General features: G+C 42.0%; 41 protein-coding genes and 9 long non-coding RNA genes across 97 annotated transcripts; 25 read left to right on the forward strand and 25 right to left on the reverse strand.

Annotated features, from left to right (window-relative positions):
* Nucleotides 1-23,618: 23,618 nt before the first annotated feature.
* LOC127611825 (uncharacterized) lies at nucleotides 23,619-32,056 on the reverse strand. The gene is made up of 2 exons (XR_007965468.1): nucleotides 31,920-32,056; nucleotides 23,619-24,181 (listed from the first exon to the last, which is right to left on the reverse strand). It is a non-coding gene; the product is annotated as an uncharacterized LOC127611825 (long non-coding RNA).
* Nucleotides 29,732-48,168, forward strand: LOC127611783 (protocadherin-17-like). Its single transcript, XM_052082537.1, has 4 exons — nucleotides 29,732-33,373; nucleotides 36,230-36,288; nucleotides 36,461-36,630; nucleotides 47,096-48,168. The coding sequence occupies exons 1-4, from the start codon at nucleotides 30,902-30,904 to the stop codon at nucleotides 47,665-47,667; spliced, it is 3,273 nt and encodes a 1,090-aa protein (XP_051938497.1). The 5' UTR covers nucleotides 29,732-30,901; the 3' UTR covers nucleotides 47,668-48,168.
* Nucleotides 36,804-87,419, reverse strand: LOC127611826 (uncharacterized). The gene is made up of 3 exons (XR_007965469.1): nucleotides 85,546-87,419; nucleotides 85,368-85,454; nucleotides 36,804-39,972 (listed from the first exon to the last, which is right to left on the reverse strand). It is a non-coding gene; the product is annotated as an uncharacterized LOC127611826 (long non-coding RNA).
* LOC127611829 (uncharacterized) lies at nucleotides 63,069-65,286 on the reverse strand. Its single transcript, XR_007965474.1, has 3 exons — nucleotides 64,339-65,286; nucleotides 63,722-64,010; nucleotides 63,069-63,670 (listed from the first exon to the last, which is right to left on the reverse strand). It is a non-coding gene; the product is annotated as an uncharacterized LOC127611829 (long non-coding RNA).
* A 6,090-nt stretch (nucleotides 87,420-93,509) lies between the features above and the next one.
* On the forward strand, nucleotides 93,510-111,642 carry slitrk5b (SLIT and NTRK-like family, member 5b). Of its 4 annotated transcripts, none has more exons than XM_052082553.1 (3): nucleotides 93,510-93,659; nucleotides 93,764-93,834; nucleotides 104,614-111,642. In XM_052082553.1, exon 3 carries the CDS (start codon nucleotides 104,669-104,671, stop codon nucleotides 107,264-107,266), a length of 2,598 nt encoding a protein of 865 aa, XP_051938513.1. In that variant the 5' UTR covers nucleotides 93,510-93,659; nucleotides 93,764-93,834; nucleotides 104,614-104,668; the 3' UTR covers nucleotides 107,267-111,642. The 4 variants fall into 4 exon arrangements, 3 of the variants coding, with proteins under 3 accessions (XP_051938513.1, XP_051938512.1, XP_051938511.1); XR_007965457.1 differs by lacking the exons at nucleotides 93,510-93,659; nucleotides 93,764-93,834 and adding an exon at nucleotides 103,590-104,203 and having other exon boundaries at nucleotides 104,614-110,716; nucleotides 110,750-111,642; XM_052082552.1 differs by having other exon boundaries at nucleotides 93,516-93,834.
* A 22,963-nt stretch (nucleotides 111,643-134,605) lies between these two features.
* Nucleotides 134,606-140,657, reverse strand: LOC127611794 (FAST kinase domain-containing protein 5, mitochondrial). Its single transcript, XM_052082556.1, has 3 exons — nucleotides 140,537-140,657; nucleotides 137,779-137,868; nucleotides 134,606-137,303 (listed from the first exon to the last, which is right to left on the reverse strand). Exon 3 carries the CDS (start codon nucleotides 137,297-137,299, stop codon nucleotides 134,882-134,884), a length of 2,418 nt encoding a protein of 805 aa, XP_051938516.1. The 5' UTR covers nucleotides 137,300-137,303; nucleotides 137,779-137,868; nucleotides 140,537-140,657; the 3' UTR covers nucleotides 134,606-134,881.
* A 29,154-nt stretch (nucleotides 140,658-169,811) lies between these two features.
* Nucleotides 169,812-253,789, forward strand: LOC127611798 (glypican-6-like). 3 transcript variants are annotated; one of them, XM_052082565.1, is made up of 11 exons: nucleotides 169,812-169,990; nucleotides 170,165-170,363; nucleotides 197,685-197,843; nucleotides 202,908-203,299; nucleotides 206,991-207,156; nucleotides 224,901-225,031; nucleotides 228,599-228,742; nucleotides 229,565-229,594; nucleotides 250,962-251,098; nucleotides 251,889-252,064; nucleotides 252,684-253,789. In XM_052082565.1, the coding sequence occupies exons 2-11, from the start codon at nucleotides 170,192-170,194 to the stop codon at nucleotides 252,887-252,889; spliced, it is 1,713 nt and encodes a 570-aa protein (XP_051938525.1). In that variant the 5' UTR covers nucleotides 169,812-169,990; nucleotides 170,165-170,191; the 3' UTR covers nucleotides 252,890-253,789. The 3 variants fall into 3 exon arrangements, with proteins under 3 accessions (XP_051938525.1, XP_051938524.1, XP_051938526.1); XM_052082564.1 differs by having other exon boundaries at nucleotides 170,168-170,363; XM_052082566.1 differs by lacking the exon at nucleotides 229,565-229,594 and having other exon boundaries at nucleotides 169,814-169,990; nucleotides 170,168-170,363.
* Nucleotides 253,790-255,415: 1,626 nt separating this feature from the next.
* Nucleotides 255,416-261,764, reverse strand: dct (dopachrome tautomerase). Its single transcript, XM_052082571.1, has 8 exons — nucleotides 261,263-261,764; nucleotides 260,889-261,188; nucleotides 260,404-260,504; nucleotides 259,982-260,148; nucleotides 259,716-259,895; nucleotides 259,504-259,639; nucleotides 259,228-259,429; nucleotides 255,416-256,551 (listed from the first exon to the last, which is right to left on the reverse strand). Exons 1-8 carry the CDS (start codon nucleotides 261,543-261,545, stop codon nucleotides 256,379-256,381), a joined length of 1,542 nt encoding a protein of 513 aa, XP_051938531.1. The 5' UTR covers nucleotides 261,546-261,764; the 3' UTR covers nucleotides 255,416-256,378.
* Nucleotides 261,765-282,994: 21,230 nt separating this feature from the next.
* On the reverse strand, nucleotides 282,995-285,240 carry sox21b (SRY-box transcription factor 21b). The gene is made up of 2 exons (XM_052082591.1): nucleotides 285,005-285,240; nucleotides 282,995-284,920 (listed from the first exon to the last, which is right to left on the reverse strand). The coding sequence occupies exon 2, from the start codon at nucleotides 284,902-284,904 to the stop codon at nucleotides 284,158-284,160; it is 747 nt and encodes a 248-aa protein (XP_051938551.1). The 5' UTR covers nucleotides 284,905-284,920; nucleotides 285,005-285,240; the 3' UTR covers nucleotides 282,995-284,157.
* Nucleotides 285,241-311,000: 25,760 nt separating this feature from the next.
* Nucleotides 311,001-316,235, reverse strand: LOC127611824 (uncharacterized). Its single transcript, XR_007965467.1, has 8 exons — nucleotides 315,957-316,235; nucleotides 315,699-315,788; nucleotides 314,338-314,430; nucleotides 314,138-314,239; nucleotides 313,958-314,032; nucleotides 312,976-313,089; nucleotides 312,829-312,906; nucleotides 311,001-311,088 (listed from the first exon to the last, which is right to left on the reverse strand). It is a non-coding gene; the product is annotated as an uncharacterized LOC127611824 (long non-coding RNA).
* A 1,598-nt stretch (nucleotides 316,236-317,833) lies between these two features.
* On the reverse strand, nucleotides 317,834-320,959 carry LOC127611809 (uncharacterized). Its single transcript, XM_052082583.1, has 2 exons — nucleotides 318,172-320,959; nucleotides 317,834-317,864 (listed from the first exon to the last, which is right to left on the reverse strand). The coding sequence occupies exon 1, from the start codon at nucleotides 320,641-320,643 to the stop codon at nucleotides 319,540-319,542; it is 1,104 nt and encodes a 367-aa protein (XP_051938543.1). The 5' UTR covers nucleotides 320,644-320,959; the 3' UTR covers nucleotides 317,834-317,864; nucleotides 318,172-319,539.
* A 9,044-nt stretch (nucleotides 320,960-330,003) lies between these two features.
* Nucleotides 330,004-373,149, reverse strand: LOC127611781 (ATP-binding cassette sub-family C member 4-like). Of its 8 annotated transcripts, none has more exons than XM_052082532.1 (32): nucleotides 372,342-373,149; nucleotides 371,599-371,688; nucleotides 369,898-370,018; nucleotides 369,597-369,821; nucleotides 369,436-369,525; nucleotides 369,168-369,331; nucleotides 368,960-369,085; nucleotides 368,617-368,866; nucleotides 368,420-368,527; nucleotides 367,471-367,560; nucleotides 367,206-367,397; nucleotides 367,016-367,110; nucleotides 366,864-366,950; nucleotides 366,687-366,783; nucleotides 365,835-366,017; nucleotides 364,593-364,724; nucleotides 364,468-364,505; nucleotides 364,119-364,213; nucleotides 363,559-363,705; nucleotides 355,070-355,149; nucleotides 345,906-346,056; nucleotides 345,204-345,323; nucleotides 343,590-343,700; nucleotides 343,422-343,522; nucleotides 343,048-343,239; nucleotides 341,662-341,817; nucleotides 338,332-338,421; nucleotides 337,687-337,859; nucleotides 337,220-337,325; nucleotides 335,771-335,905; nucleotides 335,414-335,470; nucleotides 332,412-335,356 (listed from the first exon to the last, which is right to left on the reverse strand). In XM_052082532.1, the coding sequence occupies exons 1-32, from the start codon at nucleotides 372,413-372,415 to the stop codon at nucleotides 335,279-335,281; spliced, it is 3,954 nt and encodes a 1,317-aa protein (XP_051938492.1). In that variant the 5' UTR covers nucleotides 372,416-373,149; the 3' UTR covers nucleotides 332,412-335,278. The 8 variants fall into 8 exon arrangements, 6 of the variants coding, with proteins under 6 accessions (XP_051938493.1, XP_051938492.1, XP_051938491.1 ...); XM_052082531.1 differs by having other exon boundaries at nucleotides 343,596-343,700; nucleotides 371,599-371,709; XM_052082533.1 differs by lacking the exons at nucleotides 332,412-335,356; nucleotides 335,414-335,470 and adding an exon at nucleotides 330,004-332,323 and having other exon boundaries at nucleotides 371,599-371,709.
* A 255-nt stretch (nucleotides 373,150-373,404) lies between these two features.
* On the forward strand, nucleotides 373,405-377,946 carry LOC127611816 (claudin-10-like). 2 transcript variants are annotated; one of them, XM_052082592.1, is made up of 5 exons: nucleotides 373,405-373,618; nucleotides 376,272-376,433; nucleotides 377,254-377,335; nucleotides 377,421-377,522; nucleotides 377,716-377,946. In XM_052082592.1, exons 1-5 carry the CDS (start codon nucleotides 373,405-373,407, stop codon nucleotides 377,864-377,866), a joined length of 711 nt encoding a protein of 236 aa, XP_051938552.1. In that variant the 3' UTR covers nucleotides 377,867-377,946. The 2 variants fall into 2 exon arrangements, with proteins under 2 accessions (XP_051938552.1, XP_051938553.1); XM_052082593.1 differs by lacking the exon at nucleotides 373,405-373,618 and adding an exon at nucleotides 375,405-375,942.
* A 1,632-nt stretch (nucleotides 377,947-379,578) lies between these two features.
* On the forward strand, nucleotides 379,579-382,716 carry LOC127611814 (claudin-10). Its single transcript, XM_052082590.1, has 5 exons — nucleotides 379,579-379,923; nucleotides 380,475-380,636; nucleotides 380,709-380,796; nucleotides 381,764-381,871; nucleotides 381,966-382,716. Exons 1-5 carry the CDS (start codon nucleotides 379,692-379,694, stop codon nucleotides 382,162-382,164), a joined length of 789 nt encoding a protein of 262 aa, XP_051938550.1. The 5' UTR covers nucleotides 379,579-379,691; the 3' UTR covers nucleotides 382,165-382,716.
* Nucleotides 382,717-383,620: 904 nt separating this feature from the next.
* LOC127611812 (claudin-10-like) lies at nucleotides 383,621-386,827 on the forward strand. Its single transcript, XM_052082585.1, has 5 exons — nucleotides 383,621-383,950; nucleotides 385,113-385,274; nucleotides 385,774-385,855; nucleotides 386,265-386,372; nucleotides 386,440-386,827. Exons 1-5 carry the CDS (start codon nucleotides 383,719-383,721, stop codon nucleotides 386,690-386,692), a joined length of 837 nt encoding a protein of 278 aa, XP_051938545.1. The 5' UTR covers nucleotides 383,621-383,718; the 3' UTR covers nucleotides 386,693-386,827.
* Nucleotides 386,828-387,776: 949 nt separating this feature from the next.
* On the forward strand, nucleotides 387,777-395,557 carry dnajc3a (DnaJ (Hsp40) homolog, subfamily C, member 3a). The gene is made up of 12 exons (XM_052082572.1): nucleotides 387,777-388,056; nucleotides 389,528-389,638; nucleotides 389,707-389,831; nucleotides 390,079-390,153; nucleotides 390,439-390,591; nucleotides 390,666-390,847; nucleotides 391,445-391,564; nucleotides 392,034-392,139; nucleotides 392,215-392,338; nucleotides 394,584-394,716; nucleotides 394,804-394,952; nucleotides 395,128-395,557. Exons 1-12 carry the CDS (start codon nucleotides 387,975-387,977, stop codon nucleotides 395,277-395,279), a joined length of 1,512 nt encoding a protein of 503 aa, XP_051938532.1. The 5' UTR covers nucleotides 387,777-387,974; the 3' UTR covers nucleotides 395,280-395,557.
* Nucleotides 395,558-399,054: 3,497 nt separating this feature from the next.
* uggt2 (UDP-glucose glycoprotein glucosyltransferase 2) lies at nucleotides 399,055-451,434 on the reverse strand. 2 transcript variants are annotated; one of them, XM_052082529.1, is made up of 40 exons: nucleotides 450,797-451,434; nucleotides 449,840-449,922; nucleotides 449,633-449,763; nucleotides 448,835-448,947; nucleotides 448,479-448,656; nucleotides 446,058-446,154; nucleotides 445,906-445,978; nucleotides 445,227-445,327; nucleotides 444,999-445,098; nucleotides 443,920-443,980; nucleotides 443,570-443,661; nucleotides 443,266-443,416; nucleotides 442,394-442,513; nucleotides 442,018-442,103; nucleotides 441,768-441,903; nucleotides 441,388-441,519; nucleotides 441,148-441,312; nucleotides 440,469-440,592; nucleotides 440,299-440,397; nucleotides 439,954-440,048; nucleotides 428,168-428,374; nucleotides 423,588-423,719; nucleotides 421,879-422,009; nucleotides 421,635-421,730; nucleotides 421,395-421,497; nucleotides 415,328-415,407; nucleotides 414,622-414,811; nucleotides 414,379-414,537; nucleotides 413,004-413,089; nucleotides 411,064-411,148; nucleotides 409,586-409,668; nucleotides 409,387-409,467; nucleotides 404,803-404,904; nucleotides 404,602-404,686; nucleotides 402,537-402,719; nucleotides 402,293-402,453; nucleotides 401,481-401,595; nucleotides 401,219-401,335; nucleotides 400,668-400,827; nucleotides 399,055-400,241 (listed from the first exon to the last, which is right to left on the reverse strand). In XM_052082529.1, exons 1-40 carry the CDS (start codon nucleotides 450,928-450,930, stop codon nucleotides 400,219-400,221), a joined length of 4,650 nt encoding a protein of 1,549 aa, XP_051938489.1. In that variant the 5' UTR covers nucleotides 450,931-451,434; the 3' UTR covers nucleotides 399,055-400,218. The 2 variants fall into 2 exon arrangements, with proteins under 2 accessions (XP_051938489.1, XP_051938490.1); XM_052082530.1 differs by lacking the exon at nucleotides 409,387-409,467 and having other exon boundaries at nucleotides 450,797-451,433.
* Nucleotides 430,349-434,543, reverse strand: LOC127611831 (uncharacterized). 3 transcript variants are annotated; one of them, XR_007965478.1, is made up of 5 exons: nucleotides 434,120-434,543; nucleotides 433,226-433,297; nucleotides 432,769-432,846; nucleotides 431,400-431,499; nucleotides 430,349-430,490 (listed from the first exon to the last, which is right to left on the reverse strand). It is a non-coding gene; the product is annotated as an uncharacterized LOC127611831 (long non-coding RNA). The 3 variants fall into 3 exon arrangements; XR_007965476.1 differs by lacking the exon at nucleotides 431,400-431,499 and adding an exon at nucleotides 432,294-432,393; XR_007965477.1 differs by lacking the exons at nucleotides 431,400-431,499; nucleotides 434,120-434,543 and adding exons at nucleotides 432,294-432,393; nucleotides 433,673-434,104.
* Nucleotides 451,435-453,137: 1,703 nt separating the features above from the next.
* hs6st3b (heparan sulfate 6-O-sulfotransferase 3b) lies at nucleotides 453,138-512,895 on the forward strand. The gene is made up of 2 exons (XM_052081486.1): nucleotides 453,138-454,256; nucleotides 511,640-512,895. Exons 1-2 carry the CDS (start codon nucleotides 453,697-453,699, stop codon nucleotides 512,382-512,384), a joined length of 1,305 nt encoding a protein of 434 aa, XP_051937446.1. The 5' UTR covers nucleotides 453,138-453,696; the 3' UTR covers nucleotides 512,385-512,895.
* Nucleotides 456,702-729,992, reverse strand: LOC127611119 (neuroligin-4, X-linked-like). Of its 3 annotated transcripts, XR_007965239.1 has the most exons (12): nucleotides 715,056-715,187; nucleotides 714,764-714,940; nucleotides 710,550-710,695; nucleotides 708,325-709,182; nucleotides 707,179-707,331; nucleotides 702,621-702,806; nucleotides 701,884-702,334; nucleotides 700,620-700,833; nucleotides 694,154-694,278; nucleotides 687,659-688,268; nucleotides 683,744-685,428; nucleotides 456,702-456,717 (listed from the first exon to the last, which is right to left on the reverse strand). XR_007965239.1 is itself a non-coding variant. In XM_052081453.1 (11 exons), the coding sequence occupies exons 4-11, from the start codon at nucleotides 708,794-708,796 to the stop codon at nucleotides 685,021-685,023; spliced, it is 2,619 nt and encodes an 872-aa protein (XP_051937413.1). In that variant the 5' UTR covers nucleotides 708,797-709,182; nucleotides 710,550-710,695; nucleotides 714,764-714,940; nucleotides 715,056-715,187; the 3' UTR covers nucleotides 682,359-685,020. The 3 variants fall into 3 exon arrangements, 2 of the variants coding, with proteins under 2 accessions (XP_051937413.1, XP_051937414.1); XM_052081453.1 differs by lacking the exon at nucleotides 456,702-456,717 and having other exon boundaries at nucleotides 682,359-685,428; XM_052081454.1 differs by lacking the exons at nucleotides 456,702-456,717; nucleotides 714,764-714,940; nucleotides 715,056-715,187 and adding an exon at nucleotides 729,852-729,992 and having other exon boundaries at nucleotides 682,359-685,428.
* On the forward strand, nucleotides 522,645-540,174 carry LOC127611141 (muscleblind-like protein 2a). 8 transcript variants are annotated; one of them, XM_052081491.1, is made up of 11 exons: nucleotides 522,646-522,928; nucleotides 528,871-529,349; nucleotides 530,041-530,205; nucleotides 530,295-530,492; nucleotides 531,472-531,717; nucleotides 533,110-533,163; nucleotides 533,439-533,595; nucleotides 533,835-533,975; nucleotides 534,565-534,600; nucleotides 535,504-535,598; nucleotides 536,918-540,174. In XM_052081491.1, exons 2-11 carry the CDS (start codon nucleotides 529,188-529,190, stop codon nucleotides 536,930-536,932), a joined length of 1,269 nt encoding a protein of 422 aa, XP_051937451.1. In that variant the 5' UTR covers nucleotides 522,646-522,928; nucleotides 528,871-529,187; the 3' UTR covers nucleotides 536,933-540,174. The 8 variants fall into 8 exon arrangements, with proteins under 8 accessions (XP_051937449.1, XP_051937451.1, XP_051937452.1 ...); XM_052081489.1 differs by lacking the exon at nucleotides 535,504-535,598 and having other exon boundaries at nucleotides 522,645-522,928; XM_052081494.1 differs by lacking the exon at nucleotides 533,835-533,975 and having other exon boundaries at nucleotides 522,648-522,928.
* On the forward strand, nucleotides 541,310-551,059 carry LOC127611173 (ras-related protein Rap-2a). Its single transcript, XM_052081541.1, has 2 exons — nucleotides 541,310-542,213; nucleotides 548,917-551,059. Exons 1-2 carry the CDS (start codon nucleotides 541,900-541,902, stop codon nucleotides 549,152-549,154), a joined length of 552 nt encoding a protein of 183 aa, XP_051937501.1. The 5' UTR covers nucleotides 541,310-541,899; the 3' UTR covers nucleotides 549,155-551,059.
* snx4 (sorting nexin 4) lies at nucleotides 554,690-561,581 on the forward strand. The gene is made up of 14 exons (XM_052081484.1): nucleotides 554,690-554,863; nucleotides 555,612-555,736; nucleotides 556,262-556,403; nucleotides 556,575-556,724; nucleotides 557,503-557,550; nucleotides 557,803-557,858; nucleotides 557,977-558,049; nucleotides 558,177-558,238; nucleotides 558,444-558,509; nucleotides 558,724-558,813; nucleotides 559,252-559,351; nucleotides 559,454-559,599; nucleotides 559,743-559,857; nucleotides 560,585-561,581. Exons 1-14 carry the CDS (start codon nucleotides 554,768-554,770, stop codon nucleotides 560,630-560,632), a joined length of 1,317 nt encoding a protein of 438 aa, XP_051937444.1. The 5' UTR covers nucleotides 554,690-554,767; the 3' UTR covers nucleotides 560,633-561,581.
* si:ch211-39i22.1 (germ cell nuclear acidic protein) lies at nucleotides 562,064-583,434 on the forward strand. Of its 6 annotated transcripts, none has more exons than XM_052081502.1 (12): nucleotides 562,064-562,299; nucleotides 568,596-568,690; nucleotides 568,906-569,160; nucleotides 569,299-569,431; nucleotides 569,761-569,864; nucleotides 570,834-570,951; nucleotides 574,426-574,518; nucleotides 575,303-575,329; nucleotides 576,216-576,230; nucleotides 578,819-578,935; nucleotides 579,421-579,480; nucleotides 579,571-583,434. In XM_052081502.1, the coding sequence occupies exons 1-12, from the start codon at nucleotides 562,233-562,235 to the stop codon at nucleotides 579,597-579,599; spliced, it is 1,113 nt and encodes a 370-aa protein (XP_051937462.1). In that variant the 5' UTR covers nucleotides 562,064-562,232; the 3' UTR covers nucleotides 579,600-583,434. The 6 variants fall into 6 exon arrangements, with proteins under 6 accessions (XP_051937462.1, XP_051937459.1, XP_051937458.1 ...); XM_052081499.1 differs by having other exon boundaries at nucleotides 568,906-569,148; nucleotides 569,185-569,431; XM_052081498.1 differs by having other exon boundaries at nucleotides 568,906-569,134; nucleotides 569,171-569,431.
* Nucleotides 584,041-593,705, forward strand: arsh (arylsulfatase H). The gene is made up of 11 exons (XM_052081479.1): nucleotides 584,041-584,277; nucleotides 585,413-585,562; nucleotides 585,657-585,778; nucleotides 585,845-585,967; nucleotides 586,443-586,645; nucleotides 588,091-588,311; nucleotides 588,619-588,755; nucleotides 588,969-589,106; nucleotides 589,708-589,867; nucleotides 589,962-590,083; nucleotides 591,262-593,705. Exons 1-11 carry the CDS (start codon nucleotides 584,273-584,275, stop codon nucleotides 591,618-591,620), a joined length of 1,740 nt encoding a protein of 579 aa, XP_051937439.1. The 5' UTR covers nucleotides 584,041-584,272; the 3' UTR covers nucleotides 591,621-593,705.
* LOC127611107 (matrix-remodeling-associated protein 5-like) lies at nucleotides 617,327-633,487 on the reverse strand. Its single transcript, XM_052081421.1, has 12 exons — nucleotides 633,031-633,487; nucleotides 631,902-632,106; nucleotides 630,628-630,757; nucleotides 629,046-629,287; nucleotides 628,624-628,775; nucleotides 624,712-627,965; nucleotides 623,813-623,954; nucleotides 622,751-622,886; nucleotides 621,555-622,649; nucleotides 621,245-621,452; nucleotides 620,291-620,512; nucleotides 617,327-620,179 (listed from the first exon to the last, which is right to left on the reverse strand). Exons 2-12 carry the CDS (start codon nucleotides 632,072-632,074, stop codon nucleotides 618,380-618,382), a joined length of 7,554 nt encoding a protein of 2,517 aa, XP_051937381.1. The 5' UTR covers nucleotides 632,075-632,106; nucleotides 633,031-633,487; the 3' UTR covers nucleotides 617,327-618,379.
* Nucleotides 729,993-738,124: 8,132 nt separating the features above from the next.
* On the reverse strand, nucleotides 738,125-750,032 carry sona (SON DNA and RNA binding protein a). 3 transcript variants are annotated; one of them, XM_052081439.1, is made up of 11 exons: nucleotides 749,866-750,032; nucleotides 748,493-748,573; nucleotides 748,171-748,375; nucleotides 747,343-747,401; nucleotides 743,805-745,920; nucleotides 743,338-743,444; nucleotides 742,107-742,491; nucleotides 740,670-741,202; nucleotides 740,112-740,590; nucleotides 739,956-740,040; nucleotides 738,125-739,343 (listed from the first exon to the last, which is right to left on the reverse strand). In XM_052081439.1, exons 2-10 carry the CDS (start codon nucleotides 748,518-748,520, stop codon nucleotides 739,966-739,968), a joined length of 3,987 nt encoding a protein of 1,328 aa, XP_051937399.1. In that variant the 5' UTR covers nucleotides 748,521-748,573; nucleotides 749,866-750,032; the 3' UTR covers nucleotides 738,125-739,343; nucleotides 739,956-739,965. The 3 variants fall into 3 exon arrangements, with proteins under 3 accessions (XP_051937399.1, XP_051937398.1, XP_051937397.1); XM_052081438.1 differs by having other exon boundaries at nucleotides 743,769-745,920; XM_052081437.1 differs by having other exon boundaries at nucleotides 743,715-745,920.
* Nucleotides 750,033-750,652: 620 nt separating this feature from the next.
* On the forward strand, nucleotides 750,653-753,927 carry ercc1 (excision repair cross-complementation group 1). The gene is made up of 9 exons (XM_052081523.1): nucleotides 750,653-751,072; nucleotides 751,150-751,527; nucleotides 752,258-752,361; nucleotides 752,467-752,566; nucleotides 752,841-752,917; nucleotides 753,187-753,286; nucleotides 753,432-753,503; nucleotides 753,584-753,652; nucleotides 753,746-753,927. The coding sequence occupies exons 1-9, from the start codon at nucleotides 751,013-751,015 to the stop codon at nucleotides 753,800-753,802; spliced, it is 1,017 nt and encodes a 338-aa protein (XP_051937483.1). The 5' UTR covers nucleotides 750,653-751,012; the 3' UTR covers nucleotides 753,803-753,927.
* A 146-nt stretch (nucleotides 753,928-754,073) lies between these two features.
* On the forward strand, nucleotides 754,074-760,766 carry prmt2 (protein arginine methyltransferase 2). Of its 2 annotated transcripts, none has more exons than XM_052081504.1 (9): nucleotides 754,074-755,012; nucleotides 755,883-756,065; nucleotides 756,162-756,323; nucleotides 756,508-756,672; nucleotides 757,654-757,829; nucleotides 758,169-758,298; nucleotides 758,392-758,528; nucleotides 759,571-759,745; nucleotides 759,829-760,766. In XM_052081504.1, exons 1-9 carry the CDS (start codon nucleotides 754,932-754,934, stop codon nucleotides 759,859-759,861), a joined length of 1,242 nt encoding a protein of 413 aa, XP_051937464.1. In that variant the 5' UTR covers nucleotides 754,074-754,931; the 3' UTR covers nucleotides 759,862-760,766. The 2 variants fall into 2 exon arrangements, with proteins under 2 accessions (XP_051937464.1, XP_051937465.1); XM_052081505.1 differs by having other exon boundaries at nucleotides 754,078-755,012; nucleotides 755,886-756,065.
* LOC127611182 (uncharacterized) lies at nucleotides 758,906-759,530 on the reverse strand. Its single transcript, XR_007965262.1, has 2 exons — nucleotides 759,387-759,530; nucleotides 758,906-759,347 (listed from the first exon to the last, which is right to left on the reverse strand). It is a non-coding gene; the product is annotated as an uncharacterized LOC127611182 (long non-coding RNA).
* LOC127611158 (oocyte zinc finger protein XlCOF26-like) lies at nucleotides 760,625-763,424 on the reverse strand. The gene is made up of 2 exons (XM_052081526.1): nucleotides 763,313-763,424; nucleotides 760,625-762,457 (listed from the first exon to the last, which is right to left on the reverse strand). Exon 2 carries the CDS (start codon nucleotides 762,447-762,449, stop codon nucleotides 761,505-761,507), a length of 945 nt encoding a protein of 314 aa, XP_051937486.1. The 5' UTR covers nucleotides 762,450-762,457; nucleotides 763,313-763,424; the 3' UTR covers nucleotides 760,625-761,504.
* Nucleotides 763,425-766,500: 3,076 nt separating this feature from the next.
* On the forward strand, nucleotides 766,501-783,416 carry si:dkeyp-118h9.7 (sacsin). Its single transcript, XM_052081420.1, has 9 exons — nucleotides 766,501-766,519; nucleotides 767,278-767,350; nucleotides 767,520-767,559; nucleotides 768,059-768,146; nucleotides 768,852-768,963; nucleotides 769,516-769,662; nucleotides 769,755-771,192; nucleotides 771,803-771,891; nucleotides 771,966-783,416. The coding sequence occupies exons 3-9, from the start codon at nucleotides 767,537-767,539 to the stop codon at nucleotides 782,771-782,773; spliced, it is 12,705 nt and encodes a 4,234-aa protein (XP_051937380.1). The 5' UTR covers nucleotides 766,501-766,519; nucleotides 767,278-767,350; nucleotides 767,520-767,536; the 3' UTR covers nucleotides 782,774-783,416.
* Nucleotides 783,417-784,613: 1,197 nt separating this feature from the next.
* Nucleotides 784,614-860,301, reverse strand: dip2a (disco-interacting protein 2 homolog A). Of its 5 annotated transcripts, none has more exons than XM_052081432.1 (40): nucleotides 860,152-860,301; nucleotides 819,539-819,610; nucleotides 816,989-817,108; nucleotides 816,774-816,893; nucleotides 813,559-813,828; nucleotides 812,067-812,204; nucleotides 811,034-811,048; nucleotides 808,266-808,385; nucleotides 805,611-805,808; nucleotides 805,264-805,355; nucleotides 804,428-804,538; nucleotides 803,472-803,595; nucleotides 803,277-803,386; nucleotides 803,006-803,108; nucleotides 802,732-802,796; nucleotides 802,325-802,418; nucleotides 801,900-802,019; nucleotides 801,633-801,747; nucleotides 800,715-800,854; nucleotides 800,502-800,638; nucleotides 799,787-799,867; nucleotides 797,993-798,120; nucleotides 797,381-797,495; nucleotides 796,948-797,149; nucleotides 796,743-796,843; nucleotides 796,413-796,493; nucleotides 795,563-795,680; nucleotides 795,347-795,468; nucleotides 794,640-794,751; nucleotides 794,455-794,564; nucleotides 794,233-794,363; nucleotides 793,438-793,606; nucleotides 792,562-792,732; nucleotides 791,051-791,080; nucleotides 789,323-789,384; nucleotides 789,048-789,105; nucleotides 788,889-788,963; nucleotides 788,221-788,395; nucleotides 787,471-787,594; nucleotides 784,614-787,199 (listed from the first exon to the last, which is right to left on the reverse strand). In XM_052081432.1, exons 1-40 carry the CDS (start codon nucleotides 860,273-860,275, stop codon nucleotides 786,947-786,949), a joined length of 4,806 nt encoding a protein of 1,601 aa, XP_051937392.1. In that variant the 5' UTR covers nucleotides 860,276-860,301; the 3' UTR covers nucleotides 784,614-786,946. The 5 variants fall into 5 exon arrangements, with proteins under 5 accessions (XP_051937392.1, XP_051937391.1, XP_051937394.1 ...); XM_052081431.1 differs by having other exon boundaries at nucleotides 811,007-811,048; XM_052081434.1 differs by lacking the exon at nucleotides 811,034-811,048.
* Nucleotides 860,302-860,515: 214 nt separating this feature from the next.
* On the forward strand, nucleotides 860,516-862,055 carry LOC127611177 (uncharacterized). Its single transcript, XR_007965256.1, has 5 exons — nucleotides 860,516-860,656; nucleotides 861,231-861,375; nucleotides 861,456-861,499; nucleotides 861,561-861,921; nucleotides 861,993-862,055. It is a non-coding gene; the product is annotated as an uncharacterized LOC127611177 (long non-coding RNA).
* A 3,326-nt stretch (nucleotides 862,056-865,381) lies between these two features.
* On the reverse strand, nucleotides 865,382-867,770 carry LOC127611156 (gastrula zinc finger protein XlCGF7.1-like). The gene is made up of 2 exons (XM_052081524.1): nucleotides 867,512-867,770; nucleotides 865,382-866,581 (listed from the first exon to the last, which is right to left on the reverse strand). Exons 1-2 carry the CDS (start codon nucleotides 867,606-867,608, stop codon nucleotides 865,677-865,679), a joined length of 1,002 nt encoding a protein of 333 aa, XP_051937484.1. The 5' UTR covers nucleotides 867,609-867,770; the 3' UTR covers nucleotides 865,382-865,676.
* A 602-nt stretch (nucleotides 867,771-868,372) lies between these two features.
* LOC127611124 (oocyte zinc finger protein XlCOF22-like) lies at nucleotides 868,373-871,888 on the reverse strand. Its single transcript, XM_052081463.1, has 2 exons — nucleotides 871,520-871,888; nucleotides 868,373-870,809 (listed from the first exon to the last, which is right to left on the reverse strand). The coding sequence occupies exons 1-2, from the start codon at nucleotides 871,647-871,649 to the stop codon at nucleotides 868,651-868,653; spliced, it is 2,289 nt and encodes a 762-aa protein (XP_051937423.1). The 5' UTR covers nucleotides 871,650-871,888; the 3' UTR covers nucleotides 868,373-868,650.
* Nucleotides 871,889-873,776: 1,888 nt separating this feature from the next.
* Nucleotides 873,777-880,946, reverse strand: LOC127611137 (CASP8 and FADD-like apoptosis regulator). The gene is made up of 9 exons (XM_052081483.1): nucleotides 880,736-880,946; nucleotides 879,159-879,221; nucleotides 878,714-879,069; nucleotides 877,762-877,867; nucleotides 877,514-877,649; nucleotides 877,121-877,164; nucleotides 876,686-876,764; nucleotides 875,761-876,265; nucleotides 873,777-874,831 (listed from the first exon to the last, which is right to left on the reverse strand). Exons 1-9 carry the CDS (start codon nucleotides 880,760-880,762, stop codon nucleotides 874,705-874,707), a joined length of 1,443 nt encoding a protein of 480 aa, XP_051937443.1. The 5' UTR covers nucleotides 880,763-880,946; the 3' UTR covers nucleotides 873,777-874,704.
* On the forward strand, nucleotides 880,005-911,639 carry LOC127611131 (protein FAM126B-like). 4 transcript variants are annotated; one of them, XM_052081476.1, is made up of 13 exons: nucleotides 880,005-880,164; nucleotides 895,117-895,193; nucleotides 896,527-896,603; nucleotides 897,488-897,589; nucleotides 898,717-898,896; nucleotides 901,034-901,114; nucleotides 902,361-902,476; nucleotides 902,888-902,983; nucleotides 904,176-904,292; nucleotides 905,873-905,960; nucleotides 906,065-906,221; nucleotides 906,722-906,874; nucleotides 910,798-911,639. In XM_052081476.1, the coding sequence occupies exons 3-13, from the start codon at nucleotides 896,553-896,555 to the stop codon at nucleotides 911,415-911,417; spliced, it is 1,761 nt and encodes a 586-aa protein (XP_051937436.1). In that variant the 5' UTR covers nucleotides 880,005-880,164; nucleotides 895,117-895,193; nucleotides 896,527-896,552; the 3' UTR covers nucleotides 911,418-911,639. The 4 variants fall into 4 exon arrangements, with proteins under 4 accessions (XP_051937436.1, XP_051937437.1, XP_051937435.1 ...); XM_052081477.1 differs by lacking the exons at nucleotides 880,005-880,164; nucleotides 906,722-906,874 and adding exons at nucleotides 881,104-881,271; nucleotides 906,345-906,365; XM_052081475.1 differs by lacking the exon at nucleotides 880,005-880,164 and adding an exon at nucleotides 881,104-881,271.
* Nucleotides 911,640-918,742: 7,103 nt separating this feature from the next.
* trpm2 (transient receptor potential cation channel, subfamily M, member 2) lies at nucleotides 918,743-935,064 on the forward strand. Its single transcript, XM_052081436.1, has 32 exons — nucleotides 918,743-919,079; nucleotides 919,570-919,738; nucleotides 920,718-920,898; nucleotides 921,163-921,326; nucleotides 921,398-921,572; nucleotides 921,908-921,969; nucleotides 922,043-922,243; nucleotides 922,387-922,489; nucleotides 923,203-923,324; nucleotides 924,080-924,445; nucleotides 924,841-924,978; nucleotides 926,001-926,130; nucleotides 926,209-926,354; nucleotides 927,379-927,491; nucleotides 928,116-928,214; nucleotides 928,292-928,508; nucleotides 928,742-928,860; nucleotides 928,943-929,075; nucleotides 929,153-929,324; nucleotides 930,401-930,581; nucleotides 930,661-930,842; nucleotides 931,586-931,718; nucleotides 932,016-932,103; nucleotides 932,187-932,271; nucleotides 932,352-932,497; nucleotides 932,584-932,639; nucleotides 932,817-932,846; nucleotides 932,932-933,018; nucleotides 933,109-933,184; nucleotides 933,266-933,367; nucleotides 934,087-934,200; nucleotides 934,284-935,064. The coding sequence occupies exons 1-32, from the start codon at nucleotides 918,922-918,924 to the stop codon at nucleotides 934,398-934,400; spliced, it is 4,365 nt and encodes a 1,454-aa protein (XP_051937396.1). The 5' UTR covers nucleotides 918,743-918,921; the 3' UTR covers nucleotides 934,401-935,064.
* LOC127611187 (uncharacterized) lies at nucleotides 931,735-932,563 on the reverse strand. The gene is made up of 3 exons (XR_007965266.1): nucleotides 932,475-932,563; nucleotides 932,329-932,393; nucleotides 931,735-932,248 (listed from the first exon to the last, which is right to left on the reverse strand). It is a non-coding gene; the product is annotated as an uncharacterized LOC127611187 (long non-coding RNA).
* A 1,990-nt stretch (nucleotides 935,065-937,054) lies between the features above and the next one.
* Nucleotides 937,055-966,261, forward strand: si:ch211-45c16.2 (mitogen-activated protein kinase kinase kinase 13). Of its 3 annotated transcripts, XM_052081446.1 has the most exons (15): nucleotides 945,266-945,434; nucleotides 945,535-945,603; nucleotides 953,111-953,814; nucleotides 954,782-954,965; nucleotides 955,044-955,235; nucleotides 956,904-957,062; nucleotides 957,145-957,303; nucleotides 957,405-957,513; nucleotides 957,599-957,708; nucleotides 957,972-958,088; nucleotides 958,267-958,410; nucleotides 959,310-960,057; nucleotides 960,146-960,216; nucleotides 961,030-961,321; nucleotides 961,880-966,261. In XM_052081446.1, the coding sequence occupies exons 3-15, from the start codon at nucleotides 953,178-953,180 to the stop codon at nucleotides 961,976-961,978; spliced, it is 3,021 nt and encodes a 1,006-aa protein (XP_051937406.1). In that variant the 5' UTR covers nucleotides 945,266-945,434; nucleotides 945,535-945,603; nucleotides 953,111-953,177; the 3' UTR covers nucleotides 961,979-966,261. The 3 variants fall into 3 exon arrangements, with proteins under 3 accessions (XP_051937410.1, XP_051937406.1, XP_051937407.1); XM_052081450.1 differs by lacking the exons at nucleotides 945,266-945,434; nucleotides 945,535-945,603 and adding an exon at nucleotides 937,055-937,154; XM_052081447.1 differs by lacking the exons at nucleotides 945,266-945,434; nucleotides 945,535-945,603 and adding an exon at nucleotides 946,221-946,726.
* A 711-nt stretch (nucleotides 966,262-966,972) lies between these two features.
* pfkla (phosphofructokinase, liver a) lies at nucleotides 966,973-981,493 on the forward strand. Of its 2 annotated transcripts, none has more exons than XM_052081461.1 (22): nucleotides 966,973-967,484; nucleotides 968,349-968,422; nucleotides 968,548-968,625; nucleotides 970,356-970,545; nucleotides 970,630-970,795; nucleotides 971,438-971,482; nucleotides 971,573-971,681; nucleotides 972,618-972,713; nucleotides 972,787-972,879; nucleotides 973,825-973,950; nucleotides 974,035-974,099; nucleotides 974,260-974,323; nucleotides 975,014-975,160; nucleotides 975,244-975,314; nucleotides 975,395-975,482; nucleotides 976,023-976,175; nucleotides 976,776-976,940; nucleotides 977,011-977,072; nucleotides 977,440-977,551; nucleotides 977,626-977,725; nucleotides 978,803-978,884; nucleotides 979,833-981,493. In XM_052081461.1, the coding sequence occupies exons 1-22, from the start codon at nucleotides 967,409-967,411 to the stop codon at nucleotides 979,978-979,980; spliced, it is 2,310 nt and encodes a 769-aa protein (XP_051937421.1). In that variant the 5' UTR covers nucleotides 966,973-967,408; the 3' UTR covers nucleotides 979,981-981,493. The 2 variants fall into 2 exon arrangements, with proteins under 2 accessions (XP_051937421.1, XP_051937420.1); XM_052081460.1 differs by having other exon boundaries at nucleotides 966,974-967,484; nucleotides 978,779-978,884.
* Nucleotides 981,494-982,500: 1,007 nt separating this feature from the next.
* LOC127611381 (uncharacterized) lies at nucleotides 982,501-986,583 on the reverse strand. The gene is made up of 13 exons (XM_052081889.1): nucleotides 986,439-986,583; nucleotides 986,161-986,217; nucleotides 985,924-986,050; nucleotides 985,454-985,543; nucleotides 985,192-985,361; nucleotides 985,072-985,114; nucleotides 984,314-984,413; nucleotides 984,105-984,237; nucleotides 983,967-984,034; nucleotides 982,983-983,161; nucleotides 982,773-982,908; nucleotides 982,661-982,702; nucleotides 982,501-982,572 (listed from the first exon to the last, which is right to left on the reverse strand). The coding sequence occupies exons 1-13, from the start codon at nucleotides 986,488-986,490 to the stop codon at nucleotides 982,501-982,503; spliced, it is 1,269 nt and encodes a 422-aa protein (XP_051937849.1). The 5' UTR covers nucleotides 986,491-986,583.
* Nucleotides 986,584-986,880: 297 nt separating this feature from the next.
* On the forward strand, nucleotides 986,881-991,497 carry tmem169b (transmembrane protein 169b). Its single transcript, XM_052081533.1, has 3 exons — nucleotides 986,881-987,029; nucleotides 987,508-987,864; nucleotides 988,289-991,497. Exons 2-3 carry the CDS (start codon nucleotides 987,588-987,590, stop codon nucleotides 988,921-988,923), a joined length of 912 nt encoding a protein of 303 aa, XP_051937493.1. The 5' UTR covers nucleotides 986,881-987,029; nucleotides 987,508-987,587; the 3' UTR covers nucleotides 988,924-991,497.
* Nucleotides 991,498-991,856: 359 nt separating this feature from the next.
* On the forward strand, nucleotides 991,857-1,002,210 carry xrcc5 (X-ray repair complementing defective repair in Chinese hamster cells 5). The gene is made up of 21 exons (XM_052081464.1): nucleotides 991,857-992,024; nucleotides 992,287-992,400; nucleotides 993,389-993,572; nucleotides 993,655-993,703; nucleotides 993,809-993,931; nucleotides 994,429-994,611; nucleotides 995,156-995,270; nucleotides 995,597-995,735; nucleotides 996,465-996,577; nucleotides 996,673-996,735; nucleotides 996,811-996,948; nucleotides 997,309-997,396; nucleotides 997,581-997,711; nucleotides 998,246-998,442; nucleotides 999,048-999,150; nucleotides 999,237-999,306; nucleotides 1,000,940-1,001,049; nucleotides 1,001,191-1,001,287; nucleotides 1,001,437-1,001,504; nucleotides 1,001,577-1,001,651; nucleotides 1,001,841-1,002,210. Exons 1-21 carry the CDS (start codon nucleotides 992,010-992,012, stop codon nucleotides 1,001,853-1,001,855), a joined length of 2,190 nt encoding a protein of 729 aa, XP_051937424.1. The 5' UTR covers nucleotides 991,857-992,009; the 3' UTR covers nucleotides 1,001,856-1,002,210.
* On the reverse strand, nucleotides 1,002,066-1,013,449 carry LOC127611114 (collagen alpha-2(VI) chain-like). Of its 3 annotated transcripts, none has more exons than XM_052081444.1 (28): nucleotides 1,012,703-1,013,449; nucleotides 1,010,878-1,011,038; nucleotides 1,010,167-1,010,777; nucleotides 1,010,066-1,010,086; nucleotides 1,009,867-1,009,932; nucleotides 1,009,337-1,009,390; nucleotides 1,009,203-1,009,247; nucleotides 1,009,085-1,009,111; nucleotides 1,008,975-1,009,001; nucleotides 1,008,846-1,008,890; nucleotides 1,008,721-1,008,774; nucleotides 1,008,570-1,008,632; nucleotides 1,008,024-1,008,086; nucleotides 1,007,895-1,007,948; nucleotides 1,007,788-1,007,823; nucleotides 1,007,646-1,007,708; nucleotides 1,007,134-1,007,196; nucleotides 1,006,273-1,006,335; nucleotides 1,006,134-1,006,196; nucleotides 1,005,935-1,005,985; nucleotides 1,005,221-1,005,319; nucleotides 1,004,304-1,004,366; nucleotides 1,004,194-1,004,229; nucleotides 1,004,079-1,004,124; nucleotides 1,003,829-1,003,981; nucleotides 1,003,211-1,003,666; nucleotides 1,003,090-1,003,128; nucleotides 1,002,066-1,002,836 (listed from the first exon to the last, which is right to left on the reverse strand). In XM_052081444.1, the coding sequence occupies exons 2-28, from the start codon at nucleotides 1,011,011-1,011,013 to the stop codon at nucleotides 1,002,238-1,002,240; spliced, it is 3,096 nt and encodes a 1,031-aa protein (XP_051937404.1). In that variant the 5' UTR covers nucleotides 1,011,014-1,011,038; nucleotides 1,012,703-1,013,449; the 3' UTR covers nucleotides 1,002,066-1,002,237. The 3 variants fall into 3 exon arrangements, with proteins under 3 accessions (XP_051937404.1, XP_051937403.1, XP_051937402.1); XM_052081443.1 differs by having other exon boundaries at nucleotides 1,010,869-1,011,064; nucleotides 1,012,703-1,013,447; XM_052081442.1 differs by having other exon boundaries at nucleotides 1,010,869-1,011,038; nucleotides 1,012,703-1,013,439.
* On the forward strand, nucleotides 1,011,806-1,016,126 carry LOC127611178 (uncharacterized). The gene is made up of 2 exons (XR_007965257.1): nucleotides 1,011,806-1,012,140; nucleotides 1,012,465-1,016,126. It is a non-coding gene; the product is annotated as an uncharacterized LOC127611178 (long non-coding RNA).
* Nucleotides 1,016,127-1,018,486: 2,360 nt separating this feature from the next.
* marchf4b (membrane associated ring-CH-type finger 4b) lies at nucleotides 1,018,487-1,034,444 on the reverse strand. Of its 2 annotated transcripts, XM_052081510.1 has the most exons (5): nucleotides 1,034,159-1,034,444; nucleotides 1,033,322-1,033,950; nucleotides 1,022,725-1,022,880; nucleotides 1,021,089-1,021,281; nucleotides 1,018,487-1,019,056 (listed from the first exon to the last, which is right to left on the reverse strand). In XM_052081510.1, exons 2-5 carry the CDS (start codon nucleotides 1,033,706-1,033,708, stop codon nucleotides 1,018,632-1,018,634), a joined length of 1,161 nt encoding a protein of 386 aa, XP_051937470.1. In that variant the 5' UTR covers nucleotides 1,033,709-1,033,950; nucleotides 1,034,159-1,034,444; the 3' UTR covers nucleotides 1,018,487-1,018,631. The 2 variants fall into 2 exon arrangements, with proteins under 2 accessions (XP_051937470.1, XP_051937469.1); XM_052081509.1 differs by lacking the exon at nucleotides 1,034,159-1,034,444 and having other exon boundaries at nucleotides 1,033,322-1,034,152.
* Nucleotides 1,034,445-1,035,627: 1,183 nt separating this feature from the next.
* smarcal1 (SWI/SNF related, matrix associated, actin dependent regulator of chromatin, subfamily a-like 1) lies at nucleotides 1,035,628-1,051,245 on the forward strand. Of its 2 annotated transcripts, XR_007965240.1 has the most exons (18): nucleotides 1,035,628-1,036,152; nucleotides 1,036,754-1,037,090; nucleotides 1,040,394-1,040,444; nucleotides 1,040,518-1,040,778; nucleotides 1,041,632-1,041,682; nucleotides 1,041,758-1,041,941; nucleotides 1,042,788-1,042,938; nucleotides 1,044,652-1,044,813; nucleotides 1,044,905-1,044,970; nucleotides 1,046,135-1,046,275; nucleotides 1,046,696-1,046,914; nucleotides 1,047,027-1,047,097; nucleotides 1,047,965-1,048,067; nucleotides 1,048,930-1,049,112; nucleotides 1,050,066-1,050,166; nucleotides 1,050,240-1,050,336; nucleotides 1,050,735-1,050,918; nucleotides 1,050,968-1,051,245. XR_007965240.1 is itself a non-coding variant. In XM_052081455.1 (17 exons), exons 1-17 carry the CDS (start codon nucleotides 1,035,922-1,035,924, stop codon nucleotides 1,050,813-1,050,815), a joined length of 2,490 nt encoding a protein of 829 aa, XP_051937415.1. In that variant the 5' UTR covers nucleotides 1,035,628-1,035,921; the 3' UTR covers nucleotides 1,050,816-1,051,245. The 2 variants fall into 2 exon arrangements, 1 of the variants encoding a protein (XP_051937415.1); XM_052081455.1 differs by having other exon boundaries at nucleotides 1,050,735-1,051,245.
* On the reverse strand, nucleotides 1,050,977-1,059,186 carry nme9 (NME/NM23 family member 9). The gene is made up of 17 exons (XM_052081468.1): nucleotides 1,059,085-1,059,186; nucleotides 1,058,915-1,058,972; nucleotides 1,058,645-1,058,748; nucleotides 1,058,193-1,058,264; nucleotides 1,057,349-1,057,465; nucleotides 1,057,010-1,057,094; nucleotides 1,056,793-1,056,875; nucleotides 1,056,611-1,056,703; nucleotides 1,055,285-1,055,439; nucleotides 1,054,486-1,054,682; nucleotides 1,053,660-1,053,804; nucleotides 1,053,489-1,053,596; nucleotides 1,053,015-1,053,166; nucleotides 1,052,787-1,052,931; nucleotides 1,051,779-1,052,011; nucleotides 1,051,632-1,051,682; nucleotides 1,050,977-1,051,123 (listed from the first exon to the last, which is right to left on the reverse strand). The coding sequence occupies exons 1-17, from the start codon at nucleotides 1,059,115-1,059,117 to the stop codon at nucleotides 1,051,062-1,051,064; spliced, it is 1,893 nt and encodes a 630-aa protein (XP_051937428.1). The 5' UTR covers nucleotides 1,059,118-1,059,186; the 3' UTR covers nucleotides 1,050,977-1,051,061.
* Between the last annotated feature and the right edge of the window lie 48,531 nt (nucleotides 1,059,187-1,107,717).

The raw sequence follows: 1,107,717 nt of genomic DNA on the forward strand, positions 1-1,107,717 counted from the left end.
AAGACTGCAATGGAAAAAGTCATTAAAAAAAAAGTTCTGACTTTCCCACAGTACTGTATGCACGCTTAGTAGGAGTTAAAGAGTGTGCACACAATCACCGCAGTGCTCAAATGCGCACGCTCTCGATCACCTGACCTGAGGCAATCATCCTTCCAAGGCAAAGCAAACGTCCTAAATGAAACAGCAAGACATTATTTAGTGGTGTGTGTGTGTGTGGCTCAGCAGCTTTGCTCAGCCTCGAACGCAGACTGCCAAGTGAGAGGGGAAACAGGTATCTCGGCTCTTGTGGAGCTCCACGGTGGCGTTGCCGGGCAACCGGCACACAGATACCACTGGTCAAGAGACACTCATGTGGCATCACCTCTCTTAATGGCACACAGTGGCATTTGTGCACCTCAGTTCTAATAACAAATTTGCCAAGTAGTGACTTGTGTCACGCTGTCTTTATGCTTGTATTACGTAAATCATTTTCACAGAGAAAATGAGAGTGAACTAAAGTCCCAGTGACAGAGCAAATATTTGCATTTCCCAAATGTCACACTGGAAAACAATCGTTTTTTTGACAAGCTTCTTTACCATATCGTGCTGTCTATGTAACTAGCATTTTTAAGCTCGTTAACTGTGTTTTGTGTTACAATACATCAATACATGCAGTTGTCACACTGAAATATTTTGAGGTTCATCGATCTAGTGATTGATGTACCTAGCTTAGCTAACATTTTCAAACCCATCAGCTGATTTGAAGAACTTGAGATCGCTCTTATTATTTTATTTGCATTTGCATATCATAACTTCAACATCTCCTCGCTTGGTGCCTGACACTTTTTAGTTTATATATTTATCTTTACAAACAATGCACTAAGAAACAATTCCAGCATGATATCCAAGCTGGCTCTATCAAATATCATGCCTTTACGAAGTTAATTCTGTAATGCTAATTAAGAGATTAGAGAGACATTAATTATAGCAATGTGGTATTTTGGCACTTTATAATATAATAATAGTTTAAAACAGCACAGCTTCATACTGTGAGCTATTTTGAATATTCTGTCCGCTTTTCATATGGATACATACACAATTACATGCCGTAGTTGCACACGCCTAAGTACAAAGTATGATGCTGTCTCAGGATAATAGAAATGACATTATGTATGGGATACTGTGTTGTCTGCCTTGTCCTTGCAGTCACATAATGACCAAGAGAATAAAGAAACTAGCAAGCAGAGAGAATAATAAAAAAAAGACATTACATTTGACTACTGTCTATAATTAAAGCTTATACAACGCAAGGTTGCAGCCATCAGTCATAGCTATTTTTAAATAATTACTAGGAGCATTAGTGGATTTTATAAATGACTCAAACTGGGCCACAGAAGTGAAAATGTCAGCATTCATTAATTATGAATTCTCCAGGTGATTTAAAGGGAAGCTGCTCACAAAATAAATAAATAAATTCCAAATTGTGCAAATATGCCCTTTTGAAAAATCAATATTCATTCTTGAACTGTTTAGACTTGGCTGCAGGATATCGAGGCGATATACTAAAATGGAACAAAATACTTTTTCACAGGTGAGAAAAGTTCAGGCCCTTCACCGCTAGGGGGCAACGTTATGCTGTGAGCCCCCTCACCTACTCATACACACCCACACGACCCCTCAGCCCCACACACACACGCACGCGCGCAGCAGAAAGAAATCACCCCAAGTCACACCGCCGAAATGCAATCTGAAGAATGTGATCAAAGAAACTAAATAGCAATTTATAGAGCATTTCATTATAGTTCATTAGAAGGAGAACATTTCACTCTCCTGCAGAGAAGAGTCGTTTCATGAGCTCTGTGCCGTCACACAGGGTCACTCTCTTTTTTTTTTTTAATGGAGTTCTGTTAAACGTCCCCCCGCGTTGCCAATGCTACGTGCTCGCCGTTTCAAACTGAGCTTGCTATTGTGCTGCAAGTTCTCAGCGCGAAAAGCGGCTGGATGGTGGAAACTAGGTTTCGATTTCGGTTAGCTTTTGGGATGTGTCGCACTCCTTACGTGGCTTGCATCCATCGGCCCATCCACATTCCTACAAAGCTTGTCCTCATCTGCGGATGAGCTGTAGCTTCTCCCAGCCGATTTTGGGTGAGAGCTTCGGCACAACACGGCCTGCCTTTAGGGTACATTGCTGTGCTGTGAGTAATCACTAGTCCAATCCAATTTTGCTTAATTGGTTGAAAAATAATTTGATTATTAAGAATACGTATCCTTATTCAATTATCCGGCGACCCGCAATGACGGGCAAAATAATCGAAGGTATACAATTAAAATCCGTTTATCCACATTTTGCCTGTTGGTACGCTGGGAGATTTATTTTGGGGAAACGTGGCTTCGTGGCCACCGTAGGTCATGTTAGGAGTTCACCGAAAACCCTGTGGAAGATGGAACACACGCACTGTGTGGTTTGATGAGCTAGACTCCAGATTTGCTTGTGGTACGGCCATTGACATTTTTTCTCCAACACTACCGGCAAAATGTGAGGAAAATGGAGCTTTCCGGAGAAATTTCAGGATGAACTTAAAATGCACTACCTGTATAAATGTTTCAGTACGTTAAGCACAACTTGCTCTTCTCTCACAAGAGTTGGGCAATAATAATGGCGTATGGCACATAAAACTTGGGCAAACCTCGTGCATGGGTCAGGGTGGCTCGGCTTTGGTACATATGTACACAAGTGATTGTCAAACTCGGGGGTGCACACCCTCGTCTGATTTCTTGGTGGGAATTTAGTGTACACAACAGATGGTTTGCCGGTGTTGTGTCACTATTATTTATCTTTTTTGCCCGTGTCCGATGTAACCGAGATAACTAATGCTTGACATTCCTTTATGAAATCGTGCGTCCCTGCTCGTCTACAGTGACTCTTAAATTGCGGGGCGCAATCATTGGTTGCCGAGATCCTGTTTTTGGTTATTTAATCAATTGTAAATGTAGCCCACAGAATGAATGTTTGATGTCAGATGACGCATTGTTCGGTCCATTGTACGTGCTATACTCAAGGGGTCGTGAAACTCCTGTGGTGTCAACCCTGGTTGAGCGTAGTGGCAGGAAAGGTGGAGGTGCATGACTGTTATTTTTTTTTTATATTTTGCACGAAGCGTAGCACAGAGAAATAATGTTTGAATGTTAGAAAACATTCACACTCTTCCATTTGCTGTCCACTACATGACCTTTCCCGTAATGTGGTGTTTGACAACAGATGGCTCCTTTTTGAGGGGACACGTCAACAAATTTCGCAGACTTCTGCAGCTGATTTTTTTTGAGGGGGGGGGGGTGAAAAAAATGTCTGTGAGGGAAGAAATATTACCCAAGTCCAAATTGCAAAGCCCTCGTAGCTGGCCATGACCAAAAGAGAGTCCATGAAGGGGAGGGGCAAGCAGAAGAGAGGTGAATGGAGAAGCTCCCAAACTAAAATGTGAAATGAAGGCTACTTTGCCATGCGTGTAATGTTCCGAAACATTTCTTTGCATTCAACCCATTGTTGAGGAGCGGCAGTGCTATAGCACGCTGAGGGAGAAATCCAGAAGACATTGAGGGCCGAATTCACTCAAGGACTCATCCCACAGAGTGGCAAACAATTGCGAGTGTATTCGAAGGTAGCGAAGGTTGCATTCGCACATTTTTCTACCCTTGCCAACCAATCGCGTTTCTTCGCCCCGCACTGGGAGAGGGTGTTGAATGATTGCGTGACCTTATGTGTGGCGCTAACCGGTAAAAATGTAGCAAACAGAATTCACAAAGCACGCGTAGATGGTGAAATGCGTCACAAACTACGATGCGAAGCAGAATGCATCACAATGCGCCAGTGGTATTTGAATGTCTTTAAATATGAGCAAATATGGATATATTTGGCGGAGAGATTTTCCACCTCGATGCCTCTTTGATAAATGGCTAATTCAGTAACACCAGCGCTAATCGCCATACGCAGTTTGAGTGACGCGAATAACGCAGAGAAATGGCTGGTGGAAAATTAGCACTACTCAGTGGAAGCCTCTTTTGAGCGACGGAACACATTGGCACAGCAATGTGACGCAACACTATAATAATAATAATAATATCAATATGAATAATAATAATTGGCAACTGCATTTTATTGAAAGATTTTTGGGGGGCATTGAAGGACACCATGCAATATGTTACATTATGTTACATAAAATAATACAAGAGAAATTGGAATGAGATAAATATAATTATAAAAAACAACAACAACAGAAAGGGGCACATCAAAATGTGTTCATAAATATATATATATATGTGTGTGTGTGTGTGTGTGTGTGTGTGTGTGTGGTTCGATGCTGATTTGTCTCTGTACTTGCAAAAACAATGAAAGTGAATCTCATCTAATCTAATGTGGATTAATATCTACAGACATTCCAGGAGAAAAATAAACCCCCCAAAATAAATGGAACCATCATAAAGGGCAGAGTTCCTGATTAATGCGGACGGATCACTTCAAACGCGTTACGCTCATCGAACTTGGCTTGGCTTTGTGACCTGTCAAACAGAGCACAGAAAAATGCTGATCTCATCGACCGCAACACTGCTGATGTCGGGAGGACGAATTTGTAACCTGGATGGTGGAATAAACTCATCCACTGCCAATTTAAGTTAGATCGGCCAGCATGAGAGATTCTGAAGGCTGTGTGCACATGAGATTGACGTGGCTGCACATAAAGACTGAACTCTAGCTGGAAAAAAAAAAAAACATCCACATTGAGTTCTGGATCTATTGAAACCAAGGGAGGTGCTACAAAACAAAGATAACAGTGGGGAATAAATGAATACAATTTTGAGAAAAAACATATTCAAGGTTATTTTGGAAATGTGGGTCAAATTAGATCTTCTCTCTGTCTGCCACTACCAAATTAACCCTTTCATACACCCTGATAGCATGATAAACTGTCCACCGTCGTCACCGCTGTCCCTTAAAACAAAACTGCATTGTAATCGTGTTGTTTTTTTTAATTCAAAGATATTTTAGTCAACAGAATATCCCCGATGGGAAATCAAACAATGGTCTTAGCTGTTCAACTTAAGTCCCGCAAGTGTCTGTGGGTGCTTTGAAACTGTTGCTGGCGTTCAAAACAAATCATGAAGACGATGGGCTATTCCAAACAAGAATCAAGAATGCTAATTCCAAAAGTAAGGCTCGCAAGTCTTCGACGCGCAACCTTTCCAACATGATGAGTAACTCCGCTTCAACTGTTGAACCGTTGACACTCAAGTTGGCGCTTGTGTCCACGCTTGTTTAGCCTGAAGGTGATCGCGTAGGCTTGAAGTGCTTGGGAGATAAGCAAAAGGCTTTTGCCAGGAATGACGGCATTGACAGAGGTTCTTTGTCGCTCGGAGCGCAGAAATAGAAAAGTGAGATTAAATGTGTTATTTCTTTCAACCTTTTTTTTTTGGAACATGATTAATTAATCGACATTAACGCATGATAATTGGCAGCGTGTACCCTTGCATTCCTTCCTTATCACCAACAAGCTAACCCAAGCTCACGGCTGAAGCAAATTAATATTCTCTCTTTCTATTTTTTTTTCTTCGTTATGTTGCAATTAATCACATTCATGAGGTGTGCGACACCGGCGCCGCCTAATTCACATTCCCGATTGAGCGTATTTACAGTGGTGGCCTACAAATAAAAATAAAAATGGAAAAAAAAAAAAGAAAAGCAAGGGTATAATTCAGGATGATCTGTTATTACGACATCAACAACAACAAAACGGGACGTTTGCACGGGTGAGCGGGCGTGCCGTTTTTGAGCATTACATCAGCGGCGGCGAGGGAGACATGAAATAAAAAGAAAACATAATAAATATAAATGACCCCGGCCCGTCCCCTGCTTTAGGACCTCTTTGTTATTTGCGGGCTGCGTGACGGCTGAATTTAGTTCATTAGGGAAGTCCGCAGCATTTGACCCCTGCCTCGTCAGTGACTTCGCACGGGAGCGGTTGGCTACTGATGATGATCAATCGGGGTGGAGGAAAGAGGCCCGTTGTCTGCCGGTCTCCTTGGCGAAGGCGCCTGCCAAATGAAGCCGCGTCCTTATTCTATATATGGAAGAGCAAATTAGAAAAGGGGAGGAGGAGACGGCGAGGCCAGCGAGAAGGCGAACGCGGGATAATAAGTTGCATCAATCAGTCTAAATGGCTTGCTTATGTAATTAGCTAACAATGTTTTGTTTCTCCGGTTCCCCAAAGTTATTAACGGATCACAGTTAACCTTGAAGTAATTGGCGAGGCCTGCGCCGATGCGGGCCCGCGCCGATCGCTTTGCCACTGACACGACATTCCTCTTCTGTGGGTGGCTTCCCTTCCTCTTTCATGTCACTACAGTATTTAGGAATTAGTTCCTGTCACTGTACTCGACAGCCCAATGCTAATTGCCGCTGAGATATGTGGGTTAGTCTCATCCCTCTAGGTGGCATCCCGTCTTTCTTGCTCCCTTGCTCCATGGCATTAACATGACTGAGGATTGTCAAAGCTAATAACACGCTGTTGCCGTGGTAACGGAGGGCCGCCGCGCAAATCGCGAGCATCGCGCCGGCGACTGGCGTTTTGGAGTTCATGAATCACGTGCAATTACACATGCGGCGTATTCGCATCCGCTCGGTTTTATTGAGTCCTGCCTTCACTCTGACTCGCTGCTATTCGGCAATGCACGTGAGAGTCTCAAACCTTTCGATGTCTTAAATTTGAGATGATTAAACCACAATTTAAATTCTGTCTGGTACTTACCAGGAAATGAAATGTTGTTTATTTTTATTTATTTTTTTATTATCAGTCAGCCCATCCATCCGTAGGACAGTGACAAAACGTTATCTAGATTAATTCTGCAATTGTATCACGTCGCTCGACAGCACAACCGCTTTGGTGAAATGCATATCCATTTTGTTGAAATGAGAAAAACATGCGATGCGAGTATGTGACTAACCTTTTTTTTTTTACATTAATTTTTAATCATAATTAAAATAGAACTAATCTGATAAAGCAATGTGACTCGATACATGACGGGTGGTCCCAACACGACTCTCGAGGTGCATTTTACCTCAAGTTAAGGTTTTAGCTCATGGCAGTGCAGACAGGATTGAAAAGAGTTTCAGTGACAGATTTCTCTGTTGAAAGAAGGCTGTCTCTTCACAGAATTAATCAGCAGAAAAGCTAAATAGAGAGAAAAAAAAAGAAAGAATGAATTAAAAATAAAAGCCCAATCTGTTCGGGAACATCTTGGAGTGTTTGCCTATCGCGACGCCTCTCTCCGTTTTGTCTCATTTTAATTTCACACGCCTCCCTAAAAAGTGTTACGTCCGCTTTAATTTTCTGATAGTCTGTCGTCTGTTTGCCACTTTGCTGGATAAATATCTCCCAAAGAAGTTCATTTAAATGAAATTTCAGACGGCTGACTGGACCGTTGCCTGCTGAATCCCGTTTTCGGGCAGAGATAAGAGAGGATAAGGGAAGAAGTCAAGAATGTTTTGAGCTTTGTCGTCGCGATTGCCAATCTCAATATCTCACCTTCGAGAGATTCAACACGCATGTATGGACAATATAGGTGTGTCAGGGCATGCTGATAAGCTTTCATGAAGACCTCACAACCCAGTCAGAAATACTGGGGTTAGTCAAATTGCCCCGCTGAAAATTCTTTACATTTTCATATTTTAATTTTTTAAGACACCCACCGGTTAGCGCGTCGACCTCACAGTGCAGAGTTACCGGGTTCAATTCCAGCTCTGTCCTCCCTGTGTGGTGTTTGGATGTTCTCCCCGGCCTGCGTGGGTTTTCTCCGGGTACTCCGGTTTCCTCCCACATTCCAAAAACATGCGTGGCAGGCTGATTGAACACTCGGAATTGTCCTGAGGTGTGAGTGTGGGCGTGCATGGTTGTTTGTCTCTGTGCGCCCTGCGATTGGCTGGCAACCGATTCAGGGTGTCCCCCGCCTACTGCCCGAAGACAGCTGGGATAAGCTCCAGCACCTCCCGCGACGCTAGTGACGATAAGCGGATCGGAAAATGAATGAATGAATTTGGAACACGGTGTCCATATTATGATTAACTGTTAACGAGTGTATACTTTTTTAATGGAAAGTCTTGCTTCAGGTCCCTGAGATGAATGTGCAAAAACTGCTCCGCAAAGGAAGTGACTGATGAGCAAAACTGCTCCGCACAAAAATTCATTCATTCATTTATTTTCCGAACTGCTTTATCCTCACGAGGGTCGCTGGAGCCTATCCCAGCTGTCTTCGGGCAGTAGGCGGGGGACACCCTGAATCGGTTGCCAGCCAATCGCAGGGCACACAGAGACGAACAACCATTCGCACTCACACTCACACCTCGGGACAATTTGGAGTTTTCAATCAGCCTGCCAAGCACGTTTTTGGAATGTGGGAGGAAACTGGAGTACCCAGAGAAAACCCATGCAATCACGGGGAGAACATTCAAACTCCACACAGGAAGGACGGATCTGCAATTGAACCCGGTATCTCTGCACTGTGAAGTCAACGTGCTAACCACTCGACTGCCGGGCCGCCTGCTCCGCACAAAAATGATTTTGATAATTGTTGATACCCCTCCACATTCCCAAAGTGCTTTGTTTGTTTTATTCTTGGGGTGGTCAGGGGCCACGCAAGTGTTGTCGACTCACAGAATATCACAGGCTGGGGGCCACGTTAGACATGTTGACTGCTTCTTTCTGAGGATGAAGTTGTAAATTTGAGCTTGCAGGAAATGAAAGGTGTGGCGGCGTGCTGAGAGCAGACGGCGGAGTGATGTCACCTTGAGTGAGCGCTTCTCTCGTCTAGACTGGCAGCTGATATCGGAGGATAAACTCCATGTTGACCTTGCGTCACAACAAAAACACGGAGGGAGGGGGTGAGGGGAAGAGAGAGGGAGAAAAAATGCATTTCAAATATTATTGCTCCAGTCAACTGATAACACCTCACCGATAACTGCACTGCACTTCATTGCGTCTGGGGAATAATGGATGGCCCCTATCGTGATATGAGCGCTGTTATTAAAAAGGTGGCCTTAAACGTGTCGTCATTAACATTCAGAAAGTAACATGGGCAAATGTGATTGATTCCCAGTTGTTTTGGTGGCCACTACAGGAGCATTGGACAACATGACCTCCATTATTTCTACCTTTCCATTTACGTTGCTCTCCCCTGTCTACATTCATTTCTCTTGGGAGCGAGCTTTTATATTACTATTTTTTTTCCTCCCCTTTCCATATCTTTTCATTCAGTCGTGTGACTCTCCAACTCAATGTGGAACAAGAAACCCCACCCCCACGAAAGAAAGTGTCACACATGATATGCTGTATTTGTCTTAATTCAATATGGGTCCTTGGCGCCGCAAATCAAGTCGGATCCTCAATAAACAGTTCATATGAAAGCCTTTTAACGTTTATATAGCCGAGTGAAGCTTTACACTGAACTTGTGAACTCACTATTGTTCCTCCGAATGCATGTGTTTATTTAAGAAATGAGGGAATTCCCTCTTTAGTGTGGATGTGAGGAAGCGCACGAGTCGCCCACAACGCTCGGCGCACATACGCGCTCCAATGAGATCCGATTCAAAAGCTTTATCAACATATGTTGCTCTTAGCGGCCCGGTAGTCCAGTGGTTAGCGCGTCGGCTTCGCAGTGCAGAGGTACCGGGTTCGATTCCAGCTCCGGCCTCCCTGTGTGGAGTTTACATGTTCTCCCCGGGCCTGCGTGGGTTTTCTCCGGGTGCTCCGGTTTCCTCCCACATTGCAAAAACATGCGTGGCAGGCTGATTGAACACTCTAAATTGTCCCTACGTGTGAGTGCGAATAGTTGTTCGTTTCTGTGTTCAGGGTGTCCCCCGCCTACTGCCCGAAGACGGCTGGGATAGGCTCCAGCACCCCCCCGCGACCCTAGTGAGCATCAAGCGGCTTGGAAGATGAATGAATGAATGAATAAATGTTGCTTTTACCAAGATCATAAGAACTCCTTTCATTGACCCTAGGACAGGTTTATGATTGCTATCCCTTCTAATGTTTGAGTTATTGAGCAGAAGCGAGGTAACATATCGCTTTCAATGTGATGCAGGGTCAGAATGCAGTTAACGATTTCATACTGTGGCCGGTCGTCGCGTCAACAATTGCGTGTTTCATGAAGAAAATTAGAAATTGAATTGTGATGTTACATCCCGTGAATGTCATTCGTACGCATGAATTACTTTTTTTCCCCCTTAACAACAATTTTTTTTTTGTAAAACTCAGAACGGAATAAGAATTATTTAGGGGTTCATTCACATATCAAAAGCCATCCATCCATTTTCCCTTGTGCTTGTCCTCATTAGCCTTGCGCGTGAGCTGGAGCTTATCTTAGCTGTCTTTGAGCAAGAGGCTGAATACACTCTGGACCGGTTGCCTGCCACTTGCAGGGCACAACCAATCACACTCACAATCACGCCTATTTACAGTCTTCAATGAACCTGACATGCGGGCTTTTAAAATGTGGTAGGATCCAAAGAACCCGGACGGGGGGAAAAAAAAACCCAGATAAGCACGGCGTGAACATGCAACCCAGGAGAGTGAGCCAGAGATACTGACTGACCGCTACTTTACTGTGCTGCTCCCGTATGCAAGCCATTAAAAAAAATGGTCAGAACAATTTTAGATTTGTGAACTAATTACACGGCTCCTTTTGTATCAAATGCTAACTCCTCAAGAGAGTAGGCATAAGGCTGTCAAGATGTATTAAACGCCCACACGGGCACTAAAGCCCTTTTTTTCCATATAGCTGGGAGAAGTCGTCGCTGTAAAACAATCTTGCTCTCATGGTAGAAGAATAAGTTCTCCGAGAGGATCGTCCTTATGAGACAGACAATCGCTGTGTTGTCAGTGTGAGGCAAAAGAATGCAACTTGGAGTGCAGCTTGACTTTGTCCAAGGGAGTTGCTCACTAAATTGCATCCTTCATTTTTTTCCTTTTCTCCTCCAGCCGTCCACTGACTTCGGGTCAATGACTTTGACAACTTTCAAGTCGATGCCGTGATTGCTTTTGTCTCCTGTTTTGTGTCCCTGCCATCTCATCAATGCACACACTACCTCCACCACCCACCCTTGCACGCACACACACACACATACATACACATACACACAGCAGTGCAGCTCCTCACACACAGCTGATGCACATGCCCTCCTCTGCGAGTGACAAGCCTCAGTGGGAAGCATGAATCAAAATCTCATCCGGATGAGATTGTAATGTGCTTGTATATGAACATGTGTTGTAAAAAGTGGCTGGGAAATGTTAGCGGCACGGTGTTGGTGGAGCTAGGTGACAGGCTGATGAGCACTCGAGTCTAACAGGCTGGGACACGAGGTCATTACCGAGATGAATAATCAATGAAATTCTCGGAGGGTGAGTCTTCCTTACGGCTGCAGAAACGGCGTGTTTCCAGCTCAGGCCATTTACAATTATATGACTAATTTGCAATGGAGGCGCCAGCTTCTTTAATAAAACCCACTCTGTTGGTAAATAGTATGGATCTGTCGCTGTGTGGGCCTGGTTCCTCCCTCAGCAGCTCTCATTTGCAACTTCTGGTACAGAAAACACTGACAGCAGACTTTGCTTGATTGTAAGGTAGCGCGGTGTCAGTCGATCTAGTTTCTGTGAATAAACCAACGGGCAGGCATGTGCTGAGTTCAATGTAAAGATTGCCTATTTCATTTCATTCAACCAATCAGGCACAAACAGGAATGGTTTTGTCTTTTAGAGTGTACTGTCTCTATGACTGTATACGCAATTAGACAACCTTGATGGTATTTTGTTCAATGGTGTCTGAAAAGGGTTGGCGGGGGAGTTAGTGGGATAGAGCATGTGTTTGCAATCTGGCTACGATGCTCAAGTGCCAGGTTCTTTGATGGCGTGGTCAAACTATGCAGTTTTCAAGCCAACAAACGCTGGCTCAAATACAGATTGTGGCCTGTCCTTCTCAGAGGTCTGTGATAAATTAGCATCACAAGTGGGATGGCTTCGATCTGATGCTATCTGTGGTGTGGTAGGACGTCGAGACTGGTGAACTCTGTTTGATAGAACCCAGAAACAGATTATGCACTACGATGACTGGAATGGGGTACATTTGAGGGCAGTTGACACCATCACTTGGGTTGTGTGTAAAATCTGGTTACCATGGTTAAGAGATATCTGGTTTGTCCAGTGGAAAACATTTCTTCGACCCAAAAGACCCCAGAAGAAATTGAAATTCAGGGTACATCTCCAAATTATCATCAAAAAATGAATGGTTATCTACGATGCCATGGATGGTGTGGAAGAACCCTTGGGAGTAACTACTGGTTGATGGAGTTGGATGATGCGCTCCGATATTTGGAATGGGGTCAACGTGACTATGTGTCACTTCCCATGGTAATGACTGAAGCTCAATGATGTTGTGGCCAAAGGATTTTTTTTTTCCCACAACCCAACTGACCCCATGAAAATGAGATTGAGGATACTTTTTCCATTGAGTTCTGTGAGAAATTGTCATAAAAAGTGGGATGAATAGCTGTTATGGCATCTGTGGTGTGGAAAAACCCTGACTTCAGGTGACCCCGTCTGTGCGCGATAAATTTCCAACAAGGGACTAATACTGACCAGATTCAAACCTTCAAACATACATTCACATCTGGGTTGCTGGAGTTAATTTTCAAGAATTTGCCACACATTGGGCGTATAACTTTGCGAACAGAGGCAGTGAAAATGGACCTCAGGCAGCTGAAATGATTCATAATGATGCAAAATTAGCTACATTTTTGCTCAAATGGTAAGTTTGGCACCTCTTTTAATTTTTAATTACGGTATTTTCCGCACTATAAGGCGCTTTGGCGTATAATTCAATGAATGGCCTATATTTAAACAGTTTTCATTTGTATGGTGAATTATAAGGTGCATGGAATAAAGCTGCAAGAGTGGCTGCAGTTGCATTATGCATCCACTAGATGGAGTTATGCTAAAGGGAATACAATACAACCCAGCTTTATTTATGTAGCACTTTCACAACCACTGTAGTTTAAACAACGCGCTTTAGAGAACATTTAAAATATGACGTCCAAGATTATAAGGCGCACTGTCGGCTTTTGAGAAAATTGAATGCTTTTAGGTGCACTTTTGCGTGCGGAAAATACGCTAATCGCAGTACTTATATATTGTTTGTTTGTTTGTTTGTTTGGTTTGTTTATTGAACATAAAACATATACAGTAATAATTTGACAGAAAATAAGGTAGATAAAAAAGTAAAAGAAAGAAATCAGTCTTCATTCAACACAGTTATTATGTTCAAGGGAGTAGGATGAAGTAAAAAAACTTATCTAGTCCTACCCCGTTATGTGTTTATATCTACTAAATCATTTTTATATCAATCAGAAAAGAAAAAGTAATAAGAAGTCTCCATTAAGGCTCATACTTTACCCTTAACCGTGATATTTTCACAACTTTTGGTTTGTATCGGGATTATATACATCCTCACCCTGGCACTCTTGTGTCAATTTTCTCTTGTATTCATAATGGATATTGCAATACCTTTCTCTATTTATCAACTTAGTTCTGATTTATCATTATATTTAATGTTTAGAATTTATCATTTTAACTGATTGGTGTAGGTTGTTTGTACTATTTTTTTGAATTTGTTTTTGAACTCAGCAAGCGATTTACTCATTTTTAGGTCCGTTTCGAAATTATTCCACAGATTAACACCTTTGCTAGATACACTTCTTTGCTTGATGTTTGTTCTTGTTTTGAGTTTTTTGAATAAGTTGGTACCTCTTAATTCATAGTTGCTTTCTCGAATTTCAAAAACTAGATATGCATTCTCTGTAAGTATTCATAACGACTTTACACTTTCATAATTGTAAGACATTGTGAAAGGCCATTTTTGCTCATAAGACTCGTGCAAATTGGTGTGTAACTTTGGTCACAGAGTCCAAGGACGAGTGATTAGTGAAGTGAGGCTACGTTCAAATCTTGCTAGGTGTTGAAACACTGCAATCTACCCCTTTGATGTTCGATAGCCCTTCAAAATTCTGATGGTTGGGTACCAAAGGTGTTCCTTTTCAAAGAAAATGCCTTTTGACTTTGATTGGTATCAGACACAAGATGTCTGAGGTAGATGAGGTAGAAGGCCAAGATGGATCTGGTGTTGGGATTATTTGTTCAGATTTTCCTCACAAACTCATGGCTTAGTGCACTGTGTGAACCCGATTGGTTTTAAATGTCATCTGACCACCCGTGTTTTCTTCAGCGCTCAACCACCCGCCACAATTTTCAACCAATTTCCAAAAACATCGTGCTATTATCATTTGATGGCAGGCCAAGAATCACATTGCCTTTTTCTCTGTTTTCAAGTACACGGCTGCTGCAATTTTCAGCGTATTTTCCTCAGCGCCGTTGACGGCTTTGCCTTTGATGACGCGATACTTTTGTTTCATTCTCGACTTACGGTTAGCAAATGCAGAAATGTCTTTTGCTAACCTTGAGCATCAGATTGCACGGGTCGCTCCTTGCAACATCCCCCAAGATTGTCTCTCACCGCCAGTGTCTGATGTGATGTGAATAGTATGGGAACAGTTGAGAAGACGCAAGCAGACTGTTGAGCATGTACCTTGGTGTGAATTTGCATAACTCATTTGTTGGGCGCCTCTTTAACAGCGAGTGACACTAGTTATGTGCTCAAAAATGCAAATTAGCCTGCGCATTGTTGAATTCTACCAACCCCTCAAAAAAAAAAAAAAAACATCAACTCTGAGATTCCTCTTAAAACAATCACACACAGACACATCAAAACACATCCACATGTAGTCTGGCGAGTGTGACTTGGAATTGAAACGTTTGAGAAATGGCGTTTTGACCCCTGAGGATTGGAATTTGCATGCAAATCCACAGCTGGTCGCTAACAAAAATAATTTATTCTACACGTCTCCTGATAACAAGGCTTATGAGATGCATGAGGCCTCTTTTGTTAGATGCACCGTCGGGCCCGCAGCACTGCCGGCGGATGTGCTCGAGCGACATGACAAGTGTTCACCTCTGAGAATGCGCCGAGCAACGGCTGCTGGTGGAACGCCAAGGTCTGGTCCTGCCGTGTCAAGAGAAATGTCAAGAGAAAATACACCTTCGTTCAATGTGCAATATCCTTCTTCAAACAGGCGGCCAAATCTGACATTTAAATGAACGAAACAAATAAGATAAATCGGCTCATTAGTCCTGAAATAAATGTCTGGAAATAGAACACTCATCATACCCATTTGGAAGCTCGCAGATGATTTCAAGGTTCTTCAAGGTTGCAGAATTATAATTTGCTCAACTCAACAAACCCCCGAAAAGTGGGCTCCCTCTGCAATTGCAAACACAAAGTGAAATGCTATTTATTCCCATTGCATTGGGAGCGCAGATAACCTGACACACCAGATGGTTTGTTCCGCAAAAGACTTTCGCACATTCACCAGGGAAAGTACTGATAGAAACTGTTGGGAAAAGGGGCGCGTGCTTTGAGGAAAAACAAAACAAAAAAAACAAATACAGAGAAAGCAGTTGGGTGAAAATTTTGTCCATTACATCCATTATGGGCCAATCCGATCAACTCATAAAAGTCGGAACTGCACAGTGCCATCTAAACAAGCAGTTAGAGAAACAACATTTTCAACCAAATATGAGGTGGGCCATGCGTTCTTTTGAAAGGGGAAACTCAAATTGTGTACCAAAGTTGAAGTTTTAAAAACATCTAAAAATGCTCAGCGCTATCTATCCCTACATCCATCAAGTAGTTTCCAAATGGGAAGTAAATAATCTGGATAAATAAATAACTGCGGGCGACTGGTTAGCACGTCTGCCTGCAGAGGTGCAAAACTCGATTCCGGCTCCGGCCTTCCTGTGTGGACTTGGCATGTTCTCCCCATGCCTGTGTGGCTTTTCTTCGGGTACTGCAGTTTCCTCCCACATTCCCAAAAAACATGCATGGCAGGTTAATGGAATACTCTTGATCGTCCCTGAGTTGAGCGCGAATGGTTGTTTTTTCTATGTGTGCCCTGTGATTGGCTGGCAACCAGTTCATTGGGTACCCTGTACGCCGTGAGGATAAGCGGATTTGAAAACGAATGGATGGATAAATAACTGCTATGATGCGGTTGCAGAAATGTGCACACCCCTTTTATAAGTTGTGTTCAGTTAGGAATGAAGCGATCCCATTAAATGGGAGTCAGCACACACCTGCCACCTTTAAAGTGCCTCTGATTCACCCCAAATTAATTTGAGATGTTCTGGAAAGCTTTTCCTGACATTTGTTTTGTTTCTAGGCAGAAACCCAGAGGTGTCGTGCTAACACTGCATGCGATTTGGAACTGTTCATAAGCCCCTCCACCTTGACTAATGTTCCAGTTCCAGTTGAAGGAAAACAGCCCCCACGCATGATGCTGCCAGCACCACGTTATACCGTCGGAAAGGTGTTCTTTTGGTGATGATCAGTGTGTTCTGTAAGCGTCAACCAGATTTTTGGAATTCAGGTTGAAAAGTTCAACCTTAGTTTCTTCAGACCATTGCACGTTTTCCGAAATGTGAAATGTTCGTAACAACTGCGCTTTTGGAGACCGTGAGACATATTCCCACCCCCACCCCGACCCCCAAACCCCCAAAATGTTAAAATTCGGACCTGTATGTTGTCATCTTTTAAAGGTTCTTTTATTTGCTAAAGAACATCCATTCCCCCCAAAAAAGAATTGAGACACACATTCACACCTTTACAAATTGGAATCTTCAATAAACTTTATGTGCATGTTTTCCAAATGTGGGAGGAAGCCAGATTACTTGCAGGAAACCCACGCAAGAACGTCTTGGCTTGGGGTAATCACGACACACCGTGCTAACCTAAATATACACTGGGTAAAGTGTCATGCTTTCGGATGAATTAGCTAACAAGGAGTAACTGTATGGTGTATATGGTTACGGGTCATGTAAATGTAGTGTTCTGTGTAGTGGACCATTCACATGCTCATGTACATGTATATGTACTCGAAAAGCACCCTTTCCATGTCTCAAAAGAAGTTAAATTACGACCGCAATGGGCTGATGGCCAGTTCAGAATAGACCCCGCCTCTTGCCCACCTGAATGAGGACAAGCGCTCTTGAATACGGATGGGTAAAATTCCAACAAAACTGCTGTGGTGGCAACATCGGCGAGCAACTCTCTTTCGGGGGCTTCCCGTTGTTTGCAAGCAATCAATTCTGCTTTTTGGGCCCATTTCAAGAAAGCCTTCTATCACTTTAATCTCTTTAAAGAACTCTTGACTGGTTGTGTACAGTTTGAAGTTGGCCAAGATGGATTTTCAAGATTACATAGCCTCTTTCTGCTTGACCCATCTGACCTCTAGGATAGATAGCTGCAACTGGCTGGAGAGGGAAAGGCAGTACAAATGCTCACTTTCTCCTTTTGCCAGTCAAATTTGAACATCGAAACTCCTGTACAGAATCTCAATGCATGCAATTCCCTCAGAAAGAGCGATGCTGTCACCAAGATGAAAGGGAGAAATGATTCGGGGACAATCTCATATATCACACCCTGCATATCATAAGTCTGGAAACATGAATTCAGCGTGGGGCTGGCTTGGTATCTACTGCAGTGTGTGGACAAGACATGGAAATAGTGCGATGTTACGGCGGCACCACGGCGCATAAATCGCCAATGACTCAAACAGATAAGATAAATGCGACAGAGTACAGTGATGTGTGCCGACATTATCCATAAACAAAAACCGCAGACAGATCCGCGCTATGTTCGGCTGTTCTGGTGGTAAATGCTTTTCAGGCGTTGTGCTTGTTGGTTTTGTGAAGTCCATTGCGATGCCTTGTGGATGAAATGTGCCATATAGATGAATTTGCCAAATTACTTTATTTTATAACATGATTTGTCTTTGTTTGCAGTCCAACCTTAGGTTTACATTTGCGAGAGTTGAAAAAAAAAATTCAAACCTGCTCAAAATACAGATGCTGCCAGAAGCGCAGTTGAAACTAATTGTGTTTGATATTATATATATATATATATATATATATATATATATATATATATATACAGTATATATATATATATAATATATCTTTGCCCAATGAACATTTTACGCTCAACAATCGCACTCAAATGTATTGTTCGGTAGGAAAATATTTGCTCTCCTCATAACCTACAAAATCATAAAAGGTGAGCAAAGAACACAGCTGTACCGAATGTTCTCTCCTTCTCGAGACTTTTATTCCTCTATTTTGAGGATGTCTAAACGTCTCCCCGGCCCCCACCTCCGAAATTACATTGTCAGCACAGCAGTGACAATTCTCTGTTGACCACTCAACAGGCATCAGCCTGTCTCGAGCCAGTTTACTTAAGTCTGATCTCCATTTTTCAATTGTTTTCATTGTAAAATAGACAACCGCTTTTCAGCACCCTTTCATCATCCGCAACAACGGAGAGAAAAGCAAATTTTAAAAAAAGACCACCGGCGCATCACTTGACGGAAATCGTCTCGACACCATGTAAAAATGCCCACAAGAGGCTGTGGTAGAGCATCAGAGCAGTTCAATTCAACGCTTGCTTTATGCTTTGAGGCAATGACATGGCATCATCGCTCCAGCAGAAAAAAAATAAAATAAAATCCACTGTTTTGAAAGTGTTTGATTCATAAAGAGGTGGTGCTTTCGAACCTCAGGTCAAGCCTTCCTGTGGGACAAGCACTTGTTCTTCCCGTGCTTGGATGCTTTTCTCAGTTTCCTCTCGTATTCCAAAAGCGTGTGTGTTAGGTTCATCAAAATTGTCCGTGAGAAGTGAATGTGACTGAATGCGTGTTTGTCTATAGGTGCCTTGCAAATGGCCGGCAAAGTCGCCAAAGTCAGCGACCACAATGACAAAAAACGTGACAGAAAATGAAGATAAAGTCCTCAAATTACATTTTGCCACATCTGATCTCATCTCACCAATTCGCAAATGTTCTTGTCAATCATTCAAGTTCAACTCAACTCCGACAACTGTCGGACCTCATATTGTGGTATTTGTCTACTTTCCAGTGTGGCCCTAATATTGTAATCTGGAGTTAATCCTGGCTGCTCATTCTAGCAGTTGATTTCAACGTAACGTGGAAAATCCCATTTGACGTGATCAAAAGCTTTATTGTATACGTCTGAAGGTTTTAATCCTGTTGGTAAAATATTGATGGTCTTTGGTTGAAGTCATATCTGTGGTTAAAGGTTTGAAAAGTATCGCTACACAACACTTTTTTGTGTAGTTTTCATGACACTGGTCGTCCTTTCATCTGTTTGGATGCCAAACTAAATTTCCTATATGTAAATATAGGAAATACCATATATGAATAAAAATATGAGTCAAAATTTAAAAACATATGACCCTCGTGAGGATAAAACAGGGGTCCCCAACCTTTTTTGCCCCACGGACCGGTTTATTTCAGACAATATTTTCAGGGACCGGCATTTAAAATATGGCGGATTAATACAACAAAATAATATGGTATGAGCTGCATGAAAACGGTGGTGTTTTCGAAATATAATAATAAACACAAGGAGCGTCTAATCTGGCCGCAACACTGATCGCTATGGTCATGTTTAATGCCTTCAAAATACAATACAACGCAAATTCAAAGTGCATGAAAATGACGACTCACACGAGCCCCGATCTTGATTTTCTGCAACCAGACGGTCCCATCTCGGGGTAATAGGAGACAATGACACCTCAAGTGTGTGGTTTATGTCCAGTCTACTTCGTAATTTTGTTTTAGTCGCCGTTGCTGCACAAACCCCCCACCTCACACAGGTAGGATGACGGAAATAGCAACAGTGCTATTGTGGATCTCAGAGTATTCAGCCATAACTTTAATCCAGTTGTCTCGAACGTACTTTTAAGGTCGCCGTCATTTGCGATCTCAAGCAGTTTTGTACTCTTTGCGAGCTCCGGCGTTTTGTTTTCAGCGTAACCGGTCACGTGACGGAGAAGCGTGGCTTGACGTGTGTCACGCGTGACACAGACGGATGTAACGGAGAATCCGGTAATTTTTCAAAATAAAACATCTTTCGTATTCCGAAATAAAACGGAATTAAGGCAAGTTCTTTCTGTGCGACCCGGTACCAAATGCCCAGCGACCGGTTAAGATAATGGATGGAGGGATGGATCTGTTCCAGTGTCATGCAAATGCAGAATATGGCTTTGGTTACCAAGACGACCTGGGCATGGCGAGGGCACGCAACGATGTGAGCGTCTACTCGGCCTTCCCAACTTGGTGGCTTGAACCACATTTATTTGAAGTGATTAGCGACAAATCGAGCAACAGATAACTGGTGTTATCTGAGACTTCTGGAGCCTTCCATGTCCTGACTGCAAATTAACGGCCTGTGTGTAAAGCCACCACTGACTAATTTAAACATCTCCCCTGATAAAGAATGTACGAGATTCAATGCATTTTCATTGGGCATTTTTTTCCACCCAGCTGCTAAATTACATGTTGTTGTATCTTCAAACTTAAAAACCACCACGGCTAGCTGAACATTTAAGGATGCGCCGGTCAAGAGAAGCTATCACAACAATGTTAGCAAACGCTTATCTGTGCAAACACTCGCAATTCTGCTTATCTTTTGTTTTACACATGAAAGGTGCTTCTGTTACCTCACGTCGGTGTTCTCAGGACACATTTTTTTGAAAAAAATAAACAGACAGACAAAAAATGTCCATGAGAATATGAGACTTGGTAAAGCACTAACACACACACACACACATTTAAACGCACACACGTATTTTGAGTTGCCTTGACGCATTATAGCCCGTGTAGCGTGACGTACTCTACGATTGGTCGATGGAAAGATATTTCTCTGCTCGACTGACAATGCAACCGTTGTGAAGGACAAAAAAAAATGTGTAGTTTGACAAGGCCATGACTGACAGCAGCTATTCACGTTACTCATTAGGCCACGCCCATTAAAGGCACACACCCTACACACGGTAACTACCGTACTACAGCACTTAACAAAAACCAGTTTACATCTTCAACATCTACAACTTTCTGTGTTTATCTTATTTCATCATGTTTTTAGACAATACAGTGCTCCTCCTATTTTTTCCAAATGCATAAAAAAACATGTTGGTTTTATTTTGGAGGGGCGGCAGGAGGCTGGCACTGGGAAAATTTATGTGATATACTGTCGAAGTAAATTGAGTTGGAGCTTGATCATGGTATGAATTAAAGGAATAAGAACCTACCACGGTTCCATTTCATTCTCATTCTCAATTCTATGACTTGAATGAGGTAGCAACCTGACTTGCGAACTGATGCATTGGTTTGCCGGACTGCATCGCTCCTCTTTGCGGTCGACAACCATCAGTATTCCACTGTTGACCGTGCTACCGGTGGTGGGAGCAAAACCCCAATGACAAACAACTTAATCTCACCTGCAATCAGGCCTTGGCCGAGCGCAAAGTGAATCAAGGGAAAGACGAGCCGAGATGATAGTCAACTCCACGACGATGGAGTCCATTACAACAAGTATGACGTTACACACCAGCGGGAAATAATGTGCTTTCCGGTGAAATTCAATTTGTCGTGAAACAAGCCGAGCGTCCCAATGTTTTACCAGCAACAACCCCGCTATTCATTTCAGGGCAGCGGCCTCATTAGAGTGTTAGCTTTTCGACGAGCACAACAGTCAAAGCTTTGCGTTAAGACGCGGTCTATTTATTATTATGAAGTAGAGTTTGGAGTTCAGATCCTATTAAATAGTTGGCCGGTGTCAGCGCAGACACCGTTGTTGATAGCCGCCCTTTCCTGAGGTTTTAACATACACCGAATGATAATTAGCTTCTCTTTCCATCCTTATCACTTACCTGCAGAAATTGACATTTTATGCAGTCCGCAACCTCAGCCAGGCAAAGTTGATGCTCCCAAGAGGAGCGCAGTAGCCATGTTGCAGACAATGGAAATGAACTCGGAGACAAGGCAGTGGGGGGGTTGATATAGATGGCGGCCAACACAGAATTAAACGAAGATCCGGGGCAGACAGGGCTCGCTCTTTGGCCTCGCAGATGGCGGACGCGGCCTCCGTTCGTGATGATACTCTCGAGGAATGCCCAGCGCCGCCGCATACGCTGGAGTGGTGGAAAGGGGGAGGAAAAAAAAATGCAAATGTCATATTGTTGAAATGCTGAGAGCTAAATGTCAGTCTCATCTTTTCAGTGTCGGATATGAGCTTGAAATGCGTGTGTGAGGAGGCGGGGATATTGATGTTTGATAGCGGCAAAAAGCAGGTTATGCTAACATGTATGATATTTGAGCAGACAATGAAGCATTTGGAATGTCCTCCAGCTGAGAGCATCCTGCCTCGCAAACCTTTTATTGTAGCGTCTAAAAGGACACGCGCGGAATGAATCAACTCAATAATCAAATCACATCCAATCCACGAGAAACTTCTGCCTTTACAAAGATAATGCCACTCCGTATTTCTTGCGCAAATACGGAGAGGCAAGCATCTCATTCGTTATTCTGCCACACTTTTCGTGTGGCAGAACAGCACCATCACTCAAAGGTTGGAACAAAATTTGCGCAGCTCAGATGAGCTATTGCGCTTTTCACTGCAAACACTTAACGCTCCCAAAATATTGCTAAAATATAGAGGTGACATCATGGGTGGAAAAGCAGTCATGTCATCAGATTTACTAAAAGCAAAGGTCCTGTCAGACTGCTCTGATATCATCCAGTTCACATTTTGGGCAGTATTTCTAGTTGACATGCCTTAGTTTTGTTGCTTTTGTGCAAGTCTCCGCATAGCGTTCTTGAAAAAAAAATCAGACGCCGCTTCCCCCCCCCCGATTGTGTTGCTGTACACAGACAGCCCGTGTGATTGCCTTTATTATTATTTTTTTTGTACTTTCTTTTGCTGTCCGGTCACATTCTGTGCTGTCCCTGCACAGAAAATGTTGATAAATCAGCAACATGGTTACGTGTGCAATTCCAAAGATTCTCCCTGTGTGTTCATAGTCAAAATATTTGATTTGACGTTACCGCACAACTACGGTTATGTACTGTATCAAGTACGATTGCCACACTGTAAAGGAAAAAGTACATATAATGAGAAGAAAAAAAGACGAGAAAAATGTAATGCTGGATTAAAGTTGTAAAATTACAAGAATTAACGTAAATCATATTACAGGAAAAAATAATTATAACGCGACAAGACAAAAAAGGCATTGTATTTTGTGAGAAAATCTGATGTGAAAAGAGCATGTTCCAAAAATAGAAATAATAATACAAGAAAAAAAGTGCAATATAGAATGATTTCTCCTGGTTAAAACAAAGAACGTCATCAAAATGACATTCAACAGCATTTTCATTTTACAACTTTTTCCTGGATATGCTGAATTTATTCTGGTAAAATTCTTCCCTTTTCTGTGGTAATATTTTTACTCCCAATCACAAAAATATTTTTTTTTTGTTATTGTGTCCAGAACATGTTTTATTTTATTATTTTTGCATAACTTGATTGACCTGACTCTCATTAAAAAATCGTATAATTCTCTGGCATTATACTAAATTGTTTGTCTCTTTTTTTTTTTGATGGTCCTATAACATCCTAGTAACTACGCCTATGTGGAAGGTCAACCAAGAGTCATCTGGCAGCAATCCAGGTTGCACATCCTGGCAGCGATTTCAATGCAATGCAGAAAATCCAATTTGACATGATCACAAGCTTTATATGTATAGGTCTGAATATTTTAAGCCCTGGTGGAGGACTTTGAGTGCCGTTTATCTTTGATGCAGCTCTTGTATTAGATCACATTGCGCAAAAGAAAGTGCGCACACACACACACACACAGACAAATGTAGATTACATCGGTAGTTGTGTCTTAAGCGATGTAAACACATAACAATGTTTAGCATTTTATCTGATATTTCAAAAGTGAGAGACACTACATGTCTAGGATTTTTTTTTGTTAAAAAGGCAAGTGTGTGGTTACTACTGTTGTGGTGTACTCAGGGTGATCTCCACAGCTTACCGCACACAATGATCCTGTCGGCCAATTGTGAGTTTCTTCACCAAAACCAGTCGCAGTACCAACACAATCCTGTGTGAAGCAGCGTAGGACATCCAGACTGCTGGAACATACAAAGAAGAACAAAGGGTAGTTGTAGATAGAAAAAAGAAATAAATAATGGCACAAGATGGTATGCTTACTGCATTTCAGGCGCAACCTCTTTTCAATTTTTAGGAGAATTATTACAAACGACACACCGTTGACAGTTTGCCCTCTATTTGCGTCCTGCAACAGTGCTAATTTATGGTTGCTTCTGAATAGGCTATTCCATTTGAAGTCACCACGCTGACCACTTAAACACACATTAATTTACCATCAGAAACAGTGAACGCGTTTAACAGTTCTGATTGTCCTCCCGAACCGTTTCCTGAGCAGATCAGAGTGGAAAACATTGCTGATCACTCTCCGCACCACATGATAATCACTTGGTTTATCACGCTGGTGATTCCCAACCGATGTGCCTTGGCATATCAGTTCGATTGATTTACACCAAGTCATTCTTTGTTCATCTACAGTAGCAATACCAGCATACAGCAGCATACAGTGACAGGCAGAACAATTGTTGCTCTTCCATTCGATGGCAAGATTTACAACGGGCCGCGTTGACATTCATACAAAACAATAATAGCTTTGTGTTCAATTAAAGATTTCACACCCGGGAGGGAAATTGAGATGAAGTCATCATTATCGGCCTCTACACTCCTTGCACATTAAGGGACATTTTTATTTGTTTGTGTGCCTTGAGATTGTGATGGAAAATCTGTTCTTGGCTCAATCAAGGTTGGGAAACACTTTTTTTTTTTTGACACCTGAGAAACGAGCCTTTGCTGAGTTTGATCGCAAGGGAGGGAATATATTCTAATTTGGCCCAGTTGTAATTAGGTGTGTGCCCTGCTTTGACAAAGCGAGTATCAGCAGTGTGAAGTCACGACTCGCAAATCTTCGCTGTCAAGGAGATTTTCATGTATCTATTCTTTAACTTGACTATCGATCTGACTTTTACTCTCTGTACTTTCTACGCCGTACTCTGTCCAAATAGACTTGTTTCTTTTTCGGTCTGTACGGATGATGACAAATTGTGAAAAAGAGGTAAACAGAGAGAATCGGGGTAAGAACGTGAGGCAGGTCCGCCCTGTTGGCCGTTCTCTTCATTTGACGAGTAAAAAAAATAATGACAATCATAATAAAAACATTGAAATATCTTCCATGTTAGTTCCATGGTCCATGCTTTCCTTGATCATTCATTTTCTTTCCAATCCGATAATTCTCAATGAATTTAGCCTTAATATAGCTGAATTCTTATTTCTTTTCAAATGAGTGAGCGAGAAGTGAAGCGAAGCCTTGAACGTAATGTCTCCATTGACACTGCACGCAAAAAGGTCGACTCACACAAAATATGTTGCTGTTTGTCGTTCTTCCACTCAGTTGTGTTAGAGTAACTGCGTTTGGCTCCCATAAATTCATCAGAATGTGATAGATTTGGACTCAGATTTGTTTGTTAAAAACATCAGTCATGCGGCTAGGATAACAAACACCCGAGGTCAGGGGTCCCCAACCGCCGGTCTGCGGACCGGTACTGGTCCGCAGGGCGTTTGGTACCGGGCCGCACAGAAAGAACTTCCCTTAATTCCGTTTTATTTATTTCGGAATACGAAATTTATTTTATTTCGAAAAATTACCGGATTCTCCGTTACATTCGTCTGTGTCACGCTTGACACACGTCAAACCACGCTTCTGCGTCACGTGACCGATTACGCTAAAAAACCAATGAGTAAAAAACTGCTGGAGATCGCAAATGACGGCGACCTTAAAAGTACGTTCGAGCCAACTGGATTAAAGTTATGGCTTAATATTCTGAGATCACCACAATAGCACTGTTGCAATTTCAGACATTGCTACCTGTGTGAGGCGGGGTTTTCTACAGCAATGGCGACTAAAACAAAATTACGAAGCGGACTGGACATAAACCACACACTTGAGGTGTCATTGTCTCCTATTACCACGAGATGGGACTGTCTGGTTGCAGAAAATCAAGATCGGGGCTCGTGTGAGTCGTCATTTTCCTGCACTTTGAATTTGCATTGTATTGTATTTTGAAGGCATTAAACATGACCATCGCGATCAGAGTGTTGCGGCCAGATTAGACGCTCCTTGTGTTTATTATTATATTTCGAAAACACCACCGTTTTCATGCAGCTGATACCATATTATTTTGTCGTATTATTTCCGCCACACCTTAAATGCCGGTCCCTGAAAATATTGTCTGACATAAACCGTTCTGTGGGGCAAAAAAGGTTGGGGACCTTTGCCCAAGGTGACTTTACAATGGAGGCCTTCATAACATTTTTGCTTTTTTCTTTTAAAAAAGAGAGGCAGGGGGGGGGGGGGGGGGGACAGCCCAACAATAGTGAATTTGATCTCATGTTTAATGTTTTGTTTTTCTTACTATCACATTGTTGAACAACACGGAATTGATTACTGTGATTGGCTGGCAACCAATTCAGGGTGTCCCCCGCCTACTGCCCGAAGACAGCTGGGATAGGCTCCAGCACCCCCAGTGACCCGAGAGAGGATCAAGCGGTTCGGAAGATGAATGAATGAACGGAATTGATTAAAACGTAATTGAAAGCTTTGAAAATAAATATTCACAAATTCATTTGTGACCTCCTTTGAGGCATGTTTCATCGATCCATTTTCCAATACGGCTTATCCTCACAAGGGTCACGGGGCGTACTGAAGCCTATCCCAGCCCAGCTTTGGGCATTATGTGGGGGACACCCTGAACCTGTTGTCCGCCAATCGCAGGGCACACATAGACAAACAGTCATTCGTGCTCACAACCTCACCTTAGGGACAATCTAGAGTGTTCCATTAACCTGCTATGCATGTTTTTGGAATGTGGGAGGAAACCGGAATACCCAGAGAAAACCTACGCAGACACAGGGAGAACATGCAAACGCCACACAGGAATGCCGGAGCCGGAATCAAACCCCGCACCTCTGCCCTGTGAGACGGATGTGCTAACCAGTTGGCGGACATGTTTTATTCATTCATTCATTCATTCATTCATCTTCCGTACCGCTTGATCCTCACTAGGGTCGCGGGGGGTGCTGGAGCCCATCCCAGCCGTCTCCGGGCAGTAGGCGGGGGACACCCTGAATCGGTTGCCAGCCAATCGCAGGGCACACATAGACGAACAACCATCCACGCTCACACTCACACCTAGGGACAATTTAGAGTGTTCAATCAGCCTGCCACTCGTCCTCTATTATTTTACTGAAAAAAAAGAAAAAAGAAAGAAAACTCATGGGATATGTTCTCTGGTAAGATGACTATTACAGCTCATGTAATGTACAGCACACCTGCAATCCTCGTGGGGATAAGGAGGTTCAGATAAGGCATGGATGGACTGGTCATCAGCAAATTTTAAATGTATTTTTGACACAGGTTTAATGATTTTTTTTTCCCAAACATGTCGGGTTGGGGAGATATTTTCTTTTTAATTTTATTGCGCAATGCAAATTTTACCATGCATAATACTTTATACCTGTGATGTTTCATAATAATTCATCCATCCATCCATCTTCCGAACCGCTTGATCCTCACTAGGGTCGCGGGGGGTGCTGGAGCCGATCCCAGCTGTCTCCGGGCAGTAGGCGGGGGACACCCTGAATCGGTTGCCAGCCAATCGCAGGGCACACAGAGACGAACAACCATTCACGCTCACACTCACACCTAGGGACAATTTAGAGTGTTCAATCAGCCTGCCACGCATGTTTTTGGAATGTGGGAGGAAACCGGAGCACCCGGAGAAAACCCACGCAGGCCCGGGGAGAACATGCAAACTCCACACAGGGAGGCCGGAGCTGGAATCGAACCCGGTACCTCTGCACTGTGAAGCCGACGTGCCAACCACTGGGCTACTGGGCCGCCCGGACATGTTTTAATGAAGGTCAAATTTTAAATGCAGGCTAATATTCTATTTTGAGTTGCTATTTTTACATCTGACTCCAGAGAAGTCAGTGCCTCACCAGTCATGAGCCATTTCGCATGCCACCACTTATAAGAATGAAAAAAAAAGGGACAGCAGCGACATGGAGGAGCATTAATGACCATGATGCAATGCCTTACTGAAGAGAAGTTTGATCCATGATTGTGCACCACTTGAGCTGGCATGGTAAGGAAGATAACTTTCTCAAGGGCACCTCCATCCATCCGCCCATCCATCTTCTACCGCTTATCCGGGGCAACAGCTTTAGCAGGAAAGCCCAGACGTCCCTCTCCCCTGCCACTTGTTCCGGCTCATACCGGTGAATCTCAAGGCGTTCCCATGCCAGCTGGGAGACATAGTCTCTCCAGTGTGTCCTGGGTCATCCCCGGGGCCTCCTGCCGGTGAGACGTGCCCGGAACACCTCACCAGAGAGGCGTTCAAGGGGCATCCTAATCCGATGCCCGAGCCACCTCATCTGGCTCCTCTTGACGTGAAGGAGAAGTGGCTCGACTTTGAGCCCCTCCCAGATGACCGAGCTTCTCACCTTATCTCTAAGGGAGAGCCCAGACACCGTGCGGAGAAAACCCATTTCGGTTGCTTGTATCCAGGATCTCGTTCTTTCGGTCATGACCCATAGCTTGTGACCATATAGGTGAATCGTCGGGACGTAGAATGACCGGTCAATTGAGAGCGTAGCCTTTCGGCTCAGCTCATTCTTTATCACGACAGATCGATACAACGTCCGCATCACAGCAGACGTTGTGCCGATCCACCTGTCCATCTCCCGCTCCCTGCTACCCTCACTCGTGAATAAGACGCTAAGATACTTGAACTCCTCCACTTGGGGTAAGATCTCATTTCCGACCTGGAGAGGGCGCTCGGCCCTTTTCCGACCGAGGACCATTGTTTCAGATCAGAGGCGGCGATTTTCATCCCAACCGCTTCACGCTCGGCTGCGATATGCTCCAGTGAGAGTCGGAGAGCCCTGCTTGAAGAAGCCAACAGTACCACATCATCTGCAAAAAGCAGAGATGCAACACTGAGGCCACCAAACCGGACCGCCTCAACGCCTCGGTGAAATTCTGTCCATAAAGGTTATGAACAGAATCGGTGACAAAGGGCACCTCGCCTTTTAAAAATGTCTTTTGGTCAAAACCTACTTTGACAGTGTTTTTTTTATTTTTTTAATTTCTACATGTTTGGATCAAGTGTGAGTGCTTTTACCACCTCTGGTCTATCAAAAAAATAACAGGTGAAAGATAATCTCCATGCCCAGAATATTAGGTACACCCACACAATCAGATGTGATCCATCGGAAACGTTTTATTCCCTAAATCAGTCTGTTAGTTAACTGAACTGCACACTGTCATACAGAGAGGTGCTTTGAGAAGGGTGGGGGCGGGAGGGGGGATGATTTAACGAGATCCTTTTTAATTTCACATCTTATCCTGACTCTTCACTGGAGTGACCGCATGTAGCGTTCATTGATCCACTCTTAATCCCTCCACCAGTTCACATCAGTGTGTGTTTGGAGCAACATCCACCACGGGCATTTCCCCCTCCCTTTTTTTTGGAGGGGGGGGGGGGGGGTATTCCATCCCTACCGATACTGCGCGCAAATCAGTAAATGAATCACGTAGCACTAGTACAGCCTTTCTTCGAGCCATCCATGTGCTCCACCTTAGACGGCGAGATCTGTCACCGCTCACTCACCGGAGCTGCGAAGGGGAGCACTAAAGTGCGCGCACGTTAAGGCGCGGGGAGTGTGCGGCAAAGAGGAGGGAGGGGAGCAGAACGCAGGAAGAAGAGGAGGGGAGCAGCTTTCAACAGTTGAGGAGGAGACGCGACTCATTCTGATTATCTTCAATCATCTCGCACCTTATTTCCCTCTCGCTCGCTCTCTCCGGCTCGCTCTCGTCTTCCTCCGCCGTGCAACAGATAAGCGTGGCGGTTTGATGGATGCAAACAGGAGCGCCTTGGAATCGGACTGGATTACGGGATTAGCGAACTGATTAGTGGACCACGAAAAAAAAGGGAAAGGGGGTAAGAAAAAGTGGCCTTTGTGAGTGTGTTCCTCTGCGAAAGGAGCACACAAAAGGTTGCGCCGGAGGAAGGGGAGGGCGAAGCGAGCGGCTGCAGCCCCGCTCCTTTGCTCCGTGCACTTTACTGGAGGAGACACACACACACACACACAGGCAGGCAGGCAGCCCCCCTATGCAACAGTGTGCCGCACCGGAGACTCAAGTCACAATGCGCCGGCGGTGGTAACGTGGAGCGATGGTGCCTTTTGGAGCTTTGCAGCGTGCAGATGTCGCATGAGGGCAATGCGCCTTTTTTTGGTCTTTGTTTTTTTTTCCTTCTCCTCCTCCTTTTTCTTCTTCCGATTGAAAGGCAAGCGCTAACCTTCACCATGCTTTAACCTTGGACGCAGAGGGGAATATTAATACTTTATTCTCATCGATTATTCATTGCGAGAGCCCCGCTGAGAGGGGAAACAAAGCGTTCCAATGTTGAATTTGATCTTTAATTCATGCACGGGGTGTCGTTGGGCGGTCATCTTTGTTTACAGAAAGAGTTCATCATCGTAGAGCGGCATGTGAGAGAGCTAATACCCATTAAAGGGGGTTCACAAATCGATTTGATATCCAATTAGCTGGGCAGCAGTATGTCATCTTTGGATTTAGTCCTCTAAAGGTTTTGCGGAATAATCAACAGGTTGAAAGTCAAGGGTCTTTTTTTCCCCTTCTCCTCTTTCTCCCGTGTGCCAGTAACACATATCCAACTGAAGGGATGCGTCTCTCTGTTCCCATCTTCCTTCTGCTGTGGGTTAAAGCCCTGACATTGAAAAACCTCAGTTATTCCGTCCCGGAGGAGCAAGGACCCGGCACCGTCATCGGTAATATCGCAAAAGACGGCGGTTATGGGACCCTGGAGAGAGGGAAAAAATCCAACTTCAGAGTGTTGGAGAATTCCGCGCCACACCTGGTGGACGTCGACCCGGAGAGTGGACTTATTTTCACCAAACAAAGGATTGACAGGGAGACGTTATGCAGGCGGAACCCAAAGTGCCAGCTATCCATGGAAGTGTTTGCCAATGACAAGGAAATATGCATGATCAAGATCGACATTCAGGACATCAACGACAACTCGCCCGGTTTCCCCTCCGATCACGTTAACATCGACATCTCTGAGAACGCGGCAGCGGGCACGCGCTTCCCTCTGACTATTGCACATGACTCGGATACCGGGGAGAACGGGATCAAGACTTACCAGGTCACCAGAGATGATTACAATACATTCTCGCTGGATTTAAAAGTAAGAGGCGACGGGACTATTTATCCGGAGCTGGTGGTTCAGAGACCTTTGGACAGGGAAGACCAGAACCATCACACCCTCCTCCTCACCGCCATAGATGGGGGGGAGTATCCCAGATCAGGCTCCATGCAAATCAATGTCAGGGTGACTGATTCGAATGACAATAGCCCCATTTTCGAGAAATCATCCTATGTGCTGGAACTCCTCGAGAATTCCCCGCCTGGAAAAATACTCATAGATTTGAACGCCACCGACCATGACGAGGGGAGCAACGGACAGGTGGTTTACTCCTTCACAGGATACGCATCTGAGCGAATACAAGATTTGTTCTCCATCGATCCCAATACCGGAGTCATCAAGGTTCAGGGGGAAATTGACTATGAGGAGAATCCCATCATAGAATTCGATGTGCAGGCCAAGGATCTTGGGCCCAATCCCATACCAGGCCATGCGAAAATTACTGTCAAAGTGCAGGACAAAAATGACAACTCACCAATAATCAGTTTTGTTTCTGTGCGCCAGGGTGCCATCAGCGAGGCGGCACCCTCCGAATCTGTCATCGCGCTTGTCAGAGTGACGGACAAAGATTCCGGCCGAAATGGTCAGCTCCAGTGCCGGGTGCTGGGAAACGTTCCTTTCCGTCTGCAAGAGAACAATGACAATTTTTACACGCTGCTGACCGACAGACCTTTGGATCGGGAGACCAAAGACGAATACAACGTCACGATCGTGGCCCGAGACAATGGCATCCCCTCGTTGAACTACACCAAGTCGTTCACTGTGAAAATCTTGGACGAGAACGACAATGCGCCCCGCTTTACTAAAGTCGTGTACGTGCTGCAGGTGCCCGAGAACAACATCCCGGGCGAGTATCTGGGCTCCGTCCTGGCCCACGACCCGGACGTAGGCCGCAACGGCACAGTGACCTACTCCATTTTGCCGTCACATATCGGCGAAGTGTCTGTTTATACGTACGTTTCTGTGAACCCCACCAATGGAGCCATATATGCGTCGCGCTCTTTTAACTATGAGCAAACAAAATCCTTTGAATTCAAAGTTCAGGCAAAAGATGGAGGCACACCTCACATGGAGAGCTCTTCCACCGTCAGGGTCAACATCCTTGACGTCAACGACAATCTCCCAGTCATCATTTTACCACTCCTTCAAAACGACACGGCGGAAATCCCGGTGCCTCGAAACGTGGGCATCGGCTACATCGTGGCTACGGTGAAAGCGGTGGACCACGATCACGGAGAGAGCGGCCACTTGACGTACGAGATCACCGAAGGGAACGACGACCACCTGTTCGACATGGATCCTATAGGCGGCGAAGTCCGGACCACCCACGCCCTGTGGGAAGAGGTCTCGCCCGTGGTTGAGCTGGTGGTAAAGGTAACCGACCATGGCAAGCCGCCCTTGTCCGCTGTAGCCAAGCTGGTCATCAAGGCCAACGCGGAAGCAGCAGCAGGTGGCGGGGGCTCCGGCGTGAGCGGCGAGCAGCAGCACTGGGATGTATCCCTGCCCCTCATCGTTACCCTCTGCATTATCTCCGTCATGCTCTTAGCCGTCATGACGGCCATCGCTGTCAAGTCCAAGCATCAAGATAAAGAGAGCGGGAATTATAACTGCCGAATGCCTGAGTACTCCAATCCTCCGGTGGGGAAGGGCAAGAAGAAGCGGATCAACAAGAGTGACATCATGCTGGTGCAGAGTGAGATGGAGGAGAGAGATTCGGCCAGCCGCATGAATGTGGTGAGCAGCCCCTCGCTCATTACTTCGCCCATTTGCTTCGACTACCAGAGCCCCCTGCCGCTCACGCTGCCCAGATCCGAGGTCATGTACCTGAAGACGACCCCCAACAGCCTGACGGTACCCAGGGCGGGTTGCCACTCCAGCTTTGCCGGGCTGAACGCAGACACCGCAGCAAACAGGATGTCCGTGATACAGGTGAGACACCGTATGCTTCTCTGCTTTGCTGTGCAACTTTGGGAAAATATCTGACATCATTCTCGCTTCAGCTTGCTCGCTGAAGGCAAACACTTTGCAAATGAAGCATGATATGACAGCTTGGCTTTAGTTGGCATTCTACTAATAAGGTTAATGTTTTAGCCACATTTGTTCAATCGCAAAGTGCCTGCAGGACACATAATGAGGAAATGCTCTCTCTCTCTCTCTCTCTCTCTCTCTCTCTCTCTCTCTCTCTCTCTCTCTCTCTCTCTCTCTTTCTTTCTCTCTCTCTCTCTCCCTCTCTCTCTCTCTCGCTCTCTGTGTGTGTGGGAAAGGCAAACACTGTGAGTCTTGAACAAGGCCACTGTGACCCCCAGCAGATCCTGGGCTGTGGAGAGAAAACAAAACCCAGCCTGAGATGTTGAAGCGGACAGGTGTTTGAGCAGCTTGTCAGATCGCATTACCCAACCGGTGTGCGCCAGACAGAGAGATGCACACGGCGTAACCTCGACAATCGCATTTTTTCATCCCAAATATGGGTCAGATCTGCCGGGCCTCATCCAAAGTTGGCACGAGGCGGCCCTATATGGCAGGCTCGTCGAAGCCTCGCCAGCTAACATGCTAATTGGCCAGCGCTTGCTTGTTGCGCTGCCTGGAATTGTGTGTCCGTACACGATGTACATATCTGGGTCACTCTCACATTTGAAGATGGTAGCGCAGATGACAAGGCCTGGCGCTGTCACCAGTCGCTGTGCTACGTGGGTGTGATCAACACAAACACATTATTCTCAAGATGAAGGGAAAAGGGCACTAATGAAAGCGCTAATGCTTTCCTTTCTAATCCTTGCCAAAGAGGCACATATGGTCACAATGGAGCCCTGTTCTAATCATGTCTTCATCTCTGCCAGGTGATGGGGGAAAAAAGAACAAAAACAAACCTATTCTATAATAAGATCACGCAAAAAAACAGCAGCTTCCTAGGACCTTGCGCCTGATTCATAAAGGAGGCAGTACCAAAGGCAGGACAAGGGTTGTAAATTTTGACAGCTGAACCTCACTTTTCTTGTCCTGTTGCATTGAAAACAATGTGTACATCCAACAAGTGTTCTCACATCAAATTCTGGGGATGACTTCAGTCACTGAAGCATTTGATGGCTGGATGCCGTATTGGCGTGTGAAAGCGCACGCAGTTGCTGTAATATCCCGCTTCACTGGGTTCTGTGTAAAAAGCAAAAGCAGCTTAATGTCAAATTTTCTGTTATGGCTCTGGTTGCGGGCTTTCTTATAACTGGCTTATAACTGATAACACCATGTGACACCGTAGATGTCTTCACCACAACGTAGTACTTGCAGAGTGGAAATGGCATCAGGAAAGCCGAAGGTTACGGAGGTTCTTAAAGTGATAGCGCTGCTGCACCAAAACATTCCAGCATTGAAAAGAAAGCGTTCTTACCTTCAGTGACTGACGGAGGCATCAAACTAACAATGAGTAAATGAATGATGTAACATTCTATTTCTCTGAAGAAAAAACCCATCCGGTGCATTCTGATTTCTTAGGAATTGACGAAGGCAAAACTTACAGAAAAGGAATGAAAGGAACGACCTGAGTTGCTCAGAACTTTACCCTATAAATGTCAGGTGTACTTGGCGGGGTCAAAACGCCAAGAAATGAATGACAGAAATGAATGACTTGAGTCGTTCATATAGATGGCAGGTGAAATGCTGTTATTGGGGCGGGGGTTTATGACTGTTCCGAAATACAAGGTTTCAAAGTTACAAACGGTGCATATTTTTTTATTGCTTTCAAAGCCTAAGAGTGTCAAATCTGACAGAAATTATATGAGTACTGCCGTGTCATAGATTAGTGACAGACGTACCCTATGTTACAATTTACGTGCAGATTCGTTATTGCTGCAACGCAGACGTGACTCAAAAAACCCGCCCTCCCTTCGCCCATAAGTAACATGACAAAGTACATGTAGGAATTCAGAGCTCTTCCACATAAAGTAATAAGATTAATATTTGAATATGTCGCACTGATAATTTACAATGTCCGGATTTTGTCCCTATCCCTAAAAGCATTATAGAATCAAAAATGTCACAAATTAGCACCAGAGTCTGGACGGGAACCATACATTGTGTGCCCCTGAGGTTTGTCAAAGAATTTTTGAAAACAATCCCCAAACGGTGCTCTTGCCTCCCTCATTTAAGTTCAAATTCAAGTTCAAGTCAACTTTATTGTCAAATATTTAAACGTCAAAGTGTACTTTAACCATTTCATGCACCCTGCAACATGATAAACCGTCCACTGAAGTAACCGCTGACCCTGGAAGGGTTAAATATGCTGCCACGTGTATATTAGGATTGATAATTCAAGTTATGGGAGTAAAATTTAAATGTAGACTTTGTTATTGTGAACGACATCAGAAATAGCAGTCGTGCGTCCCGACACATGCGCTTGTCCTCTATTGAATAAAATTGATTTTATATCATAACATAAACGTTTATTCATAAAGAGAAGGAAAAAGAAAGTTATCAGAAGATGGCACTCTCTGTCCGTTGTTGTGTAACAGAGTGGCCAACGCAATTGGGCAGGGGAGGCCGAAGTGAGTCTCGGGACTGAAACTTCACTGACACTACCTCGAAAGCCATTTAGTGTCGTTTCCATAAAACAACGACCCGGAAAAAAATAAACCAAGCAGGCAAATCCCAGCTTGAACAGGCTGTGTCAAAGAGGCTTCACAGATCATTTCAATCCACGCCTGTGTCTAATGTCATCAATGAACAGTGTGAAGCACTTGTGTTTTGTTTTTTTTTCCCCCTGAATAATAACACAATTTTCATTGTCATTTTCAGACAGAAAACTTCCCCTCCGAGCCCAATTACGCTGGCAGCAGGCAGCCGTTTGTTCAAAGGTAAGAGCTCACACGCGCACACGTCCTGACCGCGTCTTTAGAGCTCCTTCATCCCAGTATCAAGCCCGCCTGGCTATCAAACAGCTGCGCTCACACGGTGAGAATGGCAAGTTAGATGTGTCCTCACCCCAACTACACCCCCCCGCCCCCCATCTGTCCCTTCCTGCCGCAGCTCTACATTTAAGGATGCAGAACGAGCGAGCCTCCGAGACAGTGGCCATGGTGATAGTGACCAGGCTGATAGTGACCAGGATACTAATCGAGGCTCCCAGTGTGACACGTCTGCCAGGGAGGCCCTCAAGATGAAAGCCACATCAGTTAATGGGCAGCCTTTCGAGCAGGGTGAGTGGACTCTTCCCGACGTTGTCAAGATGCCTCGGCGCTCTCTCGAGGCGCGACATTGTTTATAGTTTATGCGCAGAGACTCGGCCCGGCGTTGAGGTGCGGCTCCACCTGATGTCGGGCGCCGCCGAGGTAGACAAACAGTTAACATGCAGGTGCTAAAGCGCCACAGCTTCTTTTTTTTTTTTTTTTTCCATTTTGATTGAGATTGCGGCTGCCGCTGGCTTTACATGGCAGGTGCCTTGAGCCGGTGTCGCAGAGTGCCAGGTAAAAGCGAGCTTTAAAGGATAAAAGGGTCCGATGTGTGAAGGGGGAATGTTCAAAAATGCCGCATCTGATTTAGGCATCAAACAAACTCATACGCATGGCAAAGTGTTTGTCTGCCTGCGTCTCTTTTGATCAGGCCTCCATTTGAACGCGCTTTCACGCATGCCTTGACTTAACATGACAGCGTGACAGATGCTCACAGGTATTTGTGGCGGGTGTGCTTCCACCTCTCGCCCCTCAAAGTGCTTCTAAGTTATTATTGGTCGGTTTTACAACTAAAAATAGGTATATTAAAGTTTAATTACGACTGAAACGACTGCCAAGAGTGCAATCGCAGATGATTGCCAGGCTGCCGCGACCCACCCGACCTGCTCGGGATTGATATATTTAGCGGGAGTGGAGACAAACAGCAAATATGAGAGCCAAGCCTCGCAGGTGAGATAAAGGCTAACGGCGGGCTCGAGCGAGGAGGCGATGGCTTTCATTTGCTCGTACGAGCCTTAGAGGAGAACGGCTCTGGTCATCAGCTCCCTACGCGCAACTTTCCACACCATTTACATTGCTATGAAGTGCTTGGACGTTGTCGGCTCGGGGAGGGCAGGGACAGCAGCAACACTCTGTTGGCTGCCAGAGGAAGAGAAAGAAAGAGCGAGATTGTGAATCCCTCCGCCCCCCTCCTCCCTTGTGTGTGTGCACCGTGGGGAATTATGGAAGACCACACTTGTCTCCGTAGGGGGTGTAAATTCAATCACAATTTTTGCAGTACATTTCTTAAATGTGATTCAGTGCAGAGTTCTAAGGCCAATCATACAGAGAGATATTGAAAGAGATGTCTTGCACATTGGCGCCCACTGTATATTTACATGCGCTACGGCGCCGTGCGAGGAATTTCGTGGATCCCGCTGTATAAGTGAGATAAGGTGGCGCATTGCGTTTATTAAAAGAGAGCCGCGATTCTGTGTTTCCTTTTCGCAGGTTGAAAAGGTAAACCTCGATTAGATAAACGATGCCTAAAGCGTAAGAATTTACTGCGGTTGCCCGCCCAAACTTCAGTCGGTAAACACGATCCGATTTGTTCGAGGTTTGAATCAATTATTCCGGTCGAATGTCATATAAATGGAATTTATTCATCCTTAGGTCAAACAGCAGCCCTCCTTCTATTCATTTTATTTTATCAATCGCAGGTATGAGGCAAAATCCTTCCACCGCAAAAAAACAACAACAAAAAAATCATCACTTTTCAGGAGACCAAACAAAAAGGCATTACTAATGTGTCATTAAAGAGCACAAGACCTTTTTTAAACAGTTTAAAGCACATACACTGACCAATAGTTTAAATTTGTGAAAAATTAAAAAAAGAACATTTTTGACATGACATGTTTCAGTCCGACACCGATAAAATAATTTACAGCAGTAAAAGACGATGATATTAGACGAGCACACTGGTGTCAAAGTCAAGGCCCGTGGGCCAGATCTGGCCTGCCACATCATTTTATGTGGCCCGCGAAAGCAAATCAGATGCGTCAATCTCCATGATCCTTGCTAAAATTGCACCAAAATGTCAAATGGTCATGTATAATAAATAATGTTGAGATTTTTGTAATAATTTAGGTTCCCTGTTAACACCCACTCAAACAATAATTGAACAAATTACTAAAATGTGACTGTTTTCAAAAATTGGTAATACATCAATTAGTTGTGTACAAGTAATAATATAATATAATATAAACATTTATTCTGTTTCACCGTTGTATCGTCGTTTCGGCCCACCGAAGGAAGATGCACAGCCCGTGACAAGAATGAGTTTGACACCCCTGGACTAGCATGTCGGGGTGGGAATAGAAAAACATTCCTTTTTGAGAACCCCTTCCCAGTTAACAAGTGCGTGTTTGCTTGCTTCACGATTTTGCTTTTGATTCTTCTCACGTCACAAATGAGTCACGATCACACGCAAGAAGTGTTATTTTGGTTCTGATCTATTCCAACTTTTCATCAAGAGAGAAATACTCGAAACCATTTCATGTGAAAAGATGAAACTGGGGGCTACGATTGGCATTCACATTGTAATTTCTTAAACGCTGACACTTGATATCCCATTCACTGCCATTGACGGCATTATATGTCAAAAATACGTTAGGTTCAGTGATTTGTGTCGTGTCATTTGTGTGTGTATGTGTGTGTATGAACGAAATTACAAAATGTCAATGTTGTTGATTTAATAAGCATGTCAATTTGATTGTTGATTTAGTTATTTTTTACTTGAGGACAAAAAGCTTGCGGGTTAAGAAGCGTTGCTTTTCTATCTTTACCTTTACCATTCCTCCAGTCTCCTGGCTGCTTTGATACAGGTAATATATGCACCTGTGAAGCTCCTACTATCATGCACCCTGAATATTTATTCCTTCTCGCAGACGGCAGATGCAGTGCGGGTATGTTGCTAGGCGTTTTCTCATTCTCTTGATCACAGACGGCCACATTCTTTGTTTTCCGCCGCTCTGTCCACATTACCCAATCAAATGTAAAAGATGTCCATGCTTGGTTTATTTACGTGAATATTAAAGTCATGGCACACTTTTGTCACTTCATGTTCACTTTTGTTCTTATTTTATTCAGAGATGAACTAAGAATGAACAAAAACAACCAAAAAAAAAACCAAGCCAATGGCAGGAATGAAGGATGAAAGCATCCTGGCTTCATCCTGACCTTCCTCCTCTACTTGTAATCAAAGACGTGATAAATCTGAGCTATGATTTATGTCGCCAAACACAGTTGATTATTTATTAAAGTACGACGTGTTCATCACAAAAAAATAACAATTAATTTATACGGGATAAATATAAACATGTCCCCTCCTATTGTTGGCCCAAAAAAAAAAAGGACTTTATGTGGCACGATGACTTCAACAGGGCGAAGCAGAAGAGAACAATGGCAATACCTCTGTGTGATGTCCTGGAGATTCCAAGCACGCACATCTCTTCATCAGTATCATTGGCGAGCTTCTCTTCAGTGCTGATGGCTGCCATGGAAATAAGCACAGCATCTTCCTGTCTCGCTGATTGTTCAGCTCTCACGTATCTAAAAAAAAAAAAAAAAGTACGAATCATCCGATCTCTGTGAAAGAGAAATGGAGAAAGAAATGGCACAGAGGCATAATCAGGTGGTGTGGATGCATCAAAGCCAAGCACTCAAATATCTACAAGGACGGGTTTGCCAAATCAAAGCTATGTTTTAGTCCGTCCTTTTGATGTAAAATGCATTTTGAACTCACATATGTATGTTCTCTTGATCTCAGTCACATTATATGTAATATGGCAGGCGGTGGGGTGGAGGGGGGGGGATCAAACACTGGTCATTTTGGTTTCGCTGGAGTTAGTTTTGTAACAGAACAGAAAAAAAACACAGCTCAGGGTGTCTTTTAAAATTTGGAGGAATGACTCGAAACTGACATTCGTAAGAGTTCACGTTACAGTGGAATCGCCGTTGAACATAATCTGTCCTGTGAAGTGAAGTGAACCAAAAAAAAAAAAAAGAAGTACTCAGGTTTTTGCAGTAGCACAGTATAATAGCGGTTAATATGTCTACGGCTACCGGTTCAAATCTCTGCTAAAGCCTTCCGATGTGGATTTTTCATGTTCTCTCTGCATGTATGTTTGGTTAATAGAACAACGTGTGCAATGAATGTGAGTATCAATTATTTTTCTTTTGTCTGTATGGGCCCTTTAACCCTTTTTAGGGACATCGGTGACTACAGTGGACATTTTATCATGTTATCAGGTTACTGGTTATCATTATTGGTGCATGAAACTGGTTAATTGTCTGGTGACCACCAAGAGACAAAAGTCAGCTCGGAGAGGCTTTAGCTCACCTGTACCTTAAATTAGGTGCTCTAGAAAATGAATGGATGGAGTGATAAACAGGAACAATTGAGAGCTATGATTTTTGAGTGATACCACGATGCAAGTGGTCCAGCGTTTGTTGTCTGTTTGTGGTGCAGAAAAAGTTCAAAATGAACACCAATAAGTGTTCAGACCGGAAAAAAAAGAGAAAATAAATCTTTTCAGGAGAGACAAACATTTGGCTTATAGATAATTCTTTTTGAATTCATGTCAGCCTTTCAGGGTGCAGGCTGGGAGCAACAACTTTGTTGTGCAGGGTAATAATTAACTTGCTGACACGTGTTTTGGATGTGAATTGGGTTGGAAGAAGCAAGAAAACAAAAGCACCTTGTGGCTCAAAATTCCAAAAGAAGACCAAAACAACAGAGGTGATAAAGCAATTGTTCAGGCGATCTGTTGGTGGTGGTGGTGGTGGTGAGCTCGCGGGGGGTGTCTGCACGATTTCTCTATAGTCAAAGTAATGCCACAAGCAAACGTGATGTGACCTTTTGACACGTGCATCGACTCAGACAGTTTGGCTCATTTTCACAAAAACTGCAGTTGACTAGAAAGGTCATAAATGCTTAATACTCTGAGAGTGCGTCAAGCTTTTATGTCCTCACGCAAAAATACATTGGAAACATACACAAAAATACAGAATAAATACACATTTATTTTAGGTTTTTTTTTTCAACACCGCTTATTCCATACAGGGTTGCAACATGAGGCAGAGGGGTGAATGCCAGACACTATCCCAGTTGACTTTGTGCGAAAGGCAAAGTACACCTTGAACTGGTCGCCAGGGCACATGTAAAAGCGCACAAGCATTCACAACCACATTCACAGCGTCACTGAGTGGGAACTGCCCGCACACAATATAGGCGAGTGTACCACGCGACAGTGTTGACATAAGTTCATATGGTTCAGTGTGTTAATGGCTCATCTTCCTATCGTCTACTGTCTGCAGATGAGCGAGCGAAGAGGTAGAAATGTTTTGGGGAAACGAGGTGAGGCTTTTTAATCCCGTTTCAGGGAGACGTCTACTAAAGAGGATGCCATGTCAATGCCGTGCGGACTTAACCATCTGCTGTTTTCAATAGCCAGGTCAAGTGGATATTTTACACGTGGCACTTGAATCTATGCTTTGATATCACTTGTCCTGCCTCAAACCCATAGTTTGGTGAAACGTTTTGTACTTTATAAATAATGCACATAAATCGTATTATTTATGTATTTGTGGCTTTATGTATTAAATAAATATGCCCGAGAGGAGCATACTGACGTTGATTAATTTATAACCACGTTTCACAGTGTTTCGGTTACATTTAAACTAAAATTGTTTTTCCTTTTTGAAAAAAAAAACGACAGTTATCATTGGGAGAATTGTTGAAAATCATTTAAATTATTCTCGAACAGCCGATGACATATAAATTATGCTGAGTGCCGTTTACATATACTTTTATAAAGATCAGGGGAAACAAAACATGATTTGCATCATAATTTGTAACACGGCGGCCCGGTGCTCCAGTGGTTAGCGCATCGACCTCACAGTGCAGAGGTACCGGGTTCGATTCCGGCTCCGGCCTCCCTGTGTGGGGTTTGCATGTTCTCCCCGGGCCTGCGTGGGTTTTCTCCGGGTGCTCCGGTTTCCTCCCACATTCCAAAAACATGCGTTGCAGGCTGATTGAACACTCAAAAATTGTCCCTAGGTGTGAGTGTGAGCGTGGATGGTTGTTCGTCTGTGTGTGTCCTGCGATTCACTGGCAACCGGTTCAGGGTGTCCCGCGCCTACTGCCCAAAAACGGCTGGGATAGAGGGCTCCAGCACCCCCCGCGACCCTTGTGAGGATAAAGCGGTATGGAAAATGAATGAATGAATTTGGAACACAGTGTCCATATGATGATTTCAACTGTTTACGAGTGTCAAAACCAATGAGGAAGAAGAAGGTATTTCCACTGCCATGCCCCCCGCCCCCACAAAGAAAAAAATCAACAAAGCTGGGCTGAAAACACATAGAAAAGCTGCCATGTGGCCGTGTGATCCTTGTTCACCCACTTCATTCTGCCGCATCGAGGAACACAGTCATAACTCTTGAGCCACAAGATCACTGTCGAGACCATGCCACAAATTCATAGGATGGTTGCACTACCGGGTTCGGAGCTGCCAATAAATCACCGTATCAGTCCGTAAACCGCATGTCCAATCACAATTGAAATCAGCCCTCGATTCAAAAAAGGAGTACCGACCGGTAAGGCTTAAAATAGTCTCAACTCAGAAAGACAAAAAGGAAAAAAGAGAGCATTGTCGTTTTCAAAGACTAGCACTTAGAGACCTCTTCTCAAAGGTTCGCAACACCGTTTGACATACAAACCGATGTCCAAAAGCGCCGTTTTTAGTGAAAACGCTGTCTTGTAGGCAGCCCCTGAGGCTCGAGAATTCTGCGTGTTTCCCCGTCCCCGGACCCACAACTGCTTGTACTCTCCTGAAAGTGAGCTCGGCACTTGAAGCTGCTTTCTTCCCACATCTCCTGTCATGCACGTGGTTTCTTTTTGTTTGCGGGAGCTTCCCTGGCCAGCATACTGAGGGTAGGAAGTTTCCTTTTTGAACAAAAAGAGGCTTCCACATCAAGGTCTCTGTTTCATTCATTATCCTTCGAGTGTCTCATTCATATTTGGAGGAGAGCCTTTGTGAGTAAATGGCATAATTTCCAGCAATTAATTAATCATTATTGCCATATTAAAGCAGGCAGGCGAGCAGCAAGAAGAATAACTTTTGTGCTTTCCAGTTGGAATGGGCCGCTTCACTTTTACGTTATGGACCAAAAAAGGAAAAAAAAAAACCCCGTCAACAACAACTGTTATGGAATGCTTGTTTTGGCAAGACATTTGCACAGACATTTATAACACGTTGCCTCAAACCACTAATACTTATTGCGGCGGCGTCACATAAATGTTGATTGCGGTGTAATTGCTGCAATAACAAGTGGCTCATTCCCGCGTACTTATTTGGTTTGCGCTCACGCACAAGCCGAGTCACGTGTGAAGAATGCGCGCAGAGAACGACATTAGATCAGTGTGCTCTTTTGCACCGAGATGCATATTCTTATTCAGTCATCATCCATAGCTTGGTCCTTGTACTTTTCAACTGGAGTCTTTGCGGACATGTTGTCAGTCAATGGCGGGGGGCCGACACATCGGGACGGAAGACAAGTCACATACAAGCCTACAAGCCTGCAATCACCAATTAGCCTGATACGTTTTTGGCCATGGAGAGGAGTCACATGCAAACACTCAAAAGGCTGTTAGGTAGCATCACTTGGGGTGGGGGGGGGGGGGGGGGGGCAATACCCACCATTAAATTTGAAATTCACGTCGCCAGTTGATGTGTTTTTGAAGGTAATTGTTTTCCACTTATTGCTAATTTGCACCCGTAGCTATTCAGCTACTGAATTAAATAATTGTTTTGTCCCCCCCTTGCATTTCATGTTTCCACACATGCAAATGAGGTCATTTAGTGGCAAGGACGGGTCATTATATACGACACGTCGAATATGAGGTGAAATGAAAAATGGCCAGAAAATGCAAATAAGGAGCTGATTATGATGCAACAAACTCTTAAAGGGGAGTGGAGAGGAGGGTGTGTGTGTGTGTGGGGGGGGGGGGGGTATGCTAATGACTGTGCCACAAATGGTAATGCCAAACTCCAATTTGTCCTTGACTCTCATTTTGAGCGAATTTCAATTGACATAAATGTCTTAAACGCTCTTTTCGAAAATAGCACAACGAGGTAACTGTCATTTTGAAGTACCACTCGACATTGGAAACTCAGAAACACTGAGTGAAAATTTCAGGATGGTCGCCAAAAACCTGAACTTTCAAACCACCTCTGGAAAAGATGTAACACGAAATGGCTGCATGATGTATTTCTGTTCTTGATGAACGAGGATGATATATATGTAAACTAGATAATAAACCCTTTGGTTCATGATTGTACCACAAATATTTCATTTCAAAATGTCCTTGAGTCAATTCTATAGATACTCTTGACCTAAGCTGCATCTTCCACTACATTTAATTTTGACATTACCGGTAACTGTGGTGCAAGTGTAAAATGATAACCGTGATTGTAATTTTGAGGTCATCCTGTACAGTGTACAATATTTCTTTGTATATATAAACATTTAACGTTTTATGGGTATCACAGTGGTCTAGTGGCTTGAACGTTTGACTCACAGTTCGATTCTCACTTAAAGCCATTCTGTGTCAAGTCTTCTTGAGTGTCCCCCCCCCCCCACCCCCCCCCCATGTACTCCAGCTTCCTTGAAAATTCTAAAAAAATGCATCTTGGGTTCATTGAAAACGACGTGTGAATGGGAATAACCTTTGATCTATTGGCAAGTGACAGTACCTCGCCTCCTGCACAAAGTCAGCAGGGAGAAACTCAGGCTCATCTGACGTATCTTATACATCTGATGATGTATAAGATATGAATTCGACGGATGGAATATGTTTTTGCACGTGTGACGGTTGCGACGCTCAAATGCGACACGTCGGCCGCATCTTCAATTTGACTTGCATTTTCCCCTCGTCTCACTATTTTACATGTATTCCATCCACATTTTAACAGTGATGAAATCATTATGCACACTATTAATTCTCTGCTTGATTAAAAATGTTCCGACACTCTCTGAGGTTAGGCTAACGATTGTGCCGCAAATGCTAAGTCCAAGCCGTCCTTGAATCTGTTTTAATGAATGAATTGAAATTGACGTCGCCACAATATTGAGAGCAAGTCATGCGTGCCAGTCTTTGCTGATGCAACTCACACAGTTTACCGTACTTGTTTTTCTGCTTCTGCATCAGAAAAAAAGCTTCCCCTGCACCACAAGCACATTTTCCAGGAAACACCTACACAGGTTGTGATGGGGAGTGGTGGGGAGTGGGGGTAAAGACCTTCATGAATATTATGAATCACTCTCAACTGTTGCATTGACCTGAAGTGGGGGGAAAATAATAATAAATAATAAATATGATGCTCATGATGCTTTGTTTTGTTGCATATCATCGTTTTGAGGTGGCACCATGAGGGAGATTGTGGAATGCAAAGTTTCCAAGCTCCAATATTGTACTACTATCCTAAAAAGCAGCAGATTTAATTTGGTAGTTTTCCAGTCGTGTAATATGTATTTTATGCACACTGTTTTAGGAGACAGTCAAACTCCCCAAATATCAATGGCAAAAATGACATTCTGCCAACTATCATTGTTTAAAAATTCATGAGGTGGTGGTGTATTTTCGACAATGTTCCGAATGTTTGCGGCGTCTTTGTTAGAAAATCTGCATGTTTTCTTGAAGGAATTTCAAGTCGAGTGTGGCAGTTTGGGCATCTTTAACGTGGCAAAATTCCCCTGACATTCACAATGGTCACTCTATCTCTCTCTCTACACACACACACACACACACACACACACACACACACACACACACACACACACACACACACGCACACACATATTTGTATATATATATATATATACACAGGGGCGGCCCGGTAGCCCAGTGGTTAGCACGTCGGCTTCACAGTGCAGAGGTCCCGGGTTCGGTTCCAGCTCCGGCCTCCCTGTGTGGAGTTTGCATGTTCTCCCCGGGCCTGCGTGGGTTTTCTCCGGGTGCTCCGGTTTCCTCCCACATTCCAAAAACATGTGTGGCAGGCTGATTGAACACTCTAAATTGTCCCTAGGTGTGAGTGTGAGTGCAAATGGTTGTTCGTCTCTGTGTGCCCTGCGATTGGCTGGCAACCGATTCAGGGTGTCCCCCGACTACTGCCTGGAGACAGCTGGGATAGGCTCCAGCACCCCACGACCCGAGTGAGTATCAAGCGGGTTGGAAGATGAATGAATGAATGAATGAATGAATGGCCTTGTGGAAGGCAACATTTCCGGTAAAATTCTGCGTTTTGCACTGTTTTTGGAAATTCTGTTCATGTCACGGAATTTCAAGTCATGCATGGTACGTCGATATGTCACTTACTTATTCACTCATCGGATTGACCTGCAATGAGATACATGTCAATGTTTTGTCACATCGTATAATTTCAGGTGGCATAATGAGACAAGAACTTTCCGAGGATTCTGAACTTAGTATCATTTAGACTACTAATGTATACCGGTAATACATATTTGACTCTATATTTTGAGTCTTGATTCTTTTCTTTTTCAAAAACTCTTTTATTATTGATAGTCATCCCTCAACATGTGCCGGTAGTTTTTTTTTCCCTTTGGAGCCCGGCGGGACCGAGTAACAAATGTTAAACTGTTTTTGCAGAACAAGACAAATCAGTCCACTGCACCGATGAGTGTCGTGCACTGGGACACTCTGACAGATGCTGGATGCCAAAGTTACGGATCGGAAGCCAAGCGGACAGCGCAGATAATCGCACCAACCTTTTCATCCCCGTGGGAATGGATGCCATGGTAGAGACAGAGATTTATGGCACCATCAGCCGCGGCAGTCGGAAAACCCTCAGCACCTTCGGGAAGGAGCAGCGGGACAGCACCGTCCTGGTGGCCAACGTCAAACCCTACTTGAAGTCGCAGCGTGCGCCGTGCCCGCCCCTGCAGGAGAGTCCGCCGGCCCCCGCGAGCCCCGGCAAGAGCGGACCGGCCCTGGACTCGGCCGAGCAAGATGTGAAGGAGGAGCGGGAGGGGGGCTCAGACAGCAGTGCCTACGGCCCTCCGGACGGCCAGTGCTCCCCGCTGCACACCGCGGTGGAGGAGCCCTCCTACATGACCCGCGAGCTCCGCCCCAAGGCGCTGTCCAGCAGCCTCATTCGCAGTGCCGTCATCAGCCAGGAGTGCGGCGTGTCGGAGTACGAGCAGCAGGACTCGGGGAACTGACGCAGCGGAACCCTCGCACATGCTCCTAAGTTTGTGATTGGGGCCGATTTGGGGTTGGGCGGGGGGGTTGTTTTTTGTTTCTTTGGGGTCCAAACATTGTATAACCAAAAATCATCTGCTTTGTGTCTTTCTTTGTTTTTTACTCAGTGATTTGTAGGGATGGGCAATTGAATAATTTCCTTGATCGACAGTGGAAAAAAAACAAAAAAAAAACAATGATCAATCAATCGATTAATTGTTTTTATTTTTTTTTTGGTTTAGTTTTTTTTCTTCTTTTTTTGTAAGAATCTCTTTCTGAATGTCCGGAACGCCTGTTGCCATGCTTGTGGTGTATTGAACAGAGAATCTGGGCCGTTGGCATTGAAAAAAAAACTGACGTCACGGTGTGCTTCTTTAGACAGCAAACGGGCGCATCTCAGTGAATCCGAATATTGTCCGAGATGTTCATTAGTTTGTCATCACAGGAGAAAAGTTGATGAAATCCCAGCTCACCCGTGACCCTCATTGGGATAAACAGTACAGATGGATGATTCGAGCTGACGGCTTTCGAAAATCCTCAAATTCAACATCTGAAGAAATGAGACTAGAGGATTCCATAAGAAACCGTTTGTTTTGGCTGGAACGGCCCTCATTGTGAATCCTTGAAATTACTGTCAAAGTCCGATACCGAAAGTCATATTTTACACCTTCATATTCATTAAAAACTCTGGAAATTCAAATGCCTTTTTGGGGCGGGTCTTTACATGTCCCAAAAGTCAAATGTGCCGGATTGTGTGGTTTCTGGTGAAAATGTATCAATTTTATGGGTTCTAAACGCACCCAAACGTCACTCAGTAGCATATCCCCAGAGCGTGAGAAAAAAAAATCGCCCCCGAAGGCAGTTTCAGCGTTTCACCACAAAATTAGGCGTCTACGTCTGTCACAGCGGAGCGGTCTCAAGAAGTCATGCACAAAATTGAAGAGGGAGTGATTAATTTTGGTTCAAAGGAGACATTTTGGTCAAATTCAAGGACAAACTCCTGCTACGGGGGATTCGCCCCAAATGAGCTCACTTTTTTTCCCCCGGTGCCAACCAATGCGGTTGTAGCGTGCTGTCAAACTTTTAACGATCATTTTCGAGGATTCACTACAAAAACGGTGACGTAAGTGCCTGTTCACTGCTGATTTTTCCTTCCGTAAATTTGGCGAAATGCGGAATTTATCGTTTTCATGAGCTCTAAGCTATACATTTTAATTTAAAAAAAAATCAACAAATGCAGTGTTTCGCCGTGTGTTGTGACTCTGCGTTATCTGTCTCGCACTTTTTCCACAAGATTCCACTTCATTGAGATGCGCCTGCAATTCCGTCGGAGTCAACATCCGCCCGCGGCCAAGCCATTTTGCCGCTTCAAACAATCGATTCCCACTCGATACGACCTTAACGATCAGTTAATCGATGAATTGATCGCCAGCCAGCCCATCCCCAGTGACTCGTTGTGTTTCGGTGAAAATTGTGTCCTTGACTCTTTGCTGTGAAGGTTTGCGGGCCAATCAGTGCTTACCTGACTTCAAGTGTTTCCATGGTGTACTGTACCTGTCAATTTAGATGTCCGTATTTTACACATTTCAAGCGCCAATTTTGTGTGGCTGTTGGAACAAAATTGCTACTGTTAAGCTATAGAGTCCTGTCTGCTTTTGTAACGGTGAAGCTATCTGTCTCCATTTAGTGTTTGAAAGAGCGTCACTTTGAAAAGTCAAAGGCCCGACCGCATACATATCAGTGGCGTGAACATACAAAAAGTGAAGTGTCTTATGAACTGTAACGGTGGTGCAACAGGGGACATCCCTTTTCACGAAACCATGCGAGGTTCCGCTGAAACCATTTTTTTAAGAATGTATTTGTAATTTGATCGTCGTCCTCTCTGCTGTTTGTGTGAAAATAAGCTGGGCTTACACGTGAATGTGGGCTACTGTACTGTACTTGTGTATTTTATTAAATTTGTATTACACTGTGTGCATGGAAGGACGTTGTTTTTCAACCAATGATGACTTCCGAAGCTGTCGTGTTCATTTGTGAGAGACATGTTAAAGCAACAGTATGTGACTTTTTTGTTTACTGTATTTGTTTTGTTTTGGTTCGGTAAATCATTTGCTCTTGGGCTCCCCCTTCAGGTGCAAAATTTCATCTTGCTTTGACTGTTACTAATTACAAAGCAACAGCAAAATATATTGATTTTATGATTAAAAAAAAGACGTAATCAGTAAAAAGAATCAAAAAAATAAAAACCATAAGCACATACAAAAAAATCAGCATTGGTGTAAGAGTTTGAAAAATAATTCGTTAAAATTCATAGTCTAATCATTTGAGCGGAACCTTTTAGCTTTTCACCCAACCTTTTAACTTAAGTCCGCCGCACACTGAGCGATGTCACCGAAAGCCACTGAACAGTAGCGGAATGTGCGGGATTTGACGACGTGTTTTTGTGAGTGATCTACGCTCGTCAACCGCTTTTAATGTGAATCTCACAGAAATGTCACAGATGTAACATGCAATTAGAAATGCGCAAGGGTTCACGAAAAGATCGATCTGTGCCAACAGCCTGTCTCCCTTGTGACCATCTGCTTCTTCCTTGACAATCGCACCATGTTTTTGTGATTTAATTCAAAATGACACACCACAGTAAATTGCATGTGTAGCCTCAATACCCGATACAGGGTTGCAGTTATTCATCGTGCCCTATGGCTTCGTGGGGCGAAGAGTCGATGACTAACTTTATGTGCTTGGTGTGCGGCAGGCCTCACGAACAATAGGATAGCCAATCCTCAGCTCACAATCAATTGTTGTCGTTTGTGTCCAACTACTAGCACCAAAAGAGGAAATCCACCAGGGACATGCTAACTCACATTTAATAGAACATCATTTTCAAACTGCTATTTTAAAGTTGAAATACTGCATAGTGTTGCTTTAACAACACCAAAAAAAAAAAGATCCTGCAAATGTTCCAATAATAGCAATGCACTATGAAAGCAGGTATGTTTTAGAGGGATTGAACATAGATCCTTGTTGGAGGAGCTCAGCGTGTTTTTTTTCCCCCTCTCCCTTATTTCTTGTCACTGCTCTCTATATTTTTAACTACAAATAAAGAAACATTGCACTGTACATTGGTGCACCCCATCACAAGACGAGTTGACTCACTCTCTTGATGTGCCGCGTATATAGCGTCACAAAGCGTTGGCGATGCTAATTCAAAGCCGCCAGAGCTTCAGGCGTCAGGTAGTTTTTTTTTTCCTTTTGCATTATTTATTTTAAACATCTCAAACAGACAAGTGACAGGACAGGAGTGTGATAAATAGATAGACAGATAGATAACACTCAAGTCTGATGAGACACCCCCCTTTCTCCTACAGAAGAACTCTGAGAGGAGTGAGAATCAAATTAAATTTTAATAATCCCTGTGGGGCGTAAAATGGGTTATTTCATCAGCAAACAACCAAACTCATAATGCTATAAGTGTTAACACTTGTAAATACAAAATGGAGATAATTTCATGATGATTTATTCTTTGTACATGTTTAACCATAATTGACCTCCAAAGAGCAATATATATATTTCTAAAAGAAAATGTAAAAGTTATTATTTGAATGTAATTATTGGTCAGTGTGGTTATATGCTCAATGCAAGCCTCACGTTGCTAATCGATGCTGTATACCCCCCCCCACACACAAAGCAAAAAATTGGGAAAAAACAACCAAATTTGGTGTGAATCAAAACTACAGTGAAAACATGAAATGTTTGACTATGCTCTGAACGTGATGTTTATAGGTACGAAAACACGGAAAACCATTGAAGATGATTACCAGTGCAGTAGTTTCAGATGTACAAGAAAAGTCAGAAAAGGCCCGAAAAGGTGTTTACCCTATATTTACTATTTGTATTCAAACCAGGTTTGCGTAAAGGGCCCTCAACATTAAAATGGGTGCATTGTCATTTTTGTGCCGGGGCAATGGTCTAGTTCAGCGCGTTGGTAAATTTGGTAGACGTGCTCCGCCATACTACCGGCGCATCTAAACATTTGGTTACAAATTAGATGAAACTTTAGACTTGCAAAAAGCAGGTCTAATACGTGGCGACGGTGGTCAAACGCAATTTTGATGTGTTTGATTGAGGCGCGGGCAGACATATTGGTGGAAGTCGTTCATAAATATGACATCAACTTGGGACAATGCCACTGAATCATTGTAGAAATTGATTCATTGAAAGCATCATCATTTAAAATGTTTTAATCACATCCCTGTAACATTCTTGTCATACCGATGGTGAGGAGATATGTTTTCCTATATGGTCCCACCTATAGCACTGATGAAATTGTGTGTGCCCCACCCTGCCTCCAGCATTTAAATTGCCCATCCCAGCTCTATAAAGTGAATTTTGAGATTTGTTTCTCAATACATTATATACGTTTGGAGATATTTGCTGAAAATGATGGAGAACAACGAAACTGGTTTTCTGCATTTAGTTTTCCAGATGTTATTTATTTATGTTTTGCTTAAGTGGTGGGGGTTTTGTTGGTTTGTTTTTGTTTTTTATGTGTCTATGTGTGGGATATAGTCCAGCCATGGAGGCGATATTTACCTGGAACAAGGCATAAGTAGCTACATGAAGTAGCATTCGTTCTCCAGGTTGTAGTAGTGACATGTTGATTGATAACTGATCGCTAGTTGGGGCACCATTCTAAAATATTCAGGTGACACGGCCGCAGCATTTGAGAGTGGACACCGATTTTTCATGATCTTGACGCCTCCTCTTATACATTTACTGATCTTTTTATTCATTCAAATTGTTCTTCTCTGCGGTGTGTCAAAATTCAGAAAACATTTAGTTTCACATTCCAGGGACTTAAATGATTAAGTGTTTTGATTTACTTTGTGTTGCCTGTGCCCAACGACACTTGTTCAGTGAGACTACTTGCACTTTGAGACGCGTGTTTGTGTGTGTCGTTTCAAGTATTCAGTAAATAAACCAAGAGTTATTGGTTAGAGAAACGTTGAAAATAGATGTAAATGGAATTTAACATTTAGCCACTTTAGACACACGGTGTAAATCCAGCCTCAAATGCAACCTTCAGCAAAATGGAGAATGAAAGAGTGGGCGCATGTGACAAAAGGCCTTGGTCCGCATACATAAAACATTCGGCGCATCCATCCGTTGGTTGATTCCCTTTCTGGAGCTAACCTGCTTTGCAAACGAGGCTGCAAGATTATTCACTCGGAGGACGACGGGGACATAAACATCAGCAGGACTGGAAGAATCCTGCTAGAAAATTCTGGACCACAACCAATTCATTTGCTCTACAGAGCCCATGAAGAGCGACTGAGTATAACCGCGGCCGCATGTTTACCCAGATGGATTCGGCAAATATAGCAGTGATTTTGACTTTTTAATCTCTAAAAGAACAACAGAGAAAACTCTTGTTTCTCGGCGTAGATTCTGGAGATTTTTATACCTCCCTTTCAACGGTGAGCACTTTGAGAATGCCTCGTGTGTGTTGTGTGCGTGCGTGCGCGTTTGCGCACAGGCTGGCGGAAAACAGAATCCTGTCATCTACAGAGCGCCGACTCCTAAGTGCGACTCTCGGCTTCCTCCTCGGGTAAAACACATTAATTTGGATTTTGATTTGCATTTGTTTTGCCGTCTTTATTGACACCGTTCCAGACCTAGATGTCTCATCTCAGCAGGCAAGCTCTGATGAGCTCATCTGCATAAGTTGAAATAGTCTCCGAGAGGGAGATTGCGTGGGTCACAGCAACTCATCCCATTGAAATACAGACAGAGAACACGGCATCATTTCATGTGGATCAGTCCCGAGGTTTGAGATCACGGGGGAATGTCGGCAGACAGGTGAGAGGAATGTCAAGTAGATGAGGGCTCAACAATTTTCCTTTTTTCGCGCGCGCACACACACACACACACACACACTACACTTAGCTCTCCCGTTGTCTTTAATGCCATCTCACTAAAGCAGTTTGAACCTCCACTTCTGCCATAATTAAGAAGAATTGGCTTTGGAATAAACCTTTTTCCCTTGATTACACAGAGCCCCGGTACAGAAAAGTGCTATGCTGTGGAGCTGAATGCCGATTAGAGACTAGCGTGTTGCGTTGGATGAATGCGACTTGTCTCCCCAGATTGATGACAGTCGCGGTGAAAAGGAATTACAGACAATGAAAGTGATCGGCGTAATACTCCCATTCTTCCACATTTTACATACACAAGCCATCTTTTCAGATGGAAATGGGACAAGGAGAGCGCCATTTTCACTTGTGCAAAATTGACACGCTCGCCCCGCTCACTTAAGCTTTTAATTCAATTTTTCATTCAACAACACAGCCGATTAAGAGCTCGTCTTCCACCTCCGCGTGGCAAGATGGTTTCGCTCGGTTCGGGAACCGCACGCGAGAGCGCGACACATCAACGTAAGGGTGGGGAGAGGGTCATTTTCATTTGGACTGACGGATGTCATTGACGGCAGCGTGCGTGCCCTCGGGGGTGGGGTGGGGGATATTAAAATATGACAGAGAATTTTCATGCTTTGGATCTAAACCCAAACAAAGAGCTCGTTTAAACCTGCAGGGGTTCGCCAGCCCTGATCTCTTTGTTGAATATGCGATATAAGATGTGATATGCTCGCACATTGCCTGTAAAAAGCTGGAGTTGCCGCCTTTTATTTTTCCCGTTCCTGTTTGGAATAAACCGCAAGAAACGGGATCATGAAGTGGGACCGGCACGCTTCTAGCATAGGAAGTAACATCAGCGACGTAACAGTCGTAATTGTTTATCGTTGTTTTGAAAGCGATTGTCGCCATTTGACGAATCGTTTATACGTCACACCAGATGTCGGTGATCCGATAAGAGAGTACAGTGTCAGTTTGTAAAAGCCGCAACAATATCCTATTTTTGCTGAGTTCTCCATAAAAGGCACGAACGAATAAAGATGAAACCATGAACATACCAAACATATTTTTCATTGAACAACGACCAAAATTTGGATTTACCCCAACAACTAAAAGTAAGAACTTCAACGAGGTCTCATCCAGGATTTTATGAGCTCGGCCAGCATAGTTTTCATTGAAAATTAGGCTCGCCGAAAAAGAAGTCAAAGTAGCCTGTAAGTAACTATGGACAATTTCAAGTATGCGGTGAAATCAACATGCGTGTTTTTAGAATATGTTTGCTACTTCAAGCATTTTCTGGTAGTTTTTTTAAAGTCAGTATTATGTTGTGATAGTAGCTTGTTTTGTATCTAAAACACAATCGCTTTTTTCATGCTTTAGGAAAAAAAAGATCAACCAAACATTTAAATGTACAGTGCATGCTTTTCGTGGGCAAATTATGGCAAGAAGTGCTTCTTTTTTATAAAAAAAAAAATAGGAAAAAGACTTGAGTGTCCTTACTCCAATTTTGTATTTTGAAATAATTTGAGAAATAACTTTCTGGTATTTAGTGGCGTAAATCAAGGTTTACTTTCAATTTTGAAATAAAGGGGGCAGTCCTTTATTACATTCTGCACTTTTCCTATTTCAGTTTCCAAGATGGCAACGCCCATAAAATTAAGCTTTACCTCCTGCAAAAACATCCCAGAAAGTGAGGTTAGAAGATTGATAGAATTCTCACAAGGTTAAGTCGTGCTTGAGATTGGGTGTGTTCATGTTAGCATAAATCAATGTTATCTATCATCTTTCGTGAAATAATGATAGATTACGGCATTTGCAATTAGACCACTACTGCGCAAATCTTCTTTTTTTTTTAATCCCAGTCTGTCTTTTTTTTTGTTAGGTTGCCTGTTTTTGTCAGGCAACCTATGAAAATAAAGACGATAGTTCCACAGTTGTGGATACAAGTGCAAGTAATATGATCCAATTAGAATATCCAATATGATCCTAGTTCAAAATCAATGCATTTGGCAAAATGCCTAAATCTGAGGGAAACCACCATTGCTGTAAAACCAAGTATCTAGAAGAAGTAATCATTGCCACATAAATCAGCAAGATATAAATCCCCTGGATTTTAGAGCAGCCATAAAACCTTAAATCACGCTCCGGTAAAATGACGAAAACTAAGTGGGGACGCTAGACCTCAGCGGCTTAATTTTGAGGTTACTTTAGCTTTTGCAGGTTCCAGGTCATATTCACATCTTAACGTGTACTTAGCAACATTGAGAATTTGTCAGAATAAAAAAAGACGATAGATTCTGCATAATTTTGTAACGTTTATGATTTTTTTTTATATACATACATTCCATGGATATCTTTCCCAGGAGGAAAATTACTTTCATTCTGAAGTGAAATAACCAACCACTCTACTGTCATGTCATGCATATTGCAGTGTTTTTAGTCCCTTTTCAAATAAATGAGGATTGGAAACCCTTCTTATAATGAGCTCTAGATGAGTCCGATGTGTACCCCGCCTGTGGCCGAAAGTCATTCGGGATAGACCGCAGATCACCCGTGACCCTAATGAGCCCTGCAGACAATGTTATGTATGGCTCAAAACCAATCTCAAATCACAGTCAATGAAATAAATTGATTTTGGCGTTTCGCTTACATATATCTCGAGAACTTATGCACGAAAAAAAAACCTAAAACTAAAACAAAAAAAATGCCTGAGAAAAAAACTGTCAAGGCATTTGACACTTTAACCGACAAACCACCTTTGAACGACAAAGGTGTCTGAATCACAACATGATGCTAATGAGTATTTTATGAAACGAATTAGCTGTCATTTAATTACTTTGGCCCAAGGGAGTGTTGAGTTTGACATTCAGGGAAAATACACAAGGAAGAAATTGATAGTATTGTGTTGTCTGTGTGATATGAAACGACAGCCAGAGGGCGGTTAGTACATATTTGATCAACAAAGGAGAGGGGAGGCGGGTGAGGTGGTGGGGTTGGGCGGCATATGAATACGTGACATCAGCTGTCAAGCCGCTACTACAAGTGCACTCAAGAGCCAAGCCGAGGCCAGTGGCTTGAATAAACTCTCCTCAAAATCCGTCACGTTAATAGATATTAGCCCAAATATACCCGATCTTCTGTCTCTTAAAGGTCAACTTCATCTTTCATTAGAAATAAATCTGCCCGGGATCTGCTCCGTGCTTTGGATCTCTTCCACAAAGTGATGGCTTCTTGCTTGCTCTGATAAATGTAAGTAAAAGGGGGCCGCGGGGAGGTCTAATGTGATTCTGTTGACAGACAGCGATGATACCGCCACCGACATAAGGCCTATAATCACTTGTTTTATGTTTCATGCAAATAGGCGGCTAGATTTAACATATATGAGCACCAGTGGTGATCCGGTTAAGCCTCAGGCACCGATGCAACAAACATTAGCCAGTGAGCTATCATGAGGCAGTGTGAAAACTCAGAGTCAGTTCTCGAGCCACAATATATTTTTCACATCGAGTCGAATACCAACAACCTTGTCAAAACCGAAAGCTACCTCGTGGGTAGCGGCACAACACATTTGTTCAAATTACATTTCAGTATACGTTATTATTAATAAGCAATCATTTTCATCGATGTGAAGCAAGGCTGGAAATAAATGGATTTGTATCGCAAGCTGCGAGTCAAAATTTGCATTTGCATCGTGTCATGTGGAATAAACTCAGACCTTGCTCTGCAGCGAAGATGCCCACTAGCGTTCATTTTACCTTGCCTTAGGTCTAAGGCGGCTTTTTTTTACGGTGGTGTTAATACGAATTTACCTTACTAACATGACGTTCTACCTGCGGAGGGATTTGTCTATGTTAATTATGGCGACCGTCAAATTTGTGACGTGTTTATTACCATGGTGACAAAATACAGTGGATGCTAATTTGTTCCAATTTGTCTTATTTTCTCCTTTGTATTCAGAATAGCTCTTTAACCAAGCAAAAATACACGTAATCAAAAATGATTATTCAATAGAATTTCCAGTTGGACACTAAAATATTTCTTCCCTCAGCAGTTATATTGTGGTATTTTTTGGGGGGCAGGGGGGTTGAATAAAAGTCTTGCTTCAGGTCCCTGGGACTTTAAAAAATGCTCTTCAAAAAGGTACTCAAATGAATTCATTGATTGGCAAAACTGCCCCTCAAAGGGGAAAAAAATTTACTTACAGCCTTGGTGAAGACACTGACCATGTTAACCCTTTCAGGGGCAGCGGTTACTACAGTTACTTATCATGTCAACAGGTTACAGGGTGCATGAAATGATTCATGATATCTCACATGTTATCAACAATGATTGAACAAGGTAGGAAATGGATACATATCAATATGCTACGCTTTATTTCTGTTACTCTCAGCAAGCGTTTACACTTTCCTGGATAATCACAATGTCCCATCACCGGCGGGCGATTTTTAGAACAAGCCCTAGCGCTACTGATGACCCCCGAGTATATGAGTACTGAATGTGAAGGTGTATTTGAAGAAACCTTCAGCAACATTTCTCCATCTTTTGTAAAATCAGTCTTTCAGTGGATGATCCCATTTGCTAAATTAGCATTGCCCATCTGTGCAACACACTTACACACAACTGGACTAATTTGGACCGATCCTCTGTAGAAGTTTGGCAAAATACGAGCCATTAAATGTGTTCCCAAATGGTTTCTTCAAACCAAAAAAGCCAGTTTCTTGTTCATTTTGAACACTGGGCCACGGATTTTTTCGTGACACAATCACTCAATTTCATATGGATCAGGAAAACTGTTGAACGGGGCTTTTTTTTCTCCTGGTGGTGTTACTTAGGGGAGATTGGGACCCGTAACATTCAGATATTTTCACCGGGCTCACAAAATTGGTGAGTATTCCAGCACATTGAGCACCCCACTTCCTAGAAATTAAAGTTATTAGCGGGAGGAAGAATATTTCGAAGAGGGCCTTCATGCTCAAACCCTAATTATGAAGTATTTCTCCAAATAATTGTTATATTGTATTTCCACAAGGATTAGTAGATCGAGTGAAAAGTCCATTAAAAATAAATTTAGCATCAAATGATGAAGCCGCTACTCTCAATTTTAATGAAAACTCCTGCTGGCAATTTTTGGCATAGTCCTTTGACAAACATGCAAAAATCATTGACAGAGGTGGTAAGAATGCTTATTAGAATTCAGGAGGACACCCTTCGATTGTGAACAGCTGGTGTTCTTTGCCCGTGATTTATACACACCTCACTCACTCACACAGACACACACGCGTTGAACTTGCAGTCACAGGGCAAAATGGTTCTGATGGTAATTTTTTTTCTTCTTCTTCCAACAGTGCACCTCGAAAGCAAATCACAAAGAAAAACAAGCTGCTCTTTTGGAGAAAAATCAGCAGCGCAATTGACCCTTTCGGACTTGATGGGGAAAGTCATTTCGATAATGAGACAGGTTTCGAGTGCAAAGTCAAACTAACATCAGTGTGGGCACGTGCAATTTCCCTCAAATGATCTCATCATGGACGTCTTCTTGATGGTGTTATTACTGGCTACGGGATATGGACATTTTCACCCCATCACCGATTACCTTGATACATAGCAAACTAATCACCCACTGGAAATGCACGCAGATGTAACGCGTGACCTGATTTGGTTTAATTGCTTGTATTGGTGTCACTTTGCAAAAAGGCAAATAAGACCTGTGATTTGTGTCGTAGGAGGTGTTGCGTATAGTGTTCATCAGAGGTGAGAGGACGGCATCATCCATATTGCTGAGTGGTTCCACATTTGCATTACAATATCTACTTTACTGATGGGTGTTCCTTCAGCGCTGAACTATTTCAATGACGAAAAAAATGGGACAGGGTTCTATTTTACATTGCCCTTAAAAGTCGAGATAATAGCGGCTTGCTATTTTCATCTAGTTGGGCCCGTATTGCCATATAGAATTGAGAGCACATTCCGGAATGTCTAAAAGGTCACAAACACATCCGGAAACAAGGATTTGTTCTCGACTTCACCTTTAATCCTCTCTACTTGAGGGTGTTTACATCGAAAATGCGGTCCATCAAGAGAGGGGGGCTGCGAAGTTGAAGATCGAATGTCAGGGAAATTGAACAATTTGGATGGTGACCAAAATCCACCCATCCATGCAAAACCAACACAACCACAGGGGAGAACGCTAACAACACACAGGAAAGGTCCGGAGTTGAGATTCCACTCCAAACTTTTGATCTGTGAGGCAGACATGATAACTACTCATCCACTGTGCAACATATTTGGACCAGAATTTTTGTGGAAAAATGTGACAGCGTTGAAACATCGTTCGGAGCGTGGGCAGTCATACAGTACATGAAAAGACCTTATTTCATTTCAAATGATCAGTTGCAGATGTCGACAATGATGTGTCAGTCAGCCGAGCAAAGGTGATGCCTATTTTTGTAGGTTTCGACTGCCTGCTTTTGTTCCATTGCTGTTCGCCTTTTTTTTTTTGTTTCCTTTTGGGAGTGACCACAATTGAATGAGCAAATGGCTTCTGTTTGGATCATGTAACTGGTGTCCTGAATTTAAATCCATCTTTTTGTCAAGGAGAAATGAGTTAAGATTGTAGAATGAAGCTGTTTGTTTCTATGTTAGCTTTTTGCATTAGGCACCAACAGGTTAGCTGCCTTATGCTAATCCCTGGTGATCAAAATGTAGTCATGTGCTTCATTACATTAGGTGATGATTTAATGTCTGCTTAACCTTGTTGGACAATAAATTACGTCAAAATGTTACTTTAACCCTTTCATGCACCCTGTAACCTGATAACATGATAAACGGTCCACTGTAGTCGCAGCTGAAAAAATGCCTTATATATATATATATATTTGGGTTACAAATCCCTTTTTAAAAATACATATGATCATCACTGAATGTACTTTCATTCATTTTTTTACTGAATGATCTCTGATTTCTAAAGTAATTAATCATCAATTTGTTGTGACAGTATTCCTTTAATCATCGGGTAAAGCGCATTCATTGTCGGCTAGGTTGCAGAAGAGACCAAGCCGACTCAGCTTACAAGCATTAGCACTCAAGGCTATACAAACAGAGGCCACAAAGACCACTTTAAAGTCCAAGGTCAAATGACTTGGCTGACTGTGTAAACCGCCGATGTTTGACCACGTGGGTGATTGTTCATGGCTAGCTTTTGTTGATACATCTGCCACAAAAAAAGCCAAATAAAAAGAGCTTGTCCTTTGTATTCTAACTTGGCTTCAGATGTATTCTTGCTCATTTTGCTGACGTCTCACATGGCCCAAAATGGTACCTTTCTTCAATTTGTTTCTCGCCTCAATTCAACGTCACTCAAAAGCGAGTGAACACCTTCATTCGGGATGAGGTCATTCGTGATTTTTTTTGTTGAATAAAGTAGGTCGTTGGTTTATGGCTGAGTTCCAATCCTACATCAGCATTTTAAACCAAATTTGTCTGCTATCGCCCACTTCTCGCCCTCAGGTACATTATAAAACACACTCACGGTCTCCTGAGTTCATACTCACAAAATGGTTTTATTCTCACATTTTTGGAATCAACCCCGCTGATTTCTCAAAAGTCCGATTTTTTCTCTCCATTTTCCTTGAATCCATTTACATGCACCACACAAAATGTGACCCCTGCCTTTAATCCATCACAGTGGTGATCACAGCAAGCAAACACCATTAGTGGCACGGTAGAACGGTGGGCAGCTTTCCAGCGCCCAGCCAACATTCTCACTCGCTTCTATCTCTCGATTACATTCATTTGTCAGCAGAGCTTTACAAAGCTAATTGTAAGAGATGCGGAATTGAGATCGCGGTTGAATTGAATTAACAAACCCAGTGACATGGAGACAATGAATTTGTATTTAATTTTGTGCCGTTTGGATTCAAAGCTGTTGTGGAGTATTGAGCTGGCTTACTGAACTTGTCACTTCATTAGGTACACCTGTCTCAGTGAACACAATGTAATAGTTGGAAAATAAACTCAAAGGACCTACGTGTTAGTCGCCGACAAAAGTGGCAACGAAAACAAAGTGTACAGTGACTGTGAATTTTAATTTGTTTGGTGATCGGTCTTCGAAAACACACGGCACATTTTTAAAATGTGTTTCTAGGAAAGACAAATGGCACTGTACCGCTGAGTAAAACCCTAAGAACACCCAAATGTAAACAAACAAACTAACTATATGAAATCAAATTGCTATATGTTGGGAAAAGCAGGAAATGATAAAAACAACAACGTGCATGATCAGTGTGCTTTTTTGGGGGTGTGGCCTAGTGAATGACATCAGTAACATGGCCTGTGTTGGCATATGGAAGTGAGTTGGATTCTACTCTAGCTGCTTGCAAGCGTTCTGATTTTGTGTTTTTATGTTTGACTGTTAGTACCCACGAGTGGACTGGCTCTCAGGCGTAGCGAGTAGATGGCCGCTGGGCCGGCGTCTGTATGTGGTTCTGCAAAGGCGGCAATTTGTCTGGTCATTGGGAGCAGAACGAGATGTGTGCAGGGAAGGCAGAAGACATTAACGCTGCACTGAAAGCCTGCCGCGCAGGGCGCACGTAATTTTCAGCGAGCTTTCTGTCTCACAACACCTTGAGGCGAGTATGTAACATGTTCTTTTTCGTCTCACTCAGTTCACTTCGTTTACCTTTACCTTTGCGTACGTTTACGATCAAGTGGATAATTGTGTCTATTGTGATAGCGACTCTAAAATTGAAGTATGTTTTTGCAATGAGGTTGGCAGCCAGTGTATGTATGGAAAAAAAGGTGAAAAAGTGGAGCAAGATACTTTTGCTTGACTATTTCTTAGCTATCAGGCAACTTGTTTGTGGAAAATGACATAAGTTGTAGAAGCAGTGGCCTCTACCATTTGTCTTGAGGGAAAGGAAGCAGTTCCATCGTGACAAACGGTGAAGAGTCAATATATTCTTGCTACAAAAGCAATGTTGTGGCAAAACTCTTCATGAAGTGTGCAAGGTCTTTTGACTAAGACGGCGGCTCTTCACTCAAAATGGTGACTTTGCAAAAGAGCTTTGGACAGTGAGCCACATGCTGCGTCACCAAGTCCGAAGACAGATTATTATATGATCATATGTCGCTGACTTTTCTTATACATTTACATTGGAAGGTCTTTTCATTTGTTATTTGAGCAGTCTCTCCAAGTCTCGTGATGTAATTGTGCAATCCTACTAATTTACGAGCAGCATTGAAACCCTGAGCTCATGTACTTTGGTTTTTAACCCTCACTCGTCATCGACTTTGTCAAAGAGGTATTATTTTATGTTCATTGAATGGCTCGACTCAAGAGCGTCAATCAAAAAGTGAGAGTGATCGTCTCAGTAAAAGCAACACTTTTTTGACGCCTCTCGAGGTGGCTGCTGTGTGGGTTTCCACTTTGAATACATTGACAGGCCAGGCAGTTTTATTTCTTTCTTTCTTTCTTTCTTTTTTTTTCCAGACTATCATCGTCCTGCACCTATTCTTGGTGGAGTCTGACACGTCGTTGTCACTCTAACCCGCAGCAGTTAACAATCCCTTTATTGACCCCCGTCTGACAAAAAGCTCCCAAACTACACACACATTTTATTTAGAGTTCTTGTTCAAAAGTGGCTCTCCTCTGGGAGGGGTTCAGATGCATGCCAATCTGTCAATCATGAATAATGTTGACAGCATTGAGGGGGCCGAGGCGGCAGGACTTCACACAGGTTTCATCCGTTTTTTTATCGTGTGCTACTGGGTCATGACACACTTTCTTTCCCTTTGAATTGGGCAAAAATAGTCCACTGCATGCCTATTTCCTTCAGACAAAGTGGGCCATTAGATGCATAAAGCCGAGACGCTAACGCATTCTGTCATGTTTAAATATCCCGGGTCTCCAAAGTGTCACCTTTTAAGTGCTTTGTCTCCCCATCACAAACAAACTGGCAAACCTCAAGAAAAGCTAGAGCAAAGTTTGCTACTCAAGGTGAAAATGCCCAAAAAAAACAGTGCATTTTTGCATTATTGAAATTGTTAACGTATAAAAGTGTCAAGTTTAAATATGCTTGCACACTAGTCGACTAGTTTACTTTTCACTAGTTTAATTTCGCTCGACTTAGTTCCACCTTTTGGTTCAATTGGACAACAGATTTCTTGCAGTCAACTACAATGTGATAAAAGTCCAGTCGAAGTTGAGTAATCGATTAGATCACTGATAGTACTTCAGCACAGTACAATGGTCCTCGACCTTTTTTATGCGACGAACATATTTCATGTCAAGACATACTGTATTTCCCGCACTATAAGGCGTTTCGGAGTATAAGGCACCTATTTTAGAACTGTTTTCATATATTGGGCGCAATGCATTATAAGGTGCATAGAATAGAAGCCGCAATAGTGGTGCGCTTGCGTTATGAATCCACTAGATGGAGGTGTGCTAAAAGAATACAATACAATAAAATACAATACAATACAATACAGTTGTATTTATAGAGAGCCTTCACAACCGCATCAACTGTAACAAAGTACTTTACACAACATTTAAAATACTATGTACAAGAAATCAGAATATTGAACCCATATATAAAGCGCATCGGATTATAAACCGCACTGTCGGCTTCTGAGAAAATCAAATGCTTTTAGGTGTGCCTTATAGTGCGGAAAATGCAGTAATTTGTAGGACAGGCAAAAAGAAAAATATATACCTGTATATAAAATACAACTCACCATTACGGTGAATGTAGCTAATGTAATTTGTCTCCAAGAAATTGTCCGGTCTCGTCATGTGTTCCATAGTAGACATGTTGTATGTAGAACATTGTAGCTAGGTTCCAAAAAATGAAGCCTTTCTATGTCACCTGCGCTTTTCCATCCAAGGCAACCTCAATTTTAGACTTCATATCAAGTATTGTAGTTGTAATCAGGGAGAGCCCTGGAATTATTTCGATTCAATGTGACAATGTTGGCTAATGAATTACCGGTAATCTTTTTTTTCTTTAAAAAAAATCCTTTACTGCCAGCGAGTTCTTGGGCTCAAATTACTGAAGTAATTTTAATTCATTTACTCATTTGTGAGCCTGATGTGACATATTCTGCAGATAAGGTTAAAGGTGGAGGCTAAGAGTCAAATATCAAATGAACAATAAACTTAAGCCGACCTGCTGATATTACAAAGTAAATGCAGCCAGCTTTTTCTTGGAATGTGCTTCTTGAGTTTCGTTATTTGCCCTGCTCCTCTTTTGGAAGAATACTTTTTTTTGGAGGGGGGGGGGGGGGCATTTTTGCCAGCTTTTGGGTTTACTCTTTTTCTGAGACCAAAATGAGCATTTGGACAGAGGCACAGATGGATGCACGTGATTTTCAAAATGAAACTTATTTCAAACTATTACGAACAATAAAATATTTTTTGTTCAGTATGGCATTGAAGCCAATGTTTGTTTTCAGTGTCTGCAGATTAGCACAAGAACATTAGCAATAGCATTGGCACAACTGTGATAATAATACGCTCCCACTTCGCTCAAAAATCATCATGATAACCGATGTCCAGGTGGCTTGTGAGCTAAATAAACCGGTGACTTAACATCCATGCCTTTTGTTGACATTTTTGCAGTTAGTATGTAATTTCTGCCTTGTTGTATTTGATTTAGCGGAAACATGCATACAGATGTGCCACGGGTTAGAATATTGTGGAAAACAGTCAGTCAATTTAAACGGTAAAATATATAAGACAGATTCACTACACACAGAGCTAAATATACATTATTTTGATGGCTGCGGTTTACTCATGAAAATTGAAATTTCAAGAATTGCCAATATTGCATCAGAGACAATCCCAATGTAGTAATAAGGTAGCAATTGGCATTCTGTAAGATCAATGCAAATAATTACCGCAATCTATTTGCATGTGTGTCAAATGGCTACAGTATTCCAGTTCATTAAGGATGCAAGTGTTTGCTGTTGTTTTGTAGCACGCTTGATTGTCAAGATAAATATGAAAGTTATCAACAAACTTTGTTCCATTTGCCATTAATTATAATAAAATGTTCGGCAAACCTTATTATTATTTACACACTTAAGAGAAGAGACCCACATCGGTTTGTGCTTACACATTTTTGTATGGGTGTAAATTTTACCCTGTGCACACAAACATTGCTTACAAACCCATTCAACTGATGGAACAAACTATTTGTATGAAAGCGCTTTAACTTTGTGAATCGCCTTTTCAATGTCAGACAAGCATTCACCAAAAATGGAAGAATGCCCTCAAAGCTGATGGGGTGTTTTCATTCCTTCTCCCAATAGGAGCCGTGTGTCCATTTCAATTCATTGCTCACATCAACATTTTTGAGAACAAATGGTGCAGCACTGCAGTCATGAAAAAAAAACACACAAAAAAAACAAAACAAAAAAAAACCAAAAACAACAACTCTTGGCTGGTCAATTATTAAAGAGCATTGTTTCTCTGAGCGATGTTGTCAGAGCCTGAAGCCCAAAAGAAAACACCATGCTATTTATTTTTTCAGTTAAGTTCTGCGGCGCACTTCCCCGGCAGTAAAGCGAGCATAAATGATGCATGCATGCATTGCTGCTCTCGTGTCTTTCAGCTGATTAAAACATCTCCTTAATGATTTCTTGCGTGGGAGATGTCAGAGCAGCCCACTGCATGAGGAGTAATAATAAAAACGACAAGTGTTGACATTTGTGATATCATTTCGACTGTTTATGATGATTTTAAGTGGGCACCAAACAATTCAACTGCTCTCTCTTTATCCAAAGACTTTTCCTAATGATCATTTATTGAATTTATCTTTTTAAAAGGTTTCGGATTGGATGTGGTGTTTTTTGTGCAGCACTTTATTGGCAGTAAGAAGAGAGTAGAGATAGACGCCAACATCGGCTCAGTCCATTAATTAATTACTATTTAGGAGCGGATGCATTTTTAACGAAGTTTGACTGAGAAATGTGTCCCTGATATCGAGTTACTGGACCCTTCTTTAGGTACGCGCACTGCATCGCACTGGCATTCGGTACAAAAGTTGTATACTTTGGCGTCAGCTTTTACAATTACATTTAATATTTATAATAAAGCTCATAGAAAATATATATTAAGATCATTTAGATTGTAACTAGAAGGCGGCTTATGATGAAAAAAATCTTCCAAAGTAAAAAAAAAGTAAACTACATTTATGATGATATTTTCATATATATATATTTTTTTTACTGAATTAATGTTAGTGAATTACTTCACTTACATTTTTTTGGAGGATGATTCTCTCATAAAGCATCACAAAATATTCGAAGCAGCACGCACGCTGATGCAGTGCAGTTCTACACCACTGCACATGAATAACACATTCATCCATCCATTTTCTAATCCCCTTATCCTCACAAGGGTCGTGGGCATGCTGGAGCCTATTCCAGCTGTCTTCGGGCAGTAGGCGGGATACACCCAGAACTAGTTGCCCACCAATCACAGGGCAAGACCAACAACCATCTGCACTCACACTCACACCTAGGGACAATTTTGAGTCGTTCATTAACCTGCCACGCATGTTTTTGAAAAGTGGGAGGAAACCGGAGTACCCGGAGAAAACCCACGTAGGCCATGACAAGCAAATGTTAAAAAGTCATCTGGGGAATACAAAGAGAAGTCAGCTGATATGATGACTTGCTCTTTAGCCGTGTTAGCGCATGCGCTAAGCGTCCGCATCCTGCCCTCAGTGTGTCATATAATCACATGAGCATGCTTCTTTCTTTGCCTTTGTTGTCATTTGACAACCAGCCATGCTTCAAATCAGATGCTATTACTCGATATATGCAGATATGCATGTGTACCTAATACCGTGACCGTTGAGAACACGTTCAGGAGTGTAATAGTCGCAGGTTAGCATGATTTTATGGGACTTTGATGAAGCTCAGGAATAAAGCATGAGAGAATCTCCGTATCCACCTATGATGTTTGTGCCATGTTCACAAGAACAGTCAGTTGGCATTCAAGTATGAGGAGCAGCTGCCAGCTTCTGGCTCTCCCTCTTTTGAATGAGAGAAAGTAGGTTAACCATAACGTGACGCACGTCGGGTAAATATCCCAGCGCGCCGAGCCTCTTCACCTCGCCACGAGCGGGCGTCTATACGTTTGATTATAGAGTAGCTCGAAATGACACGCGCAAACGCACACGCTGGCAAAAAGAGCCAATTTGCTGGGTCGTCGATGGGGGTAAACACGTGCCAATTGCTTTTGATCTAAGGATTCGCAGCCTGTTCTAATGAGAATTCAGCTGGGGGTTCTGAGCAATAAACCGAAACAGGCTTTTTTTCTCATTTTTGTGGGGTGTTACTTGGAGAGTTACAGGTATGATATTGTAGAAATTGTTTTTGAGCAGGATGGCACGTGGTGGACGAGTTAGCACGCTGGCCTCACAGTGCAGATGTGCAGGATTCGATTCTTGCTACGGCCTTCCTGTGTGCATGTTCTCCCCGTGCCTGTGTGGATTTTCTCTGGGTACTCCGCTTTCCTTCCACATTCCCAAAACATGCATGGTAGGTTAAGGGAACACTCTAAATTATCCCGAGGGGTGATTATGAGCATGAATGGTTATTCATCTCTGTGTGCCCTGCGATTGGCTGGCAAGCGGTTCAGGGTGTGCCCCGCCTACTACCCGAAGACAGCAGATTCGACAATGGATGGATGGTTCTGAGTAAGGGGCATCGCAGTTCTGAGGTTATAGGACCGTGAATTGACAATAAATGAGAATGAATTATTGACAACAGACAAGTTGACTTCATTCAGGAAAATTGAAAAGATGACTCAAATTCTTCCAAATCTGACCCAAAAAAATCCCAGGTTGAATCGGAGAGGCAACCGTGCCAAGGTGGTTTCTAAAGCCGCTATGTCACAGCTTCGCCTCTTACAGGTAAGCATGGCCGCGTGCATTAGCTGTCATGGCGTCTCGGCAAATAGGTCTGGCAAGCTGTTAAAAGCTTGCTTTATAACATCCAGTGAAACCAAAAACGGGTTCGGATGCAGTTTTTCTTGATGAACCATGTTATATTTTTCCTTCGGACCACCACTGCTACAATGAAGGCAAAAGGGAGAAGTTTTGTCGCTTGGCACTTGACACTGTATATATTATTGCTGTTCACCACAGCTATCCATTGCCTTCACTGTATGTGTAATGTCATGTTGGGTCAGCTTAGCACACACACACACATCACAAAATCAGGTTATCAATGTGTCCTTTTCCGCTTGTTGTAAAAATTCCTGTTAAATTTGGGCGAAGAACACGATGAGACATGAATAAATGCGTGTTGACGTTGCTTGGTTGCAAATGAAGGGCAGGCAAAGAGCTGCTCTCTGTATCACAAATACACGCACACACACACACACGCGCGCGCGCATGCACAATCACACGCAGACAGAAAGAAGAACCTGACTCATTCTGAAGACCTAGTTAAGGTGTAAATTGGGATCCAGAACACTGCGTAATGTTTGAAGAAGGACTTGTCACCTTTAATAGTCTTGGGAGCTGCAGAATTGCATGTAAATAGCGTGACCGTACAGCGGGATAAAAATATCATTTGTTTAAAGAAGTGCATGACAAGGTGCCACGGTACTTGAATGGATTAGCACCCCCCCCCCCCCCCCCCCCCGGGAAATCACCCCATTTCTGCTCATGCATAGTTTGGAATATAATTGCGTGCCATGCGATAATATCTCTCTTCTCAATCTGTCTTTGTCTGAAATGAGAAATATACAGTTGCGTCTATTTTCTGATAAACACGTGCATGCACTCCAAAGCATTTAGATGTTTTTTTGTTTTAATACATCCACGCTCTTTACGTTTACTCTCATATGCTCATTCATGGCTCCGCCATTTCGATCTTTATGCTCTTCTTTTATAGGCATAGAAAAATGTTTTATTTAAACCAGGCAGGCAAAAGAAAAAAAACACTCGCAGGGTCAATTTAGAAAAGAATTATCGACCTCTGTGGTCATTGTGCAATGATAATAAGAGCCCATAATTAAAGTCAGAATCCTCAGTGCTCGCGGGCTGCTACGGCGGTGTTGATGAGAGGTTCTGCAAAGGTCTCAAGGTGGAGATGAATATTAATTCAATGTCAGCGGGGGCGCTGTAGCAAGGTGACAAAACACGTTGAAATAAGGTGATGGACAAGGATCGGCACTGGGATCTAAAGTCAACATTAATGATCTCCCGTGAACAGTGGAGTGTCTGCGTGAAGGGCCAGTGGGAATTTGACAGCATCTTCTTTCACCCTTTCAGCGACAGCGGTTACTACAGTGGGCAGCTAATCATGTTATCAGGTTACGGGGTGTAAGAAAGGGTTAAAAGGCAATTTATATCTAACACAGAGCAGTAAAGGCTTCTTTGCACAAAACGTTATGACATCACATCTGTTGCAGATTAATGGCTTCCCCATTTTTTATGTTGTGCAGGATGACATTTGTGTATTCATAGTCTTGAGTAAGCACTTTTAAAGAAAGTGATCTCATTTTCTTTTCTAAAAGCAACACAATCAATACCATGAGCGTTGTTGTGTTCCACTGTGGACATTGTTGTCCAAAATCCTATTTGTTTAATTTCCCCGCAGTGTTTAACCTCGCTCCTGAGTACATACGTGTGCTCTATCCCAGAACCTTGTATTCCTTCCTGGACACCGCATTGCATGAAAATATTCAATGACAAGGAGAAATAGACTCTTTTTAAAGAGTTCAACAGATGAAAAATGAACGCTACGTTCTGATTATAAAAGATGAGCCAGATTTGATGAGTAATTTTGACACCATGCAGCAATGTAAGACAGGGGAATGGGTAGGAGCTACTCTTAAAATCAAGCAGTCCGACATTTACACTGCGAGATTCTATATGGAGCCAAGGCAGAAGGCCGAGCCACTTCCCCTGTCTGTCTTTATTTGACACTAATTATGTGAATAGTAGATTTGTAAAACTCATCCGGCGCTCGCCATTTTCAGTCTCTTTTACCCTACCATAAGATTTTCAAAATAAACACATTTAAATACATACCGAAGACTGAATGTCTGGATTCCGAAAATACATACAGCATATGTCCCTGTGATCGAATGAAAAGAAAAAAAACCTCAATGCAAAAACACCAAGTTCGTTATTTTCTACTCCGAGGAAGAATATTGACTTTACTTCCTATTTGTGAGGAAAGAATAGACATAAATCGAAAAGCGCTTCCCCAATTTGCTGCTCGGAGCCTTGAAGGGGACTTACAAATACAATGAGCATTTGTTCAGGTTAGTGTGACAGTCGTCGAAACATCACATGCAGAATAAAGCCGTTTTCAAACCAGGAAAGATCGAGCTGTATTTCGGCATATTACGTGCAAAAGGCTCGTTAAATTGAGGATTACATGAGTGAATAAATTCTGCGGCGATCAAGACAGCTTGGAAATACGTAGTGCGGTTAGCACTTCTGCCTCACTGTTCTACGGTTCAGGGTTTGAATCCCAGGTTTGCTTGTTCTCTCCCGTGTGATGTTAAGAGTAAATATTTTAACTGCCAGCTTCCAAAAATGTGTCTGTGAGCGAGACATTCAGACTTTTGTTGTACTGTGGTGTCACAATCTGGCAATTTATGTCAAGGTAAGGCTCGTGGGCAGGGGCTCGCACATGACATTTATTTCGCCGGTTTTCCATTTCACATTTCAGTATGTTCCTGTTTCAACCTTGCATTTGCCAATTTTTCATCAGTCTATGTGGCACAAAACAATTGTACGAGCAAATTCTGCCTAGCAACAAGTGGCCCTTGTATGGCATCCCTCCCCTTTCTATAGTACTTGTCCTTGCAAAGAAACTTGAGTTTCTCGAAAACAATTCTGCATTGCTACACCATCTGGACAATTTGTTTATTGGGATTATAAAAGGGAAATCATTGCTATTATTATGTTTTCATGAATAAAGGTCCTTGCTGGTGGATGAGGCGCAATGTCCCCTCAGGCAATAATGGGAAATACATTTGGGTGGGTAAACAGTAGGCTCAACTGGGGATCAAAACTGTTTGACTTCGAGTTGAGACACTATTTGCAATATTGACCCGCAGGCCACACGTGCAGCTTACTTCTCGCCACCCCCCGTCCACCCCTCCGAACAAACACAGAAAGATTATGAACAAAAGCCAAACACATGCTGATAATCTTGGAGAATATTCACGCCTGCTACATGGGCCTCCATTCTGGAGTCGCTGTGAATGTCCCAACCGATTCCATTCACTGCAGATGGAAATGAGGTTGTGCTTCAATAAGCGCTGGAAGAAAAAAAACAAAAAGTCTTCTCGAGTATTAAGTGATGCAATCCTTCCTGTCATTTCACTTCTCAAAGGACGTAACATGTACCCCCCCCTCCCGACTCCCCTTATAAAAAAATAAAATACGTAATAAGTGGAATCAGTCAGGATATTATCTGCTTGCAAATTAGATGAGATTAGTACTTCCCCAGGGTCAATTATTCTACATTTGATTGAAAAAATAGTTTGAATGGAATCTTCTGAAACGAGCAAAATGTGTGTGTGCGTGCGCGTGTGTGCGCGTGTGTGTGTGTGTGTGTGTGTGTGTCGTATGTATGTTATTTTCCCATTCTTGCTGTGATCTGTGACGTAACGACTGCTGATGATTCCTTCCATAATGCAACAGCCGAATGATCCTTCCGGCTGATCCAAACAAACAAATCAAGGTGTTGATTATGCCCAAATCAAGCCAAATGAATATCCAATTTTCGTTATCGTCTCATTTAACGCGATTCAACCATGACGACTCTCAAGATGGAGGCAAACGATGACAGACGTGGCGGGAAAAGCTGCAAATCGGGAGTTCCTTTTGATCGGTCGGAAGCCCGGATGTGCACCAAAGGGTAGGACAAACGAGAAGGCAGACGCGCCGCTGAGAGATGCTCGTGAACAAATCGAATGTTTGCGGCGAGTTTCCTTTGGGGATTTCGTTCTTGCACCAGAGGATGGGCTGATTGCCCTGGCTCTCGTCATCTTTCCTCGCCAATCCGTTATAATGACTCCTCTGTCATGTCTGATACTTCCCTGGCGCCTCTCAAGCAAAGCTGATTATATACGCATTTGAATAGTTCAAAATCGTTTTTTTTCTTTGTCACCACTTCCTTCCTGCAAAAATATATTAAATCTTGTGGTCGAGAAAACACACAGCAGAAAAATGGTGACCATGGGAGAAGGGACATGAACTACTGCACTTTCATTGGCCTTACTTATATACACGGATATACGAATATATGGAATACATGGATCCTTTGCCATCCCCACAAAAAGAATGCTAATAATTTTATATACATTAATTAATATATATATATATTAATAATTTTAAAAAGCTTATTCTGGTAACATCATAGATTGTTGTTTTCCTTCTAAAATGAAAACACAATAATGCATGGAAATTTGTTATGTTTCATTTGTTTGGGGTTTTTTTTTTTCCGGCCCAGCCATCCTTCTAAATAAAGCCAATTTGTGAAATGAAAATGTTACTGTTCACATTATATGAAGAAAAAACAAACAAAAAAGAACATCAAATGCATTTTTAGCTTAGCTTCTTAGTAAGCAGCAAGCGACATTTTGTTTCTCACAATTTATGATTGAGCTCTGTTAAAGCAGTTTTAAAATGTTTTTTTTTTTTTTTTTTTTTTTTACTGTTACTGGCTTTTCATATTCTTTTAGTGATTTTAGTACGCTGACAATGATTTTTGTACATTGTATTTAAATGTTTTAAGTTCTTGGTATTTTAATGTTTTTAACATGTTTAATCATGCAACTGAGTTACGTTGCATATATGTGCTCTATCCAAAAAATTGCCTGGCCTGCTTTTTACTGGTTGACCTATGACGTTGCATTAAAAAAAAAAATAAAATAATCTAGCAAGTGTGAAACTTCAAGCACAGCAAAAAGATAGTTGGACAGTTTTATTTTTAGCTACGGTGACGTTTGATTCCAATTATTAATGAGATGCTTACAATCCATTGCATATGACTCATTTTGTGTGCCATATTACAGTGGTGCGGCATAAGCGATATTCTTTTTGGTCTACCAGAGGGAAGAAAAGTAGCGCTTTGACCACACACCACAAAAAAAAAAAGAGATTTTTGGGGGATTGTTGTAATTTTCAAAGCTGTGGTGAGGCCAATTACGGGAACTTTATAGAGTGTTGTGCACAATGTTACATCCTCTGTCCATAACTGTTATTTACTTACTTTAGTTAGCGACCACCATGGATACGTAAAAGGGAAGAAAAACACCGAAATGACATTTACACGACGCGATACCTGAATGGAGTATGATCATTTTGAATAAAAGTCTGTTGGGGATTCATGTGGGGACAGCAATATATGCTTCCACCCAGGCTGAGGGGAAATAAAATGCAACGCTGAAGGACATTATATATGATTATTGTACTATTGGGTTGTGTGCAGTACCGCCCGCACACAATCACAGCCGCGCGCGCGCTCACACACACGCACAGTCACACACCGACACACACACACGCAATCTAAGACCATTATCTCAAGGCACTTTTGCATAAAATGCACGTGTTAGCACTTGTGCAAACACGTCCTCCTCTGCCGGCCAGAGCTTCCACAGCGCATTGATACCTGCGGGGTGTCTTTTACGACCTTTGTGGAAAGCAGTTACACGATAAGAGTTTCTCTTTCCTGTATTCTCCATCAAATTTACAGCCTCGCTTCTCGCCGCCTCTCCATCGCATGATCCCTTTTAACAAGAGGAAAAGACGGCTGCCTTTGTCGGCCGAAAACAACCGCCGCGGCTTTGATAAGTACACCTAAAAACTGAGCTGACCACCCCGTGACCTGTGATTACCTCTCACTCTCGACCTGTCACTCTTCTTCAGCTGGGAATAATGTGGGCCCATGCTGCCTGATCGGGACCAATTTTAGTCGTTTTTGTACAAAAAGCACACCATAGCAGACTGGTCCCAAGTCGATCGCGAATGTAGGGAGAAATGGAGAAAAAAAAGAACAAAAAAAGATTTGTGTGTCTGTGCATGTTATTATTATTATTATTATTATTATTATATAGTTTAGTGTTCATGCACACTGTACCTTAAGCATCCTATAATTTTCACAAAAATATATATATTTATAAAATAAAACCAAATAAAAAAGCAAGTGACCTTTTACCTATGGTGGCGCATGATCTGCCTCACCGAACGTTGTTAGCTGTCAGCAGTCTGCAATTGCAGCTGGCGATCAGAGCTGTTATGAAAAACTATTGTTTCTTTTTTCATTATTGTTATTATCATTCATGTCAGCTCTCTACTAAGGTAGGCAGTGATTTCTTTTTCACAAACTCACAAATTCTGCTATCTAATTTTATTTTTCTGTTTCGTTCATGCCAGGGGCTGTTGCGGCTGTTGCTCATCACGGCATGCATGTATGTGTGCAAATAATTTTTGTCCGTCTGTCTATGCTAGCGACATATAGTGACAGGCAGAACAATGAAGAATCATCTTCCTGTAACAACAAACATCATTATGGGTGGGGGGGGGGGATCTTTGAAGTTTACTTCATTTTCTGAAATTTCACAACAGCACATTTCACGATACTACTGTGTAAAAGTTTTAAATCCACATATTAGATGTGTAGTGTTATTTCCGTCTGTTCTCACTACACTATAGAAACAGAAGAAAAAATTTATAGCATCAACAGCACCCCCCCCCCCCCCAAAAAAATGTACACACTGTGGGTGGCCCGGTAATCCAGTGGTTAGCACGTCGGCTTCACAGTGCAGAAGTACCGGGTTCGATTCTGGCTACGGCCTCCCTGTGTGGAGTTTGCATGTTCTCCCCGGGCCTGCGTGGGTTTTCTCCGGGTGCTCCGGTTTCCTCCCACATTCCAAAAACATGCATAGCAGGCTGATTGAACAATCAAAATTGTCCGTAGGTGCGAGTGTGGGTGCGAATGGTTGTTCGTTTCTGTGTGCCCTGCGATTGGCTGGCAACCGATTCAGGGTGTCCCCCGCCTACTGCCCGAAGACAGCTGGGAGGGGCTCCAGCACCCCCCGCGACCCTAGTGAGGATTAAGCGGCTCGGAAGATGAATGAATGAATGAATGAATGAATGTACACATGGTACCAGTGTATGATTGGTAACTGTCTGCAAAAAAAGGGTCACTGGGTTGTGACACAGTAATCCAAACTCATCATTCTCAATGAACAAACAAAATCCAGAGATAAGATTACCTTGTAAACAAAACTCAAAGTAACGGCTGCAATGGCCAGCAACTTGGTGGGTGGAAGCATCAAACAATGTCATCTGTTTTTAAGGGTAGCAAATCGATCCATCACTCTGTCGGTAGTCCGTGCATAGCGGCTCATGACATGACATGGCTCACAACACACTGATTGCGCTGAAATCAGTGAAGTCGCACAGATTACATTTTGCCCCTGTTTGTGTGAAGAAAAATACTTTTTGGCTGCCGCTGCTCAACCCGTATTGTTTTGTGTTTTTTGTTATTGTAAAGTGTCCTTGGGTGTCTTGAAAGGCGCTTATAAATAAAATTTATTATTATTATTAGTATTACTCAATGACGGTTGAAGTTAAATAATAAAAAATCAAAAAATTACACTAAAGTCGTAGTCTTGAATATATTTGTAAAAAACTAAAATAAATTAAAACACATTCAAAATGCTACCAAATCATTTACACGTATACACAACGGTTAACTGTCTATATATTTCTGTATTCATTTGAGAAAATTGGGATGCACACTCTTATTTTGTTAATAAATTGCCGAGGTGTTGCATCGGGACTCTATCGCCAAACACTGCGACTCGGCATCGGGAACCAAAAAAGTGTGATCGGGACATGCCTCGTTATTTCAGTACTTTTTATTTTGTGGTGTGAACTGAGATTATCATAAAAAATTATGATCTTTGTCTCAATCAATACAGGGAAACTGTTAAAACTTACAAGCGCTAACAAGCGACAGTCACATTGTCTTCAGGCAAGGTTTAACCTGTTAAATCAATGAGTTATTTGAAGACAGTTTTTAGGGTATAAAACGGTGGGCAGCACAGTGGGTTCGGTGCTTTGCCCGTCAGCCTCACTGTCAGGAGATTCAGGTTTGTATCTCGACTCGGGTACTCCTGTTTGGAGTTTGCATGACCTCCCTGTGCTTGCGTAAGGTTTTCTCGATGCACGGGAGAGTCATTGCCCATTAAAAGGTCCATGGGTAGCAACAGTATGTGCTCTGGAATTGATTGCCGAGGATTGCAGCGTGTACAGGTTCATTGAAGACACTACATTGTCTTTTATTGTCTGTTGCACGCCGTGTGAGTGTAATTGTTTGTTCGTTTAGGTCTGCTGCGATTGGCTCCAACTCGCCTGCAATCCTAATGAGGACAATTGCGACAGAAAATATGCCAGCGATAGAGAAAAAATTCCAAAATGCGTGTTTGTGTTTTTTTTTTTAAATATGTCAAAAGATACAACTTTGCCACAAAAAAAATTACCCGAATTGGTACCATTTGAGATACACGGGTGTTGTACAAAAGTATATTACTCTGACATCTCTCCTTGAAGCCTGCATTTGTGTCTGTTGTTGTTGTGAAGTCTGCTTCTCTCTGTTGTGTGTCACAAAACTAACAGCCGACTGTAAATTAAAATTTTCACTTCAGGAACTACAATTAGTGTGTTTGACAATGCCCAAGATTTTGATACTTGTCCTTGTGAAGTGGAAGTTTGCACTGAAAAGAAAAAACATTCATATAATGTATGTTAAAACTATCTGTACAATAGTAGAATATTATTAAAATGATCTTTTGAACAATCAACCCTCTTCGGTGTCATGCTATGTCATTTATTTTATTTTAGTGTTTTAAAACACCCCGCGACTTGACAAGAATAGCCTATCAGAGACTGCAGAGACAGAAGGTGTGACGGGGGTGCGTAGTCAATCACGCAGGCACATGCGGCAGCTGTGCGGGGACACCCAACTGCCTGTATCCATTGCATATTCCAAAAAATACATCAAACAGGTAATATTTAGGGCAATGTTTTTGCGACTGGCATCATTTCAACACAGTGCGTGACGTTATCTCTGTGCAGATGCGGCGTTCGCCCAATGTGGGTAATTTGGCAGATGAGTGCAGACCGGCAGATTTGCGAGAGTGAGTGCCGGGCTGCTGTGGGAGTAGAACCAACCTCAATTATGTCCAGTCAAAGCAGTTCTTTTCATTCCCTTTAAATGTGGCGCACCAGTATCTCGACATGGCGAAAGCAAAGCTATGCCTTGAGGTGGGCACTTGGACAATGCCTCATGTGCGTAATGATCAAGCAAGTGAAGAATATGTTGTCACTCGGGACGACCAGCATGAGTCATATTTATGAATGAAATACAATGACATCCATCATACACGCAAGCTCAAAATCTGTCTGCCTGATCAAATCCACCAAAACCGAATGACACCACCTGCACCACGAATTAGACCTGCTTTTAGCGGGCCTAAAGACTTTCTGCCATGAAATAATCAGGTACCCGTTTTTACGGCCGAGCGCACGTATGCTGTCTCTGAAATAGAGCCCTAGGTATTTCCGCTGTACAGTACTTAATGTTGTTCATTTGATTGTTATTTGTATTTAAGTCCCAGATGTGTTTTTCCTGCTAATACTTAAAAGATTATGACCGCGGCTGCATTTGTGCAGGTTAAAGATTATTAAAGACAATGTTAAAGACTACAGCACGTTCAGACGAGCACACAAATTTGTGTTGAGTTGCCACCATGGGTCATAAACCGACTTGTTTGTATGAGGGGCTGTTTGATGAAAACAAAATAAATGTCAATTTAAAAAAGATCAGTCAGCCATAGCGATGAATTAGTCCAACGTATTTAATTAATTAGATTGAATTAACCGAGTGCAAAGTATTATCTTTTGTTGAACAAATGAATTCATTTAAAAGGACGGGTTGTCTCTAAAACGTGCATGCCCGTGTCAACTATAAAAATGGATTGAGTGTGATCTTTGTCAACTCAACATATTTGTAGATTTTTTTTATCTATCCTCTGCAATTCACTGGAAATTTTTTCTTTTTTGTTGTTTTTATGTCTTGATTTCAAAATACTGTGAAATTTACAAAACCCAAAGCCACAAAAGTGTGGATTCAAATGTCAACTGGCATTCAAACCATCATCACCATGTGAGACATCACACATCTTCAGCTCATGCGCATCGAAAGGATTAACTCCACAAGTGTGTTTAGATGTTTTCTCTTGTTCTGCTTTCAATGTCATGATAATTCCAACTCGATTCCATTCACTTACATTGTAAGTAGATTGTTGTTTTATTATTTAAAACATGGCAACCCCAACTACTAGCCTGGCATGCAAATTACACCAGCCTCGCTCATTTTTACAAGAGCATGTCAACAGAGATTGTTTTGACAATCGTGAAGCAAAGAAAAACGATTCCATTTTTGACTAGATTGTTGTCCTGTAAACTCACGGAGCCAGCCAGTCTCTGGCATGTCCGCCATGTTTGTACTGTAGAGAGCAAGATGTTCATGTCACATTATGAAAGGAGCGCAGCCCTGCAATGTTTCATCTCATTTCGTCTTTTTTTTTTTCCCTGTGAGAAGGATGATGTGTGCTGTGGAGCAACGCCAGCCAAAAAAGACCATCCAGACTGTCAGAGGCAAGCAAGAAAAAAGAAAACAATGCCAGAGGCCACGGTGACTGACATAGCATGAGGCTGTGCCAATGCCCTTGAGCAAAGGTCACCCTGCAAAAAAATGTGTGAAAGAACACAAAGATTTTAGAGCAACTAATGCTCGATTCAGTAAATATAAAAAATGGTTTGAGTTTTACTGCCATCATGAATGTTGCATTTGTTTTGCAGTTTCATAGTTTGAATATTACTGAGCATCCAACACTTAGAGGAAAACCCATTAAAACCCCTGTAAAGTGAGAAGAAATATGTCTTGTAAATTTTGCACACCACAGTGTTGTTGCGAATCTGGCCAAATTGGAATGATTAAAAAAAATCCCCAAAAAAGCAAGTACATAGAACTGTGAAGAATCAAGCCATTTTTTCGACTCAAATGCTGTGGGCGTATCTGCTGAATCCACTGCAACCACGTCCAGATCAGCTCTCAACCGTCAATCAAGTATCACGACATCTCGTGCGGGATCATTGAGCTTTCTGAAGCTGAGAGCTATTACTGGCCGATTAGAGCAAAGGGATACCACTTTGATGCACTCTTCTGAAAATAAAAAAAACTCAACTTACATGTAATCGTTTGTTAGGGTTCAGGGAAAAAATGATTTAACTTGGGTAAATACACCACAAAAAGCAGTCCACACTGCATTGAAACGGGGGTGCATGAGTAATTGATGTAATAATCGAAAAGATAATCAATTCAAAAAAAGATTTGCTCTTGAAAACCCTATTTACTCTTCAATCAGAGATTAAAGTGGACTTTCCTGAAAATACAAATGTGAGCACATATATTTGATTTTGACTGACTTACCAGGTTTGTCAACCTTTCTAATGTCGTCGGACAAAAAATCTCAGTTCAAGTTCTTTTCATACATATTTGCATTTGATGAAAATGTATCGGTTTAACATCGCCAGGGACTGGAATATATCTCACCAGGTCGTCACGAGCCTTTTCATTTGGGAGCGGTGCGAGCCATTAGCCAGCTTGCGCTTCTCTCGACTAACGGACGGACAGCGGGCTTGTCCGCGGTGTCATCGTTTGTCCCCCTAGCTTGGTGTTCTGTCAGTTTGTGGATCCGCATGTCACCAGCACTTAAAGGAAAGTTAAGCTTTTATTAAACACGACATCACATGTTATTCAGCCTGTGGCTCACATTACATGACAGGCTTTTAAGCACATACTTCCAGATAGTTATATACCCACATAGGGATAGCCAGCTAGCTAACAGCTAGCTTCGTAAAAATAGACAAAGTAATTTTAGCTACCGATAAGCAAGTAAGCAGTCGCAATTGTGCCAGATAATCACTGATGCGAATGAACGTCCTCAAATTCTTTTACGGATGGGGAGGGGTGACGTCAGGTCTCAAGTGTGCCACTCGGCACCATTTTAAACACGGCCAAAAATGAAGGGAAGCTTTCTTATCTTTAAAACAAATCTCAGAGTTCATGTGACATGGTCTTAAAATACTAGTTGATTACAGAGTTAATTGGGTCGAATTTGAGCCATTTTCCTGATCTTCTCATTGCATAATGCAAGGCGCTGCATGGGGCAGCAAGGCGGAGTAGTAATTAGCCCGTCTGTTTGACAGTCAAGAGGTTCTGTGTTCGATTCTCAACGCAGGCGCTCCTGTTCTTGTGTGTTATCCCCTGCTTGCACAGTGTCTTTTCCCCACATTCCCAAAACATGCGTGCTTGGTTTGTTGAAAATGGTAAATTGTCAATGGGTGTGAATGCCTGTTTGTTTGTACAGTTTGTGCCTTGTGATGGACTGGCAAACTTTCAGCGAGGACGGATGACTTAAGAAAGATTCTTTATGACAAAATCCTTCGATATGCTGGAGGTGGACATGGATGTCAGTGTTTGGCATTGATACAAATATTCAGTCTCGTAAATGTCTCTTTTTTTTTTAAATCTTCTGCTAATTGTATCTTTCACATTCAGCACACTGTTGGCCATTTTTCAGATGCAACAATTTGCAACAATGTAAAAAAAAAAAGTAAGTAAAAATGGCTTGAATTTCTTTGTGTGATTTTTGCCTCTGTGCGCACCCAGAGCGGATTGAAAATGAACCAATCAAGATGTGAATTGTGTCCATTTTCCGCTTCAGCGTCGGAGCTTTCACAAAAAGTATGCCATTCACACAGTAGCCATTCAATATGTACATCTTCTTCCGCAAAACAAATGAGCGCCCACGGGAAGTCCACACTCTTTTATCGTAGACATGGGCTGCATTTCCTCAAAAGAATCACTATATGGGGTTGTGGTTATACGCTGCCATGGAAATCAGGGGACATTTTTCTTTTTCCGATATTTTTATTTAACACAGTATGTCACATTTTGTCACATTTGATCTTTTTCAGATTTTTATTTCATATTTCTAAATGCACTCATAATTGTTCTTTTTTATTCATTTTTGGCAAACTTAATTTAAGTACATTGAGCATATGCATGTGTTTACACAAAATGCAGTGCAGCGGTATCTTGACTGATGAGTGAAAGTGTGGGTTATAGAAGCGATCGCTCGGCGGAGTTTGTGCCCGTGAAGTTACCCCGTTTAAAACTGTCAAATGGAAACCGCAAAGTACAGCGGGAAATGAGGTTGTCTGGTGTCACAAGGCCACATATTTTGACGCACTTCAAACCAATCGCATTTGGGAACCGTCTTGAAATGTCTTTCGTTTATGCCTGACTGAAAGTCAGCGTGGCATATGCATAATTTACACCGACTTGACTTATGAGCAGGTTATGTTGGAGCAATACGAACCGTCACGCAACAAGTGGCCACGCAAACATAACTGGGCTGGAGTATCCGAGCAATTAAGTTGATGGACATTGCTACAGCTCCAGGATAGTTAAAATGTTATTGCAGTAGTTAAGTTTTACAGAGAATCACAAATAATTTTTGTTGTCCGTATGATTCATTACGCCACCATCAGAGGAGAAAATACACTGAAAGAAATAGCGCATCAGACAGTAAGAGAGTACCCGTGTCCTGTTTTTAATGTATAAAAATGCCAGAGTACGGGCCATCCCTCATGCAAAGATTTCCGCGATGCCAGCCCCTTTGTCAGAGTAAAAGCCTTCCGCATGGCTTCGACTGCAGCAGGGAGGCCGAGGGGTGGAAACTTATCAGGAGATGCACGTGGCCGTGAAAATGATGACATCAAATTCTTCACCGAAATATATTGTTTGTTGCGCGAGCGACGCCGGCCGAGCTTTATCATGCTTGAATTGAGTGTTTTATATATTTGCTTTGACAGAGACTAATGAACGCGTGTAACATAATGTATCCGTCAGCTGTTGTTTTCTGGACAATTTCATGCGCTTGGGGAAATGATCATGTTCACCCCTCCCACCCTCCACCCCCTCAAGAAAAAAACAAAAACAAAAAAATACATGATTCAGGGGCCCTCTTAAAGAGCAGAGTCGCTGTCCGTCACAGGATACCTTTTTATTTGATTTATTGATGTATTTATTTTTTGCACAAGCAGTGGCTACGAAGGCTCAAGATCACGTGACCTTCCGAATAATCTTGCCTGACAAATGTGATATGACATTTTGATCGTGGTGGGGTGATTGTGCAAACCAGGGGTTCAATCACGGCATCTTTAATGGCTTTGGAGGGAGGCCAGCCATTCATGACATTGCACTTTAAGGCTTTGCCAAGAAATCTAGCAGCCGAAATGAGAAGGTTGTAGATATTTTCCATGAGGCTTTTTTTTTTCCTGACCAGAGGGTGCCTTTGATTAATGGCTTTCTCCCCCGTGTGTCGCCTTCCAGAAAATCCCCAAGAAAAAGTCTTCTCTTGTCTTTGAAAGTGAGCAGGTTGACCATGACTAAAGTGTCAGCAGCGAGAACTATTTCAATTTAGGCTCCCTGTTTGCTCATTTACGAAACACTGTGAGTCTAAGTGTTATAAAAACGAATAGATCCAGCGAGGGTATTTTGCATGATTGTATTTATCGAGTTATATCCACGACTCCTCCAGAAGAAAAAGCGCTTCATAGGAATATTGATCGCCGTGAGACACTGTGTTATGAGTCCATTTTTTTATTTTTTTATTTTTTTGCCGGTAAAGTATTGCATTTTCCCCGGTTAACCTATGGGGTTGCCGGATCTCGTTTGTGTAATCTTGGGCTGCTTGTTCTCAAAGGAATTTAGTCGCTCTTTCCCCGAGTGGATCAGCAAAAGCCAACTCTTTTAGATTCAACTTTAAAAAACAAAACAAAACAAAATAACACCATCTGGTGTGTCAGTTTACTTATTGTCTGGTGTTTCTCTTCAAATCCATCTCAAGGCTGCTGTCAGGTTTTCTGTAGTCTCCTGCATATAAAGGGGCCTAATTCAAGTCAGGAACTTTGTCCCCAACACAATAAACATTCATGGTATCAGTGTATTGATCATAAAGTTACACTTTGATTTCATTATTTTAACTCTTTCATGCACCCTGTTACCTGACATCAAGGTAGATGTCCACTGTAGTAACCACTGCCAGCTGAAAGGGTTAGTTTGGCGCCACTTTCCGAAACAAGTGACCTTATAAAGTCGAACTGATTTGTAAATGTTAGAACTCATCTGTTATGAAGAGCGCACCGCACAAGTGGTACGCGCATCTGGCTCAAATTCTGATGTTTGGGTTCGACTCTCAGCTCTGCCATCCTGTGTGGATTTGAGATCATTTCCCCACATGCTCGCATGGATTTTCTGCATGGACCCCGGCTGTCGCTGAAAATCCGAAAACATGCGCAATAAATTCATTGAAGACTCAAAATTATCCAAAGGTGTGACTATAAGCGTGAATGTTTGATTAAATGTGCCCTTTATGTGCTGGCAACCCATCCTGGGTGAACCCTACCTCTTAGTCCTCTGGGAAAAAGGTTCAAGCTCACCTCGGACTTAAATGAGGACAAACGCCTTCAAAAATGTACGGTATTTTGTTTTTCTTGTTGTTGTTGTTGTTTTGTTTTTAAAATGAAGCACTAACACATGCAAGTGATTTGTATCTTAAGAGTTCACATCTTTAACAGAAATGAATTTTTCCAAGCTAAATGGTTTTCACAGACCCATGAACGAACTATTATTCAACTCCCGAAATAAAATGAAAAATAATCACATGACTGATGTTAGAAGTATAATCAGTAACTGACTATAAAACAGGTAGAAACGGCAGCAGGTTTTAGCAATTAAGTCGAGTTGGCTACTTGGTAAATCCAAACGACTGCCATGCTTCGAGACTTTGATGTACTTATAGATATACCATCATTTCATAAGATATTAAGGATCATTAAAAAATCTCTAAGTAAACAGAATTAACTTCAGTGTGCTTTTGCTTTTTCTTTGAGTTTCTTTGTGATTTTTTTTTTTTGGTGACTCATAGATTAGTAAAATTACCGCAACATCAGAAAGGGTATGGCGGCGCACTACAATATTGAGCAACAATGAATCAATCATACACACGATTGTGTATTTATACCAATAATACCGAGCAGTTTTTCAAGAACACAAAGCCGTTTTAAAACTGCGCAATACCCCCTTCTTTGAAGTGAGCTGACTGTTATTCAAATTAATATTTGGCACCGATACGGCAACTTGCGAGAAAATCCTTCACCGCTGTGAGAAACGTGTTTGGAGAAAACAACCACACATTGTTCCATAAAATAAAAGAGCAAGTTGGTTCAGCTCGTCTTTGAGCGACGTACGGTAACCTGAAAATGCAAAAAAAAAAAAAAAGAGTGGAAGGACAATGTCGCATAAGGAAAAACGCCCACCTCAACTTTTCTAAAGCTATCAAATGAGTACTTTTACTTTTTTGTTGTTTCATTATCCAGTGGGAAACGTCTCTTTACGACGGTAAGGACGGTTAAAATATGACATAAAAAATAGCCCACATTTAGAAAATTAGCCAGAAATGCAAGTTCATTCACACATTTTGAAATTAATGATTCACCTTTGGTGGATTTACCGCATTTCACCTTTCATGAGGTAGGCCGGTAGAAACCATCAAGATGAACGTCGTTAAATTTGCCTTCACTTACCAAAAATACGGTTCCGTGCCCTATAGAGGTCTTCAATCCTCTTGACTCTCATCGACTGGTCACGGCCGAGGAGTCGGCACCTGCAAACTGTGCGCCACAAGTGTTAACACCAATTAAACAGCCAGAAGCCTCCTGTCATTCTTCACACTGTGTGATGCAGACACACACACACCCTCACCTTCAACTTTCCACAGATGCACATCGAATGGTAGCAGATCCTTGAATTTCCTGACATTTTGCTGCAATCGATTGCAATTTAATCAGCGTGGGCGTGCTGTTATCAACCCTGCTCGCAACAGCTGTTGAGAGGGGATGGGGAAAAAAAAAACTGATTTACAGCGGGCCTGAACTGTAAAATACAAGACTGCAACATTAAGGTTAATGATGGCAATGGCAGATTTTAGAGCGCATTATTTAATGTCATGAACAGTCATTACTGCCTATCTCCTTCTATCACTCACAAAATATTAGTAAATTTCTTCTTTTTTTTTCTTTCCATCTGATGGTCACAAGTCCATCATTCTTTCAAACCTTCATTGCCTTGGATACACTCAGCTTTTAAGCTTCCCCACTGCCGAATAGCCTCAAATAACTGAACGGTTTTATGAATCCGCAAGAACAACGAAGTTTCTTTTGCAGTGGCAAATCGCACATGTGCATTGACACTAAGCAGGGGTGCATCAAAGAAGGTCCAAAGATGATCTGAAAACAAGGCGCGTCTAAATTTCATGTCACAAGCTGTGAACTTTTTGTTACGGATTTTAAGAGACCCCACAAGCTCAGAATCGCCCTGAAGTAACCGTAAATAAAGTCTGTGCCTTGCTACCAATTTCCCAAAGATTTAATGGGGGCGATAATGTGTTCAGATGAAAATTTGTCTCAGTGGGGAGACCTTGATGTGTATTGCACAATGCAGATTTTCACCCATTTGTATGTGTACTTGAAAAAGGTAGGGAAAAAAACCCTCATTGTTTTATAAATTTGCATTACGGATGTACAGTTACAAAAGAAAATCAGTGCATATAAGGCCAACGGTTATTTTATTTTTTTTATGTATTTTTCTTACTTTTTTCATGTTCTGAGCAGTTAGTGAGCCGGCATGAGGCTGGGGGTCTCTGTATTCAAGTAAATATGTTTTTGTTTGTTTGTTTGTTTTGGTTGTTTTCTTTTAAGGACTTGTAATTATTTCTCACATTTTTCAGGTGCATTGCACATCTTAAAAAATAATAGTGTGCACATCTCACGGCTCGGTGATGTTGTCTAAAGTAAGAAATTCTGGTCAACAACAAGTGAATATTAATGTATATGTTCCTTGGTTGGTCTTTTTTAATCACCTATGTTAGGTGTTGCTTGTTGAGAATGTTCAGCCCGTCTGGTGTGAAGTTGTGGCCGCAGCTCGCGTTCCATTACGCAAATGTACATGTTCACTAATGCTACAGTGGAACATCTCAAGTGAAATACCCCCAAACATGATTGGTGAGATGTCAAGCCAATCTCATGAGACCTATAAAGAGCATCTGAAGCAGAGGTCCCCCAACCATCGGTCCGCAGCCTCCTCTATCTTTCAAGATAAATCGTTGGGTTTCCGCACCAAACCTCAGCCTAGAGATCTCCCAACTAGTCTATGTGAATAAAAGCTTGTTCGGATCAGAGGTGGAGGATCTTTTAACATGAGCAGAATCGTTCAGCTACGATCGATTCAATGCCCTGTGGATGAAATTACCTGGATGGGGGAATATTTACAGACACATCTAAGTTGTGATTTAGTTATTTCGTGCAGGTAACTCAGATTTAGAGATTACAAGAATGGATTTAGTTAGACTTGGATGGTCCCACTGTATCCTAAACGGTGATGCCATTGTAATCGATTCGATAATTAATTGGTCATTAACAATTCCGTTGATTGCGTACAATTGATTAGGTGATTAAAAGTGTCTGGAAAGGACCTGGCTGCAATCAGCGGATGCGCTGTCGATTCAGTGTCAGCTTGTTTGCTGTTGAAAGAAGAGCAGCCTCATGCTGAAGAGGAATTTGAGCAAATTGACGTCCAAGTTATGTCGCTCATACTCTGAGCCACAACGTTTTGCTTAATAAAACACTGGCACACCACAGATTGTCCCATATGAAAACAATGTGTGTGTGTGTGTATCCCTCTCTCTCTCTCTCTCTCTCTCTCTCTCTCTCTCTCTCTCTCTCTCTCTCTCTCTCTCTCTCTCTCTCTCTCTATATATATATATATATATATATATAATTTTTGAAATGTAATTATGTCTCCCAGTATTTCAATATTGCGAGTTGTAATACACTCACTGAATGAAATTACCAATATGCAGCCCAGAGATTCACGTAGCACTCATCTCTAAAATAGCATATGTTCCTACATTCCCTGTGCATATTGAGATGAAATATTGATTAGGTGTCCCTGGAAAAAAGTCAGAGCTGGAGCTGTTAACTTGATGATATTTGGCCAATATGCACCTTCGGCTTAATTGAGTGGAGACATTAATATGTTGACGATGTATACACCTAATACCTGAGCCCTACTTGCCAGCCACTGGGCGTTAGTCTGCCTCGGGCTGTACAACAAGACAGAGCTGGAAAATGAAGGCATCCCAAAAGGTGCTCGACTGGTGGAAGGTCTGATAAACACGTGAGAACCGCCCTGTGTTTATTTGAGTCATGTTGGAAGCGGGTAGCGTGGTAAAAGGATCACCACCGGTGTGGAATGAGGACATGTGAGAGTTCTGTTGAGACATGCGTGCAAACGCGCGAGCCGTCATCCATCACAGCGCCAGTTAATTATCACGCCAAAAAACAAAATGAGTTTAACATGCTAAATGTTTGCCCAATGGCAAAAAAGTGTAAAGCTTTTTGAGGGAGATGCAGAGAAGAGCTGCAAATGATCACCTCTAATTATGAGAGCACACACAGGCTGTCATTAAAGCCATCACATGTGTTACCGTGGCAACTTCTGCTTTTTTTTTTTTTACGCTTGTGAACAATCAAAAGTTGCCCCCGATCCCCTGGTGGATTAAAGTCACGTTGCTAAATAAAGCTCAAGTATTCTGCCAACACACTTTGACAGTTCATGTTTGTCTGCTCTCTGCGGGGAATCGCGCGGAACAGCCCCTTTCTGCCGCAACACTCCACAATCAAAGCGCCAATGTGAATCTTAATTGCAGAACAATTAGTAAGACACGTAACGTCGCCAGTGTCACATTTTGACAGGTCACCATAATTGGGCGACGCAGAGTTGCGGCCTGAAGCTCTCACGTGACATCACATTGTTCTCGTTGTGGTTTTACACTTCTGAGCTGGAGTGACGCTGCATTAAAAAGCCGGGAAAAGGGCAATTATCCATCGGATGGAGTTTTTTTTTTCCCTCAAATATATGTGATATGGCTAGACAGTGGCCTAGTGGTTAGAATATCTGCATCACAGTTCGAACGTTCAAAGTTCAAATCTCAGCTATGGCTTTCCTATGTGGAGTTTGTATGTTATTGTCTGACTTTTTTTTTCTCCGGCGTAGGTTCATTGTCCATTGTTGTCCATATGTGTGAATGTGTGTGAGAGCATGTTTATCTCTATGTGCCTTTCAGTTGAATGGCAATCATTTTGCTGATTTATAAAAAGTGGATGTAAAAATTAAAAAAAAAAAATCGACACATTTCTGTTCAAATGCCAGGCTTTTGCGATACACACAAATGAGAAGGAGTTAAATTATTTCAATGCTTTTTCCACCATTAATGTCACATATAACCTATTCAACAGTTAAAAAAAGAAAGAAAACAATGAGAACTGACAACGTGTTGGCACATTATGGTAACTTTTGTTTTCATAGAACAATGACGAGGTGACGCTTTGCTTCAACGCGGAATGTTTAGTGTGCAGCTTGTATGTCCACATAATTTCACTTAACTTTTGTTTGTGCACACCAGTGGCGGATGCTGGTCTGTCAAGGAAGGGAAGCTCAATTTCGGCCGACATCATAAAATGTGTCCGTTTATTTATACGTGAATTCTCCTCTCCGTTCCTTTTGAAAAAAATGAAAAGGATGTCTTCACCATAAGATCAGTGAGTGGCTCATTTTGCTGTCAATCAAATAGAGATTCAGCCTCAGACAGATCATCCAATCATCATGCAGAAAAGCTGAGCAGTTTGTTCAGAATGAACCAATGTTATTTCGACTGTTAAACCTGCACCATTCAAGTGCCTCTGATTAACGACAAAGCTCTGAAGCTCTGGTATGCTTTTCCTGACATTTTTTACTTTCTATCAGAAGCCCGAAGCCACAAAATGTTTTCCAACAATTTTGAGACAGGCCTCAACTTTGACAATATTCAAATCCATACTGAAAACAGTTGTAGTGAATTTTAGGGTGGGTTTATTTGCCTTCGGGTAATTTCATCGAGCTGTAAAGCGCATGGAAATACCTGGTGCACGAATTGTGCTCTACAAAAGAAACTTTTCCTTGCATGCTATATGGAACTCTTCATAATTTCTTCCATCGAGCAGCAGCTGAAGAAAAACAGTCCCCGAGGCATCGTGGCACGATGCTGCCACCGCCGTGCCTCATGCTATGTGTTCTTTCACTGATGAGGAGTTTTGTTTTTGCCAAACGGAATTATGGCCAAAAAGTTCAACCCCGGTTTCATCTTACTAACAACACATTTTCCACATATGAATTCAAGTGTACTGTATTTATGCAAAATGTAGCCAGGCATGGATATATTCTTTGGAAGAAAAGGCTCCTCCCATCTTGCCGCTATACCCATTCACCCAAAAATAGGAAGAAAACAGGAGATTTATACTAAACAGCTAGTATTTGCCAGAAATGATTGCTTAAGCATCCTTCCTAACCAGTTTTCATTTTGGAAGGACATGCGTCAATATCAATATTGTGTCGGGACTTTTTTTTTCTCCACTTGACAGTGACTCACTGCACTCTGTTCCGTAGTATATTTAATGCCTTTGCAATACTTTCTTCTGAATGATATATTTGAACAATGAGAATCATATGATGCTGTGGAAACTGAAGCTCACGCATTGCGCTGTAAGATATGAAAATATCACGAAAAAGGATATCAGAACAGTTGCAGTTAAATTGGGGTTAATCAGAGGTATTTCAAATGATGGCAGATTTCAGATGAGCTTGAATGCGATTGGTTGATTCTGAACACAGCCACATCGCTAATGATAACAGGGTGTGCATACTATTCAGCTCTTCAAAATACGGCAAGGAGAAGAACTGCTGGACCAATGGCAAAGATGAATTTCATTACCATGAGCTCAGGTGTTGTGACTAGGTGAGCAACACGTTAAATGGATTTTCTCGTGTGGAGGCAGCACTTCATACATCAATTTTTCCGATCCGCTTATTCTCACAAGGGTCGCGGTCGGTGTTGGAGCCTATCCCAGCTGTCTTCGGGCAGTAGGCGGGGGGCACCCTGAACCGGTTGCCAGCCAATCGCAGGGTACATATAAACAAACAACCATTGATGCTCACCCTCATACTTAGGGACAATTTTCAGTGTTTACTCAGCCAGCCATGCATGTTTTTGGAATGTGGGAGGAAACCCAAATACCCGTAGAAAACCCACGCAGGCCTGGGGAGAACATGCAAACTCCACACAGGGAGGCCGGAGCTGGAATTGAACCCGGTATCTCTGCAAAGTGAGGTCAACGCGCTAACCACTGGATCACCTGGCCGCCCGCACTTCATACAATTCAATTTGTGTGGTGCTCCGCGTATATGCAGCATTCAGCGGACACATTGCCGTACGCAAATATGCTCATGACTACCGCATCCATCACTTTACGGCACTCATGTACTGTGTATATATGCTGCTTATCAAAATTAATGACATGAGTTGACGCTAATTTGTACATCCAACAAAACTCAATGCAGCTCTGCTTAACTTTTGGCTTGGATGACATCTCTCCCTTCGAAGATTGCCTCGTTACAAGGAAACAGTGTCCTAAGCAAGTTGTTTTGCCGACTGGTCGGTGAAAAACAAGTTGGTATGCTGGAGAGTCATTCTCCGGCCACCCTTTTGGATGAAAGGTGAAACGATTTCCACAAACAAGAAAAGTTCAGTTCCCTCAACTCAACTTTTACGGATTTTAGCTTTGATACAGTGCTTCAGACAATGTTTTTGGATCTTCACCTAGCCAAGCGACCAAGTCGTAGGTGGGGAAACAGTATGGGAGCGGTTATTATGTAAATTAGCATCACTTACATAACAACGGGCAGCGGTGCCGAGCGGCTCAGTGACAGGCACATTTTGAGAATTTGGCATGTAACAACATATTTACTCGGCTGTTTCATTTCACACTTGTTGGGGTGGGTAGGCACACCCAAGATCTAACAATTAAAAAGTTAACTTTTGCTAATACGTCGCCAAAATTATTTCCACTGAACGTTACTGGAATTGGTATTTTAGAGAAGGGAAGTGTTGTAGCTATCCCGATATGGAGCCTACTAAGTAATTGGCACCCAGCCACGTATTTCCAGAGAAAAGACAGCACTCTATGTGACCACTACTCTGATTAAACGGGACCAACTTCAACTCCCAACGCACTTGCTCATTATGACCTCTCTGACCATGGTAATTACCTGAGCTCTTGAGTCATCTGAGTCAAAAGATAAAACCCGCAGAGATCTCCCAGCATCAGATTAGCACACTACGTTGTTTTGTTTCTTTTGTTTGTTTTTGTTTTGTTTTTGGGGGGTTTTTGTCGTTTTTTTGCAGTTGTCTCAAGCGACTCCCCGTCCATTCGGGACCTGGGCGATCATTCGCTGTGTTTATTCAAGAGCAGCCGCAAATAAAGTGTTGTCTTTAGTTTGCTTGTCAGCATGAGAAGGACAGATAAGCCCAATGTTGTGTTAATTAAGGGGGTAGGATCTGGCTTCACACAAACACAGGCAGATAGCACACAGCAATTGACCTTAGTGAACATGTCTGCTTGTTATCTTGCTCCCATCATCGAGCTGTGAGACAGTCAACACCTCTCACACATTCGATCCGCCCCAATTTTGACAAGTGACAGCAGAAATGTGATTTTTTTCCCTACTTTTTTTTTTTCTTCATTGAGGCAAATTCGTGGACATCTTTTGCCTCTTGCTACGTGTAATCACGTTGCGAACACATAAATAATGAATTCACATCAGGACCCACTTTGGCACCGGCAAATTGCTTCTCAGCAAGCTGCTGTGACAACTTGTCAAAGTTGTTGTGACACAACTAAAGGCTATGTTTACTACTTATAAGAATACAAATAATAATAATACTAAAAATAAGTACCGGGCTACTATGCAAACCAAATTTACATTCAAACCGAATTATGTTGATCAGATTGAGGCACTAAAATGCGTGCCATCCATCCGGCAATCGTCCAAGTTAGATTTACATCCAATTTGGACGCGCATCTTTGTGGGTGCCGGTTAAATGGTGACAGGAAGGAGAATGCTGCCAATAGTAATCAGGTTTCTTACTTCTGTTTTTATAGGTCAACAGCGACACCTTCAGGTAGAATGCATAACTGTGTATCTCAGGTGATTCATAGTTTTAAATCATGAGTCACGGAGAGAGATGGGAGCAATAGGTAATGGCTACAGTGCATTTAAAATTTAACACGGGTCATTGGGGGTCTTCTTGTGTTAGTTGTGGTTCAAGTTTCTGTGTGATTTGTCCGAAATGACTCGTTTCTGGCTTCGACATCACATTTAGATGACTGTTGATACCTATAATGGCCTTTTTATGACTTGAGACACATTATGGTTATGAAAAAGGTTAGGTTTCTTTGACATGACCCGCATAAATGACCTTGGAAGGGTAGTGTTTTTTTTGTCTGGCCGATGACTTGTTATTGTACACTAATTTATATCTGTATTGCTACAAATAAGTTTAATTACCTGAACTGAAGCAACAAAGTAATTGTATTTTGTTCTTCTGCTGAGGTACATTCTCCAGGTACAGTAATTTACTCCCTACATATATGAACAAGTACCTCGTCTCGTCAAAATAGACTCATATGACGAAAAAAATATTTAGACAAGCGGCATTGAGGAACGTGAACCAGGAAGCATGAACAACAATGACAAAGAACCGGTCTGGAGAAACAAGATATTCCCCATATATGGCCTTATTTACTGAAAGAGAAGTGTTTGATGTTCTCCTCTTACTAGAATTATTTGTGGCACTTCTGGCAGACGGAAATACAACTAAAGTGTATTTTTCACTACAAGACTGAAGGCCGAGAGACATAATTTCTTCACAGTGCGATCACTATGTAAGTTAAAAGGGAAACATTTTTTTACAGATAACTTTTATTCCATTGTGTCAATTTATCAAAATGGGTACAGGATATAATTGACAGTACTTCTGTACTTACAGCACGGACATTTTCAGACTACTTCGGATCAGTCCGATTTTTTTTTTCACTTCTCCGACTTCGAGCATGCAGTGTTAGTACTTTTGCAAGATCTCTATATGGTTTTTCTTCAAATCATACAGTATGTGAATTGCAATTTTTTAAAAAAGACATGGGCAGCAGAGGGCGTCATAGCAGCTATAACCGTTTGTCTTTCTATCTGTCAAGCAGTCAAGCTGGACCTGAAAGAGAATTAAAAAAAAACACACACTCAATAAATCCCAGTATGTTTTAGCAATTGCACAAACAATAAAAATATTGTATGTCTCCTAATGGCTGTGAAGAAAGAATGTAAATTCTCTAATATTAACATATACACATTTACCCCACCAGGCAATGAAACGGCGCAGAAGAATTGGATGTGGCAAGTGTACAAGAATAATAAATACTATATATGCAGATGTGAATGGCAAACTGCACATGAATAAATAGATAATATAACATCGCTTCACTCGTTAAGTAGGCCACCTCTGAGACATTTATTCAACACACTACAACAACGTGATGTACTTTAATTTTGTCTTTTTCCATTTCAGGAAGCTTTTGACATTCAACCCTTTTGAACAGGAATGGGTTAAAAAAAAGAAAACACTTATTTTCCTTCTAGATTCTTAGAACCTTTTGATGATATTATGGACCATAGATGATATATATATATATATATACACACACACACACACACACACACACACAAACGCTATTAAACCTTAAATTTCTGATCAACTGTTGAGGAAAAAGCAGAGCAAGTCTGAACCCTACCCCTTGAAACCTCTAGGCAACTGTCAACTTCCACTATGTCACAAACATTCCGTGCAAATGAGCAACAGGAAAATATAATAATAATAAATAACATAGCTCAATGTGGTGCTTTCTACATCTGGTTTTGATTGCAGGAATAAGAAAAAAAAGGCTTAGGGCTTGATTCTTAACTCATTCACTCCCCATGACGTTTTTAAACGTCTTTTTAAACTTCCAAAATTGGCTGGTACTGAATGAGTTAATGGTTTATTAGAGCCGATGAATATTTTTAAGTGTTACGCTTTGGTCTGCAGTGGATGGCATAAAAGCCACCACTGACTTCTATTCCTGCATCTGCCCGATATGGAGGCGACTAAGTCGGGAGCATATGGATCCATACGCAGGGTCAAAGATGAAGTCCCTTCTGCATGGAAACGAGTAATAATTCAGCAGGCATGTTCAAGGAGCTGCCTGCTGTTAGTTTACTTGTAGATGCTTTTCATGCTTGGATAAACTTTATCCTCCTCCTCCTTTTCTCCCACCTCCCCACTGCTATCTTCACAGACTCTATCTTTAAACTACTTTTTTTTAATGAGCGGCTTTAACTTTAGCAGCCACACTTTTTGATAGGGAAGAAAATGGAGCCGAACAAGGAACATGGGGTACTTCTCACTTTGACCTCAGCAACCTATGCAGCTGCTTTAAATTCAATATGGTTCTTCTTACAGGTACCCTAGGAATTATCCTTTGGTCAGGGAACGTGTTCGGTTCATCAAGCTCAATATCTACGTCAGATAGGTGAAATATACTTTAAAGTCAAGAGGAAGAGAAGACTGGATGGGATTGTTGGATTGATGGAATATTTTAGAATGAAGAGGATTCTTTCTCTCACAAAGTCTTTGTTTTTGTTCATCCTGTGACTTGAGGAAGGAACAAGTGATGTTTGACCTCAATTACCAAGCCATGCTGTGTCAGACCCTTGAAAATGAATGGGCTTTGAGAATTGAGATATATTCAAAAATGCTATTTGTTTATATTGTTATGCCTCTGAGAGAGACTGGATGAACACTTTAGATTTTTAGTTGCAGACAAAGAATACAATTTTCCTTTTTTTTTTCTTTCTTTTTACCATGTCATTTGACCTTAGTCACAAATCCTTGATGGTGAGAAATTGGTTCTGGGCTGAGCAATGACAAGGAACATAAAAATTTGACCTCATCTACCGCAACAGTGCAGACCAGATTTGTCACAAATCTTGCTCTGTCAAGGCCTTGGGGTTTGTTTGGGGTTTTTTTTTTTGTTTGTTTGTTTGGATTGATTTTTTTCCCCTGCCACTGTCCCAAACAAATTAAAGACCACATGAAATGGTTAGCTGAACCCAGACCATTAACATTTAACTTCAACTACCTGTGTTCACATTCCTTTCAATTTTTCTCACGTTAGAAATCTATGTAATCAAGACTATTCTTGCTGTGCCTCTAGTTTTTGGTAGCATGTTTTTTATCTAGAATATGAAACATTGATAAAAACATTGAAAAATAAATTAACAATTTAAAAAATAGCAACTATAAACAAAGAAATATGAAGCTTCAAAATCAAGCTTTTCTCTCCACTCTCAAAGACTATAGGGGTGTTCACACAGCACACATTTGCTCCGGCGCTGCACCGATGTATTTTGTTGCGATATATTTTGCACCGCAGCAAATTGTGTGCAGCGTTCACACGTACAAAGCCGCTGAGCGTGTCTGCACCGGCACAGCGTCGGTGCAGCCCCATTTGCGTTCACACGGCAGTTTCTGCAGCGAAGCAAAACGACAGAAAACAAATGAGCTGTCGTGTTGGTTCTTTTTAAAATGCACACACAACTCAAGCGACTACTGGACAGGCACGTCCTTCTCCTTCTCGGTCTCCGTGCCTTCTGCTCGAGAGTGACCGCCCCGAAAATGTAAATCAACGATGACTTCAATGACACTCAGAAAAGCAAACACTAATGCGCCAAACAGAAAATCAAGAGAGGAAATCACAAAATAAATTATATGGGGGGCGGGGGGTTGTGAACAAACAACAAAGGAACAAACAACTCTGAGACAGTCCAGTCTCCTACAAAAGGAAAGATGTTACCAGCCGAGTCTTGTGTCGTTATTAAACAAACACATGACGGAAGTCCGACAGAGATCGAAAGCAACGCATTTTCGCCGTGCGTACGCTTCACAAGCATTTGCTCTGGAGCAAATTTAACCCAGTTGCGTTCACACGTGCAAATTTACATCGGTGCTGCTTCGCAAACGAGCATTTGCTCCGGAGCAAATTTTTAAACCACCTCTCTGAGGTGGATCAAATTTAGTCCGGTGTAAGCCTTTTTCCGGGGCTGTGCCGGAGCTAATTGGTTTCACAGTACTGCTCCACAACCAAGTACTAGAATCAGTCTTTGCACATTTTGGCAATTATCTTCAAACAAGCATACTATTTAAAAACTAATCCTTGAATTTATTGAACAATAGGTGTATTATTTACTTCTGTATCAATACTGGCATTGATGCACACAGAATTATTTACATGCAACTTCTCGTGCATGGTGTTTGATGCGTTTCATCGGCTAAAATAATGCAATAGTGGATTTGTGTCACTTGAAATGCAAAAATGCATTAAATTGGAATTAGACACTTGAACATAACAGTGTAAATCCAACCGTAGAATTACACTCCTAAAGGCATGCAGAACAAAAGGGAAACATTCAACCACCTTTGATCAAATACAATTGGAAATCAATAGTGTTGTTTAAATATGGAGCCATACTCGTGGGGAAAAAAACATTGCGGACAAAGTACACTGAATTCAATGTAGTCCCATTACTTATTGAAAAAAAAGAGACCACCCCCCCCCAAAAAAAGAGCAACATCAGCATTTTTCAGTTCGGATAATGCTGAAGTCAAAGCCCCGGTCGAGCACATATTGTTGGGATATGGGGACGGCTCGTTAGAGCAGGCCACTAAAGATGTTGCCAGACAGCAGCAGAGCAAATTTATCGTGCCAAACACTCTTATTTGTTCCAGCTGGACGCAAATGACAAAGTGTGCCGCGCGCCATCTGTAAGGAGCGTCTATCAGAATGGAGGGCCATGATGCGCGGCGGCGCGATTCCAACTCGCCGTACATGTATTTCTAACCTCCCAGCATCAGTTAGTCACCAGATTGTCTTCCGCGCATTTGTTATGCTTTCGCTTTACATATGTTGAATGTGTGTGTGTGCGCATAGAGAGCTTCTACACTAAATTGAGGATAATGCTCAATGGCAAGGAAGCCCCTGAGAGACAGTAAACAAGGGTGTCGTCATGTCTTTCCTGTCTATCTAGTGAGCGAACAGGAACTATGGACTAAAGGCCAAGGGGGAAGTGCTGGGGGAGTGTAGGACCCAAACCAGATGGCACTGTTTTTCTTCTTTCATTTTTAAGCGTCAATGCAGAGCAAGGACTCATTTGACGATTATGCTGTCTGTGAATCTTTGTATAGTGCTTCTGCTCTGAGATGTTGGATTGAGAATCAGCTTCTGCCACAGGAAAACATACTAACCATTACACACAATTTTAAGGATTAATTTCTTAAAGGGGAAATCAACCCCAAAATGTTGTTGACAGTAATGTGTGCTATGCGCCTCCACTAGTGTAAACAAGGTATTCTGATTCATATTGGGTGTGTGGAATATAATTTAAGTAGTAAAATCCACTCATCTTTAGCCATCTCAGGGAGCATCCATCTTGCCCTTTTCTGTCGACTGAAAATGACATCGCAGTTGCTCAGGTAATGACCAATCACGGTTCACCTGTTTTCTGAAACTGACCTGTGGCGGGTCATTTTTAGTTGACAGCAACTGGCAAAATGACATCCGCTGAGTTGGACACAAAGGAGTGGAGTTTCCTGCTTAACTCATATTACAAACACAATATTCATTAGAATGCTGTATTTAGAATAGTGGGGCTGTATAGAACATATTGAAATTATTTTTTCTTCCCATGGGCTCACCACCCATGAGAGGGGCCAAAGGGGTCGGGTGCAATGTGAGCTGGGCGGCAGCCAAAGGCGGGGACCCTGGCGGTCCGATCCTCGGCTACAGAAGCTAGCTCTTGGGACATGGAATGTCACCTCTCTGGCAGGGAAGGAGCCCGAGCTGGTGTGTGAGGCAGAGAATTTCCGACTGGATATAGTCGGACTTGCCTCCACACACAGCCTGGGTTCTGGTACCAGTTCTCTCGAGAGGGGTTGGACTCTCTTCCACTCTGGAGTTGCTCACGGTGAGAGGCGCAGAGCAGGTGTGGGCATACTCATTGCCCCCCGGCTCAGTGCCTGTACATTGGGGTTCACACCGGTAGACGAGCGGGTTGCCTCCCTCCGCCTTCGGGTGGGTGGATGGGTCCTGACTGTTGTTTGTGCATATGCACCAAACAGCAGCTCAGCACACCCACCCTTTTTGGAGTCCTTGGAGGGTGTGCTGGAGAGTACTCCTGCTGGGGACTCCCTTGTTCTGCTGGGGGACTTCAATGCTCACGTGGGCAATGACAGTGATACCTGGAGGGGCGTGATTGGGAGGAACGGCCCCCCCGATCAGAACCCGAGTGGTGTTTTGTTATTGGACTTCTGTGCTCGTCACGGATTGTCCATAACGAACACCTTGTTCAAGCATAAGGGTGTCCATATGTGCACTTGGCACCAGGACACCCTAGGCCGCAGTTCGATAATCGACTTTGTATTTGGATCATCGGATTTGCGGCCGCATGTTCTGGACACTCGGGTGAAGAGAGGGGCGGAGCTGTCAACTGATCACCACCTGGTGGTGAGTAGGCTCCGATGGTGGGGGAAGATGCCGGTCCGTCCTGGCAGACCCAAACGTATACTGACGGTTTGTTGGGAGCGTCTGGCGGAATCCCCTGTCAGAAGGAGTTTCAACTCCCACCTCTGACAGAGCTTTTCCCATGTTCCGGGGGAGGCGGGGGACATTGAGCCCGAGTGGACCATGTTCCGTGCCTCTATTGTTGAGGCGGCCCATCTGAGTTGTGGCCGTAAGGTGGTTGGTGCCTGTCGTGGCGGCAATCCCCGTACTCGCTGGTGGACACCAGCAGTAAGGGATGCCGTCAAGCTGAAGAAGGAGTCCTATCGAGCCTTTATGGCCTGTGGGAGCCCAGAGGCAGCTGACAGGTATCGACTGGCCAAGCGGACCGCGGCTTCGGTGGTCGCCGAGGCAAAAACCCGAGCGTGGGAAGAGTTCGGTGAGGCCATGGAAGCCGACTTCCGGACAGCTTCGAGGAAATTCTGGTCCACCATCCGACGTCTCAGGAGGGGGAAGCAGTGCACCACTAACACTGTGTACAGTGGGGATGGGGCGCTGCTGACTTCGACTCGGGACGTTGTGAACCGGTGGGCAGAGTACTTCGAGGACCTCCTCAACTCCACCAACACGCCTTCCTTGGAGGAAGCAGAGCCTGGGGACTCTGAGGTGGGCTCTCCTATCTCTGTGGTTGAAGTCACCGATGTGGTTAAAAAGCTCCTCGGTGGCAAGGTCCCAGGGGTGGATGAGATCCGCCCGGAGTTCCTCAAGGCTCTGGATGTTGTGGGGCTGTCCTGGTTGACACGCCTCTGCAACATTGCGTGGTCAACAAGGAGAGTGCCTCTGGATTGGCAGACCGGGGTGGTAGTCCCTGTTTTTAAAAAGGGGGACCGGAGGGTGTGTTCCAACTCCAGAGGGATCACACTCCTCAGCCTCCCTGGTAAGGTCTATTCAGGGGTGCTGGAGAGGAGGGTCCGTCAGGAAGTCGAGCCTCAGATTGAGGAGGAGCAGTGTGGTTTTCGTCCCGGCCGTGGAACAGTGGACCAGCTCTACACCCTTAGCAGGGTCCTTGAGGGTATGTGGGAATTCGCCCAACCAGTCTACATGTGTTTTGTGGACTTGGAGAAGGCGTTTGACCGTGTCCCTCGGGGAGTTCTGTGGGGGGTGCTTCGTGGGTATAGGCTACCAAACCCCCTGATACGGGCTGTTCGGTCACTATACCACCGATGTCAGAGTTTGGTTCGCATTGCCGGCAGTAAGTCGGAATCGTTTCCAGTGGAGGTAGGACTCCGCCAAGGCTGCCCTTTGTCGCCGATTCTGTTCATAACCTTTATGGACAGAATTTCTAGGCGCAGCCGAAGCGTTTAGGGGGTCCGTTTTGGGGGCCTCAGTATTACATCCCTGCTTTTTGCAGATGATGTGGTGCTGTTGGCTCCTTCAAACGGGGCTCTCCAACTCTCACTGGAGCGTTTCGCAGCCGAGTGTGAAGCGGTTGGGATGAAAATCAGCACCTCCAAATCTGAAACCATGGTCCTCAGTCGGAAAAAGGCGGAGTGCCCCTTCCGGGTCGGGGGGGAGATCTTGGCCCAAGTGGAGGAGTTTAAGTATCTTGGGGTCTTGTTCACGAGTGAGGGCAGGAGGGAGCGAGAGATCGACAGGCGGATCGGTGCAGCGTCTGCTGTGATGCGGACGTTGTATCGGTCTGTCGTGGTGAAGAAGGAGCTGAGCCAAAGAGCGAAGCTCTCAATTTACCGGTCGATCTACGTCCCAACCCTCACCTATGGTCACGAGCTATGGGTCGTGACCGAAAGAACGAGATCCCGGATACAGGCGGCTGAAATGAGTTTTCTCCGCAGGGTGTCCGGGCTCTCCCTTAGAGATAAGGTGAGAAGCTCAGTCATCCGGGAGGGGCTCAGAGTCGAGCCGCTTCTCCTCCACATCGAGAGGAGCCAGATGAGGTGGCTTGGGCATCTGATTCGGATGCCTCCTGAGCGCCTCCCCGGTGAGGTGTTCCGGTCATGTCCCACCGGGAGGAGACCCCGAGGAAGACCCAGGACACGCTGGAGAGACTATGTCACCCAGCTTGCCTGGGAACGACTCGGGATCCCCCGGGGAGAGCTGGACGAAGTAGCTAGGGAGAGGGAAGTCTGGGCTTCCCTGCTAAAGCTGTTGCCCCCGCGGCCCGGCCCTGGATAAGCGGTAGATAATGGATGGATGGGATGGATGGAAATTATTTTTCGGGGGTTGACTTCCCATTTAAACAGGGTGGTTGCCAAAAAACAAAACAAAACAAAACAAAACAACAACAAAAAACTGTGAGAACTACCTGAAAAGCCTCTAATTTTATTTGCAAGAAACCACTACGCCTTCGGAAAAGAAAAAAAAAAACACTCGGAGGCAGAAGGTTTGGCACACACATAGTGAGAACACTCCTGCAGCCTGGCAATGACATGTTACGACATGTTAATAACAACAACAACAATAATAATAATAATAATAATAATAATAATAATAATAATAATAATAATTAAAAATAGGACAACTTCAACCTCCAAGTGTTTCGTAACATTGGGGTTAAAGTGCAGAAAGGCTGACTCACAGACCAAGATCAAAGATTTACCTGGTTGTTAATTTTCACACTTGACATGTGAGCAGGCACTCCAGAGATGCAACTATTTATATACAAGCAATCAAAACGTTCAATTTCCTTAATAGGTCCCCTTTAACCTATTTCTTCATATAACAACACCACGGAGCGTAGGCCAGAAACACACCAACATGAAATGGAAATGGAACCCAAGATTCATTTTTTTTTTTACATCCCAGCAAAATTATAGCGTTTGGGTCCGGCCCGTTAGGCCGGATGATGTGCTGGAGGCAAAGTAAACAGACCAATGGCATGCATGCTGAATGTTGTATGGGGGCTGCATCCCTCCATCCTCCTCTCCGTGGGAAAGATGGAGGGATGCAGAGGATGATGGTTTCCAGCGATGTATAACACTTGACAGGCTTTCACATGAGCGGCACGGCCTCAGCTTGACAAGGGCATGACAGGTGTCTCTCTTTAACTTCCCCAAGCTAAGGCAACTTGGCACCAATGACTCCTCTACGTGTAGCCAGGTATTTTTAAACGTGTTTTACTATGTTCAGCGCAAGGACGTCTCTGTCACTGTCCGCATCGACACATTTTGCAGCACTCCCTGTTTTGTGGCAAACACAGCGGGGAGTGATGTAAAACTCAGAGATCGGCAATCTGTGGTGAGTGAGAAGTATCAGATGTATAATACATTTACATTGGCCACGCATCCCCCCATTCTCCAAGTGCATAAATCAAAACAAAATGTAATGAGGGCAAAGCCAACTTTTAAATTCAATACAAGTACATTTAAACTTTTAGAAGTGTTTCTTTGCTTTTAAAAATGTATGTGGCTAAACCTGATTTAACTTTTACATGCAAAACATTTTAATCTAATCGTGAACTTTTGTTCCAAGTTTCGCATATTTAAGCGCTCAATGTTCACAAGGTTTATGATATTATTCAAGATACTTTTTAAGAATAAAGCCTGTTTTTTTTTCTTCTACTGATGAACACTTACACCTAGTGTGCCACTGTATTTTAATATCATTCATGATGGTGGTATTTAAAGGTATTTCTAGGTGGTACATGGTGTGAAGTTTAAAAAAAGTATATAGTACGAGTGTTCTTGTGGACATTTATTCCATTTGACAAACAAAAATGGGACAAATGAATAATTCATACAAATTACAACACTCGTGCCAGAACTGTAGGACCAGGTGAAACACTCAGGGCAATGAGTCATTCTCTGCGTGGCTCATTTAAGAGTGTTTCAAAGCAACTAGACACACATTTAATAAATAAATACATAGATAAATAAATAAATAAAATGCTCCGCCACTGTGAGCCATGAGTTCTAATTTCTGAAATTGATGCTCGGGCAACTGATCAATCGACCCACTGGTGAGTCCGAGTGTGCTCATACATTATGCAGGGGGTGACATGATCATTAAGGCTTTTCTTGAACACTCCCTGAGCAGTTTAGCGTTGCTTTTAGATGGCAGTGACAGTTTTTTTTCTCCTTGAAAGTGATGCAAATGCTACATGAAAACCCCATGAACTTCAACCCGGGACCGACCCAAGTGATGAGATGGTGTCAGATATGCTTTTTTGTCTTTTCACCCGCACAGAAGCTGAGCAGTCCAATCAGCTGTGTTCGTCAATTGGAGCTGCCGTGAATGTTTTCAACCTAAGCTACAAAAAAAAAGGGATTGACAGATTATACGATACAATGATGTAACGTGACTATCCTTGCGGAGGTTTTGCTTTCAGGATGAATAACGCCATAAGCGGGTTTAAAACACACCGTTTGAGTGTGTCTGAAGCTCTCCGCTTGGCTGAATTATTGATATTTTGAGGGATCTTTCAGAAGGTAGGTCAGCATCTATCTTTTTTTTTCCTTGCACATCTCGGCACGATGCTCAAGTGAGCTGATTCTTTCTGCGTGAAATGAAATGACTTGACATCTTCCCGACCACCGGGTAAGGGAGAGAGGGGGAGATGGAGAGAGGGGGAGAGAGACAGAGAGAGAGAGAGAGATGGAGAGGGAATAAGGAACTTAGTTATCAGGCGCAGCAGCATCTCCGCCTGCACTGCGAGGCAGAGGAGACGCATTTATGGTCGATCAGTGGTTTTCCTTTTTCCTTCAATTCTCTTCGGGACATTGGGGGAGTGAGTTGAAAAGATCCCTGACGGGTTTTCCTGACGGATGAAACATAAAAGGCACGCTGACATTACCCGGTGAGCCTGCGTTTCAACCCATGGGTGTGAGGTAGGTTATTTCTGCTTTGGAGTTTGGAGTTAAAGATGCACTAAATCGGGCTTTAAGTCGACCAGGTTTACAACTTTCAAGTGGCAACATGGTCCAAATATAATTTGATGCGATTGTGTTGTTTTGGGCTCAAGTGTGGCTTTGACCTTGATTTTTGTTATTTACATTGCTTGAGGGAGTCCTCTCTCTCTGTCTTTTGCTCTCACGCTTTCTTTCTCTCTCACTCGCTTGCTGCTGCTGCTGCTTTGTTTGAGCCATTTTAAATCAGCAGTCACACCGCCAGAAGTTACCTCTGGGTAGCGACAAATGAGGCTTTGACTCGTGCCGGCTACAGCTGGTTGTGTGGAAGTTGCCCGCCTGTCTCGCCTCATCATGCTCCATTATCGTTTGTGTTTCTCTTTTCCCTCCAGATGACATTGAGGATACTTTAGTGGGAGTCTGAGCTTGGACGTCGTGCGCAGGAAAATGCATCTTTGGATCGCTTGTGTTTTGCTGAGCGCCGCCGCTGTATCTCCAGCAGGGATGTCTGATGAAGGCATATGTGAACGACTGTGTGCCTGCGAGGAGAGAGAGGGGACACTCACTGTGAGCTGTGAGAACAGGGGCATCGGGAGCATCTCCGAAATAAACCAGCTCAACTTCCCCCAGTATCATCTGCTGCTCACTGGGAATGTTTTAAGAAAGCTTGCCGCCGACGACTTTCTTGAATATCGAGGACTCACCATATTGCACCTGGGAAATAATGAGATAGCCGAGGTGGAAGCTGGAGCTTTTAATGGACTTCAAGGATTGAAGCGATTACATCTCAACAATAACAAAATTGATGCCTTGAAGGAGGAGCTGTTCTGGGGCCTTGAAAGTCTGGAGTATCTGCAGCTTGATTATAATTACATCACTCAAGTGGCCCCCAATGCTCTGGGCGGACTTCGACACCTGGAGGTGTTGATTCTGAATGACAACTTGATATCGACTCTGCCTGTGAACATCTTCCAGCATGTCCCACTGACTCATCTTGACTTGAGGGGGAATCAGCTGAAAGTCCTCCCCTACTCGGGTCTGCTGGAGCACATGAACAGCGTGGTGGAGCTGCAGCTGGAGGAAAACCCGTGGAACTGCTCCTGTGACCTGATCGCCCTCAAAACGTGGCTGGAGAGCATTTCGTACACGGCGTTGGTGGGCGACGTCGTTTGCGAGTTCCCCTTTCGTCTTCATGGGAGGGATCTCGATGAGGTCTCAAAGCAAGAGTTGTGTCCCAGAAGAGCCATCGCTGAATACGAGATGCCACCGCAGCCGCATTTCAGCACGGACGGCAACTACAGGAGTACGCCGGCCCTCGCGACGGCTCCCTTAACCTCGTCTGGCATTGCAAGATCTTCGTCAAGGCCCACCAAGGGACCTCGGCAGTCAGGTAAATTAAAATCAAAACCGACGACTCGACTGGCGGCAAACAAACCCCAGAATTATGGCCAAATTATTTCCTATCAAACAAAATCTCCTGTGCCTTTGGACTGCCCGTCGGCCTGCACCTGCAACCTTCAGATTTCAGACCTCGGCCTCAACGTCAACTGCCAGGAGCGAAAGATCGAGCAGATTTCCGATTTAGAGCCCAAACCTTACAACCCCAAAAAGATGTATCTCACCGGGAATTATATCCCTGTGGTGAGAAGATCAGATTTCATTGAGGCAACTGGATTGGATTTGCTTCATCTGGGCAACAATCGCATCGCTCAAATCCATGACAGAGCTTTTGGTGATTTGACTCATCTCAGGAGACTCTACCTTAATGGGAATTTGATAGACCATCTTACGGCCGATATCTTCTTTGGACTAGAGAGCCTGCAGTTCCTATATTTAGAATACAATGTCATTAAGGAAGTCACTGCAGACACATTCCAGCACGTCCCTAAACTCCAGCTCCTGTTTCTCAACAACAACCTCTTGAAAACATTACCAGCGGGAGCATTTCACGGTCTCACGTTGGCCCGCCTCAATCTTCGCAGCAACCACCTGCGATACCTGCCGGTCAGCGGTGTGCTCGATCAGCTCACGGCACTGGTGCAGGTGGATTTGTACGAAAACCCCTGGGATTGCTCGTGTAGCATTCTCGACCTGAAGATGTGGCTCGAGCAGCTCAGCACGGGCACCGTTGTCAACAATGTCATCTGTGGCTCGCCCAAGAGGCTCGCTGGGGAAGACATGCGATACATCAAGACAGCTAATTTTTGCCCTAATAACTCGGCCGTACTGGCGTCAATGATTCCCCCCTCAGAGGAATCCTTCCCGGGCAGCACCATCACTATCGAAACGTCACTCGACTCCGACACACAGTACAGTGCCATCCCTTTATCCGTGATGATTCTTGCCCTCCTGCTCATGTTTATTTTGTCCGTGTTTGTGGCTGCAGGGCTGTTTGTAACAATGAGAAAGAGACACCTGAAGAGTCAGAACGAGCAGAATAACTCCATGAACGCGTGTATTAGCTCTCTTAACATGGAGTATGGACTGTATAAAAAGGGATCTGTCCCAAAGGTCAGAACGTCGGCTGGCCACGTGTATGAGTACATTCCACCCGCCTCGGAGCAAACAAGCAGAACCACAGGCCACGCTTCTGCCAATAGCAAATCCGCCGAGGGGTTTCGGGACTTTGACGAGCTAAGCGGCCCCTTTCTGGGGAACTCGGACGAAGAAGCAGCGAGTAATGTAATAGGCTCGGAATACAGCACCAGCGCTTCGGAGCCTCTCAATAAGCCTTCCGGCATGAAACAAGATGATCCATCGCACTACAGAGAAGTCCTCGATCCTGAGCAGAAGCCGCACTACAGCCATACGCTACCTTGCAGGCACGCAGCACGTCCGGCCAGTCAGTACGCATCAGACCTTGATGCAAGGCCTCGGTATGTGCATCCTGACAGGGTACAACAGACAATCCTGTACTGCACAACGCCAAGTACTGTTTATGTGGAGCCAAACAGAAGTGAGTATTGGGAACTGAAGGCAAAGCTTCACATTGATCCGGATTATCTTGAGGTTCTTGAAAAAAGAACAACATTTACACAGTTTTAAGCGACTCGGCTGCCAAACACAGCGAAACGGGACTTTATACTTCAACGCAGAGAGGTAAAGCACGAAGGCATCGTCTTTGGTACAAAGGATTGTGAGCTGCAGCATGGATTTTTGTGTACTACTCAAGCTTTGCAGCATTGAGTGATGACATGTACTACATGTTCAGCTGATCCAATCACAGGTACATCTACCACGTGATTCATGACTGTGCATCGTGAATAATGTTTTTGTTACAATCACAACATGGGTTGGGATGGCAGTCCTTCGAATAGCGCTTACCTTAACAAACTGATTTTTCAGAGCTTATTATGTGTGAGTTTTGTGCTTACTACGAACTATTAAATTAATCTATCCATTCTTAACTTTGCTGGTTTGGTGTGAAATACCATCTTTATATTTCTCAGGCTGCGGCAGCTTCTCCCATTGGCCAGTCACATTGGCACCCACCAGATGAGGCAAACTTCAAACTGTAAACATATCCAAGTATACTCACGGTGATTTCTGAAGGGGGGGGGGGGGGTAAAAGACAGAAAACCTCGACGAAACGTATGCGAAATAAAAAGTAAAATGGTCCAAGTGTTGCTACATCTTGCCAAATATTTTCACTGCACCATGTTGATGGAGTATTTTGCAGCAGGACTGACCATTGTTTTATTCAAGTAAAATTGTCTTCAATGCACGGTCAAAATGATAGTTTGAAATATGAATATAGTAGTGACTATATATCGTAGGCAAAAAAAAAAAATTAACAGGCTTCACGTTGACAAATAAAAGATTTCTCGAAATTCAAAGTTTGATGCATTTGTGATATTTGACACATCTTTTTTTTTTTGTAACACCGTATGAAAGGGGGAATTTGCAATGGTAAAACTGCTAGCAAAAATGTCTAATGTCCCTATGCTCTTCTTTTAGCCAGGTTTGCGGAAACAAGGGATGGGTATTTTTATTTATAGGTCAGCATGTGTGTTTGCAGTGCATGGTAAATCGTGCCTTCGGTCTTTAATTGGTTGTTTTTCATTGGGTGCGGTGGTTTCACAAGTCAAATTGCAGGAACGGGATGGAGCTAGACAAGGCGGATTATTTTTAACGGATCATTTTGCAGACAAATGTCCCAAAATGTTGTGAAAGTTGTTTTGAAAACTGCAAACTCCTCCTTTGGCAAGCTTATATTTTCACATAGGTTCTGTCAACATGTTTTCCCTGAACAACAATTCTTACAAAACTTTTCTTTGTTTTGTTCCTTGGACGTAGTCAAAAACTGCAGACACTGACCTGATGTGGAAAACGAACGTGTAACCATTTTTATTCAAATTTCTATTGTATTTCACTTTTTTTCTGACTCCTTCTCGAATCAATCTATTTTTTTTTTGCAAACACAAAACGTACTCATTTGCATATCAAGTGGGAAAGCGAGATCACTTGAGGGCGAACTAAGACTCAATTTTTGACAGGATGACCAGAGACGCATGTTAATGCTGCCCGAGCCGCGCGTTGAGTCAGTGCAAGTACTGCCGTATGTACATAATGCTTAACAGTTCAAATTAAATGTGTAAATATGAACAATCGGGCATGAAAGCCCGGCCCCCTAATGACTCATCTTATCATAACAGACGCCCTGGAGCTATTTCCTTTGCAATAATGTGTGGTTTTTACTCTCCAATCGGCTGCATTTCATTAGCGCTAATCAGTGATGAAGATTATATGGTCTCATCCCAAAATAAACCGGGTTGTTGCCAAGGATATTTACCACCAATTCTTTCTGATGAAACCGAAATTAATTTGCAAAAGTGCCCATCCATTATGATGTGTGTAGGCGTAAAGTCAAGTGCAGAAAATGAATCATTTTGCTGAAATCGGACACACTTGACAAGGTGAGGAACATGCTGTGGATGAGCAGGAGCTCAGAATATCATCTCATGAGCTCTCTGCTTTGCAGATTGAGACCAAAGACAGAATCTCAAAATTTCAAGGGAGCCCACCACTTGTTTTTTTTTTTTTTTTGGATAATCTCTCCGAATCTGTGGTGTTCCCTCAAAGCTTCCCGCAGGGGATTATGGACAACTGGTGCACTTGTTTGGAAATGATTCAGGCTGTAACTGTTGCGTGAAATGTTGTAAAGGATGATGATCACAACTGTATTCACATGTATAAAAAAACAACACTCTTTGCCATCAATACACATGATTTACGTGTGCCAACAGTCACGTACTGTAGAATGAATTTACCGGCATATCACAAGGGCATCGCATTTATGTGTTGTTGTTGTTTTTTTTTTGAAGAAGAAGAAGAGGAATCCTATACTGTATGTGTATTTTACCCTCTTACCTACTCTATCTCCAGATTAAACAAAAAATATATATGTAATAATAATAATAATAATAATAATTACAATGATGCAATCAATGCAAGAACCAATTTCTCAACTTGTACTCAAATACAAGAGTCGGGGCCTCAGTTGTGTAAAAGATGTATTTTTATAACAAAGAAATGTAGATATTCGTATATACTATTTGCTTCCTCTTTCGAAAATTCACTATTGACTTGTAAGAGTCAACAATGATGTCACTCCCTGAATTGTGCAGTATATTTGTTTGTGTCCATGCAGTCCAGCCATACAGTCTAAAGAGTAACCTTGGACATCCTGTACAACGTGCCGTTCGTGACATGAACTGCTACGAGACGGTTATGAGGGCCATGCTGATAATGAAGTAGTCATCGAAAATCATGGAAATGAGTGATCATTTTAGTGCAAACAAGTCAAGGTTCTGTTTGATTTTCCACCACAAAAACATTTCCAGAAATCCAACACCTTTACTGTAAGAGCATTTCATCATGCTATTTTATCATATTAACTTTTCTCACAATATTACGACTTTAATCTTGTGACCTAAGCTTTTTCCTCTTCTGTATGAATACTCATACTCGCCATCTTCATTCTAATGTGTGTAGTTATTCTGCAGGACCTTTGTGCAACAATTTGGATATCTTTTTCAAACCCGCATAGATTTTGAAGAGGTCCGGGTAACATATGAATTTGGCACTTGACAACGCTTCCTCTCTACGGAATTAAAATTAAAAAGCACAACAAATACAAATGAAGTTTCTGGATAGAAACATGTCTTATTATGCACACAGTGAACCATGAGCGCAAATTATGCAGTCTAAATTATGTCTGGGTCAATACTGTGTAACTGAGGAAAGTCCCTCTCCATGAGACAGTAGATGCACATGATTTGCAATAATATGCAATGAACCTGTCACCTTAACTCAGCTCTCATGGTTGGAATTTATGCATATTAGTCACGCTGTTGAATGTGTCATCGGTTTCTGAACTCAGCACGTCCATAGAACCATGTGGTGCATTTTACAACTATTGGACTGGATAAGGGGAATATTCTTGAAAAGTAGTTTTGAAAATCACAGAATGATTTGGCATCTCATGTTTACCATGTTGGGATTATCACTCAAAAGTAACACTCTGAGCAGACTAGGTACCTGTTTTTTTTATATACATGTGTGTCTAGATAGATAGATAGATAGATAGATAGATAGATAGATAGATAGATAGATAGATAGATAGATAGATAGATAGATAGATAGATAGATAGATAGATAGATAGATAGATAGATAGATAGATAGATAGATAGATAGATAGATAGATAGATAGATAGATAGATAGATAGATAGATAGATAGATAGATAGATAGATAGATAGATAGATAGATAGATAGATAGATAGATAGATAGATATGTGTGTTTTTCAATTTTGGGGGAGGCTGCCTGTGAAGCCCCCTGCCGTCTGACATGTTCTTAATTTTTTGGGAGAATGTGTGTATTTGGGGGCGGCCCGGTGGCCCAGTGGTTAGCACTTCCATCTCACAGTGCAGAGGTTGTGAGTTCAATCCCGGCTACCTGGGCTTTCGTGGGTTTTCTCCAGGTACTCCAGTTTCGTCCCATATTCCAATTCCATGACTGGCTGATTGAACGCTCCAAATTGTCCCGAGGTGTTAGTGTGAGCGCGGATGGTTGTTCGTCTCTGTGCGCCCTGCGATTGGCTGGCAACTGGTTCAGGGTGTCCCCTGCCTACTGCCAAAGGACTGCTGGGATAGGCTCTAGGACCCCTTGCGACCCCTGTGAGGATAATGCGGGTCGGAAAATGGATGGATGGATGGTGTGTCATTGGGAACACATCAATCGCGGGGGGCCATTCATGATTTGTTCTCTGGTTCTGGTGGGGACGCCCATGGGTGTGAAAACTCTAAATGTATAAAAATAAAATATTAGAAACTAGTGTTAGGGTCACTGTGAATAGTGAAAAATCAAAACTAACATAATAACAATAATAATAATTCCTCTCGTGACAGACAAAAAACAATCTAAAAGTATAAAATGTGTTTATTTTTCTCCCCCTCATATTATTACTTAATATACATCTCACTCCAGTAACAATGTTATGTGTCTGTGTGTGTGAGAGAGGGAAAGAGAGAGAGAGAGAGAGAGAGAGAGAGAGAGAGAGAGAGAGAGAGAGAGAGAGAGAGAGAGAGAGAGAGAGAGAGAGAGAGAGATTTTATTATGGAATTGTGGCTGTTGTCTTGCAAAAAAAAAAAATCGAAACTTTATTCACGTTTGTATTCTTCCGGAATGTTTTTTTTTTCCCATTCAGCCTGGCCCTCATGCGCCTTCATAATATGCAAATGTCTGCTTCCAGAAAAAAATGCACTCTGTGTCTTATTAATTGAGTTTGTTTTGTTGAGTTGACAAAAGAAATTCTTTGTCTGAACTTTATCTGTGCAGACGTGCGAGACGTGCGGGAACTGAAATATAATCGCAAGCACATGGTAAAACTTGGCAAAGGAGGTTTCTCTTCAGTGTCTGTGCTGCTGCTTTAGTTGCTAGCTAATGAATAAAAACATACGCATTCATTTCAAATATGCCTCTGTCTTCCTTTTCACCCTGGAGCTGTGTGTGATAGAATCGAATGCATGACGTCGCCTCCAATGCCCATTGGTGTTTTGCAGGACAGTACTAAAATTAAAATGGCTATTCGAGAATTTCAAATCAGGTTTCATGGTTTCAATCAAGTAAATGGGCTGTAACGATGTGTGGATGTGTTACATAAGGAATGCGGCGATTCCGACTTTGGTCCGCCTTCCCATTTACTCACTCGGATCACCCAGAGACTTTAATGACCAACGCTGCCATGTAAACGAAATGACATCTGATGCTCCGAGGGTGCTCGCAGACAACACGAGCAGAACATGCTTGCGGCTGTCATACCAAATATGCTTGATTTTAAATTCTGGCTTTTTTGGGGAGCGGCAAAATTGTTGGAGCTGACATAAGACCACATCCTCCAAGTCTGAAGCGTATATTTGCATGCCGAGATTTGCTAAACAATCGTATGTACGCACAGCTTTAAATCAAGGCCTGGTATCCAGGGAAACATCCACTTGGCGGACACAGAAAGGAATAAGAGGCCCTTATGTACTCAATGCGCAATTGGGCTTTTTGACATACATGCTGACCCTTTTTAAAACAAGAGACTGTTACGTGTTTTCAGACAAACGGGCAAAGTTTACCTTTCGCCTCGTCCACTCGTCAGATCGGCGGTGTTATGTCGTTTAACAGTTTCGCCGGGTAGAGGGGAAATTAGGGCAGATCTGCATTATGTAAGCTCCAAGAGACGCGTCAAGCGCTGCAAAGACAGCGTATGACTGCGAGCCTTTGCTGAGGGAAGAACCTTTACTATCGACTCACATCAGGCGAGCGGACGCAGCAGAAACGCCGCTGACTCAAAGCGTCTTGATACTTGCATCTTGCCTTTCACCGCGGAGAACGCAACCGCACATCTGGTGCGGGACCGGGATGCCTCGCAGTTGTTATAGTCTTAGACATATGTCTCCGGCCCCCCCATGCCTCAAGCCTTCTCAGTCATTACGCTTACATGACATGAGTTAGAAAATGGACTTATTGTGTTAGTCTGACTGAAACAAGACATTTAAAATATGTGTAAACACCTTGATCGGACTATCATGGCAGTATATATGCCACGTAATTGCCAAGGAAATCTATTCTATGGGGAGACTTTATTTACGGTTTACGCCAAGGGAGAGTCAAGTTCAAAGGGGACAAAACCGCCTTTGAAAAACAGTCCACGGCTGTCGCAGGCCTACCGAGCACGACCATGCTGGCCGTCCGGGTGGCGAGGGACAAATGTCTGCCCAGAGAGCGGTTACCTGCTAGCCGTTGGACGCTAACACCGGCAACTGGCACAGTGTTGTACAAAATTAATCTTTTTGCATATTAAATGAGTGATTGACCATGATTTCAAGATTGATGTTGGTGGCAACAGTACATGAGAAGATGATGTCAATATAAGGTAGGATACCAAGTAAATTATTCCCAAAAATGAAAGCAGCCATCGCAAGTTGGCCCGAGTCGGCCGTATGCCATTGGCTGGCTCCATAAATGGATCGGAGGATTTATTATTATTTTTTGTTTCCTTTATGTTTACGAAAACTTTCACGTACAATTGACAACGCTGTCAAAAGAATCCCCGCTCACACTAAGCTGTAAAAATGATTGAAAGCCCCAACTGCATATCCTGTCTTAGAATTTGAGTGATGATAGTAATAAGTCATTGTTGGTCACAGTAAATCTTCGCTGGAGAAGCACTATCAAACAAGCCCTGCTTTTGAAAATATGCATTTTTTTTCAGTGTTTCGATCCAGAACAATAACGTGATCGTTTTTACAAACATCCACTCTCAGATCTGAGATCAAAAGTTTGTCTTTTCCTTCCTTCATACAAACAGGTGGCCTAAAACATCTGGGGGTTTATTTTTTGCTCGTTTTTTTAATCAGTTTTCTGTTTCAAAATTCTGCCGTGTTCTGCTTTCGACATGCGGCGACCTTGTTATAATGAAACGCAATGAAGGAACAACTTGACAACAAGCACCGAGCGAGTAAATTGGAGAGGGGTGGGAGGTGGGGGGGGGGGGGGTTAAAAAAATTAATTTAATCACATCACCGCGTGTAAAGTGGGAAAAGGAGATTTATGACTATTGTATCTTGACTAGTTGAAATATGGCGTATGTGTGTATTTGGTTCCTGGCAGCATTCCATTTCAGCCCCTTGTTGTATTGTATATTGTGTTTACGTGCGTGTTTACGTGGGTGAATAAATTATTGACTCAGAGTGAATTCACGCTTGCCTCCAGGATTGCAGCCAAGCACAGTGGCTGCATCCTCTCTTCTTTTAACATCTCTGTTGGCAAAACAAGGAGAAGGGGCAGTATTTCCGTTTTGTTAGTTGTTTTTTTCTTACTCCACGATATATTGAACACAAACAGCAATTTGTCTGTGTCCGTCACAGTTGTTTATGTCAGTGTGATGTCTCCCTGCTGATTTGAGGGGAAATGACATGCTGCAAGGGGCTGGGCAATAAATGCAAACGCACAAGGGTTGGGCGATAGCGGGGGAGGGGGTGATTGGCTTTGGCGAGAGCGACATACTGCCAGTATATTTGCAACAACACAGAGCTGTGTTTGTTGAAAAGACACTAATATTCATGAGGGCTTATCCGAGCTTATGACTGCCAAACCTGAGAAAAGTGACACAATCCCTCCTCATCCTTCCATTTTACAGAACACATACTTACACAGGAGACTGTTCCACATAAAGGAAAAGGGGATTTGGCAACATTGCGAACGGATGTTTTCGAGAAGGCTTTCCAAAGTGTCTGGCTACATCACATAATTCTCTGCGCGCGCACACAAATTAATAACATGACTCCCGTGTCAACATGACTCATTGTTTGTCCCCCGTCATTCACTCGGATTCACCCTGCCCCGCAGAGCATTAACCTCTGCCCACGCCCCCCTTTATATTGGCCCCGCCCCAGCCCAGCACTGGAGCACATCAAGGGCAAATTGCGGTGCTACGCATGGCTAATGTCGGCCTGGAATTTATAGGGACAACAAACAGATGTACGTGAACGACACACTAAGTATCAAGGAATCTCGGCAAACCACTACAGGAGGCTGACCTTCCATTTCTGAATGAATCTGTCATGTCATGCACAATCGAATCAATCCATCCATTCATTTTTCTTGCACACGTGTCGGCATTTGGGTCGTACATAACCGGAGCCTATACCGGCTGACTGAGCGAAAGGCAAGTTACAGCCTGAATTGGTGGTTTGGAACCAATTTGGGTTTGCGGCGACACATGTGCAACAAAGTGACTGTGGTCCGCACAGTTTGTCTAAAGACTATCGTCAGAGGCTGACATTTCATCAGTTCTGGAAAAAAAAAAATCGTAATCGTAAATCTTTTTCTTTCTCTTCTTCAGAGAATTTACTTTCAGGCCATACTGCCCAGCCCTAACGCTAGTTACAGAAATGGCATTACTTACTCAAGTCGTCATACACATATTCATGAGTTCGTATTAGAGTATAAGCAGTGGAGTATTAGTGCTTCTTTCCAAAAGGACATGGCTAACTACTGGCCGTGCATTTATATTATAGCGTCTCTGGTTAGTTCTTGAAATTCTGTAAGTACTGTGATCATTCATTGGCGTTTAAGCTAACCCTCGAACATCTTAAATGTCAACATGAGAAGTAAAACCCTGAAAAACGAATAACGTTTAACATGCTCAATGATAACAAAGAAAAAAACAACAATAATGTTTACTCTGGTCGTCGGCCAGGGTTCATTAAAAATGTAAGGCACATTGTAATCTGTTTATGGTGGGGGGGTGGGGGGAGTTGCCGGAATACATGTTAGTTTTTGGCTGTTGAGCTCGAGATAAATGGGAGTCTGTGTTTGTTTTGAGCAAATTTTGCAGGAAAGGAAAAATAACGCTGAGAACAAAACTGACAGTTCTATTAAATCCAAACTGAAGCAGATTACAACCTCACAAAGACACGCTAACTGAGATAATTCATCATTCTGTGTTTATTCCCCATATTCGTTTACAGATAAGTCATCGCGCTTCACCCACCCAAAAACGAATGTGATCCAGCAGCACAATTCAACGCTGTGACATGTATGACTGCAGTTTGTGGCAGAAAGAATTAAATTCCCCAGCATCTCTGGAACAACCGGCGTTCCACGGGTAGGAGCTGACCACTCAGCTGCAAATGAAGTTGGCCCTGAAGAGCAGCAATTTATCACTCTTGTCTATAGTGGATGAGACGTATATTTATTATAACGACCATGCCATTTTCAATATTTGTCCGGGTGTGTATGACTTCAGCTTTGCATTTGCTGTAATGAGGCAATACGTTATCCCTTATTAAATGACGACTTGATCTTAAAATGCTTGACTCAATACTAATAGTCAGCGAAATGATTAGTCAAAGAATAATGATGCCACAGGTTGCAAGACACATTTCATTTCATTTTACATCCTGGATATGAAGCTTGTAAGTCACCTCCAGTGGAAAGTCTGAACAGAGCGCTCTTTAAAACGGAATAGTCTAGCAAATAAATTCACAATGACAATCGCAAAATGTGCTTTCATGAAAATAGGAAGGATCCAGATTTACAGTATACCTTACACCCCGTTATTTAAGCTTCCTGGAATTGTGCCTGTTTGAATCGAGGTGGCGGTCCTCTCGCATGAAAATTTGAGACTGGTCAGCCCATAGTGCAATGAAGTCAATGAGGCAAGTGGATGCAGAAGCAAGGGCTGCAAAGACGTTCATGGAATTTTCACTCACACTCGAGGCGGCATGTCACACAATTTTGAATTAGTGAGTGGTGCATTTTTCCACGTGCATGGGAAAATACGGTTACCGCACCTACACCGTGTCGGTAACTTCACCCAGCCATGCATTTTTCCTATTATTAGTATCAAGTAATGTATACGTCTGCTGTCATAAGCTAACGCGGTTGGATAACAAAACACAGTGCAACACTGCTTAGCTGTTTGCTCTGAGATGGTGTTTCAGACTGGGAAATCAAATTAATATATCTGTTATACGTTAGCAAATAAAATGTTTTTTTTTGTAGGACTGTATGTCTATAATGTTTATTGTCTATACACAATGCTCGCCAGCACATAAACTTCCTATCAATACCTTTGGACAATTTAACACTGCATAAAAATAACCATATCAATATCAATGCTTGAACATACTGTACCTCACTGGCCACAATAACCAGAAAGAGATGAATAAAATGCCTTGCAACTTGATTTCTTGCTTAAAAAAAAGAAAAAGTAATGCCGTATGTTCCACACTAAAAGGTGCACTGGATTATGAGGCGCTCCTTCAATGAATGGCCTATTTTGTAATTTGTTTCATATATTGGACACACCGCATTATAAGACGCAATCTATAATGCATCCACTAGGTGGAGCTACGCTCAAGGAAATGCCAGCAGAATGCTCAAATGTCAGTAAAACAGCGACACAGTTCACTTAACCAACGGCAAGTTATATAACATTGACTGACATTGATTAACGTTGAACTCTCTTGCTGCTGCTCTATTTCCGTGTTCAACTGCGAAACCGATCGCCTTAAGTTTGAACTCTGCATTGTACGCACGTCCTTTTACTTTATTTATTTCTTATATTGCACTTAATTGAACGGTGTTTGTTTGTTTTTCTTCTTTCTACCCACATTCTTGCTGCTGTTGGCTGTAAATTTCCCCAGTGTGGCACAAATAAAGGATATCTTAATGTCTCTAGCAAGGAGCCATTTGGGGGTCGACATATTACCATAATAACCATACACAAGGCACATCAGATTTTAAGGCACGCTGTGAGCTTTTAAGAAAATGGAAGGCTTTTAGGTGCGCCTTTTAGTGCGGAAAATACGGTATTGATGAAAACGGCTGTTTTTCTATTGTTTTCATTTGAAAAGAAACACAATGTCCAGGCAATACAGTACAATATGTTTTGCCTCAGTGCAATGTCACATAAATGAGTCTGAGCCAATAAGGACTTGGGCAGAGTCTTGCTCTGGGAGTGGGGGGGGGCTTGACCCGCATAGCCACACAGACCCAAACATGCTTTTGGCATCTGGTGCACGAAGATCGCAGCAAAGTACATGCCACACAGGGCATTGTCTCTTTAAATTATGGCTCTTCCTCATGCTGTTTCACAAAATCACTCCAGTAATCCAACTAAACATTCATGCTTTTCATTCCGTTGCATTTCAGGATCATTATAATGACCAAATTAGTATGATCCTGACAAATGATTCAATCCACCCACTAACAGTAGACTTATTTTCCGGCAATGAGAACCCATGTGGGGAAGTGATCTGTGCACAATACAGCAAACACTTCTGCAGACACATAGCAGAAATGTTGTGCTGAATAAGTTTTACGTTGCCATATTTTAAAGCAGCAAGAAGCTTATGCTTGGATTCATACGTATCAGGCGTGTGACCTTTTTTGTAGAATTATTTTGGATACTGTTCAACAATGAATCCTGTGTCGTGCAATCATCGCAATCAAGGGAAAGAGCAGTTGTCTCCTCTAATGCCAAGTCATCAGACACCACACACACACACAAATGCGGTTTAGTTTTGCTGTTTTGGCCAGCAACGGAGTTGAACAGGGCTATGCAGTTAACTGTTGCCCCCCACCCCCACCTTCCCCCACTTTCCACAGTAACGTGCCTATTCAAATTGTCACAGTTATGCTTGGCCCGTCTCATTAAATATGCATTAAATGCATTAATCGACAGACAGGCATGCTTAAAAGCAACAACAAAAGGAAGGAAATGAGAACACTTTCATATTTGATCTCAACTGCATGGTTCAAATGTAGACTGGCAATTTAAAAGTTGAAGACACACTTCTGCAATTGGGCCGTGATGAATGAAGAGCAATCTTGCTTGAGTTCATGTCACTCACTGAATCAGACACGAGACAGCACACTGCACAGGACCATCAACTATTGCTTTACCATTAAAAAGTAGTCTAACTCACCTCAAAGGATGAATAAAATATCAGTCTATAAATCAATCTATTTATCTATCTGTCGGTCACCAGTTTTTTTTGCCAATGTTGAAGCATCAATAGCACATAGCACCCACAAAAGGCAAAAGACAGTTATTTCGTGTACGTGTATGAATTGGGGTGATGACAAATGTGAGATTTCTGAAATCGAGAAATAATTTCCTGAGCTCAGTTTGTTTTTCATTGTCTTTGTTAAAGGAGAAAACCAAAATGACGGTTAAAACCCGGAGACACACAGTAGCCCCTTGCTATTTTGAGCACCCATATCCAGTCCCAAGGACTCAGTTTACAGTCGCCATTACAAACACACTTCCTTTTTCTGACGTGAAACAGGAAGCATCGATTTGAGAGCGTTTCATCTGAGGTAGTTTACACACCCGGTGACTAACTCGGAAAACAGCATCTATTGGAAGGGCAGTCACTATTCGAGTAAATACAGTAACGAGACAATCCATCCATTGACAAATTAAAAGGCTATTTTTTTGAAAAGCCACCTGTGTCAGAATTTTCAGAGAAACGCTAATGTTGTTATTTTCCAAAACATTCACTTTTGAGAGCTGATTTCAGCCTTCAGAAAATCATGGGCAAAAATGTGTCAACATACAAAGAAGTCAGATTTCTTTGAAAGTCATGGGGATACTTTGGGAAGGCCAAAAGTCACTGTTTTATTCTATTTGTTTTTTTAAGGTGTTTTGAGATCCTACGCAGGACCATGGAAGAGAATGATTTTCTTAGTATTCCCAATTAAATGCAACAAATTGCAATGAATTGCTTCCACACAAAATGCTACAATATTTCGTGACGACACAAACTAACGCAGAAAGAAGATGATTCTAATGCAAGAGACCAGTGACAGGAAGAGGCTGCGCGGCAATTCCTAAAAGCATGTTTCTGTGTTTCTGTCCTCGCTTGCTGTGCACATCCTTGTGGGCTTTTGCAGCCAGCTACAATGGAGCTGGACAGATGGCGAGGTGGGTGTGTGTTGGGTAACCATCTTCCGAACCCCTGGGAGCACGACCATACTCAAGCTGTCAAGCAAATGCCTTCACCCACCGTTAGATGTGTCATAATATCTTGCGATGCTTTGACAGCCGCGGTTACAGTTGTTCAGACACCCAAAAGTGGAGAATCGAGGCGTTGACGCTGATGCAAAAACTTGCTTGAAATGCACATTAAGAGGTTACTTTCTCTCGAAACATTTACCACCTTTTCATCAGAAGGACACCTGTCATCTGGATCAAATAGATTTGCCTGTCCGTTTGGGACACAACTCATCGAAGTGAGCGCATGTTCATGTAGCCTTTTCGTCTTTGCGTATTGAGATGATTAGATGTGTGACGATGTCAGCGATAGCATCTGGGACAATGGCTTTGAACGCTCAAGAGCTCCTTTTTTGTAGACAGCACATGTGGAAATGCTGGCTTATCCTGATTTTTGTGCTGGTGCAAGCCTCACTGCTGTTTGGGAATTTGCCTAACTGTCCTGCTCCATTGAGACAAACAGAGGAAATTACTTTTGCGCCCGGTGCAGGTGACAATGTCGTGTCTAAAATTCGCTCTAAACTTACACCTCCTCAGACCGCGTCTAGCCCCTGTAAACTGTTGGACTTGAGGGGAATCAAAGATCCAATGAATTAGCCGAGGGAAAAAAAAAGATGCCTGAGGTCGAAAGGCAAATCAGTGCTTGTTCTTTTTAAGCGGTCCTAAGCAGTTCTTTGAGGGATAGTTTCTCAATGTCACAGCGAAGACCTTATTGATTTCGAACGCAAAATGGCCAATGGAGTGAAGGTTTAAGGTCAGCGCATGCAAATTACCTCTTTGGCTGGGCGCAGTTTTCAATCAGTCCTCTTCAACTTTCAGGGATTATTTCTCTTTGTTGAAGCAGCAGTCCTACTTAATTTGATTAATGTCGCAAGCAAGATGCTCGCAAGAGCTGGTGTCAAGGATATATCATTGCATAAAACTTTCATTGTCTCTATTTCAAAGCCTCGTGGAGGACACTCTTTTCAAATGTTGCCGCATAATCCCGTTTGAATGAAACAGTTGTTGTTCACCAGGGCAACACGGCCATCAAGAATTTCCATAAAGTAAAGTAGCAAATAGGTCACGAATGTCATTAATATTCAAAAGGCTCCACTTCAAAGAGCGGTGCGGCAACAGCGGCACACCACGTTTGACCATTCATATCGTTGCTCATTAACCGCACAAGGAAGCATTATGTGCTATGGGCTATGTACCGGCGGCTGGTGGCGAGGGCATCAAAACACTTTTACTTTCAAGTTGCCTCCTCCTTTCAGTTAGGAATCAAGCACGGCGGCTCCTAACGAGCTGGCGGACTGAGACGACCCCTCCTCCACAACACGTGTCGCATAATGCTCGGTTAATCATGATCCAGCAAAGATACACTGCCGCTACTCCCTCCATAACACGATAGATTGCCGTCACTATGCTCGCTCTGTTGGCAAGATTTCATTACAGCTAATTTGTCTCGTCAAATAACTCATTTGCATAGGCGACGCGGGTCAAAGTCATCCCTTTTGACAAAACTCATGGCATAAAATTTCATATTAATCTCTAGATCATAGTTTAGATCAGGGGTGTCAAACTCATTTTTGTCATGGGACACATTTTAGTTACCATTGGAGGGCCGTTATAACTGAAACCAAATAAAAAAGTAAATAATAACGGTTTATTCAGCTAATGTTTAAGTTTCTGTAATGAGGGGTTTGGTTCCAAGAAAATGCTGACAATATATCTTTCATTTATTACATATGAGAATTTTAAATTTTGGTAGAGATTTTAGCAGGCATCATGGAAGTCGACATGTTTGATTTGCTTTTGCGGGCCACATAAAATGATGTGGCAGGACAGATCTGGGCCCCGGGCCTTGAGTTTGCCAATTCTGGTTTAGATAGTTATCCACTGGCGACTACCAATTAGGGGCAGGTGAGAACTGTACCACTCGCTCTTACCCGTTCTTTCCCATGTAAATACAGGGGTCATTTACCACACTTTCGACATACAACATTTTAAGGTTGTGATAGTAACGCGGCAGAAGAATACGTCATATAATAGTTATAACAGTTCACAAACCACTTACAGTTTATGTTCTATTCATAACATTGTAAAAGACATAAGTAAGCAAGAGAGTACAGTATTGTTTCCCCGCATGTAGTCTACATAAGTAGGAGGTGCCCCACAGTTTTTTTTTTAATATCAGAATGCCACTTAAGTTATTTATAGCATACATTAGCCTGCTCTGAACAAAAAAAGGATGTGCACCACGCAAAGAGTCCATTTGTGAGGTATCACGATCCATTATGCGGTTATTTCATGTCAGTGAAGCACTGAGTACGAGCTCATTTAAAGCTGAGCCCAAAATAGCCACATAAAGTATAACCGTACGTACTATATTTATTTGAGAGAGAGCAGATGTGGCTTATCAATACATTTGAAACATGGGTCGCATTGCTGCTGTTTATTTTTGGGGTTTTTTTCTCTTCCAAGCACAGGAGGAAAAAAAGACTTTCACTAATGGCTACACAGACACACGATGCCAAAACTGAACTTTACTTCAGGTGAGCGATTTCCCCCACATTCTTACATTCTTTTATATGTGAATATTAGAGAGAGAGAGAGAGAGAGAGAGAGAGAGAGAGAGATTGCAAGCGCAGCATACTTCACCAAAAGCAGATTTTAGTCACAAAACTGAAAGGTCAGCTTGCTGAAATTAGCAGGCAAATTGTTCATCAGTCATCCATCCCTGATGGAGTGTTGAACACAGCTGCATTTGTTGCTCCGACAGCATCAGCATCAGCAACAGCGATGACCGCACATGACTGCCAGCCTGACACACTCGCTACAGATCACTTGGCAAAGCGGTCATCCGTGACATAGTTCGCCCCCCCACCAAAAAATAAAATAGTTAAATAAATACTTCACAACTGTTGTAATTGAGCAGAAGTAGAGTGCATCTCTGTCCATGGATGGCAAGGTAATTATCAAAAAAAAGACTAAAAAAAGCTGGTACACAAGAATGCAATAGTCCCACGGCGGGAAACTCGGTTATGCAGTGAGGGATCACGCTAATAATGTCAGGCACGCAAAGAAAAATGACATTTGCATCTATTTAATACCAGCCCAGCCACCGACTACAGCTGAGCTTATCTTCACTTTTTTTTTTGTGTGTGTGCGTCTTGATGTAGCAAATGAAGCTCTATGTGTGGCAGATGCATGAAAATGGAGATTAGATCAGATCATTACAATCAATTCTTTGAACGCTATTTTCACTGGTGGATTTACAGAGTGAAACTCAGAAGACTGTGAGATGAATTATTCAAATAGGTCATTTTGCAATATCTGCTCTTATATATATATATATATATATATATACAAACACACATATACATACATACATTGGCCAACATGGGATCTATTATCCTAACTATGTGAAATATTGGGCTGCCTGGTGTTCACAAACTTACAATTGTGTACATCGTTAAAATAACAAATGATTTCCCCCAGATTTAAAAAAAAGAAAAGAAATTGGAATTAAAAACAAACTACAGATTGTCACAACATTGTGACTTCAGTGTCATACTACTTTTTTTTTTAACACGATCTAAATCGTCCTTTGTGCAGATCAATGCTTAAAATATTGAGGACAAATAATTCAGACTTCTCAAAGACTGCAGTCCACGGTGATGATATTTTATTTCCTCTTGTAAAACATATCGACTGCATGGCTGCGTCTCTCCACAGAGAAGAGTCTCCCAATAGTTATGGCACAATTAAATGGCTCACCTAGCTGCTGGCTACCCGATCAAAGCAACATCCACTCACAGGAATACAATTGAGTGGGGAGAGGGTAGGAGGGGGGGGGGGGGTGCCTGTTGCTATAGCAACTTATGCCACTTTGGTAGTACACGCAGTATGTATGACACAGGAACAAATTAAGAACATCACACAAATCTAAGGCTCAGCTTGTACAGCATCAGACTAGCTGCAGGGTTTGTCAGTTGAATTGTATTTAATTGGAGATGTCTCCGAGATAGTCCGTCGCAACTAACTTGGGTTTATTTTGCAAGATGGTGATAAAAGATTCACGACAAAGGTATTGGGACACCTTCGAGTGTTTCTCGGACAATTTTTGTCCTTTCATCTGACATTTCAGTTCATCCAAAATGTGTTTGATGGGGTGAGAAGCTCGGCCATCCGGGAGGGGCTCAGAGTAGAGCCGCTTTCCCTCCACATCGAGAGGAGCCAGATGAGGTGGCTCGGGCATCTGATTAGAATGCCTCCTGGACGCCTCCCTGGTGAGGTGTTCCAGGCATGTGCCACTGGCGGGAGACCCCGGGGATGACCCAGGACACGATGGAGAGACTATGTCACCCAGCTGGCCTGGGAACGCCTCGGGATTTGCCGGGAAGAGCTCGAACAAGCGGCTGGGGAGAGGGAAGTCTGGGCTTCCCTACTAAAGCTGCTGCCCCCGCGACCCGACCCCAGATAAGCGGTGGAAAATGGATGGATGGATGAATGGATGGCTGGATGGGGTTCTTCCACACCAAACTCATTTAAGTGTGCCTTGATGGAATGTGCTCGATGCACTGGGAACAAACATTGAAGGGCCTTCCTCAACCTGTTCCCACAATGATGGAAGTGTTAATTGTCTAAAATGCCTTCAGAAGAAGAATTAATATTCAGGTCAAATAAAATCAAGGTGGCCACACACCGATTTTAACCGTCTTTTAAAATGTGAGCTATTCCACATATGATATAAATCTGCATGTGTTTACTGCACAGATAGTGTGTGGTGTCGTAGAGATGACCAAAACAATGCATAGATAGAAATATCTGCAGTGACAATCGCTAATCTGCGGTGCCACGGGGCTTCAAGAAAGAAAGACAAACAAGGAGAAAGTAGTACTGTATAGTGATATAGATAGTAGTATGGTGGCAGCAGGGGAAGAATCATACGAAACACTCAGCTGGTATCTTATCATGTAAACTAAAATGTCGTTTCAAACAGTTCCCCTATTGTATTGTGGAGACGTTCCCCTTGAGCTGTCATGCTACCGTGGTAGATGGGTTTGCGTGTCGCATTGATCCTAGAAACTATGTTGTCGGGGGATTTATACCCCTGGTAAGGTCACTCCGATGAAATAAGTCCTCGTGCCGGGAATGGCTGGATGGATGAATGAACTTTGAAAAAAATCGGAGCAGTGGGGCTCCAGCAAGGAGGCCGACAGTCTGGCCGAGTGTTGCCGTTTAAGGGTGCGTGTCATTTTCGCATGCACGGTGGCGGGTCTGGAGGTGGACTTGGGGAAAAAAAAGCAAGTCGAGCGAACCCTTATAGATTGATCTTAAAATATACAATTACCTATGAACAGTTTACAAATAGCCCTTCGGAATGCATTTTGTTCATATCTTGGGGATTTATCAACGAAAGCAAATCTGGCATGAAAGAAACTGCATGAAGATGCAGATTCTCCTCGTTCTCTTATAAGTGAGTCATGAAGAGGCTAATCCTTGTGATATTTTCAGAGATTTGTTATTTTATTAGATTATTATATTAGATCTGAAAATTTGATATTTTATTTATTATTTTATTTGATGTACATCCAATAATTTTGAATAAACAAATTATGTTCGGTTCCTCAGCCGACTCCCACCAGGTCATGGGAAGAGGGGCAGGGGGTGTGGCTTCATTGCTGACTCGAAAGGGGAATTTTGTGAGTAGTAAGTTATTTATGTATTTCTCCAAAATTGATAACATTGAAAATGCAAGCTAATATTATTTTCTTGATTAAAAAAAATGCATAGGGAGAATTTGTGAGTGAAAAATGGGCCATCCTGGCAGGCCCACTTTAAGGTTTTGCTACCGCGACCCGAGATGAAAAGAAATTGGAAGCACGAGTGAGACACGGGATATACAACAGTCAAAAATTCCTCTCTTTGTGTCTGGTAAGTTCAAATAATTTTACTTTCAGCAAGATTTTGAATCTCAAGGGGCCCTACATAATTCTCTGGGGCAACAGATAGTGTCCAAAAATGTTGGCCCATATCTTCAAAATTTTACAAGATTAGGGATGAGATTTTTGGATTTCACTCTATTTATGGTTGTTCGCCCTTCAGAGTTGTCAGTGTAAATAGCAGGTCAACGTAAAGGGGCATATACAGTATGTCCTTTCCCCCTCCTACGAATTCTAAAATATACAGTTTATTCTTAAAGCATTTTCTGCATTTTTACATCTGTCAAAAATATGCTACATCAAGTACCAGTATTCACACTTGAATTCAGTGCTTATGGTCTAAGAGCGTCCTTGGGAGACCCGCAACAACCGTTTAATTAAGTTGTGCAGATTAAAAGGAGAAACTGGTTCTAATCAGAGGCAGAATAGGTTGATGAGCGTAAAGTTGCAGTTTTTGATCAGGTCTCAGAATGCATTCGTTTCTCCGGAATGAGGTCAACTGCTGTGGGTTTGCAGTCAAGTCCATTAAATCAGAGAAGATGACAGCCGCGCTGCAGCATCTAAATTGGTGGGCAAAACAAAACAAAAACGTCCTTCATTCTCGCAATGTTGCTGGTTTTAGGGTTTCTCAAAATTGCAGGAGAACATGCTTGCGCGAGACAAAATATAGCTTTGAAGTGTTTTTTTTTAAAGTAACAATCCTGGGCTCCTTAAAATAGGCCTAGTGTTTCTCTGCTGAATGAAAAGCTTCCTCGCGGGGTTTTGATGAGCTGCGCCAAGCATCTCAGCATGATTACGCAAAAATTACACCACTGATTTCAGTGAGTATGTGGATAGGTGTCACGTGGACAACAATCAATTTGGTGCACGTTGCACTGAAAATTTGGCCATCAATCGAGTATCAATCTTGACTTGATGCAACTTTGTATATGGATATTTCCATGGTCCATTTGTTAGCGCATCGACTTCACAGTGCAGAGGTCGTGGGTTCGATCGCGGCTTCGGCCTTCCTGTGTGGAGTTTGCATGTTCTCCTCGGGCCTGTATGGGCTTTCTGCGGGTATTCCGGTTTCCTCCCACATTCCAAAAACATGCATAGCAGGCTGACTCTAAATTGTCCCTAGGAGTGAGTGTGAGCACGGAAATAAATTGCATGTATTTTATTGCACTCTATGTGTCTCTATGTGTCCTGCGATTGGCTGGCAATCAGTTCAGGGTGTCCCCCACCTACTGCCCGAAGACAGCTGGGATAGGCTCCAGCACCCCCCCAAGACCCTTGTGGGGATAAAGCAGATCGGAAAAGGGATGGATGGATATATTGTCATGTATAGTAACAAACGCTGATCGTATAGTGACACTCCCGCCCAAAGTGTGCGGGCAGCGTGGGATCTGTATACATTCGGTGTGGATGTGGGTGTAAAAAAAAATTTCATCTCTGTATGTGCCCTGTGACTGACGGGCGACCAGTTCATGGTGTAGTCCGCCTTTCGCTCAGAGTCAGCTGGGATAGGTTCCAGCAACTTCCCCCGACCCTGTTCAGGATAAGCGATGTTGTAAACGGATGGACGCTGGGAAGCCATGTTTTTGTACCATTCATTTATATTTTACAGTTCACCGTATTCAGTTCAAGGTCTAGTTGGAGCCTATCCCGATTTATTTTTAATCGCAATAATATTCACTTAAGCTTACATGCGGAATGCGGAAGTAAGACGAAGTGCCTGGAGAGAACACATGCAACCACGGGGATAAAGTACAAATTCAACATAAAACCTTTTGACGAGGAGGCAGAAGCTCAAACCACATGCTCACCAATAACGTGAATGAGTCTTCAAAACCTTTCTTTGCCAGGCATCGCAGGCCACAATCTTTCCACCTGAGCGGAAGTGTGCGCTTGTTTTAATCTACTGCTTTGTGTTATGTCCTATCGTTTATCTTTCACTTTTTGTAAAATATATTTTTCCCAAGACCGACTCCTGTTAGTTACGGTTGTCAAGTCTGTCAAGCTTTCAGAGATAAAAAACTGACTTTCACACAGAAGCAGGCAGAAAGCTGTGAAGATTTATATTTCAAAATGATACCAAACAAATGCCCATGCATTCACCTTTGAGATTAAAAATAAATCTCATGACTGTGCTGCACTTTGAATGGTCAATCTGTGTTCGAGTGGGGGCGGGGGGTGGTAAGCGAAAGGTGATTACTGATTTGCATTATTTATGATCCCGTCAGAATCTAATCATCTAATAAAAATGACTACTGCTATTATTATTATTATTATTATTATTGTTATTATCATTATTATTATAACAATGAATGAATTATAACAATAATAATAATAATAATATGAGATGTGGTCAACCTTTGGGTTGGTATGACTCAGAGCGCCGATCATGATTTTAATTTTACTTGGGCTGCTCTTGCAAATGGAAGGCACAGATGTTGCAGTGCTTTTCATGAGACAGGAATATTCTCAAACAATGCGCAGCCGTGCACAATGTTTTGCAATGTCAAGTCAATGTGAATGTACTGTAAAAAGCATCAATTATTTACAAACACAACTTGGAACACCGGAAAGATTTTAAATTCCTGCAGCTCCTGCTCTCATCAGACGTCTTCCTCAGCACACCTTCCGACAACACAACACCGCACGGACACAATTCCCGAACAAACACACTGACCGCAATACTTCACAATGTTTGCCAGTGTGGCGTTTGTGTGTCCGTGGTAACTTCACGCTGAACAGTTCTACACCGACTTTTCACGAGTCTTTGGGATAATGTCATGAATAATTACACAGCACATCACTTTACATTTGTCGACAGGGTTACCAGGGCCTTCTTACAGACTAAAATATGAATTTGCATTAAAGAGACGAGGGGTTAATAGCAAAGGATGTGGGCAGCTTGAATGTATGCTCAGGGGTTAGCAGTGCATGACTCTTTTGAATTGATGACACCAAATCTGAGCCAATTTTGTTTTCTCTTAATTGCTACAGATAGACACTCACAGGTCACAGCATCTCATTCCGGCGCAATCTCATGAGATCCAACACAAGAGCTGAACATGAAATTCCACCTTCACACAGTCAAGTGTGAATTTAAATAAAAGGTGTTGAGTCTAGACAAGAGAAAATCACTTTTTTAATTGTTTGATAAAATTGTTGCCTAAGGTCCCTGGAAAACTAAACATTAACAAGTCGGTCCTCAAATTAAGTCACTGAGTAGCAAAACAGTGCCGGCAAAAAAGAAAAAAAGTGATTTTGAACCTTGCAGTAAATTAAGGTTTCAAAATGGGTCCTTTTGCATGCTAACATCCCTATTCATTAACACTTGCATTGTGTCAAGGTAACTGAATAAACATTTTAAAATTTGAAACCTGGAATCATTCCCGTGCTCTTGATTGTGTTTTTTAAGGGTACTCTGGCCTAACCCCACACGTTTGGTTCAAGTGAAGCCTCTAAAATTGTCCATAGGTATGAATGTGAATGGCTGTTTGTCAATATGTACCCTTCTGTGATGGCCAAAAGTCAGCTGGGATAAATTCCAGCTCACCCTGAACTACATCACGCCAAAAAGAAACAAAAACAAAAAAAAAACCCAACATGAACGATTTGAACTATGAGAAAAATTAATTATATAAAATAAATAATTAATTTGGAAGTATTTTAATAAGACAAACCGTACCCTCTCAATTTTTGAAAATACCTAAAGGGACAAACCCAATGCAAACTACTTCAACTACTATAATACAAATGTACAACATTGTTACAAGACAAAATCTGAACCGCTCTTTTTTGGGATATAAAACATGATTTCATCTAATCAATAAAACATGAGTGCTGGTGTAGAAATTGACATGCGAATTTCACTTCGCAACAACAGTGTCGCTCAGCGGAGCGCATACCTGCTGCAAAGACAGTTGAAAACTTGGGGTGAAGCTCGTCACCCTGCCTGAGGCTCTGAGAGTTCAGCATGGCACCTCAAAGATCCACGGAAAGATGGCTGGCACAAATGTTGAAAGGAATCTCCCTGATGGATGAAATAACACACAGTATCAGGATGTGAATCACGATCAGCCAACGTCCAATTTAAGTGTGTTTTACATTAAAGGTACGAATGATTATCCAATTGCATAATTGTACCTAATATAGTGGCAGGCGTGAAAAAGTCATGACAGAGGAGTGAAGCGACGAGTGACTAATGAGCCCAACTTGCGCTCATAATTAAGTTCATACTGTACGTGACTTCAGCAGGAGAAAACATTTACAGAGAAATGTTGGCTTTTTTTTAAATCCTGCGATAATTACAAAGCCCTCGGAGCATATTGTCGGCGGGCATATTTATAGCATGCGTGTAAAAGATGGAGGACAAAAAAAAAGGTAGTGTGTTTTTTCGACTAATTAGCACTGCGTCGCTCTCCCGGTGCGAGTTAAGTTCAAGATGACACTTGTGCAAGCGGCAGTGTGTTGTGTAATCCCATTTCTGTCCCCTCTTGCTCACACAGAGCATCAATGCTTTGAGCACAATTGATATGCGATCTCTAAACATTGTGAAAGTGTTCGTTAGTGGTGTGTTATCCGAATAAATAGTTTTACAGCATTTAAATTGTGAACTAAACTGCATGTATTTTATTGCACTTTAAGTGTTCACTCAGATCTGTGTCAGTAGTGTTTTTCACAGTGCTGCAGACTTTCCCTGAACATTTCCAAAACATACAGAAACAAATTTGCTATTTTTAGGTTGTTGCAGCAACGTTAACATAAGGCGATATATTTTAGAAGATGGAATTTTTAATTGGCACCACGTTTCCTAGCAGCTAGCACGTCCGTCTCATAGGTTTGGGGCTTGGGAAAATAGAACAAAATATCTTTAAAATGCACCAATATTGTGATATAAATACAGAGCGCTGTGTACTTGTGCTTACCATGTTGACCTCAAATTCAGCAGCTAAATTCAAATCTAACCCTCAGGCACTACCAAGTGGATTATATTGACTGATTAAACTACCTAAATTTATTTAGGTACAGGAGGGGAAACCACTTAAAACTACAACCACAATGATGAGAATATGTCTAATTTAGAAAACATGTCTACCCTTGTAGAAATAGGAATAATTGCACTGCACAACAAGAGTGTCCAGTCGTAAAAATGTTGATTTAACAATGGTTTATTGCTTGTATAAATACTGTTGACTTGACTTGAATAAACTCAAAATTGGGTCGATGGAATGCAAGTTTAGCTCACCCATCATTTGTGAAATTACACTACCAGGTATTTTTTTTGTGAGTTTCCTATGTCAGAAAATGTGTCTTTGAATTAACCATTTAGATTTTTACCCGTGATGCCCCAAAGTTGCTGATGTTGTTGTGGTACACCTGCCAGGCAGCACCGAATGGGTTCCCACACGGGATATGGCGACTGACTGGCGACCAGTTCAGGGTGAAGTCTTTGTAATCGGATGGGATAGGCTCCAGCAACACCCCGCGATTCGATTCAGGATAAGCGGTGTTGAAAATGGATGGATGCTATGTTCGAATGAGACTAATGATACCGCCGCTATATTGGGTTTTTCACCCATGACTTAACAGCTAGCTAGGCAAAGACCTGTCTTTTTAAAACGGTGGCTGGACAACGCTGAACCACTGTCATGTTAAAAATACAAAAAGTTAAACAATGCTGTTGATGTACAGATTATCATAAACGTTTGTCAACTGGTACATCAACACACAATACTGTTTAACGCGCATGCTAGCAACCATTAGCCTCGGCACCACAGCCAGAAAAACCGAGATGACCATTTCCATGTGGGTGAAAAAAACAAAATCCTCAATCAAGCAGAATCTCAAAGCAGATTGTGTTCAACTGCTTCGGTTCGACTATATTGCTTTTCAGAAGACAATTAAGTGTTTCTTGAGTAGGTCACACAAGAGCTGAATGCCAACACATCCCATCAATTCAAGTTGATGGCAACAGTTTAACCCTGGAATTTACTCATTCAATTTCTATTATTTTCTATGGGAAACAGTGATCCTAAATGAAGCAGTATCTCAAACCAGACTGTGCTCAACCTCTTGGTTCCAGCGTACTGCCATTCCGAACTCTATTAAGTGTATTTGGAGCTGAATGCAAACACTTCCCATCAATTTAAGTAGACCGCAGCTGGTTAACAATGTGTGTGTGAGGAATGTTAAACGCTTCAGAGCAAGACACAATTCTGAATGGCACCCGAGAGGTCAGACGAGCCAAGACTATGTGCACACAAATGCCATCTCGAGAGAGGCACAGACGACACACAACCATTCACACATGTTCGCTCCTTCGCTTGCATTCGAACTGTTGCATCAGCATTTTACGAGACATTAGGAATTGTCCCGTTTCCTACAATAAAGTAAATGAAAGAATTAGAGCAAGACACAATGTAGTATCTCTCCCTTGGGATGAGTGAGCCAAGAGATGCCGATGCTTGCTGTAGCCACATATTCAGCTGCCGCTGGATTAGCCTCCAGCCGCAGAAAAAGCAGAATTGAAATGCAAATAAGACGAGGATTACTGAGACAGCATTCACAGCTCCTCGACTAACTGCCTGCGATGTATTGTCTGAGCCTGATGATTATCCTCTATTTACCTACTCGTATTGATAGCTGCTTAATTAAGCATGTCATGAGAAAGGAGAGTGATCAAGGAAATAGGAGCAAAAGAGTGTTTACAAACCGAGGTCAGCTACTCCACTGAGCCAAGTAAGGGGAGACCGCTATGGTTATATAAAAATATATATTTAATAAAAGGTGCTAAATGAGAAAGGCAGTCGTGTGAACTTCAAAGGGGTGCTTCTTGCTCACCTCGAGGTGTGAAATTTGCTGCCAGAGCACATGAAAGGTCTAAATGTGAATTCTCGCTTACAGAAGTGTCCCCAAGGCCATTGACTCTGCTTTTGACTCGTTGAAATGCACTTACTATCTTTTGGGGCTTTTTAACTGTAAAGTGACGAAACGAGAGGTTTCAGTCAAACATCATCAACAGCATTGGGTACATCAGCATGATCCAGTCCTATAGTAATTGTTTTATGGGACGGTGGGGGTGGGGTGTTGAATCTGCTGGCTATTCAAATAGACAGAAGAATACATACAGTAAGTAAATAAATAATAATATAGAAAGTTGTGTTATGGTAGAACCGATGCTCACACCGGTGGTTAGCTCCCCTGTCACCCTAATGACAAGCGAAATGGAAAATGGATGGCTGGCTCGAGGTTCTGTGAAGATGTTCAGAAATTATTTTTGCCATTTTCCTTTTTTTTTTTTATTGTTTTGTCTTCCATATCTGATTTGATCTGACACTTGTGACGATCAGAGATTGAAGTGATGAGCTCTGGGGCCAATACAGAATAATTTCAGTTTTGCACATTTAACAACTTAATTCCCGCATTGATGAAAGAGAAGCCGAACACTTTTTGGGAAAGTCTATGACAAATCCCTCAAATTTGATAAATGTTGTCATACATCAAAAGAGGCCTGGTTTTTATTTATAAAATAAACATTTGGCAACCTTACTATTTATACAGCAGCACCTCTACATATTAATATATAATTTGGGGTGATGGAACAGAATTACAAAATGTAAATAATAAACTAGCAATTTCTTTAATTAATGTATTTTATCTACCGTCTTCTACCTCTTCCTTGTGTCGTTTACAGCTAGAACATAGCAATAAGCCACCCCCCAAAAAAAATCACTGACTGGCAAACAGAAAAGGGAATGAATCCTTTTGGTTTGGACCTAACTGTAGAGGTATTAATGTGTGTCACATTTATTGTGGTTGCAGTTAGCAGCGTAGAAAATCACATCTAAAGACATCAAAATCAATACACTGAAATGCAAAAAAAAAAAAAAAAATTAGTTATGGTGGATCTCTTGTACTCCAACATATTGGGTTTCGCACGTGTACTATTTTGTCATATAGCGCCCTCTAGTGGCAGACATCCTCAAAGCAGCAAATATTTCAAGGACAAAATATATACATTTTTTTCAGCTGTTTTTCTGGCATTTGTTCTGCAAATAATTTAATAGTGTAAAACTAATCTTGCTTATCAAATACATGTAAGTGCAATAACTACTTCCTTATCACATACCTAAAAGGTATTCAACTCCTTACCTTTTTTCAAAACTACTTTATTACATTAAATGTTCACATTTACAATATTTTATTTTTATTTAATGTGTGCCGTACTGACCAAAAACACCGTTAATCCTTAAATTCCCCCAAGAGGTGGCTCCACAAAGTACTGTACTGATTATCAATTTTCTAAACCTGTCTTTTAAATGCATGCAATTTTGTGTTGATCCATCCATTAAAGTTCAAATTAAGAAATTGTTTAAATTCAAGGTTGTAATATAACAAAAATGGTAAAGAGACAAGGGGGTGAATACTGTTGCACGGCACTCTACACGTAAGAAATACATTTGACTCATGACAGTGTGTGGGCAAAGACAATGACAAGATAGATTTTTTTTGTTTAACAAACTTTGGGACATGTCACATTTTATTTTGACATACGACGTACACAAAAATCACATCGCTTTTTGCTGTGCTCAGCACATACTCGTTAATCAACACGCTTGACAAATCTGTAAATCTCTGTAAAGCATCCTATTCTTTTCAACTCCAGCAGCTGTGTGAGGTCAAGCTTCCAGGCTGTTGTACAGCTTGCAATGAAGGTAGGCCATCTTTTCGGTCCTGCTTTTCCTCAACATGGAAATCCACTCATGATAGCATAGCTCTACAACCTTGTAACCCGCCAACCTCAGTTGCCTCCTCTTCATGGCGTGAAGGCCCAGTAGATGCTGTGACTGGTGGCAGTAGTGGTTCCTGCTGGAGACCTGGATGGCAAGTTTAATGATGGTGTCCGAGGCTGCAGATGATCTGTGGCTGCTAGGAGTGGTAATCATTTCAGCGATGGTACTTGTCAGCTTTAGCCCAGTCTTAAACAATGTTTCTCCTTCATCTGGATTCACAAAAGAAAGCGTTTGAACTTCAGGAGGTGCGATTGTTGGACCTGGGAGGTTTTTGGCATTTGTAAGCTTTGCTATGAGATCATCAGTCACACTCACTCCTATGTTTATTCCCCTCAAATCCTGCTTTAAAGCAAATCCGGGAGTACTGTCCTGAACTGCTGTTGGAGATTCTGGGATGACGGGAACTGGCTGACCAGTAGCGTCTAGGTGCACTTCAAGGTCGATTGTTCGCATGTGGGGCAGGATCATTCTTTTACAGACAAATTTCTCTCCTCCCAGCAATTCTTGAAGTGCAGCCTCTGCTTCTTTGACCTCGAGCTTCTGGCAGATGTCCGATTGGGCATACTTCCACAACATTTGTTTCACCTCTTCTCTCAGTTCACAGCTCAGCCGAGGACCGGTCCACTGAGGCAACTCCAAAGCCACGGCTCCATCCAAGGTGAACAAGTCTTTTTTCAGCTCTAATTGCGTTGACTTAAGCGCTAAGCTGACAAAGTCCGGGCTCAAGGCTAACTCGATCAGGTCCTCTGGAAACTGCGAGACAAAGGCCAGGCCGAGAAGACCAGTGAGCAGATGTTCTGGGTAGCGGAGGAATTCGGCCTTCCTCTGTCGAAGAGCCTCGGTGAGACTCTGGTAAAAGCTCGGGCTCCGAGCAGGGAGGAACCCTAAGGTGCCGAAGGCCCACAAGAGCTTACATGAGTCTTTACTCCGGCAGTGTGGCACCAGCGATGGAATTCTCTCAGTGATTGCGACGAGGATGCGGTCACTCCGGTAATGCAATGCCGAGCAAGCCAGCGCCACATGCATCAGCCCCTTGACGCCCATCCCTTGAGCTCGCCGTGGTACCTCATGCGTCATAGCCTCCATCCACGCCCTGTGAGACAAGTAGCTAAAACGCAGGTATTTCAGCACATTGACCATCGCAAAGTCACTCATATCCCCAACAAGAGAGTGTGCCTTATCGACAAGGCGATTCACTGCTGCCTCAGAAAGGGACGTTTGGGATTTGAAGAGGCCCAAGCAGACAGCGCCAACCTCCTCCGGCTGTAGTTGTTGTAAGTGTCGCATGAGTAGCTGCTCCATAGGCTGAATGAGGACTTTGGGGCACTGTCTCCCTTCTCCCATGATGTAAAACAGTTGAACCAGTTCCGGAAGCCCTATTTGTCCCATATACAAATAGATCGAGTCATAAAGTTGTTTTAGGAATTGAGGCACCTTCCTGCCAATTAAGCGCCACAAATCGGCTGCCAACAGCAACTGGTCTAAAGTCATCTTGCCAGCGCGGCGACTCAGCTCCACCTCGTACATCTCAAGGACTGTGTGGCTATGTGGCAATTCCAGCCACACCAATGACCTCAGCACGTGCAGGAGCTCAGGTAGAGAAAAGAGGCGAAGGTTCTCCACGGAATACCGAAGCAGCATGACGAAGCATTGGTCGGTCTTCACTAATGGTATCTTGTCAGAGTTAGCGTGGCTGAGCTCCACAAACAAATGACAAACATCAGATGGTTTCATGCTGCCTTTAAGGACAGCCGCTTTCTGGAGTAATCGCACTACCTGTTCCCATTCGATGGGGGCAGGTCGTTGGGAAATATCAAGTGTTACCGATGAATAATCAGGCCGGCATTTAAGAAAGGCACGAGTATCAACTTTAACATCAGGTGACACGTGTATTTGTTGGTGCAGCGGCACCCCTGTGTTGCGTTCGGAGTCCCTGTTGAAGGCCAAGTCGAGCAAAGTGTTTTTGGAACTGGAAAGATGCCGTGAGGAGCTGACGCTGTAGCGATTGCTCCGTTGCCAGAACAAAGGAGCATGGATGGGGAGACACTGCCCTTCGTCATCGATATCGCTTGGGCTTTGGGAGAGGGCAGATTTTCCCACGGGGTGATGATATGAGGATGGGCTGTAATGGACCCTGTAGACTTCAAGGTGAGGGGCATCCAGATGTTGCAATTCGGCCGTTCTATTGTCCTGCTCATCCGGCTCAATGTCAAGTTTGCTAATAACACGGTGAGAAAAACCCTTTCTCAAACCTGACAGGTAGCGTAGCCTCGGCCTCAAACGACACAGCACACAGGCAGCCATGAATCTGTTGAATGAAAAAGACAAATGTAACGATTTAAAGGGAAGTGTTCTTTTTTTGTTTATGTGTTTGTCAGTTTGTTAAAAGGTTTTATCACAATGCAATGTATTTGTATAGACTATAAGAGTCTTTCGAGCTACACTGACAAGACGCAATTAGTGAAACAAATGGTAATAATAACGCATGAATACATTTGTAATCATTCTATCATTATAACATGACAAAAATAAAAAAAAACTTTGTCGTTTCTGCTACGAATAGCCGAGCATAAACCATTCAACACACCTGCTACCTGCTACGACACCACCATACCTCACAGACAGTGGCAAACGGTATATATTTCGGTTTTCCATCCATTATTGAGGATGACAGTGACTGAGTATCTAACGTGTACTCTTTGTAATGCTGCAATTACCCACCACCTTTTCTTCAAGTGTGTCTTCGAACAAATAACAATCACATAAGAGCACGCTAAACTCACCTTTACCTCCCCGACACAAAAACGTAAACGTGATATTGACGTGAAGCCATGAAGTTGAGTTTGGGGAAGGTGAGCGTTCCATGCAGTCTCCTGCGACCAAAGGAAAAGGAAATCGTGAAATATTGTTACATTCAAAATAAAACTCATCAACCTGTTCAAGGAACATCGTGAGCTGAGATGCAAAATCACGAAGAATATAGTTCACCTTTCTACAAATCTGTACAATGCTTAATTATAACACAACGTTTTCCTTCGTCGCTAATGATGTTTAAGTGGAAACATATTCACCGATATGTTCTTCTTTTGAAATATTTCACAAGTTGTGAATACTTCCGGTAAAGGTGGCCATAACGGAATAGTGTGACCTATGGCAACTGGGCAGTGCCAAACATAATAAAACGCAACACGGATAATAATATTAAAGAAGTACAACACATGGGAATAATGTATGCCATTTTTTTCGTTACAGTTCATTTACATTCATGGTCAGTCAACCTTCAATCATAAATAAAATACTTTTTTTTGCATATGAGGGTTCATGTTGGAATTTTTTTTAATAACTTGACGTTTTGAAATGATTGTAACATTCATAGTAACCTTATCAAGTCCGTTTTTATCAATTATATTTAGTATTTTGCATATACCGAAACATACTATTTCTGAAATTGAACGAATAACATGTAACTGTTCTGAGGAATCAGTGATACGACACAAACACATCATTCATCAAACCTTACAAACTGAGGAAATCATGAGCAATAGTTTAATGAACTTTGGTTGTTGTTTTTTTCCTAATCATTTTGTCATTATTTCGGAAATCGTGCTTAGCAGACAGTGAACTAAAACGAATTTCATTTTATATTTGTAGTGTGCAATTATCTTATTGATATGGTGTTATGACACATCACTCTTTTTTTCATTCATGAATAGACAAAGACACCAAATGAGCCGGAATAACTATTATTTGTTGATGTTTTTTACGTTTACGTTCTTGAAGGTTGAATTTATTTAACATTAATAGATTGACGTATGACATTAAATTTGCTGTTCAGAATTTAACAACAAATAGTGTAAAAGATATTTGCAATCATGATCGGGACTTCCTTGAAACTTTACTAGTCTCATTGAAGGAACAGCCAGAAAAATAGTTTTCTTTATGAATACTCTCTAATCAGGCAATTTTCACCTATATTTATTCAGCACGCCCAATATGGTTTGAAAAAATGTATCCTTAGGATGAATAATTCACAGTTTTCTTACGTTTACCAGTTTCGTGTGAAAAACAATATGAAACTAACATCAAAATTGCAACAATAAACAAAAGAATAATAATGGTAGTTTATTTTAACTCGGAAAAAACAAACTCTTTTTGACGGAAGCTTGTTGTACTGAAAAACAACTATTTTGGCTTCTAACTCGCTTTTGTTGCTGAACAAGTGAACCGATGTTTGAGGGGACATTTCACAAAGTAACCAATCAAGAGAAATACTTCTCTTCCTAAAATGAAGATAATATTTAGCAGCATAGTACCTGTGTATAATTAAAAAAAAACATTTCCCTATGTTCTTTGGAAGAAGTTATTTGTACGGAAGAGTTTTAATTAAATCATGATATCTATTTTTTCCCCCAATGTGGAAGCAATAATTTCAATTCAACTCTTCTTTTATTATTTATAGTTTTATTCTGTGGTTTTATTGTTTTGTTCTTGATTGTATCCCGAATTGAAGATGATATTTAGCAGGATAGTAACTATGTATCATTTTAAAAGACATTTCCCTACTTTATTTCTAAGAAGTTATTTGTATGGAAGATTTTTAATTAAACTATGATATCTAACATTGTTTTTCCGATGTGGAAGCAATCATTTAAATTCAACTCTTCAACTTCTTCTTATTTATAGTTTTATTCTGTGGTTTTATTTTGTTCTTGATTGTAAAGCGTCATTGAGTGTTTTGAAAGGCGCTTATAAATAGAATTTATAATAATAATTAATTTATTATTATTATTATTATTATTATTATTATTATTATAAGTGTTTTTACTTTCAATAAATCTTTCAAGAACTGTTTAACTGGTCATTTGAGTTGAGTTTGGAAAATCGGCATAGCTGTTGTATAAACTTTCAACACTTGCATTTTACACGCGAAGATGGAACCTTCAACTTTTGAACTGCAGAGCCCTTGCTATGTCGCACATCAATGCATTTCTCTGGAGTGGAGTGTTCGTGGAAAGCGGCACTGAGAGGAAGTGGTTGATTTATGCTAATGAGGGAGTTGGGCTCCAGTGGCCTCCAGTGGGTGCCGCCCTTCATTGAGCACATGCTCAAACCTGGAGCCGTTCAACTCGCGCCACTTTCGCAATCTTACTACCATTCACAAACACACGGCCAAGCGTCATTGTGGGAGCACATGGTCGTGCTTGGCTCCTTTGACACCTCTCTCTATGTAGCGTTTCAGACTTTTTTTTCTTCGTCACTTTTTCGTTTCTTTCTTTTTGATTACAAGAGAGTGAGTAAACGGTAAGTGTTCAAGGGATGTTTGTTCCCCCCTCCCCTCCCCAAAGTAAGCTAGTAGTGTGCGTACACCACGCGTGTTATTACGTGAAGAAACCTGTTGTTAGCCTTGTTCTCGTGCAAACAAAGTGAACTGTTTGATGTCTCAACGACAAGTTATTTTTGCTCAAACGGACCGAAATTTGCTTTATCGGCCACTTTCCACGTTTGGGCAAGGAGCGTAGTGTGTGCGCAGCGCGTGGTTACCTCTCCTCCATGGGTGAGGGAGATTTGAAAAGCATGTGTTGCTTTTTTGCTTTCGTTTCTCTGCTCGCTAGCGACGTCCTCGCCTGTTTCATGCGTCTTTCTCCGGGGAGGGGGGGGGGGCCTTCCCGTAGCCTACCGAATCTCGCGGCTCGCTTAAAGCCGTAGTAAGCAACGTGTTGGGCGAGTAACGCTTAAAATTGAAGCGAGTTTATCTGCCTGATACATAAAAAGTGGCTCCGGAACAAAGCGGCAGCACATGGGGGGGTTGAAGCAGGCCGCGCGCGAGCTACGTTGTTAGCCAGCTAGCGGCTAATGCTAATCGACAAACGCGAAAACAGCGTTGAATGACTTCACCGTTTGAGTAAACACCTGTTTAAACAACGCTTGGGTACACCCTTTACGCCACTCATCGCAACACTGACATACACTCTTGACTGTAATTGTTGCGTGTTTCCCATCAAGTTAGCTGCTGTAATTCGAACTATATGGGGGGTTGGGGGGTCTAGCTAGCAAACTAGCTAATTTTGCACATCTTTTGAACCATCGCTTTTCTTGTAAAACCTCACCTCCCCACATAATGGCCCATGTAAGCACCAAAAACTGGCATATTTGTGTTTCAAATAACGACGTTTTTGTCTTAACACATGCCTGCGCGTCTGTGTTTTGGTGAGCTTGTAAGTGCGGAGTGGAGGGAGCCGCAACGTGTGTGTACGCGGGGGGTCGATTACAATTTTCCATGCAAACACAACGTAGTGGTTGGAGGCGCGCCGGGTTTTAGTGAAGTGCAGTCTTCCATTTGTTCTTGTTGACTGCACCCAGTTGGTGGATGCATGTTGCTCCCAATGCGTACTCGTGTGGGCGCCATGTTAGTGCGTGGGGGGAAGGGTGCAAAGTGTTGTTCTCCCACCCGCTTGTGTTCTCATTCATCTTATTTCTTGGATTCGATTGAGTTTCCAAATGGTCGAAAATCCGTCTGACTAACCCGGACGCAATTTTCCGTAAGCCACTCGACATGGTTCAAATTCTGAGCATTGTATTAAAACACTCAAATACTGCCTTCGTTTAAATTAAATGGAAGGGCCACTGCTATGCTTTCGTCCCTTTATGATTTGAAATGAAATAACCATGTAACAGGTACCAGGAACGACAAATAATGTATCAAGAAAAACAATGTCGAGATTATCATAAACGAAGTAACTAAAACTGAAATAAAAACATTTTTTGTTTAAATAAAAACGATTCTGCTTAAGATAACTTATTGTGAAAATGTCCTTTGTTTTCATCGTTGTCAATTTTGATACATGTGCTCAATATATTTCGTTATTCCTGTAAGGTCGTACAAAAGAAAGAAGGTAATATTTCCATATGTGTGTGTATGTATGTATGCATGTGTATATGATGTATGTGTAAAACGAATAATAAAACAAATATAAACTATACTAAAAGGAAGCAGTTGTAAAATAAAAACGAATTAAATCTCCCCTCTCCAAAAACCGTTGACAAAAATTAAGATTCAAAAGATAGTCACATCAAAATGAAAAATCACAAACAATTATAACCCTGACAAATATTAAGGGAGTTTTAAGAAACTGAAGGTGAGATGCAAAAAAAAATGAGTACGAAGTGGGTTAGCAAGGCAAAGGAGGGAAAAAAAGTCTGGCAGAAGGAAGGTGGAAAAGCAAGTTTCTGTGACGAGGGTGTAATTTAAAGAAAACGGGTATGGGGGAATGTAGGCAGAAAAGTAGGTTTTAAATATCCATTTCTCATGCTTGAATTACATTTAAATTGTGTACAATTCCCGCTCAACATCGCATTTCTTTTGTTTTTAATTTCTTGGTTGTTTCTACATTAATACAAATTTGTAACTATTACTGCTGTGGTGGTTTCCCCGTACATGATTAGCAAAGTATATTTTCTGAAGTAAAGCAACGAACGATGTAAGAGTAAAATTGGTCTGAGGGAAGGAGCGCTGGGGATCGTGAGGGAAAAGATGTTAAAAAAAAACAGGTCTGAGGAGGAAGGAAAGAAGACCAAAGTATGTTTCGACAAAGGAAGCATAGAAATAAGCTTGCAAGACTCAAAAGTGACTTGGGAAAGGAAGGAACGAAGGATGTCACATGCTCTACTCTTGCGTGATGTTATTTTCCAAGCTGGTTATTCAAAACTAGTTTCCAAGTACACGATGTGCTTCAAAGTATACACTTGGGTTAGTTTGGAATCGCTCAAATTTTGCACAAGTTTGCTGTCTTTGTGGTCATGGAAAATATATTTTAGTTTTATGTGTGCAATTAAATTGCCCCGCTTAAACCGCAGCAGCACACTTCTTGTAGTTAGCACAATTTATTAATCAAATGATTGCTTATAAATTTGTTGATTTTGTGGCATTGATTGTAAACTAATCTGTCTTAAAGCAAAATGAAAGTGTGCATCTTCGCTCCGACTAGCAGAGGTACTGTTGAGCTACTGTTCAGCTGCTATCGAAAGAAACCGCTACAGTACATCCATCCAAACAATGGCACAGCATTAGTTAGTGCAAGACCACACTGACGGTGAAATGGGGGTTAAGAACTTTCAGAGGTTATGTAATCAAGGGAAGTGACATGCCCCATTCCATACTTTCCACACAACCTATTTTATCAACATAAAAAACATTGCCGAGCTGCCCGGAATGGCATGTTAAGTGAGGCTTTTATTTGTTGCAATATTTTGTCCATACCACAAAATGTAATCATATAAAGCGCCAAGCAGCAGAAAAGTAAATCGGTTCCATGACATTGTGTAATTTTTAAACATGCGCATGTATTGCCTCTGGGGTGATGTAACATTTGTGTGGAACCGATTGGCCTAAAATATCGGCCAGTTATATTCAAACATGAAATTCAGCATGCTCCTTTTAATCTCTCGGTGAAATTGGCGAGTATTTTTAGCGAAGTAATGGTGTGCAATCAGTTGACAAATTTCTATCTGAAAATAAATGAATGTGCTTTCCCTTTTTTTTCATTTTTTTTGGGGGGGGCTGTATTTAAATGTTCGGTTTATGTTAAGTAATGCATTTAAATATTGAAATAGCCAACAGTGACACCGTTTTCAATCTTATTGGCACATAAGGTTGTGGTAAACTTAAGTTTGTACTTTCTTTAGAATGTGTCGGCTTTCTCAAAGTCGTACAGCTTTTAGAGAGGCTTTTTTTCTCAGAAGTGCTTTATTTTAGTTTTTATTACTTTCAGTATTTATAGGTTTGTATACTCTCTCACATGGAGTATTTGTTGAGTTCAAAATCATTAAGTATTAGGTAATGGAATAAACTACAATTCTCAAAGGACTGTTCAACCCTGAATCTTCCTTGCAGACTTATCATAATGATATTAAGTACAATAAAAATTAACTCCAAAAGCGCACGGATGATATTCATCGACAAACACGAAAACAAAGGACATTTTCACAAAAAATCTACTTTTATTTTTACAAACGTAAGATGTAGATGTATTTTCATGTTATTGTTTTTCATTCGAGAATTTTACTTTTTAGTTTGATGTTTTGTTAGTTTTCGTTAGCTGTCACAATTTCGGGTTCGTAGATCAAATCTTGAGTTGACCGGAAACAAACGAAATGGTGACGTGCTGTTGATTTCTGCTTTCAGGTGGCGGAATGCACCTGGACCATAAACCAGAATCTTTTCAGGCCACTTTAGTGTCAAAGTGCTTACAGTGCAGGTAGTCTTATAAGATCTACTGCAGTGGAGGCACTTTCTGCACTACTGTGGCATGTAGAAAGAAAGCTTCCCCCCCCCCCCCAAGACTGATGTTTTTCTACAGAGGGAATCCCCTTCGATCAAAGATGGCCTTTGCGGGCAGCGTGATGTCACTCCATGTGGCGTTGACCTGCGTATTTTGCCTCAGAATGTCAAACCATTGGGTGAGGTGACTTCCAAAGCGACACACCCTCCGGTGCGTGTGCTAAGGTGCATCTAGTGCAGATAGTTAAGTCAACGTGCACCTACTGCCCTAAGTGCCCCTTCTGGCATAAGCAGCCTGCACTGCTCCGTGTTGCCCTCCCATATTTGTGCAAACACACCAGCGGCGGTGCTCTGTTAGCTTTGCGTGGTTGCGCTGCAAGAAGAACAGAGTTGTGCAAATCTATGCAAAGCTGACGGCGTCCTGTGTTTTTACAACCAACATGTACTTTTTCTTTAAAAAAAAAAAGTATTTTGTTTTGCACCCGCCAATCGAGGAGCTGCCAGTCTCAGCGGTATTAAAGTGCTTATAGTGCAGGTAGTGTCATGACAATCTACTGCAGTGTCAGCACTTAAAGTACTTCTCGGTGATATTCCAACAAGAAAGAAAAGTGAGGGGATGCCTCTGCGTGGACGTGACTTTCTGGTTAGTTTTGCTGGATTGCTTTCAGCTATTCTATGCGGTGCTGTGCAAATCCATGCAAAACTGACCATGGAGCCAACACCAATCACGGCAGATTTGATCCTGGTCTGAACAGGTTGGGAGAGGTGGCAATGCTCTGGATGTGCACGGTATTGCACTTGTCCCGGCCTGTTGACGACACTGGGGGTGTATCTACGAAGGAACAGTCCACGGTGTGTCGTCTGTCTGATTTGTGTGACCGTCTGGAACCGCAAGCGCCTTATGTACTTCTTTGTTATATAATCAGAATCATCTTTATTGGCCAAGTATGTAGAACACACAAGGAATTTGTCTCCGGTATAACACGCTGCACTAGTATCATCGTAAACAACAAAATCATTGAACCATTTTAGAGTATACCAGTAGTTTTGTAATACCATTTTGTGGTGCAAGAAGAGTGACTACGTCAGTGACTGTTTAAGGAGTTAATGGCTAGAGGGAAGAAGCTGTTTAAGTGTCTACTGGATTTGGTACGCATAGATCTGTAGCGTCTGCCTGAGGGGAGTGGCTGAAAAAGGTGGTGGGCAGGGTGCGGGGGATCCAGGAGGATTTTCCGTGCCCTTGTCTTGATTCTTGCAGTGTGCAAGTCCTCAAGTGTGGGTAGGGCGATGCCAACGATTTTTTCTGCCGTCCTAACTGTCCGTTGAAGTCGGATTTTGTCCTTTTTTGTGGCGTACTCGTGTGTACAAATACAATTGATAGGTTTCCATCGAAGTGCAATATTCATTTCCGCTGCCCGTTATTCATGTTTTTTCCCCCTAGCATTTAATGTTATGTGCTTGTATTTTTATCTCATCTCTCCAACACGTACTGGTAAGTGAAGACTACACGAGTAATGGCCATTAAGAGAATACATATTGTGGTGCCCCCTGTGCATGTCTGTTAATGTTTGAAAATGTGACAATAAAAAAGATTTAAGACTTCATTGAGATGTCTGCGTCTAAAACAGGTGTCACCAACATTTTTGAGGGTGAGAGCAACTTCATGTGTACCGATTGTGTGAAGGGCTACCAAATTGATACACGTCTGAAATAACATATTTGTCCAAAATACCTTCAATAATATGAGGATGTGTTATTTTTAATACTTGATGATTTAAATTGTCAGACTTTGATCGTGTTTCGAAATGTCTCACAGTACTGCCAATGTTTGCATTTTTGAATCATAATTTCTACTAGCAAATCACAATGTCCAGGCACTGGCGGGCTACTCAAGTGGTCTTCACGGGCTACCTGGTGCCCGCGGGCACCATGTTGGTGACCACTGGTCTAAAACAACATGCATGGGTTCATAGTGTAAAAATGGTGAGCATCACTCCTCTTAGAATTCATGTCAAGTGAAGAGAATGTTCAACCAACCTATTTCTGTAGGGGTTGTCCCTATTTTGCAAGATATTGGAGAGGAAGACTTATACCAAAAATGTGTATTTGTATATGTATAGGTATTACCTGGCATAAAATCGAGGTTCTGTTTGCAAGTCTACCTTACAATTCTGGGTGTGTGGGTTAAAATCTCAGCTCAGGCCTTTTTGTGTGGAGTTGGCATGTTCTCACTGGGTTTTCACCCAGATGAAAACATGTTAACGTTAGAGAAGATAAAGACTAAATTGTCTGAAACAGCAGAAAATTGATTTGAAACAATATACTGCCGTACGTATAATACAAAAATAATGATTATTTTGTAGTTGAGTTTTGCATTTCTATATGATCACTGAGGAAGAAAATTCACTGGGGATTTCCTTGGTCACTCCCAAATCCAGTACAAACTCCTTGTAGGCAGAACTACCACTATACATAAAATACTTCTGTAACTATAATAGATTTACGATATAAATACAGGGCCGTGAAATTAGGTTTGCAGCTCTGAAGTAAAAAGGAAAATCAATTTCACAAAGTAGAAGAATATAATCCACTTATGGCTATAATGGGTATATTCAATGCTAATTGTATGCAGTTGAAGCGAATTACAACATTAAGGCACGAAAGTAGTACCATAGAATTGTTATGATAAGAAGTATCGGCGTCAGGCCACTTTTCAAATGACGGCGAATGCAGTTTGACTGATTTTGCAGTTGCAGTTACGTGGTTGTCCAGCAGAGGGAAGCCCCTGTCCACAATACTGCTGCACGTCAATCTAGCTTGTTGGTCAATAAAATCATTGGATGTCATCACGATCACTGAGCCATCATGAAAATGTAGCACAGTCATGAAACGCTGAGGTATTATTTTAAGTGATCAACCATTTGCACGTGCAACAGTTTACTAATAAGTCTCAACATGTTTTGCCTTGTATGACCCCCCCCCCTCCCCACTGGATGTGCAACGTACATGATTTTGTCATGAACCATACACCGTTCTGCCAACTATGATGTGTGATAAGTTGTTAGTGACACGAAATACAAATAAAATAGATGATTGTATACCCCACAAGCTATTTAGCAAGTCAGTTTAATCATGCATATTGTATTTTCATAATCATAATGAACTTTCATCGAAAGTCTTCCCATTCCCTTTTCCAGATCGACACCCATGGTTGCGAAATATCAATTAAGATAAAAACATTTTGGAAATTTGATTTTTACTCAACTCAGCCATATTGCAAACCGCATAATGTCAAGGTAGATGCGCATTAATCACTAATTTTAATCAATAATGCCCAGGCAACCAGCTCGCTTGGCATGCAATTAATTGATCAACTTGCGTTTCTAACAGCATAACATCTACGATTTTATGCAAAATCTCATTTTGGGGGGCCGGTGTGTGTGTGAATATTAGTGATATTGGATCATTTCTTGAGCTTGAACACAAAAGTTCCACTGAAGTATCCATTGTGCTCTTTTATATCACTCAGTTTAATGAGGCCAACAAACCTCCTTAATTACGTTACCAAATATATAGGTTTCTCTCCATTTTTACACAGCGCTGTACAATATACAGCAGAAATTGTTTAATATTTACTCCGACTGGCATTTACCCAAAACTCAGGCACCATAAATAAAAAAAAAAATATATATATATATACATATATATATCTGACATGCCCTTCCAAGCAGCCCCCCTGTGGCCAGCGAGCGCCTGTTATTGTGGTGCTCGAGTGAGACATGCTCACTGGGGTGTACACCTTTCATTATCACGTCCTCTTTGCTTTGACAGTCAAGATAAATGGTACGCGTCCGGGAAGGACACCGACTCAAAGGATGCATTTCCGCTTGTCACCTCGAGCTGATTGCCGAAGCCTCCATTTATCCTGCGGTCTGCGTTGACGTTTTCCCTTTATTAGATGTTAAGAATGCATCTTGGGCGTGCGGATGGCAGCCGTGTCACTTGTGGCTTTCAAGCGCTCTTCGTGTGGCCGCTGTGACTTTTTCACCTCTGTGAGAAGCAGAGGGTCTAAACGAGTTGGAACAAATTTGAAGATGTGCTTCCCCCCTCCCCCACATCTTAAAGTGGTTCCCGCGAGTACTATTCACATGTTTGTCTCATGCTTTTGTCAACATGCCCTTATGAGCTCTAAGACGAACTAGTTAATGTGGCGGAGGACTAAAATGGAGGGAAGCAAGCAAGGCAGGAGTATACATAGTATTTATCCCCCCCCCCCCACCCCCCAATAAAATAAAATAAAAAAACAAGGGTCGAAATACCAAAGAAAACACGAGAACTCAATTCACATCGACAGGAGACGTAAGGATTACGTGACAAAATACATCACCAATAATACGCTCAGCAAATTGACGAGACAACCAGCCGCACCTGGACAAGACGTGTGGCTGGAGGTAGCTGATTGGTCGACCCAAGGGGACATTAAACAAAATGAAATATCAACAAAACAAAAAGAGATCATGACCGGATCAAGAATTATGTCATGCTCGTTTCTGCTGGGCCAATGGTGAGTCCTCATTTTGTTACAGCGATGAGCTCGGGTGGATGTATTCAAGTGGATTGAACAGACAAGCCAGTTTCTTTTTTTTGCAGGAGCCAGAACCCCAATGTTTTGGTGGGGGAGTAGATTACTCGCATCAAAACGGTTTCAGCTTTTAAAAAGTGTCCGATATGTGACAACAATCTGCTGTATGCTTAAGTCTGAGCACGGATGAAAAGCCCAACATACAATCTTGCACAACACATTCATAATACAAGCAGGGAAATAAAAAGTAAAAATCGAAGTTAAAACGCAACGTTTAGCACAATGACACTGCTTTTCACTTGGTTTGATCCCGCCTGCACCGTAATTGTGTTGAGCAAGATTCACGACTTGTATGCATTCCATTCATGAAACATTGACTCTCTCAGGCATGTTGCTTACTTGCTTGCTTGCTTGTGATGGCATGAAGTCGATGCATATCGTGAGCATTGATTGTTAGAATCACATTTTATTTCTCAAAAGACATTTTCTAGATTTGGCATTGAGATTTGCCTTCTGGCCAGCGCTGCTCATTCCTCCTGGCAATGGGATTGGTTCAATTTACTTTTATTATTATTATTTTTTTAACTCATTCACTCCCAAAGACGTGTTTAAATGTCTTTTCAGACTTGGTCCAGAATTGGCTGGAACCGAATGAGTTAATGGGCTGCATTTAGGGAGAAATAGAGGAAACTAAGACATTTTAAAAAAATAATTGAGAACAAAAAACTAAAATTCATAAAATAATTACACTGCAATGTTCCCAGAAGATGGCGGCCGGGCATCTGACCGCTATGACCGACAGCAAGTCTCGCCGTGTCATGGAGGATGTCACGATCTCTAAATGATGACGTTACAGGCACGCGAGTACACATGTGCGTACTTGCCAACCAACTGAAAATGTTTTGGCTCCGCCCCTCGATGTTGCCATCACAACACCCACACTTTTTGCACTATCCCCCTTTAAATTCCTGCCCTGTGATAATAATCATCACACATGACCAATTCCTGCATGGTGGCTTCACAACAAAATCCATAGAAGCAAAACACCCTTTTGGACTTTCAGTCACTTTATATCCGGAATTTTCTATAAGAGCTTCATGTGAGCGTTGCTTGTATAAAATATGCATACCTTTACGACAGTAAATTTATTGTTTAGTGAAAGCTGTCAGCCCCACGATTTATTGAGCGAATTGCACTTTTAGAGAGGACCTTGCACATGTGTCGATGTTGTGACGGCTTTCCAGGCTGATCTAAATGTGGCAACAAAAAATAAAATAAAACTAACAAAATAAGGGAGTCCGGTCAGCCGTCCTGCTGCGGTGGCAATTCCACCACCGGCCTTCTCTGTGACAGAGGTCCCGGTCCATCAGCTGACCCCTGCCAGGCATCCGGCTCGATTCCCAGAGCTGGCTTTAAGTATGCCGCGGTGCATCACGACCGTCAATTTAAAGTATGTTAATGCAACTCTGAATTGGCTGTGGAAAACAATATATTTTCCCGGCGCAGATCAATGATGGGTTTTCACGAGAAGCGTCTTCATACTTTGCTGACTGTGTGGCTTGTCAGGCGAGATGTGAACAGAGGTACATTTGTGTACATGCTTTGTATGCTTTGCACAGAGCAATTAAAACGTCAGTTTTTTAAAAAAAATTGTGGCTTATTTATGATATTAATTAGCTTTGATTCCCCATTCAAACTGCTCACGATGCAACACCCACTGCATGTAATGGAAACTCACACTTTGGGGAATTCAACATCATCCATCTGTCTAATAAACAGTGCTCTATATATACTGTAGTAAAAATGGGATTGGTTTTGATCGACATACACGGATGGCATATTTTTCCACAGTAAACGAACGGTCATGATTCACTCGGAGCACCACCAGATTTCGGAGAGCTTTAAAAGTGGCTGAGAATCTTCAGCCAGCTGAGCTGATCAGGTGGAGAAAGTGGGCCGTACAGAACCATTTGCTCAAATACACTTTTTCATAAATGAACGGATAAAAGGTTTACTTGGTTGTGTCATTTTGTATACAAGCCTTTAAAAGAGCAAATTATCCATCATTTATTTGATTTATTTTTTAATGCCGTTCTAATGAGTCGATTTTTGTCTGAAGAATGAAGCTCGAATTTAGGCGAGGGACTAAAATATTTCTCACAGTATGCCATTGTCACATACTGAAACTGCCACTCGCACACTTTTGTCCCTGGACATTCAAACGATTTTAAGCAATCAATGGAAATATCATCTCGGGTAATGCAATGTTTTTCAAATATGGCTCCCCGCTACTCGTAATAACTGAAATGATTAGGTAGCCGCCATCGGTAATGGGAATTTACCAGAACAGGCTGCAACATATGATCAAATCATCATGCCTTTGGCTTCTTCTTTGAGTCATTATCCAACGGTTAGTTTTGTATGTGTGCTTTGTTCTGAATATTGTAACTGCAAAAAGGTGAACATTTATGATCACAAGGCAGCTCTTTTTTTTTTTTTAAGCGTGATAGCTTTAGCTTTTTGGGATAGCTTTTTTTTAATATTCAGAACCCAAACCATTCAGGGATTTTATAGAGCAGTAGGAGAATTTTAAAATCAATTCTACAGTGGGGGCGGCCCAGTAGCCCAGTGGTTAGCACGTCGGCTTCACAGTGCAGAGGTACCGGGTTCGATTCCAGCTCCGGCCTCCCTGTGTGGAGTTTGCATGTTCTCCCCGGGCCTGCGTGGGTTTTCTCCGGGTGCTCCGGTTTCCTCCCACATTTCAAAAATATGCATGGCAGGCTGATTGAACACTCTAAATTGTCCCTAGGTGTGACTGTGAGTGCGAATGGTTGTTCGTCTCTGTGTGCCCTGCGATTGGCTGGCAACCGATTCAGGGTGTCCCCCGCCTACTGCCCGGAGACAGCTGGGATAGGCTCCAGCAACCCCCGCGACCCTAGTGAGGATCAAGCGGTTAGGAAGATGAATGAATGAATGAATTCTACAGTGGATGGGGAGCTAGTGTAAAGCCTTGAGGACTGGAGCTACAGCATACTGAATCGGCTGCAGCTGTTTAGAGGAAGTCCATTCATTGAAATATGGATTGATTTGACAGACTGTACTTATTTTTTTGAGCCACTATTGCACAACTTTTATTTCACTCGCCTAGAAAAAGGATAATATGGAGTTAGCCCAGTCTAGTACTCAGTCGCGCAACTGGGACACAGCATTCGTTCGAGCGTTAGACATTAGCAGCTTGTGTATTGTATCTCCTCGCTTAATGGATTTGGGGCAGATGAATGGGGATTAAAACGCTTACAATCTCGTGTGTTTGGATCGGCAAAAGCCACACAAGGCAAAACCACAGAGGGAAATGTGTGTTCCAACAGCGTTATATAGTGTAAAGAGTCTACACCGTACCATCTGCGATGTTGGTCCCGCGTATGCATTACGTGTGGATTACTCTACGGAGAGGGGAACGGGGGATGTGGTGGAGGCGGGCAAAACCGGAAGTCGCTTGCATAGGGAAAAAAAAAAAGGCAAATATTTTGTGACCGACAGATGGAGGATTGAGCCAAAGCCAACACACAGCAATCCCTTCAAAGTGTTCGTCCCCAAGCCCAAAAGTAAATTTATGTGGTCTTACATTTGATGGAGTATTTCTATAATCGCAAGGCGGGTGGCCACTTTTTCATATTTATTTACAGAACAGACATTTTTTTTTTCGGATTTTAGCTTTCTGAACTACATGAGATCATTTGCAAGAGAGCGGTAGGTTCATATCGAAAAGAAAAACAATGGTCAAGGTACAAGAGCAAAGTCATGTATTTCTTTTTAAGGTGGGAAAAACAAAGCAGGAAAAAAAATGCAGGATCTATTCAGAATGATTTTTTTTTCAAGGTATAAAATAGCATTAGAAAATCTTGTGACAATGTTTTCTTTTGTGGCTTTAAAAGGATCTGTTTGTAAAATGGGAATACCGGTAGCCTTTTATTTCTTTCCACAGAGAAAAAAAAATACAATGCGCGAACAAAATTTAAGCAGAAATTATGACCAAGAATAATTATTGAGAAATTTAAAAGAACAAATTTATTTTTAACACCGTTTGTGAAATCTTACACTAAACAAAAACTGCAAAAGACTTGTATCTATTTTATTAAAATGTGCCTTATTTGTCTCAGATCTCAGAACTTTATTCTAATAAGAGACCATTTACCAAATCACAATTTTTTAAGAAATTCTGAATTATTTTCTCTTGTTTGGGTTTAACTCTGGTGGCTATAAAATGTCTTTTTTTTCACGCTGGAAGTTTGACCTTTCCTAAAGTGACCCAAAACGCACAAAAAAATCTAAATATATATATATTTTTTCCTGAAATATCAATTATGGATTTATCCTCCATATACTCATGTCAGACAAGATATTCACACATCGTCAATATCTGTAGTTCATGATTTGATAGACAATTGCTATGAATATATTCTTGGCCCGGGACAAAAATTCATATACATTATATGCATGGAAAATGAACAATGCTCGAGGCTTTTTTCTTTTTTCTTTTTTGCTGTCATTGTGACCATTTTCCTCATAGAAAATTAACTTTGAAAACAGTTCACAATAGAAATTATTGCATCGAATTATTTTGAGCCCATTATCATCTTTCACAACAGCACAAATAAACATGGGTACAAAGCATTTCAGTTCAAAAGTGCGTGCTTCCTCCAAACATCTTCCCTACGCCAATCAAATGCTGCTTGATGTTTGCGCAACTAAAATATGAAGTCACGGATGATCCTCTTTGCAAGAGCGACGTGGTGATAGTAGCCGATTCATGTTAAAGATGCAGACTCACTTGATGAACCTGATCAAATGGGACACAGGTTTGAACTGCGCTACTCAAAACCGTAGCCGTGCGCACCCGAAGGAAACTCTCGCTTTGCCGGTTCCGTATGGCGTAACACGCTTTCCTTTTGTGCAATAGGACATGTTTGCTTTGGAGCTATGTGGCGTTATAAAACCTCTTTCAGAGGTGAAATGACACATCTGAGGAAGCCATCGGGAAAAGAGAGAATTGGTGCATTCCCAACCGATTTCTGGACTCTAATTAAGACACTTTACTATCAGAGACCAACTTGATGGTTTCATGCTTAGCCGTATATCACAACTCATTATCGAGCATTAAAAATTTGATTCATCTTGACGCGTCAGCGGTGATGTATACATGCCCGCTGTGGCAAATAAATCTTATTTGTCACCACTGAATTATTGAAATACACCCCAGTGTGCAGTCTGCAAACCTAAGCGTAGACCTTCTTGCATTACCATCTCTATGAAGTATTCGAAGAAATGTAACGGGTACCTCACAAACAAGTCATTAGAATGTATCCTCCTTGACGGAGGTAATTACTCATACTGTTGCGCTAAGTGGTGCTTGCGTCGAGAACATTGATAGATGCTTGGAAGCATTCTCGGTCATTCATCCCCGGTTCTCGTATTGTCAAGGCATCAAGTCGATCGCTGGACTGCTCGGGTTGTCTTAGGGGACGTTTCGCCTCCCATCTGGCCAGGCTTTATCAGGTCATGATGGAAGACGAGCGTTGAGCACGGTAGTCTGAGGGAAGGTGACGGATTCGAGTATTTATTCTCTAAAGCACGGGTCACCGACCTACGTAGTGCCTGCGGGCAGCAGGTAGTCCTCAAGGAACACGTGAGTAGCCTGCCGGGCTGTTCTAAAAATAGCTCACCAGTGATGGGACATGGTGATCATTTGGAAATATCAACAGAGATATTTACCTACGTTGTTAAATCATTGTCGTGAATTATTGTGATAAATCATTAATATGATCAATACCTTTACATTGCTGAATATTCCATCTTTTTTTAATTGCTTGTCTTCACTTGGGTCACAGCATTAACACTTGTCGACGTGTTCGTTTGTTGTTTTTATTTTTTTAGATGCAATTTTTTTTTTCAAATAAGTCACAAATAAACGTGTTAGAATTTTTTGTACGGATTCTGAATCTTCCCCCATTTCTTATTTTCTCTCTAGCACATCAGGTTTTCATAACAATAATATCCATCTGTTTTCTGATCCGCTTATCTTCACAAGGGTCGCGGATGTGCCGGAGCCTATCCCAGTCGTCTTCAGGCAGTAGGCGGGGGACACCCTGAACCGGTTGCCAGCCAATCGCAGGGCACACACTAACAACCATCCGCGCTCACACTCATACCTAGGGACAATTTTGAGTGTTCAAATCAACCTGTAATGCATGTTTTTTGGAATGTGGGAAGAAACCGGAGTACCCGGAGAAAACCCACGCAGGCACGGAGAGAACATGCAAACTCCACGCAGGAAGGCCAGAGACGGGAATCAACCTCTGCTCTGTGAGGCCGACGTGCTAACCAGTCATCCACCGTGCCACCGATAACAATAATATGTTTTATATAAATAAGGATTAGGTTTAGCAACAGGGTTTTTTTTCCCCCCAGAAACATCTTTGCTATGAATTACAATGCATCGTAAAATCCGTATTGGGCAAGCTTTGATAGATAAAACTTATGTATATTAAAAAAAAAAAAAAAGCAAATCAATGAATAAAAATGGAACCACGTTGCCTTTTCTTCTCCAGCGGAAGTTAATCTCACCGTGTTGACTTTTAGAATTTTACATTTTACTTGAGAGGAGACGCGGGGCTGAAAGAAAGCCAATCATAGCGGCCAAGTGGTGACTGGTGACAGGTGAGCATAAGATGGCAGCTCGATTTTTCAGTTCATTGTAGGTGTCTGTGGCTTCAAGCAGTCATCTGACAATGTTTGATGCTTTGACCCCACTTGTGTCAACGGGGCATCTGACACCTCTACAGGCAATGTCAAATGAGAGAGCGTAGGCGAATGCTTTACACATCACGAATACACGTGTACTCTCACACACACACACACTCACACACACACACAGTTGCCGCTAAAGATATACCATTTGTCAGAAACAAACTAAGATTTCCTCCCAGCGACAAGTCTCTGTTGCACTGGATCTGGAAAATGCTGCGAGGCACTTGTGTGCTCAGTGGTGAAGCGTCTCAGCGCTGTGTACACGGCAACATGAGCTTTCCATGCCCTCTTTGTCCAACAAGCACCATTTCTTGTACAGAACAGAAATATTTCACGCAATGCTTTTCTTTTTGCTTCCATTTTGCCTGAGTTGAACTCCAACTCTTTTTGAACGACTTTTTGAACCGATGTGGGCTAGCGAGTCCTTTTCCGCTTGTATTTTGTGCGATCTGTTGAGGTCAGAAAACCAGTGGCCACCGTGTTTTGTGTTGGTTCTGGATAATATAAACATATACAGTATATAATTTATTATTATTATTATTTTTTTAGAAAATCAAGGCTGTGCACGCCGTGGGGAACAATCGTGTCTCAGTTACGGCGAGAGTAGCGAGCAAAGATGTGCATGTGTTGAAACAGCGGTTCAACCCGCAAGTTCCCCCGCACATGTGTGACATTATCACGTGATTGCACATGCGCTCATGCCTCCGTCCATCAGCACTTTGCACTTGTGCGGGCAGGTAAAAATGCCAAGGCCGGTTTCTAAGCCCCCGGTTACATGAAAAATGACGGTTCACCCGAAGCACCGAGCGACCTACTCACATCGTCGTTCAAATAGATGTCGGCATCACGTGTCGGCGGAGGCATTTGGTGCAATGGCGATGTTTCTATGCTCAGAAAAGGACCCATTCCTGGATGTTGGGGGGAGGGCGGTATTGTCTACCTTGCAAAAATAACTTGAAGTAATGTATATTTTTTTTATTGACACCGTGTCAAGCAACACACAGAAAAAAAAATCTACAGTATAACTCATGGCCCCTTATTACGATAACTGTATGTGACCGGTGTTAGGCCGTCATTGTAATGTACACACATACCGGCATTGGCCAGTCGGTGAGCTGGTGTGATCGAACCCGTTGATGATCTAAATCTGGACTCCAAATGGTCTTTCTATTTCAAGTTGCTCTTTAACCGAGGAAAACTAGATTTTATCTGACTGCTTGATGCTCCAATAGAATTTTCAGGAGAATACTCGAATACTAAAATATTCAATAGCTGCAGCCCAAATTATACAGTTTACTATCCCTTGAACACACAAGAGACGACTACTGTGCACATTAGCCAAGACATATTTGTAGTTCTGACTCATTTTAACCTCTCACAGTGATGCCATAATAACCAGTCATCTATTTTCTACTGCACTTTCATTCCCATTCACACCCAAGGACAGCTTCCTCTGTGTTCACACTGCATTCAAATCAGATTCCTCTTCAAATCAGATTTTTAGGGATGACCGTCCACACACTTTATCAAATCGAATTTGACCCTTTTCAGACTGAACCACATTATTGACCCCTCTGACAGGTTGCTGCAGCAACAACATAGGAACGGAGGTGGCGTCCCGCACGTGGATTGTTTGGAATCGCGTAATTGTGACCCCTGCAATTCACATTGAACCCCCGGTGTGTGGAGGACTGCAATAATGAACACATTTGTTTTGAAACGTGGCCTCGTTATACGACATCTGCATCAAGACCTTGATGCAACAATGTTGGTCAAAGGCGCATTTAATATTCTGCGCAGTCCCTCTGAGCTTTGGCCTCCCTCTCCTCGCAGGGGCGTCCAATGCAACATAATGAGTGGCTGGCACATATTCTTGAGTGCATCAAAGTCCTCACTGCGGCTCTATCAAGCCATCACGAATGAATGGACGCAAGCATTTACACCCCCCCTCTTCCACCCCCCTCTACGAAATGTCAGGCGACTTTTCAAAAGATGTTTTCCAACTAATTACAGAAGGTCAATTTCCAGCAGCTTTAGGCGAAGCAAAAAACAAACGCACAAATAAATAAATAAATGCCACATGTATAACAATAACAAGGCTAAAATGGGAGTTGTGTAATTGTGCAGTCAAATGTCAGGAAATTAACAAATGTTCAATTGTCTGCATGGCTGCATCGTTTGCTTGTCTTCATCACACACTTGTTTGGCTTCACTCTGTTGAAGGTAACAGCTGGACTTGAGTCATGTTTTTATTGATGGGAATCTATTAGTACTTAATCAGGCATGTTCTGCCTTTTTTTTTCCTGATGGATCGATCTTGATGGAGTTTGCACTCCGTCTTCCTTGCACATTTCAAATATATGCATGCTCGCTTCATTGAAATGTTTAAATCGAAGGTTTTCAGTCTTTTAGGTCAATGGACCTCTTCCATGATCCTAATGGCAATTAACCCTTTCATGCACCCTGTAACCTGATAACATAATAAGCTGTCCACTGTAGTAACCGCTGTACCTAAAGGGGCTAAATATGATAACTATCACGTGAACCCCAAAATGGGGATTATGTTTCCAATATTTGACCCCAAATATGAATGAAATGTTGAATAGAAAGGACCCCGACTAAATATCTATCCGATACTTGTCATACATTGCTTCTCGAACATGGCTGCGAACGGGGTAATTTACTGTCTATAAGCACAACCTAATGACTTTTCTCAGCGCTTTAGCCACTGTTTTTCAACAATTCGACGAACGACAACACGAGCAAAATCATTTTACACTCGCGTTTCTGTACGACATTGCGCCGGTGGAAGGCAAGCACGGATTCATTTGTGCTCAACATAGCTAAAGGCACGGTCCCCATTTACAGGATCATTTGCAAGAGTAATGATAAACGACATGATTGAAAATTTTGACCTGAGGTTTGTGCTTCCAAGCTGCATATGTTTTTCATCGGTCGCTTCGCCTTGCCTGCGCAACTCTACCTGTATGCAAGAAAACATCAAAGAGTGAGTTAGAAATGCTGGTTACATGCAGCAGTGTCAGATATGTAATACTTCACAATCATATCATAGTTGATTAATCTCTACAAATGATCTGTATTGAGACCCTCTACGCCAGGAATCTACTGAAATGTAAAACTGGTTATTAACTAATTGGCATACAATGTTGGGTTATCAAGTTATCAATTTAACAGTGCTAAATAACCGGAGATGGGAAGGCTATTTGCACAGGTGGCAGTAAGTCGCAAAGTGTGAGTTGCAAGTAGGGCTCTATATTCCTGCCCAGCGTAGGTCTAGCTTTAAGCGCGGTCGAAATGCGCACGAGTGGAGATTTCTTTCATTTGCAGACACCTACGATTAGAAACGAGCGTTTGCGCCGTTGTGAGTGTGAACATAGCCGGTTCGCCTCCCGCCTAATGGAAGCGTAAAAAGACACGCAGTCTTTGACATTGCAGAAATAAACCTACGACTTAAATGTTGAATTTACATGCAATCATTTTAGGATCTTGAATGAGAGGTTCACAGTGCAGAGTTCGCTCGTTCGATCCCGGCTCCGGCCTTCCTGTGTGGAGTTTGCATGTTCTCCCCGTATTGCATGTTCTCCAGGTACCCTGGTTTCCTTCCACATTCCAAAATCATGCATGGCAGGTGTGAGTGTGAGCGCGGATGGTTGTTCGTCTCAATGTGCCCTACGATTGGCTGGTAAACCGGTTCAGGATGTCCCCCACCTACTGCCCGAAGACGGTTGGGATAGGCTCCAGCACCCCCTTGTGAGGATAAATCGGATCGAAAAATTGATGGATGGATAAATGATATGCGCACTGCATCATAGTGGTAGGTCGCAAGGCTAGGAAGGTGCGTAACTCAGACTGTTAAATTCATCTTTAACATGCTCACCAAGCTGAAGTCTTCTGTATGGTGAAGTCCGACTTTTGAGTGATCAATTTTCAACGTTCCATATGTACAAGCTGGTATACCATAAAGGAATGTCTGTGAACTGTAAAACTTTCTGAACTGTCAGTGAGATTTTTTCTTCTTTTTTTTCTCCCCTGCTTAAAGTGACTTTCTGTCAAAATAGCGACGCACCCAAGATTCACTCTGTACCATCATACGGGTCCAGGGGACCTCTGAGACTAATTTGCCTTGAACTGAAAAGGCTTCAGAAGAGGCAGCACAATCCCCCCCCTTTCCCTCATACGGAATATATTCCATTTTCAATATCAAACTGCAGGCGCCAAATATAAAAAGAGCCTTTGAATGAATCAAAATTGGATATAAAAGGAACCCTCAATCACTTGATAAGTCTGTACAGTCTTTCTTCGTCCATTTTTCGCCTGGGAAATTGTATTTCTTTGTCTTGTAATGTGTTCATTAGAGTGGTGTTTTATGTCAAAGACAGTTTTCCATATATAAGAATTATCTTGGGTGTGGGAACGCTATAGGAGTATAACAATGTTTTGCAATATGTTAAAAGTCAGCTCTTTATTTCAAGGGAATCCATGAATATTGCCTTTTTCATTGTTTGTATACAAAGAGTTGAAACGTGCATACGGTATATATCTTTTTTCGTTCGCTAGCTCATGATGAAAATATGAAAGGGCATCTACTTCATGCGCCGATCTGCATAGCAACCAACAAGTGTAATTCTTGATCATGAAGTGCTGCCTTCATGAATGAAAATACGTGTCTTTCTCCTCTTTCTTTGGGACCCTTGTGAACATAAGCAGATCAGAAAATGGATGGAAGGATGCATGGATAGAAAGATCAGCATTTAACTTGGGGGTGGGCAATTATTTTTTGCATAGGGTCACATGAGAACCAGAAAATATTATGGAGGGCCAGATCAAAAGGGTGAACTAAATTCAACATAATATTAATTGGATTTCTTTATTTAAAAAATAGTATTTTGCATTTTGGGCACGTTTTTAAGACATTAAGAGTACATTATTCCGTCGTATCGAACGGGATTTGCTTGATTTGGCGCTACTGTGAGCTTCCGTATCATCTCACCCTTCCTCCCAATGCTCGGAAACTTCAAGTAACTGTGCCACCTAGCGTTGAAATGCCTGTCATTACAAGTCTAAACGAAACGAATGCCGTCATTGACATCGAACCTTCATTGTGTACCAACCTTCAGCGGGCCGGATTAAAAAGACCAACGGGCCGGATTTGGCCCGCGGGCCGTAGTTTGCCCACCCCCGATTAACTGCTCTGCCTGACTTATCATATACATTGCTGGTCTTTGGTGACGTAATTGCATCTGCAATTGACAGATAACTTGTAATTAAACAAAGAAGGTAGCCAGTGAAATCAGTTTATTGAAGGAGCAAATCAATAATGAAATAAATCACGCTTGGATATTTGATGAAAGTAGGTAAAGAAAGCATATGGTGCAGCCCCCAAGGGTGTTTTTTTTTCCATTTCACGAGGCGGATAATAATTACAGTTCATCTCATCAGCCCGTGTGAATTTTCACAGCTATTGAGATAAAATACAGAAAAGGTATATGTGTCATTGAACTCATTAAAGGCATCTCCAGTGCGGGATTACGCAAGACAAGAAGCGGCATAAAGCGTCTCTCAAACAGCTCATTCTCATTGAATTCACATTCCTTTTACTGCAGTCTGCCAACACTCATTCAAATGTCCTTATAGTGCTCGAGCACTTGCGGCATTTTTCCATAAAGGCGATGTATGAATGGCTGAATTAATGACTCCGTCTTTAAAGATGTAATTTGTGTTAGCGTAGTAGTAAAGGTCACTGAGAGCGGACGCAGGGGCTCCTAAACATATTTCCAATATTAAATGTGATGTACTTGTTGCACAGCTTATGTAGAGCAGTGTGAGGTATTAGACACTGACATGAAAAACGAAACTGTGAGTCTCAAGCAATCATCAGAATCACAATCATCTTTACTGAGCAAGTATATGTTTAAGAATACACAAGAAATTCAAGTAGTGCAAAAAACGAGCCACAATAACAAACAAAAAAAGACATTTAGGATACAAACACACACTAGGTGTAGAACAATGTAAGGATACAAATACTGTCGATGCTGACACGATAACAATTGTGCAGAGAATCATCAATCATGAGAGGAAAATGCCACAGTGCAATTGCAAGACAAAATATTGAACGCCGAAATATGATTAGAACACATTTTGGAGACGAGTCAGAATATGAAGATGAATGTCAGAACAAAGCCCCAAAGACGTCAAAACAAACAAAAACAAAGTTGGATTTCATGCGGGGATCAGAAAGTTGGAATATTACAAGGCAAAAGTCAATTTTATGAGAGAATTCTAATTTGGGGTGAATAAGAAATATGAGTTAGCCATGTTCCACCACTACTCTTAGAATTGTGCACCTTTGAGCTCAATCGCATTTCCATTCTCTAAGTCGCCACTCCATTAAGGAAATGCTTCTATATGGAAGCGATGCCTCATTAACTAGGCCACCTTCATTACACTTAATAACATTCTGCTCTATTGACAGAACACTTTACCTGCTAGTCTCATGTGCTTTATTGCTTTGTCCTTACTGCACGCATGCATTTTGCAACTTTTTTTTCACCACTCTTTGTGGTGCCCATGCAGACATTGGACTTCAATCCAGTGTTGGGAGCGTGCTAATTACAGGCCCCCGGGGGATGAAAATGGAGCTTGTTTTCTAAAACCAGAAAGAACAACATTTGGAGAGCTTTGCACAAACATTATTTTGAACTGCCCAACCTCTTACGATTTATGAAGGGGAAACTTAGTTTTCTTGTTTTCCGTATTTGCATAGCATAAGCGTTGATTGCTACTCGACGCCATAATGGTTTCATTTCTCACTGTCAGCCCGACGGACATGTTTGTTTGCAACGCAATCAACGGGGGAGGTGATGAAGCATGAGTGATGACATTATGTTCAAGCATTGCCTCGCTGCAGATTGTGCGACACCTCGTTTCTCCCTTCAAGCTTCTGATTACGCATCTTGGTGCCTGGGAGGTCAAAATGTCGCGAGTCCAACAATATATAGCTTGTACAATACGTTCTGTAAGCATAACCTTGTCCCGGTTTGAAGAGAATGGAATGTGCATTTTAGTGTATGCCATGGGGCGCTAAAAAGAGGACGACGGGCCTTTGCGTATTGGAAGACATGAGGCATTTCGGATTTTGGCCATTTATACTTTTAACGGCGTTGAGTGAGAAGTGATGATGTGACATTATAAACATCGGGCCTTCTTGCCCACTCCCACTGGCTGTCGGGAATTTCATTGGTTTTCAAAGGCAATTTGAAACCCTGATGGATACATTTCATCCTTGAGCTGGCTAACGTTATTAAGGAGACAGACATCTTCATTATGCTTTCATTTCCCTCCAGAGTATAATGAAGTTCTATTAAAAAAAAAATGGAAACAAACTTTCAGTGTTAATTCCTTTGTGCTAAAGTGACCCTTTCAGCGTCTCCTATAGAAGCAAATGAGCCTGTAAACAAATCCAATTTAATCTGCTTTAATTAAACCTACCTTTAAGCATTAAGCACTTTCATTAAAAACAGTCAACAGCCGTGCAATGAGCTTCGTATGAATAGAATGTAATCGTAAAAAGAAATTTAGGGCTTAAATATGATAATAATTAAATTTTTAAAAAGTATTTATAGTCAGTGATGATCGTAAGTGTGCCATGACAGCCCTCGTGCGCTGCGGGAAATGATCCAATTGCATCACTGAATGGGACCTCAAATTATTATTCACGTACTAAAAATATATATATAATGTATATTTTGACTTTAATGCTAGCTCTTTTAGATGGCATAAGGTACACTCAACCTGTGGCTTCACCTCAAAATTACCAAAGGTTACAACCTTTTTCAAAGTGACGACAAATGTGCGTTCTTGCTAGGAGCAGTAGCGTGGAAAGTGATAAAAATGATACTTTTCGTGGGTAATACATGAGTATCGATACGGTCGAACTAGTAAACAATATTAAATGTTCATAAATGCTCTTCTCAATAGCAATAAAAGCACTTCAGTTATTCACTTAGTTGATAATAATCCTAAAAAAATGATTTGAACAACTTTAGCTTTCAATACATTGTGTCAAGATGAAAATATGAAAACTTGGGTCAGTGATGTGGAGACCCTCCAAAAGATTAAACACGCCCCTACGTATGGGCAGAATACAAAGTCATTCATATCTCATTTAGTGAGAGCAGACTGCATGACATACAGCTGGGAGCAAAGTGGGCTCAGGTGGAGATCCAGGCAAGAGCAATATAAGAAAAACCGCATGCAGGTGCTTTCATAAGAACCTTCGTGATCCTCCCTCTGGAAAAAAAAGTATATATATATATATATATATATATATATATATATATATATATATATATATTGTGCATGGGTCCAGCTCTACGCTCAGGAACGCACTGTTTTTTTTTTTTGCACTGGGCTGTCAATATGTAGCTTTGATTTACTCATTTCGTACTGTTGGAGCCAGTATTGCTTTTTTTATTTCTGTTGCTGTGGGTCGAGCCTCCGTGCTATGACTGCGGCGCACAGGCGGCTTCCATTGAGAAGGGAATAAGACTTCACCTCAGTGTATTCCCAGATATTCCATTTCGGCGCACACACACACACACACACACACACACATGCAAACACACCCATACATGAATGTACATTTTGCAAGCAGTCAAATTTGGGACATGCTTGGCCGAGAAAGAGACACAGCACACACTCTATCGCAGGAAACATTTTCAATGCCAGAGAACGCTGGTCAAAAAGTAACTGCCAGGAGTAATGGCAACATGAGTTTCACATTTTCGAATTTGTCAACACCCCACAGAGAAGAATGGAGTTATTCAGCAACCGTGGGATTATTAATAATCATGATTACACTTATTGCCACTTGAGACGTTTTGCCTACATTGAACATTTAGAATCATTAACTGAAGGGAGCCGTCCTCCATATACGCCATTGTTTCTGTGGCTATAAAGCCCCGCTTGTTTGACAAATAAATATGCAAATTACAGCCCCCCCCCCCCTCACACACACACACACCACCACCCTCAGGCGGCTTGCTTTTTATCTTGAGAATAATGACTTGCAAAAATGAACTTGTACCGTAATTGTTTTTGGGTTGCACCAACTGCCAAGTCTCATTGTCAGGCCAAAAAGATTTCTGGAACAATACCTGTGCGCTGGCAGCCCACACGGTTCCTGTTGACTGATGCAAATTACAGAGCAGAAAGCGCAAAAGCTCTTTTTTTTCTCCCCCCTTCTCTTTTAAATGTATTTATTTTTGATACCTTTTGTGCATAACACAAGGTGGAGGAATAACAAGATAAAACGAAGATCCCAGAGCGAATAATTATAGCTAGAGTAAGGATCTGCAGTTTCCTGCTTCCGGACGCCAGCTCTGAAATGAAATTCATGTTTAGATACTGTTGTGAATATAGTCAACAGCGGTAAACCGGTAATTTGGATTTAAACCAGCTGGAGAAGTTGTACCAATGAATACTCAAGGCAAACAAAGGCCGTTTGGATATTAACATCATGTATTTTCAATGTGCAGCAGTTTTCTGTCTTTCTTCCGGCTTTCATGCAATTACACCACATTTTCATGAGTAAGAATGCTTTCCCCCCAAGCTTTTGTGAGAATTTTGCAACATTCTATTTGTACTAAGAACACCCCTCAGTCTATATTCTCACAGCGACAACATTTTGCAAAACAAATGATGGAGTTAAACTGTGGAGCAGACAGTGTGGAAATGAAACAACAATACAAATATGATCCCGTGTAAAAATATATATACTGTATATATATATATATCAGCTAGTTCCTGCGGAAGGCTGGTAAGGTGGGCCTTCGGCCCACAAAAGTGTTGTTGCTTGGTTCAACTTTTTGTTCATCTTCATTGCTTATCGCGAAAATAAAGAGATGTTTAGCTCTACTAAATAACTCACAATTTCATTGCAATGCTTGTGGGTAGACAACATTTTTTCGCTAAGATGCCCGGTCGATCGTAGTGAGCCACTGCCTGAGCGGCGCAGTGGCGGCGTGCAGCGGCGCGGTGAAGTAGGTACGTTTTGAAAAGGGACAGAGGGAAGGACAGACCGCGTGCGGGACGACGCGGAATGTATATATAGATATCACATAAGAATGAATTTAGTCATTCATTGATATGTTATTTGTCCTCAAAACTCACTTTTATTCTTTGGCGTTCGACTCAGCATGACTTAGATTTGTTCTTGATTTTACTGCTTGGTGCTTTCTACCGCCTTTATTACCATTTCGTCTTACTGTTTATTGTGTATGTTAAATCGCTCCATGTATAGCACTTTGTATGCAGCGATGGCTGTTTGAAAGTGCTCTATAAATACTGTTGACTTGACTTGACTTGACTACGCGTAGAGCGACTACTATTAGTATTGATGAACTGAAGAGGTAAGACTTCTCAATGAATAGTCTTGCTATCCGTCTGTTTTATATTGCCCCTTGGTGGAAAAGGCGGGCACACCACAAGGAGCGGCACAACAGCCATTCGATTGTATAGTGTGACAAAAATGATGTCAATCTTTTTAATTGTATCAAATTCTGTATAATATTCTGGAGGGTTATTTTATTCCTTGCTAAAATATACAGGTATACGAAAGCAGCTTTTTGTGTGTGTGGGTGTTGGGGGCGGGGGGTGAGGCTGTGTGTGCTGGAACGGTTTAATGACAGGTCCATTCATTTCAATGGGGAAAGATGATTTGAGGTACAAGTGTTTTGAGTTATGAGTGTGGTCATGGAACAAATTCAACTCTTATCACCACTGTATTTCATTAAGAATGTTTGTATTTCAGTATTCATACAACTTTTTGTGCCTTATTTTCTGAATAAGAATGCTTGTCTCAAAGCATACGTACCTGTTTTGTCACGTTTTATTCGTAAGAATGCGGGTAATGTGTCCAATTTTGAGGCACGATTTTACCATTAAGAAAGCCTGCCTCTTCGCCTACATTTTTTTTATTCATCCCAAAGTAATTACCAATGTTTTTGAACATTTTTTTTTAAGTCACAACAAGCAAAGAAGGCCAGCCGATGAATGCTAAATGCTAATAAAAGCCATTTGTGTTCTCGTCTTTTCGTACGCAGCAATGTTGGGCGGCCACAATTTTGAAAACGGCAACATTCTCGTGGTGAAACAACATCCCAGGTGTTCTGGCTGGTCCATCAGTATTGCACACCACATTAAAAGGTGATTTGGACTCAGCATTTATTTTTATTTTTATTACATAAGGAAGCAGTTATGTTGATTTTGAACAGCTATTTTTAGCATAAAATAAATTGGTTTGGTTTTTTTTTTTATTTTTTCTGGTACCCTTCCACTGCTGCTCAACAAGGGGATACGAAGTGGGATAAAAAAAATACTTGCAACTTTGGGAACTTTTGATCTCTTTAATTTGGACTTCCAAGTGCCAAATCAAGTTAAAATGTTATTATTTGATTTCCATAATATATGAGCATGTGGATGGACGTGTTTGAGAATTTTTTGGGGGTATGTCTGCAACGTGATGCCTGATGCATACGATGCATGATCATTGAAAATGCTTTAGGTTTCCTTTTTTGCATTGCTTTCATACTCTCTCCGCAATGTTGATCATAATCTCGGACGAATGCTAAAATCACATTGTGAATATTGAATGAGCATGTAACGCATGATGTAGATATGGAGTTTAGGACTACAAGTTACCAGTACACCAGCCATCTATTTCGCATGAAACAAAACATCTGTTATCATAGAGGTAAAACGGTGGTGGTTTCTCATTCCCTTCGGAATCATCTCCGCTGTCGTGGCAGCCATGCTAATCCACTGTTGATCTACCCCTTCGGATCAAGATGCAATCAATACTGTCATGAAGGCTTTGCCTTCTGCTCTTCATTGCAGCCTTTTTATCCATCACTGACTTCATGCACTTTGATCCCGCATTAATGTGATTTCCAGTTTGGTGAAGCATAGAAAGACAATGGAATGGAAAATGTTTACAAACAATAATCCCTCACTGTGCAGCACAAACGGAGAAAATTCACTGGTTCCTTCCAATTGGATTTCCATGGTACAGTAATTGCATGTACTTTAAATGCATGCATTTATGCCCCCTAGTGGCAATGATTACCATTGGGATTACGTCAGAATCATCCAATCAGCAGAGTAGTAAATGCTTTGAAGAGATGGAATGGTTGTTTCTCAACATTGATTCATTATACTTTGATTCATAAAAGAGTGACACTCTTGATTTTTATTTTATTTAGTTTTTTTTTGGCCTGGGGATAAAATTGGCTAACTCACTAAAGTCGACCACAAAAATTGTTTGACACAAAATTTCTGCCTCGAAGTTAAAACAAATAATTTCAAAACTAATTAGCACCATTTGCGTCGCCCGGAAACATGTTTGGCTGTGCCCGTGTTTACCGCATGTTATGTTGCAGACGGACGCATTTAGTCAATGGTATTATTGTTGCTATGGAGGAATACGCACAAAAAAGATGCCCGTGGTTTGGTTAAAGTTTCATGTGATATGTACAATATATCCTATCATTGCTAGTTAGAATGGTGTTCTATGGTGTTTGTTGACTACGTACTGTAGGTGGTTTGGTTCTATCCAAGTAATCTAGCACTCAACAAGCTAAAGCCTCGTCACAGTTCTTCCCATCTCTATTTTACGGCGGCAAAGCATCTTCCGCTAAATCGTCATCGGTTAAACTTGTCTCATGCATGTTGAGGCTTCTCTGTCTAAGTTAGCTTAGCTTTGCTTCCTTCCTGTAACTCATCTCAACACATTGCTAAGCAGTGATTTAGTGTGAGTGTCAAGTTATCCGATTGTTTTGGGAAATGTGCACTAAAAATAAATACATAGCAGGCGAGCGTGACAGTTGTGGCCGGATCTTTCTTTTTTTTGTTTGTTTGTTTTGTTTTTTTTTGTTTTTAATAAGTCTCCTTATGTCTACTGCCAGCGGGCCATTGGAGTAGATATTAATGGTTGCGCTTGAACCGGGAAGAAAGAATGAGACCAGATGCTGGCTTATATGAAAGTCAATATGAAAACATTGTTTACTTTGAAGTAAGTCTCATGTCAATATATAGGACATCAACTAGGCAAACTTACGCGCAGCATGGCGACTGACTAGGTAGCGTATAGGTGGCAAACTACGGTCCTCGATGCCTGCTTTTCTGCATGTTTTCCATCTCTCCGTGCTGTAATACAGTCATCCCTCGCTACCTACTTATCACGGTTTCAATGCATCGCGGATTTTTCAAAAGTATTCATCCAAAAAAATGCTGCAAAAGGTCCGCGAAAGTCAGCAAAACAACAGCAAGTCACATAGAGCAACATATACAGTACTAAATGTATATTTCATGTTTATGTTTACTGTATTTTGTTATTCATACTCTAACCTAATCTTAAAAGTGTATCGATATATTTGTATATGTAGTATTAAGTAATGTTAATTAATACAAACATTTACTTCTACACGCATGTATACCGTTAAATTTGGCCGTATAAATATTAAATACGGTCAAATTTTCGTGGATTTTCCACTTTCGCGCGGGATCTCAATCCCCATTAATCGCGACAAGTGAGGGATTCACTTGTTCACCTTTTTCAAATGATCAGCTCATCAGCAAGCTCTGTAGGAGGCGAATAACGATTCATATCTATTGTATCTGGTGTGTTGGAAAACAGGCTGCATTCGTTTTTGGCTCAATTATTGGTTTGCCTTTCAGCTTTACTGTTTATTCGAGGAATTTTTGTTTTTAATCGTTAATCATTTTTAATCTCACAAAATGTAATGACTAAGAATATAATCTCGCGCCATTCATTCAATAGTTACAGTTAGGCTACAGCCCATTTTCATGAGTAGGACTACTTATTCATTTTTAAAAAAATAAGAATAATATTGAGAGAACATTGAGAGATTTTAGGAATACAGAGAAACAATCACAGTGACACAGTTGTGCATCAGAAAATAGATAAATACGGACAGCCAAGCATTCACGTGAATCTCAATTGTCCCTTGCAGTGCTTTTAAACTGGTCACTACAGTTCGACTCCAGTCCACATTTTGTGAGCTGCTTCGCACCGCCTGAGCATCCGATGCGAGGCGCACAGAGGAGGCTCTCCTCTGCACCCACTCGCACAGCAGTTGCACTTGAACGCAGCGCGCCTCTGCTCTCAGTCCGGACCGCACGTCTGCTGCAGGGCTAAAACAAGTTGAGCGCCTGCGGCGAGAAGAGCACTTCTCTTCTCCGGATCCATGTGGCACTTTCATGCGCGCCATCTCTCAAGCGGTGCATGGTGGGGGCTCTTAATTAAGCACCCCTTGCTGCATTTCAAACACATTTTCTCCTTAGGGACATGTGCTTCTACTTGGCTGTGCAGACACTAACTGAGTAAAAGATCCAAGTACCAGTGGATCCTCCTGTTGTTTATTTCTTTTTTTTTTTGTTTTTGTCATTTTTTTAAATTCAGTAGAGGATACAGCAGGGAAGCTCCTGGATGTTTTTACCCAAGTCCACAATGCTCAGACTGGAGATGCTCGTTTACACTTTTTCTGCGCTGTGCATCGCAGCCAAAGCAGAATTGAAAGCACGGAATTGCAGCGAGACGAGGGAGGCTTGTGTAGCCAGGGGCTTCAGCTTCACGCATGTTCCACTCCAGGAGATTCCAGGTAAGACTACAATGCAACTTGAACACCAAGATGTTTATGTATGTGTGTGTGTGTGGTGGTGGGTGGGGGGGGGGGGGGCAACTCAGTCGTGCTCATTTTGGGTTTGCTGCTGAGTTTGAGGGTGGCGCAAAACCTTAACCACTTGTTCAATTTCCATGTGCTAAAAGAACGTTTTCAACCTCCACTGCCAAAAGTAAGCCCTACTACACAGGCTACACTGTACACAATAGAATAAAGTTGAACTTTTAACGAAAACCAAATGTAGTATAACCACAAAAGAAAAAAAAAAGAGAGGACATATGGTGTGGGGGGGGGGGTAGGCATCATATCATGAGAAGGATCAACAGAGTCATGTAACAATAATGTAGTTTTACAAGAAGTAGGTTTTAATATGTGAAGTGAGACTATTTTGAGAAAAAAACACAGGTAAAAAAGTGGAACCTTGTTTCATGAAAGTTGGTTTATTTACATAATTTCAGATAAATTGATTCAGTTTTATTTTCTTCTTCTTTCCAATAATAGCACTAGTTTTATGTCCCAAAAAGGTGAAAAGGCAGGTGATGATGCTATTAGGAAGAACGGGGGAAGGTGCTGCTGTTTGGGCGGGTTATCCGCAGGCCCCGCCCTCCACTCGCTTGCTGGATCCCGACACACAAAGGTGACTTAGTTTAGGGGGCGGGAATGGATTCAATGTACTTCCATTCATCTTAATGGGAAGAATAGAATTGGTTTGCGAATATTTCAGATTGTGAACAGGTCACAAAATGAATTAAGTTCTTAAACCGAGGGTACACTGTAGTACCGGTAATTCTGCAAGAAAAAAGTTACAAGAAGGGCCAAAGGACCTTCAACTAAAATGAAGCAGTAGTCAAAAAAAAAAAAGAAAAAGTAGAGATTTTGAGAGAAAAAGAAATAACAATCAGAGGTAGTCACATCTGCAAATTTTGCCACTCTGTTATTCACTAGTGGCCGGGCCATCCGTCCATCAAATCTGTCATCATCAGTACCCGCAATCATTTTCTTGCTCGTCCGCTATAGAACACTGTGAAAACAAAATCAAATATTTTACAATGAATATTTACAATCATCTCATTTCACTCAAACATTCACTGAATAAACCAAATATGACATACATTGGTTTACTCGTTTTGCAAACCAGTGTAAACCAATGACGGACTAAAATCCACTTCTTGTATGTGCTTAATCTGTCAGGTTTTTTTGTTTTGTTATTCACCCGAAAAACTGGCACCTTTCAGTGCATGGTTGATGGACGTTACGTCAGTACTCGCGGCATGGCTACCTCTGGTAATAAATCTAAAAAAGTCATGTCAATTAAATACTTTGAAATATCTTGAAGATAAGAAAAAAAGTTCTAATACAGTAGTGCATTTTTTTTCATTTTACAATCATTAAGTCAGAACTTAGAAATAAAATTGTCAAATTCCAAGAAAAAGTATGTATTGTTATTATTATTATTATTATTATTATTATTAGGAAGAAAAGTTGCCATGTTATAAGAATAAATTCATATTAAAAAAAATAAAGTTGTAATATGAGAAAAGAAAAACCTTTGTGAACCAGTGGGAATTTTGACACTCATTCAGTTTGAATTCCAACTTTCTTCTGTTCAAGTGAGACTTCTTTTCTGGGATGAGGACACATTTCCACCTCTTCTTTCCTTGTCATTTTCATTAAATTTTCATTTCATTCATCACTTTGTTTTCATTGAATCGTGACCCTAATACTCCGTCGCAGAGGTCGGCGGTCAGCCTGGGTATCTTTACTTCCTAGAAGCACGCGAGTTAATTATATGCGAGCTGCTCTACATGACGATAACGATATTTAATCCTAACGTGAAGAGTCCCTCCAGGCGGCTGCGGTGAGATTGCCTGCCTGCTCCGTGCTGGAGCCAACCCTGCGTGCATAGATAATGGATAATGAATGGTCAGCCATAAGCAGATTAACTAACCCGTCCGAGCGTACATTTTAGCACCAACGCCAGGCGGACTTGCGGCTTCCTCTTGCTTAAGTGTCTCCAAACACAAGGGACTCTTTTTCCACATGATTAAAAATGCTATAAAAGACAATTAAAGCGCATCTCACTTGCAATTATATTGTATAGCTGCCTGAGAGACTGACTGTGAGGCTTACCAACTGGAGATGTGAGACTTTTCCCACACTTGCAAGTCATCACAATCCAGTTAATATAGCTTAGCATTCTGTCAATGAATGAGCACAAATCTCCTGTTCATCGGTGGGAGCCAACATCACAAAAAGGGATCATCCATATCTATATTCATAATGATACAAATATCATTACAGATACTGATATCACTGAAACAGTGGCAGCAGTAGACTCGCCTGTCAGAAATTGGTCTGATGATCGTGAAGGCCAGGGACTGTTTGAATCCCGCGATGGAGCGATATAGAAAAAAAAACGTTAATCTGCTTCCCGGCGACTGCCGAAGTGTCCTTGAGCAAAATGCCATCCCCACCTCCCACCTAAAGTGTGCACAGCAGCACAATTGGCGCTTCGCCATTTCTGTTAATTTCTCCTTGTGTGCCTACATGTGTGATGAGTGCATTTTAAAAAAAAGGGATGCAAATGCGATGCGTCAAAGTCCACGCCGCGGAAAGGAAGACTAACTACAGCCTTTGTATTTTCAAATTGTAATCTTCCTCATTATCACTTGCACAGTTTAGAAAAAAACCTTCTTTATTAACTATTTTAAAAATAAAAACACTTGAAATGCAAAATGTTGCTTTGTAACTGATATTTCAGTGTCAGAATCAGATGTGTGCGATATATCATGTTTCACATTAAGGTGCAAATCAAGTGGTGAAATCGGTCATTAGGCTAAAAATGAAACACACTTCTATCGAGAACAGCACTACGATATATTGCTCGGTTGATACCGCTTGACAGTATTATTAAAATTGTAAATTAGTATACTTACAAAACAGTTAGAAGGGATCAAATATCAATAGTTTGTTTTTTGTTTCAATTCTGGGCTGGTATTGAATTACCAGAATGACACTATTGATCCCCCAAACGAACTTTTTACATTCCTCTCAGCTGGTAACAATGTGTAATTAGTCACAACATTCGGAATAATCAATTGACATACGTGAATGGACAGAGTTACTCCCACATTTAAGTACCCCGATTTAAACGACAAACAGGGACAACGTCATGATGCAAATAGACGTCATTTTCAGATATTACTTTCTACAGTACTTCCTGTACAACAAAGACCAAGATTGATTGCGAAACAGCATGCGCAGAACACAAAAACAATGCCCCGTTCAATAGTTTATGCAACCCAATATTCACATTAGAAAAGGGGGTACCGCAGGGGACTTGTTTGGGTTTTTAAAAGTGGAAGTCAAATTGAAATTCAAAATAATGGACTTATTTTGTTATCATTAGATAGCCGCGGTCCACTGAATTTATGTTCAACTGCAATGCTAGATCCCGGTACATTGAAGATGCTTTCAGAGAGCCTATTCACCAAGTACCGTTCGCTAAGCTCTCCACGGGGCACTACGCCCTTTTGGGCTGCAGTTTTTCAATTTTGTGGTTTACTTTGTACTGATGCCAGCAAAAGCAAATATTTCACATTTCAAAAGGGGAAATGAACGTGTGAAGTGGATCTGGAAGTCGTTTGTCACCAGTCATCAAACAGTCTAATTTGTAGGAGCGTATATTTGCATTCTCTATTTAATAAGTGAAAAGTAATTTAATCAGAGGACTGTGCTCATGACTGAATGCAGGTTTGGAGATTTTTAATGAGGATAAAGGTGAGTGAGCTGGCTGTTGTTTAAGCGTTGCCTAGCAAAGCATCTTGCAGCACACGCGGGCACGTCGTCACTTTCTATAGCTTTGATGGCCAGCCGACACTGTTTCAAATGAAATCAAATGATTCAAAGCCTAACCTTTGTCACCATCACAATGACGGGGAGAACGTGCAATTTGACAGCGAACACCCTCATTTCAGGGTCACCCCACCCAGTATGTGTAAATTTCACAAAGCTATGGCCCAAAAAGAAAGGAGGTACAGACAGTAAAAAAGGGAAAAAAATGCTGAAGTTGTGGTGCAAAGACAGAAACATTCTAATCAAGAATTTATTCACACCAAGTGGTCCCTTAGCCCTCTACGTTCACCAGATGGCGCTGCGTTAAAAAAAAGAAGTTGTTAATTGTAGTTGGAATCTACATTGTCATGATACCATGATAATTCATTGAAGTCAGACAGACATATTTAGGATTATTTTCCCTTAGGGAGGTCTTATTGCGTGCCATTGTACTTTGTAATTCATGAAGCATCCCCCGTCACCTAAGGCAATATATAACATTTTTTATGGCTTCTCATGATTTAGTATTTTCACCATTTTGCTTCATGTTGGGGCAGCACCAGAGACTGGTGATGACGTAGTACGTCTGCCCCACAGTTATGAGGTTCTCCGGGTAGCCAAAACTTTTCACACATTCCCCAAAACTTGCATGTTAGATTCATTGAAGACTCGAAATTGCGTGAATGATTTGTCTCTATGTGTTCTGCGATTGGCCGGCGACCGGGGCATTGTGAGCTTGACTCCGGTTTCTCTGTAGCTCTGCAAGTATGAAAGCGGCTGGATTTTTCCCTCATGTTAGTTGAAAATAGTCCAATTCAAAAGCAATACAAAGCTTTTGTTTTTCTCAGATTTCTCGCTGAATTCCTGAGAGAACACTTTGCATTGTGTGAACGTGGGAAATGTAATAATTCACATTTCCGAGCATGACGGTCCAATTTCCAATTTTTTTGCGTTCATTGGCACGACGAAACTTGAGAAGAAACAGCTGCTAAAAGCACGACAATGGTTTTAGCGGCGTCGTTCAGTCATGTGTTCCAAACAGAAACAGCTGTGGTTGGGGGGGAATTAAAGTCGGCAGTTAAGCACAAAGGTGAGATTGCAGAAGTGATGGTTTTATCTCAAAAAAACTTGGCACGCAGCGAGCATAGCATAGGTGTTTTTCATCCTGCATCAGCAGAAGTGTCTCACTGGGAGGAATTTTGTAGAACCCAAGCTGAATAGGATGAGGAGTCAAGATATAGTGCTTGTTTCAGATGATCTCTGACATGGGATGTGTTTGGACCTCCTAAATGTATTTAAAAGCACCACTTCACTAGAAGGGACACAATCTCCTGTACAAGCTCGAGCTGGTCATTTTTTACTGGCACTGCCAGAGATGTCAATTTATTTTTCGATATTATTGTGGTTGCAGCTTGAAATACATTGCACAGTGATTTGGTCACTTCCATTCAGCCATTTTTTTTTAAATCACTTATCGTCATTTAGAGTCCCAGATGGCCTGGACACTAGCTGACTTTGGGTGAATCACAGAGCGCATTGACAAACCACCATTCACAAAGCCCATCCTAAAATTTCACCTGAGAGCCAAATATCCCTATTTTTGTTTTTGTAACATAATAGCACATCATGCCAGGCTTTTGTTTTAGTTCTGATTATTTATAAGTAGAGTAATAAACAAAAACTAATGGTGTCAACATTTCTGACAGGCCTTTTACTTTTCACACAGCTAATTAAACAAAAAAAAAAAGTATAAATAATCCCATCTGGTGAGTCTATCAGGTTTGTGTCTATGAAGCCAGGCTACATTGTTTGATAAAAGGCCCACCTGTTCACTCGTGCCTGGAATAACTAACCCACTCGCACCTTTGCATCTGTGTCGCTGACATCACAAGCGGTCTCGGAAAAGTGAGTGAACAATTTCATCTCTCATCTCCAGATGATGTCACCCCTAGAATAGACACCCTTTGATCAGCTCCTTTGAATGAGTCATATTGAGGCGAGGTGTTATAAGTACCTCAGCAAATTTGCGCCGGGGATGGCCGTGTCCTTGAGGCGTGCATCCTGCCGACTTCTCACTGACGCTTGACGTTAAAAATTTAAGACATCTATCAATAGGGGGGAAAAAAATTAAAAAGATGACAGCACATTGTTGGTTTTTGAGACGTGTCGCAAAGGTAAATACTGCAGCATCTGTTGACCGAGCAATTAGCGCTGTTGGAGTCTGGCTCAGAGCTGCTGTCACACTCGATTAAGTCATGCGGACGAAAGAGCAGCCTTCATATGGCTGCCGCAATCTCAACTGTACAGGTTTCTATTTCATGAAACAGCAGTGCCGGTTCCATTTATGCGCCTTTGCTTGCCTTCGCAGACATATGAGGATTTTTCTGATGTATCGCACAGGTGACACAACACAGAGTGAGCAGTGATCTGTAAAAAAAAAAGTCTCAATTAGGATTTTCCAGAATAAAGGCATTATTCATACTTCAATATCATCTTGGAGGTCTTCCAGTCAGGTTTCAAGATGATAGCACGGAGTCAGCCCTGTTACGCGTTTCTAATGACATCCTCCTGGCAAATTTTATTGGACTTAACTGCAGCATTTGATACAGTGGATCACAGTATTCTGCTGACTCGTTTGCAGCACTTGGTGGGCATTGGTGGCAGTGCTCTTGAGTGGTTTAGGTCCTATCTAGCTGAGAGAACCTTTTATGTCAGCCTTGGCTGCTCTGAGTCACGCACTGCTCCCCTGTCATGTGGTGTTCCACAGGGCTCAATTCTGGGGCCTCTGATGTTCTCGCTGTATCTGCTCCCATTGGGTTCCATCTTAAGGAAACATGGTATTCCCTTCCACTGCTATGCAGATGACTGCCAGATCTATGTCGCACTGAGCAAGAAAGACGCCTTCTCATTAAGGCCACTCCTATCCTGTCTGGAAGAAATCAAAACCTGGATGGCACAAAATTTCTTGAAATTCAACGAAAAGAAGACACAGGTGATATTGTTTGGTCCCAGTGGCCCTTGTACATTCCATCCTGTAGACTTGCCCCCTGTCTCCTTATCTTAAGTCAACAGTCTCAAACTTGGGTCTTAAACTGGACAGTGATTTCAAACTTGATCGGCAAATTGGGGCCGTTGTTAACTCCAGCTTCTTTCACCTTAGACAGCTGTCCAAAATAAAACCTCTCCTCTCACATGAACACTTTGAGACAGTAATTCATGCCTTTGTCACATACCGGCTCGATTACTGCAATGCTCTTTACTTTGGAGTCAGCCAGTGCTCCATTAAGCGCCTTCAGCTGGTCCAGAATGCCGCTGCTCGCCTCTTGACTGGTACTCGTAAGAGGGAGCACATAACTCCTACTCTGGCATCCCTTCACTGGCTCCCCATTCATTTTAGAGTTGTTTTCAAGATCCTCCTCTTTGTTTTCAAATCTCTGAATAATCTCGCGCCACCTTACCTCTCTGAGCTCATCCGCCCCTACACACCTGCCCGGCGCCTCCGGTCTGTGGACCAGACATTATTAGAAGTACCAAGAACTAAACTGAGGCTCAGAGGGGATCGAGCCTTTTCTGTTGCTGGTCCCTCTCTCTGGAATGACCTCCCACTGAACATTCGGCAAGCCTCCTCGCTGCCCATCTTCAAAGCCCTCCTCAAAACTCACTTGGCATTCGACTCGGCATGACTTAGATTTGTTCTTGGTTTTACTGTTTGGTGCTTTCTAACGCCTTTATTACCGATTTGTCTTACTGTTTATTGTGCATGTTAAATGGCTCCATGTACAGCACTTTGCATGCAGCGATGGCTGTTTGAAAGTGCTCTATAAATACTGTTGACTTGACTTGACTTCAATTAATACACTTGATCCTTAAATTCCACATTTTTGTCCAGTTAGGGCAGGAAATATTTATCTAAGGCAACAGCTAGTAGACAGTTTGACTGACCTCCCACTGAACATTCGGCAAGCCTCCTCGCTGCCCATCTTTAAAGCCCTCCTCAAAATCCACTTGTATTCTTTGGCGTTCGACTCAGCATGACTTAGATTTGCTCTTGATTTTACTGCTTGGTGCTTTCTACCGCCTTTATTACCATTTCGTCTTACTGTTTATTGTGTATGTTAAATCGCTCCATGTACAGCACTTTCTATGCAGCGATGGCTGTTTGAAAGTGCTCTATAAATACTGTTGACTTGACTTGTTGACTTGATTGCTAGAGCAGGTGAGCTGGATTCTATCTCAGGTGAATTTTAGCGAGAGGTGGTGCACTGTACACTCTGGACTGATTGACAATGTTGTTGCATAATTGCATTACCATACATTGACACGTTTGACTGAGAGTGATGGACTCAGTTATTTACTGAACCCGCCATTTCTTTGTTTTTAACAATAGGCGCGCCTTTTAGCTTCTCTGGAAGGTTCCTCCTATTTTTCTGGGAATAGCGTGATAGTCACTCTCCCAGGAGGAGCAACGAACAACGTTTGGTAAACATGTTTGTGCAGATACACATCAGAGGTCAACATGAGTTTTGGGTTCACATTTTGTCATTCTACAATAGCCAAGTTTATTTGTAGAACCCTGAATAACATAAAAGTGCCTAATGGCTTCGCAGACTTACAAAGATTGACGACATCCCCTTGTCTGAACTCTTCAACCAAACGAGACAAAACTAAAATACGACCCATTAGGGAGGAAGAAAGGATGAACTGTTGAGAAGGGACCTCAGATGCAGTAATTCCCTTTCGAGATGGCCAAGCTGCAGTGGATGCTGAGTGGGCAACTTCTATCGCACAGTATGGTGCTGTACAACGTGAGTTACAACAGCATGAGAGTCCATTTCATAAAATGAAGAGCCACAGGTAGACACCTTTTAGGGAGGTGGTTCTTTCTTTGGATCTGTCCCTTGTCGGTGCATACAGAATCTTTGCAGCAACATCTTCACTTCAATATAAATGAGTCGATGACATCCACTTTTTACAATAATGACTAATCTAACACGTTGCTCTCCTGACTACAATTAGGAAGATCAGAAAACATTATTCACACCACCCACCATGCGACACCTTTCAAACTCTCAAACGACGACATTTGCCGAATGCGGATACATTGGGTATGAATAAGCACAGCGTCCGTCTCACTTCACTTTGTGGTCCAAGTCTCGCGAGATTTCCCACAACATTGGCCAACGCTCTTTTTAAACTGACAATGCTCCATTTTCTAAACAAGGCAGCATTCAATACAACAGTCATAGTATTGCTCACCTGGTTACACATGCCTAAAGAAAACCTCCCGTAAGACATTGTCGTGAAAGTTGACACGAAAGTGTAGATGGTAGAAAGCCGAATGATGGAATGGTAGACCGAGTGTTACGGCAAGTGAGGATTATGTCATTTTAACAAGGCATTAATCGACAGAAAACTGTAATTTTTTGTTTTTGTTTTTGTTTATAAAGCGGCTGTGTGAGTACTGTTGTGCTGCCGTCCTGCTGCCACATCATTTGGAAAGAAAAGTTAAGGTTAAGTTCTTAAATGTTGAAACCTCTTTCTGTGTACCGTCTTTCTTTGCAAATATCTCATGTTACAGTATGTGCACCTGCAGCTTATAGACAGGTGCGGCTTATGTGTGTACAAAATGTTTTTTCCTTTAAAAATGTAGTGGATGCGTTTTATTATCCGGGGCGCTCTTTTGTCCGTAAATTATGTTAGCTTGTTTATTTAAAAAGCAAACTTTATTCTTAAAAATCAATGTTAAAAAAACCCCAAAACATACACTTCAAATTAATGATTTGCAAGTGTTTTATGTTAAGTGGGGTTGTCAACACCTGATGTGTGCAACTCATAAACTAACTTAGTTCTTTTAAAATCAAGTCATTAGCCTAGTAACAAAGTTACTTTAAAGTCAAGTAAAGAGTATTTTACAAAGTTACTTTTTCGAGGTAAATGTGGCCACACTGTCAGGAAACTTGTTGAGTTGAATCAACAGCGCCAACGAGTGGTCTCAAATGTACCTCACTTGCTTCAAGACACGACAAATCAACGGTAAAATTGACAGATTTAGTTTGGATTAGTTAAGTGTTGAAGTGTCTTGGAAATTGCTGCCCTGAACCATTTGATCCAATTCTGGGCCGTGTGCGGTTTCCCAGTTTTATGTATTCCAAACTCAACAAATTTTTGACATAGTATCATGCTCAGCCTCAGCATGATTCACGAGTGCACTTCATGCTCGCAGCCGCCCAGTTTTATTCTGGTCAAAGCGATGCCGCAGGATTCAGTGGAGCCAGGGTGAGAAGGCAAACTCTTAACAGCTCCGCAAGTATAAACTTTTTGTCAGCGCAAGGCCATGATTCAACCTGCAGACGAGCTAGCTCGAGGCTGTTTGCCGATGCATGCTGAAGAGAAATTTCAAGATATTCTTTTGTCAAATCTTTTTGTCCATTGGGACCTTGAATGTTCTTTCAGAATTGAACCAAACCTTCTGAAAATGCTCAAAGCAACCATCGTGGTTGAAATCACAGTATATGATCTGACCTCTGTGAAACTTTATCCCATTGTACATCTGAGGAAAAATTGGGTGAGGAGCAGAGAACAGGAAATCTGCCACATGCACTGCAACACATACGTTTTTTTGATTGGAGCCTCAGGCTGTTTGAGTTCAGCTCATAAAAAAGGGAAGCCAATACAACAGTGATTGTTGCTTTTATAATTTAGAATCAACAAACTTTGTCCACACGTACGATAATATATAATGTTAAAATGACACTAAAAACCTTGCCTGTACTGTTTAAAAACAAACAAAAAAACAAAAGCTTTATTGTGGTGACAGTTTGACATCAGGAATTAATTCATTCTCGTTCCATATTTCCTTCCAAAGGAGGAGAACACACGTGGCGAGTAGAATAGCTTACAGTTTAGAAACGGCGACTCCAAGTCCGGGCTGCAGTGTGTGCTGAAGTGCACTATTCCTCGTTGATATAGAAGCATATTGCACCATTTTTTGATTTCTCCAATAGCGCTGTGTCACGCTCCGCTCATTGGAGACGGAATCCGGGTAGAGGGAAGCGTGCTGTCCGGGTAGCGGTCACTGAGTCGGGTTTCGGTGACGCAGAGTGCGGCAAAACGTGCAAAGGACTCGTTGGTCCTTGTGAGAAGTTCATCCATCTTGTATGGTCGAGAACTTAGATGAGCAAGAAGGGTCAATGGGATCGGGGTTCGAAATGACTTGCGCGGCGGCTCACTTCCCCCTCTTCCGGCGTTGTTTCCATCCTCGGTACAGAGCAGCTGCCCCGCCGGCTATTAACTCCGAAAAATCTTGTGGGTTTGTGTGTGTTGGCGAAAAAAAGCGCGTCTTCTCTCGAGTAAATAAGTGACATAGGATCGCCAAAATATGAATGAAAATGACGACAATACTAAAGAGCGCGTAATCGAGGCAGCCAGTCGTGTCGGCGCCATCTCGGAACAGATTGTAATCGACTCTAGCTTCAGCGTAGTAAGCAAACGCTCAGCGTCACTGTCACAGGCATGCCTGTAGGTTACAAGGTCTCTTTTTGTCCTACACACAAAGAACGGTATTTGTTATCAGTTTTCATTTAAAAACATTTCACATCGCTGCCCCCCCCCCCCCCCCGCACCCCCCTAACTGTTGTCTGGATTGAGGTAGCGAGAGAGATAAGATGTTACGATACGGTTGAGGCCACATCACAATAGAAGTCGCATCCGATGCCATCGTTTGTTTATTCTCAGTCATGAGCTGGACTGAAATATGAGTGCTGATATTATTTGATCCTTGGCCGCTTGCGTAAGGGCACAAATGAGCTTCGCTGGAGTGTGTAATGTGCACAGGTTTTCCCGCATCGTGTAATGGAATGGGGAGGATTAGAAAGGGTAAATGGGAGCACCTGCATGGTAGGGATGGGGTGATTAGGAGTGGCCGATGATGTATTACGAGACCCAAATGACCTTTCTGCCCATCACACATGCCGCGTGCCCACCTGTCAAGTGGGAAATAACAACACAAAATATTTTTCGCAACACGCCGATGCCAGTAATGTTTCCAAAAGCAAGCCGTTCACAGTTTGTATAACGTTACACTGCAGCAGTCACGACTCATGAGCGTTACCACACCACAGGAACGTTGCCTGTGAGCTACCACACAAGAAGTGCAAAGCGACACGAAGTAACCATTCCGAAAAGTAAAGAAAACGTTTTTTATAAAGCTCCAGGGAGCCACTAGATGTCGCTAAAGAGCCGCATGCGGCTCTGGAGCCGCATGTTGCCGACCCCCGGGCCAGGTGTTTCCTTATTAGACTATGCTGTCAGGGTTTTGGGGGTCCTTCAACAATCAGGTTTGAAAAAACAAACAAACAAAAAAAAAAAAAACGTTATATAAATAAATGGCGATATAAGAAACAAACACACTGTTTATTTATAATTTGTTTACTGTATACAGAATGTTTACACAATGTGTGCTGTATTTTTATCCATTGCTCTTCTTGTTCTTTCTCAATATATTTAATGTTTTGTGTAATTTGTTACATGTATGGCAAGGTCTGTTCAAAGACATTAGGTCTGTTCAAAGACCTTGCCATCCATGCTATAAAAACATGTCTCGGATTATTTAGGGTGTTTCTATACTTGGGTTATGGGGAATGGAATGCAACCCCCGTGAAGGAGCGGGTTACTGTATATGCTAAGTTTCAGAATTGGTGTTTCGTCTGTGAAAACATGTACCCATTATAGGTTCAGGCAAAGCTGTCTACGGTTCAGGAAAAACAAGCCATTATGAAGCTGAGAAAAGATGGACAATCATTCCAAAACATTGCGCAAACACTGGCCAAAGCCGAATGTCCTGAAGAACAAAGAAACTACTAAGAGTTACCAAGTAACAGGCCTCCGACGGGTAGATCAAGGAAAACTATAAGCCGTTGATGACAAAAACATTGTACGAAACCCCAAAGCAGCTTTGTGCCATTAGTAAAACATCCAGAGGCTCGGAGCCAAGGTACCACAAAGAACCGTTTGCAGAACGAACAAAACTATAGAGCTGCGCCAGTATCTTTTGGCGTCTAACCCGAATCCTTTCAGTCCACAGCAAAAATAATAGGAATAGTGTAATATTTCGTCTTTAAAGGCTATTCTCGCACCTCTCAATGTAATCTGATGATGCCACACTCATCCAGGAGGAGGAAATCAAACAAATGATGGCGTTTGCTGCTGCAGAGGGGAGTTTTGTTTAAGCGCCGACACCAAACTCGCATTTCATCTGTCATGCTCGTGACGACCAAAATGGCCCCCTGATGCTCGCTCTCCGCAGAACCAATGCAAGGCGTCATTTGCCTTGCTTTGCGCCACCGCGACCGCGAATGACGCCGTCCGCATAAAGAGCAGAAGCAGGGGAATAATTGAATTTTATAACCTCCGCCGAAGCATGGGCCAAAGGAAGGATGGATGAATGAGCAGAGCTGGGAATTGTCTTCACTTTGTTTAACATTGTATTAGTAGTTAATGTCCCAGGTAGTGATGCATGCGCCATTATAGAAACAATCAGTCGCGTTCCCATGCACCTGATGATATATTTTAACAGGGGCATGATAAAACACTGCGACCCAAAGCAAATATTGCATGCAAGTCATTTGACAGGGTTTTGGAGAGAGCGATTCTCACATATCATTATTTCAGCTGTCAGTTGGCACTTACCAGCAGTAGCTGCCTCGAGGTTCCCTTCCAATTCCATTTAATGCGCTTTTATATAACATAAAATAGCACGTTAGCATGTCTGACTCACCGCACTGACGTTTCCCCCCCCCGTGGCCTTCCTACGTGGACTTTGCATGTTCTCTTTGCGTAAGTCTCATTTCCCGCTCAGTGATGCTGTAAACGTGGGTACCGTCGGAATGGTTGTCTGGCTCTCCACGTGCCCTGTAATTGACCGGTGACCAGTCCAGGGTGTAATCTGCCTTTCGCCCCATGTCAGATGGTGCCAGCTCACAACGACTCTGAACAGGATACGCAGGAAGAGCACATGGTTTTGCAGATGCAAGGGATTCCAAAAGGCTAAGAAAAAAGACGGGGGGCGAAAAAAAACCCCATATGCCACATATACTTTAGTTTCTGTGGGTCCAAAATTATGCCTACTCAGCATAAATGCAGTTCTAATTCAAACAGAAGACGTCGTAAAATGTTTGCCTTTGTGATTTGCAACGTCTGCAGGGCGGAGTTTGTTTTTTTTCCCCCTACATCCGAAAAACATAAATTAGATTAATTGAAGATTCTAAATTGTCCACGAGCTCCAGCTCACTAACGAAGACAAACGCGATAGACAAAGGATGGATAGACGTGATCCGTTAGTAAATTTCTTCAGATTTAGTGAAGCAGTGTGTAGTATGCTGCCCATGGTAAGTCTCGTGCGCAGCTATCGGGAAAACAATAGCATGTCTGAGATCACAAGGTGGCTCCTGTTGTGACAGCCGCTGCCATGTTACTCGGAAAAGCTAGCACGGCGCATCTGCTCCATATAACCTGGAACACAGGCGGTGCTGTTAATTGTTTTTCTATTTGGTCGCCAGCTGCCCAAAGAAAGTTACGGTCACAAATGGATTTCAAATTCATTATTTCAGGTTCAAAGTTTTTAAACGGCAAATGTACCTCTTTGAGAATGCATCTCCACAACCAATCTGCAACGGAAGATTTCAGTTGATTCTTTGTGTGGGTTTTGGTGTTCATCCAGTGTTCCTTAGCTCCAGACCCCAAGGCAGTGAAAGAGGCTTGTTTTTTTTCTACCTGTGTCAGCTAGAATTACATTTTAGGTTTTGAAAGCATTGATTTCTTCAGCTAAAATTTGCTCTTTTACGCAACATAAGATTTGGGTTAGCCCTTCGGTAGCCTATGCTGTATTTGTGAACCAATCTCTGAATTCACTTGACAGAGTATCTCAATTGCGATGCTTTAAAGTAATAAATGACCTGCGTTTATAAAAAAATAGAGTGGATAAACGAGCAAATACCCTTTAGCATTACACATTGTTGTTTGACGCTTCCCCATTGGGGAAGCCACTAGAAGGTACGATTTCTACTTCCTGGATAACGTATACAATTCCCACAGCTTGAAATGACAAATATACCTGTAAACACATTGCCTATCCCTCCTCTTTGCAGTACTGTACTGCACAGTCTCCATTTTGCAGCCGTGGCCCCTAGTCTCCTCCTGGATAACAGCCCCCAACAGCATGTGTTATTTGTTGCCATTAGTCTCATGTTTCCAACAATGGGACATTGCTTCATTGCAGCTTGTTTATTTGTAGGTTCACGCTGTACTATTTTTGAAGTGATAAAACCGAAACTGAGGTGAGGAGAGCCACCTGACAGCGGATGGAGTGATTTCACCAGACATTAGAACGTTCCTGTGTCAATATGTTTGCACCCTCACAGTGTTGGTGAAAGTAATTTTTAGCATGAACCAGGAGGTTTGAGCTTATTTTGTTGCTGTTACTTTATGCATTTCAATTGCGTTTTGATTGTCACAACCTTGATTAAATTAATGGAAGTGTATATATATATATATAGTCGGCTTCACAGTGCAGAGGTACCGGGTTCGATTCCAGCTCTGGTCTCCCTGTGTGGAGTTTGCATGTTCTCCCCGGGCCTGCGTGGGTTTTCTCCGGATGCTCCGGTTTCCTCCCACATTCCAAAAACATGCATGGCAGGCTGATTGGACGCTCTAAATTGTCCCTAGGTGTGAGTGTGGGCGTGGATGGTTGTTCGTCTCTGTGTGCCCTGCGATTGGCTGGCAACCGATTCAGGGTGTCCCCCGCCTACTGCCCGAAGACGGCTGGGATAGGCTCCAGCACCCCCCGCGACCCTAGTGAGGCTCAAGCGGTTCGGAAAATGGATGGAATGGATGGATGGATATATATATATAAGGTGAAGACACAGATTATTGTTTTTCTTTCTTTTTTTTTCATTTCATTAATTTAAAACTCAAGCTGCCTGCACTGCATGAATCATTCAGAATATCACGGTTGGACTACTTTGATCATAAAAATCAATTTCAATAAAAAGTAATCTCTTTAGCCTAAATGCTTTTGATACAGGAGGGAATCATCATAATCAAAGCAGGGTTTTCATTTGAAAATTACAAATTTGGTTCCTTGCCGGGACCCAAACTGACTCAAATACATCGACATCAAAGATACAGCAGCTCGGTTGTGTTCTGTAATTGTTTTGCTGCACCGCGCACCGGGTGCCTTGAATCTGTGCAGCGAACAATGAAATCTCATGAAGATCAAGGCATTGTGGAGGGAAATGTGCGACTCTGTGTCAGAAAGTTTGATCTGAGCCACGTGTCCCAAAACGCCTTCAATTGTGTGTATAACGTACATTAACTGATTCGTGCACAAGTGCATTGAAATGTTGATAGAAGGTCAAAATGAACTTCACCTGTATTTTTGGCTCGTGGTGAAATTTCAGCCTGTATGGTGCGTATCCCAAACGTTTCTTGAAGTGTGTTTGTTAGATATGTCTGCTTTCTTCAAGGCCTCACCTACATGTCAAATCCATCTAAGCGCCTCGTTGCGCCCATCTATCTTTAGCCGGCGTCCTGTTAATAGCGACACTTGGCCCTTGCACTCGCTCGGTTTGTTTTGAGGCGAGGGGAAAGCGGCTTTTGAGCGTAGTGCTGATGAGAGGTTAGTCCCGGCACTGCGGCGAGGTTTCACCGCTAATGAGGAAGCCGTTAAATTCAGAGTGAAAGGTAATAATCGGTAAAGTGCCACCGGCTGCTGCCCCGCGGTGCCGTCGCCGCTGCTAAGTGGATGCAGAGCATGTTGGCATGCATGTCTAAGCAGCATTTGGACTGAAAATCCATAGCAACCTCCTCCTCTTTGAGTACGTACTTTGTAATAATCAACATTAAAAAAAAAAAGTAGACACCATGTTAGAAATGCTAATCATCGTTCCCAAATCTGTTGAACATGCACACACACCCACATTAATCTTAACTGCGCTGATATTGGTCATCCTTGCAGCACTATATTGTGCATGAATATTCCATGGCCATTAACCTCCAGGTTGTACATTTTATTTGTTGATTTTTCATCTTGACTTGTATTTATTCAACCACCTCTGCTTAGCGTGTTGTTTTTTTTTACCCATATTTTGGACTCATAAGAGTTTTATGATTTAAGATTTATTTTCCTTCATACTGGTAACTCCAGTGTCAGGGAATACTGTGACAATATTAGCGCCACAATAATATTTCATGAAAAAGCAAAAAGGACTTTTTGTTTGCCTCGGATGACCTCCTGACTGCTCATCATAAAATATGGATGCGCTCTGTTCAATGGGGAAAAAGTAGTGAAGCTTGAAGCAAACTGCTTAAATTGAACAACTTGGTGGTGATCATTTTTATTATATATAAATATTGATCAGTTTTCCTGAAATGAGTGATATATAGGCAGAGTGTATTCTGCTTATTTGAACAAAACTTGGTCACATTTGGAAACCAGTTTCTAGCACAAAAAGTCATTGACATCTATTGAATGCTGGAGTGTTATGGCTTTGAATGGGGGATCCACTTTCTTCACATAACTTCTGATCCGATGGATATTTTTCTTCTATTAAGACTGCTTGTTGAGGCTGCTCCTCGTTTGGAATCAGTCGTTAAAAAATAATAAAAAACGAACAAGAAAAAAGAAAAGAGTGCAAAATAAGTCAATAACTGTCTTAACGCTGGTTGAGTTTAGGTATCATGCAGACATTTTGTGTGATGAAATTTTTTGGCTGAATTGCAAAATGGTGAAAGTGAGTGGAAGAGTGGGATGCAATCTATCAGACACAGTTATTAGCCAAAGCCAATAACTTGACTCAATGCATTTATTTTGATTTTAAAATAATTATTCCGCACACACAGCATTTATCTCTACTGTTTTATCCCGAGGTTATGCAAGATAAATCACATCAGTAAAAAAATGTCAATATTGTCTTTTTATTAACAGCTCAATTCCCAAAAATATGTTTCACTGTCAAAAATGATGAACAACCCTCCCCTTCAAAAAAAAAAAAAACTAACCTAACACCAAATAACTAAATCGTCCAAGTTAAACTTATTACTGCCTAACCAACCAAAAAGTCTTGTACAGAACTAGCTATTCAAATATAAATATAAAGTTAGTTAGTCAGAAAATTCAACTAACTAATTTAGCTAGCGAATTAACAAATGAACCAACTGATGCCGGAGCAGCCAACAGAATTGAAGAAAAAAACACATGACTAACTAGTGAAAAGAAATACCCATTGTCCAAATCCTAAATATTACGCAGGGTCTCGCAATGTAACTAGTCAACTACAGAACCAGCCCATGAGCAAATGAATGAAGGAACTAACCAGCCAACCGAAACTAACAAAACAAAGGTGGTGAAATGTTCCTCTCTTTGCAGTACTTTTTTTTCAGAAGGAAAGCACCCAATCGTTGATTCCGTACATTTTTTTAACACCTCCATAGTGCATGTTGCTGTGAGATAGGTTGACATAGAAAAAAAAATGTCACACCTGCTTCGTGGATGAAGCCCTTTTTCTCTATATTGCTTTCCCCATCATGTCGTCTCTCCCGAGGATAAAAAAGATTCGCGTCCTACACTCGTATCGTATTGCTTTCATTGTCAAATGTTTTATGTTGTCGGGAATTCATTTCTGTCTTGGATCTGTCCTTTTTTTTCCGCCCAAGGACAATCGGATGCCCGCTCTGTCTCTACCTGCAGAAGCCGCCAGTTATTTAAAGCGCACCCTGTCTTTCATTATGACTTGTGACATGACCCAAAATGTGATATGGTGTCACTGGAATTGATTGGATGAGAGGTTCAACTTGAGGAGAGAATTTGGCTATTCTGTACACAACGCCTCTGGAGACATTATTAAAAATGGAACGGGAAGAGTGTGTGAGGATGCATTGGCTTATGCATGCATACTGATGTTCATGAACATTATAATTCACACTCATATCATTTATTTCACAATGTTAGGATATCTATTGTAAAAATTGCATTTCCGTGGAAATGAGAGGAGGCACGTCAGAGTGTAGAAACTTAACGCAGAAAATGACAGTAAACATTAGTGATTCACCCAACATAATGGCTCAGTTATAAAAATGACATGATTAAATGCCAAACTGACAGTCGATTTGGTTTGTACCATATGCAATTTGATAATGCTGAATGACGTCGGTGATAATGATGATATGGTGTGTTGTAAGAGCTATTACACATGCAATTTAGAGAGTGAATTATTTATATCTGTTTCAGTGGGGCGGTAGTAGCTCAAAGACGGGAGGATCACAGATCAGAGTCACGCTGCACACCAAAATGTCAATTTATCAACTATTTGACAGAGAGATGTCAGTTTGCTTCCTGCCCATTATCGAGGTGCCTTTGAGCCATGTAGAGTTGCCACCTCCCAGGTCAGGTGGTGTGGCACTTCATGTCTCTTTTACCCTGCGTGCTGTATTTTTGTGACGAGCGCAAGTCGGATGTGAGGTGCTCTCTAAATCTGCGCAGGGACGGGCTGGAATTTGTTTTTATGTTTTCGCAAATAGATGCAGCTGGACGCAGTTTGAAATGTCTGTCTTGCGCCGTTGTGGGCGTGAACACAGCAGTTTTGATTGCCGTGCCACTACTGAACGAACCAGTGGGAGAAACAATCCTATATACAACACCTCATCAGTTTTAAGTTGGTTCTTCCGAATTTACATTCTAAGCTGCAAAAAAAAAAAAAAAAAAACAACCAGCCAGCCAGCCAGCTAACAAGAGGATGAATGAACATTTGAAACTACAGTATCCACCCATCCATTTTCTGAACTGTTTAATCCTCAGTAGGGTGCATGCTGGAACTGCTTGCCTGTGAACTCAACTCAACTGTATTTATGAAGCACTTTAAAACAGCTATCGCTGTATACAAAGTGCTGTACATGGAGCAGATATCATACATACAACAATAAAACGGGTGAAGATTCGGAGCAAGTAGGCTGAGGGGGATTGAGTACAGAATTGATAGTTTTAAATAGTACACATGGGTTGTGGCGGTTAGCCTGAATTAGATTTGATAAATATTTTCTTTTGGCCTCTTTAACTGTGATCTGGAAGTTACGCCAGCAGTCCAGATTTGATAAGAGGCCTGCACCTTGTGTTTTTTCCCACTTAAATTTGGCTTTACGACACATCTACCAAGCTGTGCAAGTTCTGTCATTAAACCAAGGCTCGGGTTTAGGTTTTGAGAGCAGTTTTTAAAGGAGCTACCGATTCCAGGATGGTGCTGTTTATAGATAGATAGATAGAATTGCTTGCCCTCCCCCCTAAAAAATAAAACTCGGCACTCACCCTTGAGGACAATTTTAGTGTGATAAATTCACCCACCATCCGTGTTTTTGGAATGTGGGAGGAAACCATAGTACTCAGAGAAAACACGCAGGCACAAAAAGAACCTGCAAACTCAACACAGGAAACGGCGGGGCTCGAAATTGAACCCATGACCTTCGCGCTTTGAGTTAGACATCTTAACCAGTCGACCACCGAATATATAAGCATAGCGAAACTAGCAAAGGCAAGTAAAATAACAACACGAAGACCTGTGACGATCACAGGGAATGGATAAAATGGTGTTTGGTGGCAGCAGATGGCAGAGCACACATGCTGCACATCTCTCTGGCCAGGTACACCGCTGATTATTTTTTAAAGATTGCCACTTTATTTGCCACGCAGAAAAAAAGGATAGAGCATAATGGTGCTATACGCAATTACAGCTAAGTGGATATAAGAACACGCGCGCCGTGTCTTAATTTAGACTGCCTGTAAAAAGCAGTTACTGTTTGCCAGAGCGACAACTACAAATGGATTAGAGTGCAATATGAGTGTTGCCTGTCAAATTGACAGATAATATGACACCTTTTTTTAAATACTAATACATTTTGGATTTTTAGGATGATGCACACCCTTTGGCTTGATTTACTAAAGGTTTGCATGTGCATGTGACGCCTCATGCAAACAGATGCGAAAGCTGATGCACGGACTGGCAATTTGGATGGCTGATTTTGCGTCTTTAAATACCGCATCTGAAATGCTGGCACAAACAACCGCGCTGTGCTAATCATGACCAGGAGGCGCAGGCGAAATGAGAGACATTGGAGAGAATGGATGTTTTCACTTTGTGTTAATATGTTTGAAATATGCTTGTTGCTGTTATGTTCACACTTCCAATTCTCTCATTTTAAATTGAATTTTGCTTTTGGAGTGCATTAGAAAAATTTGTATGGTGCAAACCATCTTTTGTCCAATATGCGTTATCTGTTAGAATGAGTGCAAATATAATTGTGGCCTGTTATTTGGGATTTTAGGAAACTATCGCAATCTCAGTTAATCATGCACACAAACAGCACGTGTAGTCTGTTACAATGAATTTATTTAAGATAAGATATCCTTTATTCGTCCCACACTAGGGAAATTTACAGCCTCCAGCAGCAAGAATGTATGTAGAAAGAAGAAAGGAGATAGAGAAAAAAAAAAATTTAGGATCTTAGTAAGACCCCAATGTTTATGCTCACATTTGATTGACACTGTCAGAGTTTGCTGTATGAATCACACAGAGTCGTTTCTAATATTTAGACGAATGAATTGAATAGAGCACTGCATCAGATCGCTGACATGCAAGTGATGCAGAGTAATTGCAACTAGTGATGGCAGTTTGCAAACACACTAATAATAGTGCCTCTCATTTCATGCTTAAACTGTTTTGCTGTAATTAAAATGAGTCAAAGCTCATTAGAAAGCTGCACATGCTCTTGTTAGGCAGACGCACGACGATTGGCTCAATACAGGAAGGTTAAGTAGGGATACATCTCTATGCTTCAAGCCTCTTTTTTTCTGTCTGACAATAAATACGGCTTCTGGTGTGAAATAATTCCCTTTGAGTGCCTTGCTCAGGGTCGTCGACAGCTTCCGATGGGAATCAAACTTTCCATAAGACTGGCCAAAACAGCCATTAGCACGGAAACAAATGATGGCTTTGCTGTCAAAGAAATGAATTACAATGAGCAACCTTAAAGAGCTCTCAATGGGTTGAGAAAGTATGCATTAGAAACTGTACTAATGAAGTAAAGAAAGCTAAATAGCTACAAAAAAATTTAAATAACTAGCAAATTAACAAAATAAAACAAAATCGTGAACAAATAAAAAAAACTACAGAGAAAGAAATACAGAGAAGAAATACAATAATACAGTGATAAACATGGCTAACTGGCTCACAAAGCAAACATGGAACTAGCAAGACTACTGAACTAATTAAACCAATGAGCAGTACTAATGCAAGCAAACTTAAAAAAATGAAATTGTTTAGGAATATTAAAAACCAGAGCCATTAATGCTAATAAAACAAACATTAATCCAACAGGCAAAACTAATAAATTAACAAGACAAACTAGCCAAAAATAATAAACTGGAAGAAAAAACAAAACAAACAAAAATAAACAAATGGAATGTCAATCATGAAACGCACGAACAAGTGAATTTAAGTAGCAAAGTTAGCAAATGGGTGGAACAAATAAAACTAACAAATGAACTGAATTTACCATTATTTTCAAAATGAACAAACAAAACTAACAAACCTATAAATTGACAATGAACATTATTATTTTTTAAATAAAAGACAACCGAAAATTCGCATTACATAGACAAACTATTCAGCAAAAGTAAAAAATTAACCAAACATCACCACGTTTATTGAACAAAATTAACAGAATGACTGACCACAACCTATTGCTATCATGCGTTACACTTAGCACTGGTGATACGGGAAAACGGAGTGTCATCATAGTCACGCATCGTCAGTTATATAATTCTGTCACTTATTATCCATTATTTTGTAATACATAATATAGGTGATTTCATGGATGCGGGATTCTCCAGGATAATCTGGAATAATGGTGCGATCGGAAAAAAACATACTTTTTTTTTCTTTTGTAAAAAGCCATTTACTTTGGCTTTTGAAAGCACATATGTTCCAGTTGCTAAGAACGAAATAACTCCTGAGATGCTCAGCTAACCCATTAGAGTCCAACGTTAAATTCAATGTTTGTTGATGCTTGCCATTTTTACACCACAAAGCACCCAGAGGTTTTCGTTTTTTGGTTACTTAGTTGCTTGGTAACATCACGTATTAACCCATAGAAGAATGGGATAAAGGCCTGAATTAAGAAAATGATAGTTGTTAACGTCCTCTCTTATTGTTCAAGGTGCGGGAGCGAACAACCGCTCTCAGTGGATTGAGCTGTGATGGGGGAAAAAAAAGTGATTGTGTGTAATAGATGTGATCATTCTGCTGTTTTCTATTTCACTGATTTCCAATATATTTTTCTCTATTGCAAAAGTTTTTTTTTTTTGGGAGGGGGTGGTTAGGTGGTGGGGGCATTGGAAAATAAGGTCTTCACTCCTCCATCTTGGCTGTGTGATACGTTGTTGGGCAGACAGACGATCCAGTGAGGCCACAGTGGTGTTTTAACCTTGAATGGGAAGGGCAGAGTACTCTGAGTGTCGGTGTCCCTTGAAAGCCCCTTCCCCATATGCAGTGCGTTGATATATGACGGCCTTAGTGATGATGGAGACTGCCAGACCACAATGAAGTGATGTTATGTCACGAGGCTGCTTTGCTTTTTTTCACTCTCTACTTGACATAACCGATGAAAAGGTTGCAGTCGGTATTTGCTTCACAGGGTCAGGGTGCACCACTAAGACATCACGCATCCGACATACACTTGTATGAAATGTATAAAACCTGGAACAGCAAATTAAAATCGACAATGCATCCATAGTTCCAAGACTGCTTAGGATTTGTCTTGAGATACTTTGATCCCAGACCAAATACTTGCTGTGTGTCTCAAGTCCAACCCTAAAGTGTAATTTTCTGTACTGGAAAGGCTGAGGACATTGTGTGTGATGCAGCAGTATGGATTGATAAGGTCACCCAAGTGAGTCGGGAGCTCAGTTTAGGATATGCAGTGTAAATTGCATCCAAAAAAAAAAATTAAAAGACAGAAAATCTCTTGATGCTGAGAAAATTGGCCTTTCGAAATCTCTGCTGTGAGAGCACTTGGAAAGTAAGTGCTGCTTTGTGCACTCGTCCTTTTGACAGTCATTAGTCACATTTAGCGCAGGGACTGGCGCTTACGTCACCACATATCAGCGGCAGGTACTAACTTTTGAGGAAATTGTACTTGTCTCACTAGTTTTAATACAACAGACTATTTACGTTAACTTCAGTATGGGTGTTGAGATGAAATGCTACTTTGACTGCCTTACACTGAGCTACTTTCCATTGGCTAGTTTACCTCTGCCGTAGTGTTGCACTTAGTAGTGGTGCCAGTCTCGTACCAGGAGTTTTAACCCAGGACAAATGATCCCATTATTGCCAAAAAACCGTACTTCGGGTCAAGACATAAATAAAAAATGCACTCCAACTCTGTGTCAGACGAGGCGCCCCGCAGCGCATCCCCCATGGCACAGAAGGTGAAGCCCGTCTGTGACATGCGTCGGCTGGTTAAATCCTTCCCATGTAAATAAATAAATCTCAGAATCTGGATATTTATACTTTACAGTGTTATACATTTGATGTGGCTTCGTCCAGTGGCCTCCATTCATTGACGCGTGCTATATGTACCCGCTCGGCGACGGCATCCGTGCTTATCAAATCATAAATACTGTCTATTACTGTTGTAAAATACAATACATGCGGCCGGTTGGTCCGCCAACTATCAAGCAATCAGAAGCTTAAAGGACACAGACATATTTTTTTAATTTAAAATTTATTTATGATGTTTTAACAGACGTTTTTATCGTGTTCTCATTTCAGCACCGGTATCGAAGCATTTTATGCAGGTGTCAAAGTCAACATTTTGGTATCGTGACAACTGCTACATAACAAATTAGGTGAATGCACAAAGCCACAATGGCTGCGTGAACACACAATTTCAACATGGCAATGTCCTACTTCAGTGGATTGTATCTGAAAAGGACAGGCGAGTAAATGCAGGCGCAATGTTGGACCTCTGAAGTGCCGATTTGGCTACAAAAGGCATTTGATCCTGGCTTTCCACAATTCCCTTTTTCAAAGGCAGCCAGTCTGCCTGTGAAGGAGGAAATTCTTCTTCCCACCCATTCAGTGTTGGGTCCAGTTCACACAGACCAACTGGATTTGGAAAAAGCTGAATAATATTAGTTATTACAAACATATAACATCGCTACGAAACATAATTTGAGCAAATTAGTTTTTCAGTATGTATCAAACTGTTACCTCTGAATTAATCCATAAAAAAGTACCGGTAGCTCTCGGTTTCAAAATGTTTAGTGACCCCCCCTCGATGAAGACAAATAACCATTTTCACAATTTAGTTCTCCGTGAACCCAATATGCATGTTTTCGGAATGTGTAAGGAATGCCCTCCGCACTGTGAGGGCAACGTGCTCATGATTAATTCTCTGCGTGGGTTCTGTGAGCACAGATGTTGAGAACATTGTTGTGGACAAAATAATACTTGGAGTATGTTTGGAGGTCGACCAAATATGTCAATGAAACTTACTTATTGACATGACATTTTTCCTGGTGAATTTCTTTCTAATTTCTTCATTGCTAGTGTGGCGGTTCAAATGGTTCCTCGTTTGCCGCCCTAGGGGGTCGGCGCAAAGGATGACAGGACCTGGAATCGCTGTTTAGAAAATGGATGGATGCCTGACAATATTCACTGACTGGTGGAGGAGCTAAAAACACCACGTAGCCATAAACGTGTTAAAATGGCATTCTAATGTGTGTGAAAGAGAGACTGGTCAATGAAGACTATCGAGTATGGAAATAAGATTATGTAAGCAGTGAATGTATTCGTCAAGTTTAAAGATAGACTGAAGTTCCCAAGATTTCTGGAGCTCTTTCTGAATCAGTGCTAGGGGGAAGAGAATGATGGTGCATCATTAACTTCTCCCCAATGTCATTAATTATGTAATGTGCAGCCGAATCTTCTGAAGGGGTGTAGCGCCTTCTCTCCCACTGATTTATCTTTAACTTAACTTTAACTGGTGCTGTCAACAATGCAATTTGTTCTCAGCCCTATCATGATGGTAAAGTGCAAGATGTACAGTCACACTAAATGCAAAGTGCCAGTTAGGGAACTTGTGTCTTCTTTGGAAATTATTTTGATGCATGCCTCCATACTTTGGAGTGGAGGCATGCATTTCACTTGAATACATTTTAGAGTTGGTTATGTGCCATCATGCTGCATCGTTGATTATTCCTGAAAAGAATGTGCAAGAGAGAGAGAAAAGGTTTTCCAGGTTTCTTTGTGCCACGTGCCAAGAATGTCACTGAAAATCTTTGTAGTCATTTAGCTAAAGAACATTCAGCAAAGATGACAGCCATGGGAAAACTTCCGATGTTTTTGTCGTGGTGGGACTTGATATAAACAAGTATGTAATTAATTATAGGCTTCACATTTCACCATTTAAAAAAAAATGGTCGTCCCATTAAACATTTCATGCATTCATTATCCGAGCCGCTTGTCCTCACAAGCACACAGCCGGCTTTGGGCAGAAGGCGTACATCCTAAACTGGCTGTCAGCCAATCGCAGTCCCATTAAACGGTGTTTGCCAATTCGATCCATTTTTTTGGTTGGCAAATAGGCATAAAGTATTAGTGAACTTCATCTGTAAATCCATCAATCCATTTCTTTCGCGTTGTCCTCATGAGATGACCTGGAGCCGATGCCAGCTGACTGTTGGCATGAGGTTGCGTACACCCTGGAATGCTCATTAGCCAATCACAAGGTTGCGGTTCAGCAAATCCAATCAATTGCCTTCCCAAACATCTTATTAAAACTGATTCATGGAATTTGCCGATAACATAATAAAACAAGGAATAAAAGGAAAAAAAGGTGCATTAAAGCTGTTTGGTTTTATTTTAATATTTATGCTAATGGCGGGCGGCCCGGTAGTCCAGTGGTTAGCACGTCGGCTTCACAGTGCAGAGGTACCGGGTTCGATTCCAGCTCCGGCCTCCCTGTGTGGAGTTTGCATGTTCTCCCCGGGCCTGCGTGGGTTTTCTCCGGGTGCTCCGGTTTCCTCCCACATTCCAAAAACATGCGTGGCAAGCTGATTGAACACTCTAAATTCTCCCTAGGTGTGAGTGTGAGTGCGAATGGTTGTTCGTTTCTGTGTGCCCTGCGATTGGCTGGCAACCGATTCAGGGTGTCCCCCGCCTACTGCCTGAAGACAGCTGGGATGGGCTCCAGCACCCCCCGCGACCCTAGTGAGGATCAAGCGGCTCGGAAGATGAATGAATGAATGAATGCTAATGGCCTAACCTTGATCATGTAGGCTCCAAATGCCCATTCAAAGATTTTTGATGGTGTCTGGTGGCTAATATATTTGCCTAACTTGTTTGGCGTTTCTTTTCACAGGCGAACATCTGCGAGTGTGTCCAAAAGGCAACACATGCTGTAGCCAAGAAATGGAGGATGCCTTCGGCCAGCGGAGCAAACAGGAGTTTGGTGATCTAGTGGATGAGATGAGTCATACTTTGAGGAGCATGTTAGTATCCAGACATCAGAAGTTTGATGGTAAGTCACCTGTGAATGTTCGTAAGGTTTATCTTGGTAGCCAGCATTTTGGACCTGGTGATTTGGTAGATTCTATACGTGCTGCCGTAATTCCCGTGTCTATATTCACAATATATTTTGCTCAAAAGATTGGTTTCTCTTTGAGGTTACTCCGTTTTTTTAAAAAACAATTTTAAATAATTAAAAAGGTACCAAATCTAAGTGCTAGAAGTGCTACGCTGGTGCAATGAGATAAAACTGTGCATGAACAATACGTCTGTATGGGCTACAACATTTTGGTTCATTTTAATAAAATGTATTGTGCATGAAAATTTGCTGCAAAAATGAGGGGTGTTTTGGCCAACTTGGTTCTAAGGCTGAGTTCGATTCATTCTATTTCCATTAACTGTAATAGGAAAAACGGCTTTGGTTCACAAACATTTTGGTTTGTAAATAGAACCATATATTGCTTTTTTTAATCGATCACTGCACGTGAGATCAGAAACTAACTGTTAACTGGTGATAATCTGTATCCAACAAAAGTACCGGTAAGCTTTTGGCTTTGACATGATAGCAATGGGGTTGCGGGGGTGTTGGTGATTCTGCATTATCGTGTTTCTGACAGTGCTGACTCCACTGCCATCGTCAAAGCAGAGTTTCTGGTACCACCATCCATTTTGCAAATCACTGAATGCGTACTTGTTACACCCGTATGATTTGCTGACGGTCTTGTGTCAACACAGCGTGACTCGCATATCGTGGCTTCCATGACGGCGCATATGCTACACTTCTGTCAGTGTACTCATCTCAAAGGCGTCATCCCTTGATGAATTCGTAACCGGCGTGAAGACGGAGAAGCCATGCTACATGCTCAGCTATCAACATGTCGTTTCAAAACACTAAAATAAATAATTGGGTGATGCGGTACACCTGTCACAAAGGTCTCGCTAGATCCACCTTGTAAGATAAGATAAGATAAGATAAGATATCCTTTATTTGTCCCACACTGGGGAAATTTACAGCCTCCAGCAGCAAGAATGTAGGCAGAAAGAAGAAAGAAGAAAAAACAAACAAACACCGTTCAATTAAGTGCATTATAAATACAAAATGGATAAATCGCAGTGCTATTTACAGTTGTTTTCACATCAATTAATTATTATTAATATTACTGTTGCTATTTTTATTCAGCAGCCTGACGGTCGGTAGGAACGAGCGTGGGTATCTCTCCTTCTTGCAGCGCGGGTGTAGCAGAGAGTTACCACCTTTGAACACAAAATAGGGACCAATTATTCTGTTCAGTACCACAGATATTCACCTCATGTGGAGGTGACTCGCAATCCAGTCCACTGACATGTTTCTCGCTCTGTCGGTGTTAATTTGATAAAAGGTTAACCGTTTGTAGCTCTTCACTCTGTGCCGCCTCAACCCCTCCTATGGAGATGAGGAGCCCTTGTTAGTATGCAAGATGGCAGAGTAACCTTCCTCTGGTTGGATTAAACAAAACACAGCTTCTTGCTCAGCAGATCGACAAGAGCAGCCTACAGCCAAACTTTGCATTATTAAGCTTTGTTTCATGGTCTTGTGGGCCGAGCTGTGGGACGAAGCCGCCACAGCGACTGCCTTGACCACAGGGCTGATGTTACAGGAGGCAGAGGGGGTGGGAGGAGGCGAGGGGGGGCTTCATTACTCAACACGGACACACTCTTACCTCTTTACCTCCTCAATGGAGTTATCTCCTCTTAATAAAATATAATAATCCCTTCGGCCCACCGACATGAGACTGCGCGGGGAGGGATGTCTTATTACCTCACATGGCAAGGTGAAAAGTCTAGGAGAAAAAATGGCCACCTGTCTTTTTGATGTTTAAGGTGATTTCAATGGCCCGCCCGGTGGATTGCAGCATATAAAACTTTCATTTCTTATTAAAGTTGTGTCCATTAAGTTTTAATTCCTCGTTGACTTTGGAGCTCTTGACGTTTCCTTGGTAACAGGAAGTATGGCTTTAAAAGAATACCTCACACTCCAGCTGAGAATTTGTCTGACGAGACGTCCTAAAAAAATGTTGTTTTTGTGTTTATAGCAGCCGTTAGAGTAATCCATATCATTTTTTTGTTTTTTAAACAGAACTATGCTTTCATTTTATCCCTGTAAGGTGTCCACGCAGTCATTATAAGTCCTATAAAATATAAATGAACACAAATTTTAAAAATAAGCAACAAACTTGCGGCCTCGTCACACTTGTTGGACAGATGGTGCCTGGAAAAAAAATTAAGGAGGCTTGTTATAGAGCTTAACTTTTTAATTACAATTTCCTATGGTATTAATTTCAAATTGGAACATGCTAAGCTGATAATGCTTCACAGAAAGAACCAAACACTTGTCCAAACTGCATGGATGCACTCGAATCACGGTCAACTTTAAGTACCATGTCATCAAATAAGTCTGTGCTTCCCCAGTATTTATTGAGCCAAAGCACCAATTTTACATCAGACAAGATTCAGATAAAACTGTCACAAAAAGTATGAATGCTGAAACAATCATCTTGTCTCAACTTACTCACAAAGTCACTAAGAGTGAAATCCATGCCCGTTCGGTTGCAGCAAGTCACGACTTACTCCACTGAAGATATATTTGTCATTCACGAGTAATGATCTCTGGTAAATGACTGTGGCTGATTTTACGCAGCCCCCACAATCGTTTCTCACAGCACACTGGATGGGAATCGCTTCACCAAGTAATATCATCGACGACAAATGCAACTTAATACACCGCTGTCAATATTGTTATTTTCAAATGAATATTAAAACAACCACAACAACAAAATTAAATAGTAGAACACGACGGCATTTTGGTAAAGTCGGAGCTGGGGTGAGGTGTGCATCCTTCTTCCAGGAATGTATACTCTCACTTTCCAATGGACATCATTCCTGGAAGCACATGAATAAATAAGCATTTTTATATATTGTGATGTACTGCTGTTGATGGATTATGAATTTCACAAGCAGGGAAGGAAGACTTCGGCTACGTCCATCGGGATTGTTCCCTCTTGGGGTTTACTGCCATTCTTCATTATTTCATCAGTAGCAGAGCAGATTCTGGTTTGAAGTTTCACCTTTGTTCTCCCACCCAGTATTGATTGCTATATTAAGTGCCATTCATCAAATGAAAGTTTTTGAAATGGAGCGTGTTTTTGTCAGGATAGAACAAAAGCAACGTAAATGGACGTGGGTGATTCACTGGGAGGAGATTGGAGAGGAAAGCGTAAATCTAGATGCTGCATTATTTATTAAGCTTGTGCATTTGTGAGTTCAGGCATTTCTCTGCTAAGCAGCAAAGGCGCGAACGAGATGACTGTTCGTGTTGGTGTTGAGCCGAAACATGCCCAACCGGCCATCCCATAGTTCATGTCGGTGCTTTTTAGCATTGATTTAACACCTGCCATTGGAGGCCAACCTACTCAGTGATGTTTTCCACTTGAAGGAGACTTTATGAAGAGCATGCCTGTCATTGCGTGGGGAGATAGCGGATAAATTGCAATCAGAAAACCTTTCGGCAACCTCTAAGTTTTAAAACAATTGTTGCGAAGAAAACCCCAAAACGATTTCCACGCTTTTCAGCAAACTGACATGGCTGTCAGAAGTGCGTTATTAATAACAGCGCAAACTGCAGTTGATGTGTTGTTGTTTTGACTCTGTACAATAAACCTGGAATGAGTTTTGACAGATGTGATCTGCACTACACAGACTGTAAACATGAAACTTATTGCTTCCCAGAAACACGCTTTGTGTGGAGCTCTTGTTCGTACATCTTCAAAGATAGTTATAAACAATGCTGAGGTTCAAACTGAAAAAAAATCTTCCATCTCAATAGGATAGTGGGTGGGCTGGAGCCCATCCCAGCTGACTTGAGGAATGAGGCAGGGGGACGCCATCAGTTCTCCAATCTCATTTGGAGATTTGGCCCATACACTTGAACATACAAACGAACTGTTTCACATGTAGCCGTGATAAGTTTACCGTCATCCACGTCAATACTTTTGAAATGTTAAAATCGAACCGGATTCCTCTCACTGAACTAGACAATCAGTCCTTAGCTGCTCTTCATATTTGTGCTCTGACTGATAATATTTTCCAGACTGTCATTGTGAGCTGAGTGTGGACTGTCACTTATCCACAGTAATGTTGGCAGGCAGCTAACGCAACATGACTTTCAGTAAACTTGCTAACAAATAAACACATTGTGCTTGGGCTGCCTGCCAATATGCTTCATGGGCTATTTTTTAGATTTGGGTTTCAACAAGTAGCTACCGCCTAGCTCTGCGCATAGTCGCAATGGTAACAAAATATTTTTTTTCTGCTGGCGCACACTCAAAACATGCTGATTTGTGTTCCTAACCCACTCACGGGATAACTGCAGCTTTTGAGCGGATTGGGTTGTTTTCACTCAAGTTAGGTTAAATATTTTGACTCATCACATTGGGTTGAAGATGAAGGTGGTTGCCAATTTTGACGGCTTTGGTTTGAAGTCAATTTAATGTCACATTCTTAAGAAATTGTGGTGGCAGCTGGATGGCTCAGTGGGTAACACCCAGGCAGGGTGAATTGCCCACCAATGGAAAATGGGTGGGTTGGGTCAAGGGTATCTGTGATTAAAAAATGTGCCAAACATTTTAAGTCAGTGATTTGACAAAGGAAAGTCACTTCTACTTCTGAGAAAATTGTTGTAATAACTTGTTTAATATTTCTGACCACATTTATGCAAATTACCTGGTAACCCATTTGTTCGGTACATGTTTTTTTTTCACCTTATGTTGGATTAAATCCTCAACCCAGTAGCTCTTTCGGAGCGATTTCACCCAATTAGGGTTGCTTTTGACCCAGCAGTTTTAAGAATGCACACCCTGCGGTGAGGGGATGTGGGCGGAGTGAACACTGGCTCATTTGCATGAGAAAGGACTGCACCCTCAATTATGGTATTGAGCCCCCCCCCCCTCAAAAAAAGGGGGTGAAAAGTGGGCAGGAATTGCCGAGTAAGTGTCCAGTGGGCGAAATTTACACCAACAAATTTACTCAATTTTCTTTGCAGAATTCTTCTTGGAGCTTCTGGAGAACACCGAGAGGTCCTTGAACGAGATGTTCAAGCGGACATACGGCAAGCCTTATATGCAGAACGCCGAGGTTTTCGAGAATCTCTTCGCCGAGCTCAAGCGCTACTACACGGGGGGCAACGTCAACCTGGAGGAAATGCTCAACGACTTTTGGTCGCGGCTGCTGGAGCGCATGTTCACGCTGCTCAACTCCCAGTACGTCATCACTGAAGACTACCTGGAGTGCGTCAGCAAGTACACGGATCAGCTCAAGCCCTTCGGAGACGTGCCCAGAAAGCTGAAAGCTCAGGTCACCCGTGCGTTCATCGCTGCTCGCACTTTCGTCCAAGGACTCTCCGTCGGCCGCGAGGTGGCTCAGAGAGTCTCTAAGGTAAACAACTTTTTTTTTTTTTTTGGGTGCTTCATGTGCAGATTTGAGCACGCCCGAGGTCTTGTTTGCTGTTTGTGTTACGAGCTGGCTTTCCTCTGCTGTTTCACTCCAAACAACTTCTTCACTCTGAATACTTTTTGTGGAGGTCTTCAAACAAAAATTGTGCAGATGTTGTTTTCCAGAGGTGACATGCAAAAGAAAAGACAAACCAAGAAGTGGTCAGTGTTTTTGCAAAGCTTTCCCACAGCATCTACCAACCATAATTAAGACGTCTATCCTTAATATTCTGTTTGATGTAACGTACTGATTTAATGCCTCTCTTGCTTCTATACCGTACTGCCCAAGGAGTGTTTGCACTTTTGATCATATACAGGGTGAGATTAAAGGAAGAGGCACCCGGCTAAATCCTGGATTAATTTACAGCAAGTGTCACCATCCAAACGCACGAACGTAACTCCTCTGTGTTAATTTCCCTCTGCCATTACTTGTGGTGATGTTACCTCTCAAGCAATCTCAAAGGACCTATTATACATGTTGAGAAAAAGTGTGAGCAGACACCTTCCAGCCGAACTAAAATTCACTACAGTTCACTCCAGACTCGAATCACATGCAATCACCTTCATCGTGTCAATGATTTGGAATATAACCCGATTAAGCAAACTATGACACTATCATTAAACAGTTGATTGATTCTAAGGGTTGAAAGCCAAAAACGTATTTGTTAGCGACAACTGAATGAAAACATCCAAAAAGCTTTTCAAAAAGGAATGACGTTTGTTGTGAAAAAAAAAAAAACACAAAGGAAAATCTAAGATAAGCAGGCAAACTGTTCTATAATTTATAACTGACTGTCCTTTCAGTGGACTTTCTCAAAGCACATAGAAGATTCCCCCTTAGGCAACAGACGTGATCATGGAAGTAAAACATGCAGTACTGAGGACTCGGAGCAGGTAATGCTTTGTAAACTCAAAGGGGGACTTTGACAATGAGCCAGGTATGATTTCAGGCTCTTACGGTCTTTCTGGTTAAAATTCCAATGATTTATGATCAATCATCATTGGCATCTTTAGAACGATATGTAAACTGAGATCTGTCTTAACCCCCTTTGAGGAAAAAAAAAAATACAAATTTTCAAAATAATCAGTTGATTGGACTGACTTCCATATTTACTCTTGACACTTTTATTAACACGGTTTAAGATCCATAAACAAAATATTTGTTTTCAGATAAATACATTTAAAAATAAAAATATCCAAAACTGATGAGGACCAAGGATGAAGCCCTGAGGAACCACATACTCTGCTTTGTATACAATGGATTGCAAAATTTTAGCGCTACACCTGCTGCATGTCACAAAACATGTTTAAACAATACAGGGGCTACTCACTTAACGACTGAGTTCCACTACTACAGTGGCGACATCACATTGTTGCAATGTAATGTAGTTGATGAAGTGTCCATTTTACGATTATTATCCAGCCATAAAAAAAAAAGACCTTGCCTGAGTGATTTTGTCTCATCGGTGCTGTAGTTGAATAAGGTATACTATACAGATTGGGCATGAAATCCTCCCTCCATTGTCCCAACGGGTATGCCATTAATCACTTCTCACAGATTGTCCTTGTTTTTTCTTGTCAAAAATTCCACAAAAGTCAACCAAAAAACAAAATGTCCCTATGGTGCTCAATGAACTGTGTGCCATTTTACTGAAGGAGTTCTACAGTGCTTCAGTGATGTCTACTGTTCACTCTCCCCTTCTTACATTCTCCCTGTCAGTTGCTTGACCTGTGTGACCTAACGGAGCACTAATGTACCAAGTGGGCCGAGGTGCAACACGCGCGTCGCTCAATAGCAATCACTAACAGTGAGTGAGTCACAGGATGAAGGAGCATGGAGAAGAGCGAGAGGCCACCTTCTCATATGTTTGCCACCGTCCCTTCCTCTTTATGAGCAGCCTGGTCATTTTCTCGCTGCTGCTGCCGCTGCTGCTGTTTCCCAGCATGTTGATGCCCTAAGAGATGAATGTATGTGTGCGGCAAACAGCTGTAGGTGAGTGCATGCCGGCTGTGTCCAATTCATCCCTGAGATATATGACAAGCTGGAAGGAGAGTAGAGAGAGCTCATCTTCTTGTTTATTGTGAAGAAGTGGGCCCATGGGTGTCACACATTTAACTCCGAGGCGGAGAGGCGTTCTTATATCTGGCACCTTAAAGCTACTATCGCCACTCGGCTGGAAAGGGGTAGCAAAGGGAGGGGGAAGATGGGAATACGCATGCGGGTGTTTGTATTGATGCGGCACAGCCTGGATGCAATGATAGAATGCACACTGCTTCTGTCAAGTCTTGGGCACATCCCATCATTCTGCTGTGACGGTTAACATGTGCACAAACACGGATCTGTGATAGATTTATTGAACAAAGCCACAGCTCTAACAAAGCCTTCAATGGAATATTTCCAAGACTGCATATCAAGGCTTTATCGGGCCAGTATTGTGTAGGAGGAGTCCCCGTTCAGCTTTGTCCTTTTAAAGCGCTTCCGTCCCAGCCCACCCCCCACCCCCAAAAAGAAAAAAAAATACGCCCACGCATGACATCAAGGGACAAAGGCATGGGGGTGACGGGGGGGGGGGGGGGTAATTAATACCCTACAGACGAGACAGCACTTGCTTTGCTCCATACATTCACGTAGCACTGCTGATCCCTATCTTGAATGGCGCCTTTTGCAACAACCACACGCAAGTATTATCATAGAAAATATTTACATTCCATATACAAAGACGCCTTCTTGAGTACGTGGACGCCGCAGCCGTATTGGATGTGACAAAATGAAGCAAATTGTGAATATGCTTCCTACTTGGAGATGTATCATCAAGCAAAATACTAATATACTGTATTGATTTTGATTGTATAATGATACCCTAGCTGCGGTCGATGGTCACCAAAATTTGTGTTGACATTTTAATGCTCACATCAACGTCTGAAAATATTCGAACGATCGCCCAAGTATTACGCATTTTAGGGTGTCTTCCACTTCATAGACCCCCTCACGACAAAGCTTATGTCACTTCACGAGAGAATCGCGTCACCCATAAAATACAAAACGCATGACATGTCTTGCAAGATTACACAATGCCAAACTTTGAAAAATGTGCAGGACTCTCGGATGCAAACATTAATGTTTTCATCGCGTAGACGCCTGCCTACTGAACCTTATTTTCAGTAACGCAGTGATAGGCTGTTGCAGATGAGACTGACCATCAATCAAACAAAAATGACATCACTGTTTCTTCCTATTTTTTATTGTCATAGTGACAAGCAACTCAACAATATTTCATAACATAAAAATAATACCACGGGCCCAGACCTACAACAGAGCAAGCTTTCTTAAAAGGCTGAATTGATCATAAGTGAAATGGGTGTCAGTAGGCACTTTGTTATGCTACCTGGGTGTACACTAGGCGGCAGTGTTGCTATAAAGAAAATACAACAACATTTACAGTTCAACAACACACATTGAAGGTATGGTGAAGAATCTGAAGTGTGTTTGGAAAGGGTGAAAAACACATATTACACTCAACTATCTATTTTGCGGAATGAATAACACTTATACCATTCCATTCCTGCAGCAATTGTCAAATATGATTATGTGTTTTACAAAGCGCTGACAGCTCCACTCTTGTGTGCTCTTACAGGTAAGCAGCACTCCGGCATGCATGCGAGCGCTGACCAAGATGTCGTACTGCCCCTTTTGTCAAGGCATGCCGGCCGTTAAGCCCTGCAAGAACTACTGCCTCAATGTCATTAAAGGCTGTCTGGCCAATCAAGCCGACCTGGACCCCGAGTGGAACCATTACATCGGTCAGTGTGCTTCATTTCTCACTGCTCTATTCGAGTTGATTCTCCTCATGTGCTGCTGAGCGCATGTGACTAATAACGTGATGGAATTGGATATGGAGGCCAAAATAGAAACCTTTGCAGGCGACATTATTGTAGTGTGAATGAACCGATATGATCTTTGATACTGACAACAGAGGAGGATAGAATAGTGTACATCGTCATTTGTCTCACAATTGGGCAGTTCTAGTTTAGCAGAGGCAAAGTTTATTCAAATTTTATTCATTATTCTTGAGGATGGAAATTCTGCTAATTTCACATGAAAATTGACCCAAAAAACCATACATTGCGGGATAAACATTCAAACAAATGAAGTTTGGGGCAGAATTCATTTTATTTTGACATATGTATTTTTGTTTTACATTTTGACAAGAATTCATGTACGTCTTACGCAGGTGCATACATTTTAGAACATTATTTATGAATCATTTTGAACAACCTTTTATTGTTAGCACAACAAGTCATTACAGTGCTTTGCCACGCCTATCTAACAAATGAAATACTACATATAAAAATTCAGTACCAAAAAATGTGGCCTTTCTAACCTTTTTAATGAAATAATAAACAGAAGATGTTAACTCGTTCAGTACCAGCCAATTCTAGACCAAGTCTGAAAAGACGTTTAAAAACATCTTGGGAGTGAATGAGTTAATGATTTGGCCACATTTAGATTTTAAACAAATCTGTAAAGTAACTCACATGTACAGTAAATAATGGTCCATCTTGAGGTTGCATAGGCCCATGTAGGCTAAAATAATTTCAATCAACATTGTTGTTCTCACTGGTGAAGCTTATAAGAGTAACTTCATATGGATGAGAACAGATGGTCGATACTGCAATGCTTGTCTTGTCAATTTGACAGTTTGTGTAGAGTGAACTTGACTTGGAGGAGAGCTTTGCTTTATGTTTTGACAACACCGGCTTCTCCTCGAATGAGAAGTTATCTTCCCCCCCCTTACGTTCCCTCATTGCACACGATTTTCCTCACCGGATTCTTCTCTCCCGTCAAACCTAATGGGGATTTGTAACCGGGCGGGGGAGCAGCCCGTCAACTTGAGCGCTGGGAACATGTTCCGCTGCTGAGACAAAGAGCACAAACATCAATGTAACATTTATATATTAATTTCATATTCCATGAAAGGCCTTTGCTGGCGCCAATGACTCCAGTCGGTAGCACGTCGTGTCAAGGTGCGACACTAAAAAGGATGACTGTGCTGACAGCCTGTGGCAAAGAAAACACTGAAATCCCATCCTGGAGTTGAAGCTCTTTCCTTGAAGTCATACATTGCCTGCTTGCTCTCTGGGGTTACTTTGGGTCGTTTTGGAGGACAAAACATCAAAGTGTGCATGTTTTATCTGACTATCATTCACCAGTGTGTGCTTCCACAGCGAGATGACTTTTTACTCCTTATTTTGTTTTTACCTTTAAATCCTGTGTATGCAAGTGTTACATCCTGGCTCTGCACTGGACTGGAAATACATATTTTTAGCGATTCACGACTGAGTGAGAAGTGGGGAGGAAAGCAACAGAACGGTAACGGTTCAACTGCCATTGTTTGTGGGTCTGGTCAACCTTCTCACACTGGATCACATCTATCTTCTTTAAATGGTAAATGTTAAAAGTTTTTCGATAAGCTTTGCATAAAACAGGCTTGATGCATCAGAACGGAGAGATTATCAATAAAAGTAAATGCAGCCTTGGCTTGGTAATCACCTTTCCAAAAGTTCTAATAGCCTGAAACAACCCCAAATACACAAAGACACCCGGTCTGTTCTAATAGTGCCTTGTTAGCGATCCTCCTCCACCCTCCAACACATAACAAAAGAAATGCTATTTGACTTATATACAGTATTAGCCTATCATAGTCATTTAGTAGGATATTGCACAAAAATGTTTATAACACGTGACCAAACTCGAAAAACAATGCTGCAAGTACGTACTATTATAATTAACTGGTTTAAGTGAAACTAAAGCTAAAAGTTTTTTTCTTTATGGTTGATGTCTCGGGACAAACGTTAAACACGTGTCGTTTATTTTTACAAATTTTATGAAATATGTGTTAAGGGATAAAGCAGATCAGAAAACGGATGGATGGACGGATGTGTAAAGCATAGCAAAGGTAAAGGCGGCAGTGGGTCAAGTGGTCCTTGGAGGAAAACGCGGAGCCAGACTGGGCAGCGAGGCACTGGAAGAAGACAAACAAGAACAATTGATTATGCACATCACAATATGATCATTTATGTGAACACAAAGGAAGCCTAAAAATGAGATCTTGTCATTGGCAGTACTCCTTGATGACATATTGTGTAAAACAAAAGTCATTATTTTCATTTAAAGGGACCTACAGATCCTTTGGCTTAGTCCCCAATGATGGGGTGCCGCCATTTATCATTTCACATGTTTTGCCGACCGCCGAAGTTTGTTGCACATTTTCTGGATTAGTATCATAGAAACTTCCACAAAAGTGAATTTGACAGAAGCGAAATGCCCAAATGCACATTGCTTGGAATGATTATTTTCCTCGAGTTCTTCAAATAGAGACCGTCCCAATTAGTTGCCAACTGCACCATCCACTCCAGACAAGTAAACATCTCTTTCAAACATTACATCTTCTCCTCAGTTAAAAATAAAGACTGGGAATCTAACGTTCACACATGAGCGTTACAGTCTTAACTGATCACCATGAGTTCATTTTTAGTCCAATGATAAGCAGATTAATTCAACTTTGTCACCTCAACAAAACACAAGTACAAAAGGCAACGTGGTGTGTTGGTGACTTGGGTGGCCAGACAAGGCAAAGAGTCAGGCAGTCAGTTTGTCGGATGCTTGGTTAGCTAGTCTGTGGGTTGGTCAGACAGTCAGTTTGTAAGTTAGTTATTTAGCTGGTTGGACAGCCAGTCTGTCAGTCGGAAAGTTCCATTTTCGGTTAGTCATTGGGTTAGCAAGCAGGACAGTCAGTCAAGTAATGGATTGGTCAGTTACTTTGTCTGTTTGTTTTGTCAGTAAATTGGTTATTTAGCCAGCTTGTCCATTTGTTGGTCAGCAGCTGGTCAGTTTAGGTGGATGGTCAGTTAATTAGTCAGTGAATCAATCAGTCAGTCAGTCAGTTGGTTGTTTAGCTAGGTGGTTGGAGAGGCAGTCGGTTGTTTTGTTGGTCAGATGGACAGTTCTTAAGCGAGTCGATTGGAAAATGAGATGGTCCGTCAATCGATCATTTGGTTCTCTAGTTGGTCAGTCAGTTAGTCAGTTGTTAGATCAGTCATCACTTAGCTGCTTAGTTAGTTAATCTGACAGTCAGACTCATGATTAACTCACAGAAACACACAAACGAATGTCCATGTTATTCATTTGTTCATTTGATACAAGTTCCGCCTTGGCAACAGGCAAGATCTGTGCTTCACTGGCTGATATCCACTTTTGCATTGTGCCTCATTAATGCAGGAGCAGCTTTCAGGCTGTCTTCATCAGGCCTTCTTGTGGTCAATGACGCAGCGCTTTTATGAGTTTTGCCTGTGACATTTCAAGCTAATTTTCATGGGAATGATCTTTCGATTAGCTTAAGGTCTCGCCATAAAAGTTCTTCTGAACATGGACAGACAGAAATATGTGTCGAATTTGTATAAACGAAGCAATAATATTCAAAAATGACTTTGTATGTCCGGTTTCTGAGGCTTTGGGCTATGGGGTGGTGCACAGCGTCAGCTAAGAAATCCATCTCGATGGTGCGCCGTTCACACCAACATCATATGTCTGCTCCACTGAGCACAGACGACAAGCTTTTGGAGGTGAAAAATAATCCAGGCAAAAAATGTGAAAGGCTTTATACTCAGACTCTGCACCCAATGATAGCTGCATTTTTTTCCAAGCAGACAACAATCTCTCGCTTCAAATAAAATACAGCACTTGACATTAACGAGACCTCTCCTCTTATTCGTTCGTGTGTGTGTGCGGAATTGACAGTTGCACCATCTGTAAGTTTGAACAGATGCACTGCTTCCGTCTGTACTAGTTATACATTCAGTATATTCTGCAAAGATTTGACATCATTGAAAGAAAAAAAATCCATCTTTTCAAATATGCAAATGTATCCATTATACTAATGACACTGGGGTGTCTTAATCACGTCCTCCCACGGTCTGACCAGTCCTGCAATTATTCATGAAGAGATCTTCTTTTTCATAACACTATGAAATCCAAGCACTCATGCACCCATTTTATTTATTTATTTTATATTATATTTTTTTATTGCATCAAAGCAAGAGAGTAATTAGATGATCCAATCAAATATTTCATTCACTCTGACTGGACATTCCAAGGTGCCATCACATGTAAATACATATTTATTGGGATTTATTAAGCGTTCAGGCAATGTTTCAATAACCATTCATCCTTCCATCCATTTTCTGAACCTGGATCCCATCCCAGTCGGTAGGCGGGTTGCCAGCCAATCACAGGTCACACATTGACGAACAACCATCCAAACTCACAATCACACCTCGGGACAATGTAAGGTGTTCCATTAACCTGCTACACGTGTTTTTGGAATGTGGGAGGAAACCGGAATAGCCGGAAAAAACCCACACAGGCATGGGAAGACCATGCAAACTCCACACAACACGAAGGCCAGAACTACAATTGAACCCTGCACCTTCGCACTGTGACCCCGACGTGCTTACCAGTTGACCACCTGGCCGCCCTCAATAACAATATTCTACATTTTTAACTAGAACACTGGAGAGTAAAGAAATACTGTACACGCACACGCACACACACACAAAGACACGCACACACACACACACACACACACACACACACACATTAAAAAAAACAAAAGGGGAAATATTGGAACATATACACGTGCTACAACTCATGCTCACTGCAAATCTAGTAGCTAATTAGCAATTAGTCTCATTAAACAAATACCGATCTGTGCTGAGGTCTGGTGATGTTTTTGAACTATCTTACTTCTGGGACAATGGAATTTCAAGGTGCATTCATGTGCATGTTCAGTGTGATCGCACCAGAGAGCATGATGCATACTTAACATTTTCTTTTTTGTTTATATTTTTGCACATTTGTCTCGAAACTCATTTAATCTGTTTGTTTCTTCCTCGTTACAATGAATAAATCACAGTCCAGTGAATCACACAACAGATTAAACGGATTCTGCTGAGTCCGCCCCTCGTTAATCCATTTTTTCCCCCCGGACGGCAAAGCATCCGAGGCAAACTTGTCTGTTCCTCCAAGACGACGATTGCTTTGTGTGTTAATTATGATAACAGATGCGTATTAAACAACGTGATGAATTTCTTGTACAACCCCCCCCTCCCGCTGCCAATAACTGTAATATCATATTTATGCTACCATTGGATGTGTGCTTTGCAAAAGCCGAACATTTATGTTTTAATGAGAGCGGAATTCCAATTTAATTATGTTAATTAGACCAGTCTGGAGCCGCAGCTGTCTGTCTTTAATCTGTACCTGGGAGAAGTGGAATATTTGAAATTGCTATGGAGTAATTCAGTTGCAGTTCATGTGTTATTGGGCACAAGTACCGGTACTGGTTTAAAACACACAACAGTGATTCGAATTCCATAATGAATGTGTGGGAATAAAACTTTCTTGTGATCCTTATCGGGCATTTTTTTTAGGGGTGGAGTACATTTGGACTATGTTTAACCTGGTAGCGTAGTCGTGCATGCTGACTGACTTTTGTGTAGCCTTCATGGGCTTCATTGCCCACTCAGTGGTAGATGTGATCTATTTTCTGCGATAGTGCGTCTTTCATTACTTAAGTGATACAAATGAGTTTGGCTCAGCTCCGTCTAATGTTATACCGCACATCATCAAAGTACAGTACAGTAGTGCCTTGAGATACCAGCGACCATAGAAGTTCTAGATGCGGGCGATTTCTTATTTTTTCTTGTGAGCAAAAATTGTAGATAATTAAAAAGAAAAAGTATTCCAGCTGTTTCCCACCACTCAAAGTTAAAGTTTACGGCCAAACTAAATACAAAACAACTGGAATTACTGTACTTATTGTGTACTTTAAAAAACAACATGTCGTTGTCTCAATGGTCCATTTAGCATAATGTGAATGAAACAAGGCAAAACACTATAGATGGGATAACGGACATCATCTGTGTTACCGTAAAATCACTCTTGAAGCAACAGATACTTGAACACAAAATGTGGAGCAAAACAAGTTGACAGACAATATGACAATACTCAAAGATATTCTATACACGTTGCAAAAACAAGACCACTATTACTGCAGCTTACTGAGTTGTGAAATGACTCATCATGTGTGTCTCAATGTCAGTACTGGCCCCAAATGGCCTAGGCGCGCATCACAGAAGTTGCAGCACCGTGTCCAATGAGTTAAAGAAAACAAAGTGGCATAAACTGTTTAATTCTTGGACATTCTATTTAATGATGTTCTCGGTCAATGCTTTTATAAAGAAAAATATTATACAATACTGTTTTTCATATTGATAAACACATTATACTTGCTTTGGGGGTGTTGGCTGGAACCAATTGGCATTTCTTTTTTTTTCCAATGGGCAAAGATAATTAGTGTTGATGATGGTGACTTCTTTTTTACATTTTCATACTTGTTTACAAGGGCATAAGTGTTACTTAGAAACACGCCCGTACATCTGACAAAGGTTTTATCACAGTGACTGTCTGTGGGATGCATTATTTTTGAATCCTTTATTTCTTCTGAAAAGCCTCGAACTTCCCTCAATGAGACAAAAGGTTTTTTTTTTCTGTCTTTGTACATGCCAATGCTTTTTGAACTTTCCACAGCCTAGTTGTGGTGAAACACATTGTGGGACCAGTTATTTTGTCGGAAGTGCAGACGTAGTTTCATAAATGGCTAGCTTACGAACCATTTAATTGGTTGTTTATTTCTCACTTGATGGGTGGGCAGACACTTCAGAGACGCATCTATTTGTACACTACAAGCCATTAAAAAGTCATTTTCCCCTCCCAAATTGCCTCTTTTAAGCCAGAGTTTTTGTTAACAGTGTTCCATGGCATTTTACCAGCAATACCTCAGCCTTTGGTATATTTCCACTCTTCCTGTTCAATTTTACTGAGGCTTGCGCCTAGGGCTCTTACGTTTAAGAGTATGCTCTGAGGCAAGGGTTAAACGTTGCTACTGTCGTAGACCTGTAAAATCCAGCCTGGCTCAGTGACCCTCCTTCCCAATAGGTTTGAAATGGATCCAATTATCAGCTTTTGTGAAAGAGCTGAGGTGGAAATGTAATTGTGAGTTATTAATATTTCAAATAAATTAAGCCCACTCCCACTTTCTGCTGATAACAAAAGAAAAGGTCGGGGGCACATGAGTGGGCAACTGAAGCGTGAATAAAGCTAAATCAGGGCCGTTGTGTCTGATATTATATGTTTGCAACAGCATTATGCCGGCCTTAGGTTCCAGCTTAACATTGTGCGTGAACCTGTGTTGGCAAGAAAGAATGGATTTGATACATGTACATGATGTCATTCATTGAAAAGTTTGTTTTTGAAGATTTTTATTTCTACATAAGGACTGGGAATCGGCAGTATGTTTTGAATTTCATGATTCTGGGAGGGGAAAAAATGTCCTGCGATCTCAAATAAACAAAGACAGACTACACAGCAGGCATGCAAACAATATAAGCAAAATGTTATTTTGTCAAAATGGGAGAAAAAAAAACTAATGCACAATGTTGTGACTTGGTTCGATGGTGTGGGTCATTGTCCAGTAAGTCAATGTAATTCACATGCAGGCAAACACATTGCTTGGATTAGCCTTCATCATTGCTTTGTGTGACGGTCTTTATTGTGCATGTTGCCAAATGTCAGTCCGCTCAGTGGTGCGCCGAAAGTTGTGCAAATTGGCTTCAAATAAGAATGCAAACGGGAAGTACCGTCCGTGTTAGCTGCTTGAATGTTGTTGGCTTAACAGCGTTTAATAAAACCGCCTGCATAAGTGTCAAGTGTCACATCCCATGTTAGGTGCGCCTCGCTATTGGTCTCTTTTTGTCCGTTTTACAATTTATGTTTGCATACTTCAAATTCAACTCATACTTCAAAGAAACAGTGATTCTGATATCGTAAGATCATTTGTTTGTAATTTAGATTTTTAACCCAATACAATGAAAATAAAATTGATGTTGGAGGTAATGGTCAGCTATATGAAATTGATAAGTAATAAGTGTAAAATGATACAACTTCATGGAAACATTGTGAATTAAAATAGGCTGGTCTGAGATATGAATCCAGTAATCCAGTCATGTTCTTGATGGAATTTAAAAAATATGGACATTCAGACAGATTGTTCTGGAAGTGGATTTCTTTTGATGGCTCTGCTATGCCCCCCCCCCATCCTTTTCACCTTTTTTACCTTGTTTGTTTGTACTTGTGAACCTCCGTGTTTGTTTTACTGTCTAAAAATGTGCATGGATGTACAATTTCTTTGTGCTTTAGAATCCCAGGACTCAACATTGTCCTGTGACATAAGGATAAGATGGACATTTCATGTTTTGAGGAAACAGTGGTCAAACTGTCTTTGTGTCGCTGAACATAGAGGTACCTTATCAAAGCTATAAACCAAATAATATGTATTTTTTTCAAATGTACAAAAATTGTGTAATTAAAAATATATAGTGTCCCTGCTATCATTACTGGCACCCCAAAACTGTTTTTTTAGCTTGAAGCATAGAATAAGTATTGTAGAATCAAAATAAAAAAAAATAGAAAGGAAAATCCAACCTTTATAATTCATTTCACCTTTAATTAGTTAAACAATAGGCTGACATCAAATAGAATTTATTTGAAGATTTCTTAGAATAACGGCACCCTCCTACTAATGCCAAATAATGTATGTGACGGTGCACTGAAGTCGTAGAGTTAGAGCACAAGAGGTACAAAAAGAAACTAACCTAACTGTACTTAAAGCCAGTTATGAGAAACATCATGTCTCTTAATGTCACCATCCGTAGGTGAATTTAAGAAGCTTGAAAAAGGTCATATGGCAGAGTGAAAGACAAGTACTTAGCAGGCGACACTCTTCTTTTCCAAGCGCAACGTGTCCTTTGTTCCTAAAGCCTTAGCGGACGCTCTGGGGTTTTCAACAATGGCACTAAAAACCATTTTCACTTAGCCCTCTTGAGTGAAATGTGTCTTCGGAATGGCCATTAGTGTTGCTTAAAACTCCTAAATGCTTTGTAAAACCACAGGGCGCAGGTAAAAACAATATGTTCACGTTATGTAGTTTGGTAGTCTAGTACTTTACATAAGTAATACGCAACAGGAGCTCCTTCATTGATGTGTGATCTTTCAGGATGAGTTCCAACTGACTTCTGGCAAACTTCCCCCTTGGACTGGTCGTCAGTTAATCATGTTGCACATATACAGACGGAAAAACATTCACACTTACATTCGAAACATCCATGAGTGGGAAAAGGAACTGCACCATCACTGTCTGTAGGAATTCAAGCAGGGGGCGGTGGGAGAAAAAAAAAAGCACAACACCATCAGTGACAAATATGTGCATTCAAAAAAACTGCGATTCTGCTTAACTTTTTGGCTTTGATGTAGTGTTTCAGCACACCGTGACAAATCCGCAAATGAATGACATTTGCGCTTAGCCACCACTGGCTAATTAAATCAAAACCAAAACCCACACTCAGAACAAATACATAAATCAGGCCAAAACTGAAATGGCCCTCCAGCTGTATAGTATGGAATTTAACGGTAATTTCCCGCAAAATTGCGGCTGTGGAATCAGCTAAAAGGGTCCGAACCATTCAACATTAGTGACTCATCAATTTCTTAAGGGCTCGTCTCAGTTCAGGAGTGTAAAATGATGATCTCGGGGGGTGTTTTGCTTTGTCTTTGGGTTTTTGTTGTTGTTGTTTTGTGGCTTTTTGGTAAGGCGAAGAACAGAGGAACGCAGAGACAGGGGAACCTGAAGAGAGCAATAATTAGAAGACTGAAGAGCGGGTGGCGGAGGTGTTGACTGCTAACGTTAGCTGCTAGCCCAGCCAATAGCCGCACGTTTATTGGCTAGCTGCTTTATGGGTCATTGATGTTACTTTACTGCATGTTTTACAGTGGTTGCGAGACAAAAGTTAACTTCTGACACTCGTAGATGCTGCTGTATGAATCAAAGATTGTTCTTATAAAATCTTGTCTGTTTTATGATGGTGATGCTGGAACCAATTATTTCTATTTCCTCTATATCCTCTACGAATTATTTGTATTTGCAAGTGCTTGACCATATGTTGTATAATGGATAACTTCTTACATGTATATTACTTTTACATTTATTTTTATCAGGCATGTTGTGAACCAAACCTACACTGCTTGAGAGTAAAGTGCTTCATCAGTTCCACAATTTGCATTTCATTTGCTGCAGAGCGGGTGACCTGCGTTGCTGCTGTGCTGGCCATAAGTGTAATTCAAAGTAGATGAAGGCAATTTGCCAACAGCTTCCTCCTTGCTTGCAAGTTTGTTTCAACTCCATTTAATACTAAAGTGGAGCGCAATTGCATTCATGGACGTACTCTCATGTTTCTTAAGGTTCCAGCAAAATTCTTAGTGGTGGTGGGAGGTGCAGTGCTAAACATGGTTTATGTGATGTATCGAATTAATGATAATTAATATAGCATAGTTATTATGTCAACCGTTTGGCTGCACTAACGGTTTGTCTGAATGTATCCATCTTTAATACTTACGCCAAACGCTGGAACCTTAAATGCTCTTGTAGGTTGTAAAATGTAGAATTCAACCAACATTTTAGATGAGTTGAGTCAGGCTTGAATGTTCCCATGGTGACATGTGGCAATTGTATGTTATTTTATTTTATTTTTAACCAATCTTTTTCAGCTGCCTGTTTATGTAGAATGTTGAATCAAAATGCTTTTTTTTAATGCTGGGACAGTTTTGCTGTGCAATGGGGGAGTTTCTTCCTCTTTTCCATTCGGGGTCATCACTGCGCGTCATCCGTTTCCATCTTAGTCTTACTTCTGCATCCTCCTTCATGTCTTCATACGGTCTATCGGTCTTCCCTTAAGTCTTCCTCTCTTGCCTGGAAGCTCCATCGTCATCATTCTCCCAACAATACACTAACCATCTCTACTCTAGAAGATATGGTTAACCATCGAATTATGCTCTCTCCAAGTTTGTCCCCGAAACTTCGGCTGTGCCTCTAATGAGCTCATTTCTGATCCAATCCAACCTGGTCACTCCGAAAGAAAACCTCAAGATCTTCATTTCCGCCACCTCCACCTCTGCTTCTTGTGGTATCTTGGGTGCCATTGTCTCCAATCTGTTCATCATGTTGAAATACTCCCTCTGCTCAACGCAAGAAAGTAATTATTTGCTCTAGCAAAACAGGATGGAGTTAGAGCATATAGGTCTTTTAAAATACATAATAAACAAGCGGAACTCAATAAATTGGGGTATCATAAAAATAAATAAATAAAATATGTTTCTTTCAACTCCACAATTCATTCAGTGAAACTCATAATACACGCTCATGAAACACATCGGGAATTTTCAGAAGGAAGTCTGACCAGATGTGTGTTGTAAATTAAACCCTAACCACCTCTTAACCAGTGGAAATGAGTTATTTTTGTTTTCCTCCCATTCTTTTTTTTTTAAGTACCATTAGTTGGTTGGCTGCGCCACAGATGAGGTGCACAAACCGAAATGATGCCACAACTATTTTTCATTCCACTGAAAAAACTCTCTCGAAAAATAGACTCATTCACTTTCCTGACTTCTGCTCTGCAATTTCATCGCACCTATTTAAGCGCACATCAATATTGTTAAAGTGCACGGACTAAAAGTGTCTGCTGTGATGTTCAAATAGGTAGGTTTTAAACCAAAGTGATGTGCATATTGGTAAAACTGGCGTCTATTGTGTTGCTTCAGCATGGTGCCTGTGCTCTACATGAGGTACGGCTTATGATGTTGTCTTTAAAAGCTCAGGGCTCAGAATAGGACCTGTCTATCTCCAAGGCTGTGTCTGCATGATAAAAAGATTTCTCACAGCTGGATGCTCGCCTATCTCTTGCATTGATGCTCGGAACATTTGGCTGAGAGTACTAACTATGCCATTGTGGTCCAAATGCAGACAGGCCAATCACAGCGCTCCACAGAATGCAGGTCTGACACTTTGTTGAATTCAATAATACATTTTCGAACTTTATCTATTTTGGGAACCCTTTTGCCCTTTTAAAATGTTCTGGGTGTCTGCATAAGTGACACATGTTATGGAAATAAGTGGGAGGAAACCTCAAATTAGCCTAGATAAGGGCAGGCTTTGGTTAAATCTATGCAGTCAGAAGAAGCCCTCAAAAGGAACAACTTTGTCTGCTCCAAGATAAGATTAAGATTAAGAAAACCTTTATTAGTCTCGCAATGGAGAAATTCCAGATTCACAGCAGCAAAGTTATGAAAGGAAGAAGTAGAACAACAAAAAAATAGGAGCTGCTGGAAAGGCAGCCACTCTCGCGGCGCCATTTTGAAGTCAAAAATAACAAAAATAACACAAGACAACACATAGGACAGAGACAGTCGTGCAATCTTCACCACTTTTCTGCATACACTTTGTTGTCTGAAGCAGTTATAGTAAGAATTTAATTTAAATTCAATTTAAAGTGGTAGCTCTACTTCCAAATGCATTTTGCGGGGCCTTGGAACGGATTAGGGCATTTACATGGAAAACGTGTCTCTCCTTACAAAATTTTCTATTGATGAAATTTCTACGAGAACCAATTAATTTTGTAAGTAGCGGTACCACTGTACTGCATTAACTGTACAATAATGGTGTGCTTGTTAGCTGCTGATTTCATATGAAATAATTATCAGCATGCCAGCTCCAAACTTACTTTTAGGATGAGCACAATGTTTATGCTCGTTAACCAAAATGCTAATGTTATTCTATTTTTTCATTCTGAAGTTAGCTAAATGCTCCTCATTGCAGCATTTGCACCAGGCTGTTGCTTTTTGCTTTGAACGATTGGACTAGAACAAGCCAGCTTTACAGGAACAATGTTAATTCTCAGCCATCTTGATTGTCAGGCGATACCTTGGATGACTTCTGCATTAAAGGTTTTTTTTTATGTGCCCGATTTCCTTGTGTGACTTTAACACAGTGGCTGTAACCTCCAAAGACGCATCACACACCCTTCGGTTTAAAATGTCCTTTCTCCATAAAAGGAAATGCATGCAGTGGAAACCCATGTTGCAAGCTTGTCAGACTTAGTAACTCAGGGTATTCCCCACATGCCACAACTTGTGGAGTGGTAGGCTTGTCTGTGGGCACTTTTCTGTTACTTTGAGGAGCCAGTCTGATAAGTGTAAGGAAAAACATCAGGCATCATTGGAAATGGCTGCCGTCATCGCCGTTGCTAGAGGCAACTCAACTTTCTTATTAAAAACTATGACGAAATTGACTTTTTTCACCCAGTCAGCTACTTTGACCTAAATTGTCGCTACATCCACTCGACAGCTTTGAAAGTCATGCTAGATGCTTCAAATTTTTTTGTGCTGCAAGCGAGCGAGCAGAACAACCCAAGCATATTTACATGGTAAGCAGATTAAACTGGCAGCTGAATGAGAGTGTCAACTACCGTCTGAAACAAAACCGTACGGCGCATTCAATGTCGGGAAACGCTCCGAGTCGACTGATCATCATCACCGCTCGAAAGCGAGTTCAGATTTTTGCTTTCCAGATGAAAGTGTCATTTACTCTTAAAGCCTCAGTGAAACCACCCACTGAAGTGCTACTTCACAAGGCCGTTTGGCACTGATGCGGTCTGCATATTAACAACTCACAGGTGCATCATGGGATATTACCCGTCCTCAGTGTCAACACACATTTTTTTTTAAGAGGCATAAACATAATCGACGAGGAAATGAGTAAATGGAGCCCAAGCTGCGCTAATGTGTTTCAGCCATTAGTGACCTCAAGCCCCCTAAAAAAATGACAGATGGGACAGAATCTCTCTTCAATCAGTGATGAATGTACAGTCTCAAGTTTTGCTTGAAAGGCAACATCCATACATCATTTTTCCATAGCACCTATCTCGACTGGCTTTGGGCAAGAGGTAGGCTACATTCACCCTGGACTGGTCGCTGAGTTCATTGCAGAGAACTTTTAGACAGACAGCCACACTCATAGCCACACCTCCAGACAACGTAGAGTCCTCAAATAACCTAACATGGACATTTTTACAATGTGGGAAGAGAAAACCTAGGCAAGCAAGAGATGAACATGCAAACTGCACACAGGAAGGCCGGAGTCAAGATACAAGCCCCAAACCTTACAAGTGCTAACCATCAAGCCAGCTGTTTGTTTCTAATTATGGAAGCCGAGCCCAATGTGTGGGAAAAGACCTTTAACGCAGACAGCAGTTTGTACGCGTTACTGCATGCATGTGGTGCATCGCCCCATTGTAAAACACAAATGTCCCAAGTTTTTGCAACCTCACTGAGGAATCAAGTGAATCCTACTTCTTAAAGCAGCACAAATCCACGCCTGGTGCATTTAACACTTAATGGTGTGGACAGGCGCTGCAGAAACCCAAACTACCTGTATATTCACTTAAAAAGTCCATTTTCAATGTCACCTTTAATTATTCATTCATTCATCCTCCGAACCGCTTCATCCTCACTAGGGTCGCGGGGGGTGCTGGAGCCTATCCCAGCTGTCTTCGGGCAGTAGGCGGGGGACACCCTGAATTGGTTGCCAACCAATCGCAGGGAACACAGAGACAAACAACAATGCACGCCCACACTCACACCTAGGGACAATTTAGAGTGTTAAATCAGCCTGCCATGCATGTTTTTGGAATGTGGGAGGAAACCAGAGCACCCGGAGAAAACCCACGCAGGCCAGGGGAGTACATGCAAACTCCACACAGGGAGACCGGAGCTTGAATTGTACCTCTGCCCTGTGAAGTGGAACTGCTAACCACTGTACTACCGAGCCGCACCTTTAATTATTCTACCATTTACCTGTATATTGGAGAAGCGTTGAACTACTTAAGATCGGACTTTTGGTCTTGGGGCAACTGTTCGAGAGGGTCTCATCTCTGAACCAATGAGATTTCAACTCAATGCTGTCACCGATATATTTTTTCTTAAGGCAAGAACTGCAGTCCAACCACTGACATGTATTGAGTCATATACTTTTCGCTAAGCCAAAACCATCACGGATTCCACATTTCCGCAATTTGGCACTGAAGGTAAACATTTAGGTCACAGATTCTGTCATATTTCTCAAAAGCAACCAAACTGCTGCTTTGCTACTTTAAGATATTTTCCGAGTGACAGCAAAATGTTTGTTGTTTGCCAACTATAAATTCCTTGTTTTTTTTTTTAACCATGTGGTGGATTTATGGGTAGACTTTGCTCTCTAATTTACCTTATGTCATCATCACCTATCAGACAAATTCCTGTATTATTTTTACCATTTTCCTCGCATTTCGTCGATTTCTAGGAATGTAATTTTTCAAGCCCGAACCAGGTCTTGACCTCAAAGCAGGGGTGAGCAGTTCCAAGGGGGGCGCTATCCTGCCATCTATCCCTGTTGCAACACACCTGATTCAAATGAACATCTTCAATGTCAGGCTTCCACAGCTCTTGCTGATGATCGTTAAAATCATGGCCCTCACTTTGTCTCTTTTCAAAATCTTTGTCTTGGTCTCACATTGCATCACCATTGGACAAAAATGTGTCTCATCCCATCAAAATGTTGCGCTTAGCTTGGAAAGATCTCCTCAAAGTCTTGGTCTTTGCTTGGTGACATTTTCTTAAAGTCTTGGTTCTTGCTTGGTCTTATTTCTTCCAATGGTTTGGAGCTTGGTCTCGGATTGCCTCAGTCTTGGCCTCATGCCCCAAATGTCTTGACTTGGTAAGGTTGTCTTATAATCTTATACTTGACTCGGTCTGCCTTAGTTTCATATTGCATTGGTTTTAAATTGATTTCTTCCCCTCAAAGACTCGATCTTGACTTTGTCTCAATGCACACTTCCTTTTTTTAGATTTCACGCAACTACATTGACGCTCAAAATGTTCTCCTCTAACTCTTGCATGTAATTCACTTTCAGTGGCCGAAGACAAGTGTGTTTTGTTCTTAAATTCTGTATCCTTCAGCAAGGAATCAAACACTCAACTGCGACAGCGGCGAATAAACTGCCACAAGTACTCATGCCAAATGGGGTTAGGAAAGCAGAAAAACGTTATTCTTCCCAAAGAGAAGACAACTCATGGGAAAAGTCGTGATCGTGCGCTACATTGCCATTTGAAGTGGGTGATATTTGGGAATTGTTCCATTTTGATTCAGTTGTTTAACTCAGAACTGCCATTTAAGAGTGGGTGTTGCATTAGCAGACATACCGTATGGGGGCTATCACACATTCAAAGGACTCTATTATACCCATTTTTAGCTTTTCTTTATCGTGCAACCGCGCAGGGGACAGCGGTGCTCTGATTGTGGATGTGCTTATTACTTTACATAATTTCAATGTGCTGGTTTCAAAGGGGTTAAATGGGTGCAATTAATGGAAAAGAAAACAAAAGTTATTCATGCAGACAATGCCGCAAGTGTCTTGACTTCAATGAGGCTCTGGCTCTCGTCCACACAGTCACATTAATGAAAAGTTGACCTTCCCGTAGCGCCCGCAGCCAGTAAGCATAGGTGCTTGGCTTTTTCATTAGATCAATGATTCATCAGCTGGTTTTTGGTCGCATGGCGGCAAATGAAATCTGCTTGACGTGACAGGGTCAATCAACATCAAAATTACATTTACCCTGAAAGGCATTGATGCCTTCTAATTTGGTGACGGTGTGGTGAGACGGCAAGAAATTATGAGACAATGCGTGATAATAAAAGAGACGGAAACACATGCTGCATGTGGCGATCAGCCTTAATGATTTCGAAAATCGGCTGAATTGTTTATACATATATATATATAATATGATTGCTGACATTACTGTGTGGCGCTATGCTATGAGATAATACTTGTAAAATAAATACTCGGCCTATATATTATTTCTTCTTTCGTGTTGTGTTAATTAATCTGTTCAATAAGTCCAAGAAAGCTTCAGAAAGCCAAAGAAGCAAAAAAAAAAAAAAAATCATAATTTTCTGCTCACTTAACTGTCATCTAGAGATACTGTGGTGTGTTGCGCGATAGGCTGATGTATTGTGTGATGTCATCCATGGAAGCAATCCATCTGCCCCGCCCCCCCACCCCTCCCCGCCAGAAAAAAGAATCTCCCAAGTGTGAAAGAAAAAGCAAAATATGCACACAATTAACTATTTTTTTATGTGATCAACCGAGTTAATCGAGGCTTCGCTTCCTTTTTTGGAGACATGCAGACAGCGAATGTGGCACATTAGCTCAAGTATAAATTGAGTAATTAGTGTAACAAGAATGTCAGTGCTAAATGGAAATGACTCTCGGCAAAATTCTGTTTCATTTTCTGCGATTCATGCACATCTCGTCGATCTTGGCCCTCTAATCAATATTTACTGTAACGGCGTTTTGCGCAAAAGTTTATGGACAAGACGTGAGGCTCTTCTCAGCGCATAAATATTTCATTATTTAATGTGGTTCATATCATTCTACATTCGTAGCTTTAGATTATTTCAGTGTCTGCATTAACTGTGTCCCCCCCGCTCCCCGTCTCGTGCCAGACGCCATGCTGCTCGTGGCTCTGCGACTGGAGGGACCTTTCAACATCGAATCCGTCATGGACCCCATTGACGTCAAGATCTCGGATGCCATCATGAATATGCAAGACAACAGCGCCCAGGTCTCCTATAAGGTATTCTACGTCTTGTCGCCTACACTGTGGCAGTACACCAGCCTTGGGTGTATAATTCGACACAATCTCAGTTTAGGTGTCGTGTGGTGTCTGAGCTGTCTGAGTCTGGCTAGCGTTCACGTAAACGAGATTTTGAAAAATTAAATATAAAATTGACTCATTTAGACCTTTTGCAGAATTGTATTCCAACAGATATGGAAATCACAAAGTGTTTGTCTACAGCATGACATTAAAATCACGTAACACCCCCACATCCTACCCCCCCCCCCCCCCACACACACATTGAAGTGAGAGATATGTCAAGGAGAGGAGCATTAATGTCTACTGACAAAATAATTTTGTTCACATTTGCGTTTTTTTATCCTACACACACACACACACACACACACACACACACACACACACACACACACACACAGAACAAAAACAAAACAGATGGATCTATACAAAATGTTTGAGCTTTTGAGAAGTCTCATGCACAGACGACAAAGCTGTCAAAATGATGCGCAGTGACAGAACTGCAGAAATTTGAGGAACCATTGAACGACGGCAGAAAGGTGGTTGCCTTGCACGTACGCCGAAGCTCATTATCTTGTGGCGCGCGCTCATCGACAGCCCCGTGCTTCATCATTTGCGAAGTCGTGCGTGTCCTTCAATCTTCACAAGAGAACGATAACAATGAATGTTTCAGAATGGTGATGTTTTCACTTCCAAAAAAATGCAGATGAGGGGCCAAAGTGACACCATTTTAGTCAACATGCTTCGTCTTTGTGTATATTAACACCAGAATGATCGAAGTTTCATTTTGCTTTTTTGGCTGAGGAAAAAATACAAAAGAATTGAAAACAACAACAAAAAATGCAACATTTTTCAAAGTAAAAAAGAAGCATGACTCTTGGTCACGATCAATGCACTGTTTACGAAGGAAGCATGACAGAGTTCATTATTTTGAAGGGCACGCATTCAACGACTGGATTCCACATCCACACGGATGCCGCCTCCTGTGTGGTGTGTCTTTCGGTGTTGACAAACGAACGATGAAGTAGACAATTTTCAAACTTCCCAAAAGTTTGCTGTATCCGCATCGGGTCTCCATCACTGATAAATCCGTTGAAAAGTTCTTATTTCTGTCACAAGTCATATATGCAAAATCAGAGTTAAATTCACGACGCATGCCTACCAGCCAATTTTTCAGTGTTGTTCGTTTGTGAATTACAATTCCTTCAAAATGACAGCGCATGGCCGCGACGTTCCAAACTGCACAAGACAGATATTTTGGGAGTGGGGGGGGGGGGGGGGGGCACTTCCTACGATATGGAGCACAACCGAACATCATCGTCGCGTTGAAGAGAAACTTGCACAATGATCCCATTAATCACAACAACTACTTTTCGTGGAGTGCTGACATGAATTTTTTATATTATTTGCAGTTGTTTGTTTCTATGTCCGTTTATCAAAAAAAGGATGGTGACCACCAAACATAAAAGTCGACCACAATGAATCTTCAGTTGTCAAACCCTTAGTTTGAAGGATTTTCTTGGAATTTTGCAGTCAGAGAATATAAAACAGACACAAAATGTTTTTGTTTTTGAAAAGGTTCGCAAGCAGTTTCCAGTTGTGCGAAAGAAAAATTCCGCTGACGTGAAAACACCACAATTTGTAATTTGTTTTTATGTCAACTTGTCTCATGAAATCTATTTACAAAAGCTTGGGGTGTGTTGACGCGAGAACATTCAAGAGTAATTGAGTCAAATCAGGGGGTTTTTGTTTCTCCCCTTTGTTTTTCAGTTCCAGATGACAGCGTTGTTCACAGAGAGCTGCATCAGCATCCAGTTATTTTTCTTATTCACAGTAAATGCACACCTATCACCGTCATTGTGAACACGCGCAACAAAAACCAAATCAACAAAGAAAACAACTTGTGCTCTTCCATTCTTGAATGATTGTGATGCACTTGCACATGAGGACATCCTGCATTATGGAAACGATCATTCTTTCAGTGTGCGGTAGTGTCCCTGTGTAATCAATGAGCCCTTATTATCTTGCCAAAATGCCTTCTAGCCCAAGAACACACCCACAGTGGACGTGAACATGAAACATGGTGTGAATAGGAATTGTAAGATGTTCTGAGGCATTCATTCTGAAGAGAAAACAGAAATTTGTTTTGTGTTCAGGTAAAACAAATTATTTTATTAAGAATTGGATTCAAATTAATGTAGAAGGGATTTCATAAGAGCTCAATTATTCAACAAAACATGGCAATAAATAATATCATGAGATCCCTATTCAGTTATCATCATTACCAAAAAATTTCACAAATTCTGCCACTTGTATGGAAACCTATGAGCCCAACTGTGTCAAGTATTGCCTTTTGGCTGTGCTGTTTCGACCTATACTGATGTCCGCCAAGCTTCATTTAAGGCTGGGGTGTCAAACTCATTTTTGTCGTGGGCCACATTGTAGTTAGCGTTTCCCATGGAGGACCGTTATGAATATTAATTTTTTTTAAACCATTCAAATGTTTGACCACCTCCACAAAGGACATACACAGTGAACAAAAAATAGATGGATAATTAGTTTTGACTTTAGAAGTCAAGAATAATGCACATTACATTTGAGAATTTGAGATTTGGGTCGAGATTTTAGCCAGCATCATGGACGTTGACATATTTGATTCACTTTCGCGGGCCATGTAAAATGATGTGGCGAGCCAGATCTGGCCTTGACTTTGACACCAGTGATTTAAGGGATGCTACACAGGATCTCAGTTGGGTTGAGATCAGAAGATGGGGGGCAACCACACCGAAAACTGTCCGACCTTTGTCCTTTAAATTAGGAAAATTATGTAATACAGAAGTGTCCTGCATTGAAAGCAGTTTGGAGGAGAGTCAGTGGAGGCCAGTGATTACCAGCCCCATCAGCAAGATCTGTGACGCGTGACAATGATGCTAATCATTTGAATCAGGTCTATTGGAGGAGGGAGACATCTAAAACATGCAGGATCGGGGCCCTCGACGACCGGAGTTGGTGACCCCTAAACAGCCTGTAATGTTTCATATTTGCATCATTGGTAACATTCCTATAGTTCTTTGGCCTCTTGACATGTATTTGATATTGAACTTGGAAAATACCTGGAAAGTCAGATTTAGGCATTACATTACATCCGTAGTTGATGTGATTTATTGCATTTTTTGACCACACGCGAAAAAAAAAAGTTTGAAAAATGTCGAATGCTGGAAAGAGATTTAGATTCCCTCATGTTGTTGATGTCAGTTGGAATTTGAGTCCCGTGCAGGGTTTCCCCATATGAGACATCCAATGGTGCTACTGTACATGTGGCGTTTTTCCAAAAGCTGTAAAACTTATATCGTCAGTAGCAGCCCAGCTGAATTACCGTCAGCGTCGGCGTGGTTACCTCAGCATGCGGCCCATTATATACCAGAAGCGTGTGGTGTTCAACCAATGGCAAAGTCTCCGAGCAAACATCATGTTTTCCCTCATTCTCTCCTTCCCAAAAAGTCATTTCGGATCCTGACCGTCGGGTGCCCGTGTTTTTTGTAATTGCAGGCTTTTCAAGGTTGCGGTCAGCCAAAACCCGCAGGAATGACTAGGTCTGCCCGTGGCGTTTCGGATGTGTTCAACGCCCGCTTCAGGCCATACAACCCAGACGAGCGTCCCACCACGGCAGCTGGCACCAGCCTAGACAGACTGGTAAGGGCATCAAGCAACACTTGCTTTCCGCGACAAACACCATTTGTCTTTCTTGCAAGCTGACGCCGTTGATTAAAGCCAGTGATTTGCCGAGCTCCCCCGCCGACGGCAATTCATTCTGCGGACTCTTCCCGCATCTATTGATCGCCGTTTGTTAACGAATCAACCACACCTCCCTCCCACCCCCCGGAGAGTGAGGTGTGCCGTGACATGCCCTTCTCCTGCCTCTGTGTGCTTGGCAAACAGAACAGACAAGGCTGAAGGCTGTTTTCCGAGGGCTGACCACAGCCATTGTTTGCTGCGAAGCCAGCCCTTTATTTCATATCGGATGGGCTGCGCGTTTGCGGGACTGGACGTTGATACGTGCATTTACCGTCTCCCAACAACCTTGAGGCCTAAAATGCTGCGACCGCGGAAAAAGGTTAGCGTTGACAGCCAAATGAAGCTCAGGAGCAGTTTTCATCATAGCGTGCATACTTGTGCAGCCGCAAAGCCTTCCTTGCCGCTCCTCACAAACCTGTGGCAAATTGTTGACATTGTTCAGAAATAAAAGTAAAGTGGTTTAGACCGACCGCTTTAGTCACGAGCCAATTTACCCACGCCATGAAAAATCCAGTCTCTTTATCCTTTGCCTTTTTCTTCCTCAATGTTTCCTCGTCTGATTCAATAACAAGTTTTTCGGCTGTCCATTTGCCAACTTTTGATGGGTTTTTTTTCCATGCATCGTATTCATTTTGTCCTCCAATCAGCTCATTTATCCACCTCCACAATTAATTAAGACTTTCTTTTTCTCCCCTCTTGTTTCTCTCTTCTGCAAACCAGAGGATTATTTGGAAAACCATGCAACACAGCGTAAGCCTCAACATGTTTCTTCTTTTCTGCTTGGGGGTGGGCATTTGAAAGACGACGGGCGTAAATGAAAGCTCAATTCATTGTTATATATCCTGTATATTTTTTTTTTATTTAGACTATATTGGGCTGACTGGTCATAACCTCTGTTTCGACGTAAGCACCTTCTATCCATCTATTTACCGGTATATGCTTATAGCACTTGTCCTAATTAGAGTTATGGGTGAACTTAATCCATCCGAGTTTATTTTGGGAGAAAGCCCTGGACTGAAAAAAAAGAACAGTTTACACTCACATTAACTCGTATGAATAATTTAGAGACTTCAACAGGGATCAGGGTAGGCAAGCGAGGCAGTGCTGCCCCATGCTGTCCGTTCCGCTGCATATGAAGAGTTAAAAATAAAAGAAAATCGGGCTTTCATAACATTAAATATCAAGGGAAGACCAAATGTTCTTGTTTTATTTTAAAGATGAGAGATCTGGGGGGGAAAAAATGACAAAAACAACCCACAGGCGTAGTGCCTTGCCAGTCATTAACCTCAACACACATCACTAGTCTTCAATTAAACTAACATGCATGTTGTTGAAATGTGGAGAACATGCAAACTTCACATGGAGAACCGAGCCATGATTGCTGCCTGCTAGTCACTTATTGAGCAGAATAATGGTCCAGGGTTGCGTTGCAGTTAACGCTACATCATATATAACTACGGTGGCTGAGTATGAACATAATGATAAAAAGGAAAGCACATTTCCTATAGTGAAACAGTGTACATAGTCCTATAGTGTACATTTGATGAAAAAGGGTGGTAGGAAGTGAACAAATGAATGAGAATGGTTTAAAATGACAAGATTATAAAGAGCATTTCTACTGGTCAAAAGGCTGAAATTTATCTTCCCCCTGTCATTTCAGGAATTTTAAATTCTTGGAACTGATAGTTCTTGGAACTGAAAGGTTCCAATCAGTCAATCAATTACGTTTGACGCTCCAAACGCCGATCTCAAAGTTTCCTGGACAAGTCACACTCGAAGGGTCGATAAATTATCCGGAACTAAATTTAGCCAGGTGCAACCACTTTCCCAACACACAATGGTCCTCCAAAAATTCCTTGGTCTGAACTAAACAGCCTGCTGATGTTATTTGAAGAAATGTGTGATAGTTTGTACATTTTCTTGCGTTTGTGTGCTTTTGCTATACCACTCGATCATTTTGGTTTTCTTTAGACAGAAAACAAATGTAATTTTTGCCTCATTGACATTATCCCCAAAAAATGTTATCACCGACCTACATAGCAATGAATTGATCAGTTGTTATGACCGTCAAGGCTACTTCTCCTTGTTTTACCGCCTCTAAACAGCAATTACTACATACGTAAATGTGTCAATATCCTTACTAATCTGTGTGATTAGCAGCATCTGTTGAGCACATAACATCAACGGCTTTGATGCAGTAGTTCATGCCACCGCGCCGCACAGCATCTGCCTTTAAACTTTGTTTTATTACAACAAAGTCATTAAGTCATCACAGATAGCTCGACCATATGCCAGCGTGTTCTCATGGTGGTGAGGGTCTCTCAACACACCTTCCTCAATTAACCTCTCTATTCTGGAAATATCCCCTGTCCGATGTTAGTTAATAGCATGGGCAACAAATCAGGAGGTGACCTGGTCTGACAGAGCGCTGCGGCCAGCATCTGCTCTAATGGTGCAGCGACACAGGCCCGCAGCCAAGCGGGCATGCGGGGGCTGCTTTATGAATAATCAGCCGGGTATTCAGACAAGAAATTGCAGGAACAGACAGGGAATGTGTCATATACGTGAACTACGCCTTGGAAAATGCGGAAAATAGCACAGGCCAGGCTGCCGAGCTATAGGTGACACATCAGCCCATTGTGATTAAATCGGCCTTATAATTCAGAGTATTATTGTATTATCATATCATGGGCAACAGTTATGCTCACGCCATCAAACATGACCTTCATCTTCGTAGTGAGTCATATTGTGAAAAATATTGAAGTTCGTTAATGATGCTGGAATTGTTTTGAATGTTGGCGAAGGTGTTTGAGGTCATATTTGAAATACCATGCACATCTGCTGTGAACTCACTCCGGTGGCTTACCTCCAGCTGCTCAATATTAAACAGTGAGGCGTTACTGACACGAACAGCAAGGACGTTTATGCGAAGCGGGGATATACTTGAAACTCTCGCCAAAGTCAGAGAGTGGACAACTTTACGTAAATTTCTATTGTATTTTTACAAATCTGAACAGCCGACCACCTTACCCCACTTATTCCCATACAGGACCGGTGCTCGTGGCACTCACTTTTAGTGGCAAGTGACTCAACTTACTTCGCCAGATGCAGCAGTTTGACAGATATAATTATTAAGTATTCTTAAAAAAAAGCCTTCGAGTTTATTGCCACTCTCAGCTGCAGGTCACTGTCAAAAAACAAACAAACCTTGTGTATGTAAAGCCACCACAGAGCTGCTCACTATGAGAAACTCTACAGGCTCACAGACTTACATTAGCATCCATGTGGTTTTGTCATTACTCTGTAAGAAATGGATATTTGAACACAAAAAGTGTAACAACACACATAGACCACATAAAAATACTAATGGGAATATATTCTTTATCTGCTGTGAAGAACAACTGATATTACTGCCTGACTGAGAAGCAATCCTACTTCAGCAGTTACCTCACCCATGAACCAATTTGAAATCCTACCTACCAGTTACTCCCAATGTACCTTATTCTACCAATCTACGAGACTACCCATCTCCAATCTAAGAAGTTACCCACCAGTTATTACAAAAGTAACCTTTCACCCAACTTTATGCTACCTATATTATCCTACACGAGTACTACCATATTTACTTACCCAAACCAACAGCTATCACACACAAACAGATGAACCCTTACTTCCCTAAGAACTGATCTACAAACTGATGATTTTGACTAAGTTTAAATTAAGGTGAAATCAGTCCATGTCTTGCAAGTAAACTTATCCGTGTGCTGGCCCCTAAAGCAGAATAATGTAATTTTTTTTAAAAAGGTGGTCTGCACCTTTTTTTTCCCCCCTCTGTTTCCCTTTTCTATTAAAATACACCATATTTTATTCAGCGTGCGACTGCTCTGGTTGAAAGGTTTTCCCGGGACATTCTCTTTTTCATGCGGAACATAAAAGGAAAGGAAAAGTTGAATCGCAGTGCCAGTTGTGACTCTTTGAAGAGAATCTGACATCCTGTTATTGTTTTTGTGTGGCTTTGTCTCTGTTACAAATAGAATTACGTGTCACACAGTCCAGCAGCTGCTTTGTGCAATCATTAGTGGAGCCGATTTTTTACGTCTTCTGTTGCATCGGCGGTATAAATGGATTTCATGCATAGAGCGCATTTTTGTTTTCTCTCACGTCGTCCTCCTTTACGTATCGATGCATCAAAATTACTCAAGGCAAGTTTTACTTGCCCTTTGATAAGAATGTGTTATGTAAGAATGTTTTATGTGGATGTACAGCCTTATTTGTTTGTTAGCGAAGGCATACAAGAATGGATGGCAGGCAGGGGGTGGGAAGTTTGAGCAACGGTGTCCACCTCCAGTTCAATGAGCCATGATGCTTTAATTGCCTGACATTCTGTCAGAGCAACACCCCCACCTCCACACCTCCACACATCACCCCCGAAGCCCAGCCAGAAATGGAGATGAAACTCCAAAGTTATGATAAAGGCACCGCAGACCGCTAAGTTCAGAGCCACATTATAGATAAGGAGAGAAGCATTTAATTTCGCAATGGTTATGAGTTTTAAAGGTCTTTTGTATTGTTTTGTACAATACATCTGTCATTGTCTAAGAATATATGGCGGTGATACAAAAAGTCAATAGACGTCCGATTATTTTTCCTAAATGAAAGAAATGATTTTATCATTTAAATAGTATGCCCTCAATCAATTCGGACAACTTTCACAAAGGAGGTGTCACGAATTTGAAAAGCCGTTACAATGACGCCGGGGGAGGGGGGGGGGGACATGTGCCTATACAAAAGATAAAACCTTTTTCATTTGTGGAGGCAGCGCTTCTATGTGTACTTGGTACAAAAACACAAACATACCCCCCCCCCCCCACCCGCTCTACAGATCTCTTAAACAACTTACAACTTACTAATATGAGCGCCACTTAAGCCTGCTCGCTGCCCATCTTCAAAACCCTCCTCAAAACTCACTTGCATTCTTTGGCATTCGACTCAACATGATGTCTTTATTACCGATTTGTCTTACTGTTTATTGTGCATGTTAAATTGCTCCATGTACAGCACTTTGTATGCAGCGATGGCTGTTTGAAAGTGCTCTTTAAATACAGTTGACTTGACTCGACTTGACTTATCAGAAGCCGGCGCCATTAGCTAACATTAACGCATTCATGCACCCTGTAACATGATAACAGGATAATCTGTCCACTGTAGTAACAGCTGTCCCTGCAAGGGGCAATCTGTGCATCCTACAAAACCTACTGCAGCTCTGCTGAATTTTTTTTGACAAGTTTGCTGGGGTGCCGCACCTGTGGATGATATGGTTTTTGATATATGATATGATATAATGGTATTTTAGACCGTGTAGTCTGATCTCTAATCTGTCAGATCATGTAATGGGGGTAAAAACTCTGGGGGCAGTTATGATGTAAATTAGCCCTCATCAGTGCAGCCAACATAAAAAAAAAGATTTGGCTGTTTTTTTCTCACACTTGAGAGAACAATTAGTTTACCAGCATATCATATCCTAAGTAAGATTAACAGTGGAAATGAGTAAAACAAACTAAAATAAAGGAAAACAGGAAGAGGAAACCAACATTTTATACAGTAAATCACTGGTGTCAAACTCAAGGCCCGCGGACCAGATCTGGCCCGTCGCATCATTTTATGTGGTCAACTTCCACAGCGCTTGCTAAAATGTGTACCAAATTTTGAAGTTATCACATGTAATAAATAGGCATGTTGAGCTATTGAAAGCATATTCTTCATTTACATTATTACAGAAACTAGAACGACAGGGGAACAAACTACTCTCCTTGACTTTTGATTTCAAAAATCTATTAATTGTGTAATTTATATGTAGTAATACGAGAAGGTGATTAAAAGTTTATACAGTTTCACAGTCATAATGGCCCTCCGAGGGAAACTGTGACTACAATGTGGCCCTCAACAAAAATGAGTTTGACACCCCTGTAGTAGATATTCTTGTTACTTTTATGCGGCATGCATAACAAAACACATTGCCCTTATGATAATTTTGTCAGTACAGTTCCGGTTAAGTACTAATATAGTAACAAGGCAACCATAAAACTGTCTACATTTCCAGCTCTGTTCATCAGCACTCATTTTTTTCATTTAGGCTTGACTAGTAACCTTCTGTTATGGCATCCCAATTTACACAAAACCAAAGAAGAAATACTCAATCATTTAGCTGTTCACAAAGATGAAGTCTCACACTGGCTTCTTGTGTGACATCTCCCATGATCATTTTTGGGTTATTCGACTTTGGAGCTCTCAGTGTATTTGCCATGATTTCTATTGTAAGTTTTTTTTCCTCCTTTGGAATCCTTGTTTTGCCTATGAGAATGCTCAAAGCTTGATTATTGTGAATTCACCCCCATGGCAAAAGCTATCATTGCTGACAAATTATAGCTCCTTTTTCTTTGTAGAGATATAATTTACTGCCGTCTCTCTGCGCTCGCCTCCTTGCCATCCTTTGCCATGTTAAACATTTCTTTGTACCACTGTATGAGGCTTACATTGTCAGTAGACAATCAACAGCGGGTATTCACCGTGTATTTAGGCGCACACACCACAAGGTTTGTCCAAGATCGCCACCGCAATTCCAAACAAAAAAACAGACAAACAATTCAAAAGAGGCATACGCTGCCGGACATTTCTGGAAAAAATAAGAATAAAATAAAACATGTGGGTTCACTCGATAGAGGTGAGCATGTAGGATGACAGACAAGACAAACACAGTGGGTCTCTTCACTGAAATAGTTTGTCACTGTTTCCTTGTTGCTTCTCAATTCCCCTAAGGTTTTGTTTAAGGAGACAGAATTTGCTTAAACTTTCCTGTCACTGCATTTTTCTGCATGGTGTATTAAAACAAAGCTACTAATTCCTGTTGTCATAATCACCAACCCTCACCCAGATGCGTTGTGCTGAAAAATAGAAAACGTGTTACTTACAGCAATATCCAAACACACACATGGACCCCTGAGACTACACTCTTACCAGGCCTCAAGTCAAAATAAATATTCACGATATACTTTGCCGCGGGGCATCCGTCACACAAATACTGTAGCTTTGTACAAAATAAGGAAATTTGAGATAAAGGGTTTAGAACTGCAGAAAGTGGAGGTTTAAAAAAACTACTAAGAGTTGGGTTGAGCATGTCCAAATAAGACTTGCAAGTCTATATTCACACGGACCTGTGTAACACACTTAGCAGTTAAATTAAAACTGTCAATTGGAACTTGGGCAATTTGGACTCACATCAGAAGAACCCACCCATACGTTTGAGCAACAATAATGACATAATACAGATCAACAGTTGTGGAGTGAGTGGAAGTTAGCACGCCTTTGTAGTGTGAATGTCGAAATGGTGCGTGCCTCTAGTCCATCGATTCATGGTATACGAGAGTTTCACCTGTCCCAAATGTCCTTTCAATGAGACACACCACAGATGGCCTTTGGGTCAAGGTACCCACATCTGACACTATTTGTCTCAGAACTCTGGGGAGTAGTACCATTAATTTAGGTTTGAACAAGGGTCTATTAGGCTCGGAAAAACTGTACAGTGGTACCTCTACTTACGAAATTAATTGGTTCTGTAAGAAATTTCTGAACTAGAAAAGTTTGTAAGTAGAGATGTGTTTTCCATGTAAATGCCCTAATTCGATGCGAGCCCCCCCCCAAATTCAGACAAAAATGTTTCCTAAAGCATAGAAATGCATCAAAATATGTAACAAATGCATGTTACAATTACACCTTTGCCCAATAAATGAGAGTTGTGCATAATGTAAAAAACAAAGAATAGAGAAAAGAATAAAAATGATCGTCATTTAACTTTTAACTGCGTCCTCGTCGGTTTCTTTGCCCTCTTTAGTCCATCTTCTCTCTCAGAAGTGGTTTATGCCTGGCATTTGGTAAAGAAGTGATCCAAGGATGTTTGCTTTGTCGGCTTTTAACAATCATTCGAAAATGTTCGAAGCAAACTTCAGCATGTGAGCGATTGCCCGACTGGTAAACACCTTTTCTGGGTGCTTCACATTTACGTAAAACCATCAGAACACCTCTTGGGCGAATGACAATGACACTGCATCGACACCGAACTATCTAGCTACACACACAGACACATACGGTAGAAGTCCCTCTTAACCAATGGGATGCCAGGATGATGCTCGGTAATAGCCAATGGCAGAGCAGCAATGAGTTTGTTGTGTTCAGGAAACTCGGAGCTGCGAGCAGTGGACCTGACTATTTTTACCTTTCGTATCTCAAAAATGTCTTTCGAAACAATAGACAATATTTTCCTGTTGAAACGTTTCGTAATTTGAAAATTTCGTCTGAAGAGAAGTTCGTAAGTAGAGGTGCCACCTCCCTCTTCCACACAAGTACCCCATTTCAGTGATACTCTTGCTTAACCCATCTGCACGTTTCGCACCGGGATTCCCTTTCTCAAGATTCCTTCACCTACACATGCCCTCCGAGCAAATCGCCCCACGTCTGACACCATGAATGCAGAACTCTGATGAGCAGTACCTCCGCACCAAATTTGAACCAAGGGCTGTTCAGTTTAAAGAAAATGTACACTCACCAAACATTTTTGGCATTCTAGCCAGAAAGTTAAAACCACCGCTAAACGTCACACTTCTACCACCATTAGTCACAATACTCCTGGGACTGGGGCATATGGGTTTGGAAAAACCTTTTTCAGTCGCCACAACACAAAAAAAGGCCTCTGGGCATGGCAGCCACATCCTGTACATAACCATGGTCACAGAATGCATCCCTACAGAACCGCAAAAATAAAAATAAAAGTCAGCCACCTTTAATTTCCCCCAGGGATTAATAAAGTCTGCTTTAAATTTGAGCCCGAAGGCGGAAGTCCTGTTGTTTAGGTCGCTGTGGTGCAATAAGGTGGTGGTGCATTGAATTACATATTATATTTCACTCTGCAAGACTTGGTCTTTCGTCCCAGTTTTCTGCATGCTTGCCTTTATTTTGTAGTCCTATGGCCTGCCCAGCTAATAAATTGCTATTGTTGAACGTGTGATTTATGATGTGCGCTTGATTGAGCTCAATTTTTTGTTCTTATTGTATATATTTATGATTTGATCTGCTGAGCTTTCTGAGCTGCATGCCAACTATCCTGTTCACAGCTCAAGTACAGCATGTGTTGATTTAGCTAGCTTAACGTTGCGTTACATTTATGTCTCTCGCTTTTCTCTTTCTTTCTCCCTTAAGTGCTCAGCAGGACACACAGAATCAAACATCAGAATGTGATTTGCGAAGTGAGGGAAAAAGAAACCAAAAAAAAAAACAGCCACTCCTTTCCCAAACATCTTAAACCTGACATTATAAGCAGCCCAGAAATATAATGCTGCGTCAAGCCACTGGGAAATTCTTGTACTGGATCCAGTTTAATGGAAGTGAAGTGAGCCTGTCACTGTCCACAGCTTAGCTCTTGCCAATTTGTTGTACCTAGCAGGCCATGTAATTATGTAGATTCCAAAGATTCTGACATTTTTCTTCATAGACCGCGAGAAATAACTCGTCTATGAGCGCACATGCGGCAAGTGCGGTATTTGATTTAACCTTCGCAGCATTCTCGGTGAGGAAGTTTTATTTCGAGGCATTACCTCTACTTCCCTGGAAATGAGTAGGACTTTCTAAATGGGGAAAGTGATCACTTCCTATTGCAGGCCAACCACCTGTGAGTTTGCATTTTATTTACCACAAGAAGCCTGAGAAAAAGGCCAGTGCTATAGTAGGACACTTTGAGCATTCTTGCCGCTGTGGGCTGAAAGTTGGAGACATTTTAGCTTGGACGCTGTAATATGCTTTGGAGGCCTGTTTTTTTTATGCAACATGGTGGGTTTGCATGAATTACACAAATGCCTTATGATAAAGTGTTGCACACGTGAAAATAAAAGTAGTAAGTAGTAGTAAGATTTCAAAATTGTCCATCTATTTTATGTGTGTGGTTAAGATGTATCAGTTTGAATATTTTCCTCAGCCTTTGCCTTAACTGGGTAAATAATAGTAAACGGAGATTGTGAGTTTGATTGATGGTTGTCAGGTTTAAAAGCTTTTCAGAAAAATATTGTCATTCATCCAGGAAACTAAATTAGATCATCATATTGAGCGCTGATGCACTCATGCATTCATACCAAAGTATGGCTGAAGCACACGTCAACCTAAAAATCTGCTAATTTGGCAAGTCAAAATGTTGAGAGCTTTGGCTAACTACAACTAGTTAGCATGAGCACGTTATGTTAACATGCAACTAACCTCTTGAAAACATAACATGATACAGCTTAGCATACTAGCATTAGAATGTACACAAGTTACAGTTTGTATTTAGCAGCATTTTTTTTCCATAAACCAAAAACTCCCATCTGTCATGTTCACCACTTTGACCTCCTAGGTGATGCACATTCCGTGAGTTTAAAATAAGAGCATTAGTTCCTGTTGCACGGGTCACTAATACAAAAGACCGGACAGCACAGGGGATTGATAAAAATGACATTGATTTTGAATGCTAGCCAACAAAACAGTCAAGATAGCAGAAGGCAAGATGGAATTGGTCTTTTCACCTCTCTTTCTCTCACTGACAATGTTCTCTCAATGAAGTCCGGGAGTATTTGAGATTAGGGTCTCGGACTCTTGTGGCAGTCAAATGCATTTTTCTTTCTCAAGGTCTGAATTCATTACTTGACCATTTCTTTCACAGCCAAAGTGTACTTCTTTCTTTTGTGTGAAATTTTCCAGTGAACAGAGGGGGAAAAAATTGATTCAGTTCAACACAACGTATTACGGCTGTTGCTATGGCAGCCAACACCATTGGATGATAACCTGGAAGCAAGAAAGTTCATCAAGTTAGCGCACACCTTTCACCACATTGACAAACTTAAACTGTAGTTAATTCTTACTTGTTCAGCCAAGGAGGGGCCTACCAAGAAGTCCAATGTGGGCTACACCCACGCCGACAGCAATTTGCAAGGCGGGGATAAAAAAGTGGGAAACAGTAAGGACGAGGTGCGCTCAACCGCCGCAATTAGCATGCTGCTCTTGATCATTACACCCAGGAGTGGAGGAGTTTGCAGCTTGGGTAAATAATATCAGAAATGGCCTCACAGTCATCCATTTTCCGATCCGCTCACAATGGTCACAGGGGGTTCTGGAGCCTATCCCAGCCGTCTTCGGGCAGTAGGCGGGGGACACCCTGAATCATTTGCCAGCCAATCGCAGGGCACACATAGACGAACAACCATCCGCTCTCACACGCACACCTAGGGACAGTGTTCAAATCAACCTGTCATGCGTGTTTTTTGAAACGTGGGAGGAAACTAGAGTACCCGGAGAAAACCCACACCGCCTTTCACTCTAACTCTCCTCTTGCATGTGTGCTAGGAGAGTGAAAGTTTCATTTCCCCTTCAGGGAATATATTGAGTACAACAAATTAAAATTACATTTAGAAAGTAATTTTCCAGAATAAAAGGTGTAATATTCTGAGAATAATATGACTTTCTGTCCTTGTTACAGTTTCACTAAAATATCATTTAAACTACTATCCCTGGACACCCAAAATGTTCAGAACGCCTAAACAAAAAAAAACGCTGATGACAGCAGCGCTATTCCCAAACGTATGACTTCCTGTCTATCAAAATAACAAATACTTCTTAAGATAGAATTGCTACGCCAAAAAAAAAAAGAAAAAAAGCTTATTGCTTCACAGCATTTTCCCCCAAGGAATTTCATCATGTATCCTAATTTTTAGGATGAAACACCTTCCAGCAAAAAGCTGTCACACACCTTTGTTCTTCCTATTCCAGAAAAAAATGATGGTGCTAAGGTACCAAGTGCATCAATTTGACACAATGAAGTTAGACCATTCAACAGTCTCTTGCAAAGGAAAGGGTGAATGAACTATCTTTATTTATTCAGAGCACACTGCAGAGAGGTTTGATTAAAAGCATTATGAAGCAGTAAATAAAGGCCAGTTTTTGGTGTATTTTTTGCCTCTCATGTCACACTCCTGCTGGACCAGACTTTCTGAGAACCACCCACCAGGAGCTCCATGGTTAGCACGGTTGCCTCACAGTTCTGCATCTGAATCTCAACTCGGAACACGTTGTCTGTGCTTGCATTACACACGCTAATTTTGCCATTCAAACTGACATGATCAAAAGATATCTGATCATGCAGGAAGGTGGGATTTAAAACAGAAATTCACCGCAGTGTAAGCTGGATGAATGGAATCAGAAAAAACCAGCGTAACTGTTCAAAAAAAAGTTGAGAATTTCAGCAATTCTTTGCTATCAGGTAGTCATGAGCATTATTTGGAAAACTATGACAAATGTTCAGGGGAGTCACAACACAGGCCACAGTGAGGTAGAACAGTGGACAGACTGAAAGGTCAGTGATGTAATTGTGTCCAAATTCAGCCCCGCTATTGCCCTGCATGTAGATCATTCATACTCGTCATCGTGCTAATGAGGCGCATTGGCCCTCTAACATTCCAGGCTAGATACTTCTCAGGGGAGCTCTTTCCACGTGGCCCATTGATGACGGCTCCATTCCCCGCCGAGCATCGCTTCCCTTTAATCATCCCCTCTTGTTCAAACTTCCACTGTTGTCGCCGCGGGCGAGTCACACGTGCGAACTCCCCACTGTTTCATCAATATTCTGACGTTTCTATTTCCTTGCCGCAGGATTGTCGTGTGATACATTTTCCTCACAGTGATGGACTGTACCGGCCATACGGGGTTGCTGTCACGGGACTTAAATAGTTTGAGGCGATACTATGCAAAACACGATACTGAATTTGACCTACACTGACAACATAAAGAGGGGAAAAAAATGCATCATGCACCCTGACAGTTTTCTAAACAGGGCCTTTGTTGACTCTGGCATAATTATTGGTACGCATGTATCCTGCTTTAGCTTTTGGCTTTGACATAAGAGTGGTTCTGTGTTGTGGCTGCCAAGTGTGCAGAAATTCCAGTGAGGTTTTAGCCCAACTGTGGTAACACTAAGGCTAAAATCTGAACAGCTTCCCGTCGGACACATTGTCGGACGTCGGGCAGTTGAATAAAAATTGATTTGGTTATGTAATTTTCACACTTGAAAGCTGGACATGCACTCCAGTGACCCCAAATGTGCATGTACTGTACATTCTAAACCAAAGGTGTCAAACTCATTTTTGTCGTGGGCCACATTTTAGTTACCGTTTCCCTTGGAGGGCCACTGTGACTGAAGCCAAATAAAAAAAGTAAATAACGATTTATTCAACTGTTGTTTAAGTTACTGTAACGAGGGTTTTGGTTACAAGAAAATGCCTACACTATGTCTTATTTATTACTTATGCTAATTTTAAATTTCGGTAGAGATTTTAGCAAGCATCCTGGAAGTTAGCATGTTTGATTTGCTTTTGCGGGCCACATAAAATGATATGGCGGGCCATTTCTGGCCCCCAGGCCTTGAGTTTGACACCTGTGTTCTAAGCAAATAAAACATAACTTTTCCATACGACTGTGTGCCCCCTTTAAAGCGAGCTACCATGAAAATGCTCTCTCTAAATCCAGCGCGCAGTGTGATAATCCCAATCAAATTCCAGACAGAGCAAAGATGTGTTAGTCGTGTTCTATTTTTGGAATCAACTTTTTTTTCTCCTTTTTTTCCCCCTTGTGTGTATTTCAAAACAGAGATTTGCCGTCACGTTAAATTAAGGGCACAGTGACTCATTTTCTGCAACACACGTTCGAGTTGAAAATACTGTTATGTCTCAAGGGTGTGATAAGATTTGCCGTTAAAATTTATTAATGGATGGAGAGCAAGTTTGACAGCGAAATCGGTGACTACGCGGCAGCCAATCCAATCTGTACTCGCTTCCTTTGAGGCAGCGTTTTTTTAATCACATTGTGTGTCAAGTGATAAATATGCATTAGTTAAAAGGCATCAATTGGGTCTGCATCATACAGTTTTAGATGCTGTGCTGAGATGCAGACATTGTTATGTTAGTTAAAAAAAAATGGACCAGCCTCCGATATAAAAATGCAAAATAACAGAAGAAAGCAACCTCAGTTTGTCAAGTGTCCATTCCCGGTAAGCAGCGTGATAACGATCAGACGGGACTGTCACTGTCACCACTCTCAGCGGGAGCTATTAGAAAGATGGACATCCGGCACAAGCGGGAGCTTTGTTGAGTTCTCCGCTTTAAATGGTGTTTGCAGTCTGTCAGCATGGCAGATTAACACTGGCTTGCCATCATGGGAAGTCGTGGCGGGAGGGCTGAGAGTGGGGGGTTATGGTATATAGACCGGAAGCCTTCGCATCAAGGAGGCACATATAAAACTGTTTTTTTTTTAGTGGTAGTTCTCATGGTGTTGGAGCTGGAAAAGTCACACTGGGGAATTGGTGTTGATTGATATTGATTGGCCTGCATCAACATGCGATCGGTCGGCTTACCTGCTGAAGTCTCCTTAGAGAGGAGGACAATGAGGGCAAGGAGCCAAAAGCAAACAGAACATCATGACAGGGATCTTTCAGTCCATTCACTTTCTACTCATGTCGTGATTGCTTGAAAAACATTTAATCCAGTACAAGATGAGATTTCTTCTTCGTGGAACCCCGAAGCCCAAAACAATCCGTTCCGTGACAGTGGTCGCCATCAATCCATCCATTTGCTATGAGGTGGAGTTTATCCCAGCTGACTTTTGGCGCGCCTTGATCGGTCGCCAGCCAATTGCACATATAGACAAACAACCATTCACACCAACATTTGCATCATTGGACAATCATACAAGTAGAAATCAGTTACGCTGGTAAAACTTACAGAGCATCAACCCATTCTTTAAAATTTTATTACAATATTGCTGTCAAAAGACAAGTCGACCTGACGATAATTGGGCACAATTTGAGTATTTTTCCCCACTTCCAACTAATTGTCATATGTCTCTGAAAGATAATGCTGAGCAATTTTCCTTTGGTGTAAGAGTGATTGAATTTTTTCCCCCCTCCCCGATCTGCTCTGACAATCGCAAATGTCAACCCTATTCATTATTTATGACGGCAAATCCTTGTGTGTGTGTGTGGTTGAGCGTGATTGTGATGTCAAAAGGAATGCTAGCCAATTAAGAAGTGGCCTGAAGCGAGAGTTAGCTTCTTTAATGTACTTTCCAGATAGGTTTGCAGATTATTTTCTTCTTCTTCTACTAGTACGTTTTCTTCTTCTTTGTACTATTTTGGACAGTCTAGATGCCCTGCAGCACCATGCTACCCCCGACAGGTCAGTTTTTGTACCACAATTGACATCTGTGTTAGAAGAGAATTTGTAATGCTTGTCATGGTCATCTCGAGTAGACCACACAGTCTGTTTGAGATGCTAGAGGGAAAAAAAAATCTGTGTGGGTCAGCTTTAGTTCAAGATGTTTTGGGTATTAGATGACACAGTCTCCACTGGAGTGTGATCTCGCTGCAAATTAAACTAGTCACCTTAACAGCCTCCTGCTAAGAATTCAACGTTGAATCTCTACTGGTATTGTTAGTTATGGTGTCTCATTTTGACTGTTGAATTCGATGCAGGTTTTGGTTTTAAACCGGGGCTGGATTCGAAACTGTGGAAAAGTAGGACAAAATAACCAAAGAGCAAAAGAATATTTCTAATTGCTTTATTTGCATATTGTTGCTGTCCTGTGAAGAACACGTATGTCAAGTTTTGTCATCTAAAACATGTTTTTCATCAATGGAGTGTTCGCAGTTTGGAATTTTTTTGTTTGTTTGTTTGTTTGAGAATGACAAAAACTAACAAATATGTTTTTCGATCGGACAGCAGCAATATCAGCATAGATACAAAATAGCTGCTCCGGCTTGGAACAACAAAGGAAAACTGGATGATACAAAACTGTACATCTGAAACTCTGAAGGTTTCTTGTCTGGGCCATAATTTATCAAGAATCTGTTGAGAAAGCAGGGCTATTCTGACCATGGCCTGTGAGAAACTATTGCATCTCTCCTCAGAGCGGTCGCTGGTCAGCTCGAGGCCTGGCGGGGGTCTGGTATGAGCTCCGCCTTCCTCCCTGACCTCTGTAATTGAGACGCAGGAAGAACACTGCAAACGTGTATCAAATGGAAAACTATTTTAACGCAGACTGCTGTAGTGGTTGCCAGGGAAAACAAATCCATTGAGGAGTCGTCTGCCCCTCGCGGTCTTGGTGGCCAGGCCTGCTGCGGACTCTGTGATTAAAAGGAGCACGCGCCAATTTAGCTCCAACCGGCAGCCAAACTCGAAAGTCAGTGTCAGGCGGGCAGGACATCCCGAGATAAATGGCTATTTAAATAGATACTGAAAGAGGCAGAATGCCAAATGGAGTTGCTCTGTGAAAGAGAAACTCCAAGGGTCATGCGTCAGGTTGTCGTCAGATACGCTAAAGCCGTATTTCCACCAAGCAGTGCAGTTCATTTGGGTTCACCACAGTGCGGTTCAGATCCATAAATCCCAATCAGGCTTCCACCGCGGGTTGCGCAGGTCGGATGCACACAGCTGGATCAACTACGTCAATAGTGTGACATCATAGCGGCGAGACAAGATGTAATTCGCCAATGAATTGTGGCAAAAAGATAAACACGGCCCAGTCCACAAGCTAACAGCATGCCTTGCTCAACGCAAGATGACCATAGTGTACGACTGTGACGGGTACCCCAGACAAACCTCCTCCTCTTTCATGCCAGCTTCCCTCATGTCTTCCCTCACAACATCTGTCAACCTTCTCTTTGATTCTCGTGTTGTGGCGTTAATCACCGATTTTTAAAAAGTGCCTTGACACCGACTCTGACTTCAGCATTGCCAAAAACATCAAGTAAGGGGGCTTGACTCACTTCAGGTGCTAGAAACCCATTATACCCCACTGTGCTGGAATTCTTTGCTTTCAAATTCTTCCACACCAAACTCATCCAAGCATGTCTTGATGGACTTGGCTTTGTGCACATACTCCATCAAGAAAACGTCTTACCCCCAAATTGTTCCTACAAAACTGGACGCATCTGTGATCATGATCGATTGGCTACAAGGTGTTTCTTAGTGCTTTACTACACGTCGTGTACTCTGTCTATACTTTAATTTGAAAGTCAGATACCTGAAAAGGTCACAGGGAAGCTGCCCGGCACGAGTGCTGAGCTGAAAGACAGCCGCCAGTTCGCATGCAGAGATCCACGTTGAGTGATGTCTGTGTGTGCGTGTGTGTGTTTGTGTATCTATGTGTGTGTGCATAGCAAATATTGGAAGAAAGGCTGTGGAGCATCTGCACATAACACGCCCACTCTAAGATTGCAAACACAATTATCTCATCGGCTCATGCTGTTTTTCCCCCCATAATTAATTATTTTCTGCAAACACATCCCCACATCTCATACAGTTTGTAAATAAGTAGTCTTCTATTTCATCCAATACAAGTTGAATAGAGGAGGAAGACGGTTTTATGCTTTACTCAGTTCAAATGCTTTCCTAGCAACTTTTAAGTTATTTTTAATGCTGAACTAATCTTCTGAATGTGGCTGTGTAAAGATCTCGACTCCTATAGTTTGAAGCAAAAAGTCACATGGCAGATCGGGGCAGCTCCATGAGTGATGTATCACCCATGCCCCACTTTTTCTAAGATTTAAGAGAAGCAGAGAGATACCGTACTTCTTAGAATAAGAGGATTTTTGGTAGAAGATCACTGGCCGTGAAGCTGCGGAACCTTTGCCTTCATTTAGGACAAAAGGATCTGAAGAGCAAAAGAGAGAGGCGATCACAAAACACAATGGAGTCGGAGATGCGTCATGCTGCATTTTTTTCTTACCTCAAAGCCAGAGTTGGATCTTGAATTGGTTGATAAACACATTGGATTAGCAGAATCATAATCGCTCCCTTTGAACAAGGCTCACAGAAACAATTATGATTTGACCCTTTGTTTCTGGGATGGAAACCTGTTACCTTTTCTGTGTTTGAGGCTGAGAACTGCCAAACCTCCAATTTATGTCAGCTGGAGTCTATTCCAGTTGACGTTGTACAAACGGCTGGGAACACCTTGGACTTGTTGCTATCCAGTCGCAGGGCACGTTTCGACAAACCATTCACATTTACATTGTAAGACTATTTTTAAAGTATTCAGTGAAACTACCATACGTGTTTATGGGTAGGAAGAAAATGGAGAAAACCCAAAGATGGGAAGACTCCACACAGAAGATTTCAACCCAAAACCTAGACTCGGAAGCAGATGTGCGTACCACGAGTTGATCACCCCTCTGTTTTAGAAAGTCAGTTAAAATACTGACTTGAATACCAAGGAAATGAAAACAAAAATGTGTTTAGAGCTAAACAAGGCCACCAAAATATTATAAGCACCTGACAGTGCGCTGCACAATGCCCCTAATACAGTATACCGGCAATTTGTTGACTTTGCTTTACTGTATTTTAAGGAGGGGCAAGAGAAAGGCTATGTCGGTTCCTCCCTCACTCTGCCTTCCGCGATGATACACTGCCATCTAGCGGAATGTGTTGGTAACTGCATGCATTGGGGCACGTTGCACGGAGTTATTTATGGGCCATGTGAAGTAAAGAGGGAAGGAGGCTGACCTTTCCCAGAAGCATCTTTATTGTTCTGTGAAAATGTTTTCCCTCTCGCATAAATGACCTCCATCAATCATCAAATGCATAAGCGGTTTCCCTAAGCACTTGATTTATTTGCCACTTAATCCCACTCAGAATATGTCAAGAAAAGTAAGCCATTTGTCGTCATATCAGAGTGCAGGAAGCAGTGAGCTGGTGAAAGACAATAGAAACAAAAATATAAATCAGTAATCATCATTATTAGCCTTTTTTTATTATTTGTATTCATCCAACTATCCATTATCTAATCCTTTTAATCTCACAAGTGCCGTGGGCAAGCTGGAGCCTATCCCAGCTGTTTGAGGGCAGTAGGCCCGCCTTACTGTACACCCTGAACTGGTTGCCAGCCAATAGCAGGACACACATGATCAAACAACCATTCATGCTCACCCTCATACTTAGGGACAATTTAGAGTGTCTCATTGAGATAAGATAAGATATCCTTTATTTGTCCCAGATTGGGGAAATGTACAGTCTCCAGCAACAAATTTGTTGGGTAGCCTCCCTTTGTACCCATGCAATCGTGGGGAGAACATGCAGACCCCATACAGGGAGGCTGGAGCCGGAATCGAACCCTGCACCTCCGCACTGTGCGGCGGATGTGTGAACCACTCAAACACCTGTTATTATTATTCATTCATTCATTCATTCATCTTCCGTACCGCTTGATCCTCACTAGGGTCGCGGGGGGTGCTGGAGCCCATCCCAGCCGTCTCCGGGCAGTAGGCGGGGGACACCCTGAATCGGTTGCCAGCCAATCGCAGGGCACACAGAAACAAACAACCATTCGCACTCACACTCACACCTAGGGACAATTTAGAGTGTTCAATCAGCCTGCCACGCATGTTTTTGGAATGTGGGAGGAAACCGGAGCACCCGGAGAAAACCCACGCAGGCCCGGGGAGAACATGCAAACTCCACACAGGGAGGCCGGAGCTGGAATCGAACCCGGTACCTCTGCACTGTGAAGCCGACGTGCTAACCACTTGGCTACCGGGCCGCCCGTTATTATTATTAGTTATCGTATTTTTATTATTATTATTATTATTTCACTGTTACAATTTATTGATTAGTCAGATAATAAACATTTCATACATTCATAGTAGTAGTAGTAGCAGTATATGGCAATAATAATCATTATAGATGGTTCAAATTTAGTCTCACTTATTTTAGGACAGGTTTGTTTTTTGGAGCCGCCTTTAGAAATGGCCAAAATGACCCAGTATCAATGGCCACTTTCAACCAAAATAGGACACTCCTCTCCTTTTTGGGGCATTGGTCCCTAACACCTTTATGAGAATCTCCTCATGGTTGACCTGTCTATCAAATTTCACGTTTCCTAGTGCAACTGGCTTGGGAAAGTTTTCAAGAATGTCATGGTATTGAGTCATCAAATGTTGTCGCTGTGCTCCGCCCACCCACGCAAATAGGAATGATTCATACTTCATCACAATTGGGCAAAATCTCTACACAATGTTAGTTCTTTGACATAGATCAGTCAATACCGTACATGCATCAAGCCAAAATGGAGGGCTTCCTGTGTGTTTTCCTTCATGGTTCAGGGAGCCTTTCTTTATGGTTTACTCATGTTGAACACATGCACACCTGTGACCTTGAGGATTGGCGGTAAAGAAAATGGATGGATGGATGAGAACAATCAAGAATCAAAACAATTTTAAGAGGTTCTTTGCACTGCATGCTTGCGACCTGAGTAAAAGCAGTCAGCATACCTACTTTTATCAAAAGATAAAACAAAATACATCAATGCATTCCCATTAAGTGTTTAGAGCATCTATGTTTTTGCACAATCGTCCAAATGAAGCAACAATGAGCCAAGACATCCCAAGTCGAGGTGTAGTTTACCTATTTCTGCATATTTGCATCAGTAAAATGTAACTTTTCACTCTGGTTTCAATCCACATCTTTTCACGGACCCTGCAGATGTCGAGTGACATTAAGCTAATCTTGAACGCGCAGTTTTTTTTTAGTTCGACATCGCCCAATCGTCAATCTGTGGCTGCAGAATGCGTCTGTGGTGACCCTCTGGGCAGCATCAGAGCCGCTGAGGTGCCTTGGCATCAGTGTGACAGGATTAACACATCAAAAGCGCCATGAAGGCCCACAAGCGGCGTGGCAGGCTCGGCACCCCACCTTTCATGTTCTGCTCAGGTTCGCCGCAATTTCACGAGCCAACTTGCAACCTGGGCACCCCCCGCCCCCAAAAAAAGATAATATGGCCAGACCGTCTTTATCAGGAGCTCTCCTCAACTCTCGCGAACTATGTCACATTTTTTGTGCTTGATGAAAGTTTGGAGTTGAATACGCTCAAGTCAGAAAGCGCACAGTAAAGTAAGATCTGTAAGAATGTTTGTCATTGCTGCTGCCGTCCTGCCTGATCTAATATAGGGACATAAGTTGTGCACTATTTGACCTCGCCCAGCCCACTTGCTGACCTGATTCTTGAAATGGTTTTACACAAATGCACAAACTCTGTCTTAACCCGCATGACTACAAAAGCCAATCAAGCATATCTACTGTACCTTAATGTTTCTTGACAAATGGATTTGTTCATTTTAGCAACAAAAAAAAAGACTGTGACAAAATGTTCATTTTTTTCTTTTTTTTTTTAAATACAAAAAGCTAACCCCAGTATGTTTGATCTTTTTGTTGTGATCCTATCCGCATGTGTTCAATGAAAACTCAACTATTTGCTTTTATTGTTGTTTTTGTATTCAAGTTAAAACAATAGATTGAGGTTATGCCACCATCTTTGGGATCTTGGTGCTGAGGAACTTTCATTAAATAAGTTGAGGAGCTTCATTTAGTATATAATAGGGCCAGCAACACTTCCTATTGATAGACTGATTTATTGATTCATTTGAGTGCTTTTATTTTATTTTTTGTAGACACAGGTACACACACACTGGCCAAAACGTTATTTAATGGACCATGACTTTCTCGATTTAACAAACCAGCCCAAATTTTGTGGGTCAGCTGTACTGTATAGTGGTTGAATAGTAATCAAGCCTATTTTGGAGGTTTAGGTGGTCTGTGGGGGTGATTTTTTTAATAAGTTGCTTGGTCCTTTATCTGAAAAAGTTGACACAGTGGTGGGGGGTGGGGGGGGGGTGAAACCATTATAATAATAATAATAATGCATTTTATTTAAAAGCGCCTTTCATGCCACCCAAGGACATTCTATGATAAGAGGTTTTAAAGGTTAACGATGAACAAAATTGCAACCCAAATTTTTATTTAATAATTAATTAATTATTGTACAAGCTCATTGAAGGTCCCAGAGGGGTACATTAGTAGACGTGGTGGTGAACAATGAGCCCTCAACAGTCAGTGGCCACACTAAATGTTTTATTTGATGACCTTTATTCTCTCTCTTTCGCTCTCTCTCTCTCTCTCTCTCTCTCTCGTTCTCTCTCTCTGTCTCTGCCTTTCTCTCTCCTTAGGTTGTTGACATAAAAGAGAAACTCAAGCAGTCAAAGAGATTTTGGTCCAATCTGCCTGAGGAGATGTGTGTGGATACCAGACTGGCTGCTGGGAATGCAACTGATGACCAGTGCTGGAATGGATACACCAAGGGGAGGTAATAGGCACCCCCGGCGGTTAAGGAGGCTATAGTCTCCCCATTTGTGTTGCATTCACACTGCTGAGAAGTAGGACAGTTTGTAGTTTTGCGCTCAAAACATTTAGATCGAAATTCCACCATTTTTTTTCTGTTTCAGATGTCTGAATAATTATTTTTAAAATGTAAAGGGGACATATTATATCACATTTACTTTTAAAAGTAACTATCTCAAATCATGTTAAACTGTAATATATTCTTTCTTCTGTAGTTACACTGCATACTGGGATGTGTTGACTTACATTATTGTCCTCGGTCCATTATATATCTTCGACAAGTTTAGTCATTTCGCAGTACTCACACACAATTTTTGAGCGAATTACCGCTGCTTTCAAACCTGTCGTATGTGTTTATTACCAAGATTGACATGAGTGTTTTTTTATGAGGGGAACAAATGGTGTACTGGCAAGCAATAGGAATGGAATCGCACAACAATCCTCTGCTGCTTCATCAAAAAGGCCGCTGTAGCATGTCAACTGTTCGAAGTGTTATTGTTGTTGTTGTTTTTTTAATGGCCAAATGGAATGTTATATCATGTTGTAGTGCTTTGTCTTTGCGCTCAAAGGCATCTCGTGAGTATGTGTCTCATCAAAAGATAATGGTCTCTTCTTTCTTTGTAGGTCAAGTTTCACAAGATGTCTTTGTGTGTTAGTGACACACAAGACATGAACACTTAAAATGATGACAAACAAAATAATGGAGCTTGCTTCTATCCAAATAAATCTTCATTTGTTCTTATTTTCTCACAAAGTTATTTCCCAGAAGTGGTATTGGATGGACTGACTAATCAGTTGAACAACCCTGAGGTCAATGTGGACATCACCCGTCCAGACACTTTGATTCGTCAGCAGATCATGGCTCTCCGGGTGATGACCAACAAGCTGAAAAATGCCTATAATGGCAACGATATCTACTTTCAGGACTCAAGTGAGTTATGTGCTGGGCTTTTTCCTCTTCTTCGGTTATCAAACCTGAAGCTACATGGAAGCATTGGGGGAACATGCAAACTGCACAAAAGATTGCGGAGATTCGAAACCAGACTTGTGGGTCATACAACCAGAACACATATAGGCAACCCTTCATTTTTGTATTCACACCTAGGTGCAATTTAGCAACCGACTTCAATGTAAAAAGCAAGAAAAATAAATAGAAAACAAGGAGGAAAGGAAAGAGGACAAAAGAATAGAAGAAAAGATTCATCTTCAATTTGTTCTGTCACACTCGGAATCAGCTAGCAAGCTAGTGGATAGCACAAGATGCTACTGTAGCAGTCTGTAGCTTAACTTAGTGTACTTTCTTGTCATATGAACCCGATGAAGTTCTTTGTTTATTAGAAAGGTATTCATATGCTGCACAAGTCCTGTCAATCCAAAGCAACGGAACAAAGATCACAAATAATGTAAAGAAACCATCAACCAAGCACCTGCTGTACACACGATTGTCACCATTTTTAATGCATATAAATACATTTCTTATTCATTAAAAATTGTCGTGTGTTGTTCTATAAATCCCCAGTATTAATTTGTGTTTGCTTTCAACACTGTAGGTGATGAGGCCAGCGGCTCAGGCAGTGGAAGTGGCTGCACAGAGGCCTGCTCCACAGAGGCGGATGTGGCGCCTCCCGAGGCCCCGGGCGTGGAAGCCGACCGGAGAGGTCCAGTGGAAAGCTCTTCTTCATCCCGTCTGCCCCCCATGGGCCTCTTAACCACACTGGCCCTCTCGGCTTTGGTACTCCAAATACATTGGAGATAATGCAGGAGAAAACAGGCGGGGATCATCTTTGCCAGACAGTATTCAGGCTGAAGAAATCAAGTCAGTCATGCATCGATATTGCCACTTTGCCAAAGAATGCACATCCGTTGACTTGATAGGTCACTACATCGTTCCTCTCTCCAGTGCTGAAGCCGACCCCCACAAACTCTGCTTGAGAGATTAAAACTATTTTTATTAAAGGAAAAGAAAAAAAACACTATTTGCACACAATACCTGTAAAACAGGCAGTAATGTCTGCCCTCATGTGGATGAATTTAGCACGCACTTTGATTGTTTGGACTTTTTGTGTTAAGGAAAAAAATATGTATGTGTGTGTGTGTGTGTAAGATTGTTTAAAAATGTGCTTATTGATGACTTAAAGTGGTACAGTTATGTTCAATGTCACATTTCAATCAGATTCAAATGATTTAATGGCAGGAGTGACAGAGGTAAACAGTATAACTTGCTACTTCAAAATCAACAGTACTAATCATGGATTGTCCTTCATTTTAAATCATTATATATTTTTTCATTCATCTATTATATTCTTACAATGATTTCAGCTATGTCTGAAGAGTCTGTCTTCATGCCATGTAGTCATAAAAAAAGGAAAAAGGCAAATATTGTATACTTTAATTTGCCTTGCAACAGATTAATTAACTTTCTGCGTTTTTTTAGGTGGGGGGTCTGAGAGTAGTTAGTCTGTGCTGATGTGCCTCCATTGCCATTCTGTATTATTTCACAAGGATGATTATGTTATGATGATTATGTTGTTGGTGTCTATCCATTGAAAGTACAGCCATTCTGTTCAAAAGGTCTGAATGCTAAAAAATATTTGATCACTGTTAGTGAATCTGTACTCTTTAAAATGCATTTATCCCTTTCAAAAAAAAAAAGAAACATAAAGGTCGGCAAACTGTTGTGTAATTTAATTGGATACGGCTAATCAGGAATTGTGTGTTAGAAATTTCCTGTGATAATGAAAGTGAGTTGAAGGCTAGTTCGATTATGACTAAAGAAATCCAGCATTTGAATGAAGAGACACTGAATGAAGAAAGGACATAACGCATCTTGAATTATAGTCACATTATTATCACACATTCTCACAAGCCGTCAACAGGGTATTGGACTACAGTAAGAGTTCAGCATTTAATCTATTTTGATATATTATCATTACTGTTTCATTGGCCAGTGAAGTGCCGTATTTTCCACACTCTAAGGCGCTTTGGAGTATAAGGCGTACTTTCAATGAATTTTAAAATGGTTTTCACATGTAGGGTGCCCCACATTATAAGGAGCATAGAATAGAAGTTACATTAGTGGCTACGGTTGCATTATGTATCCACTAGATGGAGCTATGCAAAATACTGTACAATACAGCTTTATATAGAGCTTTCACAATCGCCGCAGCTGTAACAAAGCGTTTCACAGAACATTTAAAATACTACGTCCAAAGAAATCAGAATGTTGATCCTTATAAAAGGCGCATTCGATTATATGCTTTTAGGTGCGCCTAATAACGTGGAAAATACGGTAAATGTTCTGAATCCGAATCTCAGCTCTGGCATTCTGAGTGAAGTTTTTATGATGTTATTGTGCATCTATACATTTTCTCTGGGTATTCTGGATTGCTCAGATTGAAAAAACAAACAAGTATATTGAAGCCTGCAAATTTTCAATAGGTCTGAAATGCTTGTTTGCTCATTTATACGCTAAACTGGCGATCAGTCCAGGGTGTAGCCTACCTTCTCCAAAAGGGGCAGCTGTGTTTGGCGACAGCTATGGAATTCAGAACATTCAGAGACCTTGCCCCATCCCATTCCAATTCACATATGCAGGAAGCTGGAGTACCCTGAGAAAACACTGGAAAACATGAGCCCGGATTCAAACCCACAACCTCTGAACTGTGAGACAGAATTGCTAACCAATCCACCGAAATAAATAGTATATAAATCACAAAATTACAAAATACATTATCACAGAAATTTAATCGAAGGCCGATGTCAAGCTTCTACGTCCTCACACACCTTTTCAAATGTTGCCCCTGTCTATTTTGCCAAAACTTCTGCAATAGCCACAGTTCTAGAAATACAAGTCACAAAAATGCCCCGGGAAAAGGACAAAAAAATACTTAGTACGTCTCAAAGTGTGCCATTTCTACAGCTGCACTAGCACAATAATGAAGAATATCAGGGGGATTATTAAGGCGAGTGTGCGTCAAAATCCACAGAAAATGGTCCCCGAATGTGTTTTGTGAAGCCTGAACGTCGGTGTGTTTGTGCAGTGCAGGCGGGCTGGAAGGCGACCACAGTCACCTGTGAAATGAGAATCCGTGGAGAGTGGAGAAACGGACAGGGCTGAATGCGTCTCGTCAGTAGAGCGTATTGTTGAGGTGGCCGGGGGCCTGGCCACCCAAAAGCAGCTTCTGCGTCCTCTGAAAGCTTGTGTCATTCATTTCATAACATATCAGCAAGGATTTATACGAGTGTACAGCGTGTCATTCAAAAAGTATTCTTCATAGTGCTCTTATGTTTTGTATCATCAAACCTTTAATGGGAATATTTTTTGAATACAAATTTGGGGAAAAATGTATCCACAAGTGGAAATGCTTCAAGTCAATATTTGTATTTCTCATCAGTGCATTGTTGTTGTTACATTCAAATGAACTCCATGCAGATAAGCAAATATGCCTTACAATGCAATGAAAGGGGATTGCATTCAGTGTTTTTGTACTGTTCTTAAGAATAAATATTTCTTAAAAAAACATTCCAATAGGTTCTCATTTGTGATGATTACGGAATACTAAAAGACAGAGTTTCAATCTAAACATGACATTTATTGTGATTTATTTATTCTTTTTTACTACACGCATGTTCAAGGACTCAATTAGCCTATGATATGATTTTCATTGTTTCCATATGTCATTCATCTCCAACAGTGATTCCCAACCACCGTGCAGCTGTATATTAGTGAGGTCAGAAAAATAATGTGTTTACAACAATTAAATGTATCATTGTTCATCAATCGATACCAGTGATAAACAGTGACGGACAGACAATTAATTGTTTCTCCTCTAGATGGCAGACGGGACAATTAAGCTTGTGTTTGACTAAACAGGACCAAATTTTACACTGAGTAAATACATTTGTGAGGATATTAATGGAATTAATTTTAGTATACATTATATACTTTATGTGACATTTTTGTTTGGTTATGCACTTTGTCCTCTTATAAAATATGTTTCTTGGATCAATAAAGGTTAGGAAACACTGATATATATACATTATAACAGGGTTTGAGAACCTTGTCCCGATGAGGGACCATTTCACTTTGTATGTGTTGGCCAAGATTTATGTTATTTAGTCTGGATCAAGTGCTTTAGTTGTCTGTGTACATGACCCACCCGGTGTAGGTTCCCCGCCCCTGATCTAGACGATTAATAATTTCCTCTTGTATCACGCAGGCCAGTGTAGGTTTCATTTCTTTGCATTAAGCTTCCTCCGTGTACTTCCTATGTGTGAAGTCGGCTTTTATCAGGGGTTCAAAGCCTGTGTTTCTGCGCTGACGAAGGTAGAGCACGAAGATAAGGAGAAGCGCCAGGAGCCCGATGAAGACTCCCCCGAGTGTGGATCCAACCACAAACACGGCAGATCCTCCTGCATCTGGAAGAAAGGAAAGAAGCGGACAAGACATTAATCACTTACAATCTAATGCAGAAATTACATTTAATTGTCTTTCCATCCATCAATTTTCAAAACTGCTCACACCCGTATTGTTTTGTGTTTTTTGTTATTGTAAAGTGTCCTTGGGTGTCTTGAAAGGCGCTTATAAATAAAATTATTATTATTATTGTTATTATTATTATGGCGGTGGATGAGCTGGAGCCTATCCCACCTGATTTGGATGAAAAAGGGAGTATACCGTATACAATGGACTAATTGCCAGCCAATTGTAGTAGTTAATGGCTAGTATGTTTGCCTCACAGTTCTGAATTTGCGGGTACAAATCTGTGACCTCTGCCCTGCGAATAACTGGTGACCATTCCAGGATGTGCTCTGCCACCAGACTCCAGCTCATCAGCTATGCTAATAACGAAAAGCACTATACAAAATGGATGGACATTTAAAAAAAAAAAAACTAGCTTTTCACAGCATATCATTGTGGGTGGAGAACTACAATGCAATGCAAAATTGTAAATAACCAAATGTTTATATTGTATATTATTATTTATTATATACACTATTGAATAGTTGCAATTATTGTATATATCTATACATCTATCTATATGTTTGTATGTGTGTAGATATATTGATATTTTTTATAACAGCTTTTCTATTGCAATACTGAAAGTGTACCTAATAAAGTGTCACAAAAATTCCGTCGGTCATGCAGCAGTTTAAAACAGTGGACAGCTTAAGTAACTACCCAACCCGGCGATTAAATTTTATTGAGGAAATAAATGCCCGTTCAATACATATGCCCTTGAGTGTCAAGACGCGTAAAAAAAAACTCGGAAGAATTTATTTCCGGTTGACGTAGTGAAGCGTGAATACACAAAATAGAAACGATATAGTAATAGAAAAACTTCACCCCGACCAGGTACACAAACATTCTACTTGTTCTTTCCGTCCTAATTTTTCGTCCCAGATATTCGCCCCTTTAGTTTTTTATTTTTTGTGTGTGAACACTTTCGTAATTGTGCGATTTCTATACGATTTATTGTCCACGGGGGACCTTCAATTGGCTGTAGTGTGACAAGCAATGTTAACCTTAGCCACGTAGCCGCTAACGTCAAAAGGATTTCGGAGGAGATTCTACAACGCGACGGATTTTTTTTCTCCTCTTTCACCCGACTAGTGGATACAGCTGTCCGCTTGGATGATCCTTGGAAAGATGTCAAACCTTTTTACACGGTAGGAAGTGTTTATTGTTCCCAAAAAGGAGTCGTTGCGGGGATTTAAACTCTCAGATTCAAAATTACATGATTTTTGATTTTGAATGTAGGTTGCCTACAAGTGGGATTAATATGCGTAAGGAACGACTCTTGACCGTGTGAAAGTTTTAAAATGTTGGCGATGTTTGTTTTGATGAAAGAATGACTTGGGCTGGTCACAACCAAACTGAAAGAATTGCATCCAAATCAGTTCTCAAAAAGCTCAATGTGTTCCACGAATCTAATATTACATAATTGTCCTATGCATTTGCTTATCATTTTTATGGTTAGTTTTGAGCAGAACTCCAAATGTGTGGCTAAATATTGTAGGGTCAGTACTGCGGACCTTGAGTTTAACACCTGTTGACTAGGGCATACCATACACTCATTTATTTGACGCATTTTCAAACATTCTGTTTTTCTCTCTTTTTAATCAATGCAAAATGACCTCTACCTTGACCTTTTATTACACTTAAAAATCTTTAACAATTTAATTAATCTAAAAGGGCTGTCAGTATATTCAATGCGTTGATCAAGTACCCTTCGAAAGCGTTTCATATCTGGCTAACCATTGCAAAGCTTGCATCATGTTTCATTTTCTTGTTTTTGCAAGGCATACTTCAGATGTCCACCTAGTCTTTTGTGTATGCAATATGGAAATGACATGTCAATCTTCAATATACTGAAATCCTCAGATAGAGAAACGACCAATAATTATTTGTGAAAAATTCACCCAAAAGTTTTTAAGGGATCATATGCTTCACGTTTTCATATATTTAAGCTATAACAGTATTTATTTTTTAATGTGTAATATTTCAATATTATTCACATCTTTGTTATAGTCCTTTGGCATGCATGCTTTGCTTGGATGTTGTGTTGTTTTAACTGTGGAAACTACTTAAATGGGTAATTCATTGTGCTAAATATCGTGTCTACCCATCACATGTTTTCATGTGTACATAATTTATCGTTTAACTTTGTTCTCCTCTTTTTGTAATTATGTCATGTATGTTAAAATGGGTGATGCATGACATCTCGTCTCAAGCTAGCAGCGCTGTCCAATCTTTTCCATGTTGGAAGGGGTTTTTTTTCCCCCCACAAAATTTAATATTGTTTAATAGATATCTTTTTACACTTGTGTGGAAATATTAGTGAAAGCATTGCTTGTCCAGTTAGTAAAAGTTATATCATGGTAAAGTTTGAGGAAGTTTGAGATTGTTTTTTTTTCTTATGGCAAAAATTGTTTCGGGAATACAATCTTTAAATTCAAACCCGCAAATCACAGCTCCTCAGACTGTATTAATATGTGATTTTGCTCCAATTTAGCAAAAATACTCACTATTTCGCCTCATAGCTAAGATTAAAACAAAAAAAAAATTACTTATGACATTGACCACTTGCTTACCTTCAAAGGCAACAGCGTAGGAATACCCCAGCTGCTCTGATGGTATGTAGATGTCTTCATTTGTAATTGGAGGGAAGAACGGAACCATGTTGTAGTCCCGGTTATGACCGATGGGTGCCATTTCATCTGGAAAACTGGCATTGGAAGGGAGAAACCTCCTCATCCACTCATCAAAAATGGCATCAGTGAAAGCGTGAAGGACCTGAAAGGCAACCATTCGTAATTGAGGACTCCTCGCGTTTGACTTGTGAGCAACCTGTGCAATCGGAGTCTGACCAGAAAGATGGGGTCATTGGCTGCAGAGTGAGGCAAAGAGCTGGTTCCGTTCAGTAAAGCGTGGACCAGGTTGTGAAGATTGTTCACGGTGTCATCCAATTCGCCGTCTGGTTTGTCATACCCTTCCAGGGCGTTTCTGTGTTAAAACACGGGTGTTAACAGAGTGCAGTGTTGTCATGGATGGCTGAACGTGATCAATTCTAAACGTCTACCTAAAACTGAAGGAAGAGTTGGTGAAATATGGAGGGCTGTCAAAGTCGCGGATGCCGAGGCAACTGCGAACATCACTCATGGTGGGCAGAGACATGTTTGTGCCTCTCATTACGCCTCTCTGAATAAGACCCTCATTGGTGCCATTGCAAAGAGTCACCAGGCGATTGTAGTCATCCAAACTGGAACACGAAGCGCAATACTTTGTGATTAGTGGCAGTCATGTCACATTCACTAACCACCGTTGTCTTAGTGCTGTAATGCAGACCTGTTACACACCACCCCCCAGTTGGAGAATCTTGACTGGTTACTGATGAGGGAGGGGTTGTCTGGGTTTCGGCCTCCAAGCAAAGCGTCCGTGCACACATCACAATCATTCTGCCCCGTCGCAAAGTTCCAGTATGGTACCGCAAAGTTTTCATTGCCAGTCAGCCTCTGCGGGGGAAAAGCAGGGTGAAATTGTTTTATGGGAGGCTTTTAGAAGAAATCTATCCTCCAGTTCTGTGTGATTTGTGATGTAAATTCGGCAGATTGATAAAAATGTATTTTGAAATAGTTACTTTTTGTTTACTCGTTTCCCTCTCTCAATAAACTGTTCTCTTGTAGTTCATGTGTTGACGGAATCATCCGATTCAGAACTTTTAGTTAACTTTCAAGTCATGCTTTTCTAGGAAATGTACATTTTTGTACCTGTAGGTCTCTCTCCAAGCTGAGGAGGTGATACCTGTGCCAGGTGATGAATGCAGGTCCTTTGTGAGAGAAATCAATGGCTTTGAATGGGCGGCCAGGACCTGTTGTGGAAATAGTTTTTGAAATCTCATGTTTGGAATTGAGGGGGGAAAAATGGTTTGCTGTGACAATGACTATCCATAAAATTCATTTCAGGCTTTTAAAACGGACTGTAGCTCCGAAAGCCATGCGCCAAGAACAGGCTGATGGCAACAGAGGATCATGCACAATTTTTTTTGATGTAATTTATGCATAATGAATTGCCTTATATAGTATAAATGCGATTGTAGTCTCACACATCAAGAAAAGCAGTTCTTCAACTCAACTTTTGTGTATTCTCTTGACCTGGATAATTTAGAATCTAATAATCATTGCGTGGCTCTATTTTTAATCAGTCGGTGTTCTTGAATTTGAGTGTTATGATAAGAATAACTACAAATACTTACCAAGCAGAGTATCTCGGACAGAGTAGTAATGTTGCCACACGAAAAAATCATAGATGGAGATGTTGGCAAACTGGGGCTCAGTTCCGTTTGGCCCCAGGATGCCCAGCCAGTGCTGGGTGGCGATCATATAATCTGGGTGGATAGTGGTTTTAGCCAGTTGCAGAGCATCCAGGAACTCCTGGAGCTCTGCAGAGGTCAGCGTGTGGATGTCCTTTCGGATGACGGGAGCTTTTCTTTGGTCGCAGTTTGGTCCGGTCCAGCCAAATTTGCACTGCCCACAGTCAAAACCTGCAAAGTTGCCTGAAACACAGATAAAATTACTCTACACAATTATTGGTAAATTGCTTCATGTAATAATTATGTACATTACTCACCACTACACCTGCATGTCTGGTTGAAAAATTTGGTGGGCCATCTCTCCCGATCATCAACGTTCCTGAGTCTGTACGGCCCGCCCCAGGGTTTGGTGTCGACCCGGACGGCGGTGCAGTTTCCTCTCCCCGTCAGGGTGCCACATACGTTTGCAGGATCGGAGCCCAAGGCAGGGCAGCACTGCTTGGACAGAATCCCCTCAACGGTGCAACACGCTCGGGGGAACTGAGCTTCACCACGTTGCAAAAATAAGTAAAAAAGGCTGAAAAGTAGTGCGGCCGTCATTTTCCGCTGGTTTGTGTACTCCGGTCAGTGGCGAAGAATCAGTTTTTTGATCAATTACTATGTTGCACAAGTGTGTAATATCCCTCCCTGTTGTGGTCCTCCCGCTTGTGTATCTTCAAATTAGATGCAAATAAATTTTGTGGAAATGCCACTTTAAAGTCGAATCATCTTGTGTTCCAGTTGGTTTCATGCACATTATGGACGGTGGTATTTTGTGACGGGGCTTTAGTAGAGCTGGGTGGGATTAGACTCGTTGGTCTTGTGACGATCATCTGACGGGCAAGCTGAGAAGCTAGACTGAGTTGTGCACTGAGAAACATGTTTGCCTGAAGGGGCCATTAGGCATAAGACTTTAATGCACTTTATCAAGACTGTATTCAGTAGGTTCTCTGAAAAGATGAATCAGATTAAGGTTTTAGGCAACAAAATGTAACAATAAGTGGGTTAACCTAAGTGCACAAAATAACTGGATAATTATCTTAGCAAGTGTTGTGATTTCTTTGAAAATCAGCACCATAACCTCAGGGCATAAGAGATTCGGGTGAATCTTTCACTTTGTTTTCCAAAAGCATGAGGTTTGGGGGTGATGCAGGGAAGCAAATGGTGCAATTAATGTGATCCTAAATCTCACTGGAACACTGACATTTGGCTTCCTATTGTGCTTGCAGCTAGGGCTGAGAATCACAGTCACTTGTAATACATTATTAATGTCATATTTTGCCAACAATAATGTTTATACATCAATGGGATAAGCAATATGATTAATGAAAATGCGCTTTGATGTGTCATGCGAGCGAGGCAATTTCCGGAGGATAAACTTGTGCAAACAAATTCCGCTTACAAATATCAAAGAAATTATTGTACATATCTAAAAGCATCTCACATTTTCATTTTTGTGCAGGGGCAAGTTAATGTTTTTGTGAATTTGGTAGAGCGCGCTACGCCCTTGGCGCATCTGGCAATTTGGTGAACCAATGTCGACTTGATTTTAGACTTGATAAAAGCAGGTCTAAGTAGTGGTGCAGTTGGTGTAACACATTGGTGGATTTGATCGAGGCGCAAGCAGACATATTCTGAACTCCATGTACGTGTGTGGTGGATATCAGTATGGGACAAATCCTCTGAATCATTGTAACAATCAAAGTATCATCATTGTCATCGTAAAAAATATTTTTAATGTCACCCAATTGGGGGTGGAAGACAGCCTCCAAGGTTTCATCTCCAAAGACCAACTTTACTTTCTATATATAAACTCGAGTTAATCAGTTAAACATTAGAAAGTTAAGTCTTTTATGCCCTGCTGTGTCCAACAGGGCATAAAACTAGCTCTTTGTTTTTTTCTTTGAATTTTTGAACAGTAAAACTTTTACTTCGCAACTTTTTGTCTCCCGTCTGCTTCTGTGTCCAAATTCCGCTCCTCACGTGACGGTGACACTTTGTCTCAAACTCATAAGGATTTTCTCCCAACAAAACATACCAATGCATTACAAACCCGCTAACACCCTCAGAAAAAAGCTGGCCCGCCCCAAGGACAAACTCCCAAGGAGAAAGGGTAGTAATGTTGTTGTATAGCAAGGAGTGCAATGACCTCTACATTGGAGAAACCATGTAGCCGTGACAGAAGTGCATAGCACAACATCGACGAGCAGATTATTCGAGTCCAGAGTCAGCAGTTCATTTCCATTGCAGAAAGAAGTGACATTCTTTAAAGACATTGATGACCATTTTTGGATCGAGAGGACCAATGCTTTGCAAGAGCTGTGAAAGAAGCTATCTCCAAACCGAGGAGTTTTGCGGCATCACCTCTCATCCAATTCAAGCAATGTCCTGACATCCCTGCTGCCCAAGATTGGCTCATTCCACTGGAAGAGTGGACGTAACAAGGTGCGGGCGAATGATTGACCACTTGCCTCGTCAAAAACAACAATGGCCTATTGTGCTGTGACCACCCACAATAGGCACAAAAAGGGACGATTCACACCTAAAAACAAGTACCCTTGTGGAATAAAGGTGAAACGTCTTCAACAAACTAGAAAAGTCCAGTTGCGTCAAATCAACATTTGCAGATTGCAGTGACGTGATGACTGAGAGTCTAATAATAAAACATTAAGAAATTGTTGAAACCGATTACTGATTTGTTTTTGTAAATAATGAGAAATTAAAAAACAATTTATCTTACTTGCATGCATATCGGACACCAATTGTACCAATGTACTTATTTTCGAGTGTAACGTGTCTATGCTTTATTTGCATCCTTGCTTTTGAACGTCAGCCAGTCATCTGTGGTAGTCGTACAATAAATTTCCGTACATTACAAAGCATCATTCAGTCCTAAATGTCTTCCCGCAGTCTGCGTATGTTCATGTGGATCACAAGACTCTCTTGAGTATCCCTTATGTTGCACTTGTGACTGTGTTTCGGTTGACGCAAGCATCAAAGTTTGGTTGTGACTCAGACGCATGACTCGCGGGGTTGTCTCTTTCAGACGGCAATCCCATTTTGTGCATTCCAGCCGCATGCCTTGTGACTGCTGACGCTTTAAGTCGGCGTATGGAATTCGGTGTCAAAACGACAACGAGACCCAATCGCACCACAAACGAGGAAAGAATTATTTGGACGTTTGCGCTTATTGCTTTTATGTGAAGGCAAAGACGCATCCACCCACGTTTCATTGCAACTGATGTCGTCATTTGTTTTTGTGTGCATTTGTTTTACCATTCTGCAATAATTATCAAGCCAATGGGTTATGGTCACATTTTGTTTTAAATGTCCTTTTCACTCTTGATTGTGGTTCCTATTATTTTTTATTTGTTTTACCATATACTGTACATGAACAGGAAATAGTTCATCATCTCAGGACCTATAATACTAAAACATGATGGTGCCCTGGGAAAAGTGCTTTGTCTTTTCCACAAGAGTCCTCGTGAGCTTCACTGAACTGACGAGGATTAGAAGAATTCCCTGCCCGGAGTCAAATGGAATGTCAGAATGGTTGTGCTTTTATCAAGTGCCTTGAAGAGCAAAGGCACAGTAAAGGTGTTAAAATGAACCGTGATTATGGTATGATTTGGATTGGTCCCAGTTTTGCGGTTCACCATACGTGTGTGTGTGTGTATAAACTGTGATTCCTAAACCAATTATTCATCCATCCATTTTCTAAACCGCTTATCCTCACAAGGGTCACGGGCCTGCTGGATCCTATCCCAACTGTCTTAGGGCAGTAGGCAGGGAGCACCCTGAACTGGTTGCCAGCCAATCGCAGGGTACATACAAACAAACAACCATTGATGCTCACCCTCATACTTGGGGACAATTTACAGTTTTCCATTAACCTGCCGTGCATGTTTTTGGAATGTTGTAATGCGGGAGGAAACCGGGGTACCCGGTGAAAACCCACGCAGGCACGGGGAGAGCATGCAAACCCCACACAGGAAGGCCGCAGCCGGAATCGAACCCTGCACCTCTGCACCGTGAGGCTCGCGTGCTAACCAGACGACTGCCGTGCCGCTCATGATTCCGAAACACAGAGTTCTATTGAAAAATTAACTCCAGTCATTTATAAATTTGAGTTGCCAGCCAATGTTTTCATTAAAAATCATTGTGTTTGCTGTATTTTATTAATTAATTTATTTTTTTTTACTAGTGTGCAACCGTACATGCTTTTCAAAACAGACTTGGTTTTTCCTGCCTAAACACAGGATGGTGCCAAAGAGCTGTAGAGAAACAAGGACTGAGGTTTTTGGGATTTGAGACATAAATATGAAGGTTGAAAAATAATTACCGGTGGTCTTTAAAAGATAGGCCGTATACTCAACTCAACTCAAATGTATTTATAGCGCACTTTCAAACAGCCATCGCTGCACACAAACAGTGAAGCGAAGCAACAAATCAGTAACAAAGACGGTAGAGAGCACGAAACGGTATAACTAAGATCATAATTTGGGTCGTGCTGAGTCAAATGCCAAAGAATACAAGTGAGTTTTGAGGTGGGTTTTAAAGATGGGCAAGCTTAAATAAGTTGAATTAAAAACAAATAAAGCTGAAACAATATAGGACTCCTAAAGTTCTTAACAATAAAAATCGGACAAAATTATCGCAGAAATATAATATAATATAAGGCTGATGAATAAAAAATAACAATCATAATAATAATAATAATTACATGATGTGAAGGAAAATTGTAAATAGTACTGCGATTTATCCATTTTGTGTTCATATTGCATTTAATTGAAAGATGTTTGTTGTTTTTTTCTCTTTCTTCTTTCTACATACATTCTTGCTGCTGGAGGCTGTAAATTTCCCCAGTGTGGGACGAATAAAGGATATCTTATCTTATCTTATAATAAACAATAAGCATAATAATTTCCATAAATTTGGAGTCAGCGGAGTTTGACTGTTTTACGTACTAGAGACAAATTTAAAAAATGCTTTTACAAAGTTCATACTCATTTTTGCTTTAGAGATGTATTCATTTAACACTACGTTTAATATTGTAGTTGTTCACACTGCATGGGAACAGGGAAATATCAGATGCAACTCTCAGTGACACCACTGCAGACCGCAACCTCAGCAATACACATTTACATATTTATTCACATCAAATACTGTAGTCCAAATTCTCGTAAAGTTTCTGGTTTGTCAGGCTGTCCCCGTGAGAAGAGAAATACTGTAGTTGTTGACCGGGGAATCGGAGGGATCCTTGTGCACTACCACTAGCCAACAGGAGGAGGGCAGTGTTGCAGTGTGTGGTTGCCACTCGTTGGCAGGTGCAGGGACAAGCGGTTTGTATTTCCTTCAGGATGCTCGGGCCAAATATGCCATGAAATAGTCTGGGATTGGACATCTTTGTACTTTAACTGTCACCATTTAAAATGTCCACCGTGCCGAGCGGCGTCTGGGAGCGCAACACAGTCGCCTGGGTGGTAGGCAGCCATGTGAAATGAGTAGCCTGTATAGAGTTTTAATCCTCTTTAAGACTCCTATCCATCTCCAAATTAATATCTAGGGGCCACACATCCCTCTGCGAGCAATGTGGGTGTGTGTGAGTGAGTGTGTACGTGTACGAGGGAGCCCCTTCTCACATTATTCACTGGAAAATAAGATTAATAGTTATGCTGGGAAACACGCTTGAGGTCAATTAGTTCAGAGATCCTTCGATAATCATTACGCTATGAAGCAATTCAAGGACATGAAGAACAAGTCGTTAGAGGTCAATATGCATTAAAATCCAATGTGAAGATGCTATCCCGGCTCACCAGTCGAACAGAAACCTATAATACTCATTACATGCATTTAAATGAGGCTGTCCTAATTACTAATCAGTCCCTTGTACCATTAGAGATGGAAATTACAAGTACAAAACAGAGCCTTGGGCCTCATTCACTCAGAATATATTAAAGTTTTGGCGTCAGTGTCATTTTAATTGTGACTACCCAATAGAACTCAATAGAACAATAGAACAGACACAAGTAAGGCTGGGCATTTGACGGACTAAATTGTTAAACTAGTGGTTGCTGTTGGGGGTGAGTTTTGTATTTGCACTTAGATAAATTGTCATTTTTAATGCCAACATCAAAACTTTATCAACACATATGCATTTGAAATTCAATCATTCAACACATTTTGTGTTTTAAATAAATAAAAGTTCATCTTAGTTCATACAAATGAAAAGAGTGCATTCATTCACTTTAATATCTAATTTCAAAGTTTTGAGAGCAACCTTCAAAACTTTGTCATGAGTAAGAACGGGCATGAAACTAAATTTGGCGGATCCACGTTGAAGGAAATAAGCAGTTGACATTTTCAGAATATTTGTGTTATCATTTTTTATGGCTAAAAGTACTAGTGTGTATTCATCCACGTGTTTTATTTCAAGAGTCATAACAATTATATAGTGCAGTCTGTGTCATCTTTAGTTGAGGATGCAAGAGCAGACATAGTGACGAAATATTCTTGTTTCCGTACCAGTGTGTCAAAATAATTTTCTTCTTCAGGTCAAAAACTAGGTGACAGTGAACCAACTCCACCTTGTTGGCTGGTTACAACCAAGTAGTGCACTCAATTTTGCCTCATTGTCTTTGAGACAATCAATAAAAACATCAATTCCACACGTCAATGGTCGATTAATTGAGTGACTGTGCTCATCTGCAGTTATACCCCATCTTATTTCAATATAAAATCTAAAATGGTGCATCACAAAAGAACAATAGAGATTATAGCAGAGCAACGCTGTGTGTTGTATTAAAAAAAATACAATCATATTTCCAGTTTATTTTTCTGTACCCCCAATCAGAATATTGGCTAGACCCCTTAAGTGAGTCTTTCGTTTTTAGTGATTCCCGCCCACCACTCTGGCAGCTTTATCCATTTACATTTGAGCATAATGCCGGCATTAGAGGAAGCACAAGGAGGCCCCGATAAGTTACAAAGTGCTGCAGGGGTAAACCTCGTAAGAGAGGGCTTGGGAGTTATTTACAGCGTTCAAATCCTTAAAAAAAAAAAAAAAAGGCCATGTCTGCGGGATGAGATTGGTTTTGCAGTCGATGCCGTGCACACAAAGCAAACACAATGCAATGCGGAGGGTGTTTAGCTGTAAATGACCAGATGACATTAATTCTAATTGACTGATCTCATCCCATGCTTGGGACCTCTGTGCGTGTGATGTCCCTGTCTGAGGACAATGTTGCACATAAAACCCTTGAACCGAAACACTAAGATTGCATTTTCTTTTAAAGAAGAGAATTCTAAAACCAATTTAATTTTCATTGAAGCAATGCTTTTAGCTGTGTGGCATTTTCTATTCAAATTCTCTGTTTTGATTGCCTCCTTTTCACAATAAGAGCACTCCAAATTTGCAAAGGCATTACAAACGAGGTTAAGGGCAATGGAATTCAACCCCGCTTCCTCCCCACTCCCCTTATCTGCAACGTGCTTCGTACAGTTGTTCCATGTGAAATGCATTTAATTGCAAATAGAAAAGAGAGAGAGAGAGAGGCAACAATGCGGCGGACTGAAGCGCTTCTCTCATCGGCTTTTCAGCGAGCGCACATTCAAATCGAAGCGGCCAGACAATGAGGGGAAGGAATCGTGCCTTGAATAGTTTCTCTTTCTGTCCTTTTTCCACTCTCCTGCCGGCCAATCCTCATCCTTGAAAGGGGCGGGGTTTGAAAGTCTTTGCCGCCGTAGCACCACCTGATAGCACAGCGGTAGGATACTTGCTAACGCAATTCATCACAAGACTCTGTAGGTCTATCTTCATGACACGTCCATGCTACAGGGCTACACACACACACACACACACACGATAAGGCTGTTTCTCTAGGGCAGTGGTGGGCAACCGCAGTGCCCTTTGGGCCACGTGGGGAAACATTTGCTACATCCAATTCCAAAAGTATTTTGAACCTCAGCATAACCCCAAAACATTTCATCCATAAATGCTAAGAATTAATAATAAACATTTGTTCAGTCGAAGCATCATTTTTTTTCCATAGTACAACAGCCGCATCCAAAGGTGAAACGGTGCCCGATAGGAAAAAGGTTCAGCCCCCAGACCCTCCTTGGAGGGTTTGTGGCAGGGGGCGGGTGTCAGGGGGCTCATGGTGCACAAAGTGCTTGAAGCCTCATGGGTCTTTGTTGGGGCAGAACACTCCCAGCGGGTCTGCTGACAGTGTCACGGCACCAAGTGGAAGAAGTTGAGGCAAGAAAGTGCACCCTTGAAACTTTCTATTTTCCCCCTGCTTAACAAAGATTTATACATATTTATACATGCCCAACTAGACTGATAGCAAAGTGGCGCGACGTGTGTTTGGAGGGGGAAAAAATCTTGGAATTGCAGAGGTAAACTATATGTAAATGCCATAAAGTAATAGACTTGTAGTGCAAATCACACCATTTTATCTTTAATTTTGCTTTCGTATCCTCCCTGCCACCGCCACTGCCGCCACCCCCCACACCGCCCCATCCTCTTTCCTCTGGCTTAAAGGTGCATCAGAGATATGCATTTAAGCATATTCAGAACACGGGGCGTGAAATTAAATGTGTGGCAGAGTGAGAAAAATATACAGACGCCCGAGATGCCTTAAAAATAGTCATTTATGCAGATGGAGAGGAATGGGATGACCCTCTCTCCAAGCATTTCTCCCCTCACTGTTCTTCCCCAATCTTGCTCTGTATCTTCATTTTTCATTGAACTCGCCAGTTTGCTGCTAAGCAGCCTTGTAGATAAGGCAAAGTGCTAAAAGGAGACGACAGAAGGAGCTCAGTGGGCCCGTTTCTATTGCACTTTCACCCAAGGCAATGGGCAGAATTTAACGGATTCCTTCCAACATATGTTTTTGCCAGATAAGTAAACAGTGTGTGTCGGAAATGAAAAAAAAGCATTTGCAATTTAATGACATTACAGCTCCCAGCTTAGCCCGCCGTGCTGCGAGGCGAAGAGCAGAGAAAGGGGAGACTGGAAGAATGGAACTGGGTGTCATCAATGTTTTTTTTTTCTTTTCCCCCCTTGCAAGAAGCAGCACTGAATTCTTCTTATTCTTTTCACACCAAAAAATCTTCCTTTCTCCATCCCTCCTGCTATTTTGTTCTCCGTCTCTGCCCATAGTTTGAAATGAAATTATCTAATATTTTATTCAAGAAAAACTTGCCTGTCCTCCATCGCCTGCTCTTCTCAGCTAAAACACACTGACAGAGCGGCTGTGAGTGCCACCCACCCCATTTCACTAAAACCTCTTTTGTAAGGCTTTCTCAATGCAGAGCAAGAGTCCAATGTGAAGACTCACTAGGTGAGGGGCAAAGGGAATAACCGCGGACTGTTACATTGGACTGGCTGTAAATAATCCGTCCATTTTATGTGAAACCCGGTGATTCACCCCCCACATATCCCCCCCAAACCCCGCCGGCTGTCGGTCTGCAGCCTTCTTCAAGAAGACTAATTGTGCAGGAAAGCAGATTAGTGCTCGGATGTACTCCTTGACCATGTGCTAATGTGATGACAAATTTGGGGACCCTGGAAGGGAAAGTCGTCGCACGCCAGGGCACTTTTGGCAAGGGCTGTAATCTGCCTTTGGTATTAGCTCAGCAAACCGGCTTGTTTGAGTATGGATCAATCGCTCGCTCATTATTTTTACAAGAAAGCTTTATATTCAAGGCGCTTTGCTGCTGTTGATCTCTCATTAAGCATGCTTGCATGTAAATGCACTGGCAAACCTTGTGTAAGGGATCTGTCACCCCAGGGCCTGGGCTTGCACAAGCACGTAAAGGAGAAGAAGGGGCCAGGAAATTTGGGTCAGCCGCCATCGCCAGGAACTTGAATTTCAGGTTTCGCTCTGAGCCACCTGCTTGGCTTTTCTGCATTTAACGTGTTTTTTGTTTGGTGGTGTTGTGTTTTGAATGTCAGCCCTGGAGCCGTTCAGCAATTTAGGAAGCACAATCAGCTTTGTCTCAGTATCCCTTCCAAGTATTCATGTTACCTCGCTAAAGTGCCGCCGGCTCTTGCTTTACACGCTCCACATTTACACATGGTCGTTCTTCACCGCTTGGCATCCTGGCTGTACACCTAAAAGGTCAGATCGGGTCAGACCCGTCCGATAATGTTACGTTGCGGTGAGAGGCGACAGAGACTTATGAGCGCCTTGCTAGTGAACTAACTTCGCCTGTTTGCCCTGAAAAGGAACTGACATGTGACACACGGGATCTTAACGCCACCTGAATGGAATTAACTGTCAGGATGCATTGAGCGTCAAATTAAGCGGGGGGGAATATTTTCAACTTGTTTACAAACATCCAACAATTCCGACATCTGTTTGCATGACGAGATCACGGCGCGGGAGCTGCGCAAAATCGAGCGCTCTGCCATATTTGGCCTCACTGTACACTGCCATGGTGAATGACGCAACACGGAAACGAGCCTGACAGCACCAGGCGTCGGCTGTGTCTCTTTTTTAGCGCCCTACATACATAAATCTCTTACTGCTGCGTGTTAGCTATGTATATTTTTACGCATTCCTGCCTTGTTATTGATATTTGTTTGCTTTTTGACATTCAAGTCCATTTGTGTCACTTGTGAGTGCTTGTGTGGCTTCCATCTCTTTGGAAGGGGGGGGAAAATATGGTGCTGTCATATTTTTAGTTTGTTCAGTTCCAATTGCCCCACTTAACCTGCTAAAAATGCCTGAGCTGTCAACACGCCATGTGATAGCAACCTAAAGTTGTCCTTTAGTTTGTGACACCCTAGTATTTAATAGCGTGGACAAAGCTGAAGCTAAATAAATATTGTCTCTCGTGTACAATACTGTAGTAGTTTAGCAATGATCTGAAAATCTGTAAAACACAAGCGAGCTAACAAGAAATAGCCACCTGTGCAACCTTTGACCCCAGTTACCTCAAACTCCCGATGCTGATGAGGCTGGACCGAGCACATTGCTCGCAAGAAACAAGTATCTCGCAGTCCTTTGACCTTAAGAATATCAGACATCTTGGCCGAAAGGTGTAACACAACCCCTCTGACGAATGGCAAGCTGTGGTTTTCGTGTGACTTTTGTCACCTGTTTCTTTCCATTTCTGAACTGTATAACCTTCGTTGAAGGTTTCAGATTATGAGATTTTGAGATACTATTGTCGGTCCATTAAATGCTTCTCTGTGGTACGATAAGCAATAACATTCAGACATTTGAATGGTTTTGTGTAGGAGAGGAAAAATTTGAAGGAATGCTTCATTAATTGTTCATGTGGGGCTTTGATTGGTAGGAATTCAGTAGTTTGGCTTGGAATAAAAAGCATAAGAGCTGTACAATACACCTCTATACATAATTTTAGAATCCCCTTAAGAAATGTACCTTTGACCCAAGATGCTTGTGCATGCAGATTTTGTATATCCTTTTAAGATCTCTTATATAAAGAAATGTTGATTTAGAATTTGAATTGAATGGTTCTTAAAAGTTTGGTCATAGACTCTATTGGTAGAGTGCTCAAAACGAATATCCGCATATTTGACCCTCAACCGCTTTTTTTCTTCTTTTTTTTTACATCGACATTATACCACGATTTTTTAGTAAATAGAAACAGACATTGTCATATTATAACACGTTTTCATACGCACACAAGTCATGCAAATTTGACCATTGGGGCACATAACACGCCATTGTAAGTCCACTTTGTCTGACCAATAACTGTAAACACAACATGGACAAGGCACAGTGTGATAAATTGGCTGAATATGAATATATAAACTGTCGAGGTACCCTGCTTGTGATGTCTTCTCTGACCATTCATAATAGATTGGTTCTGAGGACACTTTGCATTAGCTCCCAATCAAGGTATAAAGTCATGCTGCTTCATCAGTAGAACTAATGGACTATTGCTTGCGGCATGTTCCGATGTGCATGTTCTGGATTTTCTTTCAAATTCAATTAGGTGTCACCCTGAATCCTTGTTTTTGTTTGTTTTTTAACAATAGGACACCTTATCAGGTAATGACGCTCAGTTCTATGACATGGCATTTATTCAACAAACCTACAAAGTCCATAACACATAATCTAGTCTGTGATGCAAGTAGTTGGTCTTTTTGATTTCATTCATTCATTCATTCATCTTCTGTACCGCTTGATCCTCACTAGGGTCGCGGGGGGTGCTGGAGCCCATTCCAGCCGTCTCCGGGCAGTAGGCGGGGGACACCCTGAATCGGTTGCCAGCCAATCGCAGGGCACACATAGACGAACAACCATCCACGCTCACACTCACACCTAGGGACAATTTAGAGCAGGGGTGTCCAAACTTTTTGCCAAGGGGGCCAGATTTTATGTGGTAAAATGTCGGGGGGCCGACCTTGGCTGACATTCTTTACATTGAACAACAATATTGTTCAACAAATTTTAGTAAGCCAGTCTGTTTCACATTTCCATTTTTATTTTAATTTCAACAATCTTAAGAATTTCTTTTGGTTCATTTGAAACAGGTATATCACATGCAACTGCTTATTCACTTGACTTTTTCTTAAACAGAAGTCTCCTGAGTGCAAATTGATTGATTTGAAACATAAAATGTATCACCATGACTTTTCAATAGTCACAAAACCTTTGACTCGAACAACAGGGAAATGAACAAGCAATACACATATCCACAACTGCAAGGATCATTTGAAATATGACATATCAGTCAATATAAACACGGAGTGATGTCTAGTGAGGATCAAGCGGTTAGGAAGATGAATGAATGAATGAATGAATGAATGAATGTCTTGTTAACTCGTGAGTGATGCCCTCTAGTGTCTAAATGCTATTACTCATTTAGTGAATGCTATTACTCATTTAGCCACTAGAGGGTAGCAGTACTCTATGAAACATCACTCACCAGTCTACGAGACCTCAGTCAATGCAACACGTGTTCCATTGCGCCCAACCTGCGGGCCAGACGGCACTGATTTTATGACAGGGGCCAAGGGCCGGATGAAATTCGACCGCGGGCCGGATTTGGCCCGCGGGCCGGACTTTGGACATGCCTGATTTAGAGTGTTCAATCAGCCTGCCATGCATATTTTTGGAATGTGGGAGGAAACCGGAGCACGCGGAGAAAACCCACGCAGGCCCGGGGAGAACATGCAAACTCCACACAGGGAGGCCGGAGCTGGAATCGAACCCGGTACCTCTGCACTGTGAAGCCGACGTGCTAACCACTGGACTACCGGGCCGTCCGTCTTTTTGATTTGAAATGTCAAAAAAAGAGATTAATAATACTGTATGTGGAATAATTTGTTACAAAGTAAAAAGTGTGTCACCATAATGAAAACAAGTTAATAGTATAACAATAATTCGTAATGTCTCATTTTAATAGGTATGACAATTAAGAGCCAGTAAGAAGAGGTTGGCCAGTCCAATATTAATCCAATAAAAATCTCACTTATCTTACATTGAAGTGTAAAATCAAAACGACTAATTTAATGTGAAACATTAAGAGACACAACTTTCGGAGGCGTCCGACAGTTCCAGGACTGGTATCGCGAAACATGATTTGAATCCAAACTACAACATTTCTCCCTCAAAGTAGCTGACCCTGGAGTCTAAAACGTTTTCCCAGCTAGCTCTGCCACGTCTCGATGCACTCCCAGAAGATTCTTCCAAGTCCAACGCAACTCGTCATCACCGCCATCCTCACGTCGTCAAGGTCTTCAAATTGTGTCTCCTTGATGATCTTGAGCTTTTCAAAGAAGGGAAAAAAAGTCACACCGAGCAAGGCTGTGTATGTATCGACATTGCTCCATCAGGAAAAAGTTCTTGTCGCCCAGGATCCTCAGGGCATTTTCAGCAGGCGTGTCGTCACGGTGAAGTGGGCGTGAGTTGTATGGATACTTTTATTACTGATCACACAGCGATTGAAGCCAATTGCCACAGGATCTTATTATAAATGTCCTGCTTGAGCTAGTGTCCTGCAATAAAGAAGAAAAGTTTGGGTTTGAAGTTTCCATCTCAAGAAAATTCGACAATACTGACCACGCCCTGTGTGGCTTTCATTACCATGACAACCGGGGAGGTGATCGGGTGTTGCAACTAGGAGAGCAGCTATTTGTTCACAAAGTAAAAGTATCATACCGTTTATTTCCACTTTTGGAGCACGCGTCTCATCACCCAAGCCAAAAATGTATACTTGTCAGTTAGTAAGGAGTAGTTGAAATATGTCGTTGTGTGTGTGTGTGTGTGTGTCTGTGATTTCAGTTGTTTCAGCGCATTAAAAAAGTGCTTAATAGGAACTAAAACCAGTATGACATGAAGTTTAGTACTGTCTCCCATAAAGAGACTTAACAGTAAGAGCAGCCCCTGCAAAAGATTACTGGTGCGCAACCATATCATTTGGCACCCATCTATTCTGTTAATTACAACAAGTCTGCAAGCATTTGACTGCTAAAGTGCGATATTACAATGCGCGCGCTGCACTCCTGTAATCCTGTTAAAAAAGCAAATAAATAATCTCTGTGAATGAATGTTGGCAATAGTTCTTCTTTGAGGAGGGAGCCTACACACCACCGGCATGAAGGGCTCACTCACTCGCTCACTCAGTGATGTGTTGTCATTAAAGGTGCAGTCTTGGAGCCCCCCAGATCTTTTTGCTGTAATGGGCAAAATAATCTCCCGCTTTGATAGGCACACGTCGCAGAGAAGTGCGCCAAGTGACAGGTACTTATCTTTTTGCCTGTGTCCTGTGTTTAAGAAAGATATAATTCTTTGCGATTGCTCCTCGGGGCATCGGCTCTTCAACTTCATTATTTCTTCTCATGATAAATATATATTTATATACTCCCTCGTCCTCCTCCTTGAAAACCTGAGAATTAATACTAAAGCTGGCAATCTCTGCCAGCGGTCATTTGGAAATGGAACAAAAAATGTCACATCTGTTTAAAGAACATTTTTTTTAGGTTTTCTCACATGACATTTTTCTAATTTATTGATGGATTCCTGGAATAATTTTATACCTCCCCCCCTTTTTTTTTTTTTGCTTATTAACTTCATGATTTGAGTGGCTATCAAGAGGCTCGACAGTCTTTTCATCAACTTTTGTCACCATATTCCATTGAACCTCTTCATGGTGGACTTTTTTTCCCTTCAATTGTTTGCATTCAAATCTATGTAGTCCTATGCCATGCTGTATATTAAAAGGGCCTGGTGTCTTAATCCTTGAGACATTGGCTGAATAGAAATATGAAGTTGTGACTGTAGTGAGCTGTATTTGACAGCAGTGGGAGCTAGAGAGTCTGCAGAGACTGGGAAGACCCTCATTAATGTATTAGTATTTAATTGTGCTTAATTTCCTAGTGCCGGCGAACAATAATAATAAATAAAATGCATATCATCACTGACTTGTGAAAAACACGTCTGTTTTTATTATATATTTATTTAAATTTGTACATGTTTTTTTATGTATTACTTCAGATCTAAAAATCTTTTTTTTTTCCGGACTAACAGCTTTCGTCCTTGTGATTTATTAGGCTGCATTTTGCATGAGGACATTTGATCCCACTTTCACAATTCAACGATTTTTAAGAAATGCACATTGACAGTTGAGACAAAACAAAATGCAAGCTAAATATAAGCATATTTTATGTTGGATTTGGGACTCCAAATCCAACATAAAATAGGATCTAATGATTCTATTGTCTTTTATGAAGATCGTAATGTCACTGACAGCATCAGAATATTTCTTGAAGGGGCAGTTAGCCCAGGGTGGACAGCAATGTCTGGGATAATTGTATATAATCTAAAATTAATTTTCAATTAACATTTAACCCCTTTTTATGCACACTGCTAAATAGAAGACCGGTGTGTTGGATATGCCAAAATCATGCCCAATCCTGTCCAAAAATGCTGAAGGAAAATTAAGGAAACACATTTCTAGAGACTTATTATTTCACCGGTGCGAATGTTTGCCCTCTTATAATAAGACCTCAAAGTTTTATTATTATTTATATTTTTTGTTGAAGATTTTTGGCCTAGGTAGTGTTTTATATACAAATATTGACTATAATTGTAAGTTAAGGAATTGGAAGATGAGCCACAGAGGTCTGCCCTGCAGCCTCGTCAGGGAAAAATATAGACAGTGAAATTCCTTATCCCTGGTTCTTGCAGTGTTTGTTGGTGATGTTGTGTCCAATGACACTCCAATACTTGCCTTTGAGTCTTTAATGCAATAAGTCTGAAGTACAACACTCATGGGTGAGTTTAAACAGCAGCGCAGGGTCGTGGTCATCCGTCTTACACGAGAGCAAGAAGTCAAAATCAGTGCCAGTCCCTCCTTTTCAGGAAGACCTGCCTATCCTCAAGTGGGCATGGCCTAATAGGAGTGTGTGGATATTTAGTGTCATCATTGTTATAAAAGCATGAGCTAATGTGTGTAGTGAAAGCTGCTGCACAAGAATATAATGATCGACGACAGCACTTTCCTTCCAACTTGGGTACAAATTCGGTTATCATGCCCGCCTTCAGAACGGACTCTCAGAAGACCGCCTGTACCTGCCCATATGCCTTTTATAGCCAAATTCAAGAATAGGCCCTCTGATCTCTGTCCGCTTATTGTACGAGATACTTTCAACAAACTTCTTGGAGGCATAGTCAGACTTCAGAGACTGTCTGCCATGTTTCTAGTGGGAGAGGGTACTGTTAAGTACACAGACATTCCTCATTTCTGCCTGTGACCTTGGGCACAGCGACATGTACCGTTGGCATGCTTCCATTTGCCACGTTGGGCTGTCATGGAAAAGGTGCAACGCAAGATAATTTAGACTTTTTTTTACTCCCTTCCCTCTTGGGAGCGCGGAAAAGTCAGAAATACAGCAGTTCACAGCGTGGAGATTACAGGTAATATGACACACAGCCTTCATAAACATTTTTGGCCCGAGCCGATGATGGAGATACTGCTGCAGGAGAGACTTTTCACACTTTGATTTGCCTAAAATGAGGTGGAAGAAGTCAGTGATCACACTCTTTGAGCTTCCTCACAGTCTGTCTGTGCACCCGCGTGCGCACACAGACATACACACATGCGTACCGACAACCAGGTAAGCGTGCACAAACAAATAGAAGAAATATCCTCAAAGAGACCATGTTGATGTTTTATTCATGTATGTGGAGGGGGGAAAAAATCCTAAAACGATCCATCTGAAGCCATTGAAGTCAGGTGATAATCCACATGCTAGTGGGGCGGCCCTAGGGCGAATTAGGGGACGGGAAGCCATTGTGCCTCCATCTGAGGTCAACACGCTTGAACTGCTGATACATATGGATGTTAATTTGCCTAATCTCACTCATACAAATGTCTTACAGGCAAACGTATAAGGCTTTGACATCAAATCATATCAGGGCATCGGAATGGGAGCTTTTTTTCCCCCTTTTTAATGTTTTTTTTTATTCATACAGAGCGAGCCTTTTGTATGATAGTGAAATGCATGTTTACGTTTTGCAAAATACATTTTAAAGTACTGTTTTGTTTGAGATCACATCATTGCACCAAGTATACTTGTACTAAATCAGAGATGATTTGAATTTTCTAATGTCCTCTGGAATCAATACTCAAATGATTCAGAATAAACAATACGTCGTTCAAACAGATGATGATATATCATGAGCAATTTTTTTGTTCTTCTTCCAAGGTGGTTCTTTTTGGTTTTTGCTTATTTTTTATTTATTTATTTATTTATTTTTAGAATTGCATAATGAGCCAGCCCAAAGAACTGTCCTGCATCATGCTGAGCGCTGTTCCTCATGTCTCGCCTGTCTCATCTCGCTGAATAAGATAACTACCGGTATAATTCAAAACATCTGACATTATCGAGTTAGTTCAAATTGGGCAGTATTAGCTCAGAAGCAGCTCTTTAAAGACAGCTCTTCTTTCTATTGGATTTCATTTGGTGTACAAAATGTTGTGGCCAGTGGAAGGGGTGACACATTGCTTTTAAGACCCATTTTCCCATTTAAATGAGGGCAAATTCCGAAGCGGTTTCTTTCAGCTCTTTAACTGTACTGTTGTGAATGAAATGAAAACATTCAGCATTAAAAAAAATAAAAAGAATGAACACTCCTCCTCTGGTGACTTGACTAAATGTGTTTCCTCCCCCTCTCTCCATGCAACCTTGATGCTCTCCCCGATGCAAGAAAATCAAATGCACTCATTGCTGTAAGGTCAGGCATAAAAATGTACTTTCAATAGTAAAACTGAATCATTTCCTCCAGTATAGAGCAACCACTTGAGTTCCTCCAATGTTCAGCATCTTCACATCAGGGCCAGTCGCCCATTCACAAACATAGTTACACACACATATTTAGTGATTAAATGTGCAAAAGAAATCAATTCCTATTCAATCATTTGTTGCCCTTTGCAAAAAAATAAAATCCAAATAAAAATAAAAAAGAAGAAAAAGAAAACAAGATCCAAAATGATTTTGATGGGGCTCGAGGTGAGTGAATAGTGATGTCAAAATCATTTTAGCTGTGCCTTTTTCTCCGGTGCCACAGCGGTATCGAGGTCACGGTGACAGGATAAAATACTGAAGGAAAGTAGCATTGAGAAGAAATTCTCATAGGTGTAAAAAAAATAAAACGGGTGCCATGAAGATTCCGGAGAATGTTATCAAATTGTTCTTGAAAAAATGAATTATTCCTGTAATCCATCTTGATTTTTGTAACCTAACGCCTTTTTTGTCGTAACCTTACGACTTTTCTGAACAAGAATCAAACTTTTTTTTTTAACTTGTAAAATGTTGCAGGTAACATTAAGCTTTTTGAACGGTTTACTCACAGAAGATTGCAACTTCAATTTTTCTTTTTTTTAACATGGTTTGTTTCTCTGATTACTACATCTTTATTTTGGGAAGCACCAAATTATTATGAATTTTTAAAAAGTACAAATCTGATCCTGTTCTAGTGTAGTAGCATATTTGTTCACCCCCCACCCCCCTCCCGCCCAAAGTAGCCTTGCCTTTTTCTGAAAAGACTGATTTCACATTTTAATATGAGGTGGGTTTTTTAGTTTTTTTGCCTGATTTCTTGTAATATTTTTTTGTGGGGGCAGTGAATATTAGTTTCTCCCTTCCAAATTTTTTCCATTACATTGTCTCTCAATTCCTTCGCTAAGATGCTTAATTCCCATAACTGGAGGTTTTGTTTTATTTCTGACTTTTTTGTCATGCCCAGATAATTTTTTTTCAATAAACGTTACAGATTAGCTCTCATACCATGGCTTTATTCTCCTAACCTAACTACTGACTTTTCTCGCCTATTTTATTTCTTGCATCCACATTTTTAGAGTTGTCACCCCCCGCCCAACCCCAAACAAATACCACTTTATTCCCCTAAAATTTAAATTGTGACATTATTCTCATATCATCACACTTCTTGTTACCTAACACCTTTTTCTTCATACCATCAAAGTTGTTCTCCACCTTGTGGGTTTTTTTTAAATACTGTGGTTCTTCTCTGGTAGTGTTGCAGCTTTTTTCTCATAAAATTGCATGTCTTTCCTAAAAAAACACTTTGTGCATTTGTCCAACTTTATTGTCACAACATTACAATTACTCTTGTCACCAAACAACTTATTCACATCATTGCAACTTTTTTCTAAATAACACCATGCACTTTAATAAGTAATCTTTCTTGTCATAACAACAAAACTCTCATAACATTGTGATGGAATGCTCATAACATTGAAATATTACTCTCAAAAAATGCTACTTTATCCCTGTAATAGAACTTTTCACACATGAAGTGTGTTAGAAAAGTTCCCAGACTGGTGTCACAAAAAAGCTAGACAGTATTTGACAACCAACTTAGGCTGCTTCCTCTCATGTGTGGGCTCTTGTGTCTATAAAGAGATCATGCGACGCTTGCTTCATTCAATGTGCGAGAAGGGGCGCGAATTGTGGCAGGACAACTTGGGGCTGCTTCTCTATGGCAGTGTGTTTGCTCGGAATGCTGTGAGCATCGGACAGTTCCTAGCCGGGAAGAACATCACATCCAAGAGCAAACCTCCCTACTCAGGCGACCTGGCTTTGTCTGATTTGTCCATTTTTTTTACTCTCTCTTCACCGGATCCGTTTTGAAGACATGGTCAAGATGGCTGCACCAATAGAACTGTGGGTGATCTTGGAAGAATTTGTCTAGAATTGCTTGCAGGTTTGGCAGAGAAGTTTAGGAAAAGTGTGATGAACTTTAGAGAGAAGAGTTGGAGTTTGGATTTGAGATCTTCTGTGACAGCATTGCTGGAACTTTAAGGCTTTTTTGGGTGGGTGGGGGTAATGTTTTGACTCTATTATCGTAGCATTGCAACTTTTCTTGTTGTAGTGTTGCAATCTTTTTCTCACAAAACTGTATTCCTGTAATATAAATGCTTTATTCTCATAAGCTTCCGATTTTTCCCCCCTTCACTTATTACTCTATGATTGTTGCGTTGTTTCCCCCTCAATGTTCATTTTTGTTCAGGTAACTTAATTCTTGGAACCTATAAAAAAATCTTGTAGCATTACATGTTTGAGTTGCTTTTTTATGCCCCGAAAAGGCCACTTAGTCCTGTTATTTATTTTCATGAATGATAATTTTCCTAAATGCATAATCCTCCTTCTCTCTTATTCACTTGAAGACCTTGGAACCAAGGCTGGAAAACGTTTCAATAGGAAGGCCTTTTCTTCCGCTTCTTTCCATAGTTGCATCTCCACCTTTCCTCTTTCAGGGCCCGTCTTAGACAGAGAAAACATAGGCCGTCGATTCAAAAGGCATTTAGTCCATTTCTTTTCTTGGCCGGTAAACCCATTCATCAATTGTACTGGTTTGTAGATTGCATTGTGATGCTAATCTGACGTGTTAAATATCTTTTTTTTTTTTTTTTTGTTAACCCCGCCATCTTCTTTCACCGTTTTGTCATTCCGTTTATCCAGTTTTGGCCACCCATTTTATTTATTTATGCGCCTGCTCCTATTCACGCGCTCATGTATTTTTTATTATGTTGTTTCACTGTCATGCAGTGTCAACTCACTCCATTCAGTGTGGGCTACTTGAAGGGCTTGCCGGGACAAAGCGTGTACACATTGCACCGCTATTCACTCCGTCCAGCTGGATCGCTTGAGAGAGAGAGAGAGAGAGAGAGATGGTGGGAAGGAGGAGGAGGGGTTGGGGGACCTTGTGAAAAGAAATCCTGCACAATGGACACAGAAGAAGTGCACAATGCTAACAGTTTTCCAAATACCACTGATTGCTTTCATCACAATGAGCGAGAGCGGCCGCTTTTCTTCGAGCTCCACTTCAACAAACAACGCTCGCACAAAACCTTCCAACCCGCGTTTTGTGCTCAAACAAAACCCCCTCCACCGTCTAAACGCTCCCAGAGAAGAGAGAAGGAATGAACAAAACAAAAAAAAGAAGGGGGGTGAACATTTCCTCGGCTTGAAAGATAAAACATCATAAAAAAGGATGAATGCAATTGATTTCTAGGGAAACCATTTAACAATTACATTCAACAGCAGCGCAGTTAAATGAAATTACTATTCCACGTGTTCTTAAATTACGATGAGTCATTTTATAATAATAATAATACATTTTATTTATAAGCGCCTTTCAAGACACTCAAGGACACTTTACAACAACAAAAAACACAAAACAATCCGGGTTGAATACATTTTGTGTTTTTTTTCCCCATTGTACCACGAGGTCACGTTCTTTTTAAGTGGGTGGTGGGATGGGTGGGCTGCGCCCCCCCCCCCTCTCCCCCAAGGAGGAAGTTCCACGGGTGTTGCAAACGCGGAGCTCCGCTCAAAGGGTTTAATTAACCGCGACGGAGATAATTATCCCTGGACTGTCCAAATTAGTTTTGCATAATCGCCCCGATCCTTATGAATCAATCTCCCAGTGTAATCGAGTAAAGGGGGCCCGGATTGAAATTCATCACACACAAACATAGTTGGAGAACACACGGTGATCAGCAGGTTGTTCATGTCCCTTTTAATTCAGATGATATAAATGCACTTTCAGGAGGTGCACCCACTTTAAATACACTCTCAGTGACACCGGACAAAAGCGGCCGTTTTGGAGAAGGGCGTATTTTACATTTCACCTGGACTCCACAGAGTGGGGGAAAAATGATGATCGTCACATCAAAAAGTGTAGTCCGATTAGTTTTGAATCCTATTCGGTTTTATTGTTATGATTATTATTGTTCCCGTGATCGTTTCTCAACAGGTGACACGTAAAAGAAAACACAAACATACAAATTCCATGAGAGTTAGTTGTTTTTTTAAAAATGGGTTTCTTGAAATCCCTGCACGACACAAGAGGGAGGGTTTATTTATTTTATTTTATTTTTTCCTTTGGGGGAAGTTAACTTTATGTCTGAATTGGGTCAAATTAATTACCGTTACGTCCTCTTGAAACGTCTCATGTGCAAATTCACTCTTGTCCTTTTTATTTGCTCACCATAGATTCCACTAAAACAATAAATATTACAGACATCTAGAAAATGGTTTTTAAAAACTCTAAATCAGGGGTGGGGAATTCAAGGCCCGTGGGCTATGAAAGGGCCATGCATGGGTGCAAATTGAATCATGTTGGCCATGCAATTCCAAAACAAATAGAGGAACTGTTACTTAAAAAAGTCCCAATACGTCTAAATGCGCATAATATAGTATAATAAATATTTGCACCATTGTATTTTATTATAAATTTAGTAGGACTTTATAAAAACTGCAGAGATTCCCCACCCCTGCTCTAAATGTACACATAATGCCAATGAAATGTCCCTGCGCGGGTCCCTCAGAACACTAGATAAACTGCCTTTTTTTTGTACATGTTTTTGTTTGTTTGTTTTGCAGGTGTGTCACAATGCTTCCACGGTGGACCCACGTACCGTCGGGCAGTCCCAAATCCAACAGGTGCAATTAGCAGCCCCCCTCCCCACACACACACACCCCACCCTCCTTTCGTTGGTAATTGGCAGAAGTTTGGCGAGTTCTCACGGAGACCTTAAATAAAGGTAATTATCCATATACATGTCACATATGCACGCGTCACCCCATGTTCGAGTTTGTGCATGCATGAATCAAACTAATGCATCAATAGTTTGTTTGTTTTTAATTCTCGCGTGGGATCGATCATAACGCCGCCGCGTAAGCGGGATATGGTTCGAGCTGAGGCTTCCCCATTCCGGGGAGCAGGATATATGCGAGGGGCGGCTGGAGTCCGGTGGAGGGCCACGCCGTGCAGTTGCATGGGATCATGTAGCCAGGGTTCCCCGGGGACGGGTGCGAGTGGGTATGCGTCCCGGCGCCCACGCCGGCACCGCCGCTCCCCGCGAAAGCACTGGCGGCGCTCGGCGGGTAGCCCAGCGGGGACGCGTAGGGGAACGAGTGCGGCGAGAGCTCGCTCATCTTGGAGCCCAGGTCGAAAAAGGAGTAAGGGTTCGTGGACATGGACGGGTTGAAGAAGACCCGGGCCGCCGCGGCCGCCGCTGCCGCCGCCGCTTTGTCCGGGTTGCCGATGATACTCTCGGGCAGCCCTCCCGCGGAGAGGCCGCTGACTTTAAGCGCGTCGTGCTCCCCGAGGTTGTAGGGCACCGGGAAGGAAAACTTGTCCTTTTTCATCAGGGTTTTGGGCTTCCGCCGGGGTCGGTACTTGTAGTCGGGGTGTTCCTTCATGTGCATGGCCCGCAGACGCTTGGCTTCGTCGATGAAGGGCCTCTTTTCGGACTCGGTCAGAAGTTTCCACTCCGCGCCGAGCCGCTTGCTGATCTCCGAGTTGTGCATTTTGGGGTTCTCCTGGGCCATTTTCCTCCGCTGGGCTCTGGACCACACCATGAAGGCGTTCATCGGGCGTTTGACGTGATCCATCGGTTTGGACATACTTCACAATAACTCTCTGAAGAGGAATGGACACATGCGCGTACGTAAATAAAAGCTCGCACTTAGTTGAGAAATTAAACGTCACGCGTCGTTTACTTACTTCTGACTTTAATTCTTCATCCCACCCGCGATTATCTTCTGTAAAAAGAAAGAGAATTCCTTAAAAGTGTCTCCTCTTCATCCTCTTGTCCACGCTCGAGCAAAACGACAGTGGGAAGAAAAAACGCGTAGTCTTGTCTCGTTGTCCTCCGGGTGTCATCCAGCATCAGCGGCAGCGCGCACGCAAGTGGATGACAAGTCTCTGTGGCCGCGTGTGAAATACTGCGTGTGTGGCAGGTAGTGAAAGTGCTCCGCCGCGCATGCGCACTCCAACTCCCATCAACTCGGATCGATTTTTTTTTTTGCGCCCCCTTCCTCTTTTCCTCCCTCTAACTTTACTTCCTCTTTTTTTAAAAGAGATGCTCAATGGGCGCAGTGTTAGCCAGATCGCCGTATGCCTTAATAAAAGCGTCCGTTTTTATTTCTATTAATGCCCGCGTAATCGTCCATTATACGCACGAACGCGCGGAACTCTTGGTGCGCTTGTTCACCTCGCTTGGCCTCACCTGCGCTTCACCCCTCCTCACCCACCACCAATGCCTTTTTATACTAACCCGGTCTTTCATATTGTCCTATTTGGCGGCTGTATTGAGCCACTGAGGAGGTCTGAAGTGTTTCTAATCGCGCTCGGTGAAATTAATTACTTTCCTCAAACCACCATCAATCCCACATCCCCTTCCCCATTTTCCCCTCTTTTTACTTCAAAAGACCCTCCCAAGGGCAGACAGCCGATTCACAACTTTGCAATTATTATACTTATTTGCTCGGACTTGTGCGGTAAATTGTTGGTTTGCGGTTTATTTTCCACTTCTTGCTCCTTCTTTGCTCTTAATTATTATATATGTCCAACAAAAAAAACTGGGAATAGAGGGCTTGGAAAAATACAAATGAGGAATTATGTCTGCAGGTGAAACATTTTAATGAATGACAAATTCAATTCACAGTTTAATTCCCTTTTAAAATATTGACATTTATAGCACATTAAAAGTACATAACAATTCTGCACAATTAAAGGCATTTTTTTTCCAAAATGAGTCATATGCCCGAATTTAATCCTCCAGTTTGCCAGAAATTATTTAAGACACTGCTCTCAAAATATAATTTTCATTATTTTGTCTCAGCGGCTTGGTGCAGAGGCTGATTACAGTCTTGAGCAGTGCATGTGAAACACACACACACACACACACACACACACACACACACACACACAAACACACATTAAAGCCGAGAATTCCTCCAAAGAGTGACTTATTTAAGTTAATGACACAGGAAAATATATAATTAATTGTTTTCAATTTTTAGATGATAGAAAATAATCACCATTATTCAGAAGATAATGTTTGTTTTATATGTACTGTATATATTTTTATTATTCTTAATTTGCCATATAAAGATATAATATTCAATTTCTTCATTTTACAGAATCAATCAATTTCACTCTTAATTGTTATTTGACTCTTTTGTTCCAGTACTTTTCACAAAGTGATTTTCTTCCATTTTTGGTCAGTATTTTTGTTTAGCATGCACAAGCATATGGACACACACACACACACACACACACACACACACACACACACACACACACACACACACACACACACACACATCTACATTTGTAGGTGTTTAATCAGAATCGGCCTTCAAAAATTTAAGGGGGAACACCATAATAATAACACGAACCCTCATCTCACCTGCGTTCTTTCTGTTCTTCCAAGCCGTTGTTTTCAGGCCATAAACAACTCTTCAATAATTCAAAATGAGTTAGTTGGCGTGGGGAGAATTATACCTGCATGGCTCCAGCCTCTGAGACGGAGCAACCTCAGAGCACACAGAGCAGGATAAGGCTTGAATGGGGGTGGGGGGGAAGAAATCACAAAAATAAATAGAGGGAGACAGCAGCAACACAACAAGCCCTTGGGGACTTTCTCCTCTATTAAGAGAGAAGATCACACACATTTTATTCCCTTGTCACTCCCTCAAAATGGAACTCAAAATTGTTGCGGCAACGATCACTCTGAAATGTAGCAGCCCCGAAGAGGTGCGAGGATCTTCATGATCGCACTTTATTCCGCTAACACTGCACAGAGGGCAGGTGGCCTGAAGAGCATGCATCTCGACAGAATAATTCCTTAAATTGTTCTGCATTTTTTACTATGTTCATATATTTAATCTTGTACTTGTTTAATGCAAAACATTGACTTCCTAAAATGATAAAATCTTTTTAAAAAGCTCATTTTATCTGATCTCATTTAAAAGGTTGTCATTGTTTTTTGTTTGTTTGTTTTCTCTTCCTCTTCCTTGAGTCTGCAACTTACTCTATTTGTGCCTTCTCTCTAGATGAAGAACGCAGTTAAATGAGATAAAGGAGGTTAAAGGAGGAAGATCCGGCAAGCTAAAAAGGAAGCTGCAAGAAGGTGAAGGAGAACTGATCAGCATGGATGAATAAGGTAGGGGGTTTAAGGAGAATGAATGAAAAAGTTCAAAGAGGAAGATCTAGGTGAACGAAGGTTGATGCAGGAAGTCTAGAAGAAAGATGCAGGAAGTTGGAGGAAAAGGAAGTAAAAAATGCGAGGAGGCAAATGAAGTCTGGTGAAGAATCAGTACACTGCTCGGCGGGTCCTTCAACTGCCTGCCGGCTTCCTCCTTCAACTTTGCCCACAGTTGGCAGTCGAAGGTGAAAGCGGAAGAAGTTGAAGGGCCTTCCCTTCAACTGTGTGCTTCCTTCACCTTCAATTGCCTTCAACATTGTCATTTAATTGCACGTATCATCCTCTTTCTCTTTCAGCGTCCCGCATCTTCTGACTTTAAATTCCCACAGCTTCTCCTTTAACTGCATGCATCTTCCTCATTCAACTTGCCTTTTTTCTCCAACAGTTTTTCCTCCCTTCAACCCCCCCAATACCCTGATCAAAAAATGTTTTTCTCTTTTAGTTCATGCCAACGTCTCTCCTTGCTTGCGTCTTCCTCCTCCTGCTGTTCCCACGCAGAGCGAGCAGTAAATAGCAGGTATGCAACGTTTCTCCCTCAGCCACCTTTAAAATTGATGTCCCACTTTTACAGCCGATTTTCAGATTAAGACCGATTTTCTGTTGAAAGCGTGGCTAATATTCTAATGAGACGAAAGCCATGAGATATTATAATAAATATACTGCACATTGTTCCAAACATTTAGGCCAGTTGATGGAATAAATTGTATCACGAAGATAAGAGCACCATAAATAAAGAACCGCGTTTAATAAAAAAGCAAATAAAATGGGAAGATTAGACATATTTCAATTCCAGCCCAAAATGGCATACACGTTGGACAAAGGTGCTCTCTGCATGATGTGATCGGTATTGACAGTCAATTAGTCACCAACACATCTTATTAGCACCAGAATCTTATCTTAAGTGAGCCTTTGATAAAGTGCTAATGACAAACAACAGTTTAAATGTGTAAGCGAGCCAATGGATTGCTATTTAAAGATGACTGTGTTTAGATTAGAGGCCGTTTTGTCTCCGTTTTTTTTTTAAGCTTTGCACAATACACAGAAAGCGTGCTAAAGAACAGGCTAACATAATGATCGGATTTCCAATGAGACAATGTCGACTTCGGCATCACCTCAAATGAGTCACACATCTATAATTCATGTGAATAAAGTTAGAATTTTCCCGTGGTTTAAAAAATATGACCTATTTTGAATAGTTGTGTTCTCCAAACACATTCAACGGGTGCCAAATTAGTTGTGCAGCTCTTTAATCATTCTAATTATACAGTCTTTATTGCTCCTCGGGGCAGACTTTCGTGTCTTTGTCTATATGGGAATTATTTTGGTGAAGAACCAAAATATTTACTCAACCACAGCCTAAATATTACGCATATCAGGAGGAATTGAGAAAATAATCCTCTCATAGACCGCAGTATTAACTTAATCACATTAGTGTAAATACTATTGATGGTGGTCATGATCCTGAGTGAATATGTGCGTGTGTGTGTGTGTGTGTGTGCGTACGTGTGTGTTTACATGACAATGTAGCAATGGCGCGGGATGGTGCTGAAAAAGGCCCCGAGGACTGAGTGGTGTCAGTGCTTGTGATGTGTCGCTAAAGAGGATTGATAGTCATTTCCTTCATGAAGGAGCTGAGCTGCCGCGTACAACAAACTTTGAAAGCACATTATCAAAGGAGAATGGCTCCACAGAAGGATGCGCCGCTCGGGAGCTTGATAAGACCTTCTTCTTTAAACCAGCGCTTGTCATCGTATTAAATGTAATCTCACCTTGCTGGAATATCTCCACACTCCCGAGGGGGCCGAAGGAAATAGTAGCAAACGTCCCGGATCAGTTAAAAATAAAGAGATAAATAAATAAACTGCCTGATATTGATGAAAAGTCAGATTTTCGATGTGAGATTATAGCGCTGGGTCTTGCGGGCTGAATGTTGAGCCGGTGCATATCCTTGGTTGAGATCCACCTCCCTGCAGGCTGTGACTTTTCCCATGATAGACTGTTTGGAACCATTTAGCAGATACATTATCACCGGCCTTTTCTTCCTCATTATATTCGCCCTCTTATCGCCACGGCATCACTGCAAAGCCCCAAATAGAGAGTTGTAATTACCACCACTGCCACCTGATAGCGACCCCTCCTATCAGCTTTTATCACTGCCGGTCTTGCTAACTCATCACAGGGACCTGGGGAAGAAAAGACCCGCTTGTGGGATACATCTCTCAGATACACGTATACTTGCATTTGGGGGATCAGAGAAAAGTGATGCACTAAGGCCTTTTCTTCACCCCCACCTCCCCACTTCTTCCACTTCGTTTTCTGCAACCCCACAAAGACTCTCCTCTCCCTTTATGTGGAGGCTGAATCGAGGCTGTGGCGCAAACAAAACGTGATCCAGTCTCCTTGAACCCGTGGCAGCGTCGCGTAACGCCACCGCGTTGGCTTTTACATTGCCCGTCGTCCTTCGGCGGCAACGCTCGATTTGTTGACACGGCACAGCAAAGGCGCCGGTGCAAAAGTTCTCGGGGATAGCGCTCCCAGCTTATTAGCCACCTATGACCTCCAGATTTCCCTCGTGCCAGTGAATAGGCGATGGAGCACAGTCTGTGTGGGTTTTTGGGTTGAAACAGTGCATCTCTTTTAATAGCTCCGATTAGGGGTCAAGCATGCTTATGTCCCTCAGAAGAAAAGAGTGAAAAGACCAAATCAGACGGCATAATCAAAAGGCTCTGTGTAGTGAAAAAATAAGGACATCCTTTAATTTAAGTTTAGAGCAAAATTCTATCCTTGACTCGGGGTGACATTCATATAAATAAGCGATACCAAGCAGAATTATGTTAACTTGCTTTAGTGCGATCTTTGTCTTGTTTATACAATTGTGCTCATAATTATATGCCAACAGGTTACTTTGGATTCATCGGCTGCAGTTATTTCTTTGTGCACAGCACGGCTCGCAATTTAAAGTGTAAAATTTGGTGTTGTAATAATACAGTGTACATCCAAACACGAGTGACCTAAAAAGTGGTGCAATTTCAGCTTTTTCATAAAAAACGTCTTAAGTTGCACAACACTATGGGAGGCCTCCACAAAAGTGTTGAGTCATCAGCATGGCATATATTTTTACACTTGTTTGGCAGTTAAGAATGTTAAAAGTTACTAAACTCATTATTTAGTTCCCAACACTAATCCGTCGCTAGACGGATTTTTTTTATGTCCAGACAATTTGAAATTTGCGGAGCGCCCTAGAAAAATTTCCCACTGGACTTCAAATACGGTACATTGTGGTTGCACAACGACTGCCGCATAGCAATCGACATGACTGACTGCATAGTGCAAAGTTCGGCAACTATTTTTTATGAGAGTCCCACTAGTTAAGCTGCATTTTGAAATTTGATTTGCAGACATGTACATACAGAGTGTGTGTGTGTGTGTGTGTTTATATATATATTGTATATATATATATATATTTTTCTGATTAACCTCACAAAAATATTTGACTGTATGTATGAAATGTACAGCACTTTGTATTTATTGATTTTGAGTGCCTTTTAAATTGAAAAAAACACCCCTCCCCCCAAAAAAGAGAAAACCCTCAATCTTCTCCCCGCTGGAAGTTGCAAAAAAACAGAAGATGCTGCAGATGGTTCATTGTTGCTGCTGAATGCCGCAACAGTTTGAGGAAAAATATGCAAAGGCTGAAACATGGCCTCGCCACAAGCATCACAACGTGTGAAAATATTATGCTGCTTTTAATGTTGATGCTCACGGGAGTGCATGTGTGTTTCTGAATGACTTGTGTGATCGATGAAAGGGCAAGTGTGCTGTCAGCAGAAACCTGCATGGGCTAAGAGAGAGGAGGTGGCTGGGTGATGGCTGGCTGTGATTATTTCATTATTTTGATGAACGCAGCATCAGCATGGCGAGTGTCATGCTAACTTCTCCAGTGTCGCTCGCCCCAACCGGTCCATTCGTCATTCGAGTGAGTGAAGGCGACGGAAGGTGGAGTGCTGGCAGGGTGTATTGATCAAATGTTGACATAGTTATTCCCACCTCGCTGTCATCAGCAACATCGCAGATCCCGTGCCCATACGACAGCCCTGATGCTCCCGCCGACGACTTCCACTTATCTGCAAAGCAGGCGCTCTGTGCGTTAAGATGTTTGTCTAATGATTTGAAGTAATCTGTTTATTCCCTCACTTCTCCTCCTCCCCCTCGTTTATCTAAGGAGAGCAAAGCGGGGAACATGCCCGCTCAAAATCACACTTCAAAGCACTAATCAGTGGCGTGAAGATGAATAAATTTGCTCATGTGAAAATGCTCCTCCAGTTTGCACTTTTCGTTGTTCTTTAGTGAAAGTCAATATCCAAGCAAAGGTATACACTCGAAACAGACCCTGGAGGTGTCACATCAGGCTCTCAGGGGACGCAGGTTAAAGACGCTGCCTAAACAGCCCCTCCCATGCCCGATGCCCAGCCAGCCTTGAGGGGGCTGAATGCATCCCATTGGAAGGTATCTTCTCTGCTCAAATTAAGTCCTGCCAAGTGGCAAGTGAAATCAATACGCTTCATCCATAAATTGTCCTGAGTGATAATTACTAAGAGGAACTGTAATTACAAAAGACATTAATTCACATCCTTAGATTTTGTGCCAGCGGAGTCCAGACCCAGGCTTACAATTTACAAAAGCGTCTGGTGGGTTGTTTTGTTTTTTTGCGTTCCCCCCCGCAGCAGTTGATTCTTTAAAAAGGATGTCAACTCAAAAAAATATTTTTCAATATGGTCTAGGGCGTGCAGAGGTCCAGGTTTCGATTCCAGGCTCTGGACTTCCTATGTCGAGTTTGATCCTTCTCTGAGGTTTTCTCCGCGTACTCCGGTTTCATCTCACATTCTAACAGCGTCGACTCTTGGGCCGTCATGCAAATGACAGCATTCTCCTTCATTTTTGCGTGTTTGAAATAAGTTCTGATGTAAAAGGAGAAACTTTCCTGTATTTTTTTCAAACTCTGTCATCATGTAAGCGTTCTCTCGGGAAACGATGGATGCCCTCAAGTTCTCTTTCGAAGCACTTTTGGCTCTGCTTCGGGCATTGTGTGAAGCTTTTTGAACCCCTGCGTGCTACACTCCATGGGCTCTTACACTGACCAGTCATCGATGACAAAGGTTTCACAAAGTATACACCTTTGTTCCCGCCGACAATGTGGTCAAGGCATTAGCATGATAAAAACAAGAAAAATCTACACGGCTCAAACCTTTGTGCGGCTGACTAAAGACACTCGGAGCGCCGCACAAACGCAGGGCGACGACCCAGGTACATTTTAGTCTTTTTTTTAACTCACAAACATTGTACAGGCATTCTTGTGTGCAGCCCCAGGTTGCAGCTGGCCTGTCTCTCACTGTGCACTGCCAAGTGCAAGAAAAGGGGGCTCTCTTTTATCAGAACACAGCGAATCTGGGCTAATGTGTCTGCTAGAGAGTGTCCCAGGGAGCCCCGCTCTCCCACTCTTTGGCCATTCTTTCCACTTTTCTCCTCTCTTGCACTCGGGATAATTGCAGTTTAATTGGGTGACAAGAAATGAAAACTGTGTCCACATTATCTGGGATGATCTCTTTTTCCTCCAGCTTGCCATCAATTCAAAAGGCCCATTTATCAGCACGGGGGAAGCTGATGCTTGGTCAGCTTCGAGCACCAGTTAGCAAAATGAAGCGGGAGGGAGGGATTGCTGCAATGGGAGGGGGGCCCGCCAGCTCGTAAAAATGCTCTTTACATCTTATCGTAAGTGTGCATTCATCTTCAAGATGCATATCTTTAAGCCTCTGTAAATCTAAAAAAAAATACTACAATCCTATTCTTCCATTAAAAGTGTTTCTTTTTGAAACACAAAACAGCCGCTCAAGTACTCCAGCACATTCTCCCCAACAATATGGATGCTTGAGTGGAGATTATTCAGAAGCATCTCACAAAAGCAATCGCGCATCACTTTAGCATCACGAACAAAACAAAAAATAATGAATGCAAATAAGTTTCAGGGTGTGCTTTAAAGCCTGCAACATTCATTTACTCGACATTCTTAAATTGTCTATGGCAAGGTTATAAACATTGAGTCAGCGCAGCCTAAGCTCTCCTCCCTTTTTGTTTGAGCTACATTCCAAATTAAAAGCCTCTTTCAGGATGCATGGGTGCATTTAATGACGATCCGCTCTGATGGCACAGAGGGGAAGGTTGTTTGGTGAAAGGAAGCTCTCCTCGAGAAAGCATCACCAGTATAGGCATTGCTTTTTTATTCTTACTGTACGTTTTCTCTTACAATAAATTCTCCTTTCATATATTTGCCAAACACTCAAACCATTGGAAAAGGGCCTTGCATCAGGGTTATGACATTGTAATTGTGAGCTTTATAATGGTGAGCTGATCGGAGAAAGCAGATCAGTAAAGCAGTTTAATTGATAGACTCTGCATACAAATGATTGAGATCAGCGGCGTAGCCAGAGATTTTTCAGTGGGGTGCCCAATGTGACAAACATTACGGTTGGGCTTTGATAATGGGGAATCAAGTGGAGCCGGGATGATCATTCATTTCTCTGATATCGTTCAGACTTTAAAATGTCGGTGTTAAATTTCAATCCTGAATTTCAAACAAAAAAGAACGAACAAGGACTTATAGATCAATTGTACGTACGGAGCGCAACGCCTCCCGTTGCCGAAATTGAGGCAACTCATCCCCACTAGCCAGTACTCTTGGTCAGCCTCACTACGCGTTTCCAACTGGCCACCTACACCGGGCATACGCGGTCCCTGGCGATGACCCTGGATGTGCGCCGGATCCTTTCAGCTGCAGCGGAGGTCGGCCTTCATGCGGTCTGAGATCACTAGCCTTGCCATACAACTGTGGATCCAAAGTCAGAATTGGCTAATTACCTCTAAGGCCAGCTTTGAGCCAGCAGGTTACATTGGTAACAAAACAGTGAGTCAACACACAAATGCATATACCCAGCTCACATTTAGCATATAGGACAGGTGTCAAAGTCAAGGCCCGGGGGCCAGATCTGGCCCGCCACATCACTTTATGTGGCCCACGAAAGCAAATCTGTGTATGTAATATGTGGAGGGGATTAAACATTGATATGGTTTCCCATAATTCATCATGGCCCTCCAAGGCAAACCGTAGCTACAATGTGGCCCCCAACAAAAATTAGTTTGACACCCCTGGCATATAGTATACACAGCTGCAGCATATACATACATACATACATACACACATACATATAATGTATTTTCACAACCATAAGGCCCACTCAAAAGTTTTTTTTCCAAAATGGACAGGGTGCCTAACAATGCAGGGCACCTTATCTATGTACAGAGTTCCGAAATCTGTGAATGTTGCTGTATGACTTTGATGAGCGCTCTGCTTTACTGACTGATGTGCCTACACGCTGGTTGTATAGAGGAAAGGCGGATGTGACTAAGGGCCGCATGCAGACATTGAAGTGGGAAGGATGCCTGTGAAAGAGGACGCTAAAGGCACACAGGTTGGTTTAAACAAAATCAGTTTGAAGGAACCCTGAAAACAGTACCTATGAAGAGAATGCAAAGCACATTTTAAACCGCAAGCTATCCATTACGTCGCAGTGCCGGGCGAGTTCCGTCACAATTTGTGAATGTATTGCAGATTCTTGTGCCAACGTGTCTGCTTGCACTGTTGTTTGAGGTTTCCCAAAAGTCGGCATCATTTCTGGGGAGCCGCACTGCAACCAGACTGACTCTGACAATGATGCGAGGGAACTTGTTTTTTGGAGAACTTGCCCAGCTGTTCATTTCGGATACAGAAGATGAAAACTTTGCTAGCTACCATATTTTTTAAGCTATCTTAGCTGGGTTTGACCATACCCGCATCCAATAGTATAGTGCACCTTGTGTATTGATACAGAAATAGCATTCGTAACTGAGACTGCACCTTTTAATACGGTGTGCCGTATGGTTGCGAAAATACGGTACACAAACGGTATTAGGTTACATAGTCTGCTTTATTTATATACAGTTTCCTTGCTTGCCCTTCCAATGCACTGTTAGCCCATCAATCAGTGTTCAGTAGAATGCTTTAAGTAACTGCTGCAGTGTTATATTTTCTTGAGGTCTCAAAATAAAACTTCTTGTGAAAAATGAATATACTGGTTAAAAATAACATTTGGCGGAACTCATACAGAAGTTCACAAACAGTTCAAAGTTCATGAAATTGAAGAATAGAGAGGTCCAGACAATTGTTGCTTCCTTGGCCATCACTGTGATCATACAAAAAAAAAAAAGAAAAAACCAATTATGATTTTCGTCTTTCACATCCTCACTGTGATTAGATTACGTCTTCTAAGTTTTGCTGATGTTGTAAGACTAGTAAGGTATATAAACATTGTAGTCTCTTCCACAGGAATGCAGGTGTTATTATGATAGCAAGGTAAGTTGATTGATGTCATCTATTTCATACAGTCATTCATTCAAGAAGCAACAAATGGATTCCTAAGTCAGGATGAGAGCAAAGCAGGGATTTGGATGTCACGTTTACGCCGACATCATTTTAACACTACAGGAGGATTGCTTCAGACCGGTCAGTGCATGATGGGGTTTGCAGTTTGTCTCATCAGAGTGCAAATAAGTTCTCATCAGTGTCCAGTGTAACCTGGTGCATGGGCTTCATGCGCTGCATTAAATCTAAGTGTCAGGGAAGCTGCAGGTGCTACCTCACAGACAGGCAACCCCCTGGGGGGCCGTGAGCGCAAGGATAAATGGCGAATAAACGGCAGTGCTGGCAGAGCAATGAGCTGATTAACTCACTGCGGGGGCAGTTTCTCATCACCAACCCCCCCACCTGTGTGATGGCCGGGCGTGGTGTCACTTTTACTAGCGTGTACGCGTATATGCAGGCCGAGCCCACGTTGTCTGGGTTACACTTGTAGCTAGATAGAGTTGGTATGTTTAAAGAGTGTGTGTGTTTGTGTGTGTGTGCATGTGTGTGTGTGCGCGCGGGGGGCTTCATCTCTTGGGACCATGCTAATGTGTCAGCTCCATGGCTCATTTCTTTCAATTACAGCAGCTGGACCAGGCTAGAGTGCGAAAGAGCCCACCAGCAGTCTGCTGACAGCCCCATATGGGTCCCATCGCTGCTTATCAGCCACCCACTCGCGAGTAAAGAAAAAAAAAAACTGAATGTGACACATTGCCATCAACAAAAGCGGCTACACAGAGCGCAATTTGCTTTGTCGTTTAATGAGTAGGTGACTGAGAGTCTTTAGATGTTAAATTAATTTTTATTCATTTTTGTCCCCCTTCGTTTTCGAAGTTACCCTCAAGTCATTTTAGAAATGACAAAAAAATTGTCTAAATGAAATCCAACTGCGAAGCTAACTGCCAAAATATTTAAATAATAAATGAGAGTCACCCTTCATCATCTCCGACTCTCCAGTGGAATTGTTCAATTGTAAAATGTTGATTTAGCACGCCACATGAATACAGAGCGTCATTTTCAAACGAGCTGTGCTGTTTTCTATTGTGCTCACTCCCCCCCGCTCACTCACTCCTCTTGTGGTTCCAACCCCAAATTAATTAACATGATACAGAAATAGGTAGAATGCAGATATTGGAGCCTTCACTTTGTGCCTGTGTACTCCTTTGTTCGCCTTTATTGTACCAAATTATTTAATTGGGTCTCTCCGATTGTGCGCAGACACAGGAAGGAACATGGGCCATTGTGGGCCTCCATACAAGTCACAATACGCTATCAAATTCAATTCCCATCAAAACGTCAGGCTGCCGCAGAGCCTGCAGCGGCCCCCGAGATTAATGAAGATCTGCATCAAGGCAAAGCGTGAGTCTGAGATTGGAGATTTTTTTCTCTCCCCCCTCACCCCCCCCCCCCCCCTTTTCCCCACCCCAAATAAAAGACCCCTTCACCAAGAACAAAGGAGGCCCTGAAAAGTGCTGGGATGTTCTGAGAGGGTAAAATGGAACAAAACAGAGTTTGGCGTGGGGATGGAGGTGGGGGGGGGGGGGGGGTGGCGAGCTAAACACTCGAAACACATTTTTTTCCCTTCTTTCCATTCACTTGATTTGCCTAATTCAGTCAACAATTTCAGATTGGCAAAACAATGCATCAAGGGAAAAAAATATTGTAACATTTTAATAAAAAGCCATCAATAAAACTGTTGTCATATTTAGCTCAATATTAAAAAAAAGATGACACATGAATCCTGCAGTAATAAGTCTGTTCACATAGCGCCGAAGTCCTCAATAAGTGCACTTGCTCAGCATCTTTCTAAATGAAAGTAGCGGAGCGTTTTGGGAATTTACTGTTGTCTTTATTTAATTCATATTTAGTCATGTGGTTTATATTTTTTAAATAATAATTCCAACTGTGTTTCACTAAGAAAAATTAAGCTACATTGAGTATCATGGATATTTGATGGTATTTAATTTTGTAGGCACTGAAAGAAAAGCATTTGATGGGAAAATGCAATCAAATCTGTGTTGCGTCCTGCATTCACTCCTCAAACAGCAGCAATGAATACATGTGGCCTGCATTTTAATTGGAGGTGAGAGGGTAAAACGACAGAACGTCAGGGTTTACCTTGATTGCAGAATCTGATGAGTGAAAAGTGTCACATTGAAACTCTTGTCGTCTTCTTTCAAGTCTTCTGTCATACAGAAAGAGAAAATGTGAGATGCACTTTGGCTGTATTCAGCGTTTGTGAATGGATTTTTCTCTTCAGTCTCTTTGTCTGACTGCAACAACTGCGTGACTTTGTTCCGTGAAGGCGGCAAGTCGACAGGTGGCCTCTTTCAACTCAATTTAGCGCAGCAGTCCTTATTTTTTGCTTTTGTTCTTTTGTTTTTTTGTGCGGCAGAGATTAAAAGACTTGCATGTATGAGGTGTTTGTGAGCTATCGCAACTGTTTGCACCATAGTGAGGAAAACAAATTGAAAAGTCACGTCGTTCACGTACACTCACGAGACACAATATTGGGTAACCGTGTAAATTCTCAGGTTTGATTCATGCTATCATGAATATACTGTCATTTAACAAACAAAATAGACAAATGTTAATTGACAAAGCCTTTGTGTGCCTTCTTAATGATCAATAAAATAGTTTCCAGCGTTTTACGCTACCAATTGACCAGCCAATATGAATAGCAAAGAGCAAAATTGCATTTAGGCTCCATTCTGTTACCGGGAAGCTATTTGAAACATAATGAGGGAGAAATCTTCCACTTAAAAAAAAAAAAAAAAGATTACCCAAATCCCCTACTTATCCACAAGCACTAGAACGCAGCAGCACTTGCTTGTGTATTGATTTGAATTGTTTGTGAGCACATTCCTGCATTTTCAGTAAGAATGAATATTACAAATGATGAATAGATTGTTTGGCTTTTGAGAGAATGCAATACATAGACATCAGTTTTCATGCAAACACCCCCCTGAAAAAAAATCTATTTTTTCAGCAGTTTGGTAATGATTTTTCCCCTTATAGATGTGTACCCTTGTTGAAAAATACCGTCGATCCATTTCCTTCCAACAAACGTGAAGTATTTTAGCATTTTAATGTCATGCATTAAAGCATTTTTGATTTGAGATGCGATGCCGCTATCCGCGCAACAAAAGGAGACCCATGAAAAAGAAATGATTCCATCCGGTGCCACCAAAGCATTTGGCTCGTTCACATTCTGCCTGTGTTGTGTCCCAGCCCGCCATATTTACTTCATTTCTAGCCATTCATAGATGCTGCTCGTCGGACCGGAACATTCCAGCTGCCACCTCAACATCTCATTATTATGGGGAAATATCAAGCTTGTATCGTCTTGCTAAATAATTCGCGCGAGTATAATGTATCAGACTAAAACATATTTTCAGGAGGGCGGTAGGGTTAAAGTGCCAATCTCACCTCTTTTTATTTATTTAATTTTGTTTTATTTCGCCCCGAAGACAGAGATTTCCATATATAGAGTGACCACGGCTCGTGTTGAGACGCGAGCAATCGGGATGGGAGCGTGCGTCCCCCCATATTGCTGTCACAGATTGGAAATGAGGCCTGCTAACCTGTAGGCAGCCTCCCCAATCAGCTTTACGCATTGGCAATGCATTTGTGGCTGCCGCTGCCTCTGAGGGGAGAAGAAGAAGAAGAAAAAAAAAAGTATTGTGAAGTTTTTATCTGAGCCGCTGACAAACATTACTCTTTAATGCAGTTTTGTCGAAATGCTTTCTTATCCCTCTTGGAAGGAATTTATCTACTTGAAAGCGGCAAAACGGTTGCCACAGGCAAGGATTTCTTTTAATGGACTACAATAGGCTCAGTATGGGACCCGTGCCGATTTTAGTGATGGCTTGATAGAGGAGGCCATCCATATATTCATGGGAAATTGTTTATCTTCAAGCGAGCTGAAGCCAAAGGCCGTGTGACAATACATTTCAACTTTCATCCGAAATGATTCTTTTTCACTCGTTGAGATTGTTCTGTGCAGTTTCAGACAGATGCTTCTGGAATATCAATCTGCAAAAGGAGCTGTCACAAAATATGAATACAAACTACGCTCGTGTGTGTGTGTGTGTGGGTGTGTATGTGTACACACCCACACACACACACACACAAACATATATATATATATATATATATATAATATATATATAATGTGCATGCACACACACATATGTGTGTGTGTGTTTTGAAAACACACCTCAACGTCCCACGGAATTTACTCTTCACACTCGGCTCCATTGTCGCTGTGTCTCAGGCCTCCGCGTAGCCCGACGTGTTTGCCTTGTGAGGTCCTTGCGACGCTTCAGCCCTCCCTCACTTCTCCCCATCTTGTAGCAGGGGCCGGCATCTAGGGACACATTGTCGGAGCCCGAATATGAGGTCGGGGGTCTGTGCGCTCTTAACGCCACTCTCAGGAAGCGGGGACAATAAATCAATAGACTGTGCTCTCTGGTCGGGGCCAAATGTAAACAAATTGAAAAGGCCTGAGAACAAAACAGATTGGCCACAGAAACAGACAAACTCAATGGGGGACTGCAGCAAGAAGGAACACCCCCCCCCCCCCTCCGCCGCCGCCACTCTCACTGCCCTCTTTTGGGTTACTTCCCTCGCAGACGTGCCCATGATGCTTGTCACTCGCACCATCCGTTCTTAGCTTTTTTATTTGATACAGAGCTTTGTATAGTATCTGACATTTCATGCAGAGCAGTGATTATTCTTGATACTACATCTTCCTATTTTTACTTCCTATTACTTATTACTGAAAGAGGGCTCTCCATGTCTTTTATAGTTAATCCAGAGCCGTGATCCTACTCTGTACTTCTCTTTCTTTCGAGTTCTACTTCCTGGGTGTGTAAGTCATTCTGCTTTCTACCTTCTGTTCCTGTTGCTCCACACTGCCCGGGGGTCGATTGCCAATAAGCTTCTATTTAATACAGGGCAAGGATTCCGTTCCTGTCTGCTCTCTGTTCTAACTCTTTACCATTCAATTGGTGCTTTCTACTCGATATCAATGAGTGGTATACATGTTTTTCTTTTATTTCAGAGCCGTTAGTCCTCTTGCTATATCTATCTCTTGCTCCTACTCTTTTTTTTTAAATTGTCTACTATGAATCATACGGAATAGTAGTACGCTGTCCTCCTTCCATCGTCTGTCAAAGCTTACTGTAACTTCACAGCCATCAGATGTTTTTTTTTCCCCCACTCCAATATAAATATTGTATAGAAGACAGAAAGCAGTCATTCTACTTTTGACTTTGACTTTTCTAATCCTACCCCCATTTCCTTTTTCTTCGGTCTACCGTCAGCTTTAATTTTGTCACTTAAGCGGACTAGTGGGCGTGGCTGGCAGCTGCATGTTCTCTTTTTGAATTGGCCTATGGGGGCACAAATGATTGAGCCCTACGTGCCCACACAAACGTGTGATGTGAGCAGGGAAAAAAGAATTGAGGAATTGGAATGAAGATATCAGATCGTACTGTAATTTTCCCGATATGCAGCATGCGCACATGGGTAAAAACACACTCCCGCATTTGTAAGCATACTGTTGAAGATTTTGACAAGCTTTTTTTGACCTCCATAAACGCCTTTAAAAGTGAACGTCTGCAGGTGTCGTCTAATTCACCGGCACACTTGTTCTCTCCGCGTCCTACATTGCGGATATTGAGCCGTCTCGCAGCGTGCAGCATCGGGCGCTTGAGGCCAATGAACTTGCCGCATGCCACAAGTTGAATTAATGAACCTCTTAAAAGGTTTTGCATTTTTTTGCCTCTCAAATGAGGAAATCTGTTGTCGCCTTTTTATCAAACCTCTTCATATTTTACTGAGGTGAAATGGCGCGCGGCACATTTGCGAGGCAGAACTAATGCTATATAAATCTCAAGTAATGAGCGGGCCCCGGGGATGTCATCTAAATGAAGATTTTACACCAATTTCAACATGGCTGCGATTTGACTCCTGCCTTAAGTGCATTTGTTTAACAGGTGCTTGGAGACGCCAGGCTGCAAAGTGTCGCTATGTCTGCTTTATTAATTTCTGGCGCGCAAGTGGGTGGGGGCGTGCGACGGGAGAAAAGGGGAGTTGACAAACACTAATCAAAAGGTTGAGAGTGGGATGATTCCGCCATTGAACCAATGTACTCGCGCTTCATTTGCAAACTAATGATTGTGAACCCCCGCAATCTGTTTGAGGTCAGCTCCTGTGTATTTTGGATACGCTTTGCTATTAGCATCAGTGAAAGCCTCAGATGTGTCAAACCTGCCCCCCCTCCAGTGATAGTCACCTACTTTAATTTCCCTGCAGGCCTCCGAGGGGGACGAATTCAACTAAAATCACAAGCTGTTTTGTTGGCAATCCTTTGTGGCCAATAATGAATCTAATGAATATAAAGAGGAGGCGAGTGGAGGGGGAGATTAGGTGGGATGCTGGGGGTCAACGGGATAGAGGCGAATACATTTCAACCACCGCTGTGTTGCTTTTACTTGATGATTTGTGACCCTCAACAATGGGACAATGCCGAGTGTTTTTGTACCCTTAATTTGCCTTTGTGTTTCGGCCTCATCTCTTTCATCGCCGGCCACTGAAAGTCATCAGTCCGGAGGGGGGCAAAAAAGAAAAAAAAATTTTTTAAGCTTACAATGTTACCCTGAAAATACAGTGAGGGGTTAAAAAAAAATAATAAAAAAACCTCACCCTCCAAAAAAGCGACACTTCTGAACTGAAATATAGATTCAATTTCAACATTTTGTACGTAGAGTAGAGAAAATGTAGAGAATTCTTAATATAAAATTGTTTTGCCTTCACGAAAACAACACAACACATTTAAAAATGTCGCAAGTAAAATGCACAAAATACTAAAAGTAAACTAAAGTACATCCCTACATCCCTACAACTCCCTACAACTAAAGTACTTGGTATCCTGCTAGATTCTCGCAACAAGTTTCATGTTCAATTGGTTTTTAGTTTTGTTTGATGTCACAGAATCATGTTTTGGGGGAATTATCCCCCCCGCATGTGAAATGCAGGAGTCCAGTCACTGCCACCCCCCGCGCCCATTTAATTTTCACTCTAAATACAGTATATATTTTACAATAATTTCAAAGTGGTTCGAGGTTTGCATACAAAAGCTAATCTGAAGTAACCCCAATATTTGAGGTTAAATATATGAACCTTACTGCCATCTTTTATTGTGCCGTTTTCTTTCCATCATCGGGAGCGATAGCAAGCTGCCACTGATTCCTTAAAAGCCCCAAAGACTAGCTTGAAAAAGCCAATTCAATTTGTCCAAGAGTAATTCTCACCCTAGCTAACATTACACTTGGCCTTCATAATTGTATCTTTTAAAATCATAACTATTCAATCCGGATAGTTTCTGTGAATTTGTATTCACTGCGACACGACATCTCCAGAGGAGAGGCGCTTGATATGCGACTGGCTTGCGTCAGGCATGTGTGTTCCGCCTGTTAGCTTAGTAGACAGTTAATTGCCATGGTGGGTGGTTGGAGCGCTAGGAGCCTGATCTTAGGAATATGTCATATTTGTTAATCGGACATGCAGATGCAAATAAAGTGTGACAGACTGTGACCAACACCGCGGGAGCATAAATACCGTTAACTTCAGAAATGTTCTTGGCGCGGGAGTAACACAGCATAAAGGCTGCAGCGACAGCCCATCTGTGTATTTATTTTGTTGAGCTATTTCCGTTCATAGGCCGATGTGACAAAAGAGCTGTGATAAAATGTTTTTTTTTTTTTAAATGGAATACTAGGGTGCCAGAGTGCGTCTTTTTCTGTGCATCACAGCCCCATGCTAGATTGAGAATTGTCGGGCAGATTGCATTTGCCGCAAAGAATTCCTCTTAAGTTAAATGTTCCCCGCCAATGAATGGAAGCGACATTCGGGCCTGCGCGACTTAATTCATATTCCTGGAAGGCTTTTTAATTTGCAAAACATGCCAGCTATCTGACAGGAGGGCGCAGCCTGTTCAAAGAAAAAAAAAAGAAAACGGCGGCATTCAAAAGTTTGTAAAGCTTATCCGCAGAGATTGATTAGAGTTGTAAAGATTTTGTCTCCAAAGCGGCGCTGATTAGAGCTTGCTGTTCATTTGCATCTCGCGTGCAATCTCTCACCCTCGTCCTGGTAGCGTTGTTAATGCAGAAATAATATCAATGCAAACTATATTAATAACCGCGCGGTGAGGTGTCACTTAATCAATGAAAACAAATCATACACCTTGCCGTGATTATCTGCAGCAGGGCGAATATTAATGTGTGAGTGGGAATCAATGTTGGGGGGGGATTGAATATGTTGCCTCCTGTTTACTCGAGCTAAAACGATTCTTTCTTTTATACTTCCTCGTCATCCCAGAGATCGATGAGAATGTGACAAACAAGAATAAGCAACGAGAGCAATTCAACAACAAAAACACGGCCGAATGTATTTTTCTAAAGTCAAGCTCATATTTCAATTAACTTTAGTTTGCCTGTGTCATTAATTAGGGGGTGGGGGGCACAGAAGGCTTATTGTGTGCCGTTATTTTCTTGCAAGTGGCATTAGGATGTAGCACGAGGTGAGCAAATTAACAGGCACGAGAGGCAAGACACGAGGCAGGAAGCCCTTTCTTGATTCGCCAGGTAATAGCGGCGGGCCGTGAACACAGATTCTTTATTTCATTATTTGATAAAGGAGTCTCTCATGAAAATATCAGCTAGCAGCAACACAAGTCAGCGGTGGGCGTGAAAAGAAAAGTGGCTCGGAGGAGGATGGTGGCGGACCGCCAATTACCTCACGACTGCGCTCTATTAAATCAAATGTGAAACACACCTGGTGGGCTAATGGAGGTCAAATGGAGAAGCAAGTCCATATGAGCAATGAAAGACAACCAAATGGTCACCACTTTTAACTAAAAAAAACAACACTGTAATTTATTTGACAATGTTGTTCCTGAGCCTGAAAATCCAAATACCTTACAACATAGTCTTTCTAAACTACAGGAATTAAAATTGCCTATTTGAGAGTCGTATTTTTTTTCATCTATAGATCTATAGACCAAAAATGCCGATGCGGAATGGGAGGTACAAAGTTGTCGCACAAATTTGCTGCATGAGGATGTAGTGTAAGAGCCATAACCCCCCTCCAGGGCGGGACGACCTGTGCTATGGAATTCCACAGTGGCACTCATGTCTCTCACTTTGTTATGTGTTGAAATTCATCACAGCAGACAATGGCACTGTTTTCATCACACATTTAATTACACTGACGTGTGGTGATGTCCATAAATGGTGAGGCACGATTGCTCTGGAGTCAGATATAAAAGTAAATCTCCAAAATAAAACACTTCACTGAAATATATTTTTCAATGTTTGTTTTCAAAGCTTTTCATTCTGTTTCGATCAATTCCCTACCGTTCAACAATATGATAGCAAGAAAATCCAAAGATTTTTTTTTTTAAATCATTGTCGTTGGGTTGTTGTTTGCAAATCTCTCTTTTTGAATATATAGAAAGCATTTGGCTTTGTCATAAAACATAGATTGACCTCGGTGTCTAGTGTCATAACTGCATGTCTGACATTTCTAACAAACCAGTCCATGTCAAAATGAATGAATTTGATGAGCCATGATGAATTCATTGACGCGAAATACAGTAACCTCAGTACAGGTGAATGGAAGAGCTTGCTGGTTCTCTACGTCTGTACCACAGACTTAGATATGATTAGAAGCCTCGATTGTTTGTGGACGTGCAGACCACAGATTTATATAAGAATATAAGTCAGTCATCTGCATGTCCACAACCAGCCGAGGCTTCATCAGAATCAGAATCAGAAATCTTTATTGGCCAAGTATGTAGAACACACAAGGATTTTTTCTCCGGTATAACATGCTGCATTAGTGTAATCATAAACAAGGAAATGACAAATAGGTATGCACGGACATTTCGTAATGTAAGCGAACCGTAGTGCGGTGGTACCACCAAGTGACAACTGTGAGACAATGTGCAAAGTAATAAGCAAAGCTAAAGTGATCAGTGGTAGAATACTATACTATGACAGTTTGTACAGTTGGTGCAGAAAATCATTGAACCATTTTAGAGTGACCAGTAGTAGTAGTTGTTGTACAAGAAAAGTGACTACATCAGTGACTGTTTAGGGAGTTCATGGCTAGAGGAAAGAAGCTGTTTAAGTGTCTGCTGGATTTGGTGCGCATGGATCTGTAGCGCCTGCCTGAGGGGAGTAGCTGGAAAAGGTGGTGGCAGGCTGCGGGGGATCCAGGAGGATTTTCCGTGCCCTTGTCTTGATTCTTGCAGTGTGCAAGTCCTCATCCAGCAGTCCGGGATGTCACTGGGCTTCTTCTACGCATTGCGGCCAAGGAGCGCGACATTGCTGCTGGTGGCACAACACTGTGCACTATGAGTCATTTTGCAGGACGATTTAAAAAAAAAAAAAAAAAAGATTAAATATCACATCAACTATATTAGATCGACTATTGAATGTCAGCATATGCATCCAATCTTTATTGACGATTAAATGAGGAAACACCAAAACCCGAGAAATCTTGGGGGGTTTTAACCTAGCGCGAATGGTCCTTCGGTCTCCGATGCCCTGCGATTGGGTGGCAGTTCAGGGTATCCGCCCGCCTACTGCCCGAAGACAACTGGGATATGCTCCAGCACGCCCGCAACCCTCGTAAGGCTAAGTGGATTACAAAATGGATGGAAGGATCGTAACCAGATCAGGTCATAGACATTTTATGACACATTTTCAATAAGTACAAAGAAAATGACATACGGCTCTATGAAGATCTATAAACAATTGTTCCATCTGATCCAGAAGCATTTTTGATGACATGAAACTTCAAAAAAACCTAATTCTGTCTTTCCTAAATTGTTGTATAAATGCACCCCGAGGCTCCACGAGCCTCATGGATCACTATGTCCCGACATTCTCTCTTCTTGGCCCGCCACTCATTTTGTCTTCTTTCAGCAGCAGGATGCTGGAGGCCATCACGCACGCCAAATCTCAGAACAATAACAAGCCAACTATCGGTTACCTCTCACCTGTAATCACCCGCCATGCATTAAGAGCATCATTTTCCCCCTTCCCACCTCCTTGTGCATTCTTGACTGCTTTTTGACACAAGCGTCACGTCATGTGTGCCGCCTTTAGCTTCTACTTTGTGTGCATGCATCGCAGTAGGGAATGGTGTGACCTATCAGTTACTCTCTGGAGGTGATATTTTGTATGGTGTCTAGAACAATGCTGCAAAGCCATGATGGCTATAACATGTTACCCTTATGTTTGTGTGTATTACCTCATTCTATTTAGCTATACCTGTAGTTGTACCATGATAGATATTGTAGGTGTAGCAAATATGACAATATATTCTTCAAATCTTGCCAATCAATGACAGAAATTAAACAAAAAACAAAACTAATATGCATGCCGGGTAAGTAGCTGGCGATGTTGTTTAGTAAAGCATCTGGTACGCGAAAGTAAAGCAAAAATATTTGAGAATTGAACCTTAAACCATCCTTTTTAAAAATCATGTTTATTTTACACTGTCTTGGAAAACAAAATCACTCCTTTACTTTAATGGCCAGGAAACCTCCTGTGAAGTCTAGTATTACCGTAGTTTAAGTTAAATGCGTGCTGCGTATTTAAATTGATAGAGACAAAAGTAGATGATGTGTAGACTGTAGGAGCCTCACTGAGCCACATCCAATATGGTCGCAATGACAATGTGCCACCTGTCAAGTAGACATGACCGCTATATTGGATGTGGCAAATTCCTATTGAATGCAAGAGCCAGTCGAGGGCTGGACAGGAAATGGAATTGTCTTTAACGGTAACTCTGTTTAAACGTTATCGGTTGTGGCGGATGGATTTCAGCACCCTACAGTGCACAACATGCGGGCATACTGGGCATGTCACATTTTAAATGAGAGTCTATCAGCAATGTTGTGTTCGCCCAAAGCGGAAATACATCATCGTTTGTGACTCCGCAGAATTTACTTATAAGTAACTGTATAGTATTCATCCTGCTTATCGAAAAACAGACGTACATATATTCTGAATTATTTGGATTGTAATGTATCAAGCTTGTCCCTCTCAGTCTGACCCAGTTGAGTGGCTTCTATTGATTGAGAAGCCGCCTCGGCTTGCAACAGCAATATGAGTCCGTAAAGATAACGTTCTGATCTCCCTTACTGTTGCTTTGGCATGCGCCAACCAAAAGGAAAATAACATTAAATGAATACCTGGTAATTAAAATCTGCCTTACAAATCCACAAAACAGAAAAATAAATGATGGGACTCCTGAGACGTAAACTTTCCATCGGATCTTATTTGACATTATCGTCCAGATTTACACGTTTTTATTCTTTGATCGTGATGTGTGTCAGATTAGCGAAGCCAGCTGCTGAGCCGCGTTTCCATTTTCACACCGATGGTTTAGAGAATAAAGACACAGCATATAAATAAATCGGCCCACAGAGGAGACATTACGCATCAGATGTGAGGCCGATAGCACCAGGCTAATCCTGCAGCAGCCGCATCAACTTAACTGTGGAGCTACTGTAAGGCACACAACGGCAGCTATGGATTTAATTGGAATTTCCATGAGTATCATGTCGAACAATTACAATTTCCATTTTAAGAGATTCTCCATGGTCTCTTACATGTTCCTTTGGAAGGGTGTAGCTAAACAACCATCGGCCACTCAGAACTGTCCTTTTAACACAAACTCATTTTTCCCGCTGGCCACATCTTAGTTACGCTTTCCTTTGGAGGGCTGTTATGACTGTGAATTACAGATGAAACAAACTTTGAATGAAAATAATCATAACATTTAAAAAAAGGATATATCGCAGAAGCTCTGATCTCAAGCTGCAGTGTACACTAACACAAAAACACATGATATTAACAACACCACACAGACACACAAATCGTTTTTTTTTTTTGTTTGTTTGTGTGTCTCTACCGTCTTTGACACTGACTTGTTGTTTTGCTTTACAGTTGTATATGTTAGTTGCTCCATGTACAGCATGTTGTGTGCAGTGATGGCTGTTTCAAAGTGCTCTATAAATACATTTGAGTTGAGTTTGTTTGTTTTTTTCCATTTCCCCTATAGCGATCGACTGGTTGGTGTGTAGATTTTCAGAAAGACATGTCAAGTCACCCACAACAACACTTGTTCATATCACACAGTGCCAACATGCTGTAAATGCCAACTGCAGATTAAAACCTACCAAGTAATACATGGATGTCAATGTATATAGCCATGGGAGACTTTTATTTTTAAATTGGCCTGTGGAGCTTTCGGCGGCTGGCTTGACTTGTCTTTGCGACTTTTCGACTCGCCTTGCTCATTTTTTATTAAACTCCAATCCCATATTTTTGCCACCAAGATCAACACAATGATGCACAAATGTAATAAAATTCAAAGGCCAAGAAGCGACTTTTTAAATTCCTCTCCACCCGAGTCACAGTTGTCCAATTTGTAAAGGAACGCAAAAGCTGATTGTTGTTGTTGCGTGTCCCACTTTATCTGGCATACAGCAGCATTGTCCGTTGGGAGTTAACTTTTAGTCTGTTTACTAGCATGCATCTGAAGCCACATGGGCTAGATCATGTCTCCGGGGGCCACAAAAGCAGGCAAATCACTGTGCATTAAGACCAGACACACAATGGACAACAATGGCTTGCATAAACACTATTTAGAACTATTCACGTGGCATTGAAGAGATGGGCGTCGACTGGCCATTGCCGCAAAGCCGGCGCATTGTGGCGAGGTGAAAAGAAGTCTAATGAACAGGAAGCCTTATTTGAGAGGGCTGACAGTAACCGTACAACAGGCGCATTGTGCGCTTGCCACCAAGCCTGTGGCTCTCTACATTAGGAGAAATGATGAGAACGTAACCTGAAAAGACACACTGGCCCCTTGGACCTGCGTAAATGCGAGTGCACAAGAATGGAGGCTATGGATGGAGGGAGACACACACACACACGCACACGCACACACAGAAACACATGCGCGCACACACACACGCTGCCGCCACCTTTCCCCAAAGCTGCATGTTTACATGCACACATCATCAGCCGCTCTCATGGTTCTTCTGGGTAAAAGCCAATCATATACACACACACACACACACACACATTCCTGCACTTGCTGCACAGTGAGGACCGAGTAAAAAGGCCTACAAAGCGAGGACCACCCTTTCTGCTTGAAAAAGAAATGAAAAAGACACATTTCTAGACACAGGAGGGCGCCCTTAGGCAATACATTCCTTTAGATTAAATAAAACACCAAAGGTTAAGAAAAAGTTTTTAACTAGATAAGTGAGGACCGGGCACTGGCCATGCGTTCTTAATGATTTTGAAGTAGATTAGGTGCCGTTCACCTTACTAAACATTTAATGATGTAAATTTATAATCAGATATATTATTTTTAAACAGTTTATCACCATTAATTTATGGGTACTGTCATTTATTTAGTTTTATTTAGTTCTGATATTTGTGTGTTCAATACGCCACATGTTTGCACTGTGGCTGAGAGAGGAAAGTATTTTAATCTGTGCTGTACATTACACAGAGAGCATATTTGACAATAAAAGCTGACTTGACTTTATGATTTATTTTTGACAAACAAAAGTACTCTTATTCAAAACTTACAAGAACACCTGAAAAACTTCAACCTTCAAAACGCACACTAAAAAAACTTGCTGCGCCACAACCTGACACATGAACCCACATATACCCTACCAAATAACTGTGCTTTCAAACTCTATTCCTTTTCTCCCCTCTCTCTCATCCCATTCCCTCTCTCCCTTCATCTATCTCCCCCCTATGTCTCTCCCTCTCTCTATCTTTCATCTTCAAGCTTTTTTCCCAATTACATATCTTTTAATAATTTCATTGTGGAATATCTCTCCATGTGCGGTCTTCAAGGTCTGGCGATGCTTGATTACGACACTTAACGCAGTCATCTTTCCTTGGAACTTTCTTTAATGCTACAAATTTTGAAAGGTGTCGATCAATTGCTGCTCTTTCCTTTGGAGTCCGAGTCTCTTCCTTTTTTTAGTTTCCAATTCTGGAGGGGAAAAAAAGAGGGTTATTAGTGGTTTAGTTGAATATAAACAGATCTGAACACTGCCTTGACTGATAACAGGACCAGAATAAAAACTATCAAAAATGCATTGATTCAAAACATGTTTTAGGCATCTAGTTTAAAGCAACTTTGTTGACTTAAAAACACCTCAGCAGCAATTTCCCTCAAGGCATGATTCATGAGTGTTATGCTATTTACATTATTTAATATTTTTCAATATCCTTAAAATTAATGTGGGGTTTTTTGCCTAGTCTCCGCCTTTAATGTCTTGTTTATCTATGTGGGCCCCCCAATTGGGTGGCAACCACAAAAGGGTGTACTCTGACTACAGCCCAATGACGGCTAGGATAGGCTCCAGCATGCCCCAAACTTTTGTTTTCTATTTCTGAAGCCTTCTATTGTGAAGAACATACAGAAAAAACAGTCTTTGCAAGTACAGTGATCCCTCGTTTATCGGGGTTAATGGGGACCGAAACCACCCGCGATAAACGAAAATCCGCTAAGTAGCAAAACCCTCCCACCCTCCATATAGGTATATGAACATGTGTATGAGTATAAATATTTATAAGGCCAAATGTACTGGTATACATGCATGTTTGTAGTAATTAACAGTACTTAATGCTATATACTAAAATATTTAAACATGTATAAGTTAGGTTAGGTTAGTGTATAAATAACGAAATACAGTAAACACAGTCCTGTATATGTTGCTCTATGTGACTCGCTGTTGTTTTGATTATTTTCACTGCCTCTTGAGGACCTTTTGCAGCATTTTCACTTTTTTTTAATGAATATGTTTGAAAAAATCCATGACACACAGAGGCCGCGATAAATGGTAATCCAGCGGCACTGTTGACATTCATGTTTCGAAGCTACAATCAAAGCCTGAACCACTGTGCCGATTTCAGAGCAACATATGTGGTGAATATTATCTAATACGGTATGCATTACCAGTTTTCCTTGTTTGCAGTGAAATGCATTATTTTACAATCCATTCAAATGTCAGATACCAAATATGTAACTTCTGGTTGCTGATGGTGTATTGCAGGAGTGACCAACTCATTTTTGGCACAGGCCACATTGTAGTCATGGTTTCCCTTGGAGGGCCATAATGAATTTTGGGAGACCATATACATATTTAATCACCTCCACATTACATACACCACTCATAACATATTGATGGATAACTACTTTTAAAATCAGAAGTAAAACATAATGATTGTTCTTGTGGACTTCATATGACATTTTGAGATTTTGGTTCAGACTTTAGCAAGCCTCATGGAATTCGACATGCTTTATTTGCTTTTGCAGGCCACATAAAATGATGTGGCAGGCCAAATCCGGCCCCTGGGCCTTGACTTTGACACCTGTGGTGTAGTGGTATACTCGCATGACTTGTGTGGGATCAGTTCCTGCTCAGTGATGGTGTGAATGTGAATATTTCTGGCTGCAAACATGATTTCGTTGTCGAGAGGTTCGACTGTATCTCTCTTTGGTCAGATTTTTTTTTTAATTGGATTCAATTACAATCAGTGTGTTACTGTAACCAAATTATATCATAACCCTGTAAGAGAAATTGCTATACAATAGAAATTGAAGACAATTTTACAACTGAGTAGACCACTTCAACGACTCGTCTTTCCATCTGCAAGTCACAGTGACTTGTGCTGTTTGAGTTTCTTAAATTGTTATACGGATCTATCCAACAGAAATTCATCTTACCAACTTCACTATGTTCTTTTCGAACTGCTGTCTTCTTCTTCCCAAGAGATCTGTGTCCAGTCTTTTTGTCCTCTTCATCTAAGAAAGTTGGCATGTTAGTATAATGGTAATGAAACTTTGAGTTGTGTTGACGATGCACTGACTCACCGCTGTCTTCAACATCATCGTCGTCATGTGTAAGTGTTGCAATCCTCTTTCGTTTGGTGGCGCTCCCTGATGTTGATGGTTGTTCTTGGCCATGTGTGAAAGATGCGTCATAGACTGTAAATAATAATAATAATATACTTTGGGTGAATATGCTTTGATGATACACATTTGTAATTCCTGATATATTGGAATGTACAAAAAAACAATCAGGACTTGGAGCGGGGGTGTCAAACATACGGCCGGCGGGCCGTTACCGTCCGACAAGCAGGTTTGATCAGGACCGCAGGATCATTTAAAAGTGAAAAAAATGCAGAAAAGACATGGAACGAAAATTTTGAATAACATGCAATTCATGGAGTATCCGCTAGGGGACACACCGTTTTGATCAGAGTAGAAAGACACATTGTTTTGAGAAGAAGACAACAGCAGTCTAAGTCTGTCACTGAGACGGACGGACCCAAAACAGCAGATGCTATCAAGGACATTTGAATTCATTGTTCTTTACACATTTAATGGCACTCTCTTTAGTTTGTATGGTATAGGCAGGGATTAAATTTATAATTTATATGCACAAGGCTTAAAAATTCCTTTCTTCACAAATCTCCTTTAATCTAAAAGTGCATCACTGTATTTTTCAACACCAATTACTTGTTTAGTGCTAGTGTACAATCAGTTGCGATGCATATATGTGAATGATAAAAGTCAATCGCACATTTGTCTAAGGAAATCTAAGGTGCTTCATGAAATGTTTTGTAAAAAGATATGTTCATTAAATTTCTACATTTCCGAATGTTCTTGTGCTTCTTTATAGCAGAGTACGGTATAATTTTAATGGCTCGGCCCACTTAACATCTACCGAGGCCAATGTGGCCTGAGTTTGACAGAGTGAAATGAGTTTGACACCCCTGACTTAGAGTAAGAAAAAAAATCTTATTAATGCCAGGTCTGTAACATGTCACTTGTGCTAATGTTAGAGACTCACCCAATCCATGTCTTCCAAACATTGTCTTTTTTTTCTTGACAGTCTTCTTAACTGTCTTATGGCACACCCCTCCATCTATAAAATAATGTTTTGATAGAATCAAAGTTCTTTCCACATGCATCTCAGAAATATGCCAATAATACAGCAAAAGAGGATTCAAGTCGGACAAAAAAACATTACCGCCATATTCACTGCCAGAAACATCACTCATGTCGTCATCAGCGTCATCAGCATAATTTCTTTCTTTAATTGACTGCATCTTCGGTGGCCTTTTGTAGGTGCCTTGTAGCAAGATGATGTACTCAAATGAAATTCCTTACATCTCAGAAACATAGCAATGGTGCAGTGACAGATGGTCCAAGTCAAACTGAAAGCATTACCTGTGTTTTCAGTGTCCAAGTTGGTACTGTTACCGCCTCCATCATCTTCATCATCAGATCTCGTTGCTACAGCTGAATGTGGCACTTCTCATTCTGTGAAAGATGACATTTACACCATGTAAATATGGATGGAAGACATTCACTCTTGCTCCGAGAATGAAAGGGGTTTCTCATTTATGCAAATGGTCTGGACACAGAGAAAATGAGAGCTGTCAAGGTAAAGGAATTACTAAACATCCATCCATTTTCCAATCCGCTTTATCTTCACAAGAGTCGCAGGGCATGCTGGAGCCTATCCCAGCTGTCTTTGGGAGGTCAGCGGGGGACACCCTGAACAAGTTGCCAGCCAATTGCAGGGCACACAGAGACAACCATCTCAAACTCACACCTGGGGACAATTTAGAGTGTTCAATCGGCCATGCATGTTATGGGAATGTGGGAGGAAACCGAAGTACTTGGAGTAAGCCCACGCAGGTATGTGGTGGGAAAAATAAGCAAACGCCACATAGGAAGACTGGGACCGGAATTGAACCCTGCACCTTTGCACTGTGAGGTCGACATGCTAACCAGCTTTAATCAGTTGTAGTTTAACGGTATTAGAACGGTATCGATCGCATGTTATCACTAACTCCCTGTTTGATTAAAAGTTCTGTCTTTGATCATTGTTCGTTACTTTTAATCCACAGGACAGATGTGTGAGGATAGTGAGAGGCAGCTGCCTGTCAAGTTGCTGCAACATCCCCCCAAATAACTCGACATACATATGTGCGTGCTTTTGTTTGCTTATTGTTATCATTGAAAAAAAGGTTCTGGTTAAAGGTGCCAGAGGCAGAGGCAACTGGGATCAATTGGTGTCTAACTAAAAATTGTTGTAACTTAGAAGTAGGTCATTTGGTCAACATTAGGTCTAACGTTTGAATGTGATTAATTTGAAATGATTCAAGGTTTCTATATTAATTCCAAGCATGAACTCTAGAGCAGGGGTCACCAACGTGGTGCCCGCGAGCACCAGGTAGCCCGTGAGGACCACACCAGTAGCCCGCCAGTGCTAGGATTGTGATTTGCTCGTAGAAATTATGATTTAAAATTGCAAACATGGGCAGTATTATAGATTCTATAGCTACCTATTTAGCTATCTAACTAGCTAGCTACAGTATACGTCTAGCTAGCTAATGTTCTAATATTATTAAATTTAATTTGTACAAATGTTATTTCAGACGCGTATCAATTTGGTAGCCCTTCACACAATCAGGACACATGAAGTAGCTCTCACTCTCAAAAAGTTTGGTGACCCCTGCTCTAGAGCATATATTGGCATCCCTCTTCCTGCTATGACTACTAATGTTATTTTTATTACATACCATCTTGAGCTTCCTGTCGTCTCCCTGGATCGTGTCTTCTCTTTTTGCCACTTTTCAGACCTTTGGTTGAGGTGGCTGCATGTGCTCTTCCTTTTGAAATATTCACAGTCAGAAATCAGAAAACATAATTTTACACTAAAATATGAAGGTAAAAGAAAATATGCCGATAAAGACATGCACACTGTCGTGGAAACAAAGACAGAGGGAGAAAAGAATAAATGGAAGGGGATGACTTTAAAAATATATTAATTTACATACCAGTGATAACAGAGTCCAGGGTTTGCAGACTCTTTCCCTTCAGCGACTCTGTCCCACGTTCCATCGCAAACAGTAGTTTGGCAATCTTGGCCACTTGGAAAGTTTTATCGGTCTGCCGATAAAACTCACAATGGACTCTAATGTCGTGTCCCATAAAACGAGCAACTTGCTCGAGTTCCTGATTGTTCAGGTCGAGAAGCTGACATAAGGTAGCAACATGCTTCCTTAATTTTGTTGACCTCAACAGTTCTGGGTTTTTGGCCTTGCTCTCTTGTGCGTATTTTCCGAGGCACGTGTCACATCCACGAAGATTGGTGGTAGTTCCTTTTTTGGCCATCATTTAACTTCTCTGTTCCTTTCGATTTCATACCTTTTTGTTTTGATTTACATTTTGCCTTGAGGGCCTTAGCTTCATGCAAATCAATGTGGTCCTTTTCTGATCCACTGCTGTTGGACGACCGGGACCCCCTCCCTTCACTGAATGCTGGTTTGTGGTCATCTCCACTTTGGGCGGATGACACAGACTCCTCTGATGATGATGATGGTGTTGACCTTGTGGAGAAGGCTCCGGAATGAGTCTCAGCACCAGGCCTCTCTTTGAGAAGAGGTGTATGTTGCCCTGATGGTTGGGCTTTACGCATTTGAGCCTACACATCAGGGCAGAAGAGGGAAAAACAGGGAAAATTGTTAATTTTGTAGACAACTGAGATGGTGAAAAAGAGTTTTATGCTAGATCTCGGCAATTCTGTACAAAGTTTATCTGTCTTTGCCAATGTTTTCAACACTTGTCTTCCAACTTGCATTCATGAAAATACGACAATGTTTTGTCGTCACATATTTTCACAGGATGGAAAGTAGACCAGATGGAACTAAAACCGCCATTAATAAAACAAAGTATGAGTTAATCAGCATGCATTTTCTAGTCTCATGGAAAAGAGACAAATAATATAATTTATTAAATTAAAAACTAGGCAAAAATCTATGGACATTTTAGTTGACAGGCAGAAAAAAAGAGTAAAATGAATATGATTATGTAAATTAACTCAAAATATGATAGTAATAAATAAAATGGTACAGAGTAGTATTTGAACCTGTGATGATAAAACTCATGTTGGATACACGCTTCGGATGCTCTGTGAAATTAAGCAACTGGCATTTAAAAACACAGTAAAGCAGCTCGCGTTGGCCTGCAATCCGCCTCATTCATTCGGTATTTAATTTAAAAAATAACATTTTCTCGAGAAAAAATGGTTTCTGGCTAGACTAAACATGTCTAGTTTAATATAATACAGCGAGCCAGAGCACTGGTTCATTTGTCTACTTATTTCAATTCGGTATGAGTACAGAAACTAACAATTTCTGTCTCATTTTTGCCGAAATATAAACCACATAAATTCAACGCGACGCGGCCTTGCCGTAACCGCCTGAGCGCAAGCCATGTGCGTTGTTCCTAAATTGCTGTGTTCGTAGTTTGCCATTGTTTCTTCGTGTAGAAAAAAAAACTACATAAAGCAGCTTTAAATTAAAACCAATTGACGGCCTAGAGTTTACAGTACGCCGCGAGTAACAAGTCCTTCGGTGCTCAGTATGCAGATTGTTACGACGACACTCGTATTCGCGGGTACCCGTCTCTCGACAAAGAAAGGATGATTACTTACCTGAGCATTCTCATTCTGACGGTGGTGCTCCCGGTTAGGGGCGAGTCTTCTCCGTGTTTTCTCCATGTCGTTAAAAAGCCAAATGGTGTTGGTTGTCCCGGTATAGAAATATAAATGGCTGGATTGCGCCGAAAAGTATCGCGCGAAGACAACGCTCCTCCAGCCTTTGAAGCCAACCGCTTCTTAATTGATGCGAGTGGGGGGTGGGCAGAGTGGGGGGATGGGCAGAGCAGCAACTTCGGAGCGAAAACTCTACTTAAACATGATTAACCCTTTCATGGTCTTCTCACTTTAACGTTTCATATAACATAATCAGAAATTCACACAAATTCTTAAACTACATAAAGTATTGTAACAACAGTCTTCTCCGTGTTTTCTCCATGTTGTCAAAAAGCCAAATGGTGTTGGTTGTCCCGGTATAGAAATATAAATGGCTTGAGTGCGCCGAAAAGTATCGTGTGAAGACAACGCTCCTCCAGCCTTTGAAGCCAACCGCTCTTAATTGATGCGAGGGGGAAGGCGGGGGGATGGGCAGAGCAGCAACTTCGGAGCGAAACCTCTACTTAAACATGATTAACCCTTTCATGGTCTTCTCACTTTAACGTTTCATATAACATAATCAGAAATTCACACAAATTCCTAAACTACATAAAGTATTGTAACAACATTTCAAAACACTTTAGTTATTAATTTATCAATCAAAGAAATTAAAACAAATAAAACACCTACACTGTGTATGCAATGCTCTGCTTCGGTTATTACAGTTTGGGATATTGTCAAAGGTGTTCCATATTTATGTTTGTCCATTTTTCCTACTTCCAAGACTACAACTTCACTTCAACAAGGTGACCGGCTCCCTTCCGCATCCAGCATTTAACAGTGCTGCCATTGAAACCAATATACCACGAAACTGTCAGAAGGGCTCAAGTTGTAGTTTATCAATGTAGTCATCCAATAATACTGAAATAACAACCTATATTTCCAACCTGCCTTTCCAAAAAGATGTGAAATGTTTCTTAATTTAATACAGGGGTCTCACACTCACGGGCTACAAGACGCTAATTTCAGGCCCCTCACCTTGATGTGAAACTTTGCGTCAACGAAGCGAGTCTCCACTTTGTCCCCCCCCCGCCCCCCCAGAAACCAAATATGTGTCACACCCTAATTACTGTCCATTGCATTCTTAAGTACTCATCAACGAGTGGGTACTTAGCCACTGACAAAGACGCAGTTGTCCTGCACAATCTCTAATGTAGACATCTTTTTTTTTTCAAACCAAAAGTTCATTTTTACAGTGTAGCCATGTGAAAAGCTGTTCTAAAAGGACATGCATGGATGAACAACCATCCATACTGACACTCACATCTAGGGACAATTTAGAGTGTTCTATTATTCTTTCATGCATGTTTTTGGAATGTGGGAGGAAACCAGAGTACCTGGAGAAAACCCACACAGGCCCGGGGAGAACATGCAAACTCCATACAGGGAGGCTGGCGCCAAGATTGAAGGTTATCAGAACCTAGCAAGGGGCCGGTTGCGATTTGCTGTTGTAGGAACTGATTGACTAAAGGGCCGTTCACACGGCACACATTTGCTCCGGCGCTGCAACGATATATTTTGTTGCGATATATTTTGCACCGCAGCAAATTGTGTGGAGCGTTCACACGTACAAAGCCGCTTCACACGGCAGTTTCTGCAGCGGAGCAAAACGACAGAAAACAAACGAGCTGTCGTGTTGGTTCTTTTTAAAACGTACTGTATATACACAACTCAAGCGACTACTAGACCGGCACGTCCTTCTCCTTCCCGGTTTCCATGCCTTCTGCTCGAGAGTGACCACCCAAGAAAACGTAAATGAACGATGACTTCAATGACACTCAGAAAAGCAAACACTAATGCACCAAACTGAAAATCAAGAGAGGAAATCACAAAATAAATTCTATGGGGGTGGGGGGTTGTGAACAAACAACAAAGGAACAAACAACTCCGAGACAGGGGGTTCGGTACTCCATACCCACGAAGCACACTCCACAGAACTCCCCGGTCTGCCAATCCAGAGGCACTCTCCCTGTTGACCACGCGATGTTGCAGAGGCGTGTCAACCAGGACAGCCCCACAACATCCAGAGCCTTGAGGAACTCCGGGCGGATCTCATCCACCCCTGGGGCCTTGCTACCGAGGAGCTTTTTAACCACATCGGTGACTTCAACCACAGAGATAGGAGAGCCCACCTCAGAGTCCCCAGGCTCTGCTTCCTCCAAGGAAGGCGTGTTGGTGGAGTTGAGGAGGTCTTCGAAGTATTCTGCCCACTGGTTCACAACGTCCCGAGTTGAAGTCAGCAGCGCCCCATCCCCACTGTACACAGTGTTAGTGGTGCACTGCTTCCCCCTCCTGAGACGTCGGATGGTGGACCAGAATTTCCTCAAAGCCGTTCGGAAGTCGGCTTCCATGGCCTCACCGAACTCTTCCCATGCTCTGGTTTTTGCCTCGGCGACCACCAAAGCTGCGTTCCGCTTGGCCAGTTGATACCCGTCAGCTGCCTCTGGGGTCCCACAGGCCATAAAGGCTCGATAGGACTCCTTCTTCAGCTTGACGGCATCCCTTACTGCTGGTGTCCACAAGCGAGTACGGGGGTTGCCGCCACGACAGGCACCAACCACCTTACGGCCACAACTCAGATTGGCCGCCTCAACAATAGAGGCACGGAACATGGTCCACTCGGGCTCAATGTCCCCCGCCTCCCCCGGAACATGGGAAAAGCTCTGTCGGAGGTGGGAGTTGAAACTCCTTCTGACAGGAGATTCCGCCAGACGCTCCCAACAAACCCTCACTATACGTTTGGGTCTGCCAGGACGGACCGGCATCTTCCCCCACCATCGGAGCCTACTCACCACCAGGTGGTGATCAGTTGACAGCTCCGCCCCTCTCTTCACCCGAGTGTCCAGAACATGCGGCCGCAAATCCGATGACACGACCACAAGGTCGATCATGGAACTACGGCCTAGGGTGTCCTGGTGCCAAGTGCACATGTGGACACCCTTATGTTTGAACAAGGTGTTCGTTATGGACAGTCCGTGACGAGCACAGAAGTCCAATAACAAAACACCACTCGAGTTCTGATCGGGGGGGCCGTTCCTCCCAATCACGCCCCTCCAGGTCTCACTGTCATTGACCACGTGAGCATTGAAGTCCCCCAGTAGAACAAGGGAGTCCCCAGCAGGAGTACTCTCCAGCACACCCTCCAAGGACTCCAAAAAGGGTGGGTATGCTGAGCTGCTGTTTGGTGCATATGCACAAACAACAGTCAGGACCCGTCCCCCCACCCGCAGGCGAAGGGATGCAACCCTCTCGTCCACCGGTGTGAATCCCAATTTACAGGCACTGAGCCGGGGGGCAACGAGCATGCCCACACCTGCTCTGCGCCTCTCACCGTGAGCAACTCCAGAGTGAAAGAGAGTCCAACCCCTCTCGAGAGAACTGGTATCAGAACCCAAGCTGTGTGTGGAGGCAAGTCCGACTATATCCAGTCGGAAATTCTCTGCCTCACACACCAGCTCGGGCTCCTTCCCTGCCAGAGAGGTGACATTCCATGTCCCAAGAGCTAGCTTCTGCAGCCGAGGATCGGACCGCCAGGGTCCCCGCCTTTGGCTGCTGCCCAGCTCACATTGCACCCGACCCATTTGGCCCCTCTCATGGGTGGTGAGCCCATGGGAAGGGGGACCCACGTTGCCTCTTCGGGCTGTGCCCGGCCGGGCCCCATGGGTGTAGGCCCGGCCACCAGGCGCCTGCCAACGAGCCCCACCTCCAGGCTTGGCTCCAGAGGGGGGCCCCGGTGACCCGCATCCGGGCAAGGGAAACCTAGATCCATTTATTGTATTCATCATTGGGGTCTTTGAGCCGTGCTTTGTCTGGCCCCTCACCTAGAACCTGTTTGCCATGGGTGACCCTGCCAGGGGTATAAAGCCCCAGACAACTTAGCTTCTAGGATCATTGGGACACACAAACCCCTCCACCACGGTAAGGTGACGACTCACGGAGGGCCCCAGAAAATCCAATTCATTTTATTCTGCTTTGGACATTGAAACTGGAAAATATGACTTGCATTCAATAAGTAAAGAATTCCAATTCCAAGAAACCAAGAAACGATTAAATTCCATATTAGAGTTTGGAATTATGTTGCTTTAAAAACAATTGTAAATTTTTAAGTCAGTTTAAATATACTGTGTGTGCGGTTGTGTTTGTGAACATATATATAATTTTATTTGCTGTAATTATTTTAGGAGTATGTGACATTGGTGATCCTCGTTACTCAAATACTGTATGTAGATGTTGCTCAAAATTTATCATGCTCGCCTTCACAGCAGACCTCAAAGTTAAAAAAGGCTGTGGCAATTTTGATAATTGACTTAGTCATTGGCCATGAAGAGGAGCGGCTGTTACCTGCTCCAAAACGAAGTTTTTGCAGCGCCCCTCCCCCCAGACATGAGTTTGTTTACATTTCAATTAGCAGAGCTGCGCAGAAGCCAGCCACAACGCTTTGCAAGAAAAAAATGAGTTAGGTACTGTATTGCAGAAGTGTCCCCAGCATATCCAATTTATTTCATTCAGCTTTGGACATTGAAACTGGAAAATATGACTTGCATTCAATAAGTAAATAATTGTTTCATCTAAATTCCATATTAGAGTTTGGAATTATGTTGCTTTAAAAACAATTGTAAAATTGTAAGTCAGTTTAAATATACTGTGTGTGCGCGGAGTATGTGACATTGGTGAGCCTAGTTACTCAAATACTGTATGTAGATGTTGCTCAAAATTTATCATGCTCGCCTTCACAGCAGACCTCAAAGTTCAAAAAGGCTGTGGCAATTTTGATAATTGACTTAGTCATTGGCCATGAAGAGCAGCGGCTGTTACCTGCTCTAAAACGAAGTTTTTGCAGCACCCCTCCCCCCAGACATGAGTTTGTTTACATTTCAATTAGCAGAGCTGCAGAAGCCAGCCACAACGCTTTGCAAGAAAAAATGAGTTAGGTACTGTATTGCAGAAGTGTTCCCAGCATATCCAATTTGTTTCATTCTGATTTGGACATTTCAACTGGATCATTATGATTTGCATCCAGTAAGTAACAACAGTAAGTATTCTTTAGTAGAAATCATGGTTGCGTTGCTCAATCAGTCTTGATAACAGAATTTCCTTATGTGGGACATGACTATGGTACACGTCCTTTATGAACATGCAAGTATGTTAACAAAATACATGTGTAAGAACACATGCAGTCAAATGCAAAAATATATGCCCCAACAACACAAATAACACAAAAACGGCAGTATACAGTACAGGTATATGAACAAAATACATTATAACAAGAGTAGTCACAAAATGAGGGCTCTTTGCGACCTTTGAGACCTATAACAGCTGGTGGCTTTTCTTTCCAATCACTCACTATCTCAAACTTGACCTCCCCTCGATCACCACCCAAGACAGCGTTGCTCAGCTGTCCAGAACCTAGGCTGTGTGTGGAGGCAAGTCCGACTATATCCAGTCGGAACTTCTCTGCCTCACACACCAGTTCGGGCTCCTTCCCTGCCAGAGAGGTGACATTCCATGTCCCAAGAGCTAGCTTCTGCAGCCGAGGATCGGACCGCCAGGGTCCCCGCCTTTGGCTGCCGCCCAGCTCGCATTGCACCCGACCCCTTTGACCCCTCCCACGGGTGGTGAGACCATGAGAAGAGCTTTAAGCTAGCATTTTCAAATTCTGATTAGAGTCGGCATACTTGAAACATGCAATATTCCACAGTATTTAAGTTTGAGTCATTCGTGTGGACATGCAGCAAGGTCATGAGCAATATTTCTTCTAATTTTCCATTTGTAATAGCATTCACACAAACTGCCTGAGTATTACTTGGACCACGGTGAGCAAAATCAAACAAGCGTTACACCTGTCTAAAACCTGAGATCACAAGTTACATGAAGCAGATATGTTACAAAACAAGCAAAAATCAAACCACTGAATAGAGAGTTGTAACATATATACCAGCCCTCATTCGTTACTTTTATTTTAGCATGGGTCTTTTCAAGAATAATCAAGTCTCAATACAACCTGTAGCAATATGGTCCCACAATGCCTACTCATTAATCATGGAAAGCATGACGTTTAGTTAAACACAAACATTTCTAGTCTCCTGTCCACCGAAAAGTGTGAAAGAGGTTTAAACAAACGAAGAGGCTCATTTAAGGGGCTCGTAAACTATGTCTACATATGGTTTTCGTGAATTAAGCGGTCTCAAGGGGTGTTCACACGGCAAAATTTGGTCCGGTGCTACACCGGGGCTGCCACAGTAGAGCGTTCACACGTGCAAATTAGCTCCGGCGTAGCCCCGGAAAACAGCTTACACCGGACCAAATTTGATCCACCACAGGGAGGTGGTTTAAAAATTTGCTCCGGAGCAAAAGCTCGTTTGCGCAGCAGCACCGATGTAAATTTGCACGTGTGAACGCAACTGGGTTAAATTTGCTCCAGAGCAAATGCTTGTGAAGAGTTTACGTGCGGCGAGAATGCGTTGCTTTCACGCTCTGTCGGACTGCATGTGTTTGTTTAATAACGACACAAGACTTAGCTGGTAACATCTTTCCTTTTGTAGGAGACTGGACTGTCTCTGAGTTGTTTGTGTAGTTTGTTCCTTTGTTGTGTGCTCACAACCCCCCACCCCCATATAATTTATTTTGTGATTTCCTCTCTTATTTTCTGTTTGGCGCATTACGTGTTTGCTTTTCTGAGTGTCATTGAAGTCATCGTTGATTTGCGTTTTTCGGGGGCGGTCACTCTCGAGCAGAAGGCACGGAGACCGAGAAGGAGAAGGACGTGCCTGTCCAGTAGTCCTTGAGTTGTGTATACGTTTAAAAAAAACAACAACACGACAGCTCATTTGTTTTCTGTCGTTTTGCTCCGCTGCAGAAACTGCCGTGTGAACGCAAGTGGGGCTGCACGACGCTGTGCCGGTGCTGACATGCTCTGCGGCTTTGTTCGTGTGAACGCTCCACACATTTTGCTGCGGTGCACAATATATCGCAACAAAATACATCGGTGCAGGCCCTTAGCAAATGTGTGCCGTGTGAACACCCCTTCAATGTTGCCTGCAGCTGCGCGTTGTGCGCGCCAGCATCACCGTGTGCGGCTGGGAGCACGAGAGCTACGCAAAATTGCTCACGAGCACAATTTAGAGGGAACATTGGTCATGCGGACATTTGGCGACTGATTCACAGCCTCTTCTAAGGAAAACCATGCCTGCAAGCTGAATTCTCGCAGTATTTGTGAATTCACACCAACTCCAGAATCCATCCAATAAAATAAAAATATGTGCCATCCTATTGTCAATCCCCATGATAAGTTATTTTATGATAAGATATTTGATTAATTCGGCTTGATGCACTCAGCAGGAGTTGGCCACCATGTGCAAACACGATGCCGTCTCTCAACGGCTTTCAATTCTCGCACACATTTTATTCATAAACTCCTGTATGTAAGTGTTCTGCCCACAGTAAAAGTTTCGGGCCATTTCATTAATAGAAATCATGTTTAGAATATTCATTTAGTTATCGCGGTGCATTGTGGGTAGCAGACGCCGTGTTGGTAGCAGACTAATCGTTCCAGAAAGCCCGATTGTGGTCGTTGCAACTGGTCCTCCTGAGTTATATTCCTTTCGTTTCACCTTCGAAAGCAATGGCTGTAAGTCTGCTTGTGCTTAGAATTATTTAGAAATGTGTTTCGGAGATCGTTTTTCTTCAATTGTTGTCATTGAAACTCGCTAGCTCAGAGTACTGCTAACGACATAGCGATGATGCTAAATGAATGCTAACAACATAGCGACGATGCTAGGTCGGTGCTAGCGAGCTAATTAGCATGCGAAAGAATCGCGAAAACGCCTTGTTTATCGTTGTTTGTCACACTTCGAGCTGCATTTATGTCTTTGTTTAGTACCAGATGATTTGTGTTGTATTTATGTACACGAGGTTAGTGTTTAAATCTGTTCATTTCAGTTTCACTCTACATTTCATTGAGCTGATGTCACAGTTGTTCACTGTATGTGTACACATTGAAGAGATACAAATGTCAGATCGTTTTAAAGTGCTATTTTCTTTGTCCAATTGTAATGGTCAGACAGTTTAAAATTATGCTAAATGCAACGTTTATTTGTGCCTCAACAAAAACAACTGATGAAAAGTGGCTTTAACGAGCCTCGAACCTCTCTTTTGTAATGTAATACATTTTTCTACTTGTTTAAGTACAGTACTTTTGGATCTAGACAATGTAAAATGTAATGTAGACAAGAAAAAAATGCTATGTCCCTTCATTGCGCTCTATTGAATACAATTAAAGTTTTGCAAAAATGATGGTGGATTTTGGGTAGGACTGAGGCTTTACTTAATTTGGGTACTGTTATTATTAATTGCATTTCCAATTTTAATCGGATACATTTAACCAAATCACATGGAAATAATAGGAGTCCAACACAAACTCAGAACAAACACATTCAATAAAATACATTCCTCACAAAAAAATTGAATTCACATAACTTGTAAAGGTCTTTGAAAAACAAACAAAAAAAGCTATGATGGCCAGTCCTCCCACCCCCTCCAGCCCGCCCTGACAGCACTTGGTAGCTCCTTCAGCCAGAGACTGTTACACCCGCGCTGCAAGAAGGAGAGATACCGACGCTCGTTCCTACCGACTGCTGTCAGGCTGATGAATAAAAAATAACAATCATAATAATAATAATAATAATAATAATAATTAAATGATGTGAAGGAAAATTGTAAGTAGTACTGCGATTTATCCATTTTGTATTCATATTGCATTTAATTGAAAGATGTTTGTTGTTTTTTTCTCTTTCTTCTTTCTACATACATTCTTGCTGCTGGAGGCTGTAAATTTCCCCAGTGTGGGACGAATAAAGGATATCTTATCTTATCTTAAATAACTATTTCTCAAGGTGGCTCTTCAAAGAGCAGCAAGGGGATTTGTCATTTATAATTTTGGTCCAGTACCAAATTTCGACACTAGTTGAAGTAGAGAGCAAAAAGTGTGAAATTGTTGCAGTACCAAATTTTGACACGAGCTGCAGTAGAGAGCAAAAAGTGTGAAGTTTGTGCAGTACTGAATTTCGACAGAAGCTGCAGTAGAGAGCAAAAAGGGTGTGAATTCCCGGCGAAAAATTCTCAACATGGACCCATTCTGGGGACCTTTGGGGAAAAGCACAGGGTACCCGTTTTGGACACTTTGGAGTTGATTTAGAGGGTGTCAAAGTGAGGACCGGCCAAAATGTCCTCACTTCGTCAAAATGTCCTCACTCCGTTGGTTAAAAACTCACACCGGTCCTCACAATGTAGTGAGTACAAGAACACACACACACACACACACACACACACACACAGTTGCCACCGTAACCCAAAGTTAAAAGTTTACTTGCACACATCACCCGCTCACACGGCCACCCTCAGATAAAAACTCAGCACACACACACACTCACGATCTTTACCCAAAGACATGCACACATCTACAGCTCTCATCAACTCCCTCTGATAAATCCCCCCCCCCCAACACACACACACAAACAACATGCACACACATATGCCACCATTTTACCTTAAGCCAGACATTTACCCACAACATCAACTGCACTTATGGCCTCCCTTGGTTAAAAGCCCATGGCACACACACACAGACACGCATAAGCACATCAAACCCCCTCCGAGTCTGATGGAACTTTGAAGTGCATTTCGGTTAGGTTGCCACCAAGGAGTCTCAATTTAAAATGTCGCAGTTAAAATGTCATACATTTGAAATGATATCAAAGTCTGCAGGGGGAGTTAACAACTTTGGACCTAATGCGCACACACGCGCGCGCGAGCACACGCACACACACACACACACATGCACACGCACTCATGCATACATGGTGTTGTATGCCCCCCGCCCCCCACCCCCATGCTTCATCAATCTTGAACAAAGGGATGACATCAGCAATAAGCACAGGGCCTTTAAGCAATAAGCCTTATTTACTGATTAGCTGAGACCCCCTCTGGCCATTGTCTCCACACTTTCCCTCTCAGGCGGGAGAATCAAACGGCACTTTTGGAAGGTGGCGAAGCATGGCTTGGGATTTAAGGCTCCTATAAAAGTATGCAAAAAGTATGTTTGGAGGGGTTGGGAAAGCTTCTGAAAAGGCAATACATGAATTGTGCGGTTCAGTCTAAGGACCACTCACCTAGGTTCTGGCAAAACTGAAAGTATTCGATGACATGATAAAATCCAAGAGTGATAATGTTCACAATAATCAGCATATGATGCATATTTTTTTTCAGCCCGTCTCACGAGACTTCAGATCAGTGAGTTTAAAGCGGTGGGGGGGCAAATTATATCCTGGGGCAGGCTGCATACTATATGACCGGCTCTGTTCTGCTCCGGCTCACCAAGCAAAAACATTATCAAGAGTTTATTTGTTTGTTTGTTTTTAATGGTGATAGTCAGTTCTATTTCCATTATTTCTTGTGGCAAAATCGGAAAAAAATTGAGGTTTCCCAGCATTTGGATGAGCATTTGTAATTGTATTTATAGGTAAACTGAGTTGATGTAGCCTACATTTGTGTTGGGAGTAGGTTTACTACAGAGGCGATGTGAATCTTTGTGGCTGATGCATGCTGGGTAAAAATGTGGCTTTTATTGCAAATAGTGCATTTGTGATCAAGAAGTTGAAATTGACAAACTACCATCACCACCGACCTATTTTTAACCTAGACATTTTCTAACATCATCACGTGGCGCTTTAGAGAGGTGCCATTTGTTGTTTGTTTGGCATTGCCACATGCACAAACACCCAGACGCACACGCAAGCACACAGAGTCACATCAGGCCTTGGGAACTTGTCACACATCCACTTTGTAGTCACTTTTGGAAAGACACAGCACGACAAAGTCTCTAGGGGGTGCGACGCTTCCCCGTCTAACAGCCCCTGTGTCACCAGCCAGGAACAAAGCCGCCATAGTCGATTATCCTAATTTCAGCGCAGCCTGTCCAAATCCCGCTCACTCACACTCCCTTCACTTGCACTCACTCGACGCATTGCCGCCGACAGGGTCGGACGCTTCCTAAAACTCGTGCAATTTGTTTCCATTTGTAGATCACAAAAGAAAATGCTGGCAAAGCGGAAAGTTAGCACTCGGGACAAAACCTTAAACAATCTGCGACCGTGTTTGTGTTATCACCCATTTATCGACTGTATATCAGTGAATAGAGTTTCCCTTTAAGTGACACTATTTGTCATTTTTATTCAGGCATTGTACTGACTGTACCCATTAAAAGCACATGTATTTGCACACCTATTCAGCCTTTTAAATGTCACCATTATTCCGAGGTATCCTTCCGCCTCATAATACTTATTGTGCAAACTTGTTCGCGGCAGCTATCAGGCGGAGAGCAGGAGCAATAATATGCTGACTGTGATGTAGATACTGCCATTAGACCCCCCCCCCACCCCACCCCATTGTGGAGACCTCCACCCCCTTGTCAATGCTGCGTCAGGTGCTCCAGCTGCCACGAGGTCCCCCTGGCCGCCAACCTGACACGGCAACACAAAGTAATCACCGATCACGCTATTTAATCACTGAAACAAGCGCACCAGGGCACCCCCTCGTCCCCCCTCACCATCCCCCTTCTGTCAATAACCCACTGTCTCATTATCTGTTTGGATTGCACATCCTCACTGTCAGATAAACAGAGTGGAAAATTAAGATTAAAAATATGGTAATTTCATTTGAGGCAGCAGGCAGCCCCTTCTCACTGGCCCATTATGCTATTGATTAACACCCTCCCCGAACCCTCCACCCCAATTCCATTTCTCTTTTTCAATGTAAACTTTAATCTATTTGCAAGGCAACAATTCAACTCCCGGGAGGCTCTTTGAGAGTAAGTAACCATTTAATATGACACTGGCTCAACACTCACTGGCTTTAATGAATTGTCCAAATCTCCCTTTCTCCGCGTGTGTGCGTGTGTGTGTGTGTGTGTGTGTGTGTGTGCGTGTGTGTGTGTGTGTGTGCGCATGTGTGTGTGCGTGTGCGTGCGTGTGTGTGTCTAGCGCATTACAAGCCAAATGTGTGGCTTTTTCTAAGCGCGGCTCATCCGTTCTCAGCTCTTCCTGCCATTCCACAGTTATGTGCATCTTGCTTACTAATTGCGCCGGTGCCGCTATTGACAAAATCACATTGTATTTCGACCGTTGTGATGATTGTACCACTGACATGTCAAATTAACCAAAGATGCCACACAGTGCTCGCAAACACACCGTTGGAGTGACGCCAACAAATGTGAGACAGGAAAGACAAAAAGTCAGTCAAGGAAGGACATTTTTATTGCATGTTCATTATATTTCATCTAAAGACATGTCACACAGTGCTAATAATCTTTCATAAATGAATAATACATAAAATATTTCAGCTATCTATCTCTCTCTGTACACACACACACACACTAAGGGTGCAGCATATTCGACACTTTGGTGTTACAGCTCTTTTTTTTTTATTTAATTAGAACATTCATGGATTTTTATTTTTGTTCCTATATTCAGTTGATACTTCTATTTTTCTCATCATAAAAGATGATGATGATATCAGGTTTTCAGTCTAAAAGAGTAACAACGTCATTCCTTAAGCTTTTTGGGACTCCAGAGAACCATGTTGAGACCCATCAACCATAGAGAAAACATGGAACAGTTCTGGACAGCCGGCCTAGAAAAATAAGTTTAGGGGCCGGTCACACTTCATCCAGGAGGTCACAAAGGAACCGAGGACAACATCTGAGGAACCGCAGGCCTCCCTCACCTCCATAAAGAAAAACATAGTAATAATAACAAATAGCATGAATGATTCCAAATACTTTGGGGAGTATACTGCCAAAATGAAAGTTAAAATGTTTATAATGTGCGTGTTTCATTACAAGCTGGTGTAAATTTAATAGCATTTCAGAAAAAGAACTGTCAAACTTGGTGGTGGTAGTGTGATAATATGGGGCTGCTTGCTCAATCAAGACCTGGACAACTTGTTGAATTCTCCTCTACAACAGAATATCCTGAGGGAAAATGTTCAGCCATCAGTTTGTAACCTCAGCTTGAAGCGCACTTCTGCAGCATGATAATGATTCAATATACGCCAGCAAGTCAACTTTTGAATGGATGGAAAACAAAATGGAGGTTTTGGAGTGGCCTTAGTCAAAGGCCCGGCTTGAATCCAATTGAAATGCTGCGGCATGACCATTCATGCTCGAAAACCCTCCGGTGTTGCTTAATAAAAAGCAATTCCACAAGGACGGGTTGGGCCAATAGCTCTACAGAGTCGTGAAAGACTCAATGCCGTTTGTAGAAAATGCTTGATTTCAGTGGCTGCTGCTGAGGTGGACCAACCGGTTATTAGACTCAGGGGGCAAGTACAGAATTTGAGAAGCGGGCACATTTTTCCAACCCTGTCTAGTCAAGTTGAAAAATCAAACAAGGCTTTTAGGTACAGTGGTACCTCTACTTACGAACGTCTCTTCATATGAAATTTTCAAGTTACGAAACACCTTACCAAGAAAATATTGCCTCTTGTTACGAAATAAATTTCAAGATATGAAAGGTAAAAATACAGTATGGGCTGCTACTCGCAGCTCTGAGTTTCCTGAACGCAACAAACTTAGAGCTGCTCTGCCATTGGCGATTACCGAGCATCTTCCTGGCATCTCATTGGCTCAGCGAGACCTTTACCGTATGTGTCTACGTGTGTAGACAGATAAATAGATAGATACGTGTTTATGCAGCATCCTTGTCATTCATCCCTCGGGTCATAAGGCGTTCCGATAGTTTTACATAAATGTGAATCACCCAGAAAAAGTGTTCACTAGTCGGACCATCGCTCCCTATGCTGATGTTTGCCTTGGACATTTTCGAAGGATTGTTAAAAGCTGACAAAAGCAAACGTCCTTGGATCAACTCTTTACAAAATGCCAGGCAAACACCTCTTCTGAGACACAACATTAGCTACAGAGGACATTTACATGGAAAACGCAACTCTATATACAAAAAAATTCTAGTTCTAGCACCAATTAATTTTGTAAGCAGAGGTACCACTGTATTATATTTTCAGGGCAGATGACACGCGACGTTTCAAGCAATCCGTTGTTTCCGGAGCTGAGGCTGACAAACGTTGGTCTGCGTTGGTCATGTTGCTCAAAGTGCGAAAAGACTCATAATTTGAAAGAAAGTGCAAACACAAGAAGTGGAAGGCAAACTCATTAGCTAGCTCTCCTTTCCTAAATAATACCAAGCTCACCTGTGTGTAGTTCAAACAGGGAGAATTAAAGCTGTCACTTGTTTAGTGCAATGGAATAAACATTCAATATGTGCACTCTTTCAATCTCCGGTACAGGATTGAATTCCCACTGAGAAGCCCACAGTGCAATACAGTAACATAGCACGGTGTTATCAGTAAACAGTCACGCTATCAATAAAGGCACAGACACACACTAAAGTGGACGATTTCAATGCACAGCCAAATAAATAAATACTTCCGGTAGGGCTCGGTCGCAGGCGGCGGTCAGAGACGCTCTCCAGAGTGTCAGAGAGACGTCTCAAAGACGACGTCCTGGAGGTGGCGGGCCTTGCGTTTTTTGTTCTCATGCACCTGCAAGCATACCGGGGAAAACGGTGTCACGGAATATGAGCACACAATCGCGGCGGCAATCTGTTGGCGACCGCGTTTATGACAGCTGCAGTCAGCGCTGACTTGAAGGGATATGTCAGCCGCTCAAGCATGCCAGAGTGGCTTATTTAACTGGGAAAACGTTCAGTCCTGCTGATAGTATGGAACTGTTTATCTAGCAAGCCTTGAATTCTTGGTACAAATAGTCAGGAACTGAACGACTGCAAGGAAGATGACATTACCTTTCCTTCAATATGACTTTATATTTACCGACTGGTTTCACCTCCGTTTGTGTGTGTGTCAATCAAACATATCATAAGGAAACAATGTATTGTTTTTAAACGTGCTAACATTATGCCCCTATGATGGTGCTAATATATATATTTTTAAATGTAACAAGCATCTTCCTTCACTCAAAGGGTAAATCACTTCATTTTGGGGGCAGTATGATGGTCTAGTACAGTGGTTCTAAACTCGTTACCCCGGGACCCGCATTTTCCTACTGTTCCAAAGTTGCGACACATTTTTGTAGACATGAAGTTATTAGGTTAAGTTTTGTTTAAAAACCAGTCTGTGAAAACACATCTATACAACTATATAAACACAGTTTCATGTGCGTCTGATGTACTGCTGAAACCTGATTTCTCGCTACGACATCCTCCAGCCACAGGCTGAGCTGCACTGTATTTGTTTACGAAGTTAACTCGTGGCGAAAGCATGAGGCAGCTGCACTACAACAGTTTTGAAATTAGAACACATTGCATGTCCACAAGTGTTGGATTTTACTTGACTTTGGCTGTTTGTCTTACCCACGATAGCAAACGCGTTGAAGGCCAGAATAAAGCCTGATGGTTTAGAGGTTGGTCAAATATAGCATTGAATGTCATATTTGTGGAGTCAGTTGCGTCCTTGGAACCACGAGAAAAAGGGTCCAGCTATGAACGTAATCCAACGCTGACATTTTTGTGTGCTTTTCTATTAAATTCTTGTAAGAACACAATGCCATTCACCAGCGGTGGAAAGTTTGGAAAGAAAAAAAAAAAACAGGAAGTCGGCAAGGCACAATATCCAGAGAGGGGGTGGGAGAGCCTCTTCACGTGCACAAAGCAGAAAGAGGTTGATATCAGATTATTGAATGTGTATAAACTTGAGTGACAACCATAGAAACTTGTCACACAACATTTCAGTATTTAATGTAAAAGTGGTGCTAGACAGTAATCTGATGAAAGGGGAAGCGGCGTACAATGCGGGAAAGGAAAAGGGAAAGGCTTGGACAATACGTCGCTGCCAGTGGAGCAGTGTGCAGACTAACAGCACAGCAAATAATAGCGCAGTGTGCTGACTCTTTCAAATCACTATTTTACTCATTTCACTCCTCTGGCTGACGAGATGTACTGGAACTGATAAAGTTGTGAGAAAATGAAATGATGCCCACTTTTTCTCATTGCACAAAGGCCCGTTTGAAGTCGCAATGCAATGCTATCTGTGGCCCCAGACAGATGCGCAGAGAATGGCGCTGAACAATGACGAGCCCGCCGCTCTTATCGCCCGTCAGTGTCCGAGGGGGAAATACATCACAAATGAATTTCACAGGGAAAAATATGGACATTCTCTATTACAGTAATCCCCATAGAAAGTTTATCCCCAATCACCATGAAGTTAAACAAAATTTTTCTTCAGGAATCATCTTTAAAATGATCTCAAAATTACGTGGAGCGGGTGGAAGATTACATGGACACTTTTTGTGATCATATCCGAGGATGACAAATCTACAAAGGGACCAGTTCTGTTAAAATTAATGTTCTGGTGGCGGCAGTACTTTCACAGAAAATGATAGTCAAGTGTCCTTACATTGCCGCCTCATTCTTGGATTGACTGTATTATTGCGACAGTGGAGTGCCGGGTTAGCTGTTTGGTAGGGTTTAATAATCCTATCACTTCGAATGCAATACCAATGCACTGGTGTCAAATATTCACATTTTTGTGATTTATGCAGCCGCTCAAATGTTGAAAATCCTGCACTGGTAGCGTCACATAATACTATGTTTTTCGTATAGAAACAATTGTGTTGATACCGTAAATTGTAATGTGGTTATTGTGTAGAAATTGTTACATGACCGTATTTTTATGCGTATACGGCGCACCGTATTAATAGGCACAGTGTCAGTTTTGGGTGCTATTTCTGTATTTAATACATACACAAGATGCACCACATTATTGGACGCATGCATGATAAAATGTATGCTAGCTTTAAAAAATATTGTAGCTTGCATGCACGCTAGCAACTGGAGCAAAACTGAGTTCGGTGGTACTTTATTTAAGGATTTAAGAATGTATTCACATTATTTTTTTTCGATTAATCCTCATCCTCAAACCCTACGGGAGCAGAATATTCAATCCTACGGGTTTGAGGATGAGGAGGGTGGCCAGTTTTTCCTTGTTGCCCGTCGTAAATTGCTGCGCCACGGAAGTCTTTGCCCGGATGGCTAGTCGGCGCCGTTTGATGAAACGAAAGCACCAAGATGGACCTCCTTCAAAATGTTCGATTTTCATTTCATCTGCAAGCGTTTTTGCAGTTCGATGGTGACTGTAGAGATGCTTCTCCCGACTGTTCTTTGACCGTGAATCCGTTGCTTGATTCGGTCCTCTGAAACTCAGCTTTGTCTTCTTGAAACTCATTCTCCTGCTTCCTCCACGTGCAAAACATGGATTCATTTATCGTAAATTCTCTCACTCACGGCTGTTCGATTGCCATGGTCCTCCGCGTAACTGATATATATTGAAGTTTGAACTGTGCTTCATAGGCGTGCCTCTTCATAGGTGCCATTTTCCGGGGTCTGAAGTTGTTTTGCCCAATGCATGTACCAAGGCATGTTAAGGCAACATTGCTGTGAAATGAGGCCTTCAAAATCAAAGCATTCCAGTACAATAGCAGCATCACCATACTTTCTTTCGCCCAATGGTGGCTCTTTTAGCAGTCACACTCAGCATTTTGTGCTTGTTTATTGAATGTGGCTGCTAAACAAGCCAACATGTGGCCGAAGGAAGTGTGGGGAAACTGTACTCCCGCACTGCTTGTTTTTGTTTTGAAGGTCCAACTTTTGATCGGATGTGTTTCGTCGATGCTGCCTGAACAGAACGGGAGGGTTATTGCCTTGAGTTGGCAATTAAAGATTACATTGTAGGAACACCCCTTTGGAACCTGTTTTTTTTCTCCACTGACAGAATGCTTTGGATGAATTATATTTTGGATGTACAAAAGCTGGTACTATTAAAAAATCAAATCATATGAACATCAAGTCTTGCAAAACCCGAGGTTCAAATGTACTACATTTTTGCTGATGTCGGGAAAATATTGTGCCAATACCATATTGTAATACAATCACTTTTGCTGGGAAAATATTTAGTTGGTATTTTTTCCTGAATTACCTGTTTTGCCGCGTGCAGCAGTGAGGCAGCCTCGGCTCGGCCTGTCTGTTGGACCATTTGGTAGAAGAGCCCATCCTGATTCTGGAGCAGCACGTAAGGCTCATCATATTCATGGATCTTACCGGCATCTAGGACCTGCAATCCCACAGGCAACTTTAGTGGTATTTTGCAAGTGCCAGCACGTGTGTTTTACTCGGAAGGTGTCATTTTAGGTGGCTCATGTTGGCTTATCTTGTGCGTGTTCCTGCAAGACCAATAGCATCTATACTGTTAGCCATGTGACAGTCGACTGCTGAGTTCCTGAGACTGATGATTATATTACCAGCCATGGATTGATTTTGTCAAATCCAACAATCACATCCGTAAGAAGGCTGCTGAAAATAACTGTCATTTCTATGTGGTCACCTGAGAACCACACAATGAAGGAACTGCAATTTTCACATGATCAAGTCTCTTTCTCTTATAAACGTATAAGTGGTGTAGCAGATGGGTGAACCAGTGGTTTTTGGAACTGCATGCGAGACAGGGCCCAACAAAAGACGGATTCATATACAGACCGCAGGTTCTAGCATTCCCAGACCTGATTTTGACTCAGGATACACAAGGAGTTTGCATATTTGGCAACCTCTCAACATTAGTACTGGAACCAGGCTCTTCCCTTTATGTAGTTTGCCCAGAGCTTAATGTCAATCCTGGGGCATTTAATACTAGCGTGTGACTCAGCTGCCCAAGTGCTTGATATTTGGCTATTTTATGGTGACCACACAAGTGCCTGGTCCCGCAGAGCCCTCCATAGCCTCTTGACAACCACTGCCACAAATGGCACTAATTGGCACCTCTGCAGGCAGTTGTAGGAAAAGGACCAAAGATAAAGTGGCACGAAAGCATGCTCAATGAGAGGAAACACCATGCGGGAGAAACACAGTGGAGCTGTTACAAAATGGGATGATTGAATTCAGTCTCTGCGGAGGTTTGTTGCAGAGCCTCCAAATATAAAAGGTGGCTTATAGCCGCAATGAGTTGTCTTCACAGACTGAGTACTTAATTTTAGTTGTATGTTTCCAGTGAATGTTAAAATGTTATTCGGTGTCTGTAGAACTTACAAAAGTTTTATAACAGCCACAGTTTGACTTTGCAACAAAGTTGTTTTGGAATTGGAACATCTTAGATTGTGTTTTGCTCAATCGGTTCCACTAATAGGTTCCACTATAGGATGTGGGGAAATGAACCCTTTCAGGGACAGCGGTTACTACAGTGGACAACTTATCATGTTATCAGGTTACAGGGTACATGAAAGGGTTAAATCAACTTTGTTCACGTCACAGTGCAGTGAAGTTTGCGTTCAAAACACAAGCAGAGGCAAATCTGAATCCATCATGAAAACATCATCCGTATGAGTTCGAACCTTGAAGATGCCAGACGATGGAAATTTACCGGCTGGTAACCTACCAGTATTCTGTCACAGTTGATGATGGTGTTGAGCCTGTGAGCGATGGTGAGGACAGTACACTCTTGAAACTTGCCCTGGATGGTCTGCTGGATCAGGCTGTCAGTTCTAAAGTAGCGCAGAACACAACACCTGAGAACAAAACACTCTTCCAAAAGCGCCCCGGGCAGGGATTTTACGTGGCACACTACAATGCGGCAAGGTATGTGTGGCAGCAGATGTGACAAAACAAAAAGAACTCCTTTGCAAAGTGTCATCAGGATGTTTAGTGCGGGAAAGAAAATGTAAACACTAAATAACAAAGATTTTCTGACTTTCTGACATGAGTGTTGATGTGTCTGCTTGGAATTGCTTCGATTATTGTTTATCATTGGAGGATACAGGTTGGAGTTTTGATCGCCTTAAAACCTTCATAATTGTAGTTGATAACACAGAAAGAGGCAAAAATTGTCCAAAAATCTCCCGTGACCTTGGGTCCACATTGGCTGTCGCCTCGTCCATGACAAGGATGCGGTTTTTGCTCAGGATGGCTCTGGCCAAACACAGCAGCTGCCTCTGGCCCATGCTGAAGTTGGAGCCCGACTCGGTCAGCAGCGTCTCCAGCTTATGAGGCAGTTCCTCCACCACTGCCTTCATCTGCATCTGCGGAGAGGCAGAGCATGGCCCCCGGCCCTTCACAACTGCCGTATAAAGGCTTCCTGCGGAGATGCCTTTAAAGAGCCATCCAAACACACCCATTAACCGCCTGGCACAATGAAAGGCCAGGTCCACAGATGACCTTGGCCAGTGCTCTCTTGTGGCCAGCCTCTAGGTTTAATCCAGGCCACCAAACCCATTCAGAGGCCGGACCAGGAGCTGAAGCCCTTCACTGTGGGGCGGGGGCGTGGGGGAGGCTTCCTCCTGATTGGCCTGACTGCCCAAATACATCTCCCCCAGCACTTTCAATGCTTCCCAGTTACAAGCTGCACATTGAGCAGGGCCCCATGGCCCTAATGGGATTTCCCCCCATGACTTGTGGCGAGCAGGGAGGCTGAATGGCGGCATTGTACAAGGGGACAGAGGGATCCCCCCCTGCGCCGGCAAGGGGGAATCATTCAGAGACGGGCTGGAGTACCTCTTGGAGTGCATTCCACAGGTCCTCATCTGTGTGCTCGCTCAAAGGGTCCAGATTCTTCCTCATGGTGCCCGTGAAGAGAACTGGGTCCTGTGGATAGATGGATATAGAAAGAGAAGGCCGTGGCTGGGAAAGATAATGACAAGGGCTAGGATGCATGAAAGGGTTAAGACGGCCTTTATGGAGCGCATCTAGGAAATGTGGGGGGGAAAGATGATCACAAAAGCCTCGATACACTCAGGAGTCCCATTCAATGCTTTGGCAAACTTTGCTTCACTATGATGATCTTTTACTCGAAGAAAAATAGGGCGGCAAAGTGAAGACAATAGATTTTGTACAGTAGCCAAATTGCTAAAGATTAGTGATTGTCGTCTTAAAATAACAGTCATGTACGTGTGTGAAACGGCTGTCGCGTAAAGTGGGACTCTATCCGAGACACACACACCTGGAGCAAGGATGTGTCATGTACAGCCTTCTTAGGAGTTGAAAATATGACCATGTGAAGGAGCAGCCCCAAATGTACGTGAGAGGAAGCCACAGTTCACAGTGCAACACAAGCAAGCATGGGAAGGAGATTCTAACCCAACACAGGAAGGCCACAGTCGAGGTTCAAACAGCACCTCAAACATGCTGAACACTAGGTCACTGTGTGTGGTGGCAAATATGATTACTAAGACAAAATGCAAAGGTAGAATTGCAACTTGACTACTAACATTTGTACTCGGAGCACAAGTATGAAATAAGGCGAACCAGTTAAACGCATGCTAGATTTGGTAACTTGACACTGAGTTGTACTACTTTCACGGAGGGTCTGCTTTACTTCATTTAAATTATGAACACGATATCCTCGAAACAATTATTTTTGAAATACATGACATGCAGTTTTAGGCAGTGATATGGAATCGGGTATCCTTGGCATTTTTTGATGCGTTTTATTTTATTTTCACCCATGTCTCAACATTTTCATAGGTAAAGAGACAAGACAGCGCATCTTCCTCCCATTCCTACAAAAATAGCACTTTTAGAACTTTACCTGTGCCTTAGATGTTCCACCGCTTTATTTCCAGCAAGTTTTTTTTTTTTATTCCTACCCCTGACAGCAAAAATAGCAGTGTGCCATTAAGCCAGTTGAAGTCCCAATTCAAACTAGTTTTGTGACATCCTCTAATTGAGGATTTGCCGTTCTGTCGGATGAAAAAGCGCTTTCAAGCACAACTTTCCATTCAGCGATTACGTGCTTCACCAATTCTAAGCCCTCTGTATAATGCACGCATATATATATAAACTTACATATATGCGTATAACTTATATATATATGTATATATATATATATATATATATATATATATATATATAAAATCCTCGTCTCACCCCCCTCGGGTGGTGTCCGTCCCTCATTCAGCTCGGGTCCTCTACCAGAGGCCAGGAAGCTTGAGGGTTCTGCGCAGTATCCTTGCTGTTCCCAGCACTGCACATTTCTGGACTGAGATGTCCGATGTTGTTCCCGGGATCTGTTGCAACCACTCATCTAGTTTGGGGGTCACTGCCCCGAGTGCTCCGACCACCACAGGCACGACTGTCACCCTTACCTTCCAGGCTCTCTCCAGCTCCTCTCTGAGCCCTTGGTATTTCTCGAATTTCTCGTGTTCCTTCTTTCTGATGTTTCCATCACTTGGGACCGCTACATCCACTACAACGGCTTTCCTCTGCCCTTTATCTATGATCATGATATCTGGTTGGTTCGCCATTACCATCTTGTCAGTCTGGATCTGGAAGTCCCACAGGATCTTCGCTCTGTCATTCTCAACCACCTTCGGAGGTGTTTCCCATTTTGACCTTGGGGTTTCCAGTCCATACTCCGCACATATGTTTCGGTAGAATAGAATATATATATTCGAAATGTCTCTTTTTAAAGCCATATGCTAATACAAGAGTATTCTACTCAAATCTGTGTCTACCAAATAATAAAACTCTTCACTGCAGGGTGAATCGCAAGCATATCTCATTCTGTAAGTTCTACAAGGGAAAAGTGGGAAACCTAAAATTACATCCCACTCTTTTCCATATGACAGGTTGACTGGATATTGTGACATCTTTGACATACAGAGAGCAAAAGGGTTTTCAAATGAATGTGGGTGCATCCAAGCGGTTTGTAAAACTTGATGCTATGCAGAGAAACATCTCATAAAAGCATGTAGTTACACTTGGGATTTTCCTTGCAGGAGCGAGTCAACACAGTCACATCACATCTATCTCAAATTAGTTGGGACCAGTAGGAAAAAGTTTCTCCGAAGCGGCGGCAATGCCAGAAAACTATCAAATCCGCTCCGATTCATTAATGAAAGTGTTTTGGGCATTTTGGCTGCGATGGGGGGTGGGGGGGCGCTAAGTGACGGCGTACAAGGGGGCTCTGACTGTGAGGATGGGGAGACTTCGTCTAAGCAGCTTTCGCATGTTTTGGGGGTAGAGGGCTAATCCCCTGTCAGGGATGGGGAGCTGCTCTCTTCGCAGTGCGGGCCGTGGGAGTCTCCTCCCCTGCCTCCGCTCAGCTGACACTCACCCGCGGGCTGGCATTTTCCTAATGCCATATCACTTTCAACAAGCGGAAATAAAGTTCAACTGACTCAAGGCGTCCGTTTGTCTCACTTTGAGAAATCCTCTGAGTGAAAACTCTTTCTTGTTTAAGATTTTAGGCAAGGTGCATCAAGCGGCCAAAAGCATGAGGGTTGATGTCAACAATGACTGTTTCAAAATGAACAGCCTCATAGTACAAGAGAGATCATTAAAACACCTGGGGGGGGCCAGATGACACTTGTACCAGCACACACTGAAAAGTTGGCCGCACTTGCGATCATAGTGGGAGCGATGCCGAGCCCTGTACTGGCTAATCCTGCTTGCGTCTGCTCTCTCATGAACGTTTTCATCCTGTAACCTCCCGATCCCGTCGTTTGAGGTAAAATGGAGTGCCATCCCATAGGAATAAGGCAGCAGAAATATTTTTAAGTGAAACGATTCCATTCAGTTGAATTTGATGCAGTCACATCTTATAAATCAAAACCGATTTTTGCGATCCAAGTTGGTTTATGTTGCATAGTTGTTGATAATTATTTTTGAGCTCCAGATACATTGGATTGGTTGTTCATTCACCATTTCTGCAAAGATTTTTGTGGTTGTTGGTAGAGTAACTACACTCTAATTCTGCTTCCGTATCCTGAATGCATGAGAAAATCCTACAGTTGGACGACGGGATACGTCGGCCATCTATACGCAGTTCGTATGTCGACTTATCTGCTAGTTTATGTTCATAATGAAAAGTGGCGATAAGCCCACCTGTGGAATGATGGACATTTTCTGGCGGAGGGTGTGCAGACCAATGTCAGATGTGCGGAAGCCATCAATCGTGATCCTACCCTCGGGTTCTGCCAGGCGGAACAAGGCTGAGATCAGAGAGCTTTTACCAGCACCGGTGCGTCCCACAATGCCCACCTACAGGGGACAGATAGAAAACTTAACTCACATAAACAGAGAAATCCGCAAAAAGGACCACCTGTTCTCTTGCTATGATTTAGTGTGTGTGTGTGTATGTGTGTGTGTGTCATTGGACATCTTGTGTGACTGCAGAACAAAAAAGAAGACTGATTGAAAACACTTAACCTCCAGTAGGGATGACGTATACTGTAGTTTCTCTTTGTTTCGTAAACTGAAATGTGTGGTCCAGTCCATGAAAAGTTATCTTCTGTGAAACCTTTCTGTGATACAAAGAACTTGCAGACCGCTGTATTGTGGGACACACAGGGCGGGGTTTGCTTCAGTGTTGCTCTACTTGGAAATCCCCACGTGTTTTTGTTGTGGTGGAGCTGCGTGTTTTCACCCAATTCTCCAGAGGATGCGGGATAGCGATGACGGATGTTGCTTTTTTTTACCCCCGCTCTCGTCTTTTTCACTCTGGTTGTTTGTCACCATCCTTAGGCACCATCGTAGCCACCGACCAAGTCATCCAATTTGGTATGAAAATTTGTCATTGGTTCTAGGGTTGAAATGCAGCAGAGAGCACCCCCCCCCCCGACCCACACCGCACAACAATCCTGCACCCTCCCCATGTTAGCGCCAGAACCTCCACACTTATCAAACTATTCATTGTGAAATCAGCCTCCCTGCCCAAGCATAGCCATGCAAAACCACACCCCCTTGCATTAAACACAATCCCAATCATCCTCAACCATCTCCATCTCCTTTTCCTTCTCTCTCCATATGCCTTCCCTCTCTCTCATAGTGAATAAACACTTGTCACCGGCAGGTAGCTCAAAATGCAAATGTGAACCGAATGGATCCACTCGAACAGTCTTAATTACAAGATATATATTCCATGAATCACAAATGGTATAGTCCTGGAGAATCAGCCACACAATATGCTGTCCTTTAATAATTGATTGGGAAAGAATGCCAGGTAACAATGAAGCACGGCCCACCTTCAACACGAGCCGCATATCACCCTGCGTCATGGACTGTGCACACCAATGAGGAAGATCTTGCTTTTTTTAAACAAGCACTATGATTATTTATAAGGAGCCGAGCATTATGTGGACCTCCTTCCTTTGTACAGTGAAACATGATCCATTCTGCAATGCTGCTTCACTTCCAAGTTGCTTTCTGCCTGAAATAAAATTTCCCCAAAACAAATAATGTAGTGTGAAGTAATTTAGTCCAACCATATACCTTTTCTCTGGATGGGAAGACCACATTCAAGTTCTTGAGGACCAAAGGCTCACTGGCATTGTAGGAAAAGTTGACTGAGTCAAACGTGATGGAGCCTCTCTTGGGCCAATCATTCGGCGGCATTGTGTCTGTCTCCCAGGCTGCTTCGCTTTTCAACTCTGCGTATTCTACCACCCTCTCCACGGATGTCATCTACAAAGAAAAAAAAATTCAATATGGTGTTGAATTTTTCATTTTGCCAAGACATTTTGGACAATGATGTGAGATTGAGTCCAAAAATGAGACTGAACCACAATTCCGATGTGCCCGTGGACTTTTTTTTTTGCTTGTGTACACTGTGTTTTTGAAAGTTGTGCTTCAAAGTGATCTCGTACCATATTCTCGATTTCCGCACTTTGTCTGACACCCCACTGGAACATGCCAGTCAATGTCACCGCATATGACAGAGCCAGACCAACTGTGCCAGGGTCCATATCTGCAATGAAGAAACACAATCGGATGTCGGGAGTGCGTCACATGACTACAGGAAATCTCTTCAGTACCATCACCGAAGTGAAGGCAGCCAAAGGTAGTAAAGATGATGAAAATGGAGCAAATCCCATCGAGACGTACGGCTAACCAGCGAGAGGTCGTCAGGAACAAGAACCAGGCCTCTGTTTGCAAACATGGATATTTAATACCAGAACGCAGTCACATGATTGAGAATGAAATGATTTGGCATTCGTCATCAGCATGCTGCGGGGTACACACATCCGGATAACCGAGATGAATTTGAGATATACCGCCCCCCCCCCCCCCCACCCGCCGCCTTCCTCATGTTTAGCAAATCCAATGCTGTGGTGTGTGTTGAATGTTTGTAAATGTTAAACCTGTTAAATATTTCAGGCGGCCCGGTAGTCCAGTGGTTAGCACGTCGGCTTCACAGTGCAGAGGTGCCGGGTTCGATTCCAGCTCCGGCCTCCCAGTGTGGAGTTTGCATGTTCTCCCCGGGCCTGCGTGGGTTTTCTCCGGGTGCTCCGGTTTCCTCCCACATTCCAAAAACATGCGTGGCAGGCTGATTGAACACTCTAAATTGTCCCTAGGTGTGAGTGTGAGCGTTGATGGTTGTTCGTCTCTGTGTGCCCTGCGATTGGCTGGCAACCAATTCAGGGTGTCCCCCGCCTACTGCCCGAAGACAGCTGGGATAGGCACCAGCACCCCCCGCGACCCTAGTGAGGATCAAGTGGTCCGGAAGATGAATGAATGAATGTTAAATATTTCTTTGTGTGGTGTCAACTCTTGGCGTGTTTGTCCAAGCAGCAGACTCCGTGATTGTGACTTTAAATGGAACGTTAGCCAATTAAGAAGCAACCTGAAGCTTGCACTGTTCCCCGAACACAAATAGAGGAGCAATTGGGAGTTTTGAAAACGGGTCTCCCAAGTCATTGAGAGAAAGAGTTTGAAATCACAACGAAGTTACCCTATAAGCTAGCAGTTAGCCTCGGTTCTTCTTTTTCTCCTCCTACTCCAGAGAAACCTCGGTTAATCTCAATTCGAGACTGGTAGCAAACTGTAAACTTGGAGCATTGTGTCTGATTTCAAATAATCAGTTCTAGCCTTCGGGCATAATTAGACGGACCTTTTTTTTAAATATAGTACACTGTAGCAATGAGTCAAAATGTGGTGTGTTGCTAGCAAGTTCAATAACTTAGTGTTAGCCCTTTTGAATAAAATATGTATTGCTAACATTACTGGCGAGCTCTTGCTCGTTTATCCAAACCAAGAATAAATTTCCTTCCTCTGGGTCTTTGGCCACGTTGGGTACCTTTCTTGCCTTTTTGTTCTGAACGATACAATTGTACAGAACAGATTTTTCGAAACCAATGTCTCACAATGGATAAATTCCCAATTTACAGTTGAAGTTGAAGAACAAAAAGTATAGGAATAATATTTAGTAAAAAAAATCATATTTGTGAACCACGGTTCTGCTGCACTACTCTTTATTCTTAGTATTTTCCTGCAGTCTGTTTTGTGTTGGCTTATATTAAGTACACTCCAACAGTAGCAAGAACATGCGTGCCAATTTATTTTTATTTTTTTGGTCTTGTGTGGGTTTTCCATTTTAAAAGTCGTATGCGTGTACCCCGCTTAGCTGAGCGACTAAAAAGTCTTATGACCTGTGTGAAGATCTTGATAGCTGTCAAACATCTCCTGAAACCTCTCCTGAACCTTAAATGCTCGGATGGTGCTGAGACCTTGGAGGGAGGATGAGAGGTGGGAGAAGACGGGACTTCTTGCTGCAGGAAATCAACAAAGATGCACATTTAGCATTTGAACATCCACATTAAAGAAAAAGCTCGGTCTGCACTCGCATGCTCCTACAATTTCATTTAAATAATGGACAGTGTTTCAATAGAGCGCAGCCTAGCAAAGATTTGAAATGTTAGGTTGTGATATTCACAGCTTCAATATTAAAGCGTTTTATGGAAATGTTGCAATTCAGCTGTCTTTTGTTTGCATTTGTCAGCTTCACAAAGCCGAAATGTTTCCGCTTAAAAGCTTTATTCTTGAAGATGACACAAGCTATTGGACCGTTGTGCATTTAGGCCTTTGCACGGCAGCCTGTAAATAGGAACTCAAGCCCAGTCATGGCCACTTGGCATTTTCCCCATTGTACCTGATGTCATGAACTCCCATCTCTTGAGGAAATTGCGTGTGGCCGAGTCATAGGCCAGCGCCACCTTTAGCCTTTATGCTAATGACCGTGGAGCACCTCAATGGTCTATTAGCATTCCTGTGGTCCGCCTTTGTCTCCCACTACCAATAGACATGCCTACCCCTGAAACCCCCCCCGCCCCCCGCCCCATACAAAAAATTACTGGTCGCCTCCAAGCGCTTGATGTCCCTGGAAGTCTGAAGGTAGTAACGTCGCAACCACAGGAAGGCGGCGAAGAGAGGAACAAACGGGATGAGGATCCAGGGCATGATGATGGCGGACACTATGACCACACCTAGGACTTGCAGGAACACCTGAAGAGAAGAGAAACAACAGCAACTTTTAAGGTCTGTCTGCACGTCACCGTTTTCTAATAAGGTAGCAGCAGGCCAGGTGACTCGCTGCCTGCGTGGAAGGAAAACCACAGCAGCGCTAATTTTCACTTAGGAGCAGGTGAGAATTTAGCACTTAACCACAGCTCATTTCCCAGCAACCCCCGCGGCGGAGCCTTCAACACCTCGGTCCCCTTAAGCAGAGGTGGCAGGCATGAGGCCAGGCGACAGTGACTGGCCACTGGCCACCAGGAACCACACTCTGTCTTCCACAATAGCACAATGACTCCACAGCTTGGTTAGGATCTGACACACTCACACCAACATTGTCATTAAGACTTCATAGGAATTCAATGAAGGGTCAAAAATAAGATTTTAAGCTTTTAGGATCATGTCTTCATTTTGGTAGGTGACAATAATTTCATTTACGTGTCACTTTTTATTGAGATTATTACATGATTAAAAAAAAGAAGAAATGGGTGGCATGGTGACTCGTGCTTAGCAGAGCAACCTCGCAGTTTTGAGGTTCTCGGTTGGAATATGTGTTGGGAGTTTGCATGTTCTCCCTGTGCTAGTGTGAGTTTTTTCTGCACATTTATCCGCATTCTAAAACCATGCAGGTTAATTGTCGAGTCTACGTTGTCAGTAGGTCTGAATGTAAATATTGTATGAATGGTTATTGAATGGTCTGTTGCTAATGAGATTTGCAACTGGCTGGCACTGTGCCTCCTGCCCAAAGTCAGCTAGGATAGGCTGGGAATATTGGGGGTTGAATAAACAAATTGATTGGTTCGATTTGTTCATCTTCTGATCAGATAGGTGACTGAAAAAAAAATATTAAAATATATATATATATATATATATATACACTGTATATGTTTTTGTTTTTTTCATCGGTGATGGGCTCCAAATCGGGAGTTTCCTGATCATGTACTTTATAGGCACTTTTTAAAAAAATAATTGAATAATCTTTGCCGCCAGTAAAATGTAAACACGTGCATTTACTGACCACAACATCACAACACTTACCAAAAGAAATACTTTTACCTTTCATTCTCACTGTGCGATAAGTATTTCTACAACTGCCGGTGAAATGTCTGCAGTTTTTAACAACAGATGCCTTCTCCTTGACGAATCAAAGTTGACACCTTAACACTCTTAAATTAAAGAGACAGTCAGTCGAAAGGCATTGAACTTAGCATTACGCTGCTGCCTTTCACCCATTCCCTCAACCTTAATTACAGGAGCCTATTTGTATTTAGGCACACATTTTAAGCGCAATGACTTTTCGGGGTTCATTTTTGGGGTTTTTTTGTGATGAAAAGGCCTCCATTCCATTTGTGGGTCAGATAAGAGGATATTACCAGTGGAACCACTGGCGTGGTGGAGCCCACACAATCAAGCGGGGAGTGGAAACTACGGAGCACATCCGATCCCGAGAATTTCACACTACATAAGTTTCAATCTGAGCCTGGATGGAAGGCTAGCAGACTGCGGAGAGAGATGGCATATGGGCCATTACTGCGCGCTATCTGGCCTCCTTCCTTGAGGGTAACACACATGAAGTGAACATATATCTCCCCGCGCTCCTCTTTACATCATGCTAACTGGTCATTTCAATTCTAATTGCGCTTATTTCACTCAGGATCGGCAGAGTCCGAGCCTAATCTGACAACTGGGGTCATCAAAGGGGACGCATGAGGAAAAGGAAGCGTTAGATAGCAGCCCTCGCTCCTCCTGCTCCCCCTGGGCCTTTCTGTCGCCATGTCCACCCGATTGATGTCATCCATTTTGCCCGGTCTGCCGCTTATCGTGTCAGTATCGGGAACACGGCGGCTCCCGCCCACCACTACACAAAGATGACTCCGATAAGTCATCCTCACCCTCTCAGGCCACAACCTTATCTCTGCGGCGAAGCCACACAGGAACAGAAAACTCCCAAAGCCACATCCCCTCGCACATAAAAGTGGATAGACGGAAGAAAGGTTTTGTGTACAAATAAAGAATTAGCGCTAATTGCTCTATAGCAAGGAAAAGAAAGCCACCGCACGCATGTGATTGACTCATTCAAGCACAACTAGCTGTGCGCAAAGTCCATTGCGATCCCCGCGGACCCTAATTGCTTTATTTGCTTTGGCGATACCATCACCTCTTTGATGTCGCAATAAACGGAGAAAATTGAAGTTAATCGTCATATTTGTCTGGGCCAGCGATAGCGCGGCGCAAAGTAAACACTTGGCTTGTAATAAAACATCCCCGAAGACACAAGGAGTCAACCGGCTCACTGCGGCCTCCTTTCGGCTCCCTTTTATTTACTGGCAGCGCTCCGTGCTTGCCACTGGGAAAAAAGTGCAAACAAAACAGGAAATGAGGGGAAAGCACGGCAAAGAAAACTCCTTAAAAGAAGTCCTCTGTCATTGCCGGATTTTTTTTTTCCTCCACACTTTCCGTGACAGGGTGGCACAATAAGCTGCAAGGGTCAGTGGTACTGAAACAAAACGGGGCTGTTCTACTCGGGCTCCGGAACAATGGAGGTGACCCAATCCATTCTGCTCTGTCTTTGGGCTTTATTTCAGCATTAAATGCCCAGATGCGACCGTCTTTCTTTGGGAGAAATGACTGTGGACACCTCCTTCACATTTTGTCCTTCTGGGCCATATTCACTTCATAAAGCTGCAGTCAATGTGTTTTGTTGCGTGATGAGTAGAGGCTGACACATACTGTGGTGGCCTCGGTCGCTGTCTACATTGGTGGCTCAAGTAGTCCTTGGATTAGGGCCTTTGTGTGCTGTGAAAAGGTAAAAAAAAAGTCACTTATTTGGGCTCAGTCAAGCTGCTGATTTCCAACCCCATCGTGGAAATAAGAGAAAGGCTTTGAAATGTGCTCTCTCCAATGCTCCAACGATAAATCATTTGTGCCCACCATTCAGTCATCCTGCCTTTCTCCTCCTCCGCGACACAAAACACATTTTTAACGACACAGGAGAGCAGGGATTGCTGAATCGCTCACCAATGCAAACGATGCGGACAGAAAGCCCGGGATTCATCATTCTGACACATGGGGAGGTTTTTGGGCGAGGCTGGGCTGGTGGAAAAGGAAGTTCCCAGGCTTGAAGGACCCCCTCAGTGCCTCGCGGCCCGGCTGGGTGTGAGTCACAGCAGTTGAGGTGCTGGACCGAAGCATCATCGGACCACACGTTCACACTGGGAGCATCTCTAGACGATGCGCTCCATCAAATGACCAAGTGTGCCACTGACTATCTAGCGCCTTCTTTCTTTTCCAGGTTACACGGATTTATTGTATGTCTAACATTATTTGGCACATGTCGTGTTTGGGCTTTCAGTATGTGCAATTTATGTGTGTGTGTGTGGGTGTGTGTGCGTATACTCATATATATATATATATATATATATATATATATATACACACACACATATATCCATCCGTCCATCCATCCATTTTCTGATCCGCTTTATATCCTCCCAAGAGTCTCAGGGGTGCTGGAGCCTATCCCAGCTGTCTTTGGGCAGTGGGCGGGGTCACCCTGAACCGGTTGCCAGCTAATCGCAGGGCACACATAGACAAGCAAGTATCCGCGCTCGCACTCACAATCCTGCCCCTTTGCACTGTGAGGCCGATATATTTTAAAACCTATGGACAATTTAGAGCCTCCCATTCACCTAATGTGCCCTCGTACCCAGCCAAAGCGCATGAAAGCATGAAGAGAACATACACACTCCTCACAGTAAGACCCAAGCCCGAATCCAAACCTCCAACATCAGAACTACTGTATAAGGCAGATGTGCAAACCACTCAACCACAGTGCCGGCTTTGGAGAAAATATTCATAGAATATTCTGTATGATTGCCTAGACAGATTCAAGTGAGCCCCATCCCTGGAAAGGTTAAGCAGGGCAGAAAATGAATGACTCGATCGTAAAATATTACTTTAAATGAGATGTAAGAATCGACTGTTGCATAACTTAAGATCCATTCCTCACAATCGTTTCCAAGTCTACATCAAACATTCCTGACATCCCGGGTTACTACCATTTCCATTTGTAGTTCTTTTTTGGTCATTAAGATAATGCTCAATTACGTATGATGCCAAATGTCGCATACATTTTTACACAGGAGCATCTCGTTGACTTTTCCAAAAATTACTTTAGCGGCGCCTGAAGCTGCGTGGTGCATTCTTGACTTGTTCCGTCACCGGGGCGGTGAAGAACCAGAGAAGAGCCGGTGAAATCCCATACCGCAGCACTGGCGGTTACGTCAGCACTTCTCATATCCCACAAAGCCGCTGAAGAAGCCTGACACACAATACGGCGCAATGCACAGACACGCACACACATATCATCAACAATAATGGAGGGGGGTGGGGAGGGGGGGGGAAATATCCACCCGCTAGTGTTTTTAAACAATAGCCATTTTCGCTCTGTGTTTGCGAGTGTCCTGTGTACTCAGTTGGTGTCTAGAGCACGATGAACAAACACACCAGCTATTTTCTCTCTAATGATTACCGCGGGCGTTCCTGTTGTAATGTATGAATTACGAGGCAATTTGTCTGCTTTTATTTGCCTCCGGCGAAAACTTCCAACTCTAGTCGTGACAGAACTTGCTTTCTTCAGACGTGTTGTAGCAAAAACGATTGGTATACCTGACTCTTGTGCAAGAAATAAAAATGGAAGGTCGTGACTGTGTCCCAATTCAGGGGAGCCTTAACATCTGATGTTTGCGTTTTAAGCCCAATTACATAACAGCGCGCAAAGGCTCATTCAAATGCAGCCTAGCATTGTATTGCTACCGTTCTTTGCTGCCTCCTACATTCCAAAATATGCTCACTTTAAAATGAAAGTGGAAACCTCCATCATGAAACCCTAACAAAAAGTCTTTCATATTCCATTTGTAAAAATATGCCCCAAAATTCCAAACCATCCTTATGGTAACGTCACATGAGACTCTGGCAAATCTAAAAGATGTGTTTTGCTATTTCTTTGGCTTTTATGTGTTTCTGTGTTATCAGTTGTGGCAAAAGAAGGAAAATGAGGTGATTATCGTAGAACACGGAATTGAACTTTGGGAAGCAGTACACAAGTGTGTGTGTGTGTGTGTGTGTGTGTGTGCGTGCGTGTGTGTGTTTTGACTGTTCAGCACCTCATAATCAATAGAATCAATTAAATATCACTTGTTCAGATGGTTGTGTATGTGTATATATGTCAGTTTCATTTGACAACTGAGACACGACGTTGAAGGACCGAAACGTGCCGCTATGAATGCTTGGCTGCCATAAAACAGCGAGACAGAGCGTATTCCCAATCAGAGCAAAGCCGTTTTCCATATTCAATTTAAGGAGACCAGTGATCCAATCAGAGTGAAGCTTATTTACACACTGAATATTCAAGAGAAAAGCAGCCGTCCTATCTGCCAGGCATTTTTGACCAACACGAATAGCTGTTAAAACAACTCAAATTAACTTGAGAACACAAAAGGAGGACACCAAGGGTTATTTAAAATCAACAATAAGTGTGGCGTGGGACCTTTAATGAACCACAAAAAAAAACATCGGGGTTCACGCAGATTGAAGCCCAATCCCTGATTGATTAACGAACCGGTCTGTATATCCCTATACTTCTAGACATAGCAAGTTTGATTTGATCAAGAGCTCTCATAACAAGTCCTGCCCTGAAAGACTCCCCATCTCCACAGCCCCCCCCTCCTTTATTGTCCTGCCTCCCCCCTGCTCTGCCCCCTCTGTGAAAACAGAGGCAACCGGGGATTTAAAGGTCAAGTCCGCACAAAAGCTAACAGCCCACAAAGCCTGAGGTGTTCTTAATTGACATTTCTGTCTTTGTCGCCTGGCTGTAAAAGAAAGGAGAGAGGACTCTCCTTTTCAAGTATACTAAATTACTGCAAAATAAGACCTGTTTAAAAAAAATAGGGCCGGTAGGGTGTAACCAGGTTGAGGGAATCCCCTTGTTAGGTGGGCATGAGGGTGGTGCTGCTAAAGTGCTTACTTCACCCTTAAAGGGGAGGCTCTGGTGCAAATCCCCTCACAGGAAAACGGGCTCTCCCTATAGAGCGAGATAAACCAGTTAGGGCTTTGTTTATGAAGTTTCACTTTATTCCTGCCTGACAACCATTTAGACAAAGACTATGGGGGGGAAATGTTCTCCCAGGAATGAGCAACAATAGTCAGGAATAGCAGCTTTTCTTTGCAGCTAATGCTTTGATTTGAAGAAAGGTAGGGAGCGGGGGGCTTCCTTCCTAAAAGCATTAATGGTCTGTGGAAACACCTGCAAATAAGAACAGAAAGTAGCCCAAATTATAGTGCTTTGTCCAAAACAGGGAATCCAAACTCAAAAGTCACTGAAAATGACAAAATTATCCTGATTCATAGAAAGGAAAAGATCAAGAACATCACGGACATGAAGTCGGTACAAAAACACAAAGGCACATTTTGTCCCAGGACAACAATAAAAATGTACAGGAAGTTATACTTGATAATTGGTGACCCAATAAAAACTGACTTGTAATTATTTTTATTTATTTTTGCAGCCCTTTGTCTCAAATATGCCGGTAACTTCAATCTGTTTTTCCTGTAAATCAACGAGTACACTTGTCGACCACACGAATGACAATCACCACTGTACTTGTCATTGTCCAGTAGGTCAGGTGTGAGGCGTACATGCGTTTCCACTTGCGGCACTTGTAGACTTTCACTGCTTTCAGCGCCACCGGCGAGCCCTTCTTCTCGACTTATTATTTTACTTTCGCCTTTATTCACCTTATCAAAATGAAGCGGACAAAAAGCTTTTGTGCGTGCGACCTTTTGTGCTTTCAGCATTTTTAAGATGGCTTTTGTCTAGCGGGAGATGGGTATCTGCCACAAACATCACTCAGGCATTGTGGAGGGTGGGGATTCGTTTTCAGTGCGCCTTTGTTCCATTCTTTGGCCCTAACCAAGGAGCCGCGCCTGCTCCTCTACCTCCAATTGTGCTGCGAACATTCCCTTCTTTGTGGAGCGAGGCGCATGAGCTGGCGCATCTCCGCGGGCTTTCGTGGGAGATGTTGGCGGTAACTTAACCTGGTTCTGCATCGGGGTGGCCCTGGGCTAAGGCGAGCAGCGCCAATTGTGTCAAGAGTGCCACTCTGAATGTGGTCCAACTAGCACTAAAGGTATGCGAGGCTTGAAATACAAGGTAAAGTTAGCATCAAAATACATTGAATAGCGAAACTGAGAATCAACCGCTGAGACAGTTCCGAGGTCTGACACCCGAGTTGAAGGTGGAGGCTCGAGCTGCTCACTGCTACGTACGCCGCAGCAGTTAGCAATGAGCTACAGCTAGCCACTGCTGCGGCGAAGTGTGAAAGAATGTCCTCAATTTGCTCATTTGTCTGGCTCCGCGCCAAAATTCAAATGGGTTCTTCCTTGATCCACGCACCACTACCTCTCGTTCTTTTTCGTAAGACACTTTGTACAGCAGCACCACTCTGGAACAGATCATAACATATCTACGACTTCTTATGGGCAGCACGGTAGCATGGTGGATTTCCCCGTTCTTGCGTGGGTTTCATTTCTTATTTCTAACAAAAATTTGTAAATGTCCATATATGGCAATGTGAGTGTGACTGGTTGCTTGTCTATTTGTATTTGTCTTGTGATTGGCTAGGGACCAGTCAAGGGACCTTGCCACTCCCCCCCCCCCCCCCCCCCCCCCCCCGGGCTCCCCAAAAGAAAGGTAGGACAGACTCCATTTTACCCCTGACCCAAATATGCACAATCGTAAGAGAGAATGGACAAAGCAATTCACGGGTCAACCAGCGGCTTCAACCTTCAAGGTTCCCCTTTTTGTTTTGAATGATCTAAATAACACTTACCGTATTGGCCCGAATATAAGACGGTGTTTTTTGCATTGAAATAAGACTGAAAAAGTGGGGGTCGTCTTATATTCGGGATCTAGACATTATATCCATTCACAACGCTAGATGGCGCCAGATATCATTGAAGCGAATGCTGAACTTGGCTCCCCAGGCCAAAGTGTACCCCTGTCGCAAAGAATAAAAATAAAAATAGCGGTAGCACGAAGAAGAAAAATATCGGTAAGAAAGAAAAGAGAAGAAAATAATAGAAGAGATAACAGAAAATGGAGAAACGTAGCGACAATCTGGAGAAAAGTGGATCGAAGATCGGCCCGGTTAACCGGCAGCTGAAGAGAAGTTATGATGTAATTTACTTTCAAAAAAAAAACAGAAGCCATTCATTTATGAATGTGATTGCACTTTAGTTTCCATATTTAAATGTCCAGATATTAAGATTTGAATGAGGCAAAATAACATGCTTTTTCTCTCAAATATATTGTCATAATCATTAGTTTCAGATGTACTGTAATTGTTTTCTATATAAAAATTTATTTGGTGTTCAAAAAGTCTTTTTTCAAACTTGAATCTTGAAAAAGAGTGGGGCGTCTTATAATCGGGGCGGTCTTATATTCGGGCCAATACGTTATATACAGTATGTTCTTCAAAACAGAACTGCGTTTGTGCCAGCGCAGCATCAACCATCTCCTTCCCCTGTGGCCACGTGTGCAGCTCCACTCCTCAAAGAACCAACACCACCTCACTTCCTCTCAAACACCTCGTCCTTGTCATCCCCTCCCCGCTGTTTTCCTCCATATCAGAGCCATCATCCTTTGTCCATTATTTCCTCTGTGCCAGTTTTTTTTCTCCTCTCCCAATCACTTTCTTAGGCTGCGTACACATTCTGTGAAGAGGCCGCCCGTGTTGTGTTGCACTATGGGAGCCACGCCTCCACACCCTCAGCCTATGGGGGACTTTTATTAAATCTGCAAAGGCGCTGGGCCGCGCTGGCAGGTAATCCCACAGTAATTGTTTCCAGATTAGGGGACGCGCACCACAAAGCAGGTTTAGCCAGGCATGAAATGGCCTCCCCGCGCTGCAGCGCCAGCAAGCAAACCTGGCGAGGTGAGACTCACCTGGGTGAAGTCCACAAACGTCCATGGCAGCAGAGAGTCCAGGTGGCCGATGTCTTTGGAAAACCTGTTGAGGATTCTTCCTGTGGAACCCCGCCACACAAAAGAACACATCGAAACACACGTTGAACGTAATTCAAGGCATTTGTACAACCTACATAATATATTCATAATCATTAGATACACTACAAATATTTTGTTTGCCGACAAAGACAGTAATGCTATGATGATTCTGATTCTGATGAAGACTTCTTCCGTCGTTCTATACTGGTTGTCCTCATTTGGATTGCTGGTGAACTGGAGCCTGGCCTGGTTCTTAATCACTGGGCACATACTGTCAAGCAGCCATGGCTGCATTTTAGAATGTTCATTGAACCTAACAAGGATGCTTTTGGAATGTACAAGGAAGCAGGGGTACCCATAGAAAGCACATTCAAATCCCCCCTGCCCGAAAATGAGATTTGAATTATCAGCTATGAGACGAATGTGCTACCCGCTACTTCACAATGCTGCCAGTAGACTTCCATTTGGAGACACAAGTTCAAAAACCTTCTGAACCAAACTAAATAACTTGCCAATCAAACTATATATACTGTATACCGGCTGCAGCCATTATAACAACTACTGTACAGTGTTTTGTCTGTATTGAGCCAGCAGAGACAAGTGGATCACAATTCAACATAAATATTGCTAGATCGAGGAAGGGGGGTGGGGGGGGGGGGGCACGTATCTCATTAAAACAATGACTCATTATTTGTTTTCCATTTCATGAAGAATCTCTCAGCAGAATACACGCAGGAGGCTTTTGTCAGGGAACAAAAGGTGGTGGTGGAGGGGACAACGCAAACCGCTTTTCCTTGTGACTGGCATGGCAACCTCGTCGACGTTAATTGAGCTGCCTCCAATCCGCTCAGGTATTCGTTTTTTCAAATCACACTTTTGCATTCTTTTTCTTTCCTTGTTGTTGGCACAGCGCACGTGATGATATCCTCCACTGGCTCTCGCACACTGTTTGCCGCAGGGTCACTGAAACTGACAATCCGCACGCCACTCTGCCTTAAGGCTTTCTTTATCTCACCATGATGGAGTTTCTCTGCCAGAAAAAGAAAGAAAAAAAAAAGCGGTGCTACCTATACCACCGTTGCCTTCACTCATCACTGAACAATAGTAGTGGAACAAAATATTGATATCGCCGTATCTGAAATGTTTGCTCATGGTTTAGGATCAATGCACTAAGTCAGGGATCAACTTTGGGTTGGGACAAAATATCAATATGACCACATATCGCCTCAGAGTGTGCGGGACAAAAATATTCATATGTCATGATATGAAAGGCTTTCATTATTTAAATGGGAACATTTGGGAGAGTTACTTAGTATATCAGCTGTCATTGTACAGTATTGATAATAACAAACTAATACTAATACTGGAGGGACAGATATCACAACGCTCAAAAAATATATATATATATATATATATATATTTATTACAATTTTGCAATTCAATTTCATTTGGGGAGCCACTTTCTAACTTTGGGCGGGATTTTTACCCCGTAGGAACTGAAGCACGGGTTTGATTAAACAATACAAATGTGGCAATTTAATGAATGAACAATTGGTTTCCTTTTTTTTTTTTTAAATGGAATCAACAGTTTAATTTCATGAAGTCACATTGCGCATAGACGTAAACTTTATTTTCTTGTCTAGAAGCAAAGCTCAAATTATTTGTTAAACAAAGCTCTGCTGTAAATGTAATTGTCAGGCCTCAAAAGTAAAAGCTCAAGACTCTATTGTGAAAACAAACAAATAGCATTATTGACAAATGATGAACATTCAATGCTAGATGAATATACTTTTAACATTAGGCCTTTCGTCTTTGCTGCTTGGAAGTATACAGTATATTGTTGCTTTGAGAGTTCCTTACTACTGCAGGCAGGGAACCAGCGGTGTTTATGAAATAGATAATACACCATTTAATAACATGGGCACCTGTGGCTATCAAGTTCACAGTGGCTAATGTTTGTACAAATTAGCTTTTGTGGTTAAATTTCGCTTTGGCGGGTTTTAAACTGGTGTGTTTTGTCATCTAAAAATGACACTTGCGTTAAGAGTAATTGTTCAACTTAAAATCGTCCAAAGTCTCTGAAATCAGACTCTGGACAATTCTCCTCAGATTTCTGTCGTCTTTTGTGAAAGCAGGATGATCATTCGTTTCATTTAATCAAAATGAAACATTTGCAAACATCTTTTACTTTGGAAAACAATGGTCAAACCAGTAACTGAACCAGTTTCAAAATTGTCATTGTTCTTCTGTTATTTATTTATTTATTTATTTATTTGTTTGTTTGTTTGTTTGTATGTATATTTATTTATTTATTTATTTATTTATTTATTTATTTATTTATTTTTGAATCACAAAATGAGACCACGTTACCAAACGATACTGTTGGGTTTGCCACACCAACTTTGGCAGGTGTAGTGCTAAGCAAGCCTTGTTGCATGAACTGATAAAAAATAAATCATATCAGGAGTTATTCTGCAAATCCCACCCCTACTAAGCAAGCAAATTATGTTTTGAGGTGACTCTACTGTATGTATGCATGATTTAAAAAGGTGGGGAGAGGGAGGAGAATGTGGCCCGCCGGTGGAGCCATGGCCCCACTGACCTAAAAGTTGCCTCCCAGTCACTGCTATGGAGGTGGGCCCTGTAATCACCTCTCTCCACGGCTGTAAGCGGCTTACAGCTTTATCCAAAATACCGCTCCCGCCTAAAAACATGCATGAGGACGAGGCCGGGGCTGCCGCATAACAACCATTGCATAAAAGCCGCCGAAGCATTCTTCCCCGCAACGAGCCGGCAATGCTCCAAATCAGCGATGATTCAAAGTCAAGTGGCGTAAGCATGTTGTACACTTGGAGGCAGACTAATCGTATTCACAGTGTGAGTGCCCCTTTAGCATACAGACATCCCGAGGGGAAGGTTCAAATAAGCGAGTAGAGATGCCGCCGCTGCTACTCCGACTGCCGCTGCCATGCTAGCAACCAATCTCCTTGCTTCAGCCTGGGAAAAAACGGCTTGTCAAAGCGTGTTTGTGAGGGATCCAATAATAATTTTATGTAATGTTACTGTCTAAGCCACAGATGACCCAAATTCTTGCAAGCCTTCAACAAACAATGCCGGTGAGAAAGGAATATGTTTCTGCCGGTTACATCATGCGACGCTCCGATGCCCCTCGAGCAGCAGACATCAGTCAGCTATCAGCTGTTTGACATGACAAGCGGCTCGGTTAACAGAGAAGGGATGAGGTATGGATCCTCCACTATGGAGCGGTTGCATTACGGTGCCGCGTTACGTGAATGGAAATGTGAGGTGAGCGCGGGACAATGGCTTCAATCGCCGGCTGCTTGTCAACAATATCAGCGATTGTGCCAAAACGGTGATCTCCAGAAGTATCAAATCATTTCTCATGCCTTTAAGACACCAGGGGTGATTTGCACCAGTTTTCAAGGCTCGGGAAATATCAAACCCTCCCGGCTCAGGTAGAGATAAAGGGTGAGCGCCCCCCCACCGACCCCCACCCCCACTCTCTCACCTCCCATCACTTTTAAAGAAGTGGAACAGTGGGGTCCGGCTCGAGCCAGGTGTGTGGCAAATCGCTGTTCCCTGTAAACATCACGATAAGGGAGCAACTCCGCGTGTGGGCACGGCACACTTAGAGCGGCCTTTTCAGACAGCAAAGTGCAATAATGTCGGAATACTGAGGAGTGTGTGTGTGTGTGTGTGTGGTCGGGGGAAGGGGCTGTCTGCCAAGGCTGGAGGTGGCACAGCTCACCTGCACTTTCCATGAAGGGCCCAGGGGGCCCGGGGCAGCCTCCCACCGCCGGCACCTTGCTGCCAATACTAATACATTCTAAATCCATTCTCTTCGCTCTCACCGCCAGGCTTGTGCAATCTCCCTGCCTTCCCTTTCATGCAATTAAATAGTGCAAGTGCCGAGCGAGGGGGAGCTCTATCAGCCACGTTGCACACACACGCACGCGCCACTCCATCTCCACATTCAATTTACACACTTCGATATCATCATCCTGCTGTCTGCAATACTTCCCCCAGTTTGCCTCTTGCAACCTGGTCCTGAAATACAGACATTTTGAGAAGAAGGAGAAGAAAAAAAAACATTTGCTCTGTAGACACAATTAGAATCTCACACTGGGGGAATTACTGAAGATCTAATGTTCGGCACTGAAAAATGGACCACTGTTGCTGACGTGAAAGGTAGACACTGAGAATGGTCGTATGTGTGTTGACTGAAACTGTGCTGATGAGCCAAGGCTCTGGCCTGAAGTCTCTGAGGGGATTAACCCACTCAATGACACTAAATTACGGGGATCAACATCAGCTCAGCACATCCACCACTGTCTGTGCCGCTCCAGTTGGATCACATTTGGATGAATGGCTGTATGTCAAGTTTACTTGATGCCAAACTCAGTGTTTTGAGTTTGAGTATATGAATACAAAAGAGGAGCGTTGTTCTTACCAGCCTTTTGTACAAATTGGCTATGGTAATTAGTCGAGGCTGCACTCTCTTTAACCATTTCATGCACCGATAATGATAACCTGTAACCTGATAACATGATAGGCCGTCCACTGTAGTAACCGCTGTCCCTGAAAGGGTTAAAGTCATTTGAAAAATATTTTCCAAGTCACGTTAATAATGAGAAACATAGTTAATCACAACCTATGCCAGTTTAAATCATCAGGATTTTGTTCATGCATTCAAGTACACCAACGGATAAGAGCCCAAATACGTTTGTAGTTGCTCCAGCAAGTGAGGAAATGGATACATTACATCAATTTTCAACAATATTTGTTCTGAACTGGGTGGGGTTAGGGGGCTGAGGTGGGCCGCCGGAGCCTATCCCAGCTGACTTCGGGTGAAAGGTGGACCACCCTCTAAACTGGTCACCAGTCAGTCGGAGGGCACATGTAGGGACGAACAACCATTCACACCCACACGCACACCATCACCGAGTGGGAACCGAGTGTACCACTACGCCGTCAGGGACACCTGGTACATTACAATTAGACACAAAAAAATAGAACTGTGTCATAATCTGTTCTGAGACGCAAGTCAAAATATGATTTATTTGGATTTCGAAACCTATTTTTCCATGCAAAGATTTTATGAATATCATAAGGCCAGCCAGGCACAGATTGAACTGTCGTTTGGTGTTCTACATCTAATTGGCAAGCAGTTTTGCTGTGATTTGAAATTTGACTTTTAGGTGAATGGCATTTTCAGGTTGTAGATGTTACAACGATAAGCTTTCACCACAAAAATTTGGTCAAAGATAAATGAAACCAGCTGCCACTGATTCAACAAGTGTGTGTTTTATTTTACACAATGATTTAACCATATTTATGATTTCATATGACCCTGTGGATAAAAAGCGAAGCGTGGAGAGCCTTGAAAATGCACCTGTGCAATGAATGGAGCGATCATTGCCAACAGACTGGTAAATATGAACTCTACAGATTACACATTAGCACCTTCAAGGCTTCATAAAAAATATAACTTCATGAAAAAAAAAATCATCAAAGGTTAAGAAGCAAATTTTTGAGTCATTTTACTGTTAAAAATGCACCGCTGTGTTTTCTACCGCAATAAGGATGTGGTTGCATAGCATGTCTGCCATGTTTGTGAAGAATTTAACAGAAATTATTCTGCAATGTTGACAGACAAAACTTAGTCCTTAGCGCTTCCTCTCATTCTAACTAATATCATACCGAATGCTTATCTTGCGACATAAAGTTATTGTAAAATATAAAGGTCGTAATCATCAATTTGGAAGTCGGCGATATCTGTACGGCAACAAAGATAACACTGACACAAATTGGTCCCGAATGGCTCAAAAGCGTTGAATTGCTGATACGGAAGACATACAATGCGTTAGCATCAGTTTGAAGCCGGCGCTGCTGTACTGCATTGTTGCAAGTGAGACCTTTGTGCAGTGATGCCTGAAAGCGTAACCTTTACCTTTGGGGCCGACTCCCCAATGCTCAGCCCATGCACAGTGGCAGTATCATGTAAACCGCTGTCAAATCCCGGTCAGGTTAGGTCAGAAAAAAAACTCTGTCACATGTTGTACCATCACTAAGGCTGAACTGCTAACTAAAGCGAATTGGATTCATTTGCATCTACCAAGATTACTTTAGTGAGCAAAAATGTAAAAATAACGATAACAATAATGAACTGAAGCCACGCTATGCTCACAAAAGTAGCTGCCTCACAGTGCAGAGGTGCAGGGTTCAATTCCGGCTCAGGCCTTCCTAGATTTTGCATGTTCTCCGTGTACCTGCGTGGGTTTCCAGCCAAGACTCAAACCCAGAACCTCCGAAATTGCGAATGTGTTTGTCTGTCCGTTTGTCTTTCGAGAGCTGAAAATTATCTCACCCTGCTCACCGCTAGTCCACTGTGCTGCAATCACCAATCACAAAAGTGAACAAAAGCGAGTTTCCTTCTGCTACATGTGTGACATAAGATGAGAAAACATTTGTAACGGATGAACAGGATTGCACCATTTTCATTCTGGAGTGGGGGAATGCTTCCATTATGTCTTAAATTGTAAGAAGTGAATCACTCTGATTCAAGTGAAAAAAAAACCTTTCCGTTTGTTAGTGTATAGGCTTGTTTTTCTAAAAATGTACCATTTGTTGTCATGCCACTTCCATCATGACTCAAAAATGAATTCCTCTTGATGTATTTTCTTGTTTTTTATATTCGCTAAAATGGAATGGGTTGTTACTCCACTAAGTGTCACTGAAAATTACTCGTTTTGCTTTTGTGTCATCTTACTCACGGAAAGACCAACAACAGACATCAAAACAGTACCGCTCACATTCGAGTTTGAAGTCTGATTCAGGAACCACCTAAAATTATAAACTATACACCAACGTCGCTCTAAACTGAGGATTATTTTCGTATCGCTGTCATTTTACCAGTTCTATACTTGCAGGAGAATTGCGCAAGTATTCCTAATATGTCGTGGCTGGCGTGTAAGCCGGTGACACCACGGCGGCAAAGCATCGAGGGTGAAAAAGCATCAACCAGGATTTATCAAGGTTTTATATTCCATTGTGCCCAAGTGTAAATACGACAAATCAATTAATAATGACTCTCTTTATCTCTGAAGCATAAGTCTGAAAATCCACTGTCGACATTACAGCTTTGTTTGCCCTCCTGCAGGCCAAGCTGTAACAATAAACGGTCCGGTCACATAATAGTCTCCGATAGCGCCAATCAGATAACCGTGTGTGCTAAGCTTCTCCCGTGCGGCGATATCAAGCAGATTATTACATTATTTCCAAGTGTTTGTGAATAGATTAAGTCACACCCAGATCGCCCCAACACGTCGCACGGAAGCAACGGCAAACACATCAGTGACGATGAGAAGGCCAGCCGGTGTTTGCTATAAGAACACACACGTCTTTTGTAAAAGGCGTGCTTTGCCGCTACGCCCGCCTCAAACACCCTTAAATCATATTTAAGCAGTTCATGGTGACTCATTACATTGATACAAGTTTGTCTCCTGTTGCACATTCCCACCCGGGCCGATTTGTGTTGTATATGCGTTGTCGCATTGAGGAGATTAGACTGAGTAATTGTCTGCTGACAGGCGAACAATGGCCAGGAAAAATTAAAGCCATCACTTAGCCAGCTGACTTCAGCTATTAAATGACAGGTTGTTATAGGTCGATAATGAATAATGATTGGCACAGTGATTACCGCCCCCCCCCCTCAAAAAGTACTTTTGCAAATTAATGTATTTTTTACAGTTGACTTGCGTTTCAAAATGTTGCATGATCCCCAAGAAGCACAGCCAGATTTTTTTTAAAGCACATATCATTTTCTAATTCCTACCTTTGAAATGGAAAATCATTTGCAAGTTTTTTTTTTTAAATACATATATTGTGTATAAATGTATATTGTCTAATTCAACAGAAGCCTTAAATATTTTTGATATATTTGCAAAAATCTACTTCAACCAAATGTATTCAAGCTCTGAACGGCTTGGCATCTTGGTCGCATCGCATCCAATCCAAACCTAAAATTGTACATGAAAAAAAAATCTTGGGAAATACGGATGTTTATATATAATATTATATACAATATTTATAATAAAAATAGTTATTGCGGTTCAACTAGTTATATTTGTGGGTGGATACGTATTGCTTAAAATAATCAGTTAGTTTTAAGAGCAAGAATGCAATGCAGATAAATAGTTTCATCTAATGTAAAAAGTTAAATTGTATATTAAGGTTAAAGATACAGTCAAAGCATTGTAAAAGGAAGCAGGGCGTAGTCTGCTCTCTAGTGTTGACATGTTAGAATCACCCCCTCCAGTGGCTCCCCAGATGCCTCATCCCGTACGTACATCAACCATTTCTACAGTTTCATTACCAAGTGTACAGAGACAAACGAAGGAGCCCCTTACCAATTGGATTAATTTGGAAAAAATGCACCGGGGTCCTCAGGATGCTGTCAAACATGCAGTTGTGAAGGGTCTGCGCCGAGCTCACCAGGACGTTGAAAAAGACCAAGCTGCGAACGAAGCCAAACACCACGGCTGCACCTGTTAAACCTTCGGCACCAGAGAAGGAAAACATACAAATGTATCAGAACAATCGGATGCCATCCTCGTGCTTCCTTCAAGGACAGCAGTGTTTTAAAGGTCAATCAGTAGAAAAGAAATGCTGTCCACTCAAGTGGGTTTTTTTTGTTTTTCTTTTTGTTCCCAGTTTCATTCTGTGAGTTTAAGTGCAATAGCGAAGCCGTTCAGAGTCACAGGGAGACAGTCGGAGTGATTCGAGCGCAGACAACACGAAAGGCGCCGCTATCTCTCGATACAGCTGAGGCCCCGTGTACCCACACTTGGCCTTGAAGGCCTTGGGTTACTGCCAACCCTTTTCTGAATGGATGACATAATTATAGAATACAAAAACATACAGTAGTTTTTTTTTCTTTTTTTTAAGGAATACAATTAGCAAGGTTCACCTGCGTAAACACTTAGGTACAGGTCAAGGTCCAGCTGTGTGGGGAGACTGCCATCGAGGGACTGCTTTACTTTAACATGCTGCTGCTGTTCGGCCCTGCCGAAAAAGAGAGGGAAAACCCCCCCACAAGGATACTTAAACGTGAAGAAAAAAAGCAACACAAACACAACATTTTCCACAATTGAAAAGCAAAAGGTCGCCTTCAACAAGTGACACTGAAAGTCATAGAAAACATTTCATGTCATAGAAAACATTTCATGCCAAGACACGTTCTGTTTACACCTCACTGGGGGCCCTTTGTGTCCTTTCTGTTTTCTTTTCTACCACCAATTGAGAGGGAAGAATCTTACCAATGAGCAAGCCACCAGTCCTGCAGCACAAACGCCACCTTTTAAAACAAAAATCAAATCTTCAGTCTTATTTCAACGATCAAGAAGCCGACCCCACTGTGTTGTGCAAATAAGCACGGACTCACGTGTGCAAGAGCGTTGAGGAGAATAAGGAGGAAGAGAACCAGGAAGTTAGCGCCCGCTCGGAAATATCTCACATATATTTGCAGGCTGACGTCTCCCTGCCTGCGCTTTTCCTCCTCCGTGGGTTGCGCTGCCTGGATGATACACACCAAGCAGCAGTCATTCGAACCATCAGCGAACGGCAGCTGAAAGGGAAAGCTAAGCCTGTGCTGCCCTCTAGAGGCTAAATGGAAACAGCCCATTATAAAAAAATGTAATTGCTGTTTGTTTAGTTGCAGCACGCAAGGACCGCAAGAAAACTGTCCAAAATATCACTTGCGAATCCTGAAAGTTGGAACAGTTAAGACATATAAGGCAGGATTCTTAGTAACCCCAATTCAGGCACGTGAATGAAGATAAAGTTGTGATATTACGCTGAAGATTAAAAAAAAATTGCATAATTAGACCATTTTGATTTTGTCAGAGGAAACTTCGAATATCCTGAGAAAAATAGTATAATTTAACAGTAGTGGGGCAGGAATGAGCTTTGTGTTATGCAGAAAATTAGGTTGTAGTTTCGAGCATGAATAAAGTTGTAATAATGGAAGAGAATTGTTGGAATTTCATGAGGGTCGAGTATTAGTATGAGGGAGAACAAAGTTGTCAAATCAGGAGAAAAATAATTTCACAAGAATGAGGTTGTCGTACTATTAGGGGGGGGGAAAATCATAAAGTTGCAAAGGGGAAGTCAAGTCCAGGCCTTGTGCCTCTGTCTACAGCCAAGTGGCAAAATGGCCACCCTCTGAGATGGACAAAAATAGTTGAATTTTGCTGCTTAATGCATATTCCACCAACACAATATTTATCAGAATGCCCCGTTAGACTATTGTAAAGAATCTTTAAATGGCAACTTTAAAAGAATGGTGCCATAATTTTACAAGATCAAAGTTGTAACGGTCCAAGAAAATGTTTTATTTTGAGCATCTTATGAGTGTTTGTAACAAATATTGTTCCCTAATTACCGTAATACAATATATAGCAGGTCTCGATAAGAAATGTTGACATTCACTCATGAAAAATTCGTATTTTTTATTTCCATTTATTTCCTATTTTTGTTATAATTCTAGTAGTAGGTTCTGTAAGTCTTTCTCTATACGCTATCCTTAGCATCGGTTAGCATTCGAGCAAAATATTACGAAAAATATATTTCTATCACTGAATGAAAATCCATGACATTGGCAACCTGATGCTCCAGTCGCACCTACCAGTGTGAGCGTCTCTTCCATCAGCGAGTAGCAGGAGGCGGACAAGGATGACATGGATGACATGGACTTGATGGAGGTCGTGCTTGGTCTTTCCTCCTGACTGTCCTCCTCCTTGAAGAGTGAGGAGAAATCAAGTCCAGAGCTCTGCAACTCTCTGTAGCTCCCCTTGGCCACCATTTGACCCTGCCAACATAGAAAAAAAACCTACATTATGTTTCTGTTGGCCCATTTTAGTTTTCAAATTAGAACTGGAAAGTCCGTAAGTATTATGAAACTGGAGTTGAAGGTCACAAATCTTTTTCTTGTAAAACTTCTCAATATGGGCAGTGAAATTGAATTTCCTCGCTGTTTTGTGAGAATTTATGTGCATTTTTGTCTTTTTAAAAAAATATATTTTTACGTGAATGAGGACGGACGGCATGGTGACCAACTGGTTAGCACATACTCCTCACAGTACAGAGTTCCAGGGTTCGAATCTGAGTTCTGGCATTCCTGTGTGGAGTTTGCATGTTTCTCCCCGTGCCTGCGTTGGTTTTCTGCGTTGGTTGGGTACTCCGGTTTCCTCCCACATTCCCCCCAAAACATTCATAACGGGTTAATTTTACACTCTATTGTTCTTGGGTGTGATTGTGAATGTGCCCTGTGATTGGCGAACAACCAGTTCAGGGTGTACCCCGCCTATATTACCCGAATATGGCTGGGATAGGTTGCAGCACGCTCCGGTATCGGCTTTTCAGACATGCCATTAACGTAAAATATAACACAAAAAACAAAAACGGACATACAGTACATTATGTGTTTTTCATAGGACAGCAACAATATGACATGTTAAATGTGAGAAATCTCACACACCTCCTTTAAGACGACAATTTTATGCGCAGCCTTCAGATATTGCAGCTGGTGAGTGACGAGAACACGTGGCTTGTTCCTCAGAAGTCCACAAATACACCTGTAGGCAAGCGTATCTGAGTTTCAAAATATTTCAGCAGAGAACAGCTCTTGAGTATGAAACAGCGCGGTTCTTTTTACTCTTCAAAGATGTGCTTTCCAACTTCAGCATCCACAGCGCTGAGTGGGTCATCCAGTAGGTAGATGTCTGCATCCTGGTACACTGCTCTGAAAAGAACACTCAGTCAGAGGATAAATTTAAAAAAGTGTGTGTTTTTTTCTTCCGTGCACACCTGGCCAAACTGATTCTCGACTTCTGTCCTCCACTTAAATTGGCCCCTCTGTCCCCGACGGATGCCAAGTCACCACCTGGTACTAGCTCCATGTCCTGGACAAATGCAGGTGTTACATAGTCATTCCAAACTGGACTTACTAGAAAATGCAGATCCACAAACCCTCACAGGACTTTGGACTAATTCTCACTCTCTTGAGGGCGCAGGCTCTCAACACTCGGTCATACTTGATGCGGTCGAGCTCACGGCCGAAAAGGATGTTGCTTCGGATAGTGCCGGGTAAAATCCAGGGCTGCTGGGAAGTGTAGGTCAGATCCCCTCGGACCTTGATCACGCCACTTTCCTGGCTCAGCTCTCCCAAGATGGCGCTGAGGAGCGAAGACTGAAACAAAACATCAAATGACCATTCAAAGGATGATACTCACTTTCCAAGTTACTCACAAGGGCGGCCATACCTTCCCTGAGCCGACAGGACCGATTACAGCGAGCAGCTGATCGGGTCCAACTGTGAAGGAAACATTCTCTAAAGTTGGAGCCTCTTGGGTCTAAAATGAAAACATACAGTGCCTTGAACAAACATTTAAAACATTTGAGGTTTACCTACCATAATACCTCATAGTGGGCATTTATTTCCTTAACTGCAATCCTGTGCTCATATTTTCTAAAGTATATTACTGTGACTGGGAAACACCAAGAATTGCCTTTGTAGTTAGTGTTATTTAGCAGCTGCCGACTCGTCTCGTGTGTACTTTGAATTTCTCTCATGCATGCTTTTGGAATGTGGGAGGTAAACCGGAGTACCCGGAGAAAACCCACCCAGGCACGGACGGGGAGAGCATGTACGGGGAGCCGGAATCGAACCCTGCACCTCTGCACTGTGAGGCTGACGTGGTAACCAGTCGACCACCGGGCCGCCCCATTGGTAACTATGGTAATCTGTTTCAGGATGCTGGGTGATCCTTCCGGCAATTAATGGGAACGCCTCGTCTCAACTAACTATTTGAGCAACTATAAACAATTGAAGGGCGGCCCGGTAGTCCAGTGGTTAGCACGTCGGCTTCACAGTGCAGAGGTACCGGGTTCGATTCCAGCTCCGGCCTCCCTGTGTGGAGTTTGCATGTTCTCCCCGGGCCTGCGTGGGTTCTCTCCGGGTCCTCCGGTTTCCTCCCACATTCCAAAAATATGAATGGCAGGCTGATTGAACACTCTAAATTGTCCCTAGGTGTGAGTGTGAGCGTGAATGGTTGTTTGTCTATGTGTGCACTGCGATTGGCTGGCAACCGATTCAGGGTGTCCCCCGCCTACTGCCCGGAGACGGCTGGGATGGGCTCCAGCACCCCCCGCGACCCTAGTGAGGATCAAGCGGTACGGAAGATGAATGAATGAATAAACAATTGACCTCACCTTGTCCCAAGAGCACACCAATTCCTGAATCTTCAGCATACAGTCTTTTTTCTCTTCCACCGGGAGTCCCAGATGATGCGGAGCAACTTCATCCAGAAGGAGAAAATTCTAAGAAAATCCCCATTGGTATGTTCCTTTTCCATTAAATATATTTGACACAGCTCAACATTTATTTCACTAGAAATCTGCATTCTTACTTGGATTCTTTGAATGCTGATGAGGGAGTCTGAGACCTTCTCGATGGCGAAGGGAAAGAAGAGCGTGATCGTGAGTTTGACGGCGCTATAGAGGGAAATTGCCATGAAGATGGTGCTGGAAGACAACTGCTTGCCCGTCAGCACGTAGACGCAAACAGTGAGGAAGATGATGAGCTTGTTGGCCACAAAGAATGATGCCATGTTCAAGCCGCGCAAGTAGGAGCTTTTCATTACTTTGGAGATTTCCATTCTGTGCCATCACAAAACACATTCAGGAAAAAAAAAAACGTTCTCACTAGATGCATGGGGATCTTATTCGTTGAAGAGAATCAAGACAGGCTACCTTCGGATTTCATCCACAAGCGCAGCAAAGGGTTTCTCCCACCCGCACATCTTTATCACACGAATTCCAGAGAGGACCTCATTCATCGTTCGTATTCTGTCATCGGTCAGGACTGCAGTGTCAGCCCTAGAATGACAGACACTCGCAGCAGCAACGATACCGATACAACAGTCGACACCACTATGTGGTCCAAATGATGACTGCTAACCTCAGTTTGGAAAACAGTCTTCCAAACATTGTCTGCGCTGGTATCAGGATCAAGAAGACGGACATTCCGGCAAGGCATGATGGACCGATCCAATACATCAACAATATTATCACCATTACGGCTTGCAGGGGGGTGAGCCACAGAAAGTGCAGATACAAGGTTACCTGGGAGAAAATGACAAAGATGGAGTGTAGAGTGTGTCGTCATCAGCGACTGTACGTTTGTACTCTAGGTCCATCAAAATCCTTGCTTATTTTCAGACATTTACCTCATCAAATGTGTTGACGTCATTGGACAACAGATTGACAATTTGTCCCGTCGTCGTTTTAGTCAGCGCCGTGTTGTTAAGACTGAGAGCCTTTGCGGAAGAAAAAAAATTATGTTAAATGGAGTAGCCAAGAATAATTCAGTGTGTTCGTCCATTCGTACCTTCCGGTAGATCATGTGACACATGGCCACACGGATTTTCATGCCTGCTCTTTGGACATGGTAGAAATAGAGATGGTGGAGGACGGCCATCCAGACGGTGCACAGGCAGATACCCGCCGCGTAGCTGTAGGCCTTGTAGACTGCCGTTGGGCCTGTGGCATCAGCACTCTCAAAGTACTCAATGAGCGTACCGAGTAACACTGACTGAATGACTTTAACGACTTCCTGATGGAGTAAACCAGACCCGTTAAACAACCTGAAATCCATTATTGCCTTCTAAGATGGCTTACTTTGACCGCACCTGTATGAAGACGTATGCTCCAGCGATAGCGTAGGATCTCCAGTAACACTTTATGAGGACTCTCGTGAGTTGAGGCTGGCGTCGATCTTTCGCCGCATGCTTAACTTCTTGCTTCCAGTACCTTGGAAAAAATTGACATGTGTGATTGTTGGCAGTGGCAAGCATAAGCAGTGTTTGACATTTAAAATATTACGTCCACGAAATCAGAATATTAAGCCATATATACGGTGCATCAGATTATAAAGCGCACTTTTGAGAAAATGGAATGCTTTTTGGTGCGCCTTATAGTGCAGAAAATACATTACCGTATTTTTCTGATTATACGTTGCTCCGGATTATAAATCGCACCAGCCATAAAATGCATAATTAAGAAGGAAAAAAACATGTAAGTCACAATTTTGGGGGAATTTATTTGATAAAATCCAGCACCAAAAACATACAGTACATGTCATCTTGAAAGGCAATTTAAAATAAAAATAAAACTAGAGAAAACGGGCTGAATAAGTGTACGCTATGCTAGCGTTACATGATGCTTAAACAACGAACTGTGAATGTGCCTGAGATGTTCACGTAACATTAACGCATTCAGTACCAGCCAATTCTAGACCATGTCTGAAAAGACGTTTAAAAATGTCTTTGGGAGTGAATAAGTTATTTAGACAACTATAGCACAAAGAACATGCTAACAATTTTACCAAACCATCAGCGTCACTCCAAATCACAAAATCCAATGAAATCTTGATGCTCTGTGTCACTTTTAAACAACTCCGCCAACTCCGGAGGTAGAAAATGCAGCGCTTCCTCTTCTACGTCGCTTGCGTCAGAGTCATCATGAGTTGTTTTTCTCAGTTAGCACCAACGTGGAAAGTATCAACACAGGCCGAGAGCACCCTCTTGCGGTTTAATGCGAAAATAACATGTGATGTGTACAATGTGTTAACCATTTCACACATAAGTCGCTCTAGAGTATAAGTCGCACCCATGGCCAAACTATGAAAAAAATTGCGATTTATACTCCGGAAAATACGGTAATTATTTTTCCCATGCTATAAGTGCACCGGTTACACACAGGTACACTGGTGAGGGTCCTCAGCTCATAGAGCTGCTGACAGCACCATGCTGTTCCTTCATTGGAAAACCCCTGACAGCCAAGCCTGTTGAGCAGACAGCACGACACTAAATGTCATATGCGACCGCATGGGCAAGGCAAGACTTGGTCCAACGATCTTCATTTTGGGGCATTTCCTTCTCCTTCATTGCGGACTTAAAGAAAATCATTCAAAACCATTCAATCTCTGCCAAATAGTGAGTCCAAGAGAACAGACTGTTTTGTGTCACAGCGCCAGTGATACTTTCTATATATAGGTGGGCCGAATGTCAAGCGCACAAGCACATTCTCAAACACAATATCCCCTTTCCTTAATGCGTGCGAGTAGCGTTGTGACTATTAATATATGTATTACTGCTATACACAGTTTTGAGTGACCCATTGAGGCGTTTTAATAACTTGCTTATTATTATGGCTTTAGTTTTCTGGATGGTCTCATATTGACAGGCTGCCATTCTACTGCTCTCTCTCACACAGTATACACACACACACACTCATGCACAAATTTTAAGACACTGATATTAAAAAATACATTGCAAGACAAATGATGAATATAAGCATGTTATGAGTATATTACAGTTATCTATTCTTACCACTCTAACTCCTCCCCAAGTCTGTCAGAAGCATCCTCAGGAAGAATCCCGTATATGTCATTTTCTTCCAGCCTCCTCTTGTAGCCAGTCCTGAACAAGGGATTCAACCAACTACACAGTACAAATATAGTCAATGCGATACTAATAAAAACAGTGCATACTTCCTAAGCAGATACATGTGATTCATTCATTCATTTTCGCGGGAGAGATATATTAGAGATATATATTATTAAAGATTAAAAAGCCATTTTAAGTTTGGACAAAATAAGTGCAAAATATCACATCTATTCATTAATTCAAGCAATGTACATCACAAAATCATTTCTTGTCATGCTCACATCGGAGTTTTTTTTTTTAAATCCTGGATTTAAATTATCCTCAGAAGAGGATGGTTTTTTTCCCTCTCCCTACCCAGCGTTTTCCTTTCTGAATTCAGATTGTAATTTCCCCATTGCGGGACAAATAAAGGATATCTTAATCTTAAAGTATAAAAGGTCCACTCTTCGACAACAAATGGCTTGAATCAGACGATAACCACACGCAGTGAGCTGCGCGTTCGTCCTATCGGAAGTTTTGCGGACATTTGCGTTCTGTTATTTCACATTTCCCTTTTCAAACCTCAAATTGATGATCATTGTCATGAGCGCTTGCGGTCAATATCGGATGCACTCAATAACCCCGAGTGCAGCAACCTGTCAACACAAGTCAGTGTGTGTCAATAACTGCTGTCGCTGTTTTCTTACCAGAAGAAAAGCTTGGAGAAAAGATTAGCCTTTGAAGACGGATTATCCTTCACGTCTTGACGCAAAGCTTCCATGTCACTGGGGTAAGTAACACGGGAAGGTTTTTTTTTTCTGCCGCCAGGCTAGTTACAGAAACAACAGGCTGAGTTTATGTGAACATTACGTCTGTCAGCATTGAGGAAGGCCACTTGGATTCTAGTAGAAACCGGCCGGCTTGGAAGGCGAGCGCCAGCAAGGGGCGTGTGTATGTGACGTCATCAAGACCACTGCTGTGGTTCGGATGCGTCCATCAATCACTTGCGACCAAATCTGATAAAACATACACACACACACACACACACACACAATCTTCGAAAGCAAACAATGGGGTTAGCGTCAGGTCTGTTTAATGAGGACTTGATTACGCGTCAAGCAGCACGACACAAGTGAAAGGCGAGGTGCAGTTTTACGCCACCTGGTGGTACATTTCGATAATTTCCATCATCCATCCTTTCTCACCGCTTATCCTCACCTGGGTGGCGGACGATGCGTTGCTTTGACGTCACTAGTAAAAACGGACACAAACATTATTAGAACCCATACTGTCAAACTGCGTGTGGATCTCTCTCTGTCTCTCTTTCTCTATATTTATCTTACTATCTCGCTCTCTCTGGCACACACACACACACTCACAAAATTGTATTGTAGTCCCCTAAACTGGAAGTCATGAGTCATCCTCTTGCCCCGAAATGAATGACGAACTTGAAAGTGGACTTTGCTTCCATCGAAACGCGATTGATCATTCTTTGTGTTAATATGAAGCACGGTAATTACTTTTAGACCAAACCGCGGGCACACAGAAGAGGTTGCTTGGGCATTGGCCAAAAAAATAACTAACTCCCAGCTCACACTTTGATTACTGTTTGACTTTGAGGCGCTTGTGTCCATCTTTGACCATGAGAGATGCTCTGTCTGTAAATCATCTCAGTGAAAACACATGTCCAAAGTGTAATTTACCTGTCTGGGGCGATCGCGTGCATTTCGTCCGCTAAAAAAGATCATATTCAATTTTGAAAGCCAGCAAATGTCCGGCTTGCAGATCCTGGCTTTCCTCAGCGGCCTTGGGGGGCTGGGGGCCACCATCGGTGCCACGGTGTCCAATGAATGGAAGGCCACGAGCCGGGCGTCCTCGGTCATCACGGCCACATGGGTGCTGCAGGGCCTGTGGAACAACTGCGCCGGGAACGCCATCGGAGCTCTCCACTGTAGGCCGCATCATACTATCTTGAACCTGGACGGTGAGTGACTCACCGTGTCCTGCTTTCAAACTATTTAGACAAGAATAGATGTTCTCACTGCGCTACCATCCCAAAGGACATGGCACATTTGTCTCATTTCATGGTGAAACATCAGTTTTCCAGTGCACGTGACGCAACTTTAGGAAATATCCCTGCGGTGTGACTGCTAAGGAATAGAAAAATATTCATCACTGCCGTGCACTAAGCGGTCACCAATTTTGCTGTATAATATGAGCCTTTATTTAGCGACGTGAGAGAAATACATCTCGGTATGATGGAGCGCTGCACTATTGCAAAGTGTGGGCACAATAATAAATATTGTTCATTGAATACCTCTGGCGGCATCGATCAAAAGTGAACATCATTCTCGATGAAAAGGCAGAATAGATTGTATCTCATCATATTATGATGAGGCACATCAGGTGGAGTATGTCATTCTGAATATGAAACCAATTTTTAAATATACTCATCTGTCATTTTGCTCTGCCTTTGCCTGCCTGTTATCTTTCTTTTACTTAGAATGTATTTCCCACATTTTGCAACTTAGCTACATTCAATATTCCTTTCATCAATCCCACCGCTTGCAGATAATGATTTTTCTCTGTAAAAGCCACACAAGGCATGTTCACTTTCGAGTTATTTATTTATTTGTTTCAGTTTGAAGGTATTTTATTTTATTTCATCTGGATTTATTTCTGTCAGTTTGTGTTTATTTTATATTATTACAGCTACTCTTTATTGTTGAAAAAAGGCTGTCAAATGGCATGCTGTGTTATGGTTATTTCGTACCTATGAGTCATTTTGGATCAGGAGAGTTGAGGTGGGGTAGGGCCTTCAAACAAATTTGCCAACTGCAATTTAGTCAGGGGCGACCCTAGCTAAGACCCATCCGAGTCTGAATGTTCTCCTTGTGCTTGCGTGGCTTTTCTTTGGCTGTGAATTGATGCTTATCGTTTTGTACCGTATTTTCTCGCACTATAAGGCGCACCTAAAAACATTCAATTTTCTCAAAAGCCGACGGCGTGCCTTTTATATGGATCAATATTCTGATTTATTAGGCGTAGGATTTTAAATGTCCTGTAAAGCGCTTTCTTACTGCTGCAACAGTTACCGATTATATATATATATATATATATATATATATATATATATATATATATATATAAGGCTAGGGCGGCCCGGTAGTCCAGTGGTTAGCACGTCGGCTTCACAGTGCAGAGGTACCGGGTTCGATTCCAGCTCCGGCCTCCCTGTGTGGAGTTTGCATGTTCTCCCCGGGCTTGCGTGGGTTTTCTCCGGGTGCTCCGGTTTCCTCCCACATTCCAAAAACATGTGTGGCAGGCTGATTGAACACTCTAAATTGTCCCTAGGTGTGAGTGTGAGTGCGAATGGTTGTTCGTTTCTGTGTGCCCTGCGATTGGCTGGCAACCGATTCAGGGTGTCCCCCGCCTACTGCCCGAAGACAGTTGGGATAGGCTCCAGCACCCCCCGCGACCCTAGTGAGGATCAAGCGGCTCGGAAGATGAATGAATGAATGAATATATAAGGCTGTAGTGCATCGGATTGTATTGTATTCCCTCTAGGTTAGCTCCATCTACTGGATGCATAACACAACCGCAGCCACTACTATAGCTTCTCTTCTATGCACCTTAACATGTGATGCATACAACATAGGAAACCAATTTTAAAGCCCATTTATTGAAAGAGTGGCATATACTCCAAAGCGCCTTATAGTGCGGAAAATACGGTACATCGTCCAAGGCTTACCCTGTCTCGTTCTCAGTAACTGTGAAAAGAAATGCTGCAGTCGGTCCTGATCACAGGTTCCCTATAAGTGACACCTTTGTTTAAATGACAGGTATTTGTGATGTGAAAAAAATTAACGCATAAAAATAAAACTGCGATCAATTATTTTTGTGTGAGGCGTTGGCAACCACATAACAAGCCGTCAGCGCTCATATTCAGGTCGAAACTCCTCATAGCAGAATACAACGGTCGATAACATATTAACCAACTTGGCGTTGTGCATCCTGGCTACTTTTTCAACCGCTTGGGAACCATTAATCAATCTTGGTGCCACCGACGTGGTCGGCGCAGAGTCATTCGGAGCAGCATGTATCAGGAGATCCTGGCCTTTGTGCTCGCCACTTCGGGATGGGTTCTCGTCTCGTCCACCCTGCCGACAGACTACTGGAAGGTGTCCTCGCTGGACGGGACGGTCATTACCACGGCGACCTACTGGTCCAACCTTTGGAAGACATGCGTTACCGATTCCACCGGGGTGTCCAACTGCAAAGACTTTCCCTCCATGCTGGCGTTGGATGGTTTGAAGCGCTTCTCTGAGTTTTGCGTCGTGTTATTTCACATTTTCTCCCTTTTCAAACTTGAAATTCAAGATCATTTCCATGAGCGTTGCGATCAACCCATTTACCGTGAATAGTGTCAATGTTTAGCCCCAGTTGACTGATTCTTAAAGCCTATCAAAGAGATTGACTGTGAGCCTTAGGCTGTTTTGACCACGCTTCACGAGTTCTGAGCTAATATTTGCCTCTAAATCTCATCTCGTGACTAATTCTACTGCATGCTTTATGTGCACGTGCATCAAAAGGTCAATAGGTTGTTGATGTCCGGCTGATTGTTTGTGCTCGCACAGGTTACATCCAGGCCTGCAGGGGCCTGATGATCGCAGCCGTGTGTCTGGGCTTTTTTGGTACCGTCTTTGCCCTGGTGGGAATGAAGTGCACCAAAATTGGAGGAAGTGACAAGAGCAAAGCAAGGATCGCCTGCGTCGCCGGTGTCAATTTTATCCTCAGCGGTAAGAGAGTTTGCCATTATCCCCCCCCCCCCCCCCCCCACCCCCTTAATCTTAGTAACAGCAAGACACTTTTTTATTTGGAACTATGAATTTTCATAAATCATGCATGTCCAAATGTTTGACTTTTTTATAACTCCGAAATCAAACAACGAAGACAGTTTTGGAACCGTACTGTGTCACAAAATTAACTCATGCATTTTTTTTTCTTTTTTGTTGTTTGAAAAAAACTTTGGGGCAGGGGTGTTTCTAGATGGTTTGACTGTGATTACCAAAGAAAAGCTTGTACTGCATCTCTGAGTGTTTTATCCACTGCCCCATCCCCACCAAAAATGCGGTGATTAAAGCACGCACAATAGCTCAAGATTTTTACACTTATCCTGTTTTTCATGTCCCTCCAAATTTCAGATTTTTTTTCAATGATTATTTTGGGCAATACTAGCTCGTATGCCGACATGTAATCATTGTGTAGATACAGTGATTCTCAAAGTGTGCTAAGCAGCCTCTCTCAAGTGGTGCACGAGATAATCACTAACTTAACTGTGCAAAGTCTGCATAATGTTACAGTAGTCCAAACTTTTTTTTTTTTAATACAGCTTAGTAGATTTGTTAAATATAGTCCAGTGGTATTTATCTTGTGACTACAATATAATTTAATCTTCATGAACTGTTTGATTGTTACTCTCTTTTCAATGTACAGTATACATCAAAATTTTATGGACAATATGGTTAATTGAAAATTCAAAATGTGCAAGTGTCACGTGTCACTCACCACCAACAACCGGTCTTAAGACTTGATCCAGTATGTGTTGTTTTTCCTCAGGTCTGTGCTCACTTTCAGCATGTTCCCTCTATGCACATCGCATAACGTCGGACTTTTTCAACCCAATGTTTGTGGCACAGAAGTAAGCAATATTTTTCAGGTATTCAAACGATTTCCCGTGAGTCACGTTTTCATGGTTTACAAATCGGCCCTTTCTTCCATTTTAGGTATGAGCTGGGGGCGGCGCTCTTCATTGGCTGGTCAGGTTCTGTCCTTTGTATCCTTGGCGGGGGGGTGTTCTGCTTCTCTGTGGCGGACTGTAAGAAAAGGTCAGTCGTCCATGCACACGTTTACATGAGGACATTTCATTAGGTACACATGCACAATTTCAATGGCATCCGAGACAAAAAAATGTATTATTTCCAGTACCGGATCTTATTAGGGGGGTACTGTTGGTGGCTTCTGGATGGTTAATCAGCATCGTGTTTGTGCGTGTGTGTGTGTGTGTTTTTCCACACACAGTCAAACAAATTATGTCTACAAAGGCGCTGCCTCACATTCGCATGTCCCCTCCTACCAAAGAGGACGAGGGCAGTCTGTGAGCCAGAGGCCTCCACCTGAATACAGCAGCTCCTCCAGGGCTCCCAATTTTGATAAGAACGTATACGTTTAAATGATGTGAATATTAAGAGCCACGGCGTGGTGAGTCGTGTAAGATAATGTGGAGGGAAAGATAATGGCTCACTGGAGGAACCACTTCTGTTGAACACCAAGTGAAGTTGTCATTCCTGGGCATAATGAAAATGGCGTTGAGGTCCACTGAAAATTTTATTGTTTTCTTTCTTCTTCAAACACAGTAAATTACTTTTCTTTTAAAAAATCCTCAAAATTGATTCACCTTGAAAATAATGAAATCTAATAGTATTGTATATACGGTAGGTTTTTTTGTACAAATAGAAACCGTTCTTGTTTTTCTAATTATATTACACTTCTCCAATTTTTTTTTTTTTTTACCCATAACACAAAATAATATTTTTATTTTTTAAATAAATCCTGTATTGCTATTTACAATCTGACTAGACTATTAATTTGAATTTCTCTTCTATTTAAAGTGCTTTTTTTTCATTTATTAAAAAGTTTTAGTTCAAACCAAACAAAAATGACTTCTTGGTTGGTCTGTTAAAAAAAAACATATATATACTGTCAGCCAAATTTTGTAATTTTTTTACACTGAAACAAAAATGTCATTTTTTGTATTTAAAGAGAATTTTTTTTCACTCAACAAACATTTTTGCAGGTTGTTTTTTTTTACTTAAACTCTAAAAAAATGATGTTGTTTGTTTTGCTTTGAATGTATTTAGAAAAGTGTGCATGTTCTTTGTCTTGCTAGCCTAAAATATACTTCCTGAATGAAAAGTACTTATTTTTTTCTGTTTTTGTCTGGAAAAAAAAAACTTAATTTTGTCTTTCAGAGCTTTGATACCTTGGGTTTTCAATTAAAAATTACAAGTCATTTAATTTTTTTTCTTTTACCTCAAAACAAACTGTTTTTCCTGATAAAAACACATACCCCCACATCGTGCAATTTTTTTTCTCTTTTCATTTGAGTAAAAAAAAGGTAGGCGGGGGGATCCTCTGCTTTCAATGGAGGTAAAAAAACCTTTGGAAATACATTTGGACAGCTATTATAACGATATAAATTTTGAATGAGTGAAGCAATCACAATAATGCGACATCACTCAACTCAACCCAACTTCATTTATAGGACACTTTAAAGACAACCATAGATGCATACAAATTGGTGTACATGGAAGTAATACAATAAATTAATAACATAAACACAGTCAACACCATAAAACATGAATTAATGCTGTCTCACGCTGAGTTCTACCACTAATAGCCACTAGAGGGCACAAAACTGATATTTGCTATTTTGTGACGCATGAAGGTAACTAATGTTTTTAATGTACCGGTAGTTTTTTTCACACATCAATTCTGATCTTGAGGGAATTGCAATTGCTATTTATTTTCGACTTTACATTTTGCTTTAAACGGGCTGTAATGTATGTGACCGTTATTGTTTTGTACGGTGGAATTTTGGTATTAAAAAGAAAAGAAAAAAAAGAAAACGTATTGTATTGTGCTTTTTTCCTCTGTGTCATTGTGTCATTCTGTCTATACACAGTGTATATATAAACAGAATACACACACGCACGCACACACGCGCGCGCGCACGCACACGCACACGCACACACACACATTTTATACCTGTCATTCCAAAGATGACAAACACTAAACAAAATGGATTCATTTAGAAGTGTGATGGCACACTCCTGCATGTTTACAGTAAACACTCAGCTAAGATGCCCTCATCAACACTGATGACACACCGAACAAACACGCAGTATGCTCCGCCGACTGACACAATACACTTCACTAATCCCGCCATCCAAAGAAAGATCTTCAATTGAACTGTGTGGACTTTTTCCCCTTTGGAGATGCATAAACGTTTGATCCAAGTGAGCGGCTTCCTGATTTCCACACTGGGCTGGCTCTTTGTGCTGTGCACCATGGCCATGGACTTCTGGAGGATCACCCAAATCGGAGGCCAGGGCGGCTCGTTCATCATCAAGGTGGCCTGGTACTGGTCCAATCTGTGGAAAGACTGCTTCACCGACTCCACGGCCGTCACCAACTGCAGAGATTTCCCTGTTCTCTGGAGTGTCACGCGTAAGACTGTGGTCATTGTTACTATTATGCTAATGAGCTGGATGGATGATAGCTACAATGTAAACAAAATTTTGGGTAAACTCAAAATTTCAAGGCAACACATTTTGATAAAATTTTAAGCTAGGCACATCAACTCAGTGTTTTAAATGTTGCTGTTGTGAAAATTGGCTTGCCTGCATTTCACAACAAATAAGAGTTTACACAACAGTTGTCCCTTTGATTGAACCCCAATGCGAAAATATACAGAAAATAACAAAAAACGTGCTTGTTTTGTAGCACTCGCTAACATTGTTGCGATAAATGTTAGTCATTTATATTTAGTTTTTCCAACTGAAATACTGTAAATATATGAATGTACAAAAACAATACGTTAAAAATGAAAACTGAAGTCACTGCTCTGTATTTTATTGAAAGGAAAAACAGGAAAAAACAGCAGTAATCGCTTTAAAATTATCTCACATTGCTCTGATGTCTGCCTTTTTTTGTTCTTTGTGAAGGATTTAATTTATAAGTTTTTTTGTTGAACCTTTTTTGCCAACTGTACCTTAAAGCATTTGTCCAGGGGGTGCGAGGCTTGCTGATGTGCGGGCTGACTCTGGGCTTCTTCGCCGCCATCTTGTGCTTCCTGGGCATGGAGTGCACCTACCTCGGCGGAGACGAGCAGAATAAAGACAAGATGCTTTTCGCTGGCGCAGTCTTTCACTTTGTGGGTGGTGAGTAAAACAAGCGCACCTCACTCGGTGTTCCTAGCACTGTTTTGCCCACACGTGCTGCTCTGCACGCAGGAGTGTCTGATATTGCGGCCTACTGCTTATACATCAACCGGGTTGCCAGGAACACCTTTGCTGTCAACTTAGCACCTGGACTCTTACGGTACACGATTATATGACCTTTTTAATCTTATCTGTTATAAATGTCCAATGAAAAACGTGTAACTGCAAATTTGGAACGGGAAAGGAAATTTACTGGCTTCTGCGTGTGATCAGTGAAGAAACATGCAGTTAATTACGCAAGGTTTTTCTTGAATGCCTTTTACAGCTGTAAACAATTGTATGCTTGTAGTCCTGAGGCGTCTCACTTTTGAGTATCAGTGTGACAGCAGCTACAAGGTTAGTCAAGAGATCTTGTGCTTTGCACTCTGTAATTGCTCTATCCCAGGGGTCTGCAACCTGCGGCTCCAGAGCTGCAAGCCATGGATGTTCTGACAGACTTTACTTGCTCATAAATCAGTTTCACGTCAACTTATAAACTTGGGAGAGGGACGTTTGCCAGGGTGGCATGGCGGTCGACTGATTACCATGTCCACCTCACAGTGCAGAAGTGCAGGGTTCGATTCCGACTCCGGCCTTCCTGTGTGAAGTTTTCATGTTCATGTGCCTGTGTGGGATTTCTCTGGATACTCCGCTTTCCTCCCACATGCCAAAAAAATGCATGGCTGGTTATTGGAACACTCTGAATTGCCCATAGGTGTGATTGTGAGTATGAATGGTTGTTTGTCTATGTGTGCTCAGCGATTGGCTGGCAACCGGTTTAGGGTGTCCCCCACCAACTGCCCTGCGACCCTTGAGAGCATAAGCGGATCCGAAAATAGATGAATGGATGCTTTTCACTACACATGCAAAGATAGTAATGCCTTTTTTTTTACATTCTTAGTGTAACTAATAAATATTGTTGTTGCTCAATGAAAAACAACTTTGTGAGTCCCCCCCCCGCATCCGACCTCCTTTGTATTAGAAAACCCAAAGATAATTTTTGAGGTACTGCCGACAAAAACCAAAATATCTCATCACAACGGGGTACTTGCCTTTCATTGTTTGTTGAATTTCTTATGTAACTCTAGGTACGACTTAGGCCCTCCCATATTTCTCGGATTGGTCGGAAGTTTTTTCATCATTTTAGGAGCTCTCTTTTATGCAGCCACAGTGTTCAGAGTACTCATACCCAAAAGGTATTCCAAAATTATATATATATATATTTTTTTTTTTTTTAAATCAGTAATTAAGAAAGTAATATCTTTGGATGGATGTTTGTTCCCTGCGCAGTCAAGTGATCTATGCCTACGGAGGAGGCACATACATGGATCCTCGCTTGCGAGGAAGAAGCATGTACACCGGAGGCTACTACAGACCCAACAGACTGTACGGAACTTACTACGGCTCAGGAAGATCCGGCAGCTCCAAAATATCCAAACTCTCTCCGACAACACCAGAGAGGTTTTCTGAAAGGGACGCATTTGTCTAATGTCTTTAAATGGTTTCCTCGCGAATGCTTTGCGTATGAAGGAGTGAACGGGCCAAGGTGAAAGACGAGTTGTATGTTGTGGGGGCGAAGTTGTCATGTCGGGACAAAAAAAAATATCTACAAAGAAACAAAATATTCTATTGAATGAAACAGAAATTCCCATCCAAACATGAATGCATATTGTAAATTTAATCAAGGAAATAATTTTAAACAACTATTGCAATTTTTTTACAAGAACAACACTAACAACACTTTTGGTTGACTGATCTAAGTCCACAAATTGCATAAACTGTAAGATCAGAAATATATTTTTCCCCAAAATGAGTTAAAGTACGTGTACATATTTTTATGTTTTCCCCTCAAACTGTTTTTAACCCTTTTCAGGGACAACGGTTACTACAGTGGACAGCTTATCATGTTATCAGGTTACAGGGTGCACGAAAGGGTTCATGTGAATTCCACCTTTTATTCTTATGATTTTGACTTTATTATTGGAACTGGTGTAACACTTTTGTTGAGCCAAACATATAATTCAATACATTATCAACACAATTTGTTTCATCTCTTCATTACAGCCTTGTGAACTTCAATCAAGACATGTTTTATTTTCCTCTTAAAATCGAGAGCTAAGTCTTATCTATGTTCAGATTTTCCCCTCAGCTCAGAGATGTACAATTTCTATTTATTTAATTTTTTTTTCATCACGAAGTTATAACTTTATCACAATTTGACATCATTGTAAAAACCCAAATAACAATGCAATGTTTTTTGTGATATTTTTTTTCCTTTACTTTAGATGTAGTTTGCATGCGTGTGTGTGTGTGTGTGTGTGTGTGTGTGCTCTTTTTTTCAATGCAAACCATGCGGAATTTTTTTTTTTTAAATGTCATAAGGGGAAAAAAAGAGAGAGAATTATTGAACTAATTTAGTTACCGGTATGTTTTTTTCCTTGTAATTAAGTTAATGCACTGACTAAGTATTCAAATATTTTCTGTTTCATGAAAATACTGTGTACACTTTTTGGTGGCACTATACATTTACAATGTAATGATCAAATTGTACCTTCTAACAGACATATCGTGAAGTCTGCAGTAACAGATGAATAGACTCTCACAATACGATTTGAATGTACCTTTCATTTTCATTTTAGCAGTAGGCCTGCTCAAGTAAAAAATAAATAAATAAAACAACGATAAGTTTGATTGTTTCATAATTATGAATTTATTTATGAATTTCGCAAAAAGGGGTTTTTCCTACAATTCCCAAGCCATTGCATGGCAACAATAAGTCTCTCATTGGATTGTGTCAGAAATAGTTTTCTTCTTCATGACAAGACCAACAAAAAGTCAATGCGCCAAACCGGAGCCATGCTGGCAAGCGTTTTGATTTCCTACTAACAACAAACACATCACTGTGACCCTCACTAAACACGAGTGGCGTACACAAACAGCCTTCACATCATCATCATTATGAGGGCGTACACCAACACCCGTGCTACCTTGGAAAGCTCAAACACCGGAAAGTCTTCCTGTTATTGTTCATTTCAAACCAAAGATGGGTTACAGGACGGTGGTGATGTACATGGAGATCGGCTGCTTCGTGGTTTGCGTGTCTGGATGGATCTTGGTGTGCTCCACCATGCCCACGGAGATCTGGACCTGGTCTGAGGTGGGCAGCATTGTCCTGACCACTTCTAACTACTTCTCCAACTTGTGGAAGGACTGTGTGTCCGATTCCACTGGCGTGTCCGACTGCAAGGGCATCCCGTCCTTGCTCGCACTCAACTGTAAGTCGTGTAACCGTGTCAATCTACTGTGTGACGACGACGCTGGTGTTTTTGGCCAGAAATGTGAAAGTCCTACATTGACCCTTTCGTGCACCCTGTAACCTGATAACATGATAAGCTGTCCACTGTAGTAACCGCTGTCCCCAAAAAGGTTAATATTAAAATCATTAAAAATGTAAACAATTATACTGCATATAGACAGTGTTCATTTGCGACTACATGGGCAGCTTCAGTCTTCGTGAGTATTCATTTGTGACTTCTCAGATTTCGTTGCTATATTTCTTTTGAGTAAGCGCACTCCAAAAAAAAATTGGGGGGTGGGGGGGAGAGTATATATATGGGCGGCCCGGTACTCCAGTGGTTAGCACGTTGGCTTCACAGTGCAGAGGTACCGGGTTCGATTCCAGCTCCGGCCTCCCTGTGTGGAGTTTGCATGTTCTCCCCGGGCCTGCGTGGGTTTTCTCCGGGTGCTCCGGTTTCCTCCCACATTCCAAAAAAAAAACCATGCGTGGCAGGCTGGTGAACACTCTAAATTGTCCCTAGGTGTGAGTGTGAGTGCAAATGGTTGTTCGTTTCTGTGTGCCCTGCGATTGGCTGGCAACCGATTCAGGGTGTCCCCTGCCTACTGCCCGGAGACAGCTGGGATAGGCTCCAGCACCCCTCGCGACCCTGGTGAGGATCAAGTGGCTCGGAAGATGAATGAATGAATGAATATTTACTTTTTGTTCTTCTACTTCTCCATTTCATAATTTTGCTGTTGTAAATTGGGAATTTCTTCATTGTGAGACAAAAAAGGTTTTCTTATCTCATATATATGTGTGTGTGTGTGTGTGTGTACAAAGTATATGTGTGTGTGTCTGTGTATATTTATATTTGTGTATGTGTGTGTGTCTGTGTATATTTATATTTGTGTATGTGTGTGTGTGTGTGTGTGGTCTTAAATTTGATCTGAGTCTAATTTTTCATATTTTCATACAGGTCGTAGAATATTTGGGGCCTACTCACAAGTTTGACAGCACACACCTACGTTTCAAAAGTTATTTTTCATTTTTTGCAGTTGATCCATCTGCTGTTTGTGGTAGGGTACTGCACCACTTTGCCCTTTTTTGTGAACTCACCACTGCGTTCCATTTGTTTTGTGTGCGGAAATTCTTCTTTGCAGGGGACATTCACATGTGCCGCGCTCTCATCATCACCGCCATCATCCTGGCGTTCTTCGGCTCGGTCCTGGTCATGGTGGGAATGAAGTGCACCAAGGTCGGTGGCTCGGAGTTGGCCAAGGCCAGAGTGACTTTTGCTGGGGGGATGAATTACCTTTTTGCTGGTAAGACCTACCTTGCTGCAGGCAGTTCATTCGGGAGGCTGCGCAATCTAATGACATGTATGCATGGCTTCATGTGTCTGGGTTTTTACATGCTGTACTTTATATTACCTCAGCTGCAGGGAGTACGTGTACTCGGACACACGGTTGTGTTTGTCATCGTTTAAGTAAATGAAGTCATCTTTTTTTCTGGAGGGTAAAAATATTATTCATTTGAGGTGTGGCGTTTCTTTTTCAAAGTGCTCAAATAACCTGGCGCGAAACTACGCCCACAACAATAAATTTTTAAGTGCCTGAAATTCTTTTGCTTGTAAATGCTTTTAAATGTGTTTTATTTAATTTTGTGAAGCGCATCGAGATACAGTGTGTCCTATATAAATAAAACTGCCTTGTCTAACATCGATATCTGTCCGATACATCTCTTGTATTGGATATGATTAGAATTTAGCAGACGTGCCTAATATTGTGGATGTATATTTTACTCTGTGTCTTCTTGTTTCAGGGTTGTGTTCTATGACTGCTTTCTCCTATTACGGCAACAAAATAAGAGCAGAATTCCAGGATCCTAATTACAAAGAACAAAAGTAAGGACATTTATCAGGATAATTAAAGGAGATGTGCAATTTTTTTCTCCACAATTTAAAGCAGTTCATCTGTGTTTTAAAAAGGCCTCTGACATTCTACCATCAAAATTCACTCAGGATAAAGACCTACACGTTTAATATTCACTTGTCACACTCGGGTTGATATCACACCATTTTGTCTTATGCAAATAAGGACTGCTTTCATTACCAAGACGACCACAGGTAGACCTGGAGCATGTGACAAAGCGAGCGATAAATCAATGTTGCCAACTTTACTACTTTTGTGGCTCTAATTAGTTACTTTTCCGACCCCTCGAGCGACCAACATTTAGGTGCTTATCAGATGATAATCGACACTAACACTGCAGCTTTGCTTACCTTGTGGTTTTAACATGACTTGATTATTTAGGTTTGAAATCGGCGTTGGCGTGTTTATCGGCTGGGGAGGCTCAACTTTACTGGTGGTTGGAGGTCTTCTTTACAGTATCTTTGCGGGGAGGGAAGGCTGCCAATCAAGGTACAAACATTGAACTTCCCTGTGCTAAAAGCAACATAAATAAATAAATCCGTGAATTTCATTTCAGTTACGAAGCAGACCCCGCCTACATGTTTCCTGATCCCTACATGTCCGCGCCCACAAAGAAGAAGGTGGCTCTCTCAGATGTGAGTGAGAGCAAGAAAACGGCAAGTAGCCGTACGACGAGCAGTATCGGCGGGAGTGGTAGTCGCCATAGTAGTAGTAGTCGAAGTACAGGTAGTAGTAGTCGAGCCAGCGGCAGCAACGCGTCTGCAGTGACCAGCAGCACCAGAACATCTGCAACAAATGCATACGTCTGAGTTCATATTAAATGAGGACGCCAGTTATTTTTACATTCCCCAAATTGAATTTTTGGGCTTTTTATATGAAGTACAATGCACAACATGTAAAACCTATGAACATAAATTGACTTTGGTGATTACTTTGATTACTAACACTGTCTATAAAATCCAAACTTTGCTCCTCGTTCTCTCTGTGTCATAACAGGAATTGTAATTTTAATAGCAATCCAATTAGTTAGATTGTCAGTTGCAGCTTTGCTTGAATATGAACACATCCACATGACAAAACACCATGCTTCTCTCATTCCAGCTCATACTGGGTTACAGTTGATAGCTGAAACATTTCATAGCCAGAAAAAAAGAACAACATTTATAGAAACTCAACGGCATTTTGTTTTAGTGGCAATGAGATGTCACCAAAATCAACAACTTCACCTTAAAACAATGCAATTGTGCTTTCTCGCCCATATAAGTAGCAATGCAAGTCCATTTGAAAAGAAAGAAAACCTACTGATTTTAATATTCTTCCATTCCCACAAAATTCAAATGTCTTTGACTTTCTCACCTGTTTCACATTTTCCACTTCTCCGTCTTTTAAATGAGACCCATCATGAAAAATCGGAATGGCAGAAATTGGAAAAAATTTGTTTTGAAATGTCCTACATAGCCATTTTGACTGAACAAGCACACCTCCTCCACATTGAAAATGCAAACGTTGCACATGTTGAACGTAATTTATTCCAGTTTTTGCCAATCGAAGTTTTAAAAATGAGTCTCACTTGAAAGCTATCAGTGAAACACCATTTTAATTTTTTTGCGTTATGGGAGGCCACCAAATTCATCAATTTGACCCCAAGTGAGGAAGTTTACCCTCTGAATTAAAAATGGGTCGATATGTTAAAACTACATTTATTTCATTTTTTAAAAACGGGAATATAAAAAAATATATATGAATGGGCAAATGAACAAACAGAAAGTCAATTTGAAGGGTGTATCCACGCACCTACGCCGAATGCTTTCGTGGCTCCACCGAGTTGAACCTCTAGGAATGGGCGTGGTCTCACTCAAGCGGGCAGCCAATCATCGTGACCCACGACCGGTCCGCTGAGTTGTGTGTGGCTGCCAGTGAAGGAGACGAGGAAGGAGAAGGAGAGCTTCCTTACAGCTCATCGCTTCAAAGCTGTCAACAACACATGGGACTGGTTTGGACATTACTCCCAAACACATCACTAATAACGCCGCTTTTGGACACTTGTCATCTTGCCACTGTCACCGAGAGAAACTCGAGTGTCGTTTAACCATGGTTTCCATGGAGCACGTGGCTCACAAGATCCTAACTTTCTTGCCATATGTTCTCGTTTTGATTGACATGCGATACGAAGGTAAGTCATACAGTCGTAACGTGGAAATAGTTCTTCATGTGTTTTACGACACTATATGTCTGCTTTTTGGGCATTCCCTTTCACTACGAATGAGCGTTAGCTAAATCGATAACTGCTAAAGTCAGCTTTGCCTTTCAACGTAAATACATTAGCAGGCTAGCCAGCAGTTTCCCACTTTCTCCCTCATACATTAGTGGCCCTGTCTACACTATTAAACCGACTTTATTGTGTCCTTTGTTGCGTTTATAGACCTAAACCACCTATTTGTGTTATGTTTGAAGTGACTCGCGACAAAAAGCGATAGACGTAAAATAAAAAAATTAAAATTAACTTTTTTTTTTTTTTTTTTTTTTTTTTTACAATTTTGTCGATTTAAATCAGGGGTGACGGCACCTTTTCGACTGGTGAGCTACTCACATTAGTAAGTCAAACCTAGCAACTACGCTCAAAAATGCAAGTATAGAAACATCCTAATGTGCACAGTCGAAGTTGGTGAACTTCGCATGACCGCTTGACCTCACGATGCTTAATCTAACTGCATATTTTTTGTCATTCCATTACTGATGACTAGCGCGGAATGAATTAAACTAGTGATGTATTGTCCACACAGCAGCTGCTGATCGCCAATCTCAAAATGATCATCAGTCAATTTGGAACGATATCTAGGTTTAACTCATTTACTGCTTTTGGCAACTACATACTGTATGTCAAAGATATATGGTAACTGGCTCATTACGGTAATCTTCATGTGGGACACGGCAGACAATAAGCGGTCTGGAGCCTGATAAAGTAGCAGCCCAAGAGGTGGCACAGTTTCTTTTCCTCTGTAACTGCCCATGAGCCCTGGATTTGAGCTCAATGACATTGGCACTGTCAACCCCTCATCCTCCACTCTCGATGAGTCCAGTACAAGTAGGCTTGTAGTTTATTAATTTGTCTGTTTGTACATCAGTGTCCTCCTGAAAATGGTAGCACAAGTTTGACTGGTTTTTATAAGACAGTGGGGATATTAGTCATCGCATCTTTCTCTTTCCCAGCTCGCTTCTTGGTCGAGAAGTCGGTGTCGTAGCTTTTATGAGCGCTCAGAAAATTCCACTCCACTCCACATATTCCTTCTTTGGAATAACAGTGCAAGACTTGATGAAGCAAACACACTCTGGCTTTCACTTGGTCATGCTCCCCCACTAATTTTCATAACGAAGCCCAATGCAAGTTTAGTAGCAATAAATAGACTAACTGACAGGAAAACTCCGTACCTTCCTTGAATTTTGAACCCATGTGTCATAAACAATGTTAAATTGGTTGGTTTACTGCCATGTCATTCTTTTTTTTCTTTTTTCTTTCTATTTTTTTTCTATTCACTCTACCTACACGATTGAGCAGCACAGTACACTGCAATCAACGTAATGGACACCTCTGATTTAATCTGTGTGCCTAGTTTGAGCATCCTAATTTGTGTATGTTTTGGCAGGAGTAAAGTGTGGCAGGGAAGGGAGCGTGGACCATCACATGGAGATGGGCAAGAAGCTGCTCGCAGCAGGACAGCTAGCCGACGCTCTGTCTCACTTCCATGCCGCCGTGGGTAAGTGGCCTAAAAGTGCCGCCTCGTTCCCTATGCATTGCCATGTAAATAAACCTTCTTCTCGTCAGATGGAGATCCCAAGAACTACTTGGCCTATTACAGGAGAGCCACGGTGTATCTGGCCATGGGCAAGTCCAAGTCGGCGCTGCCGGATTTGAGCAGAGTCATCGAACTCAAACCGGATTTCACATCTGTGAGTGTCACATTTTCAAATAGGAAATGATAGAGATAGTCAGTCCAACTGTTGCCTCCATAACAACTTTATTAACCCTCCTTATAAATCGTGACTCAAAATGACCTGTAAAACTGTTGGAGTTTGAAATTGGAAAAAGCCAAAGAAACACAAAACACATTTTTGGTTTTAATCCTTTACGTGGCTACTATGTACATCTTCATACAATTTATGGGATGCATCAAATTTGTTTTCTAACCCTAATCAGGCACGTCTCCAGAGGGGAAACCTCCTTTTGAAGCAAGGCAAGCTGGACGAAGCAGAGGGTGACTTCCGGAAAGTGGTGAGCGGACCATGTGGCAACATTGACCAAAATTTCGTTTGACCTGAAGGTGTCAGTGTTGCACTGCAGTTGGATTGCCAGTTGTGTTACTCAACTGAAGCGTAATGCAGAGCCTTCCAACTATTTCAATTTTATGTAAAAACATTTCCTGGCATCTGCATTATATGCGGCCGCACAGGGTGGTATTCAAGCGAGCACCTTGACCAAGCAAGAAATCTGATTTGTGTCACTTGAACAACGCCTGGTAAATCCAGTCGAATTAATTACAAGTATGTGATGTTTCAGCTGAAGGTCCACCCCAGTGAGAAGGAGGTAACCGAGGCCCAGAATCAGCTGTCGAAATCTGACGAGATCCAACGTCTGGTGGCTGAAGCGAAACGCAGCTACGACATTCAAGATTATGTGACGGCTACCGCCCTGCTGGACACCATCATTGAGGTAGGACACTTCAACTCGACTGCTCGGTCACTTGAGTCCTCAGCTTGAGTCACGCGCGTCTTATGTTGTTACAGACTTGCGTTTGGGACGTGAGCTCCCGCGAGATGCGCGCCGAGTGCTTCATTCAGATGGGCGAGATGGGAAAGGCCATCAGTGACCTGAAGGTCTTGTCCAAGTTGAGAAACGACAACACGCATGCCTTCTACCAGCTCAGCACCATCTACTACAACCTGGGAGACCACGAGATGTCGCTCAAGTAAGAAGAAAATGACGCCGTCTCAATATATGATCTGTAAGGAAGCACTTTACAGTCCAGTCTTCCGTAGAAATTGATTCTGCTTCTGAAATGTGAACCTTTTCCATTGCTACAATGAAGTTGTAATGAGGTGGTGCTTTGAGGTACAAGTGTAATTTGTTCCGTTACCATGCTTATAACTTCAACCTTCTGTTTTTTTTGTTTTGTTATTTTTCCTAAGAAAAATAGCACTCTATAATATTGTGGCCAAGCTGTTCAAGTAAAAAAACAGATGCATTCAGTGCAGTTTGGTTTTCGCAATTTCATGTGGTATGACCTTGAAACCTTTTTTTTTTTAAATATAACTGTACACATTGAAGTTTCTCATTCAAATACCCGACTCAGAATTTTGAATTTGTTGCTCTGTTTGACATTTCTGCAAGTGTGTTATGATGATTGCGGTGATCATTTTGAACTACCATAAAAGGAAAATCGGTGACTATGGAACACTGTATAGTATACCTGCTTTTTTTTTTCCAAAAGCGGTTTCTTTCATGCATTCATAGCTGACATTTTCTGCACCTTTTTACTTCCTTTCTCCTCTGGTGGGATGTACAGTGAGGTGCGCGAGTGCCTAAAACTGGACCCCGATCACAAGCAGTGCTTCAGTCACTACAAGCAGGTCAAAAAGCTCAACAAACAGATCCAGTCTGCTGAGGAACTCATCCAAGAGCAGAGGTGTGTGCGTGCGTGTGTGGCTGATAAAACATGATGCATTACATCAGTAGTTCTCTTACTGTTAACATCGAGTAGCACCAGGATGACCAGCATTAAAATGCAGAAGTGCCCCGAGTAGTCCCAAATGGTCTTCAAAAACAAGAGGTTTTTATTGTATGCCAATATAACATGTGAAGTTTGAGCATGAGCTGAAATATCAAGGGGTGGGGGGGGGGGCTGTCTACTGTCCCGCCCCCCAAAAAACAAATTAAACCAAAGATTGTGACTGTATTGTAAGTTAAATACAACTGAACTGTAATTCACAAATTTACTGTTCTTGATTGAAAAACAAAAGACAAAAACAAAGTTCCTGTAACATGATTGTGTGCTGACCACGAGTGGGAGCCCACGTACCACGAGTGGTTTGAGAATTGGTGCATTACATCACCCTTGAATAAGTTGATCTCATCCTTTGGCAATGAACTTTCAGGTACGAGGACGCCGTGAGTAAATTTGAGGCAGTGATGAAGACGGAGCCCAACGTGGCTCATTTCACAATCATGGCGAAAGAGCGCATCTGTCATGCGTTGACACATGTAAGACCATCACGCCCTGCCGCCATTTGACGCTTATTTGAATGCGTATTAAAGGTGGCTGGTTGGCTCTCACAGGGCCAGCAGCAGCCCGCCAGAGCCATCAAAGTGTGCGGTGAAGTTCTCCAGTTGGACCCGCACAACGTCAACGTGTTGAAGGACAGAGCCGAGGCCTACATTCAAAATGAACAGTACGAGGAAGGTAAGCACTGTCACATGATATCCTGTCATGATATCCTTTTACCATCACTACTTTTTCACACTTTGCGAAATGGCAAGTTTTGATTTGGCTTTCTATGAATCATTAATATAGAAAGAAGAGCAATAATGGATGCAATCGTCTCACGTTCAGTATCACTGTGATTTTTATTTTGTTGCTTGTCAGTTAAAAAACAAAAAATCAGGGATTTACATTTGGCTAACATGGGCAAATGTTCTTCTGACCACCAAACACGCTCTGCAAAAAGAGAGAGAGACAGTCTCATGACAGGGGTGTACCACAAGGGGCCCTACGAGCTCCACCATCAATTAAAAACAGCAAACTCAAGGGTATGTAGATTATTATTATTATTTATTGTAGTCGTATTCCACTGTCATTTTTAGTTGCTTATAAATAAAAGCAAGTGGCCGCACAGGATTTATAGTCCTGTGAAAAAAGTACTACTTTATAAGAATGAAGATGAAATATTGTGGAAGTGAGTTGATACAAATTAAGCCACAATGTTATGAAAAAATACTTTTGAGAGTAGAGCATAGTATTGCCAGTATGATGTGCAAACAATTTTCTTACTCTCGCTTTTACAACTTCTGACTTTTTCGACAAACTCGTGCTACCTGTTATCCTTGAACAATCAAACTAATTGTTTTTTGTCTTTTCAAACCATTTTGGGCAAGCATAACGTTTTCTTGTTAAGTTCCTTTCAAAAAAATTGAAACAATAAGACCTCATTCTTTGAACAATGCATTTTTCATTATGCCCCCCCCCCCCACCCTCATAACGTTACTTACATTTTGTTGCTGTGCTAAAGAGGCTCACTTTCACATAACTAGCTAAAACTTAAAACATTCAAACACGATGAACGGCTAGTGTACTTGTTTCAATGCTAGCCCACAATATGCAGGACACTTTTGTTTATCTAGCCAGTGAATCTGATGGGCACCAAGTGTCCCATAAGCATCCCAACATCCAATGAGGGTAGATGGTGAATAATCCCACGTCCCACCTGACACCTTGCGTTCTCTTTGCCAGACAACGCATCCTCCTCAGCTGCTGTTTGTCTAAAAATGTCACTTGAATGCACCACTCAAACTTTATGGACAACTGCGTATTGCGAAACCCCGGCCGGCCGTGTGCGCTAAACAGGTTTAATCGCTGCATCCCTGCAGGCAGACCCAACAACCTCTTCGACCGTCTCTTCCAACTCTTACTGAGCTAAAATGCACAATGAACACAGTGGGGAGCGCTCAGATGCGGTCATGGTGGCTTTTAAAGTGTCAAAGCCCAAGGCCGCTAAATTCACCTTTTAGTGCACCTTACTGGATAAACGGACTCAAACCGCCTGGAGCAGCTGCAACATGAGCTTGAGGTGATGGCTAATGTTGTTATCAAGAAAATGTTCACAGATCATTAATTGGAAATATTTTTTTTTGCAGTGTAGCTGTAGTGTCACAAAGGCATAGACTTGCACTTGCATAACCTCTCACTTGATTTCCAAGATTGGAGCCAGACCACTGGAAATTTTTCAGGCACGCATAGCAAAACACACAGGCATCATCTTGGTCATCATTTGAAACATTGTAGTCAGTGGTACTGTCAAACTAGACAACATCGTGATACACTGTCATCTTTTGATTGCTACAGAAGCAATGCTAACATAGTTCTGAGTAGCAACAAGAGATGAACCATCTCATCGCTCTCCATAACAGAGAGTAAGAGAAATAGCAGACAAAAAAAAGTGTTTTCTGGTTGTACCAAGACAATTAATTAAAAAATATATACTTTTTTTCCCCCTCACCACATTCAAATCACTTAGCAATGTGACTGTCGAGCGACATCTGAAAAAGACGAGCTTCATTTACCCGCGACCTGTAGGATGAGCGCTGCTTTCAAAAGCCACATAGAACTGAAGGGAGGGACTGGTTGAGCGTGCCGGGGAACGCTCTGCTTGTTTGCTTTGTGCTTTCACATGACCACTTCTGTATCAGTTGCGTCAATTACATTTTACTTGGGATTAATTCTTCCTGAATGTCATCCACGTTTTTCCATGCCTTTTCTAGAACTTGCTAGAAAATATGTTTTCTTTGCCCTGAAATGAGCGCTGAATATATATTCTTTGGTCCAGGTAACTAACTCATTAAAAAAAAAAACTGCATGTTATTAGGATTTAATCACCCCCCCGCCCCCCCAAAAAAAACAAACAAACATTTTTTTCTCTTGTGCCTTGCAGCCATTAGGGACTACGAAAGTGCATCCGAACACAGCGAGAATGACCGTCAGATCAAAGAAGGTCTGGAGAAAGCACAGCGCCTCCTCAAGCAGTCTCAGAAGCGAGACTACTACAAGATCTTGGGCATCAAGAGGTACAAATGTGCAAATATTTTTCACCAAATCAACATGTTACAACTACAGTGTGACATCATCAAGGTTGTTCTGATGTTACGCAACAGGACGGCCCAGAAGAAGGAGATCATCAAAGCATACAGAAAACTGGCCCAACAGTGGCACCCGGACAACTTCCAGGACCCAGAAGAAAAGAAGGCGGCTGAGAAGAAGTTCATCGACATTGCTCAGGCCAAGGAGGTCCTAACTGACCCAGGTAAGAATGGCATAGTATCGGGCGAGTACCTGGTATCGGTACTCGCCCTTCCCTAATCAATACTCTTGACAGTTTCGAGCTGATGATGTGAAAGACATTGCAAAATGTAGTTTTTATTTTGCATTTAGATGTAGCGAGAATAATAAAATGGTGTGTTTCTGTCCATGTCTCCCAGAAATGAGAACTAAGTTCGACCACGGCGAAGACCCCATGGATCCCGAGAGTCAACAGGGTCAGCACAGGGGGGGCGGGCATAAATTCCACACCTTTCAGGGCTTCAACCCGTTTGGATCAGGACCCTTCCACTTCAAATTCAACTTCAACTGAGGATACCGGAGCGCAGACTGAAGTTAGTTTCTTCATTTAAAAAGGGACTGTAAGCTCAATTAAAACGGTTTGTCAAAATGCGGGCTCCTCCATTTTGAATATGACGCGTTGCTATGCAAACAAAGAGGAGCTTTTTAACTACCAGGAGCAAAGGGTTTTATCTTCGATTTGCATCCATTCAGGAAAATCATTTTGTACATGCCAACAAACTGCTATTTTTACGACTGGACTGTGTTTTGACCTGTAAATAAAGAGCTTATTTATGTATGTTAAATGCACTTCAAAATTTGAACTTGTGGTTGATCACACAATGAAACGAGGACTTATAATTTTTACAACACTTACGTAGCATGTTTTGCAAGGCGTTTTTGGCCGAAAAAAACAACCATGTTTAGAAAGGCGTTTTTAGCCGAAAATAACAACCATGTATCAGAAGGCGTTTTTGGCGGGAAAAAAAACGAATGTAAGGTGTAGTAAGCAAGTAACATGTAGGAAGGTGTTTTGGGCCGAAAAAAACCCGACCATGTATAGCAAGGCGTTTTGGGCCGAAAAATAGCGACCATGTATAGTAGGGCGTTTTTTGCCGGAAAAAAAATGACCATGTATAGTAAGGCATTTTTTGCCCCCCCCAAAAGACCATGTATATATAGTAAGGCATTTTTGGCCGAAAAAAAACATGTATAGTAAGGCATTTTTTGCAGAAAAAAACAACCATGTATAGTAAGGCGTTATTTGCCGAAAAAACTATCATGTATATGTATGGCGTTTTTGGCCCAAAAAAACGACCATGTATAGTACGGCATTTTTTGCCGAAAAACCCGACCATGTATAGTAAGACATTTTTGGCCGAAAAAAATACTATAGTCAGGCGTTTTTTGACGAAAAAAACGACCATATATAGTAAGGCGTTTTTGGCCGAAAATAACGAGCATGTATTGTAAGGCATTTTTTGCAGAAAAAAAGACCATGTATCGCCAGGCGTTTTTTTTTAACGAAAAAAACGACCATGTATAGTAAGGCGTTTTTTGGCAGAAAAAAAACGACCATGTATAGTAGGGGCGGCCCGGTAGTCCAGTGGTTAGTACGTCGGCTTCACAGTGCAGAGGTACCGGGTTCGATTCCATGTTCCGGCTTCCCTGTGTGGAGTTTGCATGTTCTCCCCGGGCCCGCATGGGTTTTCTCCGGGTGCTCCGGTTTCCTCCCACATTCCAAAAACATGCATGGCAGGCTGATTGAACACTCTAAATTGTCCCTAGGTGTGAGTGTGGGCGTGGATGGTTGTTCGTCTCTGTGTGCCCTGCGATTGGCTGGCAACCGATTCAGGGTGTCCCCCACCTACTGCCCGAAGACAGCTGGGATAGGCTCCAGCACCCCCCGCGACCCTAGTGAGGATTAAGCGGTTCGGAAAATGGATGCATGTATAGTAGGGCAATTTCTGCAGAAAAAAAAGACCATGTATATAGAGTAAGGCATTTTTGGCCGAAAAAAAAGACCATGTATAGGAAGGCATTTTTGGACGAAAACAAAAGACCATGTAGAGTAAGGGGTTTTTTGCAGACAAAACCGACCATGCATTGTAAGGCGTTTTTGGCCCAAAAAAACGACCATGTATAGGAAGGCATTTTTGGACGAAAACAAAAGACCATGTAGAGTAAGGGTTTTTTTTGCAGAAAAAAACGACCATGTATAGTAAGGCATTTTTGGCCCCCAAAAAACGACCATGTATAGTAAGGCGTTTTTGAACCAAAAAAAACGACCACGTATAATAAGGTATTTTGGGGCGAAAAAAAACGACCATGCATTGTAAGGCGTTTTTGGCCCAAAAAAAACTACCATGTATAGGAAGGCGTTTTTTTTTTTTTAAGAAAAAAAAACGACCATGTATCATAAGGCGTTTTTGGCTCAAAAAAACGACCATGTATAGGAAGGCATTTTTGCACGAAAACAAAAGACCATGTAGAGTAAGGGTTTTTTTGGCCGAAAACATCGACCATGCATTGTAAGGCGTTTTTGGCCAAAAAAAACGACCATGTATAGGAAGGCGTTTTTGGCCGAAAAAAAAACGACCATGCATTGTAAGGCGTTTTTGGCCGAAAAAACGACCATGTATAGGAAGGCATTTTTTGCCGAAAAAAACGACCATGTATAGGAAGGCATTTTTGGCCGAAAAAAAACATGTATAGTAAGGCATTTTTTGCAAAAAAAAAACAACCATGTATAAACGACCATGCATTGTAAGGCGTTTTTGGCCGAAAAAACGACCATGTATAGTAAGGCATTTTTTGCCGAAAAAAAACGACCATGTATAGGAAGGCATTTTTGGCCGAAAAAAAACATGTATAGTAAGGCATTTTTTGCAGAAAAAAACAACCATGTATAGTAAGGCGTTTTTTTTTTTTAAGAAAAAAAAACGACCATGTATCGTAAGGCGTTTTTGGCTCAAAAAAACGACCATGTATAGGAAGGCATTTTTGCACGAAAACAAAAGACCATGTAGAGTAAGGGTTTTTTTGCAGAAAAAAACGACCATGTATAGTAAGGCATTTTTGGCCCCCAAAAAACGACCATGTATAGTAAGGCGTTTTTGGCCGAAAAAAACGACCATGCATTGTAAGGCGTTTTTGGCCCCAAAAAAACGACCATGTATAGTAAGGCATTTTTTGCCGAAAAAAAACGACCATGTATAGGAAGGCGTTTTTGGCCGAAAAAAAACGACCATGCATTGTAAGGCGTTTTTGGCCGAAAAAACGACCATGTATTGTAAGGCATTTTTAGCCCGAAAAAAACCCAAAACCCCCGACCAATTTTAGCCGAAAATAACGACCATGTAGAGTCAGACGTTTTTATCCCCCCCAAAAAATGCAGTCAGCATTCGACTCCCAGTTAGGTAATGAACAAACACTCTACATTGTCCGTAGATGTGAGTGTGAGCACGAATAGTTGTGTGGAGAAGAGGATCAAAAAATGCACACCCAAGCACATTTTTGAGAACGCACAGGAAGGCCATTGCCGGATTCAAACGCTGCACGTCTGGAGCACAACGCCGACACACTCACCATTCGGCTACCAGGCAGGGCATGAACACAGGGTTCCCATGAGTCCTTAAAGTTCATAAAAAGCCATAAAAAGTAGTAAAATTATTTGTATTGTCCTTAATTTTCAGGGAAAGCTTCTAAAATCAATAAAAATTCTTAAAAATTAATCGGTGTTGTTCATTTCATTTGTTTATGTTACTTTCCCTACCCTTCCAATTCATAGTTGGAAAATGTGCCTGGCGCCCTTCCCCTCAAACGCCGCTGTCGGGCTACAGGCCTTCCTGGTTCCCGCTCTGCTTTTCCCGCCATCTCCGATCAGTTCTGATGATGATGATCGCGTGATCAGTTCAGGTCATTTCGGGCCAATTTGACATACAGTATTTCAAATAAAGGGTTTGCTGATTGCCCCTAAAAATAAAGATGTGCCCTTCCTTTGGCAGCAATGATTTGAACACCAGCTCAGTGATATGTGGCTTTCTGTTCATTAAATCCACCGTGAATCCCCTGCTGAATAGAGAAAAAGTCCTTAAACAATGGCTAAATTAGCCCTCAAAAGTCCTTTAAAGATCCATAAATAAAAAGCAAATGGGGAACTCCAATTGGTCATAATAACCCTGGAATGAAATGATAAATACAATATTTGGCTATTTTGTTTTCTGAAGAAATGACTGAAGCCATTATTTAAGAAAGGTGATATTTAACAAAGATGCAATAACTCAAAAATGAAGAGGCAACATAAATTTTCCAAGATTAAACATGTATATTTCCAATTTTTTAATTTACATAATATGAAAAAGTACTTTGAAAGTATTTCACAAATTCACCAAAAATCAACTACAAAGTTCAGTAAAAAGTCCAAACATTATACGATACTTTTTTTAAAGTACATTGCTAAATCGCAGAAGTGAACTCAATTCACTTCAGAACAAGCAGAATTTTGTCAGACCGTAAACAATTCTTAAAAAAAAAGGCTTTAAGCATCTCATTGTCACTCCCAGTTGAAGTTTACTGTCAAACTAAACATAAAACAAAGAGATGTACATGTATTTAAAACAACCGCATTACTTTGGATGTCAGCTAGCTTAATGCTAACACACAATAGAAAATGCCATAGACTGCTAGTGAATGGCAACTATGTGGTGGTGTTCCAACTCTTTCAGCAACGGATATTTGAACATAAACAGTGCAGCAACGTGTGTATAGATGAAATACTTCCAGTCATGTATTATTTATCCTCTGTAAAGAGTCACTAATACTGTGGCTTACTGATTAGCTATGACCATTTCCATGTACTGTATATCTGTAGAGTGTTCCCCCATGACGCAGACACCAGAAGGAACAGCACAATGTCAGTTGAATTGAAGCAAAATTTGTTGGTTACAAGCGTGGAACATGGAACAAAGTCAACTCAAGGCACCACTGGACCTCACAACTCTCTTGAAAGAGTCAGTCTTTCTGGACTGCTGCGTTGTGTGAAAATCTTTACATGTTCATGCCAAAAAAAAGACATTTTAAAACATGACTCATAACTTTCCTATTTTTCCGCGTCTTCATAGTGAAGCTACAATGGTCAATTGAATGGACGGCTTAACTGATGATGAACAGATGGACCTTGTGCTACCGTGAGCATTTTCTAACACTGTAAAAAACACTTTTTAAATATAATATGAAATAATAAGACACGATTTCACTCCAATGTATGTCAACACAAACCTGACCTCCTTCGTTTTACTCTCCTTCATTTTTCCGAGTGTGCCAGGAGAGATGTCCCTCTTGGTTATTTGAACACGTCAGGCGTGGATGGTGCAAAGTGACTGCCGGAGCACACGTGGCAAATATCCCACATAACATTCCGTGTGTGCATGCAATCGTCTGACTTCAGGTGTCCTCATTTGAACCGTTTGCTAAAGTTCATCACGCTTTTGGCCTGTGAAGGAAAATAAAATGTGGAAATAATCGTAAAGAAAAAGCTGACTTTTTCATGTAAAATTGTTGTGGTTGAAGTGTCATCATTGAACTCTTTTATTTCCTAAGACGTATGAATACATCTTGAGAAACCATTGGGCCCGCCTACCCATGACTTATTTATACGTCTTTTATGGGGTTTTTTTGTGTAATAGAATGCAGAAGGGTCTGGTGCAGCCTCTGACTGACTTGTCTGCATTGTAATTCATTTAAAATCTGTCCAGCAGGTGGCAGCATGCATAATGGATCAGCCAGGATCATGCCGCAGAAGAAGTAAAAAATCTGAATCTCACCCGAATTAAAGCATTTTTTTCTCGCTAAGAGATGGGAAAGATGTCTCAATTTAGGTTGAATAAGAACATCTTTAAAGTATTAATCCTCTGCGTACCTCCATTTTGTTGCAACAGCGTCCCTTTAGAAGTCGAGGCATCGTCCCGCCGACTAACTCCCTTGAGCAGCTGCTTGATTTCGTTGTCGTAGTCGACCCACTCGGGCACAATCCTTGCCGCCGCCGTCAATTTGGGCTCTTTGGTTTTGGGATTATTGCACTGCGCCACACACACGATACAACACAACACAACACAACACAACACAACCACTTCTAAGTCTACATGGTTCTTCCTGATGGATTCCGACGTATTGACTGTAAACTGCCCTCAAGCCCGTCAAGAAATCAGCATCACACAGAATCCCCACTGTAATATGAGCCATTGACAAGTAGAGTTGCCTAACTCCATTTTGGTGATTTTGCATACTTTTAAAGCTTAATTTAGAGCAGCAGTCATCAAATATTACACCCAAATTAAATATGACGAAAATGGAGTTAGCCCACTGTAGTCCTCAGGGGCTCATATTCCTCCCAATGGCAAGAAAATATGGTCACATTAACCGCCGTGCGTCATTCTAGTTTGTCTCGACTGTCTCGGATACGTCTCTCACCAGGTCGATGGTCTTGGCTGCCACTTTGGAGGCGTCGTTACACCAGGTCTCGCACCACAGCCACTCCTGTGGGAGAGACTTGATGGCCACCTGGTGGATCATGTTGTTGGGAAGGTCCTACAAGCAGCAGGACAAGTTAAGCTACATGAGGTATAGACACAGTCAGTGGAACGAGTGCCAATACAAGAGTCGCTTTTCAAATTCTAACATGACAAAGACAATAATGTGTCCACCAGGTGGACTGTACACAAATGATCTTTACCTGGTCAAGGTTTGACAAACTATTTGGGTCCTGGCTCAGTGCTTGGTACTGTCCTCGCAGTCTGTCGCCAGCCGCAATCTTTCGGAACTTCTTCAAATCAACCACGTAGAGCGCGCTGCAGAAGTGACACAGTGAGAGAGAGGAGACGAGGCAGGTGTGAGAAATGTCCTGCTCCAAGACCCATAAACAGCACTTCATAAAAGACAGAAAATGACTCTGGAATTGATTGTTGTTTTTTTTTTTAACACACAAAAAATAAAAACACACGGTCACATTTGAGAAGTGGCAAGCACATTCGTAAAAGCAACGCTACAGTATAGCCGATATAAAAGTTAGTAGGGCCGCAACTGACAATTATTTCAATAATCTGTTGATCATTTTCTCAATGAATCAAGTAAAAATATGTTTTTAATTTCCATCCCTTTAGTCAAAAACAGGACAGATTTATAGTGTATGAATTGCACAACATAAATTAATTGTGATTTGGTCATTGAAATGTCATACAAGTATATACATATATCATCGATGCTTTTTAAAAAAAAGATTTTTAGCAATCCTACAAGAATTTATTTGCTCAGGAAAAAATATTACAAGATTTTACAGCATTATTTAAATTTTTTTAATTATTTGTAAGGCAAGAGAGCTTTATTTTTGGAGGGATTTGTATTTAATGTGGATTCAGTATTAGGTTTCAAAAGTGCATGAAAATGGATCTGTTCAGATCAGAATCAGGCCTTCCAAATGTGGATAGAAATCAGCTTCGTAGCGAATATGTGCAAGTGCTGTAGCGTAATTCACTGGATCAAGTGTACCTGATGTGGTATTTCCTATGGCCCAGATGTGACGCCCAGTAGCCGCTTTTCCAAAAGCGATAGCCGTCCATTTCTTTCCGGCTGTCACAAAAAGGTGTGTAGCCATAGGGAGCTCCCTCCAGGTCTAGATCTCGCAACTCCTTCAGATCTGCCCGAACTATCTGCGAAAAAGAAGTAGCAGAAACGCCAGATATTCTTAACTCACCACTGTAACCATCTTCACAGGGTCGGTTTTCATACTGACTTGGTCGGCATCCACAAAGATGATCTTGTCCACAGCCAGGGGGAAGAGGACGTCCAGGAAGAGGATCTTGTAGCCCCAGATGATTCGCTGCTTCTCAGTCTGCTGGTGGAGCCAACGTGGCCACTTGTATTGCACGAGTTCGTACTGGAAGCCGTAGGACTCCGCCATGTGGGAGATGGTCTCCTAAAGAGTCATTTGGAAGTAAAAGAAGGGATCCAGGCTGCTTTGTATCAATAGTTCACAGTGCTGGTAGTGGTATACTATTGGTACATATTACACAGAGTATGCTTGCGGACTATGTTTACAGACAACGGTGACTTTTATGTGAATTATTATTTTTTTCCCCTTTTGTGATGTCTGAAACATCTGAGTGGTCCTTTTCTTCTAGAAAATACCAACGACAATGAAAATGTGCTTCTGATGGCGAAATAATGTATTTACAAACAATCACCAATGTAACAATTCACATTTGACAAGCTTTTCAAACTATTTGCTGCTCTTTTGTAGTCTGAATAGGCGTATTTAGTATTTACTGCCTTTTGTGACAGTGGTTGTTGGTCGATTTACTGTAACAAAAAACTTTGAACAATCACAAGCTGCTTGCAATGGTTGCATTTCAAAAGATCAGCCATGTTCATGAGTATCCGCATTGTTTTGACCCAATGCTGTCATTTTCTGGTTATAGTTGATTAAAAAAAATGTTTTTAACTTTACCAGCTTAATGATAAAAATACAGGTGACAATTACTTTTTTCTACCGATTCCCATAAAATAAATAAATAAATAAATAAATAAATTATTACAATTAAATACAATTTAAAAAACATATTGGACGACAATATCCGGCGCTGGTGTTTCTCCCTAAGATTCTTGTTGACGTCACGTCACATCAACGGCGCTCAAAAATGTGACTGCCAGTCACAGATACAACAGTTGAACGTGTGGGATAGTGACCCCAAGTGGACAAAAATAACAGAAACATCACATGCACATTTATTATTGAATTATGCGCTTGTATTATTGATTTAAAAGTGCAGCCCTAATTGTATTCTCAATTAGAAAAAAAAGTCAGTGAGACTTTGAAAAATGTCACAAAGAACAACTAGCTCATGCAGCTGACAAAATGGTAAATGCGCATCGTTTTGAAATCACTGCTTTGAGTTTTGTTGGTGTGCAATAAAGACCTGTAGACTGAAGTAAGTGACGTGAAGCGATTTGAGAACACATGTTTGTTTACAGATGATGAAATAAAAGTGCTGCCGTGTTGCTTTCCAAGGTAGGAGACATCAAAGGAATGATGATATCAAAAGGAATCTTAGAGAGGAACGTGTTATTCAAAGTGAGGCTGAGGCAAAGAAATAAGCAGTAAACTAGCTCTGTGCCTCGATCCAAACGTAATGCCAAAGTCATACACACCCAAGAAATTTGGAAACCTTGTTCAGAGGTTTGTTTCTAAATACGTTGTCACTTTTGAAGATAATCTGTATCACTAAAACTGAACCCAGTGACGCACATTGGAATTGACATGAATTGCCCCTCCTAAAGATGTCAGAACTTGATTGCTTTCATTCACATCAGTAGTTAACTGGTGCAATTGCGATGTGCAGTCAGATAGCTCATTTTGGCTCCACACCGAAAATGCATTTTAATTTTGGATCGTCCGCTGGTGTGACTGCTTTAGAGTGCCTCGTTGTTGACCACGAGTGCATGCATATCACGGTGTGGAAGGCGGAAGCGTGAGGGAGGGAAAGAAAGAGGGGGAAAAAAAGCCAGACACAACAGCCAGAACGTGGATTGGGATGTGGATGCATAAAAAAGATGCGAGACAAAGTAACATCCATTTTTTCCACGTCGGGGTCGAGTTATTTAATTGACAGTTGACAGGTGGGCAGGGCGTGGTTTCAGCACAGACAACTGCTTGAACTTTTGAAATCCTCACTTTCTCAACTTGTCGATTTTTTTTAAAAAAATCTCCAAGTACATTAAAGTTTTGTTCTTAAATTTTGTAGCATCTGTACCTCCCTATTTAAATAAAGATGAAATGAAATGAAAGGCCCAAGTGTTACCTTGAACGCAGGGGAGAGGTAATTTTTGAGAAACCAGAACTTGACAGGCGTTTTGGTGTGGCGAAGAAGGGAGAGCATCATGATCCTGAAATAGAGGTGGAAGGAGAGGGAGAACTCAACAGGATCAAGGCTGAAAATAAGATGACTTTTAAGGCCTGAAGCGTAACCGATGAGAGGCTCTGAAAAATGAGAAATTCATACCGCAGAAAGCGCTCATACAGATGACCGGAGGCGACTGAAAATATGTTTAGAACGTCTTCCTTCTTTTCGCCTTCATCCTTCTTGGGGCCACGTCCTGCGATGCTGTAGATGAGACAACAATTTGTCTTATTTACCTCTTGATGGATGTCTTTCATTCAGTGAATCAAAAGTATGCCTGGAAAATGCCAGGTTTTCATGAAGCCAGCGACAACGAAAGAAAAACACTTTGTATCACGGTGTGCGACTGTTTTGAGGTTTGCCATTCAATATTATGATTTTATTATACTGTACTGCCGTTCTATTAGGTTCTGCCAGAAGGCTATCATTCCAATGCCTGATAGGAGATAGCGCCCATCGCAATGGATCTTGAGTGACAAATTGGATTAATAATGCTAACGCATAATAAATAAATAATTGCCAAACATGGAGAATCATTGAAGTGCAATTGCCAATATTTGTGGGTGCACAGCATCTTTAGGCTAAACGTGTCACTAGAGATGTGCCAAAATACTTGGGGTGGATTGAAAAAAATTAATGAAAAGGCTAAGAAATGACGGTGTTACGTACTGTTTGCATTAAGATTAAAGCGGACACCAGGACCGACAGTACATAACCCAGACGGCCACAATGGCAAACTGATATTCGGCTAAAAATGATTTTGAAATATGGTCATGGAACGTTACTATGGCTGGAAATCACACCCACCTGTGAAAGATTTTCCAGCGAATATGTTTAACATCACATCAGGAACTGTTATCTGTCGCCACGAGAAAGGTCAGGCTGAGGGCAGGAAGAACTAGTTGTCTGTCTCCCCACACATACCAACTTTTATGACTACACAAAAACACTCTGGATATTGTCTCCTTTGTAACTGTTTGATGCGTGACTGTAAGCCTCTCATTTCCATACTGCCTCAATATATTCTTGTGTCTGTAAGGGTCTGTAAGAGCGCTCTGATGACGTCTCAAAGACAGAGGCCTGAATCAATTTGTACCGAGTTGTGATGGTGGAATGAAAAGGAAAAAGAAAAAAGATGATGGAATACCGTGTGTGCATAGGATCGACAAACTGCCGAAATCCCTTTGCACTCTCTCTCTATCTATATCTATATCCATACATACTGTATATGCGCATGTCAATAAACAGATTTAAGCAAGCACACTGACTGTTTTAGAAGAACTATTCGCTAGCCGCCAAACTATATGTGGCAGGCTGGTAAAGGGTATCGTGTTGTAGTATCACAGCATTTTTATCAGTATGAATAGAGAGATACTGTATCTGCACGGACACGCCAAAGGAGAATTGGCTCTTAACTCTTTAGTAATGACCCACCTGTATTCGCAAATTGCTTGGTGTATTGGACTTAGCCTGACTTGGTGGGCATGTACATGTACATGAAGCTGTCTTATGAGTGGAGAGTAGACATAGTGAATGTTCTCAAAGCAGCTGCAAGGAGTAATTCAGACATTGGAATCTCTCCGCCCATTCCAAACCAAGACTCCCTTATTTGTAATATTTGTCCTCCAACCTGAAAACCTTCCATTCCACTTAACGCTCTGCCTCCAATAATCTCAGCTATGCTTAAACCTGAATAACTGGTGAAGACTAACAGGCTAAAAGTCCTTGGGAGCATAAATTCCCCAAACGTTTTCCCCACAATAGGGATGTGAATGTTTTGTAAATAATGCAAACCGCGTGCTGCTCCATTAGACTAAATGCATGGATATTTCAAGTAATCAGGGAATCACTTGCACAACATTTCCCTTTACAGTCTGCACCATAAATGCAATTGAGTTGGTCCACTGAGACAAATGGTCACATTTACTCAATTGCACCACAGTGATTTGTACCAATATCTCAGATAGTGAGCATGTCGTGGCACCACAAACACATTATGAACTCTCAGAAGGCAAAAGTGAAAAAAAATAAAAAGATACGGTATTTTCCTTGCCATAAGGTGCGCCCAAAAACATTCAATTTTGTCAAAAGCCGACAATCTGATTTCTTGGACATAGTACTAAAAATGTTCTGAAAAGTGTTTTGTTACAGCTGCAGCAGTTGTGAAAGCACTATATGAATAAAGCTGTATTGTATTTTATTCTATTGTATTTTTATTTTATTGCGTAGCTCCATTTAGGGGATACGTAACGCAAGCGCAGCCACTATTGGAGCTTCTATTCCTATGCACCTTATAATGTGGTGCACACGATATATGAAAACAGTTTTAAAATAGGCCATTGATGAGGGTGCGCCTTATACTACGAAGCGCCTTATAGTGCGGAAAATACGGTCTTTGCATCCAGACAAGAGATCAAGCTCGCCATTTGTAAGCACATCACCAAGACAAGGTTGATGCACAGACTTTCCTCACCAACACCAGTGAGGGTTTCAATCAAAAAATGACCGTCCCTATATCTTCGAGAACAAATCCCTCAAAGTAGTCCCAAGATTACAAATGAATGATGTAGGCAAGTGTAGAATCAAGTATCTATGATGTCTTAGTTACATTCAACTTGTTTCTCCATCTGATGGGTGACAAACAGCTTTCATTTGACCGGAATAAGTTGAATCAAGAGGTGAGTGAATTCTCTCTCCGAAGGTAAATGAAAGTGATTTCACGCCTATTACGACGGAATGTTAAAATGTCAATGTTCAAACCGCATTATGTTACAGTGGATTACAATAATATTAAATAAACTTTAGGAATAAAGGCTCTTTTTCATTTTTGTTGAATACTTAAGATTGGTTGTACTGGAGAGTGAAGAAGAATTTGGGGGTGATATTTGGGGTGAAAAATTTGAGAAACCCTGCAAAGTTGTACTTAGGTGTAAATGTGTGACTTGTTTGTCCATACAGAATTTTGTCCGGGGTACACCCCCTCACAACATCCTCCATGCGCTTTGACAATGTCTTGCTAGACCTCAACACTAACAAGGACAAGCGGAATAGAAAGTTGATGGATTGATTAATAATATAGTGGTGGGCCATACATTTCCATACAGAGGAAAATGCATTATGTATATTGTTTTTTTTTCCAGATACCCAGGATATCATGGACCACCCTGTACAAATGTGTACTTATTTTTACACTTGTATGACTATGAAGTACTGTATGTTGAAATGTGACCAAAAATATTGTACAGTTTTTGATTTTACGACGTCCCTATGCCTCCTTCCATCGAATAATGAGGTGACCAGCTACATGTTTTAAAAATGCAGTGCACAACAATATAAACTGTATGCAGCTGTATCAAAGAGGCACACATAGCCTTGAGCTCCAAAACCAACGGCACGACAGATTGAAACTGTGTTCCCCAGCCAGCTGTCAATTTGCTATGCCATCCACGCGGGTAAGGTCCACGCCAAGGCCACAGTACCTCAATAACCTGTTCTGCTGAATGTACCCAGCTGGCATCTTAATGAGACAAGCCACCCACCTGGATTAACCTCCTTCTGCCCCTCTACTCCGAGCCACAAGAACGTTTAAACTATATTTTTTAAAACAGAAAGCTTTCTCAAACAAATGTCAACTTGTGTGTGTTGTTCTGTTCCAATTTGTCCATCCTTGTGTTGTGTGGCTTGACGTATTACATGGTGTAGCACTGCACAACACTTCTGAATGCGAGATGTACTGAAAAAGACAACAGCTGGACACTTAGTTCCACACCTTGGGCAATGTAATAAGTGGATTCCCAACCATGTAAACTGTGCCATCCTGGATCTCGTTTTGAGGCTCACCATACAATATGTTACATTGTATCACTATTTCAATCCATAGAAACAGTGTGGCAGTCAAGGAAGTTGTTACAGAAATAGCATGTGAATGATATTCAAGAGGAAACGTGGCTACTTTTAAAGGCGGGACTCAAACCTATTCAATCAACTGGGTTGGCGAGGCGCGGACTGCTCGTAAATTTCCTCCACAAGTTTCAGTACTTTATCCAATGGTAATATAAAAGTTTCAATATGATCACATATTGTTGTAAAACAGACTATATATGTCCTGTGTATATTTTAATTTCTATTCTATGACTTGACTGCACATGGCTGTGCCTTGCAACTACCTCTGACTTGGAAGCGGGCTTCTAGCGTGTGTGCGCTGATGCTGCTACCTCCCTCCCCAAGATGATTACAATTGACTGGCTTTAGCTGTCGATCAACGTCAAAATGGAAAGGATGTACAGCATGTGGTTGGCTGACCTGAGCTTTACATGCAACTCAAGCGTGGCAAGTTCATGAGATCCTATCCTAATTTCATTATTAATAGCTTGAATTTTACACACACACACACAGTGGTGTTGATGGCAATACAAACAACACCTTTGACAAAGCCTCACGCTTCGGTGGTGCACATAAGTTAGAACTGCAGCTTCAAGTGACAAATAAATGCAGCACAAAACTATCAAGAAGAGGAACACAATGACTGAAGGCGTTAAATGGGTTGCAGCCACATTGCCTACCTTTTCTCTAAAGTGCTCCAAACACTTCACACAGCAAGCGTTAGGGTGAGCAGACAGGATCAAACAGTGAGGGAGGGGTTGGGGAAAAACACACACACACACACAAAGGCTGGCATACACATACCTACAGAAGCACATATTTTTTGCAAGACTAGCTCTTACAGTATAATAATGTAGTCTGGAGCCTGGTGACGAATAGGATCTCCTGAAACCATAACGTATCACTGATAAAGGAAGGACTCCCAGTCAGCTGACAAAAGGGGTGGGGGGCTGTCATCCTGTGTCAAACTAACACCTCACACATGACCGAAAAGCATACACACCTTGTAATGGAGTCCCACAGGCCTTTGCTTTCACTTGTTTCACTTAAAAGATCTTCATTCATCTTCTCTGCCTTTTTCTGCACCTATAAAAACAAACAAAACCGAAATAGAGATTCAACCTGCACTCATTTCTCCACACTCGTTCACATTCTCAAATGCTGTTCTCTTGTGGAACTTCCAAACTTGAACAATTCTTAAAAAAATATGTAACACACTTTTGGAGTTTCACCAGCATTCTCTGGATGAATTATGAAGTCAAACAACAGAGTTCAAACCGTCTGTGAGACTTCTGGAGGAATGAACAAATGTGGCGACAAACAATTCATTGGTAGGCGCATTAGTATTATCATCTTTAAATCAATATCGGTCAATATGTAACAAATGTATTGAATTATTTTTCTGTGCGGGGATACTGTCGCACTCTTCGAGTACACCACTCCCCTACTCACACTCACTCAGCCATGAGAAACTGATTTGTGTGTGTGTGTGTTTACTCCGTGGTAAGCTTTGACTTTTTAAAACAATATAACCCTACATTTTAGTGTCCCATGAAAATAATCTCCTTGCACTAACTCGCTGATAGGACACGTCAAGGAGAGCATTCTCGGTTCTTTCTCCAGAGTGCATTAGAGTCCTTGAAAAATATATTGCATCTTTATGAGATAAACAAACACTTATGCAACTGTTAATTCCCTTGTGTACCATTTTCTTATATAACACTATTATATAGTGTTTTGAAATTGTGTAAATTATCCTTGCGAGATAGACATTTATGCAACTGTTAATTCCCGTGTCCGCCATTATCTAATATAAGGCTACTTTACAGCTTACCGTTTACAGTCCTAGGGTTGCTAATTAAAGTTTAAAATTCAAGAGTACTCTGCTTCTGTGTTTTGGATCATATTTTCTGTATTGTAAAAATGTGTCTTCTATTCTCATTTAATACACTGGTTGGTACCTGTCAACAGTCAATATATGGGGATTTTTTTAAGTACCCAATATTGATATTGGTCTACAAAAAGTGATCAGGTTTTACTCATTACAATACGGGAAATACAACAAATTAATAAATATGTTTAAAAAATGTATTCTGAGCCAGGAGATGTTCCTATCATACGTCTATCAATTGTCTTCAAAGGGTATGTAGTTTTACTTTATTTGAGTTCTATTTAGTTGAGTTACAGACTTGCTACTTTGTGTTTTTAACATTGAAAAATGTTTCAAACATTGTCAGTCAAGACAGGATCAAAGCTGTTTATAATGGCTACAGCTATGTCCCTGGAATGGATTAATTCATTTTACATGATCCCTCCATGGGAGAGCGGTTTTGGAATGAGAACTTGGAAGCCATACAGCGTCACAGAATGTATTGTGTTCAAAGTTGGAGGTTCCACTGTATTCTGTTAGCTATTACTAATAATACCAAAAAATAATTAAAATAAAAAATAAAACCCCAACAACAACAACAACAGACTCACCCGGACTTTAATGATCTTGCTATGGAAGCTGTTCAGCAACACAACAGCGTCACCGTTATCTGCTGGGGAATCGGTTCCATCGTGCCTATCAGATAAAAAAAAAATTACTAGTGTTGTTACTTGCACAAAAAACTGAACATGACAATATCAGCTTCGGAAGAAATGTCATGAAATAGGTAGGCTTGATTGGGTACATTGGTACAAACAAATTCCTTTTCCACAAAACTCAACTCAATATTCTGAATAATTATCAAAACTAGTAATTACAGTATGCTATACAATATCAGTACAGCCCATAAAAGAGTCGTTCAAGAGAACTAATTTGATTACAATCTGCAATTAGTACTCGGCTCCAAGTCCATGGATTATCATGATGCGATCAAATGTGTACTGACTGTAAATACAAGTAGACTTAATAGTAATTAGACTGCGCATTGACTGTTTTTTTTCCTCATTTATTATACAGCAGTTAACTTATGTTGGTACTGGTATGACAGTTAATGTTACGTAAAATAGTAAGGTTTCATTCAATTTCCATTGATTCCTCATTGAAATTTCTTCTCTTTATTATTTTATTCAGTTGGATGGCAGTCGGCAGCAGGGGTGACACTAGGACCAACTTCATTACCCTGCATCAGTATTAAGAAACACATAACCTGTATTCTATCCATTACAACTTCCCATCTGCACTGTACAACACGGCTGATTTAATGAAAATGTCTGTGCAGTATTGATCGTGTCACACTGGCCTTTCAACAGCTATTGAGTTGAAGCGCGGCCACTAGTGTGTTCTTGGCAGGTGCGATCTACTGAGCCTAATGGTGACTTATCAGCTATGATGCCGAGTAAGACATTGAGAACCCTAATAGGTTACAAAATACAAACAAATTAAAGTAATCCTTTTGAGAACTGGCTTCGTTTTGGGGTGAACAAATTGTATAGTCTAGTGCTAAGTTGTTGGGCAACAGAACCCTTGGCTTTAGGGGTTGTGTAAAAAGGCAGTGGAAATCAATCTGTATGGTTTTGGTGAGGAGTGGAGAGGAGCCCATCTCAATCACTGATGTCAGGGGGAGGAGGTGCACCAGCAAATGGTGCACGGACACTCAGCTATGATCAGCCACCAAAGCGGAGCAGAGTGCCCGCTAACCACAAGAATAATGACGCTGCCAAGGTGAAAAATGACATCACCTTTTTGCTTCACCTGGAGGATTGGGGAATAAATCTTGACTTGTCCTATATGATTTTCCACAGGAATAGAGGCTCCTGCGTGTCCTAAATCTTCCATGCCAAAGAGGACAGTACCTGTGATCCAATGGGGTCGTGCCGAATGGAGGACCTTGTCGACTGCGCACGACCCGTGAAGACACACAGCCACCGATGAGTACGATTTGGGCCATTATCACCTTAATAGAAACGGTGAGAACTTTCTTTGGGAAAGTCTCGGTTTTCAGAGCGACCGCAGCCTCTCTTTGATCACAGAAATTCGACAAACGCCAGCTCGCTTTGGTCTCGCGCGCGCATCCTCTGACGCCTACGCTTCACCACCTGAAACGCATTCTGCTGCCTCCGACGCACACCGAAGGGTGGATGGCATGACTGCCGACCAGCTGAATCACGACACCCCCCACGCCCATGTTTTCTCTTTAAGAGCATCCCACTCCTCTTACATGCCTCGTCTGGCCCGCTTCTGTGTAGCACACACAACTCCCTGCACTCATCAAAACCTGGAGTCCGGAAAGTGTCAGCAGCTCCCCACGTTACCATAGCGATGGGCTTTGACAGCTACTGGTATCTGGCAGCTAAAAACAACCCTTAATGCTGACGGGGATCCGGTGAAGACACCCAATTACTCATTACCTGACCTTCTGAAAACAAGTACATGGGTAGGAAAGACTAGAATAATAAAGGATGAGATACTGTATATGATCGTGAAAACTCACGACAGAATCTGGTAGATGTCCTCCGATCGTCCGTTCCGCAGCTTGAGCAGCCAGGCACCAGGATTGGCTTTTAGTTGGAAATACCCCTGTTGGCAAAACGACACAAAAGTGAAGAGCACATCGTGGCCAGGGGCTGTAATTCATATTGCACCGCATCATTCACTGCATTGGCTCACTGTGTGTGTTTCCTGATCGATTTTAAGAATTTTTTTTTTTTACAATTTTTTAAAAATGTCTCATACTTGGGCCTTCACGTCTATCCAATCTGTTTTTATCATATCACCTGATGTCAATGTTCCCTCTAAGCTACGTGCGTGAGCAATTGCGTACTTCTCTCACCGTCTCAGCGCACACGTTTCGACACTCATTCCTTCATTTCCACCCCACTTTAATCTACAAACAGGACACCAGACTATTTCCACTTACATGACAGTTTCAGTTGTGCGACCGAGGGTGCCCACTCAAGTGAAGGATGGTTTGAGGCATACACTTCCACACATTCACTCGCACTCACCACAGACAAGAGGCTGCAGGCGGTGCGCAGACAGCTCCATTCAGGAAGTCCAAACATGGGCATAGTTTACGAGCCCCTTGAATGAGGTTTTTTTCGTGCGTGTCAAAGGTCAGGTGACTAGGATTTATTTATTTATTTATTTTAATTAAATGACATGTTTTCCATTATAGATGAGTGGAGTGTGTGTCACCATAGTTATAGAGACTGGATTTTTTAATTACACTTAAAATAGCCTGAGTGCTACAATAAAGTAGCGAACTTGAGCCAATTTTATTTGCGTCATAAATCTCCATTCGGTCTTATGTTCGATTTGGATATGAAGGTAATTCTATTCTTTTTTTTCATAACATACTCTACGTACATAACGTACCTTGTTATGATCGCAGGTTTTGGACAGGTGTCATACTGGTTTGGGCGCCGTGTGCATGTTTGATGTTTCTCACCACGGTCCAAGGAATGCTCAGTGAGTTTGTGTGAATGCTCAGACGGATGGAAAATTAGAGGGAACATTGCCTGAATTCCTCTGGTACAGATGTTTTAATGGCTCCCAGAGCCAGAACAAAAACCTATGGAGTGGTTGCATGCAGCCATTATGGCCCGCACCTCTGGAAGTCTTTTTTTTAGTTTATCCTTTAACAGATTTTTTGGGACAAGCATAGTTTGTCTGTTCACTTATCTATTGTTTTATCTGCTCATCTATTTATTGATTTATCAGCTTAATACATTTATATCTTCTTTTATTCAAACTTGGCCAGACTTACAGAAACCAAAGGCGCCCTGTACCAGGTTGAATACATATAACATGGTGATCGTAATAGGTTTGCAGCCTTGGTAAATCCTGGAATGGAGTAAGTCACTAACCAGGTTAGCCATGACGATGGTATCATACATGATAGGGTCTCGACTCATGCCCAGGGTAAACTGCAGTCCACGAGGAGGCTGGCCGGTCGACAGGTCGAAACAGTGGCCCTCGAGCAGGAGATGCTCAAGTTCATACTCTGCCGTCACCGTCCCACTCACCTGTCACGGTTTTGAAGAGCACACAAACAAAAATGATCCATTTAAGGTTGGCCAAATTAAGGTCAAACGGGGGAAGCGGTATACCTCCTGAAGGTGGATGTTATCCAAGTCATGGGGGCTGCGGAGGGCTTGCACCATCCAGCCTTCTGGTGTTATCATATTAAGGGTGAGAAGTGGAGTTTCGGCGAGCTCCGTAAAGCGGGCCATCGGACCGGGAGACACCGTGTCATTGGCCAAGAAGGTGACATCAGACTCCAAAACATAAGAGTAAAAGCTGCGGACAGAGAAAAACTGTCAAAACCTCCACATACACATAGGTGCCTTGTTTGTCTTTTTGTGAACTTCATTTTTAGTTTTAAAGTGAAGTCAAATATGACAAAGTGCAGACATGCATATTTAAATGAACACTTAAAAGCCATACTGAAAATTGTGGTCGTGTTCACTACCTGGAAATTGTGGGTATCGGGCAACCTACATCATGAGTGTCACCAAATTTCTACTCAATACAGTATTTTGAAAATCACCGGGACTCACATTCACGGTGTTGTAAAAGTTACAAGACACAGTCTTTGTTGTTGATTTGTTGGGCTGTTTTGTTGCCCCACGGCAGTGCAATTTGCTCAGAGATACAAGAGCGGGCCCAGAGCAATAAGGCGGCGATATTAAGCAGATTGCATCAGTTTAATCTTGTGGAGTGGAGGAGTGAGGCAGAGATGCTCAGTGAATTGTCCGAAGACACTCAAACAAGCCTAACGGGAGCACCTAAGTACAGCTGGAGTGCCGAGCCTACCTCTTGAGGGGCATCTCGGACAACTTGGCCCTGCAATTCATGAACAACCGCAGCCTTAAGTTGACCACTTGACTGAGCACCTGCGGGAGGCCACAGAGGAAGAGAGACTGTTAAAATTAAGAAGCAAAGGCAGAACCAAACAGGCTTCTATGTGATAAACAGCACAGGGTGAAATAAAAACAACCTATATTATGTTCCCGAAAGGATTATTCAATTTACATCACACTTCCTTTGTGAGATAAAATTGTTAGTTCCTGACGTTGCTATCTAGAAGCCATCGCCATTGTCACTGCGGCTCGAATCAGAGATGCATTTTATCTCAGAGGACACAGCCAAAAGTGACGGCGCGCCCGCTACAGCTCTCTGTCATTCAACAGAGAGAGGGAGAAAAACCTGACACTCGATCACAGCGCGAGAGCAACACTGTTGAATTGAAAGTCGCCAGTTTTGCCACTTTGGAGAAAATATGGTTAATATATATATATATATATATATATATATATAAGCGGCTGGATAGCTCAGTTGGTAAGGCATCGGTTTGGCATACGGGAGACGGTGGTTCGAATCCCGCTTGGGGCAAAGATGAGCACATAACACCATCCAGTGTGGGTCCTTGGGCAAGATCCTTCACGCTAATGCCTACCTCATACAATGATGAGAGACAATAAAACGAATGACATGCCGGCTCAGACGTCGCCCGGCCAAACAAGGTCTGCGTCAGGTGCTGGGGAACCAGAGCACCTTGATGAAAAATGGGCTACTGGAACAAAGCGGAGATGGGCGAGAGGCGATAACATGGCTCTGTTGGAATGCTACTACTCAAGCAACCCTAGTCAGAGGGGTTACATGCAGAGAATGTGGGCTGAATGGTTACTTCGAAACCCACAGTCACGGTTGACCACGAAACAACTAGTAGCTCAGTGTTCCAACATCCACAAACGGCAACTGCTGTCACAACTTGAGATTGATGAGGTACAACGCAGGTTCCATGGCGAAGGGCCCCAGGCTTCCAGATCAGAGGAGGAGGTCATACAAGAGATTGGGAGGCAAGCCCCAATGAATGCAGATGATGAGATTGGGTGGCCAGCCCCAATGAATGAAATGCTGAGCGAGGCAGCAACTGACCTGAAAGCTAAGATCATGGCGAGAATAAAAGCTGGGCAACCTAGAAACCGATTACAACGGCTATGTGAAGTACCATCTGAAAGTCTCATAGAAAGTCTGAATGCAGCACTGAGGGCGATCCCTACCGTAACGATCACAGAAACCAATGAGCTGATATACGCTTCAGCATCAGTGATCCTGGAGACTCTGGGCTATAAGAGCAACCATGGAAGCCATGAGATACGTTACCCACCATGGAAAAGACGGTTGGAGGCTAAGATCAAGGCGGCCCGGAAAGATGTGAGTCAATTGACAGAGGCCCAGAGAGGTGTGATGAAAAGGCCGATACCCGAGAGGTACATCCAGATGACCATACCTGAAGCACTCGAAACTGCCAAACAAAGGCTGCAAGCCTTGTCCAGTCGCCTAAAGCGGTACACGAAAGAGAATGAGGCCAGACGAATAAACAGGCTGTTCGCAACACAACCTGCGAAAGTGTACGCTCAGTGGCAGGGTCCTAACAACAGAGCCGACCCACCAAGACTGGAAACTGAAAGGTACTGGAAAGGCATATGGGAGAAGGAGGTTGCACATAACAGCAGTGCACAATGGCTGGTGACCCTGAGAGAGGAGCACAGCAACCTCCCTGAACAGAACCCAGTTACCATAACAGTGGCAGACATACAGGAAAGAGTCTCAGATATGAAGAACTGGACAGCACCAGGCCCGGACATGGTCCACACCTACTGGCTAAAGAAACTCACAGCACTCCATGAGCGCCTAGCAGTACAAATGAACCAGCTGCTGAGGGATGGGACTCACCCAGAATGGCTAACCGAAGGGCGTACGATCCTGATAATGAAGGATCCCTCAAAGGGTGCAGTTCCATCCAACTATCGGCCAATAACCTGTCTCTCCACAACATGGAAGCTCATGTCAGGCATCATTGCGGCTAAGATAAGTGGACACATGGATCAATACATGAGCGAAGCACAGAAGGGCATTGGTAGAGATACTAGAGGAGCCAAACATCAACTCCTGGTTGACAGAACAGTCGCACACGACTGCAGGTCCCGACGTACCAACCTGTGCACAGCTTGGATTGATTACAAGAAAGCCTATGACTCGATGCCACATACATGGATCACTGAATGCTTGGAGTTGTATAAGGTGAACAGGACCCTAAGAGCCTTCGTTGCGAACTCGATGAGGATGTGGAAAACCACACTTGAAGCCAATGGCAAGCCACTTACCCAAGTGTCCATCAAATGTGGCATATACCAAGGTGATGCACTCTCCCCGCTGCTGTTCTGCATAGGACTGAACCCCCTAAGCCAAGTAATCACCAAGACAGGCTATGGATACCGCCTCAGAAATGGAGCTACAATCAGTCACCTCCTCTACATGGATGACATAAAGCTGTATGCTAAGAGCAAAAGGGACATAGATTCCCTGATCCACACAACCAGGATCTACAGCAGCGACATCGGGATGTCATTCGGGCTTGAGAAATGTAGTCGGATGGTGACTCAGAGAGGAAAGGTAGTCCGCACTGAAGGGGTCTCACTCCCAGAAGGAACAATAGCAGACATTGAGGACAGCTACAAGTACCTTGGTATACCACAAGCCAATGGCAACCTCGAACTGGCAACAAGGAAAGCGGCTACGGCCAAATACCTCCAGCGAGTGAGGCAAGTCCTAAGAAGCCAGCTCAATGGCAAGAATAAGACCCGGGCAATAAACAGCTATGCCCTGCCAGTGATCAGATACCCTGCAGGAATAATAAGGTGGCCAAAGGAAGAGATTCAGACCACGGACGTTAAGACCCGAAAGCTCTTAACCATGCATGGAGGGTTCCATCCCAAATCCAGCACCCTGAGACTGTATGCAAGCCGAAAGGAAGGAGGCCGGGGACTAGTGAGTGTGAGAGCCACTGTCCAGAATGAAACATCCAAGCTCCATGAATACATCAAGGAGAAGGCTCCAACGGATGACGTACTCAGAGAATGTCTCAGACAATGGGGAACAGAAGATGAGGCGCTGGAAGAGGGACCATCATGGGAGGACAAGCCCCTACACGGGATGTACCACCGGACCATAACTGAAGTGGCTGATCTCAAGAAGTCCTATCAGTGGCTAGAGAGGGCTGGCCTGAAGGACAGCACAGAGGCACTCATCCTGGCTGCTCAGGAACAGGCATTGAGCACCAGAGCCATTGAGGCCCAGATATACCACACCAGACAAGACCCAAGGTGTAGGTTGTGCAAAGAGGCACCTGAGACGATCCAACACATAACTGCAGGGTGTAAGATGCTGGCAGGGAAAGCCTACATGGAACGCCATAACCAGGTTGCTGGCATAGTCTACCGAAACATCTGTGCGGAGTATGGACTGGAAACCCCAAGGTCAAAATGGGAAACACCTCCGAAGGTGGTGGAGAATGACAGAGCGAAGATCCTGTGGGACTTCCAGATCCAGACTGACAAGATGGTAATGGCGAACCAACCAGATATCGTGATCATAGATAAAGGGCAGAGGAAAGCCGTTGTAGTGGATGTAGCGGTCCCAAGTGATGGAAACATCAGGAAGAAGGAACATGAGAAACTCGAGAAATACCAAGGGCTCAGAGAGGAGCTGGAGAGAGCCTGGAAGGTAAAGGTGACAGTCGTGCCTGTGGTGGTCGGAGCACTCGGGGCAGTGACCCCCAAACTAGATGAGTGGTTGCAACAGATCCCTGGAACAACATCGGACATCTCAGTCCAGAAATGTGCAGTGCTGGGAACAGCAAGGATACTGCGCAGAACCCTCAAGCTTCCTGGCCTCTGGTAGAGGACCCGAGCTGAATGAGGGACGGACACCACCCAAGGGGTGAGATGAGGATTTTATTTTATATATATATATATAAAATAATATGGTTTTGAAAAGTCGCTAAATCTAGCAACAAAGTCATATGGGAAGAAGAACTGTTCTAAGGGAATAAGCTATTTTATTGGTAGCATCAGGTTGGATGCTAGAAGCATTTGAGGCAGCTGAAAACGGGATAGAAATGTCTGTTCAACCCAGTTGTGCTCACTCACAAGGCAGAAAGAAAGCGATGGAGAAAAATACAATTTAAAAAAAGCAATTCCTGGGCAATTTAAGCTTTTCTAGGACATTTAACTTTTTCCCCCCTCCTTTTTCAGAAGTGCAAAATTGGTCAATCATATTCCAGGTTTCCAGGATACATCGGAACCATGGAAATGCATGTTTTATTTCACCTTAGCGTCACTTCTAGTAGCAACTAGCAGAAGCCAGCCACTCAGACGTTGCGAATTTCTAGTCCATGGTGTATATTGGGATTTTTTGGTCAGTGGATAAAGATCGAAACAACCTTCCAGCCCCCAAGCCAAACACTTCCAATCAAGCCCTTACAGATTGAGCTACTGCTGTTCACAATATATACGCAATATAAGAAAGTGAAACAAAACAACAAAGGGTCAGTGGCTTTGTGCAGGGGGCTGCCTCAATCACAACCACAAATCAATACAATATGCCACCATCATGATTTCTCCTGCACACCGCAGTGCTAGACTGAGAGCACACAGCTAACAATGTCTGGTGACGGTAGGTTATTCACTCACTGCCTGAACAGAGTGAGTCATATTTTCATATTAAGCCAGGCCATCTGTGGTGGATTTCCACAAAATAAGCCCACTGGTCTCCGACAAAGCCTAATAAACACATGCAAGCTCTATTTGACTTCATATCCTGTAAGGTGAAGTTTAGAATGGACTGACTTATGATGCATCCACTGGAAGTTGTGCAGGCAGTATAGTTATGTCCATAAATAGTGTCGGATCAAACCCGGTCAACGCTGTTCGACCTCACTAAAGAATTCGACAGAGGTGGATGCGGCAGAGTAAATGAAAATTGAAAGACTCCATGTCATCTCCCTTCTACTCAGTCAGTGGTTCTCAAATGTTTTACACCAAGTACCACCTCCCACCCAAAAAAAAAAAATCCAAAACACTCTCTACAGGTATGACCATAATGGTTCAACATTAAAATAAAGCAACATATAACACTCACATGTGCATAAAAAATGAGGCACGCATTTTAGTCCTAAAAATAATACCCACGGATCCAGACTGCCCTCAATTCTGCCCCTAAAATTCCAGACAGTGAAAGTAAAATTTTCTTGCGCCAATTTCAAATTTTCAAGAAAAATCTATTTTTTTGTTGCCGTCAAACTTTGTCTCCACACTTAGCCCATTTATCAGAAAAATAGTGAAAACGAGTGGCTGTGAATATTTACTTGGCAAGGCACACCTCAATTTTCTACTTGCGCCCCTAAAATTTCAGGTGGGGGGCCCACTGTGGTTCTTGGGGAAAAAAAAGTTAGTCTGGATTCTGGAGTCCTGTGACATCATGTCTAAAAAACCAAAACAGTACCAAAATTGTATTTTGGTACTCTTTTCAACTTCAAACAATGGACATTTCAAATTTTCACACTGCTCCAAAGCAGCCACCATAAATTTGTCCAAGCCATTCGGCAAAGGAAAATAATGCTGACCATTAAAAATGATACAACCTCTGCATGTTTAAAAGCACTTCTTCCTCTTTTAAGGTTGCATGTGATTTTGGCTGAGACCTGAGAAGGGCCTGCACTGGTCACCAGCGAACCGAAGAATAGACAAGCTTTCACAGTCTCTCATTTTCAATTTTCATATATTTCAATCAGAATATCATCATCACCCAATGTTACATCACTTTCTCAACAACAAGCTCTTTCGTTTTTTGTGCTGCAGCTCAATATACAGGATAGTATGATGGCTGTGAAAAGGTCTACGCTTTGGGTGCTAAATCTGACTGTCAGCGTTTGCAGTGTATTTTTATGAAATCACAGTAAAGCTGATGTTTATCGCTCCTAGGGAAGAAAAAAAGTGTTAAACATGGTTTTCATTGGACAGCGACGATAACTTACAATCAGCAAGGGGGACATCTTCTGCGCTGCCCTGGTTAGTGGGTCAACAATGGCTACCACATCAAAGTACACCTCGTTTTCACGGGGTGAGAGCTGCAGCACACTGAGGAGGGAAATGGAACAAGGCTTGCTAATACAACCAAAATCAACGGAAAGTGACATTCAATTTGGAAATACCAAATTGTCGCATGTTTTATTTTTCAAACACAGCTTGGCCAACTCCCCAGCACAATTGCTAACCTGTGGCTCTCTTTGAGAAATTTCACATCCCTTCGGATCTCTGCCTTGGGCGCTGCAGCCAACAGGGCGTCGACTTTCATGACCAGGTTGCTGCCACTGAGACAAAAAAAATGAAAAAAAAGGAGTTGTATTCTTTCAAATCATACTATGACAGCGAAGAGGGCATACGGTTTATGGGATTCTCAAGCATCCATCATGAACGGTCAGAGGGAACATAAAATGGGGAGGAAAAAAAAGCCTTTACTGCTTTGGCTTCATCCCCATCAGTTTAACTTGGGCTTTGACTTTCTCAGCAGAGCTGCTCCGAGTAATCTTGTCCAGCAATTGGAAATCCTCTGCAGTGAATTCCTCTTGCTCATCGAGTGGCCCGAGGATCTGACACACACACACGCACACACACACACACACCAGACTAGAATCATGTTGCAACACTGCAGCGACAAAAATATTGTTTTCACCCCTATTAGTTGGTTAGTTATTCGGATGAAGCAAAATGCACACCACTAGTTTTTTTTCACACAATGACAACTATGGGTGGAACCCACAGAAAATAAACGATTTAATATATAATTGTGATATTTTGCAAGTGACAGACATATCAAGAGACAATGATGATGTCAATTACCAGTGCCACCAACAAATTAAGACAATGACCCATAACATACTGGTGGGGCAATTAAGGAGTAACTCAAGAGGAAGTGCGTTAAGGTCAGGCAGTGGTCAAGTCCAGATTTAGCCACAGGGCACATATTCATTCGAAAAATCTCACAGGACACCACCAACTATAACATCACAAAAGGTACAGTATACAAAAACAATGAAGATCTCTCTCGATGTACCCACAATTCAAGCTAATTATGCGGCTTCTGCCATCTGGTGGAAGAGCATTTAATTGTTCTGCCTGTCACGACATGTTGCCGTCATGGACATGAACTAAAATACAAATGTTGTGAATAAAGAATTTTCAGACCCAATAAGACCCATTAGTTCTTCTAGTTGATCATCTTTCACAACAAACGAAAATGAAGCGGAACAGAATCACTGTAGTCATTCTCCAGATATCAAGCCAACAGAAAACCTGTGGAGGGAGAGTTGAAGCTTCAAGTTTTCAAGCCGCAGCCAAGAAACTTGAAGGATTTAGAGAGTTACACAAGAGACGTGGGCCAAGATCCCGCATGAGCTCTGTAAACCTAGCAACCGACGACAAGAAATGTCGCATCGCTGTGCTTGCCAGCAAGGATTTCTCCGCCAAGTACTCTGTCATGTTTTGAATCAAGTAAGAAAATACACAACATTTTGATTCTATCTATACATACACAATTCATGTTTGTGATTCGTTGCTGAGCACTTCGTGGTACCTTAACGTTTAGCACGAATAGCGTTTGCCTAACCCACTTAAGAATCGGCAGAGCGTGTCTAATCAATGCTCTTAAATAAATGAATGCATTTTCACTTTTACGCATAACATAAAATAATGCAAAGAATCTAAAGAGGTGCTCCAAACAGCCGCTTTTTGTGTTTATATGCAGAGCACAATCTCGTTTTCATCTATCCGTGCCTCGGAAGGTAGAGTCGAGGACATCTGGAGTTGAAATGTCTTATTTACAACTTGCCTTGGGTGTGTTGAATGTAATGTGATTGTGACACAATGTTTTACCCACTTAAGTCCGTGGTGTTCCGTGTGTTTCCTTCCTGTTGATTTTAAGATAAGAGCCTCGCTGTCTCTCAAGGCAGGGAAATGTATGATCATTTGAATTGGGCCTACCATCTATTGCCATGGAAACTCCTCACAAGTGAAAACATGCAAATAGTTAGTTTCTTTGAGGTTACCCTTTAACTCATTCAGTACCAGCCACTTCTGGACCAAGTCTGAAAAGACGTTTAAAAGCGTCTTTGGGAGTGAATGAGAATCAGCGCATTCTCACAGAGCGGACATTCAATGAATGCACTCACCCTGCCATTGCTGATGACTGCTCTCTGTCCAGGACTCAGTTTCAGGACATCGCGGCAGAAGAGCTGTTGACTGCGGATGAAATCTACTTCTAGCGTGTTGAACTTCTTCTCAAAGGCATCTGTGTTCATCCCCTAAGAGCAGGGAGGGAAAAAAAAAGGTTTGCTTGTATTGAGGTTGCGCTGTACAATCCAATAGAGTAGCTCAAGGACTTTTTCCCTATTACAGTATGTCCAAAACAATATCGGAGCAATTTGCAGGGCTGGGAAATGATAAATGAATGACAAGTAGGCAAACATTACATGTTTTTTTTCTTTTATTATTCACAATAGCCTGGATGCCTTGCGTCAATGCAGTTGTCAGATATTTCAACCCCACCGACTGAGCTGTCAGCCCTCGCATGCGTGAAAGTGAGATTAATCAATTTCTAATTAATAAAAACCAACTTTTAATTAAATCGCTGCCATTTTTTGTGTGTAACAAATTAGGCGTGGGAGTGAAAGGGGTGTGTGGAGTCAGGTTATTAGTTTCTGCAACGTTCCTCTTCTCGGGAGAACAGGTAAACACCAATAATGTCAGCACAATCCAGTCAGCAAGACTGTCTCGCAGCCAATAATAAACTCATATCCCCTGACTCCGGGTCTCAACAAAATACATCCTTCTATTCCTTACATTGCTATTTCCAGCCCACTCACCTGCCCGCCATTGCTCAAAATTGCTCTAATTGAAGTGATGTTTGTTATAGTCTCTGTTGAATGTAAACTGCGCTAGAAGACATTCTCCAGATGGGAGTTTCAAACCTCACTGTCACAGCCGGAGCCCGCACCCAATGGTGGCGAAAACGCTACGACCAGGCGGCTCGTGCCACCGCAGTGACTGACTGCCCCCGTTTGACTGAAAAGATCAGTAAAAGCCAACTGAAATCATGCATTCTGCTGCTCATCCATTCCTGGATACAAGGATATCCGACACCGTGCGTCCCCCGCCCCCGTGACGGATCAAGTGAAACTGACAGCGAGTGGACTGCCCACCTCGATATCCACAAGCTGTGAAGCATCGCACGCACTTCTAAACGTATTCTGAGAGTGGTTGTTCAGAAGGGGAATGAGAAGATGGGCTCATCAATCACCATTTAGCCAGACAGGGCACTTAAATCAAGAAAGTGGTGTTGGACAAATCTTTGTGAGTGGCCACATCGGGCCTTTATTATCCCCCCTTTTGCTGTTATGCTTTCCAGTTATGTCTAAAATGCTGTCATTTATTTCACTGATGCAATGGCCCCATGCTCAATTCAGAAATTCGGTGACGCTGATTGATTACGTGTTTCACCTGTGAAAAAAAAAAATCTATTTCCTGAGGTGCTTCCCATTGCACCAGGGAATTACATCTTTGACGAGGAAATTGGTTGAGCTTCAGGAACATCTTCAATTTACTTCCTATTATCATGCAGCAGAAAGCCAAAAAAAACAAAAAACAAACAAAACAAAAAAACAAGAACATATGACATCAAAAATGAAAAAAAATGTTTTCATAACAGCTTTCAAAAACCTTCTGGGCTCAAGATTTGATTTCACGGAAATTGGAATCGAAATCTAATACAATGATATGACCAATGAAATCACAATAACGACAGCGTGTGTCAACAACTCTTGTTTCAACAAGAGCCCGGAAGAACTTTGTTGAAAATTAGACAAAATGTTCAGACGGTTTTGGCTTCGTTGTTGTGATAATTACAATGATGACCACACAGGTGAGATTTAAATGATTACAGCTAGTTCTTTCTGAATTTATTTTTACTAATTAGCCGACTGTATATTGCTTATTATGCGTTTTTCCCAATATTGATACCAAAAGTCAGTTACATCAAGGCCACATTTTCTACTATAGATACTATCAGGACAGTGCAGTGGGCTGTGTCATTTTTATTTTGTTTAAGATTAAGATTAAGATTAAGAAAACCTTTATTAGTCTCGCAATGGAGAAATTCCAGATTCACAGCAGCAAAGTTATGAAAGGAAGAAGCAGAACAACAAAAAAATAGGAGCTGCTGGAAAGGCAGCCACTCTCGCGGCGCCATTTTGAAGTAAAAAATGGTGAATAACCACACTGTCCGGCTGTAATCGTAGATTAATGCCTGATTGATGATATGATTCATGCAACTAGTGGCCGGGGAAGATCTTTGTATGAATTTGTATGAAAGCTTTTTTTTTTAATCCACAGTTTCACCAACATGCAGTAGGCTGTATTCTATATATATATAGCTGTACATAACAATTTATGCCAAGTGAATCTGTAGTTCAAAATCAATTATCACACACAAATCATCTTTATGAATCTCAACTGTACTGTGGTGAAGTGAGTCAAACCATAGCGCTTTGAGGAAACGAGGCGTGTTTCATTCTATAGAAACGTGCAGTGAGTGCTGTAATTCAGAGCAGCGACCGCCTGCGCTGAAAGAAATGGCACTGCAGTGTGTGCTTTATAAAAGCAGGGGAAGTGCAGAGGACAGTGGTGCAGTCTGCCACAGTCAAGTGGGAATGTGGGAGGAAAAAGTCAGCGGCAGAGAAGCTGCCAGCCAAATTCCCGCTTGCATCGGAGTTGGGGGTTGAAGTTGTTGGAAAGTTTGTTGGTACATCAGGTCCATCATTGAGTCTGAACCATGACTTATCTGTCATAAAGTGAGAGGCAGCTCCTTTGAAGACCGGGATGACACCTCACTGCTAAAATAAGTCCATGTTCTCAAATAGACGTCATTCCTGTGTGAGTCCCTCAGCCTCTGTAAATGCTGGGCAAAAGCATGGCAAGCTGTTCTACTACCTTAGCTCAAGCTGTTTGGTGTTTAACTGAGGATAATGCTTTTGAATTTACTAATCAGGCCCAAAGTGGCAAAACCTAAAAATATCACATTGGAGAAAACATCAGTAACTTTGCTGAAAACAAATACGGTGATCCTATTTGTGGTTTGCGACTGAATGAATCTGTATTTGCATTTTTTTTCTGCGGAGCCTACACTCAGCTGTTTGCTGACAAACGTATCTGCGTAATCTCGTGAAGATGCCAGAAGACGCCTCGGCGACTGAGAAAGTGGTAATTGGTGTCAAGGAAGATTACTAAAGTGCTTCATCTCGACTTCTCTAACAGTCCAATGACCATGTAAATAAATATCGGGTGCGATTCAGGCATTTTGTGTTCCAACTGTATCCACATTCTTGCTGCATTTGCATCTTTGCTGACACGCACAGCTGAAGAAAGGAAGCTGCTTTAGTCCTTTTTATCATATGTTCATTTAACTTTGCTTTTGATATTCTATTTATATTTGGGATGTAATGGGCTAATTTCTAAATCTAGTATCAAATGTGGGAAGGGGGCCAATTACTATTTTTTTTTCTATTTGCGGCATGGTCTGGTGCCAATTGTTAGCAAATAGCACGGGTGTTGTACTGTGATTGTACAGTGATTAAAAAAACTAAACAAATAAGATGTCATGAAACCTCTGAGCGCCATCTACACAGTAATGACATGAGGAGAGAGGAGCGTTGGCGAAGAGCGCCGATGCGTATTTGGAACCGTGAGTCGCCGCTTGGAATTGAAATGGATTTCCATGGGACAGGAGTAGTGAACCAATCTCTTTTTTCGTCAATGGATGCTACAGCTTCTTGTTGACTTTGAAACTTAGCTTGTAGCCGACGTGTGCACATTTTGAGCATGATGTCTCTGATCCACTGGTTAAAGGACACTTTGATTCTCTCCTCTTTCCTCTCAAACTGCTTCAAACAACAAAGCGTGTGATGGAAAAGTGGTTAGAACTGCATGACTGTCCGTGTTTTATGTTATGTGTTGTGTTTATTATTTTACTTTATGTTAACTGTTTTGTAAAGCGCTTTGTTACAGCTGCCGCTGTTGTGAAAGTGCTATATAAATCAGAATGTATTGTATTGTATTGTATTGTAATAACTATGTACGTTTTTGCTTTTGCGTTTTTCTTCTGTGTGCAGTTTGTGATGCCGCCACAAAATGGTACCAAGTTAGCTGAAAGATTAATACAATTTGAGCCGACAGGACAATTTCCTCTCCAATATGTGTCCGTCAGGGTCTTGAAAACATGAGTAGTTTTACTTTATTGAGTATTATTATATGGTGGTTAGCTACTATGATATCTAATTACTGATATTTGTATATCGCTGATGTCGAACTGAAACCTTCTCCGTCACAATTTGGTAAATTTCATATTTTGCACAAATCTATGCTATTAGTCCATCCACGCGTGTGAGCGTTATTTTTACAACTTATTGATCAATCTAAAGTGTTTAAAATGGCTGCCTCTCTTTGAGGATGCAATGTTAAGCAAACATTCCTTTTTGGGGTCTGCTGAGAAGTGCTGATTTTGGAAGTACAAGGATACCAGCAGATGATGCAAATACATGTTTGATAAAGATGGTTTGACTCTGCAATGAATTCATGAAAGAATATGCTGAAGTATTGTGCTTGACTTTGAATGTTTCACTGTAGGGCCGAGTGATTCACCAGAAATATGAAATAAACACACATTCCCGCTAACTGCATACTCGAAAGCGTCCTTTACCTGCAGCAGCAAGTCCTTCATCTTGGTCCCCTGCAGGAGGACCTGGTAACTTTCTTCCTTTGCAAGTTTTTGCACAAACTCAACTGCGGATTTATTCTTTTGGGTGAGGATCGAAGCCCAGATAGCCCGGTACACGGCCGTGTTATCTTCGCTGGGCCTTCCGCTGGGATTATCCATCACACCCACACGCACTCCAGGGCTGGTACTCTGCTTGTGCATGCGTGCACACATGCACACGCGCACACGCGCACACACACACACACACACACACATACGTGTTTTGGTGCATTTTCAGGACGTCCGTTTGTTCACCCGACATATGGGTACATGCCTTTCCCGTGGTCCTACAGGCTCCAAAAAAATATGGTAACCATGAAAAAAAATCAGGAAGACAGCCATCTACTCAGATTTTGGCTAGGACGTAATTTTTTTTTGATTTATGACAAAACTACTACATATGAGGACATTGACAGGTTTTTGTGTATTATGGAGACAGTCACCTCAAACACACTACCATTTCATGTTTTTGTGAATTTTGAGCCCCCTGGATACACATCATTTTCAAGTATATATTACTTATGAAGACCAGCTAAGAGTAAAGTGTGTATTTTTAAATTGACTCATGTTACATACCAACAGTATATGTTAGGCACATGTGTCCAATTGTCATGCTCAGGCATGGGGAGAACTCTACAAAGGAAGGATGCCCAGATTCAAACATTCAAATATCAATTGCTGAACTGTGAGGCGAATGTGCCAAACAGTCGTTATACCCGTCATCCCTCAAATATTCACATTAATAATACAAGATAGTAAAATAAGCTGTGAAGAAGAAGAGACGGTTAAATATGTGGTCAGTCCACTTTCTTATTTTTTAATTGCTGACAATATGAAATTATGAACACAGAAAACATGCCACCTCCTCTCCATGACACAAAGCACTGCAATAGATGAGGGTTGTTTGAACTGAAGAAGATTATGTCAAAATGTGAATACTGCGATGAAGAATTTTTAATGAATCTGGCCATATATTGTGCCATGTGTGTAGCAACTTCTTTAGCTACCGTTAGACAAAAGCAACTTTTCAAAAAGTATTGAAATTCTTGAAATAGGATGAATTCAAATGTTTTAGGGTTTTTCCAAAATATCACCTCAAACCTAATAAGCCTATCTTTTGTGAGAAGTTTGTATATCGTACGTACGTTTATATACAGCAGGAGTGTCCAAGGTCGGTCCTCAAGGGCCGCTGTCTTTTTGTTTTCCAGCTCTCCCAGGATGTTCTAATGCTGCATCAGAGCTGACTGATGAACTGATCGTCTGAAACAGGTGTGATGCAGCCGGGAGAGCTGGAAAACAGGCACGACAGTGGCTCTCCAGGCCCAGATCGGAACATGCCTGATATACAGTATAATTTACATGTTCATACATCTTCAAGGATTTTCCAAATTGCTCTTGAAGATCATGAAACAACAAACGTGAAACACAGTATCCAACAACAAATATGAAATCCATAATTGACCATCCCACCCTAAATGCACCATTGCTATTGCTTTAGTTAACTTGAACTGAAATGTACTCAGGCGTGCTCGCATTTCAATGGACTAGCCATTCATTTCCCTTTTTAATGCAGTTATATCCTGTTGTGGATGTAGTTTTTGATGGACACCCAGCCTCTGTCGTTCAGAGCTGCTGGCTCTGCGTGGAGACAGGACTCACAGCTCGTTTTACCTGAAACTTTATGGCTTGTTATGAAATCAAACATATGTCGCTCAACAGCCTTCACTTCATAATCTGTCCACGTGCGTCTCTTATTCCCACCTGTAAAAGAAGGCATTATTTATTAAAAATGGAAAAATAAAATAATCAAAATAAGATATTCCAGGAAATAATGAGATTTTTGAAAATTTGAGAATTTTGAGAATTTATCTCTCATTCCATTCATGGTCTCCAGAGGGTTCAGTCAGGTCACTTGGTGTCTGGAACATAACATTACGGTGTCAAAATATTCAGCATTCTTCATTCTGACCAGTTAAGAAATGAATAAACATTAATTATCATTGAACATTGCTCACGGGAGAGTTTGGGATGAATATACCACACTATAGAAAGTTAACACTGTTCAGTTCTGTGGAACAGCAATATGGGGACATTCGAACACAGGCTCTCCAGAGTTAGGTTAAGACAAAAGTCATGTCACCTGAAACACACTCAGGTTTTTCAGGTCTGAAGAAATATGAGGACATGACGACTGAAATCATGGAGAGTCCATGTTTCTGATTTATAACTTCTCCTGTGTTTGTCAAAGAAAGCTGAAAACTCAAACCTAGTATATAATGATAAGACGTAGTAACCTGTTGTAAGGAAGAAGTGGATCTTCCACTCCTTTCTTGATCTTCAAAAGGTTTCATCAGGATCGGAACACTTGGTGTCTGCAACATAGCAACAGTGCAGTGTCAGAAATATTCAAATTTATTCATCCTGATTAGTTAATAAATGAATAAACATTGTTATTCATTGAACATCGCTCACAGGAGGGTTTGGGATTAATATAAGACACTATAGAAAGTTAACACTGTTCAGCTCTGTGTAACAGCAATATGGGGACATTCGAACACAGGCTCTCCAGAGTTAAGTCCAGACAAAAATCATATCACCTGAAACACACTCCGGTTTTTCAGGTCTAAAGAAATATGAGGACATGACGACTGAAATCATGGGGAGTCCATGTTTCTGATTTATAACTTCTTCTGTGTTTGTCAAAGAAAGCTGAAAACTCAAACCTAGTATATCATGACAAGAAGTAGTAACCTGTTGTAAGGATGAAGTGTATCTATCATTCCATTCATGGTCTCCAGAGGGCTCAGTCAGGTCACTTGGTGTCTGCAACATAACATTACGGTGTCAAAATATTCAGCATTCTTCATTTTGACCAGTTAAGAAATGAATAAATATTAATTATCATTGAACATTGCTCACGGGAGAGTTTGGGATGAATATACCACACTATAGAAAGTTAACACTGTTCAGTTCTGTGGAACAGCAATATGGGGACATTCGAACACAGGCTCTCCAGAGTTAGGTTAAGACAAAAGTCATGTCACCTGAAACACACTCAGGTTTTTCAGGTCTGAAGAAATATGAGGACATGACGACTGAAATTATGGATAGTCTATGTTTCTGACTTATACTGTAACTTCTCCTGTGTTTGTCAAAGAAAGCTGAAAACTCAAACCTAGTATATCATGATAAGAAGTAGTAACCTGTTGTAAGAATGAAGTGGATCTCTCATTCCATTCATGGTCTCCAGAGGGTTCAGTCAGGTCACTTGGTGTCTGGAACATAACATTACGGTGTCAAAATATTCAGCATTCTTCATTCTGACCAGTAAAGAAATGAATAAACATTAATTATCATTGAACATTGCTCACGGGAGAGTTTGGGATGAATATACCACACTATAGAAAGTTAACACTGTTCAGTTCTGTGGAACAGCAATATGGGGACATTCGAACACAGGCTCTCCAGAGTTAAGTCCAGACAAAAATCATATCACCTGAAACACACTCCGGTTTTTCAGGTCTAAAGAAATATGAGGACATGACGACTGAAATCATGGAGAGTCCATGTTTCTGATTTATAACTTCTTCTGTGTTTGTCAAAGAAAGCTGAAAACTCAAACCTAGTATATCATGACAAGAAGTAGTAACCTGTTGTAAGGATGAAGTGTATCTATCATTCCATTCATGGTCTCCAGAGGGTTCAGTCAGGTCACTTGGTGTCTGCAACATAACATTCCGGTGTCAAAATATTCAGCATTCTTCATTTTGACCAGTTAAGAAATGAATAGATATTAATTATCATTGAACATTGCTCACGGGAGAGTTCGGGATGAATATACCACACTATAGAAAGTTAACACTGTTCAGTTCTGTGGAACAGCAATATGGGGACATTCGAACACAGGCTCTCCAGAGTTAGGTTAAGACAAAAGTCATGTCACCTGAAACACACTCAGGTTTTTCAGGTCTGAAGAAATATGAGGACATGACGACTGAAATTATGGAGAGTCTATGTTTCTGACTTATAACTTCTCCTGTGTTTGTCAAAGAAAGCTGAAAACTCAAACCTAGTATATCATGATAAGAAGTAGTAACCTGTTGTAAGAATGAAGTGGATCTCTCATTCCATTCATGGTCTCCAGAGGGTTCAGTCAGGTCACTTGGTGTCTGGAACATAACATTACGGTGTCAAAATATTCAGCATTCTTCATTCTGACCAGTTAAGAAATGAATAAACATTAATTATCATTGAACATTGCTCACGGGAGAGTTTGGGATGAATATACCACACTATAGAAAGTTAACACTGTTCAGTTCTGTGGAACAGCAATATGGGGACATTCGAACACAGGCTCTCCAGAGTTAGGTTAAGACAAAAGTCATGTCACCTGAAACACACTCAGGTTTTTCAGGTCTGAAGAAATATGAGGACATGACGACTGAAATCATGGAGAGTCCATGTTTCTGATTTATAACTTCTCCTGTGTTTGTCAAAGAAAGCTCAAAACTCAAACCTAGTATATAATGATAAGACGTAGTAACCTGTTGTAAGGAAGAAGTGGATCTTCATCTCCTTTCTTGATCTTCAAAAGGTTTCATCAGGATCGGAACACTTGGTGTCTGCAACATAGCAACAGTGCAGTGTCAGAAATATTCAAATTTATTCATCCTGATTAGTTAATAAATGAATAAACATTGTTATTCATTGAACATCGCTCACAGGAGGGTTTGGGATTAATATAAGACACTATAGAAAGTTAACACTGTTCAGCTCTGTGTAACAGCAATATGGGGACATTCGAACACAGGCTCTCCAGAGTGAAGTCCAGACAAAAATCATATCACCTGAAACACACTCCGGTTTTTCAGGTCTAAAGAAATATGAGGACATGACGACTGAAATCATGGAGAGTCCATGTTTCTGATTTATAACTTCTTCTGTGTTTGTCAAAGAAAGCTGAAAACTCAAACCTAGTATATCATGACAAGAAGTAGTAACCTGTTGTAAGGATGAAGTGTATCTATCATTCCATTCATGGTCTCCAGAGGGTTCAGTCAGGTCACTTGGTGTCTGCAACATAACATTACGGTGTCAAAATATTCAGCATTCTTCATTTTGACCAGTTAAGAAATGAATAAATATTAATTATCATTGAACATTGCTCACGGGAGAGTTTGGGATGAATATACCACACTATAGAAAGTTAACACTGTTCAGTTCTGTGGAACAGCAATATGGGGACATTCGAACACAGGCTCTCCAGAGTTAGGTTAAGACAAAAGTCATGTCACCTGAAACACACTCAGGTTTTTCAGGTCTGAAGAAATATGAGGACATGACGACTGAAATCATGGAGAACCTATGTTTCTGACTTATAACTTCTCCTGTGTTTGTCAAAGAAAGCTGAAAACTCAAACCTAGTATATCATGATAAGAAGTAGTAACCTGTTGTAAGAATGAAGTGGATCTCTCACTCCATTCATGGTCTCCAGAGGGTTCAGTCAGGTCACTTGGTGTCTGCAACATAACATTACGGTGTCAAAATATTCAGCATTCTTCATTCTGACCAGTTAAGAAATGAATAAATATTAATTATCATTGAACATTGCTCACGGGAGAGTTTGGGATGAATATACCACACTATAGAAAGTTAACACTGTTCAGTTCTGTGGAACAGCAATATGGGGACATTCGAACACAGGCTCTCCAGAGTTAGGTTAAGACAAAAGTCATGTCACCTGAAACACACTCAGGTTTTTCAGGTCTGAAGAAATATGAGGACATGACGACTGAAATCATGGAGAGTCTATGTTTCTGACTTATAACTTCTCCTGTGTTTGTCAAAGAAAGCTGAAAACTCAAACCTAGTATATCATGATAAGAAGTAGTAACCTGTTGTAAGAATGAAGTGGATCTCTCACTCCATTCATGGTCTCCAGAGGGTTCAGTCAGGTCACTTGGTGTCTGCAACATAACATCACGGTGTCAAAATATTCAGCATTCTTCATTCTGACCAGTTAAGAAATGAATAAATATTAATTATCATTGAACATTGCTCACGGGAGAGTTTGGGATGAATATACCACACTATAGAAAGTTAACACTGTTCAGTTCTGTGGAACAGCAATATGGGGACATTCGAACACAGGCTCTCCAGAGTAAGGTTAAGACAAAAGTCATGTCACCTGAAACACACTCAGGTTTTTCAGGTCTCAAGAAATATGAGGACATGACGACTGAAATCATGGAGAGTCCATGTTTCTGATTTATAACTTCTCCTGTGTTTGTCAAAGAAAGCTGAAAACTCAAACCTAGTATATCATGATAAGAAGTAGTAACCTGTTGTAAGGATGAAGTGGATCTCTCACTCCATTCTTGTTCTCCAGAGGGTTCAGTCAGGTCACTTGGTGTCTGCAACATAACATTACGGTGTCAAAATACTCAGCATTTTTCATTTTGACCAGTTAAGAAATGAATAAATATTAATTATCATTGAACATTGCTCACGGGAGAGTTTGGGATGAATATACCACACTATAGAAAGTTAACACTGTTCAGTTCTGTGGTACAGCAATATGGGGACATTCGAACACAGGCTCTCCAGATGTTAGGTTAAGGCAAAAGTCTTGTCACCTGAAACACACTCGGGTTTTTCAGGTCTAAAGAAATATGAGGACATGACGACTGAAATCATGGAGAGTCCATGTTTCTGATTTATAACTTCTCCTGTGTTTGTCAAAGAACATTGAAAATTCAAACCTAGTATATCATGATAGGAAGTAGTAACCTGTTGTAAGGATGAAGTGGATCTCTCACTCCATTCTTGGTTTCCAGAGGGTTCAGTCAGGTACCTGTCACTTGATGTCTGCAACATAACAACATTACGGTGTCAAAAGTTTCAGCATTCTTCATTCTGACCAGTTAAGAAATGAATACATATTAATTATCATTGAACATTGCTCACGGGAGAGTTTGGGATGAATATACCACACTATAGAAAGTTAACACTGTTCAGTTCTGTGGAACAGCAATATGGGGACATTCGAACACAGGCTCTCCAGAGTTAGGTTAAGACAAAAGTCATGTCACCTGAAACACACTCAGGTTTTTCAGGTCTGAAGAAATATGAGGACATGACGACTGAAATCATGGAGAGTCTATGTTTCTGATTTAGAACTTCTCCTGTGTTTGTCAAAGAAAGCTGAAAACTCAAACCTAGTATATCATGATAAGAAGTAGTAACCTGTTGAAAGGATGAAGTGGATCTCTCACTCCATTCATGGTCTCCAGAGGGTTCAGTCAGGTCACTTGGTGTCTGCAACATAACATTACGGTGTCAAAATATTCAGCATTCTTCATTCTGACCAGTTAAGAAATGAATAAATATTAATTATCATTGAACATTGCTCACAGGAGAGTTTGGGAATAATGTACCACACTATAGAAAGTTAACACTGTTCTTCTCTGTGGAACAGCAATATGGGGACATTTAGACACAGCCTCTCCAGAGTTAGGTTAAGACAAAAGTCATGACACCTGAAACACACTCAGGTTTTTCAGGTCTAAAGAAATATGAGGACATGACGACTGAAATCATGGAGAGTCCATGTTTCTGATTTATAACTTCTCCTGTGTTTGTCAAAGAAAGCTGAAAACTCAAACCTAGTATATCATGACAAGAAGTAGTAACCTGTTGTAAGGATGAAGTGTATCTATCATTCCATTCATGGTCTCCAGAGGGTTCAGTCAGGTCACTCGGTGTCTGCAACATAACATTACGGTGTCAAAATATTCAGCATTCTTCATTTTGACCAGTTAAGAAATGAATAAATATTAATTATCATTGAACATTGCTCACGGGAGAGTTCGGGATGAATATACCACACTATAGAAAGTTAACACTGTTCAGTTCTGTGGAACAGCAATATGGGGACATTCGAACACAGGCTCTCCAGAGTTAGGTTAAGACAAAAGTCATGTCACCTGAAACACACTCAGGTTTTTCAGGTCTGAAGAAATATGAGGACATGACGACTGAAATTATGGAGAGTCTATGTTTCTGACTTATAACTTCTCCTGTGTTTGTCAAAGAAAGCTGAAAACTCAAACCTAGTATATCATGATAAGAAGTAGTAACCTGTTGTAAGAATGAAGTGGATCTCTCATTCCATTCATGGTCTCCAGAGGGTTCAGTCAGGTCACTTGGTGTCTGCAACATAACATTACGGTGTCAAAATATTCAGCATTCTTCATTCTGACCAGTTAAGAAATGAATAAACATTAATTATCATTGAACATTGCTCACGGGAGAGTTTGGGATGAATATACCACACTATAGAAAGTTAACACTGTTCAGTTCTGTGGAACAGCAATATGGGGACATTCGAACACAGGCTCTCCAGAGTTAGGTTAAGACAAAAGTCATGTCACCTGAAACACACTCAGGTTTTTCAGGTCTCAAGAAATATGAGGACATGACGACTGAAATCATGGAGAGTCTATGTTTCTGACTTATAACTTCTCCTGTGTTTGTCAAAGAAAGCTGAAAACTCAAACCTAGTATATCATGATAAGAAGTAGTAACCTGTTGTAAGAATGAAGTGGATCTCTCATTCCATTCATGGTCTCCTGAGGGTTCAGTCAGGTCACTTGGTGTCTGCAACATAACATTGCGGTGTCAAAATATTCAGCATTCTTCATTCTGACCATTTAAGAAATGAATAAACATTAATTATCATTGAACATTGCTCACGGGAGAGTTTGGGATGAATATACCACACTATAGAAAGTTAACACTGTTCAGTTCTGTGGTACAGCAATATGGGGACATTCGAACGCAGGCTCACCAGATGTTACGTTAAGGCAAAAGTCATGTCACCTGAAACACACTCGGGTTTTTCAGGTCTAAAGAAATATGAGGAAATGACGACTGAAATCATGGAGAGTCCATGTTTCTGATTTATAACTTCTCCTGTGTTTGTCAAAGAAAGCTGAAAACTCAAACATAGTATATCATGATAAGAAGTAGTAACCTGTTGTAAGGATGAAGTGGATCTCTCACTCCCTTCTTGGTCTCAAGAAGGTTCAGTCAAGATCCCGTCACTTGGTGTCTGCAACATAACACCATTACGGTGCCATTACGGGACATTCGAACACAGGCTCTCCAGTGTTAGGTCCAGACAAAAGTCATTTCACCTGATCACACTCAGGTTTTTCAGCAACATTACAGTATCAGAAATATTCTAAAAAGTATTCTACAGTAACTGGGAAGTATGAGGGCATGACTGAAATCATGAAAATCAACATTATAGCAACCATAGAGTGTCAGAAATATGTCGTAGTTACATGACTTTTGAATAAATTAAACTTCATACACAGCACAAGCCGGCTCTTTATGGTAGTTACCACTGTACAGCTCTTATAGCTAACAATTTCAGGACAACAGACATGACTGAGTTCAAATAATAAAGACAACACCCGAAACATACTCTTTCAGACTAAAACAATGTAATGACTGAAAAATAATTCCGGTGACCATTCGTTGTTTTCAACTAAGAGACTTTTGATGGGCAGTACAAATTGCTGATAAAAATGTGGATTTGTCAAACAGCTACCACAGCCTTCTTCAATCAGGTGAAATAAGCATTATGAAGGAAGTTTAAAGGCATCTAATTTTCCTCGACTATTACGGATGTATGCGTTTTTATGAATTGTGATATTTGGTGAAGCACAATATTTTAACAGAAGCCGAATAATTTCTATTTCTATTTTTTCATTCCAAGATATTCCTAGTTCTACATGGCAATACAATATTCTCAATAATTGAATGATAATGGCTGCTAAACATTTTCTTCAAAAGTACTTCAATTATTTTTGCTCCAATATGATCAATGGCATAAAAAATATGCTGTTTATTGTGACAGTTTTGGGGTAAATACAATGTACGAATAAAATCTGTCACTGTGACAGGCTTTGGTTGCAGCTCTTGTCATATGCTTGCGGTAGCCATAAGAATTAGATAGCAGGTAGATTAATAGCATACCTTTATAATCATTGATCCACTGGGCTTTCAAACAAGGCTTGTTGACTCCAGATAAAAGGAGCAGCCTCAGATTCAGGGCTCAGTCTGGTTCTTCTTTGTGACATTATCACCACCAGTAAACATCTACAATGGAAAGTGAGAAGAAGTCAGCCAGACAAGCAAGCACAATATTATGGCAGCACTTATTTTGGCTCAAAAAGTACTGAGCCAAAGGAATATTATTTTCTTCCTCAAAAATACAAAAATTCATTTCATCAAACATTTGCTGGTCAGACTAATAGATTCGGGCAAACCATTTGTCAGGCAGATAACAATGTAAAATTAAAATAGAGTAACACAATATTGTCTTGACCAAATGTACCAACAAAGCTGAATTCTGCTATAATTTCATTGCAAACGTTTGTTTGTTTTTTTCATTGAAACGGTGTACAATTGAATCAGCACAAGAATAAACAGTGTAAATACACCGGGCTTAGCGTAAATGCTAGAAGTGCCTGGCCCACTTTCATTAGGCTACCTGTACTAACTAATTTAAATTAACTGCAATCGAATAAAACAAATACTGCACTGAAATAAACATATGGTACCAAAACCAAGTTCCACAGACTGTGTTGTTAAAGATTTAGAAAAGTTTTCCAGAACCTTGCCTGCAGGACATGTCCACATTACTTTTACTGGAAGCTTATTAGCATGCTAACGATCGAGCTAGCTAGCTAGCTAGCTGTCTTATTGAATGATATTACCTTTGGTGGGCACTGTTAAACACAGTTATATTGAACAACTTCTATGTTACGGTAAGATAAATGAAAAGGAATTGCTTACCCGATGGTCATCCACGCGTGGTCGTGTTTGAGAGTAGGATTGTCTGGCTGCTTCACATGTTGGATTTTGTGTGACTGCTAATTGATGTGACTTATCAGGACGAGGGCGGGGAAAATGTGTGAGTCAGTCCGAAAAAGATGACATTTGAGGTCCTGCGCAATGACGTCACTGAAAGTGTGTTAAAAGTGTGTTAAGTACCGAAGTTGGCCACTAGTTTTCCAAATGAAAAGTGAGTCGAAAGTTAAACACACTTAAACACACAATTTCTGAAAATTGTGCTCTTTCAGGACATCACTTATTTTTGGTGTGGGAGTATCCTCGTGAGCTCTAGAGTAGTGTAGACTGCGTGGAAATATGAGGACGCGAAAAATGTCCTCATTTTTCCACAGGTCCTCATTGTGAAGGTGTGTTATCATAAAATTGTCCTGAGATGTCATGAATACAAACGCACACACACACACACGCACACACACACATACACACACACACACTAGTGATGTAAGGCACGCATCTATCACACTGTTTATTTCGAGCACGGGTGGTGTCATTGTGGCAGCACACAGAAAAAAAAAGTTGATTGTTTTAATTGAATGCTCAGTTCCTGACTAATGGGAAATGCCTGGTACCCGATATATACATATAAGTGAACTATAATTCAGTTATGAAAATATGACAATTTTGGGGGTGTTTTTTTACCCCACTCAAGTCTGCAGCAGAGTCAACTGCTCAAGTAAACATCAAAATGCATCTCCTTCCATATAACTTCAGTAAATGTGTCATTTAGAAAGATACCATTTTTTTTCTATCAAGGTGCGGCTTAAAACCGTGAGTGTGTATTACAGAACTGATATTACGTACGTACCAAATGTTGAACCGCAGCAAGCAACAATTTTCTTCCCGAGGCTTTCTGAAAATCTCCGACAATCCACATGGTCACAGCGCTCATCCCGTCCTCATCTGATGGAAAAGACAAATATTTCAACAATAATATTTAAACTAAAGAAATAATGAAGATAACACCTACAGATTATTTTGATTTCAATTGTAGACTCGTTACATTTGTGTTTACTCTTTGAGGTGACCTAATAATTTGAATATTCCTATGGTTGCCTTAGCAATATGTAATAACTAACAAAAGGATATACAAATGTTTAAATTATAGAAGATACTGTATGCTGGTCAAACCGTGGATAAAAAGCCTCCTCACCATTGTTAGTCAGGTATTTCATTCTATTAGCAATCACAGCAGTCTTGTCTCTGGAGTCCAGAAATGAAAACATAGTTGCATCCTCCCAGTCGCTGACAACTGTGTAATAAAATAAAAATGTTTTTTTTTTTAATGTAATAATTGTACGCTTTTTGAGCAGGTGAGGTCACCTGGAGAAGAAGTGAAGTCCAGGTACTTCCGATCTGTACTTAGAATAAATGGATTCATTCTAGGTACCACATTGGCTTGCTCCATTAGGTAATCCATCATATTTGTTCCCTCAGTCAAGTGACCCTGCAAACAAGAGTTGACTTATTGCACCATACTATTTAACCATACATATTTAACCACAACACTGTGATAAATTTCAGGCAATAACTTTCTTGATTTTTGCGGGACACATGCCTGGAGTTAAATTGATTCCTTTTATTTAATTTATTTTGTCATTATAATCTGCGTGAAGGCAACTCACTAAGAGTCCCATTACTGCTACTTTTCTACAGTGGCCATGAAAATACAGTGAGCCTCTGTTCCTAATGGTCCGGCACCATGAGAAGAGTATGTTGTCACACGGCACAATAGAGCAATGTTATCACCGACCTATAAAACATTTTTTTGACTTGATTGTTGATTTTATATTAATGGCCTAGAAGTACCAATACTGCCTGCACATCGGCTAGTGACACAAATTCAATTTACATCTGATCATCGTTGTAGGGAACAGACCTCGTAAACCAAAGACCTCCATATGCATTAACTGCCCTTAGAACAATGCATCAGTGTTCTGATTGATTTTTGTAAATTTATACAGACCTCCGCTGGGAGGCTGACCGTACAGTGGAGTCATACCATGAAAACAGCTTTCTGGAAGGCAGTAGTGGAGTCCATTATGTGCTGCAGGATGACGCTCTCCAGCTCAGCCGGCTCCATCTCATCTGGGCTCAGGGGGACGCCGTTAAATAATGCCAGTGGAAGGGCACCCAGGCCACTCTTTTTGTAAAAAAAGGTGCCATCCTGGGGCACATGAAAAACTGATTGCAATACTTTTCACGACTAATTTGTGATGTGAAGGGACCATTATGTACTTACCATTCTTCTGCCATCATACTCTGATTTGGCACCAAGGATCCTTTCAGTGTTGGCTTTCGGGAATTTGCTTTTCAGGAAAGCAATGATTGTGTCAGCCGTCAACGTTTCCCCTTCATTGACTCTGTTGTACAACTGCATTGACGTGACAGGTGAGATGAGATTGAACTGTGTACTCACATCGTCGCCCCAGTCAACAATTTCCTACAACTATTTGAAGGAGCTACTATCACAGGAAGGACCACCAACTCCCACAACACAACGGACACTATCACCAGGGATGCAAGGAAACAACTGAGTATGATGAGTACTGGAAAGTACTTAGGTTATTCATTAAGAACTGCAAAGTCAAAAACAGAGATGTATATTTGCAACACACTTACTGAGGCCATGGATATCAGGGCCTGGGATAAATCATACTCGTCTGCGATGTAATTCAGGAGTCGGTAAAAGCCAACCCCCGCATTCGAGAAGCCATCAATCTCATCTTCGGTGTTGACAACAAACACATATCCAATTCTGGCCAAAATGAGCAAAACAAGTATTCAATTTGCAGATGAAATGAGAAACAGCGCCATGGTGAGGATTATAAATGCCCAAAGTGGAGCATAAAACATGAGCAGATGCTCTCACCTCAAGGGGATCTTGTGTTTGTAGAAGAGCCCGACAAGTTTTACGAGCTCAACACTTTTCTCCTCTTCCGGATCGAGGAACAGAACCTAAAAAAAGTCCCGAAAAGGTTGGGAAATGGTGTGTGTGTGTGTATGTGTGTGTGTGTGTGTGAAATTACATAGAAAGCTACACGTTTTTCACACTATAATTACACTAAGTAGTATACATACATCCATCAATTTTCCTATTCACTTATATTTACAAAGGACTTAAGAAGACCTTCTCTAAGACACGTACATGGTTGATAGTCAATCAAATTTACTCTTGACAATTAAGAAGTTCCAATACGGTTTATGTAACACAAGTCAGTATAATGTGATCAACTTTGCTACCTTACCAGGTTGAAGAAATTCCGTCTGATCTGTCGGATGACTCCTGGGAAGGTGGTTCTCAGCAACTCCTCGACACCTGCTGGCCAGCTGCTGTACATTGGGTCATTCTCAATATCATTCATCCACTGAGAATACAAAACAAAACAAAAAAAAACATTAAATAAAGTCATTACTCTACTCTGTCTTGCTTGTTAACTAAGAAGTGCAGCCGAAGCAAAACGGAGCAGAAGTGCTTGGGGTCTGCATCTGAGACTTGTGAAATCTAGCCAATATCACAGCCTCCATCTTGTAGTCTCTGTGCACACTTAACACAGCATTAGGTGAAACCTCAAACACTGTACGGGTATGCCACCTAGGTCCAAAGTTTGCAAACAGAATTTCGGGAAAAATACACCTTTAAATAACAACTTGGGTCCGACTAATGTCAGGCATGGCAACCCATAAGACATCAGCATATCACACAAGAAGACACCCTTTTTTTCTGATGTTAACCACCACAGGATTCCAGTAATGTCAAACAGGGAATTGGTCAACATGACCATAGCACAGGAAACTACAACACTGCACAGTACAAAATATTTTACCCCACAGTAACTGACTTCTTTTTACACTTGTAAAGTTGATTAGAAAGCAGGATGCATGACGTTGACTTTCCCTGAGCAAACTGCCCTTGCCACTCTTAAACCTAGCGCCTCCATCAAACGCCATCAGAAGGATGAAGAATTTTTTTATGCAGTTGGTTAAATTTGGACATGCTATGCGCATCCCGAAATGAAAGGCTTCCAAGATTCTAATTTAAAACGATTTCTTGGCAGATGATTGATTCCCTATTGTTACCCGCGGTGTAGTCCAGGACTGGTGAGTCACCACAACGCACCATTATAGCTGGATGTCTGATATCTAAGGCATAGCTGTCAGCCACATGGTTCACAGGCAATCGAAGCAGCGTGTACTGATGCTCTCCTTTTACACCCAGGTTGTGAAGACCTTCCAAGACCTTGGCCTCGCCTCTAAGGATCTCCAAAAGGCTATCAAAGAAAGATGACAAGGAAAGAGTTTTAAATGACAACAAAGTTGGGATCATTTGGCATCAGGAGCACAGAGGTAAGGGATTGAGGCTCACAGTGAGAAGGCGGGGGGAATGAGGATAGAACAATGGTGATCTCTGGTTGGAATCCTACCTGAAAGGGTCGTGAACATCCAGATCAATATGAAGACCATTTATGAAGAGCTCCCCGTCTCCTGGGTGAACACCAATGGTCTCACTCAGATGCTTAAAGGAACAAGCACAAAGAGTAGGTTGATATCCAGAATGCTTTTTTCCCATCTTTTTTTTCTCAGAAAGACAAGCTACATTAAAGTCTGCACATAAAAGGACAAGAGTCTGAAAGAAATGGTGATGAGGTCTCAGCAGTTATTTCAGATACAGATCAGAGACTCATCATCTAACCTGTGAAGCGCTATCAAACCAAAGAGTTTTTAATTTTATTTTTTGCAATGTCATGTTTGGACACCGCTTACGATAACGTACCTTTTGGTTCTCTTCAATTTCTTTTCTCATCTCAGTCTTTACAGCCACTCTTGTCAGTGATCTGCGGGAATTGTAAAGGGGTACAGTAAAACATACGCTCCCCATCAGCCTTTATCATACCTAGTAAAGTGACAGTTTTAATCACTGAAAACCCCGCGCGCCCTCCATAAGATAAATCTGTACGTAAATACCCTGGAAACAAACAACTATTACAGATCACTTTTGCTGTTATTTCTTCTTTTCTTTCTTTTTTCAAAAGAAACGTAAGAATAAATACAAGCAGCCATTTGATTTTGCAGATTGTAGGGGTTAGCAATATGTTGACCGAATTATCATGAGACATCCAAAATTGAAAACAATCTTGTCAATAACGTTGATTCTATGTTGTTTCAATTTCAGTTTTTACCCCCAAAACATACTGTATACAGTAATGTCATTAACATGAAAACATTCATCTACTCTCCGGCTCATTTTTTGTCATAAGGCTGAACTGTCCATATCAGAAGAAAGATATATTAACCAATGTGTTCAAAACTACTCATCATTTGAGGATGCCTGACTGAGATGTAAATAATATGAATGAATTAAAATTTGGTAAAATTTCAACATTATTGACGGATACAGTGAGAATGCACTGTTCGCTAGCTACATGCTACTGTTAGCATTTGCTTAGTAGGCAGATCCTCTCCCATGTTGAAATAAGTTTAAATTTAAGGTTTAGATCCCGTTGTTATCACAATTTTCCTCTTCACCATCATTATTAGACTTTTGTGGCGGCATCATTTTTTATTGTAAAAAGACAGCAAAACCAGTTCAAGGTTTTAGGCATGTTTTTTCCCCCACAAACTATTGGTTGAATTTCAAAATGTTCCACTTTTGGGGCATTGCACTGCATTTAAACATATTACAATGCTGGCAATTTTTTCTTCAATAAATAATACTTTTTAAAATACTTAAAGGTTCTGCAAATAAAAAAGTATGTGTTGTAAATGAAGCGAGAACAACCTCACTTGGGCACAAGAAACATGAAGTTGGATCAAATATGTTATCACTCCTCACCCAGTGATGTATTTTCTAACCTTGCCTTGTTTGGAAAATTTTGACTGAGTTCTCGCATGAGCTTCAAGGCGCCAAACTTCGGCACGGACAAAACTCTGGCAGCCGCTTGAAAGCTGAGGTCTACAGGGATCAAATAATTAAATCAGAGAGAGAGAGAGATTTTTTTAAAGGAGATATTGGTTGAAACCTGCAAAAATGAAGAACATATTAATATAGCAGTTAATGAATGGCCAAGACTATGTTGCTACCTTGCAGCTCCCAAACTTTGAGAGGGGCCAGTTCATTGGTACTGTCGAGTAGATGCTTGCGAAGCTCACCAAGTTGCTCTTGGAGTTCAGGATGAGATTTCCTTGACGGATAGAAAAGAAACCTCACGATATTGCGACGTTGACATCAACATTACAATCAGCACAGTCTTAATGAGATCCCATCGAAGAGTTTCACGAAAATTTCAGAAGGTTTTAAGTGGCACAGCGAGCAATAATTCAAACTATTGCATGATTTTTTTTTATAAACCTAGGCACATTCAATGTTGTAATTCTCAATGTTTAGTTGATCAAATTCTTTCTCTTCTTCTCTTGTCTTATGTTGAGAGGGAAGAAATTTAATCTGTGCTGTATGTTACACATACAGTACATACAGCACATTTGACAATAAAGTTGTATTCAATTCAATTCAAATGTGACTATAAACAGCGCCAAGAGAAGACGTCGCTGTAAACCCGCAGTTCATGGTGGAGTTTGAGAAAATGTTGCCGTCTGAGCGCAATAAGAAATATTTGTCGAATGACAACAAAATGACAATTATGAAGACATAATTTTTCAAATGGTTCTTGAGGATAGTGGTTGATTGAATTGGCTTCATCTAGTGTCTGGGTACCAAATGAAGTAGGTGGTTTGTTTTACATAAACAAAAGATGCTCCTTACTTTAATGTTCCAAAATAGAATCCTTGGACTTCATCATTATCATCTTCCTCTGCCTTTACAGTTGTCTTTGAGTCTACAAAGAAAGACAAGGTCTCATATTGTTAAAGACACAAAAGGTTCAACAAAAAGGACTTGATCAACTGCAGACCAACCATTGACTTGGGTGTCGTCCACTGCCTTATACTCCGTGCTTTTGATTGCTAACTCCACGCCGTACCCTGATAAAAGCATCTTCTGTTGCTTTGGAGCCTGTTTCAATGATTACAGGTGATAATGATGGAAGCAGATCCATTACTACTTATCTGCCGGCCATACAAATGAAGGACTTCTCTATTCACGGTGCCACAGTGGTCGTGTGGTATATAAAGTAGAAAGCACTATCCCAAGTAACATACAAATTAATGGACAAATCGTGGAATTATCTGAGTTTTACAAAGACAACTGTATACTATAAACTTTGATCATGTAAGGTGAGCATAGACCACATGTGTCAAACTTTGGTCCTGGAGAACCACTATCATGCATGTTTTTGAAGTTTCCCTACTCCAACACTCCTTGTTCAAATAATCAGCTCATCAGCAAGCTCTACATGAGCCTGATAACGATCTTGGTCATTTGAGTTTGACACTCATGGCAGAGACAATAAGGTCTAGTTTTGCTGAAAAGAATGAAAAGTGGCCATGTGAACTACTTGCCATGTGAACTACTTGTATCTGAATTATGCTGATATAAATACAGACCAATCCACTCATTAAATGATGAGCTTTGTAGAAATGACACCAAGACATTTCAAAAAAATGAAGTATACCTGACATTCTTTAAAGCGTGACAGAGAAAAATCTAACGTGTATTTGGTGGATCCCAGGAGATGGCAGATATTCTAAGTGTGCCGAGCCAAAGTGCAAATTCTGCACTTTGGTGCAGGTGAATGATGCTCCAGTCCAATCAAGCAACTCATAACGCTCGACCGATCAGCCTTTCTGAATAAGTCAAGCCAACCCTTAATAAACGGTTGACCACATCTGAATGGGTGTGACCTCTTGGGTGCATCTAAAGTATTAGTTTGCTGTAATCTAGAAAGCAATTTCAAACCCCTTCAGTCAGGTAGTGCTCAAAAACGATTTCTCCACTGGGAACATGAAATATACTTTATATCCATACAGTACACAGCTACCTTGACACTGGTGTCAGATACACAGCCTTGCACCATTAACAGACCCACTGTACACCTCGACCCTTGGCATTTTCTGAGCGAGACTGAAAGAAATGTTCCTTTTTGTTGTTATTTTCTTTTTCGATGGGACCGACACGAGGCCAATACGGGTCCGAACAAATGGCTAAACCAATGTAAACAGCTGAGAAGAAGCGGTTCAACAGTTCACAGTCACATTATTAACCTTACTCGTTTAACAGAAAAATATTTTTTTTCTTTTCCTTAACACTTTCCGTCACAGCTTGGTATGGATGCGCTGGTCGGAACTATGAGAAACAAGAAGTGAGAAAAGGACAATGTATTGGTCTCCTCCATAATAGACGCCATACGTCAATTATTGTCAAGTGTGTCGGCCACTCAAAAAATAATATAAAAACACCACACCCCAAATAAACAACCACCTATTAGAAAATGAATATGTGGCATTACGTAATTACCTACATGACTGATACATCAATGTATCTTATTGCCATCTTTAGTATAACACATGGCAACAGTCAAGCAGACTTGGTATCTGTGAAGCGGAAATCCTGCTTATTACCGGCATCGTCAACCACATGAAAAAAAATTAATCGGTGGTGCCACGAGTGAATTAACTTTATGACCGATATCAACATGTGTCACATCAACATCTTAACCATCAGAGGTGGACATTCCCTTCGTACTAACGAAAGGTCCGTCAGCCCATTTTGTTGACCGATGAATGAATGAATGAATGAATGACGAAAAGCTTTTTAAAAAATGACTCAACAATGACAGAAGAGGTTTTTCGTCCGTCAATGTAATCATCACTAACTGGGTGAAGTACCAACAGACATCTTGGTCCGTCACTGACTGCATTTTGTGTGAGTGAGTGAGAGAGAGAGAGAGAGGGGGAGGGGGGAGAGAGACAGAGAGACAGAGAGAGAAAGTGCTCCTGTTTTCAATTGGATCTCTGCAGAGACTGGTGGACTGCAGTGACTGGCTAAGGAGGCGGAACCAGTTGATTTTCATACAGATGATGTCACTTTACCATGACAACACAAATCTACAATCTTTGAATCTAATATTTGATGTACGTGTATGTATTTGCATGATAAACCTTTATGGCTGTGGTTTTCTGTTAAATCTTTATGAAATACAGGAATTTATTTCAAGAATATTTAGCAAACAATTTCTTCCTGTTGTGGTCACACGAATACGTCCTACTTTGAGATGTATGCTGGCGTACGCACAGCGTAATAACACAATTCAAGCTTTGGGGGCGTGGGGCGGTGGGGGCCCACTGAATCATCATTTGAGTTTTGATACAAAGATCACAAGCAGCAAATAACATAAATAAGTGAAGAGCTCTCATGTACTCCATGTCCGGGCTACTTACCGCCACAAAATGACGCAGTATATATGTGAGAGCCCCCGCTTCGGCTTTCTCTGACAGCACGGTATGAAAGGAGGTGAACTTCTTGGTTCCGATCTCAGCATACAGGATCACGACTGGGACGTCTGTTTTATTAGCCCCAGGATATATGTGATCGTTCTTGTACAAATACGGATGGGGCCTGCAAGTGTTTGAAAAAAAAGCACCACAGAAAATTACATTTCATTCTTCCAAGGGCAAATGTGAACTCTGAGGGAGTGTCAAAGATTTCCAATATCAAATTAACTTGGGTAACTTTTCTGCCCCGTTCTGCTATGTAGGGAGAGCCATATGGGGTTGACGGTGTCACTTGGATTTACCTGCCTGCGGCCGCTTTAAGAAGCTTCTTGATGTTCTTTGTACTGCAGCTGTGTTGGCCGTGAATGGAGACAAAAGCTGGACAAGTTTCAGGCGGCGGCTCATCGCTGGCTATCTGTGGAGTAACGGCTACATTTTGACATGAGACATGAACAACGCTGTCTCTTGTGTCTTTTTGGATTACGTTAATGTATTGTAGTCATTTATATTTATTTTATCCTGTTTTCTGCATGTTGAACAACAGCATGCAAACTGCACACACAAAAAGGACAATTCTAAACAATTCATCGACTATTTGGCTATTAAACCCTTGCCTGTGTGTATAGGTATGAAATAATTTTATGCTATGGCAATACATAATAAATTTTTACATCAGGCATATCTATGTATGAAACGTTATTATGAACCAGGGATGGTTTATCTAACATTTTACATGATGTGTGGGGCACCGAAAAGCCTGCAAGCACTGGAAGTAATACTGAAGCATCATTCAAGATCATCGCTGAACAATTCAATTTCAAGTCGAATACTTCATCCAGTGTTTTTGAAAATAATGACCTTGCAATACCAAAGCAATTGTAAGTAAAGAAGGCAGTGGGCTCTTGTAATGAATTTAGGGCTGCATGCAAAAAAAAATTGCTCAGAAAGTATGTAGTTCACAATACTTGTCATCCAAATGGTGTGGGTATATTTATTTCTGGCATGAATAATTCTGCAATACTTTATGTGGCTCCCAAAGACATCATCATCATCAAAATGTTTTAGATTTCACACGTTTATAATTTGTGATCACACCGTACCTGCTGGAAGGCGTGAACAGCTGGCGAGTAGAAGCGCAGCGCAAGAGCGAATTTCAGCAAGTTCACTTGTAGCTCCGTGAGGAACTGGTTGGCTTTTTTAATGATAAGGCTGTAGTATGAGCGGACAGACTCTATGATGGATCAGAATGTGATCAATTAGAAGTGAAATATGATGTAAAGGGAGGTAAAAGATTCAAACTCATATACCTCCTTGCTTGTAGACGGTGAGCTCTTTCACAGTGTCAACAAATTGCCAGAATTTCTCATTTCCATCCTCTGCAATAAATTCACTGAAAGGGAGGATAAAAGATTGAATACATGCAATATAGCTTTGTTTTCGAGCAACCGTAGAACCAAACTGCAACGTTTCATCTGTAAACTACAGTGGAACCTTGGAAGTCAAACGCCTATGGAGAAATTGGAATTTGACCATCATTTACTGGAAAAATAGCCTCCGGTTCACTAAGTTTGTCTCCTTCAGATATCCGTAGCAGTAAGATGGTAGCAAAACATGGCAGCCGTGTGTAGGGACCCTACGTAATTGATTAATTCAATTACAATTACATAAAAAATATGTTGATGTTGTAGAATATATTTTGAGCACATTATTGAAATAATCAGTGGGTTTTGAAAAAATTGAACATTTAAAAAAAATCTATTTTTTTTATAAACAACAAACGTCCTCTAGCTGTGCTAAATCATACAGTAAAAGGCAGATATGCTTAACAAAATTAGCAACAATGTTAAGGTAAATTAGAAACCCTCAAACAACAAGCAGGGAGCAGTTCGGGGTGTTGAATATTTATCTTATTAGATAACTGCGTGTATGTGCTTGAGTGTATGTGTGTGAATGTGTGTGAGTGTGTATGTGTGTGTGTTTTTGGGGGGTTTAAGGGTCATGGGTCTGGGGCGCTCAAGGAATGGTTCGCATGGCGTATTTCTAGCCAGGACCGCCTCTGACATAGTCATGTCGACCTTGAAGTTTCCAGTGTTTCACAAATGACAGATATGATTGCATGCTGCTACTTAGGCTTCCCTGCAACCATAGCCATTGTTAAGGTAACGTGTGCCTCTTCTTCCATTCAGTTCTATAAACGACTATTTCCTTAATCTCTCATTTGCATTTGGTCGATAACTACAGCGGATGACTCTGGATAACCTTACCTTGTCTCCAAAAGGAAAGGAGTGGCGTGCCATTTGGCTTTAAGACTTGCAATGACACCTTTGGATGCAGATGCCGTGTGTTGCATGATCACGAGCAGCAGCGGGGAAAGCAGGATAATATTCCTCATCTTCATTGTACTGTATTAACATGAAGTTGTATGAACCTGCACAGAGAGCAAGTGGCGCGGTCCAGCACGCCTTTCACGAGTCGCTCGGTCTGTCGGTCAGTCAGTCTTGTGCCACGTAGTTATTGAAGTTCAGCCTCAACTCGGTTGTATGTCAAACACATGTAGTCATTTTAGCAAAAGAGCCGAAAGAAATCGCAACTGCTCACCGAGAGAACCAGCCTAAATGGAGTCATAGCACCTAACCAGACAACTTTATATGACGTCCAAATTCACAAACTTTAATCTTTGAACAATTGGAATTACGACAATAAGATGTCTGGAGTGGTTGGACTTGCTATCTACAAACTTGTTGCGGTAAAGTTGGACGTTCGAACCATTATCTTACTCGTAGCTGTAATCTGTCCCTCACCATGTTATTGATCATGACCGCTACGTTAGGAATACAATCACAACGACTTCCGCGGTCTATTTTTGGACATCTATTAGTAACCGTGAACGTATGCTTACAACCGACACAACTGGCGAGAAGGAGTTTGCCGGTTTGGGTCTGTTTAATTATTTTTAATAAAACTTAATGATACATGATATGGAGTAATTTGTGTTCTTCTTTCGTTGTACTATGCTGCATTCAGTGCACTAATGGCAATAAAGAATAAAATATGTGTCGTTTCAACCCGTTGGTAGACGAATTGACACAGGCACAGCGAAGGACAACTAAGGGGCCTTGGAGTGCGACTCAAACATTTTCCCACCAAAAGCCTGCATCGGCCATTGGTAGATTGTTGTTCATTCATCCGTGTGAGGCTTGTTAAATGTGTGTGTTTTTACGATAGTAGATAAAATTGCGGTGAGCTCATTTGTCCTTTGGCAACAAACAAAATTAAATACAAATGAACAAATCAACCCCATGTCATACACAAAAAGACCGACACTTGATAAACACCCAGCCAACAACTTAATTTAGCAATTAAGCAACTGTCGTTTATCTAAATGGCATTTAGTAAATGCCATTGGTCTTTATATCCCCGAAAAAATAAGCACACTTTTAAAGCGAGCTTCTTTCATTTAAAAAAACGAAAGTAAAATTATGCGCATGTGAATTGGTCCTATCAGAACGAACTAGAGACATACATTTTCATGAATTTTATAAAAACTCAACTGGACGCCCGGACAGGGTTTAAAAAAGTGCAAAAGAGGACATTTGGTCACTCTAACGCCAACAATGCAAAATTGACACCATATACTACTTTCCTCTTAGCTATTTAATATAGGTTTAATTACCAAAAAAAAGTAAACTTTCTGATTAAATGTAAGACTCGTACTTTATTGCATTCATGTCTTCCAAATTAAAATGGACATATTTATTGATGTATTCATTGATCTATTTATTTAATTAATAAAAGCTGCATAAACAGAATACTCAGATTTAATTGGAACGGTGGGGAACTTTATCTGGCACTGTGCGGAACTAACAAGTTGTTAATTTATGTAGTTTTCATTGTCGGGGAATCGCACTGCACCATAATGAGTGGTGTTTCTGAACAAGTTGCTCCGCTCATGTATATAAACCAGCCAAAACAGACCACAATCCATGTCAGTGAAAAACAACCATTTGTTAAGGCTGAATGAATTTGCGCAGCTCTTGTACCGGACCTCATTTGATGGTGCAGATGTACAAATGACTGCAAGTAATGACGCTTCACATTTCCATCTGAATGATAGTTAAAGTCTTTGCCCAGCAAGTCATTTTGAAATCTCACAAGTGCCATGTGGCCTGTAGCCTGACTCATGAAAATGTCCGACTCCAACCATTTTGAAAATGTAAAGATACAGGGATGCAACGCTCACCTTTTCTAGTTTCAGCAATCCCCTTGGGTGGATGGATGGATGGATGAATGGATGGATGGAGTAATAAGATGCCTGTGCATCATGACACATTAGATACGATGGAGTCGATATAAGATAATCGATATATGATACTTTATGTACAATACATTAGATAGATAGATAGATAGATAGATAGATAGATAGATAGATAGATAGATAGATAGATAGATAGATAGATAGATAGATAGATAGATAGATAGATAGATAGATAGATAGATAGATAGATAGATAGATAGATAGATAGATAGATAGATAGATAGATAGATAGATAGATAGATAGATAGATAGATAGATAGATAGATAGATAGATTTGGTCACTTTTTATATTGAGACTATTTTAGAATCACTGTGCCTGATTGTGCATGATGTCTCCACGCACCCTGCAAACGCAACGTAGGGACGGTTAAAATGTTAAAAACGAGATAATGGGACGTTGGGAATGGGACTTGCAGCGCTTACGTGTACGCGCGTGTACACACGCGCGCGCGCACACAATAGGGCGATTAGTGGCTCCCGGTGCAGCCAGTCAGAGAGCCTCAGCAGCCGGGGGAAGCTGAGGGGATGCTGCCGGTGGTGGGTGGCGGTATCGGTGGCGAGGGTGGGGGGGCTACGCAACAATCCCAGTCTTGCGACATCCTCTCTCTCTCTCGAGAGAGAGAGAGAACACACGCGTGTTGCGGGCCGGAATCCGCGGGACAAACCATGCGAAGCATTTCTTTTTAGAACTTTGCACCTGACATGCAGCTTAACTTTGAAGCTGAAGCACGGCGCGCTGTTTTCGAGCGGTAATCGACGTCTGATTGGCAACATGTGGCACCAGAATAATTAGGCACCTCTCACGGAGAGCCGAGTCCCCAATTTTTATTCCACGACCCCAGTGATGGAATGAAGGCGAAGCCAATCATGGATGATAAGTCCGGCAAGCTCATCCTGGTTCCTATCCTGGCTGTGCTTTTTGTCACGATAGGCTACCAGTACATCTGTCCCGCCGGCAGCCATTCGTGTCCGCTGCAAAACGGAGAGGCACCGCGGGGAGTGAGCTTGCTCTCCGTTGGGTTCCAGGACGGGGATGATTTTGTGGACCAGGACCTGGAGGACGACAACCCCGCCAAGCTGCCGTCCCAGTTCAACTTCACGCAGCGAGACCTGGACCGACGCGTGGAGTTCAACATGAAAGGGGACGACGTCATCGTGTTCCTGCATATCCAGAAGACCGGCGGCACCACGTTCGGCCGGCACCTGGTGAGGAATATCCGCCTGGAGCAGCCGTGTGACTGCAAAGCCGGCCAGAAGAAGTGCACCTGCCACCGGCCGGGCAAGGACGAGTCGTGGCTCTTCTCCCGCTTCTCGACGGGATGGAGCTGCGGGCTGCACGCCGACTGGACCGAGTTGACCAACTGCGTGCCTGTCATCATGGATAAAAAGGAGGTCCAGAGGAATAAAAGGTAAACACAAACTACACACCCACACGGGCGACTGCACGTAACTCCGAAAATGTCTTTTAAAGAGCAGCGCAACATAACCACCCCCCACCAACTTTTCCACATTGTTTACAAAATTACTTTATCTATTTCTTTATGTCTACTTTAATTCAATTTATTGTCATGTTTATTATCTATCACAGTGGTAAGCAATGTATGGCCCGCGAATCAGGTCCTGCCATTCTTTAATCCGGCCGGCCCATGCACCAAGCATTCACATGATCAAGAGTCCTGTAATAATTTTTGTGTTAATTTACCACCGTTTTCCCCATACACAAAAAAAAGTTTCGTAAAAAGCACTTTTTCATTGTAAAATACAAAAGTACGTGTAAATATACGTTGTTCATCTTGTTGCATAATTGATTCAAGCAAATTCAATTTATTGGCAAAAAACATGTCATGTTAGGTTCACTGATGACTAAACTAAGTGTGAATGTGCATGAATAGTCGCTTGCGATTGCCTGCTGATCATGCAGATAAGCGGTAAAGAAAATGCTTGGATAAATGATAACATTTTAAACACATGCACATTTTAATTTGGTTTTTATGATTGATTCAGCCCGTGCACCCACTATATCAATCAAATGTATACCTCAAGCACAAAAACCACAGGTGGACAACCCCAGATACAGTATAAAATTTTCCTTTATGGAAAACTTTCACGCAAGGCGCTGATTGTCCAATAACAACAAATCACCCTGCAATCAGGGATTTTTTGAGAGTATGAATACCTCCAACTTGAGAGAAAAACCAGCTTCTCACACTCAGCATGCAAACTATAAATAGACAAAAGGTTCTGGTCCTTGTGTGCTCATCAGTCCCACACAATGAGGCTCTGTCTATTGCTGTGCTGCTAATGTTATTCCATTGCTGCTGCAGTCAGGCCCATTAACCAAATGTATACAGAATCCCTTCTCAGCGATGTTATTTGCTAAGATGTGTTTAAGCACCCCCTGTATTTACTTTAATGGCCAATAGATCACCACTCTCGACTTGCACAATTGTTTTGAGAGACTCTACATCCCAAACACACACAGACTCACTGAATTGTGAGGTCAAAAGAAAAAGTGTCCCTATAATACAGACGTCACTCCTAGCCTGGTATGAGGTGAAATGTGTCATAGTTTCTTTTTTATTTTTATTTTTTAATGTACTTCCTCTATTTTCTTTCATAAATGGCCTTTGGAGTTACTTTACTCATTAAAGGAAATATGTTTATTTATTTCCATATACTGATGCATTTTAAAAGAACATTTAAAAAAAAATTATGAAAAAGAACATACTGGATGTTTATTCTATGACACAATATCAAAGCGCCAAACAGGAGTGACTTGGCCCTAGTGGCTGATTCAAAACCATCCATGAGCCACTTCCGGTTTCTGATAGGGATCCTTGACACTTTTTTGAGGTGAGGTGTTTGAATGTTGATGAAACATAGCTTTTAGTAGAGACGAGGTCATTGTATTCTATGTCTTGATCAGGAATAACCTAATGGACACATTTGATTTGCGAATTAGCATACTTTATCGTCGTTAGAACGTTTGCCTCACGGGTCATTGTCCTTCCTCTGTCGAGTTTGCATGCTCTCCCTATGCTTCCTCAAACATTACAAAAACATACATGTTGGGGCCATTGACGACTCAGAGCAAGTGGTTCTCAAGTTTTTTTCACCAAGTACCACTTGGCTCCCCAAGTATCACCATGATGGCCAACAATGCTCATAGCAGGCCTGAGTGTTCAGCAAAAAGAAGGAAGAGGTTTTATTTATTGAATATTTTTGTTATCCACTGCAACATGGCACAATTTTATTATTGTACCTGAATATATGTTAAAAAAAAGTTAAATGACGATTTAATTAAACTGATGTTAATGAAAAATAAAATAAACAACTCGAAAAGCAAATGTTTTGTCGGTAAAAGGTCAATTAATCCGAACCATAATGCAAATGCACATGGCTGGATTTTTTAAAAAAGTTAAGCCACTGCCAGAGTCTGCACGGTTTGAACATTTAAGTTAGAGATTTTCTTTTGTTGTTGTTGTTGCGATCCACGAGAGAGAGCCCTCGAACTGCTATTGGTATTCGCACCATAGTTGGCAAATCACGGCTCTAAATTGTTCCTTAAAGTGTGAATAGGCGTAAGTACGATGAGACCATGCAAAAGCCACGCAAGGACGCCCAACCCGAGATTCAAACCCAGAACCTCAGAACTCTGAGGCAGACATGCTATAACACCACTAGCACAACGAGCTTCTCCGTATTTTTACCTGATGATTCCATCATCCAAAATTAATAGCCTATGCCTTTAATTGTATTAACCATGAAGGATGGTTGCAAAAAGAGAGGTTTTTACTCTGTGGTCGTGTATACGACACATGTACTGCTTCTATAAAGATTCATGAGATTCAAAAGTTTTTTTTTTCTTCTCTCAACAGAACTGCCGTATGCTTTATTCAGTGGATCTGCAAGTCTTTAAAAAGCACTGCACATTAGGCTAGTCATAAAACGACGCATTAAAGCTGCATCAGTCAGAGTTATCTCCTCAAAACGTAGCTACATGAGCACATATCAGATTAGAAAAGGGGCGGGGTGGGGTGGGGGTGGGGTGGTTGAAGAAAGCACTGCCGGAAATCTTTGAAAGGCAGCAAGAACTTCCCATCTCTTGTTTTGAAAGCTACAATCGCACGCTGATGTATTTTTTTAAAAAAAGAAAAGAAAACAGGCGCGCATGATTTATTTCTGCTGCGCCAAGTGTGTTTCCTCCACTCAGAGAAGTGCTCAGTGGATGCGACAGCCCTTCATTTCACAGCTGCAGCATCCACTCTGAGCTCACAGTCCTCTCGGAACCGTGTACTTAAATCCCGCGGCGTCCATTCTGAGGCCATTCTGCCTCCTCCTCCTCATCTGGGACACATTTTGAGATGAGTAATAGCCTTATGCACACATTACCTTGGTACATCAGCATATTCCGCTGTAATGCCTTAATTAAAGATTCGTCAATGACAGCACGTCTTCATTTAGTTGTGAGTTTTTATTTACTTAACTGCAGAAAGTGCAAGGTCGCTATTTGAGGGTCAAGTGTTTGTGTAAGCTTTACAGATGCTATCGGCGCGTGGTACGAGTATGTGGTGACACACAGGGTGGTATCAGGCATAGTTAAGGTCATAACAGACCAACTCAGCTTATTTTTTTCCAGTCGGGAAAAAAGGTTTGTTTTTCTATTGTTTATGAAAGCCGACGCATAGAGTAAATCGAGTCAAGGGTCAGGCTAAATATTTCAGACCTTTTGTTTCAACTCGTACTCCCGTCTACAACCATTACATTCAGATTGTACGCCATACTTTGCCTCTCATATTGACTGAGGGTATCAGTGTAGGTGCTCACCTCAAAGCCTGATGGAAGATGGAGATGGAAGTGAGTTGGAGGTTGAGGTTGGGTGCAAAAGGTGGCCTCACCTTCACCATACCGTATTGGCCTTTACAGCCCGTGCACGGCCGAGCTGGCCGCCCTGCCCAGGAAAGGTCGGGCGTGTCACAAATGATCAGTGTGTATGTCCTGCGGTGTGGCTCCTCTGGAGTATGCGGTTTGTCAGCGGGGAATTTGAGCAGTGAGGGGGCTTGGGGGCTTGGGGGCTTGTAGTGGATACTGTAAAAAATATATAAATATACAGGTATATATATATACCGCCATTATCTATGTGAATCTGTGTTGATCTATTTGATCTATTATAACCTATGTTGTGTGCCTGATGTAAATCTCCGGTGCCCTCCAGAGATGATGTGTATGAGCGAAAAATAAATAAATTGTATTAAAAATCAATCAAAAACAATCCCACCTGAATAAAAAAAGAGCATTCGGAATTTTAAGTATAATATTTCGTCCATAATTCAATCGATCAATAACTTGTGTCGATGTGCGGCCGACATTGATGTCCAGTGCCTGGCGATGTCACAAGATCATGGGACAGACAGTGAAGTAGATGTTTCATAGCACCCCGAATATATATATATATATATATATATATATATATATATATATATATATATATATATATATATATATATATATGTGCTTTTCATTTCAACACCATTGTCACTTCAGTTTATGCAGATGACTCAAGTCTTTAAAAATCAGATACAAAATGGTCATTAGACACTTTCTTGCCGCTGATGCATAATGAATGCTTACAAGAACAAAGCCACAGCCTGAATACAACACATTACAACAGTGCAAGATTAATAGTAATTACTGTATGCCTTCCACAGTGTCTGTAATTCCCCATTATATTTAAGTTCCTCCTTTCTGCAATCCTTTGTTGAAAAGATCCATCACTTTAATGTCTTACAAGGTTGCTACTGAAGTAAAGGACTGTTGTTACTTACATGCCTCTGCAGTGATGTGCCCTAATACATTGCTAAATAACATCTACCCTAATATTTTATTCATAATAATTGATGCGGAGAGGAGCTCCATTTACTTGATAGTAGTTTCAATTTACAACTCAGATTGTTAAATCATGCATGTCTGTTCGCCAGACCTAACCCGTGTCGTTCATCACTGTTGGCCTCTTTCCTCCCCTCACAGTGTTGAATGGAGCTAAGCATTATTATTAAATCAGTTTTAGTGCGCTTAGCACAGTTAAATGGAAATCCTGAGGTTGAACACCTTCTGTCCTATTATGCTGGACAACCCACTGTACGATTTATTACAAAAAAAAAAGCAAGATTTTGTGACTAGAAGGCCTGAAAATGTGAATAGATTAATAGTCTTTTTATGTATTGAAAACAATTCTTTAAAATCTGAATGGCTAAACAGAAATTGATAAATATACAGTAGTCTCTACACACAAGAGGCTGAAAGAAGGAAGTGGAAAATGTTGAAAATTCATTTAATACTTTTGTATTGATGATGCACTCATTACAATGATGGGATTTTGGGTTTATTACGTGTGAATGCGCCTTCACAGGGCTTGTTGTTCAGGGGACCGGAGATTGCTTTTGTGTGTATCTGTGTCATTAATTCAAGTCCTCATTGCTGGCAGATCTGAGCAGTAAGCCAGTCCTGTTGTTAATTAAGTGTTACCTTAATTAAGAAGGCAGCATCAGAACTGTGTGTCAACTACTTTTCCATTGTCATGACACACAAGTGGCTTCCAGGGAAAGCGTTTACCGTTAGATAAGAAAAAAATTCATTGAGTAATCAGAATCAGAATCATCTTTATGTAGAACACACAAGGAATTTTTCTCCAGGAGAACACGCTGCACTAGTGTCATCATAAACAAGGACATGACAAATAAGTATGGAAGGACATTCCGTAATGTAAGTGAACCGTTGTGCGGTGGTACCACCCAGTGACAACAGTGAGACAATGTGAAAAGTATCAAGCAGAGCTAAAGTGATCTGTGTTTGAATAAAATGCAATAACAGTTGTGCAGTTGGTGCAGAAAATCATTGAACTATTTTAAAGTGACCAGTAGCAGTATTTGTAGTACAACAAGTGTTCAATTATGCAGATGTCCTTGAACGCTTTAAAGTGCCTGGTGCTGTGGAATATAGATCAGCGACAGTGGTTCAAGTGAGTACAGAGCTGGAGCTACAATAACTACAACGGGATGCTGTTCCACAGGGTTGTGCAAAATTGCAAATAGCCACTTTACAGGTAGATTTGAGTTACTGTTTAGGGAGTTAATGGCTAGAGGGAAGAAGCTGTTTAAGTGTCTGCTGGATTTGGTGCGCATGGATCTGTAGCGACTGCCTGAGGGGAGTAGCTGGAAAAGGTGGTGGGCAGGGTGCGGGTGGTCAAGTATGATTTTCTGTGCCCTTGACTTGGTTGTTGCAGTGTGCAAGTCCTCAAGAATGGATAGGACGGTGCCAATAATTTTTTCCGCCGTCCTAACTGTCCGTTGAAGTTGGATTTTGTCCTTTTTTGTGGCAGCCCCAAATCAAACCGTGATGGAAGAGCACAGGATTGATTCGATGACTGCCGCGTAGAACTGTACATCCTCTGCTGGGCCCTTTTCAGGATGGAGTTGGTGTTGACTTCCCACTTCATGTCCTGGGAGGTTCTGATTCTGATAAGAAAAAAAAAATTGTGAGTAATGAATAACTTTCCCACAATGTGAAAAAAAAAACCTATTTGACTTTATTTTTATGATTAAAAAAACTCTCAGTGCAGTGGCAACATTTTGCCTTTAAAGGATAACTATTATGCATGTTTTTGGCTCGGCTTCAGAAAACAGGCAAGCTGTGATTGGTCATTACCTGAGCCCTGAGCAACTGTGATGTCATTTTCAGTTGACAGAAAGTGACAAAATGGCCACCCCCGAGTTGGCTAAAAACGGGTGGCTTTTGCATCTTAACTCATCTTTCACATACAAAAAATTAATCACAATGCGGTTTAAGGTTTCATTTTTTGCAAACGATAGTCTTTGTTTTGGTGAAGACAAAACCTAGCAGACAGTTTTGGCTGTCGCTTCAGCCTTCATGGGAGCTGTCACGACTTCCCGGTGAACCTAATTTACCATAAGTAGACAAGATGAACGTCATAGCAATAATCAGAATGCCGTGTTTAGCTGAGTGGAGGTGCATAGAACATATTACTGTCAAGAAAACTTTTGTGTTGACCTCCCCTTGTAGCCGATTAAGTAATAATAATGGCATACATACGCTTCCATATTGAACATTTTTCAACAGTTGACATAATCCCTGCCACGTTTTAAGTGCTGTATAACTGTTACAGTAACACTGTTAATTTTGGATTGGTGTGTTGTGCTTTCAAAAACGTATGACGTTGTCAGGTATTCCCATGATTTTAACTGTCAGGTTTCATGTTGTTTTAGGAAACGCAGACAAAAAAATATGTGCACATGTATATTTGTGGTCAAGTAATATCCTGGATATATTAAAACAAAAGTTGCAATATGTAGGATTTTATTCACGTGGTACAGTTGCCTCTCCGGGTTGTCTCATGTTAACGCCTACGATGCTAATATAATCCAAAATCTCATGATTTTCGTAAGAATTTTCACACACGGATTATGATATTTATATCCAATTGCACATGTCCACATATCACGATTTTCATACATTATGTCACCGTAATGGACCGGTTGCACACTGTTGTACTATGTGCCTCAGCCAGTCACTCTCGCAATAAATGGCTTTTTTTTTCCTTCGAAGGAAGAATATGAATCTTGAGACTGTTAGGAGTGCCATCAATATCATGGCAGTTCTTGATAATCCCATCTGGCATTTTTGTAGCCCAATCGAGCAGGAAACAAGTCCAAAATGAGCAGTAGTGTGTTGCAGTATGCTAAATGACAGAGTGATTACGTAAACTCGTCCAAAATGTTCAATGCAGCAGCGTACAAGGTATGTGAGTATTTTGATAATCGACTTAAACCGTTTTATTCTGAGACTCAGATGCCATTGATATCTACACTTTTAATGTTCAGACACACTCTGCTTTTTAGAATGAAGGAAAATGAATTTTGAGTCACGTGTCAATTTAATATCCACTTGTCACACCCTGTTTCAAATCCCGCCATTTAGGGGGCTGGTTCTTTCTCATGCAAATGCCTGTTATTGCTTTTGTTACCCTGACAACCAGTGGTAAAACTCAGGCATGCGATGAAGTGAGCCTACTTAGTGATGGTAACTTAGTGACATTATGGGTATATTTAGAGAATCGTCTGACCCATGGAGTTACCTTTTTATAGCCATAAGAAAAAAAAAATCTCATAACTTTTTGTGGCGTTATTGAAGACTCTGAGACATGCTCCACCGCCGGAGATGTTCAGCCTTTTGCATTCTGAATGCGCCTGAAAAGCGCATGCGCAAAGCCAACACTGGCTAATTGAACCTGTTCTATAACATTGGGGCAGGAAGTGGAAGTTCAATGGAATTGCACTTTATGTAAGAAATTCCCAGTAAGTCATTTTTGGTTCACAAGCAAGAAAACCATGGAAACTGGCTAGATAACACACTTAAACTCTGATGAGTTATATTGTCCAAGCAATTCAACATTTAGTTTTCTAAAAACAGTTGGGTCAAAAATAACGTACTTGAACGACATGTTACAGCTTCACACCTCCTTAATGAAATTGCTCCTTCACTCTTCCCATAAGAGGAGCGACCGATAAATTGAAAAGAATAGTGATTAGAAACAGCCAAATTGTACTTTCTTACCATTTGAAGATGTTATTAATCTGCCTTTCGAAGGTTAGGGGGTTGATTAGCATGATTGTTCCATCGCGGCTTGGGGAATTATCTACGACCAGGTTCTTGTTTTCTCAGTGACGTCTGACTGAAGAAATTGAATCCAGAGGTAATAATAATCGGAGCCTGCAGTGACTCTCACATTTAAAGAGCTCCATAGTGCATTTCCATTCACTGTTCCGTTTACTGAGCTGCAACTTCATTGGTGTGATTAACTCCTGTGGGGTTTCTTCTTTGAAAAAGCTCAGCCACGTGGATCAAAAAGTTGGTGACCAGTTTACTGAGAACCTCCAGTGCTGTTCGAGCTACTTCATTGCATGTTACTTTGAAATGTCAAATGTCGGCACCATTGTAAACCGAGGACAAAAAGGGCAAAACTGTGCAGTGAGTTAATATTATCTATTGATGTAAAGCCAAAATCAGCTTTTGAATGAAAACGCCAAATACAGGATTTTCAATGGAGAGCAATAACTGTTATGTTGGGTAGGCACTATTTTCCTACAACATTACCTAATACATTTTCCAATATACTTGGAAAAAAATTAAAAGTTAAAGCTTCCTGCTGCAACACAAAAATTGGCGTCATGCTTTAGAAATGACACGAACGATGTGGATTGAAAATGCTCTATATTTCAAGAGAATCAGAATCATCTTTATTGGCCAAGTATGTAGACCACACAAGGAATTTGTCTCCGGTATAACAGGCTGCACTAGTATCATCGTAAACAACAAAATCATTGAACCATTTTAGAGTAACCAGTAGTTTTGTAGTACCATTTTGTAGTACAAGAAGAGTGACTATGTCAGTGACTGTTTAAGGAGTTAATGGCTAGAGGGAAGAAGCCGTTTAAGTGTCTACTGGATTTGGTGCGCATGGATCTGTAGCGTCTGCCTGAGGGGAGTGGCTGGAAAAGGTGGTGGGCAAAGTGCGGGGGATCCAGGAGGATTTTCCGTGCCTTTTTTTGCCATTTTTCCGTGCCATTTTTCATTTGTTTTAAATTTGATGTACTCCGGTCTCATGAGACATGCTGAGCTATCACAAAATATGCTTAAGTCTCATTTTTGGTCAAAATATTGGACTGTAGACAGTACTTGACACAGTACCGTGAACACTGTACAGTATAATAACAGTCAGTTTGCTGCCTACATTAAAGTAGTTTGTGCGGAAGCATATATTTTGGTTCCTTTCATTCCATTTGTATTGAAAATGGGAATTAGCGTCCTAGTTCTTCTGTTTGATAGCAGAAGCATAAGGGAGCACCCTGAGTCATCTTCACACATTATTGTTGAGTCCGATTTTGTTGAATAGCTTTGATGGTCTGTGTCACTGCAATATTAGCAACACAGGTGTATATAAGTTGTTATGCTTGTGTCCATTTGTCTTGGGATGTAGTGCGGCTGAAGCTTAGAGTCTTTCTTTAAAAGCCACTTTACGTAATGAAAGCCGAGCAGCTTGCCAGATCAAGCTTGTAGGTTCTGTGAGGCTGCTGTCAAAAATATTTGCTGGTCAGGCAAATATGAATCTCCAGATGTCTGAATCAGCTCTTACACTGTGATTAAAGGATGGCATTTGGTCGAGTGGCTGACTCCAGTCACAATTTTGAGTTTCAGTCCAGGTTTGCAGTTCCATGTACCGTAAATGACATTTTTTTTTCGTTCAGCAGAAAATAATCAAGGCCTTTTTTTTGCTCACATTCAGTATAATGAGGAGGCTTGAGACCTTCATTTCCGTGTCGTATTTGAACTCATTCTCGACATTTTTCTGGAGTCCACTGTGGTATGATACAAAAATGCATCTCTGGGAGCTACCCCAAGTGAATTAGTACAGGCAGCCCTTTATGGAGGCCACATACAGCATTCAGAGGCACCTGCAAAAAACCTTGTCAGCCCATGTTAAACGGGGATGGTCGGGAGATTTCTTGTTTCAGTCACATGCTTTATCACATTCCTTTATCCTTTACATCATGATGCAAGGTGGCTCAATGTAGGTATGGTTCGGATTCTGTCAGTATGAGCAACAATAGATTCAAGGTTTCACACTGCTGCAATTACAGTTCTAAATTGTATTATATTGAAGCGTTTGGGTAATCACACAATTTCTATTGAATTTAATACATTATTTTCAATTATCTTAGTTTCAAACGATGTTTACTGATTAATATTTGGTTCATTGGTAAATATACACTTTTGTAAAAAGCCTTAATGTAGAACAGTAGAAGAAAATGAGTAGCCACTTTGCCTTCCTCGGCTTTGTGAAGTAACGTCAGAACGGAAACGAGCTGATGTTATCTGTGCTTTACTACACCATTCGTAAGCATGCTAACTGTTGTAGTTGGTTGGAACTTGCAGTCATTATAGTCATTTCAAGACTGCGTTATTAATATAATTCTTGCCTTGAACTTGGTGATTCTGCATTCAAAAGCTGGTCCAGCGAGGGGCCTGCCCTCTTTTGGTAAAGACCTGTGAGCCCTACTTCCGGGTGAGGCCCTGGTTTGGTCAAGTAACTTTGGGATATAGAAGGCCAAAAAACAGAACCAATGCATCTAGCAGAAAAAAAAAACTGGAATAGAGCGCCACAACTGTGCTCTGCACTTGAAAGAGCCTTCAAATTGGAACAACCTTCAGTCTGTGATGTGACGTCATTGGCCTTCAAGTGCATTATCTGGAGGATGCAGCCCCTGAACTGGGACGGTAACAGCTTCAAATAACAAGGCCTCTGACAAGGATCCATCAAAAATTGAAGTAAACAAATTACCGGTACAATTAGCTTATTCATGTAGACTGGTGGCAGCTGGTCCACGCCAAGGACAGGCAAGGAGATAATTGGCTGACACAGAAAGGGAAGGGCAAGCTCACAACACCTGCTAAGTCTAATGACACAGACAGAGTGACAGATGCAGAGGAGAACAACCCAAAGAGGCGAGCGGCTGACAGAATGCGATTGGCTGGCCACAAGAGGGCATGGCTCTAATGACCCAATACAAACACTACTCAGACAAGGACCACATTGCAGTCGGTGAGGCCATACGCGTGTGAAATCACACTTCACAGCTTTGCTGTAACTTTATTTTACTTCACTGTTTGACTTACCGGTACTTTTATGACTGTTTCATCCAGCGTGAACTGCAAGCTCCCACAAATAGCGTCTTTTGATCAGACATCACCCAGAACCGGCGCTAAAGCAGCAGATGCTATGGAGCGCACTGGTCTAGTTAAATATAGTCATCTTCAGTAGAAGGGAATGAGTCAGCTAGCGCAGTGATTCAAGGATTCAATGGTTAATGTCCCTAAGAGTCCCGTTTGGAATCCGAGCGGCTTAAATGTTCTTATTAACAGGGGGGCAATTAACTTTGGCTCTGTTTTGCCTCTAATTGGCCAAAGAACGTTCTTGCTTGAAAGAGTCCATAAAACGCTATCACGCAAATTTAGATTCCTACAGTAAATTCTCCAATATTGCTGAGCTGTACTGGCTTCATCAGCAAGTTCATTATTGCTACCTCGCTGCCCTGCCCAGATATGTGCTCTCCTGTGATTGCCATCTTTTTAATCACAAGAATCTAATAGTGTAGTCAACCTCTTTTCTTGACATATTCAACAGAGGCGGGGGAAAATGGCAGCAGAGCTTGGATGTAATAGTTCAGAAGCGATACCTGCGAGGCTTGAAAAAGCTAAGAATAAGTGAGTCTGGATTTGATTTATTGTAACAACCCGGAGAAAGGTCATCTGTCCTTATCTGGGGCGGGCTAGTGACAGAAAGTGCGGAGAGGCGAGCTGGGGCTCACGCCATCCCGGCATTTGGATTCAGTGGTCGACTGAGCAGCGAGCTCACTTTAAAGCCCAGGTGGAGTCACCTTCATGCAGAGTCTAATCTTCCGCATGGGGTGTGCCACTACAGTATCTTTTGACAGGATAAAGTCTCTTCATGTTGTCGTCTGTGCCGGCCAGCAATCCGTCACCCAAACGCCTTATGATTGGATGAAGATGAGTTTAAGTATGCCTTCGCCACATTGTGCAGTAGACATTCTAAGAATCTATCAGAGTTGCTTTACCTTTGAATTTCATTCCAATTTATGGATGTTTCATGTCATCCGATTGGGCATCGCTGGCCTTATGCATCCATCCAGTCATTCTTTTAGGGTCACACGTGAGTCGCGGAGGATAGCGATGATAAATGATTACCGTATTTTCACGACTATAAGGCGCCATTAAAAGTAATCCATTCGTTGATCAGCAAGTATTGAGTCAGTTGTGTTGAACGAAATTCAATAAAGGTGTCTTTCAGCAATTGAGGCAGACTGGTGTACACTACAACCTATTCAGGCTAAAGAAAAAGGATGAAAAGTTGAGGTACGCCCATGTAGACCTTCAATATGGCAATGCCTCCAGGCAGCGTTATTCTACCCCGTATGAAACTGGCATTAACATTCACAGTGCTTCCATCATCCTGTGGGGGGAAAAATAGCATTTTTCTTTTTTTTTAAAAATGATTATATGAATCATAAATAAACTACTTTGCCTTTTCACCGATTGGTGACTATTTTCTTTCTTTCTGTTAGTACGCATATCATTCATGAGTCTTATGTTAGATTCGCCGATGGAAACATTTGCCATTTCCCACTGGAGAACGAGCCTCTCTGTGGATGCATTTCATTGCATTCCCACCTCGAGTGACTGGTGTAAATTGGCTCCCAAGTCACAGTGTGGTTTTTTTAAAGTAAGGAACGAAAATAAGAGCGTGTTTCAACAAGAGGTGTCGTCGCAGAGTGCTAGCGTGGAACACAGAGTGCTTAAGCGGGTGCCTTCGTAATCGGTACGATATTGGGCTACATTTGAGCATTTTGTCATCAGCAAAGCCTCAATTCTCGGATGTCTCAAAGAGCGATAGTGTGGGATGGGTGGAGTGATTCATCAAGACTTGCTCAGAAAATGGTTGGGGGCTTGCTGTCATAAATCTTAAATTTATGTGCGGTGAACGCCGAATTGGGCTAAGCCACACTCTGCCATAGGGATGTAAATACGGAATAGGCAGTTAGGAAATTGACTGAAAATCGCATTGTTTCCAGACAACTGGAGAAACAACTGGTGGTTTTTTGTCTCACAAGTCATTCACCACAAAATGAAACATCAAAGACAAGCGAGAGTGGTCCAGTTTCCCTCCAAGCTATCTAGACCTTCCCCCCCCCCCCCAACTCCCACTATTTCTTCTTTGTATTTCCAAAAAATCTGTATGCCTTTGGGCACTATGCTTCTTCTCACAAGTCAGTCTTGGTACAATGACAGACTTCTGGTTTGGGGGGGGGGGGGGGGGGGGAAGAAATTCGCAGTTGTCTGTGTCGACATTAGTTTGTGGTGTGCCGTGCTGGTCATCTCGAGTACAGCACACGTTATAATCTAAGATCCATAAGAGTACACGTGGCAACTTTTTTCAACATCATGTGTGGAGCCTCACATATATTGAGAATCGTTTAGGATAGGGGTGGGCAATTATTTAGTTTGCGGAAAGTTTTTAACATGATAACAATCAAACCATTCTAGGAAATGCTCATTTACTCGAGCCACAAGCAATTCACTCTGAGCATGGAAATTGCCAGAATCGGACTGAGTAAGAATCGCTTCCTTGTTTTTCAAAGTCTCGTAGATTTGAGTCTTTCCGACTCCAGGTGTCTCCTGAAGGTTTCGTACTTTGTTACCCGCTTCGTTTAATCAGATACATATCACTTTCCCTTCCATGGTCATTACTCTCTCCCTCTTTCTTTGTCTTCCCCTCCCTCCCTGTGCTTTGCAACTTGAATTAACTGCGCCACCTGGTGTTGAAATACATGTCATTACAAGTCCAAACGAAATGAATGCAATCAAACCTTAATTGTGCACCAATCTTTGGCGGGCCGGATTAAAAAGACCAATGGGTCAGATCTGGCCCACGGGCCGTAGTTTGCACACCCCTGGTTTAAGATGTTAACAATCCGTATGTGTGTCCCTCACTTTAGTTTGCCCAGAATATTACAATCGGATGCTTTCAACATTAAGGAATGGTCCTTTCTTGTTTCCAGTGCGCAAAGCAAGGTCCATAAAGGCATGCTTGGATAAGTGTAGTGTGGATGAACCCTGTCAACCAGTCTTGGTGATGAACTAGAACCAAGATTGAGAGACCTGAGTCACCCCGGATGTCACAAATGGTGGATGACTACCGTATATTTCCTCGTCATGTGTGGGGTCTGCCGCATGTTAAAATCAGTATGCATGTACCCCCACTTTATACAATTTCAGTCAGAAAAGCTCCTGGACTGGTGTCACACGATATATTTCAAAACCAATGCACGAGAAGATGTGTGACAGGACAATTCCATAGCTCACAACACTCTGAGCATCCGACAGTTCCCGGCTAAGTTAGAACACAGTCTAGCCTCCCTTCCCACCTGTCCTGACTGCGTTTGATTCTTTTTTTTTTCCACCGTCCCCAACTCAAGGATGTCACCTTGGGGGTCTGTTTTGAACATGTGGAGCACATCAAAATGGCTGTGAGTATACAAAGCCCAGGAGGATCACCGAAGAATCCTTCCAGGACGTGGCAGAGAAGGCTGGCAAAGTACGTTAGACTCCAGGTGGATTACTTCCGAGAGGAAAACTTTTACTTTTCAGTTCAACTTTTGGAATATATCTTTCATGACATGAGTCTTGGAGATTTTCTGACACGCTTCATGCGTGTTGCCGTTCAAGTACAACATAAGAATGCCGCCGTGTGTGACGAGGCACTCCTCAGGTGCCACATTACTGCCTGCAAGGTAGATCTTTAAATCCCACTCACAAATCCAGGGATCAGTTGGGCTCTCATCATGCTTAAATGGATAGTCGCCTTCGATTCATTCATCACGCCTTCTCTGGCGTTTTCGAGCCTCCACTACCAGCCTGTTTACTCTCTTTCTGGGTGGGTAGGAGGAAATTGTCCTCACATTGGAAGAATTCACCTCCCTTGTAATGCCGGGCATGTCTATGAATCCTAATAGGTTACATGGAGAGGAAGGATGCCGAGTTCTTGCTGTGGGATGCCACCAGCAAGTGGGCCTTTCCTTCCTTGTCGGTGTCATCAAGAAGCAGATGATGCCTTTGTTAAATGTTTCAAAATGGAGAATGTAACCATACACATTAACAGCAAGTGACATGAATAAGAATTGATTCCCGTTTTGACGTGGCTATAAAGGGCAGCATATAGCAAAAGGTAGTTTCAGTGCTTGGAGAAGGCAATGTGGGGTGCCAGCATGACTAATGGGCCTAACCTGGATCTATCGACTCGCACACAAAAATACTGGAGGATTGATTGGACTGTTTATGCCGCTGCCGCAATCTCACCATCAATGTGGTTTCGCTTATGTTTGTCAAGTCATCGCTGCCTTTTAGAAATAAGTAAATAAATTATATGACTCTTATTATCAAGTGTGATCATATCTGATGCTCACTTTTAAATTCTACTTGCTTCATCCCCTCTGCATTGCGATAACATGTGGTTGTTTTTCTTTCTTGTTATTGAGCGTGCGTGTTCATATTTGAAACTCTGATGGTTGTAGAGACAATGACTATCTTGGCTCCATGCAGGTTGACCTGTAAAATACAGGTGGACATATCATCTAGGATGCCCCAAAATTAGGATTTAAAACAAAATGTTCTTGACATTTTTGGAGGGGGAGATTTTCAGCTTTGGTAGCATCTAGCTAAAAGCAAATGAAAAGCGTCCGAATAGCTATGGCGTGTACCTTTATATTCATTTTGTATTCCACAACAAACAATGTGTTAAGTATCAGTGAGTTAAACGGCAAATATTCCCAAAGCAACAAAAAAAAAAACAAAAGCATTAGATGTTAATTCCAGCAAACACTATAAAATGCCATAAACTGCTGCCCTATAAACACCCGCCTGAGCTCAAGCTCACATGCGACCCCAATGAGTACAAGCGCTTAATAAAATGAATCAAAAGATGGATGAACTGAGCAGAAATTTTCTCCATAATCGACTAAGGAAATCTAATGTCCATCCTTATTTAAAGGCAGTCTTGCGGTCGTTTCTGCTTCTCTCCAGCACTAACGGAGAGCACTGAACATTGAACATCTGTGCTCACTCAAGACCCCGGGTCCATGCAGATGATTGATTCAGGTGCGGTAAGGAGACGAAAAGAGGGAGGCCTGGGGGGCGATGGTGTTGGTGAGGGGGGTAGGGGGGGAGAGATCGCGCTATGGGCTGTGTCCGTTAATCATACCGTATTACTGCACAGTAGGCATTTCTCACCAAACACCAAAGGCTGCGGTCCACGAGGAACACTGGAACCAATCTCGTCGCTTACATACAATCCATCTCCGGCCCAAAGAAAAAGTAGCATCGTTGGGAACTACCGCATCCATTCATTCGATGACAAGGGGAAGTTCCCAAAAATTAAAAGTCAGACTCAAAGAGCAGAGTAGAGAAAGTGGGGTTCAAAGTCCTATTTTTACTTCATCCACCAAAAGAGCCTTGAGGGGGCATGTCAGTCAACAGCAGGGAGTGCAAATATTCGGAATTAACCTGGTGGAGTCAGAGCTGAAGGAGTCCCCTTGGTCAAACAACGTAAAACTCTACATGCTTGTTTGAAGGTGCCATTGAGACGATTGAAAGGAGTGCCGACCATTGAAACAGAGTTTTAGGGACCATCAGGAACTGTTGGATTTTTTTCACAAGGCCCCGGCCCCTCCCTACCTGACAGTGGTGCCTCAGTCTGAATGCAAGGAAAAACACTTGGAAAAGGGGTCTGCTGGACCATATTGTTTTTATATATTCCATGGTGGCCGGGCATTGGGGGGGAAACTGCCTTGACGTAAACATGTCGTTGCCTTAAGTAGCCCTGCTACCTCCAAGCATGCTTTGCGGTGGTCTTGTTAAATTGTTGTCGTAAATCAAGCTAAACATTTATTTGAATTTGTCCCTGCCTGTATTGCAATGAGTGTGTCCCTTATTTATTTTATTTTATTTCAGGATGAGTTGGTATGTGTGGATTTTATTTCCTGACACCCTGACTGTGGTTTGTGTGATAAACAGCAGACTTACGGACATATTTGCTGTGGTTTCTGACTGGTACCTGGCTACTAATCAACTGTGTAAATTGTGGTTGTTGATTAAAAGGCTTTCAGCAAGCCGAAGGAGCCTCCACCACAATATTTTGTTTTCTTTCTCAGGACATTGACTCTATCGGATCTGGACCGTTCTGGTTGCCTTGGAAGATGTTTCACCTCTTATCCAAACAGGCTTGATTAGTTCATGCAACAAAGCTTGGTTACGACCGCACCAGCCTGAGCTAGTCAATTACAAAAATGTAATTTAATAGAGAAAAAGAAACTATGGGAATACTGGACTAGTGGTGAGGAAAATTGAAAATAAGGAAATTAGGAGCAATAAATACTGAGGATTTTATCATACAATAGATGTTTTACATCGCACTATGAGATACTGTGTGTGTTTGTATGTGTATATATATATACATGACTTAGACGTCATAAGAAAAATACAAGGCTGCTATCAGGCTAGGCTTCGTCAAATTTCTTGAGAGCTTGGCAGCGGCAGCTTTCATGTTTTCATTCTGTTGCATGATTTGAAATTTTCTGAGCTTTTTGTAGCTTTTTTTGCTGTATAAGAAGTGCCAACCTTTCTCAGGGATGTCAAAATCAATTTATTGCACCATAGCATTTACAGTACAGTATAATATTCATCCTTAACCTATTGATATCTGATGCATAAAAAGAAACACTTTTGCTTTGTGCTGCTTATGTTCCACATGGCAGCAGTTAAAGTAACAGCAGGTATTCCTTTTTTTTTTTTAATTCAGTTTTGGCTGACCGAGCACCAGCATGCCCAGCCCTGCAGGTGGGCGAATGCTGCTTGCATGCTTGAAACATGTTGTTAGCGTTCACAAGGACCTGAAAAGTGTTCTGCCTTGTGATTTTTGCATCAATGGACCAGATGGCTTGTCTCCAAGGTTTGCCTTTGGGACAGATGGATCCAAAACAGTTCAATATGACTACAATTGAACCTCACAAATCGTACACAATCTGTTCTATGACTCTGGTCGACCTTCACTTTTTTTCAATTGACACATTTTCCCATTAGAATGAATTTGATTTTGAATTGTTCCTTGGCATAGGCAAGATGGACGCCATCATAACACATCTATAATCATTTGTAAAATGATAACATTATCAACAGTCATTAGAAAAATAGTATTTCTCAAATTAATTAATCAGACCCAATATGGCACGAAAAACACGACCTTTGTTTAAAGCTGCAGTGCTTAGCTTTGTCAGCTCCTCAAGTGAAATTCATTAAAGCCATCAAGGATTGAGATATGAGTCAAGGACGGTTCATTTCAAAGTAGAACTGTTCGGTTCGATTCAGCGGTATTCACATTTGATATAGTACAGCTTAGTATTCAGTACCCTGTAAGGACTAGCGTGATTTGGATTGGCCTCAATCGTCATTACTGTTCGGCTAACATCTGCCTCATCTGATAGCTTACGCTGCGCATATGTGAGCATAACTTTACTGTGGACTGGACTGGCACTACTACGCTGTCTTCGCAATTCCTAAGTATTTTTGCCCATTTTAGCTAGTTTGAACAACGTGACTCATGATTTTTTTTTATTTTGCATATTCAGAATAAGCAGTGTAAAAAGCTACAATTCATTGAAAAATATGGGCAATATGTAACAGTGACAGCTTGATGTTATTCAGTTTTACAGAGGATAAACAACATATATGCGGGAGTACTAAATTGTCTGTCTACATGTGTTGCTGCACTGTTCGTGTGGAAATATCCATTGCTTGAAGCATTATTTCTCCACCAAAGAGATGCTATTCACTTGCCCATCTATGGTGCTTTCCATGATGTGTTAGCATCAAGCCAGCAAACTTTAGGGCAGAGTTATGTGATTGTTTAAATACACCATGTGCATAATTATATTTGGATACTTCACGTGGCCGTGGCATTCAATAATTGAAGCCTGTTTTCTTTTGCTTGCCTTTCAGCATCCATTTTTGCTGTTTGTCAGTGAGTTCTTCGCCATGTTATTTTGCGTCTGATATGAATGGATACAGCCCAATTTGTCGCCATGTGAGCACCTCCAAAGAAGCACACAACTTTCATCCTGATTAGTAGCTCCGAGATTGCACCATACAGGCTTCCACACACAGCATCTCGGTTGTACCGTGAGCCTTGATAATGGCTTCCACAGCGCGATGGAGGATTTTAAAAGCCAGTGAAATAATGTTCCTCCCGTACATTTGCAGAGAAAATGCCATGCTCTCCTTTGTTAGGTTGAAGTACTCGGATCGTTTTTGTCACCCTCATAATCCATCGTTGCTCAGATGTTTGTGTTAGTTGTTCATTTAGGCTCCGTTCTTTATTGCTGCCATATATTTGCTTAATTGCCATTTGTTATTTATCTCGCGCGAGGAGCAAACTGGCTTTATTACGACTCGTGTTTTATTATGGTTCCCCTGTAGTTTATTAATTAAACTCACCGCATGACTTTTATTCTCCTAATATTTGGCTGCCGCTCGCTCATTTGATATGATTGTGCATGAATAGCGCAAGGGACAACAAGTTCGGCCCGCGGAGAGTCTGTGTCGACCAAACCTTTACACTGGGATAGGTGAATGGGGGAAGGAATGGCCTATTCGACTGCTGGCGTTGATTGTTTAAATGCACCGGCACTCCCGCGGGACCCTTGCACAAAAGCAAACAGAGGCCTGTTTATCAACAGCTTTGATGAGTGTTTTGTCACATTACAAAGACAAATAATGCCCAGGCAAGGGTAACAACTGTTGATTTTTAATTTATGCATGCAATCACAGCGATTAACACAAGCTCAAAGTCAAAGCTGTCTAACCAAGATCAAAGCTAAATCCATTCGGTAACACTGGTCAGCCAATCAGCATATATGACAGGAAATAATCGAAAATAGAAATAATCCACTTCAAGGTGAAAGTGTCACCAACATAATCCGTACATGTATTTATTGAACAGGCAATATTTGAAAAACGTGTCTCTAAGCCCAATCACCCCACCCCGAGCTTCTCGGCAATGACAGCTAGGCTGGCTGAAGTTCCAGAACACAAGAGCCATTTTGTTGCAACGGCAAAAGTATTGTCATGTCAAAGCCCAAAAAGGGTAGCAAAGCTGCAGGGTTACACTGCTACACGAATTAATTTATGTTGACGCTTGCTTTAGGTTTGTAGGGTGGTGCGGATGTATGGTAAAATTTGCCACTGTTGGCTTTGAAAAGGAAAGCAGAGCTGTATTTAATTTTACGGGATACATAGATTTGCATGAGCGAACAGTGTTAACCTCTGATAAGCAGCACTCACTCGATTGTTCGGTGAAGTTGACGAAATGATTTCGTTGTGGTGGCTCCCGGTCGTTTTTGTTTTTGTTGATGCCTCCACGTTCCACATACACACAGTATAGTTTATGAACTGCTGCTTCCATGAGTTAAAACGCTTCAATTAATTTTTTTCCAACTGTTTTGTATGTGAATCTGCTTACCTTCACATGTTAATTTGTACTTTACTTCTCCCCTACTTATTCCAGCAACAAGCCAAAGCGTGCCCAGATTTAATCAAGCGAGGTGGCGTGTCACGACGTCATGCTTCACGATTTTTCGAGGCACATTGTTCTGACCTTAGCCGTGTTCAATTATTCCGATTTCGCACACTGAAAGCGAGCGCCAAGAGCTTGGGATTCTTAATGGCATGATAGGCTTCAGTTATTTGCAGGCATAATGAATCGCCCCTCATCTTGACATGTCAGACAGGCATTCCAGTAATATATATTCATGTCGGCTGTTGGACAAGGAGCCACCAGGAGGGTGGTCCTGCGCTGTCAGCACCAGCTGTTGATGTGCGCTGGATTGAAGAGAGTGGCATTTAATCGTGTGAGAAGGGGCGCTCCCAGAAACCTCCACTGTCGAAATACGTGTGACTATGTCCTGTGAACGCATTCTTCACAACATTAGGTACACAAAAGTCAACATTATCTTTGCAAAAGCAGATTTTTTTTTTAATCCAGCTCTTTAGTTGAATCGGCCCGTGAGCGTACACTGTGGGTATGCTTGATGTGAGCCGAGCAAAGGGTTAAAGACATCAATGAGTACTTCTTACCCCCCTCCCCCACAACAAAATCAATACTCCCACTCCAGACAATTCAAAATGAGGGTCTCAGTCTGTCACAGTCACTCCCTCAAGTGGGAAGTGCTGACAAGGTGGGTGTTGGAGAGCGACGGGTGTCTTGTTCAGCACCACAGACAGCTCCACGCAATCTCTTCGGGCCGGGTTTTACGTTGCAGATTTCATGTAGAGAATTTTTGATTTGAACTGACACAGTTTGGATATGCATCATGGCAGCCAAAGAGGAAAAAAATAACATGGAAATTGTCCCTAGGTGTGAATGTGAGCGTGGATGGTTGTTCGTCTCTGTGTGCCCTGCGATTGGCTGGCAACTGATCCAGGGTGTCCCCCGCCTACTGCCCAAAGACGGCTGGGATAGGCTCCAGCACCCCCCGCAACCCTTGTGAGGATTAAGCGGTTCAGAAAATGGATGGATGGATGGATGTCTTCAGATCAGAATTCCACCTCTTACAAATTGTATATACAGCCGGGTCTGTTGAAAAAAAAAACACACACACACAATTAATAGAAAAAAAACCCATCCTATTTAAATATGAGTTGCGGGTGAAGCATAGACAATCAAATATGGTTGAGATGTGCTACATGTGTCTGTTATTAAATAAGCAAATAATTCCTAGCAGCGGCCAGCATAGTAATGTAAGGTTACCCCCATTTAAATGTCAAGTCAAACAAATTCTTGACAATATATGTTATTTGTGCCCCCACTAGGCTAAACACGGCATTCTGATTAATATTGTGTATGTGGAACATGAATTAAACAGCAAAATCCACTTGCTAAATCAGATCCCTGCCGTAAATTCAAGGAATGAGATTTGGTACGGGCAATTGTGTGTGAATGATCCATTTGTGTTTTGAAGCAGTTTTTGAAAAGTGGCTTTCTCCAGGGTTGTGAATATCGCAATAGAGCTATTATGTCGTAATAAATTCAGCCATTTTCTATACTGCTTGTGCTTATTGAGGCACAGTGTCGATTATAGGGAAGGCCGCTATGTGAGGACTTGAGGTGCATTTCTCAAGAGATGACTGAGTTTCAGCAAGACACATCCACAGGTAATTGTTTGCTCGGAGTGAAAGAAATGCCGTTGCAGTTGGAGCCATCCCATTCCGTGTGTCCAAATTCTAAAACCGTCCTTAAATCCAATCTGTTTCACTGCACTTTCCGGACCGAAGAGTCACAAAGGCCATATTGTGGAGCCGGCGATTAAAAAAAGCAGCAATCCTCAAACTCGGCAGCGTTTTCGGCGCATTTCAACAATGAAAGCCACAATGAAGCAAGAATGCTTTGCCACCTACAAAAGCAACATCAAGCAGCACATGTGGCCAAGGTGTGAAATTCACATTTGGGTCATGACGTAAGGTCACGGCAACTGTGGCCACAGTTGAATTGTTCGGGTCAGAATCTGACATAACGCTGATGTGTGTCAAGCAGAACAAATTATAGCCTATATATACGTATATTCAGTATACGTATATTCAGTATTAAGGCGTCTTAAATGGGGTGATATAAGTCAGTCTGCGAACACAAGCAACTACAATAAAACACACCAGAAATAAAAGATTAAACTGTCACTAGTTGTTTTCAACAAAGAGAGTGTCGCTAAGATAATTAGAAGACGTCTCCAGTTCAACTCTGAAAAAAATGAGAATTGAAAAATGCTCCCACGGACGCCTACACCAAAAGATCGGTGATTGGCTCATTTTGCTGTCAATCACAAAGAGATTCAGCCTCAGGCAGATCATCCAATCATCATGCAGAAAAGCTGAGCATCCGAGCCAGCCCATAAACGCCCACTGTGCATAGACTCCCAGAGACGCTGAGCGTCCAATGGGCGGCACAAAAGCAGCATTTCTCCAATGACTCGTCTCGTTTCAATGCATTGAGACGGTTACAGTGAACTCTCGTGACGCCCAGCGTCCACGTAGTAGTTTAAAGCACAATGAAGCTGCGGGAATGAATGAGAAGAGACTCGCGTCGTAACCAGTAGTAAGAAACTGTGATTCGGAACAGAAGTTGAGCGCCTTGTAGCGCATATTTAATCAATGACATGTACACACATATATTTGATCACTTATTTCTTGACATTTTAGGGGAAGCTGAGCTTCCTTTGCAGGCTCAGAGCAATCGCCTCTGATATATATGTATACACACACACACGCACACACCTCTCTCCTTCTGGCTCTCTCTCTTTTACTTTGCATTTCCTTTTTTGCGGATTTGTCCAACAGTAAACTCAGGATTTTGTGATGACCCTGCATCACACACTCCCAAAATGTACTGAATGTCTAATATTTGGTCAAAAAGGCCAAAAATCTGAAGTCCTTAAACCTCGCTAGTTAATATTGACGATGACCATGACTTATATTTGTTCATTTGTGCTCTGCTCTGTCGTTTTCCCACGTGCATTAAAGAAGCTTTGTAGAAGTGTCCCTTTAGCTGTGAATTGTTGGTCATCACCGAGCCTTCTCTGTGATCGCCCCCACCATCTGGAACGCTCTACCACAATACATACGCAACTGTACTGACCGCCAATCCTTCAAATCATCTCTTAAAACTCATCTGTTCGGCAATGCTTTTAACACCTTTCAATCTCTTTTACCCATTTTTGCTTTTTTGTTCATCTAAATGTGCTTTTGTAAATTATGTATGCTTGTTTTAAGTGTGCATTTTTATCTTGTGTTTTTTAAGCTCTTGAAAAGTGTCTTTGAGTATGATAAAAAGCGCTTTCAAATAAATGTATTCTTATTCTTATTATTATTATCATAGAGAAGAACATTATGGAATGCACCGGACCACTCGGTGCAAACACCTCTTTGTTGACTCCATTCGTTGCAATAATAGCACAGTCGGCCGAGGCATCGCTTGGCGGGAACACGTCAACAGTTACGTGAATCCATTTGCGCACTCCGACTGGCAGGGTCATCGCTGTGCACTGCCAGTGGTAATGAAGCCACAAACTAGAAATGGTCTAGTCATTCATGATTAAATGGCGTGCCATGCCTGAAGTAATTGCCTTAATTAGCTATTGAACAGCTTTCAGGGTTAATGGGACAACAGGTTGGCACTCAACTTGATTTACAGTTGCAAGTTAATGATTTTACTCTCATCCTCCCCTCATTCTCTGAGATGATTTGATTAACCGTTGGGGAGAAACGGATCCCCTTGTTTGTTAGTACAAAATCAATTTCACGCTTGGCTGAGCTATCTCTGACTGTGTTTTTGTTGAGCAAGCTGGCTCCTCAGTCAACCAGCGCACACGGGATGAAGGCAGAAACTGCGCGAGAGCTGAAGCCGACGCTCCGACCGGTGGCTCTCGAGTGGTGCCGCCTCAGTTAAGCTTTTCCGTCATGACGGAGCAACCGATCCCATGTGTTTGGCGGAATAAGCTCGTGTGAGTAATCGGGAAGCAGCTGCCGTCCAGGTTCCCTATGAGGTGACATCAGTCTGTTTGGAAACGGCTTTGATATGAAATTTCAAATAGGTGGTTTTTAATAACAATCCAAAAAAATCCACCGATGCATTGACTATTGTTTTTGATCAAAGATCAAACTAACACCAAAACCATTTTCTCGAAACTTCCATTTCTTTGAAAACAGTTTCGACTGGCCTTTTTTTTTGTAGTGTACTGCACCTGCAGCTTGGTGGTTGTATTTTGCCACTAGTCGAAGAACTACAGTTGAAATATTGCACTCGTCTGTTTTGATTTTTGTGTTTGACCCAGGCAAGTTTCGCTGGTACTTTTTTTGACGAATATGTTGCTTCATCTCCTTCTCCAACTTTTACATTGCAGTTATTTTTTAAAAACTGATTTTCTTTTTGTATGGAAATGGTCGTGTTTCTATGTCGTCTGAAATAGCCTTTCACCAAGCTAGCTGCCAAGTCATGGGGGGAGAAAACCAGCGTATTATTCCAATGATCTCAATTATGACATTGCTGGCAGTAAAGTTCAGTTGTGTTTTACTTCAACACATTCACATTTAATCATGAATAATTATTTGCTATTAAACATTTATTGAAGTATAGTTCCTATTTAATTTTTATGTCAAATACATTTTGAATGAATTACATGCTTAGTTTTAAATGTTCCTATACACAAATGATACATATTGTTAAACAATGTTAACCACTTTGGACAGCCACGCTTTGACGTGACTGTGTTTTAATATTGTCATTTATGATGGTACTGGGAGAGCCAAATATTTTTTGAGGTGGTACCTGGTGTAAAAAGTTAGACAATCACTGCAGAGGAGTGGCAATCTCGTAGGTTCGGTATCTTGCTCTACAGTTGCATGTTCCTCCAAACTACAGCCATAATAATACATCTATTGTTAAATTAAATAATAAAAGTGGATTTAAAAAAAATCTATCCAGTGTCTTGTATTGACTCTCATTAGATTGTACTTGAAGTGTTCAGGAGCGTAGTCATTGTCGGAAAGAGTGTCTCTTAAAATGAATCAGGAAATACGCTGCCCAGGCTGGAAATGATCTGCCGGGCTGCTTGATCGTGAATGCCGATTAGACGATTTGCCATTTGTGTGTCTGGCTTCCTGCCCTGCTCCATCTGCTCAGTGCAGATTGTTTGGACCATATCAGGGTCGATGACCAAACAACCATATTTGACAAGTGGACACGTGAGAGCTCTTGTTATGGTTATAATCACGGTCGTTCCTATAAATATGGAAAAAATCAAAACCCTTCAACACTGTTGATTTGAATTCATGTTTTATAGAAGCACAACAACCCACGATTGTTCTTATGATCAGTCAATATTGTGTTCATAGAAGAAGCCAATCCCAATCGTAGACGGACTACTTTTTTTAGTTCAGTATATTATTTGTTAATATACTGTACTGCCATCCATTTTCAATCGCGCTTGTCATCATTTATGTTGTTAGGGAGCTGCAGTCCATCCGGTTGACTTTGTACAAGAGACAGGGCACACTCTAGCTTGGTCGCCAGCCAATCGCATGACACATACAGTATACTGTATAGATAAGCAACCATTTCCACGTATACAACGATAGACAGTTTCCATACTTCAGTGAACCGAACGTGTATGCTTCTGACATGTGGTCAATCATTTCCATTTTGTACTTGGTGGTACCACCAAGTACGATGGGGAAACGACGGAACTCTTGTTTCAGTCAAATGCGGCATCGCATTGATGGTTACTCTATCAATAAACAACATAGGCGTGAGAAAACCCCCCAACATCAATCCATAGAATTTGAGTCGTGAAATGCAGGAAAGATTCTGCCAGGCTGCAAATAACATTGCTAAATCCCATTGTGTGTGTATGTGTGGTGGGGAGGGGGGGTGTCATAAAAGTGCAGAGTCGCGTACGGTGAGTGTGTAGCTTTACTTTCGCTGAAAGCTGAGTAAATCAAACTTCGACAGGAGGAAACGTAAACAACGGAGAAGGGGGGGAGGAAGCTCGTCTCGATGGATTTCCGAGTCTGTCATTGTCCTGTGTTTGGAGTCACAATAATGACTGCCGTGGATACTGTGGCCGTGTTTTCTATATGACTGTAATAAACACGGGTTGAGAACAGTCGTTGCAGTTCTCACGCTGACGGAGTTCAACACATTGTTTTGTTTCCAGTACTTTGTGTGAATAGAATGTCCTCTAAGTGTCGACTTCTAACTCTCGTTCCTTCCTTTCGTCCATCAATCTCTTTCCCACTTGCCCTCATTAGAGTTGCATGTCAAATGGAGCTTATTCTAGCTGATATTGGTCAAGAGGTGGCGTACCCTCTGGAATGATTACCACTAAATCACAGTTCACCTTCATGGGACCGTAGCAGACCATCCAGTTCTTACTGGGTGAGTTCGGTATGGTCTGAAGGAACCAAAGCTGGACTTTCTTGCCCTCATTTTAAAATGTATCTTTGGGTGAAACACAACATTGCTCATCACCACAAGAACAGCACACCTACTGTATAGTGACGCATGGTGACAGCATCCTGTGTTGGGGCTGTCGTTCTTCAGCTGGAACTGAGGCATTGCAGAAGGTGGCTGGATTTTTAAATGGTTCACATTAGCAACCGGTCTTCGCACAAAACCTTCAGGCTTCTGCTAGAAAGCACAACGAAGGTCAGGAAAAGCCTAGCAGAAGATCTGTACTTTAGTTGGTGTTAATCGGAGGCACTTTGAATGTAGCTGGTTAATTCTTAACAGAAATACCTCAAAGTTAAAAATGGGTATGCACACCTGTGTGTCATGATTCTGTTTGTGACCAACAGGTGGCACTGTAGGGCCCCCTCTGCAGCTGCACACCTGTTGGTCGTTAAGTAATTAGTAGTATAAAAGGACTCCCGCCCGACCACTCATTGTCGGATCATTGTTTGCTTCGTTGCTGCTGCAAAGTTTGTTTCAGTCATGTTTCGGTCACCGTTAAGCTTCAGTCAAGAATTTTGTTTGATACTTTGGATTTAGTTTTGGATTTAGTTTTCTCTAAGTTTTAATACAATTGTCATGTACACAATACTCCTCCCTCTTGCCTGCTTGTTGGGGTCCACCACCACCGCGTAACGTGACACTGTGCAACAAAATAATTTCAGTTGGCTATTTCGACTTCCCTTCTCAAAGAGATTATACATTTTCAGTTGGATTGCACAGGTTGTAGCTGACCTACAACCTGTGCAATCCAAAATTGTTGGGTGAAGATATGAAGTGATTCCTTTTTGCTCTCATTTTTCACCTCACAATAACTTGGCATTTGAACAGGCCTGTGCAGACTTTTTGATATCCACGGTGAGGTTCACCGATAACTTCAAATCATACTTACTGTAGATGTGAGCGTAAATTGTTGTTTTTGTCGCTATCTACAATGCAGTTTACTGGCAACCACCCAGGGACATACGGCACCTTTTGCCAAAAGTCCGCCGAGACAAAATCCAAATCTATGACTCTAAAATAGATGGGTGGAAAATTCACAAAGCTAAAATATATACATATAAATAGACTCTATGAGGTACATTTCTTATTATACTGTACATTCCCTCAACACTTGTTTATCAATCTGACTGTTTACTCAGTGCTCTGGAACCTTGGTGCCCCATATGAAAGGACTATAAAGTTGAATGTCGTTCGATGCCCGACAAGGTTTTTCATCTCGATTGTATAGACTGCTAGTGTTCCCCTGTGATGGCAGCAAGTTCTGCATTAATTATGCCAGGGATGCTGAGACTTCATCATGAGATGGCAATACGTAACAAAGATATTATCCCGGGAAGTCAGTCTCCTTCGGCAGGCTGGCTTCCTTATTGTCTGTTCCCATTTACCGCTGCCTTTCTCTTCTCAATGCGAGTCGCCGCTTTCTGAGGCGATCTCACTGCTTAGCTTGTCAATGAAACTTTGCGTCGGCTGGAGGGCTAATGCAGCCGGAGTCCCGCTTGTGTGTGTCAGATGCAGGGGTGTTGAGGGGGTGTTTGGGACTTCTCTGACGTTGTGATGATAGCGAGGCTGTGCGTGGGGGAAGCCTTGGAGCAATTGAGGTCGAAGGTTGTGTATTGTGCAGGTAGAGCGCGGTACAGGCATCCGAGCTGAGCTTAAATCAAACCAACCTTGTTGATTTTATGTTCCTGACATTAGGCCTGCGTTTGTTTCCTCCCCGAGCGCAAAATACAATCACCTGTCACAGCATTAAGCGCACCCGCAGAGTATAATTGGATCCAGTACAAGAAATCAAATGTTACCCTTTTTGATGTTGAACTTTATGTCACTACGTCAGTATGAAGCTCTCTGGTGTAGCTCTGAAATGTACTCTATGTTGGATTAATCTTTTTTGGGGGGGGTTGGGGGGGCTTAAGTATTGTGGCTGGTATCGGCAGCCTCCAAGGTTACCCGATACCTTAAAAAATTGGTCCAATACCAATACCTGGTATTGGTCCTCTCCTCTTCCCTTGAACATAATGTTAGAGGCCAGGGGACTTGGCCCTCCGCTAAGCAAATACATTGTGTAACTTAAATTGTTTTGAGTTTTTTTCGGCTAGTTAGTTCGCCTCACAATTCAGGGAATCTGATTTCAAATCTTTGCTCCAACCTTCCTGTGTGAAGATGTTCTGCTTGGCGTACTCCAGCTTCCTCCCACATTCCCAAAACGTTCTCATTGAAAACTCATGACAAACAGGATCATTGACAAAACTAATTTTTTCGTCAAGTGATTGTTTGTTTACACGAGCTCTACAGTTGGCCGGCAACCAGAGACGGTTGTGCCTCTCCTCGTGCCCAAATGCAGCTCGGATTGGATCCACCTCTCTCACGACTGTAATGAGGCGAAGAACTGTAGAAAATAGATTCATGGCAGATTAAGAATTATTTCAATTAGCTATCGACCAATACATTATTTCAGGGGGCCTTCCACTTACTGACCTTTCACTTAATTGTCGGAAAACTTTGGGCAAACCTGCAGAACAACCTTTTGAGGCTGATTCATGCAGCGATGGCCCAGATGCCAAAATTCATCCATCCGTTTTCTATAATCATTATTGCCACAGGAAACAGGAGCCTGTCACAGCTGACTTCAGGTCAGAAGATGCCCCCCTGGATTGGTTCCCAATTGCCGGACACCAAAATTCTTTTCTTAAAAAAAAAAAACCAAAATATAGTTTGAAACGCCATCCAGCACATACACATCATTAGCTTGCAATCTGACCCTGAAATCAATCACAATGTGGTCAAGCGTTTGACCAAAAAGCCGTGGTGAACATTCTGTGACCCATAGCTTGGGGTTTCCAAAATTATTTGCAATAAAGACAGCTGGGATAGGCTCCAGCATGCCCACGACCGTTGTGAGGATAAGCCGATTAGAAAATGGATGAATGGATGAATGGTCACAATTTGACTTTGGGAAGAATAATTCCAATTGATCTCAATGGGAATTTTTATCCCCTGGTTGACACGTATGCCGGATGTTGAAAGTATTCGATAAACGATTCACAATCTCTAATGTCATCCGCACTTCTCCCAACTGCGTCTCAGTGGATAATGTGTCCATATTGATCGAACATTAGAATTCAAGTCTCATTTATTTATTTATTTATTTACCGAGTATTTGTTTTTTTTTTAAAGAGCTGTATGACCCTGTGTAATCTCAGTGTTGCTTGACGATATCGATTTACAGCACCACGGGTTATGTTCATGCGGGTTATTCTGCATTATTGATTGTTCTCGCAACACAACAGTGAAATAAACCAATGAGGATTGGTATATGAGACATCATAGACCAAAATCAATAAAAGAACACCATAGGTCTGTTGCACAAATCATTTCCATTTCCGAGTTGTGATGTTGTGTTAAATGTACTGTAATTTGCAAATCATGTTTAACTTTTAGTTAATTGAATACACTAAAAAAACAACATATTTCATGTTCAAACTGAAAAACTTTATTAGCAAAAGAGACTGGCGTTTTGGAATGCTCATCAAACACCTGTTTGGAACTTTCCAACAAGCTAACTGGAAGTAGGTGGGTGCTGCGATTGTGTATAAACGGTGCTTCCCTCAGGTGTTCATTTATCCACAAGCAAAGACGGCGTGAGATTCAGAAAATACTCTGAACGGTTTTGTGTTCCCCAACGTAAAATTGCAAGGAATTCAAGGATTTCTTCATCTGCGGTCCACAATATCATCAAAAAGTTAAGAGAATCTGGAGAAATCACTCCTCGTAAGCAGCAAGACCGAAAACCAACATTGAATGCAAATCCTAGTAAACAGTTTTTTTTTAATATGTTTTTACAATATATGTTTAATGCAATGTCCCAATTGCATTGGACTTCGTCTTTTTGTAATGGTTCACCTTAAACAGATTCCTCAGAAACAGAAACAGATTGTGTTTTATTAGTTTTTTTAGTAAACGTGTCACGCTACATTACACAAGAGAAGGTTTTTGCCCTGATAACAATAAAACTTGCCAATTAGAGTGGTCCCTCAGAGTTCTTGTGAAAGGTCATCTTGTTGTGCTCATATTTCCACCCAGTACCCCTCCTGCAATGCGGCAGACAACGGCCTGGGTAAAGTATAATGACATTTTTTGGCTCATGAACTGATGCCATCATGTCAGTGTAATGCCAAACCTGCCTTTTTTTCCCTACTGTCTTTCTTTTAGTGTTATGCACAGAACTGGATCAGCAGGTTCATTTCTTTCTGCTTTATGAATAATGTATGAAAATTGCAGAGCCTGGAAGATGGATTGCCCTTGTATGCCTGTGACATTAGCTAATATTAACACATTGTAGATATCGTATTTAAGTATATACACTGTATCTTCCTGTTACATTCAACTTTGTAAAAGTAGCATAATACAACTGGGGTTTTAAGGTGTTTTTTTATCATCTTTAAAAGTGGTGGACGCCAGTTGAATCAACCCGCCTGGTGGGATTAAAACGGTGCTTGAGGATTGATGACATCCACAGCACGTATGGATATGGTGTAAATCCAGTTTCTGAAGTTATCCTGGAGACTGGTCTGCTCTATCCACACACAGCCTTTGGTGAACCTTTCGTGAACTTTTTCAACACTTGGTGAAATGGCAAATGGAATGTCAGATGTGAACCTAATGAGGTGATTAGAGCGTATAATTGCCAATACGAGATAGCTTTGACCTCTTTGTGCAATTTGAGAGGGTTTGTTTAATATGGGATTTGGAGTGGCAGTACTCAGTGTAGCTCTCGATCCAACGTTAGTGTCGTTTTAAGAAAGTTTTACATTTGAGCTGTTTTTACATGTTTGGTTTGGTTCTGTGAAAACTAAGTCAGGTGTTGTGTTACGGTTTGTTTGGTAAAATCACAAAGGTTTGGTTCGAACAACATCAGTCAAATGAAACAAAAAAATAACACAAGGAAATCACATGTACAATTTTTTTTAAAAGAAAGTCAGTCAAGTTGGAAATCCATATGATGCCAAATTCACCTCCAAAACATGCAGGAGTTTTGGTCACTTTTCAAAATGTGAAGAATAAGAAATATTTGGCTCTTCAAAACAGTGGCAGCGTCTGCATTTTTTTTCGTTCCAAACTCGGACGTTGCCCTTGAACAAAGGTAACTTTCATTTCATGTGAATCACTGAACTCATATTTATTCGGTAAAACAATGTTAACTGGAAAGCGCTTCAGTTCCGTGTTGCATGGAGTCGATCAACTTCTGGTGTCTGTGAACTACTATTCCAGGTCGGGATCATTGGACTGCGTTCCACAATTCCTCAGCACACACGGAATGTTTGATGTCCCATTTGTACAACTTTATTGTGACATTTGAGTGAGAGTGTGCGTGTGTGTGCGTGTGCGTGAGTGTGTGTGCATGTGTATTAGTGCAGGCACGTATTCAAACTAAAGTTTAGATGTTTTTCGGGACAATGCAGCTGGTTGACATAAATGAGAGCCAAGTGGATGGAATTTTGGTTTGGACCATTTGATTTTTGTCAGACAATATGTCACATATGTTGTCCAGTTTGTATAATATCAAATATATACTTTGTCCATATGAGTCGCATGTAACCTGGAGTCTATCCAAGCTAACTTTGGACGAGAGGCAGTGGACTGATTAGCAATCATTCACAGGGCACATAAAGTCAACAGTGAAAACTGACACAAGCACAATGGAGAGCATGCAAACTCTGCTGTACTCAGAGGGCCCTGAGCCGGTATTCAAACTCAAAACCTGTCACCTGTCAGGCAGAAAATAAATGTAAAACCTTTAACATGGGAATTCACAATGATCATTCGAGAACAAAAATGTCCATTTCTTTTTCTGTTAGACTTATTCAGATAGTATCGCTTTAACGAAAACAGGGCAGTAAAATCATTAGCCCGTTGGCAGGAGAATAATTATCTTTGACTATTATTTTTCATTTCACTTATCCTAATATATTAATTTTGCTGGTGGTTCATATGGTCCATTATCCTTTAAACTCAATGTAAAAAAAGAGTAATTAATTTGAAAAGATAGCAGAGATAGAAAGACCCGAAGCCACTTTTAAATAGGATGTCATCCTCATTTAAAAAGGAGACTTATAAATGTTCCAGCTCTGCTTCTGTGCTCAATACCGTATTCTCTTTCTCATCCAGAGAAATGCAAAATAAAATCTGCGGCATATTCCTATGCCATGAGCGATCATGACGAGTACTCAATTCTTATGAACATTATGATTTATTTATGAGAAATAATAATAATCAACATGTAGTGGCCAATTACTTACCGTATTTGATGCACTATAAGGTGCTTCAGTGTATCAGACACACCTTCCATGAATGGCCTACTTTAGCTGATGAGCCGCCCGGAGGGCGGCGAACCAGCTAGTTGAATATAAGTCACAACGAACAGAACATACTTTATTTATTAGAGAACCACAATTCAGAAAACCTCCTTAATGGACCTTGCAAGTAAATTGACATATTGTACGGAGTCATGACCATCGATCAATAAATCAATAGACTAGGTGGTATCTCCTTATCTGAACCCCATTTAAAGGAGCTGGTGCTTGGTGTCGCGGTTTTCTATTCAACATCTGCCGATTGAACTATTAGTATAGTCGTTGTTGACGCTGGCATCAGACGACACCTTTACTGTGCCTCGAGAAACCTGCCAGTCGCTTGGCAACATGAAGCAAGGACATTACCGCAGCTTTGTTGACAGAAAATCTCCACGTAATTGAATGGCAATAACGGCTTCACAGGACCTAGACGCTTGCACTTGATTTGTTTTCTTGTAACATGCTCTTCCTCGCAGACTTCTTTTCTATTTTAAAACTTTATATTAACATTGTTTGGCAGGCACATTGAGGAAACACGTAAAAGGCGATGTCACTTGTGACTTTTCGAAGTTGAGCTGCAATAAAAGAACCTTGCTACGATATTTGAATTTATTGAGAGGCACTTGGACTTGATGGGAATCTGCGACAAAGATTCCAGTCCAGGTAGAAATAGTTCCATCCATCAATCCATCCATCCATTTTCCGATCCGCTTATCCTCACAAGGGTCGCGGGGGGTGCTGCAGCCTGTCCCAGCTGTCTCAGGGCAGTAGGCGGGGGACACCCTGAACCGGTTGCCAGCCAATCGCAGGTCATAGAAATAGTTGCATCTGAAAATACCAACTCAAATCGGGGGATAAATCTCTGTTTTGCAATTTTCCAGGCCATTAATCTGCCTTTTGTTCCATTGTACTTCTGTGTTGTGTTCTCTGAGCTCTGCAGTCAGACTCTAACCTTGTATCCAGTCCTCAGTTAGGGTTCTGTTCCCTCATAGCAAGCTGTGATAAGAGACCACTTTTACAAGCGGGGTGCCAAAACTCTACCAGAGCCTTTTGGGTCAGTCAATGTTGGACAAAGAGCAGAATTGCAGAATCGGTGATCCCTTTTTACTCCGTTCATGTCCCAAAGTCCAAGGCCTAGTTCTGTACTGCATGCAAGCCGGTGAAATCCTCTGCACAGAGATGTTCAAAACAGACCCTATCAGCGCTGGTCCCTATTTGCAGTGGAGGGGTTTCATGGCAGAAACTAATCAGCGATGGCCGTTTGATATCGTCTCTGCAGAGCAAAGTCACATAATCCAATCTGTGGCCAAAAAAAAAAAAAAAGAAAAGAATAAAAATATTAATTCAACCGCAGCCAAATAATCCCCTGAAATAACAGGCTTAACCACTAAAACCCATCTCTAATTTTATCTGGAATCTTCCAAACACTGACACCACAATGACATCAAAGCAGGACAGGAAATGGATGGCAAACAAATAAATAGATGGCCGAGCGGCATTAGAGCTTAATACGTGGCAGAGTGGAGCTTTAGGAAAGCGGCGTTAGGTTTTGGCTTGGCGGGAGTGCGATGCAGCGACACGGAGAAACGCTCAATCAGGCGCATCCAGCCCGCTGTGTCACTTATCCTATTGCGGTCGCCAGCTTGAAGCGCTGCAAAGCACTTTTGTTCAGGCTTCCACCGGATGAAGCCATTGTTCAGAGTTGAATGTGGACCAGACGCTTCCTACCTTGTCAAATCCAAAAGCTTGCAAAAGTCACATTTTCTAAGAAAAATGTGTGCAGTATTCTCGAGTGCATTTTGTCAGCAGGATTTCACTCTGACACAACAAGTTTTGGATGTTGTCACAGGTCTCCTCTATTTCTAGAAAAGCCTCATGTGATTAGATTTATTTTGTTTTCGTACAAAAACTAATGATGAACAGTGACCTCCCAAAAGTGACACCAAGTGCTGAAATGTTAAGGTCAATCAAAACTTTCCAGGTCTTAAAAATATTATCCCAAAATTATGTGTATGTATATATAAAGTATAGACACTCACTGTAATTAATAACTCAATCCAAATCTGGCAAAAATTTGTGTTATGTTGTCACCACACGAATGTAAAGCGATGATAGTGTGTGTGCGTGTGTTTGTTTTCTTGTCTGAGTTGCATTGTCTGGTAAGGTAATACATCTGACATTTTGTTCGTTTTTGCTCGGAAAAATGACGGGTTTTTTTCTTTCCTTCCCCTGCCTGGGAGTTTCTTTGTGAGTTTCACTCATTGATCACTGCAGGGAAGTTCCAAATCAAAGAGACATTCCACCATGACTTTTTTGACTTCTTTCACCAGTGTGTTTGGTAATAAGATAAGTGTACTAATTGACAATGTTTCCTAATTATATTGACTGTTGGAATGACGACTTAACGAGCACTACGACACCATTCTCGTGCTGTCATCGTTTCAAAGTACACCGTTGAAGTATTTTTACCACGGAGTGTGTTGAAAACCTGGGCTGATGTCTCGACGTGGTAATTAGCGGCAGGCGGAAAGTGCGCGAAACTCAAGGACACAGCACGTACACCTACTAGCTCCCTTCTCCACTTTCAACCAATGCCTCCATTGCTTCTGAATGTTGCCTGGGGGTCATTCTCCGTGGGTTTTTTTTTTTTTTTGTTTAATCTTGTTGCTTCATCACTTCATATTCAGCCCCGCGGCCTTTGCAGCACAGAGGAAATGAATGACACAAACCAGGCGGCGGTTTCATCTTCTACTTCATATTTGCCTCCATATGCTCATTCAAAGATGACTTTTGAGGACGAAACCCAAAAAGGAAATGTGTTGTGTCTCTCTGGGAAAGGATGCGGTGAGAAGGTATGCAAAACATCCATCACTTTTGAGGACCCATCCGAGTTTGGTCTCATCCTCATCTCCAATACAGCGTTTGCCCATGTGAGGATATGGACTGGGGTGATGTACGAGCTTCTTGTTCCTCTGTGTCACTGTAGCGATGAGCCGCGGCTTTGTGAGGACCTCTTTCCCACCGTCCCTCGTGGGAGTGCCACTCGTCGTAATTGGCTAAGGAGCATAGATTCTAAATGGCAAAGTGAAAAGTGAGATTAATGTGGTATTAGGTCAAAATCTATTATGTAGTTTTCATTTATCACCTTGGCTGCAGCCCCGAGGAGTCACTTTAAACACACTCCATTGTTTGCTGTGTAGAAGTGACCCTGAATGGAGACAATTAAAACCAAAGTCACTTAAGTGCAGATGGTGGGAGATATCTATCCCCGGCAACAGTTGTGTCTCAATCAATAAGAATAACTTATAAGAAATAAGAAAACTTCATTTATTTCAGTACATTGGTACCTTGATGTACAAATGACCCAAATAGTTTATTTTTTTGTCTTAAATAGCATGCAGAAATTGGCAGATAGTCAACAGTTCTTCTTCTTCAAAAAAAAAGAGGCCGATCCCAGTTGAAGTTTACTTTCGAGCTCAACATAAAACTAATTGAATTACGATTTAGATATTTTACCAGACAGCATAACCTTTCCTTCCCAAAGTTTCCCAGCTCAATGCTTACACATGAACCAAAATGCCAAACTGGTCTTGTTGTCACAGTGGCTGTAAACCTTTACCCTTAATATTTGAACTCAAATGGTTCAGCAACACATGTAGACAGACAATCGGGCCGGTAGGCCATTCAATACCAATATGTAATTGCGATAGACAGGTGATCAGTGAAAATAGAAAAAAAGATTTGATAGACTGCCTGATTAAATAAAATAAATAAATAAATACATAAATTGGGAAGAATGCCCCAATCTCAAACTGAAAGGCTTTCTGCGGGGTGCATGCAGAGACTGCAGTATGGCATTAGATTTGTGCCACAATTACAAGCACATAAGTGGACATTTTTAGCGCAAAAGCGTGTTTTGAGTGCACAACAACAGTTTTTGTGAGATTTGTCCGCCCATAGTTAACATTTTAATGTGCAAACAATGAACTCTGTGAACTGAAATAATAACATTTGTGAGTCTATTCAAGGGAGGAGTTTATTTGTCATAGCTCAGGCACCCAGCAACTAATTGGGGTGCGGTGTCAGTTAAAATGAGGGCCACTTTTTGAGGAAATGCGGGAAATGAATTTTGACAAACAGGCATGGCAGTCTTTTTCTAACCATTCCTGCAGAAGTGGAATTGATTGCACATAACAACAGAAAATGAATGTTTACTCAAAAGGTCGGAAGAGTTCCAGAAAATTGCACATTGGCGCTTGGAAAGTAAAAGTTGTCATTGTCAACAAGAAGTGCATTAAATTGGCGGGTGATTGAGGTTTAATAAGAATGATGTGCTGTGTGTCTCCACTTGATGACACATGCTAGAACTTGAGTTATTTGTGATTTTTTGGGGGGGGAGGATGAAGACAGTGTGGAGATTGATGTTGTGCTTGTTTGTAAATATCCAGAAAACCATGTAAATTCTAAATTCAGGGGTATACAATTAATTTGATTGTTTGGAAACCTGTCAATGTGGGATTCAAATGTGACTAAAACTAATCAGCATTTTTGCTCAAAAGATTAAGACTAAATCTAAAAAGGCTACCAAAAACAACACTGGTCACTTGAAGATCATTGCATAAATAATGTTACAGTGAACCCATTACTGTGATACATTTAGGGGATACCAAGTCTTTTCACCTAACAGTTAAAATCTATCTATATCTATCTGCGCGTCGTCCCGCACGCGGTCTGTCCTTCCGTCTGTCCCTTTTCAAAATGTATCTACTTCACCGCGCCGCTGCGCGCCGCCACTGCGCGCCGCCACTGCGCCGCTCAGGCAGTGGCTCACTACGATCGCGCGGGCATCTTAGCGAAAAAAATTTGTCTACCCACAAGCATTGCAATAAAATTGTTAGTTATTTAGTAGAGCTTAACATCTCTTTATTTTCGCGATAAGCAATGAAGATGAACAAAAAGTTGAACCAAGCAACAACACTTTTGTGGGCCGAAGGCCCACCTTACCAGCCTTCCGCAGAAACTAGCTGATGAGCCGCCCGGAGGGCGGCGAACCACCACCTTACCAGCCTTCCGCAGGAACTAGCTGATGAGCCAGCTAGTCATACTATAACGAACGAGGAAAAGAAAACTATCAAAAGGAAATGCATTGGCCCGGGAATTAAGACTACTGCCAAAAATAATCTCTCTGTGCTGCTTGAAGCCATCCTGACTGAAGAATCCTTTTCTTGATCCATTACACGGAATAAAAGACTTTGTGCTCAAAAACAAGACGGAACAGACTGTATTTTACCTTTTTCCTCAAAGACAGACACGCACTGATCCACTGCCAACCCTCTTCAGGAAATCTGCCACCGTTGTAAATAATTGATCCTCCAATATCCAGAATCCCGACGAGGTGATTAAGCTGCCCCTCTGATGGACACTTGAAATGTGCTCCTATGTCTTGCGGCCTCGGGTCATTCCAATCACCTCTGTCTCACACTTTTTCAGAGCCTATCTTTTTTGCAACTTTTATTTCCCTAATTACCTCACAGCAATACGGTCAAACATATTAATTCACGTCTGACATCAACAAACCTGCATACAATGATTCAAGATGTTAAAAAGGCTTCTTCAATTGCAGTGCTGACTATTAAAAAAAGCAATGCCATGGGCAGCTGCTTTCCAACAATGGGTCATTAGAAAAGGCATTTATGCTTAATTAATTGCTTAATTTACCATCATGTTTTGCATAAGGCATTCAATCAATGCTGCTGGAGATCTAGATCTTGTTTGTTGATATTATCTTTAGCATGGTATAGCTTTCGCTGTGAAGCAATTTGGTGGAATTTATTCTCTTTTGTGAGTATTAGTATAATTTCGTCAGAGCATTTAAGGACATTTTTCTAGTGTGAGTAAGGTTCAGGCTAAAGAGATGTGCTTTCTGTGTCCCCGAATGACTTAACAGTCTGTTATGGGTAGGCGGTTGGATCCGGGGAAGTTGGTAAGGCAGACGGTTGGTTATGGAGCTCGACGGCAGGTAGAGCGCGTGAAGGCAGACAGGTTGATGTTGCGTAGGCAGGCTGCTGAAGGTGCTGGGAGTTCTGACAGCTACTTCCATCATTAACTTTCTGGCTGTACCTTTACATAAGTATAAAAGGTGAGAAAGAGAGAGAGAGAGAGAATTGCTTTTTCGTGATTTCTTATAGGTCTGAATATCATCAAATTCTAATCAAGGTAGTAGAGTGCAATTTTCAAATCACAAAGGCTGCATTTTGGAAGGGGAAAAAAACTGTCACATGTTTCTAAGTCAATATTTAGGAGTGCCTTGAGAAATGAGTGCCTCGATTTAGTACTTAAAACAACACATACTGTAGACTTTCAGTCCCACATTGGTTCTGAGTCTTGAACTGCTTAAGCAATGGACTGAGCACAAACGGTGCAGCAATGCATGTAGACAATACAACTGTACTCACAGTCATATTCTTTATCCTCTGTGTAGAAGGACCAAGAATACTGTAGTGCCATTATGATTAAGACAACTAACAGTTTGCTGTTGCCATTCAATTGATGTGATTTGACAAAAACTGTTTATTTCTCAATTTTGCTATTTTTCCTCATTAAAATACACATTGCCTTTTAGTTGTTTTTGGGGGGGTAATGCTGTACCATTTTAATGGCATTATCATTCTTTTCATTGAGAAAAGATGATTTGAGATACAAACATTTTAAATTGTGTGTGTGGTCATGAATCAAATTAAACTAATATCTCAGGGCACCGCTGTTTTTCTTAGATGAAACTGGGGCATGTCCAAAAAAAAACATCCACCCACCATCCAATCAGCTATCGTTATGCATCCTTTTATTATCCATACCTTTTCCTCACGTGAGATCGCAGAGACCACCATCACACTGGCACTCTGACATTTAAGAACACGTCGAGACAGGATATATGTAAATAATGTATGTACTGTACATATGTGGAGTCACCCTTTCACACCCAGCGTAGATAATTTATACTGTACTCTTCAATTACCTCAGAAATGCAAACTCCTAATAGCAGACCATAGTCCAATGGTCTCACTTAATATGGGCGACAGTTTTATTTTCTTCAGCTCACAGAATAAACAGTACAGCAGATTCAACCTTTTCCTTGACAGTAATTATACAGGCTTCAGTGAAAAAGTAAAGAGTGACCGTCCAGCATATACCAAAGCTGTTAATGTTGTGGGGAGCACACAAATTTACGTACTGCTGCTTCTTCAGTCAGTCCAGTGGAGTGTGTCTCCATCGCTCGCATCCTTTGTGGACACACCGATAGAGTTCATTTCTGCAAAGCTGCTTTTGTACTGTCGAAATTGCAGTCTGGAGCCTCGGGAGTCTTGCGGCAGGTATTATTTGCGACGATTGCTTTGGATTTCCTGTTCCTGCTGAGGCGTGAAGAGTGCTTGTTCTCCAGCCATGGAGCTGGTGTGCACCCTAATTCACACAACATATTACAACCCACTATTGTACGTCTGCGGAAGCATCGCTGTAATTGGAATAAAGGCCTGACTTACAGTTTGAATGCAGTCTGTTCTCCCCGTGAGACGTTCCGATGATTGATGACAGGCGCAATGCCTATGTTCGGCTACATCCGAAAATCCACCTCTGGCTTTGAGAGCGTGGTTGATGACGTGTCATTGTCATCCTCTTGGGCTCATACGTTAGAGTGGCTGTGGGCCTCTTGTAATTGGAAGGTTACCACTTTTGGCCCACAGCTTCGCTAGAGAACGAGACAAAGTGCCCTTGAGTCTAAATGCCGGTTGGGCCGTTTGGGGGCAAGCCTACGCTCGCCATTCATCATTGCACTGCATCATACTGTTGTGATTCTGATGTACAGTTAACCTCCTAGCTGCAGTACAGAAAATGATAGCGTTTTAGAAATACCTCTAAATTTGTTGTAATGCAGTTCCGGATTAGCACTTGGGAGCATGGCGTACTAGTGGTTAGCATGTTGAGTTCCAGGTTCATATCTCAGCTCTCCCAATGGTTTCCTGCGGTTCAACACATGATCTCTCATGGCGCACAGATTGGGAATCAGTGGTCTGCAGTACGTGTGCCCAGCGTCTGGTTTACGAACAGTCCAGGATGTACCCTGCCACTCATCCAAAGTGGCAGGGTACATCTGGATCGACTCCAGCCTAGTCGTGCCCCTCAAAAGGAAAAGCGCCATAGAAAAAAGATGGAATACTGCTCTAAGTGCATTCTTTCACAAGGCCAAACTATTCTCCACCGGCCGAAATGTGTTTTTAAAATTCATACATTATTCACTGAGAAATAAAGGAACATTTTCCCAAAAACTGTTAATGCAATGTTTAAAAAAAAAGCAATTTAAAACCTATAAAAGTTGTTGCTTTAGCATTCTAGAATTCCAGTACCAGTAGAGTTCGAGCGTGTTTTTTTTTCCCTCTCCCTACCCAGCGTTTTTCCTTTCTGAATTCTGATTGTAATTTCCCCATTGCGGGACAAATAAAGGATATCTTAATCTTACCGTTTGAAACAAACTCGAGTCATTTGTTGTATGTGTACTCCAGTATGGACTAAATTGACCAGTCCGAGACCAACCACAACTTGTTATGGCTCCGCAAGAAATTTCTGCAAATCTGTTCTGATCCGATTGGCAAATTAACCAAACAAATTTGGCTCTTCTACCCAGCGACAACCCAGTCCAATAGAAATGTGCCTTTAAGGAAATGTGGCTCGTCAGTAAAATGGGATTAATTGCACTCTCCCACTCACTGGGGTAATAAACATTGCATCGGGTGCAGTCGAAATGACTCCATTCTTTGAGGATAAGATAGTTTAGTTATAAAATCAATAACAGCTCCATTGTTCTTGATTAAACGTATTTGTTATGTTGTGGTCTGGCAGGAAGTAAAAGCACTTAAGATATTTGGGGGTTATCCGGACATGGTTCATCTAAAAACCATCAAGGAGCTTGTAATGATTACTGCTGCGGTTTTGTAAGGTTGGACGCATAATTTTATTTAATGTATCTATTTAACAGTCTCGAAACATAGTGTAAGCAATAAAAGTGATTGATGGGGTAAGGTCACAGAGGATGAGAGGCCACTGCGTTAGCCAATGTTTTTTTTTTTTTGCTGATATCATGGTGTACTGTGCATGGAATAATTCGACAATAGTTGTTGTTGTGGATCAAGATTAAAGTTCCAGGCTCCCAGCAGCCTGTGCATGTTTAGTGTAACTTCAAAATCGGATTTTTCATGATTTTAAAGAGTTTTTGGAAATTTAGGTATGATAGTTAAGAAATTGTTTGTTTTTTTTATGAATCATTTATGGCTGCCGCTGCTCAACCCGTATTGTTTTGTGTTTTTTGTTATTGTAAAGTGTCCTTGGGTGTCTTGAAAGGCGCTTATAAATAGAATGTATTATTATTATTAATAATAATAATATTATCATTATTATGGCAGTGATTATTGCATCAAATACTCGGGTATTGACAGATGTTTTTTTTTGGGTGCGGGGTGGTTTCCGGAAGTCTGCAAATAACATTGAAGTTTGCAAAAGTTAACATACTGTATATTAACACTATCCTCACTTCAAATTCAACATGCATACAAATGCTACTGTCTACACCAGTGATGGGTAACATTATAAAAAAAGCACACCTACCATTTGCACCTCCATTTGAGAAGAAAATCAAGCTAATCACGACCTTGCGACCATACCCAAGGTCTAACATATGTGTACCAAGATGTGTTCAGTCACACAGGACAGTTTTCTTTTGTTTTTTTCCTTCACACTAACTGTTGTCAGTTGGTTTTGAATTTCAATGTCAATCACTGTGGAAAATGGATGGATGGACATTTTGTTTGAGAAAAAAAAACATATATACTGTGTTCTAAATGTGAACAATTTGAAGGTTGAGCAGCATCCTGAACCAGATAGGCTTTCACTGTATATAATTTGTAATCAGTTGTTAGATGTGCTGTGTTCCAAGACTGTCTATATTATTAAAGAAATGCATTTCAGACACTGGGTGGCTATTATGGACTTTTTGCCAACTCGCTCATTTGACCCAGCATGGCCCAAAACACTTTTGAAAGCAAGAGGCAGGCATCATGTCGTGCCATCGTTTCTATTATAATTCCCCATTACAGTTTTTCTGGACACGGACCACTTTTACTGTATTTCCCGTTTGAATGATGATGATGACCAGAGAGCTGGGAGAAAAGCTGTCTGTGCCCTCTGTGAACTGGGATGGTGTTTCTGGAAAAGGCTGAAAATTGGAAAGGTTGTGTGTGTGCAGGAGAGTGATGGGATGTTAGGGTCCCATGGCAGCATGCGATGCTCTCAGTGTCTTCAGCCTTGGCATTATGTGATGCGATTGTGATGTTGATGCTGTGTGATTTCCACTGCCAGCTTGTGTACTCGCGTGGCTTCTCTCGCCATATTATTAATTCAGAGATACGCGTTCCCTTCTCCGCTGTCTCTCAGACAGAAAGCGTGCAGTGGGGGTTGAGGGGGTTAAAAAGGAGAATGTAATTAGGAAGGAGGATTTCCACCATGGTGGTAAATGGAGTTGTGCTGTCATATTACAATGTCTAATTGGTCTCAAATGACAAGAAGAGCAGTTAAAGAAAGCGCAGAGTCACTCGCCAACATAGCGACTCATTCAAAATTCCCGTCCGACCTATTCTCCTCATCCCACCCCACTTGTCCAATTATTGTGCCAGTTTCTGATGCATGAACCATCACTTGATTTGAATTTTTGCCTCGTCGAGCCACTCGTGTCCTGATACGTTGCTTCAAAAGGACCGCAATTAAATAACAGTCAGTCCCCTTTCGTTACATCTGTCAATTAGCAATTAGCACCGGAAGCTATTGTGATTCAAATGATTACAGATGTCGAGCAATGAAAAACACCAAATCGAAACATAATTTGGAGATGAACAATCTTGAAATGTGATTGGCATGCAGATTTGAATCGATTGTAGTTATAAAAAGTCTACACCCCCCTGTTCAAATGTCAGGTTTTTGTGAAAAATAAGACAAAAATGAATCTGTTCAAAACTGTTCCCATTAATTTGACATATAACCTATACAATTTAAGGAATGTAAATTATTTTGAGGGATCGGTAAAAATAAACCTCATGTAATGTGGGGGCACAAGTGTGCACACCCTCCTATGACTTGGATAGTGGCTGTGCTTAGAATTAACCAATCATATCAAAACATAATCTTAAAACTTAAATGGGGCACACACCCGCCACTGTTGTAAATGCCTCTGGTTAACCCCAAAGAAAGTTCAGATGTTCTAATACGCTTTTTCTGACATTTTGTTTTTGCTTTTTAGGTGAAGCCTCAGGGATTTGTGCTGAGACTGACTGATAGTTCTATCAATCATAACTAAGTTAGATGATTTGTTATTAAGGTCCGGCTTTGCACTTATTAAATCGAAAATTAGCCAGTTTGCCAAAAGATTTTCTACTCTAAGGTTAAATGGCTACAAAATGATCTTTTTGAATGAATCGGCCAATTAATTGCTAAATTTACTATAATTCTTTATCATTTCCTTGATTTGTTCCTGTGAACCTTTTTAAATTGTGTAAGAAATGCAATATGTCTCCTTTAAAGTCTTATTTGTAGAAATGAGCACAAAGATTTTTTTTTTCTCCAGCTTCACAAATTGTCATTTTTCGGATTATTGGCGTCAACAGATTTGTTTGATGTACCAGCCCGTGCAATATTTCTTGAGCTGTGTGACATTGTTCGTCTTTCCTTTGTTTCCCACAATGAAGGATGAGATGTTTCTCCTTTGAAGGACAATTTCCCCTCCTGTTGTTATCTGCTCTCTGTACAAGCCTTCTCTGTTTGCCCGTCATGTGAAGTGCTAGCGACGGCGGCGTCCTGACAACTAAATGAAAGGTCCCATCGTTCTTCAAGTTTGCTCCCGGGTGACACTCCTCGTCCCCATTCCGTCACCATCAAAACGCCCCAACACGAAGCATAGAATCTCAAAAACGGTCCATTACTGACTGCCACGGGGATCGCAGACACCATTAAGGGATGGTATCGGTTACAAATAATGCATGTCTGCAGTCTTATTCTTATCTATGTGGGAGGAGCGGCACAGAGAAGGGATGTGTGTGAATGTGGAGATGCGTCGAAGAGACTGCACATACACAATAACGCCAGCCAAGGACATCTCCTCGCTGAAGAGATGCTGAAGTGAGGATTGGAGCGAGATAACCCTGACGTAAAGCATTTGAACACTTGCGCGAACAACCCACACAAGCCTACAGAGCAGAGCAAAGCTCACCATAGTCTGTGGTTGCTTATGGTGCACCATTATTTTTCGCATTCTTTATCGGTCACCAATTTAAAAAAAAAAGGTTGTATTTATTTTGTGCCCATGCCTCTAATTCAACACAATCATATCTCAAATTATGTTTCAGCATCCCCCTCACCCCCAAAACAAACATTTGGAGTGTGTTTTTCTTAACAGGAGAAACAGCACTATAGAATATCATACCATATTAAAACATCCAGTAATGAGATAATTAAATAGAATCAAGATGAATTAAAAAAAAAATTGTCACACTTTTCCATTTACTTCAATGCGCATTGAACCACTCATTCTATTGTGTGCTCTTTGGCCACTTAATTCATACATATTTCAGCCAATCATAATGCAGCGGGGGGTGTCCTGGCTACAACTCAATTGTGATTTGTGGTCGTTCTGCACAGAGGACAAATAATACAGTATATGACTACTGTCATATTGTCTGTCTACAGGTGTTGCTCTACCAGGTATGCTCAAATATCAATTGCTTAATGAAATAGCATTAACTAATGTCTAAGCATTGTGGTTGTTTTAAATACAGAGAGTAGCAATGAATAACTTTTCCACATCTTTTGAAGTATTCTTACGAATTTTATCAGACATTGCCACTATTCTTCACTCTATCTCAAGTTAGCACACACAAGTCAAAGCCAAAAAAAAAATCATCCAAATGATAGCTGACATCCCGAAAATCTTGGAAGTTTACTTACGTTTATTTTGAGGCATCACTGTACTTCCAAGAGAAATGCGACCACGAAACATCACTCAGCCAATTGAACCAGACCACATACTTACATAGACAACGCATACAATACTCACAGGGATATATTCTTTATCCTCTGTCAAAAAAATAATAATAATTTAAAAAAAAAGACTGTCATTATCGACTTCTTCGTGTTCCCTTCTAATTTAAATGTATTGAATTTTACAATCTGTTTTATAAAGCCTATAATTTGTCAGTCAAGGCACCATTGCATGATCCTTTTTTTATAATGACAGTATATTCATGATGAGTCGTCGACAGTTTTATAGTTTGACTAATTGGATGGCATACAGAGCTTGTAACTGGTCACACCCAAGGCCAGCAAGCCATTTACCCCTTTGATTACTTTAATTTGGGAGGACACAAAATATATGAATTGTTGCCAAATATGACATCCATCTGAAAGCATGTAACACCTCTCTTTTGCTGTTGGCGATCAGACAAGCCAGATGCAAACGTTCCCGCTTTTTCAAGCGCGCCACAATTCCTAAGATGCAATTTTAACAATCAAAAGGCTCTATCTTTCACTTGGAAAAGTCATTACGTTCACAGGCAGTTACGTCTTTTTAATAAGAGCGCTAAATTGCCGTCATATGCAGCAATTTTTGTGCAAAATGAAAATGGCGCACACCATGAATGTCAAGCAGCAGAGCGAATGTTCCTGGACTAGGGCTTGTCAGCAGGGGAGGTACGATTCACGCTCACGGCCGCGTGATGTGATGGAGCGGCGGTTGCGCTCTCTTGTCTCAAGTGGAAAATAGTTAAAATGTAATGAAGCCAATTTGCCTGGCGCTTTCTGCGCTTTGACAGTTACATCAGTGCTAGTGCAAGTATAATGTGATGACAGCCAAACATGTCTGTGATGACTGATTGAACTCTTAGATGTGGCTGTGGAGAATATTGGGTTGCTCTGCTTATTTTTTTTCCCCAAAATCGAAAGGAATATTGACATGGTGTGAAATTTGTTGTTCTCAAATATTAATAAGAACATTTAAAAGAAACGTTTTCGGACCCTGCCAAGGGTGGAGAGCTGTTCCAATGTTCAAAGGTTAGGACAAAAAAACACACTGCTCCTCCTGAATCTGAGACTTGGACTGAAACTGCCTGAATGTAACTTTTTTAAGGAAAAACAAAATGCCCGATTTGTGAAACTTATCCAACTTTTTTTTTCCTTTTGCTTGAATGGTCTTTAATTAAAAAATAAAAAGGAGACAAGTTTGACATCTTTTGTCCTTGGCACTGCTGTGGACAAGAAGTAACTAATATGCATTAAAGGATTTCATCCGCTGGCGGAACAAAGCAAAAAAGGTTATTTCTTTCTTTCACAGGGAGCTGTAAATTGAAACTTCCTCTGACTTTGAGAGTAGAGGAAGAAAGCTGTGAGCTGGTTATTTCCTGTGGTCTCTCTGGCCTTGCTTCTTTGTATGGAATAAATGGGACAAATCCCCTGAAATTATTATACCACCCGAAGAGCAGTCCGAAGAATGGCTTTACCTGATTGGGCCATTGAAATAAAATTGACTGTTATTAGTCTAATGCACAAAGTTGGAAGTTGGTGTCTCTATTGTATATAGCAGAGGCCACTTCCATGCTAGTTAAAATGTGATCGACAACTAGCACTCAGCTGCATTTACTTTCCACGTCCTCCAGTTTGTCAGGGTTTTTAAAAAATATTTTCCTCGTGGGAGTAATGCAAACAGATTACAGTGAATCCTCATTATTCGTTTCAGTTAGGGATCAAGACCCGACAGAAAAATATGTGAAGAGTGGATGCTACCCCTAATTTATTGATTGCTTCTTGGGAAAAAAAAACTCTGAAGCATTGCCCACAATCCAATTTTTGGAGCCCCTGGCATATACTTAAATTAACAGCATTGTAATACTTACTTTCAAACTGGGCAGCAAGGTCGCAGTACAGAAAAAGAAAAGTACATGCAAACCATGAATAGTCAGTGATTGTGCCACTTGCTGCTCCATATAGAGGTCATTTTATTGTTGTTTTTCTAGTTGGGGTTTGAGTATATGTCTGCTCAGGACAAAAGAGGATCTTCTGTATTCTAATGGGATACCGGGCCGCTGGCCACCTTCAAATCCAAAATGATCCTTGACTTTTTGCTTCATGACCGAGCTGTGGGTTTGTATATTTATGTGTGATTTATTGTCTATGCAATTGGTCAGTCCACACATAGCGGTGTTATTCATAAAAAAATGATTGACCACTCTTAAGTGTTTAAAATGGCGTGCTATCTTTAACGATAGCAACGGAACTGGTTGAACAAAAGTGATCATTTGGGGGGTTTTCTGATCAATGATGAATTTCGAGCTATGAGGATTCCACATGACAACAGCAATATGCACACACACACACACAAACACATAAACACATAGACACATATATATATATATATATATATATATATATATATATATATATATATATATATATATATATATATATTAGCGGCTGGATAGCTCAGTTGGTAAGGCATCGGTTTGGCATACGGGAGACGGTGGTTCGAATCCCGCTTGGGGCAAAAATGAGCACATAACACCATCCAGTGTGGGTCCTTGGGCAAGATCCTTCACGCTAATGCCTACCTCATACAATGATGAGAGACAATAAAACGAATGACATGCCGGCTCAGACGTCGCCCGGCCAAACAAGGTCTGCGTCAGGTGCTGGGGAACCAGAGCACTTTGATGAAAAATGGGCTACTGGAACAAAGCGGAGATGGGCGAGAGGCGATAACATGGCTCTGATGGAATGCTACTACTCAAGCAACCCTAGTCAGAGGGGTTACATGCAGAGAATGTGGGCTAAATGGTTACTTCGAAACCCACAGTCACGGTTGACCACGAAACAACTAGTAGCTCAGTGTTCCAACATCCACAAACGGCAACTGCTGTCACAACTTGAGATTGATGAGGTACAACGCAGGTTCCATGGCGAAGGGCTCCAGGCTGCCAGATCAGAGGAAGAGGCCATACAAGAGATTGGGAGGCAAGCCCCAATGAATGCAGATGATGAGATTGGGAGGCCAGCCCCAATGAATGAAATGCTGAGCGAGGCAGCAACTGACCTGAAAGCTAAGATCATGGCGAGAATGAAAGCTGGGCAACCTAGAAACCGATTACAACGGCTATGTGAAGTACCATCTGAAAGTCTCATAGAAAGTGTGAATGCAGCACTGAGGGCGATCCCTACCGTAACGATCACAGAAACCAATGAGCTGATATACGCTTCAGCATCAGTGATCCTGGAGACTCTGGGCTATAAGAGCAACCATGGAAGCCATGAGATACGTTACCCACCATGGAAAAGACGGTTGGAGGCTAAGATCAAGGTGGTCCGGAAAGATGTGAGTCAATTGACGGAGGCCCAGAGAGGTGTGATGAAAAGGCCGATACCCGAGAGGTACATCCAGATGACCATACCTGAAGCACTCGAAACTGCCAAACAAAGGCTCCAAGCCTTGTCCAGTCGCCTAAAGCGGTACACGAAAGAGAATGAGGGCAGACGAATAAACAGGCTGTTCGCAACACAACCTGCGAAAGTGTACGCTCAGTGGCAGGGTCCTAACAACAGAGCTGACCCACCAAGACTGGAAACTGAAAGGTACTGGAAAGGCATATGGGAGAAGGAGGTTGCACATAACAGCAGTGCACAATGGCTGGTGACCCTGAGAGAGGAGCACAGCAACCTCCCTGAACAGAACCCAGTTACCATAACAGTGGCAGACATACAGGAAAAAGTCTCAGATATGAAGAACTGGACAGCACCAGGCCCGGACATGGTCCACACCTACTGGCTAAAGAAACTCACAGCACTCCATGAGCGCCTAGCAGTACAAATGAACCAGCTGCTGAGGGTTGGGACTCACCCAGAATGGCTAACCGAAGGGCGAACAATCCTGATCATGAAGGATCCCTCGAAGGGTGCAGTTCCATCCAACTATCGGCCAATAACCTGTCTCTCCACAACATGGAAGCTCATGTCAGGCATCATTGCGGCTAAGATAAGTGGGCACATGGATCAATACATGAGCGAAGCACAGAAGGGCATTGGTAGAGATACCAGAGGAGCTCCTGGTTGACAGAACAGTCGCACAAGACTGCAGGTCCCGACGTACCAACCTGTGCACAGCTTGGATTGATTACAAGAAAGCCTATGACTCGATGCCACATACATGGATCACTGAATGCTTGGAGTTGTATAAGGTAAACAGGACCCTAAGAGCCTTCGTTGCGAACTCGATGAGGATGTGGAAAACCACACTTGAAGCCAAGGGCAAGCCACTTACCCAAGTGTCCATCAAATGTGGCATATACCAAGGTGATGCACTCTCCCCACTGCTGTTCTGCATAGGACTGAACCCCCTAAGCCAAGTAATCACCAAGACAGCCTATGGATACCGCCTCAGAAATGGAGCTACGATCAGTCACCTCCTCTACATGGATGACATAAAGCTGTATGCTAAGAGCGAAAGGGACATAGATTCCCTGATCCACACAACCAGGATCTACAGCAGCGACATCGGGATGTCATTCGGGCTTGAGAAATGTAGTCGGATGGTGACTCAGAGAGGAAAGGTAGTCCGCACTGAAGGGGTCTCGCTCCCAGAAGGAACAATAGCAGACATTGAGGACAGCTACAAGTACCTTGGTATACCACAAGCCAATGGCAACCTCGAACTGGCAACAAGGAAAGCGGCTACGGCCAAATACCTCCAGCGAGTGAGGCAAGTCCTAAGAAGCCAGCTCAATGGCAAGAATAAGACCCGGGCAATAAACAGCTATGCCCTGCCAGTGATCAGATACCCTGCAGGAATAATAAGGTGGCCAAAGGAAGAGATTCAGACCACGGATGTTAAGACCCGAAAGCTCCTAACCATGCATGGAGGGTTCCATCCCAAATCCAGCACCCTGAGACTGTACGCAAGCCGAAAGGATGGAGGCCGGGGACTAGTGAGTGTGAGAGTCACTGTCCAGGATGAAACATCCAAGCTCCATGAATACATCAAGGAGAAGGCTCCAACGGATGACGTACTCAGAGAATGTCTCAGACAATGGGGAGCAGAAGATGAGGCGCTGGAAGAGGGACCATCATGGGAGGACAAGCCCCTACACGGGATGTACCACCGGACCATAACTGAAGTGGCTGATCTCAAGAAGTCCTATCAGTGGCTAGAGAGGGCTGGCCTGAAGGACAGCACAGAGGCACTCATCCTGGCTGCTCAGGAGCAGGCCTTGAGCACCAGAGCCATCGAGGCCCAGATATACCACACCAGACAAGACCCAAGGTGTAGGTTGTGCAAAGAGGCACCTGAGACGATCCAACACATAACTGCAGGGTGTAAGATGCTGGCAGGGAAAGCCTACATGGAACGCCATAACCAGGTGGCTGGCATAGTCTACCGAAACATCTGTGCGGAGTATGGACTGGAAACCCCAAGGTCAAAATGGGAAACACCTCCGAAGGTGGTGGAAAATGACAGAGCGAAGATCCTGTGGGACTTCCAGATCCAGACTGACAAGATGCTAATGGCGAACCAACCAGATATCGTGATCATAGATAAAGGGCAGAGGAAAGCCGTTGTAGTGGATGTAGCGGTCCCAAGTGATGGAAACATCAGGAAGAAGGAACATGAGAAACTCGAGAAATACCAAGGGCTCAGAGAGGAGCTGGAGAGAGCCTGGAAGGTAAAGGTGACAGTCGTGCCTGTGGTGGTCGGAGCACTCGGGGCAGTGACCCCCAAATTAGATGAGTGGTTGCAACAGATCCCGGGAACAACATCGGACATCTCAGTCCAGAAATGTGCAGTGCTGGGAACAGCAAGGATACTGCGCAGAACCCTCAAGCTTCCTGGCCTCTGGTAGAGGACCCGAGCTGAATGAGGGACGGACACCACCCGAGGGGTGAGATGAGGATTTTTTTTTTTTTTTTTTTTTATATATACACCAGTATATATATTGTTGGAGGCGATCAAGCAGGGGGAAGCGTGTTGTTGTGGACACAGTGGGATCCCTTCACCGTTCTCCACTTCCCCAGGTCCTCCGCCTGTTCGTTTGATTCGGGCTGAGTTGATGTGCGAAAATCAGAGGCTGGAAATGGAGACGTTCTTGCAAGGTGTTTTACTGAACGTTCAGGGCACCAGTGTGAAACAACACGAATCGATTCGGGCTCCTGTGAGTCTCAGATTTCATCAGGAAGCCCCGAGCAACTACAGTCACACGTATACATAGGCATAGTACGTTAATTATATTAATTAGCGGCGGGCAGTCCTTCCCCTTATGTAAAAATCAGAAACAAAGAAAGTCAAGCAAAGTTCGATCTTGGCATTTTGACAAAGTACAGACCATATCTGCTGTGCACAAATCTCGAGATAAGAGTTCCTCCTCAAGGGAACTTGACAGCCTTCAGGAACTTTACTGAGGTGGGAGACGCAAAAGAAGATACTTGGGGGCTGTTAATCACTCAAGGGGAAGTAGGACCCCAACTTCACACTACATTCTTTGTTTTAAGTAGCGGATGTTCAGGACAGAGACCTAATAGTCAAAGTCGACCTGTCTATGATACAAAGTTTTAAGCTAAACATCTCACATATATAAGTGATACCTTCAATATTTTGAGAGAGACCGAGAGAGAGCCTTGGATTTGAGAGGAAAACACACTCGGATTACTTTCCCAAATTGTTATTGGGTCATAATCACTAGACTAGCCTTCTTATGCCGACTCTGAGCTGACATGATCTTGTATCAGATGTTGCACTCAGATCTTGTCTCAGGGCATTGGGTGCGCACCACCGTAACGACCCAGTGGCCATGTAGCTGACAAGTACATGTCTTCATGACATTCACGCTCACTAGCTCTGTGTTTCCATCGACTCATGACCACCAGGGTTTTCTTCTTCAACTGTCCTTGGGGGAGGGCCTTGTGGTAGCGCCACGCTCTTAAAAATAGAACACTATCTTAACCTGAAATTGTCCGCCACGATAAAATCATCCCGACCGCCGCGTCTCCTCCGGCTCTCATCAAGTACCTAAAAGAACAAGCGAGTCTTTGCGGCAAAGAAGAGAGTCTTGGCGGTTACTACGGGCCTCAGGTGGAGGGCCACCCGCAGAGAGAGAGAGAGAGAGGGAGAGAGAGACACGAAGACTAGAGACAACGGCGAAAGAGCAGATTGACAAGCAAATTCAGCGGCGTGATTAATGTGACAACCTTTGAGAAAAGGTTATGGATCCATAGGGAACACTAATGTGTGCCGGACATGGAAGAGGAAGAGAAGAAGGGCAGGAGTCAAGTGAGGCTGGAGAAAGTCATCTCACTTGTCAGCTCTGTTTGGGTCTCCAGTGCCGATCCTCAACATTAAAATGGAATCGTTTTCACATGCAGTTAACACATTGTTACTGGGTGTCTCCTTCCTTGCATACATACGAACTGAATTTTAGCAGGCAATTAGGAACCATTTCTTTTTTGCTCGAGGGCTCCCTCTACAGTTCTAACATGTCTTTTATCCTTACAAGGTACGAGCCCTCCCAGGAATACTGCAAAGGTTTACAATTGCCTATCATGAGGCATGGTGAGATTTCCCATCTGACTATGGGTAAGAGGGCAGGTAAACCTTGTCGCCAACCCATGGATGGAGAAATTAGCCAAGGGTGGAACCTCGGAAAAACATCTTCAGACGCAGGCGGAAAGATTTACTTGGTTATTTAATTTCTCATTTGACTTGCATGCAGTCCAGAGACAAACATTTTTTAAAAAGTTAGTTAAATAGAATATATGGCCATACTTTCCTGGTAAATCACTCAGAAAGAAGCACAATGACTATATATTCCATCATATTCATTCCTCTGTTTACTAATTTACGGTAGACATGCTTCTATTATCGTTCTGTTGCTGCAGTTGCTTGATGAGTGAACTCCCGCTTCTTTGCTTCCCCGAGTCCGAATTCACACGGCGACAGTCTGCCCGATCTGTTCTCTTCGGTTGCCTGCAATCATGCAACGGCAGGGCGCACCGCCATTATGGGCTAATTATGGGCAAGTAATAAACAGTTGTCTGTTGCCCCGATGAAGACTGGGAATGAAACATTCTCTTCTGGATCGGGCATTTACGGTCGTTGCACTTTTCTGTAATAAATATTTTTAGCGCATTTCATCTGCCTTTCTGGAATCCAAAACGTTATTCGGTTCGGTTCCGAACCTGACAACATTACCCACATATTTGTAGAGTCCCACTCTGAAGTCTCTTTGGAATTCTTTGAGTGACGTAACAACGGGTGAAGTATAATCATGAATTGCAAAATCAAATTATTGCGCGGAGTTAGTTTTTGATCAATTGTGTCTTGAAGTCATTGAACCAATATGCAAAGGGGATCCTCCGGTGTCTGTTAACTACTACCATTTGGCAAAGCAAGAACATCCACATGCAGCCATGACACGCAGTCACTTTCTCGCAACAATGGGCAATCCGTAGCTCCTCCCCCAAATACAGAGATCTTTGAACAGCAAAGATCGATCATCTTACACAAACATTTATTAGCTCAGTCCTTGAACAGCCCATAGAAACGGCAATGATTGACATGCCATGTTGTTAATAGAAAATTATTTCCCTGAAATGCTGCCCAGTGCCACCGTACGTATTAGAAATACTAGAAACTGCCCTGCCCATCGAAAATTCAGCCAGCAGTTTACTGTTTGAAGAAGGACGTGACATTAGCTAAGACACAGGTGTCAAATTTCGGTCCTCGAGGGCATTCAGATGATGAGGATCATTACCAGGCTCCTGCAGAGCTTGCTGATGTGCTTAATACTTGAATCAAGTGTGTTGGAGGAGGGAGACATTATTGGCGATGTTTTACGTTATGTGTTGTATTATTTTCCGTTAAATGTTCTTTAAAGCGCTTTGGAGCAGCTGCGGCTGTTGTGAATGCATTCTATGAATGCAAATGTGTTGTATAAAACAGGCATGTTCATCTGTGGCCTTTGAGGACCAGGTTTGGTCATCCCTGCTCTAAAACAGTTCGTGGATGGGAATATGATACCTGTGAGATAAGCACTACATCCACGCACACCTGTGTACTCATTTTAGTTGATCTCCCATCCTGTTTTTAAAGTTCAACTCCTCCTCAGCAACGCTGCTGGGAAATCGCGACTGTGACAATGTGACTTGCTTTCACAGAAACATTGATGTAAAGTCATAGTCATAGTCATAGTCTTTCCAGAACATGCTAGAGTGGCTCTGAAAAAAAAGAAAAAAGGGACGAAGAAAGTTTACATTGGCATCACTCAAGGCAGAGAGATGCCTGAGCTTGATGCATGCTGACGCTGATGGTGCACACTGGTGACCTTTGGGCCGCCGAGTGCACTCAGACAACACCCTCTGCATGCCTTTCAAGTCCCCAAGCACACGAGCCAACCGTGGCTGTGTCTGTGAAACTTTAGGAGGAGCCCCACAGGCATCTGCCAACAAGCACTCACTCACTCACTTCTTCATCAAATATGAAAATGAAAAAAAATAAAATAAACATATTGTCCACAATAGTGATGTTCAACTTTGGAACAACCAAACAGGTCAATTAAGTATTTTGGATACCTTATGAGTGATGTGAACCTTTACTGTTTGTTCATTGGTCAGGCAGATTTGTCATGCACACGTCATTGTAAAATTTGAGGATAGGAAGCAGGAAATGACAAAAATAAACACATGCATATTTGGGTGGCCTTAGCGCTCCAGTTTTATACTGTACTCCACTTTCTCCAATTTGCTGCAGCAGTACATTTTTTTGCCACCCTTGGTCTCCTTTAGAATTTGTGGTTATTTTTCCTTATTTTTGCAATTGCAATTTAATATGCGCATTTTTTTTTTACCAATGTACTTTTCGCATGGATTTTTTTCATTTGTTTTCTCTGAACCCTTAGTCTCCTCTTGGAAACTTAAAATGACAATAAAAATTTGATACACACAGAATAAAAGCATCTTTTATGGCTAACGTACCCTGTTGTGACGCTTTAGCTCTGGACACTGCAGTGTTATATTACACAATTTCCACTTAGCTACAACGCCCCGTTTCTTGGAATACCCCAAATAAATACACTTGCTAAAGTTAGCTAAACTTGCAACTGTGTCTTTACTCTAGACACTGCACTGCATAGTCGATACTTTCTTGCTGGTTGAATTAATCACATCAATCCACAGTCTCCAGTTTGCTGCAGTGGCCCTTAGTCTCTTGAAAGTGTATCTCCTTCTGTCACCAACACGCATGTGTTGTCAACAAATATGGGAGAATCATTTTGTCCTGTCAGGGATGTCTCATTTCGACTGATGCGCTCAAGTTGGCGTGCATTCCTCATTGTATGATTTTGAAACGGTAATCCAATTGACATGTTGTTTGTTACCGCGTCTGTTTGTTTTTGCATACATCCTTGTTACTCCAATAATCCCGAGCAAAGTTTTACACGGCAGGAACAAGCAGTAAGAACTATTTCATCCTATCTAGACGCACAGTCAGGACACGCGTCACCATCTCCGGGACCCAGCCTGCTCCTCTGACACTCGCTCACAGCACGGTTTGTTTTTGTCTTGCCCTCAGAAATTTCTACTACATCACCATGCTGCGCGACCCGGTCTCCCGCTACCTGAGTGAGTGGAAGCACGTCCAGCGCGGCGCCACCTGGAAGACGGCCCTGCACACGTGCGACGGACGTTCGCCCACCCAGGACGAGCTGCCCACCTGCTACAATGGCGAGGACTGGTCGGGCGTCTCCCTGGTAGACTTCATGCGCTGCCCCTCTAACCTCGCCAACAACCGGCAAGTGCGCATGCTGTCCGACCTGAGCCTGGTGGGCTGCTACAACCTGTCCTCCATGAACGAGACCCAGCGCGACCATATCCTCCTGAGCAGCGCCATGAGCAACCTAAAGAACATGGCCTTCTACGGCTTGACCGAATTCCAGCGCAAAACTCAGTACCTGTTCGAGCGGACGTTCAGCCTGCGCTTCATCTCCCCCTTCACGCAGATCAACAGTACACGCGCCGCCAACGTGGACCTGAGCGAGCCCGTGCGACGGCGCATCGAGGAACTCAACTTCCTGGACGTGCAGCTGTACGACTACGCCAAGGACCTGTTCCTGCAGCGTTTCCAGTTCAGTCGGCAGAGGGAGCGCCGGGAGGTGCGCTTGAAGAGGCGCGAGGAACGCCGTTGGATACACGAGCGGCAGCAAGCTAGGCCTTGGCTGCCCAGACGTAGGATGGAAGCTTCGAAAAGCCAGGAGAAAGAGGACAATGACTTTGCCGGCACAACTGAGGACTACACGAGCCAAGTGTCTCGCTGGTGATGTCATAAACTGAAAACAGTGTCACGCTACGCTACTCGTGATAACTTTTGAATTGGCTTGTAGGTGAAATTTCACAATGAACCAAAAATGCACTATAACCTCTACAGTTGACCCTCATAGTAAGTCTTGGCCTTAATTGACATTTATATTTCTTAAATCAACCCTTCAAGAGTCTTCAAAAAAATTTTAGCACTTGACAAGTAGGATTCGATGAGTGTAAATAGTCTCGAATTTCTTTATCCTCACTTCACAAAAAAAAAGAAAAATTTGCCAAATGACGTGTGGTACAATCAAGCAACGTTCACCTCTAAAGAATATATAGTGCATTTTAAGGTTCATCCTGAAGTTTGACCTCATATCCCAAACTACCTTATTTGTGAATAGAGTATATTGCCATCATTTCATCATTGATATGTTCTTCAGCTTTTTGGTGTGCACTCGTTTTTTTTTTCTTTCTTTTTAACAAGTGTTCTCAACCTGGGGCCCGGTGCGAGGGCATCCGCAAAATAATTGCCCATAAATTAATACATAATATCAGTTTCAAAAAGTACATATCGACTGTAAATATGGAAAACGGCGTGATAGTAAAAAAAAGTAACATACTAAACAAATTGCCCATCCCAACCTTTGCTGAAGGCCAGGTAAACGACCATGTTTGGTTGTGACATACCATCACAACTAATTCTAAGGGATTAAAGTCATGGGTTTTTTTTAATGAAGTTTTTTTTTTCTTAGAACAATATTATCTATTTATTTATTTATTTATTTTGGGGGGAATACAGTCCCATTTTAAGAACAGTGTTTCCCAAACTTTATTGAGCCAAGGCAAACAAAACAAATATCCCTAAAAGTACATTTGTGTACGGTATATCCTTAAGCAATGATAATCTTGTTGGTGCAATTATTTTTTGTATGAAAAGCAACAAATGGACCAACAGGTCCATTGTACCGTCTACCATCGAGTGAAAGAACTTTAACTGTTCTGCATGTCTGCGATTGGCTGGCAACCAATTCAGGGTGTCCCCCGCCTACTGCCCGAAGACAGCTGGGATGGGCTCCAGCACCCCCGCGACCCTAGTGAGGATAAAGCGGATTGGAAGATGAATGAATGAATGTTCTGCATGTCACTATATGTCGCCTGCGTGAATGGACGAACAAAGATACAGTCCATTATTTGCAGTAAATTAATAGAAATATTTCTACAGCATACTTTATAATCTCACAGGATACTATGATGCTGCAGTGGTTTGGAATCACTGTTTCAAAGAATAAAGGAAGCAAGCTGATAAAATATGAGGGGGGATTTGAACGCTTTTATAGCGGTATCTAGATTGATATTGTATTTAAAGAGTGCAACTTTTTTTTCTTTTTTAACCCTCATATTATGTTGAAAAAAAATCACATTGATTATGTTGTGGGTCATTTTGACCCGCACTGTAAAAATCCACACAAAATAGTCAAAAAACAGGTTACACTAGTAACAACTTTGTTTAAATGGGACATTGTCCTTGTAACATTACAACTTCTTGTTACCGTGACATTATGAGATTTTTAAAAAAATCAAATATAGAAAACTTTCTATGGCACACTATTGTCTTGTTTAATTGGTATTAAGGATCATGAGGGTATCCTTAGATACATTTCCCATATGTAAGCCCCTGCTTTCCAAGTGCGGACACTGCCTCCAGGTGCCCCTTTTGGTGTCTTAAAACTCTTCAAATGCTGTGTTTTTAATCATTTCATCGCTGCCTTGATTCTTTTCCAAATGCAGCTCTTGCCAGAAAAAAACAAACAAACTCAGAAGCTGCTTTATTTAAAAAATGTTTAAAAAAAGGAAAAAAACATGAATGTCATCAAAATCAAAGAAACATTTTTAAAAAGTAGATGTAGACGGTTGCATGCCACATTCACACTTACAGTCTTTAAAGAATTCGCTTTTTTTTTTTTGTACTGGTAATTGTTATTGTTTGACGTCAATGGAAAGCTTTTCCTTGAGGGCCACTTTTGGTGCATGAGGACTGATTATGTTTGAGTTGTGATGTTGTCTTTTGCTTTCACAAGTGCAATACCTTGCTCAAGATAACCCTCAATGACGTGGGTATACAGTGGAACCTTTCAAGTCGAAAGCATTCCATTCTGCTAGTTGCAAATTGTTCTAATTTCAAAACTAATTTTCTAAGTTTTCAGTGTTAAAACTGCTTGCAAGATTCATATATACAAATAACTGACACCTTTTCAGCCATGTCTTTTGTCTTTTGCAGAGATGGCAAGTCCAGATCCAGAAAATGTAAAAAAAAAACTATATATCTTTTTAACCTTCCGGTTGAATCGAAGCACCTGTTACTGAAGGCGAACTGTGGCACGATTTTTTATTTATCAACAAAGTATTTACCATTGCCATCTCCTTTAACTATTGGCCATTACAGTATAAAATTCTAAAAAACATTTAGGTTAATAAAGAAAACTATCCATCCTGAACTGGTTGAAAAAGTAACTCCTCATTTGCAGAAGATAATGAATACATACCTTTAAGTACCAATATTATCTGTCTCCGTGTGTTGCTCCATCGTTTGTGTTCAAGTTTCTTTTGCTTGAAGACATAGATGCTATTCATTGGCCGGTAGATGACATTTTGCATTGTTTGCGAGCATTAAGATAAAATCATGTGACTAATGCCAAATACACAATGTGCAATTCTGTGAGTTTAATATTTAGTTTGATAGTAAACGTCAACCGCGAGTGGCAATAAACAGTTTGAAGGCTCTTTTTTGAAGAGCTGTTCTCTAGTTGCCAAATTGCTGCTTGTTGTGAAGGAAGTTTGGCCATATTGTACTGCGCAGCCAGGATGGACAAGTCGCAATAAGCTCCACATCCTGCCGAATTGTCATGCCATCACTCCTTCATCTTTGCCAACAGTGGTAATCTTCCGTATATAAACAAACAAAATAAAATCCAAAGATTAACCAACCACACTTATGGAGACTCTTGAGCAAAGCCGATTTTTCCAGAGTCAAATTCCAACACGTTTCACTTTGGAGGTTCCACTGTATTTAAGATGAGACATGGATTAAAAATACAATACATGATGAATGGATTGTGGCTAAAGAAATGTATGCTTAATGATCTTGCACCACAGGGAAAGTATACAAATGTGTAGGCAAGTATATGTTATGCCGTTACTGTTTTCTGAAGCGACATCAACACACATGAAGATGAAAGGGCAGTTTTTGTTTCATCTTTTTGTCTGTGTTGATGCTTCTTATCTTGTACCCCCTAAAAGGCCCTGGCAACACACACACAGACACACACACACACTCACACACACACTCTCACATTTCTTAATTATCAGCATAACAGCATTGTATCTCTTTTGATTTCAGTTCTAAAAAAAAATACCTCAATGTCTTGTTTTCCCCATCCTTAAGATGATTTCCATTCATCTATTTGCAACAGTGGATGTTTGAAGCGCATCGATGATTTGAGTTTGTCGGCTTTCATGTTTGTTCACGTTTTCAGATTCAGTGTTGGTGACGTCAGTCCGGTTCAGAACAGTCTCCTTCTGACAGCAACCTTCCACATTTCAGTTGAAAATGTCATCTTTACAAATCACATTCATGAATATTTCCTTTCCTAGGTGATGGTGTTGGTTTTGCGGTTGAGAATAAAGCTTTCGCTGCTGTGTGACAAGCAGCGGGAGTGAGAGGACGACAGATGGGAGCGCAGAATGTGCTGCAGTCAGTTTACTGGACCACTTACCGTACACTACATGGACTGCTTATGTAAGGAAACTCTAATGAGATTCGAAGACTGATGTTATTATTTTGGATGGGGTTGGAGTGTGGCAATGATGTTTTGATGGTTGGTTATTAGATTATGTCAAAGCCAATAAGTGTGTGTGAGACACATGTCAGTTACATGAACAAAGTCTGCACACCCCCGTTCAAATGCCGTGTGTGTGTGTGTGTGTGTGTGTGTGTGTGTGTGTGTGTGTGTGTGTGTGTGTGCGTGTGTGTGTGTGTGTGTGAGAGAGAGAGAAATACACATTAATAATAACAATCGAAAAACTTTTGCACCATTAATTTGATCTCTAACATGTACAAGTCAATTAAAAAAAAAGATATTTTGAGAAAGAAAACTAAAGTGAGAAAAGTGGTTGCACAAGTGTGTACATCATCTTATAAACAGGAATGTTGCCTTCTTCAGAATCAATTAAATTCAATTATGCCCAATTTAAAGTGAAATAAATTTGAACATTTTCTCGTAGGCTTTTCCTGGCAATGTTTTGCTTTCTTGCAGCAGCCGAAAGCTTTTGTCCCTTCACCTTGTCTAAGGCTTCCAGGTGGAAGACAAACAGCCCCAATGCATTATGTCACACCCACCATGCTACATTGAAGGCATGGTGCATATGTCAAACATAATTTTGGAATTACGGTCAAAACGTTGCAGCATCACACAAGGGGGACCATCTTTTTTGTTAACTTCTGGTTTCATTTTTTTTTCCAATTTTGTTGTACAGGTTTTAGATCACATTAATGGAGGCGTATGTATGTATGAATGTATGTATGTACACAATGTGTCTTTGAAATTTATATTATTTGAAAAGTGGCGAAGGAACGGCTCGGTTGCCTGATGGGAAATGTTTCACCAACAAGTCGTCGGGTTGGGAGGCATAAAAAGTGAGCGTGTTCTCTGGTGTAACAAGTTCTGTACATGTTGAAATGTCTCGTGATCAAATGAATTGCCTTTTTTGGGCGTGTAACATTTAATCTGCCATTTTTCTTGTCAGAGCTGGAAAATTTTAAAACTACAAATAAATGCATTGAATGACCATGATACTGCACTGTTTGTTTCAGATCTACTTGAGTTTGCCTTTGTACATCACAACATTTTTGTCACATGCAAGTAAAGTGCCTCCATTCTTGGGGCCTTAAAGTAATATTTTCACTAAAACATAATCCCCAAAATGCAGACTGCCCAATCACAGCACTGAAGAGGGGCTTGACGTTTTCATGTGACATTTTACCTGTTATCCAGAAAAATGTACGTTTTTTTTCACACCTCCATAACTGATCCAGACACATGGAAAAAAAACATATGCAGTTGTTCTAAAGAAAACAGACACAACTTGGTCTGTACTACTGTAAACAAATGTACTTAAAAAAAAATCAATGAAAGAAGGCAATGTCCCTGTTAGCTCATTAGCCAAAATGAAATGCTAATATTATGCTCCGAACTAGTAATAATTCTTAGCATTGGCTATGTTAACACGGTTAGCTTTAGGGCAGACATGTCCAGCTCCGGGACTGGAGGGCCACTGTCCTGCCTGTTTACCAGCTCTCAGATGATCATCAGCCAGCTCTGAAGCAGCGTTAGAACGACCTTGATTATTTAAATCAGGTGTGTTGCTCCTGGGAAAGCTGGAAAACAGGCAGGACAGCGGCTCTTGAGAAACAACTTTGGACACCCCTGCTTTAGGGAATCTCCTTACTTTAAATTCATTCATAAAGTGACAGTTTACATGCCTCAGTGGGTGTGACTGATTTGGTCGGTAAGTGAGTTCAAATGGCCTCAGCAGCTTGACCAAAGTTATGTTCATTTAACAAGTTGGGTCAAACCCGATTAAACCAATGTGTTTTATTCATTAAACTCTAAAAGTTGGTTCAAAACTCAATAACCCATTTTTTGGGGGCTCAAATTGCCCTAGTATGGGTCAATCCTTTTTTAACACAGTAATTGGGTCAAATTTAACCCCAAATTACTTATTTTTGACCCAACTGTGTTTAGTGTAGCAGCCATTGTTAGCCACTATCATGTGATACATGATGTGGAATGCTTTAGATTATGAGCTTTTTTTTCATGCCTTCCTATCAAGAAATCACTGAGGTGGAGCATTCTATGTGGGCTTTATTTGAACATATTTTTCATGCCGTTACCAGTGAAAGCCTTGTGCCTCCCCTCAGGTTGCGTCGCACGGATGGATAGCATTTCTTTCAGCCGGCTGTGTCACAGATGGTATGATTGTATTCTCTCCAATGCTTTGACTGTAGGAAGCGTTTAATGACTTGGAGAAAAAGTAAAAAATAATAACACATGGACGTTTTTTTCCCCCCCCAAGACTTTTTTTTTTTTACTGTGAGCTTTTATAGTCAGCAGAAAAAGCCCGTGCCTGGTTCCATATGGTGCTCATTCTGCAAGGAACATTGATTTGTTCATCTTACAACAAAGGAGAAAAATGATTTATGAAATAAACATGAGAGTGAATGAATCAGCAGCCTCTTTCACAAAATCAAATGGACTATGCCCACTTTTGTTGGCACTTGGATAAGAAGAAATATTATTGCTTAGTATTTTTCATACAAAATAGAAGTACTGGTAATTAAATAACAAATTGTTAAAAAAGAAAATAATAGTGTTGTGGTTAAAAACAGCTCAAGAATGTGCCGAGGAATGGATCAAATTTTGTTATTTATGTGTTGTTAAATATTTTTAAAAATCAATAAAGCAAAATATTCATTATTAGTATTTGCAACCTTCGTAATTACATTGCAGGTCAAAATGGCATGCTTTCTACGTCTTTTTGTTTTTATTACAAAATGTTTTGATTTAAAAGTAATGGGCAAAAACTCCTGTTGGCATTTTGTTCTTTTGTTCTTGTCATTGTACAGTATATTTTGGGGAAATTCTCATTGGTGAAGAATCTTTTTTTAATAGGTAAACATATCAAATTTTGGAAGCAAAGATAACGGAAGGATTACAATGACATTCTTCTTCTACAATAATGTATAAATTCAAACTGACGATCTTGCATCAGTAATTTCTCTGAAATAAGTGCCCAGGCAGGCAAAACACAAAATTAACACTATACTGACATTTAGTGGTCATTCCTGAGACCTGCAGCCTATCTCCCCCATGACAACATTATTTTAGTTCTCCATTAAATGCTAGTAAAAGACAAACAATTCAAGCAAGACCAGTGAAGCTTAAAAAAATAAAATAAATAAGATATGACAATGAGGAGTATTTTATTAACCCCTGACTATGGCGGCCTTCCTGTGTGACATTTTCATGTTTTCCCCATGCTTGCATAAGTTACTCAGCCTTCTCCCACATTCCAAAAACATGCATTTAAAGTTCAGTGAAGATTCTAAATTGTCCATAGATGTGATGAATGTGAGTTTGAAGGCTTCTGTGCCTGTATGTTCCCTCAAAGTGATTGGTGACCAGTCCCGGGTGTAACTCTAATCTACTGTAGGCATCAGCCCACTCATTAGTTTAATGAGGACAAGCGTTACAGAACATGGATTTGAATTACATTTTGCTAAATAACCCTGCCTTACAGTGGAGCATGTGGTGTGAATGTAGAGTCCACACCGGACGCGGTGTCGCAGGAGGGTTATCCTTGTCATAGCTGTCAGAAAGTGTCTTTTCAGGAAAATGGATGGCCGTGACACGCGTCAAGTTAGGTCAGCGTTTCAAGTAAAGCAAGTCAGCATGATTCATGAATCTTGATGGAGAAAGCTATTTGATGACTTGTACACAAATAGTTGTGTCTCTGGAGTGCCTGCCCTCTGATTAAGTGTGAAATTAAAACAACCACACAAATGTTTTGTTTATGGCTGTCACTGTTGAATATTTTTAGAATGGATTATTCCATCAATTGTCTCAATGATTAATTGAATAATCGGACAAAATGTTATTTTGCATTAAATGTGTATTTTTTAAAAATATTTTCCCAATTAATGTTTATTTAGTATTGTTCAGTGATTAAAAATAACCAGTAAAAGCAGTATCACACAAAGGGGAACCAATCTTATACTCACCAACAATTTTGAAACGAATCTAGTTACTGGCTTTCCTGTGTGGAGTTTGCATGTTCTCCCCGGGCCTGTGTGGGTTTTCTTCGGGTACTCTGGTTTCCTCCCACATTCCAAAAACATGCATGTCAGGTTCATTGGACACTCTAAAGTCTCCTGGGATGTGATTGTGGGTGTAAACAACTGGTGAGTGTGCCGGTGTACGAATATATAGTAAGCAGCAATACCAAGAATAAAGGTCACAAGTTAGAACAATATGAGTATAGGTCACGTTCCCTTATCTAATTATCTGGGCCAAAGAGGCCTCAGTCTAACAGCGCCATGACCGGAATGTAGGGCAAATGACTGACAGCTTGTCAGTCATGCCTTCTATCTCTGAATGGATTTTTCAAGTTGTCACAGCAGGACAGCATCCCATCACCGAGAGCCCTGAGTTGGAAGACGTCTGACAGCCCGAATCAATGACTAAACAAGCACTGCTGGATTGCCCCGCGTGGTACCTTTACTGTGCATTTTACTACCTGCTGCTGTCTGGTGCCAAGTAGGGGGCTCTGATCAACATCAATGGCACAACTAGAATACCTTCGCCCTAATTACCCTAGCCACCTCAAGGACACAAGGCTTAGGAAATTGAATGGGGCCCTTTAATAGCAGGCTTGTTTTTTGTTGTTTTTGTTTTGAGGGTAGTCTCCATGGTCCATCTTGCCTGGGTCTCCGAGGGAGCCCAGATTTGCCCCTGCATTGGGGATGTATTTGTGTTTGGAGATGTGTCGATAAACACGGCCCATCCCTGGCCCCCCACCCCACAAACACACACACATTTTCTGGGCCCACTGAGATGAAGCCTGTCTTACAAAGCTTAAGCTCCATACACGGTCATCATGTTAACGATAGCCAGACCAGCCATTGATTGGCCCAGCACAATATGGGGCAGGATGAGGGCTGGCTGATTTGCATGACCGCGAAAACTGAGCTGCTTTTCATAGGACCAGAAATACAGGGTATGTGAAGTTTTATGTAATTCTTGAACTTTGGGGTATTTTAACGAAGGTATGCGATAGATGTTATTCAGACACCTGGCACTGTTTTAAATTGTGTGAAAAATTGTGCACTATATACTTTAATTCCTCATGTAACTGTCATATTGCAACAGTCAATCACATAAAACGTTTACAAATAATTTAACTGTGGGTAATAAAACAACATAAGGAAAAACACCATGTATGGTTTTGGTTTCTCTTTTGGTCATATGACTCGTTCACTCTGGGACTTTTTCCTCACAGAGAGCAATGTGCTGACCTAGGCATGTGACACTGAATGCATGCTGCATTTCCTGTTTGCTGACAGATCACATATGTATAAAAAGTACACATAGAAGAGGAGGTAATATTATAGATTATTATTATTTACACATTGTTTATTCATTCATGCATTTTAATTACCGTAATAAATATTTAATATATTTATTTGACAGAAAAAAAATCAAGAAACTAGAATTAAAAGAGGAAAGTATGTAATGTTGTTACTGATAGTACAGTACTAGTTTGTTATTAGTTGTACTAAGGTGGTATAATGTTGATTTGAGTTGCAGTAATCTATTGTTATTCTTAGTTATTTCAATGTTTTTTGAATAATACTTACTCAAGTGTAATGATTATTTGGTTAGTTTTTATGACATTTACTATTATTTTCTTTACCTTTCCTTAAAAACAAATTTGAGACTGCAGACAGGCCATCAACAAAACCCACAAAATTATAAAGCAACACACTGGATGATAATGGCACATATTCTACTCCACCTAGTCTTGCAATTTTATTTAAACTCCTTAACGTAACATTTGAATTTGTACTCATACAGCGCACACTGTTGTTAAACATTTCATCAAACTCTTTCCTCCCTGTAGTGTGAGCATCTGTCTCGTTTGACCTTGACTCGTTAAACTGAAACACTGTGAACACTGTCCTCGCACATTGCGCGCTCATCATATCTGCAATTCATAAATCTATTGACGAAGTGCAAGTTTAAGTGCGTAAAATAAAACTTTTAATGTTAACTGCATAATGACGCATTCTGTTAGTACGTGTGCACTCGAGCAAGATTCTGAAATGTAAACTATGAAAATAAAAGAGATTATTTAAATGCTAATAATAATACAAAATAAAACAAACCTCACATGGATTTAGTGCTGTTCCCTTGGTAACAAGGAAACCCTTTGCCCTTCTAGCCTCCTGGCTTTTGTGTGGACCGAACCACTCTGTATTTCTAGAGGGGTGGCACAATTAAACATTTTAGAATGAGTACATCTTTTTCATTGAAATTGCTTAATATAGTAGACAGTTAAATTAAACTTGTAATTAATCTCATATGGTTGATAGGACAACATCGAAAGTGAATTATTAACGTTTTTTAAGTTTCACGGCTCGTTAACAGACCCCTCCATGACATCAAATCGACGACTGTACAGTAAGCTGTCAAGAGCTTGTTGCTCAAAGCTGTGTCATGTCACAAAGTAATGGCCGTTGGAAAATGACGTCCCCTTAGTTGTACGAGACACTTTAGCTCCCGTTTCGCTCAACATCAACTGGTTGTCGAGCGTTAGTTTCGGCCTCACGGTTGGGTTTTATGTGCGGTGTCCGAGTTGTGGCGCGGTGTAATCGGCGCCGTATGTCCCCCCTCCCTTGCTCCTGCTCCACCAACACCGCGGGCAGCGGTTCTTCCGCGGCGATGAGGTAAGCAACTTCTCGCCCCTGGCTAACCGGAGTTAGCATCAAGCTAAATGCTAATATGTCGTCATTAAGAACGTGGGGGCCCAGTCCCTACCGTGCTAATGCTAAATGCTACGTCAGAATCAGAATGTTTATCGTGACTTGGAAAAAAATACGCCCAATGTTATAGTGAGGAAGTTAAAAAAAAATAAGCCAATGACGCTGTTCAAGTTCACATTTGACGTCGCAACAGTGACGTTGCGTCGTCTTGAGTGGCATGTCGTCGTGTCTAAAATGGAAATTATTATATTGATGCACCCTGAACGTGTGTTTGGAACGCAATGTTATCTGGTCTAAAGCATGGAGTTGTTTTCACAGAGGTTAAATTGTGTCCAGGTTGAGTGCTGCACATTAACCGCATATGCAAAGCAAATATGTACGGTTATCCATCAAAGGACACATCACATGTTTTCATATTAAGTGGAAACAAATTCTTGATGTGTCTCGTGAGGACGCAAACTCTTGTGTTGTGCCAATAATTACGTTTATCACAAATGCTCTTTACTAAAATATTTACCATGGTTTTCTCCTTAAATGTAATAAAGTTTACATTATTTTCAGTGGTATGACATTCCATCATCGGTGGTAAAGGAACGTTTTTATTCCAAGAGGCAGCAGTGTTTTGCAGGCAGCTTTCACCCTCTGTATGTATCCCTTTCTTGTTTCCAATTGGTCCATTCCAGACTGGGAGGGTCTTCCCGGCAGGAAAGGGGGAGGCTGGGAATGTTGGACTCAGTCGCTTAAGTTTCCCAGTTGTCGAAAAGGAAATGATTTGCTCACTGAGTTTTTTTCTTTCGTGCGTGTTGATTATCTTTTTAAATCTGTGCCCCTGAAGTTGTGTATGACCGCGCTGCATACAAGCAAGGACAGTTGGGTAGGTAAAGTCACTCGTTCTGACTCATTTCCTGACTTGTTCTTCAAAGGAATGCCGTTGTGTGCACCGGGATTTCACGATGGCATGCGACAGTAAGCTCTGGGTCAACCATTACGAACGAAAACCTGCGTGTTTGTCAAGCCAACTTCTCAACATGCACTATATGTGCTAGCTGATTCATTTTTCTCCCCTAGCCTTAACTTCCTGTGTGTCACATGGCTAATGTACAAAACAGGATTGTGTATCCTGTTTTGTGTTTGATTAACACTGCGTGTGTGTTTAAACATCGTATTACCATGTCTGTGTTCTTTAGAAATGAAAGTCAACCTTAACTAAGCAATGCAAAAACGGTGAAAGATGTTCAGTGTTACAATGAACATGGCACATTTGCACATAACTTCACGGCAAACTTGTTCTCTGAAAGCTAGTGCTGAATTCTGATGGACAGCCCAGATTAAAAAAAAAAAACTTCCTGTTACCAAGAACATTTTTAGTGACACACATCTGAAAACATGAAACGGTCACAACATGGAACAAAACAGTAATCCATAACACAAACTTTATTTTGACGTAAAGTTTGTCCATTGTGTGAATGTGACATTTTTATACAATACAATACAATACAATACATGCTGATTTATATAGCGCTTTCACAACAGCGGCAGCTGTAACAAAGCGCTTTACAAAACAGTTAACATAAAGTAAAATAATAAACACAACACATAACATAAAACACGGACAGTCGTGCAGTCCTAACCACTTTTCCGTCACACGCTTTGTTGTTTGAAGCGGTTTGAGATGAAAGAGGAGAGAATCAAAGTGTCCTTTAACCAGTGGATCAGAGACGTCATGCTCAAAATGTGCATCCTTGGCAATTAGTGTGGGTTCTCACCCAAGTAGCCGTAAAGGTCCCATAAACCTGACGTAAATAAGCTTGGATGGTCTTCAATTTCAGGGTCATTTGTAGTGGAGCCAGTTTTCTTTCAGTTTCTCGCCTCGACTCCACTGTGTGTAGTTGAACAGAATAAGCATTAGTGATGCTAGTTTTTCTTACTCATTTGCCCGTCACCAGAAAAATAGTCATATAATACGCAGTTCTACCTAGGCACAAACTTTGGTGGCCCTATTTTCGTGCCGAGCGCCAACCTAGTGGAAAGCATGGTCTGACTGTGTGCATGATGCAGTTATTTTTCTTGTGGTGTTTTCGTCGACACTTGGAGACAGATGTTTGCGCCGTCGTGGTTAGTTCCTTACACTCCCTTTAAATTCAGCGCAGGAGAGGTCCGCGGATTTCATAGCGGAAGCATAAACAGACTCGTTAGAGTCCATAAAGGATTGTGACACACACAACATCAATTTATAAGCAACTGTAAAAAGATCTCCATTATGTTAAATTGGACCTTGAAGACTGCCTTCAACCCCAATCATTCGTGTGTGATACCCCATTTCATCTTTGGTAGCTATGCGCCGGCCAGGGGTGTAATTATAATAAACATGATAATAATAATGCGATCAATGACTTGTTTTATTCACGTTGTTGTCATATTTATGAATGAAATGTGATGACATCCACCACATACTTTCTTCGAGTGCAGAATTTGCCTCCTATCAAATTCACAAAAATCTCCTTACACTACCTGCGCCACAACTTAAACCTGCTTCCAGTAAACGTAATATTTAGTCTACTTTCAGCCATCAACTTAGAAACTTAGCTTGTAGCAGGCGTGTGCACATTTTCAGCATGACGTCTCTGATCCACTGGTGAAAGGACACGTTGATCCTCTCCTCTTTCATCTATAACTGCTTCAAACAACAAAGTATGCAGGAAAAGTGATTAAGATTGCATGACTGTGTGTATTATGTGTTGTGTTGTTCTTTTGACTTCAAGAGGCGCTGCGAGAGTCGCTACTTTTCCAGCAGCTCCTATATTTTGTTCCTCTACTTCTTCCTTTCATAACTTTGCTGCTCTGAATTGGGAATTTCTCCATTGCAAGACTAATAAAATGATTTCTTATCTTATCAAATTGTCAGGTGCACTTGGGGTGAGGGGGTGGGGGGTACAATGCCCTTGATCCACCGGACCGCCCAATATGGTGCAAGCGTGGTCTACCAAATTCACTGTCCATGCTCAAGATGACTTGCACCTCCATGAACATCAAGATGCAACAGTTCTAATGCCTGAGCTCACATGCTCTGCTGATGAAAATAGCCCATGGAGTTAGATGGGGCGTGTTGCGGTTGTGCCGTTTAAAAGGCGACATGGGCTTATGTCTTAAAGGATTGCAGATTTTGCCTTCCATAATATATTGTTGCACGCTTAATACGGTCTCTTTGTTCTATTGTTACACTGACATGACTCTGTTGGCCAACTCGAAAGTGAACAATCGGAACTGTGTCACTTAAACCATGTAGTGTACATCCAGACTAAGACTGTTATTAGGACGTTATCGCCTGTGTGCAGACATGGGCAAAATGTCAAATGGAGTTATTTGAAGTTGGTCTATTTAAGGAAATATGGTCTGTATTTAGATGTGTTGTTCAATAATTTTGATGAAAATTAATGCCTGTCTTTGATAAGACACCAAGAGGAATTGATTACTCCTTGATTATCATCTGGAGGTGAAACGGGATATATTTTTTGTGGGAAAAAAAGTTGTGAAGTGACTGATTAAATTTTGTGTGCGTCTTTGGTAACAAATTGAGTAACGTTTGATCATGAATCATGATCCCGTTCTTTATCTGGGTCATGCTCTGTCCATGGCCATGTCTCAAAAAGTGTGTCCCTTGACGACAGCTGCTGCAACAACCCAGAAATCATATTCATGACAGCATTACAAAGAAACTTGACTTATTACACAATACTTGAATAGTCCTCCACTATTTTATAATCTGTCATGTTAAAGGTGCATGTACAGTATAATATACAGTGCCCTCCATAAGTATTGGCACCCCTGGTTGAGATGTGTTTTTTAGCTTCCAATTATTTTATTTTTTTTCTAAATAATATGGGACCTTAATGGAAAAAAAGAGAAAAATCCAACCTTCAATACAAGTGCATTTATTCAGTGGGGAAAAAATCCCACATAAAGAAATAATTATTTGACATCAAATAATGTGTGTCACAATTATTAGCACCCCTGGTGTTAATATTTTGTACAACCCCCTTTTGCCAACAAAACAGCACCTAATCTTCTCCTATAATGTTTCACAAGATGGGAAAAGACAGAAAGAGGGATCTTCAGCCATTCCTCTTTGCAGAATCTCTCTAAATCATCCAGAGACCTGGGTCCTCTCCTCTGTACTCTCCTCTTCAGCTCACCCCACAGGTTCTCAATGGGGTTGAGGTCAGGGGACTGAGATGGCCATGGGAGGAGCTTGATTTTGTGTCTGGTGAACCATTTCTGTGTAGATTTGGCCATATGTTTAGGGTCATTGTCTTGCTGAAAGACCCAGTGACGACCCAGCTTCAGCTTTCGGGCAGAGGGCAACAGATTTTGATTTAAAATGTCCTGGTATTTCAAAGCATTCATGATGCCATGCACCCTAACAAGGTTCCCAGGGCCTTTGGAAGCGAAACAGCCCCACAGCATCACTGACCCACCCCCATACTTCACAGTGGGTATGAGGTGCTTTTCAGCATGCGCATCTTTCGTGGTACGCCAGACCCACTTAGAGTGTTTGTTGCCAAAAAGCTCAATCTTGGTCTCATCTGACCAAAGCACACGGTCCCAGTTGAAGCCCCAATACCGCTTGGCGAACTCCAGACGCTTGCGTTTATGATTGTGAGTGAGGAAAGGTTTTCTCCGTGCATGCCTCCCAAACAGCTTGTTGGCGTGTAGACAGCGCCTGATGGTTGATTTGGAGACTTTGTGACCCCAGGATGCTACCATTTGTTGTAATTCTGTAACAGTGAGCTTTGGAGATCTTTTGATTTCTCTTACCATCCTCCTCACTGTGCGTGGTGGCAAAATAAACTTGGCTCCTCGTCCAGGCTTGTTTACCACTGTTCCAGTTGTTTTGAACTTCTTAATTATTCCTCTCACAGTGGATATGGGCAGCTGCAGTTGAGTGGCAATCTTCTTGTAGCCTCTGCCTGACCTGTGAAGGTCGACGCACATCTGCCTCACTTGTATGCTGTGTTCCTTTGTCTTTCCCATGTTTAAGAGTGGATAAGAGAAATGGCCTCGGTGTCACGTCATATTTATACCCCAGGGAGACAGGAAGTGATGAATTACTAATTAAATGTTCCTACATACTCTGGTAAACTTTGTAAACTACTGTAGAAATGACAGAAATGCTTCAATTATATTTATTTCCTGGGAATTGTTAAGGGTGCCAATAATTGTGGAACAGGTGATTTGATGTCAAATAATTATTTCTTTATGTGGGATTTTTTCCCCACTGAATAAATGCACTTGTATTGAAGGTTGGATTTTTCTCTTTTTTTCCATTAAGGTCCCATATTATTTAGAAAAAAAATAAAATAATTGGAAGCTAAAAAACACATCTCAACCAGGGGTGCCAATACTTATGGAGGGCACTGTATGATGCACAGATGACCCACAAGTTTTTTTGGGCTGTGACGATTACCATTTTGTAATCTCTAACAGTAAGCTACACATGTGTGTACAGTATGTATCAATAGAGATGGCTGAGAAGCAACAGTAGAACAGAGAGTTGTAGTTGAGCCAAAGGGCGTGATTGTAGTGTGAAATAAAGTTGTTCTGTACAGCCGTATGATTTATTAAAGAACTGTGGTTTCAGTGATGTGTGTTAAGGACTTGTCATTTGTTACTACAAGACGAATGAAGAACTCGCATCTGAATTTTAAAATTTCACTCAAATACAATTTGGGAATCGCAGCCATTTTATCCATCTCACCTCAACATTACAGCGGTTCAAAAGCATTTGTACAATGCACTTTAAGGTCCATTGCCTTATTACTTCTAAAGTAAATTTCTCAGTGGGCATGTGTGATTTTGACAAAGTTAGACCAATAAGCAAGTAATATTTCTGTTTTTATGTCTTCCAGCTCGCCAGTATAAGTGCCTCGAAGAATTCCTCATCTTGAACTTTGAGGAAAGCTTGTTTTTCCTTTGACTCCAGAAACAGCATCTGAGGGCTCCTACTTTGCACATCATCAAAATAGGATCATGGTCTAAAGAAGGAACTGGTCTTGCATAGTTTCCAAAGAAAAGCCAATGAGTGGTGGTGTTCAACGGACGTGTGATCTCCGAGCTCATGGAGGACTTATCCTCTTGTTTTAGGAAACGACTGTGATCGGCCTTCTGCTTTCAGCACCGTGATTGTCTTATAATAAGAACTGTTTATGATCAAAAACCTTTGGACATGGCGTCGGGGAGAGACACAAAATGGCTGACCCTGGAAGTGTGTCGGCAGTTTCAGCGAGGAAACTGTTCACGCAGTGACGAGGAATGCAAATTTGCTCATCCGCCAAAGAGCTGCCAAGTGGAAAATGGGAGGGTCATCGCCTGCTTTGACTCGCTAAAAGTAAGAAAGATCACATTGTTCCATTTTCAGTGCTGTTGCTGCTATAAAGTAGAGGTTTTGGTGGCTATTAACTATCAGCTGTTTTGTCCGCTAATGGCTTCTGCCTTGCCATGTGATCTCAAAACAAGGGTCCCATGACTTTCATTTGAAGCAAACATCCTGAACTGATCTCTTTATAGATGTTAGCCAGCAGCACTACACCCCAGGTTAAGAGTGTCAAGACACTTGAAGCGTCATCATGTATTCGTCTCATGTGGCTAATACAGATGCCCATGCAAAGCATTGAAGGTGACTTTTATGTAGACATTTGGCATTGAAGTCAAAGATAACCACACAATTCAACAATTGCGGTATGTACTGAAATGCTCATTTTTGAACAAAAATACCAGATTCTCTCATGTACTGTCCATAGGGAAACGACCAGGCACCAATGAGGGGTATGACTAGGCTAAAAATAAGCGGTTTTCCATCGCATTTTGCAGGTCAAAATTCACATATTACACGCGGTACCTAGCTTCCACGTCATCGCAACAAATACACTAATGACACCACTGCGGCTGTGTAGGAGTGTGTTGACAATCACTGATGGCCGATTCCGAGAGTGGAATCTTGCTGAGAAACCTGCGTTCAGAGGGGAAAACTAAAATTAAAACCAGCTTATTGTACATCCTTTGCCGTTCTCCAAATGCAGGGCAGATGCTCGAGAGAGAACTGCAAGTACCTCCATCCACCCTCACACTTAAAAACTCAGCTGGAAATAAACGGCCGCAACAATCTCATCCAGCAGAAGACAGCAGCTGCAGTGCTCGCACAGCAGATGCAGATCATGATCCCTACAGCCAGTCTGCAGTCTGTGGTGAGTCCCCCACACTGAACAAGAGCAATGCCACGTTTCAACCGAATCTTGGTCCTATTACCTCACAGCCTTCATTTCCTGCGACACAGGGTCTTGGCACTAACTCTGGTCTCGGCTACGGTTCCTACTTGACGCCCCTAAGCCACGGGATCGGCCTTCTTCCCACAGACATCCTCCCCAGCAGCCAGGTTCTTGTTTCAGGGAGCCCGCCTGTCACGGTCCAGAGCTCGCCTTCTTCCTCCTCTTCTTCACCCTCCCAAAAGCTCCAGCGCACTGACAAACTGGAGGTACAGTCGAGCCAGCACAATCTAACACGCTGCTTGATTGGTTGTTCGTTTTATGCCTATGTTGGGTCTAAATGAGTATGTGTCAGTGGGACCTTATTTACCGTAAGTTTGTCATATATGCGGTCTGTCGTTTGCTATGCAATAGCTGATCGAAATACAGAAGGTGTCAAAATGACCCAATCAGATTGAGGTGGCATTGCGACATAGATATTTCTACACATCCAAGCAACTCAGAAAAAATGGCTAACCAACAATGCGGCTGTATCGTGAGATAAAGGGAAACCTTTTCATCACCTGCCAACCCCAGAGGAATTGAGGAATACATTTCAATGTAATTTTAGATAAATTCCTAGGCATTTGAGAACCAGAATACAGTTGACCACAACATACATAAATAAATAAATATTTTTTTAAAATAGATACATATATAAATTCATTCATTCAGAATGAATGACATATATAAATATTATACTTTTTTCATATTCCTCATTTGACCTGTTTTTCTTAGAAAACACGGATTGAATGTTCATGAGTTTTTGCTATTTTTTCCCACATTTTTTTTTTGGCTGAAGCCCGCCCCCATCCCCCGCTCAATATTCAAAAGGTTCCTATACCCACCGAGTCGTACTCTTTATTCACTTTACTCTTACTCTTGATGAAATTCACTGCGGTGAGTGCTGGGTGTCTGTTGTTGCTTAAGCTGTCAGTTAAAGGGATTGTACTGTGTGTCTATGTATAAAGGGACATTTGTAAGAGGGGAGGCGTTAATTTGGTCAACTGCAAAGGGTACTAAGCATCAATAAGGGTCAATCCTTGATTTAATTAACTGTAGAGGTGTGACATGTGTCCCTTACTTGAGCCGAACTTGTCGTTGACCACACACATTTCAGATAATAATATTGAACAACTTGTCCGCATTTCCCAAAGAAAAGAGACATTCCAATTCTGATCGAGTGTCGCTACGTGACTCTGATTGCAGGTATGTCGTGAGTTCCAGCGAGGCACATGTGCTCGAGGAGAGACCGATTGCCGGTTCGCCCACCCTAGCGACAGCCCGATGATTGACACCGTTGACAACACTGTCACCGTTTGCATGGACTACATCAAGAGCCGCTGCAGCCGCGACAAGTGCAAGTATTTTCACCCACCTGCGCACTTGCAGGCCAAAATTAAATCCGGTCAACATCAGACAGCCATGGCGGCCCAGGCCACAGCTGCAGCAGTGGTAAGACACCCATGTCCGTCCCTCACCAACAATGAGCTCATTTGAATTCATGTTTATGTCTATATACTGTACTTTAAACTCTATAACATGTTAAGTATCAGTTGTATTTCGCTATAAAATGAATTCAGAATGTAAATCATAGAGTTTAACCAAAATGTGGTATTTATGTGGGCTCTACATTTTCTCCATAGACCATCTGTGTTGTTTAAAATGTAAACCATCATATTTGTTTCTCCTTTTCACTTTTGTTCGACTTTACTGCATGGCTCTCAATATTTACAGCCGGTGTAATTTTAGCTTCCTATCATACTGTGTACCAAACAAATATGAGATAGCTGCTGTTGCACTAAAACTCCTAACGTGCCTCTCATTTTGGTCATCTGATAACTCTGCTAAATAGAGTCTTTTATGTCATGATGTTTTCATACAGTGTTTTTGTGTGAAACTTGGCTTTTATTTTCAATGACATGGAGTATTATGTATTGTAAGGAGAGGCATGTAACTAAATTTGGCCACAGGGGAAAGTAACAATTGAATGGAATCTATTTATTTATAATTGTTTCAAGAATATATGAGGCCTGACTTGAAACGGAATCCTATCAATAGGTATCGACCGATTACTGGTTCTCATTCAGAAATAGAAACACATCAACATGAGTTTAGTCCAGAGATCAAGATGACATGCTAATGACACTAGCCAGCACGCTAACTTCACTCGCTGGGTATAGTAGCTATTCCTTTTTTCCCCCCATTCATTGTGATGGATTGCAATCGAGGGAAGGGAACATTTTATCTCCTCGTTCACTGAATGTTTGGAACTTCTGTTTCTATGCGAGTGTCAGTTGTCCCTGTTATTTTTCAGGCCACAGACTAGTTAAGATTGAATCAACAGTGCCCTGCTAGTTTCAGCCAGTCATGCACTCCATTTTGCCTCAGTTGCTTTTAGACAAAATGAATAGACACTTGATTTTGCACAATTACCAATCAATTAATCGACTAATCGGTTATTATGCCCATCCCTAATGCATTGCTCCCATAAACACATGCTGGTTTACTCCATGCCGCCATATTTTTAACAGCTCCCGTTATTAGTGTTTAACAAAGACTGCAACAGTATCTATTCTGAAATGATGGATCTTGTAGAATTGTAAATCCGCTGAATACTCAACGGCACACGCCGACCGTCAGGTGTTTATCTTTAGACACTGAGTGGTTACTGTGCATGCAAACTGTGTTTTATGTGGTATACTACATTCAGCTTATTTTTGTTTTCCCCCTTCTCATCTATGCACAACGCTGTCCCCCATGATGCACCTCTGCTTGCTGTATGTTAATACGCTTGACCCCCCATTGGCCCACTGCCATCATGTGCTCGCTGTCCGCTCTTAAAAGACTCAGTCGACTGCCAAAGCAATGAAGCGACCCCTCGAGGCAACTGTAGACCTGGTATTTTCACCTTTTGCTTTGCATGTAGCCAGTAAATGATACTGTGATAACATGTCGTTTCGTCACTGTGAGCTTTCTGTAATCTCATTTGTGTCAATCTCAATAGATTTAATGTGATACATTATTACCATTTGTATTTGTATCCTGAAACCATCAGTGCATGCTGTGTAATTAACAGTTACATTTCTTGTTATGTTGTAGTTTTACTGATTTATTTTTGAGTACCAAATCATAAAGGATATGTGCTTAAATGAATGGTTGTGTGTGCTTTTCAGGGCTTCCCGCACAGCATCCTGCAACCGCTACCAAAGAGGGCAGCCCTGGAGAAGAGCAACTGGGCCAGCTCGCTGCTCAGCCCCAGTTTGTTGCACTACCAGCAGGCTCTGGCCAGCACACAGCTGCAGCAGCCCACGGCCGCCTTCTACCCTGCAGGTACGCATCAAGTCACTCACCAGGGTTTTCCCTCAAGAAATGTGCAAGCAGGCCATTACTTAGCTTTGGAAATTTACTATACCTTAGTACAGTACGTTAAAGTTCATAGTTATTGGGCACACTAAGGAGCTCCAATTAAACAGTTGATGAGGAGGACCCACGTTCAGGTATGAGAGATCAACAGTAGGTTATGATGTAGAGATATTTATTGTCACATGTGAATATTGTTGTGGCTGGAGGGAAAGGCTCCTGTTCAGAGAGGGTCGGAGGAATCCAGGTGCTGGGTCCAGGCAGGCAGGAAACAGGATCTGAAGCAGGAGAGCCAGGGAAGAGCACAAGTCAGGCAGGCAGGATGGGAACAGAGTGCAGAACAGGGCACTGTAAGTATGGCAGAAAGTAGATGTGAATTTTCTAAATGGCCAGATGCAACAAACTTCAGGAAGAGTGTCACAACAGCAGTGACATTCTGCTGTTGTGGTGGAGTCCAAGACGAGCTTAAGAATGGGCCGCGATTAATTGGTGGATGAAATGCATTGGGGTGGGCTCCAATATTTCTGGGTCCAAACCTGCGTTAAAAAACAAACAAAAAAACCTCAAAGAGCTGATTTCTACACGCTGAGAGGCCTTTCACTTACGCAACCTCACTTAAAGCTGGACGCTAAATTTCACAGATGTGAAAAGAAATTACTTTGTTCCTCGCTAATGAACACAATCAGCCAAGACTGTTTTTCAACCATTGTGACAGGGCAGTCATCTAACACACACACTGCCATTCAGCAAGCAGGAGCAACCTAGATAAAGGCTGCTACCTAGCAACATTGCAGTTGACATGACAACCGGTGACTTGACCACCCTACTGTAATTTCTTATGTTTTCTTTTCATAAGAAACTCGCAGCTCGTAACAGTTGACAAAAGAAACAAGCGGATAGTTTATTAAAATTCCATCTCTTTCCATTGTATGTACACAGGGTCTGTTTTGTGCATGACTCCTGCGAACAGCACAGGTAAGTACCTCAGGCAAAGCTCACTCAAATGCTAAAACAAAATCACATTGACGATACCCAATTTTATTTCAATGCTGTCGTTGCACTCTTGTCTACATGTTATATGGCATTAATTTTCTAAGGTATTACCTCAGCTTTTAGAAGTACAATTTATGAATAAGCAATAACATTTGTGGAAAGACAAAAAAGGACAAATTTGCCAAATTTTGAAATGTGTGCTTTTCATATACACTCGTCAGCCACTAAACACACACATCACAGTAAAAATGTATTTCAGTACTTGAATTCAAAAAGTGATACTCACAGATAGTGATGCACAGACTATTTTAGGATTTTTAGAGAGCTAGCTTAAAGCTCATGCAAACACCATATTCATCAAATATCAAAATTAACAAGGAAAAAGTGTTTCATGAATCAAATGAGTTACATTTGTTTAAATTGAACTACTAGAATGGATGACTTTTTCCATGACAATCGAATTCATTGTAATGCATACAAGTTGACATATTTGAATGGATTCATTTTGCTCGTGTGCACAGCATGGCTGATGAGTGTACGTTCAACATTTTACAAGAGTGTTATTAGTTAATGTATTTATTACTTTTTATAATAGTAAAAAAAAGCTTTGGTAATATTTAGTGGTGCTGCTGTACTTGTTGCTCCTCGGGTGTCAAATAAAAGTGCTAATTGTCCCTACATCAGCCCTTTCTTTATATTCTCCCCGCTGCCTCGCTCTGCCGTGTAATCTCATGCCAGCTGCAGCTCTAACCCAGTGACGCCTTGCTGCTAACGTCATTTTATATTTGCCTGGCAAAAAATAAGAGACAGACACATGTCGCTATGGTTACCATAATGCTCCACCTGCCTTTTCATTGCTTCCATGGTTCCCCCTTCCTGAGCCAGTCCCCATGATGTACAGTGCTACGCCTGCTAGTGTCTCTGCAGCAACTTCTCCCGCCACAAGTGTCCCCTACGCAGCAACAGCAACAGCCAATCAGGTTTGCTCCTTTTTTGGGGGGGGGGGGGGGGGTTCCTTTCAAAGCTTTTAGTCAAGACAAGCTTGGGCTCTTTCACATTGAAGGAGTTGCTTCGTGTCCCTGCTTGCATCGGCTGTCATTGAGCTTCATGTTGCCCGTCGATCAGCTACTTCTTCGAGGACAGGCAATGCTTGTAGACATCTGCAAACACGTGTGTGTCAATTTTCACACTCCTATTTGCTTTTCTCACCGTCTTTTCACATTACTGTACCACGATTGCAGGATTTACCAAATGTTCTCCTGGGTTGTGAAGATACCCTCTTAATTTGAACCCGTAAAAATCAGTCCGTTTTTTATTTATTTATTTTTTGCAAGTAGCGTTAGTGGTTCAAAGTTGGAGTTTTATACTTTTATACTAAACAATGTAAAGTGTTGGGTTTTTTAGCAACAGTTTTTTGATGGTGACAGTAACAGTAACAGTGGTCGAGCTGGCTTTAGGGAACAGTCTATCTGCAGCTATGCACAGTGCTCTCTGTTGTGGTCGGTGCCTCCCAGAAAGTGTCGCTCCCTAGAGTGTGTGTGTTGGCCTGAGGGAGAAATAAATTGCCACAACTTTTGTGCTCATCTGCAGCTTGTTAAGAAAAAAAAATGGACGTAGTAATCTGTCGAGACATTTTGCTTACACAAACTATAGTTGGGGCAAGCCCAAAAAATAATACAAACTTAGTGTGCCATGCCTTATAAATTTTATATACTGTATAGTGATGTTAAATAGCTCGCTCTACAGCATTGACAAGAGTACAAAGAGCGACTGGTGAGAAAATGTGACACATTTTCACACACACAGCATACCTTCAAACAATAGAACAAAAGTTAAAAGTTATTCACAACTTTTAACCATTAAACTGGTTCCCCACTGGTTGGAGTTTAGCGCTCTCCTTCCAACTATGCAGCTGCTTTGACACACACATTTTTCCACCCACATGACGTACAGTAAATATATTAATGATTGGGGAAAAAAATCAAATCCTCTCAAATATAAGAATTACGCATACGATGTTACAGCTGACATCAGCCAGTTCATTTTAATACGTTGCTAAGATCTAATTGGAATCTCTATCGGCAGATACTCAATACCAAGTGGCTCGATTTGGACTTTGTTGCAGAAAAATGGGACTCAAAGTATCTCTCATTGCTTACCCATTGGCTTTCACATGGTTTAGCAAAATGGGAAAAAAAAATGACACGTTTGACCCCAATCTCTTCTATCTCCGCAACATTTGACGGATATTTAACAGCACTTGGACATCGTTTTCATGTTTCTACCCTTTCTGAAATAGATCATTCTCAAGTAACCACCAGAACCAGGACTCGGTGCCACAAAGATCCAGAGCAGCCCATCTGTACATACACTGTTGATTGCATACGTCACCTGCAGCAAGCCGCATGCTGATCAAGCACCACAAGTGGAGTACATGACCACGTAGAGGTCGGTATTGCATCAAGGTCACACTACGAGACCCTACGCACGGACATACTCTAAATGCGTTTGCCAGTGTAAATCATGTGCGTTGCATTTTCTTCATCGAAACAACTGGGGAAAAGGTAACATAACGGTAGTTAGAACCATATGAACAGCAATGTACTAGATGATACTAACAGGAAATGTTAGCTGAAATTTAAATGATGTAAATAGTCACGTCCGAAGTGTGTTTATCATGGTAGTCCCCGTCGTAAAGGGGTAACAACCATATTAGAGATTGTTCACTTTCTTGTGTGCGTCGTTTCTTTGTCATGATTATTTGACCTTGTGCCAGATTCAATTGCTTTATTAGCAGCTATTAAAAAGCACTTATTTTTAATTATATCAATATAAATATGGCCCTCAGTGTACAGGCTTTTATCTCCAGTGAGCAGTGCTCCTCCACCTGGTGTGCCTTTGCATTGCATTGAAAGTCTGTTTGCCACTGTCGACCTACTCGAATGTGCTCTCTTAAGGGCACGGATGAATTTTCCCCCCAAAAGCTAATATTTAAATGATGGGTCCATTTTACATAACCGTAAAGAGTTTATTCAGTGTATAGTCAAACAGAAGTGTAATCCTGCAAGGACTGAAATATTATTGTAACTGTTAAGTCTTGAAAGTTACAAGTGCCTAAAGAGTTGTCATATTTAAGGGGCTTCGAATGTCATTGTCCTGTATTAAAAAAAAAAAATCTGATCTAGAAAGTTGTGAACATGTCTTAAATGCTTTGTGAAGACTTTTATGAATATTTATGTACCTTCATTATCATTAAGAATTATTCTCTACTCTATATTTTATTTCATATTTAAGATGACTTTGTAGTTCCCATTTGCCCACACGACAAAGTTTATTAAGTAGTTGAATGTGCAGATTATTAGAAAAATTTAACGAAGGATGTTCAGTTTCGTTTCTGAAGACAAAATGGAGGACATTGTGTTAAATATGTCGATTGTTACTTTTATTCCTCAATTTTATAAACTTTTAAAATGTTCACTTGGGATGGGCATTTGATTGTATTACGTGGATCGACCATTGGGATGAATTACCATTGTTTACCGTTCTCCATGTCTCTTTCCATGCCAGTTTCAAATTGGGCATAATAATGCACCTAGCAGGAACAACTTCTCAATATTTCTAATCACAAAGCTTTTTGTGTGCGGTCAACACTGACACGTGGTTTTCAATGGTGTGATGTGAGCAATTGGCCATCTTGTGTACACCTCACAAGATAAGAGCAGTCAGCACACACCAACAGATTTTGTTCTCGTCAATTGTTGAGGCTTGCCACATTTTGAAAATTGATTAAGATTTGGAAACATAGATTTTTGTTTTATTGATAAATGTTCCTCCTCCCTGATCTGTTCAGAAAATGGTCAGGACTGACTGTCGTAAATGTTAAACAACCAGTCCACTGTTCAGGAGCGCAAAGCCTTATGTGTTGGGGTCAACGCCGACAGCTGGTTTGGTACAGGTGACTCACGACGGACTAAGAGCAGGAAGCAAAGGGGGATGTTTTTCCTCACATTTTGAGAACACTGGTCATTGGAAAATTTCAATCAGAGATGACTTGACTTGACTTCATGTCTCCCCAAATATATTTTTGACACTGATTTCAAAATTGGCTTTGCTTTTTTTTCCCCCCTAGTACATTAGGTTTTTGAGATTTTCATTTTGTGTTTTTAATTGTGACCTGTGAAAGCTTGCGCAGTCTGGATTTTACTATGCCTTGTGCTTTTTAGCTTGGATAGTTCACAAAATAAAAAAAAAACACACACACACACACCTGAAAACACCTGTTGCTGAACCAAACCCTTAAATTCATAATAATTAAAAATATTTTACAAAATTACATATTATTATTTTGTAAACCTGATATACTCAAAAAATAAAATATGATTTGCCTCACAGAGTAAAAGATTAGGGAAAAAAATTGTTGACCAGTCTATTATGCTGACAGATTAAAAATCAGTATATGTGTGCCCAGCCCGAGACGGCCCTTCATTCGGTCTCAATTGCTTAAAGACACGATTAATTCATCCGTCAATTTCATGCAATTCTTGATAATGAGTTACTCAATCAATATGCCCCTCCTAAGTTTTTTTTGCTTTGTTTTTTTTTTTTTTTTTTTTTTTTTTGCTTAGCATGACTATGTTTGATTAATTCAGACAATCTATTAAGTTGTTCTGTTATTTCCTCTCCATGATGTAATTTCTATTTAAAATGTTTTGACTTATAAGCTCTTATATGTAACGTTAACCGAGAACATGCCAGAACTTAGTCCGGGGTTGTCCGTGAATGTAACTTCTTATAAGTTGACTTTCATTGAGATTCTTCAAATAATAAGAGAGAAAAAAGTAGGAAGGTATTTCATTTGCTTTTGACGAGTTGTCATTTGATGTTCAGGGTGGAGTTTCGGGAGAAAAAGACCATAGAATTGTTGACGTAACAAAGTGCATTGTGTGTGGTAGAGTAATAAGCGTTCACCTTTGAACTCATCACAAACTACGGATGTCTGTCGTCGCTGTGATTGTATACATTTTATGACGGTGAAACTATCCAGTGCATAATAACATTTTTTTTTTTGGTATGGTGGTGTGCATTTTAAACATACTGCAGTAAATAATCCACTTGTTAGTGTTTTGATTGAGAATTTCTGATGTGAAGTTTCTTTCAAGCAGTCAAGATAAGAGAAAATATGCTTTTTAAAAAAAATTGTGATTATTGCCTTATTCATCAACGGATACTTTTTTTTGCATTTAATTTCACTTTGCTTGTCGAAATAAAAGAAGACACAACTCTGGGAAATGATGTCTGATCGAGACTGAAAATGTCACTCAGTCTTCAGAAATGCTTTATGATGATGATGATGATGTCGTACTGCTATAAATGGTTACATTAATGATTTGTTCCATCAGCGGATTTAACTTTAAACTTGTCCTCATTTTCTCATATAATAGTGGCGCTTATTTTACTGTATGATTATCCATTTCATGTGAATAGTGATTTCTAAAGTATATAAAATTATAATATTGTCAATAAACACTGTCCACGTAAAGGCAATGTTGCCCTGTACTGCTTTTCTTGTGTTTGTTTTTACAATATGTATGCATTATTGTTATGCCTTATAAACATTTGGACACTTTTTGAACTCTATACGGAATGGGCTAAAAGTTGGCATCCTTTTTAAATGTACCTTTTTAAGAAAGCTGGTGAAAGGAATATTCTCTCATTCACACACACACACGCATGCACACACAGACTTGGAACTGTAACACTGTCCTTGCAACTTTAATTTGAAACCTTAACCCTGCCTATAAACTCTACTTTGAAGGCGTAAAGCTGGCTTGAAACCATATTCCAGAAACCCCAATACAGGTCTTGAAGACCTACTTTTCCTTGTCCTACTTCTAGCTCTGTGTGGAAACCCCATTATGGATCCCTGAGCAATGCTACCCTTGCTTGAAACTGATAACTTCAAAAATGAATCCCGAAAGCTTTTATTGCAATTGATGCAGATGAGAATTTGTGTGGGAGTGTGTCTGAGGAAGGGCTTTTACGAGATTAAACTATTTAATAAATGTAGCTGACATAATGAAGTATAAATGTAATTAAAATGTTTATAAATATATTCTCTACCTTCTGTGTATTAGAATTAACTTTACAACCAGTGGGCATATTCGGCCTGTGCATATGATTCATTTCAAAATTGCACATATTTATATCTGTATGTGTGTGTATGTACCTCTATATGTGTTTTATATATATATATATATATATATATATATACATACATACATATGAATGTGTATATAAGTGTATGTGTGCGTGTGTGTGTCTGTCTCTCTTATTTATATATATATACAGTATATACACAATGAATGTTTCAGCACAATGTCAACACATCCAGAAATGTTGAATATTAATAAAGACCATTCTCAAATTTGAACAGACCCACGACGATGCAGTGTTACCATGGTAACAACATCCGGCTCATTCTTCACGTGCTCCAACCCCCGAGCCGCTCGTGATTGGTCAGTCACTGCTCGTATGTCACCACGGCAACCGAATGATTGGATTTATTTATTTATTTTAATCATGAGCGGACTCGAGAGTTTTGCAATCTGATTGGCGGTCAGATTTCCGCTCCCATTCAAGGTCCGCAGGCAGCATTATGTGCCATTGGTCGGCTTCGCATGCCAATCAAATGGCGGAACAAGAGGTTGACGGGCTTTTTGTTACGGAAGCCGGGAGGAGACGAGAAGGTCGGGGGTGTTTTTGGCAGCGGTCGTGTTTCTTCGGCCAACGCTATGGCGGCTGGCATCACACTGGAGACCAACCTGGAGACCAAAGCACAACTGAGGTGTTGGGGAAGACATTAAAGAAACCGGATATACTCGTTGATTTTTCGAAATAGTGTTTGTGTAGAATTTCCGGGTTCGCTTGTAAACGCGCGCGTGCGCTCATTAGTTCTTTTTTTTACGGGCGGGGGGCAGGTCCAGGCATATTTACCCCCCTCAGCGTTCTCAATGGAGCAAGTTTGTTTTTTGTGTCAAACGCTCGTGAAAAGCAAGACCGTTTTTCTCCTGTCACCCTCCACGTTACGGCTGGTGGTGTAGCTGTCGGCGCGTGGCCCTGCGTTGTTTGGAGGTGGGAGGGAGGAATTTCCACAATGAAGCCCGTGCCGGAGTACCGGGTCTTTGTGCTTTGAGTCGGACAGACCGTGTTATTATTGTCAACAACCGACCCCAAAATGGTGAATGTTGAGATGTTGAGCTCCTTTTCGACTTGAGTTAAACGATGCGCGAATACAAAGTGGTGGTCTTGGGCAGCGGCGGGGTCGGAAAGTCCGCCCTCACGGTCCAATTCGTCACCGGGACGTTCATTGAGAAGTACGACCCCACCATAGAGGACTTCTACCGCAAGGAGATCGAGGTGGACTCCTCGCCATCGGTCCTAGAGATCCTGGACACCGCCGGTACCGAACAGTTCGCCTCCATGCGAGACCTGTACATCAAGAACGGACAGGGCTTCATCCTGGTTTATAGCCTGGTCAACCAGCAGAGCTTCCAGGACATCAAGCCCATGAGAGACCAAATCATAAGAGTCAAAAGGTGGGTGAAATGTTGTCAAAGTGGAAAATGCACAATGCATGTAGTTGACATATTCGGCTATCACGGTGCAGGAGTGGGACACATGGCTCCTCAATTTTGGTGTACACCAGACACTAGCAGAAATTGGAAATCTTGAATACTGCACCCTAAAACCGTTGATAATTGACTATTGTAGTTTAAACCACAATTATACTATGTTCGCAAAACATGCTAGCATTTCAAACTCGTCTTTCCACATTAAATTGCCTACGTGCCTTTTGATTCAAGTTGAATTTGTGCAAAGAAGCTGGTGTGTTTGTCACCACTTTACATTACTGATTTTGTAGTAGCTGTTTTGTAATATTTCTGAGTTGGTGATTTAGAAATGCTACCATTTTTAAATACCATTAAAAGTTTAATTCATAGCCCCGCGACCCTAGTGAGGATAGAGCGGTTTGGAAAAATGTATGTATGTATGTATGTTTTATTCACAGCTCAACTAGTCATAACGTCAACCTTGGCATATTCTTTCTAGATTTGAACACATTTGTGCTGAAACCTATTCTTTTAGTCGCTTAAAAACTCAGACTTGCTGCTTTTGGGCGCATTTTGTCATCATCTTGTGGAATCCTCGTGCCAATTAACTTTGTTGAAGTGAGTCGGGAGCATCACTCAGACAAAAGTCATGCTTTGCCATCATCTTGTGGCATTCTAGCGCCAAGAAACTATCTTGGAAGTGAGGTGAGGATCTTCACTTTGACAAAAGTAGTGCTTTGCTATTTATCCTGACGAGGGTCACGGGAATTGCTGGAGCCTATCCCAGCTGACTTCAGGTGAAAGGTGGAATACCCCCTGAACTGGTTGTCAGTCAACCACAGGGCACACATACAGACAAACAACCATACGCACCCACATTCACACCATCACTGAGTGGGAACCTATCCCATGCTGCCCACACACAAGTCAGGCAAGTGTTCCACAACACCATCCATCAGCAACTCTGTCAGAAATGTGATTTTTTTCAAGAGGGGTAAATTACAATTATATTATAATTTCTCTGCTGCACTCAATGGCCAACACTAATCGTAGAAGTATGAATCATTTGCACCAAATTGAGCGAGGCATTTCCCACTTGTGACCGACTCTTTGCGACAGATTACAATTCATTATTTTTTTGCCTTACAGCTACAGGTGTTTTTTGTTGATGTATTTATTTATTTATGTATTTATTACAACTACATTCATTGTTTTCGACAACTGCAGGGTTGACCAAAGGTTTCCATACAAAGGAACATGATAATGATTGTAATGTCGTAGGTCGTGTGTGTGTGTGTGTATAATTGTATTGTATAACTTCAAGTGACACATGAAATGTGAACACATTGAAGCAACCTGCATACGCATAGCTAAATAATATAAATAACTCCAAGTGCCATTGCTGAAATATACAATAATATCATGAAATTAATTATGTAGCATTTAGTTGGCCTTTGATGAAACGGGCACAAGATGGGTGTTTGTTTTTGTTTTTTGCATTGATCACATTTTTTAAGGTGCAACTCAAGCAACCAATTGAAACTGTAACATTTATTTTGTGAATGCAAAGACTTTGTTTATCTACCCACAATCTTGCTGCTGTAGACTGTAAATTTCCCCAGTGTGGGACAAATAAAGGATATCTTAATCTTAATCTTAAAGAAATTCCGGCGGCCGAGTGGCCGACTAGTTAGTGTGTCGGCATCACAGTGCAGAAATGGAGGGTTACTGGTCTTACTGGCCTTACTGTGTGTAGTTTGCATGTTCTGCCCGTGCCTGCGTGGCTTTTCTACAGATACTCCGGTTTCCTTCCACACTCCAAAAACATGCGTAGCAGGTTGATTGTGCACTCCAAATTGTCCCTAGGTGTGATTGCGAACACAAATGGTTAGTCGTCTATGTGTGTGCCCTGTGATTTGGCTGGCGACTCGTTCAGGGTGTCCCCGGCCTACTGCCCGAAGACGGCTAGGATAGGCTGCAGCACCCCCCGCGACCCTTGTGAGGATAAGCGGATCCGAAAATGGATTAATGGATTGATAAAGACATAGTGGTACAGCTTGTTTCTAAAATCTGGACTAAGTTTTCTTCTTTTTTAAAGCCTAGACCCAAATAAGAAATGCTGCCCTACCCTGGAGCCACATTTACTAAAGTCTATCATGTGTTGCCCTAATGTTGATTTTTACGGTCCATAATTTAATGATACACAACACAAGAGACGTGGATTTACGACAAGAAGTTGTTTGAGTGCTTGATGACTAATAAAGTCGCTTCCAGTGCAGTATTTTACTCTTGACAGTCAGCAACCATATAAAAATTGATTGATACACATTAATGTATCCCATAGGGCTAATTATAGTGGGGCCTTGGTTTACGACGCTACTGACACGTGTTTTTCCATCCACGGTATATATTTACTGCCATTGTGACTTTACGACACTGTTAGCGTAGGTTAGTAATAGAAGGAACACCAAGACATCCCGGTTGTGTTTTTTTTTTTTTTACTTTGACAATCGTCAACACTACAAAATAGATTGATCTACGTTAATGTACCCTGGGGGGGCTTATTATAATCCTCCAAATTACTGTACCTTTTCCGATTTTCATTTTCCTCGTGATCAATCTAGAACATTTAGTCAAATAGCCATCCCTAATTTGTAGTTTACTGCTTCACATAACTGACTTTTTCTCATTTCTTATCTCGTCTCCCACACCACTTTCAACTTCTCGATAGTAAGTATCCGATTTCTGCAGTCCTCCGGCACTGATTCTTTGTGTTGAATCATAATAAAATGTTTGCTTCTACCGGTACTTTGGAAAACAATGATCAACATTTTTGCCTCAATTTATGTTTTTGCAATTTCTCCAGTCGTTGCGGTTTGAAAATTTCCTTCTTCTACATTGCGATGCTGATTTGAATATAATTAATTGTTCAGACCTATTCTGGGTTAATCTATAGACATTACAATTCCCGTGCGTTTGAAATATATAAACATATTTAAACCAGAGCAAATACCACTCACTCCGTACTTTCATGGTTCAATTGGAACTTCTACTTTTTATGCATCTTCTAATCACTCGCACAACTGTGAATGAAGTACTGTAATGAGGTCATCGCGTTTCCCACCGCTTGTGTTGATTCCTATTTCCTGCATGTTTATATGCTAATGTATACATGCACACTCGCGCTCCAGCTGCAGCCCGGCTGTCGCGCGATTTCACCCCACGCGCCAGTGTCTGGTGTTGTTGTCTGAAGTCACAACATCAATTTATTTTCGCATTTCACACGCAGCTCCTACACACGCATCACTCTGATATTTGATGTGCATTTAAGAAGCCTAAAGATGGCGGACAAAGGTCAGTTTAAATGGAACCTATCATGGGAAAATGTACTTTGTTGCTGGGTGCACAGTGGCCGGGGTTTGGGATTCGAATCGTGACTCCGGCATTCATGTGTGGCGTTTGCATTTCCTGTTTTTGTGGATTTTCTCCGGCTGCTCTTTCCAAAACATTTGTACTTCATTGAAGATTCGAAATTGTCAAGTTGTGTGTGTGTAGGTAAATGGTTGTTTCTCTATATGTGCCCTGTGATTGGCTGGCAACCATTCAAAGTTCTCCCTGCCTCTTGCCCAAAGTCAGATTGAGAGGCCTGTTTGAAATTTTGCTGAATTTTGACAGTGCAGCTAATTTACACCCTGCATCAATTGATCCACCCGTAATTTAGAAGCTCCATCATTTTCAAATGACTACATGAAGGCACAACTGAGTGTCGTCAGTTTACAACAGATTTATGTAATGTCGTTTTTGACTAACCTTAGATAAAATAATAGTAAAATTACGACGGCAGTAAATATTTATATGAAAACCCTTTTTCTACCATGTTGACATAACGACTTGTCTGCTGACAAAGTCACGGCTACATTAGCTCAGGTCAGGGGCGTCGATCTGTCAACGTCCGTCAGCGGCAGGCGTCTCGGAAGGCTACGGGCGCACATGATTACACCGTGGGCCGGTGCGAGCACGCCACGGATCCAATCGCTCCTCATGGCTGGGACAAGCGGTGACTGGTGGCTTTGCCGGCCGGGCCTGTAAATAAAAGCGTCATGGTCAGAGTGTGACGAGGAACAGCGTGACACAAAGTGATAAACCTTGATGTTTGCACAGCAAGTGAACTGTTGGGTGTATTAAAATAGGATCGAAACCCTTCATACCCTCCACTTATCGACCCATTGATTATCGAAGGGAAAGAAGATTTGGGTCGAGACACACAATCGCTCTTATCACCTGCGCCCCCTCCTCAAATTGAGCTCGACTCGCAAACGCCACACAGGAAAGCCGGGGCGTTTATTTGAACCTCCGGCCTCAGAAATGTTAGACAGAATTGCTAACCACTAGGTCACCAAGCTGCTGTGCTGGCTAAAATATGAGAGTTGCCAGTTTCTTTCCAATAGCATCTACTGTATATGTGGTTTATTGAAAAATGTGAAAGCTTATCCAACCTGTGGTTGCGCTGAACTGTGTGGTCATGGTTCCGTAGGTCCCGGTGACATTAAGATCTAGCACATCATTCTTTGGATCATGCAAAGATGACTTTTGCCGTTTCAGCGTCAGGGAAAATTCTCATTGGTTCACCCGAATGTCTTTGTTGGGCCAAATCCCCGTCATCTGTTTCTAGCATCAGACATGGAAGGAAGTGGGAAGGGCCATTTTTAAAAAAGCCATGGGAGAATCCCACTCTTCAAATACCACCCTTGATCCTGCCTTGGGTTGTTTACAAAAGACAGAGCTCTGATCTGCACTGGATTATATCTTGGATATGCCAAAAGAGAGGCACTTGTAAATCTCTGACTCAGAACCTCCTTCAAGTAGCTATTGTCAAGAAGAAGAAACCCAGAACTCCGCCTGGTCCTGTAGGTCCAAGCCCCCCACTCCCCTCAAAAAATCCCATCCTGTCGGCGGCTTGCAGTATCTGTCAGCAAGAATGACGCGATTGGATGCATCATGCATTATGGATGAAATGCGTCTGGGAATGGGGCAGTCACATTAAACCCTTGTGGCCGCCCGGAAGCTCGCTACCCCAAGGCTAGAGCGTGACTTGCCATCTGTATGGACACAAACCAATGTTTGGCATTTCATATTTGATATTTTCACGCCGTATCTCTATTTCATTTGCCATATTAAAGATGTCTAAACAACTACATGTAGTATCCGGTATCAGTGCCTGCCTAGTCCAGACACATGATGGTTGAGCCCTTCCCACAAACCCCCCCCCCCACCCCCAACCCCTCCAACCCAACGCCCTTGTAAGCTTTGGTATCTTTGGCAGCCACAGTCTCACACCTCCCGGGAGCACAAGTTTCCTCCTCTGTTATTATGACTATATATAGCCCCCCAACTCTGTACGCCACGTGTCTTTGTGCAACAAGGAGGCCCCAGTGAGCCAACCACACAAGTTGAAGAAGCGCCTCGATTAAATAGAACAGAGAAGTAAGCGGTTTGAAATCAGGTGATGGATATTCATTTTGCCTGATGTGACTTAGCTGGCACTTTTAACAGCTTTTGAAGGATTTTAAGAGTTGAACCAAAAGCACAACAGGATGTACCTTTATGGCACTCAAACCTTGATTGAAGGAGAAGCTCTTGCAACTTCTTAGATTTTAAGGAAAGTTTCTGGTGAGGGAAAACAAGTTCCAGGTAAACAGGTGATAAACTGACCGATGTTTTCAAGAGATATGTCTAGAAAGTTGAAGAGGGAGGTGTTCCAACCAGAAAGGACTCGGGCAGTGTCTTAAGGCCTGCTGCAACACCGCACAACAGCGTTGGACCTGAGCGGAATTGACCATCGCGAAAGAATGACAGTTAGCGATTCACACCCACTGATTGAACAACTGAACCCTACACGTCAACCGACATGCTGAAACGGAAATCTGCGACCCTGCATCGGATATTTTGAGGTGCCACGTACAATCTCTTGTACTGTTATATAGTTATTAAACCTCAAAAACATGATTTGATTGCCAAGGAAGAGGAAAGTAGCCTCCAAGAGAATAATAAATGAAATTGTCGCTCAGAAGTAGTTACGGTTCATGTATTTGTCCAGTGTGAGTGTGTGCTTCAGTGTCACAGACAATGTTCTGTCTAAGCTGCGTGCGTGAGCAATTGCGAATTGCTCGCACACACATTTTTAAACTCATTCTTTTATTTCGGCCCCGGTTTTATATACAAAGAAGACACCACACCATTCCCATCTGCTTCACAGTTTCAGTAGTGCTACCGAGAGTAATTCAGCAGTGAATCGAAATCTCTTTCACTTAATTGACAGAATTCTTAATGCTCATTTAATCATGTGATAGGCTCATCCTCAGTGTATTAAGTTTAGTGAAACCATTAGGAATGATGAGCTGCCGGAAAAACTCGTGATTAACATCCATCCTGTAAAATTTTCTTACCCTCACAAGGAGTGATCAGGATAGTTCCGATTAAAGTCCACTTGGGATAATGTATTCATGAGGAGATGAAAATGAAATGGACTCTCTCCTCCGAGCAAGCTCATTCTCATTACAACCTGCAGCCTGTCGCAAATATGCAGTGAATACGACATGGAAACCGGTACCCGCTTCTGCCAGCGCACAAGAACAGCGCCGAAAATGATCATTTTTAGAGGCAGTATGGTTTGTGTGCCTCCCCTCAGGTATGAAAAGGTCCCCGTGATCCTGGTGGGCAACAAGGTGGACCTGGAGAGCGAGCGGGAGGTGTCGTCCAGCGAAGGCCAGGCGCTAGCTGAGGAGTGGGGCTGCCCCTTCATGGAGACGTCGGCCAAAAGCAAAACCATGGTGGACGAACTGTTCGCCGAGATAGTGCGGCAGATGGACTACGCCGCCCAGCCCGACAAGGACGACCCCTGCTGCTCGTCCTGCAATATACAATAGCCATCCAGGGTTGGGTTGGGGGGTAGGGCTGGGGGGGGGGGGGGGGGCAGCAGGATTGGAGTTTAGGGTGGCCCCACACAGACACACACTTGGCACGCTCACACACACACATAAGTGCACACGGCAGTTAAAAGATTGATCACGATGGATCTTTAATATCAGCGGTTACATTATTCATGACGTGGCAGGATCTTGGGTATTTAAAAAAAACAGGAAAAAAAACATACCCTCGCCTTATGTTGCCCTCCACCTTTTTAGTCTTCATCAGCAAAGAATTACACCGCGGGACCTTCTTTTTTTGGGAAAAGATAACGTTCCTAGCATTAACTTTCGTGATGCATTTACTGTGACAGCAAAACGACACTAACTGATTTCTAGGATCGCTTTGCTTCAAATTGGAACAAAGGTTTGGATTTGTGTACATTTTGTGCAGTGCTTTCTGGGAGGGGTTTTTTTGTACTCATTGCTGGGCTGAACCAAAGAGGTGACCTGAAAGCATTTTATCAAATTTTTTCCCTAAAATTGTAAATGGAGGGAAAAATTGGTACAGACATCTTTTTTTTTAATTGTTGCTGTTGTTTTTAGTTTTAACAGTAAAGATAAAGAGCATCATCTTCTACTTTTTTTTAATAGTAAGTAAGTAGTAGTCTAAAAATTAAGTTCGAATGAACATTGGATTGTCAGTATTTGAGTTTCCTAACTCGGGATAATTGATTAGTTGATCATTCAGAATTATTTGTCTGTAAAGCAGTCAAGGCAAAATAGAGTGCACTAGTTTGCTGCCATGAAAGGAGCAAGATGGCCTACCATGCAGATCTCTTTTGGCTAGGTTCTGAACATCCATCATCCATCGCTGTATTTATTTTTTACTTGGTTGTGGATAGAAACGGAGGTTCGCAAGGTTTATTGGTGTTAGTTTTCATTAAGTCATTGCAAAAGCAGGAGTTTAGAACATTCTGCGCCAGTTTCAGGTTATTGGCCATGGGAAACAAAGGTTCGGAACAATCGATGCTTCTTTTTTTCCATTTATTGGTTGTGAAAACAGGAGTTCAGAACATCCAGTGATTATTTCTGTCAATTTATGGATGTTAGCTTTGAACATTCAGTGTTATTTTTCCTCATCAAATGAGTGATGGAAATGGGAGTTCAGAACATTCCGTGCTGTTTTTTTTTAATCATTTAGCTGTGATAACAACAGTTAAGAACAGTCAGGTATATAAAGATGAATTAAACGTGGAAGAAAAAGCTTGTGTCATTTTGTCTCACTGAATTGGGGTCCAGAACCTTCTGGGCTATTTTTTTAATTAGTTGATCTCGGAAAAACAGAAGTCCAGAACAGTCAGTACCATTTTTTTCTGATTAATTGGAAATGTGGAAATTAGTTCATAACTTTATGTGATTTTATTTTTTTTTTCACCAATGAATCGCTCATAGAAACGGGAGTTTAGGACATTTGACCCAACTTTTTGAGGGGACAACTTCAACACAGCAAAGTCAACACTTGCAATCATGCCTTACTTTTCTTCCTCGTCCACTGGTGACGTGCTCAGAGTATCCATCGTAAAGCGGATGATGCTCATACTAATTTAAATGGTGATGTACATATTTTGTATGGGAAGTGCCAGCAGAACACGTGTCATTATAAAGCGGAAACATGGAAAAACTACCGTTGTTTTTGAGAAGAATATAAGGACAAACAAATGCAGGTGTGAAACGTGGACGCTGTCACAGCTGTGCATTTTTTTTCCAATTTTAATCTAAACCAGGAAGCTTTTTTTTGTTGGATTCCCTCCTTGTGTAACCATGTTGATTTTACAATTTAGGTTTTTTTTTAATGTGATTCTTGAACCCTCCTGATTATGTTGACATTTGTCACCTGCGTAATAAAAGTGTTCAACAATTGGATTGACAGCTTTTTGTGCAAGAGTGTGTGTGTGCGCGCGCGCATGTTTCAGGATGTTTGAATTCTCATTTAAAAATTCAGCTTATTCTAAAGCATTGCTCTTTATCGAGTTCCAGCAGCTTGTTATGAAGACTAAAAGTGTATTTTAGTTACTTTGTTTTATTTATGGTCAAGCAGAGTCGGAGGCTCATTTAGGCGGGAGCAGGAAGGAAGTGATTTGTTGTTTTTTGGAAGATGACACAATGAGAGCAACACACATTCCCAGTGGACGTTTCAGCTGATTCTCAATGAGTTTTAGTCATTCCGCTAAAAAGAGAGCACATCGGGGCTTAAAAGGAACACAAACAATCCGAGCGTAGCAAGAATGGATGCTTTTCTTTCCATTTTCCGGTGCACTTTGTTGATTTGAACTGCAGCCGGTTTAAGGAGACGCGCTCGGTTGCTTTTTATAGCTGCCGTCTTTACGTGCGGCTGTGAAAGCACAGAATAATAACTACTTTGCTGCATTCCAACTTTCACAATTATATCCCAGACGTAGCGTGGCCGGCCATGATGACTTTTAAACTACCACTTGTCTTTCCTTCAAGATTGGAGAGTAAAAGGAGGGCACGTCCATCATGGCCGATTCGTCTTCTGTGTTTGGAATGGGCTTTGTTCTTCATGATTATTGAATTTGTCTATAAATTTTCATACTGTATTATACATTGTGGTTGCCGATCTATTTTATTGAAAATGGTTACAATGAACTACCCTTATAACTTACAGATTCATTATGTGCCTAGCGGTACGTTGTAACGAGGTTCAACTACTAAAACATTTTGACAGATTTTTGATGGCTGTGTAGCACATAAAATCACTATTAATACGTAAGATGCAATGTTTATATGTATATACTGTATATATTTTTAAGTCTAGGTTGGAAAATAAGCTACTTTCCGATTTAGATAGGGCTATAGCATTTTCTATAGGGTCGATTCGGATTCTCTTTCAGGTCTGTACTGGTGAATTAGAACCTATCTGGTTGACTTCTGTCAGAAGCGGGGTGAAACCAGGACTGGCCACCAGGCAATTGACAGGTTTTGAATGGGCACCCAACAGTGAAACAAATGAGCTCATCCACCTTATTTCATCTCATGGTGCTGTTCTTGAACGTGAGTCTGTAAACAAGGAATCTGCATTGCGTTCAGGTGCTTCATTTCGTCGAATGAGACCAGCCAGAGGGCTAACAGGCTTAGTTTGAAGGTCTCGGTGGGCATCATTACGGTAAAGGACCAGTCTGTTGGATCATTTGCGCTGATGTATACTGCTATAAGTGCGTAGTTGCAGGGTGCTAATGAGAAAATAAATCACGCCGCAGTCGCTGTTTTCTTCAAAATATCCTTGTCGTGGAGGCAGAAGTGACTTTCAAGGCAAGGAGACACTGAATGGGGGAAAAGCAAATCTCGTTTGCGCATGTCCCACTGGACCTTCACAGCGCAGGTGTGTAAATTGAAAAGCCGTTGATTCCTTGTTTCTTTCTCTGAGCTCCCCTGGCGTTCCATCTCTGAATATGACACACTGCGCTTCCTCCAGATGGGATCCTGCACATCAATTCTTATCAAAATGACAAGGGAAGTGCTCGTGCGGCCTTAGTCACGACTGCACTGTGTGCCATTCTGCGGAGAGATAAGAGAAGATAAGAAACCTTTATTTGTCTCAAAATGGAGAAATTCCCAATTGAATGAGCATAATCTCTCAACTTTACACGCTGCTGCACCGATATAGTTTTTAATGTCACAATTGTCTTTTTTATTTAATTTTTTTTTACATGCCTAATTTGTTGTTCTGTTTTTTCTTTTTTTTACCATGTAAAGTGCCTTTGTGTGCTACACAAATAAACTATCATTATTATTATTATTATTATTATTATTATTATTATTATCATTTGTACTTCTTGGTTGCCGATTAATGCAAAGATCTACCAGTTTGATACACAATAACAAATTAGCACAAAATACCTATGACGACACGGAACATGTACGTGGCGACAAGCCAAGGGATATCTTTGTGTTTCAGATATGTCTCTGATCAATGTCGGCACCTTAACATCACATCAGTCCAGTATTAAATTTCGTTTGCGTTCTGTTATCATTGCATTGCTTTGTGTTGTGAATGATCAGTTGTGACATTACAAAGGCACACACCCCTCCACACACACACACACAGAGACACACATACACATTCAAAATCCAAATGTGTCCAATATTAACAACAAACAAATAAACAAAAAGACAGCACCGATGAACCTGCATGCAGTTTTGTTCATAAGTTTACATGGCACTTTTATGGAAAATATGAATGTTGACTGAATTCAGACCTCTTCTTCTCGTTATATTAGTTTTTGCTGAATGAATGTGCTCTTCTGAAATGCTTTATTGTCTGTTGAATTTATGTGTTTTGCTTGCTCACTCACGTTTTCTTTGAAGAATGATACACGTTACATTTTATTAGGGATATGACGATATCGGCTATATTGCGATATCAAGATATTAGAATTTCCACGATATCGTCGAAACACAGCTGTTATATTGACCTGATTTTTCCCCCCTTTGTGCAGTTCCATCCCCCTCTGGTGGTTAGTTTATTAGTGCAGTTTAACTGGAATTCTGCATGTTTTGGCCACCGACTTTAAGACTCATGCTGGAACGGAACACGTTTGAGTTCATCCACAAATGGACTCGTTTCACATGAGTGTTATCAGTCGAACTCCGCATTGTGAACCACATAGACCATGATACTTTGCGCTTTTGAGCCAATAAGATTAGATGACTGGCCAATCCTCTTTCTTTGTCACTCCCGTTATGTACAAAAACACAATACTGTATTGTGCCTTTTCTCAAAATACTTTTTCTTTTTTATTCATTTTAAAATACCGTGAGTTTTTTTTAATACAGTTATATTGGCCATTTTAATATTGCCTACTTCCCCAAAACATCGTAATATGTATCATACGGTGGGGTTCATGTCGTGACGTTCGGATATCATTACAAACCCTACAAATCATGCCAAGGTATGCAAACATTTGAGCACAATGCGTGTTTGTTTATTGACAAATATATATAATGTCACTTAGAATGTCAGCCTTAATTGTGTTTTCATTGAGTCTCAATATATTGAGAGGGAGATTCCAAACAAATGTTAATTAATATACAATAAAATAATGATACTAGTATCTGATGTTATGAAATGTTAGTTTTGTACATAAATTATAGACACACTACATATCGTTTGACATCGGCCCATCCGACAACCACATTGATCATCACTTCAGAATAGGCTACCCCGGCGTCTTTTGTTTACATTTTGACGTACAAACGATAATACGTCGTCTCTTTGTTTGTCATTTGAATATGGTGAAAATTTATAAATGATCGTCAACAAGTGTTTTCCATCCAAATATTTACTATAAGTGTGGCTTTACAACTGCGTTTGCCTATCTTAGCGAATCGCTAATATCGCTAATACCGATAGAGTGCGATGCATGATGGTAAATACGTTGTACAGTATATACGTACAGGTTCGCATTACGTCGTGGCAACATTGACGATGCTGCGTCGGAAAGCGAGGATGGGCTGTGTAGCGTACTCTCTGCGCATGCGCAAAGGAGCCAACTTCTTGCCTGCTGACCCAGCTCAGCTGACGCCAGCATCTGCAACTCTTGTCGGCGGAAGATGATGGCAGACTCTGGAAGTCCCGAAGAACAAGTGGCAGTGATCGGCAACACCGACATCACGCCAACGGAGTCAGAGAACAACATAATCAACACGGTAGTACATTCATATGCTTCAACGTGATGTTGAATTCTATGTAGTCGTTAGCCTATTTAGCTAACGGGGGTGTGGAGTTCATTCGAACGCCGTTCCCGACATTTTTGAGTAGCGGTAACGCTTATAGAGTTTTGCCAGACTTTTAAAACTATGACACATCTGTGCAATGTTAAAACTATCACGAATGCGTTACTTTCGACTAGTTGCTTTACAACAAACTTCACTCGTGTTGCTAGGTTGCTAACTAGCTTCTGCATTCGCAGTTGGTGTTCAATGGAGTTCGTCCTCCTGGATTCAGTGTTCTTTAGTCTTGGCCCACATGTATTTATTTTCACAGTTTTGAATGGCGTAGATAAAGGACTAACAGAGGAATCTTGCTCAACACCCACGATTTGCATTTTAGGAAGCAGGTTGTCGAGTGGTTAGCACATCTGCCTCACCGTCAGAGGTACTGTGGTCGAATATTTATGATGTGGAGTTTGTGAAGTTTTTCCAAGTACCCCAACTTCCTCCCTCATTCAAAAAAAACATGAACGTTAGGTTGACTAAAGACTGCATTGTCCTTAGATGTGAATATCAATAGCAATGCTTGTAGTCCCACCCAGTTCAAGGGTGACTGTATGAGGATAAGGGTGGATGATGGACTCCTCATGAATGTGTGTGTATTGTGTGTCCATGTTTACTGTCACACTTTATCTTATTGTGTTATGGTTCAGTATTAACACTTAATGGATCCTATGTTATGCAGATGGTGGAAAAGGGGGCTTCGATGTTGAAGAAACTGGAGATCAACGTGGCAGAGGCTGAGAAAAGAACGGGCAAGAACACAGTCAACATGCAAGAAACCTACACTGTCTACCTTGTTGAAACACGGTGGGGTCTGCTGAAGGCTGGTACATGTGTAGGAATTTTTAACATACAGGCTGTGTTTTTGTTGTTGTTCTTGTTTTTTTAATGTGGGAGACCCTATGCACAACGAAGAGAAAAATAAGTGATGTGTCTTCTGATTGGGCTGACTTAAGATACCACACCATACACATCGACATCCATGACAGTTGCGTCTCCTCCCCCAAACCACATATATGTTGACCGTTTTCTTTTTGTATCTTCCACCCAACAACCGTGCCACATGTTTCAAAACAAACCAAACCTAAAACTGTTTAAAAAGTAAATTAAAAGCATTTGAAAAAATAAAAACTAATAAAAACTATCAAACCTCCTCTAAAAACTAACCGACTTAAAAAAAAGTTAGCGTGAAATAAAAAATATGGAAAAATCCCAAACTTTGTTAAGCCTGCTCTAAATACACTCCACAACACAGCATAATTGCTGTACGTAGAATGCCCTTTTTCACGAATTCAAGAAAATCATCACAACATATCCCTGTTATGTGTGCAGACCATCTGAGACCGTCCCCAGCGTTTCTCCACCCCCCACACCTGACACGCTGTGGAGACGCTACAGTGAGTTTGAACTGCTCCGAACGTACTTGTTGGTCACCTACCCGTACATCATCATCCCTCCACTACCAGAGAAAAGGGTGAGTAGAATCCGAAATGCGCCCTCCGCTTACAGTATGTGTTGTATTTATTATTTTACTTTATGTTAACTGTTTTGTGAAGCGATTTGTTACAGCTGCAGCTGTTGTGAAAGCACAAATTAAATCAGGATGTATTGTATTGTATTGATATGTGGCTTGTTTTAACTTAAGGCGGAGTTTGTGTGGCACAAGCTGTCAGCTGACAACCTCGACCCTGACTTTGTCGAGCGTAGGAGAGTTGGTCTGGAAAACTTCCTGCTGCGCGTGATGTCACATCCTGTCCTCTGCAAAGACAAGATAGTTTTCCTTTTCCTTACAGAGGTTTGTCTAAGTTTTAATACACGCACACAACCTGATTTATATGTTCATGCGCAATGCAACCTTGCTGGTCACCCTCCAATTTGTTCACATTTTGAAAAAGTTTCAGGTCAGGCTGGTTCTCATTATGGCAACTGTATTTTGGGGAAGTTTGTAAGCAACACTAACTTTTTTAACTGTGACACTAGTGTAAAAATCTATTTCATAAAAGACAAAAATGAAAATAAAACACACACTCTTACACCTGTGCAAAAGAAATTGTGTCAAGAGTCCCAGAATTAAGTTAAATATGTTGGACACCAAAAATAAAACTATGCCCAATTTTCATTGGTTAATTTTCCACAACTTGTTTCAGTGATCACTGCGGATTTGTCTCGTACAAACAAATGGGTACCAACGAATTGACAGTCTGTAAATGCAAATTTTTTTTTATAAGACAATAATGCACTACTGATAAGACTCGTTTATGAATCTCTGTAGTCTTTCGTAACAAACACTTGTTGATTTCCTCTAGTGTTTGCTGGATTGTATTGTGCAGCAGAGATGGGTGTACCATGTTCCACTCTTTTGTGGTGGCATAAAAACACAAAAAGCCAAAGAAAAAGAAGTTCATCATCGATATGCTCACTGAACTTGTGACGTCACACAAATAGATGGTTTCTGAAGCAAATTGCTTTAAAACGCTTGAGTTTTGTTCATTTTGGGCAACCCCCTGGTTCTTTGTTATACTGCAAATGTCAACTGAAAACCTTTTATTCACCTGTCAATCATTTTTATTCAGGAGAAAAGATGGAGGGATGCAGTTTTGGAGACAGGATTCCAAGACAAGGTATTGTATTTCTATTCAGTAGGGCTGGTGCCCGCGCACAACTGCATCTTTATAAATTAGAGGATCTATCAAAATTATTTCAGGAGTTCAATACAAATGTATTAACCACGTAGGTAAGTGTTTTTTAGAAGACCAATCCTTCAGGTGGTGAATTTGAGGCTTTCATTTGTTGTTAGCTATGATATTTTAAAAAAAAGTTTGAAGTTGGAAACATGGTATCCAAAAGCAGATTGAAATTTTTTTTCTTGTTAGGCGGACTCTCGACTGAAGTCCCTCAGTGCTATGTTCAGAGTCAAAAGCCCTGACAAGTAGGTGTCATTTTCATCACCTTTTTTTTTTTGTCTACCTCACTGAGCGAGTTCAGTTCATATTGCCGTATAAACACAAGAGATGCTGAGCTGGATGTTCTGCTGCTGTATTTCCCAGGCGCTTTACGGCACTGAAACAGTATAGCGATGAACTGAATACCGCAATCTCTCAACTTCTCAGGGTGAGAGCGGTGAGTATCCGCACAACACGGTATGTTTGCGCAGTTTGAAATTGTTCGGCGTTGAGGTGAGGGATTGGTTAGAAGTTGAAAGATATTTTACAGTTGTGCTCTTCATGGATAATTTCATATGTTGCAGAGAGTGGCAGACAGACTGTATGGCGTCTACAAAGTCCATGGAAACTATGGACGAGTCTTCAGGTGAGTGCTTTGTGTTTCTCCGCATTACTTGTTAATGCCACCAGAGGGTGCTGCATCGACATGTTTCAAATATCCTGGTTGACGGCCGCAAGATGTTTAAGATATCCTTTATTTGTCCCACACTGGGGAAATTTACAGCCTCCAGCAACATTTGTTAGGTTGCCCACATTTGCCTTGTGTACTCTTATCATTGTCGTCTCTCCAGTGAATGGAGTGCTATAGAGAAAGAGATGGGAGATGGTCTACAGAGTGCCGGTCACCACATGGACACGTAAGTATAAATTGACATCCGGCTATCCATTTTCGAAAGCAATGAGCCTATCCCAGTTAACAGTGAGCAAGATGCTGCGGTGGTATCTTCGGAAAGAACAAATTGACATTAAAGTAGAATTATCCATTTAAATATTGGTTCTATCTTCGTTATGAGGTACAAAACTTTTTAAATGTCATTTTGTTTGATACCTTTTTGATGTGTGTGTTGCCAGGTACGCTGCATCGATAGATGACATTTTAGAAGAAGAAGAGCACTATGCTGACCAACTGAAGGAATATCTCTTCTACACCGAGGCTGTGCGGTAAGTTTTATTTTTTAAATTTTGTTGAAAATTAAACTCATTCATTCTCTTCTGCTTATCCGAAAGTCAGGTCGAGGGGACATCAGCTTAATGAACAAAGCAAATGAAGCGTAAATTAGTTTGAGACCGTTTATCTTCTTCAATTAGTTGTTAACTTCGACTTGTTGTCTTTTAAGCATTCGTTATGACAACTTCACAAAATTGTACAAAACAAGTGTGGCATAGTCATAAATCAGATTGCAACAATGTGAACGAATCGGTGGCTTTGTCACTTTCATTTGTTATAGTTTCATGAAACATGAAGTCTAACCATGTGGACTACACTTCTTGATCACTGAACTTACGTAGACACGTAAAAAAAGAAATCTTACTGACCGATTCTCATGAAGCAGACTATCGTGTATATGGATTGTTGTAGTATTTTGTCTGTGGGCTCAGGTCAGTGTGTCGGAAACATGAGCTGATCCAGTATGAATTGGAAGTGGCAGCTCAGGATCTGGCCTCCAAGAAGCAGCAGAGAGAAGAACTTGCCACTGGGGTAACACATTGATTTATAAGCGAATGAAACAGTTGTAGCACTGCAAAACAAACCTTTCTCCATGCTTCACGACATACTGTGTGTGTGTGTTTATATGCGTAGATGGTGCGTGTCTTCTCCCTGAAGGGGATGACCAGTAAACTGTTTGGCCAGGAGAGCCAGGAACAGAGGGAGAGCAGGTTGGCGGCTTTGGAGCAGAGCATCCAAGAGGCAGAGCAGGCGCTCAAGGAAAAAAACGCAGAGTGCCAGTGAGCTCATATCCTCAACCTTGTTTGCTCGTTCTGAACCGTTGTTTTTTCTTCTTCTTTTGGGGGGGGGGGGTCGTCAGCGGTTAAGGGCAAGCGATCCAAGGGCTGCTTCTCTTGAGAGCTGTCATTTTTTTTCTTTGTAGAGAGTTTGTGCAAACAGCCTGGGAAGACATCGAGCGGTTTAAGGAACAGAAGGACAGAGATCTGCGTGAGGCACTCATCAGCTATGCCATTATGCAAATTAGCATGTGTAAGAAGGTAGGTTTAGTGGTGCACAATATTGGGTATTCTGGCACCCTCTATTGAGCCGATACAAGAGCTTCTCAGTAGGTTTGCTCTTTGCATTGGCATATCATTTTGTACCTCACATCCACTGGTGCATTTTATTAAATGTGTATATTCAGGGGAAAAACGAAAATTTATTTTAGCAGTTCACTTCAAAAAGTGAAACTTGTACATAGTATATACATTCATTGTAAACAAAGTCAAATGCGATTTTTCTATCTTAATGTATGTGTAATTTCAAGCATCACAGCTTTTAGCTAACAAAAATACAAATTGAGGAACAATGAAAATGATTTGAGACAGAAATTACACAGGCATTGGCTTTGTGAAAAGTATTTTCCTATGTTTGATCAAACTACAGTAATATTTGAGTTCAGTTTTGGTCTTGATTTAGGGAAATAAACAGCATCTATAGAACATCACTCCAACTGTTTTTTTTCCCCTTTACCTACTGAGATTAATTGAGACAGAGCGCCAATTCAAGTTCAGGCCACTATTTGAGAAAATGTGATTTATTAAAAATTCTGCCTTTATGAAAAGGTTATCAAAGAGAGAATGAATGATCTTAGCTAACTATGAACTGAGGTGCAGTAGTTGGTTACTGGCCTTTTTTTTTGCCTGAGAAAAAGGAAGCATATATTTGGAGTATGTATTTATTTGCCTTCAATTATCGTAATTTTGTATTCTGTCGCTGTCTTAGGGAATCCAAGTGTGGTCGAATGCCAAGGAGTGTTTCAACAAAATGTGAGCCACTTTCCAGGCAATCAACCACCCCAGCCGAAAACAATGTTCCAACTAAAAATATTCAGGCCGGTACGACACTGGTCAGTTTTATGTCTGACTAGTCTGTTGGAGATGAACTCTCATTGTGAACCAGTTGGGCCAATCCTTCACCTTCCAATTCCAGATTTGTCCACAGCTTCTCTCAGCATGATGCGGAAACATTTCATCCTGGGAGCGGATACTAATAACGTGATGTTAAATACTGAAGAACAAGATATGTTCATTGTGGATAAATAAATGTGGCGATGAGTGATGCCTCAAACATTTCCTTTGGGGTTTTTCCAGTTTAAATCAGAAGTAAGGAAACAACGTCTCGTGGTCCATTGATGACCTGCGTGAGAGCATTTGCTGACCCACTATAAGCTTTGAAATAAAACCTCAAAGTAACTGAGGCGGGAGTCGGGTGTCAGAATAAGTTTTCCCACCGCAGATCTAAATAAACTGCAAGTCATTATGTCAAATACATAAGGTTGATAAGAAATGCGTCATTCCTCAGCCAAAGCCTTTAACATTTTGACATGTGTTCTGATAAGAAGGGTGGACCTTAATAATTTATTATATGTTCTATGGTGCAAATGAAACGCAGTGAGTGCAAGCCACTCAAGGTCACTTTTTTTCCCTTTTTTTTTAAATGACTGAAACTGCCACTCTCCAAAAAACTGTTCCATTAAACTGACTACCAAAGAATGCATGTACTGTATATATTGGCCCTTAATAATCACTTTAAGACATGTTCATCACAAAAATGTTAACAGCCAAATAAAATCTGACCAAATTATGAATCAGTAACATAATGTTCAAGACTTTTGTTTTTTTTTCCTCCCCAAATTGATTTGTTTCATCGCGAATTTTTTTTGAATGGTATTGTAATCAAGATTGTCAAACACTAATAAACCTTTCTGCAAGAAAAAAAAGTGTGGTTTTCTTGTTCAGAATAATGCATTCAAGTAAAATGGTGTTTTGCAGCTTTAAGAATTACACTGGTTAACAGCAAATTGTTTTATCAGAGATGGTTGTATTTGTCCCTTAATGTATTTTTGACACTGATTCAAAATGTTTTCTCACGCATATATTTTTGTCGATAGTTGTTTTTATTTTCAAGTTTGACCCATTAAAGCTTGCGCAACCATGGACTGTCAATTATTTAAATAAGATGAATGGCGTTTCAGGAAATGGTGCTTCCATTTAGTTTCTTCAAAGGTATGTGACATTTTTCTCACGCTAGATCCTCGATTCAATGTGTACTTCGGAGGAGGCAACGCGTGTTTTTGAAATACAAAAAGATAATAAACCGAGTGGAGGGAAAAAAGAAAAGCCGGCTCGTGCCTTGTCCGCTTCCCGGTGTCTGGTTTTGGGAAGAAAAAAAATAGCCCCGCCCACCCCAATAAAGCCCGGAACCTTCTCTCCTCCAATCCAGACAAAAGAAGGAGAAAGGCGAGGAAGAACCATATCGCAGCACCTTGGACACGGCTTCCAGCACATACACATACACACACTTCCGAACCTTCGCACCTTTATTGTCCAACATAACCCGGTGAATTCGAACCGCTGAAAGCCGTGTTCCAATGATGTCATACCTGTGGATCCTGCTGTTCTCTGGAGCCTTGTTGTCTGGACGTGCGAACACACAAGGTATTTATGATTTTATTCTATCTATCCATCTATCTATCTATCCGTCCATCCATCCATCAATCCATATCATTTTTCACAGACATCCACCTCATTGGGCATTGCACTGTGTATGAGTGCATGAACAGCCTGTTAACAAGATTGATGAATAGTAATTGATAGTGAACAAATGGGGAAGCCTCAAGGGACTGTGGTGGCCCTACTGTCATTGACTTAATTGCAGTCCTGTGCAGAAGTATTCGGACAAACAAAAATACTTGTTTCATTATAAACGGTGGTTTTGCCACCCAAATTGAGTTGATCTCAAAGCATGTGATTTAATTTTAGACTTTCAGAGGGTTTATGCAAAAATTGTATTGAAGGGATTTCATCTACTTGATATGCATTTCCAGAGGGTCAAGTCAAGTCACATTTATTTATATAATCCTTCATCACAGTCTCGAAGAGCTTCACATGCCCACAGTTGACAAATATTAATGACCTCCCCTGACCTTAACCCCCAGGAGGGCAAGGAAAAACTCCCAAAACCCAGTCTGAGGAAAATGAGAATCTTTTAACATTGGACATAGGAAGACCAGAGAGCAAAAGGTTGCAATAATTGAGGCGAGACGTAACAAATGCATGAATTATGTCTTGCGCCCTTTAACATGAGCTCCTATGAATAAATTATTTTTCTGCCTGGAAAAAATGAATACTTCCTTTCAAGGAGACATGCAATTTTTTCCACATTTTTAAAACCGTTCTTATGTGTTTATTGTATATCTCTGATAAAAGTGCATTGTTCAAATTTCATACTGTCACTTGAAAATGGCTCTGGATCTGCGCCTTACGTAGCCTCTAAGTCATCGACGGAAAATCTTTGTGTGGTTGCGGTGTTCTATAAATGTACTGAATTGCAATGTCACAATTTGTCACGTAACAAGGGGTGGTGGACCCCAAAAAGCAGGCAGGAGAGAGGATCAGGGTGTATTTGAAGAATTGTATTTAAAACAAAGAAAACAATCCAAAACACACAAAGTCCAAAGTATCAAACAAAAACCACGACTAACTCTAAAACATAACAATGAACTAAACATGACCGAAAACAAGCGCAAACAGCAACACGCATGACAGTAGCGAGAAGCAACAATGACCCGACACAGAGTGTTCGGGCAGGAGTCCTTTTATACAACTAATTACCAAATGAGCAACAGGTGTGCAGCTGCCCTACAGTGCCACCTGTTGGTCCCTTAACCGAATCATGACACAATTGGGCAAAATACAGAACTCCTCGCTCACAGACACCTTTTTCATAAGTAAACAGATAAAAGATTTACTTAATTTAATATCACACGTGATTGGTGGCACACACCCAGGAGACACAACTTTTTGTTCACAAAACATTAATAAATACATTTTCCATCAAGTGAGCTTAGCACAATAATAAAAAAAATAGTTCTCTCAGTTTTCTAAAGCTTTTTCATCTCCCCTCAAGTTCCTCTGACACCCTCTAGTGGATAGATTATGCATGTGTAACTCAAGAAGTGTCCAATGAAAGCGATCACACACCTAATGTGGGTGGGCTTGGAATTGGATAGATGGATGAGATGTTGGGCACTGTGGCTTTGCTGATTCCCTTTGGCTTTAACTGACAAACAACCAGACGCCCGCGCGCACACATACACACACACACACACACACACACACACACACACACACACACACACACACACACAACATCACTCATCTGTGTCCCATCACACCATTTTCTTAACCGTTATACACAACATCACTCATCTGTGTCCCATCACACCATTTTCTTAACCGTTGACGTGTGTTGACACTGAAACAAGAGACATGCTTGCTCGCCTGTTGGTGTGAATTAGTCAGCCTTTATGCCTTATATAAAGATACAAAAGTGACATATACAAAATACAAAATATACTGATTTATATACGCATAGGGAGTGTCTGTGTAATCAGAGCTGACCTCCAGCTGGAGAAAACGCCCTACAACTTCACTTCCTCTCCCCTCAGGGCCCTCAACATATGTGTGAGTGTTAATGCATGCACGAGTGTGGACGCTGTACAGACCATAGAGACATAAGTGTTTAAAAAGGTGAAATGGAAGGTTCCCTACCCCGAGATGAAGGTTTGTATGATGTGTGCCAGGTGTGTGTTTACGCATTCAACTGCCCTCTGGTGATCGTGTGCTTGATAGGGGAAAACGGCACTTTGTGTCCTACAGACGCACAATGGAGAGATATACTTGACACAACAACGTGCGCAGTCCTATTGACCGATTTACATGGAAAAGGCATCTCTCCTTACAAAATTTTCTAGTTACGAAATTTCTTCCCGAACCAATTAATTTTGTAAGCAGACTGTAAAATACTGCAGAGGGGCTCCTCCAAAATCGTCATTAAAAGTTGCCTCCAAAATTTTAGATTTTACATTGACGTTGTGAGGTGCAAGTTATCGTCACGTCATCAAAATGTAGTGATGCATTCTCATATTTTTGCCTGGTTTAATCAGGAATGTCGTTCACGTACTTTAAGCCAACACCTCAAGTTACGTTGCAACTCACTGTTGCGAGTCGAGGGTTAACGTCTGGGGTTTGTTTGCTTTCGTTTGACACTACCATGTGGTTTGGACTCGGAGGATAGCGTGCGACCACGCAGAGTCGCAGATGAGTCAGAAGCCTCCAGGAAACAACGAGAGTGCGACAGACAAAAGGAAAGAAAAGGAGGCAGCAAGAACCCTTCAGATCCAAAACGGAATCACATTTTAAAGGGAAGGAGAAAATCTTACACATACTTAGTAAAAGAACTTCCTTTTAAGGCTAGGCCTGTACTTGCATGTTATTCTGTTTGTTGGCAGTATCAAGTGAGAGTGGGAGGGGCTTTAATGCCCCCCACCGCACACACACACACACACGCCATTATTTTTTTTGAGTGACTGAAGGTAATTAGCAAAGGAAGTGAAAAATGAGAACACAAAGTCCTGCAACAAGCAAATGACTTTTTTGTTTTTTTTTTTTTTACAAGGGTTTACGTAGTTACATAAACTCATCATTCTCTTAATTAGATCTCATTATGTGTCATTGTCTGCATGTTTACCGTAAAACATCGACGTTCTTTCGGGTTCATTTGGATTTCAAAACAATTTTCCCGTAGGTCATAATGGAAAGTGAACTAGACCGTTCAGCGGGCAAACCCTTTAAGAATTGCACAGGCACTCTTTTAAGTTACATTTTACCACTCTGAAATTTCGCACAAGCGTAGGAAGACATGACCCATTGTGGTTGCAAAAAAAAGGCCCCTAAAAAGATTTCATTATTTAATGTTTAAGGTCATACAAATGGATTTTTTTTTTAAAGCTCAGTACCAATGTAATGTAAAACATTGAAACTGTAGAACACTTGCTTCTGTAACAGGTGACGACACGTTCTCTTAACATCAAGGTTGAGGCAGCTCCTTTTTTGGGAATGCGTGTCCTATTAAGCCAAAGAAAAAGCAAATCAGCTAAGCCATATGGAAAATGCACAACCTGTTTTTTTTTAGGGATACAGCATGACATGAGACACTACTTGCGTCATTCGCTACGGACCCAGAAGTCCGTCACTCCTATAAGAAGTCCTCTCATGTTGTCCATGACAGGCCAGTATTTTGTCTTCCAGTGGTAGCAAAAACAGCACAGAGTCAATGTCGTTTGCCCAATAAGCATTTGGAACAGCCGAATATCTACGACCATGAATTTGAAGTTGAATGGAAAATCTCCCAAAGGCAACTTATGGGTGCGATTGACTCAGTTCGCTTTGAAGTTCATGACGGCTGTTGTTAGTAAATAAAAGCAGCCTTGTGATCAAAAACATACAACTGTTTACAGTTAGTCTGAACACAGAGCCCGGGGATAACCTTGGGCGTGAGCCGCATGCTGCTTCACCAAGTCGAAAGACAGAGAGTACGTCTGCAGCCTTTTCTGGTAAAGTTCCGTTACAAGCGCGTACACATCTGCCGCTTCATGTCCCTTCAAATAAATGATTGGGCGCTTATGTTTATATTAAACGCGACACTGTGCCGCAAGGTACGGGAAAAAGAAAAAACTAAAACTCGTCATCGCTCTTATCACATTTACTCAGCATGCATGCCGGTTGCTTTTCTTCTGTGTGTGTGTTTGAATTCATGAATGCACAGCAGAAATGTGTTTGTGCACGTTAAGTAGGTTTGTTTAAGCCTAACTATTATTTTTAGTGGGGTCGAGGGTGAAGGGAGGGGAGTGTTTGATCCTTGAAGGTGTGTTTGTGCTGAGAGCGTGCCAGCGCCGTCTCATTCGGAGGTTTTACAACACGACGCTCTACCCTTCGAGCTTCAACTGCTACACTTGGCAAGCAGAGATGATCCGTTACAAAGCTTGCATATATAATGAGTCCAAACTGAAGAGTCAGTTTCCTCGTCAAACAAAACAGTAATGGCACTTAAGTCATCATATTCAGTACATTTCATCTATTTTACCGATCTCCAATGACTTTGGGAGAGAAGTGAGCTACACCCTGGACTGGTCGCCAGTCAATCACAGGTTATATGGACACAAACAACCGCACTCAAATTGATGCCATTGAAAAGTCTTTTAATCAAGCAAACATTCATGTTGTTTATTTATTTATTTATTTATTTGTAATATTGTGGTAAGTCGCTGGAGAAAATGCACGCGAGCGCTGCAAAAATCATCAGTCAACTCAACATCCAAGATTTGACCGCTGATCCGCAGAAATGTGAGGCAGACTTGGGTCATCGTTTCTGCCATATTCAACAATATTCAAATGCAATTTTCAAGTCCACTTTTCCTTCAGCGTTGTCACCTCTTGGCTAATGTTGCCTTCTTGGTTTACACAAAAAAAAAAACATTTTGGCTCACACAACACTCCCGCCCATCAGGCTGCTCGCTTTGCTGTCTCAGCTCCTCACACGCATCGGGGAAATGTCACAGCGCCATCTCAAAGATGCACAGGCGCGCGCCAAACAAAGACGGGCTCATCTTATTTTCTCATTAGTGCTCACTCGCAATGCCAGTAAGGATGCAGGCTTTTTTTTTTTTTGGAGGCAGGTTGGATATGATTGATGTCATCCCATTGTGGTTGCAGCAGGAAAACATTAGTACAGGGTGGGGCTGTGTGCGTGCGTGTGTGTGTGTGTGTGTGTGTGAGAGAGAGAGAGAGTGAGGTTATGCATGTTGGAATATGTAGTGAAACCGTTTCGACCTTTCAGGCAAAAGTTTGAAGTAACAGATGGACAACAAATGCAACGGTTATACAAATCCAAAGCGGTCTTGTTTTGTTTCTTCGTAGCTTTTTCAACAACACGCAGTGGAACCGCTAATGTTGAACACAATTACGTAGTTTTTCCTTTGTGCAGTCATCTCTTCCAGGATCAAATGGCCACCATCGTTAAGACCTCGTAATAAATATACAATTTTAATTTCAAACAGCCGTATCAAATGGCCACCATCATTTGACCTCGTGATAAATAGCAATTTAATTTCAAACAGCCATATGATTGTCTAACCAAATTAGCTGCTGTTAAGAGTACAATGTAAAAAAAATGTTGGAAACAGAGGTGACGGTGTTAGAGGGTGAAGCCAGTAAAGACAATAAAAGTATTTTCACTTGTTGACAAAGCGCTTCATATGCAACACTGTGTGTGTATGTGGCGCATTGGACATAACTCCAAGAAGGAACGACACTAAGTTGACAACTTCACTGAGCAGTCAAGATGATAGTGAGCCTGAATCTTGAACATTTCATTGGGAGGGGGGTGGGGGGGGGGCAGTGTTGCGCATTATTAAGTAAATTCACTACATTGTTGCCATGCAGCAAAATTCAAAATGGTTTAATTTCACACTTGATGGATGGGTAACGATATACTGTACATAGGCCCTCCTGAGAACCGTCTATTTTCTTACACATGCTATTTCACATAATATTTATTTAGTTGCCTCGCATAACTCTATCCATTTGCTTTTCTCTCAACACTTTGATTGTAAAAAAAGACCAGGAAAAGGTCTCACCTATATCACCCACGACAGCTGTTTGTAGTGCATTCTTCGGGCTATTTTTCACCGACATTGTCCAATTTGAAATTGTCCGACTGTGTCTTACGTTTTGAAAATGCCTGACTCAAGGTTTTAGGGCAGTAGGAAGTGTTGGTCATTCTTCTGTTTATGGTTTGATGTTTGCCAGGCTGTATTTTTTTTTATTCTTTTTTTTTGGTAGTTTGCCCTTCACTAAATGCTCACACTTTATATTTCTCTGCTATTTATTAGATGACGTGGCCCCAACGGAGGATGCTCCCGTCCATTCAACCTTGCTGCCTGAAATTGTCGAGAATTTAGACTTGCATGCTGAAGCTGGAATAGAGGTGAGGACATGTTGGTTCATTGCAAGGTCACGCGTGTGTTTGGTAAACTGACATCCACTAAATTTGATCTCCATTATTCCTAGTGATAGCACATTATGGTACGATGTAGTTGTTTAGGGCTCGCACTTTCGGATTTTTATAGAATCTTATCCTATTAATTAATGTATTGATTACAGTACTCAAATAATGAAACTTTGGTTCACCATTAAATACAGAAAATAGTGCCAGTAAGTGAACCTGAGCCAACTGATGCTGGAGCCCATGAACACGTGACTCCACCTGAAGGAAAAGTACAACCAGACGCGCCGTCAGAGACAGAACCAGAACCTGATCAATCACAACCAGAGGCTACTGCAGACAAAGAACCAGAGGCTACTATCGAAGGAGAAGCAGAAACAGCTCCAAAAGGAGAAGAAGAGTCTATAGCCGAACCAGAACCAGAGGCTGAAGCAGAACCGGAACCAGAGGATGCAGCAGAACCAGAAGCTGCACCAGAACCAGAGGCTGCAGCAGGACCAGCAGCAGAACCAGAGGCTGCAGCAGAACCAGAACCAGATGCTGCAGCAGGACCAGCACCAGAACCAACAGCTGCAGCAGAGCCAGCAGCAGCAGCAGAACCAGAAGCAGAGGATGCAGCAGACCCAGAACCAGAGGCTCCAGCAGAACCAGAACCAGATGCTACTGCAGAACGCGAAGCAGAATCAGAGGTTGCTGAGTCGGAAGCAGCGTCATCAACGCAAGGTGATTCGGAACGTTTACACACAACATGACTTCCCACTCAGTGATGGTGCGAACGGTCGTCTGTCTCTTCATTTGCCGCTGTAATTCCCCAAGACCCTTAACAGGTTAACCGGTATGGAAAATGGACGGGTGAATTTCAGATTTAATCTACTCAAGTACATGCTTAAATGAGGCCTCCATCGGAGATCTTCCACATCAAGTTTATTGAGTTTCTCTCCTCTTGGTTGTCGAACCGGATAACACGATAAGTAACACTTATCGTGTTATCCAGTTACAAGGTGCACGAAAGGGTTAAAAAATTACTCCTTGCCTGCCCTCCACTTTTCAAGGTCCCGCGGCCGGTCCTGAACATCCAGAATCTGCGCAAGACATTCCCGATGTGGATGAAGAACCGAGCACCAGCACTGCTGATGTATCGCATGCCCACGAAGAGGTCAGTCGTTGGCAGTCTTGGGAAGTTTATCGGAAACGACATCTGACATATTTTATTATATTTTTTAATATTTATATAACTTGCTTTTGCTCTCGTCATTGAATACAAATTACAAACTGCATTTAAAGGGGAAGACGAAGCCAAGAATGTGCATATATTGTGTATCGCATGCTGTTTACTTAAAAGCTAAGAAGTATGTTTTCCAAAAATATGTCTAAAACATTGCGTCTCCATACGGGGGTCGCCATTTGTAAATCTTTTCACGAGAATGTGACATATGTTCCCCAGTTCCCGCCCGCTTTATTTACAAAGAAAACCGGGCCGTTTGTAGATCTTCAGAACGACGGGCTACGTATTTATTTTTCTTTCCACGTACAAAAGCTACATCATAAACCATGATAACATCGCCATCGAAATGCAGCCAGCTGAATGTGCCCGACGTGGATTTCTTTCTCTTTTTTTGTTTCACATCAAGACGTTGATGTATGAGAATTCTATTTTTCTTTACACTCCCTCTAACGGCCGCCACACGATATCCATCTGAGGCACGATGGACACAGTATCCAATGATTAAATCCATCGCTCTTAACCCTGAGACCCCAAAAACCCTTTTCTTCTTTGGAATATGATGAATTATATATTAAATGACTGCTATATGTTCACTGAACACCGAAATGTGTGTATTTTCAAATATTTAATGCTTTAATCCTATTTTAGGATTAGGGACAAATTTGACCCTTTAGCATTTGAGTAGCAGAATTTATATTGGGCCAAATTAGACCCCGTGGGTTCTCCAGGGTTAAAAACTGTTAGTGAACGCACGAAGCGCTACTCGCGCTATGATGGCCACCCCTTACGTTAATTAATTATTCAGTTTTTTTTCATTTTTAGTCCACGAATGCAAAAAGAGATTGGGAGGGTAGTTCCCCTTTAACATCCCTCCCTACGTTCAATAAAATATTTTCACAGCACGGCTCTGAAGATGAAGGCACAGCAGGAGCAGATGCAGCTGTGCCACATGACCAGTCGGCTCATGAAGGCGTGGAGGTGGACGTCGGCACAGAAATAAAAGCCCAGGTCCCTTCAGGTGAGGATGGCTTGTTTTGTTTCAGACTAATACAATTCCAGATGTGTTATTTGTCATCGGGTTTTGTACTGAGTCGGATTTTCTACAAAAGGTATCAGAAAGTGGAATTCTTGAAGATACCAACCGTCTCTTCTGTCTCTGTGAAGACGGATGGTTTGTTAGCGGTGCGAGGAAGGCTTCCCAAGTCAGGGTTGAGAAACCCCTGAACAGGGGACATGTGTGATGTCGAACCTATCTAATGCTTTCATCACTTTTTGAGAGATTCGAAAAGGTAGCCGCTAACCAAAAAAACCCACAAACGTGACACAGACAGTTTTGGCTTCCAGATGTCGCCATGAAAATTCTTATGACTGAAGGGAATTCTAAACAAACGACTTTGGTTGGCAGAGACTTCTCCGCAAGGCATCTTAACAACTGGCAATTTCCATCCCAGACGAGTGGAATCTAATTTAATAGACACTGTACCTCAATTTATTTTCCTCTCGGAATAAATACCTCAAATAGACATGTCCTTTGTTATTATCTTCACTCTGTCTTTAGACGACACGCGCCACCTGTACAGCAGATGTGGCCTCCGTTAAGATGATATTTGCAGAGGAGTTTCAGGCAAAAGTGCTGCTGTCTGTACAAAAAAAAAATACAAATTGAAGCTGAAATTGAAAACTTCACACAGGGAGGCTGGAGCCGGAATCGAACCCACGACCTCCACACTTGGAAATAGAGTACACCATTTTAAAATGTTTCCTATGTAGTCATAGAAAACACACTCAGACAAAATATATGTACTGCACACACATTAGTAAAAAGAAAACATGCATAAATATTTTGATGCCAAATTCATCCGGAACCTTACGAGATTAATTCAAGTTACCTTTTGCTTGCTCAATGTGGTGACTGTTAGCTTAGAGACATTTGGGTGTACAGTAAATTACAGCTTGGTCAATGTTAATGTTGGCCAAAGAGTCCAATGGGATTGCTGCACATGCTGTGTCCAATTCCCCGTAGGTACCCTGAAGGATGCTGTGTTTCACAGGAAACAGATGACATTGGCCCTTAGATCAGAAAAAAAAAATTAGGCTGTAGCATGTCCGAACATTGTGAAGGTGAATCCTCATATTGTTTGATTCAGTTAACTGCACGGCTACCACACACTCACCTTCGCATCTGTGGACGACTTTGAGTCTTCAATGAATCTAACGTACACGTTGTTTGGAATGTGGGAGGAAGCCCAAGTACTCAGAGAAAGCCCACGCAGAGAACACGGAAACGGCATACAGAAAGGCCGTAGCCCAGACTTGAAACGAAACGTCAGAACTGTGAGGCAGACGCGCTAACCACTATATAACACTCTGACCGCAAACTATGAAATCATAGCTTCAAATGAATGAAAAATCACGTTTGTTTATTGCCTGCGAGCTCTTGTTTCTGAATAAGTACTGCATTTTCGCCAGTACGTCATATTGAAACCCGACTCCATGGCTATGCATGAAAGAAGTCAAAAATGTTGGCGAATCATTCATTTTGACACGTGCAGTTCTCATGCGATCTCCTTTTTCATATTGGACGGCAACTCCCTGTTTTGTCAGCACATTAATACGAAACTTAATTTTGGGAGGTTCTCTTTATAACACAAATCACCTTGACAGGTTATGAGATGGGTGCGTTTTGGTTAATTTACCTTGTATTGAGAGTGGTTATGTTGAAAGCAAAAATCTTCTGAATCATCTCAGCGTGACTTAATTACTGTGGCGGTATCGCCCTTCATTTGTCTGTACAAGTCTGTTCTTTTCAGGCCCATTTTTGATTGCTTTTCTTTTCTTTTTTTATCCCACGCCTTGTTTTCTCTTCAGCCATTATTCATCTGTTAAATATTAGAACTGTGCTTTGTCAAAATCTCCCTGGCTGGATGTCCTCTTTTTTTTGTCAGTTGTGAATAACAATTTTATGGAACATGAAAGGTCCATCGCAGTCCTGAGGCTGCTTGACCTTCTGTTTGTACTTAAATTCACAATTATTATTTTTCTCCCATCGGAAATAGTGGAGAGTCGTACTCTTTGCCAAGGTCAAAACGTTTTGCCATTTAAATTTTTTTTTTTTTTTAAAAGACTCTCGACTGTCCCGGCAATGCTTCTTGTTATTTTGTTAAATGATTTTCATTTCATGTTGACTGGCTTTCTATGAGAAGTCCTGCATGGTTTTATGAGGCTATATTTTTTTATCCCCAACATTTCTGAGTCGCCAAGCGATGCCCCTGACTAAAATGTACAAGCGTGATTATGAAATCTACATATCACAAATCCACCTTCAACAAAATAACAATGTTAGCGATACTAAGCTAGCATTAGCACTGTGTCCAAGTCAGAGTGAGTCACAGCCGCAATGTTGGTTGAATGACTTTTTTGTTATTTGTTATATTACTATATGTTATTATAACATTGGTATCGGTTTGAAGTTATATTTTATTGGAATGTACAATAATAAATGAAAGAAAAAAGTGATGAGCCTACCCATCGAGCATAAATGTTAATTCTGCGTCCCTTTGGAATCATCTCAGCAGCTGCCTGAGGCCCCCCTTTTTATTTGTATTTGTTTTGACTAATGTACTACTGATACAGCCCACAGACAGTTTTAACAAATACCACAGTTTGTATTTTTAACCACAAACTACCTGTTTAAAGGCGTATTTGTACCGGAATTATTTGGCTACATTGGTTCATTCACTTCAGTGACCCTAAATGTGACTGATGCCATTGTGTGTCGTGGGAGACAGCGTCACGACTCTCACCGTCTGCAGTGCCGACAAGGTATCCTTAAAGCTACAAAATGTTCTCGCCAGTTTTTGTCCGACAGGAGATATAGTTTACGATGTGTGACTCGATGGACATGACATAACTCATGGGACTGACAGTATCTGTCTTAACACTTGTCCCAAATAAGTTATCTTTCATCCAAGCCCCCCCCCCCCCCCGCCGCCCCCCCAAAAAAAAAGGATTCAATGCTTGAAACCGAAACTGAAAAACCATGAATCATAAATGATATATTGATGCGACCTTGACCTGCTTTACCTTACACTGAACATGCTGTGTAAATCTTCTAGGGTGTTCCCCAAAAAGCACAGAACGAATCTGTAATGTGTCTTTGCTGTATATATCAAATATCCTCAAATCCATGGTCAACCCCAGTTCATACAATCATGGTCAACGCCCTTCGCTGCTATTGTTACAGGCGTTTTATTGAGCACAGCCCTGCGAGGCTTTTACTTACAACTGTTGGGGGGGGGGGGGGGGGAATCACATGATGATGGACGGGTAAGCTTGCTATGGCGATGATGGGAAAAGACGCCATTGTGTTGTTTGGGTCGGGCGAGGGAGTTTTGGGGAACATCTGGACAATATCCCACTTGGGTGGAGATGGATGAAAAGTGACCTGCGGGGATTAATTTTGCCTTTCGCTCACCCGTATGTGTTTGGTCAGATGGAGGCTTTAACTTGGAAGATGCTCTGTCACGAGGCAACGCGCAGGACACGCCAGCCCATTCCGGGAGGAGCAAGAATGCGGGATCAGTGGGTGAGTATCTTATTAATCTTGAGAGGGGAACACTATAAGAATGTGTGAAGAGAAAGGTACATTTTCTCAGAAATAAGACTATGTTGTTTTTTATCAGCAGTTCTCTCTTGACCCGTTTTCCTTTAGCGGTAAATGATGGTTGAATTCTTACACCACACCGTATAGGGAAGTGACTTAGGGATATTTGTCTCTGTTTCTAAGCTGCATGGCTTTTAACAGTTGAATACTTTTGAAAAATGTTCTCTCTGCTGTGTAATATTAAACACGATGGATTAGAGGTGCAAAGGTTTGTTGGCGAATGTACACCTAATTGATTTGTTAAATTACTCAATAATTATTTTGGATTAATCTAAATATTCTGAGATGGAATACTGGTCCACTTCAAGTCAGTTCATCTTTGCAGTAGGAGCACAAAATGAATCAGAAGGTTTTTGTTCATAAAGCAAGCTTAAACATGAAAGTGAGATACAAAAGCTCATAGGGGCATCACACTGATTTAATATATCTTCCCACGCAGTTCTTTCACTTAACATTTTGACAATGATGTGGGAACAAGCGTTTTATTTATTTATTAATTGAAATCTCAAAGCCCTTTTATTCTAAACCTGAAATCGGAGTCATTCAGGTCAGTTTAATCATTATACTCGAGTGAAAGGCACTCCTTCTGTCTGCTCTGTCATTAGTGGCATTGTGGGACAAGTTGACGCAGGTACTAAGGCAGTCGTGACGACACATGTGTAAACAAGGCTCTTGAACATTGACATCTTTTTTTCCTCCTACTTAGCGCATGCTGCTGAAGCCACGGGAGGAGGTAAGCAGTCCCCCATCATTGGTCGTTCAAAAGTATTGGGACATTCCCCTGAATTACCGGACTTGATAGAGTGGTACCTTGACTGAGGAGTGACCCGACTTATGAGTTTTTGGAGCTACAAATCTTTACTTATCTTTTTTTCTTTTTTTTTTACCTTGAGTTACAAGTAAAATTGCAAATGTGATCGATAGCTATGGTGGCAGCGAAATTTGCAACGAACAGCAGTTTCGCCAATTATATCAACTTCATCTTACAAAAGTCAGCTTGTGTAATGCTAAAGCAGGATACAAAATGCTATTGATGGGCTAATGAAACTAGCATAAATGATGCGGTAGTAGGTAGGTTGTATTTGAACACGGTGTAGAAATACACGTAGAGAGAGCACGTAACAATACTCGTTTCATCGTTAGTTGTACATGTATTTTATCAGTGTATTATAATGCCTCCTGGTGGTGAAGGCACACACACCAAAAGGTGTGTGTAGCACAATGCCCATATCCTAAGGTACAAACAGTTTAATTTCTTATATTTTATTCCATGATGTAATGAGCATATGGTTTCATAATGTATTCATAGAATACTGTAGAATGCTATTTTTCTAACTAAAAACCACATTACACAAAAGTGGTGGTATTCTTTGCAGCACTGGAGCGAATGAATGGCATTTCCATTCGTTTCAATGGGGAAAGATGATTTTAGATGTTTTGAGCAAGGATTTAAAATTATATGTCCTGGCTCCACTGTATAGACAACATTTTTCATTCATTTTTCACATCATAAAATATTTTTAACCACAAGCAGTGTTTTAAGCAGAATTTAAAACAACACTGTCACACTAGTTTACTCAGAATTTGATGTCTTCTTTCTTTTCATTTTTTTCCATCAGAAATCGACACTGAAGGTGAGTTCCCTCCGTTTGTGTGTGCGTGTTTATGTGTGTAACCAACTACTTGTGTACTTCCTGTTCGACTTGCAACACCAACATTTACTTATTCTTTATTGCATTACATCAGCGTTAGGCAACAAGCTTCTCACAATAAGAGTCCAACAAAAACACCATTCAGCTCACTGATTTTCATCAAGAATTCCAATGATAAATCGACAAGCCGTTTTTCTCAGATACATCAAATGTCTGCGTGCAAATTGTGCAACCCCGAGTTTCGCTCATCACTGAAGCGTTTCAAGCCTACGCTTTCCCTTCAGCATGTTGGAGCAAGCGTGGACACCACAGCTATAGTTTGTCTCTGTAACTGGCTGAAAGACGAGAAGAAATTCAGTCATTTGTGACTGTGATACGTGATATTTTGAGATACAGCATGCGCCTTTGTCTCTGCGTGTTTAATACAGATGAATGCATTCATACAGTAAAGCCCTCTGTGAAAACATGAGTAATTGACATCCCCTTATTTAAAAAAAAAAAATCCAATAGCAATAGATTACAAAGTAAATATTCTACAAACTAAGAGACCATAGCAGTTTAATATCATGCCAATTTCATTTGACAACATAACCCTAAAAAATAAATGGCTTACAGATGTTTTGATTAATCACCTCAACATACAGTACTTTCTTGGCAGCGATTTTCTGTTAGCTAGTGCTTTGTCGCCATCATGTGACATCGTAGTTGCCCTTTACAGAATTAGCACAAAATGTCGGAACAGGTTCCACACAGAATTTCTGATTAGCCGCAAGTTGACTGTACTCTTGCTTGTATTGGTTTTAGCGTTAGCATTCGTACTCCACAGGGAAGCGGAAATGATTTGTTTTGACAACAGGCAACAATTTGAAAGTGTGACTTACAGTATGTTAAACAACTGTCGTTGATGTTCATGGTCAGCAACTCCTCTCTCTATATGACATTTTCAAGGTTACAAATGTCACAAAATGAGCTAGTTTGCGCAGCGGCCTAATGATATGTGGCACAAAGGGGGATGCTAAGTCACCGCTGTACTGAATGTTTTTTCTTTTTTATCATGGTCTTGAAGTGTTTGTCCAAGCAAATATTTAGAGTAATTACGGTTTTAGCACTGCGCTAGCATTGGTAAGCGACACTACTCTGCGTTCCAACAAATTTGGTTTGCACCACCGCCATAGAAACCGAATGAAATAATATACCAAGGACTCCTGTATATTTCTATTTGGCCACCAAAATGTATTTGAATGGAAAAACCAAGTTTATTGTGTCAAATATTTGTATTTTATTCAAATGTGATTATTTACAAAGCCTCCAACTCAAGTCTCCCTCCTAATACAAACAGTTCTTCCCTTGCATTTTTTTAACCCCAAATTTTGCAAAACTGCAGGAGTCTCTTTCCTGTGTTTGTAATTTTTTTTTTTTGATAGACCACAACACGAAGTATGCCAACATCTTCCAAATCACAGCCATCTCTCTCTATCATAGATGTGTCATCCATGTGTGCCATTCACGACTCATTACTCCTCCACATGCGTATTCAACTTCATCTTTTCTGACTCATCATGTCAAACTGTTGCGAATGGCTGTCTTTGAATCCCTTTTTTCATTCCCTCACTCACCGTTCCTCCAGCCCCCCGGTTCCACCCCGACATCCTTCCTCGCCGTCATTGTGCTGGTGTGGCGGCGCAACATCCTGCCATTATCTCGGCGTGGCAACCAAAATCACTTTTTTTTCTCCCAACAAGCCAAATTATGCAGATTTGATATTGAGTCAGATGGCACATGCATGCTTTTTAGATGATGTGTGTGACTCAGCATGGAAATGATTCCCATTGCTGTTGCCATGGTAACTAGGTCTCAGCGGGAGACATGTCGCCACAATTACGTTTTTTTTTTTTAATGTGTGATAATTACAATGCGAGAGGGAACTGGCATACAACACTGTGATAAGTACAGGACATGCATTGTTCTCATTCATACCCTGACAAATAACACGGCAGACATTTTCATTGAGATTTTACTCACGGTGATTCATAGAATTACACCGCTTTCACTTAACCTGTGTTGAAAGTGTTGTAATCTGTGCGGAATGCGCTCATGCAAAACAGCCAATGTTTGTTATGAGGCACTTTACACAATTACCTGCAAACATTGTGCACTATACATGTGTTCTCACACGTATTTAATTTCATATATTTATTTCATATATTTGACACATTAATATGCATGCTTTATACTGGCCGGCCTGCTTTAATTTCATTCATTGAGCACAAGTCTTCAAAAAATTGAAAATACATTTAAACATTAAGTTTATACATAATACAGGTACCTTTAATTTAATAAAATTAACAAAATAAAACACAAAGACACAATGGCTTCTGCATTTACTCTGAGCTCATAAATCCTGTTTTTAAAATTGCCAACTTCCTTTTGACTGTCTTTAGCGTTTTAAATATCACCAAAATATTTGTTTCCGTTTGTTATAACATTCTGTTGTCTTTTGTATGAGTGACCACACAGACGCACCGGACGCTGCAATGATTGATTTGAATATATTTGTTTTTGGCTTTTAGAATCCGGCTCGGGCTCCTTGGCAGCAATTTTGTGTGCAGTGGGTGTGGCCTTTGTGGGTGCAGGCACCGCATATTATACCTACCAGAAGAAGAAACTCTGCTTCAAGAATTTACACGGTACGGACAATCGAGTCTCTTTACCGAGACTGTTTTTCCGCAAAGTCAGGTGGGAAAATTGTGTTATCACCATCAACAGACACACAAACATTGTGTGTCAATATTGTCAATTCAGCACCCTTTTTGTTGACAGTCAACTTGAACAATTCATCCGGTACAGACGCAAAAGGGATACCAGCATACACACAGCAAGTCAACAAACAGATGACTGACCGAAACTGCTTGTTCAAGAGAGTGAATAGATTTGTTATCAAGATTTGTTCATGTGTAAAAATAACCAGAAGACCAACTGTATGCAAATACAAATATGACCTTATTTGGACATCCGGGTTATCTTCCTGACATGCATGTTCACGTGACTGAAATGAAGTCAGACGATTGCAAGTACTGTAAAGATATTATTTCCGAGATCAAAGGTTCATGGGGATGGATGTGTCCCGATGAGAAGGCATTTGATTGGCTTACACCTTGCCTTACCCTTTCAGAAGAAGACCCTGAGGCTGCTCGCAAAGCCGACGCAGGCGAGGCCCAGTCGGACCCTCAAGGTACGACAAGCGCCCACGTTTACACATACACACATGCCCACACAACCAAGATTTGCTGTACATCATTTTTTTCCTGGGGTCTTTTTGCAGTCCTTAGCAACTTGCTGAACTCCTCGTAGAGCAGAGTTGATCATGTGACTCGACCTGGACCAACCACAGTCACGCAAAGTGGCAAGCTCACTGTTGGGCTTTATCCACTGTGGAGCTGCATTTCTGTGAGGCCTCCTGTTGGTGGCTATGTGTGTGTGCGTGTGTGTGTGTGTGTTTCAAAAAGATGAACTAAAAGTGTGTACGTGTGTGTGTATTCATTAGGACATGATGTGGGTAAAAGCAACAAAGCAACTTCATTTGCATCGACAATTGGCCAGACATTTTGTTTGTCCAAGTTTTTCCAAATACTTTTGATCATTTTAATGAGGCACGTCCATCCATTTATAGGAATTGGAAAAAAAACAGAGTGATGTGCTTTTATTGTCAGTTCCATTATTGTATGTTGACAGGGTTTAAATATTTCAAACCAGCCACAATCTTGACGACGTAATAATTGATAATGACCTAATAATGCTGTTAGCTACCTTTGAAAAACGATGTCAACAAAAAAAAATACATGTTAAGCAGTGGACACACATCTTCACCGATTTTTATTATGACACACATGATAAGTTAAAAAAATAAAAATAAAATCGGCGCGTGTGAAATTCCTGCCCCACACAAAGATTTACAGACGGAGTGGAAAAAAAATAACTTGTGACAACACGCCGCAGGGTGTACACTCAATTTTTCACAGACATCCCACAATCAGTCCTTTTGCTCACATTGTTCAAAAGGGAAGAAAAATGCTCAGATTCGACCCGATTATCGATACATGTGTGTGCAGAGCGATTCAAGTAGTCAGTGCATGGAAAACAGGAAGTTCTGATGCAATCGTTGCTCTATTGTGGCAAAAGTAGTTGAGAGTTGATCCATTAAATCAGGAAATATGTCATGTATTGCCTAAACATTGAGATATACTGTACATAAACTAATGATAATGAACAAAAAAAAAAGATTCATTGATTTAACAGCAGACAGTCCCGTACGTGATTCCCTTAGCTTTAAAACACAGCATCTCTATCAAAATTTGATTTTTATCGGGGGAACTTGGTGAAACTGACTTGCAACTCTTTTTAGCTAAGTTTGGGAACCCTGCTGCGATGAGCAAAAAGTATAAGCACTGCTGTGGGTTCCAAACAAGACATTTTGAACTTGGAAGACTTTGGCAAAGGCCCCTTTTCTGTTCCAGGAGGCATGATTGGTTGATGTTTTTGGACTGATAGACAATAGCACCACCCTATAGAGAAGACACTGTTATAACTGCAACATTTCCAGTTTGTAGTTTGGTGTCTCGATACTTTTGCTCATTTTGGTGTATTTTAAGACGTAACAAAAAAAAAACTCCTGATAGCGTTTTAGTGGCTTAGGTCATGTGTCACTGTGAGTTTTGTACTTTGATGTTGTCAGTCTGGTTTCTCTAGAGTGCCTTTCACCGTCCCAATCTGGCTTGCCCCGTGTACAGACGCACTGAATGTCCACTCTTGAACAAGACGTTCACTTTAAAAGCCCGAAGAACACTCAGACGCACTCTAAAGCGACAACTGAAGCGATTCACCTGCACGGTTGAATTCCGGTACAGTCAGTCTTTCCAGTCGAACCGGGAAACTCCTCAGCGGAGAAGGCCCGGCAGCTTGAGAAACATCATTTGCTTTAATGCGGACTCTTTCGATTTCACTGAGCTGACTACTTTTTGTCTGCTCAGAATGGAGCACATCGCATTTCGCCTTTATTTATCGTCAAATTTGAGTCTGAGCATAACATTCAATGACTAAAACCCATTTTTCTTCAGCTATGGGAGTGAAAAATGTGATATCTTCATTAAGTAATAATTACATGCTGTATTCAACCCCCCCCCCCCATTTTGTTTGTAAAACCAGTACATTTGAAAGTTGCCTGAAAACAATAATTAGCATATTGATTTAGCGTAACTGTTGCATGAACCTAACTGTACATTGTGGGGTGGTATTGTTTGATCAAGCAATGTGTGTAATGTGTGACAATGATTAGTTAGAATGTAAAGTCTGATTGTTTTTTATTTATTTTTTTAAGTCCCCTGGCCACCTGGAGATAACCTTAACTCCAACATAATGTTTGGGAAAAGGGTGGGCAGATTTTCCCACCGCTAAAAAATTGGTTCATTGAAAAATGAGCTGAAAGGCAATCATTTATTTCATTAAATAATTGGTTGACTGAAATGACATTTGGCATAGTTCCTATTTTATTTTAAATTCAAAATTATTTAATTGGAATGAAACTCAGAAAAAATCAGAATTGCAAACCCAATTCCGCTGGACGTCGGCGCATTGCGTTCAACATAAATAAAAACAGAATGCAATGATGTGCAAATCACGTGCAGCCTATATTTAATTGAATACGCTGCAAAGGCGAGACACTAAACCACAGGGTAATTCAGGAAACAAAAAAATCTAATCGATACAAATCCAATTCGTTTATCAGCTTGATCATTAACTACGATGTGGGTTAGTGTCTCTCCTGCAAATGTTATAAAATCTCTGCCTAAGCTCATGCAAGTGCACCCCATGTTGTGGACTGTGAGCGCATTGTAGTGTCTACTCCCGATGACCCATCAATGTGTGCCTCTTTATTCCGTTCAAGCCAGCTGTCTTTTTCTGCCATTATCACCATTTTTTTCATATTCAAATCCTATCCATTGTCTATTGTGAGGTGCCTCAAGACTGATTGTTTTTGACTAGCGTGTGGTATCTTTAGTGCTTGTTGTTGTGGCAAATTGCTTAAATATGAGGGGCTGCGTGGATAACGATCGAGTTATTACTGTAGCACAAACAGCTAACATCTGAATGTCTTTTTTTCTGTTGCCTTATGGTTGCTGTGTTCCCTTTAAACCTTGCTTGCTGCTCAAACGGTCAAATAGGGTGTTGTGGGGAAAAGTGCCACACGGCTGCAATACTGTACACGACAGAGGCTGTTACAAACAGTCTGGCCGACATTACTTGTGACATCGAATGTTAATTATTTACAGTGAATGAGCTTGACTTTGCAAAATGCCCGGTCAAAGATCCTTTTTTAAAAAAATGCCTTGATTAAAATTGCAATAAAAAGGGATGGGCTAATTTGAGCATTTTTCCGTAATATGCCATCAGGAATATTTAAATGATCAATTAATCATCCGCTTATTTTATTGAGATCCTATTCAAAATGACTAGGCGCAAGGACAATTAACCAATGGGAGTCTCTAAGACAGAAGGTGTGACTGAGGGGTCATTTTGCTGTGCAAAGAGCAAATTTCGGAGAAAGAGAAAGTGACCTTCGTTTTTATTTGATTGGACATTCTAAAACAAATACGGCATCAAACCGGTATTTCGTGTTTTGCAACCAAATGCACATGTATAGCAGCCGCGCCGAAGAGCCACTTTCTTACATTGCACGTTACATACAGGGTATGAGGACATGGGATCAGAGAACCCAGAGGTGGAGGGAAGAGTAACTTTAGTTAAGGCTATGTTCAGATGCTACGTCACGATTAATTGGCAATTCCTAATGATGCACAAATCGATTATCATGCCCATCCCTAATTGCCACTGTATCTTAAAACAAAAGTATGCCCAAAAAGTCCTACTTTCAAGCTGTCACCCTAGAATGTAAGCACATCGGCTTGACTTTGTTACGTCATCAGTGGACCGGCCCTGCCTTATCAGCACATCTGAGAAACAACAAGGTTCTGAACATAAATCTCCGATTTGCTTTAAAAATATTGAGACATATCATTTTTTTCTATGATTAGTCAGTTTTTTAAATGTAGCAACTGTATACATGTTTGTCATCAAGCACTTGTGGTGTAAATAATGTTGGAGGTGAATAAAACAAGCAGTTTCGGTGGGAGTCAGTCTGTCTATCTTATGTTTGTGTGGTTCATACAGTGCATTGTGGTCAAATTTCAGCACTTCTGTGATGTTTGTCAAAAAAATCTAGGACGAAGGGGGCAAACGAGGACAAAATGGCCTTCAAAATAAAATACTCTTTACCTTCCAATGACCCTAATGTAAAATAAGTCCTGCATATTTATTACATGACTTTTTACACACTACAAAAAGTATTATGAGTTTGTAACTGCCGATGTCAAACGCAGTCGACAATGTTCCACGTGTAGGAAATAATTAAAAGTACAGTAGTGTTGTAAACTGAAAACGGCATTATAATTGTGTACATTTATTGTGCAATCTACGGAGCCCCGAAGGCTAAGGTGACATGGAAGGGAAAAAACCCTTTCCGAGATCTCGCAATTTGTAAACCTAACCTCTGGTCAGTCACAATTCAAATTTACGATACTGAGACAATATACCGTGAATGGGCGATACTAAGAGTGAAGTCCGTTTCTAAGACGTTCTTATAACTCCATAAAGGGATCGTGCTTCAATGACAACAGTGTTTTGAGCGAAAGAAAGAAACAAGTACAGTACCCAGTGATTATGGCAACGTAAGATGGCTGCCCTCTGCGCACGTACGCTTTCTTCCTGTAAAGTTGTTTTCCGCCTTGTTTGACCAACCCAGTTGAACCGTGCAGCATCGACTGCGGTCCAAATTTTGCAATATCTACTGCCACCGAACCTTTGCAGAATCTACTGCTGCCGAACTTTTTCAGCATCTACTGCAGCTGAACCTTTGCAGAATCTACTGCTGCCGAACTTTTGTAGCATCTACTCCAGCCGAACTTGCAGCAATGTGGTAAGTTCATAGTTAAATAAATAAAAGTAAAAGGGGGGGGGGGGGGTGCATTGACTCTGTCGGCAGCACCAACATTTATAGGCACTCATATTCGTCATGATTCCATCTATGGTAAGAAGAAAAATGGAACGTATTTGAACAAATGTCAGTAGGAAAAGGTCTTACGTCCAGCTTCAGTGTACTTCGTGTTAAACGTCGCTTGGCTTGTCACCTCAACAAACTTTAGCTTTTTATGGCTTATGTGACACACCTGTATTCATCATAAACTGTTGCATTCATAGCTGATTTCGAAACTACGGTTTCCTCCCACATTGCAAAAACATGCATGGCAGGCAATGGAACACTCTAAATCATAAGTGTCAAACTCAAGGACCACATCATTTTATGTGGCCCGCGAAAACAAATAAAAAATGTCAACTTCCATGATGTTTGATAAAATCTCTACCAAAATTTAAAATTCTCACGTGTAATAAGAGACTCATTGTAAGCATTTTCTTGTTAGCAAACCCTTCATGACAGTAACTTAAATAATAGTGGAATATACTGTAATGATTGACTTTTTATACGGTTTCAGTCATAACGGCCCTCCAACGGAAACGGTAACTAAAATGTGGCCCATGCCAATAATGAGTTTGACACCACACATGGGGATAATTTAGACACTAAATTGGGGACAAAAATGTCCCCATGTGTGAATGTGAGCGTGGATGATTAGTCTGGTAAGGGCTGGCAACGTACGGCATGAAAACTACTGGGACAGGCTCCAGGACTCCCGTGACCCTTGTGAGGATAAGTGGTTTAGAAAATGAATGGATGGTCATTTAGTTCTCTGGATCTGTTATTCCACATGCCTAGGAAATCACACTGTCCCATTGCTAGTGGGGTATTGACACAACAGTCAGCTTTTTTTTAAGAGGTTAACCTCTAACAAAGCGCCATCACGCTACTCAAAATCGCCCATTTATACGGTACAATGTAATGTTTCATCAACAAGTTGTAAACCTTTGATCCGGGGTATATGATTCCAAGCTGCAAATATTTTACTGAGGTCGGCAAGCTCTACATAAGAAAAGCGTGCGAGTCGGTGTATTGCTTGCTGACCCTAAAACATTTCTCCCTCTACAATTTCTTTAAGGCCCTCCAAGATGGCACCTCTCGTCCTGTTCCTGGTGCTAGGGAGCAATGTCATCGGGGAGGAGAGCGTCAGGAAGCCCAACATTGTACTGATTATGGCAGACGACTTGGGAATTGGTGACTTGGGTTGCTATGGTAACTACACCATCAGGTCAGTCCAAATTGACCTTATAGTCCCGCGCCTATGGACAAATACTGTACATGGTACTAGCTTCCTGTTGTCGTCCCATATGTTCCACTTACAGGACCCCCAACATAGACAGGCTGGCCTCAGAGGGAGTGAAGCTGACACAGCACATCGCAGCCGCTCCACTGTGCACCCCGAGCCGGGCAGCTTTCATGACGGGACGCTACGCTGTCCGCTCAGGTCTCCTAATGAAGACTTTTCAAATTTACTTGCCCTCTTTGTTTGTTTACATTTAGCTCGTTTCAGGGATGGCAGGGGAAGGTCGAGCACGGGTTAACTTATTCCTGGCGGGTTCAGGCGGGCTGCTACCCGAGGAGACTACTTTTGCCAAGAGGCTCCAACAACAAGGATATCGCACTGGCCTAGTTGGTAAGAGCTTGGTTATTTGTGGTGCACACTTCATTTTCCCCCAAACTGTGGTCCATGAGCACGCCCTAGTGGTCCAGTAGTGTATTGATTCAAATGGCAGTTTTTATTGTAACCTGTGTATCCTCAACTAAGCATTCCTTGGCTTAGTTGAACAAAAGCACTTATTTTATATTTTTTAAAAACTCACAGGACACCAACCAGACAAAAATGATACATCGTACACTTAAACGAGTCTCAATTTGCTCACAAGTGCATTTAATTGGTGTGAAATGTGGGACTCCTTAGTTGAACACAAAGCTATTATTCTATTGTATGAATGGCAACAGGTGAATACACAGGTGAATTATGTACTTTCAGCCATCCTGTCACGAGATGTCGCGGGAATAGATAGATGAACAAAGTATGCCCCCACCCACCACCAAAAAATATATATGTACTAGACTAGTCATGTAAACATGCTCTGTATTTGATGCAGGCAAATGGCACCTCGGTGTGAACTGCGAGCAAAGGGGGGATCACTGTCACCACCCCAATCAGCACGGCTTCAGCTTCTTCTATGGCTTGCCTTTCACCCTCGTCAATGACTGCAAAGCGAACATGGGGTCAGCCATTTTGGCTAACTTGCAATACGCTCCCCGAAATATGGCTGTGTTGCTTGTGGTTGGTCTTTTCACACTGGTGAGTCTGATTCAGAACTAAGTAAACCCCACCGCATTGAATGTTGCTGTTTTGGTTAGCAATGGAGCTCAGGGCTCAGCAGTTTACTATTCTGTCTGTGTGTGAATTATAGTTTATGAACGTGTGTATTTAAAGTTGTGATCTGTTATGTTTCCTGTGTGTGGGGGGGGGGGCTAAAGGTAACATGCATGTATAAATAGAACATTTACATAATCCTAATAGCAAAATATATACAGTAGTTGGACTGTCTGCCCACCCATCAAAGGTAAAATGGATGGCTCCTGATATATTGATGTCTACTGTAAGCCTAAAGGTCAACAAACCTGCATTGGCTTTTATTGGTGTAAGATGGTTAAATGCTCGCTTCTGCTGGTCTGATACTGGTGTTATTGGTGCATCAGAACGGCAGTGATGCTCAACCACCATGGGAGGTTGGTGGACCACCATTGAAGACCTCATTTATGTTTATTTAGATGACCTTCAGCATTCGCTTTAATCTGGAAACTAGAAATTAAACAACACTCATTTACCAATTCACGAAAAATGAGATATTTGCGTTTGTGTTTGAACTCTTCAAGTAAGAGAACTGAAAGAGTTGTCCAAATCAAGGTTTGGTTCCAGTTTAGACATATTGGGTACTATTGCACTCATTACTTTTCCTAATTCACCAGTACTGGGCCAACTCCTGGTTTCAAAATGGCTGCGCCCATGAAGTTAGGCTTTGTTTCCCACAAAAAATAGGTTCAGTGATTGATGGAGGACTCGAGATAGAGGTACCAAGAACTCGGCTGAGGCTCAGAAGGGATCGAGCCTTTTCTGTTGCCGGTCAATCTCTCTGGAATGACCATCGCAGCCCATCTTTAAAATCCGCCTCAAAACTCACTTGTATTCTTTGGCATTTGACTCAGATTTGTTCTTAGTTTTGCTTTTCGGTGCTTTCTACCGTCTTTGTTTCCGATTTGTTGCTTTACTGTTGTATATGTTAGTTTTGCAGCGATGGTTGTTTGAAAGTGCTCGATAAATACAGTTGAGTTGAGGACTCTGTGCCAGTGAAGCTGCAAAAAACAACAATTTCTGCAAAAACACCTATCGAGATGAAGTAATTCTAGCCATATGAATCACAGAGATATATCAATCCCTCATATTTTATTGCAGCCACAAAACTGCAAATCACTCACCTGCAAAATGACAAAAATGGAGTCCTCCCACTCCACTTCTCTTTAGATCCCTTGATTGCCCCGTCAAGTTGACACATTGGGAGGTGGGGGGTATTGGTGTTTGATCAGTTATGGGTCATATATTGTACTGTAGACACAGTGCAGTGGAGTGAATGAACTACATTCTGGGCTCTACTAAGCCAAGTAATCGTCATGGTAACATACTGTACCGTAGGTAGATATAATATGTCCCCTCCGAATGAATGAAACACTTGTGTCTGTCCACAGGTGTGCGTTTCCGCTTGCGGTCTTGTGGACATCAAACCGTGGATCTTGGTGGTGCTCATCTTGTTGACCTTCCTGGTTCTTGCCGTGTGGTACGTCCCATTTGGACTACTAGCCAGGTGGAACTGCATCATCATGAGGGACCAGGAGGTGGTGGAGCAGCCAATGACACTGGAGACGCTGCCCCACAGGATGCTGACTGAAGCGCAGCGTTTCATCGAGAGGTTAGAATGCTGGGGAGCACTTTTTCATACGTTATTTTTTGGGGGGTGGGGGGACTTTCACATTTTAGGTACATAAGAGAGGATCAACAAGATAAGAGAGTAGAGATGTCCCAATCACATTTTTTTTGTCCGAGTCTGATTTTTTGATTTGAAGTACCTGCCAAGACAGAAGGCGAGAATTTCAATGTACTGCATGTGCTGTTTTCCCCTTGCTAAACGTTCTTTTAACAAAGGGGGTCAATGACAAACATTTTTTTTTTTGCTGTAGTATGTCCAATGACATTTTATCTGCTTTTCTTCCCTTCAGGAATGCTCATCATCCGTTCCTTCTGGTTTTCTCCTTTGCTCACGTCCACATGCCACACTTTGACACGCCGGCTTTTGTGGGCAAAAGCCGCCACGGTTGCTACGGCGACAATGTGGAAGAGATGGATTGGATTGTCGGTAAGCACCGAATTAGAATGCTTACAAGGTTGCAAAATTTGAGTAAAACTTAAATATGCATAACGATATGTTTTAAAAATGTATTAAATTTCCCTCATTTCCTATTGGGGAAAACCGTTGTGAAATCAAATTGGAGAATCCCAGAACACACATAGAGGTTGGCCTGTACATCATGAGTCATGATAAATGGTGGCTAATGTTGTGCTTTTGCAGGCGAGCTAACAAACACTGTGGATTCGTTGGGCCTGGCCAACAACACGCTGATATATTTCACGTCAGACCACGGAGGACATATTGAGGTTTCTCATCCTTTGATTGGCCAGGGAGGAGGATGGAATGGCATTTATCGAGGTATTAAGCAACTCACCCTCCTACATCTACTGTAAACGAAAGACGTCACTTTGTGTTTTTTAATCTAACAAGCTCTGTGCTCATATTAAGGCAATGTTTGAAGTAACATTGTCACATTTTTATGGTCTTACAATTGCTTAAACAATCCTGCTTACCTATAGGACAAACGGGAAAGTCTTGGCTGGCTTTTATTTGTTTAGATTTTTTTTACAGATTTTTCATTTGGGTTGAGGTCTGGAGACTGGCGAGGCCACTCCAGAACCTTGATATTCTCTTTACGGAGCCACTCTTTGGTTTTCCTGGCTGTGTGCTTTGGATCATTATCATGCTGGAAGACCCAGCCACATTTCATCTTCAATTCTCTCACCGAGGGAGGGAGATTTTTGCCCAAAATGTCACAATACATGGCCCCATTCATTTTGCCCTTGATACGGACCGGTCTTCCTGTCTCTTTTGCAGAACACCATCCCCAAAGGAGGCGCAAGGTGAACCAGCGAAATAGACCAAAACAAATAATTTTAAAGTTACCCATCCATCCTGCACAAATCAAGCAAATGATTTCAAAATCAACTGAAGTTCTTTGAATTTTTGTCCCATTCAGGTGGTAAAGCCATGGGGGGCTGGGAAGGCGGCATCAGGGTCCCTGGTGTCTTCCGCTGGGTGGGCAAACTGGCTGCTGGCAGAGTGGTGGATGAGCCCACCAGCCTCATGGATCTCTACCCCACAGTGAAATATTTGGCCCGAGACACACAACCAGACAGGTCTTGATTAGCTTTTTACCCCCAATTTTATGTGGTGCACTTAAAAAAAAATATATATATATATATATATAAATAATGTGACTTTCAATTAAAGACACTTAGATGGTCACAACCTCATGCCGCTGTTGGAGGGGAAGAGGGATCGATCAGAGCACGAGTTTCTATTCCATTACTGTGGCACCCACCTCCATGCAGCGCGCTGGCACCCACACGACAGTAAGTTAACGCACCGAGCAACAGCATCCATATCTAATGGTGGTGTACCAATGTCATGAGATGAAACAATGGAATACAGTGAATCCCTGAATTTGCAAATTAGCAAATTTTATTTTTTGGGGGGGGGAGTTGGGACAGCGGGGGCTCGATATTTACTACACGTCTCAAAGCAGTTTTTTCTTCCAGTCAAAATAAACAGAGTATTATTTCAGTGCCAGTTGGGGGAAATCACGGTGGTGTTTTTTCATTAGCGGATGAGATGTCCTGATTTGTTGGGGGTCCCTGAATAAACCATGTGCACAGTCAAAAAAGTAAAAGCATGTTTCCGTTTCTCTCCCGATGCAGCTATGACTAGCTCGACCGCTAATGTAATCCACATTGCTTTTACAATATGCCTTTATAGCCTAACTTTTATTGTTGTGTCTAAATGCGAAAGGTGATTTTTAACTACATATTACTGTTTGTGCAAAGTGCAAACGGGCATATTTGTTTTCCCGTCTGTGACATCACGTCAGTTTGTGCGAGTGTGTTATTTAGGCCAGTATGCTGGCTCATACAGTTCCATAAATGTACCTGGTGTGAACGTGAACGAGTTTTCATATTCTCCCCGGGCCTGCGTGCGTTTTCTCCGGGTACTGCGGTTTCCTCCCACATTCCAAAAACATGCATGACAGGCTGAGTGAACACTCAAAATTGTCCCCAGGCGTGAGTGTGAGGGTGAGTGTGAGTGTGAGCGTGGATGGTTGTTCGTCTCTGTGTGCTCCGCGATTGGCTGGCAACCGGTTCAGGGTGTCCCCCGCCTACTGCCCGAAGATGGCTGAGATAGGCTCCAACACCATGTGGACTTGTGAGGATAAGCGGATCGGAAAATGAATGAATGAATGAAGATGGCTCTATTGATATTTTTGGTCCAACTCTAGACTACATTGATATCGAATGTGATTTGAGATATCATGGGGGATAATAATGCTTTATGTGGTGATACTGATCTTATGTCCCATCCCAAGTAGCGTCTGTTGTTGTCTGTGTCTCCGTGTCAGTCGCACTGGATTGTTTCACGTTACACTGCTTAACTATACGGCTTTATCAATATTTTGCACCAGTTGACAGTATTGACATATAATGATGGTGGGTTACAAAATCAAAATGCAATAACACTTCTTTGTCGTTTTACCCAGGTGACTCCATCTTCAAGGTGCACTTCGTTACCCCAAACTTTTCCCCACCGGGAGCTGTGGGATGTTATGAAACGCGTATCTGCTTCTGTCATGGAGAACACGTGACGCGGCACGACCCGCCGCTGCTCTATGACCTTCTCCGAGACCCCTCAGAGTCACACCCACTGGGCCCCGACACGGAGCCGCGTTACGCGGAAATCCTCAGTCAGACAGCCGAAGCGGTGCAGAGGCATCTGCTCTCCTTGGCTGACAAACAACCAAACCAGCTTACCTGGGAGAAGATTCTGTGGAGACCCTGGCTTCAGCCATGTTGTGGAACATTCCCCTTTTGTGGCTGCAAAGAAGACATAAGGTCGTAGAAAAAAAAAACTAAACAGTTTGACTTTTCAATTCGAACAGGGAGACGGTTGTAATTTACACTGTATGCCTTTAGAGGGCAGAGTGAGACTATATTTGACCAGCTTTGCAGGCAACCAGGGAGGGGGTCTCGGCTTCAGTGCATGCCATCATTGGGATAGTTGCGATAATTTTATTCATATATATTTCTGTGTGTGTGTGCGCGTGCGCACTTGGTGAGGTGAGACTTGGTCGGTCACTGTGCTACAAAACCGAAGTGGAGAAGATATAAGATAAGATAAGATATCCTTTATTTGTCCCACACTGGGGAAATTTACAAACAATGATATGATAACAAAATAAGATAACAAAATATGATAACAGATTTAGACTAGCGCAAAACAATTTTAAGAGGAATGACTGCATGTTGTGTTTTTGAGGAGAATGTAAATCGACACACCTTTCAATCCCTTTCACAGACATTTTCTTTCATTCTCTAATGAAGATAAATGATTATGGAACTGAATTACAGGGGATATCCTCTTGCGATGAGACCGGCCTGATACAAAATGTTCCCTAAGCATACAAAGGAAGCATCTTAGGAATTATTGCATCTCTCAATTAAGGTTTTTTGTTAGACCAAAATTGAAAAACTCATTCACTCCCAAAGACTTTTTAAAACGTCTTTTCAGACTTGGTCCAGAATTGGCTGATACTGAATGAGTTAAAGACTGTTTAGAAATGTTGGTGTTCTGGAAAGTCGTGGGGGAAGTAATGATTTTGTTGCATTCAGTGCTGATACTAATGTATCTCGGTAACCTTTGAGACAATATTGTCCTGAAACAGGATGAATAGCTGGCTAAGATGCTGGTAGCTGCAAAAAGGAAGGAATTGGAAAAGGTCAAGTGGATATGTACAATTGAGGAAATCTTCAGAATGGAAAGACTAACGCACAGACACTTACTTGCCTGACTTGTGTGCGGGCAGCGTGGGATCGGCTCCCGCTCAGTTACAGTGGTGATTGGGGGTTTGGATGGTCGTTTGTCTCTGTGTGTACCATGCCACTGACTGGCAACCAGTTTAGGGGGCAGTCTGCGTTCCGCCCAAAGTCAACCGGGATAGGCTCCAGCAACTAACTCCCTGCGACCCTGTTGAGGATAACTGGTGTTGAAAATGGATGGATGAATGTTTTCCTCGTCAGGGCTCTCCCGGGCGACAATTTGCAACATTTATTACGGGGATTATTATCTACAAGGCAAGAACGCCTATTATGATTCAAGGATGTTCAGCACAAGGTTTCCTTAGTAACCGAAATACATGTTTATCGTCATGTTCATCCACCAGTTGCCCTTTTTAACCAACACATCACGTTCTACTTGTGTGCTTCATGTGAAACAACTCTAAATTTTACGTAGCATTAACGCAGGGCAGTGACAACACAGAAATAAGTAAGCAAAAGAAATACAAAACGTTGTATGTAATTGGCCCGGGCAGACTCTTCTCACTATTTATTTAAATGAACATAACCTCCACTCTGTGTCTGACAGTCTCTCGTTTGTCATTCAAGCACCTTAATGGATGTGTCCAACAATATAGCGCCCTGAATTCTGCCTAGCAACAAGCGGATGAGAATGAAAATATCTAATGGGCTTGGCGGGTGTGTGCACTTTTTGAAATTCTGCCCAGCAACAAGTGATCTGTCCAACAAATAAGAGCCATATTTTTAGGACTGTCACTATAAATATTTTTAGAATCAATTATTCTATCGATTATTCCATCGATTAATTGAATAATCAGCGACAAAATTATTTTAGCAGTTGAGTTTATGGCAAAATATGTATGTATTTGTATCAAGTGAAACTTGACCAGGAAAGGAATCTCAGAGATGTACTCTATATTTACGATTGATATTGTGATTTCTGTTTTGTTGTTCCATAATGAATTGATTTGTGACTTGTTAGTATTTCTCGTGTGTGAGAGAGATTTCAGACTCTTTCAGGAAGTCAAAAGCTAGGATGTATAGAGTCCCAGTGGACCTGTAAGGATACCCTGTGGCTCTCCATACTGTATCTTCACCAATAAAAGACTGTAAAGACTGTGTGAACCTCTCCAGCCTCAGTGTCATCATTCATCATCATCAGCACTTGGCCCGTCTCCCTGCAGCAGTGGCTGACTGTCAAAACATCAGAGTTGGCTCCAGCAGAAGCCAATAATTGCTCTCCTTCCCATCCCCTATCTCCTCTTCTCTTTCTCCTAGGTCTCCTCAAACTGCTCTCTTCATCTTCTCCTCTTCCTCCTCCTCCGTCGTGCCTGCGGATATTCAGCTTGCATCTGCAAGTGAGTCGGGAAACGTCACGTACATCATTACAGTAATCGTTGCAGTTCCTAGCGGAGTATTCACTCCTCGGCCCCCCACAGCAGAGAAACGTGCCTCCAATCCACTTGAAGTTCATTACAGTCGCTCCTCTGTTCCGCTGTATCTGCGATAAGTAAATCAAGCGGCCGAGCGTCCCTAATGACGTTGGCCTGTACATCAAAGTTAATGATGGCTGGTGGGGTACAATGTTGCTGTCCGTTCATCATGTCATATGTAAGCGAAACATGACCGGCATGGACGCTCACGTGTCGCTTTGCACACGCCGTATATCATGTTAGGGGCGGGTGAGGCCGGTTTCTGCAAAGGTCAATGTTGCGGGGGAAGCCATAAAGCATTTCTGCAACACCCGCTTTGACACACACAAACACAGATCTGGAGAGAAAAGCGGAATATCAAAGGGCGGCTTGAAATAGCTGCTCTGCATCAGGGATGTGGCCTGAGGGAAACAGCCCACATCACCCACACTTATTGTGCACCTATCGAGTATGACCGTGTGTGCTTATTTGAAATGCAGTACAATTAAAAAAAAAGTGACATGAATACTTAATCGGCCATATCTGGTTTACTGTATGATTAATGAGGAGCTTACCAGAATGAGAAAGTATTGTATTCAGTTGAGTTATACTTATGAAGATTTAAATAATGTTTTTTTTTTTTTTTTTAGTTTTTAATCTTAAGGCTCCTTTGGATATGCAGTGGTTATAAAAATAAATAGATAAATAAAGAAGTCTACGTACTCTATTCAAATGGCAGATTTTTGTCATAACAAAAAAAAAAAAGAAAAGATAAATCTTTTGAAAAATATGTCCACCATAAATGTGACCTAGACCGACAACCTGTACCACTCAACAGAATTACGGTCAAGACAAGTCTTCTGGAGCGGGGAAATAATTCTAAACTCGGATAAAGTGGTTGCACAAGTATGCACACCATCCCATAGCTGCGGATGCGTCTGTGCCCAGAACGAAATTACAATTCAAACTGATGCTAAACGGCAGTGAGCACACACTTGCCACCATCTAAAGTGCCTTTGATTCATTCCAAATAAATGTTGACTGCACTGTAAGAAAAATAAAAATAAAAAAAGAATTGGGTAAACTGAAAATTTCAAGGCTAATAGACTTGGATGAAAATTCAAATTGGGCAATGAAAACATATACTTGAAGTTTTACCGATTTAACTGTCCCTTGTATTGCCCCCGAATTTAAAGATATCTTACAGCACAAGTCCACAGTGAGCTTCCATATGATCAGATGGATCCTATTATTCAATGCTATCAGTCAAACGAATTAACTGTACCATGGATCAAAGTGAAGACAAGGTTGAGAAAACATTGAACTGTAGTAACAGTAGCCAGAAATGGACGTCCCTCCAAAATTGATGAAAAATGAGACGACAAGTGGTCAGGGAGGCTGCCAAGAGACCGGCAGCAACAGAAATTTCTGGCAAATAACGGCTGTTTAGTGCATGTGACAACAACCACTCATCTTCATATCATCATCGTCTCGGCTATGGGGTAGAGTAGCAAGCCTTAACCTACAAAGAAATAAAAACACAGTTGACATTTTCCAAATGCATGTGGGTGGAAAAAAAACATGTTCCAATGAAACCAAGGTCAAACTTTTTGGCCGCCATTCCAAAAAGATATGATTGGTACAAACGACACTGTTCATGATCAAACAAACAATATTTACAGTGGAACATGGCAGCATCGTGCTTTTGGGCTGTTTTGCTGGAGAAACTGGAGTCTTAGTTAAGGTGGAGACCTTTCAGAAGCGTCTCATTGAACACCTGTGAGCTGATCTGAAGACTGCTGCACAGAGGAGACACCTTTGCAATCTGACATGTCGGTGCTGCAGCCAATATTTAGTTTGAGGTTGTGCATATTTATGCAACTAATAAATTATTTTTTGTACCAAACCCGACCAAATGAATTGTAAAAAAAAATGGCATCACTGATGTGCAGACTATTGGATTTTATGTAATAGTATTTCTTTAACTGTTTACCTTATTCGTATTTTATTTCATTATTATTTTCCCTTCATTTTAATTTTGTTTCTGCGACACCGTCTGCACTCTGCAGAGTATTAACTTGAATTCACCTGCAGTTTCTCCGAACTTTTTCCGGTTTGGAGGAAACACGTTCAGAAGGCAAATGTCAATCTGCAGGGTGCCACTCACACGTTTAAAAGACACGACACGATACGGTATGTAATTATCGTCTGAGTTTTATATTAAAAATTCTTAGCGCGCCCAGACGAAGTAGCTACAGTTTACGAGCTCATGGTGGCGTTGTAAGCATTACAACCGAGCAGGGCTTGCAAAAGAAACTTAGAGACGTCATAGTTTGTTATATTTGAGACTTTGCCTCAGTTGTCTTGAACTAACTACTCTAAAAGGTGCCCCTAGGAAATATTTTGTGGCTTTAAAAGTTGCTACATGTATTCTTTTATTATTTTTGGATGTTTTTTTTTTAAGACAGTCAATGCAAATCTCCAAAATGTACCTTTGGCCAGTCATTTGCTTGATGTTGCATTATTTGTGTTTGACTTCACGTGTAAAATGTCCACAGAAATGTCTTTCAGTATCGCATTGTTAGGCTTGACTTTATTTACAAAAATAAAATAAATCGTGAACCACATACTGTAATAGCTTTTATAACATGAAACGAACTCCTCACATTTAATGGCAACTGCATTAATAATCGAAAACAAGTATTTAAATAATAAAATATCAACTATAAAATAGTCATATGGCTTTGCATCAGCCTTGGCCATTTGTGTTTGCTTAGTCAGCGTGTGTGCTTGAAGGGCTAACCTACGACTTGTGGACATGGACTGGTCTTCTTATATGGATGTAATTAAGAACATTTTGGATGGATTGACACGGTTGGACCATATGCCGAGTTTGGATTTAACGCCGGTATCTAATTTTAATTTTGTGATGTCTGTCTATTTCCATGTAGATTTCAACTGACAAAAAACTGTTAGGGCTGTATTCATTGTGGCAAAACATATGAAACCACTCCCATGAACCTAAATTACTTGTAAGTAACTCCGCAAGCAGTGACACGGAAGTAAACATAAGCACGTAAATAATACAAATATTATGTTGCATAACGTTTAGTTGGCCTGGCCTTCTCTCCTCCTCCCATTGACCTCCAGATTACTCCTTTGGCTGCCATCTGCAATTATTTTCATTTTTTTGAAATGTTGCATTGTCCGTGATTTCAAAGCAGTTTAGCTTTATCGCATGTGTTTGTCAATGTGTTTTGTATTGTCTGGGCCGACAGACACGCCAACAATTGATGTATTTCCATGATGTCAAGCTTGGTGTTACGGGGCATATCTGATCCATATTTACGCTGCAGTGGCAGTATCCATATCTATCTGATTTTTATCTCCGTTTGAAATAGGCCCAATTTCTCATCCAAACATTTCCATTTACATGCAATCTCTTTACGCTACCGTACCACGTTGTTCCACTTGAGAGCTAACCCAATCCAGAATGTGCCATTTGAACAATACAGCCATAATGTGAAACAACACATACGATGTATCATTTATTGTTGCACAATCTTTCAGCTTGCATGTACTGTGCAGTATTTCCTACAACCACAGATTCACATTTGCATCACACCAAAGCACACACGCTTATCAATGTTGCTATAAACATGTTTCTTTTGTCGGATACAGGAAATGTTTAGAGAGGTGGGGTTTGATGAGAAATGGATAGCTTAATAAGCAAGCTAATGGGACAAGTACTTCTCAACTCTGTCTCTCTCTCGCTCTCACACACACACACACGCACACACACACAGGCTTAGCTTATCTCCTGGACCTTTTTATCTGACAGAATTTGGCTGGGAGCGTGAGCTCATAAACCTCTTCTGGGTGTACTTCTTTTCCAAGTTAGCAAAAAGAGTCCACTGCTGCAGGAATGATGAATGACTCTCGCTTATTGAGAAGGGGTCAGAGCAGCCATTTTAATTTGGTCAAATTGCAATTTTTATCAAGCAAACCGCCTCCTATATTGGACACCTGATCCGAGACACAAACATAACAAGCTGCCTCAGTCTGTATTACATCTCATGCCGCAGATGTTCAGGTCACTGTTCTTTTTTTAAATTAAATATAGGCTGTTTAATGCGTGATGTACGGCCTGCATCTGTTCCCTGCTAGTGATGGGAAATGATTTAGACAGCTCGTATTTTATTGTCCCGGACTTTTGTTCGGGCAAAACACTCCTTTTTGTCCTAAATAAAGTAGGTCAGATTGTACTGTAGAGCTTGGTTGGTGGGACACTACGGAACTGAAGTCTCATATTTACAACACTTTAAACTCAACTGTCGTAGCTTTTTTACCAATGATGGATGTTTGAATACAATTCCTTGATCAAAAATACAGTCAGGACGGTTATTCTTATTTTTTTTTTTTAACCACTATCTTAACTCCTGTTTCTATGTCAGAGTCATACAGACTGATTTAAGAATGAAGCTAACCCCCTTCTAACATTCCATACATTATCCAAGGTTTACTGCTGTTGGTGTTTTAATATCAACTCACTGTAATTTTAATGACAGATGCAGAATGGATGGTGACGTAGCGCACATGATGCAATGTTTTCTTCATTCATTCATTCATCTTCCTAACCGCTTGGTCCTCACTAGGGTCGCGGGGGGTGCTGGAGCCTATCCCAGCTGTCTCCGGGCAGTAGGCGGGGGACACCCTGAATCGGTTGCCAGCCAATCGCAGGGCACACAGAGACGAACAACCATTCGCACTCACACTCACACCTAGGGACAATTTAGAGTGTTCAATCAGCCTGCCATGCATATTTTTGGAATGTGGGAGGAAACCGGAGCACCCGGAGAAAACCCACGCAGGCCCGGGGAGAACATGCAAACTTCACACAGGGAGGCCGGAGCTGGAATCGAACCCGGTACCTCTGCACTGTGAAGCCGACGTGCTAACCACTGGACTACCGGGCCGCCCGCAATGTTTTCTCTGCGGGTTAAATGTACAAAAAAAAAGAGTTGAAAAATGACAGCAGTCAATCTAATTGATACGAGACGTTGAACCAGTAAGCCGCGGAGATCAAGTGGGTAAAGGAATCATCAGAGAGTCAACAGGCGGTTGCAATAATTGCACGACTAATCGAAAATTGAGAGTAGCGCTCTCGGAACGAGAATGGCGCGCAAAGCCTCATGAGAAGTAGAGGGAGGCCACACATCGGGGGAAAAAAAGTCCTCGACAAGGAGTCATTGAAGTGGTCCTGCATCACTAAACAAGGATGAAGCGCGTGAGGAGGCATAGAAAAGGTCTCACTCCTTTTAATTAAAGCAAACACGATGAAGCACTTGAAGATTTGGAATGTTATTCATACAGGCACTTTAATTTTGCATTATGAAAACTGTAAAACGAAGCAAACCTGTTTATCACTGTTGTTTTTGTTCCAGTTGGGGGTTGAATCATCGTTGTGTGTCTGTCTTAATTTGACGTAATGCGCTTTCCCAGAAAAATGATAGCTCAGCTACGACTATACTGAAAACCTTATCACACTTGTACGTGTATAAATCCTACGCCACTCTCTTCTTTTGGATTATTATCATATTATTTGACAGATTTCCCATGAAACATTCCTTGATAAAGAATTGGTGAAGTTATGGTTATCATCCCGATTAAGATTCCAGAATGCAAAAATACAATTAATATCCACTTTTTACTGTAATACAGCCGCTTGTCAACAACACCCAAAGTGCAGATCATCATAATTTAACATGAATGCATGATCCAAGGAAATGTTAACTACACACCCACCCAAAAAAAGGGGGAAAAAAACACAGGTTGATATCACTTTGGTGTCAACAGAAAGTAATCACATTCAAGATAGGGTGATGGACAAAAGCCTACTATTAAATTTGGGGTTGCTGTATCTGTATTTTTATTAGGTAGCCCAGAATGATGACTTAATTTATTTGACCGATTTGGTTCCAAAACCGAGAATCGATACGGTACCAATCTTTGTGACTTTTTTAAAATTTTTGTGGCAATAATTGATCTTTTATTTTTTAAAAGCAATCCCCCTAAAAAGTATATTTCAATTGTTAACATTTGATTAATAAAGAAAAAGCCATTTAAAACAAAGAAGCCAATGGAGTAAAAATAAATGGTATCCCACTTTACAATGAATAAACTGTATGTATAATAAAAACAATACATTCAATTCAGTGGGGACTAGCAGATGGACCTCACTGTATAGGTGCCGGAAAGATACGGATTCCCTTTTACTCTTTTATTCCAAATTAGTTTGTGTTGTTGAATGGATTGCCTGAAAGGTCAAAATGAGCTCCACATTTCGAGTCGCCATTATTGAAATGTGCTATGACAGTGAACCGAGTGGCCACCGGCCAGTGTCCTGGTTGATGTAATTGCAGACCAAAGCAGTCGCGCCAACATAACGCATAATAATGGCTCATTACAGAGTTCGTCTCCCACATCATTACTGGTGATGTCCATTCCAAGCCAAAGACCAAATATAATATCAGCCCAGAGTGTCTGCGTGCATGAGAATGCAATTTGAAGGCTGATTTGCTGAATGTCAACCGAAATATTTATGCCTCGCGATTGCAGGATGCGGTCTTAAGTGAAATGATAGATGTTTTGGGGCGGACATCTTATCTTGAGGGAGAAAGACGGATGGCATAAAACACTGAACGGGCAGGAAGGAGGCAGCGTAGTCTGGACCACTGATGGAAGTGTTTGTCATCGCAGGAGACGAGATGGGATAGTGCCACGGAGGAGAGTTCGGGGAGGGCATAATAATGACAAAAAGCCAAGAGGGTAATCGAAGCGTGGGTCATGTTTACCCACAGGTGTGGGAGTGAGTCGGGGAGCGATGGCGAAGAGGCTGAAGGTGGAGCGGTGACAGAGGACTGAAGGGTCACTCTGTTTGCTTGAGGAAGGAACCAAGATTGAGAGCTATTGAGGTGTAGACACAGGAGAAATGATGAAGGGAGACAGCCCGAGATGGAGAGAAGGCCCCTGGCTTTGAAAAGACAGAAGGGTGATGAGGCAAAGGGGGAGCAGAAATAATCAGAGCCCAAGAGCAGGAAAGTCTCAGGAGGAAGGCGCACACGTGAGACGTAATCTAAAGAGAATACCGCAGATGCAGAATACATAAGAAAGTCATTCAGTAGCCTTATTGAGAAGAGTTATTCTTCGGGGACAAGTGCCAGTAGACACTGAATGATTTATCTGTCCTCTGAGTGAGAAAGAAAGAAAGAAATATCTGCAAAACTTCTGTCAAACCGGACCTGTCTATTGCTGATGTCTGGACTTCAGCCACCGTGACTCATGTCGCCCTGACTCATGTCCCTCTTCTAATGATCTACAACTTCAGCTGCGCATCCAAAATTTACTCTCTTGATACTCAAGTTCATACTCAAGATACTTGGAAGTTCAGTTGTGGAAACATGAATTGTTTTGTTGGCACATTTCGGGAAAAAAAAAACACAAAACTGTTAGCATGTTGTGCGCGTCGCCGTTTGTGCGATGAGGGTTCAGCCTGTCTCGAGCCTAATTCCGACTCACGCGACTCGTCTCTCGAGCATTGATGGCGGTGTAAAGGCGGAGCAAGATGCGATTGCAGTCTTTTTGTTCGACTGCGTTCAAGCGAGCTCCGAAATGTCAGAGCATTCACACCTGTTGACAAGCGTGTATTTCCTGCACTTATAGCGTGTAACACTACCAAGACAACACACACACACACAGTATTTCCACCAGGAATTGTGAGTCTCCTTCCCCAAACCAGATGTCTGCCTTCGTACCAGGACAGACTTGTCAGAGGGGGCAGAGGGCCATCCAGACAGCCGGGAAGTACAAAACAGGAGATGTATGCTAACTGCTAGCTTATCTAATGAGCTACACTGCCGTTCTAAACTGTTCAAGTCATTTTTAATGTGATACGTGACCTGGGAGTCACGTTATACAAACACTAATCCTTGATTCTTTTGTGAGTGGTAGCCACATGAATAACAGAACCATTAAAAGTGTGCGTTTAAATGTTGAAAGATTGTATCAATGTTTGGCCCAGGTGCTCACTGAGTGAGCTCAGTCAGTGTATCATTATTGATGAGTTGCTTGCTTCATTCTGAGGTTCTTGCTGATGGCCGTGTCAGAGGTGACGTCTTCCTCCGGCGTGAGAACATGATGACCTGACCGAGAAACGGATGAGCGGGAAATGGTGGAGAAGAACTCGCTGAGTCACTGAAGTTGAAAGGAACACGGAAAGTGAGAGGTGGGTGAATGCAACCATCAAAGGGTGCCGTGGCAGTTGGAGGTGAGTGAAAGAATAAGAGAGGAAGGGAGATCAAGCGTGGAGAGATGGGTAAGGAAGGGGTAGTTTTATGTAAAATGAACTCTTGTGTCACAGTGAGGCTTGTTAACGGCATCCCGTTTCAAAAGATTCTGGACAACAAGATAAAGAAAGTGCCTGGCTTTTGCAAGGCTGGCGATAATTGCGAGCAGTTTGCATTCATTGTTGGTGTTCTCCTTTTCAAGATTTGTTGACAATAGTCAAGGTCCAAATCCAGAAGCACAATAAACATGAACAAAAGACCTGAACCTAATGGAAGAGAAATGACGAAAACATCAACAAGCTTCGCAAGGCAACTGTTCTCCCTTTCAATTGCAAAAGTTGAGCTTTTTGTAGCGAAGGTTCGACAACATTCACTGACCGAGGCTAACACAATTCATTTTCATAATTCAGTCAGCCACTCACGCCCACGCACCAGGCGGTTGACCCTCGCGCACCTACCAATTCGCCGCAGTGAAAAAACTGCAACACCTTGTGTTTTTTTTTTTTAATCTGGAAGTGATGCTATGAGGTGCCACCTACTGTATAATGTGCTATATTGTTTTTTTTATTGAACTACAAAGACCTTGGTCCGATTGTCAACGATGATACCAATTGCAGCTATGGTATAAGAGTCATATTTTATAATAAAAATATAGCATATAGTATAAAAATATAAATAAATATTAAATTCATCTTCCGAGCCGCTTGATCCTCACCAGGGTCGCGGGGGGTGCTGGAGCCTATCCCAGCTGTCTTCGGGCAGGAGGCGGGGGACACCCTTAATCGGTTGCCAGCCAATCGCAGGGCACACAGAAACGAACAACCACTCGCACTCACGCTCACACCTAGGGACAATTTAGAGCATCCAATCAGCCTGCCACGCATGTTTTTGGAATGTGGGAGGAAACCGGAGCACCCGGAGAAAACCCACGCAGGGAGGCCGGAGCTGGAATTGAACCCGGTACCTCTGCACTGTGAAGTCGATGTGCTAACCACTGGACTACCGGGCCGCCCCTAAATAAATATTAAAAAATATAAAAATTATATAGTAAGAGTCATATTTTATCATCAAAATGACACTGGAAGTATTCTGATAAAGCAAAACACGTGTGTCTATAAACTGCTCCAAAAATAAAAGGAAGACTTGGAGTTACGTTGAGCTGTTTAAGTGTTAACTTTTTTTAAAAAAAAGATATATACACACACACACACAGACGAAAATGTAATTTTGTTGCGATAGTACCGGTAATTTTTTTTTTCTTGCTTATCTGTTACATCTGCAACGGCGTGCAAATCACATTTCAAATCGTGGCAAGACTCACGAAAACTCGTTGCAAAGCAGTGAGTGACATTTCACTTGCCTTGTGCAAGCGAAGTGGTCCCACGGGCAGCAACCACACCCCACCGATGGATTTGTTTTTCTTCATTTTGTCCGGTTTGCTTGATTTGACTCGTCGCTGTCTGTCTTGGCCTTCCACTTTGTACAACTTGCCACCACAATTATAAACATACAGGGCGTTGAAATACAGAGTCATGGTAAGAACTGAGCAGCATTATCTTTGTCAAGACAAACTATTGGATGAAGTTCTTGTGTTGGAAAAAAAATCTGTATTATCAATGACTGGAAATTGCGCACCCGTCCACAGTTAAGAAGTGGACATTCATTCTCTCAGGCTTGCCACTGTACCAATCACGTTGGGTTTCATAAAGACCAACAACAGATGATGGAGAACACCTGCTGCCTGACCTCCCCAGCGTGTCTTCAATTTGTTGGATAGCATAGGAAAAACAAATGGGTGGTGATTCATCAAAAAAACCTTTGCAGCTTGAATACAGCATTGAAACTATTTAGCACATGCAAACACTCATTGCTCGACAAAGGCTAAATCATAACTGCACTCAAGGACAATAGGGCATATTCCAGCCAGACCTTTGAAATGAATGAAGTCTTATTGACTTGAATAGAAATCTGTAACTTTTTGCACATACTTATTTTGAATATGCCTTTTAGGGTGTTCCGTTTTAGGACCGAAAGTTGCAAAAACTAAAAAAAAGGAAAATGTTGGGCTTATTTGAGCCCTTGTGAAGCACTAAGGTCTCGTGAGAACTGCTCGCTCCCGTGGCCTTGTTGTGTGACTTTGCGGCATATTGCAATTCTGGAAAAGTTTGCTCACTTTCCAAATCGTACGACTGTAAATTACACAGGTACAAGGCAGTTGTCATGTACAACGTAGTTTGGAACACCTGCGTGTGACGTTGTACCGGTAAGTCAATCATTCTCAATACCGTTTGGCTGTCGCCGATGACTCAGATGGACCGGGGTCGGTCTGAAATACTGACGGCAACTCACTGATGGACATTCCGGACCGACATTGCCCACTTGTGGTTATTTCGCCTTTTGGTACTGCATTGTGTCCTTTTTCTGGATGCACCCCGCCTGCTGGCCAAAGAAAGCTGGGGTAGGCTCTAGCACGCCCGCGACCCTTGTGAGGATAAGCGGGTTAGATAATGGATGGATATTGTGCATGCAAAGCAATTGCCGCTCTAGAATGTAGAATTTTGTGGGAAAATAACTGCTTCCTTCCATTAAACCCATTTAAAAAAAAGCTTATCATACCGCTTAGAGAAAACTCTAGAGGTTTTAAAAGCTACTTACCGGTACTTTTAAACCACTGTCTACCTTGAAACCATTATCTGGCTAATGCCCACTAAGTAACCCCTTCAAAGGCCTGATGTAATCTATGAATCCAATATTTCTGACCAAAAACAAAATCTATCGTATCTCATCATGCTGCATGTCCTAACACAAACGATCTTGACAAAATAAGACCATTCTCATTGTGATGGCTCGCACTGGAAAACCCATCAATCCGTCATGTTTTGCAGGGCCATGTGTCACATTCTAGCTGAGTTAGAGTGAGAGGTGGCGTACATCATGGAAAGTGACCTGTCAATCGCAATACCGATTCACAAAAACAGATTTGCATCGTGGACAATGTGGAGTTTTAAATAAACCTACATTTTGAAGGAGTATGTGTGTGTGAGGAATCTGGAATATGAAAAGGTGAAAGGTCTTGATGAGAAGGCTTAATTTAGTTATTTTGTTATCAAAATGCCAACAACAATGAATAATGTGGGCAATTTAGGTGTATGAGTCAGCCGTTGGAAGCAGTCCTTTTTTTAATCACTGCTCACAGCATAAATGGCACTTTCAGATTTTAAAAACCTTTCATTTTCAGCCAAGATAGAGCAGTGATGAAGCAAGTTCTTTTCTACTGCTGCCAACAAATATTTTGCTCTTCACCTCTCCCAAAACCAAAAAGGCACTTAACAAAGTTAACAGCGCATTTATTCTCGTCATTTTAACTTGGAATCCTACATTCTTATTAACGCTAATTAGCAGTTGTCACTTGCCAGACAGCGTGGATTTGGATGATCATTTTTGTCCACAGTTTCAGAAAACAACCACTGCTGAGTTTTCCTACATAAAAGATACATTTGAGTGTTGTTCTCAAAGGTATTGGATGTTGCATCACTCAGCCCATAAGATGGTGTGGTTGAAAAAGCCTTAAGACAAAGCCAAGTTGTGTTTTTAAAGACTAACGGCTCTAGTTTTTCGTGAGTGGTGTAAATCTTGTGCGGAGCATGGCATAGGTATGCGCAGAGGCGGATTAGACCCAATGTCGGAAATTTTGTCAAAGAGCGCAGGCTGGCGGATCTGCGAGAGAGGTGATGCGCCGCTGTGGGTGTGGTCACAGATGATTTCAAGCATGACGAAACAGATCCTTGTAATCAGTTTAAGCGCGGTAGCCGCTTCAGTAGCCGCGCACTAGACTCTCAAGATTGTGGCAGGACATCCGCGCCCTGATTTGGGGACCCCCCCCACACCCCCCCTGAACATTTACGTGCCCCACACCCACCCAGTGGAAGTAGAGAATGTTTCGAATATTTGATGCCTGCTGTTCACATATTTATGATTGAAATATGTCAGAGCTGTTGCACCTGGTTTGAGCAGGCGTAAGAGACGGTGACATGTTTAAGGCCTTGTGCGTACTGCGCGTAGCATATTGTAATAGGCGGCATCCACTCAAGGTTGACTGAGTTTTGCTTCATAGAGTTGGCGAGCAGATTCCTCTATTTGTCTGTCCAAATATGTACCAAGGCCTTAAGGGCATATTTTCCCCCCTTGCTCTTCTGACTCTGTTTGAATTAGAGGGTCATGTTCCTTTCAACACCTCACTCTTAAACCAGCTAATCCACGGAGCCACAGAGAACACGATGGCAAGATGACATCATCTTTTCTTCGTTTTCTTTCATCTGTCATGATTGCTAAACTTCCTCTCACAAGTATCGAGTGGTAATGTCTGTCGTTAATACTTTTTAATGGGCAACAACTATATTTGGTAACAAAAGTGGATGCTTAAATTGAGCCCTGACTTCCCTCCCTGTGAGGCAGTAGAATGAAGAATAGGTAATTATTTAGAGAAAAAAAATCCGTAGTCAATTCTCACTCAAACTATCTCAAATTTTAATGAGATGGGTTTAATGTTCAACAGTCTTTTTTCTTGTGCGTGTTAGTTTGCTGTTTTACTTTTGATTCAGGGTGAAGAATAACATTCACTGGCAATGAAAAAGCTTGTTACATGATGTTCCATCACAATCAAACTAAAGTGTGCAGTGTGCCTTTTCCAGGAAATTCCGCAAAATAAAAATATTTTTTATAAACTGGAGAGCAGGTCTAGTTATGGGGGTGCACATGTTGAACATTTGTAAAGCGCAGTTATAAAATCCTTTTTTATTATTGTTATTATTTTTTTTGCATTGTTTCGTGACCCTTATTAAGCCAAGGCACCCACCACCCCGCCAGCCTTTGTGGTGGGTCCTCATTCTGACACAAAATAAACTCTGGTGGTCATTTAACACATCCGCTTGCACATCATCTTCATCCTCACAGTCACCCTTTGCCATTTCACATCTCCACATGTCCGACGCGGACATGTGGCCCCTCTCACACACACACGCCACCATTTGGCTGGTACACACGCACGCATCGACAAACACACAAGGGACACCAAGCACCAGTTGTGAGTTGACTCAGATCCCCTCCGGTTTGCTGACTCAGAACGCCATCCTGTTAAATTTCTGATGGTGTTGCCTGCGCTCCCGGCAACCTGTCATCCACGTACAAAGACACACACTAGCGTTGATTTGCCCAGATTAATCTCCTTGTGCACTGCATCACGCTGACATGCACACAGATCATTAAGGACGCTTGAATACGTCCACGCCAGTGTCTGTTTAGCGCTCGTAAATTCACGCAAGAGCAGAGGCAGAGATGAAATGTATGCAGATCCGACTTTTCCATCACAGTTGATTTCTCAGCAACCTCGTTGGACAAAAGAGGCATGCAATGGTTTGGACTCATTGCTGGGTTGCCATGGATACAACACTGAAATTGAACATCCTTAAAAAAAAGCCATTTAATTTATTAAAATGCTACAGGCATAAGATTACACATGCAATATTTCTCAACAGTGTCCAAACTAAGCATTATCTTTGCCAAGACAGAATTTGTTGATACAACTCGTATATTAAATCTCACTAGGTTGTGCAGGTGTACCTAATATTGTGACGAGTACGAGAAGTTCCTGTATATGCAACCAGCTACATATTTAATGAAGTGCGGGAAGTGGTTTCACTCTCGAGACCACTTTCAATAGTTGTTTAATTTAACAGCTCCCCACATAGTAAAGTTCAAACTAAACAGAAAATGGTAATCCAACTTGTACATAATCTTGCTCAGCAAATTAGAGCTCAGGACTAAGCATATAAATAGGATGCACTAAAAAGTATCCACAGGCCGGGGAAGGGAAACACTGCAGAATGAAGCAATTCATCGTGTTTTTAAAAATTATTATTATTTCTTTTTAGAATGAGACAGACGAGCTAAAATCAATATTGTAAAACGGTACTGATGAGTAAACCACTAGCTGTAATGTAATTAATCAATGTATTCTGTATAGACACATTGTTAGGAAATATTTTCATTCAAGGAAAACAAACAGAACTGTATTGATGTATTTTTTCAGGCAATAAATAATACAAATGGGTTTCTTTCACCTAATGGCTGACCACCATTCTCTGCCTAAAAATAGCAACAAAGGATTCAGGATTTGGAGGAAAGTCTTACGGTTTGGGGCCAGGGTTTTGCCGTTAGAATTTAGTATTGAGACTGGTGTTTCAGGTTATCATTAGGGGTTAGGAATGAGATTTTTGGGTTTAGAGTTTGCTCAAAACTGGAAAATGATTCAGTTATTTCTCTACAGGACACTTGTTCTAAGTAGCCTCTTTAACTTCCATAAAAACACAGGCTTGAGTGTCAAGACCTATCACTGGGGAGTCTAAAAATGTGTCTCTTTGTCGTTCTCTCAGATGCATCTCTTCTTTTTATTCCCGCCCTCTGTAGCTTTTATGCTGTCTCAAACCTTTTAGCACTTGCATGAGACCTAATTTTCCCTGTGATAAAGAATTAAGACGGCACAGCTGTGCTGTCACAGAGTCCTACAAATTTAATCTCCTAGAGAAATCGGGGGGGGGAAACAAGCGTTGGACTTTCGTTTAATCAGGAAGGGGATTCAATGTTATTTGGCTAGCATCAGTGAAGCTTCTCACGAACGCAGCTCATATTTTATGTGTTAAACTCTAGGCCCGTGGGCCATGTATGTGAAAACTTTGTATATACATTTTTGACAGACTGTAGTTTTTGAGGAAACTTGTCACATTGCTCCAAGAAGGGTGTGAGGTTTGATATCCAGTAGACTAATGACACTAGGTGCTAGTGTTAGCCGCTAGCTACTTATTGGCCGATAGCCCAGCTGCTCTTTGCTTGACATTTGTCTTTAAAAGCTAGTGTATTGTTTTGCGTTACAATACTCTTGTTCATGCCATATTGGTTTCACGTTTCCTCTTTTGTTTGCCAAAAGCCAGAGGAGAAATAGTAAAAGGACTTTTGTTTGGCAATTTAGGGAATTACAAAATATTTTCTTCATCAACTATGGGTCCTTTTTTTTTTTTTTTTACTTTTTTAAAAAATTATTTTTTAACATTATTGTTAGTCTGTCTTATTCTCCTGTGTTTTGTATTCATCGTCATCCCAAAGGTTAACTAAATTGGCTCGAGAGCCATGACAATTTTTAATATTATACTCCCCTTCTGCTCTGAGCTCATCGCACTATTCAGTTGTCCACATTCATCATCCTTCCATTCACATTGCCCAAACAAGATTTTTTTTTCATCCAACTCTCGAGAGGGCTCCCATGAATCCACTGCCATTGTTTCACATATAGCACTCGTACATCTGCCGATTTATTGCTTTTTCCTCCTGTCCTCCCTCATACTTGTCTATCTGGTCATGCATTCCTTTATGTAGTCCTCAAATCCTGTTATCCACTGCTAATCTTTCCAATCCTGATTCACTTGGCAAGCTCACCTGCTGCAAGATTGTTGTCATGAGTCATTATCTCCGCCACCTGTAGCGTGTGCATCTGTGTCAATACATTCGCATGGGCTTTCGATGCATTTCAGGAGCAGCAAATGTGTTAGGCATATGTGTTTTCTGTTTTTCATCATGTTGAGACTTGATATTACAAGCCACATGGTTTCCTACGCGTCGTACATCCCATACATTTCACTAGACTGTAGTTACAGGAAGCAAATCAGTGTAGAAATAAGAAATTCTTCCAGTCACATGGATTGATAAATCCACCACAGCATGACCAGATGGACCTTAGATGATATAAACAGCACAACTTTCTCATGACAACATCTGTCCATACAGTCAGTCCAAGTTGCTTACCACATATTCACTGTGCTTCATAGTTGGCAAAATGTTAGTCATGGTAGTGGGTGCGTCGTTACCGCATGTGTAGTTTACAAGGAATGCAAAGCCTGGCCTTGCATGTGGTCACCATCGTCAAAATGACCTTCAGTCCTTTGCCTGCTGGCACTTCTTGATGGTTCTCGTTGAATCCGGTGTGGTAATTATGTATGATTAATTATTGCTAGACCCAAAGGTTGGGGCTGTCATTTTTTCCGCTATACTTACTGTATATCTTGAGTTACTCCACAATTGCCATCCCCAGGAAACAGCCAGCTACAAATTAGAAGGTTGCAGATTGGATTTCCCCAAGCCCCAGAGGCAGATGGTGAAAAGACATGCGACTTTTTCATAAAAATAAGTCGTGCTTTAACCAAACTGTGAATCAAAGTTGTCTCGTGAATACATTTAGTCCCCTAGTCACTGTGTTGCATGCACACTTCATCGAGACATCCATTTACCGTAGCTCCTGTCCTCATGAGGGTTATGTGAGCTAGTGCCTATCAGAGTGGACTCTGCGCTAAAGACGCCCAGTACTGGTTGCTAAACAATTGTAGTTCCAACTCTGGTGTCACAAAATATATATTTCACTACAATCTATGAGTTTTCCCTTCAAAGAAGGCCAAGTGATCAACCAGCATGTTTACAAAGGAAGTTGTAGTTTGGATTTGAAATGTATAGTATCTTCTAGCTTTTCACACCTATGGGCGATGAAGCAACTTCAAGGAGCCTGGAATGCATGTTTTGGGGATTTGCGAGGAAGTGAAGAAATAAAAAACCCCATTGAGATTCAAACCCCAATCCTCAAAATTGTGGCATGGGTGCATGAACCATGATGCTGCCCTCCTGCTAACACTTCATGTCAACTCAAAGTCAACAACATGCAGTCAACAGTCTTCCATGGAGCCTATCCCAGCCAACTTTGGGTGAGAGGTATGACAGACTCGTCATTCCTCATCAGCATCATGTGAACCAGGCAATAATGTGAGTGATTTTTTTCATACTTTCTTTTAAAAGAGAGATGCTGCTGTATAAATACAGACCGTTTTGCATCAGCTGTTGCGGCCTGACCTCTCATGGTACATATCACATGGTGGTGAACTTTGACGTAAAAGTCTCTAGTCGCACAAATCGCATTATTGTGAGAGGTCCCTCGTTTTGTCATTGTCGGGTTCATGCCTGGTGCTATCTTTGCACCAGCTCTGCTCTTAGGGAAATCTTTGGGCCGCGTGAGCGCGACTTGAATGGTTAATCCGCCAAGCATTGTGTTCCAAAAGGCTCTTTTGTTGCTTCCTATCTCAGCAAAGTCATGGCATATTTCAAAATTTAAAAAGGATGGAAATTCACACAGCTCAAGCCGGCTATCTAACATTTCCTCTCCATTTTTTATCTCTCCATGGAATGGTGTAATTTATTTTTTATTTTTAAATGATTGCACGTCTTTGATTGCTTGCCTGTGTGTTGTCTTCCGGCATAGTGGTCCTGGTTCCAGTTAATGTAGGCCATCCACTAATGTAGCCCATGAGTCATTTTTTCCCCCCCTCCCGAGAACGGAGACTGCCCTGACATCCGAGCATCACTCACCATCTGTCCGACACACCCTGCACAGGCGCTCAATAAATCTTGGGAATACCTAAATACAGCAACAAATTAAAGTGACATCTTCCGTGTAAAATATTCAACACTTCAAACTGAGGCAAACCAAAAGTAAGTCAAGTCCAGTAGAAATACATTATGTGTATATATGAAAGGGTAGACACGTTTACTAACCCATATGGACGTTCTGTGCTTGAATCGTTTATGAAGAGATATTTACAGTGTATACATAAACGGACCGACTGGTTAGTATTTCCACCTCACAGTGCAAAGGTGCAGGGTTCGATTCCGGCTCCGGTGTTCCTGTGTGAAGTTTGCATGTTCTCCCCGTGCTCCAGGTACTCCGGTTTCCTCTAACGTTCCAAAAACATGCATGGCAGGGAAATGGAACATTGCCCCCAGGTGTGAGTTTGAGCCCCAATGGTTGTTTGTCTATGTGTGCCCTGCTATTGGCTGGCAACCAGTTCAGGGTATACTTATAGTCTCATTAAAGAGGAGTGTTAATTCTGAACAAAAACGTTGTTATTCGCATTTTGGCTCAGTCAGACACGCAATGGTCATTCATTATATGCATTGTCTTCTGTAACGTGTTGAGTTTAAGTTTAGCTATGCCTACGGCTTTGTTTCTGTCTACTGTCTTTTCTTTTTAACTTGAGTTCATATTGTTTCATCATCATCTTTATAAGCACCTGTCATGTTGAGATGTAAGCTTTTTGCATAGCTATTTTTAGAACTGGGGGTGGGGGGGAGGTAGAGGCTGCGTGTGCTAAGTAGTTAAAAGGCAGCAGGGGAAGAGTAGATGTACTGACACGCCGCCGTCTATGCGAAAAGCAAAGAAAACTTTCAGATTTGTTGCTTTAAGGCTCTTTATCAAGTTAATTCAAGGGTCAGATGTCACCAAATGTTGTCTACGAGTTGGCTTGACAGCGGAGAATGAGTTGTGCCTGCGGTTTGTTCATCAGACTGAGACTCTTTAATGTGACTGTTGCCACTTTAAACATCGTCTCGGGGTGATCATTTTTGCAGGAATACCAGGGACAATGGCATCCATGATGAGCTTTTATTTGCTCTCTGGATTGCCGGAGATTACACTTTGTCGGTGCCGGGTCAAATTTATAATTTTCTTTTTGTTGAATGTTTCATTTTAATGACACGATTTAGCAGTGCATCATTGGAGGAGAGTCATGATCTTAGAACGGACTGAAAACTTCAGAACTTAACTGGTCTCTGCCTGAAAAACTCTCACAGGCAGGTACTTCTACGTGTCCATGACAACATGGTAACACACACACAGCTGACGCTCTGCATGCGCCATAACACACCCATCTGAGTGTGCTCTCAACAGTGACCAGTTGTCTCCCCTGGTGTAAAATCTGATGCCTGGTGGTGAGGTCACCGACTCTCAGCTGAATTCCCTTTCAGGCTGACGTGAACCGCATTGCACTCCCGCCATCTTTTTTTTTCTCTCTACTATTATTGGTCGGGGGCGGCCCGGTAGTGCAGTGGTTCGCACGTCAGCTTCACAGTGCAGAGGTACCGGGTTTGATCCCAGCTCCGGCCTCCCTGTGTGGAGTTTGCATGTTCTCCCCGGGCCTGCGTGGGTTTTTTCTGGGTGCTCCGGTTTCCTCCCACATTCCAAAAACATGCGTGGCAGGCTGATTGAACACTCTAAATTGTCCCGAGGTGTGAGTGTGAGTGCGAATGGTTGTTCGTTTCTGTGTGCCCCGCGATTGGCTGGCAACCGATTCAGGGTGTCACCCGCCTACTGCCCGAAGACAGCTGGGATAGGCTCCAGCACCCCCCGCGACCCTAGTGAGGATCAAGCGGCTCGGAAGATGAATGAATGAATATTATTGGTCGATCAGAAACAATTTAAGCTTTAAAATAAAAAGTGATAATGGGTCATAATGGGTGTCTCAAATGTAAACAATACCGAACTGTCACTCCTGGACAAATATCACATTTATGTGTTGTTGTTTTTTTTATCACTATCAAGTCTTTCTGAAAACTTGTGTTGTGGTGAGTCACCACCAGTCTTCTTGCACGGGGTGTGTTTCTTTAGTATTTTACATGCATTACACCTCGCTCTTGCATGAATTCAAAATGGACTGGGAGGTGGTTTGGGTTATATTACGGGCTGCCTGATGAAATCATCTGTTGAGAGAAAATAGATTCATCAGATGTTGAATTTTTACTGGCGGTCCAGTGGTTAGCGCGCCAACCTCACAGTGCAGAGGTTCCGGATTCAATTCCAGCTCTGGCCTCCCTGTGTGGAGTTTTCATGTTGTCCCCGTGCTTCTCCGGGTACTCCGGTTTCTCCCACATTCCGAAAATAATGCATTGCAAGCTGACTGAACACTCTACATTGTCCCGAAGTGTGAGTGTGAGCGCGGGTGATTGTTTGTCTGTATGTGCCCTGCGATTGGCTGGCAACCGGTTCAGGGTGTCCCCCACCTAGACAGCTGGGATAGCCTCCAGCACCCCCCTGCAACCCCTGTGAGGATCAAGCGGATCGGAAAATGGATGGATGAATTTTTACTTTTTGGGAGGTAGTATTATTGAATGGTGCCGTGTCATGTTCAACCATACCAAGAAGATAACAGTTATTCAGGCATAACTGGTTGAAATGTAAATCAATTCAGTGCTGAAAAACTTAAGTTCCTCTGTGAAACTGGGTCAAATAACTAAATGGGGCCGGAACTGTCTTTTTTTTCCTTCTTCCTGTAGTCTACGGTCCTCTTTATTTTTTTAGTTTGATGTAGCGAGACTGTGGACTGATGCATATCACACTAACAGGCAATGATGATGGGTTTAAGCATGAGTGTAAACACAGCCGGTTTGAGAGGGGTGATATCAGTGTGTGAAGTATGTGCGACGAGGGTGCGTTGAAAGGGCGAGCCACTGACAGGGCAGCCTTGAATCGAGGCTTTCTTCTTTTGCACAGATGGGGAAACCATATCACTTGGATCTGAACAAAACAAAACAAAACCAAGAAAATGATGATGAATGGCAGAAATAATGTCTTCATTCAGATGTGGCACATGTGTTACTTCAGTGCGTTGAGTGTTTGTGGAGTAATAAAGTAGTCATTTAATATATAACTGGAGTTAACAGCTGTAATAAAATACTGTGAACCACAAGTTATTTGGGGATGCCGATAGCTTTATTTCATGCAATATCAATAATTGAAATGCAATTCAGTTCCAGAAGAATTTTTGTTAAGACTTTTACTTAGTTACGGTACTTTAAGACAATGCACTGCACATTACGCTTGCTACGTTTACATATATATTGTTTATATCTTGGATTCATTAATTTTTTTTTTTACTTTGTGGACTACATTTATCAATATTAAAAGATGTGAAGAGATGCTTGCAACAGATTTAGGAGGAAGATAATTTTAAACTTTAGTTGATTATTTGCGCTTGGCTGAATTCCTTGAACAAACCTTGCAAACCTGAACAAAATTTGGTCTTGTGAGACAAGGCACTTGTCGGACATCTGCTTCTCTGAAAATTCTATCATGCTCTTTTTTTCCCATTAGAAGATAACCCTTTTTATTATGGTCAATTTCTTGGAGACACATGAGAAAATGAAGTGAAAAACCCTGGCGAGTGTTCATTTCTGCTTTTGTGAGTTAATAAGGCATTAAGGAAAACATTTCCAAATGAACATTAAAATAATCTGAGACATCTCAATGGGAAATACACTCATTATGATCACTGATTGCAATTATAGCAGGTAATCAGTAGCAAAATGTATTGGGAAACAATTTATCCACTATTATGACCTTGTTTCAATGCAATGGGAAATCACATTGCTTCCCGGAGCAGAAAAGCTCAGCTAAACTCTAATTAAAAAAAAAATAGCCTGGTTCCCATTTAAATACACAAATGCTAGTTGCCCAAGAAACACATGGGATGACTGGTAACTAATTAACCAAGAACCTACAGTATGCATGTCATATCTATTTTGGTTGATGCGGTTGATCCGGCTTCCTTACACATTCTAAAGACATGCATGGTAAGGATAGTTGAAGACGCTAAAATTGTGCATAGGCATATGTGATTGTGAATGCTTGTTTGTTGAATTTGCCCAAGTCGCTGGGTGGTGGTTGTTTGTAGCCGTACTACGTTTTTTTGTTTTAATAAGGTGTGGCACGAGACCCAAAGAAGGAGATCCCCGATACAAGCGACCGAAATGAGTTTTCTCTGCAGGGTGTCTGGGCTCTACCTTAGAGATAGATATGATGAGAAGCTCGGCCATCCTGGAAGGGCTCAGAGTCGAGTCGCTTCGCCTCCATGTCGAGAGGAGCCAGATGAGGTGGCTCGGCATCTGATTAGGATGCCTCCTGGACGCTTCCCTGGTGAGGTGTTACGGGCATGTCCCACCGGCCTCAGGGACAACCCAGGACATGCTGGAGGGACTATGTCTCCCAGTTGGCCTGGGAGTGCCTCGGGATCCCCCGGGAAGAGTTGGAACAAGTGGCTGGGGAAAGGGAAGTCTGGGCTTGCCTGCTAAAGCTGTTGCCCCCGTGACCCAACCCCTGATAAGCAGTAGAAAATGGATGGATAGATGGATAAGGTGTTACGTTCAACCTAACATTATACTATATTTACTTTTAAATATGTAATGCAAAAGCCATTGTAAGTTCAAGGGTGAAATTTCAAGTCTGAGAATTTTTTAACACAAAAATAAGAATCAGTACGCGACGTGCGTCACATTGCTTCTTCTATCACCATCTCAATATACACTATGACTGCAATTGAAACTAAACATGACTTTACGTTGCCTTTCATGTAGACCTGAGTAAAGCACAGTTAAAAAATAAAAATCTTTAGTTTTAGCCTCCGCTAAAACTCACACAGTGAAACCCATTGTTTTGTTTAGTTTTTTTCTTGTCTTACTCTCTTGCCATGACTGTCTAGATACAGTTTTTACCATCCGTCATCACAATGTGCCGCTCTACAGCCAATGATTTGTTTGCTGAAATTGAGCATAGACGGGAGTAATGACACTTGGTGGGCTACGGAGAAAGGAATTACGAAACCATGAGGAGTTAATTCAAAACAGGTTAGGTCCCTTTACACAATGGCCCCATCAAACGTGTGCCACAAAAAAAAATTGAAATATGCTTACTGCTGGGTGGTACATGCTAATGCTTTCAATTTGTACGGTTGCGGTGGTGCCAACATGACTCATCTCAGTAACATGGACGAATACGATCAGTGTTTACGTATATTTAGCAACCCTATTAAAGTCAGTTGGTCATGATATAATCTATCATTTGAAGTCGAGATATTTGGTGGGGGTGTGAGAACAGACAAGAAAGCGTTTGGAGTGTTTCCATTAGCACAGCAGGCTCATGAGGATTTTATTGCAGTTTCCAGTGCAAAGAATATGATGTCATCATCATGTGTTGCGCCTCCAATACAAAACCCCAGTCCTGGTTTGACAGCTGAATTTGAAATTAACAAGCTGTGTTCCTAAGATAAACTCAATGGAATAAAATAAGACATCTGTATTCTTTTTCATTTTATTAATACATGGATGCTGTTAAAAACAGACTTGCTTTTTGCTCGACAGATTAAACGTGTAATTTCCCTTTTCTCATAAGGCACGGGTGGGAATCATTTTACCCATCACGTTTATTTTTTATTTCTTTGAAGTCATATGGGGGCCGTACAAAATGTATGACAATACACGATGCGAGAATGGTTATGATTAGAAATGTATTCTTGTTTCTTTTTCAAATTGCATGGCAGGTCAGATCAAATGCCCCAGTCGGCCATCTCTGGCTCTGAGTCCGTAGATTCCCCGCCACTGTCATAATAATAAAAGAAACTCTCAAAATCTCTATACAAGATAAATAACTTAAAATGAAAATCCATGAAAAGAAGATTGCTATGAGCTATTCTTTTGTGGAATAGCACAATTTTTTATCATCACAATAATGACAAAGATGCACTTTGCCTGTCAAATATATATTTTAAATGCCGTAAATGCTGCATTCATTCTGAGAAGATGCTGGCAAGCATTATCTCTCCAAATCAAACTGAGATGAGCGATCCCCGAGAAAAACAGTTTTCGATTATAAATGTGTCTCGCAATTGGAGCACACATTCATATTTGTTTAGAGCATTTAGAACTTTGGACAAGTCGAGCATCATGTTTGAGCATTAGCATTGTTAAATTTGTCAGTTACCGAGTTAGAAACTGTGCTAAATGTCGTTAATCCTGCAAGAGGCAAGATTCCAAATAGAAGCAGATTGATTCGTATGCGAATCACAGAGAAAAAACCACCGTGTTGCACATCATAAAATCAGAAATATTGTAACTTGAGCACCATTTTGAAACAAGTTTTAGTCATATCATTAAGACAAGGCACATATAGTAAATGGCTGGGTGTGTATTAACAAAAATCTTGAACAGACTAATACAAAAGACTGAAAGTGATTGTATAGAAATCTTCAAATTCAACAGTATCTCAACAAAGCTTTGCAGTTCCTTTGGGCATGAGGGACACATCGAATTAAGTCAGTAACAGAGGTGCCGTGTGCATGTTCTTTACCTCATTATATAACATGCAGGTATGTCGTCTTGGTGTCCACCCCTACAACATTTTTGGCTGTGCACCTGTAAAATCCTGTATCCCGACTCGACGGTTTCTGTATCACCAGAGAACCTCGAGGACTGAGATAATGGTTACCATAGATACGAGCCTGGCCCAGCACCCTCAGCTGTGTCATGTCTGGTGTTTCCCAGGTAACCATCGCCCGGGGAGTTGCTATGGTGAGGCAGGGTAGCTCCACTGCGACACCGGGACGTGTGTAGGTCACAGGTGAGGGTCCTGTCGTGATGCGAGGGGGGTAGGCTATGATGATGACGGGAATTGTGACAACTGAAACCGAAGAAGTATCGGGACTGGTAGACCTGCAGGTATAAGTGCCCCGGTCGAACACAGATGTCTGATGGATCACCAGGGTACCATCCTCTTGGACTAAGTACCGGCCAGACTCCCCACTGTCACCCCTGGACACGACCTTTCCGCTGGGAAAAGTCCAGGAAAGGGAGCCTAGGGTGTCTTTGGGTGCTTGAGAAGAAGAGCAGGGTAGGCGAAGCGTCTCTCCGTTTGTAATGCTCATCAGAGAAGCAGTTTGAGGTCTCAAAACTGGTGCAGAGATGGGAGAGGGTGAAGGAGGACCTACTGGATCAGCGGATTCAATCAAGGATGGCCCGAGTTGCGGTGGTTTTGGAGAGACAGGAATCGGCGGACGAGCCACCTCAGGCACTAGCCTCCCCGATTGAGAGGCTACTTTTGCGGCGCTTGAGCGAGATGACACAGACGAAAGTGGACGGGACACTTCCTGCGGCTCTGAGACCTCCAGCTCGACCTGAATCCTTGTGTCTCCTTTGTCGCCTCTCACAACGCACACAAAAGTACCACTGTCGCTCACCCGTGCACCCCGCAGCTCCAGGGAGCCGTTTCGGTGCACAATGAGCCGGCTGCCATAGTAAGGGGCCGGGAGTACACCATTACCAGGCAAATACCAGTTTAAGGGAGGGGCTCCATGAGACGGACACGGCAAAAGAATAGTTTGGCCTTTCATTATACGCTGCTTCCCAGTTGTTACCACACCCACTAGTTTGTTAGTGCTACCACTATTCCTGCTTTTGTCATTGGTCACTCCAGAGTCGCCTCTGACCCAACTTGCTTGACCATCGTTAGCCGTTTTCGCTGCGACTTCATTGCTTCTTGCCCTGGGATTGCTTGCATCACTTGCTTCTCTAACTGAGCTGTGACCGTTTATCGTGATACTATTCAAAGTTCCATGTGCGTTTCTATTCACGATTCCACTGTTACTTACTTTTGGGCCCATATTTCCACCCCTGTTCACACCGATGCTGACAACTTGACCAAGATGGGTTGTAATTCCACTCGTAGGCCTTTTGAATCCATTTTCACTGTCACTCCTGGGGGCTGGACCTAGACTATTAGTGGGTTTGTTCATTCCAATGATTGTCCGACCACTATAGCCATTGTTTCCATTAGGAACGTCCACTTCAAGGCCTACTACCATGCTTCGTTCCCCAGCTGAATTCCTTGCTCGGCATGTATAGTTTCCCGCGTCAATCTTCTGAGCATGACGCACATCCAGAGTTCCGGGAGAAGTCACTGCAACTCGGTCAGAGTAAACACCAGACCTGGGTGGGATGACACGATGTGCTGGGGAGAACCAGGTCACTGTTGGTTGGGGATCCCCAGTGGCCTGGCAACGAATGACCGCTGAAGATCCCTGACGTACTTTAATTACTTGGTAATTTTTGTCATCATTGAAGGTCGGTGGAGAAGTCATCATAACCTTGACATGAACCTGACGGGAAATATTTTGAAAGAACAAAGCTTTCATTAGAAATCTAAAAAAATACGACTGAAATTTTGGGAGGTTTCTTTGAATGTTTAAAAAAAAATCTTTCAACTTTACCTTCATGGTATCTTGACCTCCTTGATTCTCAGCATAACAGGTGTACTCGCCTTCTTCTCCCCTCCCCACAGCTGGAACAAGCAATGTTCCATTATTAAAAACGATAAGCCTGCGTCCCCGGCCTGCTCTTTCTTCCCCTTGCAACACACTGTTCACCATGGTTCCATCTGGTAGACTCCAGCTGACTGCAGGGTTTGGTAAGCCTGATGCTAAACAGTCCACCTGCAACGAGCAAAAAAAAAAGTAGTTTTTTTAAAGTGTACTAAAATGGAATCACTTCTTTGTAGAAGGTAATCAATTCCATCGACGTGGTCAATCATTTTTGAAACACTGTCACTTGCCCCACAGTCAATTCAACAATTCAATGCACATACAACATGTAAACAGATTTAATAATGAAGGGAAACAAATTGCTGCCCTAATGTGGTGTCGTCTCTCTTGCATGTCACCTGCTCTTTTCCAGTAAGCTGCTAAATACCTGTTAAATATTCATTCATTCACTGGTGAAACAGTGCGATTTACTGCATGGCTGGGAAACCCAGCAGTACCAAATGAAATGGTCAAAATGATTTTGTAGTAGAAAATAAACATTTCACAGAACAGTCACAGAACCAGCCTGGCAATCAACCCCCCCCCCACCCCCCCGACACACACACTTCTGACTTTGACCCCAAATATCTCGAGCATCTTAAATCTGATACAACTATAATTGAATAAAGTTCTTGTTTCGCTGTTCATGGAAGTTTGAGGATTGGTTTAAGATTATACTGATTAGATTACTGACCTCAGTCAGCTGGGACATTTTATGTCACAAAATCTAATCACTGGATTTCTTACTTTGACACTGACAAATAATCCCTCAAAACCTGTGGAAGGTAATTTGAGCGTAGATTTGTTCTTGTGTAGTCCGATACAGTCTGATTCAATGCTTAACATGATTAAACGTTAAGGTACCTTCAGTGCTTTTCCAAATGACACCATCCGATTCAAAGGTTGTTTGTGCTCAATCCTCGCAGGCTTGATAAGCACTGACAAACGCAGGAGGCGATAATCATCAGCGACTTTGTTGCGTGCAATGCAAAGGTAGTCTCCGACGTCCCGCTCTGTCACTGACAGGATGGACAGCGTGCCATTTTGGTGCACCGTCAGACGTCGGTCGAAACTTCAGTTTGAACAAATGTGAAAAACAAATTCAGTGGGCCACATAACAAAAGATGCAATACGATTACAATTATCATGTCATCCCCAGCCTCTGCCCTCATACCTGAAATTCATATCCACCAGTTTTCTACTCGGAGTCCTCCAAATGATAATAGGGGTTGGGTTACCCGTTACAGAGCAGTGGAGCTGGAGATTCTCTCCGTAGGAAACAGCAGTGACCGGGGGCGAGGTTGAGACAATTCGAGCTTTGCTGAATGGAGGGACAGGCAAAGAGTGTAAAATCACTGAGGCTTTGCCTTTGTCAGATGTGTGTGAGGTGAGCGTGGTGTTATGTGTGCCCGTGGATGGTTTTGTCAAGTTATTCAGCTGTGAGGGAGACATGATGACTGTTCTATTGATTTTAGAGGCCGAGTCAGCAAAAGTGGACTGATGAGGGTAAGATGGGGATTTGGGATCGACAGGGGTCAATCGGGCAGAGTCAAGTGGGTTTGACTGGAAGCCAGGATGGGATGAAGATTTGTTTTTCAGAACAGGGGTTGAAAGTGGCATATTTTTTGCATCCAGTATCACTTCTGCTTGTTGTGCCTCCTCTTTAATTTCCACTCTCACAGTCCTCTTATCAGTTCCAACGGCATTAAAAGAGGTGCACTCATAACTCCCAGCATCCTTAGGCCCGATCTTTCGAATATGTAGGGTCCCGTTTGGCAACACAAAAAGGTTGCCATGGAGAAACTGGGATGGACGAACTAGCGACCCGTCTGGCGTACGCCACCGCAAAGTTGGTGGTGGGGCCCCTCTGGCAGTGCAGTGAGCATAAAGAGGTCCTCCAGGAGCCAAAAGCAGGTTTTCCTCTCTTGGCTGCTGTATCACCGGGGGCAGCGAGGACATGTGTAAGCGCACCGAAGCACTGGCGGCACCGGCGGAGTTGGCGGCCACGCAGCGATATGCCCCGCGATCACTTGGTAATGTTGATGAAATATGGAGGGTTCCATTTTGGTACATGCTGATTCGATTGCCGGAATTAGCCATGGGGGTCAGGACAGAACGGTCTGGAAGAACCCAAGAGAGCAGAGGAGTGGGAACACCGCTGGCCTGACACTCCAGGTGGACTTCCCCACCCTGATGGATCGTGACTTCTCGATAGCTAGCTAGCTGCATTCGAGGTGGGCGTGTCCACACTTCCAGGGTGGTTAGCAGCCTTATCACATAAAAACAAACAAAAAAATCAGTGTGGAAAACATATTCACTGTCTTCATCAAATGCATGTTGCATTTACATTCATAATTTGAGTGGCTTCACCTGTCACGACCCAGGAAGCTGTGAGCGCTGCAAATGTATGTGCCTCGGTCTTGTAGCTGTACATTTAGGATAACGAGGGTGCCATTTGACAAAACCTCAAAACGTTGAGTTCTGGAATGAACAGACATCACCGCTCCTGAGACACAGACACGCAGACAAAGCATCAGAAATGAGCAACAGTTGGCAGAAAAAACGAGCATCAGCCAATTGGGCAACGATATTGCAATGAAAACTGTGCATGTCTGACACCATTTTTTTAAGCAATGGACATATCAAATGAGTGTCACTCGGTAGCAGACAAAACTAAAAGGTAATTGTGGACTGTATTTCTGAATTATATGTTTTTCTGTTCCATGGAGGTTGAAAAAAACCACAGCATCATTTGCACAGCTGTCATTCGGGATTCCAGCACAAATGATACACTCAGAATCTCTGTACTCATGTGTTATGTCCTAAATGTTGTTTTTGTTATAGTTGCTTGTTACTGTAATAATCGTTTGGCTCAAACTACCAGAGACAAATTCTTTCTATGTGTGCATACCTGGCCAATAAAGATGATTCTGATAACGCTGTACTATATTCGGTCTTCCTATTAAACCGTTTCACTTTTTTCATAAAGGCGGCCAAGAAGAGAGCATTAAAAATCAGATAGTGGTTGCATAAGAACTTTGCAGTTGTCCTATTCATGTATGTCATGGGCACAAGATCAACTGTTGTCAATTTGCCAGTTGGTTGCAGCATGTTAATTAAACGTGTGACTGCAGAAAGTCTTGATTATTATTTTTTTCCTGTTGCAGTGACAAAACCTGCCGCTGTGTACATGACCTTTAAATTACTTTTTGTTTCCGGGAATGGAAAGCATACAGTAGGTTTGTCTGTTCCGAGGAGGTCCACACTGTATTTGCTGAGGTTATAAATTAGATCCAACAAGTCTGCAGAGACATGTTCGACATGAATGTAATATGAAGATAAGACTAGCCTCATTTCCATACAAATTCATTGTGTTTTGTCGATATCTGTATGCTCCGCGAAACGTGTGCATATCTGCTACACTGCATGTACCTGTGGCGACCTTGGTCCATGTGATGGAGGGCTTCGGCTCTCCTTGAGCCTCACAAGTCAGCCTGGCCACGTTTCCTGCTGGGAATGACACCGTTCTGAAATGTGGGTCTGCAATCCTTGGTCTGGATCTTAATGCTGGAGACTGCAGGGATTGTTTTATCAAATAAAAGAGTGGGAAAAAAATAAGCGTTAGCAGTGCCTCGGGCATCTGAAGGCAAAACCGACTCCTACATAAAAACAAACAAAGAAGATAGATTACAAAGATCTGTCAAAATGACGAACACTAATGCAAGTTTAGTAAACTTCAGGAAAATCTAGATATTTCACCAACAGTTATTTCAGATTGATAGTTCATCAGCGATGGGCTCATCGCATTGGATTGATTGCACAGCTTTGTAAATGAATTAATGTCTGATTGCTATAAATCCAGCGGGATTAGACGCCCAAACACATAATACTGTTGTAATAGAGCATGTGTTTTTCATCTCTGCTTTTGAAATGACTGGCGGAGCTCAGAAAAATCCATAAAATTGGAGAAATGCCATAAACATCCCTTAGGTTTAACAACGGGCCATGTGATCACAGATTAGACTATTTCCAGCTCTCTTTTGCTAAGCTTTTTTTGCTCCGGGGCTTGCACATTTAGGTGAGCGTGAATGCAAATAACAGCTTTATGGGAATGCACCAACACTTGAAATTACATTTTAAAAATACCCTGGGATATCAAACTCGTTAAATGACTGAAAGTGAAGCCCTAAAAAAGTTTGGGAATACATTAACACTCAAGTAAGTAAGTAAATTATGGAGTGATCTAAGATTTGTTCTTTGTCTACTTGTCAGGCATGTCGTCTTAAAAATGCGTTTGGGTTAAAGACTTTTTGTCATCTATTAATACTCACCCTTGGGGTGGCAGGAAGTGGAGATGGAGACCACTGTGGCTTGCTGCTGTGTGAATCAGGAATGAAATTAGCTCCAGGGTTTCTCCAGTCAGTTGGGGGTTGACTCTGGTGTGGCGCACCAGACACAGGCCTCCCTTTAGGGCTGACCTGGCCCATGTTTGGCCTTTCTCCGGGTGACGCAGCAGTGCTTGATGCTGCTGCTGTTGTTGTTATGGTAGTAGATGTAGAAGATGTGTGCGGTGTAGTGTCAGTCTTGGTAATTTTGGCTGGAGTGGCACTTTTTGTGTATGTAGTCGTGTGAGATTCTAAAGTAGAAAGTGCAGGCATAGTAGTTGAGGGAATATCTTTGGATCCATCTGCATTGTCCGTCCTAAAGAAACTAGTAGTACTCTCAGTAATTTGATACATGGGGGCATTTGTGGGAGGTAAAGTCAATGGAATTGGGTTTGCAGTCAAAGGCCTGAATGTAGTTGATGTAAGTGTGTCGTCAAAAGCTGCAACAGATATGTCACCAGTAGAGGCAGTGACAGGATGATTTGGAAGACTGATTGAAGGGGTTGTTGTCAAGGAAACAGTGGAGAGGGTGGCCAGGAGAGGGGTAGAGAATTGAGATTCATTCACGTCCACCAAATTATTTTCCAGCCCTTCACCCTTTTCGCCTGAGGGCCCATCATCATTAGGGCTCAAGGTTTTTTGTGTGTTTGTGTTGCCCTCATAGGAATCTGTGGTGGCTGGCGTTTGTGATTTAAAGACAGTCGATTTGGCACTGTCTGGTTTGTTGCCTGCATGAGTCATCACATCTGTATTTGTCTCCATGTCGTAAGGGGCTAATAAAGTGGGGGAGGAAGAAGTTAGTTCAGGGAGGTCAGATGTTGAAATGGAGATATCGAAAGTGGTCGGAACAGAAGGAGATGGAAGATTTCCAATCTCGACATTTGATGTTGAAAAAAGTGTTTTGATATTTCCAATATTTTCATGTATTGTTGATGGAGATGTGGTTGTTGTCACCATTTGAGTGATTCCGGTGTCAAGCGTCACGGTTTTTGGCAGGTTGACAGGATCAGCTAGAGGCCGGCGTGGTGTCAAAGGGCGCCCCCTTGTCCTGCTGTTGACTCGTCTCCGCTGTCCAATCCTTCTGCGTGAGTTCAAAGAGCTTTGTGGCCGTGTATGTGGGACTAAATTGGGGATTCGTCCTTTCTGTGGTTTTGAAGGTCTAACTCTTGAAAAGGTGGGCTTTGCTTCCTGCTCCTCTGTACTAGCTGCATTTGGGCCAATTTCATTAGTTCTGAATGTTGGCTTTGAGCTGGCGAGTTCTGTCTGTGTTGTTGTTTGGGTTGGTGTCACATTCTCAGTCTCGCTCTCATGTGTCTGTGTTTCTGAGGACTCTTCACTTTCAGTCCCTGTTTTTGACTCAGTTTTTCCTTGCATTGTGACTGCTATTGTGTGAGTGGGGTAAATAGGCTGTAGACTTTCTTCTCGCAGAACAGCATCATCAACGGATGAGCCCTCCATTTCTGATCCATTCGCTCCTTCGGCGCCTGTGTTCCCACCAACCCCATATCTTTCTCTGTCGTCATCTCTTCTCTGTGAATTTTCTGTTATGATGTCCTCGCTATTATTTGTGGCTGTCGTCTTTTGGCGTATCTTTGCCAGTAGGTCAGCCCATTTCAGTGGGTCAATTTTTTGTTTGTTTATGGAGTAACGATTTCTTCTCTGCTCAGATGATAGAGGCCTTTCTCCTCTCCTCAAAGGACCTTCTCTCAAAGGCCCCCGTCGTAGGGGTTTTCTGGCTTGATTTTTTCTGTTTGGAGAATGCTGAAGATGAATATGATCTTTTCTGTGGACTGTATTGGTTCTCTCTTCTTCTACTTCATCACCCGATCCTTCTTCTAGTTGACGTAGTAACGGTGCTCGTATCTTTGTTGATCGCCCAGAGGCTGATTGTGGCCCCCCTTGAGCGTCTCCAAATGATGGTGTCTTCCTGCGGTTTATTTCGAGGTTCATGGACACCGAGGCACTACCATACTGATTGACGGCGACACATCGATAATGACCAGCATCTCTCAGTGAGGGGTTAGGAAGAAAGAGACTCCCATTTGATTGCATAATAAATCCACCTAATACAACTGATCCCTTCCTAGCTATATTCCCATCTGGTAACACCCAAAATGTGTGTGGTTCTGGTGAACCAGAAGCCTTGCAGGACAGGCCGACAGGCTGTCCTATACCCCCTGTGACAGAAGGTGCGACTTGCTCACCTGTTGGTGGGGCAGAGGACCCCTCTACTGCCAGACGCAGTGCTAGGACATCTGAATCCGTGTTAATTTGCGCTACACAGTAGTAAAGCCCTGCATTTGAGAGCTCAACATTCTGTAACAGTAGCCCAGAGTCCGAGACCTGAATTCTACCATCTTGACTACTGGATGGGGAGTTAAGTTTGGATCCATCTGGCAGAATCCACTGCACTTTGGGATGACTAGAACTTCGAAGAGGGCAGGAGAGCTCCAGCCTAGTGCCTGTGGTTGCTGTTATTGTTGTGGTGGTGTGGTTAGTTAAAATGAGTACCCATGGGTGAGAAACAGTGGTAGATGTTGCAGGCTCTGTCGTGCGGTCAGGATGAGCAGAAACTCTTGTTGAATATATGAGGCTGACTGTGTCTCTGCTGGACTGTGCTCTGTTCAGTTGAATACCAATAGCTGGCTGCATTAACCAATGTGGTCCTGTTGCAATAGAGGCTTTGACTCCCGTATTATAATAGCCCTCTGTCTCTGCTGTCTGCCTGTAGCGGTAGGCCAGCTTTGGATGTTTATTCAGCATGAGTTCCCTCTCAAGGTGCACTGCAGTTTCACTATAGTAAGCCAGAATCCTCCACAGACTGTCATAGCTCTCTCTCTCTACGGGGCATTCTAGAGAGAATGACAGAGCCATGGCAATAGGTGAAGAGGAGGGAAGGGAGAGATCTGGAGCAGGAGATGCATCCTGAGAGTCCGCGGAATGAGTGACGTTGCAGCGCAGTTCAACGCTGTTCCCCTGTTGATCCGACAGGCCGAGTGAAGCGGCGCCTAAAGGCTCTCTGAAAGATTCACTTGATTGGATTTCACCAAGTTCCCTCGCGGAAGACGTCTCCTCTCCCCGCAGGGTAATGACAGGGGAGCTGCAGGTCAGATCATTCTGATCAAGCAAGCCTTGCCCTTGAAGAGCACTTGGTGAATCACATGTTGGACACTGAAGACCCTCGGAACATTTCATTAAATCTGGTTGAAAAAATAGACAAAGAATGATGAGAGAAACTGATCCCATATCCCATATATGAAAATGTGCACGTCAAAGCTGTCTATGTGCATTGCTAATGCCAAATTTAGCATGCACGTTCCTCTGTACTATTAATTACCCTTCATATCACTTTCTAATTAGATACGGTTACTTAATCTTCTTATAAATCGTAAATATGCAAAACCTAATTATTCCATGGCAAGCATTAGCCATTGTTTCAACTGCCTGCACACAATGCTGCCAATATGTATTAGTCATGGGAGGTTAAGTCTGGCATGTCAATGAGAGGCATTTGAAATTCCAGTCTTATTAAGTGTCTGTGAAAATTCATAAATAGAGAGAGAGATTCTGTGTATGAGAGGTAAAGGGAGGCATGTGATTTAAAGCAGGTGGGAAGGGAAAATGTCAAAGATACACAAAAACACAACCAGATGTATTTAAATGTAAATGTAACCCAATTATCAACCAGCTAGCCTCATTTAACATTTTAAAGAGTTGCAAGACACATTACAGTCTCATCAGTCAGTCCGAAATGGTGTCATTGATAAATGTTTCATTTATTATGCTAAGTCTTACCTTCTTTCTTTACCCTCTCCATTTGTTGAATGAATATGAGAGGACAAAATAAAAGAGACGAACCTGGGTGAACTAAACGCCAAGCGGGGAACCAACTCATCCTGCAGTCACAGCTCCAGGGATTACCCTGAAGCGCCAGTGTTTCCAGCATCGGTGCGGTCTGCACGGTGGCCCTGGTCAGGGTGCTAAAACTGTTGTTGGACAGATCAAGGTGTCTACAGAAAGGAAAGGAAAAGGCTGTCAGCAAAGAAAATGAAATACATTCATGCTGTTTCTGAAAATCCTGTACTTATTGGATAGACCAAGATCACCAATTTTCACTCAATGAAATCCTTCCTTCCTCCCTTTAATGTTGGCTGAAATTAGGTCTACTGAAGTGTGATCGTTTCCGGGATATGCTGATGTCACTTTGGCGGTATTCATTTGAACATTGAAGGTACGGCTATATATCATGTTTGAATTACAGTCCTCGCGACTCGACCTACCGGAGTGTTGAAAAGTAGTATGTGTTCAGTAGGGAAAGTGTGCAGAGAGCGTGGGGATGCAGTTGATGCAGCTTGTTTCCTTGTAGACGGAGCAGACGGAGGCTTGGCAGCTGGAGCAAGGCCCTCGGGTGGATGTATTGGAGGTGGTTGTGATCCAAGTACAGACGCAGTAGCGAGGTCAGGCCAGAGAAAGTCTGGGATGAAGGGATCTCCGTCAGCTTGTTGTAGCTCAGCTTCAGTATCTGTAATGGCGGAGATGAAAAATTGAATGCTACATAATCAAAACGGCTGAAGTTAAAAGTAAATGTGATGATGAGAACATACTGTAAGACATGCTTGGCAAATATTGGAGTTAGCTGAATTGTAGGTGTTACTTTTGGAAGTATATTTCTAAGCATTTGAATGATGGAACTTTTTACATTTAAAGTACCGGTATGCCTTCTGGTATTCTCTGCTGACTCGTGCTCTTCCAGTCATAGAAGAGTCGACAATATTTCAAGAGGGCGCATAATGATGAAAACCATGTTGTGGGATTTTCGTAAGGCTTATGATAAATCGGCTCTCTAGGGAGGCTACTTCCACAAGTGCGAAGGATCCGGCTGCTGACAATTCAGGCACACGGAAATATGGATCCTATTATCACAGTATGGCAAATTCAGTACATACCCTCATTTAGCTGAGAGATGAAAGAAACCGCGGCTTGGTGAATAACGTCATGGCACTCGGGTTCCTGTTAAAATTTCCACTGACTGGTGTGTCACTGTGAGGTTAACAAACAGTCTCATGGAATGGCTGCCGTTGATTTCTGCATACAGGTAGTTAATGTGTTGTAAACTCACGAAATAACTAAAACCGAAAAAAAATTGTTAATGAAATAAAATTTAAAAAAACTATAATTACAGCAAAAATTTGGTTTGTTTTGGATTCTGTCCATTAATCATATTGCTCGTCTATCTGAGCAGTTGACTTCCTGGCTCACGGGGAATGACAAACAGATGTGGTGCCGTCATCATTCTGGGGGGGGTGGTCTGGTCCATTGCTACCTCAAACATGACTCAAATGGTAAAAAAATGTAAATAAATGACTGTTATATGCACCTTGTATTCAGATCCGCATTCAAATTAAATTGGTTCTTCCAGTGGAGAAACATGAGTTGTCAGCACCTGGAGTGAGTTAGGATTTACACTGCGGTTGTTGCAGTGTGTGGAAACAGGCCAAACAAGTAACTTGTTTGACAATTTGTTATTTCTGTTTGGTAGATCACACAACACCTTTACATGCACGCAATTTGGAAATGTCAGTCAGTAACGGAAAAAATAACAGACCGCAGCAACTGCCGTGACTGACAGGGACTCTTGATGAGGTCGGCGGTGAGGCAAATGACATTGTGTAATGCCAAAATTAAGATTAGAAATCTTACGACTACTATTCTCTTTTTTTTAACTCCTCAAACGACAAGAATCACTCACAGTTAATGGTCATATATACACGTTTCGCAATTAAGTGCCTTTCTTTATTTTCAACCTCATTCCAAGATTGGTAATTGGCGAAGCGAGATTCACATTTTCCCAACCCGGTATACCTGCAGTGATTTCAGGTCTTGAAACAGTGCATCCGGCAGGTGGTGGATGTCATTGCTGTGCAGCATCAAAAGCTCTAACCTCTGTAGCCCAGCCAGCGAACTGTCATGGATCCTGCTGATGCTGTTGAACCTTTATGGGGGTGGGTGGAGTGGGGAGGGATTCTTGTCAATTCATTTTATTTCATCCATTGGAGTATAATTCACTTTGAAGTAGAACCTCAAGAATCAAACACAATCTGTTCCGTGACATTGTTTGACGTCCATTTTTTTTTCTCATTTCAAATCAAATAGGAACTAAGGCAAAGTGAATTCATTCATTCCATCCCCAAGCTCACCATCAAATGTTTTTGTAATATTGTAGCATTCCTAACTGGCATGTATGTTTAAAAACAAGTTTTCCATTGTATGTATGAAATTAGTGAAGACCTGTGCGAATACATATGTACTGTCTTGCTCATATTGTCCTAAGTACGCCCCCTCCTCCCCCACCCACCCCCAGAACGTTCCAGTTGTGATACTATGGTTATCCCAATTTTGCTCATTGCTATCATTCATACCTTTCTCTGATGGTATCACAAAGGAAAAAAAAATTGCAAGCAGTGATTAACAGGATCTCACGCCCATGTTTTCATGACGAATCCTCAAAATGGTCATCGGACTTAGCCTACCTTAGATGTTGTAGGCAAAACAAGCTATGAAATACAGTGTTGCCTATCTGTCTTGCTCAGTGGTTGTCAAATGTTTGACACAAAATAGCTCCTCAAAACAGACTTTGCTCACCAAGTCATACCATCATGACCAACATTTAATTACAGTAGCAGAGGAGGCTGATGTGTTCAGAAAAAAAAACATGGCAAAGTGGTAATTCTTTATAAATATACTGTATGTAGGCCTAATATTATTGAAAGTTGCTGTAAAATGACGTGTAGTTAACACTAACATAGTTTATACTGAAATTGCTTAACCATAGAAACGTAACATGAATCTTTGGTTGATGGGGCGGGGGGGGGGGGGGGGGGTTGTAATGTACCTTCCCCATCAAAGTCATTCGTCTATAGAGGGCTTGATGTATACTCCAGATCGTAAACTAAACACCAAGGGGAGTTGGGTGGATCATACGGACATTCCGACCGGGACGTATATGCTCCTCTGCAGTTGGCTTGACATCTACTGTCAAACTCCACATGTGTGTTTGTGCTGTCAACAAAAGCGCCATCTGACAATTAGCTTGTGTACATGTGAAGGGTGCAAACGTTTTGCCCAGAGGTCGTTACCCCAAGTTGATGCGGCGCGTGTGCGCAGGCAATCTGGCTGGTACGGTGAGCAGGGAGCGGAAAGTACAGTGGACTTCATTGGCCTGGTAGCAGTTGCAGCTTCGAGGGCAAGCCTGGCCACGGGCAACCTCCAGGGCCCACAGTGCCAGCAGCACACCCACACTTGGATACATCTTAGTCTTCAACGTTAGCGCTGGGTGGCAGACTGATAGGGGGTGGTAGGGTGGGGGGGAGGGGGCAACAACAACATAATTTGGTGAGGTAGTTGTTGATTTGTAGAGTTGAATTAACAGTTTTAATCGGAATTGAGCTTTTGACACGACGCAAAACATGCCCTCTTTTGCTTGGTCATAGCCAATTGTTATTATTATTATTAATATTGCACCTGTCATAAACTACAGACAACGTCCTGTGTGCTTGACTAATTTGTTGTATATTCTCACAGTACAGGAACATTGTAATGCGATCATACACAGTTTTTTTCCCAATATTCTGCCTTTACAAAGATAACGATGCTAACATTTCACTGTGAAAAGTGTATAAATGTAACAGTAGTGTACAGTCTGTTTCTTATTGTAGTTGTAGGTTGCAATAGTGTGCGATGGCAGTGCATCACCCTTGCGTCAAAATATTAGAAATACTTCCCACTCTTATCCAATTGAAAACTGGTGGTGGGAAAAGTGAGGCCCACTCTGTTCTTTTAACCTGGCCAGTTGAGTATTGTGCCTTCTGTAATATTTCTTTCGTTAAATGAGCACCCCCACCTCAACTTTATTTATGAAAATATATTTATTTATGCTTATGTATTTGTTTTTCATTTCACTCATTACACAAATTGTTGAATTAACCCATCTGTCTTCTTTAACTTTAAAACAACCACCACGATATACAAAGCGCTGTACATGGAGCAAATTTCATACATACAACAATAAATTAATACATACATACATTCATTCATTACTCCCACCCGCCTTAATATTATGGCCAGTTTATTTAAAAAAATGTGGCACTCTCGCACAAAAGTTTGTCCATCCCTGCAGAATTCGTTTCCATTCAATTGGCTACAGTTTACAAGTTTTGCACTTCACGCTGAAGTCTTGCAATATGTGCGCCAAGAGTAAAAGCTTACCTTACAGTACTTTCGTCGGATGGAGTAGTGACGTGTCCAGCACAAAAGAATTCATTTCCCCGATGAAATGCGTATTTTGTAATCCAACAACCTGCGTGGTCCCCGATTTTTTTTCTTTTTTTGGAACGTGATTACGTGCTTTGGTCCTCCATGTACGCCGTGAATTGAAAGTCCAACCAAAGTTTTTCGCTGTCATAAAAGGGCAAGAAAAACACAATAAAATGTCTAAATTAGGAACATCCGCAACCGCTTCTAAGTAGCATCCAGCCGGCTTCCGTGTGCGTGCGCGTGTCCCGGGATAAACTGAAAACCACTGAATGCGTGTGCGTGCGTGCGTGCGCAGCAGTGTGAATGACAGTGCGTGTGCATGCGTGTATATTGGAGTGCAAGAGAGGAGAACGGGCTAAAGTAAACTTGCAGAGAGGCTCTCAATGGCAAAGGAGGGGCTTGCCTGCACTTCTTTACTGTATCACGTCAATGGGAGTCCCTCTCCTTTGTTGAAAAAGGCGTGGGAGGGAACGTTATCGCAAGGAATGCCTTTTTTGGCTTCATTTATTTCATTTTTTTTACATTCATTCTTTTTACTGAGAAGTTATGCACCGGGCATTATGCAGTCGTTAGTTAGTTAGTGATCAAAATAAAATAAGATATCCTTTATTTGTAACACACTGGGGAAATTTGCAATATAATTTAAAAAATAGTACTGTCATAATATTTTGTGCAGGGCTTGAACATTGAATACATGACAATATTAACCATCTGTCAATAGAATGTGCATATACAGTAGTGAGAAATATACGTATATTGAAATACAGGGGAGGGGAGGAGTGAATGTAGATAAAAATGAATGTAGAAACAAAATACGTAACGCATTACTGGAATATATTTTAAAAGGTTAAAAAAAAGAATTGGGTCATCTTAAACATAATCTACAGCCGTTTTGGAAATGATTCTCTTAAAAACAGAAAAACAAATGTGATACCTATTTAAAACTATTTATAATACCCTCCAGTTTGACTGAGGCCTGCAGCACACCGAGCAACAGAGAGGCGCTTTGCCATTAATTTTCATGAGTTGATTGTCGGCGACTGATTTTGTTGTGATATGGGTTGCAGGTGAATAGTTTCAAAAATGCCAAGTCGTATCACATGAGCTTTCAAACCCAAATCAAATGTTCCTGGGTATGAAGCCTCATTTATTTTCTTTTTTCGACAAATCACTAATTTGGCATTTGAACTTTTTATATACACTGTAAACAAATATTTGCATGAAGAATCCAGCCCAATCCCACTTGACTCATCACTGAGTCTGCAGACAATATTTTTTTAAATTTAACCCTGGAGAACACAAGAAGCCTTTTCTTCTTTGGAAAATGATGAATTTTACATTAAATGGCTGCTATATGTTCACTGAACACCAAAATCTATGTTTTTTCAAATGTTTCATGCTTTAATCCTAATTTAGGATTCGGGCCAAATTTGAGCCTTTGAGATTTAAGGGTAGCATTTGAGTAGCAGAATTTATAGGGGCCAAATTTGACCCCGTGGGTTCCCCAGGGTTAATTAAAAATTGCACCACATTCGCGAAAATAATCACCACATTCCTTTATGCAGAATTTTGGGAATGGAACAAGTGCTTACATTTGAGTTCAACTGGTGAGACAAAAGTCATTACTGGAATGCATAGTTTATCCATAAGTAGAATTTTAAGTACAGAGTAGTGGGAGGTCCGTATCTCCTAAAAGTTGTATTGTGTGTGTGTGAGATCATTCGATCCCAGATTGTGAGTGAGCGTAGAATGATCCAACCTCCTTGTGAGACACTACAGGGGACAACAAAAATAGCCTGATGTCGCTCAGCTGTTGTCTCCTGTATCGGCACCGTAACGCCCCCTCCTCCCACTCACTTTGCCAGTGGAGACATTTTACACACAAAAGGGAATTTTCGTGCTTGAATATTCTACCATTAGTGGTCAAATATTAGAGCAAAACTGTAATTGAGAAGTAAGCCACGCTCGAAAGCAGATGTACGCATAAGGTCATAGCTGCGCTGTTTTTGTTAAATGGTTTTATTGTGGTTCTAAAAGTGGGAGTCTTGATCATGTCCCGACGAGGGAACATCTGCAAACATCTTTAAACCAAATGTAATGTTGTGCCGTTACGAGATGATTACTCCCAGATTCAATCTGTTTTTATTTTCAAACTTATCCCCTTCTCATGTCCCTCTGCAAGCAAGGTTATCGCATGATGACTCGACAATTCTCATGCTACCCTGCAGCTGTGTGATATACAGTAGACCAATGTTCAGCCTTGGACCCATGATGTACTGGTGCAAGGTGAGCACTCTTCTCACTCATTGTAGCTGTAAGCTTGCAACATACAGTAGTTTTTTTATTTATTTTTGCTGTGTGAGGACTGTTTTAGTAGGACTGTGCCTCAATGCACACAGCAAGGTCCATAATGGCATGGTTGGAAGGCATGAACTAGAACTGACATTAGGAGTAATAGCAATGTAGCACTCAGTGAATCCAAAGAGTTTATAGGACATAAGATAGTACAACCATCTATCTCCATGTTCTCGTCTTCATTAGGGTTGCGAGTAAAGCCTATCCCAGCTGAGTTTGGGCGACACCCTGGCGGGAAACACCCTGGAGTGGTCGCTCGGGCAATCATAGGGCACATGTTGACAAACAAACTTTTACACACACGGTCAAAACAACATTGCCCTACGAGCATACTGTGCAAAAAGTTTTGGTTTGTCTTGATTAGTTACTCTTAGTTTTGCTGAACTTCTCTGCCGTAAATATGCCAGATACGGTTAGCCAAAGGATATTAAAAAAAACACGATTACATGTGAACTTACATTTTGGTGGATATCTTGATCTAGTTCTGGCTGGATTTGTCCCATGACCTAGCGTAGGATGCTATGGGTGGAGCAGATGATACAGTACAATAATGACCTTGCTCAACTACACAAGTTTTTTCTCGTTCATTCAGGTCGCGCTGTCGGACCACCAGATAAATATCGTACGGTGTCTTGGGCTGGACGAGATATCAGACTACAAGTCCGTTACCATCCAGACCCTGCTCAGTCGTTGCGTGCTTCCATCAAGATTCAGGCCATCGGCACATGTCCGTCGGGGAGGCAAGACAAGCAGCTGTCAAAGTCATGTCAAAGGTTGCATTATGGGCTCATGTGTTGTTTCTATGTTAAGAAAAGAAAAAGAAGAGAAAGAAAAGGTATGGTGGGTCGACTGCAGTATGGACTGTCTCTTCTCCAAAAAGAATTGGAGGTAATGAATTTGTTTAATGATTGCTAATCAGCGACGAGCCTTGAAGTTGGCAACATATACTTTCCAATATTTCCCCTTTTGCTCAAGTCATATTTTAAACACTGTGTCATTTGATGGTCATGCACCCAAGAAAGCAGAGCGTACTGAACAAAATATAATTAAAACACTGACAGGGGAACACTGGCAAAACAAGAACACAAAGTCCTGATAATGCCAAGAAACCAAAGTAACAAACAAAAGACCACGACAGGACGTAACGTAACAGCAACAAACAAATACACAAAAAAAGAAGCTGCTGACAAACAGATGACCAACGTACACATTTTCTCACAGCATTTTGCCGTAGTTCAAATATGACTCCTTCTGACCCATTGTTTGTGCAACCACCGCCGAATTTCATTTTGTTTAGGTCATTGAATAGATTTCATATCTGAGAACGTGCAGTAAAATTATCGAAAAAATGGAAACCTGTTCAATAAAGTTGAGTCACATGAGTCTTATAAGATGTTTTTGGGGCTCTCTTTCTTGTTGGACTACATTTTACATCTGCTCTCATTCTGCCACTAAAGCTGCGAGCAATAAAAAAAAAGTTGGCAATGGAGGTGGTGATGGTGCTATGTCATCCCTGGCTCTATTAAAATACATCGCTGCCATAAAACATGACGATTGTGTGATCAATTACCAGGCGTCTGCGTTGTTCAATGTAAAAATGCCATTTGGTAACAGAACATGTGACAAGACCCACACCTTCTCTCTCCCTCTCTCTCTATCTCTCTCTCTCTAACTTTATGTCAAGGTCATTTGAAAAAGTGAAAACAAGAATAGGGAGTACAAGCAGCTGGTATGCCAATCGCTATCGTTAGAAAAAGAAAGACCCGGAATTACACATGACCTCCAGGTTACGCGCAGTTTGAGTACGTGTGCTCATAAATGGTTACTTAAACCTGCCAGACAAAGCTTGTGCTGTAACAGCACCAAACGCTTTTGACAGCTGGATGTGTAATACTTCATTGACAAGAATATAATTGTATTTGTCACATAATGCAGAATACAACAGGGCAGGGAGAGTTTTTTTTTGTTAAATCTCTGTATATTAGCAGCATGGATCCCATTTGTTTTAAGTTCAATTACATTTAAGTACATAAGCTAAAACTGGCTAAATAACAGTCGTACCTTTTCAAGATTTACAGCCTTAATGACAGTCCGCCCTCTTGAAACCTGAGGTGTTCCAACTGAGCCTCAGGGCCGAATAATGGATTCGCGGCTCCAGCACTCCCTGCGGGTGTTCAGGGTCACGACCTCAAGTTTTGTCAGAGATCCATTAGGAAGATACAGTACAACATCAAAGATTGAATACAATATGTTCAAACCTTTAGATTTCATCAACCATGTATCCATTTGGTAGAGCATTTGTCCTCATTAGGTTGCGGGTGAGCATCGAGCTTGTTCTAACTGATGAGGACACCCTAGACTTGTTGCTTGCCAATCGCAATGGGAAATATACTCGAGGAGGGACCTCTACCGAATGTGGAGATGGATAAATAGATATGTGTCTATGCAGGGTCCTCGTCATTCGTCCCTCGGGTCATGAGGCGTTCCGATAGTTTTACGTAAATGTGAATCACCCAGAAAAAGTGTTCACCAGTTGGGCGATCGCTCACTATGCTGACGTTCGCCTTAGACATTTTCAAAGGATTGTTAAAAGGCGACAAAAGCAAACGTCCTTGGATCAGTTATTCATAAAACGCCAGGCAGAAAAACACTTCTGAGCGAAAACATGGACTAAAGAAGACAAAAAAACGATGAGGACACAGTTAAAATTAAAATGCCATCATTTGTATTCTTTACTCAATTCTTTGTTTTGAAACATTATGCCCAACTCTCATTTGTGCAATAATCTAAGTGTAACATGTATATGTTACATGTTTTGATGCATTTTTATGATTTGAAAACATTTATGTCTGAATTTTGGGGGGTTTGGAACGAATTAAGACATTTACATGGAGAACGCGTCTCTACTTACAAATTTTTCTAGTTAAGACATTTCTTCCAGAACCAATTAATTTCATAAGTAGAGGTACCACTGCATTCAGATTTTGCAAATCATTAAAAAAAAAAATCGAACAATCAGAACTCTTAACTGGCCGTCCTTAGTTTACGACATTGTATTCTGATCTTATGAATCACATGCAATTAACGAGTGTGCACAGAGTATTTTGTCACAAACCACAAGAAGGCCTGCTCAGTCGCGTTATATTAAATCGATTGTTCTGCCGCTTTTATTGTCACATATTTGTCGTAACATCCTTTGGAATACATGTGGGGTAGGAAAAAAAAAAGCTTTTGCGAGGTACACTGAGATCTTGGGAGCTATGCGGTTCTCTTGCGTAACCACTTTGGAACTCTGAAGCTTTGTACAAGTTTCGAGACCTATTTTTCCTCCAAAAATGTCAGTTATTTATGAATGATCAAACCTCAGGAGCACTGTCTTGTCCACCTACATATTTTGTACCTTTTTGTAACTTTTCATTGGCTCTTCTCTTGGGCAATAGCTTCGAAAAACTGATTTTGGATCAGTGTGTTTTAATAGCTTGGAAAGAAGCTTGTTCATATTTGGCCTTGAAAAAGGTACACGAGTGACCTTGGAGTACTGTAAAGTACACTGCCATTCCTGACAGTGTCGTGTGATTTACACATGATGACATTTCAAGCTTTGAAAATTGACTGTATTTGAACACAACCTGGAAATTAAATTCACACAATCCACTTTTTGTGATCTGCCAAACACCTTCAGGCAAAAGTATCGGGCACCCTGCCAAATCTGGCCGTTGCCGAGCAGTTGACGCGGGGCCATACGAGGACTTACGTTAGATCTGTGGTCACGCCGCGCATGATCATCATGCGCGACATGCTTGGATGATTTGCCTGAGATTTTAAGAGGATTTGTGGTGTTTTTAGAGACATCCCATAGAAGACGGATCAAAACTACTTGCATTAAAACTCTCGGCCTGTCTGCATAATTGAATAAACATAACCTGACAGCGTTCCGCTGATGATGTAATCCACAAAGACACAGTGAGGAAATAGTTGTCATCTTATTTGACAACTGTCCGACCAATAAGCCCAACGTTATTTTCCAGCCACAAAATTTTTGGCTTACAGTTTCTGGACGGTTAGAAGCCCCTTAGCACTCTTTCCTCCTCCATGAAGTAAACTGGCCTTTTGGTGTGAGCACACCCTTAAGTGAAACTTTGTCCTCTTTATGGCCATCGACTACGAAAAATCATTTGGAAGCCCAGGACACCTGTGATGGGAGGACATGAGCCGTTCACATGAAATGCATGAAAATAAGTATTTTGAGCAGCATCGAGTTCCATTCACCGATTAACTTTGCAGGCACAACCGTGACGTATAGTTTTATTTGACATTGGACTTATCGTGCACATTTTTTACAGTAACATCTGGTTATCTACGGATTTCAAATCTCTGTACGATTAATGTTAGAGTAAGGTTACGTTCGAGGTTAGTGTTGTGCAGGGGTGTTAAACTCGTTTTTGTCACGGGTCACATTGTCCTTACGGTTTTCCTTGGAGGGCCGTTATAACTGTGAATTTTGTAAAACCAAATGTTGAGCCATCTCCACATATTACATACACGGCGAACAACAAATTGATGCATAAAGTGTTTTGAACTAGAATAATGGCTTGTATTGTTGATATGACAATTTGAAATTTTGGTTCAGCATCATGAAAAAGTTGACATGCTTGATTTGCTTTGCGGGCCACATGAAATGATGTGGTGGGCCAGATTTGGCCCCCGGGCCTAGACTTTGACACCCGTGGTGTAGAGTAAGTTGTTAGGCTACAGTTTTGGATAGGTTAGTGCATCAAATTCAAATCGACATCAACAAAATGCAAATTTCGAATGGGAATGCATATGAAATTGCAATTGCGATTGCCCCCTGTAGAGACAAATCAGATTATTTTGCAAAATCATTCATCCCTAGTATGATTGTATAGCTATTTTTAGGATACAGTCATGAACGGCACTACACCCGGGAGGAGGTGCTATAGCCAGTCAGAAATCTGTCTAGCCCCCATTCACAACTTTTTGAATGAATTGATTTAATGTAGGCCAAATGCTAAAAACAATAACACAGGGTAGTGCACGCGCAGGTCACGGGGGAAAAGAAATGTTTTTAGCATTAAGCCAACATTTTCTCATTAAGTTCGAAAGAGTTTGTCAGTCAAAAATGTTTACTTTACAATTGCAGTTCCCCGTACTTGTGGTGAGAGAGAGAAACTGTGAAGTAAATGAATCATGAAAATAGATTTTTGTTTCTCCACATATTAGTCAAGCCCTCCCCTTATACTTGGGAGAGAAAAAAAAATCCTGGCGCCGTGCCCAGGTACGGTGTAGGTTTAGGGGTCTTGCTAATGATTGTGTTTGGTTTGTGTGGCTGTATAGATACTGTGAGGTACAATTGATGTTAGGGGTTGAGGGTGGAGTCTACATAAGAGGACAGGGGTTACAGTTGAATGATGTGTTGAAAATTGTTTGGCTGGCGTATTCACGAGTTGTTCGTGTCTGTTTCTGATTAAGACTTGGCTTCTTGCACAGCCTGCAGTCATTGGATGCTCTGCTTGTCAGTTATTTTACATGAAACGCAGATTTGTCAAAATGACAGTCAGTGTGTGTGTGATCAACCATTTCACGCGACTCAGCTCCAGTAAACAAATGCATATCTTTTATTTTCAATAATAAAATAGTTATTGTTAGAGACGGTGGAAAAACTACTTGACCCAGATTCAAGCCGAGAAGTTTTTTTGGGGGGAAGCAGCTGTGTGAAGCACTCAGCACTGCGTCTACGTCACTAAATAACTTAAGAGGCACAAGGTGAACATTACCAAATAATTCAACCCAACAAGACATGTAAAATGAAGACGAAATGTTTTCGGGGATTGTTGGTCAACTACATCAAAGTTTTATCAGCCTAAAATGTCTTGATGGTTAGCGCAGATGGAGTTGTACCCACAACATAAAACGATGCAAAACACATTCCAGACACTCCGCATTTGACCTCACCGAGACCCTGAAACCCATTGGGGATTTCATTTCTTTCTCAGGAGATTCCTCACTAAAGAAATAAATGTTAGCAATAAATATTGATTGTGGTGTTATCAACATGGGAATTTTCCTCCACAGATCATATTTCTGGAAACGTTTGTTTACAGACGTAACAAAAACATCAGCCATGTTCGGCAAACCTTTGTAGAGTGGAATTCATTGGTTGCAGAAGTCATTTTGGTACTTAAGAGTGTGGATCAAAGAAACCATTTTCACTATTCACTGTTACGGTTCACTTGCATTGCTCAGTGGGAGGCGTGAACTGGCAGCGGGAGTTAGGGTTTAAAAAAAAAAAAAAAAGAAAGCTCTGTGTGCGTGGCTGTTGGCTCACACAACAAAGGCCAAAAGGCTTTATACCTTAGATTAATTTTTGAGTTTATTAAAATTTTTGTTTTTCAATGAAGTATCTGATGTGAGAGACATGTGCCCCCACCCCCCACTCATTAAAACATCACTTTCTGATTACTGTTGCTTGGTGGAATAAGAATCAATAAAGGGTGCAGCATTTTTGACATTCTACTGCCACTTGTTGTCAACAGAAACTAATGTCAAGGAGCCCTCGGTTCGCAACACGTGACGTGACCAAACCCAGAATACAAGCTGAGCCAAAGGCTCTTTGACGTCAATATCGACAGCGGGTGACAGAAAACTTTAAAACTGGCCACGCCCTCATGGACTTTCTGAACGAAAGGTGCATTTTTGGAGTGTCGACGTCGTTTGCGAGCACGTCACGACTGCTTTGGATAACTACAGATGCCAACAAAGGTGCTAAAGTTTTCAATGATTATCTTGGACAGTGTTCCCTCACTTTTATGCAGGTGATATGTCCATGGTCCGTTTGTTTTTTGTTTTTTTCGATGGTATTTACGACTCTACTACGCTATTACGAATCTGCCCAATACCCCCAGACCTCCAATTACCTTCCCTTTGGAAGACAAAGAAGTGGTGTAAGAATGGTAGTCATGGGAACTGGGTTTCAATTTCCATCACAAGGATTGCGCCAAAGGCCTTTGTAACTTTTTGTCTCCACTATGACATGGAATTTTGGTTCGGCTAATCCATTTTAAACTAAAAAGAAAGCGGAGGTTTCGGCACCCTTGTGTTTGCCGGATGCGGAACGCGCTGCGCTCACGTTATTCTGAACGCAGTCTATAATGCACGGGGATCCGATGCTCCTTTTATGGGGACACTTTGAAGAAGTGAATGGCACATTTCAACAATTTCCGTGTTTCCAAATCGTCTGAGTCAAATAGTGTGCTTGGAACGTATTTTCACAGGCATCCACGATGAAGGAACATGGATTTTGGCAGCGATGAGCTCTGGTGTCCATGGTTTCTGTTTTTGTAAAACAAATTTCCCCTATTTAAAAGAAAAAAAAATTACTGATTTATGGATTGGTCCCATTTAGAAGGAAGAAAAATGGCAAGTAAACCAACAAAATTGGTTAAATTAAGCTTTTGGTTACAAGCGAAAACCCTAGAGTGACGCCACTATAACCAAACTGCAAAGTAGCAAGGGAACATTGTATTTAGAAACAAATCACCGGCTTCACTTGTCTTTAAATGTATGAATGATCACAGAAAATGTTTGAGGAAAGCCAGTTAGCTTTACTTTTACATGTTTGATGCATACATGATTTTATTTATTTATTTATTTTTTTAGGAATCCCTTTCAGATGGTGTAAATTGCACTGAACATAAGCCGTGGATGGGAAAGAGGAGGCACTCAGAGTTGCGATGAAAGGGGGGTTGGGGAGCGGGGGAGTCGGCAGAGATCTAAAGGAAGGGGTAAGATTTATGAGTCAGGACCGGATCGGCAGAAGGGGTAAAAGGCACTGAGGAAGTTCGTGGGGGGGGTGGGGGGCTGTCCTGGGGGTGTGACGTCTGACAATCTGTGGTCTTATAGATAGACGCCACTTGACTAGCTTTATAAATCAGCACACAAAAGTGGTACATTGAAAACCACAACAATAAAGCCTCATGCGGCATTCCGTTCTTTTCTGTGTCCGCAGCTCCTTTTTCAACCCCCCCCCCCCCCCACTCTCTCTCTCTGCGTCTGGTTTTGGTCCTCTCCTTCATGACTATTTCAACAGCGACAACTCATTAGCTGTGTTACATATGATATAATTCAGCGATAGACGCAAACAACATCAATAATTAAACGCTGCGCTCACTTGCTGCGTTGCGACAATAAATCCACTTCAATTCCATGCGAGATTTTTCAAGTCTGGTTGAAAATTGATATTCATGAATGCGCTGTTGACTCATTTGGTGTTATCCAGTGCAAGCATACTCGATGCATCCCACCCAGTAGGGCTGCCAAATACAGAGGAACCTCCAAAGGCAAAAACAGTCCCTTCAGTTGCAATTTAATTTCCAGAAGGGGTTCTGATTTCAAACCATTTTAAGGAGAGTAAATAAGGTCTCATGCTTTTACTTTCCAGCTACAGTAATCCTTATTTTGGTTGCCATTTGGGAGTTTTGACATATACCGTATACCCGTATATACCGTATTTTCCGCACTATAAGGCACTTCGGAGTATAAGGTGCACCTTCAATGAATGCCCTATTTAAATCTGTTTTCAAATATAGGGTGCACCGCATGATAAGGCGCATAGAATAGAAGATACAATAGTGGCGGTGGTTGCGTTTGTATCCACTAGATGGAGTTACGCTAAAGGGAATACAATAGAGCTTTATTTATCGAGAACTTTCACAACCACTGCAGCTGCAACAAAGTGCTTCACAAATCATTTAAAATACTACGTCCAACAAATCAGAATATTGAGCCATCTATAACGTGCATCGAATTATAAGGCGCACTGTCTGCTTTTGAGAAAATGGGATGCTTTTAAGTGCGCCTTATAGTGCAGAAAATACGGTACAGTACTTATCCTTCCGATGCGAACTTATTGCAGATAAAATCTGACATGACTTGATGATTGATGACTCTTGAGCTGTTGTGTTAGGTTCAGCTTTCATGACATGAATGAGTTTCACCTCTAACACGTCAGTCACCCTTAAGTAAAAGAGGGGCAAATTTTCCTTCTTCTAGGTTGACAAACTCAACTTCCTCGGCATGTTAATCATGCCCCCCCCACACACACACTTTAAATTAACGTAGCATTCTTCGAATTCACAGCGGTGTTTCCTTATTAAGGACCCCTACCTCAGGGTTCAGCTTCTCCCGCATCCGCTGTGGCCCCTCGCAGCCAATACCTAATAGTTTTTATTGAATGGCTCCCAGGGTGAAGGAACACATTTCCCCAGTTGGTCTTTTGAATAGATGGGAAACACCCGGTCTAAACAAACAGCGTGTCTTTTTTTAAAAAAATGTATTTATTTATTTATTTTTCTAATGAACAGTCTGATAGTCCGCAGTGATTCCCTCCGAACTGTAACTACTTAGCCGTCCGCTGACTTCAATAGGTATGCCTCAGCACTTATGCACGTTGGAGCAGGCTGTTGTGTTTAAACAGTTCAAACACTTTGAGAGTTTCGACGGTTTTCTTGGCTCCCCTTGAGTCCCTCAGGCGCTGTTTCCGACGGTGCGCACGGCCCAAAAACTGGAAGGCGATCTGCCGCATTCACTTTTGAACTAATTTAATTTGAGAGTTGACATTCAAGACTCGGGGAAAACATCTGAGGAAAATGCGAAAAGAAATGTCACCCTGACCGTAATTGGCGCTGGCATGTCTTAATTGGGACTCCATAAAACCTGGTTGGTGAGATAACGTCACATGTTTTGGTGACTTCCCAGCCAAGTGTGATATTTATTTATTAATCCCAGCTGAAAATATTTTTAACAAGACGTTCAGTAGAATCTTCATGTTTTTAACAGAAGTTCATATACACAATGGCGACCGTTGGACCATTGGTTAGCGCGTCGGCCTCACAGTGCAGAGGTGCAGGGTTCGATTCCGGCTCTGGCCTTCCTGTGCGGAGTCTGCATGTTCTCCCCGTGCCTGCGTGGGTTTTCTCCGGGTGCTCTGGTTTCCTCCCACATTCCAAAAACATTTGTGTCAGGCTGATTGAACACTGAATTGTCCCTAGGCGTGAGTGTGAATGCGGATGGTTGCTTAATGTCTATGTGTGCTCTGCAATCGACGGGCAACCAGTTCAAGGTGTCCCTTGCCTACTGCCCGAAGACAGCTGGGATAGGCTCCTGCATGGCCCTTGCAAGGATAAACCGGATCCGAAAATGAATGAATGGACGAATGGATATGATGATATCCTTTTTGAGTTTTTGTTTGATTTCCTAATCATATGACCACATTTGTGTTACAAATTTGAGGTACCGCTGTACTGTATGTACCTTGCTGTGGAACAAATACTCTTATGTACTCTCCCCTTTGTTTTTTATGGGCAAATGTTTTATTTGCCATCCGGTAGTACATGGAGACTGAACACAATAACAGAACACAACAAAATCAACAATTCCGTCTGTTTGGGACAACGTTAGAGAGCCTGCCGGGGAATAGGCAGCTAATCGACTCTGCATTGCCAGTTGTGTCGCAATTGCACATTTGGCTATTTTACATCCCTTCAAGAATGGTACACGTATGAGATAATAGCTTTTCCGGGAAGAGGAGAACGTGACCCGAGTGAATTGGATAGGAATGTACCACTTGCAAGGCACCCAATTGCTCATTCATTTCAACGGGTTTTCCGATGATTGCAAAAAGGCTGACCGGCCGACCAATTACAATCAACCTGTCGGTGTTATTTGTGGGTGCGCTACATTGAAACATCATAGGAATATCATCAAAACCTGCCTCTGTCGTTGCTTCGGCTAGGATAGTCTGCTTGATTAAGATAATTTAAGGATAAATATTATGGACGCATGGTTGGATGTCCATTGGTATTGGTGTCTACTGGATAATAGCAGTGTATTTAAAGTCCCTGGAAAGTGGAAATAAATAGTCAGACCACAGAGACGTATTGTTAACAACCAAAAAACTGAACTTTCATTCATGAAGGCATCCTTTGGTTGCAGATTTTGGCAACGATACTGTACACCCACCTTCCTCTCACTGACCTGTGTTGCTGTGGTTTTTCCATGCCCCCCCACCCCCCAATTCACCAAGTTAAAATGATTCTACTTCCAGACAAACAGCTGCTAAATGGCTCTTGATACATGATAGCAACACCAGACTTTCATCTGCTTCCTTTCTGTTGAGGGAACAAGGGACTAAACTGCACAGGGCCAATTAACCTCTTGTCAGTTAATTATCCAAATACTTGGGCTGGAACGGATGTGCGGGAATGCCTACATGGCAAATGCCGTGTTTCTGCTCAAGCTTTTGAATTCAAGTTGGATGTATACTGGATTGTTTTCAGTTTAGATCTTTCTTGCTGAAGACCAAAAAAAAAAGGTTATTGTTCCAATTTTTGGACCTAACTGATATCTTGGTGGATGTACAGCAATAAGGGGTGAGTGGAGTTTTATTTAAAATTTTATATATAGGTGCCAGCGATCTCCACCAGCGTCTCAAAGCACTGCATCAACTGATTGTACAAGAACTCTTGTGGGAACTTCTCGTATTCATCCTTCAAGAAAGTCATTGCATTAGACTTAGAATAGACTTCCCACACATCATGGAACATACACCAAAAACGAGAACCATGTTACAATCATAGGTAGGGTGTTACTTTTCAATCACAATGCCACCAGATGGACGATGGCTCATGATATTGGTGTTATTTACAACTAGGTCAGGTTTGCTTGCCACAAAAAACACTCACATGACTTCTCACTGTCATAAATAGTTAACATCCCCAAAACTGCTCTTACCACCAGCTGACATTTACACTAAAATGAGCGCTGACACACACACACACACACACACACGCACACACACACGCACACGCACACACACACACACACGGACTTGCAGATGGACTCACCGTGACATCCTTTCTACACTCGCAGACATGCACCATGGCACCACGAAAAAGAAATGCACTCGGTATCCCACATGTCAGACAGACAGAACGAGTTATTATCTCCGCGGAGCACAGTGACTTTAGCATTGACCCCCCCCCCCCCCCCCTCCACTCGCACAAGATTCTCGGCCTTCTTATGTAACCGCTCGCTTCGCTCGGAAAACAAGAGGAGGGAAGATGCTAATTAAATACATTTCTGAGTGTCACACGGATGCGGTTCACCTATTAGCCTCCTGAGTGGGTTTATTGCATAATAAAGGCTTAGCACGAGACTCACCTCTCCGTTTATCTTGTACTTACGAAGAGGCAAATAAGATGCCGTGCTGATTAACAACATATCATTTGACTCAATGGTTCTGTCGACATCCTAAATGGCCGGTCACCGGAAAGAAGCAGACGGGAAGGAGCGCAGAAGGCCTGAGATGAGATGGAAACTCTGAACCTCAAACCTGAAGCATGCATGATAACCACTAGTGTGCCCTGTTGCCCTGCATTGACATAACTTCATGAAAATGGAAGAAATGGCAGGCCAAGATATAGTTAAGCGCTGTTAAAAATGAGTTGTATCGATGAGTTCACCCCAGTTTGGTTGAATTTGCATAAGCACTTCCATTAAAAGCCCTTCCTTACAAGAAGGCTGTGCACAATTAGGAATCGTTCTGATCCGAAGACCAACCTATCCAATCTGTTGAGATAAGTTATGTATTTACTGTACAATCCGGTCAGATGGGACCTGCCTAGCCCACGAATAGCTAAAATTGTGTTTAAGTGACGGCCATTGAAATGTATCGGGAAGAAATCCCCCCAAAAATGCTCATAAAAATTCAATACATTGATAAAATTGTTACAAAATTATTTGAAACTATTTAGAAAAAAAAAATGAAAGTGGAAAAAAAAAGTGACTGTATGTCAGAAACAATTAATAACAAATGCAGCACAAAGAACGAGATTGAGTTTGCTGTAATGTCTTCTTTTCAGGATCCAATCCACGGTGTCATATATCGATCCGCAAATGACGACATTCCAACTGATCACCGATTTTGCATAAAATGCCAAATATCTGCCCATCTGATCGCCGCTGATCAGATCTGCGTAAAGTGTACCGATAAAGACGAAATGAAAGGAATGAGCCAGTCTGTTTGACTGATGGAAACGATTGCGTGGATGAGCGCCACTATTACTCTAAAACATGCTCCGTCTGCTTAATATCTCCACAGATATCGCCCTACTCGGCGAGAGAAGGCTGTCTTCTCTTTCGGTCTCTTTCGTCTATCTACCTCTCGGTGTCCAAATGTGTCCAGATGTTCAGAGCGCAGGGAGGTTGCAGATGGCTTGTCATCGCTTTTTAAGTGTGCCGGCAAGAAGGGAGCAGCGAGATAGAGCGAGAGCCTCCCAACAGCGGTGACGCTTTAGTTCACACTGCCCGAGGGGACATTTATGAAAATGACAGAGTGTCACCTTATCTTTATCCTCATAGGCGTACCGCAGAAAGTACATTTGCATCGCTTGCGAGTAACTGAAGTTTTATTTATTTATTTTATTTGCACCTCTCAAACATATCAAAAATGTTGACATTGAAGCCTTGAAACCTTCAGTGAATGTTGTGAGCTTTTATCTCTGAGACTTTTTCTTTGTGAGCCGCCGATCCGTCATGACAGTTTTAGGTTTTTGCTGCAGAAACAAGGACTTCCTTTACTACTCCTCACCACAAAAAAAAAGCTGGTTTATGTCTTCTTCCAGTTCCTCTCCCACAGTACTGTGCCAACGGGTCAGCAATAACTACATCCTCTGTTTACGACAGATACGTTATCCATCCATCTGTTTTCTTAGCTTTCTTGTCTTCATTTGAGATGTGAGCAAGGGAGACCCAATCCCAGCTGACTTTGGGCGGGGTGACTCTGGAAGGGTTGTCAGTTGATTTGTTGCAGGCCAAGTATAGATGACCCTTCACGCTTGCGTTCACACCTAGGGACAAGTTAGAGACTTTTATTAAGACACAAGCACAGGGAGAATATGCAAACTCCAGATTCAAACCCCAAACCTCAGATCTGCGAGGTAGAGGTACCAATCATTATTTCTTTGTATTTTAAGATGGACAGGGAGTGGACCGCCTATGTAGCTTCACAATAGACTGTCCCCTGCAAAAGTAGCGCAACGGCAAGGTCACTTCTTTTGTTTTTGTTGTATATTGAAGACATTATTAGCATCGTATTAACATCTAGATCAGGGGTTGGGAACCTATGGCTCGCGAATCAGGTGTGGCTCTTTTAATGACATCATCTGGATCGCAAAATATTCTCGCTTGTTTCATCCATAAATCAATTTTTCACTGCTCATGTCCTGTTTAGGGCTGCAGTTCGTGGTTGGAGCAGTTTGATGATACTGGCCTACGTAAGGGAAACAGGGAAACGCCCCCTTTTGTATAAGCCTGCTCGGTCATTAGCTCAAAGCTAATCCTTCGACGAATAAGATGGCGAAAAGAAAAAAAGATGACGAGTGTGGTACAATTCAGGTAGAATGGATCGAAGAACAGGTTCTGCGGTGTGTCTAATTTGCAATGACAAAATACCATCGATGGAACGGTCGAATGTAAAGCGGCACTTCGACCCACGCCATGCTACGTTCACATCAAAATACCCTGTGCGAGACAGCAGAAAGGAAGTGTGCAAACGACTGAGCAAGGGTGCAAGCTAGCCAGCCACAACTCCGCGTATGGACCCGGCAAGCTGACTATAATTCCGCTGGTTTTGCTGGTTCTTTAGCAATCGTGAGGAACAGAAAATATTCAGTGGCACAACCCCTACTTGCAATCATTGCAACAAGCCTGAGATTCATTGACATGAAAAACTGTTGCATTCTTCATTTGAAATGTTTTTCCAGGCCTTTACTGCGGCCTCTTTCAGTTCTTGTTTGTTTACCTCAGGAGGTAAAATGCATGCTCGATTGGGACGTGGCCAGTCTAAGACCTTCCACTTATTCCCACTGATAAAGTCCTTTGTTGTGTTTTGGTCATTATCTAGTTGTGTGATTGAGCTTCTCCTGATTAGTTTGCATGCATTTTTCTGTAATGTGCCAGACAAAAATGGCTTTGCAGACTTTGGGATTCATTCTGTTGTGTGACCCATCATGAACAAAATTTTGTGTGATCGTCCACTTTAGATTGGACTCAAATGTCTTCGGTATGCAACCAAAATAAAGGAGTTGACCTTGCCATTCCAATACTTTTGGAGGGGACTAGAGGTCACATTTTGCCATCCACTGCCATGTTTGTTTTACTGTGCGGTGCAGTTGATTCCCAAACTGTGTTGACCTGTGAAAAGAATTTCATCCTCCTGCCACAAATTCACAGGTCCCTGTCATGCGCCCACATTGTGATTTGTGTGACGGAGTTTGGCCAGTACCAGTATGTGCCGTATTGGCCCGAATATGAGATGGTGTTTTTTGCATTGAAATAAGAAATAAGTGGGTGTCGTCTTGTATTCGGGGTCTAGACATTATACCCATTCACGACGCTAGATGGCGACATTGAAGCGAATGCTGAACTTGACTCCCCAGGCCAAAGTGAACCCCTGTCATGGAGAATAAAAGTTAAAATAGTGGTAGCACGCAGAAGAAAAATAGAAAATAGTGGTAAGAAAGAAAAAAGAAGAAAATAATAGAAAAGATAACATAAAATGGAGAAATGTAGCGACAATCTGGAGAAAAATGGGTCGAAGATCGGCCAGGTTAACCGGCAGCTGAGGAGAAGTTATGATGTTATTTACATGTCAAAAACCAGAAGTCATTCATTTACGAATGTAATTGCACTTTAGTTTACATATTGAAATGTTCAGATATTAAGATTTGAATGAGGCAAAATCACATGCTTTTTCTCTCCAATCTATTGTTATAATCATTTGTTTCAGATTCTAAAAATGTATTTGATGTTCAAAGTCTTTTTTCAAACTTGAGTCTTGAAAAAGAGGGGGTTGTCTTATAATCAGGGCCGTCTTATATTTGGGCCAATGCGGTATATATATATATATATATATATATATATATATATATATAAAATATATATACCTGTATTTTTTTTCAACCAAATTAGTTTACATGTTAAGGTATTTAGGGCTGTGCTCTAATGAGGATTTACGTAATTTCAAATTGGCGGGCTCCACCCTGACATAGCTGATCACCTTCGTGTCGAAAATAAAAGGTTTGGAATGTCACTTTCCTACAGGTCGACAGATTGATTCTTTGAATAATCGCCTTTGTTCCAACATGCAGACTAATGGTACAAGGGCCTGGTGGTAGAATCACTGTCAACATTCCTTAACTCTGAGGTATGTCCTCTTGGTTTCTTCATGCCAAAGATGGCAGCGGATCAAAACTCTGTTTCTTGTATACGCTTTAATCATATCAGTCGTTTTCAATCAGCCTGATCTCTCGCTTGCAGCGCCACATGTAGCGTGTTAAGATTACAAGGCAGATGGAAAACGGTGCCAGGGAAATTTATTGAAAGCGAGCGAATGCACATGAGGAGTGGCCCCATTTTCAGTGCCGAGTTTCACAACCTCACCGGAGCCACCTCGTTACGTCAGACGACAGACAGGTGCTCCCATCTGCCTGCGCCCACCTAAACCTGAGGCGTTTAATGCTCTCGGCACTTTTGTTTTTTTGTTTATTTTTTGTTGTTTAAGAGCTTACACACGATGCACAACACATCCTCATTGGATAATTAAAGGCTTGGATGAGTTCAGTGCAGATGAGCTTGCGGCTCACAAACCTGACCTCAACCCCCATCATGCACTTTTTTCAGGGGATAGCACAGATGGTGTGAGACAGGCCCTCCCTTATGTCCAGCATCAGTATTTTGCACATGAATTGACACCATTGACAAATACTAACCTATTGGATTTCTAAACCGCATCCTCCCTGCTTTTTATGGTTTCGTCCAGGCATTTGACTTTCAACTTGACTTTTGCCGTGGGACCACCTGTGAGGTCCTTCCCATCGTCAAGGTCAGATAAACTGTCCAGAAACAATCGAGAAAGATGAAGAGCGGTTTAATGGGGAGTCTGCTGCCCCAGGGAGGCATTGCCTGGCTCCAGACTTCCACGCTTCCACACCTAAACCCGCAGGTATAATCAAGTCAAAACTGTTAGCCCACATCTTAGCTAATCAACACTGCGGCAACACAGGACGACCGCGTCGTTAACACGCTTAAAATGTACTCGCAAGTCAGTAACAAGACAACAGGTACTTGTGGAAGAAGTGAACAGGCCAACGAATAAAGTTTACAAGGCAGCTCTGTTGCATAGTGATTGGACATTACGCAAATAATTCCTGAGACTTCAAGAAAAAAAGTTTTTTAAAGGACTACAAATTCATTCGAAATCGCTTGATGGTAATTCTATAAACTCTCTTGGACACGTCAAGTGTCGACAAAGGGTTGTGTAACTGCAGCGCTTCACTTTTTGGCATTATGTCATCTCAAGATTGAAAGTCGAGATGATTTTAGACAAGAACGAGCGATAATAGGTTCGATACAGAAAAATGCGTTTGAATTTGTTAGGAATCAAATAGCTACAATGCTGCATTGCGGAAGGAAGGTATTGAACTGCGTGCAGATTCAAATCTTCCAATTTGTGAAATAGCCAGAAATGAATCTTAAGCAGCTCGTCTTGTTGTTTTTTAATTCCATCACTCTTCGATCTTTGAATTCATTATCTTTTCAAAGTCATTTGCTGTAACTACCCGATTCCATCTCTTCTTCTACTTTGCACTTCATGGCGTTCTGGATGCCCTCTGGTTCTTCTGAAAGGCCAGTCTTGATACCACACGGAACTCCTGGCATGGGAGGGGAGACTCGCATTTGTTGGTGGAGATTTTGCCCTCCCTCCGCTCTGTGCTGTGTCAGTCATCCGGAGTATCCGGCACACTAAAAGAGCAGAAAGAACACATGTGATGTCTATATATATTTTTTTCTCATGACAGATGTCACATTTGAAAAATTGTTTAGGATGTTAAAAATACGTCTTCCCTACTTTTTCTCCATTTTGTGGTACGGCGAGATGAGCGAGCATACATCTTTTTGAAGCACAACTGGGCCTCGTTTGCCTCCGTTTGATCTTCGCTTCTCAAGTATGCTGGACTTCCTTCAGCTTGAATGCAGTTCTCACACTTGACTGTGGAAGCATTTGCAAATGTTCGCCTTTTTTTTTTGGTCAGAAAGTGCCAGTACAGTTCTTCCTAATTGACCTCATCCTACCTGATGGTCATACATCTCGAGCAATCGTATTACAAGGCGTGCGGGGGACCATCATCATTTTGTGGTGAAGCGATGTGAAATGAATTTTCCACAGACGCTGCAAATGTCCCGCGGGACCTTTGATCAGTGCTGATTGTCTCCACCTTTCTGTCATCCGTTCTACCCTGCAAGTGGGTAAGAATGATTTCACTCCTCTGCTTGGAACAATCACCCATGCCAAATGCGCGCACGTGTGTGTGTGTTTGTCACACTGACATCATTGAATAGAAGGGTGTTTGTACTGGTGTAGAAGCCGAGCTTTGTCATCTTTGACCAGCTGGAGTGAAGAGTGCAATGTTTCAGCACAGCAGTGTCAAACCATACATGCCCCCTCCCCCAATCAAATCAAAATCAGCCCTCACTCTCAAACACACACACACATAAGTAAATCACAGTTGTTTGTGTTAGAATGCCCCCAAAAAAAGAGTGGGGGGGGGGGCAATAGGCCAAGACCTGCTTAACATTTTTAGTGTGGATCTTGATATACTGCAGATTTTTCAGTAGTGATGCAAAAATTTTTGTTGTTGTTGATTTTTTTTTGTTTGTTTTTTGGGTCAGAATAATATGATGTGTATGATAATTGGCAGTTTAGCTCAGATCCACATTAGGATTTTCAAGCCTTGGCAAAGGTTCTTGTAGTGAGTTGTAATTTGAAAAAAAATATGGTTGTTCGTTTCTGTGTGCCCTGCGATTGGCTGGCAACCGATTCAGGGTGTCCTCCGCCTACTGCCCGAAGACAGCTGGGATAGGCTCCAGCACCCCCCGCGACCCTAGTGAGGATCAAGCGGCTCGGAAGATGAATGAATATGTCAATTAAAAAGCATCTGCAAATTAGGTAAAAGTAAATCATCACCGTTTGTTTTGTGCTTGTTTATGATTTTAAGATATTTTTGGGAGACTGATGCCGCACAACATGCAGAGAAAACGGCATTATCAATACATTACCTTTATTTATTTTAAGTTAATAGTATACTTAGCCATCTGATTTTGACCTGAGGTCATAAAATTGGGAAAAAAGGTTATTTATTGTTATATCATAAAGTCGATATCCGTTTTATAAAGTCAAAACATTCAAGGTTGAACACAATAAAAGACAAAAGACTGCTGAAAGAGAAGCCAAATGTTCAAATCAGAATGTAAAAAAGCTGCGTTTTTGAATGAGATGGGGACCAATCCACACATATGAGATAAATGAGGTTAGGCGATATCATAATTCTTGTTTCTTGCTGGAATAAAACTTTTCTAGACAGTCCCATGAGAGTTTCGCTGTCTTTAAAATTTTGACTTTCAAATTCCACATCTCTGCAAATTAGTTTTATCCCCAGTTGAACATCGTCAGCCCTGGGATGACTCGATTAAGCCAGCTTCATTTTCCCTCACAAAAATATGTTTTTCACAATACTGTACCAATTTCTTACAAGAATTGGTATTCATTGGATATCTTGAGTGCATTGGATTTTTTTTTTTTCCAAAGGCTTCCTGTCACCATGCAGTGTTGTGTTGTGTGGCCAATCATCAAATGTCAGGATTTGGCAGAGCCCACAGAGACCCCGAGATTGTTTAGATGCTGACATGTAGGACAGGAAATAGCGCGGGACAACGAAAATGACCAAGGACACAAGATGGCACAAGGGCGGGACAGAGAAATGGAGAAAGTTGAAAAGGATTAGAAGGCTGAAAATGAGGTACCGTGTAATTCATTGGAGGGATTAGTGCTATATTTGTTGTGTTTTATGATGTCATGCACTTCAACATCATCTTTTGTGTGTGCGCGCACTCACACTCACCAAAAGTCAGGTTTAGCCCATAATAATCACTTTATCTGATGCTCTGTTCCCGTGTGAATGCACTGGTATTCATGCCTTGCTCGGGATAAAAGGCTGTTTGCACAGTTGGGTGTCTGTCATCGAGCCTGTTGGGAGACAAAAAAAAAAAAGAAGAAGAATTCTCCTAATACGAATGCAGGAGCTGTTGAACGTTGGTGGGTGTATGTTTATGGTATTCATGCGTGAATTGAGTTCCGTATTATTCTTTCTTTCGGTATTCTGAAGATTTTTTTTTTCCCAGTATATCTTTCTATTAAGGATTGAATGACTGAAAGTTTGTTGTGTGGTTTCATCTTGTGTTCCGTTGCGCCAGATGGTGTAAGACAAGACATCATAAGCGGGTGACGTAGATGGAGTGTCACTTCACACTGCTGCCTTTGTTCCTCACCACAAGACCAGAGATACCGCTGATATCAAGATGTCGAGACAAGCAACGATTAGAGTGCAGGTGTCAACCTCAAGGCCCGCGGGCCAGATCTGGCCCGCTACAGTATTTTATGTGGCCCGGTGAAAGCGGCTCAAACACGTCAACTTCCATGATTCTTTCTAAAATGTCGACCAAAATGTTTAATTCTTATGTGTAATAAATAAGACATATATTCTAAGCATTTTCTTGTCACCAAACCCCTCATGTTAGTAACTTAAACAATTGTTGAATCAACAGTTATTCTTAACTTCTTTATATAGTTTCAGGCATAATGGCCCTCCAAGTGAAACGGTAACTAAAATGTGGCCCGCAGCATAAATGAGTTTGACACCCCTGGATTAGAGTAACCGAGGCTAGCAAGACGAACCGTCGTGATTTTCCACCCCCCCAGTTTATTTTGGTGCTCCCGCGCAGACATTTGAAGCCTGGTTGACTGGACGTTCCTCGTCTCTACAGCGCTATCGTCTGGCAACAGCAGCTGACAGATACCTTATAGGTCCTCTTTAAACCGAACGGTTGGAAGACGAAATGCCAAATACACATGATTAAGGATTAGTTGACTTCAAGAGGTAAACATTGACGCGCTGTAGGAAAGTCAACAAGTCGACTACACCCCCTTGTGTGTATTCAAATTTTTGTGGGGAACAAAAATGCATAATAGTTCATGCCAGTGTGTGTGTGTGTGTGTGTGTGTGTGTGTTGGTTTAATGCTGACTTTTAAAAGTCTTCTGGTGTGGGGACCAAAAAAAAGAAAAAAAAAGCACCCAAAGCCAAACCAAATAAAACAGAAAAAGCCATAATATGAACACAGCAGCAATTTTGAAGATTTTTGGTTCTCGTGATGTGGGAACCGAAAAATCTGTACAAGTCGTTAGCCGAAGCTCAATAGGCGCGTTTGTGTTCTGTGATTCATATTTTATTGGATACCTCACACAGTCTGTTTATACAGTCATGTTACAGGGGCCAAACGCAGGAAATCCCATCATGTAAAGGGAGACAAAAGTCTTTTTACAGTTATATTTTGAGGACACGTTGCAATGTGGGCACCTGAAATCAAGAAATCCTGGATAAAAAGAAGGCAGGAGCTTTTCTGAAGTTTTAACACTAGTCTAACGGGCATGTTTTCCGTGTGTGTGTGTGTGGTGTGGTGTGTGAGAGAGAGGGATGAAACTAATCCCAACGGGATGGAACATCTTTTATGTTTCAGCGACTCACCCTTCTTTCTTTCTTCCGTTCTCAACAGACTTAAGGAGCACATAAAGCCCCATCAGGAGGAGGAAAAATAGGAGCTGAAGCAAAATGGGGCAATAAAAGGTGACAAAGATGAAGAGATTAAGAACAAAAGCGAGACGAGATTCAGCCGAGAAGAATGTCGCTTCAAAGGACCTCATTTCTTTCTTTTCCGAGCTTTATCTCGAGCATGTAGAAAGAAACAATTCAATGGTTAAATATACAGTGCACTCCGCTTAATAGAACATCATTGGGCCGAAGCGCTTCTGTTCTACTAAGCGGGGTTTCTATTAACCGGAGACACTTTATTAGGTACACCTTCAGACACGTCGACGACCAAGTTATGCACGCAGAAAAACCCCTGCTGACGAGTTAGAAGAGATATTTCGACTGTGGACGTCCATATCTTTAATCAAACAACAAAACAACAACTTTAATCAACTTCAGTCAAACATCTCAAATCACGAGAAAAATTTCGTTACTTTTGTCTGGAAACAGGAGTCCGTAATTTTGCGGTTGACTTCCCTCTCAATGCGCTGGATAAGAGGGAAGTCCTGGAAACCGCGGGCGTACCTTCTGAGAATCCGGCAATGCATCGTATCGTCTGAGTATGTCCTTCTTATCCGCAGGTGATAGCCCTCGTCTCTTGAATGAAGTTGAAGTCATTGTGACGTGCGTGTGTCTATGTGTGGAGTGACGCGTGCTACCTGTAACTGTATACGGCTAGAACTACCGCGTTTTCTCGCGATAGTGGTACAGTATCGCGATAGCTACACTTCGTCTCTCTCTCGTCTCTTGAATGAAGTTGAAGCCATTGTGACGTGCGTGTGTCTATGTGTGGAGTGACGCGTGCTACCTGTTACTGTATACGGCTAGAACTACCGCGTTTTCTCGCGATAGTGGTACAGTATCGCGATAGCTACACTTCGAAAACCACTAGTTTACAATGTTCATTGCTTACGGCCTGTTCTATTAAGCGGAGTATCTTTATAGGAAATTGCATTAGGCAAATCCGTTCCGGAGCCTTTTGCTCTATTAAGCGGATTACTCTATTAACCGGTGTTCTATTAAGCGGAGTGCACTGTAATACATACAGAACAAGACATGTTTGTTAAATGAGTTAAAGACTTTTCTCATTGTTGCATATACAACGTACACAATCACCTATGATGAACCCACAATGCATGATTGCGTTTCCACTACTAGTGGCACTTTGGCCTACTCGGATGCCTCCATCCATCCATCCATCCATTTTCCGATCTGCTTTATCCTAACAAGGGTCGCTGGCGTGCTGCAGCGTATCCCGGGCAGTAGACGGGGTACACAGAGACGAACAGGCATCCACACTCACAATCACACTTTGGGACAATTTAGAGCAGTGGTTCTTAACCTGGGTTCAATCGAACCCTGAGGGTTCGCTGAATTTTTTTCCTGTTTTTCATAAATGCGTTTTTTTTAATGTCTTGAATTTGTTTTTTAAAAAAATCACATTTTTATTTTTCACTAATGAAGCGTTTGGTGAGCGAGCATATCAACTTTTTGGATTCAGTATACCTTGAACAAGGTTAAGAACCACTGATTTAGAATGTTCCATGAACCTCCCATCCATGTTTTAGAAATGCGTGAGGAAACCGGAGTACCCGGAGAAAAGCCACACAGGCACTGGGAGAACATACAAATCCTATACTGGAAGGCCGGAGCCAGAATCAAAACCTGCACCTCTGCCCTGTGAGGCGGACGTGCTGACCAGTCTTCCACCGTGCCACCCTACAAGAATGCAATTAATTAAACTTATTTTTTAATTGACTGCGTTGCACTAGTAACTGCACGAAGACCAACGACCAGGCATGTGCCGCACACTCATAGCTTGCGTCGTGGAAAGCAGTTTAAAAATTTCCTTAAATTCCAGGTTGTATTCATACTTGTATCTCTTTGTCCTCACCAGTGGGACAACTCTGGCTTACAAGTGAGACCCGTTCGCCTGTTTTATGACTAAACCAACATAGCAGAGCTTCATGATGTAATAATCAGATTTGTAGATGTCTGGTTTCACAGGCCGCAGCTTTATCTGGATCACTTTCTTGATTTGTGTTTTTGTAACAGTACTTAGGAGCTCAATGTGGGCCAAAAATAGCATTTTCTTCTTAAAAGGGTGTCAAATCCCGATCAACAGCACCACATCATTGACGTTCACAAACTATTTGGGTGTCTATTCTTATTACGCTCTTGGCTGACAATAATTTGGGTGTTTAAGGTGGGTGTGGCTTTCCTGAGGTTGCCTACTTCGCTTTGCGGGATCACATGCGTATCAAGTTACTTGCGTCGACTTCACAGTGGGCCAAGAGCAAAGCGATGAATAAAATAAACCAGAAGACAAGCGTGAACATGCTGAAACACTCACTGTATAAACTTACTATAAACATCCCAAAACGTTGACGTTTGACGACATATATCAGGCACACGCATCAAGATGAAGTGCCCTAGCAGACAGAAGCCCAGACTTGTAATGTTCCTGCATGTGTGTGTGTGTGTGTATATATATATATGTATATATATATATATATATATATATATATATATATATATATATATATATATATATATATATATATATATATATATATATATATATATATATATATATATAGCGGCCCGGTAGCCCACTGGTTAGCACGTCGGCTTCACAGTGCAGAGGTACCGGGTTCGATTCCAGCTCCGGCCTCCCTGTGTGGAAGTTTGCATGTTCTCCCCGGGCCTGCGTGGGTTTTCTCCGGGTGCTCCGGTTTCCTCCCACATTCCAAAAACATGCGTGGCAGGCTGATTGAACACTCTAAATTGTCCCTACGTGTGAGTGTGGGCGTGGATGGTTGTTCGTCTCTGTGTGCCCTGTGATTGGCTGGCAACCGATTCAGGGTGTCCCCCGCCTACTGCCCGGAGACAGCTGGAATAGGCTCCAGCACCCCCCGCGACCCTAGTGAGGATCAAGCGGCTCGGAAGATGAATGAATATATATATATATATATATGTATATATATATATATATATATATATATATATATATATATATATATATATATATATATATATATATATATATATATATATATATATATATATATATATATATATATATAATGGGCTACTGGAACAAAGCGGAGATGGGCGAGATGCGATAACATGGCTCTGTTGGAATGCTACTACTCAAGCAACCCTAGTCAGAGGGGTTACATGCAGAGAATGTGGGCTAAATGGTTACTTCGAAACCCACAGTCACGGTTGACCAAGAAACAACTAGTAGCTCAGTGTTCCAACATCCACAAACGGCAACTGCTGTCACAACTTGAGATTGATGAGGTACAACGCAGGTTCCATGGTGAAGGGCCCCAGGCTTTCAGATCAGAGGAGGAGGTCATACAAGAGATTGGGAGGCAAGCCCCAATGAATGCAGATGATGAGATTGGGTGGCCAGCCCCAATGAATGAAATGCTGAGCGAGGCAGCAACTGACCTGAAAGCGAAGATCATGGCGAGAATGAAAGCTGGGCAACCTAGAAACCGATTACAACGACTATGTGAAGTACCATCTGAAAGTCTCATAGAAAGTGTGAATGCAGCACTGAGGGCGATCCCTACCGTAACGATCACAGAAACCAATGAGCTGATATACGCTTCAGCATCAGTGATCCTGGAGACTCTGGGCTATAAGAGCAACCATGAGATACGTTACCCACCATGGAAAAGACGGTTGGAGGCTAAGATCAAGGCGGCCCGGAAAGATGTGAGTCAATTGACGGAGGCCCAGAGAGGTGTGATGAAAAGGCCGATACCCGAGAAGTACATCCAGATGACCATACCTGAAGCACTCGAAACTGCCAAACAAAGGCTCCAAGCCTTGTCCAGTCGCCTAAAGCGGTACACAAAAGAGAATGAAGCCAGACGAATAAACAGGCTGCTCGCAACACAACCTGCGAAAGTGTACGCTCAGTGGCAGGGTCCTAACAACAGAGCTGACCCACCAAGACTGGAAACTGAAAGGTACTGGAAAGGCATATGGGAGAAGGAGGTTGCACATAACAGCAGTGCACAATGGCTGGTGACCCTGAGAGAGGAGCACAGCAACCTGCCTGAACAGAACCCAGTTACCATAACAGTGGCAGACATACAGGAACGAGTCTCAGATATGAAGAACTGGACAGCACCAGGCCCGGACATGGTCCACACCTACTGGCTAAAGAAACTCACAGCACTCCATGAGCGCCTAGCAGTACAAATGAACCAGCTGCTGAGTGATGGGACTCACCCAGAATGGCTAACCGAAGGGCGAACGATCCTGATCATGAAGGATCCCTCGAAGGGTGCAGCCCCATCCAACTATCGGCCAATAACCTGTCTCTCCACAACATGGAAGCTCATGTCAGGAATCATCGCGGCTAAGATAAGTGGACACGTGGATCAATACATGAGCGAAGCGCAGAAGGGCATTGGTAGAGATACCAGAGGAGCCAAACATCAGCTCCTGGTTGACAGAACAGTCGCACAAGACTGCAGGTCCCGACGTACCAACCTGTGCACAGCCTGGATTGATTACAAGAAAGCCTATGACTCGATGCCACATACATGGATCACTGAATGCTTGGAGTTGTATAAGGTGAACAGGACCCTAAGAGCCTTCGTTGCGAACTCGATGAGGATGTGGAAAACCACACTTGAAGCCAATGGCAAGCCACTTACCCAAGTGTCCATCAAATGTGGCATATACCAAGGTGATGCACTCTCCCCACTGCTGTTCTGCATAGGACTGAACCCCCTAAGCCAAGTAATCACCAAGACAGGCTATGGATACCGCCTCAGAAATGGAGCTACAATCAGTCACCTCCTCTACATGGATGACATAAAGCTGTATGCTAAGAGCGAAAGGGACATAGATTCCCTGATCCACACAACCAGGATCTACAGCAGCGACATCGGGATGTCATTCGGGCTTGAGAAATGTAGTCGGATGGTGACTAAGAGAGGAAAGGTAGTCCGCACTGAAGGGGTCTCACTCCCTGAAGGAACAATAGCAGACATTGAGGACAGCTACAAGTACCTTGGTATACCACAAGCCAATGGCAACCTCGAACTGGCAACAAGGAAAGCGGCTACGGCCAAATACTTCCAGCGAGTGAGGCAAGTCCTAAGAAGCCAGCTCAATGGCAAGAATAAGACCCGGGCAATAAACAGCTATGCCCTGCCAGTGATCAGATACCCTGCAGGAATAATAAGGTGGCCAAAGGAAGAGATTCAGACCACGGACGTTAAGACCCGAAAGCTCCTAACCATGCATGGAGGGTTCCATCCCAAATCCAGCACCCTGAGACTGTACGCAAGCCGAAAGGAAGGAGGCCGGGGACTAGTGAGTGTGAGAGCCACTGTCCAGGATGAAACATCCAAGCTCCATGAATACATCAAGGAGAAGGCTCCAACGGATGACGTACTCAGAGAATGTTTCAGACAATGGGGAACAGAAGATGAGGCGCTGGAAGAGGGACCATCATGGGAGGACAAGCCCCTACACGGGATGTACCACCGGACCATAACTGAAGTGGCTGATCTCAAGAAGTCCTATCAGTGGCTAGAGAGGGCTGGCCTGAAGGACAGCACAGAGGCGCTCATCCTGGCTGCTCAGGAACAGGCCTTGAGCACCAGAGCCATCGAGGCCCAGATATACCACACCAGACAAGACCCAAGGTGTAGGTTGTGCAAAGAGGCACCTGAGACGATCCAACACATAACTGCAGGGTGTAAGATGCTGGCAGGGAAAGCCTACATGGAACGCCATAACCAGGTGGCTGGCATAGTCTACCGAAACATCTGTGCGGAGTATGGACTGGAAACCCCAAGGTCAAAATGGGAAACACCTCCGAAGGTGGTGGAGAATGACAGAGCGAAGATCCTGTGGGACTTCCAGATCCAGACTGACAAGATGCTAATGGCGAACCAACCAGATATCGTGATCATAGATAAAGGGCAGAGGAAAGCCGTTGTAGTGGATGTAGCGGTCCCTAGTGATGGAAACATCAGGAAGAAGGAACATGAGAAACTCGAGAAATACCAAGGGCTCAGAGAGGAGCTGGAGAGAGCCTGGAAGGTAAAGGTGACAGTCGTGCCTGTGGTGGTCGGAGCACTCGGGGCAGTGACCCCCAAACTAGATGAGTGGTTGCAACAGATCCCGGGAACAACATCGGACATCTCAGTCCAGAAATGTGCAGTGCTGGGAACAGCAAGGATACTGCGCAGAACCCTCAAGCTTCCTGGCCTCTGGTAGAGGACCCGAGCTGAATGAGGGACGGACACCACCCGAGGGGTGAGATGAGGATTTTTTTTTTATATAATTAAAAAAAATAAACACACCACAAACTGGACTTTCAAGAGGACTTCCCACAGTTTCCTTCTGTGTCATGTGGTCGATCCTCGGTAGTTCTGACTTGGCCACAATCATCTAAACAGGCTCTTTAGTGGCAGGCATAGAGGAAATAGATGAGCACACGGGAAATGCAACCGTATCGAGATCAAGAAAGCAAGAAAGTGCTTGTTGTCGAGGTTCCTCAGCGTACGGAAATTAGCGGCGTATATGTAAATATTTAATCGAGTTGTTTCACAAAGACGAAAAGATGATCTTACAGTTTATGTGCAAAACCTTCCTAAAAATATCCCCAACCAGCTTTTGAACCACGAAACAAACACTGAAATAAAGCGAAAGAAACAGAGAAAGGCTTTTCTTTATTCATTGGCCTTAAACCTCTCCTCATCAGCAATGTTGACATCCTCCATTAAAAGCTAAGTAGACGCTCCAAGTTTGAACTTGAGTGAAACTACTTTTTCAAGAGGGAGTCAATCCATCGTCATTTTTTTTTTAACCGCTTGTCCTCAGTAGAGTGGCGGTTTAGCTAGAACATAGCCGAGCTGACTTTGGGGCGAGAGGCGAGGTGCACCCTGGATCAGTTTGTCAATCAATCACAGTTAAACATATCGACAAACACGCATTCCCGCTCGTTTTTTCACTTCTTCAAAAGGTCTGAATTGCATGTCTTGCGGGTTTTGGGAGGAAGCCGCAGAACCCAGATTCAAACCCAGAACCTTGCACTCTGAGCACGGCCTGCAAATGTTTGTTTTTGCCCGTGTTGTTGTCTTTATTATTTTACTCTATGTTAACTGTTTTGTTAAGCGCTTTGTTACAGCTGCCGCTGTTGTGAAAGCGTTATATGAATCAGCATGTATTGTATTGTATTGTATTGTATTGTATTGTATTGTATTGTATCGTGTTGACACACACACACACGCGCAAATGCCTCCGCTGCTCTATGTGCAAGATGCCCCATTGCCTACGTGCATCATACCGACCCAATATTAGCCGCGTGTTTGTGCCAATTCCAAGATGTGCGACCCAAAACACATTAATTAAAAGCCCACGCATTAATCTTGCGCAGATTTGGCTTTGGGTTTTATGAGCTCATCAAAGCATTCTGTGCACTGAGTCACCGTCTCCTGCCCCTTCATCCCCGCCTCCCGCTTTGATAAAGAGCACACTTCCCTCCAATCTGTTCTCAAAGAATGACCTTTGAGGAGGCAATGGAAAAGTCCCTTTAGCAAAAGTGTGTTTACGTCCCACTATAGCCTCCCGTCGGTATGTCATCTGTGACAAACAAGCAAGAGATTCACAACGATACAGTCAAACCTTTGTATCCATGCTGATCCACCTCCCCGATGAAATAATGGCGATTTGTCGCCATCGCGCACAGGCGTGGTTTGCTTCACATTTGATCTCATCCGGTTGGAAAAAGAAGTTAATGACAGACGGTAAATTGTGTATTCACCGTTTGATGGATGCGTATTGATTGCGTAGCGGCGTATTGTGTCGGGGAATGAAGTGGGAGAAAATTGATGAAGTTAAAACTTCATGCATCACACTTGAATCATTTTGAGTGTCATGCGAGACTAAAATGAGCTAGTGAGTCCAACATTTGATCGCACCTGAAGGACAGGCAGAAAGAGATTTACCGTTTGTCCTTCAAAAGTGATCCACTTCAGGTAAAGACTAAATGCTTACCGTTATTTTAGTCATGTTGTACTAAGCAGTCACGCAAAAAAAAGTGTGCACCCTAACCCAAACCTGGACCCTAAGCCTTTTAACTAAATCCGCAACCTACCCTCACAGTGACCCTATACGCCCCCTCTATCCAATGGAGGCATAGTTGTATGAACAAACACATATTTGCAATTCATAAATAATAATTTGCAGCGAAATTAAGTGAAATGGATAACTTCCACGTGATCTCTCGTGACACATTCGTCTCCCACTGCCTTATTGGCAGTCTCTGCTTCAACCTGTAAATCTCCCGCTTGTTTGTCACAGATGACATACCGACAGGAGGCTATAGTGGGACATAAAGACACTTTTGCTACAGGGACGGTGACTCAGCGGGGACGTACAATTTAAAAACATCATTAATGTAAAAACAGGCCTAAAACAGAAGTAGTATTATGTGTGAAGATTGCTCCAGAAGTGTTTTGCAAGTCACTGGTGGCTGACTAACCAATTAGTGGACAGACGCATTCTGACAATGGCCAGCGCACTGGCCCTGTGAGGATGAATTTGAGATCCGCATTCATCCATCCATTTTCTGATCCGCTTTATCCTCACAAGGGCCGCAGGGGGTACTGGAGCCGATCCCAGCTGTCTAAGGGCAGTAGGCAGGGGGCACCCTGAACTGGTTGCCAGCAAATCGCAGGGCACACAGAGACGCGCTCACAATCACACCTAGGGACAATTGTGAGTGTTCAATCAGCCTGCCATGCATATTTTTGGAATGTGGGAGGAAACCGGAGTACCCGGAGAAAACCCACGCAGGAGAACATGCAAACAAGAAGGCAGGGGCCCGGATCGAACCCGCAAACTCTGCACTGTGAGGTCCACGCACTAAACAGTGAACCACCCACATTCCGATAGTCCTATTCCTAATCTAGTTGTTCAGCATGACTGATTCTGAAGACCCAGATTAGATTGACATGTCTGAAATCCAATGGCCACATGTAATGGAAGCAACGCCGCCAAGGGAAACGAAATGAAAAGAAAAGTATAGACTGTCGGGGGAAAATTTGCTGCAATTTCATGAAACTGAATTTAGGTTCTAAATGTAGGTCATTGCTTCTAACAATGTTAAGGCCGTCAGAGAAGGCTTTGCTGGGCCTGACCCCAAACCACTGCTCCAACCACAACCCTGTGCTGAATTCCCAGTCCTACGCTCATCATATTTCTTCTCGTTGACGCCACTTTTAACACGTAAACAAAATCCAAACACGTAGCACTTCTGAAGCGAATCCCTCCGGTGATCCAATCGAATATAAATGCACACATGGACATTAATGAAGTCATGGAAAGTGTCGATTTGCAGCTGCAGAGAAGCTTCTCCAGCGTCTCATCATCAATTCCACACACAAATGTGCACTCTGGGTCTCTGGATGGCAAAATCATTTAAGACGTAAGGGCCTCGCCATCGTTAATGCCGCGTTGCCAGGGCGACCGCCAAGGAGCTGATGCTTAACACTCTGGATTGTGGGCACAGTTATGTAATCGCTCACTCAGCACGTCTGTTCGTCAGACCAGCTCACATCTGCCAGGCTGAAGGGATCAGCTGATGAGTCTGGACTTCCATTCAGCCCGGCTCAAGTCTGGCACACATCTGATGATCACTTTATTGGATTGTCAGACTGAAAAGACTGAACGACAATAATCCCGCACTATTTGTGATGGATCGGGACTGATCAACCATGAGTAATTCACGTGCCCCCTAAACGTTTGTAATTATCTCTATTCATGGTTCAAACCGAAACACCACCGACTTTTGTTCTCAAACACTTTTATATAACTTCAAAGACGTATAAATGTCAAACAGATGATTTGATATTGAATGTATGTACTGAAAGTGTATCTGTTCACGCACATAGTCCAGAGACACTCTGTCACTTCCACTAACAACCCAGGCTAAACTTTGCTCCTCCCCGACATATGGAGCTCGTCTCTCAGTCGGGATGTATCACTTTGCATTCGTGACACAAATTAACGTACTGCTTTCCCATTTTTGGACAGGGCCTTTGCTGCATCTTGAGGCATCTTTGGCTGTTCACCAGAATCTGTGCATGGTCAGTATGATGAATTAAAAGATGATTTCACTCACCATGTTATGCATGTCACCTGTCTGAGTACGTGCAGTCAAGACGCTCATTGAACACCGCCGGTTGTGCAAGAATGAGCTCAGAGTTCGGCAGTTGGTCCACGGCTGCTGGCAGCAATAACGCTGATCCCCAGGCAACTGTAGAGCATGGGAAGTACACACAATATAACAGACTCATTACAAACTGTATTTCAAAAACAAAAAAAAAACTTAAAAAAAACAAGACCATAAGCCCACAGGCAGGGACTTGCCTCGCTAATTAAACAAAAGCACAGTGGAATAACCCATAAAGTTAAACTTAAGGAACAGTCAATAAAGGGAATTAAAATGTTTCTGTGTTCATCAAACAAAATATACAAAACAAATGGGTTTTTTTTCAAAAATATTATTGATTGCCATTATATGGAGTCCTTACACGTGGGGAAATTCTGATTTATAGTAGCAGGCCGTTGCAGATACCATATATTGGCATAGGATGTTTTTTGTTTGTTTGTTTGTTTGTTTGTTTGTTTTGGGTGGGTGGCACGAAAGGCAAATTACACACTGGATTCGTTGCAGGTCAATCACGGGTCAAATTTAGAGACGGATAACCATTCACATTCACCCGTCACTCGATGAAAACTCAACCACTACCTATTCACTGACACCTACTTGTGCATCATCCAAATGATTTGGAAACATTTCTTTGAAGGGAATATGGTAATGCACAACTTAACTTGAGCCCCGTTTTGAGCAAAACAACACACCTACAACAAGGTTGAGTTTCCTATTTCTGTGTGAACAAACGGACAAAGACCAGACACCTGTACAGACTCTGGGTCCTTGGTCGAGCAAACAAGGATTACAAGTGAGGTACAGTAAATGGCCATGCTCTGACAAACAAAAAACACACACACACTCATGCAAAGAGATAAACAGAAAGGCACAAAGGTATTAAACATTCCACTTGGGTCTCGAGTAGCAATAATTAGTTTCACATGGAAGGACGTTTTTTAGAGTAGCAAGGGACTGGATGAACACACACACACAAGCACGCACACACACACACACACACACACATTCAAGCAAATGTATAAATACACATATGTAATCATTTATTCACTCATACATACTAATATGCTGCATTTCTTATGCAACATGCACAAGCACACATGCGCAAATGCTGCTTCGTTCTGTTTACTGTCCCCCGATATGGCTTGAGTGGATCTGATTAGATGAGACACGTCAAGATATGTACACTTGATTATATGATTCCTTTTTTTGTTGTTGCTCTTTCTCACTTCAACTGAAGACAAAAAAAAAGCTGAGGAGATGACACACCCATCGCCATGTGAATTAAATTGCAGTATAAATTTGTTGAACTTGGTGTCAGTATGACGCGTGAGCTGCAGAGCCAAGCATTCAGCCCACATATAAAGGCTTCCTTTTCCCCTGGCTGATTTTCTGGGGCTTGAGAATGAGGTCAAAGATTTCATGCACTTTGAGTCATCTCTTGAAAATGGGGCCTGTGAAGTTAAAGGCAGGGTGAATTTAGGGCCAACTTTTTCGTACAATCCCTTGGAAACATGTCAATTTGAAGGCAATACCAGCGTGCTTCTACCCTTCTGGGATAACTTTCTTTCAAAAAATATAGGACACTCCACTGTTCCTTTCCTTCGCTGTACATAGGGTGTAGGGGCTCATCTTTTTATCATATCACCGGAGCAGACAAGGGGGAGGAGGTAGAAATATTTTGGCGGTATGAAGCAACCCTCCACAATCTACTCATTTAATGGAGACTAAAATGAGGTTGCTGTGTTTAACAATTGAACCGTCTCTGTGGCTGAATTTCTGCTATCACCGTAAATGTCCACTTTATGCTTTAGTTTTCAAGAAGGATTAAGTTAAGACAACAACTGTTATTCATCGCACGCATATCCGATTTATATCCACATATGAAAGACGCCCCAGTTGGATTTAGAAAAGTTGTACTGTTCACACTGCATGGAAATAAACCAGATACATTGATCTATACATATGAGAAAAAAAAAAGGAATTGAACTGCAGTGTGACCTATATATGTTCTGTGATTGGCTGGCGCCCATTGCAGGGTGTACCCCGCCTCTTGCTCGAAGTCAGATGGGATAGGCTGTAGCACACCTGTGATCCCAGTGAGGATCAAGAATATCAAATCAATTCAAACTCAATCTCAATTGAGCTGGAGCTGATCCTGAAGGCTTAATAACAAAAGTCAGGTACAACCTGAACTGGTCAAACAAACCAGCCTTGACAGTAACATTCACGCTGACGGACAATTTACACTTCATATTGCCTACATCATTTTATGTGGCTCTTGAAAGCAAGTCTGGTGCGTCAACTTCCATGATTTTTGAAAAACAAAATTCCAACTGTACTCTGTCATAAATAAAAATCCTCAGATGGCAACAATGAGTTTGACACCCCGCTATGGTCTTCAACGAATCTCCCGTACGCTTTTTTGAAACGCGCAAAGAAGACAAAGTACCTGAAGAAAAGCCACAATATGGAAATCATATTGGAAATAAAAAATAGTGCAGCATGAACTTCATCTGGGCTACTGTTCAATCCCTTCTGTCCCATTGTATTAAGTTAAATACAGGTGCCAAGGGATACTTTTGTCCATGTAATGCGACCGCAGGCTTCAGGGGAGGCATGAGAGTAAGACTGTATGTGTTTGCCACCCCACCAATGATCCGTTTTGGTGTCCGACTAATATTAGACGTAAGTGCAGCAGTGTCCAAACGATAATTTATGTATGTCTGACTGCTTGGCTGAGTCTCTGAGTGAAATCCAATGTGCAAACGCTCAATCTTGCTGTCAGCGGTGTTTGATGCTTCCTGTGCTCCTCGAGGGCCATATTCCACGCGGAAGGCGACCTGGAGGGAAATTGACAGAGAACAGTTTGAGCGGGCCAAGGTAACAGTCAGTTATTCCAACAATTGCAACTCAAAAAGATGCGACATCGGAATAAAATGGCATGTGGCTCAGCAGTGCCAGAGGTGTCAAAGTCAAGAAAACCATACGAGCAGATTCACTTCAGTATATCTGCATTATCAAGCTCCAGGGGATGTGCGATGTAACTTTTGGGAAATAACTGCTCCTTTACGAATAGCACTGTCATTAAAAACAGCTGCCACTATTTTCCATTACTTGACTTGATGCTACTTTCCATTAGGAGTTTGTTTTTTTTTTTGGTGATGAGCCCATTTTATGTGCAGTCAAATGATAAAATTTGAATGACTTTAGCTAGTTGTAAATATGTCTCAAACATTGGAGAGAAAAAAACACGCAAGACATCAAGAGACTAGCAAACATGAGATTTATATATTATGGCTTTAAGGAGATATTTCTCTTGCAGGGCTGGTTACTATGGTTACTGTTGCTGTTGTTGTTTTACTCCGCCAAACTGTTGGTTCGTTTTTTTCTGTAAAGTATTTTCATGCCTTTTTTTTTTTTACAGATAAAGTTGCATTAACAATAAGAAGTTTAAGCATGTTCTTTTAGGGGAATTCCTAAATTTCGTACAGTCGAGTGCCAATCAGCAGCAGAAATCCTCGACAAATGAGTGACGCTACATTGTAAACTGCCAAGCTTTTTTTTTTCTTTTTTTTTTGGGGGCAACCTAAACTAATATGTATGGAGTGTGGGGTCAAAGTTCGACTCATTTGGCTTTGAACGAGAGGTGAGCTACACCCTCTTGTAGTTGGCAGTCAGTTGCAGTATTTCAAGGGCTTGAGGTGAAAAAAAGAGGTCACGAGGACCCGTTCATTGCTGCTTGCAGCTTTAATTTCAGTTGTAATTGATCCTAACGGGGAAAATGAAATTAGATTTGAACAAATTTAAGTCACAGAAAGCACTGTGGTTATTTTTGTAGGTTCCGCTGGATTCTATCTGTACCATTTGTGCGCCTCCTCAAAAGCAATTTTTGATCAATTTGACCTCAAATATTGCAGCCGGATTTTTCCTGACAGAGGCGTAGCACAGATTAAACTGCATCTTGAAGATGAAACTCGGATCAGTTTGGGAAACAGCAAATATGTTTGTGTTCTTCCCCAGCCGGTGGGCAGGGAACAAAAACAAAAAAAAAAAAAGAATGGAAAAATCTCAGCCAAAAGGAGGCAAATGTCACAATTGCATGATGCTTCGTGGCTGAAACAAGATGCACATTCCCCTCGCCCGTGACTTGCTTGAACATTTGCACGCACATGCACACTCTGAGGGATGTTATTTGTTGACAGTCTATCTAGAAAGTGTCCTACACAGCGCATTAAAAACAGCCATATGTATTTTGGACTGCTTGAATGCACGCTAGGCTGTTTGCGGCAAATGCATTATTTTGTACTTTGAGACCGCACTTTGAACGCAACTAATGTCCGACCTGGCTGGAAATAAAACGCAACCTTTAGTCAAAACATAAGCCCTTGACCCGAACGTGACACACGGTTTCACATTTTCTCATCTACACGCATACACCTGTTTGAGACCAGCCTTGACGCACCTGCATGACACATCGGTCTGCTGGCGCGACGCTTTTAGCTGCGAATCCATTAGGACATTCGTGGCATCCGGGGTAGGATGGACCTTGCCAGTAAGATGGAACACAATCAGTAATACAATCTGCATTAGAATTAGGGATGCATTATTGATATTGCAATGTACCAGTGCGATCCAGTGTCAATGCAGCAGCCTCAAATATCTGGATTGATGCAGTATGATTTACAACCAAGCTGCGTGGACTGTCAATACTGCTCAATAAAGCGTTTTGCGCCGGGGAAAAAAACGACCATGTAAAGTAAGACTTTTTTAGACGAGAAAAACTACCATGAATAGTCAGCCGTTTTAACCCAAAAAAAACGACCATGTATAGTCAAGCGTTTTTCGCCGAAAAAAACAACCATGTATAGTAAGGCATTTTAACCCGTATAAAACGACCATGTATAGTAAGGCGTTTTAACCTGGAAAAAAACGACCCTGTATCATAAGACGTTTTTAGCAACAAAAAAAAAAAAACATTTATGGTAAGGCGTTTTAACCCGAAAAAAAACGACCAAGTATAGTAAGGCATTTTACCCTGAAAAAAAATGACCATGTATCGTAAGACGTATTTAGCCAAAAAAACGGCCATGTACAGGAAGGCGTTTCAATCCAAAAATTACAACCATGTATAGTAAGCCATTTTTAGACAAAAAAAACGACCATGTATAGTAAGACGGTTTTAGCCGAAAAAAATTACCATGTACTGTATAGTAAGCCGTTTTCAGCCGGGAAAAAACGGCCATGTATAGTAAGGTTTTTTTTTTGCCGAAAAAAATCAACCATGTATACTAAGGCGTTTTTGGCTGAAAAAAAACGACCATGTAAGTCAGTTTTAGCTGAAAAAAAAACGACTATGTATATATAGTAAGGTATTTTGGGCTGGGAAAAAAAACGACCATGTATAGTAATTAAAATTAAGAGTCTTATGCTATTTGTACAGTACACATTGTTTCAGTATGGAATAACATTTACCAGTACATGGTCATGTAAGTTATTGTTATTTTTCCTTTCTTTCCACTGTATATTCAACACATCGGTTTAACAGGGAGTGCCTGGATTCCCAGGATCCCAAATCAGCGGTTAATAATGTGTGTTTACTCTACGATAGAAGTCTTCAGTCGAGTTCCTTGAAGGTTGCAATCCTGCCTGTGTTCCATCTCTCCTTGCTGCAGACCATCAATCTTCTACAAGGACGGCAGAAGTTGGATAACATCCCGATTATTCGAATCAGGCATGCTGCAGCCGACAGACTTATAAAACATGCAGGAAACTGGCCCTCGAGGAACAGGATTGAATACCCCTGCTCGAACAGATGTCGCTGTCGGCGGGTGTGCGATCTCCTAAGATTTCAATCTTTTACGAGGATCGCCAAGAGCGGGCGCTAAATTTCCTTCACTCATTCCGATAAGATTGCACGTGCTGTTGGCAATGGGTGCTTAAATTGGAGGAGAACCCCATGCGCAAAAATCAAGTTTGAAGTGATGTCATTGGAAGTGGAGAGTTCATTAGAACCCTCAAGATCAAGGATTGAAACCTCCTTCACCAAGAACTTGTCATCCTCTTTCTTCACCTTTTGTTTAACAAGCATCAAATGTTATCATGATATTTGCAATGGCTTCATATATTTAAAGGGTTAAGAGTATACTGTGCAGTTTTCTCATCACTCTTCTCCCCCGTGTTTTTCTTTGTCGTGATGCGCCATCCTGTACATTCTGATACAGTTGTGAATAATCATCAAAATGAATTCACGAGTGGCAAATGGTACCCAATTATGCTCCGCGTTAGCGGAATACTTAAGAATGGGGTGAACTATTATTTTGGCTCAAAATGAGAAAAAAAACTAGTTTTTTTTAAATTCCCTGCTTGTGTCCATCCAAGTTCAAAAGACATACATTCAACACGGGCAAAAAGTAATTTTGCCTCAAAATTTGCCCAGGCTGTGATTCATTTCGGACTCAACTACTGCACATATTTGGTCTTGTTTTTGAAAAGCTATGCGCCCGTCTCCCCCCACCTCCCAAATTTCATTTCAAGCAAGTCTCAACTTTGTGCAGAGCGGGATAGAGGAAATAAAGCAGGCGAGCGCAAGAAGAGTCGCAGTCATGAGGGGCCAGGAGGGCAGCTCAGATGGGAGATGAGAAAATTAGGCATTCTGCTCATGTGCTGCAGGAGGGGGAGGACACCTAATGCATCCTAACATCAAAAAGCAGAGGGATATGAGTTTAACCTTTGCACACAAAGCCACATGGCTTTGACACCTGACCTCAATAAAGATACTATTTCTCTGGCTGCCCACACACGCGCAATCCCATAGAGTGTTGAACCTGTTCAAATGTATCTTCATTCTCTTTGTGCCCGTGTGGATTGCATGTTGTACTCTCGCTTTGGTCGGTTGGAAATTCTGCGACTGAGGACGTGGACGTTTGTTCCTAAATGCACTGTGATTGACCGGCGAGCAGTTCAGGGTGTATCCAGCCTCTTTGTCCATACCAACTGTGCAATGCACCACACTGATTCAGGTGGTCATGGACGGAAAGAAGCAGGAAGTCACTCTGGGTAAATTCCATGACTCGTTCTTTGGCAAACTCCTACCAGAGAATTTGTTAAATCAACGCAACATCGCCGAGTGTCTTTTTACTTTCGCCATTTAATGTGCTTGGAGCGTGCCGTGAAAGTCTTAACATATTTTCAGATCTGTAAAAAAAAGGGACGTGAGGGCCCGTTCTAATTATTAATTATTAATCACCCACTCCCCCATACATGATGAACTCTCAAGTGACTCACTTAAATTAATCATATCCACCCAGTTATTAACATTCAACGTGTTCGGATCGTGGCGTAAGATTTCATAACACTGCGCGGATCTCAAGGCTCTCGGTTTGCTCTTTTGCTTCCACAGACGATTCAGGCAGTGGCAAATGTATGCAAATGCATGCGCCCACAGTCCTGCTGGCACGGGGTTGTAAGGCTGCAGGGCGACTACTTAATCACACATCGTGTCAAAACATTTTTAATGCTTTTTATTATTTGCATATATCCAAGAATGCTCCATATGGTTGGAGGGGCAATTACAAGAAACAGCTGCATAATGTAGGCCCGAGCCTTTTTTTTCAAATGCAATGTCACATGCTGGGCAACAATCTTTTTTTTTTTTTTTTTGGTGCATTGTCATTTTAAAAAACAAGAAAAGAAACCTATGGTTTAGAGAAAATCAATGGCTGGAGCAATCGGCATCACAGAATGAACTGTTTTTCACATTGGAGGTTTTATTTTGTACCATCTGGCAAGTTGTGTGTGTGTGTGTTTTTGTTTTTTGTTTTTTTTCCCCTAACCACTGTAATTGAAAGCAGCATCGGGTCAAGGGAGCATGAAAGATGACAACACACGTTTAGCCCGGCAGCATCTGTTTCCCTTTAAGTAGCCCTTTAGGTGGTTGAGTGGATGACAGAACGCATCACTTGTAACCTCCCTGATAGTTTTGCGTTCAGCTGGTCCACCTTCGATTTTGAGTTAAGTCGGACCATTTGTGATCACAACAGCGATCTAAAATGAAGATTTCCGGCCTCAAATATCGCTACCGCTACCGTTGAGACTTAAGATTCGTAGTTCTTTGTCTGCTATGTAGTACGGGGTATAGAATTTGGCTTGAAACGCAACCATTTGTCCCAGTGTCCAACTACAATGCTGCCCAATCATCACAGTGAGAGGTGCCGGTTATCTAACTGCCAGTCCGCTTACATCACCGCTCAGAGAAACACCTGGACGTACTTTATGTAACACGACGGGTTTCGCAGATCCTCACACGTTCACCGTGGGACCCGGGAAGGAACACCTGACCCGCTGGAAACGTGTGAACACAGAAATGCAGATGTGCGCAGGTCTGCAGCGATGCAGATAAAAGTAGGACGAGCTGGAGTCTCAGAGGAACGCGACCTTGTATCCGTCAAGTGATTCAGCTTGTGAAGTGCACAGGCTGGGCGAGCTGGATAAGTGGTTTTATTTGTCTCATCTTTGCGCCTCCATGGTCAGACTAGTCAGACTAGTCGCAGCCATTTGTCCTAAAATAAAGACTCATGACTCTTGATGCACACTCGGAGGAGCTCCTTCCCATTTTGCACATTGAGTAAAGTATTGCTCTGGTCAAAAAGATTGTTTCATACTTGGATATAAAAAGGGACTATGACCTTCAAAGTTTTGGGGCCAAAATGTTGTATGAAAATATGTCTGAAGGTTCAAAACATTTTGGGTGGCACAGTGAGATTATTGTAGTTAGTGAAAACAAACAAAAAATGACTGACTGAATCTAAAATTGCAAAAACATTAGAAAATTTTAATTTAAATGAAGCCTTTTCACCATGAAAAAAAAAATAACTAAAACTGCATCCTATGTTACTAAAACTAACTTCGATAACAGCGAAAATGTCCTTTGTTTTCCTCTTTGTCAATTAATCTCATATCTGAGTTTTTGAGGTCATTTTAAAACCTATTTTGATGTGTGTACGGAAGGAGGAAGGTCAAACAGTTTGTAGATTTTAAAAATAATAAGAAAGCTAGAAAAAAAACTAACAAATCTGCTCTAAAAACATTTTAAAATTTGCTGGCATAAACATTTAACATTTTGAAAAATCTCAAACTATTATAACCCTTCGGCACAGCAACCGTTTAATAAAAGAAATATTTTATTTTGTCCATACAATCAATTCATCATTTATTGAATAAGATTAATAAATCCAAATTAATAACACGTGAATTGATTCATTTTAATTGACCAATGACAAAATGAACGTGCCAAATATTACAGTCCTCTTGATAAATCCTATGGTCAGTCTGCCCGATTAAAGAATGGCGTGGGGGCCGTATTTTGTCCGCGGGCCACACTTTGCCCACACCTGTGACAAACACATGGTCAAATATGGATGTCTTCACAAAAAAATTGATGTCTTTACAAAGGCAAACAAATAGCAAATCAAATTAATTCCCTATAGTGAGCACTGATGAGTTTTGATTAAACAAGTAGAATGGCGCAAGTGTACAATAGCAAACATTTCGTTTGTCGAAAACTGAGCAATATTATCTCCAACGACATTTTGCAGAAACCTGAAAAGATTTCCATGATGGGATACATCAAAATCAACCGGAAGTTTTCGATGTGCTCTGCATTAATGTGCAGCACCCAGTGGGTCCTCCTCATCTTAACATAGCTCGCATACTGTAAAATATCTAAATGAGGCCCATCGGGGATACAGAAATGTGCAAGTAAACACCAGCAGCCAGAATAAATGCAGTGTCGTGGTGACAGCTTGGCACCTGCTCGACTGCTTTCAAGGCTATTTGGGGACACGGGGCTGCAAATGGGCAGAGTGAGAACCTGTGTGAAAAATTGGACTGACTTGGATGTAAATACAAACAGGCCGTCGGGCTGCAGGGTGTCACATTATCTGATTTTACTCTCGTGCAATCGCAGCTGGTTCGCACCCCTGTAATGAGCTCACTTTGCACTCCCGGATGATGGTGTCTGCGTGTGTGTTGAGGACACGCTGTGGGGAGCCTTCAAATGAAATCTTGCTGTCGTGATGTGATTGTTTGGGCTAATGTTTTGGAAATTACCTGCAAGGCATATTTACCTTTAGGATGAATGTCACAGATTAATCAAGTTTACATAGATTCCAATCAATAGTCATTGTTTTAGTCAAAATATCAGTGTTTAGAATGCTGAATATATCCTAATTGTTTCAACTCTCCCTCCTTCTCATGCAATGGGCTATTCCATTTGTTTGCTCGGCATGTGCAGATTTGATTCAGGGAAACAGTAGCAAAGGAAACTTGTTAGTTTCGTTGCGAGAGGAAAAAAATGTGTGCAACCGACAAAAGCAAGAGCCAGACATGTTTGCCACTAGCTGTAGCACGATGGCTTGTGTCAGCCTAGGATGAAGCAGTCGAATTGAATTGGAGAGTGACACACGCAAGTGATGCTTTTAACCATTTTATCACTGAAGATCTTATATTGTTAATGTATGTTAGCCTGTGAGTATTCCTGTAGTATCTGTCTAACTGTGTTGCTCCACCGTCTGCATTCAAATATCCGTCGCTTCATGGGTGTAACCCCTTAACACTAATGTAATTCGGAAGCCCATCTCAGGCATTTGGCTTTGTACCTCATCATTCAACTTATACGGACTATAGCAAAGCTGCAATATGTGCTTGTTTTGATTACGCAACTTGAAATGTTCTCGGAATGGCAATTAACATCTTGAAACAAGCACAATTGGCCTTGTTACCGAAAAATTGTGTGTGCAGCACACACCCTTCGTATCTCAAATATTTGCATGAATATAATAAAACAAAAACACCGGCTGAATGATGATGCGCATCTTGAAAAAAACTTACATATATATATATATATATAGAGAGAGAGAGAGAGAGAGAGAGAGAGAGAGAGAGAGAGAGAGAGAGAGAGAGAGCGAGCGAGAGATATTTATATACACTCTCAAAGTTTTTGAGTATAATTCCGCTTTGCGCAAGTGTGCCTGACATTTATGGATGGCTCAAAATTTTGCCAAGCACTAGGTTATCCCGTAATTCTTATCTGATCATATCCATAACAGGGCGTTAGGGTTTAACAAAATGCTTTATGAATAACTATGAGTAAGGGTACCCTTCTTCATTACTGCAAAATGGTCGTGGGAATTCTCTTAATACTACCGGCTGGTAGATATCCACATTTTTTTTTGTGTGTGCGTAGGATTCAAATGGATGGATTGCTTGTGATGTTGTGTGTGTGAGTTTTTAACACACGTTATTTGTCTTTTGCCTCTTTCTCATGTAATTTTCAGCTGAAAGACACCCATTCAACACACACAAACATTTTGCCCCCAGGTATGAAACATTTCGGGCCCAAGTTTACTCTATAGATTATTTACACACCAAGAAGCAATTAAAGCAACAGCACACAAGTGGCTAACCAACGCTCCGACATCATAGTTTAGCAACACAACTGGGATCATTGGTGAAGTGAATATTTGCATGAACTCTTCCCCTGAAGTAATCCTGCCCCTTTAGGATTATTAGAAACAATGCTGACCTCAGCTGGACCAGCAGAGTTACTGCTTTAATGATGAGACTGAATCAAAGCCCCAGTGGAGATGTTAGCCCATTTGTGAGTTGCTTAAAATGAACAGGTGGATGCCCCTAGAAACCAAAGAAAGAAGGCAATGAGGTAACGAGGAGAACTAATGAGGCAGCTGCTTTGCAAGACACTGTGTTTGCGACGGGCCCGTGCTGCTGAAAGCGCAAACAAGCACGCATACAAAGATAACCTTGCATAACCTCTTCTGCGGGGGGAAAAAAAAGACTGAAGGATGGAAAAAGAGCAGGCAGCAAAGTAAATGAGATTGCGGGGATGGGGGTGGGGGAGGGGAGGGGAGACAGCACCGAGAGGATGAGTAGCAGTGGGGGTGGTAGGATGGGAGGAAAAGAAATGGAATGTGGTACCAAAAACGAAAAATAGAGAAGGTTACAGAGGGCAGTTTAACGACGAGGACCGAATTTTGAGCGCAGCGGAGTGGAGAGAGGAGCGTGGAGGCCTGATGAGAATGGAGGGGAGCTGCGACCCTCGCAAGCGGCCGCGGCTTGAAGATCATCTCAAGGTTGTCAGATAAGACGACGGACGGGAAGAAGGGATGCGTGGCCATTCCATCGAATGAATGGTGGAGAAATAGGAGGGGAGCATAACCGAGCAGGAGAAAAGAGAGTGACACAGCCCACTGGAAATGATTCAAGCACCCTTGCCGCTCTGAAGCGTGTGTGGGCGTGCGTGTGGGTCTATGAATGTGTGTGTGAAAGCGAGCCTTGGACAGGAGTGATTAAGTACAAGGAGGCGGCCAGCCAATAAACAAGCAGGCTGTGTTCCATTCCTTAATGAGTTCCCTATCTACCCCCCTCCTTTGCTTGCGCTCGCCTCCTCACATGGATACTTTTATTTACTGTCCTTTACATGATCTCATTTGCTCTCCCTCCCATGTCCCATTATCATTCGTCTTACATTTTCCACTTCTCAATATTTTCGGCCTCCACTCTTTTTTTGTGTCGCTTTAAAATCCCACCTCTTTTGTTTCTGTCTCTCTTTACCCCCCCCCCCCCCCCCACCTCTCCCGGCGAGTTGGAAAGCAGGAGAGGACACAATGTCACACTTTGTTATGTGGAACAGTAGCATGGCTCATTTTCGCACATTTAGGAGGCTCTTCTTCACAGTTTCTTGTTCTCTTTGATGCTGCGGGAGTGAAAAAAAAATGTTAATAGGCAGAGGTGTCAAACGCAAACCCTTAATACAAGATTTGTTAAAAACTTATTTCTACTCTGTCACTGACTTTACAAGATTTGTTTCAAAATACATAATACATGTTTGAAGATATGCCATCTGATTGGCTGGCGACAAGTTCAGGGTGTAATGCGCCTTTCTCCCGAAGTTAGCTGGGATCAGACTCCACTACCCCCCCCCCCCCCTCCCCCCAACCCACTTTAGGATAAGTGGTGCTGAAAAAGGATGGGTGGATGGCTGCTTGAAGACTGTCTGGCATCGTTGTGAGCTACTAGTTATAACAGTAATCAGATTTCCATCACCATAGTGTACAGTTAGCTAGCTAGCTAGCTATACCTACACCCTGATCAATAGACCCTCCTTGGATGCCACAGTTTACAGAACAGCTCGGTGTCATTATATAAATTGGCAAGTGTAATGAATTTGCTTGATAAACAGTCAACTCTCCCTGAATGTTACGTGGATCCATATAGCAAGCGGGGCAGTGATGTATTGAATGAGCCCGCTGCCGATCCGCGGCGTCTGGAAGCCTGTTAGCCCACGCTTCTCGTCACACCCTGAGATAACGATTAGATATTTCAGCTGCCAGAGGCATGAAGTGAATATATTTTCTCTGCTGAAAAATATAAAGATGTGTTGGGATAAAACATTCTCGGCGTATGAATGTATTTGATTGCCATTTGGAAGTGAAGCGGGGTGTGTTTTGAGCGCACTTAGCGGACACGCCTACAGTATATGAGAGTCAAAAGAACATCACAATTTTGAAGCGTTATTTTCTAGAATCTGCCATTTTTTCATTCAAATTTGCCTTCTCTGCGGTGTGTCAATTTATATGGCGTATTTATTTTCACTTTACAAGGACTAACATCACAAAATCATCTCGAGACCAGAAAACAGAACCTGAGCGCCTGACCTCAGCCCAGTCAAACACATTTAGGATGAGCTAGAACAGAAATTGTGAGCTTGGCCACACAAATTCGGGCAAATGGAAAATATATTCTAAAAACTCTTGGAAACTAGTGCGGCGGCAAAGGAGATTGACATTTTCTTTCTGGAGTTGTCAATTGACTTTTTTTTTTCACAACACAGGGCAGGATTATCTCAGAGACAGACTGAAACTGAGCAACCTTCCCCGTTCTCATCATTGAGTTTTTGGTCAGAGACTGTGGCTATGATTGAGGGTGACGTTCACCAATCAGCAAAACATTATTGTTTGCCTGGAGTGATTCTGAATCTTCCAAAGGAAAGACATTCTCCGGGTCCTGTTACGCAAGTGTTGATGTGACACAATATCACCTGCACTTGACTTGAACTGAACCGCTGCCTTCTGTAAATCAAATTAATGCCGGTTTGATGGAGTTAATGGGATTAGAGTCAGGGACACAATGCTTGAAGACATCAGTCCGGTCTGGAAGTGGGCCATGGGTTTGGTTCTTTCAACATCTTGCAGGGTCTCCTAAGCCAGCTGGCAGGTGCTGCTGTACTTTCATTATTCGCAGCAATCTCTCCATTATTTGGGGGATTTTATTACTGTTTTCAAATGAGAGGAAGTTACGTGAGCACTATTTATTTAATTAGTCCGGTTTGTAGTGGATGATAGGCTGAATAATGAACCTTTTTTTGTCCATGTCAGCACTTCTCTTTCCAGTATTATGTCATCGATGCTGTTGACAACTCTTACAAGACAAACAGCATACATAAATCAACAAAACGTTGCAAAATGGAGGTGTTAAACCATGGTTTCATAGGGGGAGACATCCAAGTGAAATTTGTTTCAAACATATTGACAGCTAAGAAAAAATACTCGCCAGCAGACATTTACGTGCTTTGGCGGGCCACAAACCAGAGCTGGCCCGCAGGCCTTGGATTTGATACCACAATCAACATTATTTTTAATACAGAAATTAAGTAGTGTTTGTTTAATGAATCTGTAAAATATATCAGTTCCACTTTTTTAGTCAAACTGCTAGAAAAAATAAATAAAAACATTTCTATGACTTCTTAATCCTTTTTTGGATATGCACCTGTATATGTGATTACCCCCCCCCCCCCCCAAAAAAAGGCATTGACAAGCATATTCCGAATCAAGAAATACACAAGACATTTGAATAGCTCCTAAATTGTAAAATATCGATACAGTATTTTTATTTTTCAAAATTGCAGCAGAAATGTTTTTATGCTTTCACACAATCGCACCATCCAACGAGTCAACATGAAAAAGAAAATGCCTTAATCAACCTGTTCCACTGTTGCTTCAGTGGAATATATATTTTTTTGCAAAACCTCTTATTTACCATCCAAAATTTTACATTTTTTTCCAGGTGTTTGGCTGACATCAACTAAAATCTCTTATGTATATTGGATTAAATAGTGTGGCAAAGTAGCATGGTTTTGGAGAATGAACATTTGAGTGAGGGAACAGAAAACGCAACAGTGACGTTGAGACCGTTGCAAAAGGGTTACTCAAGTAAAAATGCAACTTCTTGATTTGCAACAGCAACAGGACCGGGCCTTTGTCAATTTTTGTGGCAGCTGTGAGAGCGGCATCACTTCTGCGACATGACTAGTTCATATGAATGGACTTGTATATATTTATTCGAAACGTAACTGACAAAAGAGCCCTTAAACTGTGTGAAGCCAGCTGGATAACCTCAAAAATCTGTCCAAAGTAAAACTCGTCATGATTTACACAAGAAGCTGAAGCTTGACTAGAAGAATGGCAACTTCATTCCAAAATTATTATTTTTAATGTCAACGACCCTTGCAATGGTTGTTTCAAATGCTAAAAAAAATAAAAATAAAAGCAATAGGCGGCATGAGGTTAGTGTAGCAAGGCAAACACAAAAAAACAAATGATTAATGGATTATTTCTTTTTTTTTTCTTATGCGAGAATAAAAGTGAAAGTAATTGAACCCTTTATTAGAGCACTAGTTCAAAGATTTATAAATTCAACATTCAAATCCCAGGAAATTATTGCAAGACATTAGAAAACTTTTTTTTCATGAACATGATATTAAATATAGTTGTTTTACATTTCTACCATTAAATGTAATTATACTTTGGCAACTGTTTTTTTTTTCGAATTGGCCAGAAATCATCCGGTTCCGGTTCCTTGCCCTGTATAGGGCCACGTAATGATCAAGAATAAAAATTGAACCAAGAACTGAAAGTGACTAATTCGTCAAATGGCAGGATCCTTTTCATTCTTTTGCTTTGATTTTTTTCTTATCAGGATGCAATTATATTTTGTTGAGTTTATGGCGATGGTTTTAAGCCATTGTTGGTGAAAAAAAAACTACGACGACAAAAAAATTACAATGAGTACAATGGTTGAAAAATAAAATATTAATTTCAAGCAATAAAATTACGTACAACACTTCTCATGGGGTTTTTTTTTGTAATTATTGTATTTTCTGGTCATTGTGAACAATGGAGGTAGAATCTTAAATTGCTCAGTTTTTTTCTTCCCCAATAACCTATGAATCAAACAAACAAACAAACAAACAAATCAAAACAAGCAGCCTTCAAAATAACGAACCGAATTGGACCCTTTTAGGAATTTAGGGCCAGACGAAGGGGAAGGAGGGCAAACGTTCTGAATGGCGGGTTGCCTGGTGCTCACTCATAGCAATTTTGCATTATCTACACAATACGATCTCATCACCCTGGTGATCAATTAGCCAGGACGCTGTCCGAGAATTTCTGACGACGAAAAAAGTAGACCGAGACGATGACAGTGGAGACTGGTTGAAATGATGACAAATAGCAAAAGAAAGCCTTTTAAATATTAAAGTAGGTGAGCGAGCGAGACATACAACCAACCTTGCTTCAGGACATCTATACAACAATAGAGTAATATCAGAAATGAAAGCAATAATGTGGTTAAATAAGTCAATGCAAGATCGAGGTAAATGCTCTAAATCATAAGCTATCATCTCTCCCTTCTATTTACAGTAGTTGAACACATAGCTGGTTGGAGTGATGCTCGAGTGGAACATCTCGGAGAGCTGGTACGATATACCGCTCTCGGTCAAGTTTGAATCTCTTTACTTTTCCTTCAGCTAAGGTTGTTTTCTTTTTAATATGTAGTCCCTCCTGCTCTCCTTCATTAGCTCAACTTGTTCCGGGACAAATCTCTTTTTGTTGAAAAACAGAAAAAGAAATGCTACATTCACATTTCACAGGTTGTTCAGGTGGACAGCCAAAGTCCCTTTCTGTCTCGCCCCCGTTCTTTCTGCGTGATCAATCATGTAACTGTTCAACTTAAGTCCGACACTTCCAGTCAGAGAGGTATAAGTTGGTCCACAGCTAACCGCTACTTGCTCAAGCGCAGCCAAGAGCAAGGAGGCGGCGTCATATCCAAAGCTGCGCCACATACAATTTGCTCCAGCACTGACCGCTGTTACTCGAGCGCCCCCTTCTTCTACACAAGTTAAAATTGAGTCCCCAATTGACTACTCTTGCTCATCGCCATATCCGAAGATGCGCCAGATAAAAGCTGGTCCACCACCGACCTGCTAGTCATTGCTTGAGCGCCACCTCGAACAAACATGGCATATCCAAAGCTTTCCTCCGTAGAAATGCATCTCCACTTCTTCATCTGCTGCCACACAGCTGTTGTTTCCTTCTACTGCTGTGTCTCTCCATCTGCAACAATCCTGCAGGGTCATTAGTAGAGGTATTTGTGTCCTATGGTTTCGTGTGTGTGTGTATGCGTGTAAGCATGTGTGTTGTAATTATGTCCCGCTGGGGGCAAGATTCTTGCTGCGGTTATACACGTGTGGTAGAGTGTGTGTGCGTGGAGATGTGCGTGTGTGGCAAGTGCGTATTACTGTACGGGCTGTGGTGCGTGTATCCCTGGTGGGGATGGCCCATCCTCATCCCTACCACCGACCCGGGCGTCATGGGGGTCATGGGTGTGGCGGGGGTAACGGGGTGCGAGCCCGGCGTCACGGGTAGCGAGCCCGGGGCGAGCGAGGTCATGAGGGGGACGTCGTCGGGCGAGCGCCGCAGAGTGAGGGTGTAGTCGGGCGGGCAGGTGAGGCGCACCGTGTCCAGGGTGCTGTAGATGTCCTGCGTGTCCAAACCGTCCAGAGCGTCCAGCGTGTCCAGGGTGTGATGGTGGTGCGTGTTGTTCCGCTCGTCAGCTGACGCCACATCAGATTCCAGCTGCTTGACCTGAAACCATCAATCCGAGTATTAATTCCCGAATAGTTTAAGCAGCGTTCAGACTAGAAAATCTCAAATTATATTTTCCCATTAAAACAAACGGATATCCCATTAATCACGCACAGCAAAAAGTGTGGGGCAAAAATAGCACATCAATAGGTCATTGTGCTGCTCCTTTTGGTATTTCTGCCTTGGTCATGTGGGCGGAGTTTAAGACAGACTGATATGCTGTTCAATCTATATGCTCACTTGTCTCTGAGCTCATCAGTGCGGCACAAATATCAGTCACTCTACACAGAGGACAAATAATAGACCACTGTGGGTACTGATATATTGTCTGCATAAATGTGTTGTCACAAAAAGATGCACAATCGGGGGTGGAACGCAGTCTCTAAGTGCTCACTTAACTGCGGAGAACTTTACATCATCCGCAAGTCGAGAGCTTTTTGCAGTCCGCCTAAAAACCTGTCTTGCATAGACTCCACCAAGCGAGCCGCTTCACTTGGCCGGGAATCAAGTCACAAAGGTGCAAACACTCATTTCTAACTGCACCCGTCGAAGTCCAGCACAACGCCAATCGAAAAAAAAGACATGCGCACAGTTAGACGACACTTTGCGCCCAACTTGCACTGCGCATGAAAATTGGGCCCTACATGTCATATATTCAAAGCCAAAAAAGATCCCTTAAACCACCCCATCAAACTTAGAAGAACCTAACCCCCACCCCCAGCAAACAGTATAACTTTACCTTGGAATAATCTTTGTACTTGTATTTAAAAAGGTGACCTTGGTCATGTGACTCCAGCACAGCACCCCCCCCCCCCCTTTGCCCATTTGTTTTCCTACATTTGGTTGAATCCCAAAACGTATAAATGAGTGTCATGACAAACACTTTGCAGTGGTGTGAGCCGGAACCACAACAGGGAGAGAGTGAGCACGTAGAACTGGGCCCATCGGGTTGTATTCATGACAATTATGCCATATGCTAATGGTGACAGGTTCGAATTCACGGACATTTTATTCAATCAACCAACCAATTTCTCAAGCACTTGTCCTCATTAACGTGACAGATGATTGGTTGCCAGCCAATCACAAGGCTATATACTGTATAAGCAAACATTCACACAATTACACAATTCCGAGTCTTTAATACATCCAAAAGCAAGCATGCAGAATCACGCAAGCTCTATAGATCTTGCGTTCGTTTACTCCCAATTTCCTCCCGCAGTCACAATTATGAGTAACGCAAACATCACATCGGTAATGTGCTCATGGGGAGGGAAAAAAAAAGACACAGTGTTGGATTTTAATTTGTCACACTAGATGTACCCGTGGGGGAAATAATAGATGCGGAAGAGGAGCGGATATTCCAAATAAAGAAGACACAAAAGCAGTTGAGCGGCAATCAGCAGAGCATGTCGGTTTGAAAGGAAATCTGGCATTTAGCGATCGCTAACACCACGTGTGAGCCAACTGACAGAGCAAACAACAAGCCAAATAGTCCACAGATGACTTTAAATGGGAATTGAGTGTGGCACCTGGACACGACTCACATGTGCGCATGTGCCCAAACACAAACACACACACACACACACACACACACACACACACACACACACGCATCTTCTCGCTCCAATGGCAAGCTATGTTTTGCAGATGTGCTCCAATGGCAGCTGATCCACTGACAAGAGAGCACCATCAAGACACTCACGCACAAACCCCTCACATGGTTTTGTGTTACTTCTAATGAAATTGTTTGATTAATTACATGACTTAAACGTTTATGTGGCCACTGGTTCCAGACCTCCCACCCTCATGGTCTGGGATCAAACCTGGACTGGCCTGTGAGAAGCAAAATGGTGCCTCAAGGCAATTCCATGTGGTAAAAGACTCAAGGGACACACTGTACAAACATTCAACTCAGAGCTACCCCCCTTTCGTGTTTTTGAAGTCTGGCAACAGAATCATAAAGGGCTACTCAAAAGAATTATTTTTGGTACTCTTGTGCCACCAACCGCAGTGGTCGAAAGATGGAGCGGTACTCACGGCACTCTTATGATCGATTGGCAGCGATTTGTCAAAACGGGGTTGAAGAAGAACAGAAACAAATCAAACCAAAGTGTGACTGTTTGTCTCCTCGTAATAAACGGCCACAAGCCGAGAAGAAAGATGACGGAAACGCCAGCCGAGATCAAGGTTAAATCATTCCATTGAACACGGACAAAAACCGCTGACTCACCTGTAATGACATGAGTCCTTCACCCTGAAGGTGAGCGGCAACATCGGCGGCCGTGATATCTCGCCGCGTGGGAGGGAGCGGTCGCGGCCGGCGATGCTCCAGCCGCCTCTTGTCTTTCTTGTAGAGCAGAGCGGCGAACGCCAAGATGTTCAGAAACAACAGCGAGGCTCCCACCGCGATGGTCACGGAGAGTTCCGTCGAATAGTCCTCGCTGGCGACGTGGACTCCGTTCTCGCCGCCGCCCTGTCCGAGAGCGGACTCGGGAGGCTGTTGCGTACCTCCTTGGGATCCCGGATGGCGGGTGCTGCTCGGAGGCCATCCCTTGGAGAGGCGCTTAGTGTAGGAATATGGAGTGTCGTCCTGCGGAGAGGGGCTGTGCGTAAAAGAGGACACAGACTGGAGGAGCTCGTTCACGTGGTGTAGGTGAGGAACCAGTTGGAGCCAGAAGGAGATCTTGGTCGCTCGATAGTGGTCTCGGACGCGAGGCTTCAGACCGATGTGGAGGTAGAGCTGCTCTTTCGGGGTGTACTTAGACCAGGCAACCTCCTCAAAGCGGTTCGGTTTTGTGTGGATGAACTTGGTGTCTTGGGGAACAGGCTGGTTGGGGTCCCTGGAAAGGGAGACGTACAATATTTGAAGTATCTGCAGTACGTTGGTGCAAAGTCAAAAAAGGTGTGGTCAGACTCAATCAAAGATTTGAAATACAGGATTACCTGTACATACAACAAGTTAATCGTCATTGCGGTATTATTTAATACAAGCAAAAGCTTAGCTTTGTTTGAGGCAATGAAAGAGGCAGGCCTTTTGTTCCCTTCCTGGAGAAAGCGCAAAATATTTCTAAGAAACCTGTCACGAAAGAGGGTTGTTAGCTCTGTTCCAAATTATGCCTTCCCCAGTAATCCTGGAACTCTTGAAGGACACTACTGATGAATCACTCAAAGTGGAGCAGACAAGCTCTTTAGAATCGTTGCTTTTGATTCATGGAAATCCAGCGCAAATTCTTAGAATGGATGACAAACATCCGCGCTGGATCTGCTTGTTTGACTTTAAAAAGCCAAAGAAGGTTTCATTCTTTAATAGAACTTTTTTAAAGGACATTATCAAACAGTTCCATAGTGCTTTTTGCTTGCAAACCGGCGCACAATTGGAATACTGCGAGTTTGACTAATAGGGCATTTCTGTGAAAGGTCTTCTTTCAACGTTGACAAAGAGGTTAAAAGACGCAGGGGCCATTTGTACAAAGGATGGTCACACAAAAATGTCGCCTGCGCACTTTTCCACGCTCATGTTCAGATGTGTCAAGCGCGACAGGATCGTGGAAATGTGCGACCAATCACCAACCAGGCATCGTTTATCCCGATTTGCATATTTCTATAAGTTGGTGGACAGGGAAGAGTCTGGTACCGCTAACATTTTCGCATTGATTGAGAAAGGAATGCGTTTGGCTTCATGTGTACACAGAGACTCACGCATCTGGATTTTCTGCAGCTGGTCGTATGGCGTATTCTACTATGAAAGCCACGCAAGTCTCTGTACAATGAGGCCCCAGGACTTTGGATGACACTTGGAAGAATCCAGATTTTACTCAGAAAAAAACAAAAAGGGAACGCTATAAATCTTGAGGTACACAAAAGGACATCCAAGGAAGATTTGAGAAGTCCCAGCACACCATTCTTTGAAGTCATTTCGAAGTCCACGGCTTTCTGTACCACGACCCATAAACAAGTGTTCTTTTCTGCCAATACGTTCAGGTTCACAGGACGGGAATCTATCCCACCTGACTTCATGATTCTAAGGCAGACTTCACCTTGGACGGCTCACCAGTCAAACTCAAGATTCAAACATTGAACTCGAAGACAGATAGCTAACCGACAGGCCGCCAACGCCGTCTGTCATGAGCATCGTATTTTCCTCATGTTCTTCCAATCAATGGATCTCGGACCTTCCTTACGCTTATGTGGTACACTTGACAGCCAAATGAAGAGATTTTGTCCGAGGGAAACCGTCAACCCCAAATGAAATGCTACATAACTTAACGTTAACGTGAAGAAATCAATTAGGATAACTCTCTAGTGCCTGTTCAGACAACATGAACTCAACATTGACAAATGCGTGTTACCGCCGTAATAATGACTCGGCAAATAAAATGCAAAAGCCTTTCTTAAATACTTCAATAACTACAGGTTTCACATGTGAACACCCTGAATTAAAATGGAACCAAGGCGAACAACATGGGCACGATCAGGTATTATTATTCATGTGTTTTCACATTAGGAAATGTCAGGAGGGTCGCCTAAGACTTTTTTTCCTCCCGGCCTTGCACACCCCCTTTAGGACTTTCTGTCATCAATAGAGGGGCTGCACATCTTTTCAATCAATAATCAAGTAACGCAAGACAAAACAATGATCGTACTCTTGAGAAAGAAAGAAAAAAACAAAACATGTTTCCCGCAGAGAAAGCCAATATGTGATTCTGCTAGCATGTAATTGCTTTTGATCTCGATTGTATACTTTGAGTCTTGGTGGTATTTCAGAACATTTGCTGTACATCCAGGCAGAGGAACGTGGTAAAAAAACAAAAAACAACAACAACAAAAATTGACATTGTGATTCTTATGACATCTCTCACTTTTTCCACAGCTGTGATTGACCGTTTCTCTTCAAAACCCTAAGTTGAAAGTTTTGTTTGTTTTTTTTTTGCAACGAGGCATATGTGAACTGTGAACTGTTTTTTTTCTGCCATGGCACGTTGTTCTAATTCCTGACAACATTTCTCTGTGATTTAGATGAAGGCCCGCTCTGCAATACTTTGTGAAGTATGCAATAGTCTCGGTGGAGCGTGCCTCCAATGGATTAATTACTGGGAACGACTCACTTGGAGCGCTGAAAGACATAACCAATGCTTTTATCTCGTATGTGTTGTCAGCGCAAAGCGATAAAAGGCCCCCTCATAAGCTTGTATTGTCACATTTTGACCGTTTTCATGTGGAGTCTTTCTGGATTTTCCAAGGCCGCTAATGTACTTCCACTTTGAGATGATTAAATTGGATCTACAGAAACATTTTTCAACAAGTGGCAGTTCATTTTCATATGACATTATAGAGGAGGCAGGAATAACGGCGCCCTCTTCTTTTATTACGTGGCTTCGGCTTTCATCGGTGAAAAGTGGTTTGAAAAAGCATCTCGGATTCGCCCAGTCGCAGTCTAAAGAAAAGCTTCAAGATGCTGTTGTGACAAACGCATTTTTAAATCACTATGCACTTTTCATGTGTCATTTCTTTGCTTTCCGGATGACATTAATGTCATATCTTTTGCTTGTCCGGTCGCGACTCTGGCACAATTTGGAGTTCAATCTGAAGTTACTGGAAAAATATACTGTTGGTGAAAAAGAAAATGAAACTTCAAACTGCAATCATTAGTTCATTGAGCGTCTGCTTTTTGCATTGCATGTGTTTTTTTTTAATGATTGTGATGACAACCACATATCATTCCATCGTCTAAACAGCAACAAAAAAATCAATCAAAGAAATGAGGAATATACAGTATGAGTAAATTTAAGCGAAATTATCTGCCAATATAACAGAAAATTCTGACTTGGCAAAACAGCTAAACATAGCTCATCCCAAAACCCCCCATGGTGTTGAAAAATTAATGTATTCATAGCACCTACTACACCTGAGGCATTACTCACTTATTTTGAATTTTCTTTCATTTCCGTCGAAACACGGCATTCTGATTAATCTTGTTTGAGTGGAATGTGAATTAAGCAGCAAAAGCCACCTGTCATCTCAGAGGGCAGCCATTTTGTCACTCGCTGTATGTGTGTGTCACGGAAAATGACATCACAATGCTCAAAGCTCAGTTAATGACCATTCACCGCTCAGCTTTCGAAGGTCAAGTGACCAAAATCGTAGAACAGCTGTATAAGTAGACTATACATCTATTTTAAAAATTGATCTGCATCCAGATTGTTTTGTGCAGCCACTCGATGAAATGAAATGGAGTAAATTCAACACCTAGGCTCCAGCACCCCCGTGACCTTTGTGAGGATAATCGGATTAGAAAATGGATGGATGGATGGATAAATTCAACACCATTTTTTTTTCTAGTGTAAGACGAAATACCTTGACAGACAAAAGCAGATTTCGAGTTGAGATATTCAAGATTTTACAATTTGTAGTGTATAGAGCTTGTCCTCATTCGGGTCATGGGTGAGCACACTGCCTGCGTGTTAAGTCAGGTGGGCGAATCACCATACTATCAGTGATCCAAGTTGTCATTAAGACATTCAATAAAAAACTGCTGATCATCAAGTGCACGACGATTATGCTGGCCAGTTGCTTCTCATGTTAATGATGTGGGAAAAGAAGTTGCCTCAATGCCTGTTGCGGTTGCACACCTAAGTTAAATGTAAATTGGCTTCATAAATGTTCAAATGTATATAGCATCAAGCACAAAGCAAACCTGAACATGACCAGAGAAGTATTCCATCAAAACTATTTTTTTTTCCTATTCGTAAATGGACTTAGCTTTAAAGTGTAAGAAGTTTTATTTGTTGGTCGTTTTATTCAAATATACACTTTTTTTAACTAAGAAAGTTAAAACCTTACTTGAAACATCGCTAGTACAGTTTAAAGTTATCTAATGCTAGCGTTCGCTTGACGTTGTAGCTTTATGGAAAAAATGACTTTACGAAATGACAACGACCAGCGCTTGAGAACGCATCGTCTTCGGCTTGTGAGAACAGGCTGTTCAGTTAGCAGAGGTGGCAGAGGTGGTCAGTGCGGGCCAATGCGGCATCTTGCGTGTAAAATGTAGACTCTAAATCATCCCTGACGTGCGTCCCGGTGTGTTTATGAGTGACCTTGTCCCGACTGGAGAGTGTGTCATTTTGTTTCGTGTGTTTAGCATTGTCTATGAAGCATGCACATACGCTTCAGGAGGGCGGCAGAATAAGGCTAAGCCAACGACAACGTATAGTAACGCACTGCACAATGGTATGCTGCAGAAGTGTATAATAAATGTCATGTATGTGCACATTGATGTCCTGTTTGGGCCTATCAGTGTCTTATAAAACAAGCACTAGCTATTGACGTGCCTGAGAATGCAACAAAGAAAATGTGATTTCATGTGAGGAGGTGTTTGGGTTTTATGAGCATAGGCGGCAGGAATCTTGGCACTTATTTCTCTCATGGAAGAAATTTACTCTTGTGCTGCCCACACAGGCAGCGTTTATTCACAATGTGAAATATTTTCCTCATTTTTTTCCAATGAATGTCTATTTTTTTTCTTTATTCTAGTCGGGCATATTTTCAATTCTACAGTGGGAATTTTAGGGCTTTCACTTAATTGGTGAGAAAATGATATATTTGCAAATAATGTGTCTTTGTCCCTCTATCTATATGCTGGCGATTTATAATGACATCAAGAACAAATAAATGGTCTACTATTATATGGCGAAAACGATTAAATTGACATTTGTATCCTCTTTTTCTGTCAAGTGTATTTGGTGGTGTAACATGCGATTTTTCAAACTTAAAATATGTGTCTTGGCTCAAGTAATTGATCCACTGACAAGAGAGCAAGAGAGATTGGGAATCACTGCTCTGGCCTAAGGAGGACACGCGCTAGATACACGTTCACAGAATACTGTTTAGTTGATGCAAGCTGCGGCTCACAAGGTAGTCGATATTACAGAGCATAGTCAATTTTTGCCAAATGATGAAGCTTAACTTTAATGTTCATTTCATGTTTGCTTTTTCTTATTTTCCAGTCAAGATTGAAGAATGACATTTACGAGCAATAAAAAGACTGCGTGTGAGAATGTTGTTGAACAAGGTCAAACACGCCCTTGCAGTGTGCTTTTTTTCAGGAAATTCACTAAAAATACACCAACGACAAAGTACATTTGGATATGGTACCAAACATTCACAGAGGAATGAAAAAAAGGAAACCATTTCGTCTCAAAGGCGGTGCTCATATTGCTTTCTGTGAAGCTTTATGAAATCAGTGAGAAAACCCATTTGAACATATTGTTTTAGCTTTGATGAATACATATTTTATTTTTCAACATGAGGCCTACTTAATTTTGTTTCACTGAGATGTAGTTGTGTTACATATATTTCCCCTTTATTTATTTATTTATTTTTTCCAACACCCAGTACAATGTAATAATCAGTGCTCCATATTTTTATGGCTGCTATATTGAGATGGGGAAAAAATGTCTCCAGTAAATACGCCCATGCATGGAAGTAACTGTAGTCTGGCCAAGGGGGGGTTACCAAAGTTGCACACTGCAGCTTGAAAATAAATAAATAAATAAAAAATTACAAATGAATGCGTGTGTCTTGAAGGGCTGATATAAATAGATGTGAAGAATGCTGAAGCTGTGCTTTTGTCTTTTGGCTTCTTGCAGTAGTCAGTTAAAGAGACACAACATCTCCTCGGAGGGCAAATCAATCCTTCGCGCATCTGTGTGCTTTTGTAAACACTCACCCCGTCTTGGCAAAGTTGGTCCAGTAGGTCATCACCACGGCACTAAGCATTACGTCATTCTTGGAGAAGTTACAGTTGAAGAGATCGGTGGGACCCACCATGGGCACGCCAAACACATATGGCACCTATGCCGCGCGCACACACACACACACACACACACACACAAACAGATGTCGGTGGGAGGGGGCCTTTTGTGTGACAGGAAACCTAAGTTTAAATGACTCGTGGCAAAATGTGATGTCACAGTGTCAGCGGAGGTAGACACGTCTTCATGCTTGATTGAGCTGAAAGTCATTTCTCTAAACTCATCTTCAGCTTGACAGGTCGCGTCTAATCATTTGGGAACTGAGATCCAGTGCGACCATGTCCTACTATTCGGAGAGCCACACGTATGCACAGACGCACACATAGTGAGTGTTATGTGCGGACTTTGAAAGTATCTGAGTGTTTAACAGGATTACAATAGTTTAGTATTTTTCATCATGGTTTTTATTTTGGTTTCACTTTTGTTTACAGTTAGTTTTAATTTGTTTTTAAAGCTGGTTTCTTAGATTTTATTGGAACTTATATATTTTTGTTAAATGCTTCATTTTACTTTAGTTTTACAATTAGTTTTAGTTTGTTTGTTTTTTTAGTCGATGGAGTTTTTGTCGAATGCAAATTGAAAAGAAGGGGCTATTAACTAATGTGGAATAAAGTGAGCTTTGTGCCTCCTGTACAGTAGGTGGCAGTATGCACCAAAGAGCTGTAATTCACCAATGAACCAAGTAGAAGAAGAAGCAGACCACGAGCATTTATGAACAGGAGTTGGGGTACAATCGAATTGGATTGGATTTCACCTTGGCAACAATGCAAAGCAACATTCTGGTTAGGATTTGCGATTTTAAATTTAAACCGATTGCCGTTTTAGGGGTTAAAACAGCTGCAGGCAGCCACCAGCATGCTTCCACAGGTCAGTAGATTGGCAAATAAGAGTTATGTGAAATGTATGCCCCTCCGTGAGTCGTCACCTTACCGTGGTGGAGGGGTTTGTGTGTCCCAATGATCCTAGAAGCTAAGTTGTCTGGGGCTTTATGCCCCTGGCAGGGTCACCCATGGCAAACAGGTTCTAGGTGAGGGGCCAGACAAAGCACAGCTCAAAAGACCCCAATGACGACAAAAATAAATGGATCTCAGTTTCCCTTGCCCGGACGCGGGTCACCGGGGCCCCCCTCTGGAGCCAGGCCTGGAGGTGGGGCTCGTTGGCAGGCGCCTGGTGGCCGGGCTTACACCCATGGGGCCCGGCCGGGCACAGCCCGAAGAGGCAACGTGGGTCCCCCTTCCCATGGGCTCACCACCCATGAGAGGGGCCAAAGGGGTCGGGTGCAATGTGAGCTGGGCGGCAGCCAAAGGCGGGGACCCTGGCGGTCCGATCCTCGGCTGCAGAAGCTAGCTCTTGGGACATGGAATGTCACCTCTCTGGCAGGGAAGGAGCCCGAGCTGGTGTGTGAGGCAGAGAATTTCCGACTGGATATAGTCGGACTTGCCTCCACACACAGCCTGGGTTCTGGTACCAGTACTCTCGAGAGGGGTTGGACTCTCTTCCACTCTGGAGTTGCTCACGGTGAGAGGCGCAGAGCAGGTGTGGGCATACTCATTGCCCCTCGGCTCAGTGCCTGTACATTGGGGTTCACACCGGTAGACGAGAGGGTTGCCTCCCTCCGCCTTCGGGTGGGTGGACGGGTCCTGACTGTTGTTTGTGCATATGCACCAAACAGCAGCTCAGCATACCCACCCTTTTTGGAGTCCTTGGAGGGTGTGCTGGAGAGTACTCCTGCTGGGGACTCCATTGTTCTGCTGGGGGACTTCAATGCTCACGTGGGCAATGACAGTGATACCTGGAGGGGCGTGATTGGGAGGAACGGCCCCCCCGATCAAAACCCGAGTGGTGTTTTGTTTTTGGACTTCTGTGCTCGCCACGGATTGTGCATAACGAACACCTTGTTCAAACATAAGGGTGTCCATATGTGCACTTGGCACCAGGACACCCTAGGCCGCAGTTCGATGATCGACTTTGTAGTTGTATCATCGGATTTGCGGCCGCATGTTCTGGACACTCGGGTGAAGAGAGGGGCGGAGCTGTCAACTGATCACCACCTGGTGGTGAGTAGGCTCCGATGGTGGGGGAAGATGCCGGTCCGTCCTGGCAGACCCAAACGTATAGTGAGGGTTTGTTGGGAGCGTCTGGCGGAATCCCCTGTCAGAAGGAGTTTCAACTCCCACCTCCGACAGAGCTTTTCCCATGTTCCGGGGGAGACGGGGGACATTGAGTCCGAGTGGACCATGTTCCGTGCCTCTATTGTTGAGGCGGCCAATCTGAGTTGTGGCCGTAAGGTGGTTGGTGCCTGTCGTGGCGGCAATCCTCGTACTCGCTGGTGGACACCAGCAGTAAGGGATGCCGTCAAGCTGAAGAAGGAGTCCTATCGAGCCTTTATGGCCTGTGGGACCCCAGAGGCAGCTGACGGGTATCGACTGGCCAAGCGGACCGCGGCTTCGGTGGTCGCCGAGGCAAAAACCCGAGCGTGGGAAGAGTTCGGTGAGGCCATGGAAGCCGACTTCCGGACGGCTTCGAGGAAATTCTGGTCCACCATCCGACGTCTCAGGAGGGGGAAGCAGTGCACCACTAACACTGTGTACAGTGGGGATGGGGCGCTGCTGACTTCGACTCGGGACGTTGTGAACCGGTGGGCAGAGTACTTCGAAGACCTCCTCAACTCCACCAACACGCCTTCCTTTGAGGAAGCAGAGCCTGGGGACTCTGAGGTGGGCTCTCCTATCTCTGTGGTTGAAGTCACCGATGTGGTTAAAAAGCTCCTCGGTGGCAAGGCCCCAGGGGTGGATGAGATCCGCCCGGAGTTCCTCAAGGCTCTGGATGTTGTGGGGCTGTCCTGGTTGACACGCCTCTACAACATAGCGTGGTCAACAGGGAGAGTGCCTCTGGATTGGCAGACCGGGGTGGTAGTCCCTCTTTTTAAAAAGGGGGACCGGAGGGTGTGTTCCAACTACAGAGGGATCACACTCCTCAGCCTCCCTGGTAAGGTCTATTCAGGGGTGCTGGAGAGGAGGGTCCGTCAGGAAGTCGAGCCTCAGATTGAGGAGGAGCAATGTGGTTTTCGTCCCGGCCGTGGAACAGTGGACCAGCTCTACACCCTTAGCAGGGTCCTTGAGGGTATGTGGGAATTCGCCCAACCAGTCTACATGTGTTTTGTGGACTTGGAGAAGGCGTTTGACCGTGTCCCTCGGGGAGTTCTGTGGGGGGTGCTTCGTGGGTATGGCGTACCGAACCCCCTGATACGGGCTGTTCGGTCACTATACCACCGATGTCAGAGTTTGGTTCGCATTGCCGGCAGTAAGTCGGAACCGTTTCCAGTGGGGGTAGGACTCCGCCAAGGCTGCCCTTTGTCGCCGATTCTGTTCATAACCTTTATGGACAGAATTTCTAGGCGCAGCCGAAGCGTTGAGGGAGTCTGTTTTGGGGGCCTCAGTATCACATCCCTGCTTTTTGCAGATGATGTGGTGCTGTTGGCTCCTTCAAACGGGGCTCTACAACTCTCACTGGAGCGTTTCGCAGCCGAGTGTGAAGCGGTTGGGATGAAAATCAGCACCTCCAAATCTGAAACCATGGTCCTCAGTCGGAAAAGGGTGGATTGCCCCCTCCGGGTCGGGGAGGAGATATTACCCCAAGTGGAAGAGTTTAAGTATCTTGGGGTCTTGTTCACGAGTGAGGGCAGGAGGGAGCGAGAGATCGACAGGCGGATCGGTGCAGCGTCTGCTGTGATGCGGACGTTGTATCGGTCTGTCGTGGTAAAGAAGGAGCTGAGCCAAAGGGCGAAGCTCTCAATTTACCGGTCGATCTACGTCCCAACCCTCATCTATGGCCACGAGCTATGGGTCGTGACCGAAAGAACGAGATCCCGGATACAAGCGGCCGAAATGAGTTTTCTCCGCAGGGTGTCCGGGCTCTCCCTTAGAGATAAGGTGAGGAGCTCGGTCATCCGGGAGGGGCTCAGAGTCGAGCCGCTTCTCCTCCACATCGAGAGGAGCCAGATGAGGTGGCTTGGGCATCTGATTCGGATGCCTCCTGAGCGCCTCCCTGGTGAGGTGTTCCGGGCATGTCCCACCGGGAGGAGACCCCAAGGAAGACCCAGGACACGCTGGAGAGACTACGTCACCCAGCTGGCTTGGGAACGCCTCGGAATCCCCCGGGGAGAGCTGGAAGAAGTAGCTAGGGAGAGGGAAGTCTGGGCTTCCCTGCTAAAGCTGTTGCCCCCGCGACCCGGCCCCGGATAAGCGGTAGATGATGGATGGATGGATGGATGGATGAAATGTATGTTCGTGTATGTGTGTGTAGAGCTTCCACCCTATGATGTAGATACACTGACATATAGTGCACCCCGTTTATCATTTTTATCACAGTGGATTTTATTATCTGTTGGACAATGACATTTTTAGAGAGGGGGGGGGGGCTGACAGACTGATGATAGCAAGATTAGCGGACCGGTGAAATTTTCTCTCGGAAATACGGTTAAAATAACATGACGGACTGACCGACGAACCATTACAGTTTGGTTCAGCTTGAAAAATTGACGGCCAGGCCACTGACGGATGACAAATAACAGACTGGCAACATTGTGTAAAATGCCAACTTCTGTTAAAGCCCAAACATGACTAAATCCAGTAATTTTAAAGATTTGCCCGCTTGCGTGTTGTAGTAAGTTACTATTTTTCCATAGAATTACAAATTTGGATGTTTCATTTTTTATACTTCATATAGTTCCAGGTAAATAAGGAATATTTACCTGGGAATATTAAAAACAGTGTGAATTAAAAAGCCTTCACGCAGGTTAGGTATAATAAGAAGCTCTTCTAAAGTCACCAAACATTCTCTGAATCTTTTAAATCTCTTTAACCATTAATCTTTTACACATCTTCAGTCTAGCGTCGACAATAAAAAAATCCAATCTCCACGTTGTGGGTTGAGCGGATGACAGTGTGCTACTGCTCACAAGAGATTTGCGGTTTGCCAGTTTTATTATCACTGTAATATATCATATTTTCCACAAGCGTGATTATTACCGCAGGCAACCATGAGCGCAACACCTCTCCTCTGTTGCTAGATTTATGTTGATCAACCACAAGTAGCAGTCAGGCACATCAGACCCCTTAGCTGCAGCTACGCTAACATTAGCATGTCCGACCCGAGAAGCGCGGTCCGTTTAATGGAGTCGTAAAAGAGAGGCGGAAGAAAGAGCTACATATTTATGAAGCTGACGAGGAAAAAAACTGTCTGTAGGGTCGGCCTTATCGGCACACTTTCAGGATTGCAGCGTGCAGGTGGGCGGGAAGAGATGCTGCCGCAGTCCATCTCCATTAGCTGCTAACATTCTGCCTTTAGATACTAAGTCTAGTATCGAGAAGACTAAGTCTTCTAAAAACATATAGTGTGTTCTTGTATAATAAATAGGTCTGGTGTGAAATAATCAGACATTGAAAATGTATGTGCTTGGTAAGTTTTGACCACAATTATTGTTCAGTTGAACTTCAATTTGGTTGGCTTACAGAGTACAACCTATGTGCTCGGTGTTCCTCCCTCAAAGTACTGCTGGTATCAAGATCATGCAATCATTGGACGGTCTCACATGTCAATCATTGTCACATTGTCTCCGCTGTCAAAAAGTGAACATGCTTCCTTAATGTATACAATTAACGGTAAAGAATATGGCTTAATACTTAGCATGATACAAGAATTGGGGCTCCAATCTTGAGTTTGCATGCTCTCTCAGAAATTGCATTGATCTTGGCTCTCGCCCTGATTTTGGGCGTGAGGCGGGGTACACCCTGGACTGGGCACATATAGACAAAAAATAATTCACACTCGTATTAACACCTATGGGATTGTAATCCCCCCAAAATCTTGGAATATTGGGGCATTATTTTTCACCAAACATTCAGTACATCTCCAAATCATAGAACATTTGACCACAAAATGTTATAACATGCGCACAAAATACTAATTTGGGGTTTAAGATCATTCCTATGAACAACTTGGATGCCGAGGTAAGCATATGGAGCATACTTTTGATAGAAATAATACCGTAGCAATACAAAGTGAATAATTCCTTGTGATGGCAAGCTTTTAAGGATATCTTTACTGCTCATCCCCGGCCTCAAATTAAATTCAACACTATCCTTAGCCATTATATTGCTCTGGCCACAGATGGTGTGTTTGATTTGCTTATCCAACTGGCCACAATGAAGCAACAGTTATTTTACTGCCACAAATTAGTATTGGGTGCCCACATTATTCCTTAGTTATTTATTGCGGTATTTTGTGGCCATAATTGAAAAATATTTCCCAAATGTCATATCTGGGACTCACAAAATAACAAAAACAGTTCAATATAAGGTGTGAACGGGGTTATCTTACCTCATCACCGTGTGCAGAGTCTGCCCAGGGGGGCGTGGCTTCGCTCTGGCAGTGATGGTAAAAGGAGTAGAAGTAGGTGGGTGAGCCGTACTGTGCGTGGAGGTCCGCCGTGGCGATTGCCGGAGCCACCCATTGGTGGTCTGTGAACAGCGCCACCAGAGTCTTCCGTCGGGTCTCGGCATTGTCACGGTCGGCCCAGTCCGTGTACATGAACCTTTGGGATAGAAACACGAAAGGTCTGCTAGTTGAGCCAATCAATTCAGGACATTATCGATCAATCATTCACCACGAAGATACATGACAGCATGGATTTTTGTGTCGGCCAGTGAACAGCTGAAAAATATGGTGCCTTCAAGTCATCAGAATTGCTCCGTTGAATGTAAACTAGTTGCCATGTCACATGCGGTTGCAGGAAACAGAAGAAACAAGCGCCATTTCCGAGTCATTTTCCGACAGTTGCTTAGCAACGCGATGGTAACAAACCACCGCTCAAAATGAGTCCTTTAGCACTCAAGCGAAAGAGACATGACGTGCTAATGTATCACGAAGCTGTTTTCCTACTCAGCCTCTTAATACATTTCAACGAACTTGAGCCAATTTAGGGACCGAGACGAACAAAAGTTAACAAGAAAATCTTATCAGAGTTATAATCAAAACTAGAAGTTAGCAATTTTCTGAAAGGCTGAAATGCTGAATGGAAAAAATATCAAGACATGGAATGATTTTGATTGATATTGAAAAATATGGAGAAAGATTGAGAAATATAGAATGATGTGAAATGTTATCGAATGTAATAAATGCTTTTTCAAATGTGTCATTGGCAATCAATGTGTAATATTGTTGTTTAAAAGCCTACCTTAAAACCCTATCCTTAGTTTAAACCCCTACTTGAAAATCTCACCTGAACCCTTGTCTAAAACTCTCCTTTGAAACCCTAACCCTAATTTGTAACCCTTCTTACAATACCTACTTTGAAACGCTAACTATAGTGTTTTTAACGCTTATTAGAAACTCTAACCCAGATTTAAAACCCTACTTTGAAACCCAAACCCTTGTTCAAAGCTCGACCTTGAAACCTTCACCATAGTTTAAAACCCTACTTTGAAACGCAAATGCTACTTTAAATGCAAGAATACTTTAAAACCTTAGGTCACACATTCCCACATCTGAATTATTTATTTCTACCTTGTAAAACATTAACTGTCCTTTGAAAAATGTAAAACGGCAACATTACGACTTAAAAACATTCTGCAAACATTTTTACCTGATACTCTCTCTGAGCGTGTCGCGGCCCTCCGGGTATCCATACAGACTATCCACAAAGTCCGACACAGCAAAGTCGAAGTCCTCGGCCGTGACGCCGTCTTCGGAGTCCACGATGCCCTCCACGAACTTCACCCCCTCGCCCTGATTCACCCCCAACATCACGTCGTAGTTGAGGAACTCCCCCTGCTCCATCAGGATCTGCGGGTCGTCCGGTATCACATCCCCGTCAATCACCGGCGCGAAAGCCGTGTGGTACTTGGCCGGCGTGACGTGCTGCTCCACGAGCTCCCTGTAGCTGCGGCCCTGGAGGCAGGCCACCAGTTGGGTGCTGTCGTCGATGCCGCAGCCCACCCGCTCCCCCAGCTGTCGCGCGTACTTGCTGGGCTGGTAGTTGACAGCCCAACTGGCTAAAGCGCTGCCGCTCTGGATGATGGCCCTGTGAAACAAATCTGAAGCAGACAGGAAGACAAATTGTAATCACGCTGAGAGGAGGAGGTGTGTGTATTATTATTGTATTTAGAATTTAAACTGTGGGGTGATGAATAGCACTCTGGAAAATGTCTGCCACATAGCTGTCACGTTTAGAGTTTGAATATTGTCTCTGGCTACTATCCATCATTGTATTTTATTTTATTATTTATTTATTTTTTTATTTTTTTATTTTTTTTAACTGTTACTTCTTGAACTAAAAGAATGTGGCTAACATGGTGACTGCAGCTTTAGTTTTTTACTCACCCTCGGAGTAGTGAGACAAAGTGAGGAGACTAACGCAAGAAGCGCCGGCTCCGGATCCAAACACGGTCACCCTGTTCGGGTCTCCTCCGAAGGCCGCGATGTTCTCCTTGACCCAGCGCAAAGCTTGGATCTGGTCCAGTAGGCCATAGTTGCCCTTGGCGGCCTGGTCCCCCGTGCTCAGAAATCCTGCGGAGGGACACATTGTGTCAACACACCGCGTGTATCATCATATTCAATAATGTACAGAATTTGCGCTGAAGGTGTGTAGCTGCTTGGAATGTAACCCAGGTTCGAAACCCAAACCATTTTTTTCAAATCCTTATTTGAAAGCCTAATCTAGCTTGCACCCTTAACCCATGCTGGATCGTGTCATTTGAAAACATCAAGCTGGCTAGACACAATCACCCTATTCTGTCTTAAGATGAAATCTTTGCTTGACACCATATCTCCTTCTTGAAACCCCAATTTCAATCCCATACACTCGCTTGAAACCCTAATTATGGACCTTGACTTGCAGCTCTAAAGCAAGCTTGAAGCCCTGTTTTGGAACTTTAAACCTTTCTTGTGACCCCAATTTGAAACCCTTTACAAGTCTACCTTGAACCCCAAATCTTTGCTTCAATCTTAACTTAAAACCCTAATACTAAACCCTAATTTAAAATCTAACCCTGGCTTCAAACCCTAATCTCAGCCAAATTTGGAAGCCAAGCGCTGTCCTGAAACTGTTCTTATGAACCCTAACTTCTAACCCTCACCTGACCTTGAAGGCCTTACTCTTACATTTTGTTTGAAACCGTAACTCTGTCTTGAAACTCTTAATTTGCATATATATCTCTCGGCTTTTAAGCCATCCCTCAGGCTAGCTAGCTTCCACCATTGGACACTATTTCAACACTCTGCTTTTAAAGAATCTCATCTGTGCAGAAGCTCAGTCAGTGCCATGAGAGAGGAATGAATGAGAGAAAAAAAAACTGAAACTCATAAATTTTATAACCCACACCAGTAATCCTCTCAAACAAGGAGCATATTAATGACCAATTAAAGACGGTTTCCCTTTTTGGGTCGCTTTGAATCTTCTGTATGCGTTCACACAAAAATCTGGGTCGGCATTAGAATTTTGTAAGACTGTTCAAGATATGCTCGAGTTCCTGCCAAATACGATTAGGAAGAGGAGAAAGAAACTGCGTGATTTGCATCCGCCGGCTCACCTCACACATCCAACAAGTTTGATGAACGGGTGAAGACGCCGCCACCCGTGATGGAGGATGATGATGATGAACATGATCTTAATGGAGGTGATGTAAACACAGAAGACGCAGATGATTAAAACACAAACGGGATCGTTCTGGTCGGCCTGAATAGTCATTAAAATTCCAGCCAATCAACAAACTTAATGAACCATTTTTTTGGGGGGGAGGGGAGTGTTGGTATACATCCATGAAGAAGCAGCAGATTTGTGTCATTTGTTAAAACCGATGAGCCTCTCCTCAGCTCAAATCATGGACCAGGCGATGAGAAGGCCTGCTTGGAATGGGCTTTACATAATTCTTTTGACAAATGAACCGCCATTAGGAGGATCTAACAATCCTGAAAACTCATTCAGTTTTGCAAACCCCACGGTTGGGTCTCAGGGGCAGGAAAGTCCAGACTATACCTTCTCCAGAGACTTCCAGTCTTTGTGAAGAGTCCTGAGGTTTGTTGTTTAATTAATATGGGCCAGCCCCCCCCCCTTAGTTTTCACCAAGCAATATTCTTTCAAAACTAAATGAGTGCAATCCTTCACCTAAATATTTTAGAAGAAATTAGAGTAAATGCGAAGTGAGACTGCAACATTTTTTAAGATTCTAGCCCCGCTCAATCCCTTAATGTGTCCCATCTCCAAATGGGATGTGCCCAAACACCTGCCCCAGTTCCTCTCGATGCGGACGTGCAGCGGCATTAGTTTTAATCCATCGCAGATGACCGAGCTTCTCACCTTATCTCTAAGGGAGACCACAGACACTCTTATTTCGGCTGCTTGTGTCCGCAATTTTGCTGGCTCGGTCATGACCCACAACCCGTGATCATAGGTGAGAGACGGGCAAATCAAGAGCTTCACCTTTTCAACTCCCATTTTCATCACAACAGACCGATAGAGAGAGTCTGCACCTCAGCACAAGCTGCGCCAATCTGCCTGTCGATCACCCGCTCGACTCTTCCCTCACTTGTGAAAAAGAGCCCAAGAAACTTGAACGAGGAGCTCCTCCCCAACAGGGAAAGCACTGCACCCTTTTCCCGTTGAGAAAGATTTAGAAGAGATTTCGAAGTGCTGATTTTCATGCAACCAATCACAATTTCACAATGACTAAGTGAATTTTGAATTGAAACGATAGCATCGCGAAAAATGGGTGACACCATTTGTGAAGCTTTTGTAAAACCATGCCATCCAACATGGGCGGAACATGGGATCAATGTTTCATGATCGTTGAAGAAATCCTCAAAGGCCCAGTCAACGTTACATGACACTGTAATTTCATGTTGGGGTTTTTTTGTTGAATATTTTAATTGTAAAAACCACAGCCACAGTCATTGGGCTTGAACATCTTCGCAAAGATATGCGCCTCCACCTTGGGCAAAATTATCTTCATGATTTGCATGTGGAACTGCTCTCAAAGCTGGAATATATAATATGGTTTTTAATCATTTAAGGAAACTGAGCACATAACTGCTTCTTGCATACATTTTTTAACTACATATTTAATACCAATTCAGGGGAAAATGATTACTAATCACTAATGAGAAAACATGCTGCGTCAGCTCGCAAACCTTGTGAACACATTGGAGAAGTAGTGGGCGCTATGGCATCATCATTATTCATGGGAATAACGGTGAAATGTATGATTACTTTTGAAAAAGAAATGACTGTGCTCGCGCAAAAGTATACAATGTAACCTATCTGCTTACAGTATACGCTCAGTACCTCACATAAAAATGATGCCAGTCGTGTTTTGCTTTTAAATTATTATTATTTGTGTTTTATCAATGCGGTCAGGATTACATCATATTCAATCAATGGAGGCTTTGTGCACTAACCCGTCAAGTTAACACATTGCAACATGTGTCGTACAAGACAAGATTAATTAATATTAGGATGGCTCATTTAGCTTTATGACAGGTGCATTATAGCATTAATAAGATATGAAAACCTTTATTTGTCTCATTGATTGTATTACATTAGAGTCATGCGTCAGCATTTTGACATTGGGCTAAATTTGGTGGGCAGGCTGGGTTGCTAGGGAATATTTTTCAATTGATTCCATTCAATTTAATACTATATTTGTTGTATTAATTGAACATGTTTGTAAAATCACTTAATCAATTGTGTGTATGATATGTTCAGGTATGTACGTGCTGACCTTTCTGCTTGTCTGCAGCTTTTTCAGTCCAATTCCCACCCCTAAAAAAAATTAGCTCCGCTCATCCGGTTTAATTCTCATTCAGCAAGTGTGCAATGTTATTAGCGGGCCAAAAATAGCATCATTGGTAATTAGACTGCTGCTCCTCCTCTCTAAAGGGCAGTGTGGTAAATAAAAAAAAAGGTAAAGTTCAGAATGCATTGTTTGCATACAAACAAATGTTTTACGGAGGATACAGCACACTCATTTGGAACAATAAAATAATGAACACACGGTGTGCCGGGTGCCCAGATCGTTTACTGTATTTCCTCAAACGGCCTGAGCTCTAAGAAAGGCTGGACCCAAACTAATCAATACATCACCAAACACACACCGCACTTGGCAGGCCACATAAAGACAAACAAGCATCCATGCTCTCATTCACAGCTAAGCCAGAGGAAAACATGACAAGAACATTTGAAATGCAAACAAATTAAGATTCTTATCCGCCGTTCTTTGCTGACTAACCCAACACATTGCTGGTTTTGTGCTCAAGCCAGAGCCATGTCTAATATAAAAAAATATATATTATGGTGCCATCTGGTGGCATCTTGATGCCAAGCAGCTATGTTGAACTGAAGAGAGGCGCTTCTTTTGTCATAGCTCTTTCTAATTGAAAAAAGCTGACGCCTATCGCAGCTGACTAGACAACAGGTGGAGTCACCAACCAGTCAAATGTTATCATTTATTTGTAAAATACAATCTTGTTTTCTTCTTTAGAAAATTGATTTGTACAAATACAACCCTCCACCTCCAGAAGTGCCCTGCCCGAACACATCCCTGGAACTTAGTTCAATTGAGTAAACACCCCTTACCTCTATATGAGAAAATCTGTTATGTATCATTATATGGAATGTTGAAATTGGGGATGTACCAAATACCAACACTGGGTAAAGTATTGAGCCCATACCGGCCTTATTATATGGTGTCAGGTACTGTACTCATAAAGGCTGCCAATACCAGCCATTGATACTTTAGGTAAAAAAATAAATACAATTAAATGAAAAATAAAAAATCATAATCTGACATTGCTCCTCAGCAGTAGTTGGGGTAAGCTATAGCGCAGCAGTTTGATACTTCTTGCACACTTTTGGACATCATTTCCGAGTACGGTATTACTTTACCGAGCACGCCCAAGCGGTAGTTGAGCGTGATGACGATGACGTTGCCGTAGCTCGCCAACACGCTTCCGTCCATCATGTTGCCGGTGCCTTCTGTGTATGAGCCGCCGTGGACGTAGACCATCACGGGCCTCTGCCCACCCTCCTCGTGAATGTCTGAGAGAAGAGTGACAATGAATTTGCGTGTGTGTGTGTAATAGCGAGTGACAGCTTGATTGGCCTCCTGTCTGTTTGTATGCGTCGAATCAATCTGCGAGCAGGTGGAACCTCCCCTGCATCCTTCTGCTTTGCCCCCCGGCCCTCTTAATCTTTCTACAAGTGGATATAAATGCATGTGATAGTTTTCATTTTAGTTATGGAGAAAAAAATGTGTGTGTGTGTGTGTGTGTGTGTGTGTGTGTGTGTGTGTGTGTGTGTGTGTGTGTGTGTGTGTGTGTGTGTGTGTGTGTGTGTGTGTGTGTGTGCACTCGGCATGTATGACCGACTCTGCATGCATGAGTGGGTCTTTGTCCTTCTCACTTCTCTCCACAAGTAGAGGCGCAAACCCCACAGCAACTGGCGCAGGTGTCTGCATTTTAAGCTCCAGCTCGTGCATGCAAAAGGAAGAATTACAGCGGAAGCACTAATGTCAAACACAAGCTGATCCAGTATGCTCAATTATAAATCATTGGTATCGTTTTTTTTAATAATTACAACAAGAAATACTAGATAGTAATTTCAAGGTCAAACCTAAGTCATCAAAAAACCTTCACTGTACAGGCAACGTGAAAAACATTGTAACATACTTAATAGTCATCCAAGAGTAAAATGAAGGTAACTGCTGTACAAAGCAAAGCTGAACTGGGAGGCAAAGCATTTCAGAAAACTCGCTGTATTCAATTTTCAAGAGACAAAAAGTGTTTTACCATTCAAGAAAAACTGTAAACGCAAGTGTACATGCACATGCTGAATTTTGATTGGAAGGGAGGATTTATTTATGATTATTTAGTTTGAATTTTGTGTATACGTGTACCTTGACACCACTTCACATGAATGGATGGATTTGTGAATGGTGAAATGCAACCACGCAAGGCTTTCTGTGTACCGTATGACTTCTTTTTGTCTTTGGATGCCAGTTAGGAATGCTGAGACTTTGACATGCATCCTCACCTTCTTCGGTGGGCACGTAGATGTTGAGGTAGAGACAATCCTCACTCTGGTGGGTCAGGTAGGTGGCCGCTATGTCCAGATTGGCCGTGAGCCACGAGGGCATCATATCTCCCAGTATGCTCCTCTCGTCCAAGGACTGCGGGCAAACGGGCGCAAACTGGGTCACGTTCCGGATTCCGGGCCACGGTAAAGGCGGTTCGGGCGCTTGGAAACGCCGGTCCCCGGTCGGGGGCCTGGCATAGGGCACCCCCAGGTACTGGATGACAGGCCCCAGGAGGTCAGAAGGCAGTGGGGTCAGGATGCCACGGATGCGCCCTTGCGCCGTGGACACGATGGGCACCGTCTGCTGGGCCCACGAGCGGGTTGCGCACAGGCTGAGGTGGAGGAGACAGACGGCGGGCAGCGAGGAGATGAGTCTGAGGAGAGACGAGGCTTGCCGAGAAGCTCGCCTTCTCCTCGTCGGCTCCGGCATGGCGAAGGGATATTGGGTAATGTCCGTTTTATGATGGTTTACGAGCCTTCAGTGGTATCCGGCATTCTCATCCAGCTTGGCCCATAAACACATCGCGCGCACACACCCTGACCCTTGAAAATAACTTTTTCCTCTTGTGTGTGTGTGTGTCTGTCTGTGTGTCATTCAGTGCCTCTGAGTGTGTGGTGAGTCACTTGGCGTCATTCCCTTTGCGTCTCTGTGTGTGTGTGTGTATCCCATGCTGGCAAATCGAGAGTGTGTTCATGTGTGTGTGTGTGTGTGTGTGTGTGTGTGTGTGTGAATGTCTTGTTATGTAAACAGTAGCATCACTGTTCCTCTGTCACTCTCTCCTTCCGCTCAACCCCATGACAAGCCCAAACTGCCTCCTGGAAGAGAAGAGGAGGAGGAGGAGGAAGCAGCGATGGAGAAAGGAAAGGACAGAATGACATCATTAGTCTTCGTCAATGATATCGAAGTGTAAATCAAGCCAGAATGTCACACACATGCGCTCTGAAAAAAATGAAGACCACTGGCAAATTATCAGTTTCTCTGATTTTTCAATTTAGCTGTAAATGAAAGTAAAATTAACATTTTTATTGTATTGTATAAATTACTAATGACAAATTTCAAGACTGTATATTCCAGTAGTGCCTTCAGATGCAAATGTAATTTGTCGGGGCTTCTAACGTGAACAATAGTATCTCAAAAAAAAATTCCCGACTGAAATAAAGACAAATGCCAGTGATTTGTTCCAGCACCCCCCCCCCACCCACCCACAAAACAACCAAATAATTTTGTTGTTGTTTTTTTGTGTGAGAAACAAATGCAGTCCTTAATATTATACTTGATAAAAACATGAATTAAGCAGAATGATTTTTTTTATGCACATTCAATAGCTTTTGTCACTGTCCCTCAATGCACATTGAGCTGCTCATTCCAATGTTGGCCACCTCGGGCTTTATAAGAATATACAGTACTGTATTTGAGAGCTAGTCACTATCTCGGCTTCTCAGTGCGGCAGTAATGTAAGTCATTCTTCACAGATCATCTGTCTCCATGTCTTAAAGCAATGTTTGTATACATTGCTTAAAGGGGAGCAAAAGCACCGCTACAAAAACCGCTAACTGTAAACCCGGGTGGCAATGGAGTTTCCCATTCTAGATTCGCAATAGCAGGTTATGTGGTTGTATGAACACATGTTTAATTCTCTTTCTTTTATGTTTAGTTTGACAGCAACCTTCAACTGAGAGTGGCAATAAACAGTTTGGAGAGCTTTTTTGAAAAACATTTTCTAATTCTCATTTACGGCCGCTTTTTGTAAAGTGAGTTGAGTCACTTGCCAGGACAAAGATCCAAAACACACCAGCAAATTGGCTTTTGAATGACTTTTTAAAAAAATGAAGGTTTGGTAGTGGCGTAGTCAAAGTCAGGACTTGAATCTGAATGGAATGGACCTTAAAAGGCTGTTCATACTTATATTATAACACACATACATACATAGACACACATATACATATCTACATACATACATGTAAATACACACACACACACACACACACACACACACACACACATACATATATATATATATATATATATATATATATATATATATATATATATATATATATATATATATATAGCCTTGCGTGTCATATATATATATATATATATATATATATATATATATATATATATATATATATGCATGTGTGTACTTTTCTTCACATACCCACACCCATAATAGACTTACATGTGTAAATAACAAAGGAAACACCGCCGTTCATGGTGAGTGCTCAGCTTGAACTGGTGTGTCGGCGTGTCAGGACTGATGTGTGCGAGTGTGAGCTGCAGACATATGTCACTCCCCTGCTACGCCAGTGCACGCATCCCAAGATCCTGTGGAGGGCAAAGTGGTGCACGGGGGAAGTGGGTTAGTGTTGAGAGGGTGGAGAGTCACGTCACACGCTTAATTAAACCATGAACACACATGAGCTCCTGACTCTAGTGGTGTTAGGAAGCCTGCGCACACACGTTCTCTATCTCGGTCTCACACATGCACACAGTGTTTGTATCCCCAGCACAGTACAGTTGCAATTACAAATACACTGACTTAATTTTATCATACAGACACACACACGCGCGCGCACACACACACACACACACACACACACACACGTGTATAGAGTGGAAGGTTGGTCAAAGGTTAGGATTTCCAAATATTTCCCCAAGAGGAAATGATGCAAATTGAATTCATCTCCGCCAGTGTTGAACTGCCACAAGAATAAAATATTCACTGCAGAGGGAATGTTTTTAAGTCATAGAATCAGAGCCTCAACAAAAACTATTTTACTGTTGTTCAGAGTTTGAATGAAATTTTATTTTAAATATCAGGTGCATCCACGTGTGCCTCAATACACACCGCTTGTATCAGTCATGTTTTAAAATCTGGGTTCAGAACTTTTTTTTTCACCCTTAATTAAAGCACTTAAATGTTTTTTTCTGTGTATCTCGTTTTCGTAATTTAGGTAAGCTGTCTTTTTTTTAATGGTTTTGTTCCTTGTTTTTAAAATGCCTTGAAATGTTGTACTTGCCCAAAAAAGTAAACCCAGAAGCTAGCAAAAATGAGTCAAAACCAAAAGTCCTTGGAGAGTTTCTTCGCAAAGAGGAAAAGGCCATTTGAGGCAGACAAGAGGCTGCACATTTCTATTTTCAACATGCTATCTTTGCAAAGAGGCGTTTTCGGTTATAACAACGACAAAAACAAATTTTACAGGGTAGACTGGATGGAAATGACACACCTTGCGTGTCATTGTCTCCCATTAACTCAAGACTGGTTTGGTCTGTGGAGGAGAAAGAATGCAACACTCACAAACACTGCTTCCTAAGGAACATGTGGCACAAAATAAGGTTGGGAGCTGCTTATTTTACCTCACATGCTGAGGGCTCAAGGATATTTTACAGCATATGGAAGAATGAAATGTACTTCAAGGGATTCCAGGGGAAACCGTTTCATAAGACTTTGACTTAATTTTACCCCACAATGCTTAGTTTCCGGCGCCATATTCGAGGGCACCAACGCAAAATGGAAACATGAAGAGAAGTGTCATCTGTCTACTTATGTCTCGTTTTGTGGAAAACGTCCCTATTATGTCCATCACATCGAGATTTTGGAACCAGTCGTTCAAAGTCGCTATGTTGAAAAACTTTAGTTGGTTAGAGGGAAAGACTGCGGGAAAAACATCAACTCCTTGGATAGACTTTCAAACTCAAGACTGTTCAAATGAAGCCAGTTTGTTCCTCAAAGTGAGCTCTAGCAACATTCTTTTGTTGTTGTTGTTGTTTTTGTGAAGAAGAGTGCTAACACTTGAAAGGACTTTGATTCTGTCAAGAGCTTGGAGGTTTCTAACTTTGTATCCGGATGAGTGACGCATGTTTTCTACGCTTCTTTCAACACATCTCGTGACAGCAAAGGTGTGTTGCTTTTATTTGACACAAGACTGTGATTACTTTATACAAATAAATACAGATAATGATAGAATCCAATGGTTCTCCAAGTTTTTACATCAAGTGCCCCCTCAAAAAATACTTATCAATGTACCAAGATAATTCCAACATTGAAATACAGTCACATAGTAGGCCCAAGTGTTGATCAAAAACAAGGAAACGGTTTAATTCCTAAAGAATATATTGAATATTTTTGTTCCACTGTAGCATTAGGCCCAATTTGAACATTTAATTCAGTGAACCTTTTCGATCAAAATGGAGTGCGCAGATGTAGCACACAGTTTGCTCTCCAAATCTCTTTAGAAAGCCTCATTCATTCATTCACTCATTATTCTTAGCAGCTAGCCAGCATTAAGCTAACCTATCGTCTCCTGTCCGCCCGTGTCAATCTCCGGGGCAGTTTTGACCAACGAGAATAGCTAGAAAAAGCATCTTGGAAAACTGATAAAAGGACACCGAATGGAAAACATTGAAAAGTAAAACCAGTGTCTAACACTAACAATTTCGAAACGTAGAGGGGGGCTCACGTATGTCGCTATTCAAACACTCACCGCCACACGTGTAAAAATGAATTAACTGCTGTCATATTTATTAAGGTCAAACAAGCAACTCGTAATTATAATGACAAGCCATGAGGTAGAAATCAAAAGTGCTTTCAAATTTCAAGCACCCTACCCTTGATAACAAGTGTAGAGGAGCCGTGTAATCAACAGTTAGCTGACTAGCGGCTAACCGTAGCATTTTCCCAAGCCCACTTTACTAGCTTTACGACACGCTCACTTGCCCACGTGGCAACTAACAATCGATCCTGCCTCAGCGTTGCATCATCTTCAGAATTTTACAATTTGATCCATAATTTGGCTTCAAAAAAACGTTTCAAAAAAGTTCTCCATTTCCTACAGTGTTTGTCTTCCCTGGAGTCGATGATCAACATCTTGGACTTGTCAGCCAATCACAGGGCACTAACAGACAACCCCGCGCATTAACTACGAACAATTCTAAGTCTTCAGTGAGCCTAAGAAGCATCATCTTGGTGTGTGGGGAAAAATTCGGCATACACCTCACACAGAAAGTGAAGATTTGAACCCAAACCTCTAGACTGTGAGGCAGATGTGTGAACCAATAGGTCACCATGTCGCTTCATTGAAAGAAAATGTACTGCAGGCCTACATCATGTTTCTCGAGGCTCCACTGAAAGATGAACCTTGTTGTCCATTTATTGTGCAGTACACGCACACAATAATTAGAGTGCATCTGCAAACTATCCAGTCTCTTTTCTCCCCCATGTTTTATTGTTTTGTAGCCTTTCTCCTCACCGCAGATCTCTTGAAATTGCAACTGACAATGTGCAACAATGACAAGGTGGGGGAAAAAAAAGATAATTTAAATATTTGCTCCTTTGTTCATGGTATATTCACAGTCGATATTTTGTTCAAGCCCCTTTGGCAGCAATTAGGTTCCTATGATGCCGCAGGCTATTTTTAGGGACGCCACCCCCTCCTCCCATAAATTTGCACAAATATCAAAAGTAATGTTTTGGCTTTGACATTATTTGATGTCGACTGTTGTACAATCAGATTTCTATTGCAACATTTGAAATACGTTGTGATCTGCTGTCGATTGCGAATTTCTCCATTGTGAGACAATAAAGATTTTTCTTATTACTTTCTGGAAACGCCGCACATTTCAAGGAATTGATGAGTATTCCCTTTCAATCAGCAATGCGCACATTTTAATTTCATTACACTGTCTCTCTCTCCCAAACACGCACAAACACACGCACACACACCCTCGCACACTCACGCAGGCACGCGCTTTCGTCTTCATCTCTGTCCCACAGAAGGACTGTTTATAAGCCCCCCGAGCACAAGTGCAGGTTTTTTTCTCTTTTCCAATGGCGAAAACAAACTCCTGATCCATTTCAATACACGCACACACACACACACACACGCCCGGGTGCACACAGACATACACATATGCATGCATACAGCTGCTATCACTTCCTGCAGACCAGAGGGCAGAATTATGACACACGCAGACGCCCAGACAGTGCAACATCAATTCAGTCTAATCACATGCACGCACGCACGCACAGATATGACAGTGTGGAGGTGATCAGCCTCGCTCCTCCCACCAGCACACCACCACGGCGGCGGAGTGAGCGTCCATGCGTGTGTGTGTGTCTGCGTGCGTGCGTGCGTGCGCTGTCCAAGGTGCTAGTTAACATTCCAGTGGTGATCACGCGCACACACGCTGCTGAATAACGCTCCATTTCCCAGGACAAACCCCTGCAGCCTGCCACCGTGCAACCATCCCCGCGGGGCGCCCTCGCACGCCGCATTCCCCCTCACAACAGCAGTAATACTTCAAACAACAACAACGCAATTTTAAAAATACAATACATTGGCAGTGGATAGCTGGACTAAATATTGTGATTCTAACTAAATAAAGAGCACAAACCTGTGTCCGGCGCTGCAGAGAGCTGCCTGAAATGTGCGCGCACGTCCGCGTTGGTGCACCGCGTGTCACCGCGGCTGAAGCGCGACGTGGTCGGGGATGGGATATTTGGAGATGCGACTTCTAATGCAGATGCTGCCGATGCTGCTTGCGGGCTCGTCCTCTCCTATGAGTGCAAACCTGCCCCCACCCCCCGCACCACACGCACCCCCCCCCACACACACAAACAAAATTATGAAAAACAGCACAGAACAGATTCCCTTCTCTCAAAAAGAACAAAAAATATCCTCACAACCTGTAATCCAAATGCAATAGCGGCCATTAAGAGCGGATTTGAAGTGGTTGTCCGATGGGATGTGAAAGGCCCAGGACGAACGATCAATCTCCCCCCTCTCTTCCTCGCAAACTCACCCCCCCCCGCCCCCTTTTCCCATCCAGCCTTCTCTCTCTCTCTCCCTTTCTCTGGTGCTCCCCCGAAATGCGATTGGACAGTGATGCAGCGTGCAGCCACAGATCCAATGATGTTCACCTATGAGGGAGAGAACGTGCATGCCATTACATGAAAGCTACCTATGCTTACACGCACGCACACTTGTTGTGGGGCAAGAGTCGGTAAGTAAAAGTAGAGTTGAAAAGAAAAACCAAAAAAAATGTTGCTCATGATGCCAAGGTGCACAGTGACCTCTTCAGGAACAGACCAGGAGAATTTGTCTTTGTTCTATTCTATTCAATTCTATTCTCAGACCTTTTTTTTCTCATTCTGGCGTATGTGTGGTAATGCAAGCCGCAGTCGCTTCCAACCGTGTTCGACCGCATTTCGGCACACTCGTCACGTCGGGACAACCTGCCGCAACAGCGTTTGCGACTTTCTGCTCTCTGTCTCCACAATGCGTCCTGCTCTTTTGTTGTCCCTTATAGTGAGAGACAGAGTGAGAGAAAGACGAGAGAGGAAGACAGATGGAGAGTGAGAGAGAAATCCAAACTAAAAATGACAATCAGAGATCCACAAGTCTCTCTAAAGTGCAAATCTGACATTCACGCCGGACATTGTCGTTAACAACCCTGACAAATTACAAAATTGTCAAGTAGCAAACTGAAGTTTCAAAATCATGAAAAATCAAGTCTTTCTCACAGTTATACTTTTAATGCATGCTGGGCTTGAGGGATAACTTTTTTTTGGGAGTGCGGGGGTTGTTGTTATGTTACCATTATAAAATGGTGACCTTGAAACCCCATTATTAGCCCCGGCTCGTTTGTTTGCTTGCATGGGTTTTCTCTGAGTATGCCGGCTTCCTTTCACAACCCTAAAACTTGACTCTTAGCTTCATTGAAGGCTCGAAATTGTCCATAAGCATGACTGGCGGTTTTGTACGTGCCTTACAGTTGGCTGGCAACCATTCGAGGGTGTTTCACGCCTCTTATTCAGTTGGTATCGGCGCCAGTTTAAACCGTCAAACTAATGAGGACAAGCATAAGAGACACTAGATCGGCCTTCGATTTGATTTTCATTTCAAATGATGACAATAAGAAAGAGACAATTTTCTTTTCTTGGCCTTCCTTTTCCTCTTTAATGAACATGTTGAAAGCAAAAAAAAAAAAAGCCTTCCTCTGAGGGTCTCTCAATTTCCTGCAAAGCCTCCTGACGTGAGATCTTTTTTACATCATGGGCAAGCCAATTAAATTTCAGTCAACCTGCAATAGGGCTGTCTGGGAGCTTCACCTCCTCTTGCCTGCCTACGCTCCACTAACCCAGCGACATTTTTGGAGTATTTTCATCGCCTCTTATCGTATGATATGGCTGAGTGGTCACATCCATTCACTTTTATTTGTGAATCGCTTGCCAAAAAAATTCTACGTTAACTGGGGGGGGGGGGGGGGGAAACAACGCAGCAGATGAGGTTAAGTGCCAATCAAGAACACATACAGGGTTTATCGTGGCACGGGTGTGTTTGGAAGGGTTTCCACGCATGGATGAAAAATACTCTATATGACATTCTACATACTACTAGTTACTGGCATTATAAAGAAATGATAAAAGGTCTGCGTTTTACGACGAAAAAGGCATTTAACATTTTGGGATGAACGCCATCATGACCAGGTCTCTCCACTACAAGACTGTTGCACTGACGAGTCATACGAGAAAAACAGAAATCGTTTTGGCTTGTCGAAAAAAAGCATTAATGACAACTTGTCGGAACTTGATGCGATGGATTTGTGCGATGAGAAATTTGCATTGTTGCAGATGAGTCATCTTTGCGAGATTATGAAATAAAGTGCGCAATAATAGATTCTGTGGATAGAGTGTTTGGAACCGATGGATTTTTGCATTAATAGTAAGTGGTACCTCAACAATACAGAAACATTAAATCAGCTCTAATGGTTATCGAATGCGCTGTAATGAAAAACAAAACAAACAGGACACAAATGTGCCCGCGGCTTGTGAGTTGTGGCTTCTTTAAGAGTCTTCTTTGGGAAGATTCTGCCGTTTCAGCTCCAATTAGTCACCGCAGATATACTGACTCCTATCAGTCGGCGTAACATTTGAGTTTTCAGTATTTTTATAGAGCGGGAACGCCAAAGTTGAACGGCATCCATTTCCTGACGCTTGCTTGACTGTCTTGTTTGTTCACAGTCACGATATAAAACGGTCAAAACAGTTCCACTCCTTGTTCCTTTTGCTCACTGAACTGAGGTCTAGTATGATTTACTGACTTCTCGTGTGATGCCTGATAGAAGTTAGAAGGTTGGACATATTTTGGGAGAAATATTAAAGAAACGTTACATTTCAAATTATTCACTAGAACAGCTTGTGGTCTTTTCCAAGACACTATGAACATTTTTTTTTTATTATTCAGAGTGGGAAAAAAAAAATTTATTCAGCCAAATTTGGAGATGTTACAAATATTAATGTTATCCTGTTAGACCCATTCATATTCTCCATCAGAACATTTTTGAAATCAACGTGTTGGAAAGACATCTTTTTCAAAGCTGGCTTCTGTCTCATCAAAGAACTTGTCACAGAAATGGAAATGCGTTCGGAAATCTCACACAAGCGTGGCAAAAAAAACATGCAAAGGTGCCACAAAAAAGGTCTAATGGTAACACACAAACCACATGCGCCACAGTGCTGTCCCGGTTCATTCCAATTAGCATGCTACCATTTGACTCGGTTGGGGCATAATTTAGCAGTGCCGCATTGGTTTTGACAGAAGAGAAAACGACCGGCAGAATCCGTGGCTGCAGTCGAATGCAAGTTGTGAGAGAGAGACAATTATTCTTGCTGTCAATGGCCTTAATAGCAGCAGGGCATAGCTTGGAAATGCATGAGTCTCGTCCAAATTGCCTTCTTTCTTGATAAATCTAATATGGAGCCAAGTGTTGGACTTTCTGCAGTGCAGTTACCCGTGAACCTCTCGTGGTGACCATACAATTACGCAAAAACCAATGAGGAGTAGGAAGTATAAATATATCTGCACTTTTGAGCAATTATTTTTCTGATGATTTTGTTCTTTTTTACTCCGTGCATTTATTTAAAAAAAATCATTGACCAGATACAAGTACATTATAAAACTACGAATAAAAATGTATCTGGATCTAAAGGATTCTATTTTGTGCAACCAGTGGATGAAATAAAATGGAGTAAAATCAACAAAAATCTTTTTCAGGGACAATGAACGAACATCACAGACACGATGGAAATGAAATGATTTGTGAACACTGTAAAATAAATGGAATTTTACTCAATTTTATTTCGCTGAATGGTGGCACAAAATAAAATATCTGGATGCATTTTTTTAAATAGACTGTACATCTACTTAACCAACTTAACGACATCGAGACAATTTATAAAATTTTGAACAGCCACTCGACAAAACAAAAAAAAATGAGTAAATTCAACACAACAATGTTTTCTGGGTTGCAAGAAATTGAGAGATGGAGTTGCTTTAAAAGTCCACCATACATGCACTAAGAATTGTAACGATTGTGTGTTCGTGTACCCGAGCAAGGCTCAAAGCTCATTTCTCCTACAATTCAGCACGGGTGTAGTTGCTGCAGCTATGCAGGTTGCAAGAGCCCATGAGGCTCTGGTGCAGACAGCCTTCACACATAGAGCTCAGTGCTTTGGGAGCACGTACACGTACACACACACACACACACACACGCATACACACACACACACTTGTCTCCCGTAAACAGCAGCAGTGCTTATTGGTATTTCTTACAACATCAGCAGGGGGAGGAGAGGACGCCGAGATTGGAAAGTAAAGGACAGGCGAATACGAGGGCGACAGAGCAATAGAATGGAGGGGGGGGGGGGGGTCTTCCAAAATGAGCGGGGATAAGTATGGAAAGGGAGATAGTTGTAAAAGATGAAGAATGAGTCATATGGGAGGAAGAGGAGGCGGGGGTTGGGGGAAGCGCGTTAATAGAGGGGAGCGAAGGGCATGAAGAAAAGCAATTAGGAGAGGTGAGCGAGGGCCGGTGATAGAAAACAAGACGTTAGGCGGCACACACCCAGTTTTATGCCATTTTGGACATCGTTTTGGGCGCATGTGCTGTGATCACACTTGAAGCGAAATGGGTATCGAGGCCAGTGAAGAGTATCGATCGTCATCACCTGGAGGCCGTGAGAACATTGAGGCGCTGGAGCCTCGCAGGAGAAAATAAAAAGGATGTAATCAGAGCTTCTCTGCAGGCTTGTTGAGGCAGAGGTTAGAGCAAATAAAAATTACAACACAACAAGTGTGTCCAATGGATTTTCCTCTTCATCAAAACTGTAACAAGCAAAGCATGCTGCATCACACTTCACGTGACTGGAGACTAGATAACACCGTCTTTTTTTAAAATTGTTTTTGTTTTCGCCATTTACTGTTTGTTTAATTTAGCTTTTATTTTGAAAGTGGTGCTTTCATTTCATTTCGGTGTTGGTAACCGAGCAACTTTGTGAATAGAGTGACTTTTCCGAGTACTGCCACGATTGTTTAAAAAAAAAACAACACCAAAAAAAACGCAACAGTCATCCTCATGTTAGCAATATTCTTATCAAGAGGAGAACATGCCCTGGAAATGATTTGAGTCCTAACTTGGGCTCCAAAATTAAGCAAATTCAAATTAGCTTCTCAATGTAGTAGATTGCAATTTTCATGTTACAAGTCTGCCATTTTGGAAAAATAAGACGTTTCCTTTCGGTTGGTAGTTATAGTTTTTATTGCTTTTTCATTATTAGATATGTTTGGTGCTTTCGAGGGACCTCAGCCAATTCTATTTAAATTGACTTCAAATACACCATGCATCTCTTGTGTGACCGTACTCTGCACATTTCATTCATGTGTAAAACCTTGACGAGCAGCAGCAAACGTTTTACACTTTTCACCTGCGTCCCCTCTGACCCTCCACATTTTTTGTTGTTGTTTTAAGTTCCCCGACATTGCAAGACATCTAAGAAATGGACGTTTTTGCCCACTGTGACATGCATTAGTAATGGCCACCATGCAAAATAGATCAGATTTGCAACTTCATAGAGTGGCTGTGCAGGTTGCGGCTGAAAATAACACATTTGTCTACGGGGCACGTGCCTCTGAGTTAACACTATCTAACCCTTAAAGCGTCAGTATTTGCGACGCGCATTGCATGAAGCCCCTCTTGCGCATGCACAAAGGACAGAACGGTGTGTCACTGATGTGTTTCTTTCCCCTTTTCCTTCAGGGAATGTTTGACTTTGATAAGACAAGAAGCTGTCTGTTAGCTCATCTCTGATAGTGTGGGTCTTTTTCTACTGTTTCGGTGGGCTTGACAGACAGATAGCTGGATGGATGGAGAAATAGAAAACCCGACACATTGACAGGCTTCGGCAACAAACCAGATGCTATGAAGATGCCACCAACGTAGACGCAGAGAAATCACGAAAAAACAACAAAGTGTAAACAGGAAACGCTAGCAACAAAGAACCATGAAAATCCAACAAGAACTCCAAAAATACACAAAAACTAAATGCCAACAGTCCAAATACACGAAACGTAAATCGTCTGTTAAACAAACCAAAATACTGACCCAACGAAAAATTATCGGAACAAGAGCGACTATTAACATGAACGTCTGGAAAATATCTCTTCAGCATGAGCAGCAGGCAAGGTCAATAATCCGACAGTGACTAGGCAGCTTGGCAGTCCTTAACTCATTCAGTACCAGCCAATTCTGGAGCAAGTCTGAAAAGACGTTTAAAAACGTCTTTGGGAGTGAATGAGTTAAATACATGGCGGGCTTCATTGGTAACAAGGCAAAGGCGCACCTGTTGAAGAGGCATGACCTCCACTCCAGCTGGTGGCGAAAACAAACACAGGCAGAGCCAGGACCTGACAGATATATAGTAGTGCCATGCACAGATCGATGGATGCACAAATGGACAAATAGGAAAACAAATGACAGACAGACAGACATGCTCTCCTCCTCCTTCCCCTTGAAGCACTCGAACACTAACTCGAACACATTAACAAAGTGCGGCTTATATATCAGTTCTGCGAGGTCCAGACTTAATCGAGACGGGGAATAACCGAATGGCCGCGGCGGCCTCTCAGCTGGCTGTGAGTCATTTTTGCTCGAGTTGCCAAAGTTCACTTCACGTAGGGCTTCTTTTTCTTATTATGTTCAGGATTGCGACCTTGCAGCAGCCGCCGCTGACAAATGATGCTGAGAACAGAGGAAGTTAATGTATCACCAGGGTGGTAGATACTCATTTGGGGGCAGGAGGGCAAAGGCGAATGCAGTCATGAGGCTCTCCACAGTGTCTCAACAAAACACATTTTCTCAAGAACTGAACTTGACAAAAGGAGAGTATGTGATATAGGCTATTTTGTTCGGCTTTTGAACACGTACAATTTTGTGACATCTTAAATAACCTGTAAAGAGAATTCTGAGGTTTGCTTCGAAATATATTTTTCATGTTTGAAAATAGTTCCTGAAAACGTGCAAAGACTGAGAACTATTAACAATAGAACCCAATTGTGAATCCCAGAGTTTTAGTTTTCCTGATTTTTCTTTTTCTGGGCGTGGCTAAACCGGCGCCACGTGCCACACTTGCCATGAGTCCCACTTGACAGCCAGCATGTGGGCCGGAGTCTCGCACTGGTCGTGACCAGTTTAGAGCCTGTCATTATTGGTCAAGACTGTGTGCAAGTCATTCTGATGATGGCGAAAGTGCCAGAAAGGGAATATCAAGTCCAACATGTGGAAACTTTAGAGTGCCTCGTTGTCGCAGTGTGGAAAACTACCACGATGGCTTACTGGATTATACCCCATCCATTGGAGGTTTTATGCTATTATGCTATTGCGGCTCAAACATTTATTTCCCGTATGAGTAGGCAAAAGAAAGATGACATGCAAAGTTGCATCTGTTTTTCCAGGTCATAGTGCAGGTATTTGACTGACAGTTGACAGTTGACACTTGAACCGAGCGTGGTTTAGTGTATTGGGTAGACACGCCCACATTTCTGAGAGCGGCGAGAATAACTCTAAAAATGTTTTTCAAGTTCCAACCAATCCCAACAAGTAAACGATCTCTACGCTTTTATTGGTCCGTTTTCTTTTTTACTCCAATTGATAGGAGCATTAATCAACATTTAATATACTTTGGACCACTTGGCTACACTGCTTTAATACTCACACCTTCACCACCAGCTGTGCTACTTTGCTGCCGAGAGCGACTTGGTCTCGCCGTTGTCATTCCGGCATATTTGGCACAGTGAAGAATTTGAAATTTGTAATCGTTTTGACATGAATTGTTTATTTTCCGCTTGCTTCCTCCTCTATTTTATACTTACAACCGCATCAACAAATTCAATTTGCAGCCGTATTCCCGAATCAATTCTGCACAGGAGCACGAAGATTTCTTTGAATGAGATTGGAAGGAGCGGGACTTGAAATATGATCAGCGCTCTAAGTGTGTGAATTAAGACCAAAATGATCATTGTTGGCAGGGGGGGGGCGCAAAAAAAAAAAGCTTGGGGCCCGCTGTGGTATAAGATGCGCACAATGAGCACAAACTGAAATGCAAATTGTTGCAATAATTGCCATCGACCTCACACCTCATGAAAATGATACATAATTCCAGAGAGGATGGAACATATTGCTTTTGTAAAGTGACAGGGCATTGTGGTGTCACTCTTGAATTTAAAAAAGGGTCTTGTTTGTTTCCCTCCCTACTTGTGTCCTAAAAATAACTGTCTGTGCATTTGTGCGTCTTCTCATCAACCACGTGTCAACCGAAGAACATGGAACATGCAGAGAGCTACTTAATCTACATGCATTTTGCATAGGCAGATATCTACTTTACGAGAAGAAGCGGGCGTCCTTGAGATGACGATTTCACCTGGCATTGAGAAGAGTGGCTTCTTTACATGCAAACCTCGTCCATTGTGTGGCGGATATCCTTTGCAGCAACAGATGATGGCGTTCTGTAGCAACAAGCCGCAGACAAAAGGAAGGGGTTGAAATATTGGCTTGTTGATGCTTTTTAGTAGTTTTGTAGTCATTTAAGTATTTGGAATCACATCTTTCCATATCAATATTCAATAAGTTGTAGGGCGGAAGAATTAAGCGATCAGAATTGACATGGCAATATAATGGAATTTTCAAATCGCAATGGCTACAAATGGGGGGGGGGGGGGGGGATGGGGGATCGGTTGGTCAGTAATGATTTATGTGTATGGGATCTAGATAGGGCGGCACGGTGAGCGACTGGTTAACAGCTACAGGGTTTAATTTCAGATCCGGCCTTCCTATGTGGAGTTTTCATGTTCTCCCCGTGTCTGCGTGGGTTTTCTCCGGGTACGCCGGTTTCCTCCCATATTCCAAAAACATTCATGTCAGGTTAATGGAACCCTCTAAATTATCCTGAGGTGCAGTCCACATGTTAACAAAATCATTTTTTGATGAAACATGACAAGTTTAAGTGATTGTCACAAATTTATTTGCATTATCGGATTCATGACTTACTGATTTTTCTTTCCGCCATATTTGTTTGAGAAGTTGTAGACTTAAAACTGCTTGTCAAAGTGTTTCGTAAGTTAACAACTCCAGTTGCAGTACAGAAACAAATAGTTACACGAAAAAGCAAGAACCTCTTCAATATCACGGTGTTTTGCATTCACTGACCAGAGAGTAATATATTCTCTCTCTATATTTCTCAAGCCAGAGCGGCACCGCTAAAGTGCTCAAGTGAAGCAATTGTCTTGCTTTGGAGGTGCTTAAATGACTCAGATGTGACAAATGTAGTTTCAACTTCCTTCATTTGAGGCGATTTGCCTGAAGTTTATAGCAAGCCAAGAGCAAATCCTTGCCTTGTTTTGACTAATAATGTACTTGTAAACAATGATGCAGAGATTGGCATTTTCCAGTCACTGTAGTTTGAATGCGGGTTGTGTTATTTATCACAGGCCTATTAAGAAAAAGTGACTTTTTAATTGTTTATACACATTTTTGTTCTCTAGGTGCCTTTCCATCTATCAAGTTTGACATCACACAACTGAGTAAATCTCGCTATCTCCCCATTTCTGAACAAGCGTCTGTAAACGAGCCATTCAAATTGTGCCGTACAGAACGACAGGGCCTATTACATAGGACCATATTATGCTTAAATGGAAAAAAGGCAATTTTTTTCTGCCTGCGCGGACTCTTTCATATACTTAAGTCTTTCATTTAGGATCGTTTTTGCCAGACACGCGCTTTGCGTTGATTCGCTTGACGATTCCATGACTTTTCCTCTTATGTGCACCAGAAGCTGCCGTAAATCCAGCGCCCCATGAAAAGGTAAAACATGACATTGCGCTTGAAGTTTGGATTCAGCTACATGCCAACATAGGTCGCAAACACCGTTTTAGTCGCGCAATTTTTTTGTAAACTATACGAGCGCCAGCAGATTGTTTTTCATTGACGACTCGAGGAGCAATTCCACTTCAAATATGGTGCTAGTGGACGTTATTAAAAAGCAAACTGTTGGGGTTTTTTTGGTTGTTTTTTTACATCAACTCCATACATTGGAATTTCATGATTGTGCATTAGATATTTCATCATTTCTTTTTTGTTCGCTTCTGTGTCTATCCTCAAACACATCAAAATGACTCATCTGTGGTAATCAATACGAGGGCCAGCACACCCCCTTTTTTATTGCCGTACCTTCAAACAAGCTTTTTCGTTTTTATTCGCTTCATTTCATACAGAATGAATTAAAATAATAATAATCTGACTTTCAAAGCGTTGTTTCAATCTGTTAGAAAGAAGGAGCAGCGCTCAGGTCTCGCCTGGCCAGAAACATTGGCTACTTAAGGTACTTTCATCATTAAAATGTGCTTTATTTTTCATCTAGGATTTCAATGACTTTCAGGAAAACGCCATGGACCATGATTTAGAGCCGGCCTCAGAGTTCAATTAATCATACCTGCTTGGTGTTTGCCCACTCGTTGTTAGATGAAAAGTGTTTTTAAAAAAACGATTTATGTGTGAATGGGCCACAAGTTTCTCCATCCACAAATTCGCTATTTTCTAGCAAAGGTCAGACTACACTCCCAGAAACGCATCATTGTGTCAAAGCCAAAAAGGTAAACCAAGCTAACGTGAGTTGACAAGTTATTATCATTAGCTAACAACATTAACGTATGTTAGGCAAAGACGACATGTGTGTTGGGTGATGTGTCCACTGCATGCACCACCTATCTGATCTGTTGCATATACAGTATTGACAAATAGATGGAATGTTGTGTACCTGTACTGTGTGAATTTCTGCCTTCTCAAGTGAAAATGCTGACCGCATGTTGTCTTTTTAGGCGCTTGTTCTTTTTTCTTTATGCCTGAGACTCAGCTTCAATTAGAAGCCTTTTGCTGTGATCAACCTGCAAACACTGCACCCCGGTCATCATTATAATGAAAACCGTAGAGTACTTGACATTGTCCCAGTGGTTCCGACAGCGAACAGGGTGAGCACCGGTTCATTTTCATAAGAAACGGCCCTCTATGCTCCAAACAGGCTATATTCCAGGAGGCTTAAAATCAGTGTGTAAAGCAGGACGTGTCCAAACTTTTTGCCAAGGGGGCCAGATTTTATGTGGTAAAATGTCGGGGGGCCGACCTTGGCTGACATTCTTTACATTGAACAACAATATTGTTCAACAAATTTTAGTAAGCCAGTCTGTTTCACATTTCCATTTTTATTTTAATTTCAACAATCTTAAGAATTTCTTTTGGTTCATTTGAAACAGGAATTTGAAATATGACATATCAGTCAATATAAACACGGAGTGATGTCTTGTTAACTCGTGAGTGATGCCCTCTAGTGTCTAAATGCTATTACTCATTTAGTGAATGCTATTACTCATTTAGCCACTAGAGGGAAGCAGTACTCTATGAAACATCACTCACCAGTCTACGAGACCTCAGTCAATGCAACACGTGTTCCATTGCGCCCAACCTGCGGCCCAGACGGCACTGATTTTATGACAGGGGCCGAGGGCCGGATGAAATTCGACCGCGGGCCGGATTTGGCCCGCGGGCCGGACTTTGGACATGCCTGGTGTAAAGTGTTCTATAATTCTTAACACAATACCTGAGAAACGAATTACGAAAAAGAAAATGGAAAGCACAGTATACCTTTAGAGCAATCACAATTTGATGTTCATTCTTTAGCATTTGTAATTTACAAAATGCACGTACTATCTTGTTGGGTTACAGTATATCAATGCGAGGCTCGTTGCATGAATAATCATGTGCATTATATAATCAGACCTTGAACATTTTAGTGATGACTACAGATTTACACAACACCTCTGTAGGCTCTCAACGTCCTGACCCTTTAAAGAAAGAAAAAAAAAACACTGTAGCAGGCTGGGGACAAATAGTCACAATACTGCATAGATTCTGGCTGATTTGACAAACTGGAATGGATTGAGCGCTTTCCTCAAGCAGCAGCTCATGCACACTCACAACACAGGGTGGGCTGACAAGTGAAACAGACAGGATGAAGAGCGCACAGGGATTTTCCAGCTGGGGGCCAGGGGGGTGCAATATTTTGCTGGAACTGGGAAAAGAATTGTGCCTGAGATGTGCCTGCAGTTGATTTACCAGCTGCCATATCCATTCAGGAGAAAAAAATGGCAGAGGCTGTTTTGCTGCTGTTTGCTAGCTACCTTTGGCCATAAATCTCATGACATTGATCACACACAACTCACGTGTTACATAGATGCACACGCGCTGTATATTGGACATAATGAAATTGAGAAGGCCGCATCCCCGAGTAATAAGCGATTGTAGTCTCAGTGAAACAATAGCAGGAAGTTGTCTTCTGGGGCTTGACATTCAATTTGAGCACTGGAGACATGTGTTGGACAAAGTACAGTGGTGCCTTGAAATATGGGTTAAGTTTTGTTCCTGGAGAATGCTCGTGACTCAAAACACTCATATCTAAACTAATCTTTCTGCTACTGAAATGAATGGAAATGCCTTTAATCCATTCGAGTCTTCCTTAAAAAAACTAACATCATTTTAAAAGAGCACTCTGTATTATATTTGATCAACGAACAACAATGACATAAATCAAATGAAACCATTTTTGTCACACTTCAGTGCACATTGTGCTGCATGTTGTGCTTCTCATTATTCGCATCTTGACCAACTGGTGGCAGTACAAGACATACATACAGCTATAACGTACATTCGTCATTCTTCAAAGAGAATAAAGCCTATAGGGTGCTCTCTTTCCATACATCCATTTTCGAATCACATTTCGGTCACAAGAGTCGCAAGCGTGCCGGAGCCTATCCCAGTTGTCTTCGGGCTGTAGGCGGGGTACACCATGAACTGGTTGTCAGCCAATCACAGTGCACACAGACAAACAACCATTCACACTCACAATCACACCTGGGAGTGTTTCATTAACCTGCCATGCATGTTTTTGGAAAGTGGGAGGAAAGTGGAGTTCCCGGAGAAAAGCCACGCAACCACGGGAAGAACATGCAAATGCCACACACGAGGGCCAGAGCCAGATTCGAACCCTGCAACTTTGCACTGTGAGGCGGACGTGCCAACCAGTTGCCCATGGCCTCTCTCTATTGTTTCTGTTTTTTGTTGTTGTTATTCACCAAAACCCACACTTTGCTTTTGTCTACATGTGTTACTGCACCATTTATGTTCAGCTATCCATTGCTGAAATTTTAACAAGGTCAAATTCAAGCCTATTGCTAGCATAAAGTTTCCATTGTATGTTAGCATTAAAGAAACAGGTGTTATGCAGTCGTAAACATGTGTGTAATTCTTTTTGTTATACGTTTAGTTTGACAGTGACCTTCAGATGAGATTTGCAGACATTTTAAACAACACACAGGCACAAATAACCAAATTGCACATCAACAGCAGAGGCAACACATAAGTAAATAACAATACACAAATAATATGAACACGGTAAAAACATCCTCGTTTAAATGCCCAATGGGCTGACTTGTCCTCTATCAATTTATCGGAAGCAAACATCAGCATTACTCCACTGGCAGCCATTGGCAATTATTTAGCCTTTTAAATTATAGACACACCTCTTCGGGGCAGCAGTAGCTTATCTGTAAGGATTTGGCCTGAGCAGAATCAGGGTTATGGATTCAAATCCAACTGCTCTCTCCATGTGTGCCTGCATGGGAGTGTTGTGGTTCTCTGAGTAGTGTGTAACACAAAATATATATACCGAAGAGTACAAATTGAATTTCCCCTTGAGGGATTATAAATAATAAATTAGTTAAATTCAATGAGAATTAATGTAGCATAGTTAATATCTTATGCATTGGCTCTAGTTTAGACTTAAAAGGCTTAAAAGTTTGTGTTGTTTGGGGAGAGGAGAATGTGTAGCTGAATGAATTCCAATTTGCTTCGCCAAGGTGTATCCCATCTGTGCTTTTTTTTTTTTAAACACTGCCATGATTCATATTCCAATTGTGCCAGTTGAAAGCAAGAAATCTGAATGATGCCACTTCAACCATGCACTGTAAATGTAGCCTAATTTGCGTAACCTACTGGAACTCAAGCTCGGCTTTATCCGAAACCTCAACGACAGTGCCAAGGGGATCACAAACACAAAGAACAGAAGATGTAAAAAGCATACACATCAGGGAGGGTCTATCCACCCTTGTCAAATCCGCTAAGAAACAAAAAGGACCACTACACCAATAGTGAGAACAAAAAACAGATGGCGGTTAGTCTGTCAGAGAAACTCCGAAGGATTTTCTCCAAATAAAGAATTGCGGTGCACTTCAAATCCCGCAACACTTCCCAAAAAAAAAAACCTAAGGCAAAATCCCTAGAAGCAAACTCACTTCTGCTGTTTATGCGGTGCAGTGTAGCGAGGAGTGACCACACAGTGACCTCTGTGTTCGAGGGCAGCCTCTTCGCGTCCATAGTCTACACCTCATTTGCATTTCAAAGAAAAGGGGCATTCCTTTGAGGACAACAATATCAAAATTTCATAGACAAGAGCCTATCGATGGCTTGAGAGGCAACCATAACACAAGGCAAACATAACCAACAACCAGGTGGGATATCTAATAATTGTTATTTTAAATCTATTGCACTTGGTTAAATTAGGACAGTGTGGACTTCTGGGTAGCATCACTGCCTCACTGTGTTGAGATTCAGGGAACAAATCTTGGCTCTGGCCTTCCTGTGTGGAACATGATGAAGCAGCATTGAGCTGTTATGCTGCACATCAATGAAATATGCTGCCAAACAGAAGTGAAATCAGCCTCCCTCCTCCTGACCCAAGTGTGAATTGTTCTGAGTCCAGGTTAAAGATGTTTTTTTTTTCATGCTTCAGTTTGTTCCTCTTTAAAGCCTTTTTGATTTTTGGAAATCTTTTACTTGCACAGAACATTATTTTATTATGTTCTATGTTGTTGTTTTTTTAATTCTTTGAAATGTTGACATTTTATCATGTAAAGCACACTGAATTAACTTGTGTATGAAATGCCTAATTAAATGTCTAATTAAAGCTGCCTTGCAAAGTTGTTTCTCTTCAAGAAAAATCAAGGTGTTGAGCAGTGGATGTGGGAAAAGAACACAAACATACCTTGTAAGTTCAGCTCCAATTATTCTGGTACAGTGACAGGCCGCCCAGGGTTCCCGTTCCAGCTGCATTCACGTTTTTTGTCCTGGTAGACAAACACAAGGAATTATCAAAGTCATGATTCTGTCTTGTCTTGTGTTGTTTTTCAGTCTCAGGCAGGCGTGTGGGCGTTTCCCCTATGAGTCACATTTCTCCTGCTTTAAAAGCCATGCCCACGCCGACAACTGGTTGTTGTAACAATCAAGGTAGGTTGGTGTCTCCTCTCACACATTTTCAAATCTATTTAATGTATCAATACAATTTTGGACATGTTCCTCATACGTTCAGCAAATGTTCACTGACTAACTTGACACAGAAGTCAGCAACAACTTTAAATGAGTCGGCACCAAGGATTGAAGTCTAAATGAAAATGCCTCTAGTGTTTTACGCCAGGAATAGAAGCAGCCATGTCTCAGTAAGAGGGCCACTCTGCTAACCCATGTGAGCACCTTGAAGCCTTGTGGCAAGTATGAATGTTTAATTAGCGCATTGCAGGTTTCAATATTTGATTACAACGTTACAGGTGGGACGGAGTAAAACACTGTTGAGTATTCCTGTTGATGCCGCCACGATGACAACTGCAATTCAGTGCCAAGAACAGTGTGCTTTTGGGCAAATAAAGTCACACGCACACATACGCTCGAAATCCTTTCAATGCACTTGCACAAGAGCCCAGAGCAGAATTTGAAGTGGCAAGCGTACACACACTGACACAGCCACAAACGTCTTGTAGTGTCATGACCTTACAAGTTGGGTCATTGCGACCTATTCTTCAACATGAGTCAGCACAAGGATAATGGAGCGGAACGTCTGTGCCTCAATCATACAAACACCTCAGGGATCCATTTTGGGCGGGCTTGGATTTGTGCGAGACGTACCTCTGCTAAAAGCAAATGCATTGTGACTTGAGAAAAATGCGTTTTTAAAACTGTTTGACTAGGGATGGGCTACTTAAAAACTGGAAGGGTACACCGTTTTTCATCAGTGCCACTCGCTATCAGTACGACAAAAAAAAGCTATTACAGATATTGAAGATATATCTGCATATATGCAAAATATGCGCTCTTCATATACTTCATGTTTCATAATACATTTCTCAATGCATATATAAAAAATCCAGTATCCTAACACAAGGGTTTGAGGCAAACTATAAAATAACCACATGCTGTTATTTGAGGATTCTTTTTTTCAGTGTAAAGGGCTCTCGTGCATAAAAATGATCACCCATATATGGCACAAAACTGCTGAACAGCAAACCAGCATTAAATGCAAGAGCTCATTTGATACATTTTTCACAAAAATCAACTCTCTTGTTAATCCTGCATATCATACCAAAGCTGCAAAAAAATATATTTTGGCCTACTCATGTTGGAGAATAGGTCAGACAGTAAAACCCAATGCTAATGCAAGATCTGTCTGTCATCTAGTGGTGAATGGTGATATTACAACTTAAAACATTTGATGCATATTCGCTGTGAAAATATGAAAATGGTAGACTAAATGTTTTGTAAAAATATCATTTAAAAACGTATCAAGAAGTCACCAATTGCCCATCCATTTGCTAGACGAAGGTTGGATCCCCGTAATGCAAACTGGGGACATGTGACATCACGACGGTATATGCGGCGCAACAAGCACAACTCTGCTTCTTATTGGAAGCACACAGATATTTTCGGTTGAATGAATGAATCGTGCGTTAATTCCTCCAGGCCATGTGGATTGGAGATTATGAATACACTGACCGAATGAAATCATTTCCTGTTCACGCAGCGGAATTCTTTGTGCAATGGCGCTTTCAATAAGAGTGGCGGGAATCAATGTATGGCTACAACCGTTTGGGAGCCCCTTGTTTCATTTCGGCTTGTTGGTGATGTTTGTGTCGCCCTTACGTCTGTACTTTCACTGTTCTACCATAAGGTTTTGTCTGTAGGAAGTGTGCATAAATTTGTGCACGTCTTCACGCACAAGTCCAAATTGCAAAATCTCATCCTTCGCATGGGAATGTTCGTACGCACGCTTTTACGCACACTTGATAAATGAGGCCACCGGAAACTATTTCAAATTGTGGGCAGACTGCAAAATAGATCCTTTAAGGATGATGAGGAAGTGCAGTACATATTGTGCATTAGTCATCCTCACTAGAGTCTATTGCCTCTGGAGGCCTTGACACTGTCACCCAATGCTTGGCCGAGGAGGAGGACAGTAGTGGGTGGGGGTTTTTCGCCAACAACCTTGATCTTCTTTGTGAACAGCATGATGACTTCTATCTTTCCACTCTTTTGAAATATAGCACACACACGCAAGAGCACCGTGGCCTATCTCAACTCTCATTCACATGCAATAGACTGGAACTAACTAACTAACTAACACATTCGTGCGGCTGTCTCTCACTGTCACTCGCGGGCACACGGGGGAAAAAAGGGACAACACACAAGGTCTCCACACGGACCCTATCATATGTGACCCATAAAATTCATTTTAGCCTCATAAATGAATCAATTGGGGTGCTCTTGCGAAGCCGGGCCGACCCAGCAGCGAGCAAATCAGACTGCTCAAGCCACAACACTACAAAGGCTATTATTGTCAGAGAATGAATGCAGTAGCATTACATTTTCCCCTGGCAACGTGCAAAAGTATTTATTCACCATTGCCTAGCATCACAAATTCATACAGGGCCAAAAATATGTGAATATTTGACTTTTTAAACTGCAACTAATCTCAACACTGTGATCGTAATGGTCATGTTTAATGCCTTCAAAATACGATACAACGCAAATTCAAAGTGCATGAAGATGACAACACACCAACAGCCCCGAGCTTGATTTTCTGCAACCAGACAGTCCCATCTCGGGGTAATAGGAGACAATGATACCTAAAGTGTGTGCTTTATGTCCATTCTACTTCGTAATGTTGTTTTAGTCGCAGTTGCTGCAGAAAACCCCCAGCCTCACACAGGTAGGATGTCGGAAATAGCAACAGTGCTATTGTGGCGATCTCAGAGTATTCAGCCATAACTTTAATCCAGTTGTTTCGAACGAACTTTAAGGACGCCGTCATTTGCGATCTCCAGCAGTTTTGTACTCTTTGCGAGCTCCGGCGTTTTGTTTTCAGCGTAACCGGTCACGTGACGGAGAAGAGTGGCTTGACGTGTGTCAATGTGACACAGACGGATGTAACGGAGAATCCGGTAATTTTTCAAAATAAAACATTTCGTATTCCGAAATAAAACGGAATTAAGGCAAGTTCTTTCTGTGTGGCCCGGCACCTCGGGTTGGGGACCTCTGTTATAAACCACATCATGCTCCATGTGAATACTATTTTTGTCTTTTCTTCTCATCTGTTACTGTCACCATCAGTCACAAAAACAAGAACATCTTTTCTGGCTTTCAAGTGTAAAAAGACTTTAACAGCTGCATAATAAAACTAATTCTCATTCTATGCTGATGCATTTTTTCAGGGTAGGCTTGCTGTAGGAGAGATGACATCACAGATGTCATACAAGTGAGAACATTTAAAACATTAACAACTGTTTTTGGAAATTTAAAAACATGAAATTGCGTACTCACCCTTTACCGTGATGACACATGAAGAGCAGAATTAGGATTACAGTGTGTGCTTGAGAGGTGTATAAATCTCTTCAACTTAACATTAAACATATATTTTATTACAGTGCGTGACTGCCCCCCCCCCCCTCCTCCCCCAAATCATATTTGAGCAGATCAGGAGGCGTGTTAAAAAAATAAATAAATATCAGACCACAGACAGCACACCACATGATAATCACTCAGGATAATCTTTTGGGGACATCTAACAATCGAGAAAAAGCTCAAATTAGGCCCAGTACATGTGGAGCTTGTTTGAGTTGCTGCGATGTGCTAATGATCCTTTATGCTTTTATGCCATCTCCATTACTGCTGTAAAATACTCTCCTGCCCTTGGATATTTTGGGGTGGGAATGATACTGTCGCATGGAGGACATTGAAATACACAGTGTTGTTTAAAAGGAAACACACACACACACACACATTTATGACGGTCGACTGAACTGACAGTCCAAGCCCTGCATTTCTTTCCCTCACTATAGAAGGACCATCACATCGCATCTGTTTACTTTTTTAACCAAGTCTCTCTCAGCGGAATCTTCTTCGCACATCTTGGGACTCGATTTCCTTTTCCTGTGCTCGCTTCTTATCTGCGAGAGCTCACTTTCCCACAAATCCTTGTGTTCCTTCTCTCTTCACTGCCTCCGTTGTCTTCATTAGCCTGTCTCAGATTGTAGAGAAAGAAGCTCCAGTGTGTGTGCGTGTGTGTGTGTGTATGTGTGAATAGGAGGGCAGTTGATGGCAAAGCAAAATGGGACATACAGGGAGGGAAGACTGAGAAGAAATTAGTGCATGTGACCTCCTTTTAGTGGCTGCACAACAGAGTGGTCGTTGCAAAGCACTCAGGCGTCCATCGACCGCCAGCCATTGATCTGCCAATGCCAATGACTCACTCGAAGCTCGGTATGCACGTTGCAGCCCGCATATATAGGGGTGCATGCAAACGCCGCTCAAATGGGATGGAGTCTATGCTGTACTGCTGAAGACACAAATACAGTATAGCAGCACAGAAACGATGCTTTAAAAGCTCCTTTTCAATAAGCCACACTCACGTGTCCCTTATGATAAAAAAGTTCAAATCCCTATCCCCAAAAGCAGCTTTAAAATGTATATTTCATTCATGTTTCTTTCACTTAAGCAAATTAATCTTAAGTTATAATTTTATTTGTCATGCTTTGAAGCCCGTGAAGCATGAGCATGTCTGCTAATTTTCACACACCACAGAGAAGAGGGCTCTTATCATTCCTGCTAAATTAGGTAGAATAAGCCAAGTACATAAAATGAGGCTTGATGAAAAATCAAACTGTCTCCACTCTCTATTGAATGCACTGAAACCACACCCTGCTCAACGGTGAAACATACAGCTACCACTTCGACAACCTGATGCTACCTCATCTAGCAACTTTCTACCGCCTATACATAACTACATGTTAGAGCCGCCGTGAAAATCGAAATGGATTCGACGAAAGCCTCCGGTGACGAGAATGTATTCCACCATGGTCATCGCAGGACTTTTCCACAGCACAACAACAAGGCACTCTAATGCAGCCACACGAGTGCAAAAGCCTCCGTCCACTCCAGCTATCAACTGGAAATCATAAAAATTGGCTCTTCCATCTTTCTCTCTGCTAATTGAAATGAATCCAGCAATTCAAAAAGCAACGAGGCACGCGAGCACTCCACAGCCCATCAGACACTGCTACTCAAACCCAAAGTATTTCACGATTCATCTTCTTTTTGCGACACACGCTGACAATAAGGTGATCGTGACAGCTGTTAAATCTTGCTGCCAGGTTCGACTGATGGGCTCCGACTGCAGCAGAGGCTTTCATCAGGAGATCTGCAGCCAGGCGGCTGGGCGCTCGAGGCTGCACAACCTCTCAACGTCACTTTGGGTTTTAGTTAACATTTATGATGCAGCCCCATTTATACCTACTGGGGCCTGATCGTCACATTGAACAATAGAAATTTGCACCTCTTGGCTCTGCGCTTGGAGCCCCGCTTGTTCCTGCCTGATGAAAGCTGGCATCCCTTTAATTGCGATGTATCAATGTGGTGGTCTGAAGAATGCAAATAGAGAAAGGGTTGTCAGGACAAGTGCCACTTCCAATTAGTTGAGGAGCTCATTTAAATAAACGCAGGATTTACGCTCTGGCTGTAAGGAAGTAAAGGGATAATTATGCAGTTTTTTCCTGAGTCCAAGTGCCTAAATAACGACTTTCTGAAATCACCCTGCTTTTAGAGGCTGCCAGCTCTTGTAAGTCAGACCAGTCCACATCTCACCAGATACTGCTAAATTCATGGCACTCTGGCTTCTTAAGCACAACTACCAAAGATGCTACCTGAGCTTTGTGATGACATACAGTACCTGTATGTCCCCTTCATATATTTATTAAATGGTTTGACTTTTTACCAGCTGGTTTGCCACAGTAGTGGAAAGGGCCTTGGTGTTAATTAGACATTCTAAATAACACAGTGGTCAACGTACATCATTCTAGCATTTTTTAAAAATTGCACATGATAAGATAAGATATCCTTTATGCGTCCCACACTGGGGAAATTTACAGCCTCCAGCAGCAAGAATGTATGTAGAAAGAAGACAGAAGAAAAAAAAAAAAAACAGGTCAAGTCCTGACTGATGACTGCTCACCTGCAAACAGATGGCCACGTTCAAAACAACAAACATCTTTCAATTACAATACAATACAATACAATACATGCTGATTTATATAGCGCTTTCACAACAGCGGCAGCTGTAACAAAGCGCTTTACAAAACAGTTAACATAAAGTAAAATAATAAACACAACACATAACATAAAACACGGACAGTCGTGCAGTCCTAACCACTTTTCCGTCACACGCTTTGTTGTTTGAATTAAATGCAATATGAACACAAAATGGATAAATCGCAGTACTACAGTATTTACAATTTTCCTTCACATCATTTAATTATTATTATTATTATGGTTGTTATTTTTTATTCATCAGCCTGACAGCAGTCGGTAGGAACGAGCGTCGGTATCTCTCCTTCTTGCAGCGCGGGTGTAACAGTCTCTGGCTGAAGGAGCTACCAAGTGCTGTCAGGGCGGGCTGGAGGGGGTGGGAGGGACTGGCCATCATAGCTTTTAGCTTAGTTAGCATCCTTCTGTTGCCCACCTCCTCCAGAGTGTCAAGGGAGCAACCCAGGACAGAACTGGCCTTCCTGACCAGTCGCTCCAGTCTCTTTCTGTCCCTGGCTGAGATGCTGCCTGACCAGCAGACAATGCCATAATGGATGGCCGAGGCCACCACCGAGTTATAGAACGTCTTAAGGAGTAACCCGTGAACCCCAAAAGACCTCAGTTTCCTGAGTAGGAAGAGTCGGCTCTGTCCTTTCCTAATCAGGGTGTCCGTGTTTGTAGACCAGTCCAGTTTGTCGTTCAGAAGAACACCAAGGTACTTGTAGGAGGTCACCCACTCTATGTCCATACCCTGGTGCTGGTGAGGACTTGTTCCTGCAGAAATCCACAACCAACTGCCCACTTTCTTACACTTTCACACACCATCAAATGATCCGGTTCAAAAGCATGCACTTACATAGACTATCACTCATTTTTTAAAATGCTGTCGGGTGCATTAGTAACAAAATAATTTATTGGAATAGCCTCAGTAATGAAGGATAAAGGAAAACAGCTCTTCTATAAACTACCCCTTCTGAATATGCTTGTATTTTTATTCTATAATTTATATTTACTGATACACTTTTTGTTCTTCAATTCCAGCTCCGGCCTCCCTGTGTGGAGTTTGCATGTTCTCCCCGGGCCTGCGTGGGTTTTCTCCGGGTACTCCGGTTTCGTCCCACGTTCCAAAAACATGCATGGGAGGCTGATTGAACACACTAAATTGTCCTTAGGCGTGAGTGTGACTGCGCATGGTTGTTCGTCTCTGTGTGCCCTGCGATTGGCTGGCAACCGGTTCAGGGTGTCCCCCGACTACTGCCCAAAGACGGCTGGGATAGGCTGCAGCACCCCCCGCGACCCTAGTGAGGATTAAGTTACATCAATCAATGTAACCCATTACAGCAGAGTTCAGAACTTACTCGCCTCAATACCATCCTGCGATTATTTAATTTGACCGCAAGATGGCAGTATGAGGAAGTGGTGAGATTACCGGCTCACGTCTGAGGATAATGGAAGAAAAATGTGATCATTCAAATATAGCATAATAGGCACAAATTATTTAAAAGGCCTCCGAGTACTCAACGAAATTCTTACTTTAAGTGAGCCTGATTTTTGGTAGATGAAAACAAATACATTTAATGTAGTCACAATAATTAAAGTGAGATTGTATTTTTTTTTAAATATTCAACAAAAACAAAGGAATGATCTGAAAAGCTACATTTTTGTTTTCTCTTATCTTGATTGTCCCACTAATTCACACAGTACTTTTTTAGGTTATTATATATATATATATATATATTATATATTGTAAATTTCCCCAGTGTGGGACGAATAAAGGATATCGTATCTTATATTCTGATTCTGGTTAATTATTTTACTATACTATATTCATTAAAAAAGCTTCATGAGAGATGAAAAAAAATTGTAAATGTGCAGTCATATGCTCAGAACATAACACACAAGGACAAAAATATGTACAGATCAATGAGGTTTTTAATAATCATTATCACATTTATTTACAGAGCAAGCAATGTCTTATTCAAATGACCCCCCTGAAAAAAAAAATCCTAAAATGCAGATTCCTCTTTTCTCTCCTGTCGTTAAAATAGCGATAAGGATCACCTCAAGGAACTTCATGCGCTGATCGAGAAGCAGACACAATCGAAAAAGAACATCTTTGAGTTATGTTCCACCTCTAAGACAGCCTTGGTCACGAGAGGATGGCAGCTTATTCATTTTCGCTGTAGTGAACTGACATGAATCCAAGTTTAATGGTTATGAACGACATTAATAGATGGGCCAAAAAACAAGAAGTGATTGTCTGAATCTGATCCACTGTTGGAATCACAGCGAGCGATGTCGAGCTTTTCAAATCCACTATCACTCCAAATATGTACTCCTACAGTTTGTAAAATGAATTATTTCCTCTGTGCGTGCATCTCATAGTTAAATTTAGCTGCCACTTTTAAAGAAATAAGAGTCACAACCGAGGCGGAACTAATTGAATTTTGATGTGTTTGGTGACAGGGAGACGTTGCTCCGTCTAATCTGCTTTTCTCAGTTATCCCACAACTTTTGCAAAATTACCCAAGCTCGTGTCAACAAATCACGCATGAAAATCAACTGAAACAATGTTTTTTAAAAAAACAAACGCAAAAACTAGGGAATACAGCAGAACAAGGAAGCAGTGTCCACTATACACGGTCCTTTAAGAAATCTTAAGTAAAACCAATTGAGACGAACTAGGCGTTTACAAAAACGAAAAAGAAAAAAAAAGGCGCCACTAGTAAGTTTGGTTTCAGTCTTTACAACAGTGACTGCTTGAGGAAGCAGCAACACTGAGGGGATGGTGTTGGTGAAAATCACTATATATATACACACACACACACTCACATTCGCACGATAGTTTTACAATCATGCACACGAGAAGTCAACGTGTCCAGTTTCTTGAGTGGTATATGACCCAGCCACGGCAACGGAAGCAACGTGGGGAAGAGTTATAAGCAACTCGGTCGGATGCTCTCTTTTTTGTGAGGCTCAGCTACACCACGTGACTTCCAACTGAAACTACAGTGGGGATTTTGTCCTGAAAAAATCATTTTTTTTTGTTAGATTTTCCTGTGCGGGTCTTAGGAGGGGAGGTGAAAAAAAAAGCATCTTCACATAATTTGTCTAACTTCGAGTCAGTGAGCGCCTGCAGAGAAAGAAACATTACATTCAATAACAATTCTGAGAGTTCGATGCAATAAATGAGTGAGATGAAAATAAAGCGTGAAACAGCTGCACAAATATTTCCCAAATAGGGCATCTGTATTTTGTATTATTTATTCACAAATTACTGGGCACATATTTGATGTTAAAACCTCACAACACCCCACCAAACAAATGCCACCAAAAATGGGTACACAGGTTTTTAATAATATACCTTCTGCCATCTCGTGAAAGAGCATTTAGTTGTTCTGCCAGTCACCATAGGTCACTGGCATAGATAGTTGATCAAAGACACATAATTTGGAGGGAATGAATCATTTTCCTCCCTATTTGGTGAAATGAGAACATGTCCCATCGCATAGTGATGATTTCTGATGGCACGCTACATGACTGAGAACTCATTTATTAGTCTAAAGAAGAAAGGCATTTCTGGTAAAGTAATTCATGTTTGGTTGGGTCATTTTTTTTTCAAGTGAGTGTTTTACATAATCTTTCAAGGAAATCCAGAAAAAGTACATTGAGGAATTTATCTGTAATACCCCTCGTGAGGTGAAAGGGCTGGATGAATTGTTCGAAAGAAGATTGTTGTCTTTACCTTGAAGGGTTTAGAATTCATCATCCGAGACATGAGGTTTAGCGACAGCCATCTCCTCCTTACTGTTGGCAATCATCTTACATTTCTAGAGAAAAACAGAAAAAACGGTTTACAGGTGCTCAAACGCAGCCTGCATTAAAAACAAGCATCCTTTACCTCTGTCAGCTCCTTTATGGTGTGGATGTTCGCTTGCTGCGTGACTTTCCTTTTCGCTTCTTCAATGTGGTCCAGGTTCAGCGAAGGGGTTGGTGGCGCGAGACAAGGGGGAGGTTTGTTTGTGATGGTGGGAAGAGGAGCAAGGGGAGGCATTGCCGCCAAGGCCCCCATGTTGGTCAAGGCGGCAGTCATGGTGGCCGCCGTCATACTTGCCATGGCGGCACTCATGGTGATGTTGGACATGCTGGGCATTCCCGGAATACCGGGCAAGCCCATTGGACCCATGTTGGGCATATTTGGCATCCCCATGCCCATGGAGAGGGGTAACGGCAGTGGGAGCGAGAGGGGGCCAGGAGACGGCGTCGGGAGGGGAAGCTGGAGGATGGCTTTCGGCCGCAGACTCTCTGGGATGGGCACGCCTGCCTTGGCACACATGGCAGCTGCGTTGGCCTTGGCTATCTCCAGTAACTGGTCCTTATCTGGGAACATAAAACAAACCACATAAGCACTCTTCTATGTTTTCACGTCTCTGTGATCTAAGCTTGCGAAAGGCTTTACCTAGGTCAGTGAGCCTCGGAGGCGACTTGCTGGCACTGCGCCGTGTCCGCGACCCTGAGCGGCGCTGCTTGCGGAGAATCAGAACGGGGGAGTGGCTAGGCTCCCTTTTCCACCTATCCCTTCTATCAAATGAGCGACTGCGAAATACCGGACGCTTCCCTCGACCTCTGGATCTTGACCTGCGTCTTCGGTCAGATGAACGAGACCTGGACCTGCGACCCCTGTCTCCTGACCTAGACCTTTTCTTGCGGCCGGCGGATCGGCTCCGGGAGCGCTTGTTCCTGTCCGTGGACTTGGATCTTTTCCTCCCCCTGGCATTGGGCGAGCGAGAGCGGGAGCGTCTCTTGCGGGCTGGAGAGCGGGACTTGGATCGGCGTGCCCTGGTTCGAGACTTGGAACGGGATCGCTTGCGCCGCGTGGCAAAACGAGAAGGGCTGGATTTTCTGCGCCGGCCAGGACTCCGAGATTTGGACCGGCGCTTCTTTTTTTCAGATGGTGAGACAGATTCTCTCTTCCTCACTGGAGACTTTGACCTGAAGAGTATTATGAGCGGGATCACATTAATGAACATCTGGTTCACACTTAAGACCTTTGATTCGAGTCATACAACTAGCCAACCAATACGGCAAACCCCCGTTTTGGGGGGAGGGAACTCTATAGCAAAGAGCAAAGAACAGCGATAAATTTTTCATCATTGGCTGTATTAATAGCTCAAACCATTACGGCAATGCAAATGTTGATATCAATACAGCAAAGGTTTTTGTTAGCGAGCAAGTAAATGAGACAGGGTGGTCTTAGCGGGGTCAATTTCAAAACAGACACGAGAATGGACGATGACTGTTTGAGATGGTATTCACGGGAGGTTTTATTCATTCATTTTCAATCATATTTAAGAAAAATGTGAGCTGTCAAAATAATCCGGCCCGCTTTTTAAAATGGAGAAGCGAGCAGGCCAACGCCGCGCCCGCAATTATAAATTCACTAATTTCCGTTACGAATCACACACAGCTTGACTATTTACATGTCAAGACGATCTGGTAAATTTGAGGAAAAAAAAACATTGAAACAATTTTCCCCCATGCAGTTGACGTCAAATCTCATTCATCGTATCAAAATCATGAACACATGCATGTGTGTATGCGATCCATCCAATCGATCTCTGCAGCATGCTGCACATGCAGTTTGTGCATCTGTCTCACAGGACTTGTACTTTTGATGAATTGCAGTTGCGCAGACTACCTCTGGCCTTTTTAAAGTAAGCCTCCCAACCCTGATCACTTTAACATACGTCTTTGTCACAACTACTACTTTCGTATTAGCCAGGGCTGCGGTGCCAATTTGTGGCATTTCAGAAACGGAAGCTCGAGCTGCAAATAGTTGGGGGTTGACTGTATTCACTAACTAATCTTGGCGGTCCTGCATGCATAAAGTACAAACCTCTTTCGGGGTGAAGCTGAGCGGGAAGGTTCCCTATGATCCGTGGGTGAAGCCGAAGACTCTTTGCTCTGCCTTTCTGGAGATGCGGAATGCGAAGGGCTTTTCAATGATTCTACTTGCGTGTTCGCCGGCGGTGGGGAACTTTCTATTTCTTCATCCAAGCCTTCGGAGCGTTCAGATCCCTCTGGTACAGTGACAGGTTCTTGAGAGCCAGACACAGTCCCCGAAACATCATGTTCGGGGCATATGCTGGCCTCCTCCCTCGGTTCGGTTTCCTCTTCTTCGGGGATGGCTTCAGGTGCTGTAGGCGGCTCCTGCTCTTCATCCACTGGAGCAACAGCTGGAGAACTGGAAACAACCAGTGAGGGCACAGGTTTCCAGCAACCTGTGGTTGTAGACAATGTATTCAAACTCAAAACATTGTGGGCATTTACAAATTAATCAGTAAAGTAAGGCTGACTTTTAAATCATATTCAAATGTGAAATCACAACACAGAAGAAGGCAATTTTCAAACTGCAAAGGCTGCAATTTGGATAAATACGTACAGTGGTGTTATACTGGGGGTTGCAAGTTTGTCATACACTGAAATAGCGAAATATCATCAAATCAATTTAAATATTTGTAAAATACAAATTTTAAATGAAGGGTTTTATTCTTAGGCTTCATTATTTTCTGTGTGGAAAAATGCATTAACACTCCCGAAACCTAATAACTGGTTGGGCCACTATCATCAGCAACCACCAAAATCAAGTGTTTTCTGTAACTGAGAGCGAGTCTTCCACATCAATGTAGAGATATTTAAGCCCACTATTCCTTGCACAACTGCTTTAATTCAGCCACACTGGTCAGTTTTTGACAACGGAGGGCCTTTTAAATGTTAACACACAGCATTTCAATCAGAAATCAGGACTTGGGACTTTTTGCGTACAACTTTCATTTTGTTTCATTTTAATGCAGAACGCTGCCACACTTCAGTCATCGGCGCAGTCAACCAAAGAGCTTTGTTTCATGTCTTCCATATTAATTCATGATTCATATGCCTTTATTTTAGCATAAGCCTATATTGTAGGACCAAAAGCTTTATGTATAATAAGTAGGATCATTTATATTATAACAGAGACTAACTTGCTTGTGTTTGTTGAAAAATATATGAAGGAGGGCCATGAAGGAAAAATTACATGTTAAAACCTAATGACAATATCGTGGAGGCGGGGACAAAACTACTCTCACCTGCTGTAGGAATGGTTTCAGCTACTGCAGCCACAGTTTCTGGGGATGCCACCGTTTCTGCAGACGCCATCTTTTCTGCAGACGCCAACTTTTCTGCAGATGCTAACCTTTCTGCAGACACCATCTTTTCTAGAGACGCCAACTTTTCTGGAGACGCCAACTTTTCTGGAGACGCCATCTTTTCTGCAGACGCCATCTTTTCTGCAGACGCCATCTTTTCTGCAGACGCCATCTTTTCTGGAGACGCCATCTTTTCTGCAGACGCCATCTTTTGTGGAGACGCCATCTTTTCTGCAGAAGCCATCTTTTCTGCAGACGCCATCTTTTCTGCAGACGCCATCTTTTCTGAAGACGCCATCTTTTCTGGAGACACCAACTTTTCTGCAGACGCCATTTTTTCTGGAGAAGCCATCTTTTCTGCAGACACCAACTTATCTGTAGACGCCATCTTTTCTGGAGACGCCAACTTTTCTGCAGACGTCATCTTTTCTGCGGAGGCCATCTTTTCTGGAGACGCCATCTTTTCTGCAGACGCCATCTTTTCTGGAGACGCCATCTTTTCTGGAGACGCCATCTTCTCTGGAGACGCCATCTTCTCTGGAGACGCCATCTTTTCTGGAGACGCCATCTTTTCTGGAGACGCCATCTTTTCTGGAGACGCCATCTTTTCTGGAGACGCCCTCTTCTCTGGAGATGCCATCATCTCTGGAGATGCCATCTTCTCTGGAGACGCCATCTTCTCTGGAGACGCCATCTTCTCTGGAGATGCTTGCACCGCCTGGGGAGAAGACAACGCCTTCTCAAGAGGGGGTGAGGCGGATCTGGCATGGGAGGACCTATCAGACGGTCTATCACTTGACCCAGACCGGGATTTGGACTTGGATCTGTTCAAGCCAACAGAGACAGATTTTGACTTTGACCTTCTGACGCGGATCCTTGGTGATTCGGACCTCTTTCTGCTCAGCAATGGCGAGCGTGACTTTGATCTGCGCCTTCTAGGCAACGAGCGGGATTTTGAGCGTTTGCTAGACCTTGGCGGAGACCGCTTTCTCCGGGCAGGGGAACGAGACCGCCTTCTAACCGGAGACCTGGATTTGGAGCGCCAGCGAGAAGTGGGCGTTCGGGATTTGGTGCGTCTGCGGCCACTCCTTGATCTAGAGCGCCGCTGACGTTTGTAGGTTGTGTTGGAGCGTGATCGAGTCCGCCTGCGCCTACGGGCAGACCTGGAGCGTGAGCGGCGTGCTCTGGGAGGTGGCGACCTCCTATGTCGCGACAAAGATCGACTCCTTGAGCGCCTGCCACCGGTACGTTTGGCCAAGGAACGTGACCTGGAGCGCCTGTAAGGACGCCTGGATCTGGAACGACGGGCCCTGGCAAAAGAGCGAGACCGCGACCGCCTACCGCTTGCACCACCACGTCTGGGCGAGCGTGTCCGGGAGCGCCTCATGCGCCCTCGCGAGCGGGATTTTGATCTCCGGCTTCTCCTTGGAGAGCGGGATAAAGAGCGCGACCTGCGCCCGCCACGTCTTGGCGATCTTGAGGATCTTCTTTTTGTAGATGGGGGACTTCGACGTCGCCTCGGAGACAAAGACGAGCTTCTCCGGCGTTTTGGCGTCTTGGACCTGCGAGGAGACCGAAATGACCTCCTCTTGGGCGTACGCGACCGAGAGGTGGACCACGACCGACGGCGAGCTCTTTTGGGAGATCTTGAGGGTGGGGAGACAGCCTTCTTCCTCGGTTTAGGAGACGGAGAGCGGGAAATTGAGCGCGACAGCTGCCGCTTATTTAGGCGAGTGGGAGATTGCTTGTCCTTTGAAGCTGATCTTGAATGATTTTCAGGTGGTTCTGCCACTGCCGCTACTGTTTGTTCCGCACTCTGCTGCTTCGGGGGACTTGGTGATGGTGATCGACTCCGTCTCGACCCAGACTGCTTAATAGCTGGGCCCATAAAAGGGAGGGGAGATGCTGGCCTGGGTGAACCAGACTCTTTTACAGGTGCCTGCTGCTGCTGCTGCATTGAAATTAATTCATCTTTCGGTATTGGCTCATCTCTAGGTACATTACCTTCCTGTTTAGGAATAATGTCAGGAAGTTCATTGGCATGACCCAAGGTACCATCTCCTAGACTGGCTTCTTCCTTAATCTGAACTGTTCCTGTCTGTTTTACCTCATCCAGGCTAGGCAGTGGAGACTTTATATCATTTTCTGTTCCATTGGTTTGACTATCGTTTGTGGTCTTCTCTGCGTTTTGTGGAACATCCATTTCAGACATGCACTCTTTCTTCTCTTCAAGTGGTTCAGGATTCAGCAGACTGGGAACACCTTTCTCATCCTCTTTGTTGTTTTGTGTTGACATGAGGGTCACAGGCTCAGGCTGGCCAGGCGCTACCGCTGGAGAAGATTTGCCATCACCTATCCCTGCACGCCCCTCCGTTTCAGATTCAGAACCTGAGCCAGAGCTGCTATCAGATGAGGAGCGAGACTGGGATTTCTTTTCATCCTTCTTCTTCTTCTTTTTCTTCTTCTTAGCAGCATGTCTTTTGTGTTTTTTAGATTTTGCATCTCCCTCCTTGTCCACACAATCTGACAAGACAATTAATGAGCTTTTTTATTCTATTTTTCTTATATTGTTTGGTTTGCATCAGAGAAAAATCAATCAAAAATAAAAATTACCATATTTTCACAACTATAAGGCGCCATTAAAAGTCTTAAATTTTCTCCAAAATGGAGCGTCTTGTGTATGCGCTGAGTTCCAAAACCTGACTGTCAGCCGACACGCTGTTTATATAGAGAACAGGCGGAAGTGACTGTGGACAGGCATACGGCAAAGAAGTCGGCCAATCAGTGAAGGGTGGTCGTGTATATATACATATATGGAGAGGGGGGGGGGGAGAAAGAGAGAGAGAGAGAGAGAGAGAGAGAGAGAGAGAGAGAGAGAGAGAGAGAGAGAGAGAGAGAGAGAGAGAGAGAGCGAGCGAGAGCGAGAGAGGGGGGACAGGCATGCGGGAAGAAGTCCACCAATGAGTGAAGGGTGGGTGTGTAAGTGGACGCTAAAGGGACGCTCCAAGCAGGTACCAACACCTGTATAGATTGTGGCCATGTGCATTGTTGCAAAACAACTTCGGTTTTGGTTTATAAGAACCCCCGAAAATAAACTCTACAAAAAGACACCCCTACGAAGTTCAGTTCAAACTTCAAGCCATCGGTTATGCTTTTGGCATGCGTACCCATCTCACAGCAGCGGTGAAAATACCAAGTCAAGCAAATGAACTCTGAGCTTGCCGTTATTCCCGGAAGCTTGAATGAAGAACTCCAACCGCTGGACATCGGCATCAACCGGGCGTTCAAAGTAAAGTTGCGAACGGCATGGGAACAATGGATGATCGATGGCATACACAACTTTACAAAGAGTGAGAGGCAGCGCTGGGCGAGTTACGCCACAATTTGTGAATGGATTGTGGCTGCTTCGACGAACGTGTCTGCTTGCACTGTTGTTTGAGCTTTTGGCAAAGCCGGCATCATTTCTGTGGAGCCACATGGCAATGAGAGTGACTCTGACAACGAGAGGGAATGCAGCGTTTTTGATGGATTACCGGTACTTGCACAATTGTTCAATTCTGATACAGAGGATGAGGACTTTGCTGGATTTCTAGGTGATGATTGATCGAAAAACGTGAGTACATTGTATGATGGCTAAATAAAATACAACGGAACTCAGTTTTGCTTCCGTTGCCTTTTTAAAAACGTGTTTTTAGCTTGTATCCATCTGTATGTCTTGGCATGCTACCGTATGCTTCCAGCTAACGTGTTTTTAGCGTGCGCGCATGCATGCCGTTACGTTTAAGCTGGTGTATGTTTTACCACTTTAAAACTGCGGCCAATAATACAGTGCGTTTTGTCTATGTGTAAAATACAGAAATAGCACCCATTAATGAGACTGCGCCCAACCATACGGTGCGCCGAATGGTTGTGAAAATACAGTAATCATCCTCACAAGTGACCTACCTGTTTTAGTCTCTTCCTTCTGCCCAGCATGATCGCCTGCTTTTGCGGCCAACCTTGCACTACAAAAACAAGGGCAAATGGGTTCAGATATTCCCACAAATAGCAACACAGTAATTGTTAATTTAGTTATCTAATTAATAATATAGAATGTACAATTTTATTTCAACGTTTGATACCAGGAGCACTGCATCTCAAGATTATAGTGGGTGGCATGTAAGATTTTTTTGTTGGGAGGTGGGGAGAAAAAAACCCCCGATCACAACATTGTGCTCCAATCACGAAGAAGAACCAGTTAAACCAACAAAGAAAAAGCCGCTATACCAACAAAGAACCAGCATCCAATCCAACGAAGAAGCAGCAGCTAGACCGACGACAAAGAATTGTGCGCGTACGTGCGGCATACTCAAGGTAAACCAGAGCATGGCGTAATGTCATTCAAATAAAGGACCAGTCAACACAGTAGAACTCTTGCAATAACATGTTAATGTGCCCACTAACCCGATCAAACACCTCTGAATGGATACATTGTGTACAAGTAAGGAGGTCCCCATCTTTGACGTGCTAGCACGAGTGTTAGCCATGTTCGTCCCTTAGCATCGCATTCAAGTCAAAATCAGGCAAGTAAAATATGAACTATTTATGGCAAGAATGGGTCCACTTAAAAGATTAAGTAGTCAATTGAGGGTTGGTCAACGCATGCAGTGCGAGAGAGTATTCCATCACTACACATACGCTGTATGTGTAAATCGACGACACACTCTGCATTTAATTGAAACATGGCAAACGATGTGTCCACAAAGTATAACAGTAAAAGCAACTTTTGCTGACCTGGCTCTTGTAGTCCGTGCAATTTTCAGAAGAGCCGTCTCCGCCTCAGACTCAGCACCAGACTCCGAGCTGCTTTCCCTTTCACCCCTCTTCTTCTTTTTCTTCTTCTTGTTCTTGTGCTTTTTATGCTTCTTGTTTCTTTTATGAGGTGTTTCAGTCCCTTCTGTGCAATTCACATCATCTTTTTCGGTTGTCTCATCCTCACCTGAACATGACATCCAGAATGTCAAATTATGCAAAGTATATTTACAGAATGTAGTTTTGTGACCAAATGTGTAGAAGAAAGTAGCGGGGTAATTTCTGTACCCTCATCATCACTCACCGGCTGGAACATCCACTGCACACTCCATTTGCCCTGTTGAAGATGCTGTTGTAAAGGGTCCTCTTAACGTTAGAAGCGTACCTTCACGGAGGAAGAATCATGATATTATCACTGAGGCTTTTCCATACATTTTCAGCCCAGGAACCAAAATAAAAAGTTAATTCACTACAGGTACCAGACTCCATAAAATTCTTCTACAAATAAACAATCGTTGAATCAAGGCAATTTGAGCGTTATGAACTAGAGATTAATTGGCTCCAACATCTGCTGCCTTGATTCAAATTTCGAAGACATACATATATACTGCAAAGTACATAAATGACAATGTACACCAAGGAATTTACCCCAAGAAAGCCCAAATAATTGTCACAGTGTGACCACCTTGACCCTAAATGTAGGGAAACTGTGCTATAACGAGTGTAAATAAGATCTATCATCATCATGATAATGGCTGGATGATAGTTAAGCAGTTAAAATAATTTGAATAGCAAACAAAACCGTTGTCTTTAACAAAGTGTACCGCCTTTTTAAAAGTCACAAGTTTGCAAATTAATATAACTTCAATAAAATCTTGATGTACGTAGCTGTGCTTCTAAACCTGGATTTTTACAAAACTACAGAGTACTTGTGAAAACTAGATACTTCAAAAATCCGTTGTAATTACACTCTTTTGCAACGGTAAGAACTCTTTGAAATTAGGAAATTGATTCATGATCACACCCACTTTCGAGAAAGCTGGCTATTTAATTTACGTATAACGTCTTTTTTCAATATCTGTTATATTACAAAAATGAAAAGAGGTCGGCTTTCGGTGACAAGAATGGCGACAAGTTAACGTTGCCGCGCTGCCAGCCAACCACGACGTGTTATTTTGACGCTTAAATTGTGACATTGGCCAGTCATATCTGCACTCATCTTCTTGTTTATGAGTTTTAACATGTTGGAAAAGTTCACGACGAAAACGAGAATTTAAACAAAGTTTGCAAAAACAACTCAATTTATAAGTTATTAATCGCAAGCGGGCCTATGTGGCTGTAAGCTAGCTTGAACATTCATTCAAAATCATCGGAGGTCACGCTGCTATCGGACATATAAAACATTTTAAAGAACATTTAAAAAATAACCCACTAATTTGCTTACAATTCTTATACCTCAGCAGTGATAATAAAATAATTAAGATGCCACACGATTGCGGCCTTGAGCGGCCATTCACAACCTATTCGTTTTGCTAATCCAGCTACCTTGGCTAGCATGCTCGTAGTTGTTTCACAACCTAGCGATAAGTCCATTTTCGCTAGTCGCGACTGCTCGTTTCAACAAAGCAACTTGGTAACTTCATCACATTTGCCAATTTGTCTGTGACGCATATTTACCCCGTGTAAGTTGCGAGGCACTAGCCGGAGAGTCGATTTTTTTTCAAGGGTCGCGGTCGTAGTTTCCAAAACGTGCGAAGCCGAACAATCACGCACAGACAACGTTAGCCAGCTAACTCTTCCGCCATGACAGGAAGGTATCCCAGCATGCAGTGCTGCGCGGGTTGAGTGCTAGCGTCACAGTTGCCCGGGCAACTCCCGGTGCTGACGACGAATGGATGGATGGATGGATGGATCAAATTCATTTTCTAATCAGTTTACCCTCACAAGGGTTGCGGGCGTACTGACGTCAATACCAGCAGTCTAGGGGCAGTGGGCGAGGTACACCTTGAACTGGTTGCCAGTCGATACTAGGACTCACCCTGAACTGGTTTCCAGACGATTGCAGGGCACACATAGAGGACCAATCATCTAGGCTCACATTCACATCAAGGGACAATTTAGAGTGCTTCATTAGCCTCCCATGCATGTTTTTGGAATGTTGGAGGAAACCGGGGTACTCGGAGAAATCCCACGCAGGTACGGGGAGATTTTTTTTCACGAGACAGCAATTGAAAGAAAAAAATGTTACACGTGCTAAAAAGAATTTAACGCTCCAACTTACTGACTACAGCCCTAGTACGTGATTTATTACTTACTTGGGAGAGCGAACCCCTAACACTACATTACGAAATATGAATATTTCACAGTGCCCATACACATACTGCTTCAAAGCCAGTATTCAATATTCATGAGATCACGGGGTGTGGTTTGGTACTGACAAATCACTACATTACCCATAAGCCATGAAGAGGAAGAAGCTATTTGGAATCAGGAAGTGCGTGTGTTCGGCGAATGAGTTGTCGTTGAATAAAACCCGTTTGTTTTTACGAAGCTCCGGAGCATTGCAAAGGCTTGTTGAATATTTTTTTCTTGCGTTAAACTCTACTGCATGCACATAATGAAAGCTTTAAATTGCCAGTCCAGTACATAGTGTGTCAATTTACTCGTAGTCCCCACGGTCGACGAATCAACATTAGATGTAGACAAGGTTCGCATTCTTGCACTCTGTTGGAGAGTCTAACTTTTGTTTGCTCGTTTCTGTTTTGTCGGATTTTTAGAAATACATTTTTACTTGTGCATTGTTCAAAACAGCCCTCGCTGAGACATGAAAAAGAGGTTTAATATAAATTTGGACGATTCTGCCTTTACCAAAGAGAGAACACCAGTAAGGGATTCTATCAGCATATTTTTGTGTGTTTCTGTTTACAATCGTTTGAGTCAGACATGTTTTTTTTTTTTTAGCCAAAGCAGCATTTTCAACCATCAACAACTGTGGGACAAAGCAAAACCAATGCACGTTCATCACCAGTAAAGGAGGGCCAGCCTTTGTCCTATGCTCAATATATAATCAAAGCTAAAGCTCAAGGGGCTGTGCCGCTTCAACGAGATGGGTCCAATGAAATGCCCACATCTGAAATTGGTGGAGCCCCCAATAATGCCCATCTCAGGCAACGCGAACCTGAAGCAATGCCTCCTGGGGAAAGAATGAGTGGAAGTGATGAGATGATGAAGAGCGAGGAGACTCAGGGGTCCGGTTGTGGTCAAAAAGAAGTAAACTGTCCAAGCCTCGGTGCAAAACCCGCTGGGTCCAGAAGCAGCATTATTGTCAGTCCCAGACAGGTATGCATCAGGAGGAATATTAAATACATCGTCACAACCTTATATGAGAAGTATTTGCCTTTTCCTCCTGTGTGTTTTAAGACAGTTCCCCAGTGTCTCTTGACACCCATTAATCAAAATGAGCCAAAAATGAAGAAATATCACAGTGTTGTCTTCTCTTGTTGAAATCAGCTTGTTTGAGAGAGTGTTCTCATGACAACCGGGGGTGGGGGGTAAAAATTAAAAGGAGTGCCCATGAGAACAAGAAAATAATTTTAACTCATGCAGACAGCGGTTCATACACTCCACAGTGTTTGTGGTACAAGGACATATGTCCAAACACAAATTTCACATCTATGCCACACGGACACTGTGCAAATCAAATACGTGCTGTTTATCAGACGGCAACGACATTCTGTGCGCTCACTTACCTTTTGGCTTTGACTTCATAGCAGAGGTGTCACACCTGCAGGGGATGTAGGTGTTTCCACATGATTGTGTTTCCGACAATGTAATCCGGCAGTCGGACGCTCGAAGGTGGCTATGGATCTTCAGCTAGCTTAGCTTCCAAGGTGGAGAAACTGTGCAGGTGGTTGTTTTGTGGATCTGCTGTAAACTGTATACGTTATAAAGAGTACATTTTTAAAGTATGTCCTTTTAAAAGTCTTTCAAGGATTGTTTTTTCTCAATTTGAAATTTGCATTTGAATTTTTACATCAACATACTGAATTGTATGCTTTTATGCTTACAGAGGGGGAATCCTATTTTGAAGTTTGTGACGAGGGTCCCATGGGAGTTTGGAGAAGTTGTCCCAGACTATGTTCTGGGCCAGACAACTTGTGCTCTCTTTCTCAGGTGGATGTTCACACTTACCTAGTGTATTCTTTTAAATACCTGCAATACATTTGACTTTCTTACCCTTTCGTCTTTTTGTATTTTTTTATATCAACTGGCTCAAAGTCTGCGGTATCACAGTCTGAATCCAAACTATATTCATGATCGACTTAAGCAGCTTGGTCAGAGCTTCACCCTTCGCGTCTTACTAGTTCAAGTGGATGTGGTGAGTATAAAGGGCCATAATAATAATTAGTCTGTCAAATTTGGTCAGTTATACAGAATGGATCGCTGATTAATATTGAAGCAATTCTGTCAAAATAGAATGAGCAGCCCAAAATACATGCAGTGGATCTATCAGGAGAAAAGTGTTGAAGTGATAATCTTGGTCTTTTTTTATATCAGAAAAACTTGGCATTTTTAAAATTGTGTTGAGGCTTCTTACATCCCCTGTATATTTGTAGCATGTTGTGTATTGTTGGGGTTTTCCCCTTTCACAGAAAGACCCCCACCATGCATTGAAGGAGCTGGCTCGCATCTGCATTCTGGCTGACTGCACTCTTATTCTGGCATGGAGGCAAGTCCTGCGACTGATTACCTAGAAGCCAAATCATTTCATACAAAACTACCTCTACTCCCTGACAGTGAGACCAGTTCAACCGTCAACAGTCGACACACATGAACTGGGTTGAAAAATGAACAAATCACTGAATTATGTACATTTCGGCATGGCTCAGTGGTAGAGTGATGGTCTCCCGACCTGAAAATATAAATTAAAGTAGCCTAAATACTTCTTGTCTTATTATTTACAATTTATTATAATTTATTTGTTTGATAACATGGCAGTCCAGAGGAGGCAGGACGTTACCTGGAAACATACAAATCATATGAGAAGAAACCAGCAGACCTCCTGAAAGAGCAAGTGGAAACAAATTATTTAGCAAAGGTAATTTTGTAATTCAATTTTTTGAAGGTGTGAAGCACATTTTCATCATATTATTACTTAATTACCTCTTTCAGCTTTGTGTCAGACAGTCACATCCTTTTTTTAAAGAATTTCACTCACACAAAATATACTGTTTGTTTTGAAGGTGACTGACTGCTTGACCACCGTGAAGTCCATCAACAAGACAGATGCTATGACATTACTGTCTACTTTTTCTGTGAGATCCCTTTCTCACTGCTATTTAAATGTTGACTTTTGTCCACAAGTAATTCTTTGGTTTCTATTGTTTCATTACAGTCTATGGAAGGAATCACCAGTGCATCAAAAGAAGACCTGGTTCTCTGTCCAGGCCTCGGTCCACAAAAAGTGAGGACAAACGTGCACATTATTATTATATTGTTACAAAGAAAACCGAAGTGCAATATGTATGTAATGACTGTGTTGGTAATTTGTTTGCAGGCACAACGACTCTATGATGTGCTTCATAAACCTTTCCTAAAATCCAAGACAAAGTGACAGTTGAGGAAATTGAATCTGCAGTATGTGGAATGAAAAGACTTTTGGAAAGTACAAGGACATTTTAACTGTTGTTATTATGTGTGCTAAAGTGCTGTTTATGAATAAACATTTTCATGTGTTAATGTTATTGAATCATTATAAAAGGACACGTGAGTAAAATATTGTAAAATGTATCTGAAACTATGATTTTTAACTATAGAGGAATCATTCTAGCACCTCATTTAGTTTTGTATAATCACCTGTAGGGCAGGTCTTGCACTATGAACTTAAATCCTGTACCAAAACATCGAAGTTTACAAAGAAAATGAATTTTTAAAAAAATAATGTAGTATAAAATGTTGCACACAGGATAGTCTAACAATATGTTGACGTTGAGGTGATAATTCATGATTACTGTATTTAGTACAGCAGGTAGGTATAAAGGAGTGATTTTGTCCATAAAGGTGTCATACAAGCGGGCAGAGGTGCAGCATTTGATTCCGGCTCCGGGATTTGCATGTTCTCACCATGCCTGTATGGGTTTTCCCCGAGTTGTCTCTTTTCCTCCCACATTCCAAAAACAGGCATAGCAAGTAATGGAACACGAAATTGTCCGTAGGTGGTGGGTGTGGATGGTTGTTCGTCAATGTGTGCCCTGCGATTGGCTGACAATCAGTTTGCGATGTACCGTTATGTGTCTACTGCCCGATGAGCTGAGATAGGCTCCAGCAAGCTCGCGACCTCGGATGGAGTTTGGCTTTTGTTCACATCAATTGTTGGGTGCTGCCAACGAGCACTCACACATTAAAGATCCCTAGTTGTTACGATGAAATACATGCAATTTATATTCAAAACAGTGAAATCTAAATGCACCTGTTTGGCGTCAAATACTTGTTGGGGTTAATTAGATAGTTCCGATTCTTTGACTCAAAATTAACTATTTCCAATTGCCTTTAACGCAACACGCGTGACGTAGGCTGCAGGAAGTGCTTGCTGAAGTCGCGCTTTTCAGTCATTTGTTTCCAGTTACACTATCGTTTCAGCTCTTTTGCACTATGTTACTTCATGTAGCTACCAAAATGTATTAAACATTAATAAAAATGTATTTTGAGAGCAACATTAAGCAGCTCGATTTGCGTTTGTAGAGATGGAGGATCCGCTCATGGATCTGGTGCCACCTGAGGAGTATGTTGTTCTCTGGAGCTTTACTGGGCGTTGCAGTGAAGAGGTTAAATAATGTTTGTCTGTGTGTCTGTCTGTCTGTCTGTCCGTCCCAACGTCTGAATATGTAAAATTTCCTGATGAATGTATCATGTTACAACCTACGTGTACGAAAGAGCAAAATGGAGTTCCGCGGATAGGCTAAAACGCTAGGTGCAAATGAAGTTAAAACTGTCATTCACAGTATCGTCGGCCACATAGCATAATTGCCTAAGTGATATTCTAATATTTTTGGAACACAAGAACAATATTTTAGAAGACACATTACTGTTTTGCATTGGGTCTTTTTTCTTCCTCTTTCTTGTTCATCCTTCAGTTTTTGTTGCCATGTCAATTGAAAAAAAATGCCACTGTGTGTTGTATTTTTATTTTTTAATTTCTTTTTGTTTTCCCAAAACACTGAAATACGACTTAGGCAATTATGAAATGTGGCTGTAAAGGTCTGTAAATAACTGTGTACTATATAGCAATAAGAACAATTGAAATTGAGAATGCCTTCTTGTGTCATATGACAATCTTCTGAACCTCTAAATGTCCAATGTTGTAAACCGAGGAGGACATAAATATTTAAAAAGGGACAGTATGGTAATCAGGTGTATGGATTAAATAACTGTACGTAGCCCGCAGGCCATAGTTTGCCCACCTTGCTGCTTAAACTACCCATTATGGTGAGTGTGAATTTTTATTCCCTATACTGTACATGTGCTGCAATTGTCTGGCAACTAGTCCAGGGTGTATTCTGCCTCTCACTGGGATAGGCTCCAGCTGACCCAACCCCCCAAAAAAAATTGAACACTGTAGAAAATGGATGACAGGTACTGTATGGATTAGATTCTCATCCAACTTGTCTCAACCTCTCTGTGTCTCTTGTGTTCAGCAGCTTAGTATCAGCAAAGGAGACCAACTGATGGTCCATGCCAAGATTACCCCAGAGTGGTGGTGGGCTGAGCTGCGAGGGGTCTTTGGTTATGTACCTGCCAGCTACCTCCGCCAGGGAGCCTTAGAAGAGGAGGAGGACGCATGGCAGGATGAGGAGTACTATTCCACCTATGGAACACTGGTCTGTGTTTTTGAATCCCTGTAGTGTTATCAGATCATTTTCTGTGCAAATGTTTTTGGGAGGTAAACGATTTGGAATATTTCTACACCATACCAGAATCTTCACTTGGAGATGTTGTCAGACAAGAGCCGCACAGAGACGTACAGGCGAGTAATCGTCGACAACAGTGCTTCTCTGCACAGGAAGGTTGTCATGGACCTCGGCTGCGGGACCGGCATCATGAGTCTGTTCTGCGCTCAGCTGGCACAACCGGCAGCGGTGAGGAGGACCCGGCACCCCTTTAAGAAAGCACATGGACACTTGACAAGAAGAAGTAGGGACCATACATAGTTACCAGACCAGATTACCACAAAAAAACGCAGCAATGAGGTGAATTTTTGAGTAGCGACCAATGACTAGTCAACAGATTATTGTGTTGCAATGTCGGTTTGTGCTCTTGCAGGTGTATGCCGTGGAGGCCAGCTCGATGGTGGAGCACACCAGGGAGCTGGTGAAGCAGAACGCATGCGAGGAGGTAGTCACGGTGCTGCAGGGACGGGCCGAAGAGATCCAACTACCCGAGCAGGTGGACGTCCTTGTGTCCGAGTGGATGGGCAACTGCTTGATGGTAAGAATCACCCTGCCCAAATTACTTTTTACAGCAGGATGCACAAAATACCGTCAACCGGTCTGAATCTCAGAATTTCCATAAACTTACTAGAATGAAGCTAGAATTTGTAATATGGATATTAACGGTATATATCACTGTAGATATATCAGTGAAAAAATGTATTTTTGAGAAAATATTTAAACACAATACACTGTAATGACTAGTTTGTATGTAAAAAAAAAAGTATCGTGAGATGCCCAGTGTTCAATCACACCGGCCTCCAATTTTCTGCCACCTTTACCCCAACATGAGTTGGGGAAATACGCTCCCTGATCAGCGAAACCAGCAAACCTATAAACCTCAATAAGGCAAGCCATTGAGTACATGACCATCTTGATGGTTTTTTTTTTGTTCTTCCAAACAACCTCATACAATTTAAACTTGTTTACTCTTAATGTGTGGAAAAGGTTGTACTTATCACATTTCAAAGGACTGTTCGGTTGCCATTCATGGTTGTCGTGTTACAAAAACAACACATGGTCGACTTTTTTCCATTACTGCATATGCACGTACGTATACATGTATTTATGCACACGTGTTTCATTACATTCATGTTGGCCTTTTTTTGTCCCTATGATTTCATCCACTGTTGTTCAGTCTTCTTGGTTTTCTTGAAAGTTACTTGAAATAAAACAATTTGGAAGACTACCGGTACATACCTAAGAGTCCTTTTGGAGTAAAGGTTAACCATCTTCAATAAACAAGAATCCAGATGTTGCGCAGTATCATGACCTGGACAACTGAGAATTTAGACATATATTTACATCACATTTCTGGTGTGCTTTGTTGGTTGTTTCAATTACATTTTTTTAAAACTCGTTGTGTGTGGGAGGGGGCTCTTTCCAATTTAGATGTTCAAAGCTTGTATGTGTGTCACTGCTATGTTTGGCGTGGGGATTTGTAACTTTACCATATCGCCTTCCTTTCTGGTGGACGTAGTTTGAGTTCATGGTGGAGTCCGTCCTGCTGGCCAGGGACCGCTGGCTGAGGGAAGGTGGCACGATGTGGCCCTCGTCCGCAGCCCTCACCTTGGTGCCATGTCAAGCCCACCAATACTACAGCGAGAAAATGGCCTTCTGGGAAAAGCCCTACGGCCTGGACTTCACCCCGCTTCAGTAAGGCACATCAGTTATGACCTGTAGACTTGGTTTTACAGTACATCCATTTTCCATAGCCCTTGTCCTAAGAGTTGCGGTTGAGCTGGAACAGATCTCAGCTGACTGTCGGCGACAGGAATTTTACACCACGGACTGTTCGCGGTTCAGTCGCAGGGCATATATTGGCAACTATTTATGTTTTGTCACACTGGTCGTGAAAGCTGTCTGACACCCCCGGTACATTGTCTTAATTTTGAGAGGAAACCCTGCAAAAGTATGAACCATGACAGTTGCTTCTCATTCTAATATCGATTTGTATTGTAGGGTGTACAAATGGCATCATGCTTCTTCCCGCAGGCCTCTTGCACTGCAGGAGTTTTTCGCCAAGCCCAAGTTCAGTCATTTGATGGAGCCAGGCGACCGCCTCGCCTCTCCTGCCGATGTCATCCGTTTGGACATGCACACGCTGCAGGTGGCAGACCTGGAGGTATAATATCTATCAATCTATCTTTCATTCCTACAGTAGTCTCAAGTGAAATTGGTTTTGTAAAGCACAGGACCGCGCTCTTTCATTTTTAAGGAAATGCAGGGCAAGTTTCAGTTTCGTCTGGACAAGTCTGGTGTGTTCCACGGCTTCACCGCCTGGTTCAGTGTTTGCTTCAACAGCCTGGAGGAGGGCGGCGCACCAGTGGAGCTGAACACTGGACCTGACTCAGAGTATAATTCATCCATCCATTTACTATAGTATTTTAAAGTGGAACCCTCAAAGAACACAATGCAATCCATAATTTGGTGGGACGAAGTATAACAAAACTTCTTTGCAGCTCATTAAGCATTTCAAACGGAGGTTGGCCCTGCAGACCACAAACCGTGTAACTGGGATTGGCTCCAGCACATGCGCAACCTTAAAAAGGATCAGCACTATAGCTAATCGATGGATAATTATTTTACTTATTGTAAATAATTAAAATAAATCAGAGTAAACAATGTTATGTATGAGGTACAATTAAATAATATCAATTCCCAATAAGATTTTGAAATGCTTTCTGCTAATTTAAATTTCAAAGAAAACAATTTTACTTACACATTTAAGATTTGTTGTTTGTTTGAAAAACACGTTTGGCTGCGCAGTAAAAGCAATACTTAATATTAAATATCAATTACACTGCACAATTTGATCAAGCAGCCATGTTAAACATTCAGTTCAGTACTGTACTGACATCTTATGTTACCTGTGGACAGACACAATACTCATGAATTGCAACAATACGTAACAAACACTAATCGGTGACATTACAGTAATCCCTCATGTATCTCGGTTAATGGAGACCAAAACCACCCGCGATAAACGAAAATCCGCGAAGTAGCGTCCAATTAACAAACGTGGTGGGACTCAGTATCTATGCATGATTAGTCATGCCAAGTTGAGCAACTCTAGTCTCGCACTGGCAAAACTAAAGGAACACTTCTTGAATTTTTATTTTTCAACAATGAAGGGTTCGATGAATGTGCATATGAACTGGTTAGGTTTGGTACCTCTAATACGGTTAAGAACCACTGCTCTAGGCTCGGTACCTCTAATACGGTTAAGAACCACTGCTCTCGGCACACCGTCTTTGCAGGTCAGGTATCTCGAGTGAGGCAAGTGTGCTCTTGACTTTACCACCATGCTGCCTTGTCAGTCACAAGGCTGTCTCTTATCTACAGACAACAATTTACACCGTCTTCAATGAACTAAAGTCTTATGTCTTGGTTCCAGGCCGACACACTGGAAGCAGACTTTGTTCATGCTGGATGAGCCCGTCAGCGTGCATGCCGCCGACTGCATTAGCGGAAGCATTATTCTGCGAAGGAACCCTGTCTGGAGGCGCCACTTGACTGTCACCCTCTACTGGGACATCAGTGGCCACACACAAGAGGCGGCCACCTGCCAGGCAAATTAGTCTTCTGCGGTGTATGGTCATTATGACAGTGGAACTACACTAATACGATGTGCTTCCCCTTTTCTGATCTCTAGGCTGGTATGAAGAGCTTCCCGATGTGGCGCTGACAGCTTCTCACCATCTGGCACAAATGCTTGCCTGCTAATTTTCTGGGTCTTTGGGATCAACCTCCAGTTGATACAGGCCACTAAGTGGAAGAGGGTTCCCAGAACTTATACGTGACATTTTCGGTGACGACATAGTCACAGGCACGGATTACAGAACCTTAAAAGTCGATTTTAGACATGCATTTTTATTTTATTTTGAAGAGTCTTACAAACTCTTATGACTACAATAGTGGAACATCCACTGAAGAGTCTTACAAATTCTTACAGATACAATAGTGGAACCTCCAAAGCTGATCACAGTCCATTTAGTCAACCTCGGATTTTCTGATTTTCCCCATGGGAAAAAATAAAAATCTAAATAATTTCAAAGTAGAATGTCTGTACAATTCAGTGAGATTCCAATTCGATTTGATGCAACTCAGCTCAAGAGGGAATTGATGCAATGAGTCTTTAGTTATTTTACAAATATGAATGAACCGGTTTACCGATTCAACACGTTTTTTGTTACGCTTCTGTTTACCGCACAGTACTTTGGAAATGTGTATCATAAATTTGAAGAAATTACCTCAGGAAGCCAACACAAGATGATATGAGACATTGGTACAAAAATGTGAATCATTTTGACAAAAAGCTCAGTGTTGAAAATTAGTCCTACCCATTGTCAATAGGTCATATCCAACGTTCTAAATGTCAAGTTAAGAAGAAACCTCAAAGTTATTATAGAAGTTACCGGAAAGGTGCAAAAATTTGCCAGGGGTGTCAATTTTAGTTTTTTTTTTTTTCAAACTGCCCCAAAACTACGAAACTTGTAATGAATCTTCAGTAACATCTCCCCACATAACACTGTACACACTTTTGCCTTGTCATTTCTAGCGAAAAGCCATTCAACAAATAAAAACGGCTTGTGTGTGTGAATGTTTTGGGGCTTAGCTGGAGCTGGATGAAGTGAAAATTCCAAAATACAGTCTGTACAGCCTATACTTGGATTTTCACTCCGAGTCGACTTAGCCCCCACAAATAGTAAGGGTTGACTATATTTTGGAAATACTCCACCATACAAACCACAACTGCCATGTAATACTACTGGTACTCCATCACAAAATCATTCTGAATGAAATTAATTGTCATCAGTAATTTGAGCTTCTGCTTAGTCATGGATGTTTTTAACTAACTCACTTGCATCTTTTCGGTTGCATGGCTAGTGGTTCGCATGTCTGACTCACTCGTCTGAGGTCGAGCGTTTAAATCTTGGCTCAGGCTTTCCTGAGTGGAGCTTTTACATTCTCCATGCTTGTGTGGATTTTCTCCAGGTATTCCTCCTAACATTCCCAAAACATGTATGTTAGGTCCATTGAAGAAGTTGTCAGTCAGGGTTGGGAATGGTTTGTCAACATTTGCATCTCAATGAATGGGAATCTCATAGAATATAATTTCTGTAGTTGATTTAAAAACGGGAAACTCATATACAGTACGATGGTATACAAAGTCTTTGTGAACTGAATTAGTGAAATAAATTAAGCTTTCCATGATAATCAAATTTGTAGAGATGCACCAGCCCTTAAATTGGTTGTACCTTGCCTCTCCCCCAACAGTAAGATGGGATAAGCTCTAGCAACACCTGGGACTACCGTGAAAAGGTTACATCACAATTTGACCCCGGAGCCTATCGTAACTTCAGTGGACACCGGCTGTGCGACCTTCGGGGGTTGCGACGACTTTGACAGCGGGATGAACAATGGGGGTTTCACCACACTGTCGTCGCTTTTACCCCCTTTCTGCCTCAAGTGTTTATCGCAGTGGTTGATAAATGTATCCAGTTTGGCAAAGGTCTTGTTGCACACTTTGCAGTGATAAAGCCGCAGCCCCTTTTCGAGGCGGACGTGCAATCTGATGTAGGATGACCTAATGAAGGTACGGCAGCAGACACCGCACTTTAGGGTGCTAGCGCGGGAGTCAGGCTGGGGTGCGGGCGACATTTTCCCCTGCGGAGTCGACTCTTCAGCCTTGTGAGAGAGGAGCAGGGGCAGAGAGCTGAAAGTCTCCCCACACTCATCACACTTGTAGGACCGCTCACCAGTGTGAATGCGGGCGTGCGAGAGCAGGCCTGCCTTCTGTGTAAAGGCCTTGTCGCAGTAGGAACACTTATAGGGTTTCTCGCCGGTATGGATTCGACGGTGAGTCTTGAGATGTGCGGCTCGCCCAAATGCCTTGCCGCATTCGGGGCATTTGAAGGGTCTGTCGCCACTGTGGATGGCCTCGTGGGCCATCAGGTGAGAGTTCTGGTGGAAGTACTTGCCACAGGTGGTGCACTGGAACCTCCTCTCCTTGTTGTGGGAGGCCAGGTGTAGGGTCAAGTGGGCTGAAGACATGAAGGTTTTGCTGCACAATGAGCAGCTGTGCGGGTCCATGTGGACACTCCCCTGGGCCTGTCCTTGGCTGAGGGGGTTGCTGTTTTCCTGACAAGATGGACATCGAGACGCACCATCGGGTTTGTCCGTTTGCTTGGTTTGGTCTGACTGCAAGAGCCCAAAGCTATGTCCGCACTCGGAGCACTGCTGCTGACCTTCAGGGCTTCTTTTCTCCTGCATGGTGCTGCCTAGAAACAGCAGAGACACTTTTTTTTTCATAACACCCAAAAATGTGACCACGCACACATTATATTTTGTGGCCCACGAAGGCAAATTAAGTGTGCCTACTTCGTTTATGTTCTGTGTTCCTTCATCTTAAGGCAAGTTAAATTCAACACTTTAAAAAACTTTCTAATTCCATTTGAAATGAAATTTAAAACCAACTTCCCAATGTCCAATCTACGTACTCTAAAAAGTCACGCGCACACATTTCTGTCATGATGGTGTTATGTTACCGCACAGCCATTCAGTATTTTATTTAATTTAAAGAATTTGATTTAATGGATTTTTTTTTGGAATTTTAAGACGATTTACAATCCGAAACTACTCATACCCCTGTCATTGGCTAGTGACCAGTCTAGGATGTACGCCACACACGGACAAATACAGTATATGCCAGATAAAAGGCCGTGATACCACTTCGTACATTATAAATGAGATGGGTTAAAGGTTTTTATCTCACCCGACTCTGAGAACAAAGCGTTATAGAGGGGTAAACACCGTCAACTACAACATCAATAAATGACGTGATCACCAATTAAAACGTAAACGTAGAGCATTGTTATTTTAATAAAGGTTTTTGGATCTCATTTAGTCGCGTGGGTGTACCCAATAAAGTGGCCAGCGACTGAAGTTGGATACATTCATCATTCATGCAGCGTGAACCTCGTTTAGAAAACAACACGACCCCTTAGCTTGTACCAATCAACGTGGTGCGCACAGTAACAACAAAAACAAACAAGCATACCACCCTGTGCTAAACACAATAAGATCAACTTCAATAAACGTTTCAACGAGCATGTTTGGTATATTTCTTTACATACCAGATATCAAAGAGCGACCGGGAAGTCTCTGCGGCACAGTCGGGAGACAATCATGTAGCACGCAGTGGGAGACAGCACTACCTACAGGCTGGAGGTCACACGGACATCATAAACCACTCTGCGCATGCGTGAGAATCAAGGCGAGGGTGGGGTTGCGCAGATTACCAAACAACAAGCGGGTTTTATATTATTTTTGATGAACATTTATGCCTAATTTATTGATGTATTTTAAGATTGGCATTTGGAGAGTTGTAGGTGATACTTGGTGAAAAAAGTTTGATAACCAATGCGCCCACAATATGTAAATCGCAGCATATTGTATCAGCAACCTGTCGTTCTTAAATACCCATCATTAATTTACATCTTGATTCTTTAAAGTAGTGTTGGGGGAAAGCGGCCTCCTTTCCCCCGCGTGTTCGTTTAATTTCGGACGAGGAGAATGTTGTTAATCCAAATATAGGCTGGAATCGATGAAGCGTTTTTTCAAAGCTTTTAATAACAGAATATTCTGGGCATCAGTGAATTACAGACAATGGCTGCATGTCACGAGTGCGAAGCAGGTAGAGATTCGCATCACTTTTATGTTATCAGAAGGGCGGTACCGAGACACAAGGTGTGAATTCATAACTTTCGTTTCTCCGAAACCAATTCTCAGTTTAGCGCATTCCAATGTTTGTGCATCTCCAGCAGGGAGTACAGTATTCCTATTTTAAGTGATAATTGTAACAAGTACGCCAAACTACGATGCGGGCATGGGAAAGTTAAACAGCATGACCGAATATGAGCAGAATGCAGACTTCAGTAGTTGCACCTTAAAAAAAGACAATTTAGATGTTCATTCAATTTCTATTAAACTTTGCAGTTTGTGCCAAGATTGTTGGTATGTTTATAAATGATGGTGCAACTTCAAATGAAATTGTGGTTTTAACATTTTTAACTGTAAATGATTAAAATGGAATGAAAAACTCTGCATAGTTGCACTATAAATACTATGAAACCAACAAAAAATATTCTCAGGCTTTCGTAGAAGATTGTGAAATCAGATTAAAATTAGGAAAGGCACTTAAAAGACACTTGTCGTTTTTATGACTCAAATAAACACTTTATTGTTTTTTATGTTATGTTTTTATGTAACCTTTCCAAAACGTTTACTTTGATTCACTGACATGCATATTTTCAAAATATCAAATTGCTTTACAAAATCAAAATGAGGTATGCACTTGAAATGGGGGGATCCTGAAACATGAAGAACTGATCGGTCAACTGTAGGATTTTCTTTGTGGCTAGTTTGGTCTCCACTCACACCGGCAGGGATGTGATGTGTTTTGTTTTAGCAGAAAACGAAATTCGCTGTCTGAAAGTTAGCTCGTGGATGGATGGATGGATGGATGGAGTGGATGGATTGCTTTTTCTCGACGCTCATTAAGTAGCAGTAGTAGGCTCCCCCTTGTGGTCATATCCACTCACATTGGCAGTGTTGGTACGGGTTTCGTTTTTGCAGAATAAGAAAGTTAGTGAAACGAGACTGTCCCCCTAAAAAAATGCTGCGTGATATCACCACACCCGGAGTTTATAAAAATGAGAGCAGCGAGAAGCGCATCAGATCAGTCAGGGAAAAGACGAAGACTGAGGTAATGTCAATTTCTCTTATTATTATTATGATGCTTAACTTGATGTTGTTAGTAGTGATTATATTGTATTACGATCAAATGATGATTCGTTGGTGTTCTTTAGAAAATTACGACATACAGTATATTGCATTACGATCAAATGATGATTCGTTGGTGTTCTTTAGAAAATTATGACATACAGTATATTTTTTTACAGAAAAACAAGTCAACGTCGAATTGCAGGAGCCTGCATTTCGTTGCATTACGTTGACTGTTTTTTTCAATACTTTTAAATAACGTTTCAATCCTGCTTTTGCAAGAACATATCTTTTTAGTTTTATGTTTTGTTGTCTACTATACAGTAGTTTGTGTTGCTCAACCTCGAACCCCGTTTTTTTTTCGTAGCGTAGCGGGGAAGGGTGAGCATGTTCAACAAATACATTGCCGGAGGAATAACTACACGAAATCGCCTCGCCTGACCGTGTGGAAGAAGTAAAAATTAAGAATTTAAATGCAAAGCAATCAATCAATCAATCAATCAATCAATCAATCAATCAATCAATCAATCAATCAATCAATCAATCAATAAAAAGAACACTGTTCCACGGCTTTGTCTACTTTGATAATAGCAATATCATGATTGGCAAGGTTTCAGTTTCGTTTCTTTTAAAATGGGAACTTTCATTCTGGCATAACAGCGCCACCCGTGGATGTCCCGAATACTGCATGGTCTACTGAAACAAGCGTTGTACTTACTGTATGTACAGTGCACTCCGCTTAATAGAACACCGGTTAATAGAGTAATCCGCTTAATAGAGCAAAAGGCTCTGGAACGGATTTGCCTAATGCAATTTCCTATAAAGATACTCCGCTTAGTAGAACAGGCCGTAAGCAATGAAAATTGTAAACTAGTGGTTTTCGAAGTGTAGCTATCGCGATACTGTACCACTATCGCGAGAAAACGCGGTAGTTCTAGCCGTATACAGTAACAGGTAGCACGCGTCACTCCACACATAGACACACGCACGTCACAAAGGCTTCAAACGTCATTCAAGAGACGAGGGCTATCAGTAACAGGTAGCACGCGTCACTCCACACATAGACACACGCACGTCACAAAGGCTTCAACTTCATTCAAGAGACGAGGGCTATCATCTGCGGATAAGAAGGACATACTCAGACCACCTTCCAATAAGGATATGCGGGTCGCCCTCGAGACCCTGAAACGAGGATTGTACGCCCGCGGTTTCCAGGACGTCCCTCTTATCCAGCGCATTGAGAGGGAAGTCAACCGCAAAATTACGGACTCCTGTTTCCAGACAAAAATAACGAAATTTTTCTCGTGATTTGAGATGTTTGACTGAAGTTGATTAAAGTTGTTGTTTTGTTGTTTGATTAAAGATATGGACGTCCACAGTCGAAATATCTCTTCTAACTCGTCAGCACGGGTTTTTCTGCCTGCATAACTTGGTCGTCGACGTGTCTGAAGGTGTACCTAATAAAGTGTCTCCGGTTAGAAACTCCGCTTAGTAGAACAGAAGCGCTTCGGCCCAATGGTGTTCTATTAAGCGGAGTGCACTGTACCTCGATCTACAGTGTGAGTAAAAAAGTCGTTCCGTGGCCAAGACCGTGACTGAGTGATCAAATCAACAATATACATTTAAATTAAATGAAAATCTCTGAATTGTGCCCTCAAAACCATCACAATTTTTTTCTGGGATTTCAATAAAGTAAAATACATTGTATAAAAAAATAATACAGTAAAGCACGATATCTGTGTATACACACACACACACACACACACACACACGCACACACACACACAGGGACACGTTTAGGGCAATTACTGTATGTTGAGATAAGCCAAAAGTCCCAGCAACTGTGTATCTGAGCCAGTGACAGTTCCAGGATTTTTTTTTCTGTATGGGTGGGTTGACTGATACATACACAGGCTGTGTAAGAAGTTTATAAATATATTTTGGATTTTCAAAGAAATGCTGGTGGGGTATAACTGATTTTACACAGATTATTTCCTTCCTCCCTTCTTTCCTTACATCAACCCGTTGCTCCTTCCGTCTGTCCCTCCCTCCAGCCTTCTGTTTTCAGACATCAGAAACAAGTAGGTGCGCATAGAATATATTGTTAAGAATTGTTTTGCACCGACTTCCCTTTCAAAACAGTAATTTGAAAAGATAGCTACAAAACCTAAACCAAAGTACAAACCCTATTTTTAAATAAAAACCTCAGTGTTTAGTTTCTGAAATTGTAAAAAAAGAAATGCGTGTCAATGTGGTCAAATGTTAAAGCGTACACCTACTCTTGAGCCAACCTGCCTACTTAGATTTTTTTTTTCAGGCATCATCTTTACGTCATGACATCCCGCAGAGCTGTTGCTTGATGGCAATGGAATAAACAACTTGATTCTTGGGTGAGTCTACAATCAATTTACTCAACCATCTGTGCACTTTTGCGCTTACTCTGAGGTTTTTCCTTTTTACTGCTACTCCCCTTGCATGAGGCTTAACGTAATCTTTACCCACACCAAAAATTTCCCAGTTAAAAGTTGTAATCAACATAATATTCTGATTTTCTTCCAGAAACCACCCAAATAAAGATGAGCACCAAGAAAAAAACACGGTGAGTGGTCCGTGTGTGAACATTTTAATAAGTGATGGTAATGATGGTATGTAAGTATTCACATTACAATTGGTGTCCAATCAGGTTTGCTCTAGCCGTTGTTGTAGCCTAGAAGAGGAATTTATATGGTGTGCCCCCCGCCCCCAACACACGATTTACATACACTCACAAATTGAAATGAATAACATAACTCAATGGAACATTTTAATCATTTCATGACTTTCATTCCAGTTAAACAAATCATGTGAGTGACTTGCTGTTGCAACATCTTATTGGACAAACCAAAAGGAGCAACAGCTTGACCTCTTCTTATTTCCCTCCACTTTTTGCTTTTGGTTATTTTGGCTGCTGCGGACAAAGGTTTTTAGAGGGGGAGGAATACGTCTTTTGTGATTCTTGACCGTTGGGGTAGACATTTTTTCCCCCTGGGAACTGTTTTAATTATTGGAATGAAAAACTATAATATGTCTCGTTTGATTTTTTATTTTGTTTGGTGAAGGACTTCCTTTGGGGCCACCGCTCCGCCCTTCATTGACTATTTGAAAGACATCCTACGTCGGTATCCGGATGGCGGACAAATTTTGAAGGTGGGTGTTAGTACTTATTTTGTCAAAGGCAACATGATTAGAAACCGTAACTTAATGCATTTTTTTTCTACTAATACATCATGTTCCAAATCATTGTGCAAGAGATATTTCTTCTGGTTTTCCTAATTAGTCAATACAAATGATTTTCAAGTTATCAACCATTGAGGGAATAATTTTAATGTAAACAAACCACACCATGATAACAGTATTTTTTTTCTTAATAATACACCAATATTATAAATGTGCTGTGCCAAGCTCCTATGTGTTAAGATTTATAGTCACTTGACCTGTTAAGGTGGTTTGAATTACAATCGCTTTGATTTCAGGAAATAAGACCTTATACTGCTGCAAATTCCACAAATGACTATTTTCAGTTCTTAACAACCTAAAAAATATATTTAAACTCAGCTGTGCGTGAACATTTGGGAAAATATATTTTACTGTTTTGTTTTTGTCTTGTTTTGGGGTTGTTGTTTTGTTTGTGCAAAATATACTGTTATTGGGAAATTTAGTCAAAGACATGAAAATTGTAATCAAAGGGTTGAAGACTAACAAAGTCAATGATGCCGAGTCTTATATGCATCCACTCATTAGAAACATTACAGAAAAACATCAGTTGGATAATAATTTGGAACACGTATTTTAGTTGTGTATGAGGAATAAACATGCTTGATTGCTGATGAGTTTGGGTTTAAAAAAAAATAGGAGCTGATTCAAAATGCAGACGATGCTCAAGCCACCAATGTGACTTTTATCCATGACGAGAGAAGTTACGGAACTACAAGTCTTTGGACGGACACTTTGGGACAATTCCAAGGTAAACATGAAGAAGATGCTCACGGTCCTCTATTTGTGTTATATTCGCTTGGATTCTTCCCAAAAATGTTGGTCATATTCCAAATTGTATGCACGGACCCATAGGGCATCCAGATTGCAGACAGTTGTAGTTATACAGTAGTAGAAGAAGAAATTAAAGAAACTAGCCTATATAATAACTACATTGCAGTTGCAAGCCCCTCTCCTTGTCACGTGTCATCATGACGAATGCCTTTCTGTATATGGTGTGCTCAACACAAACGCTTCGGGTTGCTTCTTGAAAAGCTATTGACATGTCACACTCAAAAGTCCAACCATAATCCAAAAATATGTTTTTTTGGGGGCGCCAAGAAGACGTTTTTTGCTTTGTTATAAAGCAGAATTAAATGCAAGTCATTTGGCTTAATTTCATCATGTCCACATTTGACCCACCAAAATGTACTCCGAACCGCTCCATAGTTTGCACACAAACTTCAGGCCGCTTTGTGCATATGCAACCTTTCCCAAAGCCTGTCAATAATTCACCCAAAAATCCCGTGTTATTTTTGTATAGGACCTGCTCTGTACAGCTACAACAACGCACCATTTACTGACGAAGACTGGGAGGGAATTCAGGCTGTCGGGAGGAGCGTCAAGCGCAATGACCCCAACACAGTCGGGAGGTTTGGGATTGGTTTCAACTCCGTTTACCACATAACGGGTAATGCCCTTCTCAGTTGTTTTGCATAAATCTGTGGAGATTTTTGCGGCAAGTTTATTGACGCGGCAACATATTTTTCCTCACATGCACAGATCTTCCCAGTATATTCAGCTCTGGCTACCTTGGCATTTTGGATCCCCAAGAAAAAATATTTGGGGAAAGACAAGGCGGTTTCCGTTGGTCGCTGGATGACGCCGAGCATCAAGAAGCTCTGATGACGATTGATGATCAGTTCCATCACTTTCGGGACATTGTTAGGCTCGTAAGCGGACAAGAGTGGTCCAAAGTCATTATGGAAGATCAGCACTTTGACGGGACAATTTTCAGATTCCCTTTGCGTGCGGAGGCATCCGATATTTCTGATAATTTGTACAACACGGATAGGGTTGTTGCGCTTTTTGATAGCTTCATTGTCGATGCGGAACTGAGCCTGCTGTTTTTGAAAAATGTGACTACGGTGACCTTGATGCACATTGACGTTCAGGGCTTTGTGAGCACAAGACTTGAAGTCAAGTCGTCGGCCTACACGGATTTCGTTTTGGAGCCCCAAGACAAGACAGTCGTTGAGGCTTCGACCAGAATCAAAGTGCTCACCATCAACTCCGAAGAGCACAAAGAAACAAAGTGGCTCGTGACAACATGTACCATGAAGGAAGGAAACGTGGCGGAATTGGATACGCTCGCACAAAAGTTGAGCTTCCTCCCACAAGTTGACTTGGCGTTCCCATTCGGTGAGAGTGAGACGAGGAGCACCGGCGAGAGCCGACTTAGCTGTTTTCTCCCGCTGCCAAACAACGAAAGCAACAAGACAGGACTGCCCGTCTATATCAACGCCTGCTTTGGCCTCACAGATAACAGAAGACACATCAAGTGGCAGGAGGAAGATCAGCGACACGACAAACACGCCATGTGGAACGAATTGCTGATGAAGGCGGTGCTCCCACAAGCGTACAAAATGATCATTGAAGCGGCCATCCGACACGCTCAAAAGGCTTTGCTCCCCGCGTCTTCCGTGTATGATCTCTGGCCGGATCTTGACCAGCTTCAACACAAGGACAAATGGCACGCCATCGCCGTTGATGTCCTTCATCAGTTGTTCCAAGAAAATTTGGCTGTGCTCTCCCTCGCTCGAGATGAAAGAAAGTTCATCAGTCCGTTGGAAGCTGTGCTCCCCTGTACTGGCCCAGCGAACCCTGACACACTGACTGCCATTCAAAGAACTTTGCTTTCCTGTGGAGAGAATCTTGTGACTTTTCCGTGCAACGTTGCAAGAGCCATAAAAACAGTTCACCCGCAGGCCAACGACTTATCATACGCGACGCCGGCATACCTCAGGGAGGCCCTCCATAGGGTGGACGTGCATGACCTGTCCAGGGATGACAAACTCTGTCTTCTGGAGTATATTCTGAGTGATGGAAAATACAGGGATCTTCGGAATCTTGAGCTTCTCCCACTCAGTGATGGCTCTTTTAGAGCTTTCACAGACAAAGAGGAGGACACCGCTTTGATTGACAGCAAGGAATTTCCAAGGTAATTTTAGGACCGTGCCTCTGAAAGGATGCGTGGATGCATGCAGCCCAGTTAGTTATGGCAGCTTTTCTCAAGTGTTTTGAATACAAACTGGGGGTGAGTTGATAGGAATGCGGAATTGGATATTAATTGTGCCTTGAATCACTTGAGCCTAAATTGAGTGCACTTACACAGCTGTGATCAGCAGAGGCACTGTTGATCTCTAAATACCGGTAACTATTTTGTGGCTAACAACCCTGATGAACCACATTACAGTGCTGAAGTGGCATAGAGATAGGAGCTAAGAACATTCAGATTCTCACAAGCAAAAAAAAAAAGTCACAAAAATAATTGGTAATGTTGCATTGTTGGTGAAGGGTAGTCAATAAATGCCTGCATGACGGCAGTAAAAAAAACAAAAATCAAATTCTGTCCCAACATCGATCATACTGCTTAGCATTGACTGACACTCAGAGATCCATTCATTTGACAATATGTTTATGACTGCGGCTGTAGTTTATTGTCGCATAGAAATACATTGCGTCAATTCTTGTTTACTGTAATGTTAAAGTTCATGATGAGTCAATTTATTCTACTTGATTTGTAAACAAGAATTCTATATTCTCTGCAGAGCCTTGCTGCCATTTTGCAAACACCTCTTCATCCCAGATGACTTAAACACGGACTGCACTGCCCACTTGAAACAAGTGGCCGGTGAAAGTAAGATATTAACTTTTTTTTCTTTCTTTCATCTTTCCAATGTACATATCAATATTCTTGTTGTTTTTCCGCAGAATTATTCAAGATAAACGACATCGATGCCGATCAGGTGGCAGAGTACACCAGGAGGTATTTGCCCGAAGACTGGAAGCGGTTGAACACAGCGTTCGTTAGCTGGGATGTGAACGACGACCTGCATCCACCCTTGGATTGGCTTCAAGAAATCTGGAAGTTCCTCAACACTCATTTTACAAAGTTAAGCCATTTTATTGACATTCCATTGATACCAGTGGGGCCCCTGTCATCCAGTCAGTCCATATTACTTGCTAAACTGAATCCAAACACAACTCTTATTTTCCAACAAAGAAGGAAAATCAGCTTGCCAGATAAAATAGCCAATTTGGTGAAAAAAGTCGGTGGAATCGTGGTGGGGGAAAATGAATGGCTGAAGCATGATGACCTTGATTCCTTTGTTCTGTGTCCATCACCAAGAAGCGTTGTGGCTATCTTGATGAATGTCGAGTATCAAGAGCTCATCAGAGAATTCCAGAACATGTGTCGCGACACTCGAGAAGAATTGAAGGGATATCTTTCTTGTCTGGATTCTCTCTCCAGTAACGAGAAGGATCTTCTCTCAAAAGTGCCTCTGTTTCAAAACACAAAAGGCGTGCCTCTTCCAGCAGACTCAAAAAAGGCCATACTTTTAGGTTGTGGTCCAAAAGTTCCAATGGATCTACCAATGCCTGAATCAATACTACAATGTACAACTGAGGCTGATCGCAGACTCTTGCAAATGATTGATGTTAATCTTTTGGACACTGCTCAAGCAGCTCATCTCCTGATTGATAACATTGAAAGCGGAGAATGCAGCAAAGAACAGACTGAAAAGATCATGACTTGGATTTTACAGCATGGCAGTATCCTCTTCTCCCAAAATAAGACCTTGAAACACCGTTGTCAAGAATTAAGCTTCATGGAGGCTAATGGAGTGCTAAAAAAGACCTCACACTTCCTTCATCCAAAAGTTCCAATCTTCAAAGTCATTTTTGACAGCGATTTCTTCCCACCTTCTCCATACCTTCAAACAGACCAGATGCTCGAAACCCTAACAGACCTTGGTATGTTAAACAGAGAAGCAGATCTGTCTCCTGAGCACCTGCTACACGCTGCTGCAGTAATCGGCCAGCTGCAAGTTCACTCGGAGGCTTTAAGCCGAGCTCAGGAGTTCTTAAACATGCTTGATGCTCACAGTCTCCTGGCCAACTTTTCTGACGCACAGCTTCACACCCTCAAAATGCTAAAATGGTTTCCGGGCGCTAACCCTGGTAATAATAAAGAGAAGATTTCCCTCTTCTGCCCACATGAACTGAGACACTCTCAGTATGAGGATATTGTTGGGCATGTCATGCCTCTAATTGGAAGCCTGAGTGACCGAGCTAGCCACAAACTTGGTCTCAAATGCCTCCCCCCGCCAGCGAAAGTGATAGACAATTTGTTTGTCTTGATTGCAAAGAGTGACGACATGGATGATCCTGACACAAATGGCGATTTCAAAAGGAGGTTGCATAGTATTTACAAACACATGCAAGATCAAATTCATGACTTTTCAACTTTAATGGATAGGAACAAGTGCTGGCTGTGGTGCAGTGACCAGTTTGTTTCTCCTCGGGATTTGGTTTTAGACTACCCGCCTAGTCTAGATCTGAGCTCGTGGGTGAGGAAATTGCCTCAGGAATTCCTACCATACAAGAAGCTCTTGAAGGAGTTTGGTCTGAGGTCAGTGCTTTCACAGCGTGACATTATTGACATTCTCTATTCCATCATGAAAACTCTTGAAGGAAGACAGCCGCCAACTGCAAGGCTCTCTGAGATTAAAGTTGCCATAGAAATTGTCAAATGGATATGGAAGGAGAAGATGGCGGTTCAGGAGGACATCCCAGTGCCAGTCATGACACAAGAAGGTCAGTATACCCTGAAATCACTGTCGACGGCTGTTTTCTGCGATTTGAGCAAAAAAAGTCTGGCGGGGCTTCAATACAGCAAGGAAAAAGTGCATGTCTTACATGAGGAGATTCCAAAAGCTGCTGCTGAGTGGTTCAACATCCAGTTTCTTAGCACGTACATCCTCAATCCTGAGCTTGTGGGAATTGAGCAGTGTGGACAATTTGAGCCCATAACAATGAGGATTAAAAACATTCTCAAAGAGTATGATGAAGAAAGCGACATCTTCAAAGAGCTCATTCAGAATGCAGAAGATGCTGGAGCAGACGCTTGTAAATTCTTAGTGGATTTCAGGGTACACACGAATCCCACTGAAAATCTCATAGATCCGGGTATGGCCCTTTGTCAGGGCCCTTGCCTTTGGGCATTCAATAATGAGACATTCACAGACGAGGACTGGAAGAATATCGTGAGAGTGGGGTCTGCCTCAAAAGAAAACATGGTGGGAAAAATTGGCAAGTTTGGACTTGGATTCAACACTGTCTACCATGTGACGGACATTCCTTCAGTCTTAAGTGCAAACAAACTCCTTATACTTGATCCGAATGTAACTCACTTGAAGAAGATAATCAGAAACAAATCCAATCCTGGAATCATATTGGACCTCTCCCAAACGCAACAGTTTCATTGTTTTCCTGGTCACTTTGGACCATATGAAAACATTTTTAACTGCAGTTTCACCACACAAAGTCCTCCATACCTTTATCAGGGTACCCTCATCAAGCTTCCTTTTCGAACTATGGAAGAAGCTCTCCAATCGGAGATAAGCACCAGAGTATATGACAAACACGGCATTGTCTCTTTTCAGCAAGAGTTCAGCGACTATTCTCAAATGTATATCCTGTTCCTGAAGAACATTAAGACGTTGTCCTTGCAAACTCTCTCGCAACATGCAGCAACTCCTCCAAGAGATGATGAAATACAAAACGTCCTCACTGTCACCAAAACTACCCTGAGTGAGATAACAATTCCAGGTAACGGTCGTCAGTCAGCGCAAATTAGAGCTGAAAAGTCATTGCTGAAACATGTTGAGAATCGCAAAGAGTTGATTGAATGCTGTATTGTCAGCATTGTCCAAATAAGCAGCGAACAATCCGGTAGAAGACAAAGTCAGTCATGGCTCATGCACAACTGCTTTGGCACAAATCAGTCTTTAAAAATGGCCAAGCAGCAGGACAACCGAGCCAAGTTCTCCTTGCCGATTGGGGGAATAGCTGTGCCTCTGCAAGAAGATCCAGGAAGTGGAACATTTTCCATCCCAGAAACCAAGCTGGCTGGCCAGGCATTTTGCTTCCTCCCACTTCACATTCACACTGGTCTCCCAGTTAATGTCAATGGAACATTCGCTGTAACAAGTAATCGCAAAGGTCTGTGGGAAAGCGGGGTGAAAAACGACTGGAACAAGGCTCTACTTCAGGATCCCATCGTGACAGCATATGTGACCGCACTTTTGGTATTGAAGAGCATGTCGGAAAATGGCCAACTGAAGAGTTACTCTTATCACACCTTTTGGCCTGATAGGGAAAAAGTGATTGACACATTCAAACCTCTAGTTGATGAGTTTTACTCCACCATCACCGGGGACGTCAATGCCCCAGAGGTCTTCTGTGATGGCAAAAAATGGTGTTCAGTGAACAATGCCATATTTTTACATGAAACGATTGAAGTGGATGAAACGATGCATCGACTTGTCATGCAGGTGTGCCAAAAACATCTCCAAGAACCAAACCGTGTAGTCCCTCTTCCACTTTGGTTGCGAAATAGCTTCAAACAGGGTGGCCTTGAGAAGATTTTGCAGGAGAAAACGTGGAACTGGGAGAGGTTTTATCAAGACGTGGTGTTTGACAACCTTGCCACCTTGGACGCTCAGAGTAGAGATACTCTTTTGCTACATGCCATTGACCTTAACTCAGAGGAAATTGACCATCTATTGATGAAGTATCCGTGCATCCCCACAATGGATGGACACCTGCAGCAGATCAAGAAACTTGTGAATCCATCAGGGAAGCTGGCTCGTCTATTCGGAGATGAGAAGGGAAGATTACTGGGAGGTACAGAGAGTGACTTTTGCTCCCCAAGGAGGATTCAACGTCTGCTGGAGCTTGGGATGGCAAATGACCACCTTCCGCTGGAAGCGATAGTTGAGAGAGCAGAAAAGACCCAAACCTTTTGGAAGGCTGACAAAAGAAAAGCATACGGATATTTGAAGTGCCTTCTTGAACTCATGAAGGATCACATGAATGACAAAGACTCTTGCCACTGGAAACATTTAAGAAAGATCCCATTTCTCCCAGCATTTCACTGCTGCAGCACAAAGACAGACCTGAGAAGGCCAATTGACATTTTCAGTGAAAAATGCGCACTGCTGGTTGACAGAACCCAACCTGTGCTGGATCATTCTGGCCTGAACGTACATGTTACTGATCCGATCCTACAAATGCTAGGGATTCGCGATACCCCTGCACCTGACGTGGTGCTCCAGCAGCTGCAAAAAACACAGGAGCAATCAAGATCCATGGACAAATCCAAGCTTTATACGATTGCCTGCGAATGCTACAGCTTTCTGGATAGATATGTCTGCGAGTCAAATACATCAACAATCATATCTCAGGGGGCTCAATCATTCCCATTCATTTTTGACGGCAATACATTTGTCAACGTGAATCGTGTGGCTGTCAACGGGCAATTTGATGCCAGGCCCTATCTGCATGTACTTCCAACTGCCTTTGCTCGTTTACGGAGTCTTTGGGAGTGCGTAGGTATTAAAGACACATTCTCTCTTCACCAGTTTCTTACTGTACTTCAAGAAGTTCATTTGAAGCATGGCGACAAACCCTTGCCAGGGAATGATCTCACAATTTGTCTCACAATTTTAAACAGAGGTATATATTCTGCCAATGAGAATGTCACAAGCGACTGTCTCATACCCAATGAGCGTGGGGTTTTGGCACCTGCCTGCCAGCTTTTCTTTAATGACAGCCCATGGATGCCAGTTACGACGGATGTTACTCTCTGTCATCAGGATATCCCACGCGCTATGGCACTCCATTTTGGAATCAAAACAACCAGACATCATACTCTGCAAAGCCATGCCGTCGACAGCCTCTTTCCACATTCTTTCCAGTTTGAGCAGAAAGAGCACTTAACTGTGAGAATTAAAAACATCATTCATGCCTATCCGTCAAAGAAGGATATCCTCAAAGAGCTCATCCAGAACGCCGATGATGCAGAGGCTACGGAAATACATTTTGTTTGGGATAGACGACAGCACGGCACTGAAAAAACCTTTGGGGAGAAATGGAACATGCTGCAGGGCCCAGCGCTCTGCGTCTTCAACAACAGTTTGTTTTCAGATACGGACCTGGGTGGCATTCAGCAGCTGGGAACTGGAGGAAAGCGCCATGACCCGGGCAAGATTGGAAAATATGGACTCGGATTCACTTCTGTTTACCATCTGACTGATTGCCCCTCGATCCTCACTGGAGATGAGTTACTATGCATTTTGGATCCCAATCAAAATTACATTGAAAGCGACAATGAACATGTGCGCGCGGGCATTGGCTATAAACTTAGTGACACGTTCAAGGAAATGTACGAGGACGTTTACAAATCCTATCTGCCAGACACATTTTCCCTTCAAGACGGAACCATGTTTAGGTTGCCTCTCAGGACTTTTACCATGGCAGGGATCTCAAAAATATCACAAAGTGAAGTCACCGACTATGACTTGAAAGACCTGTGTGCTGCCCTATCCGAGGACCCCGAAGGGCTTATTTTGTTTTTGAAAAATATCCATAAAGTTGAGGTCCATGAAATCAACGATCATTCAGATGGAATCACAACAATCTTTGCAGTCGAGAAGAATACATCACCAACAGGACAAGAAAAAGAGGCTGGCATACGGTGTCCTCCAAATGCTGTTCCAAGCGAAGACTCGGTCCCATGCAAGGCAATTTATGGAACGGTGATTTCAACCTCAGACAAAAGACAAAGCGAATGGATCATCGCAGAGCAGTTTAGCACACTGCAGTGCACCGACGGAGAAGGAAAATATTCACGAGCAACAGTAGCAGCATGTGTAAGCTCAAAAAGACCACTCAGCCGCAGTCCTTTTAAGGGAGGAGCCTTTTGTTTGCTTCCTCTACCAGGCACCACTGGTTTGCCTGTGCACATCAATGCAGATTTTGAGGTCGACTCTGCCAGGAGAAGCCTTTGGAAAGAAGACGGCCGGAGTCTGAAAGCAAACTGGAACGAATTGTTGAAAAGCAACATCATTGCGCCACTGTATGCGGATCTTCTTCATTACATCAGGCAAACCATTTCAGTGACAACAGCTAGTCGTGAAAAAATGATGTTGTTTTTATCTACATCATTCTTGTGTTTCTGGCCAACGGTGTCTGAAGATGTTGGTCAGGAATGGCATGAAATGATAGACGAGGTATACAGATCAATTATTCAAAGAGGGCTTGATGTCATTCCAGTGTTAAGGTGCACAAAGCGAGTAACGACTACTACAAAGCCACCGACGACTACCACTGAATATTCTATTGAGTGGCGAGATGCAAGAGAAAGCACACCGACAGCAGCAGCCTACTTGGAATCATCCGATAGGGAGATAAATCACATTTTGAAGGACCTTGGCATGGATGTGGTTCCCTTCTCCAGTGAAATCAAGAGGATATGGGATGGTTTCAAAAGTGCCGGCATTGCCGTTAAAGATATAAACCCTTCAAGTGTTCAGACATTCTTGAGGGCAAAGGCTGTCCATAATCCAGAGCGAACAAGCGCTGCTTTACCGCTGCCCATAAAGGACACGCTCATCCAAAATCCAAAAAGATGCTCAAAGCTCCTGCATTTCTGCCTCTGTGATATCTGCCTGCCCGAAAAGATCACAGATGAGCATTCTGCTCTACTCAATGGCCTTCCACTTCTTCTCACAGCGGACGGGGTTCTTAGGGTGTTTGACAACAAATCACCAAAGCTGATATCCGTCTACAGCAGTCTGTTCTCTGGCTACGAGCATGACTTTGTCCATTACCAGACAAACTGTGACTTTTTGAAGGTGTTAAAAGCCCTAAGGCTTGCCAGCAATTTGACAGTTCCCTCTGCTTCCGACTGGTTGAAGCTCTTGATTCAGCAGAATCTTGACAAATGTGAGCTTGACCCACAGCACGGTCTTTATATTCCGACGAAAGAAATGGTAGCATGGCTGAAATTGCTGTGGAAATTCTTACTAAGCCATGTAAAAGAACAAGGTCAGGGTGATGATCAACATTTGTCATTAACTGACGTCAAGCAGCTCTTCAGCGACTTCTGCATTTTACCTGTCGTGTGCCCGAGGTCAAAGATGTGCCTCCTTCAAAAAATGAAAGACATGCCCAGTGTCATTGCCTACAGATTAGACAACGATGTATCTGACATTTTGTTCAAACTGGGTTTCATGAAACTTAACTTTGCCTTTTTCATAGAGGCTGATCGTCACAAATTGTCACTTCTGCCACCTGAACTATTGAATGTCAATGACAAAAGTTCTGTGCTGAACCAAGTCGCCACTCTTCAGCGCTCAGAATTTGACCAGCTTTCTTCAGATGATATGACACAACTTCAAACCTTTCTGCAGTCCGGACAGTCCATAAGCTGTCCAGAATATCAAAGCAAGTTCCGATCGCTGCCATTATTTGAAACAATACATGGCATTCGAGTGAGGATCGATGGCCCTGAAGTGGTTTACATCCTTACCTTGAGCGCGCAGTCAATGATTCAATTCCCAGACTTGTTCAAACCTCCCAAGTGCAACAGTATTTTTCTCAAAAACAATCCTGAGAACATCAGTGTGGCTCAAGCTTTGAACATTCAGACCTTGAATGATTTGGAGTATTTCGTGAAGATCATTCTGCCTGTCGTGCAGAAACTCTCGAGGCATCAGAAGCTTCAGTGCCTCAAACTGTTACTCTCACAGCAAAATCTTGACAGTTATTTTCAGCACAAGTCTGCCATCATCTCCAAACTGAAGACGGTACCAATGATTGAAAATGCCGAGGGTCAAGTGGTACCAGTCTCATACTACTATGATCACAGAGTTGCCTTGTATCAGGCGATGTTGCCTCTAGAGAAATTTGTGCCTGAGAGTGTTTTGGCTGAGTTGTGCGAAGCAAAACAATACAAAGAACAAGCAGCGTGGCAGTTACTCAAGGAGCTTGGATTGAAACACGTTGTGTCAAAAGACGATATCATATGTTTTGCAAAGAAGGTTGAGTCGGAAGCTGAGGCGAATGGTCATTCTCAGGAGCTGCAACAGAAATCCACCCTAGTTCTCAAAGAAGCCGTGAGAGTTGCAAAGGATGAGCAAACATTGCTGGACAGCATAACCAACATCAAGTTCATTTTTCCTGTCAAAGTAAAAAAAGAACTGTGTGACTATCATTTGCCATTTGCTCCAGAGACCACCACGGTTCACATCAAAGGTTCTTTAATTGAAAGCCATTACAGGGATCAAGAACTGGTTTGGTCTTCAATGCCAATAATACTTATACCAGAAAAGTCAAAGGAGGATCTGAAAAGGATTACGCAAGCGGGAGCTTATGAACAAGCGCCTGCAAATTGCGTAACCAGAAACTTGTCAAATGTCTGCCTGTCACTTTGTGAAACGGACGTTCAGATGGAAACCCGCGCAACTGTGCTTCGATCTTCTTATGCCTACTTGCAAATGATCGATTTTGACAGCCAATTACTGAATGGTGTCCCGCTCGTGTTGGTTGAAAATGACAAAAAAGTGGTGAGGACCGGAAATGTTGTGCTTTCACTCCCCCACGAACCTGACTTTAGGCCATATTTGTACAAAATTCCGACCGAGTACATGCTGTTTTGGAAATTCTTCAGCAAAATTGGTGTGAAGGAGGCACCAACTGCAGTGCAGTACTGCAATGTTCTGGCAGCGGTCAACGCTGATTCCATTGCAAAACCCCGTCTGAACCATAACCAAAAGAAAACGGTTGAACGTGCTGTGGGGGAGTTGTTCCTCTTAATTCAAAAGAAGGGCCACCAGTCTCTTCCAGACAGCGTAAAGACTTTGTACCTGCCTGCTGTAGATGGAAAACTCTACCCGTCATGTGAACTGTATTTCAACAACACCGCGTTTGACCTCCAACGGTTGGAAGCGGCGCTGGATAAAGAGTTCCTGTTGCTTGAGAAACTCAGTACATGTCATTTGGGCACAGACATGTACGAGCACTGTCGCCTGCTGCGGTTGCTGCCCCATCGGCTCCAACCTAAAATGCTGTCGCAGGTCACTGAAGAAAAAGTCGTTCAATCACACATGCAACTTTGTGAACTTGGACCGGCCTGTGAGTTTCGTGGCTGGTTTGACAACCACCTCACTTCGAGCGCATTCACCCATGGATTGATATGTCTTATGAGGGAGCAGTCAAAAGGGAAAATAACCCAAGAGGAGGCTGCAGATGTGTGTAAGAATATATTTGGCAGCATAGAGATTGTGTGTTGCACAAGCCTGATGACGGAGCTGTGGCTGAACAAGCGAGCTCTAGAGAACACGGCCCGTGAGACCGACGTTTTTGTCCAGCAAGTACAAAGTGGTTGCGTCTTTTACATTAAACACAATGACGCCATGCACCCAAAGGTCATAAATGAGGTCAACATGACTTTGACAAAGGTGATCAGCTCTCTGTTAGGAAACAGAATTTTGTCAGAGCACCTCCTGATCCTCGAGCAGCTCCTCTGGTGTGACAACCTGGAAGATGTCCGTAAAACTCTGGCCAAGACCGGGATCTGCGACAGTGTTAATATGGAAACTTTTCTCGCCAGCACGCAGGCTCCGAAAGGAGAGATTCCAGAGGAGTGGCACGATTCCCTAGACATGAATGTCCTCAACAACTTTGAAGAGGGAGAATGTGTCGGTTACTGTATTGACGACAAGTATTTTTATGCAGTCATAGTGGAGGTACTACCTCCACAACAGGGGCCTCACTCACAGAGATACAAAATAAGGATTGGTGAAAATGAGATCATTGACGTCGGCATTGCAGACCTGTATCAGTTTAAATCAGAAGGCATGCCACAACTCGAGTTCGACGAACCCATAGAAGCCGGCAGTATGAATTTGCAAGTAGCGACATACCGACACTCTTCAGCTTCTTCATCCGCAAGAGGTTTACCGGCAACTTTTGAAGAAGCAGTAGAGGAAATTGACCAAAGTTTGGTAGAGATCTGGACTCTTCCAGAGGTGGAGAGGATAAAATACGGCAAGCGACTATACCTCAAATGGCACCATGACAAAAACCCTCAGTGTCGCTTTGTCATGAAGGCAGGCGAATATGTGAAACGCAGAACTCTCATTTCATTTGGACCTTTCTACTCGCAATGGGACGAGGAGGCTTTGCACCACAGAAGTGGGCGAGAACGAATTTTCCTACGATATCATTCCTACAACTTTTGGGACCAAAACAAATGTGTCCCAAGGCCCAACAGAGGGGAGGCCCGACGGTGGTGTCGGCAGGCCCGATGTGACCTCAATGCCGCGGACAGTGAAAGCAGCGCGGGGAGCGCAGAGTGGTGCCTGTTCAAAGTCCACCAGGCGGTAGAAAAGGCCCTCATTGCTGTCGAGTACAAAACAAACGGCCAACGTCTTGGCGGCACAATTTCAGCCATGGCTACAAAAGTCTCATTCTACAGCCCCGTGCTGAGAGACCTGCCGAAGAGTGTGGCCCAACTGCAGGCCTTTGGCGTGCATGCTAAAAAGACGCAATATCCCAACTGCCATCCTTTCCCCAGCATCCCAAATGAATGTTTCCATTTGGACAATGTGGACGGGGCATTGAGAGCAGCAACTCAACTTTTGGCTGTAGTGGAAACCTATGTGAATTAAAGCTCTGCAACAAACACGCGCCATATACTGGACACCTTGGTTTACGCTTTTTCAAATCAGTTTACTAATGTTAACCCACTTGGGTTTGATTGCATTCCTTTCATCTTGGGCCCACCGCTATGTTTTTTTGTGACTGTAGAAATGTTAGAATGCTTTGTCCAATTGTCATCTTCAGTGGCTTTCTTAAGGTGTTTTTCAGTTACATGTTTCGATCCAGATGATTGTAATTTGTTGCACTGAAAATGTACTACTACTTCATTGAATTCAGCACCTGACAAAATGTTCATTGTCTGCTAAACAATTGTTGGAATATATAGAAGATCAGTCTTAACAGCCACATGCAGTGGCCGATGTGTGCTCACGTGCAACGCGTGTCCTCAGCTTAAGAGCTTGTTTTTTGGGACCCTTATGTATTCTTACAAAGAAAAAAAGAGACCAAGGTAATTCATTTAAACACTTTTTTTCCTCCACCATTCATATTACCTAAAACTTGGGACAATAGTTGATGAGTTGAGATAATGTGGTTGCATAAATGTACACACACTGTTGCATTCATAATTAACCAATCATATTCATGGTTACCATTCAGCACACATCCATCACCCCGTTTAACCCCAAATAAAGGTTAATCTGTATAGACTTTTCCTGTCATTGAATTTCTTCCTGGTAGAAGCCTAAAGGTTTTGAGCAAAGACGAACCGCTATTTGGAACTGTTCCTAATTCCCTCCACTTTGATTTAGGCTTCAGTTCCAGCTGAAAAATAAACACCCCCCAGAAAAACGTGATGCTGCCACCATGCTTCGCTGTAGCTATGTTGTTCTTTTTTGTGCAAACACACCTTTAGCAAGTTTTTTTTTTGTCCCCTCTACTTTCTTCCCTCCAAATTTTGCTGCTGCAGATTGCGAATTTCTGCATTGTAAGACAAAGGTTTTTCTTAGTCTTATGGGCAAAAACTTCAACATTGCTTTTGAGACACAACATTGAGAAATCTCTCAAACCCGTGTTCATGTGGGGAAAAATGTGTTTTAATTCTGCCTCCACAAGTTAAGATTCTTTAGTCTTCATGGGTTCTCACTCTCGCCCATTCATAATGCCCACTGGTTTGGATTAGAAAATGAAATGTGGACCAGTATCCCCGAACAGATTTATGTTTGACCACAACAATGTTAAGTTAAAATTGTTTTTATTCATTAAGAAATTGTGTTATGAAAATAATGACACCTTACCGCATATTGGACAAAATGTATTTCCGCGTTATACAACACACGTGAGACCTCGGCAGTCCCCTGAGCAGAATGGTCCTCTGCTACTTTGATGGCTTCCTTTTCATTTGTCCGATAAGAAGACACTGTGTGTATCCTCTCCTTGCAATCATGAGTCCATTTCAGATTGTTTGCCAGGGACAACTTGCACACATTTAGCAGATTCATTCAGCCTTTGTGTTAAGTCCCCCCCCCCCCGCCCCCTTTCCATTATTTACATCAAACCTGTACACCCTTGCAGCATGCTCAAGGCCTGTTTCTGAGGCAAAGAAGCAAAAAAAAGTCAGGGGAATCCTGACAAACGAGGGAGGCACATGCAACACGTCTTATCGCTTGACCTCATGGCACTGGAAACAAAGGCTGGGGATATTGTGCATCAAACTGCCTTTTGCGCCGTAATGCACACATTTATCACAGGTCGTTGGATGGACAAACAAAAAAAAAACCCACAACCTCTAAAAATTCAGGATGAACCCGAAAAGCTCTACAACCTTTCCAGGTCAACTTAATTTGACCTTCTCGAAGCTTTTCGTTTCCCATGTCCACTTGTGCATGGCTTAAGTAGTTTTGGCACAACTTTTAACAAGGAGCTGATATGCAAAATTTACAAGCGTTTCAGCCGTAATTGGATCAATCCATTTCCTGGCTCAATTAGAATTGTTATTTAAACTATGAGGCTGTTGATTTTTTGATACTGTAAGACCAAGGAAACACCACCAACTTCAAACAGGGTGTTCTCACGCGGTGGCATCAGCATGTTGCAACACAAGAGACCGGTAAGGTCACAGAAAGGCGTACACAAATGCACACCCTTGCACATTTACAGCTCCTTGATAGAGAACAAATTGTGTAAAAAGTACGGGACAGTTCCATCTGTAAGGTCATCGCACATTTCAGGTTCATTCCTTCATTTTACCAAAAAGCCACTGACTACATTTGTGCGTACTGACTACATGAGTGCTGTTTGCAATAGCTGTCCGAAGATCAATTATGTTCATTTGTTAGACTGTGGGCGCAATAGGGAAAAAAGTTCTTTTCAGGGTGCCCTCGTTTTGCGAGTCCAACATCGGCTGCGCTTGAATCCTTTATATTGAATTTACCATCCGCGGCCCGATACCAGTGAGGATTAATCGATATTGGGTGGTCAGGTGTTTTACGAGTACTTTTTCTTCCTCCATCTGCTCAAAATACGGTTGGGGCAGACAAAGGTAAGTTAACCAGGCTTAATATTTACGATGGCAAATCCTTACGGGTGAGGTCAATACAGTTAGGCAAAGCCTCAGACTCTGTTGTCAACATGCGGCGCGTGTTATGAAATAAATTGGAGCTCAAATACGGCAACAAGTGCTTGTTTGTTGTCAACAAAGACATTCCCCAAATTCAAAATGATGGAGTGTTCACCGCTGCAGTGTAGTAATCAGATAAGCGAACAATTAGATGAGCAGCCGAGTCTTCTCTGTTACTTGTTGACTGCAATTATGACTTCCTGCTGCATTAGCGTAGGATAAAGATTAGGTAAAAAAAAAACCTACACATTTAAGTCATGTTGTGGCCCCCCCCAGGAATATGAATCCATCGTAAATCCAAAGACCCCCTGGACTTCCTCTCTGACAGCTGCCCAAGTGCACTACATGAAATCCAAGCAGAGCCGGGAGGTAGAAAAGACACTTAAGGCATGGTCACCACATAATTTCAAAGCCACATTTTCTTTACATCAGTCATATCGCATTTGGTTTACAAATAAAAGGGAACGCACAAAACTATATGATAAGTTGAGTGGAACCACAACATCTCTCAATGGGATGGGAAAAACAATCCATGTATCCTGAAGCAAAAATGTGAGTGCACTGTTTGACTGCAACCTGCAGGGGCGCTGTGGACACATTCTAAATTAGTTTGTGTCCTGAAGAAGAGAAAAGAGCAGTTGGGCTATTTTGACACAGACCTGGACCAGGCTCCATTATTCTGCTAAAAACTGGCATCCTAACAGGAGCAGAACATTCCAAGACACATTTCCTATACCAATTATTTAAAAAAAATACTAAATTGGAAAAAAAAAAAAAACTTTCTTGGTTAGTCAAAATGCCCATTTCTACTTGCAGAGTACAATCGAACGAATATAAAGTCTCCATACCCCTCTTCAAATACCAGGTGTTTGTGATCATTAAAAAAATGAAACCAAAATAAATAGTCAAAACCTTTTTTCACCGCCATAAAATGTGACCTATTTGTACAAATCAATTAAAATGTGAAAAAAAGCTCAGCTGTTCCAGGCCTTTCCTGACATTTCTGTAATCACATCTTATCGCCACGGTCTTGAGCATCAGTCTTGTCACGTCTCTCAGGAGACATGTACAAAACAATTTTCCAGGCATTAAATATACCTTACAACACATCGTCATCGAATGGAGAAAAGATGGACCAACAAGCGGCGTGGCCAAGAATGGAACATTCCTTCACAAGTGATGAAAAGATGAGAGGAAAACTGATCAGGCAAGATGCCAAGCGACCAAGAGCAATACTGAACACGCTGTAGGTATTTTGGGCAAATACTATCAATTTGTCTGATAGATTTATTCTTTTTCAATTGAGTTGTAAAGGTTATAAGTCACATTAATTGTGGAAAGTATTTTTTTTTCTTTTCACACCAAAGCCTGACATTTAACGGGGGTGTGTGGACTTATGATATCCACTGCACCTGGTGACTCGAGCTACAAAGTCCCCTACAACTCTGTTGCCACTGTCCTGTTAATTAATGCAACACATGCAACGGTGATGGTTGGGGACATCACAACAGAGTCCCTGTCAAAAAACCGCAGCGGGACCGGTGTCGCCGCTGGTCCGCGGCAAACAAAACGCTGCGGCACATGAACGGCGGGGAATGGCCGCGACGTCCCAATGCTGTGCCCCTCACATGTTGTACGCCACATATATGGGGTCCAGTTGGTCGGCCAGGAAGCCGTCTCGCAGGTGCATGCGTTGCTTCTCCCCTCTGGAGTTGATGGGGATGACGCCGGGGTCGACCACCACCACCACGCCCACAATGAGGTAGTGCTCCTCCAGCACCACGTTGGTGACCAGGGCTACCAGATCCAGGGCCTCTTGCTCCGAGCCTTCCAGTTCTACCACCACTACGAGCAGGTTGGTCCAAGTGAACACGGCGCTTCACATAAAACAGGAAACAAGTTAGTGAATTGTATATCCGGTTTATAAGGGGGGTGACAAAAAAAGCAGCTTTGACTGAAAAGATGTGCGTGTGTTTGTGTGTGGATGTAGGTGTCTATGTGTTGTAAACAGCCTATACTTAACTCATTCTCTCCCAAAGACGCTTTTAAACGTCTTTGCAGACTTGGTCCAGGATTGGCTGGTATTGAATGAGTTAATACGGGGAGGGGGGCGGGCGGGGGGACGTGGACGGTTGATTTCCGGCTCACCATTCAGCGATGCTCTTATGGGAACGGATGACAGAGGTCTCGATGTCAATCGGGTGGTATCTCATTCCCCGAAGCTCGAGGGTCTCGTCCACCGAGCCCACCACATAGAGGGCATCATGGCGCTCTGAGATGTGCGCATGCACGCACAAACAAACACAAATGAATACCGTCTTCCATTCCTTTGGCAGTTTTTTCACTTACCTTCAAGAGCTAGTGCAGTATTAAGTCATAATAAAATTACATGGAGATGAAAAACAAATCTCATCCATAAACATACAACTAGGAAGTAGGAAATGGATAAATGAGGAATTGTAACTAATAAAATAATACATTTGTGTCCAAAATGCTTTCAATTATTGGAAGGAAAATCAGGTCAGGTTGCTACAACCTCATTTCCTTTGAAATTATGTTGTTAAATCCCAGCTGGGAATTTTTTATTTATTGATTGGTGATATTTATCCGTGAAATAAATGCTCTGGTTGATGTAAATCATATTCAACAAGTTAAGTTTTTTTTTTTTTTACATTTATAAGCTTTAATATAATAAATAGTCATGGATAATATCAACATTGGGCAAAAAAAATTATGTGATTAAATATTTAGGGCCATATCGCCCAGCACGAAACAGGAATCTTAAATCAAAACGTGTTACCCAATTACGTGACATTCAATAATTTCCTCGCACACACAGTGTTTGAGAATCACCGAGCTTGCGGGAGAGAACACAGTCAGCAAGGGAGTCATTCTCACCTCCGCTGGCATCTGTCAGTTCCGTGCGGCGCAGGAAGCCCAGGTAGCCCGTCCTTGCCCACACCGTATGCGTGTCCCCGAAGCTGAGCTTGGTGTTGAAGTGGTCTGCGTGCAACGCTTCTTCTCCGTAGACGGTGTAGTAGCCCGTCGCATTATGAGGACTACTCACCCACACCTAGTACACGTGCGCGCGCGCACACACACACACACACACACACACACACACACACACACACACACAAACGGCACACGGTTGTCACCAATAGGTTTGGCGGCAGTGTGTGGATTGCAAAAAAGCAGAAAACAGGCTGCGCACGACAGACGTGTTTAGAGATGGGGTGGTATCCCACCGGCAAAGTAAATCACCACAATAAAATTGACAAGATGATTTTTTGCAACCTCAAAGTAATACCCCATCTGCCAAGAGTTAGCTTTGATATTTCTATTTCTTGTTTGAGTGCTACTCTTCTTGTACAGTACTACTTTTGTTTGTATTTTTTTCAATCAGTCTGAAGGCCTTGTACTATGCTGCCACTCATAGGTCAGCTATGGTACTACAACAGACATCCGCTTTGGTTTTAGAGTTTGACAATTGCTTGTGGAAGTTTTGGTGAGTTTATTGTCATTGTGGTATGTGTTTAGCCCGCTATTGTCGGGTTTCAGCTCACCTCTCCAAGATGAGAATCTCCCAAGGGACCTTTCGTCTCCGTGTTGGCAATAATCACCTTGACTCCAGGAAGGATCTGTAATCACAGCAAGATGACTAAGTCTTCTGCATCGTGTTAAGAGTGTTTTTGTTTGTTTGTTTGTTTTTTGTCACACTGTACCTTGCCGGACTCCATCAGGGGCAAACCGTGCGGGGATCCCCTTTCCACCAGGCGAACCCTGAATGAAATGCAAAAACAGAAATTAGGACAAATTTCTAATAGAACGTGCCTTTTCCATCATCTGGAACACTTCAGACTGAATATTTACTGAATGACGATCGATTATTATTAGAGTTTGAGTTGAGTAAATGTAGGTCAGTGCTTTTGACAAGTTTTTATAAAGCCCTTGTTGGCTCTGACTTCCCACAAGTCTTTTAAAGGTTACCACCTCTCACCTGTCATGTCGCAGAGCCCTCATGTCCACGTAAACCGTTGTGGGGTCCGGTCCCGCTGTGCCCTGAGGAACAACAAAGATGCAGAAATGAGCAAGTTGGACGTGAACGCGTCCTTCTGGTTTGCCATTAACACGATAAGTTGTTAGACGGCAACGTTTTTAATGCCGGGAAAATATCATAGGATTTTTGAAAATATTTTACTGATGCTGAGATTAATAAGATTGACGCTACAAAAGTAAAACGTGCTTTTCCGTTATTCTTTTAAATTTTGAAGTTTGAAAAAAAAAAAAAACAACAACAAAAGTATTTTCATTTCCCGTCACTGCTGGCTAGAATTTGCTGATCGCATGTTTCTGTTGCCTTTTAAAATCTCATTACATGACTAAGATGCAAGTGGAATATATTCAAAATGTGTATTTTTGTTACCTGTCTTGTTAACTGGCTGGAAGAAATAATATGGTTCGACCGTTTTGTAAAATCTAATATCTTGTTCAAAATTGTTATTTTGAACAAATGTATCATTGACAAAGGCAAAACGTTATTGGGACACAAGTACAGCACTACATTTATATGTTTAATTTATTAATTTTTATTAGTATGATCGTTTCATTCATTGCACCCTGCTCTCATGTCCTAAACAATTTCGAGAATCTTTTAAGCAATTAAATCAACGTTGACTTTGAATTACTCAGGTTAAATTCTCAATAATTCTCTTCTCAGTCAATTGGAGTCTTTTCAATTTACAATCATTTTCCTTAAATGTCTTTGCTGATTGGCTGGGTGAAATCGCTCGGTTCTACTGCATAATAGTGAGGTGGTTAGGGGGTCCATTTTGACTCCATGTAACAGGGTTCCTTGCCCTCATCAAGAGCTACCCGAGAACTATTCCAAACAAGAAATGAACGACCAAGAAGAACATTAAAACGGGACATTTCAGACGCAGCAATTGTTTCAGTGGCCTACATGAACACTCGCACCCAAATTCCATTGCATTTCTCTCGACATTGAATTGCGCTTGCTTTGGATTTGTCATCATTCTCTCGCCTCTGCCAAATGTCAAAGGACCAGCTAGCTATGAGGGTGAGTGACGGCCAATTTAAGGGCGGCAAAGCCAGCGCGCACGCACACACACGGGAGGGCTTTGCACAAAGCTGAGCCTTCATTCGATATGTCATCACATAAAGCCAATGGGGGTTTTAAGAACATAGAAGTTGCACTTTGCACCACTACAATAAATCAACTTTCCCACAGTATTTTTTTTAGATACACCTGTTGTGGTCAACTTGTTAACATGTTACTGAAAACATTGTTTAGGTTTTACAAGGGTTGAATTTTACCTTGGAGGGATTTTCTTTTAATCTGAATTATGGGAGGTTCCACGGTGTCAGGCAATCCCATCAACAAATATTTAATTTGTGTACGTGTGTGATCACCACACATTTTACATGAGCAAATGTTCGAAACAGACATCCGCCGATTCCTTGTTCTAATGTAAAGCAGCGCAGGCGGCATGAAGGCATCCGAGAAGCAGCCGATGCATAGAGAATGGCAGACCTGGCCGCAGACATGTTTGTGACAAGATGGGAGCTGAATTCTTGCCACGATGAAACAAAAACCATGAAGGCACAAACATAAGAGACACGCACACACATGGTGAAAAAAAAACAACAACAAAAAAACAGCAACAGCCCCCAAAAATAGCAAGCAACCACTCTTGTCCGACAGTACCTGCTCGACCAGTTTCCCTAACCTGTTGGGCTGACGGGACACATAAATAAAAGACATTTGTATCTGTTTATGTAGACATGTGGACGCACACTCCAATGCAATACATGCACGCAAAACAAAATAAAGAATCAAGAGAAGAAAAGATCAACGTTTTTGCACTCACTCACTCGCACACACACACACACACACGCACGCACGCACGCACGCACGCACACGCACGCGCACGCACACGCACACACACACACACACACACACACACACACGTCACATTTAAACATTAGGACAGAGTGGATGGTCGCATCATTAGTACACCGTCACCTACACAATTAATTATAATACATCTTGGATTTACAATAATTGAGAATTTTTTTGCAGGGAGAAAGTATCAATCAAAAATGTTTGGTTTTGATTGACATGAAATTGTGTTTAACTTTCAATGCAAATAAAAAAAAAAACATGCTTCGAAAATAAATGATTAGAAACACTGCAGCATGGTGGCTAGGAATCAACAAGTCTGCCTCATGGTTGTGCGATTCCGGGTTTGAATCTCAGTTGAGACCTTCATGTACTCCCTTATGTTTATTTGGGTTTCTTGCGCATGAACATGCATTTTTGGTTCACTGAAGATGAAATTTGGTCATCGGTGTGAATTTGAGTTTGATGGGTTGTTTATCTGTATGTGCACTGTGATTAGTTTGCAACCAGTCCAGGGTGTACTGTACCCGCCTCGCGCGAAAAGTCAGCTGGGATAATCTAGTACACCCTCCACCCTAAGGGAGAAAACTGCTATTAAAACTGGATGGATACTTTATTCATCTTGTAAACTAAATTTGAAATACAAAGGCTAATATTCATCATTCAGATGACGACACCTTTTGATGTATAAATTTGGAAAATGTTCACGAAAATGTCTTGGGGAAGTAACATAAATAAATAAAATCATCCATTATCCAGAAAAAAAAACATATATACAGTGATCAATGTAAAATGTGAAAAACAATTGTAAATAGCACTGCGATTTATCAATTTTGTATTTATATTGCACTTAATTGAACAGTGTTTGTTTGTTTTTTCTTCTTTCTACCCACATTCTTGCTGCGGGAGGCTGTAAATTTCCCCAGTGTGGGACAAATAAAGGATTATCTTATCTTATCTTATCCCTCGCTTGAACGGGGTTCACTTTCCGTAGCTTCGCTGTTTCACAGATTTTTTTGTGCAGTTTATTTAATGCTTTTAACCCTTTAAATCAGATCGCGTCGGTGGCGCCACGTGTCGACAGTATGATAAACAAGAGATTACTGTATATCACAGAGAGAGAGATTTAAAAAACTTTTTATATACAACCAGCTTCAACAGTGTCGATCACAACTGAGTATGATTTAGCATACATCTCTTAAATTGTATCTGAGTTTGTGAAGGTGTACCTAATGTTGTAGCCAGTTCGTGCGTACATAATCCCCCAGGCGCACACAGTTAAGAAACAGGTCAAGTCCTGACTGATGACTGCTCACCTGCAAACAGATGGCCACGTTCACCCTGCAGCCAAAGGTGGTGCTCACGGCACGCGCCGAAAGCCCGAGGTCCTTGAAGATCTTGGAGAAAGACTGCGTTAGCGCTATGCGAGGCCGCTCCTCCGCCACCACCATGCACGTGCGCACACACGATAGGTTGACATTCCGCAGCTGAAGATGGGAGATGAGTTAGTCATGAATTCCATACTTAAAGGGGAAGTCAAGTAAACGAATTACATTAGGCGGCTAATTTGCTACTTGCCGTCGACTGAAAATGATATCACAGTTGCTCAGGGTTTAGGTAACAACACACATGGCTCAGCATCAGAAAATAGGTGACTTCCCTTTTAAGGGGACATGTTACAGAAAATTGACGTTCAATTGCTCGGAAGTCGTTTTAAACAACCAAGTAAGTCTTTTGTTATCTGCCAACAGTATTTCTAAAATGTGGTTGTGAGCACAACGTTCTAATTTATGTGACATAATATGATGAGTCCAGTGAGAAAATCCAGAGCACCCCCACTCCTAAATAACAGTGTAAACGCGGCTTTCATATGATTCTGTTCTTAACAATTTTTTTGTCACTGATTTTGGACATCTATTCAATTTTGGTATAAAAATAAATACATGACTCAGCATTTCATTTCCTGTTATCAACATGACAAGATTTGTTCCACAATGCAAGCTTTTATTAACAACTAATGGTCTGCTCTGCCACACTCAGGCGACATCAATATAACAGGGTTTGTTTAACAGGACAGTATGTTGACTGGGTCACACGGTGGCTTATTTCACAGTGCACTTAGGCAAGCACAAAATAGTTTGAATTAATGAATCCCCATGCCCCGCACCGCCCCAAAAAAGTGTTACACTCACCCGTAGCGCTTCCGTCTGCGAGCCCAGGCCTTTGGTGCACATTTCCATGACTGAGTAGGAGCAGAAGGTGACACGAACTTTGTACTGGCTGACGGCAGCCAGCCATACACACACGTTGCTTTCCAGCTCCAGAGGGGGAACCAGGATGGACTGGTGACCAGAGTACACACTGTAACCCACAAACATACAATATGTGGATTAATAAAAATAATAATAATAAGGTTGATAAAAAGTTGGCAATTGGCAGGAATGAGTATGAGCAGCACAGTTTTTTCAATGAACATTGATGATGGGTCACTGAAAGGTCATTCAGCATGACTATGATGACCCTGAAGGTTCTGCAAGAAAGGAGCAAATAAGATATTGAGGTCATGGATCGGTCCAGTCAGTCTCTGGACCTCAACCCAAAGGAAAAACCTAATCCATTCTGAACTGTATGTAAACCTGGTGACCAACTACAAGAAATGCCATACTTGGCAATAAGCGTTTCTCTACCAGGTATTAAACTTATGCTTTGGATTAAATATTTCACTCAATAAAATGTAATAAATATAAATTATTCTATAACTTTTTTGGAACGGATTGCTTTTTTTGTCCCAGGGATTCACTTTATTATTGAAGTGGTTAAAAAAATACTTTGCTAGGGACAACTCCATTGTAAATATACTGTATAACGCGTTTTATTAAAATAGCTTGTGTACTTTTTAACTTGCTCAGTCACATTTGCCGGATAATATATCTGATAATTATACAACAGTGAGTGAAACTCTGATATGCTGTATGACCAGGGCTCACCTGCACAGGCACCAGAGCGCAAAGCCCAGGCCGCAGTACGGGTCCAGGCAGATGGCGATCTGGCGAGAAGGGTAGAGCTCACACTGCAGCTTGATGGAGCGACACAAAGCACCAGTGGCCGCGTGGGACATCTGAGAAAAAGATGCAGGGCATCTTAAAAGATTCATCCAATGTCCAATAATGACAATTTGTGAAAAAAACAACAACTCTTGCAGTACACACTTTGACTCCTGCCAGGATGCCTGTGGTGGAAACGCTAAAGTCAAGGTAGGCTAACATCTCCGGAGTTGGGGGCTTGTAAATCTGAGGGCTTTTCTTCCTGGGGAGGTCATCTGAATAAATAAATTTAAAAAACAAACATTTGTCAGCATGAAATAAAGGCATTCATGTTGTACATCATAACTCACCTGTGTCCAGCACCATTGGCCAACTCTTGACGTCCACTGCAGCAGCGGCCTCTTTGGATTTCAGCAGCTTCATTATTGCTTGAGTGGTCAGGATACACACTGACTTACTGACCTGCAACACGCGCACAGTACTCTGACTGCATTACTACTTCATGTAAATCAGTGGCGGGTGGTAAATTTTGGACCTGGGAATTCAGTGGGTATTTAGGGATTTAATCCACTCCTTAATAATGCGATAACACCACAATATGCCACCCCCACCCAAAAAAACTGTAAATAATAAAAAATACGTTCAGACTGCAGAGCGTGTTACTAAACTGTTCCTAAACACCCGACATTGTACAGACTCACCAGAGATGCTAATGCAGAAGCTCCTACTTGTCTGTGTAGGGTAATTTGTCCACTCTACATAACTACCCCCCCCCCCCAATAAAAATCCAGATTGAACACAAGCCACTCTGCTGCAAAGCAGTGTTGGTTGGAATAGCCTCCTAAAGTCCAGTTTTTCTAGAAAAGTACACCTTGAAAGTGAATTCTCAATCCTGGTCCGATATCGTCCTCCATCGTAAAAAACGCTTCGGTCGCACATCGAGCGTAACCAATCTGGAGCGATCGAGTTGCCCTTAAATATGGCACCAGCCACACCATTTTTCAGTAGCTTATAATTAAAAGTTTACCCACGCCTGGTCGACAGGCTGCGTTGTTACCTCAACAATCATCTTGACGGTGGGAAGGGTGGTGGCCAGGTTTTGCGGGTGTGGAGGTCTGACAGTCACCGGGACACAGCCAGCATACAAGCAGCCATAGAAGGTGGCGATCAGGTCGATACCTGCGCACAAACAAATGCCCTGACTTGCTGCTTTACCATTCACATGCTGCTGGCGTGACTGTGAGAGAGAACCTCAGGGCTATGTTTCGAGTACCTGGCATGTAGACAAGGGCAACATGGTCCCCGGTGTTGAGACGGGCCGTCAAAGCTGCAGCCACGCGCTCGGCCCGCTTGTGGAGCTGAAGACAAGATGCTGCACTGGCCACCGTGCCCTACAGAATAAATCACATGGCAAATGTATCGATGCAGCACTGTCTGGCAATGGCTCCTTCATAAACAGTTGGCATTTCAGTTAAGATATCCTTTATTTGTCCCGCAATGGGGAAATGTACAGTTGATTAGTCCAGCGATTCCCAATCTGTAAATCCATGTGTAGTGTGGAAGATGCAAAGTTAATGATGTTTTATTGATGTCCATGTTGTTTTAATTAGGTAGCCCATGGTAGCTATCAATTAAACTTTACTAGGGTTACCAGAGAGGGCATATAAGATCAAAAGTAATTCAAAATAACAGGAATGTACAGTACATTTGTAGCTATTAACATGTTTTAGTAAACAGAAGTTGAACATTGGTAAGTTTCTCATTTCCAAGAAAAATTCTGAGTAAAAGAGCTTTTTGTGAAAGGATACATTTCAAGCAGAACTTTCACTTTGATGATGGTGTTTATTCATGTTGTTAACACCACACTCCTTCTGCATGTCACCTCGTGATGTGGGATCGCACCGTATGACACCCCACACCCATTCACACGGAGTGTGGACCAAATAATTGGGTTTTTACAAATGCACATTTTTTGCGTTTTGGCATGAATTGAGTTCAAAGAAATGCAGAGACACAGCTCCGCAGATGAAAACGTACATTCTGAATTTCCATGTGCTATTTATTCAACGATGAGACTTGCTTTTCAGTTCAGAGCTGAGATGGAAGTGGATCTGCAGAGGTACCTTGGCATTCAGAACAAGGAACAGCTGATGGTCCGGAGTGGCCTGCGCTCGCCACTGTAGCACATCTTGAATATAGAGGAACTAGCAGTGCCAGGAACCATGGACACATGGAGAGACAAATGCAACTTAACATATGAAATGAGGAATACAATCTGTGTTATTACTCTTATGCTAATTAACAAAAAATATAAACATATATTTTAACATACTACTGTTGGAAAACAACAGTCAACCTCACTATCGTGGATAGTAATTCAAAATGTGTGATGGGGTGATGAAGAGTCATTCCATGACCCTGAAACCTTTCCTCCCAACCCCACTGGTGAGTACCTGCTCATTGTCTTCCAACTGGGTTACGTCTCTCCCACAGGCCTGTGCGATCCTCTTCCCTGCCACCAGATTGCCTACGATCATAGAAGCAGGCCCAACCTCTGCAGAACACACACACATACACAAACACACATCCATCCATCACTCATTTAAAACAATTCCGACAAAGTATCTTCCTCCAGCGGGCAGGTTTACGGCTGGATACCCGGCTGCTTTTGCCTCGGCTTGGGGAGGTTGGTGACGCACGTGTGAGGGCACATTAAGACATTGCAAGGATGCAAGGCACCCTCCAAGAAGCGCTGTTTGGTCTCTGATATGTGAATGCCGCCGAGGGGGGCCTTGGGAAGCGTGTTGGCAGGCACCAGGGCCAAGCAGTAAACACCCACTTGGTGGATGCTGTCGATGGCCTGGAAGAAACACAGGAGAACTGTTTTTTGTTTTCTGCATATATTTTCATACACGGCTATAACCACTTGCACTATAGAACGATATCCATTGCAAATGTTTTACAGAGATACTGTTTTGACGGGATTTGCTAAAGAATTTACGGAAAGTACACGCCATTGTTTCATATGAACTTTCTGTCAAGTTCAAATAAAGGCCCATCGACACGGTTTAAAAAAAAAAGTTGCAGAGACCTGAAGGATGCGGCTCATCCACTGGAAACTGTCTTCCTCAGAGGCATCCGGTCTCTGCTCCGCCACCACGACAATCCTCTCGTCGTGTAGCACCGACACAGAAAAAACAGCTATCCTGCAATGCACCGGGCACAACAACCCTCGTAAAAACAATCTTGGGATTTGAAAACTCACTTGCCACAATAACAATCACACCAGCGCAATCAGTCAAGATCCAACAGGATAGTTTTACTCAATATTCGGTCTTATTCTGCTCGATGAGACGTATTCTTTTGAGAAAACCACAATGTATCCTAAGATGAACACTATCTGCTGTGTGACTTACTAACTTATGAACACACACTATTAAGACAACATTTTAACACATACACAATCAAATGCAAGCATAAAATATATGAGCTGTGGCCAATAGCAGGCCCAATGTGAGTGTGTATTTTACCATCCTCATGATACTACTGAAAAGTGAATCTGCAACGGTGGATGTGTCCTTATACCCATTTAATAATGCATAATGAGAGTGCGTGACAAGCATATCGGATCTCCTCTGATTGTGCAGGTGCACATCAGGTTGCGGCTGGTGAGACTGACTAACAAATTGTCGGGTCTTCTAACCTGCCCCTGTAAACAAACTTCATGGGCTCCACCGCAAGAGCCGTGGCGACAACGTCGTCAGCGTTGTGCCTCCGCCCACTGACCACCATCAAGCCATCCATCTTCCCTACGACGAACACGAGGCTGTCCTGGTGGCAGAACACAAAGTACATGTTTGGAAACCATTCACTATAGTCTTGGGGCTGCATTTATATTGCATGGCACAAATGACAATATTCAGATTTTTAATTTTTTTTTTTTTGCTCTCAAGTGTCACAAATTGAAAATGTGTCGGGGCAGCGTGAACAGAAAAAATGTATGACTCAGAAATGCGATGCTTCTGAATGTGGATCTGATATGTAAATGCTGGTGCGGCGTACGTGCACAGTTCGGATATAATCCGTCAGTGGTAGCTTGATGTCCCTGAAACACTCCCACATCTGCCTCAACAACACAAATAAATACTGTACATAAAAAATACCTGCTGACAATATAAATGACAGGAAAAGCATAAATATTTGAATAGGGTCTCAAATTGCCGCATTCGAGGTGCTTCCATCATTAACGAAGGAAAATGGAGTGTTGCAATCAGGAATTTTTTTTTTCTTTCAAAACATTACTGTATGTTTTGAACGAGGGAGAGTGCCTCGCTCAACAGTACCACCTTGGAAATGATCAGGAAGCAGACTCTCCAACTACTACTTGCCTATGTTCTAGTACAGTGGTTCTTAACCTTGTTAGAGGTCCTGAACCCAACCAGTTCAAATGCATCTTCACCGAACCCTTCATTAGTGAAAAATAAAAATGAGATTTTTTGACCAGTTCAAGACATTAAAAAAAACATTTATTAAAACCAGAAAAAAAGTAAATTCCATTTGAAGACAGAAGCATACATTTTTTAATTGTGCACAAAATGAACTGTGCATGACGTACTATCACGACAGTCACACGTTGACTACGGAGCGAACTAAATTTTCCTGCACCACTGATTGGACAAGCAATGTCATGTGATCATCTGCAGCCAGTGATGGCCAAGCGAGCGTAACGTAACTAATTAACATGTTGAGTCGGGTGTGTCTTAACCTCCACGGCAGAGGCTCCTAGTGGCAGTGGGACTGGAACCCTGAGCGAGTCATTACAGATATACTGCCACCTCCCAAACATGCTACGTAATGATGAATATTTGTAGTTCTGTATTATTATTTAATGAGTGTTAGTAAACGTCTGACAAAAACACTATGAATTTTTTAGTTCTAGTCTGCCATATTTCACATACTGTACAACTGAGACACACTGAGGCCTGGCCCCGAATCAACGCGACAGATGTCAAGGGCGCTGCACAAATTCTGATTCCCGGCTTCACTGATTTGGAAAAAGTCAAACGGCTCATTCAATGAGCTATTTGCATATTCCATCTCAGATTATTTTCAGGAGCACACCGAAGTGATGAGCATGCGGTTAGCACTGCCCAACTCAATTTATTGGGTGTTATTTGTGTCAGCCGAACCATTAATGAGGGCTTTTTGTAACCAGGATGCAAGTTTAAGACTTTTAGTGCTCACTGGAGGTGTTTTTGGAATTGCTTTTCGATCACTATTGGTTTGTGCTCGGGACGAAAAATATCTCGGTGTCACATACAATTATTGAGAATTGATATGACTGGAAGTAAGCAGATCGAATACGGATAAATGAACACAATTGGTGACTTTCGTTGAATTAAAAATGAAAAACATAGCAGAGATTTACAAAAAGTATGAACACAAAAACAGGCAGGTTTAAAAACTTTGGATTAATTGCGTGATAGGGAGAACTTACTGGTCCCACAAAACCCAGCAGGGAGGTCCTGGTGAAGGTTCGATCACTGACTGGAATTCCAGTTGACGTGACTGGTGTGGTCTGCGTCAAAATGTGACCATTAGCAGTGGCAAATGCAGAACAACTCATATTTGATCACAGTAATTTGCCAGTGATAAGGAAAGTTATCCAGATACAAAGATATGTACAGTTTTAACCAAATACATATTGGAAGAAAAGGATGGTTGATATATTTGGATATCTACGGATATAAACGGATACAATTTTCTCATCAAAATAGAAGAATGGCTTCAAGCATAGCATGAGAAAATGCTTCGAGTAAAATTTCATGTAAACGTCAGCATTGAGGTAGTGTCTGGTGTGACCTTGGCAAAAAAAAAAAAACAACAAAAATAAACAAAGACAACCTTGGATTGATGCCGTTTTAATTTCCTTCACACCTCTCTCGTAGAAACTCTTCACGCCATTTTTATATCGCTTGTGGATGTAATCAGAACTGTAAACCCCCTTCTAAATGTGAACACTATAGATGATGACAATTAAAAAAAAACAAATATTGCGCTAAAGTTGTCCAAAATAGGAGTTTAAAAAAATGTATTTTAATCAAATATGCTGGTGATAAAACTTTACTGCTCCTGATGGTGTGATATTGCTCACAGTATTTTATGGTGATGCAGCAAAAGCATTTTTCCCCAACGTAATTAGAAACACTCACCTCAAATATGTTCTTGGTCATGCCCTGAAGGCCGTAATAAGCCGCGCCCGTGCATCTTGAGCTGACGCAGATTTCTCCCACCTCGTCTGTCTGACAGAGGTACGGCGTCCCCTCCGCTCGCACCACACATACCAAAGCTGTAAAATGACATTCAATCAAACATCGGGGCCATTTTTCAAGTGTTGTCATTTAACATGCGATTGTGTACGGCACCTCCGGGCATGACCTGTCCCACATCCTGCACAGTGAGGACAGAGAGCTTCTCCTCAGTGTCCACGCGGATCACGCTGTGGCTCAGTCCACCCATAGACAACACCGCCTTGCCCGGTGAAGGGACGCCCGTCTCTGGAGGTCTAAAGGTCAAAGTCGTATTCACTCGATTAGCAAATAATCAAACCGAAGCCCAATTAGGCTGACGGACAGTGAAAACTAGTTAGTTATAACTAGGTGTTTGGGCAAATCTATGGTTGAAGGAGTTTTACAGTGCTGGAATGCCTTCGTATGAGGTAAAAAAAAAGAGACCCACAGAGCAGTGAAACAAGAACACAATGACCACACGAATGCAGGAGCTGCTGTAGACCACAGCTCACTCCAAGACACTCAAGAGGCAGATTGACTGTAGTCACACGCCACAATCGCAGAACTAACACTCTGCTGGACGGTAACGTATACAGCAGTTTCATATTGGAACCATCTTCCACCATGTCTACTTGTTATGGTCAAAACACTTAAGTTTTAAAGGGAAAACTCAATTGTATTTTTTGGCATTCGACTCAGCATGACTTAAGATTTGTTCTTGGTTTTACTGTTCGGTGCTTTCTACCGTCTTTATTACCGATTTGTTTTACTGTTTATTGTATATGTTAAATTGCTCCATGTACAGCACTTTGAATGCAGTGGTGGCTGCTTGAAAGTGCTCTATATATACAGTTGAGTTGAGTAGAAAAAAAGGCAAGATTAACAATGCTTGCCGTTTGTGTGTGTGTGTGTGTGTGTGTGTGTGTGTTCAAATACTAATTTACAGTGTGTTTAAATCTCCCTCAAAATGCTGCATTTTTACTTATAGCAAGTGGGTCTGTCGCATATCCAAATGTATAACATAACCAAAAAGCTGCAGTAACGTCATCTGACCTCCGGATGGCGACAGTCATGGCTTCTGAAGAACTGGCACATGGACAGATCACCTCGGGTCGCAGCCCACGTGCCTGGAACACGTTGAGAAAGGCATCGCAGGAAGATATTGACCCTGTCCATGGCATCATTCGGCAGCACACAGGAAATAGAGAGACGCAGAAACGACTTTGAGTCAGTATGAAGAGTACCAACACAAGGACAAATAGGCGACGTTGTGTGCCATTTGATATTTTTGGTATTTTATTTGATTGCACGCGGACTCACATGGGTTGGCTCCGTCGGCTACAATCAGCATGCGCAGAGAGCTCAAGCTGATGTCTCGCTGGTCTCTTTGAGCCAGCAGAGACCAGTGCATGTCCCTCGACTTCACCACGGCCACCCGTGCTGGACAGCGAATATCACAAAAAAACATGTTGGACACATCTCACAAACAGATAAAATCATACCTGACAGATCAACGTCATGTTCTTAAACAGATTCCTGGCATTTCCTTTTATATCAACGGGGAAAGATGAACTAAACTGGGTTTTGCGACTCCTCTTCAAACGTGGCAATCGGGTAATTGGGGCATCTTGAAAACGTTTTTAAAAAGTGTTCAAAATATTTTCTCTTTTTGGTTGTCATGATAATGGCACTAACTCCATCTAAAGATGGCTGACACACATTCACACAGACCGACCGACCATCACCTTTGTATGCGTGTACTTTCTGTATCCACGAGAGAGGGTTGACTTTCATTAAGGAGTAAGGAATGCTGATCACATGCATCCGATTCATGACGCTCTGCGATGACAAGCAAGGAGATAATTAAATTTCACGGTCATCACGTCAACGTAAACAAGCTTCGACTTAAGACTTCATGAGAAATAGAAACAAATGTAGGGTAGTAGCCATGCATTCGGATCCTGATTACGTCAGTGCATATCTGCAGTTCAGCGATTCCCCACGGTTCACCGATTGCATATCCGGTCTAACTCAAGAGTTTTTATTCTGTTATTATTGTGCATTTTTATGCTTGCATTTTGTTTTTGTTTCCAAATACCGTTTATCATAACAAGCAGGCTAGTGATAATAAAAATGATTTTAACGCACTCACAGCGAGAACCCCATGCCATAAACCCGCTTCTCTCTTGAAGTCCAGCACATTGGTTATGGTCTCAGCTGTGGATCATAAAAGTTGTACATCAACAAAGACACCTTTTGTAATAAATAGTAAAAAATGCAGAGGTAGTTGATCTTAAAAGAGTTATTTAGAGCAAAATCAGGACAAGCAGAGCAGACGAGACAGTGTGCCTTACATTGTATCTGTGGTAAAAGACCTGATGCAAGCAAATCATAATTGATCGAATGCAATTGACATCGCCAGTCACCTTCAGTGTAGCCGCAGGCTTGTGTGAGAGCCTGACAGTGAGCCAGCATGGCTGAATGGCTCACTGTGATCCCCATGGTGCTTCCCTCCTTGCTGGTTTTATACTGTATGGGGGGGGGGGGGGGGGGGGGAGCAAGGCGGTTTGTATCAAATCTAATCCAATCCTATCACCACAATAATCATATTGTTCATGGTCTCGGGTTGCTGGGGCCTCTCACATTGTCACCTCCTGCCTTTTAATGTTGAGGCCAAAAAAGCAAAGAATCCCTCACCTCTATGTAGGCTATGTCATTGCTTGCTTCACGTATGGGAGGATGCCAGTCTTTGGGAGGCTTCGCAACATGCTTCCCATCAGTCACAAACCAAAGCAGGCGGGGCCAGCCTAAAGAGGAAGGTAGATGAAACTGCTTGAGAACCGAAAAAATAACACAGTCAAATCAAGAGAAAACGTGAGCAGCAGGCTTTACCTTTGAATGTGGCTACCTCTCCAGTTTGTGCTTTGGGTAAACCTTTCTGACAGGCGTCGGTGGTAAGAGCCAATGTCACGCCGCAGCTGCCAAGCAAGAAGCCAATTTGTTGGCTTCCAGCATCCTGCAGGATGAATAAAAAAATTAAGAAAGGTTGACACACACATACAGTGTTTCCGGTTTCTTTACTTCTTTTTGTCGGACACAACAAGCCAATACCTGATCATCATATATGACATTATGCTGAGAAAACTACTGTACTGTTGTGAGAGGCGACGGTCGTTCATAAATTATGTCTCGAAAACAGTGGGTGTCTGATGTAATAATTGAACTGGAATAACAATCCTTTCACTTGGCACCAATCTCATTTGTTAGTGAACAGCTTCCGCAAACAGCATGCTGATAAGGGGGAATCAAGCACACGCATCAATATTCAGCGACTACAACTCGTGATGGCAAATTTGTTTGCGATGGATGTGCGTGCTCATTTCCAATGCATTATAATGCTCTTGAAATAGAACACGGAAAACAGATGAGGCCGTTGCGACAAATAACAGTGATATGGCTGCTAAAAACAAGATGTCTTTCAGCAACAAATGAATGTGCTTGGAGATGAGAATAGACACATGAATAACAGTAACTGGAGCAGTCAGAGAGGGGAGCATTTGTTACCTGCTCAAACACACTAATTGAACAACTACAATGCAGGATCTGGAAGGAAGGGCATTTGACATCATTTCCCCTTATTGAAAGGGGGATCAATTAATTTAGAATGCTCTTGACTCCCATTTAAGTGCCTTTGTCGTCCTGGGAAGTTAGCATGGTGGAGGTCTGCAAGGATACGACCCACTTGACTCTAATGTCCAATGAGGTACACCTCTTCCTTTTTAAGTGTCATGCGGAGCAGAGGAAAATGAATCAATAAGTGCAAAGTCTTCCATTTTTTGGGCTTTTACCTTTCTGGTCAGCGGCACTTCAATGGGTACAGGCACCAGCTCTGCCAGCAGACAGCCATAGAACGCCACCATGAACATTACGGGGTCGTTGTTGGGAAATACAAGGGCTACCTGTGGATGAATCAGATCCGGGGGGGGGGGGAGATTTTTTTCGTCACACGCCGCATAGTCATTACCACATCCCTTTTTGAATTGCTAGGTGGGTAATGCCGAAAATGACTGTTTTCTACATCTGGGTTTACACGACAAGTCAGTCGACTAGGGAACAAAACAAAAGGCTTTGTGGAAATATACAAAAAAGGCAGTAGTTTGTCTTGTATTATTTTTTATTGTATTTATTAATTTTATTAGGAAATGATGGATTGAGAGGCGTGCATAAGCTGAGCTGCACTGTGATTGTTTCTGGACCATTAGACATATAAGTAGAGCGCGAGAGGAAGGGTGTAACTGGGCCACATCAGGGCTGGATGTAGCCTGTGGATTTTGACACTTGTGAATTATACAGACTGTTGTAGGTTGTTTGGCCACAATACCTGTATTATGTGATTTCTCTTCATTGCAGAGTACACAGACCTGATACTGGGGTTGAGATGATAGATGAGAGGACAAATATATGCCGAGTTGTTAAAAACGAGGCCAAACATGTTCTTTGGAAGAACAACAACCAGATTATACAGAGAATATTCCTACTTTATGCTCTCGTCTTTTTGGCACAAGTCTTCCCTCTGATTATGTTCATGTTTCATCTGCCAGTTTTTAAGCACCCAAAAAGTATATGTACAGGTATAAGTTGTAATATTAAAAATGGCTGCCACAAAACATGTTTTAAGACTTACTCTATCGCCAGGCACAAGCAACGGTTCATTCCTGGTGCTCAGCTTGTTGAGAAGTGTGTATGCCAGTTTCTGACTGCGGGTCCAGAGTTTGCCTGCAATGGTTAAAACACATGATTTAATTAGTTTATTCGGTGATTCATGATTTGAACCTCAAAAACACTCCAAACGCACCAAAAGCAATTGAACCCAGCTGCGGAAATCTCTCGCTTTGCTGGGTTCTGTGTAAATAGCAACGTTGGAAAAATGTCTCCCCTGTGACTCTTCTGCATCAGTCTTGCGGCATTTCTTTGTCAAACAGGCTTGTATTTTAACGTTGCTCTGGGGCAACAGTCCGCTTCATACCTTACCATAGGTGAGGGTGTAAACAGGCTTGCCGGCGTTATCAAGCGCCGTCAGACAAGGGCTCTTGGGCTGCGTGGTTCCCCATCGTTGCAACGCTGCTGTCAATGAGGCAGGCCAGTTTGTGACCACTCCGAGTGGCTCTCCCTCGAGGGGACACGTCAACTGGCCTTCTGGCTTTGGCTGGTTTGGGTTGGGTTGCTGGACTAAATACACAGAAGAAAATGACATGAAGCAGCAAATCTTTGTTTTGACAACAAGATATGAAATTGCACACATTGGTTCGACAAATCAGTGGTTAGCATGTCTGCCCCACAGGTCAGAGGTTGATGGTTTGAATCTCTGCTCCAGAATTAATTAGCCGGTGCTCTGATTGCAATAGGGACAAATTTCTTATCGTTAAAGCATTTGTCTCTCATACTCTTCCTCAGGTGCCATGGTTTTCTAAAAAATATTTATACCAAGGTTTGAATTGAATGGAAAATATGGTCACATGGTCTCTTATCATTGCCATGGCAACGCCAGATCATCTACTGTAGTAAAATATAACAAAACCGGATAGATCATCTACTTGCAGAGTTTACGTTTTTGACACGACCACATTCTCCGTGGCAGTACGTTGGAATTGTGGTTGGACTCGCAGACCAGGAGTTATGAATTTGAATATCTGCTCGGCCTTCGAGTGTGGAGTTTGCATGTTCTCCCTGTGCCTGTGTGTGTTTTCTCTGGCTTTCTTCCACATTCCAAAAACATACATGTTCCGGTTCACTGGAACTAAATTGTCCTTAGGTATGAATGTGAGCGTGACTTGTCCCACCCCAGCAACCCCCGCCTCTCGCAACAACAGGTCAAAGTGAACTGGGATCGGTTGGAGGCTCTATTAACAATGAATGGATGGATGAGAAAATTGAACACAGGAACTGAGAGAGGATATTTTATTCCCCAAAACCATGTCTCTTATACCCATAACCACTTGGTGGCGACAATGCTGCAGTGCCGTCAGCACACTTATTCCAAGCATAACCCGATGGAGACGTTCAGCTGGAGTGTTTTACAAGGTAGCGGCAAACCTGTGATTTATATATATCTCTCGCAGAGGGAGGCTCACAAGTAATACGAGGGGGACTGTTTGTTTGATGGCTAGATAGTGGGGATTGAGAAAAGGGTGGAGGATTAAAGCCGTATATTGTGTCCTGAACAGTTTTTTTTTTTGCCTGCCCAATTTGTGCTTTCGAATTCCATGCCATTTGTGCTTTCCAGATAAAACCCCAAAAGTCTGCAGACGCTCGCCCCCTCACGCTGCCAGAGTGAGGAGAGTCTTATAAGTACCTGCTGGTGTGTTACGAATCCTGCTGCGTTTTCATTTGCGAAGTGTTTATTCAGGCTGGCAAAGTACCACTCTAAAAGCCACGATGGGCTGATGGGCAGGTCAGGAATGAAGGAAGAGAAAAAAATACTGGCTCACAATGTGTGGCAGTGTTTCTGTGGCCTAGCTCTGTGTTAGAATCTCCTGAGCACACCTGGTGGTCTCTGATCCACAGTGGGAGGTGTGGGTGGAAACAACAAAGAAAAACAATGACTTATCTAAATGTGTACTTGGACGGTTTATTTGTGAGGTGTGGCAAAGGGCTTGGTATAGCAATAAGAAGAATGGCACACAGTCGAGCACAAATCTTGCCCAAGGTTGACGTTACTGTTCCACTTGGACTGCCCTCTACTGTGGGGTGTACTGAGGCAAGTTTGAATTCGTGTTAATATGGCAACTATGGAACCTGAAATTGGGTTTTTGGACTCAGCGGCGCTTGTGAGTCAGCAGTAAGGTTATTATAGTTAACAAAAATAAATAAGGTGAACATTGGCAAAACTTTTTTTGTTCACAAAATAAAGTTAAAAAAGAGTGCTTAAACAGGGGTGTCAAACTCGTTTATGTCGCAGGCCTTATTTTAGTTACAGTTTCCCTTGGAGGGCTGTTATGACCATATGAAGAAGTCAAGAATAACGGTTTATTCACCTGTTGTTGAAGTTGCTGTAATGATGGGTTTCATAACAAGAAAATTTTTATAGTATCACTATTATTTATTACATATGAGAATTTGACATTTTAGTAGAGATTTTAGCAAGCATCACGAAAGTTGACATCCTTGATTTGCTTTCACCGGCCGCAGAAAATGATGTGGAGGGCCAGATCTGGCCTCCGGTCCTTGTGTTTGACACCTATGACTTAAAACAAATGAAAACCTTATTGAAACTACATTTTACATTTATAAAACTATAAATATAGCACAATTGTCATTCATTTTTGTCTTTGTCAATTAATTTCTTCCATAACCTTTGGGGGTTTATTTTGAATTTATTTATTTTGGTTTTATTGTGTGGCTGGACAAAAGCAGCAGCAGCAGCAGCAGCAGCAGCAGCAGCATCAGCAGCCTGTTTCAAAAGCTCCACTATTCTCCTTTAATTGTACTATTCAACCCTTGATCACTTGTATTAATTTTTTCACAATTAGTCATTCCATTTTTTTGGCAGTGTATATCAGCGATCGTTAACATGTCCACTTGTAAATCTGTAGACCGTCACAACAGCTCCGTTCTCGTTTTTATTTGTACTTCCACCCTTCATTGTTTCTTCTTATTCCTGAACGACAGCATTTCAGGGGTACTCACCGTCCATGAGCTCCTCAAAGTCATCCACAAAAAATTCTCGCAAAGGCGGTCGCTTCGGTCTTTTCAGCGTGTTGAGCAGCTGCTGGATTTTGGAGGAGACGCGGCTGTTGACTGGAACACCTACACAATGGCATTGCAGAAGGGATGGGATGATGAGAAAAGTGGTTCAAGGAAAAAAAAACAGGCAAAACAAAGACATTGACGGAGGCGTGGATGGTAAACGAAGGAAAGGATTAGTAAAATAGCAGTCAGATCCATTCATGAGGAAAATAGATAGTTGAGGGGTGAACACACAACGTCAGAAGACTGGTTAGCACACCCAGCGATCACTCAACCAAACAACTAAACAACAATAGATAGAGGCCCACAGGTACTTCTAAGTTAATATTTTAGGTCAGCAAACTCTTGAATAACCCTTCCAGGAAGCCTAATCAGCTTGTGAGGATCCGCCTGCTGCCTAGCAACCATTCATCTCCTCTCCAGCGTCTGAGGCATGAAGCCTCTCATGAGGTGTGTGCTCAGCTCACGGCAAGCGGCTCCGACATAAGTTGCTATACACCAGCCAAGACCTAACATGTAACTTTCTGGTGATTTAATTGTACATTACACATCACAGGGTGGGGCTTTAGGCCACCAGAATTGTTTCTCGACGGTTAGTTTGGAACGTACTGGTGCGTTTCCCTGCACAGAGCCAGTTGGGTTCAGTTTTCTGATAAAATAAGGTAGTAATGCAGAAAAGTGCAAAAAAACGTGCCTCAGTCAATGCAGTATCGGACCGTCTGCATCATGGAAATAAAAACTTTCATATTCAACCCATGGTTTTGTCCATCTCAATTCATTCTGGAGAGACAAGTGTCAGACATTCCAGCCACGGGAGACAGAAGCCACAGCTGCATACAGCCCGCCTGATGCGTTTTTGTTCTATAATAAGGCCGGCTCACACAGCCTCAGTCTGCTTATATAAAGGTGCGCGCACACATTGGGATGGCACATGCGAGGGGCAGTGTGGCACCCGATGGACCAATTAGACATGACGACAACATCTGATGGCCATCCACTCAAAAGCTATGAAAAATAATGTATTGTAGCAGCAGATGAGGACTTGTCATGGAGGGTAATTAGCATATTAGCATTCGCAAACTCCATCTTTTTCGACACCCAAAACATCCCAAGTATTGCATAGCATTACTCGGTCTTGCAATATTTTTGGACTCCTACAGTGTCAGGTGAGGTTGTTTGAAAGCCTATCTGTTCAGCATTTTTTTAACAGGATTTTTCTGTGTGCATGTTCACCATTAGTTTAAACAGAAGCACATCAACTTTGGAATGCTGTAAAGGGGACATTTTAATGAGAAATCGACCTTTTTTGTTAGCGTACCATATAGTAGGTAGGTCTCTGTCGTGCCTTTCCACCAAAGTATAAAATGCAAAAATGAGTACTGTAAATCTTACCCGTTATCATACTATCTAAAAAGTAGCTGTAATAATTTTTGCAAAAATGTCCGTGAGTGATCCATCCTGAACGTCACAGCCCCACTGTCACATAAAAGTGGGGCTGATTTCCATAATAGGATAGGATGCGTGAGGATCCAAAGCCATCTTCAAGCGACGGCAAGACTGCACTGTTTGAAACACTATCATGCAGGGGCACAATTAAGGAAAAAACACCCACATCCCCCATTGGGGTGACGCACCCATGCTATCATGTTAAAGCCAAAAGGTAGATAGAGCTGCATTGAGGTTGGCCGACTGCAAAGATTAGCGCTAGCTAACAGCATTAGCTTCGATTATGCTGCCTATACTTGTAAGTTGTCAATGACAAGGGCTGGCGAGGGCAGTGTTTGTGTTTGGTGACGTGTTCTTGCGCTTCACGCACACGCACAATGTAGTATTAACTGATGCCTGCGTGAGGTCATATGTTTTTATTGGAAGTTACTGGAATGTAAAAAAATAAAGCAAAAAGACTTATCACAGGGGAACTAATTGGATTTATTTGAAGCAGACACTGTCCAAGGGCTTTTGCCAGGCATTAAGCAAGTGTTTTAGTTGGACATGATTTCTAGCAGTCATGTGGATGACTGATTTAGTTGAGAGTGTTTTATTGTTTTTAATTCATTGAATCCCAGCCATTTTCACGTGAGCAACCCCCTCAATCCCAGCGTCATACTGGATTTTGACTGATCTTGTTAGGCCCACAGAATATTTAGTTCTAATGTAAAATCAAGTTTGGACTCTCTTTTTCCATTCTTCAGCAATTGGCATTACAAAATGGAAGGTTTCATGGAAATGGTGATTCCTGGACAAAAAAATCTGAGACAAAGAGCTTTTTATAAAAGCATGACGCAAGACTTAGACGTACAAGTGCGTCATTGGTAGGCAGGGCCTGATTTTAAAAAGATGTATAAGTACGTCTTGTGGAATGACAGAGTTAACGTCCATTTTTCACTGCTTAGACATGTATGAGTGTTCATAATGTTACAGCAATGTACACTTTAACCCAGGCCTCTTGAGTGCACAAGCATTCTTTTTTTTGATGGGGACAGTTTGAACACAGACGATAGCAAATGTAATTAATCTCGATGGGAACCCCCTCGCCACCTTTGATGAAACTAACAAGACCATCAACAACACAAACATCACCAAAACAGATGGATTGAATGAGCGAATCCCCATTTTTTGGGGAGGAACATGCACGGACTGCCGACGAGCTGAAGCAACGGTAGCAATACAGTAATAAATACCATTCATCAAAATGAGGGATTCTTCACCTCTCCATTCACACCCTGGAGGAGAAACAAATGAGGACGTCAGTTAACATGACCCTTCACAAATGCAGGTGGCCCCTGAATTGAGGCGCCGAGTTGAGACCAAAACTCCACTTCAATTTCACTCAATTGCCTCAACACACCATCAATTAACAATCAATCTTGCAGAATTGTTCAGAATCCTTCATCAATGAAATCATTCCTATTATCATTAAGTTGATACTTTTTTTTAGCATTTCACCGTGTCTTTCATTGCTTTTGTATAAATGACAAAAGAACTCCAGAAACAGTCCAATGGGTTTGGCCCTTGTGTCCAATGACTTGCAGGCTGTTCCCTCAGGAATGTACCAAAATTAAATAGAACATGAAAAGCACGTATTACTCGTATGTGGATCTATTTTGGGGGTTAGAGACAAGAAACGGACAAATGAAAACACGCCTGAACCAATTCGGTGCATAAATCAGAGTTTCCACAGCATATACATTAAATGAACTAAAAACTTTAAACCAACATATAGCGATCGGTGATTGATCGATTATTTTGCAAAGAAAAACATATTCGTGCATTGGCTGGAATATAGAGCATGACTTGTGGCACAATTTCGAAAAACGTTGAAGATTGAGACCAGCTTTTATTCACTGGCAAACCACTTTTTACAGTTTTTGGATGTGTTATATCACCGTCTTTGTGACCCAGAGCTCCATGACAAAATAGTCCTTGAAGGCTGTTTCATAACTCCTAAATAGCACCGCAAACACACCACATGATGGCCAAAGCAGGAGTCATCAATACAATGTTTAACAATGATTAGTATTAGAAATTGTGTCTCACAGAACAATCATTAAGACATACTATTTTTTTTCCAGGGGCATAGGAGGAGAGGTGTTACCATAGCAACACAAAGAGGGTCAGCCGGCAGCTTGCGCCGGGCTGATGGCAAGACTGACTAAAAGAGGGAAAACAGAGGGACAAACAGCAGGGGGAAAAAGGCAAACCGGAGGAAACCATGTAGCGGCGTGTGTACAGGACACTCACCATCTGCTGTCTCCATGATGTTGGTGTGGTGGTTGTAGCCACGGGACACGCCTCGCACTGAGGCAATGTGGGACTGCTCCGCATGAAGCGAGGAGCGCTCCGAGAGGCCCGTCACGTCTGGGGGAGCTATGTGGTTATCTATGGAAGTAGGAGATAGAAAGGACATGTCAGCTATCCATCCATCTATTGATTTTCCTCATTCGTGTGGTGGGTGAGTTGGAGCCTTATCCCACCCGACTTTGGGCAAGAGGCGGGGGTACACCCCTGTACTGGTCACAGAGCAAATGTCATACTCACATTCACCTCTATGGCCAATTAGTGAAACGTACATGCATGTTTTTAAGTGGGAGGAGCATGTTCTAATGTGGAAGGAAGAAACTCCACACGAGCATTGGGGAAAATATGCAAAATTGCAAATTCCAAATGAAGCTCAGGACTGAGAGACAGACGTGCTAACGGCTCATTCATCACAATGACCGACGACAGGTCACTATAAAATTTGATTTGCCTCTGCCGCTGAAAGGTAGGAATATGTATCGCCCATAATAGAAATATTTATGTCATAATATCATCAGTAGCTAGCCGCCACAATCGAAAGTTACTTCGTAATAATAAATTGGCCCGTTTTTACTACTACGACATGCAGTTTTTTTAGGGAATTATGCTAATGATGTATCTGATCCGAAGTCTTTTGTATTGTTTGAGCTGCAGTGTCTCTGTCATCAAATCAAATCCATAGATCTGTTTTTGACATTTAACGTTCCATTGCATTTCTGTAACGTATTGCATCCAAGACGTACTATATGAGATTTAAAGAAATGATTCAGCGAGTTTAGTTAAGCATCTACTTGCCATTCTCTGTATTAAAAAAGCATGCGGTAAAGTGTTTTGACGCCATCATGTCACACTGAGCATTAAGAGACGTTATGAATAGAGTAGCTTTGACAGCAGAGTGGCCCAAAGCCTTTTCACATGACTGAATGACAGTGAGATTTCAGACAAAGATTACTTATTCCAAAGACATCAATTAAAACTCTCGACGTTCTTTGTCTTGCCTCATTAAGTGCTTGTGTGTAGCTTGCGGGGTGACATTACTTTCTGTCTGGGATACATACAAAAAATGAGTAAAAAAATCTGATTAGCTGGAAATAATTGAATGCTTCAAACATCTGCTGAATTCAGCAAATGAAGTGGTTATCCCTATGAAGCGTGCAGACAGACACCAACACATCACATATAATTATAACGCAGATTTCAAGATTTCAACACATGAGTTCTTGTCTTGCTAAAATCAGCCCATTCGTCTCTAGTTCATTATTTTCATTTTTTTCATGCAAACGAGCCAGACTTCATCCAGTCCCAAGAACTGCTGCGCAAACAGCAAGTCTACATGCCGGACTTACAATGACAACCTAAGACAAAGTCCATTTAGAAACTCAAAACAAACCAACGCTTGAGTTCAAAAGTGACAAATCAAAAAAGAAGCACTCACCGAGATGGGTGTGCGACATAAGATCAGCCAACGCAGTAGCTTTGGTGTTGGCGTTGAGGGTGGTGCTGTTAGCGTTGGTGCTGGCGGTGACAGACCTCCCTCCCGGATGGGACGAGGTGGACGAAGCAGAAGATGAGGTGGACGAACCCTGGATGACCCGGTTAAACCAGTGCTCCACTGCCGGGTGGCTGTGGCTCTGAATGGGAGTGGAGTTGGTCAGACGTCCCTTTCGCCGCAGCGAGCCCTCGTCTTCCGACGCAGAGGAGGTGTCTGTGTTAGACAGGTCAGAGTAGCGTGGCGTCATGATAAGAGGACAGTAACACCAGACGCAGGCCGGTGGGGGAAAAGGATTTGTGCATGACTTGTGCGGTTGACACGGCTGCACCCTCACCTTCCCTCTTATGTTTTGTTTTGACTATTAAAAGAATACATCTCATAAAGATCAATTAAGCGCAGCACGGTTAGCTAGTGGTTAGCACGTCTGCTTTAAAATCAAATGATTTTCTGGATTTGGATCTTGACTAATGCCTTCATGTGTGGGGCCTGTTCTCCCCATGCTTTTATGTGTTTTCTCCAGGTACTCTGCTTCCCAATGATTCATAGATGCTGGCTAAATCGCATTTTAACATGGTCACACGGGCATTCACAGCATTTAACCAGTCCGTATGAATTTGAATTCATCCGTCAAAAAATACAGTGTTGCCCATCTATAAATTTGAGAGCATTTGAGCCAATCAAAAAAGGTGTAAAAAAGCCTGCTGATGCCATGGCGCCAATTTTTTTAGACAAGGGTTTGGCCTTCAAGATTTTAAATTTAATACAAAATCATAAACTAACACAATGTGATACAATTAACATCTTTCTCTCTCTCTCTCTCTCTCTCTCTCTCTCTCTCTCTCTCTCTCTCTCTCTCTCTCTCTCTCTCTCTCTCTCTCTCTCTCTCTCTCTCTCTCTCTCTCTCTCTCTCTCTCTCTCTCTCTCTCTCTCTCTCTCTCTCTCTCTCTCTCTCTCTCTCTCTCTCTCTCTCTCTCTCTCTCTCTCTCTCTCTCTCTCTCTCTCTCTCTCTCTCTCTCTCTCTCTCTCTCTCTCTCTCTCTCTCTCTCTCTCTCTCTCTCTCTTCTCTCTCTCTCTCTCTCTCTCTCTCTCTCTCTCTCTCTCTCTCTCTCTCTCTCTCTCTCTCTCTCTCTCTCTCTCTCTCTCTCTCTCTCTCTCTCTCTCTCACACACACACACACACACACACACACACCAGTCAACCACCACATACAGTAGCTAGCACAAGAAGCTAATGACGTGGTCTACCTTCACACAGTGCTCCTTCTTGCCAAACATTAATGCCAACTATCACAGAGGTTCGCAAATTAAAATCATTTAAATCAGTGGTCACCAACATGGTGCCCGCGGGCACCAGGTAGCCCGTGAAGACCACTTGAGTAGCCCGCAGTGCCTGGACATTGTGATTTGCTAGTAGAAATTATGATTTAAAAATGCAAACATTGGCAGTACTGTGAGACATTTCGAAACACGATCAAAGTCTGACAATTTAAAATCATTAAGTATTAAAAATAACACATCCTCCTATTATTGAAGGTATTTTGGACAATATGTTATTTCAGACGTGTATCAATTTGGTAGCCCTTCACACAATCGGTACACATGAAGTTGCTCTCACCCTCAAAAATGTTGGTGACACCTGATTTAAATGTTCTATCTGTCAATTCAGAACAGCACGACACAAAATCACAGAGTGAAATCTCCGACACGGCCTTGAAAAATTGGCCGCGCAGAGCTTTAGGCTCGATTCTAATAAGCCCATATTTAAGTGCATAAAGCCAGCAGCCTCAAAGGGACTGCTTCACAGAGAATAATCTATTTGTTATTCCTCAGCTCATCTCTCCTATATCTCAGTGTCTCAGTAACCATGGCAAAGTGAAGCAAAAGAACATAGCGAGGGTCAGACAAACAGCGTAAAGTCGAGCGTCGGCATTCATCGCATCTAAACAGACAAGAAGCGTGCGAGAAGACTGATTAAGCTCACAGAGTGGCTTGTCTTCAACAGATAAAAACAGCAGACTATAATTGCGAGGCGCTGCTTAATGAGCAATACATTAATGACTTGGCCGGTCTGCTAATTCCTGTAATGTAGCATGTAACAGTGATTAAGTGCAAGCAAAACAAACGTGACGTATTAACAGTCATGATATACACTCATGACAAAAAGTTGGGGATATTTAACTTCCCGTGAAATTTAAAAAATAAAGAGCACGACTATCTATATGGGCACAATTTGACCTTGAAACTTGTTTTTGTCCCCCCACCCTCCAAAACTTGCTCTTATCTAACAAAGAGATGAGGTGGTCTTTTGATTCATGAATCAACCAATACTTCACACGGTTCAATTTGAATGGGCATTTAAATAATCCTCTCCATCATGGCGTTTCACATTTTGACATTATGGGACTGAAATGACACCTGAAAATTGATCAGGTGCTCAAAAGTGGCCACTGAACATTGTAAGACTCCAAGATTAAGGGGAAACCAAACGTCTGGCCACCCAGGGCCCCTTTTCACACAGCCCGATCAATCTGGGATTTATCTAACAAGAACAAGTGGATCTACCAGGTCTTGGGATGTTGTGTGCCAACCAGGATGATGCCTTTTAAAAAGATCAAAGACCGGCTGGAATTCAGGGGATGTGAAGTGGTGAATCTGACATTCACTATCGCAACACAGACATAACACTGTCGGACAACTTTTTTTTATACATCTAATTATCTAATCGTGGGATGTCACCATTGCGGCTATGCCCTCACTGGGTTCTACTGAAATTGCAAAAAGTGTATAAAGTCTACGTCTGATGTGAGTATTTTGAAGGATCCAACAAGGCTGATGTCAACGCACCACAAACTATTAGAGAAAAAGGTAAAACGTTGAGATTGTGAAACAATGCTCATCCAGTATGCAACATGTGGGAAGGCCCGCTGGGAACACGCCCTTGACAAGTGAGTCCTTTGTCAGCCCAAACAATAGATAGTCATCTACTGGAATGTTTCTAGTTCTTGTGGAATATTTTGCAAGACAATCTTGGCGCATCCTACACTGCAGCGCTGAGTGGGTCGTGTGTGTGTGTGTGTGTGTGTATGTGCACATCCAATTATACTGTATGTCCGAGGTTCGTAAACCACAGCGCATTAAATATAGATTCAAAATTCTCACCTGGCGGAGTGCATGCCTCAACAGAGGACTGGATTAGTACGGATCGTCTCTTGGACGGCATGGGCATCTTCCTTTCTTTGTATTTGGCCAAAGCTGCTTGGACGGCTTCTGTGTGCAGATCTAGGCCACACAAAAGAGTACACAGCTTAGGCGCACCATTAAAAAGCACCAACGGGAATTCAAAACTCTCATCCAAAGTACTGAAGATGCGATACCAGAGCGAAAGCGTTCATCCCTCGTGTTGGCTGCCCGAGATTTGTTGTGTTTGGATGCGGACAGAACAGCCTGGGAGGAGGCTTGGATCCGGCTGTCTATTTGCAGAGCGGGATCAACACCTGCGGAGAAAAAACATGAATGAATCATTCATACAGTGGGTAGAATAGGGTCAATACAAATCATCACCATTATTATAATAAGCACCACTCATTCACTACGCTGCCTTAGATGAGAAAGTTTTCATTTTGAATTAATCCCGCCTCACTTAAGAATGAACAGCAGCTTTGCATGTTTCAAGGGAAAGCAAATGAGAAATGCCAAGCTCAAAGAAGGTGATTAAGAACAGTAGCGCAAATCTCAATCACTCACCAGTAGTCTAAGCTGTCATCTATGCACAGTTGTGATTTGGGCAGGCAGTGCATTATACCGCACTTCATGTAGCTGTCGTATTTTACAAGTACAATGGATCCTCCAAATTCAAACACTCAAAATCTTTCTGCGCAAATATCCCATGTTACATTGTGGACACCTGCAGTGTAGCGACAAGAGAGGCCGATATGTGTCAGCCTCCTTTCCGTGGCAGCAGCTTAGTCAGGCTGATTGAGCTCCAATGTTGTCAGCAACTCTTAAGACAGCAGTATAACTCACATGCTGCAATGCTGAGCAATAGCCTCACACACATTCACTCAATCCACTAAACACCACTCAAGCTGCATTCAGTGCATCAGGTTCAATATTCTCTCAGCATATACCAGGACACGGCCAAGAATGAGCGTGACACGCATCCTGTGAGCGAGGACGAGAACATACAATTGTATGCTGGTCCGTTGTACCGCTTTAATGGCCGATAACACAAAGTAAAACAATGGCTTTTCTCCAGCTCTTTGAGGAAAAGGGGGTTTTCAGACGCCAGAAGCTCAGACTGGGTTGCTGGGCAGAAGGCACTTCATTTAAGCCAATCAAATGCATGCCCTCGCACAGGAGATACACTTATTGGTCCACAGCCAAAACATGATGTTTGTGCGTCTTTTCGGTTCATGTCCTGTATTTTAACCGTGGGTCTGAATGCCTCTTTTCTACTGCACCAAATCTAATTGCTATTGACATTTGTAAACAAGGAAACAACGAACAGAACCTCCGCCTATTCATGGTTCAGTATTCTTAAATTCACGTTTTCTTCTGCTGAAGTTATCCGCGGATATTTTTCTGCGCGTTCTGTTACCCAAGATCCCACATGATAGCGCTAAGGCAAACAGGAAAGTCGTAAATGGTACTAACGAAGTAGTGGTGAAGTGATACATCTCGACTGAGGCTACGTTAAAAAAAGGAAACGCTTCACATTTAAGTCAGAACACATCATAGCACTGTCGTCAGAGAGGAATGTTCCCGTCTCCCGATGTCTGCCACATCTACATAGGGAATTTGCGCAAACACCTGTAGGTAGTTATAAAAATATTTGACCAACTAACGACTTGGTGCAGGCCAGCTAAAGCCGTCCTAGCAAAGAGAAGATTTGGCCAGCTAACGCTTTGCTAGCAACAAATGAAGCAGAGTTTTCAGACTTTGACACCGGACCCAAGAGACAAACTAGCTTCGCTCTAGCTAGGATAAGGCTAGTAACAAAGTAGATAGATTAAAAATGGGACCAAAACGAAAAAAAAAACATCCGTTGTGCTGCCCGTTGGGACAGGGTACGGTGCGGCATCCTGGGATTTAAGGAAGTTACAACACAACGCAGATGATTGTCAGTCGTCTCCCGAGCACTCCACCTCGCCTGTGTGGCCCACATATTTGGCATACATATATGATGTGTATGGATCAGAGTTCATACTACTGATGCATCAGAAATACACTCAAATTCATATAGTTGTAAGAGTAACGGAAGATTACCCGCCAAGTATTACAAGCGTGCAGAACTCATATCGTGTGGATGACGAAAACTAGTGCTGGTCACTCACTGGTTAGGCACATTAAGCAGTAACAAAGGATGAAAATAAACACATTCTCCCATGAGCTTTCTGTTTTTGTATCGTCTTCACGGAAATCGTCGGATCCCTGTGTCCTTTATTGCTCTTTGAGGGTCATCAATAAAGGAGTATCTTATCTAGTTCATCTCCCAACGGAGTAAGGATGACTGCAGCAAAGTGGAGACTGTGGAGTCATAACACAGCAGCGTTACACAGCAATGCAATTTCTTCTCAGAGATGATTTGCCTTCCTACCATAGAGGAAAGCCATGTCGAGAAGAATATTACGAGGTTTTCATTCTCCGTTGTTGTTTTGTTAGAGCCTCATTTTAAATGATGGTTTTCACAGTCTAGTTTTGAAGCCAAAAACCAACCAACACGACCCGAGGTGTAAGAGAGTGCCTCAGCTCCTGCATGCCTTTTTTACAAACCGAGGAAAAAAGTCATATGACCTGATCTAAGCCTCTATATTTGAAATGCATTTAAATCGAATTTCATTTACACACTTTTTTTATGGTTTGGTTTGCATTTGGTGATTTTTGGAGATGTAATGTGTGATTAAAATATCAACAAATATCCTTACCTTGTATCTGTGGGATGTACGGTGCCAGCAGTTTGCTTCTTTTCTTCTCATAGCCCTTCTGAGTGATGTCCCCTGCACAGAGATGAAAAACAGAGGGTTGGGGAGGGAAGAGGGGCAGAGAGAGATGAGTCATTAGCTTAGATGAGGCCTTGTGTGTGTGTGTGTGTGTGTGTGTGCTGATTTTGGTGTTTGTCCCAAAGCAATTTTCACATTAAAGTGATTCTTTTTTAACTTACACTGCAGACGCATGAGCCTAATTCTGACACCAGAGATACCTCTCTGTGTATCTGCTGTGGGGTGTTTTTGTTCTGTCTTGGACACTTTAGATATTGCTTTGTGCATAGGAACTGTATTTTCCTTTCCTATCTTATCCAAACGAGATGACCAAGAAGCACCAAATCCTAAAAATGCTCTGCAAAAGGTGCTGTGATTCAACTTGTAACCATCTTTAACACAGATTACTCCTGATCAGTCTTGATGAAAGGATGTTGCACAAAACCTTTTTATGGCGACAATATTTTAAGCAACGAGCAAACAATAAGGTTTCCCGACTTTATGTGGAAGTTGCTTCGAGGGAAAAGGTCTACAGAAAAGAAGACTTAATCGCTTGTCGCATTTAAACGCAAATTACCATCGTGCTACAAAGCGATGACGACCAATCTTTGAATTAAAACCTATAATGGTTATTTTCCTATACTGTGATTTAAACCATGAGAAGAAAAATAAGCTAATTTGAGATAAAAACTAGACAACACTTTACCGTTTAGCCTCTTGTGAGATTCTCGCTGTTGGCGAAAACCCTAATTGAAATAAATACAAAATAAATACGGAGGTGGCAAGTGGGCAGTCTAAGCAGGTTGTGTGAAAGAAGAGGAAAGAAAAAAAACTTGGCTGTCAGGAAAGAACGCTATGAATGATAAAACAATCAACCGATATGACATATTCATTGCGTCGGCGGGAGGCAAGAAACAATTTCAAAAGGTTAACGCAAACAGCTCAGCAGTCATATTTTCACTCATGTCCGGTGAACAGGGATCGTCAGTGCATGACTCTAAATTGTATGGACGCTCACAGCCGGGGTCGAGTGGAGGCTGAGGTCAAGTAAAAAGGCAAAGTTCAACCAAGCCGTCTGAACGGAACCAACGGCTCAAACGAAGTCAAGTCCTCTCTGTTCAGCCCTGCGATTGACTGTTTTCTCGGCATTCAATAAGTGACCAGTGACTATGTATCCTTTCCCAGCTGCTAGGGGCATTATGGTAAACGGGAAAAACATAAAACCGTCCTGTTCATACGATGGAATTGTTGCACTGCTGAGTACACGACAAGCGCGCTGTGTTGATATCGTTGCCACCGCTCTGCCACTCTAACGTGGAATGCAACAATGCGCTATAGTGTGACGGCAGGTGTTGTTGTTGTCACGCTTCTCCTGAGTCACCCGTGCCAGCTGAATGGCTGCACTGTTTAATGTCTAACAAAACCCAGGCTTTCCATAGGCTGCGCCTCCTGACCCAACACTGACGCGTCTCTATCTCCGTGTGTCCGTGCACATTGGCGGATGTCTGTGTGCATACCAGGGCGTCAGCGTGTACGCACCACAGCATTACGTCTTGACGAGCACACAATGAGAGTGCTTACCCCCTCCCCGAATTGTAGCTCGTGGAGCTTCGAGGACGAGTGCATCCTCTCTCACCATGAAGTTATGCCTCGGTGGAAGCGAATCTTTTGAGTCGGGAACAAACAGTTAAGTCTTTCAATGACTCTTTACCAGAATCTCCCAGCACACCAAAAGGTTTGGCGCATCAAAGAGCAACATTATCGCATGTGCGCTAGCTAGCGTGTCAATGGGAACATTTCTTTGCATTGAAACGGGCTGACTTATGATATGGCAGTATAGCTTTTGTCGCTGTCCAATCATTTATTTTCCATCTGGAGACAATGTCATCTGATTTTGGATGAAAGGTGGGTGCCCCCCCCCCCCCCCCCCTCAAACTGATCGCCAGCCAATCCCAGGGCACAGACAATGAAACTAACATGTTTCTGGAAGGAGGGAGGACTCAGGACTGTGATGCAGATATTTTCTAACAACTAATACACCGTGCTGCCCAATGGAAAAATATGCACCTCCAAAGTCATTTTAATTTTAATTCTTTATTATTTTATCTTTTTTTCATCCCAACAGGAATTTAAAAATGATATATCTTCATTCTCCTACAGACAAATAGCGTGTCTTCTTGAGCCAAGTGACGTGGTATTTGTACATTGCAAACCATTTCATTGTGGGATATTCATAAACTCTAAATATCAGATGTCTGTACTACAGTATAATGATCCAAGGACCTGTATTACTTTCAAAATTGCCCGCACAGTGAATAAAGGTTGTATGACTGCAACAGTTACACCCCGTAACTCTGTTTGCCTTTAACTCATTCACTCCCAAAGACATATTTATGTCTTTTCACACTACACAAGTTCAAGCCCAGATACTCCAGATTTTCCAAGACTTTGAGTAAAAAAAAAAAGTGGTCTAGAATTGGTTGGTCCTGAATGAGTTAATTGATTTCCTACAGTAAAAATTCCAAAAGACAAATTTGACTTGATTTTATTTGGTAAAGGAATGAGATGACTGAGGTCAATTATGTAGCTTGGTGCCTGGGGAATAAATAGCAGGAAGAGGGGTTATCTGAGGATGCAGTCTGGAAATGGAAGGACAGCTCGAGGAAGGTTGCGTCTGCGTGCGCTTCACACCTCCATCAAATTACCGTCTCAAGGGACAGACTGCAGCTTTCAGAGAATCAACACAGTGCCAAAACACAGGAGAAAAAGCTTTGCTTGACCTCTTTGCTCCCTTGCGCTGACTACAGGCTTTATGGCGTAATTGAGCTGTGAGAAATTGGTAAAGCTGCGCAATATGCTCAGCGGAGGGGCTAGAAGCGAGAGCGAGATGTAGAACGTCATGAGCGGGCTCAGCTGGAAGAGGTCCTTTGCTTTCCCTGTCCCAATACAAAACCTGTTCATTTGAGCCTCCCCTCTGCCTTTAATCGAACCTCTCCACTGTCCTGTCCACTCTTGAGGGCTGCGTGTCCACACATACAAGGCGTAATGATCTTGTTCTGACCTCCGGATAGTCTTTATTGAAGCACATTCAAAGGGTCTTTCAATGAGGAAGAGAAACAGCAGGACTGGGGTGATGTCATGTCCGCATTTTTGACTCAAGCGCAGCTGAACGCAGTCTGAAGAAACAATGCATTTTAGATTCCGGCTCTGGCACTCGTTTCTGAAGTTGTTACCGTAAAAAGCTTCCTTTGGCCCGGCATTCAAATCCCAATTTCCCCAAGTGCTCTCCAAACAGCGAAAGCAAAAGAGTCCCTATCCACCGCTTTGTCGTATTGGCTTAATTGAAGGCTAGCTATTGAGTAACTGACTGATGACTTTTTGGACGAAGCAGTGCATTCAGTGCAAATGACCCTGCATCAGCACAGATGGATCTCTTCAGTCCGGAGAGTGGGGGTGGACATCAAAAATATGCTGAAGTGTGTCTGCGCAACGTGCAATCCATTCATCCGAAAAACAAAACAAAACAAAAAACGTTTGCGGCTGTGTCATTCGCTGTTCTACCGCTGTTTCGTAGGGCAGAGGTCAGTGCTCTGACACTCTCACAGAAATTTGTTCGGATTGTATTTTGAACCATTTGGTATTATTAAATGGAATTAAATTATTCTCTCAGCATTGTAGTGTCTTGACTTTGAATGGATGTTTGAGGTGCTTCAAAAGCCCAAAGACCACCTTTCAGGTGAGTTCTTTTTGTTTCTCCGAAGTAGGGTGAAGGTATCCTCACTCATTTGCTTCTGCTACACTTCCCTTTTTAAACAGTGATACTTGGCTTCTACATCTACTGCAAGGTTTCGACAAATAGATGGTTGTAGACCATGACGGTGTAGCCCATTTGGGATATTTTGTTCTGACTAGGGGTGTAAAGATGCATCTATTTAATCGACGTAATCAATTCGCCTGCCCTGCGATCTAGCTACATCGACTACATGACGAGTGCAGATCGATACGATCCAAACATCGAAATGACAGCATTCATAAAAGACTCGATTGTTTGCTGTTCCACACAGTTCTTCATGTAACAGAACATCCGCAGGTTAATTTAATGTGAAAATATACTAGTTTAATACTTGTTTATTTATTTATTTAATTTTGTTCCACAAATATATTGTTCAGCTATATGAAGCACTTTATAAAAAGGACATTTGACATTGACATTTATTTTTTTAATGTGTAAAAATAACCACCTTTCGCTAATAACAAGGTAAGTTAGTGCACGAAGAGACCTAGCTTGTTCTGTTCCACTTTGTTTGTGCTGAGATATACTGTATTAAGAGAATGACTGATTGCGTTCTGATAGCAAGGTTGTTTTTCTACATTTTGGAATCAGTAAAGCTGAGATGGTTGTAAAATAAAATTAAATGAAACTGCATTCTGTTGTGTTTAACTTTAGTTAGCGTTGGTTTATTTATAGAAAAGCCATGGTTATCGTATCGAGATATCCAGTATTTACCATATATTAGCAACAGGCATAAGAAACGACTGATTTTGAATCCGATTGATCTGTAGAACATTTAAATGCCTTTCTACAACCCTCAACAAATCAAGTTCCAACACCATCATGACATAATTGCAATTAAAATTTTACTTGGGAAACACCGGCTTTTTCAACTGATTTTATAAAGAACGTTCTTCATACTCATCATGACAGACATATCCAATGACTAATGATGACAACAATGGCTTGAGAACAGTGATTCATTCTTGAACCTGGGATTAGACACTTCACAATGAAGCTCTTCCCCATCCACAAAGTCAGACCCCGTGCCAAATTGACACTTCATCTGCCCACACTGCTGCCAGGGCAGCAGAGTACTGGCTGCTCTTCTGCCAGAGAAAAATAATTGTTTAATATTTAGACAGAACAGCGAAGGGGCACGTGGGCCAACAAAGGCTGATGTGTCCAGCTGTCATCGCATCAACTTCCCAAACAATTCAAATGTTGATTTTATGCTTCAGTGTTCACACAGACAGTGCTGGGATTTTTTGGGGAGGGGGTTGTTTTCTTTCCCCCGAGAGCAAACATGCATCTGAAGGATTATTGAAACACTGAAGTGGACCTATTTCATGCATGCATGGTGCGCAAAGTTGAACATTCTTCTCACACTTGGACCACTATGTGGTCTCTGAACAAAACAAATTGCTGGGCTGAAAGTAAAAGATGAACAAATGGGAGATCCAAACCAGAAATGTGACCACATGTCAAGATGATAAAAGAAATAACCGAGCAGCTGCCGGCCCGGGTAAGTCAGTGACGAATATAGATGTGTATAGGCTGAATGACTCACGTGTTAAGAAGGAAGCAGAGGATGCATCTCCAAGACAAACGGACAGACGGGGGGGGGACAGGCGAGGAAGATGAGGAGGCCAGTGGCAGAGAACAAATAGCAAAGGCTACCCTGCTAACAGGCAGTCTAAGGTGCTCCTGTCATAAGTCAGACCCTTCAGTAGCCCTTTGTTTCCTTTTGCAGTCGAGTGAATGAATCCCATCTCCCTGACTCTCCCTTCCCTTACAACCCCTCCCTTGCTGCTAATACCCATTCCTCAATTACAACTGCCAACCCCCCCCCCCCCACCACCACACACACCCCATTTATTTTACTCACACTCTTTCCATCCCTCCCTCTCCAATACAAAGCTTGCCTAGCCGCTAGGCTTTAGGATTAGGCTGTCAAAGCAAGACCCCTGCCCCCCACCTTCCACACATACCAATTCAAAACGCACAGACACACATAAAAACACCGGAAAACAACTGTGCTTGTTACAACATGCTTGTTGCAGATAAACATACACATGACGCGTGGACTTGTCTCATGGTCAAGAGAAAGTTGTTCAACGCAACTCCTCAGCATAATTTAGGGTGATTTTTTTTTCGAAAATTTGCCACAGTCATATGTAATAAACACTGGTCAACAGCAAATTTTAAGCAGAGATGGATTTATGTGTCCCGAAATGTATTTTTTGACAGTGATTATAAAAGTGTCCTTATATATATATATTTTTTTTTTGGTAGCACATCAGGGTTTTGAGATATGTTCTTTTTTTTTTCAATTTGACCTGTAAAAGATTGTGCAATACAGATTTGGCCATGCGATGATAATTTTAGCTATGAGGTTTCAGGAAAAAAAAATTACCTAATGATGAACCTAACCCTTAATTCAAAAATATATATAAATGTTTTTAGTTTATAATTTATATTATTGTAGTAGTTGTAGTAGAAATAGTATGAAAACCTGATGTGAGGGCAGATTTATAATCGGCGCAAAAAATATCTAGGAAATTTTACTTGCATCTCTGGTTTAAAAAAAAAAGTAAAAATGTGTTGGTCAGTGTAACCGATCAGGAGAAAAACATCTGTGCATATTGAAATGATTGTTGAATAATTGAGTCATGACAGTGAAGCAGACCACAAGGAAAGGTCCAGTTAATTGAACGCAACTCATTTCTTGTCAAACGAAACATCATCCCAGGGACGCAATGCCCATCTCTTATAGCAACGTTGAACTGGATAAAAAAAACTTTTCACACCCCTTTCCTTTCCTTTCACGCCCATGTGTCAAAGCAGCTCGGCTTTTGTGATGGAAAATGAAACCAAGATAAATCATTTCAAAGGATTTGTCCACCATGAATGTGGCCTGTAACCTGTTAACCTCAATCCAAATTTTTATTTATCTGTTTGACGGAATGCCCATCTCTGTTATAGTCTTAAATCTTCTAAAATCTCTTTGTCCATGCGTATTTTTTAAATTATTTTCCGGATCAATGACAGTGGAAGTCTAAAAACTAAATTATAGTCCAGTCATGAGGGTTTAATGTTGGAAGAGGTGGAGTTCTTGTCGTAGCCCCAGCTGGTATGTCACTCTTTGTGTGTACGTGTGAGCGCTCGCGTGTGTGTTTTATGTCTGAAATTATTGGCCTATTCACCCTTTGGCATGACATTTCTATGGAGTGCTTGAAGTAATTGGGCTCAATTATAGCTATAGTAAGCAGAATAATGAGCCCGGTGCACACACTCCATACCAGAAAGCGCAGCGGATATCCTCTTGTGTCTTCCTGCTAATTGAGGCTAAAATGTCAACTCATTTCGGACGTTTGGGTTAGGTCAAACCGTGACACAATTACATCTTAAATAGAATACAACCCCTGAAAACATAGTGTCATTCGAGTCAATAACCCTGCCAAAAGATAAATACAAACTAGTCACATTCATTAAAAAATATACACATGTTGATAAAGAGACAAGTGAATAAAACACCCCGTTTCATATAAAGGGGATATTTTACTAATTTTGTCATTTTCAGTGGTAAAATATATTTTTGGGTTTATAATGAATTGGATAATGTCACTTTTCATGGACAATTAGCACCCATAAAAACGCCTTTTGCAACTTGCTGTCGACAGAAAAAATGACATTGTCTGTGCTCAGGGCTCAGGTAACAACCAATCATGGCTGATGTGAAATTCTCAAGAAGTTCGCAATTTCATTGTAGACAAAATATTACATTTTTACAAACTTAGTCAATTATCTCTTTAATTGTGTTGTCTATTTTAAAACGCATTGCCAAGGCTTTGGCTCAAAACTCGGCAAGTACTTAAAAATAAATGACTTGCAGACTTGGGTGCAAAAGAAAATGTGACCGGGACATCTGTAATACAATAATGTTGGGGGGGGAATCAAGGAGGCTCTGACATTGGCGTTGTCATTTGGATAATCATAATTGAAATACAGATCAAAATCAGGTCGCACTATGTTAATTGATGTCGACAACAACAAAGGCAGAGAAATGATTGTGCCTGGTCATGGGCACCCAAAACTTTTTTAAAAGTCTTCCCACCAATAACGGCACCATACGATAAAATGGAGAACGAGGAAATTGGTGCAGTTTATCTGGCGTGCATCTGGTTGTAGCTTACTTTACGCTGAATCAAGCTAGCAATAGTATAAGATAACCTTTATTTGTCCCCCACTGGTGATATTTGCAGTCTACAGCAGCAAAAGGGTGGGGTAGAAAGGAAACAAACAGTGTTGCATGTACAAAAGTAATGTTTCAGAAAAAGAACTGTACACAGTATAGAATGCAATATAGATATAAGCATATATGCAACTGCATATATGACTGTGCTATTTACAATGGTTACGGGTTTTCATGTATGTTTTTATTAATAATTTTATTTATTCATTTATTTTTATTAGCCACACATTATACATAGTCGTTCACAGACACTTAAAAAATATAAGAAGTGGTATTGAAGGGAAGCCCCTCCTCGTATCTGGAACATGTGACATGAAGGAAGTGAATACATGTTTAGTGTGTACACTACTCCGGCTGTCATTCTCCATACTTTTTGTATGTTGAGGCGGTTGTAAAACGAGGACTGACACCCAGTATGTGGCGGGGTTTAAGCTTTATTTCAGACCCAACCGCAATGTAATTTTACAAAGACGTACAAAATCCGTTTAAATCCAGCAGATGTTATTTAACCTCAAGGCCAAATCCAATATGTGCCCACTGAGATGTTTAAAATGGCCCAAATTATTTTGAATGGCATGAATGTGCAATGTGGAATTTTGTGACAAGTGCAATACTGAAAGGTTTGGGAGAGGTCAAGGTGGGTGGAACGGCTGCAGGAAAAAAAACGGGTTGATTGACGATGACAACCAACATGACACCAGGTGAAAAAAACAAAGTCGTGGGGTTGGGGAGGGGTCGGGGACAGAAGTTGTTGGCCTCTCAAATCAATATCCACCAAAGGTTCAAACCACTCGGTGGCATCCCTTATAATTAAGTAGTGCCAACGAATTAGGAGACTTAACGAACCCTCGATTACCACTTTGCTAATACATAACCTGCCCATCACATTAAAGCACACGTGCGCGCACGCACACAGAGTCCAAAATCCAGGCGCCTCTACCCCCCAGGCTTATGAGCAGACAGTGTGAATAATGAGTCATTAGATGCAGCGTTGCCTGGGAGGCAGCTGCAGCTGTGCGCTGATTAGCAAAGGAGACGGGGAAGGGGTAGGGGGTCATAATTAAGAGCTAGCGATGCACGCACCAGAACTGTATGCACATGCCACCTTCCCATGCATGTCTGATGCTTGCACAGATGCCAGATGGTGTCAGTAGCAAAAACAACATAGGTACGCAGACTTCACGATCGTTGATGTGTGGAATGCGCCAGAGACCGACTAGGGTTTTTTCCTGCTGCCCCCAGCCAGACCGATTGATATCACTCAACACAGCGTAAAGCTCCAGTTTAAGGGTATTAGTTAAGGGGATTTCCTATTGAGCAGGCGATTATAGTTTAACGACGCCAAATAGTTTGGTTCTTGGATATCATGGTCAGTGTGTGGGTTTTTCAAATGAAGACTTAAATTCTTCTCATAATTAAAATACAGTGTTGAGTGAATGTGCTGTATGTGGATTGATCTATTTCAAAATTCCCAAAAAATAATGGTAATGTACTGTATATCGTGATCACATCGACGCACACATATGAACTACCTAAATCCAGCTCAGTACATTGTACTCTTTGTCAGACATCACACAATCTCGTTCATTTGCTTTTGAGGAACAAGCAATTCTAGATGATTATTAAATGTAGAAAGCCACATGGTCCGATTACAGTGACAACATGACATTAAACCAGCCTGAGAGACTCGCACTGTAATCTCAAAATGTCATCAAATGAATCATTAGCCAATAATAACACACAATTCTATTTTCTTACTGGAAAACGTGAGGCTGGATATTATGATGCCTCTAAACTTATTTTCTAGAGAGTACATTTTCATATCCCTCTGTGATATCACTGTGTTCACCTAAACAACAAACAATGCCCAAAATACATGGAAACAATGGAGTGTCAGCTTCGCAAGCCACACCGAAATAAACAATACAAATAATGTTAGTGTTTGGTAGGCATGGAGCGACTCTTCCACAAGTCGAGTTCAAATAAAGGCAGCCTTTGTATTACTTGACTGTCTGCCATTTAATGGTATATTTCATCTGTAATGTAATCGCACCGTTCCATCTCGAATTGTCCATTTTTGCGGAATCAAGCTTTGATTGATAAGATGCAGATCCAAGCGATCCTTTCAAATAGGATGGCAACTATCTGACAGCTTGCACAATTGAATTGAAACATCTACTTGGACGAGGAAGCTACTGTGAGCTAATGCAACTTCATGACAAGCTACACACAATTCCTGTTGCATGAGATACGAGCGGCCCTGTGGGCACTCAACGCTCTGTACGGTTTTAGACGCCACGGACAGATTTATTGTCTTCTTTGCATGGTAATTACCATATGAATGAGCATGTTTTAAACTGGCCCAACACAGGCCAAGCCATTAAGTGCCTTGCATATACACACGCATATAAAACACCTTGCTATAGCGACATATCCATGGGTAGGGAGGGGTCGGGGGGGGCGGGGATTCCGTATTTTTAAACATCAACCCCACAAAAAGTTCAACATCGACTACATGGTGAATCCAATTCAGGGTGCACGAACAGATACTCGTTTTACTCTGAGCCAGTCACCACAAATGCATTTGTGTGATTAAGCATGGGGTGACGTTTATTTCGTCCCACAGTCAAACTTGGACTTTGGAAGGAGACCCAGTGTCAGTGTTTGGTTAGATTTCAACTAAACAATGAACAATATCACATGTGAGGCATTGATGTAATCGCCCACCATTCTGAAAAGGATTCAGTTACTGGTTCAATCTTTGTTTTCCAAAGTAAAAGCAAATGTTTGCAAATGACTTATTTTCACGGAGGACTGAAGAAATCAATCAATAATTACTGTTGACAGGCTGTATCGGGGCAATTTTAATTAATCGAGTCATTGTTTAGACCCCTTGTTGTTTAAAATAGTTTATTGATTTTAAAATTAATTAGTTGTCGATTAATCCATTAATTTTGATAGCTCTACATGCAACTCACTTAGGTTGAATAGGTAACTGATGGTGTTTTGTACTTCATAAAAAAAAGTAAATTGCATTGTTTTAATCAGCTGGCATTGTATAGCCCTGGTTTGATTATATTGTGATTGGGAAAATCTTTTGAAAAAAAATGGATAAAAGTTCATTGGTTATATTAAAATTACATATCTACACATAAAGGCTAAAAGTTATCACAAATCAGAGACAATGGTTGGGGTGGACTTCCCTTTAATAGACTGGGCTCCTCGGTTTAACATTAGAACTACATCTCAAGCAGCAGCACTGTCGTTTTGTCGTCGTTTCCTACCGAGCGGGATCCTAACGAGGCTTAGCTCTTAAAGAGAGCTCAACTCAAAGGTCAGGCAATTAAAAATACCTTCAAGTTAAATTATTCACAGGAGTGTGAGACAACTCCATCAACGTCCATCCTTCAGCTAGACATTCTCAGATGAGATTCATCTGTCTTTTTAACCGAAAAGAAACGACACACTACCGACCAATCGATGTCAGGCTGGTATTTGGCATCACTTGCAAATTGCACACTCTGCTGAATATATTACCGCAATAGAGATTGGAATTTGCGTCCCAAGACAATTTTTCATCAATGTTATTGCCGAGTAAAAGCCAGTTAATCCTGGTTAATTGTAGATTTACTCATATCGTGTCATCTCTCGCTTAATAAATGGCACTACATTGCTGTATCTCTTACTTGGATTAATGCTTCTGAATTGTATACATATGTATTCCATCTTTCTATAAAAAATGACCTGGATGGCTCGTTCCTGTTTGAAAAGAGCTGTTTTTCGCTCAATAGTAATAAGAAACTGGAGACAGCCTGACAAATAACAACAATGGAGGAGAACGAGGGTCTCCTGCATTTATTTCTTGGCCATGGAAAGACGACTATTTATTAAGGGGGGAGATTCAGACTATTTGAACTGGCTCTGTATATTCATGTAATAATATGATATTTAGCTTCTTTATTTTTTGGCTTGTAAGGTTTTTTTGGTTGTTTTTTTTTCTGTGAATCTAACTCAGGGCTGTCAAACTCATTTTTGTTGTGGGCGTGAGTGTAAAACAGGATAATAAAAATTATTGCAGAATCTTAATGTTATTTACTACACGGCAATTTGACATTTCGTAACAGATTTTAGGAAGGATCATGCAAGTCGGCACACATGATTTGCTTTCACGGGCCACATAAAATGGCGTGGTGGGCCGGATGTGGCCCCCCGTGTCTTGGGTTTGACACCAGTGGTCTAACTGAATACTTAACATTTTACATTTTCTGGGCTTCGTGCCTTGTTCAAAATGTTGTTGATGGAAGGATTGAACCTGACGCACAAGCAAATGTGCGCAGCATGGCAACAAGATCAATTACATTTGAGCAATTTAAGTTGATAAAACTCAAAACGGTGAACATAAAAAAAAAATAATTGATTTCATCACATTTATTCATGAAATTTGTACCGGGGTGGGGCCAGGGGACACGGTCAGTGGCGTTCGGGTGGCCCGACAAAGTCTCATTGAGACCCGAGTCACTGCCACTGTTGCTGTCGAATCCCTGTGAAAGTGGGAGCAGCAAAAACTGTCACGGGACTTTCCGCAGCAATGTGGAGACTGTGCTTTGCTGTGACTTCATTGTAACCATTTCAGTGAGTTGATTAATTGTTTCAGCCCCAGTTGGTCAAAGTCGAGGAGTTGATACATCTGCTACAACTTTTACGACACCCTTTATTATTACTCTCAGTGGGTGTTTCTTTTTATTTTCACATTTGTATGTTCATTCATTAGATTAAGTGTGAATGTTAATGGCTGTTTGTCCATATATGCCTCGCGACTGACTAGCAAACGAAAGGTTTAGCTGGAATAGACCTCAGCTTACCCATGACCCACGTAATGCCAATCAATACAAAATTTGGATAAGACATGAAATAAATCCATACAGTAAATGATAATAAAACATGACTTTGTACTTTCAAGGGAACTGAACATGTCAGACCAATTTTCAGTCGTCTTCTATTTCAGTTGTAAAACTTTGCATTTACTCTAATTCCAGGGTGTGTTGTGAAAATTGAGTAGACAGTAAAAAGAGTCCAAGCAAGAGATGTGCTAATGGAAGCATGTGATTGTATGGTCTAATCTGCTATACAGTCCCAACTGAGGGCAGATAAACAATTCAGTCCTTACATAGCTTTTCTGTGCTGCCTGCCTTTCGCATAGTTTGCTATTTTTGGCAGATAGTTTCCAAGAGTTTCTTCAAAAGTAGGAGGCTTCGCTCAAAATAGGGCGGATAACGACGACAAAAGTACGAAAGTACGAAAAAAAGAGCATCTAGCCATTCTTGGATTATAGCCTCTCACATCTTATTTTCTTCATCCCAACCAAACAAGGCAGAGTATGCATTCCACAGTGTGACCTCAACTCTAAAAAAAAGGGGGGGGGGGGTTTACTTTTTCCACTCTTTTTTTACGTCAGATAAGGCACAGAGTACTTCTACACGCCTCGGCATTCCCCCCGAGGGTACCTGGCCTTGGCGTGGAACCTGACTGTGGCAGCATGGGGGAGACGACGAGCCTTTGAAGTGCAGTGAGATGGGTTGGTGGGATTGGGGGGTGGATGAAGGGCGAGACCAGGAAACGGGGTGCAGAAAGCTCGCTGGAGGTGAGATATATTGATCGCGCAATGGGAAACAAGACAGACAAGACAAATAAAGGAAGAGATCTGAGACAGGAAAAAAAGAGGGCGATTCAATGCACTTTGAAGTATATCAGCCTGCTCACATACAATGTCTACAAAGGGTTAGGGAGGAAGGACGAGACAAATCTCCAGAGCAGCTATAGACGGCTTCTTAACTATTATATACGGCCAGTCCTCTGAGCCAACAGGGAACTGTTATCTATAATATCAGAGACATGACTGTGTTGTGACAGTAACATGTATGTACTAGATGTGGTCCTATATTTTAACAGTTATGAGGCAAAAGGCTCCCCGTTTGATTTAGTGGTAATCACTACGTTATTCCTCTTTAACACAACCGGTACCCGTATGCAGTGGTATCACATACCTGAAAGTGTGACGGAAAAGTGCCTCTTTTCATGCATATTTGACCTCACATTTTGGCATTCTCCAAATCCCACTATCTTCAGGTCCAATTGTGTATTTTTTTTTCTGGATGATTTCTATGCAAATATGAAAATTATACAGCCTATGCCACAAGGAAGCTATCCATGTACAACAACTTCACACATTTTTACACGCCATGAAAGGATGACACTTCAGCCGTAATGGAAAATAATTGTGATTTTTAAACCCAACGACTTTATACAGGGAAAAGGAGATCTATCAATTATCTTTCCTTCACACTCATGTGCTTGCTTACAGTTGCCACTCACTTCCTGCTCTATTGTGTGGAGTGCTGGTTGCAAGTACAGGAAGTGGCCTTTTTGTTTCCCCTTTGTCTTTCCTGTTAAGGTAGGAAGGAATGTGTGTAGATACAGGAGGGGGGCTGGGGGACAATGAGACACGGACGCACACAAGAGTTATTTGCACGGATTAGCACATAGACACACATATGCTAACGTGTAAAACTGCAGTGCCAACAAGAAAGATGACACCATGAGATGATGGGTTAATTTTGTAAAAGGGCAGCAATCTAATCCAGTGGGAACTGGAAAGGGCCAAAAGTGGGAGGATGCAGACCTCAGCCGCAAGTGTGCCTTTAAATGCCTCAAGTTATTTTTGTTGAAGAAATATCAAATATTCTAAATGAAGTCAGAAAGGTTAGTGCACTGGTCCGTATGTCTGCCCCACCAGTCTCTTCTCAGTTGGAATCCTGCCTTGGGCTTTTTCCATGTGAAGATCGCACGTTCCCGCGTTTTTTGTGGGTTTTCTCAGGTACTCTGGCTTCCTCCCAAATTTCAGAAATATGTATATAAAGTCCATTGAAGACTCTCGGAATAGCTTTTTGAATACAAAGAATCTGAAGACAAAGCTAAAAACAGTTGGTGCAAAAGCTCCAAATCCAACCTGCACGAGCATTGGGAAGTTCAACTGTATTATAGTTATAACGGCCTTACCCTCGATGCCCATTTTAGAAAATTTGCTATCTAAGTAAAGTAGCAAGCATTGAATTTAATCTGTTGTGGCTCCTTCGCTGTTCATCCATTCATTTGCGGTACCACTCATCCTAGCAGGGTCACGGGAGCTCCGGAGCCTATCCCACCTCTTTTTTGAGTAGAGCTGTGCAATATGATATGACGACATGTATCGCAAAAAGGATACAACATATTTTATCGTGTCACTTTTTCTACTAATGCCAACTGAGGGAGTCAATTCTCCAACTTCACCACGCTGTCCCTGGAAGTTCAGTTGATTCAATTTTAAGATTCATCACAGCAAAATCATATCAACGGCAGACTATCATCTTGTCCGGCCAGTTCAGCCTGGTTCATGTCTTCACCATGGCTACTGCAAATGTGGAGTTATTTTTTGGAGTAAACCACTCCATCTATTCATTTACTCCGTCGTACGCAGCTGATAGCCTCTAGAGCAGGGGTGCCCACACTTTTTGGACCGAAGATCTACTTTTCGATCAACTAACCTCCTGGGATCTACCACTACTGGCGCTAACAACTTCCGGTGACGTAATTACGCGCCATCGTAAATTAACACAAAAAATATATTACTAACATGTACAAAGACACACAACTGGTTTTGTTTTTTTTCTCCTCGACACTCCTCAGATCTACTTGGGACCTGTCTTAGATCTACCGGTAGATCAGGATCGACCTAATGGGCTCCCCTGCTCTAGAGGATGAGGCTCGTTCATCAAAACACTCAATGAAAAAAAGATGAAAATAAACTAGCTCAATATTTATGAGTACAGTGAGCCAAATGAAGCACATACTGTTACCAACACCCACAAAAACAAGTTCCACCTGACAGACGGGTTTCTGGTCAAGAAGATGACGGAAGCAAGAAGGGAGGGCAGGTGCCAGAGCTGAAAAGGTTTGATGTCCAAAAGAGTGCAATAAATTCTTTGAGGTGAAGAGCAAAGTTGTCAAATGTCAGTGTTGTGTTTCAAAAGATCATCTGGGGAGGATACAAACAACCAAATACTATACATGATGATCTTTTGGGCCTCATTATTCTTTGCATGTGGCCTTTCTTGGTTCCATTGAGCGTGTATGCTAAAGTACAATGAAAACTAGAAACTGTCATTTGCATTTACATACTGCGTTTATGAAAGGTTACAAAAGTCGGACAGAAATGGTTTCTATTGTGGAATCCCAAATTCTGAATGCCTCGAAATTATACAATATTGGATTAGTTCAGGAGAAATATGCTTCAATTTAGGGCTGTTAAAATTAATGCATTAAAGTTAATTCCCTTTAACAGCGATATTTCCTTTCAGTCTCTTGGTGATTCATTTATTGCAAGAAATATTCTTGCTCCATGGACAGCACTTTGTATACAGCGATGGCTACTTTAAAGTGCTCTATAACTACAGCCGAGTTGTGTTGTGATCAGATGAGTTACGAGGCCCATTGAGACATTGAGCTCCAGCGAGCTTCACAACACATTTCTTTACATTCGACTTTAATTACGACCCACATTAAATCCTGTACATGAGATATTGTAGGAGCATTTATACGCACCCAAACTCATGAATGAGTTAAGCGTCACGTGTTCTTATCTAATGTACCGGTAGTTATTTAGTAGGGGGGGGGGGGGCTAATACTGGATGCCCAAGTGAGTCACAGGTGCCCTTTTAGCCAAATGCATTTATTTATTTTTGCAATTAAATCCACCCCCTTTTTGGGGCATTTGTGGTAGAAACCAGTGACTGAAGTTCCATATGGAACCGCAACAAAAATGAATCTTAGCCAACTGAAGATGAGTATTTATAACACAACAGCTTGAACGTGCGAGTGTCTCTCTCTCTCTCTCTCTTAAAAATAACAAAACAAACCATGACGCTCCTCCACTCAGGCGTAGGAATCATTTCAAACACAGAATCTCATTCGGAAACCGTTTGCATGTGTTCTTCCCAAAGGTGTTTACCTGGTCAGCAAAAAAGTTTTGACCCAGGTTGAGCCTGAGAAAGACAAGTATTGGTGGATTATCAAAGGAAAGACAGCCGAGGTCCTGATTTCTCACCACCTCAGCTGTTCGTGAACCTTTGCGGGAGCGTGACAATAACTAACTCATTCAGTACCATCCAATTCTGGACCAAGTCTGAAAAGACGTTTAAAATCGTCTTTGGGAGTGAATGAGCTCCTGCTACGTAGCAGGAGCATTGACTGAAGAGGAGGGGTGGACGATGAGGGGGTGGGAGGGGGAACACGATGAAGAGTGTGTGACCGAGGAAGACCGTATGAATACAGCGATAGAGTTTGGATCAAGAAACAGGCAGAAATAAAATCTGAGACAGCTCGCTTGTTGCAGAGCATCTATATGCTTGCTTTATGGGTCCTGTGAGGACAATCCCCTCCTACATAACGGATGTGGAAAACAAACAGATATATTGCCTTCCCCTCCACCCCGCCCTCTCATCTTTAAACCTTCCATGGGCCTTCTTCGCAGCCTGTTTAGGATTCCTGTTGCAATCTCTTTCTTGAATATCTTTATGCAGTATTAAAGCTAAATGAATCGGGGAAGTACTGGGAGTTTCCAAGTAAGTGTCAGACTTTCTTGGAATGGTTTCTTGCGAGAGGGTGGATTCTACGGAGTGGATATTTATTTGGGATGAAGAATAAAACTATACACATTCATGACAAAGAGGAAAACTGCGGCGAAGCCAAATTGAAGCAGTGTGCAACATATTGAAGGAAGCTTCTTATTATTATTATTATTCTTTTCTTTGGCACAGTAACTTGTGGTTAACACGTCTGCCTCACAGTGCTAGTTGTGGATTCAAATTTTGGCTCAGACTCTCCTGTGTGGAGTCTTCATTACGCCGCGGCCAATTATATCAGCCGATATAAGAACTTTCAAAAATAATAACAAAACGATGGGAGTTTTAATATTAATTTTTTATGAACCAGTAAATGCTGCTCAGTGGGGATGTGCGCAAAGGACATGAACGTCTGCCAGAACGTTGCAAATTCCATATTCTTCTCCATCCTGCATATGCCCATTGAGAAGCAATGACTGCAAGTGTATATTTGTCAATAAGAACAATCGATTGATGCTTTATGGGGGTTTTTTGTGCATGACTTGGAACTTTAAAATTCCTCTCTGCATGCACAGAAACTTTATGACAGATCTCAATTAGAACCTTTATGACACTTAAGAGTGGTAAAATGGTTAAGTACACAATGGGGGAAAAAAACGCTTTGCTCTAACAACAGTGTGAGTCGAGAACAAATTCATGCACTTCACATTGTTTCCTGTGGCAATCATTTCGTTTTGAAATTATACAAATAAATCAGCATTAGAGAATGGATTGTGTTTGTCCTAAATGGAGCCACAGCATAAAGCAACGTGTACTGTAATTTGTCAAAGCCAGAGCTCTTTGCATAAAAACATCAATAATGGATTTATTATGCAATAAAATATCAGAAAAGCTCATAAAAATAGTTGCATTCATTTTTAAACGAACTACGGCACACAGACACACGCGCACACACACACACACACAAACACACAGTGCCCCAGCGTACGTTTTCCACTCAGGAAACAGCTGTCGCGGTTGTTGTTTTCAATGTGTTTAAAACATGTTTGTGTCACATCTGCCCCGAGCTGATGGATGAGTTACTGCAGGTCACGTGATCCACAGGAAGAAAGGAAACGGATTGCCCAATGTTTGCGCGTTTGTTGTGGGCTGTACGTTTTCCGTGTTGTGCGTGTGCACAGTTGCTGCCCGTGTGGCTCGTGTAGGCGCAGTCACAACAACTTGCGACATTTACATTCCGCCCACTGGCGTTCTTAAATCCAAACTATTCCATCCCTGCTGCCTCTGCTTAAAGGAACGGTTAGAAGAGGAACATCTTGCCCATTTCCCAACTGCCAGCTGTCACTCAAGTCGACACGTGCCCTCAAGCTCACACTGTGCATAACATTTATTGATACTGTACATAGCGAGCTCATGGCGCGAAAATGTCAAGTGTACACAGTGTGATACAAAACGGTTTAATTCAATACAAAAAATCAAAAATTAATATTTAATTTCATTTAATTTCTGTTGCACAGAATTTAAGAAAAACTGAGGTCAGCATATTACACGGCTTCAATGCAATGAGCATCAAAAGTATTGACTCCAGGCAGACGTTTTGTTTTTCTTTTGGCTTTTTGCCAGATTCACTCCAGTATTTCAGGTGAAAATGTTCAATTCAGACCTTACAGTCTCGACGAACACCTTCGCCTTTTCGGGACTTATTCCTAGGCAAGGCAAAGCAAGGCAGTTGTATCTCGCATATTTCATACACAAGTCAACTCAACGTGCTTCACAAAGGCAAAGACACAACAAGGAAAAATTTAAGAGGTGGTAAGACTCTAATGTGACAGTATGTGTGGCTAAGTACTTTTTTTTGAGTTTAAGAATTGTTTGATAATGGTGACAGCAAAGGAATTCCTATGGGAAAAATTGCTCCACTGTATTTGAAGAAACCACTTCCCTATTGAACACACACACACACAAAATCTGAGTAATAGTGCTGTAGGGGGAGGAGGCGTGTTCCTCCAAAACCACCACCCAACAGGCAAGAATGGAGTCCAGATAACAATCGAGATGTGTTTGTTTTGTGAACCTGCAAAGCCGGTGGCGTGTTTGTTCTGGAGCACGAGCAAAACGGGAGCACAGACTTTCGCTGTGGAATCAACGTTAATCTGTGGAAGACTTCATACCACATACAGTATACATGCAGGAAGAATGGATTTCACTTTTTTTCCCCTTTACAGGGTAAATAAAACCAAAGCAGATATGAGTGACCTAATCTCGATAACAAAGACGGCTTGAACATACAATATCTTCTAATCCAGGCCCCATAATCCACACTGATTCTCCAGATTATATACAGCACATAACCTAAATAGCATCCATCTTAATTTGCAAATCCCTGTCAGACATGAGTTGTTGGCATCCTCGCCTTCCCAATACATTGCTTAATGTCTGAGGACAGAAATGGATAGCAAAGCGATCATCCGAAAGGGATTACCGGTGTTAAAATGCATTTTTGTGTTCGGTACCTTTACTGTAAATCTTCATTGTTTTATCCCTCCATCCCAGTCAAGCTTTTTTAAATAAATGGGCTAGTATTTAAAACACGAGGATGTACATTTTCCAGACTTACATGAATACATCAATCCAATTGCTATAGCACTTGTCATTGGGGTTGATATGAAGGCTATCCGGGCTGGATTGGGATGAGAGGCAGGGTACACCATGGAGTAGGGATGGATGGATTATTTGGCATTTTGACACATATCAGCATTGTTTTTTTTTTTTAATATGACGGCCGATAAAAGATCAATTTAAAGCTGTGTTAGCTTCAAGGAACTATTGATTTCAATGTTCAGATAACTTCATAAAAGATGCTTTTACTGTCGACGATTATCGGGAGCGATTGACTTGTTTAAATGTAACTTTTTAAGGCATGCTGATGATCGATCCTGTGACATTCCTGAACTTTTTGTTTGAAATTTAAAACAAAGATATCTAGCGTCCATGGTAATATACCTCAAGATATTTCAATAAAGTTAAAAGAGTTGGTGTGTTTTTTTTACACCGATATTAATATTTTTTATTTACTTGATAAAAATATGTATCAGCTCCAAATATTGGCTAACGGCCTCCTCTACTACAAGTAATCGGTATCCGTATCAGACCTGAAACGAACATATCTGATCTGGTTGCCAACAAATTGCAGGGCACATATACATGTTCCAGACTTCTCTTATCGATTTCATTGAAGTGACATGATCATGTACATCCGATGCCAAATCCCAAGCCCCTTTTCGCACATGACTGCCCCGTATTAACAGCACTGACACAGAAGTTGACCCGCCATTTTCCACCTTGGTACGTAGTATCCAGGCCATAACAGAGTTGGGATGACACTTACGTGCAAGGAAAGTCAGTCATCCTGGGGCGGTGGTGTGAAATTTAACGCCTAACACTCACTTCTCCGGTCCTGTTGTGTTGAAAGCAATTGAAAGAAATGCAGAATGGAGCTGTATATTCAGCTATCCCCTTTCGCATGGCGATCTCATAAAAAAGGCACAGCAGAGCTGTAACAGAAGATCTGACATTTATTTGCCCGTGTCTCATCTGCACAGAACTCAGCAAAGGAGGATATTGAGTTTTTTTACACGACAATGCCCTCATCCCAGATAATTGTGTCCGTGATGATGTCAGAGCCTTGGTGTGACAACCGTTTTCAACATGACAAGGGAGAGGGGGTGGGGGGCAATTTTACATCCTGTCCGGGCATCACACCATAGCTTTAGACAAAAGGGCTGTCCTGACGCCATTATGTCTCTGACAGTACCATCGAAGAAGGAAATTTGCTGTATTGACTTTTGCGCCATTTAGACAGGGGAAGAAAAATGCAGAGGTTGATGAATGTCTTCTGATAGAGCATTTTTTTTCTATGTACAAGATATAGTATCGGATATGTACTGTCAATGTCAAACATATATATAATATATATTGCTTCTCTTCATTTGGGTTGCGTGTAACTGAAGCCTTAGCCAGCTGACGCTTGGCAAGAAGAACGGCACACCCTTGATCGATCATCAGCCAATCACAGGGCAGATAGAGACAATGACTCGCCAAATATAGCGTCTCAATTGAGTATGGATGATTTGAGAATGTAGGAGGAAGTCAGAGAAAATACACGTGAGCGCAGTAAAAGCATGCCAACTTCACAAAGGACAGCCAGAATCCAGATTCGAAGCCCCAAACTGTGAGACAGATGTGATACCCACTAATCTCCATCGTGCTATACATAAACAGACAGTCAAAAAGAATCAGACCAATAAATAGGAATAGGCCACAAAGATCAGCAGTGTGAATCCAGTGCAGTTAAATGTATTTTTCCATGGACACCGTGAAAAAGGCCACTGCTCAAGTTTGGATGGTATGTTAAAAGTATACTAAATGGCCAGCAAAAGTATTTCCAAGTGGAGAACTATTGTAGTGCCGTTCATTGAGCACAACAGGAAATGTGAATGGAACAGGACCGTACAGAAGGCAGGAAGAGCGACGGGGGTGGGGTGCGACGATGGAAGGAAGAGTTGAGGGACGCGAGGAGCACTGGTACACAATGCTAAAAGCAACAAACACTCGCAGTTTGCATCTGCATTGCAAACAACTATTGAGGCATCAAAGAAATTTTTTAAATGACGCAACTTTTTCCTTGTACGGTGAATGTGGACAGTTTTGTTTTTTCTGAAATACTCATCTGGTGGCCATACCGTTGGCTGTTCGACAAGATGCTAGTTGAGGTCAGAGACATGTTAGATGACATCAGGGTAAAAGTAGGCTGGAGATCTGCCATGTTTGACTACACACTGCAGAGGGAAGAACAGTTTTCTTTCATTTGCTGTCTTTTACTGTACATTAGGCTTCGCTGCACATGTCCTGAAGGGAGTTTTTGAAAGATACATAGAAAAAGATTGGTTCGGTTCAGCTTGTCATAGTGCATTGTAGGTCTGTGATCTCTGCTCTGGCGTTTCCAGTCAGAGGAATCCGACCGACTCATGTCATTCTTGGTCATATCTATGAAATCTTGGGATATTAGGATTGAACCGTCTCAGAAATTTGGTGTGACAAACACGGGTGAATACCTCCACTCTAGATTTGAGTTACTGTTTAATGCAAAATTTGTTATTTTGAGAGCGTGTTGAGCCGAATGATTAACATTGTTCCATTCATCTTTCCCCTCAAAGTTCATCATGTGCTCATCGGCTTCATAAACAAGCTGCTAATGGATATCATGAAACCATCCCGGCTTTAAGGTGAGACCGTGTGGCCCTTTGGTTCATTGGTGGTATTGCAAAAACTACAGACGTTCATCCCTGGAAGAGTATTCATCCCCATTGGCCTTGAGTTCACCCACTACGAGGTAGCATCAGGCTTAGAGATACAATTCTGTGGGCGAGCCATAAAAGGTCAGCCTTAGGCCAGAAGCTCTTTTGAAGCTCGTGGCCCCTGACTGAGGTTAAATAGACCAGCGGCTCTCTTCGGGTAACATCTGACTTTAGCATGTGGCACGCAGGCTGCAAGCTGCAATGTTGTACATCTGAAGCCAAGCTGGCCAGCTGAACCAACTAACACGTGACTGCAAACGGCATGGGAGATTGATACAGCCACAATATTAGGAACACCTGCAAATGCACCTAACAAATGACTCAGAAAATGCATAAATGAATTTAATTCGTTTAAATTAAAGAGTGGTGGAGAGAAGTGGCCAAAAAAAAACTTGCCATTCGTATGACCTTTCTTTTTGAGTTTGGTCTTCAGCAATTTAAGTCAACATCAGAATTTGTTTGCTGTTCATGTAGTACAGGAAAAAAAGATTTCTAATCATCCAATGTTCTAATCCATGCAATCCACATCCCCATCTCAAAAGGGTCGGGCACCCAGTAGTCAGAAATAGCAGCCTAAAAAAGATCCAAGGTTTGCCCATTCACGAGTAGAGTGACACTTCCTTCTGCAGCAGTCCTGATAACGCCGTTTACTGTACTATGGTTACCTCGCAGCAACCCCCACCACCCCCCACCTCCAATTTGACGTTACTGTTCCGTCAACTCTTCTCCAAGCAGGAAGTATATGGACACCACAGAGCAATCTGGGCATGGTTCAGTGTGACAAATCACATGAAACAGGAATGGTTGATTTGCCGATGTCTTTGGAATTGATTACCCCCAAGTGAACACAAGAGCATGCGTCAATAAGCAGCAAATTGGGATTTCTTGTTAACCATAATATGCCGGACAGTTGGTAAATGTTTGTTGTGGGAAGTGTGGGATTTAGGAAACTGAATCAAAAAGGTTCTCCGTTCCTTATATATTAAAAAATAATAATAATAATTAAAATGTTTAAATAAAAAAGACCAAGACTGGATCAAGTCTAAGTACCCATACCATTGTTGGTACTTTCAAGTGACCTGTTACCACCGATATCTCTCAAAATGCAGACGACATAGGCATCAACATTTGTCCGTAAAAATGCAAAATAGTAATCAAATTAGACATCTCATACCATTTAATTATCGTGCACGAACTACTCTTCATACCAGATTCGTATCCACAACCTATTTAGTACGTTTCCCCCCCCCGCAAACAGTGCTGTTGGGAATACCAATCTTAAGCATTCACAGTAATGTACTGTACGGTATACATTTATGTGAGAATGTCACAAAGCAGGAACCAGAAGATGGAACGTATATGACGCTCCTTTTACTCGGTGTATGTGACAAAATGCATCATAAGAGCAGCATTTTATTCATTTTTCCACTTCATTAGTGCAAATTTGAGTCTGTCGGGATGTCTCCTGCCGCTATTGAACGCTTCTATCTCCACCTGTGTATCTAGTCACATCACATTAGATTGGATTCAACAAGATACGGTCACAACGTGTGCAACGGAATGGTTCTCAAACGTCTTGTGGACACATTTTAACGACCATTTTTTTTTCATTGATATGCACCATATGCGTGTAAGAATTCCACATGCTGCATATCTTAAATCCAACAAGAGGAAAACATCGGGAAGTGAAGCGTATAATGAAGACTTCAGGTTCCTGTGGCTGATAAGAGGGTCAGTCAAAACGGGGATAAAGCCATTCTGAGGTCTTTATCTCGGGACAGAATACAAACCAATGGTCTGAATGATTAGTTCATCGGTAAATGATCCCCTTTCAGTTTCAAAACCTGGTGTATCGGATGAGAATCTCTAATATCGATGTTGAACTGTCACATGCATCCATCAGGTACGGTCTCATTCATTTTAGACGTGATTTATAACTTGCCAGCGTGACTTGGGGATCAACTTTCTCTTCGTTTCACCTTTCGTACTTTGCCTGAGCTGATGGTGAGATTTTACCAGGCCTATCCCATAACAGTCATATAGCCCGAAGGCCGCCTCTCGACTGCAAAGTTATGTTGATGATGAAATTAAGACTCACCGGTTATGTTAGCATGACAAAGCCCTAGTCAAAACTGGAAGGTTGCATCCAAATATTGTAATTACGAGTTCACTACTGTTTGTGATCGACTGTGGGCCTCTACTAATTACAGTGCACCACAGGCACAGATATGAGGTGAGCCAAGGTAAGTTTTGTCTTGTCGGTATAAGAAACATTTGAAACAATTCTCAAGTACAACATCTGCGGCGTGAAACCAAGCAGGAATGTTCCTCCAGGGCAGTCAATATTTCTTGCAGCTCAATAACTCTTCACGGAGTACCTCGCAGCCTCGGGACCTCGATGAACACTTGCACTGTGGCGGGGATTTATTACAACATGCAAATACGCAAGTCATAGCTGTCAAACGGACAATAACCTGCCAGAAGCGAGTCTGTTGCAGAAGCCTCTCGAGATAGTCAAAGCGCCACAAACATTCCAATACATTTTCCCCAAAGTGGCAATTCCGCATGTAGACACAAACCGCGCCGCCTTTGGACGACATTTTCGCAGGGAAGCTAGGCAAGGCAACGCCAAGTTAATTTGCTATAATTAACAAGAATACTTTAATTTGGAAAAGATATGAACATTTTAGAAGTTTACAAATACGCTTCCAAATTGTTATTGGTACAGTGACATGGCAGTTGTACAAAGTGAAGCGCAGAATGTTTCTGAAAAAAGCACATTTTTGAATAAGTACATAAAACAGAGTCACGCGCAACCTTCGCATATCTCCGTGAGCTTTCATAAGATTCACTTCGCAAGTATCACATCTGCGTCTAAATTTCTACATGCACTCTGTTGACAATAATAACAAAAGACCAAAACTTACAATGTGTAAAATGTGAAAGACTGTCGCATTTCGAGACATGCCTCCCAAGCACATACATTCAACATCCATCGCTCGACATCAATGTTCAAGGTGAGTAAACAAACTACTACTTCAACGTTAGACAGTGTAATCGTTATGTTGACACTGTCTGATAGTTTTAAACATTTATGTACAGAACCACGACGACACTTAGCGGAGTACAGACGTTCAGCAAGGTCAAACAACCGTCATTTAAATCAACATCAGTCAGTCTGGTAAGCAGAACCTCCGACAGAGACGAAGTAGCAAATATTGGAAATGTTGAAAATATTCAATTGGTGCCCAGGGCAGAGTAACTCATTTGAAAAATGACCTCTGGCCAGCCTTATAAAAGACAATAAGCATTTATGACCAGTGTTTGACAACCTGTGAGGCAAGGTACCCACATTTTACGTAAGAATCATCTCACAGCATACCACCAACCATGTTGCAAGTATTTATTCACGTGTATCATTAGCAACGGGTGAATGGATATATCGGTTTATTGAACCTTTGTCTATCTAATGGAAACAATTTTTGCTTTGCCGATCAATATACATCACTGGCAGAAAAAAAACGATAGTTGCTATTATTCATTCATTCATCTTCCTAACCGCTTGATCCTCACTAGGGTCGCGGGGGGTGCTGGAGCCTATCCCAGCTGTCTCCGGGCAGTAGGCGGGGGACACCCTGAATCGGTTGCCAGCCAATCGCAGGGCACACAGAAACGAACAACCATCCGCACTCACACTCACACCTAGGGACAATTTAGAGCGTCCAATCAGCCTGCCATGCATGATTTTGGAATGTGGGAGGAAACCGGAGCACCCGGAGAAAACCCACGCAGGCCCGGGGAGAACATGCAAACTCCACACAGGGAGGCCGGAGCTGGAATGGAACCCGGTACCTCTGCACTGTGAAGCCGACGTGCTAACCACTGGACTACCGGGCCGCCCTAGTTGCTATTAATGAATCATAATTTCCCATTCTTTTAGCCTGTGTTTGATTGTGCCACACTGAAGCAAACCAAATTGCAGACCAAGGACAATAAATATCTTCTTTGGTGGAATTAGACATTTTTTTTTTCAACATCCCTTGTTGATCTCTCACAGCCCGTTCATGTGCCACGGTGCCACGGCACCCCGGTTGGGAATTACCACGAGACCTAGCACCATTCTGTACAGGAAAAATGCTGCAAACGTGATCCAAGTGGTCAGTTCCAAGCACAGCACAACGTCTGTTTTTGCACTTATCCTTTCAATCGTGAGCCAGGGCCCAAAGCCACAGTCTCAATTCAATTAACAGGCTTGAACCAGGAAGAAATGCGGTGCGTTTATGCATGGGCGGTCAGTGTGTATGATCGCATGGACTGTATGCGCAGACTACCAGTGCCAAAGAACACAAAGCTGAGGAAGGGGTCCCTGGTGATGATTTCACCAGACAGAGGAAGCTATACACCACATACATAAAAATATTGACACGTAGGTCCATTAAGTCAACAATCAGGGGTAGTTCTCGACTCCCTGAATCCTAATTTTTCATCGTCTATGGACAAATTGGGCAATTCGTTTGTACTTCAGCTCACCATACTTAACGTAAAGGTCAGTCGCAATGAGGGTTGCACTTAAATTTGATCAGAATACGAAAAAATAAATCGATAAAACTCCTTAAATCTGTATTAAATGTATAGGAATTGGACTAGCTCAAGCAAGACATAAGGTTCTCCGTTTTGAGTTCCATCCCTCGGGCAGACACATCACCTGAATTTCAACATAAATCAGACTGTTGCGTTTTCCCCTACGGAATAGGTTTGACCACGAGGTATGTGGGAATTACTCAGCTCACACTTTTGTAATTTTTTTTCCCTTTTCCTTTTAATTGAGGACTTCAAGCAAAAGTAGTGTTAACAGTAAATTGCGACATTATAGAGCAAAAACATTGCAAACGTAACACAGTTAAAGCAGACAACATAAAACCCACAAAGAGAAAAAAAGCAACGCTTTTTACCAGTTGGCTGTACAACGGGTCAAAATGTTGCGACTTTGGGTGGCATTTGCCTTTCAAACCAATCTTGGTCACTTTACATGCACGGACCTTTTACAAGTTTGCTAAGATGAATTGTGCCTTCATTATACCTCTTAAGTGACATCTCAGAAAACACAACACAGACTCTGCCGTAGTCTACCTAGCTGACACATATAAAAGAATCCAATGGAAAACAAAAAAAAAACGGCGGGAATTCAGTGTCGCTTCTTTTTCCATGTGAACTCTTATTCCCACCTGCTTTGCAAACTAGTTTGTAACCTCGGAACGTTGTGTGTTCGTACCATCTAAAAATTAAGATCCCATCATACTAATAGGTCCGATTATTTGTACAACAGCCTTGTACAAATTTGGATCAAAGTGTGATCGCATCTGAGAATTTGGCCGGTGTGTCAGTCTCATCTGGGCTGCTCTGGAACGAGTGGGTTGGACTTTATAAAACAAATGGTAAAATTACCCAACGACCCCCCCCCCACCCCCACATGGCACATGCCTTTCCAATGAGGCGATATCGAAATGTTTGGTTGAATATTTGAGGCTAGCCCGGCGATATGGACACTGCAAAGAATGGGCAGGGGATTCAACAGCAGAACTCCAAGCCAAAGAATGGCTCGCAAACATGTTATGGGACTGCGGCCATGAATGTCAACCGCATGTGAGTGAGAGCTGACACATCTATGTCAAGAATGCTGGCACTCGGAACACAGAGATGTCGCGCGTGTTTTACACAACGTGAGCCTCAATGAATGCTCGGGGATCCCCCCGTTCAAGCACAGTGCATGCAAAAAGATTCATCATGATAATAATTCCCCCTTTTTTTTCTGACCAATGCCAGAAAAAGATCTGGTCATCTAATTTCTTTTAAGATTATCTTGACAGATTAGCCTAGAGTGTGAAGTTATGTTAAGGGTGTTTTTACCCAGAGCAATTTGCTTCAAAAAAGTGCTGGGCGGATGAAAGGGGTTCTATATTTAGGATTAAAAAATAATAATAATTCAGGTGCCACGTTTACAAGTAGGGGTGGACTTCAAAAATTGAGGACCCAAAACATCCCCCAAGTCTTAACAAGTCCACCACACAGGAGAACACACTCACTACACAGCCTGCATTAAATTCAGCAAGGGCATATGTAGTTCATTAGAGATTATCAGTGTCTGGATAGCCCACGTGATCTTTGCCACATGGCTATGACCTCACCATGTATGAAGAGGACCAAGCGCGCAAGCAGAGTTTGTTCATACACATCAGATGCCATTTTAAGAAAAGTTCACCTGTTGTCAGTCAAAAACCTTGACGACTACTTACCTCTCTCTGAACTCCTTATCAGTAAAACATGTGTTCTGTTGGAAGTGCCAGAGAAAACAGTTGAACAGGCACTTGGAAAGATTGAGCATTGATAGTCGGAGCCAGAAAAGACTTGAGGAAATCTTTCTCGGCTCCGAATGATCCTACATGTCGTGTCATTGTAATTCAGAAACCTAAATAATAATGGTCATTCCAAAATAAAATGCAAAATAAAATCTGGGGGGGGAAAAAAAGAAACCAGTCAGGCTATAAACAAGTAGCAAAGGGGAAAACCGTCAAGGGTTATTGCACAGAAACATGATGGGAGGTAACTGCAGCGCGGGTTGATGTTTAACCAGAAAACTGGACTGTTGACTGTGATAGACGTTTAATGGCAGTTATGTCGAACGGTTTATGACAAACTGCTGCACCTCTTTTTTTTGACACGTGCTCTTATTGCAATGACTGCAATCAACCAACAACTTGTGACTGCAGCACCAAGCACAGACCTTATTCTCTATGTATATTTTTAGCGGGACTATGTTAAACTTCCATTGTACAGAAACAGACTGAAAAAGAACTCTCGATGACATTATTTGATGTTCTTAGTAAATAAATTGATCTTTAAGTATTTGGGGGGCTTGTGCGGAACCAATTGGTTATTCGCATCCCTTGAAGCTAATTATCCTGCCATTGATTCAGTCGAAACTTCATTTGCTGTTGAAGAAGTGAACAGGACATCAGGGATGGGAGGTTGAGCTACATCCACAAAGACGATAAGGGACAACTCCAACAGGAGAAAAACCTGGAGGGAAAACGCAGTTCAGGACATTCAGAGAGATTACCCGATCTCATGAAAAGTATTGAAAACGAACAAATGATTGATTACAGTAGCAGCCTGTAAACAACGCCATGGAGACAATTGCCTTTTTACCGCAAAAAAAAAAATAAATAAAAATGTCTCAGCCCATTTGAAGTAACCAAAACAGCAGCACCTACCAATGCACATGTTTATTTAGTCTTCCTGATATGCAAGTTGAAGAATAAATTCTTATCGCGTGCGTAAAACATTTCCCCGTCAACCGAAATAAAAATCTCCATTTGCATAAATGCCGGCCAAAGCTTTCTATATTTCGATTTTACACATATATTCAATCGTTTGTTTGTTTTTTACATTTAGTAATGCACAAGTTATGAGTCATCAGTTTTGAAAATAACAGATGACGTTGAATGAAAAATAAGTATCCAAATATTACAAAATCATACATTTTAGAGCCATACCGTCATTAAATAAGCGACCGTGCCCAGTCCACAATATTTCTGTGCAGCTCAGAGGTCTATTCCAACTTTTTCCTGTGAAGTCCTGATTTTCCTTGACATGCAGCACTCTAGACAACATCTCGGGAGACAGGGAGGAGCTCAGATAAACACACTTTTCCAGGACATCATCTCTGGTTTTATATCTTTCAAAAGGCCGACTGACAATCACACAACAACAACAACAAAATCCATTCTTTCCCTCCCACATTCTACTGGGAAACGATGAGGTAAGTGGGAGTGGAATAACTTGGCCATAACTTTGGGCTTCTAAAAGACCGAGCTTGCCGAGTTTTCACTATTTGCCTCTGCGTGCGCTCAGAGTTTGGAATCCGCTCTTCCTCACACTTTAGTTGAAAGGTCCAATCACATTCCACACATTTTTGCCTCTTGTTTGCTTTCCACCTCGGGTGATCACAATACGAGAGGCCCTCGCTTGTCTTAGATCAGCACGTCACACCTGAGTAAGCTAGACATACGATCAATGCGCAAGACAAAAAACAGTTTTTATTTATGCTTTTATTTATTTTCCACCTGACTTTAAGACGCATACGGTGGAATTCTAAAGTAACCAAACTTTGGCGTGTGGATGTAATCATGTGTGGTAACTCCAGAGAACAACAAAAAAGGCCTCAAACGGCTCGCGCAGGGTAAGCGCATCTCAGACTTCAGCTCAGTAAGCATCTAAGACAGGGGTGGGCAAACTTTTTAGCTCAGGGGCCGCATTGACTTTTAAAATTTGACAGAAGGGCCAGGTCAGCACGAGCTATGGTACATTAAAAAAAACTGCATTTGTTGACAGTCCATATCAAACATCAACAGAACAAAAGCATGAAAGTACGGTCTTCATATACTTTTTTAAAATGACAAGTGTTGTTGATGACCTATTTTAGCCTGTGCATCGCTGCAGATGGGTTATGATCAGACCAATAGAAGTAGAGCGATACAGAGGTACTAGGTGGTCGAAAAGATTGCCCCCCCCACCCCCGTTTTCTGCAACTTCAAGTCATTGCGCCACCTGGCGGTGAAATGCCTGTCATTACAAGTCCAATTGAAATGAATGCAGTCATTAACATCGAACCTTAATTGTGGACCAACCTTCGGCGGGCCGGATTAAAAAGACCAACGGGCCGGATTCGGCCCACGGGCCGTAGTTTGTCCACCACTGATCTAAGAGGTTACTTCCACCAGTGTGTTTTTATTTTCAGACTGCAGACCCAACTCATTACTCAGTTCTTCAATGGAATAATCGATAGGACAATCGATTCTAAAAGGTTTTGATCGTGAGAGTCACAATAGACACCTGCGTCTGCTCATGTAACCTGACCTGAAGTGTCAATCCAGCCTCACAAGAGGTTGCACCGAAATGTTTCACGGCCGCAGGTATGCAAACACAATATTTCAGACAAAAAAAGTGGACATGCGGTTTTTCAGACTTGCCAGGTCCCTTGTGACTGCACAGCTGAGGTCAGGGTCCTGACATGATATGCAAACCTGACCCTTGTCGCTGCTACAAGTTCAAGGTCCACAAAGGCTAATTAGGTGTTGTTATCACTGGCCTGTCTGCGGACTATTACATGAGCTCCCTGGAATAAAGTAACACTGAAACGTTTAATTAAACATTGATAACCTGTCCGTTTGCTCTCAGTCAAAAGGGATTCCAGTCCGGATTCACCAGCCCTTCTGTCAATAATATTATGCAACGCTTTATATGACGCACTAACCCTTGATTCTTAAAGGACTAAACAAGTGAAAGAACCACATATGTAAGGTAAGTAGAGCACATTGTCGATGTGGTGAATCTCTCCATGACCGCACGTGAGACTGTGATTCATGAAACTTCAAGTGTGAAAGGCACCGCAGCTATGTTGTCACATCAGCTCGGCAGTATGACGTTGTCTGCCTATGGATGCAGAAATATGACATGTAAACATAGTGAACTTGGCAGCAATGGTGGATAAAGTCCATGTATTTAATTGTCCAATAATTTTTTTTATTAATTTTTTTAAGGGGCGGCCCGGGTTTATTGAAAAAAAAGAAGAGGAGCTATCTGAAATTCCTCCATCTATTTGTGCTGTATTACTGATAGGCTAAAAAAATATTTTAATGACTTGGCTTGAACCAGTGTTGCTCGAGACTTACACTTACTTGAATTACCAAAAAAATGCTTCAGACAATTTGGATGCAGTCTCTTCTTCTCTGTATCAGATTGGGAGACAAGCGACTCGGACTCAGGGGCAAAACCATTTCATGGGGAAACCCCAACGATTTATTGTGTTGAAAGCAATTGCTCCTTTCCGACAAGAATTTTAAACGTTGCGCCAGATTCCGGCACCAAACAACTCATTATCCAATTGGGTGATGCCATACTGCGGTGTGAAAGCAGTCAGTGACAAGAGCAGAAAAAGATGAGATTGAATTTTGGTGCTAATGGGGAGGGCGGGGGTGGTACATCCACGCCGTCCAATTTCCATGCTACTTTCAACCAGATGGACACAGGGAGGGGTCAGGGATCAAAGAGGTGGACTCAGCTGTGTAACGGGACAGCGGGGTGTTAACCGAGGCCAAACACAAAGCCACGCCGGGGAGAAAAATGAGAAGGACAGCGCTTTCTGATTTTGGAGTCCTTCATGAGGCGAAAGTGGTCTGTTTAGTCAGCATCTCTCACAGCAAGGACACACGCAGTGTCATCACTGGCACCAAATCAGGCACAGTATCTGGCAGCCACGTCGACTAAAAATACGACGAACCTGAGAGGTCGCTGCTCATTTTCTCTGTTTTGAAAGCACCCCGTGCGGAGCGAGACTCAAAACCTGATGGTCCCTGGGAAGCTCAGGCCTGTGTGTCAGGAAGGATAGGATGGTGGCTTGGCTGGAGACTGGCAATGGCGTTCTACCGCTCATAAGACACGTGACAAGTCGTGTCTTATGTTATGGACATGTTATGGATTAGAGGTTTCGAGCTCACATGCAATACACGCAATGGGAGCACAGAATGACGCCGGACTGAACAAGGTTGTGTTTGCTCACTTTGCTGTAATGTCTTATTTCGCAGATACCATCATTGATAAGATTGCGCAAATAATGACATTGCAGTCGATAGCCAATTTGGCATCAAATGCAAAATACCAGCCGCTTTCAATCCACTCAATCATATCGGTGGAAAGTCTACCTCAAAAGATTTTAATTGTATGGTAATTACCTTTACATGCCACATGGTGGCAGCACTTCAACGTAATTCAGAGGCACCAATATGCCACTAGATGGCTCTATTGTTTTGGTCTACGTACAAAAAAAAAACAAAAAAAACTGCAAATAGGTGAGTTTTGTTTCCGGTGAATATCCGAGTATAGTTTTCAAAATAAAGGAGCAATTTTGTGAATGATGAACCGTGAATTTTGACACCACACTCACACTGAAAAAGGGATTCAGAACATTCAGACATTCTCCTCTCCCTTTAGTTTTATATAAAGATATAAACATCCCCAGCCCCCCCCCCCCCCCATTTCAACAAAATGCCACCAAATGTCCAGATTCATGCGCAAACATCAAGGCTTATTTTGAACCATTACGACAGGCATTATGGAATTTGCGGTAGCAAAGAGCCTACTCACCATTGTTTACCTTCAGTAACAGCTCATTGAAACATAGAATCACAGTCGGTCCAGAGTGAAACCCTTCAGTCAGAGCTGAAATTATATACACGCTTCAGAAATAATAGCAGTGTAAGTTGAAAAAAAATGGCCACGCTCAAAATAGTTATCATAGTTTTGTTTTTTCCTACAAACCAATGCACTGGGAACTCTGCATAGCCTATTCCCATTCAAAACATATTTGATGTTCAGTATTCCCCAGTGCATTAGCAAGAATGGAACTTGAACTTTTGTTTTAAACACACTATGTTTACTCAGAACACAATTGTAACCTAACTACTACAAGCTTCATCTTTCTAAATTCCACTCCTGAAAAAAAAAAATCGAAATTGCCATAAAAATGTCATGGAAATCTCAGAATTCCCTGAAGCCGCATGTTTAATCAGATGCACAACAACTGCTGCGAGTTCTTTTCTGGCTCATGACCAAGAGCAATTCAATTAACTGAAGACAACACAAAGTGAAACAGAGTAGAAATATCTATCAATCTGAAAGGGTAACAACATTCGTCATCCGCTCATGTGCAGTACAAAAAGCAAAAACATCAGAGCGCGGTCCAGGAATTTGAAGTTCTCCTCTGTTCAGAGACACACCCTTGAAATATGCACGAGTCTCCAGTAACATTCACCACTGTTACAGACACAATGGCATCTGCCAACTGGACTTCAAGGCAGCAAAAGGCGAACACTCACTCCCGGGCTCGACATTCTTTCCCTCTTGGATCCTTTTTACGTCATCCTGCTAACCAGCAACAGTGAAAATCAAACATCTTAAATGCTTGATTTGGCTCATCAATAGGCTGAAATTCCCCAAGGGGAGCCCGGTGAAAGTTTATACTTCTTGACTTATGAGAGGAAAGTGGTCTCAAAGAGGGAACTGTGCTGTACCGCTTCGACCTCCATCGAGTGGTCTGAGCATTAAAAGCTACAAAAACATCCAGCTATGGCCCATGACCTTCACATTCCGGAAAGCGTTGCCAACTCTCAATGTGAGTGTAAAATAGAGTGACTCACGAGTCAACACATGCAGGGTTAATACTTTGTTGGACATTTTGGTGTTTGGATATGTCGCGTTTGATTTTCTTGTTTGTGTGTCAGTTTTTTGTTTTTTTTTCTGGTGACCTGGGGATGACAATTAAACAGCAGTACATCGTCGCTCATTTGCACGAGATGAACAGTCAGTACGAAATGGAATTAGATAATTTCTTATAATGCTCGATCCGTTGGGTTATTTTGTCACGTCACAGCCACACCGTTAGGACAACATGAGAACAGTTTCAAATATTGGGGAAGAAATGCATCATGTCTTCCTTGAGATAAACTCAAAAAGGTCAAACCTTCACTTCCATTGGGATTGGGGCATCTTTACCGGAACCAAAACATACGACACAATTTTTTTTCTGACCAGATCTCTCAAAAAGTTCACACTTTCTCATTGTTCTTTTACGAAGTCGCACATCTTCCCATCGTTAAGACAAGCTACGGCTGTTAAAACTCTGTAAATATTTGACACATGGGAGCAGCAAAGAAACTAACCGATCAGTCGTGACTGGTGTTTGCCGACTTTCCTGGGGGGGAGAAAAAATGGCATTTAAAATAAAATAGCTTGTGATCGGAGGGTGCGGTGAACTAACATAGAAGCGAAGAAACCATGTGAGGAATGAGCGAAGGAGAGACTATGAATTTCCCAGCAGACAAGACAAACCCTCCTCCTTCATCCCAGCAGGAGATAATGGTGTTCATCTGTCTTCTTGCCCTCCTTTCCACCCCATCTCTGGACCACTCGTCCACATCAGCTGTGAAGTATCAAACAGCCCCGCTTCTCTCCACTGTGGTGTGTAGCATTTGGAATGGGAGGGGTTTTGGGAAAACCAACAACAAAAGGATTTGGTTATTTTGGTGACAGCCAATCATAACTAGAACTGGATTTATGAGCTGTGCCTCTAAAAATAAGAGGATATTTACAGTTCTTCAAGGAGGGATATGGTGCTTTTATTTTCCAAAATATGTACTTTTTAATTCAAAACAAAATCTGTGTTTTACTAACGTGTTCTCATTAAAATATGAGTATAGTGCACTTTCCGTTTCTGATTTCTGGTCTTGCTCAATTGAGCATTCTTTTGTGCAAAATATTTGCAAACATATGCTTTTACTTTTTGAAAACACAGACTGAACCAGTCACTGGGCATCACTATTCAAGTGGCTTCCGCTCACAGGAGCAGAACACTGTGGGGAAAAATATTGACACCCTCTGTAGTTTGTGGAGACCAGTGTCTCATACACTACACTGTGTGTATGTGGGACATTAAGAATCGTCACCGAACACAAATCGACCACAATGCCAGCACGTCAACAACTTCACCGAGCAGTCAGGTACTATTTGTGCCAATGAGGAGAAGTTAACATGAGCTCATGCTAAGTTGCGCAGCCAACAAAACTCAATGCAGCTCTGCTTACCTTTGGGCTTAGAAATGAATACAGAGGTGGTGCCTGCATGATGGTTATTCAGACAATGTACTCACTGGAAAGCAGTTCAAAATCTTCACTCACCCTATTTGATCAAGTAATGAATGGAGAAATCTTGTGCGAGGGTAATTATGCAAATGTAAAAAAAAAATGTAACCCCCACCGTTACGCAGAGAGGTACAAACAATAATACGAGCTTTATTGCAATTATGGTAGTAAGTACCTTCTAAATGTATACCGAGTGCCAAATTTATACCGTCTACTGTATTTACCGCACACCTTTCGTGTAACCTTGGGCGAGGAGGATAAATCGTATGGCTATTGTAGCTATGGCTAGCCTATCTTGCTTGCTAACTTTAGCTCTACCACGTAAACTACTGTATGCCTGAGTTTCAAAGAGATTTTTTTTTTCAACAACTTACCAGTTAAGTCATAGGTGTCAAACTGTCCTGCATGTTTTCCAAGTCTCCCTGTTGCAACACACCTGATTCAAATGATCAGATCATCAGCAAGCTCTGCGCAAACCTGACATTGACCCTGTTCATTTGAATCAGGTGTGTTGCAACAGGTAGACTTGGAAAACAGGAAAACATACAGGACAGCGGCCCTCCAGGACACAAGTTTGACACCTGTGAGTTAAGTTTAAATTGCAGGCGGCATTACGTCTTCCTTGGGAGCAATTTATCTCCCTTAACATATTTTCAATAGTCACTTCATAATTGCATACCACGGTGGTCGAAAAGAAGGCTAAAATTATCATGCAAGACAATTACACAGTTTTTAAAATGTGTCTCTCTTAGTCACATGACACATAGAAGAAGGGTCCCTTAACCAATGTTGCTATTGGAGGTATGTGTCTGTATGGAAGTATTTGTGCCATCATGGTGAAACGGTCTATGTAGGCCATTAAAGAGTTCAATATTTTCCATAGGTCACTTTAATACCAATCAGGACAGACAACAGAGGTCAGCTTGTGGGATGCACCCTGAAAAAAACTAAAAGGAGAGAGGAAAATGACATTGAGTGCCTGCCGCTGTATTTCATAACAGATTGTTTATTTCACACATCGGCAGGTCTTGACTGCTGACGCTGAAATATTATCGAACTAGGCTGCCGAATCACTTCAGCTCCGCTGCTGCGGCTGCTCCTTCCGCCGGTAGACTGCTTAGCAAAACATATGAGACATATTCATTCTGGCACATGGATAATACAGCGTTCCTGTGCTTTTCTACAAGGTTAGCCACACAAACTCAGATATACTAAAACAGATGCAATGGTACATGTCCAATGTCCCTGTGAGAAGAGCTCATTGACAAGGGCGGGAAAAATCAACGACCTGCTTTCCGACGCAGCGCTCTGTCTATTCCATGAGATAGTGAAGCGTGGTGGTGGGGAGCGGCGGGGCACAGAACCGCAGCGGGAGGAGAATGGGCAGAAAGCAGAGGGAAGTGCTGCTATCTGGATGTGTCATGCGGAGAGCAGAAAGAGAAAACTGGACAGATAGCTTTGCTCCAACCATTGGTTCCAATCGCGGCCTTGTGGCAGCTCTTGTGTTTGGTGTTGGTTTGTTTTGATGCTTTACATTTCATCAACGGTTCACTTGTTTTGAAGAATGTCAATGTTACTTTAAAACTGACTTTTTTAAGTTTAAGGGGACATATTGTGAAAAATTGGACTTGATATTGTTTGTATACTAATGTCACGTGTGAAATTAAAACGCCCGATGAATCTTTTTATCTGCTTATTTCTTAAAATGTGGTATGTAACTTCTCGTAAGGTAAGCAGACCTGCATTGAGTCTGCAAGGCCAATTTAGGAACTGCAGACACAACAACTGTTGATTGCTTGAGGAAGTTGTCCAAGCAGTGGAATGTTTATGAGTGCAACAGCGGTTGCTTTATGCTCTGTGGTTCTTGTGGAAATATTTAATTTTAATTATTTTAATGTCCCACAAGAAGATTAACTATTTGGGGTGGGGGGGTTGTTTGTTTTAACAAACCAGATTGACACTTTCAATGTTTTACTGCATTTTGGAATGAATTTCTAGTTAACTTGTGTGTGACAGTTGTGAGTGAAAATATAAAATCTGTGGGGGACATGTGTCAAATAGTTAAGTACATTAAATTCATATGACAGAGGTTATTGTTTTGAAATCTGAACAAATCAAAGGTCAAGTGGCCTGGTTGAACTTTAAGGCTCTTGTGTGTGACAGTACTTTGAAAATAACAGGCTAAGGAAAATCTGCTTTGCCAAAATAACATTTCAGAAAGTACTCCATTCACAAGGCACAAGAAGACGCACCCAGTTGCCATCTTGCTTAGTGTATTTCTTTTGATTGCTTAACTCATTTATGGCTGGTTGGTGTTTGAATGGCTCAGCACTTTTGCGTCAGCAGTTCTGACGTTTGAATCTCAGCTTTGTCCTCACAGTACTACTATGGCTTCCTCCCACTTCCCCAAAATATATTGGGTTTTTTTTCAAATGTGGAGTTTGAATAGTATCAGGTCACTACGGTAAACTAGTGGTTAGCATGTCTGCCTCACAGTTCTGGGTTTCAAATCTTGGCTCCAGATAAGACTATGTCACTTTTGCCACTGAACCAAGGACAAAAAAATGAGCGAAAACCTTGTAGTCAGTGTGAGAGTGGTATAAGAATCTATTTATTGTTTGATTAACTTTAATGGACAATGACATAATACTGACAAAGCCTTTGTGGCAATAAAGGTTGTGTCAAACGTTCTTTGTTGTCTTGAAGTTAGCGGCATTCTGTTCAACTAAGATCCAAATGTACAAACATGCCCATTGTGTGTCCCCCCAAAACCAGCACAGAGCAGCATCGTGCAAGGGTGTGTCCACGCAGACGTTCCACTAATGTACGCCGACAAAAACTTTACATCAACAAGCACACACGAGGGCTGCAACAGTGACTTTGTTCATCTACAACAAAGTGCTTTCACGTATCAAGTATTATACAATATGCGTCATATTTTTGTTTGGTCATGTGTCTTTGGTTTTTGGTGTGATTAAGCTTTTTAATGATGTACATTAAACGTGCTCTGGCTCAATAAAGTTTGCGAAAGAAACACTTTAAAGTGTGTCAAAATGGCAAGAAACACATCAGCTTTGGGAACTGTCAAATTCTTAATTAAACCAATGATTCCCAACCAGTATCCCTCAGGAAAGAGAAAATAGGTCCGAAAGCAATGACATATTTCCTACAAATGCTCTCTCATATCTCTCTGCCATTGACGTAGAGTGACAAGCAGAACAATTAAATGCCCTATTGCCCTTCCATTACACTTGTGTACAGTATCATCATCCATCCATCCATGATCTGAGGCGATGATCCTCAAAGTCAAGCAATTCATTGCTGTATACTTGGTGTCATGTGTTGCTACAGTGCTTTTTAGAAAGTAAAAAATGTTGAGGAACAACCTCACAAAGTGTCTTGATCAGGTGTGGGGAAATGAATCTAGTATCTTTATTTAATAATAAACAATCTATATCAAATATAAAAATATATACATGAATCTACATAAATCAGCATGGATTGTATTGTATTTAACACAACGAATGTACAATATATTTGTTCGTCAGTACAGTATATGCCAGCGACGTTATAGCGACACGCAGAACAATTAAATGCTCTTCCGCGAGATGCAGCAGGTACATAATTTGCGCATCCACATTTTGTGACGTTTTTCTATTGTAAAATGTTTGCCTTACAGCGTGCCAACATGACCAGAAAAGCGTCCCATCTTTGCGAATTGACAGATGGTAGAAAAACAAAACGTTATGACAATGTTCGTGGTACCTTCGGACAGCTCCAACTCCAACTCGGCCAACTTGGCCCGGACCTCCACCGGCAGGGTCATCGCGACAGCCGGCGTGGGCTCCAGAGTCACGGTCAGCAGCCCGGCAGAGGTTCTCTCGGCCATCCCGGTTCAAAAAGCACAGATCTATCCAAGGGATTGCTTTTTTTTCAAGCGGAACAAACAGAGCCACGATCCTCTGGGAAAATACAGTTTCGGTCACCGGTGTGGTGAGAAAACAGGGTGCGTCTCGAAGTAACAGCGGACAGATGTGCAGGAAATCTCCGGCGGCGTCATGACATGGCACGGCTAGCCGTGACGCTAGCACGCGCGTGGCTGTTACGTGTTGCCACTGAGCGCTTTAAAGGTAATAGTGCGGTGGTGAGGAAACTGTTGTCTTTCCCCTGCGGCGACATGGGCTGCGTCCTGCAGTGACTGCTGCCTCACTTCAACTGGGGCGAGAACTCGTTCAACTCAACGATCGGCTCGCCTACAGCGCAGACTACGGTGAGTCGTAGCAACAGCGGGCACCTGCTTCTACCTGGTGGGACGTCACTGCCCCCTGTAAGGCCAATTTAGGAACTGCAGACACAGCCTGCCTTGGAACCGAATACTGAACAGCGAAAGGGTTCACAGAAATACCGTCTAAAAGAGCAATTGGCGGCACGCGGGTACACACGTGGCCCCTTGATTAAATTAAACACACACACACACACATATATATATATATGTATTTATTTATGTATTATTTATTATTATTATTATTATTTATTAATTAATCAATTAATAAAGAATGTAGGTGCACACCACGTGCAGTTGCTCATCCCCATAATTAACCGTTGTTGTTTTGTTAGGTTTAGCAGTCTTGATTTAAGTTTTATTTTGATTGCCAGAAAGTAATTAGAATACACTGGGGTGCAAGCAGCCTCCAGGTAGCACGGTTGCTCAGATTTGTGCTCTAACTGGGAGGTAATTGATTCTCAATACCCAAACTCAGAAAGCATATTGTCTTAATTTTGAATGGCAATGAGCTCGTGCACACCTGACTGCAATTATGAAGAGCAGCTTCTGATTGGTGCAGGGGACTGTCCTTAAAAAAGGGCCAGTGTGGTAACAACACCAGCAACAGCAGGACCAAAGGAAGAGCTCAAGTTGTGAAGCCAAGCCAAGCAAGCAAGACCCAGGGAAAGACCACATTCACCAATGGCTTGTGACTTGTGTCTGAGGTGACTTTTTTTCTGCTCCATTACTGGCTTTGTCTGTGACTGTGTTGTTTGTCAATGTCATTTTCTCTCTCTTTCCTCAGGGTGCTTGTACTCTTGCTGCTAGCTTTTGGCCACCTTGAAAAGGGTAAGCATCTGTTAATATGTGCACCTGTTAAACTATAGTAACATTTTATTTTTGCTTTAAGGACGTAGTACTCTGCATGGAGGTTTTGCTTCCCCTAGAAGCCAGCCAAATAGTTGGTATGCACAGCCATACAGTCAACTTGAGTCAGATATGTTCTATTGGGCTCAACCCCTACGCCAGCAACGCGGTGCAAGTATGTCAGGGGATGATGCGAATCTTGGTTCTGGCGAACGGTCTGTCCCCCCAATTTGCCCCATCTGTCCTCGTTGCCCCGAGCCACTCCCTTGCCCGCTACCTGGCCCTTGTCCTACTCCTTACTGTAAACCTGGCTATCATTCTTGCCCTTGCTCGCCATCTTGCTGTAAGACCAGTCGCAGGTGTCGCACCTGGCATCATTGGTAGGCTCCTCCATGTCTGAGCAGGTAAGCTGAACTGTCGTAAGCTTATCAATATGCTGAAACATCTTCAATAAGTTGCCTTTTCTTGTTTGCAGGTTATCGTCCAGTGATGGTGTGTGCGCTTCTTTCTGCAGTAACTATTAAATCTGTGAAATGGACTTGGTGTCTTGTCTTCCCTTGATTGCTGGACAACCATTTTACTGCAGCATTCTAAAATGACACTGGTCCTGTGTGTCCTAGATTGCAATGTGAAACTCAGACCTTGAGGACTATTCCACTTTAGAGTAGCATTGAATTTTCACAAGCAGAAAATTTTGAATAAATGGGCCTTTGAATGCTGCATTTAAGTTTTTCCTGCTGCAATTCATTGTGGCATTTAGTGAACTTGTCTCTGGGTCACAGTTTTGGTGAAAGTCAGACCTGGGTATTGCTATCATGAATAGTTTTTGCTCTAATGCCGATAAATTACAATCTTCTAAATGCCAAAATGGCTTTGATTTGTCATGCTCTTGTACACAGCCATGGCGACAACTGTTCAAGATTTTTTTTTTAAAGCTTTGTTCTTGCCATCAAAGCAGATTGTTTAAGTAAAAATGTATAACCCAAGTTCCATGGATGGGCCGGACAGCACTAGTAGCATTTTCTGTAGTCCTGTCTCATTGACCTAGTACTCTATTAAACCCTCTGAATAATTTTTTTGCCGCACATTACAGATGTTCTGAACCCTGCTTGGAGGACCACAATGCTTGTTTGCTCACTAGGAATATGTAGTTTGACTTAAGTACTTGGGAGGTGTTCTTGAGCTAAATTTCCAACTACAGTGCAAACAAATGCCATACATGGACCTTGGGCTGGATTAAAGAATTGAATAAATGCTCAAATGGATTCCTACAGTGATACCATCTTTATTTTTAAGGAATGTCTTTCAATTAAACAGCTTTAACTAAATTAGTTTTAATGTTCACCCAACAATGAAATATCACAATTGGACTCTTCCAAAAGTTAGGGATTTTTGGCTTCGAACCAGGACATTTATTAGGACACCTGTTGTGAATTTTATGAAGCTTCCCATTAGAGAACAGCAATTCAAAAAATAAATAAAAGTATGGACACATTTAACAGTTGGACATGTGCATTCAAAAGCTTAGAGGAAGTCAGAGTTCACCTTTAAAAGGTTCAAATGCATTTTAGGCTCATCCTGAAATTTCACCTCAAAGCCAAACATTACTTTTTGTGAGGAGTGTATATCCCGTGAAAAGAGCACAATCCCAATGACTACTTACCACTTGAAAATATATAAAACAGACCATGAAAACAAATGTACCCTTCCATATCCTAGTCAAGTAGCATTACACAATGCACTAGCAATACTTCAAGAGATCTCGCAATACTTTGCGACTGAACGCAAATGTTTTTTTCCCCTTCCATGTCCCTTTTGGGGCTCCGTAGTCTCTCAAGACAGCTGGATGTTGAAAATGATGGGAATTTAGGTGATAGGGTCACTGGATTAAAAGGAACGTTTTCGGTAAGGCATTAATCCAAAACGCTGTACAATATTGAGCTAGTCACCCGATTTGATCTTTGTCTAAAGTGTTTAAGGCACTGCCATTAGTGATCTTATAATTGCGACTGTTCTCAAACCCATTTAAGAGGACCAAAAAAAAAAACAATTCAATTTTAAATTTATTGACTGCTGCAATGAATGTAAACTTCAGAAGGACCAATACCTGGATGCAAGAGAAGGGGGGGGAGGGGAGACATTACAGTATGCTTTTCAATAAAACTTAAAAATATTGACCTTACCTGCAGACATGACGCAGCCTACCAAGGATGCCAGTTGAGACACCTGCGACTACGCTTGCAGCACTTTATACTGCAAGGGCAAGGGAGATGATTGGGCACGCAGTCAGACTGAGGGCACTGTTCAGGTAATGGGCAAGGGGAAATTTCAGGGCAATCAGGACAGAGAGGACAAATCGCTTCCACTGGTTCAATGGACCATCCAGCAGACCTCGGAACTACAGCTGCCTGGGACAAACTTGCACTGTGCTGCTGCCAGCGGTGGTCGTCGTAAGGTTGAACCACATGACCCACAGGCGCGAAAGCCAAATACCGTATGCCGGCTTCATTCTGCAGGAATCCAGCTGCATTGGACTGAGCCTGACTATATTGTGGATCCCAACTAGCTGGCAGACTTCTTGGAGAACTCCCAGCTGAACCAAAAGCAGGAGCAAGATCACCTTGTCCAAAACTATGTCCTAATAAGAGGAAGCATAGTATGACGATAGTTTTGCAATCGAGCAGATTCACAGAGACTTACCCTTTGCATGGGGTCCAAAGGCTAACAGCCAGAACACAAGCAACCTAAGGAGAAAAGATGACAGAACTAAACACCAGTATAAACAGGAGAAAGAAAATAAATATATTACCTCACACACAAGTTGCAAGCCATTAGTGTAGTTGGTCACTCAGTTCTTTGGCTCTGCAACTTTGCAGCTTGTTCTTTCTTGTATCCTGCTGTTATTGTTGCTGTCAAACCACTGGCCCTTTTTAAGGACGGTCGCCTGCAATCGGCATGTTCCTCTCGATCATCGTAATCAGGTGTGTCGGGATTGATTCCAAATGAACGAGAACACTTTATGAGCTCGGCTATTAAGAAATGATGCCCTTACAGTCAAAACACATCTCTCAATTTGAGCAAAGAGATGATAGAAGGCATCGCAAAAAAAGAAAAGAAAAATAGATGTGTATGATTAATAAAATGTGGTGAGACCGCCGAAAGTGAACCACGATATGGTGAGGGTTGGATTCATGGGAAACAGATTTATTATCCAAAAAATCTTTCTATTTTATTACACATTTTATAATTTTATTGTTTTGATTTTTTTTTCAATTGATTTATCATGGGTGCTATTTAACAAACGGCAACAACATTATGGTAGTTATTTTGTCTGGCTGTTTCTGTACAATTTACATTTCAAACTGATGAATTTACTCGATTATGCAGACATACTCTTTGAATGCGCTGTTACAGGACATTGTGTAGCAAAGAATAGTACTTTGCAAACTTGGGTGTTTTTTGAAAGCAAGTCACAATTTAAGGCACCAAGATTGATGGGGAGAAATAAATGTATAGGAAAGGCAAATGTTGCACATGAATATTGGTCTAAACAAGCTCATGTTACAATTTTGACGTATCATGAGACACACACACACACAAATAAATAACAACCCACTCTATAAACTAATTAAAACTAAGTGGGGGGGAAAAACAATCGTCAAACAAAACAAAAACAAAAAAAATGATAAATCCAAACTGACCACAACCCTCCATCCAACACGCAAAACATTTTTTATGCAGGCCATCATCAGCTGTTTCTTGTGAGCAAGTAGTTCAAAATGTGGTGATGTGAACAATAAAGTGAATTTGGCTCACTCTAAAATGGTGAACATGTTTTGGGGAGGTTGAGTGTCAATCAATACACACATTCATCAATCTTTATTTGTAAACACAACACATTTTCAGGAATATATCTTAAAAATATATATTCACTTATTTAGGGGCTGCAAAACCATTATTAGCCTTCGAAATACATGTGCCGACATGCTTATTTCTAGTTTTAACAATCCCAATTCAAGAAATCTGGCCAAGTGAAATATTCTTTCCGCACAGACAGATAAAAACTCCACTTGTTTTGGTTTGTCACAGCACTTTGAACTTGTGACAAACAAACAAAAAGACAGAATGTAGACAGATACCGACCACTATTCCTGTTTGATTAAAGAAAGTCAGGCGGCAGATTGAGCAGGCAAAAGTTGACACTTGGGAAAACCAGAGTGTGACTCCTGGCATGTTTTTCTAAATTTCCCTTCTGAGTGAATCTTTGGCCACACACTGAGCAGGCGAAAGGTTTCTCCCCAGTGTGAGTTCTCATATGCCTTATTAAAGTTGTCTTCTGATTAAAGGTTTTACCACAAACGGAGCAGGCAAAAGGTCTCTCTCCAGTGTGTGATCTAGTGTGCCGAATCAAACCGGTCTTCCACGTAAATGTTTTACCACAAACTGAGCAGGCAAAATGTGTCCCTCCGGTGTGTGTTGTTGTGTGTCTTCCCAGTTGCTCCTTATGAGCGAATCTTTCGCTGCAAACGGAGCAGACAAAAGGTTTCTCACCTGTATGCGTTCTTGTGTGCCTTATCAAACCTGTTTTCCAAGTGAATTTTTTGCTACAAATTGAACAGGAAAATGGTTTCTCCCCAGTGTGTGTTCTCATGTGCCTTTTCAACATTGACTTGCTGAAAAAGGTTTTGTCACAGTGAGAACATGTCATGTGTTTTTTGTCAGTGTGACAAGTCGTACCATCTTTGGAGTGTTCATCATCATCACTGTCAGAGGAGTGAGATGTTATGGCATCACTATCTGACAGTGGAGCTAAGTGGTTGTCTGCTTGTGATCCTCCATAGTGGTCTCCATCATCTTCATCTTCACTTTTCAATGGCAACTTGTTGATATTGGTTTCCTCCAACACTTGAATCTTCTCTCCCTCCTTACTGACGCTGTGCTCCTCCTCTTCCTCTTTAATGAGAGGGCTCTCCTCCTTTTCTTCTTTCATGTGGGGGGGCTCTAGGTCCTCCTGCTCCACCCTGGAGCTCCACTCCAGCTGCCTAGGATGAGGATCACCAATATCTGCGGGAGACACGAAGGCAAGCACACATGATTGGGAAAAGTCACGCTTCGCCCAGGCAAGTCACGTTATGATGGAAGCTGTGATATGGACCCACACCTACGGTCAAAAGGTGCAAATAAGTTGAATTAAAGATGGGTAAAGTTCATAAAATTACTCATATCTGGAGGGGGAGAAGATTTGGAAGAACTCAATGAAAGTGGGCCGGCCTGTTTTTATGCGTGTGCATGCTGTTAGGATATCATTCCTCTCTGTTAGTTGGATTTGAAAGAAACAATGTAGAATGGTGTTGAGAGTATTTTCTGCTTACTGTGATTACAATCACCTTTGGTACCCCCTCACCCCCACCACTTTTAGGACCCCTCCAGAGGACATGTCAACATCAAAAGAGGAACTGTTATCTCTAGTTTCTGTGTTGCAGCTATTGAGGGACTGTGCCTTACTATGAGTACTATTGATCCCAGTCTCTTTCCCGAACATTTGTTTGCACACTTAAAACAACGTATGTAGTGTTCAATTTTATCTTCTTCCTCCTTGGTTGATTAACGGCCCCCCCAAGTGTCTTCTGTTGTTCCGCCGCACCTTGGGTCGGTCCCTGATTGCTGTTACCCCCCCCCCCCCCCTCTTATCTTAGAATGTATGCACAGCCGGGGTTCTGGAACTTGCCATCACACCAAATGGTGGGTTGTGGTGGTTTGGTCTCACCTCACCACTCCCAACTTCTTCCAGCCACACCGGGTCAGATGACATGTTACTTTCTTTGTTTCCGTGATTTGCATGAGAGGCATACCTCCCCGCCTCTCATTATCATCCCCGCCTCTCATTATCATATTGTTTCTATATAATCTCACGAATGTGTTCTTTTGCGCTTCCTGATTCAAATCTGGACCAACAAAAAGCTGCTCGCCAATAAAATTGAAAAATGATCAAACCTGTTCTGTGGAACACAACTTCACGTTGCTGCTCGTCCTCTTCTTTGGCTCCATGAAGTTCCTTATGGTACTCATCTTTCACACTTTTTGCACACATTTTCACACGATAAACACTTGATGTCTGCTTTGCGACGTTTCGCGAAATACCGCGGCACGCTACAAAGCGCGCCGATAGTAATATTTTTTAATCACTAGTGGTCAAGCTCGGAGACCGCGCTGTGTCGCTACCTTATTTTTGTTTGTTTCCAGGAGACAAGAGCGAGAAGGAAGAGTGTACTTCCGGTGAACGACGCACCGTCAGCACATTCCATCGCATTCGTGCCACCTGCAGGCGAGGAGGTCGTAGAAGAAGCGTGTTAAACTGCTTGTACATGTAATGAAACATCATTTAGAAAAGCAAGGCATATTACGAAGATATTATTCATACGAATGGGAATGTATTGGTTACATAAATAATAATACATATACATTCGACTTTTAAATTGATGCTTTTTATAATAATATAAAAACGAAAACACAATACCTGGAGTTGATGTGGGTTTTCAGATGAAACACGCGATAGGTTAGACTTTCCCTCATCTTAAGGTTGATTTCCTCAGTTTTCACATAACCTACCACTTGAGTGACCTTTGTTGCAATTGACCTCTAATCAGTGCATCACAATAACTCGTCGTTTTGAAAAAGCTGTAGTCGGATTTCCACGCCAAGACTCAGGCTCCAGCTGTCCTATCCAGCCTGATCAGATGATAGGCAAAATGTCTTCAGTGATAGAATATACAATGACCAAAATGAAAAATAATCTTTAATCCAGAAATCTCAAGTAAAATAAATTCCTGCTGGATGAATTCACGTATTGGTAAAGAACTGAGACAAACACAGAAGCACCGTATTTTATTGAGGGCAACAAACACCTACCACAAAAAGTCAAAGATTATCTTTCATATTTCAAGATCATTTACAGCTGGTCTTCTCATCAGCACAGGTTCTACTCTTTCTCATCAATGTGTAGTCTTGTGTGTGTTGTCAAACATGTAACTTAATTGGAAAAAACATATTTTACTGCACACTCTGTATAAACGGGGGGGGGGGGGGGGGACAGAGCATGAATCTGTTGAACCAGTCCTGTTGAATCAATTCCTTTAGGTTGCACATTGCGCAGGCAAAAGGTGACCTTTAGAAGAATTACTGTGTGTACTTGCATGAGTAACTAAATGGGCTTTCTGTGTGAACCTTTGACCACAAACTGAGCAGGAAAATGGTCTCTCCCCAGTGTGCGTTCTTGTGTGCCTTATTAAACTTGACTTCCTCGAAAATGTTTTATCGCAAACCGAGCAGGCAAAAGGTCTCTCCCCAGTGTGTGTTCTTGTGTGCCTTCGAAAATCTACCTTCCAAGTGAAGATTTTGCCACAAACTGAACAAGCAAAAGGTTTCTCTCCGGTGTGTGTTATTGTGTGTCTTCCCAATTGTTCCTTGTAAGTGAATTTTTCATCGCAGACCGAGCAGGCAAAAGGTTTCTCCCCAGTATGTTTACTTGTGTGCGTTATCAGATTTGTCTTCCCAGTGAATCTTTTACCACAAAATGCGCAGGCAAAGGGTTTCTCCCCAGTGTGTGTTCTCATGTGTCTTTTCAGCGTTGACTTGGTAGCAAAAGTTTTGTCACACTGAGAACATTTGGAGCGTTTGTTGTCAGTGTGACTTTTCAAGTACTTATCATCATCGGTGTCCGAGGAGCGTGACGTTACATCATCACTATCCGATAGCGGTGCCAAGTGATTGTCTGCTTGTGATTGTCCACAGTGGTCTCCATCACCTTCTGTTGTCACGTGCCGACTTGAGCTGCAGCCTGGAGTTTCCGCCACCCTGGTCTCCTCACTTTGACCCTTGCCTTCATCATCTTCACTCTTCAAAGAGACAACGGTAATAAGCAGCTTGGTAATATCCTCATCCTCCTCTTCCTCTTTAATGTGGAGAGGTTTCTCAGTCTCGTCTTGAAAGTTGGAAGGTACTGACTCCACCTCCTTTACTCGGTAGAACTTTGGCTCCTGCTTCTCAGGACAGAGAGCTTGTAATCCAGAATTAATGTTGCAGGCTGAACCCATAGGTTTTTTTTTCCTAGCGTGTGTTCTTCTGTGCCTTAATAAATCCGACTTCATAGTGAATCTTTTACCACATACCAGGCAGGCAAAAGGTTTCTCCCCAGTGTGTGTTTTTGTGTGCTGTATTAAATCTATCTTCATAGAGAATCTTTTCCCACAAATTGTGCAGACAAACGGTTTTTCGCCAGTATGTGTTCGTGTGTGCCTTATTAAATCTTTTTTCCAAGTATATCTTTTGCCACAAACTGAGCAGGCAAACGGTTTGGCGCCTGTGTGCGTTCTTCTGTGTCTTGTTAAATCTGAATTCATAGTGAATCTTTTACCACAAACCGAGCAGGCAAAAGGTCTTTCCCCTGTATGTGTTCTTATGTGTCTTAATAAACTTGTTTTCCTGGCAAAGATTTGACCACAAACTGAGCAAGCAAAAGGATCCTTCACAGTGGGTGTTCCCCCCTGAGTTGATGTTTTACGACAAACCGAGATGGAAAAAGGTTTCTCTACAGTGTGTGTTCTTGTGTGTCTTACTAAGTTTCCCTTTACAGAAAATCTTTTACCACAAACTGAGCAGGCGAAATTTTTCTCCACAGTGTGTGTTTTTGTGTGTTTTTTCAAGTGTCCCTTCTGCTTAAATGTTTTATCGCAAACCGAGCAGGCAAAAGGTTTCTCCCCAGTGTGTGTTCTTGTGTGTCTTATTAAATCTGCCTTCCAATTGAATGTCGTACCACAAAGTGAGCAGGCAAAAGGTTTCTCGTTAGTGTGTGTTCTCATGTGTCTTTTTAAATTTGACTGATTGAAAAATGTTTTGTCACACTGAGAACATTGGCAGGGTTTCTTGTTGGTGGGACATGTCGTTTTAGCTTCAGGGTGATTATCATGATCACCGTCAGATATTAAGCTGTCACAGTCAGGAGCAAAGAGACAGTTTGCTGTGGGTCCTCCATGGTGGTCATGGTCATCACCTTCTTCATTTTCATCATCTTCATCATCATCTTTTTCACTCTTCACATGGTCACCAGTCAGTGTCAACTTGGTGATATGGTCACCATCTAACCCTTGATTTTTCTCTCCCTCCTGACCGATGCTGTGTTCCTCCTCTTCCTCTTTAATGTGAAGGCTATTCTCTTCTTCTTTAAAGTGTGAGGAATCTGGCTCCTCCTGCTCCACCCTGGAGCTCCACTCCTGCTGCTCAGGATGAAGATTTTCTTCACAGACGTCCGCAGGAAACAAGAAGACAAAATTATGATTGGTCTTTGTTTGCAAAGATGTTAACTCGGTTTCTGTGTTAGAACACATAGGGTGAATCAAGGTCTTGTATGTGTAATTATTTATGTAGAAATTATGAGTAGAATGGGAACATTCCACTTTGACCCTTTCTTCCACCTGAGTCACAACCGCCTCTTCTTCATCTCACCCCACAAGATTCAGTATGGACAAGTATCTGTTAGTAAATCTTGCCTTTACATCGTTTTTGTGTCACCTTGATGAGTCACAATCTAGGTCAGCGCATCCTGCTTGGGACTGTTTCAATATTGTGTTGCAACGCCCCATGTCCACACTTTTTTTTGCATTGTTCCGCTGCAAATAATTATAATTATTATAACTATGACAATGACATGTGGATACTGAAGATTTTAGTAATTACAAGAACTTTGTGAAATAAGCAACGCATTATCCGGCAGAAGCAAAGGGGTGCCAATGTTTTTGGCCATGACTGTAACTTACTGTGTGTGTGTCCACAGAAATTACTACAACCTGGGCTGCCACCTGTCAATCACCGGAAATTATGAAACGAAAATCGAGCTGACGCCACGTAAAAGAAAGCTATGTAAACTATAACACCGTCAATATCATGGAGGAAGAATGCCGATGATAGGGGGAAAATGGCAATTAGACAACTGAGAGTGAGACAAACCTGCTCCGTGTAACACAACTTGAGGTTTCTTGAAAACAACATTCAATTGCCACTGTCGCCCGTTGTCGTCTTTTGTTCCATCAAGTTCCTCCTCGTACTCTTCTTTCACACTTTTTGCACACATTTTCATTTCAAACGACGACCACACAGCTCGACACTCACTGAATCACTGCATGGCGATGTGTCGTGAAATTCCACGGTAAGCTACAAAGTGCACCGACAATGAAGTCATCAGTCAGATTGTTCTAGTACTCTGTATATTTATCATATACATAGAGGTGGAAAAATGTGATCATGATTGCGAGCTTGTAGACCCCGTCGTTTTGCTAGCTTCTTTCTAGTGTTCATTGATGACAAGCGGAACATCGAATTATTTACTTCCGGAACACGATGTATTGTTAGCCCATTCTAGTGCGTTATTGCCCTCAGCAGGCGAGAACGTGTCATTGCACGCTCAATCTGAAAGCAGAACAGCTGTGATCGATTCAATTTCCGAGAAAGATTGTGCTTCATTCCCCTCAAAGGGAGCCCTCGATTCTGGGACTTTTGTGCCATCGCCATGGTGCCGCCCAGTGTTGGTGGATGCTGAAACAAGAGCTGATTTCATACATATCGCATACCTGTATACACATTTCCGTCAAACCACAAAGTCCAATATTCTTTACAATTTATTGAGAAATTCAACATCTCACCAGCCCGCGTGTGTCTCATGGTTGCTCATCCAATATGGATTCCTGTCAAAGTGTGCTATCTTTTACCACAAGTTGAGTATTAATGTATTGAACCAATTCCATGTGATCTATATTAAGTTACGGTGCACACTGAGCAAGCAGATGTTGACACTGGGGAGAGCCAGTGTGTGTGTGTCTTGTATGTTTAACTTAATGTGCCTTCTCGGTAAATATTTGGCCACAAACCAGTGTGCATTCTTGTATGTCTTCCTGGTGAATGTTTTGTCACACACTAAGCAGGTAAAAGGTTTCTCCCCGATGTGTGTTCTTGTGTGCCTCAGTAAAGTTGTCTTCCATGTGAATGTTTCATCGCACACTGCGCAGGAGAAAGGTTTCTCCCCAGTATGTGTGTGTTCTTGTGCGCCTTATTAAATGTGAGTTCACAGAGAATAGTTTAACACAAATTAAGCAGGAACATTCGTTTGTCGCCAATGTGTGTTCTTCCATGCCTTAATAACTTCTGTAAGTCGAGGGGTTCGTTGTTTTTCAGTGGATGGCTCTTCTTTGCGAATGACAGATGGAGAGATGGAATCCTTCAATACAGTTTATTAAAAGGAGAAAAAGAAAGAAAAAAAAACGTTTGCAACGCAGCACGTCCGAGAACACAACCCCGGAACTAAAATCACTTCCTGCTTCTCTTCCAATCAGAACCTATCAACATAAAAAACGTCTAAGCAATTATTAAACAACAAAATATAATTTAGGGATGCTTAATATGAAATAATATGATGCTCAAACATAAAGTTATCATTAATAATATAATACAGTATAAGATTACACTTCTTCTCAGTGAATCTTTGACCACAAACTGAAGTCTGAGGTACTGAATATTTTTCCCCGCTGTGGCGTTTTCATGTGTCAAGTTGGATTTGCCGTAAAACGTTTCGTCACGTTGAGAACATTTAATGTGTTTGTCAGTGTGAAGCTTTCATTTTTATTGACCGTATTTTCGATCGACGAGACAGTTCGCTCGTTCACGACTGCCTCCCTCAGGTGACCTGTCATTACCATTTATATTTTTCAGTATTGGGAAATACGTATGGAATAGTTTCCTTTTCTATGAGTATCCATCCATCAATTTTATAATCTGTGTATCCTCTCACAAGGTTTGTGGGCGTGTCGGAGCCTATCCCGGCTGTCTTCCGGCAGTAGGCGGGTACAACCTGAACTGGTTGCCAGCCAATCACAGGGCACACATAGGCAAACAATCAATCATTCACACTCACAATCACACTTTGAGACAATTTGAAGTGCCCAATCAACCTGCCATGCTAGTTTATGGAATGTAGGAGGAAACCGCAGTACCCGGAGAAAATCCATGCACATGGAGAGAACATGCAAAGTCCACACAGGAAGGCCGGAGCCGGGATCGTACATTCACCTCTGCACTGTGAGGCCAAAGTGCTAACCAGTTGACACGTCCATGTAAAGAATGTATGAATGCATGTATGTAGGTAGGCATGTATTCAACAAAAAACAACAACAACAAAAAACATACATGATTAATGTAGCTGGCTTGGGTTCAATTCTTAATGTAAATATTCATCTTTTTATTAAGTCAGCAAGTTAGAGCAATATGTTTCTCCTATTTGCAGCATTGCTTCTTTTGAGAATGACTTCCATATGAAAGTAAATGTTATTGCGTGAAATCCTAAACTGAATCCCAAATCAATCAGTGAGCCTTGAATGTAATTGAATGTTTGAAATCTTAAATCAATACACACAGCTCTAAGTGTGTTCTAACTTCCAGTTCAGTTCAAATAAGAACGTTCATTCTGTTCATAGTCAGTATAAGCACATAATATCACAAACAATATTCTGAATGTATATAAGGCGTATCACGTGTTATTAAAACATACAGCGGGCAAACATACAATTACAAAATAGTGTCACATACAGTAAAACATGAAAAGTACGAAACCCTTTAAATATGATTTTAGCTGCGCAGTGCACGTGGCAAGTTAAGTGGCACACAGAATAAATACAAGATGTAACAGAGACCTATCTAGATATTCTATAGGTGTCTGTGATACAAAATAATGTGTTTACGTTGTTAGATTGATTGAAGTGCGCATGCCATAAAACATACAAAGGAAATATAAAACTAGAGCATCAAATACAAAATAAACAAATAACACAACCCACTTTTGATTTTACCAGCAGGTGTGTCACCATTTGGCTACCGTAATGGAACGCGCCATGACAAACAAAATTTGGGACAAACGTCAAACTTCTTCTGAGACTTCACCTCAGTGAGCATCACCTATTAACTCCAAGTGAGTTTGGCTTTTTCTTTGTCTTATGGGTAGCAGAAATGAAAAAGAATGACTACAGAACCCGAAATTCGTAATTTAGTGTCACAAAAAACCTCCGTGCCAACTAAGTGGCAGCGCTTGCTCTCCAGCAGTCCCACGATATATCTGATGACGATGAAATGAGGGAGTAGTTGGATGTCTACAGGTAAAGATCTTTTCTTAAAGTGGTTTTCAGGTCTAGGTGATATTTCTCATCAGGATGACTCCGGTTGTGCTCAAAGATTGCTCTATTGACCTCCTTGTGGAGATCGAGCACATGTCTCCTCCTGTCAGAAGCACATAGAAAGTATTTGTTTAGCACTGGAAAATAAACAGAAGATTGAAGCAAAATCATGGAACCACCAAGTGCACTGCTCACAAAAAGTTCGGGATGATCAGCTTTCCGGTGAGATATTTGGATTGACCCTAAAATGCATTGCGATCGACCTTTTCAAGTTAACTTGATTTGCCCTGCTGTTAACTTTTCACTGTCCAACCATTCAATGGAAACACCTGATGTGAATTTCTCAATTTTTATGAGAACAGCAAGTTGGGTTAAAAAGTACTGAAACACTGAACAGCTGGAGGTAAGCATTCAAAAGATTAGAGAAGATCAAATTAAATTCAGTCGATTATTCAGTGTTCACCCTCATATTAGCAGTTTAAGATTCGTGAATTCAGCGAGTCGCTAACATTTTAAAATCTATCCACTGTGATTTGCTCACCTATTCACTATTTTTGTGCTCGGGCCAAAGTGTTACTTATGCACTATTTTGTGGCATCTTGGGGCCAAGGAATGATGCTAAAGTGAGTTGAGGAGTTTCATATTGGCAAAAGTAGTGCTTTGCCACCATCCGGTGGTATCTTTTTGGGCAAGAGGTGGCAATTAGTAATGGATTTTTGCTATTCACGGCGGGGCCGCAGCTTGTCATCAGTGGGTTGCAACAGTGATGCAGAGAATACTGGAAGAGCCACAGAAAGGCATCGAAGTGGGTGTCTTTGGAATTGAATGGTCCATTCATGAATCTAATAGAGGTACATTTTGTCATTCGCTTCCTTGTAGCAGGTTGTGCAAAAAGCACTGAAACTGTTGCGCATGTGCACTGACAAGTTTCAACTTGGTAAAATGACATTCAGCCGGGAAGGTTATAGTCAATTTCGTAAAATGTCACCCGATTGCCCCAATTTTTTGTGAGTAGCGCGGATGTCGCCGTACCTTTCCCGGCTCTTTCCGAAGGTATCGGTCAAAGCCTTGAGGTAAATGGAGCGGTGTTGAGCTTGCTGTAGTTGATGTTCTGCAGTCCAGCAGTGACTCCAGAGCACATCAGCATCTGATGGGATACAGTCGGGCGTCAACTGTCCACCACCAGCATCCGTCTCCAGGTTCTGATCCAAGTTGTTCTCTCTGACACAGGATTGGACCGCTGGTAAACTATAGCTCTGGATGAAGAACAGCTTTGGTTTGCCAACCAGTCCTGAACACGCATCGCCGGTGAAAAGACGGCAGACATCTTTGAGACGGAGCCCTTCGCTGCACGTGTCCGTGGCCAGGAGCTGAGTGCCGGTACCGCGGCTGATGATGCAGCAAACAAAGCCATCGCCTTGGTGATCCTGACTTCCTCGGAAGACCCCTCTGAGCTTTGAAACGGTCTCGACCAGGCCAAGCCATTTGTACAGTGTCACGTTGAAGTGGAGCGATTGAAACATGCGCGCCAGCATCTCTAAGAAAAAATGTCACATGAAGTCAAACTATACAGGGAAGGGGTAGATTTGATTTTTCCGAGCATTAGTTTTAGGATAAAGGTGTGTGCCGCATACAGACACCCCTGCTCTAAATTCAACATAAGTCTACATGTGAATTGTGGTATGTTTATATACACAGATATAACAATCCTCACAGACATATATTCTTTACCCTCTGCAAAGAAAGACTAAGATGCCTAACTGGGTAATTGTAACCATCTCCTTGAAACAAAATAAATGTTTAATCGGATCATCGTATTATTTCAATATACAGTACCTGTACATAACAAATTGATGGATTAGTAGTTCTGTTGTATAAAGCCCAACAACATCATTTTCCAACATTTGCAATGTATACGTTAGGTCTTATTGTGAGTTCAAGGTGCTTGGTGTCTCACCTCCATCATTTCCCACGCAGTCTATGATGAGACACACTCCTCTGGGCTCACTCGTAAATGTGTACTGATTTGCTGGACTCTGGTACACACATGCAAGCAGAGACATGTTTGAAATTCACCAGGTTAAAATAGATTAACAAAAGGTGGACAAAGCCTTCGGCAACAACTCTTCATTAATTAATTAATATTCATGGACTGGAGTACACCTCTTAGGGCACTTGAATCATATTTGTCACCTTAAAAAGACTTTTAGACAGTTGCTTACAACTTCAGTCGGAATAGTTTGACAAGTGCACCACTACTTTTGTCGGTTAAGTCAAGTCAAGTTAGCTTTTATTGTCAAATATGCTCTATGTGGAACATACAGCACAGATGAAATTACTTTCCTCTCTCAACCACAGTGCAAACATGTCATTGTCTTAGTATGAATCTTACCTGGCAAGCATGATGCACACCTACTTCAGGTACGGGTAAATTTACTGAAATCAGATGTAAAGTACAAAGGGAAATCAACGTGGGGGGGGTTGGGGGAGTTATGAGCAGTACACTATTACTAATTTAAATGACGTTCTTAAAAATTTCCCAGCAGAGCATGTGAGAATGACTTCATTCAAATACTGTATGCGGGTTTTCAAAGTTTGATGCTCTCTCTCTCTCTCTCTCTCTCTCTCTCTCTCTCTCTCTCTCTCTCTCTCTCTCTCTCTCTCTCTCTCTCTCTCTCTCTCTCCATATATGTGTAAACTGGAAATGGGCACTTGGCCTTGCGTAACTCAATCTCTCAAGAATTATAGGTTAATGGACAACAGGGAAAAATACTGCACCACTCACCTGACATGTTGTACACCTTCAGTTTTTTGGCCAGGTCAACCCTGCCAACATGCATGAAACATTCCTCCAAAAAGTCCACTCTTTGCGGGGAAACCTTATCGAGGCGCTCTAGTTCTATAATCAGGTCCAGGAAGTTCTGCGAGAAAAATGTTCAGAAATGAGAAGTGAAAATGTTGACTTAAAAATGTTTGATGTGGCAACAACAAATGTCCCCGCCAACGCAGGAATGCACTGCGACATTGCTTTACCGTGGCAGTTTCCATTTTGTGACGTGGTAGCATGTTACCCAGCAGAAATTTCACACTGTTCACATCTTCGCTGGCCATGTCCTCACTGATATCAGCCATCAGTACTCTGGAGCAGGGACGACATGAGGAACACATTTGTCAGATACAATTAAACTGTTAAAGAGAATCTATTTTATTTATTTCTTTTGCCATTTCAAGCCACTTTACCATTAAAAAATAACAATTAAAAAAAATCACACATTTAATGCATGCTGAGTTTCAAGTTTCACACCATCACTACAACTTTCTTTTCTGAATAAGAATCATCTTTATTGGCCAAGTATGTCAAGTTTTCGGGAACACACATTGGTTTATTAAATCTAAAATTTATGTAAATTAGGCATGGGCCAATTACCAATTTGGCTGTTTCCAATGGTTTTAAAAAGTCAAGGTTTCGATAACTGTTAATACACCGGTAGTCACCGCAGTCACCGGTGAGCTATTCTTGATGAGCTATTCTTTTCTTTTAGTGGGAGAAGTGGGGGGTCGAAGCAAGGCAGAATGATTAGCTGCTTGCAGAGTTGACTTCAGAGCGCCTCTTTCAAGTTACTTGTCTCAAAATTAACTTTTTTTCCTCCTCAGCTAGCAGAAGCACAGAGGAGGAGGAGAGAGAGGGAGTGAGACAGAAGAGACAGTGCAAACATGGATGCCTTTTCGCTCTGTAGAAAAAAAAGGGACTAGTGGGTACTATTGAGACCCAAAGAAAACATGAGTAGTGTACACAAACTTTGTAACAGTAGTACAAAAGAATGACATTTCGGGTCACACTAAGAAATGTTTATAGTGAAATAATGACATCTAGGAAACGTTTGTTGCTCTCAAACAGGTCAACTTTGAATGGTTAAATCACAAAAGAACTGTTTTCAACTGTGAAGAAAAAATGATAATGCATTTTATGTAGATGATTTCTCACCTGAATCTGGGCAGAACCTGCCTGGATCTCAAAGCTCTCTCCACCTCATCCCTGCTGGACCCAAAAACCCGCCTAAGGATGTCATACCTTCTCAAATGCAGCATGAGCTCAGCCAAAAAAAGACTTCCTGCGTGATAACTCATTACTTTGGATTCAAGCGTGTTCTTCAAACGGGCTACTGTATTATCCATGTCCAACGCCTCACACAAGTAGAAAACCTTCAAGCGTTCATGACTGACGAGAGACTCTGAGATTTGATGAATAGCACGACGCATTTCTGTATCAGAGAGAGCCATCGGTGCAGGAAGTCGATCGAAGCATTGAGTTTGATGATAAACATCCAGTAGTCCTGGGAACTAATCAACAAAATATCGATATGATTGGTTTAAAAAAGTTCCAAAAATATAGCTTGGAATATGAAACTATCAGCCAGAGAGACACTTACTTCGGAAGTTGTTGCGTCAGTGTGCGTCATGAGCGAAGAATTTCCGGACACGATTTGTGAAACCTTTAAAAAAAATCCTGTGTGAGATTACGACTCGCAACTTGTCGACATACTCATTTGGCGTGAAGTTGTGGCTCTTTTTAGTACAAATGGGTTATACACTGCAAAGAATGACGTAATTATAACTAGAGAGAGAGAGAGAAAGAGAAAGTGGGAGGGGGTCTATCTGAGGCGGGTTTCCGTGGAAAAGTGCATAATTTTAAAACAGGATGAAGACGTGTATATCGGTTTTTTTTGTTTTGTTTTTTTAATATAATCTGCTTGCAGGCTTGTCGTGCTGTTCACAACATACTCCTCGGCCCCAATATTTAACAGAGAAATTTTAATTACTGCTCCTATATCAACAAAGCGTCATCAAACAAGTAAGGATAATTATTTCGCATTTGGTGATAACTTTAAAGCCATTTGAACTATTTTTAAATCTGTCCTTTCAATGCAAAGTACTGCAGCCATACTCAAACTGCGTGCGTCATAACGAAATACCAGGATGCACGCGGAAGTCCATTTCCACCAACGACAATCACGTCAAGTTTTTTGCAACTAAAATATGTTTCGACCAAGCACTGTACAGTTATACACTTTTCTAGCTTGTTTAAAACTGACATGCAGTATAAATTCAAAAAAATCTCTAAATTTTTACGGATATTTGGATTCAATTTAGAGGTGTTTGTACACCCCCCAAATGGCTAGCAACAAGTATGAATCGTCTTGAATCATCATTGAGTCCACCGAATCAGGTCAAGAGACAACTTCGGCGTTCGTCCAAAATTGTTAATGCAATTTCCTGTTAATGCACGTAGAGGTGTCCAAAGGAGACCGGAACAAACCAAGTGGAGAAATGTTAAACATCTAGACTGCCTTTTATTTTACACAATATGTCTTCAAGAGCGTATCAAAGACGACCAAATCCTATGTTTAGACTTTGTGTTTACATATCGTCGGAATGGTGAGACCATACCCGCGACTCCAAGCATGCTTTGCAATGCTGTTTGTAAATAGTTGACACTCGCTACGGGTTGCTCTTTGTTCGTGTGACTGTGGTGTCTTAAAGATAACAGCAAAAAGAAAAATGATTAGACCATTGCAGATGAAAGGGCAGGAGGGATATAAAATGAGTACTTTGCTTCTCTCCTCTTTCATCTATAACTGCTTCAAACCCAAAGTGTATGCAGGAAAAGCGGTTAAGATTGCATGACTGCGTGTGTCTTATGTGTTGTATTATTTTGTTATTTTATGTTAAATGTTCTGTAAAGCGCTTTGTCGCAGCTGAAGCTGTTGCGGAAGCGCTTGATCAATAAATATGTATTGCATTAAAGGTTGGCTTCCGTGAGGAAGTCAGTGTGTAGCGCGATTGTGCGTGAGTTGTATCCATATAATGTATGTACATATGAATGATACTCATGCATTTATTTTTTGTGCAAGGACACCCGTCGTAAATAAAACATTTTAGCAAGTCCGGGTTCAAACAACAACGTCATCAAACTATCGTAGACACAGTACACAGGAAGTCCACGAACCTGTTTTCTGAATTTGGCGTTCTGCATAAAGCGGGCTGTCTTCTCAGTGAGGACAAAAAGCGTACTTCGTGGACTTTACGCGAGATAGCAATTATATTGATTAAACGCGCAAACCACGTCTGCTGTGGCTTCTGCTACTTCAGAAATGCGTCGTGATCTTGAGGCCGTGCGGTCCGACGGTCATGAACGCCTCAACACCTCCCACACCTTTTTTAACAATCTTTATTGAACAGGTCAAGATACAATTCTCAGTAAACAGAAAACAAAACGAACCCTTGCTAAACAGGCAAGCACCACTTCCGCTCAGCTCGACCAATGGCACCACTTCTGCTCAGCTAGACCAATCGCGTGGCGCGTTGCTTGAAGCGTAGTCGCAGTGCACTCACACTGACACGCACAGACTGGAGACTCTGCGGTCGGTCTTACACTGGCGTACGCGTGAAACGAGCTTCTCGACCGGGTGACCGCCCTCGCCAAACACCACCACTGTTTCTCCTTCCCCGAGGGCGCAGCCACCGTAACGGACGTCACTACAGGTGTGTGTCTCATGAGTTGCTGGATAAGAAGGAAAACATTTATACTAGGCGCTGACTTGACGCGTTACCGTGATGGTTGTGCGGGGTTGAAGGCTACCTGAGGCGGTTTTAGTACGCAGCGTCCAAAGTGTTAACAGTCGGGTGGAGCAGACGTACACGATGGACGGAAAGCAGCGGGTGGTCTCCGGCATGGTCACGACCGAGGACGGAGGACGTCCGTACGGGCCAAGCTAAAGAGCCGAGCTAAGGTTAGCTAGCGGCAGCGGGGCTCGGGAGGTTTTCGTGGCGGTGAGTGCGGTTAGCGACGTGGGTTGGAAGTTATTGACACAAGCACAGGAAAAAGACGCGCTTTAATGTTTAAACGGGTAATATGAGTACAATGGTCTTGGTAACACAAGGCGGTGTTGTTCCGCAGACGTTACGTGCAGTTTTTTTGTGCCACGGTGGCACAGGTCATTTGTCGGACACTTCATTAGGTACACCCCCCTCTGCTGTATGTCAAGCAGCCTTTTCAAAATCCAGTGATGATCACGTAAAAACGTCCCAATCAAACAGTGTTGCGTGTCCGTGTGTTTGCAGAGCTTCTGCATAAAATCTCATGCAGGTGGACTGAATGTTAATGTTGTTATGCCTGCCGTGTTTTTCGGGTTGAATGATTGAGAGCCACTGAGAAGAAAAAAAAATCCAACTACTTTATAAATTATCAAGCATATTGTAGTCGTTTTACTTAAAGTCACGATCTTACGAGTTGTAATTTTGTAATACAGCAGTGAAAGTCAAATTGCAGGGTCGCATTGTAAATGAATAATATGAGAAAAAAATATATTGGGGAAAAAAAATCCTCATGTAATTTTTCCAGAAAAAAATATATAGAGAAAACAATTTTAATCAAATGAATGTAAAGTATGATGAGGAAAAAAATAATTTATTTAAAAAGTGAAAAATTAATCAGTAAATGATGTAATTTTACAAGAATAAATAGCAATAAATTTACAATATCACAGGGCTAGAACTAAAGAGTCGCAATTTTTTGAGAACATAGTTTTAATATTATTAAGGTTAAAATGTAATATTATGAGGAAAGGTTCTAAAGGGATGAGGGAAACTTCAATTGAAACCAATTAATAATGAGGTTAAAGATTTTAAGATAAGATATCCTTTATTTGTCCCACACTGGGGAAATTTACAGCCTCCAGCAGCAAGAATGTAGGTAGAAAGAAGAAAAAACAAACAAAAAGGGAGGACGACAGAGAGACATGGTTGAAGTCCCAAGACGAAAAGAAAACTGATATACGCTGCTGGAGAGGCAGCCACTCAGGGGGCGCCATCATTAAAAAAAAAAAAACTTTAGTTGATGCGAGGAAAGTTTTTACCATTGATATTTGAGTCTAATTTAAATTTGTGAGCAATTTAGTCCCTTTAAATACTCTGAGGAAGTATGTTTACATTTTACAAGAATGTAGTCCAAATGTTTACCACAACTAAATTGTAATACTGTGAAACATAAATATGTTTTGTCCTAAAAGAAAATGTTGTAAAAAGGGTCAACAACAAAATACGTGAAAAGGTACATTTTAAAGTAATATCTGTTCAATGTTTGCCATTCAACAAAGCAAAAGTGAAATGAACTTAGTGTCTTGTTATATGAAAAATAAAGTGGAAATAATAAGTTGTAACACTGTAATGCAGATGTCAGCACTCATTTATTATTCAATAAATGACATTTGTATTATTACAATGTATTTTTTCACAAAGTGGTGTTCATGGATTGTACACCTTTAGGAAGTAAATGGGGCAGTTTGATGTTTTCACAGAGTTGCCTTGGAGAATGAATCATCTAATTAATGAGGAGTGAAGCTGATCAAAACTGCCCTACTGTGCACGGATGCCTACTAACTAAAGAGCTGCTGCTTTTCAATCACCACATTCTACCTATGTGGTTGATTGGAAAACAGGAACGTAATTGATTAGCATTTGACTGGTTGTTTGGTTCTCAAAGTGCTTAAAGCTAACAACCCTCAAACCTGTAATGCATTGTATTAATTCCCCCTCATCTTTGTATAGGCGAGTTGCTTCAATTAATGCATCAGTGGCAAAAATGCAGAACTGATGCCACGCCATCTGCTGCTTATCCTCAATTATCATCCTCCTCCTACTCCTCCTCTCTTTCACTTGTCTCTGTGGCTGTGTGTTTTGGGACTATCACGAGGACGGCAGGCAATTTTAGAGCCGAAACTCCCAATTACCCGTTTAATCTGTCTCTCCATGTCTTCTCCCGTTCAGTGACAAATGGCACCTGTCCATAGCAAGCCTTTTGAAAATGAATTGTGAGGCTGTTTACGGTGAGGTTTCAAAACTAAATCTTCCCTTTGTTGATAGTGATGAAAGCGCTTCACATTAAACGCGCATGCCGCATAAAACAAGATCACTGCCGTTTACGGGTTCTGGTTGAGAACGCAGTAAAAAGTAAAAGCCTCTTTTACAAAAGACATCCTGCACAATTGCTGCAACCGGAGTCATCTTTTATCTTCTTTTTCCTTTTATGCGGATGCCGTGGAAGCGGTATATGCCGCAACTGTTTGCTTTGCTACAGTAGCACAACATACCACAGTCAGATTACAGTGAACCCTTTTTGACATTGAGGGTATCGTTCCCGACCCACCCGAAATAGATGGAAACCCACCACACAAAGGGGTTTGGGCCTGTCTGAAATGCTGATTTCTTAAAAAAAAAAATATATATATTTTTTAAGGCCAATGTCAATTTCACTTTTTGGCAGATTAAAATTCTGACGTCCGATTAATCGGCCAAGTAATAAAACAAATACATAAGGAATAAAATAACTTTTTTCCTTTAGCGCTTCCCTAAAACTTAGTTTGTTACAAAAATGTGGCAAAAAATAGCAGGTTTTAAAATTGGTAATGTTGTCCAATTAATTAATAGACTAATTCATTAATAATCAGGATAAATTGATTTTGCTATTTTATCCTGCTGATATTATGAAAGAGCGTCTTAAATTGATTGTATATGTGGCAGCAAGTCGCTTTTAATTCTCAAGAATATTGAATGTTGGGATTGAAATGTAGAACAATAAGCTATCTTAGATACATTTAAAAAAAATTTAAGTATGACAAACCCCGGCTCTGTTCACAAAAAAATTGCACTTCGCAAATTTTAAACAAATTGGTACACCGGAACAAAAAAAAACACTAATACCTTATTCCTTCACCCCTCGAAAGGCTGGTCGCATCGTTGCAGCCTCTTATTCTTTCAGTCATTCATTCATTCATTCATTCATTCATTCATTCATTCATTCTTTAAAAAAATATATATTTTTTTTGCCTTGGCACCCAAATTGGTCTGCGTCTAAAGCTCTGTATAAATTACAGCACCCGACAACCCTGAGCCAGCTGAGGAGTTTTGTAAAATGAATGGCCCAATAGTTGACTGAATCAATAGCGTACAACGGTACAAATGTGTAACACAGGTGTGACAGAAGCATGACTGATTTAACTGAAACAATGTCCCGGTAGCTCCAAAGTCCATTGGCTCCCTCCCTTCAAGGCGACGAGCTTACCCAAAGGATCAAAGCTGTAATTAGCTCAACATGGATTAGCTGCGGGGACTGTTTTCCACTACGCTCGCTCGCCCCCATGGACTCAGAGGATCGCACAGGCTTCAAGCCCACTGACGTTCGTTCCTCTTTTCCCCCATTGGAAGAAAGTCAAATGAGATAATTTTTTTAATGCTTTTCCTGAGAGCTTTCAGATAAAAGGCTCCTCGACTTCATATGCACTTTACCTGTCAAACGCTTTTTTATTTGAATGTGTCACAGTTTGCATTTATTTGCCTTTTCTCCCTGTGCCTCGAAATGTGTTCTTGGTGCTCTTAAAAGCCATAGTGGAATCATTTTAGGCGGGTTGCGTGCACAGGCTTGACAGTCGGCTGGATGTGACTCACTGCCTTTGCCACGTATCATGTCAAACTGCGTGTTGGCTGCCATTGCAATCTGCACAGCAGCAGCCTTTCTTTAATTATCTTTCTGTCGGGAGGCCCAGCACCGAACCATCAAATACTCCACAGAAACTGCACAGTTGATCGATACCTATGACTACATCAACGAGAGCATTCCAAAAGCGCATATCCGAGGCTGAGAGCAAACAGTTCATGACCGTCTGGTCCCAAAGTCCTTGGTTGCAGCAAGGGCTGTATGGTAGAAAGAAAAAATGTACTTTTAAAGTAACCTATTAATGGTACAGTGGGATCTGTCAAATGCATTCTCTCTAACTCGATGTAGTTCCGATTTCAAAACAAAATTTCTTCTTCTAAGTTGAATTTGTGATTCAGCAGATATCAAGCATTAATTTTTTTTTCCAAAATCTTGTTCTTATATAAAAAAAAGGCCATACAAATGTAGAATTAAGTTAACCAGTCCTATCAGTAACATAAAAATAATAAAAGCACAGAGTCTTTATTTCAAAGCACTCAATCTTAACTTTAATAACTCTGTTGATTCCAAAGATCTTCACCCGTTTTGCTGGGATTTTGCATGACCTCCGTGTGCTTGCATATTTTTATTATTATTTATTATTTTTTGCCAGGTATTTCCAAAAATTTGAATATTTTGTTTAAAGGAAGACTCCTCTAATTATCCCCCCCCCCCAAAAAAAAAATAGGACACACACCTTGAAGGAAGTTTTATTTTGAAAATTCAGTACATTTGCATGTGCCTCTGTCAAAATGCTCATCTTCGTCACCTGATGCAAGGACAAAGTAAACCCAACAGTTGAGTTAAAAAAACAACAACACAAGCTTCTTAGAAAATTGGAACAGACCAAATAATGAGGCAGAAGAAGAGCCTGCAACTTCCAAGAAAAATAAAGCCGTATTTCAGAGACAAGATCAGCAGTCCTACTTAAAGTACAGATTCATTGCCAGTTGACTTGCACGCACCAAACCCTTTCTGCGTAATATGCCGTGACAGGCTCGCAAATGAGGCAATGAAGCAATCGCAACTGCTTCAGCGCATGGAGCTTAAGCATTACAAGACGATCCAACGAAATTTTCTGAAAGAAAACAATATTCCAGCGTGGGAGTGGCATGTTAATTACCACAGCTACATTCAGTCTTATGGTGAGATGCGTATTTCATCATTTGGTTTTATTTCTTTTATTTGTCAAAACAAGCCTCAACTTGAAACGTGTCCCTGGTGCAAAAAAGGTAGAACACAGTTGTTTGTGAAAATAGATGGATGGATGTTCTCTTTGGAATCCTAAAAGGTCTTTTCACTTTTAAATGATCATATCCTTCAAAGATATTAAGTTATTCGTAAAATGTGTAACAATAAAAGCTCTGTCTTAACTTCCTGCAGGTATAGTCTCGTTTTCCCGCATTCTCTTTCTCTTAACCATCCATCTTAAAGCTGCTTTTTCTATCCAAGTGAGTGTTGCCAAAAAGGCAATGGAGAAGTAAAACGCACCCACAATTGATCATTTGAGGCACGGGATATTTGATGTCACACGTCCTCCACATAGCTCTCGGCAACCATTTTTAACGTGACTGGGTGGTCAGTGTTAGGTAACATCATCAGGCCTCATCCACCCCACCCCACGCTGGTCGGCTCTCTTTGCTGGTCACGACTCCCTGTCAGTCCAAAGTTGAACAGTCGCCAAATCCCGGGCGATCAATGAAGCCTTTGATTTAGCGCCAGTTATTTGATGTTGAGATGGAATTGGAAATACGCGGAAGGAAAGCGTAGGAGAGAACACTGGAGAGCGCGGCAGCCCGTTAACAAACGTGCTCCGGAATGCGACGGAGGATCAAAAGGATAATAACATCGGGAGTGGTCTCGCTAATGCTTATTAGTTTGCCGACAGTTAGTTGCTTTTAGGCATTTTGTCATTGTTACGCGAGTATTAAAATCAGCCGCGGTGCAGTTTATGGAGTCAAAATGTAAGTCTCATCACCGTGGCTTGAATGCAGAAGCTGACTTCGTATTATTGCACCCACTGCTTTTGTGCTCTCCTCTTGCTCAGGTATTCCTTCAGTGGCTTTAAAGCCTCTGGTCTGCTTTGTGGTTGGTATGCTCAAGGTCAACCTTTGTGTCGAAGCTCTCTTACCAGGCGTTGTAGCAGCAAAAGATTCCCCAATGTGTTTTTTTTGGGGTGGGGGGTTGTCATTTACCATGATCTCTAGTTTGTGTCATGTCTGTATTACTTTTAATACAGCATTTTATTCGATTTCCTCAATCAGTGGAAGTGAAAATTGTACTTTTGAGACAAAATCCACTCATGCCACCAGGTGTTTAATGCTGATCCATAAGCTGTTTATTGGTCCCTTTGTGCCAATATAAACCGATCTCTTGAACTGGAGTAGCAGAGCACAGACATCCACCAAGGCAAAAGACTTGTTGGATTAATAATCATCATTTTTTAAGGCCACAGGATTTCACTTAGGCCGTGTTGGTGCAGTGTCTTCTGATGGACCGCTTTGCCCCCATGCAAGTGGAACTGCAACTCGTAACAGCAATTTAGCTGAGGCTGACTCAACAGCATCGCTGCTGCTTTCAGTCCGATAGTGCACTCTCCCATTTTGCCTCTGTTGCCTCTTGACCCAATTACAGTCATCAAAATTAGCACACTGGAAATCATTTGCAGTGATCAGTTGATGAGTTCGGTGTTTTTCATTCTTTTTCGAGCCAGGGCACGTTTCTTTCATTGAAAAATCTTTTATCTTTATTTTGAATTTATTATTTAAAAATTATTATCTTTAATTTTTATTCTCACCCAGTGTGGTAAATGGTTTGGATGAACACAGATCTGATATCCTGGCAGCAATCGATGAAAGACCCACAATGCTCCTCTTCCACAACTCTGAGTTTTTCTCTGTTATTAGTTTAGTAGTCAGGCTATTTCTTTAGCCGCTTCGGGTCGAACGTCTCATTTACAAGTTTCGCCACAAGTTCAGCAACATGGTAACTTGCTTTCAGGGCTCAGGCACGTTGCTTGTTTCTGCGTGTGTTCACGCAGGCGAACAAAATACTGCTCATTTTTGTTTTGAAGTGAAGGGTGTTTTGTTTAAGAGATCGAGTTTAAGCTTACTTGGGACCATAGCGATGTTGCAGAGCTTTTCACCACATACCAAGTACAACATAGTCGATGCCGTTGCATCTCCGGTAAAAGTAAATCCAAATGAAAGATAGCTTTCGTTGGATTACCTCGCGCCAGGAACTTTGCTTGTCTCGAAGGCAATTGGCTAGCTGCTGCTGCTACCTACCGGTATGGAAGAGTACTTCATGATTACTCTGCCAGGCGATAGGCGGCACAGAATTGGAATTATTTCCCACGGCACACCTGACAATATCTCGCGGCACACCAGTGTGCTGCGGCACAGTGTTTCAAAAACACCGGATTAGTTGACTTGCCTTCCCCATCCATTTTCAAGAGTTTTATCCAGATCCTTATAAATATTTAATCCATACTTGCTGAGCACCCATTCCAGCTCACCACAGAGTTACATGAAAATAAAAATGTAGCCTAACAACCCAATGAACGGCAATCAAAGCAATACCCCTCCCTTCTCTCAAAGGTAAAATACACTAAGATGTTTGTTGACCGCGCGTGTATATGCGCATCGTGTTAGTATCCAAGTTCTCTGTGTGAGTCTCACGATGAGGCTTGGCGCTCCTGGTGTTCACCCGCGCCCTCTCTGCATGTTTGTTGTGGCTCGCCCTGACTAATTGGTGGAACACTGTGTGTACCCGCGCGTATGCCAGCGAGCGATCGTGTGTTGCAACACGGGCCCATCCCAGCACGTCTGGCCCTGCAGCTGCAGTTGCTAATTTTAGCCCTGGATGTGCGTACGCTTCAGTTCCCCACACCTGGCCTATGAGTGCTGAGAGAAGGATGATGCTGAGAGTGTAGACGATTCTTCCCTCCATCTGTATCGCACATCGCCATTGCTCTTTTTTAAACATTCATTCACAAGCTTCTGGATATATTTGGCCTGCCCAAATATGTCAGTTTTTCTATCCTGGAGGGAAAATCATTGATTTGCCCAGGAACATATTGACTGTGCTTTACTGTCTGACGATGACCTTTGCTTCCCCAAACATCAGTGGCATGCGGTTTAGACTCTACCTGTCTTCCTCTCTAAGTTCACAGGTCTCTTTCAAAATAAAGAAAAATCCTTCTCCACAGCTGAATTTGCTTTTAATGAAGCTCTTTCTATTCCTGGGGTGACGGCTCGTTCCGCCGCTAAGCGTTTGGTTCTCGAAATGATCAAGACGGCCGCCAGTTTCATCGTGGTTGGGTATTAGTAGTTAATCCTCCTTCCTAGGAAAAGTGTTTGGATGAACCGTCAGCATGTGGGTGTTCCTCAAAGACCTCCTGCAAGCAAGCATACACCAAGAAAGGATGTGTTTCCCGGTTTCCTCTGAGTTGCATGAATACTCTGGCATTTTGTTTGCTGTATGCTAATTTTGATGTGACGATCTAATTTGTTTGGATATTTGCTTGAAGGGGAAAAAAACAGTCTGAAGTGGCACAAACCAGCACAGAACTTGTTCATGCTCAATAATTCATGGTTGAGTGAGCTAAGATGGCTTGGGGTCAGCCTTCATGTTTAGAGTAACTGCAAATAATATACCGTATTTTCCACACAACAAGGCGCACTGGATTATGAGGCGCGCCTTCAATGAATGACCTATTTTGTCATTGTTTTCATATATTGGACACACCGCCTTATAAGACGCAATATACAATGCATCCACTAGATGGAGGTACACTCAAGGAAATGCCACCAGAACACTACATTACATTACACCCTGATTCATATAGCGACGATCAGATGTCAGTAAAACTTATTTAATAAAGCAGCGACACAGTTCACTTAACCAACAGCAAGTTATAACATTGACTTGTTAACCTTGAACTCTCTTGACGCTGCTCTATTTCCGTGTTCAACTGCGAAACCGATCGCCTTAAGTTTGAACTCTGGACTGTTAGCATGTCTCTAGCAAGGAGCCATTTTGGGGTTGACATATTACCGTAATGACCATACACAAGGCGCATCGGATTTTAAGGCGCTGTGAGCTTTCAAGAAAATGGAAGGCTTTTAGGTGCGCGCCTTTTTGTGCGGAAAATGCGGTACATTGCAAAGTCATGGTCGACCAGTGGTAACGCGTCCTCTGTACAGTTCGCAGGGATTGTATTTGATTTGTTAGAGTTTCCGTCTCAGCGAAGGCCATCCTGTGTGGAGTGTGTATCTTTTCCCTGTTCTTGCGTGGGTGTTCCATGTGTATCATTTTTCCAGACCTCACATGGTGGGGGAGAGGGGGGGTTCCACTCTGAGCTGTCTTTTGACCTCCTCACCAACGTCCTTGCTTTTATTTACGATTGCTCTCAATTTTTTTTTCTTTCGATTCTGTCACAATGGGTCGATGTCAAAGTGCACAGGAACTTCAGCTTTACAGATGTCATATCTGCTCCGCAAAATGTCCTTAAAAGATACAGCAAAAGCAGTGGTTTCACTGTTGAGATCATTTCTGGTAAAGGCCATCCTTGTAAATATTTAAAGCATGTCTCCCGCCTAACTGCAGCTGTGACTGACAATTTCTCGAAGTCTTGGTTTATCATGATTTTGAACACCTCGGTGTAATGAGTGACCAGGTGTGTAATGAGTAAAGAATGTTGTTTGATTCTGGAGGCACACTACTCTGTGCCCACTAGAAAGCTATGAGGAATTTTATTGATTTCAGATTTGTATTTCACCTATTTGTTGATTTTGATTCCGTTGTATTTTTTAATTCCTCATAACTTAATCATTTTTAAATTGCTTGCTGCTTTTTCACTGTGTTGTTCTTACTCGGCTTGACTGAGCCATTGTTTCGTGCTTTTTCATTTGTCAAAAGATGATACTTCCTGGTGCTCTTTCTAGAACCTGTTCAGCAAGGGTTCTCAGCGTGCTGAGCCCAAGTGATGTAAAGCGCTGCTGGTTGCTTAGTTGTCGAGCAACTAACCTTTGAGGATGCAAGGCCAAAAATAAAACGCACGACAATAACTAACACACATTAAGCTTAGTCCTGTTGGTGTACTTCAGCTATTGCTCCAGCAATATTATACTCCACAGTCACTACTTTGCTGCAGCACTCCATTTTCTTGTTGCCCTCACACTCCACTGCATGAAGTTGGTCTCCTTGCTCTTGCCAACAAGAATATGCCGGAAACGGGTCACTTGCAATGTGTACTTAAATAAATCTTTCAAAGGCAATAAAATGGACTGAACTGAATCTGTCACTTAGACTGCAGTCTAAGTGGTCTAGTGATGCAATTATTGTGTGTTTACCACTTTAAGATAAGACTGTGACAATAGTGGATTCGAATTGCATAAATATTCGAGACGGTTGTGTTCGATGGAAAGCCTTGCCTAGCCAGACTACAAATCAACAAACAAAGAGGTGATATTGTTTGGTCCCAGTGGCCCTTGTACATTCCATCCTGTAGACTTGCCCCCCTGTCTCCTTATCTTAAGTCAACAGTCTCAAACTTGGGCCTTAAACTGGACAGTGATTTCAAAGTTGATCGGCAAATTGGGGCCGTTGTTAAATCCAGCTTCTTTCACCTTAGACAGCTGGCCAAAATAAAACCTCTCCTCTCACATGAACACTTTGAGACAGTAATTCATGCCTTTGTCACATCCCGGCTCGATTACTGCAATGCCCTTTACTTTGGAGTCAGCCAGTCCTCCAATAAGCATCTTCAGCTGGTCCAGAATGCCGCTGCTCGCCTCTTGACTGGTACTCGTAAGAGGGAGCACATAACTCCTACTCTGGCATCCCTTCACTGGCTCCCCATTCATTTTAGTTATTTTCAAGATACTCCTCTTTGTTTTCAAATCTCTGAATAATCTCGCGCCACCTTACCTTTCTGAGCTCATCCGCCCCTGCCCAGCGCCTCAGGTCTGTGGACCAGACATTATTAAGATAAGATAAGATATCCTTTATTTGTCCCACACTGTGGAAATTTACAGCCTCCAGCAGCGAGAATGTAGGTAGAAAGAAGAAAGAAGAAAAAAAAACAACAAACACCGTTCAAGTGCAATATAAATACAAAATGGATAAATCGCAGTGCTATTTGCAATTGTCTTTCACATCATTTAATTATTATTATTATTATTGTTGTTATTTTTATTCAGCAGCCTGATAGCAGTCGGTAGGAACGAGCGTCGGTATCTCTCCTTCTTGCAGCGCGGGTGTAACAGTCTCTGGCTGAAGGAGCTACTAAGTGCTGTCAGGGTGGGCTGGAGGGTGTGGGAAGGACTGTCCATCTTAGCTTTTAGCTCAGTTACCATCCTTCTGTTGCACAAGTCCTCCAGAGTGTCAAGGGAGCAGCCCAGGACAGAACTGGCCTTCCTGACCAGTCGCTCCAGTCTCTTTCTGTCCCGGGCTGTTAGAAGTACCAAGAACTAAACTGAGGCTCAGAGGGGATCGAGCCTTTTCTGTTGCTGGTCCCTCTCTCTGGAATGACCTCCCACTGAACATTCGGCAAGCCTCTTCGCTGCCCATCTTCAAAACCCTCCTCAAAACTCACTTGTATTCTTTGGCATTCGATTCAGCATGACTTAGATTTGTTCTTGGTTTTACTGTTTGGTGCTTTCTACCGCCTTTATTACCGATTTGTCTTACTGTTTATTGTGCATGTTAAATTGCTCCATGTACAGCACTTTGTATGCAGCGATGGCTGTTTGAAAGTGCTCTATAAATACTGTTGACTTGACTTGACAAACGGACAGTACACATTGTGTTTGAAGTCCATTAGTTGGCTTTGTTCCAACCATGGCCACTATTTAGCACAGTGTAGCAGTCTTTTTTTTTAATCCTATTGTAATATACGTTTGAAGTGCAGTCAACAGGATGGGTTGGTGCTTAGCTAGTCCTTTTCAAACACTCCTGTAGACAATGAGCCAACCTTGTATATTCCAGGAGTGGCCCATGTAAGGAAGTTTGTTTATTGTCATTTGTTGGACCTTATTAAATGTCTGACATATTGTCTAATTTTATATAGTGACAGCTATTTGGCAAGCTAAATACGGTATTGGGATCATGGCTTCCCATGGTGGATGAAAAATATATTATATTTGATGCTGTTGTGAACACAACAGAAAACCAAATATTCTTGCCATAGTGAGACCTTTTGAATAATTTATTCTCACAGCAGATTTGCATGCACTCGAGTCACTTCATGATGAGCTAAAACTGTTAAATTGGACTTGAGTGAACCGTTCCACAGCTCTAGGCACCTCCAAAATGACTTGTGTTATCTCATGTTTTTCAAATAACGACCGTCGCCTTCATTTCCCTCACCTTTGAGCTCGTGCTGTCCGTTAGACAGCCTAATAGGTGAAGAGTCGCGCTCCTAGGAAAAAAAAAGCTTTTTAAAGCCGTTCGCATGACCATCAGCACTTCATGCTCAATGCTAACGCCAGCGTATTGTTATGCTAACATAACACGGAACTGTTTTGCTATTTAGGCCTTATTACTGACTGAGCATATGAACGTTAAAGCCAAAAGTGTGTTTCGGGATGGCGGATATGCCGAGCTTTTACTTGACAAGATGTGAGTCACTCTAGAAAGACGTGACTGCTGCTCTGCACTCTCCTTGAGTCCTTCCTCTGAGATGCGTACATGGGTTTCTATGTGAGAGTCCTTCTGATGAATACAAGGCTGCTTCCAAAATGCTTAATCAGCTGTAGTGCTAAAAAATGTGTGCATCTGAGGGATTAGCGACGTACTCTCTTCGCCTGCGGAGTCCTGATTATTATTATTTTTCCTGCGGCTTCTACCATATTACCCCCCCGCACCCCCCAAAAAAGTACTTGACAATGCAAATGATTCACTTCATGGTTTTGACCCTAAACTCAATATGTTTGTGTCGTTTACAGTTAGTTATATTTTATTATTCATGCTAAACTTGTCTAACCATGAGTCGAGGAGTCACAGCAACCATCTGTTTACTTTAGTCTGTGATCATGGCCTCACCTTCAGGCACCAAAATTAGTTATACTTGTAGTAGGAGTCGCCAGCAAAGTAAAAAACATGGAGTAGTCGTTTGCTGCCTCACAACACTTACTTCAATTCAAGTTCTTAATTTGCATGATTTATTCAACCATAGATCACATTTTCCCAACGTAAACATGATTTTTTTTAACCATTGGGGTTAAACAACATCAGATTTTTTTTTTGATAGTCACATCAACGAATCAATGACTTAATTTATGTTTTCACATGTCAAATAGCTGATGCAAGTGTTAGCATCCGAATACAAGCCCCCTCTCCACGCCACAGATATGCTCTGTCCCAACCTCATATTGTATATGTTGCTGACGCAGTGTTAAGTCAATTCTGCACAATTTTCTGCAGAGAATTGCCCCAAATTGTGGTACACATTCTATCAAAGGTGTGACAGAATTTGTCTTATTGCGTCACAACAATCTCTTAGCATCTGGGCCAAGTTGGGCACAGTTCCGCCAGACCCACGTGGTGAGAAAATTAGCTTCAAGTAACTTCGTACACAAAGTTTTAATACGTATTGTTACCACCTACGGAATTGTAGTGGGACAGTGTCACCTTGCCTGTCTTGGTATTTCAGTCAAAAACGAGTTGGTTGAAACCTTGGTCACAGTGTCAATTCAATGGTTGTGAGTGAGGTAATCTGTTGAGAATTCTATGACTTTTTCTTCTGCTGTCCCTGCCAGATGTGTATATTCAGTTTAATAAGTACTTACACTTTAAAACACAGCAATACCAGTACTACTGTTAAATGATGATTATGTCTGCTCTTTTCTTAGGTGACCCTCAAAGATGTGTGACCTAGCCGAAAACCATTCGACTCTCCCTGTGGAGATCTGAGTTGTCGCTCACCGAGGTAAGAAAAGAAAAGCCGACAGTATGTGCCTAACTAGTCTTTTAAACAGGCTCTTAGATGAACTAGTGTGGAGTCTTGAGCTGGCTACACAGATACTGATTCTTAACATCTTGAGTGCTTTCGAGTTTGTGGATTTGCCAAACTCAAAGTTGATTGCACACGTAAGAATTTGCGATCAGGAATGGTGGACTGGATTATGTTAATGATTGTTAGCCCAGAGCGTTTTCTGAGCAGATCAGCTAATTATGGAAAATTCCTTTAAAGACACCCCACACCACAGAGTAATCACTGACGCATCCGATAATCCAGCCTTCGCTGACTGTGATTGGAAGGTTGGGTAAAAGCTCGGATTCGTCCAGATTTCTGGAATGGGTGTATTGTTATACATCAGCTGCCTCTCTGATGTTTTTAACAAGTCACTGCACAGTATTAAATATGATTTTACATTATGTGGTGAAAGCATTTTTTTCAGAAAAGTTACAGTCGGCATTTTGCTGGCTTCACATTCTTGTGTTTCTTGTTCTTTGTCCATTGTTCATGTCCCTGATTGCAATATGGACCTTCCGATAAATCGAATCAGCGTCTGTCCATCCCGCCAAGGTTTTTGTCGTTTCATTTGATCAACATTTCCTTCAATTTTGTTTTCAGCTCCACTGTAACTTGATTATTGTTTATTGTAATGACAGTATTTAACACGCCAGGATACAAATAGCTCCATGTTACATTTGATACTAATGAAGGTCCCCCAAATAGACGCTCACGGATGCTACTTGAGCGAAACAGAGTACATATGATTTGCTTAATGCATCTTGATTATGTAAATATCGGGAGTTAAAGTTGTGCACGCATGTTTGATTTGCATGCCATGGCACGAGAATGAAATTTGGGAAGCCGAAGACTGGCCGCCGTAAGGTTTATTACCAGGGGACGGCCCATATGGGTGCCGTGGTGATGGTTGTTCTTCGTTGATGCATGGTGACAGGTGAGGTCAGCATCGTAGCTCATTACGTAACAGTGTGGTCAGCGCCATGCAATGAGTCACTCTCTCTTCTTCTCTTTTATTGTGATGTGTCATAAGAAATTAAATATGAGGGGACAAAAAAGTTTCGTAATATGCGCCTCTCATTTTGAAAGGTTGTAACCAAAAATGGACATAGAATTTGAATGTACATATAGCCAACAATATTTTGACTTGTCATGGACACTATACAATTTGTCTGAGTGTCTTTTGGTCATTTTACCTTTACATTGTTCTACTTTCCTTCATTTTTGACAGTGTGAATCAGACATATATTATTTTATGACTATGTGTTCCTCTGTTTGTTTGTACCAGGCAGCTGAGGTGTGTCTCTGAAAAAGATGCTGGGTTCAGAGCGCGGGGTTGTTGAAGAATGGCTCTCAGAATTCAAGGTACCGTAATGCCACTTCATTCGATGATTCAAATTGACAACTATTCATTGATAGGTTACCTTAGACGCCCCTGGATTTTTATTTTATTTTTTTCATTTATAAAATTGGCATCAGGTAGAGTGAAATACAATGTTTTTCGTAGACACGCTCAGATGCACAGACAAAAGCACTTGCACATTGTCTGTACCTTCAGCAAAATATATCGGTTTCAAGATTTGGTCAAGTATATTTTGGACATTGAAACTCATGAACATGTACAAAAGTGAATACATCCACATACAGTTTAAAACTCAGCATGCCGAATAATGAAAGAAAGAGAGAGCCATTGTTGCCCCGATTGCAACAGCAAGAAAATGCTAAGAAATTCTAAATAGAAGGCATGACTCATTGTGTGAGAGTGGTGAGGAGCAGCACCCTGTTCTTTGATAATGCAAAAGGCTGCTCTCTGAGGTTCTATCTGCCTCTTCTAATTTGATGTCAAGAACTCCCTTTTCTCAAGTGGATCCATTTCACTCACCCTGTCCCCAATTTCTTCACGTTTCCCAGAATATTTTTGACATTGCCGTCATTTAGTCTTACCTCAAAAGGGCAAAATATGAAATGCTTAACTGATTTGACTTCATGGACCCGAACGGTTTCTTGATTGAGACGGAGGATTCTTACTGACTAAATGCTTCTTTAGGTGTTTGTCAATGAGGAAATGCTTCTGTCCTCTTGTGTCTAAAATAATGCTAGCTAGTATTTTCAGGAAATTACTGTCTTAGTCTTCCAGCATGCCAGCGACCCTCGTGAGTGAGCGTAAGCGGTTCGGATCATGAATGGATACACCCAAGTACATGACATCATTCATCCAAACGGACACTGTTTTCTCTACTTTTATCCAGTCCTTACCAGAAACCCACCTCTCAAGTTATGCCGGCAGCCTTCATTTGAAGAAATCCTTGGTACCAGCGCTGTACAGGGTCATCCAGGATCCCGGCAATGAGGTGACATGGAATAGAAAACGCACGCATGATAACACAATAGGAAATGGACCAAAAGTGAAGCAAAATGAGTTTACTTTAAATGTCGTCATATTTTGTAGCAGTAATTCTCATAGGAAATACTGCAAAAAAATATTTTCCAGGGTTGGTCACCATTATATAGTTTGTGTTACCTGCACTGACAATGTTTTAAGTACCATTGTAACATTCTTCATTGGCATACAAGTGCAAAAAGAAGTTCAAAATTGAGCTCACTGCCCAACTTTTGCCATGGTGGCTATGTTGACGAATATAGAAAGGAAGTTTTATTTGGCTACTAGATTACTTGGTCATGGTAATATTACAATTTACTTTCAATTTGCTCTTGGCAATGTTGCACTGAGAAGCCAGGACAGAGGGGCGTGGACAGCTTTTCTACTTCAATGGTGAACATTAAGGCCATATCACAAGCAATGGACTCTGATGGAAAGAATGAAAACAATAAAATATTCTGTGCTTTCTGTACCAGCAAATTCACCTTCTATATTTTCTTTTGTGACCCGAAGACAATCTTTGATGAAAGGCCAGAGGCACTCGGTGATATGGAACTCTAATTTTACACTCGTGATTCAGTGGGAGAATCCAATTATCTTGGCAGTCTTTTTCTCGCTGCTCCTTCATCGTCAAATTTGATATCAACCAACCGCAGATTGAAATTAATTCAAAATCTCATCCCTGCCTGTGCAATCCCATTAGTGATCCAGCAGAGAGAAGACGTGCGCACGCATGTTATGTATAAGAAATGGATAGGTGTCAATGACCTGTTGGGCTTAAGTTATGTACCTGTGCATAAGAGTGCTCTTTAGACTCTTGAGTTAATCACCACTAAAAGGTCCAAAGAGCAGCACACTAGCTGCCGCTTTTAAGAGCATCCTGCGTGACTTCCATTATGCTGATTTCCTCCCTTACTACTCCATATCACCCATTATGGACTAGATTTTGCCCCCAAGCCTCGCTTGGTTATGTGAATAGAATGCGCAACCATGTTCGAAGGCTATGATGCTCAAACCGGAAAAGAGAACGACCAATGTATGCTAGCCGTAAACACAGATTCGTACGGTCTTAACGCGTGTCCCTTTTGATTCATTCAGCTGTTGGAGCCCGTCTGCCACCAGCTGTTCGAGCTGTACCGCAGCTCCGAGGACCGCCTGCGGCGTTTCACAATGCAGTTTCTGCCCGAGCTGGTGTGGGTCTATCTTCGAGTCACAGCCAGCAAAGATCGTCAGAGCAATGGCTGCATCGAGGCCCTGCTCCTGGGCATCTACAACCTGGTGGGTGTCACTTTTGCTCTATCGCCATATACAGTATGTGGCTCCCTAAGCCTTGTTTCCATTCTTTAGTATGTTGTTTTTCAAGGTTTATGTTGATTCATCCTACTATTCCAATCACAGTGGTGTGGTATGGGTTCTTGAATGTGACTTGGTGCAGGAAAAACTGCTGTCCTTTGATTTGATCAACAGAGAATTTACTGTATATCTGTTTTGTGGAAGATTGAAAATGAAGGAAAAAGTCTGGCCTTCCTGAGTTTGCATGTTCTCCCCGTGCCTGCGTGGGTTTTCTCCAAGTACTTCAGTTTCCTCCCGCATGCCAAAAACGCACGTGGCAGGTCAATGGAGCACTCTAAATTGTCCCTTGGTGTGATTGTGAGCGCAAATGTTTTTTTTTTTTTGTCTCTGTGTGCCCTGTGATTGGCTGACAACCACTTCAGGATGATGCCCAAAGACAGCTGGGATAGGCTCGCCCGCGACCCTTGTGAGGATAAGCGCATTAGAAAATGGATGTACGGATTTCACAAATCGGCAGGAGAAACACAAACGTTCCCCTCCTGTTGTTTCACAAGACAGGCAGTGGCACCGGTGTCAACTCGGCCACTTGCTCACCAGCATCGCTTTTCAAGTATCATGTGATCTACAGGTTCTCAGCTGGTGGTAGCATTTGGTTCAGGTGATACATGACGCTTTGTCTGTACCCTGACTTGACTCGCATTATTGAAGAGCAATCCCCATTCTGCACTTTTACAATTGACCCCAAATGTGGAATGTCTCTCAACAGCAGTTGTTTTTGTGTACTTAATGGAGGATAGAAGCTGAATGGATAGTGATTTAATGCAGAAAATTGCAAGTGGCATTACAAGTCATTACATTCTTAGACAGGAGCACCATTTTCAACGAGCTGAAAGACAACCCACTGGGAAAACGCGAGCATATGGACTGAGATCACCAGGAAAGACCATCTTGAAAATGTGCGAAGAGAGAGGCACGTCAATAGATAGCACTCCATTTCAGCCGATGCTGCTCAAAGTATATTAATGCATAATTTATTCCTCTCATTCCACATACATGCAGTTTGCCTCACACGCACATACCACCCGCCTAGGCTGTGATAAACAGCTTGCTTCTCAGTAGTGCCACACACAAGCCCAAGCAATAAAGCAATGCCTGACGAACAGTGTCAGGAGGAGTGAATGATGCGTTTTAACCCGTTTGACATCACAGTCTACTAAAATATAGATTATGACTCATTTGAGGAATCGGCACTGGTTTTACTCGAGCTACTGAGGTTCCTCCTTTGAGATTAGAGCAGTCCTAAAGTCCTTTGAAAATCATTCCTCATTAACTAATTGATTTTGATGATTTTCTGCTTGCCCCAGAATCTTGTCCGCTTTTCCTGTAAAAAGTAATACAAATCAATTTTACCCTGAAACGTCGCTAAAATGTGTTTAATTTAGCTTGCGTTCCATTCTCAAGAGGCTTCACCGCCCCTGAATTCCTCTTCACACTTTGAAAAGCAAGGATCTGATGATGCAATCATAACGGTGTTCTTATCGGTCTTCACGTGCTGACAGCCCCGAGAAACAAGTGCTTTGATAAATCATGAGAGACGACGCTTGTAATCCTCTTCATCTGGTTTACAAGTGAAAGATGAATAGCAAATGTCTACACGTGATGAAAAATTCAAAACATGCTGCTCTTCATATGTCTGAACGCAGACATCATCATTGTGATTGAGATTGTGTCTTGGGGGGTTACTGTACAATTTTGGTCAGGTCAGTTCCTAATCGTAATGATACGATTATGCGATAAAGTAAACCCACTCATGATGACTTGCAGATGTTTCGGAAATTAAGAATGCATTTAAATAACTGACGTATGTGATATTGATGTTTTGTCCCAACCTGCTTGTTTGACATTTTGCCATGGTGGTAATTCACTTATTCCGGTGTTTGTGAGTCACTGATTCTGTGTAGCACGCAGCTTCACTTTAGCCCTGCAGCAGTCTATTGTGCTGATTAAGTTGTGGAGACTTACTACTGCGACTGAACATTAGGGCTTGTTTGAACCAGCTTGTTCAAAGAATGCTCCGTAGCTTTCATGACATGGCCTCTCTGTCTTCTTTTCCATTGACCAGGAGATTGTGGACAAAGATGGCAACAGCAAGCTGCTTTCTTTCACCATCCCGTCGTTATCCAAACCTTCGATATACCATGAGGTGAGAACGACCCTGCCCTCCGCCCAGTTTTCTGTATTTGCCCTCTTCTATTTAAAGATCTAAAACAAAGTGTTCATTTAGGATGGTACCGAAATGTTTGCACTTGCAATGAGGCATCTCTGATGATTTACCCCAACCTTCCCTTGCAGCTCTACCTGTCTACTAAGCACAGTAATTCATTAACATAGGTTAGTAAGATGACACCCTGGAAAAGAGCACACGGGCGAGAGGAGTTCATTTCCACCTGCTCCAAGAGTTGATGATATTCATACGAGATGATGAGGGCGGCGCGGGCTCAAGGCGATTTATAAATGTAATGGCAAGCTTGAGAGGCTTCAGCATGCATGCTGAGAGAATAAAGCAAACCTAGCCGGCATTAGCATGCCCTTGAGTCTCTCCTTAAATTAATCTATCCTCCCCTCATTGCGTGCAAGGTCCTTAAGAGGAGAAAATCACTATAATTTAGGGGTGATGTTAACTGTGGGCTTCATCACAATGAAGAGGCCCAGCGACGATAACAATCTTTTCTTGTTCTAATTAGTTTCCGCTGTGTTATCAGAATGAAAATGGATTTGATTGCCATTGTCAGTGAAAGGTGCACTCAAGACTTCTTTTTCTTTTCCTTGCTCGTGCACTGTATAACATAGACGGTAATAATAATCTCCCAAAATGTAATATGGTTTTGTAAAAGATAAATATATGATTAGAATAAAGCTATGAGGGAATGCAATAAAAATAGACTGAAAAGAAAGTAAAATAAACTCTTAAATACCGTTGGGTCAGAAATAACCCAAATTACATAAAAAAATTGGACCGACCCGTTACTTGAGTCAATTTCAGGGCTGTTATCAATTAATATTTTAAGAATTGATTATCCTATCGATTATTGCATGGATGGCTTGGGTTATATCACCCCTTCTTTTCCAGGTTTTGAAATGTGGGAGGTAGTGGACTACCATGAAAAAAAAAGTCACGCAAGCACATGCAAACGCTACATAGGAAAGCTGGAGCAGAGTTTTGAAGCCTGTTCCTCAGAACTGTGAGGCATTTGTGCCAACCACTCGACCACAGTTGTGCCCCAGATAAATGTGCACATTTTTGGTTTCTGCCTGAAAGAGAGAAGAAACGGTTGAAATGTGCTCAAATGTGACCTTGTGTAAAGTGTTACAGATTTGAAGCACCACTTTGTTGTTTCAGTGCCACTGAACTTATACAGTCATCGTGCATTTGTTTTCTGTATGTATAGCCTTCAAGTTTGGGCTCCATGGCCTTGACCGAGGGTGCTTTGTGTCAACATGACCTGATCCGAGTGGTGTACAGCGGCCTCCACCCTCAGAGAGAGACCTTCACGGCACAGAACAGGTACGTTCATTGCTCCCAACAGACTTTGCTATCTGCAGACTTTATCAAGACTTTGCTTTACTTTGAGCACATGTGAAAAAAAATCCATTTGTCAGACTGAAATATTTTTTATGGCAAGAAACTCCAAGCCCCCTCCAGGTTTGACGCTTCGCTATGATGATACATAGCCAGTTGTTTGCCTCCACTGCACACGCTCGATTATAGCGCTTCCTCTGCAGTTCTGAGGACCTGCAATGATACGGATTTGCACACACTCAAAGGTGGAAGAATGCTGACTTTTACGGGCAGTGTAAAACACTCCACTAATAATCTGGCAGAATGTAAAAACCTGGCTGTTTTTTTTTTTTTCGGGTTTACAAATACTGCAATATGATTCTAAACTATCATTGTGACATTCATGTGCATTTGCAGGTTTGAGGTGCTGTGTTTCCTCATGCTGTGCTACAACTCCGCTGTGGTCTACATGCCCTTGTCCTCCTATCAGTCAGTCTGCAGAATGAGCTCACGGTGAGGAATGCCCGCACAGACCGAAAATACATAGGGAAATATCTTCAACTTAAATATATGCGACCTTAATTTCATTCTCCGCTGCTGCCTCATATTTGTAGCAGACGGCTTTATTTTTATTATTATTGTGCTTGTTGTTGCTTGGTTTTTTTTATTGCAATATGAACTTAATGTACAGCCTCTTTGGGACTGGTGGGCTATTACTTGGCTGAAACATTTACCATTTGGGTTTTTTTTCAACAATGATGTCATGCCAGATGAAATTCACAACGTTTTACGGGGGAATATTGTCATTTTGCAGCTGATCACTGGGATGCCACTAACCATTGCTGGGGGGGGGCTGAAAATAATTTGCCATAGATTGTTGTATTATTCCAAAAAAGAAAAAGCATAACTATTTTATCACTGATGCGCCAGTAAAAGAAACACAATGGACCGATGTCCAAATTAAAAATTCTGATATGGTTGTGATGCATCCTAACATAAATCTCTCTGAATGAATAAAGTGCTGTAGTTCTTAAAAAAAACTACCGGTATTAGTTATTCCAGCAATAAAGTCCCACAAAAGCTTTAGTTTTTAATGATTTCTTTTCCCCATATGACTTTATTTTCGTAAGATCGCAAATCTCTATTGTGATTTTTTTTTCTTCAAGCGATCTATTTTATTTTCCAACTTTCTCCTGTAAAAAGTGATTGTTATAGTAACATGACTTTTAGCAACAGGTGTTGTCCACATGATAGTCAGGTCTAATTGGCATAAAGATTTGTGGAGGTTGCTTAGAAAATTTTCTAAATCGAGCCTAAAAGTTTGAGGAGAGTGGTTGTTAGACTGCTATATGTTGTGATTTTATAATCTGCTTTATAACTCTTAAATTCATTAATTTCGTTGATATTTCATCTAGGTGACTGCACTTATCATCACACAGTTTCTTCAGAAATTTCACTCTTGAATTTCAGCATTGTTTTGCAGTCAGTGAGGATCAATATGTGATTCATAAGATGAGTCTTTGTGCTCTGAGGCTTTCGCCAGTAACCGCGCCAGTGCAGTCTGCACACTATTTCAGAACACGGACGGCAACGTTTGACTGTGAAGATTGCAGCGCGCCAGAATAATGCTCAGCCCTCAAGTCAAGCCTCCTGGAGAGCACTTAATGCTCAGGACTCGCTGTCAATGTGTGTGTGCCATCCTCAGGTTGTGTGTATGCGGTTTCCCGCGGCAGCAGCAGAAACTCTGGCGGGAGCCGTGCAACCGCGTGCTTTTGGATCCTGAGTTTATGGTGCAGATGCTGACTGCCGTTTATCATGCCATGTAAGTGTTGCATCCTATTGTCGTCTACGCCCGATGACCATTTCATTAGGTACACTTGTGCAATCGATTACAAGAGCTATTGCCACAATTCTCCCGAAAGATATTGGTCAATTTTTAGTGAATATCAGATATACCATATTAAACTAACAATATAATGTCTTTACTCTTTTAGTTGCATGGGGACCAAAATATTAGGATCAGATTTCATTATGATGGACTGCAGTCCTAAACAAATTATAAAATGCAACCACATTATTGAACATATTGTTATCCCTTAACGGGCCCACAAATTTCCATTCATTCATTTTCGAGACAGTTTGTCATTATTAGGATCATGGGTGAACTGGACTCTCAGATGGTGAGAGGTGGTCTACAACTCGACACCATGGAATGGTCTTCTGTCAATCGAAGGGCAAACATTCATTCATATTCACACCTGCGGGGAATGTTGACTCTTCACCCGCGCAGGGTGAAAATGTGCAAATTCCACACAGGACCCGAGCTGAGATCTGAACCCAGAACATGTGGTATGACACAGACGTCTTGAAAATATAAAATTGAAAGCGGGAAAAAAACGTGCAGTTATTATGGCCCCAAGCTTTGTGTGACCAATCTACTGTCAGCTTAATTTTTGAACCCAGGAGGCACGGCAGCAATCTGGAGATTTGTCAGACATAGACTACATACAGTATGTATGAAGAGAGATCAAATACTGTTGTGTTTTTTGTTTTTTTAAGTCATCCTGGCCACCTCATTTGCATGCCCTACTTTCACGTGTATCCTTGGCTCAAGCAGCCACGTGAAGCTTCACACTACATGCAAAGACCTTGGCCGTGGTAGAGGTGGACATGCTAGGATTTAGGTTAATATCTATCCACCAAATGATTCAGTGCCACATAAATTACTGTTTTTCTCCCACCTTGAGGATAAAGGGAACACAATCTTCAATGATTTGTCCAATGTCTTCATGTATTCACGCTTATCAGGTTTGAAAATATTTGTGTCTTGTCGGGATAATCAAATCAATTAACTCATAATAATTCATTTTCTAGAAGCAAATGAGGCAAAATAGAGTGCATTACTTGGCTCCAACCAGCAGGGGCATCGATGATTCAGACTCATTAGTTTGCTGTCTGAAGAAGCACAGCGCAATGTCATCTCTGACAACTACCATAAAGACCTCGGTTATGGCACAACTCCTTGTCATCCGTCCAGTGGCATAGAGTTCAGAATATGTTTAGGGGAAAAAAAACGTGATTCATTCAGTTGTCTTTTTTTCGCCCAACCACCAAATGATAATAATGAAATATTTAAGCGTGTAGTGAATCTATCTACTATAAATCATTTGTATTGGATTGAACTACTTATCCTCGATACGCCAAATAATAGTGACGGGCCTGTGTGTGCTGCGCACTTCCTGGCTGCATATCATAGTCGATTTGACAAGGGTCTCCCTTTGTCAGTCTGAGCTGCAGTAAAACAAAATAAATGAGCGACAGTGTGATTCGAACATCAAGGGCTTTTGTCACAGGACACGTTGTCTTTACATTGACTCTGTCATGTGTCTGTTGTTCTTGTAGATATAATGGAGAGTGGGAGATGGGGCGAGAGGCTTTGGAGGACATACTGTACAGAGCCCAGTTGGAGCTTTACTCGCAGCCTCTCCTGGTAAGTAACCGTTTAAATGCAGTTGCGCCACTGTGTCCAATCCATCAGTGTCATTCATTTGGCTGCAAAGGTCATGTCACTTTGCGTTATGTGTCAAAACGCAGCTGGGCAATGCCATGAAGAACTCGCTGCCAGACAGCGCCCCGAACGAACCGCAGGGGCGCAAAGTTCTGCAGGTGGAAGTGACACCCACCATTAGCCGCATCTCCATCTCCGCCATCACCACCGCCTCTATCCGACGTCACCGCTGGAAGAGAGAGGGTAAGGCTACGGGAATAGACTGCACCCTCATCAGTGACCATTTATGTCCTCATCATTTCATCACTATTTTTAAAGTACTGCAGATATTTATTATGACCTGATGTGTTTTCCAATGTGTGAAAGGCCACAAGAAGGAGCTTTTAGGTGAGAAAATGTTTTGCGTCATTTTATTTTGGTCCTCCGAGCAGTGAGAGAGAATCCTGTCACACCATTAGCACTGTGCAAAATGGTGTCTCCTGTCACTTTCTGTAGTTGTCATCATTGTAGTTTGTGTCTCACTGCTTCGTATTCTTTCTTCACCCGCCTCTTCTGTAAGAAAGTCATACAAAATGGTGCTTGCAGATTCCTCCGCCTTCATCACCGGTGGAGGCCAGTAGTCGGTTGCATTTTAGAATAGTAGTTTTTACTTTTATTTTTGTAGACCCTCGTAAATTGATGAGACAAGAGGTGGCTGAGGCCCGCTGCCACTAAAGAACCACGTTTGTCTTGTTGACTCCCAGATTGTTTTGACTACTCGAGCGATGCAGAGTTGAGTGTCACCGTCGCTCGTCCTAGTCCCGCCCAACACCCATCAGCCAATGAGCAGAGAAATGGGGGCCCTCACAGCCTCCACCGTCACAGCAGCAGCATCATTCCCCCCATCACACTCGAGGGTAGGGCACAGGGGCGGACACCGTGCGCAACAACCACCCAAAACTCACCCTCTTTCCTCCCCTTCTTCAGCTTTGCGGGATTTCTCTTTGCTGCCCCTGCATTCCTCCATAGTATCCTGCCGCTCCGTTTTCACGAAGCCAGCACATTTCGGTTCAGTAAACAATTTTCAAAAAAAAAAGATTAAAAAGTCGGTCAGAATAACTGAATTACTTTTAGACATCCCAGACGTTTCCACAACAAAAGTCTAGTACGGCCCGTTGAGGCTGTTGGTTGCATGTACAGTATGTCATTTAAGTGGAGACTCGGGGCAGCAAAAAAATGGATTGGAAACGGTGGCATATAAAACTGCAGCTAATGTTAACATGTATTTCCGTTTTCGTCAGCTCACATCTTTAGTTGTGTGCTTCTTCTCATTAGGGTCGGGGTGTAGGTGGAGTGTATCCGAGATGACTTTGGGCAAGGGTTAGAACAGCACCGACTGGTTGCCAGTCAGTCGTACTATTTTACGATTTTTCGTTGATTTTATTTGCTCTTGATTGGAGTCTTCAGCTGGTTCTACTGTTTGGTTGTTAGGACCCTAGCGATATGATTTTTTGCAGGTCAATGTCAATTTTTAATTGCGAGGGGAAAAAATTCTGATTCATTGGCCATTTAAAAAATATTTCCTGTGTAACGAATAAAACTAGAAAATTCACAGGAAAATTTTGAATGTGACTGCTGACTGTTGCTAGTCTGAAAGCTGCATTTGTGAATACTTTGTGGTGAGGCGGCCTTGCCCTGACCAACTGTTTGGACCTGAACGATTTAAAGTTGGAATTGTTTGAATCGGTCTAAAAATGTTGAAATTAGAGGTCAAAATCCCAAAGGTTGAGTCATTTTAGGTTTTTATTTTGAAAATTTTGAGGGGAAAAAATGCTAAACTGAACTGTACTGCTTGGTGGAAACACGGCATCAACTCACCCGCACCTAACAGCCCACTGCTCTTTGCCCGAAAAAAAAATTGAGGAGATGCCAATTTTGGTTTGGAAGGAAGTGAGGCCACTGGCCTTGTTGCATGGGCCTGTCAAAACCTCTCAGTCTACTTCCCACGAGTACATTCTTACTTTGGCCCTTGTCACTCACTGAGTCGTAGCGGCTGTCTTTCTCAACCTTATAAGCAGATCAAGTAGATCCGTTTTAGATGACCGGCGGACCACCTGACCCCCCGTTTCCACGCCGCGGCTCATTGCGCCCCTTTTTCGCTCACGCTCGGCCCCACACATACAAGCGACTCACCATTCTGTTTTGCAGTCCAGCAGCGTTAGTGACTGCCGGCGCAGCCTTCTGCCATGTCACATTATTCCCTCAGCTCAGTGAGTGGGAACGAGCCTTCTGTCATGCATGCCTGTGCTTTAGCAAGCTTTCCATATTCCCTCCAGATACAGAACATCATACTTGACAAGGTCAAGCGGAATGACTTGGTTGTTATTAACAAAATGTCAAGCACAGCAATACAGATGCACTAATTGCTAGGGTCCACCATCCAGCCCATTTTGTCCTTGTTGAAAGTCTCTATATCGTGTGCTCTTTGGATATTCAACCTATGGCATGAATGAAGGTCAGAAGGAACTGTTCAGTTGCCTCTGCATGAGCTTTTCCTTTAGAGTTCTTTCTGCAGCTCTACCAACGTAGAGGACTGGGAAGAAGGATCTTGTTTGTTGTGAACTCGATTGCATGCTCGTGTCATATACATGTGTTGACTCTGGGGGATGTAACGATAGCCAAACATCACAATACGATATGAAAAGGAATGATACAATAATTATCACAAGGTTCTGGTGAGTTGGCAATATTAAAAAAAAGCTCACGATACTGTGTAAAAACGTTTCTGAAGAAAAAAAAATCACGGGGGAAAAAAAGCACACAATTGTGTTTTTGTACGGCAGTGATGAAGAAATAGGATGAGCCAGTCCTTTTATTGTGATGTGCTCCGATTGGCACAGTGGCGTAAGGTATCATGGTCTATGTAATTCACAATGTTGTGTTTGGCTCAAGCGGGCGAAAAGTCATGTTTATTTTGGCGGGGGTGTTGAAAAATATTTGCTGCTATGACTGATTTACGCAAATGACAACTTCTGCAATATGTCCAGTTATCATCTATTCGCAATAATGGATCACGTGTCAAGATTTTATCCATTTCATAGTCTGTTGAGGAAATTGATTTTAAGCTGCTATCGTGACACAAATAATTGACCCTGTGCATCAATTTGTCACTGTGAAAGAAAGATTCCATCGGTGCCACAGCAGAGTTTTTAATTTACGTTGCTTTAAACGCTCCGGTTAGGTGTCACTCATTTAGAATTGAACCAAGTGGCCGCCAAAACATTCTGATCATTTGCACAACATAATGGAATTCAATAAAAGACCAATATCACCTTGTAGCTTCATCTTACAGTCTTCCAGGAAGACTGTCTACATCGTAGACTTTCACACTGTGTTCTAGTTCTTCCATACCCTTGCCATCGAATCTTAACTTTATGGATCTTTTGGTCCATGTGCTGGAACATGAGCATTCGCATTGAACACATAAAAATGTCTGGAATTACGAATCTATGGTGCTAATGTTGCATGAAGTGATTGATTGCTTTAGTTGTGCATCTTTACTTTTGAGCGATATCCCTATCGGTCTTGGACACATTTCAAGCGTCCATGTTGAATGTGTGAGGGGGCTAACCCATGCCGTTCCTGGCCCAGTTGCCTCGCGGACTTGTCGGCGCAAAGTGGCGTGCCATCAATCTTATGAGGCGTTTGGAGCGGCCTCGGCACTCTCCGCAGATTAGGAGGCTGGACTGGGCTGGCCAGTCACGTGACCAAGCGGTGCCGCAGCAGGAATAAATGATGGATTGGGCTGGAGAGCATGCGCCTTCCCCCGAACTTCGTGTTCTTTGCATGTGAATACGACCCTTCTTTCTGCTCCGTCTGTTTACCTTGCTTGTCCCAACAGTGCATGATGGAGACCAACGGCTGTCTTTCTTGAACATTTTTTGAACTGTCTTTTATGTATCTATTTATTTATTTATCCCCTCTAACCAGAGAATGATGATGTTTGTGACATGAATGCTGAGCCTGGTATTAAGTGACTCAACTATCACCTACCGCATAATTATAAATAAATAACTTTTGGGTTAAATACAGTACCAGTCAAAAGTCTTGGGCCCCCTCAAGTGTCCATCCAGACTCTTTTCGCAGAAGTTATGTAAATTGACTCATTCAATGCGTGCCATTTGCACTGATCACCCCCTTTGAGTTGCAGCTCATTTTAGAGCGTTTTGACTGATTTTTTTTTCCTAGTCCCACAGAATATTGTCTTCCACCCGCCCATCCGTCTATTTTCTAATTTGCTTATCCTCACGGGGGTCGCGGGCGTGCTGGAGCCTATCCCAGCTGTCTTCGGGCAGTAGGTGGGGTACGACCCCCAACTCGTTGCCAACCAATCGCAGGGCACACATAGACGAACAACCATTCGTCCTCGGCACTGTATTTTGATTCTGAAAGACAATCCAAGTCGTTGGCATTAAGAAAGATAAAAGTACCTGAACATACATAAGTTTGCCTTGTTATTAGTGGGGCGTACTGTACGTGTGCCATTCAGAAAATATATGAACATAAAAGCTGCAAAACAATAAAACTACAAAGAAAGAAAAATGGCCCTTGAACCTATATTTGTTTGTGGTCATCATAGCTCAAACAAAACTATTCAAACTGTGGCCCAAGACTTTCACGCGGTACTGTGTAACTCACTGGCCTTGGCTCAAGGTCAATATGTTCTGTCTAGAATTCTTCTTCAATGATGCTGTGTGGTTTGAGCTACACTCAACATGTATTTTTTATGTTGTTAAGTTGTTATTTTAACACTTTAAAAAAATGAATGTGATCAACCTAGATGCAGACGGTATGAGCGCCGGTGAGGATTCCTTCAACGCGAATGACCCAGATGAGGGTTTCTCCTCCGGGGCATCCAACAGCAGCCAGCCCAGCGGCACCAGGGCGGGCGGCGGTGGTCCGAGGGCCGGCAGCCTAAGCAGCGGCGGCAGCAGCATCAAGAAAGCCATCGCGGCCCGACTGTCCCGGGACAAGGAGCGAGATAGGCCCGAGGTGGCGAAGCAGGTCGACGCGTCTGCGGAAGTCAAGCGCCAGCACCAGAGGAAGCAGTCGCCCCCGGCCAGCATTCGACTCGACGCCATCCAGCTGAGTCCCATCAAGAAGCACCTGAGCTTTCCCTCCGGACCACCGCTGGTACGGACTGGCAGCACATCCTCCAGTAAGTCTTTTGACTGCATGGCCTTCAGCCTGAACGGTGGCACAAGGGAACAAGAGGGCGGCGGCGGCGGCTCGACCGAAGACGGTGGGCGTCCCGCCGGCGGCTCCCATCGCCATTCCACTGTCAGCCTGCAGGAGGGTCACATGATCAGGCCGGATGACCCCCTTCTGTCCCCTGGGGCTCCCCTCACCAAGCAGTCCCGCTCCCCCAGCTTCAACATGCAGATCATATCACAGGTTTAACGTGTATTGTGGATATAACAAATGTCTGCACACCCTCGTTCACATGTTAGATTTTTGTCATTAAAAAAAAAAAAAGAGACCAAGATAAATATTTCCAAACGTTTACCACCATTAATACAACTCAGTTGAGAACAAAAACGAAACAAGATGTAAAAACAAACAAGATTAGATCATGTGGGTGCAAAAGGATGCACACCCTCTTGTAACTGGGAATATGATGTGTTCCGAATTGGCCAGTCACATTCAAATTCATGTTAAACGGGAGTAAAAAACACACACCGCACTATTCAAAGTGCTTCTGAATAACCCCAAAGGAAGTTCGGATGTTTTATTAGGCTTTCCATGACATTCTTTTTCTTTCTAGCAGAAGCCAGAAGGGTTTGCGCTCACACTGGCTGCTATTTGGAAATGTTCATAATTCCCCCCAACTTGACGAAGGCTTCATTTGCTGCCGACAAAAAAAGCCTCCACGCATTATTGCTGACAGCAACATACTGCACTGCAGGTATGTTGTTGTTTTGCTGATGAGCCGCGTTGTTTGTGCCAAAGGTAAGACATAAAACATTGGTTTCGTTGGCCCAAAACATTTTCCAAAATGCCCTTTCGAGATTGCAAGTGTCTTTTTCTTTTCTCTTTGTAAAATAAGGCTTTCATCTGCCATCCTACCACGTAGCCTCGAGCTGAAAAAGATGGTCACATACATAAAAGCAACCACTACTTGGCAAAAATTCCTGTAGCTCGTCCAAAGTTGCTGTTGGCCTTGTGGCAGTCTCCCTGACCAGTTTTTCATCCTTTCTTTGGTTCTTTCTTTCTTTTTTTCTTGTCTTTTCATCAAATTTGGAGGGATGTCTGTTTCTTGATAGGGTTACAGCTGTGCCAAATTTCTCTTTAGTGGTGGTAATTGCCTTTACCATGGTGGTTGGGATTTGTGTTGTTCCCTTCTCCTAACTGGTACCTTAAAGTTATTCTGATGCTCTGAATGCCTACCGGTGGACCATTGGTTGTGCTTTAATATTACTACTACACAAATATCAAGAAAAGCCTAATAGAACATCTAAGCATAATTTGGAGTTAATCAGTAGCACTGTTATCGTGGTTTGTTTTCCTGAATGTGATTCGTTGATTCTGAACAATGCCACATATCCACTTATAGGGCGCGCACACATTTGCCACCCAATTATTTTTAAGATAAAATATTCTTTATTTGTCCCGCAATGGGGAAGTTACAATCAAAATTCAGAAAGGAAAATGCTGTGTAGGGAGAGGGGGAAAAAAAACCCACGCTCGAACTATCCTCTTCCGAGGATAATTTAATTTTAATTTTACTCACCCTCTCTCAAACATTAGGAATAAAATTGAACCGAGTTTTACAAGTTTGAAGCCACATTAATGGCTTAAATGTTCCAATATTTATCGGTCTTATTTCTTTTCGTCACAAAAACCGAGCATTTTAACCGCGGAGTGTTGACTTTTTATATCCGATGCATGCATGTGGATGTGTCTGTCTGTACATCTTCAATCATGATGAAGAGGTAATTATTCCGGCTCCTGAAAGGAAAACGTCTTGGCCAGATTCTCGGCAACGTACAGTGGTTCAATGACATTTCACCTTTAGTTTGAGTCAACATTCACTCAGCAATAATTCCCCCGCGGAAGGCGTTGGTAAGCTTCGTCCCACCCCGTCATTCCTGGGCTCACGTGCAATCGCTCTCACTCGCTAAATCTTTCTAAATCTAAAAGTGCTGTTTTTTTTGTTTTTTTTAATCACGAATGTATACGTGCGCGTGTGTCTGTGTGTGTGTGTGTTTCAATAATTTTTTAAAGAACAATCTAAAGAAAGAAGGTCGGATGTTTAAGTCAACAAATTATTTTTGATGTTCAATGGTATACAAGAGTGCACTTTTGTGCTATGAACCCAAACTGGAACTAAATAGGGATATCCAGTCGAGAGCTGGAGTTGAGGAAATCACTACTGAGGTTATTTATTACCAAATAGATATAGATATATATATATATATGTATGTTTGTGGGTGTAAAGCATTATAGACAGGTATATGCATACAAACAACTGAATAGGACATGAGCATTCGCTCTTCATGCTGGCGTTTGTCTTCCTTCTAGTGGCGAGTGGCTTTCACAGCATCCTAGTCAGTTCATGCAGCACGTTGTCGTGGAACATTTTTGCTCTACCTCATCACGTTATTCACCAAGACCCCAATGGCGTCAGACATTGGGCACGTGAATTTTATTACACTACTACAACTATTCTACATTTCCTCATATAGTGGCCAAAGGTGTTAATTTACACGCCCACCATCGGTTCGGGGTTATTGGAAACAATTGGATCTATTCAACTCCTCCTTCAAGATGTCTTACTTTTTTGGTTTTCTTTTGCAAGTGCAATTGTTTGAATGGGCTCTTCATGCTGTCAGCTCGCTTTACATCATAGCCCGTCCGAGCTTCAGCGATGCTCGCCCGCATGCCCGTTCTAAACCCCCAAGTGTCACCCCACCATCTTTTTGTGCCAACACGCGTCCTGTCCTTAAGCTCGTTTGCTCACCTGTCTTAAATTGAATAGAATTTTCATATATATATATTTTTTATTTATTTCCTCGTAGGTGGGGGGGGGGGACTCTCAAACAATAGTGTATATAACTGCACTTTTTGGCCCTTGTCGTCATGCTGTGTCTTTAAAGCGGGGTTACATGGTGATTGTACCTTCTCGTTGGCTGTAAATGACTCACGGGGTATGGCTGGAATATTTGTGATTATCTCTTTGTTGTTGTAAAACGTGCATGTGGCATTGCAGGAAATGAACGACCACGATTACGTTTCACACTGTCCATCCATGCAAAGGTGGAACCTTCAAAGTCCGACTCGATAAGTTCTGACACACTTTAACTTCTGGCTTATTATTTTTAAAGCTGATCACGTTGGAAATAATGGAAGTTAAAATCTGGCCATCATGAAACCAAAACTGATGAGAGTGGTTACTACTTGTGAGTGCAGAAATAAAGAGTAGGGAATAAAAGAGAGGGCCCAGGCAGACCAGTGGAGGCAGCGGTTATTCTGCACTGCGCTATGTGGCACATGGGCACATCACCAAGCACAAATACTGACCCTCACTGCAGCCACATCATCAAGGGGTGATTATCAACTAACGTTAATCTGAGCAGACAGCAAAACTCAATGCAGCCCTGCTTACATTTCAGCTTTGTGTTTTGGACAGTGTAGTTCCTTGAAAGTGGCTCTGGATCCTCAGCCAACCTAGCAGATTACGTGATTGGAGGAGAAACTGCAAGTGGGGGTGAAAGTGCATAATGGCACATTTTCAGTTCCAGGGAATTACGATCAAAGACTTTCTTGGTGTAAAAATGTTTCATTTGATGGGTCAGCACTGGCAGGCACTGCAGAGAAAACTCGTTTGTAAGTCATTAAAAAGTCAGTTTTCCGTAATAATATATTTGAGGAGTCTTAGCAAAGTCAATGGCTGTACTGTATAATAAAATTAAAATAAAGTAAAACTGCTCCTCTTTGAATACCAGAGAGAAGTGCCATGGAAAGAGGATTTTGCTGTGCAATCTTGTCACCTAGTGGCATTTTATAATTTTGGTTTGTCTTCACCAACTTCCCCCCCAACTCTAAAAGACTGGGCAAAATGTTGGGGGTTGTACAACTTTGATGGTTCAAAAACAAATTTTCCTTTTGGGAAAACATGGGAATTCAAATAAATGTTTTTTTTAAACCCTCACTCTACCATAAAAAATTTAAGCTACCGGTACTCATCGTTTTAATCGAGCCGATGTGGACGACTTTGGAGGTTTCATTTTTTATTCTGGTCCGAATGATTTCAAAGTTCATTTCCAGCTTTGCGTGTGTAGAAAACTTAGTTTTCAATCATTGTGATGCACTTTAATCCATCCACCTTTACTTTCTCTCTCTCTCTCTCTCTCTCTCTCTTTCTCTCTCTTTTTTTGTTGTTGTTGGTTTTTTTTTTTTTTTGCACACTCGGTGCAGGGTTTTTAAGTTTCTTCTAGGAGGTAATTTTCTGGAAAATTGCATCCGCCACGCAGTGTTTTCTATCTTGACAGTTAAAAGGCTATTGATTTTTTTTCTTCTTCCTCCTTTGGATGCCAAAAGATTGCTATAAATCCCAGTCTCAGGAGTTTAGTTTATTTAAACAAACAAAGAAGACGCATTTGAACACTTGGCAGCATCAAACTTTCTTTTCTTGTCGTCTGAATAGAATTCTATGCAACATGTATCCCCCAATCTCCTTCTCATGCCCGATTTGATGAATCCAAATAGGGCAAACGCCCATCTCCAACGTGGCGTGCGACCATCCCAGCATTTCTTAAGTGAACGTCCCCCTCCAAGAGCGAGAGGAGAGGAGAAGGCCTGCTGGCATGCACTTTGATCCGAGATCAACTTGGATGAAAAAGATGCAAGTGTGAGGAGCCACTGTAATGTTGAGGCAATCTAAGTGGAGACTTACTTCAATCGTGTAAATACAGTGTACAAAATGTTGGGAATGTAGAGAGAAGCAGTATATTGTTGAATAAATATTGTGATGCAAGAAAATTTGAAATGTCTCCATCTTTTTTTTTTTAACACGGGCTCATCGCTGTAAATTAGGATGGAAACGTTCATTTAATGAGGTTTGACAAAAGCCGAGGTTGGGGTTGTGATCGCCTCTGCTCGGTATCGCTTGCAGTTTGAAAGCCTGACACGGGAGCTGCCCGGTGATTACGTGATGATATAGGGCGGTACGTAATGCGTCATAACATCGCGCATAAATACATTTAGCTAGTGCTGTAGCTATCAATTATTTTGGTAAGAGTACTCTTTTCCCACCCATTAATCGAGTACTGTAATAAAATTCACTAATTTCTTACTGTGTATAGAGTATTTTTAATTTGACGATGATTCTATTCATATTTATGATGTGAATATGAACATGACTTCAGTACAGCTGCTTCCTTAAGTGGGAACTTTCCTACAATACATACATTTCAGCAGAACTTTTTCATCTTTCATTACTTTTACACTTCTTGTAGACGACGCAGGGTGCATTATTTAACACGTCTTTTGTATTGAAGGTATTTTCAGACATTTATTTCGAGGTTTCAGGCGCTCTAAACATAAACCAAATGGAAAAGCTGTGACTCAAAGCACAAATGTTTAGTTCTTGGAGGTTACACCACCATTGTTCACTTGTGAACAGAGTACTCGAGGCGGAAAAAAAATCAAGTAATTTTTGTAATAGAGTAACTCTAGTAATAAAAGTAAAATTGGCAATAGACAGGAGTTTAGAGTGTTGATTTTTTTTAATAAGAAAACCTTCAATAGTCTCACAATGTAGAAATTCCCACTTCACAGCAGCAAAGTTATGAGAGGAAGGAGAACAAAATCAATAGGAGCTGCTGGAAAGGCAGCCACTCTCGTGGCGCCGTCTTGAAGTAAAAATAATACAACACATAAGACAGAGACAGTCGTGCAATCAATCACTTTTCCTGCATACACTTGTTTGATGCAGTTATAGATGAAAGACGAGAGGTTCAAAGTGTCCTTTCACCAATGGCTCAGAGACGTCATGCTGAAAATGTCCACTAAGAGACGCTGTTGCATCAATGTAGCATCATGATACATTAGCAATAGCCACAATGAAGGCAACGATGGCTTTTCTCCTTCTTCTGTAACTTATACGACTCCTTTCAATTTCGGCCAAAAATTCACGTCGTCTACGTTGTCTCAATAGTAGCAAAGAGTTGATCCTCCGCTGATTTTCGACCATTTTGTGGACGGTAAAAAGCATGATAGAAGAAAGAACACTCGCTTCCATGTTGCTTTGTTTACCACCAAGAAATCTGTCACACTATCATTACGCAATCACAGCATGGTGACGGTATACTACACTCCCGCATCAAACTCACTCCACATATGTCATATGTCAAATTTGTCATATGACATATGACAAATTTTTGTCAGGTTAAAAAAAAAAAAGAAAGTAAGAAAATTAACAAATTATACACACAGCCGACTCGCCTATATTACAAACGATAAAGTTTCTGAAAAAGTCATGGGGGGGAAAAATCACCTTCAAATATAGTGGTACCTTGAATTATGAGTGACCTGACTTACGCATGTTTTTCAAGATACAATTTTTTTTTTTGCTCTGACTTGACTTGCCAGCACCCATTGTTGGCAGGTGGTTCAACTCACTTCACAACAAATGGTGGTTTGGCAGATATTGGTAAATATTCTTCAAAATAGAACGATTTAAACTCTTTTCCACTCTTGTAGACTCCACCACCTGAATGCGAACATACAATGGGAAACTCGAAAGGCACATGGGCTAACACTTAGCATCTATGTGGCAGTGTGACCCTATACTCACAGGCAAACCCACGCAGGCATTCGGTGAACCCTGCACCTCTGCATTGAAAGGCGGATGTGCAAACCAGTTGACCACCGCGCCGCCACAGGTTACTGTATTCTTGATCACTTAAAATAAATAAATTTAAAAAGTGCGGCCCGGTAGTCCAGTGGTTAGCACGTCGGCTTTACAGTGCAGAGGTACAGGGTTCGATTCCAGCTCCGGCCTCCCTGTGTGGAGTTTGCATGTTCTACCCGGGCCTGCGTGGGTTTTCTCCGGGTGCTCTGGTTTCCTCCCACATTCCAAAAACATGCGTGGCAGGCTGATTGAACACTCTAAATTGTCCCTAGGTGTGAGTGTGAGCGGGGTTGGTTGTTTGTCTCTGTGTGCCCTGCGATTGGCTGGCAACCGATTCAGGGTGTCCCCTGCCTACTGCCCGGAGACAGCTGGGATAGGCTCCAGCACCCCCCACGACCCTTGTGAGGATCAAGCGGTTCGGAAGATGAATGAATGAAATTTAAAAAGTAATAAAAAATGCAACAAAGATTCAAATGTAAAGCAATGCCAAAAGTGCAGTAATGAAGCGTCAGTTGCTTTGTATTCGTTATTTAACACAGTGTACTGTTAATTTGATAACCTTTAGTTATCAAATTAACACGGTATGCTAGTAAATACCCATTATTCTATTTCTGAAGCTTTTCCCACATTCAACATTTTTGCATGTGATGCTTCAAACAAACATTTATAAGAATGCTGTCGGTCAAAAGTAGTGGGACAGGACAGCAAGAACGTGTAGAGGTTGCTAAATTAAAGACAAGAGTTCTAAATGCATTTGACGAGTAATTTTTCATTTTTATTTGTACAAAGTGTGTTATGGTTTCCAAGTGATGCATCTTAATTGTTTTTTTCTGGGGGGGGGGGCGGGGGGGGGGAATAAATCTGTGATTAATCCACCACCAGTGATGTAATTTATTGATCCAGGCCTGGCATCCGACTCTCAGTAATGGGAGGTTTGGCAGCATACTGACATCACAGTATGAGAGGGATGAGACAGCACAAACAGGCTAGACTCAAGGAACTGTTCCTGTGTTATTGCTATCACTCTTTGCTAAGCTTGCCTCGATTGCCATGGAGCAGACAGGAGGGTCTCATCTCATTCAAAATCTGACTTTGAGTGCCAGCACAGCCTTGAAGGTGGTTTCTTTGACACCTACTTTCCAGCATGTCACCTGGATCCGACAGAACATCCGCAAGAAGGAGTGCTGCTTCTTTGAAATAGGTATCAGGTAGGGGAGCTTTTGTTTCTGAAGTCGCATGAATGACCTTATCCACTGGTGACTTGATGTAGAAGTGTAATTTTTTCCGTGAACACTCTCACGTCTCTGATCATCTTTGCCCATTGAATGGAAATGTCATAAATCTGTTCTCGAAGAAACAACAAGACGTACTAAAAGCAAATTAATTGGCTCTATGAAAGACAAAATACTGTATATGCTTGCTTTTGTTTTATGTTTAGTTTGACAATAAACAATAGGAGTGGCAAGAAATGGCTTGAAGCCTCTTTTTTTTTTAAGAATTTCTCGCTATCTGCCAAAATAATGCTTGTCGTGAAATGACTTGAGTCACTGCCACCATACAGCACTGACATGTGTGCCTGTAAGTCAAAGCAAAACTTGGCCAAGCAACGGCTTTTATCTTGAAAAACTCGCAAGTTGGATAACTTGTATCTCAAAATCACCGCTATAGTTAAATTTCTTGTTCCTTGGCTCGCCACAGAGAGGATGTGTGCATGTGCGGCTACTCCAAGAGTGAACATGTGGCTGACGCCATTCAGACAGAGGTCATGGGTAGCGGGACCTGGGACCCGCTCACGCACATCCGTGAAGTACCCACGGATGCTTTCGGGGACATCAGCTTTGGTGGTTTGAGACAGGCGACAACCAAGGTGAACAAAAACAACAATCTGTATACATACATGCAATGTGGGCCCTGACAATTGAGACCAAGGCAGTAGAATACGATTTAGGGGCTACTTGACATAATTTGTGCAGCAAACATTCCATAAGTCAAGTTTATATATATAGCCCTTAATTGACAAACAGTCTCCAATGGCTTTGCTGGCCAAAAGTACACAAACATTTACAAAATCTATATTGACCCCTCAGCCGGCCAAGAAAAAACGGAGAAATTTAATTAAGGGTGAAAAAAGATAAAACTTTGAGAAGAGATCAGAGATATAAGAACTCTAGGATGACCAGACTACAATGAATACCGAATGGGGCAAATTTCAATGACATGATATGATGACGTAAAATATTAGCAAACAGCAGACAAGTCCATTTAATGAAATGAAGCACCACAAGTAGATGCCGCGGTGGAAGTGCTTTCTTCATGACATGACCTGGGAGGTTGATGCAGAATCGTCACAGAAAAAGCCTGATTTTGCCACCTTGTGCAGGAGAGAGTGAGGCGGGGGGAGGGTGAAGCAGCAGTAAAACAGACCAAGTCGTCAAGACATTTTTGACCAACATCTTTTCATAAATATTAACACAACTTAAAACGACACAAATAATAAAGTGGTTGGGATAACATAATGAGACTACTGTTTTGATTCTGTGCTTGGAGGAGTATAGAAAATAAAAATTAGCATCATCGCAGACAATTAACTGAACTAGTGCGGTGGAAGTTCAGTTTCTGCAATAAGCCCTGACAACAATGAGTCAGTAGATACTAATGAGTGGTCTTTTGCTACATACATTTTATCATGAAAATGCCACACGATTTGTCTGGATTTAGTGTATAGTTATGTTTAGTTTAATGTTAGCAGCTCAATAATGTCTGAGGGAATTGCATTGTGTTATTGTATGATTCTGAACAATGTCCATGTTATGAAATGTCTGTTGTTGTTATTTATTTATCTTTAGTATGCTCGAGTGTCCACAGACACGACTCCTGAGGTGCTTTACCAGTTAATGACTGAACAGTGGAAAGTGTCTCCACCCAACCTGCTCATCTCAGTCACCGGGGGAGCCAAGAATTTCTACCTGAAAACCCGGCTCAAAAACGTATTCCAAAGAGGTCTCATCAAAGTGGCCCAGACAACAGGTGCTGGCGTGCAACTATAAAACTATGAACAGATTAGTGGCATTCGAGCAAAACTAGAAAGTATAGCAATAACAACGTTCAAACAAACAGCAACTAAACAAAATCAATAAAATACCAGAATTTACAGAGAAAAAGAAGAGCATCCTTGGGTGTCTTGAAAGGCGCTTGTAAATAAAATGCATTATTATTATTATTATGAATAACATCCTATTAAACTGCGACTTTAGTGTGAAAATCAGTAAGGCCAAGAGTGATTTTGTGCAGGTGCATGGATCATCACGGGTGGAACCAATACTGGTGTCATGAAACATGTTGGGCAGGCTGTGAGGGATTACTCCCTAAGCAGCTCCATGCAGGGCCAGATTGTGACCATTGGACTGGCAACGTGGGGAGTCATTCATAACAAAGAAGTGTTAGTGCATTCGCAGGTACATTGGACACAATTCAATGTCACTTTCAGTCATCGTAGACAAAGTCTGATTAGCCGTGTTCCTCTCAGGGTTGTTTCCCCGCTCATTACCCAATGGACGTCAAGGGTCGACTTCCCTGTCTTGACAACAATCACACCCACTTCCTGTTGGTGGATGATGGCACCTACGGTCGCTATGGTGTCGAGATCGATCTTAGAAGTCGTCTAGAGAAGTTCATCTCCCAAAAGACTCTTGGAAACAAAGGTTGGTTGTTGTGGAAGTCTTTGGAAATGTTGCAATGCCAACGTTGTCAAGTCAACAGTCACGTCAACAGTATTTATAGAGCACTTTCAAACAGCCATCGCTGCATACAAAGACGTTGAGATATGAAAGTCAAGTTCTGGAAACTGACGTATAGAAGATGCGATGTGGAATGTTCTGAAAGTTACGATTCTCATGATGTTGTGGTATGGACTTTGGGGTATGGGTACTATGACAGGAAAATTCTGGGATTACCACCACAAAGTCCTTTTTTTTAATGTATTGCATTTTTGCATCCAAAATTCTAAACCTTTTTTTTTAAAAATATATATTGCCAGCTGTTGGTGTGACCATTCCTGCCGTGTGTGTGGTTTTGGACGGTGGAGGAGGCACTCTCAATGTGAGTTCTGTCTTGTGTCCTCATCCTCAACTCATTCTGACTTCTGACCGCATCTTGTCCGCGTCCTCCCCAGACCATCTACACAGCCATGCTCAATGACACGCCGTGTGTGGTGTTGGAGGGTTCCGGGAGAATAGCTGACGTGATCGCCCACGCGGCGGGACTACCTGTGAGCCAGGTCACCATCAGTCTCATCCACCGCCTGCTCAAGAAGTTCCTTAGCCTGGAGTATGACAACTTCACCGACCTCATGATCATTGAGTGGACCAAAAAGGTAGGTGAACACAATCGCCTTTTATTCTCCTTAACCTTTTCAGGGACAGCGGCTACGACAGTGGACAGCTTATCATGTTATCAGGTTACAGGGTGCACGAAAGGGTTAATTTTATCTGTTCATATTTCTACCTCCGGTGTCAGATTCAGGACATCATCAGGATGTCTCACCTGCTGACTGTGTTCAGAGGAGGCGGAGACAGTCACGGAGATGTGGATGTGGCCATTTTACAAGCACTCTTTAAAGGTGAGCTTGTACTTTGAATGCTTTTAGATGATTCCACATTGCTTTCCAGATGGTTTCCATCTCCGACCCACATTAATATCACTCAAACAATTTCCTGGAAGATTTCCTGCTGACTTAGCTTGAGATGATCTTTTGCCACTGTGTACTTGGGAGCTATTTCTGAGCAATTGACTGGCATCGGAACCTCATTATCAAAATCTCCAGGGAAAGCGCATCCACTGTGGAGCACTAATTACACCATTAATGGTGCTGAGACACAGCACTTACCAACATAGGTCTGATTGAAGAATGTTGTCTGTGAAGTTCAGGAGCATTTCTATTGTCATGATTTAATAATAAATACATGTTTAAAATATGACAGTTACTCTGCTCTTTATTAAACAGAACATTATTTTATTCAACATTTTATTTTGAATCAGTCAGTTAAATCACTGGTCTGTGTTACATTTTAACTTGAACCCTTTCAGGGACAGCGATTACTACAGAGGACAGCTTATCGCGTTATTGGGTTATAGGTTATCATTATTAGTGCAAGGCTTAAATGGCAGGGTAATTCGAATACAGTTCTTTCTAATTATTGTATTAAATCTAAAATACAAATTCTGAACAAAAAGAGCATCACCAGCTAAAACAGTTTTTTGTGGTCCTACCTGCCAGTATTGCAGATTACCAGGTGCGAAACTTATTTCTGCACTGTCTGTTCAACCATTCAGCTTCACGGGCCAGCGCATCACAGGTAGTGGAGGGATGGCGGAGGCAGCTGGAGCTGGCTATCGTCTGGAACAGAGTGGACATAGCCGCCACCGAGATCTTCACCGACGAGAGTCAATGGAAGGTGAGTCGGCCCACGTTGTTATCAAAGTGGTCAGATCATCTGTTTGGATTCACATTCAAGCTGTCACGAGCATAAACATTTGCTAACAGTATAACATTGATTATCTTCCATGACTTAGGGCAGTGGTGGGCAAACTACGGCCCACGGGCCGAATCCGGCCCGTTAGTCTTTTTAATCCGGCCCGCCGAAGGTTGGTCCACAATTAAGGTTCGATGTAAATGATTGCATTCATTTCAATTGGACTTGTAATGACAGGCATTTCACCGCCAGGTGGCGCATTGACTTGAAGTTGCAGAAAACGGGGCGGCGGGGCAATCTTTTCGACCACCTAGTAACTCTGTATCGCGCTACTCCCACTGGTATGATCATAACCCATCTGCAGCGATGCACAGGCTAAAATAGGTTATCAACAACACTTTTGTCATTTAAAAAAAGTATATGAAGACCGTACTTTCATGCTTTTGTTCTTTTGATGTTTGATATGGACTGTCAACAAATGCAGTTTTTTTTTTTTAATGTACTATAGCTCGTGATGACCTGGCCCGTCTGTCAAATTTTAAAAGTCAATGCGGCCCCCGAGCCAAAAGGTTTGCCCACCCCTGACTTAGGGCCAATTGTCAGTATGTGTAGGCCCATCTTAACCCTTTCATGCACCAATGATGACAACCTGACAACATGATAAGCTCTCCACTGTAATAACCGCTGTCCCTGAAAGGTTTAAGGGCCATGTTCTACATTTTCGTCCCATCCTCCAGTCCAGTGATCTCCACTGGGCCATGTTCTCAGCCCTGGCCGGCAACAAGCCTCGGTTTGTGAGCCTCCTGCTGGAGAACGGTGTGAGTCTGAGGGAGTTTCTTCAGAGCGAAGACACTCTGTGCGAGCTCTACAAGCAGCTGCCCAACTGCTTCTTCTTGCGCAAGCTGGCCAAACGTGTCCGCGCCGCCTGTCCTCGGAGGAGGAAAGTGTTCGCCACCAGAAACCGCGTGCACTCGTCACAGAGCACGGGCATCGCCTTGAGTCACGTGTCGGACGAGGTGCGACACCTGCTGGGTAACTTCACCCAGCCAATCTACCCGCCCCCCACCATGATGTACCACTTTAACATGGAGGACGCAACATCGGTGAGCCACTCACTCCCATCTTCTACTGTTTCATTTGTAATGACTTCCCACTCATCCCATCTTCACATTTCAGAAGCCTCTCGAAAGGGTAGAAAATCACATTTGAAGAAGTTTGATGAATGAAACCGCCGAGAATGATCTAGCGCAGTTCTGCACCACTCCATACTTAAACTAGTGGTGTGTGGATCTATCCAAATATTGATTTGATGGATACCAACTCACTATCAATAACAGATTGACACTGGAGTGATGAGCTCATTACAGTAGTTTCATTTTTGCTGTGCACCTGCGGTTTCATCAAACAGCTTCTGCCTCAGTGCCGAGCAGGCACAATTTTCTTACACAAAATAATTTCAGCAAAGTACATTGCTTAATCCCCTCTACCATCTTTCTAGCTGTCAAGAAGCTTGTCGGGTTCTCAAGCTCCCCTCAGGGTGGACCTCGCTGAGGCCCAGAGAGACCCAGCCAGGGACCTTTTTCTTTGGGCCGTCGTCCAGAAAAATAGAGAGCTGTCCGAAATCACCTGGGAACAGGTAAGCAAGACTCTATACCAGTTAAACCCAACCAATGGCCCTTAGTACTTTAGTGTTTGGGGAATTGTCCAATTTCACTTAAATGGGGACGTTCAAGAAAATCACTTTGTATACATTAGACTCAATTCTATCCATCCATTTTCTGATCCGCTTTATCGTCACTAGGCTCGCGGGCTTGCTGGAGCCTATCCCAGCTGTCTTCGGGCAATAGGCAGGGTACAACCTGAACTGGTTGCCAGCCAATCGCAATCATTCTATCTCACAATCAATTTGCAGTGCACAATCAAACTGCCATGAATGTTTTTGGAATGTGTGAGGAAACCGGAGCACCCGGAGAAAACCTACGCAGGCACGGGATGAACATGCAAACTCCACACAGGAAGGCCGTAGCCCGAATCCCTGCACCTTTGCACTTTGATGTGCTAACCAGTTGACCACTGTGCCGCCCTCGACTAACTTACCTTGTTGAAATAGGCCCGTTTCGTTTTCACCTTCCATGGTTGACAACAAAATGTTGAAAAGCAGGAGGAATAGTCAATTATGGTCAAGATCTTGATGAATTGATTGAGATCTTGGAGAAAAAACAGGTACAATGTTGTCATTGAGGAACGTTAGAGGAACATTAACAACAATGGCAACAGATTCGGAAAACCAGATATTCCCCATGCAAGGCTTTATTTAAGAGATTTTAATGTCATCAGCTCCAACAATGATTCAGAGCAATTGCGTTGCATCTTGCGCTCGCCTAAAAATACACCAGCTTGTGGCATTCACAAATTCTCTACTCTAGACAAAGTCTACTCTGAAAACCATGCAGGTAAAATGTATGATTTCAGATGCTATCATTAGCTAATTTAACATTTTGGTTAGTCACTTCACGTTAGCAAAGCTATAGGACACGATTCATTTTTACTTGTGCACTTAAAGTAACTATATTTCAGAATCTTTCCTGTGGTTGTTGGAAAACACTGTCCCATACCGTGTAGCTATCAGTTAAATGCATTGTACGCTGATTTGAACAGTGTACAGACTGTGTGTCCGCTGCTCTGGCCGCCTGCAAGATACTGCGAAAAATGGCAGAGGAGGGCAGCGATGCGGACGAGGCCGTGGAAATGCGAGACCTGGCTGATCACTTTGAGATGCACGCCATCGGTATGACTATATGTCACGCACTGAGGAGAACCAATGTCCAGAGATTATTCCATTGTGTGTGTTTGTGTTTAACTGTAGGTGTGTTCACCCAGTGTTACAGTGGTGGTGAGGAGCGTGCTAAGAGGCTGCTGGTTCGCGTGTCACGAAATTGGGGGAAGACCACATGTCTGAGATTAGCGCTGGAGGCTAACTGTAAAAGTTTTGTGGCATTGTCAGGTGTCCAGGTAGAGCCAACAAGCTTTACATAAAAGACCTGAAAGTAAAGTTTGAGTAAAAGTACATTGACAGCTATTTTTTATCTATTGAATTCATTTCAGTGGTGTCGTTCAAGAGCTGTGTATTGGCTAATGAGCAAAGTTAGCCAGAACATGTTAGCCCTGCCTATAAGTTTACGGTATGCCTAAAAAAAGCGGACGATCACGAAAAGAAGATTGAGGTTTTTGCTTCACTGGATAAATATTAATTACGGAAGCATGGAATTGCCAATGTGGAGTAAACAGTTTTTAACTGGGCTATTTTGTTTGAACGTAATGGAAACTCGTTCAATCGTCTTGGGAAATTCATTCAAACGTCTTGGTAAAGTCGTTTGAATGTACTGCAAAGTTGTTCGAACATACTGATAATGTTGTTGGAATGTCTTGGTGAAATCGTTCCAATGGTTTGGTAAAACAAAGGCTAAATTCTAAAAAAGATCATGGCATTTTCCCCCCATAATTCCACGAGGTATTGACTTGTGCATGCAACAACTCTGTACTCCAGCCACTTTACAAGTGGACAGGGCAAAACTCATCAATAGTGAAAATTACGTGAGTAAACATTGATAATTGGGATAGCTATCCGTTTTTTTGTCAGTTCCACACTTATATATAATACCCTGTGGCATTGTTGGAAAAATCGCATCTGGCCTACATTTTACTAACACGTTGCAACGTCTTGGTCGTTCCAGTTGTTGCAGTGTGTTCAAACAACATAGTCCAGGCAGAACTGTTTACTCCAAGTTGGCAGTTCAATGCTTCTGTATCAACAACTTAAAATCAGCAACAAAGCATTCAGACTCTGTTACATTATGAGACTGGAGCCAATAATAGCACAGACACTTCCATAATTTACTGTGTTAACATCTGTTGCTCCTCAAATATTGACAGAGCCATGTCCCAATTAAGACTGTGGGGGATAAAAAAACAAAACAAAGTGTATAATATCTTCCCAAGTGTTCGTGCGTGTGCATCCGTTTTTGTTTTCCAACAGGCCCTGCTGACTGAGATCTGGTGTGGTGAACTTTCAGTGGACAATCCTGTGTGGAGAGTGACGATCTGCATGATCTTCTTCCCTCTTATCTACACTGGCTTCCTGACCTACAGGTGACCCTCTCACATTATTGCAGCAGACCAACATTCGGGATTACGCTGCAAGTGATCTAATTGGATATTTCTGTGATACGACATGTAATTTGCATCCAGTGGCATTTACAAACAAATTGTAATTTCTGGATAGATGTCCCTCAGATAGTATGCAAATATACCACTATTCTATTCTGAGGGCTAACTGCAATCTGATTGGCTTCTTGGTCGGTTTCATAATTGTCCAATGAGGTCATGACATCATTGCTTTTCTGTTCAAAATGTCACTTTTAAAGGCAAAGCACGGGACTAGTGGTGACATTGTTGTCGTCACAGTTCTTAGGTTGGGGTTTTGACTCTCAACTCCAGCCTTGCCATGTGGAGTTTGAATGCTACGGAATATATGTTAGGTTACTGAAGACAGTAAAAGTGTAATTCTGAGTGTGACTGATTATTTGTCAATATGTGTCGATCTACTAATCCAGTGCGTACCCAAATTTAAAATGGGATAGGCTACAGATCACCTTAATCCTAATGCGGACGTATGCTCTTGAGAATGGACGGATAGATAGTTGTATACTGTAATATGGTTTTCCTTATGGACCAAATCCATTATGTTAATGAACCTTTCCCCATTCTTACAAGACCTGACGAGCTAATCCAAAAGCAAAATGAGAAAAGTGAGGATATCAAGACGGTGGCAAGCGTCACGGGAAGTGTGCTCCGATCAAAAGCTAAAAATCCGTGAGTAAATATTTTTGTCCATCACTACATTCCATTGAAACATATACTGATGATGGGCCCTATTATCACCCCAATAGTGATCTCACAACCATGAAGTCTCTGAACTGCTGGTCCAGACTGGCTTGCTTGTACAGCTCGCCACAGGTCAAGTTCTACTGGAATATCGTGTCCTATTTCGCCTTCCTTTTCCTCTTTGCGGTGGTGCTAATGATGGACTTTCAGACCATGCCCTCCCCTGCGGAGATTCTGCTGTATGTGTGGCTCTTCTCTGTGGTGAGCGAGGAAGTACGGCAGGTAAGAAGTCCAGTTCATGCAGGCTTTGTTTAAAGTAGCATTTTGACATTCTTAACTATTGTGCAAGTACAAACAAAGCATAATCAATGTTGAATAAAAATAAAATGATTGGAGCTTCAAATTAATTCATTATATTGCTCATATTGTACTGAGTAGCCAAAGCCTTGTGTAAGAAATTTGGGGTGTTTTTTGTTTTTAATCTTCCGCTGTACTTTCTGTCTTTTTGACTTCAGTTGTTTTATGACCCTGATGGCTTTGGGTTCCATAAAAAAGCCAGGATGTACATCAGAGAACTTTGGAATATTTTGGATGTTCTGTCCATTGTCCTCTTCATCATCGGCCTTGTGTTTAGGTGAGCTATCGTGTCCTCCAGGGCAAACAAACTGTCGACTCCAGGCCCATCATGGCATCTCATCATCATTTGTCTCCTCAAGGCTAACAACCAAGCTATTCTACGCTGGCAAGATTATCCTCTGCATCGACTTTGTGGTCTTCTGCTTGCGGCTCATGGCCATCTTCAGCATCAGTCGGACCCTTGGACCTAAGATCATCATCGTCAGGAGGATGGTAGGAGGATCCAGATATGACATATTCCAAATAGCAATGATAACAAAGCAACTCACCGGCATCATATTTCTCTCGAGATGATGGACATGTTCTTCTTCATGTTCCTGCTGAGTATCTGGGTGGTGGCGTACGGCGTAGCCAAGCAGGGCATCCTGATCCACAACGACAGTCGACTGGAGTGGATTTTCCGGGGAGCCGTATACGAGCCCTACCTCATCATATTTGGCAACGTCCCCACCAACGTTGATTGTGAGCAAACACGACAAAAACCTCACTCCATAACCACTTTTTTTTTAGGCGGGGGGAGTTTAAAAAAAACAACAACAAAAAAATGCCATCTTGGTTATTACCAAACAGCATCATTCAAATTGATAAACGACCTTATACTGACTGCTGTTATATACTGTTGCATACCAATATCAACACAACATCTAAATATCATGTTGTTGTTTTTTTGTTTTTTTTTACATATTTGATAGTGAGAGTCAGGAAGAGGTACAGATAGTTGAAGTGTCCAACATACTGTAAATAGGAAATTGCCACTCAAGCTATTTTTGACACTTTGGATTGGTTAATTATTTGTAAATATAACAAACCACATGGGGACTGACCATTAGTATCACGTTATATTACTGCCAAAAGTGGAAATAGCTGTTATTTTTTTCCGCAGTTTTAGTGACAAAGAGAACATTGGTTTCCAATAATAATAATAATAATAATAATAATAATACCAATTATTATTATTATTATTATACATTTTATTTATAAGTGCCTTTCAAAACACTCAAGGACACTTTAAGATAAGAAAACCTTGATTAGTCTAACATTACAATCAAGAAACGTCATAATCCAAGGTCCATGTATTTAGTAGGGGTGTGCAAAAAAAATCACTAAACGATTGGGATTTTATATGCCAAATTCAATAAATCGATGTCAAAGTTCAAAATCCATTTTTATTATTTTTTTAAAAAGCAAAGGTGATGCGACCACTTTTCTCCAGCAGATGACAGCGAGGAACCAATTTGTTGTGGTCAGTCAATGGCCTTCAGCATTCAGCAGTCACTCAACGTCATTTGAATGAGCCAGTGCCCGAGCCACGCGGCCGGCTCTTTCTGAAATAAATGTCTGAAAGAGTAACTTTCATTGGCTGCATTGATTTAAATACATGATTCAACGTATGTATTGTTTCTGGTTTATATTAAAGATAAGAATAAAAATAAGTGAATCATCCCACCCCAAGTATGTAGGGTGCAGGGAAAAAACATCAAATCCATTTGGGTTGCGCTGTTTTGGCACCATAGAATTATGGGATTTGCCTATTTCAGATTCAGAATTTGACTTGGACTCCTGCAGCATGAACGGCACTGATCCCTTGAAGCCCAAATGTCCTGTGTTGAATGAGAACCAAACCCCGGCCTTCCCTGAGTGGCTCACCATCATCATGCTGTGCGTTTACCTCCTCTTCGCCAATATACTTCTGCTCAACCTTCTGATAGCCATCTTCAAGTAAGTCCTCCTCCCTCTTCTTTGTTCGCTCAACTGTGCTTGTGAATTTTACACAAACTGTAGTATCTGGCTGCTGCAGCTTCACTTTCCAGGAAGTGCAGGACAACACAGATCGTATATGGAAGTTTCAAAGATACGAGCTCATTAAGGAGTACCACAGCCGCCCCGCTGCCCCTCCTCCCTTCATCATCCTCAGCCACCTTTACATCTTCATCAGAAATGTGCTTCTTTGCAGGCCAACACTTAAATCACGAAAGTTCAGTGAGTGCAACGTCACACATTCAGGTTTATTGTGTTACTGTTTCACTTCCGACTCAAATGGGATACTTGATCTTCCCAAACCATCCTTATTTGTATTGAATGAATGTTTTACACCAGCACGGTGGAGCTTAAGCACGTACGGTATGCTTCAGATTTCTGAAATTCCAGGTCTCAATCTGTTTGTCGGTTGTTTTCTTTTGGTGCGCCGATTTCCTCTCACATTTCAAAAACATCCGTGTTAGATTCTCACCTCAATTCAGTTTCATTTATAGTGCACTACGAAGCCACCACAGCTGAAACAAAGTACTGTTAAAAAATACCTAAACAAAAGACAATTTACAATGAAACAACAAAAAAGTTTAAAAAAACGAATAAAACGAATGTGCACTGGGAGTTTATTCAATATTCTGGACTGGAGAAGCTAAGAGATGCAAATTTCATATCGTATAGCAGAATCTTAAAATGTATTAAGCGAGGCCAGAATAGCAGTAATGTTATCCGTCTGATGTGTTTCAAGAGACAAGCATCAGCATTTTGAACCAAATAGAGATATTTCAATAAGGGCACACAAACTCCAAACAAAAGACAAATGTTATAGAAAAATAAATAGATTTTGTCTTCTTACATCATATTTGAACCAGAAAGTCGCCCGCTAACTAACAAACAGCATCACCCATATAAGATTCCGCTTCACTTTTGTTAACAGCGTGGGCCAATATTTTTCTCATCTTTTTTTTTTCCAGGGACTGAACTTCCTCACGTTGAAGAAGAGGAGCTCCTATCGTGGGAGGCCCTGATGAAGGACAGATACCTCCTATCCACTCAGCAGCAGCGGAGTCAGACCATGGAGCGTTGCATCGTGGACACTGCGCAAAAGTACGAACCTCTCCAATCTTGAAATCAATGCATCCATTTTATCTTCCTGGTGTAGTTTTTACGTTTTCATTCTTTTTTTTAATTTTAATTGAGAATAAACCAATTTTAACCCAATTTACGAATTATGAGTGGGCCTAAACCTAACCCTCCATGGGGAGAACTGGCAAACTCAACACTAAAAATCCTGAGCCGAGATTTGAACCCACAACCTCAGAACCGTCAGGCAGATGAGCTTAGAACAACTGTTTTAAAAATTCATAAAGGTGAGTCACATTTTCGACAATTTATGTTCTCCAGGGTCAACGCCATAACCGAGAGGCTGGAGCGGGAAGAGGAGATTAGCTCTGCCATCTTGATTAAGCGTCTGGCCCGACTGGAGGAGCAGGTCCTTACCCCTTCTTTGCACAATGATGCGAGCAACACACCTTATGTCCCATTGTATGTTGATACATTGAATCCTACCCGCAGGTTGTCCAGTCAGCCAAAGGCCTGCAGTGGATCATGGAGAGTCTGAAGTCCAACGGCCTTGCCTGGAAAGAGGAGCAAACACTGCGTCTGCTTTCAATTTTTTTCACCTTTTCAATACATTTCATAACATTCATTTCCTTACATTGATTTGGTCTTTTCCTTCAGCGATACTTCCAACAGGGAAGGACTCTTCAGAAACCCTGGAATCTGTGAACGAGACAGAGGGATTTCACGTCAAAGCCCGACAGTTCCACTATCCAAACAGCAAAGTCACTCGCTTCCCTGTACCTGAGGAGAAAGTGCCGTGGGAGGTATTCAGCATTTACATTTCATCATCTGATCCACACTGCACTGCTTCCAATTTTACTCTCACTCACTCACTTTTTGTTTTTTTAAGGTCAGCTTCACCTCATACATGCCTTCATATTTTAGCTCAGAGGACAATGTGGACGGGTACGTTTTATGTTATTACACTTGGAGAGGAGGGATGTGTAAATGGGAAAAGAAGCAGTAAAACAGGCCAAAATCCAGATCTGAAATCCATTATGTCACATGACATATCTAGCTAGCAATCCAGTTGAACGATCCCTGCCTTTTAGCGACTTGATTCTATTGTTGTCTTCTTCACAGATCAGACACTGAAGTCTTGGAAAATTACAGGTATGATGTTTAGATAAATGGATGTTGATTGATTGTCCGGTACAGTAAACCTAACGTCATGTATCTGACTGCCTTTTGACACTAGAAACCCTGGAGGCAGGACTGGCATCAGAGGTCGGGGTTCACTCAGTCATCTTGGTCCAAATCTGCAAGTAGACCTCGTGATTACCCGGTGGGTCTATTTCAAGAAAAATAACAGGACTGTACTCTCAATTTGTGCATATAATAATCAGAGGGCTTATAGTATATCTTCTTTTTCTAGTTTGCGGGACAGTGGGCGCTCAGTTTTGGAGTTTCTGGCAGTTGAAGACAAGCAGCAAAAGATGGTTTTACCAGGGGTGAGTACGGCTGTGCTTTTTAACCTTGGAGTAGGTCACGTGACATTGAGGTGACGCCCCACATTTCACGAACCCCCGCAGGGACCGGTTGAATCTGCGGAACGTCTGCCATCAACTCTGATGAGAACCATGGGCAAGAGCTTGTATGAAAAATTATGTGAAAAGATAGCGGAGGGAATACTGGTAGGTTTATTTCAACACTTTGTTGAATAAATGTTAATGTTTCAAAATGTGTTTCTTGTCATTTAAGTAAATATAGTTGAAATTTGTCAGGGTTGGAACTCTACTTGTCACCAAGAATACAGAAGGAAGCAACTCAATATATCGTTCTATTTTGGACAGTCTCCAATAGTTCTACAGACATTTTACTCAAACATACACAGAATCAAACTTTCTTTTCCTAATATTACAACTGTGAATTTAAAAATATGGGATTTTATCTGGAAAATATATATTTTTTCTCAGAATATGAAACTTCATTTTCTCAAAAATATATTACCATTTTAACCACAGTACAACTTTCTGATTTATTCCCCAAATGTTTTTCCTAAATTTTTAGCTAAAAAAAAGAGCCAACTTTTTATCTCTACAGTATATAACTTTGCCGTACTATAACGTTTGTTCTAAAAAAAAAAAAATACTTTTCACTTTATCCTCATACCATAATGGTTCTAATCTTGAAAGCATACTTTTATTTTGAAAATAAACAACGTTCTTGAAAACATACAACTTAATTCTTGTAATGTTATTTATTTCTTTTCATTTTACCACTTTTGCCTTGAAACTCTATGACCATTGTCATAATATGACACCTCTAATCTTTTCATGAAAATACACAACTGTCTTCTTATTTCTTATTTTATTCTTTTTGCCTTTGTTACTCTTATTTGTCACAACTTCAGGTGTTTGAAGGTTATGTGGATGACGTCAGAAACACAGACAACGCCTGGATAGAGACCACCGTCCTCAACCTTCACCTTGACTCAAGTGAGGATTCTGAGGATATCGTCAATATGGTGAGAGCCGCCATTGAACATTTTTACGAGTTGTTTCATCAATCGATAACCTGACCCATTTCTTCCCCCCACTTCCCTCCCAGGTGGCGTGCAGTCGCGGCTCTCTGCAATGGCAGGAGGTGAGCTGCAAAAACGGACTTTGTTCAGACCAAAGCGACTCACTGCGGCGGGTCGCCATGCTGTATAACAGGAATTCATAACGCTCATGTTGATATCCATGTCATATCATTACATTTTGCTTGGAAGTCATGCACATCCTTTCTGGTGTTTAGCGTTACACTTGTATGTTGCTCACAGCTGACTCCCTAACATGCATCTCTCCATAATCCATAAACAGATGTCCAACAACTAGTCATTATCTTGGACCATAATAAACCACTTGTATACATACCTGAAAATGGAAAAAAATAAGTCTCGAGTAAATTGTGCCAATTAATTGATTGAGGCCGACTCGAGTATAATGCCTGCACTAACCTTGAGCGCCTCTAGAGGCACTATGTTTGTTTTGGGGTTATTTGTCAGTCTTTTGTTGGGAAGGATGCTATCTTATGAGAGTTTTGAGCTCGTTTTGCAGCTTAGAGGTTAATAACTTTGATTCAAACACGCACACAATCCAGTTCTCATGAGCACGTTTATTGTCTAGTCTACATGGGAATTTGAACAAGTACGTCACAATGAAAAATAACTACAGGGATAGGAGTTGCAAAGAATGAGAACTTCTGCAAGGACTACTTGAATGTTTACTTCTAGATGGGACAGTATATTAAATGTGTTCCTGCTGCCATTGTATTTTAGTGTGAGTGTATGAGTTTTGTTACTTTAAATTAATCAAGCCTTTTAAATAAATAAATAAACAGAGCACTATTTTGTCATCTTTGTCACCTTCTTTTGAATACTGTGGCTCCTACGCTGTATGCTACGCTGACTGAAGATGTCATTATCTTTTTTTTTTTGTATATGATGGTACTCATGCATGAAACCCGTACTGGACATGTCTTAAGCATTTATTTGTATTTTTTAATAATAATACATATTTCTTATGATTTTTTTTGGTTTACCAAGGTGCTTAAACCAGGGGTCAACATGGAACCCATGGGCAAGCGATCTCATTAATAATGACGAATAACAAAAACGAAAATGAAAGGTAATTTGAGCAAATGTGCTATTTCGAAAATAGCACGTCACATTGGTGTGTAGCATAATACTGTAGCACAAACTTTCAAAGGTTACTTAACCATGTGCTACACTTACCAGACACATCATTATCAATTTCAATGGAATTTAATTGTGCTCTTCTTTGAAACGGAAAATACCTTTTGCGGCACAAAGAGTTGCTGATTGCCACGATATTTCATATGCTAGAATGATTATGTACTGTATGCTTCTTAATTTCTGCACTATTATGAATTGGGCGGCCCTGTAATCCAGTGGTTAGCACGTCGGCTTCACAGTGCAGAGGTATCGGGTTCGATTCCAGCTCCGGCCTCCCTTTGTGGAGTTTGCATGTTCTCCCCGGGCCTGCGTGGGTTTTCTCCGGGTGCTCCGGTTTCCTCCCACATTTCAAAAACATGCGTGGCAGGCTGATTGAACATTATAATTGTCCCTAGGTGTGAGTGTGAGTGCGAATGGTTGTTCGTTTCTGTGTGCCCTGCGATTGGCTGGCAACCGAATCAGGGTGTCCCCCACCTACTGCCCAAAGACAGCTGGGATAGGCTCCAGCACCCCCTGCGACCCTACTGAGGATCAAGCGGCTCGGAAGAGGAATGAATGAATGAATGAATATTATGAATTGTTTATTGGGGGTTTGCCGTTTTCAGTAGTGTAGAAGTACGCTACCCGGTATCAGTGCAATTACTAACAGTATTTTTTACTCTGTGATAACTACAACCACAACATAATACAAAAATAATATCGATCGATTTTCTCATCTGCTCACGAGGTTCGCGGGTGTGCTGGAGCCTATACCAGCTGTTTTCGAGCAGTAGGCGGGGTTCACCCTGAACTGGTTGCCAGCCAATCGCTGACAAAAATAACAGTTTCACTTAATTTTGATTCATCTCTTCTCCTTTTATCGTGCAAGCGTACCTAATATTCTGACAGTTTCTCTGTTGCGCGCAATCTAAAATTGTGCCAGCCCAGCACATTTGTGATTGTTTTTGTGCACTGCACCTGTCACGGAGCAGTTTCGTGTAAACATGCAATGGTGCAGCTAGAGGAGGCCAGTATCGGTTTCCACACCCTCATTCCTCGTGCGTAATAACATGTGCCTCTGCCAAAAATATTTTGAACCTCGTGAGTGAGATTGCCCCATGTTTGGCTGTGGTGTGTGTGGTATTGAAAACCTAATGAGGCTCCCGTAGCTGCAAATAAGGTTATTTTAACGTACAGTCTTGTAAGGAGATTTTTTTTTACAAGCAATCAAGTCACAAACACACATTGGAATGTTTTTTTTCCACTGATCAAAACAAAAAACGTACATTTACTGTACGTCTATGAAAGTAAAATGAACAACTGACACTCGAGAAGAACTGACAGCTATGAAAGAAAATGTATGTCTGTACTATATATAATATGACTGAATTGGAAAATCTGTTAAAAACAAAAACAACCACGGTGGCAGTCACAAGCATAGAAGAAAACTTATGGAATAGGGTTAGATAGATCGCAGTGCAATTGTTTGTTTTCTCCGGGGCGGATCTAATTAAATAACACAAACGAAAAATACTAATAAAAATAGATCCAACGCACACATGTACATTTTGTTGTGCGAGAAAGACTTCTTCACCGAGCTGAGTTTTATTTACAGGTGCACATGGAATGTGGGGAGTCCGGAAGTGATGTAACACCTCACGCGCCTCATCTGATTGGCTAGCAAATCCGTGGCCTCAGAACGACACGCAGTGAGCCGACTGACATCTCGGGACCCGTCGACGGAGCATGTACGGCGGCAAATGGTAACGAAAAGCTATTTTATTCGTATAGTTTGCGAATTAATAAAACGTTAAAGGCCGTTGGCAATTAACGAGCGTTTGTTTGGCATGTCGGTTTCGGGGAAGCTAAAGGTCCTGCGCGAGGGCAGCTGTCAATTAGCCTCTGTTGCCTTCATGAGACCTGACAGCTACTGATTATAGTACTTGATTGCCAAGTGTTCTTTTTCTGCCTTAAATGTCCCAATAAACGCCCTTTCGCGTATCTTGTAGTTTGAGTCAGCCGATAGAACGTCGTTGGCGAGGAGAGAAGAGTATTAAAGGGTTAGAGTTCATATTCGCCGTCATTATATAACCGAGTGTGTACATGTTAAAACCACATAATAATGTGGCATTTTCTGGGTTTGTTTTTACGAACAGAGAAAGGAAACGGGTGGATGGCGCTGGACTACAGCGCAATATAACATTTTTTATTCTCCAGGAAGTGTTGTGTTTTCATTGTTGGAATATGTGTTGTCACCGTATCTAGTTTATGCCATTTATTGCAGTTGGAACATGAGGATTGTCCGTTTAACACCACATTTTCACTGTTGTTGTAGTTTGCATTAGAGGTTGGCGTAATCATAATTGCTTTGCAGTTGCACAGCATTGCAAATTAGGGATTTAACTATTTGCGCAGTTTTCCTCCATTATTTGCTGAAAAAGGACCGACTCATTATTTTTGTGCTCAGGCTGGAGCACTATCCTGCACAAGTATTGCTTTGGTGCCATCTTGTGGCCTTTTGGTACCACTGAACTATGTTGAAGTGAGTTGAGGGGTGTCACGTAGTGCTTTGTCGTAGTGTTATAACATCTGTTGGCAATTACAACACTTTTTGGTGAAAGGAGAGGGGTTCTAATTCCTATATTTTGTCGTCACGCTAGTGTTAGGAACACTGTGGATTATCAAGGGTATAATTGCTTCCTTGACACGGACAAAACAACAATTATTCATTATTAACCAAAAAGGTATTTACAGTGGAAACGTAATCCAATTTCTTGCTATTTTGGGGGAAAAAATCCAAATCGGGAGTCATGGTAATTGAGTTCAAGTAACATTTTGATTTTTTTTTTTTTGCTTTTATTGAAGAGTTTAGGTAACCACTGCAATATTACACACAAACAATAAAACACTCTCTGAAGACAAACGGTGAAAGTCAACGAGACTTTTCTCACAAACAGTTTGCAAACATTATCTGTCACAAAACTGGAACAATAGTTCATTAGATACAATGCTCTAATAGCCAGGAAAAGGTGTTAATATCATGATCATAGTGAACAGTGTCACATTTTTTATATTGTTATTGATATTGAAATTAAAATAAATTTGAATGAATACAAGATGCCCAAATGTTTTGCAAAAAACACACAACATAAATCAATACATCATAAGTCCCGAAAAGAAGCAGTGTTCCCCCCCCCCCACCCCCCACCCCCCATTGAAGCCCTTGCATTTTGAAAATCGCATTCAACTAAATTACAATGTCAATTTGAACTCTACGAATAGTTCTGCCCTAGTTACCACTGGACTAATGTTTATCTGTAAACCATTTCATTCCCATGTTCCACTTTATATTTGATAGCAAGCGACAACACGTACAACAGCTTCCCTCTTAATGTGAGCACATTTGTATTTTCTGCCTATTTTTAGGTTATATAAAATATTTTACTGAAACAGCAATAAAACATTTATTCGTGATCATCCGTCTGCCAGCCGCTTACCTCCCTTTTCACGACGATGTAGTGTCATAACCACTGTGTTGGCTGATTTCCATTTCCACCGTACGTTTGCAGTCAGCAACAAATGTGTCTCCTGTGTGCATGACTGCTGGATGCTGTGGACTGTCAGGATTGTGTTGTAGCCTCACCGCTGCTGAGCAAGTGTTCACGTGTGTCACTGATGGCTTTGGCTTGTCAGTGGCCGGTGCAATTACAGGTCAACTGCCACAATTAGCCAAATGGAGTCCCCACTCAAGCTGGCATTGCGTAGACAGATACACTCCTGTCATGTCTCTCTGGTTTTAACTATGGCATAAAGATACCTGATACCTGGTTTACAACTCACCTGAGCAACTAGTCTGGTAAAAGCCCAATATCATACTCGCAAGTACTTTTTCCACTCAAGCTGGCATTGCGTAGACAGATACACTCCTGTCGTGTCTCTCTGGTTTTAACTATGGCAGAATGATACCTGGTTTACAACTCACCTGAGCAACTAGTCTGGTAAAAGCCCAATATCATACTCGCAAGTACTTTTTGGGAGGGGGTCGATAAACTGTGCTGTAGAAGTACATTGACATTCAATGTGCATTTTCAGTCCAGTGAGAGGACATGAAGGAACAGAAAAGCATGTGAGGGTTCAAGTTGTTTGTCTTTGTTATTGATTCAGTTTTCTGTTATTTTATAAAATTGAGAATTTGAGATATTGGCGCTGTATTGTGGCAGTGACCTCCAGCCACTTCACAGCAATCAACCGTTTGGGAGAAAATGAACAATTCTTGTTTAAAAAAAAGGTTCGAAGCTGTTTATTGCCACGACCAGTGGAAGTTTATAGACAACATAGATGATTCTTACAAAGTCATCCTTCATTATATGTGGACGAACGCAGCAGAGTTTTGCTTCCGAAATCCGTGACAATTACTAAAAAAATAATTGAAGCCATTTATTCTTCAACTCCTCAGAGGTTGGCATGAGAGGTGACGCAGTTTCAGCTGCATTGTCGGTCAGCCATTTTTCCCAAGGTGAATGGTCGTGTACCAGCTATGAAGTGGTCATCTACTTGAAAACTGAGGAGTGTGTGTATATACAAGCACATCACAACACCGACATCTGATTGGCTCGTTTTACTTTTTCAAGCATTTATTGCAGACCACCAACAAATTAAGTAGATATCAAACTTAAACCCTCAAATCGTGGAATATTTTGGTTTGATGGAATGGGACCTTTTAGCAATGGATATTTAAGCACAAACAGTGCAGCAACACATGTAGACAGACAGAATAGTCAGGCATGTTTTCTTTATCCTCTTCGAAAATGAGTAATATTACTGCAGCTTACTAAGTCAAATGTAAACAAATTCATATATGTCTGTAGAGCTGTATTATATTACCTCCTCGTGGCCAAGGAGCATAATGTTGGGCTGGAACTTGTTGATGATATTTCAATTTAAATGGGGAAAGACAAATTGAGTTATTCGTGTTTTGAGTCTCAAAAAGAATTAAATTCAGTATCACTTTGCAGTTATTTGAATGGTTTGCATATGTCCAGATGATTCTGAGATTTGAAATGATGGCATTATCAGTCAAGACTCTGGTTTTATGCAGCAACAGAAAAACAACCATCGATGCTTGCTTACTTTTGATATCCATTATTTCTGCACGCGTGGCTTTACATGAGATGCCCTTGGAGTTGGAGCTCAGCTCAGTCCAGTATTTGTGCTGAATGTTCCCGTTGCGTGCGGTACAGCCAGTGAAGGTCAATTGAGTGGAACAGGCCAAACAAACATTGGGTTCTGAAATCCCTCGCGCCGCCATGCTTAGCCTATGCGGGGCCGGTTTGTCACATGCATATCAAGCTACAAAACACCAATAGAAACAAGTCAGCCTTGATGGAGAAAGTAAGCACATTTTCATCCCCCACTGCTCCATTGGCTTTACTGAACCCAATCCCTGACGCTGGTCAACCAGTGCCAGGAGTGGATTTTGTTGAGAAGTGGGTTAAGCCCGACAGGGTCTTTACCGTGGTGAGCTTGGGGGAGGCGGGGTCGGTGTATCTTAACTCTACATCAGGGGTATCAAACTCATTTTTGTCGCGGTTTTGGGAAACCATCTAAATGTTTAATCCCCTCCACATGTGACCTTCACAGCGCACAACAAATTGCTGAATAACTAGTTTTAAAATCAGAAGTCCAGAATAATGATTGCTATTGTGAATTACATATGACAATTTGAATTTTTGGTTCAGACCTTAGCAAGCATCATGGAACTTGACATGCTTGATTTACTTTCACGGGCCGCATAAAATGATGTGGCAGGCCAGATCTGGCCCCCGGGCCTTGACTTTGACACCTGTGCTCTACTTTGTTGAAACCCAAGTGTGCAAATATAAAACAGACTTTTCTTAACATGTTCACAATAGTGAAAGAAACAAGACTCGGATCATACAATAAACTGGTTATACATTCAGTGGAACTGCAAAAATCACAGAATCTGATGCAAATTTTAATGAAAATAATGACAGGCTATGTCAGTTTTCCTAATAGAACCCATAGTAAGCTTTGATCCGAATGCGTTCTCTGCAAACGGTTATTGTTTACACGGTTGTGTTGGAGCATGCACGCTCTGGCCTTAATGCATGCCTGCATACATGCACTGCTTTCAAGCACGCTGCTTTGAATGTACTGCGCTCGTGCGATGTGTCTGCTAGCCAAGCTTCTATAATTACCACAGCCTGCAGCGCCTCATGGGGAGCATATTAATACACATGAGTGGAGAATAGGAGCGCATGAACTCGTCATACGGACCCCTCCTGCCTCTTGGCAGGAGTGCTGACATTTGGTGTTTGTTGTGTGTGGACTCGTGCACATTTGATCACAGATGATTATACAACATATTTGATTGGGTGTATTTGTTAAATAGGATGCCCAGCAGATTCATCCCAATTCAGCAAAAAGAAACAACATTACAGAAGGATAGGTGAGCCTATATTACAGAAATTTTCCAGGATTTCAAAACTTAAATGTAATGCTTTAGTCCAGAATGTGCATCTTTTTTGATCGTGTGAACACGACACTTGCAGTGACTCAATACATGTCATCAGAAAACAAATGAACTAGGCGGCATTTTGAAAATAAGAGCATAATTCATCAAAACTGGTGATGAAGTCCTGCCTCCACGAGTGAAAATACAAATGACGCAATGCCATTGTCATATTAATAGTTGACACCCTGTACCAGGGAGCGAGCAATTGTTTGTGGTAAATAAATGCGTGAACATTGAATAATTCACTTCCAACGGAGAAAAAAAAAGTCAAAACAAAGACAAAATTAATAAAAATTGTGACGCGTGAAGTCAACCTCCTTCGCAGATCAATTGTGCTTGACTTTGTTCTGCTGTACTGTATTTCATTTGTCTGGATTGCGACTATTATCATGTGGGGGGGGGGGGGGTGCAGTGCATTTGGTAGTTTACAGCCTTTTTTAAGGGAACCTTCACAGTAGTCGAGATTGTGAACTGGCAGCTCTCCAACTGCAAGTCTTGCATTTGGTCCATTGTGGGCTGAGTATTTAATTCAACTACCTTGGGGGATTGCCTTTGCACAGCTCGTGTGTTTGCCTAACCTCTCACGCAAGAGTCAGTCGCACCTTACACAAACAATTACACAGGTGTAATACGAAGTTGACCACCGTCCTCTCTAAATACAGAAGCCTTTGTAATGGTTGCTCAATACTCTATCTCAATCAGCGGTGCATGTAGATGGTGAAAGGGTAGCACCGTCTTTGTCTAATATAAAAGGCCCTGGAAAGTGTGGGGCGTGGGGGGATTATAACGGGGAGATGCCTTATAAATTTTACATACAGCAGAGAATAATGTTGCGAACAAGCCAGCCAAATTTGAATAAATATCATCGGCAAGTGCCTGAAATTAGGCCTTTCCGTCATCTTGCTGACATTATGGGCATGACCGCCGCTGAATAGCCTCCACGCCCCACTTGACTCTTAGCTTCCACTCACATTTTCACAGTACGTGCTCAAATGTACCTCGGCATATAAAGTATGTCTTTAATGTGAGCCACAATGTGTACTGGCGCGCGGACCGTCCAGAGACGAACAACCATACACGCTCACACCCACACCTAGGGACAGTTTGGAGTGTTCAGTCAGCTTGCCATGCATGTTTTTGGAATTTGGCAGGAAACAGGAGTACCCGGAGAAAACCTACGCAGGCCCATGTAGAACATGCAAACTCCACACAGGAAGCCCAGAGCCGGGATCAAACCCACGTACTCTGCGCTGTGAGGTCGATGCGCTCACCACTGGATCACGGGGCCGCTCGAATTGACAGGGTATTTAACTAAAAAATGAGGGATACACGATAGGTGGATTGTGACAATTCCTTTTGTAATTTCCTCTCACCCCAAATCGGTCAAACTGTGGGTTGTAGGTGGGCTCAGCAGGATAATCTCACAAAGCATTAACAGCCTCTCCAACTTGCAGGTTGCCGCATCACCATTCACTCTGCTGTCCTCAATCTTTTTTGCCAACAGTCACACAGCCAGGCCAATTTTTATCCATCTATCAAAGGCACAAGGACAACAATCTCATGTTAGTCTATTTTTTTGTCGTTGTAACTCAACCGTGTCTCTGTGCCTCTTTTCCTGACTCTTGGTTGAACACATGACATTCTGGTATTTTTTGTTTGCATGAGAAACCCAATGCCTCGAAATAAGGCTCACACCTCATAGCAGCAATCGCCCATCTACTGTGTATATCGGTATAGGTAGCTGGCTGGGCTAGTAGAGAGCTAGTACTGGGATCTGATGAGTTCAAGAACCAAGTCGCTGGCCATAATGCCAATTGTTGCCCCCTTTGGGCCAACATGTCATTGGTTGCCTGCTTTCTGATAGCACTTGGAAAAGTAATCTTGCACTCTGGGTGTGTTTTCTTTTATTGATGTGGGGGACACTGGAGCTGTCAGTGTCACTGTTCCGCTGCTGGTGAAATAGTAATGAGCGTGTATAATGAGCCAGCGCCATTGTGGTTTACAGCTTGTTTGCTCTTGTAGCCAGGCCCCTGTGTTGTAACTGCGTGACTGGCTGTGTTGTGTTTTATCGGAGTATCTTGCCGTGTTGGCAAGAGAGACACAACAATTTAGCTTGGATGGCTACAGTTAGCTCATAGCTGAATCAGTGGGTGCCGAAGCACAAGCACGCGGGGGTCCAATTTATTTTGAGTTGAAAAGCAGTCTCTGAATTCACTTCACTGTATCTTTAATTGAATACGTCATCATGGAGATGACATTCCACATTAAACCGTTGATAACTAACCAAGTGTACGTATGTACACTGTAAACTAGCACGATGCTCTATTACTGCTGGGAATTGGAGCGAAGAGGAACATATGAAAGTATTTATGAAAAGTCAGAACTATTTCTCTTTGTGTCATATCATGGCTCTGTTTGTGTTGCACACGAGCGCACAGGCTGGAGATCAGCCGACCTTTGGACCTTTGGAATTTGGGCTTGACATTATCGCTTGCGGTTCACTGCTCAGCAAACAGCTCAGCTGTTTGAATTACATGCTCCGTTCTTTTTTTTTTTTAATTTTATGTCCAATATTTTGTGCGGCCACTTGCCTCGCTCTGTCAATATTTAACTGGAGACCACTGATTTCGGGAACTCTCCAGCTGACTTGCTGTGTATCTGTACAGTTTAGTTCAGTTCATTTTTATTTTTGGTACATTGTGGCCTGCGAACCATCCCTCCAACATCCATCAATTTCTTCTAAGTGCTGTCGGTGTAATTGGCGAGATTGGCCAAGCTATACACTCTGGGATTGTTGTCACATTGTGACATTGACGATAGCATCTTCTATTTCTTTATCTGCCAGTATGCTTTCTTTTTCTTTGTTTTTTTTGGGGGGGTGGGGGGGTGCAGTCTACAGGCCCTGTGGCACTGTGCTGCCTTTGACAGTACAGTCTTGCAAATACTACCGCCATCTGGATTGCAGGAAGAGTCTCATGACTGTCGGTGGAGATATCGCTATGTGTGTGTGTACTGCGTTGGTCTTCTCCACTACAGCACATGGCCCACACTCTGATAAAAGCAGTCATTATGTGTGCAGTCTCTCATATTGAAAAATTAAATCATTAAAGATGTTCAAAACTGATATGCGTGAATATCTATTGGTCACAATGGAATAGGAATGAAATTCTTTAATGTGTTCTTTAGTGTGGCCAACGCCCTCGGCCATCTGTTCAGAAATTCATTCTGGCCGCCATTTCACACTATTTAGAGGCTGTCTTTATCCTCAACCCAGGACATCAGAGCTCTGCCTGCAGAGTCCCCTGCTGGGGTGGACTTTGAGGCAGGAGATTGGATGGACGCACGCACACACACACACACACACACACACACACACACACACACACACACACACACACACACAAAATCGTGCCTTCTCTCCTCTGCTGTTTTACTGGTGACTCAACCTTTGAGCTGATGCTGTAGTTTCCACAAACAGCAACCTCCTCTGTAGCTTCTCTGACCTCGGGTACTTTCACATATCCTCTCAAACCATGCTGGTCTTGTATGAACTTTAAATATCACTCCTCCGCCCGAACCATTTCCTTTTGCTTTATCTGTGCATTCAGGTGAGAGACAAGGCAGAAGTGAGGCCCCGACTTCAATGTACAACCTCTGAGATGTCCAGCAAACCTTGGGTTAGTACATGCCCAGAAATACACGGTGGTTTGTGTGTGCGTGTGTGAGTGAGAGAGAGTGAAATGTATGGGTAGACTTAAGAGGGATTTTTGAGAGCTGATTAACTGTCGTGAGAGAGAACTTTGTCTGATAAACTGACACCGACTCTCAGTCCTGATTCCTGAGAGAGAGAGAGATAAAACACTGTATGTACTTTACTTTTTACTGCAAAGTGGTGCCTTTCAACCACTAGCCCTTTTTGTTTTTTGTGAAAGCTCAAATCAATTTTTTGATTGGCTTTTACATCTTCGATGTGTTGATGCCGTGCAGTGGCCGCTCATGAAAAGTTGTTGACAAACCCCACACACAGCACGACAATGTGTGTGTGTGTGTGATGGGCTTCATAAAATCATTTCCAAAATCATCTTTAACCTTTTTTCACAATAACTATAAAGAATAGCATTCTCTTTGTCCATATTTTCCCCCTTCTGTAGATTCTCAGTCATCTAGGTCATGGTAATTGGCCAATGTTGACTTGAGGTAACTGGACTCTAATTTGTTTAATTTTGTTGGTTTTTTAGTTTTGTTTTTGTAAAATGTAAAAAAAAAATGATGATAACAAAAAGACTTGTTTTTCCCCATCCATTTGATAAAGATGAGGGGGTGTTCATACAGTAGGCTTTGTGAGGTGAATTGATTCGTGATTTGATTTACGAAAGGATTTTCTTGTTCAGAAAAAAAAAAAACCGGCTCTGTCCTACTTAGAGAGACACCGCCACAGCCCAACCTGCTCTTTCCAGCTGGTGCTGCTCCCAATTACATCCACCTCCCTCTTTGTCCGCTTTCCCCTTCATCTCTCTTTGCTCCTCCTTTTTGAGCCGGTTTGTGAACCTCGTGCTGTCTGCGTCAGACGACTCCATTCATGAAAAGTGTGACGTGAGAGGGTTGGTAACGCTACCACCCGCCCACTCACAGCCTGTGTGCTGCCGGAGAAACCGGAATGCCTGTCATTCTTCAGCCTGTTTGGGTTTTTTCTGTTTGCTGCTTTTTCTCCACCCTGACCAGTAAATTTTACATCCCCTTCATTTTTATCAACCCTGCATCAGTGCTGAGGAAAAAGCATGAAGTTGAGCTCTGTCCAACGTGAGTAGTCATTACATTGGGTGTAGGCCATTCCGAAGGCAGGTGTTTAGCCATTCATCCTTCAACGTGCTTGTGTGTGCTAAGTGAGGGTTTGTGTCGTTGTGTTTATAAGTCAGTCAACTGTTAGTGTGTGCTTGGTGGAGGCACTGCGGCAGCGTGTTGTGCAGTGGTGCGCCGCTGCATGCGTCCGGGAGCTATTTTAGGCTCTGTGGTGGCGATGCTGCTGCTGCTGCTGCTGATTTGTGATGCAGTACGGCCTCGGTGTCCTCTGAAGGACGGGTGAAGATGGTGGCGGACGGAAACACATCCTGCCTCTAGTTAACAAAGAAACACCCTTGAAGATATGAGACTGCTGTTTGTCCGATGCCTTAACTTGGTACACACGTGCCTGAAATCTGCTTGTGCTTGAACACATGCACATCCACTTAACTAGTGTTTCAACTTTCACCACCACTCCCCGCCCCCTCCCATGACTTAATCCATTCCTTTTATTTACACTGCATGGCAACATGAACAGTGGCGCTCATCCTAGTCCTCTGTTACGAAGCATGTTTATGTAACTGCACTGGATGAGTAGCCGACAGCCGCTTTTTAGAGGGCGAAAAATCTCAACAAAATATTCACACCATGACTGATCACTCCAGGCCAATCGGAAGCTTGGGATGGGACCGCAGGGCTTAAAAATGTTTGAGACGGCCGTCAGCAGCACAGTAGCGTAGCGTCGACTCCCGGTCCTGAGATTCTGTGTCTAAATCTTTGGCCTGCCAGAGTGAAGCTTTCTCTGTGCTTGCCTGGATATTTTCCAGGCTACTCTGGCTTCCTCCCGCATTTCAAAAACATGCATCTCTGGTTTATTGAAAATACAAGAATCTCTTGAGGTGTTAATGGTTGTACATACCTATAAGTGCCGTGCAAGGTCTATTCCATTCACCAGCAACCCCAATGAGTACGAGCAGAATCGTCAATTAAGGGATGCATTTTTGAGGTTGCATTAATAATCCAAATTGTATGCTTTTATCTGAATTTGAATAATCAAGTGCTACCTTAAATGTGTATCGCTACCCAATAAGAGGACAGAATCCAGGGGTATTATTTCCACAAAAAGGCATTTATTTGTAATGTTGTTGTTGTTGTTGTTTACTATATATTTGTATATTACAATTAATTGGAAATGACTGCATTGGGTTTCTTATTTTGCGGCATTTCTACCATTGGATAATGTGATTTCTTTAGGAACATGTTAAATATCGCAATGTTCAACACCAATGTCGCACCGGACATTATATCTTTTTTTTTCCCTTCTCAGCTTCATTTTGTTGCATAATATTTTCTCAGTAGGACTGTTTGCTCGTTATCATTGGTGACAACAAGAGTGGTCAGAACTGTATTGCAGTGGGACTGCAAACAAATGTTATCATGGGGTCGGTGGCTGCGTGCCACTCTTGAGACATGCAAAAGAACATGGAACTGGATACAGGATTTTTCACCGGGCAGCGATGATATGTGATCTGTGAATGAAGACTTTGATATGCGATGAGATTCGAACTGGACACTGTAGCAGTATTGCAAATGTTGACCTCAGTAGAGAAGAGTTCAAAAAAATGCTACAGTGGTGACATTTTTGCTCACCTGTGACATATTTGCTAATGTCTACCACATTGTATGTTATGAAATAGTGACTCTCCAGTGATCAATTACCAACCAGTATTCACATTTTTGCACTTTCCTGCTCTTAAGTGCCATAGTCATGTAAACGGTTGACCCAGACAACACAATTTCAGTCCTTTCTTTCTATTTTGGACTACAGAATAAAATGTAATACTCGGTTGATTCCTATTTTCTAACCAATGGGAGTAGAATACACCCGGCGTATAATAGAAGCACTCGTGCTTATTGATTTTTTTGTGGTTGCCTCAGTCTTCTGGGTGCGACTCCCACTGCTTCCCATTTCACTCCTAAGCCCTCAAAACCTGACATGCGTTTCTAAATTGCATATTCCCTTCAAATGGTGTCAGTCGCAGCACCATGTTTGCCTCTTGTGTTGTTGTTTTTTTTTTCCTCCCCCACCGTGTCTTGTTTTTCTTTTTCCTCTCCGTGCTTGTTGTTAGCGGGCCAAGCAGGCCGTCCCTAGTAAAGGAGCACAAGGGGAATTGTTCTGGCAGCAGCTGCTCTGGTCGCAGTGTCGAATGTGTGCGCTGCTGTCCCCTGGCCGTGCAGGGCAGACAGTTCACATGGAGCTGGCTCCTCTTGTGTCCTTTGTTGTCGCTCCCGGTAGTCTTTGCCGTCAGTGCGCGGTTTCTACTGTATGTTGCCGTGAGCAGCCATCACAGTTTCTGGTCGTCCTCTGACTACTGTTTATATTTTTTCCCAAATGCTCTCTTCTGCTTCCAACCCACAAGTTGGCTCCATATTCCACATCACCCCCCCCCCCCTTTCTCCCCCTCCCCCGCATCCTTCTCTGCCTGCCTCATCTGCTTTTTCCTCCTCTACTTTTCCTCTGAGACATTCTCTTCTCCATTGTTGTCTCTTCGTATTCATCCATTCATTCCCCATACCATTTATTATGTTCAGGGTCACAGAGAGGCGGCATGTGGTGTAGAACCGAGATTGATCTCCTGTCAAGAACAAGGCCAGCACACTCACACTTGCATTTACATGTGTTCTCATTGCATTTCTGAATGTTTCAAAATGATCCTCATTCAATAAGTCTTCATATCAGAAGGGAGGCCATCTGCGATCACCGTGGCAATGTCACAGACAATATTCTCATTATTACAAGCAAGTTACTGTCAATGTTTGTAAAGATTTTGTTGGTAACCGTAACACAAAGTAAGAAGGCTTAGTAGACAAATGCTTCCAATTCACTGTGTGATTATAACTTGAACCCATCTGAAGTGGGCTGTTCAATACCCTTCAGTTAGACTTGCTCCCAAGATGAAGGAGTAACGCAAAACCAAGCCTTGGGAGCTCTCATGTTGCTGTGTTTGTAACTAAATGGCTTCTAATGTTGTATGCTCCACCAACTGTAAAGAATTGCAGCAGCAGCTGCTCTCTCTCGCTCGTTTTGTCATCTTTATCTACCAAAATGAGATTGAATTAGTTCATGAATCCTGATCATGAGTTTTAACCGACAAGTGAAGCTGATCTGAGTGTTCAATTCTGTCCCTGCAGACAGGGGCACATTGACCACACATACTGTATTCAGCTTCATGTCATGTGGCCGTTCATTTTTATATACAAACAGCATTTTCACGACCTTTGTGCTGGCACAGTGAACCATTTGGCTAGCAGTGAACGGTTCTGGGTTAGTATTTCAGTTCAGATTGTTCTGTGAGGAGGTTGCATTTTCTCCCTGTGCTTTTATGCATTTTCTTTGGATAGTCCAGCTTCCAGGGCGGCCCGGTAGTCCAGTGGTTAGCACGTCGGCTTCACAGTGCAGAGGTACCGGGTTCGATTCCAGCTCCGGCCTCCCTGTGTGGAGTTTGCATGTTCTCCCCGGGCCTGCGTGGGTTTTCTCCGGGTGCTCCGGTTTCCTCCCACATTCCAAAAACATGCATGGTAGGCTGATTGGACGCTCTAAATTGTCCCTAGGTGTGAATGTGAGCGTGGAGGGTTGTTCGTCTCTGTGTGCCCTGCGATTGGCTGGCAACTGATCCAGGGTGTCCCCCGCCTACTGCCCGAAGACGGCTGGGATAGGCTCCAGCACCCCCGCGACCCTAGTGAGGATCAAGCGGTTCGGAAAATGGATGGATGGATGGATGGATAGTCCAGCTTCCTCCCAACATATGGTAGAAAGACTTTAGAATTTTTTTTTCTTAAAAAATTCATCGGTGCGAATGTGAATGTGCTTGAATGGTTGATTGTTTAAATATCTCCTGTGATTGAGCCAGGACTAGGTTAGGTAGCACCTGGTCTTTCACCTAAAATCGTCTGGGATAGACTCCATCTTCGCCGTGACCGCTGAGCGAGATAAGCAGTATATAATGACGGAAACTGATCTTGTATCTGAACTGATCAGGTCAAGAGGTATGCAAACGACCTAAGTCGCAAAACACTATGGTCAAATTATGAAACGGCATGAAATATGCATTGTCGTCCAGTTCACTTTAAAAAGTAAAGATCTTGACTTTCGACTGTTCTGCCATTCCTCCCTGACCAGTCCGGCGAAGAGTGAAAATGGCACGGGATGGATGCTGTGGCGACATGGCAACGCGTGAATGAAGAAGTGACTTAGGCTCTAAAGTGGTTCTTTGTTTGCCACCCAGCTGTCAGCAAAGGAAGGCTGGTCCTCTGGGACACAGCGGGATCTCCGCTTAATTAGGAGCAGGGTGGTGGAGACGCAGATGATGCCGCAGGTTTTGTCTATGGAAGTGTAAATGCAAAGTGTGTGTGGGCCCCTATATGATGTGGATCCTTTGCTACAAAAAATTATTTTGGGGGTTCTTCATGTTTTTTTTCTGTACAGTATTCTGAAAATGAAAGTAATCTGGCTAGGAATGTTTTTTTCCAATGATGTAAAAGTGTCTTCCCCAGCGACTATGATGAGTAGTCGGATTACTGGCTTCTGTCAGACACGCCCCTGGCTTTTGTGCCCCTCTGGCTAATCCCAACACACATCGTGACAACACAAGGTTTGCTCTATTCAAAGTAAAATTATACATTAGTGTGAGAATAATAGCAGTGGATTGAACAGGCACTGTCGTCTGCGATTGTACAAGCCCGTCCCTAGAGCACTGTCGGGATTTCAGGATCAGACAGTTTTCTCTCTTTTTCTCTCGCCGGCTTCCCAACATTTTCCCCCGTGCATTGTCACTGATTTTGTCACCTCGGAAGGACAATCAGTTTGCCCTTTCGGAAAGTACATTCGAAGATTGTGTAAATTAAACCTCGAAAAACGGGTGCAGACATTAATTAATGCTATTCTACGCCAATATAGATTTTCCATTAGCGATTAATGGATGAGGTCCGGTTCCTGTTCTTCCCGGTGTCCGATGTAGGTGCTGATTCCAGATTGTTCGCACTGATCAAATGAATGCAATAGAGTGACACTCACACAAAGCTTTCATAACCATTATTTAAGACACCGGCTTTAAAGTGGGTCATACACATGTGACACGCCTTCAGTCTTGGCGCGCGTTTCACTCCAGCTGACCACAGCCAGCGACGCTGTTCCGCATCAGCATGGCCCATCTCTAAAAATTATTGGTGGGGTGGAATTACACCTCAGTCCTCGACTCAGATGGCTCGATTGTCTCGGCATTGGAATGGACGGATTTATCGGATACCTGAGAGAGCATTCTCTCGTTCCCCCTGCACTCTCAGCAACCTGCTTAGAGTCAAACCTGCATTATAGATGAGCTCTTGGCAGGTGCTACACTCTCACAGCACTCGGGTTACCCTCCAGGAGATAATTGCACACAGATACAGTACACTCGTTTGCATAAACAACTCAACAACATCTCAACAGATCAGAAAATAATGAGCTTTGGTTTTGATATCGAAATATCAAACAGCAAAATAAATACTGTTCTTTCTTTAGTCAACTCAGTTGGTGTGCTTCATACATGAGTTTCTTCTGAAATACACCTAAATCGAGGACCACATTGTGATTGTACATGTACAGTACATGAACCTTCCATTTAGCCAAATCACCACTCCCACTAGAACTTGATTCCTATCTATAAAACTGTTTGCAGCTACCAGTGAGAACCGGGTCAACAATGGCCGTTTCAGTGTAAAAGGTTGCCAACCCCTGGTGTAGACTTTGTGTCCTCCCCGTTTCCTTCTCTTCTCCTTGCAGGTAGAGATGGAGAGATATATGGAGTCTTTCCCTAAGAATGATTGAGTGTGCCAGAGCTTGAACGGTGGATGCTGCGGCTAACAATGTGTGGCTGTGCCTGCTCAGACGTTGGTCCGTGTGTGCCAGATGTTTGGCTCGGTTTGGCTCTGAGCTCCACTAATACAGAGCAACAGTTTTAATCCCCGCTCAACTGATATAAAGCTCCACCAGCAGCGTCGCAAAGCCCCAACTGTCTGTATGTGCCATCGATTTAGTCTGTTTGACGGAATTTTCCCAGAAATTACACTATTTCCATGATTTTCATCTTTTTTTTTTTTAATCCATAGTATTTTTTTTTCATTTCGTATGGACATGTTGTGATGTTTGTTTGTGATTTGACCACTTCCGGAATGCCTGCACTCTGTAGTTAAAAATAAAAATCATTAATGTAAGCTCATCCCATCGCAGATCTATGAAAGGATTTGTCTTTGCGGAAGTAGTGAGAGCTTAGTGCGATAGTCCTCATCTTGTTTTGGTTTTTGTGAAAGCCCCCAAAAGTAGCTTTATTATTAACATGTGTCTGTGCTGTTTGTATTTTTTCTCAGGTGATTGAAATACTGACAAACCAATGTGTTAGGACCGCTCCTCACCAGGTGTACATAACCCATATTCATGCATGACATCATGGGAAGTTCCCCCGAGGTGCTCTCATGGACTTCCTGCCCCAGCATGCTGGTGGGCAAGCTGAAGGAGGAGCTCAAACTCAGTGTAGTCGGGGACTCCATGAAGAAATCAAATGTACCAAACTCTCAAACGCAGCCTCCTCCGGCTCATCCCCCGATATTACCCCCTCAGATCATCACGGACCTGGCCCCGCCCACGCACCTGCCCATGCCCCTGCAGCTTCTGCAACCGCCAAACCAGGACGAGGAGACGGTGCTCGGGGGTTTGAGTCCCCCAAATACGGCCTTGAGCGTGGACTCCACGCGGAGCGAGGGCGGCCACTTTGACAACAGTGTTCTTCAACTGCAGGAGCACGACCACGAGGAACCAATCTCGCCGGCCTCCCGCGAGCACGGTGGCTGCGGGAGCGGAATGGAGGAGCAGACAGGAGATAAGGACTGTCATTTGGACCATAGCAGCGAGGACAGACAAGGTCACCCGCAACACCCCGATGACATCAAGCTGCATTTCCAAAGAACAGGGCCCGGGTCGGGTGGCTTTCTGGAGGGGCTTTTCGGCTGTCTCAAACCGGTCTGGAACATCATTGGAAAGACTTATTCCACAGAATACAAGCTACAACAACAAGGTGAGCTTATGGCTGCTCTGCATGAAGCTGAGCTGTTTGTCAGTTTGAATTGAGGTCAGGAAGAAGGTAGATTCACTACGCTGGAGGCTGCGGGGTGCGAGTGTGGTCAGACAGAATTGGGCTGAGTCTCCTGGTTGATGTTCCAAATGACCTCAGTGGTTTATCTCCACCCACCTACCATATTTCCTCAGATAGTGACCAGGGGCAGTTTATGAGTGATAGGCTTTTATTAGGGGGAGCTTAATTTTTAAGAATGTATTTTGACCTGTTGTACATTATTGCAATCTAGATTCATTTTTAATTGTGTCATGACTGTCATGTTACGTTTGGAAAGAAGTATTTTTTTTAAAAAATATTATTCATGTTATTCTGTTTTGTATAGGCTAAATGTTATTTTGCCACCACTCACTGAGGTGTGTGCTTTATTTAATATTTATTTGGGTTTTTTTTTCTGGGTACTACTTCATTGTCATACTTTTTTGTCCTGAATGGAACTATTGTAATGCCCTGTGATTGGCTGGCAACCAGTCCAGGGTGTAGTCGGCCTTTTGCTGGACTTCACCCAAGACTGTAATTAGGGCAAATACAATAGAGAGTAAATGGGATGAAATGACTTTGAAACACATTGTAAATGACTGTGTAAAATCCACTGTCCAGCTCCTCATTCATTTTCTTTCACTTCCTCTGAAGCCCACCGTAAACATCAATTGTACAGCTACCATGTCTGCCCATAGAGAGAGACACCACCTGTTTTGTTTTTTTGTTTGCAGGAAGGGAACAAATGAAGCAATAATTAAGGATGACGTTTCTTTATTAAGTTGTCATGGCAGTTAATTTCTACCATTACAGTCACAAGACAGAGCAATTAGAGAATTGCGACACCTATTATGTTTGCTTTCAACTTTTATTTTCTCAGTGGAAAACACAACACTCGACTGCATCCAACTTTCCATTACCCTGTTTCCAGACATGTGGGAGGTTCCGTTTGAGGAAATCTCAGAGTTGCAGTGGCTGGGTAGCGGTGCTCAGGGAGCCGTCTTCCTGGGCAAATTCCGCTCTGAGGAGGTGGCCATCAAGAAGGTGCGTGAACAGAAGGAGACGGACATTAAGCACTTGCGGAAACTCAAACATCCTAACATCATCAGCTTCAAGTAGGTCTCCGACCATTTGGTTTGCACCATGTTGCCTGCACTGCTGCTCTGCTCACCCATTTGCCGTGTTCTACCAAGGGGGGTGTGCACTCAGGCGCCTTGTTACTGTATAATCATGGAGTACTGCGCTCAAGGCCAGCTCTACGAGGTGCTTAGGGCAGGGCGGAAAGTGACCCCCAGGCTTCTGGTGGACTGGGCCTCAGGCATCGCCAGCGGCATGAACTACCTTCACCTCCACAAGATCATCCACAGGGATCTCAAATCTCCCAAGTGAGTTTCCTGCAGTGCGTAGGTGCTGGACTCTATCCTAGCTGTTTTCGGCGCGGTAGACCCTGATTTGGTTGCCAGCCAATCGCAGGGCACATAGAGACAAACAAACACTCACAATTACACCTAAGGACAATTTAGAGTGTTCCATTGCCCAGCCACGAATGTTTTTGGAGTCCAAAAACATTGCGCGCAGTTGTTTCACTATGTTGTACAATGACTTAAGCAGACAATTCAGCTTTTCATTTCTAAGTAGTGTGACATTAACCTTCAGGATGTTAATAATCAAGTGGCCTTTATGCGAGTGAAGTCGCTTGCCCTGAACATCCTGTGCACAGCATCCGTATCCCCCATGTCTTGAATCAATATTGGCGTGCTGCAGTGCTGCCTACGCTGTATTAGTCAGCAGACCCATTTCAGGCTGAGTCTTCTGGAAAGGTCATCCTCCTTTGATTAATTGGATGAATCACGCCCAGCAAGATTTTCAAAACGAGTTTTCGTCATGTTTTGATGCTTTTTATCCCAAACTGTCTCCCTACCTTGTACTGTGTACATATACTGTATGTAAAAATATAGCATTACTTTATTTCTTTTAAAGTAGGGTGCCTCTGTTTTTGACAATCTCAATCAGACACTTCATGGTTTAAAATTGTGTAAAAACACAAGATCTCGCAGCACAAGAAGGCATATCCAGTTAAGCCATACTTAAGTTTCATTTGATTGTTTTACATTCATGGTCTGTAATTGCATTTCTACAAATACCAGTACTCACTGTCAATATTGCTTTGACCACAGCCTTTTCTGACCTACGTACCAATTCAGCTGACATATGCATTGTAGGAATGGGACTCTGGTAAACTGAAAAGCCCTGTTTTACGAATTATTAAAAAATAAAAATCATAATTTGAAATAGACAAATGTGATTAACTGTATGTCCTATGTAGATTAAATGAAATGTATTTCTTGCCAAAAAACAAAATATTAATTAAACATTCATCAAATTCAAACATACCGATTTTATAACAGATTTCACAAAGCTTCACATAGGTCCAATTTGTGCTTTAAAAATGCGTTTTCATTCCATTTATATATACAGTATATATAATATGTACATTTTAATGTGCAGTGTGTAGAAATCAGTGTCATCTAGTGGTGAGCTAATAGAATGCAACAACCTAAGAAGCACGTGCATTATTGGCGCACACCACATTAAGACCACCAACAATTTCTTCAGCAAAGGTGCACGCAAAATGTGATTTCAAACGACTTCTAGTATTCCCCTCAAGTGATGGAGTAAGTGCATGGCAGTTGTTGCATATGCTGTTAACATTATGTTGAGGAACTACATTCGCAAAGTCTGTCTCCTTAGAATATCTGCAGCAGAAGATTAGCGATTACTTCACCTGCAATAACATAAAAAAATGTTAATGTGATTGAACATATGTTTTTGCATATTATTTAAATGAATACAGGGTCTTTGAGATAATGAACAATGAAAAAAATAGATTTTATTTTTTACACACTGTACCTTTAAGTTTGAGATTAAACATTTTTGCGCAATTTTGGACAAGAACTGCCTATATTGTTAAACTACGATATGATGTCAGGGTTTTTTGGGAACACCCTGCCTGCATATTAAACCTTCACTTCTCTATGTATTTTTTTATATAGTGTTTTGGTCACCCACAATGACTCTGTGAAGATCTCTGACTTTGGAACATCGAAAGAACTAAGTGACAAAAGTACTAAGATGTCATTTGCTGGTACGGTGGCCTGGATGGCTCCAGAAGTGATACGAAATGAGCCGGTGTCGGAAAAAGTGGACATCTGGTGAGTTGGGTTTGACGTAAGAGTATATCGTTTTGAATTTCTTGAATGTTCCTGGTTTTGAGGACCCCACTGTGTCTTGTAGGTCGTTTGGAGTTGTCTTATGGGAGTTGCTGACTGGAGAGATCCCCTACAAAGATGTCGACTCTTCTGCTATCATCTGGGGCGTTGGCAGCAACAGTCTTCACCTCCCCGTGCCCTCCACATGCCCGGATGGCTTCAAAATCCTCATGAAACAAACATGGTGTGTCTGTGTTTGTTTATCAAATGGAAAACCTTATGAGTATAGAGTATCTGTTTCATGCAAAAGCTCACATAATCACTCACTTACTCATTCATTCTAAGGCAAGGCAAGCCCAGAAACAGGCCTTCATTCCGTCAGATCCTCCTACACCTCGACATTGCCTCGGCTGATGTTCTGGGAGCTCCTCAGGAGACCTACTTCAAGTCTCAGGTCTGCACTACTTGTGAAGACTTTCAGCTTTAAAGAAGTACATTATACACATGCCTCGCGGTTGTGACATTCATTCATGTTCCAGGCTGAATGGCGAGAGGAAGTAAAGAAGCATTTCGAGAAAATCAAAAGCGAAGGCACGTGCATTCACAGGCTGGATGAAGAGCTGATCAGACGCAGGCGGGATGAACTCAGGTGCGGCCAGGTTCTAGAAAAGACACTGTGGTGGTCAAAAAGCTCCTTGTGTGGATTATTGTTTGCTAATCACCAACACTTGAATACAATACATGGGCATGGACAATACATGTAAAACAAGGAAAGTCATTTTAGTCAAAATGTCAAATACAGAAAAACTGATCATTGTAGCAGAAGAAATAGTTACATAATTTGGTTTGACACGCATGTTATAATGCAGATTTGTTTGAGTCTTTTTAGCTGATGTTTTCAACCCTTTTCAGGCATGCTCTGGACATCCGGGAACACTACGAGAGGAAGCTGGAGAGAGCCAACAACCTCTACATGGAGCTCAGTGCCATTATGCTACAGCTGGAGGTCCGAGAGAAAGACCTCATGAAGTAAGTGAATGAGCTTCTTCTCACAGTAGGGGGCCATCCTGCTTTACTTCTGTCATTCTTCTACAGTGTTTACATTCTTTCGGTTTGTAGCCATTTTTTTCAGTTTTTTTTTTTCTTTAGCCAAGCATGAGCTGGTGTATAGATTTTCTTTATGGACAAAGGAATATAATCCCGACAGGAGAGAGCAAGCTGTGGAGAAGAAGTACCCCGGGACCTACAAGCGACACTTGGTCAGACCCATCGTTCGATCCAATGCTGTAGAAAAGCTGATAAGGAAGAAAGGAAGTATTTCTCACAAACCTGGAATGTCCACCGCCAAAAGGTTTGTCTTCTTAAGAAAAAATATAAATAAAAACATATTATTCCGTAAAAAATAAATAAATTGTGAAATTTTAAAGATCATACACAATCTATTCCAAGATGCTGCTCAATCTCCCATTGCTTCAGATTTTTAAATGATGAAAATGACAATGTAAATGTAACGACAGGGTTGTGAAAATTTCCCTGAGCGCATTACAAAATTTTTTGATGGTCTCCTTCATAGTTGGGAGTTTGTATCTCAGTGTACAAAAGCCATACAGTGCAAGTAATCAACTTCTTTATAAAATGAGTTTTTTTTTCTACTAAGCTTATAATCATATCAACAATAAATGATGGCTGATGACAAAGGGTCAATTATGTATAATGAACAGAACCTGAAGTATGAAATGTAGGAAAACAAAACATTTGGAGATTGATATCAAGCAAGCAAATGTGATTGCGAAAGGTTAATTTTTACACTTCTGTTAAATGTATCCGTCCCCAATTGCTAATGCAGCATGTGATGACAGCATGTGAACTCACTCGGGGTGGGCTGTCGCCACCGAAGGATACTGCGCAAAAAGGAAGACTTGCCAAAGGCAATCAATGATATGCATAACCTGTTTTTAAACAGTCTTAATTATCACACGCACGTGTAAAAACAAACTGCAGAGTACAACTTGAATACTCACTCATGACACATGACTAAGCAGATGGACGAATGCTGTTTGCTTGGAAGGTGAATTCGTTAACATTTACGCAAAACATAGTCAGGGGTAAAGTATGTTCGGTTGGTCTTGAGCTTATTTTATTGTCCTGAACAGCTGGGACATAGATAACCTTTTATCACACTTTTCCCCTTTGCCACAACCTTTTTGAAATTTTCTAAAAGGACACTATTTCCATATGTGCCTCCTCCAGACCAGACTTGCTCCGTTCTGACGGTATCTCCAGCGTTGACCCCCTGCCGTCCCCCTCACCACTGTCCGCTAGCCCAAAGGTGCCCACACCTCCTGGGAAAGCCCGCTACCGAAGCAAGCCCCGCCATCGCCGGGCCAACAGTAAAGGAAGCCATAACGAGTTCCTCGGGGTGTTGAAATCGACTCCAGGAGTGCCCGACGACGTCCAGTCACTACAGGAGTCACCTCTGCACCATCATCACCACCTCCCGCTGCCTACCTCAGGATCGCCACTCCCGTTGAAGGGCCGCGAAGAGGCCGTTGTAAACTGTGCCAATAACCTGCGTTATTTTGGCCCCGCCGCTGCCTTGCGTAGCCCTCAGACTGATCACCTACAGCGGCGTGTTTCCGGATCCAGCCCTGACCTCATCTCCACAGCGATGGATGCAGACACACGTCAGCGGACCTCATCCACCAGCTCCAATCCCCTCTCAGGTGCCGGTTCTGGCTGTCCCTGCTGTCAGGCTCACCCGTTCCCTGGATGCCTTCACTGTCAGGAGACCACTCCTGCATCCAGCCAGCCAGACTTGCCCAACTTTTCATTGCCCAGTACTCAAGAGGGCAGCCAGTGCTCTTTGAGCGCTCCCATCAAAGATCCCAGTTCTAATGGGGAGGTCTTGAAGAAGCCAGACCCTCAGGAACAGGAGTCCTTCCAGAACAAACACACCCTTCCGAATGCACTTCCCCGTACACTCAGACCGCTGAGGAAGGTAAGCAGCCATTGGTCTAATAATGATGTGTGTCTAAGTGATGTAAGGAGAGGTCATGGAAGATGACGCTGCGATTGCTTACTTACAGGGGGGAGATGAGTCATCTGAAGAGGAGGAAGGAGAGGTGGATAGTGAAGTGGAGTTTCCAAGGAGACAGAGGTACTGTACTTTGCCATTGCTAGATTCAGTGAATGATGATATAGTTTTGAGTGTTCTCATTTCATAACAGAGTTCTGTTCCTACAGTGGCAAAGTAACACAAATTTCTGTTTGACAGAACACACAGTCGTCACTAGAGCATGAGTTAAGTCACGGGTACAGTAAATATTTGGATGAAAAACACCTCGAGGCCAAATATAAAACAATAAATGGTAATTACATTGGTAACCGAGCATACCTTCCTTTGAAACATCTGTTGGGACAATCATAAACCAAAGACCCTTGCATTTTGTAACAATTTTCACTTACCATACTGGTGTCAAAATCCAGTCCTCGATAGCCGTGAGACTGCATGTTTTCCATCTCTCCCTGCTACAAAACACCTGATTGAAGTGATCAGGATCTTTATTAGGCTCCTGCAGAGCTTGCTAATGAGCATGAATCAGGTGTGGTATGGCCTAACACATCCCAGTTTTTGCACTTATTGTGGGAGTTACATTACAACAACTTTCATTTTATGTGAACACCTTTGGCTGGTCGGCAGCATAGCTGAAAGAGCAAAGACAAACCCCATTCACATTGGCATTCACATGTGAGGGCAATTCAAAGTCTTGTTCATGGTGAGAGCGAGAAGCAGATGTATGCAAATAAACGATATTCACAAAATCTTCAAATAAAAGTTTTTGGAAAGTCTTATCGTCGCAACCAAAAAAAAAACAGTGACAGTGCTAAATGTTTCCTCATAGAAAAAAAAATCATTTAAAGGCTGCATTTTTCTATATCGACGACGTCCTCTTTTTTTGCGCTCTCTCAGACCTCATCGCTGTATGAGCAGCTTCCAGTCGTACTCCACGTTCAGCTCGGAGAACCTGTCTGTGTCCGACGGAGAGGAGGGCAACACCAGCGATCACTCCCACAGCGGGCCCCTGGAGAGGCTGAGTGCTAGCCAGGAGGAGCACCTGGACGAGCTTCTTTCGCACACGCCGGACATCCCCATCGACATCTCCACTCAATCGGACGGCTTGTCTGACAAGGAGTGCGCCGTCCGCAGGGTCAAGACACAGATCTCCTTGGGAAAACTGTGCTCGGATGAGCACAGCTACGAGGTTAGTGCTTTTAAATCAAATGTATCCTATTCCAGAGATGGCCACATCCTCTGAGGACCACATTCATTCATCCATTTTCTATAACACTTATAATCATTAGGTGAGCGGGAGCCCCAGCTGACTTTTGGGTGTTTGGGCATCGGACATTCATAATGAAATTAAGCAAATACTAAATCATGTAGTTCATTAATAATAACGTCCTGTCAAGAGTGATGTCCACTGATGTATTAGTTCAGTGTCTGTGGGGAAAAGCATTTAATGTGAGGCTAGATGATAGAAATGTAAAAACACAGACATAAAAATAGTAAAATAATTTAATACTATTGCAAAATCCGCTCCTTGTTCTCTTTGTCCCTCTCTCTCTGTACCGTCAACCAAAAAGCAGATAACCAAGCAATGCGGTTTTGATCCAAAACGATGCATAAGCAGACATTTTAGAAAGATAGACCATTTGACAGTATCTAATATTGAATTTGATTGTGCAGGTGTAACTAATGTTGTCTGGTTAGAATACTCAATTTGCCTTTTATAATAATAATATATGCACCCCCTTCCCAGAATCCTCTCCAGTTTGGGGATTCAGACTGCGACTCATCCGAAGCAGAATGCTCAGATGCCACCATCCGGAACCACAAACCAGCCCCTTCCTCATGGTGAATACACCATCGGGCACTGATCTCTTCATTTTGTTATTATTTTTTTGCCTGGAACCAACAGTGTTCCACTGGGTCCTGCAGAGAATACAGCAATAAGAGGACAATGATGTCAAAAAAAACAAAAATCAAAACAGCAATCTGTCCCAGATCCCCTCCTCCATTTACCAGGCCTTCATTCCCTCATGTTCAGCACAGCATCCAGGCAACCCATGGCAAGGATTCCCTTTTAGAATGAACATAACATGTACATGATATAGAGTAACATTCATAATTTATTTTTGAATTCTGAAGGACTATTCAGGAAATCGAGGTGAAGAGAAAAAAAAGACTCTTGAGACATATTTACCCACATGCCAACCGGTTGGCGGCGGTGAGAGCGATCGTGGGATTAAAACACGGGTGGTAAGAGTGAAGAGGGCGCGTGGAAACCTGGTTGGTTCTCATGCTGACAGCGAGCGATGGCGAGTTATATCATCGTTAATCTCTCAGGTGACCCAGATGTGGAGCTCCATGCCTTTATCTGGCTGCAGGCGCTGTCTTCATTTTGTTGAGTTACATGGCAAAATCCCCCAAATCATCACGCACCATCCTGGAGTGCAACACTACACAAAAATGTCACGAAAATTATCTTTACTGAAATAATAATGACAAACAATTCTATGTACTCACTGTGAAATCGGGGCCTGTTTAGTTGAATACACAGCGATTATTCTCTTGTGTGAAATAGCAACATGTGTATATACACGCAGGTCACTTGTACCTTCTGTTATCTAGTGGAAGAGCATTTTAATTGTTCGGGCCAGAATTTCTCTTGATGACCATATTTTAACATGTAAGATTCCATGCTCTTGCATCAACTAGCTTTACTATGAGTTTACAGAACCATCGCGACCCACCGTCCTCGCCTCCAGAACCGGTGGCTTTCCCATTACAAAACTTGCATTGCAAACACCAGCATGACCACCGGACTCCATTCCTTCCGCTCGTCACGCTGCGAGCGTGCCCAGCGTGCATGTGACCGCATTAGGTGGACCGGTTGGAACACGGTGAGATGAAGCTGAGGAGAACAGCTGGAATGAACAAAACAAAAGCTGATATCCAGCTTCTTCTCTCATCACGAATCAAATGACGCTCTCAGAACATTGAGGACTCACAAAGTCCCTTTAGACATTCTGCTTTCAAGTCTCATCTCAGGACTGCTCGAGAAGGACCGGAACAAACTGGACTGGACCAATTACTGTATGTTCGAATGTTGTTAGGACAACTGTTTTTATTTTATTTTAATTTTTTTTCTCTTTGCAAATTTCCTCAAATGGTGGCCACTGCTCTAATTATACTACGTATTATACCAAGTATATACCAAGGGGGCAGCCCGTTAGTCCAGTGGTTAGCACGTCGGCTCCACAGTGCAGAGGTACCGGGTTCGATTCCAGCTCCGGCCTCCCTGTGTGGAGTTTGCATGTTCTCCCCGGGCCTGCGTGGGTTTTCTCCGGGTGCTCCGGTTTCCTCCCACATTCCAAAAACATGCGTAGCAGGCTGATTGAACACTCTAAATTGTCCCTAGGTGTGAGTGTGAGTGCGAATGGTTGTTCGTTTCTGTGTGCCCTGCGATTGGCTGGCAACCGATTCAGGGTGTCTCCCGCCTACTGCCCGAAGACGGCTGGGATAGGCTCCAGCACCCCCGCGACCCTAATGAGGATCAAGCGGCTCGGAAGATGAATGAATGAAAATGAATATATACCAAGTAATAAATGAAACCTTAAACCTCACATTTGTAGTTTCTGCAAATTCGCCCATTTGCAAATTATCAGCTAAAAAAAAACCCTATGTTTTTGCGCTCAGGCCAAAACAAGAACGATGGTGCTATGGTGTCCACTGGTGGTAACTTGGTGCTCAAATGAGCTTCATTTCGACATATAGTCTCATGACATCTATAGGCAAAACCACAAGGTTTACATGGTTCAAACTATAATCCCAAAACAGTTTTGTTTTATTGTTGGGGGGGGGGAATGCACTTTAGATGCACGTGCACACGTGAGGACAACTTTCTCTTACTTCCGCTAACAACCCAGGCTAACGTTTGCTCCTCTGTAACAATTCAGGACTTGACACTGATAACACTACCGCTTTCCTGTTTAGACATTGCTTTGGCACCATTTTGTGGCATATTCTTGTGTTTCAGTTTGAGAGATTATTGAATGGAAATAATAAGACGGGCGGCCCGGTAGTCCGGTGGTTAGCACGTCGGCTTCACAGTCCAGAGGTACCGGGTTCGATTCCAGCTCCGGCCTCCGTCTGTGGAGTTTGCATGTTCTCCCCGGGCCAGCGTGGGTTTTCTCCGGGTGCTCCGGTTTCCTCCCACATTCCAAAAACATGCATGACAGGCTGATTGGGTGCTCTAAATTCGCCCCTCGGTGTGAGTGTGCGTGTGGATGGTTGTTCGTCTCTGTGTGCCCTGCGATCGGCTGGCAACTGATTCAGGGTGTCCCCCGCCTACTGCCCGGAGACGGCTGGGATAGGCTCCAGCACCTCAGGCGACCCTCGTGAGGATCAAGCGGTTCGGAAAATGGATGGATGGATGAAATAATAAGACAGAGCGACTGCTCCAGAAGCAGTTACACGTTATTCACTGTCAACCAATCAACCAACATCAGCATATCTAGCTCCACTTTGACAAAGACTTCCGCAAAATAGATGCCTCCTTCAAATAAATGTCGCGGCCACCATTTGAGGTAATCGTTTTCAGGACCAGAATCCCCCTCCCTCCCATGATTTTCAAGTGCATCATCTCTCATATAACACTTTCCAGCAGGGTACTTCTTACTGATGTAACGCTAAATGTGTGTGTCATGGCACTTCTGTCAGTCCAAAAAGAGCAAACCATTCCCCCTGTGCTTGTGAACAAAACAAAAGCAATTAAGAGTTGAGGTTGCTTGCTTGGGATCAATTGGGTCTAGCTGGCTAGACACAATGACTGGCGGCTAATTAAGTTTTTTATTTTGATTTTCTGGTGGTTTTTTTCTTTGGTTTTGGTTTTTGTTGTTCTGGTTCGACGTTGCCAGCTGAGAACAGGAGCGAGGTGGCGACAAATTAATTGATTTGTATTTGTGGCTCTGCTGCTTTTTTTTAATTCTGACCACAGATGCGCTCCAAAATCATCCTATTTTTTTCTCTACTGTGTTTTTTTTTTGAAGGTATGCTGCCACTGTTGGAGCTTAATTTGTTCCACCTTCTTTTGTGTGTCTGCCTTTCCTTTGTACAGAATTTGGGGAGAAGGCATAGTTGATTTTTGTTGTCAGCTTTTGTCTATGTAACCAGGCTATAAGGAATACACAAGCCAGAGATCAATAAGGCCACGGGGCTAACATTTCAGTGTTACTTTCCTCTGTGTGTATAGAAACATAAGCAGATGTAACTTGACCTTTCATTGGTGCGCTGCTCAAACTGGCTGAAAAGAATGTTTGTGATGTGTTTGACATCAGCATTGAACTGGATGAACTGCATCGTTATCTGTGGAATTGAGCTTGAAAGCTTTTGCAAAAGCCGCATGAGCTCCAGCCACTCCCGACCGTCTCCTTTGTGTTTACGTTGCTGTAAATGAATTAACCTCATGCAATGTCATGATCAAGCTGTGGGGAATGCCTGGCATACATCCTGTGAAGTATGATTGTGGTTCGTTTTCTTCGTAGCTGGCCTACAGGATTATTGAATTAATTTATTACAAATGGCAAGTGAGTGTTCTGTTTAATTTCAGGCAGCTTCAATAGGAGTATTATTTAAAGAAAGCACAATGAACAGTGGACAGAGGACAGTATTAGTTTTATGTTCGGTGGATCAAATTGTCATATCTTATAATCATCATTACAGATGAAGTATGGATGTGGTGGCACTTAACAACGACAACAAATGGTTCCAAATGTTTACTTCAGTCAACATAGGTATCTCTTCTGTTTTCACCAATCAGGCGGCAAAGAGATCACAGGTCTGAAAGCATCTGTGATGCAGACTTTTAATTTTTTTAACCCCGTCCTTTCTGTCATTTTCGCTCATATTTAATACCAGTTTGTGACTGTGAGGTTGTTTCAAATCATGACATCATCTCATGTACGCGTTACATTTTTTTCCTTACTACGCTCCTTTTCAGCTCTTCCTTTCGAGTGACATTGCGATCAAACCAACCCTGTCAGATTCCTGTATTTTCCAGAGTACAGTACGGTGGACATCTGGGGGAATATAATCCAAGCAAGCAACAGCATGGAATAAATGCTGATGTACTGTACCCAACATCTTGTGTCGCTGCTTTTATTATTAATTGCATCCATGTGTTTCCTGTATGGGTAGCATGGTGAACAACGGTAGTTTACATGTCTGCCTCACAGTGCAGAGGCCCAGGGTTCAATTCCAGGCTCGGGCCTTGCTGTGTGGAATTTGGCTGTTCTACCCGTGCCTGCGTGGGTTTCTCTGGGTACTTCGGTTTCTTCCCGCATTACAAAAACATGAATGGTAGGTTAATTGATCACTCTCAATTGTTGGTATGTGTGATTAACAGTGACTGGCTGGCAACCAGTTTAGGGTGTACCACGCCTCCAGCCTGAAGTCAGCTGGGATAGGCCCCAGAATGCCCAGACCCTTGTGAGGATAAAGAGGTTCAGATAATGGATGGATGTTTCGTGTACTGTCAGCCAATCGCAGCACACGTTTTGAGTTTTTTTAAGCCTCGTTTTATATACAGGTACAGTACTCGATTTTTGGGGCATGGTTATTGGTAACAACACTCTTGCTGCGACGTGTCAAATTTATGACATTTTCGCTGTACAATTGTCTTTGTGCATAATGGTCTAAATTGTGTAAGAACTTTTAGTTTTCGTCACGAGGAGGATCCTTAATAAAGGGTAGCACATTTAGTGACTTTCCCTGGTTGAAGAGTTAAGAATCTCTCTCTCTCTGTCTCTCTCTCTCTGTCTCGGTCTCTCTCTATATACTGTATACCCAGTATTTCTACTCGAATCTAAAACATTTTCAAGTGTTGCTGTAATGGTTTAGGAGTGGTTAGCAAAGTCACGCCTACTATCATGCGTTCGTGTTGTACGTGCTGAACGGAAGTAGCCGAAATATGCGCACAATTGTCATGTTCTTCTATCGTCTTGAAATCAGAGCCTCGCGGGCGGGCGGTTCTTAGGTCCTTCGGTTCTAGCCCACTCCGATAAATGCGGAACGCGTATTTCCGGGCGGTGCGGGTAAACAAAACTACACTCACTTTTTAGACAGGCGGAGTATTGGAGAGACGTCGACGACTGGTTGAAATCAGGTGAAACGAACGGCTGCCACGCTCAAGGAAAACGAAACAATTTTCGGACCACCTGGTGTTTGAAACGATCATCCTTTGGATGCATCACATTTTCACTAACTAGAAATAACAAACTTGGCATCCATGGACCTGGAGAAGTTGAAGATGACGGGGGCCGGCCGGGCTATCGCGGTGCTGACTAGCGGTGGCGACGCACAAGGTGACTCCACATACACTTCAACTGTGTTTTAAAATTTCAATTGAAAATGCAACATGCTGCACCTTTCGGGGCGATAGAATACTACTGTATGTCATCTCTCTTTTGACACAGTACCTGTACTACGTTGTTTGTACAATTTAACCAGAATACGTCGATATTACAAAATTACTTGTGGAGAACCTACTTATGGGGCGTTCAATGACCTCAGCAAAAATGGTCATTTTTATGTTACACGTACTCTAAACAGACTACCGGTAATACCTAAAACGACCGCAGCTACCTTTGACCAAGATAAAGTTACGAAGTCATAAATTCTCCACGAGGTTGATGAAGTAACACCCAGTGCTATTAACAAACACTCCTTCATGGCCTACTTTGTACTATTATTATTTACTGCATTTGAAAAATTACCCTTTTAAATCATAAATTGGACATAACACCATCGCAGTGGGTTTCAAATAAAATAGTGATCCTTGCTTAATTTGTTCTGTGAGCATGCTCATACCTTAAAAGAACCTCTCTCAAATTATCTTTTCCAATTGAAATGAAGTGCCAAAGTCTCAACTACTCTAAGTAACTTTAAACTGCAGTTTTTTGGTCTTTTTTCTTTGTGGAGGATATAGAACATATGCCCATGAGTATTGTTGAATTGTCTGTCTATATACTTTGTGGTTGCGCCGATTGCATTAAATTTTGTTGCATAAAGGACTATGTGGGCCTATTCCATTAGGGCTATTCCATTAATTACACTTGATGTGGTATGCTTTGGATCACAAACTGCTCCTGGTCAAAATGAATGTACCCTGTATTCAGAAAACCTCTTCTGAAATTATTAATCCATATTTTGAAATGTCCGTGGCTCAGGGATGAATGCTGCTGTGCGAGCTGTGACCAGAATGGGCATCTATGTTGGTGCCAAGGTCTACTTGATATATGAGGTAAAAAAAAAAAAATACTACAGTAAAATCTGCATTACATCAGTCTCTCCAGTTGTTTTAACATATACTGGTGTGGCTTTATTACAGTTTATTCTGATGTCATATCTCTTTTTGTTATCCTATAGGGCTACCAGGGCCTTGTGGAAGGCGGGGATCACATCAAACTAGCACACTGGCAAAGCGTTACTAACATCATCCAGCTGGTAGGTTGAATGATGTGATCGGTAGCACCAGTCGCATGGTCCAAATTGGTTTTGAGGATTTCTAATCGTGAATATTGAATATTTACTTTCACAATTGTCAGCCCAACACATCAGTTTTTTAAGGTAGATGAAGGAGGAAAAAAATAATCACTGTTCCACATCACACAATGATCACTCAGGAAAATATTTCATACACATACGGTAATCGGGCCTTTGCTGACTTGGATTGCAAGGGAGGGAAAAATGCTCAAATTTGCCACGATTATCGGTAAGTGTGTACTCCCCTTTCTAGTAGTCTTTATCTTTCAGTGCCAGGTTAACAGGAGAATTTTCTCCTCCGATCTGTAAAATGTCACGCTCACTGTGTTTTCAAGTTTTCTGTCTCTTTCTGTTTTAATGATAGGACTTTCATTATTTCATCCATCTTCCCTCCTCATACAGCTTGTAATCTGGTAAGGGGCCTTGCTGCATGTTTGTTAGCTGTACTCAGGTAGCGTGTACTTTCTAAAAGCAAGGAGCAAGTTGCATTTAAATGATGTCCATTTTGAGGAGCTTGTGTAGCACTTGAAAGGCATCTTTAGATATTATCCCCCACTCCGATTGATTGTTATTTTTAGTCAGGGTACCAATGACATGTACCGTGTAGCCTCTAAGGTTAAACACAACAAAGGATGTTTGTTGACCACCCACAAGCATTGTTCGGATTTAGACGCACATTTTCTCCGAATAGAAATCCGTGTGAAACTGTCAACATCATAAACAGAGATATTTGGTATGATAAACACTTTGACGTTGTAAAAGTAAAACAAGGAGGATCAAAGATCACCAGTATATGTCATGCTTAATGACAAATGTAACACATGTATGACTTGTCTTCTAGTGCAAAAACAAGTTGATGTTAAAATATCTCCTCAACTTTTGTGTGACCGGCATAGTGAGAACTCACTTAGCTGAAGTCTCATCAGATACCTTTCCAATTTATAGCAATTCCAATGTAGAGGTTCCACTGTGCTGTTGTCCGCGGTCCAGTTTATTTAGCTGTGTCATCACGAACTGGTATGCGCGTGACTGCTGAGAGAGCATGCTGTTGTGTTGTGTTTGGATGAAATTTTTTTTGTTCTTACGCTCGTCCTTATTGCACTTCGCCATCTCTAGCTGGATTAGAACTCACCAAGGATGAAAAATACAATTTAAAAAATGCCATGGCATGGATGTCATGCATCACCACGAAGCACTGCACTCTGCATGATATCGTGGGGTTGCTGTGATATTTTGTGAATGTAATCAACGTCGTCGCCCTCAGTTCCTTTCATTGGAATTTTGGCTTGACAACGGCACCTCTCTTCATTCACGTGCACTTTTCGTGGCCGTTTCTAGTTTTTGTCTACTATTGACCTCTGTGATTGTGACAGTGATGGAAAATTTCCATCTCGGATAGTGCTGAAAGATTTTATGTCCTGTATTCATTTGCCTTCATTGCTCAAGTTTACATATCTGTAAAGAAAGGGGGAAGGAAAACTAATTAGAAACGTTATTGTCATTGTTTTCTGGAAGGAAAGTCCTGGCGAAATTAGATTTTTGTGAAACCCTTTTGAATAACACTTTATTTTAAAGCTATTTTTGCAGAGCCTTAATTTCATATTTACTGTGCTCAAATGTGTCCAACAATCATAACACTGCTTCACGCTACTCCTGAATTCTGACATTATCCCGTGACCGGACCGGTATAGGGCGGAACTGTGATTGGCAGTGCGCGATGCAAAGTGTTCATGACCCGCCAAGGAAGGCTGGCGGCCGCCTTCAACTTAGTGAAACGGGGGATCACCAACCTGTGCGTGTGCGGTGGCGACGGCAGCCTCACCGGCGCCAACATTTTTCGAAGCGAGTGGAGCAGCCTGTTGGATGAGCTTGTCCAAAATGGTGAGCCCAAAAGCCCACCGTTTGACGCCTCCTTGGGGTTGGAAAAAACATCAGGGCTTTTTTTTGACCTGGTGCCTCTTTCAGGGGAAATCACGGAGGTGCTGGCGAAGCAGCACAGCCATCTCAACATCGTGGGTCTGGTGGGCTCCATAGATAACGACTTCTGTGGCACTGACATGACCATCGGAGCAGACTCTGCTCTGCACCGCATCATGGAAATCATTGATGCTATCATGACTACTGCACAAAGGTGAAATGAGCACTATATTTACTTGTACTATAATGGGGAGAAAAAAAAAACGTAATGCTACCGATATGCTTTCAATGAACATTTTAACTTTCAGACAAGTGTAAATATTAGTTCATATTCCGTAATTCAGGGGTTTCGTGACACTGATATGAAAAGAAGTTAACCACTGTAAAACGTGAACACAAAACATTGTACTGTTGTGTTTTTTTAGTACAATTTGAATGATTTAATTAGCGCAGTTTTTATGATGGATGCCCTTCCTGATACAAAGCATTTTTTTTCGCTCTTTGAATTTTCTTGAAAACGCAGCGGAAACAAACAAAAAAAAAGGCAAATGGGTAATCGGAGAGTGAGTAGTCTATTTTTTTTATTGGACACTATATTTTAAAAATCACGTGTCCCGTCAAGGTTTCTGCATGTGTGGTACTGGAAATAGGATTACAGTGGTATTTACAATAACAATGAAAAAAGAAAACACTTCTATCCAAAGGAGTGTTTGTTTGAGCTTGCTGGATCTTGCCCAGACTTGACTTGAACTCTCTATGCATCTCTCAGATGTACAATCTCAAAATTTGGAGTCAACATACAGAAGGTCCTTTAAAAATAAAAAGTTGATGTCCTTGTTGTTTTTTTCCCCAACAGCCACCAACGCACGTTTGTCCTAGAGGTCATGGGTCGCCACTGCGGGTGAGTTTGAACAAACTCCTGTCCTCCTTTATTCATTTATTTATTGCTCCTAGCCAAATGCTAACATCTGGACTGTTTTTTTTCCTCCAGCTATCTCGCTCTCGTGTCTGCTTTAGCATCCGGCGCTGATTGGCTCTTCATCCCAGAGGCTCCTCCTAAGGATGACTGGGAGGATCGCATGTGTGACCGTCTCGAGGCGGTGAGAGGTCCAGACTATGTTCAGTGTAGGGATGGGCATAATAATAACACATGAATGTTTCATAAAGAATCATTTTGATTGTGTGGAATTGACAGTTGACAGTTGAGCAATCACATCTTGAAGCAAGACATTTTTTTTCTTTGGATGCACCAAGCAAATGAAATCTCAATGACTGTCCTTTCTAAACAAGCAAGATGTAGTGTCAGCTTTTTCACATCCAAACATGTTTAAAAAGTTTTTAATCAATGTGTTTTAAGTGTGTGAGTGGGGTAAAACAATATTTTAACAAGTTTTTATGTGGTCCCCTTACACTACAAATGTTCACCTATTGCAAGTGAGTGTGGAACATACCTTGTCCACCATTATAAGCTTCAATTAAATTTACTCCTGGGTAGTGATATACTGTATACCAGAGATGCCAAACAAATTTTTGTCATTTTGCCACTTTGGAGTTACGTCTTCTTTCAGAGGGCCGACAGTGAAAACGCAAACATTTTGTCTCATCACATTACTACTTGAACACACCAAATTTAATGTACAACTAGTTTTGAAATCGGTCAACTACAATCGTCTAGTATTATTCAAGTGTCTGTAAACAGGGCAACACAATTATTGCAAAATCTCGTCATTTATTAAACCTGACAATTTGACATTTTGGTACAGATTCTAGCAAGGATCATGCAAGTTGACGCACATGATTTTCTTTGGGGGGGCCAAATGAAATGATGTGGCGGGCCAGATCTGGCCCCCGGCCTTGACTTTGACACAGACTATATACTATAGAGAAAATTCACTGAGAATTTATTTTAATTTACTATTAAATGACAAATATGTTTTCAGCTCTAATTAAAAGTCCATCCTTAGTTTAGTTATTGTTTCAGTTCAAAGACATGTTAACATCTTATTGATATCATTGGTGTCTGTGCTTTCTTCCAGAGTCGTATCAAAGGGTCCAGACTCAACATTATTATTGTTGCAGAAGGTGCTATTGACATGCACGGCAAGGCCATATCCTCCACTTATCTGCAAGATGTAAGCTTGGTTGGGAAGATGATCTGATTATTGAATACAACATGTAACGCTCTCTCTTGGTATGATTTTGAAGCTGGTGGTGAAGCGGTTGGGCTACGACACCAGAGTCACCGTACTCGGACATGTTCAGCGAGGAGGAACTCCTTCAGCGTTCGACAGGATACTGGTGAGTTGTGCATCTTGAAAACGGAGCACGCGTCACTATGAAACAAATGTGTCAAGAAATCACTGCATGGGATGGGGCCAATGTATTACATGACACGTCTATGTTGCCTATTTTGAACTCTGCCTTCTTTTTTTGTACTTTAGAAGGGTGCACCAACACTTATTGGCATGGTGTGAGGTGATGTGTGCGCATAGTCTTTCACAATTTACAGTGGCACACCGTGTGGTGAGAGAATGCTACAGAATTTCTAATAGAATTTCTCGTTTTGTGTAGCGCTGGCATTTTGCGCTAATTTAGGGAAATTAATGTCATTTCGACATTTAAAAAATAAATTGAGCTATATCGATATTTCTCAACTTAGGAACATAATGGGTTCAGAGAGGCTGTTTGTAAGTCAAGATGAAATTACGTTTTGTTTTAACATTCAATTTTACTACATTAAAAAAAATATGAATTAAGTTATATGCCGTATAGTGTCTACAATCTACTGTGTATTGTGTACACATATACTGTCTGTAACTAAAATTCCATTAAAAAACGTTCATGACATTTTTCCCCAGTACAGTATACGAAAATAAAAAGAAATAAGTTTACATAGTGGAGGAAGAAGAGGTGCATGGAGGGGAGGTCAGGTGATGCTGATGGCATGGAGAAGGAAGGCATTGACCGCTGATCGATTCATACCACAGGCATGTGCAACATTAGTCATGTCTCCCGCCAGGTCGTCATTGCAATTAAGGTTAAATAAAGAAATTCATGGTAAAGATATGATTGACTTTTGGTTGAATCGCTCGTGCTTTTCCATCTTCCCTCATTCAGTGTTCTCCAAAAATCGTGACAATCACTTAGAACGCAAAGGGATGACGTGTATAATCAGAATGATGGTCCATACATTGACAGTAAAAGGTAATCAGGCTCTCTTGTCGCCGCCTTGTATGTCTTCAGAGCAGCAAGTTAGGTGTGGAGGCGGTCGTTGCCCTGATGGAGGCGTCTCCCGACACCCCAGCCTGCGTCATTGGCCTGTCTGGCAATCAGGCCGTCCGTCTGCCTCTCATGGAGTGTGTGGAGATGGTGAGGCCGCCTGTCTTCTGGCGTTGGTGTTTATACCCGCAAATCGTTGCCGCTCTGCTTTGCTTAACACGCCCTCGCTTTCAGACAAAGTTGGTGCAGACGGCCATGAATGAGAAGAGGTTTGACGAGGCTGTTAAACTGCGTGGCGGGTAAGCACTAAGATTTCTGCGCACACGATCCAACCTTTTTCAATAGTGAGTGTCCTCAGTTTGGTCTAGGGTAACTTCTCAAGTAAATTTCTTTCATAGGATTACGTGAAGAGTATGCAGGTGTACCACAAATTAACACTGAGCTAAAATGTCCTTGCAGGAGTTTTGAAAACAACTGGAACATCTATAAGCTTCTTGCTTTCCAGAAGCCTGCCCAGTCAAAGGTTAGTCACCAGTGGCACCCTAATTAATCCTTACTATAGATTATAAATAGAGGTAATTTAACTTTGAAAGTGGGTTTATTGTGAAAAATTACTTGAATAGCTTTTATACATAGTTCGGTCTCCACAGTTGCGGTTCACCTATCAAGTGAGAACTGAAACAACTAATTCAGTCTTTTGTTATCCGCCTTGTCTTTGAGTGACTATTGTTGCAGTTAATATTAATAGTGGGGCAAATGTACATGATAACTGCCCCATGCACGTTTTTCTTTGGGGAGGGTTTTTTTTTTTTTTTTTAAATTTGACAGTGGTGGCTTATGCATTCATTTGCAGTCTGGATGTGGTGGGTTCAACGTCTCCTGCTCCGGAGTCTTTGAATCTCAAGTAGTCGCCAGCAGCGCCACAAAACGTTCCTAGATGTGGTCTTTATTTTTCTTTCTTTTTTTTTTCTTCAAATTTGGTGTCTCGTCGCCGGAATAGTCAGAAAAGTCTCCAAGTAGGACTTCGTTCCGCCACCAGTCGTCATAGTAGCAAAAGCTGTCATTCAAGTGCAAAAATAATGTTTGCGTTTTAGAAGATAATCACTGCCCAAAAATATTCCACTTTAATTTTGATATTAAGTGTCCAAGTGCTTGGGTACAAGAAGACACAAACATAAGTCAAAGTACTGAGTCTGAATTCTCTTCCCCGTAGAGCAACTTCTCGCTTGCCATCCTGAATGTGGGCGCCCCAGCGGCGGGCATGAACGCGGCCGTGAGGTCGGCCGTGAGATTGGCCATCGCTCACGGGCACAAGGTCTACGCCGTGCACAACGGCTTCCAGGGCTTTGCCAATGGCGATGTGAGGCCTTCCACCTCGGCGTGCTTGACCACCATCGATCCATCTTGGTAACAAGGGGAATGTGACTTTCTGCGGCTCTGCAGGTGTTTGAGATGGAGTGGCACAATGTGGCCGGATGGACGGGCCAAGGAGGCTCGCTGTTGGGCACAAAACGGTAACGTCCAGATTATGAGTAAATGCTCTGGTTTACTTCTCAGTGACAAATAAATGACACACTTCCCTACCCTTGTGCAGAACACTTCCGAGCAAACACATGGAGAAGATTGTGGAGAACATTGACAAGTTCAATATCTCAGCTCTGCTTGTCATCGGAGGGTTTGAGGTACAGTCAGACCCCCCCCCCCCCTTTGATCGTGGGGAATACTTTTCAAACTCAAATGCCATCAAAGGCAGTTTTGGCATAGTTTTACCCATCCTACAAGCTTTCAATGAATTTACACTAACTAAAACAAAACCTTTTGACAGTAAATTGGAAAGCATAAGATATGCAGTACATGCTGTACATACTGTAGTGTATGTGTGAAGATACGTGCGTTAAGGGGTGGGCCCAGTGGGTGGCATGTGACACCGGTGTATCCGCTTGTGGTTGTCTTGGTGTGAGCTGTGGATAACGCAGTTCTTGCATGAGCACTTTCATTGTGCTTTAAAGGCCTAAAATGTATTTATTTATTTATTATAAATAAATAAATACACCTTTGCCGACTGTATCTTACCTTTGCCACACGCAAGGACATTACAGAAAGTGAGCATGCTGTAATAACTCAGTGGGGAAAAAAAACGTGGGCCTTCAAGATCCAGTATGGGTCAGAACTTATGGTCTTTTCCAGCAAGTCTTCACTGGTTGTCATTGCTGCTTTCGAAGGCCTACAGAGGCGTGCTGGAGCTCTTTGAGGCCCGAGCCCACTACGACGAGCTGTGTATCCCAATGTGTGTGATTCCCGCTACCATCAGCAACAACGTCCCCGGAACGGACTTCAGTCTGGGGGCCGACACTGCCGTTAACGCTGCAATGGAGGTAACACTAAGGCACATATTGTAATATATGGTACATAAATACAGGATGAACCTTTTCACTACTTTTGTGGGATAAATGTGGTTGTTATGACATTTACGTTATAAAGATTGTTCATTGTAAGCGGAATCGGCAAATGGAAAATGAATTACCGGTACTGTACGTGGAAGTGGGACTTTAAAATGTGAACGTTATAGGGGTGAAAACATAAACGGGGTACGTTGAAAAGGGGTTTTAGAAATGAATAGTTTTTAAATTGAGTTGTAGTTTTTGGGGGGACAAAATTAGTCTTTTGGATTTTTTAGGCTTACTGTTTTTGTAACTGGTCAGCAGTCTTAAAACAGCTGTTCAAAAGTGCAACAAAACATGAAATCACATTGCTGTATTTTCTTTGAAAAGAATGAGTTTTATATGCAGAGTCGTAATTAGTCTGCAAGCACTACACAAATGTTCAAATGTAATCTACGAATCTTGAAATAATCGACTTAGACAGTCCTCCTGCTGTGTGATCAAATGAGTTACAATTTTCAGATTCTTGCCGCACACACCCCGGCCTTGAGTTATCTCCTCTTGACACCTCCTATTTATTAATCTCCCCCTCAGGGCTGTGACAAGATAAAGCAGTCTGCTACAGGGACAAAGAGACGTGTCTTTGTGGTGGAAACAATGGGGGGCTACTGCGGTTACCTAGCGACTTGCACTGGCATCGCTGTGGGCGCCGACGCGGCCTACATTTTCGAGGACCCCTTTAACATCCACGACTTGAAGGTAACAGCCGCCGATTTTCTTATTTTTTTTCCTTTGGCATTTACCTCCCTTTCACGTTGCCTTTTCACAGACCAATGTGGAGCATCTCACAGAGAAAATGAAGAAGGACATCCAGCGGGGGCTCGTACTGAGGTCAGACGGGTTCACCTGGATTCAATGGCGGCTGCTACAGCCAAAAGCCAGTCTGGCTGACTTCTTTCATGCTATGCTATTTGATACACAATATATTGTGCGTTAGTCTAAGGTGTTCATGAGAGTTTGTCAAAGATTTGGGCTCGTTTTATGAGTCATTTTTTAAAAATTGATTGGCTAGAGCATTTGTAGATGAGGGGAAAATGTGTTCCATAGAACTATGTAGATGTTACGGGAGGCGCTCCATTTAGACAGGCTATTGCATAATATTAAAGTAGAGCTGTGCCACTTATAAACTTTTGAGTGGGCAGCATCAATTATTTGCACACTTTCGCTATTGGTCATATCACTTCATCATATTTAACAGGAATGAAAAATGCCATGAGCACTACACTACGGATTTCCTCCACAAATTGTATTCCGCCGAAGGGAAGGGCATTTTTGACTGTCGGGTCAACGTTTTGGGACATCTTCAACAAGTATGCCGTCACATTCTGGTCTTCATTCACACGAAAAAAGAAAACAAAGTGAGAAAATGTATGTCATTCACCAGGGAGGGGCGCCATCTCCCTTCGACAGAAATTATGGCACCAAACTGGGAGTGAAAGCCATCCAGTGGATAAGTGAAAAGCTGATTGAAAACTACCGGCAAGGTTGGTACTAAGAGTCTTTGTCTTGAGTTGGGGCGGAAAAAAAGAATGATGAGCACCTGATGGTGGGGCACAACATCACAAAAAGTGGCAGTTTGGTAAATACCGGTAGTTGACAAATCTTCCAAACCGAGGCCAATGTTTTTGCTGCAAGCTGTTGAATGCTACTCCCAGCTTGTCTTAAAATAAACATAAAACAAAGACAATTGGACATTTCAACAAAACACATAAATATATAGATATTATTTACCCTTTGCAAAAAACAGCATTACTGCACCTGACTGAGAAGTTGTAAATCTCTTCATTTTTACAATCATGAATAAATAACTCCGCCCCTCGGCGGCCAAGGGATGCACAGAAAGAGCTACAATATGTATGCATGAATTATTGATCCACAAACTGTTCAATTCTTTCCTTTCAAAGTTATTGTTATTACTATGTTTTGTTTTGTTCAATATGGTGACGCTATTTTTCTTGATGGTGGAATGGATTCATGATATTTCCATTCTTTTCAATTGGAAAATTTATTTTTAGACAGCGTTTTGATTACGAGCATGGTAAAGAGGCGATATACACCATGAACTGTTCACCAGACAGTCACACGGCACATACACAGTCTATACAAAGTACAGTCAAACCTCGTTTTGGAACGTCTCGGTTCTTGACCAATTTGTTTTTGGACCAAAAAAATTTGAGTTTTTTTATGCCTCGGATGACGAACAAATTTCGGTTCTCGAACAAACTGAGCGCACTTGAATGCACCACTTGACTCCTCTCGCCTTCCTTACACGAGGAAGTGACGCTTCCTCGTGTTGCTTTCCATTGTGAGGAGACGTGTTCAATCAACTTTTTTTTTTTCTTTGAAGAGCGTGGTTTTGGTTTTTGAACAATTCGGTTTTCGAACAGCCTTCTGGAACGGATTATGGACGAAAACCGAGGTTTAACTGTATATGCAAAGCAACCAATGGCACTCACATTGCAGCCACGCGTAGCAATACACCATCAATGCCCGATCAATTCGGTGAGCCTAATAATTGCAACGTGTGTCATCCACAGGTCGCGTGTTCTGCAACTCCACAGACACGGCATGCGTGCTGGGCCTCCAGAGGAAGGTCGTCTCATTCAGCCCCCTCACTGAACTCAAGGACGTCACCGACTTTGAGTAAGTCCCCCTCAGTAGTTGAGATGCATCTCGCAGTGCATTCGGAAAGTGTTTGAAATGTTACTAAATAAATCAAAAATGGTTCACAGCTTTTGCCATAACACTCAAAAGTGAGCTCAGAGGTCAGGTGCTTCAGGATGCCTTTCAAGCAGAACTTTCACTTTGATGCTATTATTATTCATTTGTTTTGCATGTGTGATACCTCAACTGAGCAATGCTTTCATACTAAATAATATATACAGCACAAAAAGGGCATTTACATTGCAAAATAACAGTTCATTGCAGGAAAAACACGGCACTAATGCTTGAACTGTGTGAACTTTTCATGAATGTTGAACTGTGCGTGCGTGCGTGCGTGTTTGTGTGTGTGTGTGTGTCTCCTTGCTTAATGCCGTGCATGTGCCCACGTTCACATTGACCCTTCAAAAGTCTTTTTTGTGTGTTTAATGTGAAAGCGGTCTCCTTTGTGCAAGGGCACACGAGGATGATGAAGGGACTTTGTCATCTTTTTTGAATTTGAAAAAGCTCTGTTGCAGAGTTAGCTGCTGATATTTTCTCCATGTTCTCACCACCCCACTGCTTTCGCACACCATGTAGGATCGCCATTCTTTATAAACACCATGTATGGACCAAGATCTGATCAAAGCCCCTCCTGTGATCTAGTGGTGATTTATCATACTGAAATCATTCCCAAAGATTGAAACGCCAACCTTGTGGCATCATCATAATTTTTTTTTTTTAAGGCTATAATTGTTCCCCATGGTTCATCAAGAAAGGATTAAGTAAAGGCTGGGAATATTTGCACTAATCACAAAAGCTTCCACCATGTAAAAAACTTTGACATTGTTTTTTTTTCCAACCACACCCACTTCTGAAAGGATATGAGATGCGTATCCAAATTGGTCTGTACGTCTTTTTACTTGACATGACGGCGTGTTTGTCTCTCAGGCACCGCATGCCCAAGGTACAATGGTGGTTCAACCTGCGGCCTATGCTGAAAATGTTGGCCAAGTACCAGACCAGCTTCTGCGAATACATCCCGGGAGAGATCGAACACGTGACCCGGCGCTCTCTCAGCATCGACTCGGGCTTCTAGGTTCTCTCTGACTGCACTTGGCACTTTTTTAAAGCAAGAGGGAAAAAAACAACAAACCCAACCCCACTCCTTCCGTGACATTTCCACATGCCTGCTTACATACCGTACGTTTTTGAAGCTTAAGTGTTTTAGCAACTGGATTGAAAAGGGTTCATCAGGACATACTAACTGCTGTTATTTTTATGAGTGTGGCATTCAAAACAAATAAGGTTTTCTTACAGTGGAATCACCAAGGTTGAACTCGTTTCTTTCAGGGACATGTTGTAAAGGAATGGAAATAATCTGCTCCTGTCTCAAGCTGTCAATATTATAAACCGGGTGTCCACAAATCCTCAAAAATACTTTAAAGGCATGGATCCAATGAATATAAAAACAAGGCCTTCATTGGCATTAAAATGTCATAAATCAGTCTTTTCACACTCGTGCAAATTTTCAACACATGGTAAATAGGATTTTATGATTGTGAATAGTCTCAAAATAATTTACCGAATGACTCAAAAATGCGCATTTCAGGCAGCGGAACTTAAGAGTTAAAAAAAATAATTAAAATAAATAAAAAATAATCAAAACAGTTTGATAACATTAACAATTGCATTATTGTTATTATTAAATTAAGTTTTGCTGTTGTGAAAACTGGCTTTCCTGCAGTTTACAACAAAGAAATAACACTTTATGGAGCTGATTGTCCATTGTATTGCACCCCACTCCCCAACAAACAAACAAAACCTAAAGATAATTAAAATCAACTCCAAATTGTTTTGGAGCAAACAACTTAGTTGTTTTGTTGCACTGACATTGTTGCCATAAATGTCAAAAAATATACAGTATATTCTTAAAGTTGTTCCAACTTAAATTACCAGGTTAGTCTCCAAAAAACACAAGTTGTCATTGTTTTAATTACAAAACAGTGACGTGGTTTTAGTTGGGACTCTTAAAGAGCAGTCGTAATGTACTGTAGCAATTTTGAACAGAATGAGACATTAGGAAGTTGCTCTTAAATTTAATTTCAAATGGATTTAGAAAGTTTTAGCCTTAAATTGAACTTGCCTTAAGATGTAGGAACCCTGATAAAGGTATTTATTATTTCCTGCAATGTGGTGGCCTTTAAGATGGTACAAGTTTTTACATGATAAATTTTGTTTAGTCCACCACCCCCCCCCCCCCCCCCCCCGTGCAGCAACATTTCACTTCCGTTCAAAAAAAAATCTTAATCCATCCATTCCATAGTTATTATTTTCCTCTGTGATATACTCTGAGTTTGATTGTAGTGGCTTTGGCTACGACTCACCCGCCATTCTAATTACCGGTAGGTCCATCGCTAGAAAATGAATGTTTGGATGAATGTCGTGGTTTGACCAAGCTTTACCTATTCAAGAGCGGAGTTACTTTGTACAACTACTGAAAGCGATCATGAACGGGAACCGAAATAGTCCCTAGTCACATTGCCTTCCCCTGTCATTTTGCACTCAAGTGTCATGGATTTGAATAAATATTTACACACTGTAAGACTTAACTGTGACTATTTGTGAGTCATTCAAAGAATAGTCTGAATGGGTTGTGTAAAAAATGGATGTCCTCGGCTCAAGGGGGAGCATTACAGCAGACAAGAATTTTTTTTTTTTCATTAAAAAGTAGTCTTAACGTTACAATTTTTGTGAAAAATGTGTTCACCTACAAAGTCATACTATTTTGAAAATACTGTAATCCTATAGAAATTCCTAGAAGTCACAGTGGAAGGTTGTCATTTTAAATAAATGTAAATTATTGAAATCAAGTTATTTTGAAAATAGGGAGAAAATATCCAAAAGTATGTTTTTTTAAAACAAAAAAATACCTGAATGATGAATATGTAATCTTACAAAAAGGAATGCATTACAAGGAAAAAGTTTTAAAACCATTAATGATAAGTAACTGTTTAAAATTATTACAACTCATTCATTCGAATAAACTAGTTTCTGTATGTTCAAAGACGGGCATAAAAACATTTGTACTGCAACAAAAAAAAACAATGTAATGCTATGAGGACATGGTCCTTTTAAAAAAATTATTGCAATATTACAAGAATAACGTACCAAGTTATGAGAATGTATTCTTATTTTTCAAATATTACAAAACTGAAGTTGTACATTGAGGAAATAAATGCGTTGAAGAAAGATTCAAACAGTAACAGTCGTTCTAAATTACTAAAGAAATGAAGGCTTTAAAACAATCAACCAGATGCCACAACACAGAACACACATTGGGCCATTTACAGTCAACGTTCTTTGAACACTCAACGTTGTAGCAAGAATCAAATGCAAACCAAGAATGTCTCTCAAAAGTTAAATGAAAAGGGAAAGTCGGTGGTCGTGTTTTTCTTGTTATCTGCGGGGCTCTCGGAGATGAAGGGGAACTGGAAGTCCTCGCTTTTCTCCGGCTGGTTGAACAGGAAGTCAAGGCCTGCAGAATCACGTGGGTGAAGATTTAAAGTGGTGGAAAAGAGGATTTAATCACCTGACAGAGAAATTGACTTCAACAAATTTAGAAGGTGATCCCAAAAAAAAGTGTCTGAGATGCGAGATACTTGCCGCCTGATTTAGTCTCCTGGTTTTTCTGAAAGCAGAGTTTGGTGGGGTGTTTTTTTTTTGTTTTGAATTGCAAAATGAAAAAGTCAACCCAAGAGAAGACAGGTCAGTCATACCTTGTCGTTGAAAAAGGAGCCGCCGAAAGGGAACGACAGATCCTGCAAACAAAAAGAGGTGCTGAGTATTTGGCTCGGCATCTGTGTGGCGCGGCGCTTTCTCCATCGTTACCTCTTCATGGGTGGGGACGGCATCGAAGCCGAAACTGGAGTAGCCTGGGGTGCTGGGATTAGAATTGAGCGAGAACATGAAGGCTGGAGATTTGCTCCCAGACGTGCCTTCAACTGGTGAGGAAATTGGGCTAAAGCTGGAATGAACGACATCCACATATTGATCATTTGAGCTTGAACGTTTTATGAAGGTTCGACATATAAAACCTACTTAAAGTGGAACGTTGGCGTGCCAGGCGCGGTGGAGGACTGAGGTTGTGCTTGTTGACCCTGCGGAAGCGAAAGAGTGCCATGTTGCTGTAGTGCCTGCTCCTCTTCCTCTGCTGGGGCTCTTTCCTCCATTTGCGCACGTGCTGCCCCTTCTTCCTCCGACACAGGCGACTGCTTTGCCTCAACAATCACACGGAATAGGAAATGGACACTGTCGTGCAAAAACTCTTCGGCCAGTACCGCAAGCTCGAATAGGATTCAAGCCACAAAATCAACGAATGGTCAAATACTTTGATTACATTCAACAATTACTTTTTTGATTCCCTCCCATGCTAAAATGGTATGTAATTATTGTGTTTATTGAATTATCTAAAATACACAATTATTTTTTAAAGAAGTTTCAAGATAGAAAAAAGACCACATCAAATATGTAATTATTGGATTTATGAATTAATATTTGTAATTGTTTTTAATGTTTGTATTCATTCTTAATTGTGAATAGTTGTAAGTTGATTTAGATATTAAAAAAAGATTAAATATGGAAACTGTACTATTTAGACTTCATTTACATTATGTCAAATATTCCAAAAAAGTAGTATTTATAAAGTATTTCCATTTTTATTTTAATATTTTATCTATGGATGATATATAAATTAAAAAACAAATACCGGTAGTTAAAGGTTCATTTTTCAACTCAATAAAACAAGTATTTAATTCAATAAGTCTAACTAATGATTATTTTTAAACATTTATTTTTTTCATTAAATTCAATTGCTACTTTGAGACAACTACAAAAACACAAAATATTAAAATTATTCTTTTTTGAAAATGTAATTTAAAATGGCTATGATATTTAATGTGATTCCTAATGAGTAGTTTAAAAAAAAATACATATGATGTAACTTGCACAATCGAAAATATCTTATTTCCCCTCCAAACTGATCATCACTCTTCAAATTGGCTGGGTGGATTATTTTGTGATTACTTGGCTTAATAGTTGGACCTCCTGGTCGTCCTCTTCCTCACCGGGCATCTCATCTGGTCCACGATGATCGAAAGAAATATTGATCACACAGCGGCATTGGACTGTCAAATTGGGAGCATTCAAAAGCTGCATGCTTACCTTGTGCCCCGACATGTTGCTCATTGCTTCTAGTTTCATCAGTGCTGCAGGAAAGTGATGCCCGGGCCTCACATTGCATGATCATTTCTTCAGCATTGCCGTCCGCGGAGGTTTCTGGACCGCTCGGACATTCCTTTTGTTTGTCACAGTGAGTCGAAAAGCGGGCCATCAAGCCAGAGTCGCGATCTATGATGACGCCGCTGTCTCACCTTCATCTCACTGATATTCACAGTGGAGACGACAGCCATGGAGTCCTTCACAGGGGAACTCTCCATTCCCACATCTGCTTCTCCGCTGGAAGAAATAAGACTAAATAGCTGAGATTAGCAGTAAAAACAACCCTTGTTCAAATGCCATTTTTTCAATGATATTAAGATAAGAAAGGGCGGCCCGGTGGGCCAGTGCTTAGCGCGTTGACCTCACAGTGCAGAGGTCTTGGGTTCAATCCCCGCTCCGGCCTCCCTGTGTGGAGTTTGCATGTTCTCCCCGGGCCTGCGTGGGTTTTCTACGGGTACTCTGGTTTCCTCCCACATTCCAAAAACATGCATGGCAGGATGATTGAACACTCTAGAATTGTTCCTGGGTGCGAGTTTGAGCGCGGATGGTTGTTCGTCTGTGTGTGCCCTGCGATTGGCTGGCAACCAGTTCAGTGTGTGTCCCCCGCCGACTGGCCAAAGACAGCTGGGATAGGCTCCAGCACCCCCTCCCCCCGACCCTTGTGAGGATAAAACGGATCGAAAAAATCTGAAGAAGCTGCGCACACTTGTGCAACATCACTTCAGTTGTTTATTTTTTATCCCCCACCCATCTCTTAAAGTGTTTCTTTCTTTCAGTTGAGTTTGACGGGTTACAGTTTTTAAAATGATTCATCTCAATCTCATTTTCTTATATCACAAAAACCTGATATTTAAAATGGGGTGTGTAGACTTAATATCCACATTAACTGTACGGTACGTGGTCAAAATACCTGTCCGGTCGTTTCTCTGAGGAGGAAGGAGGAGCGTCACAATCTGCAAAATCAGACATTTACCGGTAATTAAATGTTTAAAACCAGCTCACTGCAATCAAGCTGTTGAGCTTTGATTACCAGTGACATGGGCTATGCCCCCTTCCTTGGTTTTGACTGGCACGTCATCATGAGACACCATGGTTGGACTCTCCATGTCATCATTTTGTGCCTGGAGTGTTTGCGCAAATGGCTTCTGATGAGCCTGAAACAGCTTCCTGTAACTTGTAATTTTGTCTTTGAATCCTTCCCTAGACAGGTCATAGATTAAAAGATAGGGATGAGTGGATACACCAAATAAACTGCAAATATAATGTGCTAAACCAACATTTGGCCGACCCACTTGTCATTGTCGTAGTTGGCTTTTACGCTCTCCAGTTCTGCTCTCAAAGTTCGCTCATACTGAAGGAGCAAGCCCTGAGTCACCTTCATGCTAGGAGGAGAAAAAGCAATTGCATGTTAAACGTATCACAGTGATGATAAAAAACTCATTTAGGCTGGAGTGGATGATATGGCCATACAATAAAATAGCTTTTTTTTTTCCACTAAAATCGGATTTCCCATTTTAATCGTCTGCTAGGGCCTCAGTTCCTCTTCACAATGCTGCCTCACTGTTTGTCTAGTGTTCTGTAAGTGATGAGGTACAAAAATCCAGCCTGGGTTTCATCAGACCATAACACACAAGGTATGTTGGGTTGTTGGGTTTAAATCCAGACTCTTGGTTTTCTGGTGGAGTTTTTGGGAGGGTAAGCGGAGCAGAGAATGGATGGATGGAACAATTAATCGCCTTACACTAATATATTGTGTACATACCTTTTTATAGCTGCCCTGTTGTGTTTCAAAGTGTTGTGTTTTACTTCAGCACTTTCTTCCAGCACCTTGATATGTGTGTGAGTTGTTTCAATGTAAGTCCTCCTTTCTGCAATGTTTGCTTTATGAACTGCAGGCACACAAGCCAAACTTCATTAAACAGGACAAGAAACTAATTGAATGCCTTTTAGTTTTATTCAAAATAGCTAAAATTACTTCTTTTTTTAAAAATGACACTACCTTCAACCTGCCGGTCAATGTCATTTTTCTTTTGAGAAAGCTCACGAACTTCAATGACTGTGCAAAAACAAACAAACAAATAAATACAATACATTCTTGCAACGTTTTAATTCAGCACAGCATTGCTGTTTGCCATTTAGATCATTTTCTGCCACCATCAAAAAAGGCTAAAACTACGCTAGCTCTAAATTGCTCTTAACTTTGGGTTAAGAGTAGAAGAAACCTGGTATTAAAAGTTTTTTTAAATTGTAATATATTCATAATATAATAAAACTTACCCAAACGGCAGAGTAAGCTATCAATGACATCGGGGGTTCTTTGATGCGCCATTATAGTTACAGTTCAGTTACTTTAATTTGCTCATTAGCCAATTAGCATAACTGCGAGCTTCGGTTTACCAACATAATTTTGTAGCGCTAATATTTAGCTAGCATATGATTGTTTTCCAAAACATTAACTCCGTACCAAACTTATAAACGACAGCATTTTTTTATTCCATAACATATGTTATTATCATTGCAGTAATTCAAACGCGGTCCTAATTTAAGGGTTGGATGTTTTAATTTGGAAAGAATTGACACATTTTCGTCAGGCTTTAACGGATGTGAAGGCGGGGTTATGGAGCTACTGTATTCAGGAAAACATTTTACGTAACGCATCTGTACAGGCGGCTGCTACGGCAATTCCGGAAATAACTTTACGTAACGCGCCAGTTTGGCAGTCCTGAGCGCTGTCATGGAGTGGGAGTCATTTTTGCGTCACCCATCTGTATGTGTCTGATGTGTCGCTCAGCCGAGTACAACACAAATATCGTGTTTTATATTTTGAAATATTAGAATTCTACCCAACGTTGGTGCAGCTTCGTTAAGGTAAGAGTTACTATCCGTTTTACTTCGTATGAGACGGACGCGTCGTTTACCGGCTGTCGGAAGACAAAAGAGCGGACATGGGTGGGATTTAAATGGGAGGAGAATGGTTTACATTGTCTCTTTAATTCCTTCAATTCTGGTTAAAATATTCCCAGGAAATGCGTATCTTAACAAAAGCCTGTCTCTCTAGTGAAACTAAACAGTTTATGATACATGAACTTGCTTTAACACAAACATTTCCATCAAATCTAACAGACAGTGTTTGGCCCTGTATAGCCATATGTATTTATTTACAGTAAATTACAGTAAATTGCATTTGGTGTACAGTATTTTTTAAGGTAACAGCAGCGCATACAAGAATGCACAAAGAATGAAGGTCAGCATCATTGTGCACGTGATTTATTTCGGGACTGCAAATAGAAAAGTGTCTTTTTTTTAATGCTATGCCTCTATGTGTCTGTTTATGCCATCCATCCAGTCGCTTCCTGTTCTGAAGGCAATGAGTAGACAATAGTCCTGATTCAGAATAGTCTTCATAGCGATAGGCCAGCTGATAGAATGGCCCATGTGGAGGAGTCTCAGACCGAAGGAGAAGGCAGCCCCCAGATCCTCTCCCTCAGGTCCGAATCATCGGTGAACCACGTAGACGACGGCGACGTTGGACCATCCGTGAGGAGGAAGAGGAGGAGAAAGCGAGAGCAGCGCCCGGAGTCCATCATCGTCTATCGCTCCGACGTGGAGCGAGGGCCCAGTGGTGACCAAGGAGGTGAAGAAGAGGGAGCTGAAAGGAGTGCTGAGGAGGGAGCCAAGTTCCTCTGTACACCCACAAATGAAGGTGAATCGTATTGTATCTTTTCAGTGCGCCAACAACAATCTTACATTATTACACATTATTTTATTAACTCCGCTGTTACTTCACAGCAGGATGGAAGTGCACAAAGGCAAATGTGAAGGGGGCTACTAAGTTATATTTCCTGTTACATGTCCATGCCATCCCAGGTACCCTTCTGTGGTGGAATTACAAAAAACAAAAAACAAAGCACACACACACTCTCTGAATGTATTAACCATTTTGATGCTCAATAAGTTGAAGTCTGGTAACATATGCGGATCCACACCTTTAGAGGTCGATTTTCACCCCAAATTTGTGTAAAATTCTTACCCATATTTATACAATTTATTTGCTCTGCCCTGTTCAAATGTTCAAAAACTTTGAGAACCCCCAATCTAACTGATTTCTTCCTGTGTCTACTCAACAGACGGAGACTGGAGCCTTCCCCCAGACAGCCGCTATGTAACTCTAACAGGCACCATCACGCGGGGTAAAAAGAAAGGCCAGGTGGTGGACATCCATGTGACCATGACAGAAAAAGAACTCCGCGAGCTGGCCAAGTCTAGGGAACGGCTCGATGCTGAGTGCGAGGCCAGGGAGGACTCCAAGCGGTCTTGCAGCCTGGGCGTGTGCCGGGGGCCTCACGTTGTCCTGTGGAGCATCTCCTGTGCCCCTGTGGTCTTCCTGCTCTCCTTCATCACATCCTTCTACTACGGCACCTTGACGTGGTACAACGTCTTCCTGGTGTACAACGAGGAGCGGACGTTCTGGCACAAGATCACCATCTGCCCCTTTCTCATCATTTTCTACCCTGTACTCATCATGCCCGTGGCGGTGTCCCTGGCGCTGTACTCGGCCGTGGTGCAGGTGTCCTGGGCCTTCAGTGCGTGGTGGCATGCCGTGAGGGACCTGGAGAAGGGATTCTGCGGCTGGGCCTGCGGGAAAATGGGCCTGGAGGACTGTGCCCCTTACAGCATTATCGAGCTCCTCGACTCTGACACCGTCTCCAGCACGCTGCAGAGCAAAGCCCCCAGGGAACTCGCCCAGACGTCCTCGGTGTGAAACTGAATGGAACTGGTTCACGTGCTAGTTTGCAAATACACGTAAACAAGTACAATGAAGAAGACTGTGTGCTACCTTGGATAACTTTGTGACCAGAAAAAAAAACGACATCACATGCACTACTATGCAAACGTCCAAGGCTACCATTAGATTTGTTGTACGGGTGCGCTGGAGACCATCCTAACTGACTTTGGGCAAGTGGGGGCGGCATAGCCCTGGACTGGTCACCGATCAATCACAGGGCACGTATGAACAAACACCCATTCACATATTGGGACAATTAAGAATTTCCAATTAAAAAAGCCACACAACATCAAGTATAGGCAAATTCAAGGTTCAAATCTCAGAACTGTGAGGCAGATATGCTAATCACTATATTGCAGTGTTGTCACTTCAATAACAATGTATACCATTTCCTTATACAGTACAATATATTCAAATGAATTATTTGTATCTAATTTATTCACTTGATGATTAAGTGTATATATCTCACAGTTTTTTCGCACACACATTATTAAAGTAATATTCATTCATTCATTCATCTTCCGAGCCGCTTGATCCTCACTAGGGTAGCGGGGGGTGCTGGAGCCTATCCCAGCTGTCTTCGGGCAGTAGGCGGGGGACACCCTGAATCGGTTGCCTGCCAATCGCAGGGCACACAGAAACGAACAACCATTCGCACTCACACCTAGGGACAATTTAGAGTGTTCAATCAGCCTGCTACGCATGTTTTTGGAATGTGGGAGGAAACCGGAGCACCCGGAGAAAACCCACGCAGGCCCGGGGAGAACATGCAAACTCCACACAGGGAGGCCGGAGCTGGAATCGAACCTCTGCACCGTGAAGCCGACGTGCTAACCATTAAAGTAATAAATGTATGATAATATTTATGATTTTATTTTTAAAAAATACGGTGTACCGAAATGTATTTTATCATTTAAACACATTTAAATATATGTTAAATGGGGCGGCCCGGTGGTCAAGTGATTAGCACGTCCACCTCACAGTGCAGAGGTGCAGGGGTCGATTCCGGCGTCGGCCTTCCTGTTTGGAGTTTGCATGTTCTCTCCGTGCCTGCGTGGGTTTTCTCCAGGTACTTTGGTTTCCTCTAACATTTCAAAAACATGCATTGCAGGCTGATTGAACACTCCAAATTCTCCCTAGGTGTGAGTGTGAGCGCGGGTGGTTTATTCGTCTCTGTGTGCCCTGCGATTAAATAACGGTACACTCTTTGTTGCCCCTCGATGTGAGTGTGAATGGTTGTTAATCTATGTGTGCCCTATGACTCACTGGCAACCAGTTCAGGGTGTACTCTGCCTACTGCACACCCATGACCCTCGTGACGATAAGTGGATAAGAAAATAGATGGATGGATATATATTTTAAATAAGATATTTTATTATTCTGTTCAGATTTAATTTATTATCATACACAGGACTGAATAGACTGTGGTGTACGTATCATATAGTCAAATATGCTTTTTCAAATGACTTTTTATAACAGCCACCTATTGACATCAGCTGTTGTGTCCATTTGCTCAAGTGGACAGCACATCTAGCAATTCATTGAGGTATGGTGTCTATTAGAGTGGACGAGGCCACTTGGTGAAGGCACTGTATCAATAAAGATGCATTGAATTATTCTGGATTTATAGCCATGTTCATAACCTCATTAACATCAAATTACTTCTTCTGCCCAAGCACGATCCATCAATTTTTTGATCCGCTTTATCCTCACAAAGATCGCTGCCCGGTGGTCCAGTGGTGCAACGCACTAACCACTGGACCACCGGGCTGCCCCAAGCTCCATCCCTCAACAAAATGATGTACCCCACTACTGACAATTTTATAATGTTGTGACTGCTGTGAAAAAAAATTAATCAAATCAGCAAACCTAATGGTCCCAAAGACTGCTGCATAGTATTGTATATTTGTACTGGAAACACACTGGACTCTGAAACTTTATTTTGTGTGTGTGTGCGTGTGTCGTGAACATGTATTATTCGTCACTTATTGCAAGACTAGCATTCCACGATTTCCTTTTGGTGCTTACCTGGAAATGTGTTCCAGCACGGTTGTCATGGGTTTTCACTCTCACCTACATGGAATTATTTTGTATTTAGAATCATTCTCAACCGTACAGAAGTGTTTTTGTGTTTTTAATCGATTCAATTCACAGCACTATCTGCTGTTTTTTTTTTTTTTAGTCGCTTATTAAAGTACATGTGACATCTTATCTCAGTGTTCACTCTAAATAATCATGCTGGCTGTCAGATTTCAACTGTCTCCTGTTCATTGTGAGTGAAATTACCCAGTGAAAAGCCCCGTGAAAATACTGTCTTTTGGTGAATGTTTGTTTAATTTATTATAATACGTGTATTCAATTGTGATTTTTTTCAGGGATTTGAACATTTCACACTTGTATGATAAATATGCTCCTCAAAATGATTAACAGGTAACTGTTTTTCAGATGTTCAGGTGGGAATTTCTCGTTCCATGTTTTATGAGATAAATTAAGGATGTAAACAATTACACCAATAAAATATAATCTTGTTGCATGACAACACTGACAATACGATGCGTGTGTGTGTGTGTTTTATTTGATTCATTTTGTCTATCAATTTTCTGGTTGCCAGCCAATTGCAGGACACCGATACATAGATAAATTAATAATCAAATTCATATTCTCACTCGCTTGCAATTTAGAGTCTTTAGGGTCCATAAACCTAACATACATGAATGTATGTATTTGGAGGCTGGGATTCGAGCTGATACCTGACCTCAGAATTGTAACGGAGCCGTAAAAACCGTTTTATGGATGCTTTGAACATCGCTTGTCAGATAAATCGTGATGAACTGAAACAGAATACCAATTACGTAAAATAGTTAAATGTATTCAATAAAACATATTAATACAAATGCAATGTTTTATTGTATTCAGTTGGGGAAATAACTAACCGAACTGCCTTCAAAACCGCGGTAACGCGAAATGTAACCCGCTCTTTGTAATCGGGAGTGAACGCCATTTTCACTCGGACCTTTTATCATGTGACACAGCTTCGAAAGGAGGGAAACAAAAATCCAAAAATGTCCAGATCGAAAGTAAGTACATTTATATTGAATGGTTCCTTGTAACTTTCAAACATGTGTCAGCCAGCCATTATTTTTAAATAGTAGTATATTTTATTATTTTGATATGTTTGCATTTGTAATAAATACACTGTGGCGTTGAGAAATGGCAGGGCATGTTGGGACATGTCTGTGGAGGAACGCTAGCAACAAGGCTTTGTAATGCAATGTCTTATAAAATGGCCCTACATAAATATTTGCATTTCATTTTATTTTATTCCTTGGTGTTCTGCAGTCGTTTCATGTGTTGTGCATGGATGTTGGGCTTTCCATGTCCAACTCGGCACCGGGTGAAGACTCTCCATTTGAACTCTCCAAACAAGTCATTCAGAAGTTTGTCCAACGTCAGGTACGATAGGAAACATTGAACTACAAAATGATTTATTTATTCAGTATAAAGAAGAATTAAGGCCACGCTGAAAAGGAAAGGAAAAATCACATTACAAGATCAAAATCGTAATCTTATTTTGGGAAAAAAAACTAGGGAGGAAAAGCCATGTTTTTAGAAATCGGTAGAGGACTTCATTGTCATAATATAGTGATTTTAATCTTGAATGTGCAACAATTTAACTCTTCGAAAAAAATACTATTTTGTAATAGTAACCTCGTTTTAAAAGCATGTCAATTTTAAAAAATACAGTATTCATTCATTCATCTTCCGAGCCGCTTGATCCTCACTAGGGTCGCGGGGGTGCTGGAGCCTATCCCAGCTGTCTTCGGGCAGACACCCTGAATCGGTTGCCAGCCAATCGCAGGGCACAAAGAAACGAACAACCATTCGCACTCACACTCACACCTAGGGACAATTTAGAGTGTTCAATCAGCCTGCCATGCATATTTTTGGAATGTGGGAGGAAACCGGAGCACCCGGAGAAAACCCAGGCAGGCCCGGGGAGAACATGCAAACTCCACACAGGGAGGCCGGAGCTGGAATCGAACCCGGTACCTCTGCACTGTGAAGCCGACGTGCTAACCACTGAACTACCGGGCCGCCAAAATACAGTAGTGCAACTTCATTTTCACAGTACAGTGTTGCAACTTGAATACCCAAATATATAATATAAATCATGTCATATTATCACTAATATTGGAAGTATTCAGCTTCCTTTCTCTAAACTATATGACCCTTTTTCTAGCATTGCATATTTTAAAATATACACTTTTTGAAAATATACAATTTTGATTTAATATTTATTTATTTTTTGTTGACTATAAACAGCTTTGTTATTGTGAAATTTAGAATTAAATCTTATCATGTAATTGCCTTTTCAGACTGGTCATATCAAGTAATAATGAATTAGTAATGTGGTATATGTGATTGTTATTTGTTTTCACAGGTGTTTGCTGAGGTCAAGGATGAATTGGCTTTGGTTCTGTTCGGCACAGACTCGACCAACAACCCGCTGGCTCAAGATGGCCGATACCAGAACATCACTGTTCACCGCAACCTGATGGTACCTGACTTTGAGCTCTTGGAGGAGATTGAGAATCAGGTCCATCCGGAAAATCAACAGGCGGACTGTATCCTTTCCAAGCACTTGACACTTGTGAGGAAAAAAAATGGCATTAAAAGAGACATGTCTCCTTTAATCGTTGTAAAAAGGGTTAGACGCTCTCGTGGTCTGCATGGATCTTCTTCAAACTGGAATAAAGTAAGATTTTTTTTTAATATCTGCTAACTTGTGCAATAAAGATATATGAAACTCGGTTTTGTCATTTTGTGCTACATCAATATCACGATAGATATATTTTTTTAGGGGGAAACGTTATGATCAACTCAACATTTACTTCCTGAGTGACCTCGGTGTTGAAGCAAACTCAGAAGAGCTGGACGTCATTGTTGAAAACCTGAAACAAGTTGACATAACGCTGCAGTTCTTGTAAGTTCCAACATTGTATTTTCCCAGTTAGGGGCATCCGCTCCAACAGATGTCACTTGAATAATTTAACACCTCGCCTCAAATATACGGCACCCTTTTTCTCCTCAGGGGAAAAAAAAAACAGGTGGTTCCACTATCCTGCTGGAGCTGTAGTAACCTTTATGATGGCTGTCATGGCCGTGTGTTACAGAAAACGTTATTATCACAACCCATACCAGAGCAGATGTGGGATCTATAAAGTTGATGGTGGAGTTTTAAAGCTAAAGTGGCAGAGCAAAACCTGCAAAACCTTTTACCACTGAAATGACAAAATAATTCGATGCTTCAATGAGTCACAGAGGGCCATAATGCAAGATATATTTTTTTATTAGAATGTATTTTTGAATTGATAAATATGTTTGAAAAGATCAGTATCGCACACTTTATCTCTTAAATTGCTTGATCCTAATCTTTGAGCTGTATTTTAAAGAAATGTTACCATTCTTTGTATTCCGTAGTTTACCCTTCTCTGCTGAAGAGGAATCAGTGGATGAAGCAGGCGATGCGGGAAGAGGAGGTCCCGGTGCAAGAGGCTCGGGCAAAGGCTTGTCCAGGGAACAGAAGATTGGACTGGAAATGGTCAAACACATTATGCTCAGCCTGGATGAGCAGGATGGTCTTGATCAGATTTACACATTCAGGTGAAAGGGCCTTATGATCTCTCTAAAAAAGACGTAGCAAATGGGCGTCGAACAAAACTCATGGCAGCTCTGCTTACCTTTTGGCTTTGATGCGATAGCAGATGTTTCACACCTTTAGACGATGTGGCTCTTTTGCACTCCTGTTTCAAACAACGTTGTGTGACCGACCACTCAAAAGTGTCTCTGGATCTTCACCTCGCCTAGTTTATTCTGAGATCTGGAGAAACCTTGTGTAGGGGTTGTCATTACATAAATTAGCCCCATAGTGATGTATGAGTAGGGTGCAAGTGCAGTGCTGGGAGCTCACAGACGCATATAGACACATACTCAATAGGCAGCTCACAAAAGACTTACTTTGTTAAATTTCACCCTGAATGAGACTTCAGAGACCCCAATAATTGCAGCGATGGCTGTTTGAAAGTGCTCTATAAATACTGTTGACTTGACTTGCTTCCAGTCATTAAAAAAAAGTGAACTTTTCATGTGAAGACTCTCATTGGTTTGGTCTTGGTCTGAAATGGTTTCTTCCCTTGTGCATTCACAGGAATGCTATTGAGGGGCTGTGTATGTTCAAGAGCACTGAGAGAAGACCCATGGCGTGGCCCTGTCAACTGACCATTGGCAGTGCTCTCTCCATTCGCATCGTTGGCTACAAAGCTGTATGTGATGTGGCAAGCACTTCACACACTCACCAACCAACACATAGGGGCAGCCGCATAACCTGCTGCACTACAGTTGAACAAAAAGTGTGTCTATGTATGGACAACAGAATGGCACTCCAGTGCGTTGAGGCTGAATCATGCACTTCTCGCGGTTTCCAGCACGATGTTGTAGTTCGTTGCTACTTTTGTTTTGTTAATCAACAACTTGTTCCACACAATTAGGACCACTGTTGTAGGTGCTCTACAGCTGTGATCGTCTGGCATTCTGACCTTTAAAAAAGGAAATCCCAACCCCATTTATGAGTCCCGCTTGTGTCCACCAGGTGACTGAGGAGAAGCTGAAGAAAACGTGGCTCACAGTGGACGCACTGAGCCACAAGAGAGACCACATCAAGAAAGAAACGGTCTACTGTCTGGATGATGACAACGAGACGGAGGTGCAGAAGGACGACCTAATCCAAGGTAAATCTTTTCCATTGTGGTTGCGATACTTCTTTTCAGAGAATGTAACGGCATCATGTTATCCATGATGCTTCTAGAATTATGGCCATATATGGCTACCACTACTCAACATATGTTTAAAGTTCAAATTCACCCAGTTGAACTTAAACTTCAAATCCTGTAGCTCAATGTTTCGCAACCAGGGGTACATTACATGGGCTGCATGGAAACATTTAATATTTTATTTCCATAAGTAAATATTCTTGGTCATTTCAAGCTTGTCAATAAATTGTATCTGCACACTATACCTTGTTTCCCTACTTTAAACGCCTGCTTAAAATTGGTGTATTCAAGTAAGGTCCAATTTTTTGTGTTAAATGTTAATAAAGGCATGTTTAGATTGGGCGGGGGTTCCCCCGAAGCAACATTTATTTTTATGTCAAATTCAAGCTAAATAGTTAATGCCTGCAAATAAAATGAAGGAGTCTTTTGGAAATTTAAATTTCTAGGTCATAATCAGTTGTGTTACATTCCACTGTTGGAGAATCATCAACCCGTACAAGGAAGGGGAGCGCATGGTATGAGAAAAGGGTTCAGGGGTACTTAAGACAAAACATGTTGTGAATTATTTCTGTCGCTATTAATTCAGGTTTGGTTACAAATACCGGTAGTCACACATTGGTATTCTAGTATGGTATCTCTGTAACCAACCTTCTCTAAATAGATGGTGTGCTTGTCTTGTGTTACCAGGTTTTTGCTATGGAAGCGATATTGTTCCCTTCTCGAAAGTGGATCAAGAGCAGATGAAATACAAACATGATGGGAAGTGCTTTGCTGTTTTAGGATTTACCAACCAAAACCTGGTACTATGCCATTTGATTTGATTGATTGATTTTTTTAAATTAGTTGTGATTTCCCTACATGTCCATTGTTTATTTTGTGTCTGGCCTCTGTGCAGGTTCCTCGTCACTCCTTCATGGGAATGCAGACCATCAAGATCTTTGCTCCAGGCGACGATCAGGTAAAATCCAGGAGCAGATTTTGTAAAACGAGTGCTTGCTCTAAGTCAATATTGATGACTTTTTCCTGGGCTCAGCATGCTGGGGTGGCGCTGTCCGCTCTCATCCGGGCGCTGGACGAGCTCAAAATGGTGGCCATCGTTCGGTACGCCTACGACCGGCGGTGCAACCCTCAAATAGGAGCAGCTTTCCCTTGTATCAAGCTGAACTACGAGGTGATGTCACAACATCCTTCTCATTGTAGCTTATTATCCATGTGTTAATTTTCAAGTGCGTTTGTCTGAATTGCAGCATATTATCAGCAAGCAGCCGGTCTTTTATTACCATTAGTGGTTTACAGCGTGAAGTCTTTAACGTGTCTGTACAAATAAAACCAAGATGTACATTCAACCTCTATTAAACCGATCACTGTAAACCTATGTTTACTAATGCAAAATAAATAATGATACATTATCCTACAGTGAGGGAAGAAAAAAGTATTCAAACAATTTTTTAAATTTTATTTTAGCATGTCTTTAATACTTTCTTGCCATTTATTGCCATACAGGTAAACGAACGTGTGTTTCTCTCCGCAGTGTCTCATATATGTCCAGCTGCCCTTTATGGAAGACCTCCGGCACTTCACATATGCTTCCCTGAACTGCAAGAAATTCAGCCCCTCAGGTATTCTTCTTGTTTTTTTTTATTTTTTTAAATATTATCATTTAATGATAGCGCGTCCCGTATTGGAATATTTTTTACCAATATTCCTAATGATTTGATATTACACAATCTATGACAGTGACAATTCAAAGTGCAAACATCACAGGCCTTGCCAATCAAATGTGAGATTACCGTGTATACACAGACACACAGTTGCAAGCTGTCGACTCTCTCATCGACTCCATGATGTTGGTGGACAAAGATGAAGACGGAAACCTAAAAGACTTGTTCAAAGTCCACCACATTCCCAACCCTGCGTTCCAGAGGCTTTTCCAGGTAATCAGTGTAGAAAGTATGATTTCTTGCCTTCTCAGTTTTTACCATGAGAGTCATTTGTACAGCTACCACGAATCACAAGGCATAGAATCTGTTGTCTTGGTGGCCTTGCGTTCGTCGGGATTCCGGGCACTTTTATTGGCCTGTTAGAGTACAAATACATAATCTTGGTCAGAAGACAGACTTGCTTTCTACTTATTACAATTTTGACTTTTGAATGTGTTTGTTTTTGTGTTTTAACAAAGTAAGATGTAGAAAGCACATGTATCTTTTCAAAAGCAAGAATTAAAAAGAAAATATCAGAAAAATGTATACTCATACAAGTACGTTAACAACGTATTTGTACTTTACTACTTCCCACCACGAGAAATAGTACCAACAGAAGGCTGTGTCTCAAAGTATGGTAACTGCCAGCCAGATATTTGTATTAAGGTATTCGTTCTAAGGTGTTTACTTGTACAATATTTAAAAGTCTCATTCAGACACAATTATTTCCTGTAATCCGTTATAAATGTGTCTTCCAATATCTGTCAGTGCCTGCATCATCGAGCCGTCAACCCCGGCACAGCCCTTCCCCCAATGGAGCCTTGGCTGGTGGCTCTACTGGACCGCCCGGATGTCATCAAGGAGCGTTGTGGAGTGCCACTAGATGCGGTGAAGAAGGTGTTTCCTCTCAAAGTGATGGAAAAGAAGAAGCCGCTGAAAACTAGTGCTGAGATCTTTGGAAAAGAGTAAGTCTGGTGTTTTTGCAAGGTCAAAAACTACAGTGGAACCTCCAAAATTGAACATCTCTCTGTCCACCAAACTTGATATCAAAAGTCACAAGACGCACTTGTTGTTGGTCAAACCAGAGTGACATGCATGTACCATGAATTTCACTGTTGCAGAATATTTTGTTATTTTTTGTTTGTTAGAATAGTTTGTTGTATTTGAACAGGACACTTAAACATTTAAAAGCATGCTGGCTTGGAATCTGCAAGCCTCCCTCTCTCACAACATACTTGTCAGCAGTCGTTGAAAGATCAATAGTTTGATTTTAGTTTGACTGACCTGGTTACCTTGTCTTTCTACTTGCATTACTGTTATGAATGTTAAAATGGTCCATAAAATGCTGCCTCATGCAATTCATAATGGGTTGATGGTGACACTTAAGCAACTGCTTATTTCTAATTTACATTCATCATTTTAGATGAAAACATTCTTTGATTTTGGGGATTTTGTTCCATTTTCACACTATAGTATCAACATTATGTGTCACTGTGTTGAAAATGCATGTGTGGCCAAGGTTCTTCAATGTACTTTTTACTGTCTTCTACGTGACCCCTTCTACTGTCAGCTCTGAGCAGCCACATGCTAAGAAGGCAAAGGGAGATTCGGCAGAGGAGGATGAGGGGGAGGAGTATAATCTGGCTGACATTTCTGAAGGTTCTGTTACTTCGGTAAGAAACTGGGTGGAAGAGACAAGAGGGGAGGAGGGAATGCTCTGCGGCTCACCATCTTCAACGTCATTCCTCCTTTCATCTAGGTCGGGAGCGTAAATCCCGCCCGTGACTTCCGCATCCTGATCAAGCAAAAAACGCTTCCATTTCAAGGGGGTGAGGTCCAATTTATTCCATTTTTCATTGTGCAAAAAAGGCCATCATCAGTGTTTGGGAAAGTTCATTTTCTAGTTCAAAGTTAGGTTTACAAATTTTTCAATTCAGTATTTTGAACAAGGTCATAGCTTTAATTTTATTTATTTTCAACGATACGTCGTTTCAGGTCATTACACACAGCCACTGCCATTTCCAAAATAGTTGCTACCCATTCAGTCCACACTAGTATATGGCTGCAACTTTCGCCCTACAATCACATAAGGAAAAAACTTATTGCATGAATGCTGTTTTTTTTTTTTTTTTTTAAATGGGGGATTTAAACAAAAAATAGCAGTGTAGTTTAATGGTGCAATCAAAAATACAATCTAAGGTAGGAACCAGGCTGAGGTCGGAAATTAACCGTCAACCAAATACATATAGACAAACAACCATTCACACCTAGGGACAATTATAGCAGGGGTCCCCAAACTACGGCCCGCGGGCACATTTGACCCGGCCCTCTAACCCTCCTGTTGTCCTTGGGTCAAAATGACCCGTCACTATGTTAAAAACGCCCCAAAAACCCCCTATATGATTTTTTTTAAACTTGAAATTTTATGACTTTTCCTAGATTGTCCCCAACTGCAGAACATTTTAAATGTTGTTTTTATTCACATTTCCATGGAAGCTGTACAAAGGTGGTCTTCGGGGCAAAATGATCCATGACGCAAATAGGGTTGAAATCCTGGTCTCAAAGTTATTTGCACACCATAGAATGTTTCGGTGTTTTAGTTGTGTCTCAGATCAATTAGTAGAACACGTGAACAAGACGGTAGCAGACATAAACAAGACAAGACAAAATTAATGGTGTTATTATTTGTTTCCTGACTTTTTTTCTGTAAAAAACCTGGAAAGGGTTATATGTTTATGTGTGGCTTTCTGGGAAACAATAATTTTTTTTAAACTCCCCTACGATCGTTGATGTTACAAACTGACACCGGCCCCCCATCAGAGAAGGGAAAAGTTATGTGGGCCTCACAGGAAAAAGTTTGGGGACCCCTGATTTAGAGTGTTTGTTCCATTATCCTACTGTGCACGTTTTTGAAATGTGGAAACGGACATCCCCGAAGAAAATCAATGCAGGCACTGGGAGAACATGCAAATTCCACACAGGAAGGCGGAGCCTGGAATCAAACCCTGGACCGCTGTACTGTGAGGCAGACAAGCTCACCAGTCACCACTGCATGCGCACTGCTTTTGTTTTTAGACATATATAAAAAAACACTAGTGCGGGTAATAAAACGCAGCCAAGTTGCAATAACATATTTGCAGTATACAAAAATTATATACAGTACTGCATATGTCAGTTACCTGTATCGGTTGACATTTCTCATATGGTGCATCGCTAGCCATCATGCTTTATATTTTATCACGTGATGGCTAGTTTACTGTGTTGAGCCGAGCTTTGGCCTGGAAGTCAAACGAAACCTGGGACTCTTGAACAAAAATGAACTTTCATTCATTGTACTTGTTCAGGTAGAAAAGAACACTGGCCACGAGTGTACAAGTGGATATCTGTTGTAAATTCTGTTTCTTTGTTTGGGTGTGTTGACCAAATACCCCCCACCACCACCACTACCACTCACCCACCCAGCCTGCGAGCAGCTGACTCACAGGATAGAGCAGTTGCTCGGCAACAAGAACACACAGTACTACATGAAAAGCATCACCTGTATCCAGGCCTTCAGAGAACTCTCTGTCAAGGTAAATAAACAATGACGATTTCCCATTCCTCACAATTTGAATCACTGCCAGTCCTTGCAAAAATATGCGTTTGCGAGTTAACATGCATTCTTGGCAAGTGTTTGAAGGATTTTAGAATCTTTCATGTCTTTGAATACGCAGCTCGGAAAGGCCGATCTGTACAATAGCTACCTCCAGTTGCTGAAAGGAAGCATTACAAACAGGGGGCTGGAAGTCTTTTGGGACCTGCTTGTTCAAGGTACGCAAAGCCTACCCATTCATTCCTTCTCGGTGATGTCACAAAATTTCCACAGTGTGTTTTAAGACATGAGATACACTGCTCATCATTTGCAACGGTAGAGTCCCTCCCTCGTTCATCATTTCGGTGTCTTTTTGTTGCTATTACAGGTTCCATATCGCTTATTGGCCAGGACGAGGTGGAAGGAAGCTCTGTGTCCAAAAATGAAGCCGCTCAGGTGACTTAAGCGAACAATTTCACAGTGACCCTGATATTGTCCTCATTTCTGAGAACCGTGTACTATTGTCAGTTTCTGCTGGCTGATGAGAAAAACGAAGAGCCGGTTGCGACAATGGCAGATGATGCTGACGATGTTGACGACTTGGTAAATACTGTATATATTTTTTCCCACTTATTGCAAGGAAGCATGAGGTCACTGCTGTGAGTCAATCTCATTTAAAAACGATTTCCTGCGTATTTTGCATCAAGTGTCCCTGATGGTCCTGACCTATTGCAATCTCCAATATAAACTCTCCAATCACACTTTCTTTCCCCCCTCCCTCTTCCTGTGCAGCTGGACAACATGTAAGGAAGAATGCAATGGGAGCGACTGCAGGAAAAATGCAAAGTATTCATCCTTGGGTCCATCTCTCCATTGTTGCGCCTCCCACATTGAGACCGATGGGTACTTGGGAGGAATACTGCACAGAATGAACATGACCGTAACTTGACTTGTAATCTTTTGTTGGGGGTCTTACAAAAGACAGCTGGGACTTGACAAATGACAGGATTCAGAATGTTTATTATCTTAAATGTGATTTATTGTGTGTCTGTGTGTGTGTGTATAGCACTTAGGGTTGCTACAGATATTGACTGTACAGCGGCATCGGGAAATGTGGTATGTTTGTATGCCAGACAAATTAACAGTAGTAGCACCAAAACTAGGTTAATGACTCCAGTGTGGTTTGTCTTTAACATATCCACCGGACGAAATGGTCAAGCAAGCCCGACTGCCACTGGGACCAGTGTTTGGCCTTGAATATGGCGTTCTCGTCTCCCATGGCCAACTTCGTTAAGACTTCTTGATCCACATCGCTTCCTACAGCGATCACTGTGGGAACGACCTGTTCCCTACGCATGGCGCGTACCGCCTGGTCAAGGTTTTTCCTGTCTGTGACGCCGTCTGTGATGAAAACGAACGCAATCTCAGCGACGCGTCTCGTCTGGCGAGCTGTTCCCTTGCCAAGCACTCTGTTAATAGCGTGGGTGATGGCTGGCCCCACGCTCGACGAAGAGTCCAGATAGCGCAGACGAGCCACGCCGTCAGAAACAAGGACACGATCGTGTGTGAGAGGGAAAGCCAGATAGTTCTCCCCATCCTTGCCGTATTGCAGAAGAGCCAAGCGAGCTCGCAGGCGATCTGTCCTACTCCGGGCCAGTACCAGTCTATCTGCCAGCGTTTGTAAAAATTCACGAACGTGGCGGAAGTTGTCCGCACCGAGGCGCTCTGAGCCGTCGAGCAGGAATACCACATCCACTGGTCGCTGGGCACATGGGGCCACATCAGGCTCTATGGAAAGCCAAAAAATTGCTGAATAGCATTACAACCACAACTAGTACTTTTCTTCAGCTAGTGGATCAAAGTAAAATTGGAGTTTACAGATCATCCACCCTCACTCCTAGCCCTCTTCCCCAACTCAAAAGCCCTAATACTGAACCCTAATGATTTCTCACTTGCAATTCATGCTTGTATTGAAAACTCAAGTCTTGTTGTAAACAGACAACCATGTGCACAAAATCCTGGTAAATTCAAGAAGACCTACCACTCTTGCAGGGGAGATTGGGGCACACAACAACCGGATCTTGAAGGGAAAACAAATGGACTTGGTGAAAAAAATAAAAGTACTCATTTGAGAACATTGAACATTGTCCCACTGAACTTACCGGGACAGAGCACAGTCTCCATTTTGTCGATGAAGTCCTCTGCGACCAAGTCAACAAAGTTCTTCATTCCAGTGACCCGATCCTTTTTGTCACAAGCTATGGAACCCAGGATCTCGTCGTCCTGTGCTTTTCTAAACATGTCTCCAACCCCTATGGCGTTTACCACTACGCTGCTATCATGGCAGAGATACGTGAGAAGATCATCGTCATCGCGCGGGTCAAAGCGTCCATCGGTGATAACCACCACGGACACTTTGGCGCGGGCTCTCTTGCTGTCCCTGATGAGGTGGTCATAGGCAAACTTAAGAGCCGAGGGGGTGAAGGTGCCCCCAGCGATCCACTGAAGGTTCTTCACCGCCGTTTTAAAAGTAGACATGGAGTTAATGTCGGGGTCGTCGAGACGGATGGCTTCAAAAGTCCCGTTGTGGCTGTACTGAACAACTCCAACTCTTGTTCCTGAAAGAGGTGGTAAGAATTATTCAACTAATTAATTTGAAAGAGCTGCAGGATATTCATTACAAACAAAGTAAACCGATTCACTCTCTTTTATGGCAAACTCTTATTCGGACTTGAAGCATTTTACTTTATCATTTGCAAGGCAATGGTGTCAGACTTTACCGGTCGGAGATGCGGGGTTGCTGGCCATAGATCCCAAACGATTAATGGTGTTGATGACAAAGTTCTTTTCCAAGGTGAAGTTAGTCAGACCGACACTCTCCGAGCTGTCTATGACAAATACGATGTCCAGAGCACCGCAGATCTTTTCACAGTCTATGGCAAAAGGTAAGAATTGCTTTAGTATGTTTGAAATATGGAATAATACCGAACTGCTTATTTGTACTACAGTATAAATGTATAGATTTCTCACCACAACAACCACAAGTCTCCCTTATATAAGTCATGACGTCACAATCCTGGAATGAGAATGCAACAATATGAAGTGATAGTCTTGACAAAAGCCCCCGCGTCTAGAACGCACTCACAGTCAGTGCCGGATCGCCCATTGGTCCAGGGTAACCCTGCACACAAGCAGTACAAGCACTTAGCAATGTACTTGAATATTCCAGTTATTAAATTGTGTGCTGTTTCTCACATCAGGCCCAGGGTCCCCTCTTATTCCCCTGGCTCCCGGTTCTCCTGCGTGACCTGGCTCCCCCTAAACAGATCAAATAAGCTCAAGTAATCATCTAGAAATGCGTCTCTCCGTATTCGGCTTCAATTGTTAAAGTACCCCTAACACCGAGTGATCTAATACTACACGTAATGAACTTCTAGGTTGCTTTCACACTTCTCAACTCAACTGTATTTTATAGAGCACTTTAAACAACTACCGCTGTATACTAAGCGCTGTACATGGAGCAAATATATATACAACAATAAATTAATAACGGAGGCATTATAAAGTACAAAAACAGTAAAACTAAGTTTACGCCTGAGTCACGCTGAGTGAAAAGCCACTTGCAGCCTTTATTCCACCTTAATCCAACTCGACAGGTGTGAAACCAAACTTGTGCAGAGCGTTCTGAGACCATCGAGAAGATGTCGTTTGTATTGCTTTGTGTGAAAAAAAAGAACCAAACCGTGAGCACCAAATTGATGAACAACCTATTGACTGATTCGTTCCAGAAGAAGCAAACTGTAGGTATGAAATCACCTTAAACCAACACAATTAATTTGTGTTCACACTTACCATGGCTACTTTGAACAAACTAGTGTGGCCGCTGATTCAGTTGTTAAGTGTCAACGTAATCCTCCTCCTGAGGGTCACCAAAATAAGTGGTCTCTATCCACCACAAACAAATATATACCATGCAAAGATTGTTTTGAAATTACGGATTTTGTCATGATGCCTCAAAAAACCCCTGCTGGCCGGGTTGCAGATTCATTCATATTTTTACTTGGCAACCTTTGGTGTGATTTCGAAAGGTCATTGTGAATGTGGAATCAAACGTGATTCCAAAAGTGTCGAGTCGGTGTGTGCAAATCAAATCACAAATCAATGAATCTTACAGACTCGCCACGTGGACCTTTGTCTCCTGGCTCTCCCTTGGCTCCGCATTCACCTCGACCACCCCTTGGTCCTTTTCTCCCTGGATCGCCCCGGTCGCCCTGAGAAACACATTTAATTGGCATACTTCTAAAGTGCATACACCACTGCACAAAAAGCACAACGATTTTTAAATTATACTGCTGAGAAGAAGAAAAAAAAACTCAACAGAAGCTTTTCCGGTCAGTAGGACCCGTGGCCACCATACATTAAAATACATTGAGAATACTGCTAACTTGCATTGCTGCTAAAAGGAATCAATATCTGTTTTTCATGGTTATTGCTGTGCAATATTTAACGAATTGTACTGGAAAAAGATGATTTCATCCATTCCATCCGTGCCTGACTAAGGGTGAGGGGCATGGCACGCCCTGGAATGGTTGTCAACCATTCCCCAGGCATACATAGACCCCCAAAAAACCATTCATGCTGAGATTATTAACAATTTAAATCTTCAATGAACCTAACATGCATGAGTTTGGAATGTACCGGGAGAAACCTCACGCAAGCATGGTCAGATTCAAACCCTGATTCCAATCCACCATTGCTGCCCTGACAAAGAGCTTGCATCTACATTTTTTTCTTGCCTTCCCCCAATAAGAGATTTATACAGACACCAGCTTTTCATTTCACAGTGGTGAAAAGGAACTGCTTTATCTCGAGAGAGAAAAAATTACAGTAGGTCCTCTTGGTCCAGGGTAGCTGAATCCTTGTCTTCCTTGATCACCCTAAAATGGAAAAAAAAAATTGCTGTTGGAACAGCCGTATGCTTTATGGTTTGATATCACACATCTCTGAGAGAATAGTCAATTAAATTAATTGATTCACGAGAGCAAATGCATTTGATTCCATCATTTATTTTTTTGCTTCACCCACCTTTGGTCCTTGGGGGCCCGAGTCTCCTCTCGGTCCAGAATCTCCTGGATTTCCTAAGATGCCCTGCAAAGCATCCAGAGATGTTGATATCCACAGTTATCTTTTTATCTAGTCTAGTTTGAGGTTTTCAACACCCTACATTTGCTCCACGACCTCCAGGTTCTCCTGCCTGGCCCCTCGGACCTGGGAGTCCAGAATCACCCTAGAATGGGAAAGATATTTTCTCAATTTCCTTTTGAGAGACATCATAATTAACCCTCGTAGTCCACCGCTTGCGATAAATGTAAAATTATGTCTTTGAATCAAAGGCAAAGGCATTCGGAAAAACACGAGAGAGCTGAAACGTACGGGGGGGGTTCTAAAATGGCCTAAATTTCATGACGTCACCGGCTGATAATTCTCAGGCATTGCAGCAATAATAAAAAAAGGTTTTGATTCCGTAATCTTCACAGTTTACATATTTTGCACCATAGAGACCCATTATAATTCATATTTTTCAATGCATCGTAAACCTAATGTGTAAACATGCATTTCACGCGATTTTTACGTCAATCGCTTTGTTTTCGCTTGGACAGACGTATGCATGCCACATTGTTGGGTTGAGGTCATTCCAATTGTGCAACTTTTAGGTGGCGCCAGAGGATCGCAAATGAGTTTGCCTTTTTGCGGGAGGCTTCAAACCAATGCATTTTGAACATGAACACGTCCGGTCGGGATTGTTAGTAGGGCTTGGTTGGGACCTCCAGACACAATTGTTTTTTTCCTTTTGCAAAAAATAAAGAATAAAAAATCCCAAAGAACTAATAAAAACTATATATGTATGGATAGCACAGATGCCTCTGAACATTTTGAGTGTTTGAAAAAAAAAAAAAGAATGTTTGTATAACACAAAATACATCATTACAAAAATTGTAAAATGCGTAACTTAGGGTTTTTTTTATTTGAAAGACCCAAGGGTTAAGTTAACATCTGTGCATTGGTGCAAAAACCCAAGCCTCACCTTTGCACCCTTAAGTCCATCATTCCCTGGTTGCCCCCTGCTTCCCTGTGGCCCTCGTTCTCCCTTCAAATGACAGAGATCCATCCACACATTACAGAGGTCGATTTCTCTTCTTTACACCCGTGAGATGATGGGATACAAAAATGTGATTTAAAACATTGCGGTAAAAGAAAAAGCAACACTGAACCAATCCTAGGAGGACACAAACTGAATAGAAATTCCATTTTACAGCCAAATGCAGTAGTCTATAATTTGGTAACAAACTTGCTCCAAAGGCCACACGACCCATAAAAATAATCAGTTTTCTGTAACTTTATTTCCTCATTACAGTGGTGGGTGAGCTGGAATGTATCCCAGCTGACTTTGGTCCAGAGGCGGTGGAAGGAAGCGGGAGTACCTAGAGAAAACCTACGCAAGCGCAAGGAGAACAACATGCAGACTCCACAAAAGGAAGGAACCATCCGCCCGCCATATGGTGGATACATTTTAATGTGATGAAGAAATGTTTTTACCTTTTCTCCCTTTTTCCCAACAGATCCCTGAGCTCCCTTTGGTCCTCCGTGTCCTCTTCTTCCCTGTGGACATGTATTTGTGAACAAACTGCAGCAAAGTCACCCGAAGAAAATTAATGGATGTCAATTAAAGGAAACATACCAATACGCCTTTTGGTCCAGGTAAGCCAGGCGTTCCCTGCACGGGTTTTATTTTATTAATCGACTCTCATTAACTGAATATAATCACATGAAAATATATTTGATTACCGCTGGTCCCTTTTCTCCCGGGGGTCCTGGATTTCCTGGATTTCCTTTTTCACCCTGCAGGCATTCAGTCCAGGTGTTATGACTGTGTAAATGTGATCATGCTGTGCGGAGTTGTAATTAGATTTCCACCTTTGGTCCTCCTTCACCCTCAGGGCCAACAGCACCTGACTTGCCGGGGAGGCCAAGGTCTCCCTGAACAACACAAAAAAAAAAAAAAAAAACACCAGTGAGGACATGACCTCAAGCTTTCCCCCCCTTACAAAAAAAAGTTCTCAGTCACTAATAGTGCTGAGAAGATGTAAGATACTAAAAGCTAGCTTGCTAAGTAGAAAAATCTCATATGAGTAGCCTAAAAACAGCTTTTAATAAACTTCAGGCTTTTTCTATAAAACGTGTTTTATGAGCATGGCATCATGCTTAGGAAATAAACTCTTAAGAGGGTTTAAAAAATACACGAGAGTTGTTCAATTTTAGTGGCGCCACACTCAGCTTGTGAATGTGTCTGTCTCACTTTGGGCTGTCGTCTCATAACATTACGCTCGCGAGCAGCCATGTGAAGAAACAAAAACATTCTGACTCTCAATCCAGCTGAGAGATGTGAGGATTTCCGCCATCCATCTTTAACTATTTAAATAAATGCTTATCATACTCTTCCTCATGATCAAAATAAAATACCTTTTCCCCCTTTTTGCCCAGAAGGCCAACATCCCCAACGTCTCCTGGATAGCCGTCTTGTCCCTTGTCGAAACAAAAAATAAAAATGAAAGAGATTGCTCACAAGTGAAGTTCATCAAGATTCAGCATGGAAAAAAAATTATTAACTCACTTTGTCGCCTGGTTCCCCCTTGCAGCCAGGAGCCCCAATATGGCCAACCTTACCCTGAAGATACATCATACGTCACGAACTGATCTCAAGATTAGATAGACCTGAACAATTTGTGGAAACGTCACCTTCTGTCCATCGGTTCCATTCTGGCCAGGTACCCCACTCAAACCCTGAACATTTGAAGTTCAGTAAAGAAAGAAGATGATGTGTTTGTTCTAATTCATCTTATGATTCCGACACAAGAAAAAAAATACCTTTGCTCCACTTGCTCCTACTTCACCCTGTTGGATATGAAGAAAGTTGTCAGTCCTAACCATTCGCTCCGACAGATCATCGGACGACGGCTAATTAACATCTGTTTCACCTTCTCGCCCTTCAACCCGACTTCTCCCTACGTCAAAGGACAAAGCAGGACTTGTGAATTGCTGAAATCAAAACAATGTGAATACATGATTTGTTGATCAGTAACCCCTCAGAAAAACCTTTGGTCCGGGCCGTCCAATTGGACCCTCAATGCCAGGATCACCCTGTCATAGTCAGAAAAAAAAGTCAGGATTTTTTTCATGAAGCATCATATAAGGGAAGATTAAATGTTAGTACTGTATATCCTTCCTACCTGTCCTCCCTTTTCACCTTTTGGTCCGCGATAACCGCTATCTCCTTTTGTACCCTGTAATACATCAAAATTGTAATCAATGTTTGGTGACCAAACTGAAACCCACATTAGTTGCTTTTTGTGTCACAAAATGTGGTTAAATATCTAGAATATGCATATTGTCACTGTAATATTGTTCCATCTGTCCATCCCTCCATCCAACCCCAAGCCATTGCATGAAGCCCAAACGATCCAAAAGATCCCGAGGCTTACAGTCGATGTATCCCAATCATCATTCCACCTATGCAAACTAAAACCACTCCCATTCATCCCATTACAACCATAGCAATCCCAAGAATCTCACCCCAAGCCCCCCATCAAGCCCAAACCAAACTCCAGCAATCCCATCCATTCTAATCCATCCATCCACAAATTCCCATCACCACCTCTTGCATCTATCACAACTGAAGATGTCCCATCGATGACAACTCCACCATTCCAAGCCCAGCCATTCCATTCAAGCTCATTGAAATTCATCATCCAAAACTTACTTTTGGCCCTTGAGGTCCTTTTGGTCCAGGATTCCCTGGGGTCTCCAAGCATTGCTGTTGGTAGCACTATAATCGCAAATCAGAAATATGCGCTTGCAAGTCAAGTTAAGTCCAATCCCCCCCCCCAAAAAATGAAAATATGTTACGCATGCACAGACACATTCGGGTTGAAAACTGGCCAGATTGCCATCGCGCTTACCTCTAAATAGGCTTGATATTTCTGTAAGCAAAAGACTAAATTGAGAAAAGGGTACCTGCTAGTGAGATGGTTGTACCGTGAGAACAGAGCGAGGAAATCACCATGGCCTGTATGATCCGATCAATGGAGTCTCTATTTATTTTCGGTCTGCCATCGACGACATCCACAGCCAAATAGTCGTCGCGGTAAACTTCAGCAGGCGAACTGGCAATCTCCCGCATTCCTGTTTCATCGAGGGACCTCGATGCCGCCACTGAGAAAATGCGAATCCCCTGCTCACGGGCCCTCTCCGCTGTCACCTTTATCCCGCCGCAGGGGTTTCCTGTCACATGGCCGTCGGTGATAAACACAGAGAAGAAGACCGCCTTCGTTCCCGAGTCGTGTTGAGTCATTTGGTGCGTCATGTTTTTGAGAGCGCAGTCGATGTAGGTGCCTTTGCCCAGGTATCGAATTCCACCCAGGCTCCTGATGAAGTTCTCCCTGGTTGCAAACTGGCTGAAGACCACCTGCTTCTGTGAGAAGTGTAGACCTCCGATGGACCAGGTGATGTGGACCAGACCTCGGTACTCCTCATCCACCAGCTTTTGGGCAAAAACCCGTGTGAACTCCTTGATTTTATCCACCAGTACTCCGGGCGGGGACTCCTGTAGGGCAATTGTCTCAGAGGTGTCGATGGTGAAGAACAACTTGATTGGACAGTTTACTGTCCTGGCTGGAAGGAGCGAATATAAGGTCATTGACCGCTTCACAGCAGTTATAATGCACAAGCACTCCTCCAAAGTTTTAATATGATGCTAACTCACTCTCACAACCTTCTAGTATTGGCAGATTCTCATCTGTACGGTCTCCGGGCATGGGTACCGGCCTCGGACCATGAGGGGTCAGTTGAAGGATGGCGACATGGACCATACACAAGAAGATGAACCCTGAGAGATGAATTCTGGCCATTTTCTTGGACCCTCACCTCCGTCCCCTGTGATAGGTAAGACAGAGAAGAAGCTGTGCAGGGCTTGACTTGAAGTACAGGAACCAGATGTCAAACAAGTGGGGCCTTACAAAAGACACCACCGTAGCAACCAAGAATGTTGATTGTTGTTTTTAAACTGTGTCTGTGAACAAAAAGAGCAGAATTGAAGAAATACGACCAAAGTGGAGCTTATCACAGCTCTGAATCATCGTTGTGGGAAAGTTTCAGAGTAAACAACAAAGTGTTCTTCAAAGTGTAGAATTTGCGCAACGTCCTGAGTGGATTTTATCACTAGTATCCTCCAAGATCATTTTTAATTGCGAGGGGAGGCAAAAAAAAAAAGATACTGGATCTTTGCCCTACTTCCAACTCCCAGTTGTGTAATGCAGTTTAGAGAAACAAACAAGTTAATAATGAAAACATAAAAGATGAATATGTGACTCGCAATGCTTAAAATGTTATGCTTAGACGAGACAAGAGCGATGTTTGCTGGAAGCTGGAATCTTTAAACATTAACTTGAGAGCCAAGTCAGCTGTAATCTGCACACTTGGTCATATATTTCATTGGAAAAACAACCTTTATTTTGCAACATGGCTTTGTAACTGTATCGTCGGCAAGCAAGTTTTCTTTTCCAGACTCTGCCTTCCTAATATATTGATCGACAAACAGTTGCGACATCAAAATACTCTGCATTCGGTTTGTATCACTGTAACTGTCGACTGCTTTTGCTTTCATGTTGCTTTTTTTTTTTTTTAAACCGACTACCCCTCATTCGTACAATTCAAGAGTGTTATGAAATAATCTTCAGGTAATGATTATCGGCTTGAATTAACTCCGTTAGAGAATTATTGATTTACATTTATTATTTTTTTTTGTTGTGGTCGTAGTTTGCTGCAGTGCAACATGAACTGTTTCTTATACTTTGGTTACCTTATTTAGTCACAAAGATTTCAAATATCAAACACCCAACACAACGGTTATTCCAATTCATACAAAGATAAACGTTGCTCAATGTGTTTGGCGTAGTCAATAGACGAATGTATATGGAAAGGCGGAATGTTTTATACAGCTTTTTGACCAGATTTGAAGTTGTGCTAATGTTTGTTTGTTTATTGAACATAAAACATATACAGTAATAGTTTGACAGAAAATAAGGTAGATAAAAAAGTAAAAAGAAAGAAATCAGTCTTCATTCAACACGGTTATTATGATCAAGGGAGTAGGATGAAGTAAAAAACTTATCTAGTCCTACCCCGTTATGTGTTTATATCTACTAAATCATTTTTATATCAATCAGAAAAGAAAAAAGTAAGAAGAAGTCTCCATTAAGGCTCATACTTTACCCTTAACCGTGATATTTTTACAACTTTTGGTTTGTATCGGGATTATATACATCCACACCCTGGCACTCTTGTGTCAATTTGTACCCAGGAAGTGTACATACAGTGTTCTTCTTTTTCATTTTATTTTTTTATTTCATAACACATTGTTTCAAGACATTTTATTTGTTACAATCAATTTTTTATTGTATTCAACTATAAACATAGATCAGTATCTCTTCCCGCAACCAACCGCTCTAAAGTCAGGAGCAAACTATTCACGAGATAATAATTGCGCATATTTAAGGAGATCAAAATAGATGCATGGAATATTAAAAATAGTTACTCACCCCAAATTGCAAAGTCTCTCCTCCACTCAATCCACTCAGTTCCAGAAAATCTCACCACTTCCTCAAAGTATAAAGGCAGGCATCTTATTCAGTGGTCTCTGTCTGGGAGATGCTTGTCGGTCCACAGGAGCTGGCCAATTTATCATATCGGAGAGTGCGCCCCCACTACGGCTGCTTGCGTGCACACGGCTGACAAATGGAGACGGGGCGAGATGGCTCAGCCTCAACCACCCAAAAAAACATGTAATAGGCGTCTACAAAGTAAATAGTCCGTCTGAAATGGTGTATTTATGTTGCTGTGTGGACAGAAGTGTTTCAGAGACAAACACAGCAGCTGCGCTCTTTCTTCTCCTTACATGGAGACAATCTGTGTGTTTATACGGCACCGACATGAGGCTGAGACACAACGCATTACTCCGGGCTGAGGACATGTATTCCGTCCAAGTACTGCATTTCATCACCTACATGCTAAAAGAATACTACAGTGGCTGTTGGTTGAACTCAAAATAGTTTGAATTAAAGATGGAGTGGTGGGGGGGGGGGTGATCATTCCATTGAGAAATAATGGATTTTGAGTTACTGTACATTCTCAACGGTTAAGCAAGTGCAAAGGAAGTTAACCACTTAATGATATATTTTTTAAAATGACCAAGCACATCTTAGAATTGATGATGCAAAACGGCGCAAAGCTAGTTAGTTACAGTAGATGCATGCTAAACTGAAGCGCCACTGGCAAATATCCCGCATCAAGTTTTTGTCCAAATTTTGTGGCATATTTTCCCGCCCAAAATGTTGACTTTTTTTTTCCTCATCTTAACATTCAAAATACAGTATAAGGTTCTGTTTCTCATTGGATGAACAGTTTTATTTTTTAAAATTCCTGCTGTTGCTAAGAAAGTACATCCTCTGCTCGGCCTTGATGAGGGAGGGACCGTGTGTGCGTGTGAGTGTGTGTGTGTGTGTGTGTGTGTGTGTGTGTGTGTGTGTGTGTGCGTGCGTGCACATTGAACGCGTCTCCATAAGACAGTTTTCCCCATAAGGTAGTGAAGGCTTGACTTCTGGAGACTCCTTTCATCATGAGACCCGAATTAGATTCATTACGAGGATCTGTATATTAAATTACTGAAAACAAAAATGAAAGATAACATTTCATTCAAAGTGTTTTTGGAAATACTTTTCCAATTTAAAGCCAAACTTTAAATGGACTCGACCTCTGACAGCGCAAGCTTAAATAGACCAAAATGTCCGAATCTACTCTCTTCTGGTGCAAAATGGGTTCTTCTGCCAATCAAAACAATTGATCATACACGTAATGGTTTTATAGCTACCCCAGGAATGCGGCCATCTCATTCTCATCTCATCTCGCCAGCAGTGCATTAACGTCATTCATTGCAATTTCACACAGACAGGCACACAATCTACAATAACCTCCGCCATGGCCCGAGTCTCGTTCAATTTAGAGACTCTTGCTAGTTTTCACCTGTTGTGTATCACATGGAAATGCCCTTGAGGCACACAATAAATGTTCTGTGGTCAGGAATTTCAGCAGCAGCGGCGTAAAAAAAAAAGAAAAAGAAAAAAAAGAGCGCAAACAATGATTTAAAGTGCTGTCACAGACTTGCCTGCTCGCACACCTTTAAATCTCCCTTGCATTTCATCTTTCATCAACAGCAATGTCAACATGCGAGCAGTCAGCCACCCCTCAATGCGAGCATTACAATGCAATCTTTTTTTCAGTTGCCAGTACTTCTTTCACTGATCAATGTGTTGCTTCTACAAAACTTGGCAGTGCCCTGGCCGAGGTCCAGAGAATTTGTAGTGTTGTCCGGCTTTCTAGCTCTGCTCTTTTCTCCATTGCCTCACAGTTTATGATTGTTTTGGACATAATGTACCAATTGTTTTTCTCAACAGCGACATGCTCATCTTGTCTAAATGATAACGTTCCTTTGTAGAAGCAAGAGAAGAGCCACGTGGAGTTATGATAGTTATGTTAATGTGTCGCTTTTATCCCAGGGTATGTTTTAGAATTCAAATGACACCGACTAAAAGCAGTTGATCCACTTTCAGCAGTTCTCTAGGCTCATTTTGGACCATTTCCTGTGCCTTAAAGCACATAGTTTTGAATGACACTGTGCATGGATTAGAAGAGCAACTTGTGAAATTGCTGCCCACTTTGCGTGTGGGCGTGCGTGTATCACAAAAGTTCAGTCGGGTGCCATCCAGTGTCATTTGCGAATAGTTTGGGGGTTTTCATTGCAGTTAGTTTTTATTTCGTTTTGTCGTTTGTTTTTTTAATTCGGTTAATTTTAATTTGTTTTTAGAATGAGGTTTGTTAGTTTTTAATTCATGTATTTTTTTCTCAATGCTTATTGCAGGCATTTTTATTAGATTTAGAATTAGCTTTAAGTTTTTTTTTTAATGGAGTACTGTATTTGGCGAGTGATAAATATGTAAATAAAAAAAGCTCACTATGTTGAGCTTATGGTGGCAACAGTTTGAGTATGGACTGGGCTAGACAAGAAAAGTGAGTACGGGTAGTTTTGCTTCATTGCACTTCAGCATTGTTTTATGATGGAGCATTGCCCTTCTTATTACACTTGTATGGCAGTTAATAATGTCGAAAGGTTACTTAAAACATTGTAGTTAAAGATTTTTTTTTGTCATGACTGGAGTGTATTTATTATAATTCCTTTTGTTTTCTATGGAAAAAAACACTTGAATCTTTAAATACAAAGTACATTTTGAAGCAGAAACAAGATGTTGCTATCGGAACATTAATGCTAAAAGTGAACGAGGAGTGCATTTTTTCCCATGCCAGTTATTTTCTTGCTGTCGGCGTCGTTGAGCGTTCGTTTAGAATGTATGACGGGAAGCGAGGCGAACAGATTGGCAATGAACTCTTGACAACCTCCACGGGGCTCGCTGGTTGGCGCTTCAATAATTCAGCAGTCAAATCGTGCTACGCGACCAGATTCTATCTACATAGTGGACTGGCAACTTGTCAAGATAGTCGTGATGAAAAAAGGCATCCATGGGAAAGCGCTGCAATCTGAGGGGGAAATAATGTCATTGATTTTATATCATGGAGTTTATTTAAAATATTTACACAGTGATCTGTTTTCGGCTCAGAGTTTGCAGTCACAAATCAATTTTAATCTGGATCTGATCTTTATTCTCGCCAGTAACTATGGAATGTGTAAAATACCAGTGAACATTTTCAAATACTTCTACGCTTACATGTCTGGTGTGGTTTGATTATCGAAATTTGAACAGAAAATGACCTTGATATGATTAGTAATATCTCAGATCGTAGCTGCTAACCTCTCAGGATAGATTTTTTCACCCAAAAAAAAACGCAACGCAAAAAAAATACATAACCGATTGTCATAAAAATCTCGATTTAGTTTTGGTGAGGATCTGGATTTTTAAAAAAAAGAAGCCGGTACAGCAATACCAAGAATATTAATTCTGACCAACCCCTGTTGAAATTCCTACTGCCAAAAACCTGACATTTGAACAGGTGTGTGTAGACTTTTTAAATCCACTTTCTACTTTATTTTCACTGTTTAAGAGTCCACTCCCTAGAATGATGATGGCACCTCATGTGCGTTTGTTATTCTCTACAAAGCAGGAAGTAGTCTTCCACCAAACAATTAAACACGTTTTTCCTGTGCTTTTTTTTTTTTTTTGCGGCGTGGTAGAGGTCTGCCCTCTACCGAGTAACATTCTAATTAAAAATGAGCATTATGTCATCAGGGCTAAAATAATGGAAACATAATTGGGACTTGTTTATTTTGTTTCTGAATATTACACCATAATCCAACTTCCAGGAAAGTAGCAAGGTTGTGCTGGCTATCCCTTTAAAGTAATAAAATGAATAACTTTTTTTTTTCCCCTCCAGTTTTGACCGACAGACACCCTCTTCAAACTGACATTCCAGGGACATGAAACAAGAGCAATGAAAGAGCATATTTGAATGCGAGATCATGAAAGGCTGCGAGATCCGCCGCAGTGAGCCGAATGTGAGCCATGAATGCTGGATGGAGGCAACAGACTGCAAGTGACACCCATGCTTCGGTCACTGTCCCTCCGCTTGCACCCCCCGCCCCCACTCTGTCCTTCATATGCATACTGTGAAATGTTCCTATTTTTAGAGGTGTCAAATACATGCAAAGGAATGAGTAAAATATTTGCTGCCATGCTGTTGTGTACAAGACCATGAGGCTGATCTCAGCATGATCAGGTACAGTAACTTTATAAAGTAAATTTATGACATAAACGTCTTCTAACTTTGATATACCATAAAGAAGGGGGTTGTTCATTTATTATTTGAAATGGAATGATTAAAAAAAAATGAACAACACTTTTTTTGGTGTCAAATTTAGAAGACATTTATTTTCGCTTAGCTGGGACATCATTGTCGATTGGTGAAATTGGTAGATTTTTTTTTCTTCCTCTTAATTAATTTTGGGTGCCCAGGATAACACATGCTCTCAAGGGTTTGTGGCATTTGGGCCTCCCCAAAAACGGATTAATTCGTGGGAAAAATAGTCCACAGAAAGTCCAAGAGGGTACCGTATGTTAAATAAATGCCTCACTGATGGTGCCAATCCAAAGTAAGCTTTCATACGCAGACATGATCATATGCTTTGTATTAAATGAACTAAACTCGTATCATGACATAGAAAGATGCCATCCTACAATAATTAATGTCCCTCACTGCCTGGGTTACATTATTGTTGTTTTGTCTTTAAGTGGAAACTGTATTGGGGAATTAAAGTTCTGCAGCAACAAGCGAATGTGATGGCTTTTTTTTTTCTCTCCACACTGCAGGCACTATGCTGATGCAACGCTGACACGGAAATGCTGCTTCCAGTTCTTTTGATGATGCTCACGCGTTTGGACAGTAAGTTGCGCTTTCCTTTCTGCTTTTCTATGTTAGAAATAGGTTTGTGTTCTCTCCCACATTGGAATTAAACACAGTCGTTGATGAATTCATGTCGACAAACAACGAGCATGCTTTTAAGTTTTAAAAGTAGTCTTGATTCGACCATAATGCATCAAAAGCCAATGTGTTTTTGAAATGATAAGTTTTGCTTGATTTTATTTTTGGTGTGCTTTATTATTGGCCATCATGTGATCTAGATTTTTAAAAGTATAAATGTTTTACGAGTAGAATCTCATTTTTTCACTTGGACGTTGAGATTTATGCCCTTAAAAGCGAAGTGAGAGTATTGATCTACAGTGGATGTAAAAATGTCAACGCAACCTGCCAAAAGGGATTTTTTTAACATGGAAAAAAAGAGAAAAATAAATTGGGTAAGGTGTAAAATAATGGGGAATAAAGAGGCTAGCTAATACCGCAATAACGGAAAAGTTTAATAAAATATATGGATTTAATATATACCTTTTTATTCAATGTTGATTTTGAATTATTTATGAGGGTAAAGCATTGTGTATTCCCCAATATTTTATAATTAATACAGATAATGATTTGCTTGCAAAGTTGTCTTTACACTTCTTACAATGCTTTTTTGATTTTTTTTTTTTTGTTTGTCAATGGCAATTGAAACATTTTTTGTTGGTCTTTGTAATTATAAATTGAGCCGTACAAATTCTAGTTCAGCAAATGCTTGAAGTGACAAGATGACAAAATCCAAGCAATTGTCTTGCCTGTCGCAGGAAAAAAAAATTCAGCCTACCTTTTCCCCCGCCCACAAAATTTGTGAACCGAGTACCCACTGCATTATGAATCCCCATAAGAATGAATTTTCCACGCAGCTCTGCAAATTAACCAATTCGTAATTTATTCAATGCATGAAAGGACAGTGATGATGCAAACAAGACGGTCTCAGTCTAGTGCAGTTCAGCTGCTTCGCCGGCATTACACAAAATCCTCCACGTGAGAGATAAGGCCTCGTCTGACTCCTCAGACTGTAGTGACTCTCATGACCAGCTCTCGCGCGTTACCGCTGCCTTGGCTGCGGGGCTCCGACGACCTCAGGTGGCTGAGCAGGTGCAGGAGATTATAGGGGCAATGCGGGTCAGCCACTTCTCCGCCATCTGAGTTCCCGTGCGTCCCCGGTCCTCCTCCGGCGGCGGCCGCCGTCACCACGGTGGTGGAAGTGCCGCTGCCGGCCGCGGAGGCGACAACCATCAGTGAGGATGTGGAGGTGGACACCCCGAGCCCAGTCTGGTAAGCCTGGCTGGGCTGATGAGTCCTGTCCACTGTGACGTCCTTCAGATCAATGTTGTCCATAGACTTGTCATAGTTAAGGACCTTCCACTGCTGGTTGACAGCCTGCCAGCGGTGGAAGATGCGGAACACAGAAGGCCCCTCGTGGACAATTAGCGCTGTGGAGGGCATCAGTCAGAAAGGGCAACATTCATTAAACCGGTCGTTTAGTTTAGCACAAACTAAGATTCATTGAACCCAGAAAAAAAATAGCATTGCCTTCGTTTTAAATTCAGGTTAGCAAAAAGTAAAGCGTTTGTTTTCTGGTGTCGTTCAATAATCTCTTAGTGGAGTTTGAAATGACTTATTGATTTTTTTTTTGTTTGTTCTTCAAGCTCACATTGGCGAGAAGAATCTATTGTAACACAAGGTGCTTGCAGAGTGCAGTCAAGCACAAATCATCTTCTTAACCTATATGCTATTGCCATCTAAATTTTGTTCATCTCAAAAGTAAAGATGCCACAGCATTAGCTGACCGTGCACAACCGATCCAGTTCTGGGAAAGATGCTGGATTTACAAAACAATTCCATTCAGTGGAGCATTGAGGGTTAAACTTTAACAGATGTAAAAAATAAAATAAATTAAAATTCTGTGGCTAGGCTCGCAGGCTACTTCCTGTTTCAAAGATGCTAACAGAACACACTGTACCATTTTTTAAAAATTCCTCATTAGATAAATTCCTTAAAAATGGGACCCAAACACTTATGAAGGCCATCATTCATTTGATGCCAGTCACAGAGTTGGATGACTTGGCCCAACTCGAGTGTTGACCACACTCAAGAGGATTTGCAGGCGTAAATGCGTAAATATTAAACCGGGTTAACAGTTACAATTGTGGGCCCAATTTGGGACCGAAAAATAATTCAACACCCACCACCACCACCACAAGATATCGATCAATTTGCAGTTAATTGATTGATAGTCGTGCTTTGGCGGTTTACAAAATGTACTTTGATCGAAAGGTGTTTGTGCTTGGACGTCACCTGATTTGTTTACTGCTAATATTACTTCATTTTCAGATTTTTTTGCAGGATTTTCCCATTAAACCTGATTTTCACATAGAATGCTGTCTCCAATAACGATTGCCTTTTTTCGTGATATAATATATGGGGCTGTAGTTGATAATCATAGAAATACGAGATGCACTGTAATTAGATTTTTGGGGGGTTCAACTTTGAGTTTAAAAAAACATGGGTATGAATTCAACAATGTTGATTATTCTATCAGTATCTGACAGTGTCAATGTAAGATGAGGCTTATTATCTTTTAAAAGACACAATTGATGTTTTTTTTCCTCCCACCGTTCTCTGAAATGAGCTCACACTGCAAAGATTGCTTCTATTTTCATTGTTAAGTCACAGACAAGAAACATCTGTTTGTATTTTTAACACACCCACACTCAATTAAAAAAACAAAAACAAATAAAGAAATAAAATCTGCCAGATGACAAGTTCATCTCCTAAATGACTTTGCTGTCAATCCTGACCACACTGGAGATAATCAGCCCTCCCCTCCTTCACATCCTGCTTAGTCCTGCGGTGACACTCAAGAGTTTTCCTCATGCCGGATGCCATCCCACTGTCTTCCTCACGGGAGGATGTCTATCTTAAAACGGATGGTGCTACAAATGTCACTTTCATCATCACATGCAGAAAATATCCCCCCGCCACCCCCTCCTCTCACCATGCTTTCAGCGAGGAATTCTGAAAGTATGACTTAGTTACAAATCTATTCAAATGTATGCGGTGAAACCTACTTCAAAGATGAGCACGTTATTATTCGGCGATCAAACAAATTGTGCCACATCTTAATAGATTTCATTCATTTCATGACCTCGTCCAACACAATATGTTTTCAACAGACCAGTTGTGCAATCTAATGATATCCTAATAGGAGAGCTGTGTCAGGAAGTAATTTCCATTATCTCTCTTATGGTCCAATCACCATCAGGAGGGAAACAAATTGCAATTAGATAATTTTTCACAATTATTCTGCCTTAGATGTCAGCAATGGGAAGTTGAGCTACGGCATTTTTTTCCTCAATACTGGAATGGGGACATCCATTTTAGCATCCTTTCAAAAATCTGCCAAACGTTATTAAATCAACACCTCTGACATTTGATTTGCTTGCTTGTCTTAAATCTGCCCACCTATGCAGACGACGTCCATGAAGCCGTACATGCCGTAGCAGATCTGGAAGAGCAGGTCTTGGCGCTGCCAACGTGCCGACGGGCTGAACGACGACCACACCAGCCAGGAGATGCTGGCCATCAGGAAGAGAGAGCCCAGGATGGCCGCTGCGATCTGCACTTTCTCGATCACTGTGAGTGAGATGGCCTGCCACTGCGGGATAACACACAATTCCAGTTATTATTTCGATCATAGCTTACAGCTGACTGACAACTCCAAACTCAACATCTACTCCAATCTAAATTTCGATTGGAATCAGCTTTCTGAAGTCATTTTTTGTTTTTAACGACTTTGTAAAAATGTACTCAAGAGCGATATTCTGGCACTTAGTTTTGATGACACATTCATCATTCTAAATTGAAAGATGCACCTGTATGTGTCTGTGTGTGTGTACGTGGAAGATTGATTGCAAGAGTCACACTTAATTTTGACTGTTTGCACCGTAATTTGTTGACAAATCATCTTGCTGTGACGCAGAGAGGAAAAGACAGCAGTGCACAGCGCAAAGAAAAAAAAATAATTGTGCATGCAACACTGTAGGAATTACAGCGCAGTCTTCCTACTTCCTCTTGGCCAAATATTCTTATCCGCATCACAACAATTTTCGTCACTTGCTGTGAGTTATTTCACAGAACTGGCTGAACATTGCTTCATCTCATGCTCATATGCTTGACATTTTGTGACAATTGAACCGAGACCCGTTGTCCGGTTCTAATGTGGATTACACACAAGGCAATTTAATTGAATGAGGTGCAGCGTCTATTAGAGCCGAGGCCACCGTATAAGAAAATACAGGAATATTCTTTTTTTTTTAAGAATAACTAATTAGACTGTCCATTATTTTGTGGATTAATTATAAAATTGGGTAAAAACATTTTCATCCCTATTTTCAAAAAGAGGACTCCCCCCAAACATTTACACTGCAGATAATGAAGCAAAATAATCAAAAATAAGCAAAAAATGTTCAATGTTTTAAAAGTAAATGCTTTTTTTTAATTCAACACAAGGATAGATTGTGTGCTTTCAAGAAAAAAATTGAAGAATATTTAATATGATGAAATTCTGATGATTTGGACAATTTAAAAATTTAAAAAAGGTCTCTAAACAACAAATCATTTTTCAAAGTCATTATACATGATTGAATATAGATTCGTCGGTGATTGTTGCAAAAAAAAAGAGGGGCATCAATTTGTCCCTTTTTTTTTCATTTCCATCAATCTTCTTCATAGCTATCCGCACATAATCTCCGAGGGGAATTGCCATTCCAGGTTTGCGCGCCACTTTCAGCGAGCGCCTGGAAATTGAATGCATGATGTAAATAGACTGCAATGCCACCAAAGCATTTGATTATTCCGAGTTAGTCACCCGTTTTACCTCCCACTCCTATAGCATAGTTGCAGTATAAGGTACTTTGAGTTCTGCATTATGCTCACAAATGCTTCCTTTGTGTAGCAGTCTGGGAGGGGGAAAATCTGTCATCCTTTTCAAGTGTAAATCAAATCCGTCCAACACTTGTCAGCATTGAGGGCAACGCGACAGAAACGTCAAAACGCGGATTTTTAGAATTTAAGAGGTGGGATCGATCCGCATCCTCACCTGCAGCGGGTTCTTTGTGCTTATGGCGATAACCTGGTATTTGTAATAGCAGAGCTCACAGGCCCAGGAACCTCGCTCGCTGATCCATTTGATGAGGCAGGGTTGGTGGGTGCAGCGGACCGAGCCGCTGCAGCGACACGGGCTCAGGAGCTCCCCCTGCATAAGAACAAGAGACATTACCAAGTGCTTCTTATGGAATGGAAATGTGACACACACACACACACACACACACACACACACACACACACACACACACACACACACACAAGGGATTTTAAACCTCTTTGCCATTTTTTTAATGGGAGAGACCTCACATATAAGGGGAAAAAAATTCTGTGTACTTTACTTGAAATGACCAACACAGCACACCATACACATGATCCACAGCATGTATTCTCCCCCAAATAAAAAGGGCTGTTGTAGGACCAGAAGGAGAGGCAGCATGCTGTCACCGGTCATCAACATTGATAGAAAGTACCAAAAAAAAAAAGAAAAACATACAAGCTATGCAAAGCAGAAGCTTTTCTCCCTTGCTGTGGCAAACTCTTCCAGTTATTTTTATTTTTTTTTTATCTTACAACAGTCATTCTCAAACATTTTATACCAACACCTAAAAAAAAAAAGTGTATCCCAAGCACACTAAATCCCACTGTAATGACTATCATTAAAGTACAGTAGCATAGTCGATCTAAGTGGGTATGAATATCATGCAATTGCAAGTCGTTGTTAACATCAGTTTGAGTGTTACCACTGCACCTAAATATAGGAAAATTGTACAAAAAAAAGTTCAATACAACTGAACTGCACTTGGATAGCCATTCTTTCATGTACCACCAGAGTGAGCCCGAATACCAATCGTAGTATTAGTAACAGCCTTTGAGAATCACTACGTTAGACACACACTCAACACAAACACTTGTTCCTCTAGCTGTGACCAGCACATGAATAGTGGAAATATGCAAGGAAAAAAAAACATCCACCAGGTTGCTTAGATGTCCACATTATTAGTCTGTGGAAATCAAGCGGCAAGGGAAGTAGTGAGGGGGAAGAGAAGAAAGAAAAAAAAGGCCCGTCCACAGATGGTCTGAGTGGGCGTGTTATTGGCACGGCCATCAGAACACTTGTGACGTGTCCGGCAGGACTCGACACGCTCGCTGTGACGGCCCCAATCCCCGCCAAGAGCTGAAAAGCCAGGCTGGTGAGCGAACGAGAGCATCTGATAACAAACGTGGCATTACAGCCCACGCGTGCTGCAAATGACAACAAAATGTCCTTTTGTTGATCAAACAACAACAACAACAAAAAATAGGACATTGTACCCGTCTGTATTCAGATGACGCAGCTTTTGCATTGTTTCGCCCTGTTTCGTGCTGCATTATCACTAAAACACTTCAGTGCTATACATTTTTCTACCCAATGCTCTCACAGTGGATGTAAATAATGACATGATGCTAAATTAGCAATAGCTTCTAGCATGACTCAAAGGTCTGGCCGCCCTTCCAAGTGCACTCCATTAACTTTAGAAGAAGGGAAATTGCAGCATAATAAATAAACTCTGCAACAGAAAGTGTTTTTTTTTAAATTGGCAACAGCACTCAGGTCACAAGCCTTTCATTTTATGACCACCGGCAATATGGCAAACCTCTGGGAGAACAGGCAAATAAATAATCTTTTTCTTTTCCTTGAAAAAAACCCATGGCTATTTTCCCAGCACTACATTTTTTATCCAACTTTATTCTGGCAACTTTTGCTATTCTTGTGATATTGCAATTTTATTTGACATTACTTTTTTTTTAAATCAGATATTTTTCCAAGATTTCCAAACCGTACCACTTTATTCTCATAATACTACTGTAAGTTCTAGTGATTTATTTCCTGAAAAAGAAATGTAATAACTTTACAGATTTGTCCTTCCAATAGCATTAAAATAGATCCCCCTAATTTTTCATTCTTTTTTGCATTTTTTTTTTTTTACATCAGGAAAAATAAGCACTTTAACCCTTTCAGGGTCAGCGGTTACTACAGTGGACAGCTTACCAAGTTATCGCGTTACAGGGTGCATGAAAAGGTTAAAATGACAAATTTAAATGAAGCCATTTTCTGGCAATAATTCAATTTGATCTTAGTCGCAATCACTGCTATAGTTTGAAGTCGAGAAATTGCCAATCACATCTTCTGGCACAAACAACAGGGCCACCTCACTGAAATCAACAGGTGGTCAGTCGCTGCAACAAATCGACAATGTTGCCCTCAAGCGTGGGGTAATATCTCATGAAAAGTAAATTCTATAACACAGTCACTTACAAAACAAACTGAACAGTTGTGAGTTGCAACCTTGCAACTGTTACATGAATTAGTGTTAGTTTTATTTCCAATTCAAATTTGCTGTTATCAATGGTTGAGCAAGCTGGTGGGTGGGGCCTGAGCGAACAACCAAAATATTGGTGGCATCATCAATTAGTCGGAATAGACTTGACGAGCATCACCTCTGTGGTCATCTACCAAAAAATAAAAAATTAAATCTTTTCATGAATCCGTATATAAGCGTCAATTGGAGACCGTGGACATTTGACAGGAACGTCATGAGCAAAACAAAAAAATGAGTGGGAACTTTTGCAGCATGCTGAAATGGCTCGATAGGATCACGGAGCCAAATATGCAATATTATGCAGAGTCTGCTTTGAATTTCACTGGTGTCTCGAATGATGATTGCTTGAGGAATAAATTGGAGCTTTTTAAGTGAGCCGAGACACGAGGAAGCCCACTTCCACTTCCCAGGAGATTAATTTGAGAGGTATGACGGGGGGAGAAAAAAAAATCTATTGGCGTTCAAATGAGCGCCGTTATGTCTGAGATAAAATGGGGGAGGGAGGCCTGGATCGAGATGAGCTTTTTTTTTTTTTTTGCTTTTCCTCTGGGCCATTTCCAACAAAATGGCAGAGCGTCTGTCCTCCGCAAGATGCAGAGAGCATCACGCCGAGCCATATAGGAAGAATGACACCAACTTGTTCCCCTCGAGGCTTCTTATTATGCTGCAGACAAATCCAAGTGCATTAGATGCGTTGCCATTTAGCAAGCAAAGCTACGGATTCTGAGGTGAGGACAAGATCGAAGCGGTCGCTCCAAAATTGCACTTTTACGTTTCCCCCTTGCAATACTACTGCATTCATTTTCTATCAAATTGTACATCATTTCTCAGAGACCTGGCGGTTTCCTAGCAATTATAGCAGGGATAGAGCTGAATATGATTTTGAGGGCAGTGAGGTGTAGAAATGAGTGCAGGCAATTCGGCGTAACCCTGAGCTAAATTACTGATGGTGTCGTGATGGGATTAGAGCAGGTGCCACACTGCTTAACATACTCTAGCGTTTGGTCATTCGTACGTCCAGGCTGCTCAGCATTGGATGTTTTTTCTAAAAAAGAATCCTAGAATGATTATAGAAGAAAAATGGAGCTGCAAGGAAGGTTACACACCTTAGACTGGTCACCAGCCAGTCACACAAATGTAGCCTTTGATAAACATAAACTGGATGTTTTTAGAATGTGGAAGTTGGGATACCCAGAGAAAACCAATGCAGCAACAGAGAAAAGATGCCAACTCCCACATAGCAGACCCTCGACACTTGAAAAGTATAATAAGTGCATTGCATAACACTGCTTCAAAAGTTAGACGCATCACACCTCGAGCATCTTAAATAAAGCTTGCTTTCCCTCCCTTGTTTGCCAAGTTGCCAAATTCTAAAATGGATTTGTGGCTCGAGTTCCTGTTGAAAAGTATCCCACACAGAACACGACAAGCGACTTGCGCACTTATTTATTTTTTATACGTACCTGAAACAAAAAAAGGGATCACATGATAGCGAGCATCGCATTCCAGGCTCAGCTAAGTGACTAAAGCATGGTAGCCATAAGAAGCACACAAGCGGCCCGGATGCGAAGGATCTACGTCATCTGGTGGCGCTTTTTATTGACTGAAGCTTCTAGGCGATGCACAGTCAAAATACCTCAACTCACACTTGCCTGTAACTTCTTCCGGCTCACTAAAATAGGTAGTGATCATTTTCATTATTTCGTGAACGAAAATGTTTCTCTCCAATTTTGTTTTAGTTCTATTGTTTGTTTTCATTCGCTGTAATAGTAGAGTTTCGATTCAGTACATTTGAACTAAATCGCATTTCAAGTAGTTTGTTCAATTCCTTTTTCTATAATCAAGAGCCGTGTTGAGGTTCAATTCGCTTAATGTTACAGTGGCTTACGATATCAAATAATACTTTTTAGTGGGGGGCGGGGGTGAGGTTTGGGTTAAGATGTTAACATGTCTGTGTTTATTTTACACACACGCCGTTATGCATGGAACAAAAGCTTCAAATTTTTTTCATTGGTAATTTAACTCCCACAGGGGACGTCTGGCTTGACTAGTAAATAATGAGGAAATGATAGCGTGAACAAAAACAGAATGTTGCGGCTGTGATCATTCCGCCTATCCAACCTGGCAGCGAGGCGGTGCCATTGCTGTAGGATTCTTATGTAACAGCGATCATCCTCATTATCTCATTCAGTGCAAACAAGAGGCTTCTATACAGAATTAGTCTCATTCTCTGTCGAGAGATTGTAACACAAAGGGAGAATTAGGTTGTAAAACATTTGATCTGGTTCGAAGGGACCGTAGGCGCCAGGTTTTTGCGCTTATGTATTTTTAGACACAATGGCAAAGACGCTTGGATTCGCTCCCTCGTTTGTTTTTAGCGGGACGCTGCTTGAAGGTTTGAGGGAGAGGTAGAGAGGACGACTTTCATGGCTCCTGTGAGAGCAGAGATACAAAATGAAGAGGTTGATGAGGGCTAACAGTGCTCACAAAACACCACTAGCTTTGATGTTTTGGCAACATTTTTCATGGCAGTCATTTTGACACTGTAATCATGAAAAAATCTCCTGAAATTACCAGTAACTTTCCCCCCAAAATTAGTTTGAGGATTAAGAATTCCATTAAGATCTATTTGAGCCGCCCGTAAAAAAACATTTTTGCAATGTGTTTTTAAAAAGGAAAATAGCATTCAATGATATTGTACTATATAAAAACATAGTCATAAAAAGAATGTAAAGAATTCAGCCCACTTATGGTGTTTCCCATTATGTGTTAGCATTAAGCTAGTAGCCATTAAAGCAAAATTATGCTGTAATTTTATTTATTAAATAGCCTGAAGCCTTGTTTTTGCACTATGTCTAAATTCAGCCAAGATCTCAAACACGCCTGTTGTAATTGTATACTGTATATCACAGGTGTCAAACTCAAGGCCCAGGGGCCAGATCTGGCCCGCCACATCATTTTCTGTGGCCCGCAAAAGCCAATCAAACATGATGCTTGCTAAAATGTCTTCCAAAAATGTCAAATTCTTAGATGTACTAAATAAGAGAGACTGGAGTGTAAGCATTTTCTTATAACGAAACCCCTCATGACAGTAACTTCAACAACAGTGGAATAAACTGTTCTCCTTTATATGCTCTGTCGTAACGGCCTTCCAAGGGAAACGGTAACAGAAATGACCAAAAATGAATTTGACATCCCTGCTCTATAGTCATTATAGCATCGCTCGAATCACCAAGCTAAAGAATTCTGCACAGCACTGATGCATCTATCACACAATTTTTTTTTTTGTTGTCTCGCAGCCTTGGGGATGGAAGTGTTGTTTGGAGAAGGATTGTCGCATCACATACAAGCCACCTCGGTCAATGTGACAATCTTAAAAGCAAAGGCAGAAAAGAGGAACGCCTCACGTCCCCGCCGGCTCTATGACTCAGAGGCATGCAGACCTTCCACTTATCTCCCCTTTCAGAAACGTGCACAGTTCACACCTCGGCAGATCCATATCTGGGTTTGGCGGAGAGACAACATCCCAAACACGAGGCAGGCTGGCGATGGACGAGGACCAGCGTTAAGAGATAAGATGGCGTTCAATCAAGCTTTATTGACAAGCGTTGACGTGTCAAGGAGACGTCGATAACGTGGCGGGAGGAGGCCATGGGAAAGGCGTTTGGGTTCTTTGCTGCTTTGTAAGTGCCGCAAAATGTGCTGACTGTGTGGAGTGATGGTGTGGGAAAGAAGGAGCAGGGCGGGGGGGGGGGGGGGGGGGGTGCAAAGCAGCCTGTGGACCCTGTGTTAGTCAAAATGAAAAAGCCGGAGCTTAAAGGTGAAAAGATGGACTGAGATGCAAAACAAGTAATTTGCTTACATTGTAGGCCAATAAAAAGGCAATGACCATGAAATGATACAGTCAGTCTCACACTTTACATCAAGACAAAGTCACACATTAATTGCTTTCCTTCATATTCTATAAACTCATTATCGCTAAGGGTTAGAGACCAAAAGATTTTTCTGGTCAGTTATTTGATGATGTAATTTCTATTTTACTGCCAAATAGACTTGCTATGGCTCCCGCTGAGGGTAAAATATTTCCACGCAAATCTAGACAACCAATTAGTCTACAGGCTCAGTGTCAATCAAGCAAGACAAGCGTCACTTTCAGTGTCATAAAGCTACACGAGGGTTGCGATGTGAGTCGATTCTCGTTAGCACACAGTTGTCAGTATTGACCATATCATTTTGGTGACCAAGACAAACTTTCCCTTTGTGCCGCTGTTCCACACCGAAAGTTGAGAGATACCACTGACAGAAAACTCTTTTAAGACCAGTAACGATCAAAATATCTTGAACTTGTGATGCTAACCTCTGCACGCTACCACAAGCTTTTTTTTTGAGGGGAGGGGGGGTCCTGACGTGTGCAGACATGTGAAGACTGTATGGCCTTGATGGTTGGACATTTCACTACTCTAATGAGCGTTATATTCTGGCGACAGCAACAGTTGGAAGTCCTTTAAAATGATCAATGTAAGATCTGCCAAAAACAGGATTGGCGTTGGAGCAATTTCAAGCGTTAAATGTCGATACGGAGTAATAAAGTTGACTGGTCAACTCACCGGTTCAAACACTAATTACCACTTAGTGAGGTGATCTTAAATTTGATGGTCCTGATTTCCATTTAATTATATTCATTATGGGCCTATTCCTTTCAGTAGAGCAAATGGGGTCTGGGATTATGCCTGACGGGCCTGATGTAGTGCGACATTATGATCAAGATGTCTTCAAGCCTTGTCCAGAAAGGTGTATTGTTTTTTTCTTTGTTTGTTGTTAGGTGTTGTTTTTTTTTTTTTGCTTTTGCATGTGTGCTTCATTTAAACATATATTGCCAAATACAAGATGACAGTACAGTTCTGCTAGAGCCAATACTAGATTCTAATGCCCAAATCCAATTCCAACACTTAATCCCTTCCCCCATGCGTCCGCATTTGCAAAATGCAATCAGTTATTGCTGGGTCTCTGATACTCAAGTCATATTGTAGAGTGGAAAAGTCACAGAGAATTAAGTTGACGATTCCCCTTCCTTTAAGATAAGATAACTTTATTTGTCCCACACTGGGGAAATTTGCAGTCTACGGCAGTAAAAATGGGGGAGAAATGAAAAAGAAAACAAGTGTTGCATGCACAAAAATCAATGTTTCAGAAAAAGAACCGTGCACAGTATAGAATGCAATATAATTGTGATGTAAAATTGTGATTTTTTTTATCTGATAAAATTTGAATTTATCAACCAATGTTTTCTGTCAAAATATTCAAATTTTCTCGTAAAATATCTCGTAAAATGTGTATTTTATTTTCATAAAATGACAAAAAAGGTTAATGCTAATTCATTACAGTAGTTTCAACCACATTATATTGTCCTGTGGTTTTTCCTTTTTAAATCTTAATTTTTTCGCGCCATCACCTTTTTCTCATCAAATAACGACTTGTAAAATTATACTTGATACATTTCCACTAAATTCCAATTCCTTTTCTCGAAACATTGCATGAATAAGACTCTTCTTTTGCAACTTTTTCATGCTTGTTCATTTTACGCATTTACTCTCATATGAAATAATGTATCCTCAGAAATTTGACAACTTTACTCTTGTACAATTACCACTTTTTTCCTTACATTACATCTTGTTTTTTTCGGGTTTTTTTTGTGGGGTGGGGGGATTACATCTTGATGATGTTACTCTGATTTTTCTTTCCAGCCTATAAAAAGTAAGCACAAGGCTGAGTCTTTCCCTTATTTTGCAGCAGCTACAGCAGCCTTGCTATGAGATTAGGTTCTCTGCCAACAAGACCTTGAGAGTGTAGGCAAGCATTCTGACTTGTACTCGTGTTGGATGTCCAGTATAGCAGTCATCCCAGTCACTCTGCAGCGATGCATTAGCGGCTGAGAGAGACGATCAGGTGTGACGCAGAAAATTATCCAGTTTTATTTGACTTGTCCAAATAGTTTTTTTTTAATTAAAAATTATTCACTACAAATACAATACAACACACCCTTATTCATATTGATCTTTCAGAAGAACTGCAGCTGTAACAAAGCGCTTTACCGAACAGTTTATGTTAAATCAACAACTAGACGGCAGAAAGTACAATTAACCTGTGTATCTCCGCCTGTTTCCATCCATACCGCAGAATAATAGCCTTCGTTTTCCACTAAACAGGCTCAGATTGCAGAGGAAGTACATTGGGGAGTGAAATAAGATGCGCTCATTAGTCCCTGTAAAGGAAAAACGTCTTTTAAATTTGACACACCGCAGAGAAGGCTGTTGTCCATAATGCTGCCAAATCTGAATGGTAAAAAATAAATAAATAAAGTGACAAAATCAAGTCAATTGAATGAACCTTCAAAATAGTGAAAAAGCAAGCTCTTCTCTCCGCTCTCAAATACTGCAGGCGTGTCCACATAATGCACTGTTTAGTTGTCAATTATCAATCAAGTACCCTTTCTAAGGCCTAAAAAAATGATTCCATTTCGTATAGCACAACAACAACTTTCTTAGGCCGACACATATCTCAACATGTCAGTCATAAGTGGGAGAGGGTTTTTTTTACTTCTCATTTAGAAGTTAGCCCAATGTAGTAGTCCAGCATAAATGTAACAATTAACGTCAGCCATTTAACGCTGAACTATTACTAAACGTAGCAAACATATTTTGTCACTTTCAGATAGTTTTCTGTTGGATTCCAAAGTGTATCAAAGATGGGGAACACAGAAATGGTGACAGCAGTTCTGTGATATTCATTTTTTTTCAGTTCAGTTTTCAGCAATTGTCTTCAATCATGTATTTATTTAGAAACAGTTTTATGAATTTACATAATCGTGTGTTTATTTTTTTTTTTTAAATGTGGTTTCAAATTCATTGAGATGGGCTAAAATGTATTTGATATCCAGTTACAGTCAACAAAGGTCCTTAGACGTAGAGCCAAAAATTGGAGATAATTGACAGTCTTTTTTTAAAATCCAATGCATCAATGGAAAACTGGGTTATTTTGAAATTTGAAATTCTCTGCTGGCACCTCACCCTGGCCAGTCGTAGATGAGAGGTTGCACGTTTTTCAGTTTTAAACTTAAAATAAATATGAGTTTTCATTAACTTAATATAGCATGCTTCTTAGCCTGCAAGCTCCTTGCACTTCATGAGAAATATTAGAAAATGTATTTTTTTCATTGAAGATCAAAAAACCTTAACATGTTGCAAGGCTTCATAGCTGGTTAGTAATAAACATGTTTTAAAGGCATTTAAATGAAGTCGTGTTGAGATTGTCATAATCGAACTTTTGATGCCAATATTTTCACTTCTACCGCAAACTATCAGCTCCAAACCTCCTTGACAACTAATACTCGTAATGGCCAAGAAAGAAAAAAAACAACAAAAAGTGATTTCTCACAACTGAAGATGCCACAATAGGGTGGCAAAGATGAAACCCCTCAACTCACTTCAATGTCTATTTTATAGAGCAAAGATGCCACCAGATGGTGCCAGAGCAATACTGGTTGTTAATAATGCTATTTGTTATTTTTCAGATACATACATTAAAACAAAAACAAAAAAACAGCAAATTTGTGAATCACTGTATTGACTTGTAAGCTTTGTCACAGAACTAATAAAACTTGTAACTCTTGAAATTCCACAGAAATTATATTTTTGTTGTGTGTGTGTGCAACTGTGCATGTGCGTGCGTGTGTGCAAAATGTTTTGCATGTAGGTGGCATGGTGGACGCCTGGTTATCATGACGGTCTCACGGTGCAAGGGCCTGGGATTTGATTCCGGCTTTCCTGTGTGGAGTTTGCACGTTCTCCCCGTTCCTCTGTATGTTTTCTCCAGGTACTCCGATTTCCTTCCAAATTCCAAAAACACATGCGGCAGGTCCATGGGATTATTGTCCCTAGGTGTGATGGTGAGGGTAAATTTGTTGTTTGTCTCTGTGTGCCCTGCGATATGCTGGCAAGTAATTCAGGGTGTACCACGCTGGCCTGCTGCCCGAAGACAGCTGGGATAGGCTCCAGCACGCCCGCGACCCTTGTGACGATCAGCGGATTAGAAAATGTATGGATGTTTCTAATGTATATGTACTTTGTTCACTAACGCATGGGAAACACTGCAGCATAGCATAATCTCTATCATTACAATATGCATCAAATGAAGTGTGGAGCAGGAATGAAGGAGAAGCTTTGCACTCACGTGCTCAGGTCCCTGGAAACAGATCCTGCACAAGGGCGTCCTGAAGCCGCTTTCCGTGTAGCTGGTGAGGGAGAACCTCTCCTCCAGTTTGCCCTTCGAGCAGTCATCAGAGGAGCTGCCGCATCCTCGCAGCGCCGCCGACAGCTCCGTGGCGTCCACCCAGCCCGGCACCGCCGGTCCTCGCTCAGCCCCGGCTGCTGCTGACGCTGCCGCCGCGGGCGGGGTGCCTCGCTCGGCGACGCCCGGCTCGCGGCTCTGCGTGGCTTGTCCGTTCATGGGGCTGAGCGGAGGCTGCGGCGGAGGCGCCGGCGGCCCGAGCAGGAGCAGCCTCAGGTCACTAAGCAGGACGCAGCAGCGGCTCTTCAGCATAGCCTGGCCGCGCAGCATCGGCCCTGCGGTCCCTGTGTTCCCAACCGGCCACCGAGTCACAGCAGCACCGCGGCGCAGGGGCGCAATGCGCGTCCCCTCATGTGGCGCTTGGATGGGCTGACCTGGTGGGATATTTACGACCTAGTACTCCGATTAAATGTCTTTTACCGTCCGAACGAGACAGAGTAAATCCAAAAGGCGGACAAATCCCATGGATATAAACAAGTGTCCGAAGCCATTGGGCGGAGTGAATGGAGATGCTGGAGGAGGAAAGTCAAACGTTAGATTGATGGGCTTGTGCATTTGACTAATAAGGATGTGGCCCATCGGTGACCACTGTCGTCGTCTTCTCATCACAGCCCCATTGGCACGATACAAACTACAATCTACCTTCAAACTAATATTCATTAAAGCCACCCACGTCACTGTTATGTGCGAGACAAAAGGAGTCAGTCAGACGTGTCTTACCTGGCCAGCTACGTCGATTTCTGCACGGGTTTTCTCACCCCCTACTCGCTACCCAGCCCCCCACCTTCCTCTCATGCTGACAGCGTCCCCCTCCGTGGGGAGCAACGTGCACGCGGGCGACGATGATGGGGGGTTAATCCAACGCGGCTGTTGGAGCGTCCTGCCGTAGGCGAAAAAAAAGCATCCGGTGAGCTCGATGCGGTGTGAGCACTGGCTTTTGCTGCTGCCGACTCCGAGCGTGATGCAGTCTGGGACAGAGCCCAGACCAAACGCCACACACACGTCATGCATGTTCACAACACATTCATACAAGCAGAGGAGGAAAAAATCGTCTAGCTATGTTCTAAATCTATCTCGTGATGATTAAAAGTCTACGCAACCCCGTTCAAATGCCAAGTTTTTGTGTTTTTTTTGTTTTGTTGTAAAACCAGAATAAATTATTTCAAACACTAATCCAGTTAATGTCACCTGGATTTTTCTTTCACCATCACAAAAGGGGAAGTAAAAAATATAGAACCGAAATGGACAAGTTTGCATACCCTCTTATAACGAGGATGTCTGTTAATAAGTAATCCATCACGTTCACACTCGTGTAAAATGGAAGTTACCTGTCACAATTTAAAGTGCTTCTCATTAACCCCAAATAAAGTTGAGATGTTCCTATGAAATTTTACTAACTTTGCTTTGTGCTAATGACTCATTTAAACTTGTTCATAATTCTTTTCCCATTGACTAAGGCACCTGTTCAAGATGCAATGCTGCATAATGCAATGGACCATAAGCAAATCTCCCCAGAATGGTGCTACACTAAGACTAGGGGTTGCTATAGCCTCATTAGAAATCAGTGTAACCCCAGTTCAGCCCCTCCAACACTTTGTTTAATATTCTAAAATATATACTTTATTTTACCCCAAGGATCAGTCAAGACGTGGAAGAGAAAGAAATCCCCACTTATATTTGTGTTTATCTGTGCTTTTCGGTTCATCGTTCTTTCTACCCATTTTCATTACTTTCGGGATATAAATAATGTAGTCAACAGACAAAAAAAAAATCGAACATCTAATGTACTGTCAATTTGAAAACGTTTTTTGAGTTAACGGGTGGAAAGGAAACATTTTTTGTAAATCTTATTAATTTATTGACAAAAAATAAACAGATTAATCAATTACTACAATAATTTATTTCTTGCAACCCTCTAGTGCAGGGTTTATTTGTTTACAGGAGGTAACTATAATTATCGAAAACAAGCCTGTACTAACAAAAGCTGTCCCTCCAATAAAGCACTTTCGCCTTTTTTACGACCTCTGTCTAATAACGTTTTAAGAAAATAGAAACGAGAAGTTTTTATTTATGAATCCCCTTTTTGTTTTGCTTTCTGTACAAAAAAACCAAAGCAAACAAACAAACAAAAAACGGCGCTACTGCATGTATGCGGAAGTTCGACATTTGGGACACGCCCTCTCAAGTGTCACCTTGTTATCATACGTCACTTCCCTCGCGCCAGATATGTACTGCGAAACATCATCTGCTCAACGAGTTGGCATCAGATTGTGGAAGATTATTTACTTTATATGCCTCTAACAGTACTTTCTTGCGATCTTACTGCATATTTCCATTATTACATCAAGCTAACACCTTTAGATATTTTGAGCTATGTTTTCACACGTTGGCTAGTGTCGATAGCTGCTAACATTAGCGTGTCTGCCACTTGAAAGTCCAGATGTGGCCACCGTCTCGCTGCTAAGTGAAGTCGGGAGGCAGTCATGTCGACGCCGCTGACAGCTGAGCAGCAGCGAATGATTGAGGAGAACAGAAGGAAGGCTTTGGAGAGGAGAGCCCAGAGGGTTGCACAGAACGCGATTGGCCCAACGGACCGAAGCACGACATCCGCACCGAAGCGGTTTGTTCCACCTTTAGGGCAAGAAGCACGTCTCACCGGTAACCACAAGGACTCAACGTTCGCCAATGCCAATGGAGTCTCTTCATCAACAACGGTGAGGACAACCAGTCTTGTGCTGATAAACATGCGTTTTCCATGATAAACAGGGTGTCTGGGGGCCAATGGGATGGTGTAAATGTGGTTCAATCCCTCCAAATACATATGTTAAAGAAATATTAAAAAGAAAAAGAAAAAAGTTCACAAATATTCTAATCCAAGGGGTCAACCGCAGTTGTAATTTGACAAGAATGAAGTCATTTTATTCTTTTGACTAAAATCACGGAAAAATGAAAGGAAACGTTATTTTAACAGCAGATTATAGTCGGTATCACTTTAATCTGGAATGTATACAGATTTATTTTCATAAAATGACATTTTATCTCAAATTATTGACTTTTTTTCCTCCTCAGTATGAGACTAATCTTGTAACTTTAATCTTGGAATACATTTTGTGCGTTACTTCATCGCAAAAATATAAATAAATAACAATCTGCAACTTTTTAGTGCAAAAAACAAAACATAAAAAATCTGCTTTAATTGCAATATTCCATTTTATATAATTTTTCTCTTCAATGTGGCGCTAATGTTCCTTTCCTCTTCAGTACTGGGTTGCTCCTTGAAGACAAATTCAATTAAAATGCTGTCTTTTCTCATAGACATCGACCAGAGATGCACCACCTCCTGCCAAGCGCCAACATGTCAACCAGCCCGTGATGACCACTGGCAGTAACATTAGTAGTGTGAAGCCTGCTCAGCTCGGTTGTCAGCAGCCCTCTCCCAACAGTGCAGCACTGGGAGAGGGCAACAACCAAACAAACCCACAACCAAACAAACCCACCTCAGACTCTACAACATTAAAGGCCGGGCCTGCTAGGAAGCCTGCTTTATCTTGGGGCAAATGTGTGCCGCACACTGACGGACGCTTCAGGGTGGAGGTGGGCTACAACGCTGAGCTCATTGCTGCTTTTAAATCCATCCCATCCAAGATTTACGGTAAGTACGCTCATAAATCGAGAGCATAAGAATGTACACCACCAACACATTTCTTTATCGTCGGCCATTTTACTTGGTTATTTTGATCCCTTTATGTTGCTCCATGATCGCTTTATGTTGCTCCAGAACCCAAAATATCTGCGACAGCTCTCAAAAGGATGCTATAATTAGCCTGTTGTAGAAATACATACAGTACCTTTATAATGGTTCAGTCAAGTCAGATAGATAGGTAGAAAGAAAGAGAAGATACTTTATTCATCTTGTGAGAAAAATTGGACAGGAGGTTCAGTGACTGAATGCGACCAATCAAGTCCACACAATCCAAATCACAATCCTGAGTGTGTTATTAATATATTTTGGTGTCAGTGTACTCTGCACCCAAAGCATTCTATCAGTTTCACTTTCACAAAAAGTATGTGAAATAAAATTAAAAAGCAGGTTACCATCATACATCTGAAGCAAAACTGCTAGGCAAGACCGCTTTATTGATATATTTCATACACAAGGTAAACCAATGTGCTTCACATTGTTACAAAACGTTTTTAATGGATTATATCGGTGGACATAAAAAATCTCAGATTGTAGTGCTCATGTTCAAGCAGGCCATTCAAGACTCCTCATGCTTGTTTTTTGTTCTGATCCTCTCATTCTGAATGTTCTGAAGTAAACTTAAATCGTTATTAGCCACTTCAAAAAGTATAATAAGATATCCTTTATTCGTCCCACACTGGGGAAATTTACAGCCTCCAGCAGCAAGAATGAATGTAGAAAGAAGAAAGGAGAAAGAGAAAAAAAAACAACAACAAACATCTTTAAGGGAGCAACCCAGGACAGAACTGGCCTTCCTGACCAGTCGCTCCAGTCTCTTTCTGTCCCGGGCTGAGATGCTGCCTGACCAGCAGACAATGCCATAATGGATGGCCGATAATTTGTATTTATTGACTCTATTAGGGTTAGTTTTCAGGGTCCTTTAATTTATTTTGTATTTAAAGTATTCATAGTTCAGTTCATTCTCATTTTTGCGGTTGAATTCATGTAACCCACATTTTCTTGGAAGAATGGATGATATTTTCTCATACTTACTAGTGCTCTTGTTCTTTCTTTTAATAGGTATCACCTGATCAAGTCTCTTCTAACATTTCATACTTAAAAATAAATAGTATGTATCATTCTTGTTGATATTGTATGGGATTGATATCAGTATCGCACAGTACTCTGGCTGCATTATCAGTATCATATCGCAAGTGAAAAAGTAGTATCCCTTAATCTTGATGTAAAAAGGCTGTTTTTGTGATTGATTTGACATGACTGCTGAAAGTGAGATCCAAAATCAAACAGCACACCAAAGTTTCAGACTTGGTCTTTAGTCTTGAAAGTAACTGACTCTTGTGTTTACTAAGAACAGCAATCGTCTTTCCTTTTTGCCCAAAACAATTCCGTTATGTTTTGGTTTAGCTGAAGGAAAGTTTGGTTCATCCAATTTTTAATATGTTTAGACTGTGACACAAACCCTTATTGACCCGTTGTCTGTATTTATAGATTTAGCCGCATATAATCTGCATAGCCACGATGACCAACAGTAGTTGGTTATATATACAGATTCAACAAAAAGGGGTCAAAGGACTGACTCTTGAGGGACCCCACATGCCATGACATTTGATCATATTAAAACAATCCAATGGTCACAAATACTGCATAACCCCCGTTGGACTGGATTTAGTCCAACCCAACCAGGTATTACCTAATGATGATTTGAATGATACGTAGCTATTTGTAAAATATAAGTACATATAAATAATATGATGGTTATGTTAACCTTGTCCATGGCTGTTTTTTTTTTCCAAAAAACGATAGAACAGTTGCTTACCATAGATTGATCAGTGTAGGCCTTGCAAGTACAGCAACCTAAATAAAAACCCTATATCTGGCTCTATTGGACATTATGACCATTCGTGTGTGTGGGTGTGTGTATACCTGTATATCTACTGCAATATATATATATATATGTATATATATATATTTTTTTTCATGTGCAAGCCAACTGCTAGCAACACCAAGCCAAAGCTGACATATGTTGGCTAACGTAATCCTTGGCTCTGAGCTGACACCCAAATAGTCTTTGCGACACATAAATCCTATTTATAATGCCTACACTCAGCAATATGGACATCTGTCCAGTGCGGCTTTAGAAATGAAAATAATTAGGCTGGCACCAGCAACAGACCACAAAGCTTATGTCACTGTTTAAAATACTTTAAAAAATTCTCATAGCTGAATTTGGTCATTTGACTTTTCAGATTTCTGTCATATAAAATTTGTAGTCCCTTGTTTGTGTCTTAAGGCCAATAGTAAGAATGATATCGATTCTTAATTAATCCTGCCAAGAAAATTGCAGATTCACAAAATACACACATGTAATTTTATAAATGGTACATATACATTACCGGTACGCGCAGGCTACTTGAGCAAAAATAGCAGCATTGACTATGTTCACCTTAAGAAGGGATTCGTTCATGTATTACGGTATTTAAATGATTAGGGATGCAACAGTACGGCTTTTTTTGTTTGTTAGAAGAGTACAAATACTTATATTTCAGTGCTTCCCAATATGGAGTACCGATACTTGATTTGTTACTTTTTAAAATTTTATTTGATACTTGATACCATTATGTCTTCAAATTGTAATGAAAACATATATTTTTTAAACCGATCATTGTTAAAAACACAAAACAAGCTTTTCTTGAAGATGACATGAGTTTCACTCAATTGTTACACTTTTTATATAAATCAGCATGTATTGTATTGCATGTATTTTTTGAGCAACTTGACAGTGGTGACAACTTACCATCCGAATGCAGGATTTTCTAACATGTTGCACACATGTCAAGTCAAGTCAGCTTTATTGTCAAATATGCTCTTTGTACAACATACAGCACAAAGGAAATTTCTTTCCTCAACCACAGTACAAACATGCAGTGCATATAAAACACACACAGCTAAAAATAAGGGCAGCAGAAGTGAATTGCATAAAAACAGATGTTTCTTAAGTATACCATGTAACACAAGGAATTCAGTAATGTGGAGTCTCACTGGACACTGAAAACTAAAACTAAGAAAGATGAAATAAGAGGTGAAGAAGAAGATGGAGTCTACTGAATATGCACATAAGATGCCATATTGTAATTATGACTACTGTTGAGTTAATGAGGTGGTCTCAGACTTCTATCTAAAATTGGCTTATTTCGCCGACGTAGCAACAGAACTCTCTCATAAAATGAGGATCCCCTGTTTGTTTTGCTTTAGATCCTGTCAACAAGATGTGGAGCTTCAGCATGGAGGACTACCAACAGCTAAGTGTGTTTTAGCAGCGCGCAACGTGACATGCATATGCATCGGATCCTTTCGAACATGTGGTTTCTTGCTGCAGTGACCCAAGTGGCGTCCATTGCGTCGGTTTCTTTGAGGCCCCTGGAGGGCTCGGACGCACTGGACACGGCGGGGTTGACCAGCCGAGCTCAAGACGGCGTTGCTCTGTCAGCTCTGCTGAAGCTGTGCAACGGCTGGCAAAAACCGGGGGCCGACGTCCAGGGCCAGTGCGTCCTGGTGTCGCCCTCCAGATTTGAAGTTGATATCAGTTACCATGACGACGCAATTGCAGCATTTAAGCAAATGCCAACAAAGTTTTACGGTACCAGTTTGATCTTGTCTTTTATGTACAGTATTATTTGGGACCTGCCTCTGTCCAAATAACACAGATGAACACATACTGTAAAAGAACCCCCAACCTAAATTAATGCAATCGACGGTAAAAACACAGATAAATAAAGTCTGAATAGCTCATTTTAGAAGTGTACCCATCAATCAATTAACCAATTACAAGCAGACTTCAGACAGTGGAGTAATGTGGAGGGTACTCATTGGTTCAGCCCAGGCCGGCTAAATGCTCTATAACTTTTATCCATCCATTTTCCAAACCGCTTAATCCTCACTAGGGTCGCGGGGGGTGCTGGAGCCTATCCCAGCCGCTTCGGGCAGTAGGCAGGGGACACCCTGAACCGGTTGCCAGCCAATCGCAGGGCACACAGATGAACAACCATGCACACTGACACTCACACCTACGGACAATTTTTTGCGTGTTCAATCAGCCTGCCATGCATGTTTTTGGAACGTGGTAGGAAACCGGAGTACTCGGAGAAAACCCACGCAGGCCCGGGGAGAACATGCAAACTCCACACAGGGAGGCCGGAGCTGGAATTGAACCCGGTACCTCTGTACTGTGAAGTCGGCGTGCTACCCACTGGATACCTGGCCGCCCCTATTGCTTTTAATGTTGTGCATTTGTATTAACTTTCTTTTTGAATGTTGTGTAGGTATTTAGATGCAATTCGGCCGTCTATGTCAGCAGGTTGTTTCATGTGTTCCGCAAATGTGAGCAGCCATATTGCATAAGAGTTGCTTTTAATGTACATGGAAATAGATTCTGAATTGAACACTTGGACCTGCAGTGTAAATCTGTCCCCCGATCTTTTAAATGATGACAGACATGAAAACAAGGAAGTGGACGTTTCCACTGGATGACTACAAGAGACTGAGTGAGTTTTTACCCATTGGATTTTATCCCCCTGTTGCCGTTCGCCTTCTGTAATCTCATCGCGTTCCATTCTCAGTGGAGCTCCTCGGCGGAATAGCAGCCGTTGAGGTGGAGCCTCTTCCCCGGGCGGTGCTCCAGGCCTTTTCTACCAGCTTCGAGGGGCCTCGAGCCAGGAGCTTAGACGTCCCTGAGGCCGACCTGTCCTCTATTGACCCCACGATCACGAGCAGCCTCTTGCCCTTCCAAATGGAAGGAGTCAAGTAGGTGCTTGTGGATGGCCTTTAGTGCTCCTTTTGTGGTAGTCAGAACAGAAAGTGTTTTCGAATAATTTTTAATGTCATAATATTACATATACAGTATTTACACATGATGTCATAGTTTAAATAAATGGGAAGTATAATGATACTTTTTTTGTTACATAACTACCGGTAATTTAATATTTTCAAAAAATGTTTTACAAAGAAAAATGATGAAACTTGCAGAGCTTGTCTTAACGATGTGAACAAGATATTTTCTTTCCTCTACCCATATTATTACTATTCCAATTAATTGAACATATGAATTACAAATATTTATACAACTGCTAGATTTTTACCTCGTATTATAAAATTAATTAAGTACAGTATATGATTAGATATGTTCAAAGACGATTCCATTTTTTATTTTAACCAAGCTTAGTCGAGTCGTTACATTTTAAAATACAGTCCTTAAATCGTATCACACCCCATTTATTGAGATGCGTAACAAATCAAGTTTTAAAAGTGATGCATACCAACTACAAATGGGTATAAATTGGTTTGATGGTGCTGATGATTTTTTTTTTGTTGACTATTTACAAATTGTATGATTTACACCTCGTATTCTTAAATTACTTATGATTAAAGGTAAATATTTTTCAAGAAAGCACTCCAAAAGAAATATTTTACCCTGAAAGATGTAAGATACATAGATCTACACCTTTTACTATTAAAAGAAAAACAAATTTTGCAGGGCAGAAAGGATCATTTCATTTTTCCTCTCATTTGTGAAAAAAAAGGTCACGCACTTTTCTTTCAAGTTTGCAATTTAGTCCAGATTGTTTAATCAGCTCAACTGTGTCCTTGCAGTTTTGCGGTGTCCAAACAAGGCCGCCTGCTCCTGGCTGACGACATGGGCCTGGGGAAAACCGTGCAGGCCATCTGCATCGCTGCCTATTACAGGAAGGAGTGGCCTGTGTTGGTGGTGTCTCCGTCTTCTGTGCGCTTCACTTGGGCTGAGGTAAAAAAAAAAAAGGAACAAACAACATTAATACAACTACAGTTGTTCCAACAGTGTGTCGATTTTGTGTCCTGTTGAGAAGATGACTATATTTTCTTCCTCCATTGAGCTGAGATCATTCACACATAAATATCGTGAGTGAAAGAGAGTAATACTACATGTAATCATGACTCAATCTATATATCATATGAATTATGGCACATCTTTGTCTATGTGCATCATATCAGACTTATTTTAGTAACTTGAGCTTTTATTTAGGAGAGTAATTATCAAATCAGTGTTTTCCAACCTGTGGCCAAGGCACGTATTTTGCATAAGAAAAAACTCATGGTAAATCACTAAACAAAAATAACAAAAGTATGCATATTGAAATAATGATTTTTTTTCTCAGTTGAGTAGTTACTCGATGTTGTATTTAGGCTTGTATAGGTGATGTATTTGCCCGGAACCATGAATGTTGTACCAAGTGCCATGATTATGCATTTTTAACTAAAATTTATTGTTTTTAAGTCAGTGCATACTGAACCAAACCGAAAACCAAGGGCACAAAATGAGGAACTGAACCAAACCCGGGGATTGGATTTTGTGCACTGTAGCACCATATCCATCCATCCATCCATCCATTCATCCATAAATAAAAGCAATCTTTGGTCAAGTCCCAAACATTTTTTATGGTCCTTCCTATTTGTTTTTTTCCCCCATCAAAATTGTTCTGTGCTTCTCAAAGCAGCAATTACACGAAACCACTGGCAAAGTATTCTTCGATGAGCCAGTCTTTAGGCAGTTAAAAGGACGCCCTCAGCCTGCCCCTTAAAAGGCTGTCAAGCACATTCCCAATCAGGAGTTAGAATTGCTGCAGGGAGTGAAGTCAGATGGTGAAGTAAAGATTGACTTGGGTCTTATCTTAGCTGTTAGCTGCGCCCCTATGGCCAAATCAGCCATCAAGCACAGGCACAACATGTAGTGACTTGAGGGGCAGGGAGAAATAGTGCAAGTCAACTCGAGGTCGGTAAGATTTGGCCACAAAATAAATTCTCTCATCCTAACATTCCAGGTGTCCTCAAATAGTGAGTACTTAGACACTTTGTTGCTTTCTGGTTGTGTTTAAGGCAAACACCACCCTCAAATGGATACTCCCCCGGACCCCCCCTCACGAAAACTATTGTCCATTCATAAATTATTAACCTCTAATTTTCTTTGAAATACTTTGTGCCAACCCAACCTCATCTGTCATGAATTAAAATCTGGGGTCTTATCTCATGTTGTCATTGAGATCTGTATGTAGTACTGTATTAAAAATCTTACATAGTTTGGCATCTTTAATGGTGAGTTGTGTTCTGGTAGACCTCAAAGAGATCAGTCCGCAATCTTGTACGCATCCTTGTTTATGATTCACACCTTATTAGTTTCACACAGTCTCCCTTGGTTCTTTCTTTAGCTTCAGTTCTTTTGAGTGGCTTTACTTTAAATGTATTGAAAGTGATGTTTTGAGATCATTGTGTAAAATCCGCAAAATATCGTGGTTAATGTGAAAGTGGCTCCCTTCTCTACAATTGAGTAAATAAATGCGTGCGGCCGCTAATGAAAAATGATGGTACATAAGAGTTCAGGGGTGCACTTTTTAATGCCATTGTTACATATCTTCTTTTCCCCTCTTTTTTTTTTCCTGTGACAGCAGCTATTGAGAAAATACTGTACACCTTTTTCCAACAGGCTTTCCGTCGCTGGCTCCCTTCTCTGAGTCCCGACAGCATCAATGTGGTGGTGAAGGCCAAAGACAACCTGCGGGCAGGCTTGGTCAACATCATCAGCTACGACCTCCTAAGCAGGATGGACAAACAACTGTCAGGGAATCCGTTTGACGTCCTCATCATGGTGAATACGATCAGTCAAATTTTTAGACGTTGTTATGGTATTTATTTGAAAATATACTCTTGGAATAAAATTGTTTCCTCCTCCTATGCAGGATGAGTCTCACTTTCTAAAGAACATCAGGACGGCTCGATGTAAAGCTGCTCTGCCATTATTGAAGGTGCTTGTCTTTTATCTTTCCATCATTTACACTGAACAGGTTAGATCGATACACTTCATAATGTATACATGCACTATTATTTTTAATTTATTGTATATTACATTTAGCTACAAAAACAATTCCAGTGAAGTTGGGATGTTGTTCTAATACAATGACTTGAAAATCATATTTGACTTATATCTAGTTGAATACACTACAAGGACAAGATATTTGATACATTTGTAGCAAACAATCATTCTAAGTCCATTCTCGGCGCCGTTTGACTGTCATTGATGACTCAGACTGGGCTGGCCCAAAATACTGATGGATGCTCACTGGCTGACTGATGTTGCCCACCCCTGCAATAGATTTCATTTATTAGATCAACTAGCTGGTTCGCCGCCCTCCGGGCGGCTCATCAGCTAGTTCCTGCGGAAGACTGGTAAGGTGGGCCTCCGGCCCACAAAAGTGTTGTTGCTTGGTTCAACTTTTTGTTCATCTTCATTGCTTATCGCGAAAATAAAGAGATGTTTAGCTCTACTAAATAACTAACAATTTCATTGCAATGCTTGTGGGTAGACAACATTTTTTCGCTAAGATGCCCGCGCGATCGTAGTGAGCCACTGCCTGAGCGGCGCAGTGGCGCGGTGAAGTAGGTACGTTTTGAAAAGGGACAGACGGAAGGACAGACCGCGTGCGGGACGACGCGCAATATATATATATATATAGATTGGTGATGCACAGTTAAGAAATGAATTTATTTTTAATTATCTCTAAACATTTCTATTTTCTCTCTATTACAGTATACCAATTATACACGGTATACCCGGTATGTTATGCTAAATAAGGAGGGGTATGTGACACATTTCTTGTACTGTACTTATTTCCATTTAATTGGCACTGTGTATTTTAATTATCACATCTATGGGGAAAATGGATCGTGAAATGATTTTTAAAAAAGTCTACATTATGTGAATAGGATGACTGTCTCTTTGAACTCGTGTTTTGATGCCAATCTTGTACTGTTGATACCGAGAGCAGTTCGTATTGTTTATTTTTGGACATCCATCTGGTTGCCATGTTGTTCCATTTTCTTCAGGTTCCCTTTAATCAAGAATGTTCCAGCTTCGTAAAGAGGAGAAATTTCTCCATTCACATTTTGCAACTTCTTCTTTCTACCCTCAGACAGCCAAGAGGGTCATTCTCCTTTCGGGGACCCCTGCCATGTCCAGACCCTCTGAGCTCTACACACAAATCCTGGCTGTCAAACCTTCGCTATTCCCTCGCTTCCATGAATTTGGGCTGCGCTACTGCGCTGCCAAACAGGTAACTAACTACGTCCTGATAAAAGTTAATCATTCCAAAACATTGAGGAGAATGATTGTGTAATGCTTATTTCCAACTTTGTGGGAAGGCCATTTTTGTTCCACAATTATCCCTGATTTGTACCGAGAACATCAACCAGACATACTAACCTAGTTTTTAATGTCCAGTTGCGTTTCTTCAAATTTAAAAATGAAGCAATTTACACACATGTCATTAATTGGGCCAAATTTAAGCATTTTCAATCCTTTGCGATCAAAGTGAGTGAAGGGCCAATTCTTGAATGTCTTCTAAGGATCATGAGCAATTGTCCTCTCTATTGAGGTGCATCAAGGAGTGAAAATTGGGTCTTTGCCAACTTTGATCAGAAAGGATGGAAAGATGCTCAAATGCGTGAACTTCGCTTTTTCCAATCTCATCCAGCTGGCCTGGGGTTGGGACTACTCCGGCTCCTCCCATCTGGGCGAGTTAAAGTTGCTGCTGGCCGAATGTCTGATGCTGCGGCGCCTCAAGTCGGACGTCCTTTCCCAACTTCCCTCCAAACAGCGTAAGGTTGTCACGGTGACCATCGACGGGGTCAGCAGCCGAACCAAAGCGGCTCTGTCGGCCGCCGCCAAGGTGTTAGCAGGGGTACATCAAAATGTGCGTTAGTACACCATACTCCTGTATTCTTTTTCATCAGGGATTTTAAATGCAATCAGCTATTTTTCTGACAGCACTTCACCACAGGTGTCTTTCTTTGGTCTCGTTTCAGAAAAAGGATGAAAAAGAAGCCCTCCTCTTGTTTTACAACCACACAGCCGAAGCCAAGCTGCAAGCCGTTGTGTGCGTATACGCTTCCTTTACAAATAAAATGTCAAACCTGGTTGGATGTGATGAGGTAAAATGATGCACGAAATTGAATAAAAGTGCTGAACTTAATAAGGTAAAACAAATGAGTGAAGCAGAGTGTTTAGGTGTCAGAGTGTGACTCCGTTTGGGCAATTTTGGTTGCGGCTTTACGGGAAGAGTTAGGAGATTCTTCCCTCCTTGCAGTACACAAGTTAAAATCTATAAAGAATATCAACTGTAATTGAAGAAAACCTTTCCAACTAAGGCCGCAATTATCCTTAAAATGACCATTATGCTTAAATCTGTCGTGCAAAGGTTATAATGACAAATATGACAGAATATTGCAAAACTTAAGTCTAGATATGTGAAAGGCACTCATTATGTTCTGGGAATAAAATTGTAATAGGAGAAAAAGTAGAAATAGCGGATCATAACTGTAGTTGTGATTATATGTGGAAAAACATTCAGAGAAATATGTTTTTTAGTTTAGCTTTTAAGGCAATGTTTTGTAACTTTATGTAGGGGGGCATGATGAATGGAATGATTATTTAGCAATAATTAAATTGGAATTAATGAGGAAAACTGACCTAATTTTCAGATAAAAAGGATAAAATCTTTGGAATATGAGGAGAGCCTGCAATTTAATGAGATAAATAATTTTGAGTCATAATTTTAAGGAACTGTAACCATATTTTTATTGGAACAAAATTAAAATAATTATGGGAATGAAAATCCTATCTGGATTTTGATTGGTTTAAAAATGTTTTGTGCTTATATACAGTATATAAACATGATTTCATTGTAATATTATGAAGTATAAAGAAAACAGACACTTCAATGTTATTTTTCCACCACTGACAGGGAGTACATCACAGACATGCTGGAGTGTGGGAGGGAGAAGTTCCTGGTATTTGCCCATCACAAGTTGGTCCTGGATCACATCACAAATGAACTTGTTAAAAAGGTGAGTGATAAAAGTTAAAGAGGAGGAGGTCAGAGAAGTTATTTGAGGAGTGTATGTGGGCCTATTGGCAGTGATGGTGTGAGCAGTCCATTCAGCCCTCGTAATAACTCCCACCCGCCCCAACAACTCCGGGGCAAAGTCATAACACCGTGCCCTATTACCATCTTTGTATACGATCAAAGAAAACTGCGTGATTGTTTTGGCTCCAGGAAAGAGCACTTAAGACCATCCCATTAACTTTGACTCCTAAGTGGAATTTTCCAAAGCTGTCTGAACCATCATCACATTAAATATTTAAGTGCCGGACAGTAAAAACACTCTCCGAATGTCTTTTGAACCCTCTTATAACGGAGAATTTGGGCCGTGCTGATAAGAAGCATCCATCTGTCCATGTCCTATATTGATTGTCCGGTTCATGCCAGAACAGGCAGCTGGAGCCTACGTCAGCGGACTTTGACTTAGTATCAGACTACACTCTTGACCGGTCGCCAGTCACATTGCAAGGCATATACAGTATAGAGATGGACAATCGTTAAGACTTGCATTCACATTCTCAATTGTGAACTGAACATGCTACTATCTACATCATCGGTCATCAATGCAAGTGAAACATTTGAGTTATGAGAATATAGTCTTGCAGTGTGAGAATTAAGTAAATTAAAGTATTTAGTTTTTTTCCCCTAGAATTTCTCAGATGCTTTATCATTACAAATTAAAAATCTTGAAATGTGTGTTTTTTTAAAAATGATTTTTGGCATGTGCATTGTAGTCTTAATCTCACCTGAGGTGACATTTTGATAGCCTTGTCCCAGTAAATGTGACAGTGTTGTGTGGGTTAATCTTGCACACTCATTCTCAACAGGATGTTTCCTACATTCGCATCGATGGCTCCACACCGTCCGGTGAGCGCCAGCATCTGTGCGACAAGTTTCAATATTCGGGCAAGACCTGCGTGGCTGTCCTGTCCATCACTGCCGCCAGCATGGGCTTGACGCTGCACGCTGCTGACCTGGTCATCTTTGCTGAACTGTTCTGGAACCCCGGGGTAGGGACTGATGATAAAAATGATGCATCAAACGTTCTTAATGGTCAGTGAATACAGTGTCATCTTGATTTATGGGTTTAATTAATTTACAGCACTTGGAACTTTCATCGTATTTCAAACAAATTCTCTCCATTCCACCATTGAAATGCAATTAATCCACTAGAGTTCACCCAATACTGCCATCTTTTTTTATTGTTATCCGTTTTTAATGAAGAGAAACTGCGCTGCAATGTATAAAAACATAATTCTGTAGAATGTACAGAAATAAACTAGTTTAGGGAAGTGTAATTACAAGGGCCTGACTGATATGGATTTTCTGTGGCAATTTCAATATTGACATTTGTCAAAACAAAATTTTGATAACTGATTAATCAGCCAATTAATTACAAAAATATGTAATAAAATAGCTTTGCTCCCTTAACGCGTACAACACTAACGATATGAAATACAGGCAGCAGATTTGCTGTTTGAATGTCAGAATCTTTCTCTTAATGTTGTAATGCGTTAATGTCTAAAAAATGCCCCCCCCCCCCCAAGAAACATTTAAAAAATTGGCAAATAAATCAATAAAATCAAATTTTCACCAATTAAATAAAATCTTAGCAAAATCTGATGGCTGAATAGCTACTGTAATATTCATGTGTTGGATATGTGCCTTTAAGGGGCATAGCCGAGTGAGTGGAGAAAGTTAGTTTGCATGTCTTGTGTGAGTTGTGACCTATGGCAGCTCCTTGTGATTATTATGATTTGGATTGTGTTTGTACCTATCAACCGGCGATTGTGGTTCACCCTGCCCACATGCTTTAAAAAAAAAAAAAACGGCACTTATCTGGTAGCCTATCTGAAGCTTGACTGTACCTGAAATTTTGTTTATAACACAAAAAAACCCAAAGCGATGGCCCCTCTCTCGAAAAACTCCTAAGTCAATGCACCACTCTCATTTTACGCGGCAGGTTCTTATCCAGGCTGAAGACAGGGTCCACCGCATTGGTCAAACAAACAACGTTAACATTCACTATTTGGTCGCCAAGGGAACAGCTGATGACCACCTGTGGTATGTGTGACAAACACTACTATGGAGAGTGTGTGAATTCTGAAGTTGTTTATTTTTTATTCCCGCCCTGCAGGCCAATGATCCAAGGAAAAATGCAAGTGTTGGAGCAGGTCGGCCTGTCCGAGTCGAACCTCTCAGCCAATGCAGTGACAGCTCAATTCCACTCAAAGGTAGCAAAATGGATGCAATGTCCTTTCCAGTAATATTAAAGTTGCAAGCAGTGACAAATGGATACTCACACCTCCTTTTTTCATGGCTAGTCCTCAAAATGATCATTGAACTTAAAAAGTGAATAATGAATGAATAATCGAGTATTGTATCCATCATATTTTAAGTTAAACAACTATTTACTTACTGAAGGGTAGGACTAAATTGGATTTTTACTTTCTCCTAGTTCCTTTTGAACATAATCAATGGTCAAAGCTGGTATTTATTGATGCTTTTTTTTCTTTACATAGTATATAGATTTTATATCCTTTTGGGCTTTTTTATTTCCTTACATTCCTTAGAGAGTTTGGGGAGCTCAAGTTACATCCAGTGTATAACACTCTTATTTGTAATTGTATAGGATCCCAATCAGAGGAGCATCGCAGAGATGTTTGAGAGGTCTTTCAATGAGGATGACGACATGGATGCAGGACACCAGTAAGGCGATGCAACTTCCACTGTATGTTCAGTTAAACCATCATGGCTGATAGAGACATCCAGACAAATCTTTTTAGTTACCCGAAGAAAGGAAAAAAAATAAATGTGTAAATTAAGCAAAGATTGGATCAGAGACAAGAAACTGCTAGTTGACAGATTGTTGTCCACATTTGCTTCTAAACGGGCAAGCATGTTGACAGCCGTTTTATTCAAGAGCTATTTTCATGTTTGGTTCCAGTGATGATCATTGTCAAAACTCTGATCCTTTCACGTCGGTGGTTGGACTGCAAGGGTTTAATTCCTGTGTATCACCTAAGTGCGAAGGACAAAACAATGAGGTCATTTTGTTATCAAAATATATGCTTTTACATACAGGCGCTGGCTTGAATACAAACTCCAAAAAGAATAATAAATACATGGTTACTTGAATACCATTCTGACTGTGTCAATCAAAGTCATTTTCTTACACAATTTTATATAGACCTAGTTCTATATTCAGGCTTTCTTATTTTAATATAATAAAACTAATTAATTCTTCATTTTATTTGTAGGTGACTTCCTGGGCACATTTCGTGTTTGGTTTCAATTTAACGTGTCACAATAAGTGTGAGGTCACTATTTTTTCATATGACCGATGCCAGTAAATTAAATTTAAATTTTATTTTCAAAGATTAAATGAAAGATTATACATAAAATTAGCCATTAGAATTCACTTTTAAAATGATGTACATTTAAAATGTACATTTTTCATTGATATGAATGTAAATAATATTGGCATTGTCAGTATTACTAATAAATACTATTAATCATTCAATCATACCTTCATACTGTTGCTGATGTTTATCTGGAGTGGCATCAGTTGTGTTTTTATCTGCATAAGAAATATTTACAGATTTAAACAATTAAAACCAAAACCTAATAAATAAAACCTGAAACCAGTTCTGTAACAGAAACGTCATGTTATTACCTAAAATGTCGGTGAGCTGAGTTTGTATACCAAAGATGAACTGGATCTCGTCCTGGGCATCCTTCTGGCTCGAAGAACCGTGCACGGAGTTATGAAGGACGTCGGAGGCCAAGCGGGCCCTCAGAGAGTCGGGGGACTCCGCCTTTGCCCGGTCGGGATCTGTGGGACCCACGACGGCCCTCCACTCCTCCACTGCATTTTCCTTTTCTAGGACCATCATCACACTGGGACCACTGACAGATGAGAAGACATGCTGGTCAACTGGACAGCTTTCAATTTTATACTGTCTATAGTCAGCTGAGCTAGGCTTCAGCTCACCTGTGAGTTTTTTTTTTTTTTTGTACAGTATACAAATAGCTGACTCTCCGTAGTCCCTGAACACCCATCAAGAGTTATATTAACCAAGAAATAGATTTCTGCAAATCTGTCTGAGAGTGACACATTCTGCACTTCAGTAACGTTTGGACAAATTCCAATTAACACAGACTGAGTCGACCCATGATCAGCTTGGCTGGCCAAAGATCCGGAGCCACTTTCAAGTGTTAGTCAGGTCACACTATCTGAAACAGTCGGAGTCACTATTATGCAGAAATGCCCACATTTCCCATGAGTGACGCTGCTGCTCTCAGGTCAAAGCTAAGAGGTAAGCAAAGCTGCATTTAGTTTTACACAGCTCACCATTGGTTGTGCAGTATATGGACAGCCCCTTCAAACGGGCTATTTTCAACGAGACAAGTGGTGTCTTGAGATACAAGTTTAATTCATTTCATTTTAGTATTACGCTCATAACACTCAAATCATCTTTCCCCAATAAAATTAATAGAAATGCCATTAATCCATTTCAGCATCTCTCAAGCCCCCAAAATTGTTGCATTTTAAAAAATTAGACAACACACTATAAAGAACTTTATAAAAACATTTAAACAGAATGTAAAGAATGAAACAGTTCAGATTTTTTTCATAATGTTTAAGGCACGTAATGTGTCTTTGAAGTAATGATCAACTAACCTGCACATGAACTCCACAAGCTGGCTGAAATAAGGCCGCTCCCTGTGCTCATTGTAGAAAGCTTCAGCCATTTCCCTGGAGAGAAGCTTCTCCTCCATTCGTCTGATAGAGAACCCTCTATTGTGGATTTCCTCCAAAATCATGTCTGTTGGGGAGCCACCGCGGGAAATAGTTAACCTCTTTAATCATACCAGCTATGTGACTTTGTTTTCTTTTATAATGCTTAACGTTTGTGTTGGTCAACGGCGTCCGGTTTGATGACGGCCAGTGTTTGCTGCACGGGAAAGAAGAAGCTGATTTCCCTTGAGGCCTCCTCAATAGACTGACTTCCATGCAGCTGGTTGACCGGATCTCCTTCCACGGAAAAACGGGCCCTAAGACTAGGAGTACCACGGAAGGCAGCGTCATGGTTACAGTCAAGTCATATTTCATTACGTTACAGCATCGAAAAGACATTTAAAAACTATAATGTTTGGTAGAGTGGATATAGCCTCCAACGCTTCTCCAAAAAAATTGTGATAGAAAAAAAAAAAATACATTTTCCAACTTTTATGTGACCTGTAACTTGTAAATTCGAATTAAGATCTTGAAGGTTCTATTATACCAGGTTAATCAATATGTTTGTTTGTTTTTTTAATATTTAACAAGAGAGCAGAGTTTATGTGAGTGAATGGGGGGGCGGGGGGGGGATATTCATCACACCATTCAGGATGCTCTTTCTTGGCTCTTTTAAGATCAAAAGGTCCAAGCATGTTCTTCCAGTGTTGAACAGCACCTTCTCTGGTGAGAGCCAAAGCCAGCACCGGCCCTCTGCACGGACATGCACATGGTGAGTCAACATCTTATCAATATTTGCCTTCGTTTTCCGCTTACCTCGTCATGCTTTGCAGCAGTGCAGGGAAGAAGTCTTCCTCACTGCAGTGGAGGTAAAATACTCTGGCTTGTTCTTCTGTCAACATCACCTCTCTTTGCAGAGACACTTTGAAGCCTGACTTGTTTATAAGGGTCAGAATCTCCTCTAAAGAGACCACACATATCAAATATAGATTTGCATCAGTGCTGTAAAACAAACAAACAAACAAAAGAAGATGTTCATGTTCTGAACATGGAAAAGATGCAGTTTTACTTAAAACTATCCACCATTTTCAATATTGTTATTCTGTTCATTTTAATGCACATTGAACCCCACCTTGTCATGTTCAGGAGGAGCTCAGTTTAGCCTGTGTTGTTAGCACATTTCGGAGAGTCTTTGCCCCGTGTGTATATTTTTGCTCTGCTCATGGCTATTAAAAAGCTAAAGCTAACAAACAAAGGGGGTCTTATCATTGGTTGTCAATATATTTTTTAATGGAAACATATACCAGTAATAGAGCTGCCACTTTTGAAAGTTATAGAATTGAATCAATAACCGAATATCCCATTGACCAATCAAGTAAACTGTTCTCAATTGATTTGTTTTCAATTGATTCAATTGAAAAGGTGGGGACACGTCTGGTGAGTGATGTGAGTGTCGGCAATGATCGATGTTATTATATGCTCAGGGTGGCGTGGGTCAACCATTAGCCAGTCGATTGCCAGTTGTTTGTTAATGTGATGTATGTACAGCTGCAATTCCATTTTATATAACCGCCACCTTTGAGTGTGTATGGTTGCGAGCACATGCATGGAACTCTGCTTATGTATTTGGCTCGAACCCCACCTCGGTTTCCCCTGGCAACGTCAGGCCGGATGAGAGCCAGCGTCCTCTCCACACGCTCTTCCTCAGCATCCTGCGCCTTTCCCGGGCCTGTGCTGAATTCGGGGAAGAAGAAGGCAAGCTCCCTGTCGGCCTGATCCCCGTCCTCGCTGCCATGCACGGCGTTGAACAGCGTGCGGGTGCCGTATTGTGCCCGCAAGCTGCCAGCACCGGGGATAGGGGGGCAGGGAAATAAGAGAAGAGCAGATGGTGGCTCGGCTGGTGCTGTAGCCGTGGAGGAGCATCACGTGGGTGTGTCTGATAGAGCAAACGGCTCCTTTTGCTGTGTGGAAATCTGACGTTCTTCCACACTGGTGCATATGTATTTTCTCATTCTATATATCTTCTACACTCACGTTTCCGAACCTTTATTGAGCCAAAGCATGTATTTTCCCTTTGAAAAACCTCATGACACACTACTAAGAATAAATATATAAATTAAATGCACAAATATGATCCTGCCTATTTCCCTTCAAGTATCCATGAATTAATCTATTACATTATTGTCTGGTGAGCCTATTCTCCCCAAATTTTCCGTTTTTGTGCTCTTTCTATAACTCCGTCGGTAGAGCGTGTAATTGTTGTACCTGTCACGAAATCACTGGAATAGATAAACACAGATATTAAGATTAAGATATGCTTTATTTGTCCCGTAATGGGGAAATTATTTGTTGTGAATCATTTTTGGACCAGTTTATTGAAATGCGATCATTTCTGGTGGCACGGTGGTTGGGATAGTTCAACACCATTTTCACCATCTCACCTCTCTGGCTTTTCTTGCTTAGCTTCTTCAATGTCTGCGGGGCCAATGAAGTGGAGCCAGTTTTGTACCACGTCGGATGAGTCCTCGAGCTGAGAGAGCACCAGAATGCGTGAGGGCCCGCTCGACATGAACTGCACCAGGTCTTTGAAACACTCCTACAGGTCAAATACACACACACACACACACAAAACGGACATGGAGTAAGTCAGTTATGGTAAATTGAGATTAAGCGCCGGCACATCTTAATAAATTACAATATTGTGGGAAATTCAAAGAAGTAAAACACGTTCCGATTTGATTCACACAAAACAAAATATAACACCTTACCTTATAGTTTATGAAAAAGCCCAATTTACCATCTCAAGAAATTACACCATTACATAAACAATCAAAATGATTAATGCAGAAATGAATGCAGAAATTATTCTTCTGAAAAGTATTTTTTTAAATGTGTTAAATACATCTGTTTTGTTTAACTATTTGAACTGACTTTGAGAACGTTTCTCAGTCAAATTCATTGGGCTGTATCTGAGTGCAAACCCATGAGTGCAAACCCATAATTTGCACTCAGATACAGGCATATTTAGATTCTGGCTTATTTAGTTATTCACAAATCTCAAAAGATTTCATCTCGTACTTACAAATTGCTCACAAAGCAAAATTATTCGGCTGAGGCAGCAGCTGAATTTAAGCCCCTTCCAGAAAATATGCACAGACTAGCCGTGTGATGTGGTGCAGACAAATTGAAGGATTTAAGATTTTACTCCCATGTGAATGTTTATTTCAGAATTCAAATCAACCAATATAATTTTTTGCTTTGAGCTGTATAGAATTTGTTGAAGTGGCCACTGACCTGAGTGTACACATTGGGTATTTAACTGTTCATGATGACTACCCATACATCAAATAAGATGATACTGTATTGATAAATACCGCAATGCATCATGTCGTGTCATTCCATATAAAATCCATTCTACAATTAAATTCACTTGAGATAATAGTTTCATTGATGTTTTCTATGAAAAATGGGGGAAACGTGAAAAAAAACAATGCCCCCAAAATATTTGTAAAAATTGGAAAAAGAAAAAATTAACAAAATCAGTGAATATGCAAATTTGCGGGTGCTGAACTGTGCGTATGAGAGATTTGACTGTACTCTATTTCATGTGATAAAAATGCAATTGTAGAAATAAACGCCCTAACCAATAAATTCCTTACTCCTAATAAATACCCAGTATACAATACAATACCGATCAGTATGATATGTTCTTTGCTTCTACGGTAATACATTTGATATGTTTGAGGATTATTGTAAAACTACCATACCTCGGTGCCTTTGTGCTGGTAAAATTCTCGCGCTTGGGCCTCGGTCAACATCCGTTCGTCTTGGGCCAGGATCTCAAACCCCGCATCTTGTATCTAGGTGATGATGTGACGACAGCAAAATGAATTCCTGACGGGATACGTAACAAAATAATATGTGGGCGAGGTGGGGAGTCCCCGTGTACCTTCATAATGATTTCATTAGCCTTGCCGTGAGCAACAGCATCCGGTTTGATGATAGCCACAGTGATGGACTTTGTGGCAGCAACTGCGGTGAGAGCAGTTGGAGGGATGAGCAACATCAAATGATGGCAATTAACAACCATTGCAGTCCCGAAGACGTGAGCTGCATTGTTATCGATGCAAGGACTGAGAAACTGGAGTGTATTATTTTCACAGCACCTATTCTGCTTTCTCCATCCTCTGAATGATGATGGGTCCACTGCTCTTTTCTCTTCTCACCATCGGTGAGATCATTATCTACAATCTGGAAGGCATTTAGCAATTAGCATTGGTCAACCCCGGGAGGTGGTGTCCTTGAGGAAAACTCTATTATCGACATATACAGTCATGTACAGCATATTCATTTTGATATTTCATACAGAGAAGTGATTTCATTACAAACGATGAATACATTTCTCATAAAAATCTAGAGAAAGCTTGGGAAAATAGATTTTGAATCCCCAAAAATCCTGGTTGTGCCCGTGTCTGACTGACTGTGCGTATTGCAGCTGACTTTACCACTTCACGTTGGCCGCCGTGCTCCAGCACTGACTTCTCCTTGGCCAATTGGTCCACGATCATCCTCTGAAGGAGAGGTGCGTTGGCCCCTCGCAGCACGGCCACTAGCTGGCCACCCTGGAACACTCAACACAAGACGTCCTCGTTTAACATGGGGCTTATGAGAGATGAAAATTTAAGAAGTAGCAACCATTATCTACATAAATTTGAAAACTTCACATTCCTTCCGTTCTTATTCACCGTTCCCATACTCTTATTTATAAACACTTCCTATTAGGACTGGGTCTGTAAAAGATTTTTCAAATTGATTTTGCAAGTTACCAGTACAAAATGTGCATGTCAAATGATCACCGCAAAATCCTGCAATATCGTAGAAAATCCACGATTTAAAATCCTTAATTCAACGAGACTGCGAAAAGTGAACCGGCATATGGATGAATGACTGTATCCCGTGTTTGTTGCCTTAAAAATAATATATTCGATATAAAGGAATCGAATACTAATAAAATGGTGGTTCATATTGTGGTGCATAAAATGGTGGTTCATAAAATGGTGCAAGTACCACAAATAAATGCCTCCCTCCAATAAAAGCCTTACCAATGTTTGGTACACTCTGCACTGTATAAATAAATACCCCGGCCACTTTATGAGAAAAATACAGTCGAACACAACAAACAAACTCTCTCTCTCTTCTCGCTCTCTCTCAGCATCAATGCTGTCTCCCTCGGTGCGCACACAACACACACACACACACACACACACACACACATATACACACTCACACGTACACGCGCACGGTAATAACATTTCAAGACCCTTTAGAGTAACACTGAGTCTGACTCACCCCATAGAACAGGAAGGTGGGCTCGCATTTCCCTCGATACTTCTCTAGAGCATCAATGCTGTCTGCCTCGGCCTGTATGAACACGACCATGCGACGCACACTATTTAGGTATTCAAATTTAAATTTTGTTTCAAATTCTAATTTAAAGCATCCCACCAAGGATGTGCAGAGTATTGCCCAAGCTCCACATATGACCCATTCCATTCTTTATTCCAACCCACATCCATTTATTGTGTTACTTAAGCTATTTTCCCCATCATCATTTATAACATAGCATATGTTTAATGTATGATGTGTATATATGTTTAAAATAAAGGGTTTTACATTTTTTAAACATACTTTCTATTTTTACCCCCACATCTACAAATGAGCGTGGCCCATCTGCCCTTTTTTTTTTTAATCTTAATGTAACCATTGAGCATAAAAGCTTGTCCATCACGAAACATGCTTACAGTGGCGAAATGTAACAGCTCATCACCGAGTTCATTGTTGATTTTTCGTAGGAGGTTGATCACAGCTCGACAGGGGCCACACCAGTGTTGGTACACATCCACCACTGAGGAGACAAGGCACAGGACGGGTGCGGTTACCAGCTATCACCACTAAGGGGCGCCGGAGTATCGCTCATACAACAGACAGGTGCGTTCACGACTCCACTGAAACTTGCGTCTTTTACCCTGAAAATAAATTGAGGGAAATGGGAGTACGTATACAGTTCTTACCCGTTAACCCCTTGGTTGCAAGAACCTCCTCCCATTGCTCTTGATTCGTGGCGGAAGCCTTAAGTGGAAAAAAGGCAAAATAATGCCAGAAGAATGAAGTAGAAACGATTCATGACTGTGACTGCAAACTTTTTTTTTTCCTGTCAATTGAAATAATTTGTTCGTCATACCTGCAAAGTAGTTTCTTTCTTCCTGCCTGCCATTGTACTGTACCCAGATTTAAAATATATTGTGTACTGTATGTATGTATGTATGTATGTATGTATGTATGTATGTATGTATGTATGTATGTATGTATGTATGTATGTATGTATGTATGTATGTATGTATGTATGTATGTATGTATGTATGTATGTATGTATGTATGTATGCATGCGTGCGTGAAATGCGTAGGTCGAAGCTAACATGCCATGTTGATATCGCTTGTGTGGGCATTCGGTTGCTACGCAACCAGTTCTCTATTTCCGGTTCAATGACCAAAAGATTTTTTTAAAAAAGTCAAATTAGTAAAAGACGATTATTCTAATCATTGTTTTGGAATTGATGTTTGTCCGGGAAATACACGAATAAATTTATACTGTAAATTTAATGGCGTGTGAGAATGCACGTTCAATTCACTAAATAGCCACCAGAGGGATCACTTGTTCAAAAAATAACTCAAATTGAATGTCCACTGAAACAAATAAGCCCAACAACATATTAAGATCATGCTCAGTTTTGGTTAAGACGGTCATAGAGAGTTTAATTTAATACTGTTTATGAATAATGCTTATCGTTTGCACTGCATCAAACTGAGCTCTTTCAAATGTGTTGGCCCACTCAGAGGTAAATCAAGACACCGAATCAGTAAGTACAGTAAAATATTTTTCCAAATCCAGCTGTTGTATTAGATCTTATGAGATTGCGTCGTTATACCTACGGAGGTGGCTGGTATGTAAGACTGCCCTAAATTTAAAACGTTTGGTTCCACAAGTCAGCCAGTGTGGTGGAGAGGTTCACGTTTGCCTCAAAGTTCTACGGTTAAGGTTTAGAATCCATCTCTTGCCCAAAGTCGGTTTGGTTTGGCTTGAGGTCACCCACACCCGTAATGAGAAGGACAAGCACCGTCTAAAATGAATGGAAGGGTTTTACTAGTTCATTAAAAGTAATGTGAAGTCACATTCCTGATTTTACAGCGAGGGTAAATGATTTTTAAAAAATGTATGATTCAAATGTTCTAAAACTGACAGTTCCTGATACATTTTTTTGGTTATGATGAAGACACTAATTGACTTACAGACCCGAGTAACAGTCTCAGTTGGTAGCTCAAGGTCGTATACATTATTTTAATTAGCAGCGACTACGTGGGGAAGGAAGGAGACGAGCGGTTTGAAGTGCAATTAATAATTTATCACGAAGAGATGGAATAGGCCCTGACAGGAAGTGGGTCACCTTAGGAAATGGGGCTTATGAATTAGGTGCTTGTGATGTGGAAGAGACTCGCCTGGAGGTTAGACACTGGAGGTGGTGATGTAGTGTAGAGCTCAGATGTCTATTTGAGGGGTGGATTGGAGCCAGGTCATGCTGGGGTGCCACTTGATTGACTGTTGTAGAGAAAGCTCGTTGAAACTCATGGAAGTGATGGACAGGAAAGGCGCGCGTGTCATTTTGGGATTGAAGGACTGAAGTCAGTGCGCTGCTGGAGCGTGTTGAATGTACCGTAGTAAAACTGCGACTCCCTGTGTGGGAAAATCATCCTCTTTTTTTCCCCCCCACAACGCTTATTCTCTTTACCTCAGCAGGATATTTAAGTCACCTGTGGCAATTAGTGCTTGCGTTGTCAACGTCGGATTGACACCCACATTTTCTTGAATCAAGCCTTGTCGGGACACTTCAGGGAGATTCAGCTGATTTCACAAAATAGCGAGAATGAGATTGAACTTAAAACGCCACAAAAAAGCACTGTCTCACAGGTGTTACAGGAGATTTTTCAAGCATCATGAGTGACACACTAACTAAAGTGAATGTAGTTGAACATTTGGGAGTTCTGTGAAGTCAAAAAATTTAATTATCTAAAAAAAACATGTTTGACTAGTTTTTGTTTGAAGAGTCTCACCTCTGAGGCACATGCCGTAATGTTCCTGTACATGCTTGTTTCCACTTACATATCAATATGCCTACCTATAAATTAAGTCTACATATGCAAATTCAGATTTTTTTCTAGTGTACATTGATTTTCTAACTTTTGCTCTTCTAGAATTTACGATCGTTAAAAAATGTTGTTCGCACCATTAAGCTCATATGATGGCGACAGTTTAAGAGTTCATTAATTCAATTGTCATTATTTCTTTTGTTTAAAAGCCCCAAGCAATCGGAGATATACAGTATACCCATTTCCCAGAATGCAATGTGTTTGACCTCTGAGGTTGCGCTGTAGTTTTTTTACATTTCAAAGCAGCTATTGTTGCAAAATACATCCAAGATACAATCCCTAAGGGTTCCATTTTCCCCAACTAATTAATACTCGAGTGTACTATAGTTCGACATCCAACTAAATTGTCATGTGAGCGGAACTGGCTAAAGGGCCAGCCCACTCTTGAGTGCTCTATTCACATGAATTTCAATGACTTGCTGCACTTAAAGTGTTCCACTCTACTGCCTCACCCATCGGGAGGGGGGTGGTCTTTGTGTGTCTGTGTCTACAGTATCTGTCTGTGTGATGTGACTGCTTCCTGTGTGGGGTGGGTGGTCATACTGAAGTATCTATTGTATACACATAATTTTAAGTTATCCTTTTGTGAAGTAACAATAATTAAAAAAAACATTGTATGTTACTTTCTTAGCAACATATTGCTTTTATGTGCAGAACACTGAAAATTGCATGTCTTTTAGTGAGCCTGTATCTTTTTCTGAGCTCAGTCGAGCAATTTGAATGGAACAGCGCCACTAATTGTCTTGAATCGTGTAAAAAAAAAAAAAAGTAGTAAAAAGGTCCTTTTAAATATCCTCAATCAAGGCATTGTGGTCCAGATCCATATCTATTTAGTCAAGCACACAGCCCAGCCCGGCATCCAAACTATCTTTATTGTTGCATTTTCTTTGCTCTTTTTATGCCAGCACCAAAAAACGCACAGGTTTTGGCAAAAAGGAAAAATGAGATGACGATCTTAGAAATGCTAATAAAAATTCTTGGCACTGAGTGGTAGCGCAACAACGAAATCAAATTATTATTATTATTTTTTTTAATGGGGTGGGGTTTGAATGGTGACCGACTATTAATGTGAAGTCTTGCCGGGTCCAAGACACCGAACGATATTTATCTGGTAGTCTGACAGTACGACTGTTGTGAATGACAAAAAAGTTGTGTAGTTTGAGAAGGCCATAAAGCTTCCACTGTAATATTTTGTTCAGCCATACATGCCTCTGAGAAGCTGTCAAGTGTAACTATGCCTCAAAGAAATCGACAAGCTTCAAATGAAAGATGTGTGAGTCCAACAGGACTTCATTGCTGACCTTAACTGAAAGCAGAGTGAGTCTTTGCCCAAGGCTGTGTAGCCACTTTTGAAGTTCTTGACTTGAAGTCGTATTCCATCCGAACACTAAAGGTTCTGGGCTCCATCCCAAGTCTTCACAAAGTCTCTCAAAGGGCCTCTGGTCACTATGAGTACGTGCAAAAATCACTTACCAGCCCCTGAGTGGATTGAGCAGAGGAAGAGGATTTGATGCTCGGTGCTGAAGATTAGCCTCCATTTGCACATCTGAGCTCGACAAGTCAAATGTAAACCTTGCACTGCAACTCATTTTCATTACAGTCTCAGGGGGAACCTTATGTTATAGTGCAGTTACAAACGTTGAAAAGAAATCCCAGATGACATTCAAGCATGAACTAATTTCTCTCCTAACCGTTTGTCCACCGTCAAGGGAAATATCAGACTGCCCATTAAAAGCGTTCACTATCGTCATTAATTAAACTTGAAGGGCATCCGCTTTAACACAAGCATGCCCATTGGTTGTGTTTGATTTACAATTAATAATGTAGCTATATTTCAAAACATGTATTTGATCCCATACAATTTATAATAACTAAACATTTTTATAATTTTTATATATTAATTATAAAATACATGTTGTCATTATTTTACATTTATTATTATTGTGAATAATAATAACAATGCTATTTAATTAAAGGTGTCTTTTAGCGCACACATTCGGGGTGGGGGGTTTGGGGGATGTTGGTTTCTTGGGGATGTAGAATTGTGTTTCATCCATTTAGCTGTGCAAATGATTTATGTATTTGCAGAAGATACTGCAGATAGGAGTGAGTAATGTAATGAAGTGGTCCCAGAACGGTGCCCTGGAGCATACCTTTGGAACACCAATGTTGGTGACTTTGTAAAGAAGGATGGCATGAGATACTGTAAAAGACTACCATATAATGTTCGGTATATAATTTTCAACAGTGCCATAATTAGGATTGTCACAATTAAATATTTTTAGAATAACTATTCATATCATCTATTACCGTTATTCCATCGATTAATTGAATAATCTGATAATATTGTATTTTGGTTTAAAGCTTATGACAAAACAATATCACACAAGGAGGATTGAGGTTGTAATCATCAGCCTTTTTTTAAAAAATTGATTGAATTCATGGTCTGGTTCATGTTTTCCAAAGTGAAAGCATATGTCTTCTCTTGATTGAACACAAAAGATAATCAGTCTGTTTTCATGAAGGGCAACAGAAATCTGAGAATTACTGTTGAGAGGCTGAAATCAGAGGATTTAAACCATTTAAAACTTTAATACACACTCATGGTGCACAACATCAAGACCCTCTTCACAATCTAATCAAAGATTATTATAATCATGCGTCAGTATTCTGCAGTGCAATTCTTATACTCGACAGTCAGAAATATATTGTTAAATGAGTGCGTCTTTGATGGTGTCGCGCAATAGTGAGCATGTCGTATTTTCATATTGAGTCTGACTAGATGGTGCTGGTTTACTCAATAATGTGCAACGTTTTGATTCTTCCAAGAGGGCACTGTTGCCTCAATGTTAAAACCCCTTCGAAACACACACCGCAGGCAAAAAAAAAAAGCAGGGGATACCCTGCACTTTCAGTATGCCAGTCGCATGCTTATCAGCTCGCTCAGGCTGAAAAACATCTTCTGTATGGAATACAGAAGAGTTGATTTTTCTTTCTGGCATATTTTACACTTTATTGTGTTGTCACACTGAACACACTGGCTAAGTCGTTTGACATTTTCCTCACAATGTGTCCAAAGTAAGGCAGCCTGCGATGACTTTTTGGAGACAGTTGTTGAGAAAGTTCTAAACTACAGTAGTCGTGATCCCCTTTAGCCCTACCTGCCAGCATCCTGTAAATATAATGACAGGCAGCCAACAGTGTGTGTGAGTGCTCCTGAATTCCTGAAGAGAGAGTGTGAGAGAGAGCTGGTTTGCTCCCTTAATGCTGCATTGATGGATAACTTAAAGCGTGAAAGGGGAAATGGTGTTAGCCAAAGGCGCTTGAGATGGAGCTAGGAGAGGCACTGACAGGCAGCCATGTTGACAATCAGTGTGGAGGGAGCTCCAAGCACCCCCCAAAAATCCACCCCACCCCCACCATCCTCTTTCCTCTTTTACCCTGACAGCCAACTGTGGCAGTGACGGAGGAAGCCAGTGTGGAGGAAGTCATCTGCATCTAAATAAAGGCCGCCAATGGCTTTGTCAGAGTCCATTAAGCAAAGTGCCGGGTATGAAAAAACATCTCTCACCCATTCATACAAATGAGCCTGAACCATCATTTTTTCTTCTCTCGCTCTCTCTCTCTCTCTCTCTCTCTCTCACAACGAGGAATTTGGAACCCCAAAAAAAATCCTAAAGAACGATTCCCTTTAAATATCATTTTTATTCATTATTGGGGTTTCAATGTATGCAGTACGTGCCTGTTATTGTAAACGATTAGGCCCACATAGCCATATTCCCAAAAAATCTTTTAGTTTTGGGTATTTATTTTTTTTTGCTTGGGACATGTGCAGGATTAACCAATCACATTCAAACTCATTAACTAGTGAAGTGGGAGTCTGCACACACAGCTGCCACCATTTCAAGTGCCTCTGATTAACCATGAATACATTTCAACTGCTCTCGTCAGATTTTTTCCCCTCTTTTTCAGAGGCCTGGAGGCTTCATATTAAAATTGACAGGCAGACATGGTAAATCCAGGTCCACTAAGTTAAAAACCCTGCCACAGGTCGCCCTTTTAGCCAAAATGGCTAAAGCCAAACTGTGGCAGGGTTTTAACTTTCTGGACCTGGATCTGGATTTACCACCTCTGCTAACTGCTATTGCCCTAACCCCCAATTCCAGCTGGTGAAAAACAACCCTTTTTGGTGACGAGAGGTTTTGTTTGTGTCAAACGTACTTTTTGAAATAACTGCTAAAACATTCAACGTTGTGTTTCGTTGGACCATAATAAATTTCTTTATATAGTACATGTTTGGGAGATTTTCTTCTGGTTCAGTGTTGCAGCTCCTTTTTTTCGCTGATTCTTCCCTCATTTAAGGTGTTGGACCATAACTGCGAGGCATCATTAGAAACCGGCTTCTGTCAGCATTGACAAAGCTCCAGGTTAATTGCTTCAGTCACCCACACTGGCTTTTCAGCTCAGCTACCTGTACAAAACCTCATTTCAGACGTGAAACTGCCTCTTCTTCTCCAGCTGCAACAAGGAGGCTTCACACCTTTTATGGATTTCTTTGCGTAAAACAATTTTCATAACGCATTCATAAGAACGGGTATGGTCTCAGCCCTAGGTAATGCCAAAAATCCATCCATTTAACATTTAATGTTTTTACATTAAATAGTACTACACTTTGATCAGTCATTCATAACACACATTCACTTGATGCCAACAAACTACAACGGAATCAAATTTTAAAACCACAACGACGAGAAGATTTTGACGAGAAGATCACAGATTTGGTGTGTTCATTGGACTTGAACCACCATTGAACACCTTCGACGAGACCCCAAGGAGCCTGACCAAAGATGCAGTTTGACAGTTCATAATGATTCATTAATGTGATATGAGAACAAAAAAGCCCGGAGGCAGCCGTCGAGAGCAAAATGAGACCTAATAAGGCCTAATACGTGATCCTCAGCACTACGTCTAATTGGTTTTGTGTCAAGATCGTGAGGAAAAATAGGTGCGATTGAACAGTCTGTTTAGGAGCGGGTATGTGGTCTTCAGGGCATTATGGTGTAAAGATCCTTTGGACAGCCTCCACTAATTATTACAAATCGCAGGGTGCTTCCATTGCCATTTTCCTGCTAATTCAGCCTCCCGTAACTGCATCTCCTGTGAGAATAGAATCAAATGTGTAGGCAAAGATGCATCCAAGAGTACTTCAGTGAACTGTTTCTGTTGCGACTGTTTGTTCCTCCTTAATGTTTCAGTGGCTCTTTTATGCTTTGTTTCCTAATTCTGTCATATAGACTTGAGGTCTCACAGTATATAATGTTGGATTACTCTGTGACATGTTTTCAGTAAAGTTGCGCTTTCTACCAGAGTATCAGATCTATTCCATGTCTTCTGCATCCAGCCCTGCTCTCTGTAGTTACTTTGTATTTTCAAAGATAAAGACTTTTACTTTTCAACTTCCCTGGCATGACAAGTAATATCATGGAGCATCGCAACTCCTCTGACATGTAAACTTTCTCCCGAAGGTTATTCAAATAAACGTAACAGAGTAAATGTAGTGTGGAAGTACCCACCACCTGTGTGTGGATTTTACGCTTTCTCTTTCTGCGTGAATGATGAAAAAAACGGAACGATCAACCCTGCAATCGTTTTTATTTGGAAGATATTTTTGGGAGGGCGGAGGGGGTCAATTCCCCCCAACCCCCCAAGATTCTATTCAATGCTCAGCAAGGACTCTTGTAACTCTTGCTTTTGCATAACGGGAGCTAATTTATGTCTGACAGGTATATTTGGCCATGACCAGTACACATGAACACAATTTGCATCAAATTACTTTCTTTCTTAGTCTTTCTGACACTGATATAAGACTCAAGGTCTCTCTTTGTGAAGCAAATAAATTATTTGCATAATTTCGAACTATAGGCTTTTGATTCCATAGATTTGATTTGGTATTTGTGAATGTTTCATAAAGTATGCAGGTGTACAGTCTCTCTTTTTTTTTGCATTTTCTGCGATTTGCTGTGTTGAGTTTATCAGAACGATTCATTTGGTGTCGCGGTTTCTTAAACCTTAGACGAGTCATTGGACATTCAAAATGGCATTGCTTCGACACAAGTAAACAGTAAGGCTTGCTTTCCAAGGTAGATCCAAGTGCCCGATTCCAATTTAGTGCCCCTATTCGTGTTTTTGTGCACAGTGAAGGCGAGAAGCCAAAGTATAAAATGCTTAAAAAATACAAATATCAAACATTACATATCGTTTACATTCTCTTCCCTCCTGCTGATATAAAGTAGGATACCCTCGAGACTTGACAAAGATCTGATCAAGTGGATTGGATCGGCAGATATGTTGCAGTTTTATGCAAAATCAGTGATCAGTTTTAATGTCATAATTTGCTGAATGATCAATGACATCATTGTTCAGATCAGCAAATTTAGACATGCAGCAAACACCATCGTTCACTCCAGGGTGTCATTGTTAATAATCCAAGGTTTCACCACATATATAGTCAGATTTATTTTTGCAAAATGTTTCCAATTTTTGTTTTTGGGGGAGGCGGGGGGGGGGGATCATCCTCGTCAGCTATTATGTTACTTAATGATGGGCGCCTCTTGTGCAGACACAGGTGTGACCAGGTAACAAATGGGTGCGATGCAAATCAGTAATCACACGAGGGACGCAAATTGTTGTAGATCAAATTGATGAGAGCATATCTTCACTATTTGTCTGAATTTGAGCAGATTTTCAGTATATCGTGTACTGTCTTGACTAAAAAAGGTTTAAAGAACTTTCCCAATAAGGTCAAGCATGAAATTTGATGTGAAACCAACTGTCCGGACTTGTATAGATATCCAATCCCTACCAGCCCCAGACCAGAACCTTATTCGGTAAATGCTCCGATGCTAGACCCATGAATGAGTTTGATTGGCGATCTGCTTGGCACGTCAGGGGAATATTAGACTGCCAGACGTAATTGTTCAAATTGGTAGAGATCTGCAATCTCTGCACACCATTGTCTTTCTGTAAAGTTCAGTGTGGCAGGATTCGAGTGTGTCGCTTTGGGGGTTTGCTCAGTCCCTATTATGTTGACCAAAAGTAAACCTGTTAAAATATAAAATAGAATGATTTGGGCTGGCTTGTGGCAGTTGCGGAGGCAACTTGTTATCAATCACCACTGTAAATGAAATGAAGTGTGAAAGCAATGTCATTGCTATTCAAAAGCACACAGAGATAGGGTGCGAATCTCCGCGACTCCATCCTGCCCTAACACGCACTAAGTGGAGGGCGGCGAGCACGAGTGTGCTATTCACGTCAACACTATTCCCGGCTTGGTGGCTTGCCAGTGTTGTGATGGCTGCAGATGGGCTGGCAGCAGTGTGTGACTATGAGTGAAGTGAAGACTTCACTGAGGCTTGTGCATCTGCTGCTGATGCATGCAGCTAGCTTGCATGCATTATTCAACACCTGAATGCAGCAAAATGATGTGCCTGACTCACATTTTTTAAGGATGGGCCGCCCTCACTGTCAGCCCGTTCCCTCAACAAGGCTGCTCTTCATCACTACAAGGGACACTTGCCATTTCCATATGCAAGACTGAGCTTACGTACGTCTCAGGCCACTGTCGCAAAAAGTAAAATCCGTGTTATGTAAATATGCATTTGAATACTCCTGAGGCATGTCTTTGATAGCATTTATGGATTTAATTAAGCACACTTATTAAAATAAAATAATACAAACACCTTAACAAACGTAACAAACATTTGTTTACAATAAACAAATTGTTGATTTCCAAACAAACACATTTAAAATCTCACTATATAATCACGAACCATACTCAAAGGTGTACATTATAAAATTAACCTACAGTTGTTGCTTTCTGTAGGCGCAAAAAGCAGGATTACAAAGGCTGATGTTCAATATTTTTTTGTTGCAAAAACTAGGCTGTGCTTAAAATACCTCCCGTTTTACCATTCTTCTTTCAAATTTAAACCATTACAAATTAGTGCCCCGCCATCTGTGTGGTGCATTCCAAAAAAGACATAGGTCAGACAAAAATAGTTATTAAAAAAAATCAAAACAACAAAATGGAGCTAATTAACAATTGAAATAACAGCAAACATGATTTGGTAAAGTCAAAGAAAAGGTAATGAATGTGAGACCAGATCCGCATCTTTTGCGTAAACCACAGGTATTGAAGATGGGGGCGGGGGGTTCATATTCTGAACTGTACGGTATTCTGTGCACCCATTATGACTACTTGTGGTTGTCGTTTGCATTGGTGCGCCCTTCTTAGTCCTTTCTGATATTTCATGAAGGTAAATCGGGTTACCAAACTAATGATGCATTACCACAATAATAAGCATGCTTTCAGCAACATCACCCCGCCCCCAAGGTTTAATAAAATATTCTGACATTGATAAATTAATGTCCAAAATATGGTTGCTAGTTGGTGAATAATGTTATTACACCAAATCACACCTCCACCTCAGGTAGTTTCCCTCTCTAAAGACAAACAATGCAGTAAAATAATTGTGCTGCTCCCATTCCCAAAGATGCATCTTGGAAATACAAGCATAGATTGCTGTCTGTTGCTTCCCTCAAATAAAGAGGCTCCTCACAAAGTCACTGGTCGATGTTGGGTACATTTATTTCCACCGTGAGGTGTAAATGTGAAAAATGGAGGTTAAATGAATATGCCTCTTCTTTAAAGTGTGCTGGAATTGTTTGTCGGATTCACTTTCATTCTTGTTTAGTGGGTGGAGGGGGGGGATGCTTTTACTGCCAGAGCGGCTGAGAGCAACACTATATAGCCTGCCTAAGCTTAATCTTCTTCGCTTCAGCATTATAAGGCATCAACCAGTCGATGGTGTTCGTATTTGTCACAACGCGCAATCCAATGGTGATGCACCAAATTGAAATAAATGCCTTCCTCTATGGAACAAGTCTGAATCCATAAGTATCACCCATTGCATTCAGATTCACCCTTAATTCTTTTAGAAGTGTTTCTTATGGGTTGGGGGTGGGGTTGAGAGTTGTGGGGGGAATCAATGATGCGCCTTTGCCGAGCTGGACTGTGCAGCAGGTTTAGTGTCACTGGCTGAATGACAATTTGGTGGCAGAAAGTTAATACAAATTTAGGCCTGATCAGACCACATCCGAGTACAGGATAGACTGCTCGTCTAATGTGATTTGGGTGAATTTGATAGGGGCGGAGAAAGCCAGATACTGAGCCCTGCTCACATGCGGTGGATGTCAGATGTGTTTTATTCATAAATATGTGAATAGCGGGCATCAAACCCTCAGAATCAGCTGCATGCTTTGCCCTTGTCAAAAAACACTTCTGCGTTTCGCCATGTCGAGCCTGCCAGTGTGCAACTGCAGTGCGCAGTTACTGCACCACATTTAAAGGGAATGAGAAGAGCTGCCTTTATTGGCCATGATTGAAATCGACTGTGACCACTCCCACAGCGGTGCAGACCTCACTCTCCCACATCAGATGACCTTCGCTCATGGGAAAATTACCAACACCGAGCTGAACTCAACTCTGGTGCAGAGATATGCCATGCATCGCACAGGGTTTACACATTCAGAAAAATAGAGCCCTACTCCTTAACGACAATTACCATTTCAGTCAGCTCTTGTTTGAGCCACCCAAAATATTGTGTGTCCTTGGTCGAGTACTGTTTGCCTTGTTTCTTGCAGTTTCACTCAACAAGAATTATAAATTACGACAAATACTATTTAGTCAGCCATTTTGTTTTGAAGCAAAATTAGGCAACTTTATTTCGATTTTCATTCATTTCATACGCAAGGTAACCCAATGTGCTTCACACAATTCAAAGTACAACATTTACAAAGAAAATGACTTTCGAGACTTGGGTCTGACTCCACTTCTTATGGCAGCCAGTTTCAGTTGATGTATCATAACCGCTAAATGCTGCTTCACTATGTTTGTTTAATGTTACATAAATAAAGTTTGGTTAGAGTTCAGTTGGCTTTGAACTCTGGGCTCCACTAATGGACCCGAGTCTGCAGACCTCGGAGCCTGACTGGGTTTATATTCCATTAGCATTACCTAATCTATTCAGGACCTAAACCATTCCGTAATCTATAGACCAGGAGCAGATCTTTAAAATCTACTTTACAAGCTGACTGGGAGCTGATGTAAGGGCAATGAAAATCAGAGCTCGGGTCCTCTACCAGAGGCCAGGAAGCTTGAGGGTCTGCGCAGTATCCTTGCTGTTCCCAGCACTGCACATTTCTGGACTGAGATGTCCGACGTTGTTCCAGGGATCTGTTGCAACCACTCATCTAGTTTGGGGGTCATTGCCCCGAGTGCTCCGACCACCACAGGCACGACTGTCACCTTTACCTTCCAGGCTCTCTCCAGCTCCTCTCTGAGCCCTTGGTATTTCTCGAGTTTCTCATGTTCCTTCTTCCTGATGTTTCCATCACTTGGGACCGCTACATCCACTACAACGGCTTTCCTCTGCCCTTTATCTATGATCACGATATCTGGTTGGTTCGCCATTACCATCTTGTCAGTCTGGATCTGGAAGTCCCACAGGATCTTCGCTCTGTCATTCTCCACCACCTTCGGAGGTGTTTCCCATTTTGACCTTGGGGTTTCCAGTCCATACTCCGCACAGATGTTTCGGTAGACTATGCCAGCCACCTGGTTATGGCGTTCCATGTAGGCTTTCCCTGCCAGCATCTTACACCCTGCAGTTATGTGGTGGATCGTCTCAGGTGCCTCTTTGCACAACCTACACCTTGGGTCTTGTCTGGTGTGGTATATCTGGGCCTCGACGGCTCTGGTGCTCAAGGCCTGTTCCTGAGCAGCCAGGATGAGTGCCTCTGTGCTGTCCTTCAGGCCAGCCCTCTCTAGCCACTGATAGGACTTCTTGAGATCAGCCACTTCAGTTATGGTCCGGTGGTACATCCCGTGTAGGGGCTTGTCCTCCCATGATGGTCCCTCTTCCAGCGCCTCATCTTCTGTTCCCCATTGTCTGAGACATTCTCTGAGTACGTCATCCGTTGGAGCCTTCTCCTTGATGTATTCATGGAGCTTGGATGTTTCATCCTGGACAGTGGCTCTCACACTCACTCGTCCCCGGCCTCCTTCCTTTCGGCTTGCGTACAGTCTCAGGGTGCTGGATTTGGGATGGAACCCTCCATGCATGGTTAGGAGCTTTCGGGTCTTAACGTCCGTGGTCTGAATCTCGTCCTTTGGCCACCTTATTATTCCTGCAGGGTATCTGATCACTGGCAGGGCATAGCTGTTTATTGCCCGGGTCTTATTCTTGCCATTGAGCTGGCTTCTTAGGACTTGCCTCACTCGCTGGAGGTATTTGGCCGTAGCCGCTTTCCTTGTTGCCAGTTCGAGGTTGCCATTGGCTTGTGGTATACCAAGGTACTTGTAGCTGTCCTCAATGTCTGCTATTGTTCCTTCTGGGAGTGAGACCCCTTCAGTGCGGACTACCTTTCCTCTCTTAGTCACCATCCGACTACATTTCTCAAGCCCGAATGACATCGCAATGTCGCTGCTGTAGATCCTGGTTGTGTGGATCAGGGAATCTATGTCCCTTTCGCTCTTAGCATACAGCTTTATGTCATCCATGTAGAGGAGGTGACTGATTGTAGCTCCATTTCTGAGGCGGTATCCATAGCCTGTCTTGGTGATTACTTGGCTTAGGGGGTTCAGTCCTATGCAGAACAGCAGTGGGGAGAGTGCATCACCTTGGTGTATGCCACATTTGATGGACACTTGGGTAAGTGGCTTGCCATTGGCTTCAAGTGTGGTTTTCCACATCCTCATCGAGTTCGCAACGAAGGCTCTTAGGGTCCTGTTCACCTTATACAACTCCAAGCATTCAGTGATCCATGTATGTGGCATCGAGTCATAGGCTTTCTTGTAATCAATCCAAGCTGTGCACAGGTTGGTACGTCGGGACCTGCAGTCTTGTGCGACTGTTCTGTCAACCAGGAGCTGATGTTTGGCTCCTCTAGTATCTCTACCAATGCCCTTCTGCGCTTCGTTCATGTATTGATCCATGTGTCCACTTATCTTAGCCGCAATGATGCCTGACATGAGCTTCCATGTTGTGGAGAGACAGGTTATTGGCCGATAGTTGGATGGGACTGCACCCTTCGAGGGATCCTTCATGATCAGGATCGTTCGCCCTTTGGTTAGCCATTCTGGGTGAGTCCCATCCCTCAGCAGCTGATTCATTTGTACTGCTAGGCGCTCATGGAGTGCTGTGAGTTTCTTTAGCCAATAGGTGTGGACCATGTCCGGGCCTGGTGCTGTCCAGTTCTTCATATCTGAGACTCTTTCCTGTATGTCTGCCACTGTTATGGTAACTGGGTTCTGTTCAGGGAGGTTGCTGTGCTCCTCTCTCAGGGTCACCAGCCATTGTGCACTGCTGTTATGTGCAACCTCCTTCTCCCATATGCCTTTCCAGTACCTTTCAGTTTCCAGTCTTGGTGGGTCGGCTCTGTTGTTAGGACCCTGCCACTGAGCGTACACTTTCGCAGGTTGTGTTGCGAACAGCCTGTTTATTCGTCTGGCCTCATTCTCTTTCGTGTACCGCTTTAGGCGACTGGACAAGGCTTGGAGCCTTTGTTTGGCAGTTTCGAGTGCTTCAGGTATGGTCATCTGGATGTACCTCTCGGGTATCGGCCTTTTCATCACACCTCTCTGGGCCTCCGTCAATTGACTCACATCTTTCCGGGCCGCCTTGATCTTAGCCTCCAACCGTCTTTTCCATGGTGGGTAACGTATCTCATGGCTTCCATGGTTGCTCTTATAGCCCAGAGTCTCCAGGATCACTGATGCTGAAGCGTATATCAGCTCATTGGTTTCTGTGATCGTTACGGTAGGGATCGCCCTCAGTGCTGCATTCACACTTTCTATGAGACTTTCAGATGGTACTTCACATAGCCGTTGTAATCGGTTTCTAGGTTGCCCAGCTTTCATTCTCGCCATGATCTTAGCTTTCAGGTAAGTTGCTGCCTCGCTCAGCATTTCATTCATTGGGGCTGGCCACCCAAACTCATCATCTGCATTCTTTGGGGCTTGCCTCCCAATCTCTTGTATGACCTCCTCCTCCGATCTGGCAGCCTGGGGCCCTTCACCATGGAACCTGCGTTGTACCTCATCAATCTCAAGTTGTGACAGCAGTTGCCGTTTGTGGATGTTGGAACACTGAGCTACTAGTTGTTTCGTGGTCAACCGTGACTGTGGGTTTCGAAGTAACCATTTAGCCCACATTCTCTGTAACCCCTCTGACTAGGGTTGCTTGAGTAGTAGCATTCCAACAGAGCCATGTTATCGCATCTCGCCCATCTCCGCTTTGTTCCAGTAGCCCATTTTTCATCAAGGTGCTCTGGTTCCCCAGCACCTGACGCAGACCTTGTTTGGCCGGGCGACGTCTGAGCCGGCATGTCATTCGTTTTATTGTCTCTCATCATTGTATGAGGTAGGCATTAGCGTGAAGGATCTTGCCCAAGGACCCACACTGGATGGTGTTATGTGCTCATTTTTGCCCCAAGCGGGATTCGAACCACCGGCTCCCGTATGCCAAACCGATGCCTTACCAACTGAGCTATCCAGCCGCTATATATATATATATATATATATATATATATATATATATATATATATATATATATATATATATATATATATATATATATATATATATATATATATATATATATATATATATATATATATATATATATATATATGCGCCCTAATACTCATTTGTGGTATGTTTTCAAGACTTCAGCATCAATGAGTGTGACATTGAGTGACCGCATACTGATGAGCCCCCAAAGGCCACTGAGGCCAAGAAGCAGCAGGCCAATTGTTTGCTTGCTACTTGCAGCCCTTAAAAAGCTGCACTTCAATGTCGTCAAGCAAAGCTGCGAGATGAGCTAGCTGGTGCTTGTCATAGCAACCAAGGTCACAGCATGGGCGTTAGCAAAAGATATGAATAGAATGGCTGGCAAATGGAGTGCACTGAATGGGGCACGTTTGAGGGGTATGCAATCAGTTTCAGTACAATCAGTGGAGACAAATTAGAGGACAACTGCTCATTGTAGTACAGCTGTAATAAATGTGCCATTACATAGTAATTGATTTAACAATGTGATTATTACTGTGGTTGCAGATTGCCCTGTGGCATGATGTCATGCTTCCAATTGCTGTTTAGAGGCCATTGTCTTTTTCAGGGCAAAATATTAGCAATTTTACGTTTGAATAAATGTAATTCTTGGCCAAATGAAGTGTCTTTGTCAAGATAATACATGCACCTGAATGGTGTGGCATATCAAGATATGGATTAAAGAGCATAATTATTGCACAGATGTGCCTTAAACTGCCCACAAAAAAAGCACGCTCCCACAAAACTTGCGATACCTGTGGCTGTGCTGTGTACTGCAAATGATAGTTTCACAATTTTGAAGCTTCATTTTATGTACGCGACATTTTTCCCCCCATCATTGCAATTTGGCAGTTATTCACAACACTTTTTTTTTCTGTTTGACACTTATTTTCACTTTACAGGGACTTTAATTACGGATGCCTGTTTGCAACTGCATTGCTCGGGGCTATGTGCTTAGCTCGACTGAGCCACAAACAGTGTTTATGAAATGCCTTGTCAAATGCAACACATTGGGAACAAAATTGCTTGTCACAAAATAATTCTCAATCTTGACTTGAAGGGAAGCCTTCCAAATGTGTCACATACTAAAGCCGTCGTTCTTTGAATTTGTGATTCTGGATGCCAGTCAGCGATGCCATGTTGGACATGTTCCTTTCTGAATAGCTTCATACCACCACTTTGAAGTTCATCCCATATGTTTCGAAGGCCATTTGGAGCTGTTTTATGGGGGGGGTGGGGGGGGGGGGGTTGTGAGTATTGGAACAAAAATATTATGGTATGCAACAGTTCTGGTACACGGTGCAACGCTAGTGTTAGTTAAACTACACCCCTAAGGATTTATTTTAATTATATAAACTAACATGGTTAACATTTATAATTTTCTGTCCTCACTCTTTTGCGATCAGATCGCCAATGGGGAGGGGGGGCAATCATTCTTCACATCACGGGATAATTACTCAACATCATCTTTTCGAGGCATTGAGAAATGGGCCATTGCTGATCACAAAGGCTCAAATTCAGCCCAATTTTTTTGGTATGTTTGTACCCTTAGTCTTGTTCATCTGTCACTGTGATACGGCAGCTTGTGTTCTCAAACGAAACAACACGTAGCTGAATAATATATAACGGGACTGTAAATATTGATGTGAATCTAGATCAGTGGTGCATGTTGACACGAGCAAATGGGTTTGATCAATCTGCGGAACAAGCCGCGAAAGCAAACCTGATATGTTGTTGTCACTATGAAAAGGCTACAACAAGCATCTGCACACACAAGCAGACAGCAGTCATATAAATAGAGTTGGTATCGTCACCTCGGGAAGCTTTAAAGCTGCTGTTTATGCTTCTCATTAAACTCTACAGACTGTTTTTTTCCCTCGCCTGTTCTGAGATATATTGGGCATATACTGTAGGCATTAATTACTCATTTTTAATCACTGTGTACCCATTTTTAAACAATCACCGCATTGGGACTAAGGCCTGGTCTCCGCTATGTTACATCATCTTTTCTTTTAACGGCATGCCGTAAGCTGTTGAGAACTGAGGGCCTTTTCAAAGTCCTGCACGACAAGCAAGGAGAGTTTCATGTACTTTGCCTTTTCTTTGGCTTAGAGTTTGTTTGTTTTTTTGTAATGTCTATACATGCCTTGCATTTGACTGACAGCCAGTCCCCACACTATGACACCTTTCTACCAAAGTCAGTTGGGAATGAGGTCACGTGCGATAGGAAATGGATGGCTGGACTTGTATTTTGACCTGCTTTTCGCAATCAGTTCCACTTTCAAACTTTAAAACTAATATGCTACGTGCAAAGTAATTTAGCTCGAAACGTGTCCTTTCACATTAAAAGGCCCTTTCAGTGAGGGAAGCGCAGATCAAAAGTAGCACAACCATCATGTATGGGAACTGATTAGAAGTAATCATGACACGCACAGTACGCCAGCACATTTCAAAGTGATAGCATCAGAGCCTCGTCGAAATCAGCCTCCTGGATAAAACATTCTGTGAACAAATGCCCAATTATTTGGCTGTAGACGCTGTAGCACAGTCGGCGTAGCAACGTGCTGTGATCTATCATGTAGAAAGCTGTCTTAAATCGGTGCATGGCTTATAGGTGCAAGATTATGCTCGTCATATTAAACAGAGAACAGAGAACGAGAATAAACCCATGAGAGCTTAAAAAAATAGTGAACGCATTTCCTCCCTCCAAATTCAAATTAATAACACACTTCTCACCTCTGTGTCTGTTCCTTGTCTGGGAATTGGCAATGAGCATTATATAACGAGAATTACCATTATATTAACATGATCTCCTGGTATTAGAGCTTGTTATGTAATGACAAATATTCTCACTGCTATTTGAAATAAAACAATCAAGGTGTGATTACAGTGTTGACTTTAACCCCCCACCCCACCCCCCACACCTCACCCCATCCCTCCAAAGTCAAGTCATATAGTGGTTTATAAATGCTCACACATTTATGGTAAATGTTGAAAAGTTGCAAAGATAGAGAAATATGTGGTACTGATTTGTGGAGAGATCCTATCAACTGTTTCTCACCATTCATTATTTTATTCACACGCAAAGCGCCCCCCATGAACCCCCACTCCCCTCCTCTCCAACACCAACTCTTCAGTTGCTGCTATTTTTACATTGTGACTACATACTTTGCAGTTGTGAAAATTCAAGGGGGGGGGGGGGGGATCCTCCACTATATATCTGTAATGCAGGTGGTAATAAAGAGTCTTCTGGAGCAGCTTCGATTAGCATTAGAAAAGCACGCAGAAGACTGATTGCGATATATCTTCCATTGACTGCTTGAGGAAAAGGGCCTTTGTTGCAGCGGTGCTCCATCGTGGCAGGCTTGTCAGAGCTCATGTGTGTGCGGTGCAGTCGTCATGTGCTAAAGGGAGTCATACACACCAAGTAGGGCGTAAGTGCTTTAAGACTGTACGTGAGGGCCTGCGTGTCATTAGTGGATCTTTGTAGGTCCGTCATATTTGTTGCACATCCTCTCAAGTCCTTTTCAACTCCCATTTGATGTATGCCAGGCAAGCTGTCTCTCTTGCATAAATACCGTTCAGTACTTATGCTCCGGTGGTGTCTGTTTTTAGTCCAATCGGTGGGTTGCTCCAAAGGTGGAAAGCTCTGCAAGGAGTAGATAAGCTTGAACAAAAACAGTGCCATTAGCCAATAGGATTGTTTGTATCCTTACCAGTAAGTGCAGGCCACATGTGGCCCCCTTGATGCTCAACAACCATTTACATGATCAAAGAGTCCTATTTTATTTGTCGCAAACGCAATTGGTCATTTTAAAATGTATTTTGTTTTCATTTGGGGTTCACTGAATTATTGATTGATTTTATTGTAATTTATATTCAAATAAACTACATTATTATATAATAATAATAATTATATTAAATATTTTTCCATTTTAAAATTGACCAAATGTGGCCCTTAAAGGTGCCATTAAAAAACAAGCAACCCTTTTTTTAAAAATAAATATTTGTTAAAACGTTTAGTATGACCTGACTTTAGTATATGAGGAAAAATGTTTTGTGAAAAAAAAAGAACTCTCTCTGGTCCCATCTTGTGAATCTAATATGATCTACACCCGGAGAGAAAACTGATGAGGTCTCAGTCCTTCTTGTGCACTTGCAGGCATGGTCATAGCAGGCACCCCCCACCCCAGCTTGACCTCACAATGACATGTGACCTTGGGCTTCAGGAACTTTGCTGAAATGATGGCGGAATATCTACCAACAGAAGACCAAAGCCCATTCCTCATTTACTGACAACTGGGCAGAACACAAAGGGACGTCACTGAGCTTTGAGGATTCAGAAGCAAGATTAACAACATTCCGGCTCTGCAAGTATGTTGCCACCTCCTTTCATTTCCTTTAAATGCGCTGAGTTCGTCGCGGACTAAGACTTTTGACATGGTAGGAGCACATCTGCGCTTTGAAGTGGGCACTTGGAGAGCACCACCTACCCCCATTTTTTTGTGCCCTAGTAGCTGTGCCACTCAGTGGGATGAACAAAAAAATGCCTCACTTGATTTGGGGCCAGCTGTTCGCATATTTATGAATGAAATATGCCACGTCAGATCAGCTGTCTAACCTGGTTAATGCTCTGAGCAGGTGTAAGTGGTAGCTCACCTTTTTGTCTGCAAATTGTCACTTCGCCAGGTGCTTCTCCAAGACATTCTTTCTGTTGTGCCGGACCGCCGGGTTCTCCAAATTGGCAAATGCGCAGTGAGGCTTTCTGGAACTCAGGATCCACTGACATTTGTGCCATGGTGCGGTTGTGCTATCTACAAAAGTGTAGCTCATAGTGTCGCAATTTGTCATGCTACCAGTGGAGCAGCCGGCTTGCATTCTGTTGTTGTTGATATGTTTTCTCTGTGACAATTTATCAAAATGGCACACTTTCAAAATTGAATGCCATGTAAATCTAAATAATAATAATTATTATTATTAGTAGTAATATAAATGGCAATATTTATATTGGTGTGGCTCATTAAAGACTCAAGGGATGGAGAGATACTAGAAGGAAATGGAGGCTATTCAAACCTTGCGAGCACTGCAAAGTCACACTTTAAGCACTAATGTTTGTCCACCTTCGTGTAGAGACCATCCCTAGTGTAAAGACGCATACAGAAAAAGCTCATGAATGTGATTTATTCAGCATTTTGTTATATTTGCAGCATCTACTTTGGGCTGCCCTGTTGGGCATGGCTAGATGTCTCTTCGTCACGCTTGATGGTGTAGTGCGTAACACTGAAAACTAACTAGGGGCCAGTCTTCATCTCTCCTAATGGCACTCCAAGATGGAAAATAAGTGAAGCATGAAGGAGCACTAGCTTTACTCCTGTCTCCTCCAGTGGCTTTATCTCCTGTATGTGACTCCTAGTGAAAGCTCACCCTCAGGTCATTATTAGTGCTGCTGTGCAAGAACAACAACACATCCAACACACGAGATGACCGATGTAGCCGAGGACATACGGTCATGTTCATCCACGTTCCTTGTCGCCTCTCTGCTGGTGATTCTCCTCAGTGCCATTTTCCGAAAGGTTCGGTGAATGTTGGTCTTTGAATGATATCTCACAAAAGATTGCCACAGTCGCTGATTGGTATGATGATGATTTCGAATCACCTCCAGACACATAATTTTTCATAGCACAGATCAGAGCTCTTGATCAAACATTTGTTTTTGGATTATAGCCAACATTAGATTATTAAAAAGTCCTAATAGTACATACTGTATTTCACAGTATTTTCACTGAATTTGTATGTTATCCCTGCGGTAGCGTGGGTCTTCTCTAATGAACACTCAAAATTGTCCATGGGTGTGAATGTGAGTGTGGATGGTTGTGTGCTTCTATGCACCCGACGTTTGGCCTGTGACCAATTCAGGGTGTACCCTGCCTCTTGCAAAAAGTCAGCCCTCCCGTGACCTCAAATGAGGTTGGATGGATGGAAGAATTCCTAATTTTTTCATTGATCCTCTGAAACGTCATCAATTTACATTAAACCAAGATCTGTATTACGATTGAAAGGTAACACAAAGGGCTCTGTATTTGTGTCTGGCACAAGTACATCAGTATCACAGATTAGATGTACTAAGGGGCGGGCTACACTGAGTTTTTGTATTTTCACAGACATACACAGCTTGGCACAATTGGAAAAGAGCAGCTTGCGCTGTTGTGGGCGTGAACACAGTCAACCTGCTTTGCGGCCAATGGAGGCCTTCTGATTGCCTTTTAATTTCGAGCGCACAAGAGGTGCGCGGTGCTTGACATGGCAAAAGCATAAACTGATTTTCTGGTTTTTAAACATTTATTTACCTGTGTCAAGGCAAGAAAGCTGATCATTTGGAGTGGATCGCACACATCTGCGACCCACTTAGCACTACATCTTAATTTTGTTGACCCTTTAACAATTACATGCTCAAGGATCGCCAGTGAGAGATTGCACCTGCTCTTTTTGTTGTTAGCACCTGATTGGAGCGCACCAAAATGGAAAATTCAAAGATGCCCCTGCTGGACCCCGCCTCCTGCTAATGAGTCACACAAATATGAAGGATAGTATAAATGTTAGGACCACTGCAGAGCGGAATAATGAGGCCGCTTGCCATCTGGGCTTTCAATTAGCGTCGGAGTAGACAGCTGGATACAAAGCACTTGTGGATTCCGAGTCCATCCTGCAGGGACACAGGAAGTAGACCGCGTGTAACGGTTCTGACGTTAATGGCACATGTCGGCGGGTTCGTTTGTAAAGAATCCGCTGCATTGAGCTTAGTTGGATTGGACATAGAAGCGAGCTAACAAATATAAAGGCAGTAACCTGCTCACAGGCTGCACTGTCAAAAGACATCCTATTCAATGCGAGAGTTGATACAACAGTGCTACAGATGTCTTGCGTTTCTTTGCCTTGAAGGATAATCAATTGTCGCTTGACCATGACAGAAGTGAGAGGAAGAACTGTATATAGTGTTGTGAATATATCATTTTACCTACATAGGTATTTATTTTACCTTGGTAGACAAGAGGAATTTTGACTACCGTATTTTCACGACTATTCGACGCACCGTACTATGGCCGCAGTCTCATTAATGGGTGACATTTCTGTATTTTACACATACACAGGACGCACCGTACTAATGGCCGCAGTTTTACAGTGGTAAAACATACGCCAGCTTAAACATACGGCATGCATGCGCGCACTCTAACACGTTGAAGCATACGGTAGCATGCCAAGACATACAGATAAGCTAAAAACACGTTTTTAAAAAGGCAACGAAAGCAGAACTGAGTTCGGGTGTATTTTATTTAGCCATCGTACAATGTTCTCACGTTTTTCGATCAATCATCACCCAGAAATCCATCAAAGTCCTCATCCTCTGTATCAGAAGCAGAGGACTGCACATCTCAGTTGTCATTGAATGCATCACATGCTAGTGTGAGTTGCTACGCATTGCCGAGCGGAAAGAAGGAGTAGCAACAGCAAAGTCAACATTTCTCTCGTGTGAAGCTTTCCCACATTTGAAAGTAAAGAACAGAGCGAAACATGGTGGCAGCGCGCGTGTGTGTAGAAAGAATTGAACAATTATGCAAGTACCGTAGTCCATCAAAAACGCCGCGTTCCCTCTCGTTGTTGTGTATTGTGGCGTAACTCGCCAAGCGCTGCCTCTCACTCTTTGTAAAGTTGTGTTTGCCATTGTTCCCATGCCGTTCGCAACTTTACTTTGAACGCCCGGTTGATGCCAATGTCCAGCGGTTGGAGTTCTTTAGTCAACCCTCCGGGAATAACGGCAAGCTCAGAGTTAATTTGCTTGACTTGTTTTTTCACCGCTGCTGTGAGATGGGCACGCATGCCAAAAGCATAACCGGTGCCTTTAAGTTTGAACTGAGCTTCGTAGGCGTGTCTTTTTGTCGAATTTATTTTCAGGGGTTCTTAGAAACCAAAACCGGAGTTGTTTTGCAGCAATGCACATTGCCACACTCTATACAAGTGTTGGTACTGGCTTGAGGCGTCCCTTTAGCGTCCACTTACACGCCCATCCTTCACCATTGGCGGACTAGCTTGCCTGTCCTCTCTCTCACTCTCTCTCTCTCTCTCTCCCTCTCCATATATGTATATATACATGCCCACCCTTCCCTGATTGGCCGACTTCTTTCCCGCATGCCTGGCCACAGTCACTTCCGCCTTTTCTCTATATAAACAGCGTGTCGGCTGTCAGTCAGATTTTGGAACTCAGCGCATATAAAGGACGCTCCGCACCATAAGGCGTCCTGTCCATTTTGGAGAAAATTTAAGACTTTTAATGGTGCCTTATAGTCATGAAAATACGGTAATTTCAAATTCAGGGAACAGACACCAATAGTTTGATCTGATTTCAGCATTTTTCTTCCCTTTCGATCAAAGTTACCAAAGACCAATTATTTGATCTCCATGAAATATTGGCTTTTGCAATCATTCAGGTGTCAAACTCAAGGCCCGGGGGCCAGATCCGGCCCGCCACGTCGTTTTATATGGCCCGCGAAAGCAAATCATGTGTGTCAACTTCACTGATCCGTGCTAAAATCTGTACCGAAATGTCAACTTGTCATGTGCAGTAACATTGAGATTTTGCAAAAAATGTGTTTCCCTGTTTACACTCATTTCAACAATAATTGAGCAAACAACAAATAGTTGAGTAGTAATCCATCAATTTGTTGTGAACAAGTAATTATACGATTTGATGATTAAGCATTTATTCAGTTTCATGTTTCCCCCCCAATGCCTGCGTGGGTTTTCTCCGGGTACTCCAGTTTCCTCCCATATTGGAAAAAATATGTATGGCAGGTGAGAAGCTCGGTCATCCGGGAGGGGCTCCGAGTCGAGCCGCTTCTCCTCCACATCGAGAGGAGCCAGATGAGGTGGCTTGGGCATCTGATTCGGATGCCTCCTGAACGCCTCCCTGTTGAGGTGTTCCGGGCATGTCCCACCGGGAGGAGACCCCGAGGAAGACCCAGGACACGCTGGAGAGACTATGTCACCCAGCTGGCCTGGGAACGCCTCGGGATCCCCCGGGGAGAGCTGGAAGAAGTAGCTAAGGAGAGGGAAGTCTGGGTTGCCCCCGCGACCCGGCCACGGATAAGCGGTAGAAGATGGATGGATGGATGGATTATCTTAATTGTCCATCGGTGTGAGTGTGAGCGCAGATGGTTGTTCGTCTCTGTGTGCTTTGTGATTGGCTAGCAACCGGTTCAGGGTGTACCCCGCCTACTGCATGAAGACAGCTGGGATAGTTTCCAGCACGCCCCGCCACCCTTGTGAGGATAAGCAGATCAGAAAATGGATCGATGGATGGAGGAGGTATTAAGAAGGATTCCTCCACCCCCTCCTTAGTCTGGTCAGAACATTCATAAAAGTTAACGATGTTCAACACGAATCACAAATCTTCGGGGTCAATCTTAGATGTCGGGCCAAGACCCAGACTCCACGATTATGAAGTGAATCGAAACAAGAGCCAGTTCAGAGGGCTACGCGCCGTAAGTAAGCCCCCCACTCTGTTCAGAGATGGTTTCTAAAACTTATCGGCGATACCTGCTGTCCAAAGTATATACATTTTGTTGCTCAACAATGCAGTTTTTCTTTGAGGTGTGTGTAGACGCCTATGTTGTGACATACAGCACTTGCTTGGTTTTGCTCAATATATATACAGTACTGTACTGTACAATGGTCCATTCTTCATCGCACTTGACAGCATACACAACATTGCTTTGAGTGGGGCGCACCCGCATTTTCTCAATGTTACCAGGTTTAAAGTCTAACGGAATGTCGCATGGGTTAAATTGTCGTCTTGAGTTTTTCAGATTGACCCCGATTCTTCTGGAAAGACATTGTATTTGCATCTGTGATTTGTTTTCTCTCATCCACCGTCCTTTTGTTCCTTCTGGAACGAGATGTGATCTCAATGCCCTCAGAACCAAATGACTTCAATTGAATGAGAATATTCGCAGGCATAAAACCGATACAGTCGTCACAGCCTCGTGTGGCGAGAAATGAATAGCATGTCTGCTCACAAGCATTTTTAAGGTTGATCTTGAAGCGCTGTTAAATGTGAAAGCATCATGACCTTGGTGGAAAATAAGATCCCGCTGTGACTTTTATTTTTCACAGTCTCCAACAGCTGTTATTGCCAGGAAAAAGAAAGAAAGAAAGAAAGAAAGAAAGAAAGAAAGAAAGAAAGAAAGAAAGAAAGAAAGAAAGAAAGAAAGAAAGAAAGAAAGAAAGAAAGAAAGGAAGAAAGAAAGAGAGAAAGAAAGAAAGAAAACAACTTCCTCCTACCTCGGATCGCGTATGTTGACTTTGTACCGACTGCGACTGCTCACGCCCACGAATCCCAATTAGCATGTCTGGACATTAAGCTGTCATCTCCTGGATGCTCTGTCTCTAATCAACCGTGTTGGAGCTGTCTCGATCACACGCGCGCATCGGGCCATTTTGGAAATTTGATGTCCGTCAGATAATACTGCACCCCACTGCCTGAGCAAATGATAACATGGTAGTGGAGGACAGCATTTTATGTTTTACAGCCGTTGTGGCCCTTGCCAACAGACAAATAACGCCATTACCGTCAGCATAATGCCAGTGCTTGAAGTTAATGAGCTCCCATTGTGTGACGATGAAGTGCACCTCATTGTGCATACTAATGGCTCGCATAAGCCTGTGACAGTGACAGATTGGCTGTGTTTTGGAGACAACAATTGCATATTAAAACCAGCCGCGGCTTACGGCAACCTCTTATTTTGTTAATTACTGTGTTTATGTGTTCATAGCAGCAAAACGGCTCATTTGCTCTAGGCTACTGAAATAACGCTCTTGTGGCAAGACTGCCGTTTTAGTTTCCGCTCGTCAACTTTACGACTTCACAACTTTACGACTTCACAATGAGGTATGGACGACCAAGATTTGCTGATCGCATTTTTTTCCTTCAATTATAGCACGGTACTCCAAAAATATCAATGTGACTCGTTGACGGGAACCTGACTTTCATCACATTAGTGTCGACTTTAATAAATAAAAAAAATATATATTATAATATGAAGCCTTTTGTGTCAGCCTTGGCTGCTCTGAGTCACGCACTGCTCCCCTGTCATGTGGTGTTCCACAGGGCTCAATTCTGGGGCCTCTGCTGTTCTCGCTGTATCTGCTCCCATTGAGTTCCATTTTAAGGGAACATGGTTTTCTCTTCCACTGCTATGCAGATGACTGCCAGATCTATGTCCCACTGAGCAAGAAAGACGCCTTCTCATTAAGGCCACTCCTATCCTGTCTGGAAGAAATCAAAACCTGGATGGCACAAAATTTCTTGAAATTCAACGTAAAGAAGACAGAGGTGATATTGTTTGGTCCCAGCGGCCCTTGTACATTCCATCCTGTAGACTTGGGCCCCCTGTCTCCTTATCTTAAGTCAACAGTCTCAAACTTGGGCCTTAAACTGGACAGTGATTTCAAACTTGATCGGTAAATTGGTGCCGTTGTTAAATCCAGCGTCTTTCACCTTAGACAGCTGACTAAAATCTCCTCTCACATGAACACTTTGAGACAGTAATTCATGCCTTTGTCACATCCCGGCTCAATTACTGCAACGCCCTTTACTTTGGAGTCAGCCAGTCCTCCATTAAGCGCCTTCAGCTGGTCCAGAATGCTGCTGCTCGCCTCTTGACTGGTACTCGTAAGAGGGAGCACATAACTCCTACTCTGGCATCCCTTCACTGGCTCCCCATTCATTTTAGAGTTATTTTCAAGATCTTCCTCTTTGTTTTCAAATCTCTGAATAATCTCGCGCCACCTTACCTCTCTAAGCTCATCCGCCCCTACACACCTGCCCGGCGCCTCAGGTCTGTGGACCAGACATTATTAGAAGTACCAAGAACTAAACTGAGGCTGAGAGGGGATCGAGCCTTTTCTGTTGCTGGTCCCTCTCTCTGGAATGACCTCCCAATGAACATTCGGCAAGCCTCCTCGCTGCCCATCTTCAAAGCCCTCCTCAAAACTCACTTGTATTCTTTGGCATTCGACTCAGCATGACTTAGATTTGTTCTTGATTTTACTGTTTGGTGCTTTCTACCGCCTTTATTACCGATTTGTCTTACTGTTTATTGTGCATGTTAAATTGCTCCATGTACAGCACTTTGTATGCAGCGATGGCTGTTTGAAAGTGCTCTATAAATACTGTTGACTTGACTTGACTTGTTTATTTCTTAGATTCCAATGAACCTTTTTATTAGGTACGCCTCAAACTTTTAATTTATTTTATTTATCCATTTATTCATTGCCAGTGTGCCATTTTCGTTAAGTGTAGCTGTGCAGTGCAAAGAAGCCACAGAAATCCAAACTCTAATTCATCATCGCAAAAAAAGCCATATTAACAGGAAGAGGCATGACGCATCGATTCGTTTATAAAGGACAACAGCATGATTACAAGTAATTACATCCCACTGCAGATCGCTACACTTTTCCGTAACCTTCTAGAACAAAATGTGCCAAGACCACACTTTTTTTTAATGACTGTTTTGGAGATTACTGAAAAAAACTGACCTTGCTGCATATGCGTGTTTGCATTGTTGGAGACACCTGTGGTCTGTTTTTCTATACATGCACCGATATTTGAACATGTTTACGCATGCCTAGACAATGTTTATGTATTTGGAAAATGAGGGACATTTACTTTAAGTGTGTTTATGTAAATTGATCTGTATGCGCACATGGGAATGGACAGATGTTAATGGGAGTGGTTGACATTTACCTCATGTGTGTCCGTGTGAATAGATGAATCAATTTTCACAGCATTAGTGTATGCGAATGTACATAGTTCCTTCAATAATATTTATACAGTTTATCTATGGATGGACACGAGGCGTATGAGTGGATTTACATCAATGGATTGAAACATTTTGACATTGTGCGTGTATCTATGTGAATGCAGCCCGATGCCATCGTTCTCGTCGTATTGAACAGGACCATACGGTCCCGGAGAGTGCAACTTAATCTGTGCGGTCATTCACTTACCGGGGAACAATATAGAATCTCCACGACCTCCATTCTGCAACGACCGCAGTGTTTGTTGCTCGTTTATCTCCGTAGCTGGAGAAAGGTCATATCAACTATTGGCTGACAGCCAGGCTTGTGAGACGGAAGACACTGATCTGATAATGTCCTCATTAGCCGGCCTCCACCTGGCAGATAGTGTCGCCCGGAGCAAGAGGTGCGCCGAAGCCAAATGATTGGCTGCCAGAGCCATCTCTGGGAGCCGTCACTCCAAATATTTAAGGAAGAACGCAAGAATGACGCAATTATTGATCATCATTATTTTAATCACGGCAAAAGTGGAAAATGACTTGTATGGGGGTATTTTTTTTTTCCTAATCAGAATATTAAACTCTACTTAAATAACGAGATGCCCTATTTACCTCTCTGTGTTCAAGAAGGACAATCCTAGACAGAAAAATACTGGGCAAAAAAAGAAGCCGTGATATTAATGGAGCTCTTATATGCTGCAGCCTTGTCTTGTCTTGCCTTGTGGGCTGCTTTGTTCCCCGTGTGCACCGGCTCCCTTTATTGTGCAGTACTCAGTGAAATTGTAGAGAAAGCAGCGCAACTCCCACTTTTTAAAACTCTCTGTGACTGATGGGCCTCCCCATGTATTATTATTATTATTATTTATTTTTTTTGCCCACAACAAAAGTCAGAATGAGCAAACAACAATTCCCGAATGTGTCAACGTTGCATGATTGTCACCAAAGAATATGTCTACTTTCAATTGTTTTCCCATTTGTCATGTGAACACAATTTCCCGATACAAACACAATTTAGTGACTCCTAGCTTTGAGAAATAGATCACAACACTTTTCAGTCATTGATATATTGATGCATAAATTCTATTCTATTTTATTTATCTTTTTTTTTACGAAATGCACTAAGGACTGGCACCCAAATTTCGTTGTATGACAATACATACATATACAATGACAATAAAGGCGATTCTGATTCTAAATGACTCTTGAAGTACAAATCCGTTTCCCCCAACATTAATATAATAAAATTGTTTCTAGGTGACCGCAATACGACGTAGCATTATTTAATTATTACACATTTGATATTTTGTTATTATTATTATTATTATTTAAAAAATCCTTTACTCTATTCAAAGGTGCTCTATGTAGCCAGGCTTATTATTATTAGTTATATAGTCATTTTGTTAATAACTTCATCCTCATAATAGTGTGTCTTTTTTCAAACTTTGGGGGTAATATCACAGCTTACTCAACATTTTCTGATAATATTAAGGCATTTTCTTGCAAGACTAATCACAATTAAAAAAAAATGTACCATAAAAATCTTGTCTATAACTTTTAAAATATATTTTCATCTATCCGTAGACCGTTGTGGGTTGGCAACTGGGGCATCCCAAAATCGGTGAATAATTGATGCCAATTGAAGTGCACATGGCAGAATTGTTCATATGACTCATTTATGGACGTGATGAACATCGTATGGGTGTTCCTAATATTGTGGCTGTTGATCATTTTTTATCACACAGTTGTCCCTCTTTGGATATTTTTTTTTGGGGGGAGGGGGCGATATCCAGTATATCGAATTAACCAGGGGGGCCTAGGGTTGAAACAAACAACCCTAGGCCCCCCTAAAGCATCCGACTGTGTAAATTCTTATAAGAAGAGCCAAAGAGGGGTCTTTCTCATCCATCTGACGCTTACGCCTGCTATGGGCCCAAAAATAGTCTTGACTTCACAGCCCGTTGGGGTGACGTGTACCCACGCTTGGCATTTTGAGATGTCATCTTCTCACTCAAGTGTGCTTGTGGGTGAAAAAAAGTGAGCGCCCTTGAGAGGAAAACCATGTAGTGAGTCATGCAGCCCCCATTGGGAGTCACCAAAGCCGGTTTTAAAGGCAACAAGACATCTTCAGATGATTGAAAGAAAAGTTATTTGCGTTTGTCTTCAAAAGTAGGGGATTGTGTTTGATTTTTCTTTCATATAGTGTGTGTGGGGCGGCCCGGTAGTCCAGTCGTTAGCACGTCGGCTTCACAGTGCAGAGGTGCCGGGTTCGATTCCAGCTCCGACCTCTCTGTGTGGAGTTTGCATGTTCTCCCCGGGCCTGCGTGGGTTTTCTCCGGGTGCTCTGGTTTCCTCCCACATTCCAAAAACATGCACGGCAGGCTGATTGAACACACTAAATTGTCCCTAGGTGTGAATGTGAGCGCGCATGGTTGTTCGTCTCTGTGTGTCCTGTGATTGGCTGGCAACCGGTTCAGGGTGTCCCCCGCCTACTGCCCGAAGACGGCTGGGATAGGCTCCAGCACCCCCCGCGACCCTAGTGAGGATCAAGCGGCTCGGAAGATGAATGAATGAATGGTGTGTGTGTGTGTGTGTGTGTGTGTGTGTGTGCGCGTGCGCGTGTGCATGTGGATGTGCATGTGCATGTGCGTGTCTACTTTTGGGTTCCGACCCAAGTTGAGGGTATGAGCTGACGATCATGTATCATCGATTATTTGAGCCACCCTGACAATCTGAAACAATTAAAGCTGTAGACGGGGGTAGACGGGCCCTTGCAACTCATTTTTCATGGCAAATGCTTGAATATTAATTGTCGACACCGCGCTTTGCTAACATTAGAAAAGTCATCAGTAGTCACTTTGGCAATTAAATGTACTGTTAGCTCATTTGCCTGAGAAACCTAAACTTCAATGACAAAGATTTTTTTTGTAGAGTTAGTTAACTGTAATGTCAAGTCAAAGTTGATTCATGAATTATGTCCGATAATTTTTTTCAGCACAGTACAGTGATGCCCACGCTTTATCTCACCACAGGCCAGTTTCACGCAAAGTCTCGGACGAGATCACAATTACATGATATTATATTATCTTTCAAAATTGTTCAGGCCGAGCCCAATAAATGTGCTAAGGTCGCCCAAAGAGTAGAAATAGGGCACGATAATTTGTATGTATGCTGCGCACATGCTACTTTCAACGTTCGTGGACTGACTTCACACACCTTCTGATCTTTAGGTGTCTCTTTTCACATGTTTCTTCCCTTATCACCACTTACAGGGACTGCTCCAAGCCATTCGCCAGCCCAGTTAATCCTTTGCTCGCTGAACTGAGATTTCGTAAATCACAATGAGTTCTCGCAGTCCTTTTGTGCTGAGTGTTGTGAAAAAGCCAACAACAAAGCGACCTGTAATGGCAGCATGTGAACACATGACCTTTTGCAGGGTATTTGTCCCTAAAGTTGTGATTGCCTTCCAATTGAAGGAGCGAGCGTGGCCCATCCACCTTCTTGTCGCCCTTTCAATTAAAGCACGCCACGCTCAAATGTCACCTACGTTTTTCCTCCTTTTTTTTTCCTGCCACACGACAATCCGCTTTCGTCTCAGATGCATTCCTGCCTGGTATGCAAATGGGGTCTTTCATATTTTTCAGAGCCTTCTACAGGGACGACTCCTTTTGTTAGTTTTCAGTGCCAAAGAACAAAAAATTAAAAAAAAAAAAGACGAGAGGAAGCAATTTTGAGATAGCACGACTCACAATGTTATGATGTTGGGCCCAGCCAAACAATGTGTCTGACAAGGCAGTATTTGCTCATGTTTCTGCATTATGAGCACCCGCAGGCACAGTGCCAGAGAGGTTTCCTTGTGTTGTTGTTCTTGTCTCTTCATTCGTGCACAGTCCAAGCGATCGCAGGGGTGTGAGAAATACATGCGGCCCGCTGAACTCGCCGACCTGACCCATCGAACGTTTACATAATCAAGCCATATAATATGTGTTACTTTGGCAGTTTCAATTTTTAAATACCGGTATATAAAATGTACTATAAAAATCTATTCAATTAAGAAATAACTACTGTAAATAAGAACATAAAATCTCAGTTGAATGAAAATGATGTCATATACTGTAATAGATTTGATTAAATAGCTGTGGTCTGTATGATGATATTCAATGCAAATACAATGACAATGAGATTGAATTATTTTCATGTTAAAATTTCTTCATGTTAAAATCTCATTCTTTTGTTTTGTATTCATTTGTGTCATCAAAAATACTAAAATAAAGAGCGTAAAGTACAGTAAAAAGCACAATGTACATGTTTTTTGAAATACATGAATTGGTTATTTCATTCTACTTAAAGTAAATCTTAATAATATAATTTAAATTAGACTGAATTCTTCTATTCATTTACTCACGTTGGTCATTTAAAATGTTAATTTTTTATTTAGTTAACAGAGTATTATTCCTGTATTTCATTAACTAATTTGTTCATTGGTTTATTTTAAATAATACAGGGTGGCCCACTTAAAAGTAGCCCGGATTTTTTTTTAAATTAAAATATTTTTTTAATTTTTTTCAAAACATGTATTTAATTACGTGAATGTTACAAGTGACCCAAGTCTTTCCAAAACCTGTTTTTATTACTTACAGGTTACAAGAGATGCTGGAAGTGTCCCCCATTGACATCTATACATTTTTGAGCACGGCACAGGATGTTGGCTGATACTGACTGCAGCTCTGCTAAGGTGATGCTTCGGATAGTGTTGGTGATGTTCCGTTTGAGTTCGTTCAGGGTATGAGGATTATTTGCGTACACCTTTTCTTTTAAATTCCCCCATAGATAAAAATCGCATGAGGTCAGGTCCGGAGACCGTGGTGGCCATAACCCCTTGCTCACAGTTCGCTCTTCCGTAAAGACTTCATGAATGGATGCCAGTGACATGTGGGACGTGTGACATGTTGCACCATCTTGTTGGAAGAAGGAGTACATTCTTTCAAATCATGCGATTTTTATCTATGGGGGAATTTAAAAGAAAAGGTGTACGCAAATAATCCTCATACCCTGAACGAACTCAAACAGAACATCACCAACACTATCCGAAGCATCACCTTAGCAGAGCTGCAGTCAGTATCAGCCAACATCCTGTGCCGTGCTCAAAAATGTATAGATGTCAATGGGGGACACTTCCAGCATCTCTTGTAACCTGTAAGTAATAAAAACAGGTTTTGGAAAGACTTGGGTCACTTGTAACATTCACGTAATTAAATACATGTTTTGAAAAAAATTAAAAAAATATTTTAATTTAAAAAAAAATCCGGGCTACTTTTAAGTGGGCCACCCTGTACAATAGAAGATAAAAGATTAGCATAAGAAAGAATTTAATGTGTATGTGTCACATTTTATTTCCAAATAGCACTAGTCAAGAAATGCTGCGCTTGTTTATTCCCAAGCAAATTGAGTTTTCATAATAATAATAATAATAATACAAGTAACATAATAATATACTAATATTTATTAATTAAGGGTTTGGTTCATCAGTTTTTTTTTTGGAAATGTTATAGTTTACACACATCCGTATTGCGCAAGCTTGTATAGACCAAACTTAAAAATTAAAAAAAACAAAAATAAAAGAGGAACATATCTCCAAACGCTGATGTGCTGGAAAAAAAAAGTAGTCATTTTTAAAATCTGCGTCACAAATATGTTTTGGGAGCCATAAAGCCATCAAATTTACTGTTGATCAGTGAAAGTGGTTAATTTTTCTGTAACTTATAAGAAATAAACACATCTTTTTAAAAAGTATAATAATTTGACATATATATTTGACATGTGTGTTTATGATTTTAAAAAAATTAAATCTATAAATAATAAATCAACTATTATACTTTTAGAATTGAAATATACAATATGTTTTAACCTGTTTAACATGCTCATTTGAGCATGTTTTAAAAATTATCATTAATTCTTTTTTATTTTTAATGAGGCTCATTTGTCTGTTTTGAAAAGTAAAACCCACGTCTTGAGCAGAACATTTCCCACCCCAAGAGTATCTTCGTCCCCCCACGCCCCAGCCACCTGATTTCCTCTCTCTTCATCCATGCTGCACGTCACAGGTTTTCTCACATCTCAGCTGTTCCCTAAGCAACAGATTAAATACTTAACATTATTCAGTTTCCCCCTCCCTGCCCCGGCATTAAAAATTCATCCACTCTGTGTTGTGTTAAAAGCACATTACGCAAGCCTCAGTCTAAATATACCGCCTGTAGCAGGATGTGTGTGTGTGTCTCTCTCGCTCTCTCTCTCGCTCTCTCTCGCTCTCTCTTTGTGAGCATCATGTCTGTCAATTGTCAAGAGGCTTTCTAAGATGGCAACGTGGGGATGCTAGTGCGCTGACAAATAGGCCCGCTGAAGCAAGGATCTCATTTGAATAAACCCACATGGTCGCCATAGTGAAGCCGAGTTCCCGGGGTGTCACCTACATGGCAGCGTGTGACCAATCACCACCGAGGCCATTTATCACAAAAAGGGAATCTGTTCACCTTCAATGACCAAAAGCTTTGTATAAAAGCGTCTATAATTGGCTGCCTTTGAACAATAGCCGGGGAAGGAAAGAGCTTCCACTTGAAGCCGACGTAATTGGCTGCCAACACAGAATGTAAGGCTGCCTCAACAATGCCCATGCAAAAGGACAAAATATTAGTACGACTGTTAGTCTCGTTCTGGCCTTCCTGTGTTCAGTTTGCATCTTGTCCCTCTGCTTGTGCGGCTTTTTTCACTTTACAAAAACATGAATGTTGGGTTGAGTGACGACGCTAAATTGTCTCGCAAACAGTCGTGGGTGTACGCTGCATCTCACTCAAAGTGAAATGAGTAAGACTGGATCTGATGGGAGGTTTAGAATAAATCGCAAGTAATACACAAGGCGAATGTTGTAATTATACAGTTAAAAATGTGGTTAATTGTTGAGATGATTCATTTAAACTCCCATATCCTCCACCTTTCATAATACTCCCTCAGTTGCAAGTACGTTTTAATTTAATTCCCCTCTACTGGATCAAATGCAGCGTGTGACTAATAAGTGTGGTGGATCCACTTTAAGCAGTGATGTACTCAGGCGTGCCATCACAAATATACTTGCACACGTTGCGGTGTCTGTGTGCCTGTGTGAGTTTGGCCTATAAAGATTTGCATGAGTTTAGTGGCCATGGCTGTAGTACTTCAATCCAGACCCAACGCGTCTCGGACAAGACTCAGACATTCTCCTTCACGATTTTCTGGTAAAGAGCAGATTTATTGTTCTACTAATCACAGCAAGTCGTCCAAGTCCTGAAGGAGTGCAACTGTCCAGGACCATCACAGTGCACCACCACTTTGGATATGATAATCCATGTGACATTTACACAAGATATAAAGAAACATACAAGAAGTTCAAGTTTCATCTTGTCAGCCCAAAGAATATCATGCCAAAAGGGAATCATTCAGGTGTTTGTTTGGTTTTTACAAATGTAAAATGAGCCTTTATGTTCTTTTTGGTCAGCAGTGGTTGCTTGCAGTTCATTAGACGCTGTCCTGGTGTCTTTTGTGACCCAAATGAGTCAGCTTTCAAAAAAATGTGATAAGACACAGTTTGCCTTGGATAGTTTTTATGGCTACATCTATACGCGAATAAATAATATTACTGGTTGTGCACATTGGGAATAATTGCAATGATTGTCATTGCTTGACCGGATGACCCTGAAAGCAACAATCACATACAGTATGACAATCCTGCAAAGCAAAAGCAAAGAAAGCGTATTCAACCAAATTTCCCATGCAGCAAATAAGAGCATGCACATGAATAAAGACGCGTGCGCAAACAAGAGATCGTACGCCCGAGTACAATGCCGCCAGCAACTATTAGGGAAAAGAGTCTTCACGGCACGGGAACATCTGCTCCCTCATGGCCAATTCAAATGCTAGAGCACCTTGCGTATGCTCGCCCTGCTCAGTCACTAACTGGCAGGACTTTTGCTGCATGTTGGCCTCCTTCTTGCCTGTGGCTTTCATTCGTGCGTGAAGCTGTGGGGAACCAAGCTCGCCGAGGTGTGTCTATATTCCGTGTTCTTCCTCTGCTTTCCAGTATAAGTGTTGCTGCCTACTTCAGCTTCTATTTCACTTCATGCGTTTCTGTTTTTAATGCCCGTTTGGTTGAAAAAAGGTAAATTGGTTTGAATTGGTTTCATATTTATCAGTTCACTTACCTTCTGTAAACATCAGAAACAAAGACTCTGCATAGAACTCAATGTTGGTGTCCCGCAGGGGTCCATCTTTGGACCATTACTGTTTGGTCTTTACACACTTCCCTTAGGCAGCGTTAGAGTAATCCAATGCATCTTCACAGTTCACTATTTATGGATTATGGATTGACCTATTTATGTTTTCCTGAGCAACCTATTTCCAGTTATTTGCTGGAATAACACATGATTTATTTTTTTATGCTCTTCCTGAAACTCTCAAGGATGCCACAAGATGCTGCAGAAAACTTGTTTAAATAGGAAGTATTGTTCATTTACATATCTTATTATCTTGACTGAAACTAAAATCTTTGTACAATAGCAGCTGCCTTTGGAGTCCCACAGGGTAAAAAGGTCTGATGAGACTCCTCCAGCTTGACTGTGAGATTGTTCCATGCCAAGTTACCCAATGGGTTGAACCAATTGGATTTTGATTTTAATGAAACTTGATGTACTTATTTATAGTGATGGGATAACAATAAAGTTCAGATTTTAGGTTAATTGGAGCAGGGGTTTGGGAGCTATGACCCGCTTTTTCAAAAATCACTTTCAACAAGTATACCTAGTTTCATTAAAATCTAAATGTGCATAGAATGACCCTGCAACCCTCCCTCCTTGTGTCCACCAACACTTTCGAGAATTGCCTCCACGACGGCCTCCCAACATATTGCGGCCACACCTCTGGTCAGTCGCCAGACATTCCCATCAGCCCCTCATGATACATTGAGGTCTGTCAGGTCAAACCGGCTTTTGCCCCACCATCGAAGTAAAGACACCACCAGATAGTGATTTGTAGACAGCTTCGCCCCTCTCTTCACCTGGCTGCGAATCTAATGACAAAACCACAAAGCTAATCATCTAATTGCGGCCGAGGGTGTCCTGGTGTCAAGTGCACTTATGGACACCCTTATGTCTGACCACAGTGCTCATTATGGACAATCCGTGATTAGCACAGAAGTCTAATAACGGAACACTGCGTGAGTTCTGATCAGGTGGGCCATTCCTCCTGATCATGCCCTTTCGGATCTCGCTGTCATACTCTGAGTTGCCAAGGCGGATGGAAGCTACCTTCTCATCCACCTCAACACAACCTCCAGGCACCAAGCCCGAGGCTAATAAATATGCCCCGCTCAGTGCATCGTGTCTTTCTGCAAATAATGTAATGTACTGTGATAAAAACTCACTGCATCATATTGTGAGTTGTTTATAACATACTGGATTGGGTTAGTCTTCAAGTTGGGTAACTGAAGTGTACTTTTATGTCAGGTGGCTCGGAGGGATGAGTCACTGGAGAAAAAAAGTGAGGGTGAAAGAAGTTGGCGCCTTCAAAGACTCAACTATGAAATAAGGAAGATGGAAATGTGTCATGATGAAAATGATTAAAAGAGCAATTCCTGCGCCCAAGGACAGCTCGTTCCAATGGCTGGATTTCATTTGGCTGGAGGGACAAACTCCTGATACTGACACCTCAGCTGGAATGACACGCCTGCTTAAAATTCCCCCCAAACTGGGCTGGCCACTGTGACAAATTTTCATGATGTGTAAGCATCTGAGCTCACGACCATGAAGTACTGAAGCCATATTGCCACCAAATAACTGGAGAAAAGTGCAAATATTAAGAAAGACATTGTTTTAAATAACACAAAAATGAAGTTGTAATATGTGTGTGTGTGGGGGGGGGGGGGGTCCCCGTACAGACGCAGCTTTAGAACAAAGCAGATAAAATATTTACTTGGTTCTTGGATTCACACTTGATGGGTGGTCAGCCAATCCAGACGCAACTAATTTTGTAGGCATTCAAAAAAGTTAAGTTGTTATAACATTGCTCCATCTCTAATGTACATCAGACAATGAGCCTACCCTGATGCTGAGCATTTAAAAAGTTAGTTTTGTGGTAGAAAGTACCACCAATGTCTCTGATGTGTTTCCAAATGTGATGCACCACAATATAAAGCATCTGTTTTGTTTTTTTTTGTTACAAGTGAGCTAGCAGGGCCTCCGTGTAATGAAGCATGATGGAGCAGAATGGCGCTTCTATCAAAGCCACGTTGGCGCTATAGTCAACGGGAGTGATTAAAGTGGCTAATGGGGTGTGGGAATAAACGCTCGCTTCCAATCTCACCATTCAGACGCGGTTGCAGCGGACAGGAATAACACGCGTCGTGCTGTGAGACAAAAAGGGCATGTTTTGACAGTATGTTTTACATTCTCTTCATGTTGTGCTTTTAAAAGAAGGGATGCTCCTATGTAGTCAGTTGAAACTGTTAATGAGACTATCTGTGCATGTGTGTGCATGTTTATAACAAGATGAGCCTCTATTGAAGGTGCCGTGTAATGCGATTTGCGTGAGAAAGAAAAGGGGGGAAAAAAAGAGGGCACCACCAATGGCATCCACTCTCTAGTTTCATTCATTTTGTATAACATGCATCACAGAAATAATTTGTCGCTTCATAATTTAAGCGTCTGAAAGCACAAAGCAACACTCCCCAAATAATACGAGAATATGTACAGTAGAAATACAAAAATAAAGTCTGAATTTGCGGTAAATATAATCATCTTATGACAAAAAGCCTTTGCATAGACTGGCGATGACTATTAGAGAGTGAGAAGGGAGACAGATGGCATCATTTACACGTTCGTCGAAGACGGCGTGTGACGCGTTTCACATTTCCTTACCATTACTCTGCATTCACTTCTGAACACTCTTTAACACCCGGACTGTAAAAATAAGTTGAGATTCTTCTAGATGAGTTGCTGCACTATGAATGAATCGGCAATATTTCCGGTTTGAGCTATAAATAAAACTTCATCATGTCCAAATTCTTTGTTGTGGCAAAGTGAGCAGACTGCAATGGAGTGCGCGTGGATGACTCGGCGAACACAACAGTGATGTTGGCTATTGGTTTCCTTGACGACGGCTTTTTGGGGCCCAAAATATTTGAAGTCAGGGAAAAAAAGGGCTGAATGTTTTTAAAAAAGACATTACCATTTTAATACAAATGTTATTTTAACAGAAAGGAACATTACATGTAATATATACCCTGAATAAGTCTTTTAAGAACAGTTTATTATTACCAGAAAAAGTCCTAGTTTTACAAGAATAAAGTTTTGACATCAAGCCAGAGAAAATAATACTAAAGAAAAGAACCCAAAAAGTCATCCTATTGAAATAATTAAGTTGAAATACTACCAACATTCCCCCCAACAAGGATTACAACAATCTATCAAAATATTACAAAAACAAATGTTATTTAATAAGATTGAAGACTAAATAATAATCCCACTTGAAGAAAATCTAATTTACGAGAATGAAGTTATAATTCTGTGATTTAAAAAAAAAACAAAATTCTACAAAATACACAATATTAAACATATTTTGCAAAATAATTTCAAAGTAGATTTTCGAGAATAAAGATGATATATTTTTTTGTCAAAACAAATGTGAAATTTTATGAGAAAAAGGAATGTTAATAATTTGTCATGAAAAAGTAGCAACCCTCCCATCCCCCATTATAGCATTACAAAATAACAGAGACGTATAGTGAAAACCAGCCCTCATAAATGAGCATCATAAGGAGTCATATTAGAATAAAATTGTATTGTTATGGGAAAAATGTAGAATAAGTATTGTAATCATAATTTTACAGGGCAACAGTTCCCCCTCCCTAAGGTGGGGCAAGAGCAGTGGAGAAAGTATCAGCGGCCTGGAGGAAGAAGTGAGCTAAGATCTGTGGCTGGCTGCCATGAAGTTAGAAAGTCCTTTCAACGTTTTCTGTGCTTTATGATGCTGTGAGACAGTCCAACTTTGTGACTGCTTGCACATTTTGGCTTCCTTGTGAAGTCTCTGAGGCATGCAGCACACGGCAGCACTGTGCTCAGGCCGTGACCGGCACATCTCTGCGCCATGTTGTTTCCATCAGCGGAGCCCCACGCCTGAGCTCAGTGGACCTGGGAGGAGGAGCAAGACAGTCCACTAGTTGGCTGTATGGCTTGCTGGGTTTCATCAGAGAACGCTGCTCTCCCTTCAATTATTCAACGACTCCTGTGAGAGGAGCCAGCACTACCGGGAACTTAAGTACAAGTCGGGGCCCTCATTCCAGCTGACACGCTTGGTGTGTTATCACCAAATGGAAAACTTTGGCTCGCTTCGGTACAGCCTACTTGCCTAGCTAGCTGCAATAGCGACTCGCTAGCCACCCAAAACCAAGCTACCTACATACCTACCTACTTACAGTTTGTACATCCCAACTGAATTAGCTACCAAATTACCTACTTGCCTACCTCACCACCCACCGACAGAGAGAGAGAGAGAGAAAATCACCTCTGGGTCATTCAATGGTTGATTGCGTGGTCCACTATTGTAGCTCTGATGTCAGCAGTAATTCTCTTTCTTACTCGTCTTCCTCCTTCACCTTCTTGTCCTCCTCCTCTCTCTTTTGCTTCTTCGCCTTCACATCTTCTGCCTTCTCCTCTAATTCTCATTCTTCTCACTATTCCTGACACCCACCCCCCCACACACACACACACTTTCACTCCACACCAACAGCTTACCTATGGCTTATTTATAGCGTTCTGACTAATTGCAAAGTGAACTAATTATCTAAAACGGTTTCCTCCCGTGAGCGCGTGGCCAGACAGTTGGCTGAATCGTATCAATAATGGCCATAAATGTGTACAGCGGTAGTTTAGAAGAGAATGTTAATCATTTGGAAAGTGAGTGTAAAGCAGTAAGTTGTGTGTTACAATATTACAAACTCTGTGTCTCTGTGTTTTTAGTTATGCAATCTCTGCGAGTGGTATTGCGATAGATATTAAGTTTTAGAAATTGTACAAAATAAATCTGATTTATTGTTGTTATTGTATTATTGTTATTACAATAATCGCTGTGAGAGTTTAAGCGCCCCACCCCCAAAAAAGCTGTAATTGCCAAGCTTAATCATTTGTCACATTAAGAATGTCCTTTTCTTAGTGGTTTTTAATTGATCAGTTCTTCATGTGTTTTCTCAATCTGGTCAATGCGGGTGATCTGACGACACCTTATGCATCTCCATTTGATCCATATTCATTCATGCCCCCCCCCCCCCCCCCATGACATTTAGGATTTGTGTGCGTGTGTGTGTGTCGGTAAAAATGAAAGTCTGCCAGAACAAAAAGAAGATATAGCCTTCAGAAACTACTCACTCAGTAATAATGGCTTCATGTTGACTTGATGAGATGTGATGATTGTCAATCATCACAGACCAAAAAAAAAACCTTGTGGCTATGAGGCAGCTTCACAACAAGCCTCAAGTCAATTGAGGTTCACAAGTACATAGTGTACTGTACTGAGTTGAATAATAACAGTTAATTCTAAAAGGACGATAGGCTCATAGTCAAAACAAATTTGACTCTTGACATTAATAAGCGCTGCTAGAAGTGACCGAAATAAATTAGGTGCACCTGCACCATCTGATGAGATTCGTTCATTTCACCAAAACAGTAGGACCTCTGAAGGAGAATACCACCGGAAGATGGGACTTGATTTTGGGGGAAAAATATACTGCACCTTTTCAATTGCATAAAACTTTAGTGTGACATGTTCAGCTGGCTAAAAACAAACTTTGTCATGTGAGAAGCGGAATTGGGACCCTGAAGCAGCCAATGACATGAAAATAGGAAAATACAAAGTAACGAGAGAGAGAAGGGCTGGATGTAGATGGAAAAGAGCTAACACTCTCACTGGATGAATCATCCCATGGGAACAACTTTTTTTGTGTGACTAATATTACGTACACCGTTTTAATTCCATGTAGATTCCAGTCCAGAAATAGAGAGAAAATACATTTTAAAAAATTATTTCCTCCCCTGTATGACCTTTCCCCGTGTGTTACAAAGAGAAAAATAATCCTCAAGCACCAAGAAACTGGAGGTCTGCTGCAGCCAATCAGCTCCCACTGGCCGAAGGCTCAGCTGTCATTTACATGCTAATGGTGTTAGAGAGGAGCCACAGTGCAGGGAGTGGAAGAAGGGGTGTTGGGGATTTTCATGGCGGGGGGGCTGAGAAAGGGTGGTTATGCTGCAGTGCAACTAGGCGCCCACAAACCTGCAAAACCACAGTGATGGAAAACACATCTGCTGCAAATCATCTGGTGCGGCCAGCAGGCCCATGTAGACAAGTTTAATCAAACGTGTCCTCTGTGGCGCTTGCACACACACGCACACACACACACACGCACACACACACACACACACACACACACACACGCACACACACACACACACACACACACACACACACACACACACACACACACACAATTTCTGAAAAAGTATCATGTCATCACCATGTTAGGTTTCTGACACAAGTGCTTCAGATCACAACGCAACCTAGATGTACCAAATCTACCTCATTCGTAATTTGTAACTCAAAAGACAAAATATATATATGTAAATATGTATATGAATATGCAAAGACAGAACCATTCGACTCGTCAAGTATTGCAGTTGCAGAGGCTGTAGAGGATCCCATAAGAATCCTTTCAGGAGTGCATGTAGGTGTATGACAATGAGTGCAACAGAGCCCACCTTGCGTTGTAAACAATAGCTCACTAACCTCCAAAATGTCGGGTACGCCGATGGTGATGAGTCATCATCGGCGCATTCCTTCGAGGGTAGGATATCTGGGTAAACGACATCTGAAGTGACCAGTGACTATAAAATTGTTGTAAGTACACTTTTGCATACCACTGTATCCTTATTAATTTATAAGAGAATTAAAAAAAAGAAAGAAATATGGACCAACTTTACGGACCAACTTACAACGAAAAATAAATTTAGCCCCCAAAAAACGACCACGTATAAAGGCGTTTTGGGCCGAAAAAAAAGACCATGTACAGTAAGGCGTTTTGGGTTGAAAAAAATGACCATGTATATATAGTATGGTGTTTTTGGCCGAAAAAAACAACCGTGAATAATAAGGCGTTTTAGGACGAAAAAAAAACGACCATGTATACAAAGGCATTTTTGGCCGAGAAAAACGACCATGTATTGTAAGGCGTTTTTGGCCGAAAAAAACGACCATGTATTATTGTCAGGCGTTTTTGGCGGAAAAAAACGACCACGTATAGTAAGGCGTTTTTAGACGAAAAAAAGACCATTGATAGTAAGGCGTTTTGGGTTGAAAAAAATGACCATGTGTAGTAAGGCATTTTTAACCGAAAAAAAACCCGACTATGTATAGTAAAGCGTTTTTGGCCGAAAAAAAACTACCATGTATAGTAAGGCATTTTTGGCCTAGAAAAACTACTATGTACAGTGAGGCGTTTTTGGACGAAAAAAATGACTATGTATCGTAAGGCGTTTTGGACAAGAAAAACGACCATGTAAAGTAAGGGGTTTTCGCCGGAAAAAAAACGACTATGTATAGTAAGGCGTTTTTGGCCGAAAAAAACAACCATGTATAGGAAGGCGTTTTAGCAGAGAAAAATACCATGTATACTAAGGCGTTTTTGGCCCAAATAAAACGACCATGTATAGTGAGGCGTTTAATGGCCGAAAAAAACAACCATGTATAGGAAGGCGTTATTTGCCGAAAAAAACGACCATGTCTAGTAAGGCGTTTTAGCAGAGAAAAATACCATGTATACTAAGGCGTTTTTGGCCCAAAAAAAACCGACCATGTATAGTGAGGCATTTAATGGCCGAGAAAAACGACCATGTATAGCAAGACGTTTCCGGCCAAAAAAAACAACCATGTATAGTAAGGCGTTTTTGGCCGAAAAAAAAACAACCATGTATAGTGAGGCGTTTTTGGCCGAAAAAAACAACCATGTATAGTAAGGCGTTTTGGGTTGAAAAAAAAACAAGCATGTTTAGCAAGACGTTTTTGGCCGGAAAAAAACCCAACCATGTACAGTGAGGCGTTTTTGGCCGAAAAACACGACCATGTATATAGTAAGGCAGGGGTGCCCATTAGGTAGATCCTGATCTACCGGTAGATCTAAGACAGGTCCCAAGTAGATCCGAGGAGTGTCGAGAAGAAAAAAAACAACCAACCATTTGTGTGTCTTTGTACATGTTAATAATATATTTTTGTGTTAATATACACTGCACACTAATCAGTCTCATTTTCACTAAAACAAAATATTTAAAAAATAAAATAAAGCAGGTAAATCTTAAATTTGTGTGTGTGTGTGTGTGTGTGTGTGCGTGTGCGCGCCGTTCAGGGTAGATCCCGTGAGGTTAGTTGATCAAAAAGTAGATCTTCGATCCAAAAAGTTTGGGCACCCCTGTAGTAAGGCGTTTTGGGCCGAAAAAAAACAACCGTGAAAAATAAGGCGTTTTTGGCCGAAAAAAAAGACCATGTATAGTAAGGCGTTTTGGGTTGAAAAAAAACCCGACCATTTACAGTAAAGCGTTTTGTGAATTTTTTCTTGGTGTGAGTGTGAGCGCGAATTGTTGTGCGGAGAAGACGATCAGAAAATACTGTAGATGGCCACACACATTGTTGAGAACACATAGGAAGGGTCGACCTGGAATCAGACCTTGCACCTCCACAGTGCAATGCCGACACACTAACCATTTGACAAACTGTCAGGTGATGAACAAACACTTTTCATTGTCCATAGATGTGAGTGTGAGCATGAATCGTGCGGAGAAGAGGATCAGAAAATGCATGGCCACGCACATTTTGGAGTATGCACAGGAAGGATGGAGTTGGATTCGAACCCTGCACTTCTGCAGCGCAAAATTGTCGCACTAACCATTCGACTACCAGGGAGGTCATGAACACTCAAAGTCCCACTGGTCCTAAAAGTTCATAAAAATCCATAAATTATGTTCTGAATTGTCGTTAATTTTTAGGGAAAGCTTCTAAAATCAATAAAAATCCTGAAAAATTAGCCTGTAGTGTTCATTTCTTTTGCATATGTCATTTCCCCCACCCTTCCAATGAATAGTTTTGTCGGAAAAGTCCTGAAAAATGGCTAAATTAGCCCTCAAAAGTACTTTACTTTGAGCACGAAGAGGATAAAAAAAATGGATGGCCACACGTTTTTGGAAACCAACGCAGGGATGGGTAGAACGTGCAACCTCACACCAAAGGGCCAGAGCCAGAATTGAACCCTGCACCTCCGCGATGCAACGCTGACGCACTAACAATTCGAGTACCAGTAAGGTGATAAACAAACAATTTACATTGTCCACAGGTGTGAGTGTGAGCCCAAATAGTGTGGAAAATTCTTGGCCACATACATTTTTGAGAACACAGAGGAAGGACAGAGCTGGATTCGAAACCTGCACCTCCACACCCCAACGCCGACGCACTAACCATTCGACTACCAGGTAGGTCATGACCACCTTACATTGTCACGAAATAAGACTAAAATTTTTTTTATAATGCGGGCGCATGGGTCATAAGGCATTTTTTTTAAGGATAGTATGGCATTTTTCACATCGACAAAAAAAAATTACCTTGTACTGAAAGGCGTTTTTGCAGCTAAAAAAAACGACCATTTATAGTAAGGTGTTTTTAGCACGCAAAAAAACAACCATGAACAGTAAGGTGTTTTTAGCGCCCCAAAAAACGACCATGTATAGTAAGGCGTTTTGGGCCGAAAAAACAACAACCATATATATAGTAAGCCGTTTTGGGCCCCAAAAAAAACGACCATGTATAGTAAGGCGTTTTAGGCCGAAAGAAACGACCATGTATACGAAAGCGTTTTTGGCCGAAAAAAACGGCAATGTATAGGTTTAGTAAGGCGTTTTTAGCCCCCCAAAAAACCAAAAACAACCATGTATAGTAAGGCGTTTTTGGCCGGAAAAAAAACGACCATGTATAGCAAGCCGTTTTTGGCCCCCCCAAAAAAAAGATCATGTAAGGCGTTTGTAGTCGAAAAAAACGGCCCTGTATTGTCAGGTGTTTTGGGCTGAAAAAAACAACCATGTATAGTAAGGCTTTTATTGGCCGAAAAAAAATGACCATGTATGTAAGGCGTTTTTAGATGAAAAAAATGACCATGTATAGTAAGGTGTTTTGGGTTGAAAAAAAAAACGACCCTGTATAGTAAGCCGTTTTTAATCGAAAAAAACGACCATGTATATAAGGTGTTTTTGGACCAAAAAAAAAATCATGCATAGGAAGGCGTTTTTGGCCGAAAAAAAGACCATATATTGTAAGGCGTTTTTTGGCGAAAAAAATGACCATGTATCGTGAGGCGTTTTGGGTTGAAAAAAACCCAATGACGTCTAGTAAGGCGTTTTAAACCGAAAAAACGACCATTTGAAGTAAGGCATTTTTGGCTGAAAAAAAACGACCAAGTACTTGTAGTAAGGCGTTTTTGGCCAAAAAAAACGACCATGTATTGTAAGGCGTTTCTCGACGAAAAAAACGGCCATGTATAGTAAGGCGTTTTTGGCTGAGAATAACGACCATGTATAGGAAAGTGGGGTTTTTTTCAGACAAAAACAACCATGTATACAAAGGCGTTTTTGGCTGAAAAAACGACCATGTGTAGGAAGGCGTTTTGGGCCCAAAAAAAACGAGAATGTCTAGTCAGACGTTTTTACCCGAAAACCCCCCGATCATGTATGGTAACGCGTTTTGGGCCGAAAAAATGACCATGTATAGGAAGGTGTTTTGGGACGAGAAAAAAAAACGAGCAAAAAAAAAATGTTTTTTAAGTCCACAAACGGTCCGCGAAAAGCTGCGAAAGTCAGCAAAACAACAGCGAGTCACATAGAGCAACATATACAGTACTGTACTACATGTATATGATTTTTATTTATTTTTTTATGAGTATGTTTGAAAAAAAAAATCAGCGATGCACTGAAGCCGCAATAAAGGAATCGCGAAATAGCGAGGGATCACTGTACGTACTCTAAATGAGATGATATATTATTCGATTATTTCTGAATGTAACTTTGTGCTATACATCAACAAATTGTAGTTGGTTTTATTTGGAAAAAGTTAGTTTTGTCGATTTATGTTATGTTTGTTTATTTGGACAAATACACACAAAAAAAGCATGCATGACATATCTTCATAAAATATATTTTCTTCTTTTTCTGTTTTTTTTTTCCAGATATATTTTGGAAATATATCCATCCATGCTATTAAGTGAACTGTACTTCGGTGATATACAGTACCACAAGTAAACTAAGTTTATCTCTTTAAAACATCCTCCATGCAATGTCTTTCATACATTGCATGTAGTGAACTGCAACGGCTTGAAAACGAAACCTAATGTGCTGATACGCATATATAAAAGTCGGAGGGGCGGGTGGGGGTGGGGGGCGGTGAACAGTTTGTGACTCATGCTGGGCCAATGTTGAGCAGTCCTTGAAGGACCGTTTCATTACCGGCCGTATTGCATATCGCCCCGCTTAAGGTGTCTGCCAGCGGAATCACTCTGTGACCATAAAAGCAGCCTTTGATCGTTCACTAACGTTTGAAGATGGAAATTAAAAAGAGTTGACCAAAAAAAAAAAAAAAAAAAGGGCACCGCCGCAGAATCGCACCATCCATCCTCAGGCCTTACATGAGTTTGCATCATGACGTTTTACCGAACAGGCCCCTCTCTTCCTCTCTTTGGTCATTCACTTCACCACTTCAGCACCAAGCAGAGGGTAAAATCACCTTTAAATTACCCCCCAAGCCCTCCACCTCAACTCACACACACACACACACACACACACACACACACACACACACACACACACACACACTTTTTTCACTTTCTCTCTTTTATATTTAATACAGAGCAATGGCTGAATTGTGATACATTTCTGTTCTCATTAAGGCAATGTTCCTTTTCCAGACACCACATTGTCCTAGAGGCTAACGTGCGCC

Source organism: Hippocampus zosterae, chromosome 12 (assembly GCF_025434085.1).
Source record: "Hippocampus zosterae strain Florida chromosome 12, ASM2543408v3, whole genome shotgun sequence".
Taxonomy (NCBI): Eukaryota; Metazoa; Chordata; class Actinopteri; order Syngnathiformes; family Syngnathidae; genus Hippocampus; species Hippocampus zosterae.

What these genes read in the sequence shown, in the direction of transcription:
- dnajc3a (XM_052082572.1), top strand. Translation starts at nt 387,975, where the DNA reads ATGGTTTCCATGGAGCACGTGGCTCACAAGATCCTAACTTTCTTGCCA. An exon ending in TCAAACCGGATTTCACATCT is followed by an intron (nt 389,832 to 390,078) that starts GTGAGTGTCACA and finishes AACCCTAATCAG; the next exon opens with GCACGTCTCCAGAGGGGAAA. An exon ending in AAGATCTTGGGCATCAAGAG is followed by an intron (nt 394,717 to 394,803) that starts GTACAAATGTGC and finishes GTTACGCAACAG; the next exon opens with GACGGCCCAGAAGAAGGAGA.
- LOC127611798 (XM_052082564.1), top strand. An exon ending in TCCACTCCAGGAGATTCCAG is followed by an intron (nt 170,364 to 197,684) that starts GTAAGACTACAA and finishes TTCTTTTCACAG; the next exon opens with GCGAACATCTGCGAGTGTGT. An exon ending in GGAAAACCATGCAACACAGC is followed by an intron (nt 229,595 to 250,961) that starts GTAAGCCTCAAC and finishes CTCTCTCCTTAG; the next exon opens with GTTGTTGACATAAAAGAGAA.
- LOC127611814 (XM_052082590.1), top strand. Translation starts at nt 379,692, where the DNA reads ATGCATAAACGTTTGATCCAAGTGAGCGGCTTCCTGATTTCCACACTG. An exon ending in AGTCTTTCACTTTGTGGGTG is followed by an intron (nt 380,637 to 380,708) that starts GTGAGTAAAACA and finishes CTCTGCACGCAG; the next exon opens with GAGTGTCTGATATTGCGGCC. An exon ending in AGAGTACTCATACCCAAAAG is followed by an intron (nt 381,872 to 381,965) that starts GTATTCCAAAAT and finishes TTCCCTGCGCAG; the next exon opens with TCAAGTGATCTATGCCTACG.
- smarcal1 (XM_052081455.1), top strand. Translation starts at nt 1,035,922, where the DNA reads ATGTCGACGCCGCTGACAGCTGAGCAGCAGCGAATGATTGAGGAGAAC. An exon ending in GAGTCTCTTCATCAACAACG is followed by an intron (nt 1,036,153 to 1,036,753) that starts GTGAGGACAACC and finishes CTTTTCTCATAG; the next exon opens with ACATCGACCAGAGATGCACC. An exon ending in AATGCCAACAAAGTTTTACG is followed by an intron (nt 1,040,779 to 1,041,631) that starts GTACCAGTTTGA and finishes AAATGATGACAG; the next exon opens with ACATGAAAACAAGGAAGTGG.
- nme9 (XM_052081468.1), bottom strand. Translation starts at nt 1,059,117, where the DNA reads ATGGCAGGCAGGAAGAAAGAAACTACTTTGCAG. An exon ending in AGCTGTTACATTTCGCCACT is followed by an intron (nt 1,058,265 to 1,058,644) that starts GTAAGCATGTTT and finishes GTGTTCATACAG; the next exon opens with GCCGAGGCAGACAGCATTGA. An exon ending in AAGAAAGAGCATCCTGAATG is followed by an intron (nt 1,053,167 to 1,053,488) that starts GTGTGATGAATA and finishes TGGTACTCCTAG; the next exon opens with TCTTAGGGCCCGTTTTTCCG.
- pfkla (XM_052081460.1), top strand. Translation starts at nt 967,409, where the DNA reads ATGGACCTGGAGAAGTTGAAGATGACGGGGGCCGGCCGGGCTATCGCG. An exon ending in CAGCGGGGGCTCGTACTGAG is followed by an intron (nt 977,073 to 977,439) that starts GTCAGACGGGTT and finishes CATATTTAACAG; the next exon opens with GAATGAAAAATGCCATGAGC. An exon ending in AAGGACGTCACCGACTTTGA is followed by an intron (nt 978,885 to 979,832) that starts GTAAGTCCCCCT and finishes TTTGTCTCTCAG; the next exon opens with GCACCGCATGCCCAAGGTAC.
- trpm2 (XM_052081436.1), top strand. Translation starts at nt 918,922, where the DNA reads ATGGAGCAGACAGGAGGGTCTCATCTCATTCAAAATCTGACTTTGAGT. An exon ending in TTTACAAGCACTCTTTAAAG is followed by an intron (nt 922,490 to 923,202) that starts GTGAGCTTGTAC and finishes TCAACCATTCAG; the next exon opens with CTTCACGGGCCAGCGCATCA. An exon ending in ATCATCGGCCTTGTGTTTAG is followed by an intron (nt 928,861 to 928,942) that starts GTGAGCTATCGT and finishes TGTCTCCTCAAG; the next exon opens with GCTAACAACCAAGCTATTCT.
- LOC127611124 (XM_052081463.1), bottom strand. Translation starts at nt 871,649, where the DNA reads ATGAAAATGTGTGCAAAAAGTGTGAAAGAAGAGTACGAGGAGGAACTT. An exon ending in AGTTGTGTTACACGGAGCAG is followed by an intron (nt 870,810 to 871,519) that starts GTTTGTCTCACT and finishes ACGTCTGTGAAG; the next exon opens with AAAATCTTCATCCTGAGCAG.
- LOC127611809 (XM_052082583.1), bottom strand. Translation starts at nt 320,643, where the DNA reads ATGTGCACTTGGCACCAGGACACCCTAGGCCGTAGTTCCATGATCGAC.
- hs6st3b (XM_052081486.1), top strand. Translation starts at nt 453,697, where the DNA reads ATGAAGGCGAAGCCAATCATGGATGATAAGTCCGGCAAGCTCATCCTG. An exon ending in GAGGTCCAGAGGAATAAAAG is followed by an intron (nt 454,257 to 511,639) that starts GTAAACACAAAC and finishes TCTTGCCCTCAG; the next exon opens with AAATTTCTACTACATCACCA.
- LOC127611794 (XM_052082556.1), bottom strand. Translation starts at nt 137,299, where the DNA reads ATGGCTGCCTGTGTGCTGTGTCGTTTGAGGCCGAGGCTACGCTACCTG.
- ercc1 (XM_052081523.1), top strand. Translation starts at nt 751,013, where the DNA reads ATGAAAAAGAGGTTTAATATAAATTTGGACGATTCTGCCTTTACCAAA. An exon ending in TTATTGTCAGTCCCAGACAG is followed by an intron (nt 751,528 to 752,257) that starts GTATGCATCAGG and finishes TTATGCTTACAG; the next exon opens with AGGGGGAATCCTATTTTGAA. An exon ending in AAACAAATTATTTAGCAAAG is followed by an intron (nt 753,287 to 753,431) that starts GTAATTTTGTAA and finishes TTTGTTTTGAAG; the next exon opens with GTGACTGACTGCTTGACCAC.
- LOC127611141 (XM_052081489.1), top strand. Translation starts at nt 529,188, where the DNA reads ATGGCGTCGGGGAGAGACACAAAATGGCTGACCCTGGAAGTGTGTCGG. An exon ending in CAGCCAGTCTGCAGTCTGTG is followed by an intron (nt 530,206 to 530,294) that starts GTGAGTCCCCCA and finishes CCTGCGACACAG; the next exon opens with GGTCTTGGCACTAACTCTGG. An exon ending in AGCGCACTGACAAACTGGAG is followed by an intron (nt 530,493 to 531,471) that starts GTACAGTCGAGC and finishes CTCTGATTGCAG; the next exon opens with GTATGTCGTGAGTTCCAGCG.
- LOC127611781 (XM_052082531.1), bottom strand. Translation starts at nt 372,415, where the DNA reads ATGGAAGCTTTGCGTCAAGACGTGAAGGATAATCCGTCTTCAAAGGCT. An exon ending in GTCCTGTCGGCTCAGGGAAG is followed by an intron (nt 367,398 to 367,470) that starts GTATGGCCGCCC and finishes GTTTTGTTTCAG; the next exon opens with TCTTCGCTCCTCAGCGCCAT. An exon ending in TGTGGAATGCACTCCAAGAG is followed by an intron (nt 337,860 to 338,331) that starts GTACTCCAGCCC and finishes GCCTCTCCGCAG; the next exon opens with ATGCAGATGAAGGCAGTGGT.
- slitrk5b (XM_052082553.1), top strand. Translation starts at nt 104,669, where the DNA reads ATGCATCTTTGGATCGCTTGTGTTTTGCTGAGCGCCGCCGCTGTATCT.
- LOC127611173 (XM_052081541.1), top strand. Translation starts at nt 541,900, where the DNA reads ATGCGCGAATACAAAGTGGTGGTCTTGGGCAGCGGCGGGGTCGGAAAG. An exon ending in CAAATCATAAGAGTCAAAAG is followed by an intron (nt 542,214 to 548,916) that starts GTGGGTGAAATG and finishes GCCTCCCCTCAG; the next exon opens with GTATGAAAAGGTCCCCGTGA.
- xrcc5 (XM_052081464.1), top strand. An exon ending in GATCAGATTTACACATTCAG is followed by an intron (nt 994,612 to 995,155) that starts GTGAAAGGGCCT and finishes GTGCATTCACAG; the next exon opens with GAATGCTATTGAGGGGCTGT. An exon ending in GATTTACCAACCAAAACCTG is followed by an intron (nt 996,578 to 996,672) that starts GTACTATGCCAT and finishes GCCTCTGTGCAG; the next exon opens with GTTCCTCGTCACTCCTTCAT.
- si:dkeyp-118h9.7 (XM_052081420.1), top strand. Translation starts at nt 767,537, where the DNA reads ATGAGCACCAAGAAAAAAACACG. An exon ending in ATGGCGGACAAATTTTGAAG is followed by an intron (nt 768,147 to 768,851) that starts GTGGGTGTTAGT and finishes AAAAAAAAATAG; the next exon opens with GAGCTGATTCAAAATGCAGA. An exon ending in CACTTTGGGACAATTCCAAG is followed by an intron (nt 768,964 to 769,515) that starts GTAAACATGAAG and finishes ATTTTTGTATAG; the next exon opens with GACCTGCTCTGTACAGCTAC.
- sox21b (XM_052082591.1), bottom strand. Translation starts at nt 284,904, where the DNA reads ATGTCCAAACCGATGGATCACGTCAAACGCCCGATGAACGCCTTCATG.
- sona (XM_052081437.1), bottom strand. Translation starts at nt 748,520, where the DNA reads ATGGAGTGTGCAGTGGATGTTCCAGCCG. An exon ending in TCAGCTTCACCCCGAAAGAG is followed by an intron (nt 741,203 to 742,106) that starts GTTTGTACTTTA and finishes AATACTCTTCAG; the next exon opens with GTCAAAGTCTCCAGTGAGGA. An exon ending in CCATAAAGGAGCTGACAGAG is followed by an intron (nt 740,041 to 740,111) that starts GTAAAGGATGCT and finishes GTTTTTCTCTAG; the next exon opens with AAATGTAAGATGATTGCCAA.
- LOC127611156 (XM_052081524.1), bottom strand. Translation starts at nt 867,608, where the DNA reads ATGTGTGCAAAAAGTGTGAAAGATGAGTACCATAAGGAACTTCATGGA. An exon ending in AGTTGTGTTCCACAGAACAG is followed by an intron (nt 866,582 to 867,511) that starts GTTTGATCATTT and finishes TGTCTCCCGCAG; the next exon opens with ATATTGGTGATCCTCATCCT.
- LOC127611783 (XM_052082537.1), top strand. Translation starts at nt 30,902, where the DNA reads ATGCGTCTCTCTGTTCCCATCTTCCTTCTGCTGTGGGTTAAAGCCCTG. An exon ending in ACAGGATGTCCGTGATACAG is followed by an intron (nt 33,374 to 36,229) that starts GTGAGACACCGT and finishes TGTCATTTTCAG; the next exon opens with ACAGAAAACTTCCCCTCCGA. An exon ending in AGGCAGCCGTTTGTTCAAAG is followed by an intron (nt 36,289 to 36,460) that starts GTAAGAGCTCAC and finishes TTCCTGCCGCAG; the next exon opens with CTCTACATTTAAGGATGCAG.
- LOC127611131 (XM_052081476.1), top strand. Translation starts at nt 896,553, where the DNA reads ATGCTGGGTTCAGAGCGCGGGGTTGTTGAAGAATGGCTCTCAGAATTC. An exon ending in AATGGCTCTCAGAATTCAAG is followed by an intron (nt 896,604 to 897,487) that starts GTACCGTAATGC and finishes ACTTTTATCCAG; the next exon opens with TCCTTACCAGAAACCCACCT. An exon ending in TCACCGCTGGAAGAGAGAGG is followed by an intron (nt 906,222 to 906,721) that starts GTAAGGCTACGG and finishes GTTGACTCCCAG; the next exon opens with ATTGTTTTGACTACTCGAGC.
- arsh (XM_052081479.1), top strand. An exon ending in TGGTTGGTCTTTTCACACTG is followed by an intron (nt 586,646 to 588,090) that starts GTGAGTCTGATT and finishes GTCTGTCCACAG; the next exon opens with GTGTGCGTTTCCGCTTGCGG. An exon ending in ATGGAATGGCATTTATCGAG is followed by an intron (nt 589,107 to 589,707) that starts GTATTAAGCAAC and finishes TGTCCCATTCAG; the next exon opens with GTGGTAAAGCCATGGGGGGC.
- marchf4b (XM_052081510.1), bottom strand. Translation starts at nt 1,033,708, where the DNA reads ATGCTGCGCGGCCAGGCTATGCTGAAGAGCCGCTGCTGCGTCCTGCTT. An exon ending in GCACAAAGAACCCGCTGCAG is followed by an intron (nt 1,021,282 to 1,022,724) that starts GTGAGGATGCGG and finishes GTTATCCCGCAG; the next exon opens with TGGCAGGCCATCTCACTCAC. An exon ending in CATGGACGTCGTCTGCATAG is followed by an intron (nt 1,019,057 to 1,021,088) that starts GTGGGCAGATTT and finishes TGCCCTCCACAG; the next exon opens with CGCTAATTGTCCACGAGGGG.
- uggt2 (XM_052082529.1), bottom strand. Translation starts at nt 450,930, where the DNA reads ATGAAGATGAGGAATATTATCCTGCTTTCCCCGCTGCTGCTCGTGATC. An exon ending in CTTAAAGCGGCCGCAGGCAG is followed by an intron (nt 448,657 to 448,834) that starts GTAAATCCAAGT and finishes AAACACTTGCAG; the next exon opens with GCCCCATCCGTATTTGTACA. An exon ending in TCTTTGTGGATGCCGACCAA is followed by an intron (nt 402,454 to 402,536) that starts GTCAGTATGAAA and finishes TCTTTTTCGCAG; the next exon opens with ATAGTTCGGGCAGATCTGAA.
- si:ch211-39i22.1 (XM_052081497.1), top strand. Translation starts at nt 562,233, where the DNA reads ATGATGTCATACCTGTGGATCCTGCTGTTCTCTGGAGCCTTGTTGTCT. An exon ending in TGGACGTGCGAACACACAAG is followed by an intron (nt 562,300 to 568,595) that starts GTATTTATGATT and finishes GCTATTTATTAG; the next exon opens with ATGACGTGGCCCCAACGGAG. An exon ending in AAAAGCCCAGGTCCCTTCAG is followed by an intron (nt 570,952 to 574,425) that starts GTGAGGATGGCT and finishes GTGTTTGGTCAG; the next exon opens with ATGGAGGCTTTAACTTGGAA.
- LOC127611114 (XM_052081443.1), bottom strand. Translation starts at nt 1,011,013, where the DNA reads ATGGCCAGAATTCATCTCTCAGGGTTCATCTTCTTGTGTATGGTCCAT. An exon ending in ATGGACTTAAGGGTGCAAAG is followed by an intron (nt 1,006,336 to 1,007,133) that starts GTGAGGCTTGGG and finishes TTCCCATTCTAG; the next exon opens with GGTGATTCTGGACTCCCAGG. An exon ending in CAATCTCCCCTGCAAGAGTG is followed by an intron (nt 1,002,837 to 1,003,089) that starts GTAGGTCTTCTT and finishes GGCTTTCCATAG; the next exon opens with AGCCTGATGTGGCCCCATGT.
- LOC127611381 (XM_052081889.1), bottom strand. Translation starts at nt 986,490, where the DNA reads ATGGCGCATCAAAGAACCCCCGATGTCATTGATAGCTTACTCTGCCGT. An exon ending in AACAGGGCAGCTATAAAAAG is followed by an intron (nt 985,544 to 985,923) that starts GTATGTACACAA and finishes TTCTCCTCCTAG; the next exon opens with CATGAAGGTGACTCAGGGCT. An exon ending in CCGTCCCCACCCATGAAGAG is followed by an intron (nt 982,703 to 982,772) that starts GTAACGATGGAG and finishes TTTTGTTTGCAG; the next exon opens with GATCTGTCGTTCCCTTTCGG.
- LOC127611158 (XM_052081526.1), bottom strand. Translation starts at nt 762,449, where the DNA reads ATGCAGGAGAAAAGAAGCCCTGAAGGTCAGCAGCAGTGCTCCGAGTGC.
- dip2a (XM_052081431.1), bottom strand. Translation starts at nt 860,275, where the DNA reads ATGGCCGAGAGAACCTCTGCCGGGCTGCTGACCGTGACTCTGGAGCCC. An exon ending in ATGACATAGCCTACATAGAG is followed by an intron (nt 803,109 to 803,276) that starts GTGAGGGATTCT and finishes CCCCCCATACAG; the next exon opens with TATAAAACCAGCAAGGAGGG. An exon ending in CGCAGACGGAAGCGCTACGG is followed by an intron (nt 792,733 to 793,437) that starts GTGAGTGTAACA and finishes TCCCATCTTCAG; the next exon opens with CTGCGGAATGTCAACCTATC.
- si:ch211-45c16.2 (XM_052081450.1), top strand. Translation starts at nt 953,178, where the DNA reads ATGCATGACATCATGGGAAGTTCCCCCGAGGTGCTCTCATGGACTTCC. An exon ending in CGCAGGCGGGATGAACTCAG is followed by an intron (nt 957,709 to 957,971) that starts GTGCGGCCAGGT and finishes AACCCTTTTCAG; the next exon opens with GCATGCTCTGGACATCCGGG. An exon ending in GGAATGTCCACCGCCAAAAG is followed by an intron (nt 958,411 to 959,309) that starts GTTTGTCTTCTT and finishes TGCCTCCTCCAG; the next exon opens with ACCAGACTTGCTCCGTTCTG.
- LOC127611119 (XM_052081454.1), bottom strand. Translation starts at nt 708,796, where the DNA reads ATGCCGGAGCCGACGAGGAGAAGGCGAGCTTCTCGGCAAGCCTCGTCT. An exon ending in CTACGTGCCCACCGAAGAAG is followed by an intron (nt 707,332 to 708,324) that starts GTGAGGATGCAT and finishes CTCTTCTCTCAG; the next exon opens with ACATTCACGAGGAGGGTGGG. An exon ending in CTACCGCTTGGGCGTGCTCG is followed by an intron (nt 702,807 to 707,178) that starts GTAAAGTAATAC and finishes GTCCCTCCGCAG; the next exon opens with GATTTCTGAGCACGGGGGAC.
- LOC127611107 (XM_052081421.1), bottom strand. Translation starts at nt 632,074, where the DNA reads ATGTATCCAAGTGTGGGTGTGCTGCTGGCACTGTGGGCCCTGGAGGTT. An exon ending in AAGACCTGAAATCACTGCAG is followed by an intron (nt 629,288 to 630,627) that starts GTATACCGGGTT and finishes CCGCCATTACAG; the next exon opens with ATACTGAAGCTGAGCTACAA. An exon ending in CATTTGGAAAAGCACTGAAG is followed by an intron (nt 620,513 to 621,244) that starts GTACCTTAACGT and finishes TGCTCGTTGCAG; the next exon opens with GTGGACTGTTTAGCATCAGG.
- LOC127611137 (XM_052081483.1), bottom strand. Translation starts at nt 880,762, where the DNA reads ATGCAGAACGCCAAATTCAGAAAACAG. An exon ending in ACGCCAAATTCAGAAAACAG is followed by an intron (nt 879,222 to 880,735) that starts GTTCGTGGACTT and finishes TTTTTTTTAAAG; the next exon opens with GTTTCACAAATCGTGTCCGG. An exon ending in CAGGTTCTGCCCAGATTCAG is followed by an intron (nt 877,868 to 878,713) that starts GTGAGAAATCAT and finishes TCCCTGCTCCAG; the next exon opens with AGTACTGATGGCTGATATCA.
- prmt2 (XM_052081504.1), top strand. Translation starts at nt 754,932, where the DNA reads ATGGAGGATCCGCTCATGGATCTGGTGCCACCTGAGGAGTATGTTGTT. An exon ending in TGCAGGTGGCAGACCTGGAG is followed by an intron (nt 758,299 to 758,391) that starts GTATAATATCTA and finishes TTCATTTTTAAG; the next exon opens with GAAATGCAGGGCAAGTTTCA. An exon ending in AAGAGGCGGCCACCTGCCAG is followed by an intron (nt 759,746 to 759,828) that starts GCAAATTAGTCT and finishes TCTGATCTCTAG; the next exon opens with GCTGGTATGAAGAGCTTCCC.
- snx4 (XM_052081484.1), top strand. Translation starts at nt 554,768, where the DNA reads ATGATGGCAGACTCTGGAAGTCCCGAAGAACAAGTGGCAGTGATCGGC. An exon ending in GTCTACCTTGTTGAAACACG is followed by an intron (nt 555,737 to 556,261) that starts GTGGGGTCTGCT and finishes TTATGTGTGCAG; the next exon opens with ACCATCTGAGACCGTCCCCA. An exon ending in AAATTAGCATGTGTAAGAAG is followed by an intron (nt 559,858 to 560,584) that starts GTAGGTTTAGTG and finishes TCGCTGTCTTAG; the next exon opens with GGAATCCAAGTGTGGTCGAA.
- tmem169b (XM_052081533.1), top strand. Translation starts at nt 987,588, where the DNA reads ATGGCCCATGTGGAGGAGTCTCAGACCGAAGGAGAAGGCAGCCCCCAG. An exon ending in CTGTACACCCACAAATGAAG is followed by an intron (nt 987,865 to 988,288) that starts GTGAATCGTATT and finishes TCTACTCAACAG; the next exon opens with ACGGAGACTGGAGCCTTCCC.
- LOC127611812 (XM_052082585.1), top strand. Translation starts at nt 383,719, where the DNA reads ATGGGTTACAGGACGGTGGTGATGTACATGGAGATCGGCTGCTTCGTG. An exon ending in GTCCTTGCTCGCACTCAACT is followed by an intron (nt 383,951 to 385,112) that starts GTAAGTCGTGTA and finishes TCTTCTTTGCAG; the next exon opens with GGGACATTCACATGTGCCGC. An exon ending in GATGAATTACCTTTTTGCTG is followed by an intron (nt 385,275 to 385,773) that starts GTAAGACCTACC and finishes TTCTTGTTTCAG; the next exon opens with GGTTGTGTTCTATGACTGCT.
- LOC127611816 (XM_052082592.1), top strand. Translation starts at nt 373,405, where the DNA reads ATGTCCGGCTTGCAGATCCTGGCTTTCCTCAGCGGCCTTGGGGGGCTG. An exon ending in CCAATGTTTGTGGCACAGAA is followed by an intron (nt 377,336 to 377,420) that starts GTAAGCAATATT and finishes CTTCCATTTTAG; the next exon opens with GTATGAGCTGGGGGCGGCGC. An exon ending in GTGGCGGACTGTAAGAAAAG is followed by an intron (nt 377,523 to 377,715) that starts GTCAGTCGTCCA and finishes TTCCACACACAG; the next exon opens with TCAAACAAATTATGTCTACA.
- dct (XM_052082571.1), bottom strand. Translation starts at nt 261,545, where the DNA reads ATGACGGCCGCACTACTTTTCAGCCTTTTTTACTTATTTTTGCAACGT. An exon ending in AACTCTTCCTTCAGTTTTAG is followed by an intron (nt 259,640 to 259,715) that starts GTAGACGTTTAG and finishes GTTTTAACACAG; the next exon opens with AAACGCCCTGGAAGGGTATG. An exon ending in CCAATGACCCCATCTTTCTG is followed by an intron (nt 259,430 to 259,503) that starts GTCAGACTCCGA and finishes GTTGCCTTTCAG; the next exon opens with GTCCTTCACGCTTTCACTGA.